Source organism: Mesoplodon densirostris, chromosome 1, assembly GCF_025265405.1.
Source record: "Mesoplodon densirostris isolate mMesDen1 chromosome 1, mMesDen1 primary haplotype, whole genome shotgun sequence".
NCBI lineage: Eukaryota > Metazoa > Chordata > Mammalia > Artiodactyla > Ziphiidae > Mesoplodon > Mesoplodon densirostris.
Window position 1 is genome coordinate 174,839,174 of NC_082661.1, and position 1,032,578 is coordinate 175,871,751.

General features: G+C 39.0%; 8 protein-coding genes and 1 non-coding gene across 15 annotated transcripts; 4 read left to right on the plus strand and 5 right to left on the minus strand.

The window, feature by feature from the left end:
- The first annotated feature begins 9,366 nt into the window (after positions 1–9,366).
- Positions 9,367–39,455, plus strand: DUSP29 (dual specificity phosphatase 29). The gene is made up of 3 exons (XM_060091856.1): positions 9,367–9,608; positions 29,988–30,208; positions 39,226–39,455. The coding sequence occupies exons 1-3, from the start codon at positions 9,367–9,369 to the stop codon at positions 39,453–39,455; spliced, it is 693 nt and encodes a 230-aa protein (XP_059947839.1).
- A 5,637-nt stretch (positions 39,456–45,092) lies between these two features.
- Positions 45,093–229,265, minus strand: KAT6B (lysine acetyltransferase 6B). Its single transcript, XM_060111653.1, is given in 20 exon segments — positions 45,093–49,139; positions 51,809–52,100; positions 54,606–54,932; positions 55,535–55,694; positions 56,012–56,243; positions 84,711–84,804; positions 87,913–88,074; positions 91,282–91,423; positions 93,762–93,877; positions 95,429–95,550; positions 96,534–96,842; positions 96,845–96,878; positions 96,880–97,465; positions 100,302–100,434; positions 102,899–102,980; positions 103,208–103,323; positions 113,023–113,131; positions 213,734–214,612; positions 218,269–218,338; positions 229,066–229,265. Coding segments are annotated over 18 exon segments (6,159 nt in total). The 5' UTR covers positions 214,355–214,612; positions 218,269–218,338; positions 229,066–229,265; the 3' UTR covers positions 45,093–46,617.
- On the minus strand, positions 228,751–230,045 carry LOC132488775 (myosin heavy chain IB-like). The gene is made up of 2 exons (XM_060097382.1): positions 229,972–230,045; positions 228,751–229,219 (listed from the first exon to the last, which is right to left on the minus strand). Exons 1-2 carry the CDS (start codon positions 230,043–230,045, stop codon positions 228,751–228,753), a joined length of 543 nt encoding a protein of 180 aa, XP_059953365.1.
- A 59,747-nt stretch (positions 230,046–289,792) lies between these two features.
- Positions 289,793–804,425, minus strand: ADK (adenosine kinase). 3 transcript variants are annotated; one of them, XM_060111660.1, is made up of 11 exons: positions 804,332–804,425; positions 758,755–758,829; positions 740,118–740,171; positions 619,838–619,916; positions 536,227–536,399; positions 532,998–533,106; positions 443,082–443,252; positions 376,169–376,204; positions 366,001–366,115; positions 316,916–317,002; positions 289,793–290,011 (listed from the first exon to the last, which is right to left on the minus strand). In XM_060111660.1, exons 1-11 carry the CDS (start codon positions 804,394–804,396, stop codon positions 289,887–289,889), a joined length of 1,089 nt encoding a protein of 362 aa, XP_059967643.1. In that variant the 5' UTR covers positions 804,397–804,425; the 3' UTR covers positions 289,793–289,886. The 3 variants fall into 3 exon arrangements, with proteins under 3 accessions (XP_059967643.1, XP_059967645.1, XP_059967644.1); XM_060111662.1 differs by lacking the exon at positions 804,332–804,425 and adding an exon at positions 803,753–804,306; XM_060111661.1 differs by lacking the exon at positions 804,332–804,425 and adding an exon at positions 776,592–776,729.
- Positions 599,199–599,271, plus strand: TRNAR-CCU (transfer RNA arginine (anticodon CCU)). Its single transcript has one exon. It is a non-coding gene; the product is annotated as a tRNA-Arg (tRNA).
- LOC132485351 (proteolipid protein 2-like) lies at positions 603,016–603,514 on the plus strand. The gene is given in 2 exon segments (XM_060091868.1): positions 603,016–603,076; positions 603,079–603,514. Coding segments are annotated over 2 exon segments (456 nt in total). The 3' UTR covers positions 603,474–603,514.
- AP3M1 (adaptor related protein complex 3 subunit mu 1) lies at positions 804,168–828,741 on the plus strand. 3 transcript variants are annotated; one of them, XM_060111658.1, is made up of 10 exons: positions 804,168–804,233; positions 804,779–804,918; positions 814,801–815,076; positions 815,778–815,949; positions 819,649–819,786; positions 822,339–822,424; positions 823,106–823,239; positions 824,136–824,343; positions 826,035–826,179; positions 826,651–828,741. In XM_060111658.1, the coding sequence occupies exons 3-10, from the start codon at positions 814,804–814,806 to the stop codon at positions 826,749–826,751; spliced, it is 1,257 nt and encodes a 418-aa protein (XP_059967641.1). In that variant the 5' UTR covers positions 804,168–804,233; positions 804,779–804,918; positions 814,801–814,803; the 3' UTR covers positions 826,752–828,741. The 3 variants fall into 3 exon arrangements, with proteins under 3 accessions (XP_059967641.1, XP_059967640.1, XP_059967642.1); XM_060111657.1 differs by lacking the exon at positions 804,168–804,233 and adding an exon at positions 804,240–804,320; XM_060111659.1 differs by lacking the exons at positions 804,168–804,233; positions 804,779–804,918 and adding an exon at positions 804,949–805,393.
- A 1,564-nt stretch (positions 828,742–830,305) lies between these two features.
- VCL (vinculin) lies at positions 830,306–922,740 on the minus strand. Of its 2 annotated transcripts, XM_060111654.1 has the most exons (22): positions 922,465–922,740; positions 894,059–894,129; positions 875,912–876,062; positions 875,623–875,731; positions 872,594–872,716; positions 871,017–871,177; positions 863,221–863,311; positions 862,075–862,222; positions 858,653–858,806; positions 857,637–857,812; positions 855,338–855,528; positions 853,702–853,901; positions 851,706–851,834; positions 847,844–847,993; positions 845,552–845,660; positions 844,116–844,418; positions 842,390–842,514; positions 840,631–840,816; positions 837,422–837,625; positions 835,166–835,369; positions 834,674–834,778; positions 830,306–832,406 (listed from the first exon to the last, which is right to left on the minus strand). In XM_060111654.1, the coding sequence occupies exons 1-22, from the start codon at positions 922,630–922,632 to the stop codon at positions 832,260–832,262; spliced, it is 3,405 nt and encodes a 1,134-aa protein (XP_059967637.1). In that variant the 5' UTR covers positions 922,633–922,740; the 3' UTR covers positions 830,306–832,259. The 2 variants fall into 2 exon arrangements, with proteins under 2 accessions (XP_059967637.1, XP_059967639.1); XM_060111656.1 differs by lacking the exon at positions 837,422–837,625 and having other exon boundaries at positions 922,465–922,739.
- Positions 922,741–995,749: 73,009 nt separating this feature from the next.
- On the minus strand, positions 995,750–1,001,664 carry PLAU (plasminogen activator, urokinase). Of its 2 annotated transcripts, none has more exons than XM_060111685.1 (11): positions 1,001,541–1,001,664; positions 1,001,121–1,001,208; positions 1,000,609–1,000,642; positions 1,000,358–1,000,465; positions 999,864–1,000,038; positions 999,584–999,675; positions 999,168–999,357; positions 998,802–998,950; positions 998,039–998,179; positions 997,554–997,702; positions 995,750–996,866 (listed from the first exon to the last, which is right to left on the minus strand). In XM_060111685.1, exons 2-11 carry the CDS (start codon positions 1,001,175–1,001,177, stop codon positions 996,690–996,692), a joined length of 1,272 nt encoding a protein of 423 aa, XP_059967668.1. In that variant the 5' UTR covers positions 1,001,178–1,001,208; positions 1,001,541–1,001,664; the 3' UTR covers positions 995,750–996,689. The 2 variants fall into 2 exon arrangements, with proteins under 2 accessions (XP_059967668.1, XP_059967659.1); XM_060111676.1 differs by having other exon boundaries at positions 999,168–999,381.
- Positions 1,001,665–1,032,578: the final 30,914 nt, after the last annotated feature.

The window sequence follows — 1,032,578 nt, forward strand, 5'->3', positions numbered from 1 at the left end:
AGATATAGTGACCTATCTAGTGGCCTGGGTGGGGATGCTTGGCTGCCTGGGTTGAGGCCCAGTCATACCACTTACTAGCTTGGTGTCATGTGACTAAACACTCTGACCCTCATTTTTCTCATCTGTAAAGTGGGGGCAGCTATTCCCTGTCGAGGAGGTTTTTTTTTTTTTTTTTTGCGATATACGGGCCTCTCACTGTTGTGGCCTCTCCCGTTGCAGAGCACAGGCTCCAGACGCGCAGGCTCAGCGGCCATGGCTCATGGGCCCAGCCGCTCCGCAGCATGTGGGATCTTCCCGGACCGGGGCACGAACCCGCGTCCCCTGCATCGGCAGGCGGACTCTCAACCACTGCGCCACCAGGGAAGCCCCGAGGAGGTTTTGAGAGTAGATAATCACCAGGCACATGTTAAGAGTCACCGAGTGTATTGGTCATTTTGCTGGGTCCTGCCAGGGCCTGGGTTTCTCAGTGAGCTTTTGTGGCATCTTTAAGAGGTGGGAGCGTGGCCTCCAGCCTTCCCAAGGTCCAGAGCCTGCCCCGTGCAGCACTGAGACACCGGCCTAGTGAGTAACAGTGGTGGGGACAGGAAGTGAGAGGTGGTGAGACCATGGTAAGGGCTGCACCCCGCCAGTCTACCCCCCCATCTTTCTCCCACACAAGGAACCCTCATGTTCTGAGGTGACACAGAGTGGGCAGTGATTCTCGAAAGAACGGGGCTAAAAGGCCATCTGTTCCTGAATTCATGAGCTGTGTAATTGCCTGCAGTGTTTCTACCACAGCTGGCCTGGTCAGACATCATGGCCTCTTGTCTCCTGACCCAGAGCTTCCTCAGCCCCACTGGGCCGACCACAGAGATCAAGTCCATCCCGGCCGGCCGCCTTGTCTAAGAAGGAAGCCACATGTGAGCATTCAGCTTCCTCACAGTTTCCAGGAGGCCCAACTCTGCCAGACTGAGATTGGAAAAATCAATTAGGAGTTCATAAATTACCACCCTGAAGCATTTTGAAACCATCTGAAGAGTTAATCAAACAAGTTAATGACATCAACACCATCTTAGAAGAAATATTAAATTACCTCTTTAAATGAAGTCATTTCTGTTTTTTAAATAAAAGGATTTTCTATTAATTCACATAATTGCCTCCTATTAACATACTTGCCAGAATCCAAAAGAAAAAAGTATCTGTTAAACTTGGATTGTGTCTGATACATTAGGAATTAAATTATAGCAACAAAGAATTCCTAGGGTTTTTACAGCCAGGCTTTAATTTTTTTAAAATCCCACAACTTTTATTTCCTAATTGGTATCGTTTTTGTAGATTTAAGGTGAGTAAGGACAAGCATGACTTGCAGTAAATTAAAAATATGTATATGTATATATGTATACTGCTGCCAAATTCTGCCCCTCCACGTACCCTGGCAGTAGGTATTACTCTCCTAATAGAGTAATTTTCCCAACCACAATAACATTTGTACCCTCCCTCTTCTTTCAAGGCACATTCCAAACCCAACTTGGGTGGTGTCATGGAAAAAATGTGGTATGCACGCAACACACACTAACTTTCCCCCATGAGCCCAACACATCAAGGAACGTAAATATGTGATATCCACAGATACAGAATACCTTCAAAGAAAGAGGACACCTTTTTAAAAGATTAGATTATAAATGCTCTACTAGACCAAAAACTTGAAGAAGGCAGAGATCTCTCTGGCCCAGCCCATCCCTGGTGCTGAACAGAGGGATGCGGAGGCATGCGGGGACGGGCAGGGCCAGGCCGAACATCTGAGGTGAAGTAAAAAAAAACAAGGGAATTTCCTGGGTCCAGTGGTTAGGACTCTGTGCTTTCACTGCTGACGACTCGGGTTCAATCCCTGGTTGGGGAACTAAGATCCCACAGGCTGCACACGTGGCACGGTCAAACAAACAAACAAACAAAACAAGGCCACTTCCCATGCCCACTCATGACCCACCAGAGCACCCCTGATGTTGGCTGACTTAGCCTAAACCAAGACCAGGGTAAGGCAAGTCAAAGAGCCCCAAGGGATGGGGAGGGATGCTGCCCTCTTCATCTGAGGTCTGCCTCCAGTCAAAGGGGAAAGAATCTTCTTTCAGAGGTGGATTTACCCCAAAGCTTCAGAACCCCTTGCACCAGCCTCTTCTAAGGCCCTGCACCTATTTGTTTTTCTTTTTCTTAAAGAAATGGTATAAATTTCAGGAGCCATAAATCTTGACTCCCTTCTGGTTTCCCGGGAAGCACTGAGGGACTAGAATGACTTTGTGACATGACCTAGGCCAGGTTCTGCCACCAGAGGGCTCAAGGATGACACAGGCCTGCCTTTGGGGAGCTCACACTGACTGGGAGGGCACTCAGTGCCACATGTGATGTAAAGAACACCTGGTTAGGCCTTGTCCTGAAGGCCACCTTCCTGTGCCTCAGCCCGTAGGTTTAGGGTGCGCATCTACTACATCCAGAACAGTTCTCAAATACAACTTTCACAGGCTTTTTTTCCCCCTCCATATACTCAAGTAATATATGTTCAGCACAGAGATTTTTAGAAAAGATGGTTCCTTAAAAAAAAAAAGAATCACATATAATTTCATCATTCTAAAATAAACATAGAGCCAGTGTTAATATTTTGGTGACATGTATTTTTGTATAAGAACAGAATCAGACTGTCCATGCTGCTGCATAAACTTCTGGTCTCTTCTCTCTACCAGCACAAGCCTCTTCCCCTTTGATTTCTCAAACCCACCACGAACACAGCTGTCTGTCCTAACAATTTCACTGAAGGTTTGGGGTGACAAAGAGAGGGCTGACACTGCCAGGGGGCACTGCAAAGTTAGGCATTAGGATCACTTTTCTCAGGAGTCCCGTGGCTGTGTGCCCTGGATGCTCCTCACCTGGCTGTCTCTGGCCCCAAGCCCTCCCTTCGCCACTCCGCAGCAGGGTCCCTCACACCCCTTCTGGGGATGTTCTAGAGGCTTGGAACGCCCCTTGGTTTCTTGCACAGAACAATTTAGCTCTCTTTGTTCACTCCATCACTTTCTGAGTCACGCTTTAGGACTTACCTTTTCCCCAAGGAAAGGATCCTTAAATTGTGTTTTTTTGTTAAGCAGGAGGCCTGTTCTGTGGCTCACACTCCTGGGCATGGCTGCCTGGCCAGTCTCTGCAGGCTCAAGGGGTCCACTGAGGGGTTTAAGTTTCCCACTCAAATGAATGATGCATCTCTCCACTGGGCTTCCATCTTCCACCTTAGAAAGCAAAATAATTCAGGTTGGGTTTTTGTTTGTTTGTTTTTAAAATCGCCTTTACCCCTCTTGTTACAGCTCCATTTTATTAAAGAAGAAAGCGAAGCTCGGGGAGGATAAGACGTGTAGATCTGAGTCCTCAGTTATTGCTGGGGCTCTGAGAGCAGAGAAGAGCCACAAGCCAGTGAATGTGGGGAGAGAGGGACAGAGAGGTAGAGGAGCCCCAGGAAAGAGCCAGGTCCTGGGAACACGTAAGATGGAGTGAGAAGTCACAAGCAGCTTCCAGCCCAGACTGTTCTATTTGGCCAGCATAGTTAAAAAAATATAGACATGGTTATTTATTATAAAATAGGATTATTTATTAAAAGAATACCAAAACAGAAGACAGGAAAAAAATCTCCCTGAGTCCTGCCACTTGCCCACAGTATTGACATTTTGCTGGGGTTTTTTTCTTTTTTCTAGTTAAAAACAAGAACAAAAATATACAAGTTTGTTTTTTTCTTAATTGAAGTATAGTTGATTTACAATGTTGTGTTAGTTTCAGGGGTACAGCACAGTGATTCAGTTATATACAAGAATATATATATATATTTTTTTCTTTTCTTTTTCAGATTCTTTTCCCTTATAGATTATTACAAAATATTGAGTACAGTTCCCTGTGCTATACAGTAGGTCCTTGTTGGTTATCTATTTTATATATAGTAGTGTGTATGTGTTAATCCTAAATTCTATAAGGTTTTTTTTTTTTTTTTTTTTTTTTTTTTTTTTTTGCTGTACGCGGGCCTCTCACTGCTGTGGCCTCTCCCGTTGCGGAGCACAGGCTCCGGACACACAGGCTCCGCGGCCATGGCTCGCGGGCCCAGCCGCTCCGCGGCATGTGGGATCTTCCGGGATCGGGGCACGAACCCGTGTCCCCTGCATCGGCAGGCAGACTCTCAACCACTGCGCCACCAGGGAAGCCCCTATAAGGGTTTTTTTTATATAAAGTCAAATCATGGTGTCAAAACTATATTTTTGAATTCAGATTAAAGCCTTTCCTCACTGGGCAAGGGAAACCTTTAACCAAAACCTTTAACCAAACCAAACCTTTAACCAAACGAGCTATACCATTGAAAAGTCTGAAATGGAGTCAGGATAGGGATCCCTATTTTGATTATTCCTGGAAATAGCTCCTCAAAGGCAAGGGCACTGTTTCACAGAGGAAAATGGCACTCCATATCTTATGGGTCAAGTAACACTTGGCCCTGCATTCTCTGTTATCACAGTGTCTTTTTTTTTTTTTTTTTTTTGCGGTATGCAGGCCTCTCACTGTTGTGGCCTCTCCCGTTGCGGAGCACAGGCTCCGGATGCGCAGGCTCAGCGGCCATGGCTCACGGGCCCAGCCGCTCCGCGGCATATGGGATCCTCCCAGACCGGGGCACGAACCCGTATCCCCTGCATCGGCAGGCGGACTCTCAACCACTTGCGCCACCAGGGAGGCCCTCACAGTGTCTTTAAATGCTTTAAAATTAACAGTATCTTAGTTTGGGTTCCCTCAAAGGTGGACGCTGAGACCAGAGTTTGGGAACAAATTGTTTGTGAGGTGTTCCAGGAAGCAGGTAACTCCCTGACCAGCACAAAGACTAGAAAACAGCCTCAATCAGGGGAATACAGGGGCTTGAGTGAGGAAGCCTTTTGTGTAAGGGAGCTGTCCACTTATACCGCAGTGACCTCAGCTGAGGAATGTGACAGGACGAGGAGAGCCTCTGTTACAGCTGCCTACTGACTTAAAATTTTAAAATCAGCAGATTTCCCACAAAACTCTGGCTTTCTGACTTTTCATAAAACTATCCGACCATCTGGGCTTGCATTCCCACATGGAATGGCAAGCTGCCACCCCCTTCAGTGGGGGCATTTGCTCTCTACTCTGCCACAGTCCCCACCACTCCCTGATGCCTCCTACCTGAGGCCAATAGTTAGGTTCTTGCTTGTTTGTTTTATTCTTTAACACCCAATGCACTTAACTCCTCTATGTTACCTGCCTGGCCCGTCCAGGAAGGAGCCTGAGTCTGCTATCCTTTGAGGAAGAGGTAGGCTGCTGCTGCACATAGCCTTCAAGTTGGCATTTGGTTTCCTGGGACCAAACCTTTAAATATGAAGCTGTAACAGGAACCTGGAGGCCTCTCTTGACAACCTGCCCAGCTCTCATTATGACATTTAGCCTGTGATTGATATTGTATGTGTCATCAAGACCTTGGCAGTTAATCTCTAGGTCGAATCTATGGAAACCAAACAGAACAGATTTGTCTTCCCCTTCCATTTTGGCTGTGATCTGGGAAACAGACACTCCCGGCCCTTCTGAGATTCAAAGATCTGGGAGCCATGCAGAGAGGGATGCACACAAGCCGCCTTCAGGATTTGGAAAGATTACAGGTCTGTGGTTTCTGGACGGCTCTGTGCTTTGTTCTCGTACCCCGTCCAATCTGCATGCTGGAGGATAATAGATCCCAGAGCTCCCTCTGCGTGCCAAGCCGCTCTGGGTAGACCACACCACTTCCTCTTCTGTCTGGAAATCCAGCCGAGGCTTTCAGCACGGAGATGGGGATGGGGATGGCTCCTTCCACAGTATAATGAAGGAGGACCAGCCTTGGCAAGGGTGAGGTCAGCTTCAGTAATACAAGGAGGCGGGCAGAAGGTTCAGCATGCAGTTACTCCAGTGTCTCCCTAAAATCCCTTCTTCTGAAGCCTCCTTTGGTGGCAGGCAGGGTTCAAAATGGCCCAAACCTCTAAATTTAGGTAAATGGTGCCCAGCTTTGACTCCCTTGGAAAGAAGAAGAGCTGGTGCCATAGACGGGCAGAACTCCAGACTTCTCAAAGTCAAGGCGCCTCAGGCCTGCAGCGGGGAGGGCGTGGCCACTCTCAGGAGACTGAGGTGTCTGGACTGGCTCTGCTGCAGAAGTTTCAGGCCATCCCTTAAAATAACACCTCCTTCGGTGACTGCAAATGCCAGCCGCCAGGCCCCAGAGTGAAGTTCGGGTCTGAGCAAGTCCATGCTGCAGGGGACTGTCCATCCTGTATTCTGCTCCTCACTCACCTTCCCCCGCCTCCAAATTAGCCCAAGGCTCCGTCCTGCCTCATCAGCTCCGACTGAGCCCCTAGCACAGGCCCCCCAGTCTTGCTCGGTCACCCCGAGTCACTCCTTCCGTTCATTCACTAGGCCATCCCCTCATTCACCTTCTGAGCACCTCTTATGTGTCAGACACCGAGGCTGAAAACAACATGAAAGAGCATCTTCAAGGAGCCTTGGAATAAGGCTGTCCAGCCCTTCCCTCGTCCCAGTCCCACACCCTTACTCTGGGCTAAAGACCTGGGTCTGCACATCAATGAGAAGAGGGAAAGCATATTGAGCACCCCTCCTACCCTTCTCTTGACTCAACAGCTCCTTGACTCTTTTTTTTCTTTTTCTTTTTTGGCTGCATCAGGTCTTAGTTGTGGCACGCAGGATCTTCATTGAGGTATGCGGGCTCTTGGTTAAGGCGCGTGGGCTTCTCTCTAGGTGTGGCTCGCAGGCTCCAGGGCGCGTGGGCTCTGTAGTTTGCGGCACGCGGGCTCTCTAGTTGAGGCGCGCGAGCTCGGTAGTCGTGGCGTGCGGGCTTAGTTGCCCCGCTGTATGTGGGATCTTAGTTCCCCAACCAGGGATCGAACCTGCGTCCCCTGCATTGAGAGGCAGATTCTTTACCACTGGACCACCAGGGAAGTCCCAGCTCCTTGACTCTTGAACCACATTCTTGGGCAATTATTATCAAACTTTAGTGAGCAACAGACTCACCTGGGAATTTGTTAAAATACAGACTCCTAGGCCCCACTCTGGCCTAGGGTGCAACCCAGGAATCTGTATTTTTAGCAAGTGCCAGATGATTCTGAGGGAGGTGGTCTTTAGATCACGCTTTGACAGACTCCAAAGAAGCGTAGGCCTCTGCAGCCCATGGCCCCCCCACACCTCAACTCAGGATTCTGCAGGAGGAAGTCACATTTGGCTTCCCCCAAAACACTGCTAGCCAGTGATCCTTTAATTCACCTACTGTGAACTTGGGACAATCAAATTTCCCAAAGCGGTGGTTTCAGCCTTTTCCTGTTCTTTTAAAAAAAATGTAATGGACAATTTCAAACACAAAGAGGAACAGAATGACCTTGCAGCCATCATCCTTGGCAAATCCTGCCTCATCACACCTCCACCTAGACCCCTCTCCCCGACACAATATATTATTGTATTTTCCAATAGTATTATTTTTGAAGCAAATCCCAGACATTATATCATTTCATCTGTGAACACTTTACTACATATTTCCAAAAGATAAGGCCCTGAGGTATAATTTAACTGTCTTCTGAATCTCCTGCAAATTGGTTGCTAGATCTAGACTCTGAGGACTCTGATCAAAGATCCAGTTCTTCCTTTGGCGAGGCTCCTTTCGTGGTAGCGGTGGTGTGTTCCTCCATCAGAAGGCCTGTGACGTCTGACGTCTCTTATGCTGCCAGCAGTCAGTGCTCAGTGCCTACATCCATTAGCTCATCGGGTGTTGTAAAATGGTGCTTCCTTCCTTCTTTATTGAAGGTCTTCTATAAAAGAAAATTTCCCTCATCTACCCAGTAGTGTAGTTTGCATCCAAAAGGAATGACAAATGCTAGATTCTTTCCCTTTACTGGCCTGTCTTCATAATGAGCTGGCTCTCTAGCATCTTCCAAAAGTGAATAACTGTTTTGAGTATCATTATGATTTAAATGTTTGATGTGTTTCTACTAACTGCAGTTATTTTTATTATTCATGATCAAATTGTCCCATTTTTGATAAGTGGGAGCCTCTTCAAGATGTGTTCTGGGTCTTTTCGATAGGATCCTAATGGTCTTTGAAGCTACTGGGGCTTTTTTACATTCTTCAAGTCCCCGGCCTGCCCCTCCTCACGCTGCATCCTCCACCCCAACCCCTGCCCTCTGGGCAATTATTTTTTTTCTCAGAAGACTTAAGACCGTGTGTTATAAGTACCCTGAATTTACAGTTTTCCTCATCTCCAAAATGGAGATAATCATGGTGCCTGCTTCTTAGGGTTGTTAAGAAGATCAAATGAGTTAATAATTGCAAAGCCCTTGGAACAGTGCCTAGCACACAGTAAGTGCTACATAAGTATTTGTTACATAAATGAGTCATGTTCCCTCCCCATCACTCACCTGCGCTCACGTTTCTCAGGCACTCCACCCTTTCCCCCTTCCCTCCAGTCTCCCGGCACGATGAGTATAACCTCCCTTCCCAGGCTGCCTGAGTGTATCGGTCACTCAGCTCACGGAACACGTGGTGCCCAATTCCTCAATGAATTCATTTCTTTGGGGACAATGGAAACTCTTCACCCATATTCTACCCGCAGAGCCTGACAAGCTCTGCAAATACACGTTCCAATCTGCAGACACAGCTTTCTAGCTTGGAACGTCTCTTCCAAACCCCTGGTGAGCTAGCACAACTACCAGCCTCCTGGTGTGAGAGCAGCCAGCGTGGACTTCAACTTCCTAACAAGCTGACAAACCCTCACGCAGCCAAGTTTCCTTCCACCCCAAGACTTCCGAAGCCCCGGCATGTGTGTGGCTGCCCAGACCACACAGGCTCTGGATTTCCAGGTGTGCCCTTTCCACTGGATGACAGCTCTCTGCAGACTCTGAATACCACAGGCCTGGAATGGCAGGGACCTCCTGGGCCTTCTTATTCCGGTTCAAAATGGCCTGAGCCAGCAGACTCCAGTCACATAAAGGAAAGAACAGGCACCAAAAAAGGGGTTAAATCTAAAAGAAAGGTGGCAAAGGACAGGCAGCCTGCAGGGATTTCTTAGACATGAAGCCTGTTTGTGTCTGCAGCAAATGCCCACGTCAGAGGGTGCCCAGCATGCTTGCTTTGCAGGAGACTGGAATCTTGGGGAAGTGTTGTTTAACTGCTATCATGGCCTTCCCTATTGACCTCTGTGGCCTGGGAAGAGGAAGCAGGAGCATAACAGGCTGGGGAAATGCCTGCCAAATCTTCAGATCAGCTTATACCCTCCTCTTTTTTGTAAAGCCCATTCCCTACCTCTGTCCCTGCTAACCTCAATCCTGACCCTCTTTCATGACCAGCTGCAGAAAGGAAAGAAAATCCCTTGGCTCCAAAATGACATCAAGAGAACCGAAGACAAGCCTCAAGAATGCTTACCCATCTGCCAAGAAGCTGCTGCCGAAGGTGGAGGAGGAGGGGGAGGCTGAGGATTACTGTACCCCCGGAGCCTTCGAGCTGGAGCGTCTCTTCTGGAAGGGCAGTCCCCAGTACACGCACGTCAACGAGGTCTGGCCCAAGCTCTACATCGGCGATGAGTAAGTGGCGAGGCCCAGCCTCACCTTTGGTAGCCAGCCCTCCCCAGGGCACAGCCCTCACCACATCCCTGCCATGAGCTCTTGCTTTTTAGGTTGGTTCTGAGAGAACTCTATTAGCTAGGGCTGGGTTTATTTTCCTATCACAGAAAACTCAGAAAAGGGGCTTAAGCAAGATAGAGATTGGTTTCTCTCTCACATAAAAGAAGTGCAGAGGAAGGCGAGCTGGGGATGGCATAGTGACTCCAGGGTCACCAAGGGCTCAGGCTCCCAGGCTCCCAGGCTTGGGCTCCACCATCCCCAGGGTGCAGTTTCTTCCTTCAGGGTTGCTTCAAGGTCTGACACTGCTAGCAGGGCTCCTGCCATCACCTGTAGGACCACTGGAAGGCTGAAGGCAAGGAAGAGGAAAAGAACATCTTCCCGAAAGGAAGTCCCACCCAAGACTTCCCCTGCCCTTAGCTGCAAGGGAAGCTGGGAAATGTAGTCTTTTATTTTAGATGGGGATAAGACCAGCAAGAATAAAGTCAGTTTTCAGGTGGGTGGCATAAGAGCACATCATCATATGTGTCAGGAAGCACAGCAGACCTAGCAAAGTTGAGGTCACTGTCCCCTCCTCTAGATTTTTATAGTCACCATTCCCCACTCTTCAAACAATTAGGAAGTGCCTACTGTAAATAATAATAGTAATTATACTTATCCTTTATTGAATACTACGTGCCAGGCACTGTGCTAAGCATCTTGCATGCATGACCTCACTTTATTTTCACTACAGCCCAATGAGAGGTCATCTAATTACTCCCATTTTAAAGACAAGGAAACTGAGGCACAGAGCAGTTAAGTAACTAGCCCAAGGTCCACAGCTCAGTAAGTGGCTGAGAGCTGGGCTTCAAATGCAGTTTTGCCTAACCCAGAAGCTTTCATCCTGACTAGCACTCCTGCTCCTTCCTCCATCCCCCAGATTCCAGCTCATGGTTCACCTCTCTGAGATGGTGCAGGACCACTGTATGTGTGATTTTTAATAAACACCTTGCTGCTTAAAAACCTAGAGACAAGGCTTCCCTGGTGGCACAGCGGTTGAGAGTCCGCCTGCCGATGCAGGGGAAACGGGTTCGTGCCCCGGTCCGGGAAGATCCCACATGCCGCGGAGCGGCTAGGCCCGTGAGCCATGGCCGCTGAGCCTGCGCGTCCGGAGCCTGTGCTCCGCAACGGGAGAGGCCACAACGGTGAGAGGCCCGCTACCGCAAAAAAAAAAAACAAACCTAGAGATAACTGTCTACTCATGGGAAATCCAGGGGCAGAACCCCTTTTCTTTTTTTTCCTTAATATTTTTAAATGGAAAAAGTTACAAAAATTATATGCCCTTTTACACTAAACTAAACTAAATAGAGGGTTATAAAAACAAACTGCATAATCTCCCTTTGTCCTCTCTTAACTCTGCCCTGAGTAACCAGCATTAAGCTCACTTTATGTATGTTATTGCAAACATAAGGAAATATATGCATACATTGAAAGGATTTTTATTTCTTTTAAATAATTTTTAGCAGAAAAAAAGAGTTATACTCTTCTGTACTTTCAATATTCCTTAGTATAGCTGTACCATAATTTATCCAATCATTTCTCAGTTGTGAACATTGGGGAACGTGGGTTTCCCTAATTAGGGACTCTATTGTTTACTTTTTAAAAAATAGCTTTATTGAGATATAACTTGCATTCCACAAAATTCACCCTTTTAGAGTGTACAATTCAGTGGTTTTATTATATTCACAGAGTTGTACAACCACCAGCTAATTTCAAAGCATTTTCATCACCTCAAAAGGAAACCCTGAATCCATTAAGTAATAACTCTCAATTCCCCATATTCCCCCAGCCTTAGGCAGCCAACAATCTGCTCTGTTTCTATGTATTTACCTATCCTGGACATTTCATATAAATGGAATAATAATAAATGGCCTATTGTGACTGGCTTCTTACACTTAGCATACTGTTTTCAAGGTTCATCCAAGCTGTAGTGTGTATCAGTGTTTTATTCTTTTTTATTGCCAAATAATCTCTGTACTATTTTTGCAACTTTTCTGTAAGTCTAAAATTAGTTCAAAGTAAAAAAGGCATGCATACACTTTGACCTCAAATATCGCTTTCAGAAATGTGACTTACAGAAATAAGAGTACCAACACACAAGGAAACATGTACAACAATGTTTATCATTGTTTGAAGTAGCAAAAAAGGGGGGAGAAATCTGAATCTCTTATGTTTTAATAATAAAATATTACATAAACGTAGTAACTATATTGTTTTCCTATTTTAAAAGTAATGTAAACTCATTGTATAAATATAGACCTCTTAGCTTCCCTATTTGTAACAGGTTAACAAGAGAACATTCCTCATAGGTCTGTATGGATTGAGATAATATATGTCAAATATTAGTGCAGTGCCTAGTACAGAGTAAGCACTCAAAAAGTTTATCTATAATAATAAAGTAGTGATTAGTGTAAGGAAGAAAACTTTTAAATATCTCAGAACAATCACCCAAGTCCATCACGCCAAGCCACGCCTACTAAGACTGCAGTACATTTCCTCCTACACTTTCTACATGATACATTTGGTTTTAAATTTTTTATATAGTTGTGACAATATTGATTATTCATTTTATCTTGTCTCTTTTCCACATAGCATCATTCATAAACTTTTCCCTTATTATATACTTCTCATATATTTCATTATAATATAATAGTAGGTATAATTATATATGTATTATATCAGATGGATAGAAGATCATTTATTTAACCACGTTCCCTACTATTGGACATATCAGTCACTTTCACCTTCTCACTTTTATAAATAATGCTGCAGGGGACATCTTTATGCATAAACTAATTTTTAATATTTAGGATTATTTCCTGAAATCTGACCCTACAAATGGTATAAATAGGGGAAGGAGGATTAAGATTTAAAGATTTACACTGTCTCTGTGTCTTTCTCTGTGCTGTTCCCTTTGCCTAAAATGCCCTTCCCTTCACCTCATCTCCATGTCCAGATTCTATGCATTCTTCAAAGTCCACTCAAGTCACTTCTGCCATGAAGTTAGCTTTCCCAATCCCCATGGTGAGAAGTAAGTTTTTTCTCTCTGTATATTACATACTACATTTACCTTTCCTACAGCTTATAATAGTAACAATAGCCAAATTATATTGGATTCTTACCATGTGCCGTGCCCTGTGCTAGGCATCACTGAAACCCCCCAACAACTCTATGAAGGAGGTACCATTATCTCTCCCATTTAAAAAAATGAGCAAACCAAGGCTCATGGAGTTCATCCATTTAGTCAGTCAGTATTTACTGGGCACCTTGCTAGGAGCTTTGGGGGACACAAAGAGGAAACTGAGGTTCAGAGAAATTAAGTGACCAGCCCAAGGGTACACTACCAGGCAGTGGCAGTATATATTCTCAAAGCAGGATCAAGAAAATGTGGTCAGTCAGATAAAGAAGCTGTTTTCCAGTTGAGGAGAAGAGATGTGTAGACATGTAACAGGGAATAGAAAGAGAAATAGGTAGTGGGTTGGAAGGAGCATGGGGTTGAGTCTTGGCTCTGCCATTTACCAGTGTGTGATTTTGGACAAGTTATTTTACCTCTCTTCCTCTTCTATGGAAACAGTAACAAGGCTTATCTCACAGGTGAAGATTAAATGAATTAAAACAAGTGAAGTGCTAGAGTAGTAGCTGCCACGTAGTAAATGCTCAGTAAGTGCTTGGTATTATGGATCTGAGAAAGCATCACAGGAGTGGTGAGTTCTAAGCTTGGCTTTGGAAGATGGATAGGATTTCAACAGAATTCTAGGCAGAGGGGACAGGGTGAGAAAAGGCATGGAGGTGCGAACAAACGGGGCGATTCATCTGGAACATTGGGGATGAATGCAGTAGAGAATGTGCTTCCAGAGGGTCTGAGATTAAGCTAAATTTGACTACTGTGTGATCAGCTTAGACTTAGCTGTGCTGTGATGACAGGTATCCCCAACATCTTGTTGGCCTACCAGAACAGTGGTTTACTTCTCCCTCATGTGACATGTCCATGGTCTCTCCACTCGACTCCAGGACTCAGGACTCAGCCCCTCTCTGGGATATTGTCAGGCTCTCGGCAGAGAGAAAAGAGAGACATGGCAAACCACAGACTGACTCGGAAGTGACACAAGACACTGATGCCCACATTTCACTGGCCAAAGCAAGTCCATGCCAAAGCCTCATGACAATGGGGCAGGAAAGTGTAACACACCCCTCCGGATGGGCAGCAAACATTCCAAACGGTAACACACAAGGTACCACAGCCACAGTCGTCTCCAGGTGCAGAGGCTTTGGGTAGGTCCTTTCACCTTTCTGGGCCTCTAAAGATGGTTACTGAGAGGATTCAAAGAAATAACGGAATGTGAAAGCATTTTGTAAATTATGAAGTAACAGATAAATGCAAATGTTGTTATTATTGCTACTTAGTGAGAAAGAAACCTGGGAAGGTAGGTCAGGGCGAAGGGACTTTATTCAGGAAGCCACTGAGTGTCTGAGCAGGATACAAATGGCCTAGTGTAATAGAGTGACAGACAATAGAGTTTGACACAATAAGATATGCTTACTTCCTTGACATCTGACCATAAGTTTGCTTCCTTCAAGCAAGGGAATGTCACTGCCCTTTTGATTCAATCCAGCTCTGCCTAACTGAGCCCCCAAACAAACACAAAGGCACAGTCTAGGCAGGCTCCACAGTCAGTGTGTGTGACCTGTGTGCACAGCCCAGAAGAGGACCAAGGTCAGCACCCACCTGACCTTGTCCCCATCTCTGCTCAGGGTCCCTCCTTGACACCCACTTAACAAGGTTAATGAGACTCACAGATGCTTACTGAGAAAGAAGTTAATTCCACCATCAATGCAACCACACCAAGGGTACAGCCTGGCTGAAAGCAGGCACAGCTGCCCGTGTCTCTCCGTCTCTTTGTAGGTATTGCCCAGAGCAGTGAAATGCTCATAGCTGGCTCCTCATGCACGAAGCCTCAGTTTTAATTTGATATTTGCACTTAGGTTCAGTTTTTCCGTTCCCTAAAAGCGCCTAAGATTCTTAAAAGCCAAGGATCTGAAAGTTAAGGTGGTTAGGATCCAGGAGTGAGAATGGGTGCCTTGAGGCAGCCAGAGCCACCGGCTGCTCCTGAAGTCTAGACCAACGATGCCTGGGACCTGCTGGGCACCAGACTGACCCCCAAGAAGCAGCTCACTCTTTCCCCACTCCTCTCTCCTCAAGCACAGAATGGCTGGGCATCTTCTCTGGAGCCACAACGTCTGGGTCAAATTACTGGTTCCCATGTGGCCTTGGGCAAGTCACTCAAGCTTTCTGAGCTTCAATTTCTTCACCTAGAAGATGTGGATTCAATGGGTTAATACATCTGATTCTCAGCACAGTTCCTGGCACACCCACTGTGTGTGAACTATTAGAGATCAGGCAGCTTCTGGAAATCCAACTCACAGTGTGAGACGGAGGTAAAGAACAGTCATTACACTTTGCCACTCAGCGTCCCTCTGCTAAGGGCAGCCTTGGGACAGAAAACACCCCTGGTCAAATTTCTCCCAGGAGGTGCTATCATGAACCCAAGTCCAGGTTGGAAGGAAGGAATTCCCTCTTAATGGGCCTTCTCCAGCCTACTCCCTGCATAGATGCTATCCCGGCCTTCCAGGGACCCGGGTGGCCTAAGGCCTGAGGGGCAGTACCATATCAAAGCCCTACACGCCTGTGGGTTTCAGAAGGTCTAAAGCATTTTCTCAATCTCAGCTTATCCCAAGGGGACCACCAAATGGGATGCCTGGTGACTCCAAGTGTCTGTTGCTTACCAGCCTGAGGAGAGCAGAGATGTCCCCCCCATCCTCCCACCCACTCCACCATCACCACAGCCTGGAGAGAAGAGGCCACCGACGGGAGAGGGATGTTGTGGCTGGTGTGAAATGTGCTGGGTCAGCGGCGGGGGTCAGTGCAGGCCAGGCAGCTACCTTTTGGTGGCCTCGTGGGGAAGTCTTCCTCGCTCAAGGGCTCAAGGCGCGGCCACCCTCTCCCACCCATTTCCCACAACTTGGTAGGGGGTCTGAATCTGCAAGTGGGAACCTTGGGGACAGTGTGGTGTAGAGCGAAAGCCCTCCAGCAGGAGTCGGGGCAGAGAGTTCCAGCCTCCGGTGTGGGTGGCCATTCCGTGTGGCCTTTGGCAAAACATCTTATTGTTCTGGGACTCAGTTTCTTTATTTGTAAAATAAAGGGATGATTTCCAACGTCCCTTCCAGCTCTAAAGTAAAATTCTTTAAGAAATGTCTTATTAAATAAATTAGGCTTTATTAGGCTCAAGCACGCACTTGTTTTATTACTTTTAAGTCATACAAATTAGATTCAAATTAGATTAAACAAGGGTTGCCCTCCAGAGAGCCAGGGACCGGCATTGATGATGAGATAAGAATAATTCATCACCTCTTATCAATCAGCAGTCCCTAAATGGGTGCTTCAGAAGTGCTTGAGGATGCTTGAAAGCACTAAATTTCTGTAATTTAAATAGTCTCACTTTAATCTCATTCACATCTTCCATTTTCTGAGCAAATTCTTTTTTCTTTCTGTCTTGTTTCTCCCCAGTAGTCAGCAGGAGGGGAAATATCCTGGCTACCATCAAAGAGATTGTAAAGTCCCAGGCAGGACAGGCTCCCCATAGTAAGACTTGGTTGCAGCAGCATAACTGAGAAATCTCTCTTCCCTCTCACGTTAGAGGCAGCCCTATAAGCCAACACCAAGGCTCTGCGAAGCTGCTCTCCTTCTGCTTGAATGGTGGGAGCCCTATTTTTATTATAACTACAGTCGCCTCCAAGGTCTGGCTTTTGGGGTCATCGACAGCCAGCAGCCCCTCCCTATAAAGCCTGACTCTTCAAATGCCTGGGCCAGCTCTACCCAGCCTGAGCTCACTTGCCAGGGGCCTCTCCAGCTCACCCTTTCTGCTTTTCTGCTCCCAACCAGACCGACAGCCTCTGAAGCCAGTGGCAGCTCTGGGGCTGGCCTGTAGCCGTAGAGGCTGGAGAGTGAGGTGAAGGCAAATCAATGGCTGAGATGGTCCTCAGCTCAAGAGAGGACCTCTCACTGGTGCACCTGGACAGCTGCAATCTCTCCCCCCCAAAAAGAAAGAACTAATTCAGCCTTGAGGCACCAAGTACAGCTAAAACTTGACCTGCTTCTCCAGGGTGGGCAGCAAAAACACAGCCAAGGTTGACAATTTAACATGCTGAATGTCACCTGAAAGAACTAGAAAACCTGGACTCTGAGCCTCCAGGTGCCGAAGGCGACTAAGGTACAACTGGGCACCAGTCATGGGCAAGGTGCCCAGGGTGAGACGCGGTGGCCCTGGTCCGGCTGGGCCTTCTCATGCTGGATGACAGCTTTTCACCCAGCGATGTCAACCATTTCCTTTCATGGTTAGCCAAATGCCTAGTCTAGTGATTAATACAACACCATTTCTTGAAACCAGGCTTCCCATGCATTGTCTTTCCCCTCTTAGCCTCCATCCTTGGAGGTCTAGAGCCTAGGGGGGTGGGGAAGATGATGGAGCGATTTCTAAGGAGTTAAAAACACCGAGACCACCTTATGTCTTTGCAACAGTCTCTGCTGAGAACTAAGGATAGAACATCAATAAAAATCTTGGTATATATTTACTCACTAAGTGCATATCTGTTATGTTCATTACTGAAAATGTACAAAGCACAGACAAAAAGAATATTAAAATTCCCTATAATTCCGTTACCCAGAGATAACCACTGATAACATTTTGTCACGCATCTTCCTATTGTTTGCCCCTCACCCCAGAATTTATCTTTTAACCTTTTAAAGAAACTTGAATATCGCATCACTCAACTTTACAAGAATCTTGTAAGGAAAGTACTGCCAATGTAATTGGTTCTATTTAACAAATAAAACTGAGGGTCCCAGAGGGTCATTGTTTTGGTTCATGCAGCAGTTTAAGCTTACACACTACACCTGTGAGCCCTGTGTTTTCTGCAGAGCCTCACAGCCAAACAGCTTCATCATCAGCAAGTAACAAGAACAGGCAAAAAACCAGACAGCTAGTGAATTTTGCATTCATATCACGTGAATTGAGGGAGATCAAAAGCTAGAAATGTGTTGTTTTAAAATTTAAATGTGTTGTTTTAAAATTCACTTGCAAGGAGTAGGTGTGGTCAAGACTCCAGAGAAGGAGAAGGTCACCATCAGGGTCATGATGTGCCACCACAAATGTCACACGCATCAGAATAAATAAGGTGCCAGATTACAGGATGTGGGCCGTGGGCGAACAGGAGTCCATGATTAGGTGCGGGAACTCAGTGGGTCCCCACAGACGTGAGGGTACGGAGAACTGCCCAAGCTTTAGTGGACTTTTGTCAATGCCCAGTGCAGAATCTTGGCAACACGGAAGCAGCTGGTTCCCCACTGCAAGGCAGCGGGTGGATGGCTTGTACAGATGCGTACTTGCATGTCCCTCCTCCTCTCTGTGAGAGCACACATCTGTGGGAAACGGACTTCCGGGCAGGGGCTGAGGTATGTAGGCTAGGAATCAGGAGGGCCCCCAAGGGGTCCGAAAAACTGGGATGCCAAGAACTCTGCCCAGAGAGACTGCTCTTACTTGACACTCCTCAACGTGGAGGGTATGCTGGTTAAAGCAAGTTTCCTGGAGGAACTCTGAGGGGCTGAAAGGAGGCTGGGCCAGGCCGGAGAAGGAGGAAGGGAGGGAAGGTCTCTGAGGAAGAAAGTCCCTTCCTTGGCCCTCCAACCCAGATGCAGAATCCAGAGCGAGGCCAGAGGTTCACGGGCAGGGAGAAGAGCTAAAGAGATCTGGGTCAAAAACAGGGATGTGATAACGTTCTTCAAAAGTAAAACCGTACAAGTCCAACAAACGTGGGAGAAAATGTTCAGCTTCATTGCTAAAATAAATTAATGAAAATGAGACATTTTTTTGGTCTATGAAATTAGCAATGAACAAAAATCAGAATGTTAATTTGAGCAAACTTTCTGGAAGATAATTTAGTAACGAGTATCAACTGTGTTTAAAATGCTTATGTCCGTTGACCCAGCAATTCCACTTCAAAAAATTCTCTCCTAAGGACACAGAGATGTGCCCAAAGAAACACAGCAAGTTGTTTGTTCACAGTGTTTCTTATTGTAACACCCATCACTCTGTCTCCAGGAGAGAGACAGACGAGAGAGAGAGAACACAAATGTCCAGAGTTAGGGGCTTGGTGAGGTAAAATTGAGATTAACCTATGGAATGGAATAGTATGCAGCTATTGAAGGCTGTATGTTGACCTAACAAGATGTTTACAGGGACTTCCCTGGTGGCGAAGTGGTTAAGAATCCACCTGCCAATGCAGGGGTCACGGGTTCGAGCCCTGATCCGGGAAGATCTCACATGCTGTGGAGAAACTAAGCCTGTGCGCCACAGCTCCTGAGCCTGCGCTCTAGAGCCCATGAGCCACAACTACTGAAGGCTGTGTGCCTAGAGCCCGTACTCCGCAACAAAAGAAGTCTCTGCCCGCCGCAACTAGAGAAAGCACACGTGCAGCAATGAAGACCCAATGCAGTCAAAAATAAATAAATAAAATAAACTTAAAAAAATGCTTCCAAAGATGGCGGAAGAGTAAGACGCGGAGATCACCTTCCTCCCCACGGATACACCAGAAATACAGCTACACGTGGAACAACTCCTACAGAACACCTACTGAACGCTGGCAGAAGACCCCAGACCTCCCAAAAGGCAAGAAACTCCCCACATACCTGGGTAGGGCAAAGCGGAGAGATTCCCGCACAGAGGAGCGGTGCCGAGCGGCACTCACCAGCCCGAGAGGATTGTCTGCTCCCCCGCCGGGGCGGGCGGCGCTGGAGCTGAGACTCGGGCTTCGGTCAGAGCGCAGGGAGAGGACTGGGGCTGGCGGCGAGAACTCAGCCTGAAGGGGGCTAATGTGCCACAGCTAGCCGGGAGGGAGTCCGGGAAAACTCTGGAGCTGCCGAAGAGGCAGGAGACTTTTTCTTCCCTCTTGGTTTCCTGGTGCGCGAGGAGAGGGGATTAAGAGCGCCGCGTAAAGGAGCTCCAGAGACGGGCGCGAGTCGCGGCTGAAAGCGCGGAGCCCAGAGACGGGCGTGGGACGCTGGGGCTGCTGCTGCCGCCGCCAAGAAGCCTGTGTGCGAGCACAGGTCACTGTCCACACCGCCCTTCCGGGAGCCTGTGCAGCCTGCCACTGCCGGGGTCCCGGGATCCAGGGGCGGCTTCCCTGGGAGAACGCACGGCGCGCCTTGGGCTGTTGCAACGTCACGCCGACCTCTGCCGCTGCAGGCTCGCCCCGCACTCCGTGCCCCTCCCTCCCGCCCGGCCTGAGTGAGCCAGAGTCCCCGAAGAGGCTGCTCCTTTAACCCTGTCCTGTCTGAGCGAAGAACAGACGCCCTCCGGCGACCTACACGCAGAGGCGGGGCCAAATCCAAAGCTGAGACCCAGGAGCTGTGAGAACAAAGAGAAAGGGAAACCTTTCCCAGCAGCCTCAGAAGCAGCGGATTAAAGCTCCACAATCAACTTGATGTACCCTGCATCTGTGGAATACATGAATAGACAACAAATCATCCCAAATTGAGGAGCCAGGAGTCAGTGCTGTGCCTCTGAGGTGGGAGAGCCAACTTCAGGACACTGGTCCACAAGAGACCTCCCAGCTCCACACAATATCAAACTCAACAGCAGCACCCAGCTTCACTCAACGACCAGCAAGCTATAGTGCTGGACACCCTATGCCAAACAACTAGCAAGACAGGAACACAACGCCACCCATTAGCAGAGAGGTGGCCTAAAATCATAAAAAGTCCGCAGACACCCCAAAACACACCACCAGACGTGGACCTGCCCACCAGAAAGACAAGATCCAGCCTCATCCACCAGAACACAGGCAGTAGTCCCCTCCACCAAGAAGCCTACACAACCCACTAAACCAACCTTAGCCACTGGGGACAGACACCAAAAACAACGGGAACTACGAACCTGCAGCCTGCAAAAAGGAGACCCCAAACACAGTAACATAAGCAAAATGAGAAGACAGAAAAACACACAGCAGGAGAAGGAGCAAGATAAAAACCCACCAGACCTAACAAATGAAGAGGTAATAGGCAGTCTACCTGAAAAAGAATTCAGAATAATGATGGTAAAGATGATCCAAAACCTTGGAAATAGAATAGACAAAATGCAAGAAACAGTTAATAAGGACCTAGAAGAACTAAAGATGAATCAAGCATCGATTAAAAACACAATAAATGAAATAAAAAATACTCTAGATGGGATCAATAGCAGAATAACTGAGGCAGAAGAACGGATAAGTGAGGTGGAAGATAAAATAATGGAAATAACTGCTGCAGAGCAAAATAAAGAAAAAAGAATGAAAAGAACAGAGGACAGTCTCAGAGACCTCTGGGACAAAATTAAACGCACCAACATTCGAATTATAGGGGTTCCAGAAGAAGAAGAGAAAAAGAAAGGGACTGAGAAAATATTTGAAGAGATTATAGTTGAAAACTTCCCTAATATGGGAAAGGAAATAGTTAATCAAGTCCAGGAGGCACAGAGAGTCCCATACAGAATAAATCCAAGGAGAAATACACCAAGACACATATTAATCAAACTGTCAAAAATTAAACACAAAGAAATCATATTAAAAGCAGCAAGGCAAAAACAACAAATAACACACAAGGGAATCCCCATCAGGATAACAGCTGATCTCTCAGCAGAAACTCTACAAGCCAGAAGGGAGTGGCAGGACATAATTAAAGTGATGAAGGAGAAAAACCTGCAACCAAGATTACTCTACCCAGCAAGGATCTCATTCAGATTTGATGGAGAAATTAAAACGTTTACAGACAAGCAAAAGCTGAGAGAGTTCAGCACCACCAAACCAGCTTTACAACAAATGCTAAAGGAACCTCTCTAGGCAAGAAACACAACAGAAGGAAAAGAACTACAATAACGAACCCAAAACAATTAAGAAAATGGGAATAGGAACATACATATCAATAATTACCTTAAATGTAAATGGACTAAATGCTCCCACCAAAAGACACAGACTGGCTGAATGGATACAAAAACAAGACCCATATATATGCTGTCTACAAGAGACCCACTTCAGACCTAGAGACACATACAGACTGAAAGTAAGGGGATGGAATAAGATATTCCATGCAAATGGAAACCAAAAGAAAGCTGGAGTAGCAATTCTCATATCAGACAAAATAGACTTTAAAATAAAGACTACTAGAAGAGACAAAGAAGGACACTACATAATGATCAAGGGTTCAATCCAAGAAGAAGATATAACAATTGTAAATATTTATGCACCAAACATAGGAGCACCTCAATACATAAGGGAAATATTAACAGCCATAAAAGGAGAAATCGACAGTAACACAATCATAGTAGGGGACTTTAACACCCCACTTTCACCAATGGACAGGTCATCCAAAATGAAAATAAATAAGGAAACACAAGCTTTAAATGATACATTAAACAAGATGGACTTAATTGATATTTATAGGACGTTCCATCCAAAAACAACAGAATACACATTTTTCTCAAGTGCTCATGGAACATTCTCCAGGACAGATCATATCTTGAGTCACAAATCAAGCCTTGGTAAATTTAAGAAAATTGAAATTGTATCAAATATCTTTTCCGACCACAATGCTATGAGACTAGATATCAATTACAGGAAAAGAGCTGTAAAACATACAAACACATGGAGGCTAAACAATACACTACTTAATAACGAAGTGATCACTGAAGAAATCAAAGAGGAAATTAAAAAATACCTAGAAACAAATGACAATGGAGACACGACGACCCAAAACCTATGGGATGCAGCAAAAGCAGTTCTAAGAGGGAAGTTTATGGCAATACAATCCCACCTTAAGAAACAGGAAACATCTCGAATAAACAACCTAACCTTGCACCTAAAGCAATTAGAGAAAGAAGAACAAAAACATCCCAAAGTTAGCAGAAGGAAAGAAATCATAAAAATCAGATCAGAAATAAATGAAAAAGAAATGAAGGAAATGATAGCAAAGATCAATAAAACTAAAAGCTGGTTCTTTGAGAAGATAAACAAAATTGATAAACTATTAGCCAAACTCATCAAGAAAAAAAGGGAGACTCAAATCAATAGAATTAGAAATGAAAAAGGAGAAGTAACAACTGACACTGCAGAAATACAAAAGATCATGAGAGATTACTATAAGCAACTCTATGCCAATAAAATGGACAACCTGGAAGAAATGGACAAATTCTTAGAAATGCACAATCTGCCAAGACTGAATCAGGAAGAAATAGAAAATATGAACAGACCAATCACAAGCACTGAAATTGAAACTGTGATTAAAAATCTTCCAACAAACAAAAGCCCAGGACCAGATGGCTTCACAGGCGAATTCTATCAAGCATTTAGAGAAGAGCTAACACCTATCCTTCTCAAACTCTTCCAAAATATAGCAGAGGGAGGAACACTCCCAAACTCATTCTACGAGGCCACCATCACCTTGATACCAAAACCAGACAAGGATGTCACAAAGAAAGAAAACTACAGGCCAATATCACTGATGAACATAGATGCAAAAATCCTCAACAAAATTCTAGCGAACAGAATCCAACAACACATTAAAAGGATCATACACCATGATCAAGTGGGGTTTATTCCAGGAATGCAAGGATTCTTCAATATACGCAAATCAATCAACGTGATACACCATATTAACAAACTGAAGGAGAAAAACCATATGATCATCTCAATAGATGCAGAGAAAGCTTTTGACAAAGTTCAACACCCATTTATGATAAAAACCCTGCAGAAAGTAGGCATAGAGGGAACTTTCCTCAACATAATAAAGGCCATATATGACAACCCCACAGCCAGCATCGTCCTCAATGGTGAAAAATTGAAACCATTTCCACTAAGATCAGGAACAAGACAAGGTTGCCCACTCTCACCACTCTTATTCAACCTAGTTTTGGAAGTTTTAGCCACAGCAATCAGAGAAGAAAAGGAAATAAAAGGAATCCAAATGGGAAAAGAAGAAGTAAAGCTGTCACTGTTTGCAGATGACATGATACTATACATAGAGAATCCTAAAGATGCTACCAGAAAACTACTAGAGCTAATCAATGAATTTGGTAAAGTTGCAGGATACAAAATTAATGCACAGAAATCTCTGGCATTCCTATATACTAATGATGAAAAATCTGAAAGTGAAATCAAGGAAACACTCCCATTTACCATTACAACAAAAAGAATAAAATATCTAGGAATAAACCTACCTAAGGAGACAAAAGACCTGTATGCAGAAAATTATAAGACACTGATGAAAGAAATTAAAGATGATACAAATGGAGAGATGTACCATGTTCTTGGATTGGAAGAATCAACATTGTGAAAATGACTCTACTACCCAAAGCAATCTACAGATTCAATGCAATCCCTATCAAACTACCAATGGCATTTTTCACAGAACTAGAACAAAAAATTTCACAATTTGTATGGAAACACAAAAGACCCCGAATAGCCAAAGCAATCTTGAGAACGAAAAATGGAGCTGGAGGAATCAGGCTCCCTGACTTCAGACTATACTACAAAGCTACAGTAATCAAGACAGTATGGTACTGGCACAAAAACAGAAAGATAGATCAATGGAACAGGATAGAAAGCCCAGAGATAAACCCACGGACATATGGTCACCTTATCTTTGATAAAGGAGGCAGGAATGTACAGTGGAGAAAGGACAGTCTCTTCAATAAGTGGTGCTGGGAAAACTGGACAGGGACATGTAAAAGTATGAGATTAGATCACTCCCTAACACCATACACAAAAATAAGCTCAAAATGGATTAAAGACCTAAATGTAAGGCCAGACACTATCAAACTCCTAGAGGAAAACATAGGCAGAACACTCTATGACATAAATCACAGCAAGATCCTTTTTGACCCACCTCCTAGAGAAATGGAAATAAAGACAAAAATAAACACATGGGACCTAATGAAACTTCAAAGCTTTTGCACAGCAAAGGAAACCATAAACAAGACCAAAAGACAACCCTCAGAATGGGAGAAAATATTTGCAAATGAAGCAACTGACAAAGGATTAATCTCCAAAATTTATAAGCAGCTCATGCAGCTCAATAGCAAAAAAACAAACAACCCAATCCAAAAATGGGCAGAAGACCTAAATAGACATTTCTCCACAGAAGATATACAGACAGCCAACAAACACATGAAAGGATGCTCAACATCTTTACTCATTAGAGAAATGCAAATCAAAACTACAATGAGATATCATCTCACACCAGTCAGAATGGCCATCATCAAAAAATCTAGAAACAATAAATGCTGGAGAGGGTGGGGAAAAAAGGGAACACTCTTGCACTGCTGGTGGGAATGTGAATTGGTACAGCCACTATGGAGAATGGTATGGAGGTTCCTTAAAAAACTACAAATAGAACTACCATATGACCCAGCAATCCCACTACTGGGCATATACCCTGAGAAAACCATAATTCAAAAAGAGACATGTACCAAAATGTTCATAGCAGCCCTATTTACAATAGCCCGGAGATGGAAACAACCTAAGTGTCCATCATCGGATGAATGGGTAAAGAAGATGTGGCACATATATACAATGGAATATTACTCAGCCATAAAAAGAAATGAAATTGAGCTATTTGTAATGAGGTGGATGGACCTAGAGTCTGTCATACAGAGTGAAGTAAGTCAGAAAGAGAAAGACAAATACTGTATGCTGACACATATATATGGAATTTAAGAAAAAAAAATGTCATCAAGAACCTAGGAGTAAGACAGGAATAAAGACACAGACCTACTAGAGCATGGACTTGAGGATATGGGGAGGGGGAAGGGTAAGCTGTGACAAAGTGAAAGAGCGGCATGGACATATATACACTACCAAACGTAAGGTAGATAGCTAGTGGGAATCAGCCGCATAGCACAGGGAGATCAGCTCGGTTCTTTGTGACTGCCTGGAGGGGTGGGATAGGGAGGGTGGAGGGAGACGCAAAAGGGAGGGGATATGGGAACATATGTATATGTATAACTGATTAAATTTGTAAAATAAAAAAAAATACTAATCAACAACAACAACAACAAAAAATGCTTCCAATAAAAAAGTTTACAATATATCACCATGCAAAGTTTTGGAAACTGTATATATAGTATTGTAACCCCCACCCCAACCTTTATATAAAATATACAAATCTACTCATGGAAAAACAACTGGAAGATCTTTTTTTTTAACATCTTTATTGGAGTATAATTGCTTTACATTGGTGTGTTAGTTTCTGCTTACAACTGGAAGATCTTATATCAAAAGGCAAATAGTCTTTATCTCTAGGGAGTAGAAATACAGGTGTTTTTGTGTGTGTGTGGGAGGGAATATGTTTTCCACATTCTGCATAGAACATGTGTTATTTCTGTAATTAGATGACATATTATTTTTATTTTTTAATATCTTTATTGGAGTGTAATTGCTTTACATTGTTGTGTTAGTTTCTGCTGTATCACAAAGTGAATCAGCTATATGTATACTTATATCCCCATATCCCCTCCCTCTTGTGTCTCCCTCCCACCCTCCCTATCCCACCCCTCTAGGTGGTCACAAAGCACCAAGCTGATCTCCCTGTGCTATGCAGCTGCTTCCCACTAGCTAACTATTTTACATTGGTAGTGTATATATGTCCATGCCACTCTCTCACATCGTCCCAGCTTACCCTCTCCCACCCCCGTGTCCTCAATAGATTACTTACACCTAAGATTTTTCTTAAACAACCAGAAACTGTTGTTTAGGCTCCTGAATCACCTAAATCCTAGAAGTAACTTCTTAACCCTGTTTTTCTTCTGAGCTTTTCTCCTTCAGCAGAGGCACATTTCTTAGTCTTTCCCACATATCTGAGCAGGTGGCCCTGAAAGTTAAGAAAATTAAACAACGCAGCACCAGGCAGCACCCTCCGACCCCACCCCACTCCCAGTGATAGATGAGCTAGGTGTCTGGGCCAACTGGGGATCTGCCTCCAAAACAGCCACTGTCTACTGAGAGTCACTCTGTGTATTTGCAAATCCCCATCCTGCCGTGGATACCACCCAGAGCTCTCAACTGGACTCTAAGTAAACCAAGCTGGGGGAAATCCAGAGGGGTGTGTGAGGACACTACCTCCCCTTCCGGGCCCAGGTAGCCACAGAGCCTGAAAACCTGCAATGGGCTTCAGGACACCCACCAGGTCTAATCCTCCGCATGAGCCCCTTTCTCTCCCTCAGACACAGTCAAAACCAGCTCTGGTGGGGCGGCGTGGTGAATGTAGAGGTGTCATGCAATGAGTCTTGTTGCATATCTACCCTGATCCTTGACCCTCAAAGCAGTAAAGCGCAAACTGTTACTGCCATTTGATTATGTTGAAACCCAGCTGCGGAACCCAGCGAGACCAGTCTTTATGGTGGGTAGGAACTTCCTGTCAAGGACAGTTAATTTTAATTTTTCCACTGAGCTCAACCTCAAAGTAAGGTTGATTGCTACTCAGCAAGATGGACTGCATTAGTGGAGGCTTTAATTGAGCGCAGATCTATGTCCCCAAAGCATAATGTTTGTTGTATACATACTTTGGGATGAGGAGAAAAATGAAAAACAGACCTTTCTGAGGAAAAATTGAAAGCAGAATGGGTTTCGTAGTCAGGATGGCAGCCCTAAAAGCCAGCTGCGGGGCTTGGTGGAACTCCCCATCTCCCCACGCCTCAGTTCCCATGGGCTGTTTGCACGTTTCTAAAAGCTCAAGGCCTGTGTTCAGGTCTCCCTCTCCCAAACACTGGACTCCACTGTGGTTCCTCTCATGACCAATAAAAAGCCCCAGGAAACCAGCGATACACGAGGGCCCCTTGGCCGAGGGACCATGGCTTGTGTTTCTACTGCATGGAGCCTCCCCGCCCAGGGTGTTGATCCACGTTGGCATCCAATATGCTCACTTCTGCCCACATCCTTTTACCAGTGGCCTTGAGATGAGTCCTCAGCTGAAGCGCATTGCCACTTTTAGCCTCTTACTGTTATAATTCCAGACCCTTGTCACTTCTTCCCTGAGCTGTAGAACTGGGCTTTGTGCTGTTGAGGGAGATGTCATCTCGAAGCTCAGATGGGATCACCCTCCTCAAGCACCATCAAAAGCTCTCCTTGACCCCCAAATGCAGATCCTGACATCCAAGCACTCCATGGTCAAATCCCACACTCCCTCTCCAGATCTTTCTCATCTCTCCTCTCATATGCTATGCTCTGGCCAAACCAGTCCCCTCCTCCCTGCCCCCATTCCCAATCCATCAGCAAGTCTGCTGTGACTTAGTCCAGCCACCTTCCTCTCTTGGCTGTATAACTGTGACAGCCTCCAACAGAGCTCCCTCTTCTATTTTTTGTTCCTCTCCAACCCATCTCCATGCATCAGCCAGACTGATCTTTAAAAAAGTAAACAATGCTCAGCCCTTCCTTAAACTCCTCTGTGGCATGTGGCATACCACATTACTTAAAGTAAAATCCAAACTCTTCCCTATGGTCTACAGGGCCCACCGTGAACCAGCTCCCCTTTTCAGCTTCCCCTTGTACCACTACCACCCTTGCACACTAGTCTCCCTTCTGTTCTTAGCATTTGCTGTTGCCTCTGCTTGGATGAAACACTTTCTCTCCAACTCTTCCTCTGCCTAGGCCCTTATCACCCTTCAGTCTTAGCTTAAATGCCACCTCCCTGCAGGGGCCTTCCCTGACTACCTTACCAAAAATAGGACCACGGTCACTCTACACAGCTCTTACTGCTATCTGAAATTATTTATCCACTTATTTGCTTTCCCCATCAGAATCTAAGCTTCCCGAGGGATCTTGACTAACCTGCTTATTGCTGCATCATCAGTACCCAGGACAGTGCTCAGCACACAATAGATTCTAAATCATTAAATTGGGGATAAATGATTGGTTACAGGAAATAATAAACATTTCCTGGAAGGCCTTCATTATCTCCAGCCTCCATCCCTTAGGTTGTGCTATTTCTTTGGCTTGGGCGTGTCCTTGCCTCCCTCTTCCCCTCCATCACCAAGTGTTGACACTTGTAGTAAGGCAGGCTCAAAGCCCTCTCTCCAATAAAGTATCCCCTGGCCCTTCTAGGCCGAAATAACTCCTGCTTCCTTTGCCCCAGGTTCCAAGGCCACCTACTTTAACATGACTTTTACTCTTTGTTCCTGGAAATTCTTGGCTTCAAGAACTTCCTAAAATCAATTCCAGTAACAGATTGCTCAAACAGTTCTCCTCTTCAGAACAGTGCTTTGCCCAAGTAGACAATGATTCACTTATCAAAGCAAAGGTTTTGCACTGTGTTCACCAATCTCTTGAACATCCAAGATTAAGAATTTTGCCAGAGGGCTTCCCTGGTGGCGCAGTGGTTGAGAGTCCGCCTGCCGATGCAGGGGACACAGGTTCGTGCCCTGGTCCGGGAAGATCCCACATGCCGTGGAGCGGCTGGGCCCGTGAGCCGTGGCTGCTGAGCCTGCGCGTCCGGAGCCTGTGCTCCGCAACGGGAGAGGCCACAACAGTGAGAGGCCCACGTACCGCAAAAAAAAAGAAAAGAATTTTGCCAGATCCCAATCAAACCGTCACACTGAATGACCCATCTTTTTTTTTTTTTTTTTTTTTTCAAGTTTTTGTTTTTGTTTTTTTGCGGGGAGGGCACAACACACTGGCTTGCGGGATCTTAGTTCCTCCGCACAGGGATCGAACCCATGCCCCCTGCAGTGCAAGGGTGGAGTCCTAACTACTGGACGGTCAGGGAATTCCCTGAATGACCCATCTTAAACCATTCATTCGAGCCCCAACCTCCAAACACTGTAAACACCCAGAGGGTTCAGAGGAGGGGCCCACTTTAAAGGGTCTCCCCGAGGCTCTATGAAGGTGGCCCTCTCCCTTACATTCAGCTTTGCCTGATGAACAGGTTATTCTGATGGCCTTAGAGGGGATCTGGCAGCTGACAGTCCACTCCCGCGGACCACTGGAGTCTCCAGCACCAAGCTCTTCTGCATTTGGTGAATGAAAGAATGAATGGACAAAAGAATAGGGCACAGTGGCCAAAGGATCAGTAAGAGCAGGGCTTGGACTAGGGAAGTCCTTCATTTCAACGGCTAGGCCTTATTTTGGAAGCCGGAATCGAGAGCAGAAACCCATGGGCTGCACCCGACTTTCCCCCAGATACAGGACAAGGCTCCGCGCGGCCGACCAGCCTCTTTCCCTCGCACCCAGGGCGACAGCGCTGGACCGCTACAGGCTGCAGAAAGCAGGCTTCACGCACGTGCTGAACGCGGCCCACGGCCGCTGGAACGTAGACACCGGGCCCGACTACTACCGCGACATGGCCATCGAGTACCATGGCGTCGAGGCCGATGACCTGCCCACCTTCGACCTCAGCGTCTTCTTCTACCCAGCGGCCGCTTTCATTGATGCTGCGCTCCGCTACGATCACAGTAAGAGACCTTCGGCCCGCGCACGGCCCCGCCCCCAGCCCTTGGCCACCTCAAGGCCCCACCCCAGCCCGAGGCCCCACCCCCAGCCTGAGGCCCCGCCCCTCAACCTGGTGGGAAGAGGCATCTGCACACTTTAAGTAAGCTCCCCTTGCAAATCCCGCCCTGCCAGGGTTGCTGGAAATGTCTGCTCCCCTGGAGGCTATGAGCACCACTGAGCTTGCTGCTGCTGAGGTTTGGCCCTTGGTTGCCGCTATGGGAAATCAGAATCAGGAGGGCTCAGAGGAGAGGCCTTTGGCCTGAATCTGTCTTCCCTAAGGCACAGCACAGCATCCATCTTTTGAACGCCAGGGGTGGTTGGGAGCCCTCAAAGGTGGGATGCTGCCAAGGTGCTAATTGTGCCTGGGTCCAGACCAGACTAATAGCCAAGGGCCTCGATGCTCGAAAACCCTCAGGGAGCTGACTTGAGTGGGAATCTAGGGGAGACTTCAGATTCTCCTGCCAGCCAACCAAGTTCATACCTGCCTCCCTCATCCTCCCACCCTAGTCATAATCAGTCTAGTGAACCGTCCTGTAGAAAGCTAACAACCTATTCTTTCTAAGTGGCAAACTATATTTGAGAATCTGAGTTTTACACTCATGATGTCCAAGTTTCCCAAAGTGAATTAACCGCCTTTTAAATCACAGTGCTAGTCCTCGTACCCAAAATGCAGTTTTAGCGGCCCTAATCCAGGTAAAGTCTACGAGGCTATTCTGGAGAGAAGGGCACAGTGTAGGTATGCATCTGGCTGAGCCAATATGCCGTGACTGCTGCAGGATGTATCTCAGTGACATTCAACAGAGGCCAGAGGGACTTCAACTCTCTGATCTGTGCTCTGACTTCAGCCCCATGTGTCACACCCTTTTATGGGGCCATCACATAATTCAGGGTATACAGTTACTAAAGGCCTTTCTTACCACAAGTGGTTGGGATTACAAGGCTCAGTGACTGACCGACTGGCCTGTTTCAGGAACTGCAACCTGCAGCTGGGCCTAGGCCACGTCTGCTGGACAGTCCCAGAGTTTGTCTTTATTTTGGCTCAGAAGGCTATGACAGAGGGAAGGAAAAAAAAAAAAAAAACCCACAGAGCTGAAGCTCTTGTCTTAGGGGATACCTCATTTCAAAGTCATCCTTTTTATGAGTCTATTTATGGACCATCTTTTGAGTTAGGCACATTCTGGGTTTCCAAGCAGGATCAAAAAAGCAACTGGACTCTGACTCATCACCATAAGGTGAAATTCGCCTCACAGTATTTGAAGTTAACTGAAAACATATTTGACATGAAAAAACAAAAAGCTACCACCACACGATCCTTCCGATTCTGTTTAATGTGCTCAACTTACCGTTACTATATCTTCAACCATCCCCTTAATGCAAGGGGCCTGGAAGGCTTTGGAGAAGACAAGGCTGCATTCAAATTCACGCTGCACAACAATGTGATTTCTAAGCCTTGATTTCTCCATCCGGTGATGAAAATATTTACCTTGAAAGGTTATAATGAGGATCAGCAGTAAGCCACAAAAAGCACTTAGCCTAGAACCTGGTGCACAGCAGGCTGTCAGATGTGTTTGATAAAGAGAGGTCTCGCACCACGAAGCACATAACCACACCAGCACGTGCACATCATCATAATAAAGTTTCCAACCCCCAGAGGGGGTAAAAAAAAAAAGGAAAAAAAAGACATTCCAACTTTGAACTACAGTGGTATGATACACGCATAGGACAGCCTGCCGGGGTCCTGGCATGCCATTTTAGAGTCTGCCCCCAGTGCCGGATTAGGAAAGAATGGGCTTTGCGGTCCTATGTTTAGGCCTGGGCAGATCTCAGAGCATCGATGTGGAGATGTCAGGATGGTGTGGATCGTGACAGGTAGACCGGGTGGTCGAAAGCACCTAGCCAAGAAAGGGTCAAGAGGGAAAAGCATATCCACAGGTCAGAGGACATGCAGGGAGTGTGGGCCTAGCCCAGCTGGCTAGGGATGGGGAGCAGGACAGGACCCTGTTGCCAGTGGGAGGCCAGACTCCCTTCTCTGTGCCCTTTGTACTTGCATATCTAAAGACTTCCTCAAGCTGAGGGCTCAAACCCCAACCCTTCAGGACCAGGCAGAGGCCATAAATGGATGACGCTGGCTGCATGTGGCCGTGGGGTGAGGGGAGAGGGTGATTGTGGCTGAGCTGAGAGCCCCATATCCCCTCCAAAGGGGACAGCTGCTACTCAGTCCCAACCAATGATTGTCCTGTGAGAATCAGTGCCAATGTGGTAGATCTGACTTTTCAGGAAAAGTCTCCAATCTGGATTTTAACGTAAAATTGTTCAAATTTTAAGTGTTGGCAACAAATTGAAAATCTCTTAAAACGCAGCATAGCCCAAACAAAAGAAACCCAGTGGCTGTCAGTTTGTAACCTGTGCCCTGAGAAGTCAGAGTAACGAAATAAAAAGCTCATCAGCATTGTCAGAGACTCCATACGTGGAGATGGCGTGTGCTCAGCATGTATGGCACAGGCAGTAGGCAGCCAGGACGGGTCTAGTCATACCCTGGAAAACCACGGGACACCCCTGTAGCATTTTAGGAGCCAGACGCACTCGTATATTCCTTATTATACTCTTGATGGAAGAGGTGTTGATGGACGGTCTGGCCAAAAGGCAAAGACATGTCTTTTTCCTCGCTCTGTCTTTCCTGTTCTTCCTTGGTTAGCTTCAGCTTAGTGTATAGCGTTTCCCACCACAGCTCCTCACAGCCAGTCTCGTTCCCTCTTTTGGAAAAGCATCCCTTGTGGTGCTGCAGAGCTGTAAGTGTGGTCTGTAATCAGCCACATGGGGCCCACCCCTGTGTCTGCCCTACCCTGATCTGACCCTTCCGAAAGAACTCACCAGGCAACCTCAGACACTCTTGAAAAATCTTAGAGATAATCTAGTCCAGTGTTCTGCCCTGAGAGCTGGGGAAACAGAGACCCAGAGCAGCCAGCTGATGTGCTGAGGGTCACAGAGTTAATCAGGGGCCAACGGGCATCGCTTCTGTCACTCAGGCCTCACGGAAGAGTCCTTTGTCCTTATTTTGAGCACCTGATGACTTTGCTGTATAGGAGGTCACCCAATATCATGGAAGGTGAGACATTCCAGCTGGTTATAGGATCTAAAACAACTGAACTTGTCCTTCTTCATCAGAAAAAGAAGTATGGACAACATACTGCCTTGGGAGCCCCATTTGGACTGCCTTCACTGCTCCTTGCACAGCATCCTCAGAGCTAAGTTACTGTGGTTTTAATTTAATGAAATCTTCTAAGAAATCCCAGGGCGGATACCATGCGGCTCTAAAGATCAGATTTTAGTATCACCACTCTCCTTTTATTCTTTCTTTCTTTTACTTGAACAAACAGTCCACAGGCTGCTTTGGAAGCCATCTTACAATCTATTATGGATACGGTAGGTTTGAAGAAATAAATGAAGTCTGTGTTTGAGCAAGAGGCTGTTTCTCCGGCGCTTCTGAGCTTTAATCAGACCAGATTTTCAGGGTATTTTAAGGGTATCCTGACCCACTGCAGCACATACAAGCCTGCCCCCTGGCAGTTCTAAAACATGCCATGCATCCTTTTTCTGAGGACTTCCATGTGTGCAGAACTATTTTGGGAGAAGTAGGAACTCTGCTTCTGCAGGTTCCAAGGTAGTGAGTGGGAGACAAAGGGCATCCCACACAAACCAAGGAAGTCGGGGGGTGGTTGGTGATAACAGGCTTAGCCTATACGTCTGATTTGAGTGACAGAGGCCCACCTTCTGGTTGCCAGTGAAAACGTGCCATTAGGTAAACAGTAGAGGTTCTGGATTTGGCTTTTCTTCATAAGATTGTGGGAATTCACCTTCTGGTGAAGGCCAAAGGAGAAATATTTAATTGAAACCATCATTTTTCAAACATAAATTGTGGCCTATCAGTGGGTTGTAAAATCAATTTCGTGGCTTTGACTAGGATTTCTTTAAAAAAAAAAATTGAAAAGATTAGGAAAGAATGGACGACATCAGCCTACACTGCATGTAAAAAAAGCACAAATATTTGTGAAACTCTTGTCTGACACACACATACCTGTGAAGCCCCCTTAACATCTAAGTCCTCTGGTTTCAGTGGCCTGGGCTTGAATCATACATAGTCCTGCCACTTCCCAGCTGTGTGACTCAGACACATTGCTTCTCTGCACTTTAGCTACCTTCTCGATAGAACAGGGATACTAATTTCATCTACCGCATCAGGTTGTTCTGAGGACTGACTACAACGAACATATAAAGTGTTTGGAAGATATGGGGTAGGCTGAACCCATGTACTTGTTAGCTGTGAATTTTTTGATTTGCGGGGGGCGGGAGGTGGTTGTCACACAAAAATGTGAAAGCCACTGACCTAGAAAATGCCAAGCCTGACAATGCTCCCTTCAGCTTCCTCTGGTGTGGACCATGCTGTGAACAGGCTGAATGCAGCCTTCCTTGCATGTCTCCCGAACTCTCCTGAGAGCAGTTTCTCACCATCCAACGCTGGGTCCCAAAGGGTGGTGATTAGCAGAGCCACAGAGCAAAGAGGGAGCAGTGCCCTGAGAGTCTGGGGACAGGTCCTCTACCCTAGGAGGCCCACCAAGCTCACACGGCTGACTGACGGCATTAGTGCTGCTGTCGTGAAAGCCAAGTTCAGCCGGGAGGAGCTTCTGCTGGAGCAGAGGAACCCCATCCCCTCCCCCCTCTCTCTCCCCTCCCCCCCTCTCTCCCCTCCCCCTCCGCCCGCTTAACAGACTTCAGGCTCCCTAAAGACTTAATGAACTACAGCTTTCGTCTGTTTCAAGTCTTTAGTCATGACAGAAAGAATTACCCTTTTTGCCAGGGGAGGAAGAAACGCTTTAGTTATCAGCAGAGCTGGCAAGGGGCCAGGCAGCCTCTGGAACAGTCTGTGGGGATTAGAACGCCAGAGGTAGACATTCCAGTCCAGGAGGACAGTCATGTCCATGCGCTGGGCCAGCCGCCCCCAAACCCCACCCAGCACTGAAGAAGCTGCACTGCTTCTCGCCCTCTGGCCTTTCTGGCCCAGGTGCACGGGGGAAAAGGCAGTCACACTCTTGAAGCTCAGCGATGGGGATTGGAGGCCTGCATGGTTAGCCTGTGGAGATTCGTGGAAACGAATCGTGATAAAATTAACAGTTCTTTATGGGCGCCTTCCGTGTCAGCACTGTGTGTGTGGAAAGGCCACCAGCTGGGTCCTTACCATAGGGCAGAGTGTGCAGGCCTCTCCAGCTGGGGTGGGTGGGGAAAGAGAATCCTGGTGCCTGGTATTGGGCCCACTTGCACGGCTAATGCTGCCGCGGTTGCTGACCATCACCGCTGTCCTGGGCTTGGTCCCATGAGGCAGGTGGGGAGTGGAGGTGAGAGGGACACGGGGAGCCACGTCCATTCAGAAGTGTTCTTTGCCAAGCTCTCTCGTCTCCTCCATAAACCCAGTGATGTCCGTGAGTGTCTCCTTGGTCATCCTTCCAGGCCTCAGGCGTAAGAATCAGGAACAGGGACAGCACTGGGGCCACACAGCTCAAGGTGCCCCAGCCAGCTTGACCCAAGCAAAGGGATCCCAGAACCACAGGAGAGGGCCGCCACTGGGATGGCAGTGGTGGCAGTGCTGGGGACAGCCAGAGACGCTAATCTCCTTACTTTTTCTGTCCCCAGAGCACAGCAGCAAGTAGCCTCCACACAGTAGGGTCTCAATAACGAGTTGCTTTGAACTGTTTCTAGAGATGGCACCATCTTTCTGGGTGACCTCGAGCAGTCGTTTCGCCTCGGCTCTTTCCCCATCTGTAAAGCAGGGATGAGGAAAATGAAACCTTGATGGTTGTATTAAGGATGAAATGAGGTAAAACATGTTGAGGTGCTTTGTGAGCTCTAGAGCGCCACCAAATGGAGGCCTGAAGGATGGAAAGCTGCTTCTCATGGTGATTTCTCATTCGGCCCAGCTGTTGCCATGATAGTGGCGGAAGGGAGCTTTTTCCTTGTGGAGGGCTTTCTCTAGTTGTGTAGTCGTGACGAGAGGGAGCTACTCTTCGTTGTGGTGCATGGGCTTCTCATTGCGATGGCTTCTCTTGTTGCGGAGCATGGGCTCTAGGTGCACGGGCTTCAGGAGTTGTGGCTCACGGGCTCTAGAGCATGGGCTCAGTAGTTGTGGTGCACCGGCTTAGTTGCCCTGTGGTATGTGGGATCTTCCCAGACCAGGGCTCGAACCCGTGTCTCCTGCATTGGCAGGGGGATTCTTAACCACTGGACCACCAGGGAAGTCCGGTGTGGAGATGCTTCTAGATCTTCCAGTTCTCAAACTTTATGGTCTCAGGTCCCTTTCACACTCCTAAAAATTACTGAAGGCCTCAAAGAGCATTTATGTAGGGTAGATCTATCAATATCTACTCTGTTAGAAATAAGAACTGAAAATTGTAAAAATATTTATTTAAAACTAATAAAGTGAACCCACTGCATAGTAACATATTTTTATGAAAAAAATTATATTTTCCAATAAAGTAGGGAGAAGCATGGCATTATTTTATATTTTTGCAAATCTCTTTGATGTTAGGCTTATGAGAATCCAGGTGGGTTTTTATATCTGCTTCTGCATTCAGTCTGTTGTGATATGGTGTCTTGGTGGAAGTATATGGAGAATATCCAGCCTTACTCAGATATATAGCTGGAGAAGGAAGGGATATGTTAACAGCCTTTTCAGAAAACTGTGGATATTCTTCTTTGATACTACACCAAAACTTGACAAGTGATAGCATCTTAAAGGTGAGTTGTGATGTGGAATCTGAAACCATATCTATAAACTTCGTACTCTGTTACATGAAAATCCATTGGTCTCTCTTGCATTTTGAATGGATTTTTTACCCACACATGATTTTGTAATATCTCACATTGGTTATGTGGAAAATCTTGTTCACTAAGTTATGCAGATCTTCCAAATGTTGACACTTTCACCGTACATTGCCAGAAGACACATTTGTTAATATGACTGCCGATCTTAACAGAAAAATCTTAAGAGTATTGTGAAACTGTCAATCTCACAGTAGATACAAGTTTTCCAAAATTCTAATTTTTGCTTGAAAGCTTGCATTTTATCACTGGCAACGGATACTCTCAATTGTTTTCTTTGATGTGACAGACTCACTTTGTTCACCTTCGAGAAAAAGTCTGCCAAATACCCAAGTTTGAATTACCATGGTTTTTCTGTCATTTACTCTTTTAAGTAAAAATGGTGTTTCATGAAACAGTGGCTAATTCAGCTTGCAACTCAATCTCCCATAAGCTTTTCCTTGAGATAACAATCATACTTCAGTATGCGGCCAGAGTGCTTTACGTACACATCCCATTTCATCACACAGAATATTAAGAAGTGTAACCAAGGGCTGAAATTCGATAAAATTAATTTTTACTGCTTCATCAAAGATATTCTTAAGGGAAATTGGCTTGTTTTTTCCCCAGGAGTGCTTGGTGGTGAATGCAATGATTACTACTACAGTTCAGTGTCCCTGCCATAATTCACGCTAAGGCACCAGCAGTTCTTCCCACCACTGCCTTTGTACCATCAGTGCAAATGTCAAAACAGTGAGAGACAAACACCGCCATAGTACTATTTTGAAAATAATGTTAACTCCACAGATCTCCCCAGAGTACCTTGGGAACCCCCAGGGTCTTGGCTCATGCTTAGAGAACCGCTGATCTAGACAACAATTTGGTCACCTAAGCTGTAAGAATATTCATCCCCTGCTTTTACCACATGACACAATAAAACTATTTTAATTTTTTAAAAATCTGACCATGTGATTTTTACTGAGTTGGCTTTGCTCACAGCTGATCTGAGGTTGCTGCCCCTTTTGATAATTGAGGAAGTCGAGGCGCCACAGGCTGAGTGGGTTACCCTACACCCAGGTGGTCAGTAGCAGAACCGATCTCGAACCCAGGACTGCAAGAGAGAAGGCCAGGGCTCTGCAGGCTCCTGCAGCCACGTGAATGCTCACAGATTCCACAGCAAGCAGACTGCACCCTCTGTCTCGGCCCCTCAAAGGGCCCTTTGGGACTGTGGGTGCTCTCTCCTTATCCGAGGTCAAATGCAGCAGCACGGCAAATGGTGCAGAAAGCCTGCATTCCTCCACAATCCACCTGCAGCCGTGGACGGGATGGAATGCACCCCGTTTTAAGTGGATTATGGTTCATCCATACAGAGGAACTCTGTGCAGCCACAAGAAAAAAATAACAAAGAGAGAACTCTTCAGAGACTGATACACAAAGGTCTCCAAGATATATTGTTAAATGGAAGAAGCAAGGTATAGAAAAGTGTGTAAAGCTTGCTACCTTTTGGGCAAGAAAAGAAGAGAAAAAATATGTTTTGGCTATGTATATGCACAGATAATTCTCCGGAAGAAGAAACTGGTAATACTTGTTGCTTTGGGGAACTGAGGAGGTGGGTGCGAGGGAGGCTTTTCAATGCCATCATTTTATACCTTTTGAAATCTGAACCCTAGTGGCTGCCCTATTCAAAATAAGTAAGCATTAAGTAAATAAATAATATGAATATATTATAAATATAAATAAATTAAAAGTGAGCGTTAAAAAAAACTCGTAAGGCTCTCCCTTGGAGGTGCTTTGGCAGGTAGGAAGCATCAGTTTCAATCCCTCCTCCTCCTCACCGAGGCAACAATAATATCTGTGACTTATTGAACCTTTAATACTCACCAAGCAGTGTACCAAGTTGCTTTGCACCAATTGCTTCACACCGACCCTAATGAAGAGGATACTGACAGTATCCCCATTGTACAAATGGGGAAGCTGGGGCTCCCAGCCACTCCGTAACCTGCCCAGGGTCCTACAATAGTGGGAGAGTCAGGACCTGAGCTGGCTCTGCGTGAGCCTCACACCTATGCCCCACCCTCCAGGCCGCCCTGCCCCTACAACGCGGGTGTTTCTTCTCCCCACTCCACTGCAGATAAGATCCTGGTTCACTGCGCCATGGGCCGCAGCCGGTCGGCGACTCTCGTCCTGGCCTACCTGATGATCCACAGGAACATGACCCTGGTAGACGCCATCCAACAAGTGGCCAAGAACCGCTGTGTCCTACCCAACCGGGGCTTTCTGAAGCAGCTCCGGGAACTGGACAAGCAACTGGTGCAGCAGAGGCGACAGGCCCGGCGCGGCGGGGACGGTGCGGAGCTGTAAGGCCCCCTCACGGGGTGAGCAGGATACTCGGGAATGAAGGGGCGAGGCTGAAAATAGCTCTGGCCTGTGACTTCCTTTGTCACAGAGAAGGGACGTGAAACCAAAGCTTGACTCCTTCCAAACAATCTTAAACTTCCCAGGGGCTGGTTAACAGAGTGGGTAATTCATAGCGGCCTCCGATAGGAGGCCAGCACTTGGCTTCACAGCAAAATGGGGCAGACGGGCTTCCCAGCGGAACTGGCTACAAGTGACCACGCATGCGCCGCTTTTCTTTTCTTTTCTTTTTTTTTTTTTTTTTTGCTCCGGACGCGCAGGCTCAGCGGCCATGGCTCACGGGCACAGCCGCTCCGCGGCATGTGGGATCTTCTCGGACCGGGGCACGAACCCTTGTTCCCTGCATCGGCAGGCGGACTCTCAACCGCTGCGCCACCAGGGAAGCCCCCGTTTTTCTGTTTTTTGTTGTTGTTTTTTTTTGGTAAGACGGATGCGGAAAAGGATTTAAAGATGTGTAGACATTGTGCTGTGATTAAATATTTGGCTTTGTCTGAAGGTCACATTCTTTAAAAAATAATTTAAAAATATAACTTTATTTTCTAACCACAGAAAAGTGCCTGCGAGAGCTGTTACAGGAGAGTTTGCACCGCTTGTTAGTCAGTCGGCTGTCTGGGGTGGGGGGTGGGCATGGGGAGGACGCGCATTTCCTTACCGGTGGCTCCTGCATCTTCCTTTCGATGGAATCCCCAGGCTCAGGTCACCATCCATAGATGCTGCTCTCTGGAAGAGGCAGAGAGCAATTCATCTGGTAGGGGTAGGGAGTGGCGGTCCCCTGCACAGAGGCCCCCCGCTTTGGGCTCCCCTACCTTCCTCAGGAAGCCAGGGCTGTTCAGAATCATAGCCAGAAACGCCACTACCCAGAAAAATTCAACAAATTCTGGTAAATTTGAACAAGAGTTTGACTTTATAATTTTGGAAGGAGATAATCTTTGGGGGACCGGAACTTGGGGAAGCTTCTTTTCCTTTGATTCTAGTCAAAGCAACATGAGCTTGTTTTCAGTCCCGGAAGAAAGTATTTGCAAATGTGTTTGGCCTGGAATGAGAGAACCAGGCAGCCGGGTGAGCTCAGGTGTGGAGATGCCCCCGCCCCTGAGAGCTAAGCCAGTCACCATGACGGCGTGATTCTCATTCTTGAGGAGAAAACAGCAGCAGGCACCAAGTGGGGAGAGATGGCTTCTAGAACCAGGAACTGGAAACCAGACAGAACCCAGAGAGAGAGAGATGCTGATGGAGATGCCAGCAGTCCAGGACCAGAAATCCAAACTGCCTGATAAAGGCCTACGGGGAGGGCCTCCCTGGTGGCGCAGTGGTTGAGAGTCCGCCTGCCGATGCAGGGGACATGGGTTCGTGCTCCGGTCTGGGGGGATCCCATATGCCGCGGAGCGGCTGGGCCCGTGAGCCATGGCCGCTGGGCCTGCGCATCCGGAGCCTGTGCTCCGCAACGGGAGAGGCCACGACAGTGAGAGGCCCGCATACCGCAAAAAAAAAAAAAAAAAAAAAAAAAAAAAGGCCTACGGGGAAAACAGGAAAAGGGGCCACTGGGGGCTCAGCAGCTTTGTAAAGCCACCTGAGGGTCACCCTGTAACCTTAGGGTGGCTGCCCTGCTTTTGTGCCAGAGAGGAGGACCTGTGGCCTGGGCCCCTGTGGCTGGTAGGGCTTCCTGGGACTGCCTAGTATCTGCTCTGGGATGGTCACCTTGGCCCATAATGGGTCCTCATAATGACTCAGATTTGGATGTAAGGGGAGCCATATACACAGGCTTTTGGGGAAGAGATGTAGACCAAAAGGGATTCTAGTGGCCCCTACCTAGACTTTCCCATCATAGGATCCCAATAGACCCCTCTAAACTCAGTTATCTCCTAGGTCTGATCTATTACTTATCCAGAAAGAAAGAAATATTTCCATTTTAATAAATGTTACTTTTATCCATCATAATGAAGTATTTACATTTAAATGAATCCGTATGTGGGAAGGACAGGTCCAGTGCTGGTGTTCCTTGGAGTGCTCTTTCGGTGTTCTCTCTCAAACCTTCCCACATGTTCCCACCTCTTTGTGGGGTTGTAAGTCCTGCTGAGGAAAGCAGAAGTTGGAGGTCTGGTCTCTTTAAGATGGGAGCCAGGGGTAGGAGAAAGGAGAAACAGAAGTTTTTTTTTTTTTTTAATAAATGTATTTATTTTTGGCTGCGTTGGGTCTTCGTTGCTGCACATGGGCTTTCTCTAGTTGCAGCAAGTGGGGGCTACTCTTCGTTGCGGTGCATGGGCTTCTCCTTGCGGTGGCTTCTCTTGTTGTGGAGCACGGGCTCTAGGTGCACGGGCTTCAGTAGTTGTGGCTTGCAGGCTCTAGAGCGTAGGCTCAGTAGTTGTGGTGCACGGGCTTAGTTGCTCCGCAGCATGTAGGATCTTCCCGGACCAGGGCTCGAACCCATGTCCCCTGCATTGACAGGCAGATTCTTAACCACTGAGCCACCAGGGAAATCCAAGGAACAGAAGTTTTTGCAAAAGCATTTAAATTCTTCAGAAATAAAATATTCATTTGGTCAACAAGTATTTGAGAACCTACCACATGCTAAAATTTGGGTTAGGAGGCCAGCGCAAAAATGTATGCTGTGATAAAGTGGAATGAGGGAAGCAGGTACTGAGGTGGAGAAGCATGGGGATGGGATGGGGAAAAACCCACTTTAGATGGGGTGGTTGAAGAAGACCTGAGCGGATGGGATGAGATGAGACTTGAAGGAGAGCACCTGCCAAATGGGGAGGGAACATTCTAGGCTGAGGAACAGCACAGGTGAAGTGGCACCAAAGTGGCAAAGAGATGTGTTTCTAACCTGAGGTGGTGTGTTTCAGGAGCTGCCCATCAGTGGAGCTGGGGCTTGTGGGTGAGAGGGCAAGTGGACACGGAAGGGTAGAGAGATTGGACTTTATTCCAAGTGCAAATAAAAACCACCGATGAATTTTAAGCAGCGGAATGGTCTGATCTATGTTTTAAGAAGATCACTCTGGAAAGAAAAAAATAGCACCCAGACTGAAGTAGAGAGAATGGACTGCAGGGAGGAGGCAACCAGTAAGGAGGCTGTGGAACTGTTAGCAGGGAGGAGGAAGATGGTCTGGACTAAGCTGGTGCCAGGGGGCTAGTATTCAAGATGAGTTTGGAATCACCTTGGGGAATACACAGAACCTGCTGGGAGGGGCGAGGGAATTGGAAAATAGTGATTCGGTTTCTTGGTGGTGCCTTAATACTGAGATGGGGTTGACAGGGCCAGAAATGGGGGTAGGGGTTGGACATCACCAGTTATATCATGTCTAAGACATACAGAAGTCATCCCATGTCATTTCATCTTAAATCTAGAGAGAGCTCAAAGGAAGGTCCACTACTAGAGACATAATCCTGGGCATTATCTGCATAGAGGTGGTGTTGGAAGTCAGTGTACTGGGTGAGATAATGAGAGAAAACAGAGAGGGAGCCCCAGGCCTGAGTGTTTGTTTGTTGGGAGGCAGATCCAGGAAAGAAGATGGAGCAGGGGGAAGGAAAACCAGGAGTGTGGGTACCGAGAAATTGAAGGTCCTGCTTCATAATAGAACAGTACTTGTACTGTAAACCAGTACTGCTTGTAACAACAAAGTAACCTATATATGTAGAGCACCTAACAGCTTTAAAAGCATCATGTATTTGTTACCTAAGCCTTTAAATCAGAGAAATGACAAGTTAGGGCTTTCTCCCAGAGTGAAGTGTTCTAGGACAAAGGGCTGTGATTTGGAGAGAACCAAGTTTGTTTCTGTTCACAGATTTCAGCTGAGTGTGTTTGGGCAATTAGGTTAGCTTGTTTGAGCCTCAATCCCCTCGTGTAAATTGGAGAAACTGCCCCATTTCCTACATAGGGTGGATGTTTGTGAGTCATTATTTTTGTGATACTATTTGTGAGCCATTGTTTCTAAAATGTAATGTTGGCGAGGAAAGCCGATGCCTTCACACCTGGGTAGGCACCACTTGTGCCGGTAAAAAATAAAGGCTGCAACTGACAACCACTTGTTAAGCCTCTTATAAGGAAAGAACACATTACTGGGTTTACAAGATGTGGCCTGCTGATGAATCTCACCTAATGGTGACTCTGTTTCAGTCCTGATGAATCCAAGCTCCTGTTCTCCCAGATCGTTGGTGTCGCATTTAAGGCCGAGCTGATTTCTCTAAGTGAGAGTAAGGAAGTGCAGAGCAGCGGGCAGGGTGACCTGAGGCCACCTCAGATCAGCAGTTTCCCTCCTACACCAAGCCTTTCCCTTCTGTCAATGAACGTTAGGACTTCGGGCCAGCAGAGGGGCTCCCCTTTCTGGCTATGCCGCAATCCTTAGGGAGCCTGTGAAACACAAGGAGTCCCCAGTACTGTTCTTAAATTATGGTGTGGCAGGTCTGGGGCAGTGACTGGGACTTGTCCTCAAGTTCCCGGGAGGACTATGAGGCAGGCAGAGTGGGGGAAGCCCAGATGCCACACAAACCACTAGCGTGTGGTTACAAGCCATTGCAACACATGGAACAGAGGACCATCTCAGTTCCCAAAGAACCTTACTTAACCCAAGAGAAGAGACCAAACATGAGAAGGTTTCAAGGTGGGGCCTGTGGGAGGTTCTGCCTGGTTTCCCTTCAGCTGGTTACCAGGTTCCCCCCCCACCCCCGCCCCCACCTCCACTTCCAGGCTGGGGCAGCCTCTTGCCTGAGGTGTGGATCCACTGGGCTGCTAAGATCCTCAGCAGCTCCCACACAGATGCCAGCAGTTGATTCCAACAGGCAGCACACCATCGCTACCTGCTCTGAAGGGGTATGAGAGGTCTCCTTTCCTACCAGCAAAGCACCTTAAAGCTTCTCTTCTCCTGGTGGTGATGACAGCCCTTGCAGACGCGTCTTCTTGGAAGCCCTCCTCAGCCACTACAGATATTCCCCCCACTAGCTATGCAGCTGTGGGGAGAGGGGACCAAAAGATAAAATCTTGACACCAAGCCCAGACTGCTTCGTAACTGTGGTTAAAGATAATAAGGGTGAGTGCAGAAGGCAAAACCCTGCCGGGCATCCTCCCTCCATTGGGACCTGTGATTCGGGGCTGTTTGTACTGTCCTTTCCACATGGGTGCCAAGTCAAGCATTCATTTCAAGGCCTGTCACTTGAATAAGCAAATGTTTTAACAGTCAGACAGAACTTTCTCTGAATGCCGTTAAGATAACGTTTGTGAACAATGACTTTTTTTTAAATCTAAACTTTAGATTCTAAAAAATAACATCCAATCACTCATGCACAACAGAGCAAAACTTTCACGCCTTTTTCAAGAAAATGATTTTTCAAACATACAAGTCCAAATTGGGTGTTTTTTGTATTAACCTTTAAAAAAATGAAGTTTGCTACCACTGGACTAGGCCCTGAGGGGAGTTTATACAGACTGTATAAATGAGGCAGCTGGATATTTGGGCAGGATCCCTTTGCAAATGAAGATCAAAGTCAAAAAGAAAAAAACAAATTCACTTTATTTTAAAGACAATGATTGGCATACAGAAGGTATGCACTAGCATAAAATAAACTTTCATGAAAAGCATTAAAATCCATTATAAATTAATTTATTAAATAGGTATTTGGTATATGTGATGGTTTTATTAGATATTACTCTTATTTATTGCCAACCCCCTCCCACAAAGTCAAAACAAATCAGAAAATCTCTTAACTCCGATTTACACTAAATAATTTATTTTCCCAAAATGTGTATGTGTTCTGAGATGTGACACATGATACAGTTCAATTGGTCATTCTCTTATCAATCATAATATGACAGGACACAAGAGGCTAAAAATGGCTCATCATAATTTATTTTATGTTAAAATGTACAGCTTTTTTTGTTTTTTTCTGTTTTTGTTTTTTTTTCTTGAAGTGACTGACTAAAAAGAGAACAGATAAATACAAGAGTGTCGCTGGCTCCTATTTTATACAAGGATTACGCCTCTCCTGCTTGGCCCTTACAGTCACCCTGTACAGGTACAAAGGCTACAAAAAAGGAAGCAATATAAACAGACACAAATAACTTTTTTGCTTTTTTACATGCGATTTGTAAGCTTAGTTTGAGCTATTCACAAGCTACTTCTCTATTTTTCCTTAAAAAATAACTCCAATATTTTATAAAGATAGAAAAATCTACAGATGGAATGAAAATGTAAAGTTAGAGGCATTTCCATAAAATAGCAACTTTACACCAAATTCACTATTTTTTTTTAAATCCTGCCAAGTATTTGGACATATATGAAATGTTTCAAAACCTGACAGATAAACACTGAGATATGCTTCATTCAATAAACAGAAGTCTGCATTTATAAAACAGAAAGCTGCCTTTTTTTCCCCAAAGAAATCTGTCACCAAAATGGAAAAGGGTCTCAACTTTACACCAAACATTTAGCAATAAAACCCTTTTGACTAACCAAATGGGAATAGCTTTTATAGCTCTTTACAGTTTTATAATTAACAAAAATATAGTTTTTTTTTTAAACCCTCAAATTAGGGCACCCTAATCAAGGCAAAAAACTTAAGAAATGGCTTACCGTTAGCACAACACTTGTACAGTACTACAAAATGCACTGTCACTAACAAAGACATTAGCGGCATGCTGAAGTGTCACCTCAAACAAAATATACAATAACTGAAATGCTAAAGGCATTTACATGGAGTAGACGGGGGAGAAAAAAAAAAAACTCTAGGTTCAGTATTAAAACAGATAATTGGGGGTGGGCTGGGGCGTGGGGCTTGATATCCACATTGTTTAATGGAAGCAGGCACAGCAAGTGGCTGCCTCCAAACTGTAGTCCAAAGAGAGGCCTTCCTTTGCAGAGAATTTCATATAAAAGTTACGGAAACAAAGGTACCAAAAAAGAAAAAGAAAAAAAAAAAGAAAAAAGAAGAAAGAAAAACAACTTGTATAAGGCTTTCTGCTGCATACAGCTTTTTTTTTTTTTTTTTTAAATAAATGGTGCCAACAAATGTTTTTGCATTCACACCAATTGCTGGTTTTGAAATCGTACTCTTCGAAGGTATTTGTGCAGATCAATCCAAGAGTGATGCCCAGGGGTTTTGTGACTGCCCATTTTGCCTACCTTCTCATGTAGGACCCATTGAGAGACTGTTTGGACATGCCCGGGTTCATGTAGCCGTGATGCCCGGGGGCCGTGTACATCATGTTACTGTGGGGCGGGGTCTGCATTGGCTGCTGGGCGTATGGCTGGGTTCCCATCATGCCCATCTGCATCTGCATAGGGTATTGGGGCGTTTGATTCATGTAGCCATGATTGCTGTGGTAGCCACTGTTCATCATCGGCTGGGACATGCTGTACCCATTCATGGCATTGAGAGTGTTCATGTTCATGTTCACAGAGTTGACATTGTAGGCTGGGGATGGCATCAAGTTCACACTCATGTTCATGCCTCTTTGCATCGTTAAAGTCCGTGCAGGACCCTGCATGGCTACAGTCTGGGAGCGCCCATAGATTTGCGACTGATGGGTGGCAGCGGCTGGTGACAGAGATGCCGATTTGGTTCTCATGGAGACGTGGCCCTTGCTGGCAATCTGGGTTTGCAGTCTTTGGCTGTGGGAGATGCCAATGTTTGATGCAGCCATGTTCCGTTGCAAAAGAGGCGGTGGCAGATTCATCGGAGGAGGAGTCAGGTTGGGGGGTGGGGTCATGGTAGCTTGTGCTTGGGGTCCCCCAGGGACCGAGTGTGGAGACTGAGAAAGCTGAACAAGCCCTGTGTTACTTAATGGTGTGGACAAAGAGGCACTGTTTGCATAGGAAGTTACAGCAGCGGAATGGCTGTAAGGCAATGAATGATCAATAAGTGTATTAGTTAACTGCTGTAGTTTGGCAAGGCTGAAGGTGGCTGATGGCTGTGGGTAATGCCCAGCCCCAAAATCACTCTGACCCATTCGTTCATATAAGCCAAGGTTGGTACTGCCAGTCTCGGGGATCTCAGCCAGCTGCATGGGCGGTGTGAAGTTAGCAGCCATGCTACACTGAGCCAGCTGCTGGCTGCTGCTCGGGGGCCTCTCCACCACGCAGCCTTGGGGAGACTTGACGCTGCAGGTTGGGGGAGAGCTGATGCTGGTCTGTTGCAGCATGCTGCAGCTCCCACCGATGTTGGACATCTGCTGGGTGACAGCACAGCTGCTCTGTGTCAGATTGCTGGAGGTGAGGTTGCTATAGGAGCAGCTGTTCTGTGAAGAGCCGTTTCCACAAATGCTGCCACCCATAGTAGAATCATAGCTGCTTGGGTTCTCGTAGTTCTCAGTCGTACTCTCGATACTGCCCAGGTCACTAAATCCGCTGTCTACGACTTGCTGTGAGTGATCTGAAACGGATGGGACATCCATCATTGGACTGGTTTCCATGTTCTGCAAAGATGGCACTGAGATGGCATTTTGATCTGGGCTGATTTGGGCATAGCTGTTTTCCAGGGCAGGGACACTTGGACTGTTGACAGAACGTACTGACTGGCTGGGGTGGGAATGGACGGATGAAACTGGGCTGCTGTGGTCTGACTGTTGGCAGTCGTCTAGAGTGGCGGCGATCTGTGGGCTTTGGTCTGTGTGAGTGTAGTTCTGTAGGCTTCTACAGGCCTCTTGAGTCTCAGCACAATCCTGAAAGGTATCGTCCTGTTCACTGTTCTCCTGGGTCAAGGACTGAACCGCTTGGACGGTCTCAGAGTCGATTTCCAAGGTTGCTGTGTTTCCCTCTTTGAACTCAGAATCTACTTCTTCACTGTTCTTTTGGTCCTGCTCCTGTGCCTGTTCTCCTGCGGGTTCCTCATCAGATTCAGGGGCAGTTTCAGTGGCTCCAGCAAGCTCCTTAGGTTCACTGTTACACGAAGCTGTAAGGTCAACGCCGCAGTCCATTAGGACCTCTGGGTTTGAATGACTAGGCTGCACACTAAGGTCTAAAAAAGCCTCCTGGGTTTCCAGTACTTCTTTGAAGGCTTCTCTTGGGCGTTCTTCCTTCTCCGATTCAGCAGACTCCATGTGACTGTCATCTTCATCGTCTGCATCATGCCCCTCATTGTGAGATGGCTCTTCATCCTCTTCCTCTTCCTCTTCATGATCATCCAAACGCATAGGGTCTTCTTTGTCCGTGCAGACTTCTGGCTCCTCTTTTTCCTGGCTTTTGGCACCACAGGGGTCTTTTTCTACATTTCCTTCTTCTTCTTCTTCCTCCTCCTCCTCCTCCTCCTCTTCCTCCTCGGGTTTGATTAGATCGTCTTCAGGTTTTTCACCTGGCGATTTATTTGGACTTACAGGTGCACACATTTCCTCACTTCTGTTTTCGTCCCCAGGCAGCAGGGGTTCCACGGCTTCCTTGACTTCCTCCTCAGTCCTGGTGGGAGCGGGGCTGGTTTTGTCTGCTGGAGTCTCCTTCTGTTCTTCCACTGTTACCTGGTCATCGGGCTCCATGGGTGTTTCTGGCGGGGTGTACAAGTTCAGTTTAAATCCAGTCTTCCTCTCTTTATTTGGTCTCCACTTAGATAGACCACGCTTTGTTCCTTTTGGCCATTGTTTGCACTTTAGAGGTTCAGGATTGTCTCTACTGGCTTCTTTCAAGTTATTTGCATCATCATCCATATTGTCTTAGTGAGGAGACAGAGAGAAAGAGAGAGGAAGGAAAATAAAATCTTAGAAAGCATCACCATGAACAACTTGAATTCATTCTTCTAAATAATTTAGCACATACTGCTTTCAATTTAGCATTTTAAGAGTTGATGCTAACGACACAGTCAAACTTAATACAGAATAATATTGTGGTATAAATGGAGTAAATAACCTAGGACCGGAAAACAATATATGGTGCACACACCTCACACCTCCACACACAACCCACTCTTAACAGAAAGTTGTGCTTTTTATAGGAAGCACATGGATACAGGCCACTATAATAAACGTATTTGAGTTTGACAAACAAGACATTCTCTGATACAAAAGCCTGGAATTCCACAATGTAAAGAGAATCAATTTGAATATTTGCAAATTAGGAAATGCAGGGGAAAGGGTTAAAGTTAGCTCATATCCCAATCACCACTGTACTGGAGAAATGACTAGAACTAACTGGCATATTTATCCTGAGAAAGTGAACTTCAGCTTGTGGACATTTACTGGATTGAAATGATCTCAGATGACATTATTTACTTTGATGTGAATGTTCTCTCTGGCATAAAAATAAACTATGTACCTCTGAAACAAATGAATAAATAACTAAATAACCAGAACATAAATACATCTGTACTCTACTCCAGGATCATCATTTCTGGATAACACAAACTATAATGTAATTACCATGAAATTATTGAACATTTAAAATACAGGTATTCTTTTTATCACTAATTCTATCCACATTGCATTTTGAATCAATGTGCAAATGTATGGTATGGTTTGAATATTAAATAAGAAACAAACCATAACTGTCGAGTTCATTTTAGCTCAGCTAATCTTATTTTTACTGTACCTATATGCATATATGAACATGAATAACTATGTAAATATATTTATATATTATAAATATATTTATATAAATATAAGCAAGCAAACAAGTAAATATATGAATAAATACAAACATAAAACACCCAAGTCTTAAGATATTTATAAAATTAAAGATTATACTGATCTCCTAGAGGGGTCAATTTAAAGGGAAAGCTTCACAAAGAGAAATAGCCTTATTAGAAACACTATTTTGGAGAACAAAAACAAGATCTAATAATCAGTGTGGAACAGAGATCCCTTTTGCCAGATTGGATATCTAATCCTATCAGTGCAGAACAGGGTAAGCTCTTAGCTCATTTATGTAATAAAAGGATTACACGTAAACTTACCTGAATGTATTACATTCAAATTGGCTAGCTGAAAAGATATGGTGCTATAGACTGATTCCTTCAGAAGTGCAAAGTATAATCTCCAGTTAATAGACATCTCACTATGTTCATGTCTATACATATGGACAGGCAACAGGCATACTAATGACTTTGGATTCCACATTCTTATTCCACGTGCTACTAGACCTATCAGCATTTGTAGGAAACCCCTCTAAGTCAGAAGATGAGTTTTCCAATAATTATTTTTTAAGAAAGAAGATCCTGAAAGGAATCAGGTATAATATGGCAACTTGGAGTTTTTAAACGCAAGTGGCACAAAGTGGAGCATGAAGGCAGTGATGATTCATGTGCAGGCTCCCTAGAAGACAGCTAAGAAGTGGAAATAAGGCTCAAATTCCACACCAAAAAATGACCTCTTTCTGCAGTTGTTCTGTATGTTTATTTAAGGAAATTAACAAACAAGGCTTGGTTCCTCTATACCCAGGGTGAAATGTCACTGCCTCAGCGAAGTATGTATGTGGCAATAGTATTCTTGTTAATTAAGAAAGTCAAGGAGCTGCTTGCTTATGTTCTTTAAACTGTGGCTTTTCAAAGGCAAGAGTGATAACCTGTGGTTTCCAGGGAAGTGGGATGGCCTGTTCTCTAGACTGAGATAAAGTAAGGTTTTGAATAGAGTCATTTCCATTGTAGAGTACAGACTGTCCCACAAATCCTCATGATTCAGCTGGGAGCTCAAGTTCCCAGCCTGACAGGCAAGGGATGGTTTCTTTTAAATAGGGCATCAAAGAGGAGTCAATGGTGTTTAATATTTTTTTTAGAAGATGGGGTGGGGTGTCCCTGCCAATAGCAACTGTAAAACAGTAATTTGAAAGGAAGGATAATCTCCTAATTTCCACATTATCCTATATTATCAAAGCTAATAGTGATGGTGTGGGTAGGTTTTAGATGATTCTTGATAAGAACATATCCAAAGACACCACTAATTATAGGATACATCATCAATTTACTAATATTTGTTTTTCAGGAAAAAAGAAACTACTGCATTCAATGCTCACATCAATAATAATATATACCCTGATTTCAGAAATGTTAAATGTGAAAAAAAGTACATATTAGAATCAAGGAAGTGCAATGTGTTTCTTATTGACAGACTTCAAAATTTTGGGGGATAAGCCAATTTCTGGAAAGTAAGATGAACCCACCTAGAGGGATGTTCTGGCCTATGTTAAACTTCTAAAGTTGTTGAACATAAAAATCCAATTCCAGGAAGAAGGGATGGAACCTTTTATGAATGAGAAAGGACAGATGAGCACTTATTTCTGGTGGGTCGGTACAGCCTCAGAAATGCCTCTGGGTAGAATTCAGGTGCCTGCTTTTTGGCAATCATAGACAGATATTCACAAGGGTAAGGGTTTTATAATTCCTCCACTTACTTCTACAGGGGTCAGCATTCTTAAAGCAATGATTGTCTTTTCCTTCCTCTTCCTCTGTCTGTCTTTTCTTCCCAGGCTGATGTTGGAATGCTTTTCTCAGCACTGGCTTCCCGCCATCCTCCTCTACTTCAATCTCACAGGTAGGCTCCAGCTGTGGCATTGGCCTCTCTTCGTCTGAGTTGTCAAAGGGCTCGTTCAGTACTTCTGTCGTCTCTGAAATGGTCTCAGTTGTTACACTGCTGTTGATCCTTCTGCGTTTACGACCCCTTTTCTTCTTTAGCACAAAAGGCCTCTGAAATTAATGCCAAACATAATACATCAGAGCTCATGAGAAATTACAGTGTTGAGTCGATATGCAGCAAACATGTACTGAACGCGTGTCTGAGACTCTTACACATAAAAACTTCTGTAATGTCTTTGTACTTAACCTTCCATTTGATGTTTAACATCCCTCTCGGGCTCCTACTACAGAGGCAAGTGCTTTCCAAATAAAACAATTGTTTACTCAAGCAGATGCTTTGAGAGGGAACATCCTAGCAGCTGAACTACTGTAGATTTTAAAAGCTAAGGCTTGCTTTTCTAGCATATATTTACCAGTAGTACCTGCTGGCTTCAAAATCCTGTATACCATAGTGATTAAGTCATCATGGACACCAATGTTTCTATAAACGTTTCAACAATCAACTAGCCACTGGGTCACTCATTTTTTTTTTTTTTTTTTTTTTCCTTTTTGCGTTATGTGGGCCTCTCACTGTTGCGGCCTCTCCCGTTGCGGAGCACAGGCTCCGGATGCGCAGGCCCAGCGGCCATGGCTCACGGGCCCAGCCGCTCCGCGGCATATGGGATCCTCCCAGACCGGGGCACGAACCCGTATCCCCTGCATCGGCAGGCGGACTCTCAACCACTGCGCCACCAGGGAGGCCCTGGGTCACTCATTTTAATACTTGATAACTGTTCAAGGAGCACCTACTCTGTGCAAAGCACTGTAAGATATATGATGGTGTACAAGACTAGCCTACTTGTTCCCCATTTCATATGACGTCAGGAATGATGCAAAAGAAGAAAGGGTACTTGAAGAAAGAATTACTCTGTTTACAATGTTAGAGTCATGTATTGGTGGCTGCAGGGATATCACTGATAATTTTACTTTTTTTCTTTTTTGGGCCGTGTCGCGAGGCTTGTGGGATGTTAGCCCCTGGCAGTGGAAGCGTGCAGTCCTAACCACTGGACCGCCAGGGAATTCCCCCAAATATTTTAACATAGATGGCATCTAAAGAAAATCTAAAGACATGTGGAAAGTGTCTTATATATATATATATAAGATATAATTTTTTTTTTATAATTGTACTATGGGTTGGCACAAATGACTCTCCATAATTGCAAATATAAAATGTTTTTTTTCTTCCAAGCAAAGAGTACTCAATGATACAAAATTCAAATATAAGAAGAACAGGTAGATTTGCTGCTAAGATGTAATCTGTCAATAATGGGTCTGAAAAATTATTGAAAATACATTGCAAAGAAGGGTTCAATATGCTTGGTTAAAACTCAAACTCTAAGTAAACTGTATCCAAGAATTATCATGTCTCACATTTTTAACTGTATGAATGTTCACTGAAGTGCACATATAAATCCTGACAGTCACATTCTGTAATTTAACACTTATAATTATTAATCCCCCCAGCTGGCCTGCTCTCTCCGTAATTCATTAGAATTTTCCCAAACATAAGTATAGCCAATATACAGAACTGGTTTTCTTTAGGTTGAGTCCATTTATATGACAGTAGGCATTTATCATGCCGTGGATAATTCTGGGTTTTGATGTTTTTAAAACAAATTTCTTTTGTTGTACACATAACGAATACATTTTCCTTGCAAGAAATCAAAATATTATTCATAAGCCTAAAGTCCACTCTATGGGATGCTCCTTTCTAGCACCTCCCCACAGCTGCCCTTCCACTCGAAGATTGCCGGGCTTAGATGAAGGCACGCCAAGCTGGGAGCCAGAACAGCAGGTTCTTGGACAGACACCACGTAGGGTGGCCTTGGGGCACAGCCTTAACTTGTGCTGTCACTATTAGTCTTGGCTACCTTGCAGTGTCTGGTCCCTCTCTATGTCACAGATAGATACTAAAGACAAAGATATCAGCTCTGGGTTGAGCAGTTACCTAAAGACAAGATCAATTTTTTACTTTCTGCACAGGGTATGTGTATCTAGAGAAACCACCAGGCTACTAAGATATGAGACATTTCAGTAATGTGTACTTGCATAAATGCAAAATAGCATTAAACTGAAGGGCTTAAAATACCTTCTAACAATTCTATGCCAAGAACAAGAAATAGCATCAGGAGTGCTGGGCTTGGAGTCTGAGCACTCATCTGGTTCTGCCTCCATCTCTAAAGAGTTGTGTGACCTTGGACAAGTCTCCTATCCTCTCTCCGCCTTGGTGTTTCCATCAAAATTCACTGAAGGGTGGTTTAAGTGCTCCCCTGGGCCCTTTCCTGTTCCCATAGCCTGATTTACTCCAGTCCCATGAACCAGCAGGTGGCAGTAACTACCAGACTAGCAAGCCTGCCTGTCCCTGGTTTCCTGTCACAGCACTAACAAACCACAAAGAATAAACACAATCATGACTGTAAGATAAACGATGACGATACATGATCAGTGGGACTGGATACAAATAAACTGCATCTAAAGAATGGAGAGTGAAACAAATACTAATAGATAGAATGTTTGCAATGACAAATAAGATGTGATTGAAACTGATGCAGACGGAAAATCTAAACAGACACATACCTTTCTCTTTATGGCAACTGACTGTGGTTTAGTCAACCTTGGAGGAGAGCTTTGAATATTTTCTTCTTCTTCCTCCTCTTCCTCCTCCTCCTCCTCTTCCTCCTCCTCCTCCTCCTCCTCCTCCTCTTCCTCTTCCTCTTCGCTGCTCTCTTTAGACAGCTCCATTAGCGGCCCTCGCTCCCCGGCCACTGGCCGGCTCTCCGGGGAATGCAAATATTTATTTTTCGATTGTACTTTTGCAGGTGATTGCCTACTGTTAGCTCTAGATGACAGGATTTCTTGCTCCTCCTTTTCCCAGCAGCTAGCTTGTTCCATTAGCCGCTCAGCCTAAGGGGGGAGGGTAAAAATAGCGGGCCAGTGAGAGGGCAGTTACAGAGCCAGAGCCAGAGCCTCTAAGGATCAAAGGCAAAAGGACCTCTAAGTCGTTTCTGATCAGGATAGTCAGCCAGCCAAGCAGCATTCCAGCTGCATCATCTCAGAACTCTTTTGCATCAGTTAGGATAACAAATCAAAGAAGATTGGGTTTCATGGGATATTTAGCAGTATTAATGATGCAGCGAAGTGGTTTGAGTCCTTTATCACTACATTACATGCTCACTGGCATGGAGCACTTTAAGCAAGTTCATAAACACAAAGAATCGATTGACATTGCAGCCTTGGAGCTCAGCACCAAATTTGATCTGATTACATGCTGTCAGTAGTGAAAAATGCTGCTTTGTGATCAATGATAAATGTTTCATTTTTCATACTCAATTCAATAAAATTATCATGTCTTACCATGCAACCTCAGTTAGGATAAATTAGTGTCCTATCATTTCACGAGCTCTCTCTAGATGACCAAGCTTTTGACAATGATGTTAATGACTTCCTGAGCTTCAGAATGCTACAAGATTGAAGTTACACAACTTAGGCTGATGAAGCCAAATTACCTCTTTTTCAGCTTCTCGTTCTTCTTCAGAAACTGCAGCATTAGAAATTAAAATTGGGGTCCACCTCAGACTCTCTGGATCAAGCTCATTAGTCCGGGAACAGGTTTTCAACTTTTCCATGTGGCCCAATATCAACTTTTCCCGTCTAATGATGACAAATCTGTAATGTGAGGAGGCAGAACAAAGTGCAATCAAAAGCTGAAATTTCATTTCACCTTCACCTATTTGATGTATGCTAGCACTAATATTACCTGGGTTAGGAAAAGCCAGAAAGCTCATCAATGAAAGGGTACAGCAAATTGAAATCTGGGCAGCAAAAAAGCGTCATTTCCTGTTTTCTTTTTAGGAGAAAGGTTTTGATAATACCGTTGGGGAACCTCTTATCTTTAACTGGAATGAATCCACCTCACTTTAGGGACCCTTTCAGATGTAAGATGCTTAAGAGGCAGCCGGGTCGCCCAGGGCACCAGTACTCACCTGCCGTCCCTCTTGTCAATCATGTGGAGGTGCTGCAGAGTGGTGGCGATGTCATGTGGGCACATGCCCGTAGCTCTGCTGATGGCCTTGATGCTGATGTGCCGCTCATGGTGGTGGTAGAGATATTCTAAGATGACACTCTTCCAGTAGGCCAGGTAGGAGAGACGGCCCAGATCAGAGAGTGGCTTTTCAGGAGATCCTGCTTGGCCTTCTCTTCTAGAAAGCAAATAGCCTAGGGCAGAAAAAGCAAAAGTGGACCTCACTGTGGTGTTTTCAGACGTTGGAACAGGGGCCACTTGAAATAATATAAGTTGCAACAAGGTAAAAACATCACATCAGAGAAGTGCATTAATTTTATGTATAGTCTCTTCCCAGCTACAGTGATTTGATCTCCACGAAGTTTATGCTCCTGAATCTTTTATAGCAGCCCTGTAAGTCAATTCACGTAGCTGGTGGCAGCATTCCAGACATACACTGTGGCATATTTAACGAAGCTAAGGTTGAACACATTACTTCTGATAAGTCTCAACGTCCAAGTCCCCCAGCTTTAGATCCTTTCAAAAACTAAATGTCAGGCTCTCACTCAGAAATCCTGTCGAGGGACCACCCCGAACATTAATGGGCAAGTTGTTTTCCACAGGAAGGACCGAATGACCCTTTGACAGCTGGGTCTTAATAAAAGCGAAGGGCCTCTGTTGACTGAGATCCTATATTGCTTGTTACATTTAACTAGCGGCTGATCTGAAGCTTTGTTTTAGGACTAATAAAAGAATGTCTTTTAAGTCAACTGCTGCAACTCATATCAGCTCCACTAGCTCTATTTTCACCTCTTTCATGGAAATTAATTTATAATCCAACCGTTGCTCCTACAAATTAAAGCAAAACAACCTCCTTAAGACACACTGTTTCATGTGAACTCAGAAAAGCCCTGAGCGCAGTATGCTTCTGAACGCACACTCGACAGCATTGCTGTGAAGGTTCCTTGGCAAAGGAACTTTAAAATGAGAAAGACTTTAAACCCACTTGAAGGTAATGAATGAAAGCTGGCGGCTGTCTTGGTAATTAAGAGCCACTTATGGAGTAGAGAAGAAATGTTATAAACGAATGATGTCTACCTTGCTCTAATTATCTATTTCAACAGCCTCACCTTCATGAACTTCCTAAATTTAAACAAACATCAACCACATACAGTAGGTGGCAGCAATTACAAAATCATGCTGCTCTGTAAACCACCCAAATCTTCGGCATTTTTCTTCTTTATCTACATTTTCAAAATGGCCGCATTTTCAAGGATTTTTCTCAATTTTGGATTTTTTGTTAGAAGAAATCAATGCCTCTGATGCATTTTCCTGCCTCTCAGAATCACTGTAAATGCAAAAATATAGAACAAGAAATTCACTCTGACCCTGGAGGGGTATAACCACAACATTTTGCATTTTGATGGTTTTAATCTGAACGCTATTATAAAGGATAGGCATGTATTTAACTTTAGGTTTTGTTGAAGTCTTTTTGACTTGTCTCTTTAACTCATGTTTAAGTGCAAAGTATTTGATAGAATGCAAACAAGCACCACAAAATTTGACAGTCAAACCACTGTCGACACGTCATTCGGCTGCACACCAAGGCTTTCAAGAGCAGTATGTCAGGAATGCTAACGCTGACGGCCACTGTGCAGAATCCAGCCCAGATCGTGCCCTGTCAACGTGGAGAAGAGCTCTCTGTCACCAGAGTACAAAGTGTGCCCCAACTTCAGAACACAGATAATTGGCACATCTGTCACCTGCCCCCTAAGTGCCTGGCACATGCTGAGAAATTTACTCCGTCGGCTGGAGGCCCCAGCTCTGTACTTCTGGGGCAGCGGGTCGGGGGAAGGGTAGGGTAAAAGAGCCACAGTATCGCGGATATGGGACTATCCACTTTTGTCCAAGAGACCCCGCCATTAAAAGTCTCCTGCAGTGACTGTGCAATTCCCTAGCCCCTCGTTGGTTCTTATCTGAACCCCACAGTTGGGGACAGAAAGCCCCCCTGCCACCACCCCAGCCCAGCAGAAAAAATCTCTGTACAACCAAAGTGGTCAGAAGGTAGTATGTGCCCTCCCTACCTTATATCCCCACTGTGATGAGCAACCTTACCCAGGAAGCACATGTATTTCTTTGTTCTGTCTTCTCTTCCCACAGTCCCTACACTGGGCTAAGAGAAAGCAGCCAGAATCCCCCCCAAAGGTAGTTTACACAGTGCAAGCTCTCACACCCTGAGTTAGCAGCATATACCTCTCAGGGCCTGAGACCAGATGGGTTAGGCCACTGGAACTCTCAGGCAACCTAGGGTCTGTGGAGGGAGAGCACCTAGGCATGGATCTCTCAGCACCTGCTGCTCCCACTGTGTTAAGTGGCTGTCTCCTGGGACACTCCCTTGGACACAGTCTGTGATCTGTGACTGAGCCCCACCGAGCCCACGTACACCGCGCGCACTGGACACTGACAGCGAACACGTCTGTACTGCGCTGGCGAAGGCTGCAAAGGCTGCCGACACCTGCCAGGAAGTGATACTTTCCTGGATGCGGGAGAGAAAAAACTGCAAACCCAAACTCCAGCCAGAAAACATCAAGCAGGTTTTCAGGGATGATGGGCACCAACGTTACAGACCCCACAATGCCACTGTCCGAAGGCATCATTGCACTGCCTGCAGTTAGTTTTCCCTTCTCCTCTCGGACTCACGAGCCCCTCAAGGAGCTTACACCAGTGGAAGGAACGTACACTTATGCTAAGAGCCATTTGTAAGCCCACGAAGTCTCCTCCTGAAGGAGAAGTTTTTGGTTTAAATGGAATCCATTTCAACAACCCAAATGACCAAGGACAAATTTCTGGTTCCCTACGAGTTAACTGAAATCACTGGTAATATGTTAAGATACGTACGTAGCTTAGCAGGAAAAGTTGTGCCATGTCAACTCTACTCCGTTGGCGCACGAGGCTGATGTAACACATGATTTAAAGTTTACCTGCAGCAGGCACTTGTCCTCAAAAAAGCTGTAGCTGGTGGCACTTCATGACTTGACCTCCATAACATGGAATGTTTTAAATAATGAATTTCTTGCCATCTTTTGTTTCCTTCTACTTTTTCTAGGCTCCTTAAATCATCATTACTATAGAGCCCATGGACATAATAATTTTTGGTAAGAACATTTACTTATTGAGTGATTATAGAGATGTGGTGCTTTAAGTTACAGCTCTTAAATTTAACTTACCAAAAAGATTCCAAATAATTGATCTAAGATGCAGGGAAATAAAAAGCACTTATCTTGGAAGCCGGTGTATTATCCTGAAGCATCTGAAACAAGTACAATACACCCCTGGTGAATAGATTCCCGTGGTGCTCTAACACCTTTCCTTAACTCAGGATACTTTCAATCAGAAAACCTGAACTACCCCTGGGGAAACCTGGCTGTTCAGACTGGAAACAGTGATGTTTGGAGGACAAATCCCAGTAGCTGCAGTATAATTAATTGCTGGTGAAATTATTCCCTTTAAATTGTCTGTGAGCCAGAGGTGCTGGCAAACAGCACTTACTCTGTGATCGGGAGACTTGCAATTGAAAGCTGACTGGCCCGTATACCCCTCATCCACATCAACTATCTTGATAACTATCTCGAGGAAACTAGCTGCTTCTTTTGCTTCACTGGAACTACTTACCCAAAGGAAAGTGCGGTCTGAGTTTCAGTGTATGGACCACACACTATATTCAAAAGATTATCAAGGTATTTGCTTATAGGGAAAGTAAGAACAAGGTGATGTCTGCAAAAAAGTAAACGTTTCTAGGCTGTATTGCATGGGACCCAAATTTAACCTCACCTCTGTTAAGTCTGACCTACTTGTAGTAAGATAATCAGTCCTCATGTTAACTACCTCTGATCTCTAATGTTTGAAATGGTTAACTCTCTCCTAGGGGTTGGGAAAAAAAAAGTGGTAGAGAGTTGCTTTCCTGTAGTCAGATCCATTAGGATAAGGAAGGAACTATCTGGACAAGGTCACGATTTGTTTTCGCAGCCTAAATTCCCAAATTAGCTCAACTCACAGCATATTAAATGCAAGGTTAACCCTTGCTTAATATGAAACATTCCTTCCTTTTAAACAAGTAATATTTTAAGAATATTAGACTAGACCAGAGTGGAATAATGTTCTTCACCAAGCGGGTAGGCACAGGTAAGGATTTCCCTCCCAAAGGCAGCCACCCTCACCCTTGCACACCTTTTTCTTCTACCACCTGGAGCCAAACCATATGAACTTCCTCAAAGACAAAAAGGCAGACTTGGGCAAGGTACTCCCAAATCCCATCTATCTGGATTATATGGGTTTGGAGTAACTAGCTGCTTTTAGGGAAAAATAATCTTCAAGGATTACACACTTTTCATCGGACACCTGTTTAGCTCAGCAAACCCCGCTGAAGGGTTCTTATCAGTAGTCAGCACTGGGTTTGCAAGCCTGGGGGCTAACAGCAGGCCAGGGATTTATGGCCGCTCTTGATCAGAGGAAATCCAATGGCTCTAACCATGTATCTCATGACTGGGGACGGAAATTCACTGGTCCACGCTCACCTGTTACTGGTTTCTGGGGTTAAGCAGCTCTGTGACCAAGTGGACAAATGGCATGTTATCAGTTTAAAAAGTGGCGATAAGTGAATTTCACAGGCTATTTACGTCTCCTCACTGAAATTTTGTGGTGATTTTGCAATTAGTAAAGAAGGAAGCTGAACCTTAGCCTTCCTACTGTTTTAAGAGACTAGGGGTATTCTAAATGATCTGGGACCTGCCTGAATTCTCACTGCTTTCCATTTATTAAAAGATACAGGGGCTTCCCTGGTGGTTCAGTGGTTGAGAGTCCGCTTGCCGATGCAAGGGATATGGGTTTGTGCCCCGGTCCGGGAAGATCCCACATGCCGCGGAGCAACTGGGCCCGTGAGCCATGGCTGCTGAGCCTCGCATCCGGAGCCTGTGCTCCGCAACGGAAGAGGCCACAACAGTGAGAGGCCTGCGTATCGCGCAAAAAAAAAAGATAGAGATGCGTCCCCCGTAAAATTGGAAATTTTGAATTTTTGAGATATTTTGTATTTTAAGAGTTTGGTTTTGAAAATGTGGAAGTTTAAGACATCACTCCCATAATTATATGGGCTTGATGTAATTATGTAACAACTTGAATAAACATTGCTTGACTTCTCAGTCTACTGTCTACAGACCAGTGGTCTTCAGAGCATGGTACCAGACTAACAGTATCAGCATCACCTGGGAACTTGTTAGAACTGCAAATTCTCAGGCCTATGAATCAGAACTTTTGGGGGCAGAACCCAGTGCCCGGCCTTAAGCCCTCCAGGTGATTCTGATGCACACAAGTTTGAGGACCATAAACTCTGCTGTGGGGCTGCTGACTTTGATGGGGATGTGAAAACCGCCTTGTGCAGTAGGAGAGCCAATGAAGAGACAGTGGGACTGAAGAATCTCAGGTGAGGAGACCTCACCCAGATCCTTGGTGGTAGAGGATTGGGGACAGGAATCTCCAAAGCCCCACCATACTGAAATTTAGCCAGGGTCACTGAGTCGCAGAGTGCCTTTGTCCATAGCTTCTATGCCTATGCTTCTCAACCTTCACTATGCAAACAATCACCTCTTGTTACAACTGGTTTCTGATTTGGTAGGTGTGCGGTGGGGCCCGAGATTCTGCATTTCTAACAAGCTCCTATACCATGAACCACACTTGAAGAGCAAGGGTCTATACATTAAATCAGTGATTCTCAAACTTTTGGGTCTCAGGATCTCTTTACATTAAAAACAAGTTGTTTAAGAGCTTCTGTTTATAAGGGCTATAGATATTAATTTTAGAGAGAAATGTGACAAATATTTATTTATTCATTCATTCATTCAAAAAAAACACCCCATAAACCCATTATGTGTTAACATGATTTTCTAAAATACAAAACAAACAAACAAAAAAAAGTGAGAAGAGTGGCACTGTTTTACATTTTTGCAAAACTCTCACAAAACTGGCTTGAGAGAAAACAGCTAGATTCTCATATCTGTTTTGGTAATCAATCTGTTGTGATATCACAGGTCATGAAATTCTTGACAACTCCACTGAACGCTCATGGGAGAATGAGAGTGAAAAGGACAAATAGTATCTTACTATTACTTTGAAAAGTTATCTTGCACATTCCCTGAAAGGGCCTTAGGGATTCCCCAGGGGTCCCTGGACCATACTTTGAGACCATCTGCATTAAATAAAAGATGAGAATTTTTAAAAGATGGGCAACAAGGCCACAAGTATTTTAAAACAATATGGCACTTACTGAATACAGTATAACAGATCATAAGAGGCACTACAGGTTGGTTAAGGGCAAGGGTTCTAGAGCTAGACTGCCTGCAACGTAATCCAGGGTCTGCATGTTCCAGCTATGTGGCTTCGGGCAAGTTATTTAATCTCTTGTACGGATCCCTCATCCATACAATGTGGAGAGTAATCATACTGATCACTTAGGGTTGTCATAATAATTAAATGAATTAATACAAAGCATGCAGAACAGTGCTTGGCATATTACAGAAACCCTATGAGTGTTAGCTATTATTATTATTCAACATATTGAATGAATAAAATCTCAAGGTGATCATTTGGTGACTAGATATCCTTGCTGTAGGGGCAATAAAATTTGGACAGAAGGAGACAGACTGCTGTATGGAGTCAGACTGAGAAGAGCTCCTTTTCCTTTTTCCTACTTTCGCCTGAGATGCCTGAAAACCATTCCACCCACTCTACTGCCTCAGACAGTTCTCCTCCCACCCCCACCCCCATCTAACCACCCAAATATAAATTTAATTAAAGGAAGAAACTATGAAAAAGCAAACAAACCAACAAACATATTCTGCCTTGAGGAACGATCTTAAGAAACTGGCGGCTGAAAGCTCCCAGCAAGCACAGTTCTGTGCTGCCTAAATTCCCTTTGGCCCTTAAGTCCTTAACTTCAAGGACTACCCTCAGGAAACAGCAAGCCTATCAAACCACAATAACAATGATGGCTGGAGGGTTTCAGCAGAACCCAGGGACGGTCCCAGAACAGATGAAACAAAGACCCAAATGTTCTAGAAGACCCAAGTGTGTCCCTGGGAAAATGGCCTGAGCCAGTGAAACCCAGAGAATAGAAACAGCCAGTTTTTGGACAAGGAGGGCTGGCTACCCTGGGTCACATGCCACCCTGTTTCTCTAAGCCTCCCTTTATTTTGTTTTTATTTTTACTTTTTTAAACATCTTTATTGGAGTATAACTGCTTTACAATGGTGTGTTAATTTCTGCTGTATCACAAAGTGAATCAGCTACACATATACATATATCCCCATATCCCCTCCCTCTTGTGTCTCCCTCCCTTCCACCCTCCCTATCCCACCCCTCTAGGTGGTCACAAAGCACCAAGCTGATCTCCCTGTGCTATGTGGCTGCTTCCCACTAGCTATCTATTTTACATTTGGTAGTGTATATATGTCCATGCCACTCTCTCGCTTCGTCCCAGCTTACCCTTCCCCCTCCCCGTGTCCTCAAGTCCATTCCCTACGTCTGCATCTTTATTCCTGTCCTGCCCCTAGGTTCTTCAGAACCATTTTTTTTTTTTTAGATTCCATATGTATGTGTTAGCATACGGTATTTGTTTTTCTCTTTCTAACTTACTTCACTCTGTGTGACAGACTCCAGGTCCACCCACCTCACTACAAATAACTCAATTTTGTTTCTTTTTATGTTAGCCGCCCTTTAAAATCTCCCTTCTCAAAGATCCCACCAGCTCCTCCGCAGACTGCTCTGGTGCTGGGCTCTCCCTCAGTCACGCAGCGGGGCCACTGGTCTTTCTTACTGAACACCCCCGCCTCTCTCCCAAGTCTAGTGGAAGAGGAATGAGGGGAAGCTGTATGATTGGGGCATGAGGCCCCTGCTGCGCTGTGTGTGCGCGTGCGTGTGTGCGTGCGCGCGTGTGCATGCAAGCCTACAAAACCTGCTGGAATTTACCAGAAGAGTTCCATGATTCTGTGAGCGGGCATGGCCTCTCTTGAAGGGGGTGGTCATTCTGTGTGTCAGTCACTCAGGGAAAGGGTAGGTATTTATATGAACTCACGAAAACAAACTCATAAGCAGGGCACCAGGAGGCAGGAAAGGGGACTCTCCTCCCTCTGTGGTGCCCTTGTGTTGAGGAGGGTGAACATCTGTGAATGAGTTCCTAAGTTGGGGGTGACCAGGGCTAGAAACAGACCCCTGTGAGACAGCCACAGGGCAAAGATGAGTTAATGGTGTTTTATAACCGATAATCTAATTGAGTGAGACTGCATCGCTTTATTTCTCCTTTTTCTATCTTCTGGTCTAGCCCAGTGGTTCTCAACCCTGGCTGCATACCAGAATCACTCAAGGGCTTTAAAAAACTACAGATGTCCGTATCCCACCCAGTCTCAACTCTTGCCTCTCAAGCCACTCTGGTCTCAGATGTATTAGAGGGTATACTAGGCAAAGGGTCTTGGTGACTATATCTTGGCCAGAATATTAAGTTGGGGTGCAACACCAATCCCACTTCTCCATTTCTGTCTCCCCAAATGGCTGTGGTCGTAGCAAGTAGAAGATGAATCTTGGGCGAAACAGAGACCTCTAAGAGCTGAGGCCAGGGAGGAGAGGGTCACTTGGCAGAGAGGTCTGTGATAGACTTCACAGAAGCTTCACTTATTTAAACATCTAACTGAGAAACATTTGTTTATGTATGGCATGTCCCACACCAGCAAGGTCCTGGTCTGGTGTCTTAGAACAATTTAATTTTTCTTTCTAAGAAGATGATCATATATGAAGTAGATTCAGTCTCTCAATTTTCTTGTTAGGAAAACGAGGCACCTCTGATGAGGATAAAATGATGAGCGAATGAGAGATGTTATACTTTGTCAGTATCACTTATTCCCAAACTAAAATCATTTGGGGAAGGCAAGAATTTTAAAAAATATCTTTCCTTAAATATATTTGGGAAGTAACCAGATTCTTCATGAGGCCCTTGCCTATTGCAAATTAAGTAAAGCTCTGACTCATCACTCAGAGGCACCTCTGGTTAGGTAACAGCAATACAGTACGGGTACCATGACCTCTGAAGTGACAGAAATTAGAAAGACATGTCAGAAGAAGGCCCTCCTCTTTGACCTTTTGTAGGTTTCCACAGTTCAAACCACTTTTAAATTCTGGAAACTTTTGGAAAAAACAAACATACCCCCCAAAATTTTTTTACGATGAAGTAATTTGGCATTTAAAAATTATGTCCGGGCCTCCCTGGTGGCGCAAGTGGTTGAGAGTCCGCCTGCCGATGCAGGGGATACGGGTTCGTGCCCCGGTCTGGGAGGATCCCATATGCCGCGGAGCGGCTGGGCCCGTGAGCCATGGCCGCTGAGCCTGCGCGTCCGGAGCCTGCACGTCCGGAGCCTGTGCTCCGCAACGGGGGAGGCCACAACAGTGAGAGGCCCGCATACCGCAAAAAAAAAAAAAAAAAAAAATTATGTCCTTTCTTGTAAATAGGCAAAAGGTCCACATTGGAGATTCAATCTGAAAAACGATTTCAGAAACTAATTTCTTCCAAGTTGAAACCTGGATAAAATTTTCATATTTAAGTTACGAAATCCTGGTAAGAAGAATGTATCTTTGAACAGTTACAACATTTTAAATACCGCATTAAACCCATACACACTTCAAATAAAGCATCTCCTCTGAGCAAGTAACTGTATGTACTCATAATACTTGACCTGTGAGACCATTCTCCTGTAAAACATTACAACTGAACCCTCCTTTAAGTAAAGTACTAAAACCAAAAACTGGAGTTTCTTTTGACCACTGAGGTTCTGTGGTTCTGCGGGGGTAGCTGAGATAGTTCATTGTCTGGTCTAATCCTCCCGGCCGACTGAGGGGGAGCATTTAAACCAACGTGGACACTGGCCACTGATTTCAGACCAAGTTCGGAGATAAGACAGAAGAGCAACTTGCCTTTCCATTTGCTCTCCCACAGCTCCCCTAAAATACTGTGTGTGTGTGTGTGTGTATGTGTGTGTGTGTGTATATTTACCTGCTAATCCTGGGTGATAAGCTTTCACACGGCAAACACAAGAATACAGCAAGACTGAAGAAAGAAAAAAGTGGGAAGAGAAATCTCTCTAAAATTTTTCTTTGTTTTCAAAGTACATTTCAAAAGGGATTTGTCAGTCTTTGAGACAACTTTCTAAAATCAAAGCACAGCCTATCTCTCAATCTGATTGATCAACTAATGCTGAAAATGTAAGGCAGAGAAACTATCTCTAGTTGTCCTCAGGTCATCTAGACAAACAGTCCTATTCTGCTGGTCTACAGAAGTCGAAAACTTCTCTTTTCATTCATTTTTTATTTATCTCCTTATAAGCTTTCAAACAGGATTCGAGGTAAAAAGCCTCTGGCAATAAATTGGTATCCCCACAGGGTTACCGATGAGCCCTTTCTGACAGATGCGCAGGCTTCAGGGGGTGGGGTAGGGAGCTGGGCTGGGGTGAGGTATCCAGTCAAGTGACTGGCTGGTTTGCCAGTGGACTTGGTATCATGTAGGTATCTAGCCTTTAATCCTATAGGGATCTTAAAGCCCAAACTGGCTACAGTCAGATGTTAGCTGTTGGAAAAACAAAAACCTATGCAATATCATCACTAGCAGTATGAAAAGACATCAGTTTTTACCCCTTCAGTTAGTGGGTGATACCTTTCTCAAAGTCCACTGTTTAGATTGGCTCCCTAATTCTAGCAGTACTTAGAGCTGAGAGTTCAGTAACAATATATTAATATTACCCCCCGTAAGCCTTTTTACTCTGTGGTCACTGTTAATCAAAGAATGTCCATCCAACTTTCCAAGCGTTGGGATGGTTTAGCAGTGCATTTAGCAGCTGAGCGCCCACTGTGTTCTAGGCACTTTTCTAGTTAAGTTGTAGACAGACACTCCATTTTCCAAATTTAATAAGCAAAAAAGCTCTGGGAGTTTAATTTGTTAACCAGTATGCAACTGTTGAACACAAGAACAACAAACTACGTAAATAACAGGAACTCAAATAGACATGTTAACAGCTAAAGTTCGTTTTTAAGAATCAATTCAATATGCTACATGCAAGCAATCAATTACACTGCAATCATCATTTACAAATCAAACTATGATGCGGATACTCGTGGGGGTATATACAACTAGGTGGAAGTATGTGATTAAGGACAAACAGATTGAAACTGTGAATTATATAACTGTCTCTTGTAATTACCCTGCTTGAGAACCAAAAGAAACTTCCTGTATAATTTTGCAGGAGAATGTGGATCGAGATATAGAATTGCTTTTTATTTGGTTTTAACCCTTCAACAGTTATTTAATTATGTGCGATGAGGTCAAAGAAAGTTTATGCTTAATTTATGAAAAGTTGGCAGGGAGGTATTTCTAAGTGATCCTCTGAAAAGCTCCAGATTATTCACGAAAACTGAGGATTTCTCTTCCTTTTCAAGAAAGATTTATCTAAGTTATTTGGTAAAATAAAGAACATTTAAAACAAATTCACAGGCATCATTCATTTTATTTCCTCTCTAAAAACATTCTTTATGGTCTGCAAGTTTTTAACTGGATGTAACTGAAAGCTGCAGGCGTAGAAGTCTGTCAGAGCCCTCAGATGCATCTTCTGCTTTGGTAGGAAAAAAATCTCATTAGCTTCCTTAAATCATGGGGAAAAGCTCCAACACTAGGCAAACCATAGGGCAGGACTTCTAATCTATGAACAGAGAATCATCTGCTTCTTAAGAAGGAGGAAGCCTGTTTGTGCAATAAATAATCAGCAGAACCTTGTTTCAGCATATTTTAAGACATTCTAGCCTTTTTCTTTCCCTTTCTTTTTTTTTTTTTTTTTTTGCGGTATGCGGGCCTCTCACTGTTGTGGCCTCCCCCGTCGCGGAGCACAGGCTCCGGACGCGCAGGCTCAGCGGCCATGGCTCACGGGCCCAGCCGCTCCGCGGCATATGGGATCCTCCCAGACCGGGGCACGAACCCGTATCCCCTGCATCGGCAGGCGGACTCTCAACCACTTGCGCCACCAGGGAGGCCCCTTTCCCTTTCTTAAAATCTAAGTTTTTAACATCTTTTCTCTTCTGTAAGCGCTGTTTCTAGTGCCTAAAAATCTTCCCCAAATATTAGAACTGTTGAACACCTGGCATTCTAGGTGGAAGGAAGGGCAATTTCCTACACTTACAATGTCTTCCAGTATTGCTTTCCCTCATTTTGGATTTAAAAAAAAAAAAAAAGGAAGGAAGGAAAGATGGAAGGTAGGGGATGGAGGGAAGGAGGAAGAGAGGGAGGGAGGGAGGAAAGAGAAAAGTCCCAATGCTGCAGTGTCTCTGTATCTCCTTGGCCTTTTTGTTCCATATTTTCTCCTCAGTCCACCCCAGTTCTGCATAGCCATTCCTTGCCCAAATCCTCTATTTTATCACCTGTGTTAACATACAGCCCTTCATTTATGTTTCTCTAGGTTTAAGAGTGGAAGTGTAATTTACAGGTATGCTATTTTTCTAATGGACTTGACTCAACACGTGAGAGGATGATTCTAGTAAATTTCAGTACATGTCCTTCACATAAAAATAATTCTGCAAAGTCTGACATAAAGGTGATACCAATACACCAAATACCCTTGTACTCATGTTTCGATCTCAAAGCAGAAAAGGTGAAAAACTACATCTTTTAAAAACATCACTAATATAATGCCACCAATAAATAAAAAAAGTTTTCCAGTTCTAAGAGTTACAAAATCTAAGCCCTAAAACACACCATAGGGCACAACCTATTTTAAGACCACCATTTTCTTTAAAAAACAAACAACAACAAATGCAAAAATAAAACAGATACAAAAAATGACATTAAACAAATATATACAGCTTAATGGATTATTATAAGACAACCACCCTTATAACCATCACTCGGGATCAAGAAATAGAAGTTTGCCAGCTATCCTCAAAAACCTCCCACCTTGGGCCTCCCTGGTGGCGCAAGTGGTTGAGAGTCCGCCTGCCGATGCAGGGGATACGGGTTCGTGCCCCGGTCTGGGAGGATCCCATATGCCGCGGAGCGGCTGGGCCAGTGAGCCATGGCCGCTGAGCCTGTGCGTCGCGTCCGGAGCCTGTGCTCCGCAACGGGGGAGGCCACAACAGTGAGAGGCCCGCATACCGCAAAAAAAAAAAAAAAAAAAAAAAAAAAAAACCTCCCACCTGTCCCATCCCGTTCACCCCTCCTTTTTCCCTCATTAAGTGACCACAATCATGACTAATAGTAATCCCTCGTGTTTCTTTATACTTTTATCACCAAAATGTCCCCAGGCACTACAGTATAATCTTGTCCATTAAAAAAAAAAAAAAGGAATGTCTTTTAAGTCTCTGTTAATCTATGGGTTCCCCCCTCCACTCCCTTGTTCTCCTTATAATTTATCTGCTGATGAACAGGGGCCATTTGACTACAGTTTCCTAAATCTGGATTTTCCTGATTGCATACATCCAGTGCAGTTCAATTTGTTCCTTTTTCCTCTGTTTTCCTGCAAAATGGCAGCTGGATCCAGAGGCTTGATCAGACTTGAGTTCGATTCACTGGCAAAACTACAGATGATGGTATGTTCCTTGATCATGAAGCATATAAATTCTGTCCCCCTTTTTGCAATGTTTGCTGCTGCTCTTGTTCAATGTCTAGATCCATTAATTCACCGGTCAAACTGCAAAATGTGATGTTTTAATTCTATCATTTTAATTCTATCACTTCATTTCATTTATTAGCTGGAATACGTTTATAAAAAGATGCTTGCCTTCATTTACTATTTGGTTACCTAGTGCTATAGTTCATACAGGAAAGGCAGGTTAAATGCTTTATTTACCAGTTTGCAAGATAAGATACTAGTTCCCATCATCCTCTTTTGTTTTAAAATGTCATCATGAATGTGTGAGGTTATACATTTGATGAGTTTCAATTAATTGCAATTGTTATCTTTATTATTATATTTAATGTCTAGTGGGAGCCTCCTCAAGTTGAATCCTGAGTCCTTTTGACAAGAAGCTAATGTAATTTTTGCCTCCTTGCTGTCTAGTATGAAACAAAGGAAAACTCCTTTTACAGAAAGAATTCTCTACTTCATTTTATTATTTATTTATTTATTGGCTGTGTCGGGTCTTTGTTGCAGTGCGTGGGCTTCTCAATGCAGTGGCTTCTCTTGTTGTGGAGCACGGGCTCTAGGCGCATGGGCTTCAGTAGTTGTGGCTCATGGGCTCTACAGTGCAGGCTTAGTAGTTGTGGCGCACGGGCTTGGTTGCTCCGCGGCATGTGGGATCTTCCCAGACAAGGGCTCGTGCCCCCTGCATTGGCAGGCGGATTCTTAAACACTGTGCCACCAGGGAAGTCCCGCTACTTCATTTTAAATAATGGTTCAATTTGGCCCCCGAAAAGGACATATGCAAACATACTGGGTATAGTGAGGTCTACTTATATTACATTTTCCTCAAGATTTCAGCAACACTTCTTTCAATACCTTCTGCTGTATTTTTTTCAATGTGGATAAATGCATAACTGAATTACTTTTAATCCACCCAACTATTTTTAAGCAGCTTATAAACATTAATTTAAAACAATTTTGTTGAAAAAAGGAGCTCCTCCATGATGTTAATTTGAAGCAGGACTCAACATGAATAAGTATAAAACAAGGTTTTTATATTGGCAAACATGAAAATGTAGCACTAATATTAGAGCAGAAACACATTAAACACAAACCTATGGGGGAGAAAAAAAATCTGATTTCTTTCTTTCTTTCTTTCTTTCTATCTTTCTTCTTCCCTCCCTCCCTCCCTTCTTCCTTCCTTCCTTTCTTTCTTTCTTTGCTGCACCACACAGCTTGCAGGGTCTTAGTTCTCCAACCAGGGATTGAACCAGGGTCCCCAGCACTGGAATTGCAGAGGGCTAACTCCTGGACCGCTAGGGAATTCCCCAGATTTCTAACTCATATTTTCCTAACAGAATTCTAAACAAATGCAAGAAAATTGCTTTACCCCAAACAAACTGATATTAAAAAATTACTACCTTACAACCAGCTGAAATTATAAATATATTATTTAGAAATACCCTCATGAGAGGATATTATCAAACTATTACCTTAGAAAATTCTACTTCAAACATACTACTACAAGCTGGAAAATACGTTTATGGGGAATATAGTTCCCTTGAAACCAAAACCAGGTATAGCACTAATTTCCACCAATCAGAACAAAATCTTTCTTGCTCTTGGTTTAATAATGGAAAAATGCTCCCCTTGCATATATCTTAACAGGGAAAATGGAGACGAGAGTTGGAAGCATTTCCTCCTCTGCACTGATGGAGCCCCACACACATGGCATACATGGCGGGGTGAATCCTCAGTGTCTATCCACTTCCCTGTGGGCAAGAACTGGGGCATGAGACCTGATGGTCTCATCACCAAGGCCAACTCTGGCAGAGCATGTTGACTGAAGGAAAGGACGAAGGGATCAATGAGTGGAAAACAAACAAAGACAGAGAGGAGATCTGAGATCAAGCACCAATTCTGCCATAAGCTGGCTGGGTGAATCTGGCAGGTGTTGTCAGCGACACAAAGAAGAGGACTGACTACATTTGGGGATTCATTTATTCACTCACTCCCTCAACAAACCTTTTGTGGGCTGGCCTCCTACATGCGTGGCACTGTGCTTGTGGTTTGGAGTTTGGCAGTGAACACGTCCTAGCCCCCGTGACGGTGTTGCCAGGGTTCCCTTTACTCCTTTTTTTCGGCCTCGCTGCATGGCTTGTGGGATCTTAGTTCCTTGACCAGCGATTGAACCCGGGCCCTTGGCAGTGAAACCGTAGAGTCCTAACCACTGGACCGCCAGAGTATTCCCAGGGTTCCCTTTACTCTTTTTTTTTTTTTTTTTTAATTTATTTTACTTTTGGCTGCCTTGGGTCTTTGTTGCTGCGCACAGGTTTTCTCTAGTTGTGGTGAGCGGGGGCTACTCTTGGTTGTGCTGTGTGGGCTTCTCATTGCAGTGGCTTCTCTTGCTGCCAAGCATGGGCTCTAGGCATGCAGGCTTCAGTAGTTGTGGCACGTGGGCTCAGCAGTTATGGCTCGCAGGCTCTAGAGTGCAGCCTCAGTAGTTGTGGCACACGGGCTTAGTTGTGGCACACATGCTCCATGGCATGTGGGATCTTCCTGGATCGGGGCTGGAACCCATGTCCCCTGCATTGGCAGGCGGATTCTTAACCACTGCGCCACCAGGGAAGCCCCCCCTTTACTCTTGAAGGCTAGGTTTTCTCATACTAATTATTGGAGTGGAATTTGCCCAGTAGTGGGTTTCAAAATGACTTGCTGAAAATGCCGGTCAATGTTAGAAATCTAAACAGACAAAAGATTTGTTAAAAAAAAAAAAAAAAAAAAAAAAATCCACCTGCATGCCAAAACTTGAAAAATTCTCAGCTATGTAAGGCAAAATGGTAGCTGCAGACCGTATATTTCATATTTACAATGTTTTCATTGAAGCAATGAATACAAACTATTCTATAAGAGCTACTTATTTGCTCTTATTTATGACAAGCTTAGTTTAAAAAAAGATACATAAATAAATCGTTAGCTGCACTGCCTCATGCAACTCATTTCAATGTATTCAGTAAAAGTCACCCTCTGAATAAATCACTGAGAGCTCAATTTTCAACCTTGATGTTATCTTTAGCATATTAAAATATAGTGTACTTCAGCCCAATGTAATAAAGCAGTCATGACAAAGGCTTCTAGTGCAACATATTATAATGAGAAAATAAGGAAAAATAGCCATTTTCCTTATTATATTATAAACTAGGAGCCTATTAAAATATATGTCATCATTATACTTGATTACACAGGTCAAAACATGTCTTCTAAAACCCAGCAGAAGTCTGAGGATATAGCTGCTGGTTCTATCTTCTAACAAGTGTCATGGTGGAGGTGGGGAAGCAGTTATTTTCTCAGAAAAGGCCATAAAGGACTCGAGCACAATTTCAAAAGCATAACTTATTATTCTTTAATGGTTGCCTTGCCTGTGCTCACCCAGGGAGGACAGCTGCTGGGAAAGCTCTGCAGAGAGAAGCCTTCTTGACAGTTTCCAAGGACTAAAGTTGGAATTCTCCTTCCAAAATAAATGCATGAAGAAACAAATTATCTGATAGAAGTAAGGAAAAGATAAGTGTCTCTTCGACCAACTGTGTGTAAATGTGAATTCTGTCGCAGCTCTCATTTCTCTGCCCAAGGTTTATAGTAAATTAACGACAGCCTCCTTTCTGATGCAACTTATATGATCCTAAAATAGAGGCTGCCCTTGAACAAAAATACCAGACCTCAAAAGAAGGCAGGGCATACCTGACATCATTTGGAAGTAGGCAAACCACACCTGATTAATTATGTTCTAATAATATAAAATTCTTCTTCTTAAGAATCATGTGTGAGAAGAGAAATTACATTAAGAAAGCTCTTCCAGGGCTTCCCTGGTGGCGCAGTGGTTGGGAGTCCGCCTGCCGATGCAGGGGACACGGGTTCATGCCCCGATCCAGGAAGATCCCACATGCCGCGGAGCGGCTGGGCTCGTGAGCCATGGCTGCTGAGCCTGCGCGTCCGGAGCCTGTGCTCCGCAACGGGAGAGGCTGCAACAGTGAGAGGCCCGTGTACAGGGGAAAAAAAAAAAAAAAAAAAAAGAAAGCTCTTCCAGAGGTAATTCATTTAACATTTATTCAATATATAATAAGGACCTACTCAGCACCAGGCTCTTCCAGGTGGTGAGACTACAGCTGAGAACAAAGACTCTACCTCCATCATGGGTAATAAACCATGAATATGTAAGACATATGCAACTTTCTAAATGATTTTGCACTTACTCAGCCTAGAACATGTTTTTTATGGTCAGTGCCACTGAAAAAAGAGAAAATTATTAAATAAAAGTTGCATAAGTAGGTAAATACCATATGTCAAATGTACAGCTCTTTCATTCAGTTTGCTTAACTCCTCACAGGGGGTCAGAGTGTTTCAGTCACAGATCATGTACCTAAGACACACTGTCATGGTCTCTCAGAACACATCTTTGATGCTTGGCTTATGGGGCTCACAAATGGGGGAAAGTGAAAATATTTACCCTGCAGCCTACCCAACAGAGAGTTTATGCCCCTAGGGAGTGCTGCATGACTTCTACCCCACCAGGGATAAGAGAGAATTCATATGCCTGCCAGGGTAAAAGGATAAGTCTGCTCAGGGTGAGGTGACTGGCACCAGAGCTATGAAGTTAGCACCATCTCTGGCTACCTGGACTGGTTCCTGGGTCACCTGTTGGAAAGTGTAGCCCTAAGTCAACCACAATGGTGCAGAGATGCCCAGAGACCCTCACTAGAGCATTGGGTGTCTCACCAGGGCCTGTCAGGCTAGGACCCAGCTCCTGCAGGCTCACCCTGATGTTGTACTCAATTTGCCCTCCGAGAGAAGCTAGTGACTCCTGTCCAGTCTTGGTTCTTTAGAATTTACGGTAAAATGTGGTACACTGGAACCCAACCAACCAAATTACTTAATTAAAACTCCTACTTTCTGGGCTTCCCTGGTGGCACAGTGGTTGAGAGTCCGCCTGCCGATGCAGGGGACACGGGTTCGTGCCTCGGTCTGGGAAGATCCCACATGCCGCGGAGCGGCTGGGCCCATGAGCCATGGCCGCTGAGCCTGAGCGTCCAGAGCCTGTGCTGCGCAACGGGAGAGGCCACAACAGTGAGAGGCCTGCGTACCGCAAAACAAAACAAACAAAAAAACCCTCCTACTTTCTATAGGAGATAGGCCAGTCAGGATCAAAAAGTCGTTCCAAAAAAAGCAATTTTCAGGTAGGATGAAATTACTCTAAATCTTTGCTTAATAGTATTCTTACGTTTTATTTAAATTGTGTTTTGAAAAAAAGGTTTGTAAGTGGTAGCTCTTTTAAAGTAATCTACTGAAGGCTATTAAAACCGGAAGTTGCTAGCTGATAACCTGAGATACTCTGAAATGTATTCCTCTATTTAGATATATAATATAACATTCAAGCTAGTAGCTAGCGTCTAAGATACAGGGGAAGACGTTTTCTCTTTGAGAGAGTTAACATGATTTGCCTCTCAACATCACACCCTTCTAGGTAGAGACGCAGGATGTGACTTTCTAATTCTGCTTGATGGACCTAGAAGGGCAGAGAAGTAGGGAGAGCAGGAAAGCAGAGAGAAGATGCTTTCTCATCTAAGTGGTGCTTCCTCAAGAAATCAACCAAGAGTTATAAGGAGGCTAAAAGAAAGACAAGCTTAGGTCTGGATTCTCTGAAGTACCTAATGAAGAGATCTCTGTCATTAGAACCAGACCGGGGAAAGAATGAGGGCGTGGAAAATTAACCCATTAATTGTCAGTGAGAGTGAAACTAGATATTAAATTGTACCAAGAAGCAATCCTTCCATAAAAGTTTATTGTATTTCTTATTTTCCTTAAGTCCAGGTGTGTGTGTGTGGCCACACACACACACACCATTCTTAAGAAATCGGAACAAGTACAAGGACACTGCTAACCACACTTGCGATGTGACCAAGTTCATAACTTGTAGGCACAAAACTGGGTCATCTGCAGCCATCTTCTAGCAGCACACACTGATGACAGACTCAGTTTGTAAACAGTATACATTCCCCATGAAAGCCAAAGTGAAACCTCTCAACATATAAGATCATAGAAAAGAACAGCAAAGGGGATTTCCTGAAATGAGTGCCTAACTCATTCCACCGCTCCTAATTCCTCTAGAGTGAGCTCTGTGCCATTAAGTACAACCCTGACACATTGTACAGTATTTTAATATTGAATAAAGAAAGCCAAGAACTGAAGCTGCTTACAAACTTTTATGAGTAGCCTACAAATAAACAGACAGTCGTTTTTAAAATGACTGAAGGTACAGCTAACTGACGATTTATGTAATTGACAAACTTGTCATCTGTATACCAGTCTCAAGAAAACTACAGATTTATGTTTGTAGACTGTTGGACCCAACTGTCATCTACCCTTTATAGCTCCCCTAAGAGTAAGTCAAGTGTGAAACAAAGAAGAAAAAGTTAATACAAAATTTAGAATTCTTATAATTCAAGTTAGTATGTTTGATTATTTTAAATTAGCAAAGAGTATTGAATTTCATCAAATGCCTTTTCTCAGTTTGTACTAAACAACCCATCTGGTTATCACTTTTTGTTTTCTCTTTAATTTTATCCATCAGTGCTCCCCTCTCCTCTTTCCGCCAATGCTCCAGTCTCTCTAGCTTAAAAACAGAAACAACCTACAGCCCTTGACAGTCGAGCTTTTTGAATCTACTTCTTTAAATTCCACTTATACACAGTCCTCCAAAGTATACTTTTTACACCTTATCTTAACCTTCTTCTCTGGGGCACTGAACAGTGGCTGGGGAGTGACCTTAGACAAGTTTCTTAGTGTCTCTGTGACCTGCAAAGAGAGATGATAACAGTAACCAACCTCCTAGGGTCTTTGCAAGGATTAAGCGAGTTAATGTGTGTGATTCGGGTGACAGTGCCTGACACATAGTAAGTGCCCTAGAAATGTCAGCTATGATTATGAGTACCATTGTTGTTGAAATACTGACCTCTTTTGGCTTCCCTGACACCATTTTCTCTTGATCCTCTTCCTACTTCTGGACCCTTTACAATTTTCTTGATGACTTCATCCTCTATTAGCCCCCGGAATGTTGGAACTCCAAGAACGCCATCCTCAGCCCAGTTTCCCTACACTCTCCGTGGGTTGTCCTCAATCACACCTATGATTTCAACCACTATGGCATGCCCACGATTCCCTGTGGGCTCCCCCTACTGCATACCCTTACCGAACTCTGAACTCCATGGGAAGCTGCACATGGATGCCTAAAATTACAGCAAAGGCAACATGGCCAAAGCTGCACTCACTACCTTTCCAAGCTCAGTTCATTCACTTATTCAACTAGTATTTACTGAGCACCATTAGGTGCCCGGCAGAGTTCTACCTGCTGCAGAACGAACAGGAAAACACCTGCCTCATTTCCACACATCCTCATCGCCACTGCCCTACATCAGGCCTTCCCTGACTCTGGCTTCTTAAATTAATTTGCTTTTTAGTTACAACAAAAGGTATAAGGAAATTAAAATTGCCTGTAATTCTAATTCTAGAGATAATCTGGAAGTGTATTTCCTTTCTTTCTGTCTATACACTATTTACATAATCGAGAACATATTATATATACAATTTTGAAAACCACTTATGTATCATAAGTATTTTCTTATTTTATTAAAAATTCTTCAAAACATAATTCTCAATGGCTAATAATATTCCATTATAGGAATGTACCGTAATTTTCTCAGGGGAATGGTTCTCTCTTACCTTTGAATACTGAGGTTATTCTGTTTTTGCTTTTTTTTTCTATTGTCAGTAGTTTCCTCACCTTTACAATGAGGTTAAAAGCACACATCTCAACAGCTGATGTGAGGACAGAATGCGTCAGGACTCCTAGGACAGTGACTGGCACATATTAGACACTCAGTAAATGTCAGCAATGTTGCTGCCCCCAGTGATTTTCCTTTTCTGTACATTCTGTGTTCATGTCCTCTGCTCATTTTTCCATTAGGGTTTATGTTTTAACACTATCAAACCTTTACTTTTATATTTATTTAAATACTACAGATATCAAAACTTTGCCTGGTATACTTGTTGCAAACATCTTTCCCATTATGTTTACTTTTAAATATTAATACTTTTTCCTACTTAGAAGTTTTACACTTTTATACAGTGAAGTTTATGTATTTTTTGTGTGACTTCTTTCATTCTTTTAATGCTTAGGATGTCCTTGACCATCTAAAGATTAGATAAATAATTAGATATCCTTTCTTCTACTTTTTTTCTTTTTAAAAAAATTTTTTTATTTTAGTTAGTTAGTTAGTTTTAAAATTTTTTGGCTGTGAGGCATGTGGGATCACAGTTTCCTGACCAGGGATCGAAACTGCACCTCCTGCATTGGAAGCGCAGAGTCTTAACTGCTGGACCGCCAGGGAAGTCCCCTCTTCTTCTTTTTTAATGTCTTTATTTTTTATTTTTCTTAATCCCTAAGTCTTTAATCTACTTGGAGTTTCTTTTGTTGTTATCCAAACATCTAACATGTTTCCTTACATGGCCACGCTTTTGAATATGCTGTTTCCCTCAGCCTGGAATATTTTCACTTTAACTTCTCATGCCATGAGCTCTCAATATCTACTGTAGAAATGTACTGCCCAGCAACTGATGGCTTGTCACACCTGGCAAGAGCTATGTCTTCTTCATTTTTGTTGCTGGTATATTGCAGAGTGTAGACTAAGGTGCCCCAATCAACAAATGTTAAATGAAGAGGTAAGAAATGAATGTTCTCATCCTTCTCCATTATCCAGTTTAGAATCTGATAAATGCATTTACACAAACACACAAGTAAGTGCTGATGCCAGCCTCTTTCACCATGACCTGGCACAATGTCCTGCAACCTACTGCTGAATCAGCTGCTTTCCCTGGGTCTCTCCCAGGTCAGTCAAGGAGCATAGGTTTTGTATCCTGCTCCCCAGGCAGGGTTTGGGCTCTGCAGACTTGAGTAAAAGCTCGTTATCTGCTGGGCAGTGGCCCAGCCAAGCAGAGTCCTAAAAAACTGAAAGTATATATAACAGACTCTCACCACTCTGTAAGAATGTATCAGTCAAAATCTGCCCAAGCTACTTACTATAGCACTTTTAAAACTGTGACATATTGGAAACAACCTATATGTCTATACCTAGGAGACTAGGTGAATAAAGTACATACATCCACACATTGGAGAACTATGCAGCTGTAGAAGAAAATAAGAAGATCTCTATGCAGTAGTATGGAGTGATTTCCAGGATATATTCTTAAGCGGAAAAAAGCAAAACATAAAAGACTATCTATAGTATGCTACCCTTTGTGTAAGAAAGGAGGAGAAATTAGAAGACACACAACTATTTTCTCATTTGTACCAAAAGAAACACAGGAAGGATAAACTAGATACTAATAAGATTGGCGACCTGCAGGAAAGGGTCAGGAATGGGACTGGGGGAGGGAGTGGAGGAGGGGAGTGACACTTGTCTGAGTATACCTTCTAATATAGTTTCAACTTTGAAAATCATGTTAATGTTTTATAGCCTTAAAAAAAAAAAAAAAAACAAGGATAGAGAAAAACTAAAGTGGATAACAAACAGAAACAAATAAGCCTAACTGTATTTCAAATGAATAATATAACCTCCCCGAAGGGGGAAAAATTAAAAAGAACTAACCTAACTAACATTTGGAAACAGTACTTTAACTAAAAGTACACTCAGGGTAAAGTCAAAAAGAGCTACATACAAAAACTGACCTCTGGTTAGGAGGTTTGTTTTCCACAGTGGTATGAGCTAGCAATTCTAAAACTACTTAATGTGTATTCTAGGACTGAGCACATAAATAAATATATCGTGGGTAATGGAAGTCAGGTTTCTCACTATCGGAGAAGAGAGTTACAAACGCAGAAATATGGAAGGATAGACGAAAACCTTGCAGTGGTGTTGATCTGGAATGCAAAGGAAGTGGCTGAAGGATCAGACATGTCAGAAGGACACAGGAGCCAGCTTGAAGCAGTTCCCACTGAATAAATCTGGGGCAATTTGAACACCAAAATAATGGCAGCAACAGGTTATAATCCAAAGAATAAAATAAAAATCCATGAGTACTCCATAATTATATAAAGACTAATGAAATAAATGAAGTAATTATTTAACTAAAAAATTAATAAAGGAAGCTCTTCCCTACAGCAAATGTCAACAAATAAGTAGAATATACAATGGGATTTTAAAAATCACCATTTGGTAGTTACCAAAGTAATAACTATTTTAGCTAAGAATCATAAATAAATGCTAAAAGTAGTAGGTGAAAATTGGGTGAGAAACAGGATATTTACACAATCCCAAAGTATCTTCTTACCAGATATTTACTGATTACAAAGGGAAAAATGTTATTTTACAATGAAGAAACCTGAAAGGCACCACCTTAAGCAGTGATGGGACAGATAACTGATCCTGTAATCCTGATAAGAGGCACTGAGGAGGACCCAGAAGCACTTCTGTGGTGTTCCTGCCAAAAAAATTGAGAACTTGAATATGACCATGAGAAAACATCAGACAAGCCCAAATTGAGGGACACTGTACAAAATAAATGGCCTGTACACTTCAAAAATGTCAAGGTAACAACAAAACAAAACAAAAAAATGACTAAGGTATTATTCCAGATTACTCAAGAGACATAACTCAACATGAGATCTTGGACTGGGGAAAAAACATTTCCCCCCCCCTGGAAAAGGGCATTAGTTGAAAACTGGCAAAATTTGAAGTTTGAACAAGGTAGAGAGATTAGATAATAGTGCTGAATCAACATTAACTTCTTGGTTTTGATAATTTGTGGTTACATGTGAGAGCATCTTTGTTTTTAAAAAAACACTCTGAAATAGTAAGGGTAAAGGTGCTACAGGTCTGCAATTTACTCTCAAATGATTCCGAAAAAGAAATACATCTCAATATGATAGAGGGGGATGGGGAGGGAGTGGGAGGGAAATAAAAGCAAAAAGCAGATGTGATTAAATGTCAATATCTGGGGAACTGGGGTAGAGAGTATATGGGAATTCTTGGTGCCATTTTTATAACTTTTCTCTACGTCTGAAATTATTTCAAAATTAAAGGAAAAATAGTAAGCTGGATAAGGCATTGCTGGGCAGCTCTGGCAGCGCATGGCCTGGCAGGGAACACGCGGCTGCCCCAGGATCCAGCAACACCCTGGGAGGAAAAGCAGCTACTTGCCTTGTCCTGGGCAGCTCGGAAGCAGGAATCATAAAAGTTTTGTGGGACGGGGGCTTCTCTGAAGTTGTTTTTTTTTTTTTTTTTTTTTTTTTTTTTTGCGGTACGCGGGCCTCTCACTGCCGTGGCCTCTCCCATCGCGGAGCACAGGCTCCGGACGCGCAGGCCCAGCGGCCATGGCTCACGGGCCCAGCCGCTCCGCGGCATGTGGGATCCTCCCGGACCGGGGCACGAACCCGTGTCCCCTGCATCAGCAGGAGGACTCTCAACCACTGAGCCACCAGGGAAGCCCTTCTCTGAAGTTTTGAGATGCCTGGTGGGGATGGAGAATGGTGTGTGTGTGTGTGTGTGTGTGTGTGTGTGTGTGTGTGTGTGTGTGTGTGTGTGTGTGTGTGTGTGTGTGTGTGTGTGTGTGTGTGTGTGTGTGTGTGTGTGTGTGTGTGTGTGTGTGTGTGTGTGTGTGTGTGTGTGTGTGTGTGTGTGTGTGTGTGTGTGTGTGTGTGTGTGTGTGTGTTTAGAAAGAGATGGGGAGGACTTTAAAATTTTCTAACTGAGGGAGAGAGGGAATCTCAGAAACCAGGAGAGAAAAAGAGATGGGAGTATCAGCTTCAACCCACGACAAGTCACTCCTTCCTCTAGCCACTTAAGTTTTGGGCAGAGTTACAAAACCCCCGAGTTGGTTTATGAGCAGATTGGGAGTTGGTGCCCTTTAGTCACTCCGGCAAAGCTCTGCAGATGACCTCCTGGGCAGCCCTGCTCAGACACATCCCAGACAAGCTGTCCTAGGAAGAGACAGACAACAACATTATTCCAAGGACAGCATTTGGTCCTGGGATGACCATTCCACCTCTTGACTGTCCTGGAGAACAGTGTTCAAAGCTTTGGATTCACAGTTCTTTATATACACACAACACATCATTTTTCACTCATGTCTGTGATCCAGTGTGCCAATGGGCAGCTGGGCAGAGAACAGCTTTCCTTCTGTCGGTATCTTGTTTTGGCTTCCTAAACCAGCAGTGATTATAGACAAAATAAAGATTTCCTGCCTTACAACTTTCTTTGAATTACTGAAAATACCTCACCGACCAAAAGACCCTCAGGCTCATGTACAAACAGAAATAAAATAAATCTAACCGCTAAAAGTTTCCTTTAAAAAACAGAGCAGATTTTAGAAAACCTGTAACCCCAGTTATCTGTTTTTCCCTGAGTTCTGAAATGTAAGGTTGACAAGGATTATGCGAGGTCATGGGGTTTATCTCCTACTTCTGCAAAAGACTGGATCTAATCATCATAGAAAGATATTTATCTGCTATTATTTTAAGTAACTCCAAAGAAGGAGATGCTATCAATTTTTTCAGCAGCCTACTCTATCTTCTTTAAAACCTGTGTAGCCAAGGAATTATTTTTTCGCTTTAAATTGAATTTCTGTTGGGTTTACACCAGTCCGCATTTTCTCTGAGTGCTATAAAATTCTTCCCCTGGTCTTCTCTTCTCTGAAGGAATAGCACCAATTCCCTTTCAACTTTATTCAAATCACTCATCATACTCCTTAACCCTCCCCAGTGCAGGGTGATACCAAGGGTATATGAAAGAGAAAATCTAAAATGACACCTGCAGCACTGCATTGTCTGGATGCACCCTAATGGATGGCATTTATCATGATGGCCCTGAGCCATCCAGACAGGTTCCCCTGTGTTCCCTAGTTCATGTTTTAAAAAAACAGAGTAGACTCTAATACAGTTTTCAAATAAAATGGTTAACATAAAGATTTAGCATTTGAAGGGAATGTCTTTGTTCCTGGGTTGTTATTTTATGCATTAAGGCCTCAGTACCAGATCACACTGTACAAGTAAGAGGCTACTGTATTTAGAGACTTGCATTTTTACCTGGTAAGTACCAGTCCCTTTTAAATTTTAGGTGGAAAATTATCGTGGGCAGTGACCATATCACTTGGGAGATTCAATACAACTTAACAAAAATACATCTAATGCAGATTATTGAGTGCACTGTCCACCTGAATACAAAAAAGGTATCCAAGGAGTTTACAGTAAGTTGGAAGTATGATACTTAGATCAAATAATTACCACAAAAGAATGAATTGAGTCTAAGTGCTATACTGCAGAGACATGGAGCAAAGAAGAGAACGGGATGAAACTCCAGGAGGTGGGATCAAAAAGAAGAGGCTCCTGAGCTAGCTCTTTAACAATGGGTAGGATTTTGAACAGACAGAGGCTGGAGAAGGAAGAAGTGGTCATTTCAGGAAGGGACTGCACAAAGAATGGAAGTATGGGAACCTGCTCAGAATATTTGAGCAAATGGAGATTAATATATGAAATAATAAATGAAAAAGCCTAAAACATAGGCTGGAACTAGCTGTTGGAAGATCTTGAATATTGAGCTAAGAAGTTTGCCTTACTCTGTAAGCATGCAGATACTATCCAAAGTTTAAGGCTCGAATGGCTGCTATGCATACCAGAAATTATAGTATTTAGGAACAACTTGTGAACAGTGGCCCCCAAAAACTCCAAAACAACACAACTGGATTTGCCCTTAGAACTCATTACAACTAGGACTGTGAAGTAAAAATGGTAAACTTCTGCTAAGATGGCCCTCCATGCGATAACTCGATCAAGAAAGAAGAGTAAGACTAGGGTAACAAATTAAATAACTAGAAATGTCATCTGAAAATGTAAAAATAATCAATAAAGATACTTCAAAAAAGAAGTCAATAAATTATACAAATCCGTCCAAAGCTGCTATACGGTTATATTTTACACCCAAACTTTAACATTTCAACATCTAATAATATAGATTTAGACTCAACATGTTACTTCATGGTTTTCCTTGAGGACATTTACATTTTGCTTTTGCATCTGATGTACCTTATGAAAATTACATGATCTGCTAGATTCTCCTTCTTTCAGTTTAAAATCTGGTAATGAAGAAGCACACAGTTCCTAGCGACAGATTTTTACAAGTGATTATTATCATGGGATACCCCGCCTTCGTGTTATCTGGATACTTTGAATCCATTCTCCAAATGCAGCCTTAATACTACATTAACACATCCAGTATAATATAAACAGGGAGAAAAAAACTACCAATTTTTTAAAAACATTATCCTATGCGTACTTTAAAATAGTATTCCGATTTTCACTGAGGAGACTCAGAAGATACAAATGTGTATAAAAAAATATTTCTTGGGCAACCTCTAGATACGAACACTGTAATAATTTCTGTAATAGAAAAGGGAAATTAACAAAACAAGATATTTACTTCTACCAGACCGCCTAGAAGGATAGGCTACCTCAAGAATTGTTTTTCTGAAGATAAAGATCCCTTTCCTGCTCTGTACTGCACAAGATTATAGGAAAGATTTTAGAAAGCTGAAAATCCTTTTAAATAACACTTCCTTTGGCTTTAATCACAAATAATTGCCTCTTTTGGTGCTAATGAGCATGAGCCCCACAGAATGGAATGTAATTCTGCCGGTTCGTTCAGGGTAATGGCTTTGTGAGCTGGTGACAGTGCCCAGAGATGGAGTCTCAATGTCCTAGAGTACAGTAGTGAGCAGCAGTACATTTTTCACTTGAGGAAGATTTTCTAACCTATGTGAATATAAGTAGAAAACCCGTTATCTATTGATAAAAACAACAAAGTAGGTTAAATAAAGTTTTATGCGCTACTCTCCTTTAACAGCCATCAGCTCCCTGGATCATGAAAGTAAATAAAGTACTTCACTTACTGAAATCAATGAGAAACCGTCCAAATCCTTGCCTTTGGTGCTGGGGCATGATCATTATGCAGGAGACGTTATACTTCTGCTGGCAAAGCTTTTCCTGAGGGAAGGAGAGACAGATCAAGTATGTCAGAGCACTGCTGAAGTGGGCAATTCCCTGCACCTGCCATCGTCCTTGTACCACGGTCCACTAAGGTGAGCCAATGTGTTAGGTCAGGATCAAGCAGAATAATCCTACCGTCTTAATCAATCAAACTATCAGCTAACAACAAACTACCCACTCCAGGCATGCCTCTCAATTACATCTTTATTCTTGAATGTCAGTACCATGAAATATGAATAAAGAATCCAAGGAAATGTGAGTCAAATGAAACAGAACACAGACAGTATGGAAGAAATGTTTTCTGTGCTCAAACAACCCGGGAGATGGGGAGGAAAAAAAACAAACCAACCATCCAGAGAGTCACCCAGCGGGGTCAGTTAGGAATACTTTGAGAAAGGCCCCAGTGAAACTAAAATACTGTATGTGTGGGTAGACTTACACAAATACATTTCTCCTATGAGTAAACAGTCAAAGTAAAAAGCTGGAGAAATAATTAATCTGCATTTCAAAGTAGGACAACAAGACAAAAAAGACAACAGCAACAAGAAATCCCCAAGCCTCCAAACCAAAGTGGAGGCCAAAATATTACCAACAGTCTGAAACCAGGAGGAAGACTGGAAAGAATATGGTGGGAAATGGTTCTTATAGTTCAGGAAAAATTTGCAATTTTCATGGGATGTGGCATCTGAGCAGCAATATTTTCTTCAGGGTACACAGAAGCCGCCAAAACCTACACAGAGGAGATCTGGGAAAGGCTTTTGAGGCTGTGAATGCTCTGGCCAAATATAAACCACAAATTAGATTGACCACAAATGGTACTAACCACACCGAAGAATTACTTAGGAACACCCAGATCTTTAATGAACCTATTTGAAAGATCACAGGAAATGGTTGTAGAAAAAACTCTACAGGGCAGAATTAAAGATTCCTTTGTGAAAAAGATGTGCTCTTGACTTTTGCACATTTGTAGCTGTCTGTGGAGTCTCCAAGAAATGAGGAGGAAGAAATGATGTGTGTCAATTTTCCTAAGAAACTGGATTGTCCATCACTGGCTGTGCACATCTGTGGCAAAGATTCAAATAATTAGTCTACTTTGCAAAGTCAGACAAATGGGTCACAAATCTAAAAAGAGATGTACTCCGGGTTTAAGGATTCATCCTTGATGCCAGTCTTTTCTTTGTCCCAAACTATTCTTACCTGTATAAGATTTTTGGAAATCCCACCCAAAAGTTGTCCCCCACCCCAGCCCCTGCCTGCTGCCCTTTAACACATTACTACAGCTAAATTCTAATCTATGGATAAAATAACTCCTCCTCCTTTCCCTCCTGTTTTGAGTCATCTATTATGTGCTTGGAAAGTCACATGCATGTAATGGTTTACCCTGAACTTTTCTAGGTCATCTTGGCCATTCTCTGGCTATAACATCTAGAATTTGGTTTAAGTATAACCCCAAAGGGCCATAGTCCTTCACATTCCAATTGACATGTTAGAATATGGTTTAATTTGCGTCTAGTCTTTTAACATGGTTGTTTTTTAGATTAATTTTTGTTTTACTGCACTGCCAAAGAATATAATAGTATTCTGGGTATAGTAAGAAATGATAGTAGTTGCTGCCATACTATAAAAGAAACTGTGACAAAATGTAAAAACTTTAGCTTGTTCTAGGTAAAATGTTGGGCTCCCTGGGAGGAAGAGAGGCAGAGATTCAAACCCCAAGAGTTACCAAGAACTGAGACCCAGAGGCCAACTTGAGACAAGGCAGGACAAGGGCAGCAGGCACCACTGAGCATCCGTTTTTAAACTCAGATACGTTTAAAGAAACATCATTTTGGCACAGGGAGGACAGTTATGACCACTAGTCTTTTCAACTCTTTGGAGAAAAAGATGTTTACACATCTATACAGAACGTAAAATGTTTTATAAGTTATATAAATAGATTTCCTAGTTATTGTTTCACCCTGTGTTAATTCTCTATCACCTTTCGAATCCATAACCTATAAAGTTAACTTTCTTCTTTTTCGCTTTAGAGCTTTGCCAAATATGTGGATTAAGACGTTGAGGCGGTTTTCCACGAGTGCTGTCACTTATTCCTATTTTTGTTTATGGTCTCTGGATTGATTCTTAAATTTAGAAAAACTTCTGTATGCAAAGGACCTTCGTACATATTCTATCTTTTGATCTTCCATGAAAATGACACTTCCATTAGGCATTCCATTTACATTATGCAACAGTAGAGTCAGTGAAATTCACTTATCACCTAACATGCACACACACATCATAAAAAAAATAAGATACAGGGTTTGGATCATTTACCTTCTGCCTGGAAGTCTTATAATTACCATCCTGGCATATTAAACTATTTCCTAAGTACCTAAGAAAAGTTAAGGTCATTACCTGGTAAATATCTCCAAACTCAGATTTCCTTTATTGCATATGAGTTATTGTTTCTCAGAAGCCTTTGAACAGAAGAATGTGAGAGAATTGCTCTGAACCAGTGAAAAAGGCAAACTACATCCACTCACTATGTCAAGGGCTCCCCTATGTTAACAGCTGGAGATAACTTAGGCTTTCTAAAGGTGAGGCTGCTTTAGATCTTAAAACAATAGCACAGAGAATAAGAGACAAAAGAGTAAAACCAGCCATTATATTAGCTTAACTGTCCAAATGCCAACGTTCTAACTCACTGAGATACTGATGACCACAGAGGGAATGCAACGAAGAGAAATGAGAATTATCTTTTAAATGCTACGTTACATTGAAACCTTCATGTTGACACCACTTAGGGGGAAAAGGGAAATAAGCTTAACATTTAGAAAATGAAAGATGCTAGGTGGTCTGCAAGGCAGCAATTATAACGTTACGTGAATGCTGACGGTCGAGACAGCAAACAGTGCTGAAGTCATTTACACACTTCCTAGGCACGATGCTTATTGGTTTTTTGTTGTTGTTGTTGTTTTTAATGAGCTCTGAACAAGAATCTGAGCTTTTCAGAAACATGTGTCACTTATTCAAATTAGAGTCATAAAAAAGCCCTGTTTGAAGAATTGGGCTCTACCAAAAACATTTTGAAAAAGAAAATGAAGGTCATACTGGCTCTTGTTTTACCTTAGAGAAGTATCCAACCAGATGACAGCCCTTTTCATCATTTTTTGTAAGGACATAAAAAAGGAATGGCTCGACATCATAATACAACGTTTTGTGGTCCAGGAAGAGCTTGGCTAACAAGCAAAGGTTTTGGCAATAAATTTTGCTCATATTCCCATCAACCTAGCAAAGAGAAACAGACAACATTATTTAACATAAAAATACCACTCAAAATAAAATTGTTTCTTTTATACGGTATTTTGGAAAGTATATAATTTTATTTCCAAATCCCAAACTGAGCGATTAAAACACTCCATTAACCAAGTATAAAGTTTACCAGAAAATAGCTGTCATTTGGCAAATCAGAATTCCACCTTTTCTCTTAAATTGGGGTAAATTTTAGGTAGCTTAAATTTCTCTTTACACTACCTGAAGAAAGGCCACACTGCTAACAAAGAAGTAATTTTTATTTGCAATTTATTACGAGTAAAAAATGATTAGGCAGGTCCTCTCTGTTTGAACCAAGTAAACTGGAATTGAAATGTAAAACGATCAAAATACTGCTCGAGGAAGTTAAACTTTATGTTGCTTTCAAAAGGGCTTCACATAAAAATAAAATAAATAAACTGTATTATCCTGATTCCTTAGAAGTGTGGATTAACAAAAGAGGCTTCCATTTTGGTTTTATTCCAAGCATCATTTTAAATATAATTGGAAAAGATAAAATTTCTGTGTTGGGAATACTTACAGAGAAAGTGAGATGAATTTCAACCTACAATAAGTATCATGATTACAGTCTACTTCTCTTCAAAATAAAAGAATCAGGCTGTGATACTCACGGTTACAGACAGGAGGCTAGGCACAAATGTCAATTTCTTTGATCAAATGTAGTTACTTGTTGAAAACAGAAAGCACAGCAGATTCGAGAAGAATTTCCCTAACACTTTTCTTAGGGGAAATGGATGTTTGCTAACCAGAGCTCTTTAACAATGAACTTGACCGTTCTCAAGTCTCCTGTGGACCATACAGGTTCTCATATTGCAAATTATTTTTAGACTTCATATAACTATTTCCCTTGGATGAGACCTAGGTCCCACACATGGCAACATAATCAAATATGGGCAAGGGGCACAGAGGATACAATTCTCTCTTTAATTAAAGGAAGTTTTTATGTATTTGGGAGGATGGTCCTTTTGGAAATGGTAGCATATTACAAAAAGACAGAGATGTATGTATCCCTGAACCAGAAAAACAGAGATGACAATGCTGAAGCAAAATTCTTCTCAGTTGTGAAAGGTCTAAAATGGCATGCTTTCAAGAGGGACAAAGAAAAGATAGGAAAGTAGTAATCTGTGATTATTATTCATTTATTTTATAAGTTACTTAGGACACTGCTAAGAGAAAATTTCCTACATGCTGTACTCTTAGTATTAACTCAGATTCTAGAATAGGGAACTTGGCACTTATCCAATCCAACCCCTTCAATAATTTTTATGCATAAATTTTACAGATCTGCTTCTGATTTTTCCCCTTTCATCTCTGTATAGTCCCAAAGCACCTACCCTGAAATAGACCATTCTTATCAGGCTAACAAGACTGAGTCTCTCTTACCCCTGAGAAGACTCTCTCTGGATTTATGAGAGTTTCACCCCCTCAGGCAGAGTTATGCTCATTTATTTAACAATTACTTAAAGCCAACAATGTGTTTCGCCCTTTGAGAAACAATGATTTTCATTTTCCTTTGGTTAGAAGAAAGCTTCCAAGGCATCAAGGAAGGTGCCAAAAGTTAAGTGGAACTTGTGACATTCATTAATTAAGGTTCAACTGAGAGCAGCTCCGTTGTCTCAACCTGTTGGGGCTGGCCAAGTAGCATCCCAATACTAACAAGAGGAGGACAGCGACTTGCATTAGGCTTTCTCGTTAGCCCAGTGGTCCTCACTGGGGGTGACTTTTGTCCCCCAAGGGACATTGGCTACGTCTGGAGATGTTTTTCGTTGTTCTGACTGGAGGAGGTGTGGTGCTCCTGGCATCTAGTGGGCAGAGGCCAGGGATGCTGCTAAACGTCCTACAATGCACGGGATGCCCCCTACACTAAAGAATCATCCAGCCTGAAATGTGAACAGTCCCCTGGTTGAGAAACCCGGTGCCTCCCGTTTAGTAAGAACTAACATATTATCAAATCTTCCTAGCAACAATACCCTTCTTCCTTCAAGCTTGCCGAAAGAGCCTGATATAACCAGGAAGAGGAGCTTTAAAAAATCATAAGATACAGTTGGAGTTACATGCGCTCTCTGATGAGTCTTGGGAAAAAAGTAATGGGCCCAAAACTGTCTGAGAGAGGAAGCCTGGTCCATGAGAGAAACCTATGTATGACCCTCCCCTATGTTAAATTTAATGCAAGGCATTACAGACAAGAATTAAAGAGAAATGTGGGGCAGAATAATAAATTTCCAATCTGAACAACTCAGAAAAAGAGAATCCTAAAGTAAAATTGTATTTCAGAGAAAGAAGATATCATATCTGCTGTGAACGGAAGGCTTGTTCTGAGCATCCAGGAATGAAAGCAATGTACCAAGATGGCTAACAGATAAGAAAATAAGTCAGGGCAATGGAAGTGCTCAACCAGAGTGAGAGAATTAAGAAGGCCTGTGACTAGGCAATAACAGGGAAAAAAGGCATGGCCTCCTCAAGGTACAACTGACTCAGCTAAGCTGGATCCCTGAAACTGACAATAGAACGTGATGAAACAATGAAATGATATAGCGGCAAAGACCTTCTGCTACTAAATCAATTCTGAAAACACAAAATGTCTTCAAGAACACACAATGACAGACACATGGCCACAAGGGGTTCCTGTGAAGAGCAGAGTTCTCCAGGGGTGGCCATCTACCCAGATGGGGGTCGGGGGAGTCCCAACATCTGCTGGGGTCTCACCAAAAGGATTATCTACCCTGCCAAGAAATGGATGGAAACACAGGTGGTTGTGTATTGAGGAGATATGTACAGCTGCTCAATTCCCTGGAAGAGTGAGCACCTGCCAGACATTGGCTGGAGCTGCTGAACAAAGCTAATTTTTCCTGCCAAAGAAAGTAGAATTTACAAAGAGCTGAGGAGACCATAAATTCACTGGCAAATATATCTGGTGCAGACAGGGATTTGGGAGAAGACAAAAAAGTTAATGTGATGGAGTAGGAATTCATCATCAATCTCAATGGTTGCTTAATATGGTTAGAAAAACATTCCAAAACATGGAGATATTTGAAAAAGCAGTCTGAATTTCAGTGCCAAAACTGAATATACTTTGTACCTTCTACAAACAAATCAGTACATAGTCAACAGTTAGAAACACTAGGTTTCAAATGCTGAGTTTTTTTATTTACACATGCTTACCTCAAATACTGAAAGGTCTTTCCTTCGGTAAATTTCATTTGCTGGAGGATGAAACCATCCACATTTCCTTGAGTGTCTTAACAAAATATTTTTACTTTTCATATATTTAAGACAGAATTCACACAGGTAAAGCTTTGGTAATCTGTTGAAATTTTAAAATCAAAGAATATAATCAGATTGACTATACTCCTGGGGAAAAACATTAAATATTGTCTATTTTCTCTAAGCCATAAAAAGGCTGTATAATAGTATTTGAAAGAAGTAGTTTCAACAAAAGAAAAAGAAAAGAGAAAGCCAGTAGTAGAGTGTACAAACCTTATATTATTTTTCAATCTAATAATATTTGCTGCCTTTACTTTGCGAACAAATAATTTGTTTCCTTAGAAATGTCCTATAGAAAGAAAGGTTTTCAGACTTGGAACTATGACTCTAAAAACAATGGCATCCTGTCATCCATGCATATTTTTTATTTTTATTTTTATTTTTTTATTTTTTATTTTTTTTTTTTTGCGGTATGCGGGCCTCTCACTGTTGTGGCCTCCCCCGTTGCGGAGCACAGGCTCCGGACGCGCAGGCTCAGCGGCCATGGCTCACGGGCCCAGCCGCTCCGCGGCACATGGGATCCTCCCAGACCGGGGCACGAACCCGCATCCCCTGCATCGGCAGGCGGACTCTCAACCACTTGCGCCACCAGGGAGGCCCCATGCATATTTTTTAAATTTCAGACTTAATGCCATAATTTCAACAGTACGTGTAATCAGTGGTGTAACTATAACAATCTTTTACTCAGAGAGAAGTGAATTCATTATTTTTAAAATGATCTGTGTACTTATAAGGTAGAGAAGTCCCAGAATTTAGTTGTTTCCATATCTTATGGATGAGGTAACTTTAAAGTTATCATCAGTTGTACATGGTCTAAAGGAGTAAATATAGTCAAGTCAAAAGACCTTATTTGTTCCTACCAATTCTACCGACTCTTTGAATAACATTAGACAAACAGCTTTCTCTCCTCTGCTGACTTTTTCTCCACCTTAAAAATTATACCATTTTTTACTTGTGCCCTATCATGCTTGAGTGGACATTGCTAATATTTACAAGAGAATGTTTAAAAGCACTTTCAACATCTTTGGGGTATAAAAATGGGGAGAAGTGTTTTGCGAAGAATTAGATACAGACTCATCACAGTAATTTCAAATCTTGGATTCATATGCAAAATTATTCAAAGCTCTTAGAACACATGACTTATGATTACAAGTCAAAGCTCATAGGTGTTTTTCAAAAGTTGTTAAGGAACATACAGCTAAGTGATATGAGCTGGGAAGAGAAACCAAGACTCCTGACTCTTAGTTTGTCACTTAACTTCTAGAACACCCTCCCCGTTTTCTCTGATGATTGGGCAGACACCCACGAGAAAGAGAAAAGGACGATATCTATTCTAGAAGAAAAGCAAATTTTTGATTGCCAGAAACTTTGCAGGCTAAAGCATTTGAGAAGATACTAATAAACTGTGCCCTGACATACCTGAAGGAAAAAAACTTTTCACAAGATACCCATTTTTAGATATATTAGTTCAAGACAATTTCACAGCTAATCTTAGTTCAAGACAAAAGAAAATTCTAGTACCATTATTTTCTCTTCGTTTTTAACAAGTTAGTCACAAATGGCTCTAAAAGTCAAGATTTGGGGAAGGGTCTCTTAAGGCTACCCACGCCCATCTACTTTCTCCCATTTTTCCTTCTTTTGCTATAATTTCTCTAAAAAAACTCGACAATAAAATGCCAGAAATCAGAGATAAAAGTAACAGGCCTAATTAGGAAAACAAAAAAGGCAACTGAGAAGAAACTACCAAATGTTTTACAATGGCTAATTTTTTTTCTTGATTTGGTTTCTTACACAAACAATACTTCCCCAATTAACCAAAGAGAGAAAAAAACGATCTAAAAGTTAAAAGGCAAAATTTACAACACCTGTGTAACTAAGGCATATAAGGCATTTACATACAACAGTGAATACTATAAGAAGGTACTGGCAAAAGTAATAGTTTTGCAAGCACTTAGACTTGACTATCAGGACAGCCCTGGTGGCACATTTGTTAAGAATCCGCCCGCCAATGCGGGGGACGTGGGTTCGATGCCTGGTCCGGGAAGATCCCACATGCCTCAGAGTGACTAAGCCCGAGAGCCACAACTACTGAGCCTACGTGCCGCAACTACTGAAGCCCACGCGCCTAGAGGCCGTGCTCCGCAACAAGAGAAACCACCGCAGTGAGGAGCCTGCGCACCGCAACGAAAAGTAGCCCCCCGCTTGCCGCCACTACAGAAAGCCCACACGCAGAAACAAAGAACCACTGCGGCCGCAAGAAAAAATAGAATTGACGATTAACATTTATGTCCTAAAAATCACCTAATTCCAGCTTTAGAGTGTTCCTTCCTTACATATGAGACATTAAGGTTGTATACCTGCCAGGCTCATTCCATTACCTTGCATATTCCTGTGGGTAAGGCGAGGAGTACCAGGTTTGGATTTCGTATTTCCCGAATTCTATTACAGACGGGTACCGGCCACAGTCTTCTACTCCACTTTCACACTCTATTTTCTGTCAGACAGAAAGAAAACAAAATATGAGGATTTCTCCACTTACATTTTGGTTCTTTCACCAGTGGATATGAAAATCTATCAAGACCAGAACACTAATCGTAACCGTGAATGTTCATGTTGTTGAAAAAAAACATTATAAGCCCTTGTGAAATAATAATCAACTTTGTATAAGATTCATATAGAAATACCCTAAGAAACAGTATTAGGAAAGATAGGAAATGAATACCTGTTAATACATACAAATGTCTATTGAACTAAATTTAACGATCTGCTACAATGTATTAAAACTGAGGAAATTATAAGATGATGTGGCTGTTACACACTGTCACAGTCCCCCGTTCCTCCACCAAGTAATATTTAACCTGACTGTAGATAAAGAATCAATTGCGAAGTTTGCAGTTTGACTCCCATCTCCTTTTACTCCCATGCAGGAGGTTAAGAACTCTGCTGGCCTGATTCACTGTGGCATTCCCTGGGTCTAGCCCAGTGCCTGACACAGACAAGAAATGTTCTTGAATGAAAACGCCAGTGTTACCAGGTTGAAAAGAAAGGGCCTTAGATTTAGCAGTAACTTTCAGGTAATTGCCTGCTGTTCATCACGTCTATATACGAATGCCAGATACGGTCCCCCAAAATGGTCAATTTAAGGACTTCAAATCTCAGTGATGGCAGGGCGGGGCGGGGGGAGGTGGATTTAACATTTTATCTTAGCCAAAGGAAACACTACAAAGAATGCAGAATGAGGAATGGAAATATCCAATGGCCCCGCAAGTAGAAATAAGCACAAGTATTTAGCCCAAGTGGTTGCTACAAAAAATAAAGTTTAAGAGCCTATAGATAGCCCCCTACTCCCCAAAAAAGCAAGTGAGGTGGGGGTGGGAATCTATCCATGAATATGGTGCCCTGGAAACAGAATGTGGTCTACTGTCAGAAGAATTCACAATCCATAATAAATTTGTCTTTGAGAAGTCCAACAGCCTTTCCTTTCAATGTTTTGCTAACAATAAGCTATGTAGAGTTAATATTTTAAGGAGAATCATTTAAAGAAATTACTGGACAATGAAAATAAAAGTGATTACAACTGATCATGCAACACGATATTGCCTTCGCCAATGCCTAACAGTTAAAATCAGGAGACATTTTTCATATGGCTGGCCACCTGTGCTGGAAGAAACATCGGTCAATTTAAAAGTGATGTTCTTCTTTTTGTGAACCATTTAAAAGGGCTATTTTCTTAATTTGAGCAAAAATAATCAGAAATCTATTCCTTCACCCCTAGAAGCATTTTTCAAAATCTGCCTCAATAACTGCTACTCTGGCCTATTCTGTGAGACCAGCTGAGCCATTACCAACTTTTAAGAGTGGAGACAACTCTATATAAAGTCATTACTTTCGAATGTAGAGTCAACAAAAATGATGGTAACAGTTAAAGAACCACAAAGGATTTTGAGGGGGATTCTTTATAAAATCAAGGCAGTTAATTTCATAGTACTCATATATAAAGGTCACGTATTATCCTCATTACTAGAATGCAGTATCCTGGCCTTACCTCCCAAGACAGTTCCTGGGCCTGCTTAAAAACATCCAAATCCTCTTCAGTAACGGTATCCTTGTTTCCAATCACATTTATATCTGTACTTTCTTGTTTGATGCTTATTTTGATTTCTGTATCTGTCATTTAAAACCAGCAGAAAGTGTATTCACTGACTTGCATCATGAATAACCACCATATAATTACCAAAATGGCACCAAATTACCAAAGTGGGCAAATAATGGATTTTTTTTAAGCTTTATTAGCTTTTACATCTAAGCACTGCTCACAGATCCAGCAGTACCTTTTCCCTGCTGTACCCAAATTGTTATTTGAATTATCGCTGTTGTCATCTTTTTATAGCTTCAACAAATAAATGACGGAAAGAGCGAGCAATACAAAGCAAAATCATAGTTTTCAACCAAGGTTAGAAGGCATATCAATGTCTAGGTATAGAATTCCCATGATCACGTTTGAGATAATAAAATCTACCACTTTGTCCAAATGACACATTTTTGGCTTTTGTTTCATAAAGGGTAGCAAATGTAACGGGCCAATTTGTTAAATGAAATCAGTTTTCTCCCTGAGGTGAGTACACACACAGACACACTCACATCCAAAAGCACACTTCACAGAGTCACAGATCAGGCTTTGTTGAGAAGGAAGCAGGATGAACTTTGTCATGAGAAAGCAATGGACAGAGGGAGACGCGGAGCTGATGTCCCCGCTGCCGGAAGCACAGACAGCATATGGCCACGCAGCGCTGTGGCTGAAGAGGTAGCACGGGGAGGAACATGGCAGAGGCGTCAACAGTGGCTACTCATGCGGGACTACAAAGCCATAAGCAATGCTACGGACGCATCTGGGGGGTCCTAGTGTCACTACAAATGGAAATAAGTCATAAAAAGTGGGAGAGTATTAGTTGGAAAAACAACATTTTGGAGGTTTAGTCAGCATTAGAAAAAGGTCAAAGTTTCACTGCTTCTGTATGAAAGTGAAGTGAGAACAAGAGAAATAGCTAAGACCTATGTGACAAATAGGAATTGACTGATTCTTTTTTTGGGGGGGTTGGGGAGAAAGGGACGGGACGCAGGTTTGGTTGGAGCTTTGACCTTTTGCTTACCATCATCCTGATCAGGTTTAATCCTTCCGTCTGTCAAGCTCCCCTTCCCTGGTGAGGGGGTCCCCATCTGAGGGGTCACTTTATATTTTAACCTGCCTAGCATCCTGTGCTTTTTAAGGAAAGTTGTTCGCTTGAAGTGAGCAATTGCTTTAAAAATACGTCCTCTAGCCATCCCCCAGCTAGAGGAGGAGGGGTGAGAAATAAATCTACTTCTAATATCTCTTTTTCCAAAGAAATGGGCTTTTGATTTTGCCGTGGAAGGGAATTCGATTTTACGACGCATACGTTTAGGTGGTGCATAACTTGGGTGTCCCTTTTGGCGAGACTGTCCCTGAGTGGTATAGATATGAGAGAGCCCATCAAAGAGTGCCTTCAGCTGGCTGTTATTAGTGAGACTGCTAAAGGAGGGCACACTGGACTGGCTGGAAGAACTCTGGGGAGAGGTAGAAGAAACAGAAGTGCTGGACTTTTGTGAACTGGGGCTCTGACCAGAGATGGGGGTTGCGGGTGGGAGTGAAGAAGGTGGAGGTTTTAGCTTTTGTGTGGTACCTGGAGCCAACACATGAGAAGTGCATGACTGTTTCTGAGAGACCTTTTTCCTTGGACGATAGTGCTTTGAAAAGTCTATTATTTCACCTCGTGATCTGCGACCATCAGGTGATGGTGTAAAAAACTTAGTAAGGCCATCAATGAGCCCTTTGGTTTTCTTGTTAACTTTAAGTGTAGAGGCAGAAATGTAGGTGGAGGTGGTGGTGATTTTGGTGGTGGCACCAGGCCGAGTGGGGTCTGTAACAGCCAATCTGCTGCTTGAGTCCTTCCCAGATGCAGCATGACCAGATGAAGGTGTGGTACAGACTTTAGTCTTTTGACCCCTACCAGGTGACCCCCTTCCTGTGAATGCATTCATGGATCCTTCATCACTGGTTACAGACCTAGGCAAAAATTTAGAGAATAGTATCAGCATTTAATAATAGAATTATAAAGGTATCTAACACAAGTTTATAGCAACTAGATGCATTCAATGTGCTTAAACTTAAGAAACTGAATTGCAACCCTAAGCGCTGCTTGTGTGTGTGTGCCTCCACCTAGGTGTTTCTCTGTTGAAACAGGTTGCAGCCCCTACACTGGCATGTCATGATTCTCCCAGGGCCCATCCAACAGGTAATGGAAGAATCATGTGGAACCAAGGGCAATATGGATAAGAACATTTTTGAAGAGACTAAAAGATCACCCAATGCTTTCATTATAATTAAATAAAAATGTGACCCCTTGTGTCATCACAAGTAATTATGATTTCCTGAAATATCTTTTTTAAAGTATTAAAGGAAATAAGTCATAAGTATTATCTAGAAGCAAAAGAAGAAGCTTATCTAATCTCTAGTTAGAATAATTTTAACTCAGATGGAAAATTTATGTAAATAGAATTTGGTTACATCTATAAATTAGTTTTTTTTTTTTTTAAGAAAACATTAAAAGATACCCTCTTCCACTTAGCACTTTATGCTTAGGATGATAAGATAACCAATAATACTCTCTAGGTAGAGGAGACAATTAATTACAGCATAAAATACTGCTGAAAAAAGGACAACAATAGCAAAAAACTGAAGAAATGATTAAAGAAAAGCTACAGCGGGTCAGACATGACATGGAAAGTCTGGTGAAGAAGCAGCACATTTACCATGGTCATTATCAGACACTTGGCATCAGAATCTTTATACACTGGTTCTGACTGCTGTTTCAGTTCATTTGATGATGGTTCTGCCCATACAGCTGTGTGGTCAATGGAGACCGGGGGTCACTCCCCTAGCACACAGCTGCTTACAGGAACGGCAGCTGCCTGCCCTCACCTCAGGCTAGGGCTTGGAAAGCTACCCATTTTGCAGCAGAATTTTATTCAACAGAAACATTTGCATGTGAATTATGGCAGTGCTGGGGCCCAAGAATGGAGCTTAAAAATTATCAACTGAGCTGAAGGCTAGTAATGATGAAATGGAAGCCTGAAAATGATATGATCTTGAATTATAAAAATATCTTAAATAATTACAAATAGAAGAGCATACTTAGTGGTCATCCTGTACACAGAGATTTAATGAACAATTTCGGCAGTCAGCTAAAGGGGAGGCTGGCGCAGATCAACAGAGTGAGCTACTAGGCTCATCCAAAGCAGCTCAACCGCCAGGAGCTTCACCCAATGCCAGGGAGTCAGCCAAATCAGGTTAGAGCTAGAGATCTCTAGTGTCACAGTGAGAGTTACCAATAAACTACTCATCCAGGCTAAAATGTTTCACATCAGAATGCTACATTTGGACTGTATCTGGAATCAATTGCCCAGAAAGGATAATACGCTTATAAAGCATGTAAAAAGGAAAACTCCCTAGACTGTCTTAAAAATTCCTAAGCTCAAAGGACAATTTTGGACAAACAAAAAGTTAGGATTGGTGCCAGATGCAATTTTCAGCTGTGTCCTTTGTTTAGAAAGTTTATATCCTAATTTGGTTTTTTTAATTGGGCCCTGAGGATACAGTCCCATTTCGGGAAAAATGCTTACACTGGACGAATGCAAAAACATAATTTCTACTTCAAATGATGCTAATATGAAAGATTTTATTCATGAATAGGTTTCATGTTTGCCTCTGGAAATTAACACAAATTCCATATTAAGATGTCCACCAGTTAGAAGGTTTTCATAAGGTTTCATAGAACACTCTAGAAAGGAGCATGCATTTTTCTATTTCTCCTTTGGGAGATAAAGGTGTGGGAGAATACTGTTTTTCTGAGAGCAGGTAATAAAGTGAATTGCTTCAGATAAAATTAGGGGGGAAAGAGTAAGCAAGTGAATTAGACACCTGGTGTTTCTTCACTGTGTGTGCAGAGCTCTATTCATTTCTACATCACAGTGATCCTTTCACTAAGCCTAAAGAGAAGGGCAACGGTCTTATTGATAGAGCTGCTTCAGATATGCAAGTCTACTGATTTCATTTCTAAACATCTTACCTAATGTTGATAGTCAGTCAGTTCTATACTCTATATAGGTTAAAAAAAATACATCCATTTCTCCTCTTATCTTTTCTCTACTTCTCCAAGTAACTCCTGCTAAATGTTCTACTTGGCTTTAAAGGCATCTATGTGGCAACAGGCTAGAGGAAATGGGGCTATCATAGTAGAACTGCAGTCTACCGCAAATATATTATTTTGTCTGTATGTTTGCACACATGTGCACATACGAAATGGTCTTGTCTAACTCTTTGGAGGCATTAGGACAGTCATTTGCAGGTTTCTCAGAAGCTCCTATTTCAGAAAAGGGAACTTAAAAAGTTGTAATACTAAATTAGCACCAGAAAAGAAGAATTTTTCTAAAATGTTATCTGGGGCAACAAAAGAGAGTCACTAGAGATGTGAACAAATCCCTCTCTTGTTTTAAAAACCCCCAGAAAAAATATTCATATAAGTAAGCTCTTCTAATGTTCAGCCAATAATAAAGTAGACAGAATAACTGTTTCCAATTCTTACATTCTGCTTCTATCCTGCTGCTTGAAAAATGTCACTTAGCATCACAGATACTGCCAACAGAAGACCCCGAAATGCCAACTGTAATTTAAAATGTTATTTTCAAAAAAATTTCCACAGCTTATGCAAAAGGAGAAATATTCCTCATCCCTTGAGTTTGTAAAAATGATACTAAAAAGATAATGGAATCTAAGGGGGTTACAATCAACTATATCTTAAAGCACAACATACAAGATTTCTTTTGATAAGATCTCAACCTACAACAATCGTTGCTTTAATTTATTTTTCGGTCGTCCAATGGGTTTTGCATATCGTCGTTTTATTTGTGCAGCTTTCTCATGAAGTAGTTTTCTTCCCTTTTTCTTTGGTCTGCAGACTTGGCAAATCCACATCCCTGAATTAATATATATATGAGAAAAATATTTTAATGTTTGATTTTAGGAGAGAGATTAAATATAAACTGCAGCTGTAATAAGCTGCCCAAGGATGCCTGTATGCAGAACTTGACCCTAGAAGATGGATCACTCCCTTCTGTCATTCTCCTCAGGAAGCTGTCATTAAAGGTCAATTTCCCCAGGGTCAAGGTGCTGAGAGCAGAGGGCTGACCCATCTCAGAACTCTTCCAATAAGGCTTTTCCCAACATGTCACCAAGCTTCCCTCGACCATGTAAACACACATGAAAACCCAATCTTGTCAGATATTATATATCTTTTGATTTGAGGGAGACATTTTCAAGTCAATTGTTTTTTTGAAACTTCTGGGGAAAAAATATTTGTTTTATCGTCTCTTTTTGAAAATTTTCTAACTAAATTATAAGATATAGTTTTTAAAATTAAAACAAAATGTTTAAGTACTATGGAGCTACAATAATTAAAACTATGCACCTGGCATATGGAAGCAGGTCAATGGATAAGAACTGAAAGGCCAGAACAACTGAAAAGTTTAGCATACCATGAAGGCTGTATTTCAAATCAGTAGGGAAAGGATGAAACGATTCAGTAAAGGGTGATAGAACATACAGCTGTCTATCTAGAAGGAAAATAATTATTTCCTATCTTTTATAAACACAAATTCTAGGCAGATGAATATTATATGGCAAAATTAAATGTTACAAGCACCAGGAAAACTATGTGGATATTAATATAATCTAAGCATGACTGACATGTAAGACTGAAGCCATAAAGAAAAAGATTCATGGATTTGACTACATAAAAATATAAAGAGCTTCTGCAAATCAGTAAGAAAAAAGTGAAAACCCCAATGGAAAAATGATTAATGAATAAAAACAGGTGCTTTACAAGATGATATACAAACAGCCAATAATCAAACACAAAAAAGTTCAATTTCACTATTTAAAGAAAAAAATCAGACATCTTTTTTCTGTTACCTAATTGGTAAAAATTTTGAATAATAACACTGTATTACCTTGAATCTAAGATACCACTGACTATAAGATGCATCTGATTTCAAAGATGTTAAAATGTTTTTTTAAAAAGTGTGTCTTAGATTCAATGAAATATAGTAATAGTGAGTGTTGGTCATTTATACAGGGAAACAGGTATTCTCATACACTGGTGGTTGGTCTGAAAACTGATACAACCTTTCATGTACACAGTCTTTGATCCAGCAATTCCTCCCGGAGGAATTTATCTTAAGGCAATAATTGTGGATGGAAAAAATTGGAAACATTTGTAATATCCACAATAGCGGATGGGTTAAATAAGTTATTCTTTTCTTTACATGGGGTTGCAAAATCAATTATGTTCAGGAACCACCCAGGTGTAATATATGTGACTGAAGCAAGCTGGAATGTAAGGCAACAGGTAGCAGTGAGACTGAGGCAGAATGGGGCACTGACAATTCAAATGCAAAATTTAAAAAATATTGCACCAGCTCTTCTGTAACACAGTTAAGAGAAGTTTTTAAAAAATATATAGAGAGATATAGATAGATAGATAGATAGATAGATAGATAGATAGATAACCAACAAAACATTTCTGTGGCCCACAGTCACCAGGTTTGTAACCCCTGCTCTATGTACTATGGAGTTTTACACACTTATTAAAAAGTATGTTTAGGAGAACATTTAATGATGTGGGAATGTGAGAAGCCATTGTTAAGAGGGAAAAACCATAAACATGTACAGAATGTTCTATTTCTTTTTAAAGGGGTGGGTGGGGGCAGGGAAGGAATTTCTAATTGATTGTTCTTTTTATTCCTTTTTGTCAATCTATATTTTCTACATCTTTCACAATGAAAATGTATAAATTTTGTAATAAGAACGCAAAGTTATTTTTAATGTTTAATATGTTATCATATGAGAAAAAGAAGGCTGAGTTTGACTGACTACCCGATACATAGAAAAGAAAATCCATATTCTATATGGATATATCCATGTAAGATAGTTCAGATCCTCATGTTCAAAATTATCAACTAATGGCCAAGAAAATGGTGATGGCTCCTGTAATTGGACTTTTCTGGAGCCATCATTATCACCATCATCGAAAATAGGTAATTTCTTACCTCTGAACACTGTACTGAATAACACGGAGAGTACTCTAAACTTTTGACCTACCTAATCTAAACTTATTCTAATAGGGGAGTGGTTTCAGGAGAGGAATGGTCTTTTTAGTCCTGTGGATGAATTAGAGTATTTATTATATACATTATCCCCAAACTCAATGCTTTTACACTTCTCTGCTCACAACCTGTGCCAAACCCACAAGTACAGACAGGGAAGGTAGGAGGCATGAAAAAAATGCTTAAGGAACCTGTATACTTCTGAGCTGTCAGACATTAGGACAAGGCTAATGTGTACATAATAAAACACATTTTTAAATATGGTTTAAAAGTTCACCTTTTGGCATTCTGGAAAGTGGGGGATCACAGCACTCCATATGGAACCCTCTATCACAGGAGTCACAGAAAAGCATATTATCCTGCAATATAACATATTAGAGACTAATTGAGACTGAAATCAACTGTAAAAGGCCACAAATTCTTATGTTATCCAATTAACAAAAATAAAATATAAGGAAGGAGCACCACGATCCCTGTTGAAATATATTTAAACATTTAAAAATAGCAACAATCTATAAAAATGAAAAACCTTAACATTGAAAACTAACAATTTACCTGGAGACAGACTACTGAGAGCCATACTTACTGCATTTTTGCCTTGGATTCTACATGCACTGCACGTCTTGCATTCGATGCACTGCCACCTTAAGGCCTTTACATTTGTTGTTAATTCAGGACAAAATTTCAAACAGGATGGATGTCCTATAAGAATAAAAAGCAAATTGCTTTATGGGACTGGTGCCTTCAATTTTTTAAACTCCCGTTCCCTAATATTTAATAGATGGTGATGATGTCAGCCAAAGAACCTTAGGAACTTGAAAGTACAAAAAGATCAAAGAGGGAATTTCCTCGCAGTCTAATGGTTAGAACTCAGAGCTTCCACTGCAGGGGGCACGGGTTTGATCCCTGGTTGGGGAACTAAGATCCTCTGCAAGCCGCATAGTTAGGCCAAAAAACAAACAAAAAACCATATCAAAAAAATATATATATATATCAAAGAATCCAAATTACACTTTCCTGTCTCCCCCACCCCACCCCCATATGTGAGAGAGTGACTGTAAAAATGTTTTCCCTAAGAGAAATTTGGAAAATTTACACCAATTCTAATCACAAGTCTTGGAGAACTTGAAGATAACGTATGCTCAAGATCATGTTCTCACTCCTGTGCCTTCTGTTAAATCTCTTGACCTCGCCCTCTTCGTCGATCACAATCTACTCCGAAGTTTTCTGGCTTGCCAGCCTGCGAGGAGAGTGCCGAAGTTCAAACAATTCCTGCTCTCTGAGTATAATGAAATCTTAAAACAACAGTTAACTAATTAAAAATCTGCGGCTGCTTTAACATAATACAACAAGCAAATGGAAAAAAGAAAAAAAAATCCAATAGCATACAAAGAATGTCCCATTGCTGGGATACACAAAGAAGAAACTATTGCCATCTTGCCCCTGGGACGCTGAACTTAAAATCTGTAAGTAGGAGTAGAAACAGTGAATTTGGAAGTTGCAAGATCCAGGCTAAATGGAATATGCCAAGAAACATACCCTTAGCAAGCGTTCCCCCATTTTTCTGAGTGTTCAGATTTTCTGCACTGTTTTGGACACACTTTTCATTTAGCAGCTCTCACCTCACAGAGGAAAACTGGAGACACCGAGGGGCAACGCCATTCAAGGAAGCCAGCCAGGCTATGCTGAATAATAGATTGCTCCAAAAGGTTTGGGGAGTGGGAGGCTAGACTCTTTGGAAGGCAGTTCAGTTTAAAATCTGATGGTCTTTTATCACATAAACCTAAGATCTCCAAATTTGATTTTACTTTTCTAAATCTGGTCTTAAAACAGTAAGAACGTTAGTAAATCCCATGTGAAAGAACTTATAACCAAGCTGCAAAAGAAACCTGAGGGGTAAAAAAAAAAAAAAGCAGATCCTGCAATTTCAAAACTGGTTTATAATTTCCTGACTTTGGCAGGCTCATTGTTTAAATATGTAGTTTGGGTTGCTGCCAAAAAGGTCCTCCTCCCTAAAGCTTAACAGGTGCTTCATGAAATTCCACCCACCAGGAGACTTGGCTTTTTGAAGTAAAAACATTCAAAATCAATCATCAATACTGTTAATAAAAGCACACTATTCCTGAGTTTAAAAAAAAAAAACTAAACATCTGTATTTAAGATGTTGAGCAAATAAAATGTTGTCATAGGATTATGACCTCAGGCAGGAGAGACACCCAGGCAGATGCATTTAACCTATGACATTATTCTTTTACAAGGGCTTCTCTCATTCAAATGAACGTGGGGGGGGGGGGGGAAGAGTTTAAATATATAAAAATGGTTATCAATCACCTCTGTCTGCTCAGGAACAGCAAAGACAGCTTGCTTTTCGACTTTAAGAAGTACACTCTGAAGGGGGAGGGGAAGTTCTACTTTGATCAGGTTTTCCCCCGCCCTGGGTAGTGAGGGGGGTAAAAACTCAAGTTTTAAAGAACAGCAATTTAAATTCCACCCTTAAAATGGGTCCCATCAGCTTAAAAGTATACCATTTACTTCTCTTTTTTTTCCTCCTTTTTTATTACTTCCTGTAAGTCATACATCACTAGCACATATGACCTCAATTTCATGCACTAAATTTTTCTCCACATTAAAATCTGCTTTTGTACTTTATAGCTCAATATCCAGCAACTAAGGTAATTCACATCATATTATATAGCTTACTATTTATTCTCGCAGATATCCTATGAAAAATACTTTTTAATAATTAATTGTACATTTTGAAAGTTAATGGATTTCAGCCACTTTTAATCAAGAGCAAGGAATATGTTTCCTCTTATTGCTTTCTCTCAAAGTAATATTATATCTCAGCTACTACCACTTAAGCTACCCTATCAAATTCTAAAATCTTCAGCCTATCTTTTCTTTAGGCAGCAATCTTACCTTTATTTAGCTCCAGAGAATTGGCCATAGATCCCTTCCAGCTCTAAATTTCTATGATTCTGTAAAGGATGCTGAGGGATGAAGAAACATTCCCTCTTTACTTTCTCACGGCCAACTTTAAAATAACACAAAAGACTGTAACTGAATCTTGACATACTACTACACAATCTATAATAATTAGATAAGGACAAAAATACTATTGATAATGCAAGTCCTTACCTCCCATTTAGCCATTCCATAAATTCAACAGTCCCCCCTAAAATTTGGGTTCTCTCTGATGACACAATTCAGGGCGGTTTACCTTTCTGGAGTTTGTTTTATTTTTGTGGTTTGCAATTTATCTGATTTGAGAACATAACATATATATTCATTCACTCATTCATTCTTATTACCAGCATATACTAAGCACTGGTAGCTTATAACAGTTTTATCTAGCAAAACAAGAGGAGTACTGTTTAAAATTAAACAAGTACCAGTGAGACCACAAACCAGTAGAAATGATTTTTTGGAGTAAGTACTATGGGAGAAAAAAAAATGGGCTCTGTAGTAGAAAGAATAATGCCCCCCAAAGATATCTATACTGTAATCCCTATAACTTGCAAATATAGTACCTGACATGGCAAAGGGGGCTTTGCAGACGTGACTAAGGGTACAGGCTTTGAGATGGGGAGACTATCCTGAATTATCTGGGTAGGCCCAATCTAATCACGAGTACTTAAAAGCAGAGAATCTTCCAGCTGGGTTAGTAAGATGAGATGAAACGAGGAGGAGGAGAGGTTCAAAATAGGAGAAGGACTCCACCCAGCGTGGGGGAAGCCACACACAAGCCAAGGAATATGCGTGTCCATTAGAAGCAGGGAATGCCGTTCACCTGACCACAAGAAAATGGGGATCTCGGTCCTGCATACACAAGGAACTGAATTCTGTCAACAATTTTGTGGCAATGTGTTATAGCAGCAACGGAAAACTATGAAAGACTCAAGACACTCGGTCCCTCGGATTGGCTACCTGACCAACCATCTGTCCATCTGAGACACAGTGAAGAAAAAGACATTTCAGATCACACAGTGCACCATGAAAGACAACCATTAGACAAGAATTAGGATGGGGTGGCTTGGAGATATAGGTAAATCTAGCAGGAGGTTAGAGGCAGGGCTTCCTAAAGAAGAGACCCAAAGGATGAGTGGGAACAGATGGGACCAGAGCAGGGAGCAGTGTGGGAGAAGACGGCATGTGCAGAGGGAGAGGCGAACATGCTGACATTCAAGAAGAGGAAAGAGGTTTGATACAACTAGTGTGAAGGGGATGGTGATGTGCAAAGGGGTCAACAGGAGCCCAATCCAGAAGAGTGTTTTGGGCTTGGATTCTTCCTAAGGTTACCTGGTGGACACTAAACAATTCTGTGATTAGATTTACAATTTAAAAAAGTAACTTAGGCTTAAGTACAGAAAATTGATGAGGGGAAAGAGGGTAAATATTAAAGTTAGGTTATTACAATAGCAGCTCTGAGCAGGTCTGGTGCGGGTTATGGATATACTGAGGATGTAGGATACATATTAGGACGTACAACCAATGCATTTTTGGTGATTTCTTGCTATGAGAGAATAGGACAGAGGAGGGCTTGTAGAACTGAATGAGTAGCTGTTGGGATGCCATTTGCTGAAATGGGAAATCCCTGAGGAGAAGAAGGATGTTGTCTGTTTGCTAAGATTTCTGTCGTTTTTATTGTGGTGGTTGTTTTTTGGCGGGGAGGGAGCAGTGTTAAGGTTCATCAGCTGTTTTGGATATTATCTCTGAGGAGCCTGTGGGGCGTCAAGTGGAGAAGTTCTGGAGGCATTTATATCTAACGGTCTGGAACTCAGGAGAAGCTGTGAAGCACAGAGAGAAAACACAGGGCCAAGGACAGGATCCTGAAGAAACTATGAGGCCAAGGAGCTCACAAAAGATCTAAAAGAAGTGGCAGAGAGAAAACACAGAGAATATGAAATCACAGAAGCCAAAGGATGAGAACATTTCAAGGAAAAATATTCTCAACAAGTCAAGTATGGCTGAGAGGAATACCTGGTGTGGACTGAAAGATGTCCATTAGATTGTGACCAAAACTTAGAAGGCACCTTTAGATTTTGCTACATGGAGGCCACTGTTAATCATACCAGCATAAGTTTAGTGAAGTAACAGGCCAGACCAAGGCTTCTGCTTCCTGTTACTCTGCTTGGATGGTCAATCCAGCTTTGGGCTTGTGGAGAGTGGGGCTCACCAACCCTTCCTCCTCCATCCCTGTCTATTCCTCTTTGGAGTCCAACTTGAGGTTTCTTTCTAGTCAAGGGTCTCCTTCCAAACCTAATTATTTCTGTGTCTACGCAGTGTGAAACTGGATGACTAACCAACAAACCTCTGGGGCATTTTCTCACAGTAACCTTAAGAAACTAGTGATTTAAAAAATACACACACACACACTATACACACACCGATATACCTGTATATTGCACCAACAAGCTCACTCTGGGAACAGAAGGCAGGCAAGTTTTGTTTAGGGTTAACGTACAAATAAAGACGAGCCCAGGAGAGACTTCAGGTCTCCTGAGGGTGGGCTGACATCGGACCCTGTGGCTCTGGCTCCCTTTACTGTACGAAGGTGAGCTTCCTTCTCTCCCAGCTGCATCACAGCAGCCTTGCTGTCTCCGATGTCAATGAGCTTCCACTTAGAATGATGCTATAATTTTGAACTGTGCACTTATCTTAGATTTGCTAATTTGAAAACACACATGCACACAACTCATCTGTAAGTAAGATTTAACCACCCAGCAATCTGAGCAGCTGACACAAAATTTCATTTGGTATAATATCTAATACTTATGTGAAGCTAATTAAAGATAATTTGGTCTTAATGAGGCAAAGAGAATATAACAGTGTTAATTTCAAAGTAGGCTGATCCATGAAAGTCAAGTAAAATCACTTCCTAGTCCCAACATTTCCATAGACCTGAAGACTATGTAATGAGTCCCACATCCATTTTAGTGCTTCGAATAATCTTTCATCTTTGGGTAATGTTTCATAGTTACTGATAATCTTCATAGCATTATCTCACTGGATCCTCACAACAGCCCTGTGGATGTGGGGTGCAGACGTCACCCTCTGAATTTCACAGATGTCTAAAGCTACAGTTCCACAGCCAGCAAGCAAAGAGGACGGGATCACCACATTTGGGTCTCCTTGTACTATGTACCTCACTTCACATTTTTACTACCTGTAAACTTGAATTATTTTTTTCAAAAGAACTTTTAGCAGGAAAAACATAGTTAAAGAATATACTGCCCATTTGCAGCACTGAGCCATCTTTAAAAACACAGAAATTTCTAATTGGCTTTACTTTATGATGTAAGCAGAAGGAAACACTTATTACTCAGGTCTATGAAATCTAAGCAGAGTCTAAATGTGATATCATACAAATGGTACTTCAGATAGAGGTGACTAAAAACCTACAGGCACATATGGGAAACACATTTAAGAGTGATCCTCCTTATGGGCTGCCATCTATATTTCCTTTTTTGGGTTTTATACTGCTATGGGTATTTTTTTCACAGAAACATCTTACATTAGGGATTCCTTTGATCATTACGAACAGTCTCAATGCAATCCCAGAACCAGTGGACTCTCTAGGGTGTGAGACAGTGGCCATTTCCATGAGGCCAACCAGGGCTACCAGCCACTCTGTAATTCCCACTTCTGAAACTGAACTGGACCATGACAATGGGGCTCTCACCATTACTGGAGGACACCGTTGAGCCAGCAGCGTCCAGCCTATTTTATTCTTTTTCCCTTATAATCACCAATGTGTCACAACAGAGCATTATAACTACAAAATCCCTCCAAGCTCTCTAAGAAGAACCATATTTTATTTTGATCCCTCTATTTCAAGACTAGCAAATTGCAAAGTCCACTCATCTACCAGATGAAGTAAATGTCTACAGTGCATCTCCCTGAGTTCGGAAAAAAATTTTTTTGCCGGGGGTGGGGGGACTAAAGTAGCTAAATCCAGACTGGCACAGTACACTCAAGGGAAGATCAAGTGAACCTTAACACTAGAGCCAGATCACACTGTGGAGTCCAGAGAAGTACTCCGAGCCGTCCTCTACCCTAAACAAAGGGACATGATGACCCCAGGGCTTGAATTTCTGCCATGACCCATATCTCAACTCCAAAGCCTCTAGCTCATTCTACCCGAAGGGAGGAGGCTCACAAAATGACTCTGGATAGAGGCCTTCTAGATAGCATCTGCAATCCATTCTTCTCCATTTGTTAACACATTCTTGGCCGGAGACATATTACGGCCACAGGCGTTAGTTTCTGCAAAAATCCCCAGTCAATAATGTGTTAAAAGAGAAAACAAGAGATCATTTTTGAAAAGAGAAAACACAACACTACACCTATACACCCTAGAAAAGTAAGAAACTTCAGGGGGAAAAATATTTCAGTGACCTCCAAGTATAAAGGAAATCAAACCTCTCCTTTGGCAGGTCTTCCATCTGGGAAAGACGAAGGGAGATTGGTTACATCAGAAAATCTAAGATCTACCTGTTTAGAATTACAAGCCTTTATACCCTGTGAAAGAGGCCTTGAAGTTATGATCTAGGAGATAATGATCTCTTATCAACTCAAGTAAGTGTATCACCAGAGGTAAGGAAATATATGAAGGGAACTTTTCTTTCCAGATTTAAGTATGTCTTTAATCTGTCTAGGCGCCCAGACAAATAGATACTCAAGAAATGAAACAGTTAAGGGTGTTTTTAAAGTACCACCTTAAAAATCACAAAGGGTAAACCCTAGACAAGAGAACACCGCTAAATGTATCAGGCAGTTACACAAAACAATAATTCATTCAGAATGAGCCTCGTGGGAAAACCCAAAAGATAACTACAGAGTCAGAACTGATGAGTGAGGCACTACCTCACCAGGAGAAAACAAGGAGGTTGCAGGATTGAAATTTATTAACCTGAACATACAGATAATGTTTCCATGCCCTTTTGTCACTAGCTATGATACCATGGGCAGGTGAAAGAGTTTTAATGAATCTGTAAAGCCCATCAAAAAGACTGTCAGAAAGCATTTCTCAAGCAGAGTTTGAAATGTCTTATTTCCAAGGCTCTCTCCTCTTAGTCAGGTTCTGAGAGCTGCAGAACCATTTAGGGCCTATCAAGTTAAACCTTCACAGGAGGAGGAAGAATCATCACAAAACAGTGCCATTCGTCAGTGTGAAACATTTCCTCTATCCAACCATCAAGCAGCTGTCATAAATGATAAGATTTTAAATTACTTGCAGCAATCAAGAAAAATATCAAACATGCCAAACAACAACAACAAAAATCCCACAACTGCTGACATTTATAACACACTTACCAGAGTTGTTGCAGACCCTATGTTAGGCTATTTACTTATGTTCTCTCCTTTAACTTCCATACAACCCAAGAGGTAGGTGCCACCATTATCTCTAGTTTTCTAATAAGGAAACTGAGGCTCAGAACGGTTAAGTAACTCATTCAAGGTAGAGGAGCTGTGGCTGCCTCTCTACTTTGCTCTTAACCACTACACTAAACTGACTTCCTAAATGAGAGTGTGCTAGCATGTTTTGCAGATTTGTTGATGTCTTTTTTTTTTTTTTTTTTTTTTTGCAGTACACAGGCCTCTCACGGTTGTGGCCTCTCCCGTTGCAGAGCACAGGCTCCGGATGCGCAGGCCCAGCGGCCATGGCTCACGGGCCCAGCCGCTCCGCGGCATGTGGGATCTTCCCAGACTGGGGCACGAACCCGTGTCCCCTGCATCGGCAGGCAGACTCTCAACCACTGTGCCACCAGGGAAGCCCTGTTGATGTTTTTAAAGAATTAACTGTAACCAGAGAAATACTTGCTAATTGATTTAAAAATAACAGTTTGGGGAGAAAAGTTTCAGTAGGCTGGGAGAAGAAAATTTAAAGATTAACACAGAGATTAATTTTTAAAAACCCAGTAACTGGGGCTTCCCTGGTGGCGCAGTGGTTGAGAGTCCGCCTGCCGATGCAGGGGACATGGATTCGTGCCCCGGTCCCGGAAGATCCCACATGCCGCGGAGCGGCTGGGTCCGCGAGCCATGGCCGCGGAGCCTGTGTGTCCGGAGCCTGTGCTCCGCAACGGGAGAGGCCACAGCAGTGAGAGGCCCGCGTACAGCAAAAAAAAAAAAAAAAAAAAAAAAAAAAAAAAAAAAAAAAAGAAATAAAAACCCAGTAACTGCTACTCACTCTGTTGAGAGAGATACATATGGATACACACACACACACACACACACACACACACACACGTGTATGTGTGTTTGTATACATACATACATATAACCATATATATCTCACCTGGGCAACTTATCACCTGCTTAACAGGAAGGAAGATTGGCTGGTAAGACAAATTCTTTTAGTGTAAGCACAATTTGAGTTTTAATTTCCATTATAAAAGTGGAGGTGCAGTCTTAAAATCCTATGCTGAGAAAAAGAGGTGACAGCAACCTTGAAAGCTCTTTGGGTATTGCCATTTGCCAATGGCCCAGTGTCCCTACCCAGCAATTCCTTGATTGCAACATCACCTTCTGCATAGACCACCCTTTTCCTTTCTTATCCTGGGCAATTTAAATTTCTTTCATGCCTGATGACTTCTTGATTCTATCAATGTGTTTTCCAGAATACTGTCCATCCCTTTCCAGCTGTCACACAGAGCTGGGCTGTAATATTATATTTCACCAGTAGGTGTCGGGACCTGAAACACTATGTATTCCAGCTGAAACGTCTTAAACTGAGACTTCAGGTTATAGAAAACTAGTGATTCTAGGTGCATTCAGCATCAAAGTTTAGAATTCTCTACCTTGAATTTACCTGCAATGTAGAATAATCCACGTTGCATTATCAATGCTGGTATGAAATCAAAGCTTAATTTAAAATATGAATATATGGGCTTCCCTCGTGGCGCAGTGGTTAAGAATCCACCTGCCAATGCAGGGGACATGGGTTCCAGCCCTGGTCCGGGAAGATCCCACATGCCGTGGAGCAACTAAGCCTGTGAGCCACAACTACTGAGCCTGCACTCTAGAGCCCTCAAGCCACAACTACTGAGCCCGCGTGCCTAGAGCCCATGCTCCACAAGAGAAGCCACTGCAACGAGAAGCCCGCGCACCACAAACAAAAGTAGCCCCTGCTCGCCACAACTAGAGAAGGACCCAACGCAGCCATAAATAAATAAATTTTTAAAGCTTTTTTAAAAAAAATTTATTTTATTTTATGACATATGGTTTATGTCAGTGTTAATATACTCACACTTCCCCCCCACCTGCATTTACTTTTTAAATTTAAAGCTTACTCTATTATCAAATATTGCTTTAAATAACAAACTTTTTTTCGATAGAGAGAAATCGCATGTAGCTATAATGGGGAGTCACTGTACCCACATATACAAAATACCAACTTACCACTACTACCACAATCTGCACAGGAGAGGAGTTCTTCTGGTTTCTTTTCACGATTTGATTCTTTTGTCCCCAGACAGAAGCTGCATATTGGAATGGGATCGGCACGGGGCTACGAAAAAAATTAAAATGACAAAACACTGTTAGTTTTCCATTTCAAAATTTAAAACAAAACATTAAAATCAAAAGCTTCTTACATATTTCTTTACCAAAGAAAAACTGCTGAAATAAGTTATTCATATCAACATTTTCTGCTAATAAAAACCCCTCAAATAATTTGACACTAAAGTATTGCCAGAATAATGCATTTATGTGTAATGTATAAGACTCAGAAGTAATTTTCATTAAGCCAAAGAAATCTAAAACCTTTATATATTACACTACCTTCCTGAAATGAACATTAAGAATTCATTTGAAGTCTCAGTTGTTCCCATAATCTATACGCCTACTATAAATTGATTCACCTATTCAGTATTACAGTCTATGAGTATCTTCTAGTCAGACCAGATTGTTTAATTAAACTTTATCAAATGTTTTAGTACAGGTTACTATTATGCATCAATTAAATATTTGACATAAAATACTGGTATGTTAAAAGGTGACATAACAACAGCATTAGAACTAAGCAAGAACTTTAAAATTCTGTGGGATCACTTGAGATGATCAAAAGACCATTAACAAGGCCTTTCTGGCACCAATATCTTCAAAAGTAAACCACACCATGCCACACAAAGGAGACAACACAACCTCTGACATTCCCACTTTCAATAAAAGAAAGAACAAAACATTTGTCTAACCCCGTAGCACCCCCTTAACTCTCACTACGGAAACTGCTTCTAACAATGTATAAATCTGCATACATTTTAGTGCCTCCATTGTTATTTATGACTACCAGCAACACTAGTATTCCCATCCAAATGAAGAGTTGACTGTGTCTACAGATCTGGTCACATTATTTTGAACAGCCAAACTGTATGAAAACTAAAATTTTATTTCATATTCCAAGCTTCACACATGTTGTCTGCTAGCCATCTGAATGTAACTATAATGTATTTATATTTGAATCTCATGAATCAAAAATTTAGGGCAAGGAAGCTTAGTATAATCACCAATTTTTTTTAATGTAAATTAAAAACAAGATTTTGCTAGGCCTAACTTTCTAAATATACATCAGCGTAAAATAAACCTCATTTGTTCAGCCACTCTATTCCAAACGCCTGATACATTGCCTGATGCACAGCAGGCACTCAAAATGTATTTGCTAACTATATAAAAATATATTTGAATATAAATGAAAGAAACATATGCTAGTTTAAAAACACTTATCTCTAAAATAATATTTCAAATGGTAATAATGATTCCAACAAACGTCTTGGTTCAATGTGACATGTCATCAAAAACCAGAATTCACCTTATGACCAAGCATTTGCAAAATTGTTCGTTATGACTGTTAATTTCATCTTACAATATAAGTGTTCATTATCTTGCCCTAATTTTCGGCTTAATTTGTTCTTTTAATATGCACAGGTTTCACTTTCTGAGGTAACTATGCAAACCCATTTTTGTAGCCCCAGTTAAAAAGCAGAGTATAAAACACTGTATTAGAAAAACCAAAAAAGACAAGCTACAACAAACTGGTCACTGACTCCTGCCACCATTTTTTAAATGCCAGATAATCAGCACTGCATAATTATGGATCCACAGTTATTACTCACAACTGCTCAACTGCAGCACCTTGGGAACACTTTTGTTCCTTTAAATAGCAATTAAAAGAACAATCTGGTTTTCAAGTGACAACATTCCCCTGATAGATTCTAGCTAAAACCCAGTCCTTATACTAATGGGATTCCTACTTTCATTTGATATAACAATGCTCAAGCCATTGCTGCCATCCTTGCACTGATAAATAATTTACAAAATGTCACATATCATTCATGCAATGAAACAAATCCAAATCTGCAATCCCATTTTTCTTTCCCAGATGAATTTTTAGCTGTAAGAAAGACATGGCCATCAGCCAGCATTCATGCTCATTTTTCGTTTTTAACTAAAGGTAACACAAAGGACAAAGGTTGCTAGTAGTTCATGGCCAGAAAGACCGATGTCCCACACTCTGCTCAATAATAGAAAGCATAGATGATATCACTTCACGCCACACTCAAGCGAGCCCCACCATGCTGATGTATGCTCACAACCATTTATTTTAGGGATAACTGTCTCACAATACTCTATAAAACCACTACATTATACAGAAATGTCTGCCCTGCTGAATTATTGATAATTCAAAGCACTTTTTGCTAACCTCAGTATAGCCGAGTCTAATTAACTTTAAAAAGCTGTCACTTGTATGGAATGAAACTTTTACAGTAATGCACGTAAATGGGTCACAGAATTATTATGATTCACTATTCTTGATCAGACTACACATAAACTGTTTCAAAAAATAATCCCTGGTAATAGATTAAAATGGATTGCAGTCAGAAAGAGGTCTGAATCAATGGCAACTCAATTCTACATAAATCCACTACAGACTAATCATATCTAAGAGGTCTGAAAATGGAACCAAACATCTCCCAGTTCTGAATTCCTTTCTTTGAAATTTCACACCACCACCTAACCTGTTGATCACATTTTCTTATCAACATGCCTGAATATTTCAGTCTGATCTTGAGAACGAACACTCACGGACAGGTTTAAACTCTGCAAACGGCTTGGGAAGCATTTCTTCCTCACCTCCCATGTGATGGTCCTGGGGCAGCTGCTAGGCTAGAGGCCACTCATACACTAGCTCATTTAATCATCTTAACAATCCTGCCAGGAATGTATATTATTATGCCCATCATAGGAAAGAAATTGAGGCTCCGAGAAGTGAGGTAACTTTTCTAAAGTTGCAGAGGTTCAAGTGTGGAGCTGGGATTCAAACACAAGTCTGTCTTCAGTAAAGCCCATTTCTCACCTTTACTACCTCCCCTCCTTATCTCTCCTCTCTCAAGAAAAACCAATGTTTAAAAATTATTTTCCATCAGCAGTAATAACTCTAATGTGCTCATAATCTCTGCCATCCAATTTCTCCCATGACCAATGGCATATGTTTTGTAAACTATTAAAAAAAACCTTTAATATGCTATAGATTATTTATTAATTACAATGGGGAAATGGTACCTTTACAATGGAAAAGTCTGGTAGACAACCCCTTAACTGAGCAATCGAACCTATCAGCCATTATGGGACAAACTGACATGAGATGCCTCCCAAGCGTGGTGCTGAAGGACTCGGCACTGCCTATGCAGTGTTCTTACTGGAAACATTTAGCCTCAATCTAATCATAAGGAGACAATCAGGCAAATCCAAATTTAGGGACATGCTGGCCTGGACTCTTCAAAAAATGTTGATGTCATGTAAGACCCAAAAAAGGGCAGAACCAATTTAGGCGATTAAAGTGGTGGGAAAACTAAATACAATTTGCAATCTTTGCTTGGATTTCGAATTTTTAAAAAATAACTCACGGCTGTAAAGAACACTATTTGGATAATTAGGGTAACATGCACTAAATAGCAGACAACACATAAACTAGACTGTGATTATATAAGAATTGTCTTAGGAGTTATGTGCTGAAATATTTTGGAGTAAAGTGTCATGACGTCTATAACTTGAGCTCAAATGATGCGGGGGAAAAACCTATGTGTATTATAGTGTATGTGTGTGCAGAGAGGAAGAGAGAAAGCAAATGTGGCAAATGTTAATGGCTGGTGAATCTACATAAAGGTACTTGGATGTTCATGACATTATTCGTTCAATTGTCTAATTATTTGTTTCAATGTTTACAATTTTCCAAGCAAAAAGCTGGGGGGCACTTTCAAAAAAAGATACAAAATGAGTTATTATATAGTTGGATTACAACATTTTTAAAGTAAAGTATCTCAATCCAATTACTGCTTCACAGGAAACACAGAGGACGGAGGAACATGTCAATCTACACAGCAGAGGGATGCAAGTACCAAAACTCTGGAGGACACATGACCCAGTTTCTTCAACAAGTAAATTAAAAGGGTGACAGAATGAGTGAGGGAGACAGAAACAGATATGGAAGAAGAACCAATAGATTAAGAGATTTAAAAGGCTGATCAGCCAATTATAACATATAGTCCTTATCTTGATTATGATTCAAATAAACTGTAAAACAAAACAAAATGACCTACTGAAGCAACTTGGGGCTGGTTGGCTGGGAAGAGACTGTTGGGAGGGGACAAGCTGGGTGTCTTCATCCAGGGGTAGGGGTTAGATTTGTTCTCCATGCCTCCATGCCCCAATGAGTCATCTTAGACTCCAACAGAGCTGTCCAGCAATGAAATGAATTTTTTTCTTGCTTTTTTTTTACACTGTGGTAAAATGTGTGTGTGTACGTATGTGTGTGTGTACACACACACACACACACACACAAATATATATAAAACATAAAATTCACCATCTTAATCATTTTTAAGTACCCAGTTCAGTGGCATTAAGTATGCTCACAATGTTGTACAACCACCATTGATCTCCAGAACTTTTTCATCTTCCCAAACTGATACTGTCCCCATTAAATACTAACTTCCCATTCCCCCAAGCCCCAGGCAACCGCCCTTCTGCTTTCTGTCTCCATGAGTTTGAGTAATCTAGGTACCTCATATAAGTGAACTCACACAGTCTTTGAAATCAGAAGCTATGGAGATACTGCATGGACCCTATCAGGATGGCGAGGATGCCACGGTGCACAAAGGAGCCTCCCGCCGAGTTGGGATCTGGGACCTTTTCAAAGGTCCTTTCCAGATCAAACAGTTTAATGGTTCCATGGCTGGATAATTTCTAAGGCCCTTCCCAACTCAGCTCTAATTTTTCATTGCTTCTATTCTACTTTAAAAGAGATTTTCAGAGTCTTCAGGATGCTTGATATCAAAATAAGACAGCCTTTTCTGAGGAAACATTCTTAAATCCAAGACAACACATCTTTGATAAGTTTTATATTTGCATACGGTTACTTTTATTTCTACCTTGAAGGAAAAAAAGACGCTTGTTAGTCTAAGAAACTGGAAAAAAAAAAAAAAAGGAACAGAGGGAGGGAGAGAGGGAGGGAGGAAGGGAGGAAGTTCATGCACAGATCAGAGCCATGGGCATCCAGGCTCACATCCTCTTCCTGACAAAGACACCAAAAGGGGTTTTGCCTCCACGGTCTCCACTCAAAATGATCAGAGACACAGCCCTCTCTTTCCATAATCCCTTAAGGATTCTTCTCCTGGAGTCATCTACAAAATTTCCTGAATCTACTTATAAAACACACCATTTTAGTAATTCCAAGTGTTGGAAACAATTCGGCATTTTTCATTCATATATTCACACTTGTATCATGGAAAGACCTGAATTTAAATTCTGTTCTCTGAGCCTTGGGTTCCCTCTTTTGTGAAAGGGCACAATAGTGTCCACCTTGTCTTGCTCCAGGGTTGCTGAAGTTCCCATGTGAGTGAGTGTGTGAAGCACTTTGTAAACTATAAGGGTCTATTCAAACATTGTTAACAATTGTTGCAAAATTCACTCTGGCTGTAAAAACAAACAGGGCAAACAAACAACTTCAAGTCCTTAATAAACATCAGTGCAAATAATTTGTTCTGGAGTTTAGAATTACTCTATAAAAGATGGATGTTGTGAGCCCCCATGAAAAGTATTCATCTTACAGGATTTTTTTGTTTTTTGTTTTTAATGAATTAATCAGGGAGTACAGGAACAGTGTAGAAAATGCTCAACTGAGAGTCAAGAGGCCTGTAACTAATTTAATAAAAGGAAAGCTTCAAAGGAAAAGAAAAGAAAAAGATGTCAAAGGAAGAAAAGCACAAACAAATATAAAATCTTAAACTAATAATACCACAAAAGCAAACAAAGATGAATATAAATCCTGTACACCCCAGTATCAAACAGTTCATCTTTGGAGAATGTTCTCTACACTTTAGCTCAGACAACTCAATTCAATAACTCCACAACAAGCTGTATGGAAGGGCTGTTTTAAGACTCTGCTGTATTTATCTCTTTAATTTATACCCTTATTGTCTCACACTGAAATTTGAAGTCGAGGTACTACTTTCCTTTACCAAAATGCTTTTCTCAAGTGTCTCACTTGTGCTGAACACAAACCCTGTGAAATAGGCTTGGTGGCTCTTTCTGTCTCCACGTCACAGGTAAGTTAAATGCCTCCCTACGGTCACAAAGCTATTAAGACAGAGGGAGCCCAGCCTGCTGACTCTAAGCTCTTAGCTGTTTCGCTTCCCATGGTTGCTCCCTCATTTCCTTTGGAGCTGGATTCATGTTATCACCTATCAGAAAGGCTATCCGTGACCACTCTCTCTAAAACTGCACTCCACCAGCACCTCTGGATCCTCCATGCGTTGCTTTATTTTTCTGCATAGCACTCATCACTACCTGACATATGATGTATCATTCATCTATTTTGTTTCACTTACTAAACATTAAGAGGGCAGAGATTAGTTGTTGTAGCTCCAGTCTCAAAGTACATTCATGGAATAAATGAATGAACAAATGAACAGACTGCTTTCAGGTCTGGAACTGGCTCCTCCGGTTCAACAGGTCCCAAAATACTGACTACTGTTCTTTAGTTTAATGTATATTTTTAATGACTACAATATGAAGCAACCATGGCAAGGTGGGTCCCATCACTGTCTAATCTGAATGCTTTTTTCCTACTCTGACCATTTATAATGAATGGCACTTATGTTTGGACATAATTGTACTTCCATGGGTCTAATCTGACAAGATAGAACCAAAATTTTAACATCAGCTGGGAGGAAAATTGCCTCACCACTCCCACAAGTATTAACTATTGGTGCTCACTCACTAATAGACACTATAGGTTGTATGCAAGATAGCTTTGGGACCACGCCCAGCTGCCAGTACTTAACTGTGACCACCACCCCCCTTTGCCTCTCAATAACACAATTAAAAAAAAAAAGAAATCAAGAAAGATGAATACACTGCAGTGAGAGTAACAAAATTATAAAAAGCATCTATCTGTTCAATCTATTTAACAAATATTTTACACACTTTGGTGTTTTATTATTGGTAATGAGTTATTTTCCAGACTGTACAACAGACAGCACTGGGACAACAGAGGTTGAAACTGTTCATGTTGTTTTAGGTAACATACTAGCTTTTTTTTTTTTAGCCGCCTCAGCACTATACTTGACACTTATCTAATAAAGAGCTAGACTTCATTTCTTGCCACTTAACCCACTTATTCAACTGATATATGTCTGAACAGATCAAGCCCACTCCTAATTAGGATATGATCATGCACACTCAGGATTGTCCTTTATAGCAATCTGCTTAAGCTGTGGTCTTGGGAAATAAACTAACTCTAAAAGTAGAGTATATTCCTGTGATGATCTAAACCATTTTGTATTTGAAGAGCATTATCTTGTCCCCGTCAGCATGTGCTGTAACAGCGGTCAGTGCAGCCATCCCTCTGCAAGGTTTGGTGAGCAGCACGCCCTCACAGCAGCACCAGGGCTATCCTTCAGGCACAACAGAACTGTTCACAGCATGTCCGCTGCCATTTTCTCTACACTCATGTACCCTTTTGCTTTATTCTAAGGTGATTCTTGCACTTCCGTCACGAATCTTGACCTGAATAGATGCCTAAATAATTTCTTCTGGAAGATAATTGGAGATATACTTATTACAAGACTTTTCATAGGCAACAATTTTACCATAATTTTCCTCTGGCCATATAGGTTTTACTGCATCACCTCCCCTGCTCATTATACTTCTCTGTGGGTGATTGGTTCTGTGAGGGAGCACTACATCATCCCCACTGGCTCTAAATTGAGTTTCTGTTATTACTCAGGGCAAAAGGATTTATTATTGCTAATGTATGGAGATCTTGAATGTGACTGCTGTATTTTACCTCCTTGTCACAGTCAAGGGAGTTTTCTGTATTTTAAGAGTGATAACGAGTAAATTAAATCTAATAAAAATATTTAAAAGCATCCCTACACATATCCATAAATACATCACTTCTTTTTTCATTTAAGGAATCACTTAGAAACAAAACCAATATCAATGACCACATATGGATAAATTCCCACAATCAAAGGCTGATTCAGAAGTATAAAATTATAAAAAGCTTAGCCACAGAGGAATAAGAAGAGGAGAGAAGGGAAGACTTTCTAAGAACATCAGTCACAATAGTCATCACCTGTGTGGAGCTAACTGAAATGCTCACACTGTATCCTGTCGTCTAGAACTTGTTCTAATTAGGCAGGTGTGCCATTTTATAAGAGTGCTGATTAACGAAAGGGATTCTATTGGAAGGAAACAAATCTAATCCTGCACACTGCATTTAACAATAGCATCTCATTTGTTCTTTTTTTTGGGGGGGTGGGGGGGGGTAAATAAATGAGGCCTACAAGTTGGTGGGAGGGGGGAGGAGGCAGGACAATGAAACAACTGCCTTCCCCAGGGTCTTTAATTTCTTATCTGGGCAGGGACTTGGCTTTGAAGATTTCGTCTGAAAGTCTCTCCTACACCCCTACCATTAGAAACTGCAGATATTGCATTTATCTTCTTAAGAGGGATCAAAGTCTGATTCAACACCGCTGGAAATTCAACACATGGTTATAGGAAGTCAGCTTAGGATTTACAAACGATTCTCTTCAGCAAGTATGTCATAATATTAGCAATATAATATAAACCCGACCCTAGATTTTGAAAAATGGAATGTTAAAATCAATTCATATTCAAGTATCACAAATCTTTAATAGTTTCTTTTTTTCTTAGACTTTTTATTTTTTTTTTTTTATTTTTTTTTTTTTGCGTTACGCGGGCCTCTCACTGCTGTGGCCTCTCCCGTTGCGGAGCACAGGCTCCGGACGCGCAGGCCCAGCGGCCATGGCTCACGGGCCCAGCCGCTCTGCGGCATGTGGGATCTTCCCGGACCGGGGCACGAACCCGCGTCCTCTGCAACGGCAGGCGGACTCTCAACCACTGCGCCACCAGGGAAGCCCCATTTTAACTGTTTTTAAGTGTATGGTTCAATGTAAAGTATATTCGCAACATTGTACAACTAAGTTTAGATATATTTTTATATACAATGATACAGTTCAGAGAGTTCTGAAAACACCCCTTCACTCATGTAACCCATATTGCTATCAAGATATAGAGCACTTCCTAACCCCAGAAAGTTCTCTCCTTCCCTTCCCAGTCAACCCCTTCCCACTCTCCTTCCCAAGCAACCACTATTCTTGATTTCTACCTCCAGTTTGGATTGGCCTGTTCTAAAACTTCATATGAATGGAAGCAGACACTGAGTTCTTTTGTGTAGGGTTTCTTTTACTTACCGTATTATCATATTCATTCATACTGTCGCATATATCAGCAATTCATTTCTTTTTATTACTGAGTAATAAAAAACTGCCCTTTTGCAGTTCCATTTCCTTTGCAGACCCGGGCAACTATTGATCTGCTTTCTATCATTACAGATTATTTTGCCTGCTCTAGAATTTCACATATGAAATCACACAGTATGTACTCTTTTGTGACTTCCTTATGCTTAGCATGTTTGTGAGATTCATCCATGGTGTTGCATGTATGAACAGTTTATTTTTTTTAATGCTACATAGTATCTCATTATATCAATATACCTAAATTCATTTATCCATGCACCTGCTGATGGACATCTGTGCTCTTTACAGTTTTCAGCTGTATGAATAAAGCTAATACGAACATTTGTGCTAAAGTCTTTTTGTATACATGTTTTCATTTCTCTTTGGTAAATACCTAGGAGTGGAATTGCTGGGTCATATGTTAAGTATATGTTTAACTTTATAAGAAACTGTCAGAGTGGGAACTTCCCTGGTGGCACAATGGTTAAGAATTCGCCTGCCATTGCAGGGGACACAGGTTTGATCCCTGGTCTGGGAGGATCCCACGAGCCGCAGAGCAACTAAGCCCGCGCACCACAACTGCTGAGCCTGCGCTCTAGAGCTCAGGAGCCACAATTGCTGAGCCTGCATGCCACAACTACTGAAGCCCACATGCCTAGAGCCAATGTTCCACAACAGGAGAGACCACCGTAATGAGAAGCACGTGCACCGCAACAAAGACCCGACGCAGCCAAACATAAATTTAAAAAAATAAATTCATTAAAAAGAAAAAGAAACTGTCAGAGTGGTTTCTAAAGTGATTTTACACTCCTGAATGCACTTGGTTTTGTCAGTCTTTTTAATTTTAACCATTCTAGAAAGTGTGTAGGAGTATCTCATTGCGGATTTAATTTGTATATCCTTGATGGCTAGTGACGTTGCCTGTTTTCATGTGCTCAGTAGCCATTCATATATCTTCTTTTGTACAGTTTCTGTTAGACTCTTCTGCCTGTCATCATGGTCTACTGCAATACACTGCCAAACTCTCTTCCAGTGAAAAACCTTTTGCCCCAGCTATTGAAAATGCTACCAGCAGGCAGTTTTCAGTTGTCACTCCCTCAGGGATTCCTTCAGTTGCAGAGTCATGTCACCCAAGGACATGCCCCTTCCAGCAGTGGCCCACATACAAGTGGTAGAGGTCCTCATCTCTGAGTGATACAGAAATATAAAGGCTTGGTCATCTTGGCCCAACTCTTGTACCAACTCTGTCCCAACTCCAAAGGACCAATGTAGCTCTAGAGCTACATATAAAGTCAGCCAAGGCTGTTATTGAGCTGCATCACTGCTCAACCCATTCCTCTGCCCAATACTGCTTCATTGCCATTCCTTCCACAAGAGATGATACTACTAAGGGCTTCCCTTAGTAAATACTCCACCATACAACTTTATCTCAGTGCCTGCTTCCTAATGAACACAACCTATAACACCTATTTTTTAAATTGGGTTGCTTGTCTTACTGAGTTGCAGGACCTTCATATATATATATGTTCTAGTTACAAGTCCTTTGTATACATATATACATAACATATAAAATATATGTACTGTGGGGCTTCTCTGGTGGCCCAGTGGTTGAGAATCTGCCTGCCAATGCAGGGGACACGGGTTCGATCCCTGGTCTGGGAAGATCCCACATGCCATGGAGCAACTAAGCCTGTGTGCCGCAACTACTGAGCCTGTGCTCTAGAGCCTGTGAGCCACAACTACTGAGCCCACGTGCCGCAACTACTGAAGGCCACGCGCCTAGAGCCCATGCTCCACAATGAGAGAAGCCACCACAGTGAGAAGCCTGCACCGCAAAGAAGAGTAGCCCCCACTAGCTGCAACCAGAGGAAGCCCGCGCGCCGCAACAAAAACCCAACACAGCCAAAAATAAATAAATAAATTTATTTAAAAATATGTATATATATATTGGGCTTCCCTGGTGGCGCAGTGGTTGAGAGTCTGCCTGCCGATGCAGGGGACACGGGTTCGTGCCCCGGTCCGGGAGGATCCCACATGCTGCGGAGCGGCTGGGTCCATGAGCCATGGCCGCTGAGCCTGCGCATCCGGAGCCTGTGCTCCGCAACGGGAGAGGCCACAACAGTGGGAGGCCCGCGTACCGCAAAAAAAAAAAAAAAAAGAAAAAAGAAAGAAAAAATATATATATATGTACTGTGAATATTTTCTCTCATTCTGTGGCTTGTCCCTTCATTTTCCTAATAATTTCTTTTGAGAAACACCAGTTTTTAATTTTTATGAGGTCCCATTTACTTATTTTTCTACTTTTTATGTCCAATCTAAGAAATCTTTGAGTATTCCAAAGTTGCAAAGGCTTTATCCTATATTTTCTTTTAGTTTCCTGGTTTTAGTTTATAAATTAAGTTCATGATGCATTTTTTGTTAATTTTTATGTACGGAGTGAGGTAAGGGTCAAGATTCACTTTTTTTCCCATATACATATCCAGTTATTCCAGGACAATTAGCTGAGATTTTCTTCTTCTCATTGAATTAGTCCTTCAACTTTGGTCTTCCTTTTCAAAATTTGTTTTAGCTATTCTAGATCCTTTGTATTACCATATCAATTTTTAAATCAGTTTGTCAATTTCTAGAACAAAGCCTGCTGGGATCTTTATTGTGACTGTATTGACTGTATAGATCAGTTTGGGGAGTGCTGACTTGGTAACATTATTGAGTCTTCCAACCCATGAAATGTACATTTCTCCATTTACTTAGGTCTTCTTTACTTTCTTTCAGTAACGGTTATAGTTTTCAGGGTACATATTTTGCTAAATTCATCCCTATATATTTCATACTGTTTGATGCTACTGTAAACGGTATTCAATTTCTGAATATTCATTGCTACTATAGAAAATACAATAGTGTTACCTCCTTCTTTCCGAAAGAATTTATCTAACAGTTGTATTTGTTAAATGTTTGAGACTTCACCATTAAAGTTGAGTGTTGTCTGAGCCTAGAGTTTTCTTTGTACCACAGTTTTAAATTTTGAACTCAATTTCTTCAGTAGATATAGAGCTATTCAGAGTTTCTATTTTGTATGTATGTGTCAGCTGTGGTGATCTGGGCATTCAAGGAATTTTCCCATTTCATCTAAGCTGCCCAATTTATTGGCATAAAATTGCCCATAATATTCCCTTATTATTCTTTTTATGTCTTCAGTGATATCCTCGCTCCCATTCCTATTACTGGTAATTTGTGTTTTCCCTTTATTTTTTCATTGTCCTACCTAGAGATTTCTGAATTTTATTGATGTTTTCAAAGAATCAGCTTTTGATTTCCCTATTTACTTTCGATGTTCTTTATATGAGGAAAAATGTTGATTCTTATGCAGAAACCTGATTTGTTATTATCACTATCATTATCATTTTTATTCTAATACAACAGCTAGAGCCACGTGGTTATTCAAAATGCCATTCCTTTTTCTTTGGCTGTAGAGCAGAGGGTCCAGGCATTCTACTCTGTGCCACATCAACTCCTGGGAGGCTGGAGCAGGGAGGAGGTAACAGCTGGTGCCTTAGTGGAGGAGGAACCCTACCAAGAACTGCTCTCTAGACAGTGGTTCTTAAACAAGTACGAACATTAGGATGTACACGCCTAAGCAACATGCATGGATTTTGATTAAATAGGTCTTCAGCTGACTTAGGCATCTTGATTTTTTTAAAAGCTTCGAGGAGATTCTGGTGGTACCCCAGGTTGAGAATCACAGCTCTGAATGATTAGGACATCAGGCAGTTTATGCTCAGAAGAGTCTGAGAAGCACAAGAGTAAATACAGAGCTGAGAGGCTACTGAGAATTTGTTGCCTACTCCTAAAAACTGTGGGTCTGAGGGCCCCAGAACATAATAAGTTTATGTCACATGAACATGCTTTAAAGGTAGGGGGAAATATACACATGCGTCGAAAACATGGCTTAAATTTCTTCAATACGAGGGCTATTTTGTTGATTTTTAAAGTTACGTGTGTGTGTGTGTGTGTGTTTTAATTCAGATAGCACAAAGATATACAGAATGAAAAATAGGTTTCCCTCTTATGGTTAATCCCTGGACACACAAATTCCCTTTCAAAAGGTTCACTGAGACACTTCCAACTCAAAAAAAATGAAAAGTTGAGGTGTACTAAACCAGTTTTATTCTAATAGATATTGAGGTTAATACCATTCTTTTGCTTCTACGGAAATGTACACATGTGCATTTGCATGTGCAAATACACCTGCAGAATAAATGCCTAGCTGTGAGATTGCTGGGTCACAGAACATAGGCATTTTTAACTGCATGAGGCTGTGTCACTCTATATTCCTAACATGTTTTATCAAATTTTTTCCTTGCCAATTTAACAGTTGAAAATGATACCATATTAATTAAAACAAACTTGAATTTGTTTTTCAAATTAACTTTTAAAAACTGGATTCAAAGGTCATATTTTAAGTAAAAAAACTAGTAATTTTCTTTATCCCCTAGTATGTGATAATACAAATAAAGCTGTGCCTCCACGACCATCCATAGTTCATGGTTAATCAAAGACCAGTGTTCTTATACATCCTCACAACTTTACATTGGAGTAAACAAACCAAAGTGGAAGCACTAGCCAAGGGACAGTGAGGAAAGTAAATGAAACTCTACCCTCCTATCCACTGATCTTTTAGGATCAGCACATTAAGAACATCATCTTCGCATCAAAAAGCTAAATGAAGCATGATTATAAGAGGATTGCACAATGTATGTGTGTGTTTAAGAAAATAAGGGGTGCATACTAATTTTTGAGACCGTGAGTTAAAAGGAAACTTTGCAAGGTAAGTTTGACAGATCACTGGAACTTACAGAGCCACAGAAATTTGCTAGCAGCTCATAAAATTTCAGTACTTCCTTCCACAGTCCGTGTTACAACAAAGAACAATCTGAAATCAGTGAGCACAGACCCACCTGTAGAATTACAGTAACAGTATTGTCAGGCATGGTTTTTCTTCCTCCCTCCTTCCTTTTATCTTCCCTTCTTTCTAATTAACTGCCTGTCTGTTTTGAGGGCCTGGCTCACGTGATACTGCTTGGTGGTCCACTGCTGGGAGTCATCTCTAAGTTATTCAGATGATATTGAGGATGGGGGAGGGGCGAGGAAATGATGGCGATAAATACCTCTCAAAATTTAATATACAAACAAAACACCTGGAGATCTTGTTAAAATGCAGGTTCTGGTTCAGCAATGCTGGAATGGGGCCAGAGATTCTGCATTTCTAATGCTGATCTGTGGTCCACACCTTTGAGCAATAAGAATACAGATACTTTAAAAAAGTAACCCCCAAATTATTCATATTCAACTCTGGGATGTCTTTTACCATTTCAATATGAGGATTCACTGAAGAGCAGAACCCTGGAGTTAATGCCCTGCCGGAGGAACTATTTTATTAGTCACAGTAATGCAGTAGTTGGTGTGGTAGCATTTGTAGTAGCAGCAGCAGCAGGAGTAACAGTAATTAGCAGTAGCAAATATTTGAAAAGCACTAAGAAAGGATATTCAGGTTAGCACTTAATCAATCATTAAAATGCCAGAAGGTAGGTACTATTATCTCCACACTACAGATGAGAAAACAGAAGTTAACTTTCCCCCAACAGTTAGGCTCCAGGACCACTGCAGTACCTCTCCGGTTATCAAGTACACAATCACTGTGTTGTTAGCAATGAATGTCATCATTTCTCAAGTTGACACATGGGAAGGGTCAATTGTTTAAAGGCCTTATTTTCTAGCTCCTGTAAAGTCCAGCTTAGATAAATAAATAGATCATTGTAACTGATCAGTCTGGGTCAAGGTCAGGAAGAATTTAAACCTATTATTTGACACTACAGACAATCTACTTTGGATAATCAAGAGTGGCTGTGAGTTCAGAGGCCCCAGAGATGACAATGTTGGTGTTTTAAATCTTCTGGCTTTATTTGTTAACTAAGGTGTGACAGAGTGGAATGGCTTGCTTTTGAAGTTATCCAAAGACTAACACTGGTTACAATATGAATTCCAGCATATTTGGCTTCGAAGCTACATTTTACGCTTCCTAAAAAGAGATCAAGCTAAATATACAGTTCTCAGTCAAAAAAGCCCTGTAGAGTAACCTGATCTGAGCAGGGGCACTTTAACTCACTGCCAAATAGAAAAGCATGATCGCCTTATTCCACACACACAAATACCATTCTAGGAGAGGCCAATTAATCATGAATATAACTTTTCAGACATTACATAATTTCACATAGACTTGCTTCTAATGCCTGCCAAGGAAAACAGCAATTTGTATCACCAGGAATAAATCTACATTTGAAAAGAAACGAAAGTTACAAATATGAAACAGTGTAACTCTGGTCACCTTTTTCATGCCACCCTTCCTCATAAGTCCTCTTATTTTATAAAACTGGCATTAATAAAACAACCGAAAATGATGTAAGATGTAAAATTACATAAATAAATGAAAATAGGGAAATCCAAGTAATTTTTATATCTACAAGAGTAGCAACCTCTAAGATATGATAAATAGCAATACACACACACACATATAAAATAAAGTCATATGCACACTGCATACTTCTGAGTCCTTCAATATTACACAAAAAACACTGGTATATTAAATCATTTATTATAATTTTTAAGAGATTCAATTTTCATATCTAAAATTATTTCTGTTTTCTACATAAATGTTTCACTGATATATCCCTGGTAAATCAGGAATAAGTGATTAATTTGAAAGCAATCCAATGATATCTACAGTCAACATTTTCAAATATAAATAATCAACATAAGCCTGGTAAGTATTCTATTTAGAAAATATACCCATCAGCCCAGGATTACCTTCAGTACATTTATAAAATTCCTTAACAGAATATTTATAAGAAACAAAACTAGGAAAACAAAAGCAATTAATTATCCTCTTATTAAATAATGGCTGTACTGAAGATACATCAGACTTCAAAGGGGGATGCATAAACTCATGACAGACTTATCTGAATAGTTCCCTCCTACAGTCATTTTTTAAAAGAATGCTCTCCCTCACACTATCCTTTTTTAAAAAATTAATTTCTCCTTCATTTACTTAAGGTTGGGTGGACTAGCTCCTGCTTTTGAAACTTTCCTAAGGAAAACCTGACACCCTAATCATGGTCACTCAAAAGCAAGCCAAGTGCCCATACACGCATCTGAGGCTCTGCTGCTTTTAAACAAAGACCAAACCACTAATGCCAGACCTTTACTAGGTGTGCAGAAACAAATGGTACAGTGTACTTCCCCACCTCTGTTGAAACCCTTGCCTAGCCAGCCAAGATTTTGTTCAACTTTATGTGTTTTGCATTTAAAAATAAGTAATTTTTCACTTTCTAAAAAAGAAATGATATTCTGAATGTTTCCCCAAAACTATGTAACTATGTATGTGAATGTAGATGTGTGTGCACATATGTATACATGTATATGTGTGTATGTATGTGTAGATATAGGCATATTAAATAGGGGTGTGCTCTTCATTCTCTCCCCCAGTTAAAAATAATAATAATAACAGCTAATATTTATTGCATGTGACCATGTGCGAGATACTGTATGAGGTGCTTAAATTATTTCAACAATCTCAGTGAGGTGTTCTTATTGTTTCAGTCTTATTAAGGAGGAAACTGCGGCACAGAAAGGTTAAATAATGGGCCCAAAGGAGCACAGCTGCCACTGACAGAGATCGGATTCCAAGTCAGGCAGCTGACCTCAGAACCTGCTTTCTTCACCCCCGGTGTAAGCCTCTAAATTAGGAACAGTAACCAGAGCAGGAATGGGATACACACATAAGTCAAGGGCAAGGGTCATTTTGGAATTAGGAAGCAGAGGTGAGTTTATAACGGGGGTAGATATTAGAGGAAGAAGCCACAGGAGGTTTTTTATTGTCAGAGTGGATGAAGAGGAGACCATCAGCAATTCTCTACTTAATTCAAAATGACTTTTACAGAAGATTGGCTTTCAGGAGTTATTTAGAACAGAAGAAAAAAGCACAGTTTGTTGAGAAGAGAATCTAAGAAAATGACAATGCTTGGGAGACAGCTCAGAAGACTAATGTAATGAGTTCACAAGGAAGGTGCTACCTAGAGGAACGGAGCCGAATGGAGAGAGAGAGAAGGCTGGGACCTGAGCAGCAGATGAGGGAAATGAGATAATCCAGAGCCTGCTGGAGGCTGGCTTTGATGCATGGGGTGAACAGCCAGAGGAGGTGCAAAAGGAAATGAGAAGCCCATGTAAAGATTTAAGGAAGGGGTTGGCATGGTCAGGAAGTCTACCCCGCAGGAGGTAACAGCCCATTCTAGGAACTTGGAAGAGGAGGCAAGGAGAGGAGAATGACAGGCCTAGAAGCTACTGAGTTCAGTGGATTTCATGATTTCATAAAGACTGGTGTTATTCTGGACAAGTCTGTATGTTGAGGAAGGAAAGTCAGCCAGAAATTGCTCTAAATTTAATAAAGTCTTCAGAAAAAATTGCCAAGGCAGAAAACTTCCTAGTGACTCTGCCAATACAGCTAATTGCTTAGCAATTACTGGTCATGAGCATCACAGAAATTGTAGACATTTTTAAACCCTTACACTGTGAGGACCTATGTCTCAAAGCCCTCGAAAGTTTTATCAGTATTTGGGTGTGCTCTGAGCCAAGTTCTCTACCCATGTCACCAGAAAAAAAGATGGTAATTTTCCAGAGAAAACTGTTATGTTGTCTCCTCCATTGGGCCAGAGTTATCCTCAGCTAAGATGTACATGTGAATAATTTATATTCACCTGGAATGGTTAACATATGAGCATGCTGTTCCAAAGGTACAGTTGGTTTTCTTAACAGTCCAGATCACAGAAATTCCTCATGGTCCTTCTCATTTAGTTAAAGGGATAAAATACAAATATTTATGGGAGAAAAACAACTTTTGTAGCTTACTGATTTAGCTTTAGGAGTATTTCACAACTGAGTCCTTTTTAACAACATACAACCAGGGACATAGGTCTAATCAATACTGAACATCTACCTTGCAGTTGGGGCTTATGAATTAATCAGCATCTACTCTAACTCAAACCATCAGACAAAAATCAACAGTGACCTACATTTTTCTGAACACTGTAGAACCACCTAAACAATGTTCTCATTTACAATAATGACAACAATCTTGAGCCCTGACCACAAGCACCAAAACTAGTGTCTCTACTCATGAGTTATTTATTTCTAGGTTATCTCTTTTTCCAGGGAACTAACAGCAGGAATTCAGGTTGTCACATGCAACACTTCCTATATACATTAGCTGCATCATGTTAACACTACTAACCAAAAGCTGAGAAAGAGCACCTGATGACCCCAAAGACACACAGCAAAATTAGGGAGTATGGGGAATCTGGATCTCTCCACTCGATTCAATGGTCTATTGTTAGGCCAAGTAACCTGTTTCCCGATTAGCATACGAAACAATAGAGGATAAAATAGTGTGTAAGCAGAAAGTCTTTCCTGATGAGCTGCAAATTATCTAAAGAAGGTTTTATTTCTAATTATGGTCATATAATTACAGACACTTTAAGGAGAAGAGCCTGTTTGTTCTGCCTGGTGTGAGCAACTCACTGATTTAGGCTCTCTTGAAGCCAGCAGCCAAGTGGCAGTGGCACAGATCCAGGAGTTCCTGGAGGAGAACAGATGGACAGCTATCCTAAAAAAAAAAGAGCTCCCCAATGTCACCCAGCAATAAGATGTGAGAGCTTGATAACTCTACCATCCCCATTCAGGTGTTACATGTATAAAATGAAAGAGTTCACCGTTAAGTAGATATTTTTCTCATTGGGTAGCAGAGAGTACCATGCTTGATCTCCCATTCTCTCATTTTCTAACAAGGCCTTCCCAAGGCTTCCTACTTAGCATAAACTGTCTTCACCTAAGGATTAGTTTTTATTTTTCCAATTGGTTTTGTGAAGAAAATATTCATATTTCATCAAGTTTTCAGAACTTCTTACAGAAAGTTTCTGAAAGGCTGGTGACACACACTTGTAGCAAAGGAATTGAGGGCCTAGAATCTGGAATCAGATTCTCTGGGTTTGAGTTCCAGCTCTACCACTTTCTAGTTGTGTGACCAGAGCCAAGTATTTGACTCCTCCCTTAGTTTCTACATCTGTAAAATGGGAATAACAATAGTTGTGTGACTTATATGAGATCATATATATAAAGTGCTATGTGTTACAGCATGTGGGAACTGCTCAGGAGACGTTAGCATCTGTGAGTTATCACTGTATTTGATGTAGACATTTTGGCCAATCAACATTTTTTCCAGTACCTGCTACTTACTTCAACTGTGCAAGAGCACAGACTCTCTATCCACTGTGCCACAGAAGATTCAAAGAATGAGAACTTACGACCCGTGCCTTTGAAGAGTTTACAAATCAGAGGTGGAAAGAGCATACATATACAATTCAAGGACATGTTTCAGACAACATAATCCCATAGACACATGGGTTTCTTGCTTTCTTCAATAGTATATTCTGTGGAAAGTTGGCAAGTTACATTTTAAAAGGCCAGTTCCTCTACCTCCTTTAAAAGAAAGGTACGGTGAACACTTGAAAATTAAACATCTCAAGAACTGTCACAGGTCAATTATAACTCAATAAAACTGGGGGTGGGGTGCAGGGAAAGAACTGTCCTATTTTCTTTTATAGGTTCATATGGCTAAAGAAATATTTGAGCACTTACTATACATAAAGGACACTATATTTAATACTAAAATTCAAGTGTTTGAAGTTTTATTTCATTAAAGCTATACAGATAGTATATAAATCATCAACAGGAGTATAAAAGTTGGGTAGAGTCAATCCATAGGGCTTCTATAAGGGGGTGAATTTTGATGCAAAATTTCAAATGGAGGATGGGAGGGATTTCAGGTACAAACAGCAAGGGCCAAGGGCAGCAGACCTGGGTGGAAAGGGGAGAGGTGGCAGCTATAATGATGAAAATACATAGACTTGAGCAAGGATTCATGTGGGGACAGGATAAAAAGGAGGTCCTTTAGATGGAGAGCCAAGTTAGCAAGAGCCTCAAATTAAAAAAAAAAAAAAAAAAAAAAAAATCTCTCCTCACTGACCACCATGTCACAGCTTCACCAGCCCAGAGCTCTTGATTTCCCCACAAAATGCTCAACACTGGTGGCTTATTAATAAGCTATTGTCTAGGACACCCGTGCACTTCTGCTTCCACCTGTTGAGTTCTATGCTTAATTGTGTTTGTTTTCAAATCTGTTTATGTCAGTTATGCCTGTTACTATAATTAAGTACCTTAATTAAACACTGTTATCCAACACCCAATAAACTATGTGTACAAAGAGAGCTGTAGTCTCTATGGACACTTTGTTGAATGTTTTTGGACAGATCTGACTACCAGTGAAAAAAATTATTACAAGACTTGGAGGAAATTACGACTAGAAGAATTGCTTCACAAATGCATCTAAGGAAACTGAGATTGAAAGTTGTAGAGGAAAAAGATGGGAAACTCCAACCTATGCTCAAAGAAAAGGCTGGAGCCTCCACCAAACAACTGGCAAATATATACACATGATACATATTTTATAAGATAAAATATTAATAAAATGTTGCCATATATACATACAGATATAATTTTTTATTCCCTACTTTTAACCAGCTTTTTGGGTTAACCAACCAATTCTTAATCACATCAAATACAAAAGCTTCTACTACAGTGAAATCAAGTGGACTGCACAGTCAAACTTGAAAGAAAACTATCAAAAAACTGCACCTGCAAATAGGTGGGGGAAATCCTATTCAAATACATAAATTGTTATATCTATACTCACTATATCTCGTTTCAGCTATGTGAGTCAAAAGAACAGGTAAGTGAAATACAAACTTTGTTAAACTCCAATCCACAAAACTCCAATCTGAATACTGAATTTAAATAGATATTTGCATTTGTAGACCCAAACTTAATACACTGTCATTTTATCTAATGCACAATAAATACTTTATTTCTAATACAAAAGAAGTCAAAATGGATATTATGTATTTCAAAGTACCTTAAAATGATCAAGAAAGGACAAATAAAAGCAAGGATAATCAGTCTCTGAAAAGCAATCATTTTTCAAATAATATAATTTGCTCTTGACTGATTTTAAGACCTAAATAATATTACTATAAAGGATGGTAGATACCTTCTACCTGTGCTCACTTTTTTCTTGAGTGGGTTAAAATACAGGTAAGAACCAACCTAGGATTATTAAAAAGCATTATCTTATTTACTGTGAATTATTTTGAATACACACTTACTGCCTATATATCTGAAACTAGCAGCCCAGTATGAACCACGTATATTTTCCTATTAATTACCCAAAGCAGGTTATTAATCAAACAATTAATTGCAAACAATTTGCCCAACTGATGGCTCCTTGTTTTTAAGTGTTGTTTTTTTTTTTTGACATCACCATTTCACAGATTAGACTATAAAACCACTAAATAGGGATTGTGTCTTGGACTATGTTCTGTACATGATGAATACGCTGGTGGCGCTCAGTCAATGTATGACTAATGATAACACTGCCATTCGTTTATTTTTCAAATACTTTATGTTCACTGAAAAATATTTATCACAGGATTTCACTGTATGCAAGAGCATCTGTAACACAGGGTAGAAACGGAATGTTTTCAAAACAGAGCGCCTGGAAACATTAGCCAGAACTCAGGCGGCCAGTATTTTGGGATTTTTTGGCAGGCACATAAAATAGATCAGACATCCTGGTTGAAAACTAAATCTCCCAACAGTAAACAGAAGAAACCAATTTCATTCAAGATAAATGACTTTTTTTCAAATTCCATTAAGAGGAAAGAATCTCTGTTTTGCAGAGATAGGCATAAAATCGTGAAAGATGTATCCAGATATACGAGATGTGGCCCAAACCACCACCAGCACCTCGTACTATGTACTGTTTCCCATTACAGAGCCTCACAAGCTTTGCTAATTTTTTTCTAATTAATTATAAATCACTAAACAAATCCTGACAATAGTGAGAATGCAGCTTGGACAGAAACAGTCTGAACATTTCTAACTCAAGTTCTACCACACAAGAAAAGAGAAATATATTCAGCAAGGGAAAACAAAGGTTCTTGGCTAAAAGCTCAACTCACCATCTTGTACTCATCAAAGTCATCTTAAGAGGCATTATTGTAGGGTTATACTCTGCTGTTGTTTAAAAACAAAAAAATGTACATGCACTGGTCCAAGGTCAGTGCTCAACAAATACTTGTTGACTTGATGTCTTAATTTTTCAAGAAAAGGACTCTGAAATTTTCAACAACTATGTATAAAAACTAAAGATTTTTTTCTTCAAAAAGGTAAGTTCATATGTCAAATGATGTAAATGAGCTAAAAACTGTAAGGTACCGAATAAAACCCAGGCTCTCTGTCAGTGATTAAATCAGTGATTCAAGATGTTCTTCTTGACAGGAGAATAGAAAATATTACTAATATTTATTTCTTCTGTAGTAGTGGATTTTACTAAATAATATCTATTTTTTTATCTCTCTTCCTGCACACATAGCACTTAAAGCTGAAATCAATCATACACTATTACACTTGATTACTACTCAAAATATCAAGTATTCTGTTTCACATGCATAATCTTATCCATTTAATCATACCACTAGTTTCTTGAGAGAGGGTCTTATACTTTCTATATCCTCTTCGGGGCCTAATGCCCCATTAGGATATAAGAGTTTTTTTAAATTACTTATCTATCAAGTAATTGATAATCTAACCATGGCAAGAGAAGCACACTCTTGCATCTGGCATAAACAATGGATACTTGATTTATTCAAGTATCCTGGTTCTTAAAGTGGGATTAACAATTTCACAAATTTTGAGCAGAGTAAAAAATCTGTCAAACAAAATACAATTACTTTTCTTTGAGTTTTGCATTGTACACTCTTGCATTATTACCCTTGATGAAATAAGAGGACTGCCAGCTAAAAGAAATGTACAAATAATAAATGCCAGGTAGACCATTTGTTTCTCCTAAGAGCATTCTTTGTTGACTTCAGATGCCTGACTCATGACGCGGGTTAGCTTATGTAAGCCTGCGGAGTCCTCTGAGTTAAGGGTGACTCAGAGGGTCTCTCTACCTCCCAGCATTGGAAAGCAGCACAGACCACTGGTCTGCATACTTCCAAGGCTGGAGAGCACACGGTCCAAGGGCAAAGGACAAGGGCAAAGATCACTGTGGAAGCCACCCAATAGCCCCCCAGCAGCACTGCAGTGGTGCTGGATGCCTATAAACGGCAGAGGACACCAACAAAGGCGGCTGTGTGGGAAAAACAACATCCACTCCAAGCAAGCATGAGAAAGACACATTTGAGGAAGGGCAAGGAGCTGAGGAGATGGGCTACTGAGAGAACCCAGAGCTCCCTGAGGCTTCTCCCTCCTCCCAACCCCATCAGTGAATAATCCAGCCTATCACTACTTGCTGACATTCTGAATCAGAAAGGATTTTAAATTATCTGTTTCTTAAAAAGGAGATTTTCGATTTCCCCAACAAGTCTGTCAGAGCCCCCATCCCCCCAAAAAAGGTTTCTTACAGCAGGCTCTCGTCAGCCAAGGAGGGGTGCCTCCTGCTGAGCCGCTGGCTCCCCACTTCAGATTTTCTGAATCATTCAGGGTCTCCTGGAGGTTTCTTTATACTCACAGAAACAGCGAGGTCTCACTCCACGGGGAACTGCTCTAGGCAGCCCCTTGCCAGTCGACAAATATGACTCCTAATTCATTAGCAGCCTGTACTATTGGAGCGAGGGGTTGAAGTGATATACAGAAGCTTGAAAGGGGCCTTGTCAAGCACCTCTACTGGCCCAACACACTAATTGGTAGAGAATAGTTTATTACATTAACATCTAGGTCAAACCTAGAACGCTGGCATCTTCAGAAATATTTTGTAATTACATTTCTGGTATGTGTATTGTAAGGAACAACAGCAGTGTAGGAATAATTAATGTTGATTATGATGATTGCACTGCCTTACATTTATTGAACATGCTTAACTCTTACTTCATTACTACATTTAATCCTCACAACGCTGTGTGAGAAGAGCAAGAATAAATACCCCAAAATGAAGGAGGAGGACACATGGCTGACCAGACTAGAGGTCACTCCTTCCTGAGAGCCAAAACAGAGGTCTCCGGTGTGCACTGAGGAAAGTATGGAAACAGAGTCATTCCTTAAACAAACCTCTGTCTGACGCCTCCATGGGAAATGATGGACCAAGCTCTAGAATTTCAGATACATATAACGTAGTCCTTGTTCTAAGGGAGTTGTGAGATGACAGGGAAGGAACAAGGTGGCATTTAGGCTGGGTCTGGAAGGGTGAGTGGGTGTTGCTAGTGAAGAAGACTAGAATACGTATGTGAACATGTTCAGAGGCGTGGACCCAAGAAAGAACTTGGGTCAGGTTATCTTAAAAAATAAATAAATAGAATAAAATAAATAAGTAGTTTACATTTTCTCTTATAGGCAGTATACATACAATGGTGTTCCCCCCCAATGGTGTATATTAATATGTATACACAGCATACATATTAATATACATATTAGGTACCGAGTTACACATTCACTGTGCCCTGCACCTATCACCACTGTAACTGCCCAGGTTTACTGCCCCCCTGCCCTCCACCCCACCATGGGCTGTGAGCTCCACGCGGCACAGACTGTGTCTGTTTTGCTTACTACTGTGCCTCCAGCACACATGCTGTGTCCATGTCCGGCACATGAGGAGCACTCAGTACACTCTTCCAATGAATGAATGAATGAATGTACAGCGGGCACTATGTTATAAAAGAATTCCCACAGAATAGAGTGACACCTAAAAATTAATAATACTGGGTAATGAGTGTTGTTAAAAGTTATTGTTAAAGAGCTCTGAAAACACAAAGGAGCAAATAAACTAGTTCAGATATCCTCCTACACCATCACCCTGTATAGACAGTTTCCACCCTTAATAATTTGCTTTTATAACAAACACTCGTCCAACAGAAACTATGTTATTCTGTAAAGGAAATTTAAGCAGTAAAAATGACTCAATTTCCAGGTATAAGTTTCACAGAATGCTTTATTCTCTGCCAACCACTGTGGTTATCAGTGCCTTTGTGAGGATTATGAAAAAGAAATGTTACTATATAGAAAGACTGGAACAAGACTAACCTCTAGACTTACTCAGGAAATCCTCTTCATTGAAAATTTTCGGTGGGGGAAAGGGGGTGGCTTAGGGGGAAAGGAAGTATAGAATGATTATCCCACCATATTAGACCTTTAGCTTTCAGATGTTAAAACACACTTTATGCCCCAAAGGCTCAATTAAAACAAAGTTGGGAAAAAAATTCAATAGAGCAAACTGACAGATTTCATCACAGAGCAGTGACAAGTGTTTAACTGGCCTATGGAGAGATCGAAGAGTGGTTCTCTTGGCTGGAAGGCACTACATCCAACACTGTTTTTTGGTGAAAGGAGAAATGTCCAAACATCATAGTAGAGAGCATGTCATAGACTTTCTAATTTTAAAAAGGCAATTTCATGGTTAAGAAGTGATGTTTTGATGGTAATCAATACCTTTTCATTTTTAAAACCTGACCATGAGAACATCCAACTAAGATAGTTATTTCCAAGGATGTCTCTTCCTTTCAAAGTTAAAACTCTTCATATTTACTTGGCTTGGACCATGTTTTTTAGTCATTCCCATTCTTTGAATCTTTGCCTAATACAAGCTTTCATTTGGATACACCACTCCCTTTGATGTTTCTAAGAATGTCTTGCTATTAACCTCTAACCCAATTAGTCACCAAATTGGCAGAATACATTGCTATTTGGAAGCCAACAGCTTATGAAGGACGTTTTTAAAAATCTGCAAAATGAGCTATATTATGACTATTTTTTTATAGTTTTTAAAAAGCATTCCAGGAAATCTACAGTAACAAATTCGGAATAAAGGCAAGTACAGGTCCTTTGTGTGCAACGGGGTAGGGAGGTGTGGCTATTTTAAACAAAAATAAGTTAAAAACTTAAATGTACAGTCCACCTTCTCCTTTTGCCATTTCCCCTTTCCTCTCCTCTGTTCATCTCAGTAAAGGAAAACTTCATCCTTCTAGTTACTCAGGCCAATAACCTTGAAGCCTCCTCTTTTTCTAACACTGTACGTCGAAGTCTATCTACACATTCTGTTGGCTCTACTTCAAAATATATCCAGAATCTGTTCACGTATCACCACTCTCCACCATCACTCTAGCCTAAGCCATTACCTCCTGCTTGATTTACAGCCCTACCCTCCTAGCTGGCCTCCTTGGTGCCACCCTACAGTTTCTTCTCCACACAGCAGCCAGAACACCTGGTTAAAACTAAGTCAGTCAGATCATAGCCCTCATGGCTCAAAACCTTGCAAAGGCTCCCCATCTTAGTCCCAGAAAAGCCAGAGGCCTTACACTGGTTCCCAAAGCCTGGCATAAGCTGGGGCCTTTCTTCCCCTCTGTGCTCATCTCTTACTACTCTCCTCCTCCACTCCAGCCACACTGGCCTCCCTTCTGTTTCTCAGGCAGTTCACAGCACACTCATCATCGGAGTCTTTGCACTTGCTATTCCCTTTGTCTAGAACACTCCTTCCCCATGCACAGCATGCTCCCTCCTGCACTTCCTTCAGAATCAAATGTCACTTTCTCAGGGAGGCCTTTCCTAATCAAACTAATTAAAATAGCAATCCTGCCTCCCCAATCCCGTCACTCACTAAATCTGCTTTATTTATCTCCACAGTACTCATCACCAGGTGACATGCTATATATCTACTTGTTTATTATCTGTCTTTTCCCGTTAGAATGTAAATGAATTTCATGAGGGCAGAGAAATGCCTGTTTTGTTCCTTGTGTATCCCCAATGACTACAACAGAGCCTGACATATAGCAGGTGCTCAGGAAATACCGGTTGATTTAATGAATAAATAAATGAACAAATGCCAGACTTTTCCTTCTCCTTCCACTCCTTCTCCATACTACTTCTAGTAATAGAATTATTTGCCCATGATTTGTCAATAAAATTGTCTTGAGTTCATTTCTCAAAGATCTGTTTTAAATATAACTCTCATTATCCTACCTGAGGGTACACCTAATAAATAACCAGGAACTTAAGAAACCAACTTATTCACCTTCTAGCTAAACATTAGGGACTTGAATCTTTCCAATAACCTCTGCCTGATTCGGAGGGCCTGCAGTTTCTTCTGTGGCAGTGTACGATCCAGAGAGTGTTTTCCAATCCTCAGTCACTCCCAGACCATCCTCAGCAATTTTGCTTCATCTACACATCACTAGTGCTATTATCTTCTTAACAATGTTTTTAACTTGGCTCACATTTGCTCTTTTTAAAAAAATGTATGTAGGGCTTCTCTGGTGGTGCAGTGGTTAAGAATCTGCCTGTCAATGCAGGGGACACGGGTTCAAGCCCTGGTCCAGGAAGATCCCACATGCCGCGGGGCAACTAAGCCCGTGCGCCACAACTACTGAGCCTGCACTCTAGAGCCCGTGCTCCACAACAAGAGAAGCCACCGCAATGAGAAGCCCGCACACCACAACGAAGAGTAGCCCCTGCTCGCTGCAACTAGAGAAAGCACGGGTGCTGCAATGAAGACCCAATGCAGCCAAAAATAAATAAATAAAAATAAATACATTTTTTTAAAATGTATGTAAGGGGCTTCCCTGGTGGCGCAGTGGTTGGGGGTCCGCCTGCTGATGCAGGGGACATGGGTTCGTGCCCCGGTCCGGGAGGATTCCACATGCAGCGGAGCGGCTGGGCCCGTGAGCCATGGCCGCTGGGCCTGCGCGTCCGGAGCCTGTGCTCCGCAACGGGAGAGGCCACAACAGTGAGAGGCCCGCGTACCGCAAAAAAAAAAAAAAAAAAAAAGTATGTAAGAAAAAACCCATCTTAAGCAGTAATATCTATGAAGTGATAGGTCTGAAGCAGGTTTTGCCCCCCTAAAACATAAAAATAAAAGTATGACCACAGGAATGAAGTGTTTGTCTATGGTCCACCACCATTGGTACAATACTATACTCCAGCATTCACTGATATAAGCCAAAAAGTTTATCTTGAGGCCTGCAATGCCTTTAGGAAGTAACACACACACACACACACACACACACACACACACACACACACACACACACACACACACACACACACACACACACACACACACACACACACACACACACACACACACACACACACTCCCCTTTGCTTTACACCATGTAAGTTAAGAATTCAAATCCCGGGCCTCCCTGGTGGCGCAGTGGTTGAGAGTCCGCCTGCCGATGCAGGGGATACGGGTTCGTGCCCCGGTCTGGGAGGATCCCATGTGCCGCGGAGCGGCTGGGCCCGTGAGCCATGGCCGCTGGGCCTGCGCATCCGGAGCCTGTGCTCCGCAACGGGAGAGGCCACAACAGTGAGAGGCCCGCATACCGCAAAAAGAAAAAAAAAAAAAAAAAGAATTCAAGTCCCAAAAGAATCAGATCATCTATAGACTCCAAACATATCATGAAGAAATGTCTAAATTCCTAGTCAGATTAATTCAGACCATCAAAGCTAAACTCCTACAGGGAATATCTGTTCAATTACCCACTGGGTCCTTTTGCAAGATATTATCTGCTAAAATGCTCTAGTAAAGAGTAAACTAGTATGCTTTTCTAGATAAGTTCTTTTTTTGAGCATCTACCTTTCTATCTATCTGTCTGTCTATCTTCTTTCCTTCTTCCCTCCCTTCTTCTCTTCCTTCCTCCCTTCCTTGCTTTCTTCTAGGAGGGGGTCAGTTGGGGTAAAAAGACCTGGGAGACATTTCCTAAACTTGATGATTTTTTCCTAACAGCAATTTTACAGTTTATTTCTAGTGCTTTATCAAATTTGACTTCTAAAGATTACTTTTCTATTTTAGAGATTGATATTAAGAAATCTCTTGATTGAGAATAATGATCTTTTTACAAACTAAAAGGCCATTCTTACATTCAAACATGTTTTAAAATGTGAGCAGTATTCTAAACTTGCTTCAGACAGCCCATACAATCGCAAGAGTTATTTCAAGAAAAAGACTCAGATGGACACATCCACGGAAGCTAATACTAATGTGCTGTTCTTCCAACGAAAAGGTTACTGACCTATCAGTAGGAGTTGTCTTTTCTGGCAGAGATGACAGATTTGCCTTGTCTTATCTACACCCCCTGCTCTGTCCCCATAATGAGCTATGGCATACATGTGCATGACAGCTGGCAAGGGGGGAGTCAGGGTCTGTGGCCATGGGCCAGAGCAAAGATTACCAACCCACTCAGAGCCCAGACCTATGACCCATGTCTCATTAGCACCTTGCTCTAAGCAACTGAGCTGCCACAAAAATCAACAGTGGCTTAAGCCATTTTGTTTACAAGTGAAACAAATCAGGTCAGTCTGACAACCAATAGTTCAAGCAGCCACTAAAGAACTGCCAAAAATACAGAAGAACCAGTGGTGAGGGGGAATTATAAGGGTCTTGCTGTCCTGCTTTTGCCCTCCACCCACCAAAGTAAGGACGAATTTGGAAGGGAAGTGAGAGTATAATAGGCAAGTCCATTTGTAATATACCAGGTATTCAGTGCATGTTAACAGAAGATAGTAAAAGAAGAAAAGCATATCTACAACTTCCTAGGTGACACCCTTCTTACTCAGTGGTTAGGATATACTTGAAACATGCACAAAAAAGAGCAAGAGACAGTTGTACTTGAGAACTGCAAGCTTAAAAAAATCTACAGTCAAAAAATACTTGGATTACAGTAATCCATTTACATTAGGAAACCATTTGATCTTAAGGCAAAATGAAAGAAACAAAAAGAAATCCACAGCAAATCAAGTTCAAGAGAAATCATTACATAAATATTTTCATTACCAAAATTCTGAATTTCTAAAACATCCAAATAATCTTTCCTTTTATAATACATACAAATTAAAATTAAGAAAAGCTCCCTGGGTACCAGTTTGTACCAGGGTTTTAGTGGTTAGTTTAATTGGGGTTATCCCACCTTTCAGGTGGAACAGCAAGGGAGAAGAGAAAAATCGACATGGCTCTTTTATAATTATAACAAATCTCTCTTTGAGGGACAAAAGCAGCCTTAAGAACACAGAGGAGAAAACATTGGAGGTTGAAAATTGCCCCTTAATCGGCCAATCAACCAAGACATAGCTGTAGAGGACCAACTATCTACTTACCATTATGTTAAATGCTATGTGAGATGGATAAGAAATATCAGGTAAAGCGTTGTCCACAAAGCTTATGATCTGGTTAAAAACCCAGGATAAACAAAAGTTAAAAAACAAACAATCCAACTAAAATACTGAACTGTCTAGCTAAACTTGCTTGCAGTAAATACCGGAGGCACCCTTCTGGTGATGGGAGAATAGGCAATTCATACCAAACCTCCTGCTAAAGACAACGTAAAAAGCTGGATAACAGAAATGTATCTTCATACAAGCAGCAAAGAGCTAAGAAGATACGGTTGGATTATCTGTCCAAGATTGGTGAGGACAGGAGGCCAGAGAGATAAGCCCAACACTCAAAGCCACTTCTGTCCTGAAGTTATTTAACAATCCAGGAAGAGAAGCTGAGATGAAATTGTGGTGGCCTCTGGGGCCTAAGAAGTTGGGGTCTCTAGTAGGCCAACCCCTACTGTAAGCTGAGTCACACGTATGGGGGGAAGGGAACTATAAGCAACCAGCCTGCACATGGATTTGCAGTCCAACTCACAACACCTGAATTGTGAACCTGGGGTGAAGAGGCCTTAAACTGCTCAATCTAGGCATTAAGGCAGAGCACATGAAAATTCTGTAAATGGTTTTTCAAAAACGATATACAACATATAATCAAGCACATGAAGAGACAAGACACCATAAGTCAGAACTAGCAGAAACAATAAAGGACAGAATCAGACCCACAGAAATTTCAGATACAGGCATACCTCACTTTATTGTACACTTCACAGATACTGCATTTTTTACAAATTGAAGGTTTGTGGCAACCCTGCATTAAGCAAGTCTATCACAGTCATTTTTCCAACAGCATTTGCTCACTTTGTGTTTCTGTGTCACATTTTGGTAATCCTCGTAATATTTCTAACTTCTTAGAACTGTATTTGTTATGGTGATCTGTGATTGGTGATCTTTGATGTTACTATGACTTGCTGAAGGCTCAGATGATGGTTAGTATTTTTTGGCAACAAAATATTTTTTAATCAAGGTATGTACATCGTTCTTTTGGACATAATGCTATTGCACACTTAATATTCTACACTATAGTATAAACCTAACTGCTCCGGACGTGCAGGCTCAGCGGCCATGGCCCACGGGCCCAGCCGCTCCGCGGCATGTGGGATCTTCCCAGACCGGGGCACGAACCCGTGTCCCCTGCATCGGCAGGCGGACTCTCAACCACTGTGCCACCAGGGAAGCCCTAAACCTAACTTTTATATGCACTAGGAAACCAAAAAATCTGTGACTCGTTTTATTTTAATATTCACTTTATTGCGGTGTTATGGAACTAAACCCGCAATATCTCTGAGGTCTGCCTGTACTGAAAATACAGGCAAACATTAAAAAACAAGTACATTTATTATATTCAAAGAGATAAAAACCAAGCTTAAAGATTCGGCAGGGAACTGTCAACTATAAAATGTGACAAATTTGAAAAATAACTAAATAAAAATTCTATAACTGAAATAGACAATAACTGAAATTAGGAATTCAATAAATGAGTTTAATAGCTTATTAGATACAGTTGAAGAATGAACTAGTAAACTGCAATTGAGAAGAAATCCTGAGTATGGCTCAGAGAAAAAGTTGAAAAATACAGAAGAGAGGGTAAGAGGCACAGGGTATACAGTGAGAAATTGTAACATATCTTTTAATAGAAACCCAAAAAGAGAAAAGAAAGAGGAGGAAGCAGGAACAGTATATAAAGAAATAATGGCTTAGGATTTTTCTAAACTAATGAAAGATACCAATCTTCAGATCCTTAGCAGAATACATAAAAAGATATTCATATCTAGACACATCATAGCAAAACTTCAAAGACAAAAACCAAAGAAAAGAGTTTAAAAATCAACAAGAGAAAAGGCATTTGCCTTAGTTTGACAAATGAAGTCATAAGACAATGGAATATCTTCAATGTGTTCAAAGAAAATAACCACCTAGAATTCCATACCTAGCAAAAATAATCTTCAAGAATGAATGTAAGATAAAGATAAAATTATTTGTACCAGAAAACTTATACTCAATAAAACTCTTTTTCTTCTTTAAGACCCAGTCATATATTTATTCATTTTTTTTAATCCCATGTATTACATAAGGTAGGCAGGGAACAAATGCTTGACAAACTGCCCTGTCATGTTAACTCAAGTATATTACAACAAGAACCACTAGAATGTACTGGAACAAGAATAGGAATTTTTCTCTGTTTTCTTTGCTGCTATATCCCTCACTTAAAAAAGTGTATGTCATATAATAGGTGCTCAAAGATACCATAAAATAAATTCATATTATTAACAGAATTTTTTAAAGATTTTAGGTTCTACTACAAGAGCTGAACATAATTATTTGTTCCCTTTGTTTGTCCAGACAATAAAATCTCTATGTTATACATTCTAAAATTAGAAACACTAATTACAAATTAAATGCCCATAAGTATGATTAACTTGAAACTTTTTTAAAAAGTCAAAACTTACCTCATAGGTATGAGAATATATCTACATTATTAAAAAGCAGTGAAAAAAGGTGGTTCCTAACTGTGTTACTAGTTTCATCTGCACTATGTTCTCCACATACCCTATGCTCCATTTCTATTAAGTCATGTGCCAGTCTACACAGTCACCAGTCTGTCTGCCATGCATTCATGCCAAATACTGTTGTCTCTGTTCACAATGTCTTCTTCCATGCCAGTTCTCCAAGAAGAAAAGTTCTCTCATTTTTAAGACCCAGATCAAATGTCCTTTCTTCTGAAAAGGCCACCTCAACACTATCACCCCATGACTTAGTATTAACTCTCTCCTCTTATTCAGATAGTACAAAGGCCTTTTATAGAAGGTACTACATTGTGTTCATCATTTGTATATGGTGTCTACCTCATGAGACCTAGAAGGTAAGGGCCATGTCTTTTCCATTCTTTTATCTCCCTACCGCCAAGCACCAATCTTAGTGTTTAAGACATAGTGAGTATCCAAAACTGTTTGCTAAGGTGATGAAAGAAAGAATGAGGAAGTGTAACAGACTGGAGGAGACAAAGAAGAAACAACAACTAAAGGCAATGTGGGATCCCAGACTGGATCCTGAGACAAAAAAATAGAGTAGGTGAAAAACTGGTGAAACTCAAATAAGGACTGTAGTTTAGTTTAATAGTACTGTACCAATAAATTTCTGGTTTTGATAATCATACTACAGCTATGTAAGCGGTTAACATTAGGGGATGCTGGGTAAAGGGTATATACAAACTCTACTATTTTTGTAACTTTTCTGTATTATTTTCAAAATAATTTCTTTTAAGTGCTTGCTGGATTGAGTTACTTTATCAAATTGTAGAAACATCACAAAGAAATGTTCAGTTTTATACAAAGTGTTCAGATATACAAAGTAAATAAATAATGGGATAGGTCAAAGGAACCATTACCAGATCTACACTATCTGAATTTTTACCAAGAATGAATTCATATACACATGTATCAAGTGTAATTAAAAAACAAAGCCAAGCAAATAAAGTATATGAAAACTACAAAGCCAATTTAATATAACTGCAAATATGTCTATGGCCAGCACAGTCAATAAAGATACAGGACTCTGAGCCACTTCTATAAGCATTCCCTGGATAACGTGGAACTTGGTGATATACAGAAGAATATGGAAATCAAAATACATGAAATCCAGTACTACTGTGCAGATATTTTATTCTGACTCATCACTGCACATGAAACCAAGCTCTATATAAAAGCACTGTGCCATGCTAGAGAATACAATAGAAAACTATGTCCCTGATAAAACTGTTGAGATTGTAAAAATACAAATGTGAGACGGTCAGTTTAACTTAAGAGAAAAATGAGAATTATCAAAGAAAGCACCAATTCAACAAAACATTTAGAACTATAGATATAAGTGAAAATGCAAGCGGATCTACAAGACACATTACCATTAAGGCATTATGATATCTCGCAGGGTCACTACAATGGCAACACCAGTATAAAAAAATTCTACATTTTACATATCACCAAGCAATGTAAGTGAATTTTATTTATTTTATTATTATTTTCTTTTTGCGGTACGCGGGCCTCTCACTGTTGTGGCCTCTCCCGTTGCGGAGCACAGGCTCCGGACGCGCAGGCTCAGCGGCCATGGCTCACGGGCCCAGCCGCTCCGCGGCATGTGGGATCTTCCCGGACCGGGGCACGAACCCATGTCCCCTGCATCGGCAGGCAGACTCTCAACCACTGCGCCACCAGGGAAGCCCGTAAGTGAATTTTAAATCACCTTTGGAATACTGATAACAGTGGCAATGGGCAGCAATGTTGGAGTGCAGTGTATTTGAAATGATCTGCCAGCACATGTAACCTTTATATTATTTCAATTTAAGACAAAGGTAACTAGGTAATTCTTTATCTGAAAGACTGGTGACAAGAAAGGAAACAGTCTTTCATTCTACAGATATTCACTGCAATTTAGTATGTGCCAGGCAGTGTGGTAGTACTGGGGACACAGAAAGATACAGTTCCTGCCTTATTGGGGTTTATAATGCGACAGCACTAAAAAATGTGATGATGTTACCTGAGAGAGAAACAGGAGGCAATGGAAGCTGAGAGCCTGGTCAGGGAAGGCGCCTCCCAGATTCCGGTTACATTGACCCTGAGGTCGAAAGGATGAGTGAGAGTTGGCTAGACAAAGGGAGTGAAGGCGGAAAGTGGGGTTCTTGGCAGGTACGGCACCTTACATGAAGGAAGATCTGGAAGCACATGGAGCATGGCAGATCAAGGAAGTGAGGAGAATTCAGAATGCCAGAATGTACAGTGGGATGCGGTAGTATATGCATTTATCAGCCCATAGCATGATTTTCAAAAACACAGAGAGACTTATAAGGATGTTTTTCTTAAGCTACATATAGTAACGGTTTATCATTATGATGATCACTACTTTTGCCGAAGTAAGAACAGGTTTTAATGAAAAGCTGTATTTCAAAGACGTTTTCTTTGCTTTTAAGGAAACTGAATAAACTATAGACTTTGAAAACAAAGTAGAATATGTCAACAGGGGAAAAAAGATCAATTTGCACTAAGGGTACAATGGAATCATAACCTAACTATCCAGGCCTTTTATTTATTTATTTTTTTGCAGTACGCGTACCTCTCACTGTTGTGGTCTCTCCCATTGCGGAGCACAGTCTCTGGACGCACAGGCTCAGCGGCCATGGCTCACGGGCGCAGCCGCTCCGCGGCATGTGGGATCCTCCCGGATCGGTGCACGAACCCGTGTCCCCTGCATCGGCAGGCGGACTCTCAACCACTGCGCCACCAGGGAAGCCCCTATCCAGGCCTTTTAAATTGTTGAATTCAAAAAACGATGGCTCGTTATTAAAGAAATTCCTAATTTCTTCAGCCAGCTACTTTGAAAAAGTTACCAAGTCTGGCTGAAGTCCCTTACTCATAAGATCCTAAAATTTTCCAGAAGAAATAAATTGCTTTAACCTTGGCAGTAAATAATAATTAAATGTGATAAATACTGAATTAACCAAATCCAAATTAGTTCTACGCATCTAATAACAAGAAAATTATGTTGAAAGCTACCCACATAACAATTCTTCAATTTAAAAAGAATTCATTTAAATAATAAACCTGATTGAATTTTATTTCTCATTTTTTGTGAGTTCAGCATCTGCTTTCTGTCACAGGTCTTTTAATTTCTGTGTTAACTAATTATATGTTGAGAAAGCACAGTGATACACTGTATGAAGAAAATGCTACGGACTTACTAAATAAATAACACGTAAAGTTCATGCTGGTCTTGAGGACAGGTCTACTATACTGGCCTAAGAGAACTGGGTAGCAGGAGACTCAGGCACTGGGCGCAGCTCTCTGGCAGGAAAGGCCTGGGTCCGATCTCCGCAGGTCAGCTTGCTTCCTATCTCTGAATGTATTGATAGATCTATTAGCGGGACTCGGGCATACAAGTTTTCTTCCACCTTTGTGCACTCTCTGAAAGGGGCACGTTTCTAAAATGCAAGTTGTTGCTTGACTAACATCAGGTAATGTGCTTCTGTAGCAAGACCCAAGTCTACTTCAATCCTTGTGAATTCTAGAAGCAATTAACATTATGTGAATTTTTTTTTTTTCTTTTTGCGGTATGCGGGCCTCTCACTGTCGTGGCCTCTCCCGTTGCGGAGCACAGGCTCCGGATGCGCAGGCCCAGTGGCCATGGCTCACGGGCCCAGCCGCTCCGCGGCATATGGGATCCTCCCAGATCGGGGCACGAACCCGTATCCCCTGCATCGGCAGGCGGACTCTCAACCACTGCGCCACCAGGGAGGCCCATTATGTGAATATTTTGAAATCTATTTCGAAGTTTACGTGGGGGGTGCTTGACTTCAGATTTCCCTAACAAAAGTTATCTGCAGAGTTCCCACTGAATAGCTTGTGACACCAAACTTCTCCTTCCAACCACCCGTCTACCACCTTCCCTCTCTTTACAGCCTCAAATGCAATTAACACTTCACATGACACTTATCTCCGGGATTATCATATAACTACCATTTATGGTTAGATCCATTTTTTTGGCACTTGACTGAACAACCCAATCAATAGCAACAAGGACACCCTGTTGTCAAAAACAGATGCTGCTCCAGCCGCTGGCTACCCTGGGGCCGATGCTGGGGCACCATGTTGGAGAGTCCTGCCAGGCCGGCCCCACGTGCCATGATCACTCTGCTCCATCACACACACACAGACATAGACATCACGTAGAGCACTAACTCACATGGGTCATTAATGAACTTGACTGTAAGTAGGCAACGCTACAGGCCAATATATCATAGCCTCCTTTGTAATTCCAAAAGCCTAAAAATTAGACATGGTTGCCCATACTATAAACTGCATTCATATCTGTTATAACTGACAAAAAGAGGGAGAAATAAGAGAAAGCAAATGCTCATGTAATAAATAACCTTTCTACAATACAGGCAGAGAGCTAAATACAAGATCATGGCTGAGCTGCATTAACATACACACAATCTAGGAAATTATATACCTGAATGACTATTTAATAGAAAACCTACTGAAAGTTAGGATTCCTCCTCCAACCCTATCCTCTTCAACCTTTATCTATCACACGTATATATGCAAAACAGTTGAGTAACATGCCCAAACAACCTAGAAGTTAGGATATTTGAAGGCTGAACTCAATAGCTACTGAAGACACGATTAGAAGTAAACCAGTTTAGAAATCCTTTGTAATATAAAAGGGAATATAATTTTACAAAATACAATCTGCTTTTAAAAAAGTAATCATAGGAGTTTACTGGTGGCGCAGCGGTTAAGAATCCGCCTGCCAATGCAGGGGACATAGCTTCAAGCCCTGGTCCGGGAAGATCCCACATGTCGCGGAGCAACTAAGCCCGTGAGCCACAACTACTGAGCCTGTGTTCTAGAGCCCATGAGCCACAACTACTGAGCCCACGTGCCACAACTACTGAAACCCACGCACCTAGATCCCGCCTGTGCTCCGCAACTAGAGAAGCCACTGCAATGAAAAGCCCGTGCACTGCAACGAAGAGTAGTCCCCACTCGCCACAACTAGAGAAAGCCCGTGTACAGCAATGAAGACCCAACGCAGCCAAAATAAATAAATAAATAAATAAATTTTATTTAAAAAAAAAAAAAGTAATCACAAACACTTACTGTTTTCCCCCCAGATTATGGACATACACATTCTATAAAATGTATCAAAATATTTTTAAAGGAAAGAAATTTTGAAATGGATGTAAGAATCTCAAATACTACAAAATAATAATTTAAAAATCATGATGAGAAGAAAGACAGGGAATGCATCAAGAGAAAATGACATGGTTCTATAAAAATGGCATGGAACAGCAGGTGGACTAAGTTCTAAAGTAAGTGAAGACAGTTAAAAATTATGCTCGGGGCTTCCCTGGTGGCGCAGTGGTTGAGGGTCCGCCTGCTGATGCAGGGGACACGGGTTCGTGCTCCGGTCCGGGAGGATCCCACATGCCGCGGGGCGGCTGGGTCCGTGGGCCATCGCCGCTGAGCCTGCGCGTCCGGAGCCTGTGCTCCGCAATGGGAGAGGCCGCAACAGTGAGAGGCCCGCGTACCGCAAAAAAAAAAAAATTATGCTCAATCAACTTAAAAAATATGTTCACACATGCACACAAGTCTCACACACATATATGCTGTCATTTAAGAGCATGAATCTACTTTCATGTAAATTAATATGAAAACAGCTTTATTAAGTTGTTTATATAATAAAATGCACATATTATAGTATGCAATTTGATGAGTTTTGATGTATGTATAAAACCATGAAACTATCACCACAATCAAAATAATAAACAGATCTGTTGACAAAAAAAAAAAAAAAAAAAAAAAAGAGCATGAATCCCAGAGGAATGCAAACATTGTTTATCAAATATCTTCACACATATCATACTCCACTAGGCTACCCACAGTAAAGAAAAATAAAGATGTTTTGAAGATTTTAGAGGAAAGATGCTTTACATAATAAAGTACCAATCTCAAAATATATTTTTAAAAACATATTCTTTCAGGAATGAAGAAAAATACCCAAGATCCTCTAACAAGAATCAAAGGAAAGGATCTTGAAAATGGCAAAGGGTAGGCTAGACAAGACAAACAGCTCAAGCCCAAGATCAGGGAAGAAATGGTAACAGAGGACCTAGCTTCTGTATGTATGTGTATTTACTCCCTGCCTTCATCCATAAAAGATGAGCGTTGGTATCTGTTTTATACAAGTTCAAGTTTCCAGGTCTCAGCAAACTTCCTCTTAAACCCAAGAGGGCTTACCAGGGAGGTAGCAGACCTGCAGTCAATTAAGTTTTTAAAGTCAGGGAGAGTGGCTGAGATGCCAGAAGTCTGAATATGAGCAAATGCCAACAACAACAAAGTTAAGGACGAAAATTCAGAAAATAACAGGCAAGAAAATACTGCACTCACCCTCAGCAAAAAACTTTAGAAAAAATTAAACAGATTATTTCTGAGTCCCCAGAAGTAAAGTATCAATATCTTTAGATGCCAGGATGGAGTTACTTAGGCACTAAACCTCTTAGGCACAAAAACTAAGCTCATTTCTCCTCTTAATAAGGCAGGTGACAAATTATTTTCATGCTATAATTATGGAGAAGAGAGAAAAATAAGTGTAGGGCAGTTAGGTGAATTCACTAATTGACTTAAAGACTAAAATATAAATAACCAAAGTAGACTGATTAGTAAAGCAACGGCAATGGGAGGGAGGTCTCCCTTTGCCCTATCCTACTCAATAAATACATAACCTCAATAAAGCAGGAGTAAAACAGTGAGAACGTTAGGAAAGATGAGATAGCTGAATACAAAAGCATAATAACCTCCTCCCTCAAGTAGTTTGGGATGTAAGTGCTTTGGGGTGGGGCTTGGAAGCTGGGCCCTCTGCTCATCCTGTAAGGACTACAAATGCTCCACGAAATTTCCTCTGAGATAAGAACAGGTAAAGAACACTAAGCACACATGAAATATGAACAAAAAACTTAAGAAATTTAAGCCTGCTGTAGAACTCAAGCTGGTCCAAACTTAAGTCAGAAAGTACCTTTGGCTGTAGAACCCCCTCCTCATCAGAAGGCCAGTATCCAAGCAGAACCCAAGAGAGCGAAGGGGAAGATGCGCACAGCCACAAAGGGGAGGAGGTGAGCCGGGAGCTTTTGCACAAAGTGGGCGGGATTACCCAGAAGGATGTGGGAGTCCAGTTTTGGCATAACGCTAACCCAAATCTGAGCAGTTCCACCTGGTATCTAGCCAATAAAGAGCTAGACAGGGAATAATTCTCCTGCGCAATCAAGAGGATAAACTCTAAAACTGATTTTAGGGAACAGGCCTGGCCTCGTTTACGTATTAATAAGGCCAAGATGACGACCTTTACTATTACTTTTCAGATGTCTCATGTCCCCACTACTGACTCCCCCCTGCCAACCTCTTCATATATATACGGTGGATATTGTGATTAAGAAACCTTGGTTCAGAGTGCAAAAAGGAGAGAAGTTGGGGAAGAATTCCCAGTTGATCTGGGGAAGAGGAGCCCAGGCAGAATCTGAGCTGCAGTGGGTCAAAAGCCTGCGGTCTCCCAGAGTAAGGATAAACATAAATGATAAAAATATATAAAAGGAAAAAAGAACTATGAACTTATAATTTAAGTGACAGGAGGTTATTTAAACTAGAAGAATATATAAACAAAAAAAAACACAGAGAATCAAGAGGAATATATTGGACTGACCCACATAAAATTGCCATTTTCACAGATCAAAAGAAGTCCAGTATCAGCAATTTTATAAGGTTCAAATGAATAACTACATAGTGCTTTGTACTGAAAAATTCAGTGTAGCTACACTGGACAGCACCAGAATGAAGAGAAGTTTCAGACTCAGTGTGAAGGATGCACCTCTGACAAACAGAGCAAATGGAGTGTGCAAACAAACAGAACAGGGTAACCCCCTATCAAGAGATTTCTGTATTGGGTGGTCTCTAAAGTCCCTTCTGAGTATTCTGAAAGTTCTTGCCCACTTAGTCTAAGCAATTTCTGGTGGGTTTAAGACAGGTGGATTTGAAAGGAATGTACCCTGAAAAGACAATGGGACGAGAGAAATTCAGGAAGGCAAGAAAATGACGATTTCCACCACGTTCAGCCCACTCTCCGCAGAACCGAGTTATCATCCTGCCTTGACCACAGTGAAATTTCAACCAACATCTGCAGGCAGGGGGAAGAAATGAGCCCTATAAACAAGTGCTTGCTATAAATTTAAAGGAAGGATTTAGCACCAGTAAAATGCAGAACAGGGTCTGGAAGGTAAGGCTTCACTGAGCTAAAGGGACTTAAACTGCAGAACTGTGCCTTAGGTAGTAGTTAGGGACACAGAATGGAGAGCATTCCAGGGGCTGAAGGCCAAGAAGCAGCCCAGCAGAGCCAGAGACAATGAATTTGAACAGAGTCTAGGGTGATGAGTCAGAGAAGGTGGGTTGAGGCCAAGACTAGGGACAAGGACCATCCTGATTGCCAAGCTCAGGTTGACACTGTAAGTTTGTTCACTATAGTCTTTTTTTTTTTTTTTTTTTTTTGCGGTACGCGGGCCTCTCACTGCTGTGGCCTCTCCCGTTGCGGAGCACAGGCTCCGGACGCGCAGGCTCAGCGGCCATGGCTCACGGGCCCAGCTGCTCTGCGGCATGTGGGATCCTCCCAGATCGGGGCACGAATCCACGTCCCCTGCACCGGCAGGCAGACCCCCAACCACTGCGCCACCAGGGAAGCACACACTATTTTTTTTTTTTTTTTTTTTTGCGGTACGTGGGCCTCTCACTGTTGTGGCCTCTCCCGTTGCGGAGCACAGGCTCCGGACGCGCAGGCTCAGCGGCCATGGCTCACGGGCCCAGCCGCTCCGCGGCATATGGGATCCTCCCGGACCGGGGCACAAACCCGTATCCCCTGCATTGGCAGGCAGACTCTCAACCACTGCGCCACCAGGGAGGCCCTCTATAGTCTTTTAAGTATAGTTTATAGACAAAATGGAAGACTGAAATAATAAGTGAAGGGATAGTTCATGTCTTCATGCACATGTTTGAAGTATCACCATGTTTAGGACCCAGACAAAGAAAAAAGCAAAAACATGTTTTGATTAATCAGTTGCTGCTTCATTTTTCTTTCAGGTCAGATTTTGCTACATTTTACTCTTAATGGTTTACAAGCCATACTAAAAATGTCTTGTTGTTTTTATTACACCAATTTTTCTACACACTTCTATCACAAATGTTATTACGCCATGTTTACCTTGCATTTCCTCTCTAATGAAAACACCCACCTCAGCTCAAATGTGAGAAAAGCAGTAACAGCAAACATTTTTGGGGTGTTTACGGGCAAGGCCATGTCATTTCAAGGGGCTGAATGGAAGGAGTGGTCCACGTGGGGTACAGGCAACAGGGGGTACACCTTGTCTGTAGAGAACTTAAAAACAGTAATAAACTGACTACAGTCAGTCTGCTGCTTATTATCACTTTGCACTGGCAATTCTAAACAATTCTGACTCTTCCCTGCTGGGGCTGATGCCTCCCATCTCAGCCATCTCTCCTTGGTCTACCATCAGTACTAGCGCTCGGCATCATATGAAGTGTCTTACACGAACTCTCCTTTAACGCTCATTTTACAGACAGGAAAAGAGAGGCTTGGGAGACTGAGGTAAATGGGAGAATGAGGATTTACCCCAGGCAGCCTGATTACCAGGGCTGCATGTTTAACCTACAAGCTACTACCACTCAGGGAAAATGAGCAAAAGACAGGAGAAACCGCCAGTTTCTCCAGCATTCATTTTAATGAACAATGACATCTATGTTTAGGTACTGTCAAAACTGCCATAATAGAATTTTTTTTCTTAATTGCTTTAATTTTAGACTGTGCCTTTTACTGGAAGTCATCACATTGAGAGAATGTAGAATGTAAATAAGCAAGAAACAAGGTACTTGCATTTCTTCAATGGTTAATAATTTAACTATGTAAACAACTCATTTCCTCTCCTAAGTTTCTCCATCTATTAAGTAGAATGTTAAGTTACAGTCCTCAAAAGTTCAATGAGGGCAGAATTTCTCTAATAATATAAAATCTTTAGACCATAAAACTACAAAGAGGGACTTCCCTGGTGGCGCAGTGGTTAAGAATCCCCTAGGTTCGAGCCCTGGTCTGGGAAGACCCCACATGCTGCGGAGCAACTAAGCCCGTGCGCCACAACTACTGAGCCTGCGAGCCACAACGACTGGAGCCTGCACACCCTAGAGCCCGCGTGCCACAACTACTGAGCCCACGTGCTGCAACTACTGAAGCCCGCATGCCTAGAGACTGTGCTCTGCAACAAGAGAAGCCACCTCAATGAGAAGCCTGCGCACCGCAAAGAAGAGTAGCCCCCGCTCACCGCAACTAGAGAAAACCCCACGCGCAGCAGCGAAGACCCAACACAGCCCCAAAACAAAACAAAACAAAACAAACAAAAACTACCAAGAGAGGTCGCTGTTGTCAGGACCTTGGAAATTACAGTGAAGACATCTTCCCTCATGCCATCCCCCAACTACTGAAAGGGAAAAGATAAGAGAAATAAATTGCCTTCACAAATTTAAACTTAAAAATCAATACGTACTGAATATGAATAGAACCATGTAGTAGCTTTAGAGATGCAAAAACAGCTTCCAAGCCCAGACTTCCAAGCACTGGATGTATTAACACAACTAAAGAAGAAAGTGACAGACAGCAAGTAGTCAGTCAGCAATGTATGCAGAGACTAAGGCAGTGGTAGGCAGAATTCTAGGATGGCCTCCTAGTGTATACATCCTCTATAATTCCCTTCCCTTGAGTGTGGGCAGGACCATGAATATTACGGGTTTCACCCCCTATAATTAGGTTAAGTTATATGACCAAGGTAAGGAAATTTTGCAGATGTAATTAAGGCCCCAAATCCATTGGTTCTCAAGTCCATCAAGACGGAGAACATCAGGGTGAACCTGATAATCAGATGGAGGCTTTTCAAAGAATCAGAGATTGTCTAAGTCTGTAAAAGATTCTCAAAGTGACCTTGAAGAAGCAAAAAGCTATGTTGTGGAGAAGGACATGTGGCAGGGCAGCCTCTAGGAGCAAAGGACTTCAGTCCTACAACCACAAGGACCTGAACTCTGCCCACAGCCAGTGAGCTTGGATGAGGAACCCAACTTTCGGAAAAGATCACAGCCCCAGCCAACATCATTCACACCAAACTGCACAGCTTTTAATACAAGTCTCACTGCCTGAGTATTCCTACAAATGTCATGTAGTACATATGAAGACCGTTAGAATATTACCAATATGATTCTGAATTGGGGGGGGTGTCTAATGTGTATTCAGTTTTTAATGTGTAAACAAGAAAAAATATGAGAGGAAATATACCAAAGTGGTTATTAGCTATTTGAATAGTGGGAATCACAAGAGATTTTAATTGTGTTTTTTTTTTTTTTTTTTTGCGGTATGCGGCCCTCTCACCGTTGTGGCCTCTCCCGTTTTGGAGCACAGGCTCCGGACGCACAGGCTCAGCGGCCATGGCTCACGGGCCCAGCCGCTCCGCGGCATGTGGGATCCTCCCGGACCGGGGCACGAACCCGCGTCCCCTGTATCGGCAGGTGGACTCTCAACCACTGCGCCACCAGGGAAGCCCCCCTTAACTGTATTTTTATTAATTTTTTTTCTCATTTTTTCCCAATAAGCATGTAACAGCACTTTCATAACCAGAAAAATATATATATGAATATTTACATGTGCATTTATATTGGGCAAATCTTGGTACTTGGTCCAAACAAACTTTCTTTCAAGCCAAAACCGATCCTGTGGATACCCCTTGCTGTAGAAAACACAGTAGCTTTGACACAGCACCCGACTATCTGGAATCTGAATAAGGAAACAAACTTGTTAACAGCAGGAACCAGAGCTGAAAGGATACAAGAGAGCTGAAACTAACAGGGCCACAACAAATCGGTGGCTTGAGAGAAAAGAAATGCTGAGTAAATAAGAAGCTATGGGGTGGAGGAAAAGATGGAAAGAGGGTGAGGAAACCAGCAGGTGAGAGTGGAGAGCAGAATCCATGACATGCAGAGGAAGGCAACAACACAGAGACCAGAGGGGACTAGAGGAGAATGAATGGGTGGGCAGACAGATGGGAAGATGGAAGGATGGACGAACAGATGGATAGAGAGCCATAGCTAGCATCCGCTTCTCCTAGGGTTCCTTTGATTTCTGAGAATTTTCCAGCCTCCTTGGCTGGAATCTTTTGTTTGTTTGTTTGTTTGTTTGATGTGGACCAATTTTAAAGTCTTTATTGAATTTGTTTAAATATTGTTTGTTTTATTTTTCATTTTTTTATTTTTTGGCTGCGAGGCATGTGGGATCTTAGCTCCCCGACCAGGGATTGAACCTGCACCCCCTGCACTGGAAGGCAAAGTCTTAGCCACTGGACCGCCAGGAAAGTGCCTGGAATCTTTTTTTTTAACATCTTTATTGGAGTATAATTGCGTTACATTGTTGTGTTACCTGGAATCATTTTTAATAAATGATTTTTCATTCCTTTCAACCAAAATGATCCCAACGAAAATTACATTAAAAACATTACTTCCCTAAGGCTAAAAATTAAAACAAAAGACCAGTTCTTAAAGGTCTTTTAAAAGACAATTTCTTAATTTAATTTAGACTTTTTGCTTCTTCAAATCTAGCTCCTCCCCAAAGCTGGTGAGAACGTGGGAATCTCTGGCCCTCCTCATCCACAGCACTCACAAACACAATAATCCCAGCCAGAAGAGGATTTGCCTATTAGCCACGCTATCTCCACCAAGACAGCAGCCTTATTAAATTACAACCGTTTGAACAAGGTCAAGCACTCAGAGTTTAATTCAAAGTGTTTCCAGGTATAATGCTGTCAGGTCAACTTAAACAAGCCAACAGAGGCTTGGAGCCTGATTAAATATTAAAACAGAATCTTTCACATCTGTTTTTACCCAAGGATGAAATTACTGTACATCATTTCCACCAGCTCATTAATACACTACACACACATCTTGCCTCAAAGGTTACAGGAATATCAATGCTTCAGAGGCCTGCAGTGAAACCTGCCCACACAGCCAGAAGTGAGGTCACTGCATACTTCACAGGACGTCAATATTTCTTTATAAAATGTGAGAGATAATCAGTTAGACATAGACACATTTTAAATTAAAGGATGAAAATCTCCATGAAGTTAAGCCAGTTGCTTTTGATCTGAACCTTTTAATCATTCATTCAGTTGGCTTTGATAGGTAACTTGACGGCACATGTTGAGCAAAAATTTTGATTCAACAGTAATTATTTTATAAAATGGAGGGCTGTCACATCCAAATAGATGGCCATGGTGACTACATTTTTTAATTTACAAAAGCACAAATATAAAAGATACATATAAATATTTCAAAGCACAAACACTTGGGACACTCAGAATATATACTTTCATGGTGTGTTAGGTAGAAGAGTAGTTGAAGATCTGCTACTTTAAAAACTATGATAATAGGGAATGACACCTGGACCAACTGTCTAGAATTACTCAGAGTATTCCCCTGCATTTAACACCCCCATACCTGAACCCACTGAACAATTTAAAAACTGTTTTGCAGTCCTATGTCGTAGACTATGATAGCTATTATTTGTGCTGCTGTGCACATTTCCCACTCTCCTCTTCCTCTGGTACATCACTCTTTCTTCTGGGGAACCCATTTCCACTTCTGGTCCTGGAGAACTGTCAATCATAGTGTCCTCGCCCCTACTCACATGGATGGGGACATCCTCCAAACCACAGTCCCCAGGCCTCCAGTGACAGCAGCTAGTCTAAGGGGCGGGCACATGCTTCAGGAAGGCTGTTTCTATATACGTGCTGGGAGAGAAAAGTCTTTGGGAGCTGGAACTGCTCACCTGGCAAGATGTATGAGTGGCCATTTTCCCATCTCCAAGGAGAGAGCCTATAGGCACAGCAAGCCCATATACAGAGGAAGCAGAGCTCGAGATGCAGAGAAACAGCCCCGAACACATCCTCTGAGCAACAGAAGCCAATTGAGCCTAATCTATGCCCACTTTCTGTTTTGAACATTAGATGTCTCCAGACAATATTAACATTAGTTAATGCCAGATTTATCTGTGTTTAGATATTAGCAGTAAGATAATAGAAGAAAGCTGTTCTGATCAAGACGCAGCTAAACTCACACTTCCTGTAGGAAATCCTACTGATCTTTTTCTTTTCTGAAGTTCTACAGAACTTCACCTTCTACAACATTACCTACAGATGTTTATCTTGCACTGTTTTCTTACTGTTTCATCTGTGTAATTAATTTAAAGTTTTAAATCTTGTTCTATATATTAAAAAGAATATAAAGGCTGCTTAAATCTAAGATATTTTAAATTTGACTAGGATAAGGATGATAAATTCTAGCTATGTAATACACATCTGGCCAAAAATAACGACGCTGGTATTGATGTGTGACTTGTGGAGTCTTGTTTCATTACAACATTGCCATACCTCATATATTCAGGTTTCTTTTCAAGAAAAGAGATGATCACTCATTTTCTCAAGAGTGGAGGTCAACGTCACACCCAAAGAACAGTGGTGACAGTGCAGAGACCCAAAGCGATAAAACGTTTGCAATCCAACTTACATGCTTCAGGTGAAGAATTATTCAAGAACTATTCATTGGATTATGGAGTTTTTAAAAATCCATTTAGAACGGTGATATATTATCTAACCTTTCACAGAAATAGCGGTTGCTTCTATAAATATATGAAAAGCATTTCCTTTCTTTGGACTAATTGACTATAAATAAAAGAATGATTTGGGAGATGAAAAATCAAAGATTCATTTTTTTTCCCCCAAAGATATAATCACACTGGAAAATGAAGGTGACTATCAGCAGAGAACTGCTTTATGCTTCTTTTTTCTGCCACTGCACAGTATTAAATAGCACGTCAGTAGGGAAAATGGGGAAACCATGGGACGTGGACCAGGAGACCTAAGCTGGAGTTGTTGCTCTGTCACCGACTGGCCATGAAAAAGATAGGACATACAAAGCCCAAAACTTCTCTTGAACCTGTTTTCTTAGTTGTTCAAGGAGTAATGCCTGCCTTACCCACCGTCTAAGTGGGCAGTAAAGACCCAATGAGATGAAGTTTAAAAAATAAATAAAATAGCATCACCTGAAAGCAATTCACAAATACAAGTTGCTGTCTAGAGAAAATAAATTAGTTCATATCATGTGCTATGTGCAAACATGATCTTAATCCTCTTCCAATTTATAAATGCGAAAATAAAGCTTTGTCAAAGAGGTTAAACCTAACTTGTGCAAAGTCATAGAGCGGGTACAAGAAGCAGGTCAGACAACAGCCCCCATTCTTCCCGTCACGACCCTGCCTCCAGTGAAATCAGAACAAGGAGGCTACATACCTTGACTCGAGAGGATCCAAATTCTAGGTGGCTTCACCTAGTTTACAAATGCATTTCATGTGTGTTGGGAGGATGAACGTTCTATAAGAAGCACTTTGCTGTTGTTCTTTTTTACTAAACAAACATACAGTTTATTATTAACAAAGAAAAGGTCCAGCAAATACACATAAGGACCTACTGTGTTTAGTTGAACAAACTAACTTAAAAGTGTCTGTTTGTCTTCTGTGCTTGGTATGGTTAAAATTCTAATTTAATATGGCAAAAATAGCTGCAACTGAATTACAGTTAATTTCCTATGGAGTTTTCAACTTCTAGGAAACATAATAACCCCCAAATTTTCAACTTGCAAAGCCTAAAAAGCAACATAGATCCCTGCTTATAGGTTCACAGTGTTCATTTACCGAATGTAAACCATGAAGAATACACTTAAATTTTTAATAGATTTTTTATAGAAAAACTGAAATTTCTTGACTAGTAATTTAAATCATGATGCAAGGTAAAATCATTTAAAAATCAAGACCATTTGGATGAAGTTCACTGCTAAGACACAAAATAGATGCTGGTCTCATCTCTTATATTCTGTAGGATGCAAGCAGCACGCCTTGTGAGAAGGTAATAGAAAAAAAGGAAGTCTCTGGCTAGTGGATTTTCACTGCCCACAGGCTTAATGGAAGTAAAAGGAACTGACCAGCCTACTGGGACTGAAGATAAGACGTCTGCCTGTGGGACACCACAGTGGGGAGGGGAGCTGCAGTACCATGGCCACTGGACTTGGGCCACCAATCTAGGCGCGCTGCTCTCAGTGCTGTCAGGTGGGGGTGAGGAGCAGGGGGGGCGGATGGGCTCACTGGGGTGCGCGCCGGAGCGTGTGCCTGTGCCTGAGCTCGTTTCAAGGGTGGGGAAGGATGCAGTGAAACCAGAAGGTTAGGCTGCAGGATTATAATAAAAACACTTGAAGACTTACGAAACAAGGCTTTTTGAAATCCTAAACCATTAAATTTAAACACCAGTCATTAATAAACCATAAAGTAATTTGTTTAAAAGAAAACAGAATTTTAATACAGCACAATCTTACATCACACACAAACTCACACTGGAACAATATAATCAAGCAGAGTAAACCACACTAAATGTTAAATCAATAAATTCTTTTTTGATTGTTGAACCCTCTCCCCAGTCACCACCACCACCAAAGAAAAGATTATAAGGAACTTAACAGAAGGAAATTAATCATCATAATACTTTGGGTTCAATACTGATCTACGGTGCAAAAATTTGGGCACTAGTTCAGTTTATTTGAAATAAGATTTAAAGCAGCACATTTAAAAGAAACAGAATTCATTAAGCAACCTCTCAAAAGAATCATTTCCTCTAATTATTGCTTTTACAACAGAAGACAAAAGCAACCCAATGTAAGTTCATAAAATCTACCATTAGCTGCCAAACTCTTACCAGATAAAATTAGAAGAGAAAGGATATTTCCGACATATAATTGGCAAAAAGTTCTGTTACTTCTAGAAAGGCATTTTCTGTTTCTTTCTATCCATAATCATTTTAAAAAGACAAATAGGGCTTCCCTGGTGGCGCAGTGGTTGAGAGTCCGCCTGCCGATGCAGGGGACATGGGTTCGTGCCCCAATCCGGGAAGATCCCACATGCCGCGGAGCGGCTAGGCCCGTGAGCCATGGCTGCTGAGCCTGTGCGTCCGGAGCCTGTGCTCCGCAACGGGAGAGGCCACAACAGTGAGAGGCCCACATACTGAAAAAAAAAAAAAAAAGACAAATACTTTGGGCCAGATATTGTGGCAGGTCCACAGGAATGAAGGACTAAAAAGACAAGACAAAGCTGGGTGCGCTAAAAGTTTACAGTGCTGGGTTGTGGTGGGGGTGGGGGGGGGTGGGTAATAAAAATCCTCACAATATCTCCAGACAAATGTTCGAACCTGGGCTGTATGTAAGAAGCTATGGAAGAAGGAGGCTGCTGATTGACTGGTTGAGTCTTAAAGGAGCATGAGCCTGGAAAGGTAAAACAAGAAGGAAAGTAAGGCTCTCCAAATTCCATAGACAAGAAACAACAGTGTGTGAAAGGGTACAGACAAAAGGATGAAACCGAATATTTTTAGGGAATCTTTGGACAGAGGAGGAGCGGGAAAGAATAAGGAGGAATGATGATGGAGTGAACAAAGCTGGAAAGGTTGATGGGAACCAGATTATGCAAGAGCATTTTAGTCAAATGATGGAATTAATTCAAGCTTCATGCCCTAATTCAATAGGGCCTACTGGGAAAATGTTGAAGATCTGATCAAAATGTCATATTATTTCCCAAACTTTTCAGTATTTCAAAATATTTAATCATTATAATTAGTGTTTTAACTGCAAAAAAATATATGATTAAAGGACAGAGTGAAAAGGCAACCTATGGAATGGGAGAAAATATTTTCAAATCATATATCTGATAAGAGGTTAACATCCAGAATATATAAAGAACTGCTACACTCAACAACCAAATATGAATAATCTGATTAAAAAATGGGCAAAAGACTTGAACAGACATTTCTTCAAAGAAGATATACAAATGGCCAACAAGCATATGAAAAGATACTTGGGCTTCCCTGGTGGCGCAGTGGGTAAGAATCCTCCTGCTAATGCAGGGGACACGGGTTCGAGCCCTGGTCCGGGAAGATCCCACATGCCATGGAGCAACTAAGCCCGTGAGCCACAACTACCGAGCCCATGTGCCACAACTACTGAAGCCCTCGCACCTAGAGCTCATGCTCTGCAACAAGAGAAGCCCCTGCTCGCTGCAACTAGAAGAAAGCCCACGCACAGCAACCAAAACCCAATGTAGCCAAAAATAAATAAGTAAAATTAAAAAATTTTTTAAAAAGATACTCAACATCACTAATCATAAGAGAAATCCAAATCAAAACCACAATGGGGAATCACCTCATACCCATCAAGATGGCCACTATCAAAACAACAGAAAATAACAAGTGTTGGTGAAGACATGGATAAATTGGAACCCTAGTGCACTGTTGGTAGGAATGTAACATGGCCACTATGGAAAATAGTACAAAGGTTCCTCAAAAAATAAAAAATAGAACTACCGTATGATCTAGCAATCCCACTTCTGGGAACATATTCAAAAGAATTGAAAACAGGATCTCAAAGAGATACTTGCACATTCATTGCAGCATTATTCACAATAGGTAAGAGGTGGAAGCAAATGACCATCAATGGATGAATGAGTCAAGAAAAGGTGGTATATACATAAAATGGAATATTATTGCCTTAAAAAAAGGAAGGAAATCTTGTCATATGCTACAATACAGATGAACCTTGAGGATATTATGCAAAGTGAAAAAAGCCAGTCACAAAAAGACAAATATTGCATGATTCCACTTATATGAGGTATCTAAAATAAGCAGGCTCTTAGAAGCAGAAAGCACAATGGTGGTTGCCATTGGTTTGGGGGTGGGGGTAAGGGGCAGAGGAATAGTGTTCAGTGGGTACAGATCTGCAGTTTTACAAGATGAAGAAGTTCTAGAGACCTGTTACATGACAATGCACATAGTTAACACTACTGAACTATGCACTTTAAAAATATACTGTACTATGTACTTTACACTTTAAAAATGGTTGAGATGGTAAATTTTATTATGTTTTTCACCACACTTTAAATAAGGGGTTCCAAATGCCAATATAGGGACATGACTTGTACTAGCTATAAAATTAGTTAGCAAGTTTACAATGTTCAGCTTATAGTAAATTTCAACTTTCTCAGATGACAAAGTAATTGCTGGCAAGTTGTACACCTGAAATCTTCAGGGTACAAAATAAGTGAAACTGCACTTAATTGTAAAACCCAGCTCTAATCTGCTGGTGCTGAGAACGCTGACTGTGCCATCATGGAAGGCTTTTTCCAAGTTCAGTAACAGAACTACTGATTTGTAGTTAGAGTTCAAAAAAGAAAGTATCTTAAATAAATAAAGCCAAACTTTCAGGTATTAAAAAGTCCAATCTAATCTAAATCAAAACTAATTTCATCCAATGTGAAGCTTTTCCCCTAAGGCCAACAGTGAGCAAAGTGTGGGGTGCCAGAGAGTGAAAAGAGGCAAATGCCAGAAAAAGGAAACGGAAATGTCCACCCATTTGTCTGTGGTCCTCCGGCCTGTAAAACATCTGCCAGTTGCAAGAGTCCAAATGCTAGATCTCTCTGGTGAGACCCCGTCTCTGGAACCTCCATGCTGCCTGATGCAGGCAAGGGGGGCCTTTGGCTTGTCTCTCACAGCCTCCTCTCAGCCCCTGCCCCTGTGGTTTACCCACAGCCTCTTTCCCCTGGGGTCTCACTCCCAGCGGACAGGCTGCACCTGCAGGTAAGGTCTTTCAAGGTGACTCAGCAGCTGCCTCCAGGCTGACCTCCTGGCCAGCAGGAAGTGTCAGGCGTTTGCTGCCCCCTCTCCACACACTGCTCCCCCCACTCCCCACCCCGGGTAGCCCCAGCCACACAGCTGCTTCCAGGTGAGAGGAAGACACCAGGCTCTGTTCACAGACACCTCCAAACTTCAGGAGAGACACGCCACACTCCCTCAGGAACTCTTCCTCGGGATTCCATCCTAATCCCATAGCAGCACCTGGCTGGTGACTGCAGTTCAATAAAATGTCCATCTCCTTTTGCAATCAACCCCGACCTTTCCTTTTTCTCTTGGGGCCTCTCTCAAATGAGTGGGAGAAGGACAGAGAGGAAGAAACCTTCACTTCCCTTGGGGAAGAGCAGTCTCTCCTACTAGGAGTTCCTTGAATGAAATCCATTTCTAGTCTTCCTGACGCAGGCTGGGTTACAGGGTGGAGGGTGTAATAGTCGCTAGACCCATTTAGCCACCTCTTGACAAGCCCCACAATGGATGCTTCTAGAATCCCTCGAGACTATGTGGGTACTTACTGCCTACTGGTTACAGCTTTGGGACCTTGGCCAGAATTTTAGGCAACGGAAAACTCACATTTAACATGCTATCATATATATTTGTATAGTAATAGGACAGAAAAATGAGACAGACTATATCAAATTGAGGTACCCTGTTATCAGGTGTCTAAGGTACCTCCATGAAGTGGACAATTCCTCTAAGGACAGTGTGAAATTCAACTCTATTAAGTATTCAAATAACTGCACAAATAAGCACTGTTGCACAGAAAAAGCAGTCAACCCTGATGAACCCAAGCTGCTGGCTGGCAGGCAGTGTCACCACGCAATAGATTGAACTGTCTGTCACCAATGCTCAGGGTTCTGATTATGTGCACAAAAGCTGGTTAGAGGTATCAGTGCGAAATGTACAAAAGCAAAGCTAAGCCCACCTGTATTAACACTCATGTGTGTGGCAAGGACTATCCAGGGAAGAAGACCCCTGGCAATTTTAGTAACTCTACTGCCACTACTAACTGTCCCTGCATTTTATACCACTCTCTCCAGATTCAAACTCCAGGGTGAAAGCAGTCAGCAGGCTGAGCCTAAGTAGCGAGCCCACCCCTGTAACTCCCAGGAGGCAAGGCCAGGAAATGCCCATTTGACCTGCGCCAACTTCCGCAGCAGAAGGTACACTCTACCATGGCCCACCAGAGGGGAACGCATAGTGGATGCCAAATGTCTGTTATAGATGCTCCCTATCTTCTTCCTTAAAGAACTCATAACTCAAAACAACCCTGGCAATGATAAACAATGTTATTTCTGCCAGTCTACATTACATGCTAATAGCATTCTGACTAAAAAAATAATTTATAAAAGCGTATCACTACCACAGTCTGCCATCATCAGTAAGTCAACAAAAAATGAAAGCTCCCAGAAAGGCTAAAATCATTAATGCAACACTGATGACAAAGATGCCAGGAGATTATTTAATTTTTTATGTCAGATCATGTTAATTGTCATGTTTAAATTTGTAAATTGCTGCTTGTTAAACTATCCATTTACTAAAATAATAAACAATCCATGTTGTGACATATTAGTGAAATTATTATTTTTAAAAGCATCACAGACACAGATGAATAACCATTTCAGTGCAACCCCTTGTACCATTTAGGGGAAAACAAGAAGACCTGGTAAGTTATACTGTGGCAGAAAAAGCAAGAATTGCTATCACATTTCCCTACCCCAAACTAACCCTCCACATTTCAGATTCCTAAGGTCAGTTCAGCTCAGCAAGGCACCTGGGGAGCCAAAACCAGAATCCAGAAAGTTGACTGGAGGCTTCCTGCCAAAGACAGCCATCGAAGCAGCAGCTCCAGCTAACATCGAGGGTGAGCTGGCAACAGAAGGGTGGTCAGGTTTAAAAGAAAGCCTGTAAGGAACTGCCAGGACCAGAGAAGCTGTTCCAAATCATACCACAGCAAAGGTAACGAGGATCACAGCTTTCTCTAAACAATGCTCGCCCATTTTCATCTGCCACTAATCTTACTCAGTAAATCTTTCATGTTCAATTTCACCTCTTCATACAGAGCTCATTTCCTCACTTTCATTGAATAGAGATAAAAACTAGGGTCTCCTATGATCTCCTGTAAAAGGGAAGTGGTTATTTGCAAATGCTGGCTGGCAGAGAGTAAAAACAAAGTTTGTAGAACAAATGTAATTTTGAAATTCCATCATTTGCTTGAAAACAAAAACAACCCTGTGCTCTACATACTTTTAACACAAGATTTGAACATATATCAAAAAACTCAGAAAAATCTAAAGTGACCACATTTTTAAAAAATCAAACCAATGATGGTACAAAACTACTTGGTAACCACAAGATTCAATATAAAACGTGTGCCTACTGAATCAAGGTCTAACTCCTAAACCGGCACCCTCAGCTCTTCGTGGCCTGGCTGTAACCTACCTTTCAAAATCTTGGACTTCCCTGGTGGCGCAGTGGTTAAGAATCTGCCTGCCAAATAAATCAGGGGACACGGGTTCGAGCCCTGGTCTGGAAAGATCCCACATGCCGCGGAGCAACTAAGCACGTGCGCCACAGCTACTGAGCCCGTGTGCCACAACTACTGAAGCCCGTGCGCCTAGAGCCCGTGCTCTGCAACAAGAGAAGCCACCGCAATGAGAAGCCCGCACGTCGCAACGAAGAGCAGCCCCTGCTCGACGCAGTTAGAGAAAGCCTGCACTCAGCATCGAAGACCCAATGCAGCCAAAAATAAATTTAAAATAAAATAAAATCTTACTTCCTACTGCTTCCCTTTTATAGACCTTTTCCATCTACCTGTTTATATGCCTGTTCCAAGAAACGGTACTGCTCACACTTCCTCACATTCTCCTTTGTGCCCCTGTTCACGGTGATGAGCCCTCCTTCCCTTCCTCCCACATCCCTCCTTAAAAATCAACATGTTCAAATTCTACTCTTCCTCCAATGACTACCCCAAATGACATCTTGGCCAAGAAGTCTTCCTGGGTTTCCCAGAGAGTGCTCTCTTCTTCCTCTGGCTCCCACAGCCCTGGCTGACCTCTTACAATAAGCTACACTCTGTACTTTTTTAGTAGTCATCTCTGTTTATAGTGTTCGTACTAAACTCTCCGTGTTTATCTTCAAAATGCAGCTCTTGCTTTATGGAGAGGCACCCACACTCTGCTCTGTGTCCAAAGGTTCCTTGCTCAGGTCTCCAGAACAGAGCAGACCCTGCCTCCAACCTATGGCTCCTGCCTGCCTTTTTACGCCCCTCAGATTTAAAAGTCCACTTAACCCCTTTGGCTCTTCACCACTAGGGCTTAGGTCTCCACCCAGACAATGCACTTTCCTTTCAACAGCATTGAGTAACACTCTGTGGTCTGACCTATTTTCTGCCTCACCATATAATTACCTTATCCAAACAGTGGATGGGACACCACCGACCAGGCTTGTCCCAGGGAACCCCCAGTTGGTAGATGAGTAACCCTACCCTAGCTAACCCCTAGCTAACCTGGCACCACCTTGCAGACTGACACCTTCAGCCTTTTCACACTGACAGTGAAGGTTACGATGGACCAACTGGCCCTGGGCTCAAGAATCCTGCTCCCTGGGCTTCCCTGGTGGCACAGTGGTTGAGAGTCCGCCTGCCGATGCAGGGGACACGGGTTCGTGCCCCGATCCCGGAAGATCCCACATGCCGCGGAGCGGCTGGGCCCGCGAGCCATGGCTGCAGAGCCTGTGTGTCCGGAGCCTGTGCTCCGCAACGGGAGAGGCCACAGCAGTGAGAGGCCCGCGTACAGCAAAAAAAAAAAAAAAAAAAAAAAAAAAAAAAAAAAAGAATCCTGCTCCCTGCTTTTCTTGGACCTCATACTCAATTCTCTCCCACTGAATCTTCACAACTACTTAACTTCTTAATGGAGCTGAACAATCTCTCAGCCTTGCAAGCCTTAAAGTCTCAGATGAAGCTGAGTATCAAGCAAAACGTAGAGACAGAAAAGTGACTCAAATGACACAGATAACCAGTCAGCTCTATCTATCTCCTCTGATATATATATATATACATATATATATATATATATATAATTTTTCATTACACAGTAAGTGAATACATTTTCACTGTGAAAAAAATTCAAATAATACAGATGAAGTCTCTACTGACACCACCTCAGTCCCATCCCATTGCTTCCTTACAGTCGCTGATCAATGCATTTACCTACCATCTTCCCTTAAGTCTAAGATCTTATCACATAGGATTTACATTATGCTTCACCAAAAAAAAAAGCTTAACTATTAAACTATGCCACAAATTGTTAGATACACTGATTTCAGCAATGTTAAAATGTGAAAAACACATTTCAAAATCCACAAAATACACTTAGAACCAAAATGAATTTATTTTATATATAGATTTCATATGCATAATACATAAAGAATGTATGAAATGCAATACATATAGAAATATATCTAGTTCTGAGGGTGTTTTTACATAAATGTGATAATTTTGTAATTTATTTTTCTCACTAAGAATGTATCTGGGAGAGTTTCCCATACCAGTTGCATATAAATCTACCACACTCTTTTTAGGTGTGGCATAATATTCTACATGACGGCTGTACCACTGTGCATTTAGTTACTCCAATATTTCACCAATGCTAACAATGATAGAATAAGGGTGTGCCTGTGTATATTGTGCTAGACACAAAATTATTGAACCAAAGGTATGTAACTTTATTTTCATGGATACTGTCAAACTGCTTTCCAAAAAGGGGTGAACAATTTATATACTCACTATATATAAAGTATACCCATTTTTATCTCACTGTTGCCAAAAGAGAATATTATTAATCTTTTTTTTTTTTTTTTTTTGCGATATGCGGGCCTCTCACTGTTGTGGCCTCTCCCGTTGCGGAGCACAGGCTCCGGATGCGCAGGCCCAGCGGCCATGGCTCACGGGCCCAGCCGCTCCACGGCATATGGGATCCTCCCAGATCGGGGCACGAACCCGTATCCCCTGCATCGGCAGGCGGACTCTCAACCACTGCGCCACCAGGGAGGCCCTATTAATCTTTTTAACTTCTGTTAATCTAACAGGAAAAAACCATATCTGATTGTCTCACAGAATTTATGAAATAAATAAATATAAATATATTCTCTATATTTATCCTTTGTCTATTACACATGGTCTATTTTCTCCTAGTCTCCTATTTGTCTTTTAATTATACTTGTGATTTTGTCTTTGGTGATACAGAGATTTCAAATCTTTGGAAAGTCAAATTTGCTCATCATTTCCCATCTGTACCTGAGATTACTTACATGTAGGTAATATTTTCTTCTAAAAGGAAACTCATTCTTTGCAATTCCACTGGGTTCTGGCCTGGCAGTGCTTAGAGGGAGATGGGATACACTCCCACAACCCAAACACTAGAAAATTTCCACAGCTATCCTAAGCCCACCTCTGGAAGGGGCAGGTGCCAGTCAGTGCTCTGCCAGCCTGTGGGCACAGGAAGGACTAACCAGTTCCCTTCCTTAATGTCTGAGGCAGAAGCCTAACCCATTCCAGGCTATGTGCGCCAGCCTGGTCAGCCTGACATTATGGCCCAAGGCCAGAGACCAAGGACCAGACACACAAGAGAGGCGAGCACCCCACTCTCCATGGCTGAGTTCCCAAACCACGAATGTCTGGACACCTTGTGTGAAGGTTGCCAACCCACCTCCCCACACACTACGACCACCACCTCAACCTCAGATGTAACAGACCGTACCAGGGATGTGGCACTACATCCCTGACCTGGCAAAAACAAACCCACAGTGACAGTGTGTACCCACAGTGGGTAACTCTGGTGACTGGATCCTGACAGGCCCAGCTGCCAAGACACAGCCCATGTGACACAGTCTCCTTCCCCAGGGGAAACGGCTGGCTCTTCTCCCTCCACATCTGCACCATGAGATCAGATCATTAACTCTAGCTCCCCACTGTTTACGCGGCCTTCCTCTCTCCGTCTTTAACCTACTGCTCTCCGCCTGCCTGAGCTTCACCCTTCAGGCCCTCATGACTCACCCAACTGCCACAGGGAGGGCCCAGGACAGTTATGTTCCGATTTCCCTGCTTCCAAGCAGTGCCTAGTGAGTTCTGGTTAGTGGCTTGGTGGGAAGACTTGGGGCTGTAGATGGGTCACAGATTCGTGGGGACACACCCCCCTCTGCTCTAAATTCATGATTTATTTAGCTAAAATCACAGAACTTAACGGGCAAGTGAGATGGTTGCACAGAATAGGAGCAGATGCAGCCTGTTTTCCTGTGGCTTTTTCTTTGCCCCTAGGTTTCCAACTAACAGCACAGCCAACTGAACTCAGGTGGGATCTTGCCAGTTTGGAGGAAAAAAAAAAAAAAAAAAAAAGCTGAATTCTTGCTGCAGCTTTTAAAAAATCTGGCTTACCTAACACTCGCTATACTTTTGTTTAAGGGAATATTTATATATATTAGATAATCCTGGTTGTTGAGCCAAACTCAGCATTATCGAGAATTCCTCCTCACTTAGGTGCGGGCGGGGGGGTTCCTGTCCAATCTCTCTGCCTCCAGCTTTCCAGAGTCTTGGGAAGGTCCATCTCCCAGAAGTGGTGAAGACCTAAGGGGCCTGCACAGACACATCTGGAACTCATCAGAGCTTCTCACAGTGTACACCTGGAGAAATCCCAATCCCACCTCAACCCTCTCTCATCCCAAATTAATCTTGCATGTCGGGATCCTAATGTTCCCAGATGTAAACGGTTCCTCCTGGTGCTGTTACAGCCTCAGCCATGCTGCAAAGCACTAAAGCCAAATCCTGACTTTAACAGCCTGATGATGATACCGTACTTGGCATTCTGTGCTCTAGAAGAGACCCCCTTGGACAGGGCTGACCCTTTGGCCTATCAAAGCCTCCCAAGTAAGACTCAAATAGAAAGCTCCCTGAGGGGACCACCTAAGTTCCACTCACTCAGGCCTCCACATTTAGAGCAGTTCTCTACACACAGGAAGCATTTTCTAAATATTTGTTCAATTAATTATATTGGAATTTTGGGGGAATGATTTGTGTTCTCAGAGAAGTTCATTTCTAATACCTTTAAGTCTGATAAACTTACATCTTTGTTAAAGAAGTCTTTCCCTATGGCTAACAGCGACGCTATCCATCATCAACTTCAAATTTAACTAGCCTCAAATATAACCAGCTTCAACTTCCCAAACCAAAACAAGAAAGCTTGACAGCTCAGGATGTCATTACACTAAATGGTGATTTTCTACATGATCTAAATCTCTGTTGTCTAATATGGTAACCACTAACCACATGTGACTATTTAATTTTAAAGAAAACTTAAAATTTAACTCTTCGGTCTTGCTAGCCACATTTAAGTACTCAACAGCCACATGTGGTTACCACATTGGACAGTGTAGACACAGAACATTTCCATCATTCTTTTAGTCAGCACCACACTAGATGCAAAATAAATCTTAAAAATCCAAAGAATTCTTAGCTTGCAGCCAGTAAGTATCAGATCATCAAAGTGCCATAATTAAATTAAAAAATACCACCACTCCTTTAATTAAAGCAACAGAAGGAAACACTCTCACTGATGAGTAGAGCTTTTATAATAATAGATTTGTCTCATCACAATGAATAATTTAAACACAGCATAATTCTCATCTTTCTCTGGTTGCCAAAGTTAATATGCTAGGCAGAGGGCAATGCATACTTGAAGTTACAGGAATCCTCTCTCTGGACAGATAAAATTTCTGGTTAATGGTCATTTAGGGAACTAATTTTTACATAATCCTTAATGTCCTAGGCTGAGTAGAGTGTGCAAACATCTAGAAATTTTTTCAACCCAGGGATTCCAACACGTATGCATACAAAACCAAAATATCAAAGTCCTCTAAGAGCTCAGAATTTGAAGCTAGAAGAAAGGTTGCCAGGAATATGTTAAGTATGTAAATTAGAACAAAGAAAGCCTCTACTACGTGGGTCATCCCACCACCACCTCCCCACTAAATGCCAACTTTCCTTAACAAATAAAATACCCACATAGGGAGTTAGAGAAAAGTGATCTTCTGTGTCTTCTGTAGACTTCTAGGAACATTAAGACTTCAAGGTAAAAGGCCCAGGCATCAAAGTTACATCACTTTGACAAAAGGTTTCCCCCACAGTGAATCAATAAGAGGAATAATAAGTGCACAATGGAAAAAAAAAAAAAAATCAAAGCCAAGGTGGATAATGATGGACAAAACAGGAGGCCTGAAGGTAAAAGACAAGATAACAACTTATCCAGAAGAGTCAAGGTATAAAACAGTGTGTTAGAGTCTGAATTTTACACATTTTCAGTATGTATCTGTGACCCTCTCACTGGGCTGTCCACCACCCTAAGAAATTGAGCTTTACTTACCACCCAAAGTCATTTACCACTTCTTACTAAGATGCACTCTACCTTAAGGACCACTCAAACAACTCGACTCTTTTCAGGTCAGTTTTCTGCTGGATCCTAAGTCCAGTGATTTCCTACTAACAGAAGGTCAAAGGAAATATATCCCTAAAATACTGCCAGGAGGGCAGCTGGAGATCTCACAGGCAGCCAACAATTGGGAGCTTTACCTTTCATCTCCCTTTTCCTGTCACAGCATGTCACAGTCCTAAAACAGTGATCATCCTTTTATACCTGACTCCTTTGTCCTTAAAGAGCTATTTATCATCATGAAGTACAACTGTATTTTCTCCTTTGGGAATAGACATGTTCTTCGACAAGACAGGAAATCCTTAGACCATGATGGGTAGAACCATACTGGGCTCACAATACTGACCTTGACTTCACTGGAAAATTTTAAGAGGTTAAAATTTCATCCAGGTAAGAGAGAAACAGATGAGAAACAATGTTCTCTCCCATTTTACACATCCATTATTTCAATTCCATTGCCAACTGTTTGTAACCTTTTTTATAAACTCTCAGAAACTCAAGCAGAAACACTGCATGAGTCACTCTCTCAAAAGTGTATAAATGAGGAATACGTTACCATATGCACACTATCATTCACTTAATTTTTTAGTAGCTGTTTTTAATAAAGAAAATACATATGATCATCAAAAGTATATTATAAGCATGTTACAGATTCTGGTACAGATTTCTTAAAATTCAGAAAAAAGTAGGTGGACCAAAAAAAGCATTAACATATCAACCTTCAGGAAGGAGGTTTAAAAGGTTTAAAACATTAAAAAACAAAATGTTTTAACCTCGATTTATCAGATTTACTAAAAAATTTCTTTACTGGGACATCAGGGAAGAAATTAACTTTGTAAACAAAGACAATTTTTAAAAGTAAGCAATCTTACAAAATGTTTATCTAACAGAATCCCGGCATGCTGGCTATAGCATCTCTATTGACATACCTAAAAAACCACAAATTACTATGAAATCAGTCTGGAAACATGTGGCCCATGGAGAAAAAGTCTTTAACAAAGAAAGGTTTCTCTCTAAATTACATTAGTATTCACAGAGCGGAACAGCTTGTTATAGATGCACAGCATTAGCCTCACGTTCAGTAATACCTTTACTAATAAGAGAATATGTCTGAATATCACACTTCTTTTTTTAAAAACTTAATTATCAGAGGCTAGAATTGAGAGGCCCAGGGATGAGTTCCAGGCTATCAGATAAGAGGATGGCTGCAGAATGAAATTATCATTAAATATTAACTAAAAGTTAAACATGTAAGAAAATATTAAATATGAATCAGACAGTTTGAGGATGAGGTTAAGTAAACGAGGCGATCAGCCAGATTACTTTAACCAGCAAGAGGAGAAATAAGAGGAATCTATGTTTGAACAGGGAAGGGAGGACGGTAGAGGAAATTCTGAAGATAGAGCAGAGCTCCAGGCTCTAAGTGAGGTGAAGAGGAGGATTCTGGCAGCCCCAGCAGACACATCCAGTCTGGGTCTCAGCACAGAGAAAGGAGTGGGGAAGGAAGAGAAGGTCTTTCCAATCCTACTCTCTCACCCCAGGTCACCCACCAAGGGTCTATCTACATTAAGACTACTTTCAAGGTCAACCTCAGCAGGAAGCCTGGGTGACAGGAGGACCTCTGGTGTCTAAAACTCCACCCCCACCCATGTGCTAGCTATAGCTGGCACATGCCTGCAACATAGGGTTTAACATGTAAATTATGCCTGAGATAACATACAATTGTTTTCAGTATCATCAGTCAATCAAGCAAAGGTATCAGTGAATGATATCAGAATCCAGTGTTTTGACAGAAGGAAAGAAGACAAAGAACAGAAGGTCTGGGGTGTCTGAAGGTGGCCAGAAGGCAAAGGTGGGAAGCATAGGGCAATGGAAATGCCAGAACTGAGTGATGTGCAGCTATGGGCCAGCACCTCACTTTATACAGGTTTATCTCAGAAAAGCCTCACAATAACCCTATGGCTGAGGTGGAGCGAATCAATGAGGGTAATTCTGATGTACATCTACCCCCAAATCTTGGAAAACTAATGCTGTCCAGTGAGAATCAAACTATAAGCTATACAAGAGTATCCTTAAAGAATCAGAATAAGATCTGCCTGAAGCCCCAGCAATTCTACTTCTAGGTATATTCTGGGAGAATGTAGGTATATTTCAAGAGATTTGAAAACATGTGTCCACCCAAAAACTTGTACACAAATGTTCAAAGCATTATTATTCAAAATAGCCACAAAGTAGAAACAACCTAAATGTCTACCTACTTATAAATGGATAAACAAAATATGTTATATCCATACAATGGAATGTTATTCAGCATTTAAAAGGAATGAACTACTGTTACATGCTAACTTGAATGAACTTGAAAACATTATGCTAAGTGAAAGAAGCCAGACACAAAAGAGGCCACATACTGTATGACTGCATTTAAATGCAATGTCCAGAAGAGGCAAATCCCATAGCACCAGAACATAGACTAATGGTTGCCAGGGGCTGAGGGAAGCAGGGAATGGACAGTTGACTGTGAGTGAGTACAGAGTTTCATTTTGGGGTAATGAAAATGTTCTGGAATTAGGTAGTGGTGAAGGTTGCATGACTTTGTGAATATACTAATAAAACCATTGAACTTGTACACTTTAAGGTGAATTTTAGGATATGTGAATTATACCTCAACTTTTGAAAAAAGATTTGTCTGAAGACAATAACATATCCAAAGACTGTCCATCAGAAGGGGAGACTTGTCAGCAACAGAAGCTCAGAAAGGGGGAAGAAACAAAAATGGCAGTGTCCAGAGGAGAAGCTTCACCAGCAGAGAGACAAGGAACACTGAGCTTGGTCCCGTTGGAAAGGCTTTTCTGAGCAGCATCGGCGCTACAGAACTCTCCCCAGGATGCTGTGAGCAGAGCCCCCTAGGGTTGAGTAACATTGCAGCCCTAAGACCCTTTGTCCAAACCTCACATGCACTAAGCAGCTTCTGCTTCCAGTATACTCCACGGATCCAATATCACTTATTTCTCATTGTAAATTAGTAAATTATTATTTAATAGTTTAATAATTATTTTATATAATTTATAATTAAATAACCATTTGATATTATTAATTATTAAAATTAAATTATTAAGCTGCCTTTCAATCTTTGTAAGCCCAGTGAAGGCGGTTTCATCCTCAAGAGATAACTTACTTCCACATTTTTAAACCAAAGAGAATATGGTAAGACTAGGGTGACAACCACCCTGGCTTTCCTAGGACTGTCCAGGCTATAGTCCTGAAAGCCCTGCATTCCAAATTTCTCAGTCCCAGGCAAAAAAGGACAGTTGATCACCCTACATAAGACCCTGAAGTTTGTATCTACACCAAAATAATGTTGCCCTAATGAGGGCAGATACTGTGTAGATTGACTGATGCAAATTCATTCTCACCATTGTTTCCTTCGCCTTCTAACCAAAGAGGCTAGAAAGCTAAGTTCTTGATCTCCCAGAGTACCTGCAGCTAGTGACAGCCATGTGACTCAGATCAAGGCAATGAAATATAAGCAGAGGCCCCTGGTGGAGGACAGGGTGCCTCCTTTCCGGAACAGAAGGGCAAACCCTCACCAGGAGAAAGCTTTTGCTGCTACCTCTGGCCCTTTCCCTCTTTTCCTGGCTGGAACAAAGCAGTGATGTCTAGACATGAAGAAGCTGTGTTGTGAGAATGAGAAGAGCGTCAGGAAGGCCTCAACGCTAAGGATGGTGAAGCAGAAAGATGCAAAGACCCTGAGTCCTGGCGGCATCATAGCACCATGGCAGCCTTGGAGCGCCCACCCCTGGCTGCTGCAAGAGACAAGGAACCCCTGCCTGTTCAACCTCCACTGAAGGTCTCTACTATCCATTATCTACTACCCCTCACTTGAACTATTTGTGAAACTCCTTAAGAAAGAGCCAGCAGGCCACTCCAGGCTTAAAGGAAGTCATGAGAAACAACTTTAAAAAATGAATTGTTCTCATTTTTTATACCAGATATGTATATTTTATTTAAAAAAAAAAAAAGCTCAGGGACTGAGTAAGGCTTGGATCAGACCTCGGATGGGTGTGTTTGCTGGGTATACAACTAGGTAAATGTTTTAAAGCTGAAAGGTTAATAGTTTGTTTTGTGGTCAGGAAATAGGTGTGAATGTCAAGTCTACAACATCAAAATGGCCTCTTCAAAGTGTCATGTAGCTTTCTTGGAAATATTCCATTTTGAATCAATAAATGCTTTTTCTTTGTTGTTGTTGTTGTTGTTGTTGTTGTTTGTTTGTTTTTTGCGGTACACGGGCCTCTCACTGTTGTGGCCTCTCCCGTTGCGGAGCACAGGCTCCGGGCACGCAGGCTCAGCGGCCATGGCTCACGGGCCCAGCCGCTCCGCGGCATGTGGGATCTTCCCAGACCGGGGCACGAACCCGTGTCCCCTGCATCGGCAGGCGGACTCTCAACCACTGCGCCACCAGGGAAGCCCTAAATGCTTTTTCTTTTAAAGCTTCAACGGATACTAATCTTTCCACTTCACGGATGAGAAGATTAAGGCTCAGAGATGAAGTGAAAGGCCCGAAGTCACTCAGTTAGAAGGCAGAGGAGCCAGGATTGAGACCTAGCACCAGCCCAAAGACTCTCTGCCTCTGCCCCAGGGATGTAAGGGATGGACTGGGTGCTTTGAAAAATGCACCAGTCTGCTGAAATGAAGGAGAGGACAAGATGAGGCTCCACACAGTGGCACATATAACTTCATCACGATTTCTTTAAAAAAAAAAAAAAAAAAAAAAAGGTTTAAACAAGTTTGATTTTATTATAAAGAGCCTTTACCCTTAAAGATTTATATATATATATATATATGTATATATTAGATAATAAGGTATCTTGTGGATAAAATAGTCTGTTGAGATATTTACTAATACAATTATTACTTACCAAGAAGAAAATGAAAAGTAAAATTGCTCAAAATACTCAATAAAATGAAGACCAGGCCCCCTTCCTGGGCTAATCCTTGAATGTCAGTATTCCCAGAAGCCTGTCCTCTCCTCAGCAACCATCATCCCCCAGACTCCTCTCCCTCATCCCACACAACAGACTAGAAATGTCCCGACACTTTGGTGTGTCCTCTCCACCCACGGATACTGCTCCACACCCAAGACCTCGCTTCTCCTTTACCTCAATTACACATCACTCCCTGCCTCCAATCTCTCTGCCCCACAGTCGCGTCTCACGCTTCCACCTGTTATGTATCTAAAATATAAATCTCTCCTCCTCTGCTTAAAAGCCTACTGACAGAATAAAGTCCAGATTTCTTCACTGGACACAGCTCTACCATCCTCGCGGCCTCATCTTCCCTCACACTTCCCCTACTCTGAGCCATACACTCTGTTTGGCCATCTGCTTCTTATCCGTTGCCCAAACATGCATTCTGGATCACACCTCCGGGATCACACTCTGGGCTCGCTATATTCCCTCTGCCTAGAATGCCATCCCCACTTTTGGGCTGTCGGGTGCACTCTGACACTAAATCTCAACCTAAAAGTTCCTCCCTCTGCAAAGCCTTCCCCAGCAAAACAAATTTCTCCTTCTTTGTGCTCTCAGGGTAACTTACTCATGCCAAGCCCAGTTACTTAGCACACAGCATTAGCATTAGTTGTATGGTTAGTTACTGATTTACCCCACTAGACTCTCCTTGGTTGACCACTACATACTATACCCATAATAGGTATTCAGCAAATGAATGGATATAAAATATTTGATGGGTCACTGACTGAAAGAGTGAACCCCATTTAACCTTGAGCTTCTTAAGGGAAAGAGTGCTGTCTTAATCATTTCCGTATCCCTAACACTGGCAAATCTCAGATGCCCAATACATGATTCCTAAACTCAACATCATCACAGCTCCTTACAAAAGTATCTCCACTGAGTTGTGATTTAATGCCATCCCTTTCTGTGAACTGAGAAATGAGAAATGTCTACTCGGACAGAGGTTTGGTGTCATTCAGGGAAGCTTCATTTCAGTACATGTATTTTTGATTTGTTTTAACTTTTTCTTTTTGTACAACCAACATACATTAGTTTTACAATCAGGTATTTCCCTTTGAGGGGAGAGGAGAGAAAAGAGTGGGAAGAAAGACTGTCAATGTTATTACTCATTGTTGATTATAAAGGATTAGAATCCAAAACAAATTACCCTTAAATTCACAAAAAGCTGGAAGAACATTCTCTCTCCTCAGGCTTCTATGCTTCCATATCAGACAATGAGAATCTTATAAACCACATCTCTCTTTTCCCTTAGTTTTTGGGATGTTTAGAACTAAATTATTCATTCTAGACATAGCGTTTATCTAGTCTTTCATCTTAATTATTTATTATTATTATTATTTTTGCAGTACGCGGGCCTCTCACTGTTGTGGCCTCTCCCGTTGCGGAGCACAGGCTCCGGACACGCAGGCTCAGTGGCCATGGCTCATGGGCCCAGCCGCTCCGTGGCATGTGGGATCTTTCCAGACCGGGGCACGAACCCATGTCCCCTGCATCGGCAGGCGGACTCTCAACCACTGCGCCACCAGGGAAGCCCCCATCTTAATTATTTTTGATGCTTTGGAAAAAAGATTAGTATATTAAATATATTTTAATCACCTAAGTCACCTAAAGTCATTCTTGGATCCAGGCATGGTATAACCACCATGTATAAAGGTGAAATTAGGCAAAGTCACTTTCTGCCTCATCAAAACCGTAGTAAAACCTTGGGAAAAAAGTATATATGTCTCAAATCTTGGCAAAAGCATCCCCCCTTTTCTAAATTATTTCAATGCATTTTAATGAGCTTCTTCATTTCAACTGGGATCTTTAAACCACCACATATTTAAGCATCATTAAAAATCTTCTTCTGGGGGCTTCCCTGGTGGCGCAGTGGTTGAGAGTCCGCCTGCCAATGCGGGGGACACGGGTTCGTGCCCCGGTCCGGGAAGATCCCACATGCTGCGGAGTGGCTAGGCCCGTGAGCCATGGCCGCTGAGACTGCACGTCCAGAGCCTGCGCTCCGCAACAGGAGAGGCCACAACAGTGAGAGGCTCGCGTACCACGAAAAAAAAAAAAAATCTTCTGTAAAGCATTAGACTGCCCACACTGACACAACACCTTAACACTACATTATTCTGCTCCCAGAAACCCTTGTGGTTGGCTTAATTTTGCCTTGGAATAAAAGGCCTACTTAAATTGAGAAATAATTCTGTATGATAATTACCAAAGCAATAACTCCTCAAAATAAAATTTTGCCTTAGTACTTGGAGATGCCTAAGAAATAGTACCACAAAAAGCACACACACACACAAAAGCAAAGATTAGCTTTTAATAAAACAAATCTTTGCATGAAAAAAAGTAATGTCAGTCACAAAGAAAGAACACTTCTATGTACCTTCCACATTCCATACGTAACAGAGCAGACATGCTCCTAAGAAGGTGAAGCCTAATTTTCTACTGCCATAGTGAAAAAACGGGAGATACACTTCCATTTTCAGAGCTCTTCAAATGGTGGGCAAAGCTGACATGAAGTTGCAACTGTAAATATTTGTTCCCTTCTTGGTTTAAAAATTTCATGATCATAAAGTTCTGTATATAGAACCCCTAATTAAAAAGGAATCTATTTGCCTTATAGGATGCTTGAATTTGTACGTTTATTTGAGATGAATAAAATGGTGCATACTAGAAAGCAGCAGGAATTAGAATTTTGAATATTATTGGTTTAACAAGTTCCTCCTGAGATTTCATTTGTCAAATCTAAGAAGGTCCTTCAGATGATAATTTGTGTGACAATGTAGCAGTACAGTAAAAATTAATATCTCCCCCTGACCTTGAACATATGGAAGGATGATGATGTGTGATGAAGAAACAACAAATTAAATGTTTGAGAAAAAGGAAGACAATTTTCCATTACTTTGATTTTAGGGTCACTTGATATCACCATTTACTGGTAATCCACTAACAGGGTCCCCTCATTGTTCAAGACTGCTTTAATATGCTACTCAGAGAACCAGCTAAACAAAATTGATTATCACACAGCATACACAGATGAACAGCCACTATTGCTACTATTTACCTCTATACTAATCTGGAATCTAGATCTTAAAGCCTGAATTGATTTCTTATAATAAGCACCACTGCCACAAGCACCTAAGAGTTACTGAGTTCTTATTATGTGCCAGGGATTGTCTGAAGCACTCTGTATTAACTAATTTAATTTACCGAACAGCTCTGTGAAATGAGTACTATTCTCCCCAATTTATCAAATAAAAAATTTTAAAAATTAAAAGCACATATATCTCACACAGAGAAGGAAATTCACTTACTGCTAATAGGTCCAGAGCTCAAAAATGGGGAATCAACACTACATAAATTGATACTGGGCCCTTCCCTCCCTCTCCGTAAAACTTCTTCTTTAGGCACCCACCTAACTTTCCTCCTTCTTTCCCTTAAGGCTCTGAGGCTCTGGCCCCAGGGCCTCTGCTCTTCTGATCCACACTCCCAGCCCACGCCCCCCCACCCCCCACCCCCATTCAAACCTCCACCCCCGGAAGCTCATCCAGTCTCAGTCCTTTAAATACCAGCTATATACTGATGGCTCTGAAATTCTCCAGTTCATACTCTTACCTAAGACTTTGATCATCCAACTGACCACCCTGGGTCTCCACTTGTATGTCCAATAGGCCTCTGAAACTCATGCCCAGAACTACTGATTTCTTTTTCTCTACAATCACATTTCTACATCAGCCTCCAGCCTTCCCTACCAGTAAATGGCTCCATCATCCACCTAGATTCATCCCTGCATCCCTTCCCTCTACATTCTACATCCAATCCATTATATGGTCCCGTTAGCTTTTTTTGTTTTTAATTTTATTGAAGTATAGTTGATTTACAATGTTGTGTTAATTTTTGCTGTACACAAAGTGATTCAGTTATACACACACACACACACACACACACACACACATATATATATATACTTTTTCATATTCTTTTCCATTATGGTTTATCACATGATATTGAATATAGTTCCCTGTGCTACACAGTAGGTAGGTCTTTTTAGCTTCATCTCCAAAAAAATGTCCTAAGTCTCACCTTCTCTCCTTCCACTCTCCCTGGATCCCCTCGCCACAGTTCCATCCCTCCAACTCAGGGCTTTTGCCTGGGCTGCTGCTTCTGCTTGGGACACTCTTCCCTGAAGCAAAGCTGCATCTTCAGTTTCACTCGGGTCTGAACTCCAATGTCACCTTCTCAGAGAGGCCTTCCCAGATCAGTCCTCCTAAATCTTTAGAGCACCTATCACTCCAAAACCTGAAGGAATCTTAAGGTTTCACTTGGTAACATGTTTAATGGTAAGCTCCTTGAGGGTCAGGTCTGTTCTGTTCACTGCTGTTGCCTAAAACAGTGCCTGGCACACAGCAGGCACTCAATATTTATTGACTGCAAGACTGGAAGGAGAGGATGACTATGAAGTCAACTGAGAAAACAATGACTTACAACCCATCGATCATTAAGGAAATAAACAACACAGGACAGCCAACAGTAGCCGTCCAAGTGAGTTTATCTTTTGCTCTCTTATTCTCATGGGGATTGCAAGACCTGCTTACAATAATCCTGTGCATGGCTTTCCAAGTTTCAATGGTAATTCAAGTAAATAACACATTTTACCTTGTGACCTAGAATATACCTATGTGCATATTTAACTAAAACAGAAGCTTCATGAAACATTACTTATCCTTTCCAAGTGGGATATGCTATAATGTTTCTTTTCTCTCCTTTTTTAATGCTGCTAGCAACTACTACATTGATTTCCCAACCAACTAATGGGGCAGAATTCAGTTTGAAGAACACTAAATTCATGCCTATATTTTGGTCTTCTGGGTAAAGAGAGTAAGATCTCTGCCTATACCTGACAACTTCAAATGAGTCACTTCACATCCCTGAGCCTCAGCTCACCCGTGGGGTGTGTTAAATCACTGTGTTAACTATTCATAGAGTGGCTGCCTTGAGTAGAACAGATTGGGGGTGAGAGCACCTTGGGAAGGAGAAGATTCTTTTGGAATTCAGTCTGTAACCATAAGGGGGCAATTTCTACCTCCTGCTCTTCCCCTGGCCACCACGTCCACTCCATCAGCCAGTTCCGTTAGTTCTACCTCCAAAACACATTTCAGATCTGTCCTCTTCTCTCCATTCCCACTGTCACACCCCAGACCATGCCTCCATCACCCCAACAGCCTCCTCCCAGGCCTGCCTACCCCTCCTCTGGCCCCCTGTAATTCCTCCCACACACAGCAGCCTCAGAGACCTTTAAAGTTTTATTTTTGGGAAAAAAACTCAAACCTACAGAAAAGTAGCAAGAATATTACAATAAACACCCACATGCCCTCAGACAATTTGCCGTCTTCTATTCCTCCCTTTTTTTTCTGAACCATTTGAGAATAAGCTGCAAAGATCACAACTCTTCCCCCCTCTTAAGAACAAGGACATTCTTTTCATCACCACAAGGCGTTAACAAATTCAGGAAATTTAACATTGATACAATACTATTATCTAATAGGCAGGCCATATTCAAATTCTGCCCTTTATCCCAACACTGTCCTTTAGAGTAACATCCAAGGTCACACAACTCATTTAGTTGTCCTGTCTCTTGGTGATTTTAAAAACACAAACCTGATCCTGTTGTTCCCCAACTTTAAACTCTCTGCTGCTCTGATTCTCTCTGCTACAGCTACAGGAGCTGCCTTTTTCTTCCTCAAACACAAGGGAGGACCCTTCCCTCCCTGAGCCCCTCAGCTCTTTCCACAGCTGACCCTTCCTCATCTTTTCATCTCTCCTCAGGGACTTTCCAGACCACAATGTCTACAGGCACATCCTTGGCTTTTCTCTCTCTCACTTCGCTCTTGATTTCTTTCCTGTCACTTAACACAGCCTGTAATTACCTTGCTGTTTTTGGGGGGTTTTTTGGGGGGCTGCGTTGGGTCTTCATTGCTGCACGCGGGCTTTCTCTAGTTGCAGTGAGCGGGGGCTACTCTTCATTGTGGTGCGCGGGCTTCTCATTGCAGTGGCTTCTCTTGCTGCGGAACACAGGCTCTAGGCGCGCAGGCTTCAGTAGTTGTGGTGCGTGGACTCAGTAGTTGTGGCTCACGGGCTCTAGACTGCAGGCTCAGTAGGTGTGGTGCACAGGCTTAGTTGCTCCGTGGCATGTGGGATCTTCCCGGACTAGGGCTCGAACCCGTGTCCCTAGCATTGGCAGGCAGATTCTTAACCACTGCACCACCAGGGAAGTCCCTACCTTGTTGGTTTATTTGCTTATCATTACTTCTCCCACTAGAATATAAATTCCATGAAAGGAGGGGTGTCTCTAAGAACAGCGGTTGGCTCAGAGTAGACAATAAATATTTTTGAGTGAATAAATGAAATAAACAAATTGCTTTAAAAAAAAGTGGGGGGCTTCCCTGGCAGTCCAGTGGTTAGGGCTCTGCGCTTCCAATGCAGGGGCCGCAGGTTCAATCCCTGGTCGGGGAACAAGGATCCCACGTGCTGTGCAGTGCAGCCAAAAAATGAAACACTAAAAAAAAATTTTTTTTTTACATAATAGTAAAATTTTTTTAAAAGTGGCCTTGTCAAGACTTTGCTGTGTAAGGCTGCACACCGAAAGGGACACGTCAGTGAGACCCCTTTTCTTCCAAGGGACAACACAGCATGTGGGCACAGACAGGGTGCTGTCAATGTGAACGTTCATCCTCAGGTAAGCACTGTGAAGGTTACCAAGACCAAAGACGACAAGAGGGTTTAGCAGGCCAGAACGAGGTAGTTTCAAGTGCTAGAAAGACTCACGTCCTCAGTTTGAAAGAGGAAGCCCACAGCGTTCTAGAGAAAGGACTGGCTCTGAAGTCAGAAGACAGGGTTGGCCGCCCATCTGTGTGGCCCTAACTCTCTCTGGGCCTCAACTTCCTCATACGTCTAGTAATGGATAGTTACTAAAGTTAAGGATAACGCTTAACTTAGTCCATCTGAGAGGAGAGGATGCTGCAAGAAAGATACTGGGTGGCAGGTCCATTAAAACTACAAAGAAAACAGCCTCCTGAATAGAGGTGAGGAGGCAGTGAATTATGGCACACAGCTGAGCAACAGTAAATGATCACTTCCTAACAACAGCCTAAGTGAGATGCCCGGCTTCATGTCTGGCACAGACCAGGCTCTCAACAGTTCCTGTCTCACTCTTGTTCAGCCCTATTTGGACCCAGAGCAGAGAGCAGCTCAAAATATGCAAGTAGATGCCAACAGAAAGCAGAGACAAAAGCTGCCTCTGGGCACAGGGGCTCCCATCCTAGAAGCGGTGGGAGCAGAGGCTGCACGACCACTTGGGAGGATTCTGCGCAAGCGATTCAAGCACAGGCTCAGCTCCACGACTCACAAGGTCTCTTTCAACCTTGAGACTCTATGATTTCTTAATTGAATTAAGTATGTCCCTGTGGTAGACAGCATGGAGGATATCAATTTAAGCTCTAGTCTCAATCTCCAAGGAACTGACAGCCAGCCTAGAATGTCAGGGCCCACAGAACTGAAGAGTTACAGATAGTGCCAAGAAGCAGGATGGACAATAAAGATCACGGTGCTACAGCAGCTCAGAGGAGGCCAGGAGACTGTCCAAGAAGAGGTGAAAGGCCTGCTAGGATGCGAAGGCCTGTGTGTAACATAAAGCTATTTGAGGAGTGTATCCTCTGCTAACGAACATTAGTGGTAGTTTTCTTCTTGTGCTGCTGGCTCTGGCCTCGGCCTGACACACGTGGCTGTGTACTGACATGTCCAGGAGAGGAGGCACGTCTAATTGTTGGTTTAACATCCAGCACAGGTTCCAGAGCATGTGGTTATTTGGCAAACAGTCTCCTACGTGGAGTGAGATGGCATGGGATGGTGGGAAGGAGAGAGGAAGGACTGAAGAATCCTCTACGGGAGCTGGAGGAGCGGGGCGAGCCTGCAGGAGAAGCAACAGGGCTCTGACAGCAGAGTGTGCCCAGAACACAGCCCACAGAACCAAAGAGGGCAGTGGCTGGGACACGGACTCCAGTTTCCACTTGTTCTCCAAAGACTCAAAGGGCAATCTTCTACCCTAAATTCAAAACTGGTTCTTAAAATGTCAGAGACTGAAAATGAATTCTGTTTTTATTTGACTCTTTTGTCTTTTTTCCAGGTGCAGCTGTCTACAGATGACCTTGTCAAGATTTTTATATCACCGGGCAGTTCACTTGCTTACAGATCTGAAGTACCTAATTTATTTCTGACCTTCCTAATAATCACTACAGATCTCACAGGGTTATGTGTAACACACAGTCTCTTATTTATTTATTTTATTGAAGTATAGTTGATTTATGATGTTGTGTTAATTTCTACTATATAGCAAAGTGATTCAGTTATACATACATATTCTTTTCCATTATGGTTTATCACGGGATATTGAATATAGTTCCCTGTGTTCTACAGTATCAAAGTCTCTTCTTTTAACCAAATTCTAGCCTCAGACATTGATAGATCATGTCTTTTGTACTATAAACACCTATATTGTTTAATTTGTTTCATTAGCTCACAAAAGTGTTTCACAGAAGAGAAATGGCAATTAAAATCATCTCTCTCAATAGACAATGTATGTTTAAAGAAGGAAAGTGAAAATGAAAAGATCAAATGGATCTATTTGAAATTAGCTGTTATGTGATTGTGAGATTCACTGGTCATCAATAAATAAAGAGATTCTTGTTGCCTCTCATCCTAGATCAAGATATGGAGTAGCCCAAGTGAGAAGCTACTCAACTCTAAAATGCAAACCACAGGCTGCAATTCCAATAATCTGCCCTTAGGACTTTTGATTTAGGTCTCATTTCTTAAATCTCTGTATATTACCTCAGACACAGGATCAGAAAACATATGACACATGTCTCCTGATCATCCTAAACACACTCTCCCGAAACCCTCCAAGTCTGGTCAAAATCTGTCCAGCTATTTCTGGACAGATTGTATGTGTCTGCAATAGAGTAACAGACAAATGGAAACTTAACTTTAGCTAATAAATAACATAATTCCTTGCACTCACTCAACAGAGGTGATCAAAGAGACCAGGCCTCCATCTTTATGGAGCTCTTCAATCTAGAGGGGACAACTGAAGTTAAATAATAACCCGACAAATAAATATATAATTATAAACTGTAATAAGTGCTAATAAGAGAAAGTATAGGGTACTTTGTTGGAATTACTAAAGGGACTTCATTTGGACTGGGAGGTTCAAAGAGATTAGGAAAAGACTTTTTAAAGAATGACATTTACAATAAAAAATATTTATGAATTAATAATACGTTTTTTAAAAAGCAGAATATATAGCTGTGGATATGCTTTGATTACAGTTATATAAAAGGACATGCACAGGGACTAATCTGGAAGAGAAAATACAAAACAAAATGGTTGTGTTAGGGTGGCAAGGTTATGGACAGTGTTCACACTTCAAAATTTTTCTTTAATGTTGTTATATTATTTTTACAATAATTAAGACAAGCATAGACATAGAATCTGAAGCCTTAAAGGAGAACTTTTTGTTTACTCTTAAGCTTGATGGAAAATCTGTGGCTTAGATCTTCATTAAAATAGCAGCACGGAAGAACAGAGCAGGAGCCTTGGAGGCTGAGAGTCCTGTACTGCAGTATGGCCCACACACTAATGAGCTGTGTGGCACTGGACGAGTTACTTACCCTCCCTGGGAGACTGTCTTATCATCTTTGAGAGGGAGCTAATGAGATCCATCTCATAAAGCTGTTGACAGGATAAAATGAAAGAGCATATATAAAGAACCAAGCCCAAAGCCCAGCACAGAATATGGGCTTAATAAATGTTGATAGACATTATGATCATTACTAGCATATAAATCCAAATGAAAAAGTGGGCTTTGAATCAAAAGTCTCCCAGGCCCAACAGATGACCAAACTAGAGAAATCAGATGGCTCTTCATCAATCACTGTTAAATGACTTCTCTTTGATAATAAGGAAATCAACCAGTGGCCACAGTCATTTTCTCTGAGACCCCCTACACTGTACTCTGAGTGAAGCCAAAAAGATGAGTCCAAGAAAAGTTTTCCTAAAGGAGAAATGAGCCACACAATTTTGGCAATTTACTAAAAACAATTTAGAACCCCTTTATTAAAAATGAAGCCTCCTGAAACAGTTTCCAGAAACTGAGATAGAATCCATATAAAAATACAGCAGATTCAAAACAAAATAGCCCTACAAAAATTATACAGCTGGAATTTGCTAAGAGATGATATCGCTAAAGCATGCTTTTAGTTTCCAGGATATCTGTGAAAATAAACTAAAATGACAACAACTCCATTAGTCTATCATGCCTCTTCAAACACAGACTCTGCCATAAAACTAGTATGCTTCTAACATCAAATATTATGATAGTATATTTTCTTCAACTTAGAACATTAGGTTAAAAAATGCATTCATCCAAACACTCAATAAACCACTGCTTTAAATCATTTAGTTAATTGAGCAAGAAGTAAAATTGTTTTTGTTCATTTGCTTCCGTCAGAACAGAAACCAGTATCAAAGGAGGAAGAAGGCTTTCACTCTTGCTTTGTTGAATACCTGGATTAGACTGACCACCCTTTAAGATAGTCTTTGTGTGCTTCCAAACCCAAACCAAGCCACACAGAGCAGCTGCTCACTGACCAACTGGTCTGCAGAATTCAATGAATGACAAAAGGTTACCTTAATTCAATAAGATAATCGGCACACATTTACCCACCACCCAGAGTCTAACCATCTGCAAAGCGGCAGAGCCAAATGCCTATAAAACAACTGGCAGTGTGCAGACACTTCCTCGTGTCCCTCACGTCTATGACGTTTCTCTCTTAGCAACAGCTACAAAGAAGCTGAACTTTCAGAAAAATTTCAAGATACCATGATCCAACAACTTGTTGGTAAGTTATTTTGAGCACCACTGAGATTTCCAGGCCAGATGGGTAATATGTTTTATTCAACTGAGTCTTGTACTGGGATAACATAATGTGAGACAGACACGATCTGGATCCTTTCATTGTTCAAGACGCAAAGCGACCTACTGGCTTCCAAATAACAGCAGGAACAATGTAGCATGGAAGAAAAGAAAGAGAGAAAGAAAACAAAAAACCAGCAAAACCCCAACTACAAGAGCAACTTCAGAGCAAGAAACTAGTAATGACTTAGACTGCAAAATTTGACATCTGCCTTAGGCCAGGATGTCATTCAGCTAAACATGCATCTGTAGCAATCAAAACTACCAAATAATGATGATGATGATAATTCAACACAGAAGGTTTAAAGACAAAGATATAATGGGCACTATAAACAATTCGGTATACAAGTTTATTTTCTTTCTGACACACCACACTAAAATCAACGGATGTAGTATTTCCCGAAGTGTGGGATTCAAGATGCTTTCAGGTGAGATGCAAGATAATTTGAAGTGATCTAAATCACACGGAGTGAGAAAGCTGTTGTTCCCTTTTCAATTTTCTCTCATACCTTCTCATTAAGGAGAAAGTCTCAGTTGGTGCTAATATGTCTTTAACGCCTCTCTAATGTTTGCTAATCTTCCTTTCAGAGACCAAGGCCTGAGCTGAGAGAGCCTCGGCACATAACAGTATCCAAACACATTTTAATTTTTTTTTTTTTCTTTTGCGGTATGCGGGCCTCTCACTGTTGTGGCCTCTCCTGTTGCAGAGCACAGGCTCCGGACGCACAGGCTCAGTGGCCATGGCTCATGGGCCCAGCCGCTCCGCGGCATGTGGGATCTTCCCAGACCGGGGCACGAACCCGTGTCCCCTGCATCGGCAGGCGGACTCTCAACCACTGCGTCACCAGGGAAGCCCCACATTTTAATTTAAAAAATTTTAATAATAACTTTACACCTATATACCTTCTGTTTATGAAGAGGAATACGTATTTTCCACTTATGGTAATGATAAAGTTTCCTTTTCCAGTAGATTTTCAAATTAAAGAAAGTGAGGCAATTTAATTTTTTTAATCAATAGATCAATCAATTAATTAATTATTTTTGGCTGTGTTGGGTCTTCATTGCCGCATGTGGGCCCTCTCTAGTTGCGGTGAGCAGGCTTCTCATTGCAGTGGCTTCTCTTGTTGCGGAGCATGGGCTCTAGGTGCGTGGGCTTCAGTAGTTGCGGCACGCAGGCTCAGTAGTTCTGGTGCGCGGGCTCTAGAGCACAGGCTCAGTAGTTGTGGTGCACGGGCTTAGTTGCTCCACGGCATGTGGGATCTTCCTGAACCAGGGCTCGAAACCGTGTCCCCTGCACTGGCAGGCGGATTCTTAACCACTGAGCCACCAGCAATTTAATTTTTAATGAGCATTCTGATTATATTTATTTTTCCAAATTTACATTTTTAAAAAATTTCAAGCCTACAGAAAAGTTTAAGAGGTATGATGAATGTTTGTATGCCCTTCACCTAGACTCACCAGTTAAGATTTTTGCCTCACAGCTCTATCTACATCTGTATCTATCTGAACTCACACATATATATTTATACACACATACTTTTGTTATGGTTGTTGATGAACCACTTGAAAGTAAGCTGCACTAGCATGACACTTCACCACAAAATAGTTCAGAAGGCATTTCCTAACTCATAAGGAGTTAATCTTAGATGACCAAAATGCCATTATCACATAAAGAACATTCACATTAATGGCTTAATTTGCCCTAAGGTCTGGTCCAAATTCAAATGTACCTAATTATCCCCCAGTTCTAGTACAGAATTCATGCATGGCACTTGGTTGTTATGCCTCTTTAGTGGAGCAATATGAAAGAAAATATTAAGAACATAACTAATAAACAGTATATGAAAGTGGCAAAAACTGTGATGAAGGCACACGTGGATCCAAAAAACACTGAATTAACCGAAAACTTGAGAGGAGTAGGGGAGAAGTAATCTAAATAATTAATAAAGAAAAAGTTAACCTCTGCTATTAAACTAAACTTACATTTATAGCACACAAAGCTATAAGGAAAATATTTAAGACCTTCTCTTTTTTGATTAGGCCTTGAAAGAGGACAGAGCAAGTCAAAAGATCACTTTCAGAACATAGAGGTATATGCCCAAACGTGCTTCCTTAAAAATTCCAAAGCTAAAAATAAAATAAAATAATTAATCTTCAAAAATTTTCCAGAGCTGATACATGTTCAAAATAACTAGCTCATCTCTTTTATTGAATAGGCACAGTGTCAGGTGCTCAAATGCATTATCTCATTAAATCCTAATTGACACACCTATGAAAAATATTTTATTATTCCTATTTTACAGATGAGATGACTGAGACTCAGGGAGTTTGTATGGGGCTTGTTTTCTTTCTATTATTAGAACTTTTTCAAGAATACATGCTAATACATTTCTTATATATTCAAAAACAGGGATTCCCTGGTGGCACAGTGGTTGAGAGTCCGCCTGCCGATGTAGGGGACACGGGTTCGTGCCCCGGTCCGGGAAGATACCACATGCCGTGGAGCAGCTGGGCCCGTGAGCCATGGCCGCTGAGCCTGTGCATCCGGAGCCTGTGCTCCGCAACGAGAGAGGCCATAACAGTGAGAGACCCACGTACCGCAAAAAAAAAAAAAAAAAAAAAAAAAAAAATTATATTATAGTTTGCTACAACAAAGATTTGGATATATCATGCATTACAATTTATCATACCGTAGCTTCTAAAACCAACATTGTGTTGTATCTCTCTTCCTCCTTCCCCTCTCCCTCAAGTGCACTCGTACACACTCTCTTTCGCCCACTCTCTCTCTCTCACCTACACACACAAACACACATACACACACAATCTAGTCCCCTAATATGAGCATAACAAAAGGATGGGCAACAGAAAATAAGCTTACTAATAAGAACAATTCTTTACTGAATAGACATGTTTCTAAAATGTTGTGGGTGAATTTATTAAGACTGAAATTTTAAAATATGCCAGGAAAATTTACTATTCAAAGGAATGTCACTCATTAAACAAATAATACACCATGAACATCTGGGATTCATACTCAGAAAGCAAGGATGGTTAAATATTCGGAAATCAGTTATTATAATTAATCATATAATTAATCATCTTAAAGATCAAAGGAAAAAAATCATTATCTCCATAAATGCTGAAAAACATTTAATAAAATTAAAAATCTATACCTGATGAAATTTCTTTAACAACATGACAAATTCATAAGCCAGCAACATGTTTAACTGGGAGATACTGAAGTATTCCCCAAAACATATCCACTATCACCAGTACTGTTTAACGTCATTAAGGAAGTACTAGAGCCAATAAAAAGAGATAATAGAAAAATTTAAGATATGTAATAAGATATGCCAATAAAAAGAGACAACAGAAACATTTAAGATATGTAAATTAGAAAGGAGGAAATACAATTAAAATTATTATTTGCCAACACAGCATTGCTTGCCTGAAAAACCCAAGATAATAAGCTAAAAATTATTATAAATAAGAAAGAACTCAGTAAGATGGCTAGGTACAAAACTAATATATAAAAATCAATAACTATCCTGTATTTTGAAAAGAACCAATTAGAAAGTGTAACAGAAGATTCCATTTACAAAGCAGCCCAAAAAGATCATATCTAGCAATTCATTTAACAGAAAGTTAAAATTCTTCAGTATATGCTACTCTATACTCTATACTCATATTCTATATTCTACACACTTACATTCACATACAAAAGACTTTAAATGGATGATAATGGTCATATTACAAAAATATTTATAAACAAAATGATGTATGTCTGGGATTTGCTTCAAAATAATTCAGTACTGGCAAAGGGTGGGACAATGTGTAGGGATATAAATAAACAGGAGTGGTCATGAGGCAATTATTGTCATAGCTGGTAATGGGTGAGCATTGTTCTTGATTTTTCATATGCTTAAAATTTTACACAATAAAAAATTTTAAGTAATAGAAAATGGAAGGATTAAAAAAATGGAAAGATGCACCTCTTCTTTGGTATGACTCAATATTGGAAGAAGGCCCTAAAAACTCTAATAAAATTACAACAAGATCTTTTGAATAATTAAACAGCTGATTCTAAAGTCTGTATGGGAAAACAAGCAAGCACAATTAGCCAGGAAGAGTCTGAAAAGGAATATAATGGAGCAGTAGCCTACCAGGAAAAAGAGAGAAAGAAAGAAAAAAAGAGAAAGAGAGGGAGAATAACAAGTGTTGATGAGAATGTGGAGAAACTGGAACCCTCATACACTGCTGGTAGGAATGTGAAATGGTGCAGCCACTGTTGAAAGCAACTAGGGAGTTCCTCAAAAAAATTAAACATAGAATTATCTATGACCTAACAATTCCACTCCTAAGTATATACCCAAAAGAACTGAAAACACAGATACAAACAAATACTTTTACACAAGTGTTCATGGCAGCATTGTTTATGCTGTATACAAGAGATATACTTCAGATTCAAAGACATAAATTAGTTGAAAATGAAAGAATGGAAAAGATACACCATGCAAATAATAACCAAAGAAGGGTGAAGTGGCTATATTACTATAAGAAAAAAGATTTTAACATAAAAAGTGTTACTGAAAGAAAAAAAGGACATTGTATAATGACGAAAAGGTCAATGTATCAAGAAAACATAGCAATTATAAATACATATGCACCTAACAACAGAGCCTCAAAAGACATTAAGAAAAAGTGACAATAATGAAAGAAGCAGACAATTCAACAATAACAGTTGAAGTCCTCAATATTACACTTTTAATAATAGAATAACCAAGCAGAAGATGAGCAAGGAAATAGAAGTACTGAACAGCACTACAAACCAACTAGACCTAACAGACATCTACAGATGTCTTCACCCAACAATAGCAGAATACACATTCTTCTCAATTGCACTCAGAACATTTTTCAGGACAGACCATACATTAGGCGTAAAGCAGCCTCAATAAATATAAAAGGACTGAAATCATATAAACTGCATTCTCTGACCACAATGGAATGAAATTAGAAATCAATAACAGAGGTAAATTTAGGAAATTCACAGCCCAGTATAAACCTTTGGGCAATACTGAATGAGAGTGAGATAGCTGGAAAGATCAGATGTTAGGGTAGGGAACAGAGTCTGTGGGCAACAGCTCAAGGCATGTCCAACAGGAAACCCACTCACTTCCAACTGTGTCAGGTTTAATACAGCAAGGATCTCTGACAAATGCACTTTTAGGTCATTAAAACCAATAGCTGGACCTCCCTGGTGGCGCAGTGGTTAAGAAGCCGCCTGCCAATTCAGGGGACACAGGTTCGATCCCTGGTCCGGGAAGATCCCACATGCCACAGAGCAACTAAGCCCGTGGGCTGCAACTACTGAGCCTATGTTCTAGAGCCCACGAGCCACAACTACTGAAGCCCCCGCGCCCTAGAGCCTGCGCGTCACAACTACTGAAGTCTGCATGCTCTAGGGCCCGCGTGCCGCAACTACTGAGCCCACATGCTGCAAATACTAAAGCCGGCACACCTAGAGCCCGTGCTCCGCAACAAAGAGAAGCCACCTCAATGAGAAGCCCATGCACCACAATGAAGAGTAGCCCCTGCTTGCTGCAACTAGAGAAAGCCCGTGTACAACAACGAAGACCCAACATGGCCAAAAAAGAAAAAAAAACACCAACAGCTGAATCAGCTAAAATAAACCCTTCCCTGAACCCTCAGTTTCACAAAATGGTCATAAGGAATTAGTGAAACACAGTCTGACACAATAGGGCTAGCTAAGACTCTCTAGAGATCCACAGAATTTAGGGAGCAAATGATTTCAAGTGACATGTATTCCAGAAATCTTTGAAAATGGGAATACTGTACCATGAGGCCACTGCCTTTTGCCTCCTCCCTCCTCCCCTACATTCCAAAGCAAAACTGGAGACAGCTCCACAGGCTAAATGAGGTTAAGTGAAATAAAAGTTGCAAAGTTAATTTAATTAAAATTTTCAAAGGTAAAAGCAAAGCTTTGAGTATTAAGAGAGATCTAGCTTTCTGATAAATATAAAGTTATGATGTGATTTTTTTTAAGGCATCATAAATTAGTGGGGAAGGTAAGAATTTTATTATATGATCCTGGAACAATCAGTCAGCTATTAAAAACACAACAACAAGAGGTTCTTACACCATTAACCAAAATTAAAACTGCAGACGACTTTAAGGATTTAAGTATCACACCACTAAAGACAAACAAAAAATTAGAAGGAAATATCAGTAAATGCTTCTCTGAGCTCAGGATGGTAGGATGGAGAAGAATTTTCTAAAAAAATCACAAAAATTGATAACAGTATATTTCATGGCACAACTAAGTAATATTTGCATACTGGTAAAAATATAAACACTGAATACAAATACTTAAAACTAAAATGAAGACTTAATTACATTGAGATGAGAAGGGCAATGGGAAAGGGAAGGGTATATGTGTATGAGACCTTTATCCTTATTTTCCCTGGCAAGAAGTCAATAGAAAAATGTCTAAAATTGAAATTCAAGAAATAGCATTATAAGAATGCTGTTTAAAAACATGGAACTCTAACTTCCAGAAGAAATGACTAAATATGGTTGAAGGGTTGAAGATGGTTGCCTCCGGACATAGGAATGAAGGATGGGGAGCTAACTGCAACACTATAGCTATTAAACAAAAAACAAGTCATTCGTAATCAAAGAAATACAAAGCAAAGTAAGAGGGAGCCACTCTTCCCTCTACCACATTAGCAAGTTAAAAAGTACAGGTGAGGAAGCAAAGTAGATGCCCAAGGCCTCTCATACTCTGCCCAAGAGTATAAACCGGTACTACCTTTTGGAACACTTTTTACAATACGTTCCAAAAGTCTTAGAAAAAGAATTCATGTTTATGCCCCAGTGTACCTCCTCTAATAATCTATCCTATAAGAAATAATTACCCACTTATACACAAAAAGTTTTAGTAGCAGTATTATCCGTAATAGCAAAAAAGTCAGGAACACCCTAAATGTTGAGCAACAAAGACATGAGAAATACTACCAGCCATTTAAAATCATACTTCAAGGGACTTCCCTGGTGGCGCAGTGGTTAAGAATCCACCTGCCAATGCAGGGGACAAGGGTTCAAGCCCTGGTCTGGGAAGATCCCACATGCCACAGAGCAACTAAGCCTGTGCCCCACAACTACTGAGCCTGTGCTCTAGAGCCTGTGAGCCACAACCACTGAGCCCGCATGCCACAACTACTGAAGCCCGCATGCCACAACTACTGAAGCCCGCACACCTAGAGCCCATGCTCCACAACAAGAGAAGCCACCGCAATGAGAAGGCCACGCACCGCAACGAAGAGTAGCCCCTGCTCGCCGCAACTAGAGAAAGCCCGCACGCAGCAATGAAGACCCAATGCAGCCAAAAATAAAAAATAAAGTAAAATAAAAGCACACGTCAAAGAATCAATAAGAATACGGGGAAAGGTTTACAACATGTTTTAAATGTAGAAAGCAAGATACAAAATTATATAGCTAACATCTTTTTATTTAAATAGAACAAATGTACATGTAGGAGAAAAAAGACTGGAAGAAAATACAAACTTTTAACAGTAGTTATCTTTAGAGTGAAATCTGCAGTCATAGTATATCACCTCTGAACTTTTCTGTATTCTTCGAAGTCTGTACAATAAGCATGTGTTACTCTGAAAACATACTCTTTTCCTCATTATTTAAATAACAAGAAGTGGGGGAAAACAACAAAGGAACATTAGTTTTAGCCATTAGTGGCCTATGTGACTAGAGCCAGTCTCCAATAGGAGAGGCAGCCTTCAGCAGAAGGGAACAAGGGTATCCATTTGCACTTCTCCTTCAAGTGCAGGAAGGCCAGGGAGGAAGTGCCGGGGCAACTACCCCTCCCACAGCACTGGACTCTGCTCAGCTGCCCTTTCTAGCCTGGCCCAGGAAAGGCTTGCTGCCTCGTTATCTCAAGGCCCCACGGTTGTAGCCAACTACCCCTATGCAGTCTGTGCTTTTATTATCTCCATTTGTCAGCTGAGGAAACCAAGACAAAGACCTTACTTGCCCAGAGGAAAAGTGAGGATTTGAACCTAAGCATTCTGCCCCCCAGCGCCTCTTTCTCCTTATACTCCTTTCGAATGATCTCTAAGGTCTCTTTTAGCAACAACAAGGGCCCTGTCCAGTTAACGTATCTAGACTGTTTCCTGAACCACAAAAGTCCCTGTTTGCTCATCTATAAAAGAAGAAAGTTAGCCTCGGGCAGCAATTCCCAAACTTTTGCTGCACACTGGCATCTCCCAGAGATGTGAAAAAGTTCTAATGCCTGCCTCCCACACCGACATTCTGTATTAACAGGCATCGTATGGTCTGGGCATCAGAATTTTTAAAAGCTCTTCAGATGATTCAAATGTGCAGCAAAGTCTGGGAACCACTGGCCTAAGTCAAACGACCTGCTGAAGGAGGGGAGAGGAGAGAGCCTCCAGAAAAATACTCATAAATATATAAGCCCAACATTCTGTATACAATTTCAGGGTTTACAACGACTGAAAGGAGCCCTTGGATGTCAGCTTGAAACCCTTGAACTTGGTGACCTTGAAGATCACCTGCCCCTCTAAAATGTTATCCTACAGTTGAAGAATTATGATACAACAGTTCTACTACATTAATTCATAACAGAGACAAGAAATGAATGGGATGATTTTTGGTTTTCTGTTCTGAAGCACAAACCCTAAGTCAGTTAGTCAGTGGTTTCCTTTGGGATGAGTATTTGGGAGAAAACAGGAGAGGAATTAACAGTATAACCTGACATCAGCACTGTGTTTAACCAAATGTAAAGATTTCTAGGTAAGTGAATGGCTACTGTCAGGGGTGAGGAGAAAGGGAGAGGAGAAGGTCCATTATCAAATCATCTTGGGAAACTGTGGGCTAAGCAAGCTAAATTCCAGAACTTCTCAGGGAAGTTAGAACTCAGAACGTTATTAGCATCCTTAACATCTGAAAGAGTACCATTTCCTTCTACCTCAGAAGGTCATTTGGGAAAAGCCACCTTAAATAAGGTCACACTATAAATTTTAATAGTCTTTTCAGCGACTCCTATTACAAACACTAAAAAGGCACTTAGAGGTCCAGCATTATAAGAACCTAATGTGTAACTCTTTTCAATACATTTTCTTTAAAAGAAGTTTTTCTTCATGAGGGAAAATATGAGGTAGTGTAGCATAATGGTTAAGCATACAGACTATGGAGCCAAGACGCCTGGGCCTGAATCCTGGCTCCACTCCCCATACAACAGCCACGTGACTTTGGGCAAGTCCTCCAACCTCATGTGCCTCAGTCCCCTCCCGTGTAAGAACAAAAAGAAGTACTACCTCACAGGCAAGTTGCTATACTTAAAGCAGTTTAAGTAGTGTCTGACTCACAGTAAGCAATATATAAAATGTTGTTACTCATTCCTAAAGAAAATAAATTTTCAGTCACTGTGAAAATGAATGTCTTGGCATGTTTCAACTGGTAATCCTAACTACAATTTAAATATGGCTTATATTTTGTAACTTTTATAGTGCCTAGTACAGAGCTTTATATGTTATAAGAATTCAGTAGGGGCTTCCCTGGTGGTACAGTGGTTAATCCACCTGCCAATGCAGGGGACATGGGTTTGAGCCCTGGTCTGGGAAGATCCTACATGCCACGGAGCAACTAAGCCCGTGTGCCACAACTACTGAGCCTGCGCTCTAGAGCCTGCGAGCCACAACTACTGAGCCCACGTGCCACAACTATTGAAGCCCGCGGGCCTAGGGCCCGTGCTCCACAACAAGAGAAGCCACCGCAATGAGAAGCCTGCACACCTCAACGAAGAGTAGCACCCGCTCACTGCAACTAGAGAAAGCCCGCACGCAGCAATGAAGACCCAATGCGGCCAAAAATAAAAATAAATAAGTAAATTTATTTTTTTTAAAAAAAGAATTCAATAGGAGGGCTTCCCTAGTGATCCAGTGGTTAAGACTCCACGCTCCCAATGCAGGGGGCCCAGGTTTGATCCCTGGTCAGGGAACTAGAGCCTGCATGCATGCCACAACTAAAAGAGCCCACATGCCACAACTAAGAATCCCGTACTCAGCAATGAAGATCCCACATTCTGCAACTAAGACCTGGCGCAGCCAGATAAATAAATACTAAGAAAAAAAAAAGAATTCAATAGATACATTTGGATTCCATCCAAATAAATGAGAGGTCTAGAAGGTGATCAAGTGGCTGTACTCCAACCTGTGCACCAGACTGAAACACCAGCTCTGACACTTCCTGTGTTCTCTTGGGCAAGGTACCATCTCTGCCTGTTTCTTCATCTGTAAAATTCCATCAGTAACAGTATTTATCTCTCAGGGTTCATGTAAAATTATTTTGTATATGTTAAATACTTAGAACTTTACCTGGTACATAGTAAGCACTAAGTATTTAATACTAATATCTTCTTGCATATTTTCTCTAGAGCCTTCAAATCTAATATGAACTGCTTATTATGCATACTTTACAAGGTACAAGTTTTTAACCATGTTCTTTTGCTCTTGTGTATCACAGACAGAATTGAGAACTGAAATAGTAACAGGCACAAATCGCACATTTCAGGAGAGTCAAGGCACTTACTGCAAGATACATGGTGATGTTTATTTCATTTTGCTCTGAAATTTTTAGAAACTGGAAAAATACATATAATTTGCCCCTGATCAAAACCGCCTGTAGGCTTTTGTTCCTACCCTAGCAAGATTTATTGCTAACCAATATGCTATGTTAAATTGAAATCAAGATATTACACAATTTTCCAATGCAGAGATGATTTTATATAAGTTGGTATAAATGCTTTGTGAGGATGTGATTGTTGGCATCTTATTATATTTCAGTAGCTGGTGGAAAAATGAGATAAGTTGGAAGGGAGGTTTATAGTGTCAGAGCTCATCAGATGAGAAGATCATCTTTTTTTATCAGCTCTAGAAAGCACATTTACAGGCTGATAACTAAACAGTTATTCTTTACCAACTGGAACAGCCAGTATTACCAAGGCATTCCAACTAACTGCAGCTGCTGCAGAAAATTCTACTAAAACACTGTGGAATGAAAGGAAATGAAGAATTGTTAAGGTTAACTGCCTTTGTGAATTTTGATGTGATTTTTTTTCCAAGTTTTTACTAAGAACTAAAAGAATATAATATACATCCAACTGCATGATATTTTTCTTTTTTTCCCAACTTTATTGAAGTATAACTGACATATAACACTGTGACAATGATATTATTCTTTTTCAAATAAGTCACTTTCTTTTTTGGCCTGTTCAGAGTTCTCTGAGGATTCAAATTTAAATAACAGACATAAAATTCTTCAGATGTTACTTAGTCTTCAAAACGTCACCGAAGAGCCTCTCTTATTAAGTTGTTTTACATATCTTCATGCACTCTCTGGGCATTTAAATGAGAGATCCTTGTCTACCACTTTAAATGTACTTGTTAGAAAATGTTTTGGATATCCAAACTCCTATTGTTAAAAACTCTCAAGCTATTACTGCCAAATCCATTCTTCAGTTCTTTGACTCCGGAGTAAAGAAATACTAAGTGGGGCCTCCCTGGTGGCGCAGTGGTTGAGAGTCCGCCTGTCGATGCAGGGGATACGGGTTCGTGCCCCGGTCTGGGAGGATCCCATATGCCGCGGAGCGGCTGGGCCCGTGAGCCATGGCCGCTGGGCCTGCGCATCCGGAGCCTGTGCTCCGCAACGGGAGAGGCCACAACAGTGAGAGGCCCGCATACCGCAAAAAAAAAAAAAAAAAAAAAAAGAAAGAAACACTAAGTGGAAGTGGGAGGCAGCCCCTGTTTCTGCCCTCGTGGAAATGATTCAGGATGTACCACCAGACCTAGAACCCAGGCTGCCTGACTCCCAGCCTTCAGCTAGCATTACTCCCATAAATTGTGATTCATTCCTTTCCAAGCAGACTTAGACCATGTGATTACACTATAGCTCCAAAACCTTCAAAGACTTGCAACCTCTAGTGCAAAAACTGATTTAGGTGAGGATACTGAAACCACTGTGTGGCAGGCAGAATAATGCCACCCCCCCACACCCAAATATCCACTCCCTAATGCCAAGAACCTGTCCATCTGTCACCTTACATGGCAAAATGACCTTTATAGCTGTGATTAAGTTAAAGACTTAGCGATGGGGAGATTACCCTGGATTATGTAAGTGGCCCCAATCTAACCACATGAATCCTTGAAAAGCTGCCCAGGTGGTTGGTCACAGAAAGAAGTAACTATGATAAAATGGTCAGAAGTGGGATGTGCTGGCTTAGAAGGCAGAGGGAGGGGGCCATGAGCCAAGAAATGCAGACAGGCTGTAGAAGCTGGAAAAGGTGAAGAAACAGATTCTCCCCTAGAGCCTCCAGAAAGGAGCACAGTCCTACTGACACCTTGATCTCAACCCTATGAGACCCATGTTGGGCTTCCAACCTACAGAACTGGAAGACAATAAATCTGCAGTGTTTTAAGTCACTAAGTTTGTGGTAATTTGTCACAGCAAGTAATAGAAAACTAATATACAAAGGATGAAAGGTTATTCACACAGTCTCAAAGTATCACTGTACAAATTACTTATTCACTGCAAAACGAAAAAGGTGCCTTTATAAAGAGAGATCTGGCAGACACCACCTTAACCAACTAATCAAATAAGCACTGCCAATAACAAGACAACCTGAAAGGATGTGACAAAAAAGGAAATACACATGACCCATGCAGTATTCTTGCTGAAAATGTTTACTCTGAACCTAATCATGAGGACCTAATCAGACAAACACTAATTGTGGGACATCCTACAAAACAACTGGCTTAGACTCTTCAAAACTGTCACTGACAGAAGAAGTAAAAAAAGAGGAAAAACGGTTCCCTATTAAAGGAGACATGACAACTAAATGTGATGCAAGATTCTTAACTGGATCCTAGCTGAAAAACAAAAGTTATAAACGACATTTTGGGTCCATTTGAAGAAATACGGACTATCTATTAGATAAAACACTCTTGTTTCACTGTTGAATTTCTTACATGAGATAAAAGTATTGTGGTTATACAGGAGAATGTTCCTTGATATATAATTATTATAATTTAATATCATAATGTTTGCTATCATTTTCAAACAGTTCAGCCAAAAAGTGTGAATGTGTATGTATGTGTGTATACACACACACAAACACACACACACACACGGGAGAGAAAGAACAAATGTGGAAAAATGTTAAAAATCAGTGAATCTAGTGAAAGAAATATAGCACTTATTGCACTATTCTTTCAAGTTTTCTGCAGTATTGCAATTTCGTAAATACAAAGTTAAGGGGGAATCGTCTTCCTGGCTCCCACCACTGCCTGCTTTTCCCAGTCTCCTCACACCCTGCCAGTACTGTAGCTGGAACAGCTTATATTCTTCAAACTGCCCACACTCTTCCACTAGCAGATTCTGTGTTCTGCTGCTTCACTCACATCTCAAGGCTCAATAGCTGTAGTTGGGCTTCGATATAAGGTAGAAGCTTGTACGTGATATTAAAATACTGGTTTGGGAAATGAGTTGATCAAATATCAAACAAGAATCATCATTTCATGTCCTTATTACCAGATTTTAGTTTGAGCACTCTTTGCTTCTCTTATTATTGTTTCTCTTACCCCATATAATCTTTACTCTCTGTTTTCTTGAACTCCATCATCCGCATTTATGATCTGAGACGGTCACAAGCATGGCAGTCAACCATGGACAAAAATCAAAACTGGCGGCATCAGAAACTACTACAGACACATTCAAGCGCGGCCTCTGGCTCCCAGCCCACACCACTGTGAGTATCACAGGCAGCCCAGACCAAGGCTCACCTCCTTCCTGTAGGCCTCATTGCTCTCCATATGGCAGCTTCCCAACATCAAAGAAGATGGAAGAAATTATCTAAATTTACCAGGCTAGTTCCATTCCCTCCCTTGAACTGTGGAAGAGTCACTGATATCTAAATTACCTATTCTGCAATACCTTTTTCTGCATGCTGAGATTTTGGAATGCTAAAAGAAAAAGGGGGTGGGGTGGGGTGGTACTGGACTACCAGATGGAGGATTAGGAACAAAAGACCTCCCTGACAGGAGGAACAAGAGCTAAAATGTTTGTATACCTACTATAATACAACAGAGGAACAAAAATTGAACTTGTAAATAAAATTAAGTTGCTCTTCTGAAATGCCTGTCTAGCTACAGACAGGAAAAGGCCCAGCATGGTTTCTATGTATGCTTATGCTGTTTCTAATAGAAAGGATACAATCAAGCCAAAACAAACATCTGTTAACCAGTTAAGTTTGTTAATGAAACAAAATTGCAGCTGGTTTTATCAAAGATCAAAAGTGAAGCAAATTAGAGAAAGGATGTACGAACAAAGCTGGTTTCTAAAAAATAATGGCTAAAGAATTCTAAACCCACTTGTCAAATTAACACAAATCCTTCCTGGATTTTGCTTAGACCACTGATTAGTATTTATTTTGTATCTTTGAAGAAACCAGCCTCACAGTTTAAACCTAATATCATTTACTCTAGAACTCTGCCTATATAGTTCACTTCGCAGCGCTTTCAATGTATTACATTTCACAAAACAAAGCAAAAAAAAAAAGTTACACTCTACCGTTAATATCCTGCTAATTAAAAGGTTCGCTTATAAAAGGAAGAACAACAGTACACAGTTTGCAACTCCTAGAGACTTCTCTGGGAAAGCAGTCCAGTCCTAAGCATAAGCATGATAACAGTGACTGGCATTTCACAATGAGCCCTGCCAGGCCTCCTTCTCTTACTTCTATAAACTCCCCATCACCACCTGAAGATAGTGAGATAAGAGTACCCACACACAAACAAAAACACACTTTCCTCATGGTGCTGCTAAATGAAAATGTCACAAATTACATGGCTGACTCATTTGCAAACTTTAATTTAGTGAGCTAATTGATGTTTATGTACTCAGAAACATTAATAGACTGGAGAGATCAGAGTACCTGAGAAGATGCAGATTCACATGTGAAATGCTGGTGTAACTAGAGAAGAACAGTTTAATCAAATCTACTGTAGTTTAATGTATAGGCCAAGAAAATTAAGTTTATAAACAAAACAAAAAGTCATGAATTTTCCAATCGAAATTTGCTATTGCAGTGATAAAACAATCACATTTTCTCGTGTATTCTTTTTACATCACAAAGATAAAATATATAAAAAGAATATAGACCTTCGTTCTAAGAAACACTAAAATGTACTATTTATTTATGTATTTATTTATTGCGGTACGCGGGCCTCTCACTGCCATGGCCTCTCCTGTTGCGGAGCACAGGCTCCAGATGCGCGGGCCCAGCCGCTCCGCGGCATGTGGGATCTTCCCGGACCGGGGCACAAACCCGTGTCCCCTGCATCGGCAGGCAGACTCTCAACCACTGCGCCACCTGGGAAGCCCTAAAATGTACTACTTATTAAATAAAGTTTGAAAGGAAAGGATGAATAAAAATCTTAGCCATCCAAGATATGGTCAGAATAAATCAGCAAACAACACTTAACTGTTAAATAACTTCAAAGCTACAAAATACAGATTTTTCTTAGCACTCAAAGTATAACAAATACAGCTGTTATAATCCAAATAGGTATAAGGAACACAACAGTAAATTCCTGAAAGCTGCTGAAAATATCCAAAATTACACCCTTGGCATCCTTAATGCTTGGAAGAAAATACCATTAGGAAATCAAAAATAGACTGCTCTATGTATCATTCATGTCAAGGTCAGGAAAAGGCAGCTATAATGTCAAACATATCTAAGATCCAAAGAGTTAAAAAGAATACTTAACACTCATTTTAAGAGTCCAAAATCCTCTGACATAATGTTTCTATTTTTCCTGAAACCTATTTCATTAGAAGTCTAGACAAGTCCCATCTTGATAAAAGCTCAAAAGTGGAATGTGCTGTCACTCCTCTGAGTGCGAGAGAAAGACACATCCTTCCCTTGACCCAACTGACTAGTCTTAGACAATCTGAGGGCTCTCTCAACAACACCTGGTACCAGCAACTGGTACCATCTGCTCACAAAAGCAGTCCTAGTGCTATTTTGAAGAACTTCTGAAGCTTACCCATAGGAACAACATAACACAATCCTTTTCCTTCCCTGACCCTGGAACAGCACTATGGATTCACCTAGTCATTCACATTCTATAATAGGTTTCTGTCCGACTTCAGTCATTCTAAAACCAACTTTCATTCATACTGATCCCAAAATTCAGGTTACAGAATACGGAAGAGTGTATTCTGCCGTATTTAGGCTTTTATTCAACTTTCAGTCGAATGCACACAACTAATGCACACAACTAAGCACTCTTTGAGAAATGTGACATTTGCAATACAAAGGACACCAATTCAAAGGAGAACTGAGAAGGACAACAGAGAGGAGGTCATTTGGACTCTATAATTAGCAGATAAAAAATACACACATTTCTGTCAAAAAGATCCAGAGTTGTCTGAGACCATGAACAGTTCTCCTAGGGCTGAGAGATTTCTGGAAGCCTGCCACATCATAGAACAATATGGACTAGTGAATGGTCCTTCACAAAGTACGGGAGATTGGAAAAGTTCCAGAGGGGGATGAGGAGGGTCTCTCTAGGGCAGGGAGAAAACTGAAGAAAAGAAAATCTAAAAATAAAGTTCTTTCTTTTTTTAATTTATCTACTTTTTATTTTATTTATTTTTGGCTGTGTTGGGTCTTTGTTGCTGCATGCGGGCTTTTCTAGTTGTGGTGAGCAGGGGCTACTCTTCCTTGCGGTACGCAGGCTTCTCATTGCGGTGGCTTCTCTTGTTGCGGAGCATGGGCTCTAGGCCCACGGCCTTCGGTAGTTGTGGCTCGTGGGATCTAGAGCGCAGGCTCAGTAGTTGTGGCGCAGGGGCTTGGTTGCTCTGCGGCATGTGGGATCTTCCTGGACCAGGGCTTGAACGCGTGTCCCCTGCATTGGCAGGCGATTCTTAACCACTGCGCCACCAGGGAAGTCCGTAAAAATAAAGTTCTTTAAATTACGCCATTTACACAACACGAGAAACTGATGTAGGATGTACATTAATCTTCTATTCATGGAAATATTTCATACTAATTACCCCACCAAAAACCCTAATAAAATATCTCCCTAAAAGGAGGTGGGGGACAAATAGAATAAACAACTGAACAGGCCAAGACCATGAAAAGTGATTTTTAATATAGTTCTGTCTCTCAGCCCCATTTCTGATCATCTGTGTGCCTTCTGAAACTCATTTTTATTTTTTTCTTATTGACAGTATCGTTGTGGTAATTACATTAGAAGGTTTTTCATAAGATTGTAATACAGTTATTTCATTTCTTCAAGAAAAAAACATCAAAAGCCCTACCTGGTATTAGAAGTGTCTCTCTTTCCAACTATAGCTGCCTAGAATGAGAGTTCCCATATTATGCACTGCACTAAAAACATACCAAGATTTGACACTTAATAAATTTTAGGAAGATATTCCCAATAAAGTAAAATACCAAGGAATGTTTAAAATTGAACCAAACTGATTTTATAAAAATGCGAAAGCCCAAATGTTCAAATGGAATCTTAATGCTACAAAATGTATAGTAATAACTGAAGTCTGTCTTAGAATATCTGACTTTCCAAAGTCCTCATAATCTGACCTAATTGAGCTTTACCATTTTTAATGAGAAACACTAATACTATCCCCTTTAGGAGTTCCCTCACCAAGTCAAAGATAAAGTTTTATCTTCAGTGGTTTAATTCATTTCCATATCACCTCACCAAAGAGAGCTTTCTTAAATAAATACAAAGAAGTTATGCTAAGGAGCCAGTATGGTAATATCCAGTTTGAATTCTAGACTATCAGAAGATGTGCAATTACATTTCAGAAAGGAAGGAGCTCTTCTCTTTTAACTTGCATTGTATTCCTCCTAGCAGTCATGCATAAGAGTGATGATGATGTTACATTTAATTAGACACAGATTTACTATTTTCCCTACTGCTTTCCCATACTGCTAATATTATAAATAGTGCCTGCTTTAAAAACTGTACTAAGTTCATTGCAACTACCAAATTTAAAATGCCAGAAATCTATTTGTTGGGGGACAACTGCTTCTAAGCATTTGAGGAACTGGAAGAGATACTTTCACTGTTAATGAAAAGCCACCCCTGTTGACCAAGTATACAGCCCACTGGTAAAGAGGTCTGGAGTCAGACCGTTTCATTAGAATCTTGGCTTCACCACGCACCAGCTCGGAAAGTGACCTTGGACAAACTGCTTAGGCTTTGAGCCTCAGTTTTTCATCTATAAAATAAGGATAATAATCCATGGCCCTCACAGTTATTGTGATAAGGAGACAATAAATGTAAGGCACTTGGAATAGTGCCAGCATTTTAACACTTAAGAAATGTTATTATTTTTACCATTTTTATTTTCTTTTTTACAATTAAACTGTTCAACAAAGGTAACCAGAATAACAGCTTCTTGAAAGACATTAGTTGGCTAATTGCGATTGAATGACTTCGTCTCTGTACAGTGGCCATTTATATCATAAATGTCCTCCCACAATATGAATTTTACAGACCTCTAGCACATCGAGAACAATGATAATCTGCCTTTCAAAGATATGCGAACAAGTCCTATATACACGAAGCTATAGTACAACTAATCTACATATAGATCCAAGTTCAACAGCTGAAGCAAGAATAATCAAAAGCCAACAATCAGCATACATATATGGTTTTAGTATAAGAAGCTCAAAATATTTTCTACAGTACAAAAATGTTCACATTGGTCTTTGACACTTTAGATTCCTTGGAAAATCTGATAAAAACTATAGACCCTGAACCTAGGAAAACGTGTGGATACAAACGACTGTTCTATTTCAGGGGATTTGTTAGCCCACCTACCCCAAACTCATTCATGGACCCAGGTTAAGAATTTCTATTACATTGACCTAGAAAGTTTACAGGGTATTAAACTATTTACCCCTTGTAATCTCAAAGGGCAATATATTCTGATGTCCTTTTTATTACATTTTTCAAGGGAAAAGGCTATTGTAATATACAATAGAAACAGTACAATACATTCTGGCCAAATCGACAATCTGATTTTCATTTATGTTTATTTGTCCTTTTTTAAAAATTAGATTATGATTACTCAACACAACTAATCCCTAAATTTCATCAAATAAAAATTCTAGGACATATTTTCTCAGCTTTCCTTGTTATATGATGACGCTAACTGGACAATTTAAAGATCAGCATCATAAAAAGAGCAGGAACAACTGCATGCTAAGCAATAAATCACTCTGTTCTCAATTCTAGACACTTTCAGACATGAGTCTTCCTTTAGACTAAAAATACTTCTGTATAGATGCTGTATGAAAAAAATATAAGGACGTCAAGAAATGATGGGCAAGGTTAAAGAGAAGGATAGGAAAGGGACTGTGGAAAATCTGTAGTGATTCCTCTATCACAAGTTGATACTCCCCTGGACCACAAAATTATTAAAACATGCTATTAAATTGCCTAAAGCTGCCTGAATTAGTCCATGCACCTGATAATTATAAAACTTTAATATACCTTAGAGTAATTTATATATATTTAAAACAGATATCCAAAGCCATCAAGAAATGGCTCTATATTCCCTTAAGGAATTTCCTCATGGCATAAGCTTTTATAAAAATATTAAGGGCTTCCCTGGTGGCGCAGTGGTTAAGAATCCACCTGCCAATGCAGGGGACACAGGTTCGAGCCCTGGTCCGGGAAGATCCCACATGCCGCGGAGCAACTAAGCCTGTGCGCCACAACTACTGAAGCCCGTGCGCCTAGAGCCCGTGCTCCACAACAAGAGAAGCCACCGCAAGGAGAAGCCCGAGCACCGCAAAGGGTAGCCCCCGCTCGCCGCAACTAGAGAAAGCCCGTGCGCAGCAACAAAGACCCAACATAGCCAAAAATAAATAAATAAATTAAAAATATATAATGAGGGACTTCCTTGGTGGCACAGTGGTTAAGAATCCACCTGCCAATGCAGGGGACACGGGTTCGAGCCCTAGTCCGGGATGATATCACATGCCGCAGAGCAATTAAGCCCGTGCACCACAACTACTGAGTCTGTGCACTAGAGCCTGTGAGCCACAGCTACTGAGCCCACGAGCCACAACTACTGAAGCCCGCATGCCTAGAGCCCATGCTCTGCAACAAGAGAAGCCACTGCAATGAGAAGCCTGCACACAGCAAAGAAGAGTAGCCCCTGCTTGCTGCAACTAGAGAAAGCCCGCGTGCAGCAAGACCCAATGCAGCCAAAAGTAAATAAATAAACAAAACATACATATAAAACAAAAATAAACAAATGGGACCTGATGAAACTTAAAAGCTTTTGCACAGCAAAGGAAACCATAAACAAGACCAAAAGACAACCCTCAGAATGGGAGAAAATATTTGCAAACGAAGCAATTGACAAAGGATTAATCTCCAAAATATACAAGCAGCTCATGCAGCTCAATATCAAAAAACAAACAACCCAATCCAAAAATGGGCAGAAGACCTAAATAGACATTTCTCCAAAGAAGATATACAGTTGCCAACAAACACATGAAAGGATGCTCAACATCACTAATCATTAGAGAAATGCAAAGCAAAACTACAATGAGGTATCACCTCACATTGGTCACAATGGCCATCATCAAAAAATCTACAAACAGGGCCTCCCTGGTGGCGCAAGTGGTTGAGAGTCCGCCTGCCGATGCAGGGGATACGGGTTCGTGCCCCGGTCTGGGAAGATCCCATATGCCGCGGAGCGGCTGGGCCCGTGAGCCATGGCCGCTGAGCCTGCGCGTCCGGAGCCTGCGCGTCCGGAGCCTGTGCTCCACAACGGGGGAGGCCACAACAGTGAGAGGCCCGCATACCGCAAAAAAAAAAAAAAAAAAAAAAAAAAAAAAAATCTACAAACAATAAATGCTGGAGAGGGTGTGAAGAAAAGGGAACCCTCTTACACTGTTGGTGGGAATGTAAATTGATACAGCCGCTATGGAGAACAGTATGGAGGTTCCTTAAAAAACTAAAAATAGAACTACCATATGACCCAGTAATCCCACTACTGGGTATATACCCAGAGAAAACCATAATTCAAAAAGAGCCATGGACCACAATGTTCACTGCAGTTCTATTTACAATAGCCAGGACATGGAAGCAACCTAAGTGTCCACTGACAGGTGAATGGATAAAGAAGATGTGGCACGTATAATGGAATATTACTCAGCCATAAAGAGAAACGAAATTGAATTATTTGTAGTGAGGTGGATGGACCTAGAGTCTGTCATACAGAGTGAAGTCAGTCAGAAAGAGAAAAACAAATACTGTATGCTAACACATATATATGGAATCTTTAAAAAAAAAAAAAAGGTTCTGAAGAACCTAGGGGCAGGACAAGAATAAAGATGCAGATGTAGAGAATGGACTTGAGGATATGGGGAGGGGGAAGGGTAAGCTGGGACGAAGTGAGAGAGTGGCATGGACATATATACACTACCAAATGTAAAATCGATAGCTAGTGGGAAGCAGCCACATAGCACAGGGAGATCAGCTTGGTGCTTTGTGACCACCTAGAGGGGTGGGATAGGGAGGGTGGGAGGGAGATGCAAGAGGGCGGAGATATGGGGATATATGTATATGTATAGCTGATTCACCTTGTTATACAGTAGAAACTAACACACCATTGTAAAGCAATTATACTCAAATAAAGATATTAAAAAATACATTTAAAAAAAAAGAAAAAGAAAGAAATTCTAGGGTTTCGATTGGTCTGTGGAAAGGCAAATCACCTGGTCCCACCCAGTTTGTAGAGCTGGGCCTCTATCAGCTTAAGGCAAGAAGGGAAGCAGGGTCTATCTTATGGGCAACAGTATCCAAAGAGGAAAAACAAGTCATCAGGAGCACAGCTTTTCCTAACACTGTTTCCATCGCTTCTGAAAATGCAGTTAGCACATACAACCACCACCCTTTCTATCAACAATGGGTAATGGCTTACAGGATGTAAAGTTAACTGCTATCAATGCATCCACTCACCCAAAGGACAGACAACAAGCCCCCAAACTGGAGGGCCGAAACCTTTATAAACAATTTGCTACTGCTCTGTTTTGGTTTTAGTTTGGGCAGTAATTTCAATAGCTTTGAAATAAAACAAAGGAAAATCCTACTTAACCAAAGACTTTAAATTGTAGCAGTAACTTAAGGAGAAATCTTCCATATATGTATAACTATTATGGAAATGACAGAAGGCTCAGAGAAACCAAAGATTATAAAATACAGTATGAGACAAAATAAACACTCACTTTCACCTGCTGAGAAGTGAATAACAAATGACTTTAAATTGAAACAGGCAGGATTTAGGTCACATATTAAAACAGTTCCAGTAATGCACAGACTATCAGTATTAAAATAATTAGTCTATAGATTCTTCTTCTCTGAAATAACAATAAAGGGAAAAATATATCAATTATACCTCATAAAGATAAAAAAATAAACATAATAATTTAAAAAGAGGAAAACATATAATGGCCTTTCTTGGATTTTTTAAATATATATGATCCTGCCTTGAGGAAGGAAGATTAACGTTATCTATCCTGGTCCCTTCAAGCACCCACGGATTAGCAAGTATAGTTTAAAAAACAAACCACATAATCATCACATTAAATTCTTAGTCAACCAGCGAGGAAGCCCTTAATACGTTGTAAAACAATATAGAACAATTTATATTGTAAAACAATATATACCTCTTAAAATATATAAGCCTGCTCTGAGGCAAAACATTTTATTTTATCAGTAAAGGATGATAAAGTTCTTAACTCAGAACTTATGTCCGTATAAAACTTAACTGAAACTGTACAAGTCAAATGGGCAATACTTACAGTGTATTGACATTCTCTCTGCACTTACCTGGTCTTTCTCATGGGGTAGAAGGCTGACAGGTGGGAGCGACGATGGGAAAGCACTGGGGTATTTGGGAGCCCCTTTGCCATCTAAGCCTCCATAGTTGACCCTATATTGCGGTCCGTCTTTCAGTAGCCTCCCATTGTTCACTGCACGTTTGGCCCCCAGTCGCAGCCGCTGCTGAAAGGCTGGGTTGGTGGTGGTGCTTGTGAGATCACTTTGACTTCTGAGATACTTCTCTATGTTCTTCAGGGAGGAGCCACTGGGCTCCTCAAGTCCTTCAATTGCTCTCCTCAGAAGTTTATTCCAATCCACATTGCGGAGATCATTACATGATCCTCTAGACCCCTTGGCTGACTTAGGAAAAGTGCCTGGTTTAACTGATGAAAAGCGCCCAGGGTTGTCTGGGTCCTTATAGGAGGCAAGGCCTTTGTTGGTGACTTTGAGAACTGAGCCATCCTGAACACTGAGTTCCAGCTGTTCAGAGACTGTCTTCTTATCCAACCCATGGGAAGTGCTGACTGCATGGCAGATTCTCTCTTCAGAGGGCCTTTGCTTTTGCTTTTTTATTTTCTGTATAGCTTCAAGAATCCACTCTGTATAAAGTGGGTTTGCAAGTTTTACCATGGTTGACAAATGACTTCTTCAATACAAAAGTTACCCATAGAGGTTCTCCTTGTATTTAACAGAACTTGCACATTTGAAGGTCATTTACAATTCAACAAATGGCCAGAGTATTCCAGACCATATTAAGCAACATCTTACAAACATCCATCCTTTAGAGATTAAAAAGAGGACAAACAGGCAATGTTGATAGTTGTCTTATTTGACCAACAGGAAAAACTGCATTCGCGTGAAGAACATCTTTAAACAGGAAATCAAGACCTTAAAGGATTAAAAAGGGGGGAAAGGCTCTTAATAACGAAACTTCCAAAAATAAATTAAAAGACTCTTTAGTATTACCTTTTCAGATGCAAAATGACCACAGAAGTAATGACAGGCAGGTATTATGTAACAAAGCCAGAGCGACTATATTTGCCAACCAGAAACTGGGTCACAGTCTGAGAAGGAATTTCTTTTAGGATTTTACACATTATTTATATGAGTTATTCATCGGGCATTTAAGAGACCACGTCTAAGCTATATATTTAATGGATAACCTTTATTGAAATTAATAAAATTACATGACAGTGGTTCAAGATATATGTCTACTATAAACATAAAATCAACATCAAAGAATAAGTCTATGATGCAAAAAATTTGATGGAAGTACATTAAACTTACTTCAAAAAATCTGAAATTTAAAAAAAAGAGGGAGAGATTTTGTAGTGTTTTGTTTTTATATAGATTCTATACCTTTTGTATTAAACTATTTCTAAATATTTTATACTTTTGTCACTATTGTAAGTGGAATATGCTACTAATATCCATTTCGTTCTGGTTATTGCTAACATAGAAAAGCTATTTCTTTAATGTTTGATTTGTATTTAGTCATCTTACCAAAATAGCTCATTAATTCTAGTAACTGTTTTTCTATTGGTTTTTCTAAGTATACAATTATATTGTTACTTCTCTTCCAATAATTATACTGATTGCTTTATGTTGTTGTCTTCCTCCACTTGCTAAACCTCAAAAAAATGTCAACTATAATAGTAATTGTAGGCATTTCTGTCTTGTTCCTAAACTTAGTGTAAAAAATGTAGAGTCACCATTTAGAATGATGTTTTTTTCTTGTCTTACTGATCAGTACATTCAGCACAATGTTGAAGTGCAGTAGTGATCATGATTATCTTCATCCTTTACTGATTTTAAAGGAAAGAGTGCTAACATTTCACCATTTAAAATGATGCTTGCTGAAAATTTTTGATGGATACTTTTGACCAAGTTAAAGAAATTAATAAATGTATTTAATCATTTTAAAAAAAAAGAGGGCATTCCCTGGCAGTCCAGTGGTTAGAACTCTGCACTTCCACTGCATGAGGTAGGGTTGGGTTTGATCCCTAGCCCTGGTCGGGGAACTAAGATGCCGCAAGATGTGCGGTGCAGCCAAAAAAAAAAAAAAAAAAAAAAAAAAAAAGCAATGATCCTGATTCTTCTATTTCAGCTAAACATTCTATTTCCCAAGTCTCAAAAGTAAGAAAATTTCCCATTGAGCCATTTCTACAGAATCAGGTTTTCCCATACCTTTGAAGAGGGTTGGTGACATTCTCTAACCCACAGGTTGGAAAACTGAAACTAATGTAGTAACATAACCAGTCACCTTTTGACAATGGAAAACTCTAGGTGTCTTAGTACCCAGTTAGCTCATGAAACTGCTCAATTTGAGCAAGGTTTGTACAAATCTGATACCAGGTAGGGAGTGATACTGCTCTCTGAGAACCTCCTGGTATACACAAAAATCCCCTAGGTCTCCAATCTGGTATTGAGCACACCTGCCAAGAGCACCAGGCCAAAGCATTCTGGCCTGGGAGTTGGGTCATATCTGGGCTCTAACCTTGCTCTTCACAGATAATATCCACATCTTAACTCTTTTTTATAGTTTAAAGTTTACAGAATGTGCTTGCGTATAACTTGTCATGTAATCTGCAGGATGACTCAATGGGTAAACTGAGGCTCAGGGGAAGGTGGAACTCACTCAGGATAACAGTCAGTAGTAGACTCAAGGCTCAAATGTCATTATTCTAAAGTCTAAGTCAGCGCTATCTTCACCTGAGCCACGACTGCCTGCTCTAGCTAGTTCTGCCTCTGCAACTAGACTAATAGTATGCACGCCAGCCCTACCAATGTCTAGCGGAGAAACCCTGGGAAAATGACTTAACATTTCCATCACTTTATCTGTAGGGAAATAACAGTATATCCCTCCCAGGATTGTTGAGAGAATTAAGTGAACATAGTATCTAATATTCAGTATATAGTAGCTATCATCACTTCCATCCAATACATTGTCTACACACTCTGAAAAATGTCTCATAAAATATAAAATTAAAGTGATCTCTGATTGTTTACTTACATTTAATGTACCTCAAAGGGGAAAATAATGTCTTTCCTCAAAACTTTAGCCAGATACACTGAAGAATTTAACATTTGCTCTCAAATATTCTGTTGCTGAAAACAATTAGGCCATTGAACTATACTAGTTCAGTCAGCTTGAAAGAGGCAATTTAAAAGGATTGTCCTTTTTGCAATCAGTAAGCTGTAGGTTCACTCCACTTTTCTCCCCTCAGATTTAGAAAACTTGGGGCTACAGGGACCTTCGAGGTTATCCAGTCCAACCTCTAGTTAAACAGTAAAAGATCCCTTTTTCAATATCCCCAACAGATAGGCCATAAAGTCTCAAAATACTTCCAGTGATTAAGAATTTGTCACTTCTTAAGACAGCTCATGCCACTGTTGGACAGCTCTAACTGTAATATATTTCTTGCTCACAGGAGCCAAAATCTGCCTTCCCATAACTTCTACCTGCTAGTCCTAGTTCCCCTGGAACAATCTCAAGAAATTCTTTAATATGAGGAGCCTTCATATACTTGGAAACAAATATCTTTTGAAAACTGCTACAATCAAATCCCATTCTACCTCCAGCCCCATCTTGGACCACTCATATCCCAGTTCCTTAACATGCCCACATTATCACACGTTTCCAAGCACCTCCTCCTCTTGGTCACTCATTAGTCTGGCTAATGCCCATCTTAAAATCTGGCATTCCAGGCATTATCCAATTATAAATGCAACCCAAGGTAACATGAACTTCCTTACCAGGCCTGCCATACAACTGGCTCATGCCAAGCAGGTAGTCCAACTAAAAATCCCAGATATTCTTTCAAAAATTCTGTCAAGCCGAGTCTTTTCATTCTCTTCCTTATGCAAATTTAAATGCTGGGATTTTTAAATTTTATCACAGTTCAAGTACATCTTGTTGGTTTGAGTCTGTCTTCCAACTTGTTAAAAATCGTTTTGAATCTTGATTCTGTCATCTATGTCATCTGCAAATCTCATAAGCACTCCCCTTTGTGTCATTATATAAATTACTGACTGTTAGACTTGGAACACGGTGTGTTTAGGAATGAAATCATTGGCTTTCATAGTGCAACCACTTTCACGATAGAACACAGGAATCACTCTGCTTTAGTAAGTTTAAAACAGGAAGCTGATCTTTCCAAAGTAAAATGGTTCGGGGCAAAATTTCATTAGAAGACATTTCACCATGTCCAAATAATTATTTCATCTTTCATCATTTATTCAGGATGAACCAACTAATTTAATTTGATTGCACAAAATACAACTGCAGGAAGCAGGAAAAGAGGTCACAGAAAAGTATCCAATATTGCGAAGTTGCTTTCAGGAATTCTGGTTACACAAGCAAATGAACATACATTAAAACAAAACACATTTCATAACTAATAAACCCTTAAAATATACCTTCATGACAAGCTATTACCACAATCCTAACCACAATCAAAAGAATTGTTCATCTCCATTACCAACACATTTCAACAAGACTGACATTTTATATCTTAAAAATATAATAAAACAAGGGAAAATACCAGAATTGGAACTCCAAGTGTTTTAACAGTCCATGACAAAAAAGAAGATTGTCCAGATCTTCAGGCAAATCTGCCAAAAGAAAAAAATGTAAATGTTAATTTGGGCATTAAAGACATCCTTAAAATTCAGCAACCATCTATGGATCTCCTCAACTATTCAATCCAAACAGCTGCAGTGACTTTACTGGTATACTATGTTTGGTGGTATGTTAGCTCTTTCATACCACTAAAGGGTATTTAAGAACACGGAATTCAGGACAGGACATGAAGCCCCACAGCGAGTGCCTAAAGAAGTAAACTTTCACTCTTCTTTAAGGCCAGACCTGTTCTCCAAATTTTAAAAAATCAGGTTTGTGATGGAGTCTAAAAAAGAATGCCATCATTAAAAAAAAAAAAAAATCCCACTATTACTCAAATAGCCAGGCAGGTATAACATTTTGTCTGGAGGAAAAAAAAAGTCTAACATTGTTTAAAGGTCAATATTAACTTTCCCAGGCAACATTCACGATTTGTCCCAAAAGTCACTTGGCATCTAGGTACTGACTGAACTATCAAGATACGGCCAATAACTGCACCTAAGAGAAGGATGCACCATTTTCCACAATAGTAAGTATGTGCTGGTACAGGTCACATTTCAGGACAGTAGTGATCATTTTTACTTCAAAGGCAAAAAATAAATGTAAAAAAACACTGTGAATAGCTGCACTTTGATAGTGAACAAAACAACCAAGCAACCTTGGATCCCCTTTCTCCCTTCCCGCAGCCACAGACACACACCCCACTCCTCAATTTAATATCAAAATTAGCTCTCATCTGACACCAACCAACAGAGTTAACTAGGCAGAAACAGATGTAACTCAGCAGCTCTTTGCTACAAGCCGAATCAGTGTTAAAAACATACACACACACAGAGCTAGGAGAGGAACAAAATCCGAAGTCTCTTATCTGCAGCCAATTCTCAACTAAACACATGTATATTATCCACTTTGTATATTATCCACTGCAAATTTTTAAATCTTAGGCTGGTTTGTTTCTGATATCCCACTGGCCCCACTGTAAATTGGTATATGCTAAGAGAATAGATTGAAAACCAATTTAATTTTAGTCTAAGCAGTATCTAACTAGAAAGACAAATCTAAGGAAAAATATGCATAATTCATTTAAAAGGCAAATAGAAATGTTTCTTCCCCTGATTCAGAATTATCCATACCACTTCTCTTTCCCAGAGCCCTAGGATTTGTTTCATACGGAGACAGCATATTCTATTACAAGTACAACCCTAAAAACCATTATTCTCTTTTCAGTTTTTTCTATAAAAACTTGAAAGTTGGACTAAAAGCCTATCAAAATGAGAATAAGTCATTCCAAATTAATTCTGGGGACTCATGCTACATCAAAATTAAATTATTCTATTTTCTAAGGTTTTGAATCATTTTATTTTTAACTACAAAATAACATCAGTAAATTATATGGTTGTATCATACAGTCTTATAGTAAAACACTATTTACATCACTCATTACACATTATTCTAAACAGATCTAGAGAAATGCTTAGTCCAACACTGAGCTTTTGGCTTCATTAGTATTATATAAATATCAACACTATTCAGAAATACACATGTCAGCAATAAGAAGAGTCAAAATATCCTGGATCATAAATAATATGTGAAGCCTCCTCTAAGCTTTTGCTAAAGCTGTGTGTTGTTTCAAAATCAATGTCATAACACTCAAGTCATGAGATTGTGGATGAGCCAATAACTGGTAGAAAAAAATAAAGATTAATAGTAGAGTTTACTCTTTTGTCATCCTAAGTTTCACTTGCTAACAGTTATTTTTAGCTCTCTCGCTTTTATAGGCTCCTGGATTTTTTCATAGCCTGCTATGTAATTGAGTGAGGATCCACAAATCTTAACAATATCTTCTGAAACAGAACATACACTGCTTAAGGGAAGGGACCTTAACTTTTCTTCTGTAACCACCCAACACAGAGCATTAGCACAGCTGCTCCAAACAGCATCCTCAGTGAACAGATATCTGCTGTCTGACAACAATCAGATACATCTATACGGTGATACTGGCTAACTTTCAAGTCCTGGATGCATCTATTTCCCTTAAAATTAATGCTCAAGGCCCAAAACATGTGAATTGGGAGGTGAGGTTATAAATACTAATCAAAGAACAACCAACAAATATTTAGTGAGATGTTGTTCTGTGAGTACAGCCCTATGGTAGATGCTGTGGGTATAAGAAGTGATTAAGCACCATTTGGTGGTTCCTCAAAAAGTTAAACATAAAATTACCATATGACCCCACAATTCCACTTCTAGGTATACACCCCAAAGAACTGAAAACAGGTACTCAAATAAGTACACGTACACTCATGTTCATGACAGCACTATTCACAATAGCCAAAAAATGGAAAAAAGCCAATGTCCATCAACAGATGAATGGATGAAGAAAATGTGATATATCCATACACTGGAATATTATTCAGTGATAATAAGAAATGAAGCAGTGATACATGCTACAACATGGATGAACCTCAAAAATATGTTGTGAAAGAAGCCAGACACAAAAGGTTACATATCATAATAATCCCATTTATGGGAAACATCCAGAACAGATAAAGCTATAAACAGAACATAGATTGGTGGGGCCTGGGCAGGGATGGGGGAAGTGGTTAGGATAAAACTGCTTAATGGGTAAGGGATGGGGGAAGTGGTTAGGAAAAAACTGCTTAATGGGTAAGGGATTTTATTTTGTAATGATGACAATGTTTTGAAACTACATAGAGGTGGTGGTCACACAACACTGTGAATATACTAAATGTCACTGAATTGTTCACTTTAAAATGGTTAGTTTTGGGCTTCCCTGGTGGCACAGTGGTTAAGAATCTGCGTGCCAATGCAGGGGACACGGGTTCGAGCCCTGGTCCGGGAAGATCCCACATGCCACAGAGCAACTAAGCCTGTGCGCCAAAACTACTGAGCCTGCAAGCCACAACTACTGAGCCCATGCACCACAACTACTGAAGCCTGCACACCTAGAGCCCGAGCTCCGCAACAAGAGAAGCCACTGTAATGAGAAGCCCGCGCAGAACAACGAAGAGTAGCTCCCTCTTGCTGCAAGTAGAGAAAGCCCACGCGCAGCAACGAAGACCCAATGCAGCCAAAAATAAATAAATAAAGCAAATTGATTAAAATAAATAATAAATAAAATAAAATGGTTAGTTTTTTTTTTTTTTTTTTTTTGCAGTACGCGGGCCTCTCACTGTTGTGGCCTCTCCCATTGCGGAGCACAGGCTCCGGACGCGCAGGCTCAGCGGCCATGGCTCACGGGCCCAGCCGCTCCGCGGCATGTGGGATCCTCCCAGACCGGGGCACGAACCCGTGTCCCCTGCATCGGCAGGCGGACTCTCAACCACTGCGCCACCAGGGAAGCCCAAATGGTTAGTTTTATGTTGTGTGAATTTCACCCCAAATTATTTTTTTAAAAGAAATAAAGCACTAAACTATAATAATAACAACCATTGTCCGACACCTACTGTGGACCAGGCACTTTACATAGATTATCAGTAAACCTTAAAATAACCCTGTAAGGTAGCTCTGTTGCCCGCATTTTGCGAAAGAAAAACTGATTCCTGAAGGTCAAGACCTCAGACCACTAAGTCATGAAAGATTTTAATTCAGATGCTAAAACCTAAACACTTTCCTGTCTCTCCATTGGTTTTCAGACTAGGCTCCTTGGATCTCTTGTGAGAAAGTGCCTTGGGTATGGGCACCACCTGTAGGTGCCCTTGTGGGTCAAACACCAGGGCCACCATAATCCTTTGCACCAAACAAAGATGTCTACCTTAACTATTCTATGTATAATGGGCTTCTCCATAAGATTCACTTCAAAGAAAGGGTTCCGCTGAATACAGAAGGAAAAATGTCTGAAAACATTTTTGTGTTTGTGACTATTCCTTGTTGACTGTGGATGGGTAGAACATCCCTTGGACAGAGAGGACTTAAACTGGACCTTGAAAGACAAGGCAGAAATTGGACAACTGCCTAGCCTCTCCACCCCAATTCAAATCCTTTGTGGCCCAGTGCAAACAGACACCTTCTCAGAAGCCCTACATCCCTGTCTAACAGGAAGCTTTTAGCTTTCTTGTTATTTGGCATTCATTTTCCACTTTGTATTTTGCTTACTCATACACAGACCTCGTCTCCCCTACTAGACTGTACAATTCTTTTTTTGAGTAGTGTTGTGTTTTTTTTTAAGAAATGGCTTTTATTTATTTATTTATGGCTGTGTTGGGTCCCTGTTTCCGCCCGAGGGCTTTCTCTAGCTGCGGCAAGTGGGTGCCACCCTTCATTGCGGTGCCCAGGCCTCTCACTATCGCAGCCTCTCCTGTTGCAGAGTACAGGCTCCAGACGCACAGGCTCAGTAGTTGTGGCTCACGGGCCCAGCTGCTCCGCGACATGTGGGATCCTCCCAGACCAGGGCTCGAACCCGTGTCCCCTGCATTGGCAGGCAGACTCTCAACCACTGCGCCACCAGGGAAGCCTTAGACTGTACAATTCTTAAGAACAGGACTCATGTTTGATTCATCTTGGCGTGCCCCAAGACTTCCCAGGACCACAACTTAACATAAGAGGGGCTCAATGCCTATCTGTTAAATGAATGCATCAGTAAATGAAAGAAGGGAATCTAGGAGAAGGCACAGAGCTAAGAATGAGCTGTCAGACCAAAGGGATACCTAATCCATGAGCATGCCTGGAGTGGGGATGTGTTGAAGAGGAATAAGAAATAAAGTTGGCTGTGACAAAAGCCAGGCTGAGGCGTGTGAACATGACAGATGAAGTAACAGAAAGCCACTGGAGAAGTAGGGACACAATAAGGTATAGTGGAGTGCAAGCACACACACACATGCACACACATACAAATTTGTTGAACGTTTGAATAATTCTGGCAATGGTATCCATCCAGTATAGGCTGGAGGGAAGTATGACTGAAGGAACAAACAAAAGCAACCAGTATTTCCTCTCTCCACATATCAATCGTGTTCAACTTATATTTATGAGCCTAACTCAGCAGCAAGCCCAGAGTAGGCACTCCATAAATGTTAGCTGAATTGAATATTTAATTCCCCATCTTTTTAGAATAATACTAAGTTCTTTCTCACTACTCATTAACATAGAGAGTTTTCAATTCATAAGCTAATAATGTTTTCCAAGGATTTCTAAGAGGCTAAATCACCAGGAAAATTATCATTTCAACTAATACATATTAGATTAATTGGAAGTTTAATTTTTCATGTCATGTGCTCCTAGTTGACAATATCCTTGTTATGTCATTAAACTATAATTGTGTAAATCTGCTTCAACAAACAATAACTGAACCAGCAATAAACTATTATGGCTTCCATAATCCCTAGCAAAGATTAATTTCAACATCATCATCATAAATTAGTAGAGACATGTCCCAAATCTCCTGGTGAAGCCCATGAGTTACGTTTGTATAGTCATCCCTGCATTTAAGTGCTCAACAGTTTCAGTCTCTAAACTTTAATCACACGTTAGGAACCTCACAGGAAATTTGATCCCTTGTAAAACAGAGGATTTTAGAGACAAGATGAAAAGTCATGTGAAGTCATCAGGCCTTTGGAGCCAGGGTACACTGATTAGCAATGATGATATTATAAGTAAGCACTTTCACTTAAGAAATAATCAACTAAATTTAGAGTATCTTTTTTGGCGTTTTAAAAGTGCTATTCAATCCTAGTTTTCTTCCAAATCTCAGATGAGCTTTAGCTGGGTTTTAATGACAAAGACTGAGAATGACATATTAAGAAAAAAATCTGACATCTGAATTTTTTAAAGATTATTTTGAAAATACACATCATTTCAGAATTCTGCATTAACTTTATCACAGATGTCTTCAAACAGGATATCCAGTGTAGCCTTAAAACACATTAGGGTTGCCCTCTGAGAATCTCAAGAAAATTACAGATCTATTTTTTAAAAGGAACACATGTACATACAGACATTTGAATACAATTTCAAGGGCTTACAGAACCTCTACTGCCCATCCAAGGACCTCTTAAGGTCCACGCACTACTCTACCTATTTTAACATACACAGAGAGGTCAACAGTTTTATCCAGTTTCACAATAATTATCTCTATGAGTGCTTAAAGTAGGACATATTACATTAAAAGAAAGTTATTTTCATCGGTTTTGGATCTTATCAAACAGGCTTGTGTTAACAAGGTGATGTGCTATGATGGGATGGATCTAGAGAGTTCAGGAATCAAGTCCCCACCTTGTCAGCTACCTAAACTGTGGGATATTGGACATGTTACTGAATCAATCTAAGTCTCAGTTTTCCCGCTTGTAAAAATGAGAAAAATGTACAGTTTTGCGGAACTGTAAAGAGGAATAATTGAGATAACAAATATGAAAGAACCAAGGATGGTGGCAGACACATAGCAGGAACACAATAAAATGCTAGCTCATAAAAGGAAAAAGGGCAATACAGTCAGCTGGAGACCTGTAAAATCTAACCTGGCTGAACTTCTGTCTATATGACCATTTTCTCCTATGAGACAGGGGAAGTCAGCACGTGGCTCTCAGTTATAGTTGCAGACAAGTAAAAATTCAAGACAGAGAACAGAAGAAAGTGAAGAAAAGCAAAAATTGATTTGTAATGGCGAGGATGGGGTCAAAAGAGTGCATTTGACTCATAATCATACATCTTTTAAGGTCAGTAAAGCTTTTAGAATACTGATAGGAGAATATCTACTTAACCTGAGGGTAGGAAAAGAGTCTTAAAACAAGACACAAGGGCTTCCCTGGTGGCGCAGTGGTTGAGAGTCTGCCTGCCGATGCAGGGGACACGGGTTCGTGCCCCGGTCTGGGAAGATCCCACATGCCGCGGAGCAACTGGGCCCGTGAGCCAAAATTACTGAGCCTGCGCGTCTGGAGCCTGTGCTCCGCAACAAGAGAGGCCGTGATAGTGAGAGGCCCGCGCACCGCGATGAAGAGTGGCCCCCGCTCTGCACAACTAGAGAAAGCCCTCGCACAGAAACGAAGACCCAACACAGCCAAAAATAAATAAATAAATAAAGCAAACTGTCAACAAGTAAAAATAAACACTATTATATTAAAAAAAAAAAAAAAAAAAAAAACAAGACACAAAAAACACTAACCAAGGCTTCCCTGGTGGCGCAGTGGTTGAGAGTCCGCCTCCCGATGCAGGGGACACGGGTTCGTGCCCCGGTCCGGGAGGATCCCACATGCCGCGGAGCGGCTGGGCCCGTGAGCCATGGCCGCTGAGCCTGCGCGTCAGGAGCCTGTGCTCAGCAGCGGGAGAGGCCACAACAGTATGAGGCCCAAGTACCAAAAAAAAAAAAAAAAAAAAAAAGACACCATAAAGAGAGTGAAAAGGCAAGCCAGAGAATGGAGGAAGGCATTTGCAACACACACACAGGACAAAGAATTTGTATCCAGAGTAAATAACTTCTAAATAGCAATGAAAGATACAAGGACCAATTTACAAAGGCCGGTGGGGGTGGGGGTGGGGGTGGAGGCCGACTTAAACAGGAACTTTACAAAGGAGGAAATCCAGGTAGCATATGAAAAGCTGTTCAACCTCCTTACTAATCAAGTAAATGCAAAGTTTACCAGATTGGCTAAATTGAAAAAACTAAGTTGGGGAGGATGAGAAGCCAGGGATCGCATATATATATATATATATATATATATATATATATATATATATATATATATATATATGAGATAATATACTGGAAGGAGTATAACGTGGTACGACACTTTGGAAAACAGTCTGACTGGTACCTAGTAAAGTTGAAGACAAGCATACCCCGTGACTAGGGCAACCATACAGCTCATCATCCAAATCCAGACACTGCTGAGAATTAAAGGTGCTATACTACTAATTACACTAGGACAACAGGCATAAACCAGCATAAACGGTCACGCTGCCTGTGAACCAGCAGTTCCATTCCTAGCTGTACACCTCAGAGAGACTGTGCACGTGCACAACAGATGATGGATATGGGAACACTCACAGCAGCTTAGTTCACAATTTCCCAACACTAGAAACAACTCAAATAGCCAGCAAGAGTGGAATGGATGATACAAAAATTGTGGAAGATTGTGGGAGTCCTAAAAAAAGGTGCTTAAAGGTGCTTTGTAAATGCAAATTAAAGCATTACAGGGAAGAAATATCCCTTCCTCACGCTTCTCCCATCCACTAGTCATTTACTGTTCTATAAGCAAAGATGGATCACTACAGCTCACACATCCCTGCTTTCATAAAATTATTCCTTTTCTCTCGCTTGACAAAAATTCAGGCATCCGTATACACGGTATGCACGAAAACTGAAACTATTGTGTCAAGAACTATCCAAGAGACTGAAAAGTCACCTGTGAGGAACCCTGGCATTTAGTAAAGTTATATCGGTTGGCTACGTCTTTTAACTGGTATTCGAAAGTCCGTGAAAGTTTCTGAAGTACATTAACATTATTTATGGAACTTTCTCAACTACCTTCCAATACTCACCCTATTTTACCTTTCACTCCTGTTATGCCTTACATCTGGCAAGTAGTGCAGAGAGAAACATTTGGTGTAACGTCAATGACATAATATCCACTCTACTCAGAGGCCTGGGTTTGGCTGGCAGGCAAAATTTCAACGGACCGTGTCATTACCACCAGCCAGTCATTCTCCTAAGTTCCTTTTTTAATGTTAAAACCTTCCTCTGCCTCTATCTTTTCTTCTGCTTTTTTTCTTTAATCATCACTTCACCTTCTCAACCTTCAACCCTAAGTATAAGTTCTCAGGTAAGAATCTTATCCTTTACTGAAACATGCATTATGCTTTCCGTCTTAAAAACATGAAAAAAAACCCCTGCCCCAATTCATTTTGATAAATGTGTTAAGAATTTATGAATAAAAAAAAAGAATGGAGGGCTTCCCTGGTGGCGCAGTGGTTAAGAACCCGCCTGCCAATGCAAGGGACACGGGTTCAAGCCCTGTTCCGGGAAGATCCCACATGCCGCTGAGCACCTAAGCCCGTGTGCCACAACTACTGAGCCTGCGCTCCAGGACCTTGAGCCACAACTAATGAGCCTGCGTGCCACAACTACTGAAGCCCGCGCGCCTAGAGCCCATGCTCAACAACAAGAGAAGTCACCACGATGAGAAGCCCACGTACCACAACAAAGAGCAGCCCCCGCTCCAAGCAACTAACGAAAGCCCGAGTGCAGCAACGAATACCCGATGCAGCCAAAAATAAATACATACATAAATAAATAAATTGATTTAAAAAAAAAAGAATGGAGTGTTTTACTTCAGGGCTATCCCAGAAAATCTAGGGTACACAAGACAGGAAGAATGTACTTCACTCATAGTCATACAAAACAAACAAGCCAACAAACACACACCTTTTTTGGAGTACCACATAACTATCCCAACATTCCCATTATCTACTCCCACCTCCTGTCCCTATATGGAAAAGTCTTCATATACTCTTTCTCTTTACCTTGAATTTCTGGGCACCTCCACCCCCAACTTCTTTCATTGGTTCTCTTTTCCTATTTTCCACGTTTGTAATCTAACCCCTCCTCTGCCTTTGCCCCTTGTCTCACACCACTCCCTGCACTCACCTCAGACCAAAGTACTTACAAATTCAAAACTACACAATGCCCTTTCCCGAGGTAGTACACAGGGAGCCTCCTTCTGAGACAGACACCCTGTTCCCCCTTTCCTGACCCCAGCTCAAGTTACACCCAAGAAATCCAGCCTATCAAACAACCCTATATCCCAAACTAACACCTTTGCTGCCCCATTCTCACTCTGGGTGCAGTCTAAATCACATTGACCCAGCAGCCCCACCCATCTTTCTTCACACCTGTCACCCGTTCCAATCCCCTGACCCCATGAGATTTTCTGCTAGATATATTTTGCATATATCTAAGTTCTAAGTAGCCTCACTTCACATTTAAGTCTGCTGTGCTGTCTTACCTTTCAGAGACTCCCAAGAATATCGGTCCCATCCCTCCATGTTTTTTTAAATGCTTCCTATTCCCCAAAGCTAGCAAACCTTCCTATTCCAACATTCCGACTCACCCACATACCTCCTTCCCACCACAGTAACTGTACCTGTTTCTCAGTTTCCCCAATACTTCCTCCAATCCAATATCTACTCTACATCGCTTTCTCAACACTACTCCACATCTACCACACCCAAATCCATTCTTACTCTGCCCCCAGATAACTGCAATCTCACCCTTCTGCACCATTTCACCTGCCCCTCGGTCCCCCTTCCACATCTCCAATTTTGCACTCTTCCCACTCTCCACTCTGCACCTGCCTGCACACCTCCAGTTTCCCCTCCCATCCACCCCCTCACTGGGAGTGTACTTCCCAGACGCTCACTGGCCCCCCCACCGTTCCTACTGGGTCTCTCCCACTCAGGAAACCCCTCCAAACCCCCGCCTTCCGACCACCCGAGCCCCGCCCCCACCCCGTGTCGCCCCGCCCCCTCCACCATCAAGCCCCGCCCCTTGCCCTGGAGGCCCCGGTGAGGGGCGGGGCCTGTCCCTCCTCCCCTTTCCCCCGCCCCCTACCGTCACGCTCAGGGGCAGCCTGACCCCGAGCGGCCCCGCGGTGACCCTCGCGCAGAGGCCTGTGGGAGGGGCGTCACAAGCCCCCGATTTCCACCCCCCGGCCCGCTCCCCTCCCGCCCAGTCTCCTCCCCCTGGGAACGCGCGGGGTGGGTGACAGACCTGGCCGCGCGCTACCGCCACCGCACCTGCCGGGGGCGCTGCCGCTGCTTGAGAAAGAAGCCGCGGCTGCCGCCTGGAGGAGGTGCCGTCGCCTCCGCCACCGCTGCCGCCGCCGCCAGGGGTAGGAGCTAAGCCGCCGCCATTTTGTGTCCCCCTGTTGTTGTCGTTGACATGAATCCGACATGACACTGATTACAGCCCAATGGAGTCTCATTAAACCCGAGCCGCGGCCCCGCCCCGGCGCTGCTCCATTGGGCTAGACCGCAGACACTTAGGGCCACCCGTTGGCCTAAGGGTCTGTCCGTCACCCACACAGTAACCACTCTGCAGCCCATTGGGGTAGGATCCTGCCGGTCATCTCGCCTCCGCATAGCCACACCCCTCGACCCATCAGTCCCCCCTCCGGTACCACCCCGGGGGAGGGTCCACTGCCAGTACCAATCAACAGACCTCTGGGCCCGCCTCTTGTGGGCACCTATTGGTCTAGTCCTTTTTCTCTCTCCCAGACACCGCGCCACCTCCACTTCCACCTACCCGCCCCTTCTACCTCTAGAAATGGATTGGGTCTACTCGCAGGAGAGGCACTTGGCCTTATTGGCTGCAGACAACGCCAATCAGAGGACCTATTCCCTCTCCCCTCCCCCACAACCCCAAAGCCCCTAGCCCGCAGCTAAAGTTTGTGTGAGAGCTGATCGCTGGCGGCGGCCGCAGGATTTAGGGGTGGGCGCGGGCGGGCGCGCGCGGGCGGGCACGCGAAGTTAAAATTCGAGGTTCTCAGTCGCCAGCTCCTGCGGTGGAGCGCGCGGACGGGTGCGCCTCCTGGAGCGTTCCATCCCGCCCCCTCCTCCACCCTCTCCCGTCCCGTCCCGGGCGACTACTCGCCCGCCCCCTGGCTCGCATCCTTACCCCCCACGCACCCCTACCCTGCAAGCCTCAGGCCGGGTGCTGGCAGTACGATGTAGCTGCACCCTCCTCGCCATCCCATGCCGAGGGGGAGCAAGCCCTTACCCGCCGGGCGTGCACCCCCCCGGCTGCACACTCGCCAGTGTCTGCAAGCACGTGCACCGTTCGCCGCTGCCTCCAGCCACCCCGGTCCCCGGCTAACCTCGCCTGCAGCCCGGCCAATCGCTTGCTGCCCTTTGTTGCTGCAGCCCGGGTCTCCCCGCTGCCTTCCTCAGCCTCCGCCTCGTCCTTTGCCAGCCGCCCGGGTCCGCAGCGCCGCGCTCCCCCCGCCCGGGACCCACCGCCGCCGCCTCCTTCTCCTCCTCCGCCTCCTCCTCCTCGGCTCCGGGCTGCAGCGCACAGAGCCCGAGGCAGCGCCGCCCAGCCCCGCTCCCCCCGCGCCGCCAGCTAGCCCGCCCGGCCCGGCCGGGGGCGCAGCCTGGACCCCGCCCGCCCCAGTCCCCGCCCCGGGGGTACCTGCCTCCGCCCTGGGGGGCTCCGCTTGCCGCCCTCGGGGGAGGGCGGGGATGCCGGTGTCCGCGGGAGGATGGGGACGCCTGGGCCGTTTGGGGCGGGGAGTGTGCCCGCCAGGGCTGGGACTGAGAGGTGCGGTCCTCGCCAACGCGCCCCCCCTCCCGCCGCTGTGGGCCCCAAACTTCGTCCTCCGCCCGGGCCTTGTACCCTCGGGCAATCGTGGCAGTTTTGGGGTGGGGGATGCCTCAGGAGCTGTGTCTACCCTGATCAGGAGGAAGAGGGAGCAGTGACATTCAGCGACTGCGGACAGGGCACGGCGGCGGCATCCTTGGGTGGGAGTGGGGATGTCACACGCGGGCTGGAGGGGGAAGCTGCCCCTCAAGATGCCCTCTCCCGGCCTGCGAGGAGCTGGAGAGCTCTAAGCTGCGTTCTCAGTGCTTTCTTGGGCGGTGTAGCCGGATGGCAGAGGGGCTGGGGGGCGGGGGGAGACGGCTGGGGGGCCCTTCCCCCTCTCCTCTAGCCAGCGCTAGAAGGAAGGCTGATGGCGAAGTTCGGTTTTCCAGGCTTCCCCTGGGCCCCCCGAGTTCCTGAGGCCCACAAGAGGGAGGCTGGGGACTCCTCTGGCCGCCCAGGCGAGGCCACTCTGACGCTGCCCACATGCCTCCCATCGCCCTCCAGACTGTGAAGAGAGAGTCCCTCGTTCTTCCCGGAGATGGGTGGGATGCTGGCAGGGGAAACCTCTGAAAATAGAAAAAGTAGGCTCGAGAAATGGCTCCTACAGAGTTTGAGTACGAAGTTTCCCTTCCGAGGCGCCATTTCTTGGTGAGGGGGAGGAGAACTATGGCTTTGTAAAAGAACCAAGTTTTAGGCCTGGTGGCCTAGGTGGAAAACCACCTGTTGACTGAAGTCTGTCCCAGAGCTATCTTGGGCCCTGGCAGGGTGACACATGGTCCCAGGGAGAGGAGTCCCCTGGTTGACTCTAGCATCCTCATGGCACTGACACGGCAACAGCAGCATCTTCAACTTCCCATTAGAAACCACTGTACAGACTAGGTAGGTACTTTGTTAGAGCAACTTATCTCAAACAAAACAAGCAGCACAGCCCAGTCATCAAATGCAGAGCTCAACACACACTTCACTTTTTAAAGATGGTCTGCTTCTCTGGAGTGTGAGCTGCCCCTACTGATATGCTTCCTGGCAGCAAGGTGAGAAAGGAGCTAAGACAAAGGGCACAGAGTTGGAGGAAAGGATAGAAAAAGGGAGAGGGGGAGCAGAAGAGTTGTAATACTACACTCAAAACTGTCACCGGTTCCATTATAAATCCCTTTTATAGGTGTTTTATTACTTGGTTGTTAGTTTTTAAAACACAAACCTCTTTAGATTAAATCTTGGCATTCACGGGCTCAGCTCGGGGAAACAAAACACAGGGAAAGCTCCACCATCCACCATTGGCTTGGCTACTTTTGAGTTACATTACTGATAAAACAAACAAGCAGCAGGTTGGGTTTCCTCAGAGTCTCTACCTCTTTTATTTAGTATCTTCAGTAGCTGACTCAAGGTGAATTTTTACAAGCCATTAGTTTATAATTCAGTCTAGTTCATTTAGGTATTTCAAAGAGAAGGACGTTTATAAGGTGTGCTTTTTTTTATAATGCAGGTGCTGGGATTTTTATTCCCCAAGAAATTACTAAGTAAACTTGAGAATCCTGGCACACACTTCAGCCTTTATGTTCTATCTTTTTTCCTATGGTCTGCCCAGATGCACTTTATTTTATAACTTAGATTTGAGTCTCCCAGCCTGCATTTTATCTCAAGCAATAAAAATAAACCATGTCTTAATTAAAAACAAGTTTCAAAACCCCAAATCTGTACACTCAGAGTATGCTAAAGAAGCAACCAAAGACAATAAAACCCATAAGTCCACATTTAAGATGTCTTCAGCCAATGAATTGTGGGAGATTTATGAGCATCTAACACTTGTTATCACTAATGAGTTAGCCACATGGATTTCCAGTGCATCAAGACCTGAACAGATACCTTAGATAGAAATGGGTCTTATTTGTCTAAACTTGTGCTCCTGTAATCCCAGGAGCTGGCAAACACAGAAGAGGGAAGTATCTTTATACAACATCTTGATGTGTCTTTTGAGGTTCTTTTCTTAACAAACATAGTTCTCTAATGGGCATGGCAAGGAAAGGTACTGTGTTGCTTTCCCAATGATACTTCCCTCCAAGGTTACTTGTCCTTTGAGAAATCCTGGCTCTTCAGATAAGTGGGACTGGAAAGGATAACAGAGACACAGCCAGAGATACTTAATGCTTTCTCCTAAACCTCTCTCTTTATCTGTGGTATCTCAAATCCTTGGCTGAGCTAAACAGCTCAATTAAGAAGTTAACCTAGAAATAACTTGAATTGAAAACCAAGCATAGTGCAAAATTTAAAAGCTGACTGTACTGAAGGATTGTGAATCCAGGGGCCCATCTGACCAGTCCTCCTCCCTCCCCCAAAATAGTTGCCACTGGGCACCACTGACCAGAACTGCTCAATGTGGTCCACAGATCAGTGGCATCAAAATAATCTGGGAATGAGTGCTTAAAACACAGGTTCCTTGGCCTAACCCCAGATTCTGATTCAGTAGGTCTATAGTGAGGCTCCCAAATCTACATTTTTAGCCCATGACTTGGCTTGAAGCTTATGATCATAACCACTGGCTTAGGCTGAATCCCCTTCTTTCCCAACTGCAAAGGAATGTTTCTTTTGTGAGCTTCTTAGCCAGAAGGTTATAGTCCCTAGTACTGAGATGATTCCATGGTCTGACCTATTTGTCCCTGAGTCCTGAGTAAGGATAAAAAAGAATGCAGAGTAGCTTCAGGAGCTGAAGGAACCTGGAGGGTTTGATCTTTTGGGTTTGCTTACCTGCTCTGAAGCAAGTCAGACAAATACTCTGATAAGAGGGATCATATCCACAGACTCACTAACAAGTCCTTCTGAAAGAAACTGGGTAAGGGAGGCAGCAAGCAGGGACCCTGAACTGATTTGTCCAGGCCACAGCCCATGATGAATTCTATTCACATTCAATTAGTCACTTAAAAACCATTGGTCTATACTGTCCTTCCACCTGCCACACGACTGGAAACTGTATCCTAACAAGGTCACAGTGCGGTTTTGTCAGTCAAGGGCAAAGGGGGTGGGGGATGATCAGTCAAACCATTAGTTTTAAGTAAGCTAGCAAATCCAAGCTATAGATGTGTATGAGAAGCCTACATTGTTTTAAATAGCAGTATTTTGCACTCTTACCCACTTTGTTCCAGCTTAAAAAACCTTTAGTGTCTTTTAAATGCATTCTGGACCAAGTCTACACTCCTCAGTCTACCTCTAAGGCTATGCACATCTGCACCCAACCAATATCTCATCTCTGGCTTCTCCCAGCCCCACACACTCCTCCATGCCCAGCACACGCTGTTCCCTCTGCAGCCATGCCCGCCCTCTTTAGCTTATCTGACGAAGACCTTGGAAAAAGATTCCTCCAAATCCCTGCTTGGCTGCAGGCTCTTCTGTTAAGTTTCTCTGGTCTTTGCAGGTAGCCCACAGGACTTGAAGCAAACCTTTACTCCAGCTCTGGCACTTGTTAAGTGCTCTGTTATTATTTGTTGAATTACGGAATAAAAGAAAGCACTTACTACACTCTGTTGTCACATTTTGCCAGTCTGTTTTCCTAATGAGCTTTTTTCTACTGCTTAGCGCGGTTTGTTCATCTGTACAACTGCCCTAGAGCCTGACACATAGAAGCTACTTAATAAACACCACCCACACCTGTGGTTCCCCATCCCTGACTGCACATTAGAATCACCTGAGAAACTTTTTTTTTTTTTTTTTTTTTTTGCTGTACGCAGGTCTCTCACTGTTGTGATCTCTCCCGTTGCGGAGCACAGGCTCTGGACGCGCAGGCTCAGCAGCCATGGCTCACGGGCCCAGCCGCTCCGCGGCATGTGGGATCTTCCCGGACCGGGGCGCGAACCCACGTCCGCTGCATCGGCAGGCGGACTCTCAACCACTACGCCACCAGGGAAGCCCTGAGGAACTTTTCAATATGCCTAGCACCAAGTCCCACCTCAGGGCACTTAAGAATATTTGGGGGTGGGGCCCGATTACCAGTATTTTTTTTTAAGCACCTTGTGCAATCACAGTACAGAACCACTGGTTTATATTTACCAGGAGGATGCCTCAGCATCAAGTGAGAAATTCTGAAGAAGACAGGAGGGTGGTAAAAGATCATAAAATTAGCTAAATGTTGCTGAGAGGACAGAGTTCTCAGGGATATTTTTGATGTTGTTTTGAGACTTAAGGGAGTCTTAATAAAGACGCGGTTTTTAGCACCAGGCTATACCAAAGAAAAATTGAACTACCCCAATATTTAATTTAATGATTCCCAGTCCTTTGGATTTTGAAACTGGGGAAAATGACAAAGTTGCCAACTTTTAATTTTGATAATAAGGACATTTTTTAAAAGAACTAATTGCCATCCACTATCTGCATCATTACATAAAAGAAAGAACTCTCTGAATAAGGGATAGTCCCGCCCATGAAATGAAAGTGGATGACTCTACATCAACATGTACATTTTCTCTCTTCCTCTTTTTTTTTTTTTTTTTTTTCCATTTCAGTGCAGAGAGTGAAACTTTACCTCTGAGTCTGGCTATCCGACCAGAATGCATTTAGGAATCACTGGACTATTTTACACTTTTCCAGGGGTAAGAAGTATATAGATCATGTTCAGTCTAATCACTAACAATTTTCTCCAATATGCCCAACTCAGTGTGCTCAACTAATTGAAGATGGTTTTCTCTTATTCTATCTTTAATACAGAAAAAAATATATAGCTCAGAAGGGCAGTGGCAAAGGAATATGGAAGAGAGCACCAAAATAAAAGTAGGTACCAGATTTTTATCCATCTCTGCCACCAACTAATATGTGTCCTTGGACAAATCACAGAGTGGCAATGTCTTAAAAGTCAGGTTTTCAATGAGACAGTAAGCCCCGTATGGACAGTTTTGTCCTCAGAGCCTAGTACAATGCCTGGTACATAGCAGATGCTCGATAAATATTTGTTAATGAATAGATTAAATCAAGAGAGTTATTTTACATCATCTCTAAAGTCTTGGCCAGGCCCCAAATCCTACAACATATTTAAACAGTAAATTACAAATCTCTGCTCTCAGTAATTTATTACTGGCTTACCCTGTGATTCCCAAAAGGTCATCATTCTTGTATGTAAAGTGTCTAAAGAATTGATGAAACAGTGAAACTGCTGAATACCTTTCTTTATTTCCTACCGCATTTTAAAATTATAACATTTTTATACATATTTGTCATAGAAAGTGTGGATAATAAAGAAAAAGAGGGGGACTTCCCTGGTGGTCCAGTGGCAAAGAATCTGCCTTACAATGCAGGCGGCGAGGGTTCGATCCCTGGCCAGGGAACTAAGATCCCACTATGCCGCAGGGCAACTAAGCCTGTGGGCCGCAACTAGCACACCTCAGCTAGAGCCCGCGTGCCGCAAACTACAAAACCCACGCATCCTGGAGCTTGCACACCACAACTAGAGAGAAACCCACGCACCACAAGGAAGAGCTCGCATGCTGCAACTAAGACCCGACACAGCCAAAAATAAATTAAATAAATAATAAATAAATCTTTAAAATAGAAAAAGAAAAAGAGGGAGGAAAGGGGAAGAATTAGTTGTAGGTCCTTACACTGAAAGATAATATGTTGGTGTGTATTCTAATTTTTTACCTCAGTCAATATTTCTATTGTGACTGAAGTTTGCGGTAAAATTTTCAGCTAGGGAAACTGAAGTAGTAAAAAGTAACTTACTAGGACTTACTAGGATATTGAGACTTCTCAGACAGGTTGCATGTATGATAATCATTCCATGTCTGGAAATACTCCAGAATTGCAGACAGAGGGCCTGAATTAGCCTTTTCAGCTACAAGGTCCTCAATTCAGTCCACATCCAATCATTCAAGTTAGCAAGTTAAAAACATCCCAAAGACGGCCAAGAGGATCAGCCTGGTGAGCCATTTAACCAGCTCCATATCTTTCCCCGTATTAGTAACAAGACTGCTTGTGGGAGACCATGGTTGAGCTTGATCATAACAACCTTGGCCAGAAACTCCTTCAGAGTTGGGATTGAGTTTATCTTTATATTCCCCAAATTGCGTTGCACATGGTATTAATAAATGATGTTGATGGAACTTCCCTGGTGGTCCAGTGGGTAAGACTCTGAGCTCCCAGTGCAGGCAGCCCGGGTTTGATCCCTGGTCGGGAAACTAGATCCCACATGCATGCCGCAACTAAGAGTTTGCATGCCACAACTAAGAAGCCAACATGCCGCAACTAAAAAAAAAAAAATGATGTTGAGTAAAAAGGTTAAGGATCTATTATCTGCTTATCTAAAACCTCTTATAAAATTCATAAACCTCATAAGTTTAAATATTTCTTGTATAGTGTGATATACATCATAGGCATTCATTAAATTTATGAAGGTTGGATGAATACATTCCCTAACCACTGTAAAATTGTACTTCCTGTTACCTAATCTAAAACCACTTTTTCTAAGCTATGTATGTTTGTTGGGGAGTGTCTTTAAACATTTAAAGTTTCAGCATTTGATCAGTGGGTGTGTTTTATTTATTATATACTATATTTATTATATTTTACATTCGGTTTTTCTCTGCTGTGTGTGTGTGTGTGTTTCTGTGTATATATATATATATATATATATATATATAGAGAGAGAGAGAGAGAGAGAGAGAGAGAGAGAGAGAGAGACTTGAAACCACTCCCATCTCAGTTACTCTTTCTTTTTTTTTTTTTTTTTTTTTTTTTTTTTTTTTTTTGCGGTATGCGGGCCTCTCACTGTTGTGGCCTCCCCCGTTGCGGAGCACAGGCTCCGGACGCGCAGGCTCCGGACGCGCAGGCTCAGCGGCCATGGCTCACGGGCCCAGCCGCTCCGCGGCATATGGGATCCTCCCAGACCGGGGCACGAACCCGTATCCCCTGCATCGGCAGGCGGACTCTCAACCACTTGCGCCACCAGGGAGGCCCTCAGTTACTCTTTCTAAGATCAAGAATACCATACTTTGAGGAGCTTCTCTCTACTCCCACAACTGTTTTAGCTACCCACTTTTGGAGTTTGTGACCTATTATTCTGTTCCATGTGGCTCACTTCAGCGGCTGATGTGACTTGGCATATTTACTGGTTGGGACTGATATCTTCCATTTTCTTTCCATTGCAATGCCACACATCGAATGATAACCTTTAGTAAATAGTCTATAATGGCTCCTGTTTTGTTTCCTGAATCATAACTGATGACCTAAAATAACAACTCCAAGTTCAGTTTATTTGTAGTTTGTAGTATCTCAATCTATGGCAGAGAGATTAGTGTTCACCAAGTATTCCCTATCCTCCCCTATATTTCATAGCCTTCCTTTCAGTTAGGTTAGATCATGTGGCTAGTTTCAGCCAATGGACTGTTAGCAGAAGTGGTATGTACTACTGAGTCAAGGAAGTTAAGAACCAGGGTGGTCATTCTCCATTCTCTCTTTCTCTGCTGAAGCATCTCAGAAGCCATGTATTTACAGATGAGAAGCTATTGTACAATTTGGCAGAGCCATTATCAGCCTGGACCCCTGAGTGACTGAATGGAGCAGATTCCCCCAATCCCACAATTGGTTTGAATGTGTAACAGGAGAAATAAATTTTGTTGGGTTAAGCCAAAGAGATGTGTGTTGAAGTTTGTCTACTACAGCAGGTAGTAGAGTTGGAGAACCTAAATTAATATATTCCCTAAATGCAGTACTTTACAAATACCTTTTTAAAATCTCAGTAACTGTGTCCTTGAGGTAAAAGCACTTCCCTCCTAATTATCCTTTTCTCCAAGCACCCCAGCTGACTGCCCATTGGCCGTGGTATATCAGATATATCACATTATGTTGTACTTCCCCCAGAATGCTTTAGTAAAACTGTTGGTGAGATGAAGAGAATTAAAAAGTGGATCCGTTTCTTCATTAAATAAAAGCTGTGGGGCTTCCCTGATGGCGCAGTGGTTGAGAGTCCGCCTGCTGATGCAGGGGACACCGGTTCGTGCCCCAGTCCGGAAAGATCCCACACGCCGCAGAGCGGCTGGGCCCGTGAGCCATGGCCACTGAGCCTGCGCATCCGGAGCCTGTGCTCCGCAACGGGAGAGGCCACAACAGTGAGAGGCCCACGTACCGCAAAAAAAAAAAAAGCTGTGAAAGCCTGGGGCGATAGTGTCATTCTCAGGCTAGAATCTACTGTGTTTCTGAACACAGTAGAAGTAAGTTGGAATCACCTTAGTGATTAGCTTTGTTGGCTTCCAAATAATTAACTTTGTCACCACTGTAAGTTGAGTTTGTTGAAACTCAAAAATGGAAAAATGGCTGCTTCTTAAGGGAAAGAAATTCTGCCCCAGGCAATTCAGTGCCCTTTTTTGCAGCTTCTCGGCCTACTCTTGGAGCTCTAAGAAGTGACAAACGACCTAGGAGCTGATTTGCAAGGTGGCTAGGAGAAGTGCATTTTGTTCCTGTCAATTAAAGGAGTAGGGGACTCAATCGTTGGGCATGGTGTTGTGTAATTCTGTGGCTCCACTCAAAACCTCTTAGGATAAACAGTAGGGGAATAAGGGATGTTGAAGTGGACTGCGGGAGCATGTTGGCTGAGCATGGCTTTTGAGTGCTTGGCCTAACATTATTAATAATAGCTACCACTTGTGGAGTACTTACAGGGCTAAGTGATTTCCCTGAATTGGCTCATTTGACCCTCACAAAAACCCTTTTTAAATACTGCTATTATCCCCCATTTTACAGACAAGGAAACTGTGGCCCTGAGGTGTTGAGTGGTTGGCAGGAAGGCAGAATTCCCTTTCCGTGCCCGTCAGTGAGGTCTGAACTCAAAGCCCAGGGCTCCAGCCACTGCCCCATGAGGGTGGCCCCGCGGTGCTGTTCAGGAGTCCAGGCTGGCACTGAGCAACCTGCCCTCCTCACACTGCCCACACGGCGCCCTCCCGCGAATGACCTCACCCAGGCACCGAGGCCGGAGGCTGTTGGCCAGAGAGGAGGCTGGCTCCACCAAGGAAGGGAAGGCACGAAGGCAGGAGGCCCGGAAGGCAAAGCGGCCTCTGAGGCAGAAGCAAGGAGTCCTGGCACTCGACGGAACAGAGAAAGAGAAGGTGCTGCTGGCGGTGACAAAGAAGAACCGCCCAGGCCAGGCCTCAGGGAGGCCCGAGGCCCGACCACTTCCAGGCCGTGAGGACTCTGGAACAATCACTTTTCAGCGTGCCAAAGCCTCTCGTTTAATTCCGACAAGAGTTCTTTTAGAGAGAGGAGGAAGGAGCGACGCCGCGAGCGAGGACACGCAGCTTCCGCAGACGGGTGCTGGGGCAGAGGCTCCTGGGCGCAAACTCGCGCCGCCGCGGCCTCACCTGCCAGCCACCGGAGTGTTCCGCGCCTTTGTCATTCAGCATCCCACGGTGCCAGCTAAGTCACTCAGCTGTCACCGCCAGGCCCAGAGCCGCAGGACTCAAAATAACTCCAGTGAGACCTCCCGGAGGCAGAAGGCCCCTTCTCGGCGCGAAGGAGCATCAGGGGCATCTCTGCAAGTTGCTAAATTAGCACGGCTGCTGATCCGTTTTTAATTTTTTGTGTGAATTCAAGACTAGGTCGCGGATGTCTTGGCAGCGTGTGAATGAGCCCTTTCTGAAAGAATTCACCCTGCTGAAGGGCCGCTGTCAGGCGCACCAAACTTGCAGCGAGCAGCAGGCACTGATCGGAGCCCTCCCTGTGCCCGATGCCTCGGCCTCCCTTCCCTGCCGGGCTGCCTCGGGGAGACCCACGCCCTGCGCCACCACCTCCCCGGGAAGGGCCAGCCCAGCAGGACCTGGGCCTGGCGTGGCCTCTGTGCCTCCGCCATTGGGGAGCCCGCACCCAGCATTTTTCCTCCGGCTGGACACGACCCCAGTGGCCTGCACAGAAGGAAGAAAGGAAATCAGGCAGAAGGTTCTGGAAACTGGCAGGTTCCCACCTGGAGGAGCTCTGCTCTGTGCTGAAAATGTGCCTGCCTCTGGGAGGTGCCAGCCAGAGCGTCATCACCAGCCTGACATCAGCCATCATGCAGAAGGAAAGGGCCATTTCAGTGAGGATAACCCCAGACATTTGTTGCTCTAGCAGAAAGCAATAAATACGTAGCTGGGACATTGTAGTGTGGGTTTTGTTTAAGCATCACATCCAACTCCTTGCTGCACCTTTCTCAATCTGAATGTGCCTGATTTCTCCCACAGAGGTCCCATAAACCTCCTGGATTTGGACCTCCAGTGTAAAGCCAAGGACACAGGAGCTGGAACAACCCATCACCTTGCCTCGGCTGCCGCTTTTGCCCACATGAGCCAATGTTTTGACTGAGACTAGATAAGAATTGACATGATACATTTTAAAGAAAGTTTGATATATTTTAAAGAATACATAGTCCAACATGAACACTTAACAAATGAGGAAAAGTATAAATAGCTAATAAACGTATGAAAACTGTTCAGATCTACTAGTTATTGAAGACATGTGAGGGGCTTCCCTGGTGGCTCAGTGGTTAAGAATCCGCCTGCCAATGCAGGGGACATGGGTTCGATCCCTGGTCCGGGAAGATCCCACATGCCACAGAGCAACTGAGCCCGTGCGCCACAACTACTGAAGCCCATGCGCCAAGAGCCTGTGCTCCGCAACAAGAGAAGCCACCGCAGTGAGAAGCCCCCGCAGTGAGAAGCCCACGCGCCACAACTAGAGAAAGCCCGCACGCAGCAACAAAGACCCAATGCAGCCAAAAATAAACAAATAAGTAAATAAATACATTTATATTAAAAAAAAAGACGTGTGAGACCCTATTTTTTTTCCCTTCCGAATTAGCAAAATGAAAATATGGAATCCCCCCATATTGGCCTGGGTGTGGCAAGCTTAGCACTCTCTCTGGGAGCGTAAACTGATGTGAGGTTTCTGGAAAGTAATTTGACAACGTTTATCAAGAGCCTTAAAAATGCCCCACGCAGATGAGCGGACTCTAAAGCAGGGGCGTGGGAGTCAAGCAGATGTGAGTCCTGATCCTCACCATTCCAGTTGTGTACCCCAGGACAAGTCACTTGGCCTTCTTTAAGCCCCTTTCCTCAAGTATGAGAAAAATGGGATGCTTCTCCCTACCTCACAGGGCTGTTGTGAGGATGAAAGGAAAAAATACAGACTGCTTAACAAACAGGGATGGTAGCTGTAGTGGTTGTTATCATAAATTCTCTTTGAGGCAGTAATCTGGACTGTCCTAAAGAAATAATCTGAAATGTAGGCAAAGATTCATGTACAAAAGATGTCTATCCAACATTACCTATAATCATAAAAACATGGAAACACCGCACCCAGCATTAGGGGAAAAGTTAAGAAAGTTATGGTACAGCCACGTGGTTTTAGATATAAACTCGATTGATAGTATAACAGGGAAGAGCCAAATCGGATTACATGTTGGACCTGTTTCTTTTACTTTAACCTTTGCTTTCAGCTGCTTTTGTTCACTAAAAGGATACTGTCTATACATAATGGCCTGCCTTGGGGAACCCTGCCCCTCTGCCTGAATGTTAAACCAAAGTGCCTTTGTTCAGGGAAATATCCGGACCCTGTTCCCCCTGTGGATGGCTACAGAAAGAAGAAATTAACACATTCCCTCCCCAAGGCCGCCCATTCCAGGTGATATTTGCAAAACTTATGGCCTTTTTACTTTACTTCCTCATCTCCTCCCCTTCTCTGTGCTATGAAAGAAACTGGCATCCAAACCCCAATAAGATGGTTTTTCAGAGACACTAGTCTGCCATCGTCTGCCAGCTTTCCAAATAAAGCCGTATTCCTTGCCTCCACACCTCGTCTCCAATTTATTGGCCTGTGGTGAGGTGAGCAGAGTGAGCTTGGACTTGGTAACAAGAGCATATGATAATGCACGGTTCTGTACCTTGCTTTTTTCACTTAACAGTGTAACATTTCGCAAGATACACGTGTCTGCAAGACAAGTGCCTAACACTGGAATTGTTGGGTCAAAAATGTGCATTAAAAATTTGCAGCTATGGCCAACTTGCCCCACAGAGGTTGTTCCAGTGCACACTCTGACAGAAATATCAGAGGGCCTGTTTCTGCAGCTCTCCACAACAGCGTTATCAACCTTCGGTTTTGGCCAAGGTGAAAGAGGTATCCTGTAGAAATTTCAATTTGCATTTCTCTTATTATGGGTGAGGTTGAACACCTTTTCATATGTTTAACAGCCACTTGTGTTTCCTTTTCATTGAATTGTCTGCTTTGGCCTCAGTTTCTATTGAGTAATAGGTCTTTTTTTTTTTTCATTCATTTAGCTCTTCAGTTGACACATATGCAAATCCTTTTCCTTTAGTTTATCACGTATCTTTTAATTTTTTTGTGGCTTTTGCCATTCAGCTTTAAAATAAAAAAACATATTGTCAAGGTTCTAGGTAATTGCTCTTTCTGTGCTATGACACAATGTATTGTCCTAACGCATTGACTCTTCTCCCTCTTTCTGAGCTCCTTAAGGGCAGGGACCCTGACCACTTGAACCTCTCTGGCAAGCACCCAAAAGATACCTGGTTAGTGACTCTAGTTCCACTTAGTGAGTAAGTGCCAAGAACCCAAGCCTCCTAGGTAAATCTGCATAGTACACAAGGGAAAAATATTCTCCTGACCTATCAGCTTCTTCCATGAAACAGTCATGGTCAACTAGTGAATTTTCAAGATAATATCCCAGCCTCAGAGGTCAGTAGCCTCAACGTTCAAGGTCACACTGAGAGTTGACAAGTCCACCCGCAGCCTCCCACCTGGCCCAGTCCCACCCAGTCTAGCCCCAAGTAGGACACACTCTCCCAGCCCATGGGGACTCACTGTGCTCTGGCTCCCTGCTGAGTGAGCTGGTGGGCAAATCTCCATCCGCAGGGCCTGGGGCAGCTTCAGAAGACCCACAACGTATCTTCTCAGGGACCTACGAGGAAAAGCAAAGTTCCTTTCCACCAGCAAAGAACAGGGTGGCCCAGATTGTGTTATGCAAATGATTAACTCCAATCTATGGAAACTTCAGAGCATTCCTGGCCTCATGGGGAAGGATCAAGAGAATTCAAATTTTAAAAAAAGGAAAAGGAAGAGAGTACAGACAACTTTCAGCCTTTGGCAGAGGTGGGCCAGGTTAGGAATTGCTGCCAGGGTCTCACATACTGCTTGCTGTTCAGGGGCAAAATTGGGCAGAGGTACAAAGATAAACCTTGTCCCCAAAGCTGATTTCATTTTGGAGCTCAGCCATTGGTGTCGTTTCTTTTCTAACAGCTGCACTCCATGAACAAGGGACATCAGAGGGCTGTGTTCGGGCATCCAATTCTGCTTTACTCGAATGGTTGGCCCCCTCTTCCCAGAAAGCATGATGGACCCAGTCTAAACAATGACCCTCCCATACCAGAGATATCGGAAATTTCTTTATATCTTTACATATCTTAAAAGCTTTTTTATTTTTTCTTTTTATTTATTTATTGTTTTGGCCGCACTGCGCGGCTTGCAGAATCTTAGTCCCCGGAGCCCTAACCACTGGACAGCCAGGCAATTCCCAAGGCTTTTTTATTTTTCACTTCTTATTTTGAAAAAAAGTCAAATTTACAGAAAAGTTGCAAAAACAATTCCGTGAACTCCCAACGCTCCTCATCTATTTTCACCAGTTGTTCTTATTTTTGCTACATTTGCTTTATCACTCTCTTATACTATTAGTATCTTTTTATTGAACTATTTGAGAGCAAATTGTAGACTTTTACCCCTAAATATTTTCATCTTTGCTGCTAACAGTAAAGACATCCTTTTAAATAATCACAGTACATTTATTAAATTCAGAAAATTTAACATTGTTAAATTACTGTTATCTAATCTGGAGTTCATATTCAAATTTCACTAATTGCCCCAATAAAGCCCTCAATAGCTCTTTCTTTCCCAGACCAGGATCCATTCTTGGTTGCATTTAGTTGTTTTGTCTTCTTAATTTCTTTTAATCTGGAAGAGTTCCTCAACCTAGTCTTTTTTTTTTTTTACTGTAAACTATTATTCTTTTTATTTTTATTTATTTATTTATTTTTAACATCTTTAATCAACCTAGTCTTTATGATCTTGATGTTTTCAAAGATTACCGGCCAGTTGTTTTGTAGAATTTCCTTCAGTTTGGGTTTGTCTGATGTTTCTCTATGATTAGATTCAGGTTATACATCTTTGATAAAAATATTTTTAATTGCTCATGATTCTTGTATATTATAACCAAATTATCAGATGAGTTGCATTTTGAATCAAGCTTTTTTTCATTATAGTTCATATTCATTTGCAGCTGACTGTCTAAAACATTATTTTCTGTATTTTTGCACTATCTCCTTTTGGTCATCTTTAAACATGGTAAAATTTTTTTTTTTTTTTTTTTTTTTTTTTGCATTTAGTGTTTATCCCTTTGAACACAGATCAGGGAGTCTCTCTTACTGACTCATTCTCTTTTTGTCAGTTCTATTTTTTGTATCTGTTTATAATATTGGATATTGACAGTTTATCTTGAAATAGAAGTTGTTCTAAATCTCTCTTATTCTCCTTTGTATCTCTGGATCTAGCAACAATACCTGGTACCATTCAGGAAACCTCCGGGAAACGTTGGTTGACAAAATGAATGAATTTAGTGGCTACACACTGAATTTTCTGAATTCAGGTCCTATGCAAAAAATAATTTTGGTTGCTATTAATTATTTTACACATTGAGAAATATAGAAACTCAGGTATTACAGTTTTACAAAAGTGTCTTCTACTAATGATTTAAGTGTCTCAATCTTAAGATGAGCCCAAAGTCCACCATCTTTGGCTGAAACCCTGCTTGAGCCCTGGTGCATTTGAAGGGGGAAGGCTGAGAGGAAGGTGTTGGTGGTCTGAAGTCAGGCTTTTCTGGAGAAAGTCTCCTCCCAGAAATAAAGGCAGAGGCAGGCTGTGGGCTTTCAGGCTCTACTCAAGGACACCAAGTCTGAATGCAGAGAACTGGACCTAGTCACTCCTTGGTTCGAACCTTCTAACTTGTGGTATGGTCCAGCTACGTCAACCTGAAGCTCAACACACCTGCCATCTAGAACCTGCCCACCTCTCCAGGCTCAGGCTCTCCCTCCCCCTTGTTCCTCTGCCAGTAACGCGCCTTCTCCATCCACCCGCTCCCAGGACTTTTTTTTTTTTTTTTTTTTTTTGTGGTACGCGGGCCTCTCACTGTTGTGGCCTCTCCCGTTGCGGAGCACAGGCCCTGGATGTGCAGGCCCAGCGGCCACGGCTCACGGGCCCAGCCACTCCGTGGCATGTGGGATCTTCCCGGACTGGGGCACGAACCCGTGTCCCCCGCCTCAGCAGGCGGACTCTCAACCACTGCGCCACCAGGGAAGCCCCCCTCCCAGGAGTTTTGATACTTGGTTAATAGAAAGAAAGAAGCTTAAACTCAGAATTTTAAAAATTTAAATCATAATGAAATTGTTTAAATTTATTAGCTTGGCAAAGATGAGAAAGATTAATTATATGCAAGAATATGGCAAAATAAGTACTGTTATACACTTTTCATACATTTTACAGCATCTGTTTAAACTTAAGATGCCTTCATCTGAGGACCAAGCATTTCCACTTCTGGGACTCTTTCCTATAGAAATACTTACACAAGTGCAGAAAGAAACATGTAAAAAGCATGTTCACTGTAACCTTTTTGTAACGACGAAAAGATGGAAACTGCTCTCTCAACTGTCCATCTATAGGGGCTGGTTAAATATTGGGTTGGCCAAAAATTTCGTTTGGGTTTTTCCCTAAGATGTTACAGAAACAAACTTTTTTGGCCAACCTGATAGAATATGGCACAGCATATAGTATAATACAATCTGGCTGTTAAAAAGAACAAGGTGGAGGGCCTCCCTGGTGGCGCAAGTGGTTGAGAGTCCGCCTGCCGATGCAGGGGATACGGGTTCGTGCCCCGGTCTGGGAGGATCCCATATGCCGCGGAGCGGCTGGGCCCGTGAGCCATGGCCGCTGAGCCTGCGCGTCCGGAGCCTGCGCGTCCGGAGCCTGTGCTCCGCAACGGGGGAGGCCACAACAGTGAGAGGCCCGCATACCGCAAAAAAAAAAAAAAAAAAAAAAAAAAGAACAAGGTGGATCTGATCTCGGGTGGCCTCAGCCTGAAGCAGTTTGAAGCAGGGTTTCAGTTCCAGGCCAGTGATAGAGGTCGGGTTGCAGTGGTGAGTGCACCAAATCCTAGCCACTAGACCAGTGGTCAGTGACAAGGCCCTGGCCCTGTGGCTTTGCCGAAAAAGAATTCCCACAAAGATGGAAAGTAGTGAAACGAGTAAAGTATTTATCAAGAGAAAAAAGGAGTACAGTACGTGTGGATAGACACCCGGGCGGGCTCAGAGAGACAGTGTCGCGCCCTAGTGGCAGTTTGAATCACTTTTATGGGGCATTTCTTCTGGGTTTCCTTTGGTCAGTCATTTTGATTTGCCTGGTTCAAAGTCGGTATTTGGTATAGCTCAGGATTTTCCCATGTGTGCGCGTGCATCTCTTAGCCAAGATGGACTCTACCAAAGAGGCCTATGGGTAAGTGAGCATTAGTTGGAATCACTCCCCTTTTGACCTCCAAGGAGCCTTTCTGCACATGTGTAGTCGGGGAGGTCTTCTGACTTTGAGAATGAGGAATATGTGGTCTCTTATCTTCTATCTGGGCAGGGCCCAGCCGCCTCCCTTAATTATCCTGTTATTCCCATCTTGGAGTATCGGTCCAAAAGGAACGAACTCAAACCATTTGTCCTGGGGGCCCATCTGTCTCCTGCCTCAGATCTACATGATCTAATATGGAAGCTGTCCAAGATATATTGTTAAGTGGAAAAACAATTTGCAAACCAGATTAAATATGGTTATTAATATTGTGAAAAATATTAACTAGTTTATATGTTCATATATTCACAGCAAAAAAAAATCTGAAAAACACTTATACTAAACTATGAACAATGATTATTATCTGAGGAATGTGGGATTATGGGAGGCTTTCACATTCTTTGTTCTGTACATTTGTGATGTTTGAAATTTTTATAAGAAATATTATTTGAAAATCAGGGAAGAAAACAAAGAATTAAAAAGCCCATGAATCAAAAAAATGGTAGTATCTGGGGTCAGGGAGTCGTTGGGGTACAGATGCAGCAAGACTGACCATATGTTGACAAACGCTGAAGCTATGGGATGGGTCTACAGGGGTTCCTTTGTACTCTCTACTTTTGCATATGTTAGAATATTCCATAATAAAAAGGAAAAGAAAAAAAAACACCCCAAATCCTAGGATAGGTAGGGTAAGAGGAAGCACCGCCTGCTTGTCAGTTGGGAAAGGATGGAGTTCCATGGAGTCCTCTAAATATCTAAATTTAGATTTTAGTAGGTAGAGAATGAGGCTCATTGTTGATTTTATTAAAGTATGAAAACTGATTTTAGAAAGATTACTTTGTATAATTTGGGTTGGAGGAGAGAAGGATTAGAGGTGAGGAGACAGACTAGAAACCACTTTGCTACAGGCCAGTAGCAGTAAGGTAGAAAGGAAGGATCAGTTAGAGGTGCAATGGAGGCCTCACGGAAAAGTCATGGTGACTGTTGAGGAGTGGGGAAGTGAGAGAGGAGTCCCAGGTAACATCTCAGTCCCTCTCCAGAGCTCCTTGGAGGCTGGTGGGGCCAACAGACGCAGACAGAGATCAGTTTCCTGAGCACCAGCTTCTATCTGCTTCCCAGTCAGGGAAACCTCCCAACCTCGGCAAAGGCCTTTTAGCCAGCTCTTCCCTGGTTCAAGTGTGGCTGGAATAACTGGCCTTGAACTTGACTCCACTTTTTCTTCTCCATTCCTCCCAACACTACTTTCCATTTCTTGTAGGGTTCCCTAATGGGCTATAGGAGTTAGCAGGAGGATTTGTTTTCTAATGTTCATTTATTCATCCAATATCTTTAAGTATACAACAAGCCCAGGCGCTGTTTGAGTACACACAATAATGAATAGAATGGACAAGGCATTGGTCTCCTGGTGCCTAAGGTCCATTCTTCCACCATCACATAAGTAGTTTATTTTCTCTTTTAAAAAATTATTATTATTATTATTATTGTGGTAAAATACATATAACAAAATTTACCATCCTAACCACTTTTGAGTGTACTGTTTTGTGGCATTAATTACATTCATATCTTGCAAGATTGAAACCCTATACCTATTAAATAATACCCTCCTATTTCACCCTGCCCCCCAGGTCCCGGCAACCACCATTCTACTTTCCATCTTGATAAATTTGATTATGAAGGTACCTCATATAAGTGGAATTATACAGTATTTGTCTTTAAATTTTTTTTAATTTAATTTAATTTTTTATTGAAGTATAGTTGATTTACAATGTTGTGAGTATTTGTCTTTTTGTGTCTGGTTTACTTCACTTAGCATACTGTCCTCAAGGTTCATCCATCTTGTAGCATGTGTCAGAACTTCCCATCTTTTTTTTTTTTTTTTTCTTTTTTCTTTTTGCGGTATGCGGGCCCCCCACCGCCGCGGCCCCTCCCGTTGCGGAGCACAGGCTCCGGACGCGCAGGCCCAGAGGCCACGGCCCACGGGCCCAGCCGCTCCGCGGCACACGGGATCCTCCCAGACCGGGGCACGAACCCGCATCCCCTGCATCGGCAGGCGGACTCCCAACCACTGCGCCACCAGGGAGGCCCTTAGAACTTCCCATCTTTTAAAGGCTGAATTAACATTCCATTGTAGGGATATATCATATTTTCTTGAGTTGCTTCTATTTTTTGGCTATAGTGATAATGCTGCTATGAATATGGATATACAACTATTTCTTTAAGTCCCCAAAAGTGGAATTGCTGGATCAAATGGTAATACTATTTTTTAATTTTTTGAGGAACTGCCATACTGTTTTCCATAGTGTCTACACCATTCTCACCAACAGTGCACCACAAGGGTTCCAATTTCTCCACATTCTCACCAACGTTTCTCATGTTGTTTGCTTATTTGTTAGTTTTTACAGTAGCCCCCTCAATTGTTATGATGTGGTAGGATGGGTTTTAAAATGTAAAAATTTTTGGGACTTCCCTGGTGGTGCGGTGGTTAAGAATCCATCTGCCAATGCAGGGGACACAGGTTCGAGCCCTGGTCCAGGAAGATCCCACATGCTGCGGAGCAACTAAGCCCGTGGGCCACAACTACCGAGCCTGTGCTCTAGAGCCCGCAAGCCACAACTACTGAGCCCACGTGCCACAACTTCTGAAGCCTGCGTGACTAGAGCCCATGCTCCACAACAGGAGAAGCCACCTCAATGAGAAGGCCATGCACCGCAACGAAGAACAGCCCCCACTCGACACAACTAGAGAAAACCCGTGCACAGCAACAAAGACTCAATGCAGCCAAAAATAAATAAATAAAATATAAAAAAATATTACAACTAATATTGTTGAAGAATATGATTTTCAATTCAAAAGGTTATTTTCCTCTCATATTAAGCCACTAAATCAGAGACAGAAAGCGTTGAGAAGGCTGTAGCACCTTCTTTCCAGGTGTCTAATTCCACTATTCTGAATGCAACACACGTGGAGGGTTTAATTCACTCCATATAGGGCTGTCCTTTAGCTTAGTTCCCCCATTTATACAATGGGAATAATAATAGTATCTACCTCATGGGGTTATTATGAAGATGCAATGAGTTAATTAACATAAAGCACTTAGAACAGGGCCTTACATATTGTAAGCTCTGTACAAACACCTATTAAATAAAATAATAAAAATAGTCCAGTTTTGTGGCTTCTTTGGACAAAATGTAAGAATTGTCTATTACACTGGAAAGAAACATGAACTGATCAAACTTTACTGAAAGCCTGTATGTCCAGGATTGTTCTAGGCACTGGGAGAGGACATAGGAGATGCCCCAGGACTGCCCAGGATCTGTGGCTGCCTAGTGAGAAGAGCTTCTGAACTTCAAGTTTCAGCTTCTCCAGAATTAAAAACACAACTGCTCAGTTTGCCTACCACATTCTGGGCACTGTCCTGGGCATTTTATATGCCATTTCTAATTTTTCCAACAGCTCCGTAAAGTAGGGATTATTAATACCAGTTTACAGATGATGAAATTAAGGCTCTGAGGGGTTAAGTGACTTGCCCAAGATGGGGAGCATGGGCGGAGATGAGTCTAGGAGGGAGGCAGAGCCAGCTCACCCCAGAACTTGAGACCTTCAGGGCTAATGAACATCCATCATTTACTGAGCCCTACCACATGCCAGGCCCGGGCCAAGTCTTCATACATTGGACTTACCACTCACGGAAGAATTCTTCCAGGTAGGGACTTTTTTTTTTTTTTTGCAGTATGCGGGCCTCTCACTGTTGTGGCCTCTCCTGTTGCGGAGCACAGGCTCCGGACGTGCAGGCTCAGCGGCCATGGCCCACGGGCCCAGCCGCTCCACGGCATGTGGGATCCTCCCAGACCGGGGCACGAACCCATGTCCCCTGCATCAGCAGGCGGACTCTCAACCACTGCGCCACCAGGGAAGCCCCAGGTAGGGACTTTTGCAAAGAGGAACGGGAGGCAAAGTGAGGCTAAGTCGTCAGCTAGCAAAAAGTGGGTTCATTTCAAAGTCTCCAGACACCTGGAAGGGTGGCTAAGCACTACCGAGGAGTTTAAAAGGATTCTGCATCAAAATCACCTGAATTGCATATCAAAAATTCAGATTCCTGGGCCCCATCCCAGGCTTATTAAATAAAAATCTGCGTAGGATTCAGAAGTTTCAGTAAAGCTTTCCCTGCAGCCTGGAAATAGGGAGAATACAGCTGCCCACAGAGAGTTAAACCATGAAATCAGCATTAAAGAATCCAGGCAAGATATGCAAAGTCACCTCTAAAGGGACAGATCAGTCTTCCCCTTCCCTCTTAACACTAACCAGATTGATTGTATTAACAAATATAAAGGAATAATGAATAGGAGAAAATGTTATGACCCTGGCATAGAGAAACACTTCTTAAACAAGACACAAAAATCTCAAGCCTTAAAAGAAAAGGATTCAAATATTCAACCGTATAAAAATTAAAAACTTCTGTACAACAAAAGATGTCATAAAAAAAAAAGTAAAGACAAACCAGAGAAGGGGAGAATATATTTGCATTACATATAATCAACAACAGATTGTGTATAATCAACAAAAGATTAGTATCTAGAATATATTTAAAAACTTTAAAAAATCAATTTAAAAAGAGGGAGAAATACTTCTGTAGAATAGTGATCAAAGGACATGAACAGGCAATTAGAAGAAAAGCCTAAACCACAAATAAACATGTGAAAAGGTGTTCAACTATCAGGGATGGGGAAATGCAAATTAAAACCACAAAGAGATATTTCAAGAGCTGGCTAGGCTGTGCAGCAACTGAAACTTCTATATACACTGGTGCCAGTGTAAAATGGGACACGCTCTTTTCAGAGCAATCTGGCAATAGCTCATAATATTTAAGAAGCAAATACCCCACAATCCAGTAATTTCCCTCCTAGAAAAATTCTCCCACATGTGCTCTAAGGTACAAATTTTAAAATGTCTACTGTGGCATTTTGTATAATAAAAAAGGAGGCAATTGAAATGTTCACTGTTAACCTAAAACAAGAAAATAGCCAGTTATTTTTTTTACCAGCAAAATGGGTTTATTCAGGAGCAGCAAAGAATTGCAATTCAGAACCTGCAACTGTGGGGAACCACATGCAAGTCCAATAAAGCAAAGGAAAGGAAACTCTTTTATAGAGGAGAAGGGTAAGTTGGGAGGGGCTGTTAAAAACAAAACGTTTACTGGAGGAAACAAGAAGTTTGAGGTAGAGTGGCTTTTCATTGGCTGAGTTGTGACAGTCTCTCATTGGCTGAGTTGTTGCCAGGCGAAAAGAAAATCTTTCTTCATCCTGCCGGCAGTAGTAGAGTAGTGTAACTTCCTCCTGCAAATGAAAGGTCCATCTCTTCCTGTTGGGATGTGTGTTGACTTGAGTGGTACATGTGTGAGAGCTCCCCTTCCTGACCTCCTGACTAGATAAGTAAGTACCCAGGCGGTTAATATGGTAGGCCTATTTTTTACTTTTTGAGGAAACTCCATACTGTTTTCTATAGTGGCTGCACCAATTTACATTCCCACCAATAGTGCACAAGAGTTCCCTTTTCTCCACATCCTTGCCAACACATCTTTTTTTCTTGTCTTTTTGGCAATAGCCATTCTAACAGGTATGAGATGATATCTCATTGTGGTCTTGATTTGCATTTTCCTGATGATTAGGGATGTTGAACATATTTTCCTATTGGCCATCTCTACGTCTTCTTTGGAAAAATGTCTCTTCAGATTCTCTTCTCATTTAAAAAATTAGATTGTTTTTGTTTTTTTTTTGCTATTGAGTTGTATGAGTTCTTCATATATTTTGGATATTAACCCCTTATCAGATATATGATTCGCAAATATTTTCCTCCATTTAGTAGGTCGCCTTTTCATTTCACTGGTGGTTTTCTTCGCTGTTCAGAAGCTTTTTATTTTGATGTGGTCTCACTTGTTGATTTTTGCTTTTGTTGCTTTTGCTTTTAGTGTCAAGTCCAAAAAAAAAAATCATCACCAAGACAATGTCAAGGAGCTTATTGCCTGTTTTCTTCTAGTAGTTTTATGGTTTCTGGTCTTATATTCAAGCCTTTAATCCATTTTGAGATAATTTTTGTGCATGGTGTAAGATAGTGGTTTGGTTTCATTCTTTTAATGTGGCTGTCTGGTTTTCATTTCTTGAAAGGGACTGTCCTTTCCCCATTGTATATTCTTGGCTCCTTTCTTGTAAGTTAATTGACCATAATATGTATGTGTTTATTTCTGGGCTATTATGTTACATTGATCTATGTGGGGTTTTTTTAATGCCAATACCATACTGTTTTGTTTGCTATAGCTTTGTAACATGGTTTGAAATCAGGGAGTGTGATACCTCCAGCTTTGTTCTTCTTTCTCAAGGTTGTTCTGGCTATTTGGGGTCTTACGTGGTTCCATACAAATTTTAGAATTATTAGTTCTGGCTCTGTGAAAAATGCCATTGGAATTTTGATAGGGATTGTATTGAATCTGTAGATGGCTTTTGTAGTACAGATAATTTAACAATACTAATTAGGCTTCCCTGGTGGTGCAGTGGTTAAGAATCTGCCTGCCAATGCAGGGGACATGGGTTTGAGCCCTGGTCCAGGAAGATCCTACATGCTGTGGAACAATTAAGCCTGTGTGCCACAACTACTGAGCCTGCGCTCTAGAGCCCGAGTGCCACAACTACTGAAGTCCATGCACCTAGAGCCCGTGCTCTGCAACAAGAGAAGCCACCGCAATGAGAAGCCTGTGCACGGCAACAAAGAGTAGCCCCTGCTCACCGCAACTAGAGACAGCTCGCACACAGCAACGAAGACCCAACATAGCCAAAAATAAGTAAAATAAAATAAATAAATAAACTAATTGTTTCTACCCATGACTATGGAACGTCTTTTCCATTTATTTGTGTCTTCTTCCATTTCTTTCATCAATGTCTTATAGTTTATAGCTTACAGGTCTTTCATCTCCTTATATTTTTTCCTAGGTATTTTATTCTTTTTGATGCAATTGTAAATGGGATTGTTTTCTTAATTTCTCTTTCTGATTGCTCGTTATTAGTGTACAGAAACACAACAGATTTCTGTAGTTTTTATTTTTTAATTTTTGGTCTCACCATGTGGCTTGCAGGATCTTAGTTCCCTGACCAGGCATCGAACCCGGCACCCCAGCAGTGGAAGTGTGGAGTTCTAACCACTGGACTGCCAGGGAGTTCCCTTTTTTTTTTTTTTTCCACACCGTGTGCCATGTGGGATGGGATCTTAGTTCCCCGACCAGGGATTGAACCTGTGCCCCCTGCAATGGAAGCACAGAGTCTTAACCACTAGAACACTAGGGAAGCACCCCCCTTTTAAATTTTAATAAATAAATAAATAGATTTTGATCTGCTTAATTATTGTTGAATTTGGCTTGCTGATATTTTGCTGAGGATTTTTGCATCTATATTCATCAGAGATGTTGGCCTGTAATCTTCCTTTCTTGTATCTTTGGTTTTGGTATTTTACTCATTTCTTAAGGTAAAAGGTTAGGTTATTAATTTGAGATCTTTCTTCTTTTTAATATAGTACTTAAAGCCATACACTTCCTCCTAAGCACTGTTTTAGTTGCATTCCATAAGTTTTGGTATGTTGGGTTTTCATTTTATTCATCTCAAAGTACTTTGTAATTTCCCCTGTGACTTCTTTGACCCACTGGTTGTTTAAAAGTGTATTGTATGTTTTCCACACATTTGTGAATTTCCTAAATTTCCTTCTGTTATAGATTTGTACTTACATTTCATTGTGATCAGAGGCATATTTGTATGATTTCAATCCTTTTAAATTTATTGAAAAAAATTTTATGGCCTAACATATGATCTAATACTGGAAAATATTCCATGTGCACTTGAGAAGAAAGTGTATGCTGCTATTGTTAGCATATTTTATAGATATCTGTAAGTTGATTTATAGTGTTGCTCAATTCTTCTTTTTCCTTGTTGATCTTCTACCTAGCTATTCTTTCCATTATTGAAAATAGGATATTAAAGCCTTCAAGTATTATGATTGAGTTGTCTATTTCTCCTTTCAGTTATGACTATTTTTGCTTTATGAATTTTGGGGCTCTGATATATATATATATATATATATATATAAAATAAATCTATGTTTATAATTATTATGTCTTCTTTATATATTGGTCACGTTATACTTATATAATCTCCTTCTTTGTCTTTAGTAACAATTTTTAGTATAAAGTCCACTTTGTCTTACATTTATATGGACATTTAGCTCTCTTTTGCTTACAGTTTTCATGGTATGTCTTTTTCCATCTCTTTTCTTTTAACCTATCTGTGTCTTTGAATCTAAAATGCACCTCTTGTAGACAGTATATAGTTGTTGTTTTATCCTTTCTGAAAATCTTGGCTTATTAATTGGAACGTCTAGTCCATCTACATTGAATTACTGATAAGGTAAGATTTATTCCTGTCATTTTGCTATTTGTTGGCTAAATGTCTTTTTTTTTTTTTTTTTTTGCCTTGTGCCTACAGGTACATTATAACTTTTTAAAAACTTTTGTATTTTATTTTATTTATATTTTTATACAACAGGTTCTTATTAGTCATCAATTTTATACACATCAGTGTATACATGTCAATCCCAATTGCCCAATTCATCACACCACCACCCCCACCATCCCACCACTTTCCCCCACTTGGTGTCCATACATTTGTTCTCTACACCTGTGTCTCAATTTCTACCCTGCAAACCGGTTCGTGTGTACCATTTTTCTAGGTTTCACATATATGCATTAATATACGATATTTGTTTTTCTCTTTCTGACTTACTTCACTCGGTATGACAGTCTCTAGATCCATCCACATCTCAACAAATGACCCAGTTTTTTTCCTTTTTATGGCTGAGTAATATTCCATTGTATATATGTACCACATCTTCTTTATCCATTCATCTGTTGATGGGCATTTAGGCTGCTCCCATGACCTGGCTATTGTAAACAGTGCTGCAATGAACATTGGGGTGCAGGTGTCTTTTTGAATTATGGTTTTCTCTGGGTATATGTCTAGTAGTGTGATTGCTGGATCATATGGTAATTTTATTTTTAGTTTTTTAAGGAACCTCCATACTGTTCTCCATGTGGCTGTATCAATTTACATTCCCTCCAACAGTGCAAGAGGGTTCCCTTTTCTCCACACCTTCTCCAGCATTTGTTGTTTGTAGGTTTTCTGATGATGCCCATTCTAACTGGTGTGAGGTGGTACCTCACTGTAATTTTGATTTGCATTTCTCTAATAATTAGTGATGTTGAGCAGCTTTTCATGTGCTTCTTGGATATCTGTATGTCTTCTTTGGAGAAATGTCTATTTAGGTCTTCGGCCCATTTTTGGATTGGGTTGTTTGTTTTTTTAATATTGAGCTGCATGAGCTGTTTATATATTTTGGAGATTAATCCTTTGTCCATTGATTTGTTTGCAAATATTTTCTCCCATTCTGAAGGTTGTCTTTTCATCTTGTGTATGGTTTCCTTTGCTGTGCAAAAGCTTTTAAGTTTCATTAGGTCCCATTTGTTTATTTTTGTTTTTATTTCCATTAATCTAGGAGGTGAATCAAAAAAGATCTTGCTGTGATTTATGTCAAAGAGTGTTCTTCCTATGTTTTCCTCTAAGAGTTTTATAGTGTCCAGTCTTACATTTAGGTCTCTAATCCATTTTGAGTTTATTTTTGTGTATGGTGTTAGGAAGTGTTCTAATTTCATCCTTTTACACATAGCTGTCCAGTTTTCCCAGCACCACTTATTGAAGAGACTGTCTCTTCTCCATTGTATGTCCTTGCCTCCTTTGCCATAGATTAGTTGACCATAGGTGCGTGGGTTTATCTTTGGGCTTTCTATCTTGTTCCATTGATCTATTTCTGTTTTTGTGCCAGTACCATATTGTCTTGATTACTGTAGCTTTGTAGTATAGTCTGAAGTCAGGGAGTCTAATTCCTCCAGCTCTTTTTTTTCCCCACAGGACTGCTTGGCTATTCGGGGTCTTTTGTGTCTCCATACAAATTTTAAGATTTTTTGTTCTAGTTCTGTAAAAAATACCACTGGGAATTTGATAGGGATTGCACTGAATCTGTAGATTGCTTTGGGTAGTATAGTCATTTCCACAATATTGATATCATCTTCAATTTCTTTCATCAGTGTCTTATAGTTTTCTGCATACAGGTCTTTTGTCTCCCTAGGTAAGTTTATTCCAAGGTATTTTATCCTTTTTGTTGCAATGGCAAATGGGGATGTTTCTTTAATTTTTCCTTCAGATTTTTCATCATTAGTGTATAGGAATGCAAGAGATTTCTGTGCATTAATTTTGTATCCTGCAACTTTACCAAATTCATTGATTAGCTCTAGTAGCTTTCTGGTGGCATCTTTAGGATTCTCTATGTTTGGTATCATGTCATCTGCAAACAGTGACAGTTTTACTTCCTCTTTTCCAATTTGTATTCCTTTTATTTCTTTTTCTTCTCTGACTGCTGTGGCTAAAACATCCAAAACTATGTTGAATAACAGTGGCAAGAGTGGACATCCTTGTCTTGTTCCTGATCTTAGAGGAAATGTTTTCAGTTTTTCACCATTAAGAATTATGTTTGCTGTGGGTTTGTCATATATGGCCTTTATTATGTTGAGGTAGGTTCCCTCTATCCCCACTTTCTGGAGAGTCTTCATCAAAAATGGGTGTTGAATTTTGTCAAAAGCTTTTTCTGCATCTATTGAGATGATCATATGGTTTTTATTCTTCAATTTGTTAATACAGTGTATCACATTGATTGATTTGAATATATTGAAGAATCCTTGCATCCCTGGGATAAATCCCACTTAATCATGGTGTATGATCCTTTCAGTGTATTGTTGGATTCTGTTTGCTAGTATTTTGTTGAGAATTTTTGCATCTATATTCATCAGTGATATTGGTCTGTAATTTTCTTTTTTTGTAGTATCTTTGTCTGGTTTTGGTATCAGGGTGATGGTGGCCTCATAGAATGAGTTTGGGAGTGTTCCTTCCTCTGCAATTTTTTGAAAGAGTTTGAGAAGGATGGGTGTTAGCTCTTCTCTAAATGTTTGATAGAATTCACTTGTGAAGCCATCTGGTCCTGGACTTTTGTTTGTTGGCAGATTTTTTTTTTTTTTTTTCTTTCTTTTTGCGGTATGTGGGCCTCTCACTGTTGTGGCCTCTCCCGTTGCGGAGCACAGGCTCCAGATGCGCAGGCCCAGCGGCCATGGCTCACGGGCCCAGCCGCTCCGCGGCACATGGGATCCTCCCAGACCGGGGCACGAACCCGCATCCCCTGCATCGGCAGGCGGACTCATAACCACTGCGCCACCAGGGAGGACCCTGTTGGCAGATTTTTAATCACAGTTTCAATTTCATTACTTGTGATCGGTCTGTTCATATTTTCTATTTCTTCCTGGTTCAGTCTTGGAAGGTTATACCTCTCTAAGAATTTGTCCATTTCTTCCAGGTTGTCCGTTTTGTTGGCATAGAGTTGCTTGTAGTAGTCTCTTAGGATGCTTTGTATTTCTGCGGTGTACGTTGTAACTTCTCCTTTTTCATTTCTAATTTTATTGATTTGAGTCCTCTCCCTCTTTTTCTTGATGAGTCTGGCTAATGGTTTATCAATTTTCTTTATCTTCCCAAAGAACCAACTTTTAGTTTTATTGATCTTTGCTATTGTTTTCTTTGTTTCTATTTCATTTATTTCTGCTCTGATCTTTATGATTTCTTTCCTTCTACTAACTTTGGGTTTTGTTTGTTATTCTTTCTCTCGTTCCTTTAGGTGTAAGGTTAGATTGTTTACTGGAGATTTTTCCTGTTACTTGAGGTAGGCTTGTATAGCTATAAACTTCCCTCTAGAACTGCTTTTGCTGCATCCCATAGGTTTTGGATCGTCGTGTTTTCATTTTCATTTGTCTTTAGGAATTTTTTGATTTCCTCTTTGATTTCTTCAGTGATCTCTTGGTTATTTAGTAACATATTGTTTAGCCTCCATGTGTTTATGTTTTTTACGTTGTTTTCCCTGTATTTCATTTCTAATTTCATAGCTCTGTGGTCAGAAAAGATGCTTGACATGATTTCAATATTCTTAAATTTACTGAGGCTTGATTTGTGACCCAAGATGTGATCTATCCTGGAGAATGTTCCATGCACACTTGAAAAGAAAGTGTAATCTGCTGTTTTTGGATGGAATGTCCTATAAATATCAATTAAATCTATCTGGTCTATTGTGTCATTTAAAGCTTCTGTTTCCTTATTTATTTTCATGTCGGTTGATCTGTCCATTGGTGTAAGTGAGGTGTTAAAGTCCCCCACTCTTATTGTGTTACTGTCGATTTCCTCTTTTATAGCAGTTAGCAGTTGCCTTATGTATTGAGGTGCTCCTATGTTGGGTGCATATATATTTATAATTGTTGTATCTTCTTCTCGGATTGATCCCTTGATCATTATGTACTGTCCTTCCTTGCCTCTTGTAACATTCTTTTTTTTTTTGCGGTACGCAGGCCTCTTACTGTTGTGGCCTCTCCCGTTGTGGAGCACAGGCTCCGGACGCGCAGGCTCAGTGGCCACAGCTCACGGGCCCAGCCGCTCCACGGCATGTGGGATCTTCCCGGACTGAGGCACGAACCCATGTCCCCTGCATCGGCAGGCGGACTCTCAACCACTGTGCCACAAGGGAAGCCCACATTCTTTATTTTAAAGTCTATTTTATCTTATATGAGTATTGCTACTCCAACTTTCTTTTGATTTCCATTTGCATGGAATATCTTTTTCCATCCCCTCACTTTTAGTCTGTATGTGTCCCTAGGTCTGAAGTGGGTCTCTTGTAGATAGCATATATATGGGTCTTATTTTTGTATCCATTCAGCAAGCCTGTGTCTTTTGGTTGGAGCATTTAATCCATTCACGTTTAAGGTAATTATCGATATGTATGTTCCTATGACCATTTTCTTAATTGTTTTCGGTTTGTTTTTGTAGGTCCTTTTCTTCTCTTGTGTTTGCCACTTAGAGAAGTTCCTTTAGCATTTGTTGTAGAGCGGGTTTGGTGGTGCCAAATTCTCTTACCTTTTGCTTGTCTGTAAAGCTTTTGATTTCTGTATTGAATCTGAATGAGATCCTTGCCGGGTAGAGTAATCTTGGTTGTAGGTTATTCGCTTTCATCACTTTAAATATATCATGCCACTCCTTTCTGGCTTGTAGAGTTTCTGCTGAGAAATCAGCTGTTAACCTTATGGGAGTTCACTTGTATGTTATTTGTCGTTTTTCCCTTGTTGCTTTCAATAATTTTTCTTTGTCTTTAATTTCTGTCAATTTGATTACTATGTGTCTCGGCATGTTTCTCCTTGGGTTTATCCTGTATGGGACTCGCTGTGCTTTCTGGACTTGGGTGGCTATTTCCTTCCCATGTTAGGGAAGTTTTTGACTATAATCTCTTCAAATATTTTCTCTGGTCCTTTCTCTCTCTCTTCTCCTTCTGGGATGCCTGTAATGCGAATGTTGTTACGTTTAATGTTGTCCCAGAGGTCTCTTAGGCTGTCTTCATTTCTTTTCATTCTTTTTTCTTTATTCTGTTCCAGAGCAGTGAATTCCACCATTCTGTCTTCCAGGTCACTTATCCGTTCTTCTGCCTGTGTTATTCTGCTATTGATTCCTTCTAGTGTAGTTTCCATTTCAGTTAGTGTATTGTTCATCTCTGTTTGTTTGTTCTTTAATTCTTCTAGGTCTTTGTTAAACATTTCTTGCATCTTCTCGATCTTTGCCTCCATTCTTTTCCTGAGGTCCTGGATCATCTTCATTATCATTATTCTGAATTCTTTTTCTGGAAACTTGCCTATCTCCACTTCTTTTAGTTGTTTTTCTGGGGTTTTATCTTGTTCCTTCATCTGGCACATAGCCCTCTGCCTTTTCAACTTGTCTATCTTTCTGTGAATGTGGTTTTTGTTCCACAGGCTGCAGGATTGTAGTCCTTCTTGCTTCTGCTGTCTGCCCTCTGGTGGATGAGGCTATCTAAGAGGCTTGAGCAAGTTTACTGATGGGAGGGACTGGTGGTGGGTAGAGCTGGCTGTTGCTCTGGTGGGCAGAGCTCAGTAAAACTTTAATCCACTAGTCTGCTGATGGGTTGGGCTGGGTTCCCTCCCTGTTGGTTGTTTGGCCTGAGGTGACCCAACACTGGAGCCTACCTGGGCTCTTTGGTGGAGCTAATGGTGGACTCTGGGAGGGCTCATGCCAAGGAGTACTTCCCAGAATTTCTGCCGCCAGTGTCCTTGTCCTCCTGGTGAGACACAGCCACCCCCGCCTCTGTAGGAGACCCTCCAACACTAGCAGTAGGTCTGGTTCAGTCTCCTATGGGGTCACTGCTCCTTACCCTGGGTCCCGATGCGCACACTTCTTTGTGTGTGCTCTCCAAGAGTGGAGTCTCTGTTTCCCCCAGTCCTGTCAAAGTCCTGCAATGAAATCCCAGTAGCCTTCAAAGTCTGATTCTCTAGGAATTACTCCTCCTGTTGCCGGACCCCCAGGTTGGGAAGCCTGACATGGGGCTCAGAACCTTCACTCCAGTGGGTGGACTTCTGTGGTATAAGTGTTCTCCAGTTTGTGAGTCATCCACCCAGCAGTTATGGGATTTGATTTTATTGTGATTGCACCCCTCCTACCATCTCATTGTGGCTTCTCCTTTGTCTTTGTATATGGCGTATCTTTTTTGGTGAGTTCCAGTGTCTTCCTGTCAATGACTGTTCAGCAGTTAGTTGTGATTCTGGTGCTCTCACAAGAGGGAGAGAGAGCACGTCCTTCTACTCTGCCATCTTCTCTATTTGATGATACTTATTTTTTGAATTTTATTTTATTTATATTTTTATACAGCAGGTTCTTATTAGTTATCATTTATACATATTAGTGTATATATATCAATCCCAATCTCCCAATTCATCACACCGCCCACCCCCCTACCACTTTCCCCCCTTGGTGTCCATACGTTTGTTCTCTACATCTGTGTCTCAATCTCTGCCCTGCAAACAAGTTAATCTGTACCATTTTTCTAGGTTCCACATATATGCATTAATATATGACATTTGTTTTTCTCTTTCTGACTTACTTCACTCTGTGTGACAGTCTATAGATCCAAATGACCCAATTTCGTTCCTTTTTATGGCTGAGTAATATTCCATTGTATATATGTACCACATCTTCTTTATCCATTTGTCTGTCGATGGGCATTTAGGTTGTTTCCATGACCTGGCTATTGTAAATAGTGACACAATGAACATTGGGGTGCATTTGTCTTTTTGAATTATGGTTTTCTCTGGGTATATGCCCAGTAGTGGGATTGCTGGATCATATGGTAATTCTATTTTTAGTTTTTTAAGGAACCTCCATACTGTTCTCCATGTGGCTGTATCAATTTACATTCCCTCCAACAGTGCAAGAGGGTTCCCTTTTCTCCACACCCTCTCCAGCATTTGTTGTTTGTAGGTTTTCTGATGATGCCCATTCTAACTGGTGTGAGGTAATACCTCATTGTAGTTTTGATTTGCATTTCTCTAATAATTAGTGATGTTGAGCAACTTTTCATGTGCTTCTTTGCCATCTCTATGTCTTCTTTGGAGAAATGTCTATTGAGGTATTCTGCCCGTTTTTGGATTGGGTTGTTTGTTTCTTTAATATTGAGCTGCATGAGCTGTTTATATATTTTGGAGATTAATCCTTTGTCCATTGATTCATTTGCAAATATTTTCTCCCATTCTGAGGGTTGTCTTTTCATCTTGTTTGTAGTTTCCTTTGCTTTGCAAAAGCTTTTGAGTTTCATTCCGTCCCATTTGTTTATTTTTGTTTTTATTTCCATTACTCTAGGAGGTGGATCAAAAAAGATCTTGCTGTGATTTATGTCAAAGAGTGTTCTTCCTATGTTTTCCTCTCAGAGTTTTATAGTGTCCGCGCTTATATTTAGGTCTCTAACTGTGGATATAAATCTTTACATGTGTCACTTGATCTTTTCTTCAGAAGAAAATTCTAGATACCGTATTTCCAGGTCATGTTTTTAAGGTTTTTATCTGCCTCTGCAGTATATGAAGTCCTTGCTTCCCAGTAGTTATACTATCATTATTTAAATCATTGCCAATCTGGGATGCAAAAAAAGATAACTTATGTTGATCTGCATTTCCATGTTAGTTAGTGAGGGAAACATTTCTTTTTTTCATTTGCATTCTACTTTTGTGAATTGCCTTTTGTTAATTTTTTTCTACTGGGATATATGTCTTTTTCCTTCTGCTTTGCAAGAGTGTTTTTAAAATTAAGGATATTAAGCATTTGTCTACATGTCATACTGCCAAGATTTTTTTTTAATCCAATGGTTTGTTTGTATTTATTTATTATAAATTTAATTATTTATTTTTGGCTGCATTAGGTCTTCGTTGCTGCACACGGGCTTTCTCTAGTTGTGGCAAGTGGGGGCTACTCTTTGTTGCGGTTTGTAGGCTTCTCATTGTGGTGGCTTCTCTTTTTGCAGAGCATGGGCTCCAGGCGTGCGGGCTTCAGTAGTTCTGGCACGTGGGCTCAGTAGTTGTGGCTCGTGGGCTCTAGAGCGCCCACTCAGTAGTTGTGGCGCACAGGCTTAGGTGCTCCGAGGCACGTGGGAACTTCCCAGACCAGGGATCGAACCTGGGTCCCCTGCACTGGCAGGCAGATTCTTAACCATTGTGCCACCAGGGAAGCCCTCTTCTCTTGTTTCCTTTTTCTTTTCTTTTTTGTGGTAAAAACACTTAAGATCTACCCTCTTAGCAATTTCAAGTATAAAATACAGTATTGTTAACTATAGTCACATTGTTTTACATGTATTTATCTTCTTTTATGTACCTTGGTAAAATCTACCTCTTTCTTTTAGGTAGATCTTCACACATTTTAAGTTTATTTATTTATTTTATTATTAATATTTTTAAAGTTATTATTTATCTTTGGCTGCATTGGGTCTTCGTTGCTGCATGCGGGCTTTCTCTAGTTGCAGCGAGTGGGGACTACTCTTCATTGCAGTGTGTGGGCTTCTCATTGCGGTGGCTTCTCTTGCTGCAGAGCACGGGCTCTAGGCGTGCGGGCTTCAGTAGTTGTGGCATGCGGGCTCAGTAGCTGAAGCTCGCAGGCTCTAGAGCGCAGGCTCAGTAGTTGTGGTGCACAGGCTTAGTTGCTCTGCAGCATGTGGGATCTTCCCGGACCAGGGCTCAAACCCGTGTCCCCTGCATTGGCAGGCGGATTCTTAACCACTGTGCCACCAGGGAAGCCCTAAGTTTATTTTTAAACTCTACGTTAAGTACTTATTTCTGGTGATATATATACACGTACATACATATACACACACAAATATATATACACACATATATACAGGCATACCTTGGAGATACTGTACATTTAGTTCCACACCACTGCAATAAAGTCACAATAAAGTGACTCACACGAACTATTTTGTTTTTTCCAGTGCATATAAAAGTTATGTTTACATCATACTATAGTCTATTAAGTATACAATAGCATCATATATAAAAAATGTATATACCTTAATTAAAAACCTTATTGTTAAAAAATGCTAACTATCATCTGATCCTTGATCATCTGATCCTTTTTGCTGGTGGAGGGTCTTGCCTTGATGCTGATGGCTGCTGACTAATGAGGGTGGTGGTTGCTCAAGGTTGGGGTGACTGTGGCAATTTCTTAAAATAAGACAGCAATGAAGTCTGCACATCAATGGACTCTTCCTTTCATGAATAATTTTTCTATAGCATGTGATGCTGTTTGGTAGCATTTTACCCACAGCAGAATTTCTTTCAAAATTGGAGTCAATCCTCTCAAACCCTGCTGCTGCTTTATCAAATAAGTTTATGTAATATTCTAAATCGTTTACTGTCACTTCAAGTTTTATCCATTAAAGTTTTATCATGAGGTTGCAGCCATTCAGTCACATCTTTAGGCTCTACTTCTAATTCTAGTTCTCTTGCTATTTCCATCTGCAGTTACTTCCTTTACTGAAGTCTTGAACCCTTCAAAGTCATCCATAAGGGTTGGAACCAACTTCTTTGAAACTCCTGTTAATGCTAATATTTTGACCTCTTCACATGAACCATGAGTGTTCTTAATGGCATCTGAAATGGTGAATCCTTTTCAGAAGGTTTTCAATTGAATTTGCCCAGATCCATCAGAGGAATCACAATCTACGGCAGCTACAGCCTTACAAAATGTATTTCTTAAATAATAAGACTTGAAAGTCAAAATTACCCCGTGATCCAAGGACTGCAAAATGGATGTTGTGTTAGCAGTCATGAAAACAACACTAATTTCTTTGTACATCTCCATTAGAGCTCTTGGGTGACCAGGTGCATTGTCAGTGAGCCGCAATACTTTGAAAGGAATCTTTTTTTTCTGAGCAGTAGGTCTCAACAGTGGACTTAAAATATTCAGTAAGCCATGTTGTATACAGATGTGCTGTCATCCAGGCTTTGTTTTCCACTTACAGAGCACAGGCAGAGTAGACTTAGCATCATTTCTCAAGGGCCCTAGGATTTTCAGTATGGTAAATGAGAATTGGCTTCAACTTAAAGACACCAGCTGCATTAGCTCGTAACAAGACAGTCAGCCTGTCCTTTGAAGTTTGAAGCCAAGCATTGCCTTCTCCTCTCTAGCTATGAAAGTCCTAGATGGCATTTTCTTCCAATAGAAGGCTGCTTCACCTACATTGAAAATCTGGTGTAGCCACCTTCATGAATTATCTTAGTTACATCTTCTGGCTAACTTGCTGCAGCTTCTACGTCAGCACTTGCTGCTTCACCTTGCACTTTTATGTGATGGAGACAGCTTCTTTCCTCAAACCTCATGAAGCAACCTCTCCTAACTTCAAACTTCTCTTCTGCAGCTTCTTCATCTCTCTCAGCCTCCAGAGAATTGAAGAGAGTTAGAGTCTCACTCTGGATTGGGCTTTGGCTTAAGAGAATGTTGTGGCTGGTTTGATCTTCTATGCAGACCACTAAAACGTTCTCCATATCAGCAATAGGCTGTTTTTCTTTCTTATCATTTGTGTGTTTTCTGGAGTAGCACTTTTAATTTCCTTCAAGAACATTTCCTCTGCATTCCCAACTTGGCTGTTTGGCTCAAGGGGCCTAGCTTTCAGCTTGTCTCAGCTTACGACATGCCTTCCTCACTAAGCTTAATCATTTCTACTTTTGATTTAAAGTGAGAGACATATGACTCTTCCCTTCACTTGAACAGTTAAGAGGCCAGTGTAGAGTTAGTACTGGCCTAATTTCAATACTGTTGTGTCTCAGGGAATAGGGACGCCCAAGGAGAGGGAGAGAGATGGGGGAACAGCCAATTGGTGGAGCAGTCAGAACACACACAACATTTATTAATGAAGTTCAGCGTTGTACATGGGTGTGGTTTGTAGCACCCCCAAACAATTACAATAGTAACATTAAAGACCACTGATAACAGATCACCGTAACAAACTTAATAATAATGAAAAATTTTGAGATATTGCAAGAATCACCAAAACGTGGCACAGAGACACAAAGTGAGCAAATGCTGTTAGAAAAATGGCGTCGACAGACTTGCTCAACACAGGGTTGCCATAAACCTTCAATTTGTTAAAAAAAATACCATATCTGCAAAGCACAATAAAGGAAAGTGCAATAAAACCAGGCATACTTGTATATATTTTTATGTATTTATATAAAATTGCTGTCATTGTTACTTTAATGGGAGCTTTTTCTCACTTTATTTTCCAATGGATCATTGACAATGAATATTCATTTAGTCATTCAGCAAATACTTATTGTTCACTGTGTGCCAGGCACTGTGCTAAACAGCAGGACTATGCTAGTACAAAACAGACATCGTCTGTGTATAGTATTTATAAATTGTAAAGTTTTGATTACCCTTGCATTTCTGGGCCAAGCCCTGCTTGGTAATGGAATGTTATTATTTTAATATATTGTACTAATGGATTAGATTTGATAGTATTCCACTTTGGATGTATGTTTATAAATTCCATATAAGTTGCTTAAGTGAGACTAGTCTGATTTGGATTGCATGTATGTGTGCATGTGTGTATGTTAGCTTCAAAATAAACTGAAAACCTTGCCAATATTTCTATAGTTTATATAGCACTGGAATTAAGTGTTTCATTCTTATTCCTTGACAATCACATTAAATCATAAAGTTCAAACTAGAAGACTAGAACTGAGAAACGGCCCTAGGTTTCTTGAATCTCACGCCTTTGAAAGAATTTACGGAATTGGGACAGAATAGAGATTTGAAAACAATAAGCCAGATGACAAGAAATGTGTTTCTTCATGCCGTGGAGCAACTAAGCCCGTGCGCCACAGCTACTGAGCCTGCGCTCTAGAGCCTGCGAGCCACAACTAATGAAGCCCATGTGCCTAGAGCCCATGCTCCGCAACAAGAGAAGCCACCGCAGCAAGAAGCCCACGCACCACAACAAAGAGTAGCCCCCACTTGCCGCAACTAGAGAAAGCCTGCACGCAGCAACGAAGACCCAACACAGCCAAAAAAGAATAAATAAATAAAATAAATTTAAAAAAAGAAAAAGAAAAGAAAAGAAAGCCTTAAAAGAAAAGTACTATAGAAAAAAAAAATGTGTTTCTTGTTTTGGTCCTGTCCCCTCACGGGAGAACAGTGGCCTTGTATGTTCACTTCCTGAAAGGACTGGCTTTTTTTCCAGGGAGGACACCAAGTATGCCCTTATCTTAGAGCTCTTTATACTCTTGGCCAGTACAAGACTGGACTAATGCTTTGGGGCAGGTGTGACCGACTGGTTTTGTACGAGTTAAGTAGAAAACTCCAGTAATGACAAGCTGGGGGCAAAAAGCAGTAGTACCATTGTTGTTACTTTCTCGAAGAATCCCCCAACATCAGATATAAATAAGGGTCCCACTTCTTGTCTTCATTCTATGAGTCTTTCTGAATTTGTACAACGGTAGCTAAATATATCAGGCCAGTTCCATGCCTGAGGCAGAGTTCAATGTCACAGCCAACCCGTGAGCCCCAAACCCTGGTTCTGTGATATAACATAATCCTTCTCATAATGCTTTTATTTATATCCCTGAATGTGTCTTCCAATTTTTAAATTTAAGCACCTTCCCCCTTACCTTCCCTAAGAACTTTTTAAGCACATGGGGCTCCTAAACCCCTTTCCAATAGCTCTTGTATTAGTTTACTATTGCTGTGTAACGAATTGCCACAAACGTAAAACAACACTCACTGTTCTGTAGTCAGAAGTCTGGTGGGGGGACTTCCCTGGCAGCACAGTGGTTAAGAATCCACCTGTCAATGCAGGGGACATGGGTTCGAGCCCTGGTCTGGGAAGATCCCACATGCCACAGAGCAACTAAGCCCGTGCACCACAACTACTGAGCCTGCACTCTAGAGCCCGTGAGCCACAACTACTGGGCCCATGTGCCACAACTACTGAAGCCTGCATGCCTAGAGCCCGTGCTCTGCAACAAGAGAAGCCACTGCAATGAGAAGCCCGTATACTGCAACTAAGAGAAGCCCCCACTCGAAGCAACTAGAGAAAGTCCGCGCGCAGCAATGAAGACCCAATGCAGCCATAAATAAATAAATAAATAAATAAATAAATAAATAAATAAATAAATAAATAGGGCTTCCCTGGTGGCGCAGTGGTTGAGAGTCCACCTGCTGATGCGGGAGACACGGGTTCGTGCCCCGGTCCAGAAAGATCCCACATGCCGCGGAGCGGCTGGACCCGTGAGCCATGGCCGCTGAGCCTGTGCGTCTGGAGCCTGTGCTTCACAACGGGAGAGGCCACAACAGTGAGAGGCCCGCGTACCGGAAAAATAAATAAATAAATAAATAAATTTATTTTTAAAAAAAAGAAGTCTGGTGGGCTTGGCAAGGTACTCACCTTCAGATCTCAAAATGTCAAAATCAAGATGTGAGCAGGCTTTATTCCTTTCTGGAGACCTGGGGAAGAATCCACTTATACGTTCACCTTGGTTTTTAGTGAAATACAGTTCCTTGTGGTTGTATGGCTGAGGGCTAGTTTCCTGTCTGGCTGTCAGCCTGGAGCCCCTCTCAGCTCCTTAAATTTTCCTTGTCATGTTGCTTCTACATCTTCAAAGCCAGCAATGATGCATTGAGTCCTCATGCTTCGAGTCTGTCTCACTTCTCATTTTGCCTCAGCTCTCCTGCCTCCTACTGGAGAAAGTTCTCTGTTTGTAAAGGCTCATGTGATTAGACTGGGCTCACCAGATCAAATAGAATAATCTCTATTTTAAAGTTTGCAACATTAATTACATTGGCAATGTCCCTTTTGACATGTTACACAATATGCTCATAGGTTTTAGGAATTAGGGCTTAGACATCTTTGTGTGTGGGACCATTATGTTTATCAAAGCTGTCATCTCTATTTTCTATGTGGGATATTTTAGAATCATCATTTCCTTTGAAGAAGAAGTGGAAGACAGTTCCACCCCTTTGGAAAAAATAAACTACCAGCCACCATCATGCCCCAAACTCACATAGACATCATGCTTTTAGCTTATGACCTATAAAGTTGTTTCATTCTGGCATCAAACTTAGTAAAATTCGTTTGGTGGATTTAAGATTTGATATAGCCACACCATTAGGTGGCACTTGATTAGAAAACTTGCTTCTGTCTGAATTTTTCCAAGGCAGCAATCTGCAAGATGGAAAGGAAACTCTGCTGTAGATGCCGGGGTGGGGGGTAGAGTTGGGGATAGCATCTTTAGCGATTACAGAAAAATCCTTAAAAACTATCCAAAACTTTAATGTAATTTGTATATTCAAGCCGATTTTAGAGAATTTAATTATTGCTTAGCAAATGTAAATGGAGTATTTAAAATCTTTTACACATGATAGTTTTAAAAAATCCTGGTGTCTGGGCTTCCCTGGTGGCACAGTGGTTGAGAGTCCGCCTGCCGATGCAGGGGACACGGGTTCATGCCCTTGTCTGGGAAGATCCCACATGCCGCGGAGCGGCTGGGCCCGTGAGCCATGGCCGCTGAGCCTGCGCATCCGGAGCCTGTGCTCAGCAATGGGAGAGGCCACAACAGTGAGAGGCCCGCGTACCGCAAAAAAAAAAAAAAAAAAAAAAAAATCCTGGGGTCAAAAAATTACCTCTAATATATTTTTATTGCCTGCAGCATTTGTCCTATGTTAACAATGAGCAAATATTCATAGAACACTTAACATATGCAGGGAAGGCGTATAATGAGCACCACTATGTCCTCCTATTTACCTTTGGCCCATATTTTGCACCAAGCTGTGTTTCTCTGAAACAGCACTGTCCAACAGAAATAGAATGCCAGCCATATATGTAATTTTTCACAGTTTTTTTGAGATATAATTTACATATCATAAAGTTCACATGTTAAAGCATATGATTCAATGGTTTTTAGTATATTTATAGAGTTGTACAATCATCATGTAATCTAATTTTAGAAGTTTTCATCATCCCCAACAGACAACTTGTACCCATAAGCAGTCACTTCCCATTCTCCCCTACACTTAGGCCTAGTCCACTGTTCATCTACTTTCAATCTCTATAGAATTTCCTATTCTGGACTTTCTGTATCAATGGGGTCATATAATATGTGGTGTTCTGTGATGGCTTTTTCACTTAGCATAAATATTTTGAGGTTCATTCATGTCGTAGCACCTATCAGTACTTGATTCCTTTTTATGGCCGAATAATATTCCATTGTATGGATATAGCATATTTGTTTATCCATGGATCAGTTGATGGACATCTGAGTTGCTTCTGATTTTTGGCTATTTTGAATAATACTGCTCTGGAGCATTCTTTGTGTGGAACGTGTTTTTATTTCTTTTGGACAGTTACGTAGAAGTGAAATTGCTGGGTTAGACGATAACTCCACGTTTAGCTTTTTTTTTTTTTTGGCGGTACGCGGGCCTCTCACTGTTGTGGCCTCTCCCGTTGCGGAGCACAGGCTCCGGACGCACAGGCTCAGCGGCCATGGCTCACGGGTCCAGCCACTCTGCGGCATGTGGGATCTTCCCGGACCAGGGCACGAACCCACGTCCCCTGCATCGGCAGGCGGACTCTCAACCACTGCACCACCAGGGAAGCCTCACGTTTAGCTTTCTGAGCAACTGCCCGACTGTCAAAAATGGCTGTACCATTTTATAGTATCAACACATATGTAATTTAAAAAATAGCTTAAGTGGGGTATAACTGATTTACAATGAAATGTACCTATGTACCTATAGGAAGTATTTAATTTGATAAGTTTTGACATATATATATATACCTGTAAAGCCATAACCACAATCAAGATAATGATCATATCCATCACTACAAAATTTCCCTCATGCCTTTTTGAAATCCATTCTTCCCATCCCTCCCCACTCCATCACCCTGTTATTCCCAAGCAAACACTGATCTGATTTCTGTCACTATGGTTTAGTTTGCATTTTATAGAATTTTACATAAATGGAATCACACAACATATACTCGTTTTTGTCTGGCTTTTTTCAGTGAGCATACTTATTTTAAGATTCATCCATGTTGAATAGATCAATAATTTATTCTTTTTTATTGACAAGTAGTACTTATAGATATATATAAATTTGTTCATTCATTCACCTGTTGATGGATATTTGGGTTGTTTCTAGTTTAGGGCTATTACAAATAAAGCTGCTACGACCATTTATGTACAAGTCTTTATATGGACATACTCTTGCATTTTGGCAGGGTTAATACCTGAATGGAAAGTCTGGATTATGTGGTAGGTATATATCCTACATTTTACGAAACTTCTAAACTCTTTTCCAAAGTGGTTGCGCCTTTTTTTTTTTTTTTTTTTTTTTTGCGGTACGCGGGCCTCTCACCGCTGCGGCCTCTCCCATTGCAGAGCACAGGCTCCGGATGCGCAGGCTCAGCGGCCATGGCTCACGGGCCCAGCTGCTCCGTGGCATGTGGGATCTTCCCGGACCGGGGCGCGAACCCGTGTCCCCCACATCGGTAGGCGGACTCTCAACCACTGCGCCACCAGGGAAGCCCTGGTTGCACCATTTTATATTCCAACCAGCTGTGTATGAGAGTCCCAGTTCCTCCACATCTTCACCTATACTTGATATGGTCAGTTTTAAAAATTCTATTGATTCTAGCCACAACTACTGAGCCCGTGTGCCACAACTACTGAAGTCTGTGCGTCTAGAGCCTGTGCTCTGCAACAAGAGAAGCCACCACAATGAGAAGCCTGCACACTGCAACAAAGAGTAGCCCCCGCTTGCCGCAACTAGAGAAAGCCTGCGTGCAGCAACGAAGACCCAACACAGCCAAAAATAAATAAATTAAAAAAAAATTCTATTGATTCTAATAGGTGTGAAGAGGTATCTATTTCTGATTTTAATTTGCATTCTCGTAATTACCAGTGATGCTGAGCATCTTTTCATGTGCTTATTTGATGAAGTGCGTGTTCAAATATTTCTCTATTTATAAAAATGGCTTTTTTATTGAGCATAATAAAGAGCTTGTTATATATTCTTGATGCAAGTCCTTTATCAGATACGTGTTTTGCAAATATATTTTTCCATTCTGGGGCTTATCTTTTCATTCTCTTAACAGTGTCCTTTGAAGAGCAGAGCTTTTTAATTTTTTTATTTTATTTTAAATATTTTGGCTGTGCAGCTTGTGGGATTTCAGTTCTCTGACCAGGGATCACAACTGGGCCATGGCAGTGACAGCACCAAATCTCAACCACTAGGCCACCAGGGAACTCCCAGAACTTTTAATTTTGATAAAGTCCGAATTATTGATTTTCCTTTTGGGGATTATGCTTATGGTGTCGTACCTAAATTTTCTTTTCTTTGTATAATTGACCACAACGATTTTCTCCTGTTTCTTTTGTAGAAGTTTCATAGTTTTATGCTTTATATATAGGTAAATGGTAAATTTTGAGATAATTTTTGTGTATGAGATATGCAAGATATAGATTGTGAGATACGGATTGAAGGTTTTTTAATTTTTCTTTTTTGGTTTGTTTGTTTGGCTTTTTGGCGTAGGACTATCTATGGTGCTACTTATTCCAGCCCCATTTGTTGAAAAAACCTATTCTTTCTCCACCAAATTGCTTTTGGACTTTTAACAAAAGTCTGTTGCCATAGAAATAAAATTTCAGAAATAAACACGTACAATTATCATCATTTGTTCTTTGACAAGGGTTACAAGATAATTTACTATTTGTTGGGAGAATAATCTTCTCAACAAATAGTGCTGCAACAACTGGATATTCATATATAAAGAATGAAGGTGAACCCCCTACCTCACACCATGCACAGAAATTAACTCAAAATAACTCATAGACCTAAATGTAAGAGCTAAAACTATAAAAAGCTTAAAAGAAAATGAAAAGTAAATATTTGTGACCTTGGGTTAGGCAATAATTTCTTAGGTATGACACCAAAAGCACAAGTGACAAAAGAAAAAAATAGACAAATTGGGCTACATCAAAATTAGAATCTTCTGGGAATTCCCTGGCAGTCCAGTGGTTAGGACTCCAAGCTTCCACTGCAGGGGCCACGGGGTTTGACCCCTGGTTGGGGAACTAAAATCTGGCAAGCCATGCAACTCGGCCAAAGAAAAAATCAAAACTAGAATCTTCTGTGTTGCAAATAATGCCAATAAGAAAGTGAAAAGACAACCTACAGAATGGAAGAAAATATGTGCAGATCGTATTTCTGAAAAGGAATTCCACCCAGAATATATATAAAAAAGTTACAACTTAATAACAAGACATAAGCCAATTAAAAAATGGGCTAAAGGGCTTCCCTGGGAGCATAGTGGTTAAGAATCTGCCTGCCAATGCAGGGGACATGGGTTCAAGCCCTAGTCTGGGAAGATCCCACATGCTGCAGAGCAATTAAGCCCATGCGCCCCAACTACTGAGCCTGTGCTGTAGACCCCACGAGCCACAACTACTGAAGCCTGCATGCCACAACTGCTGAAGCCCATGAGCCTAGAGCCCGTGCTCTGCAACAATAAGCCACCACAATGAGAAGCCTGCGCACCGCTACAACGAGTAGCCCCTGCTCGCCGCAACTAGAGAAACCCCTACTCAGAAACGAAGACCTAACGCAGCCATAAATAAATAAATAAATTTTTAAAAATGAGCTAATGATTTGAAAATATATTCATCTAAAGGAGATTTATAAATGGTTGATAACACATGAAAAGATGCTCAACATCATTAATCATTAGGGAAATGTAAATCAAAACCACAATGAGATACCACTTCACACCTACTAGGATGGCTATAATAATAAAAACAAAACTGAAAAACAACAATAACCAGAAAATTAAAAATGTTGATGAGAATGTGGAGAGACTGGAAGTCTTGCACATTGCTGCTGGGAATGTAAAATAGCTAAGCCACTGTGGAAAACAGTTTGGGGGTTTCTCAAAAAATTAAAAATACAATTACCAGATGATCCTGTAATTCTACTCCTAGGTATATATCCAAAGCAATTGAAAACAGGAACTCAAACACATCCTTATATGATAATAATTACTGTAGCATTATTCACAATATCCAAAAGGTAGAAAGAATTCAAGTGTCCATCAAGAGGTTAATGGGTAAACAAGAGGTGGTACAGACATATAATGGAATAGTATTTAGCCATAAAAAGGAATGACAGCTAATACGTGCCATACCATGGATAAATTTTGAGAACATTATGCTAAGTGAAATAAACCAGAGATAAAAAGGCAAAAAATGTATGATTTCACTGTATAAAATATCTAGAATGGGCAAATTAATTGCAAGAGAAAGTATATTAGAGGTTGCCAGGGGCTGGGAGCAAGGGGAATGGGATTTTATTGCCTAATGGGTACAGAGTTTCTGACTGGGGTGATGGAAAAGTTTTGGAAATAGATGTGGTAATGGTTGCAAAACATTGTGAATGTAATTAATGCTACTAAATTGTATACTTAAAATGGCATATTTTATGTTATATATATTTTACCACAATTAAAAATATATATATACCACTTCACTTTTATTACAATCTATATAATACAAAAGACAAGCAATAACAAGTGTTGGCAGGATGTGGAGAAACTGGAACCTTAATATAACGCTGGTGGGAATGTAAAATTTTGTGGCTGTTTTGGGAAACAGTTTTGCAGGTCCTTTAAAAAGTGAAATATGTTCAATAATTCCACCCCCCTACATATCTATCCAAGAGAAATGAAAACATATGTACACAAAAATTTGTACACAAATGTCCATGGCAGCACTATTCACAGTAGCCAAAAAGTAGGAACAACCCGGTGTCCATCAACTGATGAATGAATAAAGAAAATGTGATATATCCTTATGATACAATATTATTCAGCAATCATAAAGAATGGAGTACTGATGCATGGTATAATATAGATGGACCTTGAAAAAATTATGCAAAGTGAAAGAAGCCAGCCACAGAAGATCAAATATTATATGATTCTGTTTATGCCAAATGTCTAGAATAAGCAAATCTGGAGAGACGAAAGTAGATTAGTGGTTGCTTAGGGTTAAGGGGAAGGTAGCAGGGGAAATGGGGAGCAATTGCTAATAAGTACAGGGTTTCTTTTTCAGTGGACAAAAATGTTCCATAGATGGGAATTCCCTGGTGGTCCAATGGTTAGGACTCTGCACTTCCACTGCAGGGGGCACAGGTTCAGTCCCTGGTCAGGGAACTAAGATCCTGCATGCTGCGCTGTGTGGCCAAAACAAAACAAAACAAAAAACAAAAAAAAGTTCCATAGATAGTGGGGATCACTGCATAACCCTGTGAACTTACTAAAAAACATTGAAATGTACATTTTAAATGGGTGAATAGTATGGCTTGTAAATTACAGTTATAAAGCTGTTAAAGAATCACTGGTCCGTATCCATATGGTTCTATTTCTGGACTCTGCTCCATTTATCTGTCAGTCTTTATGCCAATGCCACCCTGTCTTGATTACTGTGGCTTTAGAATACGTCTTGAATCAGGTAAAGTAAACCCTATGACTTTGCTCCTCTTTTTCAAAGTTGTTTTGCCTATTCTAAGTCCTGTGTATTTCCATACAAATTTTAGAATCAGCTTGTCAGTTTGCATAAAAAAGAGTACTGGATTTTTTATTGTGAGCGAATAGCTTCTATAGATCAACTTGGGGACAATTGATATCTTAACAGTGTTTTCTTCAACCCATGAAGGTCTACCATTTATTTTTATTTAGGTCTTCTTTAATTTCTCTCAGCAGTGTTTTCTAGTTTCCAGTGTAAAGGACTTTCACATATTTTGTCAGATTTATCCCCAAGTATTTTACATATTTTATGTTTTAGTGACATTTTATTAATTTTAAATTCTCATTTTCACTGTTAGAATACAGAAATGCAATTTTTTTTTCTTTTTGCGGTATGTGGGCCACCAGGGAGGCCCCCAGAAATGCAATTTTTATATATTAATCTTGTATCCTTCAACTTCGCTAAACCCACTTATTAGTTTCAGTTGCTTTTTTTCTAATTCCATTGGATTTCTACATAGGCAATTGTATTGTCTGCAAATATACAGTTTTACTTCTCTAACCTGGCTGCTTTCTTTCTTTTTTTCTTGCCTGACAGCAGTGGCCAGTACCTCTAATATAATGTTGAATAGAAATGGGGAGAGCAGATATCCTTATCTTGTTCCTGATCTTAGGGAGAAACTATTCAGTTTTTCACCATTAAATGTGACGCTAACTTAGGGTTTCTGTAGATTCTCTTTTTCATGTTGAGGAAGTTCCTTTCTATTCCAAGACTAATGAGAAGTCTGTTTGTTTGTTTGTTTTAAAATTTATTTCATTTATTTATTTTTGGCTGCGTTGGGTCTTCATTGCTGTGCGCATGCTTTCTCTAGTTGCAGCGAGCCAGGGCTACTCTTTGTTGCGGTACGTGGGCTTCTCATTGCGGTGGCTTCTCTTGTTGCGAAGCATGGGCTGTAGGCACGCGAGATTCAGTAGTTGTGGCACACGGGTTCAGTAGTTGTGGCTCACGGGCTCTAGAGTGCAGGCTCAGTAGTTGTGGCACACGGGCTTCACGGCTCCGTGGCATGTGGGATCTTCCTGGATCAGGGCATGAACCCATGTTCCCTGCATTGGCAGGCAGATTCTTTTTTTTTTTTTTTTTTTTTTGCGGTACACAGGCCTCTCACTGTTGTGGCCTCTCCCGTTGTGGAGCACAGGCTCCGGGTGCACAGGCTCAGCGGCCATGGCTCACGGGCCTAGCCGCTCTGCGGCATGTGGGATCTTCCCAGACCGGGGCACGAACCCGTGTCCCCTGCATCGGCAGGCGGATTCTCAACCACTGCGCCACCAGGGAAGCCTGGCAGGCGGATTCTTAACCACTGTACCACCAGGGAAGTCCCCCAAGCTGCTTCAAGCTTTTGATTACTGTCCAGAGTTCTGAAAAAGTTGATTCTGACGGTTATTGCCAGTTTTTAGGTGCACTTTTAGCGCAGAAGAATTTAGGTGTTCCTTACTCTGTTATTCTCACTGATGTCTCTCCTGTAAGTTTTTAAAATCTGGTTTGCTTGCAACCCTACTCTTCCAATCAGCCACATTTCAAGTGCTCAGTAGTCACATAATGCTAGTAGCTACCATGTTGGACATTGCAGGTGTATAAGAAAATTTCTAAGCAGAGTTATTTAAAGGAATATAAATGAAAAATGAGGTCTTGGGGACTTCCCTGGTGGTCCAGTGGGTAAGACTCCATGCTCCCAAATTAGGGGCCCAGGTTTGATCCCTGGTCGGGGAACTAGATCCCACATGCATGCCGCAACTAAGAGAGTTCACATGTAGCAACTAAAAGTCCGCATGCCACAACTAAAAAGATCACACATGCCGCAACAAAGATCCCATGTGCCGCAAGTAAGACTCAGTGCAGCCAAAATAAATAAATAAATTTTAAAAATATTTTTTAAAGACAGAAAAATGAGGTCTTTAATTGCTTTCTTTTTTTTTTTTTTTTTTTTTTTTTTGCTGTATGCGGGCCTCTCACTGCTGTGGCCTCTCCCGTTGCGGAGCACAGGCTCCGGACGCACAGGCTCCGCGGCCATGGCTCGCGGGCCCAGCCGCTCCGCGGCATGTGGGATCTTCCGGGATCGGGGCACGAACCCGTGTCCCCTGCATCGGCAGGCGGACTCTCAACCACTGCGCCACCAGGGAAGCCCTAATTGCTTTCTTATACCTTGCCATGAAATGATTTTCGTGGCAAGGTGAGGACACTATGAACTATAGGCTGCAAATAATAATAGCTACCACTTCTTAAGCACTTTACTTAATGCCAGATAACATTTTAAGACTTACATGTATTAACACTTTTATTCTTTATAACAACCGAATGGAATAGGTATTATTGTACTTTAACAACACAGAAAGCAAAACATCAAGAAGTTAAGCAGGGCTTCCCTGGTGGCGCAGTGGTTGAGAGTCTGCCTGCTGATTCAGGGGACACGGGTTCGTGCCCCGGTCCAGGAAGATCCCACATGCCGCGGAGCGGCTGGGCCTGTGAGCCATGGCCGCTGAGCCTGCGCGTCTGGAGCCTGTGCTCCACAACGGGAGAGGCCCACATACCGCCAAAAAAAAAAAGAAGTTAAGCAACTTACCCACAGTCTCACAGCTAAAAAATGGTAGACCCAGGATTCAAACCTTGAAAGTCTGGTTTAAAGCTCATGCTGTTAACCAACACCCCATGCTACTTAGTAGACCTTAAAGGAGGAATTCAGGGAAAAATTATTTTGGCCAAGGGAGAACAGGGTGGGGAGGAAACAGTAATATACAGAATATTAAAAAAAAAAAGTCTAAAACACATTTACAAGAAAACAAACTCACATTTTTATTGAGGGCTATATACCTGCACCTAGCACTTTACTTGATACTTAGTAAGCAGTCAGTGAATATTTGTTGAATAAATAACTACTGCATATTTATACATTGTGCTAGGTCTTTACAAATGTCTCACTCCAAGTCATTTTAAAGAAGAGACACTGAAGCTCAGAGTGGTGGAATCATTTTCCCCCTCACTTGCTAGGCAGTGCAGGGATTAGACTAGAGCTCAGTCCTCAAATTCCAGGTCTCCTACACTTCAGCTTTTTCTGAGTTCAAAAAGGATCAAAGTTACAAAGCAAAAAACTTACACCAGATTACACGATCACGTTTCATTTATGTGCATGTAGATTATGTAACTGGGGAAGGGGAGAGAAGATGGTCCAACTGTGGCAACCTGGGTACTCTTTTCTCTTGCTTGCTTAGGGCACAGACTTCTAAGAATGGAGCTACATAGAAAGGCAGGAAGAGTTCCAGTATGGAGAATGTGAGCAGAAGTATAACCACATAGTAACAATTATAGTTGTTCTAGCAGCTAAAATCCTTGGTGACCCTGCCATCTCTAAGTAACTCACTGAGGAGATCTGGAGAAGCGAGAAAAGCCTTCCCTGAGCAAACATTTATTGAGCACGTACTATGTGGCAGTGGATAGTCCTGCTTTAGAAGAAGACATAGACACCAATAAAAATTATGATACATTATGATTGTATAAACTACAATAAAAATTTGCAATGTACTTTGAGAGAAAAAAGGAAGGAGCAGCAACTAATTGCCTGAGAGGTTTAGAGAAAACTTTTTGAAGGATTTGCCTTTTGAACTGGATCTTTAAACTTGAGTAGTTACAGTACGAAAAGAGTAATCTAGATGGAGGCATGAGTGTAGTTATAAGGTATGTTTGGGCTGGAGTGAAGGGTTATGAAGAGGGATGGCAGTAGGAAGGCTGTTACAGTGGTTAAGGGGTGGATGGTCAAGGAATTTAAACAGACCAGGGAATATGACTGTGTGTCTTCTTTAGCAAGGCATGCCCCATGGTGAGGGAGGATGACTAATGAAGGGGAAGAACTAGAGTTGGGCAAATTAGTTAGACATGATAAAGGTCTAAATTACACCTGAGAGAATGAGGTGAGGAAGAGATTTAGGAGAGGTAGAACTGACAGAACTTGGTGATCAATTAGATAAATGGGTGAGGAAGGGAAAAGTCGGGAAGAATTACTTCTATTAATAAAGATAGAACAAGTAGGAAGAATAGACTGGGCTGGGGAGTTCAAGAGAAGTTGAGTTCTGTTTTGATAATCAACTTGTCTGCAGAATATCCCAAGGGGTTGACCTGTAGGTTATGAGCCTAAAGCTTGAGAGGAGATCAGGGTTAGAAACAGAGATTTAGGAGTAATTAGATGATAGGTGAATTCGTGGCAGTCAAATTGGACACCTAGGAGCTGATAGAGTGACAGAATGCTTGTGGGGGTGGAGGCTCCTTGACACTGAAGAAAAGGACAGAGGTGTTCCTAAAGCAGACCAAAAAGAGTCTGTAAAAGAGGTAATATAATGAGGAAAAAGTGGTTTTGTGAAAGTCAAGGGAATAAGAGGTCTCAAGAGAGTGTGGTTCTCCAAGTCAGATGCTGAGAGAAGATGAGATACGATAAGGATTGAAAACTGGCCATTAGATTTGACAATTAGGAATTTTCTGATGATCAGGAGAAGGGATGCTTCAGAGAAGGCAGAAGCAGTTTGCAGTGGGTTTAGGAGTCTGGGTGGGAAGAGGTCTGGTTGGTGTTTGTAGAGGTGGTTCATGAATATTCCAATTGCCAGGTGGGTTAGGGGATGAGGAGAGGGTGTTCCATACTCAGAAGAGGAGCTTGGAGGTTGTGGTAGCCCCAAGAAACCCTGCAGCAGCCCAGGACTGGCTAATTTTGTCATGGAATTCATGCAAAAATTACTTTGAAGTAAATTTATATGTGGTTTTGTATCATGTGGTCTTTTATCTTCTTCATGAGATGCTGCCATCAATCAAATTGAAAAGGTTTTCAATAGCCAAGACATGGAAACAATCCAAGTGCCCCATCTGTGTATTCCATACACAATGGAATATTACTCGGCCATAAAAAGAATGAAATATTGCCATTTGTAGAAACATGGATGGACCTACAGAATATTATACTTAGTGAAACAAATGAGACAGAGAAAGATGAATACTATGTGATATCACTTATATGTGGAATCTAAAAAATAATACAAATGAGGGGCCTCCCTGGTGGCGCAGTGGTTGAGAGTCCGCCTGCCGATGCAGGGGATACGGGTTCGTGCCCCGGTCTGGGAGGATCCCATATGCCGCGGAGCGGCTGGGCCCGTGAGCCATGGCCGCTGAGCCTGCGCGTCCGGAGCCTGCGCGTCCGGAGCCTGTGCTCCGCAACGGGGGAGGCCACAACAGTGAGAGGCCCGCATACCGCAAAAAAAAAAAAAAAAACAAAAAAAAAAAATAATACAAATGAAATCTATATACAAAACAGAAACAGACTCACAGACACAAAGCAAATTTATGGTTATCTAAGGGGAAATGTAGGGGAGGGAAAATTAGGAGTATGGGATTAACAGATACAAACTATGTAAAATAGATAAGCAACAAAGATTTACTGTATAGCACTGGGAATTATATTCGATATCTTGTAATAACCTAAAAAGGAAAATAATCTAAAAAAATATAACTGACTCACTTTTCTGTACACCTGACACTAATACAATATTGTAAATCAGCTATACTTCAATTTAAAAAATTTATTAGGTTTTCCTACTTAAGTACTTTATATTCTTCGAACATTAGGACAGATTTCAACCGTACAGAAATACTGAAAATTATACAACAAACATCCAACTATTTACTACCTATATTACTACCTATATTTACTACCTACATTCTACAATTAACATTTTGTTGTATTTGCCTTATCACTTATCTACCCATCTTACCATCCCTCTTTCCATTCCTCTTATTATTTGATGCATTTCATTGCAAGTTAAAGACATCAATACACTTCATAATCTATCAATATGCGTATCATTAACTAGAGTTCAACATTAGCTTAGTTTGTGTGTGTGTGAGATTTAAAAATCATTCAACTTAAGTGGGACATTCTCTGCTTTGGCAAATGCATATACCTGTGTAACCCCTATGATGACATCACCATTAGCTTAGAAAGTCCCCTCATTTCCCTTCCCAGTCAGTTTCCCTTCCCTCCTCTCCCACAAAGCAGCTCTTGTTCTGGTCTTTCTCACTGTAGGTTGGTTTTACCTGTTCTAGAACTTCACATACAGGGAACGTTACAGTATGCACTCTTTCGTATTTGGCTTCTTTCACCCAGTTAAAGTGTTTTTGAGATTGATTCATGTTGTATTAGCAGTAATTTCCTTCTCTTGCTGAGTATTATTCCATCGTCTGAATATACCACACTTTATATCTTTTTTCCTGCTGTTGGACAACTACCCAGTTTCCAGCTTTTGGCAACAATGAATAAAAAGACTATAAATATTCGAATTCAAGTCTTTATGTGGACATATGCTTTCACTTCTCTTGCATAAATACCAGGAGTGGAATAGCTGGAGTCAAAGAATAGGTGTGTTTAACTTTATAAGAAACTTCCATGCCTTTTCCCAAAGTGGTTGTTCCATTTTACACTCCCACTGGCAATACTGCTTCACATCCTTTCCAACATTTGGTGTTGTCATTTAAACTTTAGTCATTCTAATGCAGTATCTCACTGAGGTTTTAATGTTCATTTCTCTCATGACTAATGATGTTGAATACTTTATCATGTGCTTATTGGCTATTCATATATTTTCTTTTGTCTTTTCATTACTGAATTAGAGTTTTTAATATATTCTGGATATAAGTTCTTTTTTAGACATTATATGTGTTGCGACTATTTTATCCTGGCCTGTGGCTTGTTTACTCATATTCTTAATGGTCTTTCTAAAAAATTTTTTAATCAATTAATTTAAACATCTTTACTGGAGTATAATTGCTTTACATTGTTGTGTTAGTTTCTGCTGTATAACAAAGTGAATCAGCTATATGTATACATATATCCCCATATCCCCTCCCTCTTGCAGCTCCCTCCCACCCTCCCTCTTAATGCTGTCTTCATGAACAAATAGTTTAAATTTTTTTGGAATTCGATTTATCAATATTTTTTCTTTCATGGTTAGTGCTTTCAAAGTCCTAAGAAACTTCTGCCTACCCCCAAGATGTGAAAATATTCTCCTGTTTTCTTCTAGGAGAGTAATCATTTTCGCTTTTATGTTATGGCCGTGATCCATCTTTAATTTTTATGTATGGTATAAGGTAAGGGGCCAAAGGTTCATTCTTCCCCATAAAGATAGCAAGTTGTACATGAATGGACCTAGAGATTGTCATACTGAGTAAAGTCAGACAGAGAGAGACAAATATCATGATACCGTGTATATATGGAATCTAAGAAAAAGGGTACAAATGAACTTATCTACAAAACAGAAATAGAGTTACAGATGTAGAAACCAAATTTATGGTTTCTAGGGGGTAAAGGGGTAGGGATAAAATGGGAGATTGGGATTGACATATATACATTACTATATATAAAATAGATAACTAATAAAGACCTATTGTATAACACAGGGAACTCTACTCAATACTCTATAATGGCCTATATGGGAAAAGAATCTAAAAAAGAGTGGATGTATGTATGTGTATAACTGATTCACTTTGCTGTACACCTGAAACTAACATAACATTGTAAATCAACTATACTCCAATAAAAAGTAAACATAAAAATCAAGTTGTAATAGCATTGTCTATTGAAAATATTTTCCTTTTCCCATTGGGTTGCTTTGGTGTTTTTGTAAAATATCAAACTACTTCACATTTAAATTTATTGTACTATTTAGAAAATGTTTTTACTCTCATATTATCTTAACACTCTCACTGCGGGTGGATATATTTTCCTCATTTTGAGTTGAGAAAACCAAGGCTCAGGGCAGTTCAAGAACTTGACCAAGGGGACACAAAGCGAAGGACGTGCACATAGAACTATTACTGAATCATAAAGAAATTGTTTACATTTTAAACCTACTTTACCCAGTGGAAATATTACAAAATGGACAGTTTTTCTGAAGGTAATGGAGTAACAGAAATAAGTGCATGTTTTTATATTTCAGCACTGGTGGTATTATCAGACTGCCAGCCAAACATATACTTTCTTTGTAGGCTTGTGTATGTCTAAGACAATCTATATTATGCATCTCTTTCTGAAAGGGTAAAGAATTACAATACTTGCTTTGCAAAATGGGTAAGAATAATAGCTTTTAGCCAAGGTTGCTTGGACTTTATTTAAGATAAAGAATGTATTTCTCTCACCCTGACCTAAAAAGAAAGTTACTCTTCTCTGATTCGAGGAAATAAGTCAGTACGTAAAGGTACATATCATGAAGATAGATATAAAAAACTAGAAAAACTCAATAGCCACTCTTGCTCTTTTTTCTTTCTCTCCTACTCTGCTATACTAATACTTGGGCATCCAGCCTGTCTCCAAATGTTTGGTACCACCTTCTTTTCCACCTCATGGAAGCAGTTTTCAAGCAAAATTGATCACTCGCTGAGACTAGGCCAACCTCAATGTTCTAACTCTCCAGATCACCTAGGCTCACCCTTGAAGTATCAGTCTCCTGTGCCCACCTGATTTACCCAACTGTAACACACAAATGAATGGCCTCAGTCTTTGTGGCTCACTCCTCTGGTAAGAACCCTCTTTTCCCACATTCAGAGAGGCAACCTTGTTAAAACCACTAGTACATAATATATTTTAGGGATGTCACAACCAAAGCATCTACATTTTGTGAATTACATAGCATAAGAGGGTTATACAACTATTTGAGGGGAACCTGAGGTCAGAATCCATGTCTTTTTTTAAAAATATAAATTTATTTATTTTTGGCTGCATTGGGTCTTCTTTGCTGTGCGTGGGCTTTCTCTAACTGTGGTGAGTGGGGGCTACTCTTCGTTGTGGTGCGCGGGCTCCTCATTGCAGTGGCTTCTCTTGTTGAGGAACACGGGCTCTAGGTGCACAGGCTTCAGTAGTTGTGGCTTGCAGGATCTAGAGTGCAGGCTCAGTACTTGTGGCACACGGGCTTAGTTGCTCCACGGCATGTGGGATCTTCCCGGACAAGGGCTCAAACCCGTGTCCCCTGCATTGGCAGGCAGATTCTTAACCACTGCACCACCAGGGAAGCCCAGAATCCATGTCTTCTTGAAAACTTCATTATTCTTCCCCCGTTCTGTATGTCTTCCTTCAACTATCTGTTAAACCAGGATGCTATAAAGTGGAACTAGGTTAACTATTCCTCATTCCAAGATGGAAAAACTTAGGTCAGAGAGGAGATTGCCTAACAACCAATTAAAGGCAGTTTTCCTCGGACCCAGTCAGCTAGGCTAGCCATTATTTTCCCTTTGTCCTTTACCAAAACAGAGAACTAAAAAAGTATGCCATAAACCCAAGAACAAAATACACAACCTAATGACTTTTTTTTAACGCAAGAAAAGTTATGTGGGACTTCCCTGGTGGTGCAGTGGATAAGAATCTGCCTGCCAATGCAGGGGACACGGGTTCGAGCCCTAGTCCGGGAAGATCCCACATGCCGCGGAGCAACTAAGCCCGTGCACCACAACTACTAAGTCTGCATTCTAGAGCCTGCGAGCCACACCTACTGAGCCTGTGCACCACAACTACTGAAGCCCACACGCCTAGAGCCCATGCTCTGCAACAAGGAAAGCAACTGCAATGAAGAAGCCCGCGCACCACAAAGAAGAGTAGCCCCCGCTCGCCGCAACCAGAGAAAGCCTGTGCAAAGCAACGAAGACCCAACACAGCCAAAAAAAAAAAAAAGTTACGTAATCTGTGTGCATGTCAATTACTACCAGTAGGCATACTTTAGAACATAAATAGCGACTGTCATAAAAGTTTAGCTGGTGAGTGGCACTTGATCAATAGCCTTGGGGTAAGGGATTTTCTTATCAAAAAAAGAATAAGAAAGGTTTATTAGTGTCTCACCTACTGATCTAAGAGAAAGATATTGTGCAGTAGTTTTAGTATGATACTCTAGCACTTAAACTAATTGTCCTTGAGAGACAAAGTTGGAGGACTCAGACTTCCTGATTTCAAAACTCAAAGCTCCAGCAATCAAGACAGTCTGGATTGGCATAAGGATAACATACAGACATATAGACCAATGGAACAGAACTGAGAGTCCAGAAATAAAACCTTACATTTATGGTCAATTAATTTTTGACAAGGGTGCCAAGACAATTCAGTAGTGGATAAAATAGTCTTTTTAATAAGGTACAGGGAGGACTTCCCTGGTGGACCAGTGGTTAAGACTGAGCTTCCACTGCAGGGGGCACAGGTTCGATTCCTGGTCAGGGAACTAAGATCCCACATGCCGCAAGGGGTGGCCAAAAAAGTAAATTAAAAAAAGAAGAGAAAAAAAAAGGTACAGGGACAACTGGATAGCCACAAGTAAAATAATTTAGACCTCCCAACTCAAATATATGCAAAAATAAACTAGAAATGTTTCAAAGAGTTAAATGTAGGAGCAAAATCCATAAAACTCTTAAAAGAGAATATAGATGTAATTCTTCATGACCTTGGATTAGGCAATGGTTTCTTAGATATGAAGCCGAAAGCACAATTGACCAAAAAGAAAAAAAAGAAAAGAAAAAATTCCCCCTTCAGGGGAATTCCCTGAAGGTCTAGTTGTTAGGAATCCAAGCTTTCACTGCCCAGGATGCGGGTTCCATTCCTGGTTGGGGAACTAAGATCCCACAAGTTGTGCAGCATGGCCAAAACAAAAACAAACAAACAAAAAAATCTGTGCTTCAAAGGATACCTGCAAGAATGTGGAAACACAACCCACAGAATGGAAGAAAATATTTGTAAATCATATGCCTAAGACTTATACCCAGAATATAAAAAGAATGCTTACAACTCAACAACAAAAGGACAAATCACTCAATCAAAAATTGGGCAAGTAATCTGAATAGACATGTTTCCAAAGAAAAAAATACAAACGGTCAATAAACATAATATCATTAGTAAAGAGGAAAATGCAAATTAAAACCACAATGAGGGGCTTCCCTGGTGGCGCAGTGGTTAAGAATCCGCCTGCCAATGCAGGGGACACGGGTTCGAGCCCTGGTCTGGGAAGATCCCACATGCGGTGGAGCAACTAAGCCCATGCGCCACAACTACTGAGCCTGCGCTCTAGAGCCCACGAGCCACAATTACTGAAACCGGCGCACCTAGAGCCCGTGCTCTGCAACGGGAGAAACCACCGCAATGAGAAGCCTGCGCACCGCAATGAAGAGTGACCCCCGCTCGCCACAACTAGAGAAAGCCTGTGCACAACAACGAAGACCCAATGCAGCCAAAAATAAATAAATAAAATAAATATATTTAAAACCACGAGATAGCACTTCATACCCTCCAAGATGGCTATAATCAAACAGAGAGTAGCAAATGTTGGCAAGGGTGTGAAAAAATTGAAACCCTCAAACCATGTTAGTGAGAATGCAAGATGATGCAGTCCCTTTGGAAAAAAGTTTGGCAGCTTCTCAAAAAGTTAAGCATAGGGTTACCATGTGATCCAGCAATTCTACTCCTATGTATATATCTAAAAGAACTGAAAACATACATCCATGTAAAAAACCTGTATGTGATTGTGTTAACAGCAGCATGACTCATAAGATCCCAAAAGTGTTAACAACTGAAATGTCCATCGTGAATGGATAAACAAAATATGGTATATCCAAAGAAATATTATTTGACAATAAAAAGAAGTACTGAAAATGTCCTAAGGTGGGCAAACTTTGAAAACATGCTAAGTGAAAGAAGCAAGACACAAAAGAACACATGACTCCATTCTTATGAATATCAAGAATAGGCAAATCTATAGAGTCGGAAAATAGATTAGTGGTTACCAGTGAATGGGGAGTGAATTGGGTTTCCTTTTGGGGTGATGCAAGTGTTCTTGATTTAGATATTGGTGACAGCTGCACAGCTTTGTGAATATACTAAAGCCCACTGAATTGTATACTTTAAAATGAAAAATTTTATGGTATATGAATTATATCCCAACAATGATAAAGATAAACAAGCATAGGAGGCCTAAAAGTTTGCTTAAACACAAACAAAACAAAAACCTGAATGCTTTTCTATGATTTGAATTCAGTTTTAGAACTATGATCTTTTTTTTCTTCAACAATAATCATAATGATAACAACAGTAGGTACTTATTAGACTTGTAACAAGCATTTTATACTTAGCATTCTCTCTCAAATTATCTCAATGACCTTGTACATAGGGGTTATGATCCCATTTTATAGAAAGGAAGTTGAAGTTCAAAGAGGCTGAGTAGGGCTTCCCGGGTGGCGCAGTGGTTGAGAGTCCACCTGCCGATGCAGGGGACACGGGTTCGTGCCCCGGTCTGGGAGGATCCCACATGCCGCGGAGTGGCTGGGCCCGTGAGCCATGGCCACTGAGCCTGCGCGTCCGGAGCCTGTGCTCCGCAACGGGAGAGGCCACAACAGTGAGAGGCCGGCGTGCCGCAAAAAAAAAAAAAAAAAAAAAGAGGCTGAGTAATTTGCCCAAGGCCATATCAAGGTAATTAAGTCTGACTCCAGAGGTTCTTTTTTTTTAGAGACTTTTTTTTGGGGCCGCATTGCACAGCATGTGGGATCTTAGTTCCCCGACCAGGGATTGAACCCGTGCCCCCTGCATTGGAAGCATGGAGTCCTAACCACTGGACTGCCAGGGAGTTTCCTGGAGGTTCTATTATACCATTTTGTCTTCCTTAAAACAGTGGCTTACTGGTCTCTAATACTAAGTTATTTTTCAATGTGTTATGTTGTTCTTTCTGTCTCCATCAACAAAACAGATATTATTTCAGGACCCAGGATTAAACAATGATCTTTCTTCCTTAGTTTGCAGAGCACAGGGCAAAGACAGAAAAAAAATCCCATATGACAAGTTTTTATTTGTATCAAATTACAGAGTACCATAAGTAAATATAAGATTATGACTTGAATATTGTAATATAGCTTATAATTTGGCAAATTATTTAATTATCCAAAGTTTATTACATGTTTGAGTACACACTGAAGAAATTACTTGGCATAACTTGGTAAGATAAATATTTCTGTACCTTATTTAACCATTTATCATGTATATATGTGGTACATATATGAACATATGTGTGTATATATGTGTACACACACTTCTGAATTAAATACACTTGTATAAAAGCTAAAGATTTATATACTGATATTATCTTTAATTCCTTTAAAAAATCTATCATATTAAATTGCGTCTGCATTCAAAGCAGAAATGTAAAAAAATGATCACTTTACTAAGTACACATGAATTTACAAAGTAATAAAAATGAAACAAAATTTCTATTGACATGTTATATTCCTGTTTAATTGACATTTAAGTGGCACTATCAAACTATGGAAATAAACCTCCGATTTTAGGTTGTTGAGAGAATAAAGATTCTAGTGCGTACTACTGTACCCTCTAAATTAAGATGAACATTATTACAGTAGGAAAGGTAGCATTTAATTTTCTTCTTTATTAATATGGGAATTCTCAGGAAGCCATCAAGGCAGTGTCTGTACTCCTGGGCTGCGGTTTCCTGCTTTTTCATCAGTGGAAGTCTGGCTTCTCAGGAAAGGTGCAGCCAGTCCTCCTAATTATGACACTCGCGGCATAGTGGCCAGCACGGATGCATTCAGTCAGGGGCTTGTCAGAGACCAGCTGAGACAGAAAACCTGGAACACAGACAAAAGGGAAAAACATGAGTATTGTGTAACAGCATCAGAAATGTCATATGGGTCAGAACGAAAAATGGTCTACATACCTATGCCTTTTTTCAGTCTTGATAGTGAAGTGTCAAACCTCTAGGGTTAGAGAGTTCTTTCCTAATATTTCTTTTAAAGAGCTCAAGTCGGGATGTGACAACTCACCACCAAGTCAACCTAGTCTTTCTAAGCCTAAAATATCATGCTTTCCTTGATAAGGAGACTTTAACTCTGAGATTAAAAGGTTATAAGTAAGAAATACTGGCCAAATAATATTATATTGGGTCTTTACAGCTGAGAAATTATTAGTTATGCCTCTGCCTATCTCTTTGGATTCCTTCTGTATTGTTGTTATTCCTAGAAAATTGCTATTTGGAAAAAATATCTGGATATCTCTCCAAGAACAAATTTGAGAGTTGAAAAGTTATGAATGACCTTATATTTCTTTCACTCCCAGAAGTAACAGCGAAATAATTTCTATAGTCAAGCACCATGGACCGGCTTGACATTAAAATAAATATGGTAAGGTAGGAAACAGGCCTTCTGCTTCTGACCAACATGAAATAAAAGGAACCAGATTTACCCTTTCTCCAGAAATAACTTTAAAATAAAAACAAAGTATATGCAACAAAGTTTTTCAAATATTGTACATTGGCCACAAAAGATCCATGAAAGAAGGGAAACAAATGAGGTAAACTGTAAAAGTTACCAGGCCACAACACATGGAAGGACAGCCTACGCAGAGCCTGACAGTTTCACTGACTTGAGAAGATGGAATTGGGAGTCAAAGTAGGATAAAATTAAACATCTACACAGACTGATCAGGAAAAAAAAGAGGGGAGATATAAATTCCCAATATTGGTAATAAGAGATATGACATCACTATAGCATCTACACACGCTAAAAGGATAATAAGGAAACATTAACAACTTTATGCCAATAGATCTGACCAGTTAAATTGGACAAACTTCTGGAGAGACACAAACTGTCAAAGCTCACTCAGGAATAAATAGATAACCTGAAGAGCCTTCTATCTATTAAATATTTGATTTTATAATTAAAAAGCACATAAATAAAGAAAATTCCAGGTTCAGATGGTGTCACTGGTTGAGTTCTACCAAATATTTAAGGAAGAAAAATAATGTCAATGCTATACAAACTATTCAGAAAACTGAAAAGGAGAGAATACTTCCCAACTCATTATTTGAGGCCAGCATTACTGATACCAAAATCAGAAAAGATGCAAATATTTTACAAATCCAATCCAGTAGTATATTTTAAAAAAGATAATAAATCATAATCAGATAGCATTTATCCCAGAAATACAAGGTTGATTTAACATTCAAAAACCAATCAATGTAATCTACCACATTAACTAAGAAAACCATAAGATCATCTTCACAGATGCCGAAAAAGCATCTGACAAAATCCAAGATCAGTTTCTAAAAAAAACTTTCAGCAAACTAGGAATAGAAGGGAACTTCCTCAACCTCATAAAGGGCACTTGTGAAAAACTTGCATTTAATATCATTCTTAATGGTGGATGATGGAATGTTTTTCCCTTAGAATTGAGAACAAGGAAAGAATGTTTGTTCTTAAACATTGTACTGGAGACCCTAGCCAGTGCAATATGGCAAACAGAAGAAAGAAGAAAAAGCATCAAGACTGAAAATGAAGTAAAACTGTCTTCATTTGCAGATGGCATGACTGTCTATGTCTACGGTTCTCAACAATGCCAAATGTTCTCTGGGGGGCAAAAGTGCCAATGTCTGGAGATGTTCTTGGTTGTCAAACCTGCAGCAGAGGGTGCTACTGGCAACTAGTGGGTAGAGCCCAGGGATGCTGTTAAATATCCTATGATGTCAATAATGCCGAGACTGAGAAACCCTGGTCTATGTAGAAAATCCTATGGAATCTAGAAAAAAGTTACTAGAACTACTGAGTTTAGTAAAACTGCAGGATACAAAATCACTATGCAAAAATCAATTGAATTTCTGTACTAGTAACGTATATATATAGCAATTGTATATGCCAGCAAAATTGATATTAAAAATACTATTCACCATACCATCAAATACGTGAAATACCTAGGGCTAAATATGATAAAAGCTGTGTAAGACATTTATTTACACTGAAAATGACAAAACAGTGCTGAGAAAACAAAACAACAATGCTGAGAGAAATTTTAAAAAGCTAAGTAAATGAAGAGATTTAAAGTGTGCAGAGATCAGAAGATTCAATATTGTTATCAGCTCTACTGATTCAACGTAATATCAGCCAAAATTCTAGCAGACTTTTCTAACAGAAACTGACATGCTGATTCTACAATTTATGTGGAAATGCAAAGAACTTAGACTAATCAAAACACAACTTTGAAAAGAAGACTACTTGATTAAAAAACTTATTACAGAACTAAAATAATTGAGACATTATGGCATAAAGAAAGACAAATCAATGCAACTGAATAGACAGTCCAGAAATAAACCTACTTCTGTATGGTCAATTGATTTTTACAAAGGTATTAAGTAATTCAATGAAGAAAGGATAATCTTTTAAAAAAATGTTCTTAGAAGAGCTGGATGGCCATATGTGGAAAAAAAACAAAAACAAAAGCCCCCACTTCTACTCTTCCTCACATCAACCACAAAAATTAACTTGAAATGGAACATAGGTCTAAATGTAAGAGCTAAAACCATAAAACTCTGAGAAGAAAACTTAGGAGGAAATCTTAGTGATTTTGGACTTGCCAAAGATTTCTTAAGACATGAAAAGTATAAACTTTTTTTTTTTTTTTTTTTTTGTGGTACGTGGGCCTCTCACTGTTGTGGCCTCTCCCGTTGCGGAGCACAGGCTTTGGATGCACAGGCTCAGCGGCCATGGCTCATGGGCCCAGCCGCTCCGCGGCATGTGGGATCTTCCCGGACAGGGGCACGAACCCGTGTCCCCTGCATCAGCAGGCGAACTCTCAACCACTGCGCCACCAGGGAAGCCCAAAAGTATAAACTTTTATGAGAGAAAAAATAATTTTGACTTTGCCAAATTAAACACTTTTATACTTCAATAGCAAGAAACAACCCAATAAAAAATGGGCAACAGTGTTGAACAAACACTTTAGCAAAGAAGATAAACAGATATCAAACAAGCACATGAAAAGATGTTCAACATCATTATTCATTAGAGAAATGCAAATTAAAGCCACCATTAGATACCACTGCCCACCCACCAGAATGGCTAAAATTAAAAAGACGGACAAACCAAGTGTTGGCAAGGGTACAGATCAACTGAAACTCTCATATACTGATTGTGAGACTATAAAATGATAAGCCCCCTTTTGAAAACCATTTATCTGCATCTTAAAAAGTTAAACATACACCTACTATATGACTCAGTTTTTCTATTTCTAGGTACTTAACCCAAGGTAAAGGAAAGCATTTTTCCATACCACAATTTGTAAATGAATGTTCAGAGCAGCTTTATTTGGAATAGCCCGAAACTGGAAACAATCCAAGTAGCATGGAAGCAGTAGATATGTCCATAGTGATGGTTTCATAGGTGTATACATAATTCAACATTTGTAAAACTGTACACTTTAAACATGTGCAGTTTACTGTATGTCAATTATACTGCAATAAAACTATATAAAAATTGTTATAGTTATAAATAAGATAGTCAAGAACAGAAGAATCTGGGGCTACTTCCCTCTTAGGAAAACCCAAGCTGCTGTAGCAGTACTCAAATACTCAGAAGAACAGATGATAATGAGAAACTGTTCCGTAGCCAGACTTTTAGGCCCTCCCATAGCCCCTGGGCAGCTGGGGGGTGAAGGTTAATTTAAAAGCTGTGGTGTAGTGACCTGTAGAGAGCATTATAAGAGATTTATGTTCTTTCTCTTCTACCATTCTGACCACACAGGCTTCTCCCTGTCAGATTTGGGGAATGCTCTGTATCCAATAAAATAAATAAGTACGCCCAACAAAAGAATAATTAACTTGGTTAATGGAGTGATGTATTTTGAAGACGTTTGCTTAGAATGTGAAATCACTCTCTCAAGAGGTTTAGTAAGAGTATTTTATCAATGGGTTTTCAGGTAACAGTCAAAGGTCGATATTAACTTTCAGCCAAACTGTGAGACTAAACTGCTCAGCCCACACAGTGAATGGAACAGATGCCAAATTTAGTCAGATCAGCTTACAATGGAAACACGTCTATCAAAAGACTTACAAGGAACATCTGTTTTCCTCATTCCTCCTGGTATGTTCTTTGAGAGAAAAGAAAGCTTATGTTTATGAAATATTTTTGTGAAGCCTAAATACCAGCATCCTCTTTCTAAGAGAAGAGCAAGCTGATGATTGAAGTCCCCTGAAGAGACATTTTCTTTGACAAGTGGAAAACCTGGATGCAGAAAAAAGCTAAGACCTTTGCCCCAGGTGAATATCAGTTCTTTAATAATCTATTTTAAAAAACGAACTGAGATGAACTACAGATGTTATACAATCAATTATAAGTGGAACCTTCATAAAGTAGCTGATGTGAGTCTTCAAAAGTTGTATAAAATAGTTTAAATAAAGGGAGCTTATATTAAAGCTCCCTTATATTATATTATATTAAAGAATCATAGGGAATCCTTTTATAATAGGAATTAAACATTCCCAAGATACATTTTTTATTGTGTAAAATATACACAACCTAAAAATTACCATTTTGACCATTTTTAAGTGTACAATTCATGGCATTAAGTACATTTTGCAATGTTGTGTAACCATCAACTCTATCGATTTCCAGAACTTTTTCATCACTCCAACAGAAACTATACTCATTAAACTCTCCATTCCCCCTACTCCTGGCCTCTGGTAACAGCTATTCTTTCTGTATCTATGAATTTGCCTACTCCGGATACTTCACGTGAGTAGGATCATGCAATATTTGGCCTTTTGTGTCTGGCTTATTTCACTTAGCATAATGTTTTGCAATATAATTTTTTAAGTTTAGATTTTAATTATTAGCTGGCCTAAAATGTATTTTTAAAAAACTGTATTTGGAAATAATTTCAAATTCAGAGAAAACTTGCAGGAATAAAAACAACGCAAATAGTACCCACATATCCTTTACCTAGATGCACTTATTGTCAACATTTTGTTCCTTCTGTGCACATGCTCTCTTTTTGTACAATTTTCCCCCAAACTATTTGAGAGGAAGTTGCATCTGTCATCTCCCTTTACCTTTAAATATATCTATGTGTCTTCCCTGAGAATAAGGCTATTCTCTTACAAAACCATAGTCATCAACTTCAGTAACACTGTTAGAATACTGTTATCTAATCGACTGTCCATATTCCAGTTTTGTCAATGACCCAATAATGTCCTTTATAGCATTCAGTAACACTGTTAGAATACTGTTATCTAATCGACTGTCCATATTCCAGTTTTGTCAATGACCCAATAATGTCCTTTATAGCATTTTTCTTCCTTCTAGGATAGAATTTAGTCTAGGATTTGTCATATTTTTAGTCTCCTTTATCTTGAACATTTCCTCAGTCTTTCTTTGACTTTTGTGAGAAGGACATTTTCAAAGAATACAGCCTTCCCCTACTCTGTATTTAATAGAGTGGTTCTCATTTTGGTTTGTTTGGTATTTCCTCATGATTAATTCAGACTATGCGTTCCTGGCCAGAATACTAGAAAAATTATGTTATTCTTCTCAGGGTATCACACATTTAGGAGCATATTATGTCTGGCTGCTGTTCACTGGTGACAATTATGATCACCTGATCAAGGTGTTGTTCTATTTCTCCATTGTATAATTATATTTTCCCTTGCATCTAACAGGGAGTCTGTTGGTAGACAGTTTAATACCATGCAAATATGCTACTCCCCATCAAGAATCCCAATCCCTTCTCCCAGATTTAGTATTCACTCATGATTCTTAACTGAAGCAACTTAAACTGTGATGATTTTCTAACTCCGGCACTCCTTTCACATTTACCAGTCAGCTTCTGGCATTTTATTATATGCAAGAGCTTACCTTTTCTCCCATTTATTATTTGTAATCTATTTATTTATCAATAAGGAGCACAGACTTTTTTTTTTTTTTTTTTTTGCGGTATGCGGGCCTCTCACTGCTGTGGCCTCTCTCGCTGCAGAGCACAGGCTCCGGACGCACAGGCTCAGTGGCCATAGCTCACAGGCCCAGCCGCTCCACGGCATGTGGGATCCTTCTGGACCGGGACACAAACCCGCGTCCCCCGCATCGGCAGGCAGACTCTCAACTACTGTGCCACCAGGGAAGCCCAGACTTTTGTTTTTTAATCAATGGTTTATAATTCATAACAGCCTTTAATTTGGTGCTCAAAATGTCCCACTTTTTGCCAGTAGGAGCACCTTCAAGCTGGCTCAAGTGTCCTTGGACCTGCCCTCACACTATTTTTGAGCACTTCCTTACTTTCCGGCATTATGTTCTGGGCTCTTAAACCCACCCTATCCCAGCCCTGGAATCAGCCATTTTTCCAAGGATACCTATTTCCTATTAGGGTGGAATGGTATTAGAGACCAAAGTGTGGGTGGTAAGTGCATTCTTTGCTTTTGGACTCTGTCAGCGAATTGAGCTAGGAAGTATGCATGTACACACATGCACAGATATACATACTTACACACTTAAATGTGTACATATGTATACACATATATACACAGAACTATTTTAGAAATTGAGTTGACACCAATATTTCCAATTCCAATCCATCCCCACAGAGTTCTTTCTTACCTTCCCCCCTTCCATTATCATGCTTTTGTACTTTCTTCTACAGTGAAAACCCTAGCTCCCAACAATATCAACACATTTATTTATTGGCTCAGTTTTTTTTTTTTAATTGGAGTATAAGTTGATCCACAATTGGCTCAGTTTTGAAATATCTCTTAAAACAGCTTCAAAATTGCTTCACCACTTATTCTACGAAAACCCAAATCTACTAAAAAGAGTTTGGAATTGGTCTGCTGTTCTCCAATGTACTCAAATACTGTGTTCAGTTTGCTCTTTAGATCGGTTCTCTTTTTTACTCCACTTTAGAATGGTTCACTTTACTTAAGACTGAAAAAAATGTTGGGGTCGTGTGTTTCAGTTTGCTTTCAGTTTCCATTCCCCACTTTCATCCTTGTTAATTTAATGTGTCTTTAAAAATATGTAGAATATTAACATGTTTCCAAGTAAAAACTTTAAAAAAGGTATACTCAGAGAAGTGTCACTTCCTTTTACACTGTGCCCCTCTGTGCCCGTCCCCAATGTATGTACCCAATTTCACTGTTTTCTGGTTTGTCTTCCTGTGTTTATTTTTGTAAAGGTAAGCAGATATATGTACATTTTCTTATTTCCTCTTCTTTCTTACGCAAAAGGAGGGTAGCATAGAATACATGCCCTTTTGCACTTTGCTTTTTTCACTTAAAACACCACCTGGAAATCACTGCATATTTATACATAGAGATTCTCCTCATTCTTTTTTACAGCTGCATAGCACCATATTGTATGGATATACCATAGTTTATTCACTCCATCTCCTATGTGTGAATGTTCACATAGTTTCTAATGCTTTGAAATTACAAATAATTCTGTAATGAATAATATTTTATATACATATTTTTGTGTTGTTGGGTGTGTGTGTGTTATCTTTGGGATAAATTTCTACAAGTAGAATTTTCTGGGTTGAAGGGTAAATACATAAGCAGTTTTGTTAGACATTTCCAAATTCCCCCTCCTTGGGGTTGAACTGTTTTGCATTTCCACTAGTCATGTTTGAGGGTGTCTGCTTCCCCACAGCCTCAATAAGAGCGTATACTGCCAAGCTTCTGAATTTTTGCCAATCTGATGGGTTAGAAACAATATCTCGATGTAACTTTAATTTGCATTTTTCTTACTATGGGTGAGGTTGAACATCTTTTTATATGTGTAAAGAACAAATCTCTTTCTGTGAGTTGTTTATTCTGATCTTTTGCTTATTTTTCTATAGAATTTTTGGTCTCCTCTGCAACCCCCCCAATTTTTATAAGTTCTCTGCATTTTTAGAATATTATTCCAATGAAGTATTTTTTAGGTAGGAAAAATACAAATAATGACAATATGCTATTAATATATACAAATTCTGTGCCAGTAAGTAAACAAAGTGCTTATTCATATTTCATTCACTGAATGTGGTGAATTATAAAAAGTGTGGTTGGCAGACACTATAGCAGATAAATATGGCTTGCAGATAAATTTAAAAAAGAATTTTGCACTCTTTTACTAAAGAGTTTGGGCCTAAGAAGAAGTCAAGAAGTAAAATCTTAAATAACTGACTTGGCATGTGTACTCAATATGCAAAAGTACCTTAGAAGCTCTTTTTTGGGGGCCATTAGCTTACGGTCCTTGTCAGTACATCATGTTGAAAATGAAGGGTAAGGCTCTGCATATATGCCTTTCAGCACAGTCATGAGAAGAGGAACAGGAGGTATTACACTGGAGAACAAGAAATATCACTACAGTTTTCCAAATCAAGAACTCACATGCTGAGGCGATTGTTGTTACCTTTTTACTTTGGTTCATTCTCTCTGTGACCTCTAACTCCCCTCTGATCCTTTTACAGATAGGCTTATCCCAGGGCCTCTCAGACTTTCCCCAACTTTAGGCCAAGTCACGGACCTTAGGTCTCCAGCTGTTGAGGCACAGGGTAGGTGAAGGCTTCTCAGTGACATTGAATTTGGTTCCTAGGGCTAGTATCAGCTGGCTCTGAATCCTGGAACAATCACAGACCCAGAGCTCTCAGAATAAACCTTTGTCCATTAACAACTGGTACAGCTTATTACCTTCTGGTAAATTTCATTTGGAATTTTCTTTTACTGATGTTAAAGAGAGTGATCCGCACATATGGTCACCTTATCTTTGATAAAGGAGACAAGAATATACAATGGAGAAAAGAAAGCCTCTTCAATAAGTGGTGCTGGGAAAACTGGACAGCTACAGGTAAAAGAATGAAATTAGAACACTCCCTAACACCATAGACAAAAATAAACTCAAAATAGATTAAAGACCTAAATGTAAGTCCAAACACTATAAAACTCTTAGAGGAAAACATAGGCAGAACACCCTATGACATAAATCACAGCAAGATCCTTTTTGACCCACATCTTAGAGAAATGGAAATACAAACAAAAATAAACAAATGGGACCTAATGAAACTTCAAAGCTTTTGCACAGCAAAGGAAACCATAAACAAAACAAAAAGACAACCCTCAGAATGGGAGAAAATATTTGCTAATGAAGCAACTGACAAAGGATTAATCTCCAAAATATACAAGCAGCTCATGCAGCTCAATATCAAAAAACCATACAACCCAATCTGAAAATGTGCAGAAGACCTAAATAGACATTTCTCCAAAGAAGATATACAGATTGCCAACAAACACATGAAAGGATGCTCAACACCACTAATCATTAGAGAAATGCAAATCAAAACTACAATGAGGTATCACCTCACACCAGTCACAATGGTCATCATCAAAAAATCTAGAAACAGTAAATGCTGGAGAGGGTGTGGAGAAAAAGGAACCCTCTTGCACTGCTGGTGGGAATGTAAATCGATACAGCCACTATGGAGAACAGTATGGAGGTTCCTTAAAAAACTACAAATAGAACTACCATATGACCCAGCAATCCCACTACTGGGTATATACCCTGAGAAAACCATAATTCAAAAAGAGTCATGTACCACAATGTTCATTGCAGCTCTATTTACAATAGCCAGGACATGGAAGCAACCTAAGTGTCCATCAACAGATGAACGGATAAAGAAGATGTGGCACATATATACAATGGACTATTACTCAGCCATAAAAAGAAATGAAATTGAGTCATTTGTAGTGAGGTGGATGGACCTAGAGTCTGTCATACAGAGTGAAGTAAGTCAGAAAGAGAAAAACAAATACTGTATGCTAACACGTATATATGGAATCTACAAAAAAAAATTGGTTCTGAAGAACCTAAGGGCAGGACAGGAATAAAGACGCCAACGTAGAGAATGGACTTGAGGACACGGGGAGGGGGAAGGGTAAGCTGGGATAAAATGAGAGAGTGGCACTGACATATATACACTACCAAATGTAAAATAGACAGCTAGTGGGAAGCAGCTGCATCCCACAGGGAGATCAGCTCGGTGCTTTGTGACCACCTAGAGGGGTGGGAGAGGGATGGGGGGAGGGAGACGCAAAAGGGAGGGGATATGGGGATATATGTGTACATACAGCTGATTCACTTTGTTATAGAGCAGAAACTAACACAACATTGTAAAGCAATTATACTCCAATAAAGACGTTAAAAAAAAAATAAAGAGAGTGATCAATTTTAGCATAACTGAATCCAGTGTCAGAGACAAGGCCTGAGACATAATTTAAACTGTGCCAAGGTGCTAAGCTAGTTTTTTCCTCAAAGCACATAGAGGTGGGATGGCTGGTATGGGCAAAAGGCAATGTGATTTCCTAACTTCCATGTTGTTACTGTAGAAGAGATATAACATTTAGAATTTTCTTAGTGTCATTTACAGAGAACTGAGAAATATCGTCAGTAGGTATGAAAGCCTTAATGAAGACTCTTAAGAGCTAGGGATATTTTAAAAGGAAATGAACAAAGTCTACAGATCAATTTTTTCTTTTCCATATAGTTCCTCCGCTAATAGTTTTCATGGTGGCTGGAACTAAAAACCCAGTAGACTCCATTACTGTTCATTCAACATTCACAGTAAAAAGAATGAGTTAGCTTTTCTGATTATCATCAAATATGGTTACACGGTTTATGTTTTAAAAAAATCCAACAATTTGAAGAGAGGACTAGTTAAATCCAGGCAATGGAATAACAGAAAGCAGTTAACTAGAATTAGTTAGATCTTCATGTGCTGCTAAGAAAGAACCTCCAAGATATGAGTAAATGAAAAATCAAGAGATTGAACAGTAAGCCCAGTATACTTTCATTCAATGAAAACTGGGATATGGATTCATATACAAACTTGCACAAGCACAGGATGTTTCTGGGTGGATTCAACAGAAACTAGCAACCAAAGCTACCTCATGGAGGGGAATTAATGGACTGGGGTAGGAGCAATGTTTACTTTTCATTATATATAAATACACTACTTCTATGATATATATATGTATCTCCTTTTTGTGCTGTTGTATTTTCTACTGCTTACGGGTGTTACTTCTGCAATAAAAAGTAGATTAGAAACATCTTCCCATACCTTTAAATATTCTTAGAGACCATGCATTTTAAATGTGGATGTAGCATAATTTACTTAATCCTATTTTTGGATATTTAGTTTTTTTCCAATTTTGTTTTCTACCATAATTAACACTGTAGTGAATATCTTTATAACATTTTAAAAACATTTATCATTGTGCACATTTAAAAATTTTAATTTCCTTAGGATAAATTTCTTTAAGGGTAATTAATTTTAAGGCTTTATATCCACATTACCAAACTCTTTTTCAAAATTATCTTATTAATGTATATACCCAACAGCAGTCTTGCTATAAAAAAATTCTGTTTGATAATTTGAAAAGTGAAAGGCAGAATCTTGTTTTAACTTACAGTTATTTATTAGGGAGGTTGAAAATTTTTTTTGTTTGTATGCCTACTGACCATTTGTATTTCTTGTTTTTATGAACTGTCTGATGACAGCTTTTACCTATTTTCCTATTGGGGTATTTCTCTTCTTTTACTGATTTGTAAGAGATATTCTCCCAGTTTGTCTACTACCTATGTTGTGAATACTTCCCGTTATTTTGTCATTTGCCTTTTATTTCTATTGTTACATCAATATGTATATTTTTGTATATTTTGGAGATTAATTCTTTGTCTGTTGCTTCATTTGCAAATATTTTCTCCCATTGTGAGGGTTGTCTTTTGGTCTTATTTATGGTTTCCTTTGCTGTGCAGAAGCTTTTAAGTTTCATTTGGTCCCATTTGTTTATTTTTGTTTTCATTTCCATTTCTCTAGGAGGTGGGTCAAAAAGGATCTTGCTGTGATGTATGTCATAGAGTGTTCTGCCTATGTTTTCCTCTAAGTTTTAGAGTGTCTGGCCTTACATTTAGGTCTTTAATCTATTTTGAGTTTGTTTTTGTGTATGGTGTTAGAGAGTGTTCTAATTTCATTCTTTTACCTGTAGCTGTCCAGTTTTCCCAGCACCACTTATTGAAGAGTCTTTCTTTTCTCCATTGTATATTCTGGCCTCCTTTATCAAAGGTGACCATATGTTTATCTCTAGGCTTTCTATCCTGTTCCATTGATCTATATTTGTGTTTAAAAAAAATTCCTAATACTTAAAAATAAAAACCGCTCAAAACATAAAAGTATACGCTTTATATCCTATACTCACTTATCTATTTCATTGCTTGGTGAACCTACTATATTTTATGTTTGTTGTCTTCAGAAAGCTACATGATTCACTTCAGACACTTTTGGTAATCTTCACGGTTTTGGTTCAGATCCTTGAGGACTGGGTCAATGATCTAATGAACCATTTGCATTCCAGATTGCTATAATACTATGCTTTCCCTACTGTCTTCATCCCTCACCCCACCCCAACTTATTCATTTAATTTATCAATGTTCTTTATACAAGAGTAATATCAAACTACACACTGTACAGTAGTGACAAGTTAATTACATAGTTATTAAGAGATAATGTGGGAGTAGTAACATAAGTTATCATGTAATTACCTTTGTTCTCAGAGGCATTACCATGTAATTAAAGCAAACTGATATAATATTTTACAGCAACTAAGAGTGCTGAATTCTATATTCTCCCTGTCCTTTTCCCTGTAAAAAATTTGCTGTCATTTCTGGATCAATTTGATTTTTCAGTTCTTTGTTCATTCTCCATCTTTCTTAGATATCTACACTTTAGTGATGATTTTATGGGCTCTCTTAGACTGGCCTGCTATACCTTCTAAACCAATGGTTACCAGATATATGCTGCCACACGTCACATGAGACAGTAAACTTAAAGGCTGTACTTTTTTTTAAAGCCTGTATTTTTATTATTATTACCTGTGCCTACTTTAAGAGACAGAATAAGATATAAATTAAAATTTTGAGTAATCTGAATCCTCAATTTACTAGACTTATGGCACTACCACTCTGACACTTGTATACATATACAAACTTGTATAAGAAGCAAATGAAAATAAAGTAAAAACCTAGAATGCTATCAAAAGTATTTTGATTTATTCAATCAACCAACATTTATTGAATGCCTACCATCACTAGGTACTGTGCTAGACACCAAAGGATTCAAAGATGGATAAAACATAGTGTTAATCCTTGAGGATTTTATAGTTTTAGGAGAAAAAGCCACATAAATACGTTAAAAATAATCCTGGCAGAAGTGCGGAGCATGAATTTACTAGGAAAGAGACTGGTGGCAGAGAGATCACATAGGAGTCTACTGGAATATTCTAGGAGCATTTCTCAAAGTGTGGTCCCTGCACCAGCAGCTTTAGTGTGACCTAAGCCCCACCCTAGACCTATCGAATCAGAAACTGTGAGGATAGGACCCAGCAATTTATCTTTTAACAAGTCCTCCAGGTGATTCTGATGCATGCTCAAGTTTGAGAACCACTGTTCTAGGGTGACAGATAATAAGGATAAGATGGAGAATAAATAGTGATTTGATGTGGGTGCTGATGAAATTTTAAAAATTAAGAACAATTCTGTGGCTTAAAGCTTAGGAAACTATGTGGAAAATGAAACATGGAGTATGTCCCAGGCTCAGTTCATGTCAAGTACTCTTCACCAGAGTCTCATTGCTTTTCCTGTGAAGGAGCTACATTTTACCCCACTCGTAGTAAGAAACAGCAGTAAAGATCCTAGGTAGGGCATGACAAGGGTGTTGTTATTTGAGGCACTGGACATTCCACTGGGCAAATCGAATCTGGAGATCTACTGGATAACTTCAACACGTTCTATGAAATCTTGCCAGGAGCCTCTGACCTGTATGCTATTGTCTATTAACAGCAGGAACTGATGTTCAGGATTATGATCTTGAGAATCAGTTTTCATATTCATACTACAGGTATTAAGGGAAATAGATATTAAATGCTGCTTGCTTCCTTTCCTAACACGTGTTTTCTCCACATCTACCTCCATTTTAAATAACAGTAAAGAAAAGGTAGCTGTGATCAGTCTGTCACAGGATTATTCACATATACATTCTAGCATAGTTTAATGTTAAGTCAAGGTGACCTGATACAAAAGTATGGCCTTAACTGCTATTTCCTGACTCACTCCCTTTCTGACAAAATCCCTCAATAACCAAGTTCTTAGATTTACTGACTAGAATGGTTTCTATCTGATGGTAGGAGGTAAGTTTGTCTGTAGCTATGCATGTGATTAATTGACTTATTCATTCATACAATGAAAATTTACTATCTACTCTATGCCAGGCACTGTGGTGGGTCCTGAGGAAACATTGGTGAATAAGACACATAGTGCCCCTACTCTCTTGAAGCTTATATATTTTTTTTTTTTTTTTGCGGTATGCGGGCCTCTCACTGTTGTGGCCCCTCCCGTTGCGGAGCACAGGCTCCGGACGCGCAGGCCCAGCGGCCATGGCTCACGGGCCCAGCCGCTCCGCGGCATATGGGATCCTCCCAGACCGGGGCACGAACCCGTATCCCCTGCATCGGCAGGCGGACTCTCAACCACTTGCGCCACCAGGGAGGCCCGAAGCTTATATTTTAATGGGGGAGATTTTTAAAGAAGTAATAAGTTAGTAATTAAGATAATAAAAAAGTAAATAAGATAATTCCAGAGAATGTTAAGTCCTATTAAGGAAGACGACTGTGTGTAGCAGTACAGAACAGTGAAGGGACCCATGTTAGATAGGATGGTTAGAGAACACTTCTAAGTTGAGACTGAGGATGGGAAAGACATAGCCATGTAGAGTAGGGAAGAGCTTATTAGGCAAAGGGAACTCCACGTGCAAAGTGCCTAAGGCCTTAAAGAAGACCAGCATATCCACTGCACGCAAGCAAAGGTGAAAGTGGCATGAAATACAGATTCAGAGATAGCAGATCATATAGATCCTTTTAGGCCACTATAGGAGTTTAGACTTTTAGTCTAAGTGCAACTAGAAGCCACAGAAGGGTTGTAAGCAGGGGAGTGAAATAATTTGATTTCTCCTTAAAGTGAGTACTTTGGCTACTGTGTAGGAAAATGGAATAGAATGCAAAAAAGACTGAAAGTATGGAGCTCAGTTAGGAAGCTACTGTAGTAAGTAAAAAACAGGCCTGAGTTAAAGTGGCAGAAAAGAAAAAGCAGAAAAATGGATGGATTTGAGATAAGATATGAGATATATCCTTAAAATTGAGTCAAAAGAACTCACTGAAGGTTTGGACAGAAGGAAAGGAAGGTATTAAGAATGATTCCTAGGTTTCCAGCTTAAGATATAAGCTGTTAGATGTTCCATGTATTGTGTGATAGATGGATCATGCTGTAGGGAACATTTTCAGAACTCTAAGTGTGAGAAAAAGGGCAAAGACAAAGCATGCAAACATACATGTGTATAGTGCCCACCCATCCATTACCCTTTTAAGAAAAACTGCCTCATCTCCAGCATTGTTGAGGGGGTCAGCTGATGTATTTGGAGCATGTAAATCAACGCTTACTGCTAACTGGACCAAGGCCAGGGCATCTGACCCCAGATGTTCTTCCAGTATCCTATTTATGAATGGCACAAAAAGTGAATTGAGCTAACCTACTGTTCTCTTTCAGGAGCCAGAATGGAAAGCAAAGAAGGACCAGAAAGACCAGGAAGGAAGAAGCAGACATGCAATGCAGCTGAGTGACATTAATGTGTAAGCAATGGAGTGAAGATCCATGAATATCTGCTGTTGAGGTCTCTAGAACTGATGGAATCTAGAATCATCATCTGGCTCCACTCTCAGTAAAAGCTTGTCCAGTTTTGGTTCTTGCTTGAGATTCCTTTTATGACAGGTAACACATTTGAATCCTTACTATGTGTCAGGTACTGCTCCTTTATAAATATTATTTCATTCAGCTTTTACTATAACACAAATGAGATAGGTATTTTACCCTCATTTTTACAGATGAGAAAACTGAGGCTCAGAGATGTCAAGTAACTTGTCCATAGTCACACAATGCCAGAACGAGGACTCAAATCCATGTCTTTTGACCCATTGTCTTAACCACTGTGTTATAATGTCTCCCTTAATGCTTATGTGCTTCCTTTAAAAAAATTCCTTATTCTGAGCCAGATGAAATGGGTTTCTGTTCCTTTGACCAAAGGAGTCAGATGAAATAGTGCCTTAAAGCCAAAGTATGGCTGCCCTACTAGATCCTGCACCCCTGCCCCTGCTTCCATGACAATGAGCTCCCTCACACAGTTGTCATTCTTAAGACAATTGATAGAACAAAATAAAGTACTGTATTGTGGGGATTTTGAAATGCACATATATAAAATAGAATGATATATTATAATCATAAATCTATATCGTTTCTTTTTCCTCTGTCTTTGAATACTTTAATATAGAATAGAGATCGAAATACACTGTGAAAAACCAATTTCTTCCTCTACCTTCTGAAAAATTAAAAGAAGGAGCTCTGGTTGTGTCCACTTATGTAACAAAATTTTACAACCTGCTACTCCAAGGCTTAAAGGCTTAACTCAGGGTAGAATTTGGCTTATAACTATATAGCATTTCAAAGGCAAAGAAAACTCCCCATCACCTTTCACTGTTCTTTCTGACAGAGTCTGTTACTCCTAGGCTTTAGAATTGTTCATCCCTCAGACATCATCATTTTTATGAGTTATTTAGGCAAGCTGGGGCAGTAGTGCAAGAAAGCATGAGTTTACTGTAAGGCACTGAATAAATGATTGTAGATATGGGAAGAAGACTAATTTTAAATATAATGGTAAAACTTATTTTTAATAAATTTTCAGTTTTGTGTTCATCATCCTAGGTGACGTATTTCAACTGTGGTGTTTTTCTAGTCATTTGCAAGACAGTAGGTAGAGTGTTTATATGAATACCTTTCATCAAATTTAATAGCTAATACAGTTTCTCTAGAAGGTAAGCAACTTCTCAACCTGACCTGTGTCTTTTCCACAGTTGTGCAATCAACTTTTACCTTTAAGATGACGACTAACTTACAGCGGGTTAGAATATTTTAGATTCTTCTTTAATGAAGGAAGGTATTAAGAAAACAGGGGTGGCATTGACAGTTTTATGTGTCTAGGTCATTTAGGTTAAACATTTAAACCTAAATGTTTAATAAAGATGCTAACTGGGTATTTTTTCCTTTATAGGATGTTTTAAGTATTTTATAACTGCTTTATCACTTCCTTAAAATTGAGTTTTCAGGAAAACCGTGTACTTCTGCTGATATGAGTATAGATCACTGTCTCTTTACATTGTGTTCTAGTGTTAGCCTAATTACTAGAATGAGAAAAAGTCTGAAAAACCTTTAGCCATTCAATTCATATATTTAACAAGTTACAACCTTGAAATCTTGCTCTACCTGAAAGCGCCATTAAAAGTGCTTGACTATTATTACTAGAGGAAATTTTTAATAAAAGCTAATTAAGCTATGAAACTCCCAAATGGTTAACTGATTTTAGGGGCTAAATTTCTGGTACTTCTAATTATCCTCTGATGGCTTTACTTAGTGTTTCACAACCATGACAGATGACAATGAAAAACCGCAGTGAAATTCATCCACCCTGACACTGTGCTAAGCACCAGCTTCTCCCTCTCCAAGTAAAATCAATACTCTGTTTGAGTAAACACGTTTGCAGCTTTATTAGGATGTCTTGCTTGTTCTGTAACAGCTACTTGAAGCTGTGGTAACAAATCGACTCAACTCAGTTAAACCTAGAGAGCTGGGTAAGAGGCCCATCGATAAGGCTGTTATAAAAATAAACTGCAGGAGATCAGAAAGCTGGAGCAAACAGTCTGGTAAATGTCAATATTTTCCCTTACAGAGGATGACAAAAACAGTGAGATTATGTGGAAAGTCTTTTTTTCCCCCTTAAAAATGTCTCTTGTTTCAACTGGATAAGGCATTTCTACTTTTTGTGTACAACTCTTCTGAATGAAATTTTTGCTTCTTAATGCCCATGTGCATCTGGAACAGGAAGCTAATGTAAATACTTGGTATTTCTCCTATCATTTCAGATTCTTTATTTTCCTTTATATAAAGAAGCTTATTTTGGTCTTCATTGACTTTATAAAATGACCTTATTCAAGTTATCTGGAATACCCTTGGTGGCTTAGTTTTACCTTCTTTTTTTAAACGAAACAAAATTTCTGTCATCCACATTTGGGAGGTCATTTCAACACAGTGTTCACTCTTGCTATAATACTGGTAAGACCTGATGTTGTACCTTCCAAATTAGGCCTTCCAAATTAATGCATTTAACAAGAGCAAACAGTGTTAGCTACAGTCAGGCTATATAACCTCCTGACGAGTGGTAGTACATAAAAATGTCTGCTACCTATTAGGAGCAAGCCTCCACAGTGGCTACAGCTCTAGCAAACAAGAACTCACATACCCTCTTTTAGATGTTTACAGGTTGCTCAAAGAACTAACATATGGCAGGAAATTCCCACTTCAGTTTGGCTGGCTTAGACTACCCAGATGTGACAAAGTAATGGTTTCCCCCTGCTGAAAAAGGCTCAGATGTAAACTTTTTTCCTTTCATTTTTTATGTAGTTTGGTTAGTAAAATTTTATTTTGTTTTGACTTCATATTGACTACCAACTAGTCATGAACTTAAGTACCAACTTGTGACTCATATGTTAGAAAACACAGATTTTTCTGGAAAAAGGAAATCAACAAACATTAAATTTTGAAATAACTTAAAAAGCTACTGTGCCCATCAGGGTAAGGTCTAACCTAGCAGGTATTTGCATAATGAAAACCAAAGCCTAAGTGGTGTCAGATGGTGTAGTGACTGACATGCACAGGAAGTCAATTCAGAGCAAAGGTTCCTTCACGACAGCGAAGCACAATACATCCTCCCGCACAAAGTGAGCAACTGAGCAGTATGGTATAATATATAGGCAGTGGTCAGTGCCATAACAATGAGGATAACTTATCTGCTCTTTCTGGTGTATGAAAATGGAAACTTGTCAAATTGTATTTAAAATGGCGTGGGATATTGCATTTGAATTAAAAAAAAAAATCCCAAACCAAAAAAACCTTTCTATGCCCCTAATTCAGGAAAGAAGCTCCTGAAGAGTACTAAGCAGTATGTTTTACTTGTATGGATAAGGTGCCCTTGCACCCCAACCCCTTTCAAAATACTGCTTTAAAGATCATTCCTAGGGGCTTCCCTGATGGCTCAGTGGTTGAGAGTCCGCCTGCCGATGCAGGGGACACAGGTTCGTGCCCCGGTCCGGGAAGATCCCACATGCCGTCGAGCAGCTGGGCCCGTGAGCCATGGCCGCTGAGCCTGCGTGTCTGGAGCCTGTGCTCCGCAACGGGAGAGGCCACAACAGTGAGAGGCCCGTGTACCGCAAAAAAAAAAAAAAAAAAAAAAAAAAAAAGATCATTCCTCCTTATGGAACAAAAATATTAGAATCTGAATTTTAAACCTAATGTGTGATCTCTTGATGTGGTTCTCAAAATAAAAGTTTAGCATATGCTTCTGTTTATTGTTAAAGTTAAACATCTTGGATACCCACATACCAAAAAAACTACATCAAAGGCTTCTATCCATTTGGGGTATCAACTCTTGACCTATGTATTTCCAAAAGGCCTATATAACAGACTACTTAACTGACAATTTTCATTTGGGTTATAAACACATGTAATCACTGGATCATGAATTAATGAGCCAGGAGATCTGGCTTCTAGTATTGCATATTTACAATTAACTCCCTTTCCTCATCCATCAAATGGGGGCTTTTTAATAGACCATGTTAGGTTTTCATACCTAACATCAATTCATTCAAGAGAGTTGCTTTTTATGAGCAACAAGATAAAATGTGGATAGGGTCAAATGGGAATTTGTTTAATCTCATTTCATTCTGATTCAGATAAAACCTCATTTGAACATAGTTTCACTATTGAAAGTTTGAAAACCTGAAAACCAGAAATGTGATTTTAAAAAATACTCCCTTTCAGCATTAACATTTTAAGCAATATAATTAAAAGCAAAAAGACTTACCAGGACAAAGTCATAGCTGCTAGAGTGTTAGAATAAGGAGATGACAGTAAGCTTATTTATGCCCTAATTCATAAGCAAGATAACTAATTTTGTTACTATTTAACTCAATTCAAAAACCTGTATTTGATCAACTGACAATTTCTCACAGCAGGGTGGTTCTAAAATTCAAAGAGCACTTGATGACAGAAACTGGTTTTAATTTTCTGTTTATTTCATGGGATAGAAATAAAACATACATATCTTAATTTTATAAAATGTCAATGTAAACTGTATAATTAAATGAAAAATAAATTAAGATCTTGTGTTCATACCCCAGGTTTGGGAACTCATATCTGAAGTGAGAATAGCTGTAAATTTAGTAATCGCATTGATAATTTTTGCTTGTTTTATTCAGACCCTTGTTTATAGTAAATAGCCATATAACATCAGAGGTTACACTTCATACAAATTTTCATACAGTTTGGGAAGTTGTAATAACTTATGCACCATTGGTTAAGACTTCTGCTAGGTCACAAGGTTGGCCAGGCTATGCATCAGTACTACCAACATGTGATTTCATTTATTTTGATTATATTAATTACAAAACCAATAAAGGCACATTGTAACAAATTCAAACATCTATGAGACAAGATTTTAAATTGAATACACTCAGCTTTACGAAAACTTACTATATTGTTCCTACCTTTTTTTCATTTTGCTACTGACTGATGAAATCTCTGTTAAGTCATAGATTGGCCCCAGTCTACAGACTAGTGTTTAGAAAAAGCACTTTGGCTATTTTTCCTCACTTGGAGGGGAAGACAAGAGGATACTAATGGAATGGAGTATAACAAAATGATCAGAGGTAAGAACTTGGGGGTCAAACTTTGAGTCTGAATCCTGGTTTTCACTGTGACCTTGGGCAAATTAATCTCTTGAACCTCTGAGACCAGAGGAACTGTCCAGTTGAGCCTAGGCCCAGCTGCCAATTCACAGATTTGTGGAGCTAAATAAATGGTTGTTGTTTTAGGTCACTAAGTTTTGAGGGTGGTGTGTTATGCAGCAAAACCTAACTGATACAGATTGGATGAATCTGACAGATATGGTAGGTAAAATTGACTAAATCCATGTAAGAGCAGCTTGGACTGCTGTTGGATTCAAGTGAGTTCCATTTGACTCACAAATATCATAGGCCAGGAAACTGATATACATATATTTTGTCATATCACAATTCTGTCTAACAAAATTAACTTCAGATATTTCGCTTGTGACATTTCTTCTGGCCCTCTGCTACTAAATGAAATCTTATAAATACCAACATTGTTTTCTTAGAATAAGCATTTCTTAATAATCATCAAATATAGGAGATGTAAGGTTCATATTTAAGTTTCGGGGTCTGATAGCCTCCATGGCTCAGACTGTTTCTGAATTATCCAAATCTCCAGAAGACAAAGTCCTTTGAATTCCATTATCTATTTACAATTGCTTCTAGATGGAGGCCATCCAGGATACAAGATCTTTGAGGGAACATTCCTGTTTGTGAAAAATTCCAGACTTTATCCTAAAATCATCCTGTATCCCATGTTAATGAAAGTTATTTCTCATTTATGTCATGGCTCGAGGATCATCTTTACCTCTTTAGACCCACAAAGGCTTAAATAATCTTAGGCAAGACTCCTGAAATTTGGTCCTGGTCCAATGTCAACTTATCAAAATCTCTGGATGTGAAATATCAGAGTATCATGTCATGAAGCATCCTAAGACTGTGCAAGGTGTGAATCTCTCTTCCTTTTCCCCCTGTGTGAACTTGAGCTGCTGTCTGTGGTGTATTTCAAATTCCTAATGACCAAGTCAATCCCATACCTCATTTGATGGTTTTAAGGGAAACCGCTTAAGAAATCAAACACCAAAGATATCCTGCTAGAGGGAAAAGACAGGGAAAGGGATCGTTGTTGCTGTGGGATGGGGTAGGAGTGTGCATCAATCATCTTGGTTACCATCCACAAGTAAATCTTCTGCATACAGTGGATCATATGAAGGTTTCATTTTTGGGTGAAGAAGTGTGAGAAATGATATATTCAACACTCACCAAGTTATTTTCTAGTCATCTGAGTTGACAGCAAAGGAGGGGGGTGGTGCAGAAAAAAAAATCAGAAGAATTCTACACCACTTCTTTGTACAGCACAATGAAGCGGCAGTTAAGAAGAATGGGAGAGTAAGTTACAAATGTTTGGGAATAAAAAGCAAGGTGAGAATAGAAAATACAAACATAACTTAGAGATTCCCTATGGTTCTCTGAAGTATAGACAGGTGATACTTGAAAAGGAAGTAATATCCTTGCTCTGGTAAATCTTTTTTTTAAACAAAAAGTCTTTTCTGAACATGAATTGGAAAGCAAAATTAATGCTCCTTTTTATTAGATGGGAAATAGTATAATTATTTACACTGTGATTGCTAAGTGGCTTTAAAAGTCATTTTCATATTGTAGGTAATATCGTTTAGGATAATACATTTTCCCTGATAAAGCTCTCATGAGAAATTTGAAAATAAAAGTATTAAAGGCAGCACAGTTACTTTACTATCATTCAAATAAACTATTCTAAGCTATATATGGCTCTTAACATTTAATGAAGCTTTTTTAAACCTAAGAATGTTGGTCCTTGGGTAAGGTCTCTAGTCTTTTTTCTGAGAGTTAGATGTACGTGCCTGGGTATAATCTGTCAAAGGTGTACTCACTTTTAGTCTAAAGATGATTTGTAGGTCTAGTTCATATTCCTATAGCTGCCATAAAACATACAACTAAATCATATTAGATTAACACAGGCTGGTATTGACAGCCCACTGGGAACATATTGATTAGGTCCCCTTTCATGTTATTTGTTATGATTTTTCTTCTCAGTTTCATTTACTGGGAAGACACAGGGGAAGAGATTTCACAGGGAACAATGACAGTGCCTGTCACAAAATGTTCTCCATGTTTCCATTTGTTACTATGGCAGTGACAAAGAGGGTTCCAAATGAAAAGGCAGACCTGCTGTGACAAAGCACAGCAGGACAACAGGAAGAAATTTTCAACTGACCTGGGAAATTAGGAAATCATACTTAGAGATTATAGAATTGTCTCCATTTCCAAGGGTACAATCGTGGTGCTTTGGCTTTTGAGGGAGAATGTGAAAAGGGTAGTTCCATCAGGGCTGGCTAGTGACAAGTAAAGGGCAGACATTAGAAAGTGTTTAAGATCTCCAAATAGAACAAGGAGGTATGCTTGTAGAGGTTAGAGGGATTTGCCACTGTCACCAAACCCTCGAGATGGAACTATGAATTTAATTTATGTTCCTTTGGGGTACTCATTTTAAAATTATACATGAAAATCTATGATGTAGTCATGTATCTCTTATGTGGCTAATAAGAATGCATGGCACTCTGGTATTGGGATATGTAATATCAGCACACGGTAGGTGAAGTCATGGTTTATCTAAGAACTTGAAATTGGGACTGGAATATAGTTATGCAAAGTCACAAAAGAAAGAAATGCTTGTAAGCCAGCAAAACTTGAAAGTAATAGGAGGAATATATTAACCATCTAAAGATAAAATGTGTCAATCAGAAAGGAGATATGTTAATCAGGCAATAAAGCAAAGAAAAAGAAACTACATAGTAAATGCAAAAGTTGCCATTGCCTCTCCATTCATGATCAAGGTAGAGGAGTATGCTTCAAAAGATAGAGTATTTCCAATCCTACTAGAAAGCCTTCCCCTGGTGTAGAGATGGGAGTAGGGGATTTTAGCCAATGGATTTTTGAGTATTTCCAACTAACCAGAACATCTCTATTGTAAGATGGATGTATCAGCCTGGTGATTAAACAGTTGATTCATATAACTCCCTGTATTCAGATTCCATGCTGACCAAGCAAGTTTATGATCTGGCTTTCTGTATCTCTGTAGTGCAATCAATTCTACTGCTTAGCAAAAAGCTCCTGGTTCAAACTCACCGGGGATTAAGTCCTTCGATTCTCTTCCCTTTCACTTTCTTTTCTGCAACAATCTTACCCCAGAGTCCTAAGAATCCTATCGTGTAACGAAACCTCCTGTTCAATAAATGAAGTCATCCATTCAGTCAATAGGAAGATTCTCTCTGGCAAAACCAGCTTTTGTTAGTAAGGCGGATCTGTGGTTCTGAGTCCTAATGACGAAATTTCCCTAAAAGTTTAGAGAAGCAGTACAGTTCAGACTACCTGGGTCTGAATCCTGGCTCTGCTACTTTCTAGCCACGAGAATTTGGGAAAGTTATCTAACCCCTCTGTGTCTCAGTTTTCTCATCAGTAAAATGGGGTTAAAAATAACCTACTTCAAGGAGCTTTGATGAACATTAAACGAGTTAATACATGTAAAGTGTCTAAGATATCAATTGGCTAGTAGGTGCTGCATAAATGTTATCTATACTATTACTATATAGCTTGATGTACATAGACAGAATGTGCTGAACATACCAGCATAAGTATCCCTTGTTAAAATGACATTAGAGTATTCATCTCATTGCATGACTCATTCTTTCAGGATCTGAATATCCTGGGAACCGATGAGAGTAGGGTTAAAATGAGAAAAATGGCTACTTAATTGAGGTTTTACCAGTAAAGTTCTGCCTAGTTTCAGCTTGACTTCCACTTTCTCTATACTGATTTCAACAGTGCGTAGTGAAATCCAGGGTATGATGAAAGTGAATAAAGTGAGGAGGCTGCCAACGTATTACAAAAGGGGTTGGCAAACCATAGCCTGAGAGCCAAATCCAGCCCATGCTCTGTTTTTGTACAGCTGGAGAGCAAGGAAAGGTTTTTACATTTTTAGAGTACTGCAAAAAACCAAAAACAAAACAAAAAGCAAGCAAGAAAACAACAAGAAGAATATGCAGTATACGGCTTGCAAAGCCTAACGTATTCACTGCCTGGCCCTTTAGGAAAAAAGGTTCGCAGATCCCTGTTCCACACTCTTTCCTTTTTACTTACCTCACTGTACCCCAAGAATAAGTATATAAATGAGGCTGGGTAAGTAGAGTGAGATAAGAAAGAGGCCGAAAATCCTGTAACAAAGAGCCCAAGGGCTTTGATGATATAGTTCATTTATCACTCTAACTGTAATACAAATGGCTAGCTAGCTGTTCCTATTTTAGTATCCTAAGAATGACTTCTCTCTTCCTCAAAAAGTCTATATATTCCTACCTCGTAGTGGAAGCATTATAGGTAGTTAGGGGTCTATAAAGGAATCTGCTGTTGCAAGGCCAGGAAGCCCCAGGCCTTAGGCCCAGGAGCAGTGCCTAATTAGGTCACCATCCTATCTATGACAGCCTCAGGATGTACCCAACTAAATAGCAAAGAAAGAGAATACTTACTGTTTTAAGTATTTTAAAGTGCTTAAATAATACACACGCAAGTTATAAATTTAGAAGTTTCTGTACTAAGATTCCTAGTTTAACCAATTTCTAACCAGGAAATCAATAGTGTCTCCTTAATGTATTACAGAATTTGGCCCAATTCTGAATAAGGTATTTTTAGGCTACATGGGTTTACAGCTCTGAAGCAGTATGGAATAGGAAAAACAGCTGCAAAATAATCAGTGATGAAGTCTTTCAGAGCAAAGGAATAAAAGATACATGCGTAACGGTAAAGTAGAACATTATTTGTTGTATGTACTCTTTCCAAAAAAGATGGCATGGGGCATGCTACCAGTCTAATGGTAAACAGCTCATTTAAGACTAGGCATGAAAAGTTTCAAAGAAGGAAACATGAAATATATATGCTAGTGAACATTAAAATAAAAGAATATAAATATTTTAAATAACACTAAGTTCAAACCATTATACAATCTTAAATAAGTTTCCCATAATTCAACTTATCTTCCAAGGAAAGGAAGACAAGGCTCAGCTCCATTTGCCTTTTTTTCCTTGTCTTGCTTGATGTTACGAGAAATAAAGATCAGGAGGGACTCTTCTGGGCTATCACTCAGGAGTCTAAAGCTTTCTAGAGATCTTAACCTAGCTTAACTACACTTAGCTAGAAGGAGTTCAGACACATGAAAAGAACTTTTGAATCCAATTTTAGATCAATCTAAGTTATCAAGCCAAAACTCTTCCAATTGTCTTGATCTTATTTTTGACTACTCACTCCAAAAATGATTTAGTTTTTATAAACTGTGTCAGTTCTTATTGAACCTTAATGAGACAAAAATTTAACCCTTCCTGGTACAATAAACATCCAACTATTGTGTTAGAAACAGATGTTTTAACTAAAGGATATAATCCAAAGACATCATCCTTAGCTATTAGTGTACTATTAATATTCACGATGTGTTTTAAAGAACAGCAATTTGTTAACATTTAAGCCTGAAGGGCTATGAATATACTATGTACTGTCTTGATGCAGCTTGTTATGCAATATTCTGACAGACACAATTAATCTTGTGAAAATGACTGGGATGTAGCGTAACAGTAAATTATCTTTAAGCCCAAAATACATATTTTCCTGTAGTAATATACCCTCATAACACAATGATAGTAGCATATGGAAAAAACATCAGGAATTAATTATTTAAAAGCAGAAATTAAAAGTTACTATATTCATAAATCTTGGCTATGTGGCAGAGACAGGGTTAAAGGAAATGTTTAACTTGTAAGTAAGTATGAAATAAATGAGTCCGTACCTCCAACAAATGCATCTCCAGCTCCATTGGTATCAACAATTTCTTTCTGGTCTTGATCCAAGACAGCAAAAGCAGTGACTTCACTTTCTGCAATTAGAGCCAAAGAAAGGCAGACTGACTTCTCTTTGTAAACACTCAATATACAAACTCACCCAGGAAAGCTTGAAGCTCCTACATCAGCCAAAGAGAGAGACAGAACATGAGGCCCATATTCTGTACATGAGCACTTGGGAAACAAGGTGAAAAGCTATCTGTAAGCAATGCTTTTTGGTATTTTCAGCATACAGATGTTGTATGTGTTTTGTTAGAGTTATACTTAGGTAGTTCACATCTTTGAGGAAAAACTGTAAATGGTAGCAGTACCTTTTTGGACAGTAAAAATACTTGAACAGAAACTATGAGCTAAAGGAAATATTAAGTACTAGATCATGGATCTCTAATAAAGCATCAAGCCTGGCTACATTCCTGGCAATGAAATCTTGGATATAGTTAAAGAGCTGTAAATTTAAAAAGTACAAATAATGAGTCTTGAGTGTTTCTCTTTAGAAAATCACAATGGCACAATAAAAATATAACTACTATTCTGAATAATACTTGATGCCAATGTCAAGGATTACTGATATTAGTTGGCTTATTACGGATAACCTAATCTGGTTACTTTTTACAACAGAGTCACTATTTCCTCCAAACTATCAAATAACAAAAGGGAAAGCTACCACTGAATGCATGGGCAGAACAAAATGGACAGTGCAATGAGCTCTTGTCTTACAGCAGTCTGGACTTGGTTCTTGGTTCTTCTGACTACAGAGTAACCTAATACACTACTTTAAACTTGGCACATGACAGTGGAATGGCATTACAGTAGTCTCCGTTATCCAGTTTTGCTTTTTGCGGTTTCAGTTACCCGCGGTCAGCTAAAGTCTGAAAATATTATGTGGAAAATTCCAGAAATAAACAATTCATAAGTTTTAAGTTCCACACCATTCTGAATACCGTCCCAATCCATCCTGCCCTGGATATGAATCACCCCTACGTATGCCGCCTGTAAGTCACTCAAGTAGCCGCCTCGGTTATCAGATTGACTGTCACTGTACTGCAGTGCTTGTGTTCAAGTAACCTTTATTTTACTTACTAATGGTCTCAAAGCACAAGAGTAGTGATGCTGGAGATTTGGATATGCCAAAGAGAAGCCATAAAGTGCTTCCTTTAAGTGAAAAGGTGTAAGATCCTGACTTAATGAGGAAAGAAAAAAATATTATATGTTGAGGTTGCTAAGATCTACAGTAAGAATGAAGCTTCTATCTGTGAAACTGTGAAGCAGGAAAAGAAATTTGTGTTAGATTTGATGTCGCACCTCAAATTGCAAAAGTTATGGCCAGAGTATGTGACAAGTGCTTAATTAAGATGGAAAAGGCATTAAGTTTTGGGGTGGAGGACATGAACAGAAAATTTATTCCTATTGACGGCAACATGCTGTGCCAGAAAACACTGAGCCTATAGGAACACTTCAGCCAGGGATCCCCTGAAACAAGTGACAGCCGAGCCATTTACTGCAAGTAAAGGATGGTTACACAGATTCAGTAAAAGATTTGGACGGAAAAATATAAAAATTATTGGAGAGGCTGTGTCTGCCGATGAAGAAGCTACTGCCACATTTCCAGCAGTGCTGAAGGAGTTGATTAAGGAGATAGCATACCATCCAAAGCAAGTCTTCAGTGGTGATGAAACTGGGCTCTTCTGGAAGAAGATGTCCAATAGAAGCTATACTCATAAAAGTGCAAAGGAGGCACCAGGGCATAAAACATGGAAGGACAGATGAACGTTGGTACTATGTGGCAACACTGCGGGGCATATGATAAAGCCAGGCGTGGTGTGCGTAGTGTTCAGGGTGAAGAACCCATGTGCTCTCAAAAACAAAACCAAAAATTATCAGAAAGCATGGGTGACAGTTATCTCATTTATGGGATGCTTCCACCAATGCTTCATCCCAGAAGTGAAAAAATATTTGGAAGAAGAAAGGGTGGAATTTGAAGTCCTATTAATAACAGATAATGTACCTCGTCATCCTGAATTGTTATAAACGTGAAAATGTTGAGGTTGGAATTTTATCTCCAAATACAACTTCACTGCTTCACCCCTTTTACAAGGGCATCATTCAGTTTGTCCAGGTCACATACACCCACCCTGTATTTGATCACATTTGATCAGCAACTGATGTAGGCTCTAATCTGGACACAATGCAGTGCTAGAAATCATTCACTATTACTGACACAATAACATTCATCAAAGCTGCAGTGGATGAATTAAAATCAGAAATTGTAAAGGCCTGCAGTCATGAATGATTTTAAAGCCTTCCTGGGGATCAGTGGAGAAGTTAGGAAAATCATTCACACAGTAAGAAGGATTTGCCAACATGCTTGATGAAGAAGCAGAACACATCAAAGACCATGGAGAAATGTCAACAAATGAGAAAGTGGAAGAACTTGTTGAGTCACTTACAGAGGAAGAGAAAGATGATGAAGAAGAAAGTGGAGCAGAACCAGCAACTCGGACATTACCGAAATTTGCTGAAGTGTTTCAAATTGCATAGACTTTAAAGGACAAAATTAGGGAATAAGATCCTTGGATGAAATGCAGCATTAAAGTCACCCTTATAATCACTGAAATATTCAACCTCTGTAGCAAAACATTGATGAGTTAAAAAGAGACAACTTCCAATTACAATGTTCTTCCAAAAGGTTTCAGCGAAACAAATAAACAAACACAAACGAAAACCCTTCAGCTATTGAGGATGCCCAACCACGGACATCATCTGCTGCTGATATCCAACCATCGACATCATCATGGCTTGATGATTCTCAGATAACATCAGAAGGTCAATGTTAGCCTAATGACACATCACAATATCTGTGTCATTCACCTCACCTCATTTCATCACACAGGCATTGTATCATATCCTATCATCATAAGAAGGGTGAGTACAGTACAATAAGATAATTTGAGAGAGAGAGACCACATTCACAATTTTTTTTTTTTTTTTTGGCCATGCTGCGTGGTATGCAGGTTCTTATTTCCCCAGCCAGGGATGGGAACCTGGTCCCCTGCAGTGGAAGTGTGGAGTCCTAACCACTGGACCGCCAGGCAATTCCCATCACATAATTTTTATTACAGTATATTATTATAATTGTTATATTTTTATTATTATTCATTGTTGTTAATCTCTTACTATGCCTAATTTATAAATTAAACTTTATCATAGGTATGTATGTACAGAAGAAAAGCAACTATATATAGGGTCTGGTACTATCCACAGTGTCAGGAACCCAATGGGGGTTTTAGAACATATCCCCTGCAGGTAAGGGAGACTACTGTACCTGGGATGAAATCTGGCCTAGAGGACATTTGTAAAAGACTGAATAGTGCTCTTCATTGGTGTCTGGAACTTCTGAAACTACAAATTTGCATCCTTTATGGGGACAAATGTGGCCAAAGAGCTATAAATTTCAATCTCATCTAAGATCAAGAAGGAGAGAAAAGGAAATCTTGGAAACTTTAAGGTCTTAATAAAGAACCTAAGACTCTCAAAAAGCATGTTCTGTTTGCCTTTTGCTACCTGCTACTAATGGATACTTTCAACAAGAGATAAACAAAGTGATGATAATGAAAAAAAGATCCTCCTGGAAAGATTGATAATCAAGAAGAGGACTCATTCACTTAGTGATGTCTTTTGACTGTAGATGCTAAGAAGATTCCATATTAGAAGTACCTGTTTAAACTGTTTAAGTACTACCTTTCCACACTTTGTAACACCAGACCTACATGAAGTTGACAAGATTTTGATTAATTGGAAGTTAAGGCATAAATATCCAGGATTAAATTTTCTAGGGAGTATGCAGTACAGACTGCTACGCAGGCCAAAAAAAAAAAAAAGATATAAGCAGACTTTATTAGAAATAATTAGGAAAGGAAAGGGCTACAGTCTGGTTTAGAGAAAGGTATGTACCATAAATATTTATAAAGGAATCTGATTTTATTACTTCCAAGTACAAGTCATACTATAAAGGGAATTAACAACTATAAACTAAGAACAAACAGGCGCTAAACAAGTAAAATGAGCTAAGTTAATGACACCATTACCATTCATAATAAGGTTACATTATGTAATAATATAACACGTCTATAAAACATTTTAGGTAATATAAGAATTAATTCCTGGATTACCGATTAAAATAATCACATATAAATGATAAGTAAGCTGCAATTAGATATAATTCCTTGAATTCTTTGCTTAAAAAAGTTACTGACTTTTGACTGGATAAATCTTTATTTATGAATAAAACCTAATTCACAATAGAAGAGTTTATCTGAATTTTGTTCTTAAGAATCATGACTTTTTGTCTAAATTAGCAAAAATTCTAAATGAATGCAGCTTTACTACACTTTTTTCTGGATATATGTGTAGATCCTTGAAATCCTTTACCCTTAGGTGTCATATGAAGTTCAATTTCCTGAAACATAAAGTAGAAATATTTTCCACTTTTTGTACTTATTAATTCAAATAAGTATATAAGAATATTAAGAATGTAAAAAGAGCTGTCATAAATTGGTACACAGTCCAGGCTCTATTATCTTCTGCATCTAGAGAGCTATATTATGAGAACTCCTTTCAAAATAATAACGCTGAAAATTTGCAAGATCTTGAATAGTGTTCCAAATCACTGAAAAGGGATTAAACAACGTTCAATAATATTCAAGTTCAATTATATTTTTGGTACATTCTTATTTTGAAATACAATGATCTAAGCTGGTTTACAGAGTTATTAAAAAAACTCCCACAAACTAAGTAAATGGTATTCACCAGCATGACAGCATTCTAGGCAATTTATTGTATGAACATACAAAGTACCTAAGTAAACCTTGAGACACACTTATAGGCATGGGCATTATTCTGCCAATGAGGCCCAAGACACTCACATCACTGTTACTGGGATCTTGTTTTCTTAGGTGTGAAATGGGACTGGAGTAGCTATGGGAACAAGTAGCAAAAATAGCTTTTTGGGGCTTCCCTGGTGGCGCAGTGGTTGAGGGTCTGCCTGCCGATGCAGGGGACGCAGGTTCGTGCCCAGGTCCGGGAGGATCCCACATGCCGCGGAGCGGCTGGGCCCATGAGCCATGGCCGCTGAGCCTGCACGTCCGGAGCCTGTGCTCCGCAACGGGAGAGGCCACAACAGTGAGAGGCCCGCGTACCGCAAAAAAAAAAAAAAAAAAAAAAAGCTTTTTGCCTTAGTTATAGAAAAATGACACTTAGTTCTGATCAAGTACTTCTACTCAAGAGCTTAAGATAAGTAAGTGCCATTGTCTCTTCCCAAATTCTTTATAAAGTGAGAAGGAAAAGGATTGGGAATAATTATTATTCCTATTTTCCAGACTTCTACAACAGCACAAAATCATGAGCTTCCCCAAGCAGACAGGAAACAAACACTAACAATTCAGCTGATAACAGATTTGCTTAGTGTCATTTATTGGATAAGACCCTCATGGCATCTTCACTCAGAATAATGAAATTTAATGTACTTAAAGTATAAAATAATAAAAATCAAACAGTCTCTGGACAGTTTATACAAACAGGTAATTTACTCTTCACTCTACTGTGACATAAGCCTTACTACCCAGTCTCTTAAGAGGCCAGTCTGGCTAGAATCAACTATAATGTTAAGTCATTTATAGTAGAGATGGTTAGTTCATACAAATGCCACAATATCTAACTGAAAAAAAATAATAAAAAATCCACTCATTCAATGCCAAACAATTAGACTAAATGTTCTGGTAGATTTACCGCTACCAAATTAACTATATATTTTAGTACTGTATACACACACAGCCTCAAGATAATTAATATCCTTAGGAAATTTTGTTCAAGGTATATTAAAGTGCCATGTGCTGTCACTGTCTTACTGATGTCACCTCTAAATTGTAGTGAAGATATAACTGAAGAAGATACAAAGCAGGACAAGAAGCAGATAGTCAAGTGTTTTTCAGCCTCAAGGTAGACTGTAGTCACCACCTCTACCACTGCCTCTGATGAGCATTACCAGCCATGGAAAAAAACAGGAAACTGATGGCAAAAACTTCACCAGAAAGTTACAAGTAAGACTGTTTAAAAACCCAAACTCCTGGGCTTCCCTGGTGGCGCAGTGGTTGAGAGTCCGCCTGCCGATGCAGGGGACGTGGGTTTGTACCCCGGTCCGGGAAGATCCCACATGCCGCAGAGCGGCTGGTCCCGTGAGCCATGGCCGCTGAGCCTGCGCGTCCGGAGCCTGTGCTCCGCAACGGGAGAGGCCACAACAGTGAGAAGCCCGAGTATCGCTAAAAAAACAAAACAAAAACAGAACTCCTAAGATTCTGAAAACTGGCTCCTGCGCCTTGATTTCTTATAATGAGGTATTTCCAGGGTATTAATGTTTTTGTTTGCTTTTTTAAAAAATTAATTTATTTTTGGCTGCATTGGGTCTTCGTTGCTGTGTGTGGGCTTTCTCTAGTTGCAGCGAGCGGGGGGCTACTCTTCATTGCGGTGCACAAGCTTCTCATTGAAGTGGCTTCTCTTGTTGCGGAGCACGGGCTCTAGGCGCGTGGGCTCAGGAGCTGTGGCGCACGGGCTTAGTTGCTCCGCAGCATGAGGGATCTTCCTGGACCAGGGCTTGAACCTGTATCCCCCTCATTGGCAGGCGGATTCTTAACCACTGAGCTACCAGGGAAGCTCTGCTTGTTTTTTATTAACCTTTTTTTGGGGGGATAATTTTAAACAAGCAGGAAAGTTTAAAGAAAAATACAGAGAACTCTCATATAATGTTTATCCAGATTTACCAGTTTTTCATTTTGCCATAATTTATCAGTCCTCCTGTATATACATACATATTTATTTATTCTTTCAAGCCATTTGAGCATAAGTTGCATATATCATGTCCTTTACTCCTTAATAATTTATTTAATTTGGTGTATTTCCTAAGAACAAACATATTCTTTTAGGTAACCATCATATAGTTGATAAATTTAAAAACTTAATATTGTTATTTCATCTAATCTTTACTCCATATTCCAATTTTGTTAATTGTCCTAATGTCTTTTTTTTTTTTTTTAAATAAATTTATTTATTTATTTTTGGCTGTGTTGGGTCTTCGTTTCTGTGCGAGGGCTTTCTCTAGTTGCGGCAAGCGGGGGCCACTCTTCATCGCGGCGCGCGGGCCTCTCACTGTCACGGCCTTCTCTTGTTGCAGAGCACAGGCTCCAGACGCGCAGGCTCAGTAGCTGTGGTGCACGGGCTTAGTTACTCCGCAGCATGTGGGATCTTCCCAAACCAGGGCTCGAACCCGTGTCCCCTGCACTGGCAGGCAGATTCTCAACCACTGCGCCACCAGGGAAGCCCTGTCCTAATGTCTTTTATAGCAATTTTTTTCATCCAGTACAGGATGCAATCCAGAACCACATACTGCTTTTAGTTGTGCTTGTTTTTTAAAAAAATTTAACCTTTTAATTTTTACTACAGGTAATGCATAACTATAGTCCCCAAATATAAATATGTGAAAATATATGGTACAACCACCCTTCTCCTTTTATCTCTCCCATTCATTCAGTTTCTAGCCTCACTATTTTTCAATCTGGTTATCACTGTTATTGCTTCTCTGTATATCCTTTCACAATTTCTCTATGCACATATAAGCAAAACATTCTTATTTTTCTCCTTTTTATTTTAAACAACAAAAAAAAAAGTATCATACTATATGCACGCTGTTCTGGACCATGTTTTTTTCATTTGGAGATCTTTTTATATTGGTAAACAGAGAATGTCATTATTTTTAATGACTGCGTAATAGTCCACTGTATGGATATACTATAATTTACTTAAGTAGTCCTTTATTGATGAACTTTTAGGTTGTTTTCAATCTTCTGTTATCACAATGTTTCAAAGCACTAATGCTTTTATTTTAAGTAGACTCTAAGTTTAATTATTTTACTTAATAGCCAAGTTAAGAATATCATTCCTACTTTATACTGGGAACTGACACAAGGAAATTAAGTTGTTATGCAAACAGCATGAAATATGCCTGTGTCACAGAATAGGGAAAAAAAAGAGAATCCAGGAAATGCTTTTTCTTTTCATTGGATACACATATCAGGATATGAGCAAAGATACCCTGCTCAGACTGCTCTAATAAACAGGATAATGAAACAGATGACAAATTCTGCTAATAATAGAAACTTATAGAACAATCCTAATTAACAAGGACTTTTGGGGGAAATGAAGAGCTCTGGGTTAATTTAATTTTCTGGTTAACTAAAGAAAAAGCAGAAAGTCTTTTTAGTTGGAAATCTTTCTACATGTACTAATATAATAACATACCATGACATCCTTGCTTTAATTAGTTTAGTTTATTGAACTTAATGAAAATTTTCTTTGATAATAGAGAATCCTACAGCACATGTTAATGTCATTATTCTGAACATCAGTTCTTATTGTAGTTCCAAAAGTGTAAGTGCTTTCATGAAATGCAGAATAAATGGAATGATGGCAAGTAAACCGGATTAGGACTCAAAAGACCCACGGTTTGAGTCTGGTTTTTGTTCAGCTACTTTATTCAACAAATACTTATTAAGAGCTTATCATGTGTCAGGACCTCTGTCAGAGAAGGAGAATACAGATGTGAATAGGACAAACAAAAACCCTGCTCTCACAGAATCTACATTCTAGTGAGGATAGATAATATATAACTAACACAAAAATGAAGAAGATAATTTGAGATAACAATAAATGCCATGAAGGAAATAAAACAGATGATAAAGTATGACTGGGGAGGAGGGTTAATTTAGATGGGTGTTACTTCCTCACTGAGGAGGTGATGTTTGAATTGAGACTTCAATAGCAAGAAGGAGCCAGCCATGTGAAGGTCCAGGGGTGGAATATTCAAGTGCAGAGGACCTGGACTAGCAACAAACTTGATGAGCTAGGCCTGTTCAAAGTTAAGAAGGCCACTGTAACTAGAGTACAGTGAGTATGTGGAGATCAAATTTGTGTGTGTGTGTGTGTGGCGGGGGTGGGGGGGGGAAGAGCTGGTAGAATTTCATTCTATGTAATAAAAAGGGAAACCACTGGAAGGTTTTAAAGAGAGGAGTGACACGATCCCATTTTCAAAAGAGATTGTTCTGGCAGCCTTATAGAGAATGGACTGAATGGTGGGAGTTGGGAACGGAGTCTAAGATGCTACTTTCCAAGAGACCTTATGCAAGTCACAGTGTAACTTAAACTCTGTTTTACTGTGCAGAAAATGACGATAATTCTTGCTTTAGCTATTTTCAGTGACTATTATATGGATTAAGCATAAACATTAATAAAAGCACCCTGTCAAATATAAAGCCCTATACAATTCTATAAGGTGCTTTTAGGAGCTTATTATCTTCTTTTTTTTTTAAATTTATTTATTTTATTTTATTTATTTTATTTTTGGCTGCGTTGGGTCTTTGCTGCTGCACGCAGGCTTTCTCTAGTTGCAGTGAGCGGGGGCTACTCTTTGTTGCGGGTGCAGGCTTCTCATTGTGGTGGCTTCTCTTGTTGCGGAGCTCTAGGAGTGTGGGCTTCAGTAGTTGCAGCACACAGGCTCAGGAGTTGTGGCTCGCGGGCTCTAGAGTGCAGGCTCAGTAGTTGTGGCACACAGGCTTAGTTGCTCCGTGGCATGTGGGATCTTCCCGGACCAGGGCTCAAACCCGTGTCCCCTGCATTGGCAGGCGGATTCTTAACCACTGCGCCACTAGGGGAGCCCAGGAGCTTATTATCTTCAATCAGGCAATAAGTACTTGCTGAACACTCACTATGAGCTCTTCATTTTCTGCTAGATCCTTTGGTAGCAGATAAAGGAGAATTATCAAGACATGGTCTGTCTTCTCAAGGAACTTAAGAATCTAGATGGAAAGAGAAATCTAGCATATGTGGAAGAATTTGTGAAATATTATACAATGTAATATGTATAGCTGCAACAGGAGCTCAAAGGAGGAAAGGAACAATGTGAGTTTAACTAACTGGTGATGGTTTCATGGAGAAGACTGAACTTAAAGCTGGGTTTTGATGTGGATAGTGAAAAGGAGAGGAAAAGAAAGGTATATATATCCCAGGAGGCATAGAGAAAGAAGGATTTTTTTTTTTTTTTTTTTTTTTGTGGTACGCGGGCTTCTCACTGCTGTGGCCTCTCCCGTTGAGGAGCACAGGCTCCGGATGCGCAGGCTCAGCGGCCATGGCGCACGGACCCAGCCGCTCCGCGGCATGTGGGATCTTCCCAAACCGGGGCACGAACCTGTGTCCCCTGCATCGGCAGGCGGACTCTCAACCACTGCGCCACCAGGGAAGCCCAAGAAGGATGTTTATATGTCAGGCAAGGCCAGAAATAACACAAGATGGGTGGGGTCCAGCCATCTCTAGGGAGGTTTTGAAAGCCCGACAAATGTTTGGACTTGATACATGAGGCACACGGGATGCAACTGCAGTTTCTGAGCAAAAAGCGATATTCAAATACTTACTATGAGCCAGGTACTGCACCAAGTGCTCTATATACTTTATCTCATGTATTCTCACTGCAATCACATGAGTTAGGTGTTATTGACCTGATTTTATAAATGAAGACATTGAAGCTCATGGAGGCTGTCTGTCAACTACCCAGGGTCCCAAAGCAAAGTAGGACTTTGGGACAAAAAGAATGAGAGAGAAGTAAAATATAATTCCAAAGCTGCCATTTGAGCAATGTTGCTACCATTTTTCCAGAAAAAAAGGTGATAATGGAAAAAAACAGATTTTGATTGAACAGTATGTAACAGTTTACTGCCATTTAAATTCCCCTTTTAAGCCCTGTACTGATAACTAAATTTGACTAAATTAAGTAAATAAATACTCCATAAAGAACAGAGGCAGTATAACATTGTGATTAAGAATATGAACAAGACTCTTGGGTTCATATTCCCGATTACTAGTAAATTCCCATTTACTAGCTCATAACCAAGTTAAACTCTCTATGCCTCAATTTGTCATGTGTAAGATGGGGGCAAAAACTGTAATTACCTCATAGAGTTTTTGCAAACATTAAGTCAGTTAATACATGTAAAGCACTTAGGACAAAGGTTGGCACGTAGTAAGCATTTAATGAATAAATGGACAAGAATATTATTAATCTTAAAATAAGACTTCTGGGTATAGGCGACCAGGTCTTACTTAAAATTGCTCCTTCTGAAGGCATGTTTTTTTTTAAAATAATTAATTAATTAATTTATTTATTTTTGGTTGTGTTGGGTCTTTGTTGCTGTGCGTGGGCTTTCTCTAGTTGCGGTGAGCAGGGGCTACTCTTTGTTGCAGTGTGTGGGCTTCTCATTGTGGTGGATTCTCTTGTTGTGGAGCATAGGCTCTAGGTGCACGGGCTTCAGTATTTGTGGCCATGCAGGCTCAGTAGTTGTGGCTTGCAGGCTCTAGAGCACAGGCTCAGTAGTTGTGGCACATAGGCTTAGGTGCTCCGCGGCACGTGGGATCTTCCTGGACCAGGGCTCGAACCTGTGTCCCCCGCATTGGCAGGCGGATTCTTAACCACTATGCCACCAGGGAAGCCCGGTTTTTTTTTTAAAATTAATTAATTTTATTTATTTATTTTTGGCTACATTGAGTCTTCGTTGTTGCGTGCGGGCTTTCTCTAGTTGTGGCGAGTGGGGGCTACTCGTTCTTGAAGTGCGCGGGCTTCTCATTGAGGTGGCTTCTCTTGTGGAGCACGGGCTCTAGGTGCACAAGCTTCAGTAGTTGCAGCATGCGGGCTCAGTAGTTGCAGCATGCGGGCTCAGTAGTTGTGGCTTGCAGGCACTAGAGCACAGGCTCAGTAGTTGTGGCAAACGGGCTTAGTTACTCCACAGCAAAGTGAGAGCTTCCTGGACCAGGGCTCAAACCCGTGTCCCCTGAACTGGCAGGCAGATTCTTCTCCACTGCGCCGCCAGGGAAGTCCCAACAGTAAAGATTTAAAAAGTGGATATGCATGTACAAAGTTGTTCTCTATTATTAAAGATGAAGCTATTGATGCCACTACTTCTAATCATGGGCTCTCTATTGGTAAGATTTCTGTTTGAATTGTTGATGGTGGCAATGGCAAATGTTATTTAGTTTACAAATGAAAAGCTGCATCAGATACGAAAGGACCAATGGCTCCTTTTTTCTCATTATGGATTAGAAGAAGTCTTAGAACAAGAAAGCATTGCTGAATTATCACTGATGTTTAGTGCAATCTGGTTCGCAGGGATGATAATGCCTCAAGGTAATGTCATAGGTTTATGAGGAAAGAAAATAAATTTTTAAACAGTCTATACTATACAATAAGATTAAAGTTCCCCAAAGTATGGAGTCATTTCAGAGGGACCCCTGACAAACACTGATAAAAGTTATGAGTACTATTTATTGTCCAGTAAACTAAACTGGATTAACAGATCAGTTGACTACTTGGAGTACAGTGATAAACACTAGTAAACAACCATTTTATCCAATTTAAACAGGATGCTTTTCTTTACTGAGTCATTTGCCAATCTCCCTTGCACTTAAAAGTAGATTAAAAGGTGTAAATGTATGGTTAATTACCTGTTTAAAAAAACCTCTCAATTATAATATTTTACATTGCTTTTAAAGCTTGGTTGTACTCCTCACTGTTCTTTTTTTTTTTTTTGCGGTACGCAGGCCTCTCACTGTTGTGGCCTCTCCCGTTGCAGAGCACAGGCTCCAGATGTGCAGGCTCAGCGGCCATGGCTCATGGGCCCAGCCGCTCTGTGGCATGCAGGATCTTCCCGGACCGGGGCACGAACCCGTGTCCTCTGCAGCGGCAGGGACTCTCAACCACTGCGCCACCAGGGAAGCCCCAGGTACCTTGGTTTTAAAGGTTGGAGATAGAAACATCTTTTACACCTTTAGGGAAAGTCATGGGCACAAGCTTTCACATTCTTTACAGCATAAATGCAGCTAGGAAATAACATTTTATCTAGCATATTCCAAGACTAGGAAGTCACTGGAGACATCATATAATGCTTCTTTCTTGATTATATGTTTACACATTTAGTGGGAAGAAATGGAGATAATTATTGAAACCTAGCAGAAAGCCCATTATATTAGGTATGCAGTAAATACTTGGCGATTGACAGTAGAATTTAAAAGACTTCTAAGCTAGCAAACAGATATATTTTCTGAAAAACTCATTTTTATATACTATTTTAACAAAACAGAGAAAACTTCTGTATTCCATAAATATTTTCTTAGTGGGTACCACGGGAATTACAATTAACATTATAAATATATAACAATCTAATTTGAATTGAAACCAAATTGGCTTCAACAACATACAAAACCTCTGCTTCTATATTGCTCCTTTCCCCCTTTATGTTGTTATAAATTATATCTTTATGCAGGTGTGTCCATTAACATATATTTATAATTATTGTTTAATGTATTTATCTTTTAAATCATGTATGAAATAAAAGAGGAGTTAGAAATAAAAAATACAAGAACACTGGCTATTACATTTACCTATGTAGTTACCTTTACTGACGTTATTTCTTTATATGGCTTTGAGTTACTGTCCAGCATCCTTTTCAGCCTGAAGGATTTCTTATAGGGCAGGTCTACCAGTAATGAACTCCTTTAGCTTTTGTTTAACGGGAAATGTCTTAATTTCTCCCTCATTTCTGATGAACTGCTTTATCAGACATAAAACTTCTTTATATTTAAGGCTTTTTTTCGGATGGTGAATTACAAATCTAATTACCAAAAAAGCTAACTCACCAAGTAGATTCTCCACAATTCACCATGCATTTTAATTTACTGAAGGTCCAAGAAGATAAAATTGTAGTGTGGGTGGGCAAAGATCAATGTTGAGCTCAAGCTAGGAAAGCTTTTCAGAAACTGGTTGCTGATTGTACTTTGATAATTAAATATACAAACCTATGATCCTTTTAGGCTCACCTAATTAGTATCAAATGAGTTTACTTAATTATAGTTGTAAATTAAATGCATAGGGTTTGCCTCATCTCAAATAATTACAAGTGCATTGTAATGTGAATTATGGAACATTAATTCGCAGTTTATCGATTACTCCCTAAACAGAGACTGGGACTCATTAGGACAAAGTTATTATCATAGCAGTTTTGATAAACAGCTCCTACAAAAGGCTCCTGAATAATGTTTGCCTATAAGGTCTTTAAAGGAAAGGTGAGCATGTGTCAGAATTGGTATTGTCCATTTATGCAAAACCCCAGCCTAGAAAAATGTTTTCCCTGAGGTATTTAAGTGAGAGGCACATATATATATATATGCATGTATGTATACAAAATATCCACTCTCATTCTGCAGAGCTAGAACTTTTTCAAGTTTACAGTAGAGGCTGTAATTACTTTTTTGTTTTTTTTGCGGTACGCGGGCCTCTCACTGTTGTGGCCTCTCCCGTTGTGGAGCACAGGCTCCGGACACGCAGGCTCAGTGGCCATGGCTCACGGGCCCAGCCGCTCCGCGGCACGTGGGATCCTCCCGGGCCGGGTCACGAACCCATGTCCCATGCACCAGCAGGCGGACTCTCAACCACTGCGCCACCAGGGAAACCCTGTAATTACTTTTTAAAAAGTTAGGCATAATGTTAAGTAATCACAGGTCAAACAATTACCTCCAACAAACCAGTTCTTAGTATCCTTCAGATGGAGGCAATGATAGATCAATCATCATGTTAAGAAAGCTTCTGCTATGTTCACTACACTTAGAACCAGCAAAAAAGGGGACAGAAACACTATATCTTCCTCTAATCTGTGGATACCTTACTATAGTAGATTTTTTTTCTTCCTTATGTGATCTTAAAAAAAAAAAATCTGAGAAGGGAGGAAAAAATTGCTGCTAGGAAATGAATGGAGAATTATTAAAGGTATAAATACAGACTAATCAGGAGGATAAAATATTCTAAATATTGAAATGTTTCAAACACAATTTCATGAACAGGACTCAGGTTTTCCTTAAATACAAAATAAACTTAAGTAAAAATATGAGATTTTCATGTTTAAAAGACACAAACATGGGGCTTCCCTGGTGGCGCAGTGGTTGAGAGTCCGCCTGCCGATGCAGGGGACACGGGTTCGTGCCCCGATCCCGGAAGATCCCACATGCCGCGGAGCGGCTGGGCCCGCGAGCCATGGCCGCGGAGCCTGTGTGTCCGGAGCCTGTGCTCCGCAACGGGAGAGGCCACAGCAGTGAGAGGCCCGCGTACAGCAAAAAAAAAAAAAAAAAAGACACAAACTTTTCAGAACAGCCCCTTGCCTCATCTACTTTAAATGCATCCCTTATTTTTTACATTTTCCTGCTCCTGTTTTATTATGAGACAACTCCCAATGACCATACCAATAACTGTTACTGAACTTATATTATTTCCTCTCATTTTTCTTGGCTATTTTGCACTGTGTGTCAAAAGAAACTCTCTGCTTCCACAGAGCCTGAAGAACGCACTTGGCCGCTTGCTGCAAACACTAACATTTTGCTGGTTAGGAGTAGTGATGTTATCTGGCTTCAAAGAGCAATAAAGGCAAAGACTGAACAGATACATCAAGGCTTTCCTCTGCATTTACAATTTCTAACTTTGGCCACCATAGTTTTTTTTCAGTATACTTGTCGTTTTCTGCCATTTTCTCCCTTTAAGCACAGAAACTGAGGGGAAGACCCCAGCATAACAATTCTGTTTTAATTCAGCCCAATTTTGGCCTAAAGCAAACATCTAATTACTCGTGATTAATTCTAAAGCACATAACCTACTTTCATGTTCAATGGAGCTATGTTTGAATCTAACTAGTGGCTTCCCCTCATTTTTCACTGCCTTTCAGTCTTTTCTCTGTGTTAACTTAAAACCCAAAGTGACTGAGGAATCATAAACTGCCATTCTCCTACTGCACAAAATATCTGTATTATGCAACTCACATTTCAAAGGACTTATATTATTAGTCTTGAATCGTGTGTTCAAATTCAGATTAAATTCAGACCTCTCTGTAATAAATGACAAGATGCATGAGGGTTGCCTATGTAATCTAGGCAACCATAATTATACAATTATTGATGAAGTTCCTGTTGATAAACAATGCAAACATTAGGAAATACTATTTTGCAATTAAATGGTGAAGAAAGCTGTTTATTGCCTTCCATTCTATCCTCTGTTAATAAGATTGAAGTTGCAGATGTTCTTGTATGCGGCATTGATGTTAAATGGTGCATGATGCTCTAGGTGGTTCCCATAACCTTGCTTTGTCTACTATGAACTGACTCAATTGATATGATAATAGAGAAAAGAGCTGGGCTGAACGGGCACCATTTGCATAGCCTTGAAATTTGTGATTATTGGACAGCCAACTGCTCCTAAAAGTTCTTGTTCAGTTGTCACTGACAACAATGCGTCAGACAAATAATATTTTGGAATTAACCACTCAGGTGGGGGCATCAGTTATTGAAGCTTTTATCCCATCAAACAAGGTACTCATCAATGCATTTCTAAAGCTAACAAAAGGGAATTTCATGATTTTATTTGGGATCAATTACTATTAGACTTAGTACAAAGAGAGCAGACATCGTTCAGGGGGTCACAAAACAGTGGTAGCACTTACAGCTTTTTGACACAGGAATTATATTTCATAACACCTGTATTTTCATCTCACTATTAAATAAATATTATGTTTTAGAATAAGGAATAATAGAATATTTAATGTTGCTCAATACTGTACTTTGCTCATTAAAAAAATTATATGAGATCCCATACAAGTATAGTAGGAATTGCTCTGATGCATGAAAATAAAAGAACATGCTAAAGAACCTCACAATGAAGAAAATCCCAATACATTCCAAAAACATTTTGAACAGTAATAGGAGAACAACTAGAAAAACACCATAACTGTAAGGGAGAACTGAGAATCTCTGAATGTAGAATTTATGAGCATATATGATGAATGAAAAAATAAGAGATAGTAAATGTATCTTTGGTGGGTGGACAATGAAACAATTAGAAGAGAGAAGAAGTGCAAATAAATGGGAAGAATGTAATTTAAGGTTTTAAAAAAAATGTTAAAATAAAAATCTTAGAAAAGCTAGTATAAAAAATTTAGTGCTAATGAAGGTGTAATACAAAACAGAAAACAATTGGGCTGCGAGTAATACCTAGAGGTCAATATTAAAGATTTAACTCCCCAAAGAGCAAATTCCTTTATCACTAGTGGGATAAGAGATGGGATAAAGGAATTTAGAGAAACACCAGATGAAAGAAACTGTGCATACACGGAATTAATGTTTTAAAGAAGGGCAATTTGAGTGATTTTTTAAAACAAACCCAATTCTTTACCTTAATTCAAGGTTTAAGCAATAGTTTGTTTTGACTTTTTTATTTTTAGTGGTTTAAATCCTAAATTATAACGAGACCAGTAGTTTTATTTCAAGAAGACTAGAATATAAACCTGTGAAGGAAAATGGGGACACAGGCACACTGTATTCACTGCTCCTCTTTACTGGGCTCATTCCCTTGGGAGAACTATATTCTGTTAATAAGGACTGTACTTCCTACCTGATTATTATCAGGTTTGGCCACATGACTTGCTTCAGCTAATGATATGTGAGAGGAAGTGATACAAGAGATATAAGAACTACTATGTAGTTCTTTCATCAAGTCTTTACCCCTCTAATACAACTAGCATGCTCCTGATTAGGGCTGCCCTTCAGTGTTGGTCCTAGAAAGAAGAAAACATGGAGTAGGGCCTCACCTACAGTGAAGAAAAAGAATGCAAGAGAAAAAAATATCTATTACTGAATGTCATTAAGACTTTGAGGGTTATTTGTTAGGCTGCTGCCTTAGCCTAACCTGGGTAATAAACCAGGTAATATAGAAAAAAGGTAGCACTGCAATCACTAATCTTAACAGAATTCAAAATTATGAGATGAAGGCTTTAGAATAACTGCTTATTTGAATTTGATAATACCTCCAGTTTGTCTGAACCGAAATGCAGTATCAGACTAAACATTCAATATGTGCTCTTAAAGAGCTCCTGGATAAATGTGGTACAGATGGTAAAATGTGTCTATAAGGATGTCCTTTCAGGGTTATGCCTGCTCCCTAACAGCTTCCTAAGCAACCCAGAAAGATAGAGAAATATTAATATGAATTTAAGTAGGTTCTAGGGGCTTTGATAACAGTAGACTAAGTAATTCGTACCAACCATCTCATCAAGAACAATTAGAACGTCTAGACAAGACATTAAAAAATGTGCTTGAAGGTAGTGATGGCCTAACAAAAGAATGAAGAATTACCAGGGTAGGACATAAGGGATGAGAGAGACCAGGGAGGTGAGTCTGATCTTTGATATTGCTGGGAGGACAAAATTTGGAATCTAGAGCCTGTCAAGAGAGATGGCTCTGGTAAAACCTCTTCATCTTAAGTTTAGAACCCAAAGGACGGCAGCTAGGCTTAAGGATATACAGTGGGTAGATAAGCCTAGGCAATGAACTGTGGCTTAGCTTCCAATCGTTCTAAGTTCCTGAACTTAGATCAAGATGATTCTAGTATGCTAGTGTTCCTGTGCCTGCCAAAAGAAAACATGAATCATCCTATGCCTCAAATTATTTCTACAAAGAATTTTCCAAATACAATGTCTAACACACAATAAAAAATTGTAATATATGGAGGCAAGCAAGAAATTAAAACCAGCAGAAATCATACAACAGAAAGTACCCCAAAGTGGTTCCAAATATTGAACTTATCAAAGAGCAACTCTGAAATAACTATACTTACTGATCGTGAGTTAAAAACTAAGCTGAGAATTTTAGTAGAGGACTATAAATGATGAAAAATAGAAATTGAAATTAAGAATTTGATAAGTTTAAATGGAAACTGAAAATAAGAATTCAATGAATATGTTTAATAGAGAATTAGATGCAGCTTAGAAAAGAATTAGTGAACTGGAAGATAGGTCAGAAGAAAGCATCCAGAAAGAGACATAGTGAAGATGGATAAGAAGGATTCTACATAGTTCCTGAAAGTGAAATTAGGACCAATGAAGAGAAGTTATAAGAAGGTAAATATCTGTTCAACAGAAGGAAAAACTTTCTAACAATTTAGGGTTTATAAAACCAAAATGAATAACCTGCTAGGCAGTGAATGTTTTAGAGAAGATTCTTGAATTGAGCTGGGAATGAGATAAGATGATCCTTATGCCCTTTTTAAGACATTAGGATTTTATAAGAATTCAGAGAGCTAACAGGGAGAAAATTTAAACTGAACTATCTCATGAGAAAAAGTCTGGAAAAGTATAGTATAACCCTATATATGTAAAATTATATACTGTGGGCATGCAAGCACTCAGTAGAAAGATGTCTGGAAGGATAAGTACTAAATTGTTAACATCTGTTCTCTGAATGGGGAAATTTCAGTGGATATTTTATGTATGGGAATATGCTGAGGGTGTTATCAGTAACCATGAGATGAGAGCATTGCAACTAAGGGTATTACATTAGGGTAGGGGTTCTCACACTTTTTGCTTCTAGGACCCCTGAAATACTTGTAAAGATTCAGGACCCCAAATTGCCTTTCTTTATGTGAGTTATATTTATCAATATTTACTGTATTAGAAATTTAAAAAGAGAGCCGAAAAAATTTACTAATAAAGCTATTACATTTTAACATTTTTATAAAAATAATAATATATTCAAAACAAAAATATTATTGAAAAAAGTGGCATTTGCATTTTTGCTAATCTCGTTAATGTCTGGTTTAATAAAAGACAGCAGGATTTTCATATCTGCTTTAGTAATCAATCTGTTGCTATGTTACATATTATGCATGCTCTGGAAAACTTCACTGAAATTGAGTCATAAAGGCAAACAATGTCTTAGTATTATTGTGAAATAGTTTTGATTTCATGGAAGAGACGCTTTGGAGAGTCTTGGAGACCTCCAATTAGTCCACACTTTGAAAACTGCTGCATTAAAGTAAGGGGTTGTCCCCATGCTGGGATGGTAGAACTGCTCACTCTGGACAAGCTGTAACTGAAAGAATATGTCAGTTCTGCTCTGTTTAGTGGGATAGGCTAGTAGAGAGTTAATGCTCTAAAGCTTAGAAAGTAAAAGATCCCAAGAAGTGCTCAGATGAAAGCAAGCTGGCTAACAAGAATGTTTTAGACTTCCCTAGGCAGGTAAAGTGTCACTGTGCTGATTCCTTTATGTAATAATAGGCCTGAATTAATTAACCCAAACTATGATTGCTTTATTGTTATAGCAAACAAAAGTAAAGTTTGCTATAAATGTTCTAGACAAAGGACACTGGATGAGGCCTGAAGTGGGAGAACTAACAAAGGTCTCCAAAGTGATGACAGTCTGATCTCCATATTAGAATCCTGGTAACTTAAGACCAAGATATAAGCCCAACCCAAGACAGATGGAGACCTGAAGCCTGCCTAGCATGGCAGTTGCCCTTTTCTGGAAACACACATATGCACACACGCACACACGCGCACACACACACACACACACATGGTCTGAAGCCCACACTACCATGAAAGGCATGATTTAGCCTATTTTATAAGAAACAAAATTAACAGGCCATTGAACTTCTCTCCTACTAGGCTCACAGTTTTGGAGACTTGAAAGAATCTAGTCACAAGTGTTGCAGACACCATTTCTTCCTTAATCAGGAATGACAGGATTCCTCTATTGCAGAGAATTTACTATAATAGTTTGGTGACAGGGTATTTTTATCCTTCTCTCCATGCTGCTAAACCCTGACTTTGAAATATCAGTTTATTTTATTTAATTAATGTATTTTTTGGCAACACTGTGAGGCTTACAGGATCTCAGTTCCCAACCAGGGATTGAACCCAGTCCACTACAGTGAAAGCCCGGAATCCTAACCACTAGGCCACCAGGGAATTCCCTGAAATATCATTTTATGTTTGACTAACCTTTAAAAGTAAAAAGTCTGAGAGAATGGTCCCTCTGAAATAAGATTTATATCATATCCCCCTAAGAATTCTTTTAGTACCTCCATTACATTAATATCTAGACCAGAGGTTGTCCAACTATGGCTTATGGGCCAAATCTAGCTAGCTACGTATTTTTGTAAATAAAGTTTTACTGGAACACAGCCAGACCTATTTGGTTACGTATTCTTACATATGGCTGCTTTCATACTAGAGGCAGAGTTGAACAGCTACGACTGAGATCGTATGTCCTGCAAAGCTGAAAATATTTACTATTTGCCCCTTTGCAGAAAGGTTGCTAACTCCTGATCTAGACACACAGACCATTAGAACACTCTGGACATAAAGACCATTAGAACTGAAAGATACAGTAGAGATTTTCTAGTCAGCCCTTTCATTTTATAGTTGAATAAAATGAAGCCCAGGGAATCAAAAAAGCAGTACACTGAGCACACAGAAGACAGGTGGAAGCTTCCTAGTACATGGGATTCCCTCTTTGCTATTTTCTAGCCTACTCGTTCCACACTAGGAATGCTCCGCCTAAATCAAGAGTCCTGCCGAGTCTCTTAAAAGCCACATATGGTCTTGGCACAGAAATTGTTTTCTTAACACCTGGGTAACCAGGCTGTGTAGGTCCCAAGAGTACAGCAGTGCCCTTAGCATCAGCTCTAGCCAACCCCTGAGGAGTTAGATCTGAGAGAGAGCCACTTTCAAGGCCCTGCCTCATTAGTCCCTGCTGCCACCAATCTAACTCAGAGAAAACTGATCCTTCCCCCATGCCTGCTGCACCAAGGCCAGTCTTGGGGAAAGAGGTTTTGTTCATAGAGGATTTGTTAATTAAGTCATTACTGTACTAATGAAACCCCAGAGCTTCAGCCACTAGTAGTCTATATTACTTTAGTGTAGCCAAATTTGTACACTTAATTAAAAGGCGTGTGTTCTTTTAAAAACAACTGATAATTTAAAAAATATATAAAATAAGATATGGAAAACACACAGTATTTATCATCTTACCCCCAACATAATCACTCTTGCTGTTTTGATTGTAGTGGCAGGCAATTTTATACTCTGATTTTTGCATACTATAGAAAATTCCTCAAATGTTAAGTAATGAAGTTTCACAAAATGAACGAACGCTTTGCATTGGTTCATTTTTATCTAATACAATACATAAGGATAGTCTCAAATTGCTGCATTATTTTTAATGGTAGTATACAGTAAATAACCTATTTTATCTGTTCCATCAAGGTTTCTTTTAATTTCTACTATGATGTATAAAAATGACATAAATATCTTCACATATAGATGCTCCTATTTTGATTATTTAAATTCCAAGAATTGAAATTACTGTATTAAAGGATATGAATATTTTCACCTGTTTATGTTTTAGCAAAATTATAAAGGCATCTGACTGACCACACTCCAAGCATCAAATAGCAATTCTTTTAAAAATCCTCTTATATCACATATCCTAATTCGATCTTTTATCCAAGTCCTTATGTCTTCTAGCAAATCTGTGTTCTACCTATAGAATTAACCTTTAAAAATTAGAGTTCACATTGGTCTCAACCACAGCCAGGATGACATTGTCAGAAAGCCATTAATAGTCTGATTTTTTTAAAGCTCATTAATAAAAGTGTACAAAGGTAAAGGAAAGTATTACTAAAAATATTTATTATGATCTGGGGCACCTGAGACATTGATCTTTCTGCATCTCTCACAAGGAAAAAATACTCAAACTAAGGTGGTACTGATGTATTGTAAAATCTGCTTAAAAGCCAATTTAACATCTTTAACATTCAATCCACAGTCACCAATTCTCAAAAAAAAAAAAAAAAAAACCACCCAGAATCAGCACTGATTCACAAACACACATACACAAATCTATATAAGTGTATTACTCTTAAGACTCTGGTTAAAAATCACTACACACTCAATTCATTATAACCCAGGTAACCTAGATTTGTTCAAATTGTGTATATACATTTAAAAATGGCTAGATCTTTTTTATATGAATAATGGTACAGGACCCAAAATATTATATCTGACTTTTTAAAGATTAAATTTATTTCTTTTAATAACAGCTATACTGAGGCATGATTTGAGACAGGCTGGGACTTGAGTCCTGGGACCCTTTACTGGAGTGTGTGTATCTGGACAAATGTCTCCCAGAGCAAAAGAATACAAAGAAACTATAAGGGACTAAAAATAACTGCACAAATATGCAGTTGGGGCAAATTATGAACAAGATACAAAAAGGCAAAGCCCCAACTGCTACTTCTGAGGTGCCAGAGAAAAAGCAGGATACTGTACATGATCCTTGCATACAGCATCACCAAGGGGGTGGGCACACCACCTAAGCCACCCCTCAGGCCCCACCCACCAACCCACCCCTACTCCCACTCCATTTAAGGGACCAACTCACTCCCACATAGGGGAGTGAGCAAGGCAACTTGTTTTCATTCCCTTGTGCTGCAGTATGAGTACCAATAAAGCCTTGCCTGAATTTCTCATCTGGCCTCTTATCAATTTCTATTGATTAAAAAGTCCAAGACTTAGGTAGGTAACAGACTGACATACAACAAACTGCACATACTTAAAGTGTGTAACTTGTTAAGTTTGTAGGATGTATACACCCATGGAGCCATCACCATAGTCAAGATAATGAACACATCCATTACTTCCAAAAATTCCCTTGTGTTTTTCTTCGTAAGCTCCTACCTTTTCCTGCCCCCTAGTTCTCAGACAACCACTCATATGGATCTATAGTGTCAAAGTTTGATTTGGATTTCTAATCAATTACTTTGTAATAATTCAGGTAATAATACCTGTAGTCAGTGGGTTGTGTCTCAAAAAACGGATATGTAATTTGAACAACAGAGGTTACTTCTAGGAAAATTTCTGAGCTACAGATTCATTCATTGGACCAACAGCAGCTTCAATCATCAGCTAAGTGCCAGTCTTCTGTGGAGACTGCCAACCTTGTCATACATTAACACATAATTATACATCTAGCATTAGCTGATAATTGGTGGTTCTTGAAACAACAGTATTTTAAAATAAATGAAAGAGGAATTAATTTGATAATTTAGAACCAAACCTTTGGAACATTCCTAACAGTTCTGTTTCTTATTCAGTTAACCTATTTCTTTTCTTCTGCGTTAAGAAAAATTCAGGTGAATTTTCTTTTATTTTACAGATTGTAATTTTGAAGAAAACGGTGCTAATGGTTAAGAATCAATTCTAGGTTGTTGATTGGCTTTAATAACCTATGATGAGCATATGATATTAAGAACTTCCTGATGAAACACATTTAGTGTTCAAACATACATAAAAAAATACCCTCTGGGTATTCCAGGGTCCACTCAGATGAAAAATATCTATAGATTATATAATTCTTAACACTTGTTCGTCCTTGAGTTCATCCTTGTTCATCCTTGAGTTCCCATTTATTTGTATTATCGATACCATTCTTCTAGTCACTTAAATTCAAAACCTTAGGGTAATTTTTGCTTACTTATGTTGTCACTAATTTCTATTAAACCTTCTTTCATGACACCTTTTGCCTTTAGCGATGTGATCCTTCTTTATATTTCTAGCCTCTTGTACTTATGCTTAGCTTCCACATACAGACATACTGAACCATGTCCTCAATGCCATGATGCTCTACTCTTTTTTGCCTGGCAAACTTCAAATACTCATCTAACGTTTAATCTTACATAAAGCACTTCTTAGACTCTTCCATATAATTAGTTGCTCCCTCTTCTTGGGTCCTTAACACCTTAAACACTCATCTACTTAAAAAATATATATTTATTTATTTGGCTACGCCGGGTCTTAGGTGCAGCACTCGGGATCTTTGTTGCAGCATGCGGGATCTTTAGTTGAAGCATGTGGGGTCTAGTTCCCTGACCAGGGATTGAACCCGGCCCCCCTGCATTGGGAACATGGAGTTGTAGCCACCGGACCAAGAGAGAAGTCCCAACATTCATCCATTAAAACTCTTATTACAACAAACTGTGATTAGTTCTCTACACCTGTATTTCATATATTGTGAGTTCCTTACCCAGTGCCTGGAACATAGTAGGTTCTCAATCCCTGTATATGGAACAAATAAATTCTATTACTTTCTTTCCCATTAACTTTCCATCATTCTAGTTCAGATTATCACTGGTGCACCTCTTAATTGCTGCTCCCAAATGAGTCTGCATGATTATAACCTCTCCCTCCTCCAGTTGATTTTATACACTAGCATGAAATTATATCTACTAAACTACTGTTCTGATCACATTATTCCTCTGCTCAAAACCCTTTAATAGCTTCTCACATCCTTTCTAATCAGACCCATTCAAATCTAACTAACATAAATTTAAGTTTTTTTTCTTTATCATCTATTAATTTTCCTTACAAAAACTTTACACTAGTCAGATAAAAAGTACCTGTATTCTCTGGAATATTCTGTAGTCTCTATTTTTGCTACATTATTCTTTAACATTATTTCTCTACTGTTTGCACCCCATTTGAAAGTAAGCTTTTTACTGAGGTATAACACATACATAAAAAGGGTTTGAACTGTAAGCCTGACCCTGGACATACTGATTCTAAGACTAAATGGAAAGAGAGAGAGGGTTCTAGTCATCCCTAATGAATCCAGCCTGCAGCCAACACACTAGCTGAATGCAGTCATTCAAGTGACTACTGTCAAGACCAGTAGAAGAACTGCCCACCTGAGCATAACCTTGATTGCAGAATCATGAGAAAATAAAACTGCTTTTCTTTCAAGCTACTAATTTGTGGGGTGGCATGTTATGTGGAAGCATTCCCTTCCCACAATTAATAATTCCCTCTAAAGGTAACCTGACTTCTATCTTCTTCTTCTATATATGGATTCACATAGTATGTAGTCTTTTGTTTACATAAAAATGACTTTATTCCACCTTCATCCTTGAAGAAAAATTCTGGGTTGGCAGGTTTTTTTGAGCTCTTGAAAAATGTTCCACTCTCTCTTGACCTTCAGTGCTTTTGATGAGAAATCTGCGGTTATTCATATAATGTTTCCCTTGTATGTAATGTGCTATTTTGCTCTGGCAGCTTTTAATATCTTCTCTTTACCTTTTGTTTTCAGTAGTTTGATTACATGTTTAGCTGTGGTTTTCTTTGTATTTATTCTGTTCATGGTACACACTGAGCTTCCCAAATCCATAATTTCATGTCTTTGATCAGAATTAGGAAACTTTCAGCCATTATTTCATCAAATATTTCTCCTGCCCCCTTCTCTCTCGCCTTTCCTTCTGGGACTCCAATTACACATACATTAGGCCCTCTGATATTGTCCCACAGGTTACAGAAGCTCTATTCATTCTGTTTCAATCTTTTTTCTCTCTGTTCCCCAGACTTGATAATTTCTATAGATTTAGATTGAAGGTTGCTAGCTCTTTTATCATCTCTAAACTGCTAAAAGAGCAGCTAGTGAATTTTTAATTTCAGAAGTTGTATTTTCAGTTCTAGAATTTCTATTTTTTAAAGTTTCTATATCTCTGCACATTTTTCATTCATATAAGCATACTTTACTTTACATCTTGGAGTACACAGTTAAAACATTTCCTTTAAAACTCTTGTCTGGGGGCTTCCCTGGTTGCACAGTGGTTAAGAATCCACCTGCCAATGCAGGGGATACAGGTTTGAGCTCTGGTCCAGGAAGATCCCACATGCCTCCAAGCAACTAAGCCCATGCACCACAACTACTGAGCCTGCACTCTAGAGCCTGCGAGCCACAACTACTGAGCCCACATGCCACAACTACTGAAGCCCGCGCACCTAGAACCCGTGCTCCGCAACAAGAGAAGCCACCGCAACGAGAGAAGCCAGCACACCACAGCGAAGAGTAGCCACCACTAGCCAAAACTAGAGAAGGCCTGTGCACAGCATTGAAGATCCAACATAGCCAAAATAAATAAACAAAGAAAAAACAAAAAAAACTCTTGTCTGCTAACTCTGTTGACATATCAGGGTCATTTCAGAGCTGGTCTCCACTGATTGCTTTGTTCTTCATATGCATGTTTCTTTCTCTTTTTTTTTTGGCCATACCATGTGGCATGCAGGATCTTAGTTCCCCGATCAGGGATTGAACCTGTGTCCCCTAAAATGGAAGCGCGGAGTCTTAACCACTGGACCACCAGGGAAGTCCCAGTATGCATGTTTCTTTCTTTCTTTTTTTTTTTTCCAGTACGTGGGCCTCTCACTGTTATGGCCTCTCCCGTTGCGGAGCACAGGCTCCGGATGCGCAGGCTCAGCGGCCATGGCTCACGGGCCCAGCCGCTCCGCGGCATGTGGGATCTTCCCGGACCGGGGCACGAACCCGTGTCCCCTGAATCGGCAGGCGGACTCTCAACCACTGTGCCACCAGGGAAGCCCTGCATGTTTCTTTTTAAATCTTGTAATTTTAGATTATATCCTGAATATTGTGAACGAGATGTGGTGGAACAGTGGTTGGCAACCTACAACCAGAGGGCCAGTCATTTGCTTTTGTAAATAAAGTTTTAGTGGAATGCAGCCATGTCCATTTGTTTATGTATTGCCTATGGATGGTTTTGCATTACAATGGCATAGGTGAGTAGTTGCAACTGAGACCACAAGGCATGCAATTCTAAAATATTTACTCTTGCACCCTTTAGAAAAAAGTTGGCTGACCTCTGTGGTAGAGACTAGTCAATTGCGTACCTGTGAAGAGAATTAATTTTTTAAAAAGTAGGCAGTTAAACCTGGCTAGACTCAAATTCTGAATTCCTGGCCCCAGCAATAGACAACAACAGAAATCGTCATTCAGTTCTTTTAGCCTTAGCTGGGCTGCTAGAAAACTACTTTGTATATGTGTAATTCAGGGATCATACAGGGATTTGGGCAGGGTCTTTATGCAGAGTTTCAGGCTAGTTTTCTATGGTTCTCTCCTTTCAGGAATTTCTTTGCTCACTTTCTACCTGATGTGGTCACCCCAAACTCTTTCTCTGCTCTTAAAGTCTATAAGACTACATGTCTTCCCTTTCAGTTTCTGCCTGATTTTCATTGTTTTCTAGTATCTCCCAGTATTTGCTTTTCTAATATTTTGCCCAGAGTTATAATTGCTACCTGAGAAAGGACTGGTTTGATAGGAGCTATTCCTACTCTGTCTCAGATGGAAGTCAGTATCCACTGTTTTGGGTCTGACTATAATGAGTAAGACCTCTGTAAAGTAATATGGAGCAACTTCCAGGTTATATTACTCCGTGAAAAAAGCAAAGTGCAAAGGAGTATTAATAGTGTGCCACCTTTCAAATAAAAAGAAGGGGAAAAAAGAAAACATTGATGTATCTGTTCCTTTGGGCATAAAAAAAACATAAGAATGAAATGTCCACCAACTGGTGAATGGATAAATAAAATGTGGTAAATTCATATACAGTGGGTTGAATAGTGTCCCCCCAAAATTCACATTCACCTGGAACCTCAGACTGTAACCTTATCTGGAAATAAGGTCTTTGCAGATATAATTAATTAAAATGAGGTCATACTAGATTAGAGTAGGTCCAAAATCCAATGACTGGTGTTCTTATAATAAGAGGTGAAGACACAGATACATACAAGAAGTCCAAGTGAAGACAGAGGCAGAGACTGGAGTGATTCAGCTACAAGCCAAGGAATGTTAGCAATGCCGAGGATTGATTGCCAGGAGCCACCTGAAGCTAGGAAGAGGCAAGAAAGGATTTTTCCCTATAGTCTTAAGTGGGAACATGGTCCTGCTAATATCTTTATTGCTCTATATGCTGATATATGGAGACTGCTATGCTTCAGAACTGTGAGAGAATAAATTTCTGTTGTTTTAAGTCACCCAGTTTGTGGTAATTTGTTACGGCAGCCCTAGGAAACTAATATGCCATGCAAGGCAATGTTATATAGCAATAAAAAAGAATGAAGTACTGACAGATGCTATAACACGGATGAACCTTGAAAATATTATACTAAATGAAAGAGGACCGATACAAAAGAGAGCATATTATGTGAAAATATTATATATTGAAAACATAAATTTATTTAAAAATTTACAGAAAAATATACACGAATATATTGTGTATATCTTTCTATGTTAATAAAAACACTTTTATGACTAAGTCAATTTCTGCCATATGGATATATTAATTAATTCAAAATTCAAAAAACAAAAGGCATATATAGAGAGACAGGTTAGTAGTTGCCCAGGGCTGGGAGAAGTTGGAGGAACTGGGGTAAAACAGTATCTTTTGGGGTGATGAAAACGTTCTAAAATTGACTGTAGTGATGGTTGCACAGCTCTGTAAATATACCCCCAAAACTGAATTACACATTTTAAATGAGTAAACTGTATGTTATGTGAATTCTATCTCAATAACGCTATTAGAAAAAAAAAGATGAAATACAGGAAGAATAAGTCAGAAACTAGTGAGTTCGGTTGCCTACAAGAGGTGGGTGGAAAAAGTATGAAAGAGAGGGAAAATGAGAATGCAGAAGAAGGATGAGTGGAGAGTGACACTTCACTGAGTATGTATGTAGTCATGGTAACTTTCATATACCATAAAAATGTTAACATTAACCAGGATGTGGGGGGCACTCTGTGGTGTCGGATTGGAGTAGGCAATATCAGTATGAACTAATACTTTACAAATCCATACACACAGATATAGAAATAGATATAGATAGATGTGTTTATACATTCATATATTTCCTAACCTCACCCACAGAAGTCTATAAATAAAGACAATCCAGTAGAAATGAGAATGGCCAGTGCCAATAAAAGGATCCAAGGCTTTTTAGAGAAATGGCTGATTCCATGCACAGGGCAGGGTAAGTACAAGATGAGCTTGGAACATACTGTGTCAGAACATAAGGAAATAAAGACGATAGGAGCATGTCAAAAGGGCACAAGAGCCAACCTGAAGGTACTTCCAATGGCCAAATCTAGGACTATCCGAGCAACAAATAATGACAGTAATGAATGTGCATCCACAGAATAAAATAAATCTCTGTAAGTCCATGCTGATATAAATAAGTAAATGAATCAACAAATAAATGGGGAGAAGAGTATACTCTTTCTGATGACAGAATTCCAATTAATAAAGCATGAGGAATAATAAAAACAGAAAATCATTATTTGGCTGACACCACAGTAATAATTATTACTGATCAATCAATGGATGTTAAAATTTGAGGGCAAAAGTATAATGAGAGGGGGGGAAAAAGATGAAAGACACAATCTCAAAGTGTCTCCCTACAAAATATTTTCTTCATTAAGAAGGGAAAAACACTAATTTATAATGGAGAAATGTGAGAGGTACCACCTTAACCAAGTGATCAAAGTTAATGTCACCACCAGAGGCAAACTGATATTGTATGCCTCCTGATATGATGCACTGAGAAGAGCAAGATATTATTTGTGAGGTATTCTTGCCTAAAAAGGCATAACCTGAATTTTATCTTGAGGAAACATTAGTCACACCCAAATTGAGAGACATTCTACAAAATAACTGGGCAGTACTTTTTTAAGAGTGTCAAAGTTATGAAAGACAAAGAAAAAAACTGAAAAACTATGCCAAACTGTAAGAGAATAAGAGGAATTGACTAATGACTAATGCAATGTGGCATCCTGGATTGTATCTTAAGCCAGAAAAAAGAACATTAGTAATAATTGGCAACATATAAATAAGGCCTGTAGCTTTATTAATAGTATTATATTAATATTAATTTCCTGGTTTTGATAATTGTACTTTGATTATATAAAATGTTAATGTTTCGGAAAGCTGGGTGAAGGATATACGGAAAATCTCTATATTTTTACAACTTTGCTGCTGCAAAATGAGAAGTTAAAAAAAATAAAAAAATTAAGACCAATGCTGTTACAAACATCCTTGTGTGTAAATCTCTGTGTATATTCTAAATTATTCCATAAAATTAATTCCTGTAAGTAAAGTTACTGAGTCAAAGTTATGCATTTTTTTAAGGTTTGTGATATGGATTTTCAAGCTGTTTTCCAGGAAAGCTGTACAAGATTTCTCCCACCAGCAGTGGGTCACAGTTATTTTTCAAATTTCTAAGATGTACCAGATGATCTCTAAGATCATTTCTAGTTCTTATTTGCATCAAAATCTTACTGATATTCCACAAACTATTTTACATGTCCCTTTTAGAATATATCATTTCCCTGATCACTAGTGTAAAGTGAAGTCATGCTTGCATTATTTCTACAGCACATTTTTGGATAAAATTCACATAATTTTTTCTTATTCTGTTTTCTAGTGTATATCTCACCTGCCTTACTTAAGTACAAGCTCTGAAGTGAGGGCTGTACACCTTTGTTTCCAATATTACCCCAGCACAGTAGGTTACACATAGCAGTCTTCAATTTAGCATTGTAGTAGTTAAAACAAGTTGCAACTTGCTTTCTGCCATGACATGTTCAGATACCTTATCTGTTGACATTTTAAGTCCCGATTTCACTTGCATGAGCTCCTTCTTCATTTTGCCCTGCTTATATCTTTCCTAGTTCTTTGTAGTTCGGGCTGCACTTGCAGAGTTGGGCACCAACTCTAAGCTAATCCTAATAAGGGCAGGATACTTACCAAGAGTAGGGCATGGAATAACTTTAGACATTCAGATGTAAGCTGTGGTGGCCCAACTGTGACCACAAAGCTTTGTTCTATCTTAATAAGTTGTCTTCTGTACCAGTCAATCTTGGGAACTGGACTGAGCTTCAGTCTAGATTCCCTATCCTTAGCCCTGAGTATTATCCTTCCTAACAGTCTAGTCTCCATCTTCTAAAACTAGACTCCTTTCACTCCAAGGTGTTTGCTAGGCATTTTAGTGCTTGCCGGCTCTTGGCAACCTTTCTTTTCAGAAGACCAATACAGCTCCTTTTACATAAAAATAGACTTCTCTGAATGACACTGATTTCCTCCTGAGAAAGAGCTTTTTCCATTTTCCCACTACCACTGCTAGCTCACATAATATCTTGGTGTGTTTATACCAGAATTCCTCAGGTTGTTGTACTCCTGTGGAGACTGTACTTAAACTGACTTGACACCAGATTTGTTACCAACCCCTGTAACCAGGACATCCTATCTCAACATCTGCCTCATATGGGTTAAGTTATTTTTTTATTTTTTTTTTGCGGTACGCAGGCCTCTCACTGTTGTGGCCTCTTGCGTTGCGGAGCACAGGCTCTGGATGCACAGGCTCAGCAGCCATGGCTCAAGGGCCTAGCCGCTCCGCATGCAGGATCTTCCCGGACCAGGGCACGAACCCGCGTCCCCTGCATTGGCAGGTGGACTCTCAACCACTGCGCCACCAGGGAAGCCCTGGGTTAAGTTTTTTTCAGTCCCTGTTGTCTCGGCTTTCCTGACTTTCCTATTTAACTGATCTACTATGCCTCCTTCCTTGATCATTAATCTAACTTACTGTAATCTAACTTATCACAGCTTTGGCTTGTGAATTACAGAAACAGCACAAGAGGTCAATGCCCAGAACCTTTCTGGTTGGCATGACTCATCTGGAGAAAAATTATCACCCCAATAGTATCTATTTAATATTTCTATTTTCCTCTGTTAGGTAAAATTCAGAATAAATTGAAGGAAAAAGTGAGCTATGCTTTGAAACTGAATTGAGACCACCATATACACAGGAACACAGGGAAAGCTGAGTTGCAAACAGATCCCAGATTAAATGTTAGTACTGTCAGTGGCGACAAATGCTTCCATGCTTTACAGATAAGCTTACAAGTGACATGCTGGGTTGGGTTCTTGCTATCACGTGTCAAAGAAACCTCATGACCTCCCTTATGATCCACTTCTTAAGTTGATACACCAATGTGCAGGTTTCAAAAAGTTTACTACAGCCAGCTGTTCCATTAAGGTAAAAACAAAACAAACAAACAAAACTCCCTTCCGCCGTTTTTTCCCCATAATGGTTCTCTGCACTTATAAAACCTCCAATCAAATAAATCTGAATATAGAGATCCTTCATAGAGTAGTATAAAGATAGAGACTGATAAATATGAGGTCATTTCAAAGGAAATCTTTTTTGATTACCCCTTGTGTCAAATTTTCAAAGTAGCTAGAGTCAAGGCTCTAAAAAGTTTAAATCTATATGGATTTGCTATGAGGGCTTAAGGTCTAAATGCTTCAACAGATCCCAGAACAGATGACTGCAAAACTACTGTTTTTTTGATTATAACAAATTAGATTGTTGATCTTTCACAATAATCGTGCTACAATCTCTAATTTATGGTAAAACCTTCTGCAAGATACAGAAAATGAAGGCCACGGTTCACTTTCTAGGACTCATGGGCATATTAAGTACAACTAGCAGTTTAGACAGAAATATGAACCTTGCTAAGGGAACTTTATAAATTGTTCCAGGGAACTACACCTTTTGCCTAGGGCTCCACCCATTGTCCCTCATCTAACTTTCCTTAAAACCTAGATATCCTTTAGGTATATAAACAACACCTAGAGGGAGTAAGAATTTTAAAACATTTCCTTCATTAAAATCTGAGTCATAGGGCTTCCCTGGTGGCGCAGTGGTTGAGAGCCTGCCTGCCGATGCAGGGGACATGGGTTCGTGCCCCGGTCCAGGAAGATCCCACATGCCGCAGAGCGGCTAGGCCCGTGAGCCATGGCCGCTGGGCCTGCGTGTCCAGAGCCTGTGCTCCGCAACGGGAGAGGCCACAACAGTGAGAGGCCCGCGTACCGCAAAAAAAAAAAAAAAAAAAAATCTGAGTCATAGAAGGAAATGTGCTATAGAAAATTCAATCACAAAGATTTATCTGAAAAACTTCACAAAAAATTCACTTTGAATCACAGAATATAATCACATTATACATCTTATAAATGTAGACTCTTCAGTGATGACATAGTCCTACAGCTCTACATTTTAGGTGACTCTACCATTCAGTTCTTAAAACCCTTAAACCAGGAATATCTCCTGGAAATGGAGACATTTCTCAAATGCTAGCTGCTGCTTCCATGTGGGTTTAAAAATGGGATGAATATATTTTATCTTATTTTAAACACTATTTTGAACTTCTGTACCCAACTTCCGGTAATTATTATCAGAATGTCCATAATTTTATTAACAGCTACAGTATCTCCTAATTTAGTATCAACTGCAAATTTTATTAATGGGTTACTTAAATTTTCCCCTTAATTTAAGGGAAAAAAATGCTTAATAAAAACCAGACCAGCAGCAATTCTATTTGAAAGCACTTTAGTATAAACTTTCTCCATGACTGAATTCATTAGCCTTTTGCATTAGTCTCTGTTTATCATCTTTAAACCAAGCCAATCTTCATTAATTTTCTAAGGCGTTTTCCCTAGTGCTTTCACCACAGTTTATATATAGCTCCTTTTCTCTACAATTTTTCAAACCCTATCAAATTTGTCTCACTCTAACCTCATGGGATTGTTCATCACTAATACTTTTTTAGAGGGATTATTGCAGCTTTTATTCTTTGGCATTAAATTAAAAAAAAAACTTCATCTTTAGTATTTGTTGATCCCTCTGAAACACAGCTTTATAAACGAGTGTAAGCATAGTTCCTTTCTTTTATTGAATTATGATAAACTGACCACAAAATGTTTCTCGACCCAAATGATCTCTTCCTTCTCAGTATGTACTTTAAGAACTTTACTGTGCAGCACAGCATTCAAAGGCCTATTACAACTTACCACTTCATGCTCACCCACACCCCTCTCCCCTATATGTGACTTTCTTTGTGATACATCATACCCTTTCAGGCTTCTTTGCCTTTTGATCTTATTATTCTGTTAACTTATATTCTTTTGTAATCTCAACTTGCCAAAATTGTAAGTATTCTTCAAAGCCTAATTCAAACATCACTTCCTTTGTGAAACGTTCCCCAACTTCTTCCTTCTGTTATCCTATATAAATTAGTTCATAAAAATTGTATACCACTTCTCATACTGTATTAGTGGGTTATGTCTCTCCTAGATTTTAAGAAAAGGAGTTTTTGTCTTACATAACTACAATTTTCGACATATAGAAGGCACTCAATAAAACCACACTGACTTGAATTCATTTGTACTGTTACTTTATGTTTTATCTATCGGTGTCTTGCCTCTCCAACTTGTCCTGCTTGCACTTATAGATTCTCAGGCTTAAGTTTTATATTATCTGGCATATTCTTAGCATATGACCAAAAATCTGTGAGTTGGAAGAAATGTTAGAAATTAACACAGTTCAAAACGTCAACCAATGCAATAATTCATTTTACTAAATACCTTTGTTTAAATATCTATAATGACTCGCATGACCACACAGACTGGTTTGCCCAGGATAGGCCTATTACAATTAATAGCACCCCTTTTCACTTCCAAAAGTATCTACGTTTTGATGACAAGTTGTATGGTTATCATAATAATGAAAAACTGCCTATTTCCTCACAAGTACTGGACAGCTAAACAGCCCTAATTATTGTACTTTTTGAATTCTGAACCATTCAAAAAACATTTTTAAAAATTTCCCCTTTGTTATAGGTGAGTATGGGTGGAATTCTAGGACTAAAGGAAATCATTAAGAGTATAGGCTAGGGCTTCCCTGGTGGCGCAGTGGTTGAGAGTCCACCTGCTGATGCAAGGGACGCGGGTTCGTGTCCTGGTCCGGGAGGATCCCACATGCCGCGGAGCGGCTGGGCCCGTGAGCCATGGCCGCTGAGCCTGCGCGTCCGGAGCCTGTGCTCCGCAACGGGAGAGGCCACAACAGTGAGAGGCCCGCGTACAGCAAAAAAAACAAAACAAAACAAAACAAAAAAACCGCTATAGGGGGCCTCCCTGGTGGCGCAGTGGTTGAGAGTCCGCCTGCCGATGCAGGGGATACGGGTTCGTGCCCCGGTCTGGGAGGATCCCATATGCCGCGGAGCGGCTGGGCCCGTGAGCCATGGCCGCTGGGCCTGCGCATCCGGAGCCTGTGCTCCGCAACGGGAGAGGCCACAACAGTGAGAGGCCCACATAACGCAAAAAGGAAAAAAAAAAAAAACCACTATAGGCTAAATTTATTATGATGAGTAAATTAAATAGACAGCTAAGTGTGAAATAATTAATTTGACAAAAAACTAGGCCATTTTCTTGAGACTTGATTGTTTATTGAACCAGAAAAGCTCTAGACATAAGAACTTAAAATAGTTTAGTAGAAGCAGAGAAAAGCTAAACAAACGTTATGGACCAAGATTAAACAAAGTGGGAAGTCCTCAGGAATGCTGGCTTCTACAAGGCTACTTTAAAAACGAATAAATCAAAAATGATGTGAGTTTCTAAAGAAGTTTAATTGGGATAAACTCTCTTTATCCTAATAAAAGGAATAAGGCAATACTTAAGTATTCATTTAAGTAGCTTTTCATTTTCAATGTGCAAACAATTTATTCCTTTTAACTAAGGAAAATTTTAGCTGTTCAATCATCTGAATCATACTTATCTGCTACACCTCCAAAGACTTTTATCTGAGCCAAAAACTTGCATGCAGTGATTCAGCCAAAATAAAATTTTGCCACCAAGCTGTAATGCTCTGAACAATGAATTTTGGTGTCTAATTGAATTTCAGAAAAATCACTCACTGGATACAAACAATAATTATTCTGAAAAATATTTGGTAATATACCTCTTAGATAAATATCCATTTGTGTGTGTGTGTATATATATATATATATATATATATATATATATATATTTGTTTGTTTGTGGTACACGCGCCTCTCACTGTTGTGGCCTCTCCCGTTGCAGAGCACAGGCTCTGGACGCGCAGGCTCAGCGGCCATGGCTCACGGGCCCAGCCGCTCCACGGCATGTGGGATCTTCCCGGATCGGGGCACAAACCCGCGTCCCCTGCATTGGCAGGCGGACTCTCAACCACTGCGCCACCAGGGAGGCCCATTTGTATATTTTTAAGAGCTTTCAATTATAGAAATTGATTATATGGAGTTTAAAAACATGATGGATACATTCTCTAAGAACCATTTAAGCTAATGTCTGTCTATCTATCTATCTAACTATAAATGTGTAGGTAAACACAGCTATCGTCTAGATATCCATTCACATATACAAAATGAATTTATAAGATATGTATACCCACCTCTTCATCATAACGTTTTCCAGAGAAGAATTTTAAAACATTTCCTTTATTAAAATCTCAGTCATAGAAGGAAATGTGCTATAGAAAAGAGATTCTACTTAAAGAGAAGTCTTAGAATTGGAGATTATTTGGAAGAAGCTCTAAAAACACAGTTAACCAAGTATGGACTAAATCATACATGGATGCTTTCTTCGATCAAGGGGCCCCTGGATGTATTCCTACAAGAAGATTTATCCTACTAAAGTCTATTGGTATTGATCTTATGGTTAAATGTGTAATGGGGAAGTAGACAATGATCCTTTAAATATACATTCTGAGGTACACTGTGAGCCAGGGGTTTTCCAATCTTGATGCTATTTATATTTTGGGTCAGATGATTCTTTGTTGTGAGTGACTGTCCTGTGCATTATAGGATGTATAGTGGCATCTCTGGCCTCTATCCATTAGATGCTAGTGGAATTCCCCCACCCTCCACCACCTATCCCATTGTGACAACCAAAAGTGAGGAGAAAAACTGTTCCTAGTTGAGAACCACTGCTGTAAACAAATGAAGCAGCATGGTATAGAACAGATTAGACTGGATTGAGATTCAAGAGGCTGGGCTCTAATCCAGCTGTTTTTGTCTCTACCTAATCTGGCAGTTCTCAAAGTGAATTATGGAGGGTAGTATTGCTAAATCAGCTAACAACCTTACATAACAAATAGCTAAGCCCACTTAACTTTCCAGGACCATATATTTTTCTATTTTATAATAAAAAATATTGACTAAGGACTTTAACTTAGGCTCTAATGCTACTGCTTGTAATAAACCAACTCCTACACCATAAACAGCTAGAAAAGTTGCAAAAATTAAAAAAAAAATTAAAACAATAAATGAAGCCAAGACTTGATGGGACAAGATCTCTGAGAAAAAAGAACCTTAAAGACCTAGGCTAACGTGCTAAAAGTTGACCTGCAAGTTCTTGGTGCTGGGTGAGAGGTTGAGAATCTAGGCAATTGGCTCTTGCTAAGAGGCAGCAAAGCCAACAGAGCTTTTGGCAGTCTCCAGGGCTGGTGAGACAAAAACTGGAGTTTCAGGCTGCCAAGGCAATCAGAATTGAAGTGGTGTGATCCTGAAGGGGAACACAGTGGAGTAAGCCTTATACTCAGGGGTTTTCTCCTTTGAGGTGTTTGCCAAATTTGTAAGGCAGCAGGACAAAAGGCCAAGATACTAAGCAGAAGATCTCTAAAAGGCAGAGTAATTTTTTGGCAGTTATATGGTGCAAAAGAGAACCTACAAATGAGTAGGGACCCTAGTAAATACGCCAGGATTTTAGGTGAGATTTCAGGAGAGAGACAGCATTTCAGGAGTGGGAAAAAAAAAGAGAAGTAGATCGAACCTTATAAAACCTGCAACAAAACCTTGAGCTAGTTCAGTTTTTGTTCTAGCTTTACTCTAGCTGCCTTCTACAGGAAAACAGTATCACCAACAGAAATGCTATAATTTATTAGGAACAAAAGAAACAGACCAACAGATGACTGAGACATTATAGTTTCTGGACATGCAATTTACTATTACAGCGATTAATATGTTTGAAAAATTAATGAGAAGGTAGAGGATTACACTATAAAACTGAGATCAATAAAAAGAATCAAATAATTTAGAAAAAGAAGAATGTGATTACTGAAATAAGGAACTCAACAGATGGGACAAAGCAAAAAAGAGAGGATTAGTGAACTAAATGCTAGGTCACTGCAAAACACACAAGCTGAAGCTTGAGGTGGGGAAAAAGGATAAAAAATACAAAAAGGCATAAAAGACATATGGGACACAATAAAAAAGGCCTAAGATATGTGTAATTGGTCTCCAATTGGAAAATCAGGGATGCAGTATCTAAAGAGGTAATTACTGAGAATTTTCCAAAACTGTTAAGAGTCATCAACCATAGATTCAAGGAACACTAAAACCCCCAGCAGGATAAATACAAGGAACACCAAAACCAAATACAAAGTTAAAGTCAAAGAGAAATTCCAAAAAGCAGTCAGAGAAAACGGAAATATTATATAAATATCTTATTCAAAGAATAAGACTAAAATATTATAAAGATGTCAATTCTCTCCAATTGAAATGCAGATTCAATATAGTCTCAATAAAAATTCTATTAAGGATCTGAAAAAAAAAAAACCAACTCTGGGGGTGGTGACAACAAGTTGATTCTGGAATTTACCTAGAAATGCAAAGGGCCAAGAACCAGGACCATCCTGAAGAACAAAATTAGAAAGCTGACATTACCAGATAAAAAGGCTGATTATAAACTAAGAAACTGACAGTGTAAACTGGTACAAGAATAAAGAGAACAATGGAATAAAGTCTCGAAAAAGGGACACAGATATAAAGTCACTTGAAATGTGACAAAGGTACCAATTCAGTGCAGTTAGGAAAAGGATGTTCCTTTTAATAAACGTTGATGGGTCAACTGGTTACTCATATGCACAAAATAAATGAATCATACCCTCTAGCCCACACCATATATAAAAACTGATTCTAATTCTAGATGGACTGTGGATCTAGATAAAAAAAAATAAAAAATAAAAATTATAGAAAAAGAGAATAGGAAAATATCTTCATGAGCTTGGCATATGCAAAGATTTTCTTCAAAGAACATGAAAAGTTATTACCCACAGGAGAAAACATTATAAATTGGTCTATATTAAAATTAAAGGCTTTTGTAACAAGACTTGCATGCTGACTGTAAGAAGAATTATACTCAATAAGACAATCTAATAAGAACAAAAGACTTCAGGGCTTCCCTGGTGGCACAGTGGTTAAGAATCCACCTGCCAGTGCAGGGGACACGGGTTTGAGCCCTGGTCCGGGAAGATCCCACATGCCCAACTAAGCTCCTGCGCCACAACTACCGAGCCTGCGCCCTAGAGCCCGTGAGCCACAACTACTGAGCCCGCGTGCCACAACTACTGAAGCCCATACGCCTACAGCCTGTGCTCGGCAACAACAGAAGCCACTGCAATGGGAAGTCTGCACACGGCAACGAAGAGTAGCCCCGGCTCACTGCAACTAGAGAAAGCCCGCGTGCAGCAATGAAGACCCAACGCAGCCAAAAAAACAACAAACAAACAAACAAAAGACTTCAACAGGAACTTCACAAAAGAAGATATACAAATGTTAAGAAGCAGGTGAAAAGGTGTCCCACCTCATTACAATAGGAAAATTCCAGTTAAAAGCACAATGTGCTTTTAACTAGTACATACTAGTATATACTCACCAAAATGACAAAACTAAAAAGGTGGATAGCAGCAAACGCTGGTGAAGATGTGGGGGGGAAAAGCCATTCTATATGCTGCTGGTGGGAGTATAAACTGGTACCATCACTTTGGAAAACTGGAACTGAAAAACGGAACCCTTCTGAATTATAACTATGGTGGTGGTTACATAAACGTATGCATTTGTCAAAACACAGAGAACCTGACACCATAAAGAGTGAATTTTACTTATTAAAAAAACCAACACAGGTATGAAAGGAAACCAAAATGGAATACAAACTCTAACAAATGAATATAACTGCATTACAAATAAATAATGTAACCACAATGAAATGGATAGAATAAAATAACAAAGTTACTTTTGGATAACAGTATTTTGACTAGATACTGTAGGGCCAAAGACAAAAAGGACTATAATCTAACACTGTACATTAAGGAAATATGTTTTATACAAGGGTACGGGTAAGCAATTCAAAACTACTTTAAGACAGAACAAATAGTAAATGTATCTTATATAATGAGAACCAGAACTTTCAATGTCAGAGGAAGTTATAAATAAGGAAAGGGAGAAGGCTAGAATAAACTCTCTTGCTGGACTGGAATCAAAGGTATTAGTTTGAACTCATAGAATTTAAATATATAAATGGACAGATAGATATAGGAAAAAATATAGATAGGTATAGATTCATGGGTTGTTATACATACATCTATTGCCAATCTACTTGTAAGAGGGCTTAGAAGCAATGATTCTCAAGTAGCAATGAACATATCTAGCACCCAGATCTGGGTTTCTAAATACCATTTGCTAATAAAAGGAACCGGGGTTATTTGAAGAAGTAGTCGATTCTTGGACCGAGGTAGGTAAATACAAGAGCCTACAGCATCTTATGTTGTCAAAAGTAAGGTAGTGCTTAAAAAAGGACGGGGACAGAGCAAGATAAAAAGTCTATATACTGGGTGATTCTATTTTAAAAAGAAGCACAACAAATTGTCAGCAGCAGAAGCCAAAATAATAAGTACATTTGATGGGGGTAATGATTAGGAGGGGAGCACAAGAGGTGGCTTCTAAAGTGCTAGAAGTGTTCTATTACTTGATCTGGTGGTAGGTGGCACAGGTGTGTTGATATAGTGAAAATCTGTACCAATTTTGTATCCATACTATATTTCAAAATAAACCATACAAAATGTTCTATATTTTGATTATGGTGGTTACACGTTATTTGGTAAAACATATCTGCATTTTACTATATGTAATCTATACCTCAATAAATCTGAATAAGGGTCCTTCCAAAAATAAATGCTATAATAAGGCTAACATTTGCCTAGTGTAGGCTGTCTCCCATTTTGCTTTCTAGCTTTGATAGAAAGGTGGGAGTTGAAAGAAGTCTCATTTCTTGACAGGCATGAGATCACTAAACCACACATACCATGCCCCAAAGATATTACTTTGTCAGGAATGTGACAGTTCCACATATGTCATTCTAAATTATGTTCGACCTCTTGGCTAATTAAAGGACTCTGTCTTTTATGGTTACAAAAATCTAAAAATGGAACATGAGTTAATAACTTACTTGTTTATATTCATAGTTAAGAAATATTGATATATATTCTGTAAAATCTCATCTGGTAAGAACTTTTTTCTATGAATGCCATACATAGACACTCTGAAAGAATGCTACTTAATTTGTTCCATCCACGCCATTACCAACCTATGCCAACAAGAACATGATTTAAAATTGGTTTGGCTGCAGTAGAGGTAACATTTTCAAAGTGATTTATAATAAAATTGTACCAGTAGGAGTTGTGATGATGTGCTGACATTATTCTTCCAGCTGCTGAGATTGTTTTCCTTCAGAGTTTGCATTTTCTTTTGCACACCTTCTGTGCCTTATGCCTACCAGAACTGCAAACCACACTATCTTTTCTTAGAGAGTAATGGACAGCACTGAGTGTTTTCAAAGAACATGAGAATTTAACTAGAAAATGGGGTGACAAGTTTAAGGACTCAAGAACATGAAGGCAAGAAACTTCAATAACCCTATTTACCCATAATGAAATGACAAAGGACACTACAATGTGACTATCTTAAATTACAAGCATGCCAGAGGCAGGAGCCAATTTAAAGTAGTATGTAGGGCTTCCCTGGTGGCACAGTGGTTAAGAATCCTCCTGCCAATGCAGGGGACGTGGGTTCAAGCCCTGGTCTGGGAAGATCCCACATGCCACGGAGCATCTAAGTCCGTGTGCCACAACTACTGAGCCTGTGCTCTAGAGCCCCCGAGACACAACTACTGAGCTTGCATGCCACAACTACTGAAGCCCGTGTGCCTAGAGCCTGTGCTCTGCAACAAGAGAAACCACTGCAATGAGAAGCCCCTGCACTGCAACGAAGAGTAGCCCCCACTCACCGCAACTAGAGAAAGCCCGTGCGCAGCAACAAAGACCCAATGCAGTCAAAAATAAATAAATTTATTAAATAAATAAATAAATAAAAATAAAGTAGTATGTAGATTGCTTGTTATTGTGGATGGGTCCTTGTTACTTTGTGATTTATTGAGAAAGAGAAGCATTCAACAAGGCCTGACTTATTGAAGTACTAGATGCTTAGCTGCTAAAAGGTTTTATTTCCATTATCCCATAGGATCATAGAACTTGCAGCAACATTATTAAATCACCTAATCCAATGGTTCTCAACGTGAGAGATGGAGCATAGACAGCATTGCTATATCACCTAAGGGAGCTTTTTCAACAAATACACAATCCTACACTCCCCTTCCCTCAGACTCTATCACCCCCATTCTTATACATCTTCCTGAGTATGTATATTCTAACTCCTCATAGGGATGTATCAGGTTGAGGGGAAGGTGTTTTTATGAAGGGAGGGCTCTATTTACCAAAAGCCCATTAGGTGATTCTAATATAACAGCACCAGTCTTCCAGGTGAAAACCTCTGACCTAGTCTGTTTTTTCTGTCTGGGCAAAATTACAATTCAAACAGCCCAGAAAGCACTCTCAAAATATTCAGAAAAGTCTACAGTTTATTCTTCAGTGGACCTATTTTATTGTCTCATAACAGCCACTGTGTAAAATGCGTTATTTTCAATTTAGAACAAAAGTCCTATTGCTTCCTCCAATTTTTAGTGATAAATTTAGTACAGAAACTTGGAGAAATTTAAACTTCCTATAAGGACATATATATGTATATGTATATATATTTACACATGTGTATGTAGAAAATCTTTATTTTTTTCACTACAGTCCTTATCATAGTAAGTTGTTAATATATGAAGACCTTATTAGCAGCTGCTTTCCAGTAGGTAATCTGTAGTATTAGTTTTTCTAAAGTTTATAGACACAGAAACGATTTCCCTAACCTGACTCCCATTCCTGTAACAGGTTATTCAACATTAAAAGGATCAAAATGGATAGAATCATCTTTTCCTTCCTGCCCTTCATCCCTAGTCTCTTACTCATTACTTTCCAGTCCCCCTCAGGTCCCCTCACCCCCCAAAAAGCTCAGAACTCAATTATCCTGTAAGCAATGAACCAATGATGTGACAAAACCTCTGGGCTGTAAGGATAGACGATGGATACCCAAATGAAATAGAGGTGACCAAAAAAATAGGGTAAGTGGAAAAGGCTTTAGATTCACAAGCAGTTTATAGGAGAGGAATTCAAAGAATTACATTTATAAAATAAGAGAAAGTAGTTTACAGACTCTGTATCTCAAAAGGAGAAAGGTCTCTAGAATTAAATACCAAGGAAACTAATTTTGTTACATTATTGCTAAATGTCACAAACTTAGCAGTGATCATTTAAAAGTACTCTACAGTGTGAGGTTTAAGGAACTAAAACACTAACTCCTAATTAGTGTTTTAATAAGTGTGCTAGCACTGCCTTGTGCTGTTCTGGAATGTCACTTATGGTAAATTAAGGGACACATTCCTTCCCCATCTTCCATTAGTATTTTATGCTAGGAGGTGGGAGAAAGCTGATCCATATTCAAGAGGAAAGGAGGAAAAACAATAACAAATTGGCATCTCTTCTGTGAATTGCCCCACAGGCCAAGCATTTTTATGTTCTTAATCATTATTAAATGACTTAACATGACACCCAGAGCCTGGCGAATGATTGCATCCTGACATGAGAACGAATTACAAATGAAATGAAAGATCAAGCCGTATTAGAGGATTGCCTCTGGGAAATGAAAATCTTTAATTCTCTTTTATTATTGACATTTATTTGGCTGCCATGAATAACAACATAGCAAAGAGATTCAGCTATGCTTGTGCATTGAATAGCTTATCCCAGGGCTCAAAACTGCATTAACATTTATCATGTTTGCTTTTGTAGCTGACACCGCTGAACAGATTCTCTATCCATCTTGTATTTATCATGCATTGCAGATATAGTGCATCCTCTAATTTAAGTTCATTTTCATATAGTAGGAACAGCAAAGATTAGCCAGCGTCTTTCCGCAAATAAATTCCTGCTGGTAAGCATCCCTAAGAATGGTTTAATAGATTTAATAAAGAACAAAATGAGTTGACAAGGAAATTCAGTCACAGGAAGGGGAAGCTAATTTTAAAGGTTTCAATTTCGGGAAAATTGTGCAAATTCACAATGAGGAAGACACTTGTACAATATGTAGATCTGGAATATATAAAGCCTTAAAATAAATGTCTCCATAAAGAGCAACAAATTGCATTTTATGAATCTGAAGGCAGTATAACAGTTCCTATAAGAAATCTGCATGTTTTTCACTTTTCCAGTGTTTATTGCTAAGACAGGAACAGGCCACATACTATAGGAAGACAGCAATCCAGATAGTTATTATCAATGAAGGGATATCTTTTCATGACTTATTTCTTATCTTTCTTGTACAAATTAACAACATGGCTTTTCCTGTCACAACAATTAAAGATTATATACTACCTGGTGCCTTTGCTCACATGATCCTCTTTAACTGGACTGCCCTCCTTTCTTTTTTTGTTTGTTTGTTTTTGCGGTACGCGGGCCTCTCACTGTTGTGGCCTCTCCCGCTGCGGAGCACAGGCTCCAGACGCACAGGCTCAGCAGCCATGGCTCACGGGCCCAGCCGCTCCGCGCCATGTGGGATCCTCCCAGAGCGGGGAACGAACCCGCGTCCCCTGCATCAGCAGGCGGACTCCCAACCACTGTGCCACCAGGGAAGCCCTGCCCTCCTTTCTTTAAATCCTTCCTAAAATTCAAGGCTTAGCAAGGATATCAATGTGTCTTGGGAAAAACCACTTAAAATCTCTGAATTTTGTCTGAAAAATTACTTTTCACTCTTCTTTCTGTTTTATATACTTTTAATTTTGGAGGATTTTAAACATATATAGAAGTGGAAGTAATAGCATAATGACCATCCCCCCATATATCCATCACATGGCTTCCAAAATTATTTACTCATGACAAATCTCATTTCATCTATAACCCCACTTCACTATTTACCACTCACTGAATTATTTTGAAACATATTTTTTGAAGTAAATTTCTCAATCTTGCTTTTGACAATTCTAAAATAAGAAAGTTGAAATAAATTAACTGTACGGTTCCTTCTCCCCACAATTTGACAATAATTTCTTTTTTCACCCATTTCAGGCTTATATATTTAATTCAATAAAAAATTTACTCCATATTCACTATAACTTCTTTCTTCAAGCTTTACTGATCTCCTTCTCTGAGTCAATACAACCCATATACTCTGTACCAATAATTAAGAAATATAATTATACTTTGTCGTATTCATACTTCGATGTGTACCAATTTAATGTTCCAGTTAGATATTTAAGGCTATCTTAAATTTCAGTGTTCAGCAGAGTACTGAACAAACATAAAGGTAATAATTGCTACTGTTTATAATAATTATAAATTAACTGGTTTTAATCCTAAGGGTTCAGAGAGTATTTAAAGGTTTGTATTTTGGCTTTAATAGTAGGCGGCAACATACTGACAATATTACTCATTTTTTTTTTTTTTTTTTTTTTTTTTTGCGGTACGCGGGCTTCTCACTGTTGTGGCCTCTCCCGTTGCAGAGCACAGGCTCCGGACGCGCAGGCTCAGCGGCCATGGCTCACGGGCCCAGCCGCTCCGCGGCATGTGGGATCTTCCCAGACCAGGGCACGAACCCGTGTACCCTGCATCAGCAGGCGGACTCTCAACCACTGCGCCACCAGGGAAGCCCTCATTTTAATCACTAAATGTTTGTTGGGCTTCCTGGTGGCGCAGTGGTTGAGAGTCCGCCTGCCGCAGGGGACACAGGTTCGTGCCCCGGTCCGGGAAGATCCCACATGACGCGGAGCGGCTGGGCCCGTGAGCCATGGCCGCTGAGCCTGCGCTCCGCAACGGGAGAGGCCACAACAGTGAGAGGCCCACGTAAAGCAAAAAAAAAAAAAAAAAAAAAAAAAGTTTGTTTACTAGATGAAATTCCTATTCTATTTATTTATTTTTAAAATTAATTATATGTATATAGATTTATATTTATTTATTTTGGTTGCACTGGGTCTTAGTCGAGGCACATGGGATCTTCACTGCAGCATGCAGGATCTTTTTTTTTTTTTTTTTTTTTAGTTGTGGCATGTGAACTCTTAGTTGCGGCATGCACGCAGGATCTAGTTCCCTGAACAGGGATCGAACCTGGGCCCCCTGCATTGGGAACACTGAGTCTTACCCACTGGACCACCAGGGAAGTTACCTCTATTCTATTTATGTGATAGATGGCTGAGTAAAAACAGAAGTGAGGTTTTGTTCTTGAAGTTTAAAACTAAGGAAGTAACTTATTTCTGAATTCTATTTGCTCAAAATCAGATAAATTTATTTATTTTATTCAAGCACAAGTATGTGGTAAGTAAAATGTCTTTTTTTTTTTTTTAGGAAAGACATTTCTAGACTGACAATATCTCCAAAATATCAAAGTAAATGAACTAAATCAATGTGGATTTACTCAACTGAATTTTAATAAATTAAGTTCTTGAAAATGAAATCTTTTCTACTGAGAGAAGACAGGTGCCATTTATTTAAAAAAAAAAAAACAATAAAAGGTGTATTTTCACAGAAAGAGAACAAACAGTGCTAAAACTTGTAGGGAACCACAAAATACCCCAAATAGCCAAAGCAATCTTGAGAAACAGAACAAGGCTGGAGGCACCACACTTCCTGATTTCAGACGATATTACAAAGATAGAGTAGTCAAAACAGAATAGTACTGCAGCATAAAAACAAACACATACATCAATGGAACAGAACAGAGAGCCCAGAAATAAACCCACACACGTATGGTCAATTAATTTATGACAAAAGAGCCAGGAGTATACAATGGGGAAAGGATAGTCTCTTCAGTAGATGGCGTTGGAAAAACCAGACAGCCGTATGCAAAAGAATGAAACTGAACCACTATCTTACAACATACATAAGCATCACCTCAAAATGGATGAAAGACTTGAAGGTAAGACTTGAAACCAAAAAACTCTTAGAGGGAAACAAAGGGGATAATTCCTTGACATTGATCAATGGTGATTTTTTTGGATTGCACACCAAAAGCAAAGGCCAAAAAAGCAATAATAAACAAGTGGGAGTTCAAACTAAAAAACTTCTGTACAGCAAAGGAAACCATCAATAAAATGAAAAGGCAACCTATGGAATGGGAGAAAATATTTCCAAGTCATGTACCTGAAAAGGGGTAAACATCCAAAATATATAAAGAACTCATACAACTCAATAGCAAAAAACCAAATAATCCAGTTAAAAAATGGGTAGAGGATCTGAATAGACATTTTTTCAAAAGAGGACAACAGATGGCCAACAGGTACATGAAAAGGTGTTGACCATAACTAATCATCAGGAAAATACAAATCAAAACCACACTGAGGTATCACCTCATACCTGTTAGAATGGCTGTCATCATAAAGACAGGAAATAAATGTTGGCAAGGACATGGAGAAAAGGGTACCCTTGTGCACTGTTGGTGGGAATGTAAATTGGTGGAGCTGCTATGGAAAACAGTATGGAGGCTCCTCAAAAAATTATAAGTAGAACTACCATATGATACAGCAATTCTACTTCTGAGCAATTAGCCAAAGGAAACAAAAATACTAACCCAAAGAGATATCTGCACCCCTATGTTCGTTGCAGTATTATTTACAATAGCCAAGACATGGAAACAAACTAAGTGTCCACTGATAGACACTCAGGATGGACAGACTTCAGAATGGAAAAAGAAAATGTGGTACACACACACACACACATACATATGCTGAAATGTTATTCAGCTATAAAAAAGGAAATGCTGCCATTTGAAACAATATGGATGAACATTTAGGGCACTATGCTAAGCAAAATAAGTCAGACATGGAAAGACAAATACTGTATGATATCTCTTATATGAAGAATTAAAAAACACCCAACAAAACCCAAAGTCATAGATACAGAGAACAGACTGGTGGATGCCAGAGGTGGGAATGGGGGTGGAGGTGAGATGGGGTAAAAGGCATGAAGGTGGTTAAAAAAAAAAAAAAAAAGAAAAAAAAAAGAAAAAGTACATTGCTTTGAATAAATTATAATAGAAAAAATATAGAATTTTGTTAGAATGATTAATCTCCATAATACTGGGTTTCTCCCACAGTTTCCACATGTACCTGTAGCCAGTATGGTGTCATCTCTCCCTTGGGTGAAAATCACGATTCGCTGCCTCTCTGAGTTCACCTTTGGAAGAGCCTGTGTCTTTTTGGCTATTTCTTTAATGTCTTCAGTCTATTAATAGAAAGGAGGAAAAAAATTCTCATAACCAACACAATAAACTAAAATTTTATTAGTAGATTAAGGATTTATCTTCTCATGTTCAAAATAAGAGAGACCTGAAGATGTATTAAGAGTTATTATTTAAAAATTTTAACCACATACAGAAGTAAATAGAATAGTATAACAATCTTCAAGGAACCCACCATCAAGATGCAACAATTTTAAATTTATGATGATGCTTATTTCATCTCTACACCTTTATCCACCTGCCTTTCATATTATTCTGAAGCAAATCTCAGATACTAATGTCACATGTAAATGCTTTAGTATGTATTTCTGAAAGGTAATGACTCAAACATAACCATATAACTATTATCATATTTTTTAACATTAATATTTCTTTGATATCAACAAAAACACAGTTTTCAAATTTCCAATTAATGAGAGATTATAAAAAGAGTAATATTAAATTATTTTAGAGGTTTACAGAGCATAATTATGCTGATTCTGGAAATAATGCAGTTACTATAATGCCAAAATTTTCAAAGAACTAAAATAAGAGAAAGAACTACTTTTTTTTTTTTTTTTTTTTTTTGCGGTATGCGGGCCTCTCACTGTTGTGGCCTCCCCCGTTGCGGAGCACAGGCTCCGGACGCGCAGGCTCCGGACGCGCAGGCTCAGCGGCCATGGCTCAGCGGCCATGGCTCACGGGCCCAGCCGCTCCGCGGCATATGGGATCCTCCCAGACCGGGGCACGAACCCGTATCCCCTGCATCGGCAGGCGGACTCTCAACCACTTGCGCCACCAGGGAGGCCCAAGAACTACTTTTTTTAAAGATAAAGTTTTAAAAATTACAAATTAATTCTAGAAACCCTCATGCTATTTTGCATATCACATAGGCTGCGAAGTTTTACATCATAAATGTCTGTCTTGAAATCTAACTCTTGAGCTGTGGGTTAGATTGTTAGATTCATGTTTTCAACAATTTTAGATAACTTAAAAACCCATGTCTGAATTCAGTTGACCTCTAAAATTGCCCACGGTTTGGGGTTTGCTGGTAGTTTACTCTATCACTGTGTAAAGTTTCAAACAGTTATGGAGAGAGAAACACACACCAGAGGGGAAATATATCTAAGAAAATAATTTAATTAGGATACAGGACAGAATTTAGGTAAGTAAGGCAGACAAGTCACATTGGTTACAGACAACATCAGAAACCATGATGTTTTTAAAAGTATGATGGTCATCAGTGAAATATTTGTATGCTGTTTATTCACAAAAGACTTAAGAAATTCTGGATGATATATGAACCTAAGCTTCCCCTATACCTAACATCATGATTCCAGAGGACTGTTGTTTCTGAAAAGAATAGCCACTTGTGATTGGATAATGCTGCTGACCTTTCAAACATGCTGACTATTCCACTTCTGGGTGCTTATTTTAGAAGAGAACTAAGCCTGAACTCTGATAACATGAGAAGAAATTCCCTCAGTTTGAGGGGAAAGACTATTAGAAATGACTGGCAACAGTCGAAAGGACCCCTCAAAATGCATGTTTTTTTTTCTGTTTGTTTGTTTGTTTTTTAAATTTTTACTGGAGTATAGTTGATTTACAATGTTGTGCTAGTTTCAGGTGTACAGCAAAGTCAATCAGTTATATATACATACATATATCTTTTAAAAATTCTTTTCCCATATAGGTCATTACAGAGTATTGAGTAGAGTTCCCTGTGCTATACAATGGGTCCTTATTATTAGTTATTGCCAATGTCTTATAATAATAATGTCTTCACTCTCTCAAATAAATGTATACATTAAAAAAATTACATATATTCTCTCAGTCTCCTTATCAAACACATATTTTACTGTTGTAGGATTTTTGCTTATGATTGAGTACTGTTCATCTTGAGTAAAGGTAACAGGCAAACTCCAGAAAGATTCACTTTACCATCTTGGGAGCGGAATCTTATGCATGTACTGGATGTTTTTTTAAGTAGAGGTCCTTCTTTAAGGTGGTATAAGGAATAAATTAAGAGTGAGATTCGGTTGTCTTATACCAACCCTGTGAGAAGATATATTTTTTGTGGTAGTTTTGGTATCCTAATCAAAGAAATATTTTTTTTGTGTCTCAGATTAACTCTTATAAAAATGGCAATTCAAGATGGAAACAAACTTTTCAAATACAAATGATAAATCTTCACAGAAAGGTTAAGCTATATTTTCTACTGATATTTGCATCGATATCCACAGTTCATACAAAACCCCTTTGTCCCTCTTGGATCCCTGTCAGTGTGCACCAAATCTAAATTTCTCACTATGCTTTGAGGAGTCATTGCTTTGCCCTCAACAGTTGATTCCCATCTAGTATAAAAACTTTTCTTAAAATCTCTATTTTGTCTTCTCAACAATATATATATTTCGAGTTCTGTAGCCTCTCCTCCCCTATCCCCTGGTAGATTCTTCTCCCATATACCTGGGTTAACATATCTTAACAGAATGATGAAATTACAAGGGAGTATGACACAGCTGGGTTTACTATTTGTGTGACCTCAAGGAGGTCAATAAACCTCTCAAGCAGGTAAATAAGCCTCCCTACAAAACTAAGATAATAATATTTGTGTTAAATGATGTTGGGAGTGAAGTATGCTAAAATCAGGGGGCAAAAGTCTGAAGAGAATCGGGATATTTGCATAGGCTCATAGTATCTCCCCCTAAGATACTTATTCATTACAAAAGGGAAAACAGAAATGTTACAGTGGAGAAAGTTGACAGACATCCCTTCACCCCAGTGATCAAATTTAGCGATGTTAAAATTAGTGGGTAAAATAGGATATTTGCACAGTCTCAAAATATTGCCCCCAAGACATTTATTAACTACAGTGGGAAAACAGTAACTTCACAGAGGATAAGTACCACCTTAACCCAGTGATCAAAGTTAACCTGGCCAAAAAAAAAAAAAAAAAAAAGTTAACCTGGCCAACAGTAAGACACTGGGCTATCATGTACATCCCTGATGTGATGCACTGAGAAGGGTGATCTCTGTGGTATTTCTGCCCAAAATGCATGACCTCAATTTAATTATCAGAAAACATCAGACAAACCTAAATTGAGAGACATTCTACAAAATGACTGACAGGTACTCTTCAAAAGTATCAAGTTCATGAACAAGGAACAAGTGAGAAACTGTCTGATAGGAAGAGACTAAGACGATATGACAAATAAATGCAACCTGTAACCCTGGATTAGACTGGATTAGAAAAAGGAAATTAGAGGAAAAACTGGTAAAATCAGAATAAATTCTGTAGTTCAGTTACTGACACTGTACAAATGTTAATTTCCTGACTTTGATTATTACATCCTGGTTATGTAAGATGTTAACATTAGGGGAAGCTGAGTGAAGGTATCTGGAAATTCTCTGTACTGTTTTTGCAAATGTTCTAAATCTAAAATTGTTTCAAAATAAAAAGTTAAAAATGTTTTTTTGTGAGGATGAAAGAAGGTAAGTGAAAGAGCTTAATGCAATATTTAGCATATGCCAAGTACTTAATAAATATTAATTTATTTCCTCTATTTACTGTCATTTTAATACTTTCCAAAATTGTCAAATCCTAAGTTGCCTCAAAATCTCTAGAAAGGGCCTCAAGAGTATTGAGTATCGAGAATTCAATTATGGTATCTAATAAGGGAGGACAAAGAGAAAAAAGGAAGGAGAAGTAGAAGAAAGCTCACACAATTTAGCTATGAGCCATGTATAAATAGCTATGAGCACTCTGAAGTACTCATTAAATCTTAACCACTCTAGGCAGTAGGTATTATTACTATATCCCTATTTCATAGATGTAGAAACCAAGAGCCATGTATGTAGCTCTGAAGTACTCATTAAATCTTAACCACTCTAGGCAATAGGCACTATTACTATATCCCCATTTTATAGATGAGGAAACTGAGTCACAGAGAGGTTAAGTAACTTCCTAAGGTCATAAGCATACTAAGAGGTGGAGTCAGGACTAGCATCCACAAAGTCTAACTCCAGGGATTATACTCTGTCATGTTATCCACAGATTATACTGCTTCTATGAATTCTGGCAAAGTGCCTTCTGTTGTTGTAACCAAAAAACTAGAGCATGTTTATCCTAAATCATTTTATGCCACATTCACAAGTCATTGCTGATCTTGCATTTAAATATGATATTTCTTCTTAATTATTCTGGCTTGTATTTTTACCGCAGTGAATTTCATCTTCTGAATTTCCAGATATTTCTCATTCTCCAAGGTCACTGGAAATCTAATTTCCTCCTCCAGTACGTCAGAATGTGAGAAAGAAAGAAGTGTAGTAGTAAAGAGTACCAGACTCAGAGAGCTGAGCTCTGATTCTGGCTCTATTGTCTGTTAGCTACATGACCTTGAACAAGTCGTGCAGCTTATTTTTTCTGTTCAACTGATATGGCAATACATGCCCTACCTACCCGAGTCACCAGGTTTGTGTGAATATTAAATGTATCGATGATATGTTAGAAAAGGTTTTATAAACTGTGAATCATTTCATAAATGTTAAATTATGCTTTTATTGTCACTGGTGATCACACACCTTAAATTTAGCATTGTTTTCCAAATTAAAAAATATATCCTCAGCACTTCCCTGGTTGCGCAGTGGTTAAGAATCTGCCTGCCAATGCAGGGGACACGGGTTCGAGCCCTGGTCTGGGAAGATCCCACATGTCGCGGAGCTACTAAGCCCACGCGCCACAACTACTGAAGCCCTCGCACCTAGAGCCCATGCTCCGCAACAAGAGAAGCCACTGCAATGAGAAGCCCGCACACCACAACGAAGAGTAGCCCCTGCTTGCTGCAACTAGACAAAGCCTGCGCACAGCAACAAAGACCCAACACAACCAAAACTAAAAAAAACAAAAAAAACAAACAGAATATATTCTCTTCATTCCATTTTTAACAAGTTGATGATACAAATATTAAACAATACTGTCACAATCTACCTACTCTTATAGAATACCAATTGTGGCATCTGCATACATTGCCTCACTTAACCACAGCGTATTCTGCTTTGTTTCCGAAATAGGAAGTCCTATAATAATTATGGGGTTCATATGATGTGTCAGCCTCTGTCCTGTCTCATACTACCTCCTCCTCACTCACTCCGTTCCAGTCACACTGGCCTCCTATCAGTTCCTGGAGTACACAGTACATTACGCTCTTTCGTGTCTGTGGGCCTGTGTACTCTTGTTCCCTCTGTTTGAAATTTGTTTCCCTACTGTTTGTTTGTTTTGCTTTTTTCTGTCATAGCCAGATATTTGTATTTTTCAAAGTGTTAGGCAGAAAGTCAGTGCTCAGCAAATATTTGTTGAATGAGTAAGTGATTAAATGAAGAGAATTTGGAGACTACTGTATCTCTTTCTGTTAATCTAGTGTTTTAAAACTGTTGTCATTTGGGACTCAGTCACCTAGGGAAGCAGCATTGTACTCTCTTAGCCAGCATGACCTGACTTAGTGTCTTATTTCCAGAAACTCTTGGTGATCATTCACTGCATTCTTTGTATTTGTAAGGAACACAGGAACCTTAGAAAAATCTTGGAGAATTCTTTGGGAATCAATACCTCCTGAAACTCTCTGGACTTGCTATCCAGTGCTGATCAGTGGAACTTTCTGTGATGATGTATATGTTTATATCTGCTCTGTCCAATATGGTAGTCCCTGTCTATGTATGCATGCACTTCAAATGTGCCAAGAGACTGAGGAACTGAATTTTAAATTTTATTTAATTTAAATTTAAATAGCCACACGTGGCTAGTAGATGCATATTGGATAGCACAATTCAATACTTCCCTCTCTCAGTGGTATAAGATGATAGAGTTGTCATTGGTCAGAGAAAGACTACAAGCCTGGAAGCCTCTGGGTAGAGTCATGGGCTGTAGGGAAAGTAGGAAAATGTTAAAAGATTGCTTTATTTCCTCTATGGTTAGAAGTATTGTATTTTTTTTTTTTTTTTTTTTGCAGTACGCGGGCCTGTCACTGTTGTGGCCTCTCCCGTTGCGGAGCACAGGCTCCCGACGTGCAGGCCCAGCGGCCATGGCTCACGGGCCCAGCCGCTCTACGGCATGTGGTATCCTCCCGGACCAGGGCACAAACCCGCGTCCCCTGCATTGGCAGGCGGACTCCCAACCACTGCGCCACCAGGGAAGCCCAGAAGTATTGTATTTTAGAGATCTAAAATAAGAAAATTAAAATTTGTTGCCTGGAGTAAAACTGAATAACTGATCCAATAGAAAAGGTCTGAGTTCTCTTCATCATTTGGCATATACTCTATTTCACTGAGAATGAAAATATAAAAAATATTTTTATTTAGGTTTTGGAGGTATGTCCTTCACTTTAATTTAAATCAGTTTTCAATACTGCTTTAAAAAGGTTTCATGGGCTTCCCTGGTGGCGCAGTGGTTAAGAATCCGCCTGCCAATGCACAGGACACAGGTTGGAGCCCTGGTCTGGGAAGATCCCACATGCCGCGGAGCAACTAAGCCCGTGGCCACAACCGCTGAGCCTGCACTCTAGAGCCCATAAGCCACAACAACTGAAGCCCGCATGCCTAGAGCCCGTGCTCCGCAACAAGAGAAGCCACCGCCATGAGAAGCCTGCGTGCTGCAATGAAGAGTAGCCCCTGCTCGCCGTAACTAGAGAAAGCCTGCGCGCAGCAACAAAGACCCAAGGCATCCAAAAAAAAAAAAAGTTTTCATAATGAAACATGTTACTAAGTACCTTATTTTTATTTAGGTTCTAAAAATACGAACTTTTAATCAGTTCAGTTCAACATAAGGTTGATTTAAAAACACTGCAGTCTGAACCGATTTTCCAAAATAATAAAAGGCCTCATGAAACTTTTTACCCCAAGAATTGTCATTTTAACTTCTTAGCAGGTCTGTCATTTAAATCAGGGCACTATGCAATTTTCCATCAACCTATATATATATATATATATATATATATATATATATATATATATATATAAATCCTCTCTCTTCTGCTTTGTGCTCTGCCCAGCTCCAGTTTTTATCTCATTCTCCAGTGCCCTCCTAAGCTGCCTCTTCTTACTGAAAATTGCCCAATTCGTTTTAAAGATTAAAGAATTTTTTTTTTTTTTGCGGTACGTGGGCCTCTCACTGTTGTGGTCTCTCCCGTTGCAGAGCACAGGCTCCGGATGTGCAGGTCCAGCAGCCATGGCTCACGGGCCTAGCCGCTCCGCAGCATGTGGGATCTTCCCAGACCGGGGCACAAATCCGTGTCCCCTGCATCAGCAGGCGGACTCTCAACCACTGTGCCACCAGGGAAGCCCAAGATTTTTTTCTTAAAGAAAGATTATCTAAAATTTGCAGAGAAGCTAATCAGAATATCATAAACAATGCTGCTGAGTATATTTCCTGATGAATAAACACTGGTTATTTTTAGAGGCATTTAGATTGGTCTCTTAGCAGACAGATCACTAGTGGCAACACTCAGTGGCTTTGGGAACTGATTGGGATTTATAACAGAAAATGAGGGTAGGACAGTGGATTTGTGGGAAGAAAAAAATGTCCACCTTTCCTTTCTTTTTTAATTTTTTCATTTCTCTCCTCTCATTCATGCCCCAAATTAAGAGGTAAAATTAAAGTTGGGAGGAATAAGACAGATTTTGTCTAGTTTGTCACACTAGACTTGAGAGCACTGACACATTTCCATAGACATTAAACTGTTAAGTGATTTATTTTTGTTTGAGTCTTTAAAAATACCAAGTTTCAAACCTATGCTTTCATATTCCTATCTAATGGACTAAGGAAACTTTCATGACATTTTAAAATCATTCAGTTTCTCTAGATAGTATTCCATACATGGATTATATTTTATTAATAATACTTCAGGGTATTCTACTCATGGCTCTTACAGATTCTGTGATGCGTATAATATTTTAGGGAACCCATGAAGGGACACGTCAAGATACTGTGTGCTTTAACCAATCTAACACATCATTGTCAAATCACCAACTGAGTCATCTTGCTATGTCAGGAGGTAATAAGGTATCCTACTATAATCATCATCACTTTGTTTATATGCTGTAATCATTTGTGGCAGATTTATGGTAAAAAGAAACAACTCTAGAATCAATGAGTAAGAACTAACAGAAAGGTTAATATGGTGCTGGTTAGTAGAAAATAGAAAAAGTAGTTTGTTGCTAAGACTGTATTTAAACTAGGCATATCCAAAGCATGTAGCTCAAGAGAGCAATAAAACTATGAATTAGTAAGGTTTAATAAACTATTAAAAATTATTATCAAGGTACTACTGAATCATGATCATTTGTTATACAACATGTTATATTTCTAAACATCTACAAAATTGGTTATTTTCTAGAACCAAAATACATTTTTAAATGTTAGCACAGAAAATAGGACACAAATTTATACTCTGCAGGCTTTTATCTTTGGAGAATTTTGATGTAACAACAGAGAGTATTAATTGTTAATACTGAAATTTCTCATCAGTGAAACTTTAAAACATGACTGAAAACATTTACGTATAGTTTCATGATCAAAACATTTGACTTTTAAATTGAATATTCCCTTCATTACACTTAGCCCTGTATATCAATTGCCAGTTTGGGAAATGACAAAGTGAAACTTAAATTAGATAAAAATTACTTGGAAATCTTTATTCCTTCTTCTTCATGTGACTCAACCCCATATTCATGAGAATATGTTAAAACAAAAAAAGCAAACTCCCAAGAAACTATCAAAGTTGCCATTAATTGAGCATTATGAGGCAGAGTTTCATACCCTGATACAGTTTTTTTCATAAGATCTTGAGAGTAGAATACTTATACCACATGCTCACTATCTTCCTCCAAGAAAAGGAAGCCCTATGCCTGGTTGTCAAGTCCTATGACATGGATAACATACACATGTATCACTTTGTTGCTTGATAATGAATCTGTCTTTAGTATATTTAAATAACATTTCCATCACTATTTCATACAACACCTTTCTCTAAAGAGTTCAAAGTGAGCTTACTAATATATCCAATCAATGCTCACAGCTTCTGTAGACGGTAGACAATACTGAGTATGCAAATAAGGAGAGAGTTTCTGTATGTTGCAGCTCTAGTCAGATTAAATGTTAAAAAATTACTACCATGAAACACTCCAAGTTGCTGTATAGAACACAGTATTCTATGTAGTTCTAGCTAAATAAATATGATAGTCATAAAACTCACAAACTCAGTGAATTCTCTGTCAATTAACCTGCGCTGAGATTAGTCAGTGTTTCCTAATGATGGACTGGAAGGTAGATATTATGTAGGTAAAAACATAGTCTTGTCTATTATCTTAATTTTGCCAACAACAACCACATGGAGTTTGGAACCTTGACAAGATAATATTTCTATGAGGAAAACAGAATCAATTATCTGGAAAGTAAAGCAAGTATCAATATTTAGTTTCAGAAAATGTATATGTTTTATGCTATCAAAAAAAAAAGCAGAGAGAAGAAAGAAAAGAGATTCAAACAGGAAGTTTATATGAACAGTATTTAAATTAATCAGTTCCTAACAACTGTTAAGTACAACTTTTGGAAATTAATTTACATAATGATAATCTACATGTGGTAGGGTTGAAATTATTTAAATGACATTATATTTCACTATTTAGTCTTGCTCCACCACTGCTTTAGCAGTGAATCCTTATGAAATGTAATGCAGCTAATGAGGTAGCTTTTTAACTGAACAAACTGACAGGCCCCATATCTGCAGAGGCAGCTTGAAACCGTGCCCAACCTCTTGGCTTCCCAAGAGGCTTTTCAAAATTCAATAAATAACATCTGTAGGCGATGTTGGGTGCAGACCTAGCAGAGTGCGTCATAACACTGTGCTGGCAGAACAAAGAAACCATGACGACTGCCAAGTTTCCATGGCAACTGCTGCGAGGCTCTGAGAGTATAATAGCACATCAATCACTGTCCAAAAGAACTTCATTATCAGCTAGAAGAAACCTTTAGGATCTGTTTAGTGTACAATTGTGGGTTAACTCACCTCAAAGCCTTGCTCTCTAGCAAAAGTGGCAGCTTCCTGAAATAAAAAAAAAGGAACAGTTAATTATAAAGTGCTAGGTAATGAAGAAATAATCCATTTTGAAACTCATTCAGTCTTCTTTTTAGACAATTATCTCAATATATCCACATAGTTCAATTTTTATTCTTACACCAAAAAAAAAAAAAGATTTCTTTTTACCTTGGCATAAAAAAAAAGGCAGCATAATGTCAACACACTTCACAAGTTGAAATAAGATATAGTACATGTTTTTACTGTAGCTGTCACTGTGAGTTCAGGTGTTTTGACCCCAGCAAAGAAAATCATTTGAAACCTAAGGAAGATGCTGATGGTTATGTTTTTAATTAAAACAATACCTTACAGAAATCTCTTCTGTAGAGAAAAACATCTGCTAAAAAATGTATAGATTCAGAAAACCCACCACTTTGCAATCCCTGATGAAATTTATCCAGGCAAGGATCATCAATGGATATTAAATTCAATAGGTGAAAGGATGATGGGGAACTGGGTATTTCATGGAATCAAAGTATCAAAGATCACATGCTGGTCACGGGGAGCAAAGTATAACTTTATAATGGAAGGATCAAGCTGTCATCACTTTAACCCAGCGATCGATCCTATCACTTATCATTAATAATGGGATCACCAAAAACACTGTGTCTTCTGTTATGATGCAGTATAAGGTACACAGCATCAGCTACAAAGTTTTTAACATGAATTAATAAAAAATTTTTTCAATAACTTGCAGTCTACAGGAAATATAGAGGATAGGAGAACAAGTTAAATGATACACTGAGAAAGCAAATGAACAAATCCATAATGCAGGACATTACACCGGACAAGTAGCTTGGTCTCTTCAATAAGTCAATGTTATGATAAAGTGGGGAGGGGAAAAATGACCAGGAGCAATACACAGATTTTAATTGGAAACTGTTTTGAAGAAACCAGCTATAAAATACATTTTGGGACAAGTGGAGAAATTTGATTATGAAATGGGAATTAGATAATATTAAGAATTATCGATTTCATAAGGAAAATGTTCTAGATTTTTAGAGGTGTATCCTGAAGTATTCTGGGATAAAATGGCATGATATATGTAATTTATTTTAGAAAAATTAAAAAAAATAAAGTGAAGCAAAAATGGTAAAATGTTAATGACTGAATCTAGATGTATTCAGTATTAATATTTTTTTGGCCTGTTTGAAAATGTTTGTAATAAAAAGTCCCCACCCCCCATTTCTCTTTGATATAAGATGACAGGGTAACAGAAGTTGAACATCATTTAAAAAATACAGTTAAAAATTTTAAAACAATGTTTTTCTGGATATTAAATATATCTCAAGGGCACAATCTGATGAACCTTATTATATACTCAAATGCCCTTATAATAGGTTATCAAATGACAAAAAACACATCTGTGTAACCAAATCTTTTCCCTTTCTTCACTCTGCTTTGCATATATATTTTCATTTTAGTACTGATACAGAAAATGGAGGCAATATTACTTTTCCATTCCACTTCCCCCTTGAAAATGGAAAAAAAAAAAAACTGCAGACAACTGTCAAGAGCCTCTACATCTTAACTTACATTCCTCCAAAATTATCTTTGCCAAGAGATATTAATAGAAGGATGGGATGTGAGCCTGAGTAGTGAGCAGATCCAACTAAAACGACTGCTGCACCAAACCATGTAAGGCAGAAACTACAGTTAATGTCTCCAGCAGAAATCTGGGTACTATCTACATGTTAAGGAAAACACAGGGAAGAAAAGTATGTATGCACTTATGGTCCAATATACTAATAGCATATAAATTTAAAGAACCACTTTGAGGGTTTGAAAAGGTCGAAATAGATGATTACAGTTGAACACTGAAGTTAATACAAAGTGATAAGCTGAAAGTACAACTCCTTAGGCTGTTGACTACAGAAGCATAAGGCTGATTGAGTTAACCTTACTTGATATAGATTTTTAAAAAATGGAATTATGACCTTGACAATTGTTGCAAGCAAGGTTAGCCTCTCTGACAATTTACTTGCACTAGAATCTTGTATACCACACAGTCAATAATATTTGCTAGCCTGGATGTCAAGGAAAAGGATAAAGTTCAAAAGATATCAACGTAGAACTTTTCCAAGCTGTCCAACTCAAGAACTAACCAAGCTAATTCTTATATGGAAAAGACAACTAAGAAACCCTGCAAGAACTACTTATTTACATGGAACTTTATCAGAGGCACAAAAGAAACCTAGAGGACTATAAGACAAAGTTAATATGAAGAATCTGTATGACTGAAGTTGCACTAAGACGTAAAAACTTAAAATTCACATACAGTAGTTAAGTTGCCTTTTTAATGTCCAGTTCTGCTCCCACAAATGTAAGAAGCTATCGACTGTCATCTGTTATGGTATAGTAGAACTGACTAATTGCAAGAAGGCACATTTATAAATGTCAGATCATTATTCTTTAAGGAAACTGGGCCCTAGGACACTTCCACATCTGTGAACTATTCCAAGCACCAACATATTTCTGACTGAGGAAGGACATGCTGAAGAAAAGTCAACTCAATTTTCTATCCTAGCGCCCCCTCACACAGGTTTGCAGAACTGTGCCCTATCACTGAAAAGCTAAGCACTTGTTCTACTGCTTAAAAAGATCTTATCTCCTGACTTCCTCCCACCTTCTTTTGATCTTGGGCTGGTGCCCCCAGTCACTCCATTAGAGAAGGCAGCTGGCTCACATCACTGCAGACTTTCCCACAGCTAACCTCTGATCTGAAGGTGTTTGTAGATACAATGATGGAACAACATTTATTTTTCCCTCTCAGCAAAACAAATAAAACAACACAGGGGAACAGTTTGACCCAGTAAGAATTTTAAGTAGAATTTTCGTCTTCAGATTCACTGCATGGAGGGACAGAAGGAAAAGGCATTAGGTCAGAAATCAGGGAAGAAAAAAGGGGCATAAATGGTGGGCAGAATAGTAAGACAGGTTCCAAATATCAAGGGTAATTCCAAGTGAACTGATCACACTAAATTGAAAAGGACTTTTTAGCGTGCCTTCGCAGTAAAAGTGAGAAAAGAAAACAAGCAAGTCTCCATCTGTGCTGCCCCAGGGCGCCACGTACTGAGTTTCACAAATCTAATGAAGCAGTCAAGTTAAAATCCAACCACAGAGTGAATGTGACATGTGGAGAACAGCTAGAGTTAGAATAGAGAAGCAGAGCGGTTCCTAATGCAGGTGATTATCCATGTGATAATCATTATATTTACAGGCTTTCCATTTTAGATCTGACATCAAAAATCACAAAGGAGGAGGGATTAAGGAAATAAACAACCGACACAGAGGCTTTCCTGCTCCCCTGAGAGTGCAGCACTTTCATTCATGCATGACAAGCAACAAAAGCAAAAGGCCAGGAAAGAGTATTTCTGAGAAGGCTGGATTTCACATTAACACTTCTTTCCATTTTGATAACTTTCACTATTATTCAGTTTCTCATACAGGTCACATTTTCAAAATCAGTTCCCATTGTTGTCTATGCTATAATACAGTATCATTTTTGGTTTACAATGAATGATACTCACATAATATGTCTTTTACAACAACAAAGCCATTTTTTCCTTCCTGGAATTGAGTGTTGTGAATAAAATGACATATAATTAAAGTCTTAGACTCTCATCTACACCACGCTATTTAGGATTTGCATTAGGCTTGCTGCTTCACCAACCAGGCTAAAAGGATGCAACAACAACCAAGTATGGTTTTTTGAGTAGAGGTTTAAAAAAAAGCTGAAATTCGTGGTTAATGAAAACTATGGAATACTTACATTACGAGCTATTTAAAGGGATTAGCAAACCACTACCAAAAAGCACAATCCTCAGATTATACAGGAAAGGAAGGAAAAACTCAAGTGTGTGTCTGTGTGTATGAAAGACAACAATTTCCTTTATATTCAATTGAGAAGAAAACTGTTTTCTCTGCATTTTGTCTGATAATACCCTGATTTTATTTTATAGAGAATTATCTGTAATCACAAACTAAAACCATAACTAGTCCATATTGTTATTCTAATTCCAATTATTTGTTACTAGTTATATAGAAATACAAATGATTTCTGTGTATTGGCCTTATATCCTGACACTTTGCCAAATTCGTTTATTAGCTGTAGGAACTATTCTTTTGCTCCTGTAAAGAAAGATGTTCCTACTAACCATACTACAAAGTTATTTTAAGAACTTAGCAAATGCCTTAAAAAAATTACCTCTCTTTTCTCCTGGGTGATCTGAAGGGTATAAATACTAACTACCACCACTACCATAGCTCATAACCCTTGCTCTCCCACTTCCTGCTCTACACTTCAAGGCACTGAACCCAGTTAGAGCTATTATCTGCTTACTTATGTTACCACTCTACTTTCTGATAGTGGACATGAGGGGTCTTGGGTGTAGGCTGAAACTTCATGGACTGAAGCAAAAAAGGGAGAAGACCTAACTTAGGACCAAAGAAAGGTAACTTGTGACTATCCACCGAAAGCAGCCCATCCATTCAAAACAAACCATTCTGTTAACCCAATGCAAACAGGAAGCAGAAAGTTCACTGGAGTTCCCATGGTCTTCACTCAAGTCATAGGAGTCCAGGGCTTTAGGAAAAGCCAAGGCAGAACCAAGCCACCAAAACAGTTCTGCTGTTTTGTTTGTTCATCTCTCCATCCAAATAGAATTTACCCTGCAAGGACAGTTTTAGGCTAACAGATACTATTACACTAGCGGTATATTAGTGCTACAGCTGTTGGAGACCTTACAATGGTATTAGACTTTGACTTGATAATATTTGAAACAATATTGTAAATCCTAATGGTGTGGTATACGTGAGAGTCTAAGATGGAATGTTACCTATGTCTGTCTTTCTCTGTATAAATCTATGTATAAAAATCTCTCTATATAAATAAAATTCTTAAATTTGTATATACATTTAGATGTATAATGCCTTTTTCGAAGGGCTTTAAATGCAAGATAGTACCGGTCAGGAGGCAGTTACAGCCAAATGGAAAGAGTACAGGGCTTAGAATCAGAAAACCTACACTAAGGTTGCTGTTTTACAGCTCATTTGATATGTAATCTTGAGCAAGTCACTCAGTATATCAGTTTATATCAACACAACTGAGGTCAACAAAACCTACTGAATTGTTGCTAGGAATAAATAAAATATTTAATGTGAACTGTAAAATCATTTTGCCTATTGAATTCAAGCTCTTGGTAAGATCTTAGGATAATTTAAACAAATGAATTTCAGAGCATCCAGAGTACATTCAATGATTTGTCCTATCTGTGGATCATATGTGTAGTAGAGAAGCCTCTGAATTGGTTGCCTACTACATTGATCCCTAACTGGTGATGTTCAAATTCTTGTAAAATTCCCTCCCCTTTGAATGCGGGCTGGACCTAGTGACTTGCTTCTAACAAAAGTGATGTTAGATGTTAGATGACTTGCTTCTGACAAAAGTGATGGGATGTCTTGTTTGTCCATCCTCTTGCTCACACGCTCTCTCTCAGCTCTTGCTCTAGGGGAAATAAGCTGCCATGTTGTGAGGACCCCTATGGAGTGGCCCATGACTAACAACCAGAGAGGATCTAGGGCTTGCTAATAGCCATGTGAGTGAGCTTGGTAGTGAATACTCCCCAAGCAGAGATATGACTACAGCCCTGGCTGACATCCTGATTACAGCCTTGTAAGAGAATCTGATTCAGAGGCACCAAACTAAGCTGTGCCTGGATTCCCTATCCACATCTTAGACACGAGGAACCTAGCCTTAGAGAGGTTAACTAACATGGCCCAATTCAGATATTTTCTCATTCAGATTATGCTAATCCTTAAAAAAGTCACAAAAATCAAATCAAACAAGCGTGGCTAACAAATCAATCGTAGGTGAGCAAATTATGGAAAGATAATTTAGATACATACTATCTAAATGGTTTTGTATACCTGATTATGATTAATCATTTCTTAGCTGTAGCGGTGATATACCTCTAAATCATGCTGACATTTAATGATAAAGAACTACCTGCTGTTTATTTTTTTCCTACAATATATTATAAAGACTTATGTTGCTTAAGCCTCTAAATATTTCTTCATGCTATCCTTCAGACTATGAATTACTTTTTCTTTATGCTATCTACAAAATCATTTATATATTTTCTCATGAAACTGCATTAATGTTATACTACTTTTAATATTAAACTATTTCTGAAGAGGAAAAGTTTTAATTTGTAAATAAAGTAAACAAAGCCTAGAGAAAATCGTTAAAGAAAATATAAATCTGGGAAACCCCTTTTAAAATGTTTCATTTATGAAAATATCTGTACTGGTTTTTCCAAACAATATAACATACAATTTTTGGGAGATTTTCAACCTGTACTCTGACATTTATTACCATATGCTTCTTGTCTGCAGAATGCTGAACAGAAATATTATTTAACATTTACTGAGTGCCAAAAACTCCATGGGGCAATGTATAAACTATAAAGACACACATGGCCCCTATCCATTAGCTTTATAATAAAAATCAGATAAACAGTATATAAATTATACCTTCATAAACATGACTGAAAAAAATTACTCAGATAAATTACAAGCCAAAAAAAATTAGGTTTAGTTTAGAACATACTTTCACAAAATGATTTACTAGATGTGTCTATTCTACTAAGGAAAGTTGTTAATTCCTACTGTTAAGCATATTTAATGGTGGTAACTAAAGGAAAACAAGTTTAGGAAAAGTGCTTCATCAAAATTTGACCAACTAGCTATTGGGCTAATTTATAGAATAATCCAAGTTTTTCAGTTGCTGAAGAAAGAAAAAAGAGATGCTAGCATAAGAAAATCATCAGGGTAGCAGGCCTCTTATTGGGTATTTTATTTCCATTTTTAATGAGATAACATGTGCTTGGCATAATGAAGGCACTCAACAAATGTCAATTATTTTCCGTATTTCATTTGATCCTCATGAAAATCCCGTAAAATAGGTATTCTTCTCCTTTCACAGATGAAAATCTGAAGGTTCAGAGACATTAAAATATGTCCAAGACCAAATAACAAGTAATTGTAATAGCTGGCATTTGGATCTGAGGCTTTCCAAATGGTTTGTGCTGGTCTGCTACTGATGAACTCTTTTAGCTGTTTTATGTCTGAAAAAGTCTTTATCTCGTTTTCATTTTTGAAAGATATTTTTAGTGGGTATAGAATTCTAGGTTGACAATTTTTTGTCTCAGTGCTCTAAGGTCCAGCTTGCATTGTTTCAGATGCATTCTTATCTTTGTTTCTCTGTACAGAATATGTCTTAAAAAAAAAAAAAACAACCTGTCTGCTTTTAAGATTTCTTTTATCACTGCTTTTATGCAATTTGATTATGATGTTCCTTGGTGTAGTTTTTTCCTTGTTACTTTTGCAGTTTGTTGAGTTTCTTGGATTTGTGGGTTTATAGTTTTCTTCAAATTTGGAATATTTTCACTCTTTATTACTTCAAATATTGTTCTGTTTCTCCTCTCCAGGACTCCAAGTATGTATGTTAGGTCACTTGAAGTTGGCCAACCCCTGTATTATGCTACTAGTAGAATATTTATAAGTTTTAAAAGAGACATTTTTCTTCTTTACTGAATTACCAGTGAGGAACTGAAGGCCCTATGGAGAGCAGGCTACAGCTTGTTAGCTTTAAGTAAAATGTATATCTTTAGACAGGTCTTGTTTCCTTCATTCACTGTCCAAAAAACCCCCTAAAACCTAAATTACTTATATTAATAAAAAGACAGTAAAAGACAAGATAAATAACCAATTCTTACAAGTTTAGACACATGTTTACATGGGGCAATGAGAAAGGTATTACTGATCAGTGCTAAACATTAGACCAAAAACGGAAAGGAAGACCTCATGATGGGGAGAAACTGGCATTTTTACTAAGTGTCTTTTTAATAATTCTTCTCTCTCAAATGTGCACCCGTGTCTTTTGCATTTTCCACATTCCATGCACGAAGCTTCCTAAAGTGTCACGGTGTGATAATCACTGCCATATCAATCCGACCTCTGTGGCCACTCTGAGGATGCTAACAGCAGAACCTGTCATAAAAGCTCCTCTACTCTTTGAGTCTCTTGGTCTTTTAAGGGAGAAGACGAAATAAAATTGGAAATCACAGTAACATTCACAACCCAAAATATTACTGAATTAAATTAAGAAAGAAACTTATAGGACTACACTGTGACTTATTAGCATAACAAAATATAGTAAAAAACAGAGAAGCATCTAGTTTCCTACCTCTAGTGGGGAAGAGGGGCTGGGGGCAGGAAAGGCAGTTCCTCTTCCTCCCCAGGTCAGAATTTTTAACCTATGGATATGTACATAACACATTCCATACAAGTATCACCAATAACCAGTATTATTTTCTTCTTTCTTACTAGGTGACTCACAATCATTATGCACAGAGTGTATTGTAATACTTATGTTTTAGAAACAAGTCCAACACAGACAAACTTAGAATTTTCACAATGGTCAGTGGGAAGTAAAAAAGATAGCCATGGCAGTAACAGTGAATACAGGTCTCTCAAGGAAAGAAAAAAAAAACCAAAAACCTACACCAAAAATGAAACTACAAAGAAGTCAAAGGAAAAAAAATCTAATGTGCATGAAAAACAAATCAACCAAATGTCAGGCTATTAAAAAAATAATCACAGAAAGATGATAGAAAACACCCAACAGAGCATGTAGCAGGCCCTCCATAAATGATTAATTGAAAGTGTAATTCACCTATCCTTCCTCTATGATAAACAGGTTTAAAAAGATACTTTTGAAATGCTAGTACTGCATTTGATAATGAAGTGGGAGCCAATCAATAATCTACAAACTAGACTCAAGAAATGTCTATCTTTCTACCTCACAAACATTTTTTGTTTTCTTTTTCTTCTTTTGGTTGCACCACACAGCTTGCAGGATTAGTTCCCTGACCAGGGATCAAACCCAGGCCCCCTGTAGTGGAAGCGTGGAGTCCTAACAACTGAATCGCCAGGGAATACCGCCCCCACCCCTTTTTCCTCACAAACCTTTTGTCAGAATCTGAGATAACACATTTTCTAATCCTAGTGCTTCCCTGTGTGTTTTGCTGTCTCTGTAACAAAGTACGAGTTTTCATTACATATTAACAAGATGCTGGGAAATGAAGGTAATTCAGAACAGAGGTAGTAATGAAGTGCTGACATTTTTTTTAATTTTTAAATTTAATTTTATTTACTTTTTTATACAGCAGGTTATTAGTTATCCATTTTATACATATTAGTGTATATATATCAATCCCAATTTCCCAATTCATCATCCCCCCACACCATCATTTCCCCCCTTGGTGTCCATACATTTGTTTTCTACATCTGTTTCTCTATTTCTGCCCTGCAAACTGGTTCATCTGTACCATTTTTCTAGGTTCCACATATGTGTGTTAATATACGATATTTGTTTTTCTCTTTCTGACTTACTTCATTCTGTACGACAGTCTCTAGATCCATCCTCGTCTCTACAAATGATCCAAATTCATTCCTTTTTATGGCTGAGTAATATTCCATTGTATATATGTACCACCCCTTCTTTATCCATTTGTCTGTTGATGGGCATTTAGGTTGCTTCCATGACCTGGCTATTGCAAATAGTGCTGGAATGAACATTGGGGGGCATGTGTCTTTTTGAATTATGGTTTTCTCTGGGTATATGCCCAGTGGGGGATTGCTGGGTCATATGGTAATTCTAGTTTTAGTTTTTAAAGGAACCACCATGCTGTTCTCCATACTGGCTGCATCAATTTACATTCCCACCAACAGTGCAAGAGGGTTCTCCTTTCTCCACACCCTCTCCAGAATTTGTTGTTTGTAGATTTTCTGATGATGCCCATTCTAACTGGTGTGAGTTGATGCCTCATTGCAGCTTTCATTTGCATTTCTCTAATAATTACTGATGTTGAGCAGCTTTTCATGTGCTTCCTGGCCATCTGTATGTCTTCCTTGGAGAAAGTCTATTTAGGTCTTCTGCCCATTTTTGGATTGGGTTGTATTTTTTTTTTTTTTTTTTTTGGCAGTACGCGGGCCTCTCACTGTTGTGGCCTCTCCTGTTGTGGAGCACAGGCTCCGACGCGCAGGCTCAGTGGCCATGGCTCACGGGCCTAGCCGCTCCGCGGCATGTGGGATCTTCCCGAACCGGGGCATGAACCAGTGTCCCCTGCACTGGCAGGCAGACTCTCAACCACTGCGCCACCAGGGAAGCCCTGGGTTGTTTGTTTTTTTAATATTGAGCTGCATGAGCTGTTTATATATCTTGGAGATTAATCCTTTGTCCATTGATTCATTTGCGAATATTTTCTCCCATTCTAAGGGCTGTCTTTTCGTCCTGTTTGTAGTTAGCTTTGTAAAAGCTTTTAAGTTTCATTAGGTCCCATTTCTTTATTTTTGTTTTTATTTCCATTACTCTAGGAGGTGGATCAAAAAAGAGCCTGCCGTGATTTAAGTCAGAGAGTGTTCTGCCTATGCTTTCCTCTAAGAGTTTTATAGTGTCCAGTCTTACATTTAGGTCTCTAATCCATTTTGAGTTTAATTTTGTGTATCGTGTTAGGGAGTGTTCTGATTTCATTCTTTTACCTGTAGCTGTCCAGTTTTCCCAGCACCACTTACTGAAGAGGCTGTCTTTTCTACATTGTATATCGTTGCCTCCTTTGTCATAGATTACTTGACCATAGGTGCATGGGTTTATCTCTGGGCTTTCTATCCTCTTCCATTGATCTATATTTCTGTTTTTGTACCAGTACCATACTATCTTGATTATTGCACCTTTGTAGTATAGTCTGAAGTCAGGCAATCTGATTCCTCCAGCTCCATTTTTTTCCCCTCAAGACTGCGTTGGCTATTCAGGGTCTTTTGTGTCTCCATACAATTTTAAAGATTTTTTGTTCTAGTTCTGTAAAAAATACCACTGGGAATTTGATAGGGATTGCACTGAATCTGTAGATTGCTTTGGGTAGTATAGTCATTTTCACAATATTGATTCTTACAATCCAAGAACATTGTATATCTCTCCATCCGTTGGTATCATCCTTAATTTCTTTCATCAGTGTCTTATAGTTTTCTGCATAAAGATCTTTTATCTCCTTAGGTAGGTTTATTCCTAGGCATTTTATTCTCTTTGTTGCAGTGGTAAATGGGAGTGTTTCCTTAATTTCTCTTTCAGACTTTTCATCATTAGTGTATAGGAATGCAAGAGATTTCTGTGCATTAATTTTAATTAATTTTCTGTGCAACTTTACCAAACTCATTGATTAGCTCTAGTAGTTTTCTGGTGGCATCTTTAGGATTCTCTATGTATAGTATCATGTCATCTGCAAACATTGACAGTTTTACTTCTTTTCCAATTTGTATTCCTTTTGTTTCTTTTTCTTCTCTGATTGCCATGGCTAGGACTTCCAAAACTATGTTGAATAACAGTGGCAAGAGTGGACATCCTTGTCTTGTTCCTGATTTTAGAGGAAATGCTTTCAGTTTTTCACCATTGAGAATGATGTTTACTGGGGGTTTGTCATATATGGCCTTTATTATGTTGAGGTAGGTTCCCTCTATCCCCACTTTCTGGAGAGTCTTTATCATAAATGGGTGTTGAATTTTGTCAAAAGCTTTTTCTGCATCTATTGAGATGATCATATGGTCTTTATTCTTCAATTTGCTAATACGGTGTATCACATTGATTGATTTGTGCATACTGAAGAATCCTTGCAGCCCTGGGATGAATCCCATTTGATCATGGTGTATGATCCTTGCAGTGTGTTGTTGGATTCTGTTTGCTAGTATTTTGTTGAGGATTTTTGCATCTATATTCATCAGTGATATTGGTCTGTAATTTTCTTTTTTTGTAGTATCTTTGTCTGGTTTTGGTATCAGGGTGATGGTGGCCTCACAGAATGAGTTTGGGAGTGTTCCTTCCTCTGCAATTTTTTTGGAGGAGTTTGAGAAAGATGGGTGTTAGCTCTTCTCTAAATGTTTGATAGAATTCACTTGTGAAGCCATCTGGTCCTGGACTTTTGTTTGTTGGAAGATTTTAAATCACAGTTTCAATTTCACTACTTGTGATTGGTCTCTTCATATTTTCTATTTCTTTCTGGTTCAGTCTTGGAAGGTTATACCTTTCTAAGAATTTGTCCATTTCTTCCAGCTTGTCCATTTTATTGGTATAGAGTTGCTTGTAGTAGTCTCTTAGGATGCTCTGTATTTCTCCGGTGTCCGTTGTAACTTCTCCGTTTTCTTTTCTAATTTTATTGATTTGAGTCCTCTCCCTCTTTTTCTTGATGAGTCTGGTTAATGGTTTATCATTTTTTTTTATCTTCTCAAAGAACAAGCTTTTAGTTTTAATGATCTTTGCTATTGTTTTCTTTGTTTCTATTTCATTTAATTCTGCTCTGATCTTTATGATTTCTTTCCTTCTGTTAACTTTGGGTTTCGTTTGTTCTTCTTTCTCTAGTTCATTTAGGTGTAAGGTTAGATTGTTTATTTGAGATTTTTCTTGTTTCTTGAGGTAGGCTTGTATTGCTATAAACTTCCCTCTTAGAACTGCTTTTGCTGCATCCCATAGGTTTTGGATTGTGTTTTCGTTGTCATTTGTCTCTGGGTATTTTTTGATTTCCTCTTAGATTTCTTCAGTGTTCTCTTGGTTATTTAGTAACATATTGTTTAGCCTCCACGTGGTTGTGTTTTTTACGTTTTTTTCCCTGTAATTGATTTGTTTTTGTTTGTTTGTTTTTCTTTCTTTTTTTTTTTGGCCGTACACGGGCCTCTCACTGTTGTGGCCTCTCCTGTTGCAGAGCACAGGCTCTGGACGTGCAGGCTCAGCAGCCATGGCTCATAGGCCCAGCCGCTCCGCCCATGTGGGATCCTCCCGGATCGGGGCATTAACCTGTGTCCCCTGCATCAGCAGGCGGACTCTCAACCACTGTGCCACCAGGGAAGCCCCCTGTAATTGATTTCTAATCTCATAGCATTGTAGTCAGATAAGATGCTTGATATGATTTCAATATTCTTAAATTTACTGAGGCTTGATTTGTGACCCAAGATGTGATCTATCCTGGAGAATGATCCATGTGCAGTTGAGAACAATGTATAATCTGCTGTTTTTGGATGGAATGTCCTATAAATGTCAATTAAATCTATCTGGTCTATTGTGTCATGTAAAGCTTGTGTTTCCTTATTAATTTTCTGTTTGGATGATCTGTCCATTGGTGTAAGTGAGGTGTTAAAGTCCCCCACTCTTATTGTGTTACTGTCGATTTCCTCTTTTATAGCTATTAGCAGTTGCCTTATGTTTGAGGTGCTCCTATGTTGGGTGCATATATATTTATAATTGTTATATTTTCTTCTTGGATTGATCCCTTAATCATTATGTAATGTCCTTCCTTGTCTCTTGTAACATTCTTTATTTTAATGTCTATTTTATCTGATATGAGTATTGCTACTCCAGCTTTCTTTTGATTTCCATTTGCATGGAATATCTTTTTCCATCCCCTCAGTTTCAGTCTGTATGTGTCCCTAGGTCTGAAATGGGTCTCTTGTAGACAGCATATATATGGGTCTTGTTTTTGTATCCATTCAGCGAGCCTGTGTCTTTGGTTGGAGCATTTAATCCATTCACTTTTAAGGTAACTGTCAATATGTATGTTCCTATTACCATTTTCTTAATTGTTATGGGTTTGTTTTTGTAGGTCCTTTTCTTCTCTTGTGTTTCCCACTTAGAGAAGTTCCTATAGCAATTGTTGTAGAGCTGGTTTGGGGGTGCTGAATTCTCTTAGCTTTTGCTTGCCTGTAAAGCTTTTGATTTCTCTGTCGAATCTGAATGAGATCCTTGCCGGGTAGAGTAATCTTGGTTGTAGGTTCTTCCCTTTCATCACTTTAAATATATCATGCCACTCCCTTCTGGCTTGTAGAGTTTCTGCTGAGAAATCAGCTGTTAAACTTATGGGAGTTCCCTTGTATGTTATTTGTCATTTTTCCCTTGTTGCTTTCAATAATTTTTCTTTGTCTTTACTTTTTGTCAATTTGATTACTATGTGTCTCGGTGTGTTTCTCCTTGGGTTTATCCTGCCTGGGAGTCTCTGCACTTCCTGGACTTGGGTGGCTATTTCCTTTCCCATGTTAGGAAAGTTTTCGACTATAATCTCTTCAAGTATTTTCTTGGGTCCTTTCTGTCTCTCTTCTCCTTCTCGGACCCCTATCATGCAAATGTTGTTGCGTTTAATGTTTTCCCAGAGGTCTCTTAGGTTGTCTTCATTTCTTTTCATTCTTTTTTCTTTATTTTGTTCCACAGCAGTGAATTCCACCATTCTGTCTTGCAGGTCACTTATCTGTTCTTCTGCCTCAGTTATTCTGCTATTGATTCCTTCTAGTGTATTTTTCATTTCAGTTATTGTATTGTTCATCTCTGTTAGTTCTTTTATTCTTCTAGGTGTTGGTTCTCTAATTCTTCTAGGTCTTTGTTAAACATTTCTTGCATCTTCTTGATCTCTGCCTCCATTCTTTTTCTGAGGTCCTGGATCATCTTCGCTATCGTTATTCTGAATTCTTTTTCTGTAAGGTTTCCTATCTCCACTTCATTTAGCTGTTTTCCTTGGGTTTTATCTTGTTCCTTCATCTGTTACATAGGTGTACCTCTGCCTTTTCATCTTGTCTGTCGTTCTGTGACTGTGGTTTTTGTTCCACAGGCTGCAGGATTGTAGTTCTTCTTGCTTCTGCTGTCTGCTCTCTGGTCAGTGCTGGCATTTTTATTGTACTGAACATTATAAAGTGATTGGGCTAACGGATGGGATTTTGTTAAAAGCAATTTTGACTTACTGCACATAGTATTACAAATTGGCTTCTACCTATATCCATTTCACAAACTTTTCCCATTGGTCACCCATCTTGGCCTTTCTTTTTGACTTTTGCGAATAGGACTTGATGACTTTTCTAGAGGGATGAAGGGTTTCTGCATACTGTAAAGTTTAGGAATAATTATTTTAAGAAATAAAATGGGTACTCGTTTCCTTCTATCCCTTCAGAGGTGTAATTTCAATCTCTCTAAATTTCTCTGCATCACAAATTACTGTTCATTTCCTGAGTAAATATTTTCCCTCCATCAAGTCTTTGGTCAGTTTCCCCCACTTACTCCTGCACATTTAAGCCCTTTTTTTTGGATTTTTCCAATTCCAGTGGATAATTTAATAGGTGAAAAAATGAGACTTTGTTTTGATGCTTTAGGGTTTGAATTTTGCCATCGTCTCCTAGAAACACTCCTTCCTACTTTTCTGTTGTATATCATCTTTCCCCTTCTCTCTCACCTTTCTGTTGCTTATCTTCTTTCTCATTCATTACCTGCCCTATATAGTCTTATCTAGAAATTCAGCTATCAACTTTTCAATCTTTTCTCTCTTTACACTTTTTAGGGGTAATTTCCTTTATTCCTTTCATTTGGTATCATTCTCAGATATCCTGCCTCACTTCCAGAGTCACTTTGCACTTGACAGCTTCCAAATTCTGCCAAGTATATTTTACAAGCACAAGGCCTATAATATCTAGTCTTGTTTCCATTCTTACTGACAGAATCCTAGGTCAGGCCTGTACTACCTCTTGCCTAGATTATTGCTATAGTGTCTTAATCAGTCCCTAGTACCAATCACACTCAGTTTGGATGTATGCTTACATTCTGACCATTAGATCCACCTTCCTAAATATCAACTCTGATTAGCCTTTGTTCAAAAAGTTACCTACTACTTCCTGAGAAAAGTCCCAATTCCATAGCCTGACTTTCAAAGGTCCTCCATAAAGTGCCCCTACTTTTCATTTCTAGCCCGATCTTTTACTATTCCCTTATACATGTACCAGATGCCACTCAAACTAGAATACTTGCTATTCTCTGAACAGGCCCCAGGCTTTTTTGCCTTCAAGCTACCTTGCACATGTAGGCACTAAACGAATTAGAATACCCTTCAACCACCCTTGTCAAAATACTACCTGTCCCTCCAGGGTTAGTTCAGCCATCTTCCGCTTAATGGAAGCCTTCTTAAATTGTTCATGGTCTCTTCTGTCCCACCTCCAGAAGTGACTTTCTGCATTGCAGAAGAGTTTTGCTAAATTTGTAAAGGCTTCTTTTATGGCAGTTAGGTACAGACTGGAAACATAGTTATTTGTATAGACAGCTTATCTCTCCCTACTAGATTATAAACTCTTAGTGAAGAAACTCTTTTTTACTTTGTATCCTCAAAACATCTAACATATTGCTCTGCCCAGAACAGATAATAAATCCTTGTTGATTTACCAAATGATAAGGACAAAGCACTCACCTACATTAAGCAAAGAAGAAATACCTTTGCATTAGATCAGCAATGACTTGATTTGTTGTGCTTCATACTCTTATTTTAGGGATCTCAGTGCTCTGTATATTCTTGTATTACGTTATTTCTTCCACTGCATTATAATTTACTTACATGGTCTACTTTCTCCCCTAGCTTATGAGTTTCATAAGAACTAAGTTTTATATATCTTAGAATTGTGCCTCACACATAGTATGAATTAAATACATGAATGCTGGGCCTCCCTGGTGGCGCAAGTGGTTGAGAGTCCGCCTGCCGATGCAGGGGATACGGGTTCGTGCCCCGGTCTGGGAGGATCCCATATGCCGCGGAGCGGCTGGGCCCGTGAGCCATGGCCGCTGAGCCTGCGCGTCCGGAGCCTGCGCGTCCGGAGCCTGTGCTCCGCAACGGGGGAGGCCACGACAGTGAGAGGCCCGCATACCGAAAAAAAAAAAAAAAAAAAAAAAAAAAAAAAAAAAAAAAAAAAAACATGAATGCTGAAATGAGTTATACTGATTTAAAAGAATCTTATTTTAAAAGGTAGAAGATCTTTCTACTCATGTGTATTGAGCTTTTCTAGGATAGGATCTAAGATTTGGCTAAAAACTTAGTAAATTGCTAGCCTGATGTGTTCCGTGAGAGTATTCATGCAATAACGTATATCGTGCCATTTCTGCAGTTCTCCTGTTTTGGGAAGTTACCATAAAGGATTTTGGCATTTGTCTCTTTTCCAAGGATCACACAAATAATCAGGGAAATAGTTTTTCCTGGAAGAATAATTGACTCTGAAATATTAAACTATATTTTCAAAGATATATACATTCTAGACATCACTGGCAGATACTGGATATTAAAGGGTATAATATAGCTCAACAAAGATAAGCACCAATATTTATGATAGAAGTAGCAAGAATAGCGAAAAATCAACAAAAATAATTAAACAAAATCCACAAAACAACCCCCTACATACGGATTAAATAACGGGTAAAGAGCAAGTCTCAACTCAGTTTGAGGACTTCGTAAGTTATCAACTAAGCAATTTTATGACAAGCTACTATTTTATTTTGCTGACACACATGGTAATTAGAAAATTTATAGCATGTGGGATAGAAACACAGGTCAAATTAGCTTATAAACAGCAACAACCCATTACAGCACATTTCACAACTTTAAAATGACAGTTTTTTTTCCTTTAGCAAATAAATGCTAATACCTCCATTGTCATATATGTCATTTTTTCACTGCCAGTGCACACATCCTTATAGACACCACTCCATACATGTGTAGCTCAAGACCCAATGCTAAATTTTCTTGTTTCAAAAGAAGAGATTATATACATAAATTAATGTTATGTGTTAAGTGTTTGAAAGACAAGATCTGAGTCAGATAGCAAATCCCTTGGAAACAAAGCTAGGAGCAATGGTAACAATCCTAAAAACCTTGTTGTGAAAGGAATGATCTGAGTTACATCTCTAATTAACATGCACTACACCTCACAAACAAGGAAAGTCAATTCTTCATTACCCAGAGTAGATTAGAGATGGTTCAGACACAACAGGGGCCTGCCTGAGATGTGCTCACCAACCCAGCAGAATCTGGTAATTAGGTAGTATTGGATTAGCAGTAGCAGGGATGAAGGCAAGGAGCCTGAATTTAGGAGTGTGTTGCTTTATCTCCCACTTCCACTTCAAACAGAATAATTCACTGTATCACTACCATGGTTAACCTTCACCTGGACAACCAACACTTAACGATGGTTTTGTTATTATAGAGATTTTCAGTTATCAATAATTTCTCTTCCTGCTCTGCTACCTTTACATTATCCTCTGCTATTCAACAGGTGATGGCAATCTCTTTCTTTTTTTGAAAGGATGGCAAGGGAAGTCAAGAGTCACAAAAAAGCAACACTACATTCTTGAGAAAGAAACTATATGAACTGTACATATGAAAAAATACTAACATACTCAAGTTCTATTTAAGGTTTTTCAGGCGCGTCCTAAATTACTCAGTGTATTATCAGACACAGCATCTGAGAACATAGTTGCCACGAACATGAAATAATTTTCTGTGTAATTGTGTAAGAAAAATAAGCCCTCTCATTAGTATCCCCAAAGCAAAACATATACATTGGATATTCTATAGATATTGCCTAAAATGTGAAATTTGGTAACTGTAATAGGTTCAAAACAGGCATTTCATAATTGATGAATATCTCCAGCCTCAATGTAACCACCATGATAATGTTAGTCAGATACTATTGAGTGCTGGATAGGCATGGGAGTTGTTGGACTTCTCTTGGTTGTAATGACCTGGACAGATTTTTGATTATCTGTTGTAGGAATAAAGGGAGGCGGTAGTAATAACCATCGTCCATCTGCTTCAAGAATTTTAGCAACCAATGAACATATTAGATACCATTTATTTCCATAGTTATATGGCACTGTGTTAGACTCATCTGATTAATCAAAAATAAGGAAAGAAGAATTAAGATGAAAGCAAAAATTAAAGTCAGAGTGCAGTATGCTGCAGTGGAAGTTAAAAGGAAAGAAGACAAAAGAAAAGGCTTTATGGCGGAAGCAGAATTTGATATAAATCTATCAATAAAAGGATAGGTAAAATTTTAGGTTAAGGTGTATATAAGGAAGGACAGGGAGGTATGGAAAATGAGAGGTGTGTCCTGAGACTAGCAAGTGGTCCAATAAGGGATGAATAGAGGACAGGAAAACACTAAGATTTTAAAGGTAGATTTACTCTGTAATGAGTTAGGAGACTGGATTTAACTCATTTAACTATGTGGTAGGTAGATGGAGAAGGTGAGAGATATTAAGGTTTCTGAGCGGGTAAGTACCCTTATTCGGACTACATTTCAGAAAGATTAATTTATCTAGCAGCAATATACAGACTGCATGTAAAAGGGAAGACAAGTGAAGATTTTTAGATGGCAGTTCAGAAAACAGGTGATAAATACAAAATATTTTAACTCAAAGAGCAAAGTACAGAAATGACGCGTTATAAGATAAACACAATATAATGAATTTTAGGCAAACAATCTTTTCTAGGCTTTCCTTCCATGTTCCATAAAATAAAATCAAAGAATCCTGCACTTAAAATGAAGAAACTTGGATTCTAGTTCTTACTTTGCCTCTTACTTTACCTCTAGTGTGACTCTGGGCAAGACATAAACTCTCTTTCTCAGGTTCCTCATCTTGCAGATGAGAGGCTTATAACACTTTCTAGAGTCCTTCTAAGTCTAAAATTCAGTGACCATAAAAATGAGTTTTTGGAAGGTCTCTAACAACCACAGGGAGGGTTCCTTAAGCAAAAAGTCCAGAGGCTCTATTAAGAAATGACTGGCCTAAATCAGTGAGATTTAAATATCTGTCATTACTGCTCATACCTTTTTGTAAAAGGTAAAGTAACTTTTCAGAAGACAGTAAAAGATTCGTTCCTTCTTGCTAAAAGCCAAAATCCAAGAAACCTTTTGCGTTATTCATGTATACTTAAAACAAACCCTTGCCAAGAAAAACAAACTGCAAAACATGGAGGTTGGAAAATGTGAATCATCACTGGTATTAAAACCAACATTTGATAATTATGTTGCAATTTCAAACTACTGCTGAATCCCATTAGGTTTAAACATAAATTCAATAAGAATTTATGATTTTATAAATGGCATTTAAATGTATTCAGAAGTAGAAACAAGAACCATCTGACAGAGAAGTGATTGTGGTTAAAATGAAAAGAAGGAGAAAATAAAGACATAAGGAGGCCAGAAGGTGAAAGAGAGGAAGGATATAGAAATAGGCTGAAAGTGAATGCAGTACAGTAATGATTCTGAGGCAAATGCTTACAAATTTATCTTTTGTACTATGCATTTTCATACTTGATAGGATTCTGAATTAATACTACAATAAAAGATGAGGCACCTGTCATTTAAGAAGCAGAAATTATTACAGCAGAACTTTATGCCAAGTTCTTCTTCCACATTTTTAGAAATATGGAAATATGCACCACATGAGTGAAAAATAACAATTTGGCCTTTATTCCACATCCAATTTGGATTTTATTTAACTGTTTTCTAAAATTTTTATTCTATCTTATTTTTAATCATATTCATTTATCTGAAAAATAGAATTGCAAGTGGGGTCTTATTACACTGTTCCCCTTCCTAAGACAAGAGTTATGCTTTATTGTTGATATGACCACTTGTTTAAAAATCGTCAGTATCATAAGCAGTATCATAATCTTGAATTGTTAAAATCTTTAACTGTCTCATTCAGTTAGTTGAGACAACTCAACAAGCCCATATGAAGGATCCAGTAATGTTCCTGGAGCACTCTGGTACTGGAGCTAGGCTGATTTCTAAGACCCATGATTTGACCTTCCAGGCTCTAACTCCCCCTTTTTTGAACCTGTTTACTTTCACCTGACCTTTTAAAACCATATATTAAATAATTTAGGGCCTCACAAGGACCTTTTTTGTCCATGCTATTCATACTCAGCAATTTTCTAAGGGCCCCTGGGCACAAAACAGGGAAGGAAGAGAGTAAAAAGTCAATCTTGAAGGGTCAACAGAAAATATTGAACACAGAAAATTAGATCTAAGCTACTAAAGTCACCAGCCTTAGTCAGAACTTTGACGCCGAGGAAGGAGCAGAGCCAGGGAACTTTAAGGGCTAAGGGTTGGGGATCTAGAACAAAACAAACACACATACAAAAGCCTACTTCCAATACAAAACAATGTACATATAACCAAGTACATGATAGTATAATATATAAAAGTTGAGAAATAATATACCAAAATGGTGAGAAAATTCAAAGAGCTATAGAAAAATGGAATAAGGTTAGTCAGGAAAGGTTTGTTAGAGAAAAAGGATTTCTGTGTTGGACCTTGAAAGAGCATCCTGAGAAGAAAAACAAAGCAAAAAAATAAAAGTATAAAGTATTACAGAATTCTAAGAGAATCACAGGACTGGGGCACATGGGCCATCAAAGAGAACAGATGAAACACCATTAGTTTTCCTGGGCTTGAGAAGGTTTTCAGGTTTTGAAAATGAAAGGTAAAATGTAATATAATGTTTTCTTTTTTCAAGTGGCTTTCCTCCAAATCTTGATGGGCTCGTTTAATTTAAATAGCCTTTTCTGGGAGATTTCTGAAATTCTGGCTTTTCACTCTAAGCAAAGAACTGTTAGAAGCCAAAGATGTAGAAACAGAGATGCTTGGGGAAGTTGATAAGTGAAATGGGTGGTTTTTCTAGAAGTAATTGTTAGAAAATTATTATACAACAGTATCCACTAAAGTAGTAGCTTTCAAGTTTTCTTGACAGCAACCACAGTAAAATATTCACTTTACTTTGCAACATGCCATACACAGACATGTGTATACATGCATTTATATAAATGTACATTCTTATATCTTTTATACTTATTTCATTCAGAATTGCTAATTTGGTCCCCTGAAGTGAAACTAAGAATATCATTTACAAAGTAACATGGCCCTTTGGAACTCAGACTTAAGAAAGTTTCTTGAGGGCATTAAAAAAATTTTTTTTTAATTTATTTGGCTGCGTCGAGTCTTAGTTGTGGCACACGGGACCTTCGTTGCCCGGTGTGGGATCTTTTAGTTGCAGCATGTGGGATCTAGTTTCCTGACCAGGGATTGAACCTGGGCCCCCTGCACTGGGAGCTTGGAGTCTTAGCCACTGGACCACCAGGGAAGTCCCCTTTGACGGCATTTTATACAGTGAGTAGTATATAGTAAGTGCTCAATATATTAATCCATCCTTTCACTTACCAAGCACTCACTATGTACCAGGAACTATTAGGAACTAGTAATACAGAAGAGACTATTAAGGGGGACCTAACTGAGATTTGGTGGTGTGGATGAGGAAGGAATCTCTAAAGGGAATGATATTTAAGTTGACACCTAAAGAATGAATAATAGTTAGCTGGGTGAATAATACTAAATAACGGGGTAAAAATAGGTCAAGACAGAGGTAAGAGCATGTGCAAAGAGTCTGCGAGGAGAAAGAGTTCAATGGATTTTAAACTGGAAATGGGCCAGCACGGCAGGAGATCGGTTTTTGGAGAGACGGTATTATGAATTCTGAATTTTCTTCGATGTGAAAAAACAGAATAAAGCCAATGCCCATGACACAACATAACCAAACAAAGAAAAAATCCAGAAACCAAATTTAATTCTGCCCTTGACCTGGTTTGTAAGGACAGTTTTAAAGTTATAGAGCATAAAATATAATGCAAGTGTACTTGACACAAAGAATGCTGATTTAATTTCTTGCCAAAGCAGGCATTTATTGAAAGCACATGTACCACGCTAAAAAGGATCTTAAAATTTTATGTGCCACATTTGATAAGAGATCTAATTTATATTCTGGCATTTAGCTAGAAGCCTGGATTAGTGATGCAGCAACATAACAAGGACTTCAATTTTTGTGTTCTTTTATAGTTATGTTATATGCACTTGGTCACTGGCAATTCCAACTAGTTCAAACCGATGCACTGATTTCAAAACAAAGGTTAAAGGTCAGGAACAAGGAGACTAAGACTATGAAAACGAAACAAATTGCTAATCAGTGAAAGTGTATTTATACGCATTCCAATATACTCTAGTCCTTGAATCATCCCGAAATCAGAACCCTTCATTGTTTTTCTACCTGCTCCAATTACCCTAGTTCTTTGTCAAGTACCCTACAGACATACACTTTAAAAAAAAGGTCTATATTCCTTTAAAAATGATATTTGGACTTATTTATTCAAAAAGCATTTATTAAGCATCTATTATGCATCAGGCAGTGGGCCATTAAAAACAAACAAACAAAAAAACTCCCCCATGAATCCTGTCCTTGTATTTCCCCAGTACTGACACTTTCCATAATTAATGCTGGTGTTTCCCTGTCTCATTTTCCTACTAGACTGTCAATCCTGCTCACCATTGTATCAAGAGAAGCGTTAGGCACACAGCAGACATTTAAATCTTTTTTGAATTAATAAATGGTTTTTAAAAGACCTTTAGTGGTGAGGTTATGGAAATGCTCAAGAACATCAAATATAAACAATTAAGCACAAAAAAACTCACAACCAAATTTCAGTTAAACTAAGCTATAGACCATAATATCAAAGGGTAAATTCTAGGGTTCCTTTATAAAAAATTACAAGGTAAAGGTAGGAGGCAAGGCAATGGAGAAACAGTAAAACTGTGTCACTAATCCTTTTGAGATCTCTTAGAACATGTTTTTAATCCTCCAAAGAGGACAAAATTCATTCTCGTAAAAGCCATCTCTACAAAGTTCGTTAAATATCCAGATTTTCAGTTGTGCACCCTAAGAAACATATTTCTACATACCAGGATCTCTCATACATAATAACATTACAAAATGGCAATTAGTTTAATTGAACTAACAATGGAGTACTTTCAGTGTCCTACCTATATTCTTAGATAAACCTTGCAGCGCTTTAGGTGAAAGACTAACTCAACTAAAATATTATATCCCTAAATGAGATATTTCAAGTATTAAAAATAAAAATTCACAGCCTTTCTAGGCTTTAGATTTTACACCTGCAAAATGAAGGGATAGATTCAGATAGCCTCTTGAGGAGACCCTTCTATTTTATGACCAGCAACAAAGCTTATTTTCTGAGTGTGAATGCGCTACTATAAATGACTATTAGGGCTACCAGCTGTAGGGAAACTATTTTTTGTGAATTACAGCTGAGATAAGAATTATTGTTTAAATTATGTCTAAATGATTAAGATGGCTTTTTTTTTTTTGGACATATCAGCTCGGTTAGGCTGAGCTATCTTCCCCAGGTATTCAACCAAGTCCTATTCTAGCTTCTGCTGGGATGGAATTCTGCAGATGAAATTAGAGTCCCTAATCCGTTGACTTTAAGTTAATCAAAGGGAGATTATCCCAGGTGGGCCTGACTTAATTAGGTGACCCCTATAAAAGAGAGCCTAGGCCTTGCCTGAGCTGAGACTCTATCACACATATACCCATAGGTTTTTTTTTTTTTGTATATACCATTTTTTTTCTTTTTTTCTTTTTTTGGCTATATTGGGTCTTCGCTGTGGCATGCAGGTTTCTCTCTAGTTGCAGCACGTGGGCTTCTCTCTAATTGTGGCGTGCAGGTCTTTTCTCTCTCTAGTTGTGGCACGCAGGCTCCAGGAAGCATGGGCTCTGTAGTTTGTGGCACATGGGCTCTCTTGTTGAGGTGCACAGGCTTAGCTGCCCCGAGGCATGTGGGATCTAAGTTCCCCGACCAGGGATCGAACCCGAGTCCCCTGCATTGGAAGGCAGGTTCTTTACCACTGGACCACCAGGGAAGCCCCTACCCACAGGGCTTCAACCTGCTCATGATCTTCCCTTCCTGAATAGACTTTGAACTCAGCCGGCCTCCAGAACTGTATAAGCCAATTCCTTGTAACAAGTCCCTATATCTGCATCTGTATGGTTCTACTGTTTCTGCCCCTCTGCTTCAGCTCTGACTCTTATAATGACATCATATAGTGATGCTATATAAGCTATAAACAGTGAACACCTTAAAATATTTTAACTGTTCCCATCAATTTCAATAAAATATGTGGATATGAGGAGTAGACACATGTATATTGGGTAGATGAAGTGTATATTCAGATGAAACTTTGAGGTGTGCAAAGGTTACCTTTCCCCAGATTCATACTGTTCATCCTCTCCCCTTACCTCAGACTTCTAGTATTCTCATTGTCTCTCTTCTTCCCTATCCAAAACTGAGATGAGGAAAGGATGTTAAAGTTATTCACGCTGTAGTATTAATATTTGACTATACTTAGTATGCTAAAATTTCCCAAGGTACTTTAATAAAAGTGAAAGCCTGAACACAAAGGAGTAACTGGCAAATGGTGAAATAAGAAAGAAAATAAGTATATTCTGGCATACTTAAATTCACAAACTCTTAAATGACCACTTATTCTGCCTACCTGTAAACTGGCTACTTTCAGTTTTTTTAAAATGATTTATTCACTTTACATTCTAGAAATGATTGCAGCCAAAGCTTCCACACCAGTAACATTTCCTTAGCACGTAATACGCTACAGAAGAAACTGATACTTTTTTTTTTCTGTTTTATTTTGGTTTGGGGGGGAGTCTTCGTATATTATTGGGCAATTATCATTTATTTTATTATTTAACTTTTGATGTACTTATGCCATGTATTCCAAACTAGATCATGAGCTCTTTGAAGAGAGACTTATAACTCACACCTTAAAAAACAAAAATAACAACAACAAAAAAAACTCACCAGTGCTTTTTCTTGTAAGAACCTAGCAATAAAACAGGAACTCAGTATTTATTAATTTGATAATTTGCAGAAGAGTGTGTAAAACGAGGATAACTGCAGTATGGCTTTTATCTAAAGGAATATTTTTCTGTTCTGTGTGAAATGTCAGTAGTCATGCCTTTCATAATAACACCATTAACTTGGAAAGATGTCCATATATTAGCCACAAAACTAATAGTAAATATAAAGACACAGAAGAGACTAACTTAACTAAATTTCAGAAAAGGACAGATCATTTGTTACTTTGGCTTTACATGTTACATGTTACCTTTATGACAATATTCAGAAGTAATTGTTAATAATTCTAGAGAATTCGGTCATGTTACAAGTTACTTTCCTTTACAGCAATATTCAGAAGCAATTGTTAATAATTCTAGAGAATTCGGTCATGTTACAAGTTACTTTCCTTTACAGCAATATTCAGAAGCAGCTGCTAGCCATTCCAGAGAATTTGGCCTATTGTTAGGCTAAAACATCATTGTTGCAAATATTATTATACTCCTAGAGTGTACATTCAGTACTGACCTATCTTCTCCAGACACTTGGTATACTATAGGACTCAAATGATTAGATTCTGTAAATAGTGAATAAAATGAGTACCTTAGACCCAGATGAAACATACAATTTGGTATTAATAAAGGTCAGAAGCTACAAAGGACAACACTAACAAATGTGACTACAAATAAATGAAAAACTTCCACATACAAAAAGCACCAAAAATAAAGTCAAAAGACAAACTGTAAGAAATGCTTACAAGTCACCTGGGATTTACTTCCCTTATAAACAAAGGGGGGGAATGGGGAGAAAAAAGTTAGTAGTAAAAAAAAATGAACCACCCAAAAGCAAGATGAGCAAAGAATTTGGGAGATAACAGATGAAAATACAAATGATTTGTCAACTTATGAACTTCAACAATAACTTTAGAAATGCAAATTAAAACAATAAGATGTCACTTTAAATTGATCATTTTGGCAAACTTTAAAAACACACTTAAATTGGGAATACGAATTGGTAGAAACACTCAGGAGGGCAACTGGAAAAATTTATCAAAACTTAAAATATTTATTTCCTCGGGCTTCCCTGGTGGCACAGTGGTTGAGAGTCCGCCTGCTGATGCAGGGGATGAGGGTTTGTGCCCCGGTCCGGGAGGATCTCACGTGCCCCGGAGCGGCTGGGCCCGTGAGCCACGGCCGCTGGGCCTGCACGTCCGGAGCCTGTGCTCCACAGCGGGAGAGGCCACAACAGTGAGAGGCCTGCGTACCACACACACACACACACACAAATTTATTTCCTCAGAATTGGCAGCTCTACTTCTAGAGATCTATCCTATAGAAAAATTTACACTAAAGTACATAGATATATATATTCACTATAGCACTATTTATAATAACAAAAAACAGAAGACACCCCAACAGCCTTCAAGAGGAGAACAAACTATGGTATATTCATACAATAATATAACTATTATAAAAAGTAAGGAAGATAAGTCTGTACTAACAAGAAAAGAGGCCTATGTATTTTGTTAGGTAAAAAGCTTCAAAGCAGAATTATAGTACAATCTCATTAAAGTGAATATTTTAAATACTTTTATGACAAAAAATAATCTGGAAGGGCATACACAAAACTAGTAACAGAGATTATCTTACTATGAGATGTGGTAGGATTATGAAAGAGTTTCCTTTATCTGGTTTTGTGAAGGCCAAGTTTTTAACAATGACCACGAAAAAAGAAATAAAGTTCAAGTACAATATAATAATGACATCTTCAGTCATTTGTTCTATACTATTTGGATACAGAAGTATCTGATACTATACAATTTATGTAATACTAAGTTACATGGTTTTTAAATCACAAAGGGGATGAAAGGGCAAATACAAATATTATACACTCAACATATATCCCATCAGTAATAGCCAGTCAAATATATGCCTATTTAGCTTCTTAAATTTACTTATTTGTGTTTGAAGACCTACAATTCACCTCTCACAGACTTCAGTCCAGAGTATAAGGTAAAATATGAGGAAAATAAAGCACCAGATTCCTCTACTATCTACGGTATAGTTGTTTCTAGTAGTTTCAATAAAAAACATTTAAAATTTTTAATTCATAGCTCCAGTGACAATAGGTCTAACTGTAGCTGGCAGCTCAAGTAGAAATTTATTTTTATTTTATACACATTAGAAATAGTTACAGAGTAGCACCATTCTCTAATCTGTCACAGTTCTTGGGACTGTTTCAAATAGATATCTGATAAGATCCACAGTAACAGGGGTGTGCTTGTATTTTATTTCTGAGGTCTGACACCCTACTACCTACTCTAAAGAATGCAAGAGGCAGAAGTGAGGACCTGACAGCACCAATCACAGAAATCTGAAGTCCGTTTTTTTTACAGATACACTGCTGTGTAACCTACGCTTAAATCTTACAGAGCAATAGTGGTCCTAAAAGGGAACTAACAGCATGCCTCCAGCTGTGCCTGGTATCCTCTTCTTCTCAAATTCTAAAACAGACTCCTATATTTTTTTTAACTTGATACATAAAAGAAGGCAGTAGGAGAAAAGCTAAGATTGGATAAGGACTGGTCAATAAGACTAAGAAAATGTTTCCGTGAATGCTACATATGCCCCTCCTGCCAAATCTCCTGAGTGGTAGGGATATTCCAACAGAAGATATTTGGTTGAATACACTATAGCAGAGTCCCCGCTGGTCAAAGCTAGTGAAGCTGTTCTTTTAGCTCAGTGGCAAAGAATACACACTATATAATACAAGAGAGGTTGGAGACTTGAAATATACTCCTGCCAATTGCTTTTTACTTTGAAAGCTTTCTAAATCAATGATAAGCTATCTGCACTGAGAAGGGCATGGAATATCCTCAAGTTGTATATGCAGTCCTTATGTAGAAAATAAGCATGGCTCATATGGCATATTGCTGTTCTCTATTTTAGAACTAGCACAGGAACCATGTGATGTGTTCATTGCTATGGTAACTACATTTCAGTAGTGAACAGGAGAGCAAACGGGCATGTAAAACATGTATAAGTTGTCAATATATAAGTAATTGCTGCCCTGGAGCTGCAGTAACTTAAATTTCCTTGTTGCATGACTTATTAGAATAAAATTCTACATCTTCTTTTTAAAAAATGAGGTTTAATAAGACTTCACTCCCTATAATGCCTCCTCCATTCAAGAAAACAAATGAATAGTGTCTTTCATCACAGGGTTTTAGTTGCTTCCTAAAGAACTACTACTACTACTACTGCTACTACTACTACTACTACTACTACTACTACTACTACTACTATTGATCTAGGCTTCTAAAAAAGTATGTGCAATGTCCCATGTGATTTAAGGATGAATGAAGTCTCAGCCTTGGTCAATAGGAAAAATGCTCTGCTTATCTTCTCTAGGGGTCTGAGTCTACTGTTAGGACCAACTAAGTCAGATTTTTAGGTTGAATATAGTGGGAGAAATCTCTGATTTGGCACCAGTGTTATTTCAATCTTCTAAGTGCTTTCTTGCCAGAGCAACCTAGAAACAAGATCCTCCTAAGACTTTGATTACTTTTAGAACAGCCTCTGATTGTCCTGTATTTTAATATGCTTATTAATATTCTATATTTAATTTTAAACTTTCTGTATGATACCGCTTAGGAGTATAAATCTTAACAAGTTTCTCTGTCAGTTCTCTCTCCCCCACCTCACCCCTCCCTCCCTCTCTTTCAATCCATTATTCTAACTTAAGAGACAGCTAAAGGGATCTCACATAATGACTTAAATTATGTTTTTATATAATAAACATTTTGGGGTTCTTTTATAAAGAACCATATTCTGTGGGAAATAAAACACTACTAAATACAACAAATACTAATATCAAGATGGACTACTGAAAAAACCCATCAGAATTATGTTTATTATTCATAGTAAATAATAATGTTATAAGCTTTACCATATCCTATATTGAAAAACTTGCTATTAACTTTGACCTGGAGGTTGTTATTTTTTTTAATTGTAATAAACTTTCTAACCTAGAAAATACAGTATCACTTTACTAGAACTCGGAGGAAACATACAGGTTAAATAAAGCAGGTTATATTTATAATCAATATACTTTATATATACAACTATCATATAGAAAGACAAACTTGTGTACAAAAGAGTAATCCATACTTTGTGCTGTTTGAGCAATAGGAATATTTTCTTCAAGCTCATTGGTTCAGTGGCACCATATGGAACATACTGATCTTCAGATAACAAAAAATGTCTCCAAGATACACTTCATTCTAGTGTGTTAAAACTTTCTACCCTGCAGCTGTCAGTATAACTATATAATTCATATCTACTATGAAAATGCAAATCATGTAGCTTACTATACTTGTAGAAATAGAAGGGACTTCTAATGGTATCTATATTTCCAAGTCGTAATGTTAGAGAAGTGTTCCATACATGTGAAGTCACTCATGATTTTGCTGATTTAACTACTGCTACAGGTGTAGTCAAACGATGAGAAAGAGGGCAAAGGAAAAAGGACCAAAATTTTTTCAAGAATATCATATAGCAACATAAATTAATAAACTTCAGCTACATATAGCAACATGGATGAATCTTTAGAACCCTATTATTGAATGAAAAGAGCAAAACTCAGGACACTACATTCCATATTATACCATTTCTATAAAGCTAAAAGAGAAGTAAAACGATATACTGTATAAAGATATATATACATATGTATACATACACACATATATTTCAGAAAATAAAAATGTAGAAGTCAAAATAGGCATTAGCTTTGCAGGGGATTGGCAAGAGATTTAAATGAATCAAATGAGGAGAGAGGCAGACGCATCTGCTTTGTAACATATATGTTCTGTACATTCTTTGACACATATTAACAATTTCATAATAAGAGAAAAAAGAAAAAGGACAAGATAAGAGAAAAAGAGTACACAGATGTGTAATTACCCTTTCTTGGGCAGAACATCACAGTTCACATTTTACCACAAGAAAGCATAAGAGAACAGTACAAGAGGCTATCACAGGAAATCACCTTGTTTTACTAAATATAAGAGCATATACAATAAGGCAAAAAACTCACCCTTCTTCACAGAGGACTTTTATTCCATTTGTTTAGATAATTTTTTTATAATGTCATATATAAACATATGTAAAATAGCATTAAATAAAACTGTTTCCTTTTTTTAGAAACAGGATTTATTTTTCTTGTAAAAACTGATGAGATTTGTTATGAGAGATGCTTGGTTGGCTTGCAATTGGCTGCTATTTATATAGCATTTTGTATTTTCTTATAATTGAGGTACACTTTGCAAACAACAGGATGCACAGGTCTCAAATGTTCACTCAAAACAAGGTGTAGAACATTTCCATAATCCCAGAAAGGTCTCTATTACCCTTTACCAGTCAATTTCTATGCCTCCTTAACAAAAAGGAAACTATTTACTGATTTTTATCATAGATAGCTTTTGCTTATTTGAATGGATTAATACAGAACACAGATATTATTTTGTGTCTGACTTCTTTGAGATTTATCCCCGTGGTTGCAGGTAACAGTAGTTGATTTCTTTTTATTGTCTAGTAATGTATTATTGTATGAGTATACCACAACTTGTTGAAAAATTATCCTTTTGATAGACACCTGTTTCCTGCTATGAATGTGCACAAGTATTTTTGTGGACATATATTTTTGCTCCTCTTAGATAAATGACTTGCTGGGTAATAGGGTAAATGCGTGATTAAGCTTACATATATTTTTAAAAAACCTTATCAAATAGTTTTCTAAATTTGTGGTCCTACCAGCAAAGAATGGGAGCTCCAGTTGTTCCATATCCTTTCCAACACTTGGTAGTTCTTTTAATTTTAACCACTAAAGTTGGTGGGGAATGTTATCTCATTGTGTTGATTTATATTTCCCTAACGATGTATGACGCTAAGCCCCTTTTCACGTGCTTATTGGCCATTATATTATTTCTCTTTGTGACGTGTCCAAATCTTTTGCCCACTTTTTTGTTGTTGTTGTGCTGTTCGTTTAATTTGTAGTATATATCTTTATATATACTATATACAAATCTTTGTCAGATACATGAATTGTAAATGTTTTCACCTAACTTGTTGTCCTACTCATTATATTAATGGTGTCCTTAAAAAAAGAAGTAGTTTTATTAGGGTATCAATTTACATACTATAAAAGACATGTTTTCAGTGCACAATTCAATGATTTTTTTTTAAGTTTTAAAAAATTAATTAATTAATTAATTAACTTTTGGCTATGTTGGGTCTTCATTGCTTCACACAGGCTTTCTCTAGTTGCGGTGAGCGAGGGCTACTCTTTGTTGCAGTGCGCAGGCTTCTCATTGCGGTGGCTTCTCTTGCTGCAGAGCGTTGGCTCTAGGCACATGGGCTTCAGTAACTGTGGCACGCAGGTTCAGTAGCTGTGGCTTATGGGCTCTAGAGCACAGGCTCAGTAGTTGTGGCGCACAGGCTTAGTTGCTCCACGGTTTGTGGGATCTCCCCGGACCAGGGATTGAACCCGTATCCCCTGCACTGGAAGGCGAATTCTTAACCACTGCACCACCAGGGAAGTCCCTCAATTCAATGCTTTTTGCAAACATCACCACAATCCAGTTTTAGAACATTTCCATCAGCCCAAAAAGATATCTCCATGCCCGTTAATAGTCAGTCTCTTTCTACTCCCAGTCTACTATTTGAACTGCTTTAGACATAAAAGACATTTTGAATTAATGAGCCATTTAAAAAATGTAAGGTAATAATGTAAAGTAAAAATAAGAAGTACAAAATGTTTTAAAATATCAAATAATAGCTGATAGCAGTGGCTTATGAAAACAATTTTTTATTAGGTTTATCTAACATTACCACCTAACTAAATACTTTCTATCAATGTAAAAAATTAGTGGAAAGGGTTAAGATATCTCACTATTTAATGAGGATAAATGTGGCATATTTCATAGTTGGCTGGGAATTAAAAAGAGTTGGGGAAAGAAAACCCAAGTTTTCTAACCATTAAAAAGACCCTAAAAGATGTATATAACATATGCCTGAATTTATAAGCCTAAGGTATATAGATTTACTAAGTAAAAGGCATAAAATCAGAACAAATAAGGATTCAAAATGTTTTCTGGCTTTAGTTAAATGTAGGATTCTCTACTTTTCATATTTCTTATATCGGGAAAAAAATCATGCATGACCATATTTCCTTTCACTAGTCCTCCCCGCTGAACTTCTCATGATTCTTTATTTATTTATTTATTTTTTCTTTAATTAATTAATTTATTTTTGCTGTGTTGGGTCTTCATTTCTGTGCGAGGGCTTTCTCTAGTTGTGGCAAGCAGGGGCCACTCTTCATCGCGGTGCGCGGGCCTCTCACTATCACGGCCTCTCTTGTTGCAGAGCACAGGCTCCAGACGCGCAGGCTCAGTAGTTGTGGTTCACAGGCCTAGTTGCTCTGCGGCATGTGGGATCCTCCCAGACCAGGGCTCGAACCTGTGTCCCCTGCATTAGCAGGCAGATTCTCAACCACTGCGCCACCAGGGAAGCCCTCTCATGATTCTTAAGTCCACTTTGTATCTTACCTTTTCACTTTCATAATGATATCTTTTGATGAAAAGAATTCCTTAATTTTAATGATTCTAATTTATTTTTCTTTATTGTTAGCATTTTGTGTCCTTCATAAGACATTTTTGCCTACTCAAGGCCATGATGATATTTTCCTGAGTTCTTCTGGAAGCTTTATTGTTTTACATTTTATATTTATGTACAATCCATATAGAACTGATTTTTGGTGTAAGGTAGGGATCAAAGTTAATTTTGTTCCACATGAACATTCAAGTGACCCCCAGCACCATCCTTTGCTCTCTATTTGCCAGTGGCACCTCTGTTGTAAATTAGGTGACTGTACATATATGGGTCTATTTCTATCCTTTGTCTATTAGCTTATCCTTAAGTCAATCCCACACTGTCTTAATTACTCTTGTTATATAGGACTGTCTTAATATAAAAAAATTTACCTAAAATCACTACGTGTGTAACAGGAACTAACATAGTCTTGTAGGTCTATTATACTTCAAAAACAAACATACAGACAAACTCATAGAAAAAGAGACCAGATTTACATTTACAGAGGCAGGTGGTGGGGTGGGTGGGGAGAGAGGGGGAATGGGATGAAGGTAGTCAAAACGTACTATAAACTTCCAGTTATAAGATAAATAAGTACTAGGGGTGCAATAATAAATATGAATACAACATGATAAATATAATGAATACTGCTGTATGTCATACACAAAAGTTGTTAAGAGAGTAATTCCTAAGAGCTCTCATCGTAAAAATTTTTTTCTATTTTTTTAAAAATTGGAGTATAAATGCTTTACAATGTTGTGTTAGTTTCTGCTGTACAGTGAAGTGAATCAGCTATATGTATACTTATATCCCTTCCCTCTTGGACCTCTGTCTCAATCCCCTCCATCCCACTTATCTAGGTCGTCACAGAGCACCAAGCTGAGCTTCCTGTGCTTATATCATGTTCCTGCTAGCTATCTATTTTATGCATGGTCGTGTATATATGACAATCCTAATCTCCCAGTTTGTGACAGATATTCACTAAACTTATTGTGATAATCATTTCATGATGTATATAAGTCAAATCATCATGCTGTACACCTTAAACTTACATAGTGCTGATGTCAATTATATCTCAATAAAACTGTAAGAAAGAAGTTTACTTAATAAGTAATGCAATTATATTTCAGTATAGCACATTATAAACTAAGGTTCAAATGAATATTAATAAGTAAAAAGATGCAAATTAATTAAAAAGACTAAGATTGTTATTAGTGTTTTCCAAATCAACCCCCATTTACTCTATTTCTATTCCAATCTATTAAACATAATGTAGCCATGTCAAAGCACAGATCTAATAATGTCACCACCACTGCCTAAAAACCTCTAATATCTTCCTATTGTTGCAAGGGGGACAAGATCCGGGGGGGAGCAATTATGAGTCTTTTGAAATAATCCAGGAAGTGATAATACCATCTTGAACTAGGAGGAAGATAGTAGACATGGTATGAAGTAGTCAGATTTTCAATATATATTGAAGGTGGATTCAAAAGCAACTATTTTGATTAATGTGACAATGGTTATCAAAGCTCCTTTGACTGTGAATCCCTGGATAGATGCTCCGACCTAAAATTGCCACTCAAGGTCTACAAACTAACAATGACAACTAGACATCATAACCTTCTTCAAGATGTTCAAAGAATCCAGAAATAGTCTCAATCCTAATGTACACGGCACATCTACAGCTATCAGAAGCTCCATTATAACTTCAATGAATCAACATATAATTTATACCTACTGATATTATACACATGAAACTATATGGGATAAAAGTAAATCTAAATATTTTTTGCCTATCCTAATCTCTCCTTTCTCAAATAATATTCAATCTACTATGTAAAGGAAATCACCCACATAAAAAGATAAAAAAACAAGTGTGACAGCCCAAAGAGAATCCATAAACTCAGTGGGAAAATTAATGAATGAAGGAAAACTTCATAGAAGAAATTGTATCTATCACCCAAGACATAACATAACTCCATGTTGAACCTGGTCAGGTTAAGACTACATCCTTATTTTATATAATTTCAGAACAAAGTACCTTCCCCTCATAGTTGTTTGTGTTGATACTTATAAATTAAGAAGTACCTTAATTAAATAATGTCTGTCATTCCCACTTGACTGTAGAGTCCATAAGGGTCCCGACCATATCTGTTCTTATTCACCTAAGTATCTCTAATGTGAATGAGACACAAAGTTTTTATCCTTATGGAGCATACTCCATTCTTACATTCAGTGGCTTTCTGAAGCCATTCCTTTTGTGTAAAACATCTTCTTTACTCCCTTCCATCATCTCTACCATGAAGGTTTCCGGAACACTCAATCTTCTGGTATGGCTGCCAGATAAAATACTAGATGCCCCATGAAATGTGAATTTCATATATGCAATTAATAATTTTTTAGTGTAATTATGCCTCAAATATTGTGAATCCCATCTGAAATTCAAATTTAAATGGAAATCCTGTATTTCTCTATGCTGAATCTGGCAACCTCATTATCTGGTATTTTTCCCCCTTTCCAAATATCCATTTTAATTATATTCAGAATCATAGAGATTAACATTTAATTGTTATCTTCTGTAGGATTTTTGTTTTGTTGCTCCATGTTGTAAGCACTTAACAAATACTTGATAGATGAATTCAGAAATCAAAATTACACTGAAAATTTATTTACAAAGATGTTCTTCCGAACTGTATTTGAATACTGAAAAAATCAGAAACATGAAAAACGTTCAACAATACAAGACTAATAAAAATAAATGATATTATAGAGCAACTCCAAATGATACCTGAAGGAACAATTAATGACACTGGAAAATGATGAAAATATAATGCTAAGTAGAAAAGGAGAAATAAAATTATAATAATGGAAATAATTTCAATTTGTTAAAACTTTGCATATATCAAAAGTTGGCTATATTCTTTGAAAATGCCAAAGTCATGACAGAGAAAGACCAAGGAACTGTTCCAGGTTAAAGGAAACCAAAGAGATATGACAAATAAAGGCAACGCACAATCTTGGAGTGGATCTTGAAGTAGAAAGACAAAATTACTAAAAAGGACATTCCTGGAAGACAAGAAAAATTTGAATATATGCTGTGTATCATATGCAGAAAGAGAGAATGCTTAAAGCATATGGTAGAAATTAATCTGTACTCTTCTTACAAGTCTTCTCTAATTTGAAAATAATTTCAAAATAAAAAGTTTAAATATATGTATGGAAAAAAACACTGCAAGGAAACACAAAAATGTTTTAGAATAATTAATGCTGGATGATATAATGAATATTGATTTTAACTTTTTTCTTTGTATGTTTCTATATTTTTCATTCTCTAAAATGAGCATGTATTATTATTATAGTTGTAAAATTGTTAAAAATCACTTAAAGGTACTTTGATGAAATATATAATTTTCACTTGTGAATTTGTCATATTTATAAATTTCCAGAATAAAAATTTATTTTTAACATTATATTAAAGATCATTATAAAATAAATTAGAAGACTGAATACATCCTCAATTACTGTCTTAAGAATGAGCGGGTCCCAAAAGGTATCAAATCATATGGAAGTTTGTCCATCTTCTTTTCCACTTCTATTTCTACTCTTCTCTCTACTATCCAGGATGTTCTCTTTTCTCACAACACAGGTAATTTTGAAAGTCTCTAACTTGAAATTGATCTAGGCATGAGCAATCTTTCTAGAAACATTCCCTGTACTCATGTTACCTACTATATAAAGAGATAAAGGGAATCTGATAACTAAATCAGTGACATCTTAGGAGTATTTTTCTGATGGCTTAGAAAAGAAAAAGAAACAAAATCCAGAACTCAGTATAAATCTGAGAGTAGCCAGACAAATAGAGATAAAAATATTTCTAGAAAAAGCCTAACTCTTCCCATGCTTTTGCCACACAGTAATTAATGCATTAAAATCACAATTTAAGGGCTTCCCTGGTGGTGCAGTGGTTGAGAGTCTGCCTGCCCATGCAGGGGACACGGGTTCGTGCCGCAGTCTGGGAGGATCCCACATGCCGTGGAGAGGCTGGGCCCGTGAGCCATGGCCGCTGAGCCTGCGCGTCCGGAGCCTGTGCTCCAAAACGGGAGAGGCCACAACAGTGAGAGGCCTGCATACCGCAAAAAAAAAAAAAAAAAAAAAAAAAAAAATCACAGTTTAAAAGGCCTCTCCTAAATCTTCCCCTTTCCTAAATATTCCACTTCTTCCATTTGTTATTTGAAAAACAGTACCAAGTACCGTTCAGTTGTGACAACACTGCTTGGTAGGTTTATATCTTTTCACCTATTTTGTAGCTGATCTAAACGTCCTGAGCAACAAACAGAAGTTCTACTAATTAATTTTGTGGTATTTCTTGTGGTGCATTTTGGGGTTCAACATATCAACAAATGTAAACTTTCAGTTTAGTATAACAAATGTGAAATTTGATTATGAAGGAGTAAACTGAATTTACCTCCTAATCAGAATTTCCCTCCTGAAAGATGCAAAAACTGAAGAGGTTGGTTGCTTGGTTGGTTGGTTGGTTGGTTATGTATGTATGTATGTATGTATGTATGTATGTATGTATGTATGTATGTATGTATGTATGTATTTATAGCAGTCATGTTGCTTTATTTTTTTTCCTTTCTTCTTTTTTTTTTATACAGCAGGTTCTTATTAGTCATCCATTTTATACACATCAGTGTATACATGTCAATCACAATCTCCCAATTCATCACACCCCCACCCCCACCTGCTGCCGCTTTCTCCCCTTGGTGTCCATACGTTTGTTCTCTACATCAGTGTCTCAATTCCTGCCCTGCAAACTAGTTCATCTGTACCATTTTTCTAGGTTCCACATATATGCGTTTATATACGATATTTATTTTTCTCTTTCTGACTTACTTCATTCTGTATGACAGTCTCTAGATCCATCCACGTCTCTACAAGTGACCCAATTTTGTCCCTTTTAATGGCTGAGTAATATTCCATTGTATATATGTACCACATCTTCTTTATCCATTTGTCTGTCGATGGGCATTTAGGTTGTTTCCATGACCTGGCTATTGTAAACAGTGCTGCCATGAACATTGGGGGGCATGTGTCTTTTTGAATTATGGTTTTCTCTGGGTATATGCCCAGTAGTGGGATTGCTGGGTCATATGGTAATTTTATTTTTAGTTTTTTCTTTTCTTTTTTTTGCGGTACGCGGGCCTCTCACTGTTGTGGCCTCTCCCATTGCGGAGCACAGGCTCCGGACGCGCAGGCTCAGCGGCCATAGCTCACGGGCCTAGCCGCTCCGTGGCATGTGGGATCTTCCCAGACCGGGGCATGAACCCGTGTCCCCTGCATCGGCAGGCGGACTCTCAACCACTGTGCCACCAGGGAACCCTATTTTTAGTTTTTTAAGGAAACTCCACACTGTTCTCCATAGTGTCTGTATCAACTTACATTCCCACCAACAGTGCAAGAGGGTTTCCTTTTCAACACCCTCTCCAGAATTTGTTGTTTGCAGATTTTCTGATGATGCCCATTCTAACTGGTGTGAGGTGATACCTCATTGTAGTTTTGATTTGCATTTCTCTAATAATTAGTGATGTTGAGCAGCTTTTCATGTGCTTCTTGGCCATGTGTATGTCTTCTTTGGAGAAATGTCTATTTAGGTCTTCTGCCCATTTTTGGATTGGGTTGTTTGTGTTTTTAATATTGAGATGCATGAGCTGTTTATATATTTTGGAGATTAATCCTTCGTCTGTTGATTCATTTGCAAATATTTTCTCCCATTCTGAAGGTTGTCTTTTCGTCTTGTTTATGGTTTCCTTTGCTGTGCAAAAGCTTTGAAGTTTCATTAGGTCCTGTTTGTTTATTTTTGTTTTTATTTCCATTACTCTAGGAGGTGGATCAAAAAAGATCGTGCTGATATTTATGTCAAAGAGTGTTCTTCCTGTGTTTTCCTCTAAGAGTTTCATAATGTCCGGTCTTACATTTAGGTCTCTAATCCATTTTGAGTTTATTTTTGGGTATGGTGTTAGGGAGTGTTCTAATTTCATTCTTTTTTTTTTTTTTTTTTTTGCGATACGCGGGCCTCTCACTGTTGTGGCCTCTCCCGTTGCGGAGCACAGGCTCCGGACGCGCAGGCCCAGCAGCCATGGCTCACGGGCCCAGCCGCTCCGCGGCATGTGGGATCTTCCCAGACCGGGGCACGAACCCGTGTCCCCTGCATCAGCAGGCGGACTCTCAACCACTGCGCCACCAGGGAAGCCCTAATTTCATTCTTTTATATGTAGCTGTCCAGTTTCCCCAGCACCAGTTATTGAAGAGACGGTCTTTTCTCCACTGTATATCCTTGCCTCCTTTGTCATAGATTAGTTGACCATAGGGGCGTGGGTTTATCCCCAGGCTTTGTACCTTGTTCCATTGATCTATATTTCTGTTTCTGTGCCAGTACCATATTGTCTTGATTTCTGTAGTAATCAAGTATAGTCTGAAGTCAGGGAGTCTGATTCCTCCAGCTCTGTATTTTTCCCTCAGACCACTTTGGCTATTCAGGGTCTTTTGTGTCTCCATACACATTTTAAAATTTTTTGTTCTAGTTTTGTAAAAAATGCCTTTGGTAATTTGATAGGGATTGCGTTGAATCTGTAGATTGCTTTGGGTAGTATAGTCATTTTCACAATATTGATTCTTACAATCCAAGAACATGGTATATCTCTCCATCTGTTGGTATCATCCTTAATTTCTTTCATCAGTGTCTTATAGTTTTCTGCATAAAGATCTTTTATCTCCCTAGGTAGGTTATTCCTAGGCATTTTATTCTTTTTGTTGCAATGGTAAATGGGAGTGTTTCCTTAATTTCTCTTTCAGACTTTTCATCATTAGTGTATAGGAATGCAAGAGATTTCTGTGCATTAATTTTGTATCCTGCAACTTTACCAAACTCATTGATTAGCTCTAGTAGTTTTCTGGTGGCATCTTTAGGATTCTCTATGTATAGTATCATGTCATCTGCAAACAGTGACAGTTTTACTTCTTCTTTTCCAATTTGTATTCCTTTTGTTTCTTTTTCTTCTCTGATTGCCGTGGCTAGGACTTCCAAAGCTATGTTGAATAATAGTGGTGAGAGTGGGCATCCTTGTCTTGTTCCTGATCTGAGAGGAAATGCTTTCAGTTTTTCACCATTGAGAATGATGTTTGCTGTGGGTTTGTCATATATGGCCTTTGTTATGTTGAGATAGGTTCCCTCTATGCCCACTTTCTGGAGAGTCTTTATCATAAATGGGTGTTGTCAAACGCTTTTTCTGCATCTATTGAGATAATCATATGGTTTTTATTCTTCAATTTGTTAATATGGTGTATCATATTGATTGATTTGTATATATTGAAGAATCCTTGCATCCCTGGGATAAATCCCACTTAATCATGGTGTATGATCCTTTCAGTGTGTTGTTGGATTCTGTTTGCTAGTATTTTGTTGAGGATTTTTGCATCTATATTTTTGTTTTTTTTTTTCTTTTTTTTTTTTTTGCGGTATGTGGGCCTCTCACTGTTGTGGCCCCTCCCGTTGCGGAGCACAGGCTCCGGACGCGCAGGCCCAGCGGCCATGGCTCACGGGCCCAGCCGCTCCGCGTCATATGGGATCCTCCCAGACCGGGGCACGAACCCGTATCCCCTGCATCGGCAGGCGGACTCTCAACCACTGCGCCACCAGGGAGGCCCTGATTTTTGCATCTATATTCATCAGTGATATTGGTCTGTAATTTTCTTTTTTTGTAGTATCTTTGTCTGGTTTTGGTATCAGGGTGATGGTGGCCTCATAGAATGAGTTTGGGAGTGTTCCTTCCTCTGCAATTTTTTGGAAGAGTTTGAGAAGGATAGGTGTTAGCTCTTCTCTAAATGTTTGATAGAATTCACCTGTGAAGTCATCTGGTCCTGGACTTTTGTTTGTTGGAAGATTTTAAATCACAGTTTCAATTTCATTGCTTGTGATTGGTCTCTTCATATTTTCTATTTCTTCCTGGTTCAGCCTTGGAAGGTTATACCTTTCTAAGAATTTCTCCATTTCTTCCAGCTTGTCCATTTTATTGGCATAGAGTTGTTTGTAGTAGTCTCTTAGGATGCTTTGTATTTCTACGGTGTTGGTTGTAACTTCTCCTTCTTCATTTCTGATTTTATTGATTTGAGTCCTCTCCCTCTTTTTCTTTTCTTTTTTTTTTTTTAACGCGGGCCTCTCACCGCTGTGGCCTCTCCCGTCGCAGAGCACAGGCTCCAGACTTGCAGGCTCAGCGGCCATGGCTCATGGGCCCAGCTGCTCTGCGGCATGTGGGATCCTCCCAGACCAGGGCACGAACCCGCGTCCCCTGCATCGGCTGGCAGACTCCCAACCACTGAGCCACCAGGGAAGCTCCCCTCTTTTTCTTGATGAGTCTGGTTAATGGTTTATGAATTTTGTTTAACTTCTCAAAGAACCAGCTTTTAGTATTATTGATCTTTGCTATTGTTTTCTTTGTTTCTATTTCATTTAATTCTGCTCTGATCTTTATGATTTCTCTCCTTCTGCTAACTTTGGATTTTGTTTGTTCTTCTTTCTCTAGTTCATTTAGGTGTAAGGTTAGATTGTTTATTTAAGATTTTTCTTGTTTCTTGAGGTACGCTTGTATAGCTTATAAACTTCCCTCTTAGAACTGCTTTTGCTGCATCTCATAGGTTTTGGATCGTCGTGTTTTCATTGTCATTTGTCTCTAGGTATTTTTTGATTTCCTCTTTGATTCCTTCAGTGATCTCTTGGTTATTTAGTAACGTATTGTTTACCCTCCATGTGGTTGTGCTTTTTATGTTTTTTTCCCCTGTAATTGATTTCTAATCTCATAGCATTGTGGTCAGAAACGTTGCTTGATATGATTTCAATTTTCTTAAGTTTACTGAGGCTTGATTTGTGACCCAAGATGTGATCTCTCCTGGAGAATGTTCCGTGTGCACTTGAGAAGAAAGTGTAATCTGCTGTTTTTGGATGGAACTTCCTATAAATATCAATTAAACCTATCTGGTCTACTGTGTCATTTAAAGTTTTTGTTTCCTTAGTAATTTTGTTTGGATGGTCTGTCCATTGGTGTAAGTGGGGTGTTAAAGTCCCCCACTATTATCGTGTTACTGTCGATTTCCTCTTTTATACCTATTAGCAGTTGCCTTATGTTTGAGGTGCTCCTATGTTGGGTGCATATATATTTATAATTGTTATATTTTCTTCTTGGATTGATCCCTTGATCATTATGTAATGTCCTTCCTTGTCTCTTGCAACATTCTTTATTTTAAAGTCCATTTTATCTGATATGAGTATTGCTACTCCAGCTTTCTTTTGATTTCCATTTGCATGGAATATCTTTTTCCATCCCCTCAGTTTCAGTCTGTATGTGTCCCTAGGTCTGAAGTGCGTCTCTTATAGACAGCATATATATGGGTCTTATTTTTGTATCCATTCAGTAAGCCTGTGTCTTTAGGTTGGAGCATTTAATCCATTCATGTTTAACGTAATTATCGATATGTATGTTCCTATGACCATTTTCTTAATTGTTTTGGGTTTGGTTTTGTAGGTCCTTTTCTTCTCTTGTGTTTCCCACTTAGAGAAGTTCCTTTAGCATTTGTTGTAGAGCTGGTTTGGTGGTGCCGAACTCTCTTAGCTTTTGCTTGTCTGTAAAGCTTTTGATTTCTGCATCGAATCTGAATGAGATCCTTGCTGGATAGAGTAATCATGGTTTTAGGTTCCACTCTTTCATCACTTTAAATATGTCATGCCACTCCCTTCTGGCTGTAGAGTTTCTGTTGAGAAATCAGCTGTTAACCTATGGGAGTTCCCTTGTATGTTATTTGTCGTTTTTTTCGTTGCTGCTTTCAATAATTTTTCTTTGTCTTTACTTTTTGCCATTTTGATTACTATGTGTCTCAGTATGTTTCTCCTTGGGTTTATCCTGCCTGGGACTCTCTGTACTTCCTGGACTTGGGTCGCTATTTCCTTTCCCATGTTAGGGAAGTTTTCGACTATAATCTCTTCAAATATTTTCTCGGGTCCTTTCTCTCTCTTCTCCTTCTCAGACCACTATAATGCAAATGTTGTTGCATTTAATGTTGTCCCAGAGGTCTCTTAGGCTGTTTTCATTTCTTTTCATTGTTTTTTCTTTATTCTGTTCTGCAGCAGTGAATTCCACCATTCTGTCTTGCGGGTCACTAATCTGTTCTGCCTCAGTTATTCTGCTACTGATTTCCTCTAGTGTAGTTTTCATTTCAGCTATTGTATTGTTCATCTCTGTTTGTTTGTTCTTTAATTCTTCTAGATCTTTTTTTTTTTTTTTTTTTTTTCTTTTTGCGGTACGTGGGCCTCTCACTGTTGTGGCCTCTCCCGTTGCGGAGCACAGGCTCCGGACGCGCAGGCCCAGCAGCCATGGCTCACGGGCCCAGCCGCTCCGCGGCATATGGGATCCTCCCAGACCGGGGCACGAACCCGTATCCCCTGCATCGGCAGGCGGACTCTCAACCACTGCGCCACCAGGGAAGCCCCTTTGCTTCTATTCTTTTTCCAAGGTCCTGGATCATCTTCACTACCATTATTCTGAATTCTTTTTTGGAAGGTTGCCTATCTCCACTTCATTTAGCTGTTTTTCTCGGATTTTATCTTGTTCCTTCATCTGGTACATAGCCCTCTGCCTTTTCATCTCTATCATTCTGTGAATGTGGTTTTTATTCCACAGGCTGCAGGATTGTAGTTTATCTTGCTTCTGCTCGTAGAGGTCATTTTAAAATTAATACCATGCTGAGAGAAAAACGTGTGTTTCCCCATGTTGTAAAAAAATTAATTTTGTATAAACTATCAACCTTAGTTGGCTTGATGATGTAATAAAAGAACTCTACTTGTGAAATTAAGAATTCTAACTTAATATGAATAATTAGTAGTAATATGAATAAATTAGTACTAATATCCACTCTATTAACTAATGTTTCCATGCTTAATATTTAGTTTTATTCAGGTCAGTTACTGAAAACACACATCGGTAAAAATGTATAATAATACATTATTACAAACCACAAGTAATAATGTATTATTCATTATATAATGTTCAAAAGAAATAGTAATTTAACATTATAACAACAGTCATGGGGACAGCATACCTATTTGGCTTAAAAATATCTAACATTAATCCTATGAGCATTCATATTTTAGAAAGAACATTAGGACACCCTTCCAAGGAAAAGGAATTGAAAATAGGAGGAACCAGTCATCTCTTGACTATAGGAAAAGACAATAGGTTTAAATCTTCTGTTTTTTAGATAGTGAAATGTGAAAAGAGGGAGCTGAAGTTTCAGTTCCCTAGTCTCCGTTCTCTATAGTATGGATTGAAACCAGAGAGTAAGAGGGCTGACAAAATACTTTTGGTGGAAACCAGGGTCCCCTGGGCTTGTGAAATTAGTACAGGGTTACCACAAAATTGAGGCTCTTAAAACGATTCACATGAACTGGGACCTCTAAGCCGGACCTGAACTCCATACGTGAAAACACATTGCAGATTCTTATTTTGAAAAAAGTTGAGAGGAAAAAGATGGTGATAAGTGAGTGACCACGTAACAGCAGTGTTAACATTCTAAAAAGATTTTAGAATGCAGATGTAGAACACAGTGCCTGATATAGAATATGCTCTCAATAAATCGTGGTCAAACTGAAGGACAATATTATAGTACCTAAAAATATTTTAAATGTGTTAGATACCGTCTAAAATAGTTACAAAGTTTAGTTTGGTGGATTCAGATTTAAGATCAAATTTTAAATCCTAAATCTTTCTAAGATCAAACGTGGTGATTAAGCAGTACAATCATATTTAAAAAGACAACTATTCTCTGTAATTTGCAAAGGCTCAAACTCTCCCAGCAAAGGAAAAAACTCATTCATTCATTTATTGAATGTTTAATAAATACATATTATTTGTTAGGCAGTAGGATTATAATAATGAATGGAAGTCTGCTGTGAAGGAACACATTAGCGTAAGAGAAAATACATTAACAAGTAATTACTAAACAATGTAAGTATTAAGAAAAAATGTCTTATAATTACACACAAAATATCAAAAAATCAAATTTAAAAAATGACTAAGTGGGGCTTCCCAGGTGGCGCAGTGGTTGAGAGTCCCCCTGCCGATGCAGGGGACATGGGTTCGTGCCCCGGTCTGGGAGGATCCCACATGCTGCGGAGCGGCTGGGCCCATGAGCCATGGCCGCTGAGCCTGCGTGTCCGGAGCCCGTGCTCCGCAACGGGAGAGGCCACAACAGTGAGAGGTCCGCGTACCGCAAAAAAAAAGAAAGAAAGAAAAAAAAAAGACTAAGTGAATGAGGGGGGAGGGGGGAGGAGAAGGAGAGGATAAGGTGAGGGAAGTAATATATGAATTGAGATTTAATGGATAAGTAGAAGTTAGCCAGACAGAGTTGGAGAGGGGTAAGGATAAAGACAGAAGGATTAGAATATGAAAAGACATGAAGGCAAAAATAAATATGGTGCATTCTGGAAAACATGAGTAGTTAGGTAGTCCAGGATAAAGAGGGATTTGCAGGAGAAAAGAAAATGAAGATAAAAATATAGGATCAGGGGCTTCCCTGGTGGCACAGTGGTTGAGAGTCTGTCTGCCGATGCAGGGGACATGGGTTCATGCCCACGTCTGGGAAGATCCCATATGCCGCGGAGCGGCTGGGCCCGTGAGCCATGGTCGCTGAGCCTGTGCGTCCGGAGCCTGTGCTCCGCAATGGGAGAGGCCACAACAGTGAGAGGCCCGCGTACCAGGAAAAAAAAAAAAAAAAAAAAAAAAAAAATATATATATATATATATATATATGATCAGAAAATAAAACTGTATGATGAGGATTCATTCATATTCATTGAATGATTTTAGACAAACAAGCAAAAATGAGATGGAAGTCTTTATAGTCTATGCCTTAAAAAATGACACTGTTTTATTTTTAATTTTTAATTTTTTTTTTTGTGGTACACGGGCCTCGCAATGTTGTGGCCTCTCCTGTTGCGGAGCACAGGCTCCGGACGTGCAGGCTCAGCGGCCATGGCTCACGGGCCCAGCCGCTCCGCGGCATGTGGGATCTTCCCGGACTGGGCCACGAACCTGTGTTCCCTGCATCAGCAGGTGGACTCTCAACTACTGCGCCACCAGGCAAGCCCTTGTTATTTTTTAGATTATTTTTCCTGTGCTAAAATGAATCAGCTGATAGGTGCTGAATCATGTTATAGTCTTAATTCAGTTTAATTTTTGCAGCAACCAAGTTTTTAAAATAAGGCTAGAATTTGACACTTCTAATGAATTCTATTTGATGGCAGTGCCTTAAGAATAGTTAATATCCAAACATTAAAATAACCCCATTAGAAAAAAATTCACATATACTGCTGTTGGGAATGAAAACATTCACATATAATGCTGTTGTATCTTTCTTGGAGAGGAATTTGGCAGTATCTAACAAAACTACACATGCACTTATTCTGTGACCCAACAATCCCACCTCTAGGAAGTTACTCTGAAGAAATACCTCTAACAACATAAAAAGATTCATGCATAAAGTTATTTACTGAAAGACTGTTTTTAACTGCAAAATACTGTAAATAACCTACATGTCCATAACAAGAGGGTGATTGAATAAACTATGGTACATTCACATAGTTGGGTAAATACAGCAATGAAAAAGATGAGAAAGATCTCTATGAGCTTTTATGGAATGACTTCTAAGATATATTTAAGCAAAACAAACAAACAAACATTTCTAAGATATATTTAAGCAAAACAAACAAACAAAAACCCCAAAAGGGCTTCCCTGGTGGCGCAGTGGTTGAGAGTCCGCCTGCCGATGCAGGGGACACGGGTTCATGCCCTGGTCCGGGAAGATCCCACATGCCGCGGAGCGGCTGGGCCCGTGAGCCATGGCCGCTGAGCCTGTGCGTCCGGAGCCTGTGCTCCGCAGCGGGAGAGGCCACAGCAGTGAGAGGCCCGTGTACCACAAAAAAAAAAAAAAAAAAAAAAAAAAAAAAAACCAAAAAACAAAAAACTAAGTGCAAAGAGAACCTACAGTGTGCTATATTTCATGTAACAAAGAAGGAGATATGAAAAAATATACATTCTGCTGGTAATCTGTGCTAAGAGAAATATAGGAATTTGAGTCAGATTATCTACAGCGTAGGTGGGAAGAAATAAAGGAAGAAAGAAGCAGAGAGAGAAGAGGTCCTGGGACACTTCCGAGGAAATTTTTTTGTATGTTCTTATGTTTAGAACCATATAAATGTGTCACATGCTTAAAAAAAAACTGTACACAAATACTGAATTCTAGTTCATAAATATGTTTTTCTCAGCAAGTATCTATTATTGCATGACAAATTACTCCAAAATTTAGTGAGTTAAAACAACAAATGCTTATTATCTCATAGTTTCTACAGGTCAGGAATCTAGGCATGGCTTTGCTAGGTGTCTCTTAATCAAGGTCTTTCACAAGGCTGCTAATGAAGTATAGGCCAGGGCTACAGTCATCTTATGTTTGATTAAGGGAACATTTGCTTCTGAGTTCATTTATGCTCATTCATGTAACTCTCAGGTCCTCATTGGCTACTGATTTGGGGACATCAGTTCTTGACATATGAGCCTCTCTTTAGGGTAACTCAAAGCATAGCAGCTTGCTTTCCCAAGAGTGAAGGCTCCAGGGACTTCCCTGGTGGTCCAGTGGTTAAGACTTCACCTTCCAATGCAAGGGGTGCGGGTATGATCCTTGGTCAGGGAGCTAAGATCCTACATGCCTCGGGGCCAATACAACAAAACATAAAACAGAAGCAATATTGTAACAAATTCAATAAAGACTTGAAAAATGGTCTATCATCAAAAAATCTTAAAAAAAAAAAAAAGAATGGGGGCTCCAAGAGAAAGTGAGCAAGAGAGGGAAAATGAGACAGAAGTCACAGAACTTCTGTAATCTAGTTTTGGAAATGACATGTCATCACTTTTGCCATATTCTATTTGTTATAAGTTACTAGCTCCAGCCCCACAGTCAAAAAGAGAGGACTACATGAGATCATAAATACCAGTAGAAAGGGATCAAAGGGGAATATTTTATAGGATGTCTATCATAGCCCCTAATTCTAGCCCCTAACTCATGTCCCTCCCACATACAAAATACACGCACCTTCTCCTAAGGGTGGTTTTGCAGTTCTGAAACTGTAGGTATTTTAGATTTGAGCAAATAAGTCATTAAATTGCAGGTAATGAAAGCCAGGTCTTACTGCCAAGGAAAGGAAATATGAATAAGGAAAGAAGGAAGTTTAGATTTAACCTTGTGATGCTGGATTGCAATCTGAGTTTTCCTTTCAGCCTCATGATTTTTAATACAAATATAGCCAGGTAGGTAGGCAGACAGACAAATATAAAAGTGTGTGTGTGTGTGTGTGTGTGTGTGTGTGTATACACACACACACACACACACACATATATTTCTTAGGTCTGTTTGCTGAGACGGCCCAGAAGATACCCAGTAGTACTGAGCACATCTAGTTCCCAGCTCTTGGTTTCTAAGTACAATTTCTAATAAACCAGTCTTCAAGGAACCAGAACTCTAAGAAGAAACAGATGATTCCAGGGCTGAGACAGGCAAAAACACAAGATGAACTTGGAACAACTTGTGGTGCCAGAAAGTAAAGAAGTGCTAAAAAATTAATCAGGGCGTGCCAAAAGAACAGAGGAGCCAAGATGAGGGAGCTCCTAATGGCCAAAAGTGAGATAAATGGAGAAACAATTAATGATTTTAAAAGGATTATAGCCCATAGAATAAATATCCATAAATTATACTGATATAAACAAATAAATTAATAAGCAGAGAGGGAGCATTTCTTTCTCACACAGAATTCCAATTAATAAATATAAGAGGGACTTCCCTGGTGGTCCGTTGGTTAAAAATCCGTCTTACAATGCAGGGGATGCCAGTTCGATCCCTCATTGGGGAACTAAGATCCCACATGCTGCGGGGCAACTAAGCCCACATACCACAACTACTAAGCCTTGTGCCACAACTAGAGAGCCCACGTGCTGCAACTACAGAGCCCACACACTCTGGAGCCCAAGCACCACAACTAGAGAGAAGCCTGTGCACTGCAACGAAGAGGCCGTGTGCTGCAACTAAGAGCCAATGCAGCCAAAAAAAAAGAAAAAAATAATAAAAAAAAATATTTTTAAAATGTAGAAGAAATGATGGGAATAGAAAAATCACCATTTGGTAAACATGCAGTAAGTGCTGGAGGCAAGAATTATCAGTGAATGCTAAAAGTAGTGGGTGAAAGTACATCGAAAACACAAAATATGTACATAATCTCTTGTAAATATTTCCCAAGATAATTATTAATTAAATTAAAAGGGAAAAATGGTAACTTTAAAGTGCATACACTGGATCAACATGTTTTTAACCAAGTGATCAAAGTCAATATCGCCAGTAATGAGACAAGCTGATGTCTTGATATAATGTATGAAAAAAGACAACAGCATTTCGAGGTATTCTTGTCAAAAAGAATTATGAAAAAATATCAATTAATCCTACATGGAAGGATCTTCCATACAATACAAAATAACTGGCCTGTACTTTTCAAAAGTGTAATAGTCATAAAAGACAAAGAAATACTAAGAAATTGCTCCAGATTAAAGAAACTAAGGAAACATGGTAAGTAAATGATAACTGAGATCCTGGATTGGATCTGGATCAGAAAAAGGAGGTTAGGAGTATTCCAAATGTGGACATTTACATAACTATTCTAGAATCATCAAAGCTAGGAAATTACTATTGATAAAATACTATTAACTAATCTATAAAACCTATTTAAAATATGCCAATTATCCTCCTAATGTCAAAGAAGAAAGGCACAGAAAAATTCAAGCTGAGTCAAAAAACGGATTTTCTAAATATAGTCCTGGGATCCTTCTTCTGTCAATAAATTTAGTTTGTATTTACAAGCGTAAGTCAATTTCATTATAATTATAGTAATAAGAAAATTTTAAAATTCATTAAATAGAAAGTTTAAATATTAACTCATTACCTTTATATCATGGCATACTAGACAAATAATACTAAAATAGTCACAAATTTATAGTACAGTATCTAAAACATTCAAATAAAAAGAGTAATTGAAATACTGAATAACACAGAAAGACATCTACATAAAATACGATTATCTCCATAGCAATTCAAACCATTTCAAATTACAGGGGTTTTTTTTTGTTTTTTTTAAACCAATGATGAGTTTGGGAATGATTTGAAAACGTTTCATCTTTAGAGAGGCAATGTAGCTTGGTAAGGGGAGGGAGATGAAGGGAGTAAGAAAGGAAGGGTATGTTGGTGGGGACTGGAAGAGAAAAGGAGAGAGTTAAGTAGAAAGGAAGGAAGAGACGCACAAAGCTTATAGTTAAATAGCCTTTGGCTCTTTCCAAATCCTTCCCACAGCACATCTTTACAACATGCCACTGACATTAGAAGACTCCCTTGTGCTACAGTGAATCTCATTTTTTTTTTTTTCCAGGTGAGTAAAATATATCAGAAAGACCCAAAGGAGAAAGTTGAATCCAGGAGCTAAGCAGCAATCTTACAATGCCACAGCCCTATCTTAATTGAAATTTCATTATCCTTAGCAGAAAATACATCAGAATTTTATATGAGCACCATAAGTTTTAATTTTTTTTGAAGGGGTTACGTATCTTCTCTGAAACATCATTTCCCACTTTCCTGGATTGATCTTATAACAACCTTAGATTTTTATCTGTATCATAGGCTCCTCTCACTTTGTTTGCTTATAGTAAAGATAGAGGAATGGAAAGATCTATAAGAAGAGTCTCAGGAAGGTGACTTCTATCTTTCCCTGGAAGAAACTAGGCACTTTTGTATAATTACAAGGGTAGAACTACCATTTTAGGTATAGCCGTATTCCCCACATTCATGTTGGAAACACCTTGATATGAGGAAAGAAAAGACCATCTTTCTACTGTCAGAATATGGATCTGGTGACAGCCTGCCTCTCTGAAAATGTTTGGAAATCATGTATCCTAAGGAATTAGATTTAGCAAAAAGATGTAACAAATAAAAAAGGAATTCCCTGAGGATAAAATGTACAGACTTGAGAGAAAAAGGAAGTTTTTCCCATAATTAAAAATAATACCTTTATAAAGAACAGTAAGTCTCCTAACCAAAGAGAGACTATCTGGATGAAGATGTATGCATTCATAGCACTTATTATATTTGGTGCACATAATTTAAAGATTTGCACAGATTTTCATAGTGAAACAGCAAATGACATCTTTGTATAGAACACTGACAGACTATTTCAGATAAGACAGAGTTTACCAAAGGTTATTTACAATTAAAGCACTATTGCTGTTTTCCAATTATTAATTTTTATATTGTTATTTTAAAAAGAATCAATGGCTATTAGAAAGATTAAGGATTTAACAGTGTAAACAATAAATATCAATAAATGTCCCCCTCCTCTCCCAGCAAACTATGTAAAAGAAGAAAAAGTTAACCTAATCCATCTGCTTTGGTAAAAAGATGACCAGGGTTTTCTTATAAGGAGACACAGCCATTACTCAGGTTTAGAAAACATGGATTCAAGTAATTAAAGCCAATTATACGTTTCTTTCACAATGTCCCGATGCATCACGTAGCATTCCTGTTTTTGGCTATACATCACTATCCTAATATGATTTAAGAGCTACTCAGCCACAACAGAAACAACAACAACAAAACTGCAGAATTTTGTATATTGCTTTGTAATTCATTCATTGATAAGGTAGATATTTTTTTTTAAAATTTTATTTTACAAATTAAATCAGTTATACATATACATATGTTTCCATATCCCCTCCCTTTTGCGTCTCCCTCCCACCCTCCCTATCCCACCCCTCCAGGCGGTCACAAAGAACCGAGCTGATCTCCCTGTGCTATGCGGCTGCTTCCCACTAGCTATCTACCTTACGTTTGGTAGTGTATATATGTCCATGCCGCTCTTTCACTTTGTCACAGCTTACCCTTCCCCCTCCCCATATCCTCAAGTCCATGCTCTAGTAGGTCTGTGTCTTTATTCCTGTCTTACCCCTATGTTCTTGATGACATTTTTTTCTTAAATTCCATATATATGTGTCAGCATACAGTATTTGTCTTTCTCTTTCTGACTTACTTCACTCTGTATGACAGACTCTAGGTCCATCCACCTCATTACAAATAGCTCAATTTCATTTCTTTTTATGGCTGAGTAATATTCCATTGTATATATGTGCCACATCTTCTTTATCCATTCATCTGTTGATGGACACTTAGGTTGCTTCCATGTCCTGGCTATTGTAAATAGAGCTGCAATGAACATTTTGGTACATGACTCTTTTTGAATTATGGTTTTCTCAGGGTATATGCCCAGTAGTGGGATTGCTGGGTCATATGGTAGTTCTATTTGTAGTTTTTTAAGGAACCTCCATACCGTTCTCCATAGTGGCTGTATCAATTCACATTCCCACCAGCAGTGCAAGAGTGTTCCCTTTTTTCCACACCCTCTCCAGCATTTATTGTTTCTAGATTTTTTGATGATGGCCATTCTGACTGGTGTGAGATGATATCTCATTGTAGTTTTGATTTGCATTTCTCTAATGAGTAAAGATGTTGAGCATCGTTTCATGTGTTTGTTGGCAGTCTGTATATCTTCTGTGGAGAAATGTCTATTTAGGTCTTCTGCCCATTTTTGGATTGGGTTGTTTGTTTTTTTGCTATTGAGCTGCATGAGCTGCTTATAAATTTTGGAGATTAATCCTTTGTCAGTTGCTTCATTTGCAAATATTTTCTCCCATTCTGAGGGTTGTCTTTTGGTCTTGTTTATGGTTTCCTTTGCTGTGCAAAAGCTTTGAAGTTTCATTAGGTCCCATGTGTTTATTTTTGTCTTTATTTCCATTTCTCTAGGAGGTGGGTCAAAAAGGATCTTGCTGTGATTTATGTCATAGAGTGTTCTGCCTATGTTTTCCTCTAGGAGTTTGATAGTGTCTGGCCTTACATTTAGGTCTTTAATCCATTTTGAGCTAATTTTTGTGTATGGTGTTAGGGAGTGATCTAATCTCATACTTTTACATGTCCCTGTCCAGTTTTCCCAGCACCACTTATTGAAGAGACTGTCCTTTCTCCACTGTACATTCCTGCCTCCTTTATCAAAGATAAGGTGACCATATGTCCGTGGGTTTATCTCTGGGCTTTCTATCCTGTTCCATTGATCTATCTTTCTGTTTTTGTGCCAGTACCATACTGTCTTGATTACTGTAGCTTTGTAGTATAGTCTGAAGTCAGGGAGCCTGATTCCTCCAGCTCCGTTTTTGGTTCTCAAGATTGCTTTGGCTATTCGGGGTCTTTTGTGTTTCCATACAAATTGTGAAATTTTTTGTTCTAGTTCTGTGAAAAATGCCATTGGTAGTTTGATAGGGATTGCATTGAATCTGTAGATTGCTTTGGGTAGTAGAGTCATTTTCACAATGTTGATTCTTCCAATCCAAGAACATGGTACATCTCTCCATCTATTTGTATCATCTTTAATTTCTTTCATCAGTGTCTTATAATTTTCTGCATACAGGTCTTTTGTCTCCTTAGGTAGGTTTATTCCTAGATATTTTATTCTTTTTGTTGCAATGGTAAATGGGAGTGTTTCCTTGATTTCACTTTCAGATTTTTCATCATTAGTATATAGGAATGCCAGAGATTTCTGTGCATTAATTTTGTATCCTGCAACTTTACCAAATTCATTGATTAGCTCTAGTAGTTTTCTGGTAGCATCTTTAGGATTCTCTATGTATAGTATCATGTCATCTGCAAACAGTGACAGCTTTACTTCTTCTTTTCCCATTTGGATTCCTTTTATTTCCTTTTCTTCTCTGATTGCTGTGGCTAAAACTTCCAAAACTATGTTGAATAAGAGTGGTGAGAGTGGGCAACCTTGTCTTGTTCCTGATCTTAGTGGAAATGGTTTCAGTTTTTCACCATTGAGGACGATGCTGGCTGTGGGTTTGTCATATATGGCCTTTATTATGTTGAGGAAAGTTCCCTCTATGCCTACTTTCTGCTCTTGGATTCTGTTTGCTAGTATTTTGTTGAGGATTTTTGCATCTATGTTCATCAGAGATACTGGCCTGTAGTTTTCTTTCTTTGTGACATCCTTGCCTGGTTTTGGTATCAAGGTGATGGTGGCCTCGTAGAATGAGTTTGGGAGTGTTCCTCCCTCTGCTATATTTTGGAAGAGTTTGAGAAGGATAGGTGTTAGCTCTTCTCTAAATGCTTGATAGAATTCGCCTGTGAAGCCATCTGGTCCTGGGCTTTTGTTTGTTGGAAAATTTTTAATCACAGTTTCAATTTCAGTGCTTGTGATTGGTCTGTTCATATTTTCTATTTCTTCCTGATTCAGTCTTGGCAGGTTGTGCATTTCTAAGAATTTGTCCATTTCTTCCAGGTTGTCCATTTTATTGGCATAGAGTTGCTTATAGTAATCTCTCATGATCTTTTGTATTTCTGCAGTGTCAGTTGTTACTTCTCCTTTTTCATTTCTAATTCTATTGATTTGAGTCTTCTCCCTTTTTTTCTTGATGAGTCTGGCTAATGGTTTATCAATTTTGTTTATCTTCTCAAAGAACCAGCTTTTAGTTTTATTGATCTTTGCTATCGTTTCCTTCATTTCTTTTTCATTTATTTCTGATCGGATTTTTATGATTTCTTTCCTTCTGCTAACTTTGGGATGTTTTTGTTCTTCTTTCTCTAATTGCTTTAGGTGCAAGGTTAGGTTGTTTATTCGAGATATTTCCTGTTTCTTAAGGTGGGATTGTATTGCCATAAACTTCCCTCTTAGAACTGCTTTTGCTGCATCCCATAGGTTTTGGGTCGTCGTGTCTCCATTGTCATTTGTTTCTAGGTATTTTTTAATTTCCTCTTTGATTTCTTCAGTGATCACTTCGTTATTAAGTAGTGTATTGTTTAGCCTCCATGTGTTTGTATGTTTTACAGCTCTTTTCCTGTAATTGATATCTAGTCTCATAGCATTGTGGTCGGAAAAGATACTTGATACAATTTCAATTTTCTTAAATTTACCAAGGCTTGATTTGTGACCCAAGATATGATCTATCCTGGAGAATGTTCCATGAGCACTTGAGAAAAATGTGTATTCTGATGTTTTTGGATGGAATGTCCTATAAATATCAATTAAGTCCATCTTGTTTAATGTATCATTTAAAGCTTGTGTTTCCTTATTTATTTTCATTTTGGATGACCTGTCCATTGGTGAAAGTGGGGTGTTAAAGTCCCCTACTATGATTGTGTTACTGTCGATTTCTCCTTTTATGGCTGTTAATATTTCCCTTATGTATTGAGGTGCTCCTATGTTTGGTGCATAAATATTTACAATTGTTATATCTTCTTCTTGGATTGATCCCTTGATCATTATGTAGTGTCCTTCTTTGTCTCTTCTAGTAGTCTTTATTTTAAAGTCTATTTTGTCTGATATGAGAATTGCTACTCCAGCTTTCTTTTGGTTTCCATTTGCATGGAATATCTTTTTCCATCCCCTTACTTTCAGTCTGTATGTGTCTCTAGGTCTGAAGTGGGTCTCTTGTAGACAGCATATATATGGGTCTTGTTTTTGTATCCATTCAGCCAGTCTGTGTCTTTTGGTGGGAGCATTTAGTCCATTTACATTTAAGGTAATTATTGATATGTATGTTCCTATTCCCATTTTCTTAATTGTTTTGGGTTCGTTATTGTAGTTCTTTTCCTTCTGTTGTGTTTCTTGCCTAGAGAAGTTCCTTTAGCATTTGTTGTAAAGCTGGTTTGGTGGTGCTGAACTCTCTCAGCTTTTGCTTGTCTGTAAACGTTTTAATTTCTCCATCAAATCTGAATGAGATCCTTGCTGGGTAGAGTAATCTTGGTTGCAGGTTTTTCTCCTTCATCACTTTAATTATGTCCTGCCACTCCCTTCTGGCTTGTAGAGTTTCTGCTGAGAGATCAGCTGTTATCCTGATGGGGATTCCCTTGTGTGTTATTTGTTGTTTTTGCCTTGCTGCTTTTAATATGATTTCTTTGTGTTTAATTTTTGACAGTTTGATTAATATGTGTCTTGGTGTATTTCTCCTTGGATTTATTCTGTATGGGACTCTCTGTGCCTCCTGGACTTGATTAACTATTTCCTTTCCCATATTAGGGAAGTTTTCAACTATAATCTCTTCAAATATTTTCTCAGTCCCTTTCTTTTTCTCTTCTTCTTCTGGAACCCCTATAATTCGAATGTTGGTGCGTTTAATGTTGTCCCAGAGGTCTCTGAGACTGTCCTCTGTTCTTTTCATTCTTTTTTCTTTATTTTGTTGTGCAGCAGTTATTTCCACTATTTTATCTTCCACCTCACTTATCCGTTCTTCTGCCTCAGTTATTCTGCTATTGATCCCATCTAGAGTAATTTTTATTTCATTTATTGTGCTTTTAATCGATGCTTGATTCGTCTTTAGTTCTTCTAGGTCCTTGTTAACTGTTTCTTGCATTTTGTCTATTCTATTTCCAAGATTTTGGATCATCTTTACCATCATTATTCTGAATTCTTTTTCAGATAGACTGCCTATTACCTCTTCATTTGTTAGGTCTGGTGGGTTTTTATCTTGCTCCTTCTCCTGCTGTGTGTTTTTCTGTCTTCTCATTTTGCTTATGTTACTGTGTTTGGGGTCTCCTTTTTGCAGGCTGCAGGTTCGTAGTTCCCGTTGTTTTTGGTGTCTGTCCCCAGTGGCTAAGGTTGGTTTAGTGGGTTGTGTATTCTTCTTGGTGGAGGGGACTACTGCCTGTGTTCTGGTGGATGAGGCTGGATCTTGTCTTTCTGGTGGGCAGGTCCACGTCTGGTGGTGTGTTTTGGGGTGTTTGCGGACTTTTTATGATTTGAGGCAGCCTCTCTGCTAATGGGTGGCGTTGTGTTCCTGTCTTGCTAGTTGTTTGGCATAGGGTGTCCAGCACTGTAGCTTGCTGGTCGTTGAGTGAAGCTGGGTGCTGGTGTTGAGATGGAGATCTCTGGAAGATTTTCGCCGTTTGATATCATGTGGAGCTGGGAGGTCTCTTGTGGACCAGTGTCCTGAAGTTCGCTCTCCCACCTCAGAGGCACAGCACTGACTCCTGGCTCCTCAATTTGGGATGATTTGTTGTCTATTCATGTATTCCACAGATGCAGGGTACATCAAGTTGATTGTGGAGCTTTAATCCGCTGCTTCTGAGGTTGCTGGGAGAGGTTTCCCTTTCTCTTTGTTCTCACAGCTCCTGGGTCTCAGCTTTGGATTTGGCCCCGCCTCTGCGTGTAGGTCGCCGGAGGGCGTCTGTTCTTCGCTCAGACAGGACAGGTTTAAAGGAGCAGCCTCTTCGGGGACTCTGGCTCACTCAGGCCGGGCGGGAGGGAGGGGCACGGAGTGCGGGGCGAGCCTGCAGTGGCAGAGGTCGGCGTGACGTTGCACCAGCCTGAGGCGCGCCGTGCGTTCTCCCAGGGAAGCCGCCCCTGGATCTCGGGACCCCGCCAGTGGCAGGCTGCACAGGCTCCCGGAAGGGCGGTGTGGACAGTGACCTGTGCTCGCACGCAGGCTTCTTGGCGGCGGCAGCAGCAGCCCCAGCGTCCCACGCCCGTCTCTGGGCTCTGCGCTTTCAGCCGCGACTCGCGCCCGTCTCTGGAGCTCCTTTACGCGGCGCTCTTAATCCCCTCTCCTCGCGCACCAGGAAACCAAGAGGGAAGAAAAAGTCTCCTGCCTCTTCGGCAGCTCCAGAGTTTTCCCGGACTCCCTCCCGGCTAGGTGTGGCACATTAGCCCCCTTCAGGCTGAGTTCTCGCCGCCAGCCCCAGTCCTCTCCCTGCGCTCTGACCGAAGCCCGACCCTCAGCTCCAGCGCCGCCCGCCCCGGCGGGGGAGCAGACAAGCCTCTCGGGCTGGTGAGTGCCGCTCGGCACCGCTCTTCTGTGCGGGAATCTCTCTGCTTTGCCCTACCCAGGTATGTGGGGAGTTTCTTGCCTTTTGGGAGGTCTGGGGTCTTCTGCCAGCATTCAGTAGGTGTTCTCGATATTTTTTTAAAAAGTTATATCATCACTTAGGAAAGAGACAGTAATTTCAATTTTCCTAGTTTGCACTAGAGGTTTTTATCATACTGAATCCTCTGTAGGATCAATAGGTTTAAAATGGATTTCCCTGCAAGAAAATGTACAATGTGGGAATAATGCCAGCAGAAGGATGGATGAAACAGATTATAAACATAATCTTTATAAACAGAAATCATCTGTGAGATTCAAACACTAGGTCTATGTGGGAGAGTTTTATCTAAAATGTAGCATCCTTAATATGCATGAAATAATTAAACTGAATTCTTCTGCCCAATTTTCAAGCTGTATTTTACTGTTTAAACTCTATCTTAAAGCGCATTGTACCGGTAATGTGACGTTTCACTGTGGAATTAAGTGGTAACTCTTGACAAAGCAGTTATTATCATGAGATAATTGACCTTGTTTGAGAGTTAAGTATCCTGAAGCAAAGTTGAGTGTACTTAATCCTGGCAGGTTAATTATCTAGTCATTATGGAGCCTTGAAAAGTATTACTCTTAAGAACCATTTGCAAAATGACACTATTCAAAAAATGTTCTTAATTTAATAAAAATGAAAAACAAGAATAATCAAGTTCTTTAGTCATGTACTGCTAGATTATGACTACAAAGCAGACTGCATTAGCAGGCATCAATGAATATAATTACCTGCATGTAGAATGTCCTTTTTTAAGCTGAGTCTAGGTAACAAACGGTTGTCTAGGTAACAAATGGTTGTCGCAGAAGGGAAATGCTTTCAACTTTGAAGATGTCAGAAACAAATTAAAAATACAATGTAACATTTAAATAATTTATATATTATGGTAGTTTCAAAACTACTTTAACAAGGACAACCAATAAATTCAGATGTGTAGTTTAAAAGTATAAAATGCAATTTAACAGGTTACCAAGAATTTTTAATTGAGCCAACATGAAAATTTATCACTATGCATTTCTGAATCTCAGTTAAAAGTAAGTCACACAAATCAAAATCCGAATGAGATGCTACATTACACCCCTTAGGATGGTTATTGCCAAAAAAATGGAAAATAGCAAGTGTTAGCAAGGATGTAGAGAAATAGGAACCCTTGTGCATTGCTGGTGGGAATCGTAAAATGGTACAGCTGCTGTGGAAAACAATTTGGTGGTTCCTCAAAAAGTTAAAAAGAGGATTATTACCATATGATCCAGCAATGCCACTTCTACATACCCAAAAAACCTGAAAGCAGGGACTTGAACAGATACTTGTATACCAGCAGCAGCAGCATTATTAACAAAAGTCAAAGGTAAAAACAAACTGAATATCCATCAATGGATGAATGGATAAACAAAGGGGAAACTCTGATACATGCTACAACATGGATGAACCCTGAAAACATTATCTTCAGTGAAATAAGCTAGACAGACAACTATTGTGTGATGTTACTTTTTGAGGTACCTAGAATAGGCAAATTCACAGAGAAAGCCAGTAAATGGTGGTTATCAGGCACTGGGGGAAAAGGGGAATTAGCAGTTATTGTTGAATGGGTACAAAGCTACTGTTCTGGAAAGATAAAGAAGTTCTGTGAATAGATAGTGGTGATGGTTGCATAACACTGTCAGTGTACTTAAAGCCGATGAATTATACACTCAAAAATAGTAAATTTTGTTATATATTTTTTACTGTGATAAAAGAAAGAAAAAAGTAAATCACATCAGTTAATAATTTATACTTTGTTTTTATCATATTAATGGAGTATCGGTATTCCTGTGAATACTTCTACTTTGTTTCAGAATGAGCTCAACCAAATATTTTCAGATAATCCTTAGAGAAGAATCCCCTTTTCCCTGGGCAAATCAAACAGAGAAAAGAAACAGTAGGGGTGAAAGAAGAGAAAAAAAAAATCTAGCTTGTAAGGCATTACAGTTGAGCCTGTTAACAATGAAAAGAATAGCTAAAATTAATGTTTGGGATTATATTATTTTAGATTTCAGAACAAGGACTTGCTGATTTATAGTAAAATTGGTCAGTGTTACTGACTATTAGAACATCTGAGAAAAATGAATTCACAGTTTTTGTAAAAAACATTTTTAGGCTCTAAGAAAAAATTTAAAAGATCTAGTATTTCTACACAAATCCTTCACTTTACGTATGAGGAAATGGAAGGAACAGTAGTTAGCTAATAAGCAAATTGATTAAATTTTTAAAATTTAGTTTAAAAAGTCTATAAACATTTTATTAATATATAATGATATATCATTTGCTAATATTTAAAGTAGGGTCAAGACGTTTAATGTGTGTATGCTGACTGATATTCTAGAGCCTTTCTTATAGAATCAGATCCATAATTCATGGTTTATGAATTTCACTTTTAGTTTCTTTAAAGGAGAGTCAAAACTTGAAGACTTCTATGGAGTACTCCTGAGTGCAGATATTTATAGTTTCTTCTTCCTTTAATCTTTAAAACTTTTCATGCCCACACCTAATTCAAGAACAACTTTTTAAAGCAATTTGTCTTTACTGAGTTTTGTACCCAAACTTAATTCATTAAACTAATTCTCACTCTATTTGCACTCTATTCTATTTTATCAGATTATATAATAATTAAAAGCAAATTTGTAGGAAGAGAAGTTAGTCTATCAGAGAATAGCCTAATAGTGTAATAGTTTTTCCTTATTCACTTGGCACTACTTATTATGTTTTATCAAGGGAATGGAGAGTGCATGTTATTCAAGCAAGTTAGTTAAGTGAAACTTAAGAGAGGAATAATAACAATACTGCTAAGAACACCTTCAACACTACCTAACAAAAACTGAGCACAGTTGACCTTTGAACAACACCAGTTTGAACTGCACGTGTCCACTTATATGCAGATTTTTTTCAACAGTAAATACTACAGAACTACAGGATCTGCCATTGGTTGGAACCTCAGGTGCAGTGGAACCATGAGTACAGGGAGCCGACTATAAATTATATGCAGAATTTTTATTGCCTTTAGAGATGGCAACCCAACCCCCTGTGGTTTTCACAGGTCAACAGTACTTTCTACGGACCAGAAGGGAAGTCCCTCATGGCTTCACTTAATATTGGTTCTTTAGAGCTTTTTATATGAACTCTAATTTTCCCCATTTTTAAACTTATGTAAATGGAATCATACAGTACGTATTCTTTCAAAAAAGCTTTATAAGGTATAATTCACATATAATGATCTGCACAAATTAAAGTATCTAATTAGATAAGTTTTGACACATGCATAAAGTCCTGAAACTACAGCCACAATCAAGATAAGGAACACATTCATTACTTCCAAAAGTTTTGTTACGTCCATTTGTGATCACTGCCTCACAGCACAACTCCTTCCCAGGCAACCATGAATCTGCTTTCTGTCGCTACAGTTTGAATTCTCTAGAATTTAATTTAAATGGAGTTACACAGAATGTACTTTTTGTCTGGCAGCTTTTTGAGCTGCCAGAAAATAAATATTTGCCATTATAATATATTTATATATATACATTTATATAAATATAAATATTCTGCCATTCATCCATGTTGGTGCATGTATAAATACTTCATTTCTTTTATGGACTAGTATTCTAGAGTATGGATATACCACAGTTTGCTTATCGCGTCGCCAGCTGATGGACACTGAGTTGTTTCTAGACTTTGGATGTTACAAATAAAAATTCCTACAAGCATTTGTGTATGTGTTTATATGTACATATACTTTCATTTCTCTTGCGGGGGGACAGCTAGGTCATATGGTGGGTTATATATAACTTTGTAAGAAACTGGAAAACTATTTTTCAAAGGAGTTGTACCATTCTGCATTCTCACCAGCAGTGTATGACAGTTCTAGCAGCTCGTGCAAATATCTCGTATGGTCATACTTTTTAATGTTGGACACCTGAATAGTTGTTGCATATTGTATGGGCTGAAGTTTTGCTTTTTTGGATATGGATATTCAATTGCTATAGCATAATTTGTTAAAAAGACTATTATTTACAGGATTGCTACTGAAATTTTGTTAAAGAATCAACAGTTGACCTATTTCTGTACTATCTCCTCTGTTCCATGGATCTATTTGCCTAACTACAGGCCAATGCCACACTGTATTGACTACTGTAGCTTTATAAGTCCTGACACCATGTAGTGTAGGTCCTCTGATTTTTTTTTTCAAAGTTGGTTTGACTATTTTAGTCCAGTGTTTTTCCATATTAATTTTAGAATATGCTTGTTGACTTCTAGAAAATGAACAAACAAAAAACCTGTTGGAATTTTAAATTAAATTATGTTGAATCCAAAGACCAATTTGAGACCTGACATCTTCACAATAGAGTTAAAATCCATGCACATGCCCTCTCTCTCCATTTACTTAGTCCTTTAATTTTTCTCAACAATGTTTTATAGTGTTCAGTATACAGGTTTTGTATCTCTTTTATTAGATTTATCCCAAAGTACGTTATATCTTTTCATAGTAATGGAAATAGTAATTTTAAATTTCAATTTCTGCGTGTTTGCTGCTACTATATAGAAATGCAATTGGTTTTTGTGTTTATCTTGTATCCCACAACCTTGCTAAACTCATTTTTATTTGTAATAGCTCTTTGTAGATTTCAAAGGATTTTTCTACAAAGATGAGCATGGTGTTTAGTAACAGAGACAGTTTTTCTTCTTCCTTTCTAATCTCGATGATTTTCATACCTTATTAGCCCTGACTAGAACCTCCAGTACAATGCTGAATAAAAGTGGAAAGAGTGAACATCCTTGCTTTGTCCCTGATCTTAGAGGAAAGTATTCAGTTTTTAATCATTAAGTATGATATTAGCTGTACATTTTTTGTGGATGTCCTGTATTGGGTTGAAGAAGTTCCATTCTATTCTTAGTACTCTGAGTGCTTTTTATCAGGAATGGATGTTGGATTCTGACATAGGTTTTTTTCTGTGTCTATTAAGATGGTGATCTTTTTTATTTTTACAAAGGTGAATTATATTGATTGGTAAACCAACCCTACAGTCCTGGTCATGATGAATTATCCTATTACTGGATTGAATTTGCTAAAATGAGGGGGGGGGGAATGTCAAAATCCAACATCCATTCCAGATAAAAAGCCCTCAGATTACTAAGAATAGAAGGGAATTTCTTTAACCCAATACAGGGCACTGTATGCATATTGGGATAATACTGTTAGGAGGGACAAAAGGAGCCTCCTCTAGACTAATTTTGCCCCAATGGTGTTCTAAGCACTCTGAAGCTCATGAATTATGAGGTTCTCTACTCTAGCTAGTAGAATATGAATGGTTACATGCTCTCTGTGCACTCTGAAGATTATTCCCTAGTATCTTCTCAGGTGGTTCTTTTTCCAGCCTTCATTAGTTTCCTCATAGCTGATCAGTACTCAGCTGAAAGACTTGGGTGGGACTCTGCAAATCTCCTGTGTTCTCTATGCAGCTCTTTCCTTTTGGGTGCTATGAATTGCAAACTCCAGCTGGCTAGCTGTTAGATTTCCTGAACTTCCAGCTCCATCTCTTCAATTCAAAGAGACTGCCAAGCTCTACGTGGGTTCTCCTCTGTGCAATGGCCTAGAAATTCTCTTCAAGTGATACGTTGGGTTAATCATAGGGCTCATCTCATTTATTTCTTGTCTCACAAGGATCACTGTCCTTCATTACCTGTGAAGAGATAGCCTTGGTGGACAAGTTCTTCTTTTTTTTAAATATACTTTCTGAGGTTATCAGAAAAGCTTTAAAACATCATTAGTAGTACACAATCCTATGAAAAGGAAAGTGGCACTAGGTAGAAAATAAGAGTCAAGTGTGTTTGGTTTTAGCTAAGTGCTGATATTTTGAGAACTTATATTAAGCACAGTAGATTTGTTTGTTTTTTTCTTTTTTTGTTTGTTTTTTTCTTTTGAGAGAGAAAGAGGGGGAGAAGGACAAAGCAATCCTGTATGTATTCCCTGAGAAATATATTTCACACTTCATTGCAATTTAGAAATGAAATGTCCCTTGTTTCCTAGAGAACCGAAGATAGTTTATTATTACTTGAGTATTCAAGGAGAACAATGAAATATGAGATTAAAGAGATAAAGCTCATAATAACATATTTGCTTTTTTATAATCAAATATGGTATCATTTTTATTTATCCTCATTAAATTTCATCACTTAACTGGTATTTCCAAATCTATTAAAATTGTTGAAAGTCTCATTTTGACATTCAACTTACTTGGTATCTATTAACGTGTTGCATTATTTACATTCTGTGCAACTGCATTATCTACAAATACAGCTTTATCTAAATCACTGATAGTTTACTTGAGCAAACACTGAAGCATATCACTAGAAATCTATTAATTTATTGGAGGACTTTTTGAGACTGGTTCAGTAAACTATCAAAAATATCTAATTGCCCTGTATCCAATATTTATTATTCTATAATCCATATTATGACAGATCATCTCAAATATACTACACATCTACTGTTTATTGGTCTGCCATAATAGGTACTACATATCTGTTGAATTCATATGAATAGCAATCATACAAAAAAGTAAAAAGTTATCCTGACATGACTTGTAGCCATGTAGTAGCCTGTAACTTTACTACTTCCTCTTCTAGGTAGGGAATAATAATTTCTTTAATAATCTATACAGTACTAAGTTCTAGTCAGACTTTAACTTTACCAATTTGTAGAATCAATCAATTTTTTAAATTGTGGTAAAATATACATAAAGTAAAATTTTACCACATTAACAATTTTAAGTATTAAATTCACTGACATTAAATATATTCACAATGTTGTGCAATCATCACCACTATCCATTTCCAGAACTTTTTTTCATCCCAAATAGAAGCTTTGTACTCATTAAATAACTCCCAACTCCCCTTTCCCCCCAGTGCCTAGTAACCACTATTCTGCTGTCCTTCTTTATGAGTTTTTCTATTCCAGATACTTCATTTCAGAGGAATCTTTATAGGAAAACCAAGAGGTGTCTGCTTGTATCTGCCTTATTTCACTTAACATAATGTTTTCAAGATTCATTCATATTGTACCATGTATCAGAATTCATTCCTTTTAAAGGCTGAATAATATTCCATTGTATGCATATACCAGATTTTATCTATCTATTCATCTGTTGAAGAACATTTGGTTTGTTTCCAACTTGTGGCTATTGTGAATAATGCTGCTAAACATTGGTGTAAAAGCATTTGAATCCCTGCTTTGAAGGTTTTTTGGTTATACCTAGAAGTGGAATTGCTGGATCATATGGTAATAATTCTCTTTTTAACTTTATGAATAACCACCAAATTGTTTTCCACAGCAGCTGCACCATTTTACATTCCCACCAGCTATGCACAAGAGTTCCCATTTCTCCACATCCTTGCCAGTACTTGTTATTTTCCATTTTTTTAATTTTGAAAACAGCCATCCTACTGGGTGTCAAGTAATATCTTACTTTGGTTTCATAAGCATTTCTCTAATGATTACTGATGGTGAGCATCTTTTCACATGCTTATTGGCCCTTTGTATTGATATATCTTCTTTGAAGAAATATTTAAGTCCTTTGACCATTTTTAGATTAGGTTGTTTTCTTCTTGTTGAGATGTATTTGAGTTGTTAAGATATATATTCTGGATAATAATCCCTGAACCGATATATTATTTGCAAATATTTTCTACCACCAATGGGTTGTTTTTTCACTTTACTGATAGTGTCCTTTGATGCACAAAAGTTTTTAATTTTGATGAAGTCCAATTACTTTTTCTGTTGACTGTACTTTTGGAGTTTTTTTAAACAATGAAGACCATTTTGATATCATCAGCATTTTCTGCAAACCTAATAATTCTTGGGCCTCTATTCTTTTCTATTCTTCAATGTCTCTGCCAAACTTTTAGCATTGTTCCCTGGTTCTATAAATGCTTTCCATCTTTTTTACATATGTTTTACAAATGTGAGCTCTTATTAAAGAGTTTTCTGTGTGCTCTCCAATGCTTTTTATTTTTGTTAAGGCTCCTCCTCATTTTCTTTTTAATTAAGGTCATTTGAGGTTGATGTTAAGGGCTAAGGATGAGGGCAAGGGTTGACTGATAAATGTTATGAAAATGTTTTTTATCTTGCTTGTGGTCACAGTCACATGACAGGTATGCATTTGCAAAAGCTCATAGAAATGTATAAGAAGAGTGAATTTTACTACATGTAAATTATAAACCTGAATAACTTAATCCTTTAAAAGACTTATTTTTTACTGTGTAAGAAATTAGTATATTCTGAAGGAAATACTAAAAATACTGAGTTAGAGTGGTCCAAGCTGAGGCAGTTTTATTTAATTCTCAAGTACACAGTTTTTATTTATATATTTCTAAACATATACACAAAGAGAAACCAAAACAACCAGGTACTTTAAAAAAAAAATTACTCACCGTCTCATTTCCAAAGAGTATGTCAACATAAGGCATAACTTTCATCAATGATTCCTTGTAGATCTGACTAATAAATGGTGCAGACAGATTCAAAGTGAAAATTCTGTTGTTTTCAGAAGCATGGTGAGCCACTTTTAAAACTGACTCTGGGGAAACTGTGAGAAAAAAACCCTGGATAAAGAAAAAAAGGAAGGGAAATTAGAAATGCTATCTCCACAGAGTCACTCTCAGTGAGAATAAAAGAAACCTATACAAAATACAAAAGCCTATATAATGTAAACCTTAAAAATACAATTATAAAATGCAAGGCAGAAAAAAGCATTTGATTAGGAGAAAAGTTTATCACATGAGTACTATATGCTTGATATATGCCATTACATTAGAGAATAAGACATTATTTATTTCATATTAGATTTGTATATTCAATACTGAAAGAATTCTAGGAATCTACATAAGAAAAAATATTTGAAAGGTCTCATTCAGGACAATAATTACTTTTAAATCAGAGAAATAGTAATGAAGGCAGATTAGATCCTTACAGCTTCTTACAGTTTGGATTCTTATTGTCAGGAAAGCTATATTTTAAAATACTATTTATCTGTATCTTAAACATTAGTAAGTCTTTTAAAATATATATTTATGCTTTCTAGATGTAAGAAAGTATAAGCAAAGACATGGATGCTTATATAGAAATCTGGTTTGGATGATGTGCAAGGAAATGAAGGAGTACACAAAGAGCAAAAGAAGATAAAAGTCTGAAAGCCCAGATGAGTTAAGAGCACGAAGGGCCTCGAGTGGCAGTTCAGGAGTCTATTAGGTGGAGTGGGGATGAATGAAGGGTAATGAAGTTTTCCTTGAAAGAAAGGAATAACAAGCTTAATAGGAGAATTCAAGGGAAGGTTACTCTGGACAGCAACAGTCAATAAAAGCCTGCTTTTGGCTTTGTAAAAGGAAATCATACTGGGAGTATTACATACTGGACTTAGCAATTGTTTAAGATGTGGGAGACAAAGGAAAAGAGTCAAAAGATTACTAAGATTTTGAATCTGGTTCTACTATTAATAGAAATAGAAAAATCCAGGAATTCCCTGGTGGTCCAGTGGTTAGGACTCTGCGCTTCCAATGCAGGGGGCACAGGTTTGATCCCTGGTCAGGGAACTAAAATGCCACATGCTGCGAGGCACGGCCAAAAAACAAAAAAACAAAAAACAAAGAAAAAAATAGAAAAATACAGAATAAGACCTGGCTTAGACATCAAAGAGTGTTTAGTTGTGGTCATACTACATTTGAGGTGTTAAGGGACTTCCAAATATATCAGAAAGCTGGACTCAGGAGAAAGGTCATGGAAGAAGGTGATGGTAAAAGAGGAGTTGTAATTACCAAGAAAGAAAACGTAGAAAAAGAGGAGGGCAAAGGACAGAATGGAGAAGAACCAAAATCAGGGGACAGAGGAAAGGAAAAAAGTAGAGTACAAGAGGAAGGCACACAAGAAGAACAAAAGCCATGACAGAGAAACCCAACAAGGGAAACTTTAAGAAGATACTTAAAGGCACCGAAGCTATCAATGGGTAGAGAGGAAAGGACTGAGCCAAAATCACAGGATTTGATGGTTAGGAGAAAGTGCTTAAGGTATGAAGGTAAAAACAGATAGTTGTTTAAAAAAGAATGGTGAGAAAGTAAGGGTAAAGATAAATTATTTGGGGAGTTTTATCAGTGAATAATAATAGAATCATCTAAAATTCACTGAGCAATTCTTACAATCCAGGCACTATACTAAAAGCTCAACTCAATGTATATCAGCTCAATGTATATCAACTTAGTTATCATTTTTTCCTTACATAAACCTATGAGGTAGATACTGTTATTCTCTTTTTATGAATAAAGAAGGCAAGATAGGAAAGTTAAGAAAGGTTTCCCAGGTCCTACAGCTTATGTGTGATGGAGTTTGAATTCAAGTGACTCCAGAGATAATACCCTAGTTTTAGTAGATAACAGAGAAGAAAAGAGCAAAAAGATAATTTTAGTGGCAGAAGGGGAGTAGGAGAGTTGTTTTTAAGAACAGGGAAAGTTTGAGCATTTCTGCTCTTCAATGAAGGATCTACTGGAGAAACAGAAGAATGAAGAAGCAAGAGAGGGAGGATAATTAGAGCAAGGAATCAGTGGAAGTAGGGAAATGGGAATGAGAAGAGGAGAAGAGCTACCTTATGTTAGAAATAACCATAAAAGTGTAAAGGAAACTTCTTTTAAAAGTTACAAAAGAGCTATTGAAATATTCACTTATAACTGAGGGACTAACCACTAACCACTTCTATCTTGCAAACTCAAAGAGTTTAAAGAGAAACAAGATTTTTTTCTATTATTTTCAAACTTCAAAATGAATATTAAAAGAACACTAAAAAATTAATTTTCTGGCAGGAGTCATGTGTACTGGGATCCACCTTTGAAGGGTTTCTTGCCCTTACAAATTCTGAAATATTAAGAGAATTTTATACTATAATTGTCTCTTACTAAAGTATTGCTAATGAAATTCTAATAAAAACATTTTCCTATCACAGTAACATAAAATTTTCTCATCATTTAAAAATTCTAAACCATTAATTCTTTACCAATATTCAAATATTCTAAAAGGAAACAAGTCTTAGTCTTAGGTAATATCATTTAATGTTTTCATCTTACTTTTTAAACCAAATACCATGCCACTTGCAAACTATGAGCATCCAAGCTGCTTTGCTATTTATGTCACTTGGAGAATTAAAATGAACAGTTTCTATAGCATCTTGTCTCCATAGTAATATGTATGTACTTGCTTTTTAGTCTTTCATTTAATGAGGAGAGTTTAAAGCTCCCCCCTCCCCCTGTTTCTCCCCAAACTGTTTCAGCATGAAATAAAAACCTCCCAGAGCTAGCATTCTGCCAGCTGTGGATTAACCACAGACAGCCATAGAATGGTCTACATAAATAGTAACCTGGTCAAATAATTAGGCTTCTCACCAACTTCAGACTGAAAATCTGATCTGTGCTAAAATACATCTGATTGTAATTTAAGGTACAGAACAGTATGCCCCAGAGTCTAAATCTGGCCTCATTCCAAATGTGTGTATGTTGTATGTGTGTTTTACTTTAAAATGCAACACAAGAGAATTGTGATGTGGACAGTAGAACTTCCATTTTCTTAATTTTACAAAGAATACACAAAAAACCATCAGCTTTTAATTGAGGCAAATTCACAATTTAAATTAATTCCATTTTTGAATGGTTTCTTGTTTTTCTTTAAGTAAATATTTAGTATTTAAACAATTTAGGATTTGTGCTCTCTTAGAGTGCACAGACTTAAAATTGATGCCAACCATAATTTTTCTTTCTAGATTTATATCCTTTGCTAGGCCACATGTTCCAGACCATCGTATCACCAAAACAACAGTGTTACAAAAATTTTTTTTTTCAAGTAACAGGTTTGTAATAAAAACAGCTTACAGAGCTGTAGTTTAGAAAAATACTCTATATAATCAACAAAAATCTTGTAATTTTCAAAATAGGGATTTCAGTAGATACAACAGTTAGCGCTGCTACTCTTTGGCCCTAGGACCAACGAAAAGCAAAGTAGATTCTAACACTTAGAGACTGGATAATATTAATCAGAATTGAGGGTGAAGTGAGACAATTTTATCCATTAAAATGGAAACTGAAACAGAAAAAAAAAGGCAGGAGTAGGAGGAAAGGGGAAAGACCAAGACAGAGCCAAAGAACCATTTTTATCAGAGCCAGACTTAAAGCTTGGAAATCTCAAGTATGTAGATTTCTCATTCAGCCACTCTGAGGATTTCTCAGGGCAGTTTAAACATGGGGGAATGTAAGTAATTGAAATATTTAAAATACTAAAAGAAAAGAAAAGAAACTGTTCATTTCAAAACATATCAAAAACAAAATACCCAGGAATAAACTTAACCAAGGAGGTAAAAGATCTACACTCTGAAAACTATAAAACACTGATGAAGGAAACTGAAGATAATACAAAAAAATGGAAAAATAGTCTGTGCTCATGGATTAGAATAATTAAAATTGTCAAAATGTCCATACTACCCAAAGCAATCTACGGATTCATTGCAATCTCTGTCAAACAACCCAAGGCATTTTCCACAAAACTAGAACAAATAATCCTAAAATTTATATGGAACTACAAAAGACCCCAAATTGCCAAAGCGATCTTGAGAAAGAAGAAGAGAGCAGGAGGAATCATGATCCCTGTCTTCAGACTATACTACAAAGCTACAGTCATCAAAACAATATGGTACCGGCACAAAAACAGATACATAGATCAATGGAACAGAATAGGGGGCCCAGAAAGAAACCCACACACTTATGGTTAATTAAACTATGACAAAGGAGGCAAGAATATACAGTGGAGAAAAGATAGTCTCTTCAATGAGTGGTGCTGGGAAAACTGGACAGCTACATGTAAAAGAATGAAATTAGAACATACTCTAACACTGTATACAAAAATAAACTCAAAATAGATTAACCTAAATGTAAGACTGGATACCAAAAAACTCCTAGAGAAAAACAAAGGCAGAATACTCTTTGACATAAATCACTGCAATATTTTTTGGATTTGTCTCCTAAAGCAAAGGAAATAAAAGCAGAAGTAAACAAATGGGAATTAACTAAACATAAAAGCTTTAATACAGCAAAGGAAACCACTGACAAAACGGAAAGACAACCTACTGAATGGAAGAAGTTTGCAAATTATATTACTGATAAGGAGTTAATATCCAAAATGTTATATAAAGGCCTCATACAGCTCAATATCAAAAAAATAAGCAATCTGATTTAAAAATGGGCAGAAGATGTAAATGGACATTTTTCTAAAGAAGATATACAGATCTACAGGCACATGAAAAGATGCTCAATACTGCAAATTATTAGAGAAGTGCAAATCAAAACCACAATGAGATATCACCTCACATCTGTCAATATGGCTATCATCAAAAAGTCTACAAAGAACAAATATTGGCAAGGATGTGGAGGGAAGGAAGACTTGTATACTGTTGGTGGGAATGTAAATTAGTACAGCCACTATGGAAAACTGTATGGAGGTTCCTCAGAAAACTAAAAATACAATTACCATATGATCCTGCAATTCCAGAGCTGGAAATATATCTGAAGAAAACAAAAACACTAATTTGAAAAGATAAATGCACCCCAATGTTCACAGCAGCATTATTTACAATAGCTAAGATATGAAAGTAACCTAAGCGTCCATCAACTGATGAATGGATAAATTAGATTACACAGCCATAATAAGGAATGAAATTCTGCCATTTGCAACGATGTGGACAGACCAAGTGAGAATTATACTTAGTGAAATAAGTCAGACAGAGAAAGACAAATATTCTATGTTATCACTTATATGTGAAATCTAAAAAATAAAATGAATGTAATAACAAAACAGAACAGACTTGCAGATATAAAAACACAACAGTGATTACTGGTGGGGAAATGGAAGGGGGGAGGAGCAAGACAGGGATATGGGATTAAAAGATACAATCTACTATGTATAAAATATATAGGCAAGTACATATTGTACATCACAGGGAAATACTGCCATTGTTTTGTAATAACTTTAAACAAAGTATAATCTATTAAAATATAGAATCACTATGTTGTACACCTGAAACTAATGTAATATTGTAAATCAACTATACTTCAATTAAAATAATAAAATACATAAAATATAAAAAAAAGAAACATGGTAGTAACTCAATGATGAAGAAAGGCTGGTGAAATTAATATATTAATACCGCTGATGGGAGTAAAACTGACACTTTTTCCAGAAAATAAGTTGAAAATACACACGAGGAGCTATAAACAAATTCATATTCTTTGACCCAATAATTCTACTTCTGAGAGTCTACCTTAAGGAAATAATCCAAAATATGGAAAATATTCATTTAGGAACAACATATCAGTATACTATTTATCTGACTGAAAACCTAGGAATAATATATTCAATAATAGAGGAATAAATAGTCAAGTAAGAACTGGCATATATACCCGTTCTAAATCTGGCTACTGATCATTTATTTTTTAAAAATATTTGTTTATTATTTATAAATTCTTTATTTATTTAGAGCTCTGCATTTATTGGGTGTTTCCTTATGCCAGGCACTGTGGTAAACACTTTACAGCCTATCTTTCTTTTCACATATCTATGGTCTTTAAGAGGTGGGAGCTATTGTTTGTTTCTTTTTTTTTGTCCACGCCATGTGGCATGTGGGATCTTAGTTTCCCAACCAGGGATTAAACCCACACCCCCTGCATTGGAAGTGCAGAGGCTTCACCACTGGACCGCCAGGGAAGTCCCTGGCTATTGATCATTTAAAATGTGGCTAGTGCAACTGAAGACCTGAATTTCAACTTTTATTTAATTGTAATTTAAATGTAAAAAGCCACATGTAGTCAATGAGTGCATGGAATGTGGTTAGTGTGACTGTGGAACTGAATTTTAATTTAATTTAATTGAAAAAAAAATCAAAATGGAAGGAATGTAAAATATTTTTCTGCTAAACACAATTTTATTGTTTTGGTAGGCTACATTTCATTTTGACTGTTGACAATTTAGTGACTGAGCTGTGTTATAAATGTAAAACAGACACCAATTTCAAAGACTTAGTATAAAAAAGAATGTTAAAATATAATTAATTTTATATGATTACATGTTGAAATGAGAATTATTTTAGATATCTGAAGTTAAATAAAATATATTAACATTAACTTCAGCTGTTTCTTTTTACTTTTTTAATGTTGCTACTAGAAAATTTAAAATTGTTTATGTGGCTTGTTTTGCATTTCCATTGGATAGTGCTATTCTAGAGAATACTTTGAAGATAATAAAAGTGATGATTATGAAAATAAGTGGCAAAGTGGGAAATGTTTATAATACACAAATATTAAATGAAATGTTAAGATGTACAAGTAGTATGTACAAAATATGGTTATAAACTATATTATATCAATAGGAAAAGAAAACTGGAAGAGAATATACCAAAAGCAAAAATGGTTAAATTTCAGTAGAAAAATTATGGATAATTTTAATATTTTTATTTTTCAAATTTCAGTGAAGTGGTTTGATTACTCTCTGATAAAAATTATTTAAAAGATAAAAATATTTTGTTCGCTTGAATTAAATCTCTGTTCAAAGAAAAGATGTTTATAAATAGTGAGAAGTTTAGTTCAAACAACAAGAGTAAGAACAGATCAAGAGCTGGGAGTAAGTCTATTATTTCTTCAAGTAGATAGATGGCTTAAAAAGGAACAAACTAAATATGAAGTGACTTTAGTAAATATAAATCACTATTCATAGAAGCAAAAGAGAAAATAAAGAAGGATGTATAGTACCAGAAAAAATATTTGGACAACTAGAGAATCCCACTAAACCTAGACTATAACTGATGAGGGATGGCTGAGAGCACCAGATGGTGTATCTCAAGATGTACCACAGTTGTCTATTCTAAAGAACATAATTAGTATGTTTTCCATGCCATAGTAATACTAGTCAAGACAATGGGTTGAGAGAAAGAATAAATTAGAAGCCAAAAATAACAAATACAAAACCATATAGCAAGTTTTCTTCCCTTTAATGAGTCCTACATGTTTTGCAAATCTCTCATAGAGTATAAAATCTATTTCCTTGTAGGAGTGTGAGGATCAAGTGTGAATTTTTTTTTTTTTTTGGCTGCATTGGGTCTTTGTTGCTGGGCGTGGGCTTTCTCTATTTGCGGTGAGCACAGGCTACTCTTTGTTGAAGTTTGAGGGCTTCTCATTGTGGTGGCTTCTCTTGTTGCAGAGCACAGGCTCTAGGCATGCAGGCTTCAGCAGTTGTGGCTCACGGGCTCTAGAGCGCAGGCTCAGAAGTTGTGGCACATGGGCTTAATTGCTCCGTGGCATGCAGGATCTTCCCGGACCAGGGCTTGAACCTGTGTCTCCTGCATTGGCAGGCGATTCTTAACCACTGTGCCACCAGGGAAGCCCCAAATGTGAATTATTATGAAACATACTTCCTATTTGCTTGTAAGGAAAATGACTTTGACAAACATTAAGATAATGTATAAATTGTTTACTATTACAATGTTATGATATGCACTACTTCATAGCAATGACAGCAAAAGAATCACTACAAGAAGAAAGCCAGAACAAATATACTAGTGATGCTGTAATGCTTATGTTACCACTGACTGAATATAATGCATCAATGGAATAGGATAATTCACCTAGATCTTCCTGCCTGTGGGGCTCCTTTTGGAAGCATCAATGAAATCACCTATTCCACATATATTTTAATCTTTTTCAGGATTAAAAAACCTGCAATCTTACCTATACCATGAACATAGATGTCAGCTTTTCTTCCATCCGAAATAAACACCTCAAAAAGCATGTAATAGGAGGCAGCAAGACATAGTAGAAAGAAGATGGGTTTTAGGGGGACATACATGAGGATATTTATCACAGCTTTGCTGAAAGTAAAAGGAGTGTGAGGCATTCTGGGAGTCTATTTCTAGGGGAAAAGATACAGAAAATGTGGTGAATGCACACTATTATATAAAGATTTAAAGTAATATATTAGAAACACGTATATCATATTGTATATAGTTCTCCTTTTATATGTTGTGTATAATGTACACACATGTACGCATACCTAAAACATCATGATACACTTTTCAAGGATGCAGGACACATATCAAACACATTGGAGTACCCATGGTGGGGAGGAGAATAGGATTAGGGATCAGGAATGATAGGAAAAACTAAAATAATAAGAGAGGAGCCATACCTAAGCCAAATAATAATAATCCGTCAGGATCTGAGATGGATTCACTCAATTCTCAGCACCACAGAGTTTAAACAAACTAGTATACTTATTCTTAACAGTTTTGCCCGTCTTGGTACTTATTAGATACATGACTTGTGTTATGTAACTTCCCTACGTCTCATTGTTCTCATCTAAAAAACGGGAATAGTAATGGCTATTAAGGTTGGTGCGAAAATTAAATGAATGCTTAAGATAGTGCCTGGTATGTAGCATGCACTCCATACATATTAACACTGTATTAACATTATTTCTGTAGTAATATCAAGACCATTAGAACGTTTTGTTTTTCCATTAATGTTGAGTTCTATGTTATAGCTCTTAGTTCTAATGCTTATCAAAATTATGCTTTTTAACTTGAATATAGAGCTTGGTATTTCCTTTGAAATACAAATACATAAAACAAGATCCATCATTCTCTTTCCAAAAGCTCTCCCTGCCTCCTCTCTCTCCTTGATTTAATCATCCTATATCCTGCTGACAGATTAATCACCCTAATCACTCTTCTTTTACTAGTAAATTAAATCCAAATGCCTCACACCCCAGCATTCAAAGCTCTCCACAATAGTACTCCAATGTACAGAGCATACCAGCTGTAACCTCTATCCTCTACAATGTATGTCCTTGCTTCAGTCATACAGAATGATTTGCTTCCCCCCAAATAAATCTTCTGAGTCTTTATGTTGTTTCTTCTATCTGAAATATCCACTACTTCCACCTGTTGGAATTTCACCCCTCCATCAAGGTCCACTTAAAATCGAACTTTCATCCCACAAAGTCTTACTGCATTCCCACCAACAGATATATTCATTCTTCTTTGAACTTCCATAATATGTATTATGAAATAACCAAGGGTATTTATTTTATTAAAATAAGCAACTTGCATTTGTCTTACCTCCAAACTTCATTGTAACCTTAAGGGCAAGAGTACTTTTTATTTTTATGTTTGCTATAGCACAAAGAACAGTGTACAGTGTACAGTTAATTTAAAAATATCTGATTAAATTCTTATTGAGATTCTACATAAATTCCCATGTAACTGAAATGCTATTTTGTTTTTGTTATTTTTCTTTTCTTTTTAAATTTTTATTGGAGTATAGTTGATTTACAATGTTTTGTTAGTTTCAGATGTACAGTAAAGTGAATCAGTTATACATGTATATATATCCACTTTTTTAGATTCTTTTCCCATATAGGTCATTACAGAGTATTGAGTAGAGTCCCCTGTGCTCTAAAGTAGGTCCTTATTAGTTATCTATATTATATACAGTAGTGTGTATATGTCAATCCCAGTCTCCCAATTTATCCCTCCCCCCTTCCCCCCGGTAACCCTATGTTTGTTTTCTACATCTGTGACTCCATGAAATGCTATTTTGGGGAAAAAAAAAAAAAGGACTGCTGCATTTTCACATGTTAAAGGAAGAGTATATTTATTTTAGAGTTGGACAACTCTCTAGCTCAAAGAATCTGAACTTTCTTAGTTCACAGCACCCTTAGTGAATAAGTAACTTTTACATGGTGCCCTAAGAAATACCTAACAGTTCTATTTTTTGTAACAGTCAGGTCTGAACAACTTAGTAAGTACTGATAATCTTAAAAACTTAATACCTGGTTTGAAAAAATAATGTATATAAATTGAAAAAAAATTTTTTTTACTTCATTCAAAAACCACCACAACGCTTACTAATGGGACATGGTGCTGATGATGGGCACTGCACAACTCTTCAAGCCTTGGATCCTAACTGAATAGTGCAACCCTCATTTCCTGTTCTGCACTAATTTTCAGGATTTTTTTTTAAAATCACAGCAACCATTCGCAAAGATAGGACATCATCCCAAAGGAATGCATCACAATCTGATATTGAAGATATGCATTACCCTGATATATAAAATACCCTATGGAACTCTTGTGAGTTTGTTGCAGGACCGTGGGGTGTCTCAGTGTACAGTCTGGGAACCATGGCTCTAGTTGAAGAAAATACCGTGATAAGCATTTTTATTTGAGAGAGCTAAAGCCCTTCTTGGGCATGATTCAGAGTATTTAGAAAATGTCAGTAATTTACTCTGCATGAGACAACAGAAGTAAATCGGAGTTTAAGGGTGGCACTCTGGAGAGCAGAGGTAAGAGGATTTTATGAAGAGATGGATCCCAATTAGACGATAGCAATGGGATACCCTGAAGGTAAAATATGGCCAATGAAAAACTGCCTTTGGCTGGGATGCCCTAACAACTTTGGTAATGCTGATACCTAGTTAACAATTTTAATTTGTTTCTTATCCTATATAATGTTATAATCTCTCTCCATTAACTTAAACCTTCCATAAAAATTAGTTCTTCACTTCCCAAACAAATATGTACAAACAATTTTCTGTTCTGCTCAATGAAGTTTGGATCTAAGAATTATTAACTCTTTGTCCCCAAATCAAATGTCTTATCAATTACATCTTTAGAAATTCTTACAACTATACTCTTTCCCATTAATATGTATACAACATTAGTATTAATCTTCCATTAATACAACCCTCATTTGCCTTGTAAACATTACTGCAACAGTTTCCTGTTTTGGCAAAGTTCCTTTGCTCAAAAACCTTAAATGGCTCATTTCCTAAACAATAACATCTCAAATTTCTGACATGGCATCAAAAACCCTGTAATTATGACAGTAATCTATCTTGTCTACATTTTCTCTGATGATCCACCTTCAAGAAACTTTTACACTGACCACACAGAGCTTCTAGCTAGCTTAAGCACAAATTCTATATTTCCCTATATCCTCTCCTTTGCTGGCGATATTTATTCACTCTGTAGAATCTGTTCTTCACCTTCCACTTGGACAACAAAAGCAAAGATTGCCAAATGTTTTCTGTTAAAGGTCCAATAGTAGGTATTTTAGATCTGTGGGTCATATGATCTCTACTGCAACCACCCAACTCTGCTGTTTTAGTACTAAAGTGGGTATATACAATACATATAAGCATGAGCATGACTATGTTCCAATAAAACTTTATTCACAAGAACAGACAGTGAGCCAAATCTGGCCCAGGTGACATATTCTGCTGACCCATGAACTGAAGGAAAAGAAGGAAATACATACTACCAAGTAAAAATACCACTCAGATAAAAGGAATATTGAAGAGAAAAATTAATAGGAAATCCAATATAGTATGATAATGACAGTTAGCTTCCTCAAAAGAATAAAGAGCATGAAGAAATTGAATGTCAAAGTGGGCTTAGAGAGGAGAAAACAATATACAGTTGATCCTTGAACAACAAGAGTTTTAACAGCACAGATCAACTTATACGTGGATTTTTTCCCAATACATGTGAAAGTACTGCATGATCCCCAGTTGGTTGAATCCATGGATACATAGGCATGCATGTGGAGGATCGACCGTAAAGTGATATGCAGGGTTTTTTTTAAATTTTTATTGGAGTATAGTTGATTATATGCAGGTTTTTGACTACATGGGTTGGCACCACTAAACTCCCACATTGCTCAAGGGTAAACTGTAATTAATATTTCCTGATGTCCTCCCCTGAAATGAGAACACAGACTATTTTGAGGCTAGCACTAAATCAACACAAGTTACTTACACTTGAGTAGAAGACTCAATTTCCAAAGGATACAAGTTATCTTATTTTCGTAGTTGCTGCTCTCTATCTCCACCCCTCAACCCCACTCAATGCTTCTCCCTAGGTGCCTCTGAAGATAACTGTTGAAAACAGACCCTCTAGCTGCCATAAGCTGGGCAGAAACACTTATATAATTTTTATACCCTGAGTGTTCTTTTCTGTTGGGAGAAACAAAAATTGTCAAGTGGTAGAAAGCTAACCAATTTTTTGAAGACTTTTTTTTTTTTTTTTTTGTGGCCACCCCATGTGGCATGTGACATCTTAGTTCCCAGACCAGGGCTCGAACCCACATCCCCTGCATTGGAAACACTGAGTCTTAACCACTGGACAGCCAGGGAAGTCCCTTTGAAGACTTTTTTGAACTTTCAGAAATGAATCATAATCATGGTAGAACCACAGGGTTTACAAACCAGACAACTGTGGACTAGAATTAAAATGTATGCCTTCTTTGATGTACTGCAGAGAATCCTCTTTTAACTCAAGCTCTGGCCTGCTTTTTGGCAAATTATTGAAACAAACACCTGCTGTTCCTGCATTTTTAATAAGTGGCACAAATGAAGCTATGTTTCTTTGTTGTTATTTTTATGTATAAGTGACAACTGGAGTAGTATTTCCCCTAAAATATCTAAAATAGTAGCAGATAATAGAGCAGCATGTCATAGCTTAAAAAAAAAGTGACTGGACTAGAAATTCAGGATTTCAAATGCTGGTCTAGGTTTTGGACAAGCTACCCTGAAATACTTGAGTGATATATTTAATCTTGATGAACTTCAGTTTCTTCATGACAGGAGAATGGGTGGATGATCTTGAGAAGCCCCTCCATCTAAAAAATTCTGGAATTCAGTTAGGTTTTAAGTTAACTGATTTTTTTCCCAATTGAGGTGAAATTCACATAAAACAAAACTAATCATTTTAAGGTGAACAATTTCATGTTATGTGGTCATATTCATAATGTTGTACAACCATCACCTCTATCTAGTTCAAAAGCATTTTCATCACCGCCAAAAAGAAACCCCATAGCCATTAAGTTACTACACATTGCCCCTAGCTCCTGGCAACTACCAATCTGTTTTCTGTTTCTGTGGATTTACCTATTCTGGATATTTCAAATAAATGGAATCATACATTATGTGATCTTTTATGCCTGGCTTCTTTCACTTAGCATAAGATTTCTGAAGTTCATTCATATTGTAGTACATAGTAGATTTATTCCTTTTTATGGTCGAATAATATTGCATTGCATGGATATACCACAGTGTGTTTATCTATCTGGCTATGGACATTTTTCTTGCTTCCATATCTGATTTTTTTTCCTGTGGATTAAAGTTAATACAATTGTACATTCATGCTGCGGTGGTAACAACTTTCACATTATTTGTTTGACTGCTTTTCTCAGTTCACTCTTTCATGATACAAACACAAAGGCACAATCCATAGGACACTTACCTTTATAATAGTTTTAAACAAATGTGAAGAATAAATTTTAAGTATTAAACAAGATATTCGAATATGGATCAACTTGAATATATTTTCATTAAAGAAAATATTTCTACTTTTCAACACTGTCTCATTTTGATGATTTTAAAAATAATTTTGGAAGCAATAAATAACATAAAAAACATGTACATATTGAAGTTGTACTTTAAAAAAGATCTGGGGGCTTCCCTGGTGGGGCAGTGGTTGAGAGTCCGCCTGCCGATGCAGGGGGCACGGGTTCATGGGTTCATGCCCCGGTCCGGGAAGATCCCACATGCCATGGAGCAGCTGGGCCCATGAGCCATGGCCACTGAGCCTGCGCATCCGGAGCATGTACTCTGCAGCGGGAGAGGCCACAACAGTTTGCCTGTGTACTGCAAAATAAAAGATCTGAAGGGATATTCTGAGGGAGGGTGTCCCTTTTATCCAGAAATTGACAACTCTTAGTGAGCCACAAATGCAACTTATAACTTGTGATTCATGTAAGTAATTAATTGAGGATTTAGTGAAAAATTTAAAAATACAAAATTCTATCTAAGATGGAAAAGTTCATGAAATACATAAACCAGACTCTGAAAGAAAAGGAACAGAGAACACAAGTGATCTGTAAGAAACTACACTGAGATGGTTGTTCTTTTGGGTCATATTTTATCTTGAAGTGATCTTTTAGTTGTTACTTAATGTAATGCAAAGTAGTGATTTCTCTCCCTTACTACTGGACACAGTTGTTTTAAATCTGAGCTCAAAAATGGAGAAAATGCAACTATGCAAAAATAAACAATTGCTTGTTTATTTCTATAAAAGTATTACTTTATAAATGGAAAATGACTAAGCTGAAAGCTATTGCTTTATCATTCTGAGTGGTCAGTGTTTCTGTTTTTGATAAAAGCCAAATTTCAAACCATTTTCTGTGACATAGAAAAGAGCTAAACTGTCAGTAAATGCACTTATATTGACTCTGACATTTTCTTCTTAGGTGCTTCCAGCATGTCGAAAGGAGAGGATTGCTTTTAGACTTGAATAATTTCTTTATTGCTGAAGCCAACGCTGATTGCTGCCAGATTAGTATCTATCCACTCATAACAGTACAGTAGCACAAGAAGTCAAAAAGGTATAGATAGCCCTTAGTGCTAGATATGAAAGCTTCAGGACATTAGAAGCTTTGGATGTTAATTATCTTATTTTCAGATATCATATATCACTTGTACATTACTTGTCTTCTGGCTGTTATTGTTACATGATTTGATATAATTTTTAAAATAAGAAAACTGACTAAAATGCATATTTAACACTGATATAGGACAGCAGTTCTCAAAGTGTAATTCTCAAATCAGCAGCTTCAGTATCACCTGGAACTTCCTAAAAATGCAAATTCTTGGTCCTACCCCAGACCTACTGAAAGAGAAAGTGTGGGAGGGACACAGCAAACTGTTTTCACAAGCCCTCTAGGTGATTTTGATGCATGTTGAAGTATGAAAACCACTGATTTAGAATAATGGAATGCCTACTCATTACCCTTAAGACTTTTATTCCATCACAGAGCAACTCAAAATCTTTATGAAGATGGCAAAAAGGGCGGGCCGCCACAAAATATAAAACTTGGCTGTAGTGGAGGAAAAAGGGCTGTGTTTCTTTGTTCCAAGAGGTAGTGCTGATATTATCTAGATTAAAAAAAATCAGAATTAGTTTCCCTGAAGCTATGGCATTGGCCTGAACACATCCTGCTATTATCTGATTTATATATTGGGCATCTGAGTAACTTCCCATGAAAACACGGCTCTGCAGTTAAAAATATTTGATCTATAAACCCATTCTGCAGATATGGAAATTAGAGCCCAGAGAGGTTGCTCTATTTGCCTAAGGTCATACAACTAATGATGTGAGGAGGCACTTCCACTCCAGTCTACTGACTTGTATGTCTGCTTACTTGTTTATACACTCCACAATTCATGTTCCACAATTAATGAGGCAACTTTCAAAAAAAAGAATGAGGGAAAATATAACTCAGAACAGGTTAAGACTGCGTGGGAATGGACCTAGAGACTGTCATACAGAGTGAAGTAAGTCAGAAAGAGAAAAACAAATACCATATGCTAACACATATATATGGAATCTAAAAAAAAAAAAAAAAACAAAAAAAAACAACAGTTCTAAAGAACCTAGGGGCAGGACAGGAATAAAGATGCAGATGTAGAGAATGGACTTGAGGACATGGGGAGGGGGAAGGGTAAGTTGGGACAAAGTGAGAGAGTGGCATGGACATATATACACTACCAAATGTAAAACAGATAGCTAGTGGCAAGCAGCCGCACAGCACAGGGAGATCAGCTCGGTGCTTAGTCTTTCATTGAAGAATACACTGATAAATAGACTGAACTTGCTACTGAGGAGTTGTTGAGGACAGCATAGTCTCCTGTATTAATCAGTGTTCAATATGTTAAACACCACATGAGAATAATTTAGAAAGTGGCTATTAAAAAGAATGCTTAAACTATAAAATAACTACAAGTAAAAGGAGAAAAATCACCAATTTCCACTGCAAGATTTTCTTATATTGATGCCCCACCACCATTCCACCATGAGGCCTTGAGGAGAGCAAAGGTAGTTTGAGAGAAAATGTTGGGTAAGGAGAAGAAAGCTAGTTACTGGTCCTCAGGTCAATCTAAAACCCCTGTCAGAAAGATGATATCCATCCTAAATATGAAAATATTTAATAGGTATCCAGGTAGATCAGAGGAGGAATTTAAAAGCACAAAAATTTGAAGCGGCACTCTATGAAATGCATACTTTCTAAGGGAGAAAATAGACCAAAAAGAAGCCCCTTTGGCAATTGAGTCATGAAGAGAATAAGAATCAAAAGGGGCAAAATTTAGGGTTTTGAAAGAGAGCACAAAAGCAGGAGAACTCACAACCCCTAACCCCTTCACAAAACAAACCCACTGAAAACAACTCCTGCCCCCCAGCTCCAAACAAATCCACTAATAAATCTGCACTTTGATATACTGATGGAAGAGGACACTATTATACCAGGAGTTATTTAAAGCACCATAATAACACACACACTCTCTCTCTCTGAATAAGAGACAGAGTAACAGATAGCTAGCAAACATCAGAAGTGAAAATCAACACATTTCAACTAAGGAAAATTCCAAAAAGGAAAACCAACCATGAAACAGAAGAAAATAACAATTTAGTACCACAAATGGAATTAAGTATACTCAAGCAAGCATCTGATGATATGAAAACTTACCACAAATCTGAAGTTCAAAAACTTAAGAACAGAAATAAACAAAACAACAAAAAAAGACTGGATTGAACTCAAGAATGAAAAAGGAAGACAAAGGTTTCTCAAGAAAGAATAAATTCAAATGAAAATGTAGTAACGGACACCAAAAAAAAAAAAAGACAGGAAAGTAAAAGAGAATGAAATGAAATAATAAGGAAGTAAAAAGAGACAGATAAAAATAATGGAAAAGGAAGACAGAAAAAGGAGGAATAACATTCATATTGTTTGAATCCCTAAAAAAATAATACAAGTGGACAGAATTAATATTTAAAACTATAGTCCCAGAAAACTTTTGAAAAATAAGAAAGGACCTGATTCTAGACATTGAAAGAGCCCATCGGATAGCTGGGAAACTTAATAACCAACAATGAGCAACCTAGAGATATATCAGAGTAAAACCATTAGATTTCAAGAATAAAGACAAAATCTTCCAAACATCCAGTCAAATAACTTGAAGACAAGATAATTAGAGTGGTATGAGACTTTTCAAAACTAACATGTAAAGCAAGTCAACACTAAAACAGCAAATTTTTAAAATCTCAATGAAATAAAAAGTCAATCAAGGATTTTTATATACAGCTAAGCTGTCCCTTAAATATATTAAGACTACAGAAAAACTGCTTCAACACACAGAAATTAGGGAATTCTGTACCCACGAGTCTTTCTGAAAAATTGTTTAGAGGAAGAGTTTTAAAATGCGGGTGAATATTAAAAATATATACATGTACATCTATAACTAAAACAAAAACAGGAATAAATATAAAAGACTAAAGTACACATTTTATATGTTGGGAGAAAGTAGAAATAATGTAACTAACAAAGGGAAGAAAAGAGAGAGAAGGAAACAGAATAAGCTCAACACAGGCGATAGATGAGAGTTACAGGATACCAATAAAACCAGATAAAACAGACAGTAACAGGTTAAATAAGAGGACTTGGAAAAGAACATTAGAAAATGTGTAAGTATAACAGTAATCACTAACACCAAAATATAAATAAACTCAATAAATACACACAAAACATTTAATTTTTAATTTACAAACAAAGTTTTGGTTTTTTTCACAGGCAAACTTAATAAGTGAACTGAGTAATAACATTCAAAAAAGTCATTTCTTCTCTCTAGGCAGGACTACACATACTCAATGAGCAACAAACACCACTGTTTCTGGCAAATAGTAGGTGATTCATAAATGTATATGGAAATGAGATAGATCATTGTTTTTGGCAAATGTTAACAGTATGTTATTATTTTATTTTATTTTTTTAAACTGTTCTTTTTTTTTTTGAACTTATTTAATTATTTTTATTTTTGGCCGTTTTGGGTCTTCGTTTCTGCACGAGGGCTTTCTCTAGTTGCGGCAAGCGGGGGCCACTCCTCATTGCGGTGTGCGGGCCTCTCACTGTCGTGGCCTCTCCTGTTGCGGAGCACAGGCTCCAGACACGCAGGCTCAGTAGTTATGGCTCACGGGCCCAGTTGCTCCGTGGCATGTGGGACCTTCCCAGACCAGGGCTCGAACCTGTGTCCCCTGCATTGGCAGGCAGATTCTCAACCACTGCGCCACCAGGGAAGCCCTGTTATTATTTTAATTGAAAAATGCTGCCAAAAGCAATGCCATATTTTGCTCTGATCAAATAGAATATTACCCATCTCCAACCATAAAATATTATTGATTCTTAAATACTTATTTAAATGGATTAGATCATTAAAAGTCAAAGATTAAGGAAAACTTCATTTATTATAGCTATTTCTAACTACTGACAGACTTTAATGAGAGATAATTGAAAGATATGGAGTTGGTTTTTTTTTTTAATATTTATTTATTCGGCTGAGTCAGGTCTTAGTTGGGGCATGCGGGATCTTCGTTGGGGCATGCATGTGGGATCTAGTTCCCAGACCAGGGATCGAACCCAGGCCCCCTGCATTGGGAGCATGGAGTCCTAGCCACTGGACCACCAGGAAAGTACCCATGGAGTTGGTTTTAAGATAGCATTTCTGATGCCAGAGTATAGACATTTCCTACAGTCTCTTGTCAAAAATTACCTCAAAGTAATAAAGAGAATGAGAAACTAAAACAAAACACCTTTGTAAATAAAACTAGAAGATACTGACAATCATGGGTTATAATATCTAAGAGCAGAAAGTATACAGAGAAGTAGTACCTAGATTAGCAGAGTAAAGAAAGCTAAAGTATAAATGCTGGCAGAGATTCCAACAAGAAACAAGCTGATTCATCCAAAGAACCCTGTGAAGTCCAGGAAGTGGTAGTACCATTTATCTAGTGGGGCTGAAAAATTGGGGAGATGATTAAGAGTTGAACTTACAGATTCCCATTCACACCCCATAGAGCCAAATATCTTTCCTGATTTCCTCCATTATCTCTGAAGGACAATGGAGAGAAGGTACGCTAGGAAAGAACTGGAAAGGCTTCAAGTTCAGGAACTCCAAGCATAAAGGAAGATAGGATTCAGGATGAAGTGCTATGCTGAAATCAGGCCAAGGTGAAGGTGGTTATGTGAAAATCTGTATACTAAATTGTCAGCCCTTCAGACACTTTTCCTGGCTAGCATTCAGGCTCAAGTTCACCCAAACAGAAAACTGGAGGATCCAATCTACTCTGGAGAAACTAAATAGCCCTGGAAAGACACAAATTACCTCTCCCATGAAAAAGCTTTTATTCCAATACTCTAAGGTCAAAACGTCCCATCTTGTGCAAAGTCTAATGAGGTATTTAATGCATCACTCCTAAATATAAATGGACAACCAGGATTAACAGATATTTGAGAAGAGTCTCCAACAAAAAGTGAAGATATAAAAAGGGAATCCTAATGAACAGAAAAAATAGGGGGAAAAAAATCAAGAGAAAAAGAATGAGAATAGTAAAGGGTCATTCCAGGAAGTCAAATTTCTATCACAAATTGCAAAAAGAAAGAATAGAAAAATTGTAGGAAGGAAATTTTAAAAGAAATTACATTTTAAAATTCACCAGAACTTTCTTTTGTTTTTTTTTTTTTTTTTTGCGGTGCGCGGGCCTCTCACTGTTGTGGCCTCTCCTGTTGTGGAGCACAGGCTCCAGATGTGCAGGCTCAGTGGCCATGGCTCACGGGCCCAGCCGCTCCGCGGCATGTGGGATCCTCCCGGACCGGGGCACGAACCTGTGTCCCTTGCATCGGCAGGTGGACTCCCAACCACTGCGTCACCAGGGAAGCCCCACCAGAACTTTCTTATTGTCTAGATTTATAGGAACCAGTAAGTTAACACAATGAATTAAAAGAGACCTATGCCATTACTACTTATCAGGAAATTTTAGAAAACCAGAGATAAAGATAGATTATAAATGCTTTTAGAGAAAAATCAGATCACATACAGTAGCTTAGGAAACAAATGAACTGAGACTTCTCAAAAACATTTCAGGTTAGAATACAATAGAGCAATTATTTCAACATTCAAAATGAAATATTCTTTCTAGAATTCCATATGCAGCCAAACTATTAATCTAGAGTGAGAGTAAATGGTAGAGATTGAAATATTAGGTCTCCATGTATTTATGTCCCTTGTATTTTTCTCAGAAAGTTAACAGAGAATGTGTGCCTTTCAAACAAGAATTTAACTAGGGAAGAACTCACAGGATTCTAGAAACTAAGGATTCAACACAGATCAGAGATGAAAGGAATTTCAGGATGATAGTGAAGGAAAAGTAAAAGCTTGAAGCATAGAAATGAAGGGCCTCAGAAGCAAGGTCTTCAGGAAGAAAAGAAAAAAGGAAGTAAAAAATTACTACCACCTTCTTTAAAATATGAAGTATATAGTGTAAAAAGGAAAGAGGTCAAGTATTTTAAAGCAAATCTTTGAATGTAAAAATGTTTATAAAGGCAAGATGGCAAAATCTTAGTAATTGTTGAACCTTAGTAATGGGTAGATGTGGATTCATTATAGAACTTCTGCAATTTTGTGTGTATCTTTGAAAACTTTTGTAATAAAATGAAAATTTAAGGAAATGGAATGCACCAAATGAAATGACATTTTATTTACTTAACAAACACTCAATGAGTAAATTCTGTCTACCAGGCACTGTGAAAAAAATGCACTGTATGATCTTTATCTCAGATTAGAACTATCAAGACTTTTATAAATAGCTTAAGTAGTAAAGAAATGTTTTTTCCTTATGCTCATTTTAAGCTGACACAGTAATATTTAACTGATAAAAGCTTACTATTAGAATCCTATGGGGTCATTATTTTGGTGACTCAATGTGTCATATTTTTGAAATAAAAAGAAGACATTACATTCCATAGAAGTATACAATTCCTGTAAGTAACAACTAAAAATTAAAATAGCCACAGATCTACGGTGCAAATCTGATTGAATATCTGATATCTCAGTGTGTACAATACTACTTCTATCCTAGGAAGCTATCTGTGAGTTAACAGAGAAAAATCAACAGAATTCTCAAGCTAGAGGAAGCTTTGAGGATCATCTTGTTCAACGCTACCAGCAGAAAACTAAGACAACTAAGACAAAGATGAACTGAGTGACATGCCCAAGGATAAAACAAAACCAAAAAACTTTGTTATTAGGCAGAGATGAATGGTATTGAAATATTTGGACTTTTGGATCATTTCACTTGGGAGATCTAGGCTGAGACACTAGATCAAAGATGTTTTTCCTCTTATTTACTAGCACTATGAAAATAATTTTAACTATTAGGCTCTGAAGCTTTGTTCTAATTTTGGCAATGTATTCTGGAGATCACATACTGCATAGGGATATAATATCTCTGGTACCATCTAGATATAAAGAAAGAATGTAAACAGACAAAAAGACTGCATTTTCAACTGCAATTTTCTTCTATATAATTTGTGGCTTTGGTAAATCTCTGACAATATTTTGTGGGTTAACATAGTTCTATACTATCATTAATTATATAACATATACCATATGTTGAACTTATTCAAAGTTACTATGTAAGTATCTTTTCAGAAACACATTGATAAAATCAGTATTGCAATGCATGCATAAAGATTTTATTTTGTCAACCATTTTTATCTAATTTGGAAAATCTTTTCTAACACATTAAAAATGCTTATTTTCTTCCTTATTGAAATATTTTCCAAATATAGATGCTATGAATTTGAAAAGAAGGAATAAAGGGAAGGAATTCTTAAGTATAGAGATTATGATGGGAAAAATGATTCATTTTCAGAATAATTGGTTAAATGCTCTAACATGTTCAAAAATATGGGCTAAAATATTATTATAATAAGATAACATTAATGTGGGCCATTTGTGATCCAAGAAACTTATAAAAACTCAAATCATTTTATATGATTTTTAAAGAATCTCTTAGAAGAGCATTTCAAACCCCAGTATATTATTCCTATTTACACAAGACTTTTTCCTGCCTGAACTTTGGTGGTCTCAGTAAGTTAGATATATAAGGTGTGTGTTAGGTCTAAAAAAGGAGAATCTGTGCATTCCATTTTGACAAGAGTAAAATGGAAATAGGTTTAATTTTGTGAGTCAGCATTTAGTAGTTATGCACAGAACTTAGGTTGAGCCATCATACTGTGATCCAATTGGAGAATAATCAGAAAAGTATCCTATCCTGTTCTGATTCTGGCACAATAATGGCAGCATTTTCAGGACTAGATGTATCCCTGTTTCAAAGTATGACTTAGGAAACAGAATGCTATCAAAAATGGAATGCTTACAGAAAATGAAGTCTTAAAATCAGAATTCAAATCTAAACATTCTGAAGATTATTTTCATATACATTTACACACACACACACACACACACACACACACTCTAATCCACACTCTAATAAACAGATATGCGGATATACATGTACTACATGTATCTGTACCCTTCCCCAACTCATTATCCCAGCTGGCAATGTCTCCTTTCAGCACTTCTCTAATCTTTATCCAAAATTCATGAACTTCCTTTAATGATGCTAATTCATTGAATTTCTCTTAGTATTCTTTTGACACTTATAAACTCTCTGCTAAGTATATCCTTACCTGTTTCTTCAGCTGAAAGCTACGTTTTATATTGTAGAACTCAGTATCTGATTGAAAACATGACTAAGCATATAAGCAATGTTCTATATGAACTTTCTATATGAACTTCTAATATAAAATGTTTAATTACGTTGTTTTTGAGTCAAACTACTACACTGTGAACTCCTCAGTGGCAGTCCAGTCTTATAGTCTTACCCTTTCTTAGCAAAGATCCAGGTTATAACAACAACAGCAGCAGCAGCAACTCTACTTTTTAAAACACTTATAAGTGCTCCAAATATATTAACTCATTTAATCATTACCAAAACTCTAGGAGATAGGTACTATACTCATCCTATTTGATATTTGAGGAGACTAAGGCACAGACGCCACTCACATCAGAAGACTCCCCTGTGCTACAGTGAATCAGGGTATAAACCTGGACAGTTATAGAGATTAGCCACTTTACCATAGCACCTAAATGTTCAATAGTATCTGTTGAACAAAGCTAAACACTGAATCCCAGTTAGATAAATTAAATGCCTTTAATGTTTTAAAAGGCCAGTTTTCATTAGCATTTAGATGTGAAATGAAAAACATTTTTTTGATTCCTCCATTTCCAGTATCGGAAGTTTGGAAAATTGTTTTTAAAAAGTTACCAAGAGGAAAAAAAAAAAAAAGTTACCAAGAGGGAAAAATCTTTGCCATATAAACATGATTTCTAAAAATATAACTCACAAATGTTACAAAAGTATATTTAGTGTATTAATTTATTATTATTGCTACCATAGTTGAAAATGTATTTTTTACCTTGTAGGTTATTCCTCAACTTTTGGTTTTGAAAAAATAACAAACTTACAGAAAAAGTTGAGAGAATAGTGCAATGAACACTCTTAGAGCATCTGTATTTACCAACTGCAACATGTTTGACACACGGCTTTTTTTTCCTCCCCGAACTGCTGGCAAATAAGTTCCAAACATCATGACCCTTAAGTCCTTTAGTATTTATCTCCTTAAAGACCAAAGACATTTTCCTATATAAACACAAAATATAACAGTGATACAACAATATTATCTAACATGCAGTCCATAGATAACGTTTTCAACCATCTCAAAAATGTTCTCTGCAGCAAGTTCCTTTCTTCCACTGAAAAATTTTTGATGCAGGTTCAATCAAGAATCAACTATTTCATTTGCTTGTCAAGTCTCTTCAGTGTCCCTTATTCTGAAAGACTCTTTCTACCCTCTCCCCTGTGTCTTTCACGAGAGTGGCATTTTTGAGATTCTAGGCCATTGTCTTATGGAATGTTCCAGTCAAAACCGGTTTGATACTTCAGTGTTTTAGGGAATGTACAAGGTGATGTTTTGTACTTTTCACTGCATGGCTTGGGAAACACATTAAGTTATTATTAAAGATGTTATACTGAATCACGTGGTTAGGATAACTCCCTAATCTTTATATAAGGTTCTTTTTCTAACTGATTATATTTAATGACTAAAACTCCTGGTTGGTTAAAAATATATGATTTTTAGATAAGCCAAATAATATGTTGACTGTGAAAGATAATCTTCTGTTAGAGCTTCAATATACTCTTTCAACTGTTCTACTATTTCTTGCAATTTTCTCTTTGGAACTTCCCTTACTTTCATTATTTCAAAAATATGTAAGAGTTATTAATCCTAATTTTGACAACATTTAGAAATATAAAAATTTAGAAATCTTTTCCATTTTTTGTATCTTCCTCAAGAAGTCATTCCTCTATAAAACTCTTAGAGGAAACCATAGGCAGAACACTCTATGACATAAATCATAGCAAGATCCATTTTGATCCACCTCCTAGAGAGATTGAAATAAAAACAAAAATAAACAAATGGGACCTAATGAAACTTAAAGGCTTTTGCACAGCAAAGGAAACCATAAACAAGAGGAAAAGACAACCCTCTGAATGGGAGAAAATATTTGCAAATGAAGCAACTGACAAAGGATTAATCTCCAAAATTTATAAGCAGCTCATGCAGCTCAATATCAAAAAAAAAAAAACGAACCACCCAATACAAAAATGGGCAGAAGACCTAAATAGACATTTCTCCAAAGAAGATATACAGATTGCCAATAAACACATAAAAGGATGCTCAACATCACTAATCATTAGAGAAATGCAAATCAAAACTACAATGAGGTACTACCTCACACTGGTCACAACGGCCATCATCAAAAAATCTAGAAACAATAAATGCTGGAGAGGGTGTGGAGAAAAGGCAACCCTCCTGCACTGTTGGTGGGAATTTAAATTGATACTGCCACTATGGAGAACAGTATGGAGGTTCCTTAAAAAACTAAAAATAGAACTACCATACGTACGACCCAGCAATCCCACTACTGGGCATATACCCTGAGAAAACCATAATTCAAGAGGAGTCATGTACCACAGTGTTCACTGCAGCTCTATTTACAATAGCCAGGACGTGGAAGCAACCTAAGTGTCCATCAACAGATGAATGGATAAAGATGTGGCACATATATACAATGGAATATTACTCAGCCATAAAAGGAAATGAAATTGGGTTACTTGTAGTGAGGTGGATGGACCTAGAGTCTGTCATACAGAGTGAAGGTAAGTCAGAAAGAGAAAAACAAATACAGTATGCCAACACATAAATATGGAACCTTTAAAACAACAACAACAACAAAAAATTGGTTCTGAAGAACCCAGGGGCAGCACAGTAATAAAGACGCAGATGTAGAGAAGGGACTTGAGGACACAGGGAGGGGGAAGTGTAAGCTGGGATGAAGTGAGAGAGTGGCATGGACATATATACACTACCAAATGTAAAACAGATAGCTAGTGGGAAGCAGCAGCATAGCACAGGGAGATCAGCTCGGTGCTTTGTGACCACCTAGAGGGGTGGGGTAGGGAGGGTGGCAGGGAGGTGCAAGAGGGAGGAGATATGCGGATATATATATATGTATAGCTGATTCACTTTGTTATAAAGCAGAAACGAACACACCATTGTATAGCAATTATACGCCAATAAAGATGTTAAAAAAAAAAGTCATTCTTTATCCACAAAGTCATAAAGATAGTCTTCAATGTTACCTTCTAGAAGCTCTGCTGTTTTAACTTAAATATTTAGATCGACAATCCACTTGAAATTGTTTTCTGTGTTTGTTGTTGAAACAGGAATTCAGTTTCATTTTTTATGAAAAAATAATAATCCTAGCAACAGTTATTGAATATCAACCATTTCCTCACCAAGCTACAATGCCAGCTCTTTCATAAATCAAGTTACTATGTATGAGGGGGTCTATCTCTCTCCTCTCTATCCTATTCCAATGTTCTGCCTCTGTGCCAATACCCAATAGTTTGGGTATATGGTAGGCTATGTCACACCTCCCCTCACTTCAGGAGTATCTTTACTTTTTTGGCTTTTGCTATTCCATAAAACTTATGGTAAAAAGTTCCCCCAAACATTTTAATTTTGATGGTAATGGCATTGACTCTATGGCTCACTGTAGGAAGAACTGACCTTTCTAATGACATTAAAATTTTCAGTTCATGAACGGTATAAGACTAAGGTATTTGACATTAGACTTAAAATTTTAATGGCCAAAAATAAGAGTACTTCCATAATAGCTGAAAGTGATTAAAAAACTATGATAAAAAAAATTTTCCCTAGATATCATCAAGGCTTAACAGAAAAGAAATCTAACATAAAGTGCTTGAGGAGAGTGGTAAGAATACAAGTTAGAAACATAAAACAGAAAAATAGTTAAAAATGTATTTCGAGATAACAGCATTCCCCTTACACTAAACTTCTATTCATATTCTCTCAATAAGCCACAGTAACAACAAGCAATGCAAATAAAATACATGACCATGTCTTCAGTATTACCAGGGCACAGAATAAATAGTAATAGAACTTAACTTTACTGGTGTACCTGTAAAGTAGTTGAGAAATTGCTAAACTGTACCTTTGATAAACAAATTAATCAATGAAAGTACAGTGGATATATGCACAGTTCTTTATGTCTTTAGCCTTATAGTATCTAAAAAAAGTACTGTTTGCCGCCTTATTTAAGTTAGCTCCTTTCTTCCCTAGTAAAGGTACAGTAATTTAAAAAAAAATCCTTTGGTGAACCAGCAAAAACATCAAGCTACCTAGAGAATTGGAATATGGGACAGAATCAGTTTGATCTCATTAATTCAACAAGTGTTTATTAGATAGAAACTAAGTAGTGAATACTAACAGAGGTTCTTGGAATTCAGCAGTGAACAAATCATACCAAATCCCTTTATTATTGATGTTTTCATTCTATTGGATGGAGACAGACAACAAACAAATAAACCAAGAAATACATAACACCAGATGGTAGAAAAATGAAACTGGGTAAAGGAAAAGAGTTATCCATGAAGAGAGAAGAAATGTATGTGAGTGTGCAGACTCTTCAAAGCATTATCTAAAGCTGCAAGATAATGAAGCAATGGCCATTCCCTCCTCAAGGAAAGAAACTCCTTAGTTAAAGAATTTCATTTCTGATTAAATTACCAGGTAAGTATAAATGAAATGACAAAATCTTTGAACATAAAAGAACTAGGGGAATATAGTGTCTAGTGACTTTCTGAAGAAATCACTGAGAATAAACTTTAGCAAACTAGAGATGACCTGACTACTATTATGAAAAGCTTGGCAATGAATGTTGATTCTTTTTAACTGTTAAGAATAAGACCAAAACTTTTGGGTGGATTAGTGGTTATGGTTATAGATCAGAATGTAAATGTTATAAAACCTGCTGCATGCATGCTCTATCTTCCTCTCAGTAATTGAGAGAACGGTGAGAAACAATGATATTTTTTTTTTTTTTTTTTTTTTTTTGCGGTATGCGGGCCTCTCACTGTTGTGGCCTCTCCCGTTGCGGAGCACAGGCTCCGGATGCGCAGGCCCAGCGGCCATGGCTCACGGGCCCAGCCGCTCCGCGGCATATGGGATCCTCCCAGACCGGGGCACGAACCCGTATCCCCTGCATCGGCAGGCGGACTCTCAACCACTGCGCCACCAGGGAGGCCCCAGAAACAATGATATTAACTAAGATTTCCTCTTCTTTCAAAGTCAGGGGTCAAGGAGATTCAGAAAAGCTGATAAACCATGTAATTGTAGTCTAAGTATACTTAAAAATACAAAGGAGAAGGAAAAAAAACCACTGTGTAAGAAAAGAGAATGTGGAATTTCTAAGAAGCAACAGTTAACATACAAAAAAACCCACTTAATTATTTTAATGAAGTTACAGATCACAAGGGAATCATTAGAATAAAAATACAAGCCTTAAAAATTTATGGAAAACACACACAAATAAACCAAACCAGGGTGGAAATAGGGGGGTTAGGGAGAAGGAAAAGAGACCATATGAAAGGTAAAAACAAAAAAAAAACCCTCATAAACAGAAAGCATAATATAAAATTACAGAACTCATCCTCAAAATATCTGCTTTAACTATATATTTTACATAATAAACATGACTGATTCACACAACAAGAGTGCATCTTAAATGCATTTTGCTAAGTCAAGAAGCCGAATCCAACAGGCTATATATTTTATGATTCCATTTAAGTGACATTCTAGAAAATACCAAACTATAGAGAAAGAAAAACAGATGAATGCTTTCCAGGAGTTGAATGGGGGAAGGGATTATTTATAAAGGAGCCATACTTTTGAATTTTTAGGGTGATAGATTTGTTCTGTCTCTATTCTCAACAGAACAGAGAACCCACAAACAAACTCATGTATATGGTCAAATGATTTTTGACAAAGGTGCCAAGTCTACACAACAGGGAAAGGATGGTGTCTTCAATAAATGGCAATGGGAAAACTGGATAGACACATGCAAAAGAACAAAGTTGGACTTTTACCTTAAACCGTATATAAAGTAACTCAAAATGGACTGAAGACCTAAATATAAGACATGAAAGTACAAAACTACTATGGGAAAACATGGGGGAAAGCTTCATGACATTGAATTTGGTAATGATTTCTTGCATATGACACAAAAAGCACAGACAACAAAAGCAAAAATCGACAAATGGGACTATATCAAACTTCAAATCTTATATCTAATAAGGGATTATTATCCAGAATATATAATGAACTCCTACAACTCAACAAACAAAAAACAATCCAATTGTAAAATAAGCAAAAGACTTGAATAGACACTTTTCCAAAGAAGATATTCAAGTGGCCAATAAGCACCTGAAAAGATGCTCAACGTTGCTAATCATCAGGAAAATGCAAGTCAAAATCATAATGAAGTATCACCTCACATCTGTTAGAATAACTACTATGAGAAAAGAAGAAAAGAAATAACAAGTGTTGATGAGGATTTGGAGCAATTGGAACACCTGTATGCTGTTGGTGGGAATGTGAAATGGTAGCCACTATGAAAAAACAGTATGAAGGCTACTCAAAGAAATAAAAATAGAATTACCAAATGACCCATCAATCCCATTTCTGATTATAAATCCAAAAGAACTAAAAGCAAGATCTTGAAGATATATTTGCACACCAGTGTCAATGAAGCATTATTCACAATAGCCAAGAGGTGGAACCAATCTAAATGTCCATCAAGAGATAAATGGATAAAATGTGGTATAAAAATGTGATATATATGTACGGTGGAATATTATTCAGCTTTAAAAAAGATTGAAGTCTTGTCATATGCTCCACCATGGGGAAACCTTGAGGACATTATGCTAAGTGAAATAAGCCAGTGACAAAACAAACAAACAAACAAAAAAACACAGATGATTCCACTCATACCAGGTATCTGAAACAGTCAAACTCTTAGAAACAGAAAGTAGAATGGTAGTTGCCAGGGGCTGGGGGAAGAAGAGAAGTTGTTGTTTAATGGATATAGAGTTTTAGTCTTGAAAGATGAAAAAGTTCTAGAGATCTGTTTCTCAACAATGTGCTTATAGTTAACACTACAGCACTGTACATGGAAAAATGGATAAGAAGATAAATTTTATGTTAGGTGTTTTTGAATACATACACACACAAACAACAAACTAGATGATAAATACACACACCTTATTTGGATTATGATTTGAACAAAACAATTGTAGAATGAAAATTATTTTCACTGAGATGATATGAAAGTTTTAATATGGACCAGATATTTGAATACACTAGGGGTTACTGTTCATGTTGATAACATATAAATGTGGGTAATGGGAATATAGGAGTTCATTAAGCTATTTTATTTTTGTGTATGATTTCAATTTTTCCATAATAAAATGTTCAAATAATTACAGATTTCTAGAGCTGACAGAAACTTTAAAGATAACCCTATTCACCTTTCAATTTTATGAGAAATGTAGGCCTAGAAAGTTTATTAAACTTGCACATAAAATAGTGACAAAACTATGATTAATACTTAAATACTACTTAATACTACAATACTTTAAATTGTTCCGTTAACAATTATCACTAAAAATTGAAATGACAGTATGTCATACTTTTTGAAAGGATCCCTAAACATGACTTGTGAAAGTATGGAGAACATAAGTTTATTAAAACTATAAAAGTAAAGGACCTTTGGTTCATTTTTCTTTGAGTTCCTCACCTCAATAACAGTCCGAAGACATCCCTAATGGGTGGCTTCATAAATAAGAATGGCAATAAGTCAGTTAAGGCACAGCCTTTGTCTTGAGAACGTGAGAGGAGGTTCTTTTTAAGAGGCATAAGTGTACATCTACCTGCTTTCCTGAGGACCTTTTAATCCCACTAGCTACAACACCACCCTCTCCCTCTCTCCAATCAGAATCACTGACCACTTGGGACCCTTGAATAGAAACAGTACTGAAGGGAAAACGGAACTTGAGAAGAGAAGCATAGTTCTGCTTTAACAGTGTAATAAAATACAAAAAGTTAAGAGGAGGAAATTGCCTGTACAGTGCAATGAGAACTAATGAGGAAATGTGGTATAAAGGGAAAAAGATAGGGTACCTGGGTTTAAGAACCAGCTGTCAGTGTCATGAGATGTGACCTCTATCTAGCTGCAAAAAGAAGATACCTTATTTAATAGAGATCAGTTGAGACTGCAAACTCAACTATCACACAAAAATAACTTTTTATATAAATTGTGATTCCAGGGTACTATAAGATCAGCTGATGTTTAAAAAAATGAATAATGAAAATTAATACTGTCCTTATAAAGGTGTTTACCATGAAAACTGCAAATCGAGAAAAACATAAAATAGAAAGTGAAAAGCTGTCCATAATCCCACTTCCTAGAGATAAAAATGAATAGTTTTACGAGTAATTCTCAACTACTGTTTAAAAAAAAGATTTAATATATTATTCTATAATTTTTTACTGTAATGTAGCACTGAATATAAGTAATATGGCAAAAAATTTTATTTTATTCTTTTGGAGTCTAAGTATCAATGACTGGCAATCTGCACTGTGGAATCAAAGACACAAGGAAAGCCCTGGAGATACAAATAATCCATAATTTTAGGTTAGTATTTGTTGTGGCTTTGTATACTATCAACTCAAGATAGAGGCGTCCAGACGGTAGTTCAATGTTTTTCACTGTACCAAGTCTAAAGTACGCTAGTAACTCACATTTTCTTTCATACAGACTTACAACAGTGATATAGTGATAGAAGGTTATTCAAAAGGTAAAGGGACCAGTAAAAACATCTATGAATTTTATTTTAATGCTGAAAGATGTCACTGTCCTTTCTTTGAGGTCATTTACCTTCACTGAAATAGTATAACAGATAAAATAATTTTTTTAAAAGGAGGATGGTAATTCTATTGCTGGATCAATAACCTATACTAACAAAAGAGAAAACCTTGACTTCTATCTTTTCCTTCTACATTTACCAAAAATATCTAAAACCATTCATTTAAAAAATATACAAACACATTAACACAATCATATATATTCACTTATCGTCTTACTCCTCTTGGGATTTTAAATAACTAGTTTCTTTATCTACATTTGTTAAATTGGACTGAGGATTTTATTTACTGCATGTAAATACTACTCAATCACCAAATGTCTCATGTAACAGATATTAAATGAAGACATGACATTTCAGCTAATGAAGCAAAGCCATTTATCTTGAAATTTTCTTGCTACAGAAAGAGGAACCTTTAAACATGGCCTTAAGTTTGCAAAAATCAGCAACTTTAATCTATCCACTTTCTTTTGACCTTTACACTCAACCTCAGAAAAATGTTCAGCAACATAAATTCGATCTCTAAAGGCTGCTGCAGATCTCATTTTCTGCTGTTTTTCCATTAGGTATTTATGGGACTTGCTAGTGTTACAAGGGACTAGTAAAACGCCAAAGTAATCCTGCAGTTCCTGTGTATGAATTCAGCTTTTCCCTTAGAGATGATAACTTTTTTCCCCCTTGCCCAGGCCTTTTCAGAATCAAATATAAAACTAAGACTATAGGTGTAATGTGCTTTTTTAAGAGGTAGGATGGGTGAGTTAGGACAGGGCAGGGGGAAAGAACATTAACCAGGTTTAGCAGTTCAACTATTGAAACAAAATTTTTTAAGCCATTAAGGTAACTTGTTTCACATTTGTACTAATTGAAATCACAGCATGATTACACAAGATAGAAAATGAATCCAACGAATTCTGAAGTTTGAAGACCTCAGCTGTGTGCATGCCTTCTCTTAACTGCACAGGAAACCAGCTGCTTCCATTTATGAACTGTATTGAACAAATATGCTCCAGTATACCCATGACATAATGTGTAACACTATACTTTCAAACAAGTTTGCCAAGAAGGGGGAGGATGTACAAATATGTTAGTAAGACAAAAGACATTATATATACTTGTTCTTTTTTTTAATGTTAGTAAGGAAAGAAAAGAACTTCAAGCTGTGTTTCTACTAATGTGCCTCAAATTCCATTACAAAATAGAAATAATAGAATCAGTGAACTTAAAAAGACCAGTTTCCTCATCATAAACATAGATGTTTATCAAAGTCTAAGTCTAAACCAAGTCTGAGACAAAAAGAAATATTAAATGACTTATCACTCATTCACTGTGGACAAGGGACTGTATCAGCCATAGGACACTGGGCTATGAGACTAAAACTTTCCATAGTTTATATAAAACTGGACCAAATTTTCCCCATCTCAGTTAATGGATGTTCCAACTTTTACTTCTTTCTTTCTCTCATACCTTACTTCCAATCCAACAGCAAATTCTATTACGTCTACCTGCAAACTATATTCAGAACAGGATCACTTCTCACCACTTCCACTGCTGATATCCAAGTTCAAGCCACCATATCTCTTCCCTGCATTACTGCAATGCCCTTCAAATTTATCTCCTGTCTTCTATCTTTGCCCCATTCAGTTTCTTGCCCATAGAGCAGCCAGAATAACCTGACTTATATTTTAGTGTAGGGTTATGTTATTCCTCCACACAAAACCCTCTAAAGACTTTTTATTTCATTGAGAGTAAAAAAATATAAAGTTTTTACTATGGTGTGTAAAGTCATACTCAATATGCCTCTCAACTCTTTCCCTCTATAACTACATCTCCTACTACTTTGCCCATTTCTTACTCCACTCCAGCCAGATTTGCCTCCTTGTTGTTCCTGAAATATGCTATGCTCCCCCCTCAGTCTTTTTTTTAAAATAAATTTATTTATTTTATTTATTTATTTTTGGCTGAGCTGGGTCTTCGTTGCTGTGCACGGGCTTTCTCTAGTTGTGGCGAGCGGGAGCTACTCTTCGTTGCGGTACGCAGGCTTCTCATTGCGGTGGTTTCTGTTGTTGTGGAGCACGGGCTCTAGACGCGCGGGCTTCAGTAGTTGTGGCTCGCCAGCTCTAGAGTGCAGGCTCAGTTGCTCCGCAGCACGTGGGATCTTCCCAGACCAGGGCTCTAACCCGTGTCTCCTGCATTGGCAGGTGGATTCTTAACCACTGTGCCACCAGGGAAGGCCCAAAGAGTCTTTATACTTGCTATCTATTCCCTGCGTCTTGATTGTTTTTCTCCCTAAGATGTGCATGACTGGCTCATTTAACTTATTCAATTTTTATTTAAATGTTACCTTCTTGAATGAGACTTTCTCTAATGGGGCTATTTGAAAGTACAATCCCTCTCTCTAGACCCCAGGACTCCTTTGCACTCCTTTTCCATTTTATTTTCCTCCACAGTTCTTATTATCATCTAATATATTATATATTTTGGTTGAAGTCTTTATACACTAAAACGTAAGCTCCTTGGGGGCAGCGATTTTTATTTGTTTTGGTCACTACTGTATTTTTAGCACCTATAAAAATGCCAGGTACATAGTAGGCCTGTAATAGGAATGAATTAAACATATAAAACAATGTTTAAATTTAAGTACATTTCTAAAGGTAAGGTATCTTTTGAACTTATTTCATGTACCTCCTGAATAAAAATGATTAAAAGTTCATGAAATATTCTCTCAAAGTATGATGGAAACAAATATAAAGTAAAACTCTAAAATAACATCATTCCATGAATTGTTTGTTTACCGATTCTTATTTACGTAGAGTTAAGAAAACACTTAAATACTATTCTTAAAAAGATGAAAATTTCTAGAAACTAGAACACAAAGGACACAGGAAAATGTGTCACATATAAAATATATCCTAGGTATATTCCTGAAAATTTTCTTACTGGTCACTGTTAGCACAAATGCCTTATATGTATAACTTTGGAAGCACACAATGAACACATGTATACAGGAATCTGTGGGTGTCTATAAGAATAAACCGATTCAGAGTAATCATAAAAGTAATAGCACTTTCTAACTCAGTAAACCGCTTTAATGAGTTTTGCTTATGATTTTTCTCTTATAATATATTTAGGATCCTATATGTTGGCAATTAACAATCTAAAAACATTTCCTTGAGTTTTATAAGTATTTTATTTACACTTTGCCTAATTCCTTGAGGATTAAGGTGTTTGAGAAGAATGTAAAAAAGATAAGATCGGGGCTTCCCTGGTGGCACAGTGGTTGAGAGTCCGCCTGCCGATGCAGGGGACACGGGTTCGTGCCCCGGTCTGGGAAGATCCCACATGCCGCGGAGCAGCTGGGCCCGTGAGCCATGGTCGCTGAGCCTGCGCGTCCGGAGCCTGTGCTCCGCAACGGGAGAGGCCACAACAGTGAGAGGTCCGCGTATGCAAAAAAAAAAAAAAAAAGATAAGATCATGACTAAAAGTTAGTGGTAAAGAAGAAAACAGAATAAACCTTTAATGTCATAAGCTGCACAAGAGAGATTTGCTTTTAGTTTTCTAATAACCATGGGGAAAAGGAAAAATACATTGAAACAATTGAAAATGTACAAAGACTGGCAAACTGTAAACAGTATAGAGGTTCTCTGTTTTAAAAATGAGAAGATAAAATAATCACATTAGGTAGAAATTTCTCAAGAATTTCTCAGAAACATGTAGTTTTCCATGTTTATTGATGAAAGCTGAGTCATCACTTTCTTGGAATTCCAGAAGACAGTTTGAAACCATCACAAATCCTTAAATCTATGAATTATGGAGAAGTTAATTAAAAATTCTGTTTTTATCCTAAATTTTGTATGAGAGTCATCCTTCTTTAATGTGCATCTCTAAACTTAAAGCTAATCAGTTTTTAACCCTGCCATAATCTACTCTTCTCATTGAAAGGTAATTTTTCAGAAAGAATCCAAATTCTCATCATTTCAGAAGGGCAACTGTTATTTGATAAGCCGTAGGGAACAACAAAATATGTCACACTGGATGCTAGATAGTTGATTAGACTCATTCCCCACCTAAAATCATGGCAAAGGTGAGTCAAACTGTGAAAGCTAAATTTGTGAATGACAAGAACTATCTTGTTCTTTCATTTTGAAGTGGATGACCCACTCAACCATGACTAAACTGTAAGATTTCTACCTGATGGCCAAAACAAAAATTACTTGGATTTTTGAAATCAGATATGAAACACACATTATTTAATAAATTACTTTCCGAAACTTCAGTAGTTAATTTTAGGAGAAAATGCAGTCTCGCCATATTTTTTAAAAACTTTTTTCCTATACTGTTTTCTCTGTAGATTGACCTACAGAATTTTAGAAAAGTTCTTCAAATGTACTGTTAAAGAGGTTTTATTTCTCCTGGGAGTGCCATGATAAGACTGTTTTCTTACTATGCTGTATAACTTCTCCTCATTTTTCCAAACTTAAAATTTTAGTCATGTTTCCTATAATACATCAATAATGTAGATAGACTTTATCTAATTTAAAAAATGTATTAATAATACCACATTACACAAAGCAATGTCCTAAATTTGCTGGTGCTTAGGACTTGGAGTTCTGGTATAAAGACAAAACAAACAAACACAAAAGACATACAGCGAAGATTAGATTCTTCTCAAACCCTGTAAAGCATTTGTATAAGATTTAAAACAGATATATACTCTTAAAGTCAAGAACTTTCAAATGCAACAGTTAATCCACATAATAATTCAACAACCAAGATAGGTTCAAAGTTCTAACAGATACCATATGCAACCTGTAGTAAAGCCTGAGTTAAGGTATTTTCAAGCAACAGGATAATTTCATTTTCCATTTTAAGTACCCATTTATTTTTAGTTAACAGGCTATGATATAGCACAAGAAAATGCTGTAATTATTGTACAATAAAACTCTAGTACAGATAAGATATTTTACTATTAGTCAGGAAGCTAAGATTTGGGGAACAATATTGCAAAAACATTTTTTTACATTTACTACAGAAGATAATGCATAATGAATTTACCATTAATTGTAAAAACTCATGAAGTCTAGTAACTGTTAAAATAAATCTAGCTAAGAAAGTAGATGAAACAGCAGGTTATATTTAGCCTAGAAATGTATGAGTTCCAAATCACCTTCCATTATGTTGAATACTGCTATATGGAAAGCTCTATGTCATTCATAAAGGGGATATATGTTTGCAAGATGTTATGCTACTGCAATAGGAATTACCAAAAAAATTAATACTCAGATAGGGAAGGATCAGAGATGTATCTAAAATTGTTCATATTTTAAATTGGAAGGAAACAATTAAATGAAGTGCAAATAGTACTGTCAGGATATTTTTCCTTTCCAAAATAAAGAATGAAAGTCTTTGTTCTGACAATCATAACAATAGAGGGCTACATAAGCCATTCAGACTAGGAAGGTGAGAAAAGTTTTAAAATGGAATCAATGTACAGATAAAATCAGATGTTAGCTGAGTAAAACAAGAAGTATATTTATTGTTTTTTTGCTAGCAGTTTTTGAGACAAAGAAACAAGTGTCTGGCAGCTGAACCAAGAGAAGTTGGGAACTTAAATGGCATTATTAAAAGGAAATATTTTCTATTTCTGGTTTCTCAAGTTTAGAGTTGGTTTACTCTAAGGACTTATTCTAAGTATTCCTTACCTTAATCACAGAAGATGTTCTGTAAATTTACAGACAGAAAACTGGCAACCCCCATCAGCAGTTTTCAATATTACAGTAGCGTCTTTTATTAGAATCTCAGTACTCCTAATTCATTCATCTGCTTGACAGAACTTCCTGGCTAACAGTCCACTGTGATGACATAATTTGTGACAAAGGTATGCTCAATAAAATGGAGACCACCAGGACTAATCATTATAGTTTTACTTTAAATATTTTCTTAAGCTATTTGTAATTCATGGAATAAAAGGAACATTTCAAGCATCGACATACATACACTACTGAATGTAAAATAGTTGGCTGGTGGGAAGCAGCAGCATAGCACAGGGAGATGAGCTCGGTGCTTTGTAATGACCTAGAGGGGTGGGATAGGGAGGATGGGAGGGAGGCTCAAGAGGGAGGGGATATGGGGATATATGTATGCATATGGCTGATTCGCTTTGTTGTGCAACAGAAACTAACACAGTATTGTGAAGCAATTATACTCCAATAAAGATTTTAAAAAACAAAACAAAACAAAAGGAACACTTCACTAGAACATCCACATCATATCATGTTACCCTGGAGGGACAACTTGAAAGAGGAAAAGATACGAACAAACAAAAACTTTGCAGATTTCATGTTTGCTAGGGACAATTTTGCTTATACTACAGTTGTTTGAACAGTGTCTAAATTGTACATGCCTATTTGATAAGGCAAAGAGGATAATCTGGCACTGAGATGGAACCAATTACACTGAATATAATATCATAACTGAAGTTTTAGGAAAAACTAAGCATCCTTGAATAGAAATCTCCTCATTATTTGAATTATACAAAAAAACTAATGGGGTTAATGAACATCTAAAAAACTACAACCTTTTTACATCCATGAAACTTTTTTGTAAAAAAATAGCAACAATACTACACATATGTGTGAGGTAAGAAATAAAAATCGAACCAACAGGACTTCCCTGGTGGCGCAGTAGTTAAGAATCTGCCTGCCAATACAGATTGGCAGGGTTCGAGCCCTGGTCCGGGAAGATCCCACATGCCGCGGAGCAACTAAGCCCGCGTGCCACAACTACTGAGCCTGCACTCTAGAGCCCATGTGCCACAACTACTGAGTCTGTGAGCCACAACTACTGAGCCCACACGCCACAACTACTGAAGCCTGTGTGCCTAGAGTCTGTGCTTCTGCAACAAGAGAAGCTGCTGCAACGAGAAGCCCGTGCACAGCAATGAAGACCCAACGCAGCCATAAATAAATAAATAAATAAATAAATATCAAACCAACAAATTAGATATACTAATAACTGAGATTTCACAACTGCAGAATAACAGACTCATAAGCACAACAAATGAAATAAGCTCCCCACCCACAAAACCAAAATGAGTTTGTGTGTGTGTGTTATGTTAGTATCACACAGCTTATGTCAAAAGGGCCTTTGGTACACAGGTGTCACAAGGCTTTTTTGGTTTGTTTGTTTGTTTTCCATTAAAAAAAACCCTGCTTTATCTGTGGTAAGCGTGGGAGAATAATGTTCAAAGAGCACTCAATAGCAGGTGTTCTTTCACAGTATTTTCCCCTTGGGGTAGAGGAACAGTTAGGTAGCCAGAGAAACAGCTTCCAAACCCAAATCTCTTTCTAATTTGAAATTTCAAAATAAAACAGGCTGTCTTCCATTTCTTAAAGTGAGAGGAATTAACGGGAGAAATAGTCTTGGAGGGAAGCTAAAAACAAGAAGTGATCATGAGGTTGGGGATGGGGTAGGAACATATTTAGGTATTTTTTCTTTATTAAATCATTGTAAGAGAAGAAAGAACCAATAAAGGTTGGTATGGCAAGAAAGTAGAAAAAAAAATCTGCCTTATTTTAGCAGTGAAAATGTTTGACTCTTGACTACGGGGAGCTTATTTTTTTTTGTACTAGTATTTTCCATATAGTGTCCTGCTGAACTCTAGTGTCCCTTGATATGTAAAAAGATGTTCTGTGAAAAAAGGGTTTTGTTCCACAGTAAAGAAATCTGTTCAATTTTTGCCTATCCTTAAAATTTTCCAGCAATTTGGAAATGAAACTGTTTTCTTACGGAATATAATTTAGGAAAAACTGCTTTTCATCGTATGTTAAAGTAGGGTATATACATGTATGTTTAAAGAAAAAAATCTTTTAATCAAGTTTTGCTTTATCATTTCTTGATCCTTCTCATGTTAAATATTAACTAATCTAAAGAATTCTGTGGTTAGGGAAGAACCACCAGGTGGTCTGTGCGCTCGTCCCAAAGGTATGGTAGATGAGTATTTCAGACAGCAGTATGAAAAAGAAGTTGTTTGTTTTGGGAGCTGAGACAAGTGGGAGCTAGTAGTACAGGTGTGGTAAATGGAACAGCCTACACCAATCTGGATCTACAGGACCTTACTAGAAAGTATGGCACAAAAAATTTCCAAAGTCATACCTTCAGAATACATCAGAGATATCTGTGATCAGTCTGATTTTGTGATGCTAGTTATAAAACTAAGCTTAAATAAATAAATGGATTTTGTAATCTAAAAATAAAATAAAGTAAAAAGCTTTGAGAAAAGACTAAAAAAAAAACATTTCTAAAGCCAAGCTGAATGATGATATACAGCTTTCCTCTGGAATAGGTCTCAGAGTACTCACTCCTGAATGATAGAAAACAGTAGAAACTTCAAACTGGGATGTGGTGGGAACATGAGGAATCTGAGGGATAAACCATAAGTTAAAAATTCTTGGTCATCATTTTAAAAAATCATGAGAATTCTGCATTAAAATGTTTTCATACAACATTTAAGAAATCATTTACTCCCAATTTTACATCCAAGAAAATGTGACAAACTCCTGTTATTTTTCAAGCCAGTTTGAAAGGCAGGGGCTTAAGTTGATCAAGAGAATAGTTATTAAATAAACAATCTGTTTGTTTTGCTAGGAAAATAATGATCTGGGCCAGTGTTTCAAATATCAGTCTATCATTCAACAAATATTTACTGGTTATGTGCTAACCACGATTTTAAGGGCCACAAAATATTGCCACCCTTCTCATCACAAAGGTTTCTTTTTCCTCAAAAACATCAAGCATGCTGTATTCTCTGTTCTATCTGCCTTGGAACATTCAGATACATACATGATTTTCTCCTCAAAAAATTTTTGTCTCTGCCAAAAATCCTTTCCTTAAAGAGCTCTTCTAAGAATACCATGTTTAAAAGAGAACATTCCCGATCCTGCCTGTCAAATGCTAATCAATTTCCCTGATTTATTCTTTTATAAAGTACTTATTGCCACAGGACTTCCATAAAGTACTACTACCACCTGAATATATATATTATATAATTGTTGTGCCCTACCCCCTTCCCCTGCCTCTCTAGAATGAAATATTCCTGGGAGCAAAGATTTCTGTTCCTGAAGTATATACATGGTACCTAGCATACAGTATGGACTCATTTAATATCTGTTGTTGAAAGCGTGAATGTTATTGGTAGGATAACAAGAGTATATTAAATGAAACTGACCAAGTCAGGAAGTGATGACTGAGACGAAATCTGATAGAACTGTAGAGTTAACTAGGTAATGGAAGGTGAGAATATGAGAGAGTTGTTTCAGCAGAGAGGAATAAAACCTGAAAGAAGTCCAGTGTGGCTGGAGCTCAGAAAACACTGTCTGAAGACAGGCAAGAGAGGCAGGTAGAAATCAGTCAAGGAAAGGCCTTGCTTGGAAGTCGAAAAGATTTTTAAATTAAATTCTCCCTTAAAGATTTGCTTAGAGGAAGAGGCAGATGATAGTTTTATGCATCTTAAAGGCAGGCCATTGCAATGCAAGATAACAACAATCACTTCAGAAATATTCATTTAATTTAGATGAAGCAATATTTTTGAAAAAGAAAGTTAAATATTTCCTATGCTACATGAATGAAATTCACTTATGAATCATGAAATCAAACCTGAAGCTTCTGATCATATTGTTTAAATTAACAAATCACTTTACTTTTTGTATAAAAAAGATGTCAATTCTCTGAGGTGCTCCTGATCAGTCAAGGAATAGACAGATGCTATTTACTCACTATAACTCCACCATAAATCCAAAGAGTTAACTATATTTTCTAAATTGTGAGCTTCCTTTGTACACAGTTCAACTTCAATGAAGTATAATGAACTCTTTTTATTATACCAAATAAGCTACTTGTCAAATGTTATTATTATTTTTTTTAATGTATAGATTTTCTTTCTATTGGGATTCAACTTATCTCTTTTGGTATACCCTTAATTTTGGAATAAACCTGCATAAACTTTTTTAAAAGATGTTTTATTTATTCATTTAATTATTTTGGCCGTGCTGTGTGGCATTCAGGGATCTTAGTTCCCCGACCAGGGACTGAACCCTGTGCCCCCTGCATTGGAAGCTCGGAGTCCTTACCACTGGACCACCAGGGAATTCCCCTAAACCTGTATAAAATTTAACATAGAGTCTGGAAAATAATAAAAATGTCTTCAGAGCAAACATTTGCTGAGTATTTCTTGTGGGCCACACCATGTTTTAACAACCTACATATATTATCTCAATTTATCTGTATAAGATATGTATTATTTTGGAGGTGAAGAACATGAGGTTCAGAAGTTAATTTGCCCAAGCTCACATAGCTAGTTAAGTAGTGATACTTGGATTTATATCCTGATAGTTTAACTCCAAGGCATACCTTCTCAACCAATACAATGCATTCTTGCCTTAATATAGCAGGAAGTTCCTATTAAGTATTTGCTATTATTTTTATACATATTTTCAAATAAAAAGTGTAAAACATCAAGAATATTTCTATAAATTAAAACTTTTCCAAGTTACCTCAGATGCACTCTAGTTTTGGTTTCTTTAGGATAATCAAGTATACTAATGAAACAAACTGAGTCAAGTACTGTAAATTTACAAACACCAAGAAAACAACTCTTAATAAACAATTTTTTTAATGGGAAAAGAATAGAGAAATGGTAGCAATGATTCCCAATATGTACAAATGAAGCCAAAAGATTTTAATTTAATCAGTGCTATACCATTCCTAAAGACTTAGGTGGTCTTCAACATTTCTTACTTCTGATGTGGTAAAGAAAGGTCCATTCACTGCAAAAGTTAAGGAACCAAAAATATGGACATCTGTTAGCTATAAGAAAATGTTAAGGTATTAATATAGTTCTAATTTAGAAAGCATACTGCCTCAAAAGCTTGAAATATATATATACACATGTGCTTTTTTAAAAGCACTTACTAAATAATTTTTAGATCCAATTCCTGTTATTGTTCTCCAGATTCATTATGGCTTCTATTATGAACATCCATAAGCTTAAAATAAACAAGTCTTATAAAACAAAACAAAAAATTTCATTAGTCCTTTAAAAACTGTGTTAATTAAAATATTAACTTACTGAATTACAAGTTTATAGGTTGTTACTTTTTTTGAAATCAATCAATGAAAGTGTTGTTTCAAACCTTTTTTCTAGAGTTTTATAGGTTGGAAAAGGGAGAGAAATAAGAAGGAAAGGAAATAATCATAAAATGATGAAGTAATTTTTGAAAGCGAAATCACTGAAAGGCCACTAATAACTTCAAGTGAAATGCCATATAAAAGCTTTTAATTGCCTTAAATTTGTGAAAAAACTACCCAGGAGATCAACAAATTCACATCAATGAACTGCATTATACTAATAAGAGACCCCTGGCCTCTAGCCAGAGAGAACAAACAAAATGAACCATTCTCACATGGCTGCAAATTATCCAAAAGGAAGAGAAAGAGACAAAGTAACATGTTTGCATGGTGGGAAAAAGATCAAATATTGATCAGTCCAAGCTGAGGTAATTAGAACCATAGTCAAGGAGATGGGGTGCAGGTTCTTAGTCCTACAGAAATGCATCTTAAATGTTGAATGAATTAAACTATTCACTAGTTGGACTTATGCTAAAAAAAATTTCAATGAAACATGTGGAGGGTACCAGGTGTTTATGCTTTAAAAATTTAATAACTTCTTGAACCTGTAAGAAATCATCTCATTTGTATGATTTTCAGAAAGATTTATAAAATTTGCTTGATTTTTAGTTAAACATATCTCTGTTACCATGAAACTAATCACTTGTCCATATGATAAACCATGGTTTGCACAAAAGTAAAATAATTGCAAAATGAAGACAATTTAAAAATTAGTATATCTGATTAAGTATTTATATACATCTATAAAGTACAAAGCTTATGTAAGTTTTTCTAAATTTTATTATAGTAAAATCTAGATACTTATCACTCTCATTGCTGTAAACTTTAGAGGTTATAGTAACCTAAAAAAAATTGGGAAAAATTCTTAAGTCTACAGCAAGAAGCAAACCAAATTTGTCCATTACTTGTTCAAAATGAATTTTTTCATTTAAGAGCTATTCTAATGATAACCACTAAGTGTATGTGGTAGTTAAATGTCTATATTAAAAACTTGTGGCCAGTCATAAGATAAACTAGAATTAACATGAAAATGTTCAACCAGAATCAACTGGCCATGAAAGAGTGCTGTTGAAAACAACTGAAAAGAATTCTTATTATTACTGTTCTACAGCAAAATGAAGCTCTCATTTATAAATTTCCTGAAATATATCCAAAGGATTTTATTTCTATAACTATTTATAATTCATGGTTTTATAGTGTTGAAATAAAAATAAAGGTTATAGGCCTAACCTCATTTGTTCCTACCACATTCAAGTGTGTTAATCAATTAATTACAGACTGACTTCAAAAATTGTTTAAGAAACAGCAAATCATTAACAGCTAAAAAGAAGGCAGCACCACAAAGCTTTATACCATAAATTCAGTACTTTAAAAGCTATAAGTAGAATGAATGACGGGACTTCCCTGGTGGCGCGCTGGTTAAGAATCCGCCTGCTAATGCAGGGGACACAGGTTCGAGCCCTGGTCTGGGAAGAACCCACATGCCGCGAAGCAACTAAGCCCCTGGGCCACAACTACTGAGCCTGCGCTCTCGAGCCTGTGAGCCACAACTACTGAGGCCACATGCCACAACTACTGAAACCCACATGCCTAGAGCGTGTGCTCCGCAACGAGAAGCCACCACAATGAGAAGCCTGCTCACTGCAACGAAGAGTAGCCCCCGCTCGCTGCAACTAGAGAAAGTCTGCGTGCAGCAACAAAGACCCAATGCAGCCAAAAATAAATAAATAAAATAAATAAATTTAAGAAAAAAGTAGAATGAATGCCTAGCTCCACATTTTAGCTAATGACGTAATCCAAATGCAGATAAAATTATAGCTTAATCTGAAAATTTTAAATTCATTTATCTGAAATATATCTTTCATATTTTCTTGTCAACCAAGTCTATTTTCTTAGTTGCAAATTTACTAAAATAACTATTATTTGTTCAAGGTAAGGTGTATCTTTCTTTTAATTATGCATGATTATACATAGCTTAATTTTTGTGCAACACATCATGTCTGTTCTCTGAATAATTAATTATAGCTGGTCCACCATTAACAAGCAAAACAGTCAAATGAGATGTTTAACCAATGATTCCGATTAAGTACTTTCAAGTTCCTTTCCCCAAAATACCAAATACAGAAAAAAGCAAATAATCACTAAAATAATCATTATTTTTATATTAAGAGTTATTTTAAAGAATACCATGTTTAGTTTTCTTTTTACTTTCACTCTTTCTGGCATTTTACTCCTTCATTTTAGGGTAGCTCTGTTCCATCATTTACTTCTTTGTAAAAAGCAAATGAATTATATCCATTTCTGTCAAATTCTTGATACCAGTGAAGCTCTGACAGATGGAATGAAATACTCTAAACAGTCACTTTAGTAGCTTTGCTATATATTAGCCCTCCCACTCTCACCATTTTTTCTGAATTGCTGAAAAAAGTGGATCAGGTCATCTGTTGAAAATGAACTGCAAATCTAGATGTCGCCTCAGAAAAACAGGTTTCATTTCTAAATTTTTAGTCATATTTCAAGGAATAGAAATCATAGTCATCTTTCATCATTAGCATTTTTCACTGTATCTACAATCATGTGATAAAAGCTACCAGTACCTGCCAAGAAAGTGCAGTTAGCGAATTGTTCCACTGGAACACTGCTTTTACTGTCTCTTTGGGGAAAGGTGGAAAAGTAAATACACTGCTTTGCATTTTGTTACCTAGTTTGCAGACAATCTTACTGGCTAAAATAAACAATAAAGCAATGTCTCTCTTTCTAGTAATAAAATCACTAAACAGCCATCAGAGTAAGATATTCTTTGCTCCCTCCTGCTCCCCACAAGGAAATCTCTATAATATCCAATTGATTAGATATTATAAAATCAGGAAATTGAAAAGAAAATCATTAAATAAATGGAACCAATATTTTACTTTTTTCACAAGATCCCAGGAAAAAATTAATTTAACTACAAAAAAATAAGCAGTAGAGCCATAATTCTTAAAAATTTTAAAAGCACAGAAAAGGAAAAAAATGTCCAGTTGTTTTTCCTTTGATATTTTTGACACTTAGAAGTGGGAACACAGTGGGAAATAAGACAATTTCTGTGTATTAACAGACGACTGACCTACAAATGAAATAGGAGGGTAAAAAGATAATTAAAAAGATAATTAATCTTTAAACCATTTAGGGGAGTTTCCTGGTTGCCTAGTGGTTAGGATTCTGGGCTTTCACTGCTGTGGCCTGGGTTAGGGAACTGAGATCCCGCAAGCCACACTGTGCGGCCAAAAAACAAAAACAAAAAGAAAACAAAACAAAACAAAAACCTCTTTAAACCATTTATCTAATAAACCTTTAATCCAAACAAATATTTATTTATACTCAGTAGGAGAAAACTACAGCACCTTTTGGGACTCCCCTGGTGGTCCAGTGGTTAAGACTCCACGCTCCCAAAGCAGGGGGCCCGTGTTAAATCCCTGGTCAGGGAATTACATCAGCAAGTCAGCAACAAAGAGCCCCAATGCAGCAACTAAAGAAACCCGCATGCTGCAACTAAGACTCGGAGCAGCCAAATAAATGAATAAATAAATATATAGTATAACTACTAAGTTAACAATCATCACAAACATAATAAGAGATGTTTGATAGAAATTATTATTGGAAGGGTAGAAGATGTGAAATGCTTTCAGTAAAGCAATAAAAAAGACGAAAACAAGAACCCAAAGCTTCCTCAATGAAAGTCAATTAATGAGGAACATGAGGTGCTTTGAGACTAACCATCCATACTTTTGGCTTATAAAATCAATGTAAAAGTTTGCTTAAAATCATTGTAATATTTAAAATAGAGAAAATATAGTTGATGAAACAGGAATAGTTGAAGACCTTTCTTCATTTCATTCACTGTACATATTTGGGAACCACTAGCATTAAGGGTTAAATACAAATGTACAATTATCTAACCTCTCACTAGTCTTCCAGATTACATTCTTATACCACGTTCCTTCTTCAAAAGATGTTATGGTTCCCAACTGCTCGTACTATAGAGTTTATATTTTCAACCATGGGATATAAGGTCCTCCCAACTTTTATATTTCCTACCGTCATCCACTTTTCTACCACCACCTCCTACCATTCTTCACCATGCAACCTATCTTAGTATTTCACAATCTGTTCCACAGGAGAGGTTAATAAGCTGTCTTTGAAAAAAGGCTTGAGTGGCAAACAGATTTTAAGAGCTGCATATCATAGCTCCCTCTTGCAAATTCAAAATGAACATTAGCATATTAAGGGAGGGGGAAGGTTGGAAGGATTTCTGAGAAAGGAACTTACACAATGGTCACACAATTAGTGGGAGACCACCCTCCCCCCCCAATTTCAAGTAATTAGAATGAGTAAGGAGAAAAATTATCAGTCTTAAATCAGTATAAAAGAAAAGTTAAAGCCCTTTAAATACCTACCATCCATTTTATCGTTCACCTGGCAGAACCTATTCCAAAATTACTTACTGGGTTTTGGCTAACCTACTATTTACATGTAATAAAAAACATGTTTATGCTGTATGCTTCAGTTAATTCAAAATCAATATTGAGATAACAAATCAAAACACCATATATATATTCATTTATGTATTTATATTTAAACAGCTCTTTTTTTAAAAAGGTAGAAGTTTTAAAAATGATAGTTCAGTGAGTGAACTGTAATTCCTTCAAGAGAGGAGAGCAGTTATAACTCTTTCATTTATACTTGACATTTTCCATTACCCTTTCTTAGAATTCTCAGTAAACAATTACTTGCACTCACTCTATGATTTAGGTAAAGCTCAACAGCCACTTCCTCTAAATAAGGAAACCAAGGTTAAGAGAGGTTAAATGCCTCAGAGCAGATCAGTGGTGAGACTAGCTATATAACTGTGGGGTTCTCAGGAAATAATTTACTCTTTCCTTCAAGCAGGTGTAAACATACGAGGGGCATGTGATATTAAAGACATTCCAAGTAGCTTCTTTTACATTTCAACCACTTTCATTCACTCAAAGGCACTTAAAAATATGGCATAATAGTGGAGAAAAACATAAAAGAATGAATACAGAAAGCATGTTATAAACAAATATAGGAATTATTATTAATACTATCAGCAGCACTTTATTCTTTATTAAATTAAAGAAATATAATTACCACTTAGTTACAAACTGGAAAATTCTTCATTCTGAGGAATGAATAATAAGAAACTTGAGGTGTTAGTAATGAAATTAAATGCAGATACATTAATGATATTCACACTTGTTATTAACATGTTAATCACTATGTACTCAAGATTTGTCAAGGGGCAGCTGATTTTAACAGAAGGTCTTTTCAACAGAGGCTGTGCATTACATCTGCAATTTTCATGTCAGAATAGGGAGAGAAAAAACTTTTTTGGAAAAACTTTTGGGCAAGTGTGTAAAAACTAAATGTGCATGCAAAGAACTAATTCTTTAGAAAAATACCGAACAATCTATTTACACACATTGTTTACATTTGTTTTTCTAAATTAGTGATTATGACTTTTAAAAAATTAATTCTACCAGGTTATTTATTCTCAATGTCTTATTACTTCTTTTCTAACCCATATTTTTAATCTTCTGTGTGTATGTGCCACTATAATCGGATGTTATGAAAATTATTATACTGTCATAGGAAATAGATTTTGTGATTTCTGGTGGGAAATAAAGCAGTCAGACAAATGAACCATTACCAGAAAAAAATTGTATTTTTTTATGAAAAGTAATGGATCAAGATATTAATGACCACCACCCCTGACCTCACTGCTGGATGCTGAAGAAAAAGGATCAAAACCCCTTAACTCGGAATTTAAAAAGGAATAGCGTCTTTAAAAGACCAAATCATCTTTTTACCACATTATAAACTGTTGATACTACTATAGTCATAGAAGAGATGTTGCCAGAGGGAGAAGCTGCTTTAGAGTACATTCCTACCATCCCTTGCTACTTGTCCATGTCTACTCATTTCACTTCAAAAGACTCCAGAAAGAAAGAAGCCTTTCATTTTAACAGGGAAGGCTAGAGAACAAATTAGAGATGTTTACTCTATAGAGGTTCATATCAGTTATATGACTGGGATCAAACAGAAGACCAGTGAGTCTATTTAACTCCGAAATATGTGTTCCTCACAAAACAGACAAATATTTCCCATTAAAAGTGCAAAACCTTGGGGCCAGGATTTATCCTCAGGAGAGACTTTTCTTCCTCCTCTTTCACTGCCTCCTACCTAATTAATGCTTTAATTTAGCTGTATTAAGCATTAAGCATTTATGAAATAGTGTGGGGAACTAACCAGCATCTGCACAGGGGGATAATTTCTGTGGGGAAATGCATTTTAAGCTCCAAACAACTAAACTACAAATAAACTTTGGGCATGTTGCTCATTTGTTCACAGTGGATCATCCCGCAAATGACGATGAAGTGCCAAAGAGATCATCATATTAATAGGTAGGTCAGCTGCATATATAACTGAGATGGAGAGGCAAGTGACAGATGATCTATAAAATTCTGATATCAATTCTTCCTCACTGGATCACCAACTCTCACCAAGAGTTTCATTCTAAATACTATCATGTATTTAACCAGTAGGGACTACAGTGGAATGAGTAAATTACCACCACCACGGTTTTGATGAAAATAGTAAATAAAACAACAGTAATAATACTTTTACATTAAACATTTCTCCAAGGTGTCCCTCTCTAACTCTATGCCTTTAATACTACAAATAAATATACTTCTAAGTACTAATCTCTTAGATGCTTTGTTCTTAGGTGTGCCAAGTGGTCTAATAGTCTAAACATTCTGCAACATCATGTTTATTATTATTTTTAATCCCAGTTTTATTGAGCTCTAATTCACATACCATACAAGATACACATTTAAAGTACACAATTCAGTGGTTTTAGTATATTCACAGAGATGTGCAATCATCACCATGATCAATTTTAGAACGCTTCCATAACCCCAAAAAGAAAGTCTGTACCCATTAGTAGTCACTCCCCACCCCCACCCCCCCCCGCCCCAGCAGGCAACTTCCAACCTAACTTCTGTCTCCACCAATTAACTATTCTGGAATTTTCACATAAGTGGGATTATGCATTTGTGGCACTTTGTAAATGGCTTCTTTCACTGAGCATAATGTTTTCAAGGTTTATTCATGTTGTAGTATGTGTCAGTACTTGATCCTCTTTATTGCTGAATAATATTCCAGTGTATAAATCCATAGATTATAATACATTTTATTTATTCATTCTTCAGTTGATGGACATTTGAGTTGTTTCTAATTTTGGCTATTATGAATAATGCTATTATGAACATTTGTGTACAAATTTTTATGTAGACAAAGGCTTTCATTTCTTTTGGGTATATAGCCGGAGTGGAATTGCTGGGTCATATGGTAACGCTATGTTTAGCCTCTTGAGGAACTGGCACATTCCCACCAGCAGTTCATGAGTTCCACTTTCTCCACATCCTTGTCAACACTTGTTATTATCTGTCTTTTTGTTTTTGTTTTTTTGGCCATGCCATGCAGCTTGTGGGATCTTAGTTCCCTGACAAGGGATCAAACCTGGGCCCTTGGCAATGAAAGTGTGGAGCCCTAACCACTGAACTGCCAGGGAATTCCCCTATTATCTGTCTTTTTTTTTTTTTTTTTTTTTAAACACTGGACCACCAGGGAACTCCCATCTGTCTTTTTGATTACAGCAATCTTAGTGAGTGTGAAATTGAATCTCATTGTGGTTTTGGTTTACATTTCTCTGATGCCTAATGATGTTGAACATTTTTTCATGTGTTTATTAAAACCTCTACTTTGGGTATATGTGTATGTATGTGTTTTCAGAAAGTGGATGTAAGGTCTTGAGTTTGTAGAGCTATAGATTAGTACAAAGGTGATGGAATTACAGTTAACTTGTTACTTTTGACAGCTTAGCTGAGGAAACCCTCACATATACTAAGTAAGCACTCATCACTCTAATTTATATTGCAATAGATCTTATCTTTCCTAGAAGATTGGTAGTTTAATAAAGACAGCACCCCTGTTTTCTACATCTTTGTACCTGTCCCATTACTTAATAGAATACACACAGTAGGCAGACTCAATGAATGATGTTTAAATTAATAAATTTAACATGTGTTCTCATATTAACTTCACAAATACCTCTAAGATATAATGGACTGATAGTATTCAAATTCCATGTGAAAAATGATGATCACAGACAATTACGCTTTGAATTAGTGAGACCAAAACAAAACTCCAAATTCCCTAATCCCAAGTTTACTGCTCAGTATGTCTTTGATTAGGCCAGAGATTTTTCTGGTTCAGATGATCTAGGTTTTAAAATATTCATTTCAGTAACAAAGCAATGTCTTTATTTTGGTTTATGAGATGAATAGGCAGTTCACTTATTTTAAACAAAATGAACATAAAACTAGGTACCATCTCATTAGGATATGGTAAAGCTTAATTAATTTTCTCATTAACTGTGAAATAAGTGATGAGTAGAATCTTTGTTCCTATCAAGTATAAGAGGCAGAATTGGGGAATGACCGTTTACTTCCATGAACCTATAATGAGGGCCTGAGTTCCAATCCCAAATCTACCATTTACTAGTTGGGTGACCTTGAGCAAACTACTTAACCTCTCATAACTTCAGTTCCTGTATTTTTCAAGTAGATAAAAGAAGTTAACTCAGGGGGCTATCAAGGGGAATAAATATATAATGCACTGAGGTGTATGGTAGGATATGTTGAAGTAAGCTATTATCACTCAAGAAAACGTTGTATGTCCAATATGGAATCAATTTTGAAACAAAAAAATTATTTAACTTATACCAAGCTACTAGGATTAATCCAAATGTCTTAGCTTGGTGGGGAACTAGGTGACAGAGATGGGAAAAAGATGAACTTGTACTTTTTGAATTACATATTATTTGCATGTTTTATATACTCAAAGTAAGTCAATAAAAACATAAACAAATAACTTTAATTACTTGACTATTAAATGGAATATATTGTGATGAGAAAAATACTTATAAGTTGACAGAAGAGTTTATAGGACCTAATAACATGAGCTACTAACATCAAACATAAATGCTTAGAAGAAATTATGCAGGTCTCTATACTGAAATTAGTCATATGGATTTGTAAGAAAAAGTTGTGAATATTTCAAATTGGGACATTAATTTGAACACTAAGTAACAAAAAACAGTTTAGCAGGTTTAACATTTAATTTTATGTGATGCCCTTAATATGTTTGCTTGATTTATTGTATATTATACACTTTATAAACATGAGAACCATATTTGCTGAATTAAGTAAACATTTTCAATACGAAGGAGAACTTTCTTTTGGAAGCCAAGACAGATTATAATCCATTAATATATCTTTCAACAAAAAGGATGAAATCTTCCACTGGTTAGGCTGATAAACTCTTTCGTGTCAAAACTAAGCCTCTTTATCATGATAACCCAGAATAATGGTCGGCTGCTCTAGGCACTTTATCTACTTTACAGATGAAAAATCAGCTCTACTTTCATGGAATTAGATTAATACCATAACAGGAAATACTTCTGGGCCTGAACTTGCTTCATGCCTTCAAAGCTGCCTGTAAATTTAAAGTACTTCCTGAACTCAAAAGATAAGACAGGGGAAAGAAAAAGAAAAACAGTACAGTGACCCTTTTACTGAAGGAAAATATTGCTTCCTGAAAAAGCTGTTGAAAGCTACTTGCAAAGGGCATTATGCTCTAGAAAGCCTAGGGCAAGTCTGTTTTAGTTGAACATGGGGATTCTGGTCATATATCAGACAGTTGCTATAAATCTGTTCTTTCTATAATCCTTTTTGATAAAGTTTCTTTAAGTCATCTTGGTGAAAGCTAAAGTAATAACTTTCTCAGTTTTTAGTAAATTCAAAATTGCTTACTATTTTACATATAACATTTTATAAAGGATTACAGTTTAACACATTTGGAAAAATGCTGACCCCAAGCTCTAGAATTAAATTTTGGTTCAGAATATGTAGCAAAGGCAGCAAATCCATCTGACACCGAATTGGGCAGTCTAACCTAACAACAAGAACAAAAAACAGGAGGCGTTCTGTAGAACACATAAAAGACTTCTTTAAAAGGTGATCATGATAGAAAGACAAGAATTTTTATTCAGAAGACATATACTTAGGGAGAAAAGAATACTGGTCATAGGTATGCATTTGAATAGGCCCACATGAAACTGAAGACAAATCAATAATACAAATGATTACATGATCTAAAAAAGAAGGGAGAAAGGAGGGAATGGACCCACTATAAAACAACAAAGAAAATCAAGAGAATGTTTCTCTCTCTCTCTCTCTCTCTCTCAATACCTGGTTGCCAACAATGTGGTTAGCACTGTACAGTATATAAAAAGAAAAATAAGATTCTACAAATGCATACTGAACATTCATTAAATACTAAGCACTATGCTAGTTGCTAGAGGTAATGTGCTTAAGACAGGCAAGGACTTTCTTTACCTTCTCATCTAGTTAGCATCTTAGGAGGAATCAAGACAAGATAATTATCAATTGAGATAACTCAATAAAGGTAACAAACATGATTATAGGGCAGGTGGGGAGTATGTTGGAGATGTATAATAACAGGAGCAAGAAAAAGCAGGAGAAGCAATTTTAGACAGGTGAATTCTAGGAAGAAGGAATAAGAATGAAGAACTTGAAGAGGAAAAGAGCTTAGATGTTTAAGAAATAGTCAGTGAGGGAGGAATGGAATAAAACAGTATGACTGGTAAGAGAAAGCCATAAGACATGTAGGGTCTTATATATCATTGTATGAAGTTTGGACTTGATTCTATAAGCAACTGGCAGCTTATAGATATGTAAGGAATTTAAACACCAACGTGTCTTATGCTGATTTGCATTTTTAAAAGATCACTCCTAGAGACGGAGGAAGATGGCGGAAGAGTAAGACGCGGAGATCACCTTCCTCCCCACAGATACATCAGAAGTTCATCTACAGGTGGAACAACTCCTACAGAACACCTACTGAACGCTGACAGAAGACCTCAGACCCCCCCAAAAGGCAAGAAACTCCCCACATACCTGGGTGGGGCAAAAGAAAAAAGAATAAACAGAGACAAAAGGATAGGGACGGGACCTGCACCAGTGGGAGGGAGCCGTGAAGGAGTAAAGGTTTCTAAACACTAGAAGCCCCTTCCCCGGCGGAGACTGCGGGTGGTGGAGGGGGAAAGCTTCGGAGTAGCGGAGGAGAGCACAGCAACAGGGGTGTGGAGAGCAAAGCAGAGAGATCCCGGCACAGAGGATCGGTGCCCTCAGGCACATACCAGCCCGAGAGGCTTGTCTGCTCGGCCGCCGGGGCGGGCGGGGCTGAGAGCTGAGGCTCGGGTATGGGGTTTCAGTCGGAGCGCAGGGAGAGGACTGGGGCTGGCGGCAGGAAGAGAGCCTGAAGGGGTTAGTGCACCACGGCTAGCCCGGAGGGAGTCCGGGGAAAAAGTCTGGAGCTGCCGAAGAGGCAAGAGACTTTTTCTTCCCTTTTGTTTCCTGGTGCGCGAGGAGAGGGCATTAAGAGCGCTGCTTAAAGAAGCTCCAGAGACGGGCGCGAGCCGCGGCTAAAGGCGCGGACCCCGGAGACGGGCGTGGGACGCTGGGGCTGCTGCTGCCGCCGCCACAAGGCCTGTGTGCGAGCGCAGGTCACTGTCCACCCCCCCTCCCGGGGAGCCTGTGCAGCCCGCCACTGCCGGGGTCCCGGGACCCAGGGACGTCTTCCCCGGGAAAGCGCACGGAGTGCCTCGGGCTGGTGCAACGTCACGCAGGCCACTGCCGCCGCAGGACCGCCCCGCACTGCGTGACCGTCCCTCCCCTCGGCCTGAGTGAGCCAGAGCCCCCGAATCAGCGGCTCCTTTAAACCCGTACTGTCTGAGCGAAGAACGGACGCCCTCCGGCGACCTACGCGCAGAGGCGGGGTCAGGTCCAAGGCTGAGACCCTGGAGCTGTGAGAGCAGAGAAGAGACAGGGAAATCTCTCTGTGCAGCCTCGGAGGCAGCGGATTAAAGCTCCACGGTCCGCTTGATGTGCCCTGCGTTTGTGGAGTACATGAATGGACAGCGAATCATCCCAAATTGAGGAGGTGGGCTTTGAGGACAAGATTTGAGATTTTTCCCCCTTTTCCTCTTTTTACAACGAATTATCCCAGATTAAGGAGGTGGACTTTGAGAGCAAGATTTCAGACTTTTTCCCTTTTTCCTCTTTTTACAACGAATTATCCCAAATTGAGGAGGTGGACTTTGAGAGCAAGATTTTCGATTTTTTTCCCCCGTTTTCTTTTTGTGAATGTGTATGCTTCTGTGTGAGATTTTCTCTGTATAGCTTTGCTTCCACCACATGTCCCAGGGTTCTATCTGTCCGTTTTTTTTTTCAATAATTACTTTTTTATTTTAATAACGCTACTATATTTTATACTTTATTCTATTTTACTTTATCTTCTCTCTTTCTTTTTTTCCTACTTTCCCTTCCTCCCTCCCTCCCTCCGCCCCTCCTTTCTTTCTTTCTTTCTTTCCTTCCTCCCTCCCTCCTTTCTTTCCTTCCTTCCTCCTTCCCTCCCTTCTTCCTTCACTCTTTCTTTTTCTTTCCTTCCTCCCTCCCTCCCGCCCTTCTTCCTTTCACACTTTTTCTTTCCTTCCTCCCTCCCTCCCATCTTTCTTTCTTTCTTTCCATCCTTCCTCCCTCCCTCCCTCCTTTCTTTCTTCCTTCCTTTCTTTCTCTCTCTCTTTCTTTCTTCTACTAATTCTTTCTTTCTACTTTTTCTCCCTTTTATTCTGAGCCGGCTAGATGAAAGGCTCTTGGTGCTGCAGCCAGGAGTCAGTGCTGTGCCTCTGAAGTGGGAGAGCCAACTTCAGGACACGGGTCCACAAGAGACCTCCCAGCTCCACATAATATCAAGCGGCGAAAATCTCCCAGAGATCTCCATCTCAACACGAGCACCCAGCTTCAGTCAACGACCAGCAAGCTACAGTGCTGGTCACCCTATGCCAAGCAACTAGCAAGACAGGAACACAACGCCACCCATTAGCAGAGAGGCTGCCTAAAAACATAATAAGGCCACAGGCACCCCAAAACACACCACCAGATGTGGACCTGCCCACCAGAAAGACAAGATCAAGCCTCAACCACCAGAACACAGGCACTAGTCCCCCACACCAGGAAGCCTACACAACCTACTGAAACAACCTCAGCCACTGGGGACAGACACCAAAAACAACGGGAACTACGAATCTGCAGCCTGCAAAAAGGAGACCCCAAACATAGTAAGATAAGCAAAATGAGAAGACAGAAAAACACACAGCAGGTGAAGGAGCAAGATAAAAACCTACCAGACCTAACAAATGAAAAGGCAATAGGCAGTCTACCTGAAAAAGAATTCAGAATAATGATAGTAAAGATGATCCAAGATTCTATTTCCAAGATCCAAAATCTTGGAAATAGAATAGACAAAATGCAAGAAATAGTTAACAAGGACCTAGAAGAACTAAAGATGAATCAAGCATCGATTAAAAACACAATAAATGAAATGAAAAATACTCTAGATGGGATCAATAGCAGAATAACTGAGGCAGAAGAACGGATAATTGAGGTGGAAGATAAAATAGTGGAAATAACTGCTGCAGAGCAAAATAAAGAAAAAAGAATGAAAAGAACAGAGGACAGTCTCAGAGACCTCTGGGACAACATTAAACGCACCAACATTCGAATTATAGGGGTTCCAGAAGAAGAGAAAAAGAAAGGGACTGAGAAAATATTTGAAGAGATTATAGTTGAAAACTTCCCTAATATGGGAAAGGAAATAGTTAATCAAGTCCAGGAGGCACAGAGAGTCCCATACAGAATAAATCCAAGGAGAAATACGCCAAGACACATATTAATCAAACTGTCAAAAATTAAACACAAAGAAATCATATTAAAAGCAGCAAGGGAAAAACAACAAATAACACATAAGGGAATCCCCATCAGGTTAACATCTGATCTCTCAGCAGAAACTCTACAAGCCAGAAGGGAGTGGCAGGACATAATTAAAGTGATGAAGGAGAAAAACCTGCAACCAAGATTACTCTACCCAGCAAGGATCTCATTCAGATTTGATGGAGAAATTAAAACCTTTACAGACAAGCAAAAGCAGAGAGAGTTCAGCACTATCAAACCAGCTTTACAACAATTGCTAAAGGAACTTCTCTAGGCAAGAAACACAACAGAAGGAAAATACTTACAATAACAAACCCAAAACAATTAAGGAAATGGGAATAGGAACATACATTTTGATAATTACCTTAAATGTAAATGGACTAAATGCTCCCACCAAAAGACACAGATTGGCTGAATGGATACAAAAAGAAGACCCATATATATGCTATCTACAAGAGACCCACTTCAGACCTAGAGACACATACAGATTGAAAGTAAGGGGATGGAAAAAGATATTCCATGCAAATGGAAACCAAAAGAAAGCTGGAGTAGTAATTCTTATATCAGACAAAATAGACTTTAAAATAAAGACTATTAGAAGAGACAAAGAAGGACACTACATAATGATCAAGGGATCGATCCAAGAAGAAGATATAACAATTGTAAATATTTATGCACCCAACATAGGAGCACCTCAATACATAAGGCAAATACTAACAGCCATAAAAGGGGAAATCGACAGTAACACACTCATAGTAGGGGACTTTAACACCCCACTTTCACCAATGGACGGATCATCCAAAATGAAAATAAATAAGGAAACACAAGCTTTAAATGATACATTAAACAAGATGGACTTAATTGATATTTATAGGACATTCCATCCAAAAACAACAAAATACACATTTTTCTCAAGTGCTCATGGAACATTCTCCAGCATAGATCATATCTTGGGTCACAAATCAAGCCTTGGTAAATTTAAGAAAATTGAAATTGTATCAAGTATCTTTTCCGACCACAATGCTATGAGACTAGACATCAATTACAGGAAAAGATCTGTAAAAAATACAAACACATGGAGGCTAAACAATACACTACTCAATAACGAAGTGATCACTGAAGAAATCAAAGAGGAAATAAAAAAATACCTAGAAACAAATGACAGTGGAGACACGACGACCCAAAACCTATGGGACGCAGCAAAAGCAGTTCTAAGGGGGAAGTTTATAGCAATACAAGCCCACCTTAAGAAACAGGAAACATCTAGAGCAAACAACCAGACCCTGCACCTAAAGCAATTAGAGAAAGAAGAACAAAAAACTCCCAAAGTTAGCAGAAGGAATGAAATCATAAATATCAGATCAGAAATAAATGAAAAAGAAATGAAGGAAACAATAGCAAAGATCAACCAAACTAAAAGCTGGTTCTTTGAGAAGATAAACAAAATTGATAAACCATTAGCCAGACTCATCAAGAAAAAAAGGAAGAAGACTCAAATCAATAGAATTAGAAATGAAAAAGGAGAAGTAACAACGGACACTGCAGAAATACAAAAGATCATGAGAGATTACTACAAGCAACTCTATGCCAATAAAATGGACAACCTGGAAGAAATGGACAAATTCTTAGAAATGCACAACCTGCCAAGACTGAATCAGGAAGAAATAGAAAATATGAATAGACCAATCACAAGCACTGAAATTGAAACTGTGATAAAAAATCTTCCAACAAACAAAAGCCCAGGACCAGATGGCTTCACAGGCGAATTCTATCACACATTTAGAGAAGAGCTAACACCTATCCTTCTCAAACTCTTCCAAAATATAGCAGAGGGAGGAACACTCCCAAACTCATTCTACGAGGCCACCATCACCTTGATACCAAAACCAGACAAGGATGTCACAAAGAAAGAAAACTACAGGCCAATATCACTGATGAACATTGATGCAAAAATCCTCAACAAAATTCTAGCGAACAGAATCCAACAACACATTAAAAGGATCATACACCATGATCAAGTGGGGTTTATTCCAGGAATGCAAGGATTCTTCAATATACGCAAATCAATCAATGTGATACACCATATTAACAAATTGAAGGAGAAAGACCATATGATCATCTCAATAGATGCAGAGAAAGCTTTCAACAAAATTCAACACCCATTTATGATAAAAAACCCTGCAGAAAGTAGGCATAGAGGGAACTTTCCTCAATATAATAAAGGCCATATATGACAAACCCACAGCTAACATCGTCCTCAATGGTGAAAAACTGAAACCATTTCCACTAAGATCAGGAACAAGACAAGGCTGCCCACTCTCACCACTCTTATTCAACTTAGTTTTGGAAGTTTTAGCCACAGCAATCAGAGAAGAAAAGGAAATAAAAGGAATCCAAATGGGAAAAGAAGAAGTAAAGCTGTCACTGTTTGCAGATGACATGATACTATACATAGAGAATCCTAAAGATGCTACCAGAAAACTACTAGAGCTAATCAATGAATTTGGTAAAGTTGCAGGATACAAAATTAATGCACAGAAATCTCTGGCATTCCTGTATACTAATGATGAAAAATCTGAAAGTGAAATCAAGAAAACACTCCCATTTAACATTGCAACAAAAGAATAAAATATCTAGGAATAAACCTACCTAAGGAGACGAAAGACCTGTATGCAGAAAATTATAAGACACTGATGAAAGAAATTAAAGATGATACAAATAGATGGAGAGATATACCATGTTCCTGGATTGGAAGAATCAATATTGTGAAAATGACTCTACTACCCAAAGCAATCTACAGCTTCAATGCAATCCCTATCAAACTACCACTGGCATTTTTCACAGAACTAGAACAAAAAATTTCAAAATTTGTTGGGAAAAACAAAAGACCCCGAATAGCCAAAGCAATCTTGAGAACGAAAAATGGAGCTGGAGGAATCAGGCTCCCTGACTTCAGACTATACTACAAAGCTACAGTAATCAAGACAGTGTGGTACTGGCACAAAAACAGAAGGATACATCAATGGAACAGGATAGAAAGCCCAGAGATAAACCCACGGACATATGGTCAACTTTTCTTTGATAAAGGAGGCAGGAATGTACAGTGGAGCAAGGACAGCCTCTTCAGTAAGTGGTGCTGGGGAAACTGGACAGGGACATGTAAAAGTATGAGATCAGATCATTCCCTAACACCATACACAAAAATAAGCTCAAAATGGATTAAAGACCTAAATGTAAGGCCAGAAACTATCAAACTCTTAGAGGAAAACATAGGCAGAACACTCTATGACATAAATCACAGCAAGATCCTTTTGGACCCACCTCCTAGAGAAATGGAAATAAAAACAAAGATAAACAAATGGGACCTAATGAAACTTCAAAGCTTTTGCACAGCAAAGGAAACCATAAACAAGACCAAAAGACAACCCTCAGAATGGGAGAAAATATTTGCAAATGAAGCAACTGACAAAGGGTTAATCTCCAAAATCTATAAGCAGCTCATGCAGCTCAATAGCAAAAAAACAAACAACCCAATCCAAAAATGTGCAGAAGACTTAAATAGGCATTTCTCCAAAGAAGATATACAGACTGCCAACAAACACATGAAAGAATGCTCAACATCATTAATCATTAGAGAAATGCAAATCAAAACTACAATGAGATATCATCTCACACCAGTCAGAATGGCCATCATCAAGAAATCTAGAAACAATAAATGCTGGAGAGGGTGTGGAGCAAAGGGAACACTCTTGCACTGCTGGTGGGAATGTGAATTGGTACAGCCACTATGGAGAACGGCATGGAGGTTCCTTAAAAAACTAAAAATAGAACTACCATATGACCCAGCAATCCCACTACTAGGCATATACCCTGAGAAAACCATAATTCAAAAAGAGACATGTACGAAAATGTTCATTGCAGCTCTTCATTGGGCTATTCACAATAGCCTGGAGCTGGAAACAACCTAAGTGTCCATCATCGGATGAATGGATAAAGAAGATGTGGCACATATATACAATGGAGTATTACTCAGCCATAAAAAGAAATGAAACTGAGCTATTTGTAATGAGGTGGATAGACCTAGAGTCTGTCATACAGAGTGAAGTAAGTCAGAAAGAGAAAGACAAATACCGTATGCTAACACATATATATGGAATTTAAGAAAAAAAAATGTCATGAAGAACCTAGGGGTAAAACAGGAAAAAAGACACAGACCTACTTGAGAATGGACTTGAGGATATGGGGAGGGGGAAGGGTAAACTGTGACAAAGCGAAAGAGAGGCAAGGACATATATACAGTACCAAACGTAAGGTAGATAGATAGTGGGAAGCGGCCGCATAGCACAGGGAGATCAGCTCGGTGCTTTTTGACCGCCTGGAGGGGTGGGATAGGGAGGGTGGGAGGGAGGGAGACGCAAGAGGGAAGGGATGTGGGAACAGATGTATATGTATGACTGATTCACTTTGTTATAAAGCAGAAACTAATAAAAAATAAAAAAAAAGAAATCAAAAAAAAAAGATAATTCCTATTATTCTGTGGAGAATGGTTTGGAAAGAGTTAACAGGAAAAAGTAAGGAGACCAGTTATTGAAGTAGGCCTAGAGTAAAATACTGATGTCTTATAATAGAAAGGTAATTGCAGATAAAAGAAAAATAGCTGGATTCCAGATAAACTTTAAAGATAGATACTTCCTGAAGGAAAGGGGATAATCAAGGATGACTCTTAGGGTTTGGCCAGAGAGCCTTGAGCAAAACCCTACAGTGATACCACGTACAGAGATGTAATATCAATAGATGCGAGAGAGAAACAAGATCAACAGTGTACTTCAAGACTTCTGTTTGCATATAATCAAGTAACCAGTGGGAGATTAGAAAAGAGATATGCACTAAAAAATACATTTGGAAATCATCACTCTACGAATGGTATTTATAGCCATGAGTATAGGTAAGATTAAGTGAAGATAATATATGAATAAATGAGAAAATATCAGAATGTGTCAAACTTTTAAATATATTGGCCCCAATTTTTTCTTCTTTTTACTGATTAAACATCACTTTCATTTCTAACATTGCTAATGTGCTTTTCCTTTTTTCACTTGATTAATATTATCAGATAATTAATATTATCTATTTTGATTACTCTTTTTATAAAAGCCAGGTTTTAGATTTATCTAATTTTCTATTTCATTACTTTCTGTACTTATGTTTATCATATCCCTACCCTCATTTTTTTCTTTTCCTTAGTGGAAGTTTTAAGATCGTCTATATGCAAAATCATATTATCTGCGAATAGAATGTCTTAGTCCATTCAGACTGCTATAACAAAAATACCATAGACTGAGTGGCTTGTAAAAAACAGAAATTTCTTTCGCACATTTCTGGAGTCTGGGAAGACCAATAAGTGTTTGGTGAGGGCCTGTTTCCTGTTTCATAGATGGCCATCTTTTTGCTGTGTCCTTACATGGCAGAAGGGGCAAGGGATCCCTCTGGGGCCTCTTTTTTAAGTGCACTAATAACACTCATGAGGGTTCTGTCCTTAAGACCCAATCACCTCTCAAAAACCATACCTCTGAATACTATACCATTGGGGATTATATTATTAACATTCAACACATGAATTTTGGAGGGACACAAGTAACCTATAGCAGATAGCTTTACTTTCTGTTCTAGATGTCCTTTATTTTTCCTCCTTAATTGCTTTGACTAGAACTTCTAGTACAATGTAGAATAGAAATTTGCTTAGCCCTAGATCAAGAAGATTGTCACCCACTTGTTTTCTAAAACTTTTATAGTTTACATTTTATATTTAAGTCTGTGACCCATTCTGATTTGATTTTTGTATAAGGTATGAGGATTTCTGTATAAGGCTCATTTGTTTGGCCTATGAATGTCCTATTCCTGAAGCAATGTTTTGAAAAGACTCTCCTTCCTCCATTGAATTGATTTTGTACTTTTGTCAAAAATCAATTGAACATATTTATACGGGTCTTCTTTTTTTTTTTTTTTTTTGCGGTATGCGGGCCTCTCACTATTGTGGCCTCTCTCGTTGCGGAGCACAGGCTCCGGACGCGCAGGCTCAGCGGCCATGGCTCACGGCACAGCCGCTCCGCGGCATGTGGGACCTTCCTGGACCAGGGCATGAACCCGTGTCCCCTGCATTGGCAGGCGGACTCTCAACAACTGTGCCACCAGGGAAGCCCTATATGGGTCTTTTAATGATTTTTAACTATAATTTTTGTGATTTTCTCATTGGTTGTCCGAAGGCTTACAATATACATCTTAACTACATCGACATCAGATTCATATTAACTTAATTCTAGTAAGATATAGAAACTTTATTTCTATATAGCTCTATTCCCTCCTCTCTTGTGTTATTATTACATATTAAGCCTATATGTATGTGACAAACCCAACAATACATTTTTATATGTATTACTTTATATAATTTTATGTCTCTTAGAGAAGAAAGGAGAGCAAGTATATATTTATGGCGTTTGTTATATTGACCTTCTTATTTACCATTTTGGTTTTCTTCATTTCTTCCTGTGGATTTCGGTTACCATCTGGTATCATTTTCTTACTTCAACACTGCTTTGTTGCCACTCACCCCCTCTGTGCTGTTATCGTCATATATATTACATTCTGATATGTTACAGGGCTAACAATACATTACATACATATTGTTGTATGCATTTGTTTTTAAATGAGTTAAGAGAAAAAAAGTATGCAATTACATTGTCTTTTATAATAATTACTTACATAATACCTTTATTGGTGCTCTTTGTTCTAGTGTGTATAAATTTGAATTACTCTCTGTTGTCACTTTCACCTTGAAGAAATTTCTTTAGTATTTCTTGTAAGGCAGATAGAGCTGCTAGCAACAAATGCTCTTGGATTTGCTTATCTAGGGAAGTCTTTATTTTGCCTTTATTTCTGAGGTATTTCTGCTGGACAGAAGATGATTTGTTGATAATTTTTTTCTTTCAGCACTTTAAATATGTCATCTTGCTGCATTCTGGTCTCCATTGATTCTGATGAAAAGCCAGCTTAAAATCTTATTGGTGCTCCCTTTTATGTGATGACTTTCTTTTTCCTTGCTGCTTTCACAATTTCCTTTTTGTGATTGTTTTTCAACATTTTGACTATTGTGTGTCTTTACATTTATCTACTCTTTGCATTTATCCTACTTGGCATTCAGTGAGACTCTAAGACATGTTGATCAATGTTTTTCAATAAATTTAAGAAGTTTTCAGCCATTATTTCTTCAAATATCTTTTTTGTTCTTACTTTCAGACATGATAGTAGTTATTAGTATAGAACTAGGCATCAAAATATTTCCATTCTTTAACCATGTGATCATGGACAAGGCACTTAAATTTTTTATTTTTCCTCAATTTCCTTCCATGAAAAAGGGAATGAATTATACCAATTATACTCCACCTAACTCACTGGATTCCTATAAGGACCAAAATAAACATCTAATAAAAACAACACACAAAATATTAAGTGTAAATTTTCCCCCAACAATAAAGTCTTCATCTATATGCCTTTCATCTCATATCATCTATTAGTTATCATTCTTCCATACTGCATCATCAGACTTCTATCATATCTTCTTCAGACAATATACAAACTCAGACCTCTTATATAAGTCTTTAAACAAACCCTTCTTCTCATCCAACACCCTTTAACTCTATGGAATCTGCCTACTATCACCATCTCTTTGGTGTAGTACATCTCAAAGTCTCTGTAGTGAAAGACAAGTTGGGTTTTTTAACCCACTGCAGCATGAACCCATATATAGCACCACTATACGTGACTCGTTTAGAGACTGTACTACAGGAAACTCACCACAATGTTTCCCAACATTTGAAGTTGTCCATTCCCTATTCAATGAGGAATTGAACTGACATTTAGCAACATAACCTTGCTAAAAAGTTTCTAAATAATTACTCTTGATTTCTGTATTTAATTCACTGCAGACTGGGATCAAATGTTTCCCAAACTACACTCTGCTCTAGTGATTTTTTAATTTTAAACTGTCACCAGTGGTATAATCAAAGTCTGTAATTTGGTTTACTCAGTGATGAACTCTTATCTTTCAGAACCATTTTTCTCTGCCTTCTTAGTTTTAATTTCTTCATTCACCAATTAGGAAGCACTTTTCAAAGTACTGCTTTTGGTATTCTTCTTCTATATTCTTTCTCTTGATAATCTCAATACTCTAGAAGCTTTACCAAATCCATCATTATGGCTGACTCCCATAGCTGCACCTTTAGCTCCAACTCACTTCCCAAGAACCATAGTTGCATTTATATTACTTATGGGTATCTCATTGGTATTTCTAATTCAACATGTCCTAAATCAAACTTACTGTGTATCTAGAAAATCATTTCTCCCTCTGGATTTACTAATGGAGCCACGATTCCCTCAAGTCATTCAAGAGGGTAATCTCTAACTTGTTTTAGTGTACCACACACATTCTTTTCCAAAGGCTTTTATATTATCTCCTGCTTTCTTACTGGTATCTTAGTTAAGGTTCTTATACTCTCTTGACCTGACCTCCACTAAAGTAACACTTTGCTGATTAACGTCCTTGTAACCAATGTCTCTCACTCCAGGTCAGGTTAATGTAGCCAGCAAAATTTTGATCCAACTACTTCCCTATCTACTCAAAAACTTTCAATACTATTTCATTGGTTTAGCACACTGTGATATAGCACCAATTTCAAATTTTACCACTAACTTATACAAATCATTCTGACAAGTCAACAATTCCCTTAACATACCTAGCAAGTGTAAACATCAGTAAATAGTTAATGAATGAATAACTAACTTAAATGATTAAAATATCTGGATTCAAAATAACTTTGAAAATTAAAAAATCACTCTCTATACTGTTTATGATTATATGCTTTTATATTACTATTCTTCTTTTACTAAAACCACTCCATAACCAATGCTATTTTCCCATGTCTAGTAACACTGCTGCTGGTTTTACTCTTAGATGAACCACATTCTAGCCTCCTGCTGTTACTGAGAGATGCATTAAAGCAGGTCACGTGTTTTTTTCCTCATGTCAACAAATGATGGCTCAATTAGGCAGATAAGTATCTACAGCCCTCAGCAGAATCTTCAGTCCATTCTCAGCAGTTTAGAAAAGCACTCTGGTTAGCATTAGAGCTAAGGAAAGGAACACTTGTAATTCTTTAAGCATTCAATTAAATTTTTAAATTCAAGCCTGGCTATTGAATGTTTCCAAACACAAACAGGGTGCAAGTAGACTTTCATCATGAATGAGTACTCTAAAATCTGTGTGTATGTAAATTTCTTAATGAAATGAGATTATGACATTTCCGATACACTGTTGGCAGTATAAACAATTACGGATGATACAATTTGCTAATTTTCTCATCAACAGAATAATTCTTTGTCGGGTTGCTTATAATGGGCAGTATTTGCTTCCACTGAACCAAAGGACTTCCAACTAAATGATACATGGAGCTATTGCTGAGTTACCTTGTAAAGCCTTACACGTAATGAAAGGAAACCTCAGAAATGTAGAGTACAGAGAATCAGGAAGCAGAAAAGTTCCCAGAGTATTTAAATACTTAAATATTTAGTACTGGATTTATTTACTCTTCTTTAAAAATGCCACCTACCTAATTAGATTTTTCACACCCTAAAAAATTATAAATACTAAAAGGAGTTTGGTTAAGGATGATACATTACCAGCTCCAGAAGTGGTAGAATTATTACAAAGTATCTATATATACTCAAAATACATAGCAGTTTGGAGCCACTTAAAAGCAAATAAATGTACCATAGAACAGATCAATATAATAACAGATATTGTATATCACAATCTTGAGACATGGAGAAAAACAATTATATTCATAGAATTGATAAATAAAGAAGGCCATGAATTTATACAGCTACATCTTTAACTGAAAGAAAAAATCTAGAGAAGGTCTCACTCAATATTTTGTTTGTTTGTTAAGATTCACTGCTGTCCTTGACAATTCTGGATAAATGATATATTGCTAAACAAAGTTTCAATAATACTAACTGCAATACTAAATTTATCCAAATGAAAAAAAAGTCTAGCCATTTTATCACTGTTGCCAGTACAATGATGCAGTGTGAGACATTCCTCAATAACATGTAAATAAGAAATATTCATACTGCCTTTTAGTCAACCATAAATCAACAAAGTAGGATGAGATAGGCAATATGGCCTATCTAAATATATGAACAGATCTAGAGAAAGACTATGTTGAAGTTAGGAGTTATGTTAGTGTTGATAGGTTATGAAAGAAAGGGAAAGGCGAATGTTAATACTACCTATTAAGAGCTCAGGAAGTGAGGTCAATGAACTTTAATTTTTTAGGTCACTATTGATGAGATAAATGTGTCACATTCATGTGCTACTGAAGATGAATTTATTGAAGTCTCCTTCCTCTGACTCTACGTCATCAGAGACAAAATATTAACTTCCAATGCAAACTTATCCATGGTTAGAGAATGTACAGATTAAGCAAACACAAATATCTGGGCAATTTGATAATTATGTTTCCTACTGTAAAAGAATAAGGTGATCTATTGGTTTTCACATATCACTTTGAACTTGGTAAACTGAATCATCCCTGTCACCTCTCTTTCTCTTATCCAACAATCAGCCTATCAAAAATATATCCAGGACTTCCCTGGTGGTGCAGCGGTTAAGAATCCGCCTGCTAATAATGCCGGGGACACAGGTTCGAGCCCTGGTCCGGGAAGATCCCACATGCCATGGAGCAACTAAGCCCATGTGCCACAACTACTGAGCCTGCGCTCTAGAGCCTGCGAGCCACAACTACTGAGCCCGTGTGCCACAACTACTGAAGTCTGTGTGCCTAGAGCCCGTGATCCGCAACAAGAGAAGCCACTGCAATGAAAAACCTGAGCACCGCAAAGAAGAGTAGCCCCTTCTCACAACTAGAGAAAGCCCGCGCGTAGCAACGAAGACCCAACGCAGCCAAAAAAATATATATATATATATACATATAAATTTATATAAAAAAATATATATCCAGAATCTGACCCATCTTAAACATCTCCACCACTAGTGTAAGCCACCATCATGTATTTGCAAGTTCTATTGTAACAGCCCCCTAATTGTTCTCCCTGGCGTAAGTACCATCTATTTTCTTTCAAGGAGCTACAGTGATTTAAAAATATAATACAGAATATGCCACTCCTTTACTCAAGCTCTTCAATAGTTGCCTGTCTCACTTTGGAAAAATTTTAAACCTTATGTATCTTAGAGATCTAACTCACAGCTGCCTTTCAGAGTTCATCTCCTTCCATTCTCCTTGCAGCGTGTCTCACTGTCCTCCTTTGCTGTGTTGCAAATACAAAGGCATATTCCCCCGTCAAGGCCTCTTCACTGCTTCCGCCTGCTTGAAATGTGCTTTCCTCAGAGAGCTACATGGCATTTCCCCTTAATTCCTCAGGCTTCTTTTCAATGTCACCTTACCAGCAAGTCATTCTCTATTCAATTTATTGAGAGATGGTAAAATGGGATGGATAAAGCTTAAAAGCAGCTCAGAAAAATAAAAACAAATAAAAACTAATGTTTATAACAACTTGTTTGTAATAGCCCCAAACTAGAAACAACCTACAGGTCCTTCAATGAGTGAACAAACAAACTGTGGCACTTCCATACCATGGAATACTATTTTTAAAAGAAGAGAATGAACCACTAATATATGCAAGAATCTGGATGATTCTCCACAGGATTATGCTGAGTGAAAAAAGCCAATCTCAAAAGTGAAATACTGTATGATTCCATTTATACATTCTTGAAATGACAGAATTATAGAGAAAAGACTAGTGGTTGCCAGGGTTAAGAGGGTGGGGCAGAAGGTAAGCGAGTGTAGCTATAAAGGGGCAACATAAGTGCTAGGTACTGAATGTCTGTGTCCCCCCCCCCAATTCGTATGTTGAAGCCCTAATCCCCAGTGTGATGTTTTTGAGGTGAGGCCTTTCAAGGCTATTAGATCATGAGGGTGGAAGCCTCATGAATAGGATTAGTGCCTTTATAAGAACAGACAAGAGAGACAGTCCTTTCTCTCCACCATGTAAGGCTACAGCAAGAAGGTGGCCATCTGCAAGTCAGGAAAAAGGTCTTCATCAAAACTCAACCATACTATGCTGTCACCCTGATCTTGGACTTCCCAGCCTCCAGAATTGTGAGAAATAAATTCCTATTGTTTAAGCCACCCAGTCTGTGGCATTTTAATATAGTAGCCTGAACTAAGACAATGAGAGATTCTTTTTTTATTGTATTATTATTATTTTTAACATTTTTATTGGAGTATAATTGCTTTACAATGGTGTGTTAGTTTCTTCTTTATAGCAAAGTGAATCAGTTATACATATACATATGTTCCCATATCTCTTCCCTCTTCCATCTCCCTCCCTCCCACCCTCCCTATCCCACCCCTCTAGGTGGTCACAAAGCACCGAGCTGATCTCCCTGTGCTATGCAGCTGCTTCCCACTAGCTATCTATTTTATGTTTGGTAGTGTATATATGTCCATGCCACTCTCTCACTTTGTCCCAGCTTACCCTTACCCCTCCCCATATCCTCAAGTCCATTCTCTAGTAGGTCTGTGTCTTTATTCCCGTCTTGCCCCTAGGTTCCTCATGGCCATTTTTTTTTTTTTTAGATTCTATATATATGTGTTAGCATACGGTATTTGTTTTTCTCTTTCTGACTTACTTCACTCTGTATGACAGACTCTAGGTCCATCCACCTCACTACAAATAACTCAATTTTGTTTCTTTTTATGGCTGAGTAATATTCCATTGTATGTATGTGCCACATCTTCTTTATCCATTCATCTGTTGATGGACACTTAGGTTGCTTCCATGTCCTGGCTATTGTAAATAGAGCTGCAGTGAACACTGTGGTACATGACTCCTCTTGAATTATGGTTTTCTCAGGGTATATGCCCAGTAGTGGGATTGCTGGGTCGTATGGTAGTTCTACTTTTAGTTTTTTAAGGAACCTCCATACTGTTCTCCATAGTGGCTGTATCAATTTACATTCTCACCAACAGTGCAAGAGGGTTCCCTTTTCTCCACACCCTCTCCAGCATTTATTGTTTGTAGATTTTTTGATGATGGCCATTCTGACCGGTATGAGATGATATCTCATTGTAGTTTTGATTTGCATTTCTCTAATGATTAATGATGTTGAGCATTCTTAATGAGAGATTCTCGTGATGGATATGTTTGGTATCTGAATTATATCACTGTCATTACGATGGTTGTGAAATTGTACTATAGTTTTATAAGAGATTAACTTTGGGAAACTGTGTAAAGGGTATATGAGATCTCTCTGTATTACTTCTTACGATGACGTGAATCTTCAGTGATTTCAAAACAAAAGTTTTATTTAAAAAAAGGGCTTGGACACAGGAGCCTACACGATGTGTTCAAATCCTGGGTTAGTCACTTACTAGCTGTGAGACCTGGAGCAAGTTAATTAACATCTCCATGCTTCTGTTTCTTCAACTATTAAATGGAGGTGATAACAGTACCTATACTCATAAGGTTATTTGAGGTAAATTAATTAATATATGTAAAGATCTTAGAACGGTATGTGGCACAGAGTAAGTGCTACACAAATATGATTTATTATTAACAATTCTTCAGAGAATATTTTCTGTTATATTGTCCATTATAAATACAACCCTTATTCTCAACTATGTTCTAAGTGCCTAAAACACTGTCTAGCACATGATAAGCACTTGAACAAATGAATGCTCCTGAGAGACGTATTTGCTTCTAGTGCACTGATAAATTCACTCTTCTGAATCTCCAAGTTTGAGAATATCACCTGTCAAACTTTGTTTTTATATTTGTATAACTGATTATGGATGACCACAAAAATTTTCCTCTGTATTAGAGTTTCTCCTTCTTCCCTTCTCATGAAAACTTTCTTGGCTTAAAATCCATTCATATTATATCCAACTTGATTGAAAGAGCTGATGGGTATATTTTTAATCTTTCTTCTCTGTATCTACTACAGATATGAACTGTGGTTAATAAGGCCACTTGTCTTAAGAATTTGCAGGTTTCTTCAAATAATTCTAACAATCTCTTTTATGCATATAAAAATTGATCAGAATTAATGGAAAGAATTAAGATATTTTGTTTCAAGTTACAGTACAAGCATATATTAACTATATAGCCAGCCTTCTGTATCTGTGGATACAGAAATACCTTGATATGGAGGGCTGATTGTACCACACCATTTTATGTAAGAGATTTTAGCATCCAAGTATTTTGGTATCCTTGGTGGGGGAACGTGGCTCCTGAACCGATTCCCCACAGATACTGGGAGATGACTGTGTAATTATATATTAACTCTAAACTATATATATATATATATATATAATATATATTAACTATACATATAACCACATATTAAACTGCTATCATGTTAAATCTCAAGGTGATTCTAGGTAACATAATTTAATGCTGTAAGAAGCATAAAGTCAGTATAATAAGACATTTCACAATTACACCAAAATCAGTTTCCTAATTGAATAGTTTGAATAATATTCACTTAGAAGGTTGGCTAAGTGACATTTGGGACTCTCCACTATCTGAGTCCACTTTAAAATTTTCTCCTCAATTTCTCCTCTGTTACTAAAGAATAATTTACCTAAATTTTTGATTGGAAATAATTTCAAGTGTAAAAAAGTTCCAAAAATAAAAATTGTACAGGAACACCCATATACATGTGCCTTTTACCCAGATTCCTCTGTTAACATTTTTACTTCATTTGCCTTATTTATTTGCACTTGCTAGTATTCCTTCTCTATTTGAGTGTATTTTTCTAATATATCCTTGTGATTAAGTTGAGATTATGCATTCTAAGCCAGAATATTGCATAGGTGATGTTGTGTCCTCCTCAGAGAACCTCATCAGTAGGCACACAATGGCCATCCGACCCTCACTGGTGATAATTTTGATCACTAGAGCTTGACATATCCAATGCATTACTGCTATTTCTTTTTGCCCCTACAACTAATAAACATTCTTTGGGGAGCCACTTTAAGACTATGCAAACATCTTGCTCCTCATCAACCCATCCTCTTAGATGTTGTATCTACTGATGATTTTTGCCTGATCTAATCTTTACCCAAAAATAATATCAGGTTTGTTTTCATTTTTGTTTTTCTCCAACTCCACCACAACTTTCACATTTGCCATTCAACTTTAAGCTTTCTACTGTTGGCAAGATGCCTTCCTTTTTCTTCTTTCCTTCCTTTTTCTTCCTCCTTTCCACCTATGATTGGCATAATCTCATAAAACTCTTTTTTTCCCAGTGGTTTATAATTCATTACTGTATTTAATTATATTGATGCTCAAACAGTCCCAGATTTCGCCAATGGGATGGATACCTTCAAGCTATCTCCTATATAATTAAGATAAACCCTCCATCATTGTTTTGAGCACTTCCTTTGTGACATTACAAGATGTTCACCTTGTATGTACTTGGCCCTAGACCTGGAACCTGCCATTTCAACATGGAGTCCTGGTTCCTTTTAGTGGTGCTATGGCTTGAATTGTGTTCCACAAAAAAGATATGTTTAAGGCCTAACTGCTGGTATTACTTGTGAATGCAGGCTTACTTGGAAATAGAGTTTTTGCAGACATACCAAGATGAGATCACACTGTGTGGGCCCTAATCCAATGACTGATGTCCTTATAAGAAGAGGGAAATCTGGACATGGACACATGGAAAATGCATGTGACAATGGAGGCAGAGACTAGAGTTATGTTGCCACAGGCCAAGGAACTTCAAGAATTGCAGGCAACCACTAGAAGTTAGGAGAGAGGCATGGGACAGATTTCCCCTTTGTCTCTCCAAGATCAAGAATTAACCAACCCTGTCAACACCTTGATTTCAAATGTCTGGACTCCTGAACTGTGACAGAATAAATTTCTGTTGTTTTAAGTTTCTGGTAATTTGTTACAGCAGCCCTAGGAAACCAATAGAGTGGGAAATAGTGCTAGCTGTGTCATTATACTTGAGCGACTTTGCTCTTTTGCCCATTTGTCAAGAGAGCTAGGAAATAAATGCATATATATTCACATAAAAACACACACATATACAGGTACACACACACATAAATCACTTATACACAGGAATGTATATATTTACACAGATACCTCTAATCCAATCCATTCTCACAGCATTCTTTTCTGTCTTCTCTCATTCTATATTTGTGTGTCCATTTTTCCACAGTGATAACACAGGATCCAAACAATATTAAGTCAATTACTCATTTGCTCAAAATAGGTTCAGCATTAGTTTGCCCATACCACCAAAATAAACAAACCTTAATAAAAAAAGTTCAGAATCTGTATGCAATACTTTTCTCCTCTCCCACTCTGCCCCAAACTGAGGACATATAATCCAATATTGTGCTCATAAATTACTTGGCTGAGTCCTCCCTTCTTTCTTCTTTATCCTTCGGTATACAGTATTCATTTGACTTTCGATAAACAATTAAGTTCATTTGTTTTAGTATGCTTACAATTTTACATCCCCTATCCTACCGATGTCATTCATTTTCCTTTAACCATTGAATAGGCAGGGTATTAACATGCTATCAAAATTTGAAACTATACCAAAAAAATAAACTCCAAGAAGTGTCATGCTCACCCACATCTCTTCCATCACTCTTTCTGCCACATATAGGTTACTGATTTTATTGTTTTCTACTTTACCCTTCCTGCATATATGCATGTCTTATTTTCCCTTTTTCTTACACAAAAGGTAACACTATATATGTTCTTTTGTGCTTTCTTTTTGCGTCATACTTCCTGGAAATCAATCCACATCTGCTTATAAAAAAGCTGCATAGTACTCTATAGTGTGTTTGTACCATAGTTTATTCAACAAATCTCCTATGATTGGTCATTTATATAGATTCTAATATTTTTAAATTATAAATGCTGCAATAAATAACCTTAGCAAATTATTTTAATATGCCATAAGGATTGGATTCCTGGATTAAACTAATTCCTATCTGTGCAGATGTTTTTCTTTATTCTCATGTGTAATGGGGTGTGGGGGTCTTGTGGAAGAATATTTAATGATGAGCAAACATTCATTAAATATTAAGAAACAAAAATCATATTATGAAACAGTAGATACAGTATGATATAAATTATATAAAAACTCAAAGGGACAAATGTATGCACAAAAAATAAATGTGTGATGGGATTATGGGGGATTTTAATATTCTTCTCTATACTTTTTTACATGTCTCAAGTTTAATGTAATCATCATGTATTATATTTATAATAGAAAAATAAAAAATAAATTATATTGTTAGAAGGAGGAGTTCTATTTTTGGTAGTCAAGCTGACTCAGTTACCATAACATAGCCCTTTTGCTGAAAACAACAACAAATGATGAGTTAACAACAACAAAAAAAAGAATCTTTTTTGTTTTGAAATGCATTGCTAGGTTAACACAGAATACTCAGAAAGCTAAAACAAAGTAAAAATGGAAATCCAGGGAGATAAGCAAATACTCAAATGTCTTTCATTCTGGGGACATGCCAAATCCCGTGAACTGAGCTTTAGATTTCACAGCCATGTATAGAGCTGCCAGTAGTGTGCTGAAAACGGCTTGTGAAAGCAAACTATACATATCTTTTCCAAATTCATGTTCAATGACTTCACACTGGTAGCTTGAAATCAGCCGTAATATAAAATTAGAAAATATTAAATATCAGGACTTTTTTTCCCTCTAGAGAGCAAGTTTCAAAGTATTTACCAGCACACTACCAAGCCCAAGGTTTAGGAGAGAAATCCTAGGTATATCAAAGATCGGGAGTCTATAGAGATCTCCACATAAAGCTGGAACTCTGAAGAGCTGCACACTTAGTGTAAGAGTGAAACAGAAGTATGCCTTTCCTAAAGAAAGAATCACAAGGAAATTCCCCTGTTTCAAACTTGATGCTAGGTGGAGGTAAAAATATCTTCCCTGAAAATTTAATCACAAGCCCACCCTCATGAAAGTTTATGGGTCTACAACTCATGTTACCTATGCAGCCCACAAAACTTTAAGCCTAAAATTTATTTGAATGCATTCCCAGGCCACCAGTATCCCCAGGCTTTTGGCAGATTCCCATGCAAATCCTCTCTCAGGAAATGTATCTTCATCTCAGCCTCAAAATTACTACAAATAATGAATATCAGCTCACAAACAAAACATAAGGGAGCCTGAATAAGAGCCAGCAGAACCAATAGACAACAAAATCAGAACTGCAAAAGTTTTAACTATTAGGCTAGGCACAAAATAGAAAATAAGATTAATGTATGTAAAGAAATGAAAGGATTAGAAACAGAAGAAAGGAGTCAGAGTTTATCAAAATGATGAAACAAGAAGCACATCTGAAAGAAATGAAAGTGAAAAATAAGGTAATGGATATTAAAACTCAATGGACAGGCATAAAAGAATATTAGACACTACTGAAGACACAATTAGAAACATCAGAATATAGATCTGAAGAAATTATCCAGAAAGTAGCAAAGAAGACAAATTATGTTAAAAGGTTAAGGGATGTGATAGAATGATTAGGGATACATAGGTGGTTAATCTATAAAGAAAAACATGGGAATAATATTCATAAAATTCAAGATAATGGTTACATTGGGGGTGGAAAGAGACATGGGATCTTAAGGATCACATAGAGATTCAAAGATACTGGTAATGTTCTGTTTCTTAAGACGGGTGGTGGGTACACAGGTTTTTAAATTATTTATTAATTTATATATTTTTGGCTGCATTGGGTCTTAGTTGCTGCCCACAGGCTTTCTCTATCTGTGGAGAGCGAGGGCTACTCTTTGATGCCGTGTGCGGGCTTCTCACTGTGGTGGCCTCTCTTGTTGCGAAGCCCAGGCTCTAGGCGCTCAGGCTTTAGTAGTTGTGGCACACGGGCTCAGTAGTTGTGGCTCACGGGCTCTAGAGCACAGGCTCAGTAGTTGTGGCGCATGGCCTTAGTTGCTCTGCGGCATGTGGGATCTTCCCGGACCAGGGCTTGAACCCATGTCCCCTGCGTTGGCAGGCAGATTATAAACCAACACGCCACCAGGGAAGTCCCCAGGTTTTAAATTTTTAAATAAAGTTTTATTGGGGAATAATTTTATATTTATAGAAAAACTCCAAACGTAATAGAGTTTGCATATGCCCTTCATTCAGTTTGCCCTAATGTTAACATCTTCCATTACCATGGCACATTTGTCCAAACTAAGTAGTCAACTTTGGTGTATTACTATTAACTAAAGTGCAGACCTAATTCAGATTTCACCAGTTTTTACACTAATGTCCTTTTTTGTTCTGGTTCCAATCCAGGAAACCACTTTGTACTTAGCTGTCATATCTCTTTAGTCTCCTCTTATCAGTGACAAGTTCTTAGTCTTTCCTTATTTTTTATAACCTTTAGAGTTCTGAGGAGTACTGTCTGGTATTTTGTAGAATTTCCATCAGTTTGGATTTGTCTGATGCTCTCATGATTAGATCAGGGCTATGAGTTTCACGGAAGAATACAAGATACTACAAGTTCATTTTCCCTGTCCTAGAATCAGCCATTTCTCCAAGGAACCCTGGATCCTTTTAGTGGGAGAATAGTATTTTCAAACCCAGATCTGGGTGCTGGGTGTGTCTGTTGCTATTGAGGTATCATTGCTTCTAAGCCTTCTCAGTTGACAGAGCTAGGAAATATATGTATGTACACTAACCCATGTGTACACATGTACCTGTAATTATTTCTGCATCTACCCATTTATACATATTAAGCTGAACATGAATTCACACTATTATCTCCAACTCTAACTCAGTACCACAGGGTTTATTTTAGCCTTCCCTCCTGGCTTATCTTGTTTATCTGTAACATCCCTCTCTGACAGTGAGAAACCTGAATCCTACCATCCATCATTTATTTAGATATTTATCCAACCCCAGTATATATGCAAAGTGGGCTCAGAATTATTAAAACTCATACTCCTATAAGAAACAAATCTGCCCAGTAGAATACAGTGTTTCTATAGTGTTCCTCTGTATTTAACTTAACATTTTCCAGTCAAGACACCATTTTCCAAAGTTACTTAGGTCAGCTCCTTTTTTCTACACCCCTTCAGTGAGGTGATGTCATATATTTGTAACACAGATTGATTCATTTGTCAAAGTCTGCACTAATCCTAGGATTCCCAACATTAAAAGCATTTGCAAGTTAACTCCTTGTGATGTACAGTTCTATGGGCTTTAACAAATGCACAGAATCACGTACCCACCACTATAGTACCATACAAGAACAGTTCTATCACCCCAAAAATTAACCTGTGTCTTCTTTGTAGTTAATGATTTTCTTTCCCCATCACTTGTAATTTTAACATCTCAATGATTAAAAATCAGAGTGTAAAAATTAAATCTCATGATTCTTCACAAAATAAAACCTAAAACTGTGAGGAGAGTCAATGCTTAAAAGTTATGGTTGAGTGCTTATTGTCTATCACTTCAGAGTTCTAGACTGGAGAAAAGACATGTGAGAGTATGAGATCAACTTTGACATTGTTCATGGTTGGGAGTTGGGTTCTAGTCCCAAGCACCTATTTTATACATTTAGAAAATATTCTCCAAGGAAGGACCCTGTAAGCTTTGCTCACACAAATGTTTAGGATAGAATTGTAAATGGTTTACTAGAAACATTTAAAAAAACAAAAACAAAAACAAACCCACAACTATAGTGTAGGGACAATAAACTAGAAAATTATCTTACAGACTTCTCAATTTGGTATATCAATTATGTGACTATTTAATCTTAGTAGATACACTGACAGCTACCCAATATCATAGATCTGAAGAATTCAATTTCAGAAGGATAGCTCAAGTAGATTGACAGTTAAAAAAATATAATAAAAATCTTCAGCTTGCTTATTTGCACCCTCTTAAAAGAAAAAAAAATGAGGTTTGGACGTTTCCATTTTACTTACATTTAAGTAGTCTGTTAAATCAGTACAGTTTTCATATACAATTTGAGAATCATGTCCCCAAAGGCAGTATCATCTGGAAATAATGGTTAACTATATGGGTCTAAGCAGCACAATCCACTTACTGGCAGTATTATCATCAGTTAAAGACTTTAAGTTTAGCTTTCTCCCCCTGGTGGTAGTATCGGTGTTAACGTTTTAAATAATATTTGGCCTCTTCTAAAGGAAGCACTTGTCTCCTATAGTTCCTCTTTTTTTTTTTTTTTTCCAAAATGCAATTACAACCATTATATCATTGTAAATTACATGCTGGGGTTATCTCAGTAGGTATCTGTCAAATGTAAAACGTACAGAAGGTTTTCAATGTAATAACCATGTTTTATCATTTTAATTACAAACTCTTTAAAAAACTTCCTAAAGTGTACCAATTGGGGTGGTCTAAATTAACAGTATCTTAGCAGCCCAAGGGTAGTAAAAATAGATTGAACTACCAAATTTCATCATACTTATAGCAGCTGTCTTCCTGCCTCTAGGAAGCTAAGTATTTAACAAAGCAGACAGCTTGGCATTGGCATCTGATTAGCACTGTGTGTATTGTCAGATAGAATGTGCTTGGCTCTTTTGTTCCAGGGTTTGATTAAAAATCTGGAGAGCAGTGGCATCATGTAACTTTATTCTTAAGGCTTCTGAAAGGTAAATAAACTGTGATGCTTCATCTGGTATTGTACATGAAAGACTGATCAATGATTTTCTGGTAATATATTTTATCAAACCACAGAAAATTTAAATAAAGGAATTCTTTTCTTTTTTTATACATACACCAAAGATTTATTGAAGCAGGCAGATCTTAAAATCATTTTAATTAAATATTTTATATATTAAAAACAGTTTCACAATAGGTTGCTTTGAAGCATATTGAGTCCTATAATTAAAATACTGTTGGTGGGGAGGAAGAATGGTCATTTTAGAGCACATAAGTACAAGATTCTATTCCTAAAATTATCAACAGTATAGATGAAGATTCGCAAAAAATTTTCAAATGCATATGAACATCTTATTGGAAAAATAACACTTTCTTGTAAGAATAATACTGTTTTGATGCAGATGCCCAAACATTAAACTATAAAAGGGTGACTCTCATTACCTCCTCCCCACAAATTTCTTCGAAAATTAATTACAAATGATTGTGCTTACTGGCAGAGTTCAAAATCAGTAGAGTCCATGCAAACAATCTACTTCAATGAGAAGTACATTCTTTTACTCTATCAAATCCATCGGAGGTAATCAGACTAGATGTTTTATTCAACAGGGCTGAAGAAAATTGTTCTACAATAGGTTAATTCAAAATGGCAGCATAGAAAATGCATCTGTCAGTGGGGATCAAATTACAGGGCAAGCTCCTCTCAATGCTTAGAAAAACAAGTCTGCAGTTCTACAGATTATGTGCCTGTGTGTGTTTAAAGGGGTGGGAAAGGAGCTAAATATCTGAGCTAACCTCCAATTAAAGTCAATCATAAAAACAGCCAATTTAATGAGTGCGGATTTCTTTGGGTAATTATAACACCAACCACTTTTTTCTCTTTTAAATCTGTAATTCTGCCTTCTTGTTATTGCTTGCTTTGTCATTAATCGCCTCAGGACCTTGATTTCCTAGCAACAGACTGCCACCAAACATTTGGCTCCTGTTCAACATTTCCTTTGTGAAAAATGGCACTGCTGTTGCCGCCTGGGCTGCTGCAGCTAGACTGGCTGTGTAAGTGCTCTAATAATGTATTCTACTGAAAAAAAAAAAATCACATGATATGGGGTGCGATGACTGAGCTCAGTTAATTACTGAGCTGGGAAGTTTATCTACAATCTAAAAGCTGTTGAGGAGTAGGGGGATATAAGGATTAAAAAGGTGCTCCTTCCATTATCAATAATTTGCAGGTGAGAATTTACAAAGAAATATTTTATTCTTGAGTTGACAGGTTTCTGTTTAAGTTTATTTAGGAAAGGGTACAAAAGGCCAATGTCCCTCAAATGTTGCTTGACAAATTCTTTCTCCACAAAATAGCCCCAAACACACAAAAGAATCATAGAACAGTTTGCTGCAATTTTAAAAAGGAAATTAACCTATGTATCTGTCAGCTGTTTCTTTTCTACTTAAGGCAGAAATCATGTGTATATGTAAATATACTGAGATGACAGAATGAGGTTTTCATTCACAATATGAACACTAGACACAATGAAAATAGAATTAAGTTATTGTGTTTTGATATATTGTACACCTAAATAGCTATTTTATAACTCAAGAAAAGAGAAAAAAGATGCTTATCATTATTTTTGAAATGATTCAATTGGGATTGAAAGAAACCAAACCTCATAATTGGAAACCCAGTGATAGGTAGATATTTTGCCTTTTTTTTTTTACTTGGTAGATTTATCAAGATTCTCCATGCCTTAGAAATACTACCACTTCCAGTAATGATAGTTACGGAAATTAACATGGCATGTCAGAGATGGTTCGCTGAAACCTTGCTTTAGTTCTCAGAAATATGGCTTTATAAGACTGGCATGTTTCAGGATTGCTGTCAGGATATGATAATTTAACATACCCAAGGGTACACTAAGTATTATGGAAGCATCTGTGAAACTAATAAGTCAGTGGACATTCCGATTCTTACTAATGTCTATATACTATATTAAAAAAACTTTCCACAAAGTATAGTCCCAATTTGGCTCATCTGAGGAAGTAAAAATGCTACAGTCTGCCTGAAAACATCACAATGACCACCTTGACAGACTGAAATAAAAATGACTTTAGGGAATATTTACAAAGAAGCACTAGCATTATTAGGTCTTTGGTTATATTCAGGTAATGAAAACATACAGATATTTTTAAAAGAAAGCAAATGATTCAAAGATATTTGAATAATTTTATATAATTCTGCTCTTCTATCACTGGCACTAAATACATCATTTCACCACTAAGTCTGATTCTCCACTTTAACATATTTTTACAAAAAACAATTCTTGACTGATATAAGGAAACAAGTATAGAGTCACAACTAGAAAAGTTTTAGAAATCCACAATGGACATTTTCTAATATGGAACTATAACTGGATTATGTATCATTTAATTCACTATTTACTATAACAGAGGTTCTTGACCTGGGCTCCATTAATTAGCAGAAAGGCTTTTTGAATCTATGAACTACCAAAAATTATACAAAAATTTTATAAGTAAATAAATTTTTCTGGAATGGTTCAAAACTCAGAAAAGATTAAAATCTACTACACTAAGCACATCAATCTACCTCAGAAACGCTAGTCAACATTCTTAAGCAAAATAATATTTTTAAGATTCAATTTAGTTTATTATAGCTGTCAAATGTTAACCTTAAAGGAGCAACATATCTGTAAAAATAATTATTTTTATAGGATGAGTAACAGAATATATGGTGCTCTTTTATTTTGTATATGTACATCTTTCTGAAAAGACTGAACCAAAATATTTTTGGTGGGTTACTATACATTTTATATTTTATTTGATTGACAGTTTATGTCATGTCCCTTAAACTTAACAACAATAATAAAGTTGGTCTTAAATTGTTTATAGAATGAAGAAAGAAATAATACTTTGAAAAATGAATACACAAAATGACTAGTCAGGACAGCAGAGTTAAACAGGGGGTGGGAGGTTACACAAAATTTATGTTTGGGGTAAGGGTATTATAGGGAAAGATGGGAGAGAGTTACAGGGAAAAGCGTTCAAGGGTTTATCAAAATTTAAAGAAAAACGTGTGTCAGCAATCTGTATAGAGTACAAGAGGAATGCAATTTGGAAAAGCAGCAATCTATCTTTCAGAATATCTTCAACTATTTAGGATTTGCTAATGTTTCTAATTGTATCAGGACAATGTCAGTGAAAAAGTTAACATGAATATGTCCAAGTGGTAGAGAGAAAACACATGACAGACACAAGAGGTTAGAGTCAAATGAGCCCTGTTATATAGCTGAGAAACCTGTATTGGTCTGAAGCTGGATAACAGCAAATATGGATTTAATATGCCTGAACTGGAAAGGAAGAAAACTGTTTTCTCATTTTTCATCCCACTTTACCAAATATAATTTTAAAATCTTCATCTACTACATGTCATTCACCCAAATCAGAAAAAAAAAAAAAATTAAGTGACATTTTAAAGAACTGACCCCAAAACATGGTAACATTGTATCTAGAACAAATAAATGAGAACAAAAGCTTAGAAGACACTCTTTAGAGTACCTGCAAAAGAGAAAGAGGTAATAGGAAGAAAACAAAAAAGACTTATTAGGACTTCCACTACATATGTCAAAGAACAAAGACATAAATTCCTTATTTGTCTAATTAGGAACAATTATATAATTTATAGCCATAATACCTGAATATCACTGAAACCATTATGAGATGTGGATACAAGACTGAACGCAGGGACCATGGAGAATAACTGCTAATTGATACAAAGTTTCTTTTTGTGGTGATGTTAAAGTTCTAAAATTAGATTACAGTGATGGTTGCAGAACTCCAGGAATATACTAACAATCACTGAATTGTACACTTTAAACCAGTGAACTTTACAGTATATAAATATCTAAATAAAGCTGCTATAAAGAGATTAAATCCAATTTAATTTATCTAGAAGAACAGAGACAACAGAACACATGGGTTAAATCATATTAAGCTATAAAGATTGTATACAGTAAAATGTTAGAAAACAGATATACTTCTACAGACACTAGACTATGTCCAATTTATATACAATTTCAAAGTTGTGACAACTAGCACATAAAAATGTATAGTGTCATCACAATGTCTATAAGTTTTCCCTCTCAAAGATGTTTATTAAAGAGATTTAGTAAACATTTTCTCAAGCAATTGCTGAGTGGTCTGAAATATATAAATAAAGTAAACTGAAGTGTAAATATTTCAGTAGATGGTTTGTTAATTCATTTGAGGGTCTATATAAGAACCTACTGTCTTAATAACTAATTGCTATACATATGTTTATTTTCTTACCTTCTAAGGCAATTAGCACATAGTGTGGTTTCCAACCTCACCTAAAATTCCAAGACTTCATTATAATGTCAAAAATCCAAAACACAAAAACTTCCAATCTTTATCTTTAGAGCCCAAAGCTTCTTTAATCAACACTATCTTACTTTTCTACTAAGTAAGTAAAAAGATTATTCTGTTTAGCTGAAAATAACCTTACTTTAATATTTCATAGATTCCCTCCTCCTAGTAGAGAGTTTTATTTTTGACAACTGCTAAAAGTAAGACTTAAGAAAAATTACAGGAATACAGGAGTAAACTGCTCAACTTGGAGAAAATATTTATCTATAAAAATTCAAAGTATTAGTCTATAAAATGATACTGTTAGAGTTTAACTTGCCAGAAAAAATTCTAGACAAACTGAAAATAAGTACAAATAGAATTTCTAAAAATCACATTCTTTTTTGAAAAATTTTCTAGTATGAATCAAAGATTGTCTCTAATAAGGAAGAAGTAAGAACAGTAATCATTTGTGTAACTCACTGGACATCAATAACATAAGGAAAAAAATTTTTAAGTTAAAAATTAAACTCTAATACTAATGCTTAAGAAGCAATACAACTAACAGTCTTTTTCTTTCTCTCTATATTATATCCAAGCTAAAGATAGACATTTTTACCACATAGTTTTGGGCTTTACTTGAAGGGGTATCAAATTGGTACATAAAACTCTAAATTCCTGCAAGACAAAGATTCATATATATATATACCACAACCCCCTTATCTGTGGGGAATACGTTCCAAGAACGCCAGTGTATACCTGCAACTGCCAACAGTACTGAACCCTTTATATACTACGTTTTTTTCATCAGCACTATTCTTGCACTTTGTGGCCATTATGAAGTAAGATAAGGGTTGTTTGAACACAAGCACTGTGATACCTCAACAACTGATCTGATAACTGAGACAGCTACTAAGTGACTAAAGGGCAAGTAGTGTACAGTGTGGGTATGCTGGACAAAGGACAGAGCAGGATGGCACAAGATTTCATCAGCCTACTCAGAATGGTGCACAATTTAAACTTATAAAATGTTTATTGCTGGAATTTTCCATTTACTATTTTCAGGCTGAAATTGATCATGGGTAACTGAAAGCACAAAAAGTAGAATGGCGGATAAGGGTTGGAAGGAGGGGTGGGGGTTGGGTGTACTACTATACTAAATGTCAGGAATTATATACAAACATGTAATGCTCCAGACAGAAGGGAAAAAAACACATTTTTCTTATTTTATTTTTTGAATTTCTAAATGTAATAGTTAATGTTACCTATAAGGATATTTTAAAAAATTTTAAAAAAGGCTTAAAAATTCAGTTACTACCTAATGAAGTCAGTGAAGCAATCCAGAATAGTATAGTCAAAAACCTGAAGTAAAAAAATGCAGAAATAAAGCCAAATGATGATCTTTGATTTGACCAATACAATGGGAGTTCCAATACATAAGCGTTCAAAAACTGCATTTAGAACACTGATAAAATGAAAAGTCAGAGGTAGTTCAACCATCCAACTCCTTAACTAATAATCTCAGAAGACTATTATGAAGATTAATAAATTCCAAAAATGCCTTGAATTCATTCATAGCTAAATGCTTTATAAAGAATTGTGACCTATTAAATCAATTATCATTCACAATTAAATAGCTTAAACTTTAAAAAATTCATTTGTTTACTTATTTTGCCAAAGTACATTCATTATAATAGTACAGCGTTCACAAGATGGTATTACAAAGGCTTTTTCTATGGTGTAATAAGGCTTTATGGCAACAAGTTTAAGTAATTGTCCATAAGTGAGCAAAACTTTTCTATTTTCACCTATCCAGGGTTTTTTTTTGGGGGGGAGTAGTACAAATCTCATACATATATATTAAATTAATAGGTATCTTTCATTTCCTTGTACATTACTCTAATTTCTATTAGGTCACCATTACGAGACAAATTCATTCCCTTTCATTAGAACCTTTCTCAAATTTTTTCATGATGTTAGAATACTAGATGATACAATTTTGAACATAATCAAATGTCTTTTAAAATTCCTAATCACGTTATACTGTAGAGTATTTTTTAGTAAATGCTATCAAAAGAAAACCAAATCCTAAAAAAACAGCAATTATATTATTTCATTACACATTCATTCTAATTTGTTATTCAACATTCACTGAAATAACTTCTAATATGTAAAATTCCAAATAATGATCTCATAGACTAGATTTCTTATAATTTATCACCTCATTTTAATGAATTTAGTTATTGCTTTCACATTACTGACAAAGATATTTAATTGTGAGTCTAAGTAACCGTTCTACTAAGATAAATTATTACTCATGGAGTCATTAAGAATTTTAGTAGAAAACCCAACCAGGACAAACAAAGTGAGAGATGTAAGACCTAAATAGTTGTTATTGATTACTGCTTGTCCTTTACATGCAAAAAATCCTATTTCTTACCAAATATGGGAACTCTATTCCCTTCCTCCAAGGTTGTACACTTCTCCAAACCATGTTTCCTCCAATTATCCATGATCATACCTCCCGTTATTCCAGAAGCAAATATTAGTAACATTTAAAACCTTACCCTCACAAAAACTATATTAACCAAAATGGTAAGACTGTAGACTGAAAAGAGATAAAAGCGGTCAGATGGAGTTATAAATTAAAGACACACAGGGTAAAAGAAGATCTGTAATAAGCCACTGGAACTGGAAAAATCACAGAAAGAAGGAAATATGCATAGGAGTCAAAGGAAAATTCAAACTACTGGTCCCATATTCTCAAACAATTATTGACAAACTATGATTCACTATTCTTCCATTATAGTGCTTAATTTTGAATTAGTAAAAAAGAACACACACTGGGTGACAGCTTATGCAAAGTAAGTCACATGGCACTGGAAGCTTTTGTTAACCTATTTCTTAAATATCTGTTTGATCTCTAAAGTTAAAATTTCTCCCTATATAAGCCTAAACTTGAAAGCTGATTAATTTTTTACCATGTATTTAAAACTTGGAACCTTTTTCTCATTAAAAAGTCTTTAGAAATAATGCATAAACTTCTGTGCAAAATCCCACTGTACTCACAACGTAGTCCAAAACACTATTAAGGACTGACTGACAATATCAGAAAAATTACTATAACATTAGTAATTATACATGGATGAACAGTTATCTACTAGCTAAGAGCTTTTAAATTTATTTTTAAATGATAAAGTGACAGCTAGAGAATTTGATAGAATCTAGAACAGTAATTTAGGGAGTTTCTTAGGTTGAATCAACCTTAAGACTGTTCAAATTCAAAGAAAAAGTCAGGCAATCTGGCAGAAATAGAGAGTCATCTAAAAAAAAGGAGAAACAAAACCAACCAGGAAATTTCTAATTCCAACCAAGACGAAAAGAATGAGGAATGGATTTAAACAACTTACACAACTATAAAATTGGACAAAATATAGGAAATATCAATTTTGAGAAATTGGACAATAATCAAATAAGGGACAAGATAAGGTGATCTCTACAATTATTCAAACTTAATTCCTAGAGAGAATTTCCAGATTGCAGTCAGGGCAGAGAGAACCTAAACAGAGTCCAGTAGTCTCCATTCAGGAAAGCCAAGGTAGCTAGCACGTTCAAGGGCAGCATACTGGAAAGGAGAGAGCCATTTGAAGAAAGAGGTACAAAATGAGAACTCAGGATCTGCAGGGCTTTCCCAAGTCTTTAGCATATGTGCATGAGGAAACAACCCAATGCCATGGCAAGAACCAGAAAAAAACACATATGATAGAATTTGCAGACAAGGGCATTAAAACAGGTGTTACAACTATATCCCATAACTTCAGAAATGGCAGACAGCAACACAAGTATGTAAAGCAGACAGAGTAGGAATTAAAAAAAGGCCCAAAAGTTTAAACACTGAAAATATAAAAATAAAATGAAAATAACTACAAACATCAAGAGGCAGGATGAAATTAGAGTGCTAATTTTCTCACTTTTCACAGCACATTAATATTGCTTAAAAAAGAAAATATATGGTTTAGAAATTTAATGGCTCCAATTTCCTCATCTTTTTCATAAACCTTTCCTAAATATCATAGTCTTAGAGGGCTAGTGTAAGAAATATTTCATGTAAGAGAAGAAACAGACATATGCCAATCTGATTATAAAGGTAAAGAGCAACTAAGATTTAAGTTTTCAACATGTAATTAGCTATTGACATAATCAGTAATCCTTAAAAACCTACTAACAAAGAATTCAGTTTAAACATGGAAAAACTGAGTTTATATGTTATAAGTGGGACACCTGCTATGAAGGTAAAAAAGATGTCAACACTTCATTTAAACTGAAAGAGAATACTGGTATATGCATATTCCAGTTCGACTTTTTATTAGGAAAGTTTTTGCTGTGAATTGCAGATTCAATGCTTTATGTGACAGAGAAAATGAGGAAGGTTTTGAATTTTCTTAACACTTGTGACCATTATTAATTCATGGAACAGTGAGAAGAAGAGTTGAGTATGTAGATCTAGTTTATTTTATGTAATGCAGATAGACATCTTACTTATGGAAATGTGTTAGATATATTGAGCTGCTTCTTCAGATCAAGAACCTTTTGTATAAAGAGCTCCCACAATTTCAAGTTGTTGAACCTCTGAAGTTTATGATGATGATGTAAGACGACTGCTGACACTACAGAACCTGAAAGTGTAGAGAAGCCAACCTGATTTCTTGAAATAAGTATAGACATACATATCTACTCTATCTAAATTTGCAGTTTTCTTACTAAGACTAGACTGCATGCTCTGAGCTGAAAGGGAAATAAAGATTTAAAAGAAATGCTGAAAGTCTGTGGAAATAATTTTACATTTCAGAAGAAATTTCACAGATTTTGATGAATAAGAAGTATGTTCTTAGTTGTTAACAGAATAAATATTTGTTGAATGTTCACCAAGAATATACAGCATCTACAGCATCCCAGGTATCCAATATGAGTCTACCATTTTCAGAACTATTTAAAAATAGCCAAACTCTGAACAAACTATAGATTTACCTGGCAATGTGAAAGAGCATTCTTTTATGAAACAGCTGAAACAGAAACTAAGAGCTAACAGCTACAATCAGATATATCAACTGGAATACATTTTGATACTTGTTTCTGGCTGAATATACCACACAAGTCTCAAAAGTAATTCAATTTTATTAATTTGACAAAAACTGATCACTCTACACTTTATACAATAGTTAACACTACTAGTTAACACTACTATAAAATAGTAGTGAATAGTTAACACTACTATAAAAGTTCCATCCACCCAAAGTTGGCTAGATGAGTAATAGTTACATAATTGTTAAAACTATTAGCTGGTTGCAAGTTGGTTCTATACTGCTACAAAAATTTCATTCACGCAAAACTGGGTAGATGTGTTACATGTACGTAAGCGTTAAAATTATGACTTGTTTCCAAGTTAGCTCATAATTTGGGGCCCAATTACTATATATTGACATACAAAGAGTTGTAATTGTCAGGGTAAAAATATTTTTCTAACTTAATATATTGTCATATTTCAGTCAGTACATATAACATAAATAATACCAAACTTTAAACCATATACTCTTTGACTTTCAAATGTAAGATGGCTGGAAGAAGAGGTAACACAACTTTCCTCTATATAATCCTCTCAATGTAAGCATTTACTTGACAGTTATAAAGGGGTAGGATTTGCTATACAGAGGAATCAATAACCTTGTAAAGCCTAAAGCAGTGCACGTAAACATGCTGTAGGAGACATTAACACTAGACTGAAAGAAATAATTATATTTTCAATAAACATGTTCCTACTGGATAATCAATTTTTTATGCATCTTACCAGCTGTTTCACAGCTCAGGTAGTAAATGGCAGCAGCTGTTATATCAAAACCGTATATGCAAATGAAGTGCTTTTAATTTTTCATAGGTATCTACTTAGTATTTGTGATGAGCCACATTTAACTCATATTAAATAAAAACAAAGTATTCATAGGGTGATTAATTCAGGAGAATTTTTAGTACAGTCTTATTTTAGAAATGAATTCTTAACCAGTTATTTTTTATGCCAGAAGGCTTAATAATTCAAATTACATGCTGCCCATATTCTGATATTTAAAAGATTTGTCATGATCAATGTTTCTAAAATATTAACTTAAAGGGTGTCATGGTAATTCCTATGGAATAAATAGTAATTAAGTTTTTCATCAAATAAGCTCAAACTGTTTGCAGTGAATATTTATATTGCTAATAATATTTCCACACACAATGCATGGCATCATTCACAAGTGGCCTAAAAATACAAAATATAAATTTCCAGAATTACTTCAAAAGACCTTAAGATTTAAAATAGAATTTGATACTTGGTTTAAAAACATCTATGTATAATGTAACCAAAAAGAGGTATATTTGAAGGTAAATAATACAAATCACGCTACCACAGAATGATCATATTTCTGTTCTGTATTTGTAATAGTGAAGCTAGCATATGCTTTGAGATGGGTAAAGAATTTACAGGATAATAAGAGACAATTATTTTTAAATGTACATCAACTAACAACTATAATTTATAGTGTAAATATGTACCAGAAATTTGAATTAGGCAAATACTTACTGCTATATAATAAACTCTTGCTTTGTCTACCAATATCCAGTTTTTCTCCATATCAAGATGTTTTTCCTTTTTATAACAATTGGCAGCAGCAAGATTAGCTACAAGGGATCTAAAACAACAATAACAAAAAGTAAGTTTTACATATAGTCAAACTTGTCATATAACTATACAGTTAACTAAAAACATTTTTATAAATTTTGTTTTAATTTTATTCTTAATTCTTCAAACTGCCATATACTGATTTTAATAAATGTAAATAAAGTTACTTTTGTTTTGAAAACTTTTCAAGACTTCTCTGTTGCCTTTGAGATAAACAAGGACATTAATCCTTGCTCTAAATATCATCTGGTATTTTGGGAAACTGGCATTTAAGCTTCCTTTTGATACTAAAATGATAAAATTATCTACTTTCTACATTTTTAATAGTTCAAAATGCAGTTAAGAAATAGCTACTATGTAGTTACACACAAAAAAATATATATGCAACTAAAAACTTCAGTTTTCAAATATCAACATACTATCCACTGATATATAATCTAATGCTTTAAAAGTGAGGTATGGGATTAATTTTACAAAACACACATACAAATGTAGACCATATTTACTATGAGGGATTAATTTTATTAATCCATTACACTTTACATTACATTACATAAAACCATTACATTTTATGGGCTAGAATAAATTAAAATTAGTTTTCATAGTTGAAAACTCCCTGCACTGTTCCAGTTTTGTAGCTGAAAATCTAAGCAGAATACTACTACACTTAAAATCTTGTTCCAAGTGCCACACAGAGCTTTTTATTATTGCCCAACAATTAAACTTAATACAATAATTATTTATGTTACAGACAAAGAAATAAAAACCCTTTTCCCCCTCCTTCTGACCCACAAATTAAAAAAAAAAACTTGCCAATTTTTCAAATTTTTTTTAGTAACAGTTGTGGTTAAAAACATCCCACAAATACATCTCCTCATCACTTAAGATTTTGGTAATATGGTTAGATTCTCTTTTGAAAAAAATAAATCAATTCTCTTCCAAAACATATTTCTACTCACTCATATGCCATCTGACTAACTGAAGGATACATTCTATTTATGCTCAACTAAATTAATGAAAATAAGAGGGATATTCATCATATATGTATATGCAAAATAACTACATTACAAATTTAAGGATAATTAATTTACAAAAAAAATTTTAGTAATATGACTCTTGCAAAATGTTGACAAAAAATGGTTACTAAATAAAAGCAAATACTTCTGGTATGAGCTACTAAACTCTATTTTGATTAAAAAAAACCTACTCTTTGATAGGAAACTAAATAGTTCCTCCAAAAGAAAATACAGATATTCTTACTATCCAAGTGTATCTATCTGTTTCAGAGTTTGTGGAGAATAAGAACCTGGATTAAGAAGAATATTCCCTTAACCAGAGTTTGGGACACTGGAAGTTAGAGTTCCTAGCTCTATTTCAATTTATCCAAATCTATTAGGTTCCACAATTTGCATAATGAATTAGACAGCGAGGGTTTCCCTCAGTTTCTGACTTCCAATAGCACCTTATTAATACTGATCACCATAACCATTATATGAGTATATAAATTAAGCTGTTGAAATCTGGAAGACCTAATATTATCATACCTGCTCTTTAAAATAACAACTTAACATACAAAAACAATTTAGCAATTTTACTGTAGCCAGAGTGGTATCAGAGGCAAAAGCTGACACATTTCTCACTAATGGGAAAACTCTGCACCTGCCTACTAAAGTTGGTTTTTAGAAAAACTGAAAAGGGGAAAGGTCTAAATAAGTATATCTCAATGTTTGAACTGATGGTTTTATTTATTAAAACCTTAAAATCATAAATTTCTCCTACACCCAAAAAATAAAGTTACAGGAAAGTTTTAAAATGGCTTTGGTACCCTAATTGTTTTTGAAAGTTATATTTTAGTTATTTAATGACTACTGCCCAGAATAGTGTCAGGTCTTTAACATACATTTGAGAGGTCAAAGAGTGAGCAAAAACAAATGAGGTAAAAAGGAGGAATGGAGCAAGGGGAGGAGAGATAAGGGAGGAAATAAGGAAAAGAAGACAAAGAGGCAAATAAGAAAGAAGGGGAAGAAAGGGAGATAGGAAATGGTGGAGGACAGACAATATTTTTAGCTATAAGGGATGTAAAGTATGTAGTGAATCACCATTTTAAAAGAGATCATCTTTGGTGATTCTAACTACATTATAACTAGGAAAATTATTATTTTTTCCTTTCCAAAGGAGAAAAAAGCCCATGCTGATAAGCAGTATGCTAATAATGATGTTAGCAAAGCATGAATGTACTGAAGATATACCTCCATGTAGCTGCAAAAGGCACCAAAAAAAGCAATGCGTGGAAGGTTCTGAGAGACAGAGTTCAAGTTCACACAAAGAAAAACTTTCTGATAAGCAAAGTTGTATAGAAATGTAATAGATTGTTTTTTGAGTGGTGCATTACCCATGACGGAAGTTGTTTAGTATGGGCAGATGACTGTTCGCCAGAAATGCTTTAGATGACCTAATTTATATGAGGCTGGATATAATGTAATATTTTATATATTTAAAAAATATAGGGGGCTTCCCTGGTGGCGCAGTGGTTGGGAGTCCGCCTGCCGATGCAGGGGACACGGGTTCGTGCCCCTATCCCGGAAGATCCCACATGCCGCGGAGCGGCTGGGCCCGCGAGCCATGGCCGCGGAGCCTGTGTGTCCGGAGCCTGTGCTCCGCAACGGGAGAGGCCACAGCAGTGAGAGGCCCGCGTACAGCAAAAAAAAAAAAAAAAAAAAATATATATATATATATATATGTGTATATATGCATTTTAATATTCCAATCTCAGTATATGTTGAAAAGAACATTCTTCCTAATGCCAGTTCGGCAAGAACCTAGCTACAAAACACTGAATAAAATGCGCTCCTTTTCTGACCCTAATTATAAAAAGTAGAGGCTGGACTAGATAATCTCAAAATTTTCATTTCATTACGCTTCATGAAGATAACAACAGGTTATCTTTTACCTTTTTAACAAAGGTAAAAAAAATTTTTTTAAGGAAAAGTGATACTAGGAAGAAGAGTTTATTAAACATTAAAATAAATTATAAACATGAGGTCTAAATTCCAAACTCAGATTTGAATTCAGATTTTACCAGTGGTTAAATAGTCAATTAGTACAGTGCTTCCCTTGAACTAACACTGACCTGTTGCCACCAGTGATGCATGCAGCACAAGTTCCTGTTGGCTGCTCATTCTGTTCATAGTAATGAGCATCCACATGGGCTTCGGCAGCTTTTTTCTTCAGGATCTCCCCAAATTTATCTATCCCGATGCATCCAAAAAATGTTGCTGCTTTGTGTGGCTGCTGAATCATCCACTGAAAAAGAGGAACATAAATAATTTTAATGGGTCAGAAAAATGGTACACATAGTTCAGTATTCTGCCAAGGAAGGTGGCATAAAAGGGTTGCTTTGTTAGCAGCTGTGGCTGTTAGGAATGGAATTTCAATCCTGTATCACCACTTATGATAACAAATTTGATATAACAACCACATAAAATCTTATTATACTTCCTTCAGGGAAAGAAAGAGAACACAGTGGTTAAGAACTCAAAGTCATACAGACCTTAGGTCAATACTGGCTTGATTCAGAAAAATAATACTGAGTCCAATAGAAGTAGTGAAGCGTTGTCATTAAAAGCCCAGAATCTATACTGAATACTGTGTGGGTTCAAATCTTGCCTCTGCCACTAATTAGCTGCATAAGTAAGACCATGTCACTTAACATTTCTATACCTCATTGTCCTCATATGTAAATGAGGAAAATAATTATAAATACACCTCATAAAGCTGTTGGGGATTAAATTAAGTAATTTAAGTTAATGTATATGCATTATGGTACCAGGCACAAAGTAGATGATGTATATTAGCTGTACACATATTAGTACACTAATATTGTACTTCATATATATGTGTGTGTGTGTATATATACATATATATATATGCTAAACTACGTTCATGTCTAATAAGTTGTTTTAAAAACAAGTTATTGGACTTCTCCAGTGGAGCAGTGGTTAAGAATCCACCTGCCAATGCAGGGGACACGGGTTCAAGCCCTGGTCTGGGAAGATCCCACATGCTGTGGAGCAACCAAGCCCGAGCGCCACAACTACTAAGCCTGTGTTCTACAGCATGCGAGCCACAACTACTGAGCCCGCGCTCCACAACTACTGAAGCCCGTGTGCCTACAGCCCATGCTCCACAACAAGAGAAGACACCGCAATGACAAGTCCACACACTGCAACGAAGAGTAGCCCTCGCTTGCTGAAACTATAGAAAGCCCTTGCGCAGCAATACAGACCCAACGCAGCCAAAAGTAAATAAATAAACAAACAACTTATTTATTCAGAAATAAACAGTATTAAAAATTCTAATTCATTAGTCTCATAAAACTTTAATTTCTTTGCTATAAATTAATCAGTGTATTTATTTTAAAATGCATACTTTTCATTGATATGTTATCTTTTATAATTAGGCTCAAATTCCTGAGGTTTCTAATACTTGTATTAGTTATTGTAAACAGCATCTATTTTTTCTAAGACTTTTTAGCAAAATACTCAATATGCAAAGTCAAAAGATATCAAAATCTTACATTACTTCCAAATATCTGGAGTATAAAAGAAATGCATGTATGTTTAGTGTTAAAGGAATGAGGAAAGTAAAAAAAGGTAACAAAGAGAAATCTGTAAGATAAAGATACAGTAACTGATGATCTAGTAGTCCAATTCTACTTCTAGGGATTTATCCTGAAGATACATGTCCACAAATATAAAACAACATATACAGAAGTATTCTTTGAAACATTATTTGTAATGGCAAAATGTTGGAAACAAAATGTTCATCCATAGAAGACTGGTTGAATAAAATATGATAAATCCAATCAATGGAATACAACACAACAATTTAAAAAAGAACAAGAAAAGCCATTTGAAATACAACAAATAAATGCAACATGTAATCATTACTAGATGCTGGACTGAGAATAAAATCAAACAGCTATAAAAGACTATTAGAATAATCACTGAGATTGGAATACCTATAATATATCAGAAAACAGAATTGTATAAATTCTAAATTTCTCAAATAGAGGATAAAAAAATTCAAAATCGTACAGGGGAAAAAAATATATATATTTATTTATATAAAGAAAGAGAAAGCAAATGTTGAAATGCTAAAAACTGGTAAATCCAATGGCACTTTTCACAGAACTAGAACATAAAATTTCACAATTTGTATGGAAACACAAAAGACCCCGAACAGCCAAAACAATCTTGAGAAAGAAAACCGGAGCTTGGGCCTCCCTGGTGGCGCAGTGGTTAAGAGTCCGCCTGCCGATGCAGGGGATACGGGTTCGTGCCCCGGTCTGGGAGGATCCCATATGCCGCGGAGCGGCTGGGCCCGTGAGCCATGGCCGCTGGGCCTGCGCATCCGGAGCCTGTGCTCCGCAACGGGAGAGGCCACAACAGTGAGAGGCCCGCATACCGCAAAAAGAAAAAAAAAAAAAAAGAAAACCGGAGCTGGAGGAATCAGGCTCCCTGACTTCAGACTATACTACAAAGATACAGTAATCAAGACAATATGGTACTAGCACAAAAAGAGCAATATAGATAAATGGAACAGGATAGAAGGCCCAGAGATAAACTGATGCACATATGGTCACCTTATCTTTGATAAAGGAGGCAAGAGTATACAATGGAGAAAAGAGAGCCTCTTCAAAGTGGTGCTGGGAAAACGGGACAGCTATATGTAAAAGAATGAAATTAGAACACTCCCTAACACCATTCACAAAAATAAACTCAAAATGGATTAAAGACCTGAATGTAAGGCCAGACACTGTAAAACTCTTAGAGAAAACATAGGCAGAACACTCTAAGTCGTAAATCACAGCAAGATCCTTTTTGACCCACCTCCTAGAGAAATGGAAATAAAAACAAAAATAAACAAACGGGACCTAATGAAACTTAAAAGCTTTGGCACAGCAAAGGAAACCATAAACTAGATGAAAAGACAACCCTCGGAATGGGAGAAAATATTTGGAAATGAAGCACTGACAAAGGATTAATCTCCAAAATTTACAAGCAGCTCATGCAGCTCAATATCAAAAAAAACAAACCACTCAATCCATAAGTGGGCAGAAGACACAAATAGACATTTCTCCAAAGAAGATATACAGACTGCCAACAAACACATGAAAGGATGCTCAATATCACTAACCATTAAAGAAATGCAAATCAAAACTACAGTGAGGTATCACCTCACACCAGTCAGAATGGCCATCATCAAAAAATCTACAAACAATAAATGCTGGAGAGGGTGTGGAGAAAAGGGAACCCTCTTGCACTGTTGGTGGGAATGTAAATTGATTCAGACACTATGGAGAACAGTATGGAGGGTCCTTAAAAAACTAAAAATAGAACTACCATACGACCCAGCAATCCCACTACTGGGCACATACCCTGAGAAAATCATAATTCAAAAAGAGTCATGTACCATAGTGTCACTGCAGCGCTATTTACAATAGCCAGGACATGGAAGTGACCTAAGTGTCCATCGACAGATGAATGAATAAAGATGTGGCACATATATACAATGGAATATTACTCAGCCATAAAAAGAAACGAAATTGAGTTAATTGTAGTGAGGTGGATGGACCTAGAGTCTGTCATACAGAGTGAAGTAAGTCAGAAAGAGAAAAACAAATACAATATGCTAACACATATATATGGAATCTTTAAACAACAACAACAACAACAAATGGTTCTGAAGAACCTAGGGGCAGGACAGGAATAAAAATGCAGACGTAGAGAAGGGACTTGAGGATGCGGGGAGGGGGAAGTGTAAGCTGGGATGAAGTGACAGTGGCATGGACATATATACACTACCAAATGTAAAATAGATAGCTAGTGGGAAGCAGCCGCATAGCACAGGGAGATCAGCTCGGTGCTTTGTGACCACCTAGAGGGGTGGGATAGGGAGGATGGGAGGGAGACGCAAGAGGGAGGAGATATGGGGATATATGATATGTAAAGCTGATTCACTTTGTTAAAAAGCAGAAACGAACACACCATTGTAATGCAATTATACTCCAATAAAGATGTTAAAAAATAAAAAAAACATAAAATAAAATAAAATAAAATAAAATGAAAATTGGTACATCTATGACAGGTATACAGAAGTTCCTTTTACTATTTTTTATACTTCTATGTAAGTTAGAAAATTTTCAAAATTAAAAGATGGGTTAAAGATATTGTAACGAAATCAAACATTCCATTTAAAAATAATAATTTAAAATTAGCTTATTCAGTCTTTAATATTATCAATCAATTTATTAAAATAAGTCTATCACATGAAGCAGTTAATATCTTAAAATGCATCAATATCCATACCTAACAGATTTTAAATCCTTTAAACCATGCTTAGGTAAATAATACATTTAACAGCAGAAAATACCTGTATGTTGTTCTATAATTTACTTTTATTCATGTAGAAGCATGGTTAAATGATGAACCATGTCTGCTTTAGGTAGTAAAATAAAAAAAGGCAAAGTCAATAGCAAATTTTACTATGATTATTTAAATAACTTAAAATGCCATCAAAATAAAAGGAAACGTCAGTGAAAGTGAAGTTATTATAATGTAACTCAGCCTAATTATAATCAAAGTTCACATGTTCAAACTAGTGTGAAAAAAAGGGCTATATCAACTCACTATCGGGCTTAAATCTGACTTTCAACCCTCCCATAAGCAGGATTTAAATGAATTGAAATGTTTCCTTCACAAACCACTACTACTTGGACCTGCAAGACAAAAAAATGGACAAATAATAGAACTATTCAGCAGTTATAATTCCACTACTGAGTATTTCATCAGAGGAAACTGGTTAACATTCTGGAAATATCTGATTATCAGCATACTAACAAAATATGAGACCTTTACTCTTGATCAGTGATTTCCACTCAAAAGTTAGTCAATCTAAAATGAAAGTTAGGAAGCCAAAGCAGACACACAAAAGAAATAGAAGCAATGTTCACTGTTCAAAGTACTCAGTAATCTAGCTGAATAAATCAAGATGTTATAATCAAGAAAGTTGAAAAAGATTAAAAATACAAATATTTTAAAAGTTTATAATTTGTTTTTTGAATTTTATTTTATTATTTTTTATACAGCAGGTTCTTATTAGTTATCTATTTTATACATATTAGTGTATATATATCAATCCCAATTGCCCAATTCATCCCCTCCCACCACTTTCCCCCCTTGGTGTCCATACCTTTGTTCTCTACATCTGTGTCAGTATTTCTGCCCTGCAAACCAACTCATCTGTACCATTTTTCTAGGTTCCACATATATGCGTTAATATACAATATTTGTTTTTCTCTTTCTTACTTACTTCACCCTGTATCACAGTCTAGAGATCCATCCACGTCTCTATAAATGACCCAATTTCATTCCTTTTTAGGGCTGAGTAATATTCCATTGCATATACATACCACATCTTCTTTATCCATTTGTCTGTTGATGGGCATTTAGGTTGCTTCCGTGACCTGGCTATTGTAAAGAGTGCTACCATGAACACTGGGGTTCATGTGTCTTTTTGAATTATGGTTTTCTCTGGGTATATGCCCAGTCGAATTACCATATGCCCATAGTAGGGTCATACGGTAATTCTATTTTTAGTGTTTTAAGGAACCTCCATACTGTCCTCCATAGTGGCTGTATCAATTCATATTCCCACCAATAGTGCAAGAGGGTTCCCTTTTTTTTTAACATCTTTTTTTTTGTGTGTGTGTGTGTGGTATGCGGGCCTCTCACTGCTGTGGCCTCTCCCGCCGCGAAGCACAGGCTCCAGATGTGCAGGCCCAGTGGCCATGGCTCACGGGCCCAGAAGCTCCACGGCATGTGGGATCCTCCCGGACCGGGGCACTAACCCGCGTCCCCTGCATTGGCAGGCGGACTCTCAACCACTGCACCACCAGGGAAGCCCTTAACATCTTTATTGGAGTATAATTGCTTTACAATGGTGGGTTAGTTTCTGCTTTATAACAAAGTGAATCAGCTATACATATACATATAGTCCCATATCTTCTCCCTCTTGCATATCCCTCACACCCTCCCTATCCCACCCCTCCAGGTGGTCACAAAGCACCGAGCTGATCTCCCTGTGCTATGTGGCTGCTTCCCACAAGCTATCTATTTTACATTTGGTAGTGTATATATGTCCATGCCACTCTCTCACTTCGTAACAGGTTTCCCTTTTCTCCACACCCTCTCCAGCATTTGTTGTTTGTAGATTTTCTGATGATGCCCATTCTGACTGGTGTGAGGTGATACCTTATGTAGTTTTGATTGCATTTCTCTAACAGTTAGTGATGTTGAGCAGCTTTTCATGTGCCTCTTGGCCATCTGTATGTCTTCTTTGGAGAAATGTCTATTTAGGTCTTCTGCCCAATTTTGGATTGGGTTGTTTGTTTTTAATACTGAGCTGCATGAGCTGTTTATGTATTTTGGATGTTAAACCTTTGTCCATTGATTCATTTGCAAATATTTTCTCCAATTCTGAGGGTTGTCTTGTTTATAGTTTCCTTTGCTGTGCAAAAGCTTTTAAGTTTCATTAGGTCCCATTTGTTTATTTTTGTTTGTATTTCCATTTCTCTAGGAGGTGGGTCAAAAAGGATCTTGCTGTGATTTATGTCAAACAGTGGTCTTCCTCTGTTTTCCTTGAAGAGTTTTATAGTGTCTGGTCTTACATTTAGGTCTTTAATCCATTTTGAGTTTATTTTTGTGTATGGTGTTAGGGAGTGTTCTAATTTCATTCTTTTACATGTAGCTGTCCAGTTTTCCCAGCACCACTTATTGAAGAGACTGGCTTTTCTCCGTTGTATATCCTTGCCTCCTTTGTTATAGATTAGTTGACCATAGGTGCGTGGTTTTCTATCCTGTTCCAGTGAATTATACTTCTGTTTTTGTGCCAGTACCATACTGTCTTGATTACTATAACTTTGTAGTACAGTCTGAAGTCTGGGAGTCTGATTCTTCCAGCTCCATTTTTTTCCATCAAGATTGCTTTGGCTACTCGGGGTCTTTTGTGTCTCCATACAAATTTTAAGGTTTTTTGTTCTAGTTCTGTAAAAAATGTCATTGGTAATTTGATGGGGATTGTGTTGAATCTGCAGATTGCTTTGGGTAGTATAGTCATTGTCACAATATTGATTTTTCCAATCCAAGAACATGGTATATCTCTCCATCTGTTTGTGTTAACTTTGATTTCTTTCATCAGTGTCTTACAGCTTTCTGAGTATATGCAATCAGAGAAGAAAAAGAAATAGAGGAATACAAATTGGAAAAGAAGAAGTAAAACTGTCACTGTTTGCAGATGACATGATACTATACAGAGATATTCCTAAAGATGCCACCAGAAAACTACTAGAGCTAATCAATGAACTTGGTAAAGTTGCAGGATACAAAATTAATGCACAGAAATCTCTTGCATTCCTATACACTAACAAGGAAAGATCAGAAAGAGAAATTAAGGAAACAATCCCATTCACCACTGCAACAAAAAGAATAAAATACCTAGGAATAAACCTACCTCAGGAGGTATAAATAATTTAAACTCTGTTGAAACTTTAGTACACCATTAACTTTGTCTCAAATAAAATGTTACCAATACCTGACCAATATGTTTCCTACCCTTCTGACATGCAATCAGTAAACATTTAATACATGTATACTAGAGAATAAAATGAAGAAAATGACCGGTCCCTAATATGAAATCAAAATCATTACATTGTCAGATTCTCTAGAAAAGAGATTTAACTTTGTTCATAACCTGAATATGCTGCCTTTTTTTAGGTAAAACAAAATGCCTAACTTTTCTTTGTTTATATACGGATAGAACATCCTTAAACACCTATCTTTAACCTCCAGTCTAGCCCTGAGGGAGTAGCAGGGTCCAGAACTACCCCTGTGTTCTGAATAACTAAAAAGAAAAGCAAAAGGGAACAACTACAGAATTTTCAGACATTGGCCAACAGGCAGAACTGGACTGTAATCTCTGATAGAAAAGACAGAAGGTGAGCCCTGACATCATGCAGACTCTCTGCCAGGAGGCCATTTCCAGACTGTGGTGCAGGGAGGAAGAAGCCAAACAGAGCCTGGCATTCTCACTGAATTAAGCAGACAGAGATAAGTGTTCAAGGAGTCATGAAACTGGAAATGGCAAAAAAGAGTTTCAGAGAGGAATGAGCTGAAATCCATATAGAGTAACTCTTGAGGCTTTGGATGGGGACCGATCTGTGCATGCTTAAGGAATATATGAGATCACAAAGAATCTTATATAGATGCTCCAGGATTAAAAAGTCAGTTTATCAAAGTCTCAGGTTTCAAGAAAAAAAATCTAATATGATTCTATATACTACCAAGGAACAGTTGAAAATTAAAATTAAGAAAACAGTGTCATCTACAATAACATCAAAAATTGAAACGTATTGGGAAAAATTTAAGAAAACACATGCAAGACCTATGCACAGAACACTTTATATGTTTGCTGCAGGGGAAAAAATCCCCACCTATATAAATGGAGAGCCTATGTGCACGAATTGGAAAACTCAACACTCTTTTTTGTCTTTGTTTTTTTTTGGGGGGGCCATCCTATGCGGTTTGCAAGATCTCAGTTCCCCAACCAGAGACTGAACCTGGGCTCTCAGCAGTGAAAGCGCAGAGTCCTAACCGCTGGACTGCCAGGGAATTCCCGAAAACTTAATATTCTTAAAACAGCAATTCTCCCCTAATAGATTCATAGAGTCATTGCAAACCCCAGTCAAAATCTCAATAGGATTTTTGCGGATATCAAAAAGCTGATTCTATCAACAGTAAAAGGAGAAGTAATTAGAATAGCCAAAGGTTAGGAGGTATGTCAGTGTGACAGAAACCAACATTGCTAAATTCCAATTTCTTCAAATATAAAATGTGTATAATGTAACCTGTGATCTTGTAAGGATGCTTAAGAATTAGAAACAGACTGTCAAGACATGCACTCTAGTTCAGTAAATGATACCTAATAATATAGTTGTTTCACTTTTACACAGAGGATGAAAGGGCTCTCACTATACTGCAAGTAACTACACCTAACTAAAGAACCAGAAAGCCATTACTGTTAACTTTAAATAAATAAATGAATTAGCTGAATTCAATTTTAACAGCAATAGTAGAGCTACAATGTTATCAGAAAACACCCAGGAGGGAGATTAATTGCAGCTGGGGGGATCAGAAAAGGCTTCCAGAGATGGGTGACATTATCGAGTAGTCTTTGAAGGATAGGTATAATTTTTAAAAATGGCTATGAACTGGAAAGAAAGTAGAAGCATAGAGCACATGCCTCCTTTACTGTGTTAGGAATTTTATCATGGTGTCCCTAAGGCAAAAGGAATTCTATTTATTAAGTAGTTAGTTCTAAACAACTTAAGTATTTATTTCCTAACAATTTAGTACTTGTCTAGCACTGCAAAATTCTCAAACCTTGGAGTCAGGCTGGTCACCACCACCCTCATTTCCTGTCTCACAATGATTTCTGAGCAGTGCTTATTTTTTTTAATCACAGAAACCCAGTTTTACAAAGTATATGATACCACCAAAAGGAATGTAGCAACCTAATTTTAAAATGAAAATATCTGAAGTTATTGGTTTGTGCTGTACCTGATAGATGTCACTGTTTCCCTAGAAAATTTAAAATATCCCGAGGAACCAAAGTGGGTCTGCAGCAAAGAGGCCTTAGCACACAGTTTGAGAAATAAAAGAAGTATAGTGTTAACAAAAATTAGAAAGAGAAATAAAGGAAAATAAATATTTGTCAGTTACGAGTATGACAGAGCACTATGTGTGAGGGAAGAGACTAATGGAGAAAAGATCTATGCCAGATCATTAAATGCCACTTAAAGAAGTTTAGGTGGCATTCTGTAGACAGAAGGGTGCACAGGAGGGTTTTTGAGCAAAGAAGTTAGGTGATAAGAGATGATACCTCATTAAGGTAAGAAACCAGGAGGAGAAAATTTACAACTGAATTTAAACAGGGGCTGAATAAATGAGCTTCACACTTTGAGCTTCACATCAAGAGTCTTTAACAACATATGGAAAGATTTCTATTAATATTAACTTCACCTTCCAGATGAATTTCTGCTTTGTCACCTAAATGCAATATTTAGGAAAATATAAATGACAATAATGCTCAAGAACCAGCCACTTCTAAAATAATGCTATGTACTTTAATTCAATCCATAACAGAATAATAAAGAATGACACCTAGATACTAAAATAACTGCAAGATAAGCCTAAGAAATTTTATACAAGAAAACCCAATGAGGCATTTCAAGAAAATTGTAAAGCACAACTAAAAGAAATTAAATGTCAAAACTGGGAAATAACAGGAACAAGCAGATTGCAAAGGGTGATGAGGAAATCAAAATGGAAGTAGTTGGTTAGGACAATAGCATATATCACAAAGCTTAAAGGATTGATTCTCTCAGATGACGGCTAAGCTACCAAGAGAGTCAGGGTGAAACAGAAAATTTTCATAAGTATTATTAAGAATCCATTCTCCCTCAGTAACTAGTAACGTTAGCCTCCTTTCCTGCCAAAACTGCTCCATTTTCACCTGCTGGCATGCATCCTATTAGTAAAATTGATTCCCAATAATTCTACTATTATCTCAGCAATAGTTTTTTAGTTATTTTTGTTGTTAAATACCTGTTAACATCTATTGCTCAGAAGAGATTTTGGGAAACTTTGGCCTACTAGAAAAAAAAAAAAACTTTAGACTCAGAAATATGTAAGTTCATCTAGTCATGGGATGATAAATTATATTTCTTGCAGAATTCTTGTGAGACTTCAATAAGATAATGCAAGCAAAGTGCCTAAAGTAGTGCCTATTAAAGAGTGCTGCTGCTAATAACAGGGCACCGAGATATGATAAAAATAAGTTTTAGTGTAACGTCATTTAACTCATTCCATATATATTTTTTGATCACTTACCATCTGTTGGACATTACTGTAGTAAATAATAGATAAAGAAACATTTCTCTATCTCTTTTGTAGGCTTGTTTTCTTCTCCCCATTCTTGAGTGTTCCCCAGCCTGGATTCTCTTCACACCCTATCTATTTAGATAGATAGATAGGTAACAAGAGCGAGAGAGACAGAGAGAGAGAGAATGAGAATGTTATTGCAGCACATGGGAGTAGCAAGTACATTAGACTTTGGAGAGTGACCAAAGATTTCCTAAGGGAAATATGAGAACCTGTGTCCAAACTGAAATTTGTAGGACTTATGGGACATGGTGGGTGTTGGGTGGGATAATTAATTTTCCGTGGAAGAAGAATGATAAAGAGGCTCAGAAGCAAAAAAGAGAGTACTGAAATTAAAGAACTAAAAATAAATTCAGTATTCCAAAAAGGATTTTGATACCTTATAAATGCAATGAGTGAACATAAATAAGGTGTTAGAATCAAAGTGCTTATAATCTCTTCTTTCAATTTGTATTCTAAAGATACAATATTTTCGGGCCTCCCTGGTGGCGCAGTGGTTAAGAGTCCGCCTGCCGATGCAGGGGATACGGGTTCGTGCCCCGGTCTGGGAGGATCCCATATGCCGCGGAGCGGCTGGGCCCGTGAGCCATGGCCGCTGGGCCTGCGCGTCCGGAGCCTGTGCGTCCGGAGCCTGTGCTTTGCAACGGGGGAGGCCACAACAGTGAGAGGCCCGCATACAGCAAAAAGAAAAAAAAAAAAAAAAAAAGATACAATATTTTCTAAAGCACACGATAAATGCAAACTGGATATAGTCCACATGGAGATATCATTAATAATATAACCATTAGTCCAGGTTAAAGGTTCAGCAGACCTGGCATAAGGTTGGCACAGAATAAATTTTAACTATTCTTATAATTACTACTATTGTAATTATTATATGAGTAGCAATAACACTATTATTTCTAAGACAAATTGTTAAATATTTAGAATACTAGGAAGGAGTCTGAATTTTATTTTCTAAGGAGATTTGTAACCTGTACGAGGTCTGTGGGCCCCAATCAGGGCAAGGTATATGTGAGAGGAAGCAGGGAATCCATTAACCCCCTGAAATGTAAGGAAATTTTTATGTATTTTTCAGAGGATAGGATTCATGAATTTGATCAGATCCTTAAAAGGGATTAGGCCACTCACACCAGAGAGGAAGGAGGTGGGGAGGAGGAATGGTATAGGGAGAATACAGATATAGCTAGGGTGGATGTCTTTTTCTTTCTAATAGGACTGCACCAAATTAACCAAGAAAACCATTGATCCAAAGCTATTTATCTAAATTAGAAAATAGTGTATGTTATGTTTTTTAAACAACTTACATTATCTGAAATTGTTACTCAATTTCTTTGGCTATCAAAAATAAGTAGCCTAGATTTATTTCCAAAAGTCTCCAAAATTAGGTAATAAAAAATAACACAGCACCTGAATATGGTGCCATAACAGGCTTCAGTTTTTTATTCAATCTGCCTTTCAACAGAAGCCTTTAAGCAATAAGATTTTTACCCAATGGATAATATATATTCTATTTCTAATTCTCCCAAGATTTTAAAAATCATGCCTATCTTTTCTTTAAGTTTCTTGCTATGCACAATGAAGTCTCACTTTTAGGTTGGAATAAAGATATCTCATAAGGAGAAATGAGATCTGTAATTTAAAAAAAAAAACCCACCAGAAAGTGTCTGCAGAAACAGAATTCAATATAGCATTTCCACGACATTAATTGAAATTGTTAAATTCCCTTACATAGTGAAATGATGTTGTAAATATATATGGGAAAACGCTGAGGGGGTATAGGACACACTACTCCAAATTATGGCATACTGGCTAAAGGAATCTGAGAAAATGGCAGAAGCAGAAAGGTCCCATTGACCACCACTCTCCTTCTCTCCTGATATAGGTCATAAAACCCTCACGTGAGAGGTGCCTTCACAGTATCTGCAGGAAAAGAGCACATTTATCTCCAAAGACAAAGGGATGCACAGAAGAATCCTAACAAAAAGACCTTGCTAAGTTTTCTCCAGTTAACACTTGCTTCATACTCTCTGACCTATGTCATATTTCTGTAAGATTTCCCTTTCCTCATCGAACCTAGCTACTCAGGTCAAACTGTTTCTTTGGGTCTTCATTTCCTTATGAAGGCTCCCATGTCACATAAAACTTATACTAAATAAATTTGTATGTTTTATCAGTTTAATTTTCAGACCCAGCCAGGACCCTAAGAGGGTCAAGGAAAATTTTTCCTTCCCTACAATCCTCAAGAAACTTCAGAGTAAAGGAGATGGTAGCAATGGCTACTCTAGTTTAAAGGACATTTATCTATATATTTACCATAATTTAAAAATAATTTCTAAAATCATTTTCATTTTCCCCATATAGCCTAAATACTTCCTTCCCCCTGACAACTTAAGAAAAACTGCATTCAAAACCAAATATAAAGGGCTTCCCTGGTGGTGCAGTGGTCAAGAATCCTCCTGCCAATGCAGAGGACACAGGTTCAAGCCCTGGTCTGCGAAGATCCCATATACCACGGAGCAACTAAGCCCCTGCACCACAGCTATGGAGCCTGCGCTCTAGGGCCCCCGAGCCACAACTACTGAAGCCCGTGCACCTAGAGCCCGTGCTCCACAACTAGAGAAGCCACCTCAATGAGAAGCCTGCGTGCAACTAAGAGTAGCCCCCGCTAGCCACAACTAGAGAAAGCCCGCGCGCAGCAACTAAGACCCAACGCAGACAAAAATAAATAAATTTATAAAACAAAACCAAATATAAACCAAAAGTTCAGCTAAAAAACACTATAATTAACCAAAGATGAGTTAGAAACAAAAACATAAGAGCTAAATTAGTGAGTACTTACTTTGAGTACTTCAATTTGCTAATTCTTTACCTACAACCTTATCTCATCTAATCTGAACCACCAAACACAATGCAGATACTTACTATTCCAATTTCACAGATGAGGAAAGTATGTCAGTGGCAGGCTCAAGTCTGTATGATTTTAGAAGGTATACTCTCAATCACTACTCTAGATATAGGCAAGAAAGGGAAGTAAAGAAAATCTTACTGGAAGGAGTGTCATCAGTTCTCAGAAATACAGCTGGTCTTGAAAAGAGTAACCATGTGACCCTGAATAAGTAGCTTAATCTCTCTAGCTATCATTGTTCTCAAGTTTAAAAGTCAGGAAATTACGGTGATTTTCTAAGGGATCCATCACTTCAAGCTATGAAAAAAACAGAAGAATGTACGGTATATGAAATAAGAAAAAAAAATCACCACAGAAGCTTACTGTGACCAATTAAAACTGGGACAGAGAGGTGAGTGGAGTAAGAAAGCTTTAGAGAAAAACCCACAGTGGGTCTTTAGAGGTCAAAATGTCACTCAGATGCATTTGCCCAGAAATTCTACAAAATCCACAGAAAAACATGCCAACTAATAACCAAAGAGCAAGAGAAGAATTGAGAAAAATCCTTCTCCTTTACTATTTCTAGCATACACCTTATAAAAAGAAAAATCCCTCAAGGCAGTAAACATCTGCCCATCAACACTTATCAGAAGAAACATCAAAAGCATAAGGCAAAGGTCAAGTCAAAGTTTATTGACAATGATGAACTATGACAGCTTCTATTAAATTACCTCTTCCTTCAAGGTGTATGTGATCAAAGCAGCAAAGATATTTTCACTCAGTCACATAACAAGCTATTTGTTGAGATTGAAACATCTGGTCAATACCTCCTAACACTGCAATTTCATGCACAGTTAGCATCAGGGCACATTTCTTCTCCTCTTCTTACAGGGTCCATAAGGGTGGCACATATGGCTGATCATTTCATTCAAAAAGGATTCAATTCAAGGCATTACACACAATCATCTGTGCTCTATGGTGTTTTAAGTCTACCTTCCATCGTTTTCCATCATCATTGCTCACTGCTATTCTCTTCAACTATAAAAGCCTGCAAATATGACAAAGTACTTAAAGCTTAACAGCTTTCCTCCACTGGAGTTAGATAGCATTTAAGGCAAAGGAATCTATAAAGTGGCAAGTCATTTTCTATTGTCAAAAACATACAGTAAACTATTTACCATTTAAGCAAAGATCTAGTACAGATTAGAAAAGTAATTTTTAATGTCAAATCAAATGCTTAACTTTCTGCATGACAGATCTATGAAAGTATATTCTTTTGGTATAATTTTAAGTAATAATAAATGACTTTAAAACAATATTATAGGAACTTTTAAAAATTAATTTTAATAGGGGATTTCAGAATTATTTTTTAACTTGACAAAGAGCAATTCTATACTAAGAGAATAGGGATGCTATAATTTTATCAGTCCCCTCTGCTGAAAATTTTCCACTTGAAATACATGCATCTGTTGTCATGGTAACAGGGGCCTTCCTTAAACACTTACAGTAGTAAACCTGAACTCACACCATAGATTTCTTTTTTCCCTTCCTTCCTTTAGGATAATAGCTTCAAGGGAAAAAAGGGGTGGGGGTAGGGGACATCTTTAAAGCTGCTACTTCACATTTCCTTTGACACATCTCCGTGACAGGCAGTATAACTATGACTATAGTTACCTTCTGACATATAAGGATTTGCCTACATGTTAATAACTAAATGAAATGCAAGGAAGAAAATTTCTTCTAGTGATAAAGAATCATGTATGACCATCTTACAATTAGCAATATGCGATGGCTGATTAAGGAAGGAGTATCAAAATAACAAGACAATTAAAATCTAAGTTAGGTGTAATGTCCAGGGTTGCTACTCTGGCATATAAAGTAAACATTTTGTTTGTTCATTTGTTCATTAATATAGTCAGTCAATCCAATCTAAAGTTATTTATTGAATAAGTCTATAAGCCAGACACCTGGCTAGCACTGAAACACAAAGTTGAACAAGTCAGACATGGTCTCTGCTTCACTGAGATCCCAAACAAACAAACAAATGCAAAGCAAACAAAACAAAAACATTAAACGGAGAAACAAAATAATTGCAAGAAATGCCATGAAGGAAAAAAAAACAAATGGCTGAAAAGGACAATGTGGTGGAAGACAGATGCAAGGAAATAATCTACTTTAAATAGGTCTAAGAAACTAAGTTGAGACATAAACTATGCAAATAAGCTAAACAGGCAAAAAATAAGTTTGGAGGTTGGGGACTCTTCCAAACAGAAAGAGAAGCAAGTGCAAAACTCCTAAGGCATGGAAGAGGTTGGCATATATTCAAAAAACTGAAGAAAAAAAATTTTTTTTTTAAGTAGCTAAGTTTTGACAAATACATAGGCTCCAGATCATGTACACCTTACTGACTATGGTAAGGAGAATAAATTTTATACAGGCTGCGACAGAATGCCACTGAAGGGTTTTAAATAACAAAGCCAAATTATCAAATTTAAATGAGGATCAAATTTAAATGAGGATCAATTTTGCTATTGTATATAAAAAGATTTTTATACTGTACATAAACAGAGGCAACAAAGAGATCAGTTAGGAGGGTGTTTCTCACATCCCATATCCAGTCCTTTGGGAAAATTTATTGGCTCTATCCTCATAATATTTCCAGATTTTAACTACTTTTTTTCCCAAACACTTTTTGTTAATTCCACTGCTACCACCCATCCAAGTTACCATAATCTCTTGCCTGGATTATTGCAATAGTTTCCTGATCTCCTTGCCTCCTTTCTTGACATTTTCCTTTTAAAACATAAATCAGCAGATGTCATTCATTTGCTCAAAACCCTGCAATGCTCTCCAGATCACTCAGTAAGAAGCAAAACTCCTTGCATTAGTTCTGTGAGGCCCTTACAGGTTCAAGCCACTCTTCTTTACCTCCTGCTGCCTCTCTAACCTCATCTTCTGCTACTCTTCATATCCTGCTCCAACCACAAAGAACTTCATGCAGGATTTTGAAACATGCCAAGCATGTTCTCCCTTAGCAGCTACTGACATCTCTACTAGACTGGACTTCCCCAGTGAGCCAGAAAGCTATTGCCTCATCTCGAAAGTCTTTACTCAAATCGCAACAAAACTGTTCCACACACACTCTATTTAATATTGTAAAATGCTCTTTTTGTTCCAACATTCCCAATACCATACTCTTCTACTTTTTATTATTTTGCTTATGTAAAATTTAATAAACAGAAACCTCAATTACTTTACTTTGACCTCTCAGTTCCTCCAATGGACTCTTCCTTTACTATAGCCTCCCCAACTTCTTTTTCACCTCTTTAAGAGTCCTTCCCTCCTTCATGTGCAGAGACTTGCACAAGGCTTGTCATGGTTGCAGATGCCCAATTGCAATTCTTTGTTGATCCTGAATAAACCCATTTTTGCTAAAGAAATATTTTTTAGGTCAACACTTACATATGACATTATTTGTATTTCTCCCTCCCACTAAAATATGAGCTACATGAAGGTAGGATTTTTTATCTGTTTTCTCATCAATGTATCCCCAGCAGGTGACACACACTAAATACCCAATAGGTATTTGATTAATAGTTTCTTATTAGTGGATCAGTAGATACCAAAAATTTTATTTTGATGATATCATTGCATATTCCTAAAATAACATATTTATTTATTATACAACAAGAATAAAACAAGAATAAGATAATACTTCAATAAATATTAGCTATTAATATTATTGGAGGTTGCATGTTAACACTGCTCTTATTTAACACTGTCATGGCCAGTATAATTATATTGTAAAATTAAGTAAAGCACTAAAAAGGTTGAAAGGTGAAAATATAATGTCACAATCTGAAAAAGAAAAGGACATTACACACACACACACACACACACACACACACACACACACACACACACACACACACACACACTTTGGGAATTCTCTGGTGGTCCCGTGGTTAGGACTGCACTTTAATTACCGAGGGCGCTGTTCAATCCTTGGTCAGGGAGCTGAGATCCCACAAGCCACACAGTGTGGTCAAAAACAAAAATAAAAAATCCCATAAACAAACAAACACAATTTATTTTCTGCATATTATGGGAAATAACTCACTAATTTCCCTTTTACAGATGAAGAAACTGAGTCAAATAAGCTCCGTAGGACTTAAATCTAGACACTGTACCAACAAGGCCCACGTCTTAACCACTTTTCTGTAATGGTCACCGAAGAGGATCCATAAAAAATTATTAGAAATAGTAAAGAAAGTTTGGTAATATGTTCAGTTACTAAAACATGTGCTTTAAAAACTTCCTCAAATACTAATAGTAACTTATTAGGAAAAAAATAAAGAGATGTAATGTACAACATGATGACTGTAGTTACGATTGCTATATGATATACATGAAAGTTGCTAAGAGAGTAGATTCTAAGAGTTCTTATCACAGGAGAATTTTTTGTTTTTCCCATTTCTTTTTACTGCGCTTATCTGACATGGTGGATGTTAAGGAAGCTCACTGCGGTAATCATTTCACAAAATATGTAAGTCAAACTTTTATGCTGTACACCTGAAACTCAAACAGTGTTGTATGTCAATTATATCCAATAAAACTGGAAAAAATGTTCAAACAAATCAAAAAAGGTGCAAATGCTACATAGAATGGCAGCAAGAAGAAACCAAACTTGAACCCACTGCTTAATCTTAGATTGCTAAAAGTGGAACAACCAGACATGATGGATTACAAAGGAGATACAATAAAATGATAGAATAGCACTTTTAAAAGATTCTTGCCTAAAGAAACAAATCTGCATCTAACTAAACCTCTAGCACTAACTACAAGCAAACATTATATATGAAGAAATAGACCAAATCCAGAAAGTGAGACAGTCTACAGTACAAATAACCCATTTGCTCTTAAAGAAAAAAAAAAAAAGTCACTGACTCTTTAACAAGGAGAAAGCAAGATAACAGCTAACTAACAGATATAAGGTATAAACGCACTATTTGAATCCTTGTTTAAATTCTGATTCAAATAAGACTATCACAAATGGATTTTTAACAACTATGAAAATTTGAATTCTGAACTGGGTATTAAATAACATTAAGAAATTAACATTTTAAAGTAATAGTATGGTATTATTGGGTTTTTAAAAGTGTCATTCTTGGAGAGACAAACTGAAGGATTTATAGATAAATGACAAGATACCTAGAATTTGCTTCATAGGACAAATATAAAACAAGTTTGGCAAAATATTGATAATTATTGAAGCTAGATAATGGGTACATGGAGGTCATTATACTATTCTCTATCCTTCTATGTAGGTCTGAAATTTCCTATAATAAAATGTTAAAAATATAAATATATATACAAAATGGGAAATTAAAATGAAAATATTAATGTAAGACAAAAAGACATTTACCCTAAAAATTTTATTATAAAAATGTTATTTCACCCCAATGAACCCTATAAACCCTAATGTGATATTCTGAAAATATTAATATGGTCCTTAAATTCACCTGAGCGGATAATAGGAAAGTACATAAGGATGGAGGGAGGGGAGGCTTTACTACCAGGTATTAAAATGTATTATTTGGCAACTGTAATTGAAACTATTTGTTATTGACATCAAAAGAAATCAACGGAAAAAGAAAAAAAGAGTTCAAACACAGATTCATGTACTGATGGCAACAGAGTATAGGATACAGATGACATTTTGCTAAGTTGGGGAAAAAGGGAGTCATTCAATACAGTGAGCCAGGTTAACTACACAGCCTTTGGTGTGTGGCAGGGGGAAGGGGTATGATTCTTTCTGCTAATAATTTTATTTTACTTTTTTTTTTTTTTTGGCCTTGCTGCACAACTTGCTAATTCTCAGTTCCCCGACTAGGTAAACTCTGGCCCCCAGCAGTCGAAGAGTGGAGTCCTAACCACTGGACCGACAGGGAATTCCCTCTCCTCATATTTTATTTTATTTTTTTCTATCTATCTATCTATCTATCTATCTATCTATCTATTTAGCAGTACGCGGGCCTACTCACTGTTGTGGCCTCTCCCGTTGCGGAGCACAGGCTCCAGATGCGCAGGCTCAGCGGCCATGGCTCACGGGCCCAGCCGCTCTGCGGCATGTGGGATCCTCCCGGACCGGGGCACGAACCCGTGTCCCCTGCATCAGCAGGCGGACTCTCAACCACTGTGCCACCAGGGAAGTCCCCTCTCCTCATATTTTAACCAAAAAATGTAAAAAAGAATACCAGAAAGGTAGAAAATTCAGCGACTTCAAAAATAACTTTAAGACAAAGAAAGATGTCCTTAACCACGGCATGAACACCAAATACTATAAAGAAAAGTACTGATAGCTGTGACTAGATTTAAACTTAAGATCATTACACAGGAGAAGAGAAGGGCAGGGGGTGGGGAGAGGTCAGTATTCTTAAGGTACAAAGCACTCTCAAAAATCAATAAGAAAAAAATGTGCAAGGTTGTCACAAGGATGGTGGTGCTTGACAGAGTGATGCCCATATACCTAGGCAATAATACATATATTCCTTTAATGTAAGTAAAGAATGCAAGCATTTAAAATACCAGAGGCTGTATACAGTAAGAATCAGCAACATTGTAAAAACAAGAAAACTTCACTGGCTTTCAAATCTGCATTAAGGACACCACTGTTGATGCTACTTCCTGTTCAGAGGGAGGATGCCATATGTCTTTCAAGAAGCTACCCATGCCATCCTCGTCATACTGCTGAAGTGCTTATGCAATTCTGGCCCCTCCTGATTGACTCTAATAAGAGATTTTAGCTTTCAGCCTGTCTATCCACCGAGTGTAAATAAGTGGTAACGACTATATCATAGTCCCAAGTGCAGATCTGTGAGGCCACGTGAATCAAAAGATAATTTCTCAGGCATATCCATATCTCTGACAAGCCTACACTTTAGCCCACCTGTATCTATCCTTACAATGAAATATTCAATAGTAATCAACAATAAATATGTGTATTTTTTGCACAGTAACATCAGATAATTACACAGTAGCATCAAATAATTAAAATGTACAGTGTTTTTTAGGGAGAAGATTTGCATTCAGAGATTGCAGGCAGAATCTTATTAGCAGCTCAGTTATACTATCATCAAAATAAAAATGTTACTGAGCACCCACCATGGAATTATACACTTATTAATCCAATAAACTTCTATCAAGCCCTTATTATATCTAAAGTACTCTGTGAAGAAATACAATCTCAAATTAAGACCTTGAAGAGTTCACATTCTAGTGGAGGAAGCAGCATGGAAACAAAATACAATGAGCGCGGGATTTCCCTGTTGGCACAGCAGTTAAGAACCTGCCTGCCAATGCAGGGGACATGGGTTTGATCCCGGGTCCGGGAAGCCGCGGAGCAACTAAGCCTGTGCGCCACAAATACTGAGCCTGTGCTCTAGAGCTCGCTAGCCACAACTACTGAGCCCACGTGCCACAACTACTGAAGCCCGCATACCTAGAGCCCATGCTCCGCAACAAGAGAAGCCAAAGCAATGAGAAGCCAGTGCACCGCAACGAAGAGTAGCCCCCACTCGCCACAACTAGAGAAAGCCCGCGCACAGCAACAAAGACCCAACACAGCCAAAAAATTAATTAATTAATTAAAATAAATAATGATACCAATTTATGAAACATACAGCATGGGGAATATATTCCATAATGATATAATATCTCTGTATGGTGACAGATGGTAACTAGACTTATCATGGTGATCATTTTGTAATGTATAGAAGTATTGAATCATTATATTGAGCACCATGAACTAACACAGTACTGCAGGTCAATTATACTTCAAAAACAAACTCACAGAAAAAGATATCAGAATTGTGATTACTAGAGGCAGGAGGTAAGGGGGGGAGGAATTGGACGAAGGCAGTCAAAGGTACAAACTTGCAGTTATAAGATAACTAAGTACTAGGGATGTAATGTACAGCATGATTAGTATAATTAACACTGCTGTATGTTATATATAAAAGTTAAGAAAACAAATCCTAAGAGTTCACATCACAAGGAAACAATCTTTTTCTTTTTCTTTTTGTATCTGTATGAGATGATTCATGTTCACTAAAAATACTGTAGTAATCATTTCATGATGTATGTAAGTCTAAATACTATGTTGTACACCTTAAACTTGCACAGTGCTGTATGTCAATTATATCTGAACAAAACTGTAATGAAAAAAATGTTTTAAGATACTACTTTAGGAATTTTTTTAAGCAGCAAAAATCATTGATTTTTATTAAACAGTGAGCTTTAAATACACATCTTTTTAATAATCTGTGTAACAAATTGGAAAGTATGAATGAAGTAAAATGGTTTCCTGAGGAAAAACACTTGTGCTGTTGAGTTTCTATTGTACATGAACCAACTGCTTTCTTTATGGAAAACTATTTTTGTTTGAAATAATGATTGACAGACAAATGATAGTTATTCAGACTTGAGTATTTGGCAGATATTTTCTTAAAAATGAAAAAAAGTTAAGCCTGTCATTTAAAAAATAACTGTCAGGATTTATTGCTAATAATAAAATTTCAGCTTTCAACTGATAATTATAATTGTGTAAATCACATATTCACCACTGTGAGATTCCCAATACATAAAAGACTCTTTTCTTGAAGTTGGGAGTGATATCGACAAATGAGACATTTTACATTTGGAAGATCTGCATAACTTAATGAACAAAAACTTTGCAAACGACCAATGCACCATAGTAAAAGTCATGTGTGGGCAGAATTTCTATCCAAAGAGTTAAAGAGACGGATATATATTTTTTAACATGACAGCTTTGTTGAGATACAGTTCACATACATACAATTCATACTTAAAGTGAAAAATTCAATAGCATTTAGTATATTCACAAAGTTGTGCAAGGATCACCACATCAATTTTAGAACATTTCAATACCCCAAAAAGAATCCCTCATCACTTAACCATCATACCCCCAAACCCCCATTCCCACAAACCCCAGGAAACAACTACTGTATTTTCTGTCACCATAAATATGCATACGGAGGACATTTCACAGAAATAGAATCATAAAATATGTGGACTTTTGTGTTTTTTTTCACTTACCACAATGTTTTCAAGATTCATCCATATTGTGGCATGAATTAGTATTTCATTCCTACTTATTGCCAATATTCTGTGGTATAGATACTTCACATCTTGTTTATTCATTCCTCAGTTGATGGACACTTGTTTTTTTTCCACTTTGCTATTATGAATAATACTGCTATGAATATTCATGTACAACTTTTAATGTAAAGATATGTTTTCATCTCTCTTGGGTATATACCTAGAATTGCTGAGTCATATGGTAACTCTATCTTTAGTCTTTTGAGGAATTGTCAGACTATATACCAAAGCAGCTGCACCATTTTATAATCACACCAGCTCAGTTTCTCAACATCCTCACCAAAATTTTTGTATATGGTGTGAGGTAGAGGTAGAACTTCATTCTACTGTATGTAGATATCTAGTTTTCACAGCATCATTTGTTAAAAAGGCCATTCTTTCTCTACTGGATTGTCTTGATATTCTTGTCAGAAATCAATTAACCATAAATGGATGAATTTATTTCTGTACCCTCAAATCTATGACAACTAAATCTGACAAAGGTACAAAACTAATTCACTGGAGAAAAAATAGCTTTTTCAACAAATGGTGCTAGAATTATTGGATAGTCATATACAAAAATTTCCATTCGTTCCTCATACCATAAACAGAAATACTTCTGAATAGATCATAGATCTAAATGCAAAACCTAAAATTATAAAACTTCCAGAATAAAACGGAAGAAAATCTCTGTAAGCTTAAAGTTAACTTTTGTTCTTACCAATGGATTTTTAAATATACAGATTTAATATAAAACTGACATTCAATAAATGTTAGTGGCATTATAATTTTTTTATCATTAGAAAATTAGCATTCCATATACAAATATATCATGACTGTAATTTTCTCGTATTGCTGAATGTTTAGATTGTCTTCAGTTTACTTTATTATAAACACTGTCTAAATATATTTACATATTACTTATGCACATATCTAACTATTACTATAGGATACCTAAACTAGGAATTACTGAGTCAAAGATTATGTACATATAAAATTTGTAATAATACTGCCAAACTGCTCTACAATAAGTGTACTTTGTTTTCATGCCCATACAGAAGGGTATAAAAGTGTCCTTTGCTGTTATTTATTTATTTTTGGTTATTTATTTTTGGTTGTGTGGGGTCTTCGTTGCTGCGTGCAGGCTTTCTCTAGTTGTGGAAAGCCGGGGCACTCTTCGTTGTGGTGCACGGGCTTCTCACTGCGGTGGCTTCTCTTGCTGCGGAGCACTGGCTCTAGGCTTGTAGGCTTCAGTAGTTGTGGCATGTGGGCTTCAGTAGTTGTGGCACTTGGGCTCAGTAGCTATGGCTCGCAGGCTCTAGAGCGCAGGCTCAGTAGTTGTGGCACACGGGTTTTGTTGCTCCACGGCATGTAGGTTCTTCCTGGACCAGGGCTCGAACCAGTGTCCCCTGCGTTGGCAGGCAGATTCTTAACCACTCACTGTGCCGCCAGTGAAGTCCCCTGTCCTTTGCTTTTAAATCTCTCTACACTGAATTCTAATCAGTTTATTTTCAACAAAGTAATATGCAAATATGGTGACTTTTAACTTGCATTTTTATTGTTAATTAGGTTGAGGAGCTTTTCATTTACTTACTAGCAATTCATATTTTTTCTCATATGAATTGAATTACTCATCATATCCTTTGTTTACTTTTTCTTTTTAAAGATAGAGTCTATTTATTTATTTATGGCTGCGTTGGGTCTTCGTTGCTGCACGCGGGCTTTCTCTAGTTGCGGTGAGCAGGGGGCTACTCTGTTGCAGTGTGTGGCCTTCTCATTGCAGTGGCTTCTCTTGCTGCAGAGCACGGGCTCTAGGCACGTGGGCTTCAATGGTTGTGGCACGTGGGTTAAGCAGTTGTCACTTGCGGGCTTAGTTGCTCCACAGCATGTGGGATCTTCCTGGACCAGGGCTCGAAAGCATGTCCCCTGCATTGGCAGGAGGATTCTTAGCCACTGCATCAGCAGGGAAGCCCCTGTTTACTTTTTCAGTTGGGTTTTTCTTTTCTTAATGCTGCCAAGATCCCAAGAATCAGTTCACACTGACATTAACTCTTTACATGATACATCTTACAAATATTTTCATTCATTTTATCTTTGTTTATGATTTTTTCACCTACTTTTGTTTTTGTATTTTTATGTACTTTAATCTTTATGACTTATAGATTAGAAACAACAGTAAGAAATTGACAAAGGAAGATAAGCCAGTAAAGGTAAAGAGACAGAATAACTGAAAGAGTTAGTAAGAACAAAGAAAGACTGCTATCTGTCCTGAAAGCTAAGGGAAGAAAGTTTTAAAATTTAGGAAGTAATCATCAATGAAATAACCTCAAGTGGGTCAATTAGGATTCAGATTTTTAAATGGTCTTTGGGTTTGGCAATTATATTATTAGTGACTTTTGCCCAAAAAACAAAGTTTCCAAAGAGAGATAAGGTTGAGATCCCACACTGCAGTTAGTGAATAAAAAATGAGTGGGAAGTAAAGCAGTGGTGAAAATGAATGTAAACTACTCTGTCTAGACATCTGGAAATGAAGGGAAGGGGGAAAGGATAACAATTTGCAGTTCTAGAGAATGAGAAAGAAAATGGAATAGAATTTAAAAAACAAAATTATATAAACAAGTTTGAAGGCAATGGGGAGAGAAGGAGAAGAAGTTGAAACCTGATGATTTCTGTTATATTTATACAGTAGGATGAAGTAGCTTGCTGAGAGTAGGGTAATATGGTACAGGAGACTGAGAAAGATTTGAACAACCAGAAAGGAAATGAGAGTTGGAGCAGAACCTGAAATTACTGTAGATGCAGACATGGGTGAATCGCTTACAATGCCTAGAAAATGATTACATATAGAGAGACTCAATGAATGAGTATAAAATATGACCAAATTTTGGATAACCAAAAAATATACATGCTTCAGGAAACTTAGTTTTTATATTAGTTTTTAATATATAAGTTTTATGTAAACCAGTATACTAATATGATGATTACATGGTGACATGATTTCCCAAGAAGAACATATAATTCTACTTTGTTTAATTTCTATAGAATCAGATAAAAACTTTCAGATAAGGCCTTGGCAAGTTGCTGAGCAGCAGCTATTAAGACTTGTAAATGTCATTAAAAATGGAATCTTTAACTTCTCAAGGCATTTAATAATATTTTAATACATATATAACCCTAGAAATAATAACTTAAAATGTTATATTGTAAAATATAAGAAATTTTTTAAATTAGTCAAGTTTCTATCTAAACTATATTACCAGGAATAATTGTCAATAAATCATTTCCATAATAGAAGCAAAAGTAAAAAGTATTAAAATTGCTAATTAATGGTAAAGCTTATATCTAAATAGAGTTAGAACAAAGACTTTAGTAAATGTATTCAGCTACTAAATGTACACTGAAAATGATATTTTTATTTAATAAGCTAACACTGAGAAGAATGAGGTGAGGATTACATAGGAACTCTGTACTATTTCAAAAATTTTCTGTAAATCTAAAATTATTCCAAATAAGAAGTTTACCCTCCTACACTGTTGGTGGGAATGTAAATTGGTATAGCCACTATGGAGAATAGTATGGAGGTTCCTTAAAAAACGAAAAACAGAGCTACCATGTGATCCAGCAATCCTACTCCTGGGCACATATCTGAAAAAAACCATGGTTCAAAATGATTCATGCACCCCAATGTTCATTGCAGTGCTGTTCACAATAGCCAAGACATGGAAGCAACATAAATGTCCATCAACAGATGAATGGATAAAGAAGATGTGGTACACATATACAATGGAATATTACTCAGCCATTAAAAAGAATGAAATAATGCCATCTGCAGCAACATGGATGGACCTGGAGATTATGGTATGAATTGAAGTAAGTCAGACATAAAAAGAAAGATATCACTGATATCACTTATATGCGGAATCTAAAAAAAAATGATATAAACGAACTTATTTACCAAACAAACAGACTCACAGACTTAGAGAACAAACTTATGGTTACCGGGGGAATGAGTCAGGGGGAGGGATAGATTGGGAGTCTGGGAGTGACATATACACACTGTCTATACTTAAAATAGATAACCAACAAGGACCTACTGTATAGCACAGGGAACTCTGCTCCATATTCTGTAATAACCTAAATGAGAAAACAATTTGAAAAAGAAAAGATATATGTATATGTATAACTGAACCACTTTGCAGTATACCTGAAACTAACACTGTAAATCAAATATAGTTCAAAATAAAATAAAATTTTAATAAGTTTATTTTAAAAAACTAAAAATGAAGTAATAGTTTTTTTATTTTTTAACATTTTACTTTGAAATATTTTATACTTATAGAAAAGTTGTAGAAATAATACAGAGAATTCTCATATACCTTTCACGTTATATTAACATGTTTATAATAAAATTAACACATTATATAACAATAATAAAATTATCAAAATCATGAAATTGCTTTCATGTTTTGAAGTGTTTATTCTGCATATCATAAAAATCTTCTGTGTGAAATAACATATTTTTTTGCAAAATTTCTTTGACATGGCTTGTTGATATTCAACTCAAGTGATAAATAAAAGGATACATTTCCATTTGTAAGCAGAGTAAAAAAAGAGTAGTGTTTTCACATATCAATTGCAGTGGACCCTTGAACAACACGGGTTTGAACTGCACAGGTCCACTTATACACAGATTTTTTTTTCCGTAATAAATACTACATACAGTACTATACCATCCATGGTTGGTGCACATTGGGGATACAGAGGGTAGACTATAAGATTATAGGTGGAGAGTCAGCACCCCTAACACCTGCAATGTTCAAGGGTCAACTGTATATTCTTCAACTGTCTAGAATGTATTCCTATTTTGGAAGTCAGTATCCTCAAGTGGATAGATAATGAAGTATTTACTTAAATTATATAAGACTTTAATATTAATCTTCAAAAGAATTTCTAGAAAGAAAAGCTACAATTTCAAAAAATGATACAGGAAGAACTAAGTACAGGTTTGGAGACCAGGAATTTGAAATAGGACCCATCCATAAAATAGTACTATGATTTTCATCTAATAATCTCAATACCCAAGAAGTAAGAGTGGTAGATGATAAGTTAGACTGACCTAGAATTGGTGGCTAGGCATTGTGAAATGAAAGGACACAAAAATTGAGAGAATTTGTTTACATAAGTTTGAGAGAAAATTAAGTGCACTCAATTGCACTAAGTGCAGTGAAATGGCAGATTTGGGGGCAGTGACACTTGGAGGTGCAAAGGTTAGGAGAATTCCATGTCATCACAGAATATGAGATTTTTAGATTTCATGCATAGAACTGTAAGGGATGACAGTGTACAGCATGTAGACTTGATAGAGAATGATTTAAAAAGAACCAGGTTCAACAAACTCTGAAAATGGATGATGGCTGGGTTCATAACAGTTAAATTATCCCTTACCTTCTTGTTGGGAAATTCTAGATAGATACCTTTACAAGCCACAATAAAATTCACTTAAAGATTTTTATACTTCAAAAATATAAAAAGAAATAATTAAAATGTGCATTTTTCCTGCTTCTGTTGGACCAATAAGAAATATACAATTTTAAAAAATGATTGCCAAAAGAGGGAAATGTTTAATTGTCTTGAAAAGGGATATTAGATCAAGATCACCATTTCACAAAATTATATTCTTTGTTTTTCAAATAATGTCTAGTATTATTAACTTGAACTGAAAGTATTTATTCATAAAAAAGTTTTATTTCTTCAAAAAAGTAAGGTAAGTGATTTGAAAGTTCAAGAAACATATTCTAAACCAATGCTATAAAGAAATACTAAGCATTCAATAAATGCATACTGACTCAGAATACAAGGATCTGAAACATATGTACAAAATAATGCTGGGATTGAATATCATCACTGTTCTGAGCAGAGCAAGAAAAAACAATAACTGACAGTGTAAGTGATGTGAAAATATAAATGGAATTTTTACTAAAATAAAAAATACTGATTATCATAAATGTCCCATTTATTAGATAAGTTAAGGATTTAAATAAGAGTAACAAATGATCATAGGGGCACTCAATAACTAAAAATAGAGTATAAAACAGACAACTATTACTTCAAGGATTATAATTCTTCATTTAGTTAACTTTTAACAACTACAAACATTTTCCCAGGAGTCAACTGATATCAAAAGTTACCAATTAATAGACACCAAAAAAAGCCTATTATTCAGAGAAACTGCTACTTGGAAAAGTAGACAAAAAATATAGAATGTTTCTGTTCCCGAATAATTCATTGCCCATTTCTCAGAAATAACTGGTACATGGTGAAAATTCCCTGATAGCTAAGACATATACCTTATTAAAAGATGTAATTTTTAAAAGCCACAAACAAACAAAAAGATGTAATTAGTCTCCAGAAATTACATGCAATGACAGAGAACAGACATTCAAATCAAGTTTGTAAAGTAAACCCTTTAGATAAAGCAGAAAAATATTATATTTACAAACTTTTCATTTGGAAAGTAGTATATGTCAGATTTATTACATCTTTGAAAAATTTGGAGGTAACATAAAAGATATTAAGGGATATATGAATTCTCTCTTGCAAAACCTAATCTCTTTCATGCATTTAGCATTATGGCTAAGCTTTTCAGTTTTTCCTGAACATAAGTCAAAATAAATATATGACCTTTCAAAATCTGTATGCTAGAAATCTAATCTAAAACACTTCAGAAAGTTGAGGGTAACTGACTATCTTTGGGGTGGGGGTAGAAGAAAACTTCAGATTATAATTTTTCCTTTACAAATCCAAAAGTTACAATTGCTAATATATATATTTCATTGTGAATTTACTTTTCATCACAATCTGTTGCTTGAAAAGGAAACACCATGATTAAAAACATACTAGACAATCAGTAAACGTACGCTCAAACCAACAGTTTAACACATCTCCATGATAACAAATTGCAATTTATTATTTTCAAATTACCTCAAAATTACTCTATACAATCTTCAAATATATTAATCAAAGATTCTTAATAATAAATAATTCTTAAATATCCTCTACACTAAACACACAGATCTCAAACTCACCTCTAACCCTAATGTGTTAGACCAACTGTATACCAGAAGAAACTGGAAAACAGTCAAAAAGGTTCAAAAGATGTTGCTCACTCAAATTTTGGAATGCCGACCCAAAACATTATGGTTAACAAGAAAACAAATTGGTCAAGGCTATGAATACTCAAGCTGGTTGTGCTTTGCAAAGAAATTATGTTGACTGGTATCCAACACTCTATACTACACTCATAACTTTTGTTCAGTGATGTTTAGTCATTTTTTAGAGATCTTGTGATTAAAAATTGAGTTGACTTTAGTCAACTCACTTACTGTTATGTTGACCAAATTCCTTTACTTTTTTTTTTTTCTTGTGGTACGCGGGCCTCTCACCATTGTGGCCTCTCCTGTTGCGGAGCACAGGCTCTGGACGCGCAGGCCCAGCGGCCATGGCTCACAGGCCCAGCCACTCCGTGGCATGTGGGATCTTCCTGGACCAGGGCACGAACCCATGTCCCCTGTATCAGCAGGCGGACTCTCAACCACTGCGCCACCAGGGAAGCCCTCCTTTACTTTTTTGCACTGTTTGTTGATTAAATAATTTCACAGAGGTTTAAATGACAAAAATTTATTTATATGAATATAAGGTATAAAATTGTGTAGGTTCTGACCTATGTATATATACAGGTCTTGTACATCTTTTGAAAGATTTGTCCCCAAGTATTTTATATTATGGATATTATGGTAAACATTGCTTTTACTAAATTTCAAATTTGTTGTTGCTAATAGAGAAAAATACACCTGATTTTAAAATGTTGATCTTGAATCCTATAAGCGTGCTAAAACTCAATTATCAGTTCTAGTATCTTTTTGTAGATTCTATAGGATAATGAACAGAAATGATCGTATCACTGACAAACGATGACAGATTTACTTCAGCTTTTCTAATCTAGATGCTTTTCTTTTTATTGACTAATGGCTCTAGCTAGAACCTGCAGTACAGTTTTGAACAGGTGGTGAAAGTGGACATCCTAGTCTTCTTCCTAATCTTAACAGGGAAGCATTTAGTCTTTCAACAATAAGTACAGTGTTACCATTGGTTCTTTGGATTTTAAGAGAAATGGATATTGGATTTTGTCAACTATTTTTTCTGCATCTATAAGACATGATCATATGGTTTTCCCATGATCATTATTTCAGGTGAGAGGGTAAATCCAGTACTTGTTACGCCATCTTGTTAGAAAGAGGGAGCCCCAAATTCCTTTAGCTGTGAATAATGAAAAAGATAAGTGCATTCACTGAATCAAAGTAAGTATGCAAATATACAGCTAATATTTGCTAAAGACCCACTTCTAACTCTTTAACTGTTAATGAATTAACAGGCCCTTAGATAAAATGGCTAATGTCAGTATGAACAGTTACCAATATCCCACAGCAAAATATGGTACATGTATTATATTCCAACATACTGTATGATGAGTGGTAATAACATTTCAAATAGCAATTTGAAGTAGACCAGTGAATTCTGGCAGAGGTAGAAAGTGTAAATATGAAGCCCACTTATGTCAAAAGCATTTATCATGATTATGTTAGAAGCATTTGATGTGTGGTATTAAGAGATGAATCATGCATAGCCTCATTTATAAAAATGTTCACAGAAAAATAAAGAAATATTAAGTTAAAAAAAAAGACTTCAAAAGGTCAACTAGATAAGCCTCACTGGCTCTAACCAATTACAGTTAATTCTTGTTATTCAAGGTACTTATGTTGTACAAAGTTATTATGAACACTGAATTCATGAATACTGAACCACTGTTTCAACCAACATCAATACATAACTTTGTTTTACGTGTGTTTCAGTTTAAACATATATTTATACTTATATATCTATATATAATCATAACTGCATGTAAAATATTTATCTGTATATACGCACAAATTTATATTTGGCTCATTAACATTGATCTCATGGTCAACAGCACTATAACTCATGTCTGAAAAAAGTGTACCTAACAGTATTTTCTCCATAAGGCACATCACAGCCTTCTAGATCTTAGAAACAATAGAGAGCATTTCAGCACTATGCTTGGGGCCGATATTAAGCAACAAAATCACCAACAAAAAGAAATGCAGGGCTTCCCTGCTGGCGCAGTGGTTGAGAGTCCACCTACTGATGCAGGGGACACAGGTTCGTGCCCCGGTCCGGGAAGATCCCACATGCCGCAGAGCGGCTGGGCCTATGAGCCATGGCCACTGAGCCTGCGCGTCCGGAGCCTGTGCTCTGCAACGGGAGAGGCCACAACGGTGAGAGGCCCATGTTCCACAAAAAAAAAAAAAAAAAAAAAAAAGTACTCGATATTTTAGTACTAAGATTAAAAAATAATTTGCTGCATTTTAAGTACAGAGAGTCCAGACACACTGATAATGTTCAAATAGGTATTAAAAATGAGACTATAATAATAAAGAACGCCAAAGATCAAAATGTAACTCTTCTTTGATAATCATTAAGTCTAGAAATATGTTGAATCTGATCATTTAAAAGGTATATCTGAGTGAAAAACAAAACACAAACAAATCTAATAAAAAATGGTTAGGGCCTCCCTGGTGGCGCAAGTGGTTGAGAGTCCGCCTGCCGATGCAGGGGATACGGGTTCGTGCCCCGGTCTGGGAGGATCCCATATGCCGCGGAGCGGCTGGGCCCGTGAGCCATGGCCGCTGAGCCTGCGCGTCCGGAGCCTGTGCTCCGCAACGGGGGAGGCCACAACAGTGAGAGGCCCGCATACCGCAAAAAAAAAAAAAAAAAAAAAAAAGGTTAAATAAGTTGAATACACATTACCCCAAAGAAAATATACAAATGGCCAACAAGTGCATAAAAAGATGTTCAATATGATTAGTCATTATGGGAAATAAAACCATGATGATGAAATACCACTTCATAACCATAAGGTTGTTCATAATTTAAAAAAGAGGAAAAAAGAAATGGTGGGGGGATAGTACTGGCAAGGATGTGTACAAATTGGAACTCTCATACATTGCTGGTGAAAACGTATACTACTGCTGCCACTGTGGAAACAGTTTGGTGGTTCCTTGAAAAGTTAAATGCAAATTTACCATATGATCCAGCAATTAAATTCCTAGGTATATAATCATACAAATCAAAAAGAGGCATTTAAACGATCTAAACAACCCAAACGTCCATCAACTAATAGGTAACAGAATATATCCATACGATGGAGTATTATTCAGCTACAGAAAGGAATGAAGTGCTAATACATATGACAACCTAGATGAACCTCAAAAATATTATAAGTCAAAGAAGCCAAATAGAAAAGGTCATATAAAGCAATGATTTCATTTACATGAAACACTCAGAACTGGTAAATCCATAGTGAAAGATAACCTACCAGTGGTTGTCAGGGGCTGGCAGGAGGGGAGAAAGGGGAAGGACTGCTTTCATTCTGGGGTTTCCATTTAGAGAGATAAAAACACATCTTGGAACTAGATGGGAGTATGATTGTACAACACTGTGAACGCAGTAAATTCTACTGAATTGCACTTTAAGTGATTTGTTTTATGTTATATGAATTTTTACCTCTGTAAAAAAAAGAATGTAAAAAAGAAAGATAAGACTCTTTATCCGAACTATTAATGTTACCCACTGAAGCATTCTGAAGGAGTAACATGATAAAATTTGTCTTTCAGTAGGGTTTTCACAGCAGCTCCATTAGAAAACAAATTGGTGGAGAGCCACATTAGCTGAAGATAAAACAGAGGAAAATCATTCTATAACCTGGAAGAGAAGAGAAAAAACTAGGGTAAGGGAGGAAGGAGTGTCAGAGAAAGATAGTGGGGAACAGTGATAGCTGGGGGAAGACTTTCTAAGACTGCCAGGCAGATAAAGGAGAGGAAATCACAAAGAGGGCCTGTGACACTCCAGCTTAGTGACAGAATATATCAGAAAAAGAGTTGGAATTCATTTGCTAAGAGGCTATGAGAGACCTTCAAGATGGCGGAGGAGTAAGACGTGGAGATCACATTCCTTCCCACAAATACATCAGAAATACATCTACATGTGGAACAGCTCCTACAGAACACCTACTGAATGCTGGCAGAAGACCTCAGACTTCCCAAAAGACATATATTTTTTTTCCTTTTTCTCTTTTTGTGAGTGTGTATGTGTATGCTTCTTTGTGTGATTTTGTCTGTATTGCTTTGCTTTTACCATTTGTCCCAGCGTTCTGTCTGTCCGTTTCTTTTCTTTTATTACTTTTTAACTTTTTAATTTTTAATAATTTTTTAAGTTTTAATTTTAATAACTTTATTGTATTTTATTTTTTTTCTTTCTTCTCCCTTTTCTTCTGAGCCGTGTGGCTGACAAACTCTTGGTGCTCTGGCCAGCTGTCAAGCCTGTGCCTCTGAGTGGGGGACAGCCGAGTTCAGGACATTGGTCCACCAAGACCTCCCAGCTCCACATAATATCAAATGGCCAAAGCTCTCCCAGAGATCTCCATCTCAACGCTAAGATCCAGCTCCACTCAATTACCAGCAAGCTACAGTGCTGGACTCCCTATGCCAAACAACTAGCAAGTCTGGAACACAATCCCACCCATTAGCAGAGAGGCTGCCTAAAATCATAATAAGGTCACAGACACCCCAAAACACACCACAGGATGCAGTCCTGTCCACCAGAAAGACAAGCTCCAGCCTCATCCACCAGAACACAGGCACCAGTACCCTCCACCAGGAAGCCTACACAACCCACTGAACCAACCTTAGCCACTGGAGGCAGATACCAAAAACAATGGGAACTACGAGCCTGCAGTCGGCAAAAAGGAAACCCCAAACACGGTAAGTTAAGAAAAATGAGAAGACAGAGAAACACACAGCAGAGGAAGAAGTAAGGTAAAAACCCACCAGACCAAACAAATGAGGAGGAAATAGCCAGTCTACCTGAAAAAGAATTCAGAGTAATAATAGTAAAGATGATCCAAAATCTTGGAAATAGAATGGAGAAAATACAAGAAACGTTTAACAAGGACCTAGAAGAACAAAAGAGCAAACAAACAATGATGAAAAACCCAATAAATGAAATAAATAATTCTCTAAAAGGGATCAATAGCAGAATAACTGAGGCACAAGAATGAATAAGTGATCTGGAAGATAAAAATAGTGGAAATAACTACCGCAGAGCAGAATAAAGAAAAAAAAAATGAAAAGAATTGAGGACAGTCTCAGAGACCTCTGGGACATTAAATGCACCAACATTCGAATTATAGGGGTCCCAGAAGAAGAAGAGAAAAAGAAAGGGACTGAGAAAATATTTGAAGATATTATAGTTGAAAACTTCCCTAATATGGGAAAGAAAATAGTCAATCAAGTCCAGGAAGCACAAAGAGTCCTGTACAGCATAAATCTAAGGAGAAACACTCCAAAACACATATTACACAAACTATCAAAAATTAAACACAAAGAAAAAATATTAAAAGCAGAAAGGGAAAACATCAAATAACGTACAAGGGAATCCCCGTAAGATGAAGAGCTGATCTTTCAGCAGAAACTCTGCAAGCCAGAAGGGAGTGGCAGGACATATTTAAAGTGATGAAAGGGAAAAACCTACAACCAAGACTACTCTACCCAGCAAGGATCTCATTCAGATTAGATAGAGAAATTAAAACCTTTACAGACAAGCATAAGCTAAGAGAATTCAGCACAACCAAACCAGCTTTACAACAAATGCTAAAGGAACTACTCTAGGCAGGAAACACAAGAGAAGGAAAAAACCTACAATAACAAACCCAAAACAATTAAGAAAATGGTAATAGGAACATACAAATCGATAACAACCTTAAACGTAAATGGATTAAATGCTCCCATCAAAAGACACAGACTGGCTGAATGGAAACAAAAACAAGACCCGTATATATGCTGTCGATAAGAGACCCACTTCAGACCTAGGGACACATACAGACTGAAAATGAGTGGAGGGAAGTAACAACTGAAACAGCAGAAATACAAAGGATCATGAGAGATTACTACAAGCAACTATATGCCAATAAAATGGACAACCTGGAAGAAATGGACAAATTCTTAGAAAAGCAAAACCTTCTGAGACTGAACCAGGCAGACATAGAAAATATAAACAGACAAATCACAAGCACTGAAATTGAGACTGAGATTAAAAATCTTCCAACAAACAAAAGCCCAGGACCAGATGGCTTCACAGGTGAATTCTATCAAACATCTAGAGAAGAGCTAACACCTATCCTTCTCAAACTCTTCCAAAATATAGCAGAGGAAAGAACACTCCCAAACTCATTCTACGAGGCCACCATCACCCTGATACCAATCCCAGACAAACATGTCACAAAGAAAGAAAACTACAGGCCAATATCACTGATGAATACAGATGCAAAAATCCTCAACAAAATACTAGCAAACAGAATCCAACAAAACATTAAAAGGATCATACACCATGATCAAGTGGGGTTTATCCCAGGAATGCAAGGATTCTTCAATATATGCAAATCAATCAATGTGATAAACCATATTAAAAAATTGAAGGAAAAAAACCATATGATCAACACAATGGATACAGAAGAAGCTTTAACAAAATTCAACACCCATTTATGATAAAAACCCTCCAGAAAGTGGGCACAGAGGGAACTTACCTCAACATAATAAAGGCCATATATGATAAACCCCCAGCCAACACTGTTCTCAGTGGTGAAAAACTGAAACCATTTCCTCTAAGATCAGGAACAAGAAAAGGTTGTCCACTCTCACCATTATTATTCAACATAGTTTTGGAAGTTTTAGCCACAGCAATCAGAGAAGAAAAAGGAATAAAAGGAATCCAAATCAGAAAGGAAGAAGTAAAGCTGTCACTGTTTGCAGATGACATGATACTATATAGAGAGAATCCTAAAGATGCTACCAGAAAACTACTAGAGCTAATCAATGAATTTGGTAAAGTAGCAGGATACAAAATTAATGCACAGAAATGTCTTCCATTCCTATATACTAATGATGAAAAAGCTGAAAGAGAAATTAAAGAAACAATCCCACTTACCACTGCAACAAAAAGAATAAAATACCTAGAATAAACCTACCTAAGGAGACAAAAGACCTGTATGCAGAAAACTATAAGACACTGGAGAAAGAAACTAAAGATGATACAAACAGATGGAGAGAAATACCATGTTCTTGGATTGGAAAAATAAACATTGTGAAAATGACTATACTACCCAAAGCAATCTACAGATTCAATGCAATCCCTAACAAACTACCAATGGCATTTTTCACAGAACTAAAACAAAAAATTTCACAATTTGTATGGAAACACAAAAGAGCCCGAATAGCCAAAGCAATCTTAAGAAAGAAAAACAGGGCAGGAGGAATCAGGCTTCTGAACTTCAGACTATACTACAAAGCTACAGTAATCAAGACAGTGTGGTACTGCACAAAAATAGAAATATAGATCAATGGGACAGGATAGAAAGCCCAGAGATAAACTCATGCACATATGGTCACCTTATTTTTGATAAAGGAGGCAAGAACATACAATGGAGAAAAGACAGTCTCTTCAATAAGTGGTGCTGGGAAAACTGGACAGCTACAGGTAAAAGAATTAAATTAGAACACTCCCTAACACCATACACAAAAATAAACTCAAAATGGATTAAAGACTTAAATGTAAGGCCAGACACTCTAAAATTCTTAGAGGAAAACATAGGTAGGAGATGGGCGTGGGACGCTGGGGCTGCTGCTGCCGCCGCCACGAGGCCTGTGTGTGAGCGCAAGTCACTGTCCATGCCCCCCTTCCGGGAAGCCTGTGCAGCCCGCCACTGCCGGGGTCCCAGGATCCAGGGATGGCTATCCCGGGAAAGCGCACGGAGCTCCTCGGGTTGGTGCAACGTCACGCCGGCCTCTGCCGCCGCAGGCTCGCCCCGCACTGCGTGCCCCTCCCTCCCCCCCGGCCTGAGTGAGCCAGAGGCCCCGAATCAGCGGCTCCTTTAAACCCGTCGTGTCTGAGCAAAGAAGAGACGCCCTCCGGCGACCCACACGCAGAGGCGGGGCCAAATCCAAAGCTGAGACCCGGGAGCTGTGAGAACAAAGAAGAGACAGGGAAATCTCTCTGTGCAGCCTCAGAAGCAGCGAATTAAAGCTCCACAATCAACTTGATGTACCCTGCATCTGTGGAATACATGAATAGACAACGAATCATCCCAAATTGAGGAGATGGACTTTGAGGACAAGATTTAAGATTTTTTCCCCTTTTCCTCTTTTTACAACGAATTATCCCAAATTAAGGAGGTGGACTTTGAGAGTAAGATTCATGATTTCTTCCCCGTTCTCTTTTTGTGAATATGTATGTGTATGCTTCTGTGTGAGATTTTCTCTGTATAGCTTTGCTTCCACCATTTGTCCCAGGGTTCTATCCGTCCATTTTTTTAAATTACTTACTTTTTTATTTTAATAAAGCTACTATATTTTATCATACTTTATTCTATTTTACTTTATCTACTTTCTTTCTTTTTTCCTACCTTCCCTTCCTCCCTCCCTCCCTCCGCCCCTCCCTTCTTTCTTTCTTTCCTTCCTCCCTCCCTCCCTCCTGTCTTCCTTTCTCTCTTTCTTTTTACCATCCTCCCTCCCACCCTCCTTTCTTTCTTTCCTTCCTCCCTCCCTAACTCCCTCCTTTCTTTCTTTCTTTCTCTCCTTCCTCCCTCCCTCCTTTCTTTCTTTCTTTCCTCCTTCCTTCCTTCCTTTCTTTCCTTCTTTCTTTCTTTCTTTCTCTCTTTCTTTCTTCTACTAATTCTTTCTTTCTACTTTTTCTCCCTTTTATTCTGAGCCGGCTAGATGAAAGGCTCTTGGTGCTGCAGCCAGGAGTCAGTGCTGTGCCTCTGAAGTGGGAGAGCCAACTTCAGGACACGGGTCCACAAGAGACCTCCCAGCTCCACATAATATCAAGCGGTGAAAATCTCCCAGAGATCTCCATCTCAACACCAGCACCCAGCTTCAGTCAACGACCAGCAAGCTACAGTGCTGGTCACCCTATGCCAAGCAACTAGCAAGACAGGAACACAACCCCACCCATTAGCAGAGAGGTTGCCTAAAAACATAATAAGGCCACAGGCACCCGAAAACACACCACCAGACGTGGACCTGTCCACCAGAAAGACAAGATCGAGCCTCAACCACCAGAACACAGGCACTAGTCCCCCCCACCAGGAAGCCTACACAACCTACTGAAATAAACTTAGCCACTGGGGACAGACACCAAAGACAACGGGAAGTACGAATCTGCAGCCTGCAAAAAGGAGACCCCAAACACAGTAAGCTAAGCAAAATGAGAAGACAGAAAAACACACAGCAGGTGAAGGAGCAAGATAAAAACCTACCAGACCTAACAAATGAAGAGGTAATAGGCAGTCTACCTGAAAAAGAATTCAGAATAATGATAGTAAAGATGATCCAAGATTCTATTTCCAAGATACAAAATCTTGGAAATAGAATAGACAAAATGCAAGAAACAGTTAACAAGGACCTAGAAGAACTAAAGATGAATCAAGCATCGATTATAAACACAATAGATGAAATGAAAAATACTCTAGATGGGATCAATAGCAGAATAACTGAGGCAGAAGAATGGATAAGTGACGTGGAAGATAAAACAGTGGAAATAACTGCTGCAGAGCAGAATAAAGAAAAAAGAATGAAAAGAACAGAGGACAGTCTCAGAGACCTCTGGGACAACATTAAACACACCAACATTCGAATTATAGGGGTTCCAGAAGAAGAAGAGAAAAAGAAAGGGACTGAGAAAATATTTGAAGAGATTATAGTTGAAAACTTCCCTAATATGGGAAAGGAAATAGTTAATCAAGTCCAGGAGGCACAGAGAGTCCCATACAGAATAAATCCAAGGAGAAATACGCCAAGACACATATTAATCAAACTGTCAAAAATTAAACACAAAGAAATCATATTAAAAGCAGCAAGAGAAAAACAACAAATAACACACAAGGGAATCCCCATCAGGTTAATGGCTGATCTCTCAGCAGAAACTCTACAAGCTAGAAGGAAGTGGCAGGACATATTTAAAGTGATGAAGGAGAAAAACCTGCAACCAAGGTTACTCTACCCAGCAAGGATCTCATTCAGATTTGATGGAGAAATTAAAACCTTTACAGACAAGCAAAAGCAGAGAGAGTTCAGCACCACCAAACCAGCTTTACAACAAATACTAAAGGAACTTCTCTAGGCAAGAAACACAACAGAAGGAAAATACTTACAATAACGAACCCAAAACAATTAAGGAAATGGGAATAGGAACATACATATCGATAATTACCTTAAATGTAAATGGACTAAATGCTTCCATCAAAAGACACAGATTGGCTGAATGGATACAAAAACAAGACCCATATATATGCTGTCTACAAGAGACCCACTTCAGACCTAGAGACACATACAGATTGAAAGTAAGGGGATGGAAAAAGATATTCCATGCAAATGGAAATCAAAAGAAAGCTGGAGTAGCAATTCTCATATCAGACAAAATAGACTTTAAAATAAAGACTATTAGAAGAGACAAAGAAGGACACTACATAATGATCAAGGGATCGATCCAAGAAGAAGATATAACAATTGTAAATATTTATGCACCCAACATAGGAGCACCTCAATACATAAGGCAAATACTAACAGCCATAAAAGGGGAAATCGACAGTAACACAATCATAGTAGGGGACTTTAACACCCCACTTTCACCAATGGACAGATCATCCAAAATGAAAATAAATAAGGAAACACAAGCTTTAAATGATACATTAAACAAGATGGACTTAGTTGATATTTATAGGACATTCCATCCAAAAACAACAGAATACACATTTTTCTCAAGTGCTCATGGAACATTCTCCAGGATAGATCATATCTTTGGTCACAAATCAAGCCTTGGTAAATTTAAGAAAATTGAAATTGTATCAAGTATCTTTTCCGACCACAATGCTATGAGACTAGACATCAATTACAGGAAAATATCTGTAAAACATACAAACACATGGAGGCTAAACAATACACTACTCAATAATGAAGTGATCACTGAAGAAATCAAAGAGGAAATAAAAAAATACCTAGAAACAAATGACAATGGAGACACGACGACCCAAAACCTATGGGACACAGCAAAAGCAGTTCTAAGAGGGAAGTTTATAGCAATACAAGCCCACCTTAAGAAACAGGAAACATCTCGAGTAAGCAACCAGACCCTGCACCTAAAGCAATTAGAGAAAGAAGATCGAAAAACCCCCAAAGTTAGCAGAAGGAAAGAAATCATAAAGATCAGATCAGAAATAAATGAAAAAGAAATGAAGGAAACAATAGCAAAGATCAATAAAACTAAAAGCTGGTTCTTTGAGAAGATAGACAAAATTGATAAACCATTAGCCAGACTCATCAAGAAAAAAAGGAAGAAGACTCAAATCAATAGAATTAGAAATGAAAAAGGAGAAGTAATAACTGACACTGCAGAAATACAAAAGATCATGAGAGATTACCACAAGCAACTCTATGCCAATAAAATGGACAACCTGGAAGAAATGGACAAATTCTTAGAAATGCACAACCTGCCAAGACTGACTCAGGAATAAATAGAAAATATGAATAGACCAATCACAAGCACTGAAATTGAAACTGTGATAAAAAAATCTTCCAACAAACAAAAGCCCAGGACCAGGGTTCACAGGGAAATTCTATCAAACATTTAGAGAACAGCTAACACCTATCCTTCTCAAACTCTTCCAAAATATAGCAGAGGGAGGAACACTCCCAAACTCATTCTACGAGGCCATCATCACCTTGATACCAAAACCAGGCAAGGATGTCACAAAGAAAGAAAACTACAGGCCAGTATCTCTGATGAACATAGATGCAAAAATCCTCAACAAAATACTAGCAAACAGAATCCAAGAGCACATTAAAAGGGTCATACACCATGATCAAGTGGGGTTTATTCCAGGAATGCAAGGATTCTTCAATACACGCAAATCAATCAACGTGATACACCATATTAACAAACTGAAGGAGAAAAACCATATGATCATCTCAATAGATGCAGAGAAAACTTTCGACAAAATTCAACACCCATTTATGATAAAAACCCTGCAGAAAGTAGGCATAGAGGGAACTTTCCTCAATATAATAAAGGCCATATATGACAAACCCACAGCCAACATCGTCCTCAATGGTGAAAAACTGAAACCATTTCCACTAAGATCAGGAACAAGACAAGGATGCCCACTCTCACCACTCTTATTCAACTTAGTTTTGGAAGTTTTAGCCACAGCAATCAGAGAAGAAAAGGTAATAAAAGGAATACAAATTGGAAAAGAAGAAGTAAAGCTGTCACTGTTTGCAGATGACATGATACTATACATAGAGAATCCTAAGGATGCTACCAGAAAACTACTAGAGCTAATCAATGAATCTGGTAAAGTAGCAGGATACAAGATTAATGCACAGAAATATCTGGCATTCCTGTACACTAATGATGAAAAATCTGAAAGTGAAATCAAGAAAATACTCCCATTTACCATTGCAACAAAAAGAATAAAATATCTAGGAATAAACCTACCTAAGGAGACAAAAGACCTGTATGCAGAAAATTATAAGACACTGATGAAAGAAATTAAAGATGATACAAATAGATGGAGAGATATACCATGTTCCTGGATTGGAAGAATCAATATTGTGAAAATGACTCTACTACCCAAAGCAATCTAAAGATTCATTGCAATCCCTATCAAACTACCACTGGCATTTTTCACAGAACTAGAACAAAAAATTTCAAAATTTGTTGGGAAAAACAAAAGAGCCCGAATAGCCAAAGCAATCTTGAGAACGAAAAACGGAGCTGGAGGAATCAGGCTCCCTGACTTCAGACTATACTACAAAGCTACAGTAATCAAGACAGTGTGGTACTGGCACAAAAACAGAAAGGTAGATCAATGGAACAGGATAGAAAGCCCAGAGATAAACCCAGGCACATATGGTCAACTTTTCTTTGATAAAGGAGGCAGGAATGTACAGTGGAGAAAGGACAGCCTCTTCAATAAGTGGTGTTGGGAAAACTGGACAGGGACATGTAAAAGTATGAGATTAGATCATTCCCTAACACCATACACAAAAATAAGCTCAAAATGGATTAAAGACCTAAATGTAAGGCCAGAAACTATCAAACTCTTAGAGGAAAACATAGGCAGAACATTCTATGACATAAATCACACTAAGATCCTTTTGGACCCACCTCCTAGAGAAATGGAAATAAAAACAAAGATAAACGAATGGGACCTAATGAAACTTCAAAGCTTTTGCACAGCAAAGGAAACCATAAACAAGTTCAAAAGACAACCCTCAGAATGGGAGAAAATATTTGCAAATGAAGCAATTGACAAAGGGTTAATCTCCAAAATTTACAAGCAGCTCATGCAGCTCAATAGCAAAAAGACAAACAACCCAATTAAAAATGGGCAGAAGACCTAAATAGACATTTCTCCAAAGAAGATATACAGTTGCCAACAAACACATGAAAGGACGCTTAACATCACTCATCATTAGAGAAATGCAAATCAAACCTACAATAAGGTATCACCTCACACCTGTCAGAATGGCCATCATCAAAAATCTACAAACAATAAATACTGGAGAGGGTGTGGAGAAAAGGGAACCCCTCTTGCACTGTTGGTGGGAATGTAAACAGATTCAGCCACTATGGAGAAAAGTATGGAGGTTCCTTAAAAAACTAAAAACAGAACTACCATACGACCCAGCAATCCCACTACTGGGCATATACCCTGAGAAAACCATAATTTAAAAAGAGTCATGTACCACAATGTTCATTGCAGCTCTATTTATAATAGCCAGGACATGGAAGCAACCTAAGTGTCCATCGACAGATGAATGGATAAAGATGTGGCATATATATACAATGTAATGTTACTCAGCCACAAAAAGAAACAAAATTGAGTTGTTTGTAGTGAGGTGAATGGACCTAGAGTCTGTCATACAGAGTGAAGTCAGAAAGAGAAAAACAAATACCGTATGCTAACACATATATATGGAACCTCAAAAAAAAAAAAAAAGGGGTTCTGAAGAAGCTAGGGGCAGGACAGGAATAAAGATGCAGATATAGAGAATGGACTTGAGGACACGGGGAGTGGGAAGGGTAAGCTGGGGTGAAGTGAGAGAGTGGTATGGACATATATACACTACCAAATGTAAAATAGATAACTAGTGGGAAGCAGCCACATAGCACAGGGAGATCAGCTCAGTGCATTGTGACCACCTAGAGGGGTGGGAAAGGGATGGTGGGAGGGAGACACAAGAGGGAGGGGATATGGGTATATATGTATATGTATAGCTGATTCACTTTGTTATACAGCAGAAACTAACACAACATTGTAAAGCAATTATACTCCAGTAAAGAAGTTAAAAAAAAAAAAAAAGAGAGAGGCTATGAGAACCCAAAAGAAAATGTGGAGTAAAGATTTAAAGGAGAAGGAAAGAAACACTGTAGGAGCTAAAACAATAGGAAGATCCAGCTATGGAAAAGATAGAGGAATCAGAAAAGGAAAAAAGTCTGAAGAAGAGGTATCATAGAAGCTAAGCCAGAGAGGAAAAATGTTTCAAACTGGTGGTAGGGTCAACAGTGATAAATGCCATAGATGAGTCACATGAGATGAGAATTAAAAAGTGTTCAGTGGATTTGACAATGTGGCTCCTACTACCTAGGGTTCAGAGCAGTGGTAAGAGCAATTAAGAGATACAGAAGTATAGACTACATTTTCAAGAAATTCAGCTGAAAAGGAAAGAGGACACATAAGGCAGATGTTGGAGAGAGATTTTCTTATTTTATATTTGGATGGAAGAGAAAGCACATTTTTAACAAAGTTGGTGAAGGTCAAGGAGGGTATAAGATTTGAAGGTAGACTCAAAGATGAGAAGAAAAGCACAAATAAGGGATGTCAGAAATAAAATGAAAGAAGGGGAATAACGAATTCTCACATATTAGGTAGAAACAATAAAGTAAAGGTACGGATGTAATTGAGTGTGACTGCACAAGACACTGAAAACACTTCTTGAAGCCAAAATGGTTGCTTGGTTGAGAAGCTGGGAAGTTGTCTCCTGATAGAGGGATAAGAGACTGGGTAGATGTGGGGATAGGAATAAATTATTAACATAAATTCTAGAGAAAATAAGAGAGAAAGCTAACTAAAAGCAAAATAAAGAATTGAAAAGAGGTTCACGTCCTGCACTGCTGGTGGGAATGTAAACTGGTGTAGCCACTATGGAGAACATTATGGAGTTTCCTTAAAAAACTAAAAATAGAGTTACCATATGATCATACAATCCCTCTCCTGGGCATATATCAGAGAAAACTCTAATTTGAACACCCCAATGTTCATAGCAGCACTATTTACAATAGCCAAGACATGGAAGCAACCTAAATGTCCATCAGCAGATGAATGGATGTGGTATATGTATACAACAGAATATTACTCAGACATAAAAAAGAATGAAATAATGCCATTTGCAGCAATACGGATGAACCTAGAGATTATCATATTAAGTGAAGTAAGTCAGACAAAGACAAATATCATATGGTATTACTTATTTTTGGAATTTTTTTAAATGATAAAAGTGAACTTATTTACAAAACAGAAACAGACTCATAAACATAGAAAATAAACTTATGGTTACCAAAGGGGATAAATTAGGAGCTTGGGATTAACATATACACGCTACTACATAGAAATAGGTAAACAACAAGGACCTAATGTATAGCACAGAGTACTATACTCAGTATCTTGTAATAACCTATAATGGAAAAGAAGCTAAAAAAGAATGAATATATAGAGTATCTATATATATATAATACATATATACATAAATTGAATCACTTTGCTGTACACTTGAAACTAACACAACACTGTAAATTAATGATACCTCCATTAAAGAAAGAAAGAAAGAAAAGAAAGGAAAAGAAAAGAAAAGAAAAAAGAAAAGAAGGTGGTTCAAGGGCCCAACTTAGTCTGGAAAACTGAGTTACTTTGCTTATGTACAAACAGCATGGTTTTATGCAAATCTCTACCCATCACTTATTCTGCTATCACCCTGATTTCTCTGGCAAGATATGCAATTTCAAATAACTATGATTCAGAATACCACAAATAACTAGACAATATTTACAAATTACATATGTTGCTTAATTTTTTTCATAATTAATCACATTAGACAGTTCCTCCTGTACTACAGAAAATGTGGCTATATTGAATGGATCTGTAGAGATAGATAAAAGTATTTGTTGATGAGAGCTTATTTAAAACAAAAACACCTTTGCCCTCCCCCTGAAGCCAAACATAGGATAAAGAATTCCTCACTCTGAGGAAGCAAGCATTAGTCTCTTTCTTATCTCCTACTATGAACTATATATAATGTGAAATTTATATTCTATATATACATTGTGAAAGGGTTTTTAATATAAAACCATATTCATATAGAAGTAATCCGTATGCTTTTGTGTAAACTATTTTCTAGATTCTCAAAATAGAATGAGCTATATTCTTCTGGCCACAAACTTAATCTCGATATAGATATAGATATAGATATAGATATAGATATAGATATAGATATCCTACAATGAAATTTGAAATAAATGGCCCATAGGTTTGTATTAGACCCAGATAATGTTAAATCAACTATTTTAACACATCACACTTCGGTTTAGAAGCCTATGCTAATGCTAAATTAAGGGCTTTCTCTTAAATGTTCTATCAGGATAACATATTACAAATTACTCCTCAAAACACAGGATTAATACCTAGAATATCACAAGGAGGGTCACTTAAAATCACTATTTGTGGATATTACCTCATGGTACTTCCATAACAAGTATAAAGATATATTCTAATTTTTTTTTTTTTTTTTTTGGCTGCACAGCATGCAGGATCTTAGTCTCCAACCAGGGACTGAATCCGTGCCCCCTGCAGTGGAGGCACAGAATCCTAACCACTGACCTCCAGGGAATTCCTTAAAGATTTTACATCTGTCACAATCATGACAAAATTTTAGTTTTAAAACTTTTTATCATAAATAAGTGGTGAATTAAGTCCAGTTTTTTACTTTGCATTACAATCTTAGCTACTGAAAAAAATATTAAATTAAAAAATTCTAGAAGTACTTTTATTCTGTGGAGATTAGATTCTTTTTTTTTTTTTTTTTTGCGGTATGCGGGCCTCTCACTGTTGTGGCCTCCCCCGTTGCGGAGCACAGGCTCCGGACGCGCACGCTCCGGACGCGCAGGCTCAGCGGCCATGGCTCACGGGCCCAGCCGCTCCGCGGCATATGGGATCCTCCCAGACCGGGGCACAAACCCGTATCCCCTGCATCGGCAGGCGGACTCTCAACCACTTGCGCCACCAGGGAGGCCCTAGATTCTTTTAACAAACTATTTTTATTCAAGGTCATTACACTTTTACTTTTCAATATGTTCTGAAATGTATGTACATATATAGGAAACTTTATTCTTATAAAAATAATTTCACCCCTAGATATTACAGGCTCAACCTATTACTTTTTTAGTTTAACATATGGGGATGAGGAGAAAAACATTCACACTGCTCATGAGTCATAGATCAAAAATATGCAAATGTGATATAAAATATTTATTTTGTCTGCTTACACCAAACTCTAGTCATTAGCACCATATTTTCTAGTTATATTATCCACCTATGTAAGGTATAGGTTCAAATTGCAGTTCTGCTAGTTACTAAGCATGAGGCCCTGCACTTCTTCTATAAACAAGTGTTAATTCAAAAACCATCAAGGGTCTGCTATTTAACTGTACTTACATGCTAACAAAGTAGTCAGCCAGTGTTTGCCTATCTGTCTCTTTCTCCCCATCTCTATACCCAGGAACATGTGCGTGCATGCGCGCGCGCACACACACACGAACACGCACACACACACAAACAAACAGAAAGACATGAGACCTCTGGATCAGAGACAAAGACAATTTATTACTCATGACAAAAACAGCAGCAAGAGCAATATCTTAGTGCTGCTTCCCTGAGCACCAATCCTCATGGGGCAATGCAGTGAGGGCTGGATGTTACTAGTGCCAGCAAAGAGCATCTCAGGAGAGTAATCCCAAAATTTAGAAACTGATCTTCACAGGGTTTCTGCTCCAGAAAGAAAGATTATTCATTTCTCTAGTAATACAGACAGTCCCTGACTTATGATGGTTCGACTTATGATTTTTTGACTTTATGATGGTGTGAAAGCTATACACATTCATTAGAAACTGTACTTTGTATTTTGAATTTTGATTTTTCCCAGGCTAGCTATATGGTGTATGATACTCTCTCCTGATACTGGGCAACTACAGCTCCCAAGTAGGCACCCAGTCACAAGGGTAAACAACAGATACACTTACAACCATTCTGAACCCATACAAACATTGTTTTTCACTTTTAGTACAGTATTCAATAATTTACATGAGGCATTCAACACTTTATTATAAAATAGGCTTTGCGTTACATAATTTTGCATAACTGCAGGCTGATGTTTTAGGTAGACTAGGTTAAGCTATAATGTTCAGTGGGTTAGGTGTATTTAATGTATTTTCAACTTACTGGGATGTAACCCCATTGTAAATCGAGGAAGATTCATTTACACAAATCTCCTATGGAGATGGAAAGCTGAGGTCTTTTATATTTAATTCCTTGGGATGTCTCCAAGGAGGGACATGGTACTAGTTTTACTATCCAGGAATTTATACTTATACAAACATGGGAACTGTAAATGCCCTTGCTTAGAAGACACAGACTGTGCAGGAATATGAGAAATCCATGAATTATCTCCCAACATTCAGCCATGTGTAAATGGGGGTAATAGATATAGTAAAGTTACACTGAAGTATTAAAAGGTTTAGAAGTAAGGTGCCTAATAAAGTGTCTAGCATATGGAATAATTAACTATTTGAGACAGGAGGAGTTGCACTAGGCTTGCTAGAGATGCACAGAACAAGAGTGCTCTTGATTCACTTGGTACAAAAGGAAAAAATAGAAAAAACCCCACAATGTATAACAAGATACAAACCATCCTATGAACTGAGTATCCCATGAAATAACCTAATAACTTCTCCTATACAAACAAGATGAGAAAGATTCCTCTATTTATACTAATCAACCTCTTTTATAGTAACTTTCAAGCTGTAGTCTGTGATGTGCTAGTGGATGTTAACTGTAATTTTTCACAACCATCATTTTTACAAGTAACAGAATACAATAAAAAAAATCAAAATGTACTGCAAGGTACCAAAGGTAAGAATTATTCAGTCATATATACACACATAGGCATCCTTGGAAGTAATGTAAACTGCATTTCTTAGTGCGGATTGATAAACATATGCATTTAGTAATATCATAAGATTAATAAGTAGTACTATACCCAAGAATTGGGAATTTATGAATAGTACCTAATGTTTACCAACAAATAAATGCTTAAAAAAATAAAACTGAGGAAACCTGTTTATTTATTTATTTATTTATTTATGTGTGTGTGTGTGTGTGTGTGTGTGTGTGTGTGTGTGTGTGGTATGCGGGCCTCTCTCACCGTTGTGGCCTCTCCCATTGCGGAGCACAGGCTCCGGACGTGCAGGCTCAGCGGCCATGGCTCACGGGCCCAGCCGCTCCGCGGCATGTGGGATCTTCCCAGACCGGGGCACAAACCCATGTCCCCTGCATCAGCAGGCGGACTCTCAACCACTGCGCCACCAGGGAAGCCCACCTGTTTTAAATATAATGAAAATTAGAAAAGATATGGATCAACTGTCCAAATTTCAACTAAAGATAAAAACAACTAACTAAATTATAAAAGAAAAAAAATGAGACAGTGCTGAGTTAGAAGGGCTAAATATCTTAATGAAAAAGTTGGGCAATCCTAAAAATCCTTCTAAGGACAATATACCATTTTTGTTCCACTTCTGAAAATTCTGTGTAGCAAAAATGAATCTGGCACATATGAAAAGAATTACAGGGCTTCCCTGGTGGCACAGTGGTTGAGAGTGCGCCTGCCGATGCAGGGGACACGGGTTCATGCCCCGGTCCGGGAAGATCCCACATGCCATGGAGCGGCTGGGCCCGTAGGCCATGGCCGCTGAGCCTGCGCGTCCGGAGCCTCTGCTCCGCAATGGGAGAGGCCACGGCAGTGAGAGGCCCACGTACCACAAAAAAAAAAAAAAAAAAAAAAAAAAAAAAGAATTACATAACACCATCATGTGAGATTTAATCCCAGGAATGCAAGGTTGGCTTAACATCCCAAAATCAATTAATATAATAATCATATCAATAGCACAGAAAACAAAACTCACATGATTATGAGAACAGACGCAGAAAAAGCATCTGGCAAAATCTAACACTGTTTCAAGTTAAACACACTCAGCAAACTAGTAATAGAAGGGAACTTCCTGCATATAATAAAAGGCATGTAAGAAAAACCCACAGTAAACAACATAGTGAATGACAGGATACCTTTGCCCTCACACGAGGAACAACACAAGGATGTCTAATCTCACCACTTCTCTTCAACATTATACTAGAGGCCTAGAGGTGTTAGTCAAAGCAATTAAGCAAAGTAAATAAATAAGTAAATAAATAAATAAATGTCTTCCAAATCGGAAAGGAAGAAGTAAAACTCTCTATTTGTAGATGACATATTTAGTACATAGAAAACTCTAAAGAATTCACTGAAAATATTAGAACTGATAAATGAGTTCAGAAAGGTACAGGAAACAAGATCAATATTTAAGTAATGAATTGTGTCTCTATACACTTGCAATGAACAATCCAAAAATGAAATTAAGAAAACAATTCAATTTACAATAACATCAAAAAGAAAAAATATTTGGAAATACCAAATATTTCCTTTAACGTGCAAAACTTATACTCTGAAAATTCAAAACACTGTTGAAAGAATTTAAAGATTAAATAAATGGAAAAACACCCCATGTTATGAATCAGAAGACTTCACACTGTTAATACCATCAATAATACCTATGTTGATCCTAATTAGAGTCCAAGCTGTATTTTTTGTAGAAATGAACAAGCTGATTCCAAAATTCATGTGGAATAGGGATGGGGGAGGACCAGGGAGTAATAACTAAAGAGTATGGGGTTTCTTTTTGAGGTGATGAAAATGTACTAAAATTGACACTGGAGGTAGCTACACATACCTATGAATATACTAAAAACCATGGAATTGTACCCTTTAAATGATGAAATGTATGGTATGTGGATTATAGTGCAACAAAACTATTTTTTAAAGTAGAATGAGAACAAAGGTTTAAAAAGTTAAAGGACAGTTTAAAGGTACCAAGGAGCAGTAACATTTATGCTAAGTATATGTTTTACCGTTCTTTAAGTCTTCAAAAATTTGAAAATACACATATAGCAACAACTAACCACAACAGCACAAACCTGAGCATACTGGTCTTGCACTGCATATTTCTGTACTAAGGACATTCATAAATAAACAACTGTCAAACAATTTTCAATAAAATGACAGCCAAATAAATAAATATACAAAACTCCAAGAATAGTTACTTGTATTATGTAAGCAACTGCATGACATGGGGAACTATTAGGAGAGCTAACACATTGTGGATTTTGCAATAAGTAAGTCCAAACACATATAAAACTCTGAAAAGGGCATAAATAGACAGCAAAACAAATGAACAAACAAACAAAACCAGAGACAGCAAGAAGCAAAAGTAATAATTTCAAAAATTATTTCAATGTGTAAAATACACTATGGCAAGTATAAGAAATTTTGGCAAAAGCATAGTAAAAATTAAAATTTAAATGATTTTTGACATTACTTTGAAAAGAAAGTAAGACAGACATTACTTTGAATATACTTGTGTTAGTATACTACCAAAGAGAAGGGAAAAAACTGTAAGTAAAAAACTGTAACTTTGGATGTCACAAAGGCTACAGCACAAGAAAATGAGGACAAATGTTCATCAATCAGGTCGTCATAAAATTTCTCTCATTCTAAATTTCTGACATAAAGGATAATAGTAAATGTCTAATGAATAGAGTTAATTACTAAGAAATATTTTTTATGGAAGAAGGTTGACTATTTTTTTTAAAGTATTTGAAAGACAGCGTCCAATGTTCTACAGATCATACTAATTCTAGTATAATTATATTTTGCAAATGGACAATTAAATATTGATTAAATAAATTGCTCCTATAAAAATTTGCCACTCATTTTAATTTTTCAAAATTATGTACTTATTTAAAATTGGTAATACACAGCATGTTATAAAAATGATTAAAACAGTAAGAAAGCACATTGAGTGGAAAAAAATTCTCCCACAAATAGTAATTCCTTAGTTTTCCTCCACTGGTTGCCAGTTTTATATATATTCTTCCTGAATTTCCATTTCTATTTTAGTTTATTTCTTGACTCTATTTTGATTCCCTGATGTTAATCTATGTACCTAGATTATATATATACATTGAAAGTATATATCCTAGATTTTCCAGAATAGTCCATATTTCTATTCACTTTATCAAAGCAAATGGGACATATGCCCTCATTTTCATAAAAGATCTATTTGCCTACAGTTTTGAATAATAACTTTCAGAGTTCCCAAACTAGGAACCAGAATACAGCTTCTGAAACCTGGTCTAAAAAATATTTTAAGGGACTTCCCTGGTGGTCCAGTGGCTAAGACTCTGTGCTCCCAATGCAGGGGGCCTGGGTTAGATCCTTGATCAGGGAACTATATTCCACATGCCTCAACTAAAGATTCAGCGTGCCTCAACGAAGATCCCATGCCCCGCAACTAAGACCTAGTGCAGCTAGCTATATATATAGATATATAAATATTAAATATTTATTTAAATAAACAAATATTTAAATGAATAAATATTTTTAAAAATATATTTTAAGAATGAAAAGTTATAGGTGCAGAAATGAAAACTGTCATACTTCTCAAACTGTCAAAAAATATGTGGGAATATAGGGAAACAACCAAGTTTTTCTCATATAATATAAACAATGCAAAATTCAGATACATAAAGAAACACTGTAAACATTTCTTTAGATTATTAACCAGTATTTTATACCGTTTCTTCCCCTCATACCAAAAAAAACCTATTTTTTCTGGTCAATAGATCTGAATCCTAAAAATTACACTTAATAAATATAAATTTATATATATATATATTTTTTAACAAACCAAAGACAATTTATAGTAATAGAATGTTAGTATCAGCTCAAATAGTTTAAATTCCCTCATATGTAGGTGAAAAATGGCTCTTCAAAATGGAAGGGAATTTCACCAACTGGTTTAAAAATAACAGTGAAATAAAGAGCAAGAGACAAGACTACTTACTGTTGATCTCTGGGCTTCCTTCAATATAAAAGTATTATAAAGCAAAGAGCAAGCCAGCATTGATATAATAAAGGAATCTCCACTTTAATAAATCATTTTTTTAGGAAAAGGAAATCTGCAAAATCTGAGAAAGCAATTTATCTTCAGGTGAATAAAATGAACAGCAATTGATCTTGTACCCAGGGAGTGATTCTTCTTCTACCAGTTACAAATACCTCTCTGTTAAGCATCACTAGACTAGGTTGGGTGGTCTCCTGTTTTAACTAATTGATTCACATATTTAAGATTTAGGATGTATTCTGAAATTTTATGCCAAATGCCACCGCCTCAGTTGGCTGATTAACTTGCCCATTATCTGGTCACTTTGTACGTCTGTAAAATGAATCCAACTTGGTATAGGAGCATACCTGAGTAGCACCAAAGACAGATTTGGGGGGAAAGAGGAGTGTCAGAAGTAAGACCTCCACAAGAAAGTCACATTTAAGCTGAGACATATGAAATGGGCACAAACTGGTCAAATGAAGGAAAAGAATGTTACAGGAAGAGAAAATTACATGTTTATATCAATGAGATGGGTCACCACCAAAAGTTTCGATTTATAGCCTAGAATTCTGAAGACATCATAAGTGTTGTCTAATATAGTCTATAAAGGAGTTCATTTAAAAAATAAAACTATTCTAATTATATTTGCAATCTTGAAATTCTGTGAAAAGGTTAAAAAAGTAACAACCACTGGAAAAATAGTTTACAAAATTAATTTTCATACAATTAGTTTCATAGTCTTTTAAGCCCTAACTTTAAAAAAAGTTTAAGTACATAGCATGAGATTATTCTGTCATGAAGAAATAATCAGCTTAAATATAAGACGAAAAGAATGTCAATAAATAGAACATACTGAGTGACCAAATACTAATTTTAGATTCACAAGAAGTTGCAAAAATAATATAGAAGGCTCCCACATTACCTCCTCCCAGCTTCCCCTAAAGATAACGTATTACATAACCATAGTCCATTTTCAAATCCAAGAACTTGACATTGGTACAATACTAAACTGCAGACCCCATTCAGATTTCACTAGTTTTTACATGCACTCTCATTTCTGTATGTGTACAGTTTATGAGATCTTATACGCTGTATGGGTTTGTGCAACCACTACCACAATTAAGATATAGAACTCTTCCATCACCACCAAGAAAGTCCCTTGTGCAACTCCTTTACATTCACACTATCTACCTTTCACCTTCATCCTTAACCTCTGACAACCACTGTAATGTTTTCTAACACTGTAATTTTTTTCCATTTCAAGAACATTATACAATTGGAATCATACAGAATGTAAATATGTGCAATTGGCTTTTTTCACTCAGTGTAACCCCCTCGAAATCCATGCAAATTGTCTGTAGCAATATTTTATTCCTTTTTAAAGCTGAGTAGTATTCCATTGTACAGATGTATCACAGTTTGTTTATCCATTCACTTGTTGAAGGTTATTCGTATTGTTTCCAGTTTGGGGCAATAACAAATAAAGTGCTATGACTATATGTGTAGCAAGTTTTTGCGTGAACGTAAATTTTCATTTCTCTATGGCAAATGGTCAGGAATCTGACTGATGAGTCATGAAAATGTATGTTCAATTTTATAAGAAATGCCAAGCTGTTTCCAGAGTGGCTGTGTCATTTTACATTCCCACCAGCAATGTATGACAGATCCAGTCATTCTGCATTCTCATCAGCACTTGTTACTGTTATCATTTAAAAATTTTAGCTAATTATCACATATTCTAAATTTGCACTCTTCTGATGGCTAAAGATATTAAAAATGTTTTATATGCTTATTTGCCATCTTATGTATCCTCTTTTATCATTTAACATTTTAACATTACCTGAAAAGGGAATATACAATATTTCCAAGTGTGTACTTAATAAGCTCTTTTACATAGTATGACAAGGATAAATATACAAAAAGTTAATGAAGCTTTATGAATAAAAAGTGGAGACAGACACATAAGTACAGAAAATATAATCTAATTTATTTAGAAAATATTATAGGGATCATTTGATTAAAGCTATTTATTATGATAACACTGAAAAGGGACTTAAAAGTCATAGGGCACGCATCAGATGCTGTCAGTGCCCCTCCCATATCCTTTGGACCTAACAATTTCCCCTGGCTCCAGGTTTCCAAAAGCTAGAAGCTTCCTCTCTGTGCCAGAGGGATTTTCTCCTGAACTGGTGAAAGCTGCTATGCCCACCTGGGCACTAGGCAGGTGCACAGCCTTCCAAATTGCACTCCACAGCCAATAACAGGAAATATACTTGCATTTCCAGTGAGTTAATTCTGAAATTGATTTCAACACTGATTTTTCTCAAAATTTCCCCACAGGATAAAGCCCCAGTAACTATTGTGGTAGTTCGATTAATGACTTTTTATTAGCTGCTTTGTGTTCCCTGAATCACCTCCTGCCACCCTTGCCAAAGTTACCTACATCTTCCAAATAGGCTATTTGTTTTAAAATCCTTGTTCTAGGTTCTGCTGCTGGGAAGACCTATAAAAATTAAACCACCCGCAAAAACAAAATAAGTCTCATTAAAAATAAAAACATTTAAAAAAAGTAGTGACAAAAAAGTAGTGACAATAAGATGTATAAATTTTCCTTTATTTAATTTTTCTACTTATTACTATTAAATAAAGTCACTATTACAAAACTCTTCAACTGTAAGTTAACAGCACTTTGCATATTGAAACAATTTCTAATATGTACATTAAATCAAAATTCAATAGTGAAAATTTATAGATGCTTATGACTACAAATGTAAGAAATTTTCAACCTGTGAAATGTAATAATTTCAACTTCTAGATTCAATGTAACATGATTATAGAGACCACAGAAAACAAACACATCAAGGGTTATTAGAAAGCTGCAGTAATCAGGGCAGCATATTGGAGACAGGATAGACATATAGATCAATGGAACAGAACACGTAGTACAGAAAAACAACCATATAATTGATTTTTGAAAAAGGTACAAAGGCAATTAAAGCAATTTTAAGACTTCAGGAAAGGGTACTGGCTGGAACAAGTGGATACCCATATGCCAAAGTGGGAATTAAAAAAAGAACACTGTTCCATATCTCATCCTACAAACACAAAAATTAACTCAAAATGGAACACAGACCTAAATGTAAAAACTAAAACTATAAAATTTCTAGAAGAAAATATAGAAGAATATCTTTCTGACCCTCAATTAGGCAAAGAGTATCACATAAAAACATTATCTGTAAAAAACAGACTGATAAATTGGTAAAAACTTCTGCTCATTGAAAGATACTGTTAAGAAAATTAACAGACAAGAATATAATGGGAGAAAATACTTGCAAATCATATATCTGACAAAAGACATACTCAGAAAATATAAACAAATCTCAAAACTCAATAAATAAAATGAACAACACGATTTTTTAAAAAGATCTGAACGCTGCTCTGAAGAAGATAGCAAAAAAACCATAAAAATATATTCAACATCATTAGGAAGTGTAAATTAAAACAATGAGATACTACTTTACCCCTGTTACAGTGAATAAATAACAAAAGCTAACAATACCAAGTGCTGGCAAGAATGTGAAGCTAATAAAACTGTTCATACACTGCTGGTGGGAATGTAAAATGATACAGACACTTAGGCAGTTCCTTATGAAGCATGTGATCCAGCAATCTTACTTCTAGTGGAATGAAAATGTATGTCTGTATAAAGAAACTTATACAGAAATGTTTATAGCAGATTTATTAGTAATCACCAAAACTGGAAACAATCTAAATATTCCTCCATTGGGGATGGATATACAAGTTGCAGTACATCAACATGACGGAACACTATTCAGCCATAAAAGAAACAAATTACGGATACTCAACAAAAAGGATGACAATCTCTGATGCACTTATGTCAACTAAATGAAACAAGATTCAAAAGCTATGCACTATATGATTCTATTTATGTGTGTCAGGAACTCAAGTGAGTTGGAGAGAGGCGAGCTGCCAGGTTTCAGAGTAGTCGATTAAGACAATAAGCCAGGGAATTCCCTGGTGGTCCAGTTGTTAGGACTCTGTGCTTTCACTGCTCAGGGTGAGGTTCAATCCCTGGTCGCGGAACTAAGATCCCACAAGTCTCACAACAAAACAAACAAACAAAAAAGACAAACCAAGGTGAAAGTAATAATTAAGTCTTTCATCACTTACTGTGATACTATAAGAAAGACGGTAAATCGGAGAAAGTGTCAGCTCCCCACTGCTCCACTTTCCCCCAAGGACCAGTATACTGGTCAAGGATCAGGTGAATCTGCACAGATGCAGGAGTTGTTTCACTGCCAAGGGAGCCCCCAAAAAAGGGGTTTGAAGTTTTAAGACCCTGGGTCTGGGGTAAGATGGAAGCTGGGGTAAGCTAGGTGTAGAATAGTATTGAGTTCTAAGTCACAGTACAGAAAGGTATCTCCAAAGTTCTTTGTCAATTCCCTAATAAAAAAGTCTTGACAGAGGCATCTAAGCCAGGCCTCAACAAAAGCCCCAGATAAAGGGGCCTCCAAATGAAGGTGCTTGGGCTAGGAATACTGACATGTGTAAGAGCGTAACTGGACAGGTGGGATGAGTCCTTGACTGCAACTCCCTTCAGAGACAGCAATTCATTGGCTTTACACCAAGTCTGGTGTGGGGAAGCCAGCTTTCCCACATAAACCCCACCAAGTAAAACCTTTGTAGATCTCTATGATTGGCCTGAAAAATCACACACAGGTTTTTGGCCAGGAGCTAGATTCATCAATATGAAACACTGGAAAAGGCAAAACTGTAGAAACAGAAAACTATGATATGGAATTTGATTTTACCTTGTTTTAAAAGCTAACAACAACAACAAAAAGGTCTGATGCTGATACACAGACAAGGGCAGAAGACACGAGACCCCTGGATGAAAGGCAAAAGATAATATTTTACTCAATTCAAGGCACACAATCATGGGCATATTTGCACCAGTTCCCCTTGCCCCAAGTCCTATGCAGGTAACAGGATGGTTCAGATAGATGCTATGCATGCACTCACTGGGTTTGCACTGGCAGGTGAGGAACATAAAGCTTGGGGAATCTACCAATTTTATAGCAAACAGTAACTAAGTCTGCTCTTTGTCTGGGGAGAGACAGTTACCTCATGTTTTAAGTCCACCAGCTATATAAATAATACTGAGAAATGTCCTAGGAAAGAGAGCAGTCAGAGCCTTACAGTCTTGGCACACCAAACAAGGAGGTCTGTCTCTGCCAACAAAAACAGAGCAGTGATCGCTAGGAGCTGCGGTGGGGGAAAGGCTGACTACAAAAGAGCACAGGGGAAGTTTTAGGGTGCTGGAACTAAAACATATCTTGCTCCTGGTAGCGGCTACATGACTGTGTGCTTACGTCAGAACTTATACAACTGTACATTAAAAAGGTCAATTTTATTTTATGTACGTTACACCCAAATTTTTTTATGCAAAACAATACTGGGGGAAAAAAGGTAAATCTTCTAAAAAAGAAAAGGAAATGATACCTAGGACTTTGTGGAAACATCCCCAGTGGCCTTTTCTCCATATGTCTTCTTTCGACTGCCAACTACTTAACAATGTTTCCAGCATTCATTTAAAGTTAATAAATTAAACACTTTTAGATATATTTAAATCACCTATTCAGATTTATTAAATCAGAACTCAGTTTCTAAATTTCTTGGGTTTTACAACAATTTCTGAGAAAGAAAATAGCTTAAATTTGTAAAATAAATTAAAAATATAGTTCACTGTTGCCTTTCAGCTTTCTAAATTAAGATATCCAAAATACAATAACATTTAGCAAGCTTCCCTTCACCCTCCCTACCACCAATATTAACTGACAAATAATAAATTTTCAAAATCATTAAATTGCCATTGTTCATGTTTCTCCTATTGACCAGTGATCTGAACATTCATTCTAGTTAAGAAGGTTTTTAATAGAATGTAACATCTGTTTTATGTTACATGGGAGACAGCAAAATTCTTCCTCTCTGACTGGATTATTAATGGTCGTGCCTTCTACGGAGTTATTCTCTTCATCCACATCCCCACACTAGCTCTCTAAAGTGCAACATACCCCCTGATGTAATACATTTTCCTGCTAACTGTACAATACTGTAGACACCATAACTTTAATGTGACATGCTGGTATTTCTTTTTTAAACCACAAATGCATTTCTTATTCTTGATCACAAATTTAAATTTCCTGTATATTCCCAGCCCACCAGGCATTTTTTGTTTAAAACTGCTGAATAAAAATAGATGAATTCAATTTTTTGACTTGTCATCTCATTTTTTTTATAGACCTCTCTCCAACTCTTAGAATGGAAAAGTGAAAAGATATTTCTTTTTATCCTTTTACTATTAAATCAACTTAAGCTTAAAACACTGCAAACTACTTCTACTCCTTAAGAGTGATATAAGTCCAGGATACATATAAAATTATTTAAAATAATATGTTTGCATTAAATTCAAGACAAATACGTTTAATAAAGGCATTCTTCAAGTGTTCATCTCTATAAGCATTTTAATATGAATATCTTTTTGTTTTTATTTTTAAAAAGTCCTCAAATTTGACATATATTCCTCATTTTATTTCTGAGGTTTACATCAAGATTTGAGACCATCTTAACATTTTACTGATTAAAACAAAAATAAAATAATATGCCAAAGGGAGTTATTGTTGTATTTCTACTACCTTCAGTTTTTTCTTGTATAATATTTTGTCCTTTATGAATGAATTCTGACAAAATTGAGATAAACCACATAACTACTAATGATTCTCAATTAGTTCTTCAGTTCATTTCCCTTGCCTAATTCTAAGAAAACTACATATGGTTTAAACCACTGGTATTTTTTGCTTTCTGCCAATACACAAACCATCTTTTTTTTGTGTTGAAAACACTCCCATGAATAGTTATAATAGTCTCCAAAGAGACCAGATGGTAATAAACACTAGAGCAGATTTGGAAGCTAACCATAAATTTACCTTTTCATAGTCTCACCGTCATAATATAGTTCTTTGTGCTTATACCATTAAAAAAAAATACTGGTGATAGAAACAATATGAGTATACTTTGCACTTAAATAAAAAGATACACAGTAATGTTAAGGTCTTTCATAACTACATATACCTCCCTCATTTCATATTGTTATCATCAACAATTTTTAAGAGAGCATCAGCTTGATAGAGCATGACATTACTAATGACATTATATAGTAAATTTTTACATTAGCAAAATTACTATTAAAGTAAAACTCAAGAAATATGATCCAGCTAAAGGCAACAAACGATTTCAAAGTTAAAGAAATAGAAATATAGGCTAATGTTACATAGAATTACCACTGATTTTTATTTTGTTATTCTTCTGGGATATTAAATTATTCTGGCTTTCCTACTTCAATTGAAGTAGAATGACTTAAATAATCATTTATCAATATATTTTAGAGTATCATATTTCTGAGAAATAAAAATAAAGAATGGTTTTCAAAACTAGAAGCATGATACGAAACTTTCAAAACACATTGTGGTGTATAAGATTGAAATTCAGGCACTTTCCTGCATCTGTAAAAAACAAAAATTAGCCCAAGAATTAGCTTATTTTTGTACTTTTTGATGTAAGCTACAATAGTAAATTATATTAACTATATTTTCTGTATGCATTGTAATATAGCTATCTGTAATGTTTCTGGTATTAAATTATTCTTATAGTTCAAAGCAATGAATATATAAAGTCACATGGCAATGGAAGGATAGAGACAGAAAACAAATAGAAATAAAAATAAGAGGAAAGAAAAAAGTATGCTTAAATAAAAACAGGAAATATGAAAGGAGGGTGGTGGGGGAGAGATTGCAGAAAACCAGAATAAAAACAATGTCCAAAAGGTATTTATCTTTTTGTTTGCTACTGTAAATGAGGTTTATAGTTTATCCCATCTATTAATTTAAGCACCTAAATATTTTAATTTTAAATCCACCTAATTTATTAATTCTTTGTTTACAACAGTATTCATTCTATTGGGGTTTTCCACAACAGACTCAACAAAGGTAGTGTTAATTTTATTTCCCTATTTTATCTATAAAATATGATACTGGCATTGGAGTTGAGAGAGACAGATTCTACTAAGAAAACATATATCTATTTTCTTTAATGGAAGTTGTTTCAGCATCTCCATAGAAGATCCTATTTCTCTTTTGTTTTATTGCTATGAGAACAAATTACAGATTTTGTAACACTGAACCATCCTTGCATTCCCAGAATTAACTTCTCAACTTGGTCACTGACAATTATTAATGTGGTACTAAATTTATTTCCAAATATTGTATTTGGGCGTTTTTTTCACAACAGTCAAAAACAGTATTAATGGGCTTCCCTGGTGGCGCAGTGGCTGAGAGTCCGCCTGCCGATGCAGGGGACACAGGTTTGTGCCCCGGTCCGGGAAGATCCCACATGCTGCGGAGCAACTGGGCCCGTGAGCCATGGCCACTGAGCCTGCACGTCCGGAGCCTGTGCTCCACGACGGGAGAGGCCACAACAGTGAGAGGCCCGCATACCGCAAAAAAAAAAAAAAAAAAAAAATAGTATTAATCTACACTTTTAGTTTTATGCTTGCTTATTTTTCTTTCTGCTATCCTTGTTGGGTTATGGTATCAATGGGAGACCAGCTTGAAAGAAAAGAATCTAGAAGGGGTTTTTTTCTCCTATGCTGCTCAATGGTTTAATTATCTTAGAATAATCTGATGTTCACAAGTCTGGTGTATTTGCCAAGTGAAGTCACCTAGGATTTTTACTCTTGTGGAGAGGAGGCTCTTTGATAATCTGCTCTATTTCTTATATGAGCATTACACCACACAGATTTTTCTCTTTTTAGAATGAATTTTGGTAATTTATTTCTCTCAGAAAATAGTTCACTCCATCCAAGTAATTCATGTCATCCAGAGAAATGTAAATGTAAACTTTCAATGAGATCTTACTTTTTACACATCATATTGATAAAGAAGATCCTGATTATATTCTGAATTGGTAAGGGTGTATTAAAACAAATATATGGGGCCTCCCTGGTGGCGCAGTGGTTGAGAGTCCGCCTGCCGATGCAGGGGATACGGGTTCGTGCCCCGGTCTGGGAGGATCCCATATGCCGCGGAGCGGCTGGGCCCGTGAGCCATGGCCGCTGAGCCTGCGCATCCGGAGCCTGTGCTCCGCAACGGGAGAGGCCACAACAGTGAGAGGCCCGCTTACGGCAAAAACAAAAAAACAAAAAAACAAATATATGCATTCAGTTCTGATAGAAATAAAAATTCGTAAAATGTTTATGTGGACAAATTTGAGAATTTGTATAAAAACGTACCATGCTTATGCTCTTTCAGCCAGCAATTCTTATTTCTAGGACTAAATTATAAACATACACAGATGGAAGGGACTTCCCTGGTGGTCCAGTGGCTAAGACTCTGTGCTCCTAATGCAGGGGGCCCAGGGTCGATCCCTGGTCAGGGAACTAGATCCCACATGCTGCAACTAAGAGTTTGCATGCTGCAACTAAAGATCCTGCATGCCACAACTAAGACCTGGCGCAGCCAAATAAATAAATATTAAAAAACAAAAACTAAAAAACCTATTCAGATGTAACCTTCTATGTGATTCCCACATAGGAAAATAAAAAGATATACAGATGGAAAATAACATGCATATTAAGGTACTCCTAAAGCATCTTTGTAAACCATCTAAATGTTAAACAGTAAGAGATTTATTAAACAAATTATAATATGGGACTTCCCTGGTGGTGTAGTGGTTAAGAATCCGCCTGCCAATGCAGGCAGCATGGATTCAAGCCCTGGTCCGGGAAAATCCCACATGCCGCGGAGCAACTAAACCCGTGTGCCACAACTACTAAGCCTGCGCTCTAGAGCCTGTGAGCCACAACTACTGAGCCCACATGCCACAACTACTGAAGCCCATGCACCTAGAGCCCATGCTCCACAACAAGAGAAGCCACCGCAATGTGAAGTCCACGCACCACAACAAAGGGTAGCCCCTGCTCACCACAACTAGAGAAAACCCGCGCACAGCAACGAAGACCCAACACAGCCAAAAAAAAATAAATAAATTTATTTATTTTAAAAAAATATATAATACTATCATAGAATGGACCATTACAGCTATTAAAAAGAATCAGCCATATCTATTTCATACTGGTATGGAACAGTCTCCAAGATATACTATTAAGAAAAAAAAATGAAAATACAAAACTGTGTATACAGTATAACATATGCAGAAAATACACATTACTAGATATGCACATAGCTGTAAAGAAATAAAAGATTTCTGGAAGAACACAAGAAACTTGTTACGGGAATCACATCTAACTATGTGAACTGGGTGAGCAGAGTATGGGCACAGGAGGAAAATCTACTTTTCCCTACATACTCTTGACCTTTTAAAATTTTGGACTTTGTGCCTCTTAGTAATCTGTTGCTGTCAAACACAGTGAGTTAAAATAAGAAACATAACATTATATAGCTTTTTTTATGGGTCAGGAATTTGGGAGTGGTTTAGCAAAACAGTTGTGTCTCAGGGTATCTCATTAGGTTATGGTGATTGGGGCTGGCTCCTGCACATGGCTAGCATGTTGGTGCTCGTTGGTGGTAAAAGACTTTAGTTCGTTGTCATGAGGGCCTCTCCATAGGCTGACTGAGTGTCCTCATGACACAGCAGTTGACTTTCTTATTATGGGCATCCAAAAGAAAACAATGTGGAAGCAACAATACCTAGCCTCAGAAATAGCCCATCATCAATGCCACACATCAATGCACATCATCAATGCCACACACAACTCTAACACATTCTATTTGTTAGAAGCAAGTTACTAAGTCTGGGCATATTCAACAACAGGGAAATTAGGCTCTACCTTTTAAATGAAAGAATGTCAAAGAACTTGAGAGAGATACTTTAAAAACCAAAACATGCATATTGCATTTTCATAAATACAAATAGAGTAACATTAGAAAATTAAATTAAAAGATGCATTTAATTCTGTGGAAGACAAACTTTTTTTTTTGGCTTCATCACACGGTTTTGTGGGATCTCAGTTCCCCAACCAGGGATTGAACCCAGGACATCAGCAGTGAAAGCACCGAGTCCTAACACCTGGACCATCAGGGAATTCCCAACAAACTTTTATCATTAACCAAAAGGATGACAGAGAGTACTGGGAGATTTAACTTTTATGAAATGACAACACATACTTCAATCCCTACATTTCTATGTAACATCCCACCCATAACACTATACTTCTGAGAAGTCCCAGTAGGCAGAGCAGCAATTTAATAAATGTATAACTAAAGGACTATTTTGAAAATGGCTCTCAACAGTGCAATATATCAATGTGTACCACCTATTCATATAAATATGTTGTGAAAACACTGAGAAATTAAATTATATAATCTTTAATGATGATGATGATACTGAAGTTTAGTAACATCTGTGATAACGATTTCATGTGCCAGCACCTTACCTAGTAGTACATACTCTTCCTTTTTTTATTTTGCATTTCACCCTCACAACTCCAAGTGTACAGTGTGCATTTTACAGTGTACAAATGAGCAAACGGAGGTACAGGAAGGCTAGGAAAACTTGCCCAACGTCATCTGCAACGAGAAGTTTGTCATGTATTCTAAATATATGGTTCCCAGAACTAAGCACCACATTCAAGAAATATACTGTTCTTAGCCCATTTTCCTTCATTTGGAATAATCCTTTTACATTATTTTCCCTAAGATTGTGTTTTGGTGGCTCTGTAAAACTACATGACACAAACTGAATTTACTTTAAAAAAACAAAGCAAACTGTTTTCTCCCCCAAGTTCTCTAACTGTAGAACTATGTAAACACACAGACTCACATACAACTGGAAAACAAAAAAGGTTACTGTCATTTTTTCTTTCTTTACATTTCAATTTTCTAAAATGTGTTCTAAGGTTAACAATTAAAACTATTTTAAAAATGTTAAGAAACCCTACAAATAAGGGGGTATGAGGGTTGAAGTATCAACCTGCCACAACTTCCTACATGAAAGGTTTGATTACACATAGAAGAGCCCAAAGGCTGAGCTTGCTACTTCCACCTACTATACAGTCACTCCAAAAGTACAAGCCCTATCAAGTCAGCTTTGTACATGTCCCCAGCAATGTACATTACTTGTAGTCACTGATGCTATAAAATTAACCTTCATCCCATAGGGGTCTAAAGGAGATGGTTAAGAATTGATAGTTCCTGCTTTAAAAAAAAATGCAATACGGACTACGTTATTACTGACTACAATCTTTCACATTTAGTATAATTTTCCTCAGGGTAGGATTAAATCTATAAGTTTGGGGAAGGGAAAATGACCTACTCTAAATAATTTAAAGTACTGCTCTATATCCTTAGACTTTCACCATTTCAGACAATGACACATTTATATGAATGCTTCACAGAGATATTACTTTTTGGTTCCCCAGTATTTTTAGATAAATCACATGGTTCAAATATTACTTTCCTATGTGAGTTGTATTAGTCTACCTGATGAACATTTCATTCAATTTTTAATATAAGAGAAGGTGACGGGAATTCCCTGGTGGTGCAGTGGTTAAGCATCCGCCTGCTAATGCAGAGGACACAGGTTTGAGCCCTGGTCAGGGAAGATCCCACATGCTGTGGAGCAACTAAGCCCATGCCCCACAACTACTGAGCCTGCGCTCTAGAACCCCCAAGTCACAAGTACTCAGCCCATGTGCCACAACTACTGAAGCCCGTGCGCCTAGAGCCCATGCTCTGCAACGAAAAGCCACTGCAACAAGAAACCTGTGTGCCGCAACTAGAGAAAGCCTGTGCAGAGCAACAAAGACCCAACGCAGCCAAAAATAAATAAATTTATTTTAAAAAAAAGAGAGAGAGAAGGTGACAACTGTTACATAAAGCACGAATCCCTAGTGGTCCATAAATATGAATAATTACTATTCTGAACATAACTGAAAGTAATCTGATCTATCTAATGAAACATTATTTAATTGTTATATTTGCATAAATTGTATGCCATCTTCATAAAGGACTATAACTGGTATTGCTTTCATAAAATCAAATCTCTCCCTTCGCCCAGGGGCCCCCTTCCCAGTCAGATGGCGGGCAAGATGTCTGGGTGTGCACCGTGCTCGAACCTACAAGCGAGCAGATCCTCCGAGCCTCTCAGGACTCCGGTCCACGCCATGGTGGATTCCGAGCGCCTCTCAGCCCCCGGCTGCTGGGCCGCCTGCTCCAACTTCTCACGCCCCGACAGGGAATTCTCCTGTTTGCTGAAATTATATTGTGCCTGGTGATTCTGATCTGCTTCAGTGCCTTGACATCAGGATACTCCTCCTTGTCGGTGACAGAGATGATCTTTGCTGCTCTCTTCTTTGTCGTCTACATGTGTGACCTGCACACCAAGATACAGATCATCAACTGGCCTTGGAGTGATTTCTTCCGAACCCTCGTAGTGGTCATCCTCTACCTGATCACCTCCATTGTTGTGCTTGTTGAGAGAGGAAACCACTCCAAAATCGTCGCAGGGGTACTGGGCCTAATCTCTGCATGCCTCTTTGGCTATGATGCCTACATTACCTTCCCCTTGCGGCAGCAAAGACATACAGCAGCCCCTACTGACCCTGCAGATGGCCCAATGTAGGTGAACTCCCTCCATTTCTCTCAGCAACCTGCAAATAACACCGCCATTGAAATAATTCCTCCCAGCCCACAACTGAGGTAAAAGTGCCTTTATCGAGAAAATTTGTCTTCCAGCCTGCCAATCAACTTCTCTGGGTACGGCCACCTTTATGGGTGTGCCTAGGTTCCCATTCCTTCTGCAGTATCCAAACGGAGACACCAGTTCTGCCTGGACAATACCCCCACCTAAGCCACAAAATGACGGAAGAGGGTGCCTCAGATTTCAAGACTCCAGGCCCCAGGTTGTAACCCATTCCAAACAACCTCCTCAGTGTCCGTGTGTGTGGGTGGGGGTGGGGGTGGGGGAAGGGGGCTCTGTGGAGGAATAAATAAATAATAAGCAGATTATTAGGGGGAAAAAAAAATCAAACCTCTTTAAGTTTCTTATTCTGCCAGATCTCAAATTTTTAAATCCTCAAAATTTTCATAGTTTTCTGTTACATGTTGTTAAATCACTTCTAAATACACAAACAGTAAACGGCAAAGTTCTTCAATTTAACTAGACACCACATGCAATCAACCTGCTACGCCTACCAAGAACAGAGCTTCTCAATGGTCAGCTAACTTCCACCCATCCATCCAATCTTCTTCTCCCTTATTTGACGGAGAAGGGGGCTTTTTGGTTTTGTTTTAATATTTATTATTTATCTATCTATCTATCTATTTGGCCACGCCAGATCTTAGTTGCGGCATGCGAGATCTTTAGTTGTAGCATGCGGGATCTTTTTAGTTGCGGCACGTGGGATCATTTAGTTGCAACATGTGAACCCTTAGTTGCAGCATGCGGGATCTAGTTCCCTTACCAGGGATCGAACTTGGGTCCCCTGCATTGGGAGTCAGAGCCTTAGCCACTGGACCACCAGGGAAGTCCCTTCTCCCTTATTTGAAAAGCCCACTGCATAGCCGTTAATTTTCACATAGAGACTTCGTGAAAGAAGGAAATTATAGCTGTCATGATGGGATGGACAACAATTACTACCAAGTAAGGTCTATGAAAATGAGGCCAAGCATTGTATCACTGAATACTGGATTCTAAATGCTTTACATGGGAGGGATCCAGGTAGCACAGTAGAATGAGATAAGGTTCCTTAGGTCAATTCTTCATTTTACCTCACAAACTCTGTGTATACATGCATACATATTTATCTTTAGGGTCAAACATATACATAGTTTAATTTCAAAAAGAGAAAATATACCTCATCCTATTTACCTTGCACTTATTTCAAATTTCATTAACAGAAGATCAGGCCTTTCATTCCTAATAATATAAATATTAAACAGGTACATATTTAAATAACTTTATAAATCAATGTGAATACATGCTCCTGAAAATGCCAAAGATGGAATAAGAATATTGACTGGTACAGAAATAAACTTAGAAAATAGGAAGTTACTGGCTCTTAATGGATGGCAACAATGCCTCTGAGGGGGAAAACAAAAGACAAGAAGTGGGGAATGGGGGTTCTCAGTATTTGGTCACCTATAAGCAGCAATGCACAGGATAGTACCTAGGAATCCAGCATTTTGGCTCACTTTCTTACAGTTAAAGATGACTAGCAGGCAAATTAGTAGAACATGGAAAGTAATATCACAGATTCTCAATTTGACAATTCATTATTATAGATTCCAAAAGTTGATAGTGAACTACAATACGCAGACTATATCTATGAAGAATGAAGAGCAATTTCATAAGATTTAAGACAGATGCTTGATTCATTTACAAATTCAAAATTTTTATCAATAAGCTGTTATATTCAAGAGCCTATTCACAAAGTACTGCTACAATAAAAACTGTCTGAAACATTTTCTTTTACATAACTTGAATTTCTTCCAGTGGAATCAAGAACATTTTGCAATAATACTCAACTTAAAATTTAAAAAAAACATTATTTTCCTATACGCTTTGTCTTGGATATTATCAACTAAATTCAGGGCTTAATGGGGAACCTTAAATGATTATCAAATGCTTTAAAATTCCTTATTTATATAGCACAAAATGTATTGTTAAGCAAAATTCAAACCTTTGATTTAAGCCTCAGAAGTTAGCTAAATTGTTCATTGTTCCAAGTAATAATCACAATGTTATTTTATTCAGTATGGTGAATATCTTATGAGAGCATGTATTAAAAAGAATGTAAACATCTTGAATACCAACTTATAAAAGGGTATTCATTAGGGTCCCACATTTTACTTTATCATATCTATTATTTATGTGACAAATCACCATTGTATTACATTACATGTGTGAGTCCTTCAAATCAGAGATAGTTATATAACTAACTTTATATGTAAGCACAGATTTTTAGGACACTTTGAAATGACTGCTTTTACAGAATAAATATAAACTTTTACAACTTCGTGAAATAACACACCAAAAATCAAACCTAACTAAAATAATAATAGTTTAACAGCACAGCTAAGCTTTTTTGATCATTTACTATGTGCCATGAACCTTCCTAGGTAATTTATGTGTATTATCACATTTAATTCTCTTAATAAACTACAAGATTAAAGTGTTTTATCATCTCATTTTACTTGTGAAGAAACTACTGCTCAGAGAGTTGATGGCCACTCAGAGAAGAACCAGGTCTAGAATCCAGATCTTTGCCTCCAAAGATTATACTCTTCATTATAAACTTTGTTTATATCACTGTCAAAATATACCAACACATGACATTAAAAGAAAAAAATTCAATAATTAGATTAAAATAAATACCTATGCTTGTACAGAAATTATACTTTTGCCCTGTCAAAAAAACTAAATAAAATTAATACAAACCAGAGAATCGAGCAGTAAAGAAAAATACAACTTTCTCATATAGGGTTATATTTATTAATCACTTCAATCACTCAAAATATGTTCACTGAAAGTCTTCCAAGTCACAGAGATTATTGGAGATGTTGAGGACACACAGCAGGGAACAAAACAAAGTGCCTGCCCTCATGATGCTTATATTTTAATGAATACAAAACTAATAAAAGAAGGAAAAATATTAAAATAATAAATTACAGCAATAGGCTAAAAAGGGAAAACAATTATGTTACCAACTCAACAACTATTCGTAATAAAATCTGTGAAAATACAAGGATTAGAATTATTCTTCCCTATCATGAAGCATATACCTTTGAGCTATTTCATGAGTTTGTAAATTGTATATTACTTATAGCAATAATTATTGCCTATAAAAAAATCAGAAAATAAAATCTGCCCTGTAGAGACACAAATGAAATCCGCCACCCCCACCAAAGTCAGTTTTGTAATATTTGTAGATTGATTTCATGGACCACACGTATCTCCAATCTTTGAATTCCCCTTTAAATAAATTGCAACATCTTATCTGTACACTAATTAGAGTTAAATAAAATGTTGACATGTGTTCATTTCATATCTAAGAGCCCCATTTTCCCTTTTAGAATGTTAGCCTATAAAAGTACTATCATTATTCCCATTTTACAGAAGAGGAAACTGAAACTTGAAAAGGTTAGGTGACTTGGGACTTCCCTGGTTGTGCAGTGGTTAAGAATCCGCCTGTCAATTCAGGGGACATGGGTTTGACCCCTGGTCCGGGAAGATCCCACATGTCGCGGAGCAACTAACCCGTGCGCCACAACTACTGAGGCTGCATGCCACAACTACTGAGCACATGCACCACAACTACCGAAGCCCACACACTCTAGGGCCCACGTGCTGCAACTACTGAGCCCGCATGCTGCAACTACTGAAGCCCGCGTGCCTAGAGCCTGTGCTCTGCAACAGGAGAAGCCACTGCAATGAGAAGCACACCACAACGAAGACTAGCCCCGGCTTGTCGCAACTAGAGAAAGCCTGAGCTTAGCAACGTAGACCCAATGCAGCCAAAAATAAATTTTAAAAAACAAACAAATAAATAAATAAAATATAAATAAACAAAACATATTATATAAAAAAACGGTTAGGTGACTTGCCCAAGTTTGTACTTGCCCAGCTTTGCTTATTGCACAGCACATTCCCTAAGCCACTACACTGTGCTAAGCTAAAATTTAGACTATTTTGTTTTTTACTTTATCTCAAGTATCTTGTCGCCAAAAGTACCAAAGAAAAGAGAAATACTCTAGAAAAGCTCGTCTTAAAAAACATGGCAGTTGACAGTACCACTATGTAATTTAAATGGTAAACACCATATTCATTGCCCAACCAACCAAACAAATGAGACATTTTTCTCTCCCAGAAAAGATTTGACTTTATTTTTCAGTTCAGATAAATATATTAATTAACAAGACATTTATTTTTAAAAGTTCCTGAAACCTAATTACAAAATAGAATGAAAAGGAATGGAATCAAGGCAAGAATTTTATCCCCTGAATGAAATAAGATCCTGCAATTTGTGGTTTTCCTTACTGAAGCACTTGTTGCTTTGCATTTAGGCAGGAGAGACACAATCTCAAACTATACCCATGTTTAATGTCATACTGCAAGACAATGTACCACATTAAGGTTCATAAGTGTTAAAGGTATGCTTTCTTTCATAAAGTGGATAGTTTATGATGTGTACATGTAGATTTATACTACACAACGTCAGAGCACACCTTAACTACTGAGACAAAACTAAAAGCATGTTTTACTAACAGTGGCAAAAGAATCCCTTAACACAAGATATAAAATAAGGCTTAAAGGACGAAAAGCAAAAAGAAAAGAAGGAAAGAGAAAAGAGGAGGGGGAGATAAAGAAGGAAGAGCGAAAATATAGGTTTTGCTTTACATTAAAGAATCTGATTTAACATAGAAGGATGTCACAAACACATTAAAAATATCCTTCAGGAAAACAAAACACTTTCTTCACCTTAGTTTAGCTACTAAAATCTCTCACAGTCTTATTCAACAAAGAAAAAGATTACCAAAGAAGGGAGGTGTTAATTCATACTTAAATTTTTCAATTGCAAGGAGAAATTCACAATTTTAATAGTCAACTTTATTTTCTAAGACCTAAGTTACTTAAAATTATTCATTAATCTTAAAATTGGCACTAAAAGAAACCTCCTTTTTAGTGACATAAAGGTTTGACAAGACTCTGTGTTATATCACCGTCTGCCACATCCTGCTCTGATATTTATAAATGTAGTTGTGCTATTGACAGTTCTGCAACTGCTCCAGGTGTAAGGCATTAGAAGGGAGAATTCTCTTTGATCACTCCAATGTCGTTTCTTCTCTTTAGATCTAAGCAGTCTGCACTGTTCCCAGATTCTGAGATATATCTACTAAAATGCCTTTTAATCTCTATATAGTTTTTTCAGGTGAAATAGGTCATAAAAAGAGATAATCAGAATAATATTTATTCATACAGGAAAGCCACATAGATTAACTGTTTTTTTTTTAAAAAAAGGTCTATAAAAGAAAACATGAGGCTCTCAATTTTCATCAATTTTAATTTCTAAATACTATGACTTAATTGGAAATGCTACATGGTTCTTATAATACCAACTTTACAATTCTGGGTTGAACATGTTTCTATTCATTCAAACATAATTGTATAAACTTTATAAAAATGTTTTTAGGTACTCAATATACAAAGAGTTTGGGAAAACTTTAAAACACAATTCTGAAAACTGGTTCATTACATGATGTTTGTATGAAAAAAACAATTAAAGCACCCCTCCCCACTCCACACACCCCAGCAGCTATCCTGTATAAAACATAAAAATACTGGCACAAGACAGTTTTCTCAAATTTTCATGAAAAACAAAACAAAAGCTTGCTTAAAATTTCACTAGAAGTTAAACATAGAGGCTTATCTAACTGTGAGAGAGGTGAGAAAGAGGAAGATTGAAAAGTCAATAATGAGAGAACCAGGTGAGGAATTAGAAGTAAGGATATAAGAATTCAAGTGACCAAGAGAAACATTTAATACTTATGGAAGAAAAGAATCAAATCTACTACTGATGGATTTATATAAATGATTAAGGAAGAAAATTTGTCATTAGGAACATATTTTACTTCCTGAAGAAAAATGGAGGAGAGAGGGCTATTTGGCAAGGATCATATACACATTTAGTAGTTTTCAATAAATGATTCAATTACAGCAAAGAATGAATACATTTTATCCCTAAGATCTTTGCTTTAAATGAGAAAGAAAAATATACTTTATTTAGAAAAAATGGCAGTTATTAAAGTAATAAGAAAATGATTACTTTTTATTATTGAATAGCAAATCATAAAAATCCATATAGCCTCAACACTTTGGGGGATGAGAGGAAGAAGAAATAATTGATTCCAACAATGATCTACTTATACTTCAGGTAACAAAGACTGAGAAGGCACTTAAAATATTTGATTAGATGCCCAGAACATATGCAAAAATGACTAATTTTTAACAGGTATAGAACATTAGAAAGATCAGTAAATCAATTTGCAGGAAACTTAATAATGAACTTATATAACTTAAAACAATATAGGAATACCACATGTAGCTGGTCATGAGGCTTCTGAAAAATACGAGTCAGAAAAAAACATATACTGACATGGAGCAAAAAGATATCCAAACACCAAAAAAACTGCTGTCCCTCAGAAGATGAAGGAAAGAGTTGGTTTAATTAGAACTGTATTAAAAATGATGGCTACTTGATTCTCTCTGACAACCTCCAATTCTTCCCAAATTGAAGCAGACTGTAAGAAGTGGAGACAGTATGTGAAACGCTACTCAAATCTAACATATATGGACAAGTCAAAACTGAAGTCCACTAGTGAAGAGAGAGAAATCTCCAGTAAGGAGAGCAATCAGAAGTTTCCAGTTAGAAGACCTGGGTTCTAATTCTGATCTGCTTAGTTACCAACCATGGCATTTTTATCTATCTATTTAATCAGAATCCTTTTCATTAAAATGAGATCACATCTTTTTTCCTATCTCACAGGCTGTTATGAGGCTTTAAAATTTGAGAGAGTATACAATAGTATAAAATAAAGATTGCAAAGAGGTAATACAAGTAAGTTAAGTAGGTAAGGTTTATGAAAACCAATAGCCCAGCATAAGAATAGAAAACAACAGGCCACTGGCCTTAAAACAGAGTGACCAACTTTTTAGAATCCCAACACAGGAACAAATATAACAGACCAAAAAATACATATATAATGATAATTATGGACCAACTTGATGGGGTATGCAGCTCCAAACTCTTTCCAAAGAAGCATTAAAACAAAAATAAACAAACAAAACCCTATCAAGTACACCAACATATGTACTGAAGGAATTGCAGAAGAGAGAAAGGAGCAGAAAAAAATATTTGAAGACATATGGTCAAAACATTCCCAAACTGATGAAATACATAAACCTACACATCCAAAAAGTTCAATGAACTCCAAGGAGAATAAACCCAAAGAGATTCACACCAAGACTTGACTAAATTATCAAAAGATAGAGGAAGAATCTTAAAAGCTGAGAGAAGCAATCTGTCAAGAATAACAGGTCCTCAATAATATTAATAATATTTCTTGGGCTTCCCTGGTCGTGCAGTGGTTAAGAATTTGCCTGCCAATGCAAGGGACATGGGTTTGAGACCTGGTCCGGGAAGATCCCACATGCCACAGAGCAACTAAGCCTGTGCACCACAACTACTGAAGCCCATGTGCCAAAACTACTGAAGCCCACATGCCTAGAGCCCGTGCTCCACAATGAGAAGCCACCGCAGTGAGAAGCCCCCGCTTGCTGCAACTAGAGAAAGTCGGTGTGCAGCAACAAAGACCCAATGCAGCCACAAACTAACAAGTAAACAAATAAACAAACGAATGAATAAATAAATAAATAAGCAAGCAAGCAAGCTGATTTCTCATCAGAAACCATGGAAGCCAGAAGGCAATGCTATGACATATTTCAAGTAATAAAAGAACTATCAACCAAGAATTCTATATCTGGCAAAACTATCCTTTAAGAGTAAAGGATAGGGAGTTCCCTGGTGGCCTAGTGGTTAGGATTCCAGGCTTTCACTGCTGTGGCCCACGTTCAATCCCTGGTTGGGGACCTGAGATCCCACAAGCTGCGCAGCACAGCCAATACATAAATAAATAAGAATAAAGGAAAAATTAAGACATTCCCAGATAAACACAAAAGCTTAAGGAGGTTGTTAATAGTAGACCTGCCCTACAAGAAATGCTAAAAGGAGTCCTACAGATTGAAATGAAAGGACACTAGACAGTAACCTAAAAACATTACAAGAGGCTTCCCTGGTGGCGCAGTGGTTGAGAGTCCGCCTGCCAATGCAGGGGACACGGGTTTGTGCCCCGGTCCGGGAAGATCCCACATGCTGCAGAGAGGCTAGGCCCGTGAGCCATGGCCACTGAGCCTGTGCGTCCGGAGCCTGTGCTCCACAACGGGAGAGGCCACAACAGTGAGAGGCACGCGTACCGCAAAAAAAAAAAACCCCAAAACATAACAAGAAATAAAGAACAGTGATGAAGGTAACTACATAGGAAAATATAAAAGCCAGTATTGTATATATGTGCCACATCTTCTTTATCCATTCATCTGTTGATGGACACTTAGGTTGCTTCCATGTCCTGGCTATTGTAAACAGAGCTGCAATGAACATTTTGGTACATGACTCTTTTTGAATTATGATTTTCTCAGGGTATATGCCCAGTAGTGGGATTGCTGGGTCGTATGGTAGTTCTATTTTTAGTTTTTTAAGGAACCTCCACACTGTTCTCCATAGTGGCTGAACAGAGTGAAGTTAGTCACAAAGAGAAAAACAAATACCGTATGCTAACACATATATATGGAATCTAAAAAAAAAAAAAGGTCATTAAGAACCTAGGGGCAAGACGGGAATAGAGACACAGACCTACTAGAGAATGGACTTGAGGATATGGGGAGGAGGAAGGATAAGCTGGGACAAAGTGAGAGAGTGGCATAGACATATATACACTACCATACGTAAAATAGATAGCTAGTGGGAAGCAGCTGCATAGCACAGGGAGATCAGCTTGGTGCTTTGTGACCACCTAGAGGCAGGGATAGGGAGGGTGGGAGTGAGGGAGATGCAAGAGGGAAGAGATATGGGGACATATGTATATGTATAACTGATTCACTCTGTTATAAAGCAGAAACTAACACACCATTGTGAAGCAATTATACTCCAATAAAGACGTTAAAAAAAAAAAAAAAACTTGATGTGCCTTTAAAATGGCCAAGTAGTCCCTGAAGAAGAAAATAATGAAGAATTCTAAAGCAAAAAAAAAAAAGCCAGTATTACCACACTTTTGGTTTGCAACTCCTCTTTTATTCCTAGAGGATTTAAAAGGTAAAATGAATTATACAATAATTATAAATCTGTGCTAATGAGCACACAATGTATAAAGATATAATCAGGGACAACAACAATATAAATGGGGAGGATGGAGCTATAAAGGGGCACAGTGTTTATGCCATTGAAACTAAGTTGATACTATTCAAACTAGGTTGTTATAAGTTTAGAATGTTAATTGTAATCCCCAAATTAACCAAGAAAATAACTAAAATACATACAAAAAAGTAAAGAAGATGGGAATCAAAATGATATACTACCAAAAATTGAAAAATATAAACAAATGAGTACTTGTCATGGACTAACTGTGTCCTCCCAAAACTCATATGTTGAAGCCCTAACCTCCAAGATTTCAGAATGCAACTATATTTGGAGATTGGGGCTTTAAAGGAGTCATTAAGTTAAAATGAGGCATTTACGTTAGGCCCTAATCCAATCTAACTGGTGTCTTTATAAGAATTAATAGGAACACACAGAGAGACACGAAGGGTATGCACAGAAGGACAAATATTTGAAGAAGCAGCAAGAGAAGAAAGGACCCTGAAGAAACCAAAGTAGCCAACACCTTGATCTTAGACTTCTAAGCTTCCTTGATCCGTGAGAAAATCAATTTCTCTTGTTTAAGCCACCCAGTCCATGGTTATTATTTCAGTACTTAATTGAAATTATATACTGTTCTGTATTATTTCCTTTTCTGTTACATAAGTGCTATTATTTAAATGAAACAATATGAATAATTAACAAGTGGCAATTAGTAATAATTAAAAGAAGGACTAACTAAACAGTATATGTATGGGAAAAATATAACCATCATTTCTTTTGTTTAAATAAATATAGCAACTTATTTTAACTTTTTAAAACTCTTTATTACGTATTTAAATTTCTATAGGCCATATTGTATGTTCTTAACATACATAAATATAAGATTTGTAAAAAGAAGAGTAAGTACAGTTGGATTAAACAGATGTTACAAAAATTTAGAAAAAAATAACAATGACGTGTTCCTTTTTGTCCCATGAAATAAAAGAATATTTTAACTCTGTGTGTTTCCTTTCCAATAATACTTCTTTGAACTGATTAAAACCATAGGACACCTTCTTTAATGTGTGATAAAACTGAATATAGTTAAAAGTAAATTTCACTTTGACTTATGGCTCTGCTGTTATCTCCACATTCTTGGTGTCAGTCCAACATGATGACATCAAGCTAAATATTCTTTCAACAAAAGCATTTGAGCATGGAATACTTAGGATTTTATTTACTAGCAATAGCAGGCATTTAGATATAAAAGAATTAGTTTCTAGCTCTACAAAATATTTATCTACCTCGAATCTATCTAAATGCTTGTTTTGGTATTCCAACTGCTTATTCAATCATGTCCTTTGCATTTATAGATTCATTACATATACTATCCATGCCTAAAATGAACATAATTTCAAAACACTCCAAACCACAATGGTGATTGCAATTTCTGTTACCAAAGTTGGATTCCAAGTAACTTACAGTTTTAGTAAAGACATTGAGAAAGCCCTATTTAAGTTGGCTGCCCTTCTATAGTGAACTTTTCCTGCTCTTGAGATATAAAGCAGTCATATTACATAAAAATGAGTCATTTGTTTGTTGTATGAGTTTTTCCTAGCCTCCTTATGGCCTCTTCAAATATCATCAAACACTTTAGGAGAAATGGCATATAAATTTTTGTTTTACTGTAATCTTTCTCTGCATTCTCATCTTCAATGTACTGCCACATTAGATAAGGACATTCTTCTTGTCTCACATTCTAAAAATATCATACTGCAGGACATATTTTCTAGGTCCAGCAACAATTATAGCCATCTTTTAGGCACATGTCCAAGGAGGCTATCTCCTTCCAGTTTTTTTAAGTCAAAAATCATATTAAGTGCATCTGTACTTTTTTAAAGAACTGAAAAGTGACCAAAAACGTTCACTATGAAAGCATCAATATCATAGGTAAGCAAATCACATCCCTTTTTTTAAGCAGTGTTGTATACAAGGTGTGCAGGATATTTAGAAGATAAAATCTTTATTTTCATTAATAATTTTACACTGAATAGAATTTGTCAAAATTTAAATTTGTACTGTCTGTCAAATATGTAGATGAGAAAAGTCTAGAAATTATATTTGGACATGATATCAACAATACTGTTTTATGTTGCCTGTGGTTTCATTAAAATCTTCAAAAACATGTTTTAACAAATTAAATTATCTAAGAGCTAATGGGAACATTTTCTTGTTGACATGAGTTGTCACATCACTTGATATATCAAAGTATGACTGTTGGTAAGATCTGACAGAATGAGCTCTACATTGTCAATGTTAACCTTTACTCTTCATATGACTTCCAGTCCTTCTTTCATAGAGGTGATGATTTTTGCCAAGTAACATTCTCTTTCAATGTTTCAGCATATTTTTCCATAGCTACCATGAGAGTTATTGTTGTTAAACTACCGAACAAGGAAAAATCGGTCTAAATCTGGTGTGATGTGAGGAAATTATCTTAAAGCCCTGGTAGACTCCAAGTATCAATACATACATAAGCAAACTATCCCAGAGGACACAGAACGGAAAGGGCCTACCAACCAAATTAAGATGCTTAAATCACAGATGTATCCATTTAAAACACACAAGAAGCAAGGGAGAGAGTTGGAGTAAGTTATCACACAGGGTGCAAACAAGTATAAGAACCACACTGCCTGAATGTTCAAACATCATCTGCTTTTCACCTCATCTGCCTTCCCTGATGATGATGGTATCATTATGAAAACAGGGCCACACTTTGAGCAAGGGGGCCTACAGACAGGAGTCCCTAGGAGATATTAAAAATCAGGAACACTTTGGAAAAGAGCCTGAACAGCCATGGCTTTATTTGCCTTTCCTGGGTTATATGCATGTGGGGGTTAGAATGAGAACATAGTAAGTTTCACTAATGAGTGATCTTTGGAGAGGTGGGCCTAGTGGTGGTATATGATCATAATACACTCTTTCCATCTCTTTCTATGTATCAGTAATACTCTTGTTTGTTACAACACAGGTTTTCTTTATTCTGTCTTTAGCAGTCTTACAGGTTACAAACTTACTTGCTATTTATATTTAACAAATTGTATCAACTTTGCCCGTTTCCCAAGCTACTTGTTTATCTACTATCTATACTTAAAATATCCTATGAGTTTTGCCTCAGTCTTAAAACCTACCAGGTTACTATCTATGAATTTCATCTATCTTGTTATTCTTCTTGTCTTTACAGAAGAACTGAATTATTTTCAAAATACCTGTAACAAAAAACACGTATTACAGATGGCATATGCTAATGAAAAACATATAGAATTAAATAGTTTATGGGGACTTCCCTGGTGGTCCAGCGGTTAAGAGTTTGCCTTCCAATGCAGGGGGTGCAGGTTCAATCCCTGGTCTGGGAGCTAAGATCCCACATGCCTTGCAGCCAATAAACCAAAACATAAAACAGAAGCAATACTGTAACAAATTCAGTAAAAACTTTAAACATGGTCTACATCAAAAAATTAAAAAAGTCTTTAAAAAATGGTTTATGAATACTTCGATGCTGATTGAATTCTTACTCTTATTCTTGGCCCTAATTTTAGATCTACAGTTCACAGCACCTAGCATACATTCAGTTAGTGTAGCTACACTGAACTGGTATTTGTTGTCCAGTATTTGCTTCTTCAGTAACCTAGAGTGATAGAGAAAATGGAAGACTGTAATCCAGTTGTTCTCAGAGGTGAAGGAGAACACAAATGAATAAGAAAAGAAGACAAAAGCCCAAAATCAACCAATCAAGTGCATTAACAGAAAACAAAAACCAGAACCTTCCTGGATGGGATGTCCCTGGTTAGACTTCTTAAACAGCGTAAAGCTCAACCTCATTCATTCACAATAGATTCAAGCAAGATTATATCAAGATTGTTCACTCTAAGGCTCTAAATATTTTATCACATTTTACTTAAAGTTTAGATGACATAGCTTATGTTACCAGCTACTACCTAGCACAATGACTAGCACATAGCAGATGCCCAACAAATATCGGCTTTATGTACAAAGGAATCAGTTCTTCCTATTAATGACTGCCAAGGAAAATCTGAAGAATTCTCCTTCTAAAGAAAAGTACTTCTAAAGGAATGTTTTTCAAAACTCTGTGGTTACCCTAGTCATAAATTATAACTGGGCAATTATGTAGTTGAATCATCAATCAGATGTAAAAGAAAAGCCCTCTCAAAATAGTAGGGGAACTAAAAACCCAAACAAGATGTTCAACAGAAGACTAGATTGAAATAAGTATTTTTAAATGAATGAGAGCCAAAAAACTGGTTGTTCTGTCCATGAATGGGTAAATTTACATTCTGTTAAGATGAAGAAAATTCAGAAAAATGAGGGGGGGAAGCCCTCTCCAAACTTTCTTTTGAAAAGTAGGATAGGGACTTCCCTGGTGGTGCAGTGGTTAAGAGTTTGCCTGCCAATGCAGAGGACATGAGTTCGAGCCCTGGTCGGGGAAGATCCCACATGCCAAGGAACAACTAAGCCCATGCGCCACAACTGCTGAGCTGGCACTCTAGAGCCCACAAGCCACAATTGCTGGGCCCACGTGCCACAACTAGTGAAGCCCATATGCCTAGAGCCCATGCTATGCAACAAGAGAAGCCACTGCAATGATAAGCCCGCGCACTGCAATGATGAGTAGCCCCCGCTCACCACGTCTAGAGAAAGCCCGTGCACTGCAACTGGAAAAAGCCTGCACGCAGCAACGAAGACTAACACAGCCTCCCAAAATTAATTAATTAATTAATTAAAACAAAAAGAAGCATAATTTTTAAAAAACATTCATTATCTCATAAATCCTTACAACTTCCACCTGCAATAAGCATTAACCTCCATTTACAGGTGAAAGGCCCATAAAAGTTGCTCATGCTTTCATAGCCAATAAAGTGACAAAGCTTGAACTCAAACCCAGTTCTAATGGACTCCCATGGCCCCGAGAGCAAGCCCATGCTTTTGACTTGTTATGTCGCCTCACTGATTATTGAATAAACAAATGAAATCCGTAACTTGAATCAAGTTGATATCACTCCCTTTTGGAGCATTTCTAGAATCTATTTTTGATTTATTTTTTAAATGTAGTAACAGACATATACAAAATTTACCTTTTTAATCATTTTAAAGCATACAGTACATTTGCACTGTTGTACAACCATCACCACTATTTATCTCTACAACTCTTTCTTTTCATATTGTAAAACTGAAACGCTATGCCCATTAAGCAATAACTCTTCATTTCCCCTTCCCACAACTCCTGGCAACCACCATTCTTCTTCCTATCTCTATGAATTTGACTAACCTAGATACCTCCTATAACTGGAACCATCATCATTAGTCCTTCTGTGACTGGGTTATTTCACTTAGTATATATGCTCAAGATTCACCCATATTGTAGTATGTGGTAGAATTTCCTTATTTTTTAAGGTTGAAAAATATACCATTATGTGCATATACCACATTTTGTTTATCCATTTATTCACTGAAGGACATTTGGGCTGCTTCCACATTTTAGCTATTGTGAATATAATGCTGCTATGAACATGGGTTTACATGTATGTCTTCCACACCCTGCTTTCAATTCTTTTGGGTATATAACCTGTCTTAGTCTGCCCAGGCTGCCATAACAAAATATTACAGACTGGATGGCTTGAACAACAACAAAAAATTTTTTTGGAGGCTGGAAAATCCAAGACTAAGATACAGTTGATTTGGTTCCTGGAGAACCGAACGCTCCCCCTACTACCCCACCCCCACATGAGGACACAGTGAGAAGGCAGCCATCTACAAGTCAGGAAGGAGGCCTCACCAGAAACCAAACCTGACAGCACCTTCATCTTAGATGGCACCAGCCTCCAAAACTGTAATAAAATAAATTTCTGTTGTTGAAGCTAACCAGTCAGTGGTATTTTGTTACGGCAGCCTGAGAAAACGAATACGGAAGTAAACTGTCTTTTTTCCATTAACCTGAGCTCACAAAGTGACCACCGGAATGTTAAACAAACAAACAAACAAAATCAGCTGAACAAATACAAAGACCTCATCTCCTCAGGCCACTGCACACAATATTTTACAACCTACAATATTTTAATATTATGATTAAATTTGAGCTTTGGAAGTATGCAGGATAATTATACAGTGTATGTCTAAATCTAATAAAAGTTAGTTTAAAAAACCAGAAATTGTTCAACCTTTGTCAGTTTTCCACTTCTCTGGCCCATAATTAAAATTCAAAGGGAAAGCATTAATCAATAAAAAAAACAAAATGACCTGAGTCCATCAGAGTTGACCTTTGACTGCAGTTAGTGGGATTTTGAGCTAGTTTACAAATCGTAGAGGTAAGAACCAGAAGTTTGTAAAGCTTTTTCATGTCCTTCATAATTGGAACTTTAAATAGAACACTAACGCTCCCACTTAAAATTAGGTCACGCTGGTAACTTGTAGAGTATATGTCAAAATGAGTTTATCTAATTACCCTCTGGAAGACGTATATAGGTTCAGACACAGATACATAAATTTACACACACATACATAAAACTATGTAGATATATAGGTATATATGTATTTATATATACAGCAAGAAAACTTATAGTATCTTGTAAGAATTCCATTCTAAGCATTATATGAAATGCAGAAGCCATGAAGTTTAACTATATTAAAAAAAACTAAGAACTTTGGCAAAGTAAAAGACATGATAAGCAGAGTTAAAGTACAAATGACAAATAAGGAATACTTCGAATTTATAGAATAAAAAAGAATACTATCTATAAAATATGCAGAATTTCTACAAATCAATAACATGAAATATAAAATAATAATCAAAGGATTACACACGAAATTAAGAAGAAATGTAAATGAATAATAAACATTCAAAACCAACAGAAATATTCTATAGCAACAAAATATAGATTGGAATAATTATGCACAATGACCAAAAGTCTAGAATCATTCTGAATCCATTTCTTTATCACCTTTAAAATAATTAACCAACCTGGGCCACTTTAATTGAATTCAGGGTAGAGCCACCAGCATGATATTCAACTTTGAATTTTTTTACAAGTTCATCAAACCTAAAAGGAAATCACAGTAGAAAAAAGTAAGTTAGCATTTGTCAGTTGTCACAATGCAAATTTTTCTGATTAGAAGTTCGTTAAATCACATTTAGTGAAACTTTTTGAACTACATAATTATGTTGAATAAATGAATTAAAATGTTGTATAAAAAACAACTTTGCTAAATTTCCATATTTAAGAAATTTTTTCCACAAGTGTACAACTATAAGAATTTAAAATATATAGGCTGACAATAATTAGCCATTAAACTAAACAGAAGGTAAAAATAAAACTTTATAAATTATTATTTATAAGCAATGCATATCTTCCTATATTAAGTGCTGAACTCTAAAATCCTTACAAATGTATATTCTAATAAGTTCTAGAAGTTTTAGATATCATAAAGGCTATTGGTTTATAACTTAAAGACTTGGGAAATTACATTGGGTTGTATGATTCTAGGAAAGCTCCTTAGTGACACAATTTCTGTATCTGCCAAATATAGGGGCAGAGAGGGATGAACTAAACCTTTGATACTTCATTACTTTGGCATCTGATAAAAGCTAGAGAACTTCTCTCCAGGAAAACAGATATACTAACTATACATAAAACTTTTCATATAAGATGATCCATATAAACCCCTAGAATTACACATACCCAGACAACAGGCTATGGATACTGATTCTAATAGTCTCAAATTACATAGCATTTAATAATCCAGATCACAAGTCAATATTCCCTACTACATATCTCTAACATGTTAGATGCTGTGGGAGATAACCAAAGGGCATACGTATACACTTTAATTTCAAAGGATTTACAAGCTTTGGAGGGACAAAAGGATGAATACACATGAAAAAGAAAAATTTAAAATACCAGGTTATCAACCAACAAAATGTATGCAACGTAGACAGCAAGTGCTACAGAAGATCAGTCAAAGAAGAGAGAGATTGGGATGTGAACAGAGTATTCAAAAAAGACGCAAGTCTTGGAAAGTATTTTCAAAACTTTAAATTTTTAAGTATGGAAGTAGATCTTTTTACTCAAATGAAACATTTCACAGAACTTCAAAATATAAAAAGAGTCAAATACAGAAATGGTTACATTAGGAGTAAGAAAAATACAGTTATTATACCCACTTCCATACTTCCAACTGCCTTCAGATCCCATCTATAAAACCCTGAGATGCCAATAAACACAATTAGCAAACCTGCCACAATGTTAACAGCAGTATTTGTATACCACTAATAATATTCACCTAATACTAACAGGAGAGAAAACAAAGTACATAGTCCCAGATGCAGATAGGTGGTTAGTTGTGGTAATTTAGGAAATGTTCTCTTGTAATTACTTTCTGAACTATGTAACAACTAAGAGTGATATTAGAGATTGGAGAGAGGAAGAAAGAACAGACAAAGTAAACAAACAGTGATCAACTGCCATGTTCGTTTGAGGTCATTCCACTTTCAAAAGCCAATTTCTCCAAAAAGATATGTTCCCCCCCAGAACCTGTGAATGTAATCTTATTTGAAAAAAGGGTCTTTGCAGACATAATTAAGTTCAGGATCTTCAGGTAAGATCCTCCCTCCTGAATTACCCAGGTGAGCCCTAAATCCAACGCCAGGTCTTCTTACAACAGACAAAAGAGAAGACAGAGAGGAGAAGACCAGATGAAGATGGAGACAGAGATTGGAGTGATGTGGCCATATGCCAAGGAAGCCAAGGAATGCCAACACCCACCAAAAGCTGGAAGAAGCAAGGAAGGATTCTCCACTAGGCTGGTCACAAGGAGTGCAACCATGTTATCACCTTGATTTCAGACTTCTGCCTCCCAAGAATACTGAGAGAATAAATTTCTGTTGTAGGCCACCCAGTTTGTTGTTGCTACAGCAACACCATCCTTTCTCACTTTCTCAAGAACTTTCCTTAAGTTATAGTCTTCTGCGTTCCATCATCATTAATTTCTTCCTTCCAATGACTAAGAATCAAACAACTATAATATTTCGGGAAGAACTAGATGGGCCTAAATTTATTATAGATACTAAAATTACAGTAAACCAACTACATACTCTATTGTTTGTTTTTGTTATCAAATTCTACCAGCACCATCCAACAGAACTTTCTGACTCCAGTGGGAATGTTCTGTATCTGTGTGTCCAGTTTGACAGCCACTAGCCACACGTGGCCACTGAACGCTTGAAAGGTGGCTAGTGTGACTGATGAGTTTTATTTTAGATAAAATTTTAAACTTTATTTAACTTTATTAACTTAAATTTGAGTATCTATAACCTCAAGGCTAGCCGCTACCTGACTGGACCAATACGGTTCTAGACTATTATGGTTTAAAAAGAACACTAGTGGGCTTCCCTGGTGGCACAGTGGTTGAGAGTCCGCCTGCTGATGCAGGGGACGCGGGTTCATGCCCCAGTCCAGGAAGATCCCACATGCCACTGAGTGGCTGGGCCCGTAAGCCATGGCCGCTGAGCCTGCGCGTCCGGAGCCTGTGCTCCGCAACAGGAGAGGCCACAACAGTGAGAGGCCCGCGTACCGCAAAAAATAAAAAATTAAAAAAAAAATAAAGGGCCTCCCTGGTGGCGCAGTGGTTGAGAGTCCGCCTGCTGATGCAGGGGACACAGGTTCGTGCCCCGATCCCGGAGGATCCCACATGCCGCGGAGCGGCTGGGCCCGCGAGCCATGGCCGCGGGGCCTGTGTGTCCGGAGCCTGTGCTCCGCAACAGGAGAGGCCACAGCAGTGAGAGGCCCGCGTACAGAAAATAAATAAATAAATAAATAAATAAATAAATAAAAAGAAATAAAAAGAACACTAGCTTTGCAAGACGATCTAGAGAAAAAGGATTATGTGACCAAATAAGCATAGGAAACGTGTGTACTCTATTTCCATCTTGAATTTTCATAGTGCGTATCAGCATATTAAAGGCACTGAGATATATGAAACAAAGAAAACTGTTTGACTATTATTCAGTTTTTCTAACACTTACAGGATTTCAGAACCCTCCGACGTTTTAGGGTGAGGTTCCACAGCTAACATTTATATAATATTTATTATGTGTGCCAAAAATTTTGTTTTAAACATTTTATCCAAATCATCATTTTTTTAAATGCTCACAACTTTATGAGGTGCGTACTATTAGCTCCTATATTTTTCAATTTTTTTTCAATAAATACCTGCATACTACAGTACAACACAATCCACAGTTAGTTGAATCCATGGATATAAAACCATGGACACTGAAGGCAGACTGTAAAAGTTATGTGAAGGTCTCCCACTGTGAGTTGTTCAGGCAGGATAGAAGGGGAAGAGGGGCGTCAACACACCAATCCCTCACCTCTCTGTGGAAAAATCCGGGGACAGTTATCTCTGCCTCAAAAATAAAGGAATTGATAAATGACTCACCCAAGGGCAGGATGCTAAAGCAGTTTGGATAAAGTCAGGACTCAAACCCTAGTGCTTTTGATTCCACATACTGTGATCTCTAACCAAACACAAACATTTCCCCACACTTAAAGACCTGTAAACTATGTTTATTGAAAAAAAAATCCACTTATTAAGTGGATCCAACACAGTTCAACCTATGTTGTTCAAGGGTCAACTGTAAACATGATCAATTTTAAAACTAAAAGGGATAAACAGAATGCCTTTATTTAACAAACAAGGAAAGTGAAGCATAAAGTATTTGAGCAGACTGTCCAACAAAGGTCACATACAACTCACTGGTTAGTCAAATTCAGAACTGCAGTCTCAGAATTACTTAATTACAAACACATAGAAATCAGTGTATTTCTCCTCATTCCAGTCAACTGAGAGTTTTCTACAGAAACCAAAAATTTGCTTATTAATGTTATCTCTAAAATGAGTTCAAGGGGTATAAAAATTATAGAACCTCACATTTCAAGATGGAAGAGGAAGCATATGCTCGCTTCCCCTTCCAACTCTGACTGAATGTCAAAAAGTATGTTTTTTATATATGAAAATGAACAAAAGTATAACAGCACCACAAAGCAAGGAAAGATGCCACGCACAGACAACGAATTTGAGAAATAACAAATTCTAATTTAACAGAAAGCAAATGTAACAGAATTGACAAAGCAGTGACAGGAGACATAACAGCAAGAGCAATTTCTTTAAATACTATATTTGGTACACGAGGGTAGCTGCCCAACCACTCCTACCTTACCCACAAGAGTCAGATCTGTTTAAATGCTCTAATCTGTCATGAAAAAGTCCTCTTTTATCTAGGAACTGTGTAGATTCCTTGCCTGCCTTTTTCTTTTTTCTTTTTTTTTTGATAACAGCTTTATTGAGATATAATTCACATATCATACAATTCAACCATATGAAGTCTACAATCTGATCATTTAAAATATATTTATACTTCTGTAACCATCATCACTATCAATTTTAGAATATTTTCATTAACTCAAAAAGAAACCCCATACCCTTTAGCTATCAATCTTACATCATCTTCCCCCGACTAAACAAACACTAATTTCCTTTCTATCTTCTGTATTTCTACTTATTCTGGACATTTTACATAAATGGAATAATATATATGTGTATGGCATTGCTAACAGGATTCTTTCACTTAGCATAATGTTATCATGATTCATATATGCTACAGCATATATCAGTACTTTATTCCTCTTTATTGCTGAATAACATTCCATTATAGATATACCATATTTTGTTTATCCCTTTATCCAACAATGGACACTTGGGTTGCTTTCATCTTTTGGCTATTGGGAATAATGCTGCTATAAACATTCATGTACGAGGTTTTGTGTAGATATAACATTTTTATTTCTGTTGGGTATATACGTAGGCGTAGAACTACTGGGTCAAATGGTAACCCTAAGTCTAACTTTTTGAGGAACTCTCACATTGTTTTTCACTTTCTGCCTAGTTTTTTCTCAGAGACAATTCGGGGAAACTTACCTGTCTAGTTATATGAAAAAAGAACAATTAGAGAATAACAGAGTTGCTATAAATTAACTACCACCATTGAATTTTTTAAATTAATAGTTGAATCAATGACCTAAGCAATTAAAATGGACACAGATTTTAAAAAGATGAAGAGAACGAAACTGAAATTAAGAAAAATACCCAGAAATTGGATCAAAAATGTAAGAGATGAAAAGTATGAAAGAAAACTTAAAAGGAACAGAGAATGAATTAGATGGGCCAAGATCCATTTAACATGAATGACAGAAAAGGAGAACAGAGATAACGAAGGGTAAGAAAGAAGCACTAGGAAAAAAAGAAGTCGTCAAAAGAGAGAGAAAAAAAAAAAATATATATATATAATATTCAGGTATCTCCAAACACCAAGCAATTATACCCGGAAGTAGGGACCGGAATCCACACTTGAACATACCTTGTTAAATTTCAGAACTCTCATATTAAGAGAAAACCTTAAAAGCTTCTGGGGTGAAAAATAACACACTACATAAAAAGGAATAAGAATCAGAATAACACCAGCCTTAATACAGGAAGCTAAAAGACAATGAACTACTGTATTCTATGCTGGTGTATAAATCAAAAAGAAACATAAGAGGGAATTCCCGGATGGTCCAGGGGTTATGACTTGGTGCTTTCACTGCTGAGGGCCCGGGTTCAATCCCTGGTCAGGGAACTAAGAAACTAAGATCCTACAAGCCCTGCAGCATGGCCAAGAAAGAAAGAAAGAAAGAAAGAAAGAAAGAAAGAAAGAAAGGAAAGGAGGAAGGGAGGAAGAAAAAAAATTGTATGGGGTTTAAAAAAAAAAAGGAAAAAGTGACAACTGTGTATGACTCTGGAAAAGTGTAAGTATTTTGAAAGAAATTTAAATGAGGGTCTATTATATTTTTTTCATGTAAAATTCTCCCCTACATAGTCCAAATTTTAATAACAAAGGATTGTATTTTCTCTTCTAAGAGTTGATTCAATCACACTAATTGGTTCTACAGAGAAAAATATCTACCTAGTTATTCAGTAATGATGTTTTGTTTGGTTTTCAACTTTCGAATCTATGCAGAGATAAAATATGTAACATTTAATTATATTTATAAAACAGAATGTAAAAACATCATCTATAACACTGACATTTTGAAGATGGAAGAATGGAGAGATGAAAAGTTTTCTTATTCTCATTCCTTCAGTTGAAAAGAGTCCACAAGTATCTCGTGTTAATGATCAACTTTTTAAAAAGAGGCTTTAAGTATATTGTTTAAAGTCATAAAGTCACGGGACTCCCCTGGTGGCTCAGTGGTTAAGAATCCGCCTGCCAATGCAGGGGACACGGGTTCGATCCCTGGTCTGGGAAGAGCCCACATGCCGCGGAGCAAGTAAGCCCATGAGCCACAACTACTGAGCCCATGTGCCACAACTACTGAAGCCTGCGCACATAGAGCCTGTGCTCTGCAACAAGAGAAACCAGCGCAATGAGACGCCTGCATAACCGCAAGGAAGAGCAGCCCCTGCTTGCTGCAACTAGAGAAAGCCCACACGCAGCAACGAAGACCCAAACGCAGCCAAAAATAAATTGATTTTTTTTAATTAAAAAAAAAACCTGGGGCCTCCCTGGTGGCGCAAGTGGTTGAGAGTCCGCCTGCCGATGCAGGGGATACGGGTTCGTGCCCCGGTCTGGGAGGATCCCATATGCCGCGGAGCGGCTGGGCCCGTGAGCCATGGCCGCTGAGCCTGCGCGTCCGGAGCCTGCGCGTCCGGAGCCTGTGCTCCGCAACGGGGGAGGCCACAACAGTGAGAGGCCCGCATACCGCAAAAAAAAAAAAAAAAAAAAAAAACCTGTTAGTGTTTGCCCCGTATGGAGTGGAGAAGAAGGGAAGGTTTTTTAAAATTGTTTCTTCGTTTTTAGTTCAGTTTTATTTTTTATAAATTTCTTAAAGGTACCTGAAATAAATATACAATTTAAAAATAGTATTTTGAAATTCAGCACTTGTTTAACTACCATGACCATCACCACTACCAAAGACCGAAAGACAGACAGACAGACAAATAGACAGACAACTATATATATGTGTGTGTATGTGTGTGTGTGTATAGAGAGAGAGAGAGAGAGGAGAGAGGGGGGGCTCTTTATTCTGACTCATTGATCTATATGCCTACCCCTGCAAAAATTCCATTTCTGTTTAGATATTATTGTTTTATCAGTCTTAATGGAAGGACAAGTGCCCTCTTCATGTTCTTCTTCATGAGTGCTTTGACTATTCTTGGCCCTCTTGGACCTCCACATAAATGCACAACTAGATGTCAATTTCCAAAAAATAACTTGTCAGAATTTTGACTAGGATTGCAATTATATACACACACACACACACACACACACACACACACACACAAACAAGGACAAGTGATATCTTTCCAATATTAAATTGTCCACGTGTAGCCGACATGCTGCGCAACTAAGATCCATGAAGCAAGCACCCCCCAACCCTGACAACTGCCCAATCCATGATTACGGTATATACCACGGTATAGTTATTTAGGTCTTTAACATCTATTAGTTTCATAATTTGTGCCATAAATCCTTCTCATCTCTTACAGTCATGACTTCATACTTCCTACATTTTAACAGTACTGTAAATGATATTTGTTTAAACCTAATTTTTATTTGTTGCTGGTATTTAGAAATATAATCTTTACATCAATTTTTTTATCCAATCAAGTTGCTAACATCTGTAGTTAATAGCAATGATTCTTCTGTTTTTGCCATACATATACAGTCATAATTTGTGAACAAGGAAAAAAATGTTTTCTCCTCTTTTCCTGCCTTAGTTCAGACACTAGAACCTCCAGCATAATATGCACAGAGAATAAATAGCAGTGAGAATCAATGGGCAAATTAGTCTTATTCCAAATTTTGGCCTTATAAATCCTGATGAATTCTGATGAATGACAGGGTAGGTCCATTTCAGAAAACTGGGAGTCTTAGAGAGAAATGCTTAATTTTTCACTTTGATTTATTTTTACTGTGTGTACGCATTGCTTCTACTAAAGAGTTAAATATTTTAAAAAGTTGTAGACTTATACTACTGATAGATATTACCCATATATTTCAGTTTAGAAATATTAAGTAACCAAAACATATGCACAATATAATCCAAGAAAAGTGCAATATATATATGTATACTGCAAACAAAATTATCCAATATACATGTGTACTGAAAAGGACCTGGAAGACTACAACCAAGGTGTTAACAGTGGTTCACACCAAAGTACAAGCAATTATGGATCTTATATACATTTGTTTTGATTGTGCAATAAGCATATAAATTGTTTTCTAATAAAAACATTTTAAAATCTACTTCACCTTATAATGGAAGAAAAGAGCAACTTTCCATACAATTATATAAATAGAACTATATACAAAACAAAACACAGAGCAGAGAAGTAAGTGTTTCTGAATGAAAGAGGCAGGGAAAGTTTAACATTTGAACAATAAGTTGACAAATAAGGGAGAAAAAATATTCAACAGTAGGGGTAAAATGAAAACATATTCAGAAAATAAGTTACAGGTAATGTAGGTAAAATAGTAAAAACTGACAAAACTCTCTGTGCCAGGCTAATCAATTTAGACATTCTTCAGTAGGCAACTAGAAATATTTAACATCTGTTTACTAATAGTGTGAAAGGCAGATTTTTTTTTTTTTTAATGATGATAGCACTCTTCTGTGGACAGGGTAGAATAAAAAGAGGCAGATCGCCAGCCTTTGGAAAAGTTCATACCTAAGATCAGATGCTGAGTTAAGGGGCTACAGGGAAGTGATCAAGCTAAGGAATCATTTCTGAAGTTTAAGACATCAGATGTGATAAATAACTGGAGGTGAAAGATGTGGCAGAGGGAAAACAATTCTGAGACTTCTACTTCGGATGATCAGTTAGATGGTGTTAGGAAATACAGGAGAGAAGAAAAATCATATTAAAAAAAAGGGAACTCCTAAGTAGTTGATTATCAAACCCAGAAAAATTTCTGTTCACGGAACTAACTGCATTGAGGAAAAGTTTATTTTCTTTAATCTCTTGCATGGATTCGGCACATTTTCTCTACACACTTTTCTAGTTGATACAAAATCTCCGGTTTGTGTATGAATGGTCCAGATTATCTGTGTCAAAACTATCAGTGTACACAGTGGAAAATGCTAGGAAAAGATGAAGGACTGTGTATATTTAATGAAAGAACAAAAAAGTTCAGGCTAAAACATTAATAAGCCTCAAAACCATGATTACAGCTTTGCAGGGATATATAATTATATAAAAACCCTATTTTCTAAGTTGTTTAGTGATGACAGAGTTTATGATATCTTTATATTTTGCAGGGAACTTCTATATATTTCCAGTATGTGATTTTTTTCTATAGGGAGAGATGTGCAGCAATTTTAGTACTTTATAGATACATTCTTACTTTCTCCATTTGGTTGAGCTTCTCTCTCGGAATGGAGTGGGCATATCAAACACCTCAATCAAAAAACACAACTGGGACTTCCTTGTTGGCACAGTGGTTAAGAATCCACCTGCCAATGCACGGGACACAGGTTCATTCCCTGGTCCGGGAAGATCCCACATGCCGTGGAGCAACTAAGCCCATGCGCCACAACTAATAAGCCTGCACTCTAGAGCCCACGTGCTGCAGCTACTTAAGCCCGTGTGCCTAGAGCCTGTGCTCCGCAACAAGAGAAGCCATCACAAGGAGAAGCCCATGCACCACAACGAAGAATAGCCCCCGCACCGCAACGAAGAAAGAGCCCCCGCTCCCGCAACTAGAGAAAACCCGTGTACAGCAATGAAGACCCAATGCAGCCAAAAACAAACAAACAAACAAAAACACAATTGAAAGAACAGTAGCTGATACATTTTCCTACCAGCAATCTGGTAGGATTTATGAAGCTCAAATTAATAAAGTATGCAGCTTTTATGATGCTAAAAAATTCCAGAGGCAACATTACTTAAATAAAATGCCAGAGAAAACTGGATTCAGTGCTTATCAAACTTCTGGATGAGAGTCTGCAGTTGACAGAAGCAAACAAAAAATAAGAACAACAAATGTGATAACAAAAATATTTAAAGTATTTCTAAATAAAAGCAAAATCAAACAAATTAAAAACTTAAAATATAAAGGATAAAACCTGTTTAACAAATATGAAAAATGGTTACCTTTACCCAAAAGATTTTTTAAATATTTTAATTATCATTTTATATATTTTAACATTTACATTTAATGAATTTATTGATTCAATATTTTAAAAATACTATTTTGATATTCTCATATGAGAAAAAGAAACTATTATGGCTCATATAAATGGACAAATGAACAATAAACAAAAGAAAAATGATAAATGTTGAAAAAGAATCAGCTTCGTTCACTAGTAATCAAAAACATGTAAATAGACTTCTGCACATTAAATTGGTTGAGTATAAACTATTAATACTCAGCATTACTAGAGATGTGAAAAAGCTGATATAATCATAGTGCTATTGACAGAACTCTTTTGGAAGGTAATTTAGCAATACATATCAAGAATCACAAACGTTTTTATATACTATTATCATAAAAATCCATTTCTAGGACTCTACCCTAAGGAAGTAATCCAAATCATAAATAATGTTATATGCAAGAGCTGAACATATTACCATAAGATACAATAAAGTTTAAAACAAAATATTCAAAAATAGTGGAATGATTAAATTCTAATGATTATCATTGGACAGAATATAATATAGTTCATATTATAATTGTTTATATGCTGTACTATTCTAGGAAGGAATTCTGGCAGCTTATGATGATACAATTAAAATAGAGTGAATGAATAAACAAATGTATGAAAATGACGTTGAAAATATAGGTAGCAAATTAAGATAAAGTCAAAAGAACACAAATTGTAAGAAATGAACATTTGTAGTTTATGAAAACCAAAATATAATAAGGGATGTTCTTATATTTACTGTTCAAAGAGATTATCAGAATATAAAAAGGTATTCAACATGTTCAGTATTTTTCGTTAGAATTTAACAAAAATGAACAGAAGAACCACGTTAACGGCCCATCAGTATTTTAGACATAAGCCTTTTCCTTTTCAATATTTTCTACAATTTGATCATGTATTTATATTCATTTTATAATAGAAGTATTTTTATTAAAGAAAACTTTTAAATAAAAATGAATGTCACTGGGCCTCCCTGGTGGCGCAAGTGGTTGAGAGTCCGCCTGCCGATGCAGGGGATACGGGTTCGTGCCCCGGTCTGGGAGGATCCCATATGCCGCGGAGCGGCTGGGCCCGTGAGCCATGGCCGCTGAGCCTGCGCGTCCGGAGCCTGTGCTCCGCAACGGGGGAGGCCACAACAGTGAGAGGCCCGCATAACGCAAAAAAATAAATTAAAAAAAAAAAAAAAAAAAAAAAAAAATGAATGTCACTGGAATGTAGTTCAGAATTTCTTGGAAGACTAACCTTATGGAAAAAGCAGAAAGCAACATACCATATACTTATAAAGAATTAATACTTGTGCTGATATTATATAGGAGAATTTAAATTCTAAGTAATGTTTTCCACTCTCATATCACATATTATTAAATACTTTATAAACAATTGATAATTCTTGACAATAATATGAAAGCTATCTATATATCTGTTTTGTTTCTGAGAAGAAAAGTAAAATGCGAGAGTGGAGAAGATTTCAAACACTAATGTGGTAGGGAAAGCAATGACTAAATACTAGTCTTTTAATCCTGGTTTAGTATTAGACTATACCTCAGAATGGTAGTATGCACAGAAAAGGTATGATATGAAAATGATCAAACATGAAAATTAAAAGTCTATTAAAAGATAGCACACAATATCAAAAAAACAACCAATCAAAAAATGGGTGGAAGACCTAAATAGACGTTTCTCCAAAGAAGACAAACAGATGGCCAACAAACACATGAAAAGATGCTCATCATATTAGAGAAATGCAAATCAAAACAGTGAGGTATCACCTCACACCAGTCAGAATGGCCATCATCAAAAAATCTATAACAATAAATGCTGGAGAGAGGGTGGAGAAAAGGGAACCCTTTTGCACTGTTGGTGGGAATGTAAATTGATACAGCCACTATGGAGAACAGTATGGAGAGTCCTTAAAAAACTAAATATAGAACTACCATATGACCCAACAATCCCACTCCCAGGCATATACTCAGAGAAAACCACAATTCAAAAAGACACATGCACCCCAGTGTTCACTGCAGCACTATTTACAATAGCCAGGACACAGAAACAACCTAAATGTCCATCAACAGAGGAATGGATAAAGAAGATGTGGTACATATATACAATAGAATATTACTCAGCCATTAAAAGGAATGAAATTGGGTCATTTGCAGATGTGGATGGACCTAGAGACTGTCATACAGAGTAAAATAAGTCAGAAAGAGAAAAACAAATATCATATGTTAACGCATATATGTGGAATCTAGAAAAATGGTATAGATGATCTTATTTGCAAAGCAGAAATAAAGACACAGACATAGAAAACAAACGTATGGATACCAAGGGGGGGGGTGAGATGAAATGGGATATTGGGATTGACATATATACACTATTGATACTATGTATAATAAAGAGATAACTAATGAGAACATAACTGTATAGCACAGGGAACTCTACTCAATGCTCTGTGGTGACCTAAATGCAAAGGAAAACCAGAAAAAGAGGGTATATATGTATATGTATAGCTGATTCAAGTTGCTGTGCAGAAGAAACTAACAGGACATTGTAAAGCAGCTAAACTCCAAAACAAATTTTTTAAAAGAATGTACATATATATATATATATATATATATATATACATATATATATATGTATAACTGAGTCACTTTACTATACAGTAGAAATTAACACAACACTGTAAATCAACTATACCTCAATAAAATAAATTGAAAAAAAAGATAGCACAGACTTCTGATAAAAATGAAAATAATACTGATGATCATAAGCATGCTACTCGCAGCAGCAAGAGCTTCTAATTGTGGAACAGCTGGGCAGTGACTAAATGACCAAAGTAAACATAGGCAAGCTAACATAATCCATCCTTAGCTAACATAATCCATCCTTTAGCATAAAAGCCATTTTGGCATCGAAGTCAAGCCACAAGTATTAATGGAAATAAATTCAGGATAGTATACTACAAAGAGATTCACCTTTTCAAAAACAGTAATTATTATACTAAGTACAACATGGTCAGATAGGTTATGGGAAAGTCAATAACTGAAAAATTTAATGGAAGACAATTATGATGCTATTCTGAAGACAGCATCTACATTTTGCTGCTTGTTAATATAGTGTACTGTTCGTTTCATAAAATTTCCAACTAGTTTCTACTTTACAAAGTTAGAGTGAGGAACAAACAGTGAATGATTTTTCAATGAGTTGTAAGAAGTAAACACAAGCAAAGTCTAACATAATATATCCAATGGGATATATTATGTTCTGCTCAGAAAATTTAGCACTCAAGAATAAAGAATACCCACCACACACAAGTAAAGAAAATCAGGAGTGTGAAGAGTAAGGAGAACAGTACTTGTTGGAAGATGATACTATAACAGTGCATATTCACTATACCTTAGGAAAACAATCACAGTACTCTTAATTCCACTGACTGTGACCCACACATAAGGATATGAATGAAAAACTAAGTTTTATTCCTGTAATCTGAGGATCAAACATCATCTAGTTCAATTTGTAAGATCCAAAGAAAGTTTTCGAATGTAGGGCATTTTTAATTCCTATCATCGCTTGGTTTTTAGGTTAAGAAATTTCTTCCAAATATACCTCTTTTTTAACTCTTAATAAATTACCCAATCAATTATGTAAACTGGTATGACAAATGGCAAAGATATAAATGTGAGAATTTTGAAAGAAAACTTTAGAAATATAAACTTTTTGTTCTCTAACATTCCTGAAAAAAATGACTTACCAAGCAATGATATTTTTCATATTATATAATATTAATTCCTGACAACTCTGACAACCTATGCTCAGTCTGAATATGTCATAGTGAACCTAGCAACTAAGGGTGCTAAAGCAGTGTTCATAATTCATAATGACTTAAACAGTACTGACCTACCATTCAAAAATATACTTACTGTTATAAAAATACTTTTCAACATTTATTATAAATATTAACTTTGAGAAGTATATACTATCCAGAATACATAAAGAACTCTCGAAATTCAATAATGAGAAAACAATCCAATAAAAAAATTGGGCAAAAGATTAATAGAAACATTTCCAAAGAAAGGATACAGACAGCAAATAAGCATAGATTCTAACATCAACAGTCATTAGGGAAATCCAAATTAAAACCATAAGGAGATACAGCTATTAGAATGGCTTTAAAAAAAAGAACAATAAAAAAAAGAACAATACTAAGTGCTGACAAGGATGCAGCGTAACTGAAACTCACACATTGCTGACAGAAATGAAAAATGGGTACAGTCTCTTCAGAAAACAATACGGCAATTTCTAAAAAAAGTTAAACATATACTTACCAGCTGACTCAAGTACGTGACTGTTTATAATAGTCTTATTTATAATCATCAAACTCTTGAAATAAGCCAAATGTCCATCAGTTAGTGAATGGATAAACTAATTGTGGTACATCCACACATTCAAGGACATGGGTGGATCTCAAAAGTATCATGCCATGTGAAAGAAGCCAGACATAAAAGGGCTACAAACAATATGATCCCATCTATTTGACATTCTGGATAAGGCAAGGCTGTAGGGACAGAAATCAGAGCAATGATTGTCAGGAACTGAAATCAGAGAGGAGAAATTGACTACAAAGAAGTATGAGTTTGGAGGACAACAGAAATGTCCTAATTTGGTGACAGTTACACAATGGCGTACATTTGTTAAAACTCATAGAATATTACATATAAAAACAGTGAGTTTTACTCTATGTCAAGTATATCTCAATATACCTTAATAAACCTGACTTATTTAAAAAAAAAAAAAAAGGATTTCCCTGGTGGCGCACTGGTTAAGAATCCACCTGCCAATGCAGGGGACACAGGTTCAAGCCCTGCTACAGGAAGATCCCACATGCCGCAGAGCAACTAAGCCTGTGCACCACAATGACTGAGCCTGAGCTCTAGAGCCCACGAGCTAGAACTACTGAGCCCGCATGCTGCAACTACTGAAACCTGCATGCCTAAAGCAAGTGCTCCGCAACAAGAGAAGCCACTGCAATGAGAAGCCCACACACCGCAACAAAGAGTAGCCCCTGCTCGCCACAACTAGAGAAAGCCCATGCACAGCAACGAAGACCCAACACAGCCATAAATAAATAAATAAACAAACAAATAAATAAATTTAAAAAAAAAGAACATACTATCTAGGGGGGCACCAAAGGAAATTCCCCAAAACTTTCTCTCTTCAACAATGAGATCCCTTGCTCTAAGGATCAGGACAGGGTTCAGTGGCTTTCCCAGGCAAGCCACTTAAAGGGCAAAAAGAGAAATCTAACTGGAATGGATTGGGGATGGCGCACTGACTGGTGAGAGGGCCTGTCTGATCCTGCTCCATGTTTAAAACACAGGTCTGGAACATGTGTTGGACTTATTCTTTTCAGGAATGATTGTGTCTGTTCTTGAACTACATTCTCCACATCTCTCCCTTCTTTTTCATAGGCTCTTAAGGCCCTCCACCCTCCACCCCTGCTCTCCAGCGGTAAACATGTACAGAAGTAAGTAAGAGCTTGCTCTATTGCAACATGATGTTTCTTCCAATCTTTATAAGAAATTTGAGTTCTTAGTATGATCTGTCTCCTAGCAATTCTGAAGTGCAGGTTATGTGTGATTCTATTTGTGTACCTTGTTTTAAGAAGAATGAGTAAATTCACCTTCCTTATCCTCTAAGCCCAGTTAAATGATTTTTGATGAATTTCTCACAATTAGTAAGTGGCAGACTCAGGACTAGGAGATCCATCCAAAAATTAAGAAAAAATTAAAATCATATAAAATAAAAATAAGACTATTTAGAATAAAACACCTTGTGGCCCAAAACTAAATGAATTACTTTTTAATAAAAAGGCAGTTGGGGGCTTGTTTTTAAGATGCATCCAGAAAATCATTCTAAAAAGCCAGAAAAATAAAAGGAAGAATGATAAGGAAAAAAAAATGGGAGAGAAGAAATTAAAGAAAAGAAATAGCTCCTTAAATTTTAATGTGTAATTTTTCTAGTTATCTGATATTAAACAAATGAGAAAGATTTCATGATTCTACCCTAATGTAGGACCAATCATCCTTAAGCAAAAGAAAAATAAAAGTCCTTATAAGTCAAACATAAGAAAGAATATCAATAGGAAAGTGTCCATAAAACCATCATTTATAGTTCTAGTTCTATCTTAGGGCAATTGCTTCCCACTTTCACAGTAACTACAGCCTCTTTTACCCCAGTCTTGGAGGGAAAAAAAGAGAGAGAGCGCTCATTGTACATCATAAGATAAAGGAGATCTCACATTGTGCTAACATCATGGCACAGAAACCAAACATCAACGATTTTGAAAACTTCATAAAGAAGACATATTAGGGATAAGACACAAGTAAAATCTTTAGAGTAAAACTCAAAAAATTTAACTTCCTTAAGAAAGCATTCATAACTGCCAAGTAGGGTTTTTGATGAAGTTCTTTCCTAAACTTCTCATCTAAACAAATAATAAATGAAAAAACATCAGTAATTCTAAACAGGTTATACTTATTAAGACCAAATGTTAATAGAATAACACAGGGGGAAAAATCCATAGGCAAATAGAAAGATTCAAAGCTTTGAAATCTTTTACCACAAATGTTTAGTGAGGTTCAAAAAAATTCACTTAAATGTCAGTTTGATAAAAGCCAAAAGAACATTTCCCACATCTGTTTATATTTAAGCATATTTTTAAAAGATGGAAAAAGTAACAGTCATTCAAAACCAGGGTTAAGCTATTAGTTCATAAGGATTGTAATTTAAAGGTATTTCTCCAACCTCCAATTTTATTTTCTTTGATAAGAAAGCAGTTTTAAGCATGTGTTGCTTAGATAAGTCCTTATTCAATTCTAAAATGTTTTAGTTTTTAATTATTCCCATTTATAACTCTGAAGATGAAGATTTTTGCACATGAAATAATCAAATATACTGTTGAAAAGTACTCTGTATATAAGTATAGATGATTAAGATAAAATGAATTATTCCTAAATTCAGATGTATGGCATATGCATTAAGTTTCTACTCATTATAAAAACACACAACAAAATTTCACGAAACCAAAGTATAATTTTCATTAAAGAGTAAAACTGTTTGATATTTACTCTTAAACTATACAAGAAACAGCCATATATAAGGAAAAGAGAAATACTGTAAGACAGTGTTTCTCAAAATGAGATGAATAGTCTCTTGATAAACCTAGAATGTCATCCATATATCCACAGGAAGTTCCAAAACACAAATTATACTTTTTCCCTCCTTCACTGCTTTGGTTTTGGCTGTTATTTCTATCACAGAATACATGGTTTGTAATGGGCCTTAGTTACTCTGATTGAAAAATTCTATAAACATATGTAACAGATATGGATAGTATTCAAGCAATAATTAATCATTTTTCTCTACACAACTATAAAAAATATCACTCATCAGAAACACTCAAACATTTAAATCTCTTATCCAAACATAACATATAGAACTTTTGATTCTGAGTACCATATAGTGGGTCATAAGCAGCACTCCTACTGACAACAACTAGAAAAGTCATGCAAATTATAAATCATTAAAGGTAGAAAAGATCTATGGAAGCAACGAGCACCAAATGAATAAATTTCCAGGGAGGTTAGAACTGTTCAAAGGGTAGACCAACACTGGTAGCTGTTTGCCTGACCTGTCCAAATTTGTACTCAGCAGCATGAGTCTAGAAAGACTAAATTTGACATTTCAGGGACCTCAAACACACAGCTGGTTTGTCCCATAACACATTTGCTGAATTCTGAAAATCAAATGTAAGCTAAGAGGGTTAACCCAAATCACCTAAAAACCAGAAAGTTTGCCCAGTTTGGCAGTGCTTACAAAACAAAGGCCAAGAGCAAAGGAACTAAAAACATGATAGGCAAGAAATGAAATCCCTAGGAAGAGTAGAGAATAAAAACTAAGACACTCTTCTGCTGGGGACTGGGAGAGGACATGTATCTATCCTGGTTATATCTAGAAGCTTAAAATTCAGACTTTGGGTTTAGCAGAACAATGGTATGGAGGTGGAGGGCAAGGGGGTTTAAAAAAAAGTTGGAATTTTAGTTATTACATAGTACGAAAGTGATAAAATTGGAAACTGAGGGTCTAAAACAAAATGTCGTATGGTTACCAAAGGGGAAAGAGAGTGGAGAGATAAATTAGGAGGTTGGGATTATTATATACACACTATTATTAATAAAGTAGATAACTAACAAAGATATACTGTATAGCACAGGGAACTATACTCAATATTTTTTAATAACCTATGAGGGAAAAGAATCTGGAAAAGAATATGTGTATTAGTGAATCACTGTCCTGTACTGGTGAAACTAACCCAACATTGTAAATCAACTACACTTCAGTTTTTAAAAAAAAAATTTTATAATGTCAGTCTCCCACTTGAGCTCTTTGCCAAATTTTGAAGGTGTGCTGGACAGAAGGATGAAGAATTAAGCTAGAAACCTCTGAGAGCAGCTCTGGTGGACTGTTTCACACAGCTGATGAGACAAAGACCCCAGTGGTCTAAACTAAGAGTCCTAGAGAGTCAAGCTCTAGAAACAGAGGCAAATAGTGTAGACTGAATCTATCAAAACTGAAAATCAACTTTGACCTAGCTTTAATCCTTAACTTTATTAAGGTGATCAGCTCTCCTGTCACTCCACATCAGCCTTGTATACAAAAGGGTGAAACACTCTGGTAGAATATACAATCTGAAGGATCAACAGTTCTTATATAAAGTGTCTGGCAAACAATAAACAACTGATAGTTATGGAAAGAGGCAAAATAATTTGATTAAAAACTAAAGACAAAACAAAACAAAACTAGAAAAAGTTTTCTAAACGATTTAGATACTGGAAGTAAAGAATGCATAACCTAGATGAAAAAATGGAGAATTTCAACAGAGGATTAAAATTATAAAAAAGAGTAAACATCTAGAACTGAATAATTTGATATATGAGTTTAAGAATTTATTGAGTAAGTTTAAACCTAGAATATTCTCTCTATATCTTCCTATTACTTAGCCCCAGACAAGTCTCAGTCACGGAAGTTTGTGGCAGAACTGGGAAAATAAAGCCCCGGCTCTCTAGCTAGAGGACTAAAGAGGAGAACTCCAGGGAATCAAAACCACTAAAACTCTTGAAATATCTGGAAAAAAAGAAAGACTCAGCAAAGAAATACAAGATGTAAAGAAGACCAAATAAAAATTAAATAAGTGAAAATTTAAAACTCACTAGATGGACTCAACAGCAAAATGGAGAAGACAGAATTAAAGCTCAGTACACTTGAAGACAGATCAATAAAAATGTTACAGTCTGAACAGAGAGAAAAATGATTTTTTTTACATGAACAAATACTCAGATACCTATGAAATAATACTAAAAGATCTAACATTTATGTTACCAGAGAGTGTCAGGAGAAGAGAAAAAATGCAGTGCATAAAAAAGTTTTGAAGAAATAACATCTTATTATTAAAACTTCCCAAATTTGATTAAAGACACGCTCTTACAGGCTTAAGAAGCTCAAAAAACCCAAATATTATAAAGCCAAAGAAATCCATGCCCAGACAAATGAGAAGAACCCAGAGGGTGGAACTAGGTGGAATATCAGTATTTAAGAGGAAAAGGTGGAAGGAAGGAAGGAAGGAAGGAAGGAAGGAAGGAAGGGAGGGAGGGAAGGGGAGGGAAGGGGAGGGAAGGGGAGGGAGGGGAAGGAGGAAGGGAGGGAGGGACGAAGGAAGGTCCATCCAGCATAGTCAAATTCCTTACTAAGGACATATAAGACAAATTTGATACCAATATGGTCAAAATACGATTTTACACTGCAAGGCATCAGGACAGGCAGTGTTCCTCAAACAAAGGCTCTGGTATAGACAGACCTGGCTTTAACTTCATGTTCATCTAGTAGTCTGACATGGGGCAAGTAATTTATTTTTTAAGACTAGGTTTCCTCATTCATAAAACATGGTATTAAAGACCTTATCTGTTTTTGCATTCCACAATATTTAAGCATAGTGCCTGACACGCCACATACATGCCAAAAAAATAGTTTGATAAATAAATGGATGGATGAACTCTGGAAGGATTAAATGAGAGTCTTCTTGCTACTGCTGCTGGTGGTGTTGGATTTTTAAGAAGGTATAGATTACCAACCTGTACACATTTTAAGGAAATTAAGTTTTTCTTGAATATTTTTTAAAAGAACCCAATATTGACATTGATTGTGATTTTGCCTATGTCCCAGATACCTACTAGACATGAGGTGGACTATGAAGGCAAAAGAACTCAAAAAAAAAGAAAAAAAAGAAAAAAAGAATGTAGAACATTGTTATTAGAGAGAAATTTAACTATAAGACATAAATTTTAGGTTAACACTTAGATATGATGTTACCTGGTGAGAAAAAAATCAGATTATTTCTAAACAACTGATATCAGATAAGATGCTCCTACTTGCTTCTTTTACAACAGGCTCAAGATGAGAAAAGCCCCTGTGTTTTTAGTGCACTATTTCACTCTCATTTATTAACTCTTTATTATCTTTCTTTCAATTAGTATGAATCATTACCACTCTGTTGTGAGAATTATGCCAGTGCCTTGAACATAGTAAGCACTCAATAAATGTTACCAACTATTTTTATAACTATGGAGGAATAATTTAGTTGCTGATTTTTCAAAGAATTTGCAATTTGGCTGCCCTCTAAAAAAAGAACTAAATGACTGACATCTTTAAAAGTTTAAATTTAAACTTCCCAACATTTCGGAAAAACACTTGAAGCAAAACATCCTCATTCTCTACTAAGTAATGAAGAATAAAATCTATTGCATAACCCGTTAAACAACTGACCAAATGTCACAGCTATAAAAAACCAAAAACGAATCACATAACAAAGTTGATTCAAAAGCACATGCAACACACAATATTATTTTTTACATTATTGTTAATGCAATTCTCATTTTGATATTACATTTTAAAAGAAGGATTCTGAAAATGTATCAGTATAGAAGTTTTATTTTATGCGTGTCTTTGCAGCAAAAGACACTAAAATCAGTATGAAAAGTGTTTAGAGACTGAGGAGATGTTTTCTTTCATCTTCTGAATACTACCAACAGAGATTCCAATAAAGAAAACCACAAGTTTGCTGGAGTTTAAAACATCTGGGGAATATCTTAAGATATTCATTCTTAAGAGTTCCATGTTAAAGAACAGCCTGAAGGGTAGATGATAAATCTGCTCTAAAAGTGGAAGTGTGTTTTTAATCCCATTGAATATAAACAGACTTAAAAAAAGAAAAAAGGAACTATAATTCAGAAGTAAAGTACCAAAAGACAAAAATGCTCCATAAAAGAAAACTTGAAAAACAAACACTAGGGCTCAATATATAGGACTTAATTACAAAATAATCATGAGAATATAATGATTTTAAAAGGATCAGCAACCAGAAGGTAACTGTCAATAATCCTTTGTAATTGCTAACTGAACAATATTGGGTGATGAGTTCAAATTACAAATATTCTTGTCAAAGATGAAAACTCTCAAGAGATAGCAATAAGCTCTCAGAAAGCTACTGTAAGGAAAAAATGGATTATTTTATATTAAAAACCTGAAGACGTATTGTTCTTTTGAATCAAGATATGAATGTAAATGTTTGTTTCATAAAAGATTATTTACCAATATATATATTATAGAATGTATCAAGGCATGTTATATGAGATCCTAAAACTCTTATTTCTCACAGAATTTAAAATAAAACTGTAAGGTCGGATCTTAACAGACAGCATTGCAAAACAGAGGAAAGCTTCAAGTGAGCTTTATTAGGGGGCGCTCCCGGGCGAGGTTCACTGGTCCGAGAGAAAGGGGCCAGAGAAGTCGCACCCGGGCGAGGGTTGGGCAAGATTTTATAGGGGAAGAAGGGAAAGGGGTGTGGTGAATCTGGGAGGGCGCAGGGTATTCCTTATTTGGTGGTGTCTTCTAGTCCCGCCCCTCGAAAGGCGGGAAGGCTTGGCTGGGTGGTAAGCCCCCAGGTCAGTTCCTGGAACTGGGTGGTCCGGAGAGTTTCGGTCTGATGCAACCTGTGAATCTGATTGCGTTCCTGTGCCTCGGGCCAGTTGGCCTTACAAAAACTGCCCATGAAGCTTAGTAATTTGCAAGAGGTATTCATACTCTTTTTTTTTACTTAATTTATTTTTGGCTGCATCTGGGTCTTCGTTGCTGCGTGCGAGCTTTCTCTAGTTGTGGCGAGTGGGGGCTACTCTTCATTGCAGTGCGCAGGCTTCTAATTGCGGTGGCTTCTCTTGTTGCAGAGCACGGGCTCTAGGCGTGTGGGCTTCAGCAGTTGTGGTTCTCGGGCTCTAGAGCACAGGCTCACTAGTTGTGGCACACGGGCTTGGTTGCTCCGTGGCATGTGGGATCTTCGCAGACCAGGGCTCAAACCCATGCCCCCTGCATTGGCAGGCACATTCTTAACCACTGCACCACCAGGGAAGTCCCCATACTGTTTTATAAAACAACTGCCAACATCAGACTCAGCATAATGTGGAATAAAAATCCTTTTCAGTATATACTGGATTTCAGAAGTAAAAACCTCTGGACAACGGTCATCAGTCAATTTGGAAGCAAAAGCAAACAAAAAAAGGCAAAGCTGTGAATTCCAAAGTTAGACAGCTACTACAGAAGAGTGTTTGTTGCAAGAAACCCTATAGGATATACTCTACTGACATAATTTACAGGTGAATTTTGTTTCCAACACTTCAGAGATTTAAACTACATTACATAGACAATAAACTTCCAAATTTGAACATTTTTAGTATTTTCTGAATGCAAGACTCTAAAATGAGAATAAAAGACAATCAATTCAATGCATAACTGGTTTCTAATTAGACATTCCTTCAAGGGGAGAGTGAGTTCAGAAAAGTTTCTCTGTAAAAAGTCAGGTAATAAATATTTTGGGCTTTGTGAATAAAGAGAAAAACAAATAATAACAGTATTATTTAGGTAGTTATAAAATAAGAGAAAAAAATTTCCAAAAATTTTTTGGTAATTCAGGTCTACTATTAGTAGTAGAACTAATTCTTCTGTGGGGAATAACATTTCATTTAATGGGTGTTCAAAGTTACTGCTCATTATCATCAAAAATGACTGCAAATGTTCACCTACTAACACTGATCTATAATAAGATTTTACATATTTCAACTTTGAAAATGTCTTTTCACACAGATATACTGCCAAATACTGATATCAATCCACAAGCATATGATTTTAATTGAGTATATTCATCACTTAGAAGGCATTTACAGAATTCTATTACAGAGGTCTCTTGATATTTGCCTTTTAGCATGTCACTACATTTTAGATCCATCACTTCTAACTCAAGGTTAGGTAGAGGCTCCTCAACTGCATGGCTGGAAGATTCCGAAATAAGGAAGTTTCTCTGAACTTCCATCAAGGTCTGAAAAATACTGTTGGAACTGTAGTTTCAGCCTGGAAAATATATCTGCTACAAATGTGTGTGTGAATAGAGATATCACTCCTTGCTTTAACTTCTGACAGAATGTGACGTATACAGTTTGATACTACTTGTAATTCAAACTACCTCAGTCGCTGTCAAATGACTACCATGGTATAAGTTTCACATGTAAGAGCTGGTTTGCCTCATAATTAAGAAACACTATCAATTATATGGGTAAGAAACAATATAAAGACTGAAGCAAAGGTAATGTTCAAGCCATTCAGTGTTCTGTAAGAGTAGTAAAACGAGCGTGTTCATGTCTATAAAAATTTGAAGCTTGACCGTGAGGTCAAAAAATTGTAATTATCAAACTTACGGGGGTAGGCCATGTCAAATAGCTCAAATTTCTGACAAAAACTGTAACTCTCTTTTCATGAAATCAAATGAAGTTCGCTATTTATATTACTGGTTCAATAATAAATGACAGACACAAATGTTTTCCATAATTTTGTAATCATAATAATACAATGAATAACCATAGGCTTTAAAAACTTTACATTTTCACAAACTTTGTAAATTTGTCCAAATAACTTTTTTTCTGTTCCACAATTATTTTTACCATCATCACTTGTAACACATCTTAATATTCTACTTCAGACTATACTGAAATAATGTTGTCAACTTCTTTGAAAATAATCTTGCCTGCAGTTGTTCTACAAACACTTATCATGGAGGCTAATTAATTCTTCAGTCATTTGAAACTTAGCATTACCTCTTGGAATACACAACTGAACACTCTCAGTAAACATCTGTTGACTCATCAAGAGTCAGGAAAACCAGTCAAAATCATTATCCTCTTCTTTAATTGACTACTGATGTTGCTACCAATGTCCTTGATTCTTAAAGCAATTATTGTCACTAAAAGGCTAATAGTCTTCAACAAATTTATTTTTTCTGAGCACATTTCTTTGGCTACTACAAAAAAAAACACAGTTTAATTAGCTCACCATTGGTAAGTGGCTCTCTTTGCTTGGCTAACAAATGAGCCATTCCAAACTTTACTTTGACTGCCAACTCATTTTCACCATTTTTGTACTTGTGGAAAAAATCTGCTATGATGAAATATTTTAAATTTTCTAACTTTTATGAGAGTTGCTTTCCTGTGTTTGGAATGTAAATACTTAGCCTGGTAATGGCAATGTATGTTATATTCTTTTAATAGAGCATAATAAACCCAATGTTTTACCATCTAGTTCAAAAAAATAATCCACAGTCCATGCTCCCTTAAAACCATAAGATTCAAAGCCCCCTTTTCTCTCCTTTTCTTGTTTTGACATAATGGGATATGCAACAGTAATGAAAACTGAAGTGTATGGCACAGCAATATGCGTGACACCTGAAACACTACTGAATCACAACTGCATCACTGAGATGTGCAGTGTGTCAGGCAGCAGTGTGAACGAAGCAATCAATGAGAGTACCACGTCAAATCTCTACTGCAACTACTCAACTCAGCCACAGTGGTGGGAAAGCAGCCACAGACAATACATAAATGAATGTTTATGATATCTTTTAATAAACTTTAATTATAGACACTGAAATTTGTACTTCATATAACTTTCATGTCATAAAATATTCTTTTTCCCTCCAGTCATTAAAAAATATAAAAACCATTCTTAGCTTACAGACCATACAAAAACAGGTGATGGCACAGATCTGTCCCACAGGCTTTACCAATCCCTGCTTTAGAGAAATCACTTAATCACTTGGGCTCAGTTCACTCTTCTGAAACATGAAAATAAAATAATGACTGTTGTATCTATCTACCACAGGGGGCTAAATATGTGACCAGGTTCTGAAACTATAAAATAAATGAGTGTCTGAGTGTCAACTAATTCTATTTTGCATTCACAAAATATTGGCTGTACAGCATTCAATGTATTATGCCAGGCAGTGTAGAGCACATAATGAGCATATAACATGGTCCATATCTTCTATTTTCATTGAGTTTACAATATAAGTGAGAAAACACAACATAACTAAAAGAAATGCTGAATAGCCTGTGTGAAATACCAGACGAAGTCAATTCAATTCCATAAACATAAAACAAACACTTAGCCTTTACCTTGCACAACTGACACTAACTGGCACTTCAGAAATTCACTATGCACACATGAAACACAGACACTTCACCCATAAACTCTTTTAACAAGATAAATTTTTCAGCAACCAATCTTTCCTAGAGCTTGTTCCATAACAACCAGCACCTACAGTCTACCTCTTTTCAGTGGCTTCATAGCTTTCCATTGCATAGCTACATAAACATAGAGGTGTTTTCTAAGCTTTTTTTTTTTTTTTTTTTGCTTTTACAGTTAATAAGGGAATCAACATCCTTATGCATACATAAAATTCACAGATAAACGGGCTTTTCAAATTTTGATAAATAATATAAATTATTCCTTCAAAGAGGTTGTGGCAGTTCATATCCCCACCATATTATACAAGTGCCTATTCTCTATATCCTTGCCAATATATTATATAAGAATTATCAGAATGTTTATTTTGAATTCCTCTTATGAGAGAGGATGAACATCCTTTCATATGCTTAAGTGCCATTAATATTAACTTTTCTATCCATCATCTATCTGTTCATAGACATTGCTCATTTTTAATATGTAATTGTTGCTCTTTTCATATTGACTTCTAGAAGCGCTTTACATATTAAAGCAGTAGGACCTGGACTCTGATTTAATTGGCAACTATTTTAATCAGGTTGTAAACTGTCTTCTGACTTTATGCAAACTTTTTGCCATGTATAAAAAAAAATGTATTTTTTATGGTCAAGTGTCTATTCCAGAAGGTAAAAAAAAAAAAAAAGAACTGCAAACTAAACCCAAAGGAAGTAGAAAAAGGAAAATAACAAAGAGTTGAATAAGTAGAAACAGAAAACAAGCATGCTCTGTAGGGGAACAACAAAGCCAAAGTTGGTTCTTTGAAAAGGTTTATAAAATTGATAAACCCTTAGGAGTAACAAATAACCAGTAGCAGAAATGCAAAAGGGTACATCTCCATAGATTATATACAAATTAAGAGAATCACAGGAAGATATTATGAACAAGGGTATGCCAACACATTTTAATATTTAGACAAAATGTACTAATACTTATAAATACAAATCTTACCAAAAGTGGTATAAGAATAAATAGAAAAATATAAAAAGTCCTTTACCTATTATTATTATTATTATTATTATTTTTTAAAGATGTTGGGGGTAGGAGTTTATTAATTTATTTATTTATTTTTGCTGTGTTGGGTCTTCATTTCCGTGTGAGGGCTTTCTCTAGTTGTGGCAAGCGGGGGCCACTCTTCATCGCGGTGTGCGGGCCTCTCATTATCACGGCCTCTCTTGTTGCGGAGCATAGGCTCCAGCCACGCAGGCTCAGTAGTTGTGGCTCACGGGCCTAGTTGCTCCGTGGCATGTGGGATCCTCCCAGACCAGGGCTCGAACCCATCTCCCCTGCATTAGCAGGCAGATTCTCAACCACTGCGCCACCAGGGAAGCCCCCTTTACCTATTTTTAATGGAATATTCCCACAAGGAAAACTCCAGGTCGAGATAGCATTATCACTAAATTCTACACAATATTTTATTTTATTTTATTTATTTATTTATTTTTTTGCGGTATGCGGGCCTCTCACTGTTGTGGCCTCCCCCGTTGCGGAGCACAGGCTCCGGACGCGCAGGCTCAGCGGCCATGGCTCACGGGCCCAGCCGCTCCGCGGCATATGGGATCCTCCCAGACCGGGGCACGAACCCGTATCCCCTGCATCAGCAGGCGGACTCTCAACCACTTGCGCCACCAGGGAGGCCCTACACAATACTTTAGAATGAAATAACACCAACGATAGTCAAAATCATAAAGTAAAAACAGAGAAGAACACCAAAAGGAGTATCCAGATTAAAATGAAGAATATTTATTTACAAAAAGATACCTTTAAAAGAAGGAAAAGGCAAGTCTCAAAGTCACAGAAGGCATCTGCCAACCAAAAGGGACCATAACCTGAATATATAGAAATTTCCTATGAATCAATCAAAGAAAATGCTTAACTTCAATAGTGATCATGGTCAAGGAAATACAATTAAACAGTAATGAGACATCACAACTCACCCAACAGTATGGCTAAAACAAAAGTTTAAAGACTGAAAACACCAGTGGGAAAACTAGAATTCTCAGTCCTGCTGATGGGAATACAAAACTTTGGAAATCTTTTTGATGGTATCTAATAAACTTTAAGACAAGCATACTCAGTGACCCAGTATTTCCAATGCTATATATAATTCCAATAGAAATGTGTGCACATGAACACCAAAAGATACATACAATAATGTTCATCACTAGCATTATTTCAAATAGAGCCATACTAGAAACAACCCAAACATCCATCAACAGTAGAATACAAAAGTAAACTAAGATGGATTTTTACAGTAGAATAGGACATAGAAAAGAAAATGAATAAAGCACTACTACCAAAAATGATGTGGGTAAATCACACAAAGATGAGCCAGAGAAGCAAGAGACAAAAAATACATACTATATGATTCCATTTATTTAAAGTTCAAAAGCAGCAAAACTACTCTCTGGTGTTTAAGTCAGGATAGTGGATACCTTTGGGGAAGAAAGAGGGGGACCAGGGGTGCTTCTGGGCTGCTGGCCAAGTTCTATTTCTAGAACTGGATGGCAGTTAAAACAGTATGTTTACTCTGTGGTAATTCTTTCAGGTGTACACTTATGATTTGTACACTTTTCTATGTGTGTTATACTTCAATTCATAAAAAGTTAATAAAAGAATGAATCTTCAGTTTTGAAAATGTACTTTTAGCATCTATGAAAATAATCATATAAAATTTCTCCCTAAACCTACTAATATAGTGCATTAGTTTGATTCAATAAAAAGATTACAACCACAGTAAATTAAATGGGGGAATTTTAACACAAAGGATTAACTATGATAAAAGAGTAACTATAAGATACAAGAAAGATCCATATGGTACGTACTGTAGGGCTGACTGAAGAATGCCTAAGGAAGGAAAAAACGTGTAAAGGATCACCCTTCACTTCAGAAGGTGTGGTTCAGCCACCAGATAGCAGGATTCATTGGTTTAGCTGGTCTGGAGTTGATGAGTGAACAATAGTAACCTCTGGGAAGCAGCTGGGGACAGCATGGTAAATGATATTCATAGATTCACTAATTCTGAATGATCACTTCATTTTAGAATAAACCCCACTGGTACGACTCTCTTGATATTTAGTTATACTGTTTATATTGCTGTTAATTTATCATTTATGGTTCTTTATATACAGAAAAGTATAAAAAATATTTTTATGTATCAATTCTATAATCTTCCATCAAGTAAATGTTGTTTCTAATTATTTGTCAGTTCACTTTTATCGAGTTTTACAAAAACACAGTCATTTCACCTGCAAATAATATTTCCTTTCTTTACCATTTCTATACCTTATTTTTTTTTTTTTTTGCGGTATGCGGGCCTCTCACTGTTGTGGCCTCCCCCGTTGCGGAGCACAGGCTCCGGACGCGCAGGCTCCGGACGCGCAGGCTCAGTGGCCATGGCTCACGGGCCCAGCCGCTCCGCGGCATATGGGATCCTCCCAGACCGGGGCACGAACCCGTATCCCCTGCATCGGCAGGCGGACTCTCAACCACTTGCGCCACCAGGGAGGCCCATCTATACCTTATTTTTATCAGACCATCATGATCTAACTTTTGTTTTTAAAAACTCTACCCACCTGCTGTGCCAAGAATGTAATGAAGGTGGGAAGGATGGAAAAAGAGAGACTAACAGAGACTACTATAACAACCTAGGCAAAGAATGATGGTGGCACAAAGCAAGGGACAGATGCCTGTAGTGGTGCTGACAGTTAAGAAGTGACTACAGACCAGAGTGCAGACAGCGGAAACAAGAAGAACTACAATTCTGCAGCCTGTGGAAGGAAAACCACATTCACAGAAAGGTAGAAAAAATGAAAAGGCAGAGAAACAACTAAATGGAGTGGAGATAGGCTATCTTCCAGAAAAAGAATTGAGAATACTGATAGTGAAGATGAATTAGGACCTCGGAAAAAGAATGGAGGCAAAGATCGAGAAGGTGCAAGACATGTTTAACAAAGACCTAGAAGAACGAAAGAACACACATCTAGAAGAATTAAAGAACGAACAAACAGATGAACAATACAATAACTGAAATGAAAAATACACTAGAAGGAATCAATAATAGAATAACTGAGGCAGAAAAATGGATGAGTGACCTGGAAGACAGAATGGAACAGAGTAAAGAAAAAAGAATGAAAAGAAATGAAGACAGCCTAAGAGACCTCTGGGACAACATTAAACTCAACAACATTCGCATTATAGGGGTCCCAAAAGGAGAAGAGAGACAGAAAGGACCAGAGAAAATATTTGAAAAGATTGTAGTCGAAAACTTCCCTAACATGGGAAAGGAAATAGCCACCCAAGGCCAGGAAGCACAGAGAGTGCCAGGCAGGATAAACCCAAAGAGAAACATGCCGAGACACACAGTAATCAAACTGACAAAAAGTAAAGACAAAGAGAAATTACTAAAAGCAACCAGTGAAAAACGACAAACAACATACAAAGGAACTCCCATAAGGTTAATAGCTGATTTCTCAGCAGAAACTCTGCAAGCCAGAAAGGAGTGGCATGATATATTTAAAGTGATGAAAGGGAAGAACCTACAATGAAGATTACTCTACCCAGCAAGAATCTCATTCAGATTTGACAGAGAACTCAAAAAGCTTTACAGACAAGCAAAAGCTAAAAGAATTCAGCACCACCAACTCAGCTCTAAAACAAATGCTAAAGGAACTTCTCTAAGTGGGAAACACAAGAGAAGAAAAGTACCTACAAAAACAACCCATAACAATTAAGAAAATGGTAAAAGGAACATACATATCCATAATTACCTTAAACATGAACAGTATAATCCTACAACCAAAAGACACAGGCTCACTGAATGGATACAGAAACAAGACCCATATATATGCTGTCTACAAGAGACCCACTTCAGACCTAGGGACACATACAGACTGAAAGTGAGGGGATGGAAAAAGATATTCCATGCAAATGGAAATCAAAAGAAAGCTGGACTAGCAATACTCATATCAGATAAAATAGACTTTAAAATAAAAAATGTTACAAGAGTCAAGTAACAACACTACATAATGATCAAGAAGACATAATAGTTATGTCTTCAAGAAGATATAACAATTATAAATATATATGCTCCCAACATAGGAGCACCTCAGTACATAAGGAAACTGCGAACAGCTATAAAAGAGGAAATTGACAGTAACACAATAATAGTGGGGGACTTTAACACCTCACTTACACCAATGGACAGATCATCCAGACAGAAAATTAATAAGGAAACACAGCTTTAAATGACACGACAGACGAGATAGATTTAATTGATATTTATAGGACATTCCATGCAAAAACAGCAGATTACACTTTCTTCTCAGGTGCACATGGAACAGTCTGCAGGATAGATCACATCTTGAGTCACAAACCAAGCCTTGCTAAATTTAAGAAAACTGAAATCATATCAAGCATCTTTTCCAATAACAACGTTATGAGATCAGAAATCAATTACAGGGAAAAAAACGTTAAAAACACAACCACATGGAGGCTAAACAATAAATTACGAAATAACCAAGACATCGCTGAAGAAATCAAAGAGGAAATCAGAAAATACCTAGAGACAAATTACAACAAAAACACGACGATCCAAAACCTATGGGATGCAGCAAAAGCAGTTCTAAGAGGAAAGTTCATAGCAATACAATCCTACCTCAAGAAACAACAAACATCTCAAATAAACAATCTAACCTTACACCTAAAGGAACTAGAGAAAGAAGAACAAACAAAACCCAAAGTTAGTAGAAGGAAAGAAATCATAAAGATCAGAGTGGAAATAAATGAAATAGAAACAAAGAAAATAATAGCAAAGATCAAGAAAACTAAAAGCTGGTTCTTTGAGAAGATAAGATTGATAAACCTTTAGGCAGACTCATCAAGAAAAAGAGGGAGAGAACTCATATCAATAAAATTAGAAATGAAAAAGGAGAAGTTACCATGGACACTGCAGAAACACAAAGCATCCTACGAGACTACTACAAGCAACTCTATGCCAATAAAATGGACAACCTAAAGAAATGGACAAACTCTTAGAAAGATATAACCTTCCAAGATTGAACCAGGAAGAAACAGAAAATATGAAGAGACCAATCACAAGTAATGAAATTGAAACTGTGATTAAAAATCTTCCAGCAAACAAAAGTCCAGGACCAGATGGCTTCACAGGTGAATTCTATCAAACATTTAGAGAAGAGCTAACACCCATCCTTCTCAAACTCTTCCAAAAAATTGCAGAGGAATGAACACTCCCAAACTCATTCTATGAGGCCACCATCCCCCGATACCAAAACCAGACAAAGATACTACAAAAAAAGAAAATTACAGACCAATATCACTGATTAATATAGATGCAAAAATCCTCAACAAAATACTAGCAAACAGAATCCAACAAAACATTAAAAGGTTCATACACCATGATCAAGTGGGATTTATCCCAGGGACGCAAGGATTCTTCAATATATGCAAATCAATCAATGTGATACACCATATTAACAAACTGAAGAAAAACCATATGATCATCTCACTAGATGCAGAAGAAGCTTCTGACAAAATTCAACAGGCATTTATGACAAAAACTCTCCAGAAAGTGGGCATAGAGGGAACCGAACCTACCTCAACATAATAAAGGCCATATATGAGAAACCCACAGCAAACATCATTCTCAATGATGAAAAACTGAAAGCATTTCCACTAAGAGCAGGAACAAGACAAGGATGTCCACTCTAGCCACTATCAATTCAACATAGCTTTGGAAGTCCTAGCCATGGCAATCAGAGAAGAAAAAGAAATAAAAGGAATACAATTTGGAAAAGAAGTAAAACTGTCACTGTTTGCAGATGACATGACACTATACATAGAGAATCCTAAAGATGCCAACAGAAAACTACTAGAGCTAATCAATGAATTTGGTAAAGTTACAGGATACAAAATTAATGCACAGAAATCTCTTGCATTCCTATAAACTAACAAGGAAGACCAGAAAGAGAAATCAAGGCAACAACCCCATTCACCAATGCAACAAAAAGAATAAAATACCTAGGAATAAACCTACCTAAGGAGGTAAAAGAACTGTACTCAGAAAAGTATAGACACTGATGAAAGAAAACAAGGATAACACCAACAGATAGAGAGATATACCATGTTCTTGGATTGGAAGAATCAGTATTGTGAAAATGACGATACTACCTAAAGCAGTCTACAGATTCAATGCAATCCTTATCCAATTACCAGTGGCATTTTTTACAGAACTGGAACAGAATAATCTTAAAATTTGTAAGAAGACATAAAAGACCCCAAATAGCTATAGCAGTCTTGAGGGAAACAAACAGAGCTGGAGGAATCAGACTCCCTGACTTCAGACTATACTACAAAGCTACAGTAATCAAGACAATATGGTACTGGCACAAAAAAAGAAATATAGATCAGTGGAATATGATAGAAAGCCCAGAGATAAACCCACACACCTATGGTCAACTAATCTATGACAAAGGAGACAAGGATATACAAAGGAGAAAAGCCAGTCTCTTCAGTAAGTGGTGCTGGGAAAACTGGACAGCTACATGTAAAAGAATGAAATAGAACACTCCCTAACACCATACACAAAAATAAACTCAAAATGGATTAGAGATGTAAATGTAAGACTGGACACTATAAAACTCCTAGAGGAAAACACAGGAAGAACACTCTTTGACATAAATCACAGCAAGATCTTTTTTGATTCACCTCCTAGATTAATGGAAATAAAAACAAAAATAAACAAATGGGACCTAATGAAACTTAAAACCTTTTGCAAAGCAAAGGAAACTACAAACAAGATATAAAGACAACCCTCAGAATGGGAGAAAATATTTGCAAACAAATCAACAGACAAAGGATTAATCTCCAAAATATATAAACAGCTCATGCAGCTCAATATTAAAAAAAAAAAACCAGTCAAAAAATGGGCAGAAGACCTAAATAGACATTTCTCCAAAGAAGACATACACATGGCCAAGAAGCACATGAAAAGCTGCTGAACATCACTAATTATTAGAAATGGGAATCAAAACTACAATGAAGTATCACCTCACGCCAGTTAGAATGGGCATCATAAGAAAATCTACAAACAATAAATGCTGGAGAGGGTGTGGCCAAAAGGGAACCCTCTTGCACTGTTGGTGGGAATGTAAATTGATATAGCCATTATGGAGAACAGTGTGGAGGTTCCTTAAAAAACTAAAAATAGAATTACCATATGACCCAGCAATCCCACTACTGGGCATATACCCAGAGAAAAGCATAATTCAAAAAGACACAAACACCCCAATGTTCACTGCAGCACTATTTACAATAGCCAGGTTATGGAAGCAACCTAAATGCCCATCAACAGATGAATGGATAAAGAAGATGTGGTACATATATACAACGAAATATGACTCAGCCATAAAAAGGAACAAAATTGGGTCATTTGTAGAGACGTGGATGGATCTAGAGACTGTCACACAGAGTGAAGTAAGTCAGAAAGACAAAAACAAATATCGTATATTAACGCACATATGTGGAACCTGGAAAAATGGTACAGATGAATCAGTTTGCAGGGCAGAAATAGAGAAACAGATGTGGAGAACAAACGTATGGACACCAACGGGGGAAAGTGGTGGGGGGATGGTGGTGGTGGTGGGATGAATTGGGAGATTGGGATTGACATATATACACTAATATGTATATAATAGATAACTAATAAGAAACCTGCTGTATAAAAAAATAAATAAAATTAAATTTAAATAAAAAAACAACTGACTAAACTCAGGATATATTTTAAGGTGGTCCAGTAGGATTTGTGAAGGATTGTATATGCACCATCAGAGAAAGAGAAGAATCAAGAATAACACTAAGGTTTTTTAGCCTGAACAACTTGAAGGATAAAGTTGTCATGAAGTGAAAAAAAGAAGGCTGCAGGTGGAAAAGACTTTGGAGAAAGATTAGTAGTTCAGTTTGGGATATGTTGAGTTTAAGATATCAAAAATACAAGCACGTTCATTAAATAAATGCTGAAAGAACAAACCAATTAGAAAATCTCTCAAACATGACTGATTCTCCAATATTACAAAATTGCTATGATTAAGGACAGAATTATGTCACAGGACATTCTACTTCACTGCAAAGAAATGATCCATGAGATTCACCAAAAAGGATAGTGATGTCACAGCAGGTGCCATCTTTCTATGGCAGAAACCATCCTATATCTGGACTGCCATGTGCAGGGTGAACCAAAATGCAGGCTTTACTACGGCAGAACCAAAAGACCCAAGTTCCCCTCCAATATATTCCAGATGATCTTTGTAAACGAATAGAATGAGTAAAGGATTGGTATCCTTGGTATAGCAGACAACACTAGGCTCACAACAATCATAGATAGATAGATAGATAGACAAATAGATAGACAGATAGATAGATAGATACATAGATAGATAGGTAGATGGATGCGTGTTAAATAAATACATTTGAGAAACGGGGGGAAAAACCTCACAGTTCATGGTGTTAGTGATGTAGTCATTCTGTGCCCAAGGGAAGACTTGGAAAGTTTACTTCAAAAGAGACATATTGTATTAAAATTTTGAACTCTAAGATCTTAAAACTTCCTGTTCTTCAATGATATATTTTCTTTATCCCATTGCACAGATGAGAAAACTAAAGTATGCAAATATTGTGATATATATAACATAAAGGTAACCAAAATTAGAATCAGTATCTCCCACATCCTTTGCTACTCTCTCAAAGCATTGCTAATATTGCAAAGCTGTCATACTAAACCAAATATGAAGAAACGAAGAAAACTATAAAAATTTAGCACATTTTCAAAATTCCAATGACCTTTTTTTCAGAAACAAAAAAGACACACCTTAAAATCCATATGAGATCTCAAGGGACCCCAAATAGCCAAAAAAATCTTGAAAAGAACAAAGATGGAGGACTTATTTCCTGATTTCAAAACTTCCTACAATGCTACAATAATCAAATAGTGTGAACTGGCATAAAGACAGAGATATAGACCAATGGAATACAATAAAGAATTCAGAAATAAACTCTTGCATATATGGTCAAATGATTTTTGACAAGGGTGCCAAGAGCATTTAACGAAAGAACAGTCTTTTCAACAAATTGTGCTAGGGAAACTGGATATCTACATGCAACAGAATGCAGTTGGACTACCTACATATAAAATTAACTCATAATGGATCAAAGACCTAAGTTTAAGATCTAAAACTATGAACTCTTAGAAGAAAACACAAGCAAAGGATTCATGACATTGGATTTGGCAATGATTTCTTGGATACAACACCAAAAGAACAGGCAACAGCAACAAAAAATAGACAAATTAGACTTCATGAAAATTAAAAGCTTTTGTACATCAAAAAATAATCTCAATGGAGTGGGACTTCACTGGTTGCACAGTGGTTGAGAATCCACCTGCCAATGCAGGGGACACAGGTTCGATCCCTGGTCAGGGAAGATCCCACATGCTGGGGAGCAACTAAGTCCATGTGATGCAACTACTGAGCCTTTGCTCTAGAGCCCACGTGCCACAACTACTGAAGTCCACGTGTCCTAGAGCTCATGAACCACAACTATTGAGCCCAAATGCCACAAGTACTGAAGCCCGCACGCCTAGTGCCCATGCTCCACAACAAGAGAAGCCACCGCAATGAGAAGCCCGTGCACCGCAACGGAGAGTAGCTCCGGCTCCCCACAACCAGAGAAAGCTCACGTGCAGCAACAAAGACCCAACACAGCCAAAAATAAAATAAAATTAAAAAACAAAAAAAGATAATATCCACAGAGTAAAAAAGAAAACCCACAGAATGGGAGAAAATATTTATGTCATATATTTGATAAAGGATTATGATTCAGAATTTATGGTGAACTCCTAAAATGCAACAAGAAACAACCAAACAGCCTGATTCAAAACAGGCAAAGGACCTGAATAAAACATTTTTCAAAAAACATATTACAGAAATGGCCAATAAGCACAGGAAAAGATGTTCAACATCACTAATCATTAGATAAGTGCAAATCGAAATTATAATAAACTAGAAAACAGTAAGTGTTCCACAAGAACAGGGAGAATTTGGAGCACTTGTACACTGTTGGTGGGAATGTAAAATGGTATAGCCACTGTGGAAAACAGTATAATGATTCCACAAAAAGTTCAAGGTACAATTACAATATGATTCAACAATTTCACTTCTGGGTATATACCCTAAACAACTGATATCAAAGAGATACTTGGACATCCATATTCATAGCAGCATTATTTACTGAATAGCTAAAACATGGAAACAACTTAAGTGTCCATCAAAAGATGAATGGATAAGCAAAATGTGGTATATAAAGACAATGGAATATTATTCAGGCTTAAAAAGGAAGGAAGTTCTGACACATACTACAGCATGGATGGATTTCAAAAATATTATGCTGAGTGAAATAAGACAGTCAGAAAAACACATACACTGTATAATTCCATTTCTATGAGGTGCTTAGAGTAATCAAAACCATAGAGACAGAAAGCAGAATGGTGGTTGCCAGGGGCTGGGGAAAGGGAAAAAGAGGAGTTATTGTTTAATGGTCATAGAGATTCAGTTTTACAAGATGAAAAGAGTTATGAGATGGATGGTGGTGATGACTGCACAACATTATGACTGTATTCAATACCACTGTACACTTAAAAATGGTTAAGATGGCAAATTTTATATGTATTTTACCACAATTTTTTTAAATGGGGAAAAATTTGGCAGATATAATATAAAAATATTTTTTAAAAAGTCAGTACTTCTATCATCACAATACTTTCCCCAATTACTGAAAATTATTCAGATTTGACCACTGCAGTATATCCTGTATATCAAAAAATTTCATAGACCTAAGCTGGCTTCCCACTTGTCTGTAACTGATAACAATCCAGAAGGTGCTTTGGTTTAAAAAAAAAATAAAATAAAAATAAAGCTTTCTTTTTGTTATATGTGACAAAAAGGATTATATCGGGATTATGTTTTGTTTGTTTTTATCAGCTGAAGATAATAATGAGCAAAATGCTTCTATATCCTTTAGCTTATATCTTACATATGGGCATTAAAATGTATTACAAAAGTTTCCATTTTAAGTTTGTTATTTGGCAGAATATCTCCCACAGCGTCTAACTTATTATTATTTGCTACAGACTCTTCCTAAAAGCAAGAGGTCGCCCATTTTCTCCAGATGACTCATTAACTAAAGGCAAAGTAGAATGAAGTGTTCCAACTTGAAATACCAGCAACTAAATATAATCTCTTCTACAACATTAGAAAATTCAGCACCTCTCCTTAGTCTATAAGAGCAATCTTAAAGGGTCACCTTAACAAAACACATTTAGCACATTAGTTGATCAGTAAGAAGAAAAACCCGGAACAATGCAAAGCTTTTTTTTTTTTTTTAAAGCATTCAGCAAAAAATGGAAAAACACTGCAAATTACAAAAAAAAAAAAGAATCTTTTTCCTCATTCTTTAAGTAAAACACTTACCTCTTTCATAAAAGCATTTTAACACCTCAGAATATGAATACTGGTGTCACAAATACTAAAATTTATCAGCTGGTCCCTAGTGTAAGTTGAAAGGCTTTTTCAGCCATTAAACAAATGAGACTCAGTCATGGTTATTTCACTTGAAATTACTCTTCTGAGGAAGAATAATGAAATACACCATAAATCTTACAAAAATATTAAACCAAATTATTTTTTCTGGATATTTACCTTGCATATAAAATAAAAATGTAAGGACTTCCCTGGTGGCGCAGTGGTTAAGAATCGGCCTGACAATGCAGGGGACCCGGGTTCAAGCCCTGGTCCGGGAAGATCCCACATGCCGCAGAGCAACAAAGCCCACAACTACTGAGCCTGCACTCTAGAGCACGCGAGCCACACCTACTGAAGCCCGCGCACCTAGAGCCTGTGCTCCACAACAGGAGAAGCCACCACAATGAGAAGCTCATACACTGCAATGAAGAGTAGCCCCCACTCACCACAGCTAAAGAAAGCCCGCATGCAGCAATGAAGACCCAAAGCAGCCATACATACATACATACATAAATTTTAAAAATAAAATAAAATAAAAATGTAGGGACTTTCCTGGTGGTCCAGTGGGTAAGACTCCCAATGCAGGGGGCCCGGGTTCGATCCCTGGTTGGGGAACTAGATTCCACATGCATGCCACAACTAAGACTCTGCATGCTGAAACTAAGAAGTCTGAATGCCACAACTAAAATATCCCGCATGTCGCAAATAAAGATCCCGCATGCCTCAATGTAGATCCCACGTGCCACAACTAAGACCCAGTGCAGCCAAAATACCTAACTAAATGATAAGTAAATATATTTTTTTAATTTTAAAAAAGTAAAATAAAATAAAAATGTAAAAAATAGTATCTTAAATTACTAATCAACAGTACTGACAGCTTTTCAAATAAGCAAGAAGGAAAGTCAGAAGACCATAACACACACACACAGTAAGTCAAAGTAAAAACATAGAAGTCTAACAAACTGAAAATAACTCTCAGAGACAAAGGAAAGAACTAAGGCCCAACCTGTACACATACTTTTTGTCTGTATGCAGTTTTAGTGACTAGGTGCTAAGTTCCTTTTTTAGACTAAGCTAGTGCTAGTTAAGTTTACTGTCACATGTACTCCCAAATCTTAATAGAATGTAAAAATACTATTTTAAGAAAGAGTAAACTACTAATTGGCCATATATTTATAGAAATGCATCAATTTTCAGGTATATGATGACATACATACTTTCCATCTTCTCTCTTTTTTCCACAAAGGAGAACTTTATTTCCTTTATTTTAGGGGAAGGGCACAGTTTTTTTTTTTAAGCATCAAAATAAGATTCACTACAGGAGACAACTTCAGAGCCAAATTTTGAAAAGCGCCAATGTAAGAAAGTAAACTGACGGCAACTTTCCTGAAGTACTCATCTCTTTCAAAACTGTAGTACCACTTTTTTTCTTCCAGTTTTATTGAGATATAATTGACAAACAGCACTGTATAAGTTTAAGGTGTACAGCATAACAATTTGACTTACATACATCATGAAATGATTATCACAGTAAGTTAGTGACTATCCATCACCTCATAAAGATACCAAATAAAAAGAAAAAATTTATTTTTTCCATGTGATGAAAACTCTTCGGATTTACTCTCTTAACAACTTCTGTGTATTAACATATGGGAAATTAATGTATTAATTATATTAATCATGTTATACATTACATCCCTAGTACTTACTTATCTTATAACTGGAAGTTTATACTTTTTGACTACCTTCATCCAATTCCCCCTCCCTAACACCCTCCTTCCACCTCCACCTCCGGTAATAACAAATCTGATCTCTTTTTCCATAAGTTTGTTCATTTGTTTTTTACAGTACAATTGACCTACAACACTATGTTAGTTCCTGATACACAACATAGTGATTCAACAGTTCTATACGCTACAAAAGGATCACCACAGTCTAGTTACCATCTTATGCAATACAAAGATATTATATTATTATTGGCTACATTCCCCACACTCTATATTTTATCCCCATAACTCATTTATTTTGTAACTGCAAGTTTGTAGTACCATTTTTAAAAGAAAAATTAGTTGGAAGAGAATACAAAATGGTAACAGAAGTACTTTATTCATGGTGGAATTACTGATGATCTTTATATTTTTTGTTGTATTTTTATGTATTTTCCAAATTCTCAACAATCAGAAAGAAATGTTACTTTTTAATTAAGAGTACATTTTACATAATTTTAACCTTCATCGCGGTTCAACAGACATCCTTACTTAGGCTTAATCTTCACATAACTTTGAGAAGTGTTTATTTAGTTCAATTCAACAAATGTTTATCAAACACCAACTATGTGTAAAGCAGAGTGTCACAAAAAAAGTGATATGCTATCAATTTACTTTCTTACATCGGCGCTTTTCAAAAAACTTGGCTCTGAAGTTGTCTCTTGCAGCGATAGTTCATGGAAGAAGCCACAGACCTCAGTGAATACATATGTGCTTAGAGTGTGTGTGTGTGTGTGTATGTGTGTGTGTATATGTGTGTATGTGTGAGGCATGTTTGAGTTGCAATAAAGTTTAATCCAGGCATTATGCCACAACCTTAGGGCTCAATTCAACAATGACGTGTAAACTGCTTCATTCGATATTTTCATTTCCTACCTATTGACATAATTTTCAAAGTACTCACCGTCGCCCAGTCTGAATGTTATCCTTGGAGATCCTAGTCTCTGCACTAAGTCAAAAAAGAGAGGAGAAAATTTTCTCCTCTTTTCCTGCCTTAGTCAGTTGCAATAGAGGCTTATAAAACATTACTTGTTTTTCATATAAATAATCTCTCAAATAACTTAAGGCCAACTAATTTCCACGGATATGAAAAGAAAAGTGAAGTAACCCTGTTACCCATTTTAGATCATATTTTCTACTGTATTAGTTATAAAGGTTCCACTCCAGAGGTATCTAAAGAGATAACTTTAATACAGCTCATCTTCACTGTAATATTTTAATAGTATATAAATTTTGGCAAAAAACAATGAGACTTTCAGGTAAATGCCTTTATAGTGAAGTTTTTAAAGTTTCCTTCTACATATTATGGACACTTTCTTTCTTTTTTTTTTTAAACCACAACAGTGACTTACATGACCTCCAGTAAGTTAGTTGCCAGTGCTGGAGAAAATGAAAGCTGGAAGTTCCTAAGCTGCTTAAACTCAAGAACTTCAATCAGATGAGCAAGTCCTAGAACTTCTATTGTGCCCCCCCAATCCCTACCCCACCCAGGAACCACAGTATAACTGGGCCCTAGGTATTTTATTTAGCTAAGGCTTGATAAATGAAAAGGTCTTAATGGCCATAGCTGTCCAGATGTTTAAGAACACACTCCAATAAAAACTGAGAGACAATTTAGGAAGCAGCTTCCACAAATATTTATTCAGAGCTTATTAATGTCTTAAGCACGTCTACATTATGTACTATATATTATTAACATGCTTTATCTTAGATTGACACAACCACTCTCCCACACTGAATATAACCTGAGAAATCATTCCTCTCACTCATTTTTTCTTTTTTTCTTTTTTTGCGGTACGCGGGCCTCTCACTGTCGTGGCCTCTCCCGTTGCGGAGCACAGGCTCCGGACGCACAGGCTCAGCGGCCATGGCTCACGGGCCCAGCCGCTCCGCGGCATGTGGGATCTTCCCAGACCGGGGTACAAACCCACGTCCCCTGCATCGGCAGGCGGACTCTCAACCACTGCGCCACAAGGGAAGCCCTCACTCACTTTTTATACCAAGTCTTTTGATTTCAGCTCCCAAATAGCCTTTAAATTCCACCTCTTTCCCTTTCAACCTCACTGCCACATTTCAGGGCCTCCATATTTCTTATTTGGGATATTCCAACAGTCTAAGATGTCTTCATGATTGCAGAAAGGCCTTTGTCTAATCCATTCTCCACACTGTTTAATCAATTAACTCTCCTATTTAAAATCATTCCCATCACTTACTAAAAACAAATCTAAACGTTTTAGCAGGATTCACACACACACACACACACACACACACACACCAGGCTGCATTTTATATATATATAAAATGCAGCCTGGTTTAACATCTTTCATCTACTAAAGTCATTCTCGGTTCCCCAACTCATGCACTATGCTTCAGTCATACTGAGGTGTTCCCATAAAATGCTTTCTCATGTCTCTGCATGTGTTTTGCAAAGGCTGTTCACAGTATAACCATGCTACACACATACCTTCTTACCTATCATTTTCTTTGTCTAACTTCATACTTGTCTTTAAAGACTCAGCTTAAGACACCATCTTCTCTGTGAAGTCAACTTTAACTGTTAATCTTGTAATCCTAGACTAGATATCCCTCCTTGATGCTCTCATAGGTACCTTTTCAAGTATTTAATCATAACATTAATCACTTGTTTATTACTTAGAATTCACTGAGACTCAGTTTGCTCATCTGTAGAGCAACTAACAATATCTACACTGAAGGACTATTACAAAGACAAGTGCAGGAAGTACCTGTTAAAAGTTCCACTAAATGACAGATGTACTGTGACATTAATATTTTTCTTAAAGACAAATGCCTTAGCATTCATCTTCCTTGCTCCAGCAGCTAATCCAGTACATGGCAAAAAATAAGTGGCTGTACATTTGTAAAATGAATTAAATCCATGTTTCAGTGAATTCCCTGACAGTCCAGTGGTTAGGACTTGGCACTTTCACTGCCAGAGCCCGGGGTCAATACCTGGTTCCACCCCCCCGAAAAAAAAAATATCCATGTTTCAGAAAGACGACTTCTGTAGCACTACAGATGATGCAATTAAGGAAGTCCTGCAACAGACATTTCAGAAAGAAGAGAATCGCTTTTATGATGTTTTCAAAACCGAATACACACCCCACAGAGACCTAGAGGATTGGCACCTCAATTGAGAATTACTAGTGAAGGAAGACTCTATTAATTTAGGGGGGAAAGGGTTAGATAGAGATCTAATCCCTTATGTATTGTTGGGAGAGAAAAAGTGGAAAGAGAGAACCACTGGAGAAATAAAACCAGAGAGGAGAGGGCTATAGTACTTAATCCAAGAGATAATATGGGCAGTAAACATGAAAGTTGCAAACAGAGGTGATATTTGAGATCCATTTCAGATGGTAATAACAGATGGTGAATAACCTGCTTATGAAGGCTTAAGGAGAAGGATCAAAGATGGCTAAAAATGTCTACTATGACAAAATAAGTTGTGATAAGAAGTCAAAAAAAGTAAGGCACACAAATTGACCCAGGTTTAGAAATTGGCTTGGTCAAAGGGGAGAGAGAATTGAAGATAATGGTAAGATGTAGTTGATATAACTAACCATGACACTCAGGCTAGATAAAGAGAATGTAAGGTGAAAATAGTCAGGAACTAAAAAGGAAAATACAGAATCTTTTTTGTTAAAGCAGTTCTGGGCAGGGAGTACGTTCAGAATTTGAAAAGAGGGTTGCTCAAGTGGAATGAACAAAATGGTAGTTATAATAGAGGAGTTTAAGGAAGTGTGATGACTGATACTGGAAATGTCATCCACATGGGAACTAAGAAGACAGCAGAAAAGAGAATATTTGTAAAACAGGTACCAAAGTTTTCAAAGAATGAAGGAGCCTAAAGGGGTGACACATATCAGAACCCCAGAAGTTTCCCAACCACCTTTCCTAGTAAGATCTAGTGTTTGCCTTATTCGCTCAAAGCAGTTAACTAAAGCTTCTTTCTGCTTCCTCTAACCTATCACTGCCTTCCAGAAGTCCCTGTTTTTTTATATTTTTTTCAATAAATATGTGACAGTCTGTCATAACCAGAAGAGCACATTCCACATCGGGTGACTTTCACATATTGTAAAACAAAAATTACAGCAAAAAAACACAAATAAATCTGATTTTACACTGAACAATGCTCATTTAATAATCTTACACTAGAAGGTATGGATGAACAGTTATTCATTCTAAAGGTTTTATTAACAGAATGACTTAAATGAAAACAAGAAAAAACTTCACGTGTGTATTTGATACAACTGTGAACACTTCTGTAAAAATAAATGTTCTCTAAGTGTTCTCTAAGAAACTTCAGCTATTCTTATTACCACCATACTATAGCAATGGTTATTCTTATTACTATGTACAGCTTTAAAAGCAACAAAACAATTTCTTATTAAGGTGGTTAAATCCAACAAAGGAATAGAACTAAACCTTACAACCCTTAAAAGCTTAAGGGAATTATTACTATTTATGGCTGTTCATAATATTTTAGTACATTTTAAGTGATCCAACTACAGTGTCTTTTCATAAGTACACTGGTATCACCATGCAATTCTAACCCATATGCTTAAACCTCTTTCACAGTTTACAGGAAGAAAGGAGTTTTGATTCACAAACAATGCCCTGTAGTCAAATACACTCATGAGGTATTAATTTACAACTTCATCTGTGATCAGTTAAACTGCATGTGAAATCTTAAACATCCTTAACAAGCTCACCACAAATAGTTCAATAAGAGATTTTTTGGTAACATTACTATAACAAAAAACATGTAAGATTAAATTCTATTGTAAAATAAAACCAAATGACACTTGCTTTTAAGGATAAGTCACTAACAAGACAATCTTTTAAACTGTCACCTTTTGCATTTAAATATTAATTAAAAATGTAACATCAAGGACTTCCCTGGTGGCGCAGTGGTTAAGAATCCGCCTGCCAATGCAGGGGACACGGGTTCGATCCGTGGTCCGGGAAGGCCCCACATGCCGCGAAGCAACTAAGCCCGTGCACCACAACTACTGAGCCTGCGCTCTAGAGCCCATGTGCCACAACAACTGAAGCCCTCACGCTTAGAGCCTGTGCTCTGCAACAAGAGAAGCCTACTGCAATGAGAAGCCCACGCACTGCAATGAAGAGTAGCCCCCACTCGCCACAACTAGAGAAAGCCTGTGTGCAACAATGAAGACCCAATGCAGCCATAATTAATTAATTAATTAAATTTTTTTAAAAAGAAAAAATGTAACGTCAGTATCAAAAACATATGATCCCAAAGCTTTGGCAAGGCAAGTCACAAAAAAGAAAAAAAAAAAGAAAAAAAGCAACCAATTTCATGTAGAAAATGTACATATTTCAAGAAATAAGATGTTTCTTTAATCAGTCCTAGGAGTCAGATTTATTAAAACGTCAGGTCAACCTGAGTCACACCACAACAAAAGAATAAAATTACCAGTTTTACCAAACAACTAAAATGTCAGAGCCACGCAAGTTATGGGCAAAGACAATACGAATGAAAGAATACAATATAAATTCCTATTCCCAATTCAGCTTATTTGGCGGGCGTGGGGTGGGGGTGGGGGCCCACGAACTTCTTAGAAACCTGCAGTTTTAAGCTTTAACATTTATGTAATTTGAACTTTAGAATGTTTATTTACTAAGGATTTTTTTAAACTAGCTACAAGTAATGGTTATTTTGATTATTTTTAAAGACAATTAGAGGAGTTATCATCTCACATAAAAAGCACCAGAACTAGAGCAGCTCCAGGATTAGTTTATTTATGACTCAACATCATTATCATTGACCTAGGCTGTTTCTATGTGTTCTCTGTGCCATCCTTAGTGTGAGGACTTTTGTCCTTTAATGGCCCAAGATAGTGGCAATAGTTACAGTTATCACTTTACCTAATGTCCAAAGATAAGGAGAGAGACGGTCCCTTCCTTATGTATTACATGAAAAAAAAGAAAAAAAAAAGTGAAGAAAAACTTTCCCAATAAATTTCTTCAAGTGTCATTGGCCACTCATTACTAAGTCAATCAAAAGGAATGAAATAACAATGATTAGCTTATGGGACTTCCCTGGGGGCGCAAGGGTTAAGAATCCCATTCCAATGCAGGGAACACGGGTTGATCCCTGGTCAGGGAACAGATCCCATATGCATTCCGCTACTAAGAGTTTGCCTGCCACAACTAAGGGGCCCGCCTGCTGCAACTAAGACCCGGCACAACCAAAATAAATAATAAAATTTTTTAAATTAAAAAATAAAAACAATGGGGCCTCCCTGGTGGCGCAGTGGTTGAGAGTCCGCCTGCCGATGCAGGGGATACGGGTTCGTGCCCCGGTCTGGGAGGATCCCATATGCCGCGGAGCGGCTGGGCCCGTGAGCCGTGGCCGCTGGGCCTGCGCGTCCGGAGCCTGTGCTCCGCAACGGGAGAGGCCACAACAGTGAGAGGCCCGCATACCGCAAAAAAAAAAAAAGAAAAAAAAAAATAATAAAAACAATGATTGGCTTAGACTAATTCAGATTCAGCCCCTGAAGGTAAAGAAAAACCTAGCTTCCCATAAAGCACATGGGCATCTGATAAGTGATAAAAACTAAGTATCAAAGCAACTGTATAAAAAGTGAAGCATCAAATTAACACTATTTTCATACACTGCATATAATATACAAGAATCATTATTTCCTTTACATACTTCAAATGAATATTATATATAACAATATGGAAAACCCTCTTTGTAACTCTTAAAATCTCAATTCTGATTAATTGAATATCTCACTAGAAAACTATAATGCAAAAAAAAAAAAAAAAAGGTGCTAAAGCACCTAGGGGCAGGACAGGTATAAAGACCCAGATGTAGAGAATGGACTTGAGGACATCAGGAGGGGGAAGGGTAAGCTGGGACACAGTGAGAGAGTGGCATGGACACATATACACTACCAAATGTAAAACAGGTAGCTAGTGGGAAGCAGCTGCATAGTACGGGGAGATCAGCTTGGTGCTTTGTGACCACCTAGAGGGGTTGGATAGGGAGGATGGGAGGGAGATGCAAGAGGGAGGAGATATGGGGATATCTGTCTATGTATAGCTGATTCACTTTGTTATAAAGCAGAAAGTAACACACCATTGTAAAGCAATTATACTCCAATAAAGATGTTAAAAAAACAAACTATAATGCAATAATTTTCCATCTAAATTAAGAGAGACAAAATAAGATAAAAGCAATAATGCGTCATACTTTCAGGAAATAAAAAAGGAATTGAATACTTGCATAAACTTCTGATTCCTCCTGAACCCCATTAAAACTATTCTCAAGGACAAAAATTACAGAAAAGGAAACAATGGTGACAAAAATTTGGATACTAGAAAACACAGTGGGGGGTAGTGATTCACTTAACAGACCCAAGGAAGTTAAATCAAACAACAGTGGAAAAAGGCAGAAGGAAACTGGGAGTAATCAAATTTACACTGCCATACTCCCAAAAGGCACCACACTAGGTAGCACTGGAAATTTCTAGGAGTGGGAGTGAAGGTAGGGCATAAAGGTTTGCTTAAGACCCCTCCCTGTACTCTGCACATCAGGGAACATGCCCCTCTTTCTCAGCCATGCAGAAGACTAGAGGCCCATTTTCTAAAACAGACAGGAGGGTGCTGGAAACATGTTGAAAACACAAGGATTAACCAAAAGTTGATACACTAAACTTTCAGACCTCCAATTTTCTTCTTCTTGGCTCCGGAAGGCAGGAAGTTGGAAAAGGAACCTTCCTATAATCGACCTAGTCTAAGACATGATCTAATGACATCAACATGGAATTCTGCTACAAAACAGCACAGCAGATCATTTAACAGTGACCAACTCCTACCCACGCACAGTTATTGTCTTTCAATTTCCCACTCTTAAAAATAAAGAGATGAATATTGCAAGACATCTGAAAGACACTGTGAAAGACAAAGCCAAAACAAACAAAAAATTTAAATAACTTGGAGAAAAGAGAGACCTACATTAGAAAAAAACCTTGATAAGTAACCTATCTTATCATTAAAATCCTCAGAGATAAGGTATTGCATCAATGAGACAAGAACAGATGCTACTAAAAAAAAAGTATCAGAATAAATAAGAACACTTTGAAATAAAAAATATGACAGTAAAAATCAAAATTTCTCAAAAAGTAAACAAAATTAGAAGAGAAAATTTAGAGGACCAATCCAAGATGTCCAATATCCAAATAACTGGAGTCCCTAACCAAAAAGAGAATAGAGAAAATAGGAATAAATCATATAAATGATTCAAGAACATTTCTCAGAACTCCAGGACACGATCCATATCAAAAGAATCCACCACCAATGTGTCCAGCAAAATGGATGAAAAGAGACTCATACAAAGACATTATCAGGACACAGAGCCTAAAGGCTTTCTGCAGAAAAAAAAAAAAAAAAAAAAAGTGTTTTGAACAAAGGATAAAGAATTGGAATGGCATCGGATTTCATCACAGCAACACTGAAAACTAGAAGATAATGGAGCATTGCCTTGAAAACAAAAAGGCAATTTTGGCAAAAAATACACTACTGAGGGCTTCCCTGGTGGCGCAGTGGTTGGGAGTCCGCCTGCCGATGCAGGGGACACGGGTTCGTGCCCCGGTCCCGGAGGATCCCACGTGCCGCGGAGCGGCTGGGCCCGCGAGCCATGGCCGCGGAGCCTGTGTGTCCAGAGCCTGTGCTCCGCAACGGGAGAGGCCACAGCGGTGAGAGGCCCGCGTACAGCAAAAAAAAAAAAAAAAAAAAAAAAAATACACTACTGAGATTTAGAATAGCTTTGCACCAAAAATGTTCGCTTCGAGTAAGCTGGTTTTACAATAGCCAGTACTCCAAGAAAGGAGTAAGAGCACTCAAATCTCGGCAACTCTAAATATTTCAATTCTATACAGAGAACAAGAAAAATGGACCTGTGGTTTAATGTAGGATGCTCCCAAGTCTATTAGAAACTTCTGACTAGAACTTCTAATGTTCATGGAACACTCTGTTCCTCCTACTGGAAATCATGCAACATCAAGGATAATGAAAACAGCACCTTATTTTCAGTAAAAGTAGGAGACAAATACTACTGCAAATTAATAAGAAAAAGATGGAGTAATCAATGATGGTATGGAACAACTAAAAGTACACACTGTAAGCTGTCAAAAGCAACTGCCATGGAGTAGGAAGGAAAGCACAAAGGGTGGCAAGGCAGTTCACTGGTGGAAATTCCCTGAAACGAGTTTGTGAAAATATACTTTTTGAAGGTGGGAGGGGTACCATGAAATGCATAACATACCACTAATTTACTAAGTTAGAAATAAAACAAGACAGTCTATTATCACCATTTACCATCACACTAGAATACTAGCCAACACCATTAAACAAAATGAAGGAAATTGGAGGTATAAATGTCGGGATATGTTGGAATATGTTGTTGCATAGTTTAAAATAATTGCATAGCTAAAAAAATTCAAAAACAATTAACAGAAAACTTACGAACAATAAGAGAATGTGGTGGGATTTCCCTGGTGGTCCAGTGGTAAAGAATCCACCTTCCAGTGCAGGGGATACGGGTTTGATACCTGGTCGGGGAGCTAGGATCCCACATTCCACGGGGCAACTAAGCCCACGCACCACAACTACTGAGCCTGTGCTCTACAGCCCATGAGCCACAACTATTGAAGGTCTTGCACCACAACTACTGAAGCCTGTGCACCTACAGCCCATGCTGTGCAACAAGAGAAGCCACCGCAATGAGAAGCCAGCACACCGCAACAAAGAGTAGCCCCCGCTTGCCGCCAACTAAAAAGAAAGGCCATGAATACCCAATGCAGCCAAAAATAAAGAAATTTATTTAAAAAAGCATAAGGACATCTAACGTTCTAATGTAAAAAGAGGAAAAGGATATACTGGCCAAATGTTAATGAAAAGAAATGTTTAACTGTAACTATTATCAGATAAACTTTACAATAAAGATATCAATTAGGATAGAAAGGGTCACTACATAATGATTTTTTAAAAGCTCAGTTTACAAGGAAGAATAGTAATTCTAAAAGTATACGGCACCCAATAAAATGGTCAACTATATTAAACAAAAATAAAAGAATCTGAAAAAGAAATTTGCAAATCTAGCATCACAGTAGATTTCTACACACCTCTTTCCATTATTGATCAGTCAAGCATATAAACAAATACACACACACACACACACACACATATGCGAGAAATAATAAGACCACGGGCTTCCCTGGTGGCGCAGTGGTTGAGAGTCCACCTGCCGATGCAGGGGATACGGGTTCGTGCCCCAGTCCGGGAGGATCCCACGTGCCGCGGAGCGGCTGGGCCCATGAGCCATGGCCGCTGAGCCTGTGCGTCCGGAGCCTGTGCTCCGCAATGGGAGAGGCCACAACAGTGAGAGGCCTGCGTATCGCAAAAAAAAAAAAAGAAAGAAAGAAATAAGACTATGAGTGGATCATATAATGATATATGGAATTTTTCATCTAACAATTAGAGAATGTATATCCTTATCAAGTATACATAAAACATTACAAAAGTAATTGTATACTGGGACATAAGACAAATTACAAAAATTTCTAAGAGCAAATATCCCATGTAACTTGTTCTGTAACTACAATTTGGAATTAAATTAAAAAACAAATAGATAACTTCTTTAAAGCTCATTTTTCAAATTTTAAAAGATTCCCAATTAAAGAGTCAAAAAGAAATTGTTAAGGGAAATTTAAAATGCTTAGAAATGAATGATAATTAGAACACTATCTCTCAAAATGTAGATGATACCACGCTAAAGGTGTACTGAGAACGTATAGCCTGAATTGCAAATCTTAGAAAAGGAAAAAAAATAAATCTGTAAATGAATAAGCCAAGTGTTCACTGATATTAGAAAAGGAACAATAGATAAGCCAAAGAAAGTAAAAAGAAGGAAATAAGAGCACAAATCAAGGAAACAGAAAGCAAAGGTACAACAGAGATCAATTTAGAAAACACACACATGTATAACTACAGAAACAAGAGATTCAACAGATACAAGTTTGTGGTCAACAGCAAGCAAGCAAATGGGACCTCAGTCCTACAACTCCAAGTAACTGAATTCAGCAAACAACTTGAATGAGCATGGAAGCATTCACCCCTAGACACTTCAGAAAGGAATGTTGTCCTGCCAACATTTTGATTTCAGTCTAAAAAACCTGAAGCAGAGAACCAGTTCAGTGAGATACACTGTACCTACTTCTGACTTATAGAGCTATGAAATAATAAATGGGTGTTGTTTTAAGCTGCTAAATTAGTGGCAATTTGTATAGCAGCAATGGAAAACTAATATACCTTCCTTGCTTGACAGTTAATTGCTGCTCCCTAGGGTTTATGTTCCGGGATCCCATCTTCTCCCTTGCTACTAGAGAGTCCAGTTTTGTAAAGGAATCTTCTACCACCAGCCTCCATCTACAGTAAACAGCCACTTGAGGCTTCTCTATGATGCTGGTGCCCCCTCATTATTGTATTTCCTTGTGCATTATTGATAAACAGAGTGTTTTTCCAGTCTCATAAAGTAGGTCTATTCTAGCATGCTCACTTCTCGGAGCCTGTTGATCCCTTGCCCCACTGTCTGCCATGCAGCTCTCACACATCTACTTCAATTAACATGGGCCATCACTTTTCCCAAGCTTCCAAGAGCCACTACAGCAGCATATTAGAACCAGCTCCAGTGGCTTTTGCCAGGGTGCTTATATTGCTACATCACTGGAGAATGCTCCCCTCTCAAGAGAGCTCAGGCTTACATGTTAACCAAAATCAGAGGTTCACAATATTTAGTTTGACACTGAATCCAAAAAAATCAAAAGGCTTTCCTCCTTAATTCCTTGATAAAAAAAGACCTCTAGTTTTCAATCTAGCTTTAAGAATAGCATGAAAGCTGTAGACCCTCTCAGAATGATACACACACACACACACAAATTTGCATAAATTTTATTAAAGATTCAAGGACAACATGACGCCCATACACCTCCCTGTTGCAACCAGGATTCTCTAAAATCAGACACTGAAAATAGTCTGGGGTACAAGATGCTTACTAGGGATCATTCCCGTGTAAGCAAGGGGGTGGTGGGGAGGGGGAGAAGCAGGATTGCAGAGAGATAGAGAAGTCAAATTACAATACAGACCTCACAAAGCCGCAGGAAACCTGACAGGGATCTCTGGAGGTAATTATTTGTCAGAGTTGTCTCAGGTATGAACAAAAGGGTTGGGCCTTTATACCTCTGCCTTGTTCACTTGCATGATGAGAGGTGCCCTGGGAAAGGCAGGACCTTAGGCAAGGAGGCTGTCTCTACCAGAAGCTAACCTTGAAGGAGCTGACAGCTGAAGCCTTTCTGATTACCTTCTTCTGAACATCTGGCCTGTAATTCTTCCTTGAAGAAGGATCTGGGCTGCACAGCTCCATGTCTACCATGCTTCCACTTAGGAACCCATTTCACCCATTCTGAAAATCCTCTCCTTCTTCCACTTTACTCCCTTCTCCTCTTTTCTACTTCTGATTATACTCCTGTGCTTGCTTAAGGCAAAAGCCCAAGCAGAGAAGCTCTGCACTGTAAAGACCTCACAAGAGGTACACCACAGACTGTTGGCAAACTGGAGTTGCATATGGGTAGAAGGAGCAACAGGAGGCCCTACTGACCTAAGTTTATTTGTAAATTGTTAGCTAAGCCTGTAAATGAAATAAGTAATTACATAAGAATAGTTGACAAAATGATCTAACAGCAAACTTCTGAAAGTAGAAAACTTTTCCACTAAACCCAACTAGAATTAAACACAGGATGGCTTATAATTTATCCATCACAACAAGGAACAGTAAAATATTGCTATTTGGAGGCTATAAAATTAAGCATTTATAATACTATCTTTTAATTATAATGAGAATTAGAAAATAAGGTATTTTTAAATGATTTCATCTTATAATACTTAAATATAACCTTCCTTCTTACAACAATATTTAAGGTCCTACTGTGTGCCAGCCACTCCTAGAAGCAGAATATATATAGAAGTCAATTGGCAGAGCTCCTACCTTCAAGGAGCTTATACTCGAGACACATAATAAACAAGGAAACAAAGTCACTTCAGATATCCGTAAGTGCTATGAGAAGTGTCATTTAAACTGAGAAATGAAGGAAGCCCAAAAAAACCAAAAGGAGGAGTATTCCAGGAAAAGGAAACATATGCAAAGGTCCCAATGTAGGAATCAGTAGCTGTTCAAGAAACAAAACAAAGATCAGCATCATTGAAGCATTGTGAGCAAGAGTGCTCTTAAGTGAGATAAGAGTTATATACTCAAAGTGTCTCTGTCAGGATCAACCATTCTTCCTCCTACTTAATCTGTTGTTGATTGTTAAACAATTATGTAAATACTTGAGACTGAAAGCTGATAAGCCAGCACTTTCAGATCTTGCCAGATCTCACATCTCTTGCAAGGAAAATTAATTTTACATGTAACATTAAGTAATGTAAAATATATTAGCGACACTTCCCTTTTATGCAAATATCTACATGTATTTTGACTGAGTTAAAGACAGTAAACAAATCATCTACTCTTCATAACATAAGTATATTCTGCATAATTAAGGTTTCCCTACATGTTAAATCTCCGCAAATAATTTAGTATCAATGGATTTACAGTATAGTTGAGTTCTACTCAGGAAAAGCAAGTATTTATTTGCTGGACATAACAAAGGGAAGTTTAAGCTAATATGACAGTGCCAAGTAGCTTTGTCATACCAAATAATTAGTTTTGATAAACACTATTAGGAAAGAAAAACAAACGATATACTTAAAAGAAAATTGCCTTGAAACATACCTGATAAAAGTGTAAAACAGAAATACTTTTAATCTCTAAGCATGAAAACATAAATGTTAAATTGTTTAACCAGTAGTGTTAAGAGCTAAAAATTTCAACATTAGAAATGACAATTACTGCAAGATATTAACCAAGGTCTGTTTTGTCTCCATGCCTCAGCTGAACAACTGCCAGTCTGGAGGTATCAAAATGCCCCACAACTTGATATTGGGGTGAATCTATGTTATACTAAGAAAAGATCTCAATACAGAAGCCCGTATATGTTAAGTAGGTTAAATCCCATTTGTTTCTTAATCAAACATGTCCAGCTCCTATATAGAGCCCTGTCAAACTGAAGAATACATTGTTATCCTCTATTCCTAACTTGCTGGTACATGTACTCTAATTTGGCCTCTTTCTCCAAAATATTCCAGTTTTGTTCACAGTAAAAATTGGTCATGACATAATTTCTCTCTTCTTGATGATTTCTGCACAAGTGTCATATGAAACTTTTTAGCAGCTATGGTACCCACAATTGCTGCCTCGCCACTTACTTGGGTATCACATAAATTTAAAGGGCCTTAACCCTAAAGGACTGTCCCTGGCTGTGACAAATCTGATTAGCAGCACTCACAAACTGTGTTGGACTTTAAATTCTCAAACTCTTAGTCTTTTAACATAAAATCAATAGACATCTAATATTAACTCCCAAACTTTACTGTAAATTAAAAAGAATTTCTACCAATGCCTCATAGTGATTATTTTAAATTGTGTAGGCTAGCAGTTCTCACAAGTGTGGTCCATGGACCACACGAGTCCCTACAATGCTTTCAGAGAATCCACAGGTTAAAATTATTTTCCTTTTATAACTTATTCTTGCATGATTATATAGCAAAGTTTTGCAGAGGCTACATACGTGATGACATCACTCGGGTGGCTAATGGAATGAATGATTATGTATTTGTGTTCCATTTTGTTTTGAGAAGTTTTTAAAGTAATATAGCTAGGATGTTAATATGTGCATTTTCAAAGATTAACTAATAAATTTGTTCTTGCTACTTCTATAATGTGCTCTTACTAGCTATACCTGCTATAATCTCGGTGTGAGGCCATTATTTCATCCGTATACGTCAATCAAAACAATATATTGCAAGAGACTGAATGTAGATGAGAATCCACCTGCTTCTATTATGACGTATTATTATGTCAGACATTAAAAAGATTAGCAAAAATGTAAAACAAAAAAAAGTAAAACAATACCAATCTTTTTATATTATTTTCTGTTTGGAAAATATAATCATTTTTCACAAAAATATGTTACTTATGTTAACATATAATGGGTTTATTACAGCTATCTTTAAATGTATTAATAAGTAATTTAAATGTCTTCATGATAGTTTCTGATATGGTAAATATCAAGAGATATAACCAAGAAGCAAGAGCTCTCTGGGGCACAGGCACACTACTTTTCACATATTTAATCACTGGCTTTGTCTTCAAAATAATTCCTGTTGTTGCACAAACTAATTGTTCACCACCTTCCTTTTTTTTTTTAATTTCTTTATTTTATTTATTTATTTTTGCCTGCATTGGGTCTTCGTTGCTGTATGCAGGCTTTCTCTAGTTGTGGACAGCGGGGGCTACTCTTCATTGCAGAGTGCGGGCTTCTCATTGTGGTGGCTTCACTTGTTGCAGAGCACGGGCTCTAGGCGTGCAGGATTCAGTAGTTGTGGCATGTGGGCTCAGTAGTTGGGGCTCACGGACTCTAGAGCGCAGGCTCAGTGGTTGTGGCACACGGGCTCAGTAGTTGTGGTGCACAGGCTTAGTTGCTCTGCAGCATGTGGGATCTTCCCAGACCAGGGCTCGAACCCGTGTCCCCTGCACTGACAGGCAGATTCTTAACCACTGAGCCACCAAGGAAGCCCTCACCATTTTCAATTAAAAAAATTTTCTCTACTTATAATTACCATCAGATTGATACCTCTCTCCTTATTAGCACTTCATATTTTTACTGCTTTTATATATACTTAATACAGTGTTTTAAAAAATAAACTGCAATTAAGACACAAACAAATAATAAACACAATAACCAACAATAAAATGATGGGCCATATCAGTTTACGACATCCTTTGATCTGATGTGGCTTTATTTTTGGTTACAAAATTTTACATAGTGAAATATTTTTATATTTGACATTGATATTTGTCACTTCTGAATAAAAGATTTCAGTATAACACAGTTTATTGCTAACCACATTTACCATTGTTATACTATAAAGAAAATAATTAGTTCTATGACATCACTATCAAGAGTTTTATGTGTATTGCTAGTTATTAGAAATGTAGGTTACCAAATATCTAATGTTCAAATATTTCAAAAACCATTACAGAGGTTCTTTTCTTGAGACTACACACCAGTTAACCTAAATGGATTATAAAAGCCATACAGTTGGTGAAAAAATGTTATGATAAATATAAGCAATATTTTCTAATAGAGATTAATGGTAGTTGAAAATTAGTGTTACATTTAAAATACATTTCTGAATACTGCACACAGCAATGAACACCTTAATTAAAAAGACAAGTTTAAACCATAATCATTCATCTTTCTCTCTTGCTGCCAACTTTCTTCTATTCTTCAAACACATGAAACGGTTTATGTTATTTCCCCAATGAAAACATTTATCATAATTTCACTATATTTATTGCTGTCTTTAAAGATAATTAGTATTTCCCAACATAGATTAATCACAAAAATCTTCATGAGCTAAATCTGCACATTCAACACAAATATAAAAATATAGGTAAGCAGGGGCTTCCCTGGTGGTGCAGAGCTCCTACCTTCATTAATGAAATGACTGTCATTTTACAACCATTCTTTATTCCCATAACAAGGTTCAAATTTGCTTTTGAGAAACCATCCCTCCAACACTCTTTTTGTTTTTTACATCTTTATTGGAGTATAATTTCTTAACAATGGTGTGTTAGTTTCTGCTTTATAACAAACTTAACCAGTTATACATATACATATGTTCCCATATCCCCTCCCTCTTGCATCTCCCTCCCTCCCTATCCCACCCCTCCAGGCGGTAACAAAGCACCGAGCTGATCTCCCTGTGCTATGCGGCTGCTTCCCACTAGCTATCTACCTTACGTTTGGTAGTGTATATATGTCCATGCCACTCTCTCACTTTGTCACAGCTTACCCTTCCCCCTCCCCATATCCTCAAGTCCATTCTCTAGTACGTCTGTGTCTTTTTTTTTTTTTTTTTTTTTTTCTTTTTTTTTTTTTTTTTGCGGTATGTGGGCCTCTCACTGTTGTGGCCTCTCCCGTTGCGGAGCACAGGCTCCGGATGCGCAGGCTCCGGATGCGCAGGCCCAGCGGCCATGGCTCACGGGCCCAGCCGCTCCGCGGCATATGGGATCCTCCCAGACCGGGGCACGAACCCGTATCCCCTGCATCGGCAGGCGGACTCTTAACCACTTGCGCCACCAGGGAGGCCCCGTCTGTGTCTTTATTCCCGTCTTGCCCCTAGGTTCCTCATGGCCATTTTTTTTTTTTTAGATTCTATATATATGTGTTAGCATACGGTATTTGTTTTTCTCTTTCTGACTTACTTCACTCTGTATGACAGACTCTAGGTCCATCCACCTCATTACAAATAGCTCAATTTTGTTTCTTTTTATGGCTGAGTAATATTCCATTGTATATATGTGCCACATCTTTTTTATCCATTCATCCGATGATGGACACTTAGGTTGTTTCCATCTCCGGGCTATTGTAAATAGGGCTGCTATGAACATTTTGGTACATGACTCTTTTTGTATTATGGTTTTCTCAGGGTATATGCCTCCAACACTCTTAATTCCTAAATTTCCAAGCGTGCTAATTCTATCTCCAATCACAGGAGCAGATATGTAGCCCAAGCCAAGCCAAACAGACTTAACATGATCTAATGCTACAACTTTTCTTGGAGCCATTAGATGCAAAAACATGAGAAGGATATACACCTATAGCTGCTGAGAGCTACCCTACCTCCAGGAGATGAGAGCCTATTTGCAAAAGGAGCCAATACCAAGGGAAACACAGCTAACAGTTGAAGAGGGTCCAAAAACTTTTAAATTACATGACCCAATAAATTTCCATTTGCTTAAGCCAGTCTGAATTGGGGGTTTCTGTCACTTGTTCAATGCATGTTTCAGTAAAAACTTAGTGGTGTAAATCATCCACAGAAATCAAATAATGCATTTAATTATTCTCAATCTGGAATATTAAAAGAAATTAACAGGAATCAGCAAACTATTTTCAGTATTTCAAAAAGTTTAATGGAGTTGTACACCAATCTGAGATAAAGTCACTAAACCTTATTAAAACACCAAATTCCTTCTGACTTTATCATCTCAACATGAAAACCTGTTGTTTTACCATGAATTCTAAGTAGAAATACATTTTTATATATAATCTTTCATTTAAAATTAGAAACAAATGATTGTCCACCAAATAAACTATTTAAAAAGTAACAAACCGCTTTAAAACAAAATTTTTCAAAATGATCACCGGAGGAGAAAATATCAAGAACTATCATATTACTTTGAAATATACTTAATGAAACAATTCACACTTTAATATACAAGCAATTCCTGACTAACCTTTTAATTTGTGACTGCCTTTCTATCTTTCTACCTATTCAGCCTCCAGAGAGATCAAATAAGCAGTCTAGACTAATGGCACCACCTAGTGTCCTGCACTGGTCACTATCTGAGACTCTCTGTCTTCTACTCCCCTTTGCACCTAAAGCAAAGGCTAGTCTCCTAATGTTCTGTATTTAATAACTATTCCAAAGTCTATTGCTTTATTATTCATATGTACATACATGTTATCCTAAGTCTCCCCTCATCCTTCTCTCAATAATTGTCCAGTTACTTTAGGAACAACTGTTTAGAATGCCCATTACCTTTGCCAGGCACTTGGTGTTTAATGTAGGTCATCATCACAAGTACTCAAATCATTGGACAGACAGTAAGACTCCAAAACCCATTTGCTTAATTACTACTCATAAGACCCATGTTGCTTTTTGTTAATTCTCCTTTTCATACTATGACCAAACCACAAACTCAATTTATAGAACTGGTAACAAGTGATTCATCTGTGTATCAGAAGAAAACAAAAGGCATTAAAAGTGATAATTAGATTTAAAAAAATTTAATCTACCACTTTAAAGTGTCTAGAAGTTCAGACTTTCAAAATGTTATCCTTTTTTTCCCCAATCCTCAAAAATTAAGCCAAGCTTTCCTCAAATACCATCACAAGTTTTTGTTCACTTCTGTTGGTTATACTAATATCATTTTCTAATATTTTGTATTATGAATTACAATCCTCCATCTTAACATCAGTTGAATCAACTCTGGGATCTGGAGGACTTAGACTTAACCACTATTGTTCTTTTAAGAAAATTAAAATGAAATACTGGTATAGAGATAAGTGGACAGATGAAACAGATTAAAACCAAGAAACAGACTCACACATATTTATAAACTCAATATATGACAGTGGACTGTTCAAAAAATTATGCCAGAATAAATGGTTATACATATACAAAGAAATTCAGTCTCAAACTCTACCTTACACCATACACGAAAATTATATTCAAGTGGATGAAAGATCAAAGTCTGTAGAGCATATATAGGAAATTCTTTGACCTGGAGGTAGGAAGGAATTTCTTAAACAAAGCATAAGAACATAAAGCATAAAAGAAAAAGACTGGTAAATTTAGTTACATCAAATTATAAAACTTACATGAAACAAAAGATACCACAAAGACAAGTCACACACAGGGCACAGATAGATATATGTAACAAATACAATCAAAGAATGAGTACCCATAAAATACAAAAATATATAAATTTGTAATTTTAAATATTACAGCAGAAAAAAGAAAGTGAGCAAAGGACACTAAGAGGTAATCACAAAACAGGAAACTTTAGGCAAATATACATGTAGGAAAATATGCTCAACCTCACCAGACATTTTTAAAGTGCATGTGAAAACCACAATGAGACACATTTCACACCTATCAAAATAAAAATAAATTAAAATTTCTATTGACAGCAATTCTTCGCACGACAGTTGAGAAAGGAAATGCTCAGATGCTGTTGGCAAGAACAATTCAGCAATATGTAGTAAAGTGCAAGATGTGCACAACCAACAGTTTTACACACAGGTATAAATAAATCTGTGGCAGCCCTGTCCTACAGAGCTTTCTGGAAAAATGGAAATATTCTGTATCTACAATACCCAGTACATTAGCTGCTAGCTACCTATGGCTTCTGAGCACTTGTAATGTGTCTAGTGCAACTGAGGAACTTAATTAATTTTATTAACTTTTAATTAATTTAAATTTAAATATCCACATGTGACTAGTAGCTACTGTAGTGGACAGTACAGTCCTAGAGAATCCTTCACATACGCATACATAAGTAAATATAAGAACCTTAAATGCAGCGAAGTTTCTAAAACTGAAAAACTTTTAAAGTCCTCAACCAGAGTATAAACTGTGACACATTCATACAGTACCATATAGAAAATAAATTATATTTTATAACATATATATTCATAAAATATATTATACAACAGACAAATAATATTTTAACATATATATATCTCAAAATATAATACTGCACAAAAAAAAACATGAAGGACAGACACAGTAAAATAGCATTTACATAATGTTTTAGAACCTTCAAATCAACGCCTGATATTGTTTATGGATACATATATATTCAATGTATTACAACAAAAAACATGTAAAACAGCTAAAAATACCAGTGACCTGGGATAAGAGGGAGAATGGGATTGCAGACTGGTATATACAAAGTCCTAACTGCATCTGTATCTGTTTTGTTCCCCCTTGCTGCCACACTCAAACTGTCAACAAACATAGCACAGTGTTACGATCCTGGGTACATGGGTGCATGTTTCAGTATTGTTAAATTCTTCTATACACTAAAAATATTTCATAAGGAAAATCTAAAAACAAGAAAATCCATGCTACAAACTGTAGAACATAACCACATGACAGTCTGAGAGTTCCTGTTTAATTTCTTTCCATCTCATTCAATTTACTAACATTCATCACTAAACACAATGAAATCAAATTTGTGAAGGCCTAAAACACCCAACTGTATTTTCATGATGAAGCGTAGCCTGTTACTAAAAATGTTCTCTATGTCCTAGCTAAAGCACTAAAAAGGCAAGGTTTCTCTTTTTCTCATGACTTTTTGACTTCTTATTCAATTCCCTGTGTAGTATTTGTAGAAATCAAGTATTTCAGCATGAAAACAAAACAAAACAAAAAACTTTGCTACATAAGAATTACCCTTGGAATAATTCATAGATTCATAAACCAGGCCATTTAGCCATTAGGTCAACTATAAGCTATGTTTTGAATAACACTTAATCTACTTTGTTGAATGCCTTATTAAATGTTTTATGTTTTGCAACAATTGAGAAACTCATAAGGATCACATATTAGATCTTTCTACCAAGACACTCTGCTCTCTCCTAGCTTTAAAAATCAAAACCTAAGAAATGTATTTATGAAAATACAAACAAGCAAATATGACATTCCACTTTAAAGCAAGTCTGTGTCCGATTCAAGTTTTCCTGAATTATTCAATCCTTCTATTGTCAAGAAGCACAAACTACATGTTTTATCAATTAGACTCCTACCAATCCCGAGGACTGTATGTTCCATGAGATCAAGTATAGTGTTACTGTAAGTGACTGAATGAATAAATGAATAATCAATGAATGAAACTATCTATGATCAGTATCAAATGTGTTCCATGTTGGTTTGTTATGCTTCATGACTTGGTAGGACAAAATAATATGAAAAACTGAAAATAAATGTTTGAAAAAGTAATTCTACATGTTGGAGCTTCACACCAGAATATGAGTAGGAGAACCTCAAAACTTCTCCCTCTCACTGCCTTCTGCCCCCCAACCCTCCACCTCTCAGAGGATGCACTGATAAACAGGGTGAAAGCCCAATCCTGATTTTAAGGTTAAAATCTCGTGTTTTACAGCCAGGTCTTCTGTCAGTGCTCCATTTTGCTGGTACATTTAAACTTGGGAACAATCCCTCTGTCTGAAAAATGACAAAGCCAGGAGAAAGGCTTGGAATGGATGGTTTAGGCCAGCAACTCTCACCCTAAAGGAAAAGAGATGTTTTCCTTGCCCCATTAACACTTAAATAGATTCTCTCATGATGTTTCTCCCTATTAGAATGCTAATACCAATAACAGGTTATAAATACAGAAGAAAATGGCCCAAAAGGTCTGCCTGCAGACTGAGTACAGTTGGCAAAATATATAATTATAAATGGCCAATAAAACAAAAATGTTCTCAACCTCAGCAACAATCAGGGGAAAGAAAGCTTATTAGAACTGATAAATGTCATATTTTCACCTGTCACATTGGCAGCATGTGTAAATAAACACCATTATACTCTATCATAAGTGATACAACTTTTATGAAAGACAATCTGGCATCTCTCAAGAGTTAGAACGTGTATCCTTTTAAGTTATATCTTATTTAAAAACTGACACAATTGTGTAAAAATACATGCAAGAAGATAATAAATGTACTTTTGGTAATGAAAAACTAAAAAAACCCAAAGTGTTCATTAATAGAAAACTGGTTAATAAAGATAATTTACAGTTCTACAGAGAAAATGGTAGAGAGAAAATTACCAAAAATGTTTAACAAAAATGGCAGGAAGGAGACCTCCCTGGTGGTCCAGTGGTTAAGAATGTGCCTTTCAATACAGGGGGCGTGGGTTCAATCCCTTGGTGGGTAACTAAAATCCCACATGCTGTGCAGCACAGCCAAAAAAAAAAAAAAAAAAAAAAAGGCAGTAAGGACATTAAAGTTTGTGGATAGTAAGGGCCTATCAAATGCTCCTAAGAAAAATCACATAAAGATATTTCAGAATACCAGAGGGAAAGAAAAGATTCTATCAAAATGTTTCCTAAGAGAAAAAGCAGGTCATGTATAAAAGCTCACAGGCAACACTAGCTACTAATGAAGCAAGGCCTTCAAATTTTTGAGGAAAAATTGCTTTCAACCTACAATTCCATACCTAGTTGAAATACCAATCTAATGTGGAGAAAGAATGAAGACATTTAAGACTTCCAAGTCCTCAAAAAATTTTTTTTCCACACATTCTTTCTTTAGGAATCTTTAAAAGATATGCTTCAGTAAAATGAGGGAATAAACTAATAAGAGAGAAAACAACCAAAAAAGCAAATTATCCAACAAAAGAAAGTCAGAGGATCAGGATCAGGGCTGTGGAAATTGGGGAAAAAAGACTGAAGCAAAACATTAGGTTGAGGGAGAGAAAGCTCTAGGGGAAAAAAAACCCTGAGCTTTTAGAACTACACTTAAACACAAAAAATTGAGCAGTGCCTAAGAGATCTGTTGAAACAGAGGGAAACATTAGAAAATTAGTCCATAGGAAACCAAGCAAATGAATAAGCAAGGCAATAAACCATACAGGAGGTGGAAAGGACACAAACATTTGCTTAAGTTAATGGATGTAATATAGTGCATTAGTTATTCGATGCTTACAAGGTCATTATAATGTAAATATTAACTACAGATTATTCACAGATTTAACCAAAATTATTATATATATATATTAACTGGAGGAGTAGGTGCATAATATGATCCAAATCACAAATTGCCATAAAAAGGTCAATAGATTACATCTAAAATTGATTAATCAAGAAAAGCTGAATAACCATATTATTTAGAAATAAAGTGGTAAAATAAGGAAGAAACTAATAGCATTAAAAGCGGTTGCTTGTAGAAAACTGAGGGTAAGGTAGGAAACTGCTATATTTTATTGTAAACCTTTTGGCACTAATCAGTTTTTTACCTATATGCAAGAATTATTTTTTTTAAGGGTATCCAGTTTTCTTTCTTTTTTAAAAAAAATTAATTTATTTTATTTATTTATTTTTTGGCTGCATTGGGTCTTCGTTGCTGTGAGCAGGCTTTCTCTAGCTGTGGTGAGCGGGGGCTACTCTTTGTTGCCGTGCCCAGGGTTCTCATTGCGGTGGCTTCTCTTGTTGTGGAGCACGGGGTCTAGGCGCGCGGGCTTCAGTAGTTGTGGCACACAGGCTCAAAAGTTGTGGCTCAACAGGCTCTAGAGCTCAGGCTCAGTAGTTGTGGCGCACAGACTTGGTTGCTCCGTGGCATGTGGGATTTTCCCAGACCAGGGTTCGAACCCGTGTTCCCTGCATTGGCAGGAGGATTCTTAACCACTGTGCCACCAGGGAAGGCCAAGAATTATTTTAATACAAAAACATTCTTAGTATTCATATTATCTACTTTGATAATGTTAAAATTAAAAGAGGCTGAGAGACAGAAAGCAAGGAACAGCTAATAAAACATGAAATGTAACATTCCTATTATTATTTCAAATACAAAGTAAACAATTTAAGAACTGAAACTGATCAAAACTAGGAAAGGTAGAGATTGTATGAGAGAAAGATTCATCTAATCACAGAAGAACATAGAAGAGCAGAAATATCAAGAAATAATATACAATCTCTACTATAGGTAGAGATAACCACAACAAACACTCAAAACAGATTGAGTTAAAAGTAGCTGCCTTTGGGGGAGTGAGAAGAGGAAATGTGGGGTAGGATTTCTCTTGTTTTTCATTATAAGACCATCTGTTCTAGCTGAGTTCTAACCATGTGCATATATTAACTTGGAGTTTTTTTTAAAGTGGTCCTGAGATATAATGGATCAAAGGCCCATGGGGTTCCTTTAAACTTGTTACCAAAAATAACTTTTTCAAAAGAGTGGAATGCATTTAACACAGTCTTCACAACCTAGGAAACCCCCATCTATAATATTCTTACAAAGAATTTATTGGGAAGAAAGCTGGGCAGGGCAAGGAGTATTCCTAATAATATGAACATGCAGAGAATGAATGAGTAATGAAATTTAATCTGAATCATTTAATTCAATGAGCAGTTAATTGAGAAAAGTTATTACACTGAGTTCATAACTCATTCCTAAGACTTCTGAGGCACACTTAAGTCACCACCTCAACAAGAATAAAACCATAACAAAAGATCACTTTGCTAAAGACTTAAGTTAATTATATTTAATCACCTTATTTCTTTAACATAATTCTGGAAAGAATACACTTTAGCACATGCTTACATGTTCAAAACCAACTACTAATAAATATTCTGTGTGGGCAATGACAAGGAGAAGGTTAAAAAGCAATGAATTAAGGTATACTCATATATTATTTATATATATAATATACATATAAGATACAGAGATAAAACCATGCTATAGAAATTAAGTTGTAACAAAAATTTTAAGGGTAGAATATAAAACTACTATATTATTAATATCTAAAGATATTATATAATCACTCTCGCAGCCCACAGCACTCAACAATGAACATAAATCGCAGCTGCATGCTTTCATTTTTAAAGTGATTAACCTCTTAGTTTAGCAGAATCGATATGTGAATTACTTGACATTATGATCCTTCACTTTTTCCCAGCTAAATAAAATACTTCAAAAATTTTGATTACTTCGGGCTTCCCTGGTGGTGCAGTGGTTAAGAATCTGCCTGCCAATGCAGGTGACACAGGTTCCAGCCCTGGTCCGGGAAGATCTCACATGCTGCGGAGCAACTAAGCCCGTGAGCCACAACTACTGAGCCCATGTGCCACAACTGCTGAAGCCCACGCACCTAGAGCCCATGCTCTGCAACAAGATAAGCCACTGCAATGAGAAGCCCGTGCACCACAACGAAGAGTAGCCCCCGCATGCAGCAACAAAGACCCAACATAGCCAATAAATAAATTAATTTAAAAAAATTTTTTTGAGTACTTCTAAATCTGTTGTATTAAGTCTGAAACCGATTAATGATGTGCCGTACCCTGCTAAGTAGAATTAAATTAGTGTATAATTGATTAGTGTATAATTGAAGCAGTTATAGATTTACCAACTTTAATTAAAATGGCTTATTACAGATAATTTACACTATAATATAAGAAAATAAAATCAAGAAGTTCATCAAAACCTTAAATTAAGATCAGAGATACAATATCATAGATTTGAAAGGGCTATATGCTAATACCAAGTACTTTGAAAGTAAAGAATTTTACCCCAAGTTCTATAAAAGGAAAAAATTGATTATTAACCTTTTAGCCTAGATTTTTCAAGTAATTACACTATTTATGGTAATCTACTATAATAGGTGATGCTAACCTATGTGGGCTAATGAAAGCAAACCAATAATATTTTGTCTACCTACTACCTTAAATTACACTAAAAAAAAACCCATATTAAACTATTTAAATATTTCTCGTAACTCCTTTAAAAGGTATTCAAACAGAAAAATCTCGTCTTTACCTAAAAATAAACGAAAACTAATTTACCAACAAAGAAGCAAGTAAGGAGAAAGAGTATCTCAGCAACAAAACACAAAAGTAGTATCTGCAGTTCTCTCAATACCCTTGTGGGTGGTAACTACAGCCCAGAAAGTTCCACACATAAACTGCTAACTCCCCTGAGTTTAAAGCCATGGTAATTAGGTTCATTATCTTACATGCTAATGACATAGAGATAATAAGTTTGCAGTGAATAATTCATATACTATCAGCTCTCACTGTGATGCTCATTATTAGTATTTTAGTTACAGTACAAGTTACACTGCATTTTTTTCTATAGTTTAAATGCATTGCCTAGATAAGCAGAAATCATTTAGTGTAGAAATCTAATTTACTATCAGTAAATGGTAACAATCCTAAGCATATATTGGTTTGTACATTTTTTTTTTTTTTTTCTTTTTGCGGTATGCGGGCCTCTCACTGTTGTGGCCTCTCCCGTTGCGGAGCACAGGCTCCGGATGCGCAGGCCCAGCGGCCATGGCTCACGGGCCCAGCCGCTCCGCGGCATATGGGATCCTCCCAGACCGGGGCACGAACCCGTATCCCCTGTATCGGCAGGCGGACTCTTAACCACTGCGCCACCAGGGAGGTCCGGTTTGTACATTTTGTAGTAAAATTTTTACTCATTATTTATTATTAGGATAATAACCAAAATATCACAAAAGTGTCTTATATAAAGATTAAGTTACCTATATCTATATAGATGATTATCCTAATGATACTGGATAATGATGATTATCCAAAATGATTACATGATGTCAATGAAGTGTGAACTGTTTTAGTAACTCTTATGTTTGCAAATAAATATTAATACCACCACACTCCTTATTTTAAAATGTACCTATAGGCTTCCCTGGTGGCGCAGTGGTTGAGAGTCCGCCTGCCGATGCAGGGGATACGGGTTTGTGCCCCGGTCCAGGAAGATCCCACATGCCGCGGAGCGGTTGGGCCCGTGAGCCATGGCCGCTGAGCCTGCGCGTCCAGAGCCTGTGCTCCGCAACGGGAGAGGCCACAACAGTGAGAGGCCCACGTACCAAAAAAAAAAAAAATGTACCTATAGATTACTTTGGAACTCTGAATATCAAAGTACATACGAACCCCTTAAGTTCCTGATTATGTAAATACTTACTGGAAAATAATTATCAAGTGTAAAAATTAATTCAGTGACTTATAAAATTGCAGTTGTCTCCAATTTTTACCCAGTTTTGTAATGGATTTATATCACATTTACTGTATTTATCTTAAAAATTAAACATAAGGTCATTTTAATCTCTTTCAAAATGACTTTTCTTATAGATACTTGCAATAACTCAGTCTACATATATTATGAAAACTTTTACATTACAACATACATGAATTATTGTGGTTTAAATATCTCTAAGTCAGATAGGAAAATTTTCTCTACATGTTTTTATATTACAATGATTCCTTCTAAAATATTTTTATTTATAAGCTAAGACTTAATATACAGGTTGCATCAATGAAGAGAGGTCAGGCTAGGTTCAGGTAACATTTATCAGGTAAAAACTGCAAAATCTCAGTGGCTTAAGATGATAAGGTCCTTTTCTCACTTACACTAGATGTTCATGGGTCTTCCTAAAGGCTCCACTCCATGTCTTTTCATCTCACTACCCAAGATGATGCAGCAATCACCATCTCAAACTCTGCCAGTCATCAGGATAGATGGAAAGAGAGCTCTGAACAGAACTGCACTGGTAATTAAATGCTCCAGCCCAGAAAAACACATTTCTGCTCGTAACTCATTAGTCCAATTATCTGAGAAAGATAAACCTTGAAAAGGTTTAAATCTTTAAAATTTCAGGAAAAAAATTTTTTTTCTTAAAGACATCTAACTAAGTAGTTTATAAAGTTAGGTTAGATAATGTTCATGGTGTCTGAAGACAAAGAGGATTCCAAATTCCTTTTTGTATTAATTTACTATCAAATCGTAAAAATCAGTTCCTGCCAAAAGTATAACCAGGAAAAAATCTGCCTGCCAATGCAGGGGACATGGGTTTGAGCCCTGGTCCGGGAAGATCCCACATGCTGCGGAGCAACTAAGCCCATCTGCCACAGCTACTGAGCCTGCACTCTAGAGCCCACAAGCCACAACTACTGAGCCCGTGTGCCACAACTACTGAAGCCCACACCTAGAGCCCGTGCTCCACAAAAAGAGAAGCCACCGCAATGAGAAGCCCGCTCACCGCAACTAAAGAAAGCCCACATGCAGGAACGAAGACTCAACACAGCACAAAATAAATAAATTAATTAAAATTATTTTTTAAAAAATTTGAACACATCACCTGCTTACAATACTCTAATTTTCTTAGCATCACCCTCTATGAACTGAACCCTGCCCACTTTTCTGTCATCTCAGAACACTCAATACAAGTTACAAAATGCTCCAGGGAGACACAACTAATAAAAATGCTGCATTCAGGCTTCCCTGCCTTTTCACATGCTGTCTATGTCAGAAGGCTATCTCTTCCACCTCCACTTGATGAAAAATCTTACTCTTCTTTCAACTAAGCCTAAGTCCTTCTCCACTGTGAAGCTTTGCCTGTCTGATAACAACACCCACAGAGTTTTGTACTCCCTTAAACACTAATTCCACATCTGCACTGTGACCGTTCATTGGCTACCCACTAGACTAGGAGCTCCTCAAAAAGGAGACACTGCCTTATTTACCTCTGAATCCCTTGCACTTGATATTAGGTGACTAATAAACAAATAAATGTCTAGAAAAATAACTAACATTCTATAGTGCTAAATGAATGGTCTTAAAGATGTTTTGTTTTGATAAACGAAGAATAACTGTCCTGACAGTTCACGGAGCTATAACTGCAAAAGTTAAGTTTGCTCAATTAGTTCCTTTTAGTACCAAATGCTAGTCAGTTTGTTAGTGGCAATTCTGATAAAAATTAACTTAAAGTTATATGACATTCAATTCATTTTCCTTCATTTATTCCCCACTTTTATTTGTTAAATTAAGATCGATTAAATGCCAAGAAAGAGCTGTGAGAGAGTCTAGGGATGGCATTAATATAGTGAAAATGTTGTAATCAATATACATACCAGACGAAAATAGGTTGTTCAATATTCTGCTCACTGATGTCTCATCTAATTTTTTGATAGTTCATTTTTACCCTCACTATAATGAGGGTTAATATCGTACAGTGTAATTTAATATTAACAAAATTCACTATAGTTATGAAAAAGTTTGAAACAATTATTATCCATCAGCCACAAAAGTATCAACCATGTTTTGCTCAAAAATCTTTTTTGAAGTATATTCTATAATAACTTTTTTCAAGTTCACAACAATTTTAACACTAAACATCTTAAACAAAAATACACTGCCACTGGGACTTCCCTGGTGGCTCAGTGGTTAAGAAACCGCCTGCCAATGCAGGGGACACGGGTTTGAGACCTGGTCTGGAAAGATCCCACATGCCGCGGAGTAACTAAGCCCATGAGACACAACTACTGAGCCCACACGCCACAACTACTGCAGCCCGTGCACCTAGAGCTCATGCTCCGCAGTAAGAGAAGCCACCGCAGTGCACTGCAACAAAGAGTAGCCCACGCTTGCTCCAACTAGAGGAAGTCCGCACTCAGCAACAAAGACCCAATGCAGCCAAAACAATTAATTAATAAAAAAATACACTGACTTTAAAATAGATTGTTTTATTTTTAGAAGAAAAAATGAAGTAAAAAATAAAGAGGCATATTCAAATTCAGTTGCTGGACCCAGAAGGGTAAATACTGAAAGTACTATACCAAAAAAATCAATAAATTAATAAAAATGGTAAACCCAAGAGTATAATGATATTTTATAAACAAAAGATTAAACTCTTCAAAAGTAAAGATACTTGGTAAAATAGCACGCTCTACATTCCTGAAATAGTTTCAGAGAAAGAAAAAAAACAAAGTTAAGACCAATTCTTAGTCATTCTATTATCATCATTTAGTTGCCTAACTTATGTCAAAAGAAAATGACTCATACAGCCACTGAACATTTTTTTACTTTTAGCATTGTACAGGCAAAAAATGTATTTTTTGAAAGAGCTGATAAATTAATAGCTATATCTTTTGGTGATGATATAACACTAAACTACATAAAATCTGTACTACTGCAAAATATCAAGAAACAGTGTTTACTTCTCAGTTTTAGTCTGGCATAAATTTCATGACCCAACTTGATAAGAATTCCTTCAATTTATCTCAGATACATGTGGGAAGATCATTTAATGTAAGATTTTTGTACTGTAGCAATTTTAACCTCTCATACAACTGGCTTAAATATATTTATTGAATTATAAAGTGCAGTGTTAGCAAGAGGAAGACAGGAGGCTCTTGAAAGTAGAAGAGGCTGGAGTGGTGCAGGTGGAGATACAAAGAGGTATGCGGACTTAGGGCGTTTTGAAAGAAGAACAAATATACAAAACATGCTGTTGTACTGCAGGTGGGGAATGAGAGAGAGGGTGGTGCCATGGATAGCTTCCAGTTTTCTGCCGTGAAATTATGTATCTATTAAAGTGAGGCAGACGGTGGGAGGAACAGATTTGGACATGTTAAATTTCAGATGACTGGGTTTATTAAAAAGGTAGCATTCAGAGGTGGCTCAGCCCTCTGATGTGATAAAGTCCAAAGCAAACAAGAGAACAATTCATCCAACTGCTTTGGCAACACTTAACAGCTTTATTAATGGTTTAGTTCCTTATTTATAGAACGGGACCTAAAAGAGTCACGTATACGTTTTTGAGTTGTAGTTGGTTTCATTTTATGGGTGATAATATATGCTAGAGAAGCATTTGGTAGTCTGGGGTTTCATAAAGATAATGGGTATAACCCTCATGAATATCAAAGGTCTACTACAGATATACTAGACAACATACTTAGGACAAATTACTAGAATAATTTCCAATAAAACTTTACGGAAAATGTAAAAAAATTTTTTAAATAAAGTGCACTGCTGATCAATATAAATTAAACTAAAAAAAATTTACAGGAATTGTAAGTGATGGAGCAGCAAATCTGTCTGGAAAAGAGCAGAGTTATTCTTAAAAATTACGAGGCTACTAAAACAAAAAGTTGGTTGGAATCACAGTTTTATGTAGTAAAGCTTTAGCACAGAAATTCCACCAAATCTCATGGGTAAAATGTAATAAAAGCTGTTAATGTAATGAAAGGAGGCAAACTGAATAGCTAACTTTCTAAAATATTTTGTTCAGAGATTGGAACTAACCATACCCACTTAGAATTACATTTGAAGTGCATTTATTGGTTGTTGAGAAAGAAAATACTAAGCAGAGGGGATGGTATGAAATGCAGGAATAAGATACCTTTTTTTTTAAATTCAAGTGAAAAAAACTCTTTTCTGGCAAATACTACTGAAAACCTGGGGGACAAATAGGCATATTTGATTATTTTCAACACTCTTAAAGAAATAAATGTCAAACTGTAGGGAACAAGTAATGATATATTTTAATAAAACACATAGCCAAGGACACCAAAAGACAGTGTTCCCTAGCTTACTGAAGAGAACATTAATGAAGACAGGTTTGAACTAAATAGTTGTATTGTAAATTCTTACTTCTCTGTGTAAAACATTTCATGATTAATTTCTGAATGAGAAATTTGAAACTTTAAAGAAAAACGTTTGGATAATAGATCCAGTTTTTTAAACCTTGAATCAATCATTACATTAAATTTGATGCCCGAACAGAATGAATTATTTTAGATTAGGACCAAAAAGAAATTTCTAAGTAGAAAGAGCATATTACCACTGACAACAACCTACTAGAATGAACAAGGATTTCAAACTAGTAGTGTACCAACTAAACATACTACAGTTTGCTATGCAGTGAATTGAAATGAATTTATGAATAGGCAAGAATATCTATAATAAAAATTTCCAAAATTGTATAAGTATTTCCAAAACAAAGTATTTCTAAACATTCATTTCTTTATTGCTCGGTCTGGAGATTTTAAAATCATGTCTGTCATTAACTTTTTATATTTTTATTTTATTATATTTAGTAACAGTAAGCAGTAAGTTAGTTCCAGTTGTAGGGGTGTGTGTGTGCATGCATGCACTGAAATGTAAAATGTGTTTCTTGCTCCAAGTTGCAGTTCACAGTATTTTGATAAGCACTACCCTAAATAAAACTCTTGCATATGTACAACAGGAGTCACATATAAGAATGTTCACAGAATTATTGTTCATAATCACACAACTGGAAATGACATAAGTGTCCATCAACCAGTGAATAGAAAAATAAAGTGATGTATGTTCATGCAATGGAATACGAGTTACTCAACAATGAAAATCAATGAACTTCAGCTATATGTACCAACAACGATAAATCAGAGAAACACAAAAATGTATTAATTTTACAGTTTCAAAACAAGCAAAACTAAAGAACATATTGTTTAGGAATATACATTGATAATAAAACTACACAGAAAGGGAACTGTAAAAACAAACCCCGCCCTCAAAAAAACCCATATATTCTGGAGAATGGTTACCTCTCTGGGGGATTTGACAGAGTATGACCCACAGGGAGCACACAGGGAGTCTCAAAGCTATTAAAAACATTTTACTTCTTAAACTGGGTGATGGGTCCATGACAGTTTCATTAGTATGCTTCACAACATTATACATATTCTTTTTGTATGACTGATTTGTTATTTTTATAGTTATGTACCATATAATGTTATTACAATATTATTGATTATATTCCCTCTGTTGTACATTACATCCCTGTGACTTATTTACTTTATAACTGGTAGTCTGTACCTCTTGATCCTCTTCACCTATTTCACTCAACCCCTCACCCCCCTCCACTTTTGGCAACCACTAGTTTGTTCTCTGTACCTGTAAGCCTGTTTCTGTTTTGTTATATTTATTCATTTGTTTTGTGTTTTAGATCCCACATATAAGTGAAAGCACATAGTATTTGTCTTTCTCTGCCTGACTTACACCTATTATTTTGTTTATATCAAATACTTTTAAGAAACGTAAGGTAGATAGATAGTGGGAAGCAGCCGCATAGCACAGGGAGATCAGCTGGGTGCTTTGTGACCGCCTGGAGGGGTGGGATAGGGAGGGTGGGAGGGAGGGAGACGCAAGAGGGAAGGGATGTGGGAACAGATGTATACGTATGACTGATTCACTTTGTTATAAAGCAGAAACTAATTAAAAAAATACTTTTAAGGAAGATGTTCGAAAAATATATACCAAGTTATTGGCATTGGTTGTCTCATGGATAAGGAATTGTGGGGAACTTCTGCTTTCTATATATTTATGAATCATCTTGATCTTTCACAAGGAACATGCAATATGCCGGTATCTGTAACCAAAGAATAATGAATTTTTCTAATTTTGCAACTGTAATTGAAAATAATTAAAAAATAAGAAATAGAATGAGAGTTTACTGCATTCACACTCTCCAGAGAGAAAGCTGTTAATAGTTTGGTTATACTAGTATTTTTCAAATGTACAACAAAACTTTTATGTACATGTTCAGTACAAATGCATTTAAATAGATTTTATAAAATTATATAACTTACGTGGTAAAAAAGTGACCAAAAGGTCCAGATATTTTAAGAAAATTATACTTTAAGATATTTAAAATTATAGTAATTCTTTATATATTTAGACATACAGAGACAGTGAGAAAGCATGTACAGGTGAGTACACCACATTAAAAAATTTTTTTTCATATAAATGTTTTACTATTTCCAGTAGAGATGAAATAATTCAAACACAGCTTCTATGTTCAAATAATACACAATTTTTAGGAAGCGACAAACTGAAAACAGCTTAAATACAATGCAAAAAAGCAATAACATGCTATGGGAACGCAGGAGAGGTTAGCACGATGGAGGGAGGAAGACAGGGGAAAGGCTTTCAGGTAACCTTTTTTTTTTTTTTTTTTTGCGGTACGCGGGCCTCTCCCGTTGCGGAGCACAGGCTCCAGAAGCACAGGCTCAGCGGCCACGGCTCATGGGCCCAGCCGCCCCGCGGCATGTGGGATCTTCCCAGAACGGGGCACGAACCCGTGTCCCCTGCATCGGCAGGCGGACTCTCAACCACTACGCCACCAGGGAAGCCCTCAGGTAACCTTTTAAGGAATTCTGAATTTTCAAGAGTAAACAGAAATTAGCCTTGTGGGGAGAACTTCCAGGCAGAAAATTATATATATAAGCAGTTAAGTCAGGGCACAATCAAGAAACTGCAAATAGGGACTTCCCTGGTGGGGCAGAGGTTAAGAATCCACCTGCCAATGCAGGGGACAAGGGTTCAAGCCCTGGTCCGGGAAGATCCCACATGCCACGGAGCAACTAAGCCCATAAACCGCAACTACTGAGCCTGTGCTCTACAGCCTGCGAGCCACAACTACTGAGCCTGCGTGCCACAACTACTGAAGCCCGTGTGCCTAGAGCCTGTGCTCCACAACAAGAGAAGCCACCTCAATGAGAAGTCTGCACACCACAACGAAGAGTAGCCCCCCCTCGCCGCAACTAGAGAAAACCCGCTCACAGCAACAAAGACCCCACGCAGCCAAAAAAATAAATAAATAAATCTATTAAAAAACTATTTAAAAAAAAGAAACTGCAAATAGTGTACCTGAGGCTAACCAGAAAATGAAAGCCTGAATAAATAAGAGGCTAAGGAAGAAACTAGATAGAGGTTTTCAAGTCATTTGAAAGACTGTCCTGTTGATCTTGAATCATTTATCCTACCCCAACAATGTTAATCATTCCTTCCTTAAAGCTGTCTTGGTATCATATACAAATTCCTTTATTATTTCCTTTAGCATACTATATGATTATCTTACTGTTGTTTGTTTAAATTAAATTCACTCACAGTTCTCTGATTATATTATCATAATTATCGCTACTTCTGCTCCTAATCTACCCTATTCAGAAACCACCTTCTCCTTAGCTGCCTTCCCCAAGGGAAGCCACTATTTGATGCCTACTACTACATCTTCAATTTTACAAGCTGCTTCTTCGCTCATTATAAACTCCAGGAGGTCAGGGACTGGGTCTTTTTACAGACTACTCTAATGACAGGACCAGGCACAAGACTTAACATCTCTTGAAGTAACAGTCACCATGAAGTGAACCTGAAAATGGAAGCCAGCACAGAGAAAATGGAGCTTGGGCTCCTGATAACTGTACAGCTATTACACCAACCTGGACTAGCTAACCTCTAGATATCTTTTACATGAAAGAAAAATGAAGTTCTATCTTGTTTATGTCACTGTGATTTTGGACTTCCTAGTATATGCAAACTCAACCCTAATTGACATAACAGGCTGTTAACACAATTTCGTGTGCCTGACGCACAGTGAGGCCAAAAAGACTGAAACGTCAGAGTTTGGAGCAGACCAAGGTTTATTGCAAGGCCATGCAAGGAGATGAGGTGGCTCATGCCCTGAAAAGCCTCAAGCTCCCCAAAGGGTTTCGGCAAAGCATTTTTAAAGGCCGGGAGAGGGGGTGTCGCAGGGTATGTGATCAGTTGTGCACAGTTCTCTGATTGGCTGATGGTGAGGCAGCAGGGTGGTGTCGAAGGGGTTCACATTATCAGTCCTTAGGCTCCAGGAGGCCTGGGGCTATGTGCTCGTGATCCTCCAGTAGTTCTTCCATTTTTTTTTTTTGGTGTGCGTTGGGGGGTTGGTTCACATCTGCAAAACAACTCAGGAAATCTGCATCAAATATTATTATCTAGGTACTTTAGAGAGGAGCTAAAGCAGAGGATTTGGGGGAAGGCCTGTCCTGGGAAGGCCCCATAGTGTCCTGCTCGGTTCCAGTATGAACTGGTGATTAACATTCTCCTGAAAATGAAACACATAATAGAACCAAAAATAAAAAGTTCCATCTCTTATGAATGAGGTTGAACATCTTCTCATATGTGAGTTGTCCTTTCAGGTTTTTTGTTTTGGTGCTGCAAACCACCAAGTCCTAAATTGTGTTAAGTATTTTGGCACATAATTTTAGAGCCTGTCTTTCTGGAGGTATTCTCCTCCAATTTCAACTGGTACTGCAATTCAATTCTGACACCAACCACCCAGAGTTAGTGCAGACCCCACAAGTTAAAGGACACTGTTCACAGCAGGATTTCCTCTCATAAGATGCCACGCACACTTCTGACTGACGGCCTACAAATTTAGGGGTTTCCGTTACCCTCTCAGGTTGAATAATTCACAAAAAGACTCACACAACTCAGGAAAGCACCATACTTACAGTTTTCCTATGATACAACTCAGAAACAGCCAAATGAAGAGAAATATAAGATAAGGTCTGGAAGGATCCCAAACAGGAAGCTTCCATGCCCTCTCCCCCTGTGCAATCAGGGCTGGACACATTCCTGGCACCTACTTTGTTTACTAACAAGGAAATCCCACTGAGCTTCAATGCCCAGAGTTGGGATTTCATGTACAGTGAATGATTAAATCACTGGCCACATGACTGAACACAATCTACAAGCCCCCTTCCCAGAGGTGGGGTGGTTCAAAGTCCCAACCCTGGAATCACATGGCCTGGTCTTCCCGGGGGACCAGCGCACCCCCACCTGAAGCTATCTAGGGGCCCACCCTGCATCACCTCATTAGCATTACAGTGATAGTACAGTGATCCAACCCTCTCATGAATAACAAAGACACTTCCATCACTTGGGAAATTCCAAGGATTTTAGTTGCTCAGTACCAGGAACCCAGGACCCAGCAACTAAAAACCAAACAAATTCTTTATTACACAACAGAGAGTGATTCTGTCTGTTCTTCATTAGCTGGCACAAAGTAGAGGCCTTCTTTCCGCTCATCAAATCTCTCCCATTCCAATTCCTGAAGAATATTAGTGAAGAAAGTATCTCCTTAAACTATTACTTTTTACATCTTAGTCAAGGGCATAGTTTAGTGGTTGAGATAAAGTCTAAGATGGCTATAACAATCTGTCACTTTAAAGCAGCTACAAGGGACTGCCTTTTTTTTTTTAAGAAAGCAAAACAATGGAGACTGTCATTCATTTAGCAAATATTTATTATATTTTTACCATGAACAAGATAATATGCTGTGTGTTTTGGGATAACAATAAAGAATCAGACTCTAGCCTTATACTTGAAAACATAAGACATGATCAAAATAAGATAATTACGTCATAAGATCAAAAAAAAAAAAAAAAAGAAAAGAAAATATCATCAAGGCTGCCACAGCCATGTACCAGAAATAATCTGACAAAATGTTAAGGGAAACTATTATCATTCAAACCCACCATAGCTATTAAAACCCCCCAATTCTCTGTGTTCATTTCAAACTTTTTATCTCTATCTTATTCTGCCGTAGTAACGAAACATGGGACTCGCTTAACTGTCATTTGACTTGGCTATTTCAACACTTCTACGGAACAAATCTTAGCTTTTGTTTCCTATGAGGAATGGATCCAGGTTTTGTAGGCCAGAATCTTTTACAACTTGGGGAATTCTCTTTAAGGAAAAGAATACAAAATTTGGTATGAAGTCAACATTTAATTAGGATGTGAAAATAAATTACAACAAATTACAAACTTTAAAAAGCTGGCAGAGGCCACAAACGTCATAAATTTCAGAAAGAATGGCATATTCTTATCAACTACCTGACCAACCTCTCTAATGATCGTATTTCCTACATTTCTGGTTGCATATTCTATTGCCTCTTCATATAACAATTTTGTAATATCAAGAGAATAGAAAGAGAATTCTTTCTGCTAGTGTATTTGATCAATGATTACAATTAATAATTTAGGAAAGTTTATATCAGTTTTACAACTTACTACAGATAAGGTCATGTGCATTGTTAGAAATGTTGTTGGATTTAGGAAAACCCCTATCAAAGTTTCTTTCATATATTTCAATCTTTCTAAGATTTGGAAATTTTTTCCAGACTAGCTTCTGACTCCATATACTTAAATCATGTTTCCCTTCCTTAGCCTAGATACTTCTGGTACCAGACACAAAGAACATACTCATTGCTCTAAGACCCTTGGCCCTGCATCTATGTATCAGTGGAAAATAAGAATATTCCTGTAAGTCAAACCTATGCCAGAATGGCTAGTAATAACTATACACAGAAAAAACTGCAAACCACATACTCCATATAAATATGTCCGTTACTAAACTTCCCCTTAACTAGATCCCAAAAGTGCCTCTGTCCACTCTAATGCCATTCCAATGAGGGTACTAGATAGAGGGAAAGTCAAAGTGAAAAGAGACAACAGTTTTAACTGGTTAAAATATCTAACACTTGCAAATTTTACCAAAAAAAGAACAAAAAACCCCCCAAAACTATGCAAACACACTGCTTAGGATCCTCTCAGGGCGTTGGAAAGGCCTGTGTAAGTGAGGAAACCCTGAAACTTAAGTTAACTGACTACAAAGTAAATCCGACTCTATTCCCTATGCTAATTTGAAGACCTATTTTCTATTCCTTTTAACTACAAAAACTCAAGAAAAGCAGCCTTATTTCCTCAATGATACTTTCCTACTTTAACCTATAACATCTATTTTCTAGCACATAATCATCTCTAGCTTCTACCCCATTTAAATTAGGCACACTGACACTAAAAACTATTATTCCTGTTTTAATTGTACCTTAATAGTAATGCAAGCCTTATAATGTTTTCTACTGTACTTCAGATCAAGGGTAAATAGTTTAGACTCCAATTGAGTTTCTTTCAGTGATACTTATGAAAAAAAAAATCCAATTCAAAATGGCCTACTAAATTTCCTTATTTATTTCACATAGCGTAAGAAATTTCCTCAAATTTCACATAAGACTTAGTAGCCCTGAGGCAGAGTAGCTTTAAGGTTGGGTAATCTAGCGGCTCAACAAAATCATTAAGGATCCAGGTTCTCTCCAGCTTTTCACTCTGCCATACAGTGGGTTTTTTTTGTTTTTGTTTTTGTTTTATGCTCAACTAGCCCTCAAATGGTTACAAAATAACCCCCACAATTCCAAGTACCCACAGAGATGGATAATATCCAGAAATATGTGGGAAAAAACTTTCCCAGAAGCCCCTCATCAAACCCCCCCTCCCTCATTTCTCACTGGCCAGATATGAGTCACATGCCCACATTTTAACTAATTACTAGCGCAAAAAAATGGGACAACCATGAGTGGCCTGGACTGAGAAGGATTTTACTCAAGTCACACAGTAGAGGGGTAAACACACACACACACACACACACACACACACACACACACACACACACACACAAGAAAGATCTGCCTCAAGGACAACAGCAGTAATGAATGGCTGCTGGATAAGGTTTTTATTAAGTAAATTGGAGAGCTAATCCTGACATTAGTTACAGATTTTAGCTATGACATATACTGGATTATAGGGCATGGCTAGATAATGTCTTTAGATCTATTACAGCTCTCATGTTCTAAAAGACAGGCAATTAGCATACTGGTTAAGAGCCTGGATTTTAAAGTTAGACTAACCTGGGTTTGAATACCCATACTGCCACTTATTTCCTGTTCTCTCTTCTGAAAATTCAGATAGTAGTAATATTTAATTCATGCTGCTATGAGAATTAAACAGGATTATGAACATAAAATGCTTAGCATTTCAGCTAACCTTCATAGGAAGCACTCAATTTTAACTCACTCGATAAATTTCAACTAATATTATTAGTCTATAACATACATAATTATTGTGATTTTTGCACCACTAATTTAGAATTTGTGTTAACTAAAACATTGCTTATTTCCAAACCATAAAAATTACTGATCCCACCTCCCATAGTTTATAAATAACAACTGAGAATTGCTCAGCTGAGAATTTAAGAGATTCAATGATATACCTAACGGCTAGTTATCTCTCTCCTAATTCTTCTCCTTTCTCTATAATAGGCATTTCATCCACTTAACAACTTAAATACCTTACAGCATTCCTTTTAGGTTCACTCCTCCAAACTCAACATTACAAAACCAAATTTATTACTTCCCCCAAATCAAGTTGCTTTTCCTTTCAAATTTAATAGCATCATCATTTATCTATACAGATGCCAAAGACAAAAATTCAAAACCTTCCTGGATGTCCTTTCTCCTCATCAGTCACTAAATCCTGTCAATTCAACCTCTGAATTGTATTTCAAATTCATTCCCTATGTGCTGAAGTCATTACTACTACCCCGTAAGAGATCAGTATCTCAGTATCTCATTCATATCTATTACGAAGAGTTTTTAAACTAGTACACCCACCTCCAGCCTCAACTTCTCTCCACTTCATCCTGTATTCTATCAATTATCTTTGTAAAATGCAGACTAAGCAGGTTTGCCGGCTTTAAAGCCTTCACAGGTCCCACATACCTCTCAACTTTACCCAAAAACTTAGCCTAGTATATAAGACCTCTCTCATAATTTGGCTCCAACCTACATGTGTAGCTAGCTTCTTCTTTTACCTCTCCTTCCATAGCATACCTAGTGTTAAAACCAAACTAAACAATACCTCATCATTCTCTACATACACCTCGCTCATTCATGCTTCTGTGTGTTCATGTAGATCCCTCTATCTGGGGTACAAGGGTGCAAACTAAAGAATGTCACTTGCCATCTGGTTCTAAAGAATGAAGTCACAGAACTTAGCCACTGGTGGCACAGTGGCTAAGAATCAGCCTGCCAGGCATGTCTCCCCACAACTAGGGCACCTGCCAGACGCTGGGGGGGGACCTCAACACCCAAGGAGACAAGAGGAACGCCCAAGCGACCAGGGAGGATGTGGGGGGAGTGAGGGGGGAGAAGTGGTGGAGGAGACACAGGACTGGCACCACTGAGGGGTGGCTGAGAAGGGGGAGGGGTTCCTAACACCTGGAGGGACCCTGAGGGCTCAGAGGATCGGGGGGAGCATGCCCAGCACTTCCCCTGCCCAATCGGGCCCGGGAAGCCTGCGGGGTTCCCAGCTCTGTCCTCCGCCCTCCGAGGCCCCCTCTGGGCCATGTTGGTCGTGGGGACACAGGAAGGAAGCAGGGGGTAGTGGGGGGGGAAGAGGAGAGGCAGACGGAGGGGGGCGCTCCAGGATCGGAGGATCAGGGGAGGCGCAGAGGGTGTCTGGGAAATCTCCTGGGCTCCCGGGCCTGGTCCTCTGTTCTCCGGGGCCCCCTCCGGCCTCGTGTGTCCTAGGGGCATGGAGGGAGGGAGGAGGGGGAAGAGGAGGAGAGGCGGACGGTCGGGGGTGGACCCTCCAGGACCGGAGGATCAGGGGAGATGCTGCAGGTGTTTCCCCCACCCACTCGGGCCCCAGGAAGCCTGTTGGGCTTCCAGGACTGGTGCCCTGCCTTCTGGGGCCCCCCTCCAGCCACGTGGGTCCTAGGGGCATGGGTTGGGGGAGAAAAAGGCCAATGGGGAGGGGCCCTATAGGACTGGAGAATGGGGGAACGCCCCTAGTGTTTACCTCACCCACTCGGGCTCATTGAGCCTGCTGGGGTCCTGGACCTGATCCTCAGTCCTCCAGGCCAGAGGCACTCCTGGGCCCCTATGACTTCCTAAGCCCCACCTCCCACCCCCACCCCCAGGGTCTTTTCCAGCCCTGTGGGTCCTAAGCATAGGCCCCACCCACCACCTAAATCCCACCCCTACCTACACCCCGCCCCCTACAGACAATGCCTTTTCCGGCTTCTATTTTTCCCCCTCCTATTTTTTACTATTGTGGTTGTTTTACCTTCTAGTTGTTGTTTCCTCTATATTTTTATTTTTTTATTCTTTCTAAGATATCAGTTTTCTAATCTTATTTTATTTTTTACTCTATGTTGTTGTTCTGTTCTGTTTTTTCTTTTCTCGCTGCCCCACATGGCTTGCGGGATCTTGCGTCACGAACTGGGGGTCAGGCCAGAGCTCCTGCGGTGAGTGCTCCGAGTCTGAACCACCAGACTAACAGAGAACCTCAGACACCAGGGAATATTCACCGGAGTGAGGTCTCCTGGAGGTCCTCATCTCAGCACCAAGACCCAGCTCTACCCAACAACCTACAAACTCCAGTGCTGGAAGTCTCAGGCCAAACAACCAGTAAGACAGGAACACAATCCCACCCATCAAAAAACAAACAATGAGATGACAAAAAAATATGTCACAGACGAAGGAGCAAGGTAAAAACCTAGAAGACCACATAAATGAAGAGGAAATAGGCAACTCACCTGGAAAAGAATTCAGAGTAACGACAGTAAAGATGATCCAGAATCTCAGAAATAGAATGGAGGAATGGATTGAGAAAATACAAGAAATGTTTAACAAAGATCTAGAAGAACCAAAGAAGAGAGATGAACAACACAATACTGGAATGAAAAATACACTAGAAGGAACCAATAACAGAATAACTGAGGCAGAAGAACGAATAAGTGAGCTGCAAGACAGAATGGTGGAAATAACTGCCAAGGAGGAAAATAAAGAAAAAAAGAGTGAAAGGAATTGAAGACAATCTCAGAGACCTCTGGGACAACACTAAAGGCACCAACATTCGAATTATAGGGGTTACAGAGAAGAAGAGAAAAAGAAAGGGTCTGAGAAAATATCTGAAGAGATTATAGTGGAAAACTTCCCTAACACAGGAAAGGAAATAGTCACCCAAGTCCAGGAAGTGCAGAGTCCCATACAGTATAAACCCTAGGAAAAACACACCAAGATACATATTAATCAAACTAACAAAAATTAAATTCAAAGAAAAAATATTAAAAGCAGCAAGGGAAAAGCAAAAAATAACATACAAAGGGATCCCCATAAGGTTATCAGCTGATTTTTCATCAGAAACTCTGCAGGCCAGAAGGGAGTGGCAAGATATACTTAAAGTGATGAAAGAGAAAAACCTACAACCAAGATTACTCTACCCAGCAAGGATCTCATTCAGATTCTACAAAGAAATCAAAAGCTTTACAGACAAGCAAAACCTAAGAGAATTCAGCAACACAAAACCAGCTTTAAAACAAATGCTAAGGGAACACCTCTAGGCAGAAAACAGAAGAGAAGAAAAAGACCCACAAGAACAAACCCAAAACAATTAAGAAAATGGTAAAAGGAACATACATATCAATAAGAACCTTGAATGTAAATGGATTAAATGCTCCAACCAAAAGACATAGACTGGCTGAATGGATATAAAAACAAGACTCATATATATGCTGTCTACAAGAGACCCACTTCAGACCTAGGGACACATACAGACTGAAAGTGAAGGGATGGAAAAAGATATTCCATGCAAATGGAAATCAAAAGAAAGCTGGAGTAGCAATACTCGTATCAGATAAAATAGACTTTAAAATAAAGACTCTTAAAATAGATAAGGAAGGACACCACATAATGATCAAGGGATCAATCCAAGAAGAAGATACAACAAATATAAATATTTATGCACCCAACACAGGAGCACCTGAATACAAAAGGCAAATGCTAAAAACCATAAAAGGGGAAACTGACATTAACACAATAACAGTAGGGGACTTTAACACCCCACTTAACACCAATGGAGAGATCATCCAAAAAGAAAATAAATAAGGAAACACAAGCTTTAAACGACACAACAGACCAGACAGATTTAACAGGAGAAACATTTATAGGACATTCCACCCTAAAGTGGCAGAACACACTTTCTTCTGAAGTGCACAGGGAACATTCTCCAGGATAGATCACATCTTGGGTCACAAGTCAAGCCTCAAAAAATTTAATAAAACTGAGATCGTATCAAGCATCTTTTTGGACCACAACAATATGAGATTGGAAATCAATTACAGGAAAAAACCTGTAAAAAACACAAATCCATAAACAGTGCACTACTAAATAACCAAGAGATCACTGAAGAAATCAAAGAAATTTAAAAAATACGCAGAAACAAATGACAACGAAAACAGGACAACCCAAAACCTATGGGACGCAGCAAAAGCAGTTCTAAGAGGGAAGTTTATAGCAATTCAATCTCACCTCAAGAAACAAGAAAAATCTCAAATAAACAAACTAACCTTACACCTAAAGCAACTAGAGAAAGAAGAACAAAGAAAACACAAAGTCAGTAGAAGGAAAGAAATCATAAAGATCAGAGCAGAAATAAATGAAATAGAAACGAAGAAAACAGAAAAGATCAATAAAACTAAAAGTTGGTTCGTTGAAAAGATAAACAAAATTGATAAACCTTTAACCAGACTCATCAAGAAAAAAAGGGAGAGGACGCAAATCAATAAAATTAGAAATGAAAAAGGAGAAATCACAACGGACACCGCAGAAATACAAAGATTATAAGAGACTACTACAACCAACTATATGCCAATAAAATGGACAACCACGAAGAAATGGACAAATTCTTGGAAAGGTACAACTTTCCAAGACTGAACCAGGAAGAATTAGAAAATATAAACAGAACTATCACAAGTAATGAAATTGAAACTGTAATTTAAAATCTTCCAACAAACAAAACTCCAGGCCCAGATGGCTTCACAGGCGAATTCTATCAAACATTTGGAGAAGAGCTAACATGGATCCTTCTCAAACTCTTCCAAAAAATTGCAGAGGGAGGAACACTCCCAAATTCGTTCTACAAAGCCACCATCACTTTGATACCAAAACCAAAGATATCACAAAAAAAGAAAACTACAGACCACTATCACTTATGAACATAGATGCAAAAATCCTGAACAAAATACTAGCAAACAGAATCCAACAACACATTAAAAGGATCATACACCATGATCAAGTGGGATTTATCCCAGGGATGCAAAGATTCCTCAATATACACAATCAATGTGATACACCAAATTAACAATTTAAGGAATAAAAACCATATGATCATCTCAAGATGCAGAAAAAGCTTCTGACAAAATTCAACACCCATTTATGATGAAAACTCTAGAAAGTGGGCATAGAGGGAACCTACCTCAACATAATAAAGGCCATATATGACAAACCCACAGCAAACATCATTCTCAATGGTGAAAAACTGAAAGCATTTCCTCTAAAAGCAGGAACAAGACAAGGATGTCCACTCTAGCTACTATCAATTCAACATACCTTTGGAAGTCCTAGCCACAGCAATCAGAGAAAAAAAAGAAAAGGAATACAAATTGGAAAAGAAGAAGTAAAACTGTCACTGTTTGCAGACACATGATACTATATGTAGAAAATCCTAAAGATGCCACCAGAAAACTACTAGAACTAATCAATTTATTTGTTAAGGTTGCAGGAAACAAAATTAATGCACAGAAATCTCTGGTATTCCTATACACTAACAATGGAAGACCAGAAAGAGAAATTAAGGAAACAATCCCATTTACCATAGCAATGAAAAGAATAAAATACCTAGGAATAAACCTACCTAAGGAGGCAAAAGACTTGTACTCAGAAAACTGATGTACTCAAAACACTGATGAAAGAAATCAAAGATGACATAAACAGATGGAGAAATACACCATGCTCTTGGATTAGAAGAATCAATATTGTGAAAATGACTATACTACCCAAAGCAATCTACAGATTCAATGCAATCCCTATCAAACTACCAATGGCATTCTCCACAGAATTAGAACAAAAAATTTTACAATTTGTATGGAAACACAAGAGACTTATTTGGTGGCACAGTGGTTAAGAATCTGCCTGCCAATGCAGAGAACACAGGTTCAATCCCTGGTCCGGGAACATCCCACATGCTGGGGAGCAACTAAGCCCACGCGCCACAACTACTGAGTCTGCATGCCACTACTGAAATCTGCGCACCTAGAGCCCATGATCCGCAACAAGAGAAGCCACTGCAATGAGAAGCCCACACACTGCAATGAAGAGTAGCTCGTGTTAGCTACAAGTACAGAAAGCCCGCGTGCAGCAATGAAGACCCAACACAGCCAAAAATAAATAAATGAAATAAATATGTATGGCAACACAAAAGACCCTGAATAGCCAAAGCAATCTTGAGAGAGAGAAATGGAGCTGGAGGAATTAGGCTCCCTGACTTCAAACTATACTACAAAGCTACGGTAATCAAGACAGTATGGTACTGGCACAAAAAGAGAAATATAGATCAATGGTACAGGTAGAAAGCCCAGAGATAAACCAATGCCCATACTGTCACCTAATTTATGACAAAGGAGGCAAGAGCATACAATGGAGAAAAGACAGCCTCTTCAATAAGTGGTGCTGGGAAAACTGGACAGCTACATGTAAAAGAAATTAGAACACAACCTAACACCATACACAAAAGTTAACTCCAAATGGATTAAAGACCTAAATATAAGACCGGACACTACAAAACTCTTAGAGGAAAATATAGGAAAAACACGCTTTGACATAAACCACAGCAAGATCTTTTCTGACCCACCTCCTAGAGTAATGAAAATAAAAACAAAAATAAACAAATGGGACCTAATTAAACTTAAAAGCTTTTGCATAGCAAAGGAAACCATAAACAAGATGAAAAGACAACCCTCAGAATGGGAGAAAATATTTTCAAATGAAGCAACGGACAAAGGATTAATCTCCAAAATATACAAACAGCTCATGGAGCTCAATATCAAAAAAAAAACAACAACAACTGAATAAAAAGTCGGCAGAATACCTAAATACATATTTCACCGAAGAAGATCTACAGATGGCCAAGAGGCACATGAAAAGATGCTCAACATCACTATTAGAGAAATGCAAATCAAAACTACAACATGGGGCTTCCCTGGTGGCGCAGTGGTTGAGAGTCTGCCTGCCGATGCAGGGGACATGAGTTCGTGCCCTGGTCCGGGAAGATCCCACATGCCACGGAGCGGCTGGGCCCATGAGCCATGGCTGCTGAGCCTACGCGCCCGGAGCCTGTGCTCCGCAACGGGAGAGACCACAACAGTGAGAGGCCCATGTATCGCAAATAACAAAACAAAACTACAACATGGTATCACCTCACATCGGTCAGAATGACCATCATCAAAAAATCTACAAACAATAAATGCTGGAGAGGGAGTGGAGAAAAGGGAACCCTTCTGCACTGTTGGTGGGAATGTAAATTGATACAGCTACTATGGAGAACAGTATAGAGGTTCCTTAAAAAACTCAAAATAGAACTACCATATGACCCAGCAATACCACTACTGGGCATATACCCTGAGAAAACCATAATTCAAAAGGACATGTGTACCTCAATGTTCATTGCAGCACTATTTACAATAGCCAGGACATGGATACAACCTAAATGTCCAACAACAGATGAATGGATAAAGAAGATGTGATACATATATACAATGGAATATTACTCAGCCATGAAAAGGAACAAAATTGGGTCATTTGCAGAGATGTGGAGGGACCTAGAGTCAGTCTCTCATACAGAGTGAAGTAAGCCAGAAAGAGAAAAACAAATTATCATATATTAACACATATACGTGGAATCTAGAAAAATGGTACAGATGAACCTAAATAGGGCAGGAATAGAGATGGAGACGTAGAGAACAGACATGTGGACACGGGGGAAGGAGAGAGTGGGACAAATTGGGAGATTAGGTTTGACATAAATACACTACCATGTGTAAAATACACAGCTAGTGGGTACCTGCTGTATAGCTCAGTGCTCTGTGACTACCTAGATGGGTGGGAGTGAGGTCCAAGAGGGAGGGGATATAGGTATACATATAGCTGATTCACTTCATTGTACAGCAGAAACTAACACAACATTGTAAAGCAATTTTACTCCAATTAAAAGAAAAAAATAAAAAGAATACGCCTGCCAGTGCAGGGGACATGGGTTCAATCCCTGGTCTGGGAAGATCCCACATGCCGCAAAGCAATTAAGCCTGTGCGCCAACTACCGAGCCTGTGCTCTAGAGCCCGCGTGCCACAACTACTGAAGCCTGTGTGCCCTAGAGCCTGTGCACCACAACTACTGAGCCCATGTGCTACAACTACTGAAGCCCTCACGCTCTAGGGCCCACATGCCACAACTACTAAGCATGCGTGCTGCAACTACTGAAGCCCACGTGCCTAGAGCCTGTGCTCCGCAACAAGAGAAGCCACCACAATGAGAAGCCCGCACACTACAACGAAGAGTAGCCCCTGCTCGCCGCAACTAGAGAAAGCCTGCACATAGCAACGAAGACCCAACGCAGCCAAAAATAAAATATAATTTTTTTAAAAAAAGAGAGAGAGAATGAAGTCACTAGTCACTGTAGTCCAAGAACTTTAACACACCATGAAAGGATTTCATGGTACAGATCAGGAACGAGGTACTCTGTGCGCTGAGAAAAACGGGCAGAACAGACCTTCAGTTGGTTAGATATTTTCAGTAGAAAATTTTATGAATCCAATTTCTTGCATATTCTCATACCTAGAAAAGCACTTAAATCATTAACGAAGACATCTGCTCCTTGTGACTAGGAGCAACCTTCTTGTGACTAGCAGCAACCTTCTGCTTAGACATGTGCTTGGTTGCACATACCCCCTTTACCAAATCACATATATAATGACCTCCCCCACTACCTCTTCGAAGCAGCTCCTCAGAGCTGAGAGGCTGTCTCCTGTGCTATATTCCTCAGTAAGTCCCAAATAAAACTGAACTCATTGCCCTCACATTGTGGGGTGTTTTTTGTTGTTGTTGTTGTTCAGTAGACAAGGGTAACTCCTCCTTTGTTCACACGGATTCCTCTGTTCCCAAATAATTTCTAGTCATCCTTCAAGGCCTAGCTCAAATATCAGCTTTTTGAGATAGGTTCTTGTATCCCTCATAGCTAGAGGAATGTACTACTCTTGTAGGATTTTATACATAATTCAATCACAGAAGTTATCACTAGCTATTGCCTGTCTATAATCTTGGAGGCACCGAACTTGTTCAGGGCAGAATTATATCTTACTAATTTCCACATTTCGGGTATATATAATAAACACTTAATAACAAGCATTAACTGGATGAAGAGGTAAATAGTAGCTGAATAAGAACTCAAATCAGGGACTTCCCCAGTGGCACAGTGGTTAAGAATCCGCCTGCCAATGCAGGGGACACGGATTCGAGCCCTGGTCCGGGAAGATCCCACATGCCGTGGAGCAACTAAGCCTGTGTGCCACAACTACTGAGCCTGCACTCTAGAGTCCACGAGCAACAACTACTGAAGCCAGCATGCCTAGAGCCTGCAGAAGCCACCACAATGAGAAGCCCGTGAGCCACAACTAGAGAAAGCTTGCACGCAGCAATGAAGACCTAATGCAGCCAAAAATAAATAAATAAAATCATAAAAAAGAAAAAGAAAGAACTCAAATCATTAGACTCCAAGTTCTCTGCTTTTTTACTTTATGTTTTACTAGAAATATTTATTGAATAAGAAATTTAATGCTCAAATATGTCTTCCCTATTAGACTATAAACACTATGAGTGAAGGCAAATTACTGTCTGATACTGTATCCAATGTCTAAAGTAGGCTTTACACATTGTAGAAGATTAATAAATGTTAATGAAATGAATAAATACATGAATTAATAAATTTTTTAAAACCTCAGCATACTTGAAGAATGGGTATATTACTTAATTTGTCTAATGACAAGTTGACCAAGAAGTCCTTTCATTAAGTTCTGGTAGAATTTCTTAACTATTTAAATATCGCATACAACAATGTTATTTACACTGTATAACAGAGGGCAAGATTCCACAATGAGACAAATCTTATTTTGAAGAGAGGCTATAATCTACCTATCAATCAAAATCTATTGCTCCAACTTGGCTCATTTCCCCCATTCATTTCCTACCTGAACCCTGTAATAATTTAATTTAACTCCTATGCCAGGCCTTCAATAAAAGTCTGATGAAAAATGAATCATGCTGTGTGTGTGTGTGTGTGTGTGTGTATGTGTATGATAAGATACTATAAGATCTCAAATTATTTTGGCAGTATTAAGAATATACATGATATACAGAAAAAGATACATGCATAGACACAAAAACACAGACACCCACTCACAAATGAAAATAAAGCCAAATATTTTGCTATAATCCATTTACTTCTAGGAATAGTATGAACATGTCTTTTCATCTAGTATGCCAAGAAAAAAAGTTAAAGATATTAGTCTAGATCCTCCCCTGACCCATACTCTGTTAAATTAAGAATGTTTTAATGCTGTTATCATTTTGATTATATTATAAAGGAGCCTACAACTCGTAAAACCAGCAACAACTGAAAGAATTTCACAAAAATATTAGTTACAGAATAGCTTACTTTGTTGGAATACTTGGAAAAGGACCAGACAGGAAAACAGTAACAAAAGGCAGAAAATACTTGTGATCAATGAGCAAATACTAAAAAAATCTCAAAATATCATCAATTCAATGTACATCTTCAAAATGGCTTTCATCTTCCTTTCTAATGTTTATCATTCCTTTCGCTTCTAAATTTCTGTAACCAATCCATCATCTCTTCAAATGGCTTGCAATAAAAGGAACAAAGAAAACACACACTGCTTCTAGGAGAATCGATTATACTGCTCATGGCAAGACCACAGATCCATAAAGTTTATTGACTAGTTAATATAAAAGTAGAATATATCTGCTAAACCAGTTACCTTTTTAAAATAAACTCTTATCATTAAAACAAATTATTTTCAACAAGTATACCAAAACAGTTAATAGTAAGAATCTTATGAAAGGTCATCTAACCCAATTAACCAGAACTCCTTTATTCATTTGCCAACATTCCTACTAGGGAATCTGGTCTGCAATTTAACACCTCCTGACACAGGGAAATTATTACCTCCAATACAAGTTGATTCCATTTTTGTATTTCTTTACTTCTAGAGACTTTCCCTTTATCGAGCTAAAACGATTCAGTCTGTGTCACCCACCCAATGGTTCTTCTATCCTTGAGGTTTCACATATAAATCAATAAATCTAATCTTATTTCTGCATAAAGAAATTCCTTCAAATGAAGATGGCTAATATATGGATCTCCTGGTTCCCTCTTCAAGCTCAAACTATCCAGGTTTTCAATCTATCTTCATGATGTGGTTTTAAATTCCTTCAACAATTTCAAAAAATGGAGAACGTTTTAGAATTCAATCCTTCAAGCATGAAATTCAACATGAGAAATAATACATATCCACCAGAATAGCAATGTAGAACTATTATACTATTAATTTTTGAAACCTAAGAATAGGACACTTCATTCTTCTGAGTGGACTGCCATAAATGTCAAGGGAAGCCTGTAACCAATGTTTTATTGTGGATGAATGGGAAGATAACAAGTAAAGGGTAGTAAAAGAGTCTCTAAAACACAAGAGGCTACCTCTTTGCTCTCAACTTTATATTTTTTTGACACTAAGGCTACACTTTTTCATCTATCAATTCCCTTTCCTTGCTAGGAAGTTCATACTTTATAGCAAGGTTATGCTAGAAATTTTATGTGTTAAAAAACTTTTTTATTGTAGCTGAAAAATCAGGTCAATATTCCCAATTTATCCATATACTTAATAAAGTCAATTAAAATATCAAACTAAAAAACAGTTTAAGGAACTCAGAATTGGTATTAGGTTGGAAAATACCTAGATATCAAAACAGCTAATAAAATAAATCAAAGCAGTCAGAAGTCAGTGACACAAGTATCAGCTAAGCCAAAAACTGGCTGAGTATACTTGATTAAACCACTTCACCTCTCTGGGCCACTGAGTACCCTCATCTGTGAAATGAAGATAAAGAATTAGGATCAGAAGTTCTTACATGCTTTGATCTCAGGACCTCTTTATACTTTAAAAAAAAGTATTGAATACTTCAAAGAGCTTTTATATCTATCCCTGGTTACCATATTAGAAATTAAAACATATTTTTAAATGTTTACTAATTTATAATTTTTAATAATAGAAGCATTAAATGTCAAACAAGTAACACTTTATGGAAAAAGAAAAAAAAACATTTCCAAACTAAAAAGTTTAGTGCCAAGGGTTACATTGTTTTATAATTTTTGCAACTCTCTTTAATGTCTGGCTTAATAGAAGACAGCTACATTCTCATATGCTTACGCATTCAATCAATATCGCATGTCATGTAACCTCTGGAAAACTACTTACATTCATGATAGAGTGAGTATGAAAAAGCAAACAATGTCTTACTATCATTTTGAAAATAGCTCTGCCCTTGTGGACCCCCTTGAAAAGGTCTTAGGAATCCCCCCCAAGAGGCCCTGAACCAACTACTGGACCAGACCATCTCTAATTCTCAAGATCCACATGAAACTAGACTGATGACAAGATTTTTTATTTTTAAGAAAACTGAAAATACACTTATCTTCACCAGGATAGAATGCATCACTAGTATGATTTTAAGAGATTTCGGTGAGATGGTCCTTTTAAACCAACTATAAAAAGTCATATAAGAAAAGATGTTTAAGATTAAAAATAATAGGATATAGTATACTCTGTTACTATGGAAACCCCTACAAGGAGGAAAAGCTATCTAAATAACTTCCTTTGTATTATAATACTACTACTAATAGTAGGCATGAAAAAATTAACTCTTTTTTGTAATAAATATACACAGATCATCTACTATATATAAAGCACTGTGCTAAGTGGAGTGAGGGAAATAAAGCGGGAAGAACTTTATACTCTTGCAAGAGAGATCTGAGGTATACTCAAAAACTATAACCCAAAGTTTTTTTAAAGTGCTATAAAACAGGGCTTCCCTGGTGGCGCAGTGGTTGGGAGTCCGCCTGCCGATGCAGGGGACACGGGTTCGTGCCCCGATCCCGGAGGATCCCACGTGCCGCGGAGCGGCTGGGCCCGCGAGCCATGGCCGCGGAGCCTGTGTGTCCGGAGCCTGTGCTCCGCAACGGGAGAGGCCACAGCAGTGAGAGGCCCGCGTACAGCAAAAAAAAAAAAAAAAAAAAAAATGCTATAAAACAAGTTAAGATAAAGCAATATGGTGGTTCACAATCTTCAGGTTGTTATGAGAATATCAACAATGTTAATATAGTTATGATTAAACTATTCATTCACAAAGTCTAGAAATACAAGAAAATCTACTATCTGTATTTCCTAGCCTATAGAGGTAAGTTCCATTCACTGAATCCAAAGTTGAAGGGGTTCAGAACAAGCCTCCCCAAAATGTGACACTTTGGCATTTGGATTACTTTGAACTGAAGACAACCAAGGCCCAAAAGACTCAGGAAGACCTTTTTACCTCTCCCTTAAGTACCTAAAAAAATTTGCATAAGGGGCCTGGCTCAGAGAGAGCTCTACCAGAGATAACAGTTTATCTGAAAAACCTATCCGTATGGCATCTAATTACCAAACATCTGCTCTTCTTATTGTCCTGTGAATTACCCTCCTCCCCTTTAAAGCCCCAGTCCCCTATCCCATTCCTTAGCTCAGGAAGGCCTCAGACTTGCCCTTGCCAGACTTGCCCTTGGGTTTCATATTTTTATGGGGCTCCCATACCTACGTAATTAAATTTGTTTTTCTCCTGTTAATCTGTCTTTCGTCAACTGAATTAGCAGACCAGCCAAAATAACCAAGAAGAGTAGAGGAAAAAATCTTCCTCCCCTACAAAGTAATACACATACCTTTCCAGGGGAAAAATTCAAATGTAAGATATAAAAGCAAGTTTAATCTCTAATTTCACACATGCAAATAAAATCATTGTTGTTATAATCAGCAATGACTTTGGCAAATACTTATAACAGCACCTACTCACCCTTATGCTTCAGTCTCATGGCCAGATGCAAATACAGAGTGATAATAAGACCAGAAAAAGTTAAGTATATTAAAATCCTAGAAACACTGGCTGAATCTTTCATACATCACTGAAAAGTATATTAGCTAGCCAATTAAACTATAATGGATAGTCAATCATTCAATTGCAGCATCTAAATGACTAGTGTGCCTCGTGGTTGCCTTCTTCCTAATATACAAATTAATTTAGAAGAGTTATTTTTCTTTGTAAAAATAATGAATTCAAGCCTAATCTCTCCTTGATCTGGGAAATATTCAAGAACATAAAAAATAATCAAAATGTTTTCTTATTTGTAAATAACTATGTAATTCTGCTGGACAGTAATACTGTTTACTTCAAAATAAAAAGAAAACTGAAATATAAATTTTGGTAATACCTCCTTTTATAAATAATTACATTTTTTATGATTATGGAATTATGACAGTTGATAGCATTTGCATTATGTAAACCTTAAGAAGAATATCTACTTAATATTTTTACACTAAATAGAAATTTCTCAGCCATGTTAATTCTAGCAATGGTCTCTACCTTTATTAAGATAAACATATTGGTATAACATATATGTAAATTTATACTATATTCTGTAAGTTTATAACACTTGAATACTTCTCTCCATTGAACTCCTCTATCCCCAAAATATTATGTCCCCCAAAATATTAGGAGATATTCCATATACTTTTTTAAAGTCTATATTCATCTATCTTCCTTTTTTTTTTTCACAGACAAAACAGGCGAAATAGCACCATCTGGTGGGTATCACCTTAATTTTAAAATAAATTTCTACATTTACATTATTAATACTATTTTAGAAAACCTGCACAACAATAGGGACTCATTTTAAAGTACTACAAATGAATAATAAAAAATGGTTGACTAGCAAGCAAAAGTATACTTGAAAACTGAACCAAGGTTGCAGCATTATTTTGTTTTTTAATTACTAAGAAGTTAACCATTATTCTAAGGTCATTTGGGATAAAATGCCCTCAGAACCTTGTGGTCTTAAGTTTAAAAAAAAGAAAAGAAATGTCAATTTTTAATACAAAAAATAATTTTTATTTTTGAAATAATACATCTATACTACTCAATGAAGAGGATGAAATGTGAACATAATCTTCAGAAAAGACAGTGTTCTCTGTTGTTTGTGTTTATATCAGGGTTGATTTTTCTTAAAAGTAGGTGTGTCCAAGTCAACTGAAATTAGTTAAGGCTGATCTCAAGGTTGATTAACAATAAAATCTTTCTGAAAACTAACTGTGCTGGATAATGGTGAAAACATAAATTAGGTCATAACTTTATGAGCTAACGGTAACAACTATGAAAAGGAATATAAACAACTAAAGGCAAAAATCAGGACATTAATTACAGGCTTTTAAAGGTGAAATGGAGAATGAGAGCATGATCAAAATACTAAAAAGCCCAAAAGAGAGTAGCATATTTCTTGATGTACTTTCTATCTAAAATGATTTTTTAAATTACATATTATATTTTTTCAATAACTATTGGTTAACCACACACTACATTACACAAAGTTAGGCACTATGCATACAATGGAAAGGAAAGACAAATACACAAAGATGTAAACCCATTCTCTCATGGAGCTTACAATGTAGCTAACTTTCTCTCCACTTCCTGAGCACCTTGCAGATGGAGCAATTCATCTCCCTTTTAATTATGCCACTGTTTCCTAATGTAAAGGAATTGAACACCTCAATTTATACAGTTTTCATATTAAAAATACACTGACCATTATTTCACTTCAACACAAAAGACTTAAAGCAAAGTTCATCTCTGCTCCTTGCACTAAAATGACAAGAAGCTTACAAAAACAACATTTTTGGTGAAAAATGTCCATAAGATGTTGAAGTCTTTAAAGTAACAAATATTCATGGCTGAACCAGCACACCAGACAAAATCTAAAACCAAAGACTGAGGAGGAAGAAGAGAAAGAAGAAATAAGAAGCAAGTCAATTTATTTGCAGAATCACCAAAAGACTCAATTTCTGGAGAAAGGGATATGCATTCATATTAAAAAGGAAACAGATTAAATAAGAGACTGCACATTGAGTGGTAAAATAAACTTCTCTCTCTCTCTCTCTCTCTCTCTCTCTCTCACACACACACACACACACACACACCCCTCCACACACCCATCCCTCCTCCTCTCTTCCTTTCCCTTTCCCTATCTCTTCCTTTCCACCTTCCCCCTTCCCCACTTTCTTTCTCATCTTTATTTGACAACTAATAAGGTGGAATGATGAAGTCAGCATGCGAATAAAATTATGCTCTAGAAATGTTCTGATAATTAACTCTATTTTTAAAAGGATTAAATTATGGACCAAATTTTTTTATATTTTCCTAGAACATTCAATACAAAGAAATCAGAATCATTTTATGTTGTCTAAAAATCCTTCTATAAATAAAAATTAAAAGTACTATCATTTTGGATGTAGGTGTCAACTGAAAAAAACTGCACAACCTTAAAGTTGAGAATTATGTTTTATCTGGCGGACTTTCTGAGGACTTCAAGCCCAGGAGGCAGCTTCTCAGAAAGCTCTGAGGGACTGCTCTGAAGAGGTAGGGGAGGAGCCAGAATATACAGGAGTTAATGAATTTAGCACTTTTCTACATATAGGAAGATGCAAGAGTCAGGGCTCATGGAAATCATTCCTTTGTTAGGGCCAGTATCCTGTTCTCTCCCTTCCTGAGTTCCCTCAGGGCTCGCCTTTGGGGCTGTAGTGGCTTGATGGCTGTAACATCCTTTGTTTACTGATAAGGCATTTTTCATTAGTGAAGAAATGGGCTTCATTAAGCCTCCTAAACCTGAGTTCCAAAGGGCAGATTCAAACAATTGCTAATCAGGGAAATAAAAATGCAGAAACAAAGGAAGAGCAGCATAGGGCAAGGTCCTGGATCCTCCTGAAGGAATATATGTAACAGTATCTTTGAGTTCTTCTGTAGGAACTAAGCCCTCCACCCAGGTGGAGGATGGCAACCTCAGGCTGAGCACAACATTCCTGGAGCACTGCCCTGGTACCTTACCACCAACCAATGAGAAGAAAGTCACACACCCTGCAGCCCTCACCACAAATTTTGCCTATAAAAACTCCTCCCTGAAAACATCAGGGAGTTTGGGTCTTTTGAACATGAGCCACACATACTTGCCTGGCCCTGAAATAAACCTTTCTTTGCTCCAAACTCCAATGTTTCCATTTGTTTGGCCTCACTGTGCACCAGGTACACAAACTTGCTTTCGATAACAACACCAAAATATGCCACTTTGGCATTGAAACTGAGCAGGACCCTGTGGGGCTCCTGGGCACAGAAACCTTGCTGTCCCCCATTTCTTGGGAATAGACCCCAGACTCCAGGACCTTCCCTGAGTTCCAAGGGGCAGATTTGAACAGTTGCTAATCAGGGAAGAGAGGGGATGCAGAGACAAGGGAGGAGCAGCCAAGAAAAAATAGTGCAGCCTTGGGGCAGGGTCCTGGTTCCACCTCAAGTGTACACATAACAATATCTTTTAGTTCTTTACAGAACTAAAACCCCCGAACAAATGGAAGATGTTAGCATTCTTCATTCCAGAGAAGACCACCTGAGGTCAGATTAAAGGAACTAGGGAAGCTCATCAAGAGATACCTGAGAGCAAATTAAAGTTTAGAGTGCAGGCCCTGCAAGCACCCTAATCCTTATCAGCAACCCTGCCCTTGAACCAATGCTATAAAACTCCTCACCAAATCCTCCCGGGCTGGGACACACAGTTTTTTGAGGGGCACGCACCCCCTGTGTCTCCCTTTGCCTACCAAGGCAATAAAGCTATTCTTTTCTAGTTCACCCAAAACTCTGTCTCTGAGATTCAATTCGGCACCAGTGCACAGACGCCAAGTTTTCAGCATCAGCATGAGGATTATTTTAAGCTAAAGGCAATCAAAACCCAGCAGATTCAGGAAAAGCTCCTCCCCTTCCCCTTAACTGCCTAATTTTACATTGAAAAGGGGGTCTATACCAGGACTACAGCTATTATCAGACATACTTTTTTTTTTTTTTTTTTTGCGGTACGCGGGCCTCTCACTGCTGTGGCCTCTCCCGTTGCGGAGCACAGGCTCCGGACACACAGGCCCCGCGGCCATGGCTCGCGGGCCCAGCCGCTCCGCGGCATGTGGGATCCTCCGGGATCGGGGCACGAACCCGTGTCCCCTGCATCGGCAGGCGGACGCTCAACCACTGCGCCACCAGGGAGGCCCCAGACATACTTTTATACCTAAGAAACTTAACAAGGCAATCTTTGCTTTCTCTCTGCCTTCCAGTGAATGGCCTTTCTCCCTTTGTAACAGGGAAGAGCAAAATCTGCCTCCATGTTGGATCTGTTTCTTTTACTTTAACCTCTGCTTTTCGTTGCTCTTGTTATTATAATCATTAAAAGGATGCTGTCTATAGCTGTAAGCATACATAATGGCCTCCCTTGGGGAACCCTGCCCCTCTGCCTGAATGTTAAGCTGAAGTGCCTTGTTCAGCTCACAGGGAGACATTCTGACCCTGCCCACCTGTGAATGGCTGCAGAAAAGAAGAAATTAACATCCCCTCCCTGATGCTGGCCAAGCCAAGAGATATGTTGTAAGACTAATGGCCTTGGACTTCCCTGGTGGTGCAGTGGTTGAGAGTCTGCCTGCCAATGCAGGGGACACGGGTTTGTGCCCCGGTCCGGGAAGATCCCACATGCCGCGGAGTGGCTGGGCCTGTGAGCCATGGCCGCTGAGCCTACGTGTCCAAAAAAAAAGTTAAAAAAAAAGACTAATGGCCTTTTTACTTTACTTCCTTATCTCCTCCCCTTCTCTGTTCTATAAAAGAAACTGGCATCCCAACCCTGATAAGCTCTAGGACATTGGTCTGCCATCTTCTCAGACACCTGGCTTTCCAAATAAACTCACTGTTCCTTGCCCCCACACCTCGTTTCCTGATTTACTGGCCTGTTGTATGGTGAGCAGAGCAAGCTTGGACTCAGTAACACCCTTTATATCTCCAAACCACTAACCCTTTCCTCAGTGCTAAATGTTAAATTAGCTTCCATTACCTGGTTGCCTTTTAGGTCTCATATTTTTATGGAGATGCCACAGATACATAATTAAATTTGTCTTTTCTCCTGTTAATCTGTCTTTTATCAATTTAGACCAGTCAATGAACCTAGAAGCAAAGAAGGGAAAATTTTTCACAGCCCCTGGGTTGGGCATAACCCAGATTTAGGAAGTCAAGAAAGTTTTCCAGATAAATAAAGATCTGCATCTTGAAAAGGATGTAGAATGGTGAGAGGAGTGGTGAGAGATGACCTACAAGGAAAAGGTTTTTAAGGGGAGCAGTATGTTCAGATACATGGACAAGAAGGACATGTTCAGTGAATGGCAAATAGATGCCAGAACTCGGGAGTAAAAAGCAAAGGAAGTTCTTTGGGTTTCATCCTGCAGACAAAGAGGAATCATTAAAAGGTTTTAAACCTAGAAGAAACAAGATCAGATTTTCAGTTTAGAAAAATTATATTCGGCCAAATGTAAATAATGTGTATATTTGAGTGTCCCCATGCATGGGAAGTAGTTTGATAATTCACATGAATTATCTCACACTAACAATACAAAAGCTAAGGTGACAAGAACCAAAGGCTTACAATTGATTTAAGAATACTCTCAATTTAACACATACACCATGACTCTGAACAAGTATGTTAAGTTTCTATTCCCCTATTCTTCATAGGAGGAAATATCACTACTACTTCAAAGAGGTCATGACAACAAAGGATAAAATACTTAATCACTAGACAATTCTATTTGAAATGAGCTTTCTCAACCTGTATTCAAACTAAAAATCCATGGTTGGAAGACAAAGAACAAATCTGTTTCTTTTCTGAAAGGGCATCAATTCAAATTTCAATATGCTTCTATAATGCATATCTTGGGGAAATGAATACAGTTTGGTAAAAGAAAGAACAAGGAACTAAAAAGAAGACCTGAGTAACAGACTTTTTCTTGCCAATTATGATTTCTATGCTTCAGCTTACTCATTAATAAAATTAAAGGGATGGTACTAAATGTTCTCTACAGCTGAAAATGGAACCGAGCAGAACACTGCAGGGAACCCCCCAAGTACAAAAGCCCCTCTGTGTCCTCTGCCTCTTGTTTATAGAACAGCTTAAGTCTCCCGGACTTCCCACAGTCACAGAAGAGCAGACTCAAACAGTTAATGATAGAGTCACAGACTCAGTGTCTAATGCACATTCCTAAATTATTTTACAGGTACTACAACTACCACCAGAGAACAGGACATAAACTGCTCCATCTTGAGCAGTACTGAATCTGTGGCACAATTCCAAAAAGTGGCCTCAAGAGACCAGTATTTACATTATTGCTCACAATGATCTAAATCTTTGTGGGCATCAAAATAATTGTAGTTTGGTCTGCTCGTATATGTGAGTGGGCGACTAAAACTGTCAGCAAACAGATTCTACAGACCCATGCTGACATCTTCCACTCCGAGAATATGGTGCCCTGTGTCAGCATGAACAAGTTACAGAAGATGGACCTTCGTCCCTAATCCCATAGAAATGGAATGGTGTTTTGACAGTGGGGAACTGAAAGCAGATCTTTTGCCCCTTTCCTGTTTGCCCATTTCTGTTCCCCTCTAACCTTGAAAGAACCTAATCATAAGAATGAGATCACTATGGGGCTCCCCTGGTGGCGCAGTGGTTGCGAGTCCGCCTGCCGAAGCAGGGGACACAGGTTCATGCCCCGGTCCGGGAAGATCCCACATGCCGCAGAGCGGATGGGCCCGTGAGCCATGGCCGCTGAGCCTGCATGTCCGGAGCCTGTGCTCCGCAACGGGAGAGGCCACAACAGTGAGAGGCCCACGTACCGCAAAAAAAAAAGAATGAGAGGGCTTCCCTGGTGGCACAGTGGTTGGGAGTCCGCCTGCCGATGCAGGGGACACAGGTTCATGCCCCAGTCCAGGAAGATCCCACATGCCGCGGAGCGGCTGGGCCCGGGAGCCATGGCCATTGAGCCTGCGCGTCCAGAGCCTGTGCTCTGCAACGGGAGAGGCCACAACAGTGAGAGGCCCACATACCGCCAAAAAAAAAAAAAAAAAAAAAAAGAATGAGATCACTAGGCAATTTAAACTAACTCCTGACTTATGCTCTCCTGAATGCACACCATGCCTTACCTAACCTGTTGATTCTTTTCCAAGATTAAAAGAAGTAAGAATGAAGTATTTAGTAGTTAAAGAATGACTAGCTCTCTACCTCCAACAGCCCCCATTAGCAATCCTGCAGGCAGATCACTCGGGTAAGATAACATCTGAAGAGTCAGCCAGCCTGCCCACAATGGAGAATGATGCAGAACCCAACCTCCTGCCTTGATAATTAAGAGATTCTTCCCCCACTTTTCCCCTTAAAAACTGTCATGGCTGAGCAGAATCGTTGGGAGTTGGTCTCAGGACACGAGTCCAACTTCTCCTCTGATTAAAGCAATTTCCCTTTCTACTGACACCTGCCTCTTGAATTATTGGCTTTTGAGTGGCAAGCAGCTGAACCTGAGTTCAGTAACAAAAATATTCAGTAACTTAGGGACATTTTAATTACTGCTATGAGGAAAGAAAGGCATAAATTAAGCATTAAGTAATACCCTATGAATACTTTGTATATGGGAAATGGATTCACTTTAAGCTGATAAAACACAATTTTTACCACCAAAAATTCTGCACGTAAAATGGCCATAAGCAGAGGACCTTAGAACCGTAACAACCTAAGGCCAAAAAAAAAAAAAAAAAAAAAAAAGGTTTTAAATAAGATTTCTACAGTTTATACTAAACAGTGTGCTAAGTCATTCCTAGAATCCTTCTGTTGGCTGGGAAAAAAAACACACAACCTAAAAGTTGAGAATTAGGTTTTATTCGGGGATATTACTGAGGACTACAGCCCGAGTCTCTCAGATAGCTCTGTTCCAAAGAGGTAAAGGAGGAGCCTGGAGTTTTTGCTAGGGGGACAAAAAAAAGTAGTCAAACATCAAAAGATTACTGCTAATCACAAAATACAGACCTTCAAATTAATGATTTTACTGCTTTTCTAGGTATGGAGAGATGCAAGAGTCTGGGCTCATTGAAATTATTCCTGTGATATGCATCTTAACAATTTAGGGCCAATATCCTGTTTTCCTCCATCCTGAATTCCCATCAGGGAACACCATCAGGGGCAGCTGCGGTGACTAATGGCTTGTTTACCAGAATGGCAGGCAACATGTTTTATCCACCATTCCAACCTGTACAATGGCTTTATTTACTCTGCCTTACAAATGTAAATGTTTAAAGGATAAGGATTAATAACAGTGATAATTCTGTCAACAATACCAGGTACAAAGTCAATGAGATGATCCCCAGAATCCTACAGTCTTACTGAAAAATTTTATTTTAAATTATCAATAAATCATCCCAAACAGAACAGAGAAGATAGTTAACAGACCTATACTTTCACATAGAGGTTTCCCAGATGGTGAAACCTGAAATTAGCAATAAAAAGAAGTGCTTCATATCACACAATATTCATTTTTCCAAATAACTAACAATGGATTTACAAGGTTAGATTATTACAGTTTTTAAAATAAGCACTTGTTTTATGCAGGTCCAGATAAAACCATTATGAAATACATAAATAATTTTATAATATACTTTACAGATCACAAATCTAAGATAAGAACAACAGAAAATTCCCTCAATTATACAAACCAATGAAAGACTGTGAAATATTATTACACATTAAGTCATCAATCAAGTCAATCAACAAACATAAATGCCTACTAAGGCCTATGGATACAAATGACAGTTTCTACTCCTAAAAAATGTGTAATCATTTTCAAGTATCTGATGAGGTATCCTATAGAAAACATAATAAATTTATACTATGCTAAGTCCTGAGGGCATAATTAGAACCAACAAAGGAAACAAGTAAGAAAGATACAGAAAGTAAGAATAACAGCTAAAAATAATCAAAGTCTTGAAGAGAGGCTGAAAATTATCCACTTCTGGTAAACATTGTAAAATTAGATACTACTATAATCTTTAAGGAATTGCAGCATTATTACTATTATTTTCCAAGTCTGACATACTAACAAAAAAATTTTGTAGAGAAATGGAAAGCATAAATATATAGAAACATTATGAAAATTAAGGGAGAACTTTATATTTTAAAAGTTCTTCATATTTAAAGCAAACTGAATTTTTGTGGTTTGGTTATTACAAACTGATTCAAAGGTACCCTAAATTAGAATATTTTAATTATAAAATCACCTACTAATATTAAACATTCTTAATATAGTAAGTACTAGAATATGACAGTCCATCTTCCTTTTTCCACAGATTATTCAATTCTACTTTTATTCTTTTTTTTTTTTTTTTTTTTTTTTTTTTTTGGTATGCGGGCCTCTCACTGCTGTGGCCTCTCCCGCTGCAGAGCACAGGCTCCGGACGCGCAGGCCCAGCGGCCATGGCCCACGGGCCCAGCCGCCCCGTGGCATGTGGGATGCCCCCGGACCAGGGCACGAACCCGCGTCCCCTGCATCGGCAGGCGGACTCTCAACCACTGCGCCACCAGGGAAGCCCTCTACTTTTATTCTTTCTTCAAGGTAGACTGAAGCCAGAGTCATTGCTTTCATCCATGGCAAATCTATACCTCTTTGCAATAGGAGATAATATTCTTCATTTTACGGAAAACATATAATCCTACCTTTGTCAGGTGACTCAGTAAAATAATTCCGAAACAAGATATTGAATAATAATTTATAATAATCTGGAATGAAATTCCTCAAACTACTAAAACTTTGAAAAAAACACACAAAAAAACATATTATAATGATGTGTTCAGGAAGCAGTATGATCCCCATTATGATCCTCTAAAAATACACATCTCAATATAAATATATATCAAATATAGAGCATATCAAATATAGAGCACTAACCAAAGCAGCAGTTTACACTGTATACCATTCTTCTGAATGTATTTTCCTACCTCCCCTGGTTTAGAGAACAGTAAATAATTTTGTTTCTTTATTTTTAAAGGTGTCCTTCTGGATTGCTGAGGATGAAATCAAAGAAAAGGCTGAAAATTATGTCAGACAAAAGGGAGCAATAGTTCCCATGAGGTCACATAATTGTGCATATCCCCTTTCAAGTCTGAGCATAACAAAAATGTCTCATGCTTTAAAAAATATTCACTCAAATTTCACACACTTTTATATCTTTGCTACTATCAGGGAATGGGTTTAAATGTTCAATTTTTAAAAATTTTAATTTTCTTCAATGTGCACAGTAACAAGGAATAAAGACTGCAGCAGAAAACAGTTTTACGAAATCTCTCACTGGGGCAGTTTGTAAGTTTGACCCTGGTTGCTGTGTACGCAGGGAAATGTGACATAGCCATTTTATTTAAACATTATAAGCAATGCATTGTTAATTCTCAAACCAACAGCTATTTCCCTTTTTCAGAAGAACCCCAAATTTTGTTCAGTTATTAGGGAGCCTGTGATTTGACCCATGGAGTGACTCTTGATTAGAATCATGGTAATTCTATCTTCTTTGCCAGTCAGGGGTTTAGGAATGAATATATAAGGCAATGGAAGTCAATGATAAATTAAGGATAAGTCTGCTGGGGTAATTCTGGGAAAGCTCTTCTTGCACTTAAAAAAGAACAAGATTTTCCTGAGAGTCACTAGATATCATCAACTACATCTGACCTCTGGAACTGCAAATAGCCATTTGTAACCATGAGGAGTAAACAGCCCAAAAGAACATTGGAGATGGTAAGCAGAAAAACAAAAAGGCCCAGGGCTCCCTGATGATGTTCCTGAAGCACCGAATTAACCAAGCCTTACCTCCATATAAGGGTTGGTTAAATAATAAAATTGGGTTAAATAATAAAATTTTCTATATATAAAGTCATTTTGTTTTGAGTGTCTGTTACTCACGACCAAAGGCATCATAATATAGGTAGTATATAAATCTCCTGACTTTAGAGAAAACCAGTTCTGAAAAAGTTTATGCTTTCACCTACCACATATTTTAAAGGAAAACGATTATAATTAAAGAAACCTAAAACTGGCATTAAAAAAATTCTCTCAGAATCCAGACTTAAAAGGGCAGTCATAGAAGTTATTCCAAACTTGATCACCGACACTAGCTGGCTGCTAGAATTAGAGGTACTTATATACAAAGTCATTCCAATTGTTGGAGAAAAAACAGAAGGATTTGTTCTCTGCTAACAAAACTTAAATTGGTAATATTTAAGGAATAACAAGATAGGCCCCTAATTGTATCTTAGGAGTCTATCTGACTTTCTTGAAGAAGTCTACTGTTAAATTTGATTATATTCAAAGACAGATATAAAAACAAAAGTCTCGGGACTTGCCTGGTGATCCAGTGGGTAAGACTATGCTCTACCAATGCAGGGAGCCTGGGTTCAATCCAGGGTCGGGGAACTAGATCCCACATGCATGCCACAACTAAACATGCCACAAGGGAGATCCTGTGTGCCGCATCTAAGACCCAGGGCAGCATGAATGAATGAATGAATGAATGAATAAATAAATAAATAAATAAATAAATAACTATTAGAAGCCCTAGTAAAATGCTTATATAGCACTACAATTTTTTACTAATAAAGAAAAACAACAGTACTGTTTCAAGGGTGAAATATATGCTTTAAAGATAATGAAGATGGTCAAAAGGTACAACCGTGCAGTTATAAAATAAATATGTCATGGGGATATAATATGGTAATACCGTATTGTACAGTTGTCCCTTGGACAACATTGGTCTGAAATGTGCAGGTCCACTTATACACGCTCGGGTCCACTGTATACTACAGTATTACACAATCCAAGGTTGACTGCATTCACAGGTGTGGAACTGCAAATATAGAGGAATCGCGTATACAGACTATAAATTATATGTGGAATTTCCACTGTAAGAAGGGTGGGCACCCCTAACCCCCACTACTGTTCAAAGGTCAACTGTATATCTGAAAGTTGCTAATAGAGTAGATCTTAAAAGTTCTCGTCACAAGAAAAAAATCTGCAACTATATGTGGTGATGGATGTTAACTAGAGTATTGTGGTGAACATTTTACAATATACACATGTATCTTCAATATCCTATGATAAAGCAAAAGAATATTAAAAAAAGAATGTATATATGTATAACTGAATCACTTTACAGAAGAAATTAACAACATTGTAAATCAATAATTAATATGCAAGAGGGAGGGGATAAGGGGATATATGTATACGTATAGCTGATTCACTTTCTTATACGGCAGAAACACACCACTGTAGAGCAATTATACTCCAATAAAGATGTTAAAAAAAATACTTAATAAAAAAACAGGGCTTCCCTGGTGGTGCAGTGGTTGAGAGTCTGCCTGCCGATGCAGGGGACATGGGTTCGTGCCCCGGTCTGGGAAGATCCCACATGGCGCAGAGCGGCTGGGCCTGTGAGCCATGGCCGCTTAGCCTGCACGTCCGGAGCCTGTGCTCCACAATGGGAGAGGCCACAAGAGTGAGAGGCCCGTGTACCGCAAAAAAAAAAAAAAATATATATATATATATATATACACATATATCAAATCATTATGTTGTACATCTGAAACTAATACAACATTACATGTCAGTTATATCTCAATGTTTTTATAGATAATAAAGGATATTGTTATATTAATAAAATAGCTCAATTCTATTCTTTCAAACAATTCTGTTATCAAATTCCGTCAAGCTAAACAAGTATAAAAAAAAAATAAGAATCATCCTTGATGTTATTTGTGCCACCATATTGCACGCCTGTGTTTGTGTAAACTATATTCTACTTTAACAGAATAAATATGTTTAGAATTAACAAAAGGTTCAAAGGTAGTTATCTTACAAAATTGTTTAAAAGCCAATTCATGCATCATCCTAATGTCCCTCAATCCTATTTAGAAGAGAGTATAGTTAATTTTTTTTAATTGAAAGAGCATATATATTTTAGTTCTTTCCTATCCTCATATTACGTTTTAGTCCCTAGCTTTAAAGTTGACATCAGTTCGCCCATTTTTCCAAATTCCATCTTGGAAGCTAGTCACATTCCCTCTGCCTTCATTCTAGTGGGGAAAACATCTCTGAAGAGATAATTATATAATTTAATATTTAAATAGAAAATAATTTGGAAGAGAAAGGAGAAAAAGTAGTGGTGAAAGAAGTATCCACACTCACACAGAGGAAAATTGGTGGTAGGATTTGATAATAAAGGATTTTCCTACGAGAACATAAGTTTATGGAAACTGTGTATGTGAAGCATATTTTCTGCATTTCTTTGAATTTCTTTGTTGAATTCAATTTGAAGATAAATGAATCTTATGCAGAAATTTTGTTTGTCTCCTTTCTGCAAGACCCTCTCCCCCCCAAAATTCCCTTAATGACCATTTTCTCATCCAATTTAACAATGAAAAAACTCTTTAAAAAAGATAATTTCAAATATGATATATGGAAACCAGTTACACTTCTAAAAAATTTTTTTTTCAAATCTTCCATTGGTTTTTTTCTACCTCCTCTGGTCTTACCCAACACAGACCCTACAGACGTAGAAATCACAAGTATCTCTGGCCTTCACAAACAAAAAAACATTAAAGTAGTCGGAATATTTGGGGAAGATGGTTTCCCTTTGTATATGCTACTAAAATTTAGTATATATAAAGTGAGACATTTTTATAAAGGTAACATCTTCACAAGAAAAAACACTTGGAAGTGATTAGAACATAAAGTAAAATTTTATAAGAAAAATTTAAAATCTATTCTAGATAATGCTTCAATCACTTTGCAAAATGATTGAAAAAGCCAAGTTGCAATCTTAATGAAGTTCTACAGAGGGAGCCAGCATCACAAGGAATACGTTTATAATACACAGAACTTCAAGACCTATTTGGTTGGAAATATTGGATTTCTAGTCATCAACATAAGTTCAGATTATCCTCTAAGGTTTTACACCTTAGCCATCAGCCAACCCCAAAAAAACCACAGTATGACCTACAATCTATGGTATTTTTCTAGTAAATCATATTAAAACTAATGAAATATAACATCCACCATAAATACAGTTTGTGAAGTAAATGTGTGTTTTAAATAATATCATTCTTCTAAAGAATTTTTTAGAGTATTATTTTTCCTAAGTCACTGAACTTAGGCAAAGTAAAAAGCAATAAAAAAGATCTGAAATCAAATTGGAGCCTACCTTTCCTACTATAAGAAAAGTAACAGAGTCTCTCCAAGCCTTAGTTTCCTGTAAAATGGGAATGATTATAATACCTACCTCACAGGGTTGTTGTGAGGATTAAATTAGAGCATAAGAGTAATTAAAGTAATGTCCTCTTTCCTTGCTCTTAAGTGTTATTCAATTTTTCAATACTTTCCAAAAAGAAAACATTAATTATAGTTAGTAGAGAAAATACTAATTATATATAGTTAGTAGTTTTCAAGAACTAGATTAGCTGCTAACAGATACTAAAGTTTCCCAAAACTCCTAAATTCATATCATTTTCAAATAATCTGACTCAATCCTTAAGGGAATATAGACCATGTCAGCATAACCCTTACACTGTTTTTCAGGGAGATATCTGTCATAGCTGCACTCTCAAAATATTCTTGTCTGTTGTAGACCAAGAAGAAAAAAGAATTCAACACAGCAATTTCTACTCTCTCCAACCCATGTTGACCTTAATAAATTCACCCCATTGATACCACATAGTAAAATACTGTCAAGTAAATTATTTGTAGCAAAAGATCAATGAACTACACTTGGACTGAAAAGGTCTGGATAAAGTTTCAGGAACCACCTTACCCTTCCCCACTAAAAAAATCAAAGAGGTAGAAAGCAAAAAAGACCACTACCATTTTTTTTCTGAACAATTTTATGCCTGAAACTCAAAAACTATATTCAGAGGGATTACGGAATAGATTAAAAGAGAAGTAGCTAATTAAAGAAACTATTTGCTTAATGGATAATAATGAAATAGCAAAGCACTAATCTAAACCCACAGTGATATGTGAGAGACAGCTAAGCTTCTCTAAGAGCTGAAGCCAGTTCAGCAGTGTTTTTATAAACATCATTATACTCAAAAAAACCTACATCACAACTAACCTTTATGATTCCTTGTAGATCAAAACTTTCTCACATATATAATTTCATCTAATCCTCATTAAACCTAACAAGATAAAATGAAATTATCATTATTTTACAAATGACGATGTTATATTCAAGAGATTAAGTGATTAACCCAAGTATGGTAGTTTCATACTGTGTCAACTAAAAACTACAATCCCCAGAATTTCCTTCCCTATGTGGTTTTAGGTTGGGATTAGCCACAAGAGAAATTTGTGTACAATTTGGGAGGTACAAGTGAAGCAGCGGCCGTTTCACACCAAGGGTAGTTACTGGCTAGAGGTAGTGAAGACAGAAAGGTATGGGAGGAATTCCAATTTATCCTTATGTATCCCCACTCCACCTCCAGCTCACCTTTCCAACCAGGCCTAAGCCCATCATCACCAAATGCTCCACTGAAAACTCACAGAAGTGGTAGCTTCAAAGAGCCAACAATCCACCAACTCTCCTCACAGTTCACTCCAGCAGCTAGACATGCCTAGCTGCTTCTTGAAAGCTCCAATTCATTAATCCACACACCAGAACTGGTTAGTGACTTTTCTCTAATCCTTTCTGGACCTCTACTTCCCTACTTTTTCTTGCAATGAGTAAGGTTTAATCCCTGTAACAGGTTTCTTATTTCTCATTACTCATAGCAAAATTGAATCTTACCTGATACACCAAGGATACAATCTGTGGCAAAACATACATAAACTCAGTTTCTTCTAGTGCTAAATCCAGAGCACCATACATTTCTTCAAAAACAGAAGGTGGCAATTTAGGATTAATCCTTTGAGGCTTTTAAGGTTTCACCACTAATAACATACATTTTTCATTCATCTATCATATATGCATGAATATATGACAAAGTTTAATACTAAAATTATTTCTTGTAATGAGTACTTCTTTATGTCAGGGTTAATAATTTCTTTTAAACAATATTTAAGCAAACCTTTTGAAAGTTTCATAATCCAGTTATAACAACAGATAACAAGAAACTATGAAATCCTAGAATTCTAAAGTGAGAGCACAGTCAAAAGTTCACCAAAGGGGTGAACTCTGGTCACAGATTAGTTTAGAACCATTAGTAGTTGCCTGGAATGAATTCAATCAATGCTAGTGTGGGATTCTTACAGAAGTCACCTGATATTAGTAAAAAAAAAAACAAAGAGCAAAGAATTTGAACACACATTAGTACTTATTCCTGGAGGCACAGCTTCATAAGCACAAATGGTGAATGTTATTGTAGAGCTTTTTAAAGATCAATTTAAAAAGCAGTATAGTAAACAGCTACCGTACAAAGATCATAACTATATATTAAAAAATCAATTACAAAAATATTTCACAAACAGCAACAAGAACAAAAATGTTTCCCATGTAAGAGGCATCTGTAGCTTAGGATAAAATGTCCAATGAAAGGATCATTTGTGGAATCAAACAACTTCGATCAAAGAAGATTGCTGTGTTCTAGAGAAAAGGATTCTTCTACTGGTAACAAAGATTATGAAAATTCTGAATGTTCAAACAAATGAGAAGTAAAAAATAAAAAATAATTTTAAAATTATTTCACATAATATATGGTTGTAAAACTTCTTTAAAAGCTTTTAGAGTCAACTTGGCCAAAAAGCTTTGTATTATACCATCTCCTTGGAAGAATGAGAAGTGCCTTGCATTTGGAATTCAGGTATACATAGTATACCTGACTCTCCTCAACTCACTCAATGAGTCTGAGGTGGTTTCTAAACCATAATATAATACTGTAAAATGAATCAGCCATTGAGAGCCTTGATATAGCCATTGGGTTCATTATAATCAGTTAGTACTGGGACTTGCACTGAATATCAATCCTTTTTATTTAAAAAAATTATTGTATTTTTAGGGAGCTGTTTGGTGTGATACAAGAAGCATTTAAATGGGAATCACCAGACTTGAATTCTGGTCCAGCGCTGTCATTAAAGAGCAGTGTAACCTATAGCAAGTCACTTTATCATGTGGATCTCACCCATTCATCATAAAATATGAATAATTAGTTCTAGCGTTCATTTCTAGAATCTTAAATTCTATAATTTAAAATATGTAAAAGAATGTGGGCCCTGAGAAAGGGACCATAAAAATGTTCATGGTATTTAAAATACTGCAGCTTTTATGAATATTGAAATTGTATTAACCACTTAACCTTGTTGCTGGTCCTACATGTTCTTTATTTCAATTTTGACTTTTGACTTCCCAGGCTTTTTTTTTCTCTTTGGCATTTGCCATGAACAAAATCTATCAGCTTTGTAGGCAATCAGTTCTTACACTACTCTTACAAGACAATCTTGGTATTTTCAAAGAATTACTAAGCCACACCATCAATAATAATGAATTTAAGAGCATATCAGATGTTACTGATTGTCTCTAAGGGCTCTGAACATGTTCTGAAACATGCCACTTAAATACTTAAAAATCTCCCCTGCTGGTTTAGAAATTGGCATTGTTCTCTAAGAAATTATAATATTTTTACACTGAACCAAAGATTAAGGTGTAAGAGTGTCCTTTCCAATACTCCTGCTTCACACCTCTTACATAATTCATTTATTTTCTCCCATTTCATCATAATCCTAAACCAATAAAAACTTAAATATACTTATTCCAAGATAAAACTTTTAAATTCAAGGGGTAATTCTAACAAAATAATTCAATTTTGACATAAAAAAATAGTCAACAAGGAGAATTCATTCAGTAACAAAGGGGAAAATATACTTCATATCTAGAACAGCATGGGGCTTCCCTGGTGGCACAGTGGTTAAGAATCCGCCTGCCAATGCAGGGGACACGGGTTCGAGCCCTGGTCTGGGAAGATCCCACATGCCGCCGAGCAACTAAGCCCGTGTGCCGTAACTACTGAGCCTGCGCTCTAGAGCCCGCGAGCCACAACTACTGAGCCTGTGTGCCACAACTACTGAAGCCCGGGCACCTAGAGCCCATGCTCCACAAGAGAAGCCACCACAATGAGAAGCCCGCGCAACACAATGAAGAGTAGCCTCCGCTTGCTGCAACTAGAGAAAGCCCACACGCAGCAACAAAGACCCAACACAGCCAAAAATAAATAAATAAAATAAATAAATTAGAACAGCATAAACTGCTTGTAAAAATTCATCCTTTATCTTGGGAGCTATCTTGAAAAGCCAAGTAAATAAATGTGAATCTCTTTTAAGAAGAGGCTTTCCCCATGCTTTATGTAGTACAGCAAACTGAAAAAAATTCTCAGATACCAAGTTATTTCTGTCTGTGTTAAGTGGCACGGATACTTCTGAATTTATTTATATTTGCCTTTGGAATATGTCTCTTAATCTAGCCAATTTTTATCTTTCCTTATCTCAATCTATATGATCTGATCTCAATATTCTATTCAATGTAATACAGAATTTAGATATTCATAAATGAAAAGGGTTCTATCTTCTATAACTGCAGATATGTCCAACAATAAGAAAACCCACTATTACAAAATCTCCAATTATGAAACTGTTTTAAAATGTGAAATATTAATTGGAGAGTAAGTCTACATAGATAAATGAAGTCAGTATCTTTCCTTTAAATAGTGTCTAGCATAGCAACTGGTAAGTAGGTAAAAACATATTTATTCAATGAAATAGTGATATTTTTCTAATTTATTTTAAATATCTCCACTTAGAAAACTAAATCTCTGATAGACTGAGAAAAATCTGTAGAAGACTAATGGAACCAGTTCATTATTGGACCAAAGTATAAATTCCATAGTTTTAGATTAATCAGATCACAAAATTAATTTCTTGGCCTTCCCTACTTAAAAATTATCCCTTAGAATCTTCAGTATGTAGAAAAACAGAAAACAAGAATCTGAGAAAAACCATTATGCTTAAAGAAGCAAGTGTCACTTTTGTTGCTGACCAATCTTCCCTGTTTCCTTGCATGTCAGTCTTCCCCAGACAGGGAAATAACAAGTAAAAGTATGAGGCATGAGTGGCTAAGTGTATATGGAATCTGAATCACAACATCTGGGGAACTAAGAATATTTTAAATAAATGGATAGTTAATATTTACCACATAAAGTAATATCAAAATAATTACAGTTATTATACTCTCCTATTGGTATACAAAGAATCAAGGTACACTTTCAAAAAGCCAGCTAATGTAATAGTGCCAATGCATTTTTACAATATCATGATGAATCAAGATTATCTTCAGCAGATTAGAACTAAGAAGCAAATAATGTTTTAGGAGAAAAAAGCATGGAATTATTAACTGCATAATTATTTTTGTTTTATAGCTACATTTCTTATATTTTTAAAAGCTTGGTCTTGAGCACCAAGACATCTTAGCTATTTTAAGTGTAAAAACACAAATGAAATTATTTATGAGCAGCTTTCATGAAGGGCTGGTGTTGAGTTTTTTTAATTAATATTCTGCTCTTACAGGGGCATACTCATCTAAGAATTTTCTTTAGTGTACAGGTAAAAAACTACGAAGCAGAGAGCCAGCAGCCAAAAGAATTAAGATAATCAACCAATGCCAAATCAATCAAGCATATACTAACAAGTGTAAGATCCTTGTTATATAAGCACTAGTCATTAAGAAAGAAGAATTCAGGCTTTCCCTGGTGGCGCAGTGGTTGAGAGTCTGCCTGCCAATGCAGGGGACACGGGTTCAGGTCCCGGTCCGAGAAGATCCCGCATGCCGCGGAGCGGCTGGACCCGTGAACCATGGCCGCTGAGCCTGCGCATCCGGAGCCTGTGCTCCGCAACGGGAGAGGCCACAACAGTGAGAGGCCCGCGTAACGCAAAAAAAAAAAAAAAAAAAAAAAAGAAACAAGAATTCATGTTACACTTAAAAAAAAACGTTGTACCCTTTCAACCTTTAGACGCTCATTATGTTCTTAACTTAGTTCACCAATTATGATTATAAAATAGAAAAAGTTCATCTTGTAATAGATAAGTATATTTAATAACCAATTTAAATTTAGGGAATTTATAATTTCTTTCATTCTTTCTTTTTTCTGGTTATAGAAATAACACAACCCATTAGAAAAGCACACATAAAACACACCTAAAGGGCTTCCGCTTCCCTGGTGGCGCAGTGGTTAAGAATCCGCCTGCCAATGCAGGAGACACAGGTTCAGGCCCTGGTCTGGGAAGATCCCACATGCGGCCGAGCAACTAAACCCGTGTGCCACAACTACTGAGCCCGCATGCCACAACTACTGGAGCCCGTGCGCCTAGAGTCCATGCTCCACAACAAGAGAAGCCACCGCAGTGAGAAGCCCACACACCACAACGAAGAGTAGCCCCCACTTGCCGCAACTAGAGAAAAGCCTGCATGCAGCAACGAAGACCCAACGCAGCCATAAATAAATAAATAAATAAATAAAACACATAAAAGTACAAAGAAAAAAATTAAAATTCACCCATTATCAATCACCCACAGATCTACTATTCTACAATTCTCTTTTATGATATCTACAAGCAATCTTTTTCACCTACTTAAATCATCACAATATTAAATATTTTCCTTAAAACATTTTAATAACTGCATAGATAGAGAAAAACAAATACCGTATGCTAACACATATATATGGAATCTAAAAAAAAAAGGTTATGAAGAATCTAGGGGCACTACGGGAATAAAGATGCAGACCTACTGGAGAATGGACTTGAGGACATGGGGAGGGGGAAGGGTAAGCTGGGACACAGTGAGAGAGTGGCATGGACATATATATACTACCAAATGTAAAATCGATAGCTAGTGGGAAGCAGCGGCATAGCACAGGGAGATCAGCTCGGTGCTTTGTGACCACCTAGAAAGGTGGGATAGGGAGGGTAGGAGGGAGGGAGATGCAAGAGGGAAGAGATATGGGGATATATGTATATGTATAGCTGTTTCACTTTGTTATAAAGCAGAAACTAACACACCATTGTAAAGCAATTATACTCCGATAAAGATGTTAAAAAAATAAATAAATAAATAACTGCATAATATTCCACAGAGTTAATTTAGTTAATTGCACTAGAAAAAGAGAATAGCTCATTTAAGATTAATCCAATAGTATGGCACTTGCCTTTTAAGAGAACTGAAAATTTTGTGTTTTCTATAAAATGTGTATGTATATATTAAGTATTAAAACACAGGTCATTTGGCTCCTAATAAGATTTAGACTCCTTTCCAACATCTTTTTTTTTAATTGAAATAAAGTAAGTAAAGCAAAGAGTAACCTAGAAAAGATGTGATTTTTTTAATGCTAAATAGTGACAAGAAAAGGTCTAACCTGAAAATCTGCTTCAATCAATAAAATGTATTTTTCCTGTCATAACGCCATACAATTTTTTTTCCAGAGCACTTCCATTAGATTAAAAATTTGAGCTATTAATCTATCATCACACTACACACCTTGAAGAGTTTCTCTAAGAATTATCACAGATTTGAGCTAAATACCTACCTCCCTTTTCCAGTCTGTGGTATGGCCTAATGATATTCATTTTAACCATAGCTGGCAAAGATTAGGGACATCATTAATTTTCCTACACAGCTAAATATGTAGTTATGGTAGAAAAATAATAACTCCAATATACTTTTAGTGATAAATGCTAACTTATAAAATAATTACTATGTAATATATTCAAAGTGGAATAAAAATCTGCAAGAAGAATGACAAGAAAAAGTATATAACAATCAAATCCAGAAGATATTCTAAGTGGCCTAACATAAAAGAAAGAAAATTCTGGAAAAGTACATATTGTTTACACTCAGCTAGTATGTTTTATACCTCATACTGTTAACGAGACAGGATTGCCCTACCAAAGGTCTGCTACAGAATATCCAGAAGACATATCAGGCACTGTGAGAAGAAAAAAATCATCTATTCAAATTTAACACATTCTAGGTGAAAATATAATTTGAAACCCTCAATCTTTTGTTTTGAAATTCATAGTCATAAAGCAAGGCTGGTATTAAAATTCATTTGGCCTAAAGACAAGCAAAACTTCTTCACTGAGAACTACAAAGCACTGCTGAGAGAAATTAAAGACAGACTAAATACTGTTAAGATGTCAATTCTCTCTCAAATAGATTCAACAACCCCATGATAATCCCAAAAGGTTTTTCTGAGGAAACTGATACGCTGATTCTAAAATATATGGCAATGTAAAGGATCTAGTACATCCAAAGCATCTTGTAAATGAAGAACAAAGTGGGAGGACTTACAGCAACTGACTTCAATACTTACTATACTGTGTGACTAGCATAAAGAGTGACAAGTAAATCACCGGAACAGGATAAACCCATATTTCTACAGTTATTTTATTTTCAACAAAGGCATCAAAACAATTCAGTGGACAAATAAAGTCTATTCAGCAAATAGTGCTGAAATAACTAGATATCCATATAGATAAAGGAGAATGAACACTGACATCTATCTCACATCATATACAAATATTAATGCATAATAGATCATAGACCTAAACAAAACAGCTCAAATCATACAGTTTTTAAAGAAAAATATAAATAAGAGTATCTTCATAAATTGAGGGCAAAGGTTTTTTAGATGAATAAAGTAATAATCATAAAGGCAAAAACTGATAAATTAGACTTTATAAAAATTTAAAACTTGCTTATCAAAAGGCACTATTAAGAAAAGATGGTAAGCCTGGGACTGGAGAAAAAAACTGTAAAACATACATCTGACATTGACTGGTATCCAGAATATATAAAGAATTCCAACAAGTCATCAATAAAAGGACAAAACAATCTAATTTTTTTCATCAGCAAAAGATGTGAACAGAACCTTCACCAAAGAAAATATACATGGCCAATAAGCTAATGAAAAAGTACTCAATATCATTAGTCATCATGGAAATGCAAATTAAACCACTCTGAGATACCACTACATATCCACCAGAATAGCTAAAATTAGCAAGACCAACAAATACCAAATGTTGATGAGGATGTAGAGCAACTAGAACTCTCATATATTGCTGGTAGGAATGTAAGATGGTACCACTTTAAAAGAAAATCTAGTAGTTCCTTATAGAACCAAATATACTATTACCCTAGTGACTCAGCAGCAAATCTACTCCTGAGTAATTATCCATGAGAAATAAAAACATGTTCACAAAGACTTATACAAAAATATTAACAGCAACTTTATTCATAGTAGCCAAATGAAAGGAAACAGCCTAGACGTCCACCAATAAGAGGACAGATAAACCATGGAATGTTAATCAGCAATAAAAAAAATTAACTGATACATGAAAGAATCTAAAAAATATTATACTGAGTGAAAGAAGTATTATATAAAACATAACGTACATATGATTCCATTAATAAGAAATTCCAGAACAGGAAAAACTTAATCTACAGTAGAAAAAAAATCATAATAAGGGTTACCTCTCGGAGGGTAGGAGCAGAGAGTGACTACAAAGAGGCATAAGGGAATTTCTTGATAGAGGACTGGGCTATGAACATTTATGCACTTTTCAAAACTCAGCAAATGTACACTTAAGATTTGTGCATTTCACTGTATAAAAATATTTACAGGTAAAGACAAAAAACTTTAAACTATTGAATTCTAGGTGATGGTATGCATGTTGAAATATTTATGGGGAAACATATTGATGTCTGCAATTTACTTCTGAAATCCATTCAAAAAGCAGATGAAGTAATGGATAGACAAAAGAATGGATAAGGTGAAAAAGAGAGTAAAATGTTAATGATAAAATCTAGGTGGCGAGTATATGGGTAATTATATACTATACATTTAAATTTTTTCATAATAAAATCTAAGAAAATAATCAGTCTATCCATGAGGCTGAACTATATCACAGACAGCTCAAGAAACTGTAAATGAATTAACACATTCATATGGGGTACATATTATATAATATGAAAATATTCACAGTATTGCAGTTTTCTGGTATTTTTAATATTGATCATAGTCTCCGAGGGCCAAAGGAGCCTCTAGGTTGACTACCTAATTCCCAAAACAAAAAAGTTCTGTTACCAAACCTATAAGTAAGCAACCAACCAATGGTACAGTGACAATCACCTACCCTCATTGACTAGGCAGTAAAGAAAGAAATTATATAAAATTCCTTAACAATAAATTTGAGAACCCACGATGGAGATTATAATCAAATGAAGACATAACAAATATAAAAATACTGATGAAAGGCTAGCATAACAATGGGATATATCAACTCTAAGAACTCTTAAATCCTTTTCTTATACATATAGCCTACCATTTTACGATTAACACTTACTATAATCCCTTCTAAGACAGAAGAAAGAAAATAATTTGGAAAAGATTCAGGACAGTGTTTGTAAATAGAACCTTAAAAAGTACTCAGAAAAATCATTACTTAACCTTTAGAAGAAAATAATAGTCTTGAAGCACTCAATCTACAGAACAAGTTATTCTCCATAACTTGAGTACAAATGAAGATTACATTTAAACTAAACCACGAGGGACTTGAGTTAGATATTAAAATATCTGTAACATAAGAGAGTGTCAAACATTAAGGAAACTCCCAAGGAAGTTGTAAAATTCACCAATGTATTTATAAAAAGGATAGATAGAACCTTGACTATCATCAATAATAAGCACAGTCTGTACAACACTGTAAATCAACTATACTTCAATTAAAAAAAATAATAAGTGAGGTTCAACCTGTAGGTGTAGTTAGCCTCAAATTCCTCAAACTTAATTCTACATTATTATTTGACATTAGGTGTTTCAATAATAATTACAATTATCAGAACTTTCTTACTGCACAATGGAGAAAAAGAAGTAGCCTACTAGAAAACAGAAGCATATACTTTATTTTAGCTTCCCTCTTTGGACAAACCTATGATATTGAAAAGAGATGAAATTTTCTTTTAAGATTTTTTTTTTGACGTGGACCATTTTTTTTAAGTCCTTAATGAATTTGTTACAATACTACTTTTGTTTTTTTATGTTTTCATTTTTTAGCCCTGAGGCATGTGGGATCTTAGCTCCCTGACCAAGGATCGAACCCACACCTCCTGCGTTGGAAGGCGAAGTCTTAACTAATGGACCACCAGGGAAGTCCCTGAGATGAATTTTTAAAACTCCCAAGTCTGTAATTTTTAACTAAAAACCTCACAGTTCCTGTGAGGTAGTAATCTTTTTAGATACTACCACAGGGCAGAAAAATAGCAACAGAGATATCCCAGAATCATGTATACAGCTATCCTACCCGAAAGATAGGATCCTACAAACATTACAATTTTTTAAAGGAACAAAATTTTATTTATATTTAAAGTGTTTTACCTTGTGCTAAACAAAGTTAGGCATTTATTTTTTCATAAGACAAACAAAATCATATTTCTCCACCTTAAGCACAGGGTGGAAGTCAACTAAGCAAGAGCCAAAATTAACAATGACAATTTAACATTTTATCTGGGGAAAGAAGATGAAATGACCTATTTCCGAATATGCCCTTAGTCTAGAGGATGGGATACAATACTCCATATACTAATGTGTGCATAGGAACAATTATTTCTTGTGTTAACCTTATGCAGTATAAATTATCCTAATCCTACGAGGATTAAGATCATAATATTGATTACATCTTTATATTTTATACCCCACAGAATTTTAAAAATCAGATTTTTTACATGCATCTACTCCATAGACAGAGTAAATTATGTACAGCCTAGGGTTTAACGCACTTACAGTTCCTTGTGTTTCTCTTCAGCCAAGATTTGGTCATTCAGTTTAAGAGAATACCTGTTAACACAGAAACAAAAATATACTGGTCATATAAACATATGTTTGCCTCATGGACATCTGACTGTGATATCAACATACAGCCAGTTGACCCCTATCAAATAAACACTACTACACTGTTAACAGGTCTCTATCTTAATTGATAAAACATTTAAAACTGCCTAAGTTCTTTTTTTTTTAGTATTTATTTAGGATGCACCGGGTCTTAGTTGAGGCACATGGGACCTTCACTGCAGTATCTTCTAGCTGCAGCATGCAGACTTCTTAGTTGCGGCATGCATACGGGATCTAGTTCCCTAACTAGGGATCGAACCCAGGCCCCCTGCACTGGGAGCATGGATACTCACTGGACCACCAGGGAAGTCCCCCAAAGTGCCTAAGTTCTTTGATGGTCTATTAGTCACTTCCACAGACACCACCTCAAGAACTAAAGGGAGATGAACTTGATCATGCTTTAAAAATATGAGCTTTCTTCAATATTCTTCTGTAGTGAATCATCTATGTTACTTTCACCCAGCAGTTCAAAATTCAAGAGACTACTACAATGCTAAGTATTTAACAGTTCACAAAACAATATGAAGTTATTCTTTTATTAAATACATAGCAAACATCTATGTGTAGCAGACTATGTACTAGGTAGTGAGACATATGAGGAAAAGTTTTGGAGTTCCTGACTAAACCATTTACTAGCTTAATGACCACAGCCAATTCTCTCACCTCTTTAAGTCTAAGTTTCCCTGGCTATAAAATAGAGGCTACCATAAATATTAGAACAGGGATTTTCCAATATCATATATTTATACTATTGAAGGTAAACAGACTCTCTGAGGAGTACACAGAAATAGATAAACAACAATGGACAGGTCTTCAATTTCCGCTTGTATTCATTCCTTTCCTAAAACTAATCAGCCTGACAATGGATCAGAGGTCTAAACGGAGAGGTCATCCAAATTCTCCTTACTTGACTCCACTTCCACAAGTCTTTACTCACTTTATAAAAAGAATGGCATACCCCTTGTCCATCCTGAATGAAACCGTACTGCATTGCCTAGGTATAAAAATCTCTGAAGTGGGCTTCCCCGGTGGCGCAGTGGTTGAGAGTCCGCCTGCCGATGCAGGGGACGCGGTTTCGTGCCCCGGTCCGCGAAGATCCCACATGCCGCAGAGCGGCTGGGCCCATCAGCCATGGCCGCTGAGCCTGCGCGTCCGGAGCCTGTGCTCCGCAACAGGAGAGGCCACAACAGTGAGAGGCCTGCGTACCGCAGGAAAAAAAAAAATCTCTGAAGTATTAAACAAGGAATGATTCATAATATTTTGTCTGCAAACCTTCTTTACTTAAAGTACTACAAACTGACTATAGGGCTTCCTGTTCTATACATTATTACTGTAAAGAATGAAGATATAAATTAAAAATGAGTAATTGTGATAGGATGTTCTATTTTCAGATATATTATAGAATGGGGCAGAAGTTGGTTACAATTTTCATTTTAAAAGTTCATCATTTCTAGCCCATGTTCATCATCAAAGAATACATTACTTTTCAGGGAGAGTTCTGTGAAGCAAAGCTCAGAGAGTTTCTAAAAAGAACAAGAAAGACAGTTCTTCCAAGCAACACACTTTTTTTTTTTTTTTGCGGTACGCGGGACTCTCACTGTTGTGGCCTCTCCCGTTGCGAAGCACAGGCTCCAGACGCTCAGGCTCAGCGGCCATGGCTCACGGGCCCAGCCGCTCTGCGGCATATGGGATCTTCCCGGACCGGGGCATGAACCTGCGTCCCCTGCATCGGCAGGCGGACTCTCAACCACTGCGCCACCAGGCAAGCCCCAAGCAACACACTTTTAAAACAAGTCTCCTTGTCTTCCATTTATCTACCAAGGATTAAATATCAAACATGGTTGTCACAGGAACACAAATCAAATCATTTATTTGAACTGAAAAATAAAGTCAGACTTCTTATATCATGAAAGTCAATCTGATTGTTTTGACAATGAAAGAACAGTTTTGCCAACAAGGTTCCAAGGCAGACAATGGCTTTAAACTGAATAAATGGCTTTGGTTAAAACATGTTTAAGGCACCTGATAAAAACATCGTATCAAAAAAATATCCTTTTGACATAGGTATACTGAAGTTAACAATATTTAGCTTTTCTCAATAGCTCCTGAACAATGCCTATAAGTAAAACACTAATAGATATAATTACTACCTCATATAATTATATTAAGAAGACTTAATAAAGCCTTTTTTGGTATACATCCCGGAACTGCATGTCTCTAATGACTCTAATGACCCTGGCAAGTCAGGTGGTTTCTAGTCTTTGCTTTCAACGAAACTGAAGAAGGACTTAATCAAATTACCAGCTGACAGATAAATAAAAATAATTTTGATGATAAATCATTTGATGACAGAAGAGTTCAAATAACTGAGTGACAACTACTGAAACAAAACTGTGCATTACCATTCAATTAATTATGTAAACAAATTGCTCAGAATTTACACCTCTTAAAGAAAAAAGTGGGAAATAAAATAGATGCTGACCATTGTCTTATTGCAGCATTGAGTATTATTTACCTATAAAAGGTTGAATTAATTGAAAAACAATGAAGATCAGCTTCACCCATCTCATTCAAACATGCATTTCCAATAACTTATTTTCTTGTTTAATAATGATTTAACATTTTAATACATTTATGTTGTTTTACTAACTATATGCTAATTACAATTTAAAAACTAGGAAATTTTTTTTAAACTTGACTTCACATATATATATGTTGCAGAGACATACAATAGGGTGATCAATATGCACGAAAGGCTTTCACGCATAAAAATATATTGCCTTCATAATGTATGCATAGTATATTACATGCAAAACATAATCCATGCATAAAAATACACCACATAAGGATAAAATCTGGTGGGGAAAAGTGTAATAGAGATATGAATTTAAACAGAGAAAGGAATATAAATTTTTTAAATGTTTAAAAAGAGGCTGTTTGTGTCTTTTTATAAATGAATAATGGTAGCTATCAAACCACAATGGTATTTAGCATCCACTAAGAGTGATTTATCAGTTTTATTTAACATTACAATATAAAAATCATAAATATTAACTTAATGAATGAGGAAGTACTTGTTCATCAAAACATTTTTATGGAAGTTAAAAAGTTTTCAACCAGTGGATTTGATGATATCTATGTCTTAGCAAGTGCCTGGTACATACAAAATAGGAACTCAATCAATGTTACTTTCCTTCTTTCTCTAGCTGGTTAGTAAAAGAGAAAGAACAAACATTTCTTGCCCTTAAGGACCTCACAATTCAGTAGACAAATCAGAATAAAAGTAACTGCTCATAGTGTGATAAGTATTACAATAAAGTTAAGTACAATTTATAATGTTTATTATAATAAAGAAAAGAGGGAGTAATAAGTCTCCTTCATAAGAGAGTCAAAAAACGGACAGCTTTTATCTGTTGCCCAACTTTCTCTTCCTCTTCTATTTCATCTCTTCTTTGCTCCTTCCCCATGAACAACCTTCCCTTTTAAAGTCTGAGGACAAGAATTTGAAGGGAATAGTGAAGGTGGCCCATAAAAAAGATCCATAGTATAGACAAGAAGCAGACTAGGATAGCCTAACTGTGATCAAATCACCCAAAGGGAAATTCTACTCTCCAGATTCACAGAGTACATATTCAGGTCCTCGACAATAAATTTGCAAGATCCATTTTGCACTATCCTCCAGGCAAATTAGTTCTCTAACCCCAAACTTCAAAATGTTCAGTCTTCCCATAGTATTTCTTTCTCTGATCTGATTTTCCCCTGCCCCAAACCAGGGAATTTTCCATTAGATCTCAATAACCTTTACATTTCTTCATCTTTGCTGCTTTTTATCAATTTTATCTTGCTTATCTCTTCCTTGACTCTTGCACCCTTCTTCTTAAGAACCTGACCTATACATATACTACCCAGAATCAGGCAGACTGCTAGGTTTGAGGACACAGTTATATACTAAAAGGACTGCCTCAAATTTATTTCAGAAGTAGGCAAGATATAAATTAGAATTATAAATGTAAAAGTAAATACATCATCAGGTCCATAATTCTTACTAATGAAATGGAGCTATTTCTCACTGAAACATTTAATGTTAATGTTTGTTTGTTAAATGTTTGCTTAAATGTGGGGCTATAATTATATGTAGTTCTTATTTTCATGTAATGTATGCTGTTCTGCTAACTTAACTGCTGTTGGCAGAAAAAAAAGATACACAGCCTTTTGAATCTATTACATTTAACTTATTCTCTGAGTATTCAGTTTTAAATTAATAAACGTCAAAAGGAAAATTCAACTTAGTAGGAAGTAGAAAGTAGAGCGCTATACTTCAACTTTCTACTACATCTTTTCCAAAATAATACAAAGCACAGATTATTTTTTAGTTGGGTTTTGTTTCCTAAAAACATGATTAAACAGATGTTCTGCTTTTATATCCATTTCTTGATTCAAACATGAACATAGTCCCTAAAAAAGCCAGAGACAGCAAAATGGTATAGTGGTAGTTCTCAACCTTTTTTCTACCTGAATTTACCAGAGGGAAAAGAAATACACACCAATCAGCAGAAAATGAGGAAGCAGGAGAGAGCACAGGGAAGGGCCCTATTTACCCTGCCTCTCCACAAAGAGAGCCTCTGAGTCAATGAAACTATATTAGATTGAAAGTCTAAGACCTGTGTCATTGTCCTGATTCTGCCATTAAGTAGACAAGCCATTTAATTTCTCTAAAGAGGATAAAACTACCTATGTGACAGGATTGCTATGTGGATCAAAAAAGATAATACTTCAGGGGGCTCCCCTGGTGGCGGTGCAGTGGTTAAGAATCTGTCTGCCAATGCAGGGGAAACGGGTTCGATCCCTGGTCTGGGAAGATCCCACATGCCGTGGAGCAACTAAGTCCATGTGCCACAACTACTGAGCCTGTGTGCCACAACTACTGAAGCCCGCGCCCCTAGAGCCTGTGCTCCGCAAGAAGAGAAGCCACTCCAATGAGAAACCCACATACTGCAACGAAGAGTAGCCCCCACTCGTCACAACTAGAGAAAGACCCCGGGCGACAACGAAGAGCCAACACAGCCAAAGATAAATAAAATAAACAAATTAAAAAAAAAAAAGATAATACTTGAAAAGGGCCCAGCACATTATTTAACAGGTATAAAGGCTCACCCCTCTCCCTTTCTTGGAATGCCTCCACCTCTACCAAATGAATAATTAAATTAGCTCAAAAATAGATTGGGGGGGTGTTAAAATGTTTCACTTGTTTTGAAACAACTGCAAAACTACAAATTTCCATTAGGGAAACATCACACAGTTATATACAAGGATGTCAACTAGAGCATAATTTATGGAAAAGTAAAACTGTTAAACTATTACACCATCCAAAAAGTACCCAACTGCATCAGTAAATTATAGTTCAACCATGGGGAAATGGTTCAATATTGTTTTTAAAAAAAAAAAAAAGGAGAGGGACTTTCCTAGTGGTCCAGTGGGTAAGACTCCATGCTCCCAGGGCAGGGGGCCCAGGTTTGATCCCTGGTCGGGAAACTAGATCTTGCACACATGCTGCAACTAAGAGTTTGCATGCCGCAAGTAAGAAGTCTGCGTGCCACAACTAAAAAAAAAAAAAAAAAAAGAAAATCCTGGAACTTCCCTGGTGGCGCAGTGGTTAAGAATCCACCTGCCGGGCCTCCCTGGTGGCGCAGTGGTTGAGAGTCCGCCTGCCGATGCAGGGGATACGGGTTCGTGCCCCGGTCTGGGAGGATCCCATATGCCGCGGAGCGGCTGGGCCCGTGAGCCATGGCCGCTGGGCCTGCGCATCCGGAGCCTGTGCTCCGCAACGGGAGAGGCCACAACAGTGAGAGGCCCGCATACCGCAAAAAGAAAAAAAAAAAAAAAAAAAAAGAGTCCACCTGCCAATGCAAGGGACACGGGCTCGATCCCTGGTCCGGGAAGATCCCACATGCCGCAGAGCAACTAAGCCTGTGAGCCACAACTACTGAAGCCCGCAGCCTAGAGCCCGTGCTCCACAGCAAGAGAAGCCACTGCAATGAGAAGCCCGCGCACCGACGAAGAGTAGCCTCCACTCACTGAAACAAGAGAAAGCCCATGAGCAGCAACGAAGACCCAACGCAGCCAAAAATAATAAAATAAACAAATTTACAAAAAAAAAATCCTGCAGGCCACAACTAAGACCCAGCGCGGCCAGAATGAATGAATAAATGAATGAATGAATGATTTTTTTAAAAAAAGAAAAAGATTGCAATATACTCCCCAAAAGAATTGGAAACATATATATCAAAATATTATATATCTTGCATATGATTTTTATTTTTTTCTTTTTGTTTTTAAAATGTACATAATAAGGATATTATTTTGAAATTAGAAAAACTATATTAAAAACAATTACATACAACACTTTAGAATGTGGTTATGATACTCATCCGGATACAGTTTCCACTTAAACTTTTCAACCAATGAACTTGTAAGCCTCCAAAGATTACATGAAAACTTTTCTTGAACAAAAAAATTTTAATAAATTTAATTTAAATACTGTATTATATAAATATTGACAGCAACAGGTGACAAGTAAGTAGGAAGAAGGGAAGTGGGAAGGGAGGGAGAAGGAGGGGGAGAGGGGACACAGGAGGAGGGGAGAGGAGAAGGAGGAGAAATACTTCCCTCAACCCTGTCTGAGCTATTTAAGGAAGACACTCTTGAAGCAAAGAAAGAATAAAATCCAATAATGGCATTCCTACCATGGGCAATGGGAAAATGGTATTATTATTTAGGTTTATAATTAAGTATCAGAACACATAAATTAAATGTATTAATATATTATAGATAACTATTGAGATATGCTAGAACAACAGTAGTGTACAACTAACAGTAATAAAACAAAGTTTGGCCTTTTGTAAGAGAATGAAACAGACACTATTTATTCAAATGTGTTCTTTCCCTGAAGATTAGCATAACTTAGAATTTCAGGCTCAGAAAGGTCCTTGAAGAGACTGTGAAGTCCAGAACAGCCCAGTCATAAATGAAATGCCCTACCAATGTCACAGATAGTAATGTCAAGCTAAGACTTGCTATATAGCAGGATGATAATAAAATATTCCATAAATACTTGCAACTAAGATTGCCCTGTGAGAATTAAATGAGTAAAATTCTAGAAATCTACAAATATTACCATATAAACCAAAGAACCCTAATGGTTCCTGTTAAGTTTTATAAAGTTGACAGAATTAATCATACAGATGGTGTGGATATAGTGAGATTTTAAACAACGTAACATGTTTAAATGGCTCTTGCAATTGTAAAATAAAAGTTGATTCAAACATACTAGAGGGACTTCCCTGGTGGTCCAGTGGATAAGACTCCACACTCCCAATGCAGGGGCCCTGGTCTGATCCCTGATAGGGGAACTAGATCCTGCATGCGTGCTACAACTAAGAGGTTGCATGGTGCAACTAACAAGTTCACATGCCACAACTAAAGATCCCACATGCCGCAACGAAGATCCCGCATGGTGCAACTAAGACCCAGTGCAGCCAAAATAAATAAATATTTTTTTATAAAAACATATTAGAGGGAATTCCCTGGCAGTCCAGTGGTTAGGACTCTGTGCTTTCACTGCCTGGGGGCCAGGTTCAATCCGTGGTCAGGGAACTAAGATCCCGCAAGGTGCGCGGTGCGGCCAAAAAAAAGCAAATTAAAAAAAAAAAAACATATTAGAAAGCACAGAGAACTATATTCAATATCTTGTGATAAACCATAATGGAAAAGAATATTAAAAAAGGAAGGTATATATATGTATAACTGAATCACTTTACTGTACAACAGTAATTAACACAACATTGTAAATCAACTATACTTCAATTTAAAAAAATACAAAAAAAACAGAAAGGAAGAAAAAGGAGATCAAAAGTGTTAATCCACTAATCTTTCAGCTTTCACTAAAGCTGAAATTTAAGAAGCTTATAAAGAAACAGACTAAGAGTAAACCATGGGGGGCTTCCCTCGGGGGCTTCCCTCATGGCACACTGGTTAAGAATCCGCCTGCCAATGCAGGGGATGTGGGTTCGAGCTCTGGTCCAGGAAGATCCCACATGCCGTGGAGCAACTAGGCCTATGCGCCACAACCACTGAGCCTGTGCTCTAGAGCCTGCGAGCCACAGTTACTGAAGCCTGTGCACCTAGAGCCCATGCTCTGCAACAAGAGAAGCCACCGCAATGAGAAGCCCGCGCACCGCAACTAAAGAAAGCCCTTGGGAAGCAACAAAGACCCAAGGCAGCCAAAAATTAATTAACTAATTAATTAATTTTTTAAAAAGAGTAAACCATGGGGTTTGAATGCAAATAACAGCAATAAGTTACAAGGTTTATGAAAATAATATTTTAAATTCTTATTAAAAAACTAAGGGGCTTCCCTGGTGGCGTAGTGGTTGAGAGTCCGTCTGCCGATGCAGGGGACACGGGTTCGTGCCCCAGTCCGGGGAAATCCCACATGCCGCGGAGCGACTGGGCCCGTGAGCCACGGCCGCTGAGCCTGCGCATCCGGAGCCTGTGCTCCGCAACGGGAGAGGCCACAACAGTGAGAGGCCCGCATACCGCAAAAAAAAAAAAAAAAAAAAAAAAAAAAAAAAAAAAAACTAGATGAGGGGGCTTCCCTGGTGGCGCAGTGGTTGAGAGTCCGCCTGCCGATGCAGGGGACACGGGCTCGTGCCCCGGTCTGGGAAGATCCCACATGCCGCAGAGCGGCTGGGCCCGTGAGCCATGGCCGCTGAGCCTGCACGTCCAGAGCCTGTGCTCCGCAACGGGAGAGGCCACAACAGTGAGAGTCCCGCGTACCGCAAAAAAAAAAAAAAAAAGACTGCAGCTTCCATCTAGGGAAAATTACACTATTATTCTCTCTCAAGTCACTCGCAATAGGGCAAACAGCTGCCACGTTTTTAGGACACTCTGAGATTTATGAAGTGAGGCCCTCACTCCAACAGCACTTCAGAAACTGAGGCCAGCCAACAGTATCAACGAGCTTGGAGGCCACAGTTGAGCCTTGAAATGATTGCCACCCTGGCCAACAGACTGACTACAACTTTATCAGAGACCCTAAGCCAGAACCACCCAGCGATGCCACACTCTCAAATTCCTGACCCTCAGAAACTGTGTGAAAGACTAAATGTTTGTTACTTTAAGCAGCCAAGTTTTGTGGTTATGTATTACATAGCAATAGATAACTATTATTACATAGCAACAGATAACTTCATTAAACCTTTGAGAAAAAAAAACTCATAAAAGCAATTAAGGATTGTTACAAAAATATTAAATTGTATAATAGAATTTTGAAATAAAAGTACCCACCCTAGCCAACCCACCCTCCCATGACCGCTGGAGTTTAGAACATATCCTTCCAGACTTTTTCTTATTCCTTTGCAAATAAACAGAATAAGCTTTTTTAATGTCTTACCCTTAAATGAGAACAGACAGCCAAAGATCACCTAATATTGGAGGAAAGTCTCCACCATGAAGGAGAAAGGCCACAATAAACAACCAGAAAAGAGCAATCCACAGGGAACAAAGATAAAGCAGGAAAGAAAAGACATTCAAAAACCAAACAAAACCAACTCTAATTAATACACTTAGACAGACAAGGGGAAAAAATGCATCCGTAACACAAGAACAAAATGTTACATAATGATAATTTACTAATACCAAGGTCAAAAAAAAATTCTAAAAGCTTCTATAGAGAAAAAACTGGTGATATAAAGAGATCTATTAGATGCTGGAAGACAATGGCACATGCCTTCAAAATTCTCAAAGAAAACTCTATACTAACCAATCAATAAGACGTGAGGGGAAAAAAATTTAAAAGATCATCAGACATATACAAAGATTCAAAAAATTACCTTACATATGCTTATGCACTCTTTCTCTGATGGATATGCTATACACACACACACACATACACCCACAGAAAACCAATAAAGAAGATATGAGATAAAGGAAGACTGCTGTTTAAAAGGAAAAGAAAGGAAAAGAAAAAAAAAGACAAGTCTAGCAACACAACCAGTTCAGTTTGGAGCACAAAGATGGAGAATTGAAGAAGGGAGGTCACCAGAGGAAAAGAGGTTGATAGACTTACTGATTCTGAGGAGGAGGGGTAGAGGGGAGAATGCTTATTAGGCACATGACAGACTTAATAGACTGGCTATTGAAAATTTGAATAAGTGTATAGAAAATAGTGCAAATGAACACAAGATGCAATAAGTCACTGAAAGAAAGAAAAAGTTTTATAAGTAATCAAAGTGTACAATTCTGTTCACAATGATTACTGATCTGGTTTTTTAAATTTTATTTATTTTATTAATTAATTTTTTATTGGCATAGAGTTGATTTACAATGTTGTGTTATTTTCCACTGTACAGCAAAGTGAGTCAGTTATACATATATATATATATATCTCCACTCTTTTTCAGATTCTATTACAATATAGGTCATTACAGAGTACTAAGTAGAATTCCCTACGCTATACAGTAGATTCTTACTAGTTATCTATTTTATATATAGTAGTGTATATATGTCAATCCCAATCTCCCAATTTATCCCTTCCCCCACCCCTTTCCCCCTTGGTAACCATAGTTTGTTTTCTACATCTGTGACTCAATTTCTGTTTTGTAAATAGGTTCATTTGTACCATTTTTTATATTTGTTTTAATGTAATATAACAAAATGGGGAAGATGAAGAAGAGGAAATGGTGTGAGTGAAAGAGAGCTAAATCCTTAGGTATCATAACAGAGACTATATATAATATCGAAATAGCTAGAGAGATAGACCTCAGAAAGCCCTAAGCTTAGGACGGCTAGGTGGATGGGTATTCATGAGACATTAACCTCCAATTCACCTATTCTCCCAGTAAGCATTCAGGAATGCACAGGGGTTCTGACAAGTAACTAGAACCTGGTTAGCAAGGACAAAAGTAATCAGAGACCCTCCAACAATTAAAAAAAAAAAAATCAAGAGAGTGTATAAATCCTGTTGAGAATTGCAAAAGCAAAGTTCTCAGAAGGTCAGAGGGAATCCTCTCCACCATCACCCAGTAACAAGATTTGGTCATCTATTCTCCCCAGTGACTTGAAGACCAAGTGTGCCCCTCCACACAGTGCTATTGTATCCTCTATTCTGGAATCCTTCCTAATGGAATCATGTTCTTGTATCCTTTCCTTACATTAAAGGAACTTTTGTCCTTTGCCTCTCCAATCAATGACCCTTATGAAAAATCACACAAACACTAGCATATTGTTTAGAAATAGGCAGATACCAGGAAAAAACAGCTAATAGAATTTAAAATCTTCTGGAAAAACAGCACTTATGCAGAATGGGGTAAAAGCAAGGGGAAAGATAGAAGATGCGGCAAAGAACTGATTTTTTCCTTAAAAACCTTCAGTACTAGCTTACTTTTTAACTAGTACTAGTTTTACAATAATTATTTTTTAATTGAAAAGGCCAAGTACTTTTTTAAAAAAAAATCAGAATCACAAAAACAAATACTTTATAAGAATTTTAACAGTTAATTCATTTTTATAGTGTAAGATAATAATAAGTATATATTTAATTCATTTGTTATAGTACCTAGCAAATTATTCCTGGATAATTTATTTTTACACAGTGCAAATATAAAACACTCATCCAAACATGGTCTAAAACGTAAGTTAAACATAGTCTGTTGAAATGATAAGGAACACTTTCAAGTTTATTTTGGAAGAAATGGTCAGGAATATAAGAAAGAGAATGCTCTACTTTTTATGATTAGAGTTCAAAAACGTGCCTTTTATCTCCAAGTACGGATTTCAAAAGTCAGTTTTACTGATTAAAACCCTCATAAAATTAAAAAAATAAGACTTCAGCTGGCCATTTAGGATCAGCTGCTAGTGAAACAAAGAAGCTATTTGAGTTCCCAATAGTGTCAGCACACAGCTGTCACATCATAATCACTCTGATCATATTTGCATGAACCTTTAAAAACATAGTGTACAGTGAGAAAAAGCTAATTTCCTAAGACTACACAGAATATTATCCCATAAACACAAACATATACAATATCTCTCTGGGTTATACGTAGATGTCTGGGGCATGTTCATCAAAACAGTTTAACACTGGTTACACGTCATAAAATTTGAATTTTTTAAATTTCTCTTTGTATTTTTATATGCTATTAGAATTTTAAAACAGTGACAATCAATTAGTTGATTTCCTGGACAAAACATCTCACACTAAGCAAACAAAGGAGTTCTAACTTTAAACGCATAAATTCATGTCAATTGATTCTATTTTGTTTTATTTATAAAGCTTTCCTGACGTGTAACTGACATACAATACATCTTACATATTTAAAGTATACAATTTGATAAGTTTTGATACATGTATATGCTCATGAAATCATTATACAATCAAGGTAATGAACACACTCCTAAAAGCTCTGTCCTGTCTCTCTGTAATCTCTCCTTCCCGCCTTGTAATCTCTCCTTCCTGCCCTCCACCACACCCTGGCACATGCACAGGAAACCAATGATCTGCTTTCTGTCACTATAAATTGAATTCCCTACAATCTCAATATAAATGGAATGATACAGTATGTATTCTTTTTTGTCTGGCTTCTTTCAATGAACACAATTATTCTGAGTTTCATCCAAACAATGCTCTGTTACTTTTTTATTTCTGACTAAAATTCTAATGTATGGGTAAACAATCTGTTTAATGATTCACCTGTTGACAGACATTTAGATAACTTTCAGGTTCTAGCTATTAAAAACAAAAATCACCATAACATTAGTGGAACACATCTTTGTATGGACACACGTTTTCACTTCTCTTGGGTAAATACCTAAGAATGAAATGGTTGGATCAAATAGATGTGTGTTTAACTTTTTAAACTGAAATTCAGTGCAGCATTTTAACTCCCCATGAGAAGAAAGTTGTAGTTGCTCCATTATCTAGCCAACATTTGGTATGCTCTGTTTTAAAATTTTAGCCATTCTAACAAATGTGTGGTAGTACTTCACTGTATCTTTAATTTACATTTCCCTAATAATGAAAGAGACTGAGTACCTTTCCATGTGGTTATCTGCCATCCATATATCTTTGGTGAATGTTCAAATCCCTTGCCCATTTTTTTATTGGGTTGTTTCTTTTCTGATTGAGTTTTGAGAGTTCATTATGTATTCTGACCGGTAGTCCTTTATCAGACATATGCTTTGCAAAGATTTTCTCCAAACCTGTGGTTTGTCCTTTAATTCTTATAACAGTATCTTTCCAGTAGTAAAAATTTTCATTTTGAAAAGGTCCAGCTTATCAATTTTTCTTTTATAGGACATACTTCTGGTGTTCTATATTTAAGAAATTCTGGTTTAAACCACAGTCACAAAGATTTCCTCCTATATTATCATCCAGAAGTGTTATACTTTTAGGCTTGACATTTAGTTCTATCAGTTAATTTTGTATATGGTACAAAATACAGATCCAAATTCATTTTTATGCATGTTGATATCCAATTGTTCCAGCACTATTTGTTGAAAAGATAATCCTTTCTCCACTGAACTGCCTTGCACCTTTGTCAAAAATCAGTCGTCCAGGGACTTACTTGCCTAGTGGCACAGTGGTTAAGAATCCGCCTGCCAAAGCGGGACACGGGTTCGAGCCCTGGTCCAGGAAGATCCCACATGACGCTGAGCAACTAAGCCCTTGCGCCACAACTAATGCGCCTGCGCTCTAGAGCCTGCAAGCCACAACTACTGAGCCTGTGTGCCACAACAACTGAAGCCTGTGCTCCGCAACGAGAAGCCACGGCAATAAGAAGCCCATGCACCGCAGCGAAGAGTAGCCCCCCCTCGCTGTGACTAGAGAAAGCCCACGCGCAGCAACAAAGACACAACGTAGCCAAAATTAATTAATTAATTAATTAATTTGAAAAAAATCAGTTGTCCATTTCTGTGTGGGTCTATTTCTGGACTTTCTATTCTATGCCATCAAACTTTACACTGATATCGCTGTTTTGATTACTGTAGCTTTATAATAATTCTAGAAATCAGGTAGTAGCTTTTTTTGTAGATTCCATCAGTTATTCTACATAAATGATCATGCCTTTTGGAAATAAAAACAGTTTATTCCTTCCTTTGCAACCTGGATGTCTTTTACTTCTTCTTGCCTGATTGTCCTGAACAGAATCTTCAGTACCACTGTATACATTTTGAAGTGGTGAGAGCGGACATCCTTGAATTGTTTCTGATCTTAGGGGAAAGCATGCAGACTTTCACCATTAGGAATTATGTTATTAGTAGGCTTTTCCCTAACCTAAATTTTATGAGGTTAAAGGAGTTCCCTTCTATTCTAAGAATGCTATAAAAAACTTTATCAAGAATAGATAGTAGGGCTTCCCTGGTGGCGCAGTGGTTGAGAGTCCGCCTGCCGATGCAGGGGACACGGGTTCGTGCCCCGGTCTGGGAGGATCCCGCATGCCGCCGAGTGGCTGGGCCCGTGAGCCATGGCCGCTAGGCCTGCGTGTCTGGAGCCTGTGCTCCGCAGCGGGAGGGGCCACAACGGTGAGAGGCCCGTGTACCGCAAAAAAAAAAAAGAATAGATAGTAGTTTTGGCAAATGGTTTTTCTATCTATTGAGATGACAATGTGATTTTTCTTTCTTTAGTTTGTTAATAGAGTTAAGTGCTCTAATTACATTCCAAATGTTACACCTACTCTACATTCTTAGTATACTATTTAATTCTGAAAAAAGGGATAAATACAGTGATACTAGTATTAAGTATGTTTAGTGATTTTCAATCTTCACTACCACTTTGTATTCAAAGTTGGTAAGACAATTATAGATAGCTAACAGAATGAAAACATATCAATCTTTATTAAAATAAAAAATATAGTTAAACAGAAGTTAGAAAGTAGAAAGTTAAAAGAGTAGAAGTTAGAGTCAGGAGTTAAAGTAGAAGGTTAACAGGACTTAAAAGGAGTGAAGTAGCAGATGGAAGAATAGAGGCACTTCTAATTCTATATAATGAGAAGTCTAAAGATTCTATTGAAAGTTGATACAATAAAATATTTTAATGTGTGAATATTATATCATTTAAAAGTACAAGGTAATCAGAAGTAAAACCATTAACATAATTGTATGCAGGAGTGTTTCTGATTAGCAAAGTAGATTTTATTGATTGATTGATTGATTGATTGATTGATTGATTGCGGTACGTGGGCCTCTCACTGTCGTGGCCTCTCCCGTTGCGGAGCACAGGCTCCGGATGCACAGGCTCAGCGGCCATGGCTCACGGGCCCAGCCGCTCCGCGGCATGTGGGATCTTCCCAGACCGGGGCACAAACCCGTGTCCCCTGCATTGGCAGGCGGACTCTCAACCACTGCGCCACCAGGGAAGCCCGCAAAGTATATTTTAAAAAATTGTATCTGAATTTCTTAGGATAAGACACATTCTCCAGTTTGTCCCTGGCACTTCAACCTATTTCCTATTATATTACAATAGGGCAAATTTACACATTTATAAATTCTTGCCCGATCCTTTGACACTTGAATTTATACAGATAAAGAGTTATAAAGATAATCTCCAAGACATTAAAAAACAGAATTTGTTAAAAATGGTTATCCCCCCAAATCAGTTGTATTTCTATGTATTAGCATGAACAATCCAAAAATGAAATTAAGAAAACAATTCCATTTACAGTAGCATCAAAAATAATGAACTACTTAGGATTAAATTTAACCAAGGAAATGCGAGACTTCTAAACTTAAAACTACTAAACACTGTTGAAACAACTTAAAGAAAGACATCTCCTGTTCATGAATTGGAAGACTTAATATTGTTAAAATGCTTCTATAACTGATCTACAGATTCAGTGCAATCCCATTCCAAATTCCAACTGCCTTTTTTACAGGAATGGACAAGCTGATCCTAAAATTAACATGGAATTGCAAGGGACTCTGAATAGCCAAAACAACCTTAAAAGACAACAACAAAGTTGGAGGGCTCACACTCACTGACTTCAAAACTTACTACAAACTTACTACAAATCTACAGTAATCAAAACAGTGTAGTACTGGAATAAGGACAAGCATACAGACTTATGGAATAGAACTGAGAAGCCAGAAATTAACCCAAACACCTATGGTCAACGGATTTTTAAGACGGCCAAGAACACTCAATGGGGAAAAGAAAACTCTCTTCAACAAATGATGCGGGGACAACTAGACTTCCACAAAAATGAAGTGCAAAAAAATGAAGTGAACCCGGGCCTCCCTGGTGGCGCAGTGGTTGAGAGTCCGCCTGCCGATGCAGGGGATACGGGTTCGTGCCCCGGTCTGGGAGGATCCCATATGCCGCGGAGCGGTTGGGCCCGTGAGCCATGGCCGCTGGGCCTGCGCGTCCGGAGCCTGTGCTCCGCAACGGGAGAGGCCACAACAGTGAGAGGCCCACATACCGCAAAAAAGAAAAAAAAAAAAAAAAAAATGAAGTGAACCCTTACCACACATCTGATATAAAAATTAACTCAAAATGGATCAAAGCCCTAAATTTAAGAGCTAAAACTAAAACTCCTAGAAGAAAACATAGGCATAAATCATTGTGACCTTAGATTTAGCAACAGATTTTCAGATATGACAGCAAAAGCACAGCAACAGAAGAAAAAATAAACTGGACTTCATCAAAATTTAAAACTTACACATTAAAGGATACTCTCAAGAAAGTCAAAATAACCCACAGAATAGGAGAAATTGTTTGCAAATCATAAATCTATTTAGGGTCTAGTATTAAGAATATATAAAGAATTCTTACAACCACAACAAAAAACAAATTAAAAAATGGGTGAAGAACACACATTTTTCCAAAGATATACAAATGGCCAATAAGCACATGAAAAGATGCTCAGCATCATTAGTAATTAGAAAAATGTAAATCAAAACCACAATATTACTTTACACCCACTAGGATGGCTATAATTTTATTTTTTCTCCTTTTTTTTTCCTCACCATGCCACGTGGCATGTGGGATCTTAGTTCCCCAACCAGGGATCGAACCCATGACCCCTGCAATGAAAGCACAGAGTCTTAACCACTGGACCACCAGGGAAGTCCCAGGATGGCTATAATTTTAAAAAGGGAAAAGACCACGGCACGTTTTGGTGAGGATATGCTTCTTTAAAAAGCTAAACACAGAATTACCATCTGACTTAGCAATTCCACTCCAATATATATACCCAAAAGAAATGAAAATATATACCCATGCAAAAACTTGTACATGAACGTTCACAGCAGCTTTCTTCATAATAGCCAAAAACCAAAACAATCCAAGTATCCATCAAACAATGGCTCTACCAACTGATGAATGCATAAACGAACTGCGGTGTATACAAACAATGGAGTATTATTCTGCCTTAAAAGGAATGAAGTACTGATACATGCTACAACATGGATTAGAGAGGGCAGGAAGAATATGTAGGACACCATGTATCCATTCAAACATCCATCCACCATTCAAACACCATGTATCTCCACTATTTCCCCCTAATAATAACTTCTGATGATACATGGAAGAGCACTGAAAAACATCATGTTAAGTAAAATAAACCAGACACAAAAGGCCACATATTGTATGTCTCCACTTATATGAAATAAAATATCCAGAATAGGCAAATCCATGGAGACGAAAACAGACTGGTAGCTCCCAGAAGATTGGGGAGAGGTAGGGAGGGCAGGTGGGAATACTGAAATGACCACTTAACGGCTACAAGTTTCTTTTTGGGGTGATGAAATGTCCTGGAGTTAAGATAGTGGTGACGGTTGTACAACACTGCAAATGTCCTAGCAGTCACTGAATCATACACTCTAAAATAGTTAAAATTATGATTTAATTTTAAGTAAATTTTATCTCCATAATATTTTTTTAAAAGTGGTTGCCCCTGGGCAAAGACCTCGGGGTGTTCAAGGGGAAGGGGATCTTAATTTCTCATTATTAAATATTTTTTGTATTTTTTTTTCCTTGCACCAAATCATCACAGACAGATAAATAAACACAAAATGATTTCTCAGCTAAATTAACAACATCAAAAGTTATTATTAGGGGGAAATAGTGGAGATTCATGGTGTTTGAATTAAGTCCTACATATTCTTCTTGCCCTCTCTAATCCTATTCCTTCTCCCATATGTTATGGCATCACTATAGATTTAGTTCATTGACAGTAATTTTAAAATGTGGAAATTAAATCATTAGGTAATTCACATACTTCTTCCTTGCAAAGAGTAAAAAAATAAATTTCAAGTGAAAGTAGCAACAGGAATGAACAAATGTACCTAAGTTTTCCCAGGGAAAACTGCGGTCAATTACTCAATAAATAATAATGGTGCACTTGCTATTATCAGATTTAAATTTCCTGAATTTTCCTCCAATTGAAGATGTTAAACAGTAAATTCAATTCTAAAATTTTCAGCTTTTCTTTAGATGTAAGTTTCACATAGTACATACGAAGAACTTAATACTTACTTATCAAGGAAATCCTTATCCACCACAGCAGTGATGTCAAGAAGAGGATTTCCCATTCCAAAGAGAATATTTTCACTAAAAAAAACACAAAATACAGTACAAGTTAGAAATAAATACTTCTGAAAGTAAGGTGATGTGTAAAATGCACAAATATAAAAATAAATATTTTCACTTTACCTTGGAAATAAACTTAACATACTAGTTTATTAAACCTCTGATTTGCCTATGACATGTAGGACAACATTTTAGAGGAAGCACAAAGCCATTTAGAAAAGAGAATGACTTTTAAATTGGATGAAATAAAACATAACAAGAGAAGAAACCAGATCATGTTATTTTTTTCCACAATATTTAACAGCTAAAGACTAAAGCTAATTAAATTCAATTTTTTTAAGGTCTATCACAATAAAGTTTTATACTCAACAAACATGATAGATATTTAACTCTCTCTAGACAGTAAAATACTGAACTAATGAAAGTTTATTAGGGAGCATACAGCAAGTCCTGGAGGAATCCAGACAACAGCCTTACCCTTCAAAAACTGAATGACTGGAGTGGGACCTTCACAATGGGTATCATAGATAGTGTAATTTTCAATTACATTTAACAGACTTTGAGGGAGTCTGTTTTCCCATAACTGATTACAATACGGCTCAAAACTGAGGGAAAGATAGAACTCCACCACAACTGATACCAACTGACAGCAAGAAATGGACTAGAGGCCATAGCTGGGTCAGCCTCAATGAGGGCCATTCTTCTAGTTTATGCAATAAAATTTGCCTCTGTGCAATTTCCCATTGCTATCTAGTTTGCTCAAGCTCTCTTCCAGTTGCCTCCATACCAGTTACCATCCTCACCATTTGGAGATTATTAGTAATATCAATAGGACTGATACCCAAAAGTTTCTTTAGGAAAACGAGGTATAGCCTACAATTATAGTGTAAAATGATTTAGAAGATTGAATTACAATCTCTTATTAAAATCACAGATTGGGCAACTATGGCTGAATATGCAATTAAGAGAAATTTGTCCCTTTTTCTATTTAAAGAAAAATGATGGGGGAGGGATAAAAGACAAGGCATTTATTTATTCACACGGGCATTTGTAATCAAAATAAAAGTCTAATATAAAAAGAAAATAAGTGCTTAGAAAATGAAGGATCAACAGGCAGATACAGTAAAACGTGACCATCATTTCATTAGGGACTTCTCTGCCTGATTTGTGTTATTAGTCAAACAATAAAAACTCTTAGAACTTGTTTATTTTTCTTTAAAAAAGCACAGGGGAGCTGCTTGGTTGTTTCTTTTTATTCACACTTTTTAAGTGTTCAGTTCAATATATAGAGTAATGTAACCACCACCAAAATCAAAATATGAAACATTTCCATCATCACAAAAAAATATCCTTCTGTCCCCATGTCAGTCTCTCCACTGCCAACTGGTCCCCTCTTGGTTTTTTGTTTGTTTGTTTGTTTGTTTGTTTGTGGTACGCGGGCCTCTCACTGTTGTGGCCTCTCCCGTTGCGGAGCACAGGCTCTGGACGCGCAGGCTCAGCGGCCATGGCTCATGGGCCCAGCCACTCCGCGGCATGTGGGATCCTCCCAGACCGGGGCATGAACCCATGTCCCCTGCATCGGCAGGCGGACTCTCAACCACTGCGCCTCCAGGGAAGCCCCCCTCTTGGTTTTAAGGAATGTACCTGTGATATTTCTTTTTAAGAAGTCAGTCCTTTGCACATCTCCTGCATTCTCAAAATAGTTCATAACACTCTATTTGAAAATTTATTAAAAATAACATTACCAAATTAATTCAACCTCTCTGGGCCTATGGTTTCTACAAAGAATTATGGGGGGAAATGAGCACCCTGAATCACAATAACCATGTTTAAACTCATTCCTAAACTTATTTGTCCAACAAAACCTTTGCTTATGAACAAAAATGGACAAGAATGTGTAAAAGGTGATTCAGAGCTCCGTGTGTAAAGGATAAAAGAGGAAGAACTTATACACTGATTACTGTTCCTCACTGCAAGAAGTACACAGCATGGGCCCTGATGAGAGATGCTGTTAAGTTGGAATTGTCCAGAGCCTGTGTGGAATCTGTTGCAGCAACAGTGGCTAAGGTAAGAGGTGGGGACAATAAAATTTAAAATAGCAGATAAAAGGTGTCTTCAAACAGTAAGTTAAGTAAAAACTACACAATTATTTCCAAAAGCAAATAAGTTTAAACTACTCACGTCGCTTTCCTCTCCATCACTGTACGTAAATGAGAAACTATTATATGATTTCATTCTAATATGACAAATTAACTTTGTTAAAAACACTAATTCATATCTAGGAATAAACCTACCTAAGGAGACAAAAGACCTGTATGCAGAAAATTATAAGACACTGATGAAAGAAATTAAAGATGATACAAATAGATGGAGAGATATACCATGCTCCTGGATTGGAAGAATCAATATTGTGAAAATGACTCTACTACCCAAAGCAATCTACAGATTCAATGCAATCCCTATCAAACTACCACTGGCATTTTTCACAGAACTAGAACAAAAAATTTCAAAATTTGTTGGGAAAAACAAAAGACCCCGAATAGCCAAAGCAATCTTGAGAACGAAAAACGGAGCTGGAGGAATCAGGCTCCCTGACTTCAGACTATACTACAAAGCTACAGTAATCAAGACAGTGTGGTACTGGCATAAAAACAGAAAGATAGATCAATGGAACAGGATAGAAAGCCCAGAGATAAACCCACGCACATATGGTCAACTTATCTTTGATAAAGGAGGCAGGAATGTACAGTGGAGAAAGGACAGCCTCTTCAATAAGTGGTGCTGGGAAAACTGGACAGGGACATGTAAAAGTATGAGATTAGATCATTCCCTAACACCATACACAAAAATAAGCTCAAAATGGATTAAAGACCTAAATGTAAGGCCAGAAACTATCAAACTCTTAGAGGAAAACATAGGCAGAACACTCTATGACATAAATCACAGCAAGATCCTTTTGGACCCACCTCCTAGAGAAATGGAAATAAAAACAAAGATAAACAAATGGGACCTAATGAAACTTCAAAGCTTTTGCACAGCAAAGGAAACCATAAACAAGACCAAAAGACAACCCTCAGAATGGGAGAAAATATTTGCAAATGAAGCAACTGACAAAGGGTTAATCTCCAAAATTTATAAACAGCTCATGCAGCTCAATAGCAAAAAAACAAACAACCCAATCCAAAAATGGGCAGAAGACTTAAATAGGCATTTCGCCAAAGAAGATATACAGACTGCCAACAAACACATGAAAGAATGCTCAACATCATTAATCATTAGAGAAATGCAAATCAAAACTACAGTGAGATATCATCTCACACCAGTCAGAATGGGCATCATCAAAAAATCTAGAAACAATAAATGCTGGAGAGGGTGTGGAGAAAAGGGAACACTCTTGCACTGCTGGTGGGAATGTAAATTGATACAGCCACTATGGAGAACAGTATGGAGGTTCCTTAAAAAACTAAAAATAGAACTACCATATGAGCCAGCAATCCCACTACTAGGCATATACCCTGAGAAAACCATAATTCAAAAAGAGACATGTACCAAAATGTTCATTGCAGCTCTATTCACAATAGCCCGGAGCTGGAAACAACCTAAATGTCCATCATCGGATGAATGGATAAAGAAGATGTGGCACATATATACAATGGAGTATTACTCAGCCATAAAAAGAAACGAAAATGAGCTATTTGTAATGAGGTGGATAGACCTAGAGTCTGTCATACAGAGTGAAGTAAGTCAGAAAGAGAAAGACAAATACCGTATGCTAACACATATATATGGAATTTAAAAAAAAAATGTCATGAAGAACCTAGGGGTAAAACGGGAATAAAGACACAGACCTACTTGAGAATGGACTTGAGGATATGGGGAGGGGGAAGTGTAAACTGTGACAAAGCGAAAGAGAGGCATGGACATGTATACACTACCAAACGTGAGGTAGATAGATAGTGGGAAGCAGCCGCAGAGCACGGGGAGATCAGCTCGGCGCTTTGTGACTGCCTGGAGGGGTGGGATGGGGAGGGTGGGAGGGAGGGAGATGCATGAGGGAAGGGATGTGGGAACGGATGTATATGTATGACTGATTCACTTTGTTATAAAGCAAAAACTAATAAAAAAAATTTAAAAAAAAAAAACACTAATTCTTCAAAATGGTTAGTTTCCTAAATACAAACTAGTGTCCACGTCAGTAAATACTGTATCACCCTTCTTAAACAATGAAGATACTATTTAAGTAAGCATTTACTTTGAACTTGTCCTATTAGATGCGAACAAGATGGGGCTGGTCTATGGCCAAAAACTATGACTAACCCATACTAGGATTATTATTTTGTTCCAAATGTTAGCAATGTCTTTTTCCTGGAATGGATGCTAGGATGAAAGATTCTGAATGACTTTTTCTTTCTTTCTTTTTTTTTTTTTTGGTCAGTAATTGTGAAGTGTCTCATAATTCAGGCTCCATCCAACATAAACCTATACTATAATTATTATTTTGTTAGACAACCTTCAAACACTATGCACTGACATAGATATTACAGTAAAAGATCCTGAGAAAACTTTGTCTTGTTTATTGATATATTGATATTGATTAGCCCTCTGGTCAGCGAAAATATTTAGTTACATCTGGTGCCAGAATAAACACTATTGATGAGTGTCCTTAACTGTTACAGCAATCATCCCCTTTTGAAATTCAGAAACCTTAACTTTATATGTGATTCCTCTCTCTCCATCAATAAGCACCATTCTTATTAGTAACTGCATCGTCTTGGTTTGTTCCAACAGTTCATCTACCAGGAACCCCACAACACCCGACTGGCGCTGCCTTTAACTAGGTCCTCTACAGAACTTGCCTAAATTCCTACACTGCTGCTATTTTTTTAGCCACAATAAATCCTGTACAATACCACCGAATTATATTATTTAAACAAATAATGATATTTTTCCACTTAAAAGTTATTCCCCTTACAACTATGTAGAGGATAAAATACAAAAGCCTTTTTTAACATAAAGGACATTGAGTCTAGCTGGAACCTACAATATTTCATCAAATCTGAGATGCCATGAATCATAAGATTCCAACTTCCCATGGAGATTGCAAGGCATAAATGCATCTGAGAGATGTTAAAATGTGAAGAAATGTGCATATTACAATCATTGAAATACAGTGCCTCTCTAACTTTATCTCTCACCATTCTAACACATACAATCCATTTTCTGATCATAATACCTCACTGTGCCCTAAAAAAGACTGTCTGTAAGGTCCTTCCCCTATACTTCTGTGCCTAGCAAACGCCCATTCACCTTTTTAAAATTTCTTGTATGCCACCTCTCTTAGAAAATCTTTTCTGCCCAACTCGTACCTAAGGGTTCCCATGAAAAGTGCACAGGCTGTCCCCTGGCACAACTCCAAAGGATGCAGTTCACAATGTGAATGATAGCTCCTATAAACTAAGGCACTGCTGCCCACCTCCTAGTTTTACTAATTCCTCCTCCCTAGGTTCTGTTAAGTTCTTTGATGAACTTTTAATCAATTTTAAGGGTTGCTTTGTACTTTATCTCAATCAACTTATCTCAACATAAAAGTTAAAGTTTTTTTTTTTAACCTTAATTACATTTGTATTCTCAATGGCTGGCATATGATAATCACAAGGGCCTTGAGGGATTTTTCGATTCCAGGTTCTAACTTCTATCAACAGACTGCTGCTTATCTCAGGCTCCCATAGATGAGGATTGGGTCTAGAGTAAGGTTAAATTTTAAAGGTACTTACGTCAAAGGTCAAATAATTGAACACTAATTCAAAATATGTTGTAATAGAGTTCCCTGATGGCCTAGTGGCTAGGATTCCAGGCCTTCACTGCCGTGGCCCGGGTTAAATCCCTGGTCAGGGAACTGAGATCCCACAAGCTGCACAGCATGGCCAAAAAGAAAGCAACAACAACAACAACAACAAAATAGGTTGTGGTAAGTTAAAAATGAATACTGCACTTCCTAAAGCAATCACCAAATGATAACACAACAAGGTGTAGCTAAAAAAACCCAATAGACAACATAAAATGAAAAATTAAAATATAGCCAATTTAGAAAAAAAAAGCAGGAAAGACATAATAACACACAGGATAAATGGAAAACAAAAGATGGTATACTTAAACCCAACCATATCAGTAGTCACACTAAATGTAAATGGATAAACATTGCAATTGAAAAATAAAGACTGTCACACTGGATTTTTAAAAAATGCCATTTACTAGAGATACACTTTAAATATAAAAACAGAGTTTAAAAACAAAAAGCTTGGATAAAAAGATATACCATGCAAATACTAATCATAAAAAACCTACAGTGGCTATATTAATATCAAACAAGGCAGACATCACCAGATAGAAAAGGATTTCATAAAAATAAGCAGGTCAATTCACCAAGAAACAAAATAAATGCCTTCAAAATACTTGAAAAAAAAAAAAACCTGAGAGAAACACAAGAAATAGACAAATTCACAGTCTTAGTTAATTGTAACACCCCTCTTTTAGTAGTTAGTAAAACAGACAACACAAAAATAAGTTAGGGAATCACACTACTGGATATTTATCCTAGAGAAATGAAAACTTAAGTTTACACAGAAATGTGTACACAAATGTTCATAACAGCTTTACTGGTAATAGTAAAAAATTGGAAACAACCCAAATGTCCTTCAATAGGTAACTAGGTAAACAAACTGTGGTACACCCATACAATGGAATAATATTCAGCATTAAAAAGGAATGAACTATGATACAACTTGGATGGATCTCAAAGGCACTGTAGTGAGTGAAAATAAAAGCCTTATCTATGTGTTACCTACTGTAAAATTCTATTTATATACCACTCTCAAAATGACAAAATTACGTTGACTGAGAACGGATCATGAGTTGCCAACTGTTAAGGCTTGGGGGGGGTGGGGAGGGTGTGACCATACAGGGATAACACAAAGGAGTTTCTTTGTGGTGACAGAACAATTTAATACCCTAATTGTGTTAATCTGGAATCTGGACATGATAAAATTTCGAGGAACTACACACCAACACCATGTCAATAAAAGACAGTGTATGCAAAGACTGGTGATATTCTAATAACATCTATAGTCAACTTAATAGTACTATACCAACATCAATTTCCTGGTTTTGCTAAGATACTGTGATTATATGATTTATCATTGGGGGAAGTTGGGTAAAGAGTGCATAGGGGGCCTCCCTGGTGGCGCAAGTGGTTGAGAATCCGCCTGCCGATGCAGGGGATACGGGTTCGTGCCCCGGTCTGGGAGGATCCCATATGCCGCGGAGCGGCTGGTCCCGTGGGCCATGGCCGCTGAGCCTGCGCGTCCGGAGCCTGTGCTCCGCAGCGGGGGAGGCCACAGCAGTGAGAGGCCCGCATACCGCAAAAAAAAAAAAAAAAGAGTGCATAGGAACTCTCTGTACTCTTTTTGCAACTTCTTGCGAGTCTTTCAAAATCAAAAAAAAAAAAAAAACTTGTAAAGTATTTTAAAAGAAAGAAAAAGTAAGAATATTTTTAAATGTTTAAGAAACAATTAGGGTGATAACATCAGGAATGGCAGAATAAAGGCCTCCAAAAATCCTCTCTTCCATAAAAGCAACAAGAACACTAGCAAAAAAAGTCAAAATCAACACTTTCAGAACTCCACATATTAACCAAAGGCTTGCAACACCTGAGGAGCATTTATTCAAGGGGAAAAAAAAGGCTGAATCTCAGGAAAAACAGCAAGCTTTGTGGCATTTTAACTTGCCCTATTCCCATTCCCCCTAATCAGCTCCAAGGCAGCCTTAAAAGCAACAGCCCCAAAACACAGTGGAAACTAGGGGCCTACCAGCCACTGGATGAGCTGGAACAGAACTGGAGCTCTTTCAAAGCCCCATTTTCAGAAAAGTGCTATTATTTGAGCTTACTGGCAGTTACCCGAAAAACTCCTACTCCAAGATTTCTCATTATTTGACCTGACTCAGAGTTTCCCCAGTACTAACAGCCTTTTCCCCCCGGGGCATTTGTCAAAAACAATCCGCTGCAATTGTTTAACACCCCAGCCATCTGAAGCAGTTGGGGCAAACAAGCAGCTAACCAAAAAAACTTAAAAGGAAAAGTGGGGCATGAGATATCCATAAGGGGTTTTGTAAAGTTCTGAATATTCCTGAGAATCTAGGAGACCATGTATTATACATGTGCCCTGGCCTGTGGGCATGCTCAAGAAAGACCTGAAAAGGTACTAAGCAATCATCTCTGAGCATGAGGCTCTGAACAAACAGGAAATAGAGGCTATGGCAGCGTTGTAAGCCTGGCTGGGCACTGAAGGTATGCCTCATCAAGCACATACAGCCTCTCAGCAGATACTGCTAGACAAAAACAAGTATTGGCAGGAACACAGAAGACTTGGAATCCACATTGCTGGTGGAGACATAAAATGATGCTGCCAGCTTGGCAAAAAAGTTTGGCAATTCTTCAAAAAAATAAACATAAAGTTACCATATGACCCAGCAATTCCACTCCTAAGTATATACTCAGGAGAAATTAAAACATGTGACATCAAAAAAACTTGGACATGAATGTTTATAGCAGCATTATTCATAACAGCCAAAAAGTGGAAATAAAAATACCCATCAACTGATGGATAAACAAAATGTGGTCTATACATACAATGGAATATAATTCAGCCATAACAAGGAATGAAATACTGATACATGTAACAACATAGATGAACTTCGAAAACATTATACTCAGTGAAGGAAGCCAGGCACAAAAGCCCAAATATATGATTCCACTTATGAAATGTCCAGAATATGGCAAATTCACAGAGACAAGGTAGATTAGTGGTTACCAGGGGATGGGCAGGGGAAATGGAGAATAACTGCTAACAGGTATGAGGCTTCATTTGGGGATGATGAAAAAGTTCTGAAATTAGATAGTAGTGATGGAGGCAAAACCCTGTGAATATCCTAAAAACCACTGAGCTGTACAGTTTTAAATGGTACATTTTATGGCATGTGAATTATATCACAATTTAATAATTAATAATAATTAGTTAATAATTAAGTAAATAAAACAAACCAATTGGTATTTATAGAACAATACACCCAACAACTGCAATATTCATTTACTGAATAAACGATGTGTAAAACAACTACACTGAAAACCTCAAAATATTGCTGAGTGAAATTAAAGACTTTAAAAACACATGTAGGGCTTCCCTGGTGGTGCAGTGGTTAAGAATCCACCTGCCAACGCAGGGGGCACGGGTTCAAGCCCTGGTCCAGGAAGATCCCACATGCCGCAGAGCAACTAAGCCCGTGCACCACAACTACTGAGCCTGTGCTCTAGAGCCCATGAGTCACAACTACTGAAGCCCGCGCGCCTAGAGCCCATGCTCCCCAACAAGAGAAGCCACCGCAATGAGAAGCCCGTGCGCCGCAATGAAGAGAACCCCCACTTGCCGCAACTAGAGAAGCCCTGCATGCAGCAACGTAGACCCAACACAGTCAAAAATAAATTAATTAAATAAATAAATTTTTTTAAAAATCCACACATGTAACATTCACCAAAACAGACCATAGATGAGACTATAAAACTCATCTCAACAGATATCAAAGGACTGAAACTTAACACTATGTTCTCTCTATATATATAAAATACAGATATACGCTTATAATGTGTAAACAATATATTCTCCAAATATCATGGAATTAAATAGAAAATCAATTTTTAAAAATAACTTAAAAATCCCCAAATATTTAGAAATTAAACAGTAAACTTCTAAATGACCTGTGGATGAGAGAAATCACACTAGAAAATAGAAAATTTGAACCAAACACACATATCAAAATTTTGTATGATGTAGGTTAAAAAAATACTGAGAGGGGAATTTTTTTTTTTTTTTTTTTGCGGTACGCGTGCCTCTCACTGTTGTGGCCTCTCCCGTTGCGGAGCACAGGCTCCGGATGCGCAGGCTCAGCAGCCATGGCTCACGGGCCCAGCCGCTCCGTGGCATGTGGGATCTTCCCGGACCGGGGCACAAACCCGTGTCCCCTGCATCGGCAGGCGTACTCTCAACCACTGCGCCACCATGGAAGCCCGAGGGGAACATTTTATATATGAAATGCACATGTTAGAAAACAAGAAAGGTTTAAAATCAATGGTCTAAACTTCTAACTCAAAACAAAATGGAAAAAGAGTAAATTAAATCCAAAAGAGCAGAAGCAAGAAAATAAAAATATGACAGCAAAAATGAATGAAATAAATTAAATAAATGAATGAATGAATGAAATAGAAAACTATTACCAAAATAGAAGTTCAACAAAACCCAAATCTGGGCTTTTGAAAAGATTAATATGTTTGATAAACCCCTAACAAGACTGATCCCAAAAAGTTAAAAAAAAAAAAAAAAAAAAGGCATGGAAGGAGTACTAATACCAGGAATGAAAAAGGGGACATAAAACAGTTCCTACAGGCAGTAATAGTATACTATGAACATCTTTTCAACAATCCAACAATTCAGAATAAATTTCTTTAAAAATGCAACTTACCAAAACTGACACAGGAAAAAATGTTAAATCTGAATACTCATTTATCATTTCTTTAATAAGAAATTGAAATTTGTAATTTAAAACCTTTCACCCCTTCATCCAAAAAATATTCCAGGCCCAGTTGGCTTCACTGCTGAATTCTATCAAAAATTTAAAGAAACAGTACCAAGCTTACAAAGCTACAATAATTGAGAAAGTGTGGTATTGGTGTAACAATATACAAATAGGTCAACAGATGAGAACAGTGAGTCCAGGAAAAGTCCTACATCTATCTAATCTATTGACTGAAAATCCTTTTGAGGAAACCCTTACACCATAGCAAAAAATCAGCGTAAGATGGATCTTAGACCTAAATGTGAAGGTTGAAACTACAAGGCTTCCAGAAGAAAACATAAGAGAATAGTTTCACAACCCTGGGATAGAAGAAGGAAAGATTTCTAAGAACCCAAAAGGTAATAAACATAAAATAAATCAATGAATTCAATTTCAAATTTTAAAACTTCTGCTCCCAAAAGACACTGTTACGAAAATGAAAAGACATGGCTCAGGGAGAAAATATTTGCTACATAGGAAGGTATATATGTTTGTTTGTAATATCTAACAAATAACTTGTATCTGAAGTATCGAAAGAATTACAAATCAGCAACAAAAAGACGACTTATATTTACAAATACCGTATTTACATATGGGTAAGACTTGAACTGGCAGTTCAAAAGAAAAGATAAGCAAATGGTCTATAATCACATTATTAGCAATCAATGAACTAAAACTACAATGAAATGTAACTACACGTCCATCAGAATGGCTAAAATCAAAAATGCCAAACACTGTCAAGAAAGTGGAATAACTGGAACTCCTATAACACTGAATGTTTAATGTATTCTGTTTTCTATTTCAGAAAACAGTTTGGTGGTTTCTGAAGTTAAACATACATCTACCCTAGAACACAGCAATTCCACACCTGGGCATTTACCCACGTCCACACGAATGTTCATGGCAGCTTCATTTACAATAACCAAACCCTGAAAACAAGCCAAAGTCCATCAACAGAATTGTTGCTATATCCATATAATGGAACCTTACTCAGCAGTGAAAAGGAACAAACTATTAACACACACATCAAAATGGATGAATATCAAATTTGTTATTGAACAACAGTAATCAGATAAAAGTAATCAGACACAAATAGTACTTACCGTATGATTCCATTTATATGAAGTTATAGAATATACAAAACTAATCTCTACTAATAGAAGCCAGAAAATGATTGCCTGGATGGTGCAGGGAATGAGATTGATTGAAAAGAGGCAGAAGGGACTTCCCTGGTGGTCCAGTGGGCAAGACTCTGGGTTCCCAATGCAGGGGGCCCGGGTTCAATCCCTGGTCAGGGAACTAGATCCCGCATGCATGCCGCAACTAAGAGTTCGCATGTAGCAACTAAGAAGTCGGCATGCTGCAACTAAGAAGCCCACATGCAGCAACTAAGACTGGGCGCAGCCCAAATAAATAAATAAATAAATAATTTTTAAAAAGAAAAGAGGCAGGAAAGAACTTTCTAGGAGATGAACATGTCTTGCAAGTTGATCTGGGTGGTGTTTTACACAAATACTTTTTTTTCCCCCAAAGTACAGTGAACTTAGGATCTGTGATTTTACTATATATGAATTATATTGTTGGCATTTTTTTAAAAGTAAACAAACTAGGAAAATATTTGTGTCCCTTAGGCTATGTAAGGCCAGTCCTTCCATTTAAGCCTGTGCATACTGGCATGCCTTCTTGCAAACTCAAGGAAATAATCTCTTCCCTCTGTCCAGCATCATCTGTTTTTTCACTTTCTACTGGATCATTCTTTTCAGCATACAAATATGCTGAAACTTCTGCCCCTCCCTCCCAAAAAACCTCAAAGACACATATATCTCCAACTATTATTTCCCTGCTCCCCATTACAGTAAAAACACTTCTAAAAGACTGTGCTATTAAATAGCAAGGTTCCCTAAACAAGATAAAATCATTAATTTAAAATTCAACTTTCAGGAGCATATGTGAGACATACTAATGACTAACACATAGTAATTTGCAGCTTATAAAGCATTTTTATGTATGTTATTGCCTTTAAATCCTCACAATAACCCTGTAGTGTAGGTATTGCTATTATCCGTTTAAGAGAAACAAAAGGTTCAGCAAAGTTCTATAACTTGCCAAAGGTCAGACAACAAATAAATGATACCTAACTTCAAATCATGTGCTTTCTTGTTCAATATACTACTCTGAGACAGTAAGAACTCTCAACATGAAAAAATGTCCGACCAACGAAAAATATCCAAATCTAGCCAAAATAAGCTAATATTCCATCATCTTATGGTCGTATTTTAAGTAACATTTCAACAATCAAAATCTACTACAACAACAAAACAAAAAAAAATTATTATAGTGTGTAAGTAGGTGACTAGATAATTTATTATCCAAATGGGATACTTTTGAGAATAAAGGAAGAGCTATTAATAATTATGCCAGGATAAAAGGCATGATCCAGGACTGTCTTGGACAAACTGGGACATATGGTCATCCTATTTATAAGCCAGCTATGCTATGTGAAAATAAGAATTCAGACTTACGTTTTATTACAGTGTTTTTTTAAATAACGTTTTAAAACCAAGTAGGTATGAAGAGGTAAATAGGCGTGATTGTTAACCAATGTTACAGGAAAGGGTTAACATTTAAACAGTCTAGACATTTCGGTTCCATTTCATCTTTGACAGTTCTGCTTAATATAGCAATACTGTGGCTGGAAAGATTTGAAATTAGAAAACCTTGTATGCTTTTTCAAACAAAGATGACCTATTTATAAATGAGTATTAACAGCTGACATTGCAGTTCTCCAAGGGAAGGATTCCTGCTTTAGTTCTTCAAAATATTTCATAAATGAAACAATTTCATTTTTCATTTTATTTTAAAAACTCATTAGTCTCACTAAGAAGTCTCATGGCATAAAAAAGTTTGTACAGTAATATGAAATTTGTAATTCTTAAGACACAAGTCCTGAAAATGAGTTTGAAAATTCTGCTTAAAGGCTCTAAAGAAACCAACTCAACAAAACAAGGCAGTTTCAGTCTTAGCCAGAATTTAGTCTCGATATGAATGTTCTCCATCTGAGTGGCTTGGCAGATCCTACTGGATGTACCTCAAAGTCTTGAGTGTTAGGAGAAAAATACCCCAGGACCCCATCCACAGCCCACATAAATTTCCCAATGTAGGCTTAACCCACAGAAGTGGTTACAGAATTATCATGTAGGGCAGTCATGTCAAGTCCCAGAATAGTCTTAAACCAAACCTGACCTGTCTGGGAAAGCCAAAGAATTGGGTTCCTCAGCTCTACAGCAAACACTCTCCCTGTCTCCCTACCTCATTTTCCCAGTCTTCCCTGGCACAAACTCAAGCTATAAGCAATGCCCAAAACCAGATGAGACATTCATGTCAGGAAGGCAATATTCATAGAAGTATTTTGAAATACTGTTGGCTCAGTGAAAAGTGCATAATGTAGGAGTTAGGAGACCTAAACTCTCTCTTAAGCTCTATCATTGCCAAACTAGGATATATCACTTCACTTTGGGCCTCAAGGTCCAGTATAGAGAAAGAAAAAGAGTAAAATGGTGACTTCCCTGGTGGTGCAGTGATTAAGAATCCACCTGCCAATGCAAGGGACAAGGGTTTGATCCCTGGTTGGGGAAGATCCCACATGCCGCCGAGCAACTAAGCCTGTACACCACAACTACTGAGCCTGTGCTCTAGAGCCCACGAGCCCCAACTACTGAGCCCGCGTGCCCCAACTACTGAAGCCCACGTACCTAGAGCCCGTGTTCCACAACAAGAGAAGTCACTGAGCCACAACAAAGAATAGCCCCCGCTTGCCGCAACTGGAGAAAAAGGCCGCGCACAGCAACTAAGAGCCAACGCAGCCAACAATAAATAAAATTTAAAAAAAAATTAAGAGGAAAAAAAAAAGAGTAAAATGCTCTCCAAGATTCTCTTCTAGTCCTGACATTCTACATTTTCCTATGTCTCCTGAATTTTAACTCAAGGGTCAACTTTCCTGTTGGGGCAATTAAAAATGTTTTATCGTTTCTCACATGAAGACAAGCTGGAATCTGATATACGTAATCTGCTAATCGGTTTTACAGGCTGTAAACTCCTCATTAGTAATGGTGTAGTAGAGTAGAATACAAATAATAGTAAAAGTCAAAGAGACAGTCAAATTCTCCAGCCAAACTTATTCAAAGATTTAAAAAAATTTTTTAATTCTTCTGATTTAAATCATATTTAGGAATTCCTAATAGCTGAATGCTACACTGGAAAGGGCACTGAACTAGGTATCTAGAGATCTGGGTTCTAGTTCAAGATATGCAACTACTTGTGTGAACCTGAACAAATCATAGCATCTCTTGGCTTCAGTTTCTTCAACTGTAAAATGAGGGAATTAGGTCAGTTCACTTCCTGTGTAAAAAATCTAAGATTTAGGGCTTCCCTGGTGGCGCAGTGGTTGAGAGTCCGCCTGCCAATGCAGGGGACACGGGTTCGTGCCCTGGTCCGGGAAGATCCCACATGCCGCGGAGCGTCTGGGCCCACGAGCCATGGCCGCTGAGCCTGTGTGTCCAGAGCCTGTGCTCCGTAACGGGAGAGGCCACAGCAGTGAGAGGCCTGCGTACCGCAAAAAAAAAAAAAAAAAAAAAATCTAAGATTTAAACATTTACTTTCAGACGACACCATTCTCTAAGGGGACCAAATTGCTTTCAACAAGAAGAGAATACTCATATCTAACCAGCAACGCTGTGGCATACATATTTGTATCACCATCACTGAGTATTTCATTAAACAAATGTCCAGAGAAGGAAAAAAGAGAAAAAGATCAGTAACTCAGAAAAATACCCTCAATTAGAACCTAGGTATGTTGACCACTGGCCCTCACTGGTTTCCAATCCTATTGATGTATTCTGTCGTAGTCATTGAGAGGAGTCACATATTACTATATTTAGCAGCAAATATTTTAAGTGTGGTATAAAAAACAACATTGGACATGAAGTCAGATTTTGATAGCTTGGTGACCTTCATCATTCTCCTCACCAGTATTAAAAGCAAGTAAGCAGTACCCATCCTTTCGGCTACCGTTAAACTGGGTACAAAATGGGTATGTGCCTAACATCATAAACGTGAAAACTAAAGGTATGACAAAACTGCATTAAATGCAGTCCTCACTGGGAACCAGCTGGTATCTGTAGGATTACCAAACCATTTAAAACTGTCACCACATATATAGAGTTGCTTCAACTTCAGTAGTCTCCCTGCCTACTCCTAAACCTAAGTTATTAAGTTCCTTGGAGGACTACAGGAAAGCAAGAGAGTTACTATAGTCGTCTCTCAGAATACTCTAAAATTTTTGTTCACACAAGCAGCTTTCTCAGGAAATTTAAGTAGTATGCTGTTTTTATAAAGGTATTATGCAGGGCACTATATAATGGATATCTGGATTCAGTTCCTAACTCTGCCACTAACTGATTTTGCACAAGGCACTCAAGTCTTCTTGGTCTCAGTTTCCTCAAGTATAAATGAGGTAGCTGGGTTTAGATAATATCTAAAAATCTTTTTTTGAGTCATGTAACTATAGTTGAAGTCTATGTAAAATGTAGACTAACATCTGAAGAAACAAGGATAAATGTAACTATTAGTAGTTATCTATCCTTCCACAAGTCAAATAAGGCTGGTATTAACCTTTAAATTTTAATACAACCACCATTCAACCCCTACATTAAAAAATACATCCTACTGTCACTGGCCGAGCAGCAGAAGCTTTATAGTTGGGTTATTCTCCACTGAAGAGTAGTCAGGAATACAATGATGGATTAATATTGAGTCCACATAAGAAGTGACCCTTAACATAGACAGTATTTGAGACCCACACTCCTAATTAGTAGCCGGCTACAATGATGAGAGTGGGGAGAGGGAGCACTGACTAGGTTTAACAGCATAATCCTAATTCATTGTAAAATACTGTTAGCATTAAAAGCTAGACTTATATGTCCCAATATAATTTATTGTGAAATCTTTCCATGTTGATCTCCACATTTCAGTACCCCAATTCCTCCTTCTGCAGTAATGAGGTAAATACTCTTTGTGTTAATATAGAATTACACAATTTAAGAGAAACTGCATCCCAATTCAGCACAGTTACGTCTTACTTTAACTTCCCTGAGGGTCAGGTTCTCAAGTTATTTCTTAAACATTGTGTAGTCAAATTCACCACTGAGAAACCATTAAATCACCACAACTTAGGCTGCTGGAAGCTCACAGACCAAAATTTAACTAATTTTATTCTCTTCACATTTGTGCTGGGGCCTCCCTTTCTCTGGGACAACGAAGGCCAAGGTCTACTTTAAAAGAGGCAGTTCAGAACACTGAGTAAATAAGGCAATTTACCTCTTTTTATAAATAGTTTCATCAGCATAAGGTAAACATTCAATCAATGCTACCCGCAGACATTGGACAGGGCCATTATCCTGTCGCCATTACCGAAAAAGAACCTTCCAAACTCTGGAAGAGCAATTGAAGGAAGCCTCTCTTTTATTGCTCTCATTGTATATCTAATACCTCATGAAACCCATATTGCGTGTGACTCTCAGATAAAAGTAGGTAAACAGATGGTACCTGGGGAACCAAAGTACTAATTCCAGTCATAAGCAAACATTTTTGGGACACACAATTTCACAACTTGGGGGCAATCTACCTGCATCAAAGGGCCAACTTTGCAGGTCTGCACTGGGCCACCAACGAAGTTGTCAAAGGGCATGACACGCGGGAATGGACACGCCCTGTGCACGTCACACTTCCCCAGGCCTCGGGCTATCCCGGGGGAGGGAAAATAGCTACATTTTCACGAGAAACCCACTACGCTCACCAGCAAGCTTCAAACCCTGTAATCTGGGTAAGGGTCACCTCAGCGGTGCGGCTGCCCGCAGGGCTCCGCCATGTGCCTCAGCCCCCCAAAACTTCTGAGGAAGGCAGAAATGACCAAATGAAAAGTGCAGAGAGAGCCTCCAACATGAGGGGTACCGGTGGCATTGGGAGGCTCCACAACACCCAAGAGAAGGGACGGCAGTTCTCCGGCAGCCAAGAGGCTAATGCCCAGCGAGCGCGCAGTTTAGACTGCCGCTCTGTCTCATTACCTGATGGCCGTCATGGCTTCACCTTCTTGCCCCACGCAACAGCGTTCGCGTCCGATGCTCTGCGATCGCACGGGCGACAGCAGCAGGTACCACAGCCACTGCTGCTGGGCTCAGGCACTCAGCGACGGGGAGCGCGTCCTCACATACCCGGCGCGCGGGCGGCCCCCGCTGAGCCGGCCGCACGCGCTGATTGGCCGAGCCCGGAAGGGGCGGGCGCTCCGCCCCGGGCCCGCGGCCCGAGACTAGCCCAGGCCGCCTCGGGCAACTGCAAGCCGCCCGCGCGTCTCGTGCCGGCGCGCGGGCTAGCGGGCTGGCTAGCGGGCGCGGTGGCCATCTTGAGTCCTGGTAACGGAGTCCCCCGCCTTACTCCTGGCTTACGGGGCACGAGGATGGGTGCCCGCCTCAAAAATGGCCGCTCCGAAAGGCAACCGGCTTATCAGTCACATGGCCCTGTCTACCTCGGCCAGCCCAGGTCGCTTTAACAGGACTTGGGACAGGGACGAAGTCAGGGCAGTCTTCGGGGATGGGGTTTAACAGCCTGAAAACCCATCTGCAGAAAAGCAGCAGCCGCCTGGGAAACCTCAGCCCGGGTAGAATCGATCGCGTGGCAACAGCAGCACATGTTTTAATTCGAACTCGCAGCCTTTAAGAGTCCAATGCTGTCTTGTGGTCCCCAAACGTTTTTGAATTTCAGAAACACTTAAAACAGGTTATTTAATACGGAAGTGTCCACGGTCTCACTAAACCTGTGAATCAGAACCTAGAAAGGTGAGGCCCATATATTGGTATTTTTAGCAAGTTCCCAGGTGATCCAGGTACACGTGTAAAGTTTTAAAACCTCTGGGCCAAACTAGCCCACTCAGACTATCCTGCTTGACACACTAATTGTCAGACTTCCTCACTTTTCTGAAAAGTACGAAGCGCTCTGAAGTAAGCATCTAATGCCATAGGGAAAAAATTGGAAGAACCCTAACTCTTGGAGCTAGCCTTACAATTTAGTGGGGGTTAAAGGATTTAAGAAACTGATTCTGAACCACTAATAAAAGACAGGTAAGGGGCTTTCCTTGTGGTGCAGCGGTTAAGAATACGCCTGCCAATGCAGGGGACACGGTTCAATGTGTCAAGGCCCAACGCAGCCAAAAATGAATGAATGAATGAATGAATGAATAAATAAGACAGGTAAATCAATTCCAACTGCGGGAAGGATAGAATGGAGGAAAATCAGTAAACCTTTATGACCTAAATAGCTATTTTTATTCCCTCTTTATTCTCTGTGCAAATATTTATATAAACAGACCACAACCTCCAGTGGCATTCATTTACTAACCATCTGGATGGTGATCAAGTCCATAAGTGTGAAATCACGTATATTAGAAACACAATCCAGGGCTTCCCTGGTGGAGCAGTGGTTAAGAATTCACCTGCCAATGCAGGACACATGGGTTCGAGCCCCCATGGAGGAAGATCTCACATGCTGCACAGCAGCTAAACCCGTGAGCCACAACTACTGAGCCTGTGTTCTAGAGCCCGCAAGCCGCAACTACTGGGCCGGCATGCCACAACTACTGAAGCCCGCGCACCTAGAGCCAGGTTCTGCAACAAAAGAAGCTACCACAATGGGAAGCCCCGTGCACACAACAAAGAGTAGCCCCGCTCGCGGCAACTAGAGAAAGCCCGCACAGCAACGAAGACCCAACGAGCCAAAAATAAATAAATAATAAAGTAAATAAATTAAAAAAAAACACAATCCAACATGTGATATTGAATTCTGCATACTGTGACTGAAGGAACTGAATTTTTATTTAATTTTAATTAGCTTAAATTTTAAAACCAAAAGCAAGGTAAAATATTTTTCCATTAAACACAATTTTGTTTTCACTGCACTACATTTCACCTTTTAACTGTGAAAAAGTTAGCATCCAAACTGAGACACTGTAAATATAAAATACATACTGAATTTTTCAAGACTTAGTACAAAAAAAATACAGAATATCTCAGTAATAAAGTTCGCATTGATTACATGTTGAAACAATACTTAGCTACACTGGGTTAAATAAAATATATTAAGATTAATTTAAACTGTTTCTTTTTACTTTTTTAATGTGGCTACTAGAAATTTTTTAATTTTATGTCTTACATTATATTTCTACCTGACAGTGCTGTTCTACTAAGTTAGCCTTGCTTTTTTCTTACCTATCATTGCCCTGTGACAGAATAACTATCCTCACTAAATGAAATTTGTAGAGACCAATTTATACAAATCCATCATTCCTTACTAACCATCTGAAACATCAAGTATTCGAAAAGATTTCAAGTCTCCTTTGAAAATGCTTTTTTTCTTTTTAGCATTTTTCTCTTTAGTTTGGAAAATCCTATCTAGAATGAAGCCATGTACTATAAATTTGATGTGTTCAGTCCATGAGTAAAGGCTATTAAAAACAGAGCTATACTTGGCTGATTGGGACTTTGACCAAATGTCCACAAGCAGAACTAGTCAATTGTTCCTCTGGATTAAACAAGATCTGAATCAAAGCAGCAGCAGAATAGCAATTTGAAGCAGGGGAGACACTGACTAATTCAACGGTTTGCCTCCTCCTCTCATGGAAAATGTTAATAGATAACTCACATGAACTAAAGTAAAACCAGGAATAATCCTTAGAACAAATTTCAAAACCTCCATGTAACTTTTAATATGGGATGGAGTATGGTGCTTTTCAAACTTTAATATACATACACATCACTTGAGTGATCTTGTTAAAAATAAGGGTTTGATTCAGCAAGTCTCTATGGTCAAGATTTTACATTCCTTTTTGTTCCCAGATTTTGCCAATTGCTTCTGGTCCGTGGGCCATGCTAAGTAGCAAGGTTGTAAAGGGAAGTAGCAAGATTGTAAAGGTAGCAAGACAGAAGTGACTTGGAACCCCTGCTTGACTTCCTGCATGACCTTGGGCTGGTTCTTAACCTATGTGTCCCTTGGTTTACACATTACATGCTTTTCAGGACATTGGGAAGATTAAAACTTAATTCTAGTGAAGTCTAATAGAGTCCTCAGCACATGACATGATCATTACTTCGTTGTTACCACACTTCTTAAAATTACATCTCTGGGAAGCATGATATGAAAGCTAACATGCACTCGGCCTTGTGAAAAATAAATGAACTTTTACTCATGCCTAACATACTTTGTTGACTCCTATTTTTGATTTTTAACAAAAAACTAACTGTGGTACCAAAACAGCTAGATTTGAAACTTTGCTTTTTAACAAATACAGTATATTCTATGTCATTAAGGGACGATAAAAGCCTGCAATATTCAAATATTCAATCAAATTAAAGCCATATCACATTCAAAGATTTTTTTAAAAGCTATTTATTTTTGAGAAGTGACACTTTGCATCTAACAATCAAAACTTTGGTTTTTTCACTCATAATCAGTCAACACAACTTTCAAAAAGTGTATTACTTAAAATGTACTTAGGTAACAGTTCATTTCAGCAGGTACAGATACAAAAATGCTATTTCAGTAAACAGGGCTCATGTGTGATTGTTCTTTCAGAATCAATCAGGTAGAGATAAAAGACATGTTTTTCCAAATAAAGGCAGCAGCTTTTTAAATTCCCAGCACGTTCCTTTCCTCAGCCTTTCATGCTTTTTTTCTCTTCCACCCAATTTTTCTCAAACACACACACACACATACAAAGTTAGCTACCGAGTAACCACTAAAAAACTCTTTCAATCAATTTTTTAAGCAATTTACTTCAATCCTATTCTTCACTTTAGAGAAAAGCAGTCAATTTGAATTATTAACCTTCATTAACTTCCTTCTAATTCAAACAGTTGAATCAAGATCAGTGGGTCAGAATAGTTTGCTCTTGGAAAGATAGATAAGTAAATATTCTATCTACTTTATCTAATCATGTGGTTAGTCTGCCACTAAAAACACCTAGATAGCTAACCCCAAATAGTTAAATAAATATGTTTACAGATAGCATAACAAATATGTAGACTAACCTTTTCAAAAAATGCCTCCAAACCCAAAATAATAGCAAAGTTCTCTTCAAACACAACCAGTTTGTTAAGCGTGCAATAAAACAAGTATTTTCATGTATTAGTACATTTCTAGAAAGCTTTGTGGCAATGTGTCACCAATTCCACTTTACAGGCAACTATCATAGATAAAATAGAACATGAACAATGATGTGTATACCTAGTTATTCATTTCACATTAATAGCAGAAATTTATTATATCCCTAAATAAGCAAAAATAGAGTAATGGTTAAATAAATTACAGAAGAATGCTATGAAGCTACTATAAAATGTTTTCATAGACTTTTTAAGGACAGAGGAAAATGCTCATGATATAATCTTAAGTGAAAAAAAGCAAAAATAATCCAACAAAAGGAATGTAGAGTATAATCTTGACTATGTTAAAAAATATACATATGCCATATATACACAGAAAAAAGACTGGAAAGAAACACACCAAAATATTATTACTGGATTCGCTGGAAAGTAGAATTATGTGTTGTTTTGACTTTATTATTTATATTGATCTACTTTATAAATTTTCTACTACATGTTGGTTTTATTAGCATAAAATTTTTGTATTATTAAATTTTAATGGTCTTTCTGAAATGATTTAAAAATACAAAACTTATTCCTGCTCTTTTTTAAAACCTGTGTCTTTTTAAATCACAACCATCAAAACTACCCTTATTTTTAGAGGAATTAGGCTTACTTTACAAATGTCTCATCTTTTCATGTGTAAAGATTCTTTAAGACAGGAATAACAAAAATAAAATGTCTTTATGATTTTCTTGTTTAATTTTAAATCTTAACTTGACAAAAATTAAAAGCATAAGTACCACTTTTAGAGCTTTGCATAGCCTTTAAGAGGCCAGCTGTCACAAGATTGAATGTGGAATATCTTCCCTGCATGTTACTTAAAAATACATCTCCTCATTTCATATGAATGAAAAGACTGGGACTTCCCTGGTTGGCACAGTGGTTAAGACTCCCAATGCAGGGGGCCAGGGTTCGATCCCTGATCGGGGAACTAGATCTCACATGCATGCCACAGCTAAGAGTTCACATGCCGCAACTGGGGAGCCCACCTGCCACAACTAAGATCCGGTGCAATGAAATAAACAAATATTTAAAAAAAGAAAAGAAAATACTGATAAAATAAGATTTTAAAGCAATCTATACCATACTCCAAAAAGAGAAATTTCTTAAGACTTGTCCCCCTAAAATAATTAGTGCCACAGAGTAAATTTCAGGAACCGGGGAATAAAGAGATGGGAATTCTAATCCTAGGCCTACCAAAAAAATGTATGTCCTTTGACCATCAGTTTCCTTATCTGAAACGCCAAGTAGTTTGTTACAGGTGACATCTCAGGTCCCTTTCCGTTCTTAATGGACAGTGGAATAAAAAAACATAAAAATATGTCCACTTGTGACAATACAAATTGGGTTGCTTCTTTAAGAGTTGATCAGTTTTAATGAAAATAAAACACTCTCAATTTTACTTAGCTTTCATTATGGACAAAGTTATTCAAAGAAACATTGCTAAATGTATTACCCCAAAAAGTATTATAAGAGGTTCACTATTTTTATTTCCTTTTAATTATTATCGGTAGATTCTTTTTTTTTTTTTTTTTGGTGGCACGCGGGCCTCTCACTGTTGTGGCCTCTCCCATTGCGGAGCACAGGCTCCAGACACGCAGGCTCAGCAGCGATGGCCTAGCCGCTCCGCGGCATGTGGGACCCTCCCGGACCGGGGCACGAACCTGCGTCCCCTGCATCGGCAGGCAGACTCTCAACCACTGCGCCACCAGGGAAGCCCTATCGGTAGATTCTTATGTCACATTTCACTTTAACATGACACATTCAAACAATATAATCTTTAAATGGAACCTGACAGTTTATTTCCCAGGAGAATTTGAAGAATATAATAACATTTGATTGATTGAACTTTACTTACTAAGAATTCTTAGCAAAACTCCCTCCCAAGAACACCTACACAGTGCTTCTATATTTTCAGTGAGCCACAAATCTTTAAAAGTCAAAGAAAACTTCTAATCTAAAAGTATAGGACAGGGACTTCCCTGGTGGTGCAGTGGTTAAGAATCCACCTGCCAATGCAGGGGAAATGGGTTCGAGCCCTGGTCGGGGAAGATCCCACATGCCGCGGAGCAACTAAGCCTGTGTGCCACAACTACTGAGCCTGTGCTCTAGAGCCCGCAAGCCACAACTACTGAGCTCGCGTGCCACAACTACTGAAGCCCGCGTGCCTAGAGCCCGTGTTCTGCAACAAGAGAAGCCACTTCAGTGAGAAGCCTGCACACCACAACGAAGAGTAGCCCCCGCTCACGGCAACTAGAGGAAACTGGCATGCAGCAACGAAGACCCAACGCAACCAAAAAAAATAATAATAATAAATAAATAAATAATTGATTCTTTAAAAAATAAAATAAAAAAATAGAAGTATAGGACAACAGTGCTTCCCAATTATTTATGCTGCCAAGAATATATTTTGAAACTATATAATTGAATATATCACTATCATTTCACAAAAGGGCATTTTAACATAAAAATGTAAAAAGGACATCACAGAAAAAACAGCACTACCCGAAGTATTGCTGGTAACCTTATGAAGTATATTTTCTATATAAAAGATATTTCTTATTTTTATTTTACCATAAATCTGGTACTTCACCAACAAGCTTTTAGGAATCAATCACTTGGGAATTCCCTGGCAGTCCAGTGGTTAGGACTCCACGCTTTGACTGCTGAGGGCACGGATTCAGTCCCTGGTCGGGGAACCAAGATCCCACAAGCTGCCATGCAGCCAAAAGAAAAAAAAAAAAAAAAAAAAGGAATCAATCACTCATTAACTCAACAAATATTTATGGAGATCTTCTCTACTACTCAATGACCAAGAACATGTACTGCCCTTATAGAACTGATATTCTAGTGAGGAGATATAGATAAATAATCAAATAAACAAGAACATTAAATGATCATTAAGTGCTATGCAGAGAATTAAACCCAGCAGATAACACAGAGAAAGGCTCCTTTAGAGTGGGTAGTCAGGGAAGATCTCCAGTAGAAAACTGAATGACAAGGAAGAGCAAGGTGGGGGAAGGGATTCCAGACAGACAGCACTAAAATAACTGGAAGCCCAGTGTGAAAAAAAGGGGAGGGACAAAAGGTTGTGGTCAGAGAAAGAAGCAGAACGTCTTAGCTTTGATGAGCCTAAGAAGTTTAGACTTTGTTATAAGCAAGACAGGAAGCCACTGTAATTAAGTTTTAAACAGAGGAATGACATGATCTGATTTTGTTTTAAAAGATCAACCTGGTTATAGCGTAGAGAATGGATCAAAGGAGCATGAAAGCAGAAAGACTAAATTAAAAGCCTATTACAGTAATAAAGATGACAAATAATTGTGGTTTGAACAATGAAGATAGTGGTGGACACAGAAAGAAGTAAATGGACATTTTGGAGGTATTGGGTTGGCCAAAAGGTTCTTTCGGTTTTTTCCACAAGATGGCTCTAGTAGCCCTTAGTTGTCTTTAACTTCATTCGAAACAATTTTGTTAGATTGTATTGTGACAGCTGTCATATCAGAGTGCATTTTAAAAAAAAAAAGGTATCAAAATTGGTGAATTTTTGTGTAGCCATTTTATTTTATTTTATTTTTATTTTATTTTTTTGCGGTACAGGGGCCTCTCACTGTTGTGGCCTCTCCCGTTGCGGAGCACAGGCTCCGGACGCACAGGCTCAGCGGCCATGGCTCACGGGCCCAGCCGCTCCGCGGCATGTGGGATCTTCCCGGACTGGGGCACGAACCCGTGTTCCCTACATCGGCAGAAGGACTCTCAACCACTGCGCCACCAGGGAAGCCCTGTGTAGCCATTTTAATATTGAAGTTGGAAGAAAAAAAGCAACATTTTCAGCATATTATGCTTTATTATTTCAAGAAAGGTAAAAACGCAACTGAAAGATTTGTGCAGTGTATGGAGAAGGTACTGTGACTGATCGAATGTGTCAAAAGTGGTTTGAGAAGTTTCGTGCTGGAGATTTCTCGTGGACGATGCTCCACTGTTGGGCAGACCAGTTGAAGTTGATAGCGATCAAATCAAGACGTTAATTGAGAACAATCGACATTATACCACACAGGAGATAGCTGACATACTCAAAATATCCAAATCAAGTGTTGAAAATCATTTGCACCAGCTTGGTTATGTTAATCGCTTTGATGTTTGGGTTCTACATAAGTTAAGCAAAAAAAACCTTCTTGACCGTATTTCCACATGCGATTCTCTACCTAAAAATAACAAAAACATTCCGTTTTTAAAACAAATTGTGACAGGTGATGAAAAGTGGATACTGTACAATAATGTGGAATGGAAGAAATCACGGGGCAAGCGAAATGAACCACCACCAACCACACCAAAGGCCGGTCTTCATCAAAAGAAGGTGATGTGTATATGGTGGGATTGGAAGGGAGTCCTCTATTATGTGCTCCTTCTGGAAAACCAAGCGATTAATTTCAACAAGTACCACCCACAGTTAGACCAACTGAAAGCAGCACTCAACGAAAAGGGTCTGGAATTAGTCAACAGAAAACACATAATCATCCATCAGGATAACACAAGACCACATGTTTCTTTGATGACCAGGCAAAAACCGTAACAGCTTGGCTGGGAAGTTCTGATTCATCCACCGTATTCACCAGACATTGCACCTTCAGATTTCCATCTATTTCGGTCTTTACAAAATTCTTAATGGAAAAAATTTCAATTCCCTGGAAGACTGTAAAAGGTACCTGGAACGGTTTTTTGCTCAAAAAGATAAAGTTTTGGGAAGATGGCATTATAAAGTTGCATAAAATATGGCAGAAGGTAGTGGAACAAAATGGGGAATACATTGTTCAATAAAGTTCTTGGTGAAAATGAAGTGTCTTTTTTTACTTAAAAACCGAAGGAACTTTTTGGCCAACCCAATAGAATGACAGCAATATGGGGGACTAAGGAAAATAAAGGAGTCAAGAGTAACTCCTAGATTTTAGACTAAATTGGGTAAATTTGGACTAAATTGAGTAAATGGCGCTGCTGTTACTGAGATAAAAGGGAAAGACAAGAAAGAAGTTCAAAGGACAAGTTCCAGGGGAGGTCAGGGATAGAGATAAGACTTGGGAAACAGATATTTCTTTCTAGTCTTTCTTACTCTGTAGTGTCTACTGTTTTCTATTAATAGACTAAAAATAGTTGTCCAGAATTGTATATGCAGTTTCATTTGAGCAACACCCCGAGGGGAACCATTCTACCTTAGCAGTCACCTGCCAGCAACCACTAAATATGTATATAAGTAAAATAACATGTAAAACTTAATGAGTGTTTAATATGTGCCAGACACCATGCTATATATGTCTCAAGTACTATCTTATTTGAATTTACAAAAACCTTATCAGAAGATTTTTTATTATCACCATGTTACATTTGAAGAAATCGAAGCTCAAAGAGGTTAAATAATTTGCTGAAAGTCACATGTTACAGAACAGAAATCCAAACTCTGGTAGCCTGACTCCAGAACTGGGGCTAATTACCACTGTACAGTGTCACCAAAGTAAACCCAAGACAGACTGACGTAAGTGTGAGACTTTTATAAACAGCCAAATTTCAGAACACCACACTATGACTTCAACCCATAAGATGTAGTACTCCGTTAATAGCTTTCTTACTAGCCAGAGCATCATATGAAATACTTTCAGAAATTACTTCCTTTATTTCCATATGTGCTTATTCATAGATTAAATCTGAGCAGCCAATGAATCTGCCATTTTTGTCTTTAATTTAGCCAAGACTCCTAATTGCCACCAAGAATCATTTCTTAGACCTCTTCATTTTTAAAAATTTCAACCACAATTTCATTTCTGTCAAAATCACAAGACTGATTTTTGACAAAGAAAAACATCTTTTTTACCACTCTGCAAGAATTTAGGGGCACACAATGAATAGCAAGTGGTTAAATTTACTGTAAAACTAAGTAAATCTCCCACCCCAGCCATTCACTTTGTGCAAATCAAATTTAGGCTTTAGTAAAATTATAAATTATTTCTTATCAAGATCTTTCAAGACTCATAAGTTGAAACCACAAATGTCCACAAAAGGTTCCACTGTAAAAAAAGAAAATTTTTTTTTTTACTTATATTAGCCCTTGGATATATCCTCTAACCCCTAGTGCCTATCATGTTCTACTATATAAGAGTAAAAATAAATGTGGTCTCAAATTAAACACGCAGTTTTATCCAAAAAGAGTCCTAAGAAATAGAAATTTCTAATGGGTTGCTTTAGAAATGATGGAACTGATTTATAAAGTTTTCTTTTATTCAATGTTTTTGGGGGAGTTTTTTCCTCTCTAACAGAGTATCCTAATAATAGGAACCAGCAATTTCATAGGCTCCACTGATGAGGACTGACCTAGATTTGAAGGCCCTATCTTCCACCCTACTACATGGGCAGAGGGCCACCTTCTCTCACAGTCTGTGGGACAGGACACAGACTGGCACTGGCTCTCATCTGCCTAAAGACTGACCTGAACTTGGATTTCAGGGTGCAGAGAGAAATAGTGAAATATTTAGAGTGAAACCCCTCCTTGTGGAAATAGGGTAGACTGCTTTTCTGCGATAACTAGATATTTAAAATTGAAAGACTTGGAAGTTTATACAGTGGTGATGGTGGTGGAGGTGGTAGTGATAGTAGTCTCAGTGCTCCTGGGAAACCTGGGATGCAGAGAAATGCAAAGAGCCCACCAAAACTGTTGTATTGGGAAAAACGTAATCTTTGAACTGTCTTTCCTTATGCAGCACAACAGTCAAGTAGAATTAAAATTATAGATATAAATATAGTATATATATCATAGCACTCCTTGGAGTGCTTTCAATGGAGATTACTTGACCCAGTGGTTACTTAATGTGATCATGAAATCTCAGGTTAAAGGGGAAGGATCATTAGCTTTTGGGGTGGGTCGTCATGCAGATTTCCTAATGATTCATTACATATATGAGAGAATCAGGTACAGGAAACGTTAAGAACAAATTTTTTTTATTGCCTCAATAGTTATATAAGTTCATCAAGAAATGCAATGTGATGGGACTACCAATACCAGGGTTTGATATATGTTCACATACACAAAGTATGTACATAGGTATGTATGTATATATAATATTATTCCAAAAACTGTTATTTTGGTGTAACTAAGCATCTATAACTTATAAGCCATTTATCCTCATATGCCTGTTTATAAGTTTAAAATACACATAAGTTCTCCCATTCCCATTTCATTTGGGGGTGGGTTTAAATAGTTATTTTTAAATACTGGCATCTAAACCCACAGAATTTCATTCTAAAGCTCTTATCATTTTTCACATTCTCCTTAATTACTTTGAAGGAAATCTTGACCGTCATCATGTCTTCCTCGGTGGGAAAAAAATAGCCTGGGGTGGAGGAGCATTTAAGATGAATGTGGTTTACCTGAAAAACAGGACATTTGTCTGCAGACAGAGGCAAGGAAGAATGACTCTGCAGCATAACTGGCCAAACAACCAGCCCAACCCATTTCCCAAAAGCCAGGGGTTACACCCAATCACTGCTTCAAGATCTGGGATTCTAAATAGCCAAGGGTATGAGAAAATAAATTCTTTTGCTTATATCTTAAGAAAGTGCTATTAATATTCCAAATATGGGTAGATATTCTGACATGGACATTTCCTCAAATCCCTACAGCTCTGTCACAGGGAATAGTCCTCTTCTGGAAACCACTCTGTCACCTAAAGATACAGTACACCACAAAACCTGCATTTTACAAGAATTAAGGCTTTTTTTTGAGGTATGATTGACATATAACATTATATTAGCTTCAGATGTACAACGTAATGATTCAGTATTTGTATATATTGCAAAATGATCACAATAAGTCTAGTTAACATCCATAACCATAAATAGTTACAAAGATTATTTTCTTGCGACAACAACTTTTAGGTTTTTAACAAAAACGTTTAATGGTTTTGTTTTCTTTACTGAGGGGTGGAATGGGGGTTGGTGGGAGCAGATTTCTCACTTTTTCAGATTTCAACAAAAACATAACAGCTTCAGGCTTCCCTGGTGGCGCAGTGGTTAAGAATCCGCCTGCCAAAGCAGGGGACACGGGTTCGATCCCTGGTCTGGGGAGATACCACATGCCGCGGAGCAACTAAGCCCGTGCGCCACAACTACTGAAGCCCACGCACCGCGCTCCACAATAAGAGAAGCCACTGTAAGGAGAAGCCCGCGCACCGCAACGAGGACCCAACGCAGCCAAAAAATAAATAAATAAATAACAGCTTCAGACTGCCTGTATGTGAAGGAAGGGAAGAAGTAATTAAATCCAAATGTAATCTTCAGGCATTGTAAGAAGGCAATTCTTACTGAATGCCAAATAGAGTTTTTAGATAGTGTTAGGTAGCAAACTTATCTTAAGACTCCACAGAAATTTTTAGACCTTAAATTATTTCTACAAAACCTAAAACTCACAGTTCCATGGAAAAATACTATACATATTTAAATTAAACTCTGCACTTTGAAATAAAAAATTGACACATTTTCCAATGTTAGGGGTACGTGTGGCAGGGTGGAGGGGAGTAGACTATTGAAATTTATCATCTTTCAAAGGGCAATAACAGAATTAAAAGGTTGGATAAATTCAGTCACGGTTTTCAAAATTATTTTATGATAATTGTGGCAGATTAAAAATGGCCACAGTTTCTTGGAGACAAGAGTCTATGTCCCCTCCCCTTAAATCTGGGCTAAACTATGACTCCTTTGACCAGATTCCAGGCTAGCCTTAACGGACTGCCAGCTCCTGCCTTGGTTTCTTGGAGCCCTGAGCTGCCATCTAAGAGGTCCAACTACCAGGTTGAGGAAACCACATGGAGAGGCCCTCAAACCACACAGAGAAAGAGAGGAACCCAGCTAAGCCAAGATTGCCAGCCACCACTACCAAAACACCAGGCAAATGAGTAAAGACAACTTGTACCCTCCACACCAGACCTGTTATCAGCTAAATACCTCCAAGTGATCCTAGTCAATAGCACATGGAGCAGAAGAATCAAACAGCTTCTCCTGACCCACAAAACCATGAACTCTAATAAAATGGCTGTTCTTTTAAGCCACTAAATTTTAGGACAGAAAACCAAACTCATTGTGAAAAATATATTTTGCATTGCAACTAATACTCCATAAATATACCTAATGGAAACGTTTCACAAAGCAATACTTACCCTTACCATATTCAAAGCATTAACCTTTCCTATTTTCCTTTTATAAAATACCACTTTTTCTACACCCAAATTGATTCATGATCTAGTTTGAAAAGCATTTTAATCTGTACGACTCACTTCACAGGTGCAAACACAAATCTAGACAGAAACCTTAATAGGACCCAGGTGTTCTGATTCCTAATACAAAGCTCTTTTTCCTTGCTCCATGCTAACAGCCCACAGGTTCACAATAAAAAGCTTCTCACAAACTCACATACACACCTCAGAGCTGAGTGAAAAGTTGAAAAGCAGAGATGTCTGATGTTGGAAGTTATGTAGAAATCAGAAATAGCTAATAGGAATGAGCCTTTTCCTTTTTTATCACTTCCCTTTAGTTCCCCCCTTCTTTTCACAGATCTGTATTTTCCTATCGCTACTTCCTTTTTCCTATGGTTATCAAGCATTATAAAACTGAGGTTTTTAAATATTAGTTGAACTTAATGAAATGTTATAGTCATATGCTTTTTTTTTTTTTTTTTTTGCAGTACGCGGGCCTCTCACTGCTGTGGCCTCTCCCGCTGCGGAGCACAAGTTCCGGACGCGCAGGCTCAGCAACCATTGCTCACGGGCCCAGCCGCTCCGCAGCATGTGGGATCCTCCCGGACCGGGGCACGAACCGGCGTCCCCTGCATCGGCAGGCAGACTCTCAACCACTGCGCCACCAGGGAAACCCACGTTATAGTCATATTCTTAAATGTAGGCTAACTGAACATTTTATCATTTCTTTAAAAATGTTGCTTTTTTTTTTTTGTATGAGGTCCAAGACTAATTGTGGCTGTAGGTCATTTTTAATGAAACAGAATTCTCATCACTGTCGTCTCAGATCTGGTAGAACATTTTCATAAATTTTGAATTAATAATATTAAAAGCTTAACAGCTTTTTAGCAGATTACTAGTAATTGTTTCATATATAACACAGGAGTATTTTTTGAAGCAAAGGGCTTGCTTTTTTTTTTTTTGATCACACAAATCACTGTTGATTCCTGTTCTATTGTTCATACAATACCTGAATATTTGAGCTAATCACTAAAAATAAATCAGATTCAGGTTTGAATCCTATCTCTGCCACTTACTGTATAATCTTGAGCATATTAAACTCTGTGAACAGTAATGGTTATCCCATATAATTATAATAATTAATAATGCTAAGTCATAAGATTCAAATTATCAATATCAGGGAAAATTGCAAAATCTCTGAAGCAAATAAAAACTTACCAGAAATTGTTCTCTTAACTGGAACATTTTAACTCTTAAACATAAGCAAAATTGGTTTGCCCAAGGCTTTTAACGGAAAACACAACCTGCTCAAAACTGAAGCTCAATGGGTTAATCCATTACAAAGCATACAATTAAGTATATCCCACGAGGGGATATTTATTCTTGGTTGGGGGGGCGGGTACCTACATGTGTGAATAAGAGAACTTGAAAGACAAAAATCTAAACAAGGTTACTAAACACCAAACACATTACCAAAGAATTTCTTTAAATAGTGTGCTTAACTAGCACATACAGAATTCACTTTGACACGTTCTCAATTTGTGTCTTCATAGTGTAATACAAACAGCAAGAAATGTGAATCAGATGTCCTGAGTGTAGAGTGAGAGCTTAGTATTTAGGGATGCTTAACTTCTCTGGGTCTATTTCCTCAGATGAAGGCAGTTACCTGGTGGCCTTGTGAGGATCCCTAAGAAAAGGTAAAAGTGCTTGACATATTCTTTAATATGTTGTTTGTTTGTTTTTAACATTTATTTATTTATTTGGCTGTGCCAGGTCTTAGTTGTAGCATGTGGGATCTAGTTCCCTGACCAAGGATCGAACCCGGGCCCCCTGCATTCGGAGCATGGAGTCCTAACCACTGGACCACCAGGGAAGTCCTAAATATGTTATTTTTATCTTTAAAAAAAAATTAAACTTCATTTCTTGTTCTAGAAAGTAAGACAATGACAAGTTATGACTTCAGATCAAATTTCACCTCAGATACTTACTAGCTGTTACCTGACTGACATTTAACCTCACTGGGCTTCAGTTCTCTAAACACAACGATGTAAATATCAGACTTTGATTTTAAGTACCTCCTCAGGCACCAACAATCTAAAAGAGTCTAAAACATGTTCAAAGAGTTTTCAAAAATCACATGAAATTGTAAATTACCATTTCAAAGCCACATATGGCTAATACTGAGATTTGCTGTTTTCACACTTCAGTTCCATGATTTGTTGGAAACTTCAGCTACAGAAGATCCTACCCTACCTCAGGATTTGCACACTTAGCCATCTCCTCCCATTCCTGCTCCCACCAGCATTCCCAAGCAGTCTTTGGAAATACCAAAGTAGCTTCTAAAAGGGAAAGGCTAGGAAAGCCTGCTTTAACCTGTTTTATGAGTATAAAGAAGAAATATCTTGACCAACAAGAAATCATTTACATTTAAAGAGTTCTGAATCTGACTTGATAGCTACAGGATACTAACAAGTTTTCTAAGGAATGTAGTTTATTCACGCTTCACATAGAAGTGAGATCGAAGGTCTCGTGTGTGTGTGTGTGTGTGTGTGTGTGTGTGTGTTTTCCTTTAGTGAAAAAATGTACTCCTTTTCCCTTATTTGTGCTGAATCTAGGGGAGGAATGCTACACAAATAGGGGAAGAGGGGTACTAACGAAGGGATTCCTGTTAGTACCGGGCCGGGCAAAGATAACTTAACATTGCTCCCAATTCTAAGGATCTGTGAGTGTAAGTCTAGAAATTTATATATTTCTCTACAGAGAATCTTTACAATATTCTAACTGAGGGATGAATATACCCAAAGAAGTCAAACCTACCATGTAAAGAAGAACCTAACTCCCACATCTTCAAAAAAAAAAAAAAACTTTTCAAGCTATTTTTTACTAAAATACTGTTTTTTAATACTAAACATTTAGTACTACTTAATTTAATAATATAACTATGTTTTATTATAATATTTCAAATCTAAACAATCCAGCTCTGTACATTTGGATAAGCAAGTGCTATGTAAAACAAACAAGACAAAATAGAAGTGTCAGTATACTTGAATGTGATCAACATGCTATCCCATGCTAAAATGTAATATAACCAGTTCATCTTGAGTATGTGAGAACAGAGACATAACCAAGGGTGTAAATCTGCATCACTTCTACAGCTTAACAGCTCTAATCTTCACCAAAACTAAGAACTAAAAATGATAGCTAAGGTCTCAGCTCTGCATAGGAAAAACAATTTCTAAAAAACTCTATTTTAGGAGGAAACCAAGACTTCCTCAGTCGTGCCTATAAAACAAGAAAATGTTCAAATCTCTAATGTGGTTAACTTCAAGACAACACATTTGAACTGTTTGGTTTTTTTTTTTAAAGATAATTTTCTTGTTTTTCAATTTGTTTACTCAAAAACTTAACATGGCTTTCTAGACTTCAGCTCAAGGGCTCAATGAGTAAAACTATTTATTTTGCTGCATCAAGCTTAAAGGAATTTAAGAACCCTAAGACATCTGAATTTGATTCTTTTGCTATATCTTGTTTTCCAGTGACCCTTCCTGGATGAGTCAACAGACAAATTTTTTAAAAAGACCATTTTGCGGGCCTCCCTGGTGGCGCAGTGGTTGAGAGTCCGCCTGCCGATGCAGAGGATACGGGTTCGTGCCCCGGTCTGGGAGGATCCCATATGCCGCGGAGCGGCTGGGCCCGTGAGCCGTGGCCGCTGGGCCTGCGCGTCCGGAGCCTGTGCTCCGCAACGGGAGAGGCCACAACAGTGAGAGGCCCGCATACCGCAAAAAAAAAAAAAAAAAAAAAAAAAGACCATTTTGCAGTATTACCTATTGGTTACATAGTACACTGTTACACAGTATGCTATGAAATTACGAACAATGTTGCTAACCTTCAGTGCTTTTGGAGTTCTAATTACAATGCAAATAAGCTCACTAATTAAGGACCTGCTAACCCATAGGGAAATTCTGATAGGTCACTGAGTTCTTTGCAAATTCACTTTCAGAAAATTTATTTCTCCACCAAATAAGCAATTCTACTACATTTTTTTAAGAAAGAAAACACTGACCACATGGCCTTAATAAAATGTTACTATTAATATAGGAGTAATATATTTATTCTGAGGAAATTTTCCCCATGGACAAATGCAAGAAATATTATAGTTAAGGCTCACTACAGTCATCAGAAAGAACAGAAATGTAATCTAGGAGTGTATCTCTTGGCCTCTGTCCTCTCGTATTGGATTTATTTCACACACAAGCTCACTCCATGTAACAAGAAAAAAGAAAGGTCCAAGAACCATGAAATGTTTTCAGGTAAGAGTTCTATCAACTCTTATGAATAGATAAGAATTTACAGCCAATACATAAATCCATTTTATGCCACTGAGTACTACAAACATAACCTTAAAACATCTTTAAAGAGTTTAAGAATTAATTCACTGAATAAAAATTTAGAGACTATGTTGTAATGAAGTAATTAGTTATAAGGCATTAAGAGTTATTAAACTAGTTTCCCTACTTCAAGTAGCACTAGACAAGATAAAACATGCATACACTGTGCACTGCAATAATGCAAAGTATAAAGTACAACCAACCAGTGAAGGAGCTGTCTTCAGGCTCGGTGATTAGGAAAGTTTTACAGGGAAGATAAAGTTTGGCTGGACCTTGAGGAATGAGGTTTTCATAAATATATTCTATAATGAACTTTTCTCTTGCTGGGAGAATGATACCACCTCACCTCCTACACCCTACAAGGTGCTGGTGGAGCTGTTGATTAGAGCGTCCTCCTCAACATCCATGCACTCTCCCACATATATAAACACCATTGGTGTGCACGCAAGCACGCACACGTGCACACAGGAAAATGGCTGAGAGTATATCCAAGGCTGGCCAAAATCCCCACCTCTGATACACTAATTGGTTCAATGGTGGGTATGTAACCCAGGCAGGACTAATCAGAGTATTCTCAAAACTGATACATACATGTGGAAAGTCTCTGCCTTTGGGCTCATGAGATTTTTGGCTTAGGGATGAAAAATGCCATCTTTCTTGTTACATTAAGATGGGCTGTGTGAGAAATGAATTCCATACCAGACGACAATAGAGGCAAGAGATGCACTCCTAGAATGAGTCATATCTGGCTAGACTTCCTGCTCTTTTAGTCAACTGAGTCTCTTAGAGACTTAATGGTTCTACTAGGGATACACCAAAGTCCAGCCTCAGCCTCTAGAAGGCAAAAAGCCAAGTAACCACTTCAATATCTTTTCTGATAACCCCTAATTTTGTGAGTGATCAGTAATCACATAAGCTACCTTCACACCTATAATCCTGTATTTGCAGCTAACATAGCAAAATAACGGGGCTCATTAGTAACTAAATGTGGTTTGCTGACAAAATTGTGAGATCCTGTTAATACAGTAACCAAACTGTGTCTTGAGAAGGTAAGAGTTTCTTACATAATTGCTGTACATATTTTCTTATTCTATTCTACAGAAGATGCTGAAATCAGCATGTATGCAATGAAAGCCAAAATGCAAATGGAAACTCAGATGTTCTTATGTTGAAAGCTAATTATTGTTTCCTAGATGAATACATTTTTAAAGAAATCATATGAGGGCACAAGTACAAACAAGTACAAACAAAAACATAAGAAATAAAACATATAAGTGAGGGCAACAACTTTAAATCTGCTTTGGAAAATATTCAAAAAGTATCATCTTCAAGCAGTATGTGAAATTTCAGTTCATGAGACCACTTCAGTGAAATGAGCCTTCCAAATCCTGAAGTCCAAAAATTGAAGAGAAGTCTTTACCTTAGTCAATTACTATTTGAAAGGAAGAAAAGCCTAATAACTCAGTTACATAACCAGCACCAGTATTATGGTAGAACTAGCCAAACAAGACCTTTGAAATAAGCATCTATTTAGTATGATCAACATGTAGAATGGGGACTGCAGGAAAATTTTAGCAAGTGATCCTGATGAGAAATTGTTGTTCTTGCACAATAGCAAGCTTTTAAAAACTAAATATTTAAATTTTTAGAAAGGCCCTCAATCCTATTATTGAATCCTTGGGGCAAGATATGTTCTGAGGCCAGAATTTTATGGGATTTAGAAATTTGTCAATTTTAGGAAGGTAATGCACTGTATGTACTATACATTTTATAAACTGCCCAGGAAGGTTTCACTCAGCATGCCATTAACAAACACATATTTCTACAGCAAAACATACACATTTGTATCAGACAAATAAATACTACAGGGGGCCTCAAACCTGTTCAAGTTTTGCTGCCAAATTAATTCATCTCAAACTTTTTTTTAAATTTCCAGTTTTCAGAGCTTTTGGGATTTCAGAAATGCAGATGAAAAGATTACAACCTACAATAAAATCATAATACTTGTTTTACAAAGTTTCAGATTTACTCAGTATCCCAGAGGTCCATTCTGTAATGATGATATTTAGCCACTCAGCACTTGGCCAAAATATGTATTTAATGCACATCAAGTTCCTCCAGCTTAAAATCAAGAGTCCTAATATACATGTTCAGTGTAGAAAAGTTGGAAAATACAAAAATAAAAAAAATAAAGAAAATAAAATAACCCACAATCAGAATGTAAATTGGTGCAGCCACTATGGAGAACAGTATGGAGGTTCCTCCAAAAACTAAAAATAGAGTTACCATATGATCCAGCAATTCCACTCCTGGGCATATACCCAGAGAAAACTATAATTTGAAAAGATACATGCACACCCATGTTCATAGCAGCACTATTTACAACAGCCAAGCCATGGAAACAACCTAAATGTCCATCGAGAGATGAATAGATAAAGATGTGAGACACACACACACACACACACACACACACACACACACAAAATGGAGTATTACTCAGCCATAAAAAAGAAGGAAATGATGCCATTTTCAGGTACATGGATGGACCCAGAGATTATCATACTAAGTGAAGTAAGTCAGAAAGAGAAAGACAAATACTGTGTGATATCACTTATATACACCTGGAATACCCTCTCAACCTGAGGACTTTGATCTTTCTTAAATTCTGGAAAATTCTCAGTCATCATCTCTTCTAACAAGGCCTCTCCACCATTCACACTCTTTCTTCTTTTTGGAACTCCCAGTTACATGTTAGTTGGTGCCTCTCAATATATGTATGTGTTCATATATATATATATACATATATATATATATATAAAATATTCTCTTGAGTTTTCTTGATTTCTCTGTGCTACATCTGGGTGAATTACTCAGTACTATCTTCCAACTCACTAATTTTTGCTTTAAATACGTTTGGACCAGAGTTTAACCAACTTTAAAAATTTTTTTTTAATTTTTCACCATTTTTTCTTTTATATAGCCATTTACTTCACATTTACCTATTGTTTATTTATAACATGCTTTTTTATAACAATTACTTCTTTTATCTTTTTTAAAGATATTTAAAATACTTAAAAGTCATTTTGAAATTGCTCTATTAGACTTTAAGTGAGTTTATCTCCTAGTAGTTTTGTTATTTTCTAAGTAATAGTCTTCCTCATCTGTTTGCAGGCTCAGACTTTCCCTTCCTTTTTCCAGTGGTTTTGAGGTAAGCCACCCCTCTTCCAGAGCCCATGACCTACAAGTTCGGTGCTCTTGTACCAGGTGATAGTGGAGAAATTACAGTTCCCAACTCTGAGCCATGTGGCAGCTCAGCCACTTCTGTGTCACCACTTCAGAGCCACAGCTTTTTTTTTTTTTTTTGCGTTACGCAGGCCTCTCACTGTTGTGGCCTCTCCCGTTGCGGAGCACAGGCTCCAGACGCGCAGGCTCAGCGGCCATGGCTCACGGGCCCAGCCGCTCCGCGGCATGTGGGATCTTCCCGGACTGGGGCACAAACCCGTGTCCCCTGCATCGGCAGGCGGACTCCCAACCACTGCGCCACCAGGGAAGCCCCAGAGCCACAGCTTTTTAAAGCAACAGCCAGGAGCAGAGGCTTTCAGCCTTCTTTTCATCCAGCCCCAGCCCAGCTCCAAGTTTCATCCAGGATATCTGACTCCAGTTCCCCTGCACCAAGTTATTTCCACTTGCTCCTGAACCCAGGATCTAAATGCATGTTTGCTTTCCATTTCAGTCCCTGGAGATTGTTATCTTGTTCTTGAGTATACCTATATCTTTTCTTTTTCTTTTTAAATTTGTAATTGCAGTGTTTGGAGCAGGGTAGGGAGCTAAAAGCAGGATAAAGAGTACTGTAATAACAACAGCTAACTTTTACTGAAGACATACTATGTGCCAATTTTATATTTATTTTTTCATGAAATCCTCTCAACAATCTTTTGAGGTAGGTATTTTTATTATACCCATTTCAAAGATGAGAAAACAGAGGCATGGGGCCAGTAAACAATCTTTCCAAGATTACCAGCTAATAAGGACCAAGAGTCAAACCAAAGGTCTTAACCACTGCTCTACTGGCTTCCATCCTGACCAGAACACTCTTCAGAATTTTGATTCTGTCTTATTTTTTTTCCCACTTAACTCTGCACATTTTGCATACAGGCAGGATTTTAATCGATGGAAGGGAAGTAGAGCCATATTCCTGGTAGAAAGTAGCATATTGGCCTCATGTTTATTTAGTGTTATTCAGTCTAGGCCTATACCTAAAACCAGAAACATAGTTTCAATGCCTGTCTTTTTACCAAAAGCCCTTCTCACTTTCCCTGGGCTCCAGGCATTTCATGTTTACCTCTAGATACCCAGGACAATCCATGCAGGCTTTCCTCTGACTCTGCCTTTTCACCACCCTCACTCTGCCCTAGTATATAATGTCTAGGAAAGGACCTTATTAAGGGATTCATACAAAGTACCTCAGGAGACTTCCATTTTTCATTTTCCTTCATAACCAAAGTTTTAATCTTAAAGGATTAAATTTGTAAATATAAGTGAACAACATGCATTATCACCCGAAAAGAGCCAAACTGAATTTTAGGCTTCATTGTTAAAAACATAAGGTCTAGAAAAGTAAAGATTATCAGTCCCACTCTATGCTGCGCTGATAATTTATCCAACAAACATTAACTGAAGAGCTCCTAAGGACCAGGCACTGAGCAATACACTATGGACGCACAATCGATCAACCTTTCTCTTTTCTAGTATGCATACATTTTCCTCATTTAATCCTCGCAACAGGCCACTCCAGGAACAGTATGCTCAGTTTATAAAAATCACCTTCTGGGGAATTTCCTGAAATAGAAAAAAAAAAAGGTGTTTTAAAAGAAGAGGTTAGGGCCTCCCTGGTGGCGCAGTGGTTGAGAGTCCGCCTGCCGATGCAGGGGACACGGATTCATGCCCCGGTCCGGGAAGATCCCACATGCCGCGGAGCGGCTGGGCCCGTGAGCCATGGCCGCTGAGCCTGCGCGTCTGGAGCCTGTGCTCTGCAACGGGAGAGCCCACAATAGTGAGAGGCCCGCGTACCGCAAAAAAAAAAAAAAAAAAAAAAAAAAAAGAAGAGGTTAGACGTTGAGAACGGACTTGAGGACACGGGGAAAGGGGAGGCTGGGACGTACAGAGTAGCACTGACATATATACAATACCAAATGTAAAATGGATGGCTGGTGGGAAGCTGCTGCATAGCACAGGGAGATCAGCTAGGTGCTCTGTGACCACCTAGAGGGGTGAGATAGGGAGGGTGGGAGGGAGGTTCAAGAGGGAGCGGATATGGGGATATGTGTGTACATATAGCTGGTTCACTTTGTTGTACGGCAGAAACTAACACAACATCGTGAAGCAATTTTACTCCAATAAATATGTATTTAAAAAATAAATAAATAAAGACCAAAAAAAAAAAAGAGAAGAGGTTACTAAAACTGTTGCTTGGTCATCTAAAATACTTACAGACTTTTATTCCTAGGTTTAATACACAATTTTAAAACATAGGGTCCTAGTGAGAGGTAAAAGACAGAAGGAAAGACTAAAAGGAGTCCATGGAAGTGAAATGGTTAGGAAGCAATAATTTGAGAAAAGCTCAACATTTGCTGATTGGAGAAGTGCAGTTTGTTTCCTTTTTTGTTTGTTTGTTTTTTTTTTTTTTTTTTTGCTGTACGCGGGACTCTCACTGCTGTGGCCTCTCCCGTTGCGGAGCACAGGCTCCGGACACACAGGCTCCGCGGCCATGGCTCGCGGGCCCAGCCGCTCCGCGGCATGTGGGATCTTCCGGGATCGGGGCACGAACCCTAGTCCCCTGCATCGGCAGGCGGACTCTCAACCACTGCGCCACCAGGGAAGCCCTGTTTCCTTTTTAATAGAGATTAAAATTATATATAATTTATATATATATAAATTATATAAAATTAAAAGTCATGATCCAGAACAATGTGTAATTGCTAAAACATCAGAGAGACTTACAATGTGGGCTCTTCAGATTCAACCCTTTCTAACATCGACTTCAGAGCTTATGAATATTTGCTATGATGAATAAGTAGAGCTACTCCTGAAGAAGATTAGGCAGAACTTGAACCTGTAGGTGCAGAGACTGGTTAAGAAGCCAACACCAAGTCTAAGCAAAATAAAGTCTAAACTTGAGTTGTGGCAGCAGGGATGGAAAAGAAAAGGAATTTATCAGACATAACTGAAGAAGAAAAGACCAACTTTGATAACCATATGCAGAGGGAAAATGAATCAAGTATCTAGGTTCCAAACTTTGGAGTAAGAGAAGTTAGTGGTGCCGTTAACAGATGTAGGGACCATGGAGGAAGGTGCAGATTTAGGACAGCAGATGGATTTAGTTCGATATATATGACTTTGAAGTGTCAGCAAGACACTCAGAAGGAGATATTCAGCAGACAGTTAAAATTAGGGTCTGAGAGCTGAAAGATAAGAGGTAGAAAGACCACACAAGTGAAAGTGTTCAGTACAAAGCCTGGACCCTCCTACACCTTCTGCTTCAGTCAGACCAAACAAATGTAGTTCCCCAACAGAGGCAGCTCTCTGCCATTTCTACCTCCAAACAAACTTTTCTATAAGCCAGACACCCTACTTCACACCTGGTTAGCATCATCTTTCAGTATGTCATCTTTCAGTATGCTCAATTATCATTTTCCCAAACCCTACTCATTTTCCACCAAGAGGATGGTACCTGGGTCTTAGCTCTCTCGCTCTATGTACCTAATTTTTAGCACCATGACTAAAATAGCAGGCATTTGAAAGGCTGACTACAAGAATAGGCTTGGCATGTGCTCAACAAGCCTTGGAAGGAACTCTATCCTCTTAGAGGTGACCACTGAAGAAATTAACTTGGATGATATTTCCAAAGGAGAGAAAAGAAAATTAAGTGGTCCTAAATACAGGTAATCATCATGGAACATTTTCTCTAAGGAGCAGTTCCCGAAAATGCTTCTCAACTTCTTTCAGGCCTAAATACATCATCTGTAACACAAGGATCATTATTCCTACTTCACATGTTGCTGGGAAGATTAAATGAGATAGCATAAATAAAGCACCTAGTATAATGTATGGCACTCAATTAATGTTCCTCAACCCAATGTGAAAATATGACAGAGCTAGCTTATTTCTTTGCAACTTCAGTAACTGCTATACCCTAAAAAGCCTAGAAAAATAATGGATATTTGAGAAAGGGAAGCTAGACTTGTCAGATGCTCTCCATGAAGCAGAGTTTTTTCCAGCCTCAAACTATTGTCACTTTTGTCTGGATAATTCTTTGGTTTAGGGGGCTTCCTGTGCATTGTAGGATGTTTAGCAGCATCCTTGAATTCCACCCACTTGGTGCCATTAGCCCTCTCCGCCAAATATGTCTCCAGACATTGCCAAATGTCCCTTGGGGGGCAATACTTCCCCTGCTTGAGAACTACTACCCTAAAACTAACTGAAATTCTCACAAAGCCCTAAATCCTTTTCTTGACATCTACAAATATATATCATAAATTTATTTGTTCCCTAGGAACTGATTTTACACATTAAATCATGCTTAGACTTTATAAGCCATTCTCTTAAAAGTTAACCAAAACTGTTAGCTAGCCCCTTAACTGTCAAGCAAGTCATCATAGATAATGCATGCAGTCTAACCACTCAGTGCATTACCACACTGAGACTCTTAAAGCCAAACTAATATAATGAAAGTAGGAATAGCCAATCCCAAAAGGTCTTCACACAAAATGAAGAGATTTATCCCAGTACTCAAGTGTCTAATCCTGACTTCATGTCTACAGGTGGTACTAACTACATATTTTATAAAATGAGTTTTAGTTGCCTAAGGACTTTTACAAGTTTTACATAGACACTAATAACATGTAAAATAACATTACACCTGTTTAAGAATTATTATGTATCATATACCCATATATTGCAACAACATAAAAAGTTACGTACACTAACCACAAAACAAAACAAAAATCAGAAGGGAAAGTAGAGAAAAAAAAGCTGAGTGAACAGTTCACTAGGGCTTTTGGACAAACTGTGTGAGGTTAATAAAGCTGACCTTGATCAAGTTACTTAACCTCTCTATACCTGTTTCCTCCTTGCTAAAATGTATATAATTATAGTGTCTACCTTGTAGGGTTGTTGTGGGATTGAATGAGTTAAAAAAGGTAAAATGCTGAAACAAACACATTAACATTAAACATTATTATTTATCGTTATTTTTAAGGCTGCATAGGCGAAGAGAAGCGTGTCTTGGGTGGCTGTAGAAAAGTAGGCACAGTAAAGTCAAACAACAATGAACATGCACCCAGATGCTCTATGTTCAAACTTCAGTTCCTTAACTAATTGTTTCATTTGGGCTTCCATTTTCTCATCTGTAAATTAGGAAAGCACTTTGAAAACAGATTACCATACTAGAAAATCTAAGGGTTGTATGTTTAGTAGGATAGCAGGGGAAAGTTGCAGCTGTCTTCCAATTTGGTAGAGGAAACTTTGTGAAGAAGGTACTTTTTAAGGAAATACTCTAATAATGGGCCAACCAGGGAAAGCACATGCCTTGAACCCAGGTAGGTCTGATTCAAAAGCCTTTGCTTTAGTCTACAGTTTGAAAGCTTAAAATGAAAAAGGAACATCCTGAGTCATTAAAAAAAAAAAAAAGTTTATTTTCTTCATATAAGGTAGGCACACTAACCCTCTGACCCTTTGAAAGTAATAGGAATACATTAAAGGCACTGGCAGGGATTTGGTCACCATCCGTTCAAAACAGCGTTAACACACCACCAAACCGCTAAGTGATCTTTTCTTTTCAATTATGAAAGATTCGTTCTTTCAGAGGTAAGGAAGGGTAATGCTAGAAAAAATGAGATTTGCCTTGTATAATCAGGAGTATCCCAACAGTTTTAAATCAGTTTGATGTCTATTTTTATTTTATTTTTATTTTTTTTGTTTGTTTGTTTGCTGTACGTGGGCCTCTCACTGCCGTGGCCTCTCCCGTTGCGGAGCACAGGCTCCGGACGCGCAGGCTCAGCGGCCATGGCTCACGGGCCCAGCCGCTCCGCGGCATGTGGGATCTTCCCGGACCAGGGCACGAACCTGTGTCCCCTGCATCGGCAGGCGGTCTCTCAACCACTGAGCCACCAGGGAAGCCCCAGTTTGATGTCTATTTTTAGATACGAAAATCTTTGCCTTCCAAGGAACATTTCAAAATCATCAAGGAATACGCATACTGCACCTTATCCTTATTAGGAAGTAATATTTTAACCAATAACTTTTTGTAAGTAAAAGTTGCAACATCAAATCATATGTGAAACAAATGCCAGGTGCAGAACTATCTCCACTGCTGCCAAAAGTGCAAAGAAAAAAAGAAAAATCAAGCTTTCCTAACCGTTCAGGCAAATGCCACCTCCGCAAAGCCTCGGAGGGGGAGTCTTGGTCCCCGGTAGAGGGTCTCCAAAGATAACACCATTCGGTTCGATGTACGTACGAAAAGGAAGGTCAAGGCGCCCTTCCGCGACCTTTACGAAAAATCCCAAGAATTCTGTCTTTGCCCCAGGGTAGAGCTGTCGCTGGGCATTCTCCTCGACATCCCTCAGGGAAGAGGAGGTCTCCGCAAGTGACTCGGCTCAGGTCGGGTCCGGTCCTCCTGGGTCGCACCAGCTCAGCGCGGGCGGGGTCCCACGTGGCGCCCGCAGCCTGCCCAAAGACGGCTCTGCACCCCCGGCCGGCGTTCTGATTGGCCAAGGGCGGCGGAGCGTCTCCGGAGCCGGCGGCGACTCGGCCAAACTGGGCGGGCGCTGGGCAAAGGGTCGCAGCCAGGAGGGCAGCTACCCGAGCAACCGGTTCTGTGAGTTGGCCCCATGCCGGCGGTGAGGATACCACCCGGCGCCTCGGTCGCGCAACCCCACGTGGTCCCTGGTTAGCAGCAGGCACAGTCACCCTCTACCCTATGTCAGGTAGCGCTCACCTCAACGCTCGAGGCGCCTCCACCTTCAGCTTTTTGGGCTTAGGCTCCTCCTCAGCCGCTGCCATTTTCGCGCTCCCACCTCACTTAAGCTCCAGAGCTCGCCCCACCCCTTCTGCTCTCGAAGGCCCCGCCCCCTCTCGCTTCCCCTCCTCCTTGTCTCGAAACCCCGCCCCTCTCGGCTCCTCCCAGTTCGTGCCTCTCCCAGCCACAGCCATTTGGCTCTACCTCTCGGCCTCACCCATTGGCTAGTTCACAGCTCCTCCTAACCCCGCCCTCCCGACTGTAGGGACACCCTGACTGGTTTAGGCTGCGGATGAGCGCCTAAGTCCAGAAGATGTGAAAGCTCCCATTCATCTAGACTCTGGATGATCTAGTAGATTATATCCTATAATTCAAAAGACGTCTTTCTCCTCATTCAACGTCTTCTCACTCATTTACTCTTTCCAGTACTGTTGGTTACTTTGAAGCTGTTAGTCAGGCAATCTATCCGGCATCCCAACTCCGGGGTCCTCACGATCTTCTCAGCTGTCTCGGCCTCCGTCCGGAGAGGACCCCGCGTCGAATCACTGACTGGCCCAGGAGTCGGGGTGAGTGTGAGGGGCTGCGGGTCTGCGGACAGGGTGGCATCACGAAAACTGGGACGTAGGCTGAATAGCTCGGGCTCCGGACTGCAGTCTGGGGTGCGGGAGCGTCTCCGGTGCTGTGGACCGGGGCCGCGCCTCCCTCCCGGCCTTCCGGTCTTTCTTGCCAGCTGGGCCGGAAGGGAACGGTGCACCTGCAGCCCAGTGTTCTCAGGCCCTCAGGCTCAAGAGGTTCAGGCTCATTGGGGTCCCTCACCGTGATCTGACGCGGGAAAAAGGTCTTGTCACCCACGGAGAGCTGAAGTACCGACGACTTGGACCTCAGCCCCAGGCTTCTGCTGTGGAGGACAAAATCCTTAACTGTCCTGAGCGGACGTCCTGTTAGAGGGTGGCGCCTGGATGAGCCTGGGGTAATGCAATGAGGACGGTGTTGCAGTTCTTCAGAAACGAGTTGATAGGACTGTAAACTGAGGAGGTGACAGTGAGTATGGAAAAGTGATAAACGATGTGCTTGGTTGGATTTGGTGGATTTGGATTGAACCCGAAGCTGAAGCTTGATTAAAAACTTGTTACCTCTATAAAACTAGGAGTCCTCACATGAGAAGGAGGAATTTTGTGGAGCTTGGAATATATCGAGTTTGAAACAGTAGTTTAGGTGGAGATGAAAGAAAAGTTTATTTTTTTAAAAAAGCCTGATAAGTAAGCCAGAAAGAAACTTTCCAGGGGAGAACCAAGACAGGTGAAGTTCCGTATAATTTGGTAAGAAGTATTTGTTTTGTTTTGGGGAAACTTATCAGTGACATGAAATGCTGCAGGGATCAAAGGAGGAAGTTGAAGTCTGAGAATAGGTCGTTGGATTTGATGATTAGGAAGTCATTGGGTCATTTGAGAGAACTGCTTTAATAGAGTCAGTTATTGAGAGGAGAGACTGCAAGTGTAGACTAATGCTTCTTCGTTTGGAGCATGAAGTGAAAGACGGTTGGCAAGATCCCTAAAAGGTTTGGGGTTTGTTTGTTTTGTGTGGGAGCAGAAAGCAAGTAACTAATGTATAAGATTAAACATTCAAGAAACAAGAGATAAGACCTGGGAAGAGAGGAAAGGTGATGGGATCAAAATTACAAGTGGAAAAATTAGTGTTAGAAAGAACGGAGGACACTTTCATTTGAGACCATAGGAAAAGTGGAGGATTGAAATGAATGAAAAATTACCTGAATCTTAACATACCTTTAGTAGGAATGCTCTCTTGGCAATAAGGTTAGCTTTTCTTACTGAATCTTAGGATTTTGCAATGTTTTTAAACAGTCAACATAATAGACTATTGGAGTTCCCTGCAGACTCGGTATTTTTAAGTAGATCAATAATATTTCAATTCACACATAATGAGTGGTATTTGTAGAGAAGAGGAATTCACTCTCTTTCAACAAATGACCTTCTCTCCTATTACACAGAGAAAATGGAAGCCATCATCTTCTTGCAACCAAATATACAAATCTGCTTCCCTTCTGTTTAAAGAGGAAAAAGTGTACCTTCTCCTTAGGGAAGGCAAATCCTTTCACCTAGTTTCCCAGTGCCATCCTCTCCTACCTTCTCTATTATTTTTTTTTTGGTTAAGTTATTTCCTCTCTCCAATTCATCAGCCTTTCCCCTTCTACTCACATTTTTCCTTCAGCATTTAAAAATATTCTTCCTTAACTTTATGAACTAATCCCATCTATTTTCTTGTCTTTTCCTCTCCTTCATAGCTATAGTTCTTGAATGTATCATCTACTCTTATCTTTGTTTTTCCAACTTCTTGCTATTTATTTCTCAGCCCACTGCAGTATATCTTGTTTCCACCATGCCACTGAGCTACCACTGAAACTGCCCTTACTAAGATCACCAAATGGCCTCTATGTGTTAAATTGTACATTCTCATCAGGCCGAAAATTTGCTTCCTTTGAGGCCAAAAAAAAAAATCATACTTTTATGTATAAAGCACAGGTATTTATGGTACATAAAGAGGTGTACAGAAATATTCCGTGGTATTAAAATTTTATGGAGGAGGGGTGTGAGTGAAGGGGAATCTGAAAAGTCACCTTAGGATGCAATAATGAAAGTTGAGAAACACTGTAAAATAACAGATATTTTTAGTTTTCCTTGTAGCTTGACCTCTTTGTGCCATTTAAAATGTTTACCACTCCTTTTTTCTGGAAACACACTAATACACTCTGGTTACTAAACTCCCCCCACCCCCCGCTTTTTTTTCTTATCCCTCTTCAGCCACATCTTCTCAGTCTTTTTCCAGGTCCACTTTCTTGACCCACATGCTACTCAGATTTTGAAGTTCCTTCCATAGGTTCTTTTCTACTATACACATTCTCTCTTTGTAGTTTTAGTCTCCTTATAGTTATATTTTGCATTAATAAAAAATCATGATTACAGTACTCACAAATCTATCTCCAGTTTGGCTTCTCTCTGAAGCACCAGACCTATATATACAATGGTCTTTTGAATATATCCATTGGGGTCAAATATATCCAGAATTGGGTCAGATTGTATAGGACCAGGGCTGAATCCCTGTTTTCCCTCTCATCTCCACTGCCTGTTCCCCACCCCCCAAACTTTTCTCAACCCTAAATGTTTCTCTTATCTTTTCATTTTACTCCATCCCTATTATCAACACTCTAGTCTAGACCACCACATAACTCATCTCTCAACTAGTGTCACAATATTCAGTTGCCCAATTATCCAGTTTACACAGTGCGATCTTAAAACTGTAAATTGGGTTGCATGAATCCCCTGCATAAAACGATAAAAAATGATTTTACATTGCACTGAGAATAAAGTGAACCAATCTCTGTTTATCTTCTTCTCCATTCTCATCTCATCACTTCCATCCTCCTTCTGAAGTTGCTAAATTTGTACTGCATTTCTTTGTCTTATGTTCTTTCTCACCTTGAAGCCTTGTGGATTTTTATAGCACACTGTATTTCCCCTATCATCTTACTGTATTAAATTGTTTGCCTTCTTTGCTGAACTCTAAATGCTGTGAGTTCAGGGACTCTTATTTTGTTCACCTTGTATCCCCATTGCTTAATATATAAAACATTCAAAACTGTTGAATGAACAGGGTCAAGATATTGGTTAAAAATCAGAATAGCTAGATTATTTTCTGGTTTCGTTCTCTCACCTTAGATACAGGCCCTTCTATGCCTCCATTCTGTTATATACAGAAGGAATACATTTTCTTTTTTAGACACTCTCTTCCAAGGATATTTTGACTATTGTAATTGCACTGCTTGTGAATCATCAGGGTGAGTGTGTTCAACATTCAGTAAAGAGGGTTTATGAACTATTTAAGCGGCAGTCAAAGCTCTGATGGAACTGCCTCTGAACACAGTTTAAGTGGCTTTAAAATAAGCTTGGAGAATTCTGTTTTCTGACTCAGAAGTCACTAGGAACAAAAAGATAGTTGTGGTGGTAGCTTTCCCAGAAAGTTTATTAAAATAATGAAAGAAATAACTACAGCTACTCAAAGGATAAGTAGCTAAAGAAACAAGCAAATTTACACTGCTGCATGTGGTATTTGTTTTTTGCATTAGGTCCTTGGTCTTAATATGGATAGAAGAAATAAGCTTTCTTTTCCTATATTAGAAGGTTAAGATGTGTTTTGAAGCTAAGCACTGTTGAAAGCTACAAGTGCTGTGCTTTCATCTCAGCACTGAGGACAACAGCAATAAATCCAGATGGCAGTTTAACTTACTCTATTCTTCTGAGACCTGAACTACTGCCAATGAAAACAACTTTGGTGGAAACTTTTCCTGGAAAGAATTTTTCACCAGCTTAAGAGGATGAGTAGGAATCTGGCCGCTCAAATAAAGAAACTACAGAGTCACTTGCTTCAAGAATAAGCAGCTTTTTTTTTAGGGCTTCCCTGGTGGCGCAGTGGTTGAGAGTCCGCCTGCCGATGCAGGGGACACGGGTTCGTGCCCCGGTTCAGGAAGATTCCACGTGCCACGGAGCGGCTAGGCCCGTGAGCCATGGCCGCTGAGCCTGCGCGTGCGGAGTCTGTGCTCCGCAACAGAGAGGCCACAACAGTGAAAGGCCCGCGTACCGCAAAAAAAAAAAAAAAGAAGAAGCAGCTTTTTTAGGGTATATTGTGGCAATGGAGTACCACAGATCCATGTGAACTACATTTTCTTTAGGATAAATAGTTTAAGAAGATAACCTATGTCAGCTCTCTTAAATATAATTTCTGGTCTAAATAATTTATTAGAATACATTTTGGCTTCTAACTAAACAAGAGGCATATCCTTCAACTCTTCCTCTTAAATTATAAGCTCAAACAGCACATTTGCTGCCCAGTCCAATATGGTAACAGCTAGCTCCGTGTAGTTATTTAAATTTAAATTAATTAAAATTAAAACTTCAGTAACTCAGTTGCATTAGCCATATTTCAGGTGCTCACATGTGACTGGTGGCTGCTGTATCGGACAGCACAGATAGAGGACATGTCCATTATTGCAGTAAATTGTATTGGACACTGATGCAATAGAGTGTGTTCCTGATAATTAGTTTCTAAGAGGCAGGTAAGAACAGGAGCTCAAGATTCAACTGGATCTGGGTTTGAATCCTAGCTCTGATACTTATTGTATCATCTTAGATAATTGACTTATCATTTCCAAGACTTTACTGTCTTATCTGTAAAATGGGGATAAGAACAGTATTTATAGCATTGAGTTGTGAGGATTAAATAAGATAATATAAGAAAAGTGCCTAGGATAGTGTCTGGCCCACAGTAAGTACTCAATTTTAGATATTATTAATTCATTTATCTTTAATGAATAAAATACTTTGAATGAAGCTGAAAATTAATTATTGTGAAGGATGCCGTATTCCATAGGGGGCTCACCTGAAGTGCTCAAATCTGGGTCTCATTGAGTTGATTCCAATGTTCCACTTTAAATCGTACTTCATATTTCAGATGAAAATTTTTTTCCACAAAAGGCATCATAATGTAAATTTAGTTGCAGGTCTTATTGCTGGGTACTCCTGTTCTGTTTTTTTAAAGTGTATCAGAGAACAGAGGTTAAAAGTCAGTAGATTCTCTGTATTCCAGTGGCACTATTTTAACACTCAAATAGAAACTGACACAAAGCAAACCTATTAAACAAAGCATCTGACTAGATAAAGTGGAAAGATTTAGGAGGTTCCAGATATTAATCCAGAAAAATTTAGTAGGTCCAAAGCCTGAGGTATCAGCGTTTATTGCTGCCAACTCAGGTTGATTACTTGGCTAAATAGAGATGCCTTTGAACAAAGAAACATTTTCTTTTCCTAATAAACTGGAACCCTAAACTATCAATCTTAACAGCATCCATACTTTATTAATACAATACTTGCTAAAGCGCATCTTAGTAATTAGTATTATTTACTTAATAACTATTGAACATTCACCAAATGGGAAGAGGAAATCATCACCAAATAGTCTTTAAATGTCAACTGCTTTCATTAAGTAAATGACTTCCTATAAAAAGAACTGGTCAGGTTGATGTCATTGTTTTCTGTGTCAATAGAATTGAATGAATTCATTCTGGAAACTCTTCCTTTCCTCTTTGGAATTTATCTTCATGCATAGAAATTATTATATTCATAGATTTTATATTCTTTCTCATTAGGCTACATTTATCATTCACTACTGTAATTTTGAATGAATGGACCACTAAACACCTGATACTGATGTTATCTATATAAAAGAAAGGAGCAAGTTAAGGTAATTAGATATCTGTCCACTGTCTCCCATATTACAAGGACAGTAAAATTTTTATTTGAAGCATAACTAACACTCAGAAAAGTATACAAGCCATAACATAAAGCCCAATGAATTATCACAAAATGAACACAACTTGTAACCATCATCTAGATCAAGAAATAAAACATTACCGGCACCTTAGGAGACCAACCCTGTTCCTGTCTCAGTCATCACCCCCACTCTCCTTCCTAAAAGAAACCATTTGATTTCTCAAACTATAGATTAGCTTTGTCTGTTCTAGAACTTCATATAAATAGAATCATACTGTATGTATCCTTTTGTGTCTGGCTTTGTTTGTTCAATATTGTGTTTGTAAGATTTGTCCATATTTGTTTCATGTAGCAATAGTTTATTCATTTTCATTGCTGTGTATTTCCCTTTAATAATACACTAGTTTATTTTCCCATTGTACTATTAATAAATAATAATAGTTTTCACTATTACAGTATATTTTTATACATGTTTTTTGTGCACATTTGTACGCATTTCTGTTAATCCACCTGGGAGTGGATTTGTGTGTTACAAAATATTAAAGAATACTTTTTATTAATTGAAAAAATAATTATATTAAAACTAAGCATTTTTTAGACTGAAAACTACTAAACTGCAGTTTTCTAAAAATGTGAAGTTTAGTAATTTTCAGTATATTCACAAATCTCTAATTCCAGAAGATTTTTTATTTTTATTTTTTTATAAATTTATTTATTTTTGGCTGCGTTGAGGCTTCGTTGCTGCGCGTGGGCTTTCTCTAGTTGCAGCAAGCGGGGGCTACTTTTCGTTGCAGTGCGCGGACTTTTCGTTGCAGTGCACGGGCTTCTTATTGCAGTGGCTCCTCGTTGCGGAACATGGGCTCTAGGCACATGGGCTTCAGTAGTTGTGGCTCATGGGCCCTAGATCACAGGCTCAGTAGTTGTGGCTCATGGGCTTAGCTGCCCCGCAGCATGTGGGATCCTCCCAGAACAGGGCTCGAACCCGTGTCCCTTGCATTGACAGGCAGATTCTTAACCACTGCACCACCAGGGAAGTCCCTCTAATTCCAGAAGATTTTTATCACCTCAAAAAGAAATACAAAAACCAGTAACTCCCCATTCTTCCCCCTCTACCCAGCCCCTGGCAACCACTAATCTATTTTCTGTCTCTGTGCATTTGCCTGAGTTCTAGACATTTCATACACATGGAATCATACAATATGTGATCTTTTGCATCTGGTTTCTTTCACTTAGCATAATGTGGTTTTTTTTGTTTTTTTTTTGTTTTTTTTGCGGTATGTGGGCCTCTCACTGTTGTGGCCCCTCCCATTGTGGAGCGCAGGCTCAGTGGCCGTGGCTCAAGGGCCCAGCCGCTCTGCGGCATGTGGGATCCTCCCGGACCGGGGCACGAACCCGTGTCCCCTGCATCGGCAGGCGGACTCTCAACCACTGTGCCATCAGGGAAGCCCTAGCATAATGTTTTAAAGGTTCATCCTGTTGTAGCATGTACTGGTACTTCATTTCTTTTTATGGCTGAATAACATTTCATTTTGGATATTTATCCATTCATTGGTTGATTAATCCCTTCATCAGTTGATAGACATTTGGATTGTTTCCACTTTTTGACTATTATAAATAATGTTGCTAAGAACATTCGTGTACAAGTTTTTGTATGGACATATGTTTCCAGTTCTCTTGGGTGTATACCTAGGAGTAGAATTGCTGGGTCATTTGGTAACTCAGTCTTTAACTTTTGAAGAACTCAAAAGTGTTTTCCGCACACCTGCACTGTTTTACATTCCTACCAGCAACGTATGAGGGTTCCAGTTTCTCCACAAACTTGTCTACCCTTGTTATCGGCTGCCTTTTGATTTGATTATATCTAGCCTAGATAATATGAAATGTTATCTCATTGTGATTTTAGTTCATATTTTGAAAAGATAGTGAGCATCTTCTCTAGTGCATATCAGCCATTTTTATGTATATCTTCTTTGGAGAAATGTCTTTTAAAATTCTTTGCACATTTTTTATTGGGTTATTTGTCTTTTTATTATTGAGTTGTAAGAGTTCTTTATATATTCTGGATAGTAGTCCCTTGTAAGATGTATGGTTTGCAGTTATTTTCTCATTCTGAAGGTTGTCTTTTTACTTCCTTGATAATGCCTTTTGAAGCACAGAGGTTTTAATTCTGATCTAAGTCTGGGTTATCTGTTTTTTTCCTTTGTTCCTTGTGCTTTTGATGTCATATCTTAAAAACATTTTCTAATCCAGCGTCATGAAGATTTATGCATATATTTTTTCAAAGAGTTTTATTGTTTTAACTCTTATATTTAGGTCTTTGATACATTTTGTATTAATTTTTGTATATGGTGTGAGATAGCAGTCCAACTTCTTTATTATGCATGTGGAAATCCAGTTGTCCCAACACCATTTGTTGAAAAGACTATCCTCTCCCCCACTGAATGGTCTTAGCACTCTTGTCAAAAATCAGTTGACCGTATACGTAAGGGTTAATTTAAGAACCTTCAATTCTATTCCATTGATCTGTATGACTCTCTTTGTGCCAGCACCTCACTGTACCTTACATCAAGTTTTGAAATCAGGAAGTGTGAGTCCTCCAAATTTGTTCTTCTTTTTCAAGATTGTTTTGGCTATTCTGGGTCTCTTTCATCTCCATATGAATTTCAGGATCAGCCTCTCAGTTTCCATTAAAAAAAGGCAGCTGGTATACTAATAGGGATTGCATTGAATCTGTAGATCAATTGGGGGAGTCATGTCATCTTAACAGTATTAAGTCTTCCAATCCGTAAGCATGAAAGGTCTTCCCATTTTTTTAGGTCTTTTAAATTTCTTTCAGTGATGTTCTATAATATTCAATGTATAGGTCTTACACTTCTTTTGTTAAATTTAATCCTAAATATTTTGATCTTTTTGATGCTTTTGAATTGCTTTCTCAATTTCATTTTCAGATTATTCATTGCTAATGTGTAGAAATACAATTGATATTTTATATTAATTTTATATTCTGCAACCTTGCTTAACTCATTTATTGCTCTAGTAATTAGTGTGTGCATGTGTATGTGTAATCCTTAGAATTTTCTACATACAAGATAATATCATCTGGAAATAGAGATCGTTTTGCTTCTTCCTTTCCAATTTGGAAGCCTTCTGTTTCATTTTCTTTCTTAATTGCCCTGGCTAGAACCTCCAATACCACGTTGAATAGAAGTGGTGAAAATGGACATCATTGTTTGTTTGTTCTCATTGTTTGTTCTTTTCTACCAAAAGTGGAAAGCTTTTGGTCCTTAAGTATTAAATGTTAACTATGGGATTTTCTTTTTAAATTTATTTATTTATTTATTTATTTATTTATTTATTTATTTATTTTTGGCTGCGTTGGGTCTTCATTGCTGTGTGCGGGCTTTCTCTAGTTGCGGAGAGCGGGGGCTATTCTTCGTTGTGGAGCGCGAGCTTCTCATTGGGGTGGCTTCTCTTGTTGTGGAGCATGGGTTCTAGAGCGCAGGCTCAGGAGTTGTGGCACACGGGCTCAGTAGTTTGGGCGCATGGGCTCTAGAGCGCAGGCTCAGTAGTTGTGGTACACAGGCTTAGTTGCTCCGCAGCATGTGGGATCTTCCCGGACCACGGCTCGAACACATGTCCCCTGCATTGGCAGGAGGATCCTTAACCACTGCTCCACCAGGGAAGTCCCTAGCTATGGGATTTTCATAGATGCTCTTTATCAGGTTGAGGAAGTTTCTTTCAATTCCTAGTTTAAATGTTTTTAATTACAAAAGGTTGTTGGATTTTGTCAAATGGTTTTTCTGTGCCTTTTGAAATGATTATATTTTTTGTCTTTTATTTTATGAATATTGTATATTGTGTTGATTGATTTTCATATGTTGAACCAACCTTGCATTCTTGAATAAATCCCACTTTGTCAGGGTTATAATCTTTTTTATATGTTGCTGGATTCAATTTGCTAGTATTTTGTTGAGGATTTTTATACCTATAGTCTTAACTGATATTGGTCTGTAGTTTCTTGTATTGCCTTTGTCTGGTTTTGGTGTCCAGATAATACAAGGATACTTTTTTGATATATGCTAAATTTAAACATTTTTCCTCCCCCAGAAAATGATCCACAGTCTATTTCTCATCAACTGTTCCGGTGACATATTTCTAGAGAAGCACTGGAAGAGTGTTGTGAGCCAGTCTGTCTGTGATTATTTCTTTGAAGCTCAAGAGAAAGCAGCTGATGTTGAAAATGTACCACCTGTTATTTCAACACCTCACCACTACCTCATCAGTATCTATCGGGATAAGCTCTTCTTTGTCTCTGTCATACAGACTGAAGTGCCACCTCTCTTTGTAATTGAGTTCCTACATCGAGTTGCTGATACTTTTCAGGTTGGTTATTCATCAGATATTTTGAATTTGAATTATATTATATTATGATTTTATTCTTTAAATACCCAGTTTTTGATGTGTAGTCTGTCTGTTTCTCTGTCTCTCTCTCCTTCTTCTTTTCAACTAAGCATAAGTTCATAAACATAAACCTTTTTAGTAGGGCATACAGTAGAGTAGTACACATGGTGCTCCAGTTACTGTTTTAGAGGAGCAAAACAATCTCATGGTCATGGAAGCTGTATTTTTTTTATGTATTATAAATTATGTCATCAAGAAATAATAGTGCCCTCCACATACAGTTCTCTGAATGGTGCCACGATTTTTACTGGTTATGAAATCTTCCAATACTTACACTTTATTTTTTTCTTGTCTTGCTGAATATACCAATAATTTTTAACTGATCTTTGTTTTTTGGAGTACCTAATCAGGGAAAATGAAGTTTATAGTTCACATTCTGTTTTAACATTTCAGTGTACTTTCTGGCATAATATGTAATAGGAATTCAATTCAATTTTAAAATATTAAGGAAATATTGAGAAATAGTATATAGATCTATGGAGGTTTTTTCCCCTCTGTTTTACATATTTTCAGCATCTTAAACAATTAATTACGCTACTGTAAGCTTACCCTTTAGAACAAAAAGTATTTAGCAAGCCTGTCTTCATGTCTTCCATTGTGCAATGTTATGTACATTTTGTTAGGACTACTTTGGTGAGTGTTCGGAGGCTGCAATTAAGGATAATGTGGTCATAGTATATGAGCTCTTGGAAGAAATGTTAGACAATGGATTTCCACTGGCTACTGAATCTAACATTTTGAAAGAATTGATTAAACCACCAACAATTCTGCGTTCTGTCGTCAACTCTATTACAGGTAAGGTGAAACACACTCTGTTAGGAACTGAGCCATTAAAACTTCATAAACAACTCATTTTTGCTTATGATCTGGCAGATTATTAAGGTAGTCCATTTTGGCCAGAATTATAGTTAGTGATAATGTTAAAATGGATATATATTTATTTTCATGAAAAGAGACTATATCTTAAATGATACAGAAATTTTGGTTATTACTCTTCTGTTATTTTGCTACAAGACTACAAAAATATTATTACTATTGTTTAACACTAACTAGTAAGACTGAATAAATTATCCCAGTTAATCATAAAGAAGCCAATGTAGTGATGGCTGTTAACTATTGTGGTAATCATTTTGTAATATATACATAAATCATTATGTTGTGTACCTTAAACTAATACAATGTTATATGTCAATTATATCTCAGTAAAGCTGGGAAAAAAATAAAATTAAAAAATAGCATTATAAAACTGGCCTTGTGCTGCATACCCCACAATTACTAGAGTATAGAATATTTAAGACTGCACCACAGAGTACATGCCATCTCCTCCAAGTCTTTATTTTGTACATGTAGAAGTGTATTAAAAAGTGAAAATTAGTCTATTTGTGAGATTTCATGCATGTGGGCCTTGTATTTGTGTTACAAACTTCTAATTTTGGTTTAATTCTTGAGTATAGCTAGAAATTAGGTACATCCAGAGGACGATATACTTTTGAAAGTATCAAAGTCTTCTAAGAGAAAGATTTCTGTGAAATGTTATATGCCACTTCAGCTATACTGTCCACCATTGCAAACCCCTTTCCAAGTGCACTGACCTAAAAAATGGGGTAAGAGAGGCCTATAAGAAAGTGATCATTCCTTTATTCATCCTCTGGGCAAGACTGAGTGTCAGGAGAAATTTAAGGAAAGATAAGATGGGGTGTCTTTACTCCTAAAACATAAACTCTGGATGAGAAACTGGAAAAAAAAATTAAAACACGTAAATAACAGTATAAGATTTTGAAAAGCAATTCCATACTTTATAGATGGTGTAGTGACACTGGAGGGTACACATGGTGTAATGTTAAATGGAAAAAAAAAAAAAAAAAAGGGAGTTCCCTGGCAGTCCAGTGGTTAGGACTTCTTGCTTTCACTGCTGGAGCCCAGGTTCAGTCCCTGGTCAGGGAACTAAGATTGCACAAGCTGTGCAGCATGGCCAGAAAGAAAAAAAAGGGCTTCCCTGGTGGCGCAGTGGTTGAGAGTCCGCCTGCCGATGCAGGGGTATGGGTTCGTGCCCCGGTCCGGGAAGATCCCACATGCCGCAGAGCGGCTGGGCCCATGAGCCATGGCCGCTGAGCCTGCGCGTCCGGAGCCTGTGCTCTGCAACGGGAGAGGCCACAACAGTGAGAGGCCCGTGTACTGAAAAAAAAAAAAAAACACCCAACCATAAAAAGTCACTCTTAATTATACATAAATATTCCCACAAAAAATGTTCTAAAGTTTATAATACCATCTCCAGCTAAGGAACTACATATTATCTTTATTTTTGCATTATACTTTCTGATTTCCAAAATGAACATGTATTTTATAGTCAGAAAAAAATTAGTGAAATATAAAATTTTTTTAAATTTATTTTTTAAAATATTTATTTATTTAGCTGCTCCGGATCTTAGTTGCAGTACACGGGGTCTTTAGTTGCAGCATGTGGGATCTTAGTTGCAGCATGCGGGCTTCTTAGTTGCTGCATGTGGGCTTCTTAGTTGCTGCATGCAGACTCTTAGTTGCAGCATGCATGCAGGATCTAGTTCCCTGACCAGGGATCGAGCTCGGGCCCCCTGAACTGGGAGCACTGAGTCTTAACCACTGGACCACCAGGGGAGTGCCATAACATGGATTGTTAAGGCAATACGTTATAAAGATCAAGAGAGTGGTTCAGTGGATAAAGTGATCTGAACTGTACTGGGTGGCCCTAGGACAGGGTCCTGGAGAATCAATAGAATTTAGGAAGAGAGGGAGAAATAAGAACATTCTTCATAGATGGAACTGTATGAGAAAAAACACACAGTGAAAAGTCTTGAATTGTATTAACCTGTTTAACAGAAGCAGAGCTGTTTTTCAGTTGAGTAGTGAGATAAAATTAAAAAGTTAAGTTGAGGAAGTCCTGGAATGCTAGTCTAAATATTTAGCTTTAATCATAAAGCCAGTGGGGAAACATTTAAAGTTTTTGAACAGGAAGATTAAAGCAGTGTTTTTAGAAAATTCTGGAAGGCAACAGGGTTGGAGACAGGAACACCAACCATAATTACACTACAAAGTTGTATGTGTACTTTGACTGCAACTACAATCGAACACAGGTTTGAATTGCCCAAGTCCACCTAAAGTCAGATTTTTTTCAATAAATACATATTATAGTACTACACAAGCCACGGTTGGTTGAATCTGTTGATGCAGAACCATGTGTACAGAACACCAACTGTAAAATTATACATGGATTTTCAACTGCACAGGGATCAGCACCCCTAAACCCTGCGTTGTTCAAGGGTCAAGTGTGTATTTTTATTTACTATTTTTAATAAATTTTTATTTATTTATTTATTTAGGCTGCGTTGGGTCTTCGTTGCTGCGTGTGGGCTTTCTGTAGTTGCGGCGAGCAGGCTCTCATTGTGGTGGCTTCTCTTGTTGCGGAGCACGGGCTGTAGGCACACAGGCTTCATTAGTTGTGACATGCGGGCTTCAGTAGTTGTGGTGCACGGGCTTAGTTGCTCCGAGGCATGTGGGATCTCCCCAGAACAGGGATCGAACCCGCATCCCCTGCATTGGCAGGCGGATTCTTAACTACTGCACCACCAGGGAAGTCCCAAGGGCCAATTGTATATTTTAAAGTGAAATCTGAAAAAAGCAAAATTATCAAAATAGAAAAAAATAATAAATGCAACCTATTTTGAGGGAAATGTTTAGAGAAATATACCAAAATGTTAATGGTAGTTGTATTTTGGTGATAGGAAGATAGATTTTTTTTTAGCTACTTTTCTGAACTTTTCACATGTTGTTGTTATTGTTAAGCATGTACTACTTTTGAGTTGGAAAAGTAAATTAACCAGAATGTTAAATATGTCACAGCTCAAGGGTGTATGTTTTGGACAACCAGACTTATTTTCAGACATATGTCAGTTTACCAGGAAATTAGCCAGATTTTGAACATTAGCCATATTGCATGTGGGTGTGCCATATGGGTGTGCTGACCTTAAAATGGGAAACGGCCAGAGTATGTTCTTCAGCCAGTTAACTCTGCTTGGCAGCATCTCATGTATAATTTAAGCTGCATACCAAATGGCCTACTTATCACTCTGTATTCTCAGTGCAGACATTTTATCAGCAGAGGGTTTTGAAACAACCAGCCTCTTTCTTCATCAGTGGTAGCAGGATGAGATTCTGTTGTTGAGCCACTGGAATTAGGTTAGGTTACTGTTAACACACAGGAAGCAAAAGATAAGTAAATGAATTTAACCTGGTTTGGCAGATAGACACAGGACCACATGGCCTATTTCTGTCTTCTAGAAATTTGATCACATTGGTATGGATATGCCTCTGACAGTTCTGTAAACTATCCACAACTTCAGTGGAGAAAAACCCAAACACTAAAGAAGCAGCTAAAGTACTTGAGTTTTTTTTCTGTTAAGAGCTTTTCTGATGAGCATCTTATGTGTTAGCTTTGCTTTCTGTTTTTCCGGTTTCTAGGCAGTAGTAATGTTGGGGACACACTCCCCACTGGGCAGCTGTCCAACATCCCATGGCGCCGAGCAGGGGTAAAGTACACAAACAATGAAGCCTATTTTGATGTCGTTGAAGAAATAGATGCAATTATAGATAAATCAGGTAATTGTGTGCATATTGTCTTATCAGGGAAAAAAACAGTTCAGCTGACATAAGCTGAATAGAAAACCGAAATCCCTTGGCAGTATGTATTTCAGTGGAAAAGCATTCGTTTTCAAATGTTTATTTTGTCCAGAGGTTACATATTATTTTCATAACCTCTAGTTGAGAAATGCCAAACCTTTGTAAATCATATCTCATGCCACCTTACTTTAAGCCAGTTATTACCCTGTATTCATTTCCATCTTGCCATTTATTCAGTTTAATATTTGTTGTATATCTACTATGCACCATACTTTTTGCTACCACTTTATGTGCAGTCCTAGTAAAGACCCCAGACTAAAGAACAGTACTGTATTAGAATCATAACGTTTTATTAAAAACATCTAGTCCAACCCTCACATTTTATACATGGGGAAGCTGAGGCTTAGAAGAGTTAAGTAATCTGTTCAAGGTCACACAGCTAGTTGGTGTGTGAATATGAGTTACTGTGAATTATAGACACTGTCTCTACAGTGAGTGCCCTTTTTATTATAAAATCCCATTGTATGGAATAATAGCTGTACTATTAAAGAATAATGACTCCTATTTCTTAAAAGTTAACAGCTATCTTAGTCCATTTCATTAGAAGCTTAGCTAATTTTATTTAAAATATTTTAACTTTGATTTATTGTTAAAATATTTTAAATAAAATTAGCCAAGTTTCTAATGAAATGGACTAAGCTAGCTGTTAACTTTTAAGAAGTAGGAGCCATTACAAACAATAAATGCTGGAGAGGGTGTGGAGAAAAGGGAACCCTCATACACTGTTGGTGGGAATGTAAATTGATACAGCCACTACGGAGAACAGTATGGAGGTTCCTTAAAAAACTAAAAATACAACTACCATACGACCCAGCAATCCCACTACTGGGCATATACCCTGAGAAAACCATAATTCAAAAAGAGTCATGTACCACAATGTTCATTGCAGCTCTATTACAATAGCCAGGACATGGAAGCAACCTAAGTGTCCATCGACAGATGAATGGATAAAGAAGATGTGGCACATATATACAATGGAATATTACTCATCCATAAAAGGAATGAAATTGAACTATTTATAGTGAGGTGGATGGACCTAGAGTCTGTCATACAGAGTGAAGTAAGTCAGAAAGAGAAAAACAAATACCATATGCTAACACATATATATGGAATCTAAAAAAAAAAAAAATGGTCATTAAAATATTTTAATTTTGAGGGCCTCCCTGGTGGCGCAGTGGTTAAGAGTCCGCCTGCCGATGCAGGGGATGCGGGTTCGTGCCCCGGTCTGGGAGGATCCCATATGCCGCGGAGCGGCTGGGCCCGTGAGCCATGGCCGCTGGGCCTGCGCATCCGGAGCCTGTGCTCCGCAACGGGAGAGGCCACAGCAGTGAGAGGCCCACATACCGCAAAAAGAAGAAAAAAAAAAAAAAGAAAAAAAAATATTTTAATTTTGAAAACAAAAACACTAATTTGAAAAGATACATGCACCCCAATGTTCATAGCATTATTTACAATTGCCAAGATAGGGAAGCAACCTAAGTGTTCATTAACAGATAAATGGATAAAGAAGATGTATACACAGTGGAATACTACTCAACCATAAAAAAGAAATTTTGCTATTTGCAGCAATACAGATGGACTTGGAGGTCATTATGCTAAGTGAAATAAGCCAGATAAAGAAAGACAAATACTGTATGATATCAATTATATGTGGAATCTAAAAAAATACAACAAACTATTGAATTTAACAAAAAAGAAGCAGACTCACAGATACAGAGAACAAATTAGTAGTTACCATTGTGGGGTGGGGTGGGAGAATGGGAGATACAAACTATTGGGTGTAAGAGAAGCTCAAGAATGTATTGTACAACACAGGGAATATAGCCAATGTTTTATAATAACTGTAAATGAAAAGTAACCTTTAAAAATTGAATAAAATTTTTTTTAATTTTTTTTTTTTTTTTTTTTTTTTTTTTTTTTTTTTTTTTTTTTTTTTCAGTATGCGGGCCTCTCACTGCTGTGGCCTCCCCCGTTGCGGAGCACAGGCTCCGGACGCGCAGGCTCTGGACGCGCAGGCTCAGCGGCCATGGCTCACGGGCCCAGCCGCTCCGCGGCATATGGGATCCTCCCAGACCGGGGCACGAACCCGTATCCCCTGCATCGGCAGGCGGACTCTCAACCACTTGCGCCACCAGGGAGGCCCCAATTTTTTTTAATTTTAAAAATCACTGGAAAAAAATATTTTAACTTCACATCCAGCAGTCTTACAAAGTTGACGCTATAAAGATAGGGACAGGTTTGATTTTCCTTAGAATTCTCATATTCTAACCAGAGATAGGTACAGGCCATGGCACTCAGTAAGAAGCTATCTGAACTAGTGTAATGGGTCCTCTGTCCACTAACCTTTTAATAGATGTGCAAAACTTCAGTATGTTGACACCCAGGAGATATCTCCATTACTTCAGATACAGTGATAGCTCTAGTAAAGATGCAGATTCCAGTGATGTTATCACCCTTATTTCTTTCTTTAGGATCTACAGTCTTTGCAGAAATTCAGGGGGTAATTGATGCTTGCATTAAGCTATCTGGAATGCCTGACCTTTCCCTTTCTTTCATGGTAAGTTTTGTTCTCCTGTTTTGTAGCTCCTTGCAAGCCTAATACATGTGAAGTACTAAATGAAATGATAAATACTGAGACATGTTTGTTTTAGACTGCAAAGGATTATCTAAGAAATATTCCTAACACAGCTTCCAAAGACAATAGCTTACATGATGAGCATTGCCTTTATGGAAAGGCTGAGGAGGGGTCTTTGCCTTTGAGTATGCTAGAAGTAGCTTAAATGGCTGGCTGGCGTCTGCAAATGTGCAGTGCTGCTTTTCCTGAATTATTACATGCTTTGTTGATATGAAAGGGCATTGATCTTTTGCATCATTTTAGATACAGATGATACACTACTAAGAACCATAAAGAGAACTGAGCTCTGATGCTATCTGTGCCTGTAACTTGTCCTGACCCTGAGCTCTTTGAACCTCAGTTTTTTCATCTATGAAATGGAAATGATACCACTCGCATTTTCTACCTCATAGAGTTATTGAAATTCAAATAAAATAATGTATATAAAATATTTGCAGACTTTAAAGCATTGTGAAACTGTAAAGTTGTGTTGATGTGATCATAACAAACTCTTACATGACTGCTCTATCTTGATGAAGCATATTATTTTCTCATAATATCTGAATTAGAGTTGCAATATTCATTATACTTTATAAATATGGTTGTCTTCCGTTTCCCTGGCAGAACCCGAGGCTTCTAGATGATGTCAGCTTCCACCCCTGCATCCGGTTCAAGCGTTGGGAATCTGAAAGAGTTTTGTCATTTATTCCTCCAGATGGAAACTTCCGACTCATATCATATCGTGTCAGCTCACAAAAGTATGTTGATGCATCAATCAGAATCTCCTGTCATATATCAGTGTACTGCATAGAACTCACTTTTCCCTGTTTCATTCTGACAAGTTGGGTACTTGAATTCATCATTGCTCCCTTTAGCCATTGCTCACCAGGAGACCCAGGAAGAACTGGTGAAAATGTGTGTCTAACATAATCAGTATACTTTGAATCTTAAGAGTACAGAGTAGTAGTAAATTAGACTATAGTAAAAATATATACCTGAGAGCAAACATTTTGGACCATGCATAACCTGGGCGAAACCGTAAACCCATACCATAATTTTACTGTGGTCTGTGGACGTCATGGCTGATAGAAGGAGACAGACTTACGTGTAGCTCTCCAGGACATTCTTCAACTAACTGGCTTGAAGTTACTCTTCTCTGCACTGAAGTTTAAATGAATGATTTAAATGATTTAGCATCGTGGGTTGTAGCTGGTTTGTCCCTTGAAAATATCAGAAAGTATTTTGGGTAACATCAGAACAGGACTTAAAAGCAGAGGAATTGTTTCTTGGCCCTTACCACATAAAAACTGATTTATTTAGTTTGTATAATTTTAAATTATCTTTCTATGGGATCTTAATTCATTTCTTTAAACTAGGGCTATTTGCCCCAATTGTTTATACTATAATTAGTATAGATTATAGTATAATCTATCAAGATTTATATCTTGATTTGTATAATTACTGCTCAGAAATTGTATAATTCCTAGCAGAGTGGTTCCAGAACACTGTGCTATACTCAACCTTCCCTCGTACACATACTCAATCTGCAGTTCTGGGGGTACAGGATACTCTGGACTGAGGTTTTCAGGCCACCTCTGGAACTCACACTATTAATTGTATGTTTTTGTGGTTGTGTCTTTCTTTCTCTTTTTAGTCTAGTGGCAATACCAGTATATGTGAAACATAGCATCAGTTTTAAGGAGAACAGTTCTTGTGGTAGATTTGATATTACAATTGGACCAAAGCAAAATATGGGGAAAACTATTGAAGGAATCACAGTGACAGTTCACATGCCAAAGGTTGTGTTGAATATGAACCTGACACCAACACAAGGCAGCTATACATTTGATCCAGTTACCAAGGTACAGCCACCTAAAATCAAGAGTGAGCAAGTGTTTCTGCAATCTTTATTTTGTGCTTTGGGGGTGTGGGGGGACAGAGGGAAGGGTCTAATGTCTTGGTTAAAATGAAAGTTCCTAACAAACCCGGAATGCATACTGTGCTGTGCTTCCGCCACTGCCTGAAGAGGGAATCCTGCATCTGCTGCTGAGTCGACAAACAGAAAAGTGAGACTCATTCTTTCTTCCTTCAGAGTCTGCCTTTACTTATCCAGTGATAATCCAGAGATTCACTCACTCTTCAATGAGGAAGATGTCTCACAGAAGCCTGTGATATAAATTTTGTCTTCCTTTAACAAACAAGGAAACTAAAGCTCTGAGGTCAAGTGACTTGCTCAAGGTCACACAGCTAGTTAGAGGCAAGGTTGGGATTCGAACCTAAGGCTATTTGGTAAAAAACTTTTTAAAAAGAGAAAAGCATTATGTGGATATAATAATCTATTAATTGTTAATAGATATTATAATCTATTGTTAAATTTTCTGTAGAAATTGATTAAGACCTTTCTCTTCCTTTCTAATTTAAAAGCATGGTTTCATACTCTTCCACAGAGGATGTTGGCTAGGAAAGCTGCCTTCTCACCCTACATATATATTGCCTCTAGCAGAAGGATTTCAGAGAAATTGTAAAAGATGATTTTTCTCTCTGCCTCCTGCTTGGGTAAAAAATGATTCATTTCCTCAGTAGAGTCATTGAGCTACCTGGTAAATGAAAAGGGTTTTTTTTGTTTGTTTGTTTGTTTTAGTAAAATCATTGAATGTTAAAGATCATCTAATCCAATCTTGAGGATTTGAAGAATCTCCCCAGAGACCACACAGGGCTGAGAAGTGAAGGGGGAGCTCCAGATCCCTGGCCCTTCACCCCAACTTCAAACATAATAGCTTCACTTTCTCATCTGTTACTGAGCTTCCTCACTAAAGATTTCATTTGAACAAAGGGTTCCATCACTAAAAGTTTAAAAACACCAATTTAGGCCCATCTTCTTATTTTACGGAAAAATAAACTTAGGCCCAGAGATAAACAGTAAAGGTGGTATAGTGGAAAGAACATTTGATACCAGAGAGCTGTAGGTTCAAATCTCAGCCTTGCCTCTAACTAGCCATGTGACCTTGAGCAAGTCATTTGACCTCAGAGCTTTAGTTCCCTCGCGTGTTAAAAGAAGACAAAATTTACATTACAGGTGTCTTTGAGACAGCATATGAATAGTGCTAAGCACAGTGCTATATCCAAAAGTAGATGCTTAACAAACGTTGATTCTCTACCCTCACTCTCCATTCAGAGTCACAGAACTAATTAGTGATAACACTCAGTGGAGGGCTTCCCTGGTGGCACAGTGGTTAGAGTCCACCTGCCGATGCAAGGGAAACAGGTTCGTGCCCCGGTCTAGGAAGATCCCACATGCCGCGGAGCGGCTGGGCCCGTGAGCCATGGCCGCTGAGCCTGCACGTCTGGAGCCTGTGCTCCGCAACGGGAGAGGCCACAACAGTGAGAGGCCTGTGTACCGCAAAAAAAAACAACTCAGTGGAAATCCCAGGTCTGTTTCCAAGACACTGTGCTTTATTTTGTACAGAAGTTTATGGTGTCTTTGCACCTTGTCTTTGAACATATGTCTTTAATAAATAGTTCAGAATGTTTTTGTTTTTTATGTCTTTTTAAGGTACTAACGTGGGATGTGGGAAAAATCACTCCACAAAAGCTCCCCAGTCTTAAAGGACTGGTAAATTTACAATCTGGAGCACCCAAGCCAGAAGAGAATCCAAGCCTCAACATACAGTTCAAGATCCAGCAGCTTGCCATTTCAGGTAAGGAGAAATTTGACTTGTGTTGAAGGGTAATTGAGTTTTGCTGAGGTCAGCTACTAGGATCTTAGAAGGGTAACTGACATTCCGTTTCTACAAAGAGCAACAGCTCCAGTATGCCTTTCGCTCTGTGCTATGGGTACACTGATTTTAGAGAGCACCTTATTTCACACAGCTTCCCTTCACCCCTACCCTCATTCAAGCACAAAGAAAGGAGTCATTCATACTCAGAGAAAGTAGAATTATCCTTAAAAGACACTGCTTGCCCACATGGGAATCTGAACTAAAACCATACTTCCATAGTGCTATAATCTGTGAATGGTAGAAGGAACATTGCTTCCAGATGGTGACAAGCACACTGGTTAATGTCAGATTTACTGTGTAGTAAACTCTATTTGCTAAGCAAATATTGTATTGGTTGGTGTGACCAGGATAGTAATTTATTCCTTTCCTTACCTATTCTTTTTGACACAGGCTTAAAAGTAAACCGCTTGGACATGTATGGGGAGAAATACAAGCCATTTAAAGGAGTCAAATACGTCACGAAAGCTGGAAAGTTCCAAGTGAGGACATGAGAAGAGGCCAGAATTCCTCAAGATATGTTTGTTTTCCAAGTGTCATTACAGTTTATTACCATTAGGTACCAATTGGATGGGAATACATATTCTAGTTAAAGCATTTGTGTCGAGCCACACACCGCTAACAAAGTTGCTTAGTAATCAGTGTAGGGTTCTTAAGGAGCTTTAAGCTAAGGAAACTTCTGAGTGACTTAGCTTATTTGTATCTCGTCACTTAGGAAGATTTTAGAGGTGATTTCCTCCATAGGGAGACACCAGCTAGAGGCTGCATATTTTAACAGTCAAGGCAAAAGTCTACAGTGATAACCTCTCTCCTAAAACAAGTGAGCTGGTCTCAGCAGGAGCTCTCTTAGTCTGTAATGAGATGTATCAAGTGCAGCCAAATGTCACACTTGATCTTAGCCATCCCACATCTTCTGTCCCAACACAGGAAAAATTCCTCCCACCCCAAGAAGTTTACAGAAAACTGCCTCTTCAAGTGTTTGCCTTATTCAGCTTTTCACTTATGCCATTAAGCAAGCACTGTAGCAAAAGCCACTCCACATGGCCCTGGCAGGGAGCACTGCTGCTCCATGCTCCATTCTCACTATACTTGGTATTGTATTTTTTATAAATAAGATTTTTATGTAAAGCTCAGATTTTGATTTATAGGGACGTTGCTGCAGTAAGTACCATCTCAGTTTTGTGCCACTTGATTCAGCTGTTAGCACAGTAAAAATGATTTGTATCAAAGGGGTGAATGCTTTAAGGTAATAAAAGGGAACACTACTTCTGCTTTTAGGAAGTTATTGCAAGCACAAGCATTTGAGATTTTAAGCAAATTAATGTAGTAAAAGAGAAACTTAAGTGAACCTTTGCCATCTTCATATTTTATAAAGCTTATCCAACACCACTTAAAACCAGTTAGCCTAAAGACCTCATGCCCTAGTTCAGCTAAAGGAAGAAAATGTGCCTGCCTCACTGTTGTCAATCTTTTTTTTTTAATCTTTTATCTCTGTTGTTGTTCTTAAGGGTTTCAACTTGCCTATACTCCTTGTCTTCAGGGGAACTCCCTTTTCATATTGTGTGCTTCCCAAGGCTACAGTCAATAGATTCCTTCCTGAAACTGTTGTTGTAACTGTCACTGGAGTACTTAAATGTCTCTACTGTACTGACAAAGTACATTATAATAAGGCAGAAACAAAATCCTCAGTAACATGGATAAACCTGTATTGATCTTCATGGTCGGCAAGTCAGTCCACAGTTGTTATCATTTAACTTGATTGACTTAAGAAGTCCTTGCCCAGTTATTTTGCTTCATTAGACATGAAGAATGGAGAAAGTTAAGATGTAAGTGCTTGTTCTTGCTATTAGTTTTCTTTGTGACTCCATTCTTTTCATTATCAACTTATCCCTTACCCTTATCTTGCTAACCGTAGCCCTTACACTCATCCCATTCTGCTGTCAGGGCTAGTGGTTGGTGCTGGTACTAGGAGCCCACTGTACAGCAGCATTCTTACCTTTGCCTGACTAGGGCACCCAGCCTGCCTTTCATCTAATAGGAAAGGTTACTTTTTGCAGCTTAGTAATTTCTAGGGTAACCAATATCAGCTTGGCAGCTAAAATTAAGATGTTGCCAAATACTTATTCCCTTTGCCTAAGATTGGTTACCCAGTTCAATTGCTTTTCATTTTAATGTCTTCCTCTTCAAAGTTCATACCTCAAAAGAGCAATCAATACATTTGCTTTTCTTTCTGCAGAATCCCTAATCTCAATCATCCACATATGGACTAATTTTCTTTCTGTGATATCTTCTCATATACAAGCAGATTGTATGCCAAGAGTCCCTTGCTTCTAGCAATTTCTGCTAAAACTTCCAAGTAGACTGTTTTCCTTTTACAATTAAATTATTGTATTTATTAATTTGATTGAATCCAGTAAGTCCTTTCTTTAGCTCTGGCTACACTGTCAATAAAAAGATGAAAGCAACAAGTTGATTTTTTAGCTTGACTGTTAATTGAGCATTCTCAGCTGGGCATGCCTCAGCGTTCGGGCAGGCTGAACACGGTCACATTTTACTCTGCATCATCACACAAGGTGTGAGGGTTGCTGCAGAGCACTTCCAAGTGCTCCTCTCTTGACCTCAGCTTTATATACTTTCTCTAACCATCACCCTTTTAGCCACAGACTGAACAATAAGTGATCAAAACTACTCTCCCTACCACCACCTACTAATAACAAAGATCCATGAATTCTTAGTAGTAGTGAAATATTTTTCAAGCATAGAATTCCAGAATAGCCTCATTTTCTAAATTCTTAAAGGAGTATAACCCAAAAGCTCATTTTCTGCATAAAGGAGTCACCATCATTTTATTCAAAGGGAGTTCATGTGATGGGTTCATAAGTGCTGCTATAGAAGAACCTTGGAAAATACTGGTCCTGGTGTCCTTAAAGTCATCTGACTTGCGAAAAAACTATAATGCAGCAGGAAGGCAGCACCAGTGAACATACGGTAAATAGAAAAAATGAGACCATGAATACTGTTTTCAGATATTGCTGAGCTAATTCAGTACCTCTGGACAGTTCCCTTTAACTCAGACAGCTGGAATCTGCCTCCCTAGTCAGCAACTTTTCTAAGTTAAAGCAGTGATAAATGTAGTCAGCAGTACTATCCCCCTTTAGTGATATTTACCACTTTCAGATCTAGAAAATAAGGCAAAAATACTGATGTCCCAGCTCTACTTCAAAAACCTGTTCCTACTCTTAGAGCTCCCTCAAGCAAGAAGAGGAATATGGGGCTTCCCTGGTGGTGCAGTGGTTGAGAATCTGCCTGCCGATGCAGGGGACACGGGTTCGAGCCCTGGTCCGGGAGGGTCCCACATGTTGCAGAGCAACTGGGCCCGTGAGCCACAACTACTGAGCCTGCGCGTCTGGAGCCTGTGCTCCGCAACAAGAGAGGCCACAACAGTGAGAAGCCCGCGCACCGCAACGAAGAGTGGCCCCCGCTCACCGTAACTAGAGAAAGCCTGCGTGCAGCAACAAAGACCCAATGCGGCCAAAAATAAATAAGTAAATAAATTTATATAAAAAAAAAGAAGAGGAATATGTGCCCAAAAGCTAGCTCTGCCTCATAACTCTGGTGGATCCCTGACAACCCTGTTGTTCTGTATTGGGCTTTAGAATATTAAATACAGACCGCAATGTTCCTGCACATGTAATAGCTTTAGCTTAGGGGATAGTGATGGCCTCCACATACAGCCAGAATCTTGTAAGATGGACTGCTTCAACCAGGGGATGATCTATGTCATCTGGCTGCTTTCCTCTTACTGTTAACCTTTTGTCACTTCTGCTCCTTCTAGTTTATAATCCCCAATGTTGTCCTTTATTACAAAGAACTTGTTAAGTAAATATATTACCGCTGGTTTCTACTTCTTCCAGTACAATATTTGGACTAAAGAAAAACCTTTAGTTTCCACATTTTGAGGATTAGCTTCACTGGCAATTCTTCAAAACAAAGGAGAAACCTGATCTAAAAGCTCTTGCTGAAATAACATACCCATCATTTAAAGCATTATTTATATAAATGTACTTTATTGTTTTAAACAGAAAGGCAGAAAATATTTGCATATAACAAATCCTAGCTTATAAATGTAGTTTTTTAGTGATGTCTAATCAGCATTCAGGGATTTTTTTTTTTTTAATTTGCTTCACTGTGTCTTGAGCACTGATATTAGAGAAAAGCACATTGGCATAAAGTGTAAACCAGTGTCTCAAAACACTGGAAGAACTTGGAGAGCAAACATGATTTTTCTTACTTCCTCTAAGTAGTCTTTAGTAAAACAAAAGGTGATCTTTGGCATAGATTCATGCTTTAAAGGCATTAATATTGCATTATATCAGGTAAGCAACTATACAAGGATGCTGAGGGCCTTGAAAATAATCATCAGTTAAAAGAAAACAGGAAGCCTGAGTGTACAGTACCAACTTAAGACAAGTTTTACACATTCGATGTTAGGGTCTAACACACACTGGAGGTGGGGAGGACATTCAGGCAAGGGTTCTTACTCCTTTACTCATCCAGTTCTGGCTTTGGGAAGAAATATAGTTTCATGTGCTGGGGAATGCTTAGACAGCAGTGATAAGTACAAGAAAGGAAAAATTGCCTTCTCTCACTTTGCTAATAGGAAACTTACTATGGTGATAATTAAATATTATACCCATTACTCTTTTGAACAACTGTACTTAGGGAGGGAGGGTAGGATGCAAGGGGCTTGGCTGTTGTTGGCTGAGGGAGGTAGGAATCACTGAGGACTATTTCCCATCAATTCATCCCCAGCAGTGCCAGAATTCCAGTCTGCAAGTACCATCTCCCTTAGGTAGGAAGTGTCCTTCAGACAGGACTGCCTTTCCATTAGACACTCCTGGGGACAAGCACCAATTCTTAGGACTTAATTTCAAAAGGATAAAAACGATCTTTCAAAATTATAGAACATATATCTTTAAAACCTTGTTTAGGAAGGGTGTGGGAAGAATACAAAAGCCAGGACAGGAGACATGATTTGGTTAAAAATTAAATGCAGCATTTCAGCTCAGAAAGAACAATAAGAGCTAAGAATGAATGAAAAGGCCTCAGCATAGATCTCTGCAGGCAGTGACAAAGCGTGGAGTGCCTGGGAGTGGCCCTGCTGGGAGGATGGGCAGGGCCACGCCCCGGCCACTCTGCCTCTCCAGTGGCAGAGAGCACCAGGACACACAGTGTGTTCTTGGGATGGCTACCTTGGCAGGCCGAGGCAGGATATGGGACGGAAGGTCTCCCTAGCACAGACATTGCTCTGGAGCGAGGTAAAGACAGAATCACATGATTTGGTGATTTCCTCCTGACAAAGTGAAATTTGGTTTTGTACTGTGGGAAACTAGAAGAACTAAATTGGGGAAGGGCAGGAAGTGAATCCAGGCCCCACATGCTGGGGCTCCCCAGAGGCCACCTTCCCCTGCAACAGCAAAGCTCACTCCTGAAAAGGACCAAGGTAGCACAGCCAGGGAAGTCAGGCAGGGTCAGCAGCAACATGGAAAGCCCAAAAAAATTTTGGAGGCACAGTGATTTCCTTAACTGACTTGCCTGGGCCCTGGGTCTTGGGAGCCTGGCGGAAAGAATGGGGGGACGGGGGCAGAAAGGGAACTGTCCTTTAGGGAACAAGTGCAGAACAGGATGTCTGGCTAGTGTTCACTCTTGGATTCTGAGCTTATGTGAAGTCCATGGGCTAGAAACCCCGTCTGCCTACTGGGACAGAGTGTGCACAAGTAAAGCCGTGTTCGAGAATACAGGCTTTATAAGGAGACATATTTCAAAGTGTCCATGACAAGAGTATAAATGTTTTCTAATGTGAAGAGGCCCTATTCCTTTCTGTTATGTCAGGCCAAGATGTGGCTTTCAACACCCCAGTAATCTTGGGTGGCTCCTGGGACTCCGATCATTTTCATTCTGTTCAGCAGGGGCTTCTGTGTTAGCCAGGTTCAACCAGGTGTCTACTGGTACCAGGGAGTCTTTCTAACCCAGCGCAGTGTAAATCCGGCATCTGTTCGAATTTTGATTGAAGCTGCTTCTGCTTCTCGAACAGTCTCCTTCACAGACTGCATGAGGTTCTGGGCATTGTGAACCAGCATCTCTGTGGCCTGTAAGGAAACAGGAGCTCTCCATTACTCACAGTCGCTGATGGAGCCCTGCCTCTGAAACAGGCTTAAGCCAGGAATGGAATGCAGTTTACCCTACCTGTACCTGGCATCCCTTGTATTTGTCACATCACTGGTGGTTTATAGCTGGATCACCAAAAAGAACCCAAAACTGGACCATCACTGATTTTATCCTGTACCCTCAGGTGGCTTCTAGTGTATACTCCTTTTCTGGTGTTCAAACAAGCCCCTACCTCAGGCTCCTGCAGTCCCCTCTACCTAGAATGCTCTTCCTCCAGGTATCCCATGGCTCACCTCTCACCTCCTTCAGATCCTTGCCCAGTTGTCACCTTGCTGAGGCTTTTCCTGCTCACCTTATTTTAAATGACAAACCACCTTCCCAACTCCCAGCATGCCTCATCCACCAATTCGTTCTTCACTTTTCTCTACAGAACTTACCATCACTTAATTGATGTACTATATGTTTTACCTAGGTTGTTTATCTGATGTTTTATCTAATTTTATCTAAAATTTAAGTTCCATGAGGGCAGCAATTTTTGTCAATTTTGTTCTCTGCTGTACCCCAGTGTTACGTCAGTGCCTGTCACATGAGGCATTTCATAAACATTTAATTAACACATGAAAAACCAAGTAAACCAACCACCTTATAAATCCATGAAAATCTAAATAAGTAAATCTTGTAAACATACAAAATACAGGACAGATCACACTAGTAACTAACTTATTAATCCATTAACTCAGTAATTCTTTTTTTTTTTAATTCTTAAATATTTTTGAGCTACAGACCCTTTGAGGGTTTAATGAAGGCTGTGGATTCTCCCCAGAAAAAATTGCTCACGTGCACAAAATTTGTACGTGCAATTTCAGAGGGTTCATGGGCTCTGAGAGGCATAACTATGGACTAGAATTCCCAATCAGTTTATCTTTTCACTTGGTCAGCAAAGAGGCTGAGGCCCAGCGTGATTCGGAGACTTGCCAGCCCAACTCACACAACAGTCAGGATGAGCCTCAAAACTTCTGACTTGCAATCCCATCTTCCATTCTACCACACTGTCAGTTTCTTTCTTTTTTTTAACTGGAATATTTAATGGAACATAGTAGATACTCCCAAGATACATTTTTGTTGGCTAATTGATTAAATGATAAGGTCAGAAACTCTGAGTCTTACCCTTTCTTCCCTGTTTTTTCTATTTCCTTTTCTTGGGGCAGGAGAGATCACATGACAGGAAATAGCCTAGTGCCCAAACCCTGCCTAGAATACATGGAAGTTAAAGGTTAAAATCCAGTTCCCATGGTTTGGGAGAAGAGAGGGTTATGGTGAGAGCTGTTGAATTAAAACATGGTAGTTAAGGGAGCACTACTGACACCAAGAGAAGTAGCCTCCCTGTTCCTCTAAAGTGCTCCTAACCTCTATCTCCTGGCCCGGACAAGGAGAGGGATTGTGTGTATTTCGTTAACTCCCCTACATAGTATGTAATACAGTGCCACATACTTATCCCATTACATGATGAGCCTTCTCTGAGCAGTTCAACAGAAGATGTGCTACCTTCCATAAGAAGAAATTGTTAAGTCTGGCTCATAGCAGAGCCTACTAGAGAGGAAATAAGGAGAGGAAGAGGTGCTCAAATGAGGGATTTCTGAGAAGGCCTGAGCCACGTTTCCAGGAGACAGGGAGAGAAAAAACTGTGACTGCCAAGATACATACAAGAAACACTTAAGCAAACACTCCCACCATCTTTATTTCATTCTCTGTCAAAGAAACCAAAAGAGAAGCACCTCGTTTGACATGTCATTTCAGCCTCAGCACAGGCCTAACCACCTCATGCCCCTGAAAAGCCTACACTATTCATCCTCCCTGAGGTACTTATCACCCAGAGAACAAGGAAGCAGAAATTCTCCAGCCAGAAGGATAGAGTGAGCAGGACTGAACAGGCATTGGAGGCCTCGAGAGAGCCAAACCTATTCCAGGGAGGAAAAGAACTGAGCAGAGAGTCCTAACTGCTGCTGATTCACTTAACCTCCCAAGGCCTCAATTTCTCATCTGTAAAATGACAAGAGTTGCACAAGAGCTTTTTACTTCCCTTTCCAAATTTCTGATGCATCTCTCCAACATAGATGCCCTTCTGAGAGAACTGAAGACTCCATCCTACATACTGAATACCCATTTCACAGTTAAAATTTCCTCAAGGCTGAATTAAATTGCTATCAAGTGGAATAGAAGCTGCTGGCGAGAAATCAGAAGCACATACCTGCTCAGACTCCTCGTCGCTTATGTTGGTCCGGCCCAGCATGGTGGCCTTCACCGTGGACAGGATTTTGAGCTGGGTGCTTATGGTTGGGATTCGCTCGCATACCTAAAAAGAAAATTTAATTTAGTATGTTTCTTTGTTTTTCTTGTCCACAAGCTCCCTGAGGATGAGACTTAATTCACCTCTGTATTCTCAGTGGCTGGCATGCAGAAAGCATTCAGTAAATCAGCAGCAGGATTCCAATTGTTTTCCCCCTAGGATCAGTATAGTCCTTCTGTCCAGACACGGAAGCATTAAAATTCTTTCATTTGATTCAGAAATAAACTTGCCTGTATCTGTCTTTCCCAAATACACATGTGTATTTCCCCTTTCTGCTATTTCTTCCCATTCTGAAGTACCTCCTCCTCCTTGCTCACCCAGTTTTCTCTCTCCTGCTTTTCACCCTACCCCCTGCTCCCCCACCCACCCCCCACACACACTTTTCCTGAGTACCTGTAAGAGGTTGGTTCTAATCCGCTTATCTGTGCACTGCTTGGCAACCTCCTTGGCCAACCGAGTCACCTCATCTGAGGCCTTGGCTATGTCCTTGGCACACTGAATCAGTGCCCGCTTGGTACCGCTGCCCCCTCTGACCAGCCGAGACATCTCAGCCATCAGCAGAGCCATGCGCTTGGCTGCTGCAATGATGTCATTGCCCTAGAGAGAAGCAAGATACAGTGTGAGCTCAGCCCATACTCTTGCCAAGTTAGGGAAGGAAGTAGAAGCACAGAGAGGAGAGGAGGGAGCCTGCTGCTCTAGCAGCCCTCTGGAGGGGTGAGAAGAAGATATACAGACTATTCTTGAGTGATATAGATATAGCACAGGAGAAATAAACAGAAGAGTGAGCCAGGGTACTTACCCCAGCACTGAGAGAGAGAGAGAGAGAGAGAGAGAGAGAGAGAGAGAGAGAGAGAGAGAGAGAGAGAGAGAGAGAGAGAGAGAGAGAGATCACTGGACCAAAAAAGAAAGACTTGGATATTAATCTGAAAGGGCAACATGTGAGCCCCAGGCATAGCACTAAACAAGCATTTCAGCATTTCCAGGTTAATCATGTCAATACATTGGGGATGGGCCCAAGAAGTTGGTTAAACAGGCATTTTCCTTTCTGTGGGGGGGAAAGCAGTACAGCTGGCCTGAAGGGAAAAATACAGATGAGCCTTTCCAGATGCTGAAATCATCCTCTTTATCCTTACCCTTGTTACAAACAGCAGCCAATGATTGTCGCTGCTGAACTAGAATTTAAACCAAGTAACTATTAGCCTTGGTGAAAAAAATTTTTTTTCTGACCTAGTCTGCTCCTGCCCTCCCTCTACTGCCTCTTGTTTGTACTCTCAGCCTAAAGGAACATATTATTTTAATTTTTCACATTTAAAAAGGCCAAGAATCAATTCTTTAGTCCTCTCAGCTAAGTGGCTTCAATTAAAGAAACCTTCACAGTTAAGAGGATGCCGGGGGAGGCGTTGGGAAAATAAAAATCGTGAGTCAAGCTGTAAATGCAACCCTCACTCCAACTAACAGCAGTTTATCTTACACTGGGCATTTTGGTTCATTAAAACCCTCATGGGTCATAATAAGGAAATGTACAAGTAATTTACTTTATGCCTTCAAAAGGCTGATAACAACCAAAAATAACAAATGCAATGTTCAAAACTACCTAAAAGGCCAGGCCCTACGCATTTTTCCCTTCATGCTATACAATTTCTAGACAATGCAGTGAGACATACACAAACCATGCCACTGCAGGGTGCTCTGTGAGAAACCTCCGCAGGCACCATGAAGTGGCTGATCTTTTACGCTGGAGGGTGTGTAACATCTCGGGCAGTAATTGAGGCCAGAGAGAACACAGGCATGGGGAGAACTCATGAGAACAGGGGTATGTTAGACAAGGCTGGCTGGGCCCACCTCTTCCAGTGCAGACCTGGGATCATTCCAGGATTTCATGACCTTGTTAGAGGACAGTGTAGTGCCAGGGTTAGTTATTTATTACCCATCACTCTTCAAACTCTTTCTTCTTGCAACATGCCACCTTCAAAGGGAAAAAAGTGATTGCCCCATCCCCCACTCCCTAAGGCCAAAGCTCCGTTGGTTCCTGTCCTGCAGACTTGAGCGCTATCTGTTCCCCACTCACACCCCCTCTCCCACTGAAACCCCTGAACAAGCCAGTCAGTGAAGCCCCCTTCCCCGTGGGTTCCCGTGAAGGCCAGCATCTGCCCCACAGCCAAGTGCAGGACAGCAAGCAGCCCTCCCCAGAAACCCTCCTCACGCTGATCAACTCTGCCTGAGCCATCAGTGAGAGGTCAGCGGGGAGGGGGCATGGGTGGCGGACAGGCAAAGTCCAATGATCAGGCCAGATGACCTCTTAATGGTCTACAACGATTCCTGACCTGAAAGTCACTGAGAGAGGCATCCACGGCTTCCCAAGGGGTTTAAGGTTCCAAAATGGGCCACAAGGTCAGTAAGAAAAGGAATCCTTTCAAAAAGTGACCCCATCTCTCTCTAACCCCCAAACATAAATGCAATCCAGTTAATCTGGCATTAGCAGACCTATCAAACTTGTGAAGCCAATCCTAACAACAAGGTGCAGACAGACAGATGCCCGCCCGGCTCAGACTCACAGGACCCGCACAGATCATGAGTGATGCAATGTGTCAAGGCTGCACATGGCCAGATGCATATGGAGCAGCCCCAGCTGGGGGCGCTAATCAGTACCTTACTAGACCACTTGGTAGCTTCCCGATGCAATGACTGAGCCGCTGCCAGAATGGGCTGGTTGACCGGCTGACTGGATGGCATTAACAGCAGCTCAGGTTCGTAATCGTCTTCCATGTCAGGGGGGACAGGGGACCCAACAGCGTCAGCCGCATCTGCCTCAGCTACAGCACTTACACCCACCTTAGCGGCTGGGTTACCCGGCTTGGTTGATGGCAGGAAGGGTGAGAAACAGGGACAGTGTTAGTAAGAGCAGTAGGGCTTGGGCAACTGAGCTTCAGCCGGTTTAGAAACCAAAGCTTGCCTAGGATGGGAAAGAAAATGGATACTCTCCAGGAGTCAGATGAACCGAGCTCCACAGAAGGGGGAATTCTCAGCCTCCGGCACTGGCCTGTTCACAATAAAGGAAAGAGGCTTACAGCCGTAGCAAACGGTTTCCAGAGAACTATTTATACAAAGAAAGAAAGTGGCATTCCTTTTGTATACACTGACTACCAAAGAGTAATTCTCAGGTCAGAACGTTTTTGAGAAGCCAAACGACCAAACAATAGTAGCTTATTAACTTTAAAAGGAATCCAGAGGGAAAAAGTAAATGGAACCATACAAGTTGCTATGAACAGAACAATGTGAACAACTGCTGGCTCATATGAACACTGTTCTACAGCTTCCAGGAAACAGAAAGTGTCCTGGGTCAGCTCTGCAGCTGCCAGACACAGATTATTTCCTTCAGGGGTTAAAACTTCCAGAATTGAAAATGATAAATTTGAGGCAACAGATATCAAACCAGGAAAGAGGCAAGAAAAACAGAATGGTGAGTGAAGAGGACTTATCAAATGCCCCACAATCACCCAGCTATAAGGAGCCTCAAGAAGACATCTCATCCAGCAACCACCTTAGGGAAAACCCACACTTCAGAGCAGCTCTCCCTATCTAAGATCTACAGAGACAACGCTTCACAATTTCACATTGCATCCATAACTAGCCGACTAAGAAAGCTGTTCTTCGGGTAAACCCTGAATCTCTCCAGTTGCACTTACCCCAAACTCAATTTATTGATGCTTCACAGATAAGATAACACATGGACTTGTCAACTGACCAAAGCTGAGTTCAGAGGAGCTCAAACCTGGTGCCCATGAGAAAAGAGGACCCGTGATGGGGGAGAAAATTAATTTAATACCAGGGATGGGCATTCTGAAAGGCCAGGAAGGAAGCAGAGAGATCAGATGCTGAAAATAGGCTAAGGGGGAAAGAGAATGAAGGGAATTGCCCCAATGAAGCCGAACTACTTATATAAAGAATGGCAAACACAGGTTCTTTATATCAAACATCTCTAACCAAGAGGAAGTAAGAGCTTGTATGGAATTTTATTTGAGGTTGCTACAACTCCTGAAAGTCTTAATCCGCACAGGAAGCCTGCCTCCAAAAGCTGACTATTAAGTTGGAGGATTCAGGGCCAACAAGGGGTTTGGGTACCTTCTAAATCCTTTCACCTAAACTGTCTCAACCAGGACTCAACTCACCCCCATTCCTTAGAGGAGAGGCCAGCCCACTTCCGCTGGGGTTCAGAGTCCCAAAGTACAAAGCAGACCGACAGATACACAAACACATACCCCCACCCGTCCTCCCTAAACACACATGGTTCAAGTAGCTCCTGACTTCACACAGCTCCAAGTCAGCAATCCCCAGATGCTCCAAACCTCCAGAGACAGTCACAGACCTAAGGATTTTTGGCAACAAATGGCAGAGGGGGATAAACATGTAGGCCACCACTGTCTCCCCCTTAAGTTTTACGTTTGTCTTTAAATTCATGTATACTTTCTGTTCCACTGCACAATGTATCTGTGTTGGTTTTTTTTTAAGTTGAAAAGTACATTTATTTAAAATGTGGGCAAGATATCAATATAAAAGAAAAGAGTGTAAGAAAAGTACAAAACATTTCAAATCTTTAACATCCATAATTTAGAGTGTATCTGGGTTTATAAAGAAATTTAAATTTTCCTTAGGGAATTCCCTGGCGGTCCAGTGGTTAGGACTCGGCACTTTCAATGCCGGGTGCCCAGGTGCAATCCCTGGTCAGGGAACTAAAATCCTGCAAGCTGCGTGGCACGGCCAAACAAACAAACAAACAAATAAATAAAAATGTTCTTTAAAATCTTTGAGTAAAACCAACCTTCACTATCACCCCCACCCCACTCCCCATGTGCACTGGGACTCTGCTAATGGTCCCAGGGGTGTGCATGCCCCAGCTGGAGAGATATGATTATAAGTGATTCCACGGGTCAGGTCCAACACCAGCAAGGTCACCATTCCTTCTTGAAATGTGGGCTCACAGCTAACAGTGCAGAAAAATACAGAGTTAAAAAACCAAGGTCAAATTCCCAGCCTAAAAAAAACCCAAGATCAGCTGCATGTGCAGGAGGTCCCTGGGGAACTACATTCAATACAAGAGCTTGAGGTGGCTGAAGGTGTGAAATGAACAAAGGCCAATAGATGTTTGGAACAAAGATGTAGGTTCATGGTAGAAACAGTTTAGAACTGACTTAGAACCACCTTCCACTGCAGGGTTAACAATAATATTTAGCTCTTGTCTAAAAAAGCTACCACTCACTTTTCATCATTCACAAGGCATGACTGCTGCAGCATCCAAATTTTCACCAACCATGTTAATATTTACACTTCCAGATTGTTTAGTAGGAGTTAGCCTGGAGCTGTCTTGAGTTGAGGGGTAAGATGATTCTGAGAAAGGGACAAAGCACATGGCTTCTAAGACACCAATCTACCTGCTTCTATGAGAAAAGAGAAGGAAAATGCAAATATTTCATGTAGCTATAGCAGAGCCTACAGAAGACTGTGCCATGTTTGCAGTGTGGATAATTAGCACGAGAGCATCTAAAAACATTCAGTGACCCCAAAAAAGAAGAGCAATTTCTAAAAGACCAAATGTCCAGCATCAGGGCAGCTGACACTCTAGAGGACAGAAGGAAAAGAACTTTCATCTCTAACTAAGGTATCCTAGCTCTCACTTTAGCTGCTAGAAGGAGAAACCATCAAGTACCAGAAACATCTCACTAAACCACAAGAAAGAAGAGGACTGTGCTATTGGCAATAACAGGAACCAAAGCAGAGAGAGGGTGATTTTCCAAATAGAATTCCTGGGCTGTGTGCATGGCTCTTCATCCTTTCTCAACAAGAAGAGCTTCATTACTTACCTTGCTGGACCATTTGCGAGCTTCATCATGGAGCTGCCTGGCAGCCATCATCATTGGCTGGTTAATCACCTCCCCAGCTTTCTGCTCAGGGAACTCTTCATCCTTCTCCTCTGGTGGTGGGGGCCTGGGAGGAGGGACCTCACCCTCAGGCAGAGGTGGTTTGGGAGGAGCAAGCTCATCTGTCAGCTAAGAAAGAATTACCAGGTTGTAAGTAAAGCTCTGGGAACTACTCCTCACCAGAATTCTTTCCTTTCCTTTAAAAAGCATCCCCAAAAAAGCCACCCACATTCACTCCATTTAAGACCATCCACACTGATCATAAGGACCACCTGTTTCAATCTCAACAGAAGCATATTTTCTTCCTTTTTTCTCCACAAAAAGTTAGCACCTACTGTTTTGGACATATCCCAGGGAGGCATGCACAGCCCTACCGGGCCAAGGATCCTCAAAGGAGATCTAAGTTCTGGTCCTGACTCTGCCGGGCAGCTGCATAAGCATACAACTTCTCCCCTGGGCCTTGGGTTCCTCTAAGGGTTTATCAATGAGGAATATCTAGACCAAATGACCTCTAAGTTCTTGATTCCAAATGTCAGGACTCTACTGATCACATAAGAATCCATTCCCCAGGGCCTCCCTGGTGGCGCAGTGGTTGAGAGTCCGCCTGCCGATGCAGGGGATACGGGTTCGTGCCCCGATCTGGGAGGATCCCATATGCCGCGGAGCGGCTGGGCCCGTGAGCCATGGCCGCTGGGCCTGCGCATCCGGAGCCTGTGCTCCGCAACGGGAGAGGCCACAACAGTGAGAGGCCCGCATACCGCAAAAAGAAAAAAAAAAAAAAAAAAAAAAAGAATCCATTCCCCAGAAGAGCCCTCCCTAGCCACCCACCAACAGCCCAGCTGAAACGAATCAAGTCAAATCAAAAAAGAAGCGTTGAAGGCTAGGGAAGCACTGTTCATTAGCTATGGGCACAGTGACCCAATTTTGTCCTCAACAAACTTAGAAACTTAAATATGGAAACATAAATTTGGGACATTAAATATGGGAAAGTATATCAGGGACAGTAAATCAAATTATTGCCTTGATAAGCTATTCCCAAAGACAAGCTATTTCCAATACTGTCAGAGAAAATGTCTAAAAATAATGACTATTTCTGATTCTAGGATTTGTATCTGCAAGCTGTTGCTCAGCTTTCCTCCCCTAAACCATTTACCTATGGAAGAAAAAATTCATGGTACTTTGTGGGGCATGAAAAGATTTTAAATTATAGTTAGAGAAAAATTAACTTTTTTTTTTAAGAAAAGGATTTTATTACTTTTGCTGCTAAAAAAAGTCAAATGAAGGAAAGAAGAATGTACACAAGAGGCTAACCACCTCAGTTTTGTCATCATCAGCTGGGAACCCATACATTCTCACCACAAACTGTGCAGATTGTTTTCCCGCCCCTCACTAACCTGCCCCACTAACGCATCCCTCATCACATCCACACAGACCACAGCCAGCTCCCCTGCTCCAGCCACTTCCCATCAGAGCAGCCCAACAACCAAAGACCCCCGCTTACCCAGTACACTCCATGCATAAGCACTCGGTTAATACCCCGCCAGATTCAAGAATGAAAGTCGAATTGTGCCTCTGACTGAGCTTCAAGTAAAAGTTAAACAAAGCTACCTAGTGACCGAGGCTCCAGAACAGCCTACCTCTCTCTTGCTACAGTCCCGACACCCTGCTGCTCAATTCTCCCAAACTCTCTGAATTTACTTACTCGGAGCTGTTCAAGGTCTGGCGGAGGAGGCGGGAAGTCAGGCTCCTGAGGTTGGAAGGCTTCTCTGACCTTGGCCACTGCTCCCAGGATCCGGTATCCTGAGTCCAGGAAGCTCTTTTGCAGGCCTAAACACAGACGCCCTCACTTTCAGTTGGGTAGGTCAGTGCCCTGGAGCACTGTCTGTCCAGCAGAAGAACTGGTTTCCAGTAACAAAAGCTGGATATGAAGCTGCCAGTAAGCAGCACAGGCAGTGACTGAAGGGGAAGGGAGGTAAGAGCCAGGCAGATACCCTGAGGCCTGCAAAGGGTCAGAAGTGGCACAAACCAGCTGATCCCTGTAGTGCTCAGGGTGCCTTCGTGCCTGTACAGCTAACAAGTACTCAGTACATTCCCGGGCCAGGAACATTTTGGGCTCAGGTGGTGCTCATCACCTCTCATGATAAAGCGGTCGACAGATAAGCCTGCCCCACTCAGAACAGGGGAGATGTCAAGTTTCAGATGGGGCACACATTCCCTGGAGGACTTCTCACCTTTCTCCCTACTCCTTTGCTCCACTTGGCATTCAGCATATTAACCCCTACATTGAGCTGCTGCTACTGTGTCCAGTCACCCAGAATTCAGGAATCTACTCAAACTATTAGAAACTCCAATTAGGAAACGGAGCACATCTTCAGTGATGGTGGGTTGAGAAAACCAGAAAGATTTTACCTGGGCTAGGGACGAACAGGGCAGCCCCTCCTTCCCACTCTCTCACACTGAGTGGATTCTACTCATAGAAGAGGCTAGAAACACTAGAGGCTCACAGGAGGAAGGAATTCAGATGTTTCTGGCCAAAAAGGAGTGGTTACATCTTTAGCAGTAATGAAAAAATGATCAAAATTCAGCTAAAGAAAACATTTGGTGTAGGATCAAGATAATCACCTAGGAGACCCACAGGTTAACTTAGGCTTTCCAGATTTTACAGAAATAAAGAATGTTATCCAGAGAAAAAGCATTTTAAGAAAAGCAGAAGGTATGCCAGTTACATAAGCTAAATGGTTGATAAATTGGTTATTATGCATCTTTTGAGAAATTTCCAAAATAATGACTAAACAGGACCAGGAGTTATTTAATCAGACATTAAGAAAGCACAGAGGGACCTCCCTGGTGGCACAGTGGTTAAGAATCCACCTGCCAATGCAGGGGACACAGGTTCAATCCTTGGTCCGGGAAGATCCCACATGCCACGGAGCAACTAAGCCCGTGTGCCACAACTACTGAGCCTGCGCTCTAGAGCCCACAGCCACAACTACTGAGCCCGCGAGCCACAACTAGTGAAGCCCACGTGCCTAGAGCCCATACTCCACAACAAGAGAAGCCACAGCAATGTGAAGCCCACATACCGCGATGAAGAGTAGCCCCTGGTCACCACAATTAGAGAAAGCCCACGCATAGCAACGAAGACCCAACACAGCCAGAAACAAATAAAAAATAAATTTAAAAAAAAAGCACAGGGAAGTTGGTCCAGAGAAACTAACTTACAATAACCCTGCCAATATTACAGAAAATATTCTGTCCAACATACCTTGAACAGAAAAAGATTAATATAGTATCCTCAAACTAAGTATCTGTAGTTTTTGCTCCCAGACTTTGCATGTCATGGTTGTGGGGTGCATCTTCTCTCCCCACCCTGTCAGCTTCCTGAATTAACCTCTCAGCTGAGGTGAACCACACCATGCATTGCTTACCAGGGTCAGAAATGTTTCCTGCCACAGCCTTTGCATCCACAACCATTGGGGAGATGGTTTTGCTCAATTCGTCAGAGGCGGCTTTCACGGCCTCTCGGAACTTGGGATCCTCAGAGTTCTCCACCTCCCTCTTAGCAACCAGCAGGATCCGGTTGGCCCGACGAGCAATGCTGGTTGCCCCAGCGACCAGCATCTGAGGCTGAATATTGGCCATGGCGACTTTACACTTGTCCAGGTCTTTTTTAATTGCTTCTTCGGAAGCATCCAACAGAGATTTGGTGTCAATGGCTTCGTCCACCAGCCCTGTCCGGAGAACAGAAATGGAATTTAGTTTCTCTTTTAGAAGAACAGAGACTCCAAAACCCTGTTGTCCACTCAAATTTCTCATGTGAAAGTGCAACACCCATAATTCTCACCTTCAGCTCAAAACCCTTCTTACACAATCAAAAGCTTCCAGGTGATCACCATTGTAAAAAAAAAAAAAAAAAGTGAGAATGCAGCCCAGGAGGCCATACAGACTCACAGCATTTATACCAACCGTGGTCACCAGCCTTCTTGTATCTACCACAGACAACCAGAAACGCTTTGACATCAGGAGGAAACAAGGATTGCGTCTGAAACCTTCACCGCATCAGCACATTATCTGTTAACAGTATTTTCTCCCTTCCCGTCTCACTCCCCAGCCATCTGTTGCTTATTGGCAGCTTGTAGTGCCCAAGATGAGCCACGCAGAGGATTCCAATAACCCTAACAGCCTGTTTCTTGTTTCTGTTACCTCTCTTCAGACACCTCAGGAGCTCCACTTTCATCTCTGGCTGCTATGGACCCCTGTCCCAGCAGGTTCTGCAGGGAAGCCGAAGAGCCTACATTCCTCATCTCTTCCTCTCCCATCCCTCCCTCCACAGAGAATGAAGAAGATTCAGAGATGCCACCTCTATCACACAGACACAGGTTTGTCAGTTGTTGGTTTCTCCTTTTTTAAAAAAAAAACTACGTAGTTGATAAGTTGGAGGAAACTCTGAGACAAGTTGTATTAAATGGTAGCTATTGTGGTTCCTTGAAATGTGAACCTGCTGAAAATGACAGGGACACTTACTGTATCCACAAACACCGCCTCTCAGCCTCTGAAACCAAACTCTGGCTCAGACAGAGAAAAGACACTATTCAGAGAAGATAGGAGCTGTAACAATAAACATCACACCGGGAGGGCCACATTAAAATCAAAGAGACTCAAAGAGTCTCTCTTCGGACAAAGTTGCAAGGCTTGAATGAGAAGCCGCTGCTGCTCAGCGGCCTTAATCAGGGCCAAGTACACTGTCGAGCACATGACGGTCCCTTTATCCAATTACAGCTGAGTAACATAACTGATCCTGTTTGAGTTTCTCAGAACTAATTTCTCATGGATCAGACAGGAAGAATTTTGCACACAACTCTACCTGTCATTTTTTCAACATTATCGATCCACTGGTTCTTCATGGTCTCAAAATGTTCATAAGCAGCTTGATTTCCGGGATTCCTAAGTAAGATGCGAGCCGCTGAGACGACCTGGCAATGACAAAACAACCTTTTAACACTACTCAAATATAAACCTTCAGCAAAGCTTCCCCCTCTTTACCTACAGGTGGCACTATAAGGCCAAAAATCGGCAAGTCTCTTTTCAGACCAAGCACTTTAGTTTTGGTCTCATAAACAGCTCCCCAGAATGGGCCCTCACAAAAGATTTTACAGTCACAGCCTGATTTTAAGAAGGTAATAAAGTGACAAAGTAAAGGGGTGTTTGCTTGATACTTCTGAACATACACAAAATGGACAGATACTTAAGCCTCATCTTAAAAAGCACCATTAAGAAAGATACTAAAGATTACTTAAAATGGATTTATGAATATTTATTAAAAATAACTCGGACTTTCCTCGTGGTGCAGTGGTTAAGAATCCACCTGCCAATGCAGGGGACACGGGTTTGATCTCAGGTCTGGGAAGATCCCACATGCCGCAGAGCAACTAAGCCCATGTGCCACAACTACAGAGCCTGCACTCTAGAACCCGCAAGCCACAACTACTGAGCCCACGTGCCACAACTACTGAAGCCCGCACGCCTAGAGCCTGTGCTACGCAACAAGAGAAGCCACCGCAATGAGAAGTCCGCGCACCGCAACAAAGAGTAGCCCCCACTCACCACAACTAGAGAAAGCCCGCGTGCAGCAACGAAGACCCAATGCAGCCAATCAATCAATCAATCAATCAATCAATCAATGTATGTTCCTTTAAAAAATAATAACTATCTACAGTTAACAAAGTGCTTTCACATCCACTGTCTTATTGAATCCTCAGAACAAGCCTGTGAGAGAGACAGGACAGTAATTTCTCCACTTCACAGCTGCAAAAACCAAGACGCAGAAAATTTAAGTGACTTGCTCAAGAGCTCCCAGCTAGTCAGTTGCAGCATTTGGGGAAGGAACTAACATTTACTGAGTATTTGATAAGTTACAGGCTGCACAAGCATCTTCTTAATCCTCAAAACAATCCACTAAGAAGGAATTATCTCCATTTTACACAAGGAAACTCAACGTGACAGAGGACTCGAGTCCAGCTCTGTCTCCAAAGTCCTTGATCTTTCCATAGTTGATGTCTTAAGCCTAGTGCTCTGTTGCTGTTTTTTCAGAAATCTCAGTTTTATAGAGAAATCCTATGTTTTACGTTCTATGTTTTATGGAAATTTTTAAGGAAAGTTAGACATGTTCATATTTTATGGACTTTTTTTTTTTTTTGCTGTACGCGGGCCTCCCACCGTTGTGGCCTCTCCCGTTGCGGAGCACAGGCTCCGGATGCGCAGGCCCAGCGGCCATGGCTCACAGGCCCAGCCACTCTGCGGCATGTGGGATCTTCCCAGACCGGGGCACGAACCCATGTCCCCTGCATCAGCAAGTGGACTCTCAACCACTGCGCCACCAGGGAAGCCCTGGACATTTTTTTTAAAAAGCTAGACAAGTATGATTTTTCAAGAGAATCTAACTTGTTAACATGCCACATCGGCAAAAGTTAAACAATTAAGAGACAAGCTTATTTCCCCTGTCTCTGCCTACAAGCTCCCCACCAAATCTAGTATCACAGATTTCTAAAGCCCAGACAGTTCCTAATGTACCACAGGCACTCAAGAAATATCTGCTGAATAAATGAATGAAAAGATAATGAATTTTCTGTAATTTTATTGGAAGAAAAAAATGCACAAACATCACACTAAACGATGTTGAAGTGATCTTTTAAGAACATCTATCATGTACTAGAACTTTAATTCCTGTCCAAGTTGTTTTCTTTTGTTCCCACTCTTCCAATATTCTGTTTATAGTACATTAACTACATCTTGGTTATATAATTAAAGAAAAAAGAAAAATTATGGACACATCTAAAATTTTTAAAATACCATCAAAGAGATGTGGGGAAAGGCATAAGCTCTAAAACCAAAATAAACTAACCTCTCAAGATTACTGAATTTTTCCCTAATTATGCATGGGAGGGGGTGTTTTACTAGTTTTTTTCTACTTTCAAAACTAATCATGATCACTGTAAAAAATTCAAACAATATAAAAGTGATTTAGACATTAAGGGTATGTATGGGTTTTTTCATATTTTATAGTAAGTGTTCAAAAATGTATAGAAACTGTTCTGTAATTAATCTTCTTTACTCAATATGGTGTGTACTAACATGATGAAGGGGGAGTGAAACCCACCTGGGGTGTGAGTTCTCGGGCTGTCTTCACTGAGGCCTGAATGCCTTCCACCGTTGATTTATTAGCAGTTCCAACAGCAGCCGCCTTCTCTGCCGTGGCCCCAAGCCTTCCTGAATGGTTTTCAAAGTTAGCTGCCCTCTCATCAAATACCTTGAGGAACAAAGACATTAAGAAAATTTATTGCAATAAAATGGGTCAGGCAGCCTAAGAAAAAGTCCCTCTTTAAGCAGAGGCAGCAACTGCTTCAGCAAAGACTTTACAAGTTAATAAGACAACAGTCACATCGAGTCTTGGCCTTGCCGTATCTCCTCAGAGGTTTGGCCATAAGCATCACATGCATGCAGGCAAGCGCACACACACTGTTGAATTTCAGTGCAATTAATGCTTACCAAGTGCAAACAGGACATACAGTGCTGTGCAGTCTGCAATAAGGAGTTCACAGAATCCAAAGACTTAAATAATCCCTGTTCACAAAAGGCTTATCCCCTAGTTTGAAGAGTATAGAAAAACCTACTCCAGGTTCCAGTGCAGGTGGCTGGATGCATTAAAGGCCAAGGATATCCAGAGTCCTAACCAGAGCCCCAGCCTCCTCAGGGCAGCTTCCCTCACATATCCCATTACCATTAATGTTGTAAAAGCTCTGCCCCTGACCTCCATGGGAAAAACGATAGCTGGTGCTCACACCCGCGCCTGACACAAGGGTAAGGATGGCTGACTTCCATCACCTCAAAACCATCTACTGAATTGTTCATTCAGTTCACACATTTTCAAAAAGTTAACTTTTTCTTTGACATGGATATTATGCAAGGTCACATACCATGAAGGGGACAATTTAACTTAGAGGACAAAAGTTCTTCTGTCATTTGTTTGGATCACATTAGAATTGATGCTTGAGGCAAGGTATATCCAACAGCCCTGGGTGAGCTTTATATTATTCACAGAGCACATTAGGAACTGCCTGGCAGAATCTACCCTCTTCTTTGCCTCCTCCTGGAGGTCTACCTGCCCATACTTGGAGACAAGTTCTGGCTCCCAGCAGACAATCTCTGAAGGTCTGGTCCAAGAGCAGGCTCCAGTCTCACTGCCAGGGTTCTATGTTTACGCACGCAAGTCTCTTCCCCATTCTGACCTCTTGTTTGGATTCAGCCAACTGGGTTCTTGCCATTTAATACTCAGGATCTCTTCCTAAATCTCTAACCTCCTGGTCCTCTTCTCCTGGCCTCAGTCCTTGTTTCTTTCCTTGGCTGGTCTCCCACACTCTGAATCTATAAGGCTGTGCCAACTTTGGTTCACCATCTCAACCCCAGTCTATGTCTGCTGCTCCCTCTGATTTACCCTACTGCTTAGCTTGCTTTTCTTGTCACTCAACCAAACTGTACTGAGCACCTACTATGTGTCAGGCCCTGGAACAGGTGCTGAAGATACAAAGATGAATAAGACATAATTTCTGCATCTCAAGGATCTCACATCCTAGCAAGGTTAAAAAGGCCCATAAACAGATACCTACAATAGCTGTGTGCTATGTGCAATAATAAAACTAAGCATTGATACTTGGGAGGAAAAAGTAAGGCACTTAGACTATCCAGGAAGTAAAGGATACTAGAATAAAAGGATAAACAGAAATTAGCCAAAAGAGATAAGGGGACAATAATTAGGTAGAGAGACAGAAATAACAGAGACATTGAGAAAAGAAAGGACAGAGTATGCAGGAAACTATAAGCAATGAGGTATTGCTGGGGCACGAACTGAGAGGCGGGGTTTGTGGGAAACAGGGGTAGAGAGAGTATTAGAAGCCAGATCACAGAGCTCTGGCTTTCTCCTATGTGAAAAGGAAGGGTCACTGAAAGGTTTAAGCAGGAAAATATCAGGGTCAGATCTGTATTTTTATTTTATTCATGCCCTAGTGATGGATTCAAAGACCAGTCTCAGCTGTGTAGTTATAAAGGCAACAGGGAACAAGGATCAGAACTAGAGCTGTGGCAACATGAATAGAAATTAGAGAGAATTCAAGAAGTATTTGTGAGATCAAATTAGCTTGTCTTACTTTATAGATGTGGGAAGATGAAGGCAAGAGTCAGTGGTGACTCACAAATTTCCAGCTGGAAGAAAACAGGAGGACAACACATGCTGAGGTACCCATGCAGCATCTAGGTAGAGATTACCAGCAGACAGTTTTGTCTGCTCATCTGACACTCAGATGTCTGGAATGAAAACACAGCACATCACCCCAGCCTAAGGGGACCATGAGCTGAACTGCCCAGTAACCTAGGCTAGAGAAAGAAAATGGGGGTCATTAGCAAATAAGAATAACATAAACGTCTGCTCACCAGTTCTACATTGTCTTGGGTGCCTGACCCAACCCTTTCTCCTTCACTACCAATACTGTAGAGGATGGAAATCCACATACTTGCTTTCCTAGATTCCTTTGCAGTGAGGTAGCCATGTGACAGCATTCTAGCCAATGAGACACACACAAAAGTCTCCTGGAGGATTTCTGGGAGAGCGTTTACTTTCATTTATTCAGCACCAAGGATGTGTCAGCCATTGTTCTAAGAAATGGGAATAAAGTAATGACAAAACAAAATCCCTGCCCACATGGAGCTTTCATGCTAACGTGAGGAAAATGAGGTAAATATGTAAGTGTTGATAAACACGAAGGAGAAATGTAGGATATGGAGATTAGGGAATTCCTTGGGATGGGCTTGGGGTGGGGTTGTGATCTTAGGTGGTGACCCCAAAGTGACATTTCAGTAGACAGCTGAAGAAAGTGAGTGAACAATACCTGCAGTTATCTGTGGGAGGACCAGAGAGAACAACAGCAAGGGCCCCAAGGTTAGAACATACAAACATAAACAAGGAATACTGGGAATACAACGCAAGAAGGTCAATGCAGAGACAGGAGCATGAGGGGGAAGAGAGGCACCACACGGGGTCAGAGAAGTAGATGGGGGACCAGATGCAGTGGTGTGACGAAGCTGCTGGTACCAACTCACACAAGCTCATAAGAGCCAAATGTGCCCATCTCTTCCCGACTCTGCTTACAGTGACTTCACATTGAAACAGCCATCATGGGAATATTTACATCATGGAAATTAACAAACATTACAAATCAGGGCCTTTTGGTTTTTGTTTTTGTTTTGTTTTGATTTTTCCTATGTCTACCAGCACATCTCTGGCCTTACTGTTCATTGTAAGGACTCTGGCTTCACTCTGGGACAGGGAGGAGTAATCTGAAGGGTTTGAGTAAAAGAATGACATCAAATGATTTAAAAGAATTGCCCTGACTTCTGTCTGGAGAATAAAGTGTCCTAAGGGGACACTAAAGGGAAGGTTATAACTAGAGGGACAGTTATTCTAGTTGTGACTGGAATGCCCCCACTGCTCATTTCTTACTGCCTTGAACATAATGCCTAGGGCTGCATCAGCATCTCACATCATGAGGAAAAGATCAAGAAAATCAGAGAGATGCCAGCTTTCATGGCATCAAGCTGCTGAACCAATGCCAAGGCTACCTAGCTCCATGTTTCTTGATATGTGATGAAAATAAAACCCATTTGTTTTCACCTCTGATAGTCAGGTCTTCTACTGCTTGCAAGTGAAGACATGTCCTAAAGACATTCCTAAGTGACATACTTGGTGACTGAAAGAAGAAGTGGCAAGGCCTTTCCTCCCTCTTCTACCTTTCCACCCTTCATCCACAATTTCCCAACCACTCCTGACATACACTGCAGTCACATTTTACCTTTACACACACACACACACACACACACACATACACATACATATACATATACACATACACATGCATATACATATACATATGGCTGGCCAACAGAAGAAATGGAAGACCTCAGATACCCACCTCTTCCCTATTGGGTGCATCAGGAGGGGCAGTGGCTGCCACTGCCAACAGCTTGATGGGAGTTGTAGTATCACTGAAAACATCTGACACCTCCTGAGTCATGGCCTCCTGCATCCGGGCTTTCAGATCCTAAAAACATTGTTTAAAAATGAAAATTTCCAGAAATATCCAAAAAGCACATCTGCCATTGTCCTTTCTTCACTGACACATTCATTCATTCGGTGTTTCGTTCAACTTTATCAGCTATGAGTATCAACTGTGTACAAAGCACTGAGCTAGCATGAAACAGGTGTAAGAAGTGAATCCTGCCCACATGACACACATTTCCCTAGACTGTTCCACCCAAACAAGAAATCTTACTTCCTTTCTTGATGGCCCCTAAGAATAATACTAAGAATCATGCGGTTGAGCCCAAAGAAGACCATGAGATGAGACAGAGTTCCTCACCAATCCCAGTGCTGGAGGGGCCTGACATGATTACAGTAACTGTAAGGATTGTTGGGTGGATGCAGTGCCAAATTTCTAAGCAATTTCTTATATTTAGAGGAAAGAAATCAATAATGGAATTTTTCTGGATATTTCAAATAAGTTTCTAGAAAAACTTGATAACCAATATATGAATCCATTTTTTATTTTAACATGGGTCAAAAGAAGAAGATTCTCAGAAGTCATGAAAAAACTCCTTTTCATAATTATCACACTTCATCCAATCTAAGTTTTATTCTAGATTAATACTCGAAGAAGGATCAATCACCTCCATTGTTTCTCAAGGTGGGTGGCATGCACTGGCTGGTGGTATCTGAAATGAATATAGGTGTTACACAGACAAATGTTTTTATTTTAATAACTGTGTGTTTCTTTTACAGAATATTAGAAAAAATATAACTAACTCAAACTCCTGATTTCAGGATTTTTATAAATTTTTCTTTTAAATAAAGTTTAAAAAAGGAGTCCATTTTAAGAAAAATACTGACTAAATAAAAAAGTATAGGTGATACATGGTAGAGCAAATATGAAAGAGCCCTTGACTGAGTGAAGCTTGAGAAACACAATTTTAATTGTTATGACACACTAGTAAGCTTTTCCTTAATAAGCTCTGGATTTCCTTATATTCTTTTTTTTTTAAATTAATTTATTTATTTAATTTTTGGCTGCGTTGGGTCTTCCTTGCTGTGCACAGGCTTTCTCTAGTCGTGGCAAGCAGGGGTTACTCTTCGTTGCGGTGTGCAGGCTTCTCATTGCAGTGGCTTCTCTTCTTGTGGAGCTCGGGCTCTAGGCGTGTGGGCTTCGGTAGCGGCACGCGGGCTCAGTAGTTGCGGCTCGCAGGCTCTAGAGCACAGGCTCAGTAGTTGTGACACATGGACTTAGTTGCTCTGCAGCACGTGGGATCTTCCTGGACCAGGGCTCAAACCCATGTCCCCTGCATTGGCAGGCGGATTCTTAACCACTGCGCCACCAGGGAAGCCCCTCCTTATATTCTTGATCACACCATTTTCACTTTCCCTAGACTCAAGAAATTATATTTTTTTAAAACTCTCCCTCCTAGTTTTTGAATAATAGTAAGCATAAGAAATGTAATGAGGGACTTCCCTGGTGGCGCAGTGGTTAAGAATCCACCTGTCAGTGCAGGGGACATGGGTTTGAGCCCTGGTCCAGGAAGATCCCACATGCTGCGGAGCAACTAAGCCCATGTGCCACAACTACTGAGCCTGAGCTCTACAGCCCGTGAGCCACAACTACTGAGCTCGCATGCCACAACTACTGAAGCCCGTGAACCACAACTACTGAAGCCCATGCGCCTAGAGCCCGAGCTCCGCAACAAGAGAAGCTACCGCAATGAGAAGCCCGCGCACTGCAATGAAGAGCAGCCCCCGCTCGCCACAACTAGAGAAAGCCTGCGCACAACAACGAAGACCCAACGCAGCCAAAAATTAAATAAATTTATTTAAAAAAAAAAAAAGAAAGAAATGTAATGATATGTGCTCCCAAGTTCTACCTTTAAAGAGTCTTGGAGCTGAGATGCAAGGGCTCTCGCCTGAGGACTCTCCCCTTCCCCTCTGGCAGCCAGGTCAGCCAGCTGGGCCGTCAGCTGGTCCACTCGGTCACACTTTGCAAGAAGATCTTGGCGATAAGGCCCCATCATGACATTTGCCAGACGATGACCTTCGGCCACAAGCCCTCGGATGGCAGCCTGACCTGCACCAAGAGGAAAACACTGAAACTACATAGACCAGGAGAAGCCAACCACTGTGCCATTCTGGTAAGGATTTCTTTTCTTAATAATACATTTAATGGGGTTAGTGGGGTTTTTTCCCCTATCAAGACAAAAAACTGGGGAAATATAAAAAACGTAAAAAAATATAAACCACCCATAATCCCATCACTTGGAGACTGATATATTTGAACATTTCCTTCCAGTCTTTTTGAATGCACTGCATGCTCCTACACATACATACATTTCTCTTTTACAAAACCGGGATCATACTATACATTAACTTTTACTCCTTGCTTCTTTTTATTTAACGTGAGCATTTTTCTACATCATTAAATATTATTCAAAAATCATGATCTAAACTCTATGCAACATTTTATCATATGAACCATAATTGTTAATATTATTAATATATTTATGCTATTTACATATTCTCATATGTAACTCCTTAGAAACATCTCTAATTATTTTTAGAATAAATTCCTGTAAGTCAAATTGCTGAGTCAATGGGTATGAACTTATTTAAAGCTCTTGACATATAATTCCAAATTGCCACTCAGAAAATTTGTACCAATTTATTCCTCCACCAGTAAATTATATGTCTGCCTGATTCCCCAACACTGGGAATCACCAATTAAAAATTTTATCTTGGGCTTCCCTAAGGCACAGTGGTTGAGAGTACGCCTGCCGATGCAGGGGACACGGGTTCGTGCCCCGGTCCGGGAAGATCCCACATGCCGCGGAGCGGCTGGGCCCGTCAGCCATGGCCGCTGAGCCTGCGCGTCCGGAGCCTGTGCTCCTCAACGGGAGAGGCCACAACAGTGAGAGGCCCGTGTACCGCAAAAAAAAAAAAAAAATTTATCTTTTTCCAATGAATACAGCAAATGAAATAAATAGATCTTTCAGCTTCAACAGGCTTGCTATCATAATACGACCTAAATTCTTATAGATCCATTCCTAAAATCTCTCAAAAATCAAAATTTTAGGTTATCAATTCTACAGGTGATTGTGTGATACAGGAGCCCTCACAACTGAAAACAACCTTGGTAGTTAAGTGTCTTTTACTTATTTTCAAAAATTATATTTAACTGTGAACTTACTAAGGACCGTAATAACAGAAATACAACAGAATGAAAGTATACATAGACTGGAAATAATTAGCTCAAAGTTTCAGCTGCAACCTGAGGACTTTTCTATTTGCCTGCAGCAAAATCACTTATTTATTAATATTTCTTGATTAAATCACAGGAAATTTATTGGCTACATTTGGAGATGGAGTCACACTGTGGAATGACTTACTCACCAGTGGCTAAAGAACCCCTTCTGTACCTAATTACAGATGGTACAGGATCTCTATCAACAACTTGCTTATCTTCACTGAAATAAGTTTAATGAGGATTAAGTGCAGTGATGACCTTACCAACTCCCCGGTCATCCACTGTGGGATTATCAATCCACCGCTGTGCCTGCTCAATCTTGCCCTCAAGGTGGACAGCTGCTTTGGCAGGTCTGCTGTTGGCCACCGCCTTGTTGGTTTTGGTCTGCAAGTTCTGTAGGGCCGTGGCCACCTGTTTGGCCAATGCTCGGGCCTCTGGGGAATCTCCTTTTCCCCTGCAGAGGAAAAAACAGCCATCCTGTCACACAAAGACACTCTTTACATTGAGATGACTTAATTGCTAATACAAATGCTAATGAGATGACAAACTGCTAATGATTATTATTAACTTGGTTTGAAAGGAGAGGGATTTATCTATTTGACCCCTAAATAAGAAATTAATAGTATAAATTCTGATTGTTTTGCCTCGTTAAGACAGTTAAATATGTTGTAGTTAAATATGAATTTGGTCAGTCTGGCTCAACCAAGCTCAACCATTTGGTAAGCTGACCTCGATCAGTCATCACTAGGTTAGCTGACCCCTGAGTCTGCCATCTCAAGTCTGACTCATTTTATATCTCAAGTCCACTAGGTCATAGAAAAGTAAACTTCAGGATAATCATATCTGGCTCACCGATAAAAATGCAAATATTAGTCTACCAGACAGAATGACTAATCTAGATACTATCTTAAGAGTTCCTTTATGATTCTAAACTTTCATACTTTCTCCATTATAAAGCTGGATAAAGAAGGTAATTACTATGGTTCTGACCATAGCTACTCCTGCTGCCAGGAAGTTTTAGATAGACAGATAGATAGATGGATAGATAGATAGATTGATAGATAGATAATAGGAATAAGTAATGATGGCATGTGACCAAACTTGGTCTGCTGTTATCACTATTATCATTAATTCTCTCTTCATCATTAAGAAACATTAATGAGTGCCTGCTATGTAAATGGACTTGTGTTAGGATCCTGAGAACATAGTTTCCTCCTCTGAGTATTTTTAAATCTAGTAAAAATGTAAAGACTATATTAATTAGCTAACATTAATGAACAGAGACCAAAATTTGTAGACATATATTATTTTACAATTGTCCAATTATACATTTTCCCACCTACATAATTTTATATTTGGGGTATAAAATAGTGACACCCCCAAATGATTGAGCTTGATATAGAATCAAACTCGAGCTATTACTTAAGCTGCTCTCTATCACCACAACCTCCTGCCTAAAGTTATGTCCACCCTGCTCCCACCCATTCCTATTTCAAGGCCTGAGGCAGAAGTTTGCTTTCTTAGCTAACGTTGGTCTCTTAGCCAATACAAGATTTGAAAGGACTCTAAAGTACCTCTTTGGAAAAAGGTTAGGCACTCTCCTGTGGAAGAATAGGGAGTGAAATATACAAGTTAAATGAAAAGTTGAATCTCACAAGAAACTTGACTATGGTTATTCCTGGAGAAGTGACTGGAAGACTGAGGTGGGAAAGAAGCAACTCTTACTTTTGCCGTTGTATACTTTTTTAATGTTCTTTTAGCATATGATGCAGTTGTTTTTTTTTTAAGACAGAAAAACATCTTTCAAAAGGAGAAAGTGACACTTCTTTTCTATACAATCAAAGTAGATGCTATGAAAGCCTTATCTGTCTCACCGATTAAAAAAAAAAAAAATCCCCTTAAGAGAAGAACCTGCAGTGAGGATGTTATATTTAAGGATCTTTTATAATTGCTACATAAGAAGTAACACTGCTGGTCAAGGAAGAAACTATCTTCTTAGGCCTCCCCATCCCATCCCGACACACACACACACACACACACACAAAGCTTTTCATAGCTAGCCACAAAAGTTATTTTCCTCATATGCCTGGGAAACAGACAAGTCACAAACATGGTGTAGTAGTACATCCTAGCTTAGAAATTTTAAAAAATGGATCCCAGGGATTTCCCTGGTGGTCCAGTGGCTAAGACTCTGTGCTCCCAATGCAGGGGGCCCAGGTTCAATTCCTGGTCAAGGAACTAGATCCTTCATGCCGCAACTAAGAGTTCACATGCTGCAGCTAAAGATCCCGCATGCCGCAACGAAGACCCGGGGCAGCCAAATAAATAAATAAATAAATATTTTTAAAAAAAATCTCTTAAAAATATTTTTTTAAAAAAATAGTTCTTAGTATCCTAAAATTATTAATTTAAAAATATCTGCCCTCACCACGTCACACAGAATCAATAAGAAGACAATGGAAGAGTATCATATGTGCATTTAACCTATGAATTTCAACTATATATGTGCTTAGGGGGAAAAAGAGAGAGATTAAAGGACAATTTAATTGATTAAATACATACTGTCTTCGTAGATCTGCTAATTTAGAAGTCAGAGCAGATATTTCTCCAAGAGAACGTAGAATGTCATCTCTCTCTTTAGGATCATCACATAATTCTGCTATTTTCCGAGCTTCAGCCAAAGCCCCTCGAATCTGTTCTTCTCCTTCTGGTCCACCATTTGGATCTGCAAGCCAATTCTACACACACAGAAATAGAAAAGAAGCACACTGTGATCTACTAATGAACCAATATTACAAAACAAGACCATCAGAAATATTTCAAAAGTAATCATAAGGCATACCAGCAATTGTTTTTATAATGCTGGTCCTTATTATTTTACATCAGTTCTTAGGCAAAACCAAATCAATCCTTCAGCTATTTATTTATTTATTTATAGAGATATTAATATTTGCACGTGCAGCATGCAGGATCCTAGTTCCCAGACCAGGGATCGAACCCATGCCCCCTGCAGTGGAAGCTCGGAGTCTTAACCACTGGACCGCCAGGGAAGTCCCCCTTCATCTTTTTAAAAATGATTTTTTCTTTCTCATTAGGATAAAATATCTTCATGAGCTTTATCTTTGAATTAATCACACCTTATTAATTCTTCAGTTTCTTAAACATTTATGTTTCTTCATGAAATGCTTGAAAATCATTTTACAGTAGAGTAATATCAGAATGCTTTAACCCTTTTACATTGCTATGACCAAACACAGTTGTGAATTCTGAGATAAAGAACAGTTTTAACATACTGTAATCTCCATCAGGAGCTAGGAGAATGGTACTCAGAATGCTTACTTTTAACTAACTGAAGTATTCAAAATTAAGATCTCTATTTCAAAATATGGATAAACATTAGCCTTAAGCCTGTGGCGGTAGGGGACGTGTTAACATTGGCAACTACTGTGTATCAGTCATCACTTAGAAACACCCATTATCCACCCATAGAAAATTAGGGGGAGAGGGATACAGGATATTTGTGGAACATTTCTCTTTCTCCTTTATTTCCCACCCTTCCTAAAAATCATCATCACTACCTGAGCAGCATCAATCTTCTTCGCAATGCTCTGCTTTGAGTTGGTCATGGCTTCCAGCTTGCGGGCTGCATTTTCCACTTTTGCTGTGAGCACATCCAGACCCTGAGACACCTGCTGGGCTTTCTGCATGGCCACCGGTGAGGCTCCTTGTCCTCTGCTCAAACAGATAGATGCTGCTGTTGTACTCTCTCAAATTCTTAATGGCAAAATATTACTAAAAGCACAGTATATGTTCTTTTACTAACATGTTTGTCCTTGTCCTTTTCTACTAAATCTGCGACAACACAAGGAAACACAGAGAGAGACAAAGCAAAACACCCAACCATCTAATTTCTCCTTTGCTCTTAAAAATAATACACAGTAGCTTCAAGGAACTGCATAACCGGGCTTCCCTGGTGGCGCAGTGGTTGAGATTCCGCCTGCCGATGCAGGGGACACGGGTTCGTGCCCCGGTCCGGGAAGATCCCACATGCCACGGAGCAGCTGGGCCCGTGAGCCATGGCCACTGAGCCTGCGCGATCGGAGCCTGTGCTCTGCAACGGGAGAGGCCACAACAGTGAGAGGCCCGCGTACCGAGAAAAAAAAAAAAAAAAAAAAAAGGAACTGCATAACCACTTTAAAGACCAGACTTGCACATTTTGATAATAATGATTTTCCTCCTGGTGGTGATTACATAATCAAACCTAATCTTCAGGGGGTAAATGTGCTTGTGATCTTATTGCTATGGAGGGTTTTGTTACCACAGTACGTATGCTTTAGAAATAAACAGCCCATTAGATTATCTTATTTATGGGCAAGTATACATTGAAAATGTTTCAGGAGGCAGCACAGATAGTGCTACTGAAAGCACACCACACTGGGACCAAGTAGATGTCTGTTCAAATCCTGGCTCCTGCTACCTGAGGAACCTTGGGTACAATGTTTAAATTCCTTGGGCTTCAGTTATCTAACTTAGAAAATGAGGGGTGGGTAGGTAATAATACTGGCCCTGCTTATCAAACAGAGTGGCGTCAAGCAAAAAGAAATACTTGAAAATACTTTGGCAATAAAGCAATACACGTATGTAACTATTATTATTACAGAATTGTCATTATCATAACCTAATGGTAATCTTAAACATCTACCTTCCACTCCTATGCAACCTATAAGTATCAAAACCAGATAGTACTTAGGGAAAAGGGCACACAGGGACAAGAAACCATTATTTCTCATCATGTTCCTAAAGAACTAATTTCACTCTTCCTCTCTCAGAAGTGGTATGCTGCTACTACAAAAAAATGATGTGAGTTAGTAGAAATTTGTTTTCCCTTTGTAAGAGACTTCCCAGGTCATAGCAAAGTAAGATTTGCCATCTTTTTATACTCATATTTTTGAATCCACCCAGCCTGGTAAACTCAATGATAGGGGTGGCAACTTTATCATTTGGTTGAATGGAATGGCTGATCATCATAACCTGAGTTTCTGATTTTAGGATAAACTACAAAACATCTTTGCTTCCCTTAATAATAGTATGGTTTTGTCATTCATCTATCTATCCTCTTTTTAAATTTATATGGTTTTCATGTATACCAATATTTGAGGTAGTGAACTCAATAATATTTACTGCCAGGTATATATATATATACCTTTTACTTGTACTTGACACCTCCCTTTTACATGGCAGAGGAGTCTAAGACTTTTGGAAATATACTTTTCATGTTTTAATTTGCTTTTTTCCTTCAAATCTCGTAATTCATTATGAGGAACATTGTTTGTATAAGAGTCCAACTGTGAAAAAGTAAAAATATTTATGGGCTGCATAATTTTTCATTCAAAATAAAAAGTTTGAGCACCATGGAGGGGAAAATATATACTTACAACCCTAGAAACTCTAGGTGACTGAATAGAAGAATACCAAAGAGGAAATTGTTACTGAGTTTCAGCCACTAAGCTGTTAGAAAGCTAGGCATATTTAAGAAAGGATAACAAGAAGACAGCTTTGTAATCTTTCATTGTGAAAGGCTATTGCAGACTCCAGTGTGAAGCAGGCCCATCGGGGCTCCTCACTGTTCCATCCTTTTCTCTTTACAGATTTATGGTCGATCCTGTACAGCAACTACCTCGTTCTCTTGCTCAGATTCATCTTTCTCTAAATACATACAACTGTGTATTTGAGAATTCCAACTGAAAACTGTCTACCACACTGTGAAAAGGCTGCAGACAAAAGAGCCAGCAGTGAGAAATCAGAAGAGCCAAGAATCTTGTCAAACTGCATTGGCATTTCTCCAAATGGGAACAGAACTTCTTTTTTGTCCTTTCTGTAAAGTTCTTGGCATGCTCATGGCAGAGGAGACTGCTTCACAGCCAGAGAAAAGGCCCACTGCACTCAATGAGATCACATTTATTTATGCTGTTCCCTCTTCCCTTTAAGGTAAAGGCTCTTAACCTGAAGCCCGTGGAGCTTCCAGGGCTACAGTGAATCCATGAACCTCTGGAAATTACATATAATATTGTGTGGGCATGTTTATATGTATCTTTTTGGGTAGAGATTAATGGCTTTCATCAAATTATAAAAATGACCTTGGTCCAAGAAAGGTCAGGAACCACTCCTTTAAGAACTATATTCTTAAGTCCATTATGTTAATACATTTGAGGCTAGGTGTAATGGTGTGCAACACGTCAAGGTGTGTTCCTGAAGCCTTAGTTTGTAGGGAGACCCTATACTGTATTCCAATTATCTCAAGATGTTTCATGACAATCTTGAAGCAAAATTAAATTTCATTTATACTAGTGTGTCATCATACCTCAATTTTTCACAATGTCCATACTATAAAATTCCATAAAGATGAGAATCTTTTAGAACTTCATTAACTATATGTATGAGTTCCAAACAAACCTATATTATACTGAGTTTTCTTAATAGCAAACTATACATATTTAATTTGGGGGAATGGGGGTGGATCCTAAAAGCCAAGACTTGAGGTGGGTAAGAAATAGGTAAAAGAATTATAAAACCAAATGAATAATGATGAAATAGAAACTCAAAAGAGCCTAGAAATGACCAACGTAGAGGTTAATCTATTTAACTGATTTTTTAAATGATATGTGAAATAATTCCAACGTTTTCACTCTTTATGTTTTTTTTCTATTCAGCCTTCATAAAAGATATCTATGCACCTTATTTTTCATAAGCCTATGGCTAGAAACTAAAAAAACAGATTTCAATTTCAACTTTATGATAAGGCATCTACATTTTTTAAAAGTTCAACAAAAGGAAAATTCACTCCAATCTCAAAAGAATTAGTAGAATATAATATCTACGTTATCTATTAGCCAAAGAGAACTCAGTAAAATTCACAGAAACTTGCTTTCTGAATCACTCCATCAGGAGCGAGATCCCAACTGTTATCACTACTGCTCTGGTGAGAGCAGAGGAACTTTACCTGGCTCGGAGGTCAGCCACTTGATCAGTCATCTGCCCTAGCATTTTGCAGGTTCCCAGGATCTCCCTGCGTTCTTTGCCTGCACAGAGTTCACCAACTTTTCCAGCTTCATCTAAGATCTGCCTGATGGCCTGTTCACCAGCATCACCTAAAACAAAGAGATTTTCAAGGGAGTTCCCTGGTGGCCTAGCGGTTAGGATTCCAGGCTTTCACTACCGTGGCCTGGGTTTGATCCCTGGTCGGGGAACTGAGATTCCTCAAGCCAGGTGGAGCAGCCAAAAAAAAAAAAAAGAGAGAGAGAGAAAGAGAGAGAGAGCTGTTCAATATCTACATTGTTGATCCATTAATTATTTAGAAAGGATGCTTTACAAGTCATTTCATTCATGAAGGAATGGATGATTTTAAATGACAAGACAAGTGAATAGAAGGCAATACATCTGATAGCTAACAGCCAAGCACTGCCCTTACAACCATAGGGTGAGGTTTTAACCACAGAGACTGCTCAAAAAGATCCTAGAAACCACACCCATCTGGAGATAATAAGCAGTTTGTGGTAAGCATGTGAATGATGAAAGTAGGCTCTAACAATTCAATATAGTACTCAACGGCTCTAAACTCTATTAGGCTTTTCACATTCATTCAAATATTAATCTAAAACTGAATAAATATTAGATTAGAAAATCCATAATGCCTAGCTCAATAACCTATTTGGGTCTTATCTTTATACAAGTCAACTTTGCTTCCCAATTCTCGTTAGCATCATCATTTCATCTGCTTAATTAAGTACTCTGTTGACGTAAATGGAAATCTGCCCAACGGGAGCTAGAAAAGAAGAGCTTTCATTCAAAATAATTACCTTTCTGATTCAGGGAAGGGATGAACCAATAATTTGGCAAAGAATGCCCAGTTCACTTTGCTTTATTCCTCCGTGATGAGAGGTAGTCTATGCCCTTCATCCTTTTAAGGACCAGTAATACTTCAATTAGTCAAAACTATCAGAGAATGGAGTATGCCCCTAAATGTTCCAGTAGTTATCTCAGGATCATGAGATTATGAATGATTTTTCTTTTTTTTTTCTTTTTCTTTTGTTTGCCTGGTTTTTAGCTTTTTGCTGTATCTATCAGAAAAGTAGAACCAGAGGATTACCTGGGGAGGCACTGGGGTCACGGAGCCAACCTTTAGCCTGGTTCAGTTTGGAGTCTATGGAGGCCAACGCTCTCTTCATGGCTTCAGTGTCCTTTTGGAGAAAAATACCACAAGTATTTTCTTTGCAAAAACTAAGATACCATGATACAAAGTAAGACAGAAGTTACACCATTAACATAACAATAGCTACGGTAGTCTTACAACAGCCTTAAAAATATTCTCATCACACCATAACACTTATTTCTGTCAAAATGCAGCATCTTGCATGCAAATCTTCAGTTAATTCTGTTTCCTAGTCTCCCTATTGCTAAACTGTGAAAACTGGTAAAACTGCTCAAGCCAAAAGATGTTCAATGTCTTCAGCCGGAAAAAGCCCTCTTGTCACATGCCTCATTATCAGCCTTTCCACTAGTCAACAATCATCTACTGCAGCCCTGCCAAAGCTCTCCCGGCTTCAGGGAAGCCTCATTAGCATGTGGTACCACAAACCACAGTTCTTCTACATCTTGTTTTGAAATATACACACACTGCTTAATGTTTCACTATGTTTAATCTGAAAAACCTGGAATTACTGGCTGGAAGAAAACTGAAAATTTTAATCTAGCAATTTAGTTTTAATTCCACAAATAAACCACCAAGTGTAATACAAGAAAGAAGTGTCTTTCGGGCCTTCCCTGCCACTCCTCATCCTTAGTTCCCTTACCGTCCCTAAGCTGGAAGAAGAGGCAGGATAAAATAAGTGGGTCTCAATTTATTGACTTGCATAAAACTAGCATAAAATCTCCCAGGATTATAGCATGAGAAGTCCAAACAACAGTCTAATCACTTTAAAAATATACATATATTTTAATAAAGTTTTTTAAGTAAATAGATATACAGAAAACAATATAACAAATATGCACGTACCCATCCTCACAACTGACAGACTGGCCATCTCTTAAGTCTATTTAACACCTTAAAAGACAGCCTCTCTCCCTTTTGCTTAGGGAACTGGCTCTTACAGAGTCCATCCATCAAAGCACAGAGTTAACCTCTGAAACTCTAGGCAACGCCTTAAATCCCTTTCCAGTCCTGCAAACCGGGGTTCTTCAAGGTGTGGTGCCACCAGTTTTCCACATGGGGGCACTAGGAGCATCCCCACTTCCAATTCAAACAAAACCCAGCAGCAGCACCAATAAGCATTGGAAGCACTCATAATTAGGCTTAAGGTCAGCAGCCTGACCCCAGCTTTTCCAAAGTACCTATTCAAATTACAGGACTCTCAGCTTTGGACTCCCTCTTTCCCCATCTAAACAGATACAGATTTGGCTATCTAAGGCTCTAAATAACAAATTCTCAGCCATGGCAACTGAAAAGAAGTGAACTAAATTACTGAAAAAATGGAAATAAAATATTTTTATTATCAAGTTATATGAAATTATGATAGCTATCTATCAATAAAAGGCAGTCATAAGAGGATCTATTTCAAAATCCATCTGTAATTAGTACTGTAAGTAGACAAGTGGCATTTTTAAAGTGCTTTGATTCTCAAATGGTTTAAATATTTGCTCTTCCCTCATCTAGTTCAAATTAATCTGGACAGCAAACCTTGTCTTCAAAAGTCAACTTTAGCTTAATTCCAAATTAGCAAGGCCCAAATAAATATCTTTTTAAAGAGAGTTACAGGCAACACCCAACCTCAGAAAGTCGGATAGCCTTTAAGGTCTAATACCAGTTATAGGACTTTGTCTAGATACAGATTAAAAAAAAAAAATCATGATCTCTCACCTAGGAAGTATTGTGCACACTCTGAAGAAGAGAAATTATAGCCATGGAAAAATACTTAATTTAAAATCTATTAATAACCATTTCTCTAATATACATATTTTCAGTGAAGAAAAATAATAGATACTTATAACATTTCAAAAATCTCAATTCAAGGGGAAACAAAGATCAGAAATTTTTCAGTGTCTATTCTAGCATTAAAGGCTACTAGTTAGGAAACTAATCTTAATTGAGCACTTCCTACATGTTAGGTTCTATTTTAGGCATTTTTTCCCTCATTGCTTCATTGAACTTCAATTTTTAATGTAATTTAATTTTATAAATTAAGGGGCTCAGCCATAGAAACACAGTTTGATCTCAAACCTCATTATTTTCTATTAGATGAAATTCAAGAATTTTTTTCTTTTACCAAAGAGAGTTGCCAAAGATTCCACTAACCTTTTACAGTAAAGCAAATCTTTTGCCTTGCCAATTCTGGCTTGGTTAATACTGCCCAGGAAATTAGCTCTATAAATCAAATTTATAATCCTCACTAACCTAAATAACTGCTTTTATTCTCCACTGCCCCAAAATGATTTGAAACACAACAGAAAAACTGGTTTTCCTCTATTCAGCATCCTCAAAAGTCACTGCTTTTTTCTCCCTAATAAAGCGTGGTCACCAACCATGCTTCAAGGAAAGAATCTGATTCTCAGGATGTGACTAATTTAGTCCTAAGTATCAGATGTGAGAATATCAAGAACTTAACATTAAGAGATGCTCATTTTCTCCTAAAAATAATCAATGGCAAATTTGCAATGAAGCTGCATTTTTACTCTGGGAATTTCAATTAGTTACCAAAGTTTTTAATAGCATGAATTTTAGACAATTTTGGAGATTTAAAACAGTCACTGAGAGGGCCACCTTAAATTCTTTCTGGAATAGAGCAAATTGTAAAGAAACATTTAAACACAATACATTTTAATGTCATATCTATTAAAAGCAAAAATGTCTATGGGAACAAATATTTTGGTCTCCTAAGAATCTCATAAGAATTTCTTTTGAAGGGCAGTGTTTGTTATGGAATTGACAGAATTCTGACATAAGCAACAAAAGAAGTATACTAACACTGGCTATAATATAAACAAATTCAATGAACAAGTAGGACTAAGAAGCAATTTTGAGATATATTTATAAAGGGTAAAAATAATCATAACTCTGGGGTCAACTACACTATGTACCATAAAGCTTTTTGTTAAACCTTGTCACGTAGGTTTAAGTACTCAGAATACACTCTGGGTATGAAATCGAAGAGAAAAAAACTGTACCCTCGATAAGTACTGTTCTCTGTAAAATCTCAAATTTGGGAACAAGAAAAGTCTCCACCAATCTCTTCTCTGTTTTTGTTGTTGTTGTTGTTGTTCTTTTTTTTTAAGAGTGAATATAAAAAAGACCAGATCTAGTCATGTAACTTTGGGGACAGCTGTCAGGGATCTGATACCCTCCTGCTCTGGTCCCTTTTACTGTAAAACTCTGATGAGTTCAGGTTTTAAATGAGAAAAACCATAGTGCCTTGGCACTCTGCCACATATACCAAAAGTCAGAAGGACAACCTAAAAGACTCCTTTTTACATGCTTTTCCAGGAACTGAAACACTTCTGAAATTTAATATAAAGCCAGACCTAAAGAACACTGAATAATACCAAGAACCACTGAGTTCCTCCCACAGACGATCAAGAGGAACTGTGGTAGGGAAAGTGAGCTTCTGCATTCCCATTCTTGAAAATTTTAAATTTGGGACTAAGGACCCCCTCTCATTCACTGCCCAAGCTACTCTCCCTTTTCCACTAACACCTCCCACCCCCACCCTTCCCACTCCAGCCCATTCCTGACCACATTTCTACCCTCAAGTCCGTGTTTTAAACAAAGATGTTTTTGGAAAGATAAATTGGGCCGTAGAACAAAATCTTATAAACTACATTTAACCTTTGAGAGAAAGTCATCTAGCCCTGAGCCTTCAGGCAATCTACCCTCCCAGGCATCAGTTCCTCATCTCCAAGAATACTTTCTCAGTGCTTCTGTGCCACCTATGCACACACAATCAGTTATACCAACTAAAAGATCACTTGGATCAGAAGAGAAATGTCAATTCCTGTAACATGTCGGGCTTTTCTCCTTTGGCTGAGGGAGAGGGTAAAATACTATAAATGCCTAAATTAACTATTTATCTCAAACTCCAAAAGACAAATCCTTTGTTGTATTAGCTGCATACTAGAATACTAAAACTAATACTGCATAATAGAATACTAAAAGACTCATAAAAAGCTCATATATAACCTTATTTTTTTCAAAACTGAAATAAAAATCAACCCTTAAATCCTCAATAGTCTGCAGTAAGGGCAAGTTATTATAGGATTGCATGTTCTAACTAGTATTTCCTTCTTTGGTAGACTAGAGTAATCTGTGCAAGACATCTGAGTCACTCACTACATTTACCCACCACCAACCTAGGCCCACCGTGGGAGGAGACACACCACAGGGACGAATTCTAAATAATAGTATCTAATGACTCAAGATGCAGTTACAGGAACACCTACATAGGGTTCAAAAATTCTTAGCAATGAAATGCTTTTTAAAATGTTTTCACTTCCTCTTTATTCTCAGCATGCATCAAGATACAAGTAATATAAATACCAAAAAAAAAGAGATTAAATATAGATTGCTAAATTTACAAAGGGTAAAATTAGAACTGTGTTTAAACCCCAAATTCTTTTGTCTCATAATGTATTCCCAGGAAAAATGCTAAAATAGTTTTTAATAATCATTATGATTGTTGATTTAGGAGGGGAAATTTTTTATTTTCAAAATAAAATGAAGTGTTTAAAGTCAAAGTGTTTATAAATTTGTAAATCTGCCATTTGAATGTAGGTATAAAACGTAAAATAATCAGTTATTGCATTGCCTCTTTAAAATCTTAACTTATTCGGCAAGACGTACTTTTATCAAGAATTTTTTCCACTTACTTTCTTCCCCCACTTTTCTAGAGGAACCATCACTTTCCAGGAGAAAACTGCACCAGTGGGGAAGCATGAAACAAGTATGGTAAGACAAAGTTAATTCTTTATTGGTAGGGGTGAGAGGAGGTAAAAGATATCGTATGTATTAAACAGAATGGGAACCCAGGGGTCACAGGCAGACACAAGGTCTGATTAATTCACTGCTTACAGTTGAGCAATGAAAGATGCATAATGCTACTAAACTGAAAAATAACCAAACCCTAGTTATCAATTTCCATTTTCAGGGTAAAATTTTTTCTAAATATTCTTGCAACTAATAAAAACAATTACTCTTAGGGAGTAAGGGAGGTAGAGTGGATAGGGATGGGGATGAGAGTGAGCTGTGTCACACATATCCTTTTATAGCATTTTTCAACATTTATTTATTTGTTTGTTTGTTTATTTATTTATTTGGTTGTGCCAGGTCTTAGTTGTGGCTCGCCGGCTCCTTAGTTGTGGCATGTGAACTCTTAGTTGCAGCATGCATATGGGATCTAGTTCCCTGACCAGGGATTGAACCCGGGCCTCCTGCATTGGGAGCACAGAGTCTTAACCACTGCGCCACCAGGGAAGTCCCTTTATAGCATTTTGATATTTGAATCAGGTAAATGTAAAACAAAAGCAAAATGAAGTTAAAAAATAAACATTTCTTGCTCATTCTGATGTCATTATGTACTTAAGCTTCTTTTAGCTGAACTAATTTTATTTATTTCCTTTCATTCTGATAGTTTTACAGCATCCTAACAGTCTGGTTCCTTCCAGATCAGCATAACACTGAGAGAGCTATTAGACTGTACACAGTGGGGACCAGGTTTATATTTCCCTTGTATATGCCCCCAAATGCCTAATCTTCCTCCTGAAACACTCAACTGACCACGGTTTTGGTTTTGGTTTTGGTTTTGGTTTTGGTTTTGGTTTTTAAAGAAGCAGCTCTCGGCACTTGCACAAAATAAAGCTCAGTCACACTTAGTTACTAATTGATGGATGACTTTTCCCCTCCAAAAATAGAGAAACATTAAGGTTGCAAGGCCTGCTTTTCTTTTTTACTATTTCTCATCTGCTAGAAGCAAAGGGAAGAGAATAAGGAAAGAGATTAGATTAGGGGAACATGAGATCATGGAGAACGACGGCTGATTCACAGCTTAGATAGCAGAACATGCAGTGAGCCAGGTACTGAAGTTAGGAAAAACTTTAGGTACACCTGACTTTTTTCCTTTTGATTTTTAATGCTAGGATTATTGTGAAGGACAGGTGCCCCATCTAGACTCTCTAGCCTACCCATTTTCATTATGGCTTAAAACCTCAAAGATGCATCTCCAAAAGTCAAATTCCAGAGCCTGCAAAGGAAACTGGTAGGAGAGGCAAATACAGAGATAGCAACAGCTGGAAGTTTCCTTTCCTAAGAGCAAGGTCCACTGGTAACTTAGGGGTCACCCAGCTACCTGGGGAAATCTGCCCCTCAAATGAAGTCAGTGGGAATGACCAGACCAAAACAGTTCCCAGGAGCCTGCTCAAAGAGAGGAAAGCACCCACCAAATACATAAAGCCTGACATCCCATAGTAATGTCTTTCCTTTTGCTTTCCCCAAAGAAACAGCTCCACATGAGCCAAACAGTCTGCCCAGCACAGCCCTGAGTCCCGTATTAAGTCAAATTCTGACGCATATTCAAGCACAGTGTTACACACCGGCACACGGAATGAGGCACGGCACACAGCACAAGAAAACCTCACAGACATGCTTTTTCTCTTTTTAAGCAAAAAAGAAACTAGAGGGCAAGAGAAAGCTTACCTTCTAAATGTGAGAAAAAGAATAAAACAAACAAGAGAACAAAAAAAAGATGCATAAAGAAGTCATAACAGGGAAGTGAAAGTTATCAAATATGCAAAAGCAAAATTAAGTAAAATATCAAAGACGTTACATGATTTTACAATATGGATTTAAAATACAGTCTTAGAACTTGTTCAAGAACTTCATGCCTCTGAAAACAAATCCATAGTTAAGATAAGCTGACTAATTTCTCCTCCGCTCTTAGTTTAACTTTCTGGTCAACAAAAGAGAGACTGGTGATTTTAGCCCTAGCTTCGACCTTACCTTATAGGTGTCCCGGAGGACAAACAGAGCTCTCCCTACTGGGCACCCAGTGGAAATCATACTACAATATCCCCTCTGTAGTCTGCTACCAGCCTGCTGGGTGGCCCTGGAGAGAGCATTTGGGTCCATATGGTGGGGGAAGCTGGATCCTGGAGACAATGTGTTCCCCCCACTGCCTGCATCTTGGGCTCCTACAAGGGAAGTGTAAACCCAAGTGTCTCTGTCCCCAATCACTAGACAAGGAGAAGCAGACCAGAGCAGCAGCACCTCAGACCACTGCTGCTGGGCTCTAGGAGGAATCCACCAACCCTTCTGGAATTCAAGAGGAAATTCTAGACCAAGGGTAAAGGGACCCCTCAAACTAACTGACAAACGTGAAAACTAATATTTCAGTTAAGCTCCCTTTAGGGAAAACAGAATGATGAAGGGATACATCTAGAAATGTCAAGAGTTTCCTTTGTAGATTTCTCTGGGTCAAAAATTGGTTAAGAAAAGTTTTCCATAAAATTCAGTCATAGGCATATTCTGTATCTTACTTAGTCACCTAGCAACAACCACCCACATGAAAGGCAGGGCTCCCACCCAGGGGAGTGTACACCACACCAGAATTCCTCCACCAGCCCAATCCATGAGACTCCAGCTTGAAGGAAAAGCTACACAACTCAGCTTTCAACCAACATTCACCCTGCATACCTATTTGTTTGTTCTACCTCAGAGCAAAGGAAAAGGGCAAAAGCAGGAAGTAACCCATAACCCTTTATTTTACAAAAGTAAAGAAGAAAATACTTTCATAATATCTAAGTAGTCTTATGCTACACACAATTACAAGAAAAAATGCGAGACAATCACATTCCCAGGAAGGGAAAATAGGGGATTTTGCTTATTTCTCCCCCAATAACACTTACCTTGCTGGCCCAGGCATCTTCGTCCCAAGAAGTGAGTTGTAATACACGAATGATCTCATTAATTTCAGCGCTCATCTTTTCTACAGTAAAATTACGATTTTTCAAAGCTTCTTCAATTCCTTGGTTTTTTGAGTTTTTAGTTGTTACAAAAATCTTCATAGCTGTAAAAATAAACAAAAGATCAGAAATTAAGCCTGGAATTTAATCTTGCTGTATTACAATATTCACACAAGATGTTCCACACTGTGAACATGTTTTGGGCTTCTAAGGTCTTAAAAAGAATATGACAACAAACACTGCAAGTCTGCCATTAAAGTTCCAGTATCAGCAACCTTCACTGTTAAGAAAGCTCAAGGTACAAAACATCACCACATCATGATCAGAAAACTAATTTAACATGCATATACTGAAGATCCACAGTCACAAAATATCCACTATCCTTCTAAATCAATTATCATCCCAGCCCTAACACTGGCCCCATCAAACACAAACCTAATGGGACGAGATAAAAACAGTCAGTAAAACTGTAACCAAAGTATGCCGCTTGACCCAATCCTAGTGGAAGATCCCAAAGTGTTGAGTTTATCTTCCATGATTTCTCTTAACATATAGAAGGGACTATCTAACCCCTAAAAGTGAAGAAGAAGAAAATAATAACAAAACATTAGAGAAGAGAATATCTTCTTATAAACTAACTAAAATTATAAAAACAAAGATTAATCAACACTTTATTGAGTTACCCAGATTAGAAAGAAAGATTCTTCCCAACAACCTTTCTGCCATATGGAACAGTTGGTCTCAAAAACATATTTTTGAGAAGATTATAAGGCGCTATTTACAAATTTTTGTTTTCTAGTTCATGTAAGGGCTTTCTGAACTCTTACACTCACATCTCCTATTTTAGCTACTACTTGAAATTACAGAGCAGGAAGGCAGTAGCTGGCGATTACAGTGACATGCCTTACAAAATTCTGAAAATAAAGCTGCCCTCTGAGACTTAAACCAACTAACCCACAACTTGACTAAGATAATTTACATAAACCATGAGATGTCTGGTACATACTAGACACTCAATAAGTGCAACTCCCTTTTGCTGGTTGAGAGAGCAGCCACCATGTTTGCATTTCTGGGCTCTGCCCAACGGGGACGTGGTCCTAGTTGGTGTACACCACCTGCTCTTCAACGTAGAGAAGAGTTAAATATCTTCTAGGAAAGGGCTGTGGGTTCACTTCCTTACTATACAGTGCTCTATAATATCCATTCCAGCTCCTAATTGTTTTTTCTGAGTACAAATAAAGGTGTCAAAATCTATACATCCAAAACTAGAGTTTCTAGAGGAGAAAAGGGCCTGTTAGAACTTCAAGAGAACAGTATGAGGCAACAGGAGAGCAGTTTCAAACAAAGAGCAAGAGAAGGAGAGCATTAGAGAAGATAAATACTGGTTCTTAGCTAATCAGCTGCACTTTTACTCAGGCTGAAAGACATGCAACTAAAGAGCAAAAGAAAATAAACACCAGAGTTTAGAACATGTTAACATGGTTTTTTTTTCTGTAAGATAAAGTACAGCCAGAAAAGACCTGAAATGAGAACTGGCAGCAACTCTTTCACGGTGTTCATTGAGTTCACCAACATCACTCGGTGCTCCTGGTGAGTCAGTTCCTGCTGCCTCTCATCAATCATCTTGGCCATCTTAGTCATTCCTGGGGCACAGGGAATAAATTGTGCAGAGTGAGCAGTGAAACAATCCGGAGTCTGGCTTTCTGAGCCTAAATCCATTATGAATTACTGTGAAAGTCCAAACTGACTGTCCACTCATTTAAACAACAGATACTATCACTGAACTCTAGCATTTATGACATAGAATTTTTCAGGACAGTTCTAAATTAATGCAACTTTATTCTTCTCATTAAAAGCAATTTATTAAATATAAATCCTAAATGTGACATAATTTTCACACATTTGACATAAATACATTCACAAATATTTTTTACATGTTGCAATTAGTAAATATATATTTGAAAAAAATTCACAAGTGGGGGAAAAAATACTTTGCCTGGCTACCATACCAGCTTTCATGCCATGTACCTGGCCACTGAGCCTATGTGTATAAGAATCTCATGTGAGCCTAGTATAGGCACACCTCAAAGATACTGCGGATTCAGTTCCAGACCACTGCAATAAAGTGAATATCATAATAAAACGAGTCACAGGCATGTTTTGGTTTCCCAGTGCATATAAAAGTTATGTCTACACTATACTGTAGTCTATTAAGTGCACAATAGTACTGTCTAAAAAAACAATGTACATACCTTAATTTAAAAATACTTTATGCTAAAAAAATGCCAACTATCATCTAAGCCTTCAATGAATCATAATCTTTTCAGTAGTAACATCAAAGATCAGTGATCACAGATCACCATAACAATATAATAATAATGAAAACTATTTGAAATATTGTGAGAATTACCAAAATGTGACACAGAGACATGAAGTGAAAAAATGCTGTTGGAAAAATGGCACCAATAGACTTGCTTGAGACAGGGTTGCCACAAACCTTCAATTTGTAAGAACGTAGTTATGTGTGAAGCACAAGAAAGTGAAGCAAGGTGCATCTGGGCTAAGAAACTAGCGGCTGAAAAAAATCTTAAGAATTACAATAATGTGTTTTGTTTTCATCTTTAAATTTTTCTGTACTTTCCAATTTATCCAAAATGAGGATGTATCACTTTTATAATTAGAAACAAATAAAAATAATTATGGGGGCTTCCCTGGTGGCGCAGTGGTTAAGAATCTGCCTGCCAATGCAGGGGACACGGGCTTGATCCTTGGTCTGGGAAGATCCCACATGCCACGGAGCAACTAAGCCTGTGTGCCACAACTACTGAGCCTGCGCTCTGGAGCTCGTGTGCCACAACTACTGAAGCCCGTGCGCCTAGAGCCCATGCTCTGCAACAAGAGAAACCACTGCAGTGAGAAGCCTGCCCACTGCAATGAAGAGTAGCCCCGCTCGCCGCAACTAAAAGCCCACGCACAGCAATGCAGCCAAAAATAAATAAATACAATAAATTTAAAAAATAATAATAATAATAATTATGGTGATGACAGCATTTGAAAGCATCTGGTGTTCTGGAGTTAGCATGCTAGCATTTTTTGTTTACTTTGGTTATTATTCAAGGGTACTATGTGATTCTCTAACACTTTGGTTTTCAAACTGCTCTTAGAATTTCTTCAGCAGGTTCACAGATCGTCAAGAAGCATCCAAAGGGAGATGGAAAGGGTGGGGCTGCCTCTGCTTCATCCAGAGTAGCTCCATTTCTGTCTTTTATATGTTGGGATTCTGCAAATATTTTTTTTCATTATTTCATTAGATTTTTTTATTGAAGTATAGCTGATTTACAATATTAGTTTCAGGTATACAGCATAGTGATTCAGTATTTTACAGATTATACTCCATTAAAAGTTATTACAAGGTAATGGCTGTAATTCCCTGCTATACAATATATCCTTGTTGCTTGTCTATTTTATTTTATTTTTTAATTGGAGTATAGTTGCTTTACACTGCTGTGTCAGTTTCTGCTGTACAGCAAAGTGAATCAGCCATACATATACATATATTCCCTCTTTTTTGGATTTTCTTCCCATTTAGGTCACCAGAGAGCACCAAGTTCCCTGTGCTATACAGTAGGTTCTCATTAGTTATCTATTTTATACATAGTAGTATATATATGTCAATCCCAATCTCCCAATTCATCTGCATAAGATTTCATTTGAAGAAATAAAATTTCTTCAGAGTGCTAGGAGAAAGTTTAAAGGGTACTGCTCTAAAGCCATTTCCCAGCAATTTTCAATGACAGCTCAGAGAAATTCTAAACTGCCATAAGTTTACAGGATGACTGCACTGAAACCTCAAGAAAATACATTTTATGTAAGACAAAAGAATTTTATAAGATAATATGTGATTCTTAATACTAACAAATTAAACATCTGATATGTCTTATCATTGGTCTCATTCATACTTTAAGGAGCCTCAAGTTCATGTTATATGTCTATAACACCAAAAGCTGGTATCTGTTCATGTATTTTGAATACTGAATTCTCAGATGACTACACAATCAGAGATTTAGCCACAGAAGTTCTTCTCTCCTTCTAGGTCTGATTATATTATGCAGCCTTGGGCAAGGGCATGAATCCATAATAGTAAGCAGGCTAATTAGCAAGCTAAGAGGTCACAGAGAGCTACAGGCCAGCTGGCAGACAGTGAAGGAATGCTGTATAATGTGGAATGAAGAGGTCAGGATTCAGGGTGGCCTTAAGCACTGCAGTAATAGGAAATTATTTCCTACATTCTCCAGCAACATTTGCAATGTCTAGTTTAGTTCATTAGACAGGACCAGGATCTGTAGAAAGCAGATTCAGCTTTCAGAGACAATGATATCTCTTCAGGAGAAGCACAGAGTCAGCTCCATCAACAAAGTAGAGACAACTAAAAGTTCAATGCATCATTACCTATCTTCCACAAAAAAAGTAGGGAGGAGTACCCCTTTCCTCTTGATCAAACATGGACAATCCATAAAAAATTCTGTTATAAAAGTAGGATATGACTAACCTGGTCCAAGATTCTTTGTGTAAGTGACCAAATCTTCCATAGTTTCCACCACCTCTGCCACTGTAAGATATTCCAAAATTCCTTTGCAAACTCTAATAATTTTACGAACCTGAAAATGTATTTCATAGTATTCAGTCAATTGAGTAAACGATAAGTAGAAAACACAATAATTCAGATGTGTAGCTAGTCAACATTTTGTCATCCTAAACAATCCTCAATCCTCCATTATTATCTTTTAAGGCTGGGCTTTTTGTCTGGAAGAGGTCTGCATGGGCCTCAGGTTGTCTACCTCAGCCTCGTCGAAGGTGAGGAGCAGGTCTGATGTGCCGGAGAGGATGCCCCTTGATCCATCAATTAGATAATCTCGAGCAGGCACTGAGTAAGGGTCTGACTGAAGCATCTGGGCTGCCTGGACAAGCTTGGTGCAAGCATTCTCCACCCTGTGGGGAGGAACATGGAGTTAACTCACTGGCAGAACCAAGCAGAAGAATATCACATGCAAATGCAAAGAATGTAAATGGACATAAATTCACATTTTTTTCCTATATGGAAAATAGCCAAGACCAATTTATAATAGAACCTAAGTTTCCAGCTTTTAAAATGTACAACTAAGGGCAGCACATTCTTTCAATCACTGCACTAAGCCCTTGTTCTTCATTATTTCCTGGCAACAAAAAATAATGAGAAAAAGTTTTGGACCTTTTACTTTAGGTTGCTATATCTCTGTAACTCCTTTGTTTCCTTCCTGTTCACCCTACATACACTGCCATTAAAAGACACTTACACAAAGAACTGATATCCCTGACAACAGTTTCAGATTCAACATCGGAAATAAAATACCAAAGCACTGTGTTAAGTGAAATTTAATAATCAGACAAACCAAAGAAATAGGAGGAAACACAAAGCAAAAGTATGAGGTAATGCATAAATTTTTCTTTCATCTAGCCAAATGGATTTGTTTGACAAACTGGACAGTTTGAATACAACCCTATAAAACTATGCTGTTAATTAAAATGTCACTGGCATTAACAACTGAATCAGTTAGTAATAGTTTAATATAATATAGTTTAATAACACAGATAACCTGATCAGCCAAAGGTGTCTTTTCGGGGGGGGGGGGGGGGGCGCGGCGGGTCATTTAAAAAAGGAACCCGAAATGCATAAAGCAAGTATTCTTCTTGACCCTCTTGTACTACTAAAATGTATCCATTCATTCAATTATTCTTCTGTACAGAGTTGAAAAGGACCTAACAGATCATTTCCTCATATTCAGTAAATCCATTATGTTATCACTGAGTAACTTACAGGCAACAAATTACTTCAAGTTAAAATATTTAGCCAAAATTACACATTCCTATTTGAAAACACAGAAAATGTCCCATGCAAATAAAAGCCCACTTCACAGCGAGTTATATCAAATGAAATAATATAAAAACTCAACAAGTATAACACAGTCTTGCACTGTTAAAAAACAGAATTAAACCAACATATCAATTTCAACTACATAAAAAGCATTGGGCTATGGACATTATAGGTATGTATATAAAGATGCAAAAAACACTGTTCTAACTCTCAAGAAGCATACTTTGGTAATTCACAAACTTCAGAGCCATAAGGAAGCACATAATAAATATCAGCAAAGAGCAAGACCTCACTGGCGTGGCTTTTGATCAGTCTTAGATGACTGGTTATTTTCTGTTCCTTTTAAATTAAAATTAAAATTTAATTTGAAATTACATAATATATATATAAACCTATACATATGACAAAATCATATACACATATATAAAACCCTAAGGCATACAGTGAAAATTTTTCTTCCCTCCACTATCTCCTAGGCATTCAAATTCCATCTACTTGCAGCCAGTGTTATGTGTTTCCTCTGTATTCTTCAAAATAAAGACACTTTACGCACAAAGAAACAAAAACATAGGCTTCCACCATTTTTACACGAATAGGATCATACTATGCATACTCTCTGCATTCTGATTTTTTCACTTAATTTAACTTGGAGATGTTCTAGTAGAAGTACCCAAAGAGCCTCCTCATTGTTTTATACAGCTACATAACTAGTCCCTAATTTATTAGCCTGCTGCAATGAATCACCTTGAATAAACATTTTCTGGGGGGCTGTGCTGCATAGTTTGTGGGATCTTAGTTTCCCGACCAGGGATTGAACCCGGGCCCCGGCAGTGAAAGCCCCAAGTCCTAACCACTGGACCACCAGGAAATTCCCAATAAATATCTTTTTTTTTTTTTTTTTTTTGCGGTACGCGGGCCTCTCACTGTTGTGACCTCTCCCGTTGCGGAGCACAGTCTCCGGACGCGCAGGCTCAGCTGCCATGGCTCACAGGCCCAGCCGCTCCGTGGCATGTGGGATCTTCCCAGACCGGGGCACGAACCCGTGTCCCCTGCATCAGCAGGCGGACTCCCAGCCACTGCGCCACCAGGGAAGCCCAATAAATATCATTTTTGAATGTGTATGCCTGTAGGATACTATCTAGAAATGGAACTGCTGAGTCATAGGTATGGACATTAAAAATTTTGACAAACGTTGCCATATTGCCATCCACAGCAGTTATCAATTTACACTCCCACCACAGTGGATGACACAGTGGATCTGTTTCCTCAGAGATTCAACAACTCAATGTATAATCAGACTTATGTATCTTTACCAATATGATAGACCAAAATTGATTTCAATATAGTTTGAGGTGAAAGTTATATAATATACAATTAGTAATTTTAAAGGGTATAATTTTCTGTGTGCTTGAAAAGAATGAGTTTGCTCTAATTTTTAGGTGAAATATTTCACATATTCCATCAGCTCAAGCTTGTTAATTGTGCTGTTCAAATCTTCTATATCCTTGCTGATTTTTTTGGTCCGTTTTATCTATCAATTACTGAGTGATAAAATCTTGCACCATAACAACAGATTTGTCCATATCCCCTTGCAACTCTGTTTTTGTTTTATATATATTGAGGCTAACTTATTAGGTACATATAAATTTACAATTATTATATCTTTCTTGTACTCTGAACCTATTTATCATTATGTGATACCTCTCTATATCTCCAATAATGTTTGTTGCTGATATTAATATTGTAAACCAGCTTTCTTTGACTATTTTATTTGACTGGTATATAACTTTCTAACTCTCAGTATCCTTATATTTTAGATGTGTCTTTATAACTACATATATACATATAAGTACACAGTTTTAATCCAGGTTAGCAACTTTTAACTTAATAACTTAGCTCATTTAAATTTATTATTATTGATATATTTGGGGGGGCGGATTGAGAGTCTTTTTCTATATTTTTCTTATTCCCTTTACTATTTTATAAGTCATATACTTTATGTTTTATTACTTTTGTGGTTCATTAAATAGTTTAGCATGCATACTTGGCATGGTAACAATATAAAATGAGTCACTAAGGACTTCGCTGGTGGCACAGTGGTTAAGAACCTGCCTGCCAATGCAGGGGACACGGGTTTGAGCCCTGGTCCGGGAAGATCCCACATGCCGTGGAGCAACTAAGCCCATGCACCATGACTACTGAGCCTACGCTCTAGAGTTGGCGTGCCACAACTACTGAATCCCACACGCCTAGAGCCTGTGCTCCACAACAAGAGAAGCCACCACAATGAGAAGCCCACACACTGCAATGAAGAGTAGCATCCCCTCGCCACAACTAGAGAAAGCCCATGCACAGCAACAAAGACCCAACGCAGCCAAAAATAAATTAATTAACTTTTAAAATAAATAAATAAAATAAAGAGTCAATAATTTTACTTCCTCCCCAAACAACAGAATGATCTTAACATACTTAATTCCCAATCACCCCTTTCCTGACCTTTATGCTATTGTTTTCAAGTTTTGTTTCATGTTTATGTTATTGTTTTCAGGTACAAAATGCTGTATCTTTTATTTTCAACTTTTAAATCTTGTTAGGCATTACATTATTGTATAAGTCAAAGTTTGTTTATATTTACCAACAAACTGTCCAATATGTTGGCTAATCATTCCCTCTTGTATCTCAGGCCTTATACCTGGAATCATCTGACTATTGTCTGAAGGACATTCTTTAGCATTTCCTCTAGTAAGAGTCTGCTGGTGACAAAATGTATCCATTTTGGCTGGTTTGAAAATGCCTATTTTGTCCTCATCCTTCAAAGACTACTTCAGTAGTACAGAATTCTGGTTGACAATTATTTTATCAGCACATTGAAGGTATTACCTCACTATAATTTGACAACAGAATCAGAAAGAGATGTAACAGAAGCAGAGGTTGGAGTGATGCGGGCTATAAGCCAAGGAATTCAGACAGCTTCTAGTGGCTGGAAAAGGCAAAGAAATGGATCCATTCCTAGAATCTCCAGAAGGAACACAACTCTGCTAACTCATTCTGGGCTTCAGACCTCCAGAATTGTAAGATAAAACATTTGTATTGTGTTTGTTACAAAAGTAATATGACAGTGGCATCCAATTGAAATTCACCAGGCATACAAAAAGGCATGAAAATACCACCCATAACAAAGAGGAGAAAACAGTCATTCAAAACCAACCTAGAAATGACACAGAGGACAGAATTAGTAGACAAGAACATTAAAATAGTTCCTATAACTGTATTCTATATGTTCAAAAGCTAAAGGAAAGATTGAGTAGATAAATGAAAGATATAAAAAATACGGAAATAGAACAACTAGAGATACAAAAATACACTGAATAGATTACTAGCAGATAAGATATTGCATGAAGAAGATTATTGAAACTGAAGTGCTAGCAATGAAAATTACCTAAAGTGGGAGAAAACACAACTTAAAAGAAAATGAACAGAGCATCAGTGAGCTGTGGCACAGCTCCAAGCAGCCTAATATGTGTGCAGTTGAAGTCCCCAAAGGACAGAAAAGGGGACAGAAACAAATATTTGAAGAAATAATGGCCACCATTTTTATAAACTTAATTAAAACTATAAAGCCCCAAGTCCAAAAAGCTCAATAAAACCCAAGCACGAAAAATATCAAGGGAATTACAACAAGGTACATCATAATGAAGTTGCTTAAAACCAATAATGAAGAGAAAATATTAAAAGCAGCCAGAGAAAAATGAGACACTTTATATTACAGAGGAACAAAGATAAGAGTAACAACAGACTTCTCACTGGAAACAATGCAACCCAGAGAACAGTAGAGCAAAGTACTGAAGAACTTTGAGTAGACCCAAAGAAAATACTTCAAAAATTAGGGCAAAATAAAGACTTTTTCAGCTATGTAAAGGTTAAAAGAATTCATCACCCAGCAGATCTGAGATATAAGAAAGGTTAAAGGAAGTCCTTCAGGAAGAAAGAAAATTATACCAGATAGAAGTTTGGATTTACAGAAACAAATGAAGAGCACAAAATGGTAAATATGTGCATCAATATATAAACACATTTTTTCTTATTATTTAAATCTTTAAAAGATAACTGACTGACTAAAGCAAGAACTTTTTTAAAACACAAAGTTAATAAAAAGTAAATCTGATTCGGCTGACTAGTTAGACAATGAGAACTGGTTTTGCCAATGACTGTGGCAGATGTTTTCCACAAATTAAATGAGCTAAATTTACAGGGAAACATATTTAAAATGTGTATATAACACACAACAGGGCAGAAAACACATGCTTTGCAACTAAACTTATGATTTTAAAATATTTAAATGAAAACTTTAAAATATTCAAGGTATTCAAAAATATTCAAGTGTTTCAAAAGTCTTTTAGGGATGTCAGCCACTTATTGAAGACCACTAGTTGAAGAGCACTGGCCTCCTGCTTCAAGGTATTTTTTTACAGCCATTCCCTCTAGTGAAACCTCTCTCTCTCTCTCTCTCTCTCTCTCTCTCTCTCTCTCTCTCTCCCGTCTTTTGCTTGACTAACCCCTACTTATTCTTTTAGGTGCCATTTTAAAATGACTGTTCCTTCATGAAACCATCCTATAAATCTATAAGTACCTTTCTTATGTGCTCCCATGAGACATAAACCCTCCCAGTTTTGTTTTCGCTATCTCCCACAAGAGTGTAAGTTCAGCAAGGTCAAGGACCCTGTATATCCTATATTCACAGAGTAGAATCCCTGACACATAATAAATGCTCAATAAACATTTATTGAATGAATGGATGGATTTTCACCAAGTACAGGAGATCGTGAAACCATCTGGCCATAGAAATCATTAACTTTAAAAGGTCACAAACTTAATTTTATTTCCAGGTAACATGAACCTTGATGAAATTATAGCAAACAAACATAAGCACCACAGAATGCAACTATCACACAACACCTATTTGAAAGGATACAGTTACTGCACAAGTGTTTCAAATTTTGAAAAAGCAAAAAATAAATGAAAGGAACAACCATCATGGAGAAAGGAAACAAGAAAAAAAAAAGATAAAATGGAAAAGCTTTACAGGAATCAATTTGATTCTCCACTAATGGTTCCCTTGTGTGGTAAAATGATAGGGCCAAAACAGACACTACACCCTTTCCTTTTACCTACAATGAGACATCTGATCTGTACATTAAAATTTAATGGCATTCATAAAGTCAAACAAATCCCACCATGACTAACCAGTAGGCAGGAACAGGAAAGAGTCTGTCTTGTCTGTGGAAAATGAGATTTTATTTAAACATTCAAGCTGCCTGGCTTCTTAAAGTGATCTTCTACTTTTTAATACAAATCTGAATTTTTAAAAAGCATTTTAGAGGATGACAGTAGGGAAAAGGTCCATTTCCTAAATAATTATAAATCTTGACTATATACTAATAATATTGATTTAGCTACTTTAAATCAATCAACTAGCACATTTTAAGGCTTCTCCCTGCCTCTGAGTCTTCAACCTAAATTAATAGGAAGCTCTTATGCTTTAGATCAATGGACCAATGACAGCCTCACAGGACCCACTCATAACCCTCTAATCCATTCTTCACAGAATTACGACATGATATAAGCCCATACAATTTAAGAGATGGAAAGGAAAACTACTCAGTTCCATGTGATTTCAATTATCACTAATCAAGACGCTTTAACTTATGCTGAATTTTTTATTTAAGAAAAATAAAAGGAAAACAGATCTAGAGATTATAAAGATTCACTGCCACAAGACATTTTTAAAGGTTCTTCTAGACTGCATCCAGAAGTGAGAATCTTAAATTCCTTTAGTTTATTTCTTCCATATATTTGTTCATTTAACATACTGAAGACCTACTACATGCTACACAAGTCCTAGAACTAGATTTGTGGGGGGTGGGGGTGGGCACACTGCGCGGCTTGCGGGATCTTAGTCCCCCGACCAGGGATTGAACCCAGGCCTACAGCAGTGAAAGTGCCGAGTCCTAACCACTGGACCACCAGGGAACTCCCTAGACATTTTTTTGTGTGTGTGTGGTACACGGGCCTCTCACTGTTGTGGCCTCTCCTGTTGCGGAGCACAGGCTCCGGACGCGCAGGCTCAGCGGCCATGGCCCACAGGCCCAGCCGCTCCACGGCATGTGGGATCCTCCCAGACCGGGGCACGAACCCATGTCCCCTGCATCGGCAGGCGGACTCTCAACCACTGCGCCACCAGGGAAGCCCCCTAGTCTTTTTTTTTAAGTCCCTACTTTTAAGGGGTTACCACCTTGGTAGGACAAGACATACATATAAACAAATACAAATTAGTATTTAAAAGTATGCCCAGCACATGCTGAGGGGACACAAAAGTGGAAGTAGTCATTTTTACCTAAGAGATTAGGACAATTGTGATAGAGAAGGTGAGGACGACACTGCTTCTGCCCTCAGAAGTTCAGCACTACTTATAATGATGATTCTCCTCACAGCATCTCTGAGTTGTTTTTCCAATGGAATAACATTCTCTCCGCTCCCCCCACCTCTCTCTCTCTCTCTCTCTCTCTCTCTCACACACACACACACACACACACACACATGAACACACGCATGCACGCACACAGTCGAGAGTCCTTTCTGTGAACAATAACATGCATTTGCAATAGACCTGGTTTGACTAGGGAGGGCAGTTCACTATCACAAAGGACAGGCAACTTGCTCACCCTGAAGCCAAACAATCTCAATCGGCTTCTGTCAAAATCAGTTATCATATCCCAGCTCACTGATTTAGATGAGGAAGGGAGAGAGACAGCTTTGGACAAAATAATATAGGCAGACCTTGGAGATATTGAGGGTTTGGTTCCAGCCCACAGAAATAAAGCAAATATCACAATAAAGTGAGAAACACAAATGTTTTGTGTGCATATAAACACATATATGTTATGTCTACACTCCACTGCAGTCTATAAATGTTATGCATATAAAAGTTATGTTTGCACTCTACTGTAAATATATAAAAGTTATGTTTATACTCCACTGTAGTCTATTAAACATGCAATAGCATTATGCCTAAGAAAAACAATGTATATACCTTAATTTTAAAATACTTTATTGCTAAAAAATGCTGACCATCATCTGACAGTGTAGGGTTCCCACAAACCTTCAATTTGTGAAAAATGCAGTATCTGCAAAGCACAATAAAGTTAAGTGCAATGAAACAAGGTATGCCTCCTTAAAGGAGAGAGTCTGATGGGCCTATTTAGACATATACTGCTGCATAACTTTAAATCAAAAAGCTCTCTAGAACATTCAACAAGTTAAACTTTCACCCCACCCCCAAAAAACATGTTGGAGTGGGGTGGTAGAAACTACCCCATACCAAATTCACTGTTTTAATAAAACCTGACCTTAGACAGTATAGCCATTTAGGTTATAAACACTATCACAAAAAAAATGCATTCTGCTTACTAAAGACTGCAGTGCTATGGAGCAGAACACCTGAAAATCTGACATCACGGAAGTCAGGTTACCCTGGAGCACATCCAAGGAAGCAGGTGTTTACATCTTGGGACCTGTCCTTTCAAGAGAGAGAGCTGGTCAGACCACAAGCATATCCAATCACAAAAAGCACAGACAACACTTGGTAGATAGGAAGGAAACAGGTGGGAGGAAGAAAGAACACAGTCAGCTGGTGGGTGAGGCTTTCCGCCACTGTGGCCATGGCACCCAGCATGTCCACTTCCAACCAGGCTGGCCCTGGCATAATTATCTGGCAGGCAAAATCGACTGGCCGGGCTATTCCTGCTGTCTTCTTAACCCATGTTGAGACTCTCCTTCCCTTCCTATCTGAGCAGGGTCTCTGAGAGATCAAGAAAGGCCCAGATTACTTCCAAGTTTGCGAAGCCCATCATATTTAAAAATGAAGAAATGCCAAAACAGGGTCATAAACATGGTGGTATATTTAAGTCTTTACATTGAATAATTTTAATTGCGTGATAAACATCTTCTTTTAAGAATCCCTCTCTTCCTCTATGACTACATATATCATTTGAAGAAAATATTGAAGTCCAGGCCCTTCATAAATATAAGGCCTGGGTGAGAGGCCAGAGGTTGGGGATAAGGGGCAGGCCCTCAAACACTCTGCTTTCCCACATTTAGAACCTAACTGCAGATCAGTAAAAATAACTGCTGATGACTCAAAGATTCTCCCTTCACTATGTATTCAAGCATTTAAACTGTTAACTTGAAGAATGAGCTCTAATGAAATTCCAGGTATTAGCAACTGATAATGCAGTCTTTCTCTTATCCCTCAAATAGGAAGTATGGCCTCTATAATCAAGCCATTCCATCCTCGTATCTTTTTGTGCATATACCTATGATTTTAAAACTGATAATAATACATGTAAAGATTTCAAAAGACTCAGGGAGATGTGTGAAAATAAAGTATTCTTTTATATACTAGCCATTTGGCACTCATTTTACTTTAAAATAGCAAAAAGCAGAGTCATTCCGTGGCTTCCCAGTACCAGCCAATACGCTTTGCTCCTGGCACTGCCATTTTGAGAAAGGTCAAGGAGTCTTGGCCATGAGTCATTCAGAAACCTGAGTGAAGGCTACAAGCAGTTACAGTTTTTAGGAGGGAGTTAGGAACACTGAGTACAATGACAGACTTTAATCTAGTTCAAGTAGCAAGTGCCCAGCACCAACTCACCCCTGTGTATACTGCGTGGTAACACTATAACATGCTGTTCCAACCCTGTGCTCCTAGATTTAAAGATCCTACAGGCCTCATCCACAAATTATTCCTTTCCCTGACCTAACTCAGTGACAGTACTGGACACTGCATGTGTACACCCAAAACTAAAATTAAAAACCACAGTGAGTCATATTGAAAACATTCAAAACCCTTTAACAGCAACACCACACTCTTTTTGCTCAAACATGTACATGGAGATAACAAAGCTAAAACACACATAAACATCAAAGGCTCACTAAATTCTTTTATTTCATATGAGATTAGGAGGGTATGTCGCCAGTTTCAACTTCCCTTCAAACAAAACAGGATTCTGCCAGAGCCCAGAGATAACTGAAAGGGAAGCAGCATGTCGGGGATGGGAAGGTTCGAAGTGTCACTGCTGCCCAAGCTACATCTTCCTCAAGTTTTGCTGGCAGCTTATTTAAAAGGCAGAGTATGAGTCACAACCTTTGAATCCTTTAAAGCCTGAATGACTAGTCCTAGTCTTTCTCCCCACCTTCTTTCCCCCCTTGTTCAAAGCTAGCATCTGTGAAGGGAGAAGAGATTCTGATCCTGCAAGGTTCAATCAAGAACTCTGCTACCTACAGGTCTATCAGCTCCTCTGGTCCTTCCTCCAACTCATGCTGCGGTTACAGCAGAAACAGATAAACATATAAGCAAGTGCATCTTACAGATACTAGTAGTTTTCAAATGTATGTTGATGCTGTTGTGATGAATAAAATAAAAATCTATTTTAAAACATTACAAATTCATTGTGACTTTTATTCGTATACATTCTTAATCAACTATTAATAAAGAGTCTCACTATTATTATTTGAAGGTCCTTATGCTGAAAAAAGTTGACAATCACTGTTCTACAGCAGAATGTAATGAATGAGCTAGAGGTGTAAATACCTAAACACAAAGTGAAGTGGAATAGACACACAATAAGAGAATATTTTTACTTATGAAGAAAACTGACAAAAACTAGGATGTGGTTTAAAAAAAAAAAAGAACAAAATCTGGAGATAAAAGTCAACAGTAGGCTAAACATCAGTCAGCAATCATCCTAAAAAAAGATAATAACGAAACAATTAACAGAATTTAGGATCCAAGAGAATCATAAGCTTGTAACCACTTATAATATTGCTTTGAAATATATAAAGTTAAAACTGACAATTATGAGGAAAATGGACAAATCTACAATTATTACAGATTTCAACAGACCTCAATCATAAACAGTTTATGATTTATAGTAAGACTATAAAAGTCTGATCAATAATACTTATATGTTGACCTAATTGATAAAAAGAGAACCCTATACCCAAGCAGAAGAGAATACACTTTCTTTTTAAGCACACACAGTACACTTACCAACACTGACCACTTATGTCACAGAATAATTTCGAAGAATTGATCACATACCAACCAAGACTTCTGGGCACAAAGCAATTAAATTAGAAATATAACAATTAAAAGATATAAGCATACCTCGTTTTATTGCACTTCACTTCACTGCACTTAGCAGATACTGTGTTTTTTACAAATTAGAAGGTTTGTGGCCCCTGTGTTGAGCAAGACTACGGGCATCGTTTTCCCAACATCATTTGCTCACTTCATGTCTCTGTGTCACATTTTGGTAATTCTCACAATATTTCAAAATATTTCATTGTTATGATATTTTGTCATGGTAATCTGTGATGTTATTACTGTAATTGTTTTGGCATTTTTTTAGCAATAAAATATTTTTAAATTAAGGTATGTACATTGTTTTTTTAGACATATGCTATTGCACACTTAACAGACTACAGTGTAGTATAAACAACTTTTATATGCACTGGGAAACCAAAAAATTCATGTGACTTGTTTTATTGCGAATATTGTGGTAATCTGGAACTGAACACGCAACATCTCTGAAGTATGCCTGTAGTAAAAAGAATCTTTAAATGTACTACTAAATAATGCACATGGGTAAGAGGAATTCACATCAAAATTACAAAATATTTAGGGCTGAACAACTATTAAAGTACCTATACAGCCGTTTCTAAACTTGTAATCAGAGCAAAGTTGAGAGCCCAAAATATTATATTTATTTAAAAACAAGAAATACTAAACATAAAGATAGAAATATTGAAAATAAGATTCAAATAATAAACTTAACAAAATAAATAATGAACCTAAGAACAGAATTTAATGAAATACATCTTTGGGGAAAAAACTAATAAAACATAAGTCTCCCATAAGAGTGATAAGAAAAAAAAAAGGCAGAAATAGATAATACTGAACAAAAAAGGATAGAGGAAATGCATAATTTCTTAGAAAAGAATCAGATTATCAGAGTTGACTCAAAATGAATTTAAAACCTGAATTAGATAATAAAAGGAATCTGAAAGAGTAATCAAATTTCTTCCTCTAAAGGACACCAGACCCAGAAAAAGTTTTAGATGCAAGTTTTGCCCAACTTTCAAGAACAGACAATCCTTTTCTTATATAAAATGTTTCAAAGACTAGAAATCTTGTTTTATGAAACTAAAATAACCTTGATAACAGAATAAGAAACAAAATAAGAAAATTATAGATCAAGACCCCTCATGAACACAGAAGCAAAATCTTTTTAAAATATTAAAGTTGAATTTAGCATTGTATTTTCTTTTCTAAATCACTACTACATAGGGTTTATCTTAGAAATGCATAGATGGGGGAACTCGACGCTTTGACTGCCAGGGCCCGGGGTTCGATCCCTGGTCGGGGAATTAAGATCCCGCAAGCTGTGCAGTGTGGCCGAAAAAAAAGAAAGAAAGAAAGAAAGAAATGCATAGACAGTTCATCATCAGAAAAGTTGATACTTATGGAGTAGACCAGTGATCATCTTACAGAGGGAAGGATAAAAACTGCATGATTATCTCAACAGATACAGAAAAAGTATTAAATAAAAACAAGCCATCAGATTTTTTTAACAAGGTCTTACTACAGGAGACAATAAATGAGAAGAAATTTTTCTATGAAAAAGCTTAAAAAGTAACTGAGTTTATTTTGAGAAAATGAGAAAAAAAGATTGAGAAGCTCAAAAAGAAAGCTAATTTTCACCAAATATCTTTTTTTTTTCAGGTACTTTCACATACATTATCTCACTCATTTAAGCCTCACAATAACTATTACATTATGAGAAGAGATTCTTACAAGGAAGGGTGAGAAAGAGTCTTAGCATACTGGACTGAGTACAAGCCTGGGTGTCAGTTTAGGGTTTGACTCTTACCTCTGCCATTTATGTACTAGGTAACTTTCAACAAGTTACTGTGAACTTCTGACTCTCAGCTTCCTCATCTGCAAGACGAGGTGCATTAAAAAACACAGTATAGGGCTTCCCTGGTGGCGCAGTGGTTGAGACTCCGCCTGCCGATGCAGAGGACACGGGTTCGTGCACCGGTCTGGGAATATCCTACATGCCGCGGAGCGGCTGGGCCCGTGAGCCATGACCGCTGAGCCTGCGCATCCGGAGCCATGGACGCTGAGCCTGCGCATCCGGAGCTCCGCAACGGGAGAGGCCACAACAGTGAGAGGCCCACATACAGAAAAAAAAAATATTCTGGCCACTTTCACCAAAAAGAGTGTTTGAAAATTCAAATTTCATCACTAATTATTCTGAGTGTTCAAGATCAAAAGCAAAGAAAAAAGCTAAATATGAGGGCTTATGATCTAAAAACATGACACTACTACTTTAAGTCAAAAGAAATCTAAATTAAGTGTAAGCACGTTTAAATTCTTTTCAAATTTCTTCTTTGTACATGAATATCAGTTAAGGTAAAATTGTACAAATACAGACCATAATTGTGCTTACCTAATAAAGTTTAAGGGTTAAAACATGGCAATTTCCTAGGAAATATGATTAATGGCAATCATGTAGATTGCCACTACATACACCCTTTCACAAAGTATTTTAGGAACATTCTTTTATTTGATAGGCTTAGACATTACAATATGTTTCAAAAATAGTCCAAACTGGTGAATCAATCCAAGTTTTGATGATTTCAAGCAGACTGTTCAGAGCAGCACTGAGACAGAGTGGCGACACTTCACAGTTCTAAAATGAAACTATTTGCCTGCCAACAGACAAAGCGCTTTATGCCCTTTTTAAGGAGTTCATACCAGGAGACCACCTCACAAGTGACACCTTTTGATACATTCAGATACTGAACACCCCTGGATATGGGCCAAGAACTGCCTTCCTTATCCATTTCTGCTCCTTTGCAGAAATAAGAATGAAATTCCACTGTATACTGCAATAGCAGTTTTTCCGAGGCTAAGAAAATAGTTTGCCACGAACATTTTTTACCTATTAAGAAATCAGCTTGCAGCAAATCCCTGCTGACAGGAAATGAATCTGGTCAGTTTGACACACAGCTTACTCTCCTTCACTAGCACCTATTATTCATCCTGTATTGGCTATGACTCTTCCTGAAAACCTTCATCTTGTCATTCCAGTTACTGCTCAAGAACCGCAAAGCTTCCCTACCACCCAATTCCAAATTCCTCTGCCTGGCTTTCAAGGGCTTCATCACCTGACCCAACTACCTAAGCTTAGTTCCTACCACCCCCACCATGACTGTTCCTCTCCTCAAAGTCCCCATGACTGACTCATGCTGCTCATTCCACCTGGAGTATTTTCCTTTCTTCCCACACCTGTCCCCACTTCCAGTACTTTCCTTTTTCTCTACATCTGTCCTCCCAAGTCCCACTTCCTACATGAGCCTCTTTCTACTATTCCTACCTATAATGATAGCACTCCTTCTCTGAATTCCTATTATAAAGTCAGTCTGTTTTACAGCTCTTCAATTTGAAATTTCTTAAAGCACTTTCTTAAAAATCTCTCTGTAGCAGCAGTTCACCTTAGTGCCTCCATGATACACAGAAGAATAAAACTCTCAATATATGACCTACCCCTTTGGGTGTACCTGCGATTATGCACAATTTCCAGCCACAACAGCGATATTTCCACTAATTTCTCCTGCACTAAAGAAAGCACAATAAAAAGCCAGTGAATATATTATATTTCAATAAAAGTTAAAAGGAAAAAACCAAAACCTAGTGAGTGGGAATGAGAGGAAAGTTATTATATATGTGATCTTGAATATGCTCAACTTACTCTTTTTTTTCCTTAAATAAAGCGTTTGCAAACTTTGGCACTTTATTACTATTAATAAATAACTTGTAATACATCTTACAAGTGATCATTCATAATAAGAACGATTAAAAACTGCTATTCTATGTAGCACTTAGCATGCTAGACACATAGAAAGCAATCAATAAATATTCTATTAACCAATTAGTGTGTCTAGCCCATTAATCAATCGCACATAACTATTACAGCTGCTGCAGCTGCCTGATGATAATGATTGATGACGATGACGCAAAGTACAAACACAAAGAACAGTAGCTGAATCTCCTGCTGACAGTCTCTAAAGGAACAAATGACTTCTTACAGGGCGAGTCTAACCACTATTTTAACAGTACAGCATGACTGTGGCACTCCTGAAGATCACAGCAGTTTCTGTGGCAATCATAACGCAACCTTACACCTCTTGTGCAACACTGTGGCTATTAATGCAATCTGGTAAAATTAGTAAATTGTAAACTCTATTTGCCAGTGCAATCAGGGATCAGATAACTTTTGCTCCACCCAAGAGAAAGCCTTCCTGTGACAATGCAAATCTTGTTCTATATTAAAATGGCCCTCACTTTTACAGTAAGGAATTGCCCAAGCACTGGAGTCCTTCATCAACAGTTACAACCCGAATGTAAGATCTTTAACTGATATTAAACCATTCTCCAACATTCCAACATGCCCTTAATTGCCAGTCACACAAATAGACTATGATTTGATTTTGAGAGCCCCCCCAAATCCTGAAAATGTCAAAAATTCTGAAAATGACATATCCTTCCCTGAAAAATCTCTAAATCTACATCAGATTGCTTATGTATAAGTCCATCTATAGATCAACAGTCTTCTGTTTTCTCTAGCCCTGACATTCTAACATTCTAGGAGTAGAGATTGATCCAAGAATAAATTTTTTAACTTATGTTTTAGCGTTGTCAAAGCAGACACTATTTAGAAGTCCTTGTCAAAGCAGCGACAGCAGAAGCATCAGTCTGTCATGCCCTGGAAACTTCCAAACATCAACCAAACAGCCCAAAAGAATGTCCTACTCAACAGTTCCAAGGATGTCATTAATTGCTTCCATCTGTTTCCCTCTCTGTCCCTTCCCCATCCTAGTAAAGTTATTTTTTACTTCATTTTGCATTCTAAAGAAAAGCATAAAGAGCCCTCATGTTTTAAACTGCAGAATACTTATTTGTCCCCCAAATTTGTTTGATAACCACAGCCATATTGTTTTTGTACTCCAGGCTATTTTCAGGTAACATTTCAGAGTGTGGCATATTAAGTCGTGTACTTTTTAAACACTGCTCAGTAAATATTTCAGTTGGTCATAACACAATGTTTTTCCCTGACTCCTCAAGGTGACCAGGGTTCTCCCTGCATGGCATGATAAAGGTTAAAACCTCTGAATGGTTTCATATCCATTAATGATCCTTACCTAAATCAGTGGTTTCATTAAACATTGCATAATCATGACTTTCTAATTCTGTCATTTATTCCACTTTTATTGGTTAGAATTTACCCCATCAACTAGAGCTATTAGGTTACTGTGAAATAAAGTATGCCCAAGAGAGAAAGGATAGTTACAATTTTTTTTTCTTGTGATGAGAACTTTTAACATTTACTCTCAGCAGGGCTTCCCTGGTGGCGCAGTGGTTGAGAGTCCGCCTGCCGATGCAGGGGACACAGGCTCGTGCCCTGGTCCGGGAGGATCCCACATGCCGCGGAGCGGCTGGGCCCGTGAGCCATGGCCGCTGAGCCTGCGCGTCCGGAGCCTGGGCTCCGTGGTGGGAAAGGCCACGGCAGTGAGAGGCCCACGTACCACAAAAAAAAAAAAAAAAAAATTAACCATTTTATTTTATTTTATTTTATTTTTTTTGCGGTACAGGGGCCTCTCACTGCCGTGGCCTCTCCCGTTGCGGAGCACGGGCTCCGGACGCGCAGGCTCAGTGGCCATGGCTCACGGGCCCAGCCGCTCCGCGGCATGTGGGATCCTCCCGGACCGGGGCACGAGCCTGTGTCCCCTGCATCGGCAGGCGGACTCTCAACCACTGCGCCACCAGGGAAGCAAAAATTAACCATTTTAAAATGAAATATTCTCATTCCTTTTTATTACTGATTAATATTCCAATTGATGACTATACCATGATCATTTTTATCCATTCTACTATAGATAGACCAGTGGTATCATCATGAACAATGTTGATATCAGTATTCTTGTATATGGATCCTAGTGTACATGGCATAAGTTTCTTTAGGGAACATACTGGGAGGCAGAGAAATTGCCTATCTTCCACTTTACTAATGCTCAACTGTTTCCCAACGTGGCTGCACCAATTTACATTGCCAGCAGCAGTGTCCCAATCGCTCCACATCCACACCAACAACTGATATTATCAGACTTCTTAATTTAGGAGCTTATAATAGAACAATTTGCAGTTCTCTGATGACTACTGAGATAGAGCACCTTCTCACAGGTTTACTGGCCATTTGGATTTCTACTCTTTTGAAGTGCCTATTCAAATTCTTTGCTCTTGTTTTTTAAAACTGAATAGACTTATCTCTTTCTTATTGACTTGTAGAGGTTCTACTTTTTTTTTTTTTTTGTCTTATGCATCAGGCTTCACTTTTACCTAGGACGTGACTGCCATAAAAAACAAAGTCATTAATCAAAGACAACATAATCAAGAACCTGAGAAGCTTTAACTAATCAGAAGTTAGTATCTCTGCTTACTTTACATAGGATAGGCCAAAATGTCTAGAAATTATTTGTAGGAGTATTAAGTGATATGTAAATATAACTTAAATTTAAAACGCTACTGAAATATGTAACAAAACACTTTTTTTTTTTTTAAGTTTGTATCCACTGTTATCTCCAAGCAAAGGTATTTAGTACACAATCCAGATTCATGCATGCTAAGGTCAGAATGTTTCTGAATCCTTTCCATTCTGAAAAACAAAATTCAAAAGTCATAGTTTGATTAAAAATTATGTCAAAAATGCCTAACACCAATTAATAAAATCAACAGTAGGAAATTTGACTGCTGAAAAATGAAAAATTAAAATTTCAACTGTAAACAGAGCTTTATATTTTTTTAAAAAAATTGCTCCTACAGTCAGTATTTTTCCTTTCCTAACAAGAGGATTATTCTGCTTAGCAATAGAAGAATGTTTTAATTACTTACTTAATAAATGCTGGTGGCATATCTCTCTTCAAAATCTGATCCTCAGTGGTTTGAACAGTCTCTTTTCCAACCTACAGGGAAAAAAGATTCACAATTCAAATTTAAATTATCAGACTTTTAAAACTACTATTTAAACATATTTGAAACACATACATTACACATACTCTATCACTGAAAATGATAGATTTGAAGAAAATTTCTGGATTTTTTGAAATTATCAAGATTGCTCCCACATATGCTTCCATAATACACTTGTATAACAATCTAGAGTGCAAACATAATGTATTAACCCTGTTCCAGAGTAATTAATTTGAAGGCATCATTGAGCACAGTGAGAAAAAAAAAATTCATCATTGAGAATATATATGTTTGTGTGTATTTATGTTTAATGACAAACTGCTACATCTCTGAAAGAGTACATGAAGTACATGAATCCAGTTAGGTAAGCTAAAATGTCTATTCAGAAAAAAATTGACATTACTGGAACTGGGAAAATATGTGAAACAATAACTCTGAAACTAGAAACCAAACATATGAAAGTACACAACTTAACTAGTAATCAACATGATGTTTTCCCTAATCATAGAGCAAATTAAAAGAAATAATATATAATGCTAAATGTTGCAATAGAATAGTTTTACACCCTGCTGGTAGCAATGTAAACTGGTATATTCTCTTTGGAAAATCATTTGCTAGTATGTGTTAACAGATAAAAACGTCCTATCTAGGAATTCCACTTATGAGAATACACCCTATAAGCAATAATACCAAGTGTGGTAATCACAATATTTACAAAAATATTCACTATCATGTTAGTTAAAAAAGCAAAAACAGGGGCCTCCCTGGTGGCGCAAGTGGTTGAGAGTCCGCCTGCCGATGCAGGGGATACGGGTTCGTGCCCCGGTCTGGGAGGATCCCATATGCCGCGGAGCGGCTGGGCCCGTGAGCCATGGCCACTGAGCCTGCGCGTCCGGAGCCTGCGCGTCCGGAGCCTGTGCTCCGCAACGGGGGAGGCCACAACAGTGAGAGGCCCGCATACCGCAAAAAAAAAAAAAAAAAAAAAAGCAAAAACATTTTCAAAATAACTTACCAACAATGAGGAACAGTTAAGTAAATTAAGATATATCTTTAGACTTAGTACTACAGGGCCATTAAAACAATGGTTATAAAGACTCAGCACTATGGGAAAGTGTTTATGACATTATACTTCGTTTAAACGGAGGAATAAAAAATAATAAATACATTATGATTACAACAAACCCAAAACTCATTATGTACAAGGCAAAATACTGAAAGAATATAAAACAAAATGTGTTTATTAATGCTTGCAAAATTTTGAGTGAATTTGTATCTGTATTTCCTGTTTTCTAATTTTCTGAAATGTGTATATATAATTTTTGTAATTTAAAATGCAATATTAAAATGTTACTCTTGGTTATTTAAGTGTAATTCTTTCCTACCTAAAAATTTTATTAATTATCTGTCATTTTATATAAATCTTCCCCAAAAGTAATGGCAAAAAATTTTTAAAACATATCAAAATACTGCCACACTAACCGGATTGTGTGCATGTACACATGTATTTATTATACCACAAACGGTATATATACATACTCACTTTCTTTAAAATCATTCCTATGTAGGGCTTGGATGTCAATTTTTCTTTAACTATATCATATATTACAAAGTACTCTAAAAGAAGTAAACTTTAATATAAGGAATAGTGAAATTCACTCTTTTATCAATATAAAGCTATTTAGGAATATTAAATCATAAATATAAACCACATTTTAATGCAGAAATCTGTGAAATTTTTAAAACCCAGAATGGAAAGTATCTCAATCCTATTATTTAACCATTTAACTTTTATTGAGTTTAAAGAAGAAAAACGAGTTTTAAAAATTCCTAAATGCACAGTAAAGCAGCTAAAGCAAATAACACAATAAACTATTCTCAGGGAATACCAGTCAGGCATGAGTTAATAAATACAAGTTTTTTCTCTCAAGTTAATAGCTCAGAAAAAAGCAAGACACATATACCACTGTGTAATATCCAGTGCTTTTGTAGACAATGGACTGTCTGTATCATAATAAAACCCTTTCAAATCAGCAGCTGGTTCTCTAGAGTTTCTCAGATCAAAACATGACAGAATATTTCCAGATGTATTGTTCACCATAGTTTCTAACAAAAATCAGCCATTCAGAAAGCTGTGGGCCATGACTTCATGAAGGAAAAGATGAAGTGCAGCAACAGTCACTCGTTCATACTAAGCATAAAGGGTCTAGAAGGATATCCACACTTAAAGCAGTGGCAATTCCTTTTATTTTACACACCACGTGTACATATATAGAGAGACCCAAAGAGAGACAGGGGCAGAGAGAAAGAGAGAGAGAGTGAGCAAGCCAGGCGAGTGGGGAAGAGTTCCTCTTATATCTCCTTTAGAAAGTATTCAGTTATTCAGTGTTATTAAACATTTACTGAATGCAACTACATATGCCAGTCACTGTTCCAGGTACTCTAGACAGAACGGGAGTAAAAATAAGTTTCCTTCCCTCATGGAAGTTATATTCCAGTGGGAGTAGACAGAGAGAGAGCATACAAGTAAATAAATAAATGAATAAACAAAATCATTCCAGGTAATAGTAAAGATGATGCTATAAAGAGTATGGGGTAGGAGTAGAGGGGGCCTACTTTAAAAAGAGTGGACAGGGCTTCCCTGGGGGCACAATGGTTAAGAATCTACTTATCAGGGCAGGGGACACGGGTTTGAGCCCTGGTCCAGGAAGATCCCACGTGCCGCAGAGCAACTAAGCCCGTGTGCCACAACTACTGAGCCTGCACTCTAGAACCCATGAGCCACAACTACTGAGCCCATGTGCCACAACTACTGAAGCCCGCACTCCTAGAGCCCATGCTCCACAACAAGAGAAGCCACCACAATGAGAAGCCCACCCACTGCAACCGAGTAGCCCCCGCTCGCCACAACTAGAAAAAGCCCATTGCACAGCAACAAAGACGCAATGTAGCCAAAGATAAAAATAAAATAAAATTTTTTTAAAACTCAATAGTGATAAAACAAACAATCCAATAAAAAAAAAAAAAAAACAGTGGACAAAGAAGTAACATTGGAGCTGAGATTTTGAAGCTGAAAAGGAACCACTCATGCAAGAGCTGGGAAAGAACAATCAAAAGGGAGAAGCAAGAAAAAGGCCCAAAGGCAGGGAAGTTTGGGTATACTAAAGGAGCCTTAAGGAGGCCAGAGTGGCTGAAGCTCAGTGAGGGCGGGGAGGTGTGGTGATGAGGTTGGGTAAGAAGGCAAGGGTCATATCACAAAAGAGCCTTTTAGGCCAAGTTAAGGTGTTTGGAATCTTTCCTAAGTACAACAGGAAGCAGGAGTGCTAAACAAGAGACTGACATGATTTTTTTTTTAAAGGTCATTTTGCCTGTTATAAGAAGTGATCTTAACAAGCAAGGAGAAGCAGAGTGACCAGTTAGGAAGCTACTGTAGTCATCCAGGGGAATGATGGTAGTGACTTAAAACAAGATGCGAAAAGTGGACATGGAGAATTAGTTCTTTTGGAGGAACAGCTAATGGGACTTGCTCTTGGAATGGGTGAAGTAGGGGTTGGGGAGTGGACTGACGGAAAGAAAAATTTTAAATAACACATAGGTCAATTAAGTAAAATGTCTTCAAAAGCAGCAATGCTAAAAGGCTGATGTATAGCAAAGACTTAACATGAAAGGATAAAACAATCATGAGTAAACCAGGCAAAACCACTGAAACTGTTTTTCAATAGCAACTATTCTGACCCCAGTAGAGGTAATTACTAAAGAATGAATTCTATTTAACTATTTTAGGTTTCTTTTGTAAAGGTAGGGGGTAGGTGAGGAAACAGAAATAGACAATAAAAACATACTCAAGGGCTACTTTTTTTTTTTTTTTTTTTGTGGTATGCAGGCCTCTCACTGTTGTGGCCTCTCCCGTTGCGGAGCACAGGCTCCAGACGCGCAGGCTCAGCGGCCATGGCTCACGGGCCCAGCCGCTACATGGCATGTGGGATGTGGGATCTTCCCAGACCGGGGCACGAACCCGTGTCCCCTGCATCGGCAGGCGAACTCTCAACTACTGCACCACCAGGGAAGCCCAAGGGCTACTTATTTTAAAACTTTTTTTTTTTTTTTTTTTTTTTTTTTTTTGCGGTATGTGGGCCTCTCATTGTTGTGGCCTCTCCCGTTGCGAAGCACAGGCTCCGGACGCGCAGGCTCAGCAGCCATGGCTCACGGGCCCAGCCGCTCCGCGGCATGTGGGATCTTCCCAGACCGGGGCATGAACCCGTGTCCCCTGCATCGGCAGGCGGACTCTCAACCACTGCACCACCAGGGAAGCCCTAAAACTATTTTTAAGTATTTAAGTGATGGGCACTAAATCTGATTTATTATTCTAAGCTGCATTCATAACTGCAGTGATAGTATCCATAGTCACTTTGATCTTCAATACACTCAGCCTATAATTAGGTTACACACAATGAATGGTCCTGTTTTTAAGGCATAACACATAAAACGTGACTATGTAGAATGAATGCCATTTTTACTTGGGGAATTGATTTTTGGCAATGCTGTCCAACAGAACTTTCTGTTACGATGGAAATGTTCTATTTAATTTGTGCTATCCAATATAGTAGCCATTAGCCACTTGTGGCTACTGAGCACTTGAAATATGGCTAGTGCAACTGAAGAACTGAATTATTACTTTTATTTAATTTTAATTAATTTTCATCTTTTTTATTAACACTTTTTTAAACAGCCATTTTAGGTTTACAGCAAAATTGAGAAGATACAGAGATTTCCCATATACTCCCCGCCCCCATACCAACAGCCTCCCCCATTATCAATGCCCCCCACCAGAGTGGTACATTTGTTACAACTGATGAACCTACCATTGACACATCATAATCACCCCCAAATTCATAGTTTACATTACATTCCACTCTTGGTGTTGCACATTCTATGGGTTTGGACACATGTACAATGACAGGTATCCGTGATCATGGTATGACACAGGGTTTTGCCCTAAAAATCCTGTGCTCTGCCTATTCAGCCCTCCACCCCAAACCTCTGAAAACCACTGATCTTTTTACTGTTTCCATAGTTTCGCCTTTTCCTGAACATCATATAGTTAGAATCATACAGTATATAGCCTTTTCAGGTTGTCTTCTTTCATTTAATTTGAATTTAAATTCCACACGTGCTACAATACTGGACAGCTCAGGTCTATGGGACTTGCACTGTCTCCTAAAACTGGTCTTCCTGCCTCCAGACTTCCTTCTCCTAATTCACTCTTCACATGGCTGCTAGATTAACCTTGATTTTTACCTTTGCTACATGGTGTCTTCAGAGAAGAAGGGAGCTGGGCCTAGAGAGACAGCCGTTGCCACGTGGAGGAGAGAGGGATCAGACAGCCCAAGCACAAAGAAGAGCACAGTCCAAGCCTCAAATGTGTTTGAGCACACGGTTGACTAGACAAGAAAAAACAGGCTGGTGTGCCTTCAGCAAAGGAAATGAGGCTAGAAAGGAAAGCTGGAGTCAGCCTGGGAAGGGCTTTGTGTGCCAAGGGAAGGCAGAGAGGATTATGTAACTTAACCTGCCCATTTATTCAAAGGCTGTCATCCTTTGTTCTAGATCTAGATGTTTGCAATTCAGTGTTCTATCGCTGTATCAAGTATCAAGTCAAGAACTTCCAAAGAAGCCAGTTTCTAAGGACATACCAGAAAGGCATCTCCTATGTGTAAACAGCTGGCAAAGCCTATTGAGGAGAGCTGGAGACAAAACTTCCCGTTTTTCAGCCATCGACCAGGAGATGACAGGAAATGCGCTTTCCTCTGCTCTCCCCACACTATCAAAACAAAAAGTTTCTACAGCAGTCATCTTTTCCAAATAAAAAGAGTAGAGCGATTCAGAAAGGGATTCACAAAATGCTCTTTGTTAACTACCAGGAATCTTCACAGCTTGCGGAAAAACGTTATTCCTGGAGGTCAACCTTAGTATGGGGAAGCATATGATTTCCTAGTACAGGCCACAACTTTGCAAACAAGCGGGAAGTGATCAACTTGACAAATGCTTCTCGAACCTGTGCAGCACCAGGTCATCAAAATTCTTGGTTAGTTAAGCCAAATGTTTTTGCTACATACATGTTAAGAGCACATGTATGGGAATTTGGTGACTTGATTTCTAGTTCCAGCTTAGCTAATAAACAGCTATGTAACCTCAAATAAATCATTTGATTACTGAATTATTTCTTCTATACTACGTGATCTCATTGGGGGTCTTCTTACTCGTCTACTGTGTGTTGGCCAAACTCCCTTTTAGCTCTCTGATGAAGAAAACTTACTTTTAAATGTATATTTTCTACCTTAAGTCCTCATTTTCTACCTCAAATTCTTTTGTAGAACAAGGTATAAAATGATTAATAAATACAAAATTTAAAAGCTCTCACTTCCTACACATTTTATCTGTATGTTTTATGAGTGTGAGATTAAACTAAAGTAGATGCCTGATTTTTTTAACCTTAAAGTAAGTCTTATTCCCTCTGAAAAAAAGACCTATATGTTAAAGGGCTTAAAAAAGAAAAAAAAACATAGAGAAAAGAATGACAAATAGGTCTTAGTTATAGTCTTAAGTTCTCAGCAGCTTTTCCAGGTCAGCATTTAACAACAACCCTTTCAAAGTAATCTAACTTTACAGTAAATACATTTTATTGCTTCCAAACTTTATTCCAATGCTGAAACTCAGATTTGTTGGTTCTATTCACTGCTAAAATTATATCTTTTATTTTCTTCTTCAGAGAATTGCTTCTAACTCCTGAGCCCCAATTCCATTCAATTCAATAAACAGGCAGTAAGTGCCAACTATGTGTCCGCTAGGTGGTGGGAAGAGAATGAGATAAGAAATAAAGCATCCTTAGACATACGAACTGAAATAATGGTAGTGAATGAGTAAAAGGCCTGGGGGCATTTTTAGGGGGCTTTGCAGGAAGACATTTCTTTTGAAGAGCTCTTATTTTGTTCCGTAGTTAATTTAAATATCTTTTGTTCACTACATGACTTTAGTTCAAAATTCTGTGTGAGAGGCCTTTTGTCTTCTGCTGTTGTTATTACTCCTTTTATCACAATCTACTCGATTTGGTTCAGTAATTCAGTAGAGAGATTTGGTTTCTTTCCAGCAAAAAAAAAAAAGCTTGGCTGGTTCAAGTCACTACCCAGACTAAAAAATATGTTAATGTAGATGTCTCCCTTAGTTAGACTAGTTATAAGAAAACAGGAAGACAAAACACAGCAGGGAGGACTTGTGTTAGCGATTTGTACAGTATAAGTGGTAACTATAGAGCATTATGTTAAAAAGGTGGCAGGGAGATGGTAATCAACAGAAGTTGCTAATGTATTTAGACAAGAAGATACAAATGATGAAAATGTAAGCCTAGCTTAAAGTTACAGTAGGCCAAGCCAAGCTATGGGATCAATTGACTGATCAACTGATTATGACCAGACAAGGGAGTGTGCATCCATCTGCCTATTAGTTTGGCTCAAATCAGTGTTTCTTATGGCATAAGTATCAATCTATTATACTGAACAGTCATTCTGATAGGCAGCTGTGTCCAGTACCACATGTGGGTCATACAAGGATAATAATAATGTATGTGACCCAATATCAGCAACACTTTTGGTTGTTTTCCTGCAGTGCTTGGCGATGGACTTGTGATCTATCCACCCCTTCTCTGGTACCTTTTGTATCATTCACAGAGGACACACCAGAGCCAAGTGTTTAAAAAAGCCATATATACCAGAAAAACCAGGACTCTCTAAGCTACTCTGATTTCCAACTCATTCATTCATTTAATCAAACACTTATTGAGAACTTCCCATGTGGTAGGCACTATGTACAACACTGTGTGTGACGGGAATACAAAAAATAAGTGAGACTCAGGCCTCACCCTTCACAGACAGGACAAATGCTTAAACAAATCATTGTAACACAGGGTAATGCTCTAACAAGAGTTATATCCAAGTTTCACAGAGGAAAAGAAACTCTAGGAAGGCTGATAAGAGTTCTCCAGGAATAATGGGATTTGGGGAAAAAAAGGAGAGGTTTCCAATAGTGGAGAAGCGTATGTGAAAGTATGGCCAGTTCAGGGAACACGGACCCACTTGGTGGGAACACAGGGTATTGGGCGGAGAAGAGGTATAGAGAATAGGAAGTTGAAGAAGCAGAAAGATGCCACATCAGGGAGGGCCCTGTGTGCAATGTGCTTAGACTTTACTCTCTAAGCAGTGGGAAATTATTTCATGGTTCTAAGCAAAAGACATTCTTAGGTTTACATTTCAACAAGATAAACTCAGCAGCAGGAATGGAACAGAGGGAAGAAAACTAGGAGTACAAGTTCACTTGTTAGTTCATTTATTCAATCAAATATTTATATAACATACCAGTGCCAAGTATTAAGACAGTGATGAAAAAAATACACATGGCCCCTGACTTCATGGAGCTTAGAGTCTTAGTGAAAGATGAACTAAAGCAGCAGCAGTATGGATGGATATGAGGGTAGATGTAAGAAATCCATCTACATGACACTCAGTCCACATAGAGGGTAATGGAGACACCCAGCCTCCTGACTTAAGAGACTTGGTAATACATGCAAGGGAGGAAGAAAGCCAGCTCTGAGAAAGAAACTAATCAGAAAGTATGGGATGTTCAGATGGAGATAAGGAAATGTTAGAGGAGGAATCACAGAGACGGTTCCTCCGTTTACTTGCCTGGGCTGAAGAATAGATTACGGCTGGTGGAAGAACCAGCTGATGAAAAGAGCCGAGAAGGGAATGTCTGAGAGTGGGGTAGGGGGAATGGTAGAACTGTGTGTCATGAAAGCCAAAGGAATATAGAGTTTCAAGAAAGTGAAAAACAGTGTCAACTGCTAGAGGAGGTGAATGGTTTCTAGTATATTCACAGAGTTATACAACCATCACCACAATCAATTTTTGAACACTTTCATCACCCCAAGAAGAAACTCATTAGCAGCCACCCCCTTCATTTATCCCCAGCCTTTCCCCACCTCCATCCAGCCTTAGGCAACCACTAATCTACTTTGTCTCTATAGATTTGTCTATTCTAGATATTTGATGTAAATGAAATCATACAATATGTGGTCTTTAATGAATGGTTTCTTTCATGTTGTAGCATGCATCAGTACTTCATTGCCTTTTATTGCCAAATAATATGCCATTGTATGGTTAGACCACATTTTGTTTATCATCCATCAGCTGATGGACATCTGGATTATTTCCACTTTTTAGCTATATTGAATAATGCTACTATGAACATTGGTGTAAATGGTTTTGTGTAGACATATGTTTTCATTTCTCTTGAGCATATACCTAGATGTAGAACTGCTGGATCATATGGTAACTCTATGTTTAACCACTTGACAAACAGCTAGAGTTTTCCAAAGAGGCTGTACCATTTAACATTCCCACAGGCAATGTATGAGGGTTCAAATTTCTCCACATCCTTGGCAATACTTGTTATTTTCTGCCTTTCTTTTTTTTTTTTTTTTTTTGCGGTATGCGGGCCTCTCACTGCCGTGGCCTCCCCCGCTGCGGAGCACAGGCTCCGGACGCGCAGGCTCCGGACGCGCAGGCTCCGGACGCGCAGGCCCAGCGGCCATGGCTCACGGGCCCAGCCGCTCCGCGGCACATGGGATCCTCCCAGACCGGGGCACGAACCCGTATCCCCTGCATCGGCAGGCGGACTCTCAACCACTTGCGCCACCAGGGAGGCCCTGCCTTTCTTGTTACTATAACGATTCTAGTGCAGTGGTGTCTCACTGTGGTTTTGATTTGCATGTTCCTAATGGCTAATCATGTTGAATATCTTTATATGTGCTTATTGACTATATGTATATCTTCTTTGGAAAAATGTCTATTTAAACCCTTAACTCAGGGGAATTCCCTGGAGGTCCAGTGGTTAGGACTCTGCGCTTTCACTGACAAGGGAGGGGAACTAAGATCCCACAAGCCAAGCGGTGCAGCAAATAAATAAATAAATAAATAAATAAATAAACCATTTACTCATATTTTAATTAAGTGATGTGTCTTTTGCAAATACTTTCTCCCAGTCTGTGAGCTGTCTTTTTGTTTTCTTGATAGTGCCTTCTGCAACACAAAAGTTTTTAATTTTGATGAAGTTCAATTTATCTATTTTTTTCTTTTGTTGCTTGTGCTTTTGATACAGTATCTTAGGTTTTGCCTAACCAAGGTCACGAAGATTTATTCCTTTGTTTTTTAAAAATTCTATAATTTTAGCTCTTACATTTAGGTCCATGATCTATCTGGTGTTAATTTTTGTGTATGGTGTAAGGAAAGGGTTATTATTTTGTTTAAATAGGAGAAAATTAAGCATGTTGATAGGGTGAAAGAAAGGAGGTAGGAAACAAGACCCTGATTATGAAGCAAGGTCTCTGAAGAGGCAGGGATAGAATCTGAAGAGTAGGTAGAGAGACCAGCCTTTACCAGAAAGAAAGCCACCTCTTCCTCAAGAGGCAAAGGGGGTAGTGGGAGAAATAAGTGGAGATACGGAGATAAATGTAACTGTAGAGTCTATGGGCTATATGTTCCTCTTAGGAATTTACAAGGCATATTAGTATATTTAAGGATTTAAGATAACCTTCAGAAAAGAAATCGGTTTAATTTTCTTTAATCCATTATTTCCAAATTCATTTGACCAAGAATTATTTCTTTTCTAACACCTACTAACCTATGGCTGAATTAGAATTTGTAGGATATACTTAGGGAAATGGTGATCTAGGCCAGGAGTTGCAAACTCGTGGCCTCTGTGCAGAATTTGGGCCAAGGGTGATTTTTGTTTGGTCCTTTTTAAAAACAAAAACAAAAAACTTCACAACGATTCAAATTTCTGACATCTCTTGAAATATCAAAAGATTTGGCCACATGAGATCTGCATTCCAGTAAGGAAACAATGTGCAGGAACCCAAATGTTCCATATGGGGAATATACTTTCTGCATCACTCCCTAAAATCTTAACATCCAGACCATTTCACTTGTTTATGTCACTGCCTGGTCCCTGTGAGTATCCAAGTTTTTCACTCTGGTACTAGGCAACCTTCTCAGTGTCTACACAGTGAAAAATTCCTGAAGCCACTCTTAGAAAATCCTTATCCAGCTCCTCTCTAAATATTTCCTAAAAGTACTCCTCTTGTGAGAGCTATGAGAAAGACTGAGAAGTATTTATGTCAGGAATGACAAAATGAGAGTGTATGGGGGCAAGTGCAACCCACAGACCTATTTTGTTTGACCTGCTCAGTATTCTTTTTAAATGGGAAATTTCACATTGAAAGAAATAGAGATTGCCAGGTTTTATTGACTATCAGGAAGATCTGGTAACACTAGGCCCTGTTTCCATATGGCAACAATAAGATGAAGATAGCAGTTTTCTTCAATCAGGGCCTGCATTTTTCAATTTACCACAGTCCCTACCACTCCCACCTGATTCACTCATTACCTATTTGACCCTGCAGGTATTTGAGTTTGTGCCACCTGATTTAGCAAAAAGATTCTGTTCTTAATAGCACAGTACAGGAGGCAAGCTCTGCAATATCATGAGTGTCATGTAAAATTTTACTTATGCCTCAGCTATTTCACTAATAATGAAACATCCCACTCTCTCCCCAATATATAGCCACATCAAAAAAAAAAAAAAAAAAAAAACACTGGAAGGAATTACAACATGGAGAGTAGACCTTCAGATGATTTTTATTTTCTTCTTAATCCTTCTCCAACTTTCCAGATTTTTTTAAAAATGAGTATGCAATGCCTTCATAATCAGAAAAATATATGCTAAATTTCTAAAATGTACTAACAATATTCTTGGTACACAACAATCTATAAAGTGAGACACCACCAGTGCCTAAAAGGTTCAAATTTTGACCAACTGCCAAAAACTTAAATCTGCATCAATAAGAACACAATCAAATGGGTTAAAGAGCAGGTGAACTGCATGGGTGGCAAGTTCTAATGTCAAGCAAGCTCATTTGATGCAACATACTTTCCTTACAACTAGTGTTAAGCTGCCTTGGCAGCAGCTGCTTATTCTAACACAGCAGGAGATTGAGTGTATCAATTAAGGCTAGATTAATGTTAGCAGAGAAGCCCTGCTCACCAGATCCCTATTTATGAAGATACTGTGGGGGCAGGCTTCCAATTTGCAAATACTTTATTCTCTCCCTCAACTCAGGATTCTTCTGTAGACACAACCACAAACACCTGTGCTCTGGGGACCACCAATTTAACAAGCAAGCAAATCATCAGCACAGGAAACTTCTCCCCATCACCCACTTTCTCCCACAATTAACTCAGAAAGATCTTCCATTCTCTTATTTTCATTATTTCTTCAACATACCTATAAACTAACCCTCTATGGCTCTATTAAGGTGACTAGCTGGGCTCCCAAAGGCCATTAAACAAAAATCATGGATTAAAAACTTAAAAAAAAAAGAAAGCTAAATATTGCTAAGAGAAATTAGGTCAACTCTACCATCCTGTCTCATACATGATTATAAGGAAATAATGCATACGAATGTGTTTGTACACTATTAAGGTGTTATCAAATGCAGGATGTCTCTGTGCTATATAAATGTTTAGTCCCTTAAGTATCCCAGAGGTCCCATCACATCAAAACAGTCTGTATCTTCCTCACTGCCCTCTAACCAAATCTGCTTTTCTCAAAAATTCCACAGAACTTAAAATACACTCTTATTTTTCTTGTTTTTCTACTTTAATAGCTAGATGCACTTTTTTTTAGCAAATGCATTTTTTTCTTAACAGATTTAGTTCACAAATGTGAAGGATTTCAATTACATTGCAGCTTTTGCAGATAAGCCTGGGTATATAACATATCGTTTGTAACACTGTCCCTATGGAAAAATAACTCCAAACCAATTTGTAAATGAATTTTGAAACATCGCCCATTTTTATGTTTGGAAAACTGAGACGGAGGGCCCATCCTGGAAGGTAACATAGAGTGGTGGGAGAAGAACTGGGGCTTTGGAATGAATCTTACCTTGCTCTGTTATTACTAGTTCTGTGTCCTGGGGCAAGGAACAATCTCTTTAAGTCTCAATCTCCTTATCAGTAAAATGGAAAAAGTAAAATGTCTCTCATGGCTAAAGGATATAGTAATACACATGTAAATCACCTAATACATACACATCTTCCACGGCCTGAAAGATAACAGTGCTAAATAAACATTAGTCGTGTTTTCTTTCCCTCTGCCACTGCGGTACTCATTTGTGACTTCCGTTTTATCCTTTAAAAGAAAAAAAAAGTTTTTTTTTAATTGAGCACATGCTATAAGTCAGGAGCCCCCTTATTACCTCATTAAATCCTTTTAACAACTCTATGAGGGAGGTACCACTGCTATCTCATTTTACAGATGAAGAACAGAGGCACAGAGAGGTTAACTGATTTGCCTAAAATCACTCAGATAGTGGTGTTGACTTCAGCATATCCATGCTCTAATCCTAAGCCACTATACTGTTTTTCAAAAATGAGGAAAACAAATTTAATGATGCCTAAAGTTTTCTGCTGTAATACTGCATGATTTTACAATGCTTTGGAACTTTCAGGTGGCAAGAAGGATAAGAAAACTTGAAGCTCACAACCAGGCAAATATAAAAACTTCAAGCTCACAACAGGCAAATATAAACCATCAAGATGCAGTTTAAACTACTGATGTCCAATTGTTTGATTTTCCTTCCCAGAAGCTGGAAGGTTTCCACAACAGCATGGGTCAGGCTCACTAGGGGTTCAGCTGCTTAAGCTCCTTAACTGTTATTTGCTTAGAGATGATGAACTGAGTCAACCTGGCTGCAATTAGCTTTCAAAATTGAACCAGGACTAACAGTGCAACCTTTTTTTTTTTTTAATAGGTGTGGTCAAAACTTGAAATAGTAACCCAATGGCAAAAGTAAGTATTGTTACTACTGTTGGGAACCATCCTGCTTGGTAATTGGAGATTATTCAGTCACTTTTATAGTATAGTAATTGAATTTGGCTCTAGGCTGTAATAGACACTTTGACCCATTAAATTAGTGCCATAAGTAAAGTTACTCTATTTCTTAGCCCAAGCTACAAACACACTTCTTACAAGCAGCCAGAACTGGAAATTCAATGTTTTGTAATATCAATGTGTCAAATGGTTAAGGCTGCCAATTATAATGCTCACAGGAAAAACTCCTGTTTTACAGTACCCAGAAAATCCCCAAAGTTTTACCTTTGGGCTTTTCTTCTTAATGTTTTTACTTTTTCTTCTCAACAACTACTAATATAATTTAGTGTGACTACATATGGGCTGAACACAGACTTAATTCTAAACATGCTGAAAAGTGAAATAAGAGAACAGCTACAGCACATCCAGACCAAACTGGCTAAGATGTACAGACAGAAAAAAGCTATCAACCATCCCCAGCAATACTAGTCATGTTTGTGCCTTTTGCAGATTGTATTTCATCACCATTCTTCATATAACATTAACAAATTAGACATAACCTCTGTCTAACCAACAGAAAGACTTTTACAGGAATATTAAAGTTGATTTCCTTTTGTTTCACTTGCTTCCTAATACAAACTATCAATGATGCAGCCTAGATGTTCAACAGTTGCCACAGACAACTAAACCTTTAGTAAGCTCTGGCTCTACCATCTTAGATAACTTATTCCCAGTTGGGCAAAAGGAAGAAATAGAATTAGAACTGAGAGAATTACAGCATAATAAGAGTCCATTTATCATTTTTTTATTTGGGGGGGGGGTGGCTTTGTTTTGTTGTTGTTATTGTTTTAAGGAAAGACAATGCTGGCAATGCACCTAAACACTAAATTACATTCCTTTTATCTTCAGTCCTTACTAAATATCAAGTTCACTCCTAATGGTTCATCACAAAACAATACAAGTCTATACTTAGTTCATAGATGGAAACCATCCCAAACTGAGTTTATATGGAAGGTATAACAGCAGAGAATCCCTGGAGATTGACAGAGAATGTGGAAGGTTTTCATTGTTGAATTTGTGTGAATTCCTACCTTAGCAGGTAGTTTCTATAAGCCTAGCAATCAACAAATATACTAAAGGCTTAAATAATCATCACACAATTAGGTAATCCTCCTTAGGACAAATCCAAGTTCTCTCTCCAGGGTGTATATACTTCATCAATTGCTAAGTGTACATGGTGTAAGTAAACTCCCTACGAATTCTTCTATATAGCTGATCCCATCAAAAAATATTACTCAGTGGTGTTATTGTCTTTCTCTTTCTTTTTTAATAGAAGAGAAGTAAACCAGAGATCTTGAAGGTGTCTCTGGTATCCTTACATTTTTAGATTGGTTCATTCTTTAAATTATGTCCTAAGAATTCTGTGTGTAAGGCAATGTGCAGGTGATACTTCCTCAGGTGACATAAAGATGCACAGTTGGGAAGTTTATGGTCTGGAATAGCATCAGAACTACATAAATGACTCTGGTGAGTGCTAACGGGGAGACAGAACTTAGCACTACCGGGGGTCATGTGGACAGAGAGCTCAACCAGTTGCTGAGATAAGGGCAGTTTTCAGTATTTGAGCTGAGCCTTAAGGCATAGGTAAAATTTCTGGAGGGAAGAAGGCATCTTAGATGGAAGGAAACGCAGCATGTACATAGAGGCAGAGGTGAGACAACCTGGAGTTTGTTCATGAAAGAGCCAGCAGTCCTACTGGGCTAGTACAGGCTTCATGGGAGGGGCAATATGGTGGAGTAGGACCAGCAATGAATTCTGATTTTGGCTTTTCCACTGCCAAAGGTACCTGCCTTAGACGTATTGTTGATTACATCTGAGAATACATTTTCTCATTTTTAAAACGAGAGGGTTGGATCAGAAGATCTCTGAGATCTTATTTCTAACTTTATAACTCTATGACTCTAGGTTGAGGGTTGGCAATTTTTTCCATAAAGGGCCAGAGAGTAAATATTTTAGGCTTTGTGGGTCATATGGTCTCTGCCTTTCTACTTTCATCCTAGTATTAAGCTCTTGTAGTTCCTTACACTCCAAGATGTTTTTCATTAAATAAGGAAAAAAAAGAGAGAATAAAAAGCAATCTTTTTTAAAAGTATGATAAAAGAGCAAGAGACTACAATACTGACAAGAAGATTTTGAAAAAGATATGATTCTAGAAGTAAAAAATACTGCCATTTAAATTAAAAACTCAGTGTCTGAATTAAATGACATATTAGACCCAGGTGCATGAGAATGAGCAAATTGGAAGACCTGAAAAAATAACCATATGGAAAATATAAACTGTTCAGAGATACAGAGGATAGAGAAAGTCCAATATTTTTCTAATTACACTTCCAAAAGGTGAGAATAAGATGAAGGAAGAGGCGAAAATTCCAAGAGATAATGGCTAAGAATTTTCTACGACTGATAAAAGAAATCAGCCCTCAAAATCAGGGAGCCAAAAAAATCCCAAGAAAGATAAATAAGATCTTAAAAGCCCCAGTGAGAAAAAAATCATTATTTAGAGGAAAATAACAATTAGACTGATGGCAGATTTGAATGCAGAAAACACTGGAATAATATTTTCAAAGCGCTGGGAAAAAATTACTATTAGCCCAGTTTTGTATATCCAATGAAATTATCTTTCAGAAAAAATGGCAATATAAAAGATATTTTCAGACAAATGAAACTTAGAGTGTGTACTGCCCAAAGACCCACCTAAAGATATTAGTGTAGGACAGACTTCAGGAAGAAGGGAGGTCTGTTCATCGTTTCTCTTATATCTCAAAAAAAGTGGTAAACATATAGGTAAATGGGGAAAAAAGCAACTGTATAATACAATAGTGTCTAACTTGTGGGGCGAAAAAAAATCAAGAGAGAAACAAAATCTCAGACAACCATATATAAGGGGACAGTGGAATTACAAGTATTTTACCATTTTATTCAAGTAGAAAGTAAAGATGCCAATTAATTTAAGACTTTGAAATTAAATATGCATGTTAAAAATTTTCCAGAAAACCACTGAAAGACTAGAAATAACAGGTATACCTTCCAAACTAGTAGTTAAGGTCCCCTGACCTTTACATTCAACTCTATTACTCCTATATCAATAGGACATCTGAAAGAGATTCTATCCCTCCTTTTAGGCTAGAGATACTAACCTCTTCCGGTATCCAGCATAATATGTAGTCATTAAATATTTGTTAAATTAATTTGGCTGTTCCAGAACAAGATGAATTCTATTTCACAAATGCATTGTACTTTTTAACTCTACCTGGAAGGGCCAATTCCATTTACTTTAGTGACTACCCTTTCAGTTTTTTCTTTTTTAGAAAATAGGACAATGAATGTTTGGGATAAATCCCAAATCCTCAGTCCCAATTTTTGCTTCTAAACTGGGGTGGAAGAGGGGAGAGATACAATTTTACTCTCACTATTGCTCCAAACAAAGGAGATATCAATCATAAATTCAGATGTCTGAATTTTTAATGGGAAACTGGCAATCAAAGGCTTAGGCACCTAAACTGTGAATATTTTCCCCACAGTTGATAAAACTGTATATTCACAACATATGGAATTCTACTGAAAGCTTTCACTGGCACTTTGCCTTGTTGAGTAAAAGTTAGAAGTTATACTTAGACATTAAAAAAAAAAATCAACACTGCTTTTTCATTAGGCTAACATTTAAAATATGACTTAAAAATCATGGAAAAATATATTAATATATCTAACACTCACTGAAATCTTTAACTATGTGTCAGGCATAGTTCTAAACATTTTTACAAACTCATTAATCTTCACAATAATACACTCCAAGTCAGATACTATGATTAGCTTTGTTTTACAGATGAGGACTATGAGAAACAGAAATTAAGTACTTTCTCCAATGTTACATACTTTGCAGGTGTCAGTCAGTGGTAGGATTTAAACCTCAGCAGTTCAGCTCTAGAGCCTTTACACTTAACCATTACACTATAGGTGATTTATCTTATATCTATAACTAAAGTGTGACTTTGGTATTTGCTAACTCATACCAGATGCACTTTGCCAAAGTTGGCTATTCTGTTCATTTGCAAAGCATCAAAACGAATAGAGAATCCCAAACCCATGTTCTGTATTTCTTTAAACTTACATATCCTGCATAATCCTATGTTGGGCAGGATTATCCCCATCTGCACTCCAGGACTCTATCCCTGGAATTTATTCATTCAGGAAACATGAATTGGATGATCCTACTGCATGCAATACCCTGTACTAAGCAATGATTTACTGCTGCTTTCCTAATCGCAGTTAAATTTCATCAAGATTCACCCACAGCATGATATACATTTTTCCAAAGAAGCATAAAACAGTTTGGGGTACGGAAGCAGCAAACGGTCTTCCCACTTGTTTGTTCAACAATTATTCCTCAAGACTCTACTATGTGCCAAGCACTTTGATGGGTGCTTTGCCCCTGGGGCCCTAGTGGGGGAAAGATGTTCAGGAAGTAATAATCACACAAATAATTACTTACAACTGTGAAAAGCACAGTAAGGAAAAAAATAATCTAGAAGAGGGCAGCTGAAGCCGATGCTCAGTGGTCTTTTCCTAACTAGGGGGCCCACCACCTGCTTATTCTGCTACTGGCCCACTCACATTTTCTCCATGGCTCCAAGGAATCAAAACTGTAGTTACAGTACTAGTGTACAAACTTTAAAGTAAATAATTTAAATTCTGCAACAATTTCATGGATGGAGAAGATGTAGATAAGCTAAATCTTTTATAAGATCATAATTTTCATCTGTATTTTAACAACCTGAGGCCACAGACCATGTCTTACATACCCTACTATTATTCAGAACACCAGGCAATGTGCACAGCTAGAGTCATAACTAATTTTGGTGGTTTGGGGGGAAAAGCCACAGAATAAGAAATTTAAGTGTTACTAGAGATTCACTAGCACATTTATATATCCTTATCTACTTGAATTAAATGAATAAAAACATGTTGTCCACCTTACAGATAAAAGATGAGCCAGTTCTCCAGGGATGGGGTGGGGACAGAGAGAAGGCTGGAAATATAGGGAAGCTAGATAAGTTGATAGCTGGTCCCTCAACTTTCAACTCTAAGAACAAACATACCATTTTTCTTTCTTCACAGAAAGCCTACTTGTGGGAATAAGTTAAGCTTATTTCAAAAAGAAGGAATGACTTTGGCTTGGATTGTGGCCAACTGCAATGAAATTCAGCCACTTTCCCCTTAAAAGTCATCCAACTGGAAATCTTATCAGTGGGAAATTCTCTAAGGGCCAAAGACTCTATTTTCTGCAACTTAATGATATTTGTAAAACATTTTTAGTTCTAAGATTCACTACCTCTCATCCTCTATACGTACACACATCGCACACTCATACCCATCCAATGAGCTGCCTTCTCATAGAAGTGACGGAATTTTTTGGAATCTAAAGTTCCAATATGTAACCAACACAATATAATATTTATGAACCTTTGTTTCTTTTTGTGATTATGCAGGCATCTGCATATAGCAACATTTGAGCGCAGAAGAAGAGTCACCAAGCCATCCAATGGAGGCAAGAGATAGTGAGCTATCTTCATCATGAAGGAGCCTAGAATGACTAGCAGGTATAGAGAGTATCAAGGCACAACACACTTATCAAAGGAATACCATGAGCAAGAGACTGTGGGATAAGCTTGGCACCAGGAATATCAAGAAGAATATAACCCAGTCCTTGTCCTCCAGAAACCAACAGTCTTAAAGGGAGACACCCTAGGGGAGTAAGGAAGGAGGGGAAAAAAAAAACAAACCCACAATCAACTCAATCATCCAAAGACTGATGACCCAGCATACAAGGACACAAGACCTACAAAGCCTTACCAAGGGACTGGAAGAAAGGCAAGGAATCTCCAACTGCCTATGTCTAATTATACAAGTCCCCTTTTATCCATTATTCTATCATACTCTATCCCTTTGTCTGCACATAATGCACATACTTAAATAGATTTAATCAATGTAAAGACCCCATATCTTTAATAAGGATGTTGAAATTAGAAGTTCTTTCAAGATCTAGCCCATTATTTTGAACTTATTTCATTCCACACTGACTGAAAGAGCAGTTAGCTAAGTACAGCATGGCTCCCTAAACAGCACATGACAGAGAAAGTCATGGGTTGTTGTAACTGACTGGGTTTCATCACTTGTCTTTGCAAATTCTTGAGCAGGAAAGTGAATTAAACAGTTTGCAGGGGGAAGGGTGTTAATGGTGAAAAGGGATAAGAGCTGGTGCATCTATATATAGTTAAGTTTGTATTTATATCTAGGGAAACAAATTGGTTTGGAGTAGAGAGAAAAGACAAAAAGACAAATCAAGTTCAAACAGACTGTAAAAGGCTGAGAAACACTGGAGACGACTGTGACTAAAGATAGATTTTTAAAATTTTCAACAATAAAAATGTAATACTTTTGTAACAAGAGAAATTTTGTTCTTTTTGAAAGACTATACGAAGCTCAGCATGACAAAAATGATTATTAATAGTATACATATTTTTAGTGTTAAATTAAAGATAAAACGTTAATGATAAAAATACAAATAAACAAAAATCCCCTACTTACATATTTATTTCAGCTTCCTTCCCTAACAAACCTTTTTGCAGATTGTTAAGAAGAAACAGGTAAGATAGCGTTCCTCTCATAATCATTCCCAATGGAAACTGAACAAATACAAAAATGACAGAAAAAAACAGAGAAGCAGGCGCCTAGATAACTCAAAACTTATGTTATCCAAACTAAACTGTCTATGTGGCCCAATATACCCAAATGCATATTGTAAGAATTCTACAGGTCCAATGTACAAGGATCAGAAAGACAGATGAAAGCCTGCAATGGGAGGTCCTTCCTTCCATACACCAACTTTTGTCTCTGGGTGTTTCAGAGTCTTATTACAGATTTGAACTTTACTCCTTAAATTTCACTCTGAAGTATTTATACTACATAGCACTGAAGGCTGTTGGAGCTTAAAAAAGCCAAGGCTGAAATTTGTTTTCTTCTTTTAGTCCTGCCTATATGGGAAGGTTTAAGAGCAGACTGGCCTGAAAGCAACATAAACTAATAGAATGGCCCTTTTTCAGCAACAGTCCTGAGCACAGAGCATTATCCTAGAGAGGAAACTTGCTGGGATACCAGCTAATCTCTGATGTTCTCCCTTTAAGGACTTCTACTTCTTTTGATACTGCTCTAATGCTGGTTTATTATGTAAAAAGTATACCCCGGTGTCATGACCATGACATAAGGTTCAATGAAAAGGTTGGGCCTGGATCAGCCAAAAAACAAAATAACAGCATATCAACTTTCTGATATCTTTTGTCTCCTGCCATATGGTTCAAGGAAATAAAGATCTCTTAATGAGGAATTCATGACTCAGTATGATACTACACTGTAACCAGCAGAGTTCCAAATAATATATCAACACCTGGTCTAAATTGTTATGTTTTAAGACAAAAAGAATGCAAAATCCCAATGCCACTTTCAGATAGGAGGCAACATATTCTCACATTATGAATTTAGTAAGTAGCCTGCATAGTTGAAATGACTCTGAAACAGAGAACCACAACCCAAAATAGCCTGAACACTTTTGTTATCTCAAACAATGGGCAGTTAGCCATTCATTCCTCCCTCCTAGTATATATTCTACTTGTTTCAGACAAGGCCCATTATAAATTCAAAGAGACTGTTCAAATTCAGCTATACCGGATGTCTGAAAGCTGGGGATGGAAAATTGTCACTGCACAAAAATTCCTATTACAATATTTTGTGCATAAAAAAATGAATGATGGGCTTCCCTAGTGGCGCAGTGGTTAAGAATCCGCCTGCCAACGCAGGGGAAACGGGTTTGAGCCCTGGTCTGGGAAGATCCCACATACTGTGGAGCAACTAAGCCCGTGCGCCACAACTACTGAGCCTGCGCTCTAGAGCCTGAGAGCCACAACTACTGAGCCCACATGCCACAACTACTGAAGCCCGTGCACCTAGAGCCCGTGCTTTGCAACAACAGAAGCCACCGCAATGAGAAGGCTGCTCACCTCAACGAAGAGTAGCCCCTGCTCACGGAACTAGAGAAAGCCCGCCCGCAGCAACGAAGACCCGATGCAGCCAAAAATAAATAAAAATAAATAAATTTATATTTTAAAAAATGAATGTCATATATATATACACATATATATATAGTTAGTTCGTTTTTTAAAAAAAAGTTATATTGCACACCTATGACCAGCCTGACATTGAAAGGAGCAAACACCAGACATGGCCCCTGCCACTGAGAAACGTACAACCCAATGAAGACAAACACTGACCAAGTATTATGACTGTCACAAGAGAAAAAAATACATGCTATGATGGACTTTAGACTGTGGATAATTAAGATATCCCCATCCTACCCTCTTTCTAGGTGTGCCAGTAAAAGACCAGGAAGTTGTCAGAAAGCTTTTAAAATAATGACCCTCTCAGTTGTGATACATATAAAATGTAAGTATTTTATATATACATATACACATACACACACATATATATGTATATATATATATGTGACCGGTAATTAAGTATATAAAATAACCAGACTCCTTTTTTAACCAATATACCAGAAATATTAAAATCCAAATAAGTCCCATCTCCATAAAAACAGTTGCCTTAGTGCTGCCCTTACTCCTGACTATAGCAGAAGGAGTCAACTTATGATACTGTGGTTGATATCACAAAACTTTTACTCTAACTTTTATTTTGTCCATAAAATATAAAATAACTTTTATTTTGTCCATTGTTATACCAGTGCTATTTACAAAACAGCTTTAGAAAAGCCCAACTTTCCACTGTGTCAATATATATAAACAAATATTTAAACTGGGGCTCCATTAAAATTATAAACATAGTTGTAGAAACATACAATCTCCAAAACTCTTCCATTCTCTCCATCATGAGTAAATGCTAAGTCCTATTTGTATATCTCTTCTGATCTAGAGACAAAGTGTTTCAAATGAAACTTCACAATTCCCCAAAGAATCCACAAACCTACTATAAATACTATTTAAATACAGAAATCCTACAAACCTACTTTAAATACTATTTAGTTCTCATAGACTTCAACTAAGCAGCCATAAATACTAGAAAAGCCTTTACGTGTCTGGCAGACATACTTTTGTGTTACCTGTATCTATTCTTTTTTTTTTTTAATGCTGCAAAATTGAATGTCACTGTGAAACAGAACACTACCTTCACATCATTTTTTTAATACAGGCCCTTCACACAGGCCATGCCAAAACCAGCCTTTAAACAGATAATCTTGCCAAGCCCAGGACAAATGGAAACTCTTTGACTAACAACATTCTCATTGCTTCTGATTCAAGCTAGAAAACTTCCAGTGATATTTAACAACTTTGTTCTAAGTGGATACAGAATGGTGAAGTGAAAAGAGCAGAGTGTCCAGAGTAAGAGAAACAGAGCTCAAGTCCAAGCTCCACCACTAACTACTGTGCCACTGTGGGCAGGTTACTTAACTCCCCTGATCTACAGTATCTTCACCTGTAAAATTCAGACCATAGCAATACCTACCTTAAAGGACTGCTATGAGATTATACATATGAAAGCATTTTATAAACCATAAAGAATTATACATTCTTATTATTTACCTTATTTTTTCCTTAATATAGGAATTTATATGTTCATTTTAAAAATTGGAAAATACAGAATATGAAGAAGAAGAAAATCACCCACAGGCCTGTCACCCAAACACTGTTATTTATTTTAACTGAAATAAGTCCAACATCAACCAAAAGAAATTAAAGTAGGAATAATTTCAGATGTTAATACAGATAATTTATAAATGACAAAATTGATTTCTTTTTAAGAGCAGAACAGTCTTTCCCATCTATCAGTTTAAAGACAATGCTGCTATTTGTCCCAGAGCTGGTCCCAACAGGGTATGATACGTGGGTGAGGCTCATAAAAGTAAAGGCCACAAAAACGTCCGAAATAAATATTTCATGAGCCCCCGGAGTAGTTACAACACATGCCCTCAGATGCAATGGAGAACGCAAAGTGTATGAACCCCCATTAATAAAACTGGCACGACTATATGGTCACAAAGACTGTCAGATTTCTATGGGGCACTTCAATGGGAAAAAAGAAAAATTTATATACCATGCTACAAGACAGATAGTCTAAGACTTCTGAATTTTTCACACTGCTGACTGAATCCCATCCTTGGAACCTGTACCTCTCCTCTATTTTTCCTTTCCCATCCATCTTTCTCCTAGGCCCCCTCCTTGTTTTGTTACTGCATTAGAATCATTCTCTGTGTTTAAAATGGCCTTATTTTATACAATGGAATATTATTCAGCAACAAAAAGTAATGAATTTCTGACACATACTACACCACAGATGAACCTTGAAAACATTATGCTAAGTGAAAAGTCCTACACAAAAGGCCACATTATTTTCTGATTCCATTTATATGAAATGTCCAGAAAGGGCAAATCCACAAAGACAGAAAGCAGACTGGTGGTTGCCTAGGGCTGGGGTGCTGGGGGATGGGAGAGAATCAGTGACTGTAATGGGTATGAAGTTTCTTTTTGAGGGAACAAAACTGTCCTAAAATTAGACTGTAGTGATGTTGTGCAATTCTGTAAATACACTAAAAAAAAAACCAAAACACTGAATTGAGTGTTTAAATGAGTGAATTGTATGGTATGTGAATTATATATCAACAAAGCTGTTTTTTAAAAAATTGTCTTATTCAGTTTGAAAAAAGGACATGTAAATAATCCCATCCTATCCTCTCTCTAAGGGTGGGGTAAAAGTGATGACTCAATTGTGATGATATATATATAAAGTGACCAGACTACTTTTGTTTAACAAATACACATGAAAAATTACAAATCTAAATGAGTCTTGCTTAATGATTTCCTAAGTCAAAACTTGGTCCTCAGATTCTCAATAATTCTATGCCTTTGTTTAGGTATTCTTTCTACTTGTAATGTCTTTCTTACCATGTCTTTAAAAGTTCCAATCCCACCTTCTTTAAGGCCAGCTCAGAGGTTATCTCCTCCATGAAGCCTTCCCCATGCTCTCAAGAAGAGTAACCTTACCTTCCTCTGAACTTCCATGATACTTCACTTCCTCCGGGCCACTTAGGACCTTCAATCCAGTATTATACTTATTCTGCCCAATATCATACTTATTGCTTTGATGTTAGAAGCGGGATGTCTCAATAAATACCAACCTGATAAGTGGATGACTACAGCTTAACAATTCAGAATTTCATCATCACCTGGTAAGTTTTAATTTTGGAAATATCCAAAAGTCACTTTAGACTCAAGAATGGTACATAAAGTAGTAAGGTTAAGAAATGCCCGCTTCAGACAAAATTTTCTTGACCAAAATAAAACTAATTTGACATATATATGTAAATAATCTGTAAGAAATTCCCAAAGAGAAGCACTGGAATAAGGATATAGCCTCCCAAGGTAACTGAAAGAAACCTGAATTGTATAAATTCCAGAATATTTGTTCAAAAATCAGATTCGTTAATTTATAGTAGCACCGTGTGTTTTTTTCCTGAGAGTTCTATTATCAAGCTCTACTAGTTCTTCTTCTACTGTATTTCTAATATGGTTCTAATTCCTGCTCCATTTTCCCTGCCACACCCAAAGTCCAGGCCCTCATTTTCCTCATGACCAACCAATTTTAAAAGTCTAATTTATCTTCCTTCCCATAGTTCCTTCTTTCCTTCAACAATATCAAGCCATCCCATGTGCCAATGTTGAGGGTAGGAACTGAGAAGCACATACGAGGCCTGTTCTCCAGACACAATCTAGTTGGGAACTTGATACATGTACACAACTCATCACAATATTCAGCAGCATATATACAGGGCCACAACTGACACCCAGGATTCCAAGCAATGGGTAGGTCCTCAGGCCTCCCCAGAACACAATCTATACAGTCTCCCTCACACACCGTCCTCATCCTATCCCTTCCATTCTCTTTGTTCATCTTATTGGACTTCTGTTAAAGTGCCCATACGGCATGCACCAATTTCATCTCCAGTTTCTCTCCAACTTGCCTCCTGAGCTAAGCAAGACAATCTACTTGTCTACTTGTAATCTGGAAGTCACTTATTCACAAGTACCTTTGTTCATGATTAACTACTTATCAACACAACCCTCCCCACTTTCTCTCTGCTAACTCCTATCTACCACCAATCTCAAGTCCCTTCTTTTGTAATGTATTGGGAAGTTTGCAATTATATGTAATTTTGTTTTCAGCTTATCAATGGCCTCATTTTTTTGGTATTTGTCTCACAGTATCTATTAGTGTTTCCTAACTAAGGGACTATATCAAAGCCACCTATGGAGCTTCTCAAAAACACAAAGGCCTTGACCTGACCCCCTAAAGAGCTCCTCAGTAAGTCTGGGGTGGGAGCTGGACATCTTTATTTCTACAAAGCCCCACTGGTGATTCTGATACACATCTCAACCTAAGAACCACTGATTTATTAAAATGCTCCCTATATAGCAGACATTCAGTTCTTATTAATTCATACATTGAAGCTCATAAATAACTTTTTTCTAAATAGTCTAACCAGATATCAGCCCCTAGACTATACACTAACTCTGCTCCAAGTGCAACATGTGGTTTTAAGATTTCATTTCCTGAAGTACTCCTTGGAGGGACACTATTACCTTGTCTCTTTACATTGTTTCCTATTTGTTGAGAAATGGAGGCCTGGAATGCAGCCATGTTAGACAACACTACATAAGAATGTACTCTGGAGTCTTAGATTAAAATTAGTTATAAAAAGAACAAGAACAGTGTAGAACTAGACATTTTGAATGAATTCAGTATTCTTCCTGAATGCAGTCTAACTAAATCTACACAGAAGGCAGATGGGGAATTTGGTCAGTAGTGTTCTCCTAGTTACCAATCTCCGGAACTGTCTCCTGGACTGGGCCCCTGAAGACTGAGGAAGACTCTGAGCAGCTGAAGTGCACTAAAGTGCTCTAATCAGATACAGAACCCAAGCCCCACCCAGACCCACAGTTGCCTACCAGCCTCCTAACTACCCTGGCACACACTAGTTACACAGCTCAGTGGGGAAGCCGTATAAAATTTTACCAAATTTGTTCCTCACAGGCAGCAGCAGTCTGAGTCACCCACCCAGGGTGGGAAAGAAAAGTGTGATATTAGCCAGCAGAGTGTTAGGAGACTGGTCACAGCACCTCTTTTCCCCTTTCAGAAGTGGACTCCGCCTCCTCGAAGAATCACCTCAGTTATTAGTCACAGCTGTGGGCTACAGAGGTCTGCAGAGCCACTTCGCCATCTAGGAAAGTTGTGGCTCGGGGAGGAGACGCCCCGTTCTTTTCTCCGGCAGGGGCCGCAGATCCCAGATTCCACAGGCCTCTCCATCTTGCTTCCTGCCAAGAGGAGGGGCCGACGAAGAGGGCCCCCGAGTCTAGAAAGGCCCCAGTGGGAGGAAGCCGTTTGACAGCAAGTAAAGCCAGGTGGAAATCTCCACGGGAGTTGGAGGGGGAGGAAGGGGATGAAAGGCAACAGGGTTAAGCGAAAAGGGGAAAAGGGATTCGTAGTCATGAATTACTGCACCCGGTGTTTGTGAGTGCCAGAGGTGTGAGCAGAAGTAGAATGCCCAGGAAAGGAGGAGACAGGGACGAGTGGCCACTAAGACAAGTGGACAGAAGGGCCGGACGCGGGGAGCTCTGGGGAGGGCTCAGAGGTGGGTGAGGCGGGTTTCAAGGTGAGGGGCAGAAGTATTAGAAAGGAGAACAACGTGGCTCAAATAAGAATCCCTGGAAGGAAAGTCAGGGAATCAGCAGAGGAGCCCGCCAGCCCAGAGGCCAGACTGGGGAGGCCTAAAAAGGAGCTGAAAGCAAGGCTGTCAACGGGAGGGGCGACAGCCTGCTGAGGGAAAGGGGCTATCAGACATCCTAACGCCTATCATTTATTGAGCGCTTACTATGGGTCATAAGCTGCGCTAGCCACTTTATAAATACCACCTCGCTGAATCTTCACAACAAACCCGCAAGGCAGGCATTATTATGATTGCCCCCATTTTATAGGTGAGGAAACTGAAACCCAGAGAGGCTCGGGGGCTTGCTCAAGGTCACAACGCGGGGGCGTCAGGATTCAAACCCGAGGCGGTCTGGCTCCCGAGCCCACCGGCAAAGCCACAGGCAGCGCAGGGGAGCCGCGAGGCGAGCCGGAACCCCAGGGAAGTCTCCCGCCCCCGTTCCCCATCCCAGGCCCAGCGCGCTCACCCGAACGAGGTTACTGACGGCCGCCTGCACGGCGGCCACAGGCGCGGTGAGGTCAGGGATGGCTTTGCCGTCCACCTCGCCTTCCTCGTGCATGATCACCAGGTGCGAGATCTGCTGCGCCACCGGCTCCAGAATGCTCTCAATCGTGCGCGTATGAAACACCGGCATCGCGGCGGCGAGCGGGGCGGCGAACCGCGGGCTACAGAGATCTGAGAACGGCGGGGCCGGGAATCCGCGGAGAGACGGACTCTGAGCAGTGACTACGGAGTCCGGGCTTCCCTCGGCGTAACCAGCCTCGCGAGCGCCCCGCCCCCTCTCGTCGCCGCGCCCAATGGCAACGCCGCTCAGACCTGGGCCTCCACTCCTATTGGTCCCGCTTTGAGATGCTCCGCCCACGCAACCGCGCCGCCAAGGCCCCGCCCCGCCCCCATTCCCAAGGGAGGGGCCTGGGATTGGGGCTGAGCCGCGGGGTTTGGGACCGGATTCCCGAGCCCTAACGCCGGGCGCTCCTTATAAGGGCATGGTGGGAGCGGAACGTGCGGCTGGAGTCAGGGCTCCGCCCCCCGGGGCCGCCTCCAGTGTTGGCTCTGCAGAGCTCCGCCCCTCTGCAGAATCACCTCAGCGGGGCGGGGTCTCCTCACCTCAGACGGCGCTGGAGTCTGAAGAGACCAGGCAGCTGTAAGTCTTCACCCTGCTTCCCAACTTTTCCCTTCACACGACGCCCTCAAAATACACTTTCCATTTCCTCTCAGTAATACATTCAAATACAGAAGTGCACAGAGGAAGCATAAGCGTCCCATTCATTCACACACGCGCTCCACCCACTCCCGAGCTCAGAGATATTCACAGTTTAAAGTTTGGTGTTCAGGCTTCTAGACCTTTATCTACTCATTATCTTGTACATATGTATTTTCTAAGTAAATGGGATTAAGCATTTCCTGGAACTTGATATTTTTTCCCCTTAATTAAAATCCCCTGGTTGTCTCACTCCTGGTAAATATAGGTCCATGTCTACCTCATTCTTAACGCGCAGGCCCAGCGGCCATGGCTCACGGGCCCAGCCGCTCTGCGTCATGTGGAATCTTCCCAGACCGGGGCACGAACCCGCGTCCCCTGCATCGTCAGGCGGACTCTCAACCACTGCGCCACCAGGGAAGCCCTACCTCATTCTTTTTAATGGCTGCATGGTACGCCATTGCCTGAAATCGAACAGTTTCCTAGTTATGGACATTTAGGTTGGTTTCTGATTTTTGCTATTCAGCAATTCTGCATGAACATCATTGTACTTGCTTCTGTATTGTACACATGTGTATTTATCGTGGACCTAGAAATGAAGTGAAAATGCAAAACTATGTACATTTTACATTTTGATAGATAAGACCAAATTGCCTATTCCTCTCACAGCATGCTTTGTAGAAGACATCTTCTAAATGTCTTCCTCACCTCAAAATCTCTTTTGCCTAAGCTTCCCCATTCCAAGAGGAAACAGTTTCACTGATACCTCCAAGCTGAAGATGCTCAAGTCAAATGCAAATATTTCTCAAGCATCCATGTTTTGCAAGAAACTAAACTAGTGTGTGTTGCCCTGTGCAATTCTTGAAATTATTTTTGCCTAATGGTATATATCCCCTGTTTCTGCTGTGTGTGTTACCAAGTCCTGTACTTTTCCTTCTCATAAATACATCCACTTTTTTGTTACTGCTTTCATGTCCTTAGAGGCAATGGATTTCTTTCTCTGTCTGTTTTAAGCTAATGTTTATTTGGTACTTTCTAAATTCTAAGAAACTTTAAATTTGGTACTTTGTAATTTCTAAGATCACACATAGGAAGAGCTACTCAATTTGTGGGACCCAGTGCAAAATAAAAATGTGGATCAAAAAGCAGAAAAAAGTGCTGTTAAAGATACTAAAATGTGGACTTCCCTGGTGGCGCAGTGGTTGAGAGTCCACCTGCCGATGCAGGGGATGCGGGTTCGTGCCCCGGTCTGGGAAGATCCCACGTGCCATGGAGCGGCTGGGCCCGTGAGCCATGGCCGCTGAGCTTGTGCGTCCGGAGCCTGTGCTCCGCAACGGGAGAGGCCACAACAGTGAGAGGCCCGCGTACCGCAAAAAAAAAAAAAAAAAGATACTAAAATGTAAAGCTTACTCCTTTCTATGGGTTCTCAATCTGTCACAGTATTTTTTATTTGCTATCTAATGTCACACTGTTGGGCAGGGAGATGCCTTTGGGATAAATACAGATCCCCCCATAGGAAATTGGGGGCCCATGCAACCCACTGGCTGCCTGAAGCCCCCTCCTGCTAGCCGCTGGACTGACATACTATTCCCAGCAAGGGACAGGAGGCCAAACCAGGCATCTCCCCTTACCACAGGCCTGCCTCCCCGACCCACAGCAAATGGGTGACCTCCAAAGGTATTACAACCTCCACACTGAGACTCTCTCAATAACTGGACTAAGGAAGGCAAGAGACTCACCTCCACCAAGTCAAGCGCAAAAAAGTGCAGTGGCATTGATACCTTGGGTTGAGAATGACCACCTCTTTGCCTAATCCCTAGATACTATCGGTGGCACACACAGAGCCCCGCCCAAGGTAGAGTAGAGGGTTAAAGTGGTCACTGGACAAGGGCAGGGGAGGCTGGATGAGGTCAGGGGGCCAGAGGTTGGGAGAGCAAGCAGCTGAAAACCCATCCAAGAGAGGTGGTAGAAGGGAGGACCATGTAGAAGCTGAGGTTCCAAGCCCCCAGTGCCGGTTCCAGTTGTCCCATTGGACTTCTCCTAAAATACAAACTCAAAGATAAAATTATTAAGAATACAGACAGGGCCTCCCTGGTGGCGCAAGTGGTTGAGAGTCCGCCTGCCGATGCAGGGGATACGGGTTCGTGCCCCGGTCTGGGAGGATCCCATATGCCGCGGAGCGGCTGGGCCCGTGAGCCATGGCCGCTGGGCCTGCGCGTCCGGAGCCTGTGCTCCGCGACGGGGGAGGCCACAGCGGTGGGAGGCCCGCATACCGCAAAAAAAAAAAAAAAAAAAAAAAAAAAAAAAAAAAAAAAGAATACAGACAATGATTGCAGAGCATTTGACCCCAGATGTGAAGTTCTGAGTGCAGGGCCCTGTGTAACTACACTGATTGCACACCCATGAACCTGACCCTAGTTATATAACTGGTAACATAGGTCTGACCATGACTGCCTTAATTACTAAACAGCTCCCTAGGAACTTCCATTCCTTATGGAGTTTCTTATCAAATCTATTAAAATTTTTCTCTAGTCCTACCATAGCTACCAAAGCTTTTTTCTCTGTTCACTATTTCACATTAGTAATAATAATATTGGGGTGATGGAACTGTATATGATTTGTTTTCTATAATTCTCACGCTGCCTCCACTTTGCTGATTGTATACTTATGTGCATTTTAACACGTTCTTCTGTCCTGTGAATTTCCTGCAAGTTGGCAGCAAGATTCAGAGGCTCGATCATGTAGTTGTCAACTGTAACATATCATCCCTGCCTACAATCTTGTAATCCAGGCTCCTCCTGACTGGCCATGTTAACCTCCCTAAAATACCATATTGCATATCCAGTCCATGTGTTCCCCTCCATCCACATCCATATCCACTTCTGTCCCCTTCCTCCCCCACAATTCACATGCACCCTCTAAAATCTTCCACGGCACCTGTTAACACATTTTGATACATTTTAACGTCAATACCTCCACAGACTGGGCTCAGACCAACATTACTGCCTTCTGCTTTCCCATCCAGACCCACGGTCAGGTGGGTTACACAATGCAAAGAGCACAAACTCGGAAGTCATCCAGAGCTCAAGCCGTAATCCCAGCTTTACAACTTGATTGGGATAGAACTCAGGTGAGTAGCTTTTCTTCTCTCTGCCTGAATTTCTTTCTTTGTAAAAGTGAAATGATACCACCCTCATAGAGCTGATATATGGATTGGTGAATGAATTTGTGTAAACACTAAGGGGACCTCAATAAAAGGAAGCTATTATTATTATTGGAGCAGTCACAAACAGACATATTCTAATATCCAAAAATCTGTGGTGGAGTTTCACTTTTGAGTTTTGCCTGCATTTCTTTCCCACCTAGAAAGTTCTCTCTGCTTGTCTATGTCTTATCTACTCTGGTAGGTAAAATTCTAAGATGTCCCCCCTAGATTTACGGCCCCTGGTATAATCCCCAGGACTACAACTATAATAGATTTTACTCCCATGATTAGATGACATTATACAGTACAGTTGAATTTAAGATAGGGAGGTTATCGAGGCAGGCCTTGCCTAATTGCATTAGCCCCCTTACAGCAGAGAATTTTCTCCAGCTGGTTACAGAAGAGGAAATTAAAAATTAGAAGCACAAGAAGGATTTGACAAGCTATTGCTGGATTAAAGATGCAAGAGGCCACATATCAAGGAATGCAGGCAGCTTCTAGGAGCTAAGCCTGGCCCTGGCTGACAGACAGCAGGAAAACATGGACCTCATTCCCACAGCCGCAAGGAACTGAATTCTGCCAACAAGAAGAATGATCTTGGTAACAGATTTGCCCCAAAGCTTCCAGATGAGAACTCAGTCCAGTTGGCGCCTTGATTACACCCTTGTGATGCTGAGCAGAGAATCCAGCCACACCACACAGGACTTTGGACGTATACAATTTTGAGATAATAAATGGGCGTTTTGGGCTTCCCTGGTGGCACAGTGGTTAAGAATCCGCCTGCCAATTCAGGGGACATGGGTTCGAGCCCTGGTCCGGGAAGATCCCACATGCCACGGAGCAACTAAGCCCGTGTGCTACAACTACTGAGTCTGCGCTCTAGAGCCCACAAGCCACAACTACTGAAGCCCGCTCGACTACAGCCCATGCTCTCCAACAAGAGAAGCCACCTCAATGAGAAGCCTGAGCACCACAACAAAGAGTAGCCCCCGCTCATCACAGCTAGAGAAAGACCCAACGAAGCAGCCAAAGACCCAACGCAGCCAAAAATAAATAAATAAATGGATATAAAAAATAAAAAAATAAATGGGCGTTGTGAGGTAATTTGTTACATAGCAATAGAATAACTAATGCACCTATCTTCAAGGCCCACTTCTAGTTCTTTCTCTATGACTTCCCACTGCTAAGCCCTGGCATGAGCTCTTTATACAATCCTTTCTGCTTCGTAGCACTTATCACAATCTTCCATTTATTAGATGACCATTTTACATTTCTCTCACATCTCTCTATGACAGAGACTGCTAGATGTCCCCAATATCTGTTCTGCTCTTCCTCTATAATAACAGAACCCCAGATTTGCAGCTGGGCACTTAACCACACGGTTTCAAATTGACACTTGGCAAGTTAAAAAGCTTCGGTTTTCTCATCTCTAAAATGGGGATAATAATGTTTTCAATCTTATTGAACACAAAGGATTAGCACATACTAAGTACTCAAAAAATGTTACCAGAGAGAGAGAGATCAATTCATAACCTGCACTAGACTAAGAACCATCACGAAAGTAAGTCAAAAATAATGTGGTGAAGATCATGTGATCAAGTTCCAAACAAGAGGAGCTCACCATGGGCCTGAGGGTAAGAAACAGTTTATGGGATGGTGGAATTAAATCTGGCCTCAAAGGAAGAATAATGTTTGGTTAGGCAGGCAAGACAGCCGGCCGACATTCCAGAATGAGCAAGACCTGGAGGGAAGCATGTTCGGGAGAGTGATTAAATTAGTCAGACGGAAGTGAATGTTCATACAACTCAAAGATAAAGATGAAAAGGTAAATTTCCACAAGATTATAACCTACAGAGGTTGAGGACTGTGTGACATTTGCTCGTGGTCGTGGCTAGCTCAACATTACTTTTTGCCGTGTAATTAGTCTGAAGGCCACTAATGATAGGGAACATTGTAAGATATGTAAAAATTTAGCATTTTCCAGTTAGAAGAAACTGGGGAAGAGTTTTCGATGCTGGCAGTTATTTTACACAGTGCCAATGACATGGAAAACTTTAGATTTTTTTAAGTCCGTAGCAATTCTCTGAGGTAGGTAGAAAACAAGAAGTACAGTTCTCTTTTATTACACAGCCTGGGAAATTGAGACATAGTAGCAACTGTCAGTGTGAGTACAATTTTTGGAAATTTTAGTCAAGGATAGAGATTCTTCTATATTTAGTTGGGATGCTCAGTTTCACTCCGTGTTTGTGTTCTCCTGCTGATGAGGTTTTGGACTGCTGTATGTCAGTCATGTGTCTAAGGATTTACTTACACCTACTCAGTACACTCCAGTGCACTTTACACCCACGTGGGTCAATCTACAACTTATACACACTGCATTCCCCCATCTCACCACAGATGTACCTTCTCTCTCTAGAACACGTCACCAGCCCCTTCCCCACGCTGTCCCCACATAAGAACCACACAGTGGCTCAATCAATAGTTCTTCCTTTCCTTCCCCAAATGCTGCATACACACCCCACCCCACCCTCCACCCCACCCAAAACCACAACCACTTCTGCCATCATTGTGAAAACAATGTGGTTTTTTTTCTTTTTTTACTCCTAGCTTTAATAAGGTATAATTCGCAAATAAAGACTATTTATTTATTTATTTATTTATATAAAATATATGGTATCGTATGTATATATACATTTATAGTGTACAATGTGGTGTTTTGATATACAGACACATTGTGAAATGATCACCACAATCAAGCTAATTAACACATCCATCATCGTGTATAGTTACCATTTTTCATGTATGTTGAGAATACTTAAGATCTACTCAGAAAATTTCAAGTATACAATACATTAACAATACATTAACAGTATACAGTATTATTAACTATAGTCACCAGGCTGTATATTAGGTCTCCAAAACTTACTCATCTTATAACTGAAAGTTTGTACACTTTGATCAACATCTCCCCATTTCTTCCACTCCATCCACCCCATCCCATAGTAACCACCCTTCTACTCTTTGTTTCTATGAGTTTGACTTTTTTAGATATTACATGTAAGTGAGATCATGCAGTATTTATCTTTCTGTGTCTGGCTTATTTCACTTAGCATACTGTCTTCCAATTTCATCCATGTTGTTGCAAATGGCAGAATTTCCTTCTTTTTTAATGCTGAATAATGTTCCACTGTATACATATACCACATTTTCTTTATCATTGTGTGGACACATAGGTTCTTTCCATTTCTTGGCTATTGTGAATAATGCTGCAATGAACGTGGGAGTGCAGATATCTTTTTCAAGAGTTAGATTTTGTTTCCTTTGGACATATACCCAGAAGTAGAATTGCATTTTCTAAAGAAGACATCCAAAAAGGTGCTCAGTATCAATAATCAACAGGGAACTGCAAATCAAAACCACACAGATATCACCTCATATCTGTTAGAATGACTCCTATCAAAAAGTCAGAAAATAAGTGTTGGTGAGGATGTGGAGAAAAGTGAATCCTTATACAATTTTGGGAATGTAAATTGGTACAGCCATTATGGAAATCAGTATGGAGCATCCTCAAAAATTAAAAATAGAACTACCATATGATCCTGCTCTTTCTTGACCAAGCTTTTAAAAATTCAATGTGAATTTAAATCATTTTCAACTTTACACCTTTTTCCAGTTTTCTCACTTTTTTATTGCACTTCAACCTTATTCATTGTGTGAGAAAGCTACAAATAATGGTATTAAATATTATGGAGAATTTCAGCTTCCAAAGATAATTACTCATAACATTTTAATATATTCCCTTTTAGCCTTTTTTTCTGTTCATATATATTTTTATGTGTATGTTCAATTTTTTCTCATACAATTTTTTTCTGAGATAATTTACATACTATAAAATTCACCCTTTTAAAATATAGTGTTCAATTTTTATTCCTACTATTTTCGCCTTAACATTATTATATCAAGAACATATGCCCATGACATTGAATATTCTTCAAACCTTGATTTTTATAGTCAGTTTATAGACATATTACATTTAAAGTGTGCAAGAATCATAATTTATTTAAACAACTTTATAGTTTTGGACATTTAGGTTGTCTCCAACTTTTTATTATTGTAAATAGTGCTTTGAAATATAGCCTTGAGTTTTTATTTTTATATGCATTGAATTGTTGCTTCAACACCTTTACTACTTATGAGTCGAACAAACACCATTTGTTACTCAGTAGTCATTCTCTCCTTCATCCTTAGCTTGTAGAATCTAATACTCTGGAGAAGTATAGTAGTTATCTATTGCTGCATGTAAATTACTCCAAAACAATAATCTTTTATTCTCTCATGTTTTCTGTGGTTCAGGAATTTGGAAGTAACTTGGCTGGGAAGTTCTAGCTCAGAGTCTCTCATGAGGCTGCAGTCAGATAGTAGCTACAGCTGGGGTCATCTCAAAAGCTTCTTCAATCATATGTCTGATACCTGGACTAGGAAGACTCGAAGACCATGGGGGCTTAAGTGATGGAGCCCTTCAAGCATCTCTTTCTATTTCTATGTGGTCCCTCCCATGGGCTCCCAAGCATGATGACTTCAGGGTAGCCAGACTTCTTTTTGGGACTCAGAATTCCAAAGGCACATCTCCCAAGAGATCAAGAGCTATGCAGAAGCTGTATTGCCTTTTCTAACCTAGCCTTGAAAGTCACAAATATCACTTCTCACCTGAATCATACACGAGTCCTCTCAGATTCCAGGAAGGGAACATAGACCCACTTCTTGATGGAGAAGTATCAATTCACATTTAAGGAGAACATTTGAAAAGTGTTATCTGTCAAAGGAGGCAAATATGCTGAGAGAAGGTGGGCCCCTCCCCAAACCTAAGGGATGAATGATGCTTTCTCTGAACCAAGTATGATAATCCCACTCTTTGTTGTTGGTATAAAAGATACCACTAGTTGTCCACCCAAAATGTATTTCCCCTTCCTCCTATCAGAATTCAGCTAACTATACTAAATTACCCAGGCTTTCTTGCAGCTAGAACAGCCAAGGGATCAATTCTGCCCAATGAAACCAAACTCAGAGATCTAAAAAACATTTTGCTTTTCTGAGATAGATACTTGCCCCTTTCTGATGCACAAGAACACAGCTCCAGGGGTGGTCCTTGATGGACATGAGTCAATCAATACGGTCTCTCCACCTGCTCATAGTGATTGGTTCAAAAGTAAGCAATTGACAAAAAGAATAAAATACCTAGGAATAAACCTACCTAAGGAGACAAAAGACCTGTATGCAGAAAACTATAAGACACTGAGGAAAGAAATCAAAGACAATACAAACAGATGGAAAGATATACCATATTCTTGGATTGGAAGAATCAACATTGTGAAAATGACTGTACTACCCAAAGCAATCTACAGATTCAATGCAATCCCTATCAAAATACCAATGGCATTTTTCACAGAACTAGAACAAGAAATTTTACAGTTTGTATGGAAACACAAAAGACCCCGAATAGCCAAAGCAATCCTGAGAGAGAAAAACAGAGCTGGAGGAATCAGGCTACATGACTTCAGACTATACTACAAAGATACAGTAATCAAGACAGTATGGTACTGGCACAAAAAGAGAAATATAGATCAATGGAACAGGATACAAAGCCCAGAGGTAAACCCACGCACATATGGTCAACTTATCTTTGACAGAGGAGGAAAGAATATACAACGGAGAAAAGACAGTCTCTTCAATAAGTGGTGCTGGGAAAACTGGACAGCTACATGTAAAAGAATGAAATTAGAACACTTCCTAACACCATACACAAAAATAAACTCAAAATGGATTAAATACCTAAATGTAAGGCAAGATACTATAAAACTCTTAGAGGAAAACATAGGCAGAACACTCTATTACATTAATCACAGCAAGATCCTTTTTGACCCACCTCCTAGAGAAATGGAAATGAAAACAAAAATAAACAAATGGGACCTAATGTAACTCAAAAGCTTTTGCACAGCAAAGGAAACCATGAAAAAGATGAAAAGACAACCCTGAGAATGGGAGAAAATATTTGCAAATGAAGAAACAGACAAAGGATTAATCTCCAAAATATACAAGCAGCCCATGCAGCTCAATATCAAAAAATCAAAAAACCCAATCCAAAAATGGGCACAAAACCTAAACAGACATTTCTCCGAAGAAGACATACAGATCGCCAACAAACGCATGAAACAATGCTCAACATCACTAATCATTAGAGAAATGCAAATCAAAACCACAATGAAGTATCACTTCACTGGTCAGAATGGCCATCATCAAAAAATCTAGAAACAATAAATGCTGGAGAGGCTGTGGAGAAAAGGGAACCTTCTTGCACTGTTGGTGGGAATGTAAATTGATACAGCCACTATGGAGAACAGTATGGAGGTTCCTTAAAAAACTAAAAATAGAATTACCATATGACCCAGCAATCCCACTACTGGGCATATACCCTGAGAAAACCATAATTCAAAAAGAGTCATGTACCATAATGTTCATTGCAGCACTATTTACAGTAGCCATTACAGGACATGGAAGCAACCTAAATGCCCATGAGAGATGAATGGATAAAGAAGATGTGGCACATATATGTAATGGAATATTACTCAGCCATTAAAAGAAACAAAATTAAGTTATTTGTAATGAGGTGGATGGTCCTAGAGTCTGTCATACAGAGAGAAGTCAGTCAGAAAGAGAAAAACAAATACCATATGCTAACACATATGTATGGAATCCAAAAAAACGGTACTGATGAACCTAGTGGCAGGGCAGGAATAAAAACACAGATGTAGAGAACAGACCTGAGGACACAGTGGGGGAAGGGTAAGCTGGGACGAAGTGAGAGAGTGGCATGGACATATATACATTACCAAATGTAAAATGGATGGCTAGTGGGAAGCTGCTGCATAGCACAGGGAGATCAGCTTGATGCTTTGTGATGACCTAGAGGGGTGGGATAGGGAGGGTTGGAGGGAGGCTCAAGAGGGAGGGGATATGGGGATATATGTATACTTATAGCTAATTCACTTTTTTGTACAGCAGAAACTAACACACCATGTTAAAGCAATACTCCAATAAAGACGTTAAAAAAAAAAAAGTAAGCAATTAATCCAATTTGTTCCAATATGAGAAAGAGTGACTCCCAGGTATAGGAGCTACCAGAGACATGCTTTCTTTTCCCTCAAGGTATGGTGTAAAAATGGAAGCATATGCAGCCATTTCACTTCCATGATGGGAGAGTCTGGAGCTCTGAGGAACACCATAAAGAGCTTGAATATGAAGGCAACACTGTGGAGAGAGAAAGAAATATGTCCTCAGTGAAATTTTTATTTTGGACTCAGTTCTCACCTGATGCCAGTCTAACCTGAGGATTTTTCAGTTACTGAGTATATTGATCAAAGTTCTCCTGAGAAACAGAACCAATAGGAACCAAAGAGATTTATTGTAAGGAATTGGCTCATTATGGAGGAGGACAAGTCCCATGATCTGCAGGGTGAATTGGCAATCTGGAGACCCAGGAGAGTGATTTAGTTCTAGTCCAAGTCTGAAGGCCTGAGAACCAGGAGAGCCAGTGGTATAATTCCTGTCAAGGGCTGGCTGGCTCAAGACCCAGGAAAAGCTCATGTTTCAGTTCTAGTCCAAAGGCAGGGAAAAAGGCCTTGTCCCAGTTGGAAGGCGGGCAGGAAAGAATTCTCTGTTCCCTGGGCGGTGTTCACCCTTTTTGTTCTATCCAGGCCTTCAATTGATTGGATGGGACCCACTCACATTAGGGAAGGCAATCTGCTTGACTCAGTCTACCAATTTAAATGTTAATCTCATCCAAAAACACCCTCACAGAAACACCCAGAAAAATGACCAAATATCTGGGCACCTCATGGCCCAGTCTAGATGGCACAAAATTAACCAGCACACTGAGCAAATTAATCTTGGTTTAAGTCAGTTTGATTTGGGTTTTCTTTTTTTGGCCACACCACATGAAATGCAGGATCTTAGTTCCCCCACTGGGGATCAAACCTGCACACCCTGCAGTGGAAGCTCAGAGTCTTAACCACTGGACCACCAGGGAACTCCCTGATTTGATTTTCTTTCACTTGCAACCAAAAGAGGCTAACTTGATACAGGGCACCTATTATGTGCTAGGCTGTGCCAGGTGCACAAAAGTGGTGACGAAGACAGAGCTTACAGTCTAGCAGCATGTGTAGGAAGGTCATTGCTTTAAAAAAAAATGTTATTAAAGCATAATACATTCAGGTAACTGCAGCCTGGTTGACATCTTGACTACAGTCTCATGAGAGACCCCGAATCAGAACCACCCAGATAAGCTGTTCCCAGATCCCTGACCCAGAGAAATTTATGTGAGATAATAAATGGTTTTTGTTGTTTTATGCCATTAAGATTTTGGGTAATTTGATACACAGGAATAGATATCTAATACACCCCTCCCCCAGAAGTATTCAATAATCTGATTTCTGTCATCATTGTAGATTAGTGTTGCCTGTTCTTGATATTTATACAAATGGAATCACACAGTATGTACTCTTTTGTGCCTGGCTTCTTCCACTCATCATTATAGCTGTGAGGTTCATCCAGATGCTTACATCCTGCAGTATTCTGTTCTTTGTTGTTGTATGGTATTTCATTTCATGAATATACCAAAGTTTAGCCTTTCTGCTATTGGTGGACATTTGATTTTTTTCCCAAATTTTGGCTATATATGAATAAAACTTCTGTGAATATTCATATATGTCTTTTGGTTGGAATGATACACTCATTTTTCTTAGAAGCCATTTTTTTAAAGGTAACTCCCTTATTTTTTTAAAAATAAATTTTATTCATTTTATTTTATTTTTTGGCTGCATTGGGTCTTCATTGCTGCACCCGGGCTTTCTCTAGTTGCAGCCAACAGGGCTATTCTTCGTTGCGGTGTGTGGGCTTCTCATTGTGGTGGCTTCTCTTGTTGCGGAGCACAGGCTTTAGGCACACAGGCTTCAGTAGTTGTAGCACACGGGCTCGGTAATTGTGGCTTTTGGGCCCTAGAGCGCAGGCTCAGTAGTCGTGGTGCATGGGCTTAGTTGCTCCGCGGCATGCGGGATCTTCCCAGACCATGGCTCGAACCCGTCTCCCCTGCATTGGCAGGTGGATTCTTAACCACTGCACCACAAGGGAAGTCCAGAAGCCATTTTATCATGTAATATTTCTTTCTTCTTCTAACTTTCCCATGCAACTGCCTACTCTGATATTTTACTTATTAATTTGTCCTGCTATTCTTTTGAAAATGACTGTAAACGCAATCATACCTTTTAAACATCTCTAAACAACCCTAATTTGTACAAGTACTTATAATGGTAAAGGAATAATCAGAGGACACTCTGTGTTTTTAGGTGTGCAGATGAGTACTTTATATCTTACTCATTCCCACGGATTTTCTTAATCCATCAAATGGAACTTTCAGTCCTAGATTTTTATGCACAGAGAACTTTTAGCGATGTTTTTGCACATCCCAGATTAACCCTAGTGAGTAAAGCCACTACATAGCAAAAGTGTTGATTAGCTAATTTCAGCATATGCCAGCAGTTCTCAAGCTTTTTGGTCTCAGGACCTCTATACACTCCTAAAAATTGTTGGAGACCCCAAAGATCTTTTGTTTATGTGGCTATATTTATCAATATTTACTGCTTTAAAGAAATTATCAAACTTTTACATATTTATTTATTCATTTTTAAATAACCGTAATAAACCCACCATATGTTAACATAAATAACATAATTTTTATGAAAAATAATGTGGACTCCCTGAAACTGTTTTAGAGACTCTAAGCGGTCTCTAGACTATACTTTGAACCACTGGTCCATGCTCATGAGTTCCTTGCCCCTATCATACCATACTGTAGCATTCATCTCTTATTTTGACTTCCCAGCATCACATTCATCTTTATTTGGTGACAAAACCCCTCTTTCCTAAAGAGAACCTATTCAAGATGGTCCAGATGAGGCTGACCACACCCCTTTTCCCACTCAGTGATAAATAAGCATGTGACCTCTGGCTGGCCAAAGATTCTTGGGAACTCTCATGCTGAGCTATTAGACAATTTCTCTCTCTCTCTTCCCTCCCCCACCCCCCATCCACGTTGTGAATCATGGCCTGACAACAGCCTTCTTCCCCATTACATGGAGAGAGCTGTCCAAGAGCTAGGAAAGACCCAGTCCTTGATGACATCATTTGAGTCACTGAAGCAAGCCATGACTGAAAAACCTCTCCTTCCTCTTCTCAGTTGTGTCAGCCAATTTGCTCTAAGTTAGGTTTCTATCACTGACAACTGAAGGAGCCCTGATTAAAACACACTGATAACATTTGCATGTCAATTGTAATCTTCAATATTTAAGTGTAACATGAGAATTTCAGGCATTGTGGTAGGACGACAGGCAAAATATTTAGGGTCATGGAGTCTTCCAGACATCTAGCAGTAGTTCTAAAATTTGACTACACCTTGCAATCAACAAAGGGAGCTTCTTCAAAATACAAATTTCTAGGCTCTGCCCAGAATACTCTGACTCAGTAGGTCTGTAATGGGGCCAAAGTATCTGTATTGTTAATAAGATCCCTTGGTGATCCTGACACAATCAGTCCCAACTCTGGCATTTGGTAAACACTAACCTAGGAAGCTACCCACTCCATCTGTAAGAACAATACTTGCTACAGTGTGGATTTCTATGCGTCTATAAAGAAAACTTTCTTGGCTGGTACAGGAATGCTATGATTTTCAGAAATTCACTTAAGAGAAAGCCTGAAATCTATAAATTTGGTAAAATGTTCACATACAGCATAGCATCCACGTACTTCCTGTCATTGCCTTTGTTCTTGCATCTTTTCTAAGTAGCCTTTGGTCAAAGCAGAAGGAAAGTTGAAGAAACTTGATTAGGGCTTTAAAATTTTAAACCAGGGACTTATCTGGTGGCGCAGAGTATAAGAATCTGCCTGCCAATGCAGGGGACATGGGTTCGAGCCCTGGTCCGGGAAGATCCCACATGCCACGGAGCAACTAAGCCCATGCACCACAACTGCTGAGCCCATGTGCTACAACTACTGAAGGCTTCATGCCTAAAGCCCATGCTGCACAACAAGAGAAGCCACCATAAGGAGAAGCCCGCCCACCGCAACAAAGAGTAGCTCCCGCTCACCACAACTAGAGAAAGTCCACATGCAGCAACAAAGACCCAACGCAGCCAAAAATAAATACAAATAAATACAAAAAATAAAATTAGAACCCAATTGATTTCTCACAGACTTTGCATCTTAACTTTAGATGCCACTGTCTCTTCAAGTCCAAAGGTAACTTAACAATTTGTATAGATATTGCTGAGCAGAGGAGTCTGGAAAGAGCAGTAAGTTCAAAAGCTATAGGAAGAAAAAACAAAAAAGTATTTTATCATGTGGTTTGGAACTAAAGAAAAGAATCTCATCAGCTTAAGCAAATTATAGTTATTAGCCCAAGAAACTGAGACATAGAGAGACCAAAGGTAGAAAAATCTAGATTGGATTCCACCTCTTACCCTCTGGGAGCTATAACATTTAACACTCAGTATGTTTCTTCTATCCTCCTCCTAATGTGCATACCCTTTTGCTTTGGAGAATTCCTTTCCTACTTCATATGACCTGGTGGGGCTCTTAATTACAGTTTTTCCTTTTCTCTAACCTTTTCCCCTCACGATTACCAAAGTAGAGTGACTATACCCAAGACTGGCCAATCATAATATCCCACCTCTTTGGTAATAGTCAACCATTCAAGAATGGACACACAACACTAGCAGAGCCAATCTAAACCCTTCCCTGAAATTGACTTATGGATATTGTGAGAGACAGAGAGAAATTCTCTACTGGACATAATAAACTTGAAAGATGTGACACTGGAGTTGTTGAAGACAATTTCCCCAGAGTCCTATCTAGAGCAGAAAAAAATGAGGCCAAACCACAGAGAGAAGAAAGGCACAAAGACAGGGAAAGAAGAAAACCTTATCCCATTGTTTGAGCCCCTGAATCCAGTTAAGCTTAAAGCCAGAGCCTGCCCTGAACCACTCAAATGTAAGAACGAATAAATGTCCTTTGGCTTTAGCTAAGTTAAGTTAGGATTATCTCATCAGCAGTCAGAAGAGCTCTGGTTAACACACATCGCTATTCCCCAGTCTTGTCTGTGTCCCTAGCCTGAGAAAAGGGAAGAAACTGTATACTAAATGGTTTGCACCAGCTTGAGAAGATAAAGGTATTCAAATCACCCAAACAGGAGAGGTATTTCTTCCCTTTTCCTACCACCCCCAATACACACCCTACAGAATCAGGCACACATTTAAGATTTTTATTTGAGGACTCATTTTGAGAACGGCACAGGATTATACTTTGGAGTATTGTGAATAATTACTATCTTTTCTAAGAGAACTCTTGTTTTCTCTCCAATATGTGACCTATACAAACCTTGCTTTTTATAAAGAGGTTTTATTTTTATTCTGAAATGTTTTCTAAGGATACTTATAATCAGCATGTTTTAGAGCCCCCTGATTTGGTAATTTTTAAATGGAAGTCAATGAGAGAATGTAAGCCACTTAGCAAAATTCCTAAAATGCAATTCATTCTCCTAAGCAAGGGAGACTTGCGTTACTCTTTATGTACTCAGAAGTGATTTCTCCAGAAATCAGAGTGAATTCGTAGATAATCGACACTGGAGCATGGCATTTTATAGAATGACAGAGAATCTTGGAAAGGAAGTAGAAAATAACTAGCATTAATTATAGGCCGGTTGTGAAGCACTCGTTTTACCTAGGTAACCCAAATGCTTGGGTTTCATCAGCCTAAGGTTACAAATTTCAGCCGTGTGTCCATTAATACTAAAACAAATACTTAATACTCATTTCTCCGAATGCCAAAAAGTCACTTTTTCAATTTGACCTAGTGAGAAGGGCTATCTCTTGAGGGGTCAGGAATAGATCTGTAGGATTCTGCTGCTTTGGCCTCCTCACCTTGTGGTCTCTCTCAGGGACCTTGATGAGACCATCAAGGCAGGGGACCCCTCTGCCCCAGTTCTCCCCACGGGTATCCACGGTCTGGCATCAGGAAAGGGGTGTTGCTCTGCTCTTAGCTACCTCTCCCACACGTGGCAGTTCTTAGGAGTCAAATGCACTTAAACAAAAAAACCCAAAAAAGACATGTGTTGCATAGATAGAAGAATATCTCACAGAATCAAAGTTAGGAGGTACAGCCTAGCCTCATCAGTGACAGAACAAAAGGGATTATGGAGTGGTCGAGTACATTGGCAGATATCTATCTATATCTGTATCTTCCCAGGGCTCCTGCTTCATTCTCCTCCTTCTGTACTGACTCTCTTTCCTTTTTCATCCACAGTATGAAAATGACTGCCCCAGCTCTCTTGGTTCCCTCCCCATTTTCTCTCACAGACATCTTCCTTAGTGCATTTCTTACACATTTAATACCATCTTGATTCTGCTTCTCAGAGGACCTGGACTAACACATCAGTACATTCTGGATTATTGTGTCTTAAAAACTACTGTGTGACATGGAGAAGACGGCCGTCTCAAGCCAAGGACAAGCCTCGGGAGAAAGCAAGCCTTCCAACACCTTGATCTTGGACTCATGGCCTCCAGAACCAGGAGAAAATAAATTTCTGTTGTTTGAGCCACTCAAAAAAAAACCCCAAAAAAACTACTATTTGAAGGTCAGCAATTGCCAACAGCTGTCACTGTGTACAGTTTCTTCTCCGACATGAGATGAAGTTCATGCCTGAAGTCCCTCCTATAGTTCTCAGGGTTCCCTCATAAAAAACAACTGGAAAAAATTACACTATTCTCCAAGAGTGAGCAATAATTTATAGGCAAAGGGCAGCCCAAATTCACAGAGGAAAGGAGAGGTTCCCCTTCAAGGTAGCTAAAAGATACACTCAATTTACATTATCAAACACATAATTTCTCTATGGAAAACCACTATATTTGAGTTCTATCACTGTATTCAATTTTTCTCCAAAGAATAATTGGTGGATAGTTTGTGTACATTTGCATAATTTAAAAACAAAGTGGCAACTCTTCCAGAAAAGAGGGCAGTGGATTCTCAATGTGTATCCAAATCTTCGCTTCCTATCAGGAAGGAACTGCTTGTAAATCTTGTTACTGTTTTCATTCTATTTTACAAATTTCAAAATCCAGTCTCGGGCCTCCCTGGTGGCGCAAGTGGTTGAGAGTCCGCCTGCCGATGCAGGGGATACGGGTTCGTGCCCCGGTCTGGGAGGATCCCATATGCCGCGGAGCGGCTGGGCCCGTGAGCCATGGCCGCTGAGCCTGCGCGTCCGGAGCCTGCGCGTCCGGAGCCTGTGCTCCGCAACGGGGGAGGCCACAACAGTGAGAGGCCCGCATACTGCAAAAAAAAAAAAAAAAAAAAAAAAAAAAAATCCAGTCTCTATCAAGATAATCACTTCACATATATGGTCTCATTTAATCCTAAAAATAATTATGTCTTTCGTTCATCTCCATTTTACAGAAGAGGAAACTACATTTCAGAGAATTTAGGAAATTTACCTAAGATTGCTCCACTAAGTCTTAGAGAAAGAAATTAAGCGCAGCTCCTTCTAGCTCACAATCTCATGTCTTTCCACTACTTTCAGAGATGCTATTAAAAATCTTGTTTGGATTCACAGAAAGATAGATAAGATGAAAAGGCAGAGGGCTATGTACCAGATGAAGGAACAAGATAAAACCCCAGAAAAACAACTAAATGAAGTGGAGATGGGCAACCTTCCAGAAAAAGTATTCAGAATAATGAAAGTGAAGATGATCCAGGACCTCGGGAAAAGAACGGAGGCAAAGATTGAGAAGATGCAAGAAATGTTTAACAAAGACCTAGAAGAATTAAAGAACAAAAAACAGAGGTGAACAATACAATAACTGAAATGAAAACTACACTAGAAGGAATCAATAGCAAAATAACTGAGGCAGAAGAACGGATAAGTGACCTGGAAGACAGAATGGTGTGATTCACTGCTCTGGAACAGAATAAAGAAAAAAGAATGAAAAGAAATGAAGACAACCTAAGAGACCGCTGGGACAACATTAAATGCAACAACATTCGCATTATAGGGGTCCCAGAAGAAGAGAGAGAGAAAGGACCAGAGAAAATATTTGAAGAGATTATAGTTGAAAACTTCCCTAACATGGGAAAGGAAATAGCCACCCAAGTCCAGGAAGCGCAGAGAGTCCCATACAGGATAAACCCAAGGAGAAATACGCCAAGACACATAGTAAACAAACTGGCGAAAATTAAAGACAAAGAAAAATTATTAAAAGCAGCAAGGAAGGGCTTCCCTGGTGGCACAGTGGTTGAGAGTCCACCTGCCGATGCAGGGGACACGGGTTCGTGCCCCAGTCCGGGAGGATCTCGCGTTCCGTGGAGCAGCTGGGCCCGTGAGCTGTGGCCGCTGGGCCTGAGCGTCCGGAGCCTGTGCTCCGCAGCAGGAGAGGCCACAGCGGTGGGAGGCCCGCGTACCAAAAGAAAAAAAAAGCAGCAAGGGAAAAATGACAAATAACATACAAGGGAACTCCCATAAGGTTAACAGCTGATTTCTCAGCAGAAACTCTACAAGCCAGAAGGGAGTGGTATGATATACTTCAAGTGATGAAAGGGAAGAACCTACAACCAAGATTACTCTACCCGGCAAGGATCTCATTCATATTCAATGGAGAAATCAAAAGCTTTACAGACAAGCAAAAGCTAAGCGAATTCAGCACCACCAAACCAGCTCTACAAAAAATGTTAAAGGAACTTCTCTAAGTGGGAAACACAAGAGAAGGAAAGGACCTACAAAAACAAACCCAAAGCAATTAAGAAAATGGTAATAGGAACATATATATCGATAATTACCCTAAACGTGAATGGATTAAATGCTCCAACCAAAAGACACAGGCTTGCTGAATGGATACAAAAACAAGACCCATATATATGCTGCTACAAGAGACCCACTTCAGACCTAGGGACACATACAGACTGAAAGTGAGGGGATGGAAAAAGATATTCCATGCAAATAGAAATCAAAAGAAAGCTGGAGTAGCAATACTCATATCAGATAAAATAGACTTTAAAATAAAGAATGTTACAACAGACAAGGAAGGACACTACATAATGATCAGAGGATCAATCCAAGAAGAAGATATAACAATTAAAAATATATATGAACCCAACATAGGAGCACCTCAATACATAAGTTAACTGCTAACAGGTATAAAAGAGGAAATCGACAGTAACACAATAATAGTGGGGGACTTTAACACCTTACTTACACCAATGGACAGATCATCCAAAATGAAAATAAATAAGGAAACAGAAGCTTTAAATGGCACAATAGACCAGATAGATTTAATTGATATTTATAGGACAGTCCATCCAAAAACAGCAGATTATACTTTCTTCTCAAGTGCGCACGGAACATTCTCCAGGATAGATCACATCTTGGGTCACAAATCAAGCCTCAGTAAATTTAAGAAAATTGAGATCATATCAAGCATCTTTTCTGACCACAATGCTATGAGATTAGAAATCAATTACAGAGAAATAATGTAAAAAACACAAATACATGGAGGCTAAACAGTACGTTACTAAATAACCAAGAGAACCCTGAAGAAATCAAAGAGGAAGTCAAAAAATACCTAGAGACAAATGACAATGAATACACGATGATCTAAAACCTATGGGATGCAGCAAAAGCAGTTCTAAGAGGGAAGTTTATAGCTATACAAGCCTACCTCAAGAAACAAGAAAAATCTCAAATAAACAATCTAACCTTACACCTAAAGGAACTAGAGAAAGAAGAACAAACAAAACCCAAAGTTAGCAGAAGGAAAGAAAGATCAGAGCAGAAATTAAATGAAATAGAAACAAAACAATAGCAAAGAACAATAAAACTAAAAGCTGATTCTTTGAGAAGATAAACAAAATTGATAAACCATTAGCCAGACTCATCAAAAAAGAGGGAGAGGACTCAAATGAATAAAATTAGAAATGAAAAAGGAGAAGTTACAACAAACATGGCAGAAATACAAAGCATCCTAAGACACTACTACAAGCAACTGTATGCCAGTAAAATGGACAACCTGGAAGAAATGGACAAATTCTTATAAAGGTATAACCTTCCAAGACTGAACCAGGAAGAAATAGAAAATATGAGCAGACCAATCACAAGCAACGAAATTGAAAATGTGATTAAAAATCTTCCAACAAACAAAAGTCCAGGACCAGATGGCTTCACAGGTGAATTCTATCAAACATTTAGAGAAGAGCTAACACCCATCCTTCTCAACCGCTTCCAAGAAATTGCAGAGGAAGGAACACTCCCAAACTCATTCTATGAGGCCATCATCACCCTGATACCAAAACTAGACAAAGATACTACAAAAAAAGAAAATTACAGACCCAATATCACTGACGAATGTAGATGCAAAAATCCTCAACAAAATACTAGCAAACAGAATCCAAAAACACATTAAAAGGATCATACACCATGACCAAGTGGGATTTATCCCAGGGATGCAAGGATTCTTCAATATACGCAAATTAATCAGTGTGATACACCATATTAACAAATGGAAGAATAAAAACCATATGATCATCTCAATAGATGCAGAAAAAGCTTTTGACAAAATTCAACACCCATTTATGATAAAAACTCTCCAGAAAGTAGGCACTGAGGGAACCTACCTCAACATAATAAAGGCCATATATGACAAACCAACAGCAAACATCATTCTCAATGGTGAAAAACTGAAAGCATTTCAGTTTCAGTTAAGATCAGGAACAAGACAAGGATGTCCACTAATGCCACTATTCAGTTAAGATCAGGAACAAGACGAGGATGTCCACTCTTGCCACTATTATTCAACATAGTTTCAGAAGTCCTAGTCACAGCAGTCAGAGAAGAAAAAGAAATAAAAGGAATACAAATTGGAAAAGAAGAAGTAAAACTGTCACTGTTTGCAGATGATGTGATACTATACATAGAGAATCCTAAAGATTCCACCAGAAAACTACTAGAGCTAATCAATGAATTCGGTAAAGTTGCAGGATACAAAATTAATGCACAGAAATCTCTTGCATTCCTATACACGAATGATGAAAAATCTGAAAGAGAAATTAAGGAAACACTCCCATTTACCACTGCAACAAAAAGAATAAAATACCTAGGAATAAACCTACCTAGGGAGACAAAAGACCTGTATGCAGAAAACTATAAGACACTGATGAAAGAAATTAAAGGTGATACAAACAGATGGAGAGATATACCATGTTCTTGGATTGGAAGAATCAATATTGTGAAAATGACTATACTACCCAAAGTGATCTACAGATTCAGTACAATCCCTATCAAATTACCAATGGCCTTTTTTACAGAACTAGAACAAAAAATCTTAAAATTTGCATGGAGACACAAAAGACCCCAAATAGCCAAAGCAGTCTTGAGGGAAAAAAACAGAACTGGAGGAATCAGGCTCCCTGACTTCAGACTATACTATAAAGCTACAGTAATCAAGACAATATGGTACTGGCACAAAAACAGAAACATAGATCAATGGAACAAGACAGAAAGCCCAGAGATAAACCCACGCACCTATGGTCAACTAATCTATGAAAAAGGAGGCAAGGGTATACAATGGAGAAAAGACAGTCTCTTCAATAAGTGGTGCTGGGAAAACTGGACAGCTACATGTAAAAGAATGAAATTAGAACATTCCCTAACACCATACACAAAAATAAACTCAAAATGGATTAGAGACCTAAATGTAAGACCGGACACTAAAACTCTTAGAGGAAAGCATAGGAAGAACACTCTTTGACCTAAATCACAGCAAGATCTTTTTTGATCCACCTCCTAGAGTAATGGAAATAAAAACAAAAATAAACAAATGGGACCTAATGAAACTTCAAAGCTTTTGCACAGCAAAGGAAACCATAAACAAGACAAAAAGACAACCCTCAAAATGGGAGAAAATATTTGCAAACAAATCAGCCGACAAAGGACTAATCTCCAAAATATATAAACAGCTCATGCAGCTCAATATTCTTTTTTTTTTTTTTTTTTTTTTTTTTTTTTGCGGTACGCGGGCCTCTCACTGTTGTGGCCTCTCCCGTTGCGGAGCACAGGCTCCGGATGCGCAGGCTCAGCGGCCATGGCTCACGGGCCCAGCCGCTCCGCAGCATATGGGATCCTCCCGGACCGGGGCACGAACCCGTATCCCCTGCATCGGCAGGCGGACTCTCAACCACTGCACCACCAGGGAGGCCCGCAGCTCAATATTAAAAAACAGACAACCCAGTCTAAAAATGGGCAGAAGATCTAAATAGACATTTCTCCAAAGAAGACATACAGATGGCCAAGAAGCACATGAAAAGCTGCTCAACATCACTAATTATTAGAGAAATGCAAATCGAAACTTCAATGAGGTATCACCTCACACCAGTTAGAATGGGCATCATCAGAAAATCTACAAACAACAAATGCTCTAGAGGGTGTGGAGAAAAGGGAACCCTCCTGCACTGTTGGTGGGAATGTAAATTGATACAGCCATTATGGAGAACAGTATGGATGTTCCTTAAAAAACTAAAAATAGAATTACCATATGATCCAGCAATCCCACTACTGGGCATATACCCAGAGAAAAGCATAATTCAAAAAGGCACATGCACCCCAATGTTCATTGCAGCACTATTTACAATAGCCAGGTCATGGAAGCCACCTAAATGCCCATCAACAGATGAATGGATAAAGAAGATGTGGTACATATATACAATGGAATATTACTCAGCCATAAAAAGGAATGAAATTGGGTCATTTGTTGAGACGTGGATATATCTAGAGACTGTCATCCTACAGAGTAAAGTCAGAAAGAGAAGAACAAATATCATATATTAACGCACATACGTGGAACCTAGAAAAATGGTACAGATGAGCTGGTTTGCAGGGCAGAAATTGAGACACAGATACAGAGAACAAATGTATGGACACCAAGGGGGGAAAGCGGCGGGGGGCGTGGGGTGTGTGTGATGAATTGGGCTATTGGGATTGACATGTATACACTGATGTGTATAAAATGGATGACTAATAAGAACCTGCTGTATAAAAAAAAAATAGAAAGGCATGGGCTTTCCTGGTGGCACAGTGGTTAAGAATCTGCCTGCCAATACAAGGGACACGGGTTCGAGCCCTGCTCAGGGAAGATCCCACATGCCGCAGAGCAACTAAGCCCATGCACCACAACTACTGAGCCTGCACTCTAGAGCCCACGAGCCACAACTACTGAGCCCACTCGCCACAACTACTGAAGCCCGAGTGCTCTAGAGCCTGTGCTTCGCAGCAAGAGAAGCCCGTGCACCGCAATGAAGAGTAGCCCCGCTCACCACAACTAGAGAAAGCCTGCACGCAGCAACGAAGACCCAACACAGCCAAAAATAATAAATAAATAAAAATAAATAAAAATTTTTTTAAAAGGAAAAAAAATCTTGTTTGGGGAATTCCCTGGCAGTCCAGTAGTTAGGGTTCCACCCTCTCACTGCCAAGGGCTGGGGTTCCATCCCTGGTCAGGGAACTAAATCCCACAAGCCATGCGGTGCAGCCAAAAAAAAAAAGAAAACAGAAACAAAAACAAAGAAAACAAAATCTTGTTTGCTAAAATCTTTGTTATTGATAATATATGGAGATTTAAGCAAACTTAATTGTCCTTTTTGTTATTTAAGAAAATGAATGGTCTCTGAACTGCATGGTCAAAATAGTTGAATATATATGTTTCCTATATATTGCTTAAGTTTCTGACACATAGAGGAAAAAAAGCCTTTTTTCTTCCTCTTCCCCTTCATTGGGGCCAACCTTTCCACTGGTACCCAGTAAGGAGGTTGGCATGTCTGGGGTTAAGCAAATAAATGAATACAGATTTCTCACTGTGAAAAGAATTACAACTATGGAAACTGAGAAGTGTAGAATATACCTTGGAGTGTTGCATAGGAATTGGAGATGCCAGTATCGTGGTCTGATTAGACAGATAGACGGACAAATATAGTTTTATGTGTGTGTGTGTGTTTTGTTTGTTTACTGAGAGGGTCTAGAAGCAATGGCATTCCAATAACAATGAGCATATTTAGATCTTGGTTTCTAGATACCATTATCCACTAAAAAGAACCAAGACTCTTAATTAAATGGCTGACTCCAGGACTGGAGCAGGGAAAACACAAGGTGTGTTAGTAACATTTTATGACACTAGAAAGTAAAGAAGTGCTCGAAGAATGATGGGGACATGTTTATAAGTAACCAGCTTGAAGGGGCTCTCACTGGCCAAGTCTGGGACAATTTAAGTATCAAAAAAAAAAGATAACAGATTGTAGCCCTGTGAGTAAAAGAGAAATCATGAGTCCCTATGTAATTAAGTGATCATGATATTAATTAATTACTTAATTAGGGAGAAAGGAAAACCTTATCCTATCTAATAAATCTAGAAGGAATGATAGGATTAGAAAATCCCCATTTGGTGATCACCTGAGTAATAATTTATTCAGGTTAGAATCATTAATGGATGCTAAAACTGGGGAAATTTTGATGAGAAACAAGATAGTCACATGATCTCAAAGATTTTTGCCACAAAATAATTATTCATTACTTTATAGTGGAAAACCTGGCAGATACCATCTTAACTAAGTGATGACAGTTAACATCCCCAATAATGGAACAATGACATCATGTGCCTCCTCATACGATGCCCAGAGACTAGCACAGCCTCACTTCTGTGACATTCCTGCCAAAAAAAAATAAATTATAAACATCAGGCAAACCCCCATAATTGAGGACCATTCTCAAAACAATTAGCTTGGGTTCTTCAAAGCTATTAAGATCATGAAAGATAACTGAGAAGCTATTCCAGATTGAAGAAGACTAAAGAAACATGACAACTAAAGGCAACATGAGACCCTAGATTGGATCCTGGACCTGTAAGGGACACTGTTGAGACTTTAGGTGATATTTAAATTGGGTCTGTAGATTAGATGATATTATTGGATTGATGTTAATTTCCTGATTTTGATTGTTGTACTGTATCCTTACACTCAAGATACACAAATTGAGATGTTAAAGGGTAATGGCACATCGTGTCTACAACTTATTCCCAAATTATTCAGAAATAATAAGTAGAGAATCAGGGTGAATATTTGGAAGATCTGTGTACTATTGTGCAACTATTTTTGTTGTTTTGGTAAATTTGAAATTATTTCCAAATAAAAAGTTTTAAAAATGAAAAACTATGGCAGCTTATTCCCTGAATAGCTCTAAGAACAGCAAAGCCCACAAACACCTGTGGAGGTTTAGGGGAAACAAAACAAAAATTTTCACTTCAATTATTTATGGCTGCATAATTAACCACTCCAAAATTCAGTGGCTTCAGTATATTAACCTGTCATGATTCTGTGGATTGATTGGCCTCAGCTGGGCAGTTCTGCTCCATGAGATGTCAGATGGGGCTGCAGTTATTTGGGGGATGCATGAGGCTGGAACATCCAAGACAGCACATTCACATGTCTGGAGCCTTGGTGAGGACGGTTGGAAGGCTGGACTCAGATGGGCTGCTGGGATGGTTGGGCCTCTTTCTCCGTTCAGTCTCAGGGTCCCTCCCTTTCTACATGGCCTTTCTAAGTCACTTCTCCACGTGATCTCTCCAGAGGGTAGCCAGACTTCTTACATGGCATTTCAAGACTCTTCAAAAGTGCAAAAGCAGAAATTGCCACGTATTCTTAAGGCTTAGGTCTAGACCTAGTCATCACTTTAACTGTGCGCTATTGGTTAAAACAAAACAAAAAAATTGGGGAAATACTCAAACATATTAAAAGTACATGTGCTTTCATATACCCATCACCTAGCTTTAAATTTTTGTGTGACATTTTAAATCAAATTTAAATTATTAGTAGTTTAAAAAAGATGAGTCACAGGGTCAATCCAGATTCTATGTGGGAGGGGACTACACAAAAACATGAATAGCAGGAGGTGTATCAGGGGCCATCTTTGGGGCTTAGCTGCCACAGCATCACAGCTAATTTACCAGTCTCCTTGCCAAAAATGTGTTATATTTCACAATCATGTTAAATAAGTATATAGTCTTTTAAAAGCCAAATGTGAACTAAAGCAATATAAAGCTGAGACACACTCTAGATTTTTGTACAAGCCACCTCTTCTTCCTTCTATGTGACTACTATGTAAGTTGTGGTTGTTTCTTGTGGTTTTTAAAATTTTGCTTTGTCTTCTCATTATAACTTTGTCATATCTGAACAGCAAACTACCTTGATTTATGGCGGTATTCTTTTTTTTTTTTTAAGATTTTTTTTTGACGTGGACCATTTTTAAAGTCTTTATTGAATTTGTTACAGTACTGCTTCTGTTTTATGTTTTGGTTTTTTGGCCCCAAGGCATGTGGGATCTTAGTGCCCTGACCGGGGATCAAACACGCACCCCCCGCATTGGAAGGTGACGTCTTAACCACTGGACCACCAGGGAAGTCCTTATGAAGGTATTCCGTTTTTTTTTTGTTTGTTTGTTTTTTTGCAGTACGCGGGCCTCTCACCATCACCATTGTGGCCTCTCCCGCTGCGGAACACTGGCTCCGGACGCGCAGGCTCATCGACCATGGCTCACGGGCCCAGCCGCTCCGCGGCATGTGGGATCTTCCCGGACCGGGGCACGAACCCGTGTCCCCTGCATCGGCAGGCGGACTCTCAACCACTGCGCCACCAGGGAAGCCCCAATGAAGGTATTCTTGGTTATATTTTTATTTATTCTTTAGGTTTCAAGGACAGGTTGAAATAACCAAATGGATTTTGATTATTACATTCACTATCATGAATGAAGTTTTAGCAGCTTTATCGAAATATAATTTAAATACTATAAAATTCATACATTTAAAATATACAGTTCAGTGGTTTTTAGTATGTTTACAGAGTTATGTAACCATCACCACAAGCAGTTTTAGAATATTTTCATCACCCCCAAAAGAAACCTGCTACCTGTTTTTAGTAACTCCCCATTTACCCACTCCCAGGTTAGTAGGTACCACTAATCTACTTTCTGTCTCTATTGATTTACCCATTCTGGACAATTTATATAAATGGAATCATACAATATGTGGTCCTTTATGACTCGTTTCTTTCAATTAGCATAATGTTTTCAACTTTTATCCCTGTTGTAGCATGTATCAGTACTTCATTCCTTTTTATTGCTGAATAATATTCTACTATGTAGGTACACCACATTTTGTTTATCAATCAGCAGTTCATGGGCATTTGAATTGTTTCCACTTTTGGGCTATTATGAATAATGCCACTATGAACATTTATGTACACATTTTTGTGTGAATGTGGGTTTTCATTTTGGGGTGTTGGTATCTGGGCCTATGAATTTTTTTAAATAAATTTATGTATTTATTTATTTTTGGCTGCATTGGGTCTTCGTTGCTGGGTGCCGGCTTTCTGTAGTTGCCACGAGTGGCGGCTACTCTTCATTGCATTGAGCGGGTTTCTCATTGCGGTGGCTACTCTTGTTGCAGAGCATTGGCTCTAGGTGTGCGGGCTTCAGTAGTTGTGGCACACGGGCTTAGTTGCTCCACGGCATGTGGGATCTTCCCGGACCAGGGCTCGAACCCGTGTCCCCTACATTGGCAGGTGGATTCTTAACCACTGCAGCACCAGGGAAGTCCTGGGCCTGTGAATATTTTGATGTATTTTATAATACATTAATTTTATATGTTTAATTAATTTAATACAATTAATTATATATAATTAATTGTATTTAATTACATTTATATGTTTAATTCGTTTTATATATTGTATAATATACCTGGATCCATTGATTTTTTTTTATGAGAAAGCTAATGGTTATTTTCCAGTTATTAAACTTCATCTTTCTAATATACAGTGAACTGCAAATAATAATCTGGGGGAAGAGGATAGGAGAAGTTGATAAGAACTTCACTCAAAGTATAAAGGAACTTAGCTTAGCTATTGAAGTATAATTGCCTGGTTTAAAATCCTGATGCTACCACTTGCAAGATGTGTGACCTTAGGCAAGTTACTTAACCTCTCTGAGCTTCAGTTTCTTTGTCGCAAAATGGAGGAAAATATAGTAATAATAACTACCTCATAAGAGCACTGTGAGGATTAAAGTAGGTATCTCTAAACCTAGTGCTGGGCACAATGTAAATATGTATTCATTGTTAATAATTTTTATTAATTACTTATATACTGCCGCAGTTTTGCATTTTTATTATGACCATGCATTGCACTTGAAATTTTAAAAGCAATTTTAAAATGTGTGAAGTCAACCTTAATATTGTGTGTTTACTAATTTAAATGCACTCATATTACCAAATCATGTTTCAAGCTGGAAAACAGAGATTTGATCCAGCTTCCTTTGTGTCTGCGTTTTAGATTCACTAAGGAAATGGAGACTAATGGCTTAAGGTCTGAATTGTGCTTTAGTTATTCTTTTCCATTTTACAAATCAAAGAGGGAGAATTTCCTGGGCAAAATAATAAAACTTCATGAAGCTGTGGTGCCATTTTTACCAAAATAGATCCTGAAACAAATACTAATAATATTAAATTTCCTAGTCTACAAAGAATTGCCTTTATTATTCCATCAATCACTTGGATCTTTGAAGCAAAGCAGTTCTAACTACTTTTTCTGATTCCTAAGGCTTTTTCGTTTTAGTGCAAAAGAACTCTGTTAATAATCTAGCATCTTGCCAAAGATCCTGTCTCAACTCCCTATAGCTGATTTGAGCATCCCATTTTAATTCATTGCCTGTGGAGCTAGTAATCATATGATTTCTCTAGTGACTCCAATCTTAAATAATAATATCCATCTAATAAGGCTTGTTCCATTTATAGGGCTTAAAGAGAAATTAGATTTTTAAGAAAAAACAGCAGCAATACAAGAAATAACTATTAAAATGTACTCTAGAAGCCATTTTCTAGCCTATTTTCTACTGTTTTATTCATGTTTCTGGTCAGAAGAACAGGAGTACAGAATGAAGAGCTTATGAGGTCCTCACCCTGGTTCCTCCCACCACTCATGCTTGGACTCATAAGTTACAACTCACTAGTATCTCCAAACAAGACACCAAGACCATTTTCAAGACCTTAGGAGACCTGTAGCCTTTTAACCAACCAACCTGTAAGTACCTACAAGGTAACAAGTACTGTTCTCAAGGCTATCTTTATGTGTATGTGTATAACAGCTTTACTGAGATATAGTTTATATATTGTGCAATTCACCCATTTAAAGTGTACAAGTCAGTGGTTTTTACTATATTCACAGAGTTGTACAGCCATCACCACAATCAATTTTAGAACATTTTCATCACCCCACGTAGAAACCCCATACCAATTAACAATACTCCCCTTTTTGTCCCAGCTCTAGGCAACCGCTAATCTATTTTCTGTCTCTATGAATTTACCTATTCTGTAAATTTCATATAAATGGCATCATATAATATCTGGCCTTTTGCTTCACACTTCTTCCACTTAGCATAATACTTTAGAGGCCCATCCCTTATGTTGTAGCATATATCAGTACTTCATTCCCTTTTAAGGCTGAATAATATTCCATTGTACAGGTATACCATATTTTGTTTATCCATTCATCAGTTGATGGGCATTTGGGTTGTTTGTACTTAGCTACTGTGAATAACGCTGCTGTGAACATTCATGTGAAAGTTTTTGTGTGAACATATGTTTTCTTTTTTTATTTCTAAGATTTTTTTTGATGTGGACCATTTTTTTAACATCTTTATTGGAGTATAATTGCTTTACAATGGTGTGTTAGTTTCTGCTTTATAACATAGTGAATCAGCTATACATTTACATATATCCCCATATCTCCTCCTTCTTGCTTCTTCCTCCCACCCTCCCTATTCCACCCCTCTAGGGGGCACAAAGCACTGAGTTGATCTCCCTGTGCTATATGACGGCTTCCCACTAGCTATCTGTTTTACATTTGGTAGTATATATAAGTCCATGCCACTCTCTTACTTCCTCCAAGCTTACCCTTCCCCCTCCCCATGTCCTGAAGTCCATTCCCTATGTCTGTGTCTTTATTCCTGTCCTGCCCCTAGGTTCTTCATAATCATTTTTTTTTTAGGTTCCGTATATATATGTTAGCATACAGTATTTGTTTTTCTCTTTCTGACTTACTTCACTCTGTATGACAGACTCTTGGTCCATCCACCTCACTACAAATAACTCAATTTTGTTTCTGAGTAATATTCTATTGTGTATATGTGCCACATCTTCTTTATCCATTCATCTGTCAATGGACACTTAGGTTGCTTCCATGTCCTGGCTCTTGTAAATAGAGCTGCAATGAACATTGTGGTACATGAGTCTTTTTGAATTATGGTTTTCTCAGGGTATATGCCCAGTAGCAGGATTGCTGGGTCATATGGTAGTTCTATTTTTAGTTTTTTAAGGAACCTCCATACTGTTCTCCATAGTGGCTGTATCAATTTACATTCCCACCAACAGTGAAAGAGGGTTCCCTTTTCTCCACACCCTTTCCAGAATTTATTGTTTCTAGATTTTTTGATGATGGCCATTGTGACCGGTATGAGGTGATATCTCATTGTAGTTTTGATTTGCATTTCTCTAATGATTAGTGATATTGAGCATCCTTTCATGTGTTTGTTGGCAATCTGTATATCTTCTTTGGAGAAATGTCTATTTAAGTCTTCTGCCCATTTTTGGATTAGGTTGTTTGTTTTTTTGATATTGAGCTGCATGAGCTGCTTGTAAATTTTGGAGATTAATCCTTTGTCTGTTGCTTCATTTACAAATATTTTCTCCCATTCTGAGGGTTGTCTTTTCGTCTCTTTTATGGTTTTCTTTGCTGTGCAAAAGGTTTTAAGTTTCATTAGGGCCCATTTGTTTATTTTTGTTTTTATTTCCATTTCTCTAGGAGGTGGGTCAAAAAGGATCTTGCTGTGATTTATGTCATAGAGTGTTCTGCCTATGTTTTCCTCTAAGAGTTTGATAGTGTCTGCCCTTACATTTAGGTATTTAATCCATTTTGAGTTTATTTTTGTGTATGGTGTTAGGAAGTGTTCTAATTTCACTCTTTTACATGTAGCTGTCCAGTTTTCCCAGCACCACTTATTGAAGAGGCTGTCTTTTCTCCATTGAATGTTCTTGCCTCCTTTGTCATAAATTAGGTGACCATATGTGCGTGGGATTATCTCTGGGCTTTCTATCCTGAACCACTGATCTATATTTCTGTTTTTGTGCCAGTACCATACTGTCTTGATTACTGTAGCTTTGTAGTATACTCTGAAGTTTGGGGGACAGATTCCTCCAGCTCTGTTCTTCTTTCTCAGCATTGCTTTGGGGGCTTCCCTGATGGCACAGTGGTTGAGAGTCCACCTGCCAATGCGGGGGACACGGGTTCGTGCCCCGGTCTGGGAGGATCCCACATGCTGCGGAGCGGCTGGGCCCGTGAGCCATGGCCGCTGAGCCTGCACATCCGTAGCCTGTGCTCCGCGGCAGGAGAGGCCACGGCAGTGAGAGGCCCGTGTGCCGCAAAAAAAAAAAAAAAAAGATTGCTTTGGCTATTCGGGGTCTTTTGTGTTTCCATACAAATGATGTGGGCCATTTTTTTAAGTCTTTTTATTGAACTCGTTACAATATTGTTTCTGTTGTATGTTTTGTGGTTTTTTGGTCCTGAGGCATGTGGGATCTCAGCTCCCTGACCAGGGATCGAACCCACACCCCTTGCCTTGGAAGGCAAAGTCTTAACCACTGGACCACCAGGGAAGTCCCGAACATATGTTTTCATTTCTCTTGGGTATATACCTAGTAGTGGAATTACTGGGTCATATGGTAACTCTATGTTTAACCTTTTCAGAAACTGCCGAACTGTTTTCCAAAGTGGCTGTACCATTTTACATCAAGGCTATCTTAAGGTCTACTTGGTCTGGGGTTAATTGTTCCATTTGGGTATGGACTTGGAAACAGGCCTTTGCTGTTCAGGTAAGAAACTTCTGTCAAAGATTTTCACTTTTTTTAAAGTTAAAAAAATAAAATGATTAGCATTCCTCTGTTTAGAAAGAAAAAGAATGAACCTATTTATCAAGTTTCCAGAATACTATAGACTCTTATGGAGCACTTGCTTCTTCTCACCCTAAGAAGCTGAGTAGGCTTTAGGGGCAGGTGGACAAGGCATAGTGGTATAAATTAAGGGGCATTGCAAAATAAAATGTCTCCAGTATCGCAAGGAAATTCTTCATCTCATTTACGATATAACAACATTCCTGGTTACAGAAGTCAGAAGTTCATATGGGCTAATAAATTTTTTTCATTTATTTTTTTTAATATATGGTTTTAGTGAAATTCAGTATTTACATACATTCTTTTTTTTTGGCCGCTCGCATGACATGTGGGATCTTAGTTCCCTGACCAGGGATCAAACCCATGCCCCTTGCAGTGGAAGCACAGAGCCCTGACCACTGGACCGCCAGGGAAGTCCCATGGGCTAATAAATTTTTATTGTAGTCACTCACACCTTAGCACAAATTACTTTAATAATCACATTTTCCTCCTAACCCCTGGTTAAATACAGTTGACTCAAACTAAGGTGTTCTGATAGTAGAGGAGATACTAAAGAAAGGAAAGGAAAGGACAGTTGATTCTTGAACAACAAGGTTTGAACTTCACGGGTCCACTTATCCACAAATACTTTTTCAGTGGTAAAAACTGCAGTACTATAACATCCGTGATTTGTTGAATACATGGATGGGAAAGTGTGGATATGAACCACATATACAGAGGGCTGACTATACCCAGATTTTTTACTGTGCTGAGGGTCAATGCCCCTAACCTCTGAGTTGCTGAAGGGTCAGCTGTAATTTTAAAACCTAAAAAGGGGAATTTAGAACGTGTTATACACATTACATTTATTAGATTATTTACTCCTCATAACAACTCCATAAGATAAGCACTATTATTTTTAGTTTAAAAGAAAGGAAAAAGGTTCAAAAAGTTAAGTAATTTACTGAAGGTCACAAAGATTCTATGTAAGGAGGTAGGATTTTAATTCGAGTCTATCTGATTCCAAAGAATCGGAGCATCCTCTTTCTGTTCTGAATAGAGAGCAGACACTAGTGGGACTCTGGGGCTGGGAAGGAGGGAGTGGGGAGAGAGGGCTGTGCAAAACCAAACTTTGCCTTCTCTACAAACTTTTCTCATGCCCCTGGTTACCACAACCACTTGCTGGCAGCACCCCCGACCCCCAATGGTTCTGCTGTGCAGTAGTGCTAATGAGTCCCTAAATGCTTCCCCGCTTAGTGGAGCTACTGTATGTGACTAAGTTAAGACTCCAGCAACTACTGCTGCCTGGGCCACACACACTCCAGCAAAACTTCCTTATTTGGAAAAGTCTTTTCCATCCTCTTTGGGCAGAAATAATACAATCTCACATTTAAGAAAAACAAAATGCTTTGACCTGAATCAGAAGGGGCACTCGAAACACTAAAACACAGAGATATGCCAAACAAGATCAAGTATATTTCTGAATGCTTTCTCAGGTGGAAGGTGGGGGGCGGGGAATGAGATTGCTTCATCAGAGAGTAAAAGAACATTCACACATCCCTTTTTCTTTAACTCCAGATGCTTTTCTAGTTAGCAATAAGCTTTAAATCTCAGTTATATGAAATTGAGCACACTTTTTACTGGAGTTAAGAAAAAATACCTTTAGAAATTGTTGATTTATGCCGGCAGAAGACTATACCTTTTCGGATATGGTTTAGCATTGCTTCTCACACCCTGAGTAGAGGTTATATTTGAAAAGTCAGGGTAGATATTTGCAGATATGGGCCAGTGAGGTCAGCCTGAGTGTTGGCTCCTGTCATCCCTAGAAACTGCCCGGGAGCGGTTTGGTAGAAAAATAAAAAGAGGAGACTTAAGTCTCAACTCTGCCACTAACTTGCTGGGTGAACTTGAGCAACTTAATTAACTTCTCTGAGTAGATCTCAGTTTGCTCTTCTCTGAAGAGGGGTTGGACTAAATGACTTCCAACAGCCTTTCCAGAATTGACTTTCTATTTATGGTTTCCATGATTGAGGAAAGGGCTTGTCTAGGCTAAAATATGCTATAAAAACCATGGGTTTCTGATGTTCTCTAGACCCACTCCTCGTTTCCTAACTTCCCTCTTGGTACCCCTACCCTCTCAGCCTTTCTGGAGTTCAGGGCCTTAGTGCTGCTTTCTGGCTTCCTGGAGGAACCTCCTAAAGGGCCCATTGGTAAGCAAAGCATAATAAACTGGATATTATCCCCAGTGCTTATCAAGTCTTATCTGTCCCATGTTCCATTCCCCCAGAGTCTGCTTTCAACCACCTGGCCCTTGGTGATGATGGGTCAAATCAGATAAAATAACCTTCCTTGATATTTACTGACATGTAGCCCCACTCACAAAAATACCTTTAAAATAATCAGAATATACATCTCTCCCCTCAGAGGTCCTATTATCTGCATTATTTATTTATGTGGAAGGAGAGTGTTGATGTGGGGTCTTCCTGTGCCCCTCAAATTACATGAAGGTTGGATTGCTTTCTCTGATCAGTGACACTTGGGGAAGTTGTCTTATCTTGGCAGGAATATTGTAAACTCAAGTTGGAGATTTTGTTTTTCTGTGCATTAATCTGCAACTAATGCCAGTGAACATTATCCTTGTTTAATTACATTCACTAACCAACTGACACAACTTCCCCTGGGAAGAAGCTTATCCAACTCTGACTCATGCTTTACAGCATGTTGGATTTGAGGAAATGGATAATATACGCCCCGCTGGCTTTGGAATTTTAAACAGAAACCCACATGCCGCCAAGTCTCCGGCTTACTCCCAAATATGGGAGAATGTGTGCCCCAGCCACGGTTGCAAGAGGCATGCTCAGTGTGACAAAAGGCAAACCCACGGTGTGTGCTGAGCTCCAGGCCAGACGTGGAAGGCCAGAGCCAGCATCCACTTAACAGAAACAGAAAACCTTAGGAAAGGGGAGAGAGGCTGCCACCCCTAAGGACTGTCCCTTGTATAGAGTTATCTTGATGATGTCATGGCAGTGAATTTCTTATTAAAATTAAAATGAATCCTGAGCTTCAGGGACAAATGAGGAGCATCTTCAAGAGGCCAACCTTTTAGGGCAGTGCTTACAGACACAGCCTGTCAGAACAGGAGATGAAATCATACCAGCCTTGTGCTGAGCTGGCCAGGTCACCCTGGACCCAGATCATGATAAGAAACCCTCTGGTGGCCGGTGTGCCCCAGGATTCTCTGAGAATCAGAGATGTTGCCAGGGTAGAGCTAACTGGGGCAATTGCTCTTATGTCTGAGCTGAGAGTGCAGGGGGCAGTATCCCAGAGCGGGAAGAGATGGCTCCTCAGCTGGAGGCCAGAAAAAAGAGGCTCACAGTCCCCTTCAACCACGCCCCCATCTGCATGTCTGAGCCTGCCCTCCTTCTGCCCAGACCCCGCTAAGTCTCCACATGCCCTCTTACTATCTTACAAACTCTCTTCCCCTAACAGCTATCCTTATCCTTCTTTTCTTTAAAAACAAAAACAAAAAACAAAAAAAGCTTTACTGTTTTTATTTTTTAAATATGTGTTTGTTGAAAAAAAATCAAACAGTATAGAAATGTAACAGTAACAGTTCCCATTTATGGAGTGTTTTCTCTGCATAAGACACAGTATTAAAGCACTTAATGTGCGTCATTTCATTCACACTTCATAATATCCCTATGAAGCAGGTTTATTTTCATTCCCTTTTACAGATAAGAATATTAAAGTTCATACAGGTGAGGTAAATTGCCCAAAGTCACACAGCTAGTACACAGCAAGGCTGAGATTTGAACACAAGTGTTTGCTCTCTGAAGGCCGTGTGCTTAAGTATTACATACACTACCTTAAAAAGTACAAAGAAGAGAGAGATACCAACTCCACACCAGGACTCAAAGGTAACCTCTGCTATTGTCCTTCCAGACTTCTCTTTACATACATGTGTGTGGTGTTCATTTTAACCTGATTTCAGTAGAATAAAGTCTGGGGTTGGTTAGGCTTCTAGGAAGAGGGATAAGGAGTAACCCACGGTAGTTGATCCAGATTTCTCTTCCCCTTAAAAAGCTCTAGGTCAGGGAACGTTGGCTGAGTCCCAGGCCCTCTGCTGGTGTCCAGGAGGCTCACATGTCTTCCTGGGAGTGTCATGCCAAGCACACAGTAAGCACTCAATTAATTCTCTCCAGTGGTACTGTAAGGGACAGATTCTTCTGGGATCCTTGGCCTCTGCTCCAGTGTAGGTATTTAGGAGCTGTGAGTGCCTTCCCTCTCCAAATGGTGCTGGTGCCAGTGTTGGAGCCAAATAAAAAACCAGCTGCCGCAGTGAGCCTAGAAGTGCAGACATGTCATCACTCTGGACAGCAAAATGAATGCTACCACTGCTGTCCTGGGACTGCCACTTAAAGCCCTTGCTGAACTTGTAATTCCGATCTTTCTCATGGCTGCTTAATGAAGAAGGAAGCTTTGGGGACAGAGGTAGTCACAGCTGAGGCTGAATGTGTGTTGTGGGACTAGAGGGAGCAGAGTGGGACCTGGATTCAGTGGCATTTCTAGAACTTACAGTCACTCCTGTCATCTGGTCCAGCCTGGCTTCAGGGGCTTGGAGAGTCACCCCTAGCCAACAAAAGGACTAACTTCAGGGGGCAATGACATTTCCCTGTTTGGTCACAAGACCTTAGCTTAGCAAGCAGAGCAAATGCTTGTCACATCAGGAACTCAGGAAACCTATCTTTCCTTCCCACCTCCCGCTAACCAGCACCTCCCCTGCTACACACACAACCACACACATTCTCTTTAAAAAATTATAAAGTGGTGAATTTCATGTTGCAGAAATTTTACCACAATTTTTTTAAAGGTACCAACCCAAATTAAGTATTCTATTTTCTCTCCTTATTCCTGTGTCTGCATATTCGTCAGGTTCTTTTTTTCCCCAAGCACTATAATATACATTGTGGGATTTGATCCTCTCAACTTGTGATATAATAAGAATAGTGATCCTTAGTTCCCTAAACCAGGGATTACTAATTTTTTTTAACTTTTTGTGGAAGTATAACATATATACAGAAATGTGCACAGATCATAAATATACAGCTCTATAAATTTTCAAAAGGCAAACATTGCTATGTATCCAAAACCTAAATGAAGAAACGGAACATCACTAGCACCTCAGAAGCCCTCTTTTGACCCCATTCTAGCCACTAATCACTCAAAGGAAATCCCTATTCATAGATTAAAGGCATAGATTAATTTTTCCTGTTTTTGAACTCGACATAAATGGAATTATAACTATGTATTCTTTTGTGTTTGATTTCTTCCACCTAATGTTATATTTGTGATATTCACCCTTATTATTATTATTTTATTTATTTATTTTTTTTTCGGTACGTGGGCCTCTCACTGTTGTGGCCTCTCCCGTTGCGGAGCACAGGCTCTGGATGCGCAGGCTCAGCGGCCATGGCTCACAGGCCCAGCCGCTCCGCGGCATATGGGATCCTCCCAGACCGGGGCACGAACCCGTATCCCCTGCATCGGCAGGCGGACTCTCAACCACTGCACCACCAGGGAGGCCCCACCCTTATTATTGTATGTAGTTATCTCACTGTTGGATAGTGGATTACGTGAATTCACCGTGGATTATTTATCTATTCTAGTGTTGGTGGACATTTGAATTGCTCCTCATTCTTAGCTATTACAAATAGTGCCGCTGTGAATATTCTTATACGTGTCTTTTGTTGAACATATGTATTTCTAGAAATGTAATTGCTAATCATAGGGTACACATATGTTCAACTATAGCAGATATTGCCAAACAGTTTTCCAAAGTAGTTGTACCAATTTACACTCCCACGAGCAATGAATGAGAGTTCCAGTTGCTCATATTCTCACTAACACTTAGTGTTGTCTGTCTTTTTCATTTTGGCCATTTTGGTGGGTGTGTAGGGATGTCCTATCATGCCTTTCATTTGCATTTTCCTGCTTGTTAGTGAATTGAGTACCTTTTCATATATTTATTAGACATTTGAATATTTTAGGGACTCTTTAAAGTTTTTTTTCTTGGTTAGTAAAGTAATACATGCTAATTGAAGAAGGTTTGGCAAATATAGAAAGGAATCATGGTAGATTTGTACTATGTCAACTTAGCTAAATGTTCGAACTATGTTCTTCAGAATTGTTTTCCTTGTCTGGTTCTGGGCTAGGGTTGCCCACAAGAACATTTGCACAATGTCTGGAGAGAAGAAGCAAAACACCCATGTTTATGCTCAGGTGTAGAATCAGGCACTGTTGTAACTCACACACATTGTCTCAGTTCTGCTGGCTCACCTTGTTGGCCCTGGGATAGCAGTTAGGCCCACAACTCCTTTGGTTCCCACCAAATCTCATCCTTCAGGCTTTTCAACTCCTGGGCCAAATGTATGTTTAGCTCCATGACAAAGGACCCAGTAAGAGACTAACACAGCTTCCAATTCACCCTGTGGGCGCCACATTTTTTTTTTGCAAGTTCCAGTTTGACTTTGTTCTCCCATACTTCATGTCTAGCTACTCTTCCTGACCACCTGCCCCCCTGACTTCAGGCCCAGCACCAGAAGCACACGCAACAGTCACACACAAGCTGTTTAACCAGCTCCCACAATTGCAAAATGTCAAACCTTTATAATAAACTTCTTTTTTTAATAAATTTATTTTATTTATTGATTGATTTTTTTGGCTGTGTTGGGTCTTCATTGCTGCATGCAGGCTTTCTCTAGTTGCAGTGAGTGGGGGCTACTCTTCGTTGCGGTGCGCGGGTTCCTCATTGCGGTGGCATCTCTTGTTGCGGAGCATGGGCTCTAGGCGCGCAGACTTCAATAGATGTGGCACATGGTCTCAGTAGTTGTGGCTCACAGACTCTAAAGTGCAGGCTCAGTAGTTGTGGCGCACAGGCTTAGTTGCTCCACGGCATGTGGGATCTTCCCAGACCAGGGCTCAAACCCATGGCCCCTGCATTGACAGGCGGATTCTTAACAACTGCACCACCAGGGAAGTCTCTGGTTTTCTTCTTAATGCCTGTATCAGTCAGTGTTTAATCAGAGAAGCAGAACTACTAGGAATGGTGCAAAAAGCCTAAAGGCCTTCCCCTCCCCACCAAACACAGCTCCCCAGATGTCAGACATGTAGTCCTTTGGTTTAAGCATTACTATATCAAGTTCTCTTTTAAAATATAAGCACTCCTGAGAGAGGTAACACCTGAAATCCTTAATTCTTCAGAATGAATGATCCCCCAGATGCAGTGATAAGTGAGTTGGTATCATAAAAGCTTTGGTCGAGAACAGGCTGGTCAGGGGGCAGCCAGGGGGATGAGAAGCCAAAGACAAACTTTGCCTCATTTGCAATCTGTCCCAGAGCCTCCTGGGCTCTGAGTTTTACAAGGACAAGATTCAACAGGGCTTTTCTGCTCAAGCCTGAAGCTTGGCATCGGCTCTGCTCCTCACTGGAGGGTGGACTCACCAGGAGCACAGATTTACTTCCCTGAGAAGAACAGAACCAGAGAGAAGCAACTGGAGATGGAGAGCATTTCGAAAACTAGTGGTGGTGAGAAGAAACTGGTGACACCCTCCCTCCCAGCCAGTTCTGCCTGGCTGGTTTCTTAAAGAGGAACAAAAAGGGGATATTGTGGTAAATGTTTCTTGTTTTGTTTTATTTTTCTCTTCCAACGGCTAGAGATACTGTTGGCCTCTTTCCCCTTTTGCTCCTGTCACCACCCTCCCAAGCAAAGGGGACAGTTAACCCACAGGTTGGCTACTGAGCTGGGACCTCCAGGCTGGCAGGGAGGCCAAAGCCCAAAGCATAGGAGTGCCCAGGGGTAACATTATCCTGCCAGAGCTAAACAAGGAACCAAGTGTTTAGAATAACTTCAAGAAAGTCGTAGGCGTTTCCTCTGTCAGGGAAACAAGAAACCACAGTGAGATAATGGATAGCTATATTCAGGTCACAGATTATCAGCTGCCACTGCTGCTTCCTGTTCAGAACTCAATGAAACTTCTTTCTAGTCACTGGAGCTTCATGGATAATGCAAGCGTGACAACATTTAGTGCTGTGGGGCTTGGGAACACTGCCTGGAGATCTGACACAACCCAGTGATGAATTATTTTTTTGGGGGGGTGAGGCTTCAGGGACCTGTTCCTGGTGGGGTAAGTGGTGGATGAGAAGCAACAGTGAGAATAACTTTTGCCAAACTCAGTTTTTTTTTTCAGCCTCTTGGACTAAGAGAGTTTTGTGCATTATCTCATTTGACTCTTAAAATTACCTGAGGCAAAAAAGTGTTGGCAAGGATGTAAAATTAGACCCCTTGTACATTGTTGGTGGGAATGCAAAATGGTGCAGCCACTATGGAAAGCAGTGTGGAGGTTCCTCAAAAATTAAAAATAGAACTTCCGGGCTTCCCTGGTGGCGCAGTGGTTGAGAGTCCGCCTGCCGATGCAGGGGACACGGGTTCGTGCCCCGATCCCGGAAGATCCCACATGCCGCGGAGCGGCTGGGCCCGCGAGCCATGGCCGCGGAGCCTGTGTGTCCGGAGCCTGTGCTCCGCAACGGGAGAGGCCACAGCAGTGAGAGGCCCGCGTACAGCAAAAAAATAAATAAATAAATAAATAAATAAATAAATAAATAAATAAAAATAGAACTTCCATATGATCTAGCAATCCCACTCCTGGGTATCTATGCAAAAGAATTGAAATCAGAATCTCAAAGAGATATTAGCACTGCCATGTTCACTGCAGCACTGTTCACAATAGTCAAGATGTGGAAACAATCTAAATGTCCATTAAAGGATGAATGGATAAAGAATATGTGGTAAATGTATACAATGGAATATTATTCAGCCTTAAAAAAGAAGGAAATCCTAAAAACATGTGACAACATGGTGGAGCCTTGAGGAAATTATACTAAGTGAAATAAGTCAGTTACAGAAGGACAAATACTCTATGATTCTACTTATATAAGGAATTTAAATAGTGAAACTCATAGAAGCAGAAAGCAGAACAGTGCTTGCCAGAGGCAGGCTGGAGGGGGAAATGAAGAGCTGTTAATCAATAGGTTTAAGGCTTCAGTAATGCAAAATGAATAAGTTCTAAATCTGCTGTATAGCATCATGACTATAATTAACAATATTGTACTACACACTTAAAAATCTCTGAAGAGAGTAGATCTAATGTTAAGTGTTCTTACCACAATAAAATAAAAATAAAAATTTAATTTAAGAACTACCCTATGAGAGGGATACTGTTATCCCCATTTTATGGATGAGACAAGGGAATCATAAATGTTAAGTAACTTGCCCAGAAGCCACAGGAGTAGAACTGGGAACTAGAATCAAGACTTACCTCTCTGCCTCTCTCTCTCTCTCTCTCTCTCTCTCTCTCTCTCTCTCTTTCTCTCTCTCTCTCTCTCTCTCCCCCTCCCTCCCTCCCTCCCTCCCTCTCTCTCTCTCTCTCTCTCACAGTACTGTATTGCACTGTCCCTTACATACACTTAATATACATATACCCATGTGGCCACCACCAGATCAAAATCAGAACACTTCCATTCCTTTATGCCCCTTTCCAGCAAATACCCACTCCCTCTAACTTCCAAGGTAACCAATATTCTGACTTCTATCCTCATAAATTTGATTAGAACTTCAAAATCAAATTCTTGATTCCTATTCTTGAACTTCATATGAATGGAATCATACTCTTGTTTCTGGCTTCTTTTGCTCAATACAGTACGTCTAAGATTTATCCACATTGTTGTATGTATCAAGAGTTTGTTCCTTTTTATTGCTGAATAGTATATGATTTTATGAATATACCACCTAATTTATTTATCCATTCTCCTGTTGATGAATATTTAGGTTGTTTCCAGTTTTAGGCCATTTTGAATAATACTATCATGAACATTTTTCTTAGGTAGGAATATATTTAACATTAATAAATACTGCCAAATCATTTAGTTTCTCCATGTCCTTGTCAACACATGGAATTGTCAGTCTTTTCATTTTAGCCATTAGAGTGAGTGTGAGGAATACCTCTTTCTGATTTCAGAGCCTGTGCAGCAGCATCAAGCTCTGGATCTGAGCAACTACTACATCCATGGCTCTCTGGCTTGGGTGGGAACAAGTGGCCTAAGTACCACTTACATGCTGGCAGCAAGAATGGAAAGTGGCTCCCCAGGACAGCTGGGTGCCAGGAAGCTGCCTCCTCCATCATTTCTGAGGGGTATCCACCAACTTCAAGATTGAGTGTGCATATGTCATTTTCTAAGAAAAGCTCTCTTAGAGAAAGCTCTCCTGTGGCTTCTGGTACAAGGGTGTGCCAAGTGTGTGGCCAGCGTGGTCAGAGCCTACTGTGAGGTCGGCCTGTTCTTCTTTGCTAACAACTTGGAGTGGTTCAAGCCAGAACATCAGAATGCTGTCAAGGATAGGGCCTGGCCCAGGAAGCACTGTAGCCTGAAGCATAAAAACCCTAGAACTATGTTGCAGCTTGGCCTCCTCCTGTAATGTGGACTTGGGCAAGTCATTTAGCCTTTCTGTGACTCAGTTTATTCAGTTATTAAATGGGCAGCTATATAGCTGCTCTATAGCTCACACAAGGTTCTTCAAAGGCTTCTTACTCTTCCTAGGGTGTCTTTCTCCAGCCCATCTTCTCCCCACGTCCCCGGTGTCTCCACCACACTGACCTATTTAATGTTCATGAGCAGGATAGCCTCTTTCACTCCTCTAGATTTTTTTTTTTTTTTTTTTTTTTTTTGGCTGTGTTGGGTCTTCATTTCTGTGCGAGGGCTTTCTCTAGTTGTGGCAAGCGGGGGCCACTCTTCATCACGGTGCGTGGGCCTCTCACTATCGCAGCCTCTCTTGTTGCAGAGCACAGGCTCCAGACGCGCAGGCTCAGTAGTTGTGGCTCACAGGCTTAGTTGCTCCGTGGCATGTGGGATCTTCCCAGACCAGGGCTTGAACCCGTGTCCCCTGCATTAGCAGGCAGATTCTCAACCACTGTGCCACCAGGGAAGCCCACTCCTCTAGATTTTTATAAAAGATGTTTTCATACAAGGTATTCTCTTCCTGTGGAATACCCTTCCTCACCTTGTCCAAATGGCAACCGCCTCCTTATTCTTTAAGACTCAGCATAAGCACCATTTCCTCTGCGAAATGCTCCCTGGTTATTCTTTGACTCTCCTGGCAGATGGAGACCCCCATAACACTTGGTGTTATACATCCTCTCACATCGCACTGTTTCTTAAGAGTCTTCTCCACTAGACCATGAGCTCCTTAAGAAGAAAATCCTCTGGGGAATTCCCAGGAGGTCCAGTGGGTTGGGACTCGGTGCTCTCACTGTGGAGGGCCCGGGTTTGATCCCTGGTTGGGGAACTAAAATCCCACAAATCATGCAGTGTGGCCAAAAAAAAAAAAAAAAAATAGAGCAAAGGATTCGAATAGACATTTCTCTAAAGGAGTTATACAAATGGTCAATAAGCACATGAAAAGATGATCAGCCTCATTAGTTATTAGGGAAGTGCAAATTAAAACTAAAAAAATTAGGTACCACTTACTAGAATGGCTAAATAAAAAAAAATTTTTTTTTTACTTTAAAAAATGAAGAAAAACTTCTAGCACTGTGTCAGGCTGATAGCGGTTGCTCAGTAAATATTTACTGGGTGAATGAATAAATCTTGAATGAAAAGGAAGTATGGAAATAGTAAAAAAAGGAAATTAACCCTTTACTATTATTATATATATAAAAGAAATATATACATATTGCAAAATATTCAAGCAATAGAAGTAAAGGTTTTCCCTAATCCACCCCATACTAAGGGATAGCTCTATAAGCAGTTTGCTCTGAGATCTTTTTCTATACATATACAAATTTTTCTCAGGTTTTCTGAGCCTGTTTTTTACTTATTATATTATGAACACCCTTTAGTAATTTTTAAGATTTTTAAATTTATTTATTTATTTTTGGCTGCGTTGGGTCTTCACTGCTTCACGCGGGCTTTCTCTAGTTGTGGCGAGCGTCAGCTACTCTTCTTGGCTGTGTGTGGGCTTCTCATTGCAGTGGCTTCTCTTGTTGAAGAGCACAGGCTCTAGGCATGCGAGCTTCAGTAGCTGTAGCACGCAGGCTCAGTAGTTGTGACTCATGGGCTCTAGAACGCAGGCTCAATAGTTGTGGCACACAGGCTTAGTTGCTCCGCGGCATGTGGGATCTTCCCAGACGAGGGCTTGAACCCGTGTCCCCTGCATTGGCAGGTGGATTCTTAACCACTGTGCCACCAGGGAAGTCCCTTTTAGTAATTTTTTAAAGAAATACTATTCAAACAGAAGTTGAAAGAACAAGTCTCAGACTTGGTAAATAGGTCATGGAGAGGAACCTAAAGAGTGAGTTTTCTTTTCCATTCACCCCTCTGAAAATCCTAAAAAGTCCCTTGTTCATCCATTCCTTTATTCATTTTAATTACAAAACTCACATCTGTGCACTGTAACAAATTCAGACAATGCAGAAATGTATAAATAAAAACATAAACGTCTTCCATATATGTAAATATATATGTGTGTGTACAATTTTAAAAAAGAAAAAGAAGCCTGTACTATTTGTGTTCTGTAACTTGTTTTTTTCACCTAGTAGCTCATGGACATCTTTCTACATCGGTAAATATATATCTATCTACCCACCCCATCCTTTTTGATGCTTGCATAGTATTCCATTAAATGATATACCATGATTTAGATGTTTTCTACCTTCTGCTAATGCAGTATATCCGTTCCATAAACACTTATTGAGCACCAATAGGAAAGATTAAATAACAGCATGGACCTTGTGATGACAGGTTTATCCCAGGATGCTGTGGGAGCCCAGAGGGGACACACAGACTGGGAGGCCTGTATTTGACAGCAGCACCTGCAGTAACAAGAGTGGAATTTGAAAGCATGACTCGAAAAGGCCAGCTGCCCAGCACTCTTCCTCCCACACAAGTCTTGCATTTCATTGGCTGGAACAAGGCAGGATCCGGGAACCCCAGAGAGAGCTTCTGGAACGTGAGCTGAATGGAGCAAGTACCATTTGCTTTAGATGAACAGATTAGTTTTACAGAAACAGGAAATTTCTCTCATACTTTAAGTCCTAAAATAGAATAAATATGCTGGGATGCACAGGGATTTGGGGAATTTGGTTAACTGTGTGAAGTACATTTGATGTGTATTTTGAATCTGGCAATCTCAATGTGAGCTGTTACACACTTCTCAAAAAGGCTCGTATTGAAAATCAAGGCATGGCCACAAGCAAGGAATGTTCACACAGTAACAGAGTGGAGGGAAGAAAACACCTCTAAGCATTGCTGGTCTCAAAGGTACAGGAAATGGACCCCTTCCTGCTCTGTTAGGGAGACTGTAAATCAGGCAGCCTAGAGGACCAAGCACGGCCTGGCCCAGGCTTCCCCTTTAGCCTCGCTTCCAGATTATTTCCCTGACATTGGCCCTCATGTTCCTCCAACTCATCACACTGTCCACCTCAGGGCCTCCACACAGGCCTTCCCTTTGTCTGGAAGGCCCCTTCTCTCCCAGTCATCTCCCGGACCCCCACTCTTCCTAGTCTATTCCTATTCATCCTTGAATTCTCAGCCTGATGGAGGCTGTCTCTGAACCCCCAGTATAAATTAGGTTCTTCTGTCTACATTCTCCAATAACATTTTTTTTTCTTTCGAGAAGTTACAGTTGCAATAATATTGGTTTGTGTGATTATTTGTTTAGTGATAACGTCCTCTACTAGGAACTGTGTCTGTTTTATTCATAGCTGAATTCCTAGGGTCTCATAAATGTCTGATGCAAAATAGTACCCAATAAATATTTGTTGAATGAATGAAGGCCTTTAGAGGGCGATTTCTTTCAAAATTGTAAACATGTGACTCAATAGTCCCACGGAAAGAATCTCTCCCACAGAAATAGCATGACTGCCCAAGATACAGGTGCAAGTATGTGCATAGATGCATTTGTATTAGCAGAGGCTTAGAAAATGCCTACATTATGGTACATGATTCAATGGAATACTATGTAACCATTCAAAGGAATGACAACTATACACATTTACTGATATGAAAAATGTCAAGGGAGAAGTGAATCGGTGGAGCACAGAGGATTTTTAGGGCTGTGAAATTACGCTGTATTATATGAAAATGGTGGATATATGTCACTATACATTTGTCAAAACCCATAGAATGTACAACACCAAGAGTGAACCCTAATGTCAACTATGGACTTTGGGTGACTGTGATGTGTCAGCACAGGTTCATCAATTGTAACAAATATACCACTCTGGTGGGGAATGTTGATACTGGGGGAGGCTGTGTGTGGATGGAGGTAGGGAGTATATGGGAAATCTCTGTACCTTCCACTCAATTTTGTTGTAAATTTAAAACTTTTCTTTAAAAAGTCTATTTTTGAAAACGTGCTTGAGGCATATATGGGGGATTTCTACTTTTTTATTTACACATTCATGTTTTCTAAATTTGTTAGAGGGCACATCTATTAATTACTTTTGTCATTAAGAAGTACTAAAGATCAAAAGAGAAAGGAAGATAAAAACCTTCCATAAAGTAGGCATAGCGGGAACTTACCTCAACATAATAAAGGACATATATGACAAACCCACAGCCAACATCGTTCTCAATGGTGAAAAACTGAAACCATTTCCACTAAGATCAGGAAGAAGATAAGGTTGCCCACTCTTACCACTATTATTCAACATAGTTTTGGAAGTTTTAGCCACAGCAATCAGAGAAGAAAAAGAAATAAAAGGAATCCAAATCAGAAAAGAAGAAGTAAAACTGTCACTGTTTGCAGATGACATGATACTATACATAGAGAATCTTAAAGATGGTACCAGAAAACTACTTGAGCTAATCAATGAATTTGGTAAAGTAGCAGGATACAAAATTAATGCACAGAAATCTCTTGCATTCCTATACACTAATGATGAAAAATCTGAAAGAGAAATTAAGGAAACACTCCCATTTACCACTGCAACTAAAAGAATAAAATACCTAGGAATAAACCTACCTAAGGAGACAGAAGACCTGTATGCAGAAAACTATGAGACACTGATGAAAGAAATTAAAGATGATACAAACAGATGGAGAGATATACCATGTTCTTGGATTGGAAGACTCAACACTGTGAAAATGACTATACTGCCCAAAGCAATCTACAGATTCAATGCAATCCCTATCAAACTACGAATGGCATTTTTCACAGAACTAAACAAAAAATTTCACAATTTGTATGGAAATACAGAAGACCCTGAATAGCCAAAGCAATCTTGAGAAAGAAAAACGGAACTGGAGGAATCAGGCTCCCTGACTTCAGACTATACTACAAAGCTACAATAATCAAGACAGTATGGGGCTTCGCTGGTGGCGCAGTGGTTGGGAGTCCATCTGCCGATGCGGGGGTCACGGGTTCGTGACCACTCCAGGAGGATCCCACATGCCACGGAGTGACTGGGCCTGTGGGCCGTGGCTGCTGAGCCTGCGTGTCTGGAGCCTGTGCTCCGCAGTGGGAGAGGCCACAGCAGTGAGAGGCCCGCATACCGCAAAAAAAAAAAGACAGTATGGTACTGCACAAAAACAGAAATATAGGGCCTCCCTGGTGGCGCAATGGTTAAGAGTCCGCCTGCCGATGCAGGGGATACGGGTTCGTGCCCCGGTCTGGGAGGATCCCATATGCCGCGGAGCGGCTGGGCCCGTGAGCCATGGCCGCTGGGCCTGCGCATCCGGAACCTGTGCTCCGCAACGGGAGAGGCCACAACAGTGAGAGGCCCGCATACAGCAAAAAGAAAAAAAAAAAAAAAAACAGAAATATAGATCAATGGAATATGATAGAAAGCCCAGAGATAAACCCATGCACATATGGTCACCTTATCTTTGATAAAGGAGAATATACAATGGAGAAAAGACAGCCTTTTCTATAAGTGGTGCTGGGAAAACTGGACAGCTACATGTAAAGGAATGAAATTAGAACACTCCCTAACACCATACACAAAAATAAACTCAAAATGGGTTAAATACCTAAATGTAAGGCCAGACATTATAAAACTCTTATAGAAAAACATAGGCAGAACACTCTATGACATAAATCACAGCAAGATCCTTTTTGACCCACCTCCTAGAGAAATGGAAATAAAAACAAAAATAAACAAATGGGACCTAATGTAACTTCAAAGCTTTTGCACAGCAAAGGAAACCATAAACAAGACCAAAAGACAGCCCTCAGAATGGGAGAAAATATTTGCAAATGAATCAATGGACAAAGGATTAATCTCCAAAATATACAAGCAGCTCATGCAGCTCAATAACAAAAAAACAAACAACCCAATCCAAAAATGGGCAGAAGACCTAAATAGACATTTCTCCAAATAAGATATACAGATTGCCAACAAACACATGAAAGGATGCTCAACACCACTAATCATTAGAGAAATGCAAATCAAAACTACAATGAGGTATCACCTCACACCGGTCACAATGGCCATCATCAAAAAATCTAGAAACAATAAATGCTGGAGAGGGTGTGGAGAAAAGGGAGCCCTCTTGCACTGTTGGTGGGAATGTTAATCGATACAGCCACTATGGAGAACAGTATGGAGGTTCCTCAGAAAACTAAAAATAGAACTACCATATGACCCAGCAATCCTGCTACTGGGCATATACCCTGAGAAAACCATAATTCAATAAGAGTCATGTACCACAATGTTCATTGCAGCTCTATTTACAATAGCCAGGACATGGAAGCAACCTAGTGTCCATCGACAGATGAATGGATAAAGAAGATGTGGCACATATAATGGAATATTACTCAGCCATAAAAAGAAACAAAATTGAGTTATTTGTAGCAAGGTGGATGGACCTAGAGACTGTCATACAGAGTGAAGTAAGTCAGAAAGAGAAAAACAAATACCGTATGCTAACACATATATATGGAATCTTAAAAAAAAACAAAAAGGTTCTGAATAACCTAGGGGCAGGACAGGAATAAAGACACAGACATAGAGAATGGACTTGAGGGCATGGGGAGGGTAAGCTGGGATGAAGTAAGAGAGTGGCATGGATATACATATATATATATATATATATATACACATATACTACCAAATGTAAAATAGCTAGTGGGAAGCAGCCGCATAGCACAAGGAGATCAGCTTGGTGCTTTGTGTCCACCTGGAGGGGTGGGATAGGGAGGGTGGGAGGAAGACGCAAGAGGAAGGAAATATGGGGATCTATGTATATGTATAGCTGATTAACTTTGTCATACAGCAGAAACTAACACACCATTGCAAAGCAATTATACTCCAATAAAGATGCTTAAAAAAAAAGGGAGAGAGAAAGGAGGAATAAACACTATCAGTCTATACATACAGACCACACTTTGCATCCCACACATGCCCAGTAACAGGCAGAATGTGAACATGCTCATAGCTCTCTGACCAACAATAAGAGCATCAGTGCTTCTCCCTGAACACCCACAGGACCACGCATTTTCACCAATGACCTCGCAGAGGGAGAGGAAGGCTGCTCATCTGTAGGAGATTTGCTCATACCTGGCCCTGGGAGAAATGGAGCCTGGGACCCAGTCGGGGTTGGAATCTGTGCAAGACATCCAGGGAAGTTTCTGAGCCTGGCACCCTGTTCTTTCAGACAGATCCAGATGAGATATTTTTCTCATAATTATAACATTTACACATTATTATTTTAAAATATTCAGACAATACAAAAAACTATAAAGAAAAGAATCAATAACCTATAGCATCCACATCCTAGTTATAATATGACCTAGAGTTAATAACATATTGGTGTAAATTCTCCCAAACTTTAAAATTCACACCTTTATAAACACATATATATGCACATATATATGTGCATATAAACACATATGTATGCACACATCTTAGATATAATATATACCTGATTGATATATTTACTTATTTCCATTTCTTTTTAAATGCCTTTGGACTGGAGCTTTTACCTTTTCAAAAATTTTATTTTGAAATAATTTTAGATTTACAGAAAATTTGCAAAGAGAGAGTTCCTGTCTGAACTTCACTCACCTTGCCCTAATATAAACACCTTACATACACCTAAGAATGGTCCACTTGTCAAAACTAAGAAATTAACATTAGTACTGTACTATAAACATAAATTCAGACATTGTTCAGAATTTTGTGTACTTATGTCCTTTTTCTGGTCCAGGTTACCATATTGCATTGGGACAAATAAGTTTTTACAAATTTCACCTGCTTCTTAAATTGCTCCCTTTCTTTCCCCGCATGTAGCACTAACCTGGGGACAGAGTGCCTTCCTTCATTTTTCTATCACCTTGCTTTCAGGCCAATCATTTGCTTTCCTTATGTGCTTCTCCATAGACTGCCTTTAGGGACCCCATAGATATGAGGTCTCCATGAAGATTCCTTTAGTCAAACAAATCCTGCTCACTGCCCCCTCTCTGCGTAGACTGATTCCAGGAGCCAGAGGTTTGCCCATCAGGAGACATCTCACCCAGGACAGGACTGGATCCACTGTGTTCTGGCTTCCCTCATTGTGCATCTTCCCTATACTTTCCACTGTAATTTCACTCCATGACTTCCCTGGGCATGTCACCTGGGGGCCTAACACTTTACCTGCTTTCTCATTCATACAATCCCTGCGTCACCTTAAAATGCCTCCAAGATGCCTGAAGCATTTTGTGATTTGTGATGATCTTCGTGGTCCTTCCTTTGAAATGTCTATCCAAACTTTATATAGCCACCAACTCTTCAAATCATTAGGGGAAGCTCCAGATGCCCTTATTTTATTTATTTATTTATTTATTTATTTATTTATTTATTTATTGGTACGCGGGCCTCTCACTGTTGTGGCCTCTCTGCGTTGCGGAGCACAAGCTCCGGACGCGCAGGCTCAGCGGCCATGGCTCACGGGCCCAGCCACTCCGCAGCAGTGGGATCCTCCTGGACCAGGGCACAAACCCGTGTCCGCTGCATGGGCAGGCGGACTCTAGACCACTGCGCCACCAGGGAAGCCCAAGATGCCCTTATTTTTGACCATCTGTGTGAAAAAAAATTTTTTTAATAAACTTATTTATTTATTTTTTTGGCTGCGTTGGGTCTTCGTTGTTGTGCGTGGGCTTTCTCTAGTTGTAGCGAGCGGGGGCTACTCTTCTTTGTGGTGCGCGGGCTTCTCATTGCAGTGGCTTCTCTTGTTGTAGAGCACCGGCTCTAGGCACACGGTCTTCAGTAGTTGTGGCATGTGGATTCAGTAGTTGTGGTGCACAGGCTTAATTGCTCCGAAGCATGTGGGATCTTCCCAGACCAGGGATCGAACCTGTGTCCCCTGCATTGGCAGGCAGATTCTTAACGAGTGCCCCACCAGGGAAATCCCTGTATGAAGATTTTTGTCAGCAATTTTTTTTATGTCTCTGGCACAGAGAGTTGGACAAATCTCTTCAGTTGATGGTGCATCATTTCATCATTGGTAGGTAAGTGCCCTCTTTTATTTTTTTCCCATTCATTCCCCTAACGATTTATTTTTCTCCCCGCCTTATAAAGGGCACTCTCTATAATATGTGTAATGTATGTCCACAGGTATATAGGTATTCCTAAAAGATACATAGTGCTCTTTTATGGATAGATGTGACTTCAGTCTACATAAATGTTATTGTACCATAGATCTTATTGTATTTCTTCTTTACATGACACATGTTTTTAAGATTGATGTGTGGCTCTAAGTACCTCTGGTTCATTGTGTCTGGTGGCTACACAGTACTTCCAAGCATGCATCCACACATTTCACTGCTCCATTTCTCCAGGGATGACACCCAGGTTTGCCTCCACACACAATACGCTGACAAATACACTTGTTTATGTTCCATTATAGGCCTGTTTGAGAGTTTTGGGTGAGCAATATACCCAAAGAGTGGGATCATTGGCTCTTTGGGTATAGCATATTTAAATTAATGAAATAGAGTCAGATGGCTTCTAGAATAGTTCTACAAGTTTATACTCCCACCAGCAATGGTTCCGTTTTCCCCACATCCTTGCCAACACTTGGTAAGTGATATATGACTTGTCTAATTTTTGCCAATCTAATGATGCAAAGTGATAGATATCATGTTTTAATATGCATTGCTCAGAATGCTTCTAAGGTTAAGCATATCTTTACAAACTTGCCAGCTCTACTGATTTCCCTTCTATGATTTCCTAATTTATCCATTGCTCACTTTTCCATTAGATTTCTGGTCTTTTTTCTTGTTGATCTTCGGGAGTTTCCCGTACATTGCAGGTAGTAATCCTGAGTCTGAGCAAATCTGATTCCTAGATACAGACTGCTCCAGAAATAGGTTTTTTCAATTACTGTAAATATGGTTTTCCTCTTTACTATCCATTGATAAAGCCAACCACCGTTTTGTGGTTGAGCCACTGTCTCTGTTCTGTGAAATCCACAACTGTGACAAGGCCCTGCACCATCAAGCAGCCCGGGCTGACCCGGGCATTTGAGTAGAGGAACGGCATGATTTCAGAAACCTCTGAACCTGCCCATGGCCTTGAGGGGTCAGCTCTGCCGCAGCTCTCATAGGCCCTGGGTAATATACAAAGCAAGAGAAACAGGCAGAACTGGGGGAGGCTGCTACCACTAGTGACTTAAGGACCCAAAGTTCACACATAAGTGTTCTTAGTCCATATGAAACTAAGCTGCTTTTTCTACAGTTTAAAGTTTCCATCTGCAATGTTGAATGAGAAACAGAGTGAAGGGGGAAGGCAAGCTGTTGGGGTATAAACTGCTTTACTCATGATGACGACAACCTCTGTCTGTTTGAAGTGAGCCCTTGCCAGACCTAAAAGGCTCTATTTTCTCAATAACCTGATACCAGCTTCTGTCACTAGCCATGGCAGCTGCACTAAGCTGTGAGCTCCCGTGTGTTATTTTTATCCCCAATATTCACTGGGACCCACTTGGTCACCAGTATGTTCAAAGAAGGGTTTGGGGCCTGAACGCTACCATCTACCTCACAGGGATAAATGCCACATGCACAAGAAGAAGGATTTTCATTAACTGGCTGGGTAAGGCTCCCACTTGCCCTCAGAACAAGGTCCCTTAGTAAAAGCTGGATAACAGAACTCAGCTGTGGCCAGGAGGCCTCAGCAAATCTTCCTGGTCTCTCTCTCTGAATCGGAGGGGTCATGACCAGCTGTATGGAGGAGGATGGCTGCCCTTCTCAGAGAGGCCAGGCCCTTTGGTGGTCACTATATGGAGAAAGGAGTCAGAGAGAAGAAACTGAGTCATGAATCCCCACCCAGCAATAGAATATTTCTCTTCCTGGGTGCAGCCATTCTTGCCTTCGGATCTGGACTTGCCTCCCTTCCTCAGCACCACTATCAGAAGTTTGTTAAACCGGAGCATGGCATAAACAGCCTTGAGGTCGTCAGATCTTATCTTCTTTGAGTCCCTTCTGATACCAAGGCCCTCGCACTGCCCATTAGGCAATTCCACCCAGCTTCCCAGCCAGAGTTCTGAGTGCCACCTGATCCTTGGTCGCCTTTCACTCCCAACCCAGCAGAGGCCGCTAGAGTGATGCAGATGAAGCCAGAGTTGGCCAGAGCAGTGAAAGGAGGTCCCAGAGGCTGGCAGAATACCCTGTCCTCTAGAAGCTCTTGAGTCCAACCACCCAGCTGGGACAAGCGCTCTGAACCTCCTGCTTGGAGTTCCCCTTATCCTTCTCAGATGTGAAGATAGGGCCAGACTATTTCCATTTTATTATTTTTTAAAATATGTTTACTACCATATTTTTTGGCTTCTGATGTTTTTTAATTGCCAAAAAATAGTTACTAAATTGTGGTCTATTTCAAATATTTATACTTAGTAAATTAAAGCTTGTGATCCCCCCCATACACACATACCTACACACATGTAATGCAGCATAATGGTGCAATTCACAAGCCATATGAAAATAATAATAGTTTACAGCACACTACAGCTGGTGATCTGGTAATGGGACAAGTTTGGGATGCATGTTTTTTGCTAATCCCAGTGAGTGAGGCTGAGTGTAGCTATTTGATGGATATAAAACCCTACACATTTAAGGTCTGTGTTTGAGGCCCTTCATAAACGTGAGGCCCTAGTTAAATGGCCACTGGTCCACTGTCCCCTCTCCACCCTCACCATCCATGGACCAGGCTACAGTGAAATATGACACTAAGTGCAGAGTGGATAAGAGGAAGGTGGAGAGGGTTCAAGAGTTACTGGTCCTCCTCTTCCAGCTCCCAACCTGTCACCCTCAGTGGAGAAATGCTCTCCGCTGGCCGGAGGAACATAGCTGGATGGCGAGGGGTAAGCTTCTCTGTACCTGGCTGTTCTCTGTACAAGCCTCCATTCCAAAGTCTCCACTCTGGTTCATTATTCCCTCCCCTTAGGCCCCAGACCCTTTTCCTGTGTTTGTGTTATTTTTGTCAAAGCAGGAAGTCTTCCTGGAAATATTCCAGAAATCCAGCATCCTCCTCCTAACCCAGGGGACACTGGCCCCATGTACGCCCCACAACCACACCTCAACTCTGGGCTAGAACAATGATTCCAGAACAACAGGAAGCCATCTTCCCAGGGACCCAGCATCTTGCCCTCAGGGTGAACATCAGCACTGGGCCTGCCTCTCTCCCTCAGCAACACTCAGAACAACTCCTTGCAGTAGAAAACAATAATCAGGGAGGGAAAAACGTGACGTTTTTTAAAACAATTTGAAAAATGTGGAAGAGTGCTAGGAGGAAAGCACTAGCCCATGTTTCCGCAGTGCTGCTCTTCCTCATGCCCCTTTTTTCCACCCAGGACCTGAAGTCTGAGCACTATGACTACCCAACCAGATCTGCTGTGTCTGGTGGGTGCTCAGTCTTTCAACCTCCACCTCCTTGTTCAGCTATTAGAATCCACATCTCATCTAGTTGTCACCAGAGATGATGAGGCTAATGTGAGTGCCTGGCGAGGCCACAGTGTGTTCCCTCCCCTGGGAATGTTGCTTTGCAGACCAATAGCTCAGGTGTCAAGAGTCTGGGGACGCTATTCCTACTGGATGCTCCTGGAAAAGAGGGGTTCTGTGGCCAGAATATATTTGGTGGGGCTTCATACACAGGTTCACAATCCTTTATCCACAATGTTGAAGTCCAAAAAGTCCTGAAAACCAAAAGTTTTTTCATAACTCAGGGAGAGAACCTGACCTAAATTGACCTGTAAGTTTTCAGATTCGTTATTTAACCTACTTAGTGTGACTATCCAGAAGTTTTTTTGCAGAAATATGTGATTACAGGGCCTGTCCCACTCTGCTGGGGATGCTATGGGATAAATAGCATATTCACCACATTACCTTATTGAAATCTGAAAAATTCTGAATTCCAAATACGTCTCATCCCAAGGGTTTGGGGTAATGGATTGTGAACTGTATAAATGCCCTTATTGGACCTTTATTCTGAACATAGTATTTCAAGGGCTCTGAGAAACCTTGTTGTAGACAAGAAACTAAGTCCACAGAGCATTCCCCAAACTTATCTGGCTACAAAAATCTTTGTTCCACTTAGTATCTACCTCCCGGGATTTCCATGTGGACACTTTGGGAAACACAGGATGTTTAGAAGAATTTAACTGTCTAAGAATGGACTCTCAGATGTAGGAAAAGGTGGATCTTCCTGAGCACTCTCAGATCCTAGGCCCTAGGGACAAGTTTTCCTCACTCTCAGGGCTAAGACAGTGGGCAAGATGAAAAGCTATAATAGGGAAGACAGAGGCAAGACTTTGATGATTCATGTAGGCCTGCAACAGGGACAAGGTCTGCTGGAAAGCCCAATTAGGACAGACACATCTGTTGAGAGTCAAACCGCAGAGCCAGACAAGAACCAGGAGGGAAACAGTTAAGAGTTCAGGTAAAGATTGGAAACCGAGAGATAAGCAGGATCTAAAGCAGGGGTTCCCAACCACCTGTCCTTAGCCTGTTAGGAACCAAACTGGGCCGCACAGCAGGAGGTGAGTGGAGGGAGAGTGAGCCAGCGAAGTTCATCTGCCACTCCCCATCACTCTCCATCGCTAGCACTACCGCCTGAACTGTCGCTTGCATTACTGCCAGAACCATACCCCCACCCCTGGTCCGTGGAAAAATTTTCTTCCATGAAACCGGCCCCTGGTGCCAAAAAGGCTGGGGACTGCTGATCTAAAGCACTCAGGAGTACAAGTACCCAACACGAAACATCCTCGAAACTAAGGCAGTGTTTTGCCTCATCCTCTGAGTTTTTACATGATTCCTATAAAGACCCACTTTATAGGAGTCTGGAGTTTACAGGTAGAAAGACAAGGGAGGGCTCCTGGCCTGTGTGTTAAATCAGTGAATAGACAGGTAACCCACCTAATATCCTCTCTTGACCCAGGTGGAAGGGATACTGGTGAGAATAGCATATTCAGGCAATAAGGTTTGCAATATTCTTCTTGTGTCTCTGGTCTCTTGGCTGCTGCTTGTTATCATTTGTTGAAATTATGCATTGACCAAAAATGTTGGGCTCCAGTACCATGTGTCAGCAGCATCAGAGCTGGGACACCTGGCCTATCAGAATAGGGTTGTGAGGAGGTGGTCATCTTGGCTAGTATCCCTTAACAGTCCTGGGTCTATCAGGTGGTAGGAAACTCTTCAGAGTTGGCTCTGGGTAACTCTAGGATAATTCATCATTGGTTTTCTCTAAACTCTTTTTTTGTTGCTGTTGTTTTTTAAGCAGAGGTCTTCTTAGAAGCCCAAATGATTTTTATTTATTTATTCATTTATTTATTTATTTATTTATGGCTGTGTTGGGTCTTCGTTTCTGTGCAAGGGCCTTCACCAGTTGTGGCAAGCAGGGGCCAGTCTTCATCGCAGTGCGCAGGGCCTCTCACTATCGCGGCCTCTCTCATTGCGGAGCACAGGCTCCAGACGCGCAGGCTCAGTAACTGTGGCTCACGGGCCCAGTTGCTCCGCGGCAAGTGGGATCTTCCCAGACCAGGGCTCGAACCTGTGCCTCTGCATTGGCAGGCGGATTCTCAACCACTGTGCCACCAGGGAAGCCCCTCTCTGAACTCTTAAAACTGGTGCTTGGGAGCAGCAGGAGCATACTGGGAAAAGGATGTGTCCGGTCCATCCAGGGCTTTGTTGCCACTGACCCCTGTCTCTTGCTGCTGTAAATACAGTATACACAAGTCCTTTAAAAAAAAGTTTTTTCTAAAACTCTCACACTCACCCTCTGGCTGCCTCCCTATGTCTGCCCTTTACAATTCATTCTCTGTCTCAGGATTTCTCAACCTTGGCACTATTGACATTTGGGACCAGATAATTCTTTGCTGTGTGTGACTGTCTTTTGTAGGATGTTAGTTACCCACTAGATGCCAGTAGCATCCCCTTAGCTGTAACAGCCAAAAATGTTTCCAAACACTGCCAGATGTCTCCTGAGGGGCAAAATCACTCCCTGTTGAGAACCACTGCTCTATCTGAATGAAGAAGTAGCATTGCAGACTGCGTGAGTGCCTCGGAGAGACCCCAGCTTTGCCCTGGGCTAGCTGTGTGCTGCGGCATCTATAGTATTTCCTGTGTGACCCTGTAATGTTTCCCACTGAATTTAACCTCTCTAAGCCTCAGTTTCCTCACTCATAAAATAGAGAAAAAATAATGGTAAATATCTCAGGCTTTCTGGGAGGATTAAATGAAGAAACTTATGTAAAAAGATTATAGTGGGGCTTCCCTGGTGACGCAGTGCTTGAGAGTCTGCCTGCCGATGCAGGGGACACGGGTTCGTGCCCCGGTCCGGGAGGATCCCACATGCCGCGGAGTGGCTAGGCCCGTGAGCCATGGCCGCTGAGCCTGCGCGTCTGGAGCCTGTGCTCCGCAATGGGAGAGGCCACAACAGTGAGAGGCCCGCGTACCACAAAAAAAAAATTATAGTGCTTGGCATAAAAGAGCATTCCAATACCTGTGGGTTATTATTAACCCCCGTCCCTAGGTGCTCCACACCTGCCTTCAAAGTGACCACTAACTGATCTTAAACTTGTTTATAAAACACTTCATAATCTGACCTTACCACTTTAACTTCATTTCTCCAACACTCCCTCCAAACTCAACACTCCAGAGCTATCGAGTGCTTGCAATTCCAGGGAAGCAACCAAGATTTTTTTATGGCCCTGCAGTCTTTGTACTTGTGATGTTCCATATACCTGGTTCTCTCTTCTCCCCTGGTTAACTCCTATGTACCCTTCGAGTCTCAGCATGGACAGCACCAGGTCCAGGAAGGCTTCTTCTCCCCGAGTCTGGCCAGAGGAGCCTTCTTTTCACCTTCCCCATCATCACGCTTCTGACATTGCGTGGTCATTGCCTGGTTCTCTGTCTCAATCACTCTCCCGACGGGGATCTCTGTGAAGCAAGGGATGCTGCATTGCTCTCTGCAGAGTCTCCAGTACCTAGTACAGTGCCTGATGTCCAAAAGGATGCCATAGTGCTTGTCCAGTCAATGACTAACACTGTGAATTACTTTAGCACTAATATGGAAAAGGATTCTCTTTTTCTCTTCTTTCTTGGGTAACCATGTATTATTCTTTCTGTTTGAATAGGGAGTACTTGCAAATGGAACAAAATTTAAAAGTTATCAGGGGGCTTCCCTGGTGGCGCAGCAGTTGAGAGCCCGCCTGCCGATGCAGGGGACATGGGCTCATGCCCCAGTCCGGGAAGATCCCACATGCCGCGGAGCGGCTGGGCCCGTGAGCCATGGCCGCTGAGCCTGTGCGTCTGGAGCCTGTGCTCTGCAACGGGAGAGGCCACAACAGTGAGAGGCCCGCGTACCACACACACACACACAAAAATTATCAAAGAAGAGTAAGAGAGAAAAGTAAGGCTCCCTTTCCTGTCCTCCAACCACCCACTTTCCCTTCCTAGAGACAACTACAGTACCATGCAACCTTCCAGAGATGTCCAACTATGCATTTAAAACAGAGTCTTTGTAATTTAGCACTGTCAGGACTCCAGCCTGGACAATAGGCAAGAGTCCTCCTAATTCCCCAAATCCCACTTTCCATACTCAAGAAAATTGTCTCATTGGGTGCAGAAAACAAACTTTAGACTCTCCTCAAAGGCAGCAAGGTAGAAGGTGGGAAAATCTGGTAGATCCCAGCATGCCTACCACCCTCAAATCTCCTAAACTGTACACACACACACACACACACACACACACACACACACACACACACACACACACACACACACACAGTAAAAGCAGAAGTGTGGGGATGCTCTAGGAGACCTTCCCTGGTGTGGTCACCTGCAAAGCCCCACCCTCTCCCTCTCTATCTTGAGAAATCTGAGTGAGGGGGAGGGCCAGGCCCAGCTTCAGGCTTCCTCCTCTCCCCCAATAAGAGGAAGCAAAGTTCAATGCTTAGTCACTTCCCATTGGGTTGGGCTTTACCTGGGGGTCTGAGTCACACACAGGTGCCAGGGAGGGAAAGGTGCTGCCCAACATGACACAACTGCCTGCCCAGGAAGGAGATTAGCCGTTGGGGGTTGCAGGGACCACTACAGGTCTGACTGTGGATGCTAAGAACCCCTGCTCTATGAGGGACTTTGGAGTCCCAGGCCAGGGGTAAGGCCTTAGGATAGAGAATCAAGAATCTGGGGCTCCTTTGCCTGTCTATGTTCCAGGCACTTGGTGGGCCATCAGTAAATGTTATCTCCCTCCTCCTCTCTCTGAGTAGAGGAGAAAGTCCAGGACCTGAGGAACACCAATAAACATGTGACTGACCAAACATCTCAGCCATGCCAGGGGCTTCCTGGAGCCAGCCAGACATGACCAACCCAACCGTGGGAGAAGCTGGACTGCAGACTGGGGACCTTCACCTCTGCTTGACTTTCACTGTTCCTGAAGCAACTGTTTCCACTCCCATTAAGCTGTGCTAACTATAGTAGGCAAATAGTGGCCTCCCAAAGATGTCAACATCCTAATCCCTGGGACTTATGAATATGTTACCTTATATGGTAAAGGAGACTTTGCAGATATGATTAAGTTAAGGATCTTGAGATGGGGAAATTGTCCTGAATTATCCAGGTGGACCTAATATAATCACAAGGGTCCTTTAGATGGAAACAAAAGGACTAGAGTGAGAGGAAGGGATGTAATGAAGGAAGCAGAGGTCAGAGTGTTATGGGACCATGAGCCAAGGAATGTGGGCAGCCTTTAGAAGCTGGAAAAGGCAAGGAAATAGATTCCACCTAGACCCTCCAGTCCTGCTGATTCATTTTGGACTTTTGACCTCTAGAACTGTAAGATAATACATTTGTATTATTCTAAGCTACTATATTTGTGGTCCTTTGTTATAGCAGAAATCGGAAACTAATGTAGATTTTGGTACCAGGAGTAGGGCACTGAAGTAACAAATACCCTAAAAACTAAGTGGCTTTGGAATTGGGCAGTAGGCAGTGAATGGAAGAACTTTTAGAAGCATGATAGAAAAAGCCTAGGTTGTCTTGAACAGCCTGTTAGTAGAACTATGGATGTTAAAAACTCTACTGGTGAGGGATAAGAAGAAAGTGAAGAGCGCAGTAGAGAAAACATATTGTTTTATATAATATCTAAATCATAAACAGAATATTTTTAAAAATATGGACATTGAAGGTGCAGCTGGTGACGGCCTGGAAGTGAGGAATATTTTATTGGAAACTGAAGAGGGGGGTGTCTTTGTTATATAGTGGCAGAAACTTAGCTGAATTGTATCCTATAGTTTTATGGAAAGCAGAACTTGTGAGGAATGAACTTGGGTATTTAGCTTAGGAGATATCCAAGCAAAGTGTTGAAGGTGCAATCTGATTTATGGGGGTTTTTTTGTTTTGTTTTTTGTTTTATTTTGTTTTTTTTGAGGTACGCAGGCCTCTCACTGCTGTGGCCTCTCCCGTTGCAGAGCACAGTCTCCGGATGCACAGGCTCAGCAGCCATGGCTCACGGGCCCAGCCGCTCCGCGGCATGTGGGATCTTCCCGGACGGGGGCACAAACCCACGTTCCCTGCATTGGCAGGCGGACGCTCATCCACTTGCACCACCAGGGAAGCCCCTGATTTATGTTTGATCTTTATAGTAAAATGTGAGAGGAAAGAAGTAAATTGAGGGAAGAACTCTGAATAAAAAGGAACCAGGACTTAGTGGTCTGGGAGATTCTCACCCTATCCAGATTGGAAAAGATGTTATAATTAGCAGATTCACTCTCAGGAAACAATACTCTAGAGAGAAAGTCAAAGTTGTGGCTGGACGACCTTCTGCTAATACAAAAAGTCAGAGCATTTATTACTACAAAATGCTCTTACAATGGATTGGGCATGTTACTCATGGATCCACACAACCATCTCAGCAGAATCCAGAGATAAAGATGGGGTCATCCAAGAAAAATCTGTGGAGAAGACTTTTATCTAATGGAGTGAATGCCTATGACATACATGGGAGACCCACAAGGTTCTTAAGAATTTTATGTCAGTAGAAACACTGCCAATTTGGACTGAAAGTGACAGAGAAAACAAAATGAAAGAAGATTATCAGACTCTCAACATTCCACAGGCAGGAAACAGGGTGATAAAAGTTCTTGCTGCAAACATAAGTTACCCTTCAAGTAAAAGGAAGAATGACTCTGAGAGAGGAGGGACAACCCCAGAGGACAGAGCCTTGAGCCACAGAGGATTATTCTCAGTCCTTGAAACCTAAAGGAGTTTGCCCGGCAGTATTTTGACATTTCTTGGGACCAGTGACTTCTTTTTTCCTTCCATTTTCTCCCTTTTTGAATGAGAATGTCTATAACTATTATCCTATGCCTATTCCTAGAAGCAGATAACTTGTTTCTTGAGTTTCACAGGTTCACAGATGGAGGGAACATGGGTCTTAGGATGGATTGTATCCAGTGCCTCACTCATACCTTATTTAAGAATATTTAGATGATGAAAGTTGGGGCTTTTGAGGTGATGAGATTTTAGGTGTTGAGTTCATGCTCTGATGGGTCGAGATTTGGGAAGATGTTGGAATGGGGGTGAGTGTATTTTGTATATGTGATGATTGTGAATCTTTGGGGACCAGAGAGTGGACTGTTGTAGGCCAAATAATGACCCTCAAGAATATCCACATCCTAATCCCTGGAATCTATGACTATGTTAGCTTACATGAAAAAAGGGACTTTGCAGATGTGATTAAGTTAAGGATCTTGAGATGGGGAGATTATTCTAGATTATCTGGGTAGGACCGACATAATCACAGTGTATAAGGGGATCTTTATAAGAGGGAAACAGGAGAGTCAGAGTGAGAGAGGGAGATGCGATGCCAGAAGCAAAGGTCAGAGTGATGTGGAGTCATGAGCTAAGGAATGTGGGTAGCCTCTAGAAGCTAGAAAAGGCAAGGAAATGGATTCTGCTCCCCTAGAATCTCCAGAAGGAATTCAGCCCTGCTGACCCATTTTGGATTTCTGACCTCCAGAATTGTAAAATAATGCCTTTATGTTATTTTAAGTCACTAAATTTGTGGTAATGTGTTACAGCAGCAGTAGAAAACTAATACACTAACCCTTTTCCTACACCAAGCTCCACACCACTCAAGCCAACCTACTCCCCCTCCCACCTGAGGCCCTTCCCACCTTTCTATCTTCTCCCTATTTCCAACTTGACATTTCTAACCTCCCCCACAGGATTCCACCAATTGTTTCTTTGGCATTCCTTCACTTTCTCTTGTTTCCTGATTCTTCCCAGATCTGCATCATCCTTTAACCTGACGGTTCTTAACCCTAACGATACATTAAAATCACTTGGGTGGGGGTGGGATGGACAACTTGTATAAAATATTGAAGCCCCATCCCAGACCAATTAAATCAGACTCTCTGGAGGTGGGGTTCAGATATCAGGTCACTGTTAAAGCTCCCCAGGTGATTTCTAACATGCATCCATCATTGAGAATGCCTGCCGACCTGTTGCTCCGGGGTTATCAAACTTTCACATGCATAAGAATCACCTGGAGAACCCTGAATGTGGCTGCCAGGTCCTCAGGTCCAGAGATTTGGGGTCAATACCTCTGATACTCAGATCCTGCTTTTCTAACAAGCTCCCCAAAAGTTCAGATGCAGGTGGCATTTGGAACTTTGAGAGACATTTCCACAGCCTTCTGTCTGCTCCCTCCCCAGGAGACTCAGCTAACTGATGAAATGAATTCCTTAGATCAGTGATTCTCAATCTTTGATGAATACCAGAATCACCTAGGGAGCTTGCTAAAAATACAGTTGCCCAGATACCAATCCAGTTTTGTTTAACCACGTTATGGTTAACAAGCTCCCCAGGTGGTTCGTGTGCATACTGAAGTCTGAGAATCAATGCCTTAGATGGGTGGTTCTCAAACTTGAGTATGTAACAGAATCACCTGGAGGTCTTGTTAAAACACAGATTGCTGGGCCCCACCTCTAGACTTGCTGATTCAGTAGGTTTGAGTGGGACCTGATAATTTTGCACTTCTAACATGTGCTAGGTGATCTGAAGTTGCTGATTTAAGGACCATACTTGGAGAGCCACTGCTTTAGATGGATGTTCTAAGCAAAGTGTTTATCCCACCCCGTGCCTCTGTCCATCATTCCTCCTCATTCTCTCAGCCATGAAGTAGTCCAGCTAAGGAGAGAGAAAGGGCCGAGGTAAGTGCCTGAGGGAGTCTTGATGTGATGGGGCTATAAGAAGGGGTTGTCAGAGCAGGACTTCTGGTAAGCTCACCATTGGGGCATCTGGCAGAATTCTAATAGCTCTCCAAGGCCAAGGATGGTGGCCAAATTCCAGTGGAGAATAAAAGTGGTCTGATCGATAGCTGTTAACTCCATATATATGTCCAGCTCCCCTGGGGCTCAAAAGCTTAGAGTTCCCCAGGCAGAGCCTCTCAGCCTGTGATGGAAAGAGGTATACAGGTGTAGTGAGGAGTAAGAGAAAATCTGAGGTAGGGGCTGACCCACGTCACCAGGCTAATCAGAGGGAAAGCCCAACTGGAGCTAGAGTCCTGTTCACCCATGGCACTGACGCCAGCTCTGGAAAGAGAGAGCTAAAGAGACTGCAGAGCGAAGATGAGAAGAGCCAGGTGAGAAAGGAAATCATTCCCTTTCCTTTATATTCAGAGGGAGTGAGAAAGTAAAGGCAGTTGGCAGACCACAGAAAAGGGGGTTGGAGGGATTGAGTTGAAAACACCATCAGCCAGAGTTCTTACAAAATCGACTTCACCTTCACACCCTGCATGCAGAACTTGGTTATGTGCCAAGTGTGTATGATCTTCCTGAACACCAGAAGTCATGTCTCAGTTCTAGGAAGCCATAAGGCAAACAGCTAGATACAGCGTCTGCTAATCCCCTTATACATACCACAGACCCATCCACCAGTTCACTGACAGTGCATCAGTGAACTGACAGTGCACTGGGATGTTTTGGAGAAATTCCTTCAGTCAGAACCACAGTCACAGGGCTGAACAGACCTGGGATGTTTAGGAAACAAGCTTCAACCCCCACAGGTTTGGATAACATCACCACTTGGTGATTATGGTGATGGGGATTTTTCCAATTGAGTGGACAGAGTCACATAGGCCATCAGCAGGTCTAGCTTGCCCTGTAGATACTGATCCTCAAAACTGCACCAGTGGTAACTCTAGTTCGGTCAACTACCTACTAGATATGGCTTTAGGGAAATCACTTACAGTGAAACCTCAGTTTCTCACCTGTAAAATTATGCAGTATCTCACTTATCCAAAGGCAGGAGGCTAAACCAAATGATACGTCCTTCTCCTCCTTTCACCCCATCCAGACTCCAAGTCTATCCTATCCCCCCCAAATCTCCCATATCTGTACCCTCCCCTCCCACATCACTGCCACTGCCCTGGTTCAGACACTCTTCAGCTCCTACCTGGCTAATTGTACTAGTCTCTGAGCTGGTTTTCCCTGCCCATAGTCTCATCTAGGCCAAAGGATCTTCTTTTACTCAAATCTTTCACACTGCTGTCACATGCTCCAAACTTTCTAATGACTCCCCATAACAATAAAATCCAAAGTCCTTCATGTGGCAGGCAGGGTCCTCTAGGCCCTCAGGTTTCAGCTCTCGGCAATTCCTCCAGCCAAATTGCCTCTCTAACATTGGCCCTGTATAGCCCATCCACTTGAACTATGTGCAGTTCCTTGAGGGCTCCATGCATTCTCCTTCCTCTTTACCTTTGCACATACTGTTTCCTGTACTCAGATTGTCATTTGTCCCTTCCATATTTGCCCTTTGAGACTCCACTGTTAGCCCTCCATGCCCATCTCACACATCTTCCTCATAGCTATGCTCTCACTGTAGTCTGTTCATTTGCTTGTCTGTCCCTCACTTTACCTTTAGCCCATTGAAGCTGAGACTGGGGCTTTCATCTCTACACCCAGTACACAGCACAGTGCCAGGCCCATGACCAACTCTCGATAAATGTTTGTTAAATGAATGAGTGAAATGAGTGAAGAATAAACAAATGAATCAGTGAATATCTTGAGTCCTCTCAGCCCCCAAACCTCACCAAACTGGCTGTAATGCCCTTTTAGAAGTCCTTTTAAAAAATGTAAACTCTTTGGGCTGGTAGCATATTAAAGTTAATGAGTAATTTTAGACCTTAACTAGGTGGTCAGGCAGAACAAGGGCACCAAAAAAAAGAAAAAAAAAAGCCTGAGGAAAAGAGGTATAAGGGCAATGGTGGGGAGGGCACCAGAGAGAAATTTCACCCCATTTCCTTTTAAATGCAAATAATACTGTCTTATATGTACATATAGATTACAAATAACTTTCACATACTTTATGATGCCTCAGTCCAGAAAGGTAGGTTGGATGGGTGTTATTAACTACATTGTAAATAATCTCTTGGAGAGATTTGCAATACCACAGGAAATGGCTATGACAAAATATGACAAAAACAAAGGACAAGATACAAAATTATGTACAGAGTGTGAACACAACTATGTAAAAAAGAAGCAGAGAAAAAATGGAAACATCAGAATGCGTTCATTCAGTAAACATTATTAAATATCTGCCATATTCTAGACATCATGTTTGATGCTGGGGATTTAGTGGTGATCAAAACACACTGTCAGGACTTCCCTGGTGGCACAGTGGTTAAGAATTTGCCTGCCAATGCATGGGACACAGGTTCGATCCCTGGTCCAGGAAGATCCCACATGCTGCAGAGCAACTAAGCCCGTGCACCACAAACTACTGAGCCTGCGCTCTAGGGCCCGCGAGCCACAACTACTGAAGCCAGCGCGCCTAGAGCCCATGCTCTGCGGCAAGAGAAGCCAAAGAGAAGCCACCACAATGAGAAGCCTGTGCACCACAATAAAGAGTAGCCCCCACTCGCCACGGCTAGAGAAAGCTGGAGCACAGCAACGAAGACCCAACGCAGCCAAAAATGAATAAATAACTAATTTTAAAAACCAAAAAAAAACACACATTGTCCCTCATGGAAGTTACATTTTGGTGGGGAAAAGCAAACGTTAATCAAATAGTGATGCAGCAGAAGTAAAATTGCAACAGTGACAAGTGCATCAAAGAGGTGATACATAGTGTAATGAGATTGTAGACAAAATAGTGAGACCTTCTATAGATAGAGGCAACCCAGGAAAGACTTCCTTGGCAAAGAGATCTCTGAAGCATGAGGAAGAACTTAACCAGTCAAAGAAAGTCCCATGCAGAAGGAACATGACTAACAAGGGCCCTGTGGTGAGACAGGAACTGATGAGTAAGAGAATAGCTGAGTAGGGCAAGCCTGGGAGAGGTTGGTGCCAGGTGGAGCTAAAAAGGAGGTAGGGGCTGGACCCTGCCCAAGCTAGCCAGCCAGGAGCAATGGGAGTTATTAAGCACATTTGCATTTTCAAAGATTTCTTGCTTCAGATGAGCAGAATGGATTGGTGGGGGTGTGGGGGGAGTGAAAAGAGAGATAGTCAATGGGGGAGGCCAGTTGGGAAGCTATTGTGGTGGTCTAGGCAAGAGTTGATGGTGGGATGGGCTCAGCTAATGGTGGTGGTGAAAATGGAGAGACATGGATGACCTCAAGAACTCTTAAGCAGGGCTTCCCTGGTGGAGCAGTGGTTAAGAATCCTCCTCCCAATGCAGGGGACACGGGTTCGAGCCCTGGTCCGGGAAGGTCCCACCTGCCGTGGAGCAACTAGGCCTGTGAGCCACAACTGCTGAAGCCCGCGTGCCTGGAGCCCGTGCTCCACAACAGAAGAGGCCACCACGATGAGAGGCCTGTGCACCGCTGCGAGGAGTGGCCCCTGCTTGCCGCAACTAGAGAAAAGCCCACGCACAGCAATGAAGACCCAAGGGGGCCAAAAATAAATAAATAAATAAATAAAATGTAAAGAACTCTTAGGCAAATTGCCAGGATTTGGAGATGGATGGGATGGTGGGGGTGCGTGGTGAAAGGAGGGAAGCATCTGGATGACTCTTAGGTTTCTGGATGTGAATGGAAGTGGTGCCATCACCCAAGACAGAGAGTAATGGAGGAAGCCCATCGGGTTGGGGCCTGAAGACAGGGCTGGTTCGGGGCAGGTTGAGTTTGAAGTGCCCTGTATGTGAAAACCAAAAGAGGACGTCAAGCAGACAATGGAAAGTAAGGGTTTGGATCTCAGGGGAGAGGTCTGGCTGGAGATAATCATTGTAAATCAACTGTTGATTGATGGTAATTTAAGCCTGGGTGTGAATAAGACTGTGTGGGAGAAAGTTTAGGGTGGGAAGAGGAGCTTGTCTAGGGTCTGGTCTTGGGGAACCCAATATTCAGGGCCAAGTAGAGGAGGTTGAGATGGCAAAGGAGACCCAAGAAGCTAGAGATGTTAACAATGGCTGGGGGGATGGAGGGGGGATGAATTGGGAGATTGGGATTGACATATATACACTACTATGTATAAAATAGGTAACTAATGAGAGCCTACTGTATAGTACAGGGAACTCTACTCAGTACTCTGTGGTGAACTAAATGGGAAGGAAATCTAAAAAAGAGTGGATATATGTATACATATAACTGATTCACTTTGCTGCACAGCAGAAACTAACACAACCTTGTAAGGCAACTATACTCCAATAAAAATTAATTTTTAAAAATGGCTGTGGAATGCTATGGAAGCATTTTACTTTTATAGTTACTTTTACAATTGGGTGGAAATTTTTAGTTCAGAGAAAAAAAACTTTTTATGCCTCCTTGACCTTAATTAACCTTCTAGATTTACTACCTGAGGGCAAGAAGTGATATTCAAAATATTTAACTAGCAGGACTTCAGAGTACCAACACATGGAAGGCAGCTGGAGGAGGGAAGGAATCTCAGAGGCCCCTGCTAGGGGCCCTCTGCCAGGCATTAACCCTGTGGTTGCTGGATTATGAAGACTGGAAAGAGGCTGGGTGGCAGGGGACCATGTCAGGGGTGGGGTGTGTGTGGATCTTGGGACATCAGTGTTTTAGAGATTGAGCAGTACTGGCACCTGCTACTAAGTTATCAGCCCTGCCTAAGGGTCCTCACCTGCTGGATCCCAGCAGCTCCTTACTCCCACCCCTGTGCCATGCTTGCTCACTGCCCCTCCAACTCTTTTCTCTACCACAGCAGTTTATTCATCACTTCTTGAGAACACCTTGCTTTTCTTTTCATGCCTTCATTATCTTCCCTATGCCTGGAATGCCTTTCTCCTCCTTGTTTGGCAAATTTCTTTGCATCTTTGCAGGCCCAGGTAAAATATCACCTCCTCTGGAAAGTCTCCCTTGATTTGCCAAGGCAGAATTACTTGCTTCCTCATCATTGTTCCACACATTTATACATACTTTTATTATAGCAAAAATATTACAATTTTTATCACATTAAATTGTGGTCATCGTTCTGTCTCCTTTGCAAAGTTGTGAGCTCCTTGAGGACTAGCACTATGTCCTATTCATTCCTGTATTCCCAGCATCTAAAACAGTGCCTGGTGTCAAGGTCCTTAAAAAATTTTTTTCTTTTAAGGTTATTGAATGACTCCCAATGGGACTGCAAGGTCGGAAGGGGGCCTAGACTATCTTTTCTCCCAATTTGCTACTTAAAACTCAGCATCAGTACTAATACATGCTGCAACATGGATGAAACTGGAAAACATGGTAGGGAGAGAAGTAAGTCACAAAAGACTAGGTGTTATATGATTCTGTTTATATGAAATATCCAGAATAGGCAAACTCATAGAGACAGAAAGTAGATTAGGGGCTGAGGGGGTTGAGGAGAAAATAGGAGTGATTACTAATAGGTATGGGGTTTCTTTTTTTTTTAATTTTATTGGATTATAGTTGATTTACAATGTTGTGTTAGTTTCAGGTGTACAGCAAAGTGATTCAGTTATACATATACATATATTCATTCTTTTTCTGATTCTTTTCTCATATAGGTTTTCACAGAATATTGTGTAGAGTTCCCTGTGCTATGCAGTAGGTCCTTGTTGGTTATCTATCTTATATATAGTAGTGTGTGTATGTTAATCCCAAGCTCCTGATTTATCCCTCTTCCCCGGTATGGGGTTTCTTTTTGAGGTGGTGAAAATGTTCTAGAATTGATTGTGGTGATAGTTGCACAACTCTGTGAATATACTAAAAATCATTGAGTTGCACACTTTAAATGGGTGAATTGTATGGTATGTGATTTAGTATACCTCAGTAGTACTGTTATTTAAAGAACACCTCAGCAAACTCCTCTCACTGTGACTCAAAGGGCAGGCTCAAATGTCAGCAGCTGGGGAGGAAGGTGGACAAACAGGGGTGAGGGTGGAGGGGTGTATTCAGAGGTGTTGTTGTTGTGCGGGGTTGGCTTGGGAAAGGCAGAGCATGAGTGGAAATCAAGTTGAGTCCTGATAATAGAATGAGCCACAGACTATTTCAGAAGGAGGGGCTCTGGTGAAAACAAAAACCACTTCAATGAAATCAGGTTTCAACCAAAAAGGCTGAGGTTTGCTTGAGAAGGGTAAAGTTTTATTTTGAAACTGGTGGCTGAGTGTGATTTGCTCACTTGACCTGGGAATCTTTTAAGAGGAAAGAATTATAATCTAGGACAGGGTGGAAATTCTGATACACTTAGCCTCCCTGCACCCAGCATTCCTGAAGTAGGGAGCTTGAAAAGAGGGCTGCTAACCTTCCCTCAGGTTGGGCCCTGCTGAGAGTGCTGGGCCTGTGCCCTCTGGAGCCAGCACTGTGCTACTTACCAGCCACATTGCCTTGGGCAAGTCACCTAATCTTTCTGTATCTCCATTTTCTCTGCTGTTAAATGGGGCTAAGGATGGCACCTTCCCCATAGGATTGTTAAAAGGATTAAACCAGATAATAGGTGAAGAACTTAGCACAATGTCCAGCACTTAGGGAGCACTAGAAAAAGGCAGTCCCTAAAGTGAGTGACAGGGTCGTATCTGGAGCCTTGAAACTGGTTGCTGGAGAAGTGGCTGATCCCTGCTAGCCCAGAGTGAGGTCTGTGACTGGGAAGAGGTAGCAGCTGGCTGGGGGTCGGTCAGGTGGCTGGGAGATGGTCTAAAGATTGTTAGCAGTGCATTGCTCAACCCACCAGTGGGGCTCATACTTCCTGTTTTCAGTGTCTGTGAGCCCTGATGCTGGCGCTGTTCATGTTGGAACAAGATCTTTCTTGGCCCCTGCGGGGTATGCAGAGGCTGAGCAGCAACTCAGCCTGGGCTGGGCTCCTTAGCTTCACATCTTGCCTTTTCTCTCCTAGCAGGTTTCAGCTTCCACAAAATATACCTATGCAATCTGGGGTAAAGAGGGGAAGGGGTTCCCATTCAATTCTATGAGAATTTACAGAGTCTTGCAATAGTAGCCACTGTTTTTGTGCCTTTACTAGGTGCCAGGATTATGGCTAAGAGATTTATGAACGCATGAATCCTTATAACAATCCTGGAAGGTAGATATCTCTTTTATACAGATGAGGAAACTGAGGCACAAAAGGTTAAGAGTTTTTCCCAAATCATACAGCTAGTATTTTAGAGCCAGGAATCTAGTCCAGGCCACTTGCATCATACTGAATGAAACATGCTAGATTATGGGGATTAAAAGCTGAATACTCTGGGTCCTTGCCCTCCAGGGGTCCATTGTCTAGGGATCTTCTGAACAGGAAGCCCAGGAGACCTTGTGCCCCCAAACACCACTCAGAAATCTAACTGTTCATGCAGAGAACATATGCTGACCACGTCTTGAATTTATTGGGCCCTTCACATAATCTGGCCAATTGTCGCCAATGGATCACAATCAGGGCTGCATATCAGAAACACCTAGGGAATTTTTCTAAAATCACGAGCCCTGGCACCAGCCCTGACCTGAATCACAATCTCTGTGGGTGGAGCATAAACATATATATATATATATATATTTTAAGTTCGCAGGTGACTTGGTTAAGAAACACGGCCAAAACTCACTAGCATAGCTTGGAAATTCCAAAATTTTGGCATCCAACTGTAACTCCTGAACTGCCTTCTACATCCAGTTCTTAAGCTGACGTTTGGTTCAAAATATATGTACACGCCCATTAGGATATCACCCAGCTTTAGATTCTGAGCTCCCTGATATGAGGGATAGCAAAGGCAGGTCATGAGCTTCATTAACACACTGAGGAAACTCAGCACCAGCCCCATGCACAGATGATGGGAAATTATGTCTTCTGTTTCCTGAATGCCACAGACTCAAGCTGGGCTGGGTTTGGGATCAGCAATTTTCACTCATGCACATGTCCCCCTTGGTTGAAGTCAGCCCAAGGATTGTTGGGGGCAGAGTGAAGAGTATATGGTAGGATCACCGTGTAAAGTTGTACAAGATGTGCACTGCACAAAGGCATCAGGCTGAGGCGGGAACTGGGAGTTGACAAAGCCTGCACACCATTTACCAAGCTGTGGACTTCTGGCTTGGGACACATTTTTGTACCTTATGTGCTATGGAGGGTCTGTTCTACAAGTCTCCTAGCCTCTCCTCCCAAAGCCCCATTCAGTCCAGATATAGCCCCACAGGAAACTCTGGGGTGCATTCCACCATTGTCATTTTCTATTTTTTATCATCCCAACTCCCTCCCATACAAGCACGAGGGAAGAGCCAAAATCTTCAGAAAAATCACATTTGATCAATCATACTTATTCAAAATTACAAAAATAGATACATAAATAAAAATACCAGAATATAATTATTAAATATTCAGTGTACAGGAATGGTCTTCACCTCACTCAGTGAGGATTGGATGAACTCGGCTGGAAGGTCAGAAGGGATAACTGGCCAAGAATGGACATGTGTGTGAAAATGAAACTGGAAATTTAGTGCTGGTCACAGTGTGTGCCCCAGAATGATACATTTATATGTATCACTGCCTGGGAGACCCAAGAGGCCCCATAACCTCTCCAAACAGGCCATTCTGTGTGATGTCACAGTCCATACAATTTGGGGAAGTATCTAGACTTGCAGTCAGACACAGAACACCAGCTCTTAGACTGACACAGCCTGTGCACAAGTGTGCCAACATACACACACGTATATAACATTTCCTGATACATTCATGGAATGTCAGAGCCTTTCCCTCAAGTCATTTAGTGTCCCTAGTCTCCAAACCACTGTTCCTGCATTGGCCAAGCTCTCTCAAGAGACCTCAGTTCTGTTACACTTCCTAATTGGGAAATTATTCATTTCCCAACAGTGGGCCTCATGAATGGCCCACTGCCAGGGAGCTGGCTCTCCTTCCACTTATGCACAGGAGATGCCATTTTTAACTCCAGGAAGCTTTGGTCCAGAAAGTGACAATACCATTCTGGTTCAGGACCACCCTTCCATCCTGGCCAGGGGAGATCTGGGCGTCCAGCACCCAGACATGTATCTGAGGGTGAAGCTACCGTCACTCACCCTGATGGGCAGCACAAGCAAAACCACCTCTGCAGAGCTCATCTTCCTCAGTCTCTTCATTATATATAGCTGTGCAGATGGCCCTACTGCAAAAATGACGGTCACTATGGGAGTGGGTGGTACCCGTCTCTTCCCTTGGTTCTCTGGGGGCCCTCAGAGGGCTAGGCCATTCTCTCCCCCAATGTGAGTGTGGATCCAGGGCAGGAAGCTTGAGACCCTTGTGTAGACGCCTGGTTTTTCCTTCATGGCACATTCACGGCCCCAGCTCACAATCCCAGTCAGAGTCATGCGGCCTTGGGTGAAGCAGACCAGCGGCCCCCCTGAGTCTCCCTGTTAAGCCAAAGACACAAAAGGTGAGCCCTGGGAGAAGTGAGAAGGGGGCCATCTGATCCTACCACCCAATCATGCCCGAGAGAGAAGGGAGAGTTTCCTAGAGTCAAAGTCCTTAGTGACTCCCCATTTCCTACCACATCAAGTTTAAAAATCCCCTGCTTGGTTTTCAAAGTCCTGTTATCTACAGTTCCACCTACATTTTCAGACCCTACTTCTCCTTCCCATCCCCAAATATGCCGTGCTCATTCTCACTTTTGTATCTTGCAACTGAAATGCTCTCTTTTCTTTCCTCTGCCTCCTCAAATTCCTATTGAGTCACATTCTCTCGAAAGTGCCCCCTTCGGTGACCATCTAGTTGGTGTTCACCTCCCTCTCCTAAACAGCTGATCATTTATAATTCACACCACACTCTGAGCACTGAATTGTGTTATTTTCTGTTGTTTTCTCTTTCTTAGGGTCTTAGTCCCCCTCCCTCCCTGAGTCTGAAGTGCCTAGCATAGAGCTAGGCTCTTGACAAATGTTTGGTAAATACATAAGGACTGGTTTAAACCTTCTAAGACCTGAATCCCTGGTCCTGGCTTCTTGGGATTTTGACTGGAGAGAGGCTCCCCAAAGCTGGTAGGGACAGGCCCAGGAGCCCAGGGAGATCTAGGGGTGATGGAGAAAGATGCTTGGAACTCTCACCTGGCAGGAATCTGTTTCCCAATGTGGGTCAGCCGCACACAGCATTTTGTGGGTGACTTCAGTGCCATAGTAGTGGGGCTGCTGACACTCCTTGTGGGAAACCAGCTTCACAGAAGTCATTTTCAGCTGCTCTGGATAGATATAGTCAGCTAGATGGAGGAAACAGGGGGGAATGTACATTAAAATGTGTCTGTTGGGACTCTGCCAGGGAGGGGACCTAAAAGTGTCCCTACCAGGGAAAGCCCTTATTTTTTTCCACCCACATCTAAGTCTTTACTCCACCTATAGTCCCTCATCCCTCACCCATTTAACTTTATGGCTCATCATTCCCTAAACAATGCTCCCCACTCCATCCCTGGACCCATCTGCTGCCTCCATAGTGCTCCCATCTCTACATCCACAGTCCTCCCTTGATCAAGCTGAGCTCACTTCCAGGTTACAACACTCCCTCAGGACCCTCTCAGCCAGACCCAAATGTCACTTACAGGGATTCTCTTTTCCAAAGCCAGTAATCTCACAGCTTGTGCCAAAATGGGCATCCCCATTCGCTGGGGGCAGGCAGATGACCTGTATGGACCGGGATGGCTGTGCACACTGGCCCGTGCTGGAACGGATCTTCAGCAAGGCTGGGGGAGCAGGAAGGGGTCAGAGGGGAAAGATCACCACCTAGTCAGGTGGTCACTGTCTCTCCCCTCCAAACCCTGAGGGAATGGCTGTCTATCCCTATGTCAGAGTCAGAGGTCATCCTGGGAGGTCTGCTGGTAGCTTGTCACCTGAAACAAGTCTCCCCTGTCCCATGCTTCAAGGGCTTTGTTCCAGCTGCTGACAAAGCCTTGGACAGCCAGGGCAACTGCATACAGCTGTATGAGTTTTTTCCTGCAAAAAACAGCTCGTAAAGCCCTGGCTGAGGTAGCTGGGCTGAAATCCAGCCCAATAACCTCTCCAAGTTCTATATCCTGGGACAGACAGAGGCTCCATCCAACAATGGAAGGGGCACCCCAGCCCAAGCTATATGCCATCAGGGCCGTTGCCACCCAGAGGAGGATACCTGTTTGGAAATTCAGGGACTCTACAGAGGAGCACCAGGTTCCTCATGTTTTCCACTCTGAACCCTTCCCCACCACTCCTTTGTTGTGTAAAGCAGGGTCTTCAAGTTCCCCTACAACCCCAACTTCACACTTGGGTCTCTTCTCAGACCCCCATTCCCACAGCTATCATCATCACGGCAGATGAGGGTTTTCCACTCACCAATATCATTGTGGTGAGCAAGGGTGTCAGCACTGTAGTCCTCATGCAAGATGAGCTTTTCCACCTTAAACTGCATCTCGCCAGGCGTGATGGAGTTAAGCCTTGACCGACCCAGGTAGACAATGTAGTCCTCCTTCTTTTGGTACTCACTGTGGGAGGGGAGATCAGTCAGTCTGATCTCGTGAGATCCTGTCACTTCCCCCTCCCCACCACAGCAACCTCAGAGCATCACTTGTCCCCAAGGCCATGGGCCATATAGAGAGAGGCCGAGGGGGTAGAAATAAGGGGAATCTTTTGCTGGGAAGGAGGAAGGGATTTGTTTGGGGTAGGGCAGGAGGGTCAGGGAGAAGAGACAGAGGGACATACATGAAGCAGTGTGTGGCGCTGACCACCCAGCAGGGACTGATGAGGCTGCCACCGCACACGTAGGTGACAGAGCCTGCACGGTGCCTCCTATAGATGGCTGCAAACCAAGGCTGGTTCTCGATGGTGGTGAATTCTCCCCCAACAATCTTAAAGCGGGGCCTCAGGGCCTTCTGGCCGCACTGTAACTTTTCTGGAGGAGAGAGGGCATTTTTTCCTGGAGGAGAAAAAAAGTGATATCTTGGGGAGGGAGGGAGGATAAAGTGTCCTTCTCCTGGTCCTCTGACCTCCCAGTTTTTCAGGGCCAGGTAGGCCTCCCTCCTGCAGGCCTCCCTCCTCATCCCTCCTATGATGGAATAAGGGAACAACTGAATTTGTCCCCTCCCACCCACCATCATAAACAGGACAGTGACACTCACCAGAAGAGCAGTTGTGCACCATGCACTCCTGGACAATCTGCATTAGGCCAACCTGCACATAGCACCAGGGCCTTCTCTGATTGTCTGGGTTCCTGGCAACACAGAGGGGAGAAGGGTGCCATTCCAGCCCAGAATGCCTTTTCTGTGTCCTCCCCTCCAGGGAAGACTCAACCAGAGGCCTTGATTTTCTCATGCTATGGCCAGCACTTGGCAAGCAGAAAAGATGGTAACGAGGGTTTCTGTGAGGCCATGAGGAGGGTCCTTGCTGCCCCCACCTCACCTGCAATAATTGTGTTTCCCCAGTCCCAGCTGAAGGGCATCAGGTCTGTGGGCATGGTACGTCTTCAGAAGGATGGTGGTAGAGTCCCAGGCCAGGCAGGGCCGGCCTCTGGTGTCAATGTTGGCCTTCCCTCGGTAAGAGTGACCATTCCCCTGATAGCACGTTTTCGATGTATCTATGGGAGGATGTGAGGATGAGAATATTAGAAAGAGAAGGAAGTTCAGACAGGCATTTTAGAGATCCTGTCAGGCCTCACATGATTTCAGTGAGACAGAAGATACTAGAAAGGGTCTCCTTCCATCCTCACCTCACATTTGTGCAGCCTCAGCTTCATGACATAGTGTGTGTTCATGTTTGACTGTGAATCACATGAGGATAAAGATGCTCCCCGCTCTACCTCCTAACTCCTGCCTGCTCTTGCATCCCACCCATGTCTCCCTGCCCCCAAGTCTCTGGTGCCCCCTCCTCCCCAGTTGGAGTCAGGATCCCCATACCTATCTCACAGTGTTCCCCTTGGAATTTCTTTGGGCAGTTGCATCGTTGAATGTTGGAGAAGTACTTGTAGGACACACATTTTCCTCCATTCAGACAGCCACACTTCGCTGGAGAGCACAAAGGTTGGAGGGTAAGCAAAGAGCATAGGTGGAGGCAAAGGGGGAGCCAGCAGGGACAGGGAGGGGCTGCCTCCTGAGGCTTTTCCAAGATATCTGTGCAACCAGATATTGTGCAAGGGGTGGATACTCACATGCACCAGACACTTGATGAAGTTCATGGCTGCCCTGGAAGAGATGCGGGGGTGGGGGGGGGGGGGAGATTGAAAGGAAAAGTTCACCAAAGGACCCATGTTCCTGGGACCCCAGGGTGAGGATAAACTGGCCCCAATCCCCAAACTCAGCCTTCCCTCCAGTTCCCTCTCTCCTTACCCTGTTCATGCCTAACTATCCCTCAAATGGAAGATCATCAGCTTCTAGCAGGGAGAAATGAATTGACTCAAGCAAGCTTCACAAATCAGATACTAGCAGATTGGGGCAGTCCCTGCGGCTTCTTCCTCCTTTGCGGAAAAGTGCAAGCTCCCTTGGTTCTCAAGGCCCCAATGCCACACCTGTCCTATTTCCCGGGGAGGGTTTGGCCCTGCTGTTGATGGAATTCGGAGGACTCCAGCTTCCTATGCAGCCCCTTCCTTCCCCAGCGCTTTTCAGGGGTCTTGCAAGCCCCCTCCTCCCGCCGCCAAGAGTCAAAAGCAGGGAAGCCACTCACCTCGGAGTCTCTCACGACCAGGGCGCAGAGGAGCAGGCATGCCAGCAGGACTCTCATGGTGGCGAGGCTGGGGCTTTAGACAGCGGCTCTGCAAGGGAAGGAGAAGTCAGGGGAAGAAGCGGAGGAGAGCGCGAAGGCGGACCGGGTGGGTTACTGCAGTTCAGGGCTGGAGCCCCTAAGTCCCCTGCGGAAAGAGCCCGCGGGGACCAGGCTCCCCAGGCCCGGCCGTCTAACCTCTCTGGAGGCTCAGAGGTCGTGGCGCAGCCTGCACTGGTCCCCGCAGGGGAACACATGGACACGGAGCGCGGTGACTCAGCGTGCAGCCGCAGCCGAGCCGGGGCAGCGAGTAAGGAGAAGTAAAGCCGGCAAGATCTGGGTCGCCCGCATCCACCCTGCGCTCTTAGGGAGGCCCACACTCACCCGCAGCTATGGCCGGAGGGGCGCAGGGCCGGGATAGCGGGGACTAGTGGACACTCTGATGCTCGGGCGGCCTCTAGGGCTCCAGTCTCCGCGCTGTGCTGCTAGCGGGCAGTGCTGGCTCTATATTACGACTCGCCCCAGCCCTGGCCCCGCCCCAGCCCGGCATCGCCCCGTCCACTCCCTTCCCTCCCCTTCCCTGAGGACCCGCCGCGACTTGGACCCCGCAGGCTTCCACAACCTAAACTGTGAAGGGCAGCGCGGTCCCCACTGGAGGGGACGAACCAGGTCTGAACTGAGGTATGGAGAGACATCTAAATTCTCCGCCCCCTCCTCCCATTCACCTGGCCTAGGCCCCGCCCCCGTGCAGCACCCCCCATCCCCCCGCCCCCCGATTTGCCAAAAGGAGAGGCGCTAGGGAGACACTCTCCTCCAGCTCTGATGCCTCTTCCCAGATCCCCTAAAGCTCTTCTTCACCCTCGGCCCCCAACTGCCTAGGACACTGATTCGGAGCCCTGGGCTTAGAGGCACAGTCTGCAGCTCCTACAGCTGTGAAGTCTCTTTCTCAATGTGAAAATACACGTTGCTGAAACACACAAAAAAAGTGTTCACAGGGGCTGCCTCCAAGTAGTATGCCAGCTCCCGGAAAATCAACACAACTAGTGGATAAGACAAAGCTTACTTTATTGCTTACTGCGGTAGGGTAGTTTGGTAGGGGCAGGGGAGGGGGTCGGATTTTATTGAGAATTTGCAGTTTGGTATAAGGCAGGTCTTTGAAAGTGAGGGCCTGATAAGGATTGGATAAGAGTCGTGATATAATATTGTAGGATTGTGAGAACAAAGTCTTAGGGCACAAACTGTTGATGCTTTCTATTGAAGTGTTGATAGGTTTTTCAGGAAGTTCCTAAAATGAACTATTCATTTATTTGCCTGGGCCATAGTATTGTCACTTAATAAAGACAATGGAATAGTAAAGCCTTATTAACGTAGAAAGTTCTATTTTCACCTCTGAAGAGAGAAATTTGGGAACTGGAGGACAAGAATGAGATTTATTTTTCACTCTATAGCCTTTTACACTGTTTAAATTTTTGAAAACACGTCCTTGTATCACCCGTTCCAAAAAGATAATTACAGATTTTTAAATGCACGTGTATTTAGTATTCTACTTCATCATAGAGCCTTGTTCCTAATAAGATAAAATAGTTGCTCATCAAATAGATTGGCCTCCAGAAAGACAGACCATGTGTAAAGGACTCCACCTATGCTTCCTGCTTGAGGGTGAGCACACACAGTTGTGTACACATGCACAAGTCCATGCACACACACATATCTCTCAGGCAGAGCTGAAGAACTACAGCAGGGACTCTGAAGTTCAGTCACCCCCATCCGTTTCCTCTAGTGTTGGGAACCAGGGCTTGGGGTCACTTGAATCCACCCTGCAGGACTGTCTCCCTCAATGGAAGGGGAGGAGGTTGAATCCCTGTAACTCACTAAGGGGCCCAAGGCTTGTCCCTCTCCCTGCCTAGGCCTACAGCGTTTTGCTGCCTGGCAAACCTGGACCTTGGGTCTGGGTCCACTTGAGAGGGGCAGGAAGAGGGCAGAGAAAGTGCCAGGAGGGCAGGAAGAAGGAAAGCCTCTTTGCTCTGCCCCAGCCAGAGGTCTCAGGATGCCAGCCTCTGCCTGGGGAAAGTACCAGTTAACCATCCAGCTTAGGAGGCAGGTGACCCATCATCCTCCGGAGAGAGTTTTTCTGTGCCCAGCTCTGAGCTGCCAGCCTCCCAGGGGATGGACTGAGTCAGAGGTGCTAGAGGCTTCAGAACCAGCCAGGCTACTTCCTGTAGAAGACTGTGATATGTTTTGTTTGGAGTTAGAACACATTATAGAACACATTAATTGTGAATAAACGTGATCAAAATGTAAACAGAGTTGCAACCTGAGGACTTACCCAGAAACTCTTAGGTTAGTTATCAGGAAATTCCCTGCTGACTTGTGATTCACTGAGCTTCCCCGGCAGCTCTCATGACTCCGTATTACTTGGCTGGAGGCTGTCATGATGATTCTGAGAGCAGGATGACCTCATTTCCTCCCGGACAAAGACACTCGGAGACCGTTATGCAGCATGACACCCCTCTTCCCCCCTCCTTCCTCTTGTGGGCTCTTCACCTGGTTGAACCATCCTAGAGCCTCTGTGAAGACAGAATATCCTTTCCACTCTGTGATCTTTGGCGCTCTCTGAAATCTGTGTCCGTCTTTTGGTGCACAGTCTGTGCTATCTTTCAATTCTTTTAGGGCAGAGACTACATCTTAAACATCTTTCTCTCCCTCAGCACCTGGTGCATGCCTTGTTCACCTAGGTGCTTTATTATGAATGAATCCATGAACAAGTGAGAACAGAGCGCTTTGGGGCTCCCTGGAAGTTTCCCTTCTCCTTGTCTTTTTTTTTTTTTTTTCCTTGCCATAAAAAAATAGTACTGACATCAATTTCTGTCTTGCTAAAAAGCACCTTGATACAAACCATTCCTCTTTAAACTCACAACCACCTTATGTAGCTGGGAATCGTTATCTCCATTTCACAGATGAGGAAAATGAGGTGGAGAGAAGATACATAGTTGATGAGTGGCAAAGCCAGCCCTAGAACCCAGGTTTTCTGATCCTTGTTCCTGTGCTCTATACCTCACTGCCTCCAAAGAGAGGGATTCAGATGCTGTAAGATGTTCCAGCTCAGGGGAGCCTTCTTGCTGGCTTTGGAGACCTCCTTCCAGAAACATGCCTAGGACTATGGGCTCTGAACTCCTGGGAGACCCTGGCTATAATATGAGTTAGTTGCTTGCCTCAGTTCCAGAAACTAACTTGGTGGTCTAGGCTATCTGAAGTTTCTGTCAAGTGTGAGAGAATAAGGAACTGAATACATGTGGTTTCATTCTGTTCCTGAGTCTCAGAGTAAAACCACCAGCCTCCTGCCTCCACATCTTAGTGGTCCAGATCTCCCATGTTACATGTGGCAACAGAGACTAATGGAGAGGCCCCATTTCCTGGAGCGGCTCATAAAAAAGCAGGCAGATGCCAGGTGTGCCAGGAGGACCAGGATGTCAAACTTTGTTCTGAGACTGTGTCCAGGAAACAGGACCACTGAAGGGCTATTTCCTGACCAGCAGGACCCAAAGGGAAGTTCACGTCGAGTCACAGGATGTTTTCCTGGGTTGCTATACCAAGAATGTTCAGTTTGGTACTATGTGGAGAGTACAGTGTCTAGCCACAGGTCAGTCACATCCAAGTCTAATGACCTCAGGCAAGATGCTTAATTCTCTTGGTCTCGGTTCCCCATCTACAAAAAGAGGCAATGCCTGTCCTGCCCCTGCCTCGCTTTGCAGATTGAATGAGATCATACTTGTGTGTGAAATCATTCATTTATTCATTCCTTTATCCACTCACCAAGGATTTATCATGGGCCTAACATGTGTCAGGCACAGTTCTAGATGCTAGAGACACACGAATGAACATTGTAAACTATAATTCCTACACTGAGTGCCTGCCTTGCCTTCCTATCTATGACCGTCCTGGCCCAGAAGTCCAGGCCATTCCTGGGAATCCATCCCAGGATTCCAGTCAAGTGGGGATGCTGTGTCCTTAACCAACAGTTCCCAGCAACTGGCCAGCTGTGTGTACTGCTCACCCCCACATCCCTGACTCCCACTCTCTCCTCCTCCTCTCCAGTTGTTCGTGGCCTGAAGCTCTTCTTTCTCACCTACTCATGGGGGGCACAGACTCCTCTGCAATCCTGGGAAGGAGGCGGTGAATGCTGGTCACGTAGTTTCCTTGGGTCTGAGGACTCCTTCTCTCTGCATGTTTAATGCTGAGGGAAAGGATACTGTCTCACAGCAGGCACTGCAAGCCACATTTGGGGCCTGTAACATGATAGGGGAGGTGTTGGAGCTGCTAGGCCCCCAGCGGCCTGTGGCAAGAGTAGGGAGGGGGAAGCCACATAATTGCTTCCTTACTCATGGAAAGCAAAGAGTACAGGGGCTGCACGCTGAGGTTATACTCTTTCGTCAGTGAACAGAGGGGCCAAGTTGGACCCTCCAGCTTCAGCCTATGACCCCTACCCTTTCTCATCGTTTCCGCCTCATCATCTCTGGCCCAATTCCTAGCCCCACCCAAGCCAGTGAGCTCAGACCTCTGCATGAGTATTTTGAGCCTTGGCCAGATTTTTCTTTGTCCCTAATCTAAACCTGGTTACTCCCTAAATCAGGAACTTACTACCTCAAAGAATGTTGGTCGTGGCTTTCCAGACCTTCTGGATTCTGAGGCCCCCACCAGAACCAAAGCTAGGCCCTGGTCCTAGAACTTCTGCTTAGAGCCCAGGCTACCATGCTGGATGGCAATGGTTGCTTAACCGGAAGTTAAAGGGGATACCCAGGAAAAAAGGGCTGGAATGGGAAACCAGAAACTGGTGGTTTTGCTAAAAACTGCCAAAAAGTCAATGATATTAAAGGAAATATGTTCAGCCAGGAGCTCGTATACTCAAAAATATTGTTCAGAAGAAAACCAACATAACATCCACAGCCCGTATGATGTATAATTTCATGGGCTCATGACTCTCCCAAGCTGGATTCTATATGCTTCTCTGCCTTTAACACAAGTGCAAGCACTTCCCTTTCCATTACACAGAGAGGAAAATAGAGGGCTGATGAAGGGAAGTGAATCATCTGAGTTCATTCACTGAAAATGATGAGATTGAGAATTCACCGATTTTGAGGAAACTCGTGACACATTTCCCCCCGCCACTCCTATTCTGAATCCTCTCTCCTCCCATCCTGACCACCCTCAATTCCCAGCCTCAGTCTCTTTGTCTTCCTACCCACCTGCAGAAGGTGCTTCTTTTCTCCAAGCAGTGATTGATAACAGTGTGATGAGGCAGCCAAGTCCTGGGGAGAGGTCAGTCTCCTTTTAGAAGGTACTAGAGGATGAAATGTATGGAAGTCTATGAGAAGAGGGAGCAGGGGCATGGCAGGGAGCCCCTTAAATAGGTGTGTATGCAGAGTGAAGAGAAGGAATAGTATGTGGATAATCTAACCAGGAGGCTCCTGTTTACTCTGAGAACAGAGATGGGGGGGAATATGACAGAAACTAAAGAAGAAGAAGTCTGTTCTCTCCAAGGGAATATTATAATCTATCCTTTGTTGAAGATAGATTATAATAGCCAACTTTTATTTGCCTACATTCATTTTATTTTTCAATCTTAACAACAACCTTTAAGGAAGGTACTATTAATGTTACAATTTTAGGATGAGAAAACTGAGGCTCCCAGAATTTAAGCAGTTTATCCAAGGTCACGCTGTAGGTATATGGTAGGGTTGGGACTCACACCCAGAGTTGGTTGATTCCAGGGGTTGGAGAACTACCTCTGAGGCAATATCACATTCAGTCAGGAAGGTAGGGGTGCTGGTCCTTATACCTAATAGGGAATCTCCCTATTCTAACCCATGGTGCTATCCCAGAGTGGCCCGAGCTGTCCAAGTCATGTCTGGGTTGAATCCTGTCTATGCAGTGCAGCTCAAGCCAGACTTTGATTAAAATGCTCCTCCTTTTGCTTAGTAAAGCCAGCCACAGTTGTATCTGCGGAGTCTTGTCAGAGAAGTGATCACTGGGTCTTCTGCCTGTGCTTATATATCTGTGTAGGTCTCTGGAAACATCAATTGTCAGTTTTCCCTTTTTCAAAGCCGTTATTCAGCCATATTTATATGATGGGGATACCTAGGGGTTTTCTGTGGGGAAATAACAATAGTATGTCTATATTGAATATGCATTTTATTTAGCAGGCATTTGGTAACTGTTCCGTGTGCATTCTCTCATTTAATCCTCAGTGAGGGAGATGTAATATCAACCCCACTTAATGGATAAGGAACTGAAGCCCTCAGAGGTTAAAGATACACAGCCAAGCCAGTATCAATGGTGTTGTCCCTTTACCCTTTCCTGAGGAAAAAAAAAGTTACCCTGTTATGTAGGTGCCCGGGAATCTGTAATAATATTCACTAATGTTATGTTTTCCAACCTTGTCTGATGATAAGAATCACCTGGCTTAAAGGTTTAAAGAATACAGAATCTCAGGTTACTTCCTTCTCTGATTCATTAAGTCCAGGAGGGGGCCCAGGAATCTGATTCTTAATATACATCCCAGAGGATTCTTACCACCAAACAAGTTTGGAGAAAATGTCAGCCAATGCATACCTAGGGAGTGTTAATTTATTTTTTCACCTAGGAATGTCCAATTAAATCACGAATTTTCTATCGACTGGGGTTTCTACTTTAACCCCATCCTTTGAGGTGGGGGCCAGAGGAGAACGCAGAGGTGGGAGAGGTTCAGGGCAGGAAGGCTGACTTTTGGGCAGAGTTTCACAGAGGTGAATCAAGGAGGGGATGTACACCTGAGAGCCTTGTGCCAACCCAGCCGCCCTGAGGTGATTTTTCTAAAGAATCTGTTCTCAGAAAGTTAATTTCTTCAGCACCTCTGTACTTGTTCTTTTTTCAGATACTAATGATAGTTTCATTTAAAAAATGCCAAATGGATGGCTAATGGAGGGACTTTTCCATGTAGAAGCTAAAAGAACTTGGGGAATTAGAGTAACCCTCAAAGTCATGGCAGTGGCTAAGAAATTGACACCCCAAGACTTCAGGAAAATTGGGAGAAACTGAGTAAAAATGAGAACAAAGCAGAACTGAGAATACTTGTACTTACTGGTACTTTTCTATCTGTGATATTTCCTCACATTTCCTGTGCTGGCCCAACTTCTGAGCTCTCAGGGTCAGTTTGCTTGTTCTCCCCTAGGCTCTTCTGGTTCCACCTGAATAGAACTGGGATTCCAGAGCATTGTCCCTTTGCAGGAGTGTGGGAACTATGCCCATCACCAGTGGACCCAGCAGCTTGTGGGATGACCACAGCATTTGCATTTGTAGTCAAGAAGGTAGTAACAGTGTCATTCTCCCTATGCAGACCCTCTGCTCCATTGCATAGTGTCCTAAGACTTATTCAGTCTGTATCGTGGCAGTCAGCCTATTCTATTCATAAAGAAAATTCGACCCCAAGTTCTAAAAATAAAAGAACTGAGCTCAACTCAGACTGTTCATTTAATTCAATGAAATAGAAACTACGTTCAAATACCTAAGGTGTGCCAAGGACTATGCTAGTCTCTGAGGGCACACAGAACAGACATGATCCCCACCCTGAAGAAGTTTAAAATCTTGTAAAGAAGAAAAAATGAATACACATGAAATGATTAAAAAGCCACTAGGTAAGATGGCTACTATAAAAAAAAACAAGTCAGAAAATAACAAGTGTTGGCAAAGGATATAGAGAAATTAAAACTCTTGTGCACTGCTGGTGGGATTGAAAGATGTTGCAAACCACAATGAAAAACGGTGTGGCAGTTCCTCAAAAAATCAAATCTAGGACTATCAAATAACCCCTCAATCCCTTGAGGATCCCTTCTGGGTATATATCGAAAAGAACTTAACCAGAGTCTCGAAGAAATATTTGTACACTCATGTCGTAGCAGCACTACTCACAATAGCCAAGAAGTGGAAGCAGCCCAAGTGTCCACAGACAGATGAAGAGATAAGCAAAGGTGGTGTATACATTCAATGGAATAGTATTCAGTCTTCATTTTTTATTTTTTAAAACATCTCCTTATTTGTTTTTTTTTTCTTTTTTTAAAATAAACTTATTTATTTTATTTATTTATTTTTGGCTGCATTGGGTCTTGGTTGCTGCATGCAAGCTTTTTCTAGTTGCGGCAAGAGGGGGCTACTCTTTGTTTGGTGCACGGGCTTCTCATTGTGGTGGCTTCTCTTATTGCGGAGCACGGGCTCTAGGCGCGCAGACTTCAGTAGTTGTGGCACACGGGTTTGGTTGCTCCGCAGCGTGTGGGATCTTCCCAGACCAGGGCTCAAACCCGTGCCCCTGCATTGGCAGGTGGATTCTTAACCACTGTGCCACCAGGGAAGCCCTATTCAGTCTTTAAAAGGAAGGAAATCTTGTCACTTGTTGTATAACATCAATGAACCTTGAGGACATTATGCTAATTGAAATAAGCCAGTCACAAAAATCACATATGGATATATATGATTCCACACATATCTATAGATATAGAGGTATCCAAAGTAGTCAAATTTGAAGAGACAAAGAATGGTGGTTACCAGGGGCTGGTGAGAGGGAGAATTGGGGAGCTGTTGTTTAATAGCTATAAAGCTTCAGTTTTTATTTGTTTGTTTTGGTTTGGGGGTTTTTTTGTTTTTGTTTTTTTTTGCGGTACGCGGGCCTCTCACTGCTGTGGCCTCTTCCGTTGTGGAGCACAGGCTCCGGACGCACAGGCTCAGCGGCCATGGCTCACGGGCCCAGCCGCTCCGCAGCATGTGGGATCTTCCCGGACCGGGGCACGAACCCATGTCCCCTGCATCGGCAGGCAGACTCTCAACCACTGCACCACCAGGGAAGCCCTGGGTTTTTTTTAGATTTAATTTTATTTATGTTTGGCTGTGTTGGTTCTTCATGGCTGCGCGTGGGCTTTCTCTAGTTGTGGCGAGCAGGGGCTACGCTTCGTTGCAATGCATGGGCTTCTCATTGCAGTGGCTTCTCTTGTTGCGGAGCATGGGCTCTAGGGGCGCGGGCTTCAGTAATTGTGGCACACAGGCTCTAGAGTTCAGGCTCAGTAGTTGTGGCACGCGGGCTTAGTTGCTTCTCAGCATATGGGGCCTTCCCAGACCAGGGATCGAGCCCGTGTCCCCTGCATTGGCAAGCAGATTCTTATCTACTGCACCACCAGGGAAGTCCTGTTTGTTTTTAATTGAAATATAGTGATGTACAATGTTATGTTAGTTTCAGGTATACCACATAGTGATCTAACATTTAAATATACTATGAAATGATCACCATAATAATCTAGGAACCATCTGTCCACATACAAAGTTATTACAATATTATTGACCATACTCCTTATTCTGTATAATTTCATCTCTGTGACTTATTTATTTTATAACTGGAAATTCAAACACCTTAGTTCTCTTCACCTATTTCACTCAACCCCCCCACGCTTTTCCCCCCTGGCAGCCACCCATTTGTTCTCTGTATCTGTGAGCCTATTTTCATTTTGTTTTACTTATTTGTTTGTTTTGTTTTTTAGATCCCACATATAAGTTAAATAATTTGGTGTTTTTCTTTCTCTGACTTATTTCACTTAGCATAATACCCTCTAGACCCATCCATGTTATTGCAAATGGCAAGATTTTTTGACTGAGTAATATTTCATTGTATAAGTACACCACATCTTCTTTATCCATTCATCTATTGATGGACATTTAGGTTGCTTCCATATCTTGGCTATTGTAAATAATGCTGCAATGAACATAAGGGTGCAAGTATCTTTTTGGATTACTGTTTTTGTTTTCTTCAGGTGAATATCCAGAAGTAAAATTCCTGGATTGTATAGTAGTTCCAATTTTTATTTATTTATTTTTAAAATTCATTAAATTTATTTATTTTTGGCTGCATTGGGTCTTCGTTGCTACGTGCGGGCTTTCTCTAGTTGCAGCAAGCAGGGGCTACTCTTCTTTGTGGTGCGTGGGCTTCTCATTGCAGTGGCTTCTCTTGTTGTGGAGCATAGGCTCTAGAGTACACACTCAGTAGTTGTGGTGTATGGGCTTAGTTGCTCCGCAGCATGTGGGATCTTCCCGGACCAGGGCTCGACCCCGTGTCCCCTGCACTGGCAGGAGGATTCTTAACAACTGCGCCACCAGGGAAGCCCAATTTTTATTTTTTTGAGGAACATCGTACTCTTTTCCATAATGGCTAACCAGTTTACACTCCCACCAACAATGCATTCCACATCCTCGCCAACACCTGTTATTTGTTGTGTTCTTGTTAATAGTCATTCTGATGGGTATCAGATGGTATCTCATTGTGGTTTTGATTTTTAGTGATAATTGATGATCACTAATCATAAGTTGATGATTAGTGATGTGCATCTTTTCATGTGTCTGTTGACCACCTGCACGTCGTCTTTGAAAAAATGTCTATTTACGTCCTTTGCCCATTTTTTAATCAAACTTTTCTTTTTAATACTGAGTTGTATGAGTTCTTTATATATCTTGGATATTAACTCCTTATCAAATATATCATTTGCAAATATCTCCTCCCATTCAGTAGGCTGATTTTTCATTTTTTTTGGATGGTTTCCTTCACTGTACAGAGCTTTTTCTTTTGATGTACTCCCATTTGTTATTTTTGTTTTTGTCTTTCTTGCCTGAGGAGACAGATCCAAAAAACTATTGCTAAGATGGATGTTGAAGAGTGTACTGCCTAGGACTTCCCTGGTGGCACAGTGGTTAAGAATCCGCCTGCCAATACAGGGGGCATGGCTTCGAGCCCTAGTCCGGGAAGATCCAACATGCCGCAGAGCAACTAAGCCTGTGCACCACAACGACTGAGCCTGAGCTCTAGAGCCTGCGAGCCACAACTACTGAGGCCACACCCCACAATTATTGAAGCCCGCGTGCCTAGAGCCCGTGCTCCACAACAAGAGAAGCCACTGCAATGAGAAACCCGTGCACCATAACGAAAAGTAGCCCCCACTCGCCGCAACTAGAGAAAGCCCACATGCAGCAATGAAGACCCAATGCAGCCAAATATAACTAAATAAATAAATAAATTTATTTTTTTAAAAAAGAGTGTACTGTCTATGTTTTCCTCTAGAAGTTTTATAGTTTCAAGTCTTGCATTTAAATCTTTAATCCATTTTGAATGTATTTTTGTATATGGTTTTAGAAAGTGGTCCAGTTTCATTCTTTTGCATGTAGCTGTCCTATTTTCCCAGCACCATTTATTGAAGTGGCTGTATATTCTTGCCTCCTTTGTTGTAGATTAATTGGCCACATAAGAATAAGTTTTCTGGGCTGTCTATTCCATTGATCTATGTGTCTATTTTTGTGCCAGTGTCATACTGTTTTGATTACTGTAGCTTTGTAGTGTAGTTTGAAATCAAGGACTGTGATATCACCAGCTTTGTTCTTCTTTCTTAAGATTGCTTTGGCCAATTGGGGTCTTTTTTGTTTCCATACAAATTTTAGGATTGATTGTTCTAGTTTGGTGAAAAATGTTTTTGGTATTTTGGTAAGGATTGCATTGAATCTGTAGATTGCCTTGGGTAGTATGGACGTTTTAACAGTATTAATTCTTACAGTCAGTGAGCATGGTATATCATTCCATTTGTTTGTGTCATCTTCAATTTCTCTCATCCATGTCTTATGGTTTTCAGAGTACAGGTCTTTCACCTCTTGGTTAGATTTGTTCCTATGTATTTTATTCTTTTTGATGCAATTGTTTGTTATTAGGGTCTAGAAGTGCAACGGGTTTCTGTATATTAATTTTGTATCCTGCAACTTTACTAAATTCATTTTTTAGTTCTAATAGCTTTTTGGTGGAGTCTTTAGGATTTTCTATAAATCGCATCATGTCATCTGCAAATAGTGACAGTTTTACTTCCTCATTTCCAATTTGGATGCCTTTTATTTCTTTTTCTTGTCTGACTGCTGTGGCTAGGACTTACAATACTATGTTGACTAAAAGTGATGGGAATAAGCATTCTTGTCTTATTCCTTATCTTAGAGGAAATGCTTTCAGCATTTTACTGTTGAGTGTGATGTTGGCTGTGGTTCTGTCATATATGACCTTTATTATGCTGAAGTATATTCCCTCTATACCAACTTTTTCGAGAGTTTTTATCATGAATGGATGTTGAATTTTGTCAAAAGCTTTTTCTGCATCTACTGAGATGCTTATATGACTTTGATTCTTCATTTTGTTAGTGTGGTATGTCACATTGTTTGATTTATGGATATTGAACCATCCTTGCATACCTGGCATAAATCCCAAATGATCATGGGGTATGATCCTTTTAATGTATTGTTGAATTCAGTTTGTTAATATTTTGTTGAGAATTTTTGCATATGTGTTAGTTAGTGATATTGACCTGCAATTTTCTTTTTTGTGTGGTGTCTTTGCCTGGTTTTGGTATCAGGATGATGCTGGTCTCATAGAATGAGTTAAGAACCATTACTTTCCTTTCAATTTTTTGGAATAGTTTGAGAAGGATGGGTGTTAACCCTTCTGTAATGTTTGGTAGAACTCACCTGAGAAGCTGTCTGGTCCTGGACTTTTATTTGTTAGGAGTTTTTTGATTACTGATTCAATATTATTACTGGTAATCAGTCTGCTCATATTTTCTATTTCTTCCTGATTCAGTCTTGGGAGATTGTATGTTTCTAGGAATTTATCCATTTCTTCTAGGTTGCCCAATTTTTTGGCATATAATTGTTCGTAGTAATCTCTTATGATCCTTTGTATTTCTGGGTGTCAATTGTAACTTCTCCTCTTTCATTTATGATTTTATTTATTTGGGCCCTCTCTATCTTAGAGCATTAGTTTTACAAGATGAAGCGGTTCTGGAGATCTGTTGCACAACAAAGTGAATATACTTAACACTACTGAATTGTACACTTAAAAAGAATTAAGGGCTTCGCTGGTGGCGCAGTGGTTGAGAGTCTGCCTGCCAATGCAGGGGACGTGGGTTCAAGCCCTGGTCTGGGAAGATCCCATATGCCACGGAGCAACTGGGCCCTCACAACTACTGAGCCTGTGCATCTGGAGCCTGTGCTCCGCAACAAGAGAGGCTGCGATAGTGAGAGGCCCATGCACCGCAATGAAGAGTGGCCCCCACTTGCCACAACTAGAGAAAGCCCTCGCACAGAAATGAAGACCCAACACAGCCAAAAATAAAAATTAATTAATTAATTAATTAATTAATTAAAAAACAAGTTAAAAAATCTATATAAAAAAGAATTAAGATGGTAAACTCTAGGTTATGTGTTTTTTTTACCACAATTAAAAAAAAACCTGTTAACATTAAACATTCTGACCACTGACCATAAATGCAGTAAAAACTTAGAGAACAGAGACACTGAAATTAGAGATTTCCTGGACCTGAACAAATCTTAAAAGATGGGTCATATTAGGATTGGTAGAGAGCAGGAAAAAAGAAGTTCTAAGCAAGAGTCATGGAAAAAGACAGGAGCTTGAATAAACATTGTACATATTGTGGAGAGTAAACTTTGTATGCGTTTAACTGTGTGTGTGTGTATACACACGTGTACATAAGCTGTGAGAAATCTTGCCCAATTAAGGAGCGTTTACATTGAAGAGTAGTGAGAACCAAGTACAGATATGCAGGGTAAAGTCATACTATAAAAGGTCTTAAAAGCCAGATAGAAGTCTGTACTTGATACCATAGACTCTAGAAAGGCACTGTAAGTTCTTGAACAAAGATGTCTATAAGATTTTTAGTAAAGCTGAAAATTCCCACCAGTCTCAATCAAAATAAATGAAGCAAAGAGATTAACTTGGATTTTGTCTGGGCTTGGGCTGGAAGGAATGGGGAAATGATAAACCCGCTGGGTTGGGTGAAGAGTGGGAGTGAGAACTGAAATAGGAGGATACCAGAGGGAAAGTGAGACTACAAGTAAGAAACTTGGACTTGGACTTGGATTCGTACAGCTGTCTTTGTTCCTATTGGTTAGGAGCTTTTGTTTTTCCAAACTTGCAGAGTCATATGTCTTGCTTTAGAAAGAGCTTTAGAAAGTTCCTTTAAAGGGGTGTACCACAAAATCCGTATTTGAAGGCCAAAACAATAGTTTCCTGGATTGGAGTGAGAAGACTGAAGGCAGAGAGTCCCACTTTCCAATCCCAGGGGCAACTGTCAAGTACAAAGGCCATATCTCCAAGCATGAGCTGAGAGCTTCCTCCTGAGGAAGGTGGTGACTGCCCATGGAGGGCTGTGGTTTCAGAGTCAGAGAATGGAGCTCCATTCCCAGCTTAGTCGCTGACTCCACCTTTGCACCTGGGTGAGTCACTTCCCTCTGTAGGCCTCTGTTTTCTCTTTTGTGGAATGCAGAAGGATGTTCTTTCCACCTGCTTTCAAGGAAGAAAAAAGCGGCTGAAAGAAAAAGAATTTATATCAGGAAGCTTTAAGCAAAGGGGTGAGACCTGGGCTGACGCAAAGCCCAGGATGTATGAGGACATGGGGGCCAGGTTTGACACACCATGCCCTTGACATCAGAAACCTATGGAGAGGACATTAGTATTAAACAATATAAACAAATGTTGCCCCAAAGAGTCTGGGTTCTGGGACTATGAACAGGGAATCATGACCAAAATTCCAGGTCTCCAAGTTCCCCTCAAGGAGTCATGAGGCTCATGAGGAGGTGAATCACCACACCCAGAATTTGTCCTGAAGGCCTAAACCACCAAATATGAGCTTCAGCAAAGGAAGGGGCTCAGGGAAGTCTTGATTCAGATAGCTTGGGGGCGGGGGGTGGATAGCTAGAATATAAGCTGTTCCTTTAGGTCCTGGTAAGACCAGGAAATAGTTTTGCTCAAGGCGCTGGATGTTTTTGTAGTTCTGAGGTCAGTGGCAGGTCAAAGTCATAAAGTTGGTCCCACGGAGCCAGCACAGTTGTCTCTGGTCTGGAAGACCACGTGGAAAAAAGAGCTCAGATGATTGTGGGGCCTAAAGAAATTGAATTTGTATTCTTCCTGAAGTCTGTGTTACTTCTCAGTCCAACTCTCCTAAGCAAAAGGCAGAGAGATGGGCAGCAGCTTGTCAGAGCCTGGAAGAGAGGTCAGAGGGTACAGGGACAAAGAAGTGTGTTGGCTGGAAATACCAATTCTCAGAGCCAGGCAGGTTCATGGGGTCCCCAGGGAGCAGAACAGACCTTGGGAATCTGGAACACTTGGACTTGTGGAGTGCTGTATTCAAAAGGGATCTCACATACCACTTCACATCCATTAGGATGGCTTTTATCAAAAAAGTGGAAAACGACAAGTGTCGGTGAGGATGAGGAGAAATTAGAACCCTTGCGCATTGCTGGTAGGAATGTAAAATGGTGCAGCCACTGTGGAAAACCGTTTGGCAGGTCCTCAAAAAGTTAAACATAGAACTACCATATGATGGAGCGATTCTACTGCTAGGTATATACCCCAAAAAATTGAAAGCAGGGACTGAAACAAATACTTGTACATCCATGTTCATAGTGGCATTATTCACTGTAGCCAAAAGGTGAAGCAACACAGCTGTCCATTGACAGATGAAGGAATGAACCAAATGTAGCATAGGCATACAATGGAATATTTTTCAACCTTAAAAATGAATGAAATTCTGACACATGCTACAGTATGGATGAACCTTGACAACACTGTTTAGTGAAATAAGCCAGACACAAAAGGCTACATATTGTATGACTCTCCTTATATGAGGTACCTAGAATAGGCAAATTCATACAGATAGAAAGTAGAGTAGAGGTTACCAGGGGTTATGGGGAATTATTGTTTAATGGATACAGAGTTTCTGTTCAGAATGATGAAAAAGTTCTGGAAATGAACAGTGGTGATGGTTGCACGACAAAGTGAATGTACTTAATGCCACTGAACTGTACACTTAAAAACGGTTAACATGTCCGTTCTCTACGTGTGTCTCTATATAGCTGATTCACTTCGTTGTACAACAGAAACTAACACAACATTGTAAAGCAGTTATACTTAAATTTTAAAAGTGGTTAAAATGGTAAATTTTATATTATAATATGTGTATTTTACAAAAATATAATTGCAAAAAAGGGGGGCCCCGTGACATAGGGATTGACAAGGCAGTGAGAATAAGACTCAGAGAAACAGGACATGAAAAGGTGGCAGCACAGATATTCAGAGTCTTGAGCTGAGATGGGGATGGGGACTGGGACAGAGACAAAGAAACCTGTCCATGAAGGAAATGGGTAAAGTATGGGAGTCCGAGATGAAAGACAGAGAAGTTGACCAAAATGGAGCCCTGTTAGGGGGTAGAGCTGAGTATGGAGAAAGAAATGGGGATTGGTAGGTCTGATTTTTTTTTCCTTTTTTTTTTAATTTTCATTTTTTAATTTATTTTAGTATCTTTATTGAAGTATAATTGCTTTACAATGGTGTGTTAGTTTCTGCTGTATAACAAAGTGAATCTGATTTTTAAAATGAGTCTTAAGTCTGGGTCTCTCTTTGGCAGGCATGTGGGTTTCCACGTTTAACCCCCACAGAGCTTGCAGTGGTTGCTTCTGGGACCTTCATCCACTCTGCAGGGGTCAGCTGACAGTTGCCCTCTGAGGCTTCCTGTCTCCTTATAGAGCTGACAGACACCACAGTGAGTCAGTCCTACCAAGGCTTGACTCATTTTTGACCCAGTTTTAGTGATCAAACACAATACTCTGCAATTCGGCACTACAGCTCAAAAGGTATGGTGGGAACATGGTTGCACGACCCAGGCTCCTAGCTGCTCCCTGCTGCCATCCCATTTCTCGGTAAAGGTTGAAGTGAACTGCATTTTTTTTAAAATATTTATTTATTTATTTATTTATTTGGCTGCGCCGGGTGTTAGTTGTGGCACACGGGATCTTCACTGCCGAATAAGGGATATTCCTTGCAGCATGAGGGCTCTTTTTAGTTGCAGCATGTGGACTCTTAGTTGCGGCATGTGGGATCTAGTTCCCTGACCAGGGATTGAACCTGGGCCCCCTGCAAAGGGAACATAGAGTCTTACCCACTGGACCACCAGGGAAGTCCCTAAACTGCATTTAAGGTCACAAAGACTTGGGTTCAACTTCTGTCTTGCCTCTTACTAGCTGTGTGGCCTTGAGCAAGTTACTTAACTTCCAGAAGCCATGGTTTCCTCACTTGTAAAATGGGGCTACAGAGCTCCATAGCCTTGTGGTGGGTACTAAGTAAGATAATATATGAAGAACTTTTTAGCACTTTGCTTATCGCAGAGAAATTGTCCAGTAAGTTAACGTAATTATAATTATCAGCACTACTATTAAAACCCTGAGGTCTTTGATTATCTAGGATCAGTTTGCCACAAAGGCAATGGAGACCTATGTGTGGAGCTTCAGTAACCCAGACACCTGCAGCCCTAGATTTAGAGCAGGAAGACCTGAATTTCATCTGGGTTCCCTGATTTACTAGCTGTGTGACCTTGGGCATTTTTCAGAGTCTCAGTTTTCTCATTTGTAAAACAGGGATGATTACATAGAGTTGTAAATATAAAATTAAATAATATGTGTAAAAGCTCTAGGTAAAAACCAAAAGAGCACAGATGTATAATATTATGATAAACTCAGGATCAGAAGCAAGGACGTTTCTGGGCCAAGGTTAGGGTCAAGATGGGAATCAAGGTCAAGACTGGCACCAGGGATGTAAAAACAACTGTGATCAAGATCACGGTTGGAACTGGGTCAAAGCAAAGTTTTGGGCTAGGGTAGGGAGGGAGTCATGAGCAGGGTCACAGGAGGAGGTTAGGTGGAATTTTTGGTTTGGGTTAGGAATCCATGTCAGATGGTGTGCATAGTCTGAGCCCTAAGGGCTATAGCAGTGCTGTGCAGTGACTCAGAGGTGGCTGCACTGCCTGGGGATAAGGCTCTAATCCAGAGATCTTGGTTTGGGGGAAAATAGAGTGTGAGATTTACTGTAGAAGTGTAGGCCTTTAGGGAGACTGTTCAATTGCAGTAGTTCAGCCACCTCATTACCTTCGTCACTCTCCTCCCAAGCTGGCAGGTAGCTACATCACATTAAGTATCAGCCTATCTCCAGGTGCATCTTGCACAGCGCTGGTCCTCACAGTTCTGATCATCCCTCCTCCATCATCCATCCACCTATCACCCATCATCCATCATCCAACCAACAAAGGTTTATTGAGTACTTGCTACATGTTAAGCACTTTGCTGAACTCGAGGATCCAGCAATGATGGAGACAAGCATATTGTCTGTCCTCATGGAGCTTCAATCTAGAGGGAGAGACAGATAATACAGTGGATTTCCATCTTCCGCATTTATGTGTGTGTTTGTGGGGGTGGTGGTAGATTCTAAAATAAGTTAATGAGGCAAAGATTGCAAAATTATTCTTGAAAATCCCTTGATTCACCAGGACCTTGACATTTAGAAGCACAAAAGCCAAGAAATAACATCTATTTCTCTTTGCACTTTGGTTGTGACCCTGGAGCAGTAGATATCAAGATCTGGCTTTAATGATGGAAAGAGAATTTATTATTATTTTTTTAATTTTTATTTATTTATTTATTTATTTTTGGCTGCGTTGGGTCTTCGTTGCTGCACACAGGCTTTCTCTAGCTGTGGTGAGCGCAGGCTACTCTTCACTGCATTGCACAGGCTTCTCATTGCGGTGGCTTCTCTTGTTGCAGAGCACGGGCTCTAGTCGCGCGGGCTTCAGTAGTTGTGGCACACGGGCTTAGTTGCTCCGCGGCATGTGGGATCTTCGCGGACCAGGGCTCGAACCCGTGTCCACTGCAGATGGATTCTTAACCACTGCTCCATCAGGGAAGCCTGAGAGGTTTGTAAGAAAAAGTTGGGGGACTTCCCTGTTGGCACAGTGGATAAGAATCCACCTACCAATGCAGGGGACACAGGTTCGAGCCCTGGTCTGGGAAGGTCCCACATGCCAAGGAGCAACTAAGGCCGTGTGCCACAACTACGGAAGCCTGCACGCCTAGAGCCCGTGCTCTGCAACAAGAGAAGCCACCGCAATGAGAAGCCCGCTCACCCCAACGTAGAGTAGCCCCCACTCACCACAGCTAGAGAAAGCCCGTGCACAGCAACAAAGACCCAATGCAGCCAAAAAAAAAAAAAAAAAAAAAAAGAAAGAAAGAGTTGGATGAGAAAGTTCTAAGGGTGGAAACCCATGCTGGGTGGCAGTGACTGCTTAGAGAGGGACTCAGCAATGCTGCAGTTGCTGGAATGGCAGCTCCTACCCGCGGCTCCCTGCTGCATGCTTCCTCATTTGAATGAGCCCTGGCAGCCACCACCCCCACCAGGGTAAATCACGGGAAGGCCCCATGGGAAGTTTCAGAGCTGAGACAGACCCAGCAGTCTCCTACACCAAACTGGTTCTGCAGCAACAGTGACAAGCCAGAACCTGCTAGCTGCAGGGTCCTCAGAATCAGACTCTCCTCATTCCCAGTAAGCAACCCTCCCCAGAGCCATGAGACAGCTGCTGTTCTGCATGATCTTAGCCCAGCTAACCTGGCCTCTTGGTGCAAGGAGAGGTCCCAAGAGTGTGGGTGTGAGGATCTGGTGGGGGAAGCTGAGAGCCCCGTCCCTTGGCACCTCTAGTCAAGCCAGCTTTCTGGGTAGTCATCCAATTCAGGCACCCAAAGTGCTGACTGGAGGCACTGTCATCCTGGTGCTGCATAGAGGAAGACAAGCCAGACCTGCAGGGTAGAGGGCTGCACCTGGCTGAGATGCCCAGACAGGCCCACGGGTGACAGGCAACATATTATGCCCAAGCCGTCTCCAGCAGTGTTTGCAGAGCCTGTGCTATTTTAAGTTCCTTTGTCATCACTGCAAGCAAAGTGGACAGAGGGAGTCTGATTAGAAGGGAAAGAACCGGTTTAACAGAGCTCGGGGTGCGGGGGCTGCTTCCCTGAGTTGGCATCACAGCCCCAGGCATAAGAGCTCCATGGTTCTGAGGCCCAGGACTGGGTTAGGATTCAGCACTGGACTCAGAGTAACTTGCCTGACAAAAGAGGCAAAGAGGAAGACTCTGAGGTTCAGGGGCCAGTGTCTATAATTCCCATCATAGGAATAAACATGACAATAAAAGTACCTTATTATATAAGTGCTTCATAGTATATGTTACCTTCATAGACATGATCTCATTTGACCCTTACTGCAGTCCTATGAGGCAGGCAGGTATGACTTGTCCCACCTTAAATATAAGGAATCTAAGATTTACCAAAGCAAGTGACTTGCCCAAGGTCATAGTCTCAGGAAAGTGACAATGGCAGGGCCTGAATCAGTAGCAGAAGGGGGTTTGGGAACCTAGACCGGCACATCTAGAGGTCTTCGTAGGAAGAGGGGAGTTCAGAGAGAGAAGGGGAGCCTTGGCCTTCTGTTGGTGGCCCCAGGAAATGTGGGCCTTAGTGGACCAGTGGCTGAGGAATAGACCCACCCCAGACTCTGTGGATGGTCTGGCACTACAGGGTGGTCACAACAGGCATCAGGGCAGCTTTGTCTTTTCTCTTAGCTGGTGGGTGTAAAGGGTTTTTCTCTTCCCCTTATGCCGCCCCCTGAATCAGCTCTCTGGCATCGCCCTGGCATGTCTTGGGCCCCACGCCCAGGCAGTGAGGAGGCACTGGCAGATTGCTCAGGGAATGCTGCTGTCTTAACTCAAGCCGATTCCCAGTTAAGACCCCCTTTCCAGAGGGCAGCCCAATAATGGCCACATAGGGAGCTGCAACTTGTAGTCATAGGGTGAGTCTCCCTTACCCCTTGGACTTCCTGGCACAGGTGGCATTGGGAACATGCCTTTAGCTGTGGGCTGCTGCCCAGGAAGGGATGCAGGGACCAAATACGTTTTATAGACTGGCTGCGCCAGGCTCCTAACCAGATCCCTGCTTGGGTTTCTGGTCACATCCAAATAGCTAGGGAGGGTGTTGCTTTTGGACAGAAAAAGGGAAAAGAGAGCCAAGACTCCAGCCTGAAGCTGCCTCAGCTGTTTCTGGGGCTCTGACTCAGAAGCTGCTTCTCAGGAATGTTGAGCACATGGGCCTCTGAGCCCTTGTTCAGGCACAGTGGAATGAACAGCTGGGGCGTGGGGGTGTGTTTCACCCTTCTCCCTCTGCTCTGAGGAGGCCTTATCCAGAGAAACCCCCCATGGGGCAGAGGGCTCAGCCTAGAAGGCCCTGGTCACTTCGTCCAGGAAGGAAACCTCCCCCGACTAACTCAGCCCCCAGGGATCGACCAATGACTGTCTGCAGCTACCAATTTGCATTTATCAAAATGCTGGGGCCTCCCTGGTGGCGCAGTGGTTGAGAGTCCGCCTGCCGATGCAGGGGATACGGGTTCGTGCCCCGGTCTGGGAGGATCCCATGTGCCGCGGAGCGGCGGGGCCCGTGAGCCATGGCCGCTGGGCCTGCGCATCCGGAGCCTGTGCTCCGCAACGGGAGAGGCCACAACAGTGAGAGGCCTGCATACCGCAAAAAGAAAAAAAAAAAAAAATGCTGCATTGCGTGGGTGTCTACCTCTAGCCCTCTCTCTAGTTATCTCCTCAGCTCTGTTGTAACTTCCTTAAACTCATGCTTCTGGGTAAAAAAAATGTGCCCTGAATATACTACTCATCGGATAAATATACTGATTGATTGATAACCTGAGGACAAGGAAGAAAGAAAAGAAAGAAGTAAAGAGAAAGCAGTGAGAAAGCCAGCAGTCTGGGTCGTAGCCCCAAATATGGGAAATCTACTTCCCTTCCCAAGCAAAACTCTCCTTGGAGAAAGGAAAGCAGAAAAGCTGTAGTGAGGTGGCCTGCCACTTCCTTGCCCCCAGACACCCTCAGATCTGCCAGGAGCCACTGGGAATCCTTCCACCTTGAGAGAGGAGGGGGCCCTGCAGTGTGAGTCTCCAAATGTGGGCAAAGGTTCTTTCTCTGCTTCTTGCCTTTATTTAATTTCTTTAGAGCAAGAGATACCACATGGGATGATCCACAGTGAAAAGAGACCCAAAGAAAACTAATCCTGGAACAGAAATCATGTCAGCAGCTTATTTTAGGTTTTAGGTTTAATTGTCTGCATATCTCCTTAGATCATAAGAGCTGGGAGGGCAGGAACAGAGTCCATCTTGTTCACAGAGCTAGTCCCAGAGTCTGGCACACTACATGGTACACAGCAGGCTCCGTGGTACTCAATAGGGTGCTCCATACACGGTCCTTGGCTAATTCAGGGGCATCTGGAACTTACTGGTACTCTCCTGCTATCTAGCTGCCATCAGCAACTTCTATTCTGGAGCTAACTCATTCCAAGTGTGGGATCTGATGATCTGTTGGAAGAAAGTGAAGCCAGGGTCACTGATAGGCCATCTCTAGAGGCTTGGGTTTTAGGACAGACTTGGTGTTGGAAATGACTCCTGGGGTGGGGTCGGCTGAGTAATCCACAGCCTTGTTGGCTCTCTAAAACTGGGCCTACTGCGGCCTCTAGTGGACAAGCAAAATCACTGCCCTTTCTGGGTGGAGGTCCAGCTTCCCTACCTCTTTGCCCCCAGGATCTCCAGGTTCTCCATCGTTGGACCCAGGGTCAAGAGCGTACAAGATGGCACCACTAGCAAATTAATGGACCATATCAGAACCCTAGACCAGCCATGCAACAGGCCAGTTCATTAAAAAATACCCATTATGTACAGTACAGAGCACCCTGATAAAAGCATGAGGAGAGAGGAGAGGGGATAAAAGAAAAAGACAAGGGTTCTGCCCTGAAGAAACCTATGATCTAACTATGAAGGCAAAACTAAAAATTTTTAAAAGCAAACAGCGAGCCTGTCATCAGGTGCCAAACATTTCAAAAGCTGTGTGCAGAGGATCAGTGCAAACTCTCTTGCCTAACTTTTCTCATCTGTAAAATGGGGATAATAAAATTCACCTTGCAGGGTTATATGAAAATTAAAATAAGGTGATGGGGAAGAGAAAATTTGACACTATTGTTGTTGTTATTCAAGTAAGTTCATCATAAAAAATTTAGAAAGCACATTTAAGGAAAAATGTTCACAGTAATACCACTATCAAAGATAAGTACTATTAATCTAATGATGTGCATTCTTAAGCATGTTGAGCGTGTCTGCAGAAGCAGGGGCATTCTGGGAGCGGTACAAAATCACAAGATAACATAGAATTACAGAGGGTCTAGAAAGTTATACATGAGCATTCATACTTAGTTCTTCTTTTTTTAATGTTTGTGGCTTTTTTTTTTTTTTTTTTTTGGCTGCCTTGGGTCTTCGTTTCTGCGCGCGGGCTTTCTCTAGTAGTGGCGAGCAGGGGCTACTCTTCATTGCAGAGCGCGGGCTTCTCATTGTGGCAGCTTCTCTTGTTGCGGAGCACGGGCTCTAGGCACCCAGGCTTCAGTACTTGCAGCACGCGGGCTCAGTAGTTGCGGCACGCGGGCCCTAGAGCACATGGGCTTCAGTAGTTGCAGCACGCAGGCTCAGTAGTTGTGGCTCGCAGGCTCTAGAGCACAGGCTCAGTAGTTGTGGCACACGGGCTTAGTTGCTCTGCGGCATGTAGGATCTTCCCAGACCAGAGATCAAACCCGTGTACCCTGCATTGGCAGGCGGATTCTTAACCACTGCACCACCAGGGAAGTCCCATACTTAATTCTGAAGGAAACAACATTTCAGCAAAGATGTGACCTACTTAAAATGATATTATTTCCTGCAGATCTCTGCATATATGTTGGGCTTAGCAGAGGGACCTTCCCTGACCACCCGGCATTAAATAGCACCTCCCACCCCTTTCCCTGCTTTAACTTTCCTCATAGCACTTAGCACTCGCTGATGTATTAAATATTTGTTTGTTTATAGTGTGTCCCTTTCACTAGAAGTAGGCTTCCTGAGGGCAGGGACAACATGTATTTCATCCACTGCCCCACCCCCAGCACTGAGACAGTGCCCTAAAAAGAGTAGGTGTTTAATATTTCATGAAAGGAGGAAGGAAGGGAGAGAGGGAGGGAGGGAGGGAGGAAGGGGAAAAGAAAGAAAAAAAGAAAGAAGAAAGAAAGGAAGAGAGGGCTTCCCTGGTGGCGCAGTGGTTGAGAGTCCACCTGCCGATGCAGGGGACACGGGTTCCTGCCCCAGTCTGGGAAGATCCCACATGCTGCAGAGCGGCTGGGCCCGTGAGCCATGGCCGCTGAGCCTGCGCGTCCAGAGCCTGTGCTCCGCAACGGGAGAGGCCACAACAGTGAGAGGCCCGCGTACTGCAAAAAAAAAAAAAGAAGAAGAAGAAAAAAAAAAAGAAAGGAAGAAAAATATAAAATGTAGTTGGTAAAGTTAGGTCGGCTACTGCAATAACTCTGGAGGGTGAGGTAGACCTAGTTTAGGATGGTGGGAGGGAAACAGAAAAGAAGAAATGGATACAAAGATATTTAAAGGGAAAAATTTACTGGTGTCAGTTCCTGATGATACACAGGATGATAATAATAACAACTACCATTTATATAGCATCAGACATTGAGCCATTCACCAACACATATTCTTATTAAATTATTATAACAACCCTACAGCAAAGTTATGACATCTTTATTTTCCTGATGAGGAACACAGAGCTCAGAGAGTTTAAGTAACTTGCCCAATGTCACGTAACTAGTAAGTGGCAGAATTCAAACTCAGCTCTGCCCCCAAGCGAGGTGAGGGATGAGTCAAAGTTGACTCCAAGATTCTGACCGTACGTCATTAGCAAGATAGTCAAGTCACCGTCAGAGCTGAAAAAAACTGAAGAAACCTGGTCAAGGGTGGCAATGGAATAATTATTATCGTTAATATTGGGTTGGCCAAAAAGTTCATTTGGGCTTTCTCTAGTTACGATGAGCGGGGGCTACTCTTTGTTGTGGTGCACGGGCTTCTCATTGCGGAGGCTTCTCTTTGTTTCGGAGCATGGGCTCTAGGCGTGTGGACTTCAGTAGTTGTGACTCGCGGGCTCAGTAGTTGTGGCTCACGGGCTCTAGAGTACAGGCTCAGTAGTTGTGGCACATAGGCTTAGCTGCTCCGTGGCATGCGGGATCTTCTCGAACCAGGGCTTGAACCCATGTCCCCTGCATTGACAGGCAGATTCTTTTTTTTTTTTTTTTTTTTGCGGTATGCGGGCCTCTCACTGTTGCGGCCTCCCCCGCTGCGGAGCACAGGCTCCGGACGCGCAGGCTCCGGACGCACAGGCTCAGCGGCCACGGCCCACGGGCCCAGCCGCTCCGCGGCATATGGGATCCTCCCAGACCGGGGCACGAACCCGTATCCCCTGCATCGGCAGGCGGACTCTCAACCACTTGCGCCACCAGGGAGGCCCGACAGGCAGATTCTTAACCACTGTGCCACCAGGGAAGCTCCCCCCACCCCCCGTTTCTTGTTATAGAAAAAGTTTTAGTCTCCTAGGCCTTCCCCAAGTTCCAAAAAGCAGATTCAAGTAGTTAATGATTAGAATAATCACAGGACTCCTGGTTCCTCCTAAAGGGATATAGATAACAATCTGATGCATATCTTTGAGTTGTTCTGCAGAAACTAAGATGCCTCCACCCCGACCCAGGTAGAGGATGGTGACTATATTCTGACCACAAGCACTAGAACCCAGACTGGTTGGAACCAGAAGGTTGATGATTGAGATTCCCAAAACATCATCACCAACCAATTAGAAGAAAGTCCTTGAGCTGATCATGCACCCTGCAACCCTCACCCCCAATGTTGCATTTAAAAACCCTTCCCTGAAAGCCATAGAGGAGTTCAGGTCTTTTGAGCACAAGTTGTCTGATCTCCTTGCTTGGCACCCTGAAATAAATGCTGTACTATCCTTCACCACAACTCAGTGTCAGTAAATTGACTTTGTAACAAGCAGAGCAACAAACAACATTGGCTATTTCTGCAAGGATCCCTCTGCACACCACCCCAGAGCCCCTAGAGCGCTGAGAGTTCATCCTGTACCCATCTCCACCACCCTTCTTTATGGTATCCAAGGAACAGCATCATTTCTGGCTTCAGGCCCAGATTTGTGTCTGCCCTTGATCAAGGTATCTTCTCACATTGAGCTGGGGTTTCCAGTCTTGTGACTCCGTGAGGACAGAGGCAGCCTGCCCTTGTGGAAGAAGCACTAGGGTGGTTGTACGAGGACAGTGGGGTTTATTAGGGCTCTAGGTCCTATCCTCCTCCTGCTTCCCCACTTGCCCACTCTGCTCCCACCACATCAGCATTCTTTCCACCCCTCAGATATTTTTATCTCAGGCTGTTGCTGCTCTTCCTTCTCTGAGGAATGCTCTTGTCCCAGATCTTCAAATGACCACCTCTTTTTTTTTTTAACATCTTTATTGGAGTATAATTGCTTTACAATGGTGTGTTAATTTCTGCTTTATAACAAAGTGAATCAGTTATACATATACATATGTTCCAAATGACCACCTCTTTACCATCATTTAGGTCTCCCTTAAAAGTCACTTTGTGAGGGCAGCTAGGTCTGAGAACTTCAGCTAAAGTGGTTTTCTATTCCCTCCCCATTCCTCGCTCTCTGCCTCATTGCTTTATTTTATTTTCTCTGTAGAACTTACTCCAGTCTAAAATGACCTATTTCTAGTTTCATCACCTGCCTACAAGAATGTAAGTCCCCAAAGGGCAGGAACTTTGTCATATTGTTATCTTCTATTTCCCAAGTGACTGAAACAGAGGAGGTGCTTAATAAAATGAAGAAATGAATGAATGGATGAGCGTCCCCTCTGAGCTAGTCCCTGGATTCAGGACTAGGGATGCACTGGGATAAATGTGAGTTGGGTTTAAGATTCCAATCTAGATCCTATTGGTGGTATGAGCACAACCGAATTGAACCCCCATGCCATTTACTCCCCCACATCTCTTTCTATTCATTTCCCTTCAATCACATTATCCCAGCTCTACCACAGAGTAGCTATTTGCCCTTAGGCAAGCTGCTTTACCTTTCTAAACTTAGTTTCCTCTTCCGTAAAATGGGGCTGATGGCTCCTACACACACAGGATGGTGATGAGAGTTAAATGAAATAGCTTATGTTGAGTGCTTAGTGCCTGCACCCTGCGTGTAGCAAGCTCTCCCTAAATGTTAGCTACAATTGTAATTTTTATTATCTTCTCTGCCTTTCCTGTCTCTCCCTCTAAGCGCCCTGTGCACCTCAGGTCTGCCCACCAGGGGGCCCCACATGCTGCTGTTCATGCCCAGGCCATGCCCGCTGGTGCAGGACATGCACCTCACCTCAGCTCCTCCCTTTTACCTCTGATGACAGCTCTGTCACCTCTCCATCAATGCTCCCTCTTCATCCCAAATAACTCAACCCCTTGCCCCAATACTTCGTGCAGTCCACAAATACCTATTGAGCACCTACTCTATGCCAGGCTCTGTGTTAGGTGTTGAGGATACAAGAAAGAAAGATCTGGTACCCTCTGTCTTCAAGGGGCACACAGTCTATAGGGGAATGGTGGAGGGGCGAGAGGCTGAAGGAGCCCTGACCTGGATTTGCAGGGTCAGAAGGCAGGAATCAGTCTGCCCTTCAGAACCAGCCCTCTAGCTGCAAAATGGAAGGGAGTTCCTCCCTGCCAGCCCCTCAGCCCCTCAGCCCCTCATTCCAATCATTTTGGCTTCTCACAACTCACCTGAAACTCATTCCTACAACACACCTGAAATTCTGAGCTCAGCTCATTCCCTGTATCTCAGACCCTATTACAAACACCTCGTTTTCTCACACCAAATGCTTTAGTTCTCACTCCAAATATTCTCAGCCTGTCACCCCAAAATCTCATCCCCTATGCCCAGTAGGAGTTGAGCCCCTCACTTAAAATTCCTCAGCTTCTCTTTTAAGAAATACCGTGGTCATTGATTTAATTCGTGGTTCTTAACCCTTTTTTCAAGCTCTTAGACACAGGAGGGATGGGAAAATACTCCCACCAAAGACAATGGCTTGGTTGGGAGTAGTTCTCTTCGGGGATGGGGCATATCAGCTTTTCTGTGCGTGGTTGTGATTTGAAGTGTCATCCAGGGGAGAGAGGGGCATCCCTTAACCCCTCCTAGTTTGGGGATTGCTTATTTAAATGTTTTCATTTGTCTTTCTCATTGTTTCTTTTCCTCATTATCGTATCTTCTCACTAGTTTCAAATGCCTCACAACAAAAAATTTTCTGAGTCCTTGGAGAAAGGCCATTGACCTCATCACCCCTAATTCTCCAAAACTAGTCATAGAATCCTAGAGTTGGAGGGGACCTCAGAAGCCTCTTATCCAGTGGGTTTCAAACTTCTTTCAGGGACTTTTTTTAGCCAGGGACTCTTTTTTTTCAACAAAATCTTATGTGGAACCCCAGTACATTAAGCAGCTGCTGGGGCTTGACCATGTAACCCATAGGGTTCTGTGGATTTAAAGTATGGATTTAAAAACCCCTTACAGTACGAGACTGAATTCTCTTCAAATTTATTTTACAACATCCCATAACAAGCAGGTACCTATTCTTTGTTTCCAAGAGTGTCATCCCTCTTGCATTTAAATACCTCACTTTCATGCCCATCAACAAAGGATTGGTTTAAGAAGATGTGGTATATATATATAATGCAATATTATTCAGTCTTAAAAAAGAATGAAATATTGCCATTTGCAGCAACATGGATGGACCTAGAGATGATCATACTAAGAGAAGCAAGTCAGACAAAGATAAATATCATATGATATCACTTATATGTGGAATCTAAAAAATAATACAAATGAATTTATTGACAAAACAGAAACAGGCTCACAGACATAGAAAACAAACTTATGGTTACCAAAGGGGAAAAGGAGAGGGGAAGGGGTAAATTAGGAGTATGGGATTAACAGATACAAACTATGATACATAAAATAGATAAGCAACAAGGATTTATTGCATAGCACAGGGAACTATATTCAATATCTTGTAATAACCTATAATGGAAAATAATCTGAAAATATATACAAATATATAACTGAATCACTTTGCTGTACACCTGAAACTAACATAATATTGTGTCAACTATACTTCAATAAAAAGAAAGCCTCACTTTCAACTGCCCCATTTTCCTCAACTCTGAAGAGTAAGTAACTTCATACTCTAAAATTGCATTCCAAAATTAGGGAGGGAAGTTTCTCTCGTTCAAGGAGAAGTCCCATGGTGTAATTTTCAGAGACTCCAAAGAGAAAGATCAGCAGAATGACGGAGGGTTCGCCTAGTGGGGCTCCTCTGGTGATTATCAGGCAATCCATTTCCTGTGTAAATCCTTTCCCTGCTCTGTGGGCATGGCCTGAGTGCTGATGCTGCCCAGGGGACCGGCTGCAATGGAACATAGCCACTCTTGGACCCCATGAGGTTGCCATAGATACTGATGAGCAGGGAGCTGGCAAACTCGTTATTATTTATATGTATCTTCACTCTAATTGCCATGGGGTAGCTGGAGCTTGTATGGGTGCTACAGCAATGGGGATCAAGGAGTGTGTGTGCCGGGGTGTGTTTGTGTGTGCACACAAAGGTGTCTGTAGGCTCCAGTGGCCACTACGGCCATGTCAGGGAGGCTGTTGAGAATAGTGAGGGAGGGAGGGAGCAATGAGGTAGTAGAACCCTCACCCTCTGCCGGGAACAGGTCAGGTTTGTCGTCCCGTTTTTCTGTTTTCCCTTGGGATACCTTAGGGGCCTCCATGGCAGCCCTGGTCTGTGCTTGTTCTGACATCTCTCCATCTTCTCACTCCACCTTACATTAATGAATATAAAGTTTCAGCATCTGGAGGTCGGGAACCAAGTTGCCTTGAGGGCTCAGGAGTGGCACACTGATGATTAATATGCAAGCCTTGTTACTAGAGTGCAGGCTAGCCGTCACTTCTGCCTTTAAGGTGGATGATTTACTGTCATCCACGTGTATACAATCTCATTGCCCTGCCCCACACTGGGACTTGGAACCAGGCTCTTACCCCGGTGCTTCGAGATAGGAAGTGGCCTTACTCCTCAGCGCCTTACTTCCTGTTGCCCTGAGGAGGGGTGGGGCATGATATTCTGTCACCTCAACCCTTCCCTTCTGCCCTCTGCCCTCCTCCCAGGCAATCTATTAATGCTTTTCCTCTCCTATTTCCTTAATCACCCCCACTGGGCAGTCTGGTTCTCAAACCAGCTCCAAGGGCTGTTGGCTAAGGAAAGGAGAGGAGCCCTCCCTGGGAGCTTTGCTCCACCCACCCCCTCAGGGAGGTGGTCTGGGAGGCTGGGACGCCTCTCAGCGTCTCAGCTGCCTTCTCCGGGCGAGCCAGCCTGCTGACAATGGAGGCCCAACTCCCAGTGGGCGTCCTGCTGTAATCAAGACTGAGCTGCAGCAGTTGGCTGAACTCCGCCCTGCCCAGTAGGGGCTGGCCTCTGACTTGGGGTACAGCTGCCCGGGCAGGTCAGGAACCTGCCCGGCCTGTTTCTCCTCCGCCGAGACAGTTGTGTGCCTCCGTCCTACCATCCTCTAACAGTGGAGACAGGAGCCAGGGCCCCAAGGAGTCCCTTCATTCCACAAATATTTACTAAGTGTCTGGGGCTGAGTAAAGAGTAGCGAACAAAGGAGGCAGAAGCCCTGCCCTGTTAACAATTTAGTGGGAAGGCAAACATTAAACAGATAGCTAACACTCTTCTACTTAGGTACCAGGTACTGTTCTAAGTACTTTAAGTGATTTAGTCCATTTAATAATCAAAACTCTGTGAGGTAGTTAGTTACTATGACTCTTTCCAGTTTTCAGATCAGGTAACTGAAGCACAGACAAACTAAGTGACTTGCCGGATGTCACACAGCTGGTCAGTGAGTTGCCCAGAAATCCAAGTCAGGCAGTCTGACCCCGAGCTCACTCTTAAGACAGCCATGCTCTTGCTCTACCGCCTCTCATACCAGTAAACATATCATTACACAATGTGATGAGTGCCATAACGTAAAATAAAGGGTGCCTGAGAGAAAATGGGGCTATTGTTTTCTTCCTTCCACTTGCTCTACTAGCCCACACCGCACAAAGCCTTTTCTAAATGGTTCCCATTTCATCCCTTTCTTAGCTGGCCGGAGAGAGAACATTCTCTCATCTCTAAGGTTGGAGTGCACGAAGGCAGAGTTCCACCTGCATCCTTCGCCCTGGCCTGGTCTCCCTGAACAAACCGTGCCTGAAGGGTTTTATCTAATAACGGCCCTGATGCTTACACAAGTCTAGACTGTCAGCTTCCTGAGGGAAGGCTGCTGAGAGCTGGCTCTGCACAGACTGGGGGCGTCTCCCGAGTGTGCAGTGTGACACGGGCTTTTTGACCTTGGCCCTCTCTCCACATCGTGTGCGCCGGACTCGAGTGTGGAGCTTCACCAGAAAACTCGGTGGTCCAGACCCCTACACACTCCCAACACACACACACACACTCGCACGCACGTTC

Coding starts and splice junctions, on each gene's coding strand:
- DUSP29 (XM_060091856.1), top strand. CDS start 9,367: ATGACCAGCTGCAGAAAGGAAAGAAAATCCCTTGGCTCCAAAATGACA. Junction 9,609..29,987: donor AAGCTCTACATCGGCGATGA/GTAAGTGGCGAG, acceptor CCTCGCACCCAG/GGCGACAGCGCTGGACCGCT. Junction 30,209..39,225: donor TGCGCTCCGCTACGATCACA/GTAAGAGACCTT, acceptor ACTCCACTGCAG/ATAAGATCCTGGTTCACTGC.
- ADK (XM_060111660.1), bottom strand. CDS start 804,396: ATGGCAGCGGCTGAGGAGGAGCCTAAGCCCAAAAAGCTGAAGGTGGAG. Junction 536,400..619,837: donor ATTCAATTAAAGTGGCCCAG/GTTGGTTAATTA, acceptor CCTCTTTTTCAG/TGGATGATTCAGCAGCCACA. Junction 317,003..366,000: donor TGACACCATACTGGCTACAG/GTACATGTGGAA, acceptor CTCTAATTGCAG/AAAGTGAAGTCACTGCTTTT.
- AP3M1 (XM_060111657.1), top strand. Junction 815,950..819,648: donor TGTCGTCAACTCTATTACAG/GTAAGGTGAAAC, acceptor TCCGGTTTCTAG/GCAGTAGTAATGTTGGGGAC. Junction 824,344..826,034: donor CATTTGATCCAGTTACCAAG/GTACAGCCACCT, acceptor TGTCTTTTTAAG/GTACTAACGTGGGATGTGGG.
- VCL (XM_060111654.1), bottom strand. CDS start 922,632: ATGCCGGTGTTTCATACGCGCACGATTGAGAGCATTCTGGAGCCGGTG. Junction 875,732..875,911: donor TCACCTTCGACGAGGCTGAG/GTAGACAACCTG, acceptor ATACATTTTCAG/GTTCGTAAAATTATTAGAGT. Junction 872,717..875,622: donor CACAAAGAATCTTGGACCAG/GTTAGTCATATC, acceptor CCTGTGCCCCAG/GAATGACTAAGATGGCCAAG.
- LOC132488775 (XM_060097382.1), bottom strand. CDS start 230,045: ATGGCGAGGAGGGTGCAGCTACATCGTACTGCCAGCACCCGGCCTGAG. Junction 229,220..229,971: donor AGGGTAGGGGTGCGTGGGGG/GTAAGGATGCGA, acceptor CGACAACAACAG/GGGGACACAAAATGGCGGCG.
- PLAU (XM_060111676.1), bottom strand. CDS start 1,001,177: ATGAGAGTCCTGCTGGCATGCCTGCTCCTCTGCGCCCTGGTCGTGAGA. Junction 1,000,643..1,001,120: donor TGGTCGTGAGAGACTCCGAG/GTGAGTGGCTTC, acceptor CATCTCTTCCAG/GGCAGCCATGAACTTCATCA. Junction 999,382..999,583: donor GGTGCACAACTGCTCTTCTG/GTGAGTGTCACT, acceptor TTTCTCCTCCAG/GAAAAAATGCCCTCTCTCCT.